The 1114961-nt window shown below is 43.0% G+C and overlaps 9 protein-coding genes, 2 long non-coding RNA genes, 1 other non-coding gene and 3 pseudogenes across 24 annotated transcripts; 8 read left to right on the forward strand and 7 right to left on the reverse strand.

The window, feature by feature from the left end:
* Nucleotides 1-935: 935 nt before the first annotated feature.
* Nucleotides 936-11929, reverse strand: Zbtb6 (zinc finger and BTB domain containing 6). 3 transcript variants are annotated; one of them, XM_042678684.1, is made up of 3 exons: nucleotides 4579-7178; nucleotides 3803-3815; nucleotides 936-2742 (listed from the first exon to the last, which is right to left on the reverse strand). In XM_042678684.1, the coding sequence occupies exons 1-3, from the start codon at nucleotides 4741-4743 to the stop codon at nucleotides 1457-1459; spliced, it is 1464 nt and encodes a 487-aa protein (XP_042534618.1). In that variant the 5' UTR covers nucleotides 4744-7178; the 3' UTR covers nucleotides 936-1456. The 3 variants fall into 3 exon arrangements, with proteins under 3 accessions (XP_042534618.1, XP_042534620.1, XP_042534619.1); XM_042678686.1 differs by lacking the exons at nucleotides 3803-3815; nucleotides 4579-7178 and adding an exon at nucleotides 11923-11929 and having other exon boundaries at nucleotides 936-2740; XM_042678685.1 differs by lacking the exon at nucleotides 3803-3815 and having other exon boundaries at nucleotides 936-2740; nucleotides 4600-7178.
* Zbtb26 (zinc finger and BTB domain containing 26) lies at nucleotides 7771-21679 on the reverse strand. 2 transcript variants are annotated; one of them, XM_042678688.1, is made up of 2 exons: nucleotides 21600-21679; nucleotides 7771-10339 (listed from the first exon to the last, which is right to left on the reverse strand). In XM_042678688.1, exon 2 carries the CDS (start codon nucleotides 10327-10329, stop codon nucleotides 9004-9006), a length of 1326 nt encoding a protein of 441 aa, XP_042534622.1. In that variant the 5' UTR covers nucleotides 10330-10339; nucleotides 21600-21679; the 3' UTR covers nucleotides 7771-9003. The 2 variants fall into 2 exon arrangements, with proteins under 2 accessions (XP_042534622.1, XP_042534621.1); XM_042678687.1 differs by having other exon boundaries at nucleotides 21596-21671.
* Nucleotides 21680-21836: 157 nt separating this feature from the next.
* Rabgap1 (RAB GTPase activating protein 1) lies at nucleotides 21837-177858 on the forward strand. 5 transcript variants are annotated; one of them, XM_042678642.1, is made up of 26 exons: nucleotides 21837-22036; nucleotides 43348-43546; nucleotides 70953-71187; nucleotides 72799-73003; nucleotides 74386-74560; nucleotides 80562-80719; nucleotides 87050-87160; nucleotides 88968-89034; nucleotides 91198-91300; nucleotides 92812-92981; nucleotides 100961-101135; nucleotides 103238-103331; nucleotides 106757-106907; nucleotides 143964-144077; nucleotides 149023-149097; nucleotides 152521-152646; nucleotides 153231-153374; nucleotides 155352-155393; nucleotides 155613-155741; nucleotides 167027-167119; nucleotides 167791-167901; nucleotides 172554-172658; nucleotides 173274-173357; nucleotides 174059-174130; nucleotides 175654-175851; nucleotides 177385-177858. In XM_042678642.1, exons 2-26 carry the CDS (start codon nucleotides 43397-43399, stop codon nucleotides 177505-177507), a joined length of 3210 nt encoding a protein of 1069 aa, XP_042534576.1. In that variant the 5' UTR covers nucleotides 21837-22036; nucleotides 43348-43396; the 3' UTR covers nucleotides 177508-177858. The 5 variants fall into 5 exon arrangements, with proteins under 5 accessions (XP_042534576.1, XP_042534578.1, XP_042534574.1 ...); XM_042678644.1 differs by lacking the exon at nucleotides 21837-22036 and adding an exon at nucleotides 22079-22101; XM_042678640.1 differs by lacking the exon at nucleotides 21837-22036 and adding an exon at nucleotides 28296-28380.
* Trnaa-ugc lies at nucleotides 73603-73667 on the forward strand. Its single transcript has one exon. It is a non-coding gene; the product is annotated as a tRNA-Ala (tRNA).
* On the forward strand, nucleotides 89139-90998 carry LOC122107059 (annotated as a pseudogene).
* Gpr21 (G protein-coupled receptor 21) lies at nucleotides 117976-120341 on the forward strand. Its single transcript, XM_042678646.1, has 2 exons — nucleotides 117976-118078; nucleotides 118494-120341. Exon 2 carries the CDS (start codon nucleotides 118883-118885, stop codon nucleotides 119930-119932), a length of 1050 nt encoding a protein of 349 aa, XP_042534580.1. The 5' UTR covers nucleotides 117976-118078; nucleotides 118494-118882; the 3' UTR covers nucleotides 119933-120341.
* An 11-nt stretch (nucleotides 177859-177869) lies between the features above and the next one.
* Nucleotides 177870-182165, forward strand: LOC122107055. Its single transcript, XR_006147290.1, has 3 exons — nucleotides 177870-178468; nucleotides 180267-180272; nucleotides 182154-182165. It is a non-coding gene; the product is annotated as an uncharacterized LOC122107055 (long non-coding RNA).
* A 756-nt stretch (nucleotides 182166-182921) lies between these two features.
* On the reverse strand, nucleotides 182922-314222 carry LOC122107043 (spermatid perinuclear RNA binding protein). Of its 4 annotated transcripts, none has more exons than XR_006147287.1 (18): nucleotides 262101-262270; nucleotides 256242-256462; nucleotides 248996-249161; nucleotides 246673-246817; nucleotides 237377-237468; nucleotides 236779-236874; nucleotides 235593-235704; nucleotides 234895-234992; nucleotides 234602-234713; nucleotides 223439-223531; nucleotides 222105-222304; nucleotides 215570-215728; nucleotides 211452-211586; nucleotides 211120-211260; nucleotides 206344-206467; nucleotides 202038-202082; nucleotides 195600-195733; nucleotides 182922-185033 (listed from the first exon to the last, which is right to left on the reverse strand). XR_006147287.1 is itself a non-coding variant. In XM_042678612.1 (18 exons), the coding sequence occupies exons 2-18, from the start codon at nucleotides 262101-262103 to the stop codon at nucleotides 198943-198945; spliced, it is 2019 nt and encodes a 672-aa protein (XP_042534546.1). In that variant the 5' UTR covers nucleotides 262104-262270; nucleotides 314177-314222; the 3' UTR covers nucleotides 198556-198942. The 4 variants fall into 4 exon arrangements, 3 of the variants coding, with proteins under 3 accessions (XP_042534548.1, XP_042534546.1, XP_042534547.1); XM_042678612.1 differs by lacking the exons at nucleotides 182922-185033; nucleotides 195600-195733 and adding exons at nucleotides 198556-199019; nucleotides 314177-314222; XM_042678613.1 differs by lacking the exons at nucleotides 182922-185033; nucleotides 195600-195733 and adding exons at nucleotides 198556-199019; nucleotides 313620-313638.
* Nucleotides 314223-381343: 67121 nt separating this feature from the next.
* LOC122107079 lies at nucleotides 381344-386413 on the forward strand. Its single transcript, XM_042678664.1, has 3 exons — nucleotides 381344-382735; nucleotides 382814-385177; nucleotides 385244-386413. Exons 1-3 carry the CDS (start codon nucleotides 381344-381346, stop codon nucleotides 386411-386413), a joined length of 4926 nt encoding a protein of 1641 aa, XP_042534598.1.
* A 12877-nt stretch (nucleotides 386414-399290) lies between these two features.
* Nucleotides 399291-424601, forward strand: Crb2 (crumbs cell polarity complex component 2). The gene is given in 16 exon segments (XM_042678665.1): nucleotides 399291-399298; nucleotides 402513-402656; nucleotides 403399-403658; nucleotides 410310-410633; nucleotides 412964-413159; nucleotides 413281-413420; nucleotides 413894-414061; nucleotides 414180-414293; nucleotides 416344-417210; nucleotides 417297-417823; nucleotides 418228-418393; nucleotides 418941-419475; nucleotides 419477-419713; nucleotides 420650-420766; nucleotides 420990-421116; nucleotides 422218-424601. Coding segments are annotated over 16 exon segments (4155 nt in total). The 3' UTR covers nucleotides 422443-424601.
* Dennd1a (DENN domain containing 1A) lies at nucleotides 424586-905124 on the reverse strand. The gene is given in 29 exon segments (XM_042678648.1): nucleotides 424586-425695; nucleotides 425698-425808; nucleotides 425810-426002; nucleotides 426004-426275; nucleotides 426277-426656; nucleotides 426659-426761; nucleotides 427581-427624; nucleotides 427627-427838; nucleotides 430938-431066; nucleotides 442967-443055; nucleotides 476790-476921; nucleotides 484803-484859; nucleotides 486043-486114; nucleotides 488465-488505; nucleotides 490474-490561; nucleotides 490889-490993; nucleotides 568334-568459; nucleotides 590779-590880; nucleotides 612408-612453; nucleotides 632675-632775; nucleotides 653433-653543; nucleotides 670399-670452; nucleotides 674222-674302; nucleotides 679697-679766; nucleotides 758404-758523; nucleotides 770625-770674; nucleotides 798284-798327; nucleotides 867196-867266; nucleotides 904903-905124. Coding segments are annotated over 29 exon segments (3141 nt in total). The 5' UTR covers nucleotides 904920-905124; the 3' UTR covers nucleotides 424586-425575.
* LOC122107058 lies at nucleotides 847546-848257 on the reverse strand (annotated as a pseudogene).
* A 67522-nt stretch (nucleotides 905125-972646) lies between the features above and the next one.
* On the forward strand, nucleotides 972647-993637 carry Lhx2 (LIM homeobox 2). Of its 3 annotated transcripts, XM_042678714.1 has the most exons (6): nucleotides 973135-973209; nucleotides 973954-973992; nucleotides 974794-974996; nucleotides 975887-976294; nucleotides 981634-981832; nucleotides 992701-992988. In XM_042678714.1, exons 1-6 carry the CDS (start codon nucleotides 973135-973137, stop codon nucleotides 992986-992988), a joined length of 1212 nt encoding a protein of 403 aa, XP_042534648.1. The 3 variants fall into 3 exon arrangements, with proteins under 3 accessions (XP_042534646.1, XP_042534648.1, XP_042534647.1); XM_042678712.1 differs by lacking the exon at nucleotides 973954-973992 and having other exon boundaries at nucleotides 972647-973254; nucleotides 975887-976290; nucleotides 981627-981832; nucleotides 992701-993637; XM_042678713.1 differs by lacking the exon at nucleotides 973954-973992 and having other exon boundaries at nucleotides 973135-973254.
* A 70770-nt stretch (nucleotides 993638-1064407) lies between these two features.
* Nucleotides 1064408-1064831, reverse strand: LOC122107118 (annotated as a pseudogene).
* Nucleotides 1064832-1096414: 31583 nt separating this feature from the next.
* Nucleotides 1096415-1106243, reverse strand: LOC122107047. The gene is made up of 3 exons (XR_006147289.1): nucleotides 1106233-1106243; nucleotides 1099991-1099993; nucleotides 1096415-1096502 (listed from the first exon to the last, which is right to left on the reverse strand). It is a non-coding gene; the product is annotated as an uncharacterized LOC122107047 (long non-coding RNA).
* Between the last annotated feature and the right edge of the window lie 8718 nt (nucleotides 1106244-1114961).

Here is a 1114961-nt window from a genome sequence, read left to right on the forward strand (position 1 = left end):
AACAACAAATTTTTTTATATTGTATTTAGCAATATTAGAGAGCAATGTCTCAGAACACCATCTGAAATATTAGTCACTAAAGTACACATTCTGGCTTTCTAGAAATGCCAAATAAAACCCAGGGATGTTGACGATTTTTGTCAATACACAGTGAATGAAAACTCTAAATAAGAAATTGTGATTAACAGGAGTAGCTACCAACATTTAAACTGTTCATCTGTTGATAGCAGCAACTAATACAAATGATGATTCAAATTAATGAACGGTTAGGTCATGGTGATGTACACTAATAATCTAGCAGTGTAGCAGTTAAGGCAGAAGCATCTTGAGTGTGAGGCTAGCCTGGGCTACACAATGAAACTCTGCCTTAAAATAAAAGCAAAAATAAAAATGTAAATGAACTACTGGTAAACACATGAATGAATCTTAAAAGGCTCATGCTGAGGAAAAGGAAAAATTATAGTGAAGAAGTACTGTTAGAATTTACAGCAAGGAGGGAGTAGAGTGCAAATGGATAGGTATCATAGTTTTGAGGGAGTGACAAAACTTTCTGTATCCCAATTGCAGTGGGGATACAAAAATCTATACATATATTAAAATCCATATTAAATACAACTAAGAAATCGGTCTAATTATGTTGTTACAGTATGGCTATGAAATAATCTGAATTGTGTTCCTTTACGGCTTAAAATAAGTACTTTCAAGAACAAGAGCAGATTATAAATTAAAACTTTCCTAATCCTAGCTGGGCGCTGGTAGCTCACACCTGTAATCCTAGCTACTCAGGAGGCTGAGATTTGAGGATCAAGGTTCAAAGCCAGCCTGGGCAGGAAAGTCCTTAACACTCTTATCTCCAGTAAACCACTAGAAAACTGGGAGCGGCACTGTGGCTCAAGTGGTAGAGCTCTCACCTTGGGCTGAGGAGTGCAGGGACAGCGCCCAAGCCGAGGGTTCAAGCCCAATGACTGACAAAAAAAAAAAAAATTGCTAATTAATCCTATCTTTTCAAGTGTCTAGTAATGGATAATAGTGTTTTTAAATTGACTTTTTCTGTCATCATAATTCCAGAATAATTATATGGTTGTATTTAATTTAAATCAATGGTCTAGAATATGTAAGTCAAATACTGCAAATACTGCTGAATTTTGTCACAGAGATCAGGAATATTTAAGATCAGAAAACTATTTCTCCAGGTATAGTTCTAGGACATATATATATATATATATATATATATATATATATATATATATATATGGAACAAGACAGAATCCCATCAACTTTGTTATGCCTCCTTCCTACAACTTTGGAACTATTGAAAGTTCAGAAAGAATAGATGAAAAATAAAACATAAAAAATGGGTGGTGAGGGGAGTTCAATAGTATAAGCACTGCCATTTATACAGAAAGATTTGCCAACAGAATGATACAAGATTTACAAAGGAAGTCCATAATATCAATTATAGTAGATTTTGCCTTTTGAGATCAGGTCTAGGTAGTTTTTCACCACTGCTCCTGCCATGAACAGAGGTTAAATGCTTTTTGAGGGCAGATTTGTGCTTGAAATCCATATCACAACAGTGGCATTTATATGGTCTATCCCCACTGTGTATGTTCAAATGGTCCTGAAGTGTGCTTTTAGCTGTAAACGTCTTCAAGCACACAGAACACTGAAAGGGCCGTATGCCCATGTGCCCTCGAATGTGTCGGTTAAGGTTTTTCTTCTGTGTAAATGTTTTGCCACACTGTAAACACAGGAAGAGTTTATGCATCTTAAGGTGACGCAGATAGTTTTCAACATGAAGAAAGCCTCGAGGACACCTGGGACACTGGTGCCTCAGTGTATAACTCTCTTCCAGATTCTGAATCTCATTCACTGTACCATGACTTCCATCAGTATTCTCACAAAATAAGCCCTGACCTTGATTTCCAGGAACATCTGCCACTCTGCTTTCAACTGTAGAATTGATCAGTGAGTGCTGTGTTTCTGAGAAATACATATTTGCTTCTGATGAGGTACAAGGCTGTGGAAACTGCCCATTTTCAACACCTGGTGTACTCATAGACTCGACCTGGAGAATACAAATTTCATTTTCTTTAAAACCTAAATCTACAGTAGAGAGATCTGGTGAGGTCATTTCTTTTCTCTCTGATGTCAAGCTCTCTACTGTGGACTGTAATATATTGCTTTCCTCTTCTTTGACATGGAGATCTATGTTTACAGGACTATCTTCTGAAATTTCAATTATCTCACAGTCTCTATCAGAATTTTCTTCTTCATTCTTAACATCCAGGTCAGAAGATTGACATAGGTCAGTGTGCTGATTATTATTTTTCATAGAAAGATCAATTTCCAGATACTTTGACAAAGCTTCTGTACACTTTTCCACAATGTGAACCATCTGAAGGTAACTGGCGGCAGTCAAATATTTCAAAAGTTCTTTTCTTTTAACTTCAAGTGCTCCAGTATAGCAAGAGAGCAATAATTTTCTGCCAACTTCTGCACTCTGCAGAATGGTGATTCTGACATGCTTTGACTGTGTGAGTAAAAATTGATCTCTCATAAAGGTGGAGCAAGCAGCTAAAATCACCTTGTGCCCCTGGAATTCAGTGTCATTAATATAAATTGATACATCACAAAATAAATTCTGCTGTCTCAAAAGATTCATTTTCTGCAGGACCACATCTCCTTGTTGTTCAAACTGGAAGTGCAGAACCTCAGACTCAGCAGCCATGGTAACAGTCTAAACAAAACAAAACACAAACATTGATGTAAAGATAGGGAATGCTGTCTCCTACTGACATAGGAAAGAATTTTTCTCACCCATCAAGAATCTGAACATAAATTGGAAAAAAGCACAAATTCTACTCTGGGTGCCAAATGCCTCTATCAAAACCCAGAAAGTGCCGGGCGCCGGTGGCTCACACCTGTAATCTCAGCTACTCAGGAGGCTGAGATCTGAGGATCGAGGATCGCAGTTCAAAGCCAGGCCACGCAAGAACATCTGTGAGACTCTAATCTCCAATAAACCACTAGAAAACCGTAAGTGGCGCCATGGCTCTAGCGGTAGAGCAATCGCCTTGAGCTGAAGAGCACAGGGACAAAGCACCCAAGCCCAGAGTTCAAGCCCCACGACCGACAAAAAAAAAAAAAAAACCCAGAAAGTTAAAATGAAGTTCTCAATAATCTAATAGTACAGATTCCATGATCTGTTGCAGAAATGAATTGTAAGTAATAGTTTCTAAGTTTGTCTCCTTGGCTAAAATTTTTTGTCCCCTGTAGTCAAAACTAATTTTGAATGTCCAGTAACAAGTAGTAATTAGCAAAGAGTACACTTAAAACAATATCCCATCTTAGAAACCTTAACGTATTTTCCAAACTTTTTTTTTTGGGTCCGGTCGTGGGACCTGAACTCTGGGCCTGGGCGCTGTCCCTCAGCTCTTCAGCTCAAGGCTAGCGCTCTACCACTTGAGCCACAGCGCCACTTCCGGCTTTTTTCTTTTTGCTTATGTGGTGCTGAGAAATGGAACCCAGGGCCTCATGCATGCAAGTCAAGCGCTCTACCACTGAGCCACCTTCCCAGCCCCTCTCCAAACTTCTTACTGTATCTCACTCTTGCAGGCCTTCAAGTTTGTCTTCCCCAGAGTCTCCTTGACTAAATACTTTCCCTCCTACATTCCAAACAAGCCTTCTGAATTAATACCAGAACATCATTAAATAGGTTTAAAATTTGTTTTTAAATCCTTAAATTCGTAATTGCTCTCCTCCACCTCTAGGACAGCCGTTCATTGTTATAAAGAATGCAGGTTCCTTCGCGATTGGCCCTTAACTCGTCTTTATAATTGTGTATCTTTCGTCGTCCGTTTTCCTTAGACAGCAATAATTTTGACATTGCCAAAACAATGACACCTCTGCATATCATAACAGCGTTCCCAGTTGCTGTGTGTAGGTGAAGGTGGTGGTGGTGGATTCTTGGGGCATGAACTCGGGCCTCGATCCTGTCCCTAAGCTTTTTTTTTCCTCAAAGCAAGCGCTGAACCACTTGAGCCACACCCCCACTTCCGCAATTTTCTTTCCTTTCTCTTTTTTAGTGGTTAACTGTAGATAAGAGTTCTCCGGACTTTCCTGCCCGGGCTGGGTTCTTACCCGTGATCCTGAGATCCCAGCCTACTGAGGAGCTAGGATTATAGGCGCCTGCCCCCGCCTCCCTCCTGTAGTTCTGCGGTTTCTTTAAGCCCAAGCCCAGCAACACTGCGTGTCCCCGCCTCCCACAGGTGGCCAGCGGCCCGGAGCGGGGCGAGGGGCCCAGTTCCTGTTTCCGTCCCGGGGCACAGGGCTCGGGCTCGGCACAGCGGCACAACCACCACTGCGGAACTCACTAACCCCGGACCCCGGGCGGTCGGGACGCTCCCTCCCGAGCGGCGTGCGGGGCTTCCCCAACCTCCACCCGGCCACGACCTGGCGGGCCAGGGTCTTCGGCCCCAACGGAGCGCTGGGCCGCGGCGCCCGGCGGCCCTTCTCCCCCACCCTTTCCTGCTCTTCCCCCTGCCTCTCCTCTATCCCAACCTCGCTACCTGGATCGTCTCCTCCGCGCCCACTTACCGACTCGGAGAACGAGTGGAGGTTTCCACAGCGGCGGCAGCGGCAGCGGCGCAGGCCGGAAGGTGGGGTTAGCCTGGGAGGAAACACATCCGGGTCAGCCAGCTTTACTCCGGCAGTGCCGGCGGGGGCGCCCCGGAAGGACATCCATCCGGAGCCGCTCTTCCCTCCGGCTCCTGCGGTAACTGAAGGGCGTCTGAGCGCTAACTCGAGCGTCGTCGCTGCCCTGGTCTCCGCGCGCTGGCCGTGCCCGAGAGCTCCCGACCATCCGGAGTCCGGGCGTGAAGCTGGACGATGGCATGACGGGTCGGACTTCCGTCTGAGGACTATCCACAGCTTGAAAAGAGGAAGAGCGAAGGAGAACCTCTCCCAAAGAAATGTGTATGCGGGCTTCTCGGCCAGCGCGGAACCTTTGAGTACACCTTTCCCCGTCCGACATCGCGACCTCTTCCCTGGCTTCCTCCCCCCACTCAGCGGAACCGGGGCCCTCGCTGGCACTGGACATGCCAGCCAGGAGTGGAGTGATCACACCCCGTGCTGCAGATCAAACCGGGAGTTTTGAGCGTGGCACAAAAGCTTGGTGGTCTTTGCATTCCTGCAGTGTAACTTAGCAAGCTTCCAGCATTTACGGAAGAAAGGGGTGTTTGAGCCAGTAGTCTGTACTATGATTGCTAAGCAAATGCTCCACCACTGAACCACACCCCCAGCCCTGAACCAGTTATTAAAAGCAATTGTTCTACCTGGAAGCTCATTCTCATAGAAATAACTGACACTACTAATTTCTGGCTGAACCGTATGTTCTTCGGAAAGCAAATTAATCCCTTCGGCCCCCTTTTCAGATAGATGGTGTCGTTAAGCAGCCTATGTAGGCCTGAATTTGTGATATTCCTGCCTCAACCTCTGGTGTGCTTGAATTACAGCCTAAGCATTCCTCATTCATGATTAATGTATATTTTAAAGAACAGAAACATTCCTGGTTTAAAATTCATAAAGTTGGAAAGGAAAGTGGAACAGGAGAAAAAAATAAACCAACATCACTTTTAATGTCACACTTTTATTAAGGAAACTTCCCCATAATAAGTGAAGAGGTAGTTCATAGTATGTCTAACATACAACAGATTAAGAACAGCTATTCACGAGCTGAAATAAAATGCTCTGGGTTGTTTGGGACAGTATTTTAGAAGTGGTGACACTGGTCATTTCCCATGTACAGATCTTCTAATAAAACAAACTAAAAACATCTGATTTACCTCTGCCACTTCAGTTTGGAGTTGGTTTATAAAATTAAATAAATAAATAACTGACAAAAAGGTTTTAGAAAAACAAACCACGGTAAAGAGAATCCCCTTTTTAAAGTTATCCTGGGAACGCATAAAAACAAATGACAAAGATTTTAAAACCCAGCCTCCTCTATAGGACCATAACTAGTTTTGAAAGTCATCTTTCCCTATAAAATGTATTTGATATCAGAAACATTTTTGCAATGTAGTCTAAGAAACGTGTAAGTAAAGAGTTGGCAAGTCTCACCAAAATTAGAAAATGTCTCACAGAAACAGAAGACCTCTCCAGCCAAGTACTAGAGAAGACAATGTACATCAGTGGTTTGCACTTGCAAAAGTGAGATCTAGAAGTGTTAATAAAAAATCATAAAAATGTTGATTTTAAGTAATTAAACAAAGCAAGGTAGTATTATTATTCTTAGTATAAAATCAGATTGACACCTTGTTTCCCAAAGGCCACATGAAACCCTAAGCTCTATGAGGGCAGGGACCATATCAATCTTACCTTTGTATCCTCAATATCTAGCAGAGTTTGGAAACACACACTAGGTGCTTATGTTTTTTGAGGCTACAGGTGTAGCAGGATGGAACAGCACATACTTAGCATGCATGAGACTCTGGGTTCAATCCCCAGGATAAAAAGGAAAAAACAGTTTCTTGAGTGACTGAATGAAATCCAGAAGCAGTCTCCAACTAAAGAGATCAATCTTCTAGGAACAAAAAGAGGACATGAATGTGAACAACGGAACTACTTCAACTCGAAATCTTCCTATGAAGACATGATGCTACAGTGGTTGACATGGTAGAGTCTCACTGTTGCATACAACTGGTACTCTTTGGCTGGATCATGTAAAATTCAGAATGCTACGAAGAATCATAATGTCATATAATGGGTGATGTTGGGCACAAGGTACCGATGAGTATTGTCATTCAACTGTCGTCTCATTTAAGAGAAATTATACTTCAAATCTGACTCACATGTAAATACATCAAATTATATCAACCTAAGAATTCCCTGACTATATAAATTAAGCCTATTTTCCAATTATCTGTACATGCAATCTCATAGCTCAAAAATAAAAACAAAATCCTGACGGAAATAACAGTTTTCTAGACAAAATAAATTTCACATTTAGATCTTTCTCACATTATTTTTACTTGCCCTTTCCCTTCCTTTCTGGGGGAGAATGTTATAGTCATCGAATTAAAAAGTAATAAGGGATGAGGATTTATCTTAGTGGTAGAGTATTTCCCTAACATGAATGAGGCCCTGGGTTCCATCCCAGCACTGCTTTTTTTTTTTTTTTTTTCAGAAAATAAAAATTAAAAAATTAACATACAAAATAACAATTAACATAAATAAGTACCTCTGTGATATTTTGTTGGCAAAATCTAGACTGTTTCAGAAAGCCAGCAGGAAAATACGAACTAGGAGCGTTTTGCTAATGCATGATTCTATATCATGTCTTGAATCCTTTGAAGCCAAGGTATAATGGGAAGAAGGGGAATTTGTTCATACTAATCACTTAACTACTCTGGCCAGGTTACCTCTTTGGGCTTTGGGTACTCCAACATAAAATGAAAGAAATGGAATAAATGATAGTCTTAACATTATCTAAGCCAAGAGTCAATAATCCTAACTACTCAGAAGGCTGAGATCTAATGATCACAATTAAAAACCAGCCCAGGCAGTAAAGTGTGAGACTCTTACTCCAATTAACCACCAAAAAGCCAAAAGTGGAGCTGTGGCTCAAGGGGAAGAGTGCTAGCATTGTGTAAAAGAAGCTCAGGGACAGCACCCAGGCCCTGACTTTAAGCTCAGGACCAGCACACACATATGTAAATGTGCATGCACGCGCGCGCACACGCACATGCATGCACACACACACACACACACACACACACACACACAAAATAAAAGGATTCTTAAGTTCTGTAACATTCCTATTACCTAAGTCTATTTCATGGGCCAGAAACAAACAAGATTAAAATTTTATGTCGGAATTGTGTTTTAGGAAACACCAGTTGTTTTGCTTCTCCGTACTGGAAAATCAACTCTTATCCATCTATCTCAGGTGGCAAATTAAGGCAGTTTTCCTTTAAGAGGAGTATCTGGATGCAAGAAATCTGACTGTGTCCCATTTAACTTTTTCATCTATCTTAGAAATTAGGTGTATAAAGAAAAATTTTGAGGAATTTATTTAGTGTCCTGGACACAACTCTGATCTCCAAACTCATTTTCTGGAAGTTATAAAATTCAGAAACTCCTAAATAGTTTAGTTCTAGATACAACAATTCTTTTAACACATTTTAAGTGTACCTGAAGCAATCCTGATTATGAAAGCATCAATAAGTAAGTTACATAATATCATAAGCATCTAGTGCTTTGCTGGGACGTGCTACCTGGAAAACCTCCCACATAAGTGCTCTTGTATAATTGCATTTCTGACCTTTGCTGATTATGCTCCTCATGGCAATTCCAAATTATTTGTCTGCCAAATGTTGCTGAAAAGATTGTACTCTGGTCTATGGGAGTATTTCAATGAGATAGTGTTGAAAAGTACAGAACAAATCTACATACTTGTTTATATCCAGCTTCCACGACAGGTACAAATGATAGAAGGCAGATTCACATGTTTTCAGACATGAATAATCAGTAGGCATCCAGTGGATGCTATCACATATTTAGAACAACAGCAGTATTACTTTATATCTCAACCCATGCTTTTTGCCAAAGAAAAATATTATTCACTTTTCATGGCATAGCATCTATTAAAAGTAGGTTATGCTATTAATTTGTTGGTACCTTCAAAATGTGCTTGGTAAAAGAGCCTAAACTATTGTCAGTCTAAGATATAAATTAACATCAGGTAGACAAATGGAATTATTCCTTGAGAAAGGAAAACAGACATCACAGGATAAATAACTCAAAAAAGAAAATGGGAGAGGGCAAAAGGAAGGCAAAACCACTCCAAGTGGTAAGTTGCCTGGTCTATTAGTGCTTTTGCTCAATCACTACCACCTACACAAGAGGCTTTGGAAAGGCAAACTAACAAAATAATTCCTAAAGACTTCAGACTAATGCCACATTCTCAGTCAGTTCTAAGTGTGAGCATTAAGCCCCTACTCAATTCACACATGTACTATCACTCCTTAAGTTCAAGACAGCTTGGGCCAGTTTACCTGCATCCAGGACCTGGGTGGCATCAGTTTGTGGCTGACACCCTTTAGAGTCTGTGACTGTTGTACATGCAAAAGAATCAAAATCCACTGTGAGGTCTTGTACATTTCTCTCATTGGCATTATCAAAGCTGTTTTTGCCATGCAGCTGCTTAAGGTGTTTCCTCAAAACTGGCTTATGTGCAAAAACCATGTCACAATAGTTACATTTATGGGGCTTATCTCCACTGTGAAGGTTAAGATGATCCTGTAGGGAACACTTCTGAGAAAAGGTTTTCCCACAGATTTTACACTGGAAAGGTTTAATTCCGGCATGCACACGCATATGTCGATGAAGGTTGCCTTTCTGAGTAAAAGTCTTGCCGCAGAGTAGACACATAAAGAGTTTGTGCATTTTTAAATGGTTGGCGTAGTTCTCCAGGTGACGAAACACCCTGGTACATTTTGGGCATTGGTGATGCCACTGTAAGCCTTTGTCTACACCTCGAATATTAGGCCCAAAGACATCTTTTGAGGTCATGATGATGTTATCACTGCCTGTATAAGAGAGGGCATAATTGTGGAGATGGTTTTGTTCTATTTCACTTACTCTGTTTTCCACAGTTGAATTTATTAGGGAGTGCTGGGGCTCTGATGAATGCAAAGCAGTGGGTTCAGAAGAAATAAACTGGTTCTGATCTTTTTTACTTCTAACCTCTGATACATCCCCAATAGATTCTACCTTAACAATCTGAATATCACTGTCCTCCATATCCATACTGTCTTCAGATGGATGCATACAAGGTGAGTCCTGCTTTGGAGAGCCTCGGGCATCTCCCTGCTGTTCTTTTGTCTGGGGAGAAGCACTCTGTGGTTCACATCCCTCTTTACTATCCATTGGTTGTTTTGGCTTTATAAATTTCCACAGGGCCTGTGTGCACCGCTCTACAATGTGGCTCATCTGAAGAAAGCTTGCAGCAGTCAAGTAATTTACCAGTTCCATCTCTGGGAATTCCAGCATACCACTATAACAGGATAAGAGCAATTGTCTCCCCACTTCAGAACTCTGTAATATGGAGATTTTCACCTCTCTGGAATCATTCAGTAAAAACTGGTCTCTTAAGAAGGGGGAACCTGCAGCAAACACAATTTTATGCCCCTGTACCTCAGTATCATCTATGAGAACTGTAACATCACAAAATTTATTCTCTTCTCTTAATTTGTTCATTTTTTGTAACATTGAATCTCCATAATTTTCAAACTTGAAGTGAAGGAGATCTGATCTTTCAGACATTTTGGCAGACCTAAAGAACAGAAATGTAAAAAGGATGAATTTAAGAAAATTCAGACAATTAAGATACCTGGATTTACTTTCCAAAAACAAATTTATTGTCATCTGTTTTATTTGCATAAAAGTGAGATTTTTCCTTGAAAGAAGCTATTGTAACAGCTTCCAAAGGCTGTTAAAACTATACCAATATCAAGTCTCAATTGCACCTAAGCAGTGGGTATGCATAAGCATAAGTTGCTGGGTATAACTTGACTTTCTTTTTCCAGTACTGGAGTTTGAACTCAGGGCCTCTGGCCACCTGGCTTCACACCATAATCTTCCAGATTGCAACCTCCTTAATAGCTAGGACTATAGGCATGAACCACCAGTGCCTGACTACAAGTTCCTAAAACACTCAATAAAATAATGCCAAAAGTACATTTTTTTCACTTGTCATATGAGATTCTATAAGAGCTGAAAAGCGAACCAAAACATCCCAATACAAGTACAGAGGAAATAATTATTTTTGCTCGCAACTATAAACCTGCTCTCTCTTTTCTTTTAGGCAAAACAGTTTTTTTTGCTTTGTATTTTAAGGAAACTACAGAGTCACTGTTTGCTTCATTCATTCCTATACAAATCATTTTCTGTTGAAACTGACTTGAATTTATTCATATTTCTTCAATAGAAACAAAGTCATAAACTCAAGGGACAATGAGTGACCAGTGTAAAAGGGATAATTCTTTATCTGTGCACTGTAGACTAAACTCGTGTGTGTGTGTGTGTGTGTGTGTGTGTGTGTGTGTGTGTGTGTGTGTGTGTGTGTGTGTCCATCCATCTGTCCTAAGGTTTGAACTCAGGGCATGGGTGCAGTCCCTGAGCTTTTGTTGCTCAAGGCTAGCACTCTACTACTTTATTTCTAGCTTTTTTGGTAGTTTATTAAAGATAAGCATCTCACAGACTATCCTGCCCAGGCTGGCTCTGAACCTTGGACCTCAGATCTCTGCCTCCTGACTAGCTAGGATCACAGACATGAGCCACCAGAGCCCAGCTGACATACTTTCTTTTATATACCACTACTCTCTTATGAGATCAGTAGGCATATCAGATCCATCTTTGAGAAATAGCCCAACAAACTCAGCACTAAGAAATTCACCTTGAGGGCTGGGAAGGTGGCTCAGTGGTAGAGTGCTTGCCTTGCATGCCTGAGGCCCTGGGTTCGATTCCACAGCACCACATAAGCAAAATGAAAAAAGCCGGAAGTGGCGCTGTGGCTCAAGTGGTAGAGCGCTAGCCTTGAGCTAAAGAGCTGAGGGACAGCGCCCAGGCCCAGAGTTCAGGCCCCACAACCGGACCCAAAAAAAAAAAAAAAAAAAAGAAAGAAATTCACCTTGAAATCTGCGCATTCATCAGTCCCTTAATTCAAAGTCAAATGAGGCAAATGACTTCTCCTGGCCATATCTAGCCCTAGGACTAAGGTATAATTTTAACTTCTGCAATGCTGATTTATAAAAGGCTCCCAGAGTATCAGCTTCTGATAACAGAGTCCAGGTTTTACTAATATTGCTCAGTGCCTGGTATGCAATGGCACTCCATTTACATCAAGCCACATCACACCTGTTTCCTTAGCTTAGAACATTACTTTCTAGCCAATTCTGGCTAGAAAGTATCCTTTATTTCCTTTGAGAGGTTCTTGCTTGACCACTTAAAGAGTTGTATCCAGGACCTGTTGTATCCAAGACCTGTAGCATAGCACTTGTATAATAATACTCAAAATATGTCATGAAGTACTTCCTTCCTCTCCAAACTTCAAGCCTAATAATATTAGAGGGAAACATCTCCATCCTATCCAGGGTTAATGCTAGAAAGCTGAATCCTCTAGGGCAAAACATTCCTTCCTTTTGTTTAATATTTTTATTACAGGTATATTGCATATCCCATAACTGACTCTCTTCTTCAAACTGATGTGTATTCCTATCACCTAACATTGTACTAAACACACAGTAGGAGCTCAGTTTGCATTAACTGCACCCACACAATTAGTCTGACAATACAGTACAATCTTGGTTTCAGCCAGTGTATGGTTCCAATTTTCCTATACTATAAATATAGTCAGCTTGAAAATCCATAACTTGAAGCTTCATAGAGTAACCTATATTACTGTAACAAATTTACTATTTTACACATCAATACTATTTACCAAAAAGCAGACCTTATTTCATGCTTTGTTAATTCTGAACACAGTAGATGCTTGACTCATTTTCCCAGACCACCCAACTTCCACTAAACAAAAGTCACCTATCAAAAGATCTAAAATTTTCATGTTACTTAAATTCAGCACGTTATTTGCCCTTTTTTTTTGTTTTGAAGTTTTAATAAGGCTTTATTTTACTATAACAGGATAAACTAGAAAGAAATGGAGAAGAAAAATATTTCCTGTATTCCATGCAGAAATGAAGGTAAAGATTCACATAGCCTTTTTGGCTTGGGAGGATTATCATAACTTTACATTTTAGGTGCCAAACTAAAGGGTATGAAAACAACAAAAAATATAACTTAAACACACCTGAAATGTACAGGACTGAATGAGAGCTTCTCTGCATCAACTAAGTTGTTTAATGCACATATAAGAATTTAACAATTTTGAGGGGCTGGGAATGTGGCTTAGTGGTAGAGTGCTCACCTAGCATGCATGAAGCCCTGGGTTCGATTGAGTGCTATCCTTGAACAAAAGAAGCTCAGGGACCGTGCCAAGACCCCGAGTTCAGGTCCCAGGATTGTCAAAAAAGAATTTAACAATTTTGCTTATAAAATTTCTTTTTGTGTGCCAGTATTGGGGCTTGAACCCAGGGCCTCTTTGTCTCACATAGCTTTCTTGGTCAATATAGGTGTCTACTACTTGAGACATACCCCCTAGTCTAGCACTTTGCTGGCTAACTGGAGTTCTGTAGGTTATTCCACCTGGGCTGGCTTCGAACTATGCTTCTTTCCTGAGGTACTAGTATTACTGATCAGAATCAGAAGATCTTGCTTATTCTATCTATCCATTTATCTATCTATTTTCCAAGTAAGCGGGGTTTACTTCAGTAAGAAGGAAAAATTAAAAACGGTTGTTAGGTAGATCAGCTTAATGTCTTTCTAGGCATTACAGACAGGTCTGAGGCCATAAAGGTCTAGGAAGGAATGAAAACAGACATAAGGAGCAATGAGAAATAAGAGATTTTGGAAAACCTTGGTATTAGACTGAGTATAGAGAATAAAAAATTAATACATAGTTTAGTCAGGTGGACTGGCACACTCCTATACTCCTAGCACTTGGGAGGCTGAGTTCCAGGCAAGCCAGAGCTACACATATGACTCTAAACAACATAGTTAGGCATTTTAACAAAAAGAGGGGATTTAGGGGAGGAACGTCTGTGACCATGGGTATGTTAATTACAGTAGTCGAAAAATGTAAGAATTTTTTTCCTCATACAATTATTTTTAATGTACAGGGCTGATAATCACAACTAAGATTACAAACTGAACTAAAATGAGAGATGCAGAAATGCAATTATAGTAACAGAAGAAAACTGGTATCAGTGTAAACCACTGCAGTAGCTTAAACTATTCATTCTGAAGTTGGAAAGGATAATGTTTAAATTTATAACCACAAATTTAAAAAATAATTGCTGTTTCAAGTGGCCAAATAAAAATGAACTTTTTTTTTTTTAAGGGTTCAGCTGGTACTGGTACCTCATATCTGTAATCCTAGCTACTCAGGAGGCTGAGATCTTAGGGTTGTGGTTCGAAGCCAGCATGGGCAGAAAAGTCTATGAGACTCTTATTTCCAATTAATCACAGAAACAAAACAAAACAAAAACAACCAGAAGTGGCACTGTGGCTCAAGTGTTAGAGCTCCAGCCTTGAGCAAAAGGAGCCCAAGGACAGTGCTCTGACCCAGAGTTTAAGCCTTAGGGCTAGCAAAAAAAAAAAAAAAAAGTCCAGCTGATGTTGAATGCATTATAGTTAACCATCATACCCTCAGATCAGTATTTTCCTACCCAGACCCAAAAATGAACACCAATTCTACCAATGACAGTACTCAAAATGCTTCAGAAAACTATCCTCAGAGACAATTACTCCTTGATACTCTCAAGTCTGGATTCATTTATTTCCTACTCATTGGGAACTTACAAAGGGGTGCACTCCAACTGGTTCCTCAGAAAAACGCTTGCTTTCATCTGTCTGATGCAGACCAAGAATATAAGGAAAAGCCATTCTGTTTATTTTCTCCTAATGTGTCAGCTTCCTTTAGTGTTCCTTTGTCAACTTCTATTTCCAGGGCACACAGGATTCTTAAATTATTTCCTGTTATTACTTTATTTTTCCTATAGATTGTTATTTGTGGGCAAGAATCAACAGTTTATTGTAATTTATTCAGCTCATTAAACAAAACCCAGCAAAATAATGAATGTTCCCTATGAGATTATTATTGCACTATGATAGGGATATTTTTCAGTATCAGGAACTCCTCTTTTGAGTGTTCCAGGGAACTTTTCTAACATCTGTTCCCAAAACAGTTTTGACCAAATTTTAAACATCTTTTTCCTGTTGTTGTTAACCTTTTTAACTAGGTAAAACAGAGCTGGGGATAGAGCCCAGTGGTAGAGGATATGCTCAGAATGTGTGAAGCCCTGGGTTTAATCTCAATAACACCACATCACAGGTAATAAAAAAAAAAAACTGGTTTAATTTTTGCTTACAAAATAATAATGATATCTAATCTTTTCTGATCTTTGTGTCTTTGTCACATTTCAACTAATTTATGTTACAGTCCAACAGCAGTACCAAATACTTTAGTTAAATTAACCTGCTTAACTTCAAAATCATTCTAAGTATATACAATTATTTTTATTTTATAGGGGGAAGCTCAAGCTAAGAGAACATAAATAACTTGCTGAAACTAACAGAAGTAGAAAGGGTTGGTGTCTGGGCAGAAAGTTGTGCCCAAACCATGTGATGCCAAAATATGAAATAAATAGTCTATGTGCAGTTTACCTTAAGGTTAATATTTAAACTGTGCAACTGTTGGAAGATTTTCCTTCTCATTTTGGGAATCAAATATTGTACAAGAAAATCTATTGATCATTTGTACATATTGAACTATTGTACATTTATGATTTGTATATTTTATGTAATTGTTACATATCAGTAAAAGTTGTCCTAAAACCAAAAAGTACAAAGTAAGGCCAAATTATGCAAGTATGAAAAGAGTTTTTTTTTTTTTTTTTATTGGTCCTGGGGCTTGAACTCTGGGCCTGGGCGCTGTCCCTCAGCTCTTCAGCTCAAGGCAAGCACTCTACCACTTGAGCTACAGCGCCACTTCCGGTTTTGTGGTGGTTTATTGGAGATAGGAGTCTCACGGTCTTTCCTGCCCGGGCTGGCTTTGAACCGCGATCCTCAGATCTCAGCCTCCTGAGTAGCTAGGATTACACGCGTGAGCCACCAGCGCCCGGCTATGAACAGAGTTTTTTTTGTTGTTGTTTGTTTTGTCAGTTGTGGGGCTTGAATTCTGGGCCTGGGTGCTATCCCTAAGCTCTTCAGCTCAAGATGAGCAATCTACCACTTGAGCACAGTGCCACTTCGGGTTTTGAGTGGTTTATTGGAGATAAGTCTCACAGACTTTCCTGCCTGGGCTGGTTTTGAACCGAGATCCTCAGATCTCAGTGTCCTGAGTAGCTAGGATTACAGGCATGAGCCACCAATGCCTGGCTAGAGCAGAGTTTTAATAGTAACTCACTTACGTGTTTATATTCCTAATTGCCTGATTATATTTTATGCCTGTTTTTATTAAGCCTTCCTTCCTCATCTATTTTTTTAATTTGAATAATACATCAGCCTAATGAAACTTCTCATTGTCCCAAACTAAAGTTCTATGTCTGCTAAGCTACACGATTATGAAGTATTCGGTTTTTTTTAAGGTAATGAATACATTTATTGTCAACCTCGTTACCCCTTCCCTCAATTTTCTCCTACTTTCCCTCCCCACCAAGTTGTACAGATCATTTCCAACATGCTGTCTTGTGTATGTCGCTGTTGCATTGGCTCCCCCTTGCCCTTTGACTCATCATTCTGTTGTTCCCCTTCCCTTCCCTAATTCAAATAAACGTATATACAATACCAGGATACCAAAATCAAATACAGTGACAAGAGAGGATATACCATAGCTTCCTCATCTATTTTAACTATTATTTTTCAATCTTTCCTGTGTTAACTTTTTTTTGTGTGTGTGTGTTAATACCTGGACCTTGGGCTCTCAGCTTTCTCGCTCACAGCTGGTGCTCCACCACTTGAGCCATGCCTCCAGTCTGGCTTCTTTGCAAGTTAATTGGAAGTAAAGTATTGCAGATTTGTCTGCCTGTGATGGCTCTGAACAGCCTTCCTCAGACCTCAGCCTCCTAAGCAGCTGGGATTATAGGAGTAGACCATGGGAACTGGGCTCTGCATTTAATTTTGTGAATCAAGACAAATACCATGAAGAATAAACATTTTGAATGTAGGGGCTGGGAAGATGGCTCAGTGGTAGAGCGCTTGCCTTGCAATGCATGAGGCCCTGGGTTCGATTCCCCAGTACCACATAAGCAAAAAGAAAAAAATAGCCAGAAGTGGCGCTGTGGCTTAAGTGGTAGAATGCTAGTCTTGAGCTAAAGAGCTGAGGTACAGCGCCCACGCCCAGAGTTCAGGCCCCACAACTGGACCCACCCCCCAAAAAAAAAACATTTTGAATGTATTTTTGAATCCTGAACTATATAAGTAACTTCTTAGTGCTAATTATTAGTGATATTCATAAGATATAATTCTAGATTATATTCTCACCAATTACTTTTTTTTCATATGTACATAATTCTTTCATTATCTATATGATGTTGCCAGGACTCGGGATTGAACTCAGGGCCTCAAATTCATGCTTGGCTTTTTTTGCTGATGGCTGAAATTCTACCACTTGAGTTACACTTCTACTTCCAGCCTTTTGTTAGTTGAAGATAAGAATCTCTTAGATTTGCCTGTCCTAGCTGGCCTCAAACTAGGATCCTCAGCTCTCAGCCTTCTGACTAGCTAGGATTACAGGCGTGAGCCACCAGGCACGGTTTTTTGTTTGTTTTTTACCATTATTATTGGTCTGCTCATAAAGGTTTCACTGACTTCTATAAAGGTAACTGTATCCTTCAAAGCTTGGTCTTTGACTTTTTGCTGTGCATTTCAAGACTTACTTCCTCAGAAAGCCTCTTTGGTTTGATTACCTTCTCTAGGCTAAGGACTCCTAAATCCCCATTCCTACTGCCAACTTTAAGTTTAACCTCAATCCAAGCTACTAGAAAATATCTGCTAGAGGCTACTTTTATATTGTTAAAATGCATGATGCCTATATCTCCACACTATAAAAATGAAAGTCAAAAATAAAAATTAGTGGAGAATGGCTTAGAGAACAATGTATGTGGAGGCAAGCTGATGTGCTATTATTTGATTAGATCATGACAGACAATTATATGGCAGAGGAAGAAACAGATTTGGGAAATATTTCAAAGAAAAAACTAATGACTAGTGACCTAGAGTGAGAAAGAGGATCCAGATAACTCCAAGATATTTAGTTTGAGTGTCTAGATGTCTTTAAATGAGTCTCAGAATAAACAAGCTAAAGAATACTCAAAGGAAGGATCATGGGACTTGTCTTAAAAATGTTGAAAGCCTACCTGACATCAAGGTGAAAATCTGTCTGGAAACAAGTCTGCAGCTACAGAAGAAACCTGATTGTAATTGTTAAGTGATAAATGAACATATGAGAGTAAAAGAAACAGACCTTAAATGAGCCAAGAGAACCCCAAACAGGAAGAGAACCCAAAACAGGAAGAAGACAGAAAATGATACACAACACAAACACATATTAAATATTTCCTTCCTTCTCATCCTGGATCTCCTCACAATCCTCTCTTTTATTTATTTATTTATGTAATTAATTAATTTTTGGGGGTCAGTCATAGGATTTGAACTCTGGGTCTGGACACTGTCCTTGCAATCTTCAGCACAAGGCTAGAGCTCTACCTCTTGAACCACAGCGCCACTTCCTGTTTTCTGGTGGTTAGTTGGAGATAAGAGTCTCATGGACTTTCCTGCCAGGGCTGGCTTTGAACCGCAATCCTCAGATCTCAGCCTCCTAAATAGCTAGGATTACAAGCATGAGCCACAGGTACCCAGCTTCTCTCTCTCTCTCTCTCTCTCTCAATGAATAAGCTTATCTTTGCTTAAAAAATACCCACTACTTTTACTCCAGTATTGTCAGTGAATAATACAGTAGGCAAAACAGACTTGAGCCACATTTCCTAGGATTGAAAATTTGCTTACCCACTTATTAAGCTATGTAACCTTCAGTGAGTTATTGACCATTCTGCCTTAGGTTTAATAAACTACTTCAAAGAAATTTTATAATTACTCATGGAAAATTAAATCAGTTAATTTGGAGGAGAGAGTAGTACTAGGAGTAGAACATAGGGTTTCTTTCACCCATAGCTAGGCAAACTCTTTACCACTTTAACCATGTCCCTAACCCTTTTCATTTTAGGTATTTTTCAGACAGGGTCTTCCTTTGTCCAGAGCTATCCTTGGACCAGGATTCCCCTGTGTCCAACTTATCTGGGAATACAAGTATGCCCTACCACATCTGGATTGTTCTTTGATATAGAAGCTCGTTAATGTTCTTGCTTGGTATTTTTCAGACAGGGTCTTCCTTTGTCCAGAGGCTATCCTTGGACCAGGATTCCCCTGTGTCCAACTTATCTGGGAATACAAGTATGCCCTACCACATCTGGATTGTTCTTTGATATAGAGGCTCCTTAATGTTCTTGCTTGGGCTGGCCTTGAACTATGATCCTCCTGTCTTTATAATGCTATAGCTGATAAAACAGGCTTAAGCCTATAAACCAAGCCCTGTATCAGTTAACTTTTTTTTTTTTTTTTTAAAAAAGAATGGTGCCTGGTCTGTGCTTTCTAAGTATACATTAACCAAATAAATAAATCCAATTTTCTTTGTGAAATCCTTTTATCCTTCTCATTTAACATCAACCAGTTGAGACTGCCTGCATTTCCTATCTCATTACTCCATCAATTTACTAAAATTTCTGGTTAAAATTTTTTTTTCTTAGGTGGTACTATACTTTGAACTCAGAGTGCTCTATGACTCCCTTAACCCTGAGCAGGCTCAAGATCTCAATCTTTCTACTATGCCTCCCTTTTAGCTCCCTATGTAGGCAAGGTGGTGAAGATGGCCTTCCTAACTTTTTGCCTGGTTTGGTTTTGAACTGAGATCCTCCTTATCTGTGCTTTTGAATGGCTGGTAATATAGACATGAATCACTTTACTCAGCCTAAAACTGCTTTTCAGGAGGCCACTAATGACCTCTTAATAAAGAAATGTCATAAGTTTTTCTTCTCATGCCTAGATATTTTTTATGATTGGATCCAGTGGATGCTCTTCCAACTCTGATATCTTCTTTTGACATCTAGGGCTTCTGGGTTTCTGGAATTCTGTACTCTTAGACTTTATCTCCTACTTCTGTTTGGGCTATAATACTATAATACTTATCTCCAATTCCTTTTTCTGCTTAGTTAATGCAACCATTATCCCATAAATCTCCCTTTTAATACTGTCTTCCTCCCCTCCCTTTTTTTTGTCGGTCGTGGGGCTTGAATTCTGGTCCTTGGTGCTGTCCCTCAGCTCTTCAGCTCAAGTGCTCTACCACTTGAGCCACAGCACAACTTCTGGTTTTTTTGGTGGTTTATTGGAGACAAGAGTCTCATGGACTTTCCTGTCTGGGTTGGCTTTGAACCACAATTCTCAGATCTCAGCCTCCTGAGTAGCTAGGATTATAGGTGTGAGCCACCAGCGCCCAGCAATACTGTCTACTTAATGGCAGCTATCCCCGTAGCTTCCATAACTATATGAATAACTGAGAACTTTACCTCTAGAGAAAATGTTTAGGGTACTCCCAGATTTGCATTTCCAAACCTAGGCTAGACAAAACTATGTGACTATCCCATTAGGCTTTAATTCAGTATGCCCAATGAATGAATTTGTAATCCAAAACAACCTTATGGTTTTGATAATGGCATCATTATTTTTCAAATGCTCAACTTAAAACCGAAGCATCAGATCTGACAGTTCTGATTCAACATAAAATTCGTTATAGAGTCTGAACACCACTGTTTTCACCTTTCCAATAGCACTCATTTTTCTCACTATGATGATCCCATTCTACTTTAAAGAACGTTCCAATGAAAGTATCCAAACTTTACAAGTCTCCAGAGTTAGCTAACAGAAATTTCTTTTCTGTCAGACACTTGTGCCTCATGTCTGTAATTCTAGCTGCTCAAGCAGCTAAAATCAGGGGGACTGCAGGTCAAAGTCAGCCAGGAAAGTCTGTGATACTCTGTCTCCAAAACAACTAGCAAAAAGCAAGGTTGGAGGTGTGGTTCAAATGATGGAGCAACCCAGCACGTACACTGAGCCAGTGTTAGACCCTTAATTTAAACTTTAGTACTGACAAACACAAACAAAAGCAAAAGAAAAACCAATTTTCTCTTTACACATATTATACTCAACCAATATTCAGTATACCACTGCAACTGTTTCTTTTGCCTGAAAAAACTCTTCCACACTACTCTCGCCAAGAAGTCTAATTCAGTCACTACTTTCTACAGGCTTCCCAGCAACTTCCCCCTTGAGTAGTTCACATGCACAACTCATTTATGGACATCGGGAACATCTACTTGTTTAAAGGACCCTGAAAGCGGAGCTGTATCCGATAGATGCCCAGCGGGTTGGCTTAGCACCAATAATATAAAAAGGTGCCTGTGGCAAGTGGCTGAATCCGGGAAACCTCATCAAAATCAGACCCACACTTATTGGACCGGTTCCGGTGGCTCCTTTTCTCCGGGCCTCAACTCTGGCACTTTCTACCAGATGCCACAGAGTCCCAGTGTCCAGGCCAGCCAGGGGACCCTCCGCTGAGGTCCCGGGAGGCGGTCCCTCCGGCCTCCTCAGCTCCCCGGGGGACGGGAAAGGGGCGTGGCTACGCGTGGGCCGGTCCACCGGGCTCCTACACTCTCCCGGGGCCTAACCAAACCTCTGGTGGGCAACCATCCCAGTACAGGTCCGGGCCAATCCACAGCCCCAAGGGGGGAGGTGGAGGCTCCATTTTGACCGACCCCCCCCCCTCCGCCCCCCAACCCGACGCTCTGGTCGCTTCCGAACTTACGGACCCCAGGGGAAGGTCACCGTCAAGATCCGGCGCGACCAGGAGCTCCGGCCCCTCGGGGGGCTCCGGGAAGGGGGAGGGGCAGGGAACCGGAGTCAAAGGGGGACCCAACGGAACCGGAAGGGCAGCCCCGGCCGGACAAAGACAACTTCCGGGTCCTACGGTCAGTTCTACCAATCGGAAGACTCGGCGGACGACGGTGGCCGGAGAGGGACTTTTCGCGCCGGGGGCGGGGCGCGGGCCGTGGGCCGAACGCTCCTCCGAATAGCGTCGCGGCCGGCGTTGCCCAGATGCCCTGGCTCCCCGGCGTCTGTGGATCACGTTCCCTGGCGATTTGCGGGGATCCGCGGACCCAAACTCCTACTTGGAGACTTGTGGAGCTGGGCCTCCACCGTCTGCTGCCTGCGTGGGCCTGACGGGCCTCTCGGCACTTCAATCTTGGTAAGTGCCTGTGCAGAAAGCCCAGCTTCTGGATAATTGCTGTCTTTAGGGGGCCTGGTCTGGAGGTGAGAGGGTGGGGTTTTTCTCTGTCCTGCGAGATCCTAGGTTCAGCTCCTGAATTCCTATGCTTCCGTGGCCCACGCAGGGTGTGTGCCCGTCCACAAATCTCTTCTCGCCTGCCAGATGCTTCAGCTCCTCCAGAGCCATCTGCACAGGAGACAGCTCTTTTAATTTGTTGACAAGTATTAGGGTTCCTTTTGATGATCCCAAGTTCACCTCCAAACCAGGCTCATTTCCTGCATTGTTCTTGTGTTGGTGAGAGGAATTACTTACCTACGTATTGTTCTGGACCAGAAAAATTGGAAGTTATCAATTCTAGAGCCCTTTTCCCAATTTAATTGCCCGTCTAATAGTTCAGAGTCTTTTCCATTTCGGGGCGGGAAAGGAAGAGCCTTTACTGTGGCAAAACCTACATAATGTTTATCATTTTAATTATTTGTAAGTGTAAAGTTCAGTGGCTTTAAGTGCATTCACAATGTCGTGTAACCAACCATTAAGACTGACGGCTCTAAACATTATTCTTGCATCCAGTTTCCCCAGTACTGTGTTGAAAAGATGGTCCTTTCTCTTTTGAGCGGTTATGGCTCCCTTGGTGAAAAACAATTGATCATAATTGTGAGTTTCTATCTGGGCTGTCTACTTGACAGTCCTTATACTAGTACCACTAATGATTGAATTACTGAGGCGTTGTGCGGGTTTTGAAATTGTGAAGTGTGAAGTTCTCCAACTTTATTCTTCATTTTTTTTTTATTGTGAAAATACCGTACAGAGGGGTTACAATTACATGGGCAAGGTAATGAGTACATTTCTTATCAAGCATTGTTGCCTCCTTTGTTTCCCCTTCCCATCTCTTCCCATCTCCCCCCGCCCCACACACCCTTATTCTTCATTTTAAAGATTGTTTTTGCTATCCCAGTTTTTGTGTCTTATGAATTTTTTATTTTATTTTTATTTTTGTCGGCAGTGGGGCTTGAACTCTGGGTCTGGGTGCTGTCCCTGTGCTCTTCTGCTCAAGGCTATTGCTCTACCACTTGAGATACAGCACAACTTCCGGTTTTCTGGAGGTTTATTGGAGATAAGAGTCTCACGGACTTTCCTGCCCAGGCTGGCTTTGAACCGCAATCCTCAAATCTCAGCCTCCTGAGATTACAAGCGTGAGCCACCTGCGCCCGGCTCCATATGAATTTTAAGATTGCATTACATATATATATGTATATATATATACATATATATTTTAAACATAATAGGAATAGGGATTGTATTGAATCTGCAGGTTGCTTTTGGATAGTATTGATACTCTTAATTTTATGTTTGCCTCTGCTGAAACATCTGATGTCTATATAAATAATAAAATAATTCATTATTAAATAATTTCATTCAGTAGTGACTTCTAGTTATCAGTATTGTGTGTATGTGTGTGTGCTGTTACTGAGGCTTAAACTTCCATTTGAGTGAGATACACTCCCACTTCCAGCTTAATGCTGGTTAATTGGAGATAAGAGTCTCATGGACTCTCCATCACTTCTAAGTAGCTAGTATTACAGGTGTGAGCCACCAGCACCTGGCCCTCAGCATGTTTTTTTTATTCATTCACATGATACTTGGAATTGCTTCCTTAATTTCCTTGTCAAATTACTCATGGTATATTGAAATTGCTGATTTTTGTGTGTTGGTCTTGACCCCTGCAAATTTGCTGAATCCATTTAGTAGCTCTAGTAGCTCTCTTGTAACTTCTTGGGATTTTCTTGGTGTAGGCTCTTGTGTTCTGTGGGAAGAAATTGTATTTTACCTCTTTTCCAATTTGGATTCCCCTCCCCCCCCCTTTATCGCTCTGACTACTAATACAGTCTTTTAATAGCAGCAGTGAAAGTAGTCATCTTTGTCTGATGTTAAGGAATGCTTTTAATCTTAAACTATTTATTGTATTTTTCACGCTGTAAGAGGTTTGTGTTTTGTTTTGTTTTTTAGAAATATCCTTATCATGTTAGTTTTCCCTCTGTTGCTAGTTTTCTCAGAAATGTTATCATGAAAGGATATTACATTCTTTAGAATACTCTCTCATCAATTTAGACAATCATATATTCTCCACCTTTATAAATGTGTTACATTGATTTAGTTTGTTGGACCACCTCTGCATTCTTGGACTGAATTCTACTTGATTGTGGCAAATAATCCTCTTAATACATTTTTACATTTGACTTGTTTGTATATTGTTAGTTTTTTGCTTCTACATTTATAATTTATTAATCTTCAAGTTATTGACTTTTGCTTTTATCTGTCTTGGGTATCAGGGTATTGCTGACCTAACTGAATATATAAGGAAGCATTTTCTTCTACTTTTTTTTTCTCTTCAGGTTTATTGAAGAGGTTTGACAAGGAATGTTGTTAATTCTTCCTTTGAACATAAGTTTAATAGAATTCACCAATAAAGGCATCTGGTGTAGACTTTCCTTAGTTGGTAAGTTTTGATTACTGAGTGAATCTCTTGTGACAGAGTTATTGATATTTTCTATTTCATCTTTAATCAGTTTAGGTAAGTGGTGTGTTTCAAGGAATATGTTCATTATTTTTAAGCTGTTTTCTGATTTGTTGGCATGTAATTGTCCATAGTGGTTGCCTATAACCCTTCTTAAAAACCTCTTTGTAGGGCTGGGAAGGTGGCTCAGTGGTAGAGCGCTTGCCTTGCATGCTCGAGGCCCTGGGTTCAATTCCTCAGCACCACATAAGCAAAAAGAAAAAAGCTGGAAGTGGTGCTGTGGCTCAAGTGGTAGAGCACTAGCCTTGAGCTGAAGAGCTGAGGGATATTGCCCAGACCCAGAGTTCAGGCCCCATGACCGGACCCAAAATAAAAAAAAAAAAAAAACCTCTTTGTAATATTGTAGTTAATGTTTTTCACTTTCATATATACTTTTAAAAAAATTGTGTGGTCTTTTCTTTCATTGGTCTAGCTAAAAGTTCTGTCAATATTCTTCAGTATTTAATTCACTTTATTTATTTTTATTTTTTTGGGTCCGGTCGTGGGGCCTGAACTCTGGGCCTGGTCACTGTCCCTCAGCTCTTCAGCTCAAGGCTAGCGCTCTACCACTTGAGCCATAGCGCCACTTCCTGCTTTTTTCTTTTTGCTTATGTGGTGCTGAGGAATTGAACCCAGGGCCTCAGGCATGCAAGGCAAGCGCTCTACCACTGAGCCACCTTCCCATCCCTTTAATTCACTTTATTGAGACAGTATTTTGGTATGTATCTCAGGTTCGTCTGGAATCCATAATCTTCCTCCCATCTGCTGGAATTAAAGGTGTGTATCACTGGTCCCAGCTCTTGTTTATCTTTTTTTTTTTTTTTTTGGTCAGTCTTGAGGCTTGAACTCTGGGACTGAGTACTGTCCCTGAACTCTTCAACTCAAGGCAAGTGCTTTAACACTTGAGCCACAGAGCCACTTCTGGTTTTTTGGTGGTTAATTGGAGGTAAGAGTCTTGTGGACTTTCCTGCCAGGGCTGGCTTTCAACCTAGTTCCTAAGATCTCAGCCTTCTGAGTAGCTAGGATTATAAGTGTGAGCCACCAGCACCTGACTGTCTTGTTGATCTTTTTAAGAGTCACTTTTCATGTATATTTTTTGTTTTATTTTTCTACCTCTGTTTGTTTACTTCTGCTTTGATCTGTTTCATTTCCTTTTTTTTTTTTTTTTCCTGTTAGCTTTGGGTATAGCATGCCCTTTTTCTTGGCATTTAGAATATCAAGTTCAGGTTATTGATTTACTTTTGTTGTTGTTATTGTTGGTGGTGGTGGTGGTGGTGGTGGTCTTGGGGCTTGAACTCTGGGCCTGGCCTCTGTCTCTTTGCTCTTCAGCTCAAGGTGAGAGGTCTATCACTTAAGCTACAGTACCACTTCTAGTTTTCTGGTGGCTAGTTGGAGATAAGAGTCTCAAGGACTTTTCTTGCCCGGGCTGCTTTTGAACCTTGATCCTCAGATCTCAGCCTCCTGAGTAGCTAGGCGTGAGTCACCCTCGCCCAGCGATTTAGTCTTTTTTAATCTATTTTTTCTCCACTTACTGCTTAAACCTTGCCCATAAGTTTTAGTAGGCTGTGTTATATTTGTTTTGAAATATTTTATAATTTTCTTTCTTTGCTTAATGATTGTTTAATCTACACATATTTGGGAATTTTCTAGTTTGTTTTAAATTTTTGATTTCAAACCTCATATCTTATGATCAAAGAAGATACCTGGTTATAACTATTTTATAAAAGCTATTGAGATTTGTTATGTGGCCTAATATGTGGCCAATCCTGATGAATGTTCCATGTGCAATTGAGAAGAAGTTTTGTAGACTGATCTGTATATGCTTTTTAGGATGAGTTGGATTTTGTGATGTAAAATTCTTCTGTTTACTTATCTGGCTATTCTATTGATTATTGAACATGAGACATTGTAGTCTCCAAGATTGTAAGAACTTTTACTTCTTTTAATTCTGACAAAGAGAGGGGGAGAGAATAAGAGACAGGGAGAAAGACCACATGTAGATCAAATTCAGTACATCACACATTTTAGGCAATTGCCTACAATTCCAACAAAGATTTTAAAGCAACTGCTTTTTTTTTTTTTAACTTTTTGTGCTCATGGCTAGCTTTCGACCACTTGAGCCACAGCTCCACTTCTGCCTTTTTTGGTACCATCAGATGATCCTCAGATCTCAGCCTCATGTGTAGCTAGGATTACAGGTGTATGCTACCAGTGCCCCACTTTAAAACAAAGTTTTAGACAATTTTCAAAACAACTGTTTTCACATTGCTCAAGTAGATAAGTACATGAATCAATAATACAGGATACTTATTTAAATTGTTTTGGAAAGTAGGGAAGGAGCAATGATAGAGAGGTGAGTTTATATACTGTGTGGAATGTAGCAAGGGAATCCCCTTCAGTATAACTCATGTAAGCTAATTTTTAAAAGGTATGAATGAGGTTGGGAAAATAAAATATGAACAAAAATGAGAATACCTTTAAAGAGATAAACATTATTAAAAGGGGCCAAAATAAAGCTCTTGAGTAGAGGGATCAAAAGCAAATATGAGTAAACAGAAGAAAGTAACAGTGAGCTTGGAGGCAGGTTTTGTTTCATTTGGGATTGATTGATTGATTGATTGCCAATCCTGGGGCTTGAACTCAAGGCCTGGGTGCTGCCCTGGAACTTTTTTTCCACAACGCTTACACTACCATTTTTGAGCCACAGCTCCACTTATAGCCTTTTGGTGTTTCATTGATTCATTGGAGATAAGAATCTCACAGACATTTGTGCTCAGACTGGCCTCAAACCCTGGTCCTCAGATCTCAGCCTCCTGAGTAACTAGGATCAAAGGTGTGGACTACTGGCTTTTTGTTTTTTGGGTTTTTGTATAATGAACCCTGTTCCCTTTTTCCTGTCCTACTTGTGTGTTTCAAGCTTTCCCGATCCTAGGCAGCCTCCAAACTGTTCTACTTTTTTCCCCTGCTCTCCTCTTATCAGAGTGATCTTTTTAAAGACCCAAATCTGATATAGTCACTCATCTTAAAAATACCCAATGGCACCCCTGAGTTCATAGGTTGAAATTTGGTCTTTTTTTTTTTTTGTCAGTCCTGGGGTTTGAACTCAGTGCCTGGGCTTCTTTTGCCCAAGGCTAGCACTCTACCACTTGAGGCACCGCACCACTTTCTGTTTATGTGTTACTGAGGAATTGAACCCAGGGCTTCATGCATGGTAGACAAGCACTCTACCACTAAGCTACATTCACATCCTAACTTCAGCTTCTTTATTTTAGCATTCATAGGTTTTCTGTTCTCTTGTCTATATATCATACCAGCCCCATATTCTACTCCTATACTGTAACCATATGTTCTAAGGTACCAAGCCATCTGCTAATAAACTTAAGCATATTTGAGACCAAAGATAGCTTTCTATGAATGGGATAAGATATTATGTGGTATTGGTAAGTCATTGAAATAGTCTTTTTTAAAAGATTCCATGATAAAAGATAACATTCTCATAATCACTAATCCAGCGATCAGTATTGGTATTTTATATTAGATGCTATAATATGCTTGTGTCTATTATCAGGAAACCTGAAGTATAATCCATCATAATATGTGACAAACATTAGTCTGAAATGTGTCACTGGATTTGAATCCATTGAGCCTTCAGATATGACTTCTTGTTTGTAGGAAATACAGAGCTGAAACAAACAAGCTTAATGACTTCTTGAGGAAACAGCCATTCATTTCCAGGCATTTTTGCACCTCAGTTGCCCTGATTTCTGCAGTCAGTCATTGTCTTAAATTTTTTTCTTAAGGGCCATATTTCAAAAGACTTAAGAAACATAACCAGAAGCAGTTAGCCAGCAAAAAAGCTGGACTCAAAGTGTGGCTCAAGTGATAGAACATAGGAGAAAACAAACAAACAAAAAAAAAGAGTGAGAGCACCAGGCCTTGAGTTCAAGTCCCAGTACCTGGAAAAAATAGATTTAGGAGGGAAATTTACTGAAAAAAGGCTGATATTGTTAATTGTAAAATGATTACTAAACTGATCTTGAAAAGAAATTGTATATACACAAAGGATGTGCACTGAAATATGTGGGGGTGAGAATGTTAATTTACTTCACCTTTTCTTCAATCTTTTTCTCCAAAGTATACTGTATGGATTATGGGATGAAATTTTAAGAAAATTGTGTTAAGCATTACATACATATTTTGTTCATACATATGAATCAAGAAATACTTGAGAGTCACCAAAATATGAATGTTGCTTTGTTAGTGTGACAAGAGTTTAGTAGGAGATTTTACTTTTTCTCTAGTAAACTTTGATTAACTTAAAATGAATGTACATAAAGGAAAATGTTCTAAAACTATTTCTCCTCAGGGGTGCACCTGTGTCTATTGCAGTAGACAAGCCACAAGAGGGACTAACAACACAGCTTCCCACCCCCTTTTCTCTGCTTGATTTGAATGCAATATCCAATGGAAACCATTGTATATGACTCACCAGGAAAGAGCCCCTTCTATTTGAAAAAAGTGTGAGAGAGAGAACTATTTTCTAAGTAATCATGACTCTCATACCACGTTTAAATTAGTTTCAGTGTCGTTCCCAACTAAAATTGTAAATTTACTCAAGACACGAACCTTAAACTTCATTTTATTGCTGTTCCAAATAAGATTCCCATCTTGAAGTTACATTCTGAAACAACAGCGTTCACTCCTATCCTTTTCTATGCTGGAATAGAAGGCAGTTGTGTTGTACCAGTTCCTCGCACTCTGAAGTCTTGTCTTCTGGACTGCACTCCTCTTTCATACCGTCCTCACAGGTGTGTGCTAAGGCGACAATGAGATGCCTATCACTATTCCTGGCACCTTGCTCTCGTGGTGTTAAGTGCTGTGTTTCCAACAGGGCTTGCTCAGGAAAGGTAGTCATGGGATTCTAGGCTAAAGCATCAGCACTCCCTCCCAGGCCCCTGAGGATATCAGTACGCGCCTCTGATCTCCATCCCAGCTCGACTAAGCTATTGCCAATCCAAGTGTTCGTGCCAAAGCACCCAAATTGTTTAAACTCGGGTTCTGCGCAGGCGCAGATCTCAAAGGAAGCCCCGCCTCTCTGCCTAATGTGTGGACAATGAGGCTGTTCGTCTTCCCCTTCGGCCTATAAAACTGGGAGGGAGGCGGGGCGGAGGGCGGAAGGAGTCGCTTTCACGTGAATAGGGGGCGGGGTGGGGGCTGGGAGGCTGGGAGGCCCAGGCGGTGGAGCCTCCCGGACGCGAGCGGCGGGCTGCGGAGGAGGAGACGGTGGGTCGGGTAGGGCCTCGTTTCCCCTCCTCCTCCCACCCTCCTCTCCAGCGCCCAGGGGGTCGTCTGGCTGCGGTCCCCACGGAGGCCAGACTATGTTCTCGCCCCAGGCGCCTGGGCCGGGGTCTGCTGTGCTCCCTCGACGGGGAGAGTTCTGACGGGAGCCGTGATTGGGGGTGGGGGAGCGGCGGCGAAGGGGAGAGGGCGCATGCGCGGGCTCGGTCTCCCAGGGAGCCCTTGCCCAAACCGGTTCCCCCTGTCTGGGTGGGTGTTCTGCGTACGCCGCGGTCCTCGGGCTCCTCCGCAAAGCCGGTTTGTGTTTCTGCCTTCTTGTTTTGTTCTTGATCCTGGCCGCCGCCTCAGTTTCTCTCCATTGTCCACTAGGCCTGTGTTTGACTTAGACTGGCGTGGGCCTCAGGCTGGCCGCCTGGGCTGCTCCTAATCTGAAAGACACGGTCTCTCGGGGTCGCCCTGCCGGCGCACAGTGGTCTTTCTGTCTCGTCTTCCGTTGCAGCTAAGCTGTCTCCCTGTGTACTAGAAGCACCCGCCTTTCTCATTGCTGTGTCTTAATTCTCAGCAGCCCTCTGGGCTTTAAGGTGTCTCCAAACGGCTAACCAACCAGCCCCGGGCTTCCAGGAGTTCGCTGTCCATTGCTTCGTAGTACTTGGGCTCATGGGCTTCTGACACCCAGACTTACTGTGAGATGCTTTTTGCAAGTGATCTGCATACCTATTTACTCGAGGGTTCTTTTTCATTTATCTTGGAAGTGAATGACCTAGCAGACACTTGGGTGCTAAGTGATCAAACTACTAATGTTCTCATTGCTAGTCTTCGTTAGTTGCGAATCATGTTCCAACTTGAAATTAAGATATTTTGGCTTTTGTTGTCACCACGAGTGGGGGGGGGGATTGTCAGGAAGACAGTTTTACAATGCGTGTGTGTGTGTGAACAGTGAAAGGGTTATGGAACTCAAACTAAAAAGTAGGAAAAAGCTAAGGTGACAAGGAAGTGCATGTCTAACTTCTTTTTTCGGTAAATGAAATAAATACCTTTTGCCTTAATTTATGTATAGAGTGCTGTAATTCATATTGGTGTCTTCAGCAGAGCTCACTTAGAAAAACTGGAAATTTTCCAAGGGGAGAGAGTTTTATGATCCTTTGTAGGTCTTAGTATTAAATTTTGAATCCATGATTGATTTGTGTGTATTTGTGTGTAACATTTAAAATTCACATGTAGGGCTGGGCAGATGGCTCAGTGGTAGAGTGCTTGCCTTGTATGCATAAGGCCCTGGGTTCGATTCCACAACACCACATAAGCAAAAAAGGCCAGAAGTGGCACTTTGGCTCAAGTGGTAGAGCACTAGCCTTGAGTTGAAGAGTTCAGGGACAGCGCCCAGGCCCAGAGTTCAGGCCCCACTACCAAAAAAATAAAAATAAAAAGTAAAAATAAATTCACATGTAGCTATAATACAAAGTATTAACTCAATGTCATGATTAAAGTTTCAGTGTTGCAATGTTGGGATTCTTTGTTTTCATTGTTTCAGTTTTTATAGTAGCTTGTTTTGTTTTTGTGGGGTGACATGGAACCCAGCTGTCTACCACTGAGCTATATTGCTTGCTATTATTCTAGTTTTATAACCCATTTTACACTTAACTCGTTGGCCTTCATAAAGTATAAATTTATGTGCAAACTTAATCAGCCATATTCGTTTTGGTATGTTGAGCATATTGTTTGGTTAGTAGTTTACAAAATGACAGAACTCTGACATTTCCTGCCTTTTCTGCTGCATATTGAGAGGAGTGTATTATACACATTATCTTCCCCTGTCTACTTGAAAGGGTCACAATTTTCCATACAATTTAGCAAAATTTAGATTCTTTTAAAGAAGTTATTGTCCTTTATTCAGTAAATTCCTTGCTACAGGAAAGCCTACTATGAAAGTCTAATTTCCTGGTAATTGTTTTAAGAAGTGACTTTCAGAAAATCAGTTTACATCAGTGTGACTGTTGACAGATATCGGTAGAAACACTGATGTGCTATCATTCTAGTGGCATAGGGTACCCATGATTATCTTTGCAATTTTCAATGTTACTAGGTGTTATTAGACTCTTGAAGCCTGTGTAATAAATGATTATAACACTAGTGGGGTTTTTTTGTAAGAGTCAAATGTTATTTTAAAAGTGCTAACCTATAGATAGATAGATAGATAGATAGATAGATAGATAGATAGATAGATAGATAGATAGATAAAACATACATGATAGTTGTTACTTTATATGTAATTCCTATGTTTTTACTGTTGTTTTTTTTCATAGTTAGATCCAGAGGAAAGAAATCCAAGGCTAAGGAATTAATGTTTATGGGTGTGTGTGTGTGTCCTTGGAGGGCGTGTGAACATCACTTTAACAGTTGTTCCTTTTCCCTTTTTCTTTTTAGCACTAACTAGTTGGTAGTCTTCCTTCACAGACTCTCCTCTGGGATTGTTAGAAAACTCAAAATTGGATAGACATTGGAACTTATAGTGTAACTATAGTGTTGACTCTTAACAGACTAATTTTTTTTCTTGTGTTAAGAAGGACCAAATGCAGACTTAAGCAGGTCATTAGTATGTTACTTTATAGAATTTGGCCTGAAAGTTCTCCTCCTTTTTCAATCACGATACTACTCCAAGGCAGTCATCAGTGAGAATATTTTGAAGATTGTTTTTTCTCTCAGAGTAGAGCATTGTAAAGCCTATCTCCCCAATCCAAAACCCTTTCTGTCTGTACCCACTAAAAAGTAAAATAAAGCATTATACCTGTCTTTATGCTTGACATTAAATAGTATACATTACCTTGGCTCTAAACATGAAAAATTACTCAATTGTTTGACTGTGCTGCCAAATCTGAGAGTTTGTACCTCTCCAAGAATCAATGCATAAGTGTTATATTTACTATTAAGGTTGTTTCAACATTTGTGTTATAAACAACTGTTGGGGAGTTCTGTAAATCTTTATGACAATAAAAATTTCACTATAATCTTACATTCCTTATGGTTAATCAACAAATGTGCTTTTGTGCTAAACCCTCACAATAATTTATTTTTACACTTTCCCATTTTCCCTTGTTTACATATTTTGACAATTTTAACTCATAGCCTATACTTATCATCTTATTTTCTCTTTTCTAAGATTCTTGAATCACTTAAAGGAATTGATGAACAGATTCTTTCTTAGAGAACAAATTCAAAATATTGTAATAGTAATATTCAAATTGATTAGATTAAATGTTGAATATTTGCATAACACTAATAAAGCCTATCATTTTGATACTTCTATAATAAACTTTTTCCCCCTGGTCCTGGGGCTTGAACTCAGGGCACAGGCACTGTTCTTAAGCCTCTTTGTGCTCAAGGCTAGTGCTTTACCACTTGAACCACACCATCATTTCCGGCTTTTTCTGAGTAGTTTATTGAGATGAGTTTCACAGACTTTCTGCCCAGGCTGGCTTCAGATCTCAGCCTCCTGTGTAGCTAGGATTACAGGTGTGAGCCACGATGGCCTGGCTATAATAAACTGTCCTGATAAAAGATTCTGACAGTGTGGGAGTAGTCTTTTAAATCTCTTTTATTGTGACACATTATTTCCTATTTCTAAACCTTGGATATATTGCAGAAGAAAAATTATTTTTTCCTTATTATAGTTACTTGTTGAATTTTTTATAAATTCAGGAAAAAGCTGATTTCTCTCTGACCCTAGAACCTAATATATTGTTCCCCAGCAAAACTGGTCATATTTTCAAAAATATCTTGTATTTGGTTGTAAGAAAATGACTTCCCTTTTTTTCAGATAGAGCTAAATTATTAAGTATTAGTGTCTTCCTTTTCCCCAGTGACTGATAACATATATGACTCAGTAAAATGCTTATGGACTACTCACTTTCTAGTTGATGTGCTCACCAAATGTCCATTCATCCCTGTGTCACCCTGGATCGGAGATTTCTCCTGTCAGAAGCCACAGAAAATGGTGTCTTCTACCAAACATTTGGGCTGTCCACACACTCCTGAAAAGCAAACAGAAGTCAGAGAAAATGGATTACTGTGTAATTCTGAGATGCATTCAAAATAGGATGAGCTTCAGCCCTGTTCGTTTTATATAAATGAATTCATGGTGTTGCTGAAGTAAACAAAAGAGACCCTTGAATTTCGTTTCGTTTGTTTTATTCTGTTATATTAGATTATTATCTAAAAAAAATCCATCAAGGCTCATTTCTGAGGAAGTGAGAGCTGAAAACATTGGCCTTCTTTAAGTATTTTACTATTTTTTTTGAGTTTTAGCTTAAAGATCCCATAAATCTACATCCTGATTTTTAAAACTTTATCAAAACATGAATGGATACACAGTATGATAGTCATATAATGGAATAGTATTCATTAAAATGGAAAGAAATTCCTACACTGGCTACAGCTTGTATAAACTTTGAAGACATTATACTAAATGAAATAAGTTAAAAAGGACAAACCTTTTCTATCTTCTATAATACCATTGTTTATAAATAATCTTTGGTATCACGTTCATATTAGACAGCAAGTAGCAAAATCATCTTGGATATACTTGGCCCTTGTGACTGCTCATTTTAGAGGGAGAGGCAAATGGAGAGTTAAGGTTCATGGGATAGTGTTTGAATTGAAGATGAAATCCTTCTAGGGATTGATTGGTGGGGATGCGTAATATTGTAGTTGTATTTATTGCCACAGTATACCATATACGTAAAATGGCTTAAAAAGGTAAAGTTAAACTATCAATACAGAAAGATTACAACTTGTAAAATATGTAAGAAGAAAATTGCAAATTGCTATATTTAATTCAAGTGTTTTTTTGTTTCATTTTCTGCCAGTTTGGGCCTTGAACTCAAGGCCTTGTGCTCTTGCTCAGTTTGCTTGTGACTGCGCTCTACTTGAGTCACACTTCCAGTCCCTCATTTTACTGGTTAATTTGAGATAGAATCTGAAGGTCTTTAATTTAAGCTGGCTTCAACCTCCTGTCTTCCAGGTTTCAGCCTTCAGAGTAACTAAGATTTACAGGTGTGAGCCACTGGCACCTGGCTAATTCTGATATCTTGTTCATCTACATCTAACAAAAAAAAGCCACTTAATAGTTCAGAGAAGGATTAAAGTTGGTCTATGAACGACTCTTACTTAGATACGCTTTATTTTGTTACTTTAAAAACAATTTATAGTGTTTTGGGGAAGAATCTTGCACAAGTAGTTCCCTTTTAATTACCAAGTACACCAACGATGGTTAAGTTTTCTTTTGTTTATAATTTTCAAAATTAATCAGAAGCTTAAATCGGTTAGGTTCTCATAGCTCACTGAAATAATTAAAAGAAATATCCTTGTCAGATTCATTTAAAACAAAAACATCTCTATTGTTTACCAGTTAGTTTGATAGAAAGGAATGTTTTCAGAAATGGAATAGTTTTCCAATATGTTCTTTTAGATTTGTCCCACCCTCTTCAAGAACAGATTGTAAGAGTTAAATGTGAAAACTCAAGTAGTTTGAAAACAAAGTTGAAGTCAGAAATGGGGGGACAAAAGAAAGACTAGTACAATATGGGCTTTTGTTGCTGTGTGGGGAGGGGGGTTGTTTTTGTTTTTGTTTTCTGTACTGAGGCTTGAACTCAGGAGCCTTTTTACTTACTTGGCAAACACTCTTCCCCCTTTGACAATACCCCATTCTTTTTGCTTTTAGTTTTTTCAGCTAGTCTATTATTTGTGATTCCCCTTTCTTGGCCTCCTAAGTAGTTAAGATTGTAGACCTTGCGTTATCACACCCAGCCGTAATATGGTATTTTATAGTGTTCTGTGCTTTTGTTTGATTTTGTGGTGCTGGAGATTGAACCCAGAGTCTCACACATGCTGAGGATACTAAACCCCCACTCCTTTTGGGGGTTTTGTTTTATTGTTTGCTGGTACTGGGGCTTGAACTTAGCACCTCATGTTTGTTTGGCTTGCATACTCTGATGTGCTCTGAGCTACATCTCCAGCCCTGCTTTTTTTGCTGATTATTTTGAAGATATAATTAATTTTCTGCCTGGGTTGTCTTCAAGCTCTTATCCTCCATATCTCGGCCTCCTGAGTAGCTAGGATAAAAGGCAAGTCGCTGAGCTTCTTGTTTTATTTTTAGAAACTACAAAGTCTACAAGAAGTAGCTGGCTGTGGGGCCTTTGAGACTTGAACATTTTGGTATTTCTTACTCTCTTTTCTGGAGTCATATTACCAGATTATTGTTTTAGAAGAATACAACTGGAAATAGCATAGATAATGGATTGGAATGGGGAAAGAATAGAGATAATTAAGAAAAGGTCAGAATCAGCTAGATACTTGAGTTTGGACAAAATTCCACCATTTTCTGTGTGAAGTTAAGCTAGGTACTTATTCTGTTGAAGCATCTATTTGTCATATGAAGCTAATACCTATCTGCAGAGTTAGTGTGACATTAGTAATACTGCAAGTTGATCATTTTACTACCATATTCAACACACAATTGAAGCTTAATAATTAGTATTACTTTCCTTTTAGATTTAGCAAGAATTTTTAAGAATCTGCAAGATTTCAGAAAATTGTATTCTTTTGCCTACCAGACTACAAAATTTCCTTCCTTCCTTCCTTCCTTCCTTCCTTCCTTCCTTCCTTCCTTCCTTCCTTCCTTCCTTCCTTCCTTCCTTCCTTCCCTCCATCCCTCTTCCCTTCCCTTCCTTCCCTCCCTTCCCTCTCTTCCCTGCCTCCCCACCCTCCCTCCCCTCCCTGCCTCCCTTCCCTCTTACCCCCTCCTTCCCCTCCTCCCTTCCTCTCCCTTCCCCTCCTCTCTTTCTCCCTCTCCCTCTCCCTCTCCATCCTTCCCTCCTTCCCCCCTCAGTCTGTCTGTCTGTCTGTCTGTCTGTCTGTCTGTCTTGAACTCAGGGCCATGGCACTAACCCTCAGCTCTTCAGCTCAAGGCTAGCACTCTACCACTTGAGCCACTGTACCACTTCCAGCCTTTTGCAAGTCATTTATTGCATCTAAGGGTTTCACAGACTTTCCTGCCCAGGCTGGCTTCAAACCTCAATCTTCAGATCGAGGCTACTGAGAAGCTAGGATTATAGAATTATAGCACCTAGCTTAAAATTCGCTTTTTTGAACATCATAATCACAAGGGCTGGGAGGAAAGTGGTGAAAATGTTTAGTGAGATGGTTTTCTTATTGTTTGATTGTTTTTTGGGGGGCTGGTAGTTGAGGGTCTTGATAAAGATAGGCACACATAGGATAGTTATTTAGCCAGATATGGTGATACCTGTTGTAATCCCAGTATTCTGGAAGCTGAGACAAAAGGATTGCTAGTTTGAGGACAGCTACACATAATACTTTGTTTCAAAAACAAAAATGAGCTGAGTGTGGTATATTAAGTATGTAATCCTAGCTACTTGAGAGGTGGAGATCTGGAGATCTCTGTTTGAGGCCAGCCTGGATAAAAGGAATTTTGAGAGACATTTCAACTAATGACTGGGATGTCTTTTATGACCAGTGGCATAGAGATTTGAGGCCAGCCTGGATAAAAGGAATTTTGAGAGACATTTCAACTAATGACTGGGATGTCTTTTATGACCAGTGGCATAGAGAAACACAATAGCTGGATACAGTGGTTTACACCTGGCATCTCTGGTGTAAGTGGAAAGATCAACACCAGTAGGAAGAAAAAAAAAGTACCTAAGCCAGGTACTGGAGGCTCATGCCTGTAATCCTAGCTACTCAGGGGCCTGAGATATGAGGATCGAGGTTCAAAGCCAGCCTGGGCAGGAAAGTCCGTCTCCAATAAACAACTCAGAAAACCGGAAGTGTCGCTGTGGCTCAAGTAGTAGAGTGCTAGCCTTGAGCTGAAGAGCTGAGGGTTAGTGCCCAGGCCCAGAGTTCAAGCCCCACGACCGACCAAAAAACAAAAAAAAGTCTTTTCTAATCATTATCCATGTCCTAACCCCCTTATCCAAAATGTGAGTATTTGCATATATCCTTGTTTATCCTCTCATGTACTTTAAATCATCTCCGTAATTACTTAGAATACTCAATAGAATGGAACTACTAATAGTTATGCTATACAGTGTGGGGAATAGTATCAAGAAGGAAAGGTCTACACATATTCAGCATGGATACAGTGTTCCTTTTTCCTGAATATTTTTGGCCCTCAGTTGAACCCATGGATGAGGAATCCACAATTTAGAGTATCAACCAGTCAAATGTTTTGAGAGCTGCCAGTAAGCAATAGTATGAAGACAATAGGAGTAAAGCACAAGAATCCTGTGCCCAAATAGTTGAGGCCAGGGACCAGTGCCGAGATCTAAGGATCACAGTTTGAAGCCAGCTGAGGCAGGAAAGTCCATAAGTCTCTTACCGACCAGTTACTACCCAAAAAGCTGGAAATGGCGCTGTGCCTCAAAGTGATAGAGTGTAAAAGCTCAGGGACAGTTCAAGCCCCAGGACTAGCACAAACAAAACAAAGAATTTTGATATTGTAGAAGGAATTCCTTCCTTCACTCTCTTTTCCCTTCCCTCCCTCTTCACTTCTCTCTCAAACACATATATAACCACACATACACTCCCCCCCCCTCTTTCTTTCAGTTAGTGCCTTACTACAGAGCTGACTCAAACTCGAGGTCCTACTGTCTCAGTTTCAGTTGCCCAGGTGCTGGGATTATAGGCATGAAATTTCTGGCACTTTATGTTTACTTGAGCATATTAGATGTTATATTGGCAAATCTATATATTTTGTCCCAATAATTGGATTACTTAATTCAGTTGATATCTGTTAAGTGATTTTGAATTGGAAGTCTTATTTTTGAAAAGCTGGATGTGCTCTACTAATTGAGCTATATTGCCCAATCCTTTTTGTTGTTGTTGTGGTTTTAGTTTATTTTTTGGAAGTACTTGTGTTTTTTAAATATATATATCTTATTGTAAAGATACTGTACAGAGGGGTTGCAGTTACACTAGCAAGGTAATGAGTCCATTTCCTATCGAGCATTGTTACCCTCTCATTTGTTTTTCTCCTACCATCCCTTTCCTCCTCACTTCCCCAATTCCCTCCTCCCCGCCAAAGTTGTAAAGTTTGTTTTCAACATAGTGTCTTGTACATCTCATTGTTACAATGGGTCAACCTGTATTCTTATTTCAGCATTTTGTTATTTCCCTTAGAAAAATGTATATACAAGATGCAGGACACCAGAATCAAATACAGTGACAAAAGGGGTTATACCATGGGAAAGAATATACAAAGAAACAAAAAAAAAATCACACAGTACATTATAAGTACATTAAAAAGAACAGCAAGAAAGATAAAAAGTACTTGTGTTTGAACTTGTAGCTTTCCACTTGCTAGGCAAGTATCTACCACTTCCTTATAATATGCAGTGTGTATAGTTAAAGATTTGTATGTATATTCCTTAATAATTTCTATAATAACTGACATAATATGACTCCCCCTCCCTCTCTGACTCCTGATTGCTTGGTTTATGATCACAGATGTGACAGATATGACTGCTATTCTTTCACTTTATAAAAGGTGGTCTTAGCTGAGCATGGAGGCACATATTCATAATCCCAGCAGTCTGGAGTGAGGCAGACAGAATGTTTAGTGCCAGTCTGGGTTACATGGTGAGAAAGAATCTTACTTTTTCATTGTATGTTTCTTATTAGTGTATATTTATTGTACAAAGTTTCATTATGGTATTTCTACAATACAAATAATGTATATTAATGAAATCCACCCTTTCTATTATTTTTCTTTTTTTTCTCTTTTAAACAGTTTTAATGGATTTCAGTTTTCTCTTTCATTCCACTGTATAAAGTACTTTAGTCACCCTTTTCAACTCTCTTCTTTTGCCCTCCCCTCTTCCACTGGTTCCCAGATCTAGACAGTTCCCATTTTACACTCATGTCACTTTTCTTACGGTCTAGATTCCACATAGGATAGAGACATGTTTTTTCTCTTTCTCAGTCTGTTTCACTTAATATGATGATTTCTGTTTCCATCCATTTTCCTACAGACAACACATTTCATTCTTCCATATGTCTTCATAATACTTCATGTATAGATAGTTATGTATAGATACCATTCATTAGTTGATAGTTACCTAGGCTGGTTTCATAGTGTGGCTGTGTAAAGAGTGCTGTTATAAACATGGGTGTAGACATTTATATTGTGTGCTGACCTGCATTCCTTTGGGTATATACCCAGAAATGTTATACTCTTACGCTTTTCCATCTTCATTGGCTGTTTATCCTATTTCTGTAATGAATATTTGAACACATACTGCATCAGACATTGTTTCAGGTATTAAATACATAATAGTTAATGAAATATCAAAAAGGAGCTTAAATTCTGTCTTACATTTGACTAAAATGTGAAGTGATCAAATGATGAGATGTGCTGTGGAGAATGGTAGGAGGGAATTTGGCAGCGCAGTTGCAAGGAAGCTGTACTTTGTTGTCCATGGAAACTGGAATTATTGACTGGAGGATGAAGAAACAGATTCAGGGCTGCTTATGGTGACTGACAAGGAATTTAGAACAGAAATTACACCTTAGGTTCTTAAGACAGAGATTATATCTATAAAATGTTGCCAGAGGTATACCAGGTTCTAGCCTAACCTCTTCACTTTTTGGAGGACAGGAAAGGGAGGATCTTACCCAGAACTTGTGGTGTTGTGGTATTCATCGACAGTTTATCTCCTTACCTCTGTCTCTGGTGGCTGGAGAAAAGAAGTTTTAGAGAGAGAGAGAGAAAGAGAGAGAGAGAGAGAGAGAGAGAGAGAGAGTGTGTGTGTGTGTGTGTGTGTGTGTGTGTGTGTGTGTGTGAAGTTTTAGTGGGGTGTGTGTGTGTGTGTTTGTTTTATAAACTTCATTCCTGCTGAGTGATTCAATTACTTTGAGTTGCCAAAACAAACAGTAAAGTATCTTATAAAGTGTATTTTCCTGTCGCCTCCTCAAAGAAAATAAGCAGAGCTTTGAGCCTGCCAAGTCTTTGTTCTATCTTGTAAATCCTAAGTATATTATTTCTGAGTTTGGAATATTATAGAAACTTTTTAGTGTTTCATTTCATAGCTTTAGACAATTTCCCTCGGCTTTCTGCTGTTATACTGTTAATCACATTGATTAGACATGAAAACATAACCTTAAAATACATTTTTTTTTTTTTTTACCTGGTTATGAGGTTTGAACTCTGGCCCTGGGCACTGTCTCTCAGCTCTTCAGCTCAGGGCCTGGGCACTGTCTCTCAGCTCTTCAGCTCAAGGATAGAGCTCTACCACTTGAGCCACAGCGCCAGCCATTTCTGGTTTTCTCCTCTTCCGGTTGAAGATAAGAGTCTCACGGACTTTCCTGCCCAGGCTGGCTTTGAACTGTGATCCTCAGTTCTCAGCCTTTTCAGTAGCTAGGATTACAGGTGTGAGCCACCAGTGCCTGGCTTGCAAAAATCTTCTCAAAACTTGAATGTTGTTTGAGGACTGAAGGTGGACCACCATGCCCAGATTATTGTTTGAGATGCAGCCTTGCTAACTTTTTACCTGAAATGGGCTTGATCCTCCCTATCTCACCTCCCAAGTAGCTGGTATTATAGCTGTGTACCACCATACTTGGCCATTTTCAAGTGTTTGGGGTTTTATTTGTGTTTTTTTTGGTGGTTGTGGGGCTTGAACTCTGGGGTTGGGCACTGTCCCTGCGCTCTGAGGCTCAAGGTGAGCATTCTACCACTTGAGCCAGTGCCACTTTGTGGGGTTTTTTTTTTTGATGCCATACTATATATTTACAATTTGGTTTTATAAAATGTAGATCTGTGGTATAATCTTTTTATATATATATATTTTTTTTTTTATTGTGAAAAATACTGAACAGAGGGGTTACAATTACATGGGCAAGATAGTGAGTACATTTCTTATCAAGCATTGTAGCCTCCTCCTTTGTTTACCCTTCCCATCCTCCCCCCCCCCCCCCCCCCCCCCCCCCCCCCCCCCCCCCCCGGTATAATCTTTAAACAGAGGAAATAATTTAAAAAGCATCAGGGACTGAGATTCTATGTTAGCTATGTCATTAACTAGTTAAATAACTTTACTTCTCTGTTTAACAGTATTGATTTTAAGTCTTCTTTCAACTCTAGTACTCAGCAATTCTGTAATGCCTACCATTAAGTGTTTTATTTAGGTCTTGTAAGGAAAAATAGCGTTTGTCATATGAAGTATAGTCAACAAATAAATATTCATTAAAAGTCCCAAGGCCATCTGGATGCTGATGGCTCACACCTGTAATCCTAGCTATTCAGGTTGAGATCTGAGGACTAAGGATTGTGGGTAGAAGCTAGCCCACATAAGAAGGTCTGTAAGACTCTTAGCTCTTAGCAAAAAGCCAGAAACAGAGCTATAGCTCAAGTGGTAGAGCACTAGACTTGAACACAAAAGTTCAAGGACAATGACCAGTGACCTGAGTTCAAGCCTTAAGACCAACTCTCTGTCTTTGTCTCTCTCTTTCTCTTTTCTTTCTCTTTCCTTCTCCCTCTCTCTCCTCCCCCCACTCCCCACCCCCACCCCAAGCATAAATCAGGACTTTTCAATTGGCAAGATTAAACACTATCAGAATCCTACTGATGTTTTGAGTCTAGCTCTATGGCTCTGTTCTTAATTGATTAACACTCCTAATAGTGTAATGTTGCTTTGTTTAGTTGAGTTTTTGGCAAGCAAATGGAAACATTGCCCACAAAGTGTACAGAAGCAGATTAAAAATGTGAAGATAAATTTGAGTTTAACTTTTTTAGTCAATAAATAATTGAATGCCTTTTCATAAATGACACATCTTTATACGTTTTCTTGGGATTTTTTTTGGCATGAAACTCATTTATTGGGTAATGTTCATTTTGAGTTTTATCCTAAGAACCCTGCTGTAGAGGAATTGAGTTTGTTACGGACTTCTGATTGCTTGCTATGTAAGCTATTTCTGGTTCTAGAACTACTGCTTTGAATTTATCTCTCTTTGTATTAGTGTGAACTTGCATTTGCTAAAATGATCAAAGTATTTTAAATTTAAGTATTGATGTTAGGAAGACCTTAGTTATTAGACTTTCACAGTAACCAAGTGCTTTCATTTTACTTATGTGCTCAGCTTTACACATGAAAGGAAAAAGCACAAAAGTTCATACCCCATAAACAAAGGTTATTCTGAAAGAAATGTGTAATTTATTTGAAGTCAAAATATCTTGACCCTGCCTAGTTAAAATTTCCTTAATATCAGAGTAAGAAGCCCAAGTTGTAGGTAATAGGAACGATTTTGTACTGTCCTGGGAAAATATATTGGCAGCATTAAAAAATATTTTTCCATATGGGCTTAGTAGGAATTTTGAGCATAAGTGAATATCCAGCAGACATTCTATCTGAGTATCTTTATGATTTTTGTTTTTCAGGCATTTAAAAATATTTAATCATTCATGAGTTGAACTTCATTCTTGAGTTATGGATGACAAGGCTTCTGTTGGAAAAATCAGTGTCTCCTCAGACTCAGTATCTACCCTTAATAGTGAAGATTTTGTCTTGGTTTCCAGGCAAGGAGATGAAACACCATCTACAAATAATGGAAGTGATGATGAGAAAACAGGACTCAAGGTAAAACTTCATAAATTTATTTTGTTTCCTCTTGTAAAGCCATTATAGACACAGCCTGAATAGAAAAGAGGAATGGCAGGGAAAATGAGCACATGTAATCAATGTAATGTTTGCATTATATATACTTAACAAGAAACTCACATTAAGGATTTTTATTTTTATTAGCATTTAAATTTTCCAATACTCCTATCAACACTAGAAGTAAGGATAAACATTTATAATTTTAATTTTGTTTTCACTTTTCTGTTGATTTAGAAGTACTTGTTTGTTTTGAACCTTGTGTGTGTGTGCCTGTGGGCACGTGCGTGTGTGCATGCGTATTCATGTATTTGTATTGGCAAAGTCCATAATGGTAGTTATGAAAAATAAAAGTTTAAGATTACCAAGATATAACCTTAAGTATCTACCTTTGATCATTTCTCAGTCAAATAAATAACTATAACTTTATTTTCCATACTCTGGTATTATTTATTATTCTTCTCTTTCTGGATATAAATTAAAAAACAGATTGTTAAAGCTATCATTTAAAAAATAAGTAATTAAAATATTTAAATTCCTGTTTACATCTGTTTATTCAACAAGAGTTTATTCTGGGGATACAATGGTGAACAGCCTCAGGCCAAACCTCCTGCCCTCCTAGAGCTTTCATTCAAATGGTAGAAATAGACTAATAAATAAGAAAATGAATATGTCAAGTAAGTTTAGATCTCAAGAAGAAGAGTAGGGAGAAAGATAAACAGACAAAAATAGCCAAAGAACCAGCACCACATAAGCAAAAAACAAAAACAAGCTGGAAGTGGCGCTGTGGCTCAAGTGGTAGAGTGCTAGCCTTGAGCTGAAGAGTTCAGGGACAGCTCCCAGGCCCAGAGTTCAGGCCCCACGACCGGACCCCCCCCAAAAAAAAATCCAAAGAAATGATGCCTGAAAACATCTCAAACTTAATGAAAAGTTACACTGGACACATTCAGAAAACTCAGTCAACTCCAGGTGGGATAAATGTAAAGAGCTCCACAGAGAAGCACATCTTAAAACTGTTAAAAGCCACCAGGGTGCTAGCGGCTCACATCTATAATCCTAGCTACTCAGGAGTCTGAGATCTGAGGATTGCAGTTTGAAGCTAACCCAGGCAAGAAAGTTCATGAGACTCTTATCTCCAATTAACCACCTAAAACAGGAATTGGAGCTATAGCTCAAAGTGGTACAGTGCTAACCTTGAGCAAAAAAACCCAGGGACAGAGCCCATGCCCTGAGTTCAAGCCCCATGACCGACCCAAGGGAAAACAACAACAACAACTTAAAAGCCAAAAACAAGGATAAAGTTTTGAGAGCATCTGGAGATAAATGACTCAATATTTATTTTTTATTGTGAAAATACTGTACAGAGGGGTTACAATTACATGGGCAAAATGACTCAATATTTTTGAGACACCCTCCCTTCCCACTTCTCCTATTCCTCCTCCTCCTCCTCTCCTCTTCTACCCCTCCTAAGATTTATGCCCAACATCTCAGTAGAAACACTAGAGACAAGATGCCAGTGGGATAAGCTATTTCAGAGAAAATCCTACCAACTGCCAGGGCTGGCCTCAGGAAGATACAACTTGAAGATCTTGTGAGTTAGTTCTAAACTATTTCAGGAAAGTATCATAGTATTCTGGTTTCATAGTACATATGAACTTATGTTTTGACTACACAGTTAAGTGTGCAATACTATTTTGTGTAAAAATAGAAAACACTATTCACACTTTAATTAAAAAGATACTTTAGGCTTGGTGCCAGTAGCTCATGTCTGTCTTACAGCTACTTAGGAGGCTGACTGATCAGGGTGGTGATTGCTGAAAGGAAAAATGAGTCAGTTTCTTACAATAAGGCAACAATGAATTTTGCTGCATCGATTGATTCTTCCTTTTGATGGAAAAAAATGTTTTATGTATCATGCAAACCTTTTTGAGAGCATTTTACCCACGTAAGAACTGCTTTCAGAATTGAAGTCAAGCCCTGCTTTTGCTTTATTAGCTAGCTTTATGTAATATTCAAAATCCTTTGTTGTCATTTCAGCAATATTCAGAGCATCTTAGATTACTTTCTCAGGTAGGTGTGGCAGCGCAAAACTGTAGTCCCAGTTACTAAGGAAGTGGATGGAGATTGGGAGGTTGACAATTTGAAGCCAAAAATTTGTGAGATCCCCATCTGAACCAATAACTGGATGTTTTAGTATATGCCTGACATCCCAGCAAGGCCAGAGCATAAGTAAGATGATAACATTCCAGGCCAGCCTGAGCTAAAATGTGAGACCCTATCTCAGAAGTAAAGCAGAAAAGGCGTAGCTCAAGTGGTACAACACTTGCCTAGCCAAGTGCAGGGTCCTGAGTTCAATCTCCAGTAATTAAGAGGAAAAAAGGATAAAAATCACTTTGTTTGCACATCCATGACAAGAACCTCCTCATCTATTAAGTTTTATCAGGAGATTGTAGTAATCAAATACTACTTCATTCTTTGTGGTAGGCTTTGGTATCTGGGTATATGGCTTCAAGGAGACCACCATTGAGGATACATTGAATTGTTCAGGATATATAGTTGAAACACAACAGGAGATAACAAGGGAGTGAGAGCTTCTCTGCATCAACTGAGCTGCATAACAGGCACAGAAATTTCTTTTGGCTGCATTTGGTCAAAATTGTATGTAATGAATATACAAATAAGCTGGGTTTACTGTATTTTTTTATTTTTTATTTTTTTTTGTCGGTCGTGGGGCCTGAACCTTGGGCCTGGGCACTGTCCCTCAGCTCCAGCTCAAGGCTAGTACTCTACCACTTGAGCCACAGCGCCACTTCCGGCTTACTGTATTTCGAATCCTAGTTTTCTTGCTAGTTCTGCATCGGCAGTTACTTCTTCTGCTAAAGTCTTAACCATTCAAATACATAGAATCAACTTCTCCCAAAATTCAATTTGATCTCCTCCTGTGAACAGAAAATGATCTTAATGGCATCTAGAATGTTTGTATCTTTTCAGGAGATTTTTAATTTATCCATATTCCTTAGAGAAATCACTGTCTCGGGCAGCTCTAGTCTTAAAAATGTCTTCCTGAGCCAGGCGCCAGTGACTCACACCTGTAATCCTAGCACCTCAGGAGGCTAAGATTTGAGGATCGTGGTTCAAATCCAGCCTGGGCAAGAAAATCTGTGAGACTCTTATCTCCAATTAAACATCAAAAAATCAGAGGTGGTGCTGTGGCTCCAGTTGTAGAGTGCTAGCTGTGAGCTGAAGAGCTCAGGGACAGTGGCCAGGCCCAGAGTTCAAGCCCCAGGACTAACAAAAATTAAAAAAAAAAAATGTCTGCCTGCCTGCCTGCCTGCCTTCCTTCCTTCCTTCCTTCCCTCCCTCCCTCCCTCCCTCCCTCCCTCCTTCCTTCCCTTCCTCCCTCCCTTCCTCCTTCCTTTTCTCCCTCTCTCCCTCCTTTCCTTCCTTCCTTCTTTCCCTCCTTCCATTTCTATTTTCAGTTTTCTTTCCGTCTTGCTTTCTTTCTTCCTTTTTTTTTTTTTTTGGTTGTGGGACGTGAACTCTGGGCCTGGCCATTGTCCCTGAGCTCTTCATCTCAAGGTGAGCACTCCACCACTTGAGCCACAGCGCCACTTCCAATTTTCTGGTGATTTATTGGAGATAAGTGTCTCACGCCCTTTCCAGCAGCTGGCTTTGAACCTTGATCTTCAGATCTCAGCCTCCTGAGTAGCTAGGATTACAGGCATGAGCTACTGGCACCCGGCTTTTTTTTTTTTTTTTAATGCTGGGCATGGGTGCTATCCATCAGCTTTTGTGCTCATGGTTAATGCTCTACCACTTAAACCACAGCTCCATTTCTGGCTTTTTGGTGGTCTGTTAGAGACAAAAGTCTCACCAACTTCCCTGCCTGTGCTGGCTTTGAACTGGGATCCTCAGATCTCAGCTACCTGATTATAGGCATGAGCCCTGGCACCTAACTATAAATGTATTTCTTAAAGAAAAACACTTGAAGAAAATTACTCCTGGATGCATAGATTGTTGAATGGATATTGAGTTAGCAGACATGAAAGCAACTTTAATCTTGTATTCTCTCCAGTAGAGCTCTTTCTTGGATGTGTTGTCAGTGAGCAGTAGTATTTTCAAAGGAGCCTTTTTTTTTCCTGAGCAATACATCTCAACAAAGAAACATTCAGTAAATATTATTGTCAACAGATGTGCTGTCATCTAAGCTTTGTTATATTTGTAGAACACAGGCAAAATAGATTGAATATAATAATAAGGGCTCTAGGGTTTTCATATTGTAATTGAACATTAAAATCATTAGTGGTACCAGCCTAGGAACTAGAGACATGGATCAAGTGGTAGAGTACCAGCTGTGAGCAGATAAAGCTGAATAAGAGCACACACACATCAAAAGAAGACAGTAACAACCACCCATGAATTTTAGCCATGCACTAGAGGCTATACATCGTCTTGTCTACTCAGAGGCTGAGATCTGAGAATCAAGGTTCAAGGCTATCTCCTATAACCTAGCAAAAAGCTGGAATTGAAGGTGTGGTTTATGTGGTAAAATGCCAACTGTGACAGAAAAAGCCAAGCTAGAGGTAATGGCCCTGAGGTTCAACCTGGGTACTGGTACCAGAAACATAGTTTAACTTTGCCTAACATTGGAGCTCAGCATTGGGTTTTGTTGTTGTTTTTCTCTAGCTGTGTATGTCCTCCATGGCATCTTCTTCCAACATGAGGTTGTCTCATGTCCATTGAAAATCTGTTGTTTGGTATAGCTACTTTTATCAGTTGTCCTAGCCATTCTTCTGGATAATTTCTCCAGCTTCTATATTAGTACCTGTTGCTTTACCTAGCCCTCTTATGTTATAGAGATGGCTTTTTCCCTCCTTAAATCTCTACTAGCTTTAAAGTTTTCTACTGTAGTTTCCTTACCTCTTTCAGCCTCCATAGAACTGAAGAGAAGACATTTCTCTGGATTGTCTTTTGGCTTGAGAGAATGTTGGCTGGTTTGATCTTCTGTTTAGATCACTAAAACTTTAAGTTATCAATGAGTCTGATTTTTTTCTTTTTTGTTGGTGTGTTCATTGTAGTGACAAGTTTAATTTCCTTCAAGAACTTTTCATTTTCATTCACAACTAGAAATCTAGCTTTTTGCCCATCTTGGTTTTTGGTAGACCTTCCTCACTGATCTAATCATTTCTAGCTTTTGATGTAAAGTGAGGGATTTACACAGCCTCATTTCACTTGAAAAATTAGAGGATACTAGAGGGTTTATAGTTGGTCTACTTCCAATATTATGTCTATGGGAAGAAGTGGGTCCAAGGAGGGAGATAAGGAACAGTGGGGCTGGTGGATAGAGCAGTCAGAACACATTTATTAAGATTGCTGTTTTATGTGAGCATGGATCATGGCACACTGAAGCAGTTATTGCTTCAGCAATAATTGACATCAAAGAACACATAACAAATAATAGAGTGAAAAAGTCTGAGTTATTGAGAGTTACTGGTAGATTTGTAAAATTTATAGATGTTGTGTGTAATAGTATTAAAGAAAAGGAGAGAAAAGAGCTGCAGGTGTATTGCTTCTGTATCTCAATAGGATTAAGTTGCTATAAATCAGAAGCTGATTCAGGCAAATTAAGATGTGATGTTTGAGGTAATTTCATACAGTACCAAGGATATTGCTTTTTAAAAATTAGCATACATTTGTAAGTTAAGGGGGTTCATTGTACTATTTCCATACATGCATGCAGGTCACTTTGACTAGATTGACCACATTCCATTCCGCTTCCTTTCCCTCCTCCTTTTTCAATTAACATTTAGTGGCTTTTATTATTCTATGGTCATATCCTTCTATCCTCTTTACTCAGTATCCCCTCTTTCCCCTCTCCTTGGTCCTGTGATTCCTTCCTAAACAATCCTCATATGTTCATATTCCATTCCATTGCTATCATTATCATCATCTTCATCATTATTTTAGTTCTATACTCCTTAAGTGAGTGAGAACATGTAATATTTGACCTTTTGAGCTTGGCTTATCTCATGGAACATAATGACCTCCAATTCCATCCATTTTCCTACAAATGACCTAATTTTTCTGTGTGAGTAACATTCCATGGTATATGTATGTATACCATATTTTCTTTATCCATTCATTGATAGTTGGGTACCTCAACCAGTTCCACAGTTTTATTATGAACAGAGTTACAGTAAAAATGACTATACCTTTTTTGAATATTGATTTACTGTGCTTTGGATATATGCCCAAGAGTGAGATGGACAGGTCATAATGAAGGTTTATTTTTAGTTTTTGATGAACCTCCATATTGATTTCCATAGTGGTTACACTAGTTTGCATTCTCAACAACAGTGTATAAAGGTTCCTTTTCTCCCACATTCTTGCCAGCATTTTTTGTTTGTTTTGGCACTATCCTTGAGTGTTCTACCACTTGAGCTTCAGTGCCACTTTCAACTTTTTCTGAGTAGTTTATTGGAGATAAGAGTATCCCAGACTTTTCTTCCCTGACTGACTTCAAACCACAATCCTCAGATCTCAGCCTCCTCAGTAGCTAGGATTAGAGAAATGAGCCACCAGTGGGCAGGCTTGTTTTTTAGTTTTCTGTTCTTTTCCATTGGTCTCATGTTGGGCTTTATGCCAGTATCCATACAATTTTGGTTACTATATCGGTGGAGTGTAATTTGAAGTGTAATGTGTGATGCCTCCAGCAATGCTCTTTTTGCTATTTACATTCTTTTATGCTTCCCTACAATTTTACAATTGCTTTTTCTATTTTTGCCTAGAATGATATTGCTTTTGGTAGTTATGGCCTTTTTCAAAATATTCCCATAATCATGAAATGAGGTCTTTACATCTTCTGGAATCCTCAATTAATTTCTTCAGGATTTTATAGTTTTTATTGTAGAAATCTTACTTTCTTGTTGCATTTGTACTTACATATTTCTATTTTTTAAAGGTTTTGTAAATGGAATTGTTTAACTTTTTTCCTCCTTTTTATTGTTATTATAAAGGTGATATACAGAGGAGTTACAATTATAAATAGCAGTTAATGATTACATTTCTTTCTTTCTTTTCTTTTCTTTTTTTGTCAGTCATGGGGCCTGAACTCTGGTCCTGGGTACTGTCTCTCAGCTCTGCAGCTCAAGGGTAGCACTCTACCACTAAGCCACCGCGCCACTTCTGGCTTTTTCTGCTTATGTGGTGCTGAGGATTGGAACCCAGGGCCTCCCTCAGGCATGCAAGGCAAGCACTCTACCACTGAGCCACCTTCCCAGCCCCATGATTACATTTCTTTCTGGATAATGTCCCCCCTTCCCTTGCTCTCTCCCAGTTTGGAGTTTTTTTCTTGATTTCTCTCTTTGCCTATTTATTGTTGATAGGTAGAAAGGCTAGTTGTTTTATGTTGTTGTTGTTTTTTAAATCTCCTGCTACATTGTCAAAAAGTATCACACGTAGGGACTTTATGGTGATATCATTAGGTTCTTAAGTGTAGAATTACATCATTTGTAACTAAGGAAGGGATAAGTTGATTTCTTCCCTATTTGTATTCTTTTTTCTCCTTGTTAATTTTTTTTATTATTAGAAGGGTGCTGTAGAGAGAATACAGTTTCTTATTTGTATACTTTTTATTTATTTTCTATTGCCTTACTGCTCTGGCTAGAAATTCCAGAACTATCTTGAATAAGACTGAGAAGATTGTGCACCCTTGTCTCCTTGCTAACTTTAGAGGATGTGATTTCAGTTTTTCTTCATTCAGTGTAATATTGGCTCTGGGTTTGTCATCCATAGCTTTTATTATTTTGAGGCATATTCCCTATATTCCCATTTTCTTCAGAGCTTTTGTTATGAAAAGTTGTTTAGTTTGTCAAAGACTGCATTAAGAGCGTTATGTGATGTTTTATCCTTGATTCTGTTTATGTGTTAGGTTTAAACAGAATCTGATTGCAATATGACTTACATATGCCTAGCCTTGCTACCCTAGAATTGAGACAGAATTGATTGTGGTGTATCTTTTTAGTGTGTTGTTAAATTCAGTTTGCAAGTATTTTTTGTGAGAATTTTGGTGTTTTTCTTTTTTTGTTTGTTTTTGTTTTTTGTGCCAGACCTGTGGCTTGAACTCTGGGCCTAGGCACTGTCCTTGAGCTCCTTTTTGCTCAAGACTAACACTCTACCACTTGAGCCATAGTGCCACTTCCAGCTTTTTCTGTGATTATTGGAAAGTCTTATAGACTTTCCTTATTGGGCTGGCTTCGAACCCTAACCCTCAGATCTCAGCCTCCTGAGTAGCTAGAAGTATAGGCCTAAGCTACCAGTGTCTGGCTATGTCTTTTTTTTTTTTTTAACTAATACTTATTTTTTGTTATTATAAAGGTGATATACGGAGGAGTTACTGTTTCATAAGTCAGGTAATTGTCTGTGTTCTTAAAGAAATTGATCTATAATTCTCTTTTTTTATGTGTGTCCTCATCCAGTTTTAGAATGAGTATAATACTGGCTGCCATAAAATGATAGTGTTCCTTTCCTTTCTGTTTCATGGAAAAGCTTGAGGAGTATTGGTGTTAGTTCTTCACTAAAGGTTTGATAGAATTTGGTAGTGACCCCTCTATACAGTATTTTCACAATAAAAAATAAAAATTTTAAAAAAGAAAAAAAAGAATTTGGTAGTGAATTTGGCTTCCCTGTGCTTTTCTTTGTTCAGAGACTTAGTGCTTCAATTTCATAGTTTTTTTTTTAATGTGTTGTCCTTTTTTCTTTTTGGTCAGATTGGCAAAGGTTTCATCAGTCTTTATTTATCTTTTCAAAGAACCAGCTTTGATTCTTTTGTTACTTAAATTTTTTGTGCTAGTATTGGGGCTTGAAAGGGGGCTGGGGTTTATGTCATTTTTCAAATTGTTAAATTGTTATTATTGAAGGTGTTGTACAGAGTGGTTATAGTTATATGTCAGGAAAAGGGTACATTTCTTTTTGGACAATATCACCCTTTCCCTCATTGTCTCCCAGTATTTCCCTCTCATCTCCCCTTTCCCCCTCCCAAAGTTGTGTAGTTGGACTTGTGTTCTTGCTCAGCCTTTTCACTCATGCTGGTGCTAATATTTGAGTTACACTTCTAGTCCAGCTTTTTTGCTGGTTGATTGCAGTCTTTTTTTTGTGTGTGTGAAAATACCATACAGAGGGGTTACAATTACATGGGCAAGATAATGAGTACATTTCTTATCAAGCATTGTTGCCTCCTCCTTTGTTTGATTGCAGTCTTGTGGATTTTTCTACCCAGGATGGCTTAAAACCATAATCCTCAGATCTCAAGCCTCCCAAGGTCTAGTTTTTGATTCTTTATTTTGTTTTTAAATCTCTAACTCACTATTTTTTTGCCCTAATCTTTTCTATTTGCGAATTCTTGGTTTCACTTCACTACATCATCGTAAGGCTATTTGTTTGAAATCTGTTTTATTAGTGTTGTTTGTTACTTTGTTTTGATGTAGCTGTAAACTTTCATCTGACACTGACCATGCTTCCGGCCCTCTTTCTGTTTGGTTTGGTTTTTGATACAGGCATTCATTCTGTAAACTTTCCTCTTAACACTGCTTTTATTATATTCCAAAGATTTTGGTAAATTGTATGTTCATTTTCATTTAATTTTAGGAACCCTTGGATTTCCCCCTTATTTCTTCAATGACTCACTCATCAGTCAATAAATTGTTTACTCTCCATATGTTTGAATATATTCTGTGGTTTCTTTTCTGTCAAATTCTATTTTTATATCATCTTGGCCAGAAAGAATAAAGGGAGTTGTTTCAGTTTTTTTATTTGCTAAGACTTGTTTTGTTTATAATTATAAATGCCTGTCTTAAGAAGAAAGATCTGTTGGAGACAGTGACTCATTTCTGTAATTCCAGCTACTCAGGGTACTGAGATCAGCGTCCATTTCAACCAGTAAACAGCCTATTGTCCTAGCTATTCAGGAAGTCGAAGATTATGGTTTAAACTGGACTAGGCAAAAGTTAGGTACAAGGTCTTGTACAAGCAAGTGAAGGTCTTGAGTTCAAACCCTAAAACTTCCATTTAAAACAATAATAAAATCAAGGTTACCTTCCACATTAAGGCAATAGTAAAAGAAGGGCACATTAAGCTGAAAATAATCAAGAGAAAGAAAGTAGAAGACTAGACCAGAAAGTGAAATAGAATGAAGAGGAAATCAGTTGCTTCAAACATTGCTTCTTTGAAAATACACAACATTGATAAAGAAAAAAGAAACAAACTACTAGATTTAGAAATAAGAGACATTATACTGGCCTTCCATAAAAGAATCATGAAGCCATAGTTATATTCTAATGAATGGATGAAATGAACATATTTTTATTTTATTTATTTTTGTCAGTCGTGGAGCCTGAACTCTGGGCCTGGACACTGTCCCTCAGCTCTTCAGCTCAAGGCTCAGCATTCTACCACTTGAGCCACAGCACCACTTCTGGCTTTTTCTGCTTACATTGTGCTGAGGAATCCAACCCAGGGCCTCATGCATGAAAGGCAAGCACTCTACCACTGAGCTACCTTCCCAGCCCTGAACATATTTTTAAAAGGACAGTAATAAAACTGATTATATAGTCTGAATCAAAATAACAGACTGAATTAATAGTCAAAAAAGTATCAGCAAAGTTCAATGACAGATAGCTTCTGTGCTGAATTCTGTCAGTTATGTAAAGAATAGAATTAGTTCATCACAAACTTTCACCATAAAATAGAAAAGTAGTGAATATTTACGAAGTCATTCTTTGAAGACAGTATATTACCTTAATACCAAAATCAGAAAAGAATGTCACAAAGAAGTTATATAGCAATATTTTTATGAAATTATATAAAAATATCTTCTATAATATGCTAGAAAATTGACCTTATCAACATATAAAACATATTTCACAACATGACCAAGTTGGTTTAGTATCTGACAAACTTATAAGTGTGGTTATCTCAATAGAAATCCTTCAAAATGATATTATTTCAACAGAAAAAGCATTTGACAAACTGATACTTTTCTGTGAGCATATGAAAGAAAAGGTCCTCAAAACAATACAATGGAACATCCCAGTGCAAAAGAGAGTATCTATAAAACACCTACAGTGAAAATCATACTTAATGGTGAGAGTAGGTATTTTCCTTCTAATTTTAAGGACAAGACAATGGTGTTTGCATTTATCACCTCTGTTCAGTGTTGTACAAGCGGTTATGACCTGGCTATTTAGGATGAAAAAGAAGTAAATGCCTTTATTGCAAAGGTGGAGCTAGGCATGGTGGTTAATACCTGTAACACAGCACTCGAATCTGATGCAGGAGGAACAGTAGTTTGAATTTGCGTAGTTTAGGCTACATAGCTTGTAAATCAAAATTCTTAAATATTCAATAAGATTATATCATGAAGATAATTGTGAAAAAAATTCTGTTTCCATACACTCAAAATCTGTGTCACCAATAACAAGAACATAATTCAGTTAGGAGCACTCAAAAGGACAAAATAATTAATAAAAAGAAGGTTCAGTTTGAACTAAAAAAATGAAAATATTGTTGAAATTTATAAAGATCTAAATAAATGGAAAGACCTCCAATGTTAGGAATCAGAATATTTAATGTGGGGCTGGGAAGGTGGCTCAGTGGTAGAGTGCTTGCCTTTCATGCATGAGGCCTTGGGTTCGATTCCTCAGCACCACATAAGCAGAAAAAGGTGGAAGTGGTGCTGTGGCTCAAGTGGTAGAGCACTAGCCTTGAGCTGAAGAGCTGAGAGACAGTGCCCAGGCCCAGAGTTCAGACCCCACGACCAACCAAAAAAAAAAAAAAAAAATCAGAATCAGAATATTTAATGTTAAGATGGTAGTACTCTCCAAATCCATAATAGAATCCTGTGTAACATTTTTAAAGAAATGATAAGCTGGTTCTAATTAATAGAGTATTGGAAGGAACCTTAAATGGTGAAAGTGAAGAACAGTATGACAACAACTGTGAATTCAGAACTTAATCCAAAGTAGTAGTAATCAAGACAGTGTGATCTATTGGTCAGCTAAATGCAAAAATACCAAGATCATTCAATGGTATTGAATCTGATATCTCATAAAGTTCAACAAGAAATGTACTCACTACCTTATTTATGTAACTGTAACCCCTTTGTAAATCACCTTGACAATTAAAAAAAAATCCCCAGGGCTACTTAGATACCTATGATTCATTCCTCTGAGCTTCTTGGGAGACTGAGACCCAGAGGATCACAGTTCAAGGCCAGCCTAGCCATACAAGTTAGACTTCATCTCCAAATAACCAGCAGAAAGTAGGACTGATAGTGTAGCTCAAGCAGTAGAGCACTAGCTGAACAAGCAAACTGAGAAGACATGAGGCTCTCAAGTTCCAACCCCAGTAACACACACACACACACACACACACACACACACACACACACACACACACACACACACACAATTTCCTCAGGTATATCATTATTCATTGAATAGGAACAGTCTTTTTTTTTTTTTTTTTGGGTCCGGTCGTGGGGCCTGAACTCTGGGCCTGGGCGCTGTCCCTCAGCTCTTGAGCTCAAGGCTAGTGCTCTACCACTTGAGCCACAGCGCCACTTCCAGCTTTTTTCTTTTTGCTTATGTGGTGCTGAGGAATCAAACCCAGGGCCTCAGGCATGCAAGGCAAGCGCTCTACCACTGAGCCATCTTCCCAGCCTAGGAACAGTCTTATTTATAGTCACAGGAAGAAAAGAAGAAAGCCCATATATATTAACTTGGATACTGGTTTGGAGAGGAGTCTTGCTAAGAATTTGTACCTATGAGCATGTTTTCACGTATGTTTGAGTTTGAATTTATCCTATCTGCATGTTTGTAATAGGGAGGGCATCTGACAGAAGCAAGCACAAAACTGGCAAAACATACTTGTCATTCAGGCTGCAGAGTATTCCCACAGATAATGCAAGCCAAGGGAGAGAAGAAATTATATTATGAATTCGACAAAATTCAACTCAATATAAACAAGTAAACTTCAACAGCATTGGATTCTGCCAGAATTTAGGCCATAGAATTACATGTTAGGTTTAACCGTTAAGGTAAGTAGTATTTAAACAAAAACTTAAAAATGTGAAAACATTAGGGAAAAACAAAATTACAAAAGAAGTACTTTATGGAGATTATGCAAACTAAACTAGAATTTCTGCAAGTGAAATTTAGAGCTAGGTGGATGAGTATGTTAAACATCAAAGTAGACTTAGGTAAAGAGACAAATATCAGGAAATTGAGTCTAAGAAATTATTCAGAAGATAACATTGAAAGATGATAAAATATGAAAGTTATTAATTAGGAGACATGAGAAGGGGTTTTGGTGGATTAGGTGGGACTTGCTGGGATGTCTGGGTGTGCCTTTTCATGCAGTCTTCCATCTTAGCTTCTTCACAGCATAGTGGAAGCTGTGAGGCCTCTAAAGGCTGCTGCTTAGAAATTGTATCATATTGCTGAGCACTGATGGTTCGTGCCTATATGCTAACCACTCAGGAGACTGACATCTGAGGATGATGGTTCAAATTCCAGAGGTTTTTTTTTTTCCCCCTCCAGTTAACCAGTAAAAAAATGCTGAAAATAGAGGCATGTGTCAAGTTGTAGAACAAAAAAGCTAAGCAAACAAACAAACTGAGTTCAAATCTCCACATCATTTTACTTATACCACACTCTTGTTCAAAGCATATCAGAAAGCCAGTCTAATTTCAAGGGTTTGGGGAAATAGATGAAGGAGCTGTAGATATATTTTGTTTTCTTGTTGTGGGACTTGAAGTGGGGCCTAGGCACTGTTCCTAAGGGTTTTGTTTGTTGGTTGGTTTTTGCTCAAGACTAGTTAGTATTTTACCACTTTGAGTCACAGTACCACCTCCAGTTTTCTGGTGGTTAATTGGAAATAAGAGTCTCAGGACTTTCTTGAGCTTAGCCTCCTGAGTAGCTAGGATTACAGACATGAGCCACAGGCACCAATCAGCTGTAGAAATTTTGTGGCCATATTCATCATTGTATTAGATGAAGAAACATCAGTATAATTAGATGAATGTTTTGATTCAAATGAACAAAAGATAAAGTAAAATAGAGAAGATGGAAACCTGATTCACCTTCAGGGAGGAATCAGGGACGACTGCTTCCAGTGGCTGTGGAAGAGTTCTAGGTGATGGTTAACTATAAGCCCAGATATATCTCTTAGGATGTTTTTGAAATAAAAAAGCTAAGAAATTGCCATAAAATCAATATGTATTAATTTTTTTCACCTGAACATAAACTGCTTTGAGATAGGAATCTTGACTTGACTCTTACCCAGGTATTCTGTCTGACTGTTGATGAGGGATATGTGGATGAGCTAATCTTCATTATGAAGAAATGTAAATCAGTCCATCTCAGTAATGTCTAAGCTTATCTTCTAGCTAAATTTCAGGCATTACCTATCTGGTAATTTCATTTTTATTCAACAAGTCACTGAACCATGAAGTGGGGAGAGAGAGCAGGAAATATGTTTTTATGATGCGGTTCATCAAGTGCTAGGATATAGGTATGAACAGAATTGTGGGAAAACCTAATTGTCCCCTGAGAAAATAAGTAGAAGTTGTTTGTTTTGCTTTGGTTTTGGATTTTTTTGGATTTTATTTTTTTTTCCGCTAGTTCTGGGCTCAAGGCTAGCACTCTAACATTTGAGCCACAGCAGCCCTTCTGGCTTTTTCTGTTTATGTGATACTGAGGAATCCAACCCAGGGCTTCATGTGTGCTAGGCAAGTACTCTACCACTAAGCCACATTCCTAGCCTGACAAGTAGAGTTTCATAGAGTAGATAACAGTGGAACACAAAGACTTGGAGAATTGTTAAGAATTTCTTACAGAAAAAATAAGTCCTGCAGTATGGTACATACTAGAGGTTTAAAAGAGCCTAGAGTCAAGACTACATGTGCTATGTGAACGATTTTTTTATTTTTCTCTCAAGATGTGAGTAGTCTTTGTATTTTATTATTATGATTATAAAAATAATATGTAACCAGATGGTGGTGGCTGACATTTGTAATCCTCACTACTCAGGAAGCTGAGATGTGAGGATCAGAGTTTGAAGCCAGCCTGGCCAGGCAAGTCCGTGAGACTCTTAGCTCCAATTAACCACTGAAAAGCTAGAGGAGGAGCTGTGGTTTAAGTGGTAGAGTACTACCCTTGTGCAAAAAAAACTCAAGAACAGCTCCCAGACACTAAGTTCAATCAAGGCCCAGGACTTGTACACACAAAGTACTTGATAAAGAAAAGTAAATTTAAAAGCCCACCTAGGAATTAACTGTTTACATTTTGGGTTTTTCTACTGTTTTTCTTTCCTCTCCTCCCCCCCCCAACCCACCCCCACCCTTTCTGAGAAAGGAACTAGGGCCATGTACACAGTGCTAGGCAAGCACTGTATATCACTGAGTATACCTACAAACGTACAGTTGGATTTTAGAACAGATTTACAAGCCTCTGGTTTTTCTCCATCCTCTTTTAAAGTAATGTTAGTAATTCTATTTATTTATTTATCTATTGTTACTATAAAGGTGATATATAGAGGGGTTGCAGTTATATACGAAATGTAAGGAGTACATTTCGGGGGATAGTGTCACCCCTTCCCTTGTGCTGTCTCCCACTTTGTTAGTAATTTTTAATTAAATCTTTAGGTTATTTCTTTGGTCATCCCTTCAGGTAATAAGATAATCAGAACAGATACAATTTATAAGAGAATCACAAAGTGATTTTTTAAGTGATCTATTAAAGATCTGGGCATGGTGGAACATGCCTATAATCCTTGGGATTAAAGCACTTGGGATGCTGGAGCAGTAAAATTATGAGTTTGAGGCCACTGAGTTTGAGGTCTGCTACGCAAGACCTTGTGTGAAGAAGTAAAAATTTTTTTTTTTTTAAGGCACAGAATGTGTGTGTGAGCAGGTTTGTGATGTGAGATTAGTAACTAAATCTCCCAATATTCAGACTGGACTTTTGGCTCATTTATAATTTGCTTTCTGACAAAAGTAATTACTTAGTTTGGACCATTTTCAATTATATTTTCCTGCACCAGGATAAAAATATAGGGAACTACAGATCATCAGAAATTTGTCTTTAATTTTCAGACCCTCTAGGGATTACTCAGCACAAATTGATATTTTCTATGTGCATTCTTGAAGATCTAATTGTTCCCCAGGAAAGTGTCTCAAACTGTGTGAAGAAGTTTTGTTTGACTGGCATATTAAATTAGGCCTGGTTAGTAATGGAGCAGTGACGGAAACGAGCTATAAAGTTAGGAGTACAAATTTGAGACCAGGAAATGACTCTGGATATTGTCTTTCGAACATTTTGTCCTGTTTCCATTAATGCAGTTTTACTCTCTAGGAAATAGACTTGTAGCCAATTCTACCATATAATTTATAGCTGCCATCTAACTTAGTTGTTATATTCAGAAAGGACCTACATTATTCTAATAGTTTTTCTTTGCACATGATAGTTAGTATGTTCTTAGAGTTCTGTGACCATTGGAATATAGAACCACATTGTACTTGCTTTTTTGTGTAACTAATTGTTAAGTTTTTGCTTTCTTTTTTCTAACATCAGTTCTAATAGATGGAAGAGAATGTATTAGAACTAAGAGTGGTGTAGTGGAATACACCTGGATGCTTACTAATTGGCAGGTGCCATTATATGAGAATTAAATGAGATAATCACCTAATAAAAGCCAGATGTGTGTGTGTATACACACAATATCATATAGTCACTGTATCATGTAGTCATCATGTACCCATATACTCAGTACAATCTTATGAGATAAATGTTAAAATCCTTTCTGTAGATGAGACTATTGTGGCTCCCAAATGTTATCTTGTCAACAGAGTCTTTGGAACCCAATTATGGCTAGTGTGCTCAGTTGCAGAGCTACATACCGAATTGTTCTGTGCAGCACCATTTGAACAATGTATGGGGTGAGTAGTGCCTCCAAGAGATTTGTTACATGGCACCTCTGACCCTCATGCTTCATAAGTAGATTTATGAGTAAATCACTTACCTGTCTCTGCCCTTATAAACATTTATTCCTTATGTTTATAGTAGCTGGTCATTTGGGTGCTTTACACTGCGTTTGCCTTCTCAATTGGGCACTGTTCTAAAGACCTCTTCTTTCCTTTAATGGAACTTACTTGGACATGAACTTACTTGTTTTGAAGTATTTGGTCTTCCCAGGGCTTTTATTCTTTTTTTTTTTGAGGGGGGGTCCAGTTGTGGGGCCTAAACTCTGGGCCTGGGCGCTGTCCCTCAGCTCTTCAGCTCATGGCTAGCGCTCTACCACTTGAGCCACAACGCCACTTCCAGCTTTTTTCTTTTTGCTTATGTGGTGCTGAGGAATCGAACCCAGGGCCTCATGCGTGCAAGGCAAGCGCTCTACCACTGAGCCACCTTCCCAGCCCTTACTCTATTTTTATACATATTTTATACATTCATTTTATACATTTATTTATACATATATATATATATATCTTACTAGGTAGTCTTGGTGTCATCAAACTCATGATTCTTCTGCCTCAGTTTTGTTTTGTGTGTGTGTCGGTCATGGTGTTTGAACCCTGGGCCTGAGAGCTTTCCCTCAGCTCTTCAGCTCAACGAGAGGGCTCTACAACTTGAGCTACAGCACCATTTCCAGTTTTTCTGGTGGTTTATTGGAGATAAGAGTTTCACGGACTTTCCTGCCCAGTCTGGCTTTGAACCGCGATCCTCAGATCTCAGCCTCCTGAGTAACTCATAGGTGTGAGCCACCAGTGCCCGGCTGCCTCAGCTTCTTTAGTGCTGGAATTACAGATGTGCACCACTCCTGGCTCTCCCTTGGTATCCTTATTATAAATGTGACATTTACAATATATGTATCTTTACTGTAAATGTGACATTTATTGTAACTGTGATATTTATTGTAAATGTCACATTTGTAACATTTGAATGACAGTCTTTCAATTTTAATGACATTTGCTTAGAATAACAAGACATGATCATATTTGTTTTTTGTTTTTACATAGATAAAACTATAATTATTGTAGTTCAGCTAAAATTCAAAGAATATCTAGATAGGATCCAAATTGGATCAATTCATAGTGCTTTGGCTTTTATTCTTTACATTTATAAAATTTATTTTAGTAAATGTATATTTCATATGTGCTCTGTATCAGTCATTCTCCAAAGCTCAGAGATATAAATATAACTTGAAAAACAATCTCTGCCTGGTCTGGTATAAGAGCCAATTGAACAAATATTCTCTAAAACAACATTTAGTAGTTGTAAACTTGTATACTAATAATTAGGGTAGCCTGAGTGGAAAGTGATGAAACTGTCCAGGGTTAAAGTCTACCTGTTACTATTAAAGAGGTAACAGGATTTAAGATTGGCTTTAAAGAATACACAGGAGCAGGAGACCTTTCCAAGAAAGGGAGCAGTCTACACAAAGTGTAATCAATGCAAAGTAATGATGCTTTCTGGGAAATAGTTTGTTTTGTTTTTGGGGTCCGGTTGTGGGGCCTGAACTCTGGGCCTGGGCACTGTCCCTCAGCTCTTTAGCTCAAGGCTAGCGCTCTACCACTTGAGCCACAGCGCCACTTCCGGCTTTTTTCTTTTTTGCTTATGTGGTGCTGAGTAATCAAACCCAGGGCCTCATGCATGCGAGGCAAGCGCTCTACCACTGAGCCACCTTCCCAACCCTGAAACTGGAATAGCTTGATGTGACTAGAAAAGTAGGTTGGGCAGGGCTGTGAAAAGACTCAGAAGATACCTAGAAATTTAGGCTTTGACCTAAGGGCAATGAGTATTCAAATCTTGGTCACAACTAATATTGTAGTTATCACTTGAATAGCTATTGCCAAGAGCAAAAGGGAGAAAGAATGCAGAGAAACTACTAACTTTGTAGTAGGCTTATGCAGGATGAAAGCAGTAAACTATAGCTATTCAGGGAAATACGTGGGACTAACGCATAACTGGGCAAAATCAGTAGGAATGAGAAGAGTTAAGAATGACCAGTTCTTTGGCCCATGGAATGGGTAGTAGTGCAGTTCACTGGTAAATGAAGAAAAGAAGGGAAGGAGCAGTCAGTGAGTTAAGGTTTAAACTGAATAAATTTGGAGTGTGCGGTTGAAACATTCTGTCCATAGACAGTTAAGGAAGGGATTGTTGATACAGATTTGGGACAGATGCCATGTGGGAGCACTTATAAAAATGAATTTCACCAGGCATTGGTAATCTTAGCTACTCAGGAGGCTGAGATCTGAGGATCACAGTTCAAAGCCAGCCCAGGCAGGAAAGGCTGGGAGACTCTTATCCCCAATAAACCACCAGAAAACTGGAAGTGGCACTGTTACTCAAGTGGTAGAGCACTAGCCTTGAGCTGAAGAGCTGAGGGACAATGCCAGGCCCAGAGTTCAAGCTCCATAACTGACCCCCCCCCCAAAAAAAAAAAAGAAACGAAGTTCATTCCAAAGCCAGAATCATAGGAGGGCATCTTTCAAAGGGCATATGAAAGAAAGAGGGCAGAGGGAGAGAGGAATGCTAAGGAAGTAAAGGAAAGGAAGAAAAAAGAGAAGAAGTTGCACTGGGCTCAGGTGGCTCACATCTGTAATCCTAGCTACTCAGGAGGCTGAGATCTGAGGATAATGGTTCAAAGCCAGCCTAGACAGGAAAGTCCATGCAACTCTTACCTTCAGTTAACCACCAGAAAACCAGAAGTGGCGCTGTGGCTCAAGTGGTAGAGTGCTCCCCTTGAGCTAAAGAGCTGAGGAACAGTGCCCAGGCCCAGAGTTCAAGTCCCACAACCAAAAAAAAAAAAAAATAAGTTGCCCTCTAGTTTTCTTATTTTTCATTTTTTATTTTTTTTTGGGTCCAGTCATGGGGCCTGAACTCTGGGCTTGGGTGCTGTCCCTCAGCTCTTCAGCTCAAGGCTAGCGCTCTACCACTTGAGCCACAGCGCCACTTCCGGCTTTTTCTTTTTGCTTATGTGGTGCTGAGGAATCGAACCCAGGGCCTCATGCATGCAAGGCAAGCGCTCTACCACTGAGCCACCATCCAGCCCCATAGTTTTCTTATTTTTTATAAACCATATTTTTCTATTTTATTTTGTCAACTTTATTGAGAAATTTACATCCAGTAAATGCAATTCTTTTAGGTATACAGTTATATCAGTTAGATGTAAGCTCTTACCAGTCACTATAGCCAAGATAGAAAATACTTCTCATCACTCCAGAAAATCCCATTGTGCCTTCTTTTAATCCTCTGTTCCGCTTTCCAAATCCCTAAGAACCAGTGATGAGATTTATTATGATGAATTATCCCTGTGGTTTTGCCTTCATTATATGCCATTTAAACAGAATGATGGACCAGGTGCCGATGGGTCATACCTGTAATTCTAGCTACTCAGGAAGCCGAGGATCATGGTTCAAAGCCCCACTACTGACACACACAAAAAAATGGGCTAATGCCATATATGGCCTCATATCTGATTTCCTTTGTATAAACTTTTGAGATTCATCTGTATTATTATGTGTATTAGTAGTTCCTTTTTATTGCTCAGTAGTATTTTATTTCATGTATGGCAGTTTGTTTATACATTCACCAATCACTGAACACTTTCATCATATTAATTTTTGGCTATTATGAAAAATGCTGCTTCATTTGCAAATAGGTCTTTGTGTGGCCATATATTTTTATTTTTATTGTCTTATTTAAGCACCTAGAAGTACATAGAAATGTGTCATATGGTAAATGCACATTTAACTTTCTAAAACTTTCTTTAAATTGGCTAATGTGACTGCATCATTTTAGATTTTCACCAGCGGTTTATGAGAGTCACCAGTTGCTTAGAGGATCCTTGTCAGCCCTTACTATTAGGGTTGTATAGTTTTTTTCTTTTAGTTGATCTTACATTGAAGCTTCCTATTGTGGTTTCAGTTTCTCTATAGCTAATGATGTTGAGTTTCTGTTCATGTGCTTATTTGCCACTTACATGTTTTTTTGGTGAAATACCCATTTTTTAAATTGATAGCTGTTTTAATTTTTTTTAATGGTGGTATTGGAATTTAAACTCAGGGCTTCATGCTTGTTAGACAGGTACTATGTAACTGAACCATCCATGCCTAAAACTTAATTTTTCTTACTGTTGATTTTTGGAAGTTCTTTTTTTTTTTTGGGTCCGGTCGTGGGCCCTGAACTTTGGGCCTGGGCGCTATCCCTCAGCTCAAGGCTAGTGCTCTACCACTTGAGCCACAGCTCCACTTCCGGGTTTTTCTTTTTGCTTATGTGGTGCTGAGGAATCAAACCCAGGGCCTCAGGCATGCAAGGCAAGCACTCTACCACTGAGCCACCTTCCCAGCCCCGATTTTTGGAAGTTCTAAGTCCCTCATCAGATATATGATTTACATGACTCTAGGGCTTGTCTTTTCATTCTTAGACTTTTTAAAAAAATCAAACTTAGGGCTTCTTGCATGCTGACAAGTGGTATATACCGAGCAATATCCCAACCCCTTTGTTTGGAAATCCAAGTCTTCAAGAAGCCTCCAGGTTCATTATATGGTAAAATAACTGTCAAGATGCTTTGACAGCTGCTCACTGTTTGAACCTTTATCAGAGGTAGGCAAATTCCAAAAGTAAAGATCAGTGGCAGTTCATCCTTTATTATGATGAACAATTTATGTAGTAGTAATTCTCAGTTATGCAGTATTGCATGTAAATTTTTCATGACATTTTTTTCTAATGTAAATTTTAGGGCCCATGCAGAGTTTCACTGCCCACCCTCACTTAAGCTTTGTACTTGATAGGCAGGTGCTTTACCTGAGCCATGCCGTGAGCTCTTTTTGCCCTTGCTATTTTTCACATTAGGTCTCCCACTTTTTGCTTGGGGCTGACATTGAACCCTAAACCTCTTGAACCTAAACTTGCCAAACCAGAGAGAAGTTTTTCTTTGGTGAAGCAAAAGGATTTTTATTTTGAAAAAGTACCAAAGATAAAATTGATACCTATATGGAGTCTTAGAAAAAGATACGACATAGACATTTTATTTCAAGATTTTAATCTGTGGCAGTGTTTCATAATTCTATATCAGATTCACTGTGGCATTAAAAATGCATATGCTAGGCTGCCTCTTTTCTGAAACTGATTTAGTCTTCAAGGGTAGAAGACGAAGGACAAAGGGAAAAACATGCGTTTATTTTAAAGTCTCCCTGTGCAATTTCTGTTGCATAGTCATGGTTAAAAAACAGTAATTGAAGATTCTTTCTCAGTGTGTAGTCAGCAAGCCAGCAGCAGCGCCATCTCACAGGAACTTTTTAGAAATGCAAACTCTCAGGTTTTGCCCCAGACTTTTAGAATTGGAAACTCAAGAGCCCCACAGTCTGTTTCAGCAAGCTCTCCAGATGGTTCTGATGCATGCCAAACTTTGAGACTTTTGCTGAATGTCTTTCAGCTTGACAGAGACAACATGGACTGCCTTACAAAATTCATTTAATTATATATATTATAATGTCACAGGTAGTAATTTGGAATTGGATTGAATGTTCGTAAATGGTTTAACATGATAACTGTTGAGTACTATACTTTAAGTAATTATCTAAGACATTTGTTTGGTTGCTATTTTTAAGCCACTCCTAAGAGTTAATAATGTTGCTAGGTGCCAGTGGCTCACACCTGTTATCCTAGTTATTTAGGAAGCTGAGATTGGAAGATCACAGTTCAAAGCCAGCCCAGGCAAGAAAGTCTGTGAGACTCTTGATCTCCAGTTAACCACCAGAAGCTAAAAGTGGATCTGTAGCTCAAGTAGTAGAATGGTAGCCTTGAGTTACAAAGTGAAGGGATAGCACCCAGGCCTAGAATTCAAGCCTTAGTAACAGTGTGTGTGTGTCTGCATAACATACGCACGCATACACACACATACACAAAATCAACAGTTATACATGTGTACATTACATTTTCTACCTTTCATAAGGAAGAGTTAAAGGAATTGATTCAGTTCTTATGTTTACAAAATTTACAAACTAAAGTAGAATGAAAGACAGACTTTTATAAACACAAAAGGCAAACATGTAAACCTGTTTTCGGGGTTAGGTATATTTCTGTGATTGGTGAATATATTATACCATGACAGCCAAAGTTGGGTTTACTTATGGTTTAAACCTGGAGTCGAATAGATTCTCTGTTTTTAGGAAACTAACTCTCCTATGTTATTTCTCATGACTTTTGGAAAATAGTTTAGGTTCAGTTAAGCTACCTATTTAAGTGATACAGAATTTCTCTGGCTTTAGGGCTGGGAAATTGGCTCAGTGGTAGAGCACTTGCCTTGCATGCCTGAGGCCCTGGGTTCGATTCCTCAGCACCACATAAGCGAAAAGAAAAAAGCAGGAAGTGGCTCTGTGGCTCAAGTGGTAGGGAACTAGCCTTGAGCTGATGAGCTGAGGGACAGTTCTCAGGCCCAGAGTTCAGGCCCCACAACTGGACCAAAAAAAAACAAAACAAAACAACAACAAAAAAGAATTTCTCTGGCTTTGAAAGAATAAGAGATAAATTAGAACTAAACTCTGTTTTTCAGGTGCTTTAAAAGCTTTTTAAAGCAGTTCTGAAAACAGAAATTGAGTTGCACTTTAGAAGCATAGAATCAACCTTAACCTAGAATTAAAGTTACTCAACATACTAGTAGTTGAATTAGCAATAACTTCTAACATAAATTTAAATTGGCAGAAACAAAAGTTGTTTGTGAAGTGAAACAGCCCTTATTTCTATGGCAAGAGTAGTTGAAGTGTTAGAATTTCCTTAGGAAGGTACGAACAAAATAGAAATCAGATTGACTGTCAGGATTTATAGCCCAAGATACTTGCCTTTATGGTCACAAAAGCTCAAAGCAAAAGTTTTTTTAATTGGATCCCTTTGTAGCACAGAATAGTATCTCTGATATTGGAATTTTACTGGATAATGCTCCTCCTCAATGTCAGTCTCATAGTCCCACCCACTTAAATTTTCTGAAAGCCTTTTTAAGCCTCTAGTGCTTTTTTACTCTTGACTTTTTTATTTTTATTTTTATTTTTTGAGACAGTTCTGATACCAGCCTAGGCTAGCTGGAAAACTGGAAAACCCAAACTGTCTTCAGATTCCTGCCTCTCTTATCTCTGCCTTCTGGCATTACAGGAATGCACCATTATGCTCAGTATGACTTCTTTTTCTGAATTAATTCTTTTGTTAGCTTTTCTATTCTTTTCCTTTCTCCTTTCCTTCTCTCCCTCCTCTACTCACTTACTCATTCCCTCCCTTCCTTCTTCCCTTCCTCCCTTCTTTCCTTTCCTTGCTGGTTCGTGGGCTTGAACTCTGGGACTTGGACTCACCAGGCTTATTTGTCCAAGGCTGATGTTCTAGAGCCACATCCTCAGCTCAGTGCTTTTGTTGGTCACTTGGAAATGGAGTTTTGAGGACTTTGCTGCCCTAGCAGCAATCCGTGATGCAAGGGGCCGATTTCTGAAGACACATCACTGATCCTCTATATCTCAGTTTCTTGAATAGCTAGGATTACAAAAATGAACCACCAGCACCCAGCTTATTTTTTAAAAATACTTCTTGAATAAGCATTTAGGGACATTCTAAGTGGGTTTTTGTCCTGTGGTTTTTCTCAGCATTGGGCTGTTTTCACTTGATTTTATATTTGTTTAGTTCCTTTTTCTATCAACTAATAAACCATCATAATTCCATAAAAATATTTGAAATGATTGAAATCAGTGCTTTTGTTCCTTAAGACTATTATTTCATGCATCTTCTCAGCTTTATTCATGTATATCAAAACTTTAAAAGATAGGAGACACTTGTAGCAGAAACTGTAAAACACCTGTGAGAGTGTACATTCCAGTAGGTATGTTATGGTTCATAATTTTGGAAGCAAGTACATTTTTCCCTTAAGTGCAAAGGTATTTCTCTTAAGAATATGATTTCTCATCAGGAAAGCAACTCCTTTTGTAATAGCTCCACAAAAAATAAAACACCTAGGAATTAACTAAAGAAGTGAAGGACCTCTATGATGAAAACTTTAAAAACCTGAAAAAGGAAATCAAAGCAGAACTTAGGAAATGGAAAAACCTCCCATGCTTCTGGATTGAAAGGATCAACATTGTGAAAATGGCAATACTTCCCAAGGCTATCTACAAATTCAATGCGATACCTATCAATATTCCAACCTCATTCTTCAATGAAATAGAAGAAGCAATCCAGAAATTCATATGGAACAGTAAAAACCCAAATAGTAAAAACAATCCTTAACAGAAAGAACAGTGCTGGAGGAATATCAATACCAAATTTCAAACTCTACTACAAAGCCATAGTAATCAAAACAGCTTGGTACTGGCACAAGAACAGACCTCAGGACCAATGGAATAGAATTGAAAACCCAGAAATGAACCCACAGACCTATAGCCACCTAATCTTCTATAAGGGACCTAAAAAAATAGAATGGAAGAAAGACCGCCTCTTCAGTAAATAGTGCTGGCAAAATTGGTAAATCATCTGTAGAAAACTAAAGCTAGATCCTTATTTATCACCCTGCACCAGAATCAACTCCAAATGGATCAAAGACCTTGAAGTCAAAGCAGACACTCTGAAAACATTACAGGATGGAATAGAAGAAACCCTAGGTTTCCTGGCACAGGCCAAAATTTTCTTAATAGAGACCCAGAAACCCAACAAATCAAAGAAACGTTGGACAAATGGGACTGTGAAGCTACAGAGCTTCTGCATGGCAAAGGACATAGCTAGCAAGATCAGTAGAAAGCCCACAGATTGGGAGATCTTCACTAGCCATAAAACGGATAAGAGTCTCATATCTAAAATATACTTGGAACTCAAAACATTAAATCCCCCAACAACAAATCCTCAAAGAAACACCTGCCTGATAAATAAGTGGGCTAAAGACTTAAAAGAGAAACTTCTCTGAAGAGGAAATAAAAATGGCCAATAGACACATGAAGAGATGCTCAACCTTTCTAGCCATAAAAGAAATGCAAATCAAAACAACATTGAGAATCCACCTCACCCCAGTTAGAATGGCTATAATAAAGAACTCTTAATAACAGCAGATGCTGGAGGAGATGTGGCCAGAAGGGAACTTACTACACTGTTGGTGGGAGTGTAAACTTGTTTAACCACTTTGGAAAGCAGTATGGAGGTTTCTCAAAAGATTCCACATAGAGCTCCCCTATGACCCAGCAATCCCACTTTTGGGCATTTACCCAAATGATCACAAACAAGGTCATACCAAAGCTACCAGCACGACCATGTTTATCACAGCATTATTTTTACAATAGCAAAGATATGGAACCAACCCAGATGCCCTTCAGTAGATGAATGGATCAAGAAAATGAGGTATAGATAATGGAATTCTGTGCCTCCATCAGAAAGAATAACATAGCCCAAATGGAAAGACTTGGAAAAAATTATATTAAGTGAAGTAAGCCAGGTGCAAAGAAACATAGGTCCCATGGTTTCCCTTATTTGCAATAACTAGTATATGTCTGGGACAAGCAGAGAAGGTCAAAAGCTATGTACATATGACCAGATAAGATGATGTAAAGCCCCAAGATAGGGACACAAGTAGTTTTTTTCTTTCTTGCTATTGTTTCTAGTGTATTTATAGTGTACCATGTGATTTTTATTTTTGTTGTTGTTGTTGCTTTGTATGTCCCTCCCCCATGGTATAACCCCTCTTTTCACTGTATTTTATCTATCTAATTTGGGGAGGGGAAGGGAAAAAAACAAAATGTTTAAATAGGGATACAGGTTGACCCATTATAACAATGAGATGTACAAGACACTATGTTGAAAAATGAACTTTACAATTTAGGTGGTAGGGGGAACAGGAGTGTAGTTGAGGAAGTAGGAGGGAAGGGAGGGTAGGGGAAAAACAAAGGAGGAGGCAACAATGCTTGATAAGAAATGTACTCATTACCTTGCTCATATAACTGTAACTTCTCTGTACAGTATTTTTACAATAAAAAACTTACTAAAAAAAGAAATTTTTTTAAAAAGGATATGATTTCTCAGCAGACATAGAGAATGACATAATTCAGTTGTTACCAGTTGTGACATTTGTGGAAAATGTTACCAACACTGGCCAACAGGCTTCACATGTATTTCTGGATATTTGTTTCCAAATCATTATCATTTTTAATGCAAAACTATGAATTAAGAGATCAGCTACAGTCCTTATTATTGGTTACTGATTATTGATTATTCTATTTTTCAACACTCAAAAGATACTTAAGGAAATACTTGTACTTGTCTTCAGAAATTAACCCCTTGCATTACTGATTGCTTGTACTTGTGACCCTTAGATTGTAGGGAATGGAAGTGAGCAGCAGCTGCAGAAAGAGCTAGCAGATGTACTGATGGATCCTCCCATGGACGACCAGCCAGGAGACAAGGAGCTTGTGGAAAGGTCACAACTAGATGGCGAAGGAGATGGGCCTCTTGCTAACCAACTCTCAGCTTCATCCACCATTAACCCTGTGCCATTAGTTGGGCTCCAGAAACCTGAGATGAGCCTGCCTGTGAAACCTGGACAAGGAGGTTAGGGTTGCTGCATTGCTTGCGTAATTGAAGGTTATTGTTTTTAATATTTTGGTGTCTGCCATGTGATTTGACTCCGAATAAGATAGGAATTATCTTGAATTATCTAAATTCTCTGGAAATTACAGATTCTACATTTAGGAAAATGTGTTTTATATACGTGTATGTGTGTATATATATATACATACATATGTAAATGCATATATATCATTCTGATTTTCCTTTTAACTGTATTTCAGTTACACTAAGGAAGGTATGGTAGTTAGATGACACTGAGAAGTGAATCTTCCCCCACCCCTCCATGGAGCTTTAAAGAGTTTTCCTAGACTAGCATCAGTGGCTCACACCTGTATTCATAGCTGTTCAGGAGGCTGAGATCTGAGGATCATGGTTTGAAGCCAGCGGGGGCTGGAAAGTCCATGAGACTCTTATTTACAGTTAACCACAAGAAATATACCAGAAGTGGAGCTATGGCTCAAGTGGTAGGGCACCAACCTTAAGCAAAAATGTTCAGGGACAGCACATAGACCCTGAGTCTTGAACTCAGGCTCTTGACCCATGACTAGGACCAAAAAAAAGTTTTCCCAGGAAAGAAGGAATTTGAATGCAGTGCTGCAGAAATTGAGAGACGATGCTTGGTGAATAGATGTTGGTTCCAGTAACTCTGTGAGTAATTGCTGCCAAGTTGGAAACGGGCATGTGCAAAACTAGACAGAAAAGTATAGTAAGAGAGAGAGAAAGAAAGGATTAGTTATAAAGCTTCATTTGAAAGGATGAGGTGATAGCAAGGATATTAAGTGAACACAATATAGTGGCTAAGATGGTAAATTAAAGAATTATAACTGTAGGTTCAGAAAGAAGACAGGATTGCCGAGAATGCTCAAATACTACATGTATATTTCAATTGAATTTAAGTTAGAAAGTCCAGTTGGAAGAGTTATAAAAGTGAATCAGGCCAGGTGCTGGTTGGTCACACCTGTAATCCTAGCTACTCAAGAAGCTGAGATCTGAGGATCACAGTTCAAAGCCAGCCCATGCAAGAAAGTCCATAAGACTCTTTTTTTTTTTCTTTTTTCTTTTTTAGTCGGTCTTGGGGCCTGAACTCTGGGCCTGGGCACTGTCCCTCAGCTCTTTAGCTCAAGGCTAGCGCTCTACCACTTGAGCCACAGCACCACTTCTGGGTTTTTCTGCTTATGTGGTACTGAGGACTTGAACTCAGGGCCTCATGCATACAAAGCAAGCACTCTACCACTGAGCCACCTTCCCAGCCCTCCATGAGACTCTTATCTCCAATAAACAACTAGAAAACTGGAAGTGGTAGAGCGCTAGCTTTGAGCTGAAGAGCTGAGGGACAGCACCCAGGCCCAGAGTTCAAGTTCCACTATCAACAACAACAAAAAAGAATCAGATCTGAATCTCGAGTGACTTTCAGGATTTGGAGTTAATTCTTAACTAATCTCCTAAACATTTTGCTGTTACTGTAGTGTAGGCTTTCTGGTTTCTGTGAGCAGTTTTTCTGAGCCTAAACATTACTTGAAGATTTTTATTTGCTTTTTATATCCAGACAAGATAAGAATGAAAAGAATCATCTCTAGTATTTGTTTCTTTCAGATTCTGAAGCATCAAGCCCTTTCACACCAGTGGCTGATGAGGACAGTGTGGTTTTCAGTAAACTAACCTATTTAGGCTGTGCCTCAGTTAATGCTCCAAGAAGTGAAGTAGAGGCCCTAAGAATGATGTCAATCTTAAGAAGTCAGTGTCAGATTTCACTGGACGTGACCCTGTCAGTGCCGAATGTATCTGAAGGAACTGTGAGGTGAGAGCAGCCTCTCGAAACGTATGTAAAATTCATATTAGATCTCTGATCTGTTTTACAAAGCAGCATTGGTCAGCAAAATGCATAATTATTTCATTCATTGAAAGCTTTCTTCATTTTCCAAGGATAATAACCTCATGAAAAATGGGATGTATACTCACCACGTACCAGTAGCTCACAACTAATCCTAGTTACTCAAGAGGCTGAGATCTGAGGATTACAGTTCAAAGCCAGCCTGAGCAGGAAAGTCCAGGAACTCCTATCTCATTAACCCTCCCTCCCCCACAAAAAAGCCAAAGGGAAGCTGTGGCTCAAGTGGTAGAGAGCTAGCTGTGAGCAAAAAAGCTAAGGGATACTGTCCAGGCCCTGCATTTATGGCCCAGGACCAGTACCAAAGAACCCCCCCCCCCCCAAAAAAAAAAAAAAAAAACAGGGAAACTCATTTGTCCTTGTTCTGTATATTCTCTACACCCAATCCAGTATAACACATTAGAGATTTAGTTTAGGGATAATTGAATACATTGACCATGATAGTCTGCCTAACTAATTTATATCTTACATATTCCCAGAGTAAAAATACTAGATTATGGGTCTGGGAAGGTGGCTCAGTGGTAGAGCGCTTGCCTTGCATGCAAGAGGCCCTGGGTTCGATTCCTAAGCACCACATGAGCAAAAAGAAAAAAAGCCAAAAGTGGCGCTGTGGCTTTAGTGGTAGAGTGCTAGCCTTGAGCTGAAGAGCTGAGGGACAGCACCCAGGCCCAGAGTTCAGGCCCCATGACCGGACCCAAAAAAGAACAAAAACAAAATACTAGATTGTCACACTATTTCAAAATAGAATTTCAGACTGAGTTTTGAAATTCCAAAATCCTATTGGTGTCAACCACTGGTGGTTTGCCCCTATAATCTTTTAGCTACTCAAGAGGCTCAGATTTGAGGATCACAGTTAGTGTCAGCCCAGGCAAGAAAGTCCATGAGACTCTTCTCCAATCAACTAGCAAAAAAACTGGAAGTAGAGTTGTGGCTCCAGTGTTAGAGCACTAGCCTTGAACAGAAAAAGCTAAGTGATAGCACTTAGTCTCTAAGTTCAAGCCCCATTACTAGCACACACAAAAAAGCAACAACGACCAACAAAACCTTGTTAAATGTTGGCTATTCCAGTGTTGTTGTTTTTTTTTTTCAAAGAAAACTGATACCCAGAGAAACTTTTAGAAAGGGCTATTGTTTGGCTGCTTATTGATATTTTTTATACAGATCTCCTTGCTTCCTCCAACCATAAGACCATATATGTAATTATGTAATTATTGTTTGAAAGATGTCTTGAGTTCTAACATGAATATAAGTTGGTAAATGTTCTACTCTTTTTATCTTTTTTATCTGAACAGACTCTTAGATCCTCAGACAAACATGGAAATAGCTAATTACCCTATCTACAAAATCCTCTTCTGTGTCAGAGGGCATGATGGAACTCCTGAGAGTGACTGTTTTGCTTTCACTGAAAGTCACTACAATGCAGAACTCTTCAGAATACACGTCTTCCGGTGTGAGATACAAGAAGCTGTGAGTCCTTAAGAGAAAAATTTCACCTTGACCCCATGGCTGCTAGGAATATCAGAGGAGAGCAGTTGGATATTTCTTGATTGGGTTAGATCTGCATCTTCATTCCAACAGTGGGTTAGACCTGCATCTTCATTCCAGCAGTGCCTTTTGCAGACTATTCTTTTTTTTTTAATTTTATTTTATTTTATTTGTGAACATACTGTACAGAGGAGTTACAATTACGTGGGCAGGATAATGCGTACATTTCTTACCAAGCATTGCAGCCTCCTCCTTTGTTTACCCTTCACATCCCTTCCCAGCCTCCCCCCTCCCCCCCAATCCCAATCCTTCTCCTTCCCCCCCCCCCCCCCCCCCCCCCCCCCCCCGCACTGACGTTGTAAAGCTAGTTGTACTTCTCATTGTTGTAACAGGTCCACCTATATCCTTAAACAACTGGTTTTTCCCCCTCTCCTCCACAAGTTATACTGACATCAAATATAGTGAAAGCAGGGGTTATACTGTGGGGGAGGGATATACAAAGCAACAAAGAAATAATCTTAAAAATGCGTTAGAAACACATGCATGAAAGAAAAAAACAATAAAATACACATCTAAGGATTCATTTTCCTGACATCACATTATCTGACCTTTTCCGCTTGACTCATACATATACTATATATTGCAAATAAGGGAAACCATGGGACCTATGTTTCTTTGGGCCTGGCTTACTTCACTTAATATAATTTTTTCCAAGCTTTTCCATTTCCTAACAAATGGGGCAATGTCATTCTTTCTGATGGAGGCATAGAATTCCATTGTGTATATATACCACATTTTCTTGATCCACTCATCTACTGAGGGGCATCTGGGTTGGTTCCATATCTTAGCTATGGTAAATAATGCTGCAATAAACATTGTTGTGCTGGTAGCTTTAGTGTGGTCTTGTTTGTAAACATTTGGGTAAATGCCCAAAAGTGGGATTGCTGGGTCATAGGGGAGTTCTATGTGAAGTCTTTTGAGGAACCTCCATACTGCTTTCCAAAGTGGTTGAACAAGTTTACATTCCCACCAACAATGAAGTAAGGTTCCTTTCTGTCCACATCCCCTCCAGCATCTGTTGTTGTTAGAGTTCTTGATTTTTGCCGTTCTAACTGGAGTGAGGTGATATCTCAATGTTGTTTTGATTTGCATTTCTTTTATAGCTAGGGATGTTGAACATTTCTTCATGTGTCTATTGGCCATCCTTCTTTCTTCTTCAGAGAAGTTTCTCTTTAAGTCTTTCGCCCACTTATTTATTGGGCAGTTGTTTCTTTGAGGATTTGTTGTTGGGGGGTTTAATTTTTTGAGTTCCAAGTATATTTTAGATATAAGACCCTTGTCTGTTGTATGGCTAGTAAAGATCTTCTCCCAATCCGTGGGCTTTCTATTGATCTTGCTAGCTATGTCTTTTGCCCTGCAGAACCTCTACAACTTTATGCAATCCCATTTGTCCAACCTTTCTTTGATTTGTTTTGTTTCCGGGTCTCTATTCAGAAAATTTCGGCCTGAGCCAAGGGACCTAGGGTTTCTCCTATTCCATCCAGTAATGTTTTCAGAGTGTCTGCTTTGAGTTCAAGGTCTTTGATCCATTTGGAGTTGATTCTGGTGCAGGGTGATATATAAGGATCTAGCTTAAGTTTTCTACATGTAGTTAACCAATTTTGCCAGCACTATTTACTGAAGAGGTTGTCTTTCTTCCATTCTGTTGTTTTAGCTCCCTTATCGAAGATTAGATGGCTATAGGTCTGTAGGTTCATTTCTGGGTTTTCAATTCTATTTCATTGGTCCTGAGGTCTGTTCTTATGCCAATACCAAGCTGTTTTGATTACTATGGCTTTATAGTAGAGTTTGAAGTTTGGTATTGATATTCCTCCAGCCGTGTTCTTTCCATTGAGGAGTGTTTTTGCTATTCGGGGTCTTTTATTGTTCCATATGAATTTTTGGATTGCCTCTTCTATTTCCTTGAAGAATGAGGTTGGAATTTTGATAGGTATTGCGTTGAATTTGTAGATAGCCTTGGGAAGTATTGCCATTTTCACGATGTTAATCTTTCCAATCCAGGAGCATGGGAGGTTTTGCCATTTTTTAAGTTCTGTGTTGATTTCCTTTTTTAAGATTTTAAAGTTTTCATCATAGAGGTCCTTCACTTCTTTAGTTAAGTTAATTCCTAGGTATTTTATTTTTTGTGGGCCTATTACAAATGGAGTTGCTTTCCTAATTTCAGCCACACTTTCCTCATTGTTGGCATACAGAAAAGCCATTGATTTTTGGGGGTTAATTTTATAACCTGCTACTTTGCCAAAGTTTTGAATCAGCTTGAGTAATTTGGGAGTGGAGTCTATGGGATTCTTTAAATACAAGATCATGTCATCTGCAAAGAGGGAGAGTGTTATTTCTTCTTTCCCTATTTGGATCCCCTTTATGTCTGCATCTTGTCTTATTGCTGTAGCTAGGCATTCTAATACTAGATTGAAGAGAAGTGGAGAGAGTGGGCATCCTTGTCTTGTTCCTGAATTAAGAGGAAATGGCTTTAGTTTTTCACCATTGAGTATAATGCTGGCTGTAGGTTTGTCATATACAGCCTTTATTGTATTGAGGAATGTTCCATGGATTCCTAATTTTTCCAAAACCTTCATCATAAAGGGGTGTTGGATCTTGTCGAATGCTTTTTCTGCATCTATTGAGATAACCATATGGTTCTTATTCTTGCTCCTGTTGATGTGATGAATAATATTAATTGATTTGCATATATAGAACCAGCTTTGCATCCCTGGAATGAATCCTGTTTGATCATGGTGTATGATTTTTTGGATGAATTGTTGAAGTCGATTGGCCAAAATTTTGTTGAGAAGTTTTGCATCAATGTTCATCAAAGAAATGGGTCTATAGTTCTCTTTCTTTGATGAGTCCCTGCCTGGTTTTGGGATGAGGGTTATGATGGCTTCATAGAATGTGTTCGGTAGTGAGCTTTCTCTTTCAATTTCATTGAAGAGTTGGAGGAGTATTGGTGTGAGCTCTGCTTTGAAGGCCTTGTAAAATTCCACTGTAAAACCATCTGGTCCTGGACTTTTCTTAGCTGGGAGGTCTCTTATTGCTGTTTCTATTTCAATGCTTGATATGAGCCTGTTAAGCTGGTTTAACTCATCTTGGTTTAGTTTTGGCATGTCAATATTTGCTAGGAAAAGGTCCATTTCTGTCAAGTTCTCAAACTTATTAGCATAAAGTTTTGAGAAGTATTCCCTTATAATGTTCTGAATCTTGGTTGTTTCCGTGGTGATGTTTCCATTCTCATCTCTGAGTTTATTAATTTGGGTGTGTTCTCTTCTTTTTCTGATAAGATTTGCTAAGGGTCTGTCAATTTTGTTAAGTTTTTCGAAGAACCAACTCTTTGTTTTGTTGATTCTTTCTATAGTTTTTTTGGATTCTAATTCATTTAATTCTGATTTAATTTTGATTATTTCTTTCCGTTTACTGGATTGGGGTTCATCTTGCTGCTCTTTTTCAAGGAGATTTAGATGTGTCATTAAATTGCTAGTTTCAGATCTCTCCAATTTGTTGATGTAGGAGCTCAGAGCTATAAATTTGCCTCTGAGTACTGCCTTTGCTGTGTCCCAGAGGAGCTGGTAATTTGTGTGTTCATTTTTGTTGAATAGCATGAATATTTGAATTTCCTTTCTAATCTCTTCCATGACCCACTCTTGATTCAGCAATGTGTTGTTCAGCCTCCATGTGATACCGGACTTTCTTTGGTGGCTTTTGGTGTTGAGTTCTAATTTTATTCCCTTGTGGTCAGAGAGAATGCAAGGTATAACTTCAATGTTTCTGAATTTAGACAAGTTTGCTTTGTGGCCTAAAATGTGGTCTATTTTAGAAAACGTTCCATGTGCTGCTGAGAAAAACCTGTATTCTGATGCTGCTGGGTGAAATGTTCAGTAGATGTCTGTTAAGTCTAGTTGATCTATGCAGCTGTTTAGATCTGCGGTTTCTCTGTTGAGTTTTTGCCGAGTTGATCTATCTAGTGGGGAGAGTGGTGTGTTAAAATCCCCAACAATTAACGTCTTTGGATCTATATGGGATTTGAGGGAAAGTAGTGTTTCTCTGATAAATTTGGGTGCTCCATTGTTTGGCGAATAGATATTTAGAATTGTAATATCCTCCTGAAGGAGAGATCCTTTAATTAGTATGTAGCGACCTTCTTTATCTCTTCTCACGAATTTTAATTTGAAGTCTATTTTATCTGATATTAGGATTGCAACTCCCGCCTGTTTATGGGGGCCGTTTGCTTGGTAGATTTTGTTCCAGCCTTTAACATTGAAAATGTGTTTGTTTTTACGGGCAAGATGTGACTCCTGCAGGCAGCACATAGAAGGGTCTTGTTTTTTAATCCAACTAGACAGTCTATGTTGCTTAATTGGAGAGTTCAGTCCGTTAACGTTAAGAGATAGGACTGAGAGGTATTTGGGAGTTCCTGCCATGTTATCCACCTTCTTGGGGGCTGCGAAAACTGGGTTCTTCCTATGGTTCTTGGATTCTCAGTTTGGGTACAGTTTCTTGGCCTTTGTTGCGGTCTTGTTGGTTTTCTATGTGTAGGACATCTTTAAGAATCTTTTGTAGGGCTGGTTTGGTGGAGATGTATTGTTTCAATTTTTCTTTGCTATGGAAGGTTTTTATTTGGCCTTCAGTTATGAAGGAGAGTTTAGCTGGGTACAGTATTCTTGGTTGATAGTTGTTTGTTTTTAGGGCATGGCATACATCATTCCAGGCTCTTCTTGCTTTGATTGTCTCTGCTGAGAAATCTGAGGTGATTCTAATTGGTTTCCCTTTATAGGTGATTACCCTTTTCTCCTTGACAGCTTTAAGTACCTTTTCCTTGGTCTGAGTTGATCCTGTGTGGATTATAATGTGATGGTGGGATGTCCTATTCTGGTCTGGTCTGTTTGGGGTTCTAAAAGCTTCTTGTATCTGAATAGGCCTATCTTTTTGTATGTTTGGGAAGTTCTCTGCTAGGATCCTGTTAAACAAATTTCCTAGACCATTAACTTCTGTTTCTAGGTGCTCTTCTACCCCCATTATCCTTAGATTAGGCCTTCTGATGGTGTCTTCCAAGTGTTGGATAGATCTATCATATTTCTTGGACTTGTCTTGATTGGTTGTATGTTCTTTCTCTATAATATCTAGGCTGTCTTCAATCCCTGAGATTCGATCTTCTGCATGGTCTAACCTGCTGTCAAGACTCTCTACTTTGTTTTTTATCTCTATTCCTTCTAATTGGTCAGCTTTGATGGCTTCAAGTTCTTTGTTGAAGCTCTGTTTTAGGTCTTGTATGAATTTCTTTACTTCCTTAATTTGGTGTTCAGTGTTTGTTCTCAAATCACTTAGTTGATTGGTTATGGTTTCTTTGGACTCCCATTCCTTCTGTTGGGTTCCATTCAGCATTCCCTTTGTGGTCTCCCTGACTTCCTTCAGCTCTTTGTTAATGGATTCCATGAATGCCTTTAGTGATCTTTGTGTATTCTCTACCTGGTCTCTCAATTCCTGAATTACTCTTTGATTAGCTTCCTCCTGTTTGTGGGATTCCTGCAGTTCTCTTTGAGTGTTCTCAGCCTGCTCATGCCATTCCTCCCTTTCTCTTTGAGTATTCTCAAGTTGTTCACGCAAATCCTGTATCAGTTTTTGAGTAGCTTTGCAGACTATTCTTACAGACCTAAACTTGTCAGGATTATTTTTTATTATTAAAAAAATATGTTCAGATAGTTTGTAACATTTAAGAAGTAATTTTTCACTTGTATTTCTAATGTATTTTTACTTTTTAAACTCCTCTTTGGTGATTTTACTTCTTGCTTTAGTTACTTAACAGATAATGTGCTAAAATAAATAAGTAGGAGAAAGGTGTTTATTCCTCAAAGTGGCTAACGTTCTAGCTTTAATAAAACTATTTCCTGTCTTAATGGTAACAGCCCCAATTTCTAATGTCTGGTTGTAGGTAAGCCGGATACTTTACAGCTTTGCCACTGCCTTCCGCCGCTCTGCCAAGCAGACCCCCCTTTCAGCCCCTGCAGCACCGCAGACTCCTGACAGTGACATCTTTACCTTCTCTGTGTCTTTAGAAATAAAAGAAGATGATGGGAAAGGTTACTTTAGGTAGGAATTTTATTCATTTTATTGAATTTATATTAGTTGTTATGCAATCTATGGTTTAAGAGAAACTCTTTATGTCAGTTTATATACGTTTAATACCATGGAGCAATTACTTGTGTGAGAAATGAATATAAGCAAATATACAGCAAGATATAAAGTATAAAGCATTAAAAAAAATCTTGTAGAAAACACGTTATTACCTTATTTTAGTCAAATTTACAGTAGCTATCTGAATGCTGGTAAGTATTGTGCCTCAAGTTATTTCCACTGGATTTGTAGCTGCTTTGTTTCCTTATTTTATTTTTGGTTGGTTTTTATGTAGACATCTTTAAGCTTTTGACAAGTATTCCATTGAACACAGTTGAAGAATCCGCCTTAGGGCTTCCACATAGATTTAGAAATAGCTGGTTATGATTTTTAAGTAAAATGATAATTCTTTGAGATGTATGAAGAACTCTGGAATAAAAATCAAAATGTAAATTTAATTATTACTATTATTAACAATGGTCCCTTTCCCAAATTTCTTTACATCTTCTGGCAGTAGTTTCCTTATTTATTGAATGCTGTGGCTACACTCTAAAGTCCTTCTTGAAGTAAGGTTTTATAGTTGCAAATGACTGAGCTATTTTCTTTATATAGGTCATATCATTAAATGGGTGATCAAAAATCAGTATTTTACATACAAGTCTCCTTTCTCTATGGCTACTTAAAAATGGTTAAAATTAAAATGTAAAATTATAAATAATCTCTAATAATTATTTAAATTAGAAAGTACATTGACAGCTTCAGTTAACATTAGTAATGCTTGGTCTCCCTTTATATTGTAATTGGCATGCCCTCTGGTGGTCAATTTGTGTACAGTGGCAATTCAGCTTTTATTTAAGAACTAAAGGAGGCATTATGTTCTGCCTTCATATTAGCTATGTTCTTTTTCTTTCTTTTTTTGGGGTGGGAGGAACTGCGGTTTGAACTTAGAGTCTTGTACTTGCTAGAGAGTACTGTAGCGCTTGAACCACTCCTTCAGCTCTTCTTGTTCTGGTTATTTTTGAGATAGGGTCTTACTTTTTACCTGGGCTAGGCTGGACTTTGATCTTCCTATTTATTGTTCCTATTAAGGTGTGATAATGGAAATACCACCATACCTAGCTTTTTCTGTTGAGATGAGGTCTTGTAAGCGGGCCTAAAACCTCTTTGGATCTCAGCTTCCCACATAGATTTAATGACAGGCATGACCATCAGTGCCAGCTCATTAGCTACGGTTTTTTTGTTTTGTTTTGTTTTGTTTTTGTGAAAATACTGTACAGAGGGGTTACAATTACACAGGCAAGATAATGAGTACATTTCTTATCAAGCATTGTAGCCTCCTCCTTTGTTTCCTCTTTCCATCCCTTCCCATCCTACCTCGCCCCCCACCTAATCCTCCCCCACCCCCACCAAAGTTTTAAAGTTCATTTTTCCAAATAACGACTTGTACATCACATTGTACATTGTAATCCATTGTTGCAATGGATCCACCTGTATCCCTATTTAAACGATTTGTTTTTTCCCTTCCCCTCCACAAATTATACCAACCTCAAATACAGTGAAAGCAAGGGTTATACCATGGGGGAGCAACAAAGCAACAAAGAAATAATCTTATAAATGTGTTAGAAACAATCACCTGAAAGAAAAAAAAAATTTGAATCCATATCATAGGGTTCATTTCCCTAACATCAACTTATCTGACCTTTTCTGCTTGACTCAGACATATACTAGTTATTGCAAATAAGGGAAACCATGGGACTTAAGTTTCTTTGGGACTGGCTTACTTCACTTAATATAATTTTGACATTGCCCCATTTGTTAGGAATTGGAAAGACTAGGTACGTTTTTTGTTGTTCCAATATTGAGAACTCGACTTCATGCTCTCACTTAGCTTTTTGGCTCAAGACTGATGTTCTACCACTGAGGCCATACCTCTACTTCTGGCTTTTTGCTAATTGGAGATAGAAGTCTCAAAGACCTCCTGCCTGGGCTGGCCTTGAGCCAAGATCTTCAGATCTCAGCCTGAGTAACTAGGATTACAGGCATGAGCCTCCAGTACCTGGCTTAGATACTTTTTTTTTTTTCTTTTATCAGTGTGCTGATCCTAGGGCTTGAACTCAGGGCCTGAGTGTTGTCCTTAAACTTCTTTTGCTCAAAGGTAGCACTGTACCACTTGAGCCACAGCTCACTTCTGGCTTTTTGGAAGTTTATTAGAGATAAAGAGTCTCACAGACTTCCTGTCTGAACTAATAACTTCAAACACTTATAGCCTCCTAAGTAGCTAGCTAGGGTTATAGGGGTGAGCTCCCATCACCTGACTGAGCTATATTCTTCCTCTTCTTTCTTCTTTCTTTCCTCCTCTCTTCTTCTTTCTTCTTCCTCCTCCTCCTCCTTCCTTCTTTTTTCTTCCTTCTTTTTTTCTTCCTTCTCTTTCTGGGCCTGGGCATTGTCCCTCAGCTCTTCAGCTCAAGGCTAGTACTCTACCACTTGAGCCACAGCGCCACTCCTCTTCTTCCTTCTTTCTTCTTTTTTCTTCTTCCTTCTTCCTTCTTCTTTCTTCTTCCTTCTTCCTTCTTCATTCTTCCTTTTCTTCTTCCTTTCTTATTCTTTCCTTCTTTCTTTTTTTCTTCCTTCTCCTTCTCATTCTTCTTCTGTCTCCTCCTCCTCTTTCCTTTTTCCTTCTTCCTTCTTTCTTTTCCTTCTCCTTCACTTCTTCCTCCTCCTCCTTTTTTTTTTTTAAATGGGGCTTGAACTCGGATCCTGGGCATTGACTCCAAGCCACAGTTCCACTTCCAGTTTTCTGGTGGTTCATTGAAGATATGTTGAAAATGAACTTTACAACTTCAGGGTGAGGGGAGGGAAGAATTAGGGAGGTGGGAGGGAAGGGATGGGATAGTAGGGGAAAAACAAAGGGGGGAGTTACAATGCTCAATAGGAAATGTACTCATTACCGTACTCATGTAACTGTAACCCCTCTGTACAGTATCTTTACAATAATTTTTTTTTTAAAGAGTCTTACCCAGGCTGGCTTTGAACTGTATTCCTCAGATCTCAGCTTCCTGAGTAGCTAATTATAGCCATGAGCCATCAGTGCTGGACTTAATCTACATTCTTAAAGCATCACTTCAGGAGGTATTCTTGTCAATGGGGAAAGGAAATTGAAGTTTACATAGTTTTTAATGTTTTCCTTCCTAAGAAATAAGTTTCTTTAGGCTGTACTTTTCCCTTTTTTTGAAGATTTTTATGTAACTCCTGTTTCTAAATTCTAATTATGAATAGAAAAGATGTCTCAGAAACATGTTGGATAACTTGTCTCCCTTCTGAGATCAGACATATTCAAGTATAATGACTATACACATCTCTATTTATTGCCATAAGTACTATTAGAGCCTTGGATGATCATATTTGCTTGTCACATTTTTTTAGGATATTGTTTTCTCTTTCTTTTTTTAATGGGGGTTTACTGTAAGTACTACTGTGTTAACTCCTTCTAGTGATGAAATAATTGAAAAACATTTCTTGTCAGATTTTACCACCAGGAGCTTAGTATTGACATATACTTTAGCATCCACAGAACATAGAGACTAGGGTATCTACTGACACTTGAAAATTGGGTTTGTCAGGGCTGGGAAGGTAGCTCAGTGGTAGAGTGCTTGCCTTGCATGCATGAGGCCCTGGGTTCGATTCTTCAGCACCACATAAGCAGAAAAAGCCGAAAATGGCACTGTGGCTCAAGTGATAGAGTTGCTAGCCTTGAGCTGAAGAGCTGAGGGACAGTGCCCAGACCCAGAGTTCAGGCCCCACAACTTACAAAAGCAAAAAAGAAAAGGAAGAAAGAAAATTGGGTTCCTCTATATTATAAGTTGAATTTCTGTCAACCACAAATACTAAATTTGGCATGTCAAAGTTGTCTTTGAACATGTTTGTTATTTCTAGACATCTTTGTTAAGATTCTTTGACATTTTCCAATCTAAGTGTTATATAATATTCTTGAACTTGGTTAGTATGTAAATACAGATGGGTTTTAAACTAGTTTCCAGTTACTTTTAGCTGGAGTACATACTTAGAGCTCTCATCTAGCCATTTATTTTTATTTTATTTTTTAATTTTTTGTTGGTCGTGGGGTTGAATTCAGGGCCTGAGCACGGTCCCTAAGCTTGTTATGGGGAAAAGAGTCCATCACTCAGAGACAGTCTCATGTAAAATGATGGGTTTATTGGGGAAGTGGATAGCTGACCAGTCAAGAATGCAGAACAGACTCTGGAGCTGAAACTGCTACCCCAAATGGCCCACAAGCTAGGGTTTTAAAAGGCAAAATCCATGTGGTCAAGCCTGGCCACATGCAAGTGGCCAGCAGGATTGTAACATGAATAAAGATTGCATATTTATGTCAGTGGCCAATGGGGTTACAGTCCGTCTCATAGTAACTGTTTGAACTAACCTATCATTCTGGTTTGAATTGGTTCGTGAATTTGGGGTCTCCACATAAAGCAGATGGATATTCTTACTCATGGGAGCTGTACATTTCAGAAACATAATGTCATATGTCCGTGCATCCTTGAAGCTGGGGTTGTTACAAAGACAGCTACAAGAGATTTATTACAAAGATAGCTATAGGAGGATACACAACATGGCAAGGCAGGCACCATTCTAATTAGGCAGGGTATGAGATAGAGCTGAAGTCCGTGTGAAATATGTTTTAAGGTCTCCCATAAAGGGACCTTGTTTTCAGTAAAGCGTCAATTTCTCAGCTTAGTTTTTCTCACACAGTCTGGGACCCTAACAGTCTAGGAGACCCTTCCCCCCTATAAGCTCTACCACTTTGAGCCATAGCACTACTTCTGATTTTCTGGTGGTTAATTGGAGATCAGACTCTCACAGACTTTCCAGCCCAGGCTGGCTTGGAACTACAATCCTTAGATCTCAGCCTCCTGAGTAGCTAGGATTACAGGCTTGAGCCACTGGTGCCCCAGCAAATTCCTTCTTTTTTTTTTTTTCTTTTCTTTTTTTGTCAGTCATGGGGCTTGAACTTGTCCTGGGCACTGTCTCTCAGCTTTTCTGCTCAAGGCTAGTGCTGTACCACTTTGAGCCACAGCGCCACTTCCTCATCTAGCTGTTTGTTTCATCTATCTCTGGTTCTACTGCTATTATATAAAATTTGTCTAGAAGTAGATACAATTTAGATGTACTGTAAATTGAATAAATGCTACAAGCAACTGTTTGTATTGTGTTTGAGAATGAAGGGACTAGATGGTGTGAGAAATGAAGGCATTATTTTGATAAACTGGCCTTTTAAGAGTATTTTTTATAAAGCTAATGACTACTAACTTACCAGTGTTACTTTACAATGAATGATAATTAGTATTAATATAATAAATATGCCATAGCTTAAAGCCAGCCCTTTTTATTGTTAGACAATAGTTTATCATTGGCTATAACTCCTTTATCTCTGTTATATTTTAGAGATAACTTGTTTTGAAATTCAAAGTATTTATGATTAAGTATCTTTTTCTTCATTATGCATAATAAGACACTAATGATTTACAAAATTTAGTGACTAGTCAAGCCCCATAATCTTAACTACTCAGGAGACTGAGATATGAGGATTGAGGTTTGAAGCCAGCCAGGTAGGAAAGGTCAAGATTCTTAACTCCAATAAGCTACTCAGAAAAAGCAGGAAGTGATACTGTGGCTCAAGTGGTAAAGTGCTAGCCTTGAGCAAAAAGAATCTCAGGAATAGTGCCCAGGCTCTGAGTTTAAGCCCCAGGACAAGAAAGAGAGAGGGGGGGAAGGGAGGGAGAAAGGGAGAGGGAGGGAAAAGAAACACTTAGGGACCAAATATTTTTTAAAATTTTTATATATAGATATATATATATTTTTTTTTTTTTTTTCCGGTCGTGTGGCTTGAACTCTGGGCCTAGGTACTGTCCCTCAGCTCTTCAGCTCAAGGCAACTGCTCTACCACTGGAGCCAGAGTGCCATTTCCAGTTTTCTGGTAGTTAATTGGAGATAAGAGTCTCAAGGACTTTCCTGTCCAGGCTGGCTGTGAACTGTGATCCTCACATCTCAGCCCACTGAGTAGCCAGGATTACAGGCGTGAGTCACCAGCGCCCGGCAGGGACCAAATATTTAAAAAGTTAACTTTAAGAAAAATTATATTGCCTTAAGTGATGATGATTTATATCAGGATGATATAAAAATGATGATCTTTTTTTTTTTTTTTTTTGGTAATATTTGAAAATTAGGCATAGAATCAGAAGTGAAAGAAAAATTGCCTAAATAAATTTAATCAAACATGTTTGTCTGTAGTGCTGTTCCCAAAGATAAGGACAGACAATGCTTCAAACTACGCCAAGGAATTGATAAGAAGATTGTCATCTATGTGCAACAAACAACTAATAAAGAACTCGCCATTGAAAGGTAAGCATATTTAGTAAGCTTAGTTTGAATATAAATTTTGTTGATTATCATTTTAGCTATCCTGTATTTCAAAATATATTTATAGTCTTTTGACATCTAGGGGATTCTTTTGCTTATTGTAGTTGAATGCTCTATTACTTTGAAATTAACTCCCATACCAGGAAATGGAAACAGGAGTTTTTCTCTTGTTGTTCTTGTTTTCTTCTTGTCTTGTTTGTTCATTTATCTGTTTTTGGGAGGACATGGGAGGGGCACAGAAATGGAAGGACAAAGGGTGAACAAATGCAGCAGTGGTACTCATTAGACACTATGTTGAAATGAACTTTATAACTTGTAGATAGGAACATGAGGGGAAACTGGGAGAGGCAAGGGAAAGGATGATATTGTCCAAAAAGAAATGTACTCGTTACATGACTTATGTCACTCTAACTCCTCTGTATATCACCCTTATAATATCAATAGAAAAAAGTTTTAAAGAAATAACTCCCATAAATCCTCAGCTATTATGTTAATATCAGGTATGTGGTAATAGAAAACAGTTAAAGAAGTAAAGATTACAACATTTTTCTTTATTAAGATTAAGTAAATACAAAAATTTCACAGTATTGTTGCATAATGATACCTACCTACACTCACCAACACATTTTAACCTTCACAATACTAATTGTCATTATCTTGATCTACACATCTTACGAAATATACAGATTTTAACAATAAAACTATTTTTCCATATTGGGCGATTTGTGTATTTCTTTTTTTTTTGGAGGGGGGATCCAGTCGTGGGGCCTGAACTATGGGCCTGGGCACTGTCCCTCAGCTCTTCAGCTCAAGGCTAGTGCTCTACCACTTGAGCCACAGTGCCACTTCTGGCTTTTTTCTTTTTTCTTATATGGTGCTGAGGAATCGAACCCAGGGCCTCAAGCATGCAAGCGCTCCACCACTGAGCCACCTTCCCAGCTCCGGATTTGTATATTTCTTTGCTTTTGCTTAGTGTTAGCTGTTTCCTCTTTCTCTCTCATTCCCTGTCTCCCATCTCTGCCCTTGAGTTGCTTAGTTCACTATCATCAATGTCCACTGTAGCTGATGGGCCCCTCTGCTGTATTTTTTCACCCGTTTTCCTCTAGTTCTGTCCCCCCATCATAGCTTCCCTCACATGTGCACATATATACACCATATATGGGGTCAAGAACTTGGAGTCATCTAGAAGCTATATGACAAAGTAAGAAGAGGTCCTTTGTTTCTTGGGTCCTGTTTACTTTGTCATATCTCATTGCATTTTGAATCTAACATCTACATATCTAGGAGAATATACACTATATGTCTGTCTGATCTTGGCTTATCTCAATCAACATGATTTGTTCTAGTTCCATTCATTTCCCTGTAAATGCCATTATTTTGTTCTTTCTAATGGCCATGTAATATTCCATTGTATATAGGTACCATAGTTTTTGGATCCATTCATCTGTGGTGGGACATCTGGGTTGTCTTCATATCTTGGTTATTGTGAATAATGTAGCAATGAACATGGAGGTGCATATGTCCTTGTATCCTGTTTTCAGTTCTATGGGTAGATGCCTATGAGTGGTATGGCTGGGTCATAGGGAAAGTCTATGTTTAGTTTTCAGGCTGCTTTCCAGAGTAGTTGTATTAGTTTACATTTAACAACACTATTTTATAGCTAATTCTAATAACTGCCTTTTTTCTGTCTATAAGAAGTTTTTATTTAAGTGATCAAATTTCAATTTTGGGGGAGGTATAGGAGGTTTATTTCTTTTTCTTCAAATTTATGTGATTTCTGTCTCTATAGATGCTTTGGTCTCCTCCTAAGCCCAGGAAAAGATGTACGAAATAGTGACATGCATTTATTAGATTTGGTAAGTTAGATTTTCTTTTTGCTGAAAGATTATATACTTTTTCCTTAGGTTGTTTTACTTCATATCATCAGAATCTAACATTTATGAAGGCATTCTCATAAGCTATGAAACACTACACAGTATTGTTTTTCCTGATGTGTCATTTATAAGTCTGATCTTGGTTGACTATCTCAGCCTTAGTTTCTTAACTATGTGATCTTGATAGTCTTGTTTACTAGGTTAGATTGATGTGTGGGAATAAGAGGAGAAAATTTTCCAGAGAATTCTTTGCAAACTGTCATATGCTTTACAAGTTGTAAGAGGAGCCAAGTGTAGTGGTACAAACCTGTAATCCCAACACTGGTACACTGAGGTAAGAGTATCATGATTTCGAAGTCAGCCTGAATGACATATCAAAATTCTGTGTGAAAAACCAGTCCCCTCCAAACAAACAAAAACCTACAAAACAAAAATCATATAAATCATAAGTATTCAAATTTTTGCTATGATATGAACATCTTCCTTTTCAGAACTAAAAACTATATTGTCTTATTTACTTACTAGAACTGAGCATAGGTTTCAGGTACTACATTTCCCTAATGTTTCGTCAACTTGATGTGATATACGGATATTTACAGAAACCTTTTGAGGAACAGTTGTACTAAAAATTGACACATTTTTAATCATAACAGTCTTCAATCATATGTACTACTACTTTAAAAAAAAAAAACTTACAGGCTGGGAATGTGGCTTAGTGGTAGAGTGCCTGACATGTATGTGGGTTCAATTCCTCAGTACCACATAAACAGATAAGGCTGAAAGTGGTGCTGTGGCTCAAGTGGTAGAGTGCTGGCCTTGAGCAAAAGAAGCTCAGGGACAGTGCCCAGGCCCTGAGTTCAAGCCCTAGAACTGGCAAAAAAAAAAAAAAAAAAAAAACCCCAAAACCAGAAAACTTACAATTGATCTGGTAACCAGCTTCACTCACGTTGCATCCACCTTCTCCATGGCCACTAGAAGCCACTTTATTTGTATAACTTCTCAAATTTTGATATGTGGCAAAACTGCCAGAAGTAATACTACCTACATTAAAAGGTAGGGCAGAATTTACTGCACCTGGAGCAGAATTTGCTCCCTTTGCGGGTAGGATTCAGGAAATCTAATTGGTGGCAATAATTATGTGATTCTTGGCACATGCACATTTTAGGAGGAAGCAGTATCATTGAAGAAGTTTCATATAAAACACTGCAGATATGTCACCATGGAGTCAGAGTCAGTGGCTTAGTTTGGAGCACAGAGACTAGACTCCTTTTGCCTCCAGTAATCAAATTTTGTTTTCATCTGCTGACATGAAAATTACATTATTAACTGTAGATGTTCAAAGTAAAATGAATAGTAGGTTTAAGAAGACCATTCAGATTTCATTAATGGTTGGGAGTTGCATCCCAAACAAGGACAAGAAATTTCAACTGTGAGTGAGTAATGATAATATCTGCAACAGGATTTAGGCCTTGGAAGGCAAACAGCTCATTTTGTTCTTCATTCCCATGGATCAAATGTGTTCTAGCATCTTGAGGAAACTTATGAGCCAATGGTTATAGAAAAGAACACAACAGTTATATGACTGCTTTTAACCTGCTAGGCTATTTTGTCTCTTGAATCAGAACAGATGCCATTAATGTCAGCATGCTGCTGCTTAAAGAAACACCTTCAAAGTTACAGCTATTGCGGGAATTGTTTAATTTGGAATATCACTTGGTTTAGTTATGCTCTAGAGCCCGTGTATGCAGTTTGTGAAAACTTGCTTGCAACCACTGGTTTTGGAAAATAGCATGTGACTTTCAAATTCACTGTTTAGCACTCCCTTCCATCCCCATTCTCCTTGGTCAGTAGCTGCTGGATCTGGCCTTTCTTGGCACAGAACTCTCATGCTGTGTGCTGTTGGAGACCACAAGCTGTTGTTTTAGGTGACTGAGATGTATTTCTGATTTAAATCTTAAACTTAGTGTTTTTAGTAAATCTTTTAGAAATTTCTTAATTATATGTTAAAATACACAGTAAACTTTAAAAAATGGATAATCTTACGTACATATTTTTTCAACTCCTGTTTATTAAAAGCAGCAAAATGTCAATTAGCTATTATTCACTTACTTTAGCATAAAGGTTTGCTTTTACTCTTTTCTTTAGGAGTCTATGGGCAAAAGTTCAGATGGCAAGTCTTATGTTATTACTGGAAGCTGGAATCCAAAATCCCCACATTTTCAAGTTGTAAATGAAGAAACTCCAAAAGGTGATGCAAATTGCTTTTATGAATATTTTACTCTCAAGAAGCTACCCAGTCCAGGCACCTGTGGCTCACTACTATAATCCTAGCTAATCAGGAGACTGACTGCCATCCTGTGGAAGATCTATCTCCAGTTAACCAGCAAAAAACAACCCCCCAAAAAACAGCTAGACTGGTGGCATAGCTCAAATGGTAGACCATCAGGCTTGAGCAAGAAAGCTAAAGAGTCAAAGACCCTAACTTATAAGCCCTGGTACCTGCACAAAGAAAAAAATAAAGAAATCCCAGACTTGGGTGGGGTTGATGGTGGTTTATGCCTATAATCCAGTTATGAAAAAAACACTGATCAGAGGATTGTGGTCTTAGGCCAGACTGGGAAAAGCATATGAGACCCTATCTGAAACTAAAAAGCTCAAGTAGTAGAGCTCTTATTTAACCAAAAAAAAGTAGAACATACACAAACCTTAAGGTTACTTGCTTGACCAGTTTCTAGTATTTGCCTAATTCTGGTGAGACAAATGACTTGAATAGCTCAAGAGTTTCTTGTTAAATTTACCTGTAAACAAAGTATTTTTGCTTATTTGTTTTTCTCTTCTCTTCATTTTCCCTTTTGTTTTTATGTACTTATGTATTTACAGACTTCTAAATTTTGTTTTTGTAGAGAGATAATCCATGCACGTATGGTTAAATATTCAAAGGACATACATAGAAAAGTGAGTGTGTTACAGTCCGTGGTGCCCCTTTTCAAAGAGAATCACCATTAGCAGTTTCCTTGTGTAATTTCAGGTATTCTGTGCAAAACAACTTCTCGTTTTTTGAGACAAGGTCTTGTTAAATAGCCCCAAATGCCTCTGTCTCATGATCCTCCTACCTTCGTTTCCTGAGTGCTTCATAAAGAAGTTTTTTTTAAGTTATCTCATGTTTTTCCTAAGTGACCTTTAATAGTATCTTAATGTCATAGCTTAAAAATGTAGAGTTATTTGCTTAATGAGGCCCTCTTATTGCACATTTATTTTTCCTAGAATTCATGGCAAAATGGATAAAGGACATAAACTAGCAGTTCTGAAGTAGAAGATCTGTAAAATTATTAGCTAAGTTTAAAAGTTGAGAATTTCCAGTGTTGTTGAGGGTAGCACAAAGAAGACACATATATGTGGAACAAAACATTTCTATGGCTTTAAAACATGCATTGGTGTCACTTTCCAGTTTTAGTGCTCCAAAAATCAAATTTTCAATGTTTTTTTTTTTAATTGTGAAAATACCATACAGAGGGGTTACAATTACATGGTTAAGGTAATGACTACATTGTTGCCTCCTCCTTTGTTTATCCCCCCCCCCCAATGTTTTTCAAAGCAACAATTTACCTAATAATTTAAAATTATGGTTGACCTTAAGATAATCTTGAAAGGTTGTAATAAAAGTAATTATTGTTCTAGTAATTGTATGAGCAAATGTATTTCCATCTGTTTTTTGTTTGTTTGTTTGTTTGTTATTCTCATCTTTTCTCTGTCTCCTAGATAAAGTACTCTTCATGACCACAGCTGTTGATTTGGTAATAACAGAAGTACAGGAGCCTGTTCGCTTTCTCCTAGAGACAAAAGTTCGAGTTTGCTCACCTAATGAAAGATTATTCTGGCCTTTCAGCAAACGTAGTACTACTGAAAATTTCTTTTTGAAACTAAAGCAGGTACTGATTTTTATTTTTTATAAATTCAAAAGGGAAAATAAGGAAAACTTATGTAAGAGGCTGATTTAACCTTAGAACATCAGATCTTTAAGTAGTCATATATATTTTAGATATATTAAAAGGAAAAACAATGTCATTTTTAGATTTATCCATCTATGTATAATTTTAATATTCTTGACTTTTTCTTAAAAAGCCAAGTTTCTATTTGCTCATTTATCCTTAGCATGAGCACATTTTAGCATTTATTAATGAAAATATGCCAATGACATATTCTCTTAGGTTTTTTTTGTTTTTGTTTTTGTTTTTTTGTTTTTGTTTTTGGTCAGTCGTAGGGCTTGAACTCTGGGCTTGGGCACTATCCCTCAGCTCTTCAGCTCAAGGATATAGCACTCTACCACTTGAGCCACTGCACCACTTCTGGTTTTCTGAGTGGTTTATTGGAGATAAGAGTCTCACGGACTTTCCTACCCAGGCTGGCTTTGAACTGCAATCCTCAGGTCTCAGCCTCTCCTGAGTAGCTAGCATGATAGGCTTGAGCCACCCAGCTTTTTTTTTTTTTTTTTTTTTTTCATTTTACACATGTTAGCCCATAGATTTCTGACCTCCATAGTTTTTTGTGAAGAGTAATATGTAATATGTTATTTTTCTGGGCTGCTTTTAAGATTACTGCGGTATCATTGATTTTTAGACATTTAACTATTGTACTTAGGTGTTATTCTCTTTTTGTCTAACCTTCTTGGGATTTGCTAGCCTTCTTAAATTTCTAAAAAAATATTAACCAAATTTGGGGAAATTTTGGCCTGTTTAGTCTTCAGTATTTTTCCTGACCATTTATTTTCTTCTTTTATTGCTTCTTTTCTTCTTTTGTTTGCTTTTTTCTTTTAGCCAGGCTAGCCTGTAACTTAGGATTCTTCAGCTTCAATCTTCTGAGTACTGTGACCAGAAAGGTAGTACAACCTCTTATAGTGGCATGGCTACCTTTAGAAGCTAATTATACATATTCTCAATATCTTGAGAATAAATTTTGAGGCTTTTCTTTCTAATCTGCTTTTCCATATGACAAACTTATTGTTAACTTGTCTGTTTTGTCATTTCTATATGTCCATTGAATGAGGTTTTCATTTTTTTAGGTTTTATACCTTATATATATATTTTTGTTTCCAGAGTGTTCAGGCAGTTCTTTCTTCTTCTTTCTTACCCTTATTTATGAGTTTATTTTCTCCTGCAATTTACTATTTTGTTCTTTTATGGGACTTTCTTTTGCACCTTGGAGCATTTACAATATAGTTATTTCAGAAATGCTTGACCGCTGATGAGTAATTTTTTCCTATGCTTATGTCTAGCTTATAATTTCAGATTATAGTTTATAACACTTTAAGCAGTACATTGTAGACAGTCTTGAGTCAGTTCTGGTCTTTTTTATTTTTGATGGTACTAATGTTTAAACTCATGTGATATGTTACAGTCTTATGAAAACTACCTTCTCATCTTTTTTTCTCCCCACTGATTTTGTTTCAAGCATCTAGAATATCACAGTAGTTCTCAATAAGGATTTTTTGAATTCAGTTTTATTTACATGCACCTTTGATTTTTCATTATCTAAAATTAGTGTTGAATGTGGATTTGAATATCCTTTTCCACAATAGTAAAAATGCTGATTCCAGATTGGCTCTATTTAGCATACTTAAAAAATAGGCAGAGAAGTCACACAAGTTTTTTTAGTGATGTGTTAGAAACAGACAGTAAACCTGACTGTTAAGGAGCAGAGGATTAGCATATGGTCTTCACTCCGTGGTGGAGGACACCCAGCCCACAGGTCACGAATGCTGTGAAATCATCTGGTACATGATAGGACAAACACATATACTTCTTGTCTGCCTCTCCTTGGCTGCCCCTGGCCATCTGCCTTACTGATAATTTTGTATGCCCCATAATGGTTTTATAAGTATCAAATGGCCGTTAGTAGTAAAAAGGTTCCCCTTCCTTATAACACTGGATTAGAGGCAGCGTGCATAAATCTTACCCCTGACTGGATTTATGGTTTTGAGCAACTTCTTTGAACTCTCTGTGTCTTGGTTTATCGAACTGCAAATTGGCAGCAGTAATAGAATCTCTTCCTTGTTATTGTGACATAAAACAAGAAAGCATCCATCACAGTTGGAATATTTTCCAAGACATCAATAAGTTCTCCATACGTTTTAGTTTTTATAATTGAGAGAGACTATGAAACCTCAGTGGGATTCAAGAAGGATTAAAAAAAACTTAAGTCATAAAATCAACACAATGCTGACATTTATTTATTTGCTTACTTACTTAGAGACAAGGTATTGTTATGTAGTCTAGATTGGCCTGGAACCCATGATTCTCCTCACTCAGCTTATTGATTACTGGGGATTACAGATGTGCACCAGCACACCCACTGCTATCCATTGTTTGGGTAGAGGATCAGTACTGAGGGAAACTGACTTTAGAAATTAAACCAATTTAAAAGCATCACTGCAAGTTCAGAGAGTAAAAGGGAGATATTCTTCAGTCTCTAGATCAGCCAGGCACTGGTGGCTCACACCTGTAATCCTTACTACTCAGGAGGCTGAGATCTGAGGATCATAGTTCAAAGCCAGCCCAGGCAGGAAAGTCCATTAGGCTTTTATCTCGAGCTAACCACCAGAAAACTGGAAGTGGCACTGGCTCAAAGGCTAGAGCACTAGCCCTGAGCAAAAGTGCTCAGGAATAGCACTCAGACCCTGAGTTCAAACCCCATGACTAAACAAAAAAAAATTTTTTTAAGTCTCTAGACCAAGAGGCAGCAAATAGAAATTCATTGAATAATATTTTAACATAAATTTATATGTCAAAAATCTGTTTAATTAGAGTTTTCTCTTTTACCCTGATTAAAGTGATGATAAACGAAACTTGTATTTTCCCTTAGGTCTAATATACAATTTTGGACTGAGATAGGTTTGCAGACAGGAATATTAACTTTGTAATTGAGTCTGGAATAATATATCTTTTCATGGAAATACATTTGTTCAATTTAAGCAAGATTTAAAAGTAATTTTATATAATGTTCTATCCTAGAACTTTTTGGGCTTTTTTTGTTAGGTTACAAAATGACTTGATAGGGTAAAGTAGCCACAATTATACTTTTGAAGTATAGTTTAGTCAGTAGACTTCTGTAGACTCTTTTGACAATTTTGAAACTATTTTGGAAGCTGAAAACATGAGGACTGTGGATCTAGGCCAGCCCAAGTGAAAAATTGTGAGATCCCAACTCAGCCTATTCCTTTGCATAGTGGCACACACGTGGGCAAGTAGGAAGACCTATCTTAAAAATAACCATTTCAGGAAAGGGCTGGAGCAGTGGCTCAACAGTGCCTTTCTAGTAAGAATGAAGCCTTGAGTTCAAAATCTAGTACCAAGAAAAAGGAAAATGCAATATGATATACATATATTATATGTAATATATTATGTATATTGACTCCCGTGAGCTGGAAGAGTGGCTCCCAATTGTAAAATGCCAGTCAAACAAGCTAGATGAGTATGAGTCCCTGAATTAAAAATCTCAATACCCACCAAAGAATCCCCAAAGAGTGTAAGCTGAATTCTTAACATCATCCTTTCAAAAAAGCAGAACCATATGTTGTGAAGCTATAAGGAAGTCAAGAAATTCCTTATCTGTCTGTCTGTCTGTCTGTCTGTCTGTCTATCTGTCTATCTATCTACCTATCTATCGTCTTTTGTTTTCCTTTGTATTTGGGTAAGTCTTTAGGGCAAGGGTTAGAGATTAGAATGGTAGAGGTAGAGTGTGAAGAATGCAAACATCTTACCTGACTTACGAAATGGTAACCCCTCTGTACATCACCTTTATAATAACAATAAAATATTTTAAAAAAAAGAATGGGAACATTTTACCATCACAGAGCACTTTACAGCATTGTTGATCTTATGTATAGTTTGAGCAATGTTTTACTGAGTACTTATTTACAAGCCACTTAATCTCACCCCCTTGTAGTTTTATTAAAACTACATTTATTTATACCACCTCTCTTTTTTTTTTTTTTAACATCCATAGCATTAAAAATAACTTTCCCAGTACTGAGGGAAACTGACTTTAGAAATTAAACCAATTTTAGAGCACTAGCCTTGAGCTGAAGAGCTGAGGGACAGCGCTCAGGCCCAGAGTTCAGGCCCCACGACCGGACCCAAAAAAAAAAAAAATTAAACCAATTTAAAAGCATTATTGCAAGTTCAGAGAGTAAAAGGGAGATATTCTTCACAGTCTCTAGATCAGCCGGGCACTGGTGGCTCACACCTGTAATCCTAACTACTCAGGAGGCTGAGATCTGAGGATCATAGCTCAAAGCCAGCCCAGGCAGGAAAGTCCATTAGGCTTTTATCTTCAGCTAACCACCAGAAAACTGGAAGTGGCACTGTAGCTCAAGCAGTACAGCACTCGCCTTGAGCCTTGAGCTGAAGAGCGCAGGGATAGCACCCAAGCCCAGAGTTCAAGCCCCACGACCGACGAAAAAAAATAAATAACTTTACTACTTATTGAGGTCCTCTTGTGATTATAACTACTAGCTACTTAATTCCTTATCTCAGGTTACTTTGGCAGCAATCCAATGAGCATAAATAATACTCCCGTATTATTTATCTTGTCTATTTTGTAATATATTTATGAACAAGAAACATACAGTTTCATCCAGGGTTACTTCATAGAAACATAACACTTTTGTATTTCTGAAAGAAGATTTTTACAAGTTTTCTTTAGGCAGTAATTTAAAATGTTAACCCTTTTCAGTTCTCCTCAAACCAAAAAGAAAAGAGTTCCTACCAAGCAAAATTTTAAAATGCACAGCATGTTACTTTTCTTTACCATCGGTTTGGAAAAGCAGTTATAGAATTTTAATGTGTTTAAAAATTGATTCTTTCTCCTTTTGTTAAAATTATCTGGTGACTCAGTAACTCCTTTTAGCCTGGAAGCCTGCCCATCTGTGGGATTGTTAAATTAAGATGGCATCATATTAGAGAAGGAAAACTTTAAATTAGGGAGACAAAGACTTTCTTGGATTAGCCATTTACTGGAAATGGAAGAAAATGAACTAAAGACTTAAATTTCCTAAAAATGATACAAAGTAACCAAGAAAAGCAAATATTCTTAGAAGTAAAAAATTATGGAACTTTTCTTACCAAAGACACCATTAGAGGAATTCATTATTTATTGTATTTTTATTTTATTTGGCTAATTTTAAAAAGCAATAGATCTGAAACAGTCTACATAGGTAAACAGAAGATTCTGCATTCTATTTAAGAGCTACACAGTTCTGAATTGTTTGGAATGAATCAATCATCCTCTACTGAGGGACACATGGCATGGATTTTTTTTTTAACCATTGTTTTTTTCTTCCAAGTAATGTTGCAAGATGAAACCTTGTGGATCTTTTTGGTTTCTGAAAGTGCCTTTTTTTAGAGTAATTTCCGTTTTATGTTGTTGTTGATCATGGGGCCTGAGCTCTGGGCCTGGGCACTGTCCTCAGCTCTTCAGCTCAAGGCGAGTACTTTACCACTTGAGCCACAGCACCACTTCAGGCTTTTTCTGCTTATGTGGTGCTGAGGAATCAAACCCAGGGCCTCAGGCATGCAAGGCAAGCACTCTACCACTGAGCCACCTTCCCTGCCCCCTGTTTCAGATTGCATTTAAGTGATACTTTCAAATGCAATTTGTAACGCAACAAAAATTTTAAATCCTGTTTCCTACCAAAGAATAGCTTTTAAAAGCTAAAATTATTATTATAAATTTGGGATAAATATATGCTAAAGAATTTAAGTCACTTTGTTTCTTTGGGATCTAGAAAGATGGTAAAATGGGTTCTAAGGATTTGAGACCTTGAGGTCTATGCTTAGAAAAAAAAAGTTTTAGAAGATTACTAGGTTAATGTCTCATAGGTAATCTTTGGGTTATCTTTTCTGTTGGACAGAAATAATGTTCATATCTCATGGACACAAGCCTAGAGTTTAATATGTAACTTCACAGAATCTGAATCCTTTATTAATAGTAAGTAGCTAAGTAAAGAAACAGTATATTGTCAAAATCAAGTAATCTTTGGTTAGATGTGTTAAAGCCAAACGGCAAACTGTAGCCTGAGTGTCACATCTGGCCTGACAACTGTTTCTGTAAATAAGATTTTATTGGGTCACAATCACATTCAATTTACTTATTGTCTGTGGCTGCTTTTGCCTTTCTAATGGCAGAAGTCCATAATGGTGACAGAGACTACTAACTCATTTACCCTAGAATAACTTACTATTTTGATTTTAAGAGAAACTTTCTGATTCTTTTTTTTTTTTTTTTGGGTCCGGTAGTGGGGCCTGAACTCTGGGGCCTGGGCGCTGTCCCTCAGCTCTTCAGCTCAAGGCTAGTGCTCTACCACTTGAGCCACAGCGCCACTTCCGGCTTTTTTCTTTTTGCTTATGTGGTGCTGAGGAATCGAACCCAGGGCCTCGAGCATGCAAGGCAAGTGCTCTACCACTGAGCCACCTTCCCAGCCCAACTTTCTGATTCTTGTATGAAGTGTTTTATAATTATGCTGAAAGAACATGTTGCCACTATGTTGGCTTTACTGTAGATCTGGGATAAATTTTAAAGAACTCAAATGGAAATTGGGATGATAAAATGCACTCTGACATTTCTGTGAACCCTTTATCCTCTACCCTCTCTTTGTGTGTTTTTACTTTACTGTGTGTGTTCATGTGGTGTGGCTGGCTATTTTTCAGGTTTTTCTGTGTACGTTTTCTGGTAGTTTTCCCTTTTTCTCATGCTCTATAATTATAATTCACTTCATGTTTTTTTCCTCCTCCTACATAAAGTGGCCATAATAGGAACTTAATGTACTTAAATACTTAATATATTTAAGGCAAATTTTTATACTGTTATTGCTAATTTAGATCAGTGTAAACTGTTACATATTTGCCTGAAAATAAATGAGATGGAGTTACCAAATTTTTGTGTTTTCTTTTTATGTCTTCTATTCATTTCCACCCACTGACCACTCTCACCCTAAGCTGTTGCTTTCAATTAAGAAAAAGTTCCATACACTGTTTTAATTAAGCAGGAGGGGGAAAAATCATGAAGGAAGATTTTGTTAATCTAATTTTAAACTTAATGTTTTACATTTAAACTTTTTTTTTTTTTTTGGCAGTTGTGGGACTTGAACTCTGGGCCTGAGCACTGTCCCTCAACTCTTCAGCTTAAGGCTAGTGCTCTACCACTTGAGCTACAGGGCCACTTCTGGTTTTCTAGTGGTTTATTGGAGATAAGAGTCTCACAGACTTTCCTGCCTGGGCTGGCTTTGAACCTCGACCCTCAGATCCAGCCTCCTGAGTAGCTAGGATTACAGGCGTGAGCCACTGGCGCCTGGCTAGATTAAAACTTTTTGATCTGTAATTTTATATAGTAAGCCTGAAAGGATACCTTAAAGGATAACATGAAAGGTACAGGAACAATTATCTTTTTAGTTTATATTAATTGTTGGTGCTTGTATATTTGATGATATTCTTTGATGATTGGTAAAATTGCAATAATGGAGTTGAGCTCAGTAAATACTCTATTATCCTAAGGGTTATAAATACAAAAGTGTACTTTTCTACTTAGAAAAGGTTATGTTTAAGCCCAGGTGCCAGCCTGGTTCAAAGCCAGCCCGGGTAGGAAAGTCCATGAGACACTTACTTCCAATAAACCTCTTGAAAACCAGAAGTGGCACTGTAGCTCAAGCAGTAGAGCGCTCACCTTGAGCTGAAGAGCTCAGGGACAGCTCCCAAGCCCAGAGTTCAAGCCCTAGGACCGGCACAAAAAAAAAAAAAGAAAGGTTATGTTTAATGTAAATATTGAAAGAAATGCTATTCTCATATTCTATACAAAATCAAAATATTTAATATAAAAGATTTTACTGCATTGTAATAATATTTTTTCCACCCTCAAGATAAAGCAGAAGGAGAGAAAGAATAATGCTGACACATTTTATGAAGTTGTGTGCTTGGAAAGTGAATCAGAAAGAGAGAGAAGGAAAACTACTGCCACTCCTTCTGTTCGCCTGCCACAGTCTGGATCTCAGAGTTCAATGATCCCTTCTCCTCCTGAAGATGATGAAGAGGAAGGTAAATTGCAGGGAGAACTTAATTTACATGTAGTTAGAGGACTTTTAAGGTTTTATCATTCACCTGATTGATAGTATAAAGTGACAGGTGGACTTTATTCAAAGTGGGTATTTGAGAGGCTACTGTGTAGAAAATTTGTGAGAGGTTAGAAAATAATTAACATTAGATTTTTTAAATTACAATCAAATTGGAGAAATTAGATTTTATAATTAGTACTTTTTTGTTTCTATTTTTTTGCGGGGGGGGGGGGGGTGGGGAATCCGGTTGTGGGGCCTGAACTCTGGGCCTGGGCACTGTCCCTCAGCTCTTCAACTCAAGGCGAGCGATCTACCACTTGAGCTACAGCGCCACTTCCATAATTAGTACTTTTTAAAAACTCATTGCTTAGCTAAAGTGTATTAGCACTTTTTTTGTCACAGCTTCTATATAACTGAGTATTTCCATCTCAACTGATTGATTTTATAGGACAGTTTGACCTGCTGACACTTGAGAGTTACACCTCAGGATTGCTGTTTCACTATCTTCATATCTTACTATCTCTAAAGTCTTAGTTATTTAAAGTTTAAATATTTTGCTTGGTCCTTTTAAATACTTTTTGCTGGGCTGGGAAGGTGGCTCAGTGGTAGAGCGCTTGCCTTGCATGCCTGAGGCCCTGGGTTCGATTCCTCAGCACCACATAAGCAAAAAGAAAAAAAAAAGCCAGAAGTGGCGCTGTGGCTCAAGTGGTAGAGTGCTAGCCTTGAGCTGAAGAGCTGAGGGACAGCGCCCAGGCCCGGAGTTCAGGCCCCACAACCGGACCAAAAAAAAAAAAAAAATTTATATATGCCCCTTGTATTTTAAATATATGTATGCCATTTTATAGAACATTTAGAAATTCATAAACATATAAAAGAGTAAAGTATCGATCACACTACCATCAATCAGAGGCAGAAATGATTTATGACTTGAAGGCTAGCACTCTGTCACCTGACTCACAACTCCTCTTCCAGCTCTTTGGCAGTTAATTAGAGATAAAAGGGGTTAAAAGCATGGATAAAATGGTAGAGTGCCTACCAATGAGCAAAAGCATCAGATACTGAGTTTGAGTCCTGATCTTGGACCAAAAACAAAGACAGAGAGAGAGAGACAGACAGACAGACAGAGAGATCTCACAGAGTTTTTTTTACCTGCAATTGATTGAATTGCAATCCTCAGATATATGCCTCCTGAGTAGTTAGGATTACAGTCTACGGACACCAGCTTGTTTTCTATTTTTCAACATCGATCACACTGAAGATTTAACTCCATATGTGTTTATGTGTTTTTCCCCCATATCCTTTTGTAACATAAATGTTAGCATTTGCCTTATATCATTTTATTTCACCATTCTTTTTTTTTTTTTTTTGTCGGTTGTGGGGCTTGAACTCTGGGCCTGGACGCTGTCCCTCAGCTCTTCAGCTCAAGGCGAGCGCTCTACCACTTGAGCTACAGCGCCACTTCCTTATTTCATCATTCTTTACTGTGCCTTTATAGAAGAATCAGGAGCTGATATTTTTTGCTGTTGTAAATGAGACTGTTATATATGCTATATATAAATCTGTTTACTTTGGAAAAGGTAAAGGAATGTACCATATTTGTGTGTCTTGTAACTTTATAAGTGGCTCTTTTCTTTTTTTGCAAATCCTGGGGCTCCAACTCAGGGCCTGGGTGCTGTCCCTGAGCCCAAGGCTAGCGCTCTACCACTTGAGCCACACCACCACTTTTCTTTTGTTTTTGTTTGTTTGTTTTGTTGTTTGTAGTTTATTGAAGATAGGTGTCTCATGGGGACTTTTCTGCCCAGGTTGGCTTCAAACCTCAATCTTTAGGTCTCAGCTTCCTGAGTAGCTAGGATTTACGGGAGTAAGGCACTGGCACCCAGAAAATCACTCTTTTCTATAATTGACAAAATAAAGACATGTGGAAAGAAAGGATAAAGAGGTTACAAAAACTTTCCACTTATGGCCAGTTTTATTTTATTGTATTTATACACAAACATTAAAAAAGAAATTATGACTATTTTCATAGTATAGTACATTTTGGCTAGCGTAGCCATTTTTGTGATGCTTTTTTGTTTTTTACTAAAGATAATGATGAGCCTCTCTTGAGTGGATTTGGTGATGTATCCAAAGAATGTGCAGAAAAAATTCTTGAAACATGGGGTGAATTACTATCAAAATGGTAAGTTCTAATAGTTCTCCTTTTTGTCTCTAGATCTCATTTTATGAATATGGAATGTTTCCTAATTATAATACTCAGTTTGGAACCAATTTAAATGTACACACACTAGACCTTGTATTTTTGGGATTTGTGAGGATGATAGTGTAGAAATTTAATCAGTTCTTAGAATATCAGAGACAATAAATCTTCATTACTGAAGAAAACATTAAACCAAACATGGAACTTGGGAACAGCATTAAAAAAAAAAAAGTCCTTTATGTTGAAGATTGAAGAAGTGACTCACTATTTAAGATAATACCCAGTATGACTTTTCCTCATCTGTGATAAGTTCCTGGCATGAAGCATAGTGTCACTAATATAGTATATATTACCTACTCTGTCAATTGTCTTTCCATGTTTAAAACTTGCCTTAACATGTTTAAAACTCAGGAATTTCTTAATAGCTTGTGATGGCAAGTAGTTCAGTGATAGATGCTTGCCTATCTTGCTTGAGGCCTTGGGTTCATTCCCCAGCACAGAAACAAGACAAAATATTACTGATTCTTGCTGTGCATTGTGGCATATGCCCATAACCACAGCAGTAGCCCATAATCCAAGCATTCAGGAGGCTGGAGAAAGTTCCAGACTAGCCAGAACTGAATAGGGAGTTGGAGGCCAACCTAAGCTGTCTCAAAATAAGAAAGAAAATACCTTGACAACAGTGTTAGCTAGCATTATCCTAGTCAGATTGAAGGAGATGGTATCTCCAGGTATTGATCAACAGACCAGGGATACTCTGGTGAGACATTTTTGTAGTTCCTTTCTCCTTGGGTAGGGTGCCATGGGAAAAAAAAAAAAAAAACAATACAAAACAGAAAACTGAACTTGAAAGCGATTCAAGGCTGTCTGTTTCTAATGTTTCCATTAGGGCTAGTACATTAGTTCCCTGTGCATCTTATGGCTTTGGGGTTTCATTTTTCTCATAAATTATAACTGTTGAAGTTTTTTAACTTTAAGCTGTGTCTTAGCATTAAAAATAATCATGGTGGGGGTGGAATTGGGAGGGGAGGGAAAGAGAAGTAAGGGAGGGGGTAACAATATTCAACAAGAAATGTACTCATTATTTTACATATACAACAGTTACCCCTCTGCACATCACTTTGACAATAATATTAAATTAAAAAAGTAATTTTACCTAAAGAGAGGAAGGGGAGAAAATACAGTAATAATATCCAGTGTATATCTTACAGAATTTATCAAATTGAGGGAGGGGCGGGATTGGGGGAGACAGGGAAGAATGGTGAAAGGGTGACATTGATCAAGATGCATTGTATTCATAAACTGCTTTGTTAAATGGCAACTCCTTTGTACAGCTACTGAAAGATAATAAAGTATACATATTTAAAAAAATTTGTGCCCTTCAGTGATACAGTACAATTGGGTGTCTTCTGCTGTAGCTCTCTTAAAATGTTTTATGCTATGGCAAAACACTCTACGTATTGTAAAGTATCATATGCACAAGAGAAAAGGGCAAACAAGAGCATGGCTTGTTTTTACGTAAGTGGCTTTAATACATGAACTCTGAAGAAAACCTAGAATAGTTTTCTGATTTTTTTTTATATTACTGTACAGTCAGGCGACAAAACTGTGGATGGTTTTGTCACCGTTATATCTTCAATTCAGTGAGTCTGAAGTGTTTGGACTTCTGCTGCAAGGAATTTCATCTGCATAAAAAGGTTTCTGCTCTAAAACAGAAATACAGTTTAGTTTTACATGGTTTCCTAATATTTAAAACTGTCTAGTATAGTATTTGGATTCTAGAATTAGATTTTATTAGATGAGCCTACCAGCATTGTATATGATAACTTGGGATGTATTTTCTTATCACTTTGTTATTTATTTAATTCCAGTGTCCTCCCATATCCTCAAATTTATTAACTGAATTCCCATCTGTCTCTATCACTTCCAGGTTATTCAAGCTAAGTTTGCTTATTTATTCATGACTTCAGATATATCATATTTTCTTTTAATCATTTCATCTTTAATTTTTTCCATCCTATGTGTTCTGTGGATAGGAATCATATTGTTAACTTTACTTCACTAAGAAAATAGAAGTCTGTGGAACTACCATATGGGATTCTTATAGACTAAGAATAATGGATGTCCTGGTTGAATACTAAGCCCTCTGTCAAGTTATATACACAACATTTTTCAACAATAGTAACCTTATAAATTTGTAACCACTTTTACAAATGAAGAAGCTGACTCATAATTTAAGCTATTCAATGAGTAAACTGGGAGACCCAAAAATTTTAACATAGAAAATCTGATGTTGAAGTAGACTTATTTATTTCCATGTTACATTTACTAGCAGTATTAGTAATAATATCTTGGAGCTCTATCTCTCTAAGTTATCCTAGTGGTAAGAGAACTAATGTCCTCAATGTAAAAGAATGTACTGAGTTGTCACTAGTCTTAAGAAACTGATGACTACCCCAGTGAATAAACTGACCTCCCTGGTTTTTCTCCATTTGTGAAACTGGAGATAAAAGGTCTACTTCAGAGCCGGTTGCCGGTGGCTCACAATTGTAATTCTAGCTACTCGGGAGGCTGAGATCTGAGGATCATGGTTCAAAGCCAGCCCGGGCAGGAAAGTCCACGTGAAACTCTTATCTCCAATAAACCACTAGAAAACCAGAAGTGGTGATGTGGCTCAAGCAGTAGAGTATTCACCTTGAGCTGAAGAGCTGAGGGATAGCGCCCAAACCCAGAGTTCAAGCCCCACGACTGCAAAAAAAAAAAAAAAAAAGTCTGCCTCAGATGGTTGTTATAGGAGCAAATGAGATACTATATTAAAAGCCTTTTGAAGACTTATCTTAATGTTTCTAGACAGGCTTTATCTTCTTCATTGTATAGATTAAAAAAAAAAGTAAACTCCAAAACTTATTAACTTGTTTTGATAGTATAGTGGTACATTAGAAACATTCTTAAACCACCACAGTTACTTAGAGAAGTTGCTTGAAGGAATATAGAAAAACTACTTAAAACATACTTGAATTGTTTTTTTGTAACCAAAATTACATAAATATATAGTTCACTTGTTGATTTTGAGGTAGGGCTCTGTTCCAGTAATTAGAATGTTGCTCTCACTTTTTTATATAAGCTCTAGCCATAAGTTATCACCTGTGGTTTCTACTTTTCCTTTTTTTTAAAGACATAATTTGGAGATACTTAGGGAGTAGTTTACATCCATGTGAGTGTTTATTTTTCCTTCCAGCCAGTTTCTTACAGCTATTTTTTATCAAGTCTAATCCAATAGCCCTTTGTCATTTTTCTTTATTTTTATGTTGCTTTATCAGGTAAGTCATTTAGTTGAATTTTAATAAAAGTAACTCTTTAGAGAATCTTCATTTTAGGAACTAGTGAGTTTTGGCTTTATTTTTTAGGCATCTCAACTTGAGTGTAAGACCCAAGCAGTTACCATCATTAGTGAGAAATGGGGTCCCAGAAGCTCTTCGAGGAGAAGTCTGGCAGCTTCTAGCAGGCTGTCACAACAATGACCACCTGGTGGAAAAATACCGAGTTCTTATCACAAAGGTAAAGACACAATGCTGCATCTTCACTATTAATCCTTTTCAAGATTTTTTTTAATAATGACATGTCATTGTGGTTATTTAACCTCCAGAAAGATTTCTTTTGTTTGCTCAATTGTTTGTTTTATAATATATCTAAAATAAGAATATAACTGGCTAAAATAAGAATACTTGCCAGGCACCCATGGCTCACGCCTGTAATCCTAGCTACTCAGGAGGCTAAGATCTGAGGATCAGGGTTCAAAGCCAACCCCAGGCAGGAAAGTCTTTATCTCCAAGTAGCCACCAGAAAACCAGAAGTGGTGCTGTGGCTCAAGTGGAAGAGTGCTTGCCTGGAGCTGAAGAACTGAGGGACAGCGCCCAGGCCCAGAGTTCAGGCCCCACAATCAACAACAACAACAACAACAACAACGAATACTTCTGGCTGAAGATGTGTCTTTTGTAGCATAAAAAAGAAGTGCAAGATTTTCTTTCTTGATTTATTGTACCTCAAAGGTAAGAGATGTCCTCTAACCCATTATGCATCTAAATCCTTACTAATTGTAGTTACATTTTGGTCAGAGAAGTTGTACTATTCAGTATATAAATTTTTTTTTTTTAATTCTTGTCATACTTGACAGAAATGTGCTTTTGGTAGAAGAGGCCTAGTTCTTATTGATGCGGTTGTTCGAGATTAATTCTGTAGTCTTAAACTGTATTCCCTTCTAGCTTATTCCTCTAAAGAAAAAAATCCTTGTTTTTACCATATGTTTCCTTCCCAGTTTGCAATGTTCTTCAACCAAAAAAAAAGAAAGACTTCTTTGTGCAGCATATAAACTTTAAAGTAGTTTTCTTCAAAGTTGGGCAGTATGTTATGCATTTAGGTATCCATGTTACTGGTTTCAGCTTTAGTATTCTTGAATTCCTGAAATGTTTGTCAATTAGGAAGTAGTTTTTCCAATGGTATATAATCCAAAACATGGGTTATAATAAGGTATTGCTCAGGCTGCTTAAGAAGAATTGAAAATATTTCTATATGATAAAATGAAGCCTCTTAAGAAAACGTTAAAACATAATTAGGGATAAACAATGTCTTTATAAAGCTGGTATTTAGTACAAATATCTTATAATGGAACAATATTTAAACATAAGATAGGACCTTTCTTCACCAGAAAATGGTTGGTTGTTGTTTTTTTTTTTTTTAAGAAAATTTTGGATTTGTAATACTATCTTTCTAGATCCTTTTGAAGTCCTTGGAAATGTTTGAACAAAATTATTTGAGACTTTAATACTTTAAGTTCAAAATTTTAGTCCCATAGATACAGAATCATATACTTTGTATACAGGAACATTTAAAGTCTATCATCCACATATTTGTTTTTTGGGTTTATCACACTCAAAATGATGGTTTGAATTCCATGCCAGGTTCTTGCTGATGACATAAATTCATTAATGATATAATTTTATTTTTCTTTATGTCTTTGTAATCCATAATATATGTGTACCAAATCATTTTTTTCTTTTTTTCTTTTTTGTTGCCTGTCCTGGGGCTTGAAGAGCCTGGCTAGTGCTCTTCCACTCAAGTCATGGCTCTGTTTTATTTATTTGTTGTTGTTTTTTTATGGTCAATGGGAATTAAGAGTCTCAACTTTGAAACAGGATCCTCATATCTCTGCCTTCTGAGTAGCTAGGATTACAGATGTGAGCCACCAGCACCTGTCTAGATTGTATCATGTCTTTTATTCATCTGTGGTTGGGCATCTCAGCTGATTTCACCATTTTGTTGAGTTTATTATTTGAATTTTCTTCTCCTTCACTATTACTTGTCTGTTGTGGAGTTGTTGGTTTATACATGAATTTAGTGATATTTCACTGAGATCTTGCATCCAGGTCCAAATTTTGATTGAAATTTCAATTCCCTATGCCCTTTTAGTTGGTGATTTCTCACAGGTTACTTAAGACTGCATAGTGGTAGCATTGTGGTATATTTTCTTGTTACTACATCATAGGAGTGTGCCTAAAAACAATTTCAGTACTAAAGACACTATATTCAGAACTCTTCTCCAGTCAGGATGAGGAAACATAGCTACAAATGTATTGTAGTTGATAAGACACAACTTTGTGTTTGTAGCAGTTCTTTTTTTTTGGGGGGGGGGGGCTAGTCCTGGGGCTTGAACTGTGGCACTGTCCTTGAGATTTTGTGCTCAAGGCTAGCACATTACCACTTGAGCCACAGCTCTTCTTCTGGATTTTTGGTGATTACTTGGAGATAAGAGTCTCTCAGACTTTCCTGCTTGGGCTGGCTTCAAACAGTGATCCTCAGATCTCAGCTTCCTGAATAGCTAGGTTTATAGGCCATCAGCACCTAGCTTCAGCAGTTCTTAATGATAAGCAGTCACTACTACTCTAATGCCTTTAGATGACTATAGAAGCAAGATTATATCTTCATGCTGTATGGGGACCTTAATTAACCAGAGTAGAAACTGGGAGAAAATAGCAAGGAGAACACTAATGAATAAATACTAAGTATTTAGGTTCTGTTGCTGCTGTTGTTGTTTGTTTTGTTAGTTGTAGGGCTTGAACTCATGGTCTGGGCACTGACCCTGAGCCTCTTTGTGCTCAAAGCTAGTGTTCTACTACTTGGGCCACAGCGCCACTTCCGGCTTTTTTCTTTTTTGCTTATGTGGTGCTGAGGAATCGAACCCAGGGCCTCAGGCATGCAAGGCAAGTGCTCTACCACTGAGCCACCTTCCCAGCCCCTAGTTTTCATTCTTATAAGTAAATACTTTGCTAGTTTTAGTGGTGTCTGCCTGGGTCTCAGCTGCATGGGAAGCTGTGGAATGTGAACTGTTTGTGCTCATAAGTTGGAACTAGCCACATCTTGTTGGATTAGCCCCTTTTATTGAATGTAGCTCCTACCCATTCCCTCCTATAAAACTAATTATTGCTGGGTGCCAGTAGCTCACACCTGTAATCCTAGCTACTCAGGGGGACTGCGGTTCGAAGCTAGCCTGGGCAGAAAAGTCCCTGTAAGATTCTTATCTCTAATTAACTGCTCAAAAACTGGAAATGCTGAGGGACAGCGTGCAGGCCCAGAGTTCAGGCCCCACGACTGGACCAAAAAAAAAAAAAAAAAGAATGAAAACTAGAAAAATATAGCCCAAGTTTTGTTCCTTCCTTTCTTTCTTTTCTTTCATTTGTCCTTTCTTCCTTCCTTTCTCCCTCCCTTTCTCCCTTCGTCCCTTTCTCTTTTTCTTTTTTCTTTGAAGATGATATTGGAGTTCCAAATCAGGGCCATGTGCTCGGCAAACAGATGCTGTAAGCCGTGAGCCACACCCCAGTCCATTCAGCTGTGGTTACTCCTCCTTTGCCAGGGATTGGCTTCAGATCACAGTGCTCCTACGTAAGCTTGCCTTGGAACTTGGATTGTATTTGTGTGCCATCACACCCACATTTCTCACTAACTTTTTTGTAGGGTGGCTTTTAACCATGTTCCTACCAATCTCTTTAAAATGTCACAATTTAAAAATATGTAGCTCTATGAAATTTTACATATAAATATACTGCTATGGCAATTATAAAGAGCTAGGTGTACCTATCACCTCCAAAGTTATTCTACCACATGAGCCACAGCACCACTTCTGGTTTTCTAGTGGTTGTTTGGAAATAAGATTCTCACAGACTTTCCTTGCCCAGGCTGGCTTTGAACTGCTAATCTCAGCCTCCTGAGTAGCTAGGATTACAGGCATGAGTCACCGGCTCCCTACCTAGTTTTCATTCTTATAAGTAAATACTTTGCTTGTTATAGTGGTGTCTGCCTGGGTCTCAGATGCAGGGGAAGCTGTAGAATGTAAATTGTAATAATGTAAAATATATCACATACTTAAAGATGTCTCTTATTTCTATATGCACTGGAATTAATTTGGCAGCACTCTTCTCCCATTTTCCTTTTGAAAGTGAAAACTTTCTAGCTTTGTCATTTCATTGGGGATCCAGGAGAGAGACAATGCAACCACAACACCCAGCTGTGTCAGGTGTTTTTACGCAAAGCACTTTTATCCATTGTCTGTTGACTCACTGGATTGTAACTATACTTAAGTGCACTCACTAGTAAAGTATATAGTAGAGACTGGATTTGTCTTTAATAATCTTTGACTATAGTAAAAACTTTTTGTACAGAAATGTGTGCATACATAAATTCATGGAAACATGAAAACATATACCTGACTTTGCACATATTTATTTTATTTTAAACTTTGTTCTTTCTTTCAACCATTTTCCTATTGGCAGTTCCTTACTTTATTTCTAGTTTTTAAACATGAAATAGTGTATGTATTGGGGGGGAGGTGGAGGTTGTGTGAGGTTTTGTTTGTTGTTTTTGTTTTTTGTCAGTTGTGGGTCTTAAACTCAGGGTCTGAGCACTGTCCATGAGCCTCTTTGTGCTCAAGACTAGCACTCTACCACTTGAGCCACAGTGCCACTTACAGTTTGGGGGCTGGTTAATTGGAGATAAGAGTCTCATAGGAACTTTTCTGCCTGGGCTGTCTTTGAAATGTGATCCTCAGATCTCAGCCTCCTGAGTAGCAAGGATTACAGGTGTGAGCCACCAGCACTGCAGCAATAATGGGGTTTTTAAATATCACTACACACATTAGAAATCTTTGAGTTGTACAGAATAGCCTTAGCATTTAATGTTTATTTAATTTTGTATTCATTTATTTACAGTTTTCTAAAAGTTCCACCAGCAAGGTACATATTGACTCAAATCCTAACCAATATTAGTTATCTCTATTTTTGAATTTTTGTTATTACTGGATGCAAGTGATGCCAGTATATCAGTAGTTCCCTGACTAGTCATAATCGAAAGTGATTTACTCCTCCATGGTAAGGTCCATTTTTCATACATTTTTTTTCTATTCACAAGTTCAATTTCTAAGCACTGTATATAGTTGTGTATTCATCCTTTGCATCAGCAGTATAAGTATCTTGTTGTTTTTTTTTTTTTGAGTCCAGTCGTGGGGCCTGAACTCTGGGCCTGGGCGCTGTCCCTCAGCTCTTCAGCTCCAGGCTAGTGCTCTACCACTTGAGCCACAGCGCCACTTCCAGCTTTTTTCTTTTTGTTTATGTGGTGCTAAGGAATCGAACCCAGGGCCTCAGAGGCATGCAAGGCAAGCGCTCTACCACTGAGCCATCTTCCCAGCCCTTGCTTGGGTTTTTTTTTTTGGAGGGTCTGGTCGTGGGACTTGAACTCTGGGCCTGGGCGCTGTCCCTCAGCTCTTCAGCTCAAGGCTAGCGCTCTACCACCTGAGCCACAGCGCCACTTCTGGCTTTTTTTACTTTTTGCTTATGTGGTGCTGAGGAATCGAACCCAGGGCCTCATGCATGCAAGGCAAGCACTCTACCACTGAGCCACCTTCCCAGCCCGCTTGGGTTTTTTTGTGTGTGTCCTTTTTTAATTTTACAAGGATTCACTGTAGAATAGCAGGATAAAGCAGGGAGGAGTGAGTGGGGGAGTTTGGGGGAGAAGTATTTTGTTCTCCCCATGCAGGAAATGGGAGTAAAGGCTCAACATTTTGTCTTTTATATAAAATTTTTCATTTTGTTTAATATCATTCCTAGCTCTAGATTTTGGGAATACAGTTTCCAAGATTTTCTTGCAAGATTTTTATTATATGTGGTTTTTTTGTGTGTTTAATCCATCTGGCATTTTTATACAGAGCATAAGATAGGGATTCAGTTTTACTTTCTTCCAGATGGGTTACCAGTTTGATTCTTTTGTTTTCCTCAGAAAGCTCTACCATCTTTGTGATAATGGAAATTCTCATATATACCAGGATGGTTCTGTTACTGATGTGCTTATATATTCCTGTTCTAAACTGTTTTTTAAGACTTTGAGTTATATTCTAATATCTGGTAAAGCAAGCCTATTTTCAGTGTTTCTTGTTGCATGCTTGACTATTTTTGCAAATTTAATCTTCTGTGAGAAGATTTAAAAAAAAAAAACTTATTTAGCCAGTGAAGTGACTCACATCTGTAATCTCAGCTGCTCAGTAGGCAGATTCAAGAAGATAACTGCCTGAAATGTCGTCTTAATTAGAATGTGTATGTGGTAGTGTATACCTGTGATCTGAGCTATGAGGGAGGTAGTATGCAGTAGGATCTCAATTTGATGCTGGCTCTGGACAAAAACTTGAATGCCTACCTGAAAAGTAATTTAAAGAAAAAGGACTGGGGATTTGATTCAAATGGTGGAGCACATGCCTAGCAAATAGGAAACCCTGAGTTCAAATGCTAGTATCTAAAAAAAGAAAGAAAAAACTTACCAACCTAATTACCCCAACACCCTGCAGTATAAGTATAATTCTAATCTGAATTGTATTTAATTTACATATTTATGGCGGTATAAGTTTAGATGATTTAAAATATATGAGATATGTAGATTATATGCAAATAGCCCAGCATTTTATATAAGAGACTTAAGCATCCATAGATACTGGTATCCAACAGGGGTCCTGGAACCAATACTTTACATACTGTGGACCGCTGTAATGTTTGAGTTCTGTTCAAAACTTAGGCTGCGGTTCTACCATTTCCTAACTAGATAGTTTTGCTGTATGATTCTATAAGAAATAATGTTGTGAGTGATCTATAGAACTGTATTGCCTGCTTCCGTATAGAAATTGTCATATTCCTAGCCGGGTGCTGGTGGCTCACGCCTGTAATCCTAGCTGTTAAGGAGGCTGAGATCTGAGGGTCGCGGTTCAAAGTCAGCCTGGGCAGGAAAGTCCGTGAGACTCTTTATCTCCAATAAAAACCACTAGAAAACCAGAAGTGGCGCTGTGGCTCAAGCAGTAGAGCGCTCGCCTTGAGCTGAAGAGCGCAGGGACAGCGCCCAAGCCCAGAGTTCAAGCCCCACGACCATCCAAAAAAAAAAAAAGAGAGAAAGAAATTGTCATATTCCTGTTATATTATTGTTTGTGAAAATAATTTTAAGCTCTCATATTTCATCTCTGAGATTATTTTCCCCTCTAAGAGACTTTCTGTGTGTTTTATCTATGTAGAGATTTCTAAAGATTTCCTGATTTATAAGAATATAAACCAGGGCTGGGAAGGTGGCTCAGTGGTAGAGTGCTTGCCTTGCATGCATGAGGCCCTGGGTTCGATTCCTCAGCACCACATAAGCAAAAAGAAAAAAGCTGGAAGTGGCACTATGGCTCAAGTGGTACAGCGCTAGCTTTGAGCTGAAGAGTTGAGGGACAGCGCCCAGGCCCAGAGTTCAGGCCCCACAACTGCCCCCCCCCCCCCCCAAAAAAAAAAAGAATATAAACCTATTAGGCTTGGCCATATTAGAATTACTGGTAGTGGACAGTTAATTTTATTAGCATCAATTAATTGCTTTCAATTAATTGTTTTTGAAAGGATTTTCATTGTGCTATTTTCATACATGCATATAATGTAATGTACTTTGATAATTCACCCTGACTATATTGTTTTTAGTTCTCCATTTCTGCAACCCTTTATCTAACCCCAGCCCACCCCACTCTCCTGCCTTTTCACAGACTTTATTAGGTTTCTTTTCTTTTTGGGGGGTTTGAACTCAGAGCCTTCACTTGCCTAAGTCAGGCACTCTACCACTTGACCTGTACCCCAGCTCCCATCAGTAGGTTTCAGTATGCTGTGTTCAGACATTATTTGACAATTTTTAACCAACAGAAAAAAAATTTTTTTTTTTGGGTCCGGTTGTGGGGCCTGAACTCTGGGCCTGGGCGCTGTCCCTCAGCTCTTCAGCTCAAGGCTAGCGATCTACCACTTGAGCCACAGTGCCACTTCCGGCTTTTTTTTTTTTTTTTTTGCTTATGTGGTGCTGAGGAATCGAACCCAGGGCCTCATGCATTGCAAGGCAAGCATTCTACCACTGAGCTACCTTCCCAGCCCCCCAACAGAAATTTAATTTGCTTCAGTGTAATACAGATTTAGTATTGCTTATCCAAAATACTTGAAAACAGGAACATTAGATTTTAGAGGTTTTCAGATTTTGTGATATTTTACATAGACTTCACTGATTGATCATCCCTAATGTGATGAAAATAAAATGTGAATGCTCTCAAATCTCACACATTTTTAATTAAAATTAGGATTCAAAAAATTGAAATTTTGAGACATTTTAGGATTAGGGATGCCTAATCTGTAATTATAGGTAAATCCAGTTGTTCTTATATAAGCAATCTTAGTGAAACTTCTGTTGTATTAGGCCTTTGTTTATTCAGTGCCAGTCCTGTGCCAGTCTTAAGGATATATCCATGAATAAGATAAATCTGTCCATTGATTTGCAGGAGTTTTTCATCTAACGAGATGCAGGCAATTAATTATAAACAAATAGAATAGATTGCTTCAGAGTGTTAGAAAAAAGAATATATAGTGCTGTAGTCCAGATAACATAAAGGATTTCTCATTTGTTTTCTAAAAGGTCTCTAATTCTGAAATCATCTAGGAAGTGAGTTGGAGTTAGAAAGGGAATAGCATGTGTTCAAAGGTGAGAAAAAGCTTGTCAGTTTCAAAGTAGGAGTATAGATAAGGCTGGAGGTAGGTAAAATCTTTAAGGACATCCAAATGAGTCCAGTAGGCAAATTGTAAACAGAGGGAATTCAGAACTAATGTCCAGTCTAGAAATCTAGGCAGAGCAACTATGTGTATAGAGGAAATAATTGATGTCCTGACATTCATCTTTTTTTTCTGGTACCTTAACTTCCTTGTATATGCATAGCCTTAACGTAGTTGAGCAATGCATGACGACATTGTATACAGAGAACTGTTATGTGCCTTAAAACTGTAGTGCTAGATACTAATAGCTTATGACTTTACTGCTAGCTACTCAAGGGACTGAGATCTGAGGACTGCCGTTTGAAGCCAGCCCAGGCCTAAGACTCATCTCCAGTTAACCACCAAAAACCCAGAAGTGGAGTTGCAGCTCAAATGGTAGAGCATTAACTTTGAACAACAACATCAAAAAGCTCAGGGACAGCACCCAGGTCCTGAGTTCAAACTCCAGGACCAGCACCAAACAAACAAACAAACAAAGGCATATAAGCTAGGTACCAGTGGCTCACGCCTATAATCCTAGGTACTCAGGAGGCTGAGATCCGAGGATCTAGGTTCCAAGCCAACTGAGAGAGGAAAGTCTGTGAGCCTCTTATCTCCAATTAGCCACCAGAAAACCAAAAGTGGCACTGTGACTCAAAGTGTTAAGAGTACTAGCCTTGAGTGCAAAAGCTTGGGGACAGCAACCAGGACCTGAGTTCAAGCCCCAAAACCAACAAAACCAACAAAAAAAGTATATGATTAAAAAAAAAGAATAAAAATGAAAGTCCAGGGCTGGGAATGTGGCTTAGTAGTAGAGTGCTTGCCTAGCATGCATGAGGCCCTGGGTTCGATTCCTCAGCACCACATAAGCAAAAAGTAAAAAAAGCCAGAAGTGGCGCTGTGGCTCAAATGGTAGAGTGCTATCCTTGAGCAAAAGCTCAGGGACAGTGCTCAAGCCCTGAGTTCAAGCCCCAGGATTGATCAAAAAAAAGAAAGAAAGAAAGCCCAATCACAATATATTTCTACTTAAATATACAAACCTCAAATGTGTTAAAATACCAATGTTTATTTTCTTTTGCTCTATGGAGAACTGATAATTTTGTCTAGAAAAAAAATGAAAGTTCATATACACCCAAAGGAAAAAATAACTAAAACTACCCCGTTCCCATATCATCCTACTTCCAATTACCTGAAAATTAATCATTTATGATGTTATCAGGGGAAAAAACACAAGAAATCCCAATTTGCATTTTTTAAAGTAATTAGAAACCAGGTTGTCTGTTTTGATATTCAAAGACTTATTTATACAATGAAACTTCCTGGAACTTTCAAGCCTGTTTGGGAATGGGTAATTTACCTTTGTTTTTTTTGTTTTTATATTTGTACTGACTTGTAGTGTGGTCTAGAAGCAAGAAATGATGCCTCAAAACTACAGGCCAAGACTAGGGGATGTAGCTCTGTGGTAGACTGTTTGCCTGGATTATACAAGGCACTGGTTTCATTTCCCCAACACTGAAAAAAAGTATCTTGAAAAAGAAAATAACTACAGGATAATGTTAAATTCAGAAACGATTTCTCCTCTACGTATGTGCTACGTTTTTTTTTACTATCAGATTAGGCAATATTAATTTTTCTCTTGAAAAACTGGTTTTAAAGTTTCTTCATTTAAATTAGTCAATATTCAGTGAGTCATGAGAAAGAAAATCATGCTAAATATTTAGCCTTCCAACTAGAACTGTGTGTGTGTGTGTGTGTGTGTGTGTGTGTGTGTGTGTGTGTGTGTGTGTGTGTGTGTGTGTGTGTGTGTGTGTGTGTGTGTTGGTGGTGGGCCTTGTGCTCAGGGCCTGGGAACTGCCAACTAGAACTGTGTGTGTGTGTGTGTGTGTGTGTGTGTTGGTGGTGGGCCTTGTGTGTGTGTGTGTGTGTGTGTGTGTGTTGGTGGTGGGCCTTGTGTGTGTGTGTGTGTGTGTGTGTGTGTGTGTGTGTGTGTGTGTGTGTTGGTGGTGGGCCTTGTGCTCAGGGCCTGGGAACTGCCAACTAGAACTACTTGTACAGTGAAACTATGACAACTTCTCAGTTGCCATGCACTGTTAACGTACTTCCTTTCTTTAACATTGTTCTTTGTTCTTGGGGAAATGCTATAAGAAAATAGGAATTTCCTCTCTCGATTGTCCCTCTGCAAATGTGTGTCAGTCTAACTCCCAACTCTGCTCTGGTTACTACCCGTTTTCCTTGCTTGCCAACTGCCTGGATTATGCTTATCTGCTAATGGGGGATTCCAGACAGACGAGGAAACAGCCTTCAAGTGCTGCACAACAGCATACTAAGTCATTCCCCGTTGTGCAGTCTGGAAATCAGGGAGCACTTCTGGCAATGAATGCTAATGAGCTGCTAAAGATGCTCAAGTGTGCGTGCACACATGCGTTTTCTTTCCCCTCCCCCTTTCTTCCTTTTCCCAAGCCCCCTCTTCTCCTTGTTTCCCCTCCTACTTTTTTTATCCCCTCCCTCTGTGTCTCAGTTCTGCAGTACACAGGCTGAAGCACATTCCTGCGCTGCAAGGCTTTCTGTTAAGGATTTATGTGGTCTTTGTTTGGATTTCAGCATGCAGAATTACAGGTAACACTGAAATTGAGCTAAAAAGATACATTCTGCTAAAAGTATTTTCAGAGGTAAATACTTTAATAGAGAGAGAGCAAGATATCTTGGCTTAATTTTGTTAATGGCAATTATAATGAAATGTTTTCAGAATTGCTAGAAGCAGATTTCTTTTCTCCCCTCAAAAGGGTCAAATAAAAGGAAATAAGAATAGATTGATCTGTGATTGCTTTTCTTTCATGCTGATCCTGAAAGGTTAGTGTTGCCGATCCTCCTCTGTTGGAGACTAGTTATGTGGGTGCTAGCAAGAATAGCCATAAATTGTGGTGTCCGGAGGGGTAGAGCGGGAAGGGTAAGGCTGCCCTGAGCTAGCTAGGTTCTTTGATTAGGGCATTGGATACAAAATGTAAAATACTCTCTCCTTTTCTTCTATCAGCTGTTCAGAGGAGACTCATTGCAACTCCTGCTGAAGCTCCTAATCTCCCTTCTTCTGCCCCTTACCCCTAACCTCACTTGGCTTGAAGACATTGTCCCCCAAGGTTGTCTTACTCCCCTGGTGCTATGTGTATGGTGAATCTGGCACTATGGCCACATCTGGGACTGGCCAGACAACTGCTGTTGGCTCTCCTTATTCCAAGAAAGATATAAAGGGGAATTGCACTGCAGGCAATGCACCAAAGCAGCAGCATCGGGAGCCTGGGGACTGAGGCTCCTCTGCATTATCACACACACACACAGCTGACCGCGATGACAGCAGCTGCTCCTTTGAACTGTTGGCAGCAGCCAAGCGGCAGCATGAAGTGAGAGATCGCTCCTGAGCTCAAGATGAACTCCAGCTTGGATGGTAATCAGAGCAGCCACCCTTTTTGTCTCTTGGCATTTGGCTACTTGGAATCTGTCAGTTTTTGCCTTTTGGAAGTGATTATTATTGTCTTTCTAACTGTACTGATTATTTCTGGGAACATCATTGTGATTTTTGTATTTCACTGTGCACCTTTGTTGAACCATCACACCACCAGTTATTTTATCCAGACAATGGCATATGCTGACCTCTTGGTTGGGGTGAGCTGCCTAGTACCCTCTTTATCACTCCTTCACTACCCACTTCCAATTCAGGAGTCCTTGACTTGCCAGATATTTGGTTTTATGGTGTCAGTTCTAAAGAGTGTCTCCATGGCCTCTCTGGCCTGCATTAGTATTGACAGATACATTGCGATCACTAAGCCTTTAACTTATAATACCCTGGTTACGCCCTGTAGATTACGCCTTTGTATTTTCCTGATTTGGCTGTACTCCACGCTGGTCTTCCTGCCCTCTTTTTTCCACTGGGGCAAACCTGGCTATCATGGAGATGTGTACCAGTGGTGCGCAGAGTCCTGGCACACTGACCCCTACTTCACCTTGTTCATCGTGATGACGTTATATGCCCCTGCAGCCCTCATTGTCTGCTTCACGTATTTCAACATCTTCCGAATCTGTCAACAGCACACAAAGGAAATCAGCGAAAGGCAAGCCCGCTTCAGCAGCCAGAATGGGGAGACTGGGGAAGTACAGGCCTGCCCTGATAAACGTTATGCTATGGTCCTGTTCCGAATCACTAGTGTGTTTTATATCCTCTGGTTGCCATACATCATCTACTTCTTGTTGGAGAGTTCCACTGGCCACAGCAACCGCTTTGCATCCTTCTTGACAACCTGGCTTGCTATTAGTAATAGTTTCTGCAACTGTATCATTTACAGTCTGTCCAACAGTGTTTTCCAAAGGGGACTAAAGCGCCTCTCAGGGGCTGTCTGTACTTCTTGTGCAAGTCAGACCACAGCTGGAGACCCTTACACAGTTAGAAGCAAAGGCCCCCTTAGTGGGTGTCATGTCTGAAGGGGCTCCGAGGCTCTGTGTGTGTGTGTGTGTGTGTGTAGAGAGAGAGAGTGTGTATTATGGTTTTAGCTATCTTTTTTTTAGTATCTGTATTCCTATTTCTCTAGGAGGTCTAGGGCAGAATACTTGGACTCTAAGCAGTAGCGAGCAAATGTTCTATACAAGTATGAATTAAGTTTATAGAAATGGTTTTCTAAACATGATTATGAACCAAGAAGGCTCAGAATCATGAAGAAAAAATGCTTTTGGTTCCAGTATTTGAAATGTCATGGAAGTGACTACAGTTCTCAGATTTAAAAGGAATAAAGCCATACCTAACACTTCAGCTGCCATGACTGAACCTGGGTGTGAAAAGCGTCAGCATTCTAAAAAGTCATCCTTTTCTTGTCGATTTTCCGGATTCTCCCCAGCTATTTGGACTTCACATGCAATTGGAAACTTTCAACAGGAAATACTAAAACATATCAATGTACTAACAGCATTTTTATTTTTGTTTTATATCTATGCCAAAATATAAGTATACTATGAATATCAACACTTTGTCACATGTCCAAATGCTTTGTGTTGTGTTCTCTTAAGAGACATTTCAATAGGCTAAGAATGTGAACACTTAAACATTACTTTTAGAATTTTGCAACGAGCCCTGAAGCCTCAGTTCATGCAAACTGAGCTATGTTTTGTGCTGTGCTTCACAGAGCTCTAAGACACATGTACATAGAATTGATTGTGGTGCAGTGCTTTTGCCTTTTGTTTCTATACTGAGAATATTTGAATTGTGAATTAGGTTTCTCCTTTAAGCAAAATGTATTTAAATAAGCTAAAAGTAAATTATAGACTGGTAGCTGTGCAATTATAATGGTGAAAAATATATAACAATGTGATTTTAGTGTTACCTATTGTTTTTATGTAAAGACTTTTGAAATATTAGATCATTAAGGTTTTGGTGTCATAAGCAGTGTAGTGAAGAAACAATACACCATTGACTATAGAAATAGAGTCCAGTGATAAGTAAGTGTTCATACATGCAAAGCCTTGGATCCAGTTCCTAGCACCACAAAAAATGTACATATATATGTATGTGTGTGTATATGTGGTAGAGAGTGATACACACTGTAATATATTGATTTTTAACGTAGGGAATTGAGATGTTTTCTTTGTGGCTAAACAGAATCAACTGATGTAGTAGTAAATAATTTAGAAAAGCATTTTTTCACTTAGTGTTAAGGAATCTGCCTTGAAAGGTGGGGGAATTCTAATTAATCTAGTGAGTTTTTTTTATTGCTATTCTCTTTCTGAAAAAAAAATGTTTTAAGATACTTTTCCTAGTAGCTTTTTTTTTTGTTTCCAAAGAACTAGGAAAATCTATAGGATATTATGATTATATTGAATTATTATAATTAGTACGTGTGTTTATATGTAGAACTTTGTTTAAAAGTGATTATCTTTCAGCAGGAGGTTTGTTCTTCACAAGAGGGAAAGATGTATGGCAGCTTTAGACATTAAGAGTATTCTCTATTTTTCTTCTGGTTTTAATTTTTAGAAATCTTCAAGAGAAATCTCTGCCTTTGGCTAGATGTTGTACATGTGATATTCAGTGAGGTGGAAATGGAAGAGACCCAAGGGACATGGGTTAGTGGATTTCTGAGTCCAAGAAAGGACATGGATATTTATAAAGTGGACTAATATGCTTTGACTTTCCATCCTGATGTTAGAATTCCCGTCCTTTTGTAAGTAAGAGCAGTGCTCCTTTTGGGTGTTTTGTGAGTTTTTTTTTTTAAACCCCTGCTATGGAGCCCAGGACCTTGCACATCCTAGGCAGGTACTCTACCAACTGAGCTATATCCCCAGTTGATTTTGTTTTATGTTTTAGACATTAATATGATTTTTAACCATCAGTATCTTGTATTTTAAATTTCATTTTCCCCAAGGCTTGCCTGTGCTTTATGTTTAGTCTTAGCATATTTGATTTTAAGCTATTCCAGAATCTAGAATTCATACTGAAGTTGTAAAGTTAAGAATGGTTTTGTTGCTTGGTGCCAGTAGCTCATGTATAATCTTAGCTTCTCAGGAGGCTGAGATCTGAGGATCTTGGGACTGGCACTGAAAAATAAAAAGTTGTTTTGGTAAATTTCCATTTCAAATGGAGAACTTTCTGGTGGGTTCTAGAAGAAGACATGGGTTATAGTGATTGCATATTTCCTATTAACAGATTAAAAATATTTCTTTTCATGTATACTATAAAGTGTAAACTTCAGAATTTTAGATTGCTAATGAATTTTTAGTGACAGCAAATAGGGGAATCTTTTTTTTTTAAGTCGGTCGTGGGACTTGAACTCGGAGTGTGGGTGCTGTTCCTCAGCTCTTCAGCTCAAGGCTAGCCCTCTACCATTTGAGGCACAGAGCCACTTCTGGCTTTTTCTGCTTACGTGGTGCTGAGGAATCAAACCCAGGGCCTCATGCATGTGAGGCAAGCACTCTACCACTGAGCCACCTTCCCACCCAAATAAGGGAATCTTATAGGTCTTAATATTTATAAGAAACTTGATTTTAAGTCAGTAGTTTTACTTTCTTAAAACCAACAGACTTTTGTCTGGATGCCAGTGGCTTACATTGATAATCCTAGCTACCAAGAGGCTGAGATCTCAGAATCATGGTTCGAAGCCAACCCAGGCAAGAAAGTCCCTAAGACTTTTATCTCCAATTAACCAGCAAATTTGGAAGTGGAGCTGTATCTCAAATGGTAGAACACAAACCTTGAGTGTAAAAGCTCAGGGACAGCACCTAATGCCTAAATTAAGCTTTTTGTTTTTCAAGTGACTTTTGAAGGCAGTTCTTTCAATAACATCTTTTATAAGTAAATGTTTTCGTTCTTCTCCTAGTACCAGATTCTATTTTTATTAGAAACATTTTTTTTCACATTAGAATCTCTTGGTGTCTGAACCCCAAACTAAAGAAACTAAATAAGTAGATAAAGTGATTTTGTGCTGATGCTGGGGCTTGAAATCAGGGACAGGGCTTGTTTGCTCAAGGTTATCAACTCTACCACTTGAGCCACAGGTACACTTCTGGCCTTTGGGTGGTTAAGTGAAGCTAAGAGTCTCATGGATTTTCCTGCCAAGGCTGGGTTCTGACCACTGTCCTCAGTAGCTTGAGCCACTGGCACCTGGCTTGAACTCCTCTCTTGTTACATTGGTTGTGTGTACATGTGTTGAGTGAGGGGATGGTGAGGACACGGCCATATAATCTTCAGTGGGTAGGTCATTCGCTTCATGATATACTTGGAGAGTTTTCTTTTTAACCTGGCATAGTTAATGCAACATTTGATGACATTTGTTGAAATGCCTATCTGACTAGTTCAGAATAACTTTTTTAAAGTGTATTTTTAGACTCAGATATCTTGGATAGCTCATTTAACTTTATATGGTATATGACTGGCATCCAAAGATGTATAGGCTTTTAGAGATAGTATAGAAATTCTTTCATAGTCCATTTTAAAATAAGATTACACTTAATTAGTGAAATGCTAGTGGCTCACATCTGTAATATTAGCTACTTAGGAGGACAAAACCTGAAGAATTGAGGTTCAGAGGAATCAAGGACAAAAAAAAAATCCATGAGACTCCAACTCCAATTAAATCAGCAAAACACTGAGCGAGAGGCATAGCTCAATGGTAGAGAACCAGCTGTGAGCAGTAAGGCAAGAAAGAAATTAAGATACAAGTTTAAGCCTTGGACAAGGGGGGAGGAGGTTATATACTAATCGTTTTACTTATAAAATAGTTCTGTTTTTTAATGCAGTGATTCAGGAGAGGTGGGCATTTTGCCTCTTAGAAATGGAAAAGTAATTACAAGTGGACAGGAGAGAACATAATCTTATACCAGAATGGGTGTTTGAGTTTTTCACGGACTGGCTGACTCTCACTCAAAACCCTATTTTGGGAAAGGTTTTCTTTAAGCTTTATTGCTGGATAAATTCTTTTTGGACCTTTTATAAGGGCTTTCCCTTTGTACTTGAATAATTGTCTCAATGTGTTAAGGATTAGGAGAACTTGAATTTTCATACTATGAATGCATTGTCTATCTCTTTGAACTTGAAAATGAGGCAACAGGGTTATAGACTCACAGATAGTAGAATGGTTTGGGGAAGTTTTCCTCAGCTTTTCAAAGACTTTTGTGAAAATTTTGCACAGTAACTGTGGTAAATGTCATGACTTTTCTGATTATGTGTTTCTATATCATAACAGATTTGTGAAATAAATTATTGAATACCCAAATATGTTATATGAACAGATTTGGGGGAAGTTTAGACTGTTGTGGCTTTTTTAAGTCTTCACAAGTCATGTTACATATTAATTTTTACATAAGTTTTTAATTTCTGGTTGAAGAAAAGCTAAATGTGTCCTTTTATTAAGTGTGCATAATTAGGTTCCATCTCCCACCATTGCAAAAATACATAAAAATAAACATGCATATTGTTAATACTGTTTTACAGGCCCCAGAAATACTGCAGATATTTCTTATGGCTACAAAATAGTCATTTGGCTTTCCATGGAAAGTTAGGTGACAAAAGGTTATATGCTAAAAAGATAAACTTTAAGGGTTTAAAAATTGAGGTTTCTGTTAACTGATTAATTAGGCTCAAATGAGTCACTTCCCCACACCTTTAACTTATTCTGTAAAGCAGCTAATATTCCTTTTGTATCTCATAGAGTTACTTTGAGGATTGAATTAAATAATGAATGTGAAAGTATTTTGAAAATCATAAAGTGCTTTGCAAATAAAATGATTATTTCTTATATATGCCATGCTTTTGGGTATAAGGAAGCTGTATGTCATGATGTTACCTCATGTTAAGATTTTTTAGCTCAGTGGTAGAGCAATAGCCTTGAGCACAAAAGCTTAGAGACTCCACCCAGGCCCTGAGTTCAAGCTTCAAGAGCAGTGCATGCGCACATGCGTGCACACCCACCCACCAAGTTTAGTACTGTACTACAGATACTTGATTCATTTTTTCCAACTTCCACTACACACATGATACCTTTCAACAAATCTAAAACATTAGATTTTTTTCTTGCTTTTTGAGGACCATTTGCTTTTCTATAGGCAGATTTTTACAAAGTTAAGGACAGGGAAACAGCAGATCATGGAACAATTAAACACAGCTGACAGTAAGGTGGGACTGAGTGAGAACTGTGTAATGAGCAAATGCTAATTTTAAAAAGAATGTTTTTTCTTTTTGTCGGTCATAGGGCTTGAACTCTGAGCCTGGGTGCTGTCCCTTAGCTCTTCAGCTCAAGGTGAGCACTCTACCACTTGAGCCACAGTGCCACTTCCAGTTTTCTGGTCGTTAATCGAAATAAGAGACTCATGGATGTTCCTGCCTGGGCTGGCTTTGAACTGCGATCCTCAGATCTCAGCTTCCTGAGTAGCTAGGATTACAGACGTGAGCCCTCGGGGGCCCAGCTTAAATTTTTTTTTTTTTTAGATTTCTTATTTCTTTCTCTTGACAGTACTGGGATTTGAACTCGGCCTCATGCTTGCTAGGATAGCACTTTACCACTTGAGCCCTTGTTTTTGAGATTTCTTTTGATTTTTTTTCTCACAATCAATGTTAACCTGCAAATAAGGCAGACTTACTTTATAAAAATCATATCACATTATTACTTACTATTATTTTGTGCTCTACAAGAGAATACTAATTTAAAGATTTTATTCATAAATAGGAATGAGGGGCTGGGAAGGTGGCTCAGTGGTAGAGCGCTTGCCTTGCATGCCTGAGGCCCTGGATTCAATTCCTCAGCACCACATAAGCAAAAAGAAAAAAGCGGAAGTGGTGCTGTGGCTCAAGTGGTAGAGTGCTAGCCTTGAGCTGAAGAGCTGAGGGACAGCACCCAGGCCCAGAGTTCAGGCCCCAGGACCAGACCCTCCCCCCCCCAAAAAAAAAATCCCCATAAATAGGAATGAAAAACACTTAAAAATGAGAGAGCTAGAAATGGTTACTTCTTTGCAAAGAATGAGAATAATTCATTATAAGCTCTTACTGTTTGGCCTTTATATCATATTATTTTTATGAGGTATACAAACCACACTTAGGAAAAAGTGAAACGAGTTTTAGCAGAAGTAAAGGAAGGTAGGATAAGCTTACAGCGTTCTGAGCACTTTGATAGAATAGGAAATGAAGACATAAGAGCACTGTCAATTGTGGCTTTCATAGAACATTCCCATTCCCCATCTCATTTCATCTTCCCCAAAAGGTGGAATAAAACAGTGTTTTCCCTACCTCACAATGTGGGAACACCGTTGTGGCTGTAAGACCTTTGTAGTTCCTATTCCCCTATACCACCATTTTCATAATTATCTATATGGGTCTGGAGATTTTTGAACTTTGAATTTAATTTTGTCATGGTTCTGGGGTTTGAACTCAGGGCTTCACTCATGCTCGGCTTGTTTGCTTGGCTTCCTTGCTTGGCTGGCACCATACCACTTGAGGCATGTCTCTAGATTGACTCTTTGCTGGTTAATTGGAGATAGTCTCACAGTCCCTTCTGCCTAAGCTGGCCACAGAATGCAGTTCTCCAGGTCTTATCTTCCTGAGTAGCTAAGATTATAGTCTTGAGCCGCTAGCACCCACTGAATTATTTTTAGCAAAAAAAAAAAAAAAGAGTAAATACTAGAAAACATGCTTCTTTTACTTTATATATGTTATGGGAAAAAATATTTAAAAACAGGCACACAGTGCAATACATATATATGAACATACATATAGCATGTGTGTTTTCTTTGCTGGCATCACAGTATCTGTAATACAAGACCCGGCATTAATGTTTTGTTTGTATGTGTGTTTGCTAGTACCAGAGCTTGAACTCAGGACCTGGTGCTGTCCCTTAATGTTTCTCCTCAAGGCTGGCAAAAGTGGAGCTGCAGCTCCACTTTCGGCTTTTAACTGGAGATAAGAATCTCACAGACTTTCCTGCCTGGGCTGACTAAAAACCTCAACACTCAGATCTCAGCCTCCTGAATAACTAGGATTGCAATCATGAGCCACTATCACCAGGCTAAGACCTGGCGTTCTGAGATCATGAGAGGAATGCAGGGGGCTGTCTGGTGTCCATAGATAAGATACATTTTCTTAGAAGACAGTGTATGAGCTGGGCTAGGCCCTTTATAGAGCAGCTGTCTATAATCTGATTCCCCTCCTTACTCATCCTCCTTCTTGAGTGATACTGACATAAAGTATCCCAGTAGACAAGATTTAAAGAACCCAAAGGATCAATAGACAAAGGCTCTAGAGAATAATGTGATCTACATTCTGCCAAACAATACATAAACAAACCCTTTGCAAAGCAAAAGGCATGCCTTTTTAAATTATCATGATTGTAGTAATTCAATGACAGATTTATTGGCTTGTTATAGAAGATTGTATTGGCTTTGAACAAAATAGAGTTAATAGTCTTGCCAAAATACAACTTAAAATTCTATCAGCTTTCAACAGTGATTGAATAAAGTCAGTATCGAGGGGAGAACACACGGGTTACAGCTTTTAGCCGTGATTTATTTCTGAAATTTCTTTCAGCAAAACAGAGGAAACACCCACTGTCAAGACATTTATTTATAGCTAGACACCCACCCCCTAAAAAAAGAAAGAAGTCCATATGTGGGTGATGACTTTGTTGGATGCTTGGACGCACAATGTGACTCAAGCCTTTTTCATTTTTAATAGTGTCTCTTTTTTCATGTCATGATATTTGGAGGAATCAAAACCATTCCTCCTTAAGCTCTATTAAAATTATGGATGAACATAATTTTATGGAGGAAGTATACTGTTGCTCATAGAGAACTGGAAATAAAATTTAAGGTCTGCTTACATCAATTAATATAGTAATGTTACCTGTCTGAACTTCAGAAGAACCCTTACCTTTGAATGGTGAGATGCATGTCGCATCAGCAGTAAGATTTTTGAAGTGTTTATATTACTGTGGCTACTTTATATTGTTTATACTATTAGATTTTCTTTGCCAGAGATAAAGAGGAAGCTAGTGAAGAGACTGTGGATTTTGAAGTCTCTGGCCCTTGGTTTTTTATTTCATAAAGTGAGATAACCTTTCATGTAGAATTATTTGTGAACATTGGATACTATCACACTTTAAGGTTATAGATATATGCTCATTGTGGCATCAAAAAACTCCCAGCCATGCTGGGAAGGTGGCTCAGTGGTAGAGTGCTTGTCTCACATGGATGAGGCCCTGGGTTCAATTCCTCAGCACAACATAAACAGAAGAACGCCAGAAGTGGCACTGTGGCTGAAGTGGTAGGGCACTTACCTGGAGCTGAAGAGCTGAGGGACAGCACCCAGGCCCAGAGTTCAGCTTCCACCACCAACAAAACAAACGAACGAACAAAAAAACAACTCAGCTGGCACCAGTGTCTCATGCCTATATCGTAGCTACTCTAGTGGCTGGGATCTGAGGATCATGGTTCAAAGCCAGCCCAGGCAGATAAGTCCCCATGAGACTCTTATCTCCAATTAACCGCTCAAAAACTGGAAATGATGCTGTAGCTAAAGTGGTAGAGCTCTAGCTGTGGCTCAGGGACAGCAGCCAGGTCCTGAGTTCAGGCCCCACAACTGACCAAAAAATCCTCAGTAATCTGGATGCCAGTGGCTCACGCCTGTAATCCTATTTACTCAGGAGGGAGGATCACAGTTCAAAGCCAGCCAGGGACAGAAAAGTCCATGAGACTCTTATCTATAGTAAACTACTCAGAAAAAGCTGGAAGTGGCTCTATAGCTTACATGGTAGAGCACTAACCTTGACTACAAAGAGGCTCAGGGACAGTGCCTAGGCCCTGAGTTCAAGCCCCAAGACTAGCGGGGGGGGGGGGGGGGGGTAAAAAATTGCTGCTATTACTTCTTGGTCATGCAGTGACTTTAGCACCTGCAAATTGACACATGCCCTGAGTGAAAGTAGAATGGCGTGATATGCTGCTCTCACTCAGGGATTGTAAACCTCTCAAGTCTTGCCCTGATCATTTGCTCCTGTTCCTTCTAACTGGTGCTATATGTGTTTTGTCCTGCCTTTAAAGAATATTTTGCAGAAGATTCAGTGCTATACAATTCTTGGACATTAAATATAGATAAATTATTTAGAGTATTTAATTAAGAAACCTTTGGGGCTTGCAATAAGAACTTTAATAGTGAAGTTGTAGAGAGGAAATTTGGTATGGTAAAGAGGTACCACTGTCGGGGCATTTCAAAAAATGACTTGGGGGGGCTCTGGGAAGGTGGCTCAGCAGTAGAGCGCTTGCCTTGCATGCCTGAGGCCCTGGGTTCCATTCCTCAGCACCACATAAGCAAAAAGAAAAAAGCTGGAAGTGGCGCTGTGGCTCAAGTGGTAGAGCGCTAGCCTTGAGCTGAAGAGCTGAGGGACAGCGCCCAGGCCCAGAGTTCAGGCCCCACGACCGGACCCCCCTCCCAAAAAAAGTGAGTTGGGTCTGGGCACCAGTATACTCAGACCTATAATCTTAGCTACTTAGGATCTCCTAGATCTCAGGAGGTCTGAGGATTGCAGTTTGAAGCCAGCTCAGTTTGTGAGACTCTTTTATCTCCCGTTAACCACCAGAAAACCAGAAGTGGAGCTGTGGCTCAAAGTGGTAGACTGCTAGCCTTGAATGAAAAAGCTTGTGGACAGCATCTGGGCCCTGAGTTCAAGCCCCACTACCAACCTCCTTACCCCACCCCCCGCAAAAAAAAAAAAGAGTTAGATTTATGAGAAAATTTTGACAAATGATATTTTAATCTTCAAAGCCCTGATGAAGAGGGAAGCCATTTATTTACTTAAGGAATAAAGAGACTGTGTAATGTATCGGGATTAAAAAGTATATGCTTATGTTGAAGACAGATTTCGTCCTGTCACTTAATAGTTGTGAGAGCTGGGATGAAGTACACAATCACTCTGTACGGAGTAAATGAGCTAATGTGTGCAGTGCTCTTATCACAGAATTTTGTATACAACAACCACATGGTGCCTGATAGTTGAAGAGCAGTGTAGCATGCGTGGAACAGTTTTCAAGTTGAGGCTGTAATGAAGAATAAGGATAAGGAGATGAATTGGTAATACACAGCCTGGAATCAATGACTAACAGATTGATTCTACTTAGGAATTACAGGTAGACCCGAGATTTTCGCAAAAGGGAGTGACAAAAATAGGGAATTCTAAAAGGATGGAGCTAAAAGGGGTAAAACTCTTGATTTGTCCTTTCACCAGTAGGGAAAGGGGAAACCCAGGGTAGTGACAAAGTTAATTAGTTGGAAAGCAGACTAGAATCTAGGCTTTGACCTCCCTTTGACTCTGTCATGTCCCTGTCAGGAGCCTTCTTCAACCTTTGTCAAAGTGCTTAGAAAATAGGAATTTCTAGCTGTTTGGGAAATAAAGCAAGCCTGTGATAACTACTGAGGAAGCAGAGATCATGAGATTATAGGTCAAGACCACCCTGGACAAAAAGAAGTTTATGAGACTTCATCTTAACCAGTGGCTAAGCACTGTGGCACAGACCTATTACATACTCAGCTACCAGAGAAGCACAGTGGCTGAATGGCTGGGTGGACTTGTGCACACCTGTCCCCTCAACTACATGAGAATGCACAAGTCAGAGTAAGGCCCTGCTTTGCCCAGGCATTATCTCGAAAATAACCATTGCAAAAAGTATGTTAAGTGATAGAGTACCTGGTTAGCAAGCACAGGGCCCCCAAGTTTAATTCTCCTTACCATTAATTTATCTGATAGCTTAATGGTGAAATAAGATAACTGTTAAATAGTTATGCTTTTTAAAAAATATTTGCACAAGTTCCCCCTGAAAGCTATGTTAAAAATATATCATTAGTCAAAATTCAAAATATATGGATATATTTCGTGAATGCTGACCTTGTATAGAATTCTGAATGCACTTCAACAATTTCTTGAGGTCTTTTGTGGATATTATTCATACAGATTCTTAGTGGGAACCAGTATGGGCAAGGAACTTTCTAGGATTTTGAGTTGACTAGTAATATATTTAGCTACCTTTTAGTTGCTATATGTTCTTGCCGCTCAGTAAGCACAGTTAAATCTCTGACTTAAGGCTTATTATTTCCAGAAGACACTAACTTTTTGAAATAAACTTCAGTATTTTGTAAGCATTATGAAACATTCCTAAACATGTTTCAGGAATCATTATGTATGGGTTGGCGGTGTGGCTCTGGTGGGAGAGTGCTAGCTGATGAGCAAAAGCATCAGACACTGAGTTTGAGTCGCAGTTTAGGGCAAAGAAAAGCAAAAAGAAATCTTATAATTTATCAAGTTACATTAAATACAACTTGAAGAATTTGGAACTTGGTCCCAGGTATGAGTATTATGTATGGCCTATTGTATATTATTTGTATGTGATAATAAAATAGTACAGTTTTATTAAATTGCATTAACCTTACTGAGTACATTGATAATGCAGTTTATACTCAGAAATATAAATAACCAAATTGAAATATGTGTTTGAAATTCATTACAGTTATCAAAAATACTTGTTAGTTGTATGTGATAATTTTGTACTATCTAATTTAGCTGATTCATTAATTACCTCTTTAGCCCTACTACTTCCCCATCCATCACTTCCAGTTTTTTACTCAGAATGATACTTTGGTCGCTTTTATTAGGTAATAGTTGTTGAGTATTTCCAGCTTCTTGAGCTACATAATGAGCCTCAGTAAAGGAAAATCAACAATGTAAAGCAGGGATCGGTTGAGAGTACAGTTAGCATTTCTGCCTTATCTATACATGATTTGAGACAGCTTTGCCAAGCATTGAATTTCTTCCTGTGGGAAACTTGAGCCCTAAAAGGAAATGAACATAGCTAAAGGGCTCTTGTCACAGGGGACTTAGATTTATTTTTAGAATGGCACCATAATGCCATATTTGGATTGAAACAATGTGATAGCAGTAAATTGTTATTAAATAGAGAGCTATCTTTTCTAGAAGAAGTCAGCAACTTTTCTATTATCCTGTTTGCCATAAATTCAATATAATATATTCAGCCTATATAATTTTAAAGCACATACTAAAGTTAGAGGTGCTTATTTAGCAACATTTCTAGATTGGGCTCATTGAGTCTGGTTTCTACAATTATGACCAAAATCAGAAACACCTTCAGTGAACTCCATATTCATAGGAATGCTTTGTATTTAATGTTACTGGAGCTTTGGAAGTGAAATTTTAAAACATTAATTCCTAAATATCTGAGCAGTACTTCATGTATTTAACTATGTAGGCATCTCTGATTACACAGTATGGCTAACTTTTTGGTTTGCCTGTTTGGTATAGGTTATCTTTATTGGAAGGTGGGAGGGGAGTAAAGAAGTAGAGGTATTTGGAGTCATTGTAGCTCTTTGGTTGGCTTGAAATGGAGGAACTCCTTACTAAATGACACAATGATAGCAGAGAAACTCAAATGAATTTTTACCTCAGAGAAAGGACTTTAAAACAAAAAGTATACTACGTAGCATAGTTCTCTTTGAACTGAATAGTCTTCAGGTGAGTGTCATAAGTTAAAAAAATCTTATTTTATTGTTTATATTTGTGTCACTATTTCTCCTACCTTATTTGTCTTCTTTATAATTTTATTTGCTTATAATAAAATATATTGGTAATGCAGTAAATTTCTTCTCTTTTATTCTCTGCTCTCCTCTCCTTTGCAGTACTGGAGATTGAACTCAGGACATCACACCACCCTTGCTAGACTGGTGCTCTACGTTCTTGAGCACACCTCCACCCTCTGATTATACACCATTCATTTTTTAATTTCTAATGTAGATCCCCACAAGGGCATTAAGTTCCAAGTGGAAAAACCTGCCAAATACACTTTTTTTCTGTTTGCTTCTCTTCCAACAATGGAAATAAGTCAACATCATAAATCTCAAATCTGGTGGGAAAGAATTGCCATTTCTATGCCACCCACTTTCCATATGGCATTCCTTTTACATCGCATAAACCTGGTGAGAAAGGGACCGTTGTATAGCTTTCATAATTAAGGACTCAAGGTTTAGCTTAAGTGACTTGCCCAAAATCATGCAAATTAGGAGGAGGAAGAGGCAGTGCAAGGAGACAAAACAGCCTGGCCTTACATTTTAGGTCCCGACCATAACGCTGTGATCTAAGTAGAGCACCAAAATTATGTCTTCTCTATTCTTTGTCAGAAGTTCAGCTCTAGTACCAGAATCTGAAATGCATTTAATTACCTCCATATTCAGGGAAGTATAATTCTAATTTACTTTATATTTGATGTGTTAAGAGCTTTGGATATGAAATTTCAAAACATTAATTACTGAATAATCTATGCAATGCTTCACATATTTAAATCTGTAGAGAACAATTTCCTTTATCTTTTTGGTGCCACTTTTGAGTTGTTTGTAGATTTTCATCATTATCAGTTTTATTGCTGTCATGAGTTTTGCCTCCAAGAACAAATCACCAAGGTAAATAGACAAAGCAGTTAATCTACCAATGAATTGGGTTTCTAATAAAACCCAATTTGCTATTGCATTGGTGTGGAAGAACACTGCTGGACAAAAGAGATTTCACAGCAGCTAGTTGAAAGGTAGAGATACCAACTGCAGCGGAGCTAGTCATGGAAGGGCCAGGGAAACTGTATTTGTATGAAGCCTATGTGTGTTCATTGCATTCCTGAAAGCTAAATTTAAAGTGAAGATGTTTTTCATTGTCATTGCTAGTGAATCCCACTAGTCATGTTTATTTCTAGAATTTTTGTTATTTGACTATGAAATTACATATGAGGTATTGTTTAAATTGTTTTAGACAAACACACTATACCTCACATTACATAAGTACTGTGCTTCTTTATTTACCAAATTAGAAAATTGCAAATTATTAAAAATAGATTTGAAAGATGGAAGAAAAAAAGTACACCAGGCTATGAGATCCTGTTGTGTGAAATTATGCTGGAATTTGGGTTCAAGTTTCCTGGAGACCAAAGCAGTGAAGACTGGGTCATTTTCCGTGGTAGGAAAATACCTGTAATTCTTTAGGATACCACTTTTGCTAGTAATACTCAACAATGTGGTAGGAAATATTCTCCCTACCACAAAATACAAGGTTTCTCTACCATATTTTTCCTTTTTTTTTTTTTTTTTTTTTACAGTTTCAAAGCATGCTAATACTGTAATTTAGTGAAGGTGGTTATATGAAAGAGGCCAAGATAATTATGGTCTAAAAATATATCTAAGGAGCAATGAGCCCTAATCAAAGAATACATCTCAGAATGTTTAAAGCAATGCTGATTTTTTTTTGGGGGGGGGGGGGAATAGGACAGGGCAGGAGGGAAGATATGGAGTCATGAGGCTTAACTCAGGGCCTGAGTCCTGCCCTGAGCTTTCTTACCCAAGGCTAGCACTGTACCACTTTGAGCCACAGCATCACTCCCAGTTTTCTGGTGGTTTATTGGAGATAAGAGTCTCATGGACTTTCCTTCCCAGGCTGGCTTCAATCCTTGGATCTCAGCTTCCTAAGTAGCTAGGATTACAAGTGTAAGCCACCAGCAACTGGCTAATGCTGATTGACTGATTGATTGATTGATTGATTGATTGATTGATTGATTGATTGATTTTTGTGCTAGTGGTGGGGTCTGAACTCTGGGCCTGGGTACTGTCCCTCAGCTGGTCAGCTCAAAGCTAGCGCTCTACCACTTGAGCCACAGTGCCACTTCCGGCCTTTTCCGCTTATGTGGTGCTAAGGAATCAAACCCAGGGCCTTATGTATGCAAGGCAAGCACTCACCACTGAGCCACCTTCCTAGCCTCTGATTTTTTTTAATACTTTTTTTTAACTGAAATTATTAAGATATGTGCTGTTGAAGGTCACCTAATGTCTTTTCTTTGAACATCTGCCCCTAATAATGTATAGAAGAGCCTCAGTTCAGACTATTTTAATCTTTTTTTTGTATCAGTCCTGAGACTTGAACACAGATCCTGGCACTGCCCCCTGAGCTTTTGTGCTCAAGGCTGACATTCTATCATTCTGCCACTTAACCACTTCCAGCTTTTTTGGTATTCAAGTTGGAGATGAGAGTCTCACACTTTGCTGTCCAGGCTGGCTTTGAACCGAGATCCTTGGACCTCTGCCTTCTGAGTAGCTGCAATTAAAGGATGAAACCACCAGAGATAGACATTTACAATCTTCTTGAGAAAATACATACAAGCCTTTGCATAAAGTGCCAGAACATTTATGGTATCCTATAAATCATCTCATTAAATCTCAATCTAAGAATACTATGCATAACTTCCTTTAATTTTATAAAAATTCCTTGCAGACATGAAAGGATATAGTATTTGATTTTATAAGATAAAGCTATTAAGAAACAAAGTGATTATTACTGCTTTTCCTTTATCACCGTTTTAGCTACAAATGCTCTTCAATATATTACCAATTGAAATTAATTTCTAGATTTTGTAGATTTTTGTAGGCAAGATTTTGGTTTTACACAGCTATAAGAACAGCCAGATCTATGGCTCTGACCTGTAATCCTAGCTACTCAGGAGGCTGAGATCTGAGGATTGTGGTTTAAAATCAGCCCAGCTAGGGAAGTCTGTGAGACTCTTTATCTCCAGTTAACCACCTAAAAACTAGAAATGGAGCTGTGGCTCAAAGTGGTAGAATGTTAGCCTTGAGCAACAAAGCTCAAGGACAGAGCCGAGGCCCTGAGTTCAAACCCCATGACCAAATATATACATATATACATACATATATATATATACACACACATATATATATATATAGAGAGAGAGAGAGAGAGCTTTGATCTACTTAACCTTAATCCTGTTTTGTTAGTTCTACTTAAACATTAAGTGATATTAAGAATAATAAGACTGACAGTAATTAACAGATGATTTTAACTTAGATTCTCAGTCTTCATTTACTTTTAGGTGTTGGACTGGATCCCTTCCATTTTTTTTTCTGCCCTTTAAAGACCAAGTCTTTAAATAACTTATGTAGCTAAATTTTTTTAAAGGAGATGAAACTAGAAAATAGTTATTTTATTCCTGAAAATGTATTATATAGATAAGGCATTGGCCAGACAGTAGTATGTACCTGTAATCTTAGCCCTCAGGAGGATCTCAAGTTTAAGATCAGCCCAGGTACGTAGTGAGTTCCAGGCCAGCCTTAACTACACAAGAACTTTTCTTTAAAAAAAAAAAAAAAAAAGCCCAGTTTTGTGAAACATATCTGTAATCCCAGCTAAAAAAACAAGAGTATCATAGTTCATTCATTGTTAGACTGGGCAAATAAAAGTACATGCTAACCTGTCTCAAAAATACAAACGGCATCTTGTTTCATGCCTTCAATCCCAGCTGTATAGAAGAAGGAGGTAGGAAGATCATGGTCTGAGGCTGGCCCTGAGCGAAAATACAAGGACCTCGCTAAAAATCAAAAAGATATGGAGCTATGTCCCCAGTGGTAATGCTCTTGCCCAGTAAGCATAAAGCCCTGAGCTCTAACTCCAGTACCACACACGAAAAAAGATAATATAATGTGTGTGGGGGAGAGGGGTTATTTTCTTTTTCTTAAGTATTACATGATGGGTTTTATAATCTTCTAGATTAGTTTTAAGTACTATTTCTTTGGATCAACATACTTAGGACATAATCAACTCTATGCTGGTTATTTCCCATGGCAGCCTTCCACTGCCTTTTCTTTGTTTGGCTATTTTTTTTTTCTTCCTGTCATTCTTAGTTTTCTGTTTTTCAACTTGACTTTACAGTGAGTATGTATTCAAAGGGTTTCCAGTTCCCACTACCTTACTAATCCTGAGAAGTTACACAGTGGGCCAATTCTCACAGTAAGATGTAAAAATAGACATCCAAAAGGATTACAGAATGTGGTACTAATAGGCAACTTTTAGATGGAGAGAGGAAAGCAACACAATGTGTGAGAGAGGAAAGCAACACAATGTTACCATTTCCTTATATTTTATCTGTACAAACTATCTTAGAACCTTAAAGTTGAAGGAAAAGCTTCATTTTTTGCATACTCTAAAATACCATTGTAATTGGGGTCAAGAAAGGAGTCTGAAATTTAGAGTAAGCACATTATTACTACTGAGCATATATATACAGCATTGATTTCATACAAGATTTTTATTTGATGTTATGTGTGTGGAGGGTAGGTTCTGGTACTGGGTCTTAGACCCAAGGCCTGGCTAATGTCCCTTAACTTTTTTGTTCAAGTCTGGTGGTGATCTATCACTGAACCACTTCTAGTTTTTTGCTGGTATATTGGAGATAAGTCTCATAGACTTTGCTACCTGGGCTTGCTTCAGTCCAAACTCCTCAGATCTCAGCCTCTTGTGCCCCGCAGTTTCACAAGTTTTATTCCACCAATTCATTCCATTTTATTGAATGCCTTCTAAGTGCAAATGTATATACTTGGACAGCATAGTCTGAATACTGTATGATAAGGAAGCAGTGCTTTTTTTCTTTCAACAAACAATTTTAAAGAACATTGTTTAAGCCAGGCACTGGTGGCTCATTCCTGTAAACTTTGCTATCCGGGAAGCTTAAATCTGCGGATTTGGGCCTGAAGCAAGCCCAGGTGGAAAAGTCTGTGAGATTCTTATCTCCAGTTAACCAGCAAAAGTCAGAAATGAACTGTGGCTCAAGTGGTACAGTGCCAGCCTTGAGCAAAAAAAAAAAATCTAAGAGACTATGCCCAGACTTTGAGTTCAAGTCTCAATACCAGCACAAAAGAAGTTAAAAAAAAAAAAAACTTTTTAAATCTACAGAACTATTATAAAATAATATAAGGAGTTCTCATCTTCTCTGTTATTACTCTACCGCTAACATTATAAATTGGTATTTTATGTTTGTTATAATTAATAGCTCAATTTTGATATGTTAATAGACAACATTCAAAACCTAATTTATATTGCTCTAGTGATTTTCATTTGTGTTGTTTGCCAGTCCTGAGGCTTGCACTCAGGGCCTGGGCACTGTCCCTATGCCTCTTAGTGCTCAAGGCTAGCACTTTACCACTTGAGCCAGAGCTCCACTTCCAGCTTTTCCTGAGTAGTTTATTGAAGATAAGAGCCTCATGGTCTTTCCTGCCCCAGCTGGCTTTGAAACATGATCCTCAGATCTCAGCCTCTTGAGTAGGTAGGATTACAGGTATGAGCCACTGGTGCCCAGCTATTGCCTTAGTATTTGTTGTTGTTTTCTTTTGGTTGGTTGTGGAGCTTGAACTCTGGGCTTAGTGCTGTTCCTGAGCTCTTCAGCTCAAGGCTAGTGCTCTATCACTTGAGCCACAGCGCCACTATCAGCTTTTTCTGTTTTTGTAGAGTCAAACCCAGGGCCTCATGCATGCAAGGCAAGCACTCTACCACTGAGCCACTTTCCCAGCCCTTGCCCTAGGTTTTTGGTTTTTTTGTTTGTTTTGTTTTGTTTTACTCTTCATTGTTTCTCTTTTAATTGCAAGAGGAAGAGTGTGTGTTTTAGTCTCTCCATGAGATTATACACATTGCTTTTAAACAAAAAACAGTATAATGAACCTAATGTGCTAAAGCACACATCAACTATCTTCAAAGGGGACAAATTTACAAATTGTGAATGTTGCTTCATATGAAGAGGAAAAGGAAAAACATTTTGTTTTTCAAGATTTTCTTTGTTTTTTTAATACCTTTTTTTAAATTATCTTTAAGGGGGCTGGGAAGGTGGCTCAGTGGTAGAGCGCTTGCCTTGCATGCCTGAGGCCTTGGGTTCAATTCCTCAGCACCACATAAGCAAAAATTAAAAAGCTGGAAGTGCCGCTGTGGCTCAAGTGGTGGAGCACTGGCCTTGAGCTGAAGAGCTGAGGGATAGCGCCCAGGCCCAGAGTTCAGGCCCCACGACTGGACCCAAATAAATAAATAAATAAATAAATTATCTTTAAGTAGTTGTACAAAGAAGTTCCCATTCTACAAAACATTGCTGCCCTAGTTTTTTAGCTGACTTTGCTCTTCTGCTCCCAGATTCTGCCTACAGAATTGCAAAGTGATTGTATCAGTTTTCACACCCTTCGGGCTGGGAAGGTGGCTCAGTGGTAGAGCTCTTGGCTTGCATGCATGAGGCCCTAGGTTCGATTCTCCAGCACCACATAAGCAAAAAGAAAAAAGCCAGAAGTGGCACTGTGGCTCAAGTGGTAGAGGCTAGCCTTGAGCTGAGGAGCTGAGGGACAGCGCCCAGGCCCAGAGTTCAGGCCCCACAACTGGACCCAAAAAAAAAAAAACAGTTTTCACACCCTTTACCAATAAAAGTTACAGTTGTGTCATTAAATCACCAATATTTGGTTTCTTTTCATTTTAGCTGGCTCAATATATGTCATTTTATCATTTTTGAGGTGTAGGTCCTATTTGTTTCATTGCTTATAGCACAAGAGATAAGATAGCACTAAAAATAGTTTCATTTGAATATTTAGTATACTGCACATGTAGAATTACAGACTTTTGCAGTATGCACCAGCATTTTTAACATATGTTAAGGATTTGATGTTCAGAAGAATATACATTTCAACTTATTGCAGACTATTTCTGACAGTTTCTAAGGGAAAAATGTACATAAAATCAATTACCAGTAGCATGCAAATGTATTTAAAATCATAACAGAAATCTCCTAATCATGTTGCTACTGAAAATTGCTTTGTTTTATTCTTAGATCACAAATTGGCAAACTGCTGCCATGGGGCCAATCCCACATGCCTCCTGTTTCTGTAAATGTTAATTAGAAGACTCCAGTGTCCATTTCTTTACATGTTTTCTGTGGCTACTCTTACAAAGTGAGAGTTGAATAACTATACTGAATGGCCTTCAAATTTGAGATTTTTTTTTGCTGTCTGATCCTTTACAGAAAATATTTGGAAGATACCAATACTATGTAATTCTATGCCATTTTATTTTCTTGTGGAGATTAAAGATGTTTTCGTTGTGAGAAATAAAACAGCCAAAATAAAATCAGCTAATCCAAAAACACTGCTGTCATAAAATCAGAACTTTTGGAATAGATCATCGGACAGTTTTGCAATTTTGCCTTGTTCTCTGAAGTTTTCCATGTCTGTACTATTGCTGTAAGAGCTTGTTGTCTGTTAAATCATTTTACTAACTACAGCCTCTTGAGATTGACTACTGTTGACTTGATTCATTTGATCATGAGTATTGTTACCTACTATGTGTTACACAAGCAAGATCTCTCTGTATATCAGCTACAGCTATGTTTAACACCTTCAAAATAAAAGGAACATGTACTGTTTTATAAAGCTTAGTTTCACATGTATTTGGTTTGGATGTTTTACAAAGTCTCTTTGCTGCATTCTTTTAGGAAGAGCGTACCATAATGTGGCTGAGATTTGTTTTCAGAACCTTTTCCAATTGAACAATGTCATTCTAATAGGAACTTAACTAAATTTGTCATTGTTAGAATTTGTGGATCATTTTTATATGACCCGGCCTCTGTGAGTCAACTGTTTTTATTCCAAATTCCTCAGCATATTTCCTAAGACCAAATATTTTAAACAAGTGGTTCACACAGAACTCCTCAAGTTCTCGTTATTCCTGAGGGCTTCTAAATTTCAGCATGTGAATTTTCAAATTAACCTTCTCAAGGGCATTGTCTCCTTCCCTCATCTGCCGAGTTGTTTGCCAGCTCCCACGATCAACAGATAAGGGATGAACTGATGAAACTGGCCAGTTATAAAATGTTTTCAGAGGTTCCCTCCACCACCACCTTTTTTCTTTTTTCCTTTTCAGAATGAGAAAGATTGAACTCAGGGTCTTCCACTGGCCACACAAGCGCTTTTCCACTGAAGTAAATCCCCCTCCCCTTATCGTCCCATTTTTATCTAGATTTCCAAATCATATTTCTCTATACAGTGTTTTCAGATTTTGTTTTACATCAAGTGATATAACTGGCATAAAGTGTCTTGAAGCTGTTTGTATTCGTCTCCATTCTCAATCTAATTTTCTAGGCTTCATGCTTGTTTTAAGCCATAGTCTGTCATTCTTAAATGTTTCAGGGCTTCCGTTGTGATCATACAGACTACAATAATTTTCCTAAAGTCAGCTGCTACTTAAAGACTTCTCTGTAAAAATGGAAATGTGGGCTGGGCACCAGTGGCTCACATCTGTAATCCTAGCTATTCAGGAGGCTGAGATCTAAGGATTGCAGTTCAAAGCCAGCCTAGTAGGAAAGTCTGAGACACTTATTTCCAGTTAACCACCAGAAACCTAGAAGTGGCCTTGAACTGAGCGTTAAGCCCCATGAACTATCAAAAAAAAGGGAACATGGTTCAATTGTAGATAGAATTTAGGATTACAGTTAATAGACTCTAGTTAAGGCAAAGTGCTTGCCTTAACATGCCTGAAATCCGGATTGACAAGCACCATAAATAAATAAATAGGCTTTTTGACAACATTTCTCATGATGGTATTCTGAATATAGGGCAGTGATATATGTTTATCATTTTTGGAAAGTTTTAATGAAAAAAATTAAGCACTATTTTAGTGCTTGTTACTTAATGCTGCTTTGATGTTGTCTTCCTAAAACACATTTAAATTAAAATGCCGAGTTATCAAATCCTCATTTGGTTGAGTTATTGCTTCAGGTTGTATTCCTTCTTAGCAGATACTTTGACTGGATTTTTCCACTGTGATTTTAAATTGCACTTTTCTAATAACTACCTTTTCATTTACTTATTTGCATCTATATATTATCTTTTGTGAAATGTCCAAGTCTTGTCCACTTCATTAAGTCATCTTTTAAGTTTTTAAGATATAGCTGATAATAATCTCTTTTCAAGAGTCAGTACAGCTTGCTTATTTCTTTTTTCTTTTTTCTTTTTTTTTTTGTCGGTCGTGGAACTTGAACTCTGGGCCTGGGCGCTGCCCTCAGCTCTTCAGCTCAAGGCAACGCTCTACCACTTGAGCTACAGCGCCACTTCGGTTTTCTGGTGCTTTATTGGAGATAGGAGTCTCACGGTCTCTCCTGCCCCGGCTGGCTTTGAACCGCGATCCTCAGATCTCAGCCTCCTGAGTAGCTAGGATTACAGGCGTGAGCCACCAGCGCCCGGCTAGCTTGCCTATTTCTTAGTTTTGTGTGTGTGTGTGTGTGTGTGTGTGTGTGTGTGTGTGTGTGTGTGTGTGTGTGTGTGTGTGTGTGTGTGTGTGTGTGCGTGCGCGCGCGCACGCACACACATTCAGGTACCTGAGCAAGTACTGATCCTGGAGCTTGAATTCAGGGCCTGGGCACTCTGCCTGAGCCTTTTACTCAAGGCTGGTACTCTTCTTCTTGAGCCACAGTTCTACTTCTGGCTTTTTTTTTTTTGGTCCGGTCGTGGGGCCTGAACTCTGGGCCTGGGTGCTGTTCTTCAGCTCAAGGCTAGCGCTCTACCACTTGAGCCACAGCTCCACTTCCGGCTTTTTTTCTTTTTGCTTATGTGGTGCTGAGGAATCGAACCCAGGGCCTCAGGCATGCAAGGCAAGCGCTCTACCACTGAGCCACCTTCCCAGCCCTACTTCTGGCTTTTTGATGGTTAATTGGAGATGAGAATCTTATAGACTTTTGCCTGTGCTGGCTTTGAACCTTTTCCTCAGATCTCTGCCTCCTGAGTAGCTAGGATTATAGACTTGAGCCTCCAGCACCTAATTGAGCTACAATTCTTTAACATGTGAACAAATAATTTAAGCATGGGGAAGAAATAGGAGTCATGGGTACTTGATAGATTTCATTTATGACTGCTGACATTATTGACATATGCTCAATTTTAGTTAACCATTATGAGAGAGGAAGCATTTTTCTTCATTGTCAAACGCAAACGATATTTTCTCTGTTTGAATCCCTTGACATTTAGTGGTCTTTTGTATTAAATTGTTTACTCTGTGTATTCTTATGCCATTTACCCTAAGAAACCTACATTTAAGGAACTTCTCTTTTCCAGTTGAGAGCTGGCATGTGGGCTTTATGCCAAGGATCAATTGACTTTTTCTATGGAAAATGGATTTTTTTTTTGTTAGTTGTACATGTTCCCTGTTAACAGTGAAAAGGAAATAATCTTGTACTTCTTTTCAGTATATAAGGAGTATAATGTGAGGCCTATAGAATGAGAAAGGCTGTTTTATTCCATCTACTTCCTTTACATGTGCATTTTAAACTCTCTTTTCAGTAGCATATATTAATTGTGCAAAATAATGAATTTAAATAGGACACTTTTGTATGCATATATATTGTACTCTGATATTTTTTTGTGGGGGAGAGGGGCCAGTCATGCAGCTTGAACTCAGGGCCTAAATGCTGTCCCTAAGTTCTTTTGCTCCAAGGTTAGCACTCTACCACTTTGAGCCACAGCACCTCTTCTGGTTTTCTGGTGGTTAATTGGGGATAAGAGTCATGGACTTGCTGGGAAGTTGCTCAGTGGTAGAGCGCTTGCCTTGCATGCCTGAGGCCCTGGGTTCGATTCCTTAGCACCATATAAGCAAAAAGAAAGAAAAGCCAGAAGTGGCGCTGTGGCTCAAGTGGTAGAGTGCTAGCCTTGAGCTGAAGAGCTGAGGGACAGCACTCAGGCCCAGAGTTCAGGCCCCACAACCAGACCAAAAAAAAAAGAGTCATGGACTTTCCTGTCCAGGCTGGCTTTGAACTGCATTCCTCAGATCTCAGCCTCCTGAGTAGCTAGGATTATAGGTATGAGCCATTGAGCCTACCTTACTTACTGGCTTACCCTCTTTTGTGCCCCGTACCTCTTTTCAAGTAGTCCTCGTTCTCTTCCTTTTTTTTTTTTTTTATCTAAGTTAAGCATTGGAGAGAAAACATGCGGTAGTTATCAGAGTCTGGCTAATTTTGCTTGTGATCCCTTACAAGAGAGTTACTGTGGGCATACTTGTGTTTATGCATATCCTGACAACATTTGAATGGACATGTGAGGAGACCTTGCGTAAAACCTCAACAAGCATTTACGTGATCAGCTTTTCTGTTTCCGCAGGAGTCCCCCCAGGACAGTGCTATCACTCGAGATATTAACCGGACATTCCCAGCTCATGATTACTTCAAGGACACAGGAGGAGATGGCCAAGATTCCTTATATAAAATATGCAAGGTATTTCATATAAAAAGGCCAGTTTTGACTGAAATTATATAAAAGATAACTACAGAAGAGTAATTTGTATTTGATGCTCCAAGATGAGGGGATAAAAGAGGGAGAAGACTTTATAAAATCAAATGTAGCAATACAATTTTAGACTCTTGAAAGAAAAGAAAATAATTAGAAATAAAATGGCATCTTTTTTTTTGGTATCCCCTAACCCCTTTCAATCAGGATTTTCAAACAACAGTCTCCTGACTTCACATTTATACTTTCAAAAATTGAGTTAACAATCTCAGAGCCCTGTAACATTGCAAACTCCTTTTCGGTATTCACATTGTAAATGCTAAACTTGGCACTTTGGGCATGGCCCGACAGTGGAATGTGTCAGAGGGGGTGTGTAGCATTGCAGCATAGTAAGTGATGTTAAGTACTGATTTCTGTCCAAATAAAATAGGTACCTGAACACTAAAGGAAATGACAGCCCTTTCAGTCTAAATAATCCATTTTAAAAATTTTGCTTCATTAACACTATAAGAAATTAGAATCTGGCCGGGCGCTGGTGGCTCACACCTGTAATCCTAGCTACTCAGGAGGCTGAGATCTGAGGATCACGGTTCAAAGCTAGCCCTGGCAGGAAAGACTGTGAGACTCCTATCTCCAATAAACCACCAGAAAACCGGAAGTGGCGCTGTAGCTCAAGTGGTAGAGTGCTGGCCTTGAGCTGAAGAGCTGAGGGACAGCGCCCAGGCCCAGAGTTCAAGTCCCACGACCGACCAAAAAAAGAAAAAAAAGAAATTAGAATCTGAAGTTTTCAAGTTTGCCCTGCATATTTTTAAGAAGTTGTTTAAATTTTTATGATCAAAAAGACAAAAGTAACAACTAGTTTTAAGACAGACTGGAAATTAAGGCTAAATTAAAAGATTAAATGGTTAAATTAGATGATCTGAACTATAAAGGCAGTTAGAGATTAAAGAAATCATTCTTGGGTTTAATGTTAAGTTTTCCATAAGACACACAATGCTATAATTTTGCCATGATCTTCTCTGATCATCCTTATTTAGCCACTTCTCCATCATATTACCACCACTTAAGCAATCATTGTGGCCATCATCTACTGCAGACTACCCAAAAGGGAACTGCATTCCTACATACCCGTGCTAGTCGGTGATCTTCTTGCCACTCCTTCTGTCAGACTTTCCCTGCTCCTGGTTATACCTTCATCTCTCTCAACTTTAGCAACAGCTCTGCTGTTTTCTCTCTTGTTCCCTGCTCCTACAACAGAGGTCTTCCCCTAGTTGTTCACTTGGTAGTTCCTCTAGCTAGAGGTCCCTCCCACTATTGTGCAGGTTTTCCCAAGTCTGCATTAGCTCAGAGCCTAAATTCCAGGCTGCCACATCGTCTCCATGTCAGAGGCTGTCAGTACATGGAACAAAATAAGTCTTAAAGTAGAATCCATTTAAAACACATTTTATTATGGAACAGTTCAAACACACTGATTCAATATTTGCCAACATATTGCCACAGTTGCTTCATCTACCTGCCTCTTTTTTTTTCTTTTCCTAAAGTACTACAAAGCAGATCTCAGGCATCATAATCCTAAATTTTTCCCTGTACATATTTGAAAAATAAGATTATTATCTATCTATGCCATTTAGTAACCAGCTCTATATTCATATATACCTGAGTTTTCTTTTATAGTTGGTTGCAATCAGGATCCAGCAAAATCTGTTTTATATTTGATTGCCATATCTCTTTTTATTAAAAGTGTTCCCCCCTTCCCTGTGCCACCATCTTGCTGGAGATCTACTTATTTCTGTTTCAGTTCTTTTGTTGAGGTTGTTAGGTGCAGTTGATGTCCTTTACAACTGTACATTTATTGTCTAGTGCCCTTGCTCAGGCCCTGTTGTATGTTACTTTTCCAAAAACTACCTTGACTTTGCCTCCTTGACTTTGGGTTCTAACCTAGATTTGATTGGCTACACTGTTGTCCCAGAATTGGATCATTTCTGTAGCCGCCACAGAACCTTCAGTGTTTAGCCCAATAAAATGAAGTAAGAGCTCCTCAGTTCATTTTCTGGTCCTAGATTCCTTAATTATTGTGGACAATATTTTATAATATAATTTCCTGCCTTATTCTTTGCTGCTGCTTGTCTCCACGAACTTCTCACTGCACTCCGCTTATTGATTTGTCGCTATCTTCCACTGAACTGGGAAGTTTCCCAAGACAGAAGTCATTTTATATGTGCTTACATCTGCAGCATTTTTTGGCACATTACTTGACATATAGCAGGTTTAGTAAGTGTTGAATTAGTGAAATGTCTTGTCTTTCATATGCTGCTTCATAGACCCATGAACCTTATCTTTCAAATGTCTCCCAGATGCATCATACTTTCACGCCTCCATGCACTCCTCCAGGCTCTTCAGTCAACCTGGAAAATATTCCCTCTGTTCTTTTCATGTGGAGATTCCATACATTTTCATCCTGTTAAGCTCTATGCTAAGCACTTGAGGTGACAGGACTGAATGAGGATAGGAAGTCAAGTTCATAATGCCAATTGCATGAGACTAAGGCCGATTAACTCAACATATTTTTGTAAATAATAAACCACAGATTGAGACCTACAGAAATATTACTAAAGAGCTATATTGGCGGGGTGCCAGTGGCTCACGCCTGTCATCCCAGCTACTCAGGAAGCTGAGATCTGAGGATTGCGGTTCAAAGCCAGCCCGGGCAGGAAAGTCCATGAGACTCTTATTTCCAATTAACCACCAGAAAACCAGGAGAGGCGGTGTAGCTCAACTGGTAGCTGAAGAGCTGAGGGACAGCACCAGAGTTCAAGTCCCAAGACCAACAACAATAACCAAAAAAAAAAAAAAAAGAGGAAGAAGAGCTGTATTGGCATATGTTACTATTTGAGGCTGAGTACTATTCCTGAATTTTTTTGCTCAAGGCTAGCACTCTACCAGTTGAGCCACAGCACCACTTCTGGTTTTCTGTGGTTTATTGGAAATAAGAGTCTCCTGAACTTTACTGCAGGGGCTGACTTCAAACCACAATCCTCCAGTATCAGCCTCCTAAGTGGCTAGGACTACAAGTGTGAGTCACTAGTGCTTAGCACTATTCATTTTTAATATAATCTTAGCAATATTGGCACTAACATTTGTTCTTACTACTTTGAGAGGTAGAAGGTGTTGCCTCATTGTATTCCAATTATATCCTCTCTAAAGCCTTCTCTGCACAAGTTGTCTGTAGAAAAGTACACGTGTGACTCATGTATACCTCGCCCTCTCATCAGAGAAGTGTAAAAAGATGGGAAAAGTCTAATGGAATATACGATATAAATGGGCTTTTTTTTTACTTCTCGGCAGTACTGAGGTCTGAACTCAGGGCCTCATACTTGCTAGGCAGACTTTCTATCATGGAGTCAGGTCTTCACCTCCCCTCCACAATCTTTTGTGCCAGTATTGAAGCTTGAACCCAGGGCCTTGAGCTCTAAATAAGGCTGCCACTCCATCCATTGAGCTACATCTCTTCTTCCAAGTTTTCGCTGGTTAATTGCAATAAGAATCTCTCAGATTTGTCTCTCAGATTTGTCTGGCTTCAAAAACTGCAATCCTTAGTAGCTAGGGGTATAGGTGTGAGTAACTGACACTCAGCTGGGTTTTTTCCATTTGGTTTTATGTTTTGAGATAGGGTCTTACTTCCTGCTTAGACTGTCATTCACCTACTTTTCGGTATAAAGTTGCCATAATTGAATGGCAGGTGCACACTACCATGTCCAGCTGTTGGTCGAGAAAGAACCTTGCAGACTTTTTTTTTATCATTCTGGCTTCAAACCAGATGATGGTCTGTCTTAATAGCTGGATTACAATAAGTGTGAGGCACCAATGTCCAGTGATTACATCTGTTTTTAAAAGGTAGATTTTGACTAAAAGATAGAAACCTATTGATAATACTAATGTAGTTGTCATCTGATAAGCAGCAGTGCAGCAGTTTCATAAAAGGTACATTCTTAACATACTCAATTCTTAAGGTTGTTTTCTTGGGACACAGGAACTTTAACACACAAAGACGTAAGTGGAGAATAAAGAAAGTTTCACCAGAAGTAAGTTGTCAAAAGGGAATAACGTCCTGAATCTGGAGGGTTTCCCTTTTCTACCAGTTTGCATAAGAATGACCAATACCCATCATTACAACAGACCTCTGAAAAATAGCTAAAAGCCCCAGGAATGTTAGATGCCAGTATTGTTTTCAATATTCACAGGAGATGGGTATTACTCACCTTCAGCCAAGAAAAATAAAAATAAGAATTCCAGAGAAATTCAGAGCAATCACTCTTATCAGCAAAGTTATTACTGGCAATAAAAGATTATATTTTGGTATATTTGCCAAAATGCTTTTTTTCTCAGAAGGAAAAATGAATAATGTTGAGAGTGTTAATGAACACCTATTATGTGAAAGATGCATAGAGCCATCGCCTCCGTCCTTAGTCCACTAGAGAAGATGGACACTAGAAGTGCAGTGCGGTCAGTGCCATAATAATCATGAAATAATAAGCCCTCAGAGGCACAGATAAGAGAAGGATTAATTCTGGACAATTTGGAACATGTTGAAGGCTTGAAGGAAGAAAACACTTTTTAGTTAGAGAAGAGGGAAAAGGACATCCTAAGGGTACAATATGAGCAGTGACAAGGATCTCCTAAAACGGCTCAGGTAGGTTCTCAGCCTCTTCCAATTCTTAGCCACAGGAAATGGCAAGGTCACTATTTTATTTATCATAAATTTTAAAAATGCGAATTGGAGAGAGATTTTAAAGTTATGCATTGGCCATCATAATGCTCAAGTAGGGTTTGGGTACCATCCTCCAGGCTCCTGCGTTCAAGGTCCTCTAGGGCCATCATTGCCCACGAGTGGCTATATTCAGCTAAACTTCCTGTTTTTTCTCCCCACCTCCAGGCTTATTCTGTGTACGATGAAGAGATTGGCTATTGCCAGGGCCAGTCATTTCTTGCTGCTGTGCTGCTTCTCCATGTGAGTAACTAGGCGTCTGTTACAGCTTACACATGTCCTGTCTTAGTTCACATAAGCTTTAGTCCGAATTTTAGATTGAATTCGGCCACATTCTCAGATATACCTGGATCCTTTTTCCTTAATTTTGTATCATCAAAGAAGAAAAGCACTGGTAATAAATGATACTCTTCCTTTTTATTGGGATGATTTGGATAGACTTGAACATTGTCTGGCCCTCGAGAACATTTTCCCGTCTCTGAAGTAGCCACTGTCACTAATATTTGTTTGGGGATTTACATATTGGATAAGTGAAGAGCAACAAAGATAAGTTTCTTTATTATTATGTTATTTGTGTGTTCATTTGACAAAGATCTTTACCCTCCAGATGTTCAGTTTTCTTTTAAATCCTACGAATGATGAACTCACATTAAGCTGACTCTCCCATATTCAGTACTGTCATCAGTGTTTTCCGCACCCATCATCTCTCTTTTCATCTCCCTCTTTCTTTGTTTCCACGTGTTTTATGTTTTTTTTAAAAAATATTTTATTAAGGTCTTGCACAGAGATTATCATTCTGTTTTATATTTTATTGGGGAAAAAACATTATTTTTTGAAGGGAAGTAGACAAACACCAACACATTTCACTCCTAAGTACCAGGACAGGGGCATTCTGCCACATAATCGTCACATGATGTCGATCACTGACATTGATCAGCAATGTCTCACACAGTCCACATTCGGTTTTCTCCCATTCACCCAGCAGCTCCTTTATAGCCCCCTTTTTTTTAACCACTGAAGATTCACACATTACATTTGGTTGTCATTTCTCTTTATTCTTTTTTTTTTTTTTTTGGTCGGTTGTAAGTCTTGAACTCAGGGCCTGGGCGCCGTCCCTGAGCTTTTTCACTCAAGGCTAGTGCTCTATTTGAGCCTCGGTGCCACTTCCAGTTTTCTGATGATAAATGGGAGATAAAAATCTCATGGACTTTCCTGCCGGTGCTGGCTTCAAACAACAATCCTCAGATCTCAGCCTCCTGAGTAGCTAGGATTACAGGTATAAGACACTGGCACTTGACATTTTCTAGGTTTGATCTGAGCACATATACACTACACATACCCCAGATACAATGCATGTAAGGTGTTTAATATACTGCCTTGCATATAGTAGATGCTTAATAAATGTCAGCTGTTAGTATCATTACCAAAAGGACTAGGTGAAAGTCTGCCAGGAAATATTCAGAGTCACAGGGTAAGTGTGGAATATAAAATATTCCAGGAATATCTTTATATTGATAAGCTAGGGTTTTCTGACTTTATTTCTCTGGTGCCAGTACTGGGTTTTTGGTGATTAATTGGAGGTAAGAGTCTCACAGACTTTTCCTGCCTGGGCTGGCTTTGAGCCATGATCCCCAGATCTCAACTTCCTGAGTAGCTAGGATTACAGGAGTGAGCCATCAGCACCCGGCAGTCTTTATTCTTTTAATCTAAACTACCTTCTTACCTTTAAAAAAATGTATTCCAGGACTGTGATAGTTTCAGAAAATTCAAGCAAACTGTCTTGTAAGGTACTCCACATTCTTAATATATTACATCTTGAAGGATTCCTCCTATAATTTAAAATTTGTGGACAGCTGATGTCTGCAGAGTTTATGAGGGCAATGTTGAAGGTCACAGGTGAATTGTAGACATGGTAGAGAGTTAATGATTCTACCTAGCTGTAAGCAGATAATTCTGCAAGTCTGTCATTAGGAATTTCAGGGGTGTCATGAAGGTAAAATAAGAGTTTTGGCAAATGTAAGAATAAAACAGAGAGCCTCATTAAAGATTTAAACCTCCTCTGGGGAGTTAACCTTTGCATTGCATCCTGAAAAACAGGGACTGTCATTCTCTTTTGCAAGTTTCAGTACCATTAACTTTTTCCTTTTTTATGTTGCTATGGAAATAATAGTTATTTTTAAAGCAGGAGAGAAAAGAGTGGAACATTGCTGGCAAAAGAGATAGCAAAGTATGTAAGAGCCCTGACGTGGGGAAGCACTTGCGTATAGAAGGAATTAGAGGAAGGCAGCGGACAGTAGCCGTGTGGAGGGGAGAGGGGGCCTGAGGCCAGGAGAGAGCCCGCACATTGTTTTCCTCAGCCCTGGGAAGCCAAGACTTGGTGACATATTGTGACAGTCGCCATGTGGGTAAAACAAAAGCCACCTTGTTTCTTCTTGTGAACTCAGCTTGGTGGTATTGTGGTCATGTAAAAGTATGCCAAACTTTGATATTAATAATGAGATCATTTTTTGTTGTGTTTTAGTCAGACATCGTAGCTCAGAATCCTGAGGTTTAGCTTCCTTCACAGATTAAGCCCAAGAACATTTATCCCCATGTAATATCATAACACCTTGAAAATAGCTTTCCCAAACTCTCAGTGTCTTGTTTTGAGCTCTGTGCTGCTAAGTGTTTGTGTGCCGTGGATCAGCCGCCCGGCCTGAGAAATGCCTCGCGGCTCAGGCTCCCTTTTCCTCACAGGAAGAGAGTGAAGCTGCCTTTCATGCCAAACCCCTCGGAAGATTGGTCTTTCTTCTGTCCCAGCCACTCTTACCTTTCCAATAATAATCTGCTGTGCTCTTTTCAGTTACTGCCTGATCTGATTTGCTCTTTAGCTGTTTTATTCTTGGTGATTTCTGTGCTCTGAGCTGCTCCATCATCTTGTTCCATAGAAGCTCGCCCACCTTCTTGACTTTTTTGAAAGTTTGCTGCAGTCACACCAAGCCTTAAATAACATAGCCAGTGCTCTTCTTCTGTGTTGAAAACTAGACATCTTGCCAGTTTCTCAAAAAATAGTTTTCTATAAATCTCTGGATGAATCCACATTTTATTGTAAGTGGAAGTGGAGTTTTTGTAGCACTTTGACCGTTATTGCAAAAAGTACTATAGCACTGTAAGCATTCTTACAAGCCTTAGAATATGTAATATTCTCCAGCAAGCTATGTTTTTGCCAAAGAGGGAGAATAACTATAGTTGTATTAGAGTGACTATTAGGAACTGAGGGAGATAACAGATAGAACTGAGGCGTTCCAGTTTGTGAACGATGAGACCTATTCTGGGTATCAGCCTGATCTTCTCAAGTCCTGTCTTCCACACAAAGCTTGTTCCCTGACTTCCTGCGAGAGACACAGGCCTCACTGTGATCCTACCGATCCTTTCTGGTTCATCACAGTTAATTTATTCTAGCTGTAGGGAGGCTCTTGGAGGGCAGCAGCAGTGCTGGCAGACAGTAGGCATCATTACACATTTCTTTGCTGAGTGAATAAATATTATAAAATAGAGCTTTAGGCCTGAGTCTTCATATGCCACTTCATCTCCTGGTAAGACAAATGAAAGATGAATTTAATATGCAGAGTGCTCTGTGATTCACGACCCACCCTTTTCTCTCCCCCCATTGCCTATCTGTTACAGATGCCTGAAGAGCAGGCATTTAGTGTTCTAGTCAAGATCATGTTTGACTATGGTCTCAGGGAACTTTTCAAGCAGAATTTTGAAGATTTGCATTGCAAATTTTACCAGTTGGAGCACCTGATGCAGGTAAGGAGAATTCAACCTGAGTTGGACTTTATAAAGATGCAGGACAAGGTGAGCTAGATTAAGGACATGATACCATCTGTGGAAAAGGATGGGTTTTATTTCTGTCATGTCTCACTATGTGATGAGAATGCTAAGATCTAACAGTGCGAACCTGGTGGGTGTGAGTTTGGTTTTCAGTCTTATAAATAACCAAAAGAAGAAATGACTGTAGAGACCTTTTCCATAGCAAAGCCAATGAAGAAATATTCATCAGGCTCTGACTGGTTGGGAATCTCATAACAGAAGTGAAACCCACTTTCCCAGACATTTCATAACTTAGAAATAAAAAGTAGCTTTCCAAATACTTTTCGCTATTGGAGGGCTTCCTCTTCAGACCTACTTCATGGTGTGTAAAGGGAGAGTTGAATGCCAGCTTAACACCAGATAAGTATTCTTCTGAGCACTTTGGAGATTTTTAGAAAAACACAAGTATGTGACTTTTTTTTTTTTTTTTTACCAATTGCTGGCAGATTTGTGAGCCCCGTGAGACACAGTAGGACAGCTAGCTGCATGTGTGCCCAAATCTAATTAGTTTGCTATTTCAGGAATACATTCCTGACCTGTACAACCACTTCCTGGATATCAGCCTTGAAGCACACATGTATGCCTCCCAGTGGTTTCTTACTCTTTTTACTGCAAAATTCCCTCTCTACATGGTCTTCCATATCATCGACCTGCTCCTATGTGAGGTAAGTATTAATTCTGTCAATGCCCAGTGTGAACTTTGTCAAAACAGTCAGTCTTATGTTAGTTCTGGGAAATCCACACCAAAATGGCCCTTATGCAGTCTAAACTAATGCTTACATTTGTTAAAAAGTATAAAATAAAATCACAGTGACTAAGTTCAATAGAGGTTTCTTTCTCACGTAGATAGGCAGAGTTGGCAGTAGTCTATCTTTCCAGAGGATGGTCTTGTCTTTAGATAGAGTAGAACTCTAGTCTTTGTGTTGTGTTTAGGCTGGGATGAGTGGGGGTGGGCGGTGTCCAGGGCATCTTCCTCACCTCCCCATTCCTCACTTCGTAGCCCCGTATGGCCTTAAACTCTCAATCCTACTCTGATATCCTCCCAGGTGCTGCAGTTATAAGCATGTTCCACTATGCCTGGCTTTACATCTTCTCTTTTTAAAAGAAACCTTGGAAATTATACCCAACATTTTTATGGAGTAACCAAAACTTAGTTAAATGACCACACCAGCCACCAAGGAGTTTTTTCTTGCGTTGTGTTGTTTTAGTCTGGGTAGGAATTTGCTAGAAATGAGGGAGTTACTACTAAAGAAAATAAATATATTAGCATAAATAACAGTCCTTGATATATCATAATTTGGGGTTTTGAAGGGTACATACCTGTTGAGGAACAAACTATAAAATAATGTTTGTTATAGAAACTTTACAAGATAAAACACTCCCAGGATCCTGCTTTATAACAGTTTTGTGTGGATTCTTTGAGTCTTTCTTTGCATTCATATATTTATATGTATGATTTCTATGTGGAATATGATGTTTTTCTATTCAGAGTATTATGTGTATAATGGATCTAGATGTATATGTTGAATAATACAAGTATGTCATAGACATAGTTTTTTCATTTTATGTACTTGAACATCTGTAGACACATACATATCTGTACTATACTTTTTGTTGGGATTGTACTACATTCAAAGCATACAAAAATCCATAAGCCAAGCGCCAGTGGCTCATGACTGCAATCCTAGTCACTCAGGAGGCTGAGATCTGAGGATCACAGTTCAAAGGCAACCAGGCAGGAAAGTTCATGGGACTCTTATCTGCAATTAACCACAAAAAAAGCCAAAAGTGGTGCTGTGGCTCAAGTGGTAGAGCACTAGCCTCGAGCAGAAAGGAATTCAAAGACAGGGCCCCCAGCCCAGAGTTGAAGGCCCAGGACTGGAAAAAAAAGTTAACAATATACTATTATTCTAACCTGCCTCCAAGTCCAGATTTATTTGGATATGACATAATTTATATAATCACAAATCTGGTATCAAGCCTGTAAATTTTGTTGTCACAAATGTGAACAACCATCTGTTAGGTAATCACTGAGGTCCAGGTGGTATACTAAGGGATTTGCATAAACTTTATAACTAATTATCTCAGAAAACCCTCAGGGGGAATTAGTTACAGAAACAGAGCTCTAGAAACTTGCAGATTACTTTGATGGGGTGTTAGTGCCTCCCCTCCCTGTGTGTGTTCCTTGCCTTTATGTTTCCCAGATTAGTCAGATGAAGAATATCAACTCTGAGGGAGCCCAGAGCAAATTCAGTTTTGGGATGTAGGGTTCATGGGTGATCACAGGACACAGGAAAGTTCACCACTAGTAATTGCCTGATAGGACATGATTTTATGACTGATTTTTTATTTTTATTTTTTTTTGGTTTGGAATTATGGACTATTTGGAAGAGCATTATTTCTTGTTGAATATGAGAATAGGGCTAGAAAAGTTCTCCTTTTTGAAAAACCTGAGGCTGGATCTTCTTTTAAGTGCTTTTTAGTCATACGCCACAGCCTTTGCTTTTCAAGATAGGTCCAGTACAGTACATTCTTTACTTACGTTTCATGGTTTCTCTACAATGGTGGAATATTTCAAAGAAAAATGGCAGAACAGTCTACGCAGAACACTGAACATGTTCTTCTTGTCTTTTCTCCTTCAGGGAATAAGTGGCATTTTTAATGTCGCCCTTGGATTGCTAAAGGTATGTGTCCCTTTGCGAGCCGCATTGTCTGCCCTCCCCAGTAAGCACTGCAGTGTCTCTGTCAAAGTCTCATTCTAAGCTTTTTCTGTGCTCTAACATTTTCCCGAACAGGGAGAATGTACAAGTAAGTGACTCTTTTAAAACCAGAATCATAAAATGCTTCTTGTGTCTCTTCAGGTCAAACCTGTTTTCTATATGTAATTTCTTACTTTCTTCAAGACTTCCAGGGATGACCTGCTATTGACAGACTTTGAAGGCGCCTTGAAGTTCTTCAGGGTTCAGCTTCCTAAAAGATACCGCTCAGAAGAAAATGCTAAAAAACTAATGGAATTAGCTTGCAACATGAAGGTAATAAAATTTTTGCATTAGTAAAGAGTCTTCTCAGTAAATGTCTTACATTTTCCTGGTGAAACTATTACCCTTTATAAGATGTAATATGATAACCTAGGTTGAGAATATCTTATCCCAGTTGCTTACTGCCATGATTTCGATTTCAATATTTTTAAAAAAAATTTTGATATATTTGTGTATTTATAAATGCAGCATCTTGTGGATGGAACCCGAGTCTAACTCCCAAAGTTATTTATATTTCATATGCACCTGTTAGCCTGGAGGTAATTTTATACAGTATTTATTGTGCCTGTGTTTGGCTATGACACATCACATGCAGTAAGGTGTGAGTATCTGTGGGTTCCACCTCTGGAGACACAACCAACTGTGGATTGAAGATAATAAGAAAAATTGCACATTTATAGACATTCCTTGTCACTATTTCATAAGTAATGCACTTGAACAGCTATTTACATGGCATTCAAGTGTACTAGATATTATATGTCACCCAAGATTAGGTAAAGTATATGAAAGAATTGTGCAAGTTGTATGCCAACACTCTACCATTTTATATAAGAGATTTGAGCATTCTCTGATCTGAGGGGGAGCTTGGTTTTGTTTGGAATTTGGTGTGGAGGCAAGTAGAGGGTGCAGAATATATAGTTGTATTTAGATAAGCATATGGTACTTAAAAGATAGTTATGTTCACTTTCTATAACTCCAGATAGAAAAAGTAGGATCAGTAGGTCAAGACGGTTATGCCAGACTAAACTTGTATCCTTTTTAAAATGGAGCCAGAACCCTGGCCTCAGGAGTCTGAAGTCCAAGCTGCTCCAGTCTTATTTAAGGTTTCATTCCTTTATCTGTAAATAATACTGTAAAATTCTGTTTAAGTGTCAGATTGAGGTAATTCATGCTACTTTTCTTTTCCTCCTCCTCCTTTTGCTCCTTCTGCTTTTTTTTTTTTTTTTTGGTTAGTCGTGGGGATTGAACTTAAGGCCTAGGCACTGTCCCTGAGCTCTCTTGCTTTGAGTCTATCACTCTGTCATTTTGAGTCACAGCTCTGGTTCCAGTTTTCTATTGGTTAATTGGAGATAAGAGTCTCACGACTTGCCTGTCTGGGTAGCTTTGAACCTCGTTCTCAGATCTCAGCCTCCTAAGTATAATTATAGGCAAGAACTACCAGTTCCTGGCACTTACTTCTTTTAACACATAACAAGACTAGATACAGTATAACCTAACTAATGTTTAAATAACCTAGATGCATTTGAAATGAAAAAGAAAGCTACAGGTACTTGGAAGAAAGCAGTTCAAAGGTAATAATATATAAATGGATACCTCCACATCCCAAAGGATTCTGGGACCACTCATTCCTAGTGTTCTACTGCTCATACACAGCATGTATAGAGGGCATGATTTGGGGCTTCCAGGAGCCATCTGAAACTGAGAACTACATACAGCTAGAACTTGGCAGTGGTTTCTTGCTCTGTTAACAGGAGAATACAAAAACTTTTCCTATTAGCCTAAGGGACAGTAAAAATACAAAATGAGTAAAATGAGATTATTTGAAAGCAAGAAAGAGAACTTCTAGAAATTAGTCCTTGAAATTTCTCTTCAAATTAAGATGTAACTATGTGTAAGTGCTGTGGTTAAGGGAAAGTGTATGTGCAAATTAGCTACAATATCGTAGTGCCTGGACATTAGTAAGGGTTCAAGAAATGATAGCCACTGCTATAATAAGTTCTTCTCTGGTTTTTCAAGCAATCACCAGATAATATCCACAAATGTGCTCAAGGAAAATAGGTTTGTACTAAGCACGGTTCTGACAGAACTTCCCCACCTCACCCTGGCTCAGCACACAAGAAAGGAGCCTCTTTTTTGCTCCTTATTTCTCCCCCTACAAAAGAAAAAAAAAAAAAAAAAAAAACATGCTGTTCTCCAATATCCCCATCTCGGGTTCTTGACACCCATGACTCTTTCTTCCATTACATCTTCACACTCCACATCCCAGCTGTCAGGAACATCCCCATCTCACTGTCATGCCCCTGGCTTTTCTCCACCCCTTCCCTCCCTTAAAACCTTCTAGTATGCCTCATCTCACTGCAGAATTGAGGAGTTCTGACCCGGCCCACAAGGTCTGGCAGTCACATACATTGTCCACAAGGTCTGGCCTTGTCAGTGTCTGACTTTCTCTGATTCCTGATTCCCTCTCCTATGGTTCTCTCCATTGCCCTTTCCACGTCAGACCCCCTGATTGCCGCCATTGTCAGACCTGCTAAGTATGTTCACCCTCAGGCCTTTGAATAATCAGCTGTTTCTTGTGGTTCTCATATTGGCCTGGCTGTCTGTGTGGCAACACTCTTATTTCATCCCTTCTCCGGCTCAGGTATGAGGGAAGCGATGTCAGGGCTTTCTGTGGAAGCTCTCTATGCCATTAACTTCTGTCACAGCTTCCCCCACTGGAAAGGAGGCTCAGCAGCAGAAGGGACTTTTTGGCATCGTGCTCACTGCCAAATCCTTAACAGCAAAATAAGATCTGGTATATAAATACCAATTCAATGAATGCATATATGTGCTGTTGAGTTTCTACTCAGTATTTTACAAAGAAGGTTTCAGCCAGCAGGACTTAAAACCAGCTTTCAGCCAGAAGTTTTACCTTCTGTATTTTTTTTATTACTTTCAAGCACCTTAATAATAGGTCCTTTATTATTATTATTTTGTTGTTGTTGTTGGCCTGGGCGCTGTCCCTGCACTCTTCATCTCAAGGCAAGCACTCAACCACTTGAACCACAGTTGCCACTTCCAGTTTTCTGGTGGTTGATTGGAAATAAAAGTCTCACCGACTAGCTTTGAACCTGGGTCCTCAGCTCTCAGCCTCCTGAGTAGCTAGGATTACAGGCGTGAGCCACCAGCACCCGGATCTGTGGCCTTTATTTTTACAGTACAAATATATAGCATCTGATGTGTTTTTATTCCTGGCCTGTGTTTTCAATGAGTTATGGCTAACCAAGTTCCTTCACTATGTCTGTACAGTATGTCTATTTCATGCCTAGATGTGAAATCTTTCCAGTTCTTCCCGCTTGGGGAACTTTTGTATATTTGAGGTACACCTGGAATGATTCCCCCTAAGTGAGACAGTAATTTTTTTCTGCAATTCATAGAAAGCCTAAGTTTTATCAGGACATGACAGAAAAGTTGTTCTGCTAAAAGATGAGATACAGTATATACAGTTTAGTGATGACTGGTTGTCTTACAGGTATACTTAACACCAAGAAATATCAGGGAGACAAAGCATTGGCTGAGTCAGTTACTGCCAAGTGGTCATTCACAGTGGTTATTGCTGACTGAGAGTAAAGAGGGATTGCAGGCAAACACATCGCAAGCCCTGCTCTGTGGAGCAAGTACAGACAGTGCACCTGAGCCCCCTTGGGGAGAAAAGGACGTTCAGGACATGAGTGATGTGGAAACCAGTTGTTGAACTTTTTAGGATGGAATTTGCAAAGGAAATGCTGGCTCATTGATGTCCTATTCTGTTAAATGTTAAATTGTAGCTCAGTTTATTCACTGTGAGGATTGTGACTACCTTGCATCTGAAGATGCCTAGAAAGCCTGTCTAAGAAAGGAAGTAGTATGTGGTCATTGTTGGAGCTTCTGATGTTCCTGTCGTTCTTCCTCACAGCACCCAATCAGGTAGGGCTGGCCAAGTCCTGGGGGACCCAGGCGATACTAGGAGAGCTCAAGCCTTCAGACTGCACATTCTCAATGCTGTCCACTCAGTTCCTCTTACTGCAAAAGTTCAGTGAGATTTAAACATGATGTGGCAGTCTCCAAAATGGCCACAAAATGGGTGTGTTGCTCACAAAGGTCTGCATCCCCTGTGCCCATGGGTCTCTCTCCTATCTACATCTGGCTTTTCTGGGCCTTTTTACCCTCCCCTTCCCTGTATTCTTAAAGCAGACTAACTTGAGACAAATCTTTTATTTCTTGAGGAGTTAGATTTCATGTTCTTAAAATAACATGTATCAAGGTTGATTTTAACTATTTATTGAATTCATTACTCTTTTGGGGTCAGATGACCTGAGATAGATAAATCATTTCGACTGCTAATACCCAGTTCCTCCTCCAGGTCCTGGGGGTTTCGGGAGCCCCACATTTCATATGCACAGTATGTTGTGGATAATCTGTATTTAGAGGGCGATTGAGAAAACACTGCTCAGTCTTTTGTTTTTATTTTTTAAAATTATCTTTAAGTAGTTGTACAGACGAGTTGCCATATAACAAAGCAGTTGATTAATACAGTGCATCTTGATCTGTGTCACCCATGTCATCATTCTCACCCCTCTTCAACCCACTCCTTCCCTTACTTTTCTTTTCTTAATTTCACAGTGAATCCATTGATTTTTTTTTTATTAATTTTTTTTTTTTTTGTCGGTCATGGGGCTTGAACTCTGGGCCTGGGCACTGTCCCTCAGCTCTTCAGCTCAAGGCAAGCACTCTACCACTTGAGCCACAGCACTACTTCCAGTTTTCTGGTGATTTATTGGAGCTGAGTCTCACAGACTTTGCAGCCTGGGCTGGCTTTGAACCGTGATCCTCAGATCTCATCCTCCCGAGTACCTAGGATTACAGGAGTGAGCCCCCCACCCCGCACCCCTGCTATACATAGAATTCTTGATTGCATTCTCCCCAACTATCCCCCTTTGTTTGTGTACTCCCCTCCCCTCAGCCCCTCCCACCTTGGATGTACCCATTCCTGGTACTTACTTTGTTGAGCTTTGACTTAGTCTTTCTAAAAGATTATACTATTTGAGCTCTCCACACAGTCTATTATTCTTTTTCTTTATTTTTGGTCAGTTGTGGGGCCTGAACTCTGGGCCTGGGTGCTGTCCCTCAGCTCTTCAGCTATATATCAGCGCTCTACCACTTGAGCCTCAGCCCCACTTCTGCCTTTTTCTGCTTATGTGGTGCTGAGGAATCGAACCGAGGGCCTTATGCATGCAAGGCAAGCACTCTGCCACTGAGCCACCTTCCCAGCCCCCAGTCTATTATTCTTAATTTGTTTGTAACAACTATTGCACCAGCACAACTGTGTTTACTTATAGATTTATAGGTATATTCTATCTACCACAAATTTCTCCTGGTCTAGCTTTCTTCACTTAACATAAGTTTTTTCCAAGATTTTTTTTTTAATTTAAGAATTAAGAGAGATCAGATGTGGCGCCTGAGTAATCCTAGCTCTTGGGAGGCTGAGGCCAAAGAATCTCAATCTCAAGTTCCAGGCTAGCCTGGGCTACAGAACAAGACCTATAAGGGTAGTTGCAGGGAAGAGGGAAAGATGGAAGGAGGAGAAAGGAAAGGAAGGAAAAGAATGAAAGGAATATGAGAGGGAAGTTCTTTCCTTATATTTGTATAAGAATTTTTTAGAACAAGACCAGTGTGAAATGCTAGGTAGAAGAAACTGGAACTGTGCTGTATGTAAGAGGTGGCTTGGTGAGTTCTCCAGGCCAACTTTGAACACTTGTCTTCTTTGCTATAGAATTCTGCCCAAAGGGAATTGGAATTTCTGAACCATTGCTTCCTTGCAATTTGTTACTTCAAATATAAAGTGTGTTCACCTTTAAACTATCAATAAGAAAAGACTTTATTATAAAAATCAAGTAGCAGCCAGTGGCTCAAGCCTGTAATCCTAGCTACTCCGGAAGTTGAGATCTGAAGATCGTGGTTCAAAGCCAACCCAGGCAGGAAACCCCATAAGACTCTCATCTCCAATAAACTACTTCAAAAAAGCTAGAAGTGGCACTGTGGCTCAAATGGTAGAGTGTTAGACTTGAGCACAGAGAGGCTCAGGGACAGAGCCCAGGCCCTGAGTTCAAGCCCCAGGATTGGCAAAAAAAAAAAAAAATCAAATAGCAATTAATATCTCCAATAATGTGATCTTAACCATTTTTCATTTGGAGAAACAGGAAGCTTTGGGCTGGGAAGGTAGCTCAGTGGTAGAGCGCTTGCCTTGCATGCCTGAGGCCCTGGGTTCGATTCCTCAGCACCACATAAACACAAAGAAAAAAGCTGGAAGTGGCGCTGTGGCTCAAGTGGTAGAGCTCTAGCCTTGAGCTGAAGAGCTGAGGGACAGCGCCCAGGCCCAGAGTTCAGGCCCACGACTGGACCCCCCCTCCCCCCCCAAAAAAAAAAAAAGAAAAAGAAACAGGAAGCTTTTTGGTAGGTAGCAGCATTTACCTTGAAGGAAATTTTTATTCATGAACTAAAAGAAATTCTATTTGAATTTTATTATCTGTTCAGATAATGTGTGTAGATAGTATGTATTAGGACTTTAAGGTTAATGAGGACAATGACTTTATCAGGCTTTTCTTTTGCTTACGGGTGCTGAGGAATCGAACCTAGGGCCTCAAGCATGCAGGGCAAGCGCTTTACCACTGAGCCACCTTCCCAGTGACCTTATCAGGCTTTTCTGTGTGTGTGTTCTTAGACTCTTACGTGATGCCCTCACAGACAGAATTAATCCTTATCAGGACCTCAGGTTATCTGTTTAGATATGTGTGTAGTAAGGCTTAGAGAATTGAAGTAATTCTAATTCCTAAAGGGTCTTAGTAAGTGATAGAGTTAGGTTTTGATTCTAGGAGATTAAAGACTCTAAAATCAGTGGTTGCAGTAATTGTGTTTAATGAATGTGGTCAGAGCTGCTTATGTATTGGATCCTTTTGGTAATGGTCATGTAATGACAGGCAGTTCAGTCTGTAGCTTGGAGTTGATTTACCCACCATACACCATGGCTAAATTTAGCTGTCCTTATAGTCCTAGACAGGACTAGTTTTCTTTCTTTCTTTGTTCTCTGGAGCTGGGTTTTGTGAGGACACTTGTGAGTGGGAAGCAGGTGCCTCTTTCTGTGAAGTCAGTTCTAAATGCTGCCAGTCGTTACGGGAAAGCAGAAGTCCTGCTTTCCTTTCTTTAACGAGGTGATTCCCCTTGGTCTTCGCCTTCTGGGACCTCAGCTACTAATTTTTGCTTGTATTTTAGGAAAACATTCTCATTATAGAACCACAGAACCACGTGCCTAATCCCGTTTCATGATTCTTGAAGAAATATAAACTATTTGAACAAATTAAAGATTAACCAATTAAATGAAATGTTTGTTTCAGATAGTTAAGAGCACCATTCCTTATCCTGGTTCTGTCTGCTTGTGACCCAGAGCAGGTGAGCACAGCAGGGATATAGTCAGAGAGAAGCCGCTTTCTTTAAAGCAGCTGCAGCTCGTGCCCCTCAAACTCCTGTGCTCTTTTGGCCTGCCTTGTATTGATCTCTGCCCAGGTATCCATAGTCTTTCCCCAAGTCAGTTCAATTCCTAATACATTATAGATTTCTTTTCTTTTCTTCTCTTTTTTTTTTGTTGTTGTTGGTTGTGGGGCTTGAACTCTGGGCCTGGTCACTGTCTCTGTGCTCTTCAGCTCAAGGCGAGCACTCTACCACTTGAGCCATAACACCCCTTCTGGTCTTCTGGTGGTTAATTGGAGATAAGAGTCTCACGGACTTTTCCTAGCCTCAGATCTCAGCCTCCTAAGTAGCTAGGATTACAGGTAGGAGCCACTGGCGCCCAGTTCAGTTACAGATTTCTTAAGTGCCACAAACTGTGTTCAGCACTGGTCATGCTACACAGATAAGTAAAAACCAGGTAGCGCCTGGTCTACATTCTTGTGCTGACTCTGGGTGTCATCACTGGGTCCTTGACTTTGAATGAGTCATTTCTCTATGCCTCAACCCCTTATCAGTAAAATGAGGCAATAAGCCCTGCTTTCTCCTCTCAGAGTCGTTCTGAGTTTATGTAGTCCCTGCCCAAAGCATCTTTAAACAGGAAGTTGCCTGTGTCACCTCCTTTAATCCTATATCACAGTGCCTTGGCGTTTAGCTCTCCTTTGTGTACCAGACCTCCTCTTACTCCCATTTTGTCCACTCATCCCACAATAGGCTTCAGTCTGGCTATGCAGAGCTACTAACATTCCACTGCTACCTCCACTACTCGTGCCTCTGATCTTATTTTTTTATTTATTTAGATACTGGGACTTGATCTCAGGGCCTGGGCACTGTCCCTTAGCTTTTTTCACTCAAGGCTGATGCTCTACCACTTGAGCCACGGCTCCACTTTCAACTTTTTTGGTGATTTGGAGATCAGAGTCTCACAGACTTTTCTTTTTTTTTTTTTTTGGGTCCGGTCGTGGGGCCTGAACTCTGGGCCTGGGCTCATCCCTCAGCTCTTCAACTCAAGGCTAGCGCTCTACCACTTGAGCCACAGCGCCACTTCCAGCTTTTTTCTTTTTGCTTATGTGGTGCTGAGGAATCGAACCCAGGGCCTCGAGCATGCAAGGCAAGCGCTCTACCACTGAGCCACCTTCCCAGCCCCTCTCACAGACTTTTCTGTCCAGTCTGGCTTTGAACCATGATCTCAGATCTCAGTCTCACAGGTGTGAGCCACCAGTGTTGCAAGGGTGAGAAAGCAGAGAAGCCTCATTTTGAAAGATTAAATGAGGAGTCTTTGTTAAAAGGCTGCATGCTGTGAGTCTCTTGTCTCAAAGACCAGCAGCCAGCAAATACATTTAACACTGCTAGAAAACAGAGCCATGAAGGCCAGAGAGGAAAGAAAGAACAACACTAACAAACCAAATTCAGCTCCAGTGGAGAGCTGAAGTGGAATGCCATGGTGACTGAAAAAGAGACAGGACATGAGCACAGAGGCACGGTGGCGTGGCATAGTGCTGTCTCAACTGGTCTGGGCCTAAATAGGGTTAGGTCAGGGGACAGAGTTACAGGAAACTCCCAGTCCCAGCACCAGACTGACAGGTTTACTAACCTATCAGCCAGTGCCCACCCCCTGCCACCAGGGAGGCAGGACATCATTCCCTCCCCCCTCCCCCACCCCGCCCCCATTCATGAAGACCCTACCATCGACCATGTGGCCAAGATGGCAGTCACCCTATTTCACTGGCACCCAGCTTTCTTTTTTGTTGGTGGTGGTGGTGGTAGTGGTGGGGATGGTGGTCGAGGGGCTTGAACTCAGGGCCTCGGCTCTGTCGTAAGCTTTTTTGCTCAAGGCTAGGTTAGTGGAGCCCTGGGACCACTTCCTCTTTTTGAGTGATTAGTTGGAGATAAGTGTCTTACAGAATCTCCTGCCCAGGCTGGCTTCTAATCACAATCCTCAGATCTCAGCCTCCTGAGTAGGTGGGATTACAGGCATGAAAACAGTGCCTGGCTGCACTGCCTTCCTAAGCCATATTGAACCCCAGCTCCTTCTTAAAGGGCAGTAGATTTCATGCTTTTTGTGTTCAGTGCATTGTTCTGTGTCTTGATTCATGCCAGAGTCAATCATAATAACATCATTTTGTTTATGGAAAGGACCCCACTCTGTGTTAGGACATCTTCTGAGCATTGGACATACATTTTCTATTATTTGATCCACCTAACCATCATTCTTACAAACAACTATTTGGATTTTGGCAGATGAGGAAGCTGAAACTTAAATTAGTCTGCTTGCCTTGCTCACATAGTAAGTCACTGGCAAAGCCAGGAAAAGAAGAGAAGTCTGTCCACCCATGAAGCCTGAGCTCATAACGAGCAAGCTCTATGGCCTGCCTTCCTCCCTCCCTCCCCTGGGGACTACCACTCTCACGATTTTTCTCTGTTGGCCTTGGCAACAGCAGGCCTCTGCCTGCTCCAGAGGCTGATAAGTAGCATATATTTTACAAGAGCATGTTGTGCAGTTCCCGTGACAGATTAATGACCAAATGAGAGGTATTATGAACTGAATTTGTGCTTCTGTCAAAGTATGAAACATATGAATAATGTTTGTATATTCCCAAATTCATGGGTTCTTAATCTAGGACCATGGATGGGCCTTGGGTCCCCTAAGCCCTCTGAAAGGGTATGTAGCTTATTTTATTGTAGGGAAAGGGGAAGTTGGCATCTCTTCTCATACACAGAAAGCCTAGTTGCTTAGGAGACTTTCAAAATGGTGCTTCCCCGATGCATTAAAGAAACACTTCCTCATCGCAGAAGGGTAGAAAATTCTGGCACCTATGTTAAAAATGCAGTCTTCCTCCAAGAATTTGGTAGGGACCAGTACCTTTAAACAGAACGAGGGGGGGCTGGGGGTTTAGCCCAGCGGAAGGGCGCCCGCCTGGCGCGCGCAAGGCCGTGGGTTCGGCTCTCAGCCCTGGTTTAAAAATTTAAAAAAAAAAAAAAAGACACATAAACAGAACGAGGACTGGGCATGGGGGCTCATACATGTCATCCTTGCTGCTTAGAAGGCTGAAAATAGAAAGATGGCAGTTCAGGGTTCGCCAAGTTGGAAAGTTTGTAGGACCCCAATTACAGCAGAAAAAGCTAGGCAAAGATGGGCACTTGTGGCTCATTCTGTAATCCTAGCTTTTCAGGAGGCTGAAATCTTTAGATCACCCTTGGAAGCCAGCCTGGGCAGGAAAGTCTGTGTGACTCTCCAGTCAATCATTAGAAAACAGGAAGCGGCACTGTGGCTCAAAATGGTAGAGCACTAACCTTGAGCAAAAAAGCTCAGAGATCTGAGTTCAAGCCCCAGGACAGGCCTGTCCCCCTCCCCCCCAAAAAAGCTAGGTGCAGTAGCATGTGCCCATCATCCCAGATATGGTAGGGCCTCAAATTCACAATCCTCCAACCTCAGCTTCCTTAGTGCTTTAATTACAAGAGATACCATCACACTTCAATTTCCAGGTCTGTGTTTTTAATGGCCAAGAGACAATGCCTGTTTGAAGGCAGCACAGCAGAGCTAGTGGATAGGACGCAGTTACAAGAGTGAGGTGGCGACAGCACAGACTTTGGATGGAGTCTAGTGGCCTGGCCTCAAAGCCTTCCAGCCCCTGATCTTCCAAGCCCTTATCTGTGATCAACCACATAACTTCCTCATACCTAAAATGAGGATGATAAAATAGCTCCTCCTCCACCCCATAGAGCAATTATGAGCACATTTAGCAGCAGTATTGGCGTGTGCTAAATAAAATAGTAGATGATGGTGATGATGATGATAGGATTTGGAGTCAATTATAAAAAATAAGAGTTAGGAGGGAGACGTTGTAAGGTGTTTGCTCTGACACTGTCAGGAAAAGCCTTGGGTACTGATACTTAACAGTGTCTTGGGCCTTTGCGGGTTCTGATCCCCAATGGGGAAACACATTTTGCCTAGTGGCCTGGCCCAGGTGATGAGCGCTGGCAGTGAAGCACTAGCGCTTCCTGATTCTTCACAATTTGTGCTGTTGTTTATCCTACAGATTAATCAGAAAAAGCTGAAAAAATATGAGAAAGAATATCACACCATGAGAGAACAACAGGCCCAACAGGAAGACCCCATCGAGCGATACGAGGTTTGTTTGCTTATGGCTGGATGATGTAGGAGCTTGAGGATTTTCACTCCATACTGTCTGTAACTAGCTTTATTGAATCTAGGGCTTGACCTCAGGCAGGCCCTGAGCTTTTACGCTCAAGACTGGCAGGCATTCTGTCACTTCAACCATAGCTCCACTTCAAGGCCTTCGGGTGGTTAATTGGAGAAAAGAATCTCACAGACTTTTCTGCCTGGGCTGGCTTCAAATTGTACTCCTCAGATCTCAGCCTCATAAGTAGCAAAGATTACAGACATGAGCTACTGCCACATGGCTATTGATTCCTTTTTAAAGTTCACTCCTCCTGTTTCTAGACTTGTTTGCATTTGAGTTTGCAAATGAGAAACAAGATCTGTTTTGCTTCTAGTCAGTTGCCCAGTTGTTACACTTCAGTGGCCTTTCCTCACGGTTACAAAGAAGTAGCTTCATGATAAGGTCACTTGAATCAGTTAAGTACTTGTTTGTGGGGAGATACAAAATAAGAAACTACTCATTTGGAAACATGTTAGGACCAGTCACGTGTCTTTGTGATTTCTGAGGGATCCAAGAATTGTTTTTGAAATTTGGCCTTGAGGTATTCTTGTTTCCACTTGACTTTTTTTTTTTTTTTTTTGCATTCTGTAAATTTTTTTTTTTTTTCTTCTGCTCTTCAGCGGGAAAATAGGCGCCTACAAGAAGCTAACATGAGGTTGGAACAGGAAAATGATGACTTAGCTCACGAGTTGGTGACCAGCAAGATTGCACTGCGGAAAGACTTGGATAACGTAAGTGATGGTTTGTAGGGAAAGCTGACACAGGCCAACTTGACCTCTGTGAACACGTGAAGTCCTGGGAGTTGGGTGTTTGCCGTTTGCCTTCCCTGTAGCACCTGCCTCTGGAGAGACAGTGGGACGGCCGTTCTCACTCAGCTTCCTCGCCCCTTTTATTTCCGCGCCCAGAGTTCCTGAGGTGCTTTGCTAACAATATTTATTTATTACAGTCTCTTGAATTCCTCCCTAACAGGAAGAAAATGTGTTATCCTGCATATCTGGGGCTTTTTTTAAATTTAGAATAGTTTGCCTGAGCGACAGGTTAATTTTATTAGTAGTTTCTCTTGGCAGAGATTCTGTTATCCTTTCGTCTTTGCTTCTGCTAATCTTAAAGGTTTTGAGATGATGGCTTTCCGGCAGGAAGCGTTTCTGTTTTCTAGACTACAGGCCTCCCTTAGAGGAAGTACAGTCTCGCTGGCTCGTGTCAGGGCTGGCTTATTCTGTAAAGGGGTAGTAAATATGTAAGGCTTTGTGGGCCTTGCTTTCTCTCACCACTACTTAACCATGACCTTGGTATCAAAGCAAGATGAAAAGGAACGATATGGCTGTTTTCCAATAAGAACTTTTTTTACCAAACTTAAGTGGCTTGAATCTGCCATCTTTCAGTTAATACATGTGCATACACTTACTTGCCACTCAGTCTAGCTTTCACATGTAGGGGAAAACATGCATCCTTTTTCTCTCCAGTCCTGACTTAACATAATTTTTTGCAAGTCTTTCCATTTCTTTGCAAATAGTATAGTATGCTGGGCACCGGTGGTTCACACCTGTCATTCTAGCTACTCAGAAGGCTGAGCTCTGAGGATCATGGTTCAAAGCCAGCCCAAGGCAGGAAAGTCCATGAGATTCTTATCTCCAGTTAACCACCAGAAAACCAGAAGTGGCACTGTGGCTCAAGTGGTAGAGTGCTCACCTTGAGTAGAAGAGCTCACAGACAGCACCCAGGCCCAGAGTTCAAGCCCCATGACAAAAAAAAGAACAAATGGTAGAGTATCATTCTTTCTAACGGATAAGTGTGTGTGTGTGTGTGTGTGTGTGTGTGTGTGTATTATAATACACACACCACACTTTCATCCATTGAGAGACATCTGGGCTGATTCCATACCTTGGCTGTGGTAGCGTCAAGAGAGAACTCAAATAGTATAATTCCTTTAAAAGGCAAAATCAAAGTTGAGCAAAATAAAACACCAGGAAGTGGGTACTTGAAAGGGGTAGGGTGGGGGTCAAGGGAAAAGGAGTAGGCAAATGAAGAAAAGAGGGGGATAATTCAGCCACGAATCTAATGTACATCCTACAGAATTAAGAAGAGTGAGGAAAGGGGTGGGGAGGGGCGGGGAGGGATGAGGGAAAACGTTGAAAGGGTGACATTGATAAGCAAGATACAGTATACTCATAAACCACTTGTTAAATGGCAACTCGTGTACAACTACTTCTCGAAATTTTTTTAAAAATAAACCTAAGTGGCACACACTAGATTTGGCCCCTAGACTGGTTTGCAAGCTCCTGACTTCTATTTTTCTACCAGGCTCCGAGGATCACCTAGTGCTTTAGGTTTCCTCTGGGCCTGGAGGTTGGCCCAGGCTGCTTAGAGCTTACATTCAGTACTTACATTTTATCCGAGTATTGAACTCCAGAGAGCCAGCCAGCGTTGGGAGGATCTTGCCATGCACCAAACAGGCAGAAATTCTGCAACTAGTCTATCTCTTTGAAAGTCTATGCTTTTATTAGCTTCTCAAACGTGAGAAAAGGAGATGGTATCAGCTGCCCCTGCATTTTAGAAATAGAATAATCTACTGTGCCTGATACTTGCATAACCAATTCCGACGCGCATGTTACTCCATGGGATGTCTTTTTCTGTCCTTTCACTTTTAGCACATCTCTCTTTGCTTTGTCCAAATGGGAATTTGTCTTCTGCTTGTGTTTGCTTTTTTTCTGCTTTACTGCAGTCTTTGGTTTCATTGCAAGTTTGTGTGTTGCCTTGTAAGTTGTTCTAGGATTCCTCTTTCTCCAGAGCTCTCCCTGACAGCTTCCAGCAACGGCAGCCATCCCCATGCCCCTGCCCCGAGTGCCTCTAACTGGAGAGTCCATCGTGCTCTCTGGAGGACCCAGGTGGAAGCCTGATGTTACTAGGAGGCCATTTGTTTTTCTCCCATGACCAGTTTGCATTTTCTGTTTTCAGAGGTGAATAAGTCTGTTCCCTGTTGATCTTCAGGAGTATGGGTTTATGTTTATGATGCTCAGGTGTTCTCCCTTTTTTTTGGTTATGTGAATAAACTAGGGTGCCATCACAAATGGGTGCCATCAGAGCAGTCCAGTTGGGTCAGTCCAGTAGCCTCTGTATACCTTCCCATTGCCATGGGCTGATTGTGGGGGTGGGTAGGACACATACTGGGCAGTCACAGGACATGCGGCTGCCAGCTGTGCCGCAAAGACAGCTCAGGAGGAACACCTCTCTGCCTTCCTTCTGTGTAAGTCGGGAGTCATGGCGGTCAGAAAAGTCTCTTGAGATAGGAAACCCAGTTCGTCACTTGGCTGTTCCACACATCTCAGTCAGCCCACAGCAGTGCTGAGTACAGGAGGAAGTATGTGTGCCTGTGCACTGCAGTAATAATGCAAGAGGCCAGCAGTCCAGGCGGAAATGACAAGTTCCACTGATGACACTACTGCTGGTCACAAGGGGGACTGGCATAGCAAAGAGGATGAAGAAGGCTAAACACACTCAAAATGCAAATAGATTACTTGCAACTATGAGTGAAACCTTTTGGAATTGTTTTGGGAAGGAAGGAGGTGCGCAGAGAGCGGTGGGGGGGTGAGATTGATTGGAATACGTTATAGACATGTATGGAAAAATAACAATGACATCTCCTAACTGATGGAAGCTATTCTGAATAAAGTAGATTATGAGTACATGGAATAAAAACAGCAGGCGCCAGTGGCTCACACCTATATAGTCCTAGCTACTCAGGAGGTTGAGATCTGAGGATCACAGTATGAAGCCAGCCTGAGCAGGAAAGCCGGTGAGACCCTTATCTCCAATGAACCACCAGAAAACCAGAAGTGGTGCTGTGGCTCACGTGGTAGAGTGCCTTGAGCTGAAGAGCTCAGGGACCGCGCCCAGGCCCAGAGTTCAAGCCCCACAAGTGACCAAAAAAAAAGTAGATTACTGTAAAGAGCATTTATAATGCTTTTAATACTTCATAGGACAAATGCAAAAAAAAATAAATAAAAAAGACAACAAATACACACGTTCCACTGGTGCCAAAGGCTTGAACTCAGGGCCTCAGGCTTGCCCTGTTAATTTGTTCTGTCACTTGAACCACAACTCTAGCCTGGCTTTTTGCTAGTTATTTTGGAAATGTAGCCTCATTTCCCTATTTAAGGTTCCAGCCTTGTTCCTACCAAAGAAGTGAGAGGAAGTAGAGTGGAGTGGAAAGCTCAGGAGCCCCACTCCACCATGTTGAGTAAGTGATGCCAGAAATTCTGTTTCAGAAAACCAGCCTCCCTCGCCAGGAGGCAAGAAGGTTAACTGCCTGGCCCAGTAAAGCCTTCTTACCTGGTCTTTGTTTTTCCCCTAACACACTAGTCACTCGCCAGTTGCCCTTCTTGGAGGGACCAGCTATCAGGATCCACAAATTTTTTCATGGGACTCAAAAGCCAACCCACAAGATATTGGTAGCTGTTCTAGAGTAGAACCTAGCCATTAAAGATAATCAAAGGGGGCTGGGAAGGTAACTCATGTTGCCTTGCATGCATGAGGCTCTGGGTTCAATTCCTCAGCACCACATAAGCAGAAAAAGCTGGAAGTGGCCCTGTGGCTCAAGTGGTAGAGCGCTAGCCTTGAGCTGAAGATCTGAGGGACAGCGCCCAGGCCCAGAGTTCAGGCCCCACAACCGACACACACGAAAACAAAAGATAATCAAAGGAAGTGTCTGCACTGGGGGCAGTTTCCTTAACAAGAGTGAAATGCAACATATGTTGAATAAAGCAAAAGAAATGTTGTTCAGGAGAACACCAGAGCACATCATTATTATTATTTTTTTTTTTTTTTTGGTCGGCCGTGGGGCTTGAACTCTGGGCCTGGGCGCTGTCCTTCAGCTCTTCAGCTCAAGGCGAGCGCTCTACCACTTGAGCTACAGCGCCACTTCCGGTTTTCTGGTGGTTTATTGGAGATAGGAGTCTCACGGTCTCTCCTGCCCAGGCTGGCTTTGAACCCCGATCCTCAGATCTCAGCCTCTTGAGTAGCTAGGATTACAGGCGTGAGCCACCAGCGCCCGGCTCACATCATTATTATTAAGATTGACATATTCACGAGCTTTGGACTCAGATGCAGAGCGTGAAGCTTAGAAAGGTTTTCAGTGACTTGTCCAGTGGTGCTTGGTCAGTGAACAGTGAGAGCTAAACTCAGCTACCTGGTGCCAAAAGCTATGCTCCTAGGCACCATCTTGCACACACACTCCCATGTGAATCTAGTCCCAGCATTCCCACTTAGAGCCATTTTCCTATCACTTCCCATCCCTGTGTCCAGGGAATTGAAACCCTTTCTGGTTCTAGGTTTTTACTTTGTTCTCATTACTGACTTGGGTTCTCGGTTCTTCTTTATGTTTCAGGCTGAAGAAAAGGCTGATGCACTGAATAAAGAGCTGCTGATGACCAAACAGAAACTGATCGAAGCAGAAGAAGAGAAGCGCCGGTTAGAGGAGGAGTCTGCTCAGGTGTTGTGTCCCCCTCCCCCCCCCCCCCCCCCCCCCGTCCCCCCAGCGGAGATTTAGCTGAAAAATGGGCACTGGAGACAACTGCCTTTAGTTTCTGCCCAAGGACCTTTTTTATTTATTCTGTAAAACATAGTGGTTTTCTTACCATGAAATCCTGCAAGGAGGCAGCGGGGCTTTGGGGTGGGTTGAAATTCAGCATGAAAAGCAACACAAAAGGGAGCCCGCTCCATGGGCACAGACTGGCCTGACTCCCAGAATGCACCGAGCATGCGCCCTGGCAACCTCTCAGGTCCTCTCAGGTCACACGGCCGCCTCGGGTTGGTGACTGTCATGGTCCGTAAACCCAGGAGGTGCTGAGCGCTGCTCTGGCCCGGCTCTGGCCTGCCCGGCCCTCGCCAAGGATAGCAAGAGGCCACAGCTTGGATGGTCACACGAGCAGGGAAGAGCTGTGGAAGCCCACGGGCACTGAGAGTCTGTTTTCTCCCTCGAGAACAGAATTAGTGCTGCCAAGGGCAGAAGAATGGGAAGCAGAGCTGTCTGGTTAGCTGAGGTTTAGCACCAAGCAGATTCCGATTTTTCCCCTCCGTATTCACTTTTGCTTTTGTATGTGGTCAGTTAAAGGAAATGTGCCGCCGGGAACTCGACAAGGCAGAATCGGAGATTAAAAAAAACAGTTCCATCATTGGTGACTACAAGCAGGTGGGTCCCTGCACGCTGAGCCGGCCGGGTGTGGGGGGTGGAGCGTGGGCCCCATGCCCTGGTGTGGAAGGACATTGTCTCCAGACCTCGCTGCACCTGCTTGTGTCCCGTGTGGACACAAAAGGACGTTTGTAGCGCGCCTCACATTGCAGCGTCCAGCAGGTGGTGAGTGAAAGCCAGGGGTCTTGAGAGCAGTTCCACTTCCGAATGACATGGCCACTAATGGGCTAAAGCAGTTCTCTCCAAGGCAGCTCGTTCTTTTTTTTTTTTTTGGGGGGGTCCAGTCGTGGGGCCTGAACTCTGGGCCTGGGTGCTGTTCCTCAGCTCTTCAGCTCAAGGCTAGCACTCTACCACTTGAGCCACAGCGCCACTTCTGGCTTTTTTTTTCTTTTTGCTTATGTGGTGCTGAGGAATCGAACCCAGGGCCTCATGCATGCAAGGCAAGCACTCTACCACTAAGCCACCTTCCCAGCCCTGGCAGCTCGTTCTTTAGAACACATTGGATCAATCTTTCTCCCCCTCTCTGCTGGGATCTCATGCTGGTTGGGAGGCTGGCACCGCTGGAGGAACCTCTGCTTGACAAAGCCACACCCTCCGGAACAGTCTGTCTGCTGAGAGCTGCATTGAAGAGTTTATCTCAATTGCAGATTGTGCAGATGACTACATCATTCAAAAGATTGCGGTTTTGTTTGTTTCTTTAGATTTGTTCTCAACTGAGTGAAAGATTGGAGAAGCAGCAGACAGCTAATAAAGTGGAAATTGAGAAAATTCGGGTAAGATTTCCTTTACGGAAAAGATTTTACATCACCTAGTTCATGTTATGGCTGTCTTCAGCACAGCAGGATTTGGGAGAGAAGCTGGCTGGGGGAGTGGCTCCCGTGGTAGAGCACTGGGCCTGACGTGCCAAGGCCCTGGTCCAATCCACACTAGCAGCACTCCCTCCAAAATAAATGACACAAGCTGCAGTGTATCAGATGAGGTACCTGTCTACTGTCAGTGACTGACAACTCCCACACCCTTTATCTCAGTTCAGATGAGACCAAAAGAGCCCCAGCTTTCAATCTTAAAGTCCCAGTGCCCAAGGACACAGAATGTCATCAGGAAGGTAGGCAGCGGCCAGGTTGCTTGGCCAGGACAAATGGGATAGCCAGTATAGTTCTGCAGGAGGGAGGGGGAGGGAACAGGTGTGTCCCCGCCCCACTCCCCCTTGTTCTGTGGAGACTCTTCTGCAGTCGTGGGATCCAAATACAATGAAGACTTGCCGTGTTTTACTGATAGGGGAATGGGGAGAGTGACTGGTACTTAAGTTCTATTTCTACTAGATTGTGATATTTTGCAAAAGGAGCAATTTAGTGAAAGATGCCTTACTTAGGTATTTACAACTCAGGGACGGGAAGATAGCAGAGACCCATGCTCACAGACTTTACACACCAAGAATGAGATGGCGCTGACTTCCCCTCAGCATAACCAGAGGCACCCATTTTCTTTTTAATCTTTAGGTGCTGCTATAAGACTTTAATAAAGCTCTTTTTTAGGGGGTGAAGAGGAATAGCTGGGGATTAAGCACAGGGCCTTGTGCATGCTAAGTGCTAAGTGACTACTCAATCACTGAATCACACCCAAGCCCTGACCTAAGGGCTGTGTTCTCTTAGTTGTTCTGTTGACCCTAATGAGCAGATGGATGGAGGGATGGATTTTGGGGGGAGGGCAGTACTGAAGTTTGAACTCAGGACTAGGTAGATACTACTGCTCAAGCCACACCTCCAGCTAAAGTTTCTAAGACTGGCATTTAATTTTGCATTTACAGTTCTAAAATTGGGATGTTTTATAGTGGATTGCTTTTTTCTGATTTGATTGGCAGAATTATCTCTTAGAAGAACTTAAAGTGATTTTTATATTCAGTGACATCCTATTTTGTTGAAATACAGAATATTAACTTGTGAGCATATTTTATATACTTTTTGGGGCATGCCTTTAGTGTTTAATTTCCTATGTTACAAAAAAATTTTCCTCAAGGATTTTTAGAGTCTACATCCCACCTTGAAGAAACAGCTCCCACTTGGACAGTTTCGGTATCCCAATTCCACAGGAAAAAAGTCATTGTACACAAAGCTTTATCTCAGCGCAGCCTCATCTTGACTAGCCTGTGTTTCTAACAGTGCAACTTCTAGATCAGATGTTGTGTAATTGGTATTTTGGTATGGAATGCCAGGTATGTTGCCTGTCAATTTCCAAAGACAAACACCGCCTTGAACAGCGGCTCCTCTGCCCTCTCATCTCTGCCCTTGAATTTCAGCAAAAAGTAGATGATTGTGACCGCTGCCGGGAGTTTTTCAACAAAGAAGGACATGTGAAAGGCATCGCCTCAAGCAAGGAGGTTTTGGATGCGGACACAGATGAAGAGAAGGAGACACTCAAGAACCAGCTGAGAGAAATGGAGCTGGAACTGGCGCAGACCAAGCTCCAGTTGGTGGAAGCCGAGTGCAAGATCCAGGTAATGGCGGTGGCACGCAGCACACACTGTGGAACGGGTTCTGTGATGTGGACTAGAGTTCTCCCTCACGGACACACACATAAAACGGACTTGTGTGGGCTTAGGATCTTCTCTCCAACCCCTTTTAAATTTTGAGTGTAATCCTCATGGGAGAAACACAACACTTTTTGCTTTTGTTCTAGTTTTAAATTTTATTGTTTTTATTTGAAAATGCTAAAAAACAGAAGGGTTACAATTACATAAATCAGGCAAAGAGTACAATACTTTTTATCAGTGGATGTTTATTTAGTAGCCTGTCCTAAGGATTTGTATTTTATAAAATTTAAGATTACCTACATAGTTTCCATCTCTTTAGTGGTACACAGAACACATGCCTTAAAATCACACAGCTCAGCAGGGCACCAGTGGCTTACAACATAATCCTAAGCTACTCAGGAGGCTGAGATCAGAATCACAGTTCAGTTCAAAGCCAGCCCAGTCAGGAAAGACAGACTCTTACCTTGAATTAACCACCAAAAATCCTGAACTAGAGCTGTAGCTCAAGTGATAAAATGGTAGTCTTGAACAAAAGATCTAAGGAACAGTACCCAGACCCTGAGTTCAAGTCACAGGCCTTGTGCACACACAAAATAAGTAAAGTCACACAGCTCTACTCACTTGGTGGGGGGGGGGAAGGGAGGAGGGGATGTTACTGGGCTTTAATTCAAGCCCTTCTACCACGGGAGCCACACCTCCAGCCCTTTTTTGCTGTAATTTTCAGATTTTGTGCTTCTTGCCTTGGACTTGAATCCCTTAATTATGCTTCCCATGTGCTAAGATTACATTGTCATATTTGGCTTGTTCTCTGCCCACTTTTTTGCCCCAGCTAGCTAGGATCCATAATCCTCCTAGCTCGCATCTTCCAAGTAGCTGGAATGACACATGTAATCTCACCACCTCTGGCTTCCAGCGCTGACATCTTGGATCTCAACCTGGGTAGTAACCTTACACCACCACAGGTTGTCCCAGTCTTCTGTCAGGCCGGTTTGAGCACTAGGATGTGCAGGCAAGGCTGAGCACAGCAACAAGGGTTCTATTCCTCGACTCCCATCACACAACCAGCTCAGAACCTCCATGCTGGTGAAGGAATCTGGTTTTTGCTTTTTGCTTTTTTTTTTTTTTTTTAATCTTTCTGCTACGTTGCTAATCCTGCCAGTACCAACACCAGGCAGGTCTGAGGCCACAGGCAGCCCTCCCTTACTGCATGTGTCGCAGGTGGCACTAGATAGCAGCTGGTGGGACTGCCTCTGGAGCAGCGTCTCGGCGTGTCTGAGCTGTGATCAGAGCGGGCGGCCTGGTGCTCAGAGGGAAAAGACAAGGAGCATGCCTGGCAGGAAGCACCGCCCACTGCCCGTGGAGGGAGGGCCTTCCACGAAGGATCCTGGAGGTGCTTCTATGCTGCGGCAGAGTGAGGCAGGTGCTAATACTCAGGTAACGGGCACATGCGGCCCAAGTTAGCATCTCAAATGCCTCATCCCCTCGTTCCTCCCACAGGACTTGGAGCATCATTTGGGCCTTGCCCTCAATGAGGTGCAGGCAGCCAAGAAGACCTGGTTTAACCGAACGCTGAGCTCCATAAAGACAGCCACCGGGGTTCAAGGCAAAGAGACTTGCTGAGAGCAGCTGCCTGCAGAGAACACGCCACCTCTTGTTGCCTTCCTTGGCCACATGTGTGATTCTGTGACTTGTTCCAGGACCAGAATGTACCTAAGTGGAATCCATGATGCATACTGGTGGGTCGTTGGGCCAGAGCTGCTGAAGCAGGCAGCCTCTGGGTAAGGCTGTCCTCACCACTGACACCAACAGGCCTGCCAGCCCAGCTGAGGCTGGGGACACACTCCAGGAGTCACTCGGAGGCCCACACCGCGCCCAGCGTAAAGGCCGTTTACATGATCAGAGTTGGGGATCCTTCAGTGTGTTGATTTTTTTCTAAACCTTTTTTTTTAAACAAATATACATATTATATATACACACACACACATATGTATATGTGTACACATACATGTGTATGTGTGTATATATGTGTGTGTGTATGTGTATGTGTTTGTGTTGGGGGGGTAGGGGATCGGAAATTAGAGTAATTCTTACCTGTCAGTGCCAGCAGAAATCCTCCCGGGTAGACATGGAAAAGCACTTTGTTTGAAGTAGGAAGGTTTCATAGACATAGCAGAAGCCATCTAGTTGCGCTCACCTATCCCATGCACAGGTTTGGGCTTTGGTGTTCTTCACGTCTCTGATCAATTCTATGCAACTCTCATAGTCCTGTCATCTTTTAGCACTAGCTGCCAGAACTGACTTTACAAGGCTGGACTGGGCGACATGGCTGTGAGACTGGATTAATCATAACGTGGACAAATCTTATTTTGCTTAATGTGTCATGTGTACATACATATAAATATAAATATAAATATAAATACCTTCCCCCAATACAAAGTTGACAGTGTTGAACTCCCAGACTCGGGCTGCTGAGCCGCACCGCTTCCTCCTGCGGTCACTTGGGCACTTACCTTCACCCCTGCCTTCACTCCCTCACTTAAGGGTTCCTAGTGTGCACACATGAGGAGGGCTGAGCTGAGCTGTGGGGTTGCTGGGCTCTGAGCCCTCCCGGGGTGGCCAGGTGCAAACCTCACTGTCCAGGTGGGCTGTAGGTTTTCACTTCACAGGTATGGAATGGAGGTTTTTAGCACCTTTTTATTGAGGGGAACTGTAGAAAGCCTTTGAGTTAATTTATCTGGTGATATGCTGACAGGCCGCCCCGCAGGTGTTTCGTCCTTTGCTTGTGCTCTGTGAGGTAGCTGCTTCCGGTGGCAGTGGTTTGTATATAAGGACCCTCGGCTCGTTTCCTTCTGTTCTGTTGGCCGTAATGAGGCTTGCTGAGGTCACTGTGACAGGAGAAAGTGGCAGCCCCTCCCCCAGACCATGCCCTCTGCCGCTTCCTGTGTCCTTGTTCAATTACCAAAACAGCTGTAAGCTCATCTAATAATAGGTGTGTGAACATTGTGCTAGGGTAGTTTGCGTGTCAACTTTATGAACTGAAACATAAACCAGTAAAACTGTATTACTAATTCTTCTGTTGGCTTTATTTTAACAGCATACTCATTAAATATTTTGGTACAAACAGCATTGCTTTGTAGCCGTCAGTTGTATCACTCCCTGCTCCGAACCCCCTTCCCCTGCCCCCACTCCAGAGGCTGGCTGGAGAGGGCCAGACCCAGAGAAGATTCAGACTCTGGCTTGGGAGAGTGAGCCTTCACAGCCGTGAGTGTGGTGCTGCCTGGGAAATACAGTGCTGGAGGTCACAGGTGACACACCTCGGTGTACTGGAGTTCCAGGAGGTCTTGGGACAAGGATGGAGTTAGGTCTGTAAAGACAAGTGTCATCTCACTAGGCAGAGATGGGAGGACGCACCAGGGCTGCAGGGCATTGTCCGTAGAAACAGCTACAGAACGGAAAAGCAGTCCAATCACCTGCCAGCTTCTAAGAAAAGTGGTGGCAGGCACATCTTTAACAACAGTCGTCCCCTGTCTTCACCACATCCCAGCATGGTAGGGGCTTTCCCATGCAGCCCTCTTGTCTGCAGCAGGAGGAGTGGCGCTTCCCTTCCTGCCCAAGCCTTTGAATAGCAGCTCCCTCCTTCAAGGGAAGTTAGTAAGGGGGCGGCTGCCTGGCAAAGAGGCTGGAGAAGTGTCCAAGCAATAGCAGGCACTCACTCCTGCAGAGGCCTGGACAGGGCACAGGCTGGAGAACCTATTTCTGAAGGGGTCCACACTGCTGGCCAGCCTGCTCCATGTTTTCCAGGTCCTAAACACCATGTTTAAGAATGTAAGGACTCAACAGAAATCCTCATTCTTCTAGCTGTGCACTGGCCAAGAGAAAGGCATTCAAACACAGTCCAATTTCAACGTGGGCCAAATAACTCAGATAAAGGGTATGGCCTCTGGTTGAAACCCAGAGTGAAAGTCATTGTAATTGCTTATGGTAAGTACTGTATGCATGTTCAAGTCCCTGTGCACTGAAGTGTGTCTGCAAAGGAGACAAAAAAAATGGCAGTGCCACCGCTCTGCACTAATGACTAGAGATGTGTGGTTTCGTAAAAGGCTAAGAGGATACCATTTAGCTAGGAGAAACAGGTAGTTGGCAGGAGATGAGCGATAAGGGATGGTATGGTTCTTTAGGTTGCAGCCATGCCACGAGAATTTGGAGGTCATAAGGAACTAAACCACAGCAGAGTTTAAAGCCAACTTGGCATTTTGGGAAGTTCCCTGCTGATCCACTAGGAAGTAAAAGTAGAGTCTGCAGTGATAGAGAATAGGGATGGAGGGTAAATTGGACTTGAGATGGCCTGAGACATGGGCTGGAACGCGCAGCTAAGGAAGGAGCTGGTGTGGCATCTCAAGTACGGGGCTTTCTGAACTTCCATCACCGTTGGCAGCTTATGCCAGCTGCGCGATGTCCTGAGAAATGGTACTTTTCAGCAGCATCCCTAGGATCTATCCACTAGATGGCAACAGCATACACAGCATACACACAACCCAAAACATCTCTGGGTGTTGCCTAATGGGGAAAGGAGGCTCGGTGATGTGCGCTTAGTTGCAAAGTATTGCTCACGTGTAAGCTGAAGGCTGGAGAATGGAGGATTGCACGGGGAGAGATAAGTCTACAACCACCACACGAGCAGGACGAGGGTATGCAGATTGCAAGCAGAATGGGGGCTTGTAACTGGCTTGCAGAGAGGAGATGAAAGGTGAAAGCAAAAACTTTAGTCTGGGGGCATGCCTGGGAGGTTGGTGGTACGGGCTCACTGCAGTGGGGCAAGGGGCGAGAGGACAAGGGGATTCAGTGTTAATTAGTCCGGCTGGGAAGGGAAGTGGGTAAGGGTGGTAAGCAGCCAGAGAGAACCGTGACAGGCGGCAGTGCGAAGAGCTCTCCCACTGTGTTCTCAAAGCCTGTGAGAATGAACGCCTGTAATCTTAGCTCTTCAGGAGGCTGAGATCTGAGGATCACAGGTCAAAGCCAGCCTGGGCTGGAAAAGTCCATGAGACTCTTTTCTCCAATCAGCCACCCAAAAAAGCCAGAAGTAGAGCTGTGGCTCAACAGCAGAGCTCAGGGACAGCACCCAGGCTCCAAGTTCAAGCCCCAGGCCTGGCATACATCCATGCACATACCATGACCCCAGGGACATGGGCAGTCCTTGCAGCAGCCAGACAGAACTGATCCAGAGCCTTGTCAGCTATTTGGGGGAAAAGTAAAGGCTCAAAAAGAAAGATGAGGGTTCTCTACATTTGAAGTCAAATCTCCCAGCAACAGAGGGGGAATGAGAAGAGTGTAGGAGAATCTGCACAGACCAAAAAGAAACCAGGACTCGGTCTGGGAAGTTGGCTCAGTGGTAGAGTGCTTGCCTTGCATGCTTGAGGCCCTGGGTTCGATTCCTCAGCACCATATAAGCAAAAAGAAAAAAAAGCCGGAAGTGGTGCTGTGGCTCAAGTGGTAGAGTGCTAGCCTTGAGCTGAAGAGCTGAGGGACAGTGCTCAGGCCCAGAGTTCAGGCCCCACAACTGGACCAAAAAAAAAAAAAAAAGAAACCAGGACTCTACACCTACTTTTCAATAAACCCTAGAGGAATGGAAACCAGTCTGGAGGGGAGCTAAGAAGCTTAGGAGAGGCACTGTGTCAGGTGCTGACACAGTGGGATTTAAGTCCTAAGGTTCGGAACGGGATGGGAGAGGGCAGAAAAGCTGGAGCAGACATGAGAATTAGAACCATGCACGATGGTGACTGAGGCTCACTCAGAGAAAAGCATATGAAGAAACTAAGGTTCACAGCAAGGGTTCTAGGCAAAGCCACAGCTGAAGTGTCAGCCTGAACTTTTTTTTTTTTTTTTTTGGGGGGGGCAGTCCTGGGGCTTGAATTCACAGCTTGGGCACTGTTCTTGAGCTTTTTGTTCAAAGCTAGCACTCTACCACTTGAGCGACAGCACCACTTCCAATTAATTGGAGATAATAGTCTCATGGACTTTCCTGTCCAGGCTAGCTTTGCTGTGATCCTCAAATCTCAGCCTTCTAAGTAGCTGGGATTACAGATGTGAGTACCTCAGCCTGAATTTCTAATTCCCACAGCCAGCAGTAGTGGAACCTGCCACACAGCGCTTAATCACGCGCTCCTGTGGAACTCGGGGCCAAGACTAAAGCATAGCCCCAATGCTCATTGCTCTCAACCTTTCCAAGTTCTCTGATCCGTGTGGAGGCTCTGTGCTACCTGCCTCAGAGGTGAGCTGTGGAACTTTGACTCATCGTTCATTCCACTCTTTCATCTTTCCCGTGTTTCTACCTCCCCTCACCTCTCCTCCCCCCGTGACCTGTTTCCACAGGAAGGAAGAAAGGCAAGAGAGCCTGGCTCCCCCTCAGACCAGGAGAGGCAAACCTGGAGCCATGGTGGCTCTTGTTCCAGTCCATGTCGGCAGGGCTGTAAATGCAAAGTGATGGTGGAGCTCTGAGTCATGGTGAGGCAGCACACCCGGTGCAGTGCTGCTGTCCGCTCCCCGCAGGCCGTGAGCCGCCCTGATCCAGGCTCCTTGGCACCTTCCCTGGGCTGATGGTCTGAGCCTCGGGAAGGGAACCTTCCTGACTACAGCTCCATGTACTTCCGTCTCCAAGTATGGATACGGTTCTGTAATGTCTGGGTCTCACCGACCCTGGGGCAGATGTGAAGGGCAGAAGTTTGGGGACAGGAAGTGCCTGGGGCACTGTGGGCCTTGGCACTCCACTCAGATGCCTCCTGCCCTCTGAGCCAAGAGCCAGCTTGGAAGATTCCAAGGAGTTCTGAGGACCACAGATGTGAGCACGGGCGAGACCATGGCGTTCAGCCTTGTGCTGTGGCCATTTCACCCTTTCTGCAAAGGCAAGTGAGTCCCCGTGGGATGGACTGAGCGAATCTCATGGGCCAAGAAGTGGGAGGGGGGCAGGGGGGCAGGGGAGGCACACCCTGCACTGGAACCCTCACCAGTGTGGAGCCTGCATGGAACAGTCCAGCCCATTGCTGTTGGAACACAGAAGCATTTATTTTTATTCATCCAACGGGAAAATGCAACATGTCAGGGCATTACAGACAAACTGCAGCAGCCAGACAAGAGGCTCAGTCTACAGCAGAGTCCAACGCACTCAGCATGAAGGAGCCACAGTGTGGGCGCTGCCTGCAGGAGGGAGCCAGGGCAGCGGGGTCCCTTTGGATGAAGGCCAGGCATCTCTGGGCGAGGCACTGATGACAGTCCACACATGCAGGCTGCTGCTTCAACCGCGCCGTCGGCTTAAAGTCCAGAGTCCTACATGTAACCACAGCCCCGCAGGGGCACCACACTCCATGGTGGTTGTGGTTTCAAATGTTTTTTTAACATAATACACAACATGAAATTATTGCCAAGGACGTTGCACTGTCAGTTATACTATGTACACTTGTGTATTCAGAAAAACACAAATAGATACAGATAGGTATTTTAAACAGACTTCTAAATACTAACTTGGCTAGCATCGGACCCAAGTAAGCTACTGCCAGAAGTCCAAAGTCACATGTGTAACCGTGCAATGGGGACAGGTTTCCTACCTACCACTCCCCCGGCACCCCAACTGGACACCTTCCACATTAGGAGGAAGAAAGCCCTCTCGTGAACAGCTCTGGGCCTCGGGTGTCCACAAGCTGCGCCTCCCACCTCCTCTGCAGACTGCGCTTTCTTGAGAAGCAAGCGTGACGGGTCTCACTCCTCTGGGAGTGCTACACGCCACAGGACAGATAAGTCACCGTCATGGGTATGGATTCCAAGGGCGTAAGCTCCGCCCTCCCCTAGCAATTCCTGACCAAAGGCCCTGGGTTTAGTGAGGGATTTGGCCTCACTTCTGGTAGAGTGAGTGAGTGAGTGAGTGAGTGAGTGAGTGTGTGTGAGTGTGTGTGTGTGTGTGTGTGTGCGCACGCACGCGCGCGTGCCATAATTATAGCTATCTCAGGAGACTTTCCTTCCTGAAAAAATGGCTGGACCCCAACCAGCCACTTTCAGAGACCCAAGATACCACACAACTGGCCAGGCAGATGAGTCGCCTGAGTTTGGAGATGCTTTGGGAAAAATACAATAAAGCTCCCAAGCTAGAGGGCCTACCCAAGGAAGGGCCAGTGGCAGGAGGGTCCCACCCAGCTCAACCACTCACTTTGCCCCGAGCCCCAGTGTGACTAGCTCAGCAGCCAGCAGAGCCACCCTGGATTCTTGGTTGCACACAGACAACAAAGTCTCTGGGAAGACCGTGGCTGCCTGCCCAGCAGCGGCTACCCCCAAGCCTCCTCTCCTCTCCACAGGAGGGAGTGCGGGTGGCCAAGCACCTCCACAGTCAGGGTGGGCCAATGCTCAAGAGCTGCCACATAAAGTGAGCTAGGGAAAAGCAGCATTCCGCACCCCACTGGTGCAGAGCGACTGCTACCAGCTGGCAAAAGGCCAGTCTGTGCTTGGAAGGTGATGCCGGGAGGAAAGGGCTCATCCGAGGGCAGCACGGCTGGCCTCAAGTGGAGAGGGCCTGAGGAAGCAGGCAATCATCATCCCCTCGGGGTGTCGGGGCTGTGGCACGAGTGGGTCAAGGACCAGTGTGACCTGTCACTGACCTGCCCAACCACCAAGATCCTCCGAAAGCCAAGGTGCCTGTGCCAGCAGAAAGCCAGCTCCCAAGCTTGGAGGTGAGCAGTGCCAGCCTGGAAGAGCGAGAACACACGCTCCGGAAGAAGGAAAGGAGCCAGAACTTGGAAATGCAACTTTTAAGTTAAAAGTAAGAAGATGGTCCTTTTAGCTGTCTGCAATTCCTATCCCTAGTCTCGATTCAGATTCCCTGAAGAATAAAGGGATGGAGATCTGACTCCACACTCCCAGAGCAGAATATTTCGTTTTTTAGTTTTAATGTTTCTGACCATCACGTTCCCTGGCATAGGAAAACAGGACGGGGTGGTACCGACCTTGACTGGGGGCTAGGACAGGTTGGCGGGCAGGGCTCTAGTTCTGCTATGACATGACTTATGGTATCCACTGACATGCACCTTCCTTAGGAGGCCGGAGCACAGCGCAGAACTTGACGCCGGATGAAAAGCGTATGTGTCCCAGGCAGGGCCAGCCTCCATCTATGGCACACATAAGTTAATCATTTTCCTTTCCGTGAGCCCAGGAACTTCTCTAGACAAATTCAAGATGTGATCCTTCTACTGTCAAGAGCCTGAGAGCCACCCACATCCCCTGGAAGCGCACCCCAGGGAACAGCCCCCGTCAGACACACTGGACCAGGCTGAGGATGAAAGCCACGGCCGCACAGGCCCAGCTGCCAAACACTTTTTTGGCCTTCCTTTGTTAACTCTAAAAGAGATCTAACCGCCACCTCATTAAGAACAAGCCACAGTGGTCACTGGAGCTGGGTGTGGCAGCTGAGGGAAATACTCCGAAAAGCAGAAAGCAAATTTACACTACTCCTTCCTGGAGCAGACACCATGTCTCTACCAAGCGCCCACAATGCACTGATAAGAATGGGTGCTGGCCGCTAGGGAGGGGGCGGGGGCGGGGGCGGGGGCCAGCATCTCTACAAGCTTTGCTGCCCTTTGACATGGGAGCGAGCCAGACTGCTGTTTACCCCCACCCACCAAGGCAAAATAAAGATCTGAGACAGGATGCTTCCTTTGTCTGCTTTTAAGTGAGGTTTAGGATTGCAGGAAAAGGCCTGAAAATGGGAGTTTTGTTAAACTATATCACTTCAAAAATAAAGAGGCAAGCCGGGCGCTGGTGGCTCACGCCTGTAATCCTAGCTACTCAGGAGGCTGAGATCTGAGGATTGCGGTTCAAAGCCAGCCCGGGCAGGAGAGACCGTGAGACTCCTATCTCCAATAAACCACCAGAAAACCGGAAGTGGCGCTGTAGCTCAAGTGGTAGAGCGCTCGCCTTGAGCTGAAGAGCTGAGGGACAGCGCCCAGGCCCAGAGTTCAAGCTCCACGGCCGACCAAAAAAAAAATAAATAAATAAAGAGGCAACTCACTCACCCACTGAAGCTGCTGGCTAAAAAGCCATCCAACACTGGGCCTTGCCTTCCCACAGCTCTATCAAGAGTTTCCCATCCCTTACCAGCAAAATCCAGACTAAGCAGATATGATTTATCTCCCAACCAGAAAGACACTTTCAAATCCATGTGTGACTTTCCCCTCCTGACCCTGGCGTCCACCTCCCTCACCGCACCTGTGCAACTCCAACCCCATCTCTCTGCCACTGAGGTCTGTTCCCCTTGTGACAGCTCCATGCCCTGCTTCATCGGGCTCCCCACTCACCTCTACCCCTCAGCGCTTATGCCCCTATGGGCTGCTTGGTACTCACAGAGGAGAGGCCCAGGAGGCCACCTTGGTAGCAGATGGGCAGGAATCACAATTAAGCCAAAAGTTGTTAGCATTACAATGGTCATGACTAGCTCTTTGAAGTCAGTGAAGTTTTAGTGACTACAGCCACTCACCTGTCCTTGCACTATTAGGCTGCTTCTAAGCTGCAATGGCAGAGATGAACGTTATGAAAGAGCCCATGGGGGCTGGGAAGGTGGCTCAGTGGTAGAGCGCTTGCCTTGCATGCCTGAGGCCCTGGGTTCGATTCCTCAGCACCACATAAGCAAAAAGAAAAAGCTGGAAGTGGTGCTGTGGCTCAAGCAGTAGAGCGCTAGCCTTGAGCTGAGGGACAGTGCCCAGGCCCAGAGTTCAGGCCCCACGACCGGACCCCCCAAAAAAACCAACAACAACAATGAAAGAGGCCATGGGGTCTGTAAGGCCTGGACTGCTCACTACAGCACCTGGCCATTTACACAAGGGCTGAGGCCATCTTCCCCGCATAGTTTCACATTGTAAAACAGGAAGTGCTCTCTATGGAGCACACAGGGTAAACAGACAGGTTGCTTACAGATAAAGACACCTGGCCCTCAACTTACGGCCACCCAAAAGGCTGTTAGCAGACCTGTGTCTCGGTATATGTACCTCTTTACCTTTCCAGAGCTGACTCTTGCGTTCTAGCTGCCACTGTGTTACAGAAATGCACAGGTACAAAAACCTACCATGACTTGCTGGAGGCTGCAGTGATTATGTGCTTGCCTAACACCAAAACAAAAACACCCACCACCCACCCTTCTGATTTCTTCTATCTCCTTGCCCACATGCCCACGATGAAGAAGACATGTCAGGACTGAGGCTGATACAAAACGGAGACCCAGAGCAAATTTGTCAGTAATCTCACAGAGCTTTTTCCCTCCTTAACCCTAAAAAAGCCCATACCTTCCCACTGGCTAAAGATCAGATCCTATAGAACCCTCAAAGCTTCAAGCCCTCACCCAGGTTAAACAAAGGGAAAAGCCATGGGGGCTGGGCAGGTGGCTCAGTGGTAGAGCACTTGCCTTGCATGCCAGAGGCCCTGGGTTCGATTCCTCAGCACCACATAAGCAAAAAGAAAAAAAAGCGGAAGTGGCGTTGTGGCTCAAGTGGTAGAGCGCTGGCCTTGAGCTGAAGAGCTGAGGGACAGCGCCCAGGCCCAGAGTTCAGGCCCCATGACCAGACCCCAAAAAAAAAAACAAAGGGAAAAGCCAAAACACCAAGTGAGGGTTTGCCAGGCCCGGTGGGAATGGCCTGTGCTCCACCCCAGCGCTGCTGTACTTGGCAACTGTCTCCTCCTCGGCCCTCATTAGAGTCAGAAGCAGCACTGCACAGTGCTCCCCAAGTGAACTGTGGCCTGGGAGAGGTGCACCATCAGGCCCTCTCCCCTGACAGGTACTGATGCTCCCTGGCCACCACTAGATGCTGTTGGTGGCAACAGAGGAGCTAGGCCGGTGTAGAGACTTCTGCTTCTCTCTCCAGTTCTTCTATCTCCAGTTCTTCATCTGGACTCTGGCAATAAATAGCTTCTCCCTCATCAGTCCTGATTCTGATCTTTGCTGTCCACCTACCCCCACTCCACAGCTCCCTCATCATGGTCATCACTGAAAGGCAATGACCCAGGGCCTTTGATGACAGGGCCCCCAGAAACTATCCCAGGTCCCACAAGGCATTTCATGCTGCCGGATAGGCTGACCCCTTCTGTGTAGAGTAGCCACCTCTGCTGAGCCCCTTCCCAACTCCCTCATCAGAGACTCCTGTCTAGATTCATACAGTCCCCAGCACATCCTAGGCTACTTGGATCAGAGCTGATGTAATTGCCTCATCTCTCACCCCTTCTCACCATGCAAGTCACCTCAGGAGCCTGACTCCACTCCCACTGGCCTGGAAGACCTGGGCTGGGGAATGACTCATGGGACAGCAGTTAGGGCAGGGGGAGAGGGGAGAGGGAGGGGCTGGGGAATGGCACATGGGACAGCAGTGAGGGCAGGGGGGCTGGGGAATGGCACATGGGACAGCAGTGAAGGGGGGGAGGCTGGGGAATGCCACATGGGTCAGCAGTGAGGGGGGGAGGGGAATGGCACATGGGACAGCAGTGGGGGGGAGGGTGGGGAATGGCACATGGGACAGCAGTGAGGGGGGGAGGGGAATGGCACATGGGACAGCAGTGGGGGGGGATGGCACATGGGACAGCAGTGAGGGGGGGAGGGGAATGGCACATGGGACAGCAGTGGGGGGGTGGGGGATGGCACATGGGACAGCAGTGGGGGGGGGAATGGCACATGGGACAGCAGTGGGGGGGTGGGGGATGGCACATGGGACAGCAGTGGGGGGGGAATGGCACATGGGACAGCAGTGAGGGCAGTGGGGGGTGGGGAATGGCACATGGGACAGCAGTGGGGGGGGAGGGGGGAATGGCACATGGGACAGCAGTGGGGGGGGAGGGGGGAATGGCACATGGGACAGCAGTGGGGGGGGGGAATGGCACATGGGACAGCAGTGGGGGGGGGAATGGCACATGGGACAGCAGTGAGGGCAGTGGGGGGTGGGGAATGGCACATGGGACAGCAGTGGGGTGGGGAATGGCACATGGGACAGCAGTGGGGGGGGAATGGCACATGGGACAGCAGTGGGGGGGGGGAATGGCACATGGGACAGCAGTGGGGGGGGGGGAATGGCACATGGGACAGCAGTGAGGGCAGTGGGGGGTGGGGAATGGCACATGGGACAGCAGTGGGGTGGGGAATGGCACATGGGACAGCAGTGGGGGGGGAATGGCACATGGGACAGCAGTGGGGGGGAGGGGAATGGCACATGGGACAGCAGTGGGGGGGTGGGGAATGGCACATGGGACAGCAGTGGGGTGGGGAATGGCACATGGGACAGCAGTGGGGTGGGGAATGGCACATGGGACAGCAGTGGGGCTGGGGAATGGCACATGGGACAGCAGTGAGGGGGGGGGGAATGGCACATGGGACAGCAGTGGGCTGGGGAATGGCACATGGGACAGCAGTGAGGGCGGGGGTGGGGGGAGAGGAAGGAGGGTGATTACTAATGTGGTTTTTTACCAAAGAAGTAATTTTTATTCTGTCCAACCCTCTGGAGCAGTTCCCTCACTCTCCTACATCATATGCTCCAAGTCCAACTGTTCCTCTGCCCTCATCCCCAACAGAACCTAGTGACAAGGAGCAAGTGACAGTGAATGGTTTCTCAATAAATCCATGTGTCCAAGAAGGGACAAGTGCTCTCAGCAATGTCACCAATTACATCTGAGCTCAGCTCAAATGGACATCGTAGCTACCCAAGTGGGCTTATTCTCCACATCCAACAACACCCCCCTGCCTCTCTTAAGCCCCAGTATGTCTCCATGGAACAATGAATAAATATATTTCTATGTTATTGCACAGAGGTTCAGCTACAGCACAGGAAGATGGTTGGTGGAAATAGGTTCAAAATGGGCAGCTGGCAAAAAACCAGGCTGCCTAGTTGGGTCATTTTTTCACCTACGGGCAGATAACCAACAGCCTTTCTAAGAAAAACAGGAGCTGGGCGTGGTAGCTGATACATGCAATCCTAGCTACTCAGGAGGCTGAGATCTGAAGATTGCAGTTTGAGGCCAACCTGGGCAGAGAAGTCCCTGTGAGACTCTTTTCTTCAATATGCCACTCAAAAACTGGAAGTGGTGCTGTGGCTCAAGTGGTAGAGCGCTAGCCCTGATCAGGGACAGCGCCCAGGCCCTGAGTTCAAGCTCCACAATTGACAAAAATAAAATGTAAAGAAAGAAAAAGAAACTAATGGATGAATGAGCCCAGGAAGTTGTGGGAATGAGGAGGTCAGGGTGCAGTGTGGATCCGTTTTTGACTGGTTTTGTTCAAAGGCACAGAGGATATAGGTCAAAAATTCAGTAGACGGGAAAGACAATGCCTCAAGCCTTGGAAAGCAGGATGGACAGTTGCCCAAAGTGCAGATGCACAGTACCAGCTGAGCCCAGACTGTCAGGATATGTGGGTTCCACCACTGAGCACTGGATAATTTGGGGCAAGTTATCTAATTTCTGTTTCTTCATCTGCAAATTGCTAAATCCCACACTTGTGGAATTCTAAACCAAGAAGGGGATTCTTTTAACCCTCAAAACAGCAAGATAAATGTTACTTGCTCCATGTGGTTAGATACTCAATAATTAGAATCACAGTGTTTGGCCACAAGCAAAGTGGTTTGGAGAGGTCTCAGAACTTCAATGTCCCATCTGCAGAGCAGGACAACAATCTACTACTTCTCCAAGTCTCCCAGCAGAGCAGTAACTGGACCACAGCAGTGGCCTGGCACTCACCACATGACAGTATTCTAGAGCTGTTTAAAAGTAGGCTCTTCACAGAGATATAAAGACTGGGGCTGAGTGGGCTTTTGTATTATCCCCTCTCCTACCTGGTCCTAAGCAAAGACCAGCTAGAATAGCATCAATTAGCACAAGCTCAGGAAGCTGTTTCTCCTGCAACATACTTGCTCATAGGCAGCAAATCAGAGATCCCAGAAAAATCTAAACTGGCCTCACCCAGCACTAGCTCTACATGGAGGAAGATGTGTAATCCAAGCTGGCAACCCACTCTAATGGAAGCTCTCAGCAATCAGAACAGATCTTGCAATGTTGGGCCACTGCCCCAACTTTGTACCTGGCCCTAAGATACCTTCCTATACCTATACCCCAAACCTGTGCTGCTGCCTCTTGCCTCTTCTCCTTCCAACCACTCAGCAGAAGCAGCACCAGTCTCCCTCCAGAGGACATCGCCATCTCCTTTCTCAACCAAGGTAGCACATATACTCAGAACCACAAGCAAATTAAAACATGCACTCAGCTTCTCACTGATAGTCACTCAAATGGAAAAATAAGGTTTAAATACAAAAGCTTACTCCATTTATAGAGCCCTTATGTGCTCTTCACAGTCTAACTTCCCAGTTTGTTACATAACCCTTTACATGCTCTAAACAAATGCCCCTGCTTTAGCCAGGCTACCTGGTGTGGGACCTGCGCATCTTAGAGGGCCACAATTCCAGTACAGCCCTGTCATCTCCAGACTAGAGAGCACAAAGAGGCTCTTGGCACTCAACACATCTGGGTTTCATTCCCAGCTCCAGCATTTACTTTGGAGTATTAAATTTCTCATCTGTAAAACAAGAGTAATACCCACCTCCAAGTGGTATATGTGAGAATTAAGAATAATGCCCAGGTACCTGGAATACACCAAGACACCAATTCTGGCAATGTGCCTTCCTCTATTCTACTCCTGTTTACTTCACTGGCTGCTTACACAGTGCCAGATGACCTGAACCAAAGGCTGCCATTAACTCAATTACTTGGGCCAGTTAGCTGACACCTGAAAACAAACTCTGAAAGGAATCTGCAACACAGCACAGAGGCACCAGGCTTCACAGCAGGGCTAAGACAGTGTCCTGAGAGCAGCTGCCCTCTCCCCCCTGGCCATCTAGCAGCAAGAGAGAGGCCTCTGGACCACGGATCTCCAGTGAGGGTGTGAGAATCACCAGTGCTCATGCCGCCCACTACCCAAGCTAACGGGGCCAATCCTGACAACATCCAGCAGCAAGTTCTTCCCAAAGAGACTCCCTCTTTAGAAGGAACAAACTAATACACTGACAGCTAATGATAGGCTGGGGAGGGGTGCACTGACTTCTTCCAGGGCATTGGGTATGCAGCTACCTCCCAGCTTAAGAAAAACCTGTTGATTATAATGCAAAATGCAAATCTAGGGCTGGGAAGGTGGCTCAGTGGTAGAGCACTTGCCTCGCATGCCTGAGAGGCCCTGGGTTCGATTCCAAAAAGAAAAAAGAAAAAAAGCCGAAGTGGCACTGTGGCTCAAGTGGTAGAGTGCTAGCCTTGAGCTGAAGAGCTGAGGGACAGCGCCCAGGCCTTCCTTTTCTTTTTTTGTGCCAGTACTAGGGCTTGAATTCTGGGTCTTCCATTCTTACTCAGCTTTTTTGCTCATAGCTGGCACTCTACCACTTGAGCCACTTCTCCACTTCCAGCTTTTTTAACTTAACTGACTAGCTTTGACTCAATACTCTATCAGTTTCTAGGATTTGAAGTGGGAGCTATTGGTGGGTGCCTGGCTTACTGGCTTTCCTGTCCTTGTCCACAGTTTTTTGTTTTTTTTTTTTGTTTGTTTGTTTGTTTAAAAATTAGACCAGCTCAGAGCTCAATCTGTGTTACCCACTATAACTCACCTCCTACTAAAAGCCAGCAACACACCTGCCCCCACCCCTGCCTTTTCTACAGAGGTAGAAGCAGGTACAAGCCAGAAATGGATTTACACTGATTTCATCATCTAACCATTCTCTGGCTAAACAGCAACTTCTCCACATCAAACAGGTAGATAAATTGATACATAGCAAGACCAAGACCTAATGCTTTCTAAGATTAACAGACAGAAGGCAGGCCTCCTGTGGAGATGTTTTCCCCTAGTTAAACAAAAGACAAATGTCAGGATCTCCTCCAAGAAACACCCAAGCCAGCAGCCTTCCAAGCACACTGCAGAGGGGCCTCCTTCCCTTTTGTGGTTTGCAGTTAACTCCATCTCTAAAACCTAACAATGAGCCCTGAAAGTTAGATTCTGGCAAAAGTGCACTGGTAGGAAACTTGGAATCTACTGGTAGACAGTCAGCCTTTGTGCATGTCTAAGTACCCATAAATCCCAAACCAAGTACTTATAATCCCACCCCATGCAACCGATTGGCTGGTCCTTCCCATCACACAAAAACATGAGCAATTCTATCCAGCTGGGGCCACAGGGACCATCACCAGGACTTGCCCTCTCCCCTGTAACCCTGCAGACTGCACCTGCTTTCCAAGCACCTGGCTCAGTCTTGCGTCCCTCACATATCTCCTACTACCCCAGCCAACTACAGAAGAGTAAGCATTCAGAACTTCCCGTGCACCATGTACTATTCAAAGCACTTTTAAGTGTATTAACAAATTTCCAAGCTCCAGTGGAAAATGCTGGAGTGAGAGAAATAATCCAGCTCAGATTCCCACATGGCTTCCATTCCCTACTTCTAGCTGTCCTGCAAAACTTACATAACCCAAGTTGCATTATGGTACAATCCTTTAAAGCCTCTAAAGATCACCACTTAGATATCCATGGCACTATTAACTCCCAAATATAATGATAATATTGAAAAGGCTATCAATTCTTACAACTAACTTAACTTAAATTCTTGCTTAACAGTCTTTCTGGAAGATATTGTTAAGGAAAACAAGGGACTAATTAAAAAAAAAGAAAACCTAAGAAGCTCTGTGCTCTGTAAGTAAGTACGAGACAAAAAATGTACTGATACTGAAACTTGCTTCAGAGAGGTGTTTAGCTCTGTTCATTTACCAATCACCTCCCTAACCAGTCCCCTAGTCAGAGAGAAACCAACCCAAAGTCATTGGCCACATGGCATCAGATGAATGAGCTTGAAGACCATGACACCCTGGTGGCTCTAGATGGCTTCAGAGATCCCTCACCTCCCTTAGCAGACACTGGCATACGAAGAGTGGGAATGACAGGGGAAGAATGATTTTCTTAGCTTTTTCTGTTCTTTAAGGCTCTAAACTGCTAGAGATTGAAATATCTGAGAGGGGCAGGGGGCGGAGGGGTAGGAGGGTAAAGAAAGGGAAGTAGGAACAATGACAGCTTATTCCCCTAACTCACTATTGAATATTTTCCTCCCATTATTCGTGAAAAAGGGAGAGTATAGAAAATGATTGTAACAGTACCACCTCTCCCATTATCAAAAAACGTAGTCACTATTTTACCACCTTGTCCTTTGTGGTGCCATAAAAACTACATTGAAAGGAGTGAAGTATTTGTCATTCATTCCATTCTGTTACAAACTTGGACAGGTTCATGAATATAAACCAGAGGAGGATTCAGGTCCTCAAAAGCGCCAGGGAAATATGTTAAGTGATGCCAAGCTCAGTGACATCAAAGGGCAAGCTATTATTCAGTAGTTGGTAATTATACTAAATTATGTTTTGCCACTGCTAGCACAATTTGTCTCCCAAAGTAGGACATTTATAGTAAGAGCCAATTCCATCAATGAGTTTCTTAGACGTTGAACTCTTCCACTTCTCCAAACCTCTGTTCCCTGGTACCCAGCCAAGGGCCTGATACCCTTTAGGCCCTGGACTGCATGAGCAGGACTGGGCTGCACTTGGAACCAATCAGTTCTACCTTGGAAAAGCTTTTACAAATGCCAAAGCCTCATCAACTGTACATACAGATTCTGTATGGAGAAAAAAGTTGTTCTGGCAACCTTATAGTTAGTAATAAACTGCTCAGAAACAAATATAAAACATGAAATTCATTTTAATCTCTCTCCCTACATATATGTGTATATACGTGTATACATATATACATACATATGTATGTAAAATACAGCCTTAGCAGAGATTATCTAGTACATAATGCATTTTGGTCACACTGAATGAAGCAAATCCTTATTAAAATATTTGGCCTAGCCCTCACAGCATTCAAATGAACTCTATAATGACTGAACAAAGTGGGAAATAATATGTATTTTAGCTGCTAACCTAGAAAAGTCTTGTCTATTTGACTCCACAGACTCAGTATTCACTTTTCTGAATCTTGCCAAAGTTGATTCTGCAAATAATTAGCTCAACTCAATCAATTACATTTATTTCCCATAGTTACCTTAATGGTTTGGGTTCCTTAATTTGTCTGATTTTTCATTCTCTATTGCTTTTTTTTTTTTTTAATAAAAATATGGCTTCTTGCTGTTGTTGTACTGGGCATACAACACAGATCAGAGATTTTCATTTCTCAGAGAAGTTTCTCTCCTTGAGAAATTGGCACTTTGATTCTGAGCTTGTGTAGCAGCTACACATATGGATCCAACAGCACTGTCACCAATCTTGCTGCTTTTGAAATTTCAGCGCTTTGGCCAAGAGCGCGCCCTGTTCATCACTTGTTAGGTGATCTGGTTCTACCACTGGATGTTTATATTTAAACAAGTATCTGCATGTACATGTAATTTGCATACATGGTATACTCTACGTTTCTATACACATACACTTCTAAGTGAATGTGACATGTATCTCTTGAATAAAAAGCATTTTACAAGGGTATTAAGACAAATGCTGAAAATAACTATTTTACATTTTATTTAGACCATAAAAATTTTTTTAAGTAATGTGATGACATAAGACCTAAAAGATCAAATACATCATATGATTGTCATTTATGCAGGCTGCGTTATTTTTCTCTTTAATCAGAAAATAAAAGAGCTTACCTTTGTATACTGAGATCACAGCTTACAGTCACTATATCTCAGCCTATTTTATACAAGTGATATGGCTACGAAGGTCCGAGGAGAACGAGAATAAAGTGAGATAAACGTGCTGAAAACTGCTTAAAAGTATTAACCTGAAATACACAGAGGTCCAACACCAGTTTTTAAAATACATTAACGAGGTATTCCCAGCTCTTCATTTAATAATGGTGACTGATTCATGATTTTCAAACATTCATCCAATTTTTAAAAAGAGGAAAAGAAAAGGCTAACACTGGCAGAATTAATCAGTGGTTTGTTCCCCAGGTTAACAATTTTAAGAGAGATAACAAACAACATCAGGAACTATGTAAACCCAACTCCTTATTTTGCAGGATTATGTGATCTACCTGGTCAGCATGAGGTATGTTGGAATTCTATGGGACCCTTACCTGGCACAAGAGATGGGGCACTCCTACAGCCTGAAGAGACACAGGCTGCTAGCCACATCCCTGGTGAGGCGCCAGCCCCCCACCGAAAGATATGGCTTAAGGAAGATCCCAATCTCGGAGAAATGATAATACTGCTAGCTGACACAGTCAGGAATGTAACTATTGGACTTATGTGCTAAAAAAGTTTAAAAAGTGTCAGAAGATAGCACAGCTCACAGGCGAATTCTAAATTCTAATTGGTCTGTAAACTCCCTGACAAGAGCTACGCTAAAGGGGTTAAATACAGATATTGCTAGGTTTCCAAAGGAAGTTTTAAAACAGACACTGTGGCTTTGGACAAAGTATTGCTCTTCTTTAAAATGCTCAGTCATTGCTTTCAAAAAGAAGGTGTCAAGAGTGGTGTATCTGAAAGCTGGAAAGCCTCAAGACATAGAAATTGCCATTTCAAGCCAGACAACCTGATGGTTCTAGAAGTCAGAGAAGAAATCTTGAGGGCCCAAGTGAATAATAAATGGTGCGACGCTCAGAGGCTGGCAATAGGGGCTGTCAATGAAAAAACCACCTACAGTGGAAAAAAGAGCAGAGAAGCAAAACTTGATGTTAATTTCACACAATTTGGTGAAGCCAAGAGCTTCATTTAGATTTCTCTGCTCTTTCAGCTGTAAGTGGAATTTTCATTACAAAATGGAGGGGTAGGAAGGGCAAAAGGTAGGGGGGACACTTATTTCATTACAGAGTTTAAACAGTTGAACTTGCATGGTTACCACTTCTAACAAAGGACTGACAGCTCAATTATTTTAAGTAAAGCAGAGAAATGTAAAAGTTTGCAGCAACTGGGCAGGTTTACAACATGGTTAGTAACTTTCAACAAACAACAAAATTCAAAAAAAAGAGAGAGAGACTTGGTAGAAACCATTTGAAATGACTGCCATCATGTTGGAAAACAGCACAGCTCCCTTTTTCCATCAGAGAGGGGTTATGAAGTAAGTCAAAGAAATTTTCTAAAGCGAAATCTCCAAGGAGATTCCAAATTTGATGATCAATTTCAAATAATAGTACAACTGCAAGTGCCAATTAATAGTATTCCAAAAAACAGAGGGCTATAGTAAATATTTAATTAATAACAACTAAGTACTACCAGCCATGCTTTTTCTTCTCAGTGATGGCTCTGTTTCATCCATAGGTCAGCAAAACGAATCAATGAAACATGACAACTACCAGCTGAAATGAGCCCCTCTTGTTTATGTCTAGCTACTAATGCACAGGATGAGAATGATAAATTACAGCTATTTCCAGCAAGTGATGAGGTTTTATTAAAGTATCACCCACCACTAATAAAGACAGAAGGTCAAGGAGAAGAAGTAAATTATTGTGTGCTATGCATCTGAGAAGTGATGCTAACATTTGTGTTTTTATTACCCATTTCACCTTCATAGTGGTCTCAAAGAAATCTGGCACTCAATTTGTTATACTTGAAAAGCCCACTTTCACTGATGGGCATTGTTCAGTTTTGAAAAGCAGAATTTAATAGGAAAAAGGAAAGCTAGTTCACACCAACCACAGATACTGTTAAGTCAAGTGACTTGTAAATGTTGACAGGAGACCATACTGTTGCCTTCATGGGGGTGAGTACCTTAATGAAACCATTACCTTCTAGTAATATCATCAGCTTTCCAAACAAGGTGAGAATGCAGGTGGAGGGCTTCAGTCTGCACCCTTTACAGAACAGCACAATGTTAACCAACTCATCAGTTTCCACCAGCATCATAGATGTCTTAAAAATAAATGCTGACCCATGGCTGAAACCTGTCACTTTCCACAGCAGCACTCAACAAGAACTGGGACAATTGAAGAGCAAGTTTTTATGGGGAGCCTGTTGCTGCTTTAGATTCTGATGTAATTGAAGAGGAAAGGAGACCCTTCAAGGAATCCCAGAAAAACTGCTAATCTATCTGCATGTAAAAAGCCAGGGAGTGAACACAGTATCTTACAGAGTGAAGAAGGCCACAAGAACAAAAGAGGGTGATTAATTAATTTATTTTTTAAAACTTGGAAATTGTAAACTAAAATAATCACAGTCTTCCTTCCCCATCTCTGAGTAGTGCCATCATTTTAATCAGAAATTCTGAGATAACAGAATGTAACCTTTATCAAAGGGATGCCCTTGTACATCCGGAGTACAAGAGCTTACAAAGCAAGTACACTGGCTCAAGCTAACAATCACCTGTGCTTTGTTTTAGCAGTTTCCTTACAAATGAATGGGTCTCTAGGGCTAAGTTATTGTTAGTTCACAATTCCCTATGATTTAATACCAAACATATCAAAAATAATAAGCTAAAACAATATTCAAACCCATGTTTTATTGGTTTTAATTACACACTTCAATATTTACAAAGTTAAAGTTTAAATGAAAAGTCTCTATTGTATTTAAAAAAAAAATAACTACAGCCCAAATTAAAATGCCCTGGGGCAAGTAGATATCACTCAGCTAAGCATCAGTGACTGGATCAGGAACCAGGCAGTACTCTGTGTTACAACAAAGCATTTTATTTGTGATCAGTGTCTGAGACTCTATACATCCTCCACAAATTTAATTTTACATAATCTGATACTCTCTTAAAACTTAAACTTTGAACTGCTAGACTTATTTCCCTAAAACAGAAGGGCTGGTATAAATTATTTTCCAGAAATGAGGTACCGTTTCACAGAACTGGTTTCTTTTTGTTTGTCTGTTTTCAAGTTTTAGAGAACTAAATTTGTATTTGTTAAAATCAAAAAGTAGGAAAGATGTTCTTTACAAATAATTTTGATCAAGTATGTGTTCAATGAAAGCAGGATAAAAAGGCTTTTTCAATCTAACATTCTGCATTGTACTGTATAGTTGTTCAATAGGAATGAGCTTCTGTCATTTGCTAAAAGAATGAGTAGTGGGGAACAGGATATGTTGGGAATTTCATAACGGGTAACAGAACCATTCTCTTGGGCAAACCTACAGAGAAAAGAAATGAAGAGGACTCGAATAAAAATTCCAAGTAAAAAAAAAAAGTCTTACAGTAATTATCATTAACCTTTTCCAGATTAGTCAGTCAACATAAACCATTTGGAAGAGGCCCAATTTTTTTTTCAGATTTGAAATTATTCTTGTATTTCTGATATTTTTCTACTCAAAAGTGAGATGGCTACATCATAGGAAAAAATGATACTGAGAAATGACACTTTGAGTAAGCTGTCATTTGAAGTTTAAAAATCAAAAGCAATGCTACTGATTGATATTGATATTCTAAAGTAGCTCTTGAAATCCACACTGGTTCTCAATTTGGCACATCACATACTAAAGAAGAAACAGGGATTGTTAAGATATATAGCATAGCTTTCTGGGCAGGCCTCAAACAACGAGAACTGCCTCCGGGTTCATCTTCTTAATGGCTACTGCCAATATTGGCATGGCAAATCTGGAAAGATTAATTACTTTCTAAATTTTGTAATTAATACGTTCTTGTGGCCTCACAAACTTCTGCATACTCAAGCAGGATTTGAAATCTGTTCCTATGCTTATTCTGATATTTAACCTACGGAGAAATCACAAAGCAGCAACAGCAGGTATTCAAGAGCACCAGATGATCAGAGGGAAATTACCCCACATGCAACAGCTTTACAAAGGCCAAAAGACATATTTACCTTACAGCCAAAATAAAGCATCGTTTTAGTAGGTTTGCATCACAGTAACATTTAAAAACCAAATCTTTTATGTGAAAAATGGGGGCATCAAACTTCACCAGCTTTGGAAGTCAGTTATATGGCAGATGGAAGAGAGGAGCCCTCTGAACTGAGGCTCAGAGGCCACAGAGTGACAGCATAATGTTAAAAGAGGAAACAGAGGACCAAGGGAGAAAATTAAAGACTAAGGAAAAACATGGATGTAACCTAAGAATCTAGATACAAATTGCTTTAAAAGGAAAAAGCAAGCAGTCTTTGGCAAACCTGAACTAAAGAATCTGAAAAACCTACTGTGCGACTATTACAAAGACAGACTTAAAAATCTGCAGGTTCTAAAGAATTCACATAAGACATAATAAAGCAAATGAATCTAATGTACTGGATCAGGGTAAGGGGATCAGACCTAGATGGAGAAAGATGTGGCAATAAGGATATCCAGAAATTGATGAAGAGCAGAAGCCAATGGCCAAATCAAAAAGAGCTAGTTTCAATTCAGAAGGAAACCTGGACTAGTCCTCAATTCCCACCTGTCATAATGTTACTCTAGCTCGGAACTGGGGGAGGCCCTCATCCATACCTGGGTATGTCTGAGGGAAGCAGGCTAAGGAGGTTGGTTGGAGGGGCAGTACTGGGTTTGGACTCAGGGCTTTGTGCTTGTCAAGCATGCTACCAGTTGAGCTATTCCTTTAGTTTTTTTTTTTAGTTTGTTTTACAGACAGGGTCTCACATTTTTACCCGGAGCCAACCTTGGACTATGCTCTTCCAACTTAAGTTTCTCATGTGGCTGGAACTACAGGTATTACACCCAGCTTGGTTGTTGAGATAAGGTCTAACTTTTGTTCACCAAAAAACCTCACCTTCCTCTCTCTACATACTATGCACTGGTATTACAAGCATGAGCCTTCAAACCTATCAAGCAAAGGATTTAAGTCCAGGCTTTATATTGCCTAAACAAAACTTGTTCCAGGGCTGGGAAAGTAACTCAGTGGTAGAGTGCTTACATTGCATGCACGATGGTCTGGGTTCGATTCCTCAGTACCACATAAGCAGAAAAAGCCAGAAGTGGCGCTGTGGTTCAAGTGGTAGAGCACTAACCTTGAGCTGAAGAGCTGAGGGACAGCACCCAAGCTCAGAGTTCAAGCCCCACGACCGACAAAAAAAAAAAGTTCCACATGTTTGGCCCTTGCCAGTTCTCTACAACTTTTCAAGATATAATAAACTAACTTAATGGGCAAAGAAGTCAAACTATTCACTTTGTACTTATTTCTACAATTATGAAATCAAATGAAGATTCGGTTTAGCAATGTCTTAAGGATCTGTAATTTTCATTCAGATGAATATGGCAGAGTTGATGTGAAGAGGAAAATGTTCAAGTAGAGGATTCATGTCACAAAGAGCAATACATGAAGGGCTTTTGCTTTCTGTGTGCATGCACACCCAGCCTGGGGCTGTGCCGACACACATTCTCACACACATGCACACATACTCTCTTGTTATCTCTTCTCTCAATTACAAACATCCTGCAGATGGCTGAGTCTATAACATATAGCACCTGAGTAGGGAAACTAAGAGCATATCACTGACTCCAAACCTACTGCCTCCATTGCCACATAAACCTCATTCAAAAGTTATCCAAAGGGCCAATGAAGTTAATTTGCATATTTGCTGTTATTTTTTTTAACTGGGGTTGGGGGAAGGCTATTGATTTTCTAGAATAAACAACTGGCTTTTTGCAGAAGAACTTATGGAAGATGTTGGTAAATCCACCATCAGTTCCTCTTTAGGACCAATGATAACCATTTACCTCAGCCCCCAAAGCAAAATGGATAGAAAAGGATGATAGCTACAAATTTGAAGTAACCGTTTCCTAGTTTTGACTCAAATCACCCATTGTTCACACAGATACAAACTAAACCAGAAATGTTAATGTGATTATACAGCTGGCAGGCAACCAGGCTAGAAACTGACCATGGCCCTTTAGTAGCCTTTGAATGGAGTGTAAGTTGGCTGTAAGAAGGATTACTTAAAATATTTAATTTCAATATGGTCAGAAACAGGCAATTAGAACAAGCAGTCCTTCAATCAGGCAAAGCAGAGAGAAGAGCAACTCTAACCAAACCAAGAACCACAAGGTTGTGGCATTTCCAAAGGGAATTTAAGTTGTGTCACTAAAATGATTAGGTCTGAGATCCCCTGATTCATTTACTGACTGAAACCCTGGATACAAACTGTGCTTTGGATTGTTCTGACAGACTTGCTAAAGGAGTAATCAATTAGATTTTGTACGTACCATAGGCAGGGGCAGCTGTACTGTAACCATAAGGTGTTCCATAGCCTGGTACGAAGAAGAAGAATGTAAATCAATTCAGAACTAAAGGCAATTGCATTGGCCTGATTCACAAACTACCTGGCCTGGCACCCTAGGCCAGAAGCTAGACAACAGAGAACCATGCCCAAGTGTAGTTATAGTCTAGCCACTCTGTGCCCATAAGGCTCTCACTAACCCACCACAATATCCTATGTCTCTCTCTCATTTCATTTCCATTCAGCATTTTAATTAGCCATTTGTCCATGTTTCTTACTAGAGTGACACAGGCCAAGTCTTACCCATTTTTACATCATCTACACCTTGCAGAATATATAGCATCTGTTAAACCAAAGAATACTTAGAACCATTCAAATCACTAATTTCTCTAAGTTGGAAATAGCACTTTCCCCATCTCATTTGTGAAAACAGTGACAGAATAGGTTGAGGCCCCAATTGCCATCTAAGGGAACACATGGCTCAAGTCTGAGCCCGGGGCAAAGTCCATGACTTGTTGATATCTAAATGACTGGCCCAGCACCAAGTCTCTAAGTAAGTTAGCATCTGGTATTTATTAAAAATGCTCCTATTAAAAAAATGCTCCTATTATTAAACAAGAATCAGTACAAAGAACACAGATGTTTTTTAGCAAATTAGTTCTGGCACTAATTCTTATACATCCTTACTTGGATAAATAATGTTTAATTTGCCGTCTACTCATTTTTAAAATAAAAAAGCTCCCATGTTTCTTTATAGTGTAAGGATTGAAACACCATGTTAATAGAAGTTTCAGTTTTTAATTTTCCAATATGTAAATACAAACTTGCTTCATCAAGTCTCCAGAAAGTGTGGGGATTTTTGTTTTTTTGGAGGAGGGGAATTTTTGGTGCTGGTCCTGGGGCTTGACCTCAGGAGCATTGGCTCTGTCCTTGAGCTTTTCTGCTCAAAGCTAACATTCTACCTCCTGAGCCACAGCTCTACTTCCAACTTTTTGAAGGTTAATTGGAATTAAGAGTCTCATGGACTTTCCTTCTGTCCCAGCTGGCTTCAAACCATGATCCTTGGATCTCAGCCTCCTTATCAGCGAGGATTGCAGGTGATAGGCCAATGGTGCCCAGCTGGAAAGCCATGACACCTGAATGGGCTCTGGACAAATCTCTACACCAAAACAAATCTAGCCTTTTCACCTATTCCTTTTTCTATTTCTTCTGCTCAAATGAATTGTTTTGTCTCCTCTATATAACCAACCATAATTTATTCTTCAAGTTCAAGATCAAATGTCACCTTTCCTAGGAAATCACACAGCTATTGATTCTATATTACACTGCCTTCATACTGAACAGTCCAAATTCAAGTGTTTGTCCTGCCCCATTTGAGCATTCAATGAATCTTAGTTAACTTTGAAAATTTCTGTTTGAGATAAAGCACTCAAAAGAATGCCAAAGAAGTGAACTGCTTTCAGGCCCTGAATCAAAAAATTTCCTAATGGGTGGCAGGTTTTGTTCTTGGTTTCTTGACATGTTAGTCTATATTTGAATTAAACTGGGGTACTTCACTAAATTGTAGATTTAAGCAGGACACAATGCAGCTAAATCCTTCCCACATGCACCCCACACACACAATCTCTCTGGGGGTGATGGTACCAGGGCTTGCACTCAGGGCCTCACTACTCATTTGGTTTTTCTGCTTAAGGCTGGTGCTCTATCAATTGAGCCACATCTCCACTAACAATGCAGCTGAAATAATCAGTAGGATGAGGACATGACAGCAATGGCCAAAGGTGAAATTAAGACTAAAAAGTCTGGGAATAGCTGGGTGCCAATGGCTCACACCTGTAATCCTAGCTGCTCAGGAGGCTGAGATCTGAGGATCACAGTTCAAAGCCAGCCTGGGCAGTAAAGTCTGTGAGACTCTTACCTCCAATTAATCATAGAAAACCGGAAGTGGCACTGTAACTCAAGTGGTAGAGCGCTCACCTGGAGCTGAATAGCTCATGGACTGCACACAGGACTAGAGTTCAAGCCCCACAACTGACCAAAAAAAAAAAAAAAAGTCTGTATATAAACTCTATTTCAGGAAATTTGATAAGTACTCTGCCAATGCTACAGTTTTGACACTGTAGCTCCTTAAAAACAGATGAAACTACAACTATGAAACTGGTTACTGATCAGGCCATTGGGAATCTAATACTGCTACCTCTTATGAGCAAGGTATTTTCAGTTATATCTATTTTTTGGTATCACTTAGCCTCTGTGTCAACATAAAAATACTTTTAATAATCCATGTCACACAGAATATGCTCCAGAAATGGTACAAACTTAATCATTATCTAGACTGACCTAAACTGAATGAATCTTCTCTAGGTCACGAAAGAATATCTTTTTGTAAAACTTCTAAAGCTTTTAAAATGTCATCTCCAATGCTCCCTTCCAGTGTCACTTCTTTAGGGAAACATTCAGAGACCCAACTAGACTACATCAGGGTCCTCTGTTACAGGCTTTCATGGCATGATCTCCTCCATGATTGCTCACCTCAAGCTGTCACTGCTACTACCTGGTCAACACATCTTGCCCCCTCAAACTGTAATCTGCATGAGAACAAACTCTAGATCTACTATGTGATAAAGCACATATTTATGAGAACATATCTTGGAGCAATACAAATGGAATCAACCTCTAGAGTTCTCTTTCCAAAGCCCTATCACTCATAAAACTCCCAAATAAGCTATTCTACTTTACTTAGAAGAAAATACAATTATAAGGGAAATTATAGGGATGTTACCTAAAAAATCTTACTGAATTAAGACCTAATCTTTTTGTTGTTGTTCTAGCCCTGGGGCTGGAACTCAGGGCCTGGACATTATCCCTAAGCTTATTTTGCTCAAGGCTAGCACTCTACCACTTGAGCCACAAGCTCCATTTTGGGCTTTTTGGTAGTTAATGGAGATTGGAGTCTCAGAACTTTCCTGCCCAACTGGCTTCAAACTGTGATCCTCAGATTTCAGCCTCCTAAGTAGCTAGGATTATAATCATAAGCCACTGGCACCTGGCTAAAACCTAGTAGTTATACACGTTTCACCTTGACCAATTAATACAAGTGTCTTGCTTGCTTGTCATGTGGAAATTTTCCTCAGTTCAATATTGCTAAGAACTTCATTTTAACAAAATTACCGGAAACCCATGGTTAAAACCAAATAGGGATCTGAATGGAAAGCACAAAGAAGGCAGCTATCCCTCAAGCCACGTGGCAGAAAAGAGTAACACAAACTTTGGAACTACAAACATATACTTCAAATCCTTACATTGATGCTTAGCAGTTGTTTCATTGAGGCTGGTTACCTTTATCTCCCTAGAACTCAATTTTATATATTATTTTCATTATCTGGAAATTAATTTCTACCTGAGGAAAAATCCGGTAAATATTAAAAGCACAATTAAGTTAAATAATTTATATGAAAACATCCGGTGTATAATAAGCAAGTTCAGGATAAATTCGGTTTTGCAAATCATTTGTACTATTTTTTCCTTTGATGGTTTCCAAAAAAACAAATGCTAATAAAGTCTTCCCCACCTATATGCACTCCCAACCCATGTTAAAAAGGCCCTTAACAATTTTTCCCTTCTTATATACACAACACAATTTCTATGTTCCCACAAAATAGATTCTCCTCATTCTCAAAATGAAAACCAAGTCCAATATTGCTCATCTGTCATCTTCCTCCAAGAAAAAGAAACCCAAAGGAAACAACCTATGGTGCGGGCTGGGAAGGTAGTTCAGCGGTAAGAGTGTTTGCCTTGCATGCATGAGGCCCCGGGTTCGATTCCTCAGCACCACATAAGCAGAAGTGCTAGCCTTGAGCTGAATTACTGAGGGACAGTGCCCAGGCCCAGAGTTCAGGCCCCATGACCAACAACAACAAAAAAAAAAAAAACCTATGGTAGTCTGTACATTCTTTTCTTTTTCTTTTCTTTTCTTTTTTTTGTCAGTTGTGGGAGTTGAACTCTGGGCTTAGCCACTGTCCCTCAGTTCTTTAACTCAAGGTGAGCACTCTACCACTTGAGCCACAGTGCCACTTCCAGTTTTCTGGTGGTTTACTGGAGATAAGAGTCTCAGACTTTGCTGCCTGGGCTGGCTTTGAACCACGCATGCGTGAACCACCAGCATCTGGCTATACATTCTTTTCATTTGAAGTTCTGAATAATTTTATGTGTTATATTCCAAGGACCCTGTATAACCCTGGAAAATGAAGGTCTAGGTGCCAAAGAAGCAGATAATCTCATACAGTACTAACCTGGAGCTATGTAGCCAGGAGCAGCCGTAGCCCCAACAAAAGCTCCCCTTGTCAGAGTTCCTCTTCCTCTGCCCCGAACTGCCTGGACTGCTGCAGATACAGCTGTATTCACAACACCCTTTGCCTATGAAAAATATATAGAACACATTTTATCACTAAAAAAATGATCAGCCTCTCATTTCTTTGATGCAAAATCACCATGAAAATTTGGGCTCTCAGGTACCATAACAAGTGATTAGACTCTTCAGTGTATCACCTACAAAATAGAAATGATAACCACCTTAGAACTATTTTAAAACATATGCTAAGCACATAAAAGCACCTAAGTTAACTTTTCACTAGAGAGTTTATCCAGAAAGAGTTCACATTCTAAATTTAAAAATTAAGTATTTAGGAAGTGGCGCTGTAGCTCAAGTGGTAGAGCGCTCGCCTTGAGCTGAAGAGCTGAGGGACAGCGCCCAGGCCCAGAGTTCAAGCCCCACGACCGACAAAAAAAAAAAAAAAATTAAGTATTTAAAATACACTTAAATCACTGTAGGCCTGACTGAGGATTACTTTTATTTAATTATATAAACAACTGATATCTGGGTTTGAAAGCCAGTGAAGCCAGGCGCTGGTGGCTCACGCCTATAATCCTAGCTGCTCTGGAGGCTGAGATCTGAGGATCACGGTTCAAAACCCGCTTGGGCAAGAAAGTCCATGAGACTCTTATCTCCAATAAACCACTCAAAAACCAGAAGTAGTGCTGTGGCTCAAGCAGTAGAGTGCTCGCCTTGAGCTGAAGAGTGCAGGGACAGCGCCCAAGCCCAGAGTTCAAGCCCCACGACCGACAAAAAAAAAAAAAAAAAACAAGAAAGCCAGTGAATTTTCTACCTACAGGGAGAAAACATCTCAGCAATAAAATATCCACAAATAACTATAAACCTGAGTGAATTTTAAAAAAAGAAAAAAGGACAGAAGGAAGGTGGAAGATGAAAAGGTCAGTTTCCTTTTTTTTTTCTAGGTCAGCAACTGGGACTCTGAGTATCTACAGCTACTTCTGCTCATTGACCAGAAAGCCAGTTTCTTTTGCATGACCTCAAGAAGGTTATGGAATTTCTTTCTTTCTTTTTTGGTTATGGAATTTCTTTAAGCTTATTTCTTCTGAGCATATTTGCATGTATCAACCATTAAATAGCTCAAAAAGGTTTTCTTGCTTGAAATGCTAGGTATGGCTATGTAAAGTTCTCTCTGAAAGTCTCCCCATTAACTGTAAAATGAGGATAACATAACTCATTTTAAAATTAAAAAAAAAACAGAAACAAAAAAAGAACCACTTCCCTTTATAGTAAAAACAGCAAAGAATAGCCATGAAAACACTCTTAGAAGTTGAACTGTAAATGTAAACATCATCTGATGTGGAAAAAATAACTTGTATTGTCAAAGCACATAGAATTCACAAACTGTATAGACCATGATAATGACAATTTGCCTTGTGAAAGTTAAAATGTGTTTGTGACTCTAAGTATCACTATTCCACAATACTGTGAAATATGTGAAATTTATGTAATCACCTAATCTCAATTAAAAAAAAGTGAGAGAAGGGATGAGTTAAGAGAGATGGGTGACAATGTTGTCAGACACTTTGTACACATATACTGTTTTGTACAATGGGAACGTGTTTGTACAACTACTTAAAGATAATTTAAAAAAATTAAAAAACAGGGGCTGGGAAGGTGGCTCAGTGGTAAGAGTGCTTGCCTTGCATGCCTGAGGCCCTGGGTTGGATTCCTCAGCACCACATAAGCAAAAAGAAAAAAGCTGGAAGTGGCGCTATGTCTCAAGTGGTAGAGCACTAGCCTTGAGCTAAAGAGCTGAGGGACAGTTCCCAGGCCCAGAGTTCAGGGCCCATGACTGACCAAAAAAAAAAAAATTAAAAAACAACCAAAAAAAAAGTTGAACTGTTAAGTAAAAAAGTACTGCAAAAATACCTCCTTTCTCTCTAAGTGAATACTCTAGAAAATCAGTGTCTCAACTTGTTTTTTAGTGTAAAAATGCAATAAAAATTCAAGCTAGAATATTATGATTCCCTACACTTGCCAAAGTGCAAGGCAAGTGGTGCAGAGCTTCAAAGAGAATCAGGGGAAAGTCAACAGTGTTTACGAAGCTGAAAGAGTCAGAGGAGGAAGACACTTGACTTATGCAAAAAAAAACAAAAAACAAAAAAAACCAACCTGACACTTTCTTATTTCCAAAATAGCCATTATCTCATATCTGACTACCCCTATGACACTTCCAAGGTCCAAGAGGAAATTCACAAGGATAGCCATTCTTCTTTTCTCCAGAAATAAACCAATCCATACATTCAAATAGACTACTTCTTGGCTGTCAAACTCATTAAACACATGAGTTTTAACACAGTTTCTAGTATGGAAAATTTCTGAAAATGAGTGGATTTCACATTTCAACCCTTTTTTAAAAAAACACACTAGTTAAAAGTAGCCAGGAAGCAACAAACTGGCAGGAACAGAGTAATTCCAGAGAGATCTAACTCATGTTTCCAGAAACAAACTTCACTATATAATAAATCAAGAGTAGGAAATCTTTCTCTGCCAAGGCCCATTTGGATATTTATAACATTCAAGGGCCATAAAAAATTATAAATGCAGGCAGACAGCTGTGGGCAGCCCATGAAAAGTATGTCTGTCCTCTCACGTAAAAATGATTTCTGCAGGTTTCATATGATCTGCTGGCTGGAGATTCTTCACCCCTGAAAGGTAAATAATTGAAGCTAGGCTTTTTATGTACAAAAGCTTCTAATCAATTTCAAGATGTAGGGTTAAAAACCCCAATGTAATAACAATTTTTCCACATAATCTAGAATATATTTTGTCTTTTGCTACTCAAAGACTTTAGAAAATCTAATATTTTACATGTGTAACAAAGATTTTAGTTTTACCTTTTTTTTTTTTTTTTGGTCGGTCGTGGGGCTTGAACTCTGGGTTTGGGTGCTGTCCTTGCATTCTTCAGCTCAAGACTAGCACTCTACTGCTTGAGCCACAGTGCCACTTCCAGTTTTCTAGTGGTTTATTGGAGATAAGAGTCTCACGGACTTTCCTGCCCAGGCAGGCTTTGAACCGTGATCCTCAGATCTCAGCCTCCTGAGTTGCTAGAATTACAGGCGTGAGCCACCAGCGCTTGGCTATAGTTTCACTAATTTTTACGTTAGCCATCTCCATTTACATTTTAAATTTAACAAGTGTTGATCATTGTTGACAAAAGAAGCATAAGTAAAACAGAATGAATGTCCAGATGGATATAATATGCAGTAGGACATCCAGGGTCTCTGGACAATTTGAAAGGGAACCTCATCATCAATTAATGTTTCTCACTTTCCTCTTCTGTAAAATGAGATCAAGTTCTACCCCTTCTACAGAAGATTTAGCGTATATAAAAGGATCTAAATACAAGAAGTTTAATAATTTAAATACTCAATGCTTCTTTTATCTGAACATTTTGAATATCTGTTTTTCTCATATAATTTATTCAGGCACTAGTCCTGCACCAGCACTCCTCATGACACTGAGAGTGTATCTTATATTTACCCATCTATCTCTTTTTCTCTCATAATTACACATGGTACCTGTCTAAAAAGTATTTCTTGATGCATAAATGGAGGGGTTGAAGAACTTCATATACAAGAAGGGCATGTATTAGGAGCCAATTTTTCCAAATACCTACTGAAAACTCTAGACTTCCAGGCACTGACACACCAATGCCAGTAATCTGCAAAAGCAAATTTAACACATTCTGTGCTGCCTACAAAGGAAAACCTCAAGTAAATCATACAAAAGCAGTGTGGAAAGAAGTGAGAGAACAGCTGCAGACCTGGAGAAAGAAGAGCTCCAGGAAATTTGGAGGTTCTCTGAGCTGCACAAGTGCTCTTTCTCCAGAAAGCACAAACTACCTCCATATCTTATCTCATCCTGGATAGGCTCAACCTTCCAAATAATGCTAGTTTATACATCTGTCAATATATAGTTTATACATCTGTCAATATATAGTTTTTGTGCAAAAAATAAAGTCACACCACAGAACAGTAAACCTGGTCTTGATGTGTATTATTCATTATCTACCTGAAAGAAAAGCTGCTAAATTCACAAAAACAGAAACAACTTTACATTGCTTTGTATGTCCCTCCCCCACAGTATAACCCCTGCTTTCACTGTATTTGATGTCGTTATAATTTGTGGAGGGGAAGGGGAAAAACAAATCATTTAAATAGGGATACAGGTGGACCCATTGCAACAATGAGATGTACAAGTCATTATGTCGAAAAATGAACTTGACAACTTTGCCTTGTTTTTTTTTTTCCTTTTTTTTGCCAGGCTGAGGATTGAACCCAGGGCCTTGCGTGCTCGGGGCGGGTGCCCTACCGCAGGGCTAAACAACTTTGGTGGGGGGGAGGGGGAGGGGGGAGGGGAGAGGGGAGGGGGGTAGCAGGGAGGACTGGGTGGGGGGGGCGGGGGGAGGATGGGAAGGGGAAACAAAGGAGGAGGCTACAATGCTTGGTAAGAAATGTACTCATTATCTTGCCCATGTAATTGTAACCCCTCTGTACAGTATTTTCACAATAAAAAATTTAAAAAAAAAGAAACAACTTTACAAAATGCCAAAGTGAACTACATAAAGCAAGGTAATTAAAAAAAAAAAAACAAGCTAAAGAAACACAAAAGCAGGAAATTTAATTCTCAGAGCATTTTGAAAAGTACTGCAAAAGTTAAGCTTAACTCATACCTGAGGAATAATCTTCTTTTTCTTATTATTTGCTGCATTGGGGCCAGAAAACAGCTTCTCCAGGGCAGCTAACGCAGCACTTGCCTTTGCCACTTTCTTATTTGGACCTGCGCCTCGGAATTTCTGCCCATCTACTTCTACCTGAAATCAAGAACACCACTTTGCAATTATTCCATTCAATCCTCTAGTAGTTTTAATTTAAATACATAACATAGAAAACACCAGAAATAAACAGTGCCCAAAGAACTGATGGCAAAACATTTTTACCTAACAGTTCAGGATACCCTACAGCTGCGAAAGGAAAAAAAGGCTGCATGAGTCTAGAAACACACCTCCATTACAAAGCGCTTATCATGGCTTCCACCAGTTTCTGAGATAAGTTCATACTTGAGACCTCTTCTTTTTTCATTGAGCTCCATGACAGGATTTTTGCCACTTGCTGTGAGGATAGGGCCCTGAGTTCTTACCTAAAAGAGACAGGGAAGCTGGTGGCTTAATCTATAAGTTTAGAATACTAAAGGTAGTAATACAAATTATGTTAAAAAGGAAGGTCAATAATTAAAATGAGGCTACTTCTATACTAATAGCAACATAGCATCAAAAGCATGGAAACAACAGGCAGTAAATTCTGCAACCATATCTGACCAATCAGCTACTGGCCAGTTCAATATTCAAGACTCAATGTGGCCTTGCCACTCCCAGGTGGTCTAGAGTCTATTCCATGCTGTTCATAACCTAACCAAACCGCAAATGACTAGCGAAGAACATAGAAGAAATAATATTCAAATAATGCCTTAAGGATCCATATTTCTCATCTTTACATGTGCTCCCCGAAAGTAATCCTAAATCTCTTAGTTTCTCCAAACAGATTTAATGGCACCAAAGTAAAAAGCAGTGGCTTTTTATTTGGATCCTGAACTTTAAAACTAAGTACCAATGAAGGTAATTACTTGTCCTCAGGGAGACAGAATGTTCCAGGAACCACCGATGCCATCATTATAGACAATATATGTTATAGGACAGATGTGTATTACAGAAACACAGTAAACCAGATCACTTTTGAGGGAAGGAACAGATGAGAAGATGAACTCAGGACCTTGTACTCTAAAAAGGTACTCTAGCCCATGAGCCATGCCCCCAACCCATTTGCCTTAGTTTTTTTTTAGAGAGCATCTACATTTCTGTCTAGGGCTGTTCTTGGACTCAAGTAGCTGGCAACATAAGCAAGGTCACCACAGCAGGCTTATTGGTTGAAATGGGGGGGGGGAGGGGGGGGGGAGGAGAGTATCTCCCCAGAGTAGCCATGAACCACTGTCCTCCCAATCTCCACCTCCCAAAGATCTGAGGTTATGGACATATGCCACCATGTCCAGCCAGAAGGAATCCATTTCTAGGGCATTCAGACAATTGTCTTAGAACTAGACATGGGCCTGGTCTTAAGGGGCTAATTGCCTGACCATCACCAAGGAGAACCAATTTTTTAAAAAGGGCCCAAGAAAAGCCAAGAACATTTGTCTGGAAATCATAGAAAGTGCAGTTTGGTGACATAAGGGAGTGGGAAAGGAAAGTGGTATATTATTACTCTGTTAGGAAACACTCTAAATGGGCTCAAATCACTAGGAATTGGGGTGTCAAGCTAATTAGCTCTGACACAATCATGAATAATGGGGTGCCAGAGAAAGAGTCTAACCTAGAAAAGAACTGTGTTGTAGAAAAAAAAAATCACAAGCAGTGGTGGAAAATGGATTAAAGGGGATAGGACATAAGTAGAGAAAAAAGAAGCAATCCAGGTTTGCCTAACAAGGTTCAAATGTAGAGAGGTAGAATAAATAAAACAATGGCACAAATATTACAAATATAATTTTGAAAAGGGAAGGTCCTAAAGGTTGAGTACTTTTTAAGCCCAATGTGTGTAATTTCATCACAATAATTACTCAAGAAATGGTAGACAAACAAAATGAATGTTCAAAAGTGTTATTATAGCCAGGCACTGGTAGCTCATGTCTAATTCTAGCTACTCAGGAGGCTGAGATCTAAGGATCGAGGTTCAAAACCAATCTGAGCAGGAAAGTCTGTGAGACCTATCTCCAATTAACCACCAAAAACCAGTGTGGCTCAAGTAGTAGAGCACTAGCCTTGAGCAACAGAACTCATAGACAACACCTAGGCCCTGAGTTCAAGTTCCATGACATGCATTTAGTTAGCACTGTCATAATGAAGCATTCTAAAGCTGCTGCCTCAGAAGTGAAACCATTCTAAGATCATCACTCCTGAGTCTTCTACAATTAAAAAGCATCTTTTCTTGATCCATTTTCATAATTTATATTTGAAATTTTTCATGGTAAATTTCTAATCATCTTCAAAAGGGTAAAGAGAATGCTTGTTTGTGGGTGTTTTAGGGTTTTTTTTGCAGGGGGGGGGGGCATAGTAGTAGGGCTTGAACTCAGGGCCTGGGTGAGCTTTTTTATGTTCAGGGCTAGCATTCTACAGCTTGAGCCACAACTACACTTTCAGGTTTCTGGCTTTGAATGGCAATCTTCAGATCTCAGCCTCCTATGTAGCCAGGATTTCAGGAGTGAGCCACCAAAGTCTAGAAAAAAAGGGTAATAAGAAATTTCTTAAGGCAAATCTATACTAATCACTCTCTACTCTTTCACTAAAATGACTTTTTTTTTTAATGCCTCCAGACTTAAAAACTAAAAACTTCAGAGCTGGGAATGTAGCTCAGTGTCAGGGTACATGCTCAGCAGATGTATGGATGGATGTCCCTGGGTTCAAATACTCACATATACAGACACATAGAGACACACACACACAAGCACATCTGTATCTTAAATTTTATTTAAGCTATTTAACTTAAAAAATGAAAATTAAGGGTTCTCCATCTAAATACATTAAACTGCCACCACTATAACTTCTATATGTGCTCTCTCTCTCACACACACAAACACCTTGAATTTCAATCAATTAAGCTATTTAAAGAAATGAAAATTAAATGATCTCCATCTCAATATTACATTATGCAGAATTAAATAGCCACCACTAAAACCTCCATATACTCATGTGGCTGCTATTAGTACAGCTCACACTGTTCTCTGTTCTCTCCCTTACTAATTATTCCCTTTGTACTTTGTACAGTGTGAATTCATGACTCCTCCATTCCCTTGGTAAATGCACCACCAGTGAAACAGCACCTCTGGAGCTATAACTACCTCCTATGAACAAGCAGTGCATTCTCCACAGCCAGTGCCACTCCTGTTCTCTTCTCCATTGCAGGAGAGTCTAGAATGTCCTCCTCAGGCTTCAGCCCCTAACAGCTCTCCAAACAAGCTTCCATGGCACCTCACAAACTTGAACTTTCAACCTTCAGTCATTGTACTTCATTGTCTTTCGGCCCCACAATGCTTTTGTTTCACTCCCTTCCCCACATGGCAAAATTCATCATGTAAAACCATGCTCTTGCTGTACTACCACTGACATTATAGAACTGTGCGTATGTGAGACAGTCACACAACCAGTGTCTACTTTGAGATTTCACATTGTATTACTCTGGAATCACAGTGCTTGTTACATAACATTAGGAGTTTCTATAAACGTTATCTTTTTGCCTTCTTGCCCAGCATCATTTTCAGGCCCAGAACAACAACATCTACAACACCTAAAGCTAAGCAGGTACCAAAAGGGATTTATGGACTGAAAAGAATTAGTCTATTGAGTCCTTAATGCATATTTACTATTACAACTAATAACAAGCATATTTACTATTACAACTAACAAGGTGAAAAGAACTTGAAAAAAAGAAAAAGCTCTTGCAGTAATTCTAGAGTCAATTTTATTTACAAATAATGCTATAAACAAGGATTCCAGGAACGCCCTCCTAATACACTGGATTTCATCCAATCAATTATCTGCAATGATAAAATCAAAGGTCAGGACTTCTCATATTCTGAGGTACATTCTAGGTCTTCTAACAAGGGTGAACCAACTAAATGATGGCCTTATGTCTCCTACAAATTTAGTTTAGCACACACTTCAAATAATTCCAAATTTCCTCCGCCAGATCTTTTAGTCTTTTGTCTTCTGGTTATTGGTGATACAAACAATACATTCTAATTACAGAAGCAGTTTCCGTGGCCATTGGTAGGAAAATGCTAGTAAAATTAGGGTATATTTACTCAAATGTTGTACAATATGCAGTTATTTTGACAAATATTTCTAGTACTAAGTTATATAAAACCAAGATGTAAACCATCATGAAAATATGGCTGCCTACATAAAATGTTCATGAAACAAATCTGGATGGACATAAAGCAAAATGTTAGTAATGTATGCCTCTACAACATACAGGTTTATATATACTTGACTTTTTACTCTTTTTGACATCTCAAATCTTCTACAATGAACATATATCACAATTCTCCCCCCAAGGGGAAAAAACAGTTAAGTATACCTCTAAGGTACTGGAGGTTTCAGTTGTAGAATTTCCAGTATTATTGCTTGAGTTTGAAGACACTGTTTCATTTTTGCTTTCATTGTCTGACTTTTCATCGGAACTCATACATTCAATATCTGCATCAAAGCCTGTTGGGTATCCCATTGCCTGTAAAACCTATGAAAATTACATTGAGGTATAATTTTAACTCAGTTTTATTCAGATACCAGTGATCACAGAGAGGAAACTTAGAACAGAAGTTTCATATTTATAACATTTAGATTCATAAAACACTAAGAAAGGGCAATATAGGGCTAAAAATTCTATAAATTCTTGGTTACATATGCTAAGTATCAAAGTAGTACTGTATGAAAAATGAGGAAGTCCTCCTCAAAGTAATTATGTTTAAATAAGGATGACGGAGCTGGAAAGTTGGCTCGGTGGTAAGAGTGCTTTCCTTGCACCCATGAGGTCCTGGGTTCAATTCCTCAGCACCACATAAGCAGAAAAAAGCTGGAAGTAGCACTGTGGCTCAAGTGGTAGGGCACTAGCCTTGAGCTGAGGGACAGCACTCAGGCCCAGAGTTCAGCCCCCATGTCCAACTAAATAACAGAAAGAAAAGAAAAGAAAGAAAGAAAGAGAGAGAGAGAGAGAAAGAAAGAGAGAGAGAGAGAGAGAAAGAAATTCATACCTGATGTTATATTTGATTTGGTTCATTTAATTTGGAAATGATAGAGAAAATAAAGAACACAGGTTTAAACAATGAAATGTTGGGGAGAGTTAAAAAGAACCTGAAAAAAGTACACTGGACGAAGAAGGGAAAGACCTCAGAGTTGAATTCTATAGTTCTCTGGTCCTCAAATTTCTAATTGACAAATCATGAAACTAGGTAAGCTAACCTCTAAGTTCTCAACTCATTAAAGGAATTGGCCCAGATTGGGAAATCAAGAATTTGCCTGTTAATTACAAAATAAAATCTAAAGCATGGTACTTACCAACAATGCTTTCAACTTAAATTATACTTGAAAATTCAGATTCAGCATCTGTGTTTATTTATCATACTAAGTGAACCAGAGACACTTGTGGCTTCTATCTGCATCCTTCCCTTCAAGGCTTGACAGCTTTATGGCTATCTCTAATGTTCAAACTTCAAAATTCCTATTCAATACCTGAGATGTCTCATACGTTACTGAAATAAAATTTGTTGAGCAATGTGTCTGTGTCCACAAGAAAATGCATTTATTAGTACATTTTCTTCAAAGTAAATTGATGCTGATGTCAGTTACTAATTAAAACTTTATTTTTATACTGGACTAGTGGAGACTAAACTCAAGGCCTTTACATGCTATGCACCTGTTCACTGCTGAGCTACATCACCAGCCAATAAGACAATATGTCAGAGGAATCAGAGACAGGTCCCAAAGATCCTTGAATGTTATAGCTTTTAGCTGTTTTAAATTGATATAGTGTAAAAGCCAGTTAAGTACAGTGGCTCCATACCTGTCATCTTTGCTACTCCGAAAGCAGATTGAGGCTAGCTAAAACAAAAAGTTACCCATGATCTCAACAGATAAACCTGGCATCGAGGCACATACCTGTAATCCCAATTAAGTCAAAAGAATAGGTAGGAGAAACTGAATGTTGAGGTCACCCTAGATAGAGACTCTATCCAAAAAAAGAAAAAGTAAAAACAAACAAAAAAAAACAGGACTGGCAGTGTGGCTCAATTAGTAGAGCATTGCTTAGCAAGTTCAAAGTCCTGAGATCAACCCCAACAATTGGAGGGAAAAAAAGGAGAGCAATGACATATTTCTTTTTTTTCCCCCCTAGGGTTGTGGGGCTTGAACTCTGGGCCTAGGCCCTGTCCCTCAGCTCTTCAACTCAATGCCAGTGCTCTACCACTTGAGCACAGCGCCACTTCTGGTTTTTTTTAGTAGTTTCTTGGAGATAAGAGTCTCACATCAGCTGCTAAGGTGGCTCAGTGGTAGAGTGCTTGCCTTGCATGCATGAGCACCACGTAAGCAGAAAAAGCTGGAAGTGGTGCTATGGCTCAAGGGGTAGAGTGCTAGCCTTGAGCTGAAGAGCTGAAGGACAGTGTCAAGGCCCAGAGTTCAGGCCCCACGACCAACAAAAAAAAAAAAAAGTCTCATGGCCTTTCCTGCCTGGGCTGGCTTTGAACTGCAATCTTCAGATCTCAGCCTCCTGAGTAGCTGGGATTACATGCATGAGCCACCAGCACCCAGCAGCAATGCCATATTTCATATTTCTTTATCATACCAGCTGTGCTTAATAAGTGTCTCATCGGGATATCAGCAGCTCACAACTGTAAATCATAGCTACTCAGGAGACAGAGACTGGGAGGATAGTGGTTTGAGGGCAGCCCAAGGAAAACATTCATAAGACTCCATCTCAATGAACAGCTGGATATGGTGGTGTATATCTGTCTTTCCAGATACAGTCAAAACCATACATAGAAGGATCAGGGTCCAGACTGACCTGAGCAAAAAGTTAGAGACCTAGCTCAAAGATAACATGAGCAAAAGGGCTGGAGGTATAGTTCAAGGTATAGACTGCCTATATAACAAGAACAAAGCCCTGAGCTCAACCCCAGTTTCAAAAAACTGCCATAGCCACATGAATGAGAAACAAGCCTTTATAGACAATGGCATTATGTGATAAGGATTTTGCCAATATAAATAAAAGTGTTATTCTAAACTACAAAAAAAAGGGCTTAAGTGGAACTCTGTACCAAGAGAACTAGAAATTAATTTGTCCAATTCATATACGGGGAACTTGGCATTTAAATCATAAATAAATAATTTGTATTTTTTTGGGAGTAAAGCCAAGAACACTTTTGTAATATCTTAAATTTTGAAGTTTTACACTAAGTACACTACATCATTTGGTTATAACCTCATCAAAATTTTATAAAGAAAACACCTTCTCTGCAGAGTCCTCCAACTATGTTCTCCCTGAGAAATCTCATACCAGACAGTTCATCAGTCCAAAATTAACAGACAATGTAGGCTAAAAGTTAAAACCTAAATGCCAAAAATTATATATGTATACACATATGTATATGTGCATCTATACTTATACTTGTGTATATCAACATATGCATGAGTATACTGCATATGTGTTGTACATAAAATGCATGCTTATGAATACTGCATGTGTGTATACACATATAGAATGAAAGAGAGACAGAGACAAGAGACAGAGAGACAAGAGAAAGGAGACAGGAGACAGGAAACTGAGATATCTTTTTCCTTGAAGAGAGCAAACACAGAGAAAGTATGCTCTCAAAAACTAGGGGTCAAGAGTGAAAAGAAAATACATGCAATTCTACATATGGCTCTCTACTAGAAAGAAGCTAACATCCACAGCTTCTGTAGAATGGAGGTTTGATATCAGACTCTCAGAACATCTGATTACTCTAAAAACCTCTTTTAAAGAGCCTTATCTCCAATCTAACCTTTTCCACAAAGACTGAAGCTCTCTGCATAGAATATAGCTGATTATGTCCCTCAAGGCGTCCTTTGTGAGAGGGGTGGATACCAAGATAAAGAAATGAAAAAACAGTCAGGCACTGGGGGCTCAGGCCTGTAATCCTACTACTAGACCTTTTACCAACTGTGCTTAAGGAGTGTCTCATCAGGATACTAGCAGCTCACATCTATAATCTTAGCTACTCAAGAGACAGACACTAGGAGGGTCATGGTTTGAGGCAGCCCAAGCAAAACATTCACAAGAATCAGTCTCAATGAACAGCTGATAAGGAGGCTGAGATCTGAGGATGGAGGTTCAAAGCCAGCAAGCACAAGCAGGAAAGATTCTTTACTAAACTACCAAAACAAGCTGGAAGTTGAGCTGTGGCTCAAGTGGTAAAGTGTTAGCCTTGAGCAAAAGAAGCTCAGGGACAGAGCCCAGACTCTGGGGAAAGGAGGGAGCAAATTGGCCTCTAATTTCCAGCACTCTGGTATGCCAACTGTTAGGTAGCCAGACCAAGCTCATGTGGAGGAACCTATTTCTGACAGTTATAATCTGATTCTCTGGTATAATTTTCTATCAGGTCCATCAAACTACTAACTCTGTAAAGAGTTTTATCTAGAGGACTCACTTTCAGGAACACACTGGATGTGAAACTCTTTTGAAGTGGAACTTGTAATATACTGTATTAACCTTTATGGATGGCAATTTGGTAATACCATAGTATTTTCAGTAACTTTTTAAATAAATTAATGAATTATTAAAATATGCTTTCCTTTTGGCCTACAAAGTCTACCTTTAGAACATATCTTAGGAGACAATAAATATTATCAAAAGATTGCAAAACAGTAAAACTAAAAACATCTAAACCTAAACCAACTGCTTTATGGCAGCTTGATGTTTTTTAAAAAATGTGTTTTTAGATGAGCCAAAGAAAGATGTGGGTCTCCCTCATGTTGTATGTAAAAATATATAAGATTCATGCTAAATGTAAAAATAAAAAGATTGGATTAAGGTTGTACACCCAATGAGAGCAACTCCAAGTTTGCATCAAACTAAAGAAATTTTTTTCACTTCATTCTTTTCGGATTTTACAAGTTTAAAAAAAGAATAAAGGTTGGGCACCAGTCACTCACACTTGTAATCATAGCTGTTCAGGAGGCTGAGATCTGAGGATTGCGTTTCAAAGCCAGCCTGGGCAGGAAACTTCGTGAGACTATTATCAACAATTAACCACCAGAAAACTGGAAGTGGTGCTGTGGTTCAAGTGGTAGATTGCTACCTTGAGCTGAAGAGCTCAAGGACAGTACCCAGGCCGAGTTCAAACCCCAGGACCAACAATAAACAAACAAATAAAATAAAAAAGAATAAAGACTGGGTGCCAGTGGCTTATACTTCAAATCCTAGCTATTAAGGAAGAGGCTGAGATGGGAAGATGGCAGTTAGAAGCCAGTTGCCACAGGGAAGTATGAGAGAGTCTTATCTACAATTAACCACCAAAAAGCTGGAAGAGCAGTGGCTCTAGTGGTAGAATACAAACCTTGAGCAGTAAACCTAAGGGACAGTGCCCAGACTTGAGTTTAAGCCCTAGTACCAACATGAGCCCCAGTACCAGCATAGACAAAAAAAACTGTATTATAAAAACATATTACTGCATCAAATAAAAATAACATCTAACTTACTCCATGGCAAAATTTATTCCTCTACTAAAAAAAAAAAAATCCTACAAATTACAACTGACTACATGTATCAAAGTGTAGAAGACTTTAACAGTTATCACTGATACCCTTTTTTTGTGAAGATCCAGGCAAGGAGAAATGCTCACCTGATCTTAACATCAAAACAGCTGTGACTTTCAGACTCTGTGGTTTACTTCACAAATTTCATTGACTATTTTCTACAAAATTCAGCTCTAAAATTTGTAACACATTATCAAGAGTACAGTATAGCTTAATTATTGTAAGTTTTAACTTTAATCCTGGATTTTTTTCTACTCATTTTAAACTCATACTTTCATTATCATTTAGACACCTTTTTTGTAAACAAGACAGACTATTTAGTATTTATATCACTTTGTTACTATTTTTCTGACTTGTTCTAATCTGGCACATTATATACTTGTTTGTATATATGACAATTACATATTTGGTTTATATATATATATATATATATATATATATATATATATATATATATATATATATGCTGTTTGTCTTTCCACCATATCTTCATTAGAATGCAAACTCTCTAAGTACAGACCTTATTTTATTACCATATTCCTAATATCTAAGACAGTTACAACAGCATTTAATCTACATTAATAATACTTGCAAATCAAAACTGATCGATCTTTTTCTACCATTCTGTAACATGACATTTCCTAAGTGAAAATTTTATCTCCAGTGTATCGGATCACTGATATGTTGATATTACTCGACAAGAGGTTAAATGTCTCTGTAGAGACATTCCATTTGGGATACTTTTCTATAAATCTACATGCATGATTTATTGGTCTAATAGAAAATATTATTCCCTATGGAAAGATTCTGAAGCACAAAATAGTACCATGTCCAAAGATACTATCAAATTTATTTATGACAGAAAATATGGAAATTACAAAATATCCAATGATAGGGAAAGATTTGAATAAGTAATAGAGTATTCTCATCATGTTAATCAGTCATTAAAAATTATTTATAAAACTAATGAAAGATCAACAGAAATAATTATAGAGCATAAAATTATATATATGGACATTGTAAGCTCAATTTGAAAAGTTAAACAAAATACATTAAGATTGGAAACAAAACTACCTATAAATATTAATGAACTATGCCATGGAAATATACAACTGATTTTTTTTACTTAACTTTTTCTCGGTTTTCTAAATTTCATGAAACCAGCATAAATTATTTCACAACAAAAAATCATCTTGTGATCCAGAAGTAACAAAAGTTGTTCTCATTAAAAGTATGAAGACATTGTTAATTTATTATAGGAAAATAAGTACTTTTTAATCAAATAAAAATAACAAAGCATTTAGTTAGTAAAAGAAATACAGTACCTTCACTGCTACGTGAAGTTTTGCTGTTTTCTTGGATGGTCCTGAGGCTTCATAAGTTGTGCCATCCACATCTACAGACATTGTGAAGACTGGGGCATGGACAGGGCCAGACTGAGACAAGAGCTTATACTGAAGCCCAGGTCTGATCTGATTTAGCCTCATTAATGCATTCATAAGGTCTATTGCTTTACTATCCAGGACTAATTAAAAGAAAGAGAAATAAGATCAGAAATGTAAAAAAACAAACTGCTTTTAAGTTATACATTTATAGACTCCTTTTAATCACGTTTTGTTTTGTTTTTAATGAAAACTTCAAAAGAACACACATAAGCCGGGTGCTGGTGGCTCACACCTGTAATCCTAGCTACTCAGGAGGCTGACATCTGAGGATCACAGTTCAAAGCCAGCCCGGGCAAGAAAGTCCATGAGACTCTTATCTTCAATAAACCACTCAGAAAACCAGAAGTGGAGCTGTGGCTCAAGTGGTAGAGTGCTGGCCTTGAGCTGAAGAGCTGAGGGTCAGCACCCCAGGTCCAAAGTTCAAGCCCCACAACTGACCAAAAAAAACAAAACAAAACAAAACACATACATACAAACTAACTTTCTAAGTACTTCTAAAATTGCTTATGCTCGTATAATTGTAACACTGACATAGTGGGGCTGGGAAGGTGGCTCAGTGGTAGAGCGCTTGCCTTGCATGCCTGAGACCCTGGGTTCGATTCCCCAGCACCACATAAGCAAAAAGAAAAAAGCCGGAAGTGGTGCTATGGCTCAAGTGGTAGCACTAGCCTTGAGCTGAAGAGCTGAGGGACAGCGCCCAGGCCCAGAGTTCAGGCCCCACAACCGGACCCAAAAAAAAAAAAAAAACCTGATATAGTAATAATTATATTGCCAATATTAATATTTATTATCCCATGAAGCATGCAAACACAAGAAGAGTGTGTTCAATGATCAATTTCTGTTAAGATCTTATTCTTGAGCCGAGCGCCGGTGGCTCACGTCTATAATCCTAGCTACACAGGAGGCTGAGATCTGAGGATCACGGTTCAAAGCCAGCCCGGGCAGAAAAGTCCATGAGACTCTTATCTCCAATAAACCACTAGAAAACCAGAAGTGGTGCTGTGGCTCAAGCTGTAGAGCACTTGTCTTGAGCTGAAGAGTGCAAGGACAGTGCCCAAGCCCAGAGTTCAAGCCCCACAACTGGCAAAAGGAAAAAAAAAAAAGATCTGGTTCTTAAAACTCCAAATTAAGTCACATTCTTCATTTTCTATCTTGCTATGTAAGGTTGTTAATCCTTTCTAGTTCACATTGATATGACTGAAGATTTTACATACTTTTTCTTAAGTTTCGTTTCATCTTCTTATTGGGATCTTTATCATCCCCTAACCCATCTTCAAATGGCCTCTTTATAGCTGATGACCCAGCACCTAAAAAATTTATGAAAGCTTCATTGTCAATCAAAACAATGATCCTACTTATTAATATGCTCAGTTAGGAAAATTTCAGGAATCACAACAAAGATCACACAACCTTTTCATTGGCCAATTAAACTGCCATATCTGTAATCTAAAAATGTAAAAAACTTTTATTGAAACAATTTAATATTAATACTTTGTAAGTATGTATTTTCCCATTTATTCATTTTTACACACAAATATCTACATATAGACTAAGGTCTGACTGTTTCTCTCCTCCCAAAATTCATATGCTGAAATTTAATCCTTCATACAATGGTGTTGGGACAGGGGTAATGTAGGAAGTCATTAGGGCAAAGCCCTTCTAAAAGGTATTAATGTACTTGGCCAGAGGCAGTTTTTCCAGTTTACCTAGTAAGGACACAAAGCAGGCCCCATCTGAAAGAACAGGCCCTCACTGAACATCAAATCTCCTATAGTTTTAACCTGGTACTTCCAATGTTTAGAACTGTGAGCAATAAAATTCTGTCACTCATAAATTATTCAGTGTTTTATTACAGTAGCCCAAACAGACTAAAATAGTATGTATTCACATCTGTTATGTACATGACAAAAAAAAATCTGGAAAGCTGTGTACCAAAATATTAAAGTAGTCACCTTTTAGTAGGATTTATTTTTATCTTTCCTAGTATTTTAAAAACAGTATTTGCATAAATTTTAAACATTAATATGTTAAATCTGATTATCAAACCATAAAAGATTTTTCTATCACCTCAAATCTCATCCAAGATTTTCTTTATAAATATTTATCTTGCCTGAAGTTTTATCTCATATCAACTTTATTACAATTTCTATGGTATCAAAAATATAGAATATAAATGTAAGCATTTTTGTATGCATGCACTCAGGCTCTTTGAAGTTCAAAGGTATTTTCTCTTTTAAAAAGAATTTTGCAGGGCTGGGAAGGTGGCTCAGTGGTAGAGCGCTTGCCTTGCATGCCTGAGGCCCTGGGTTCGATTCCCCAGCACCACATAAGCAAAAAAGAAAAAAGCTGGAAGTGGAGCTATGGCTCAAGTGGTAGAGTACTAGCCTTGAGCTGAAGAGCTGAGGGACAGTGCCCAGGCCCAAAGTTCAGGCCCCACGACCGGACCCCCAAAAAAAAAAAAAAAAAAAAAAAAGAATTTTGCTAGGTCTTGGTGGCTCACACTTATAATCTTAGCTACTCAGGAGGGCTGATATCTGAGGATCATGATCTGAAGCCTGCTAGGGCAGGAAAGAAAGTCCATGCAACTCTTATCTCCAATAAACTACTCAGAAAAAGCCAAAAGAGGTGCAGTAGCTCAAACGGTAGAGTGCTAGCCTTGAGCACAAAGAAGCTCAGCGACAGAGCACAGTCCCTGAGTTCAAGTCCCAGGACCAGAAAAAAAAAAAAAAGGGAATTTCAACACAAAGCAACATTTAAGGAACAAAAAATAACTCAAATTAATTAAATTCACAGACTATGTAAACTATAAGGCAGAAGCTTTGCTATCTAAGTTTAAGAGGACAAGGAGGAAAGAGAAGCTCATCAACCTGTCCAAGTATGTTAAATAATTCTGTCTAGGGAAAGCTATGCCCAAGATATACATGCCACAAAACTTCCAAATATACCTAGTGAGTGAGAATTTGTAATGTGTGTGTGTAATGTATGTGTTATGCATGTACTGACCAACAAGATTTATTGTCCTCTAGGGTAAACACTAAGTTTGGCATTTGCTTGAGTCAATATTTTCTATTCGGGTCACTCAATCTTGATTGATGTTCTCTGAACATCTGCTTAGGCTTGTGTTTTATTTGCAATACATAGAAGTATTGAGTGTGCCTATCTCCCAAAATACAGTCCTTAAAAGCTAACCGTTGAAAAGGAATTATGTCTAGTTAATCTTCTCCCATTCATTAAGTGACATTAAAAGCAAACTACATGACTGACTGAAAATCATAAATGTACAGATCTAGTATCTAAATCTACCACCTACATGAATAGCATTTTATGGAATAAACTTCATTCTACCATCCCAGCCACTGGAAAAGGAGTGAAAAGTTTGGGGCACATAATAACAGTAATTAGGAGAAAAATCATCTTGCTATTAAAAAAAAAAAAGCAGAGAGTTTTAACATTTATAGTATGTACTAATGAGACATGCTCATTTGGAAGCAACAATTTCTTAAATAATATTTTGAGTGTTACCATGTGCCTGGCACATCTTCATATGCATTAACTTACTTAATCCTTATAAGCACACTGTGAAAGCCAGTGTCCTTTTCATGCTGGTTATAAATTCATTCAACAACACATATTCAGTGTTTACTATGCACAGAACTATTTTAGGCACTGAAAAATCTACCAGAGAGCAATCATCTTGTTATAAAAGAGCTTAGACTTGCCAGGTGCCAGTTGCTCACACTTGTGATCCTAGCTACCCAAGAGGCTAAGATCTGAGGATCCCAGTTCAAAGCCAGGCCAGGCAGGAAAGTCTGTGAGACACTAATTTCCAATTAATATCACACTCACTCTCTCTCTCTCTCTGTGTGAAACACTAATTTCCAATTAATATCACACTCACTCTCTCTCTCTTCCCCCTCTTTCTCCTCCTCCCCTCCACCTTTCTCTCACTCATGCCTGGTGCTCAAGCCTGTAATCTTAGCTACTCAAGAAGCTGAGATCTGAGGATCAAGGTTCAAAGCCAGCCTGGGCAGGAAAGTCTGTGAGACTCATCTCCAATTAACCACCAGAAAACCAGAAGTGGTGCTGTGGTAGAACTTTGAGCAAAAGGATCTAAGGGACAGTGTCCAGGCTCTGAGTTCAAGCCCCAGACTGAGGCCTCCCCCAACCTGCCCCCCACCAAAAGGCAACATTACTTTAAGCTTTAAAATTTCTACAATTTTTCACTTAAAATCTCCAGCATTCATAATAATAAGGCAGATGAGAAGACACAATGCTGTGAAGAGAAAGGGTTGATAACAGAAATCAATCCCAAAAGACCTGTCAAAACAAACTATTAAAAGTATGAAAGACCTCAGATAGGCAAGGCAATTCTGAGCATAAAGCACCATACCATGTTGAAGGTATGACAATACCTGACTTCAAATTATATTTCAAAGTGATAGGAACAAAAACAGACAAGTACACCAATGAAATAGGAAGACTTAGAAATATACCTGCACAGCTATAGCCATCTGGTGGTTTTCAACAAAGATACTAAAAATATTTGCTGGATAACCTCATGAACAAATGGCATTAGGAAAACTGAGTATCCACATATAGAAGTCTGAAACTAGATTGCTACCTCTTACCATGTATAAAAAAATAAATTCAAAAATGGGTCAAAGGCCTTAACGTAAGATGGAAAATTTTGAAATTACTATGGAAAAACAACTAAAAAAATAAGTACAGGAAAAAACTTTCTGAATAAGACTCCAAAAGTTCGGGAACTAAGAGCAAGAATATACAATGGAATTGTAGAAATAAAAAACCTTCTACAAATCAAAAGAAACTATTGTCAAAATGAAGAAACAGTCTACAAAAAGACAAAAAAATCTTTGCCAGCTATTAATCAGACAAAGAATATCCAGGATATTTAAGAGCTTAAAAAATTAAATTCCAAAAGAATAATCCAAGTAATAAATGAGCAAATAAGGTCATGTAAATGGCCAATAAATACATTTTTTTAATGTTCAACATCATTAGCCATAAAAGGTCATGCAATACTGTACAATACTGAGATTTCATCTCACCTGTCATGACTGTCACCAAGAAAACAAACAACAGGCTGGGAAGGTGGCTAAGTGGTAGAGTGCTTGCTTAGCATGCATGAATTCCTGGGTTTAATTCCTCAGTACCACCTAAACAGAAAAAGCCGGAAGTGACACTGTGGCTCACATGGTAGAATACTAGCCTTGAGCAAAAGAAGCTCAGGGACAGAACCCAGGCCCTGAGTTCAATCCCTAGAACTGGCAAAAAAAAAAAAAAAAAGATAGTGTCAATGGGAGAATTGGAGGGGCCTAATAGAAATGTAAAATAGCAAGCCAATATGGAAATCAGTATAGAAGTACATCAAAATACTAAATAATACCCCCTGCTATACTGCCTGAGGACATATGTCCAAAGGGATGTAAATTAGTACAAAATAGAGGTAAAGGCACATCACATTTATGCTAACACTATTCACAATAGCAAAGCTATGGCATCAGCCAAGGTGCTATGGAATTTTAGGTCTAAAATAAAGAAGACACAAATGGAAAAAAGAAGACAGTTGGGGCAGGAACTATCAGAAGACAGGAAAGCAAAGAGGGGATAAGGTGGTAAATGATCAAAATATGTATGTATGAAAATAGGCACTTATAAAAAGTAGTTAATGAAGTCTATTAGAATTGTAAACTAAAGTAATATCGCGCAGCAGTGCCTCATATTTCTAATCTTAGCTATTCAGGAGACTGAGATTTTAGAATCAAAGTTTGGAGTCAGCTTCAGTAGATAAATCCAGGAGACTATAATCTAAATAATCAGCCAAAAGCAGGACCTGGAGGCATGTGTCAGGTGGTTGAGAGCCAGCCATGAGTGAAAAAAGCCAAGAGCAAGAGGCTCTGAGTTCAAGACCCAGTACTGGAACAAAAAGAAAAAAGAATTCTGTAAAAATAAGTTGGGAAGAGCAATAAAATAATAATACAGGGAAAAATCTCACCCAAATATATTATAATTAGATGCATGTATCACAATAAAACAGCTTTGTGCAACCAAAATATGCCAATGAAAAAACTATTAAAAAGAATTTATTGCAGAAAATCAGAAATACAAAAGAGCTAAAATTCTACACCTGAAAAATAAAAGCTGACAACTGGCAGACCTGCAAGGGAGAAAGAGACAATGCTACAGTAAAAAGTAACAAAGCTCTTAAGAATAGCAAGCAAAGATCCATCAAATGCATATTATATGCATACATACGTAAAGTACAAGTATATAAGATTTGAACAATACAATGAACAAATGTGATTTTAAATGTAATGAAGATTATGATTACTAACTGTAGAATATATATGCCTTCACAGAGCAGAAATAATTCATTTAAAAAGACCATTGCTAGACCAAAAACCAAATAATAAAACTCATATAATTCAAGTTCTCAGTTAACAATTAAATAAAATGGAAACTCAGGAGAAAAAAATTAAAAATCCTCATTTGTCTGCACGTAGCAATGTCACTTATAAGATTAATGTCACCTGGAATTAATCTTTTCTTAAAATTTACACTGTATTTCAATATTCAATAAAATAAATGGGGGGACTTATCTGTGTCAAAAGTTGCCACAAGCTGGGCATCAGTGGCTCACGCCTGTAATCCTAGCTATTCAAGAGGCTAAGATCCAAGGTTCACAGTTCAAATCCAGCCCGGGCAAGAAAAGTCCATGAGATTCTTATCTCCGATAAACCACTAGAAAACTGGAAGTATCAGTGTGGTTCAAGTGGTAGAGCACTAGCCTTGAGCTGAACAGCTCAGAGACAGCACCCAAGCCCGGAATTCAAGCCCCACGACTGACAAAAAAAAAAAAAAAAAAAAATTGCCACAGCCAAGCACTGGTTATTTTATATCCAACTAACCACCAAATAAAGTCAGAAGTAAAGCTGTGGCTCAAATGTTAGAGCACTAGACTTATGCAAAAATGAAAGCACAGGAACAGCACCCAGGCCCTGAGGTTCAAAGCCCCAGGACTAGCAACAAAAATTTAAAAAATAAAAATAATAAAGTTGCTGTAGTAGGCATGAGTGGCTCACACATATAATCCTAGCTATTTAGGAGGTTGAGATCTGAGGACTGTGGTTCAAAATCAGCTAAATTAACCACCAAAAGGCCAGGAGTAGAGCTGTGAGTCAAGTGGTAAGAGTATCAATTTTGAGCAAAATAGCTAAGTGACAGTACCAAAGGACTTGCATTCAAGCCCTATATAGAGATAGATAGATAGATAGTTAGATAGATAGATAGATAGATAGATAGATAGATAGATAGATAGATAGATAGATAGATAGATAGATAGATAGATAGATAGATAGATAGACAGACAAGACAGACAGACAGACAGACAAGACAGACAGACAGACAGACAGACAGATAGATAGAAATTGATTAATTAGAGATAGACTTGGGGAGGGAGAGAGAGAGAGGATGGATAGACAGACAGACAGACAGACATAGATGATAGGCCAGGAGAGTGGCAAGGAAGGAAGCCTGATATAACAGGTTCAAAAGAGAACAGAAAGTGAGATAAAAGTTGCTTTTTCCAAGAGTCCTGCTCTAAAGGGGAGCTGAAACATGGGACTGTTGGGAACAGCTGTAAAATTAAGGGTGAGTTTACTTCAGACAGGGGATGTTACAGCATAGATGAGGAGAAACTGTTTTAAGAGACGAAATAACTGATGGAATAATGTCCACTAATAGGCAAGAGGTAATCTGATATATGGGACAAGGAGAAAGGCTAGTCTTTTTTTTTTTAATTGTAAAAATGTTGTACAGAGGGGTTACAGTTACATGAACACATTTCATAGCAAGCATTGTTACCTCCTCCTTTATTTTCCCCTACCATCACTTCCCTCCCCGCCTCCCCCCAACTCGTCCCGCCCCCCCCCCACATTGTAATGTTCATTTTCAATATAGTGTCCTGTACATCTCATCCTGTTCAATGGGTCAGCCTGCATCCCCATTTAAGCGTTCTGCAATATCCCTTCCCCTCCCCAAATTACAAAAATATATATACAAGGTACAGAGCACAGGCATCAAATCCAGTGAAAACAGGGGTTATACCATGAGGGAAGAATGTACAATAGAAACAAAAGAATCACATAGTGCATTTTAAGTACATTAATAACACTAGCAAGCAAGCAAGCAAGCAAGAAAAAAAAAAAAACCTCTTGTGTCCCTGTCTTGGGGTATATTTTGCTTCACATTATCTCATGTGGTTGTATATACTAGCCTTTGACCTTTTCTTGTCCTAGACATGTAATAGTCACTGCAAATAAGGGAAACCATGGGACCTGTGTTTCTTTGGGCCTGGCTTACTTCACTTAATATAAATTTTTCCAACTCTTTCCATTTCCTAACGAAATAGGCAATGTCATTCTTTCTGACGGAGACATAGAATTCAACTATATATATATAATATATATATATAATACACCATTATATATATTATATATATAATACACACACACACACACACACACACACACTACATTTTCTTGACCCATTCATCTACTGAGGGACATCTGGGTTGGTTCCATATCTTAGCTATGGTAAATAATGCTGCGATAAACATGGCTGTGCTGGTAACTTTGGTATGACCTTATTTGTGATCGTTCAGGTAAATGCCCAAAAGTGGGATCGCTGGGTTATAAGGGAGCTCTATGAGGTCTTTTGAGGAACCTCCAAACTGCTTTCAAGAGCGGTTGAACAAGTTTACACTCCTACCAACAATGCACTAGGGTTCCCTTCAACAACTCATCAAAAGAAGCATACACCACAATCAAACAGGATTCATTTCAGGGATGCAAAGCTGGTTCAATATACGCAAAACAATATAATTCATGGGCTGGGAAGGTGGCTCAGTGGTAGAGGGCTTGCCCTGCATGCATAAGGCCCTGGGTTCGATTCTTCAGCACCACCTAAGCAGAAAAAGCCGGAAGTGGGTGCTGTGGCTCAAGTGGTAGAGCGCTAGCCGTGAGCTGAAGAGCTGAGGGATAGAGCCCAGGCCCAGAGTTCAGGCCTCACAACCAACCAAAAAAAAAAAAAGACAAACAATATAATTCATCACACCAACAAGAGCAAGGATAAGAACCACATGGTTATCTCAATAGATACAGAAAAAGCATTTGACAAGATCCAGCACCTCTTTATGATGAAGGTTCTGGAAAAACTAGGAATCCATGGAACATTTCTCAATATAATAAAGGCTATATATGATAAACCTACAGCCAGAGTTATACTTAATAGAGAAAAGTTAAAGTCATTTCCTCTAAATTCAGGAACAAGACAAGGGTGTCCACTGTCCCCACTCTTCTTCAACCTAGTATTAGAATGCCTAGCTACAGCAATAAGACAAGATGCAGACACAAAGGGGATCCAAATAGGGATGAAGTAAAACTCTCCCTCTTTGCAGATGACATGATCTTGTATTTAAAGGCTAGTCTTTTTTACATAAGAGGTTGGACAGCTCTCTACAGGTAAGAGAGGGAAAGCAAAGAGTATGAGGAGATACAACAAGGTTGATATATAGAGTGGTAAGAATATGTAGACATCAGCTCCAATAACATTTTTATTTATTTTTTGTCAATCATGGGGCTTGAACTCTGGGCCTGGGCACTGTCCCTCAGCTCTTCAGCTCAAGGCTAGCGCTCTAACACTTAAGCCACAGCGCCACTTCTGGTTTTCTGAGTGTTTTATTGGAGATAAGAGTCTCCCAGACATTCCTGCCCAGGCTGGTTTTGAATTGTGATCCACAGATCTCAGCCTCCTGAGTAGCAAGGATTACAGGCATGAGCCACCAGCACCCAGCTCCAATAAATTAATCTGACAAAAAAGAAAACAAGCAAAGCTATCAGACGGCAGGAGGTAATGGTAGCGATGTGAAATAGGAGATGTTAAAGAGTTATTTAGGAAAAGAGAAGAACTCTCAAACTGACATAGAGAATTACCAGACAACATAAAGAGTCCCTGTGAGGTTGTAGTGCCAAAGACTTAAAGGGAGAATACAGAAGATGACTCATCAGTGTTTTTCCCAAACTTTGCTCAGCAACCTGTTGCAGGTTGAGAGATGGATTTCAGCTACTTAGAATACTTCTATTAGGAAGACATGATATCAAAAGTAAAGGTGTATGTTAGGGATCATAATAATGAGCCAGAGAACAAAAGTAGTGTGAAAGCTAGAAGACCATGAAATAATTAAGGTAACTAAAATCAATGGTGAGTTTAAGGGATAAGAGTATTAGACAGAGTAATCAAAGGTAAGCTAAAACGTGAAACTCTTAAAATACAATTATAGAAAGTTACATCTGATACTATTAATGCTGAAGACAGGTCTGAGGTATGTCCACAGAATAAGCAGCTGAGATGAGGTAGGTGGTAAAAATTATTTGTGGAAGAAGTAGTCAAGAAATTAGGATGTCAGAGTTTGAGAGAGAGAAAAAAAAATCTGTTTTGAAGTCATGTGAATGTAGAAAGGTAGGTGCTAAAACTGACCTGTCATGATGATAGCTCCTAGCTCTCATCCTAGTTTCCCTCTTCCCCTTAAAAACTAAAATGTTAAAGATAATAAAAATATAATTAAGCTGAGTACCAGTGGCTCACATCTATAATCCTAGCTACCCAGGAGGTTGAGATCTGAGGATTACAGTTTGAAGCCAGCCAGGGTAGAAAAGTCCACGACAACCATATCTCCAATTAACCACCAGAAAATGGGATGTGGTGCTGTGGCTCAGAGTGATAGAGTGGTAGCCTTGAGCAAAAGACCTCAGCAAGAGTGCCCAGGCTCTGAGTTTAAGTCCCACAACCAACAAAAAAAGTAAGTAAAATGACAAATGCCTTAATATCATGAAATAGGATTTTTATTTTGAAATTAGAGTCTTGCTATGCAACCCAGGCTGGTCTCAAACTTCTAAATTATCCTGTCTCAGCCTTCTAAGTCCTAAGATTACAGGTATGCACCACCACTCTCAGGTATGAAACAGTTTTGATCTTTTTGGTCAAACAAGAAAGTTTCATCTCCCAGAATAAGACCAGAGACCTAGTGTAATTCTGTTTGAACAGATTGCACAACCGCACTAATTTTGTTACACACAAATTTTTAGAACAGTCTCAATTGTGGGAGGTAAGTTACCTCATAGTAAAGAGTATCTGCTATTAAATACCCCACCTTCTAGTATAACATGAAAGTAAGAGGGAGGGGCTGGGAAGGTGGCTCAGTGGTAGAGCGCTTGCCTTGCATGCTCAAGGCCCTGGGTTTAATTCCTCAGCACCACATAAGCAAAAAGAAAAAAAGCCGGAAGTGGCGCTGTGGCTCAAGTGGTAGAGCGCTAGCCTTGAGGTGAAGAGCTGAGGGGCAGCACCCAGGCCCAGAGTTCAGGCCCCACGACCGGACCCAAAAAAAAAAAAAAAAAGAAAGTAAGAGGGAGGAAAATAAAGTGTTTTCTGTGACACATTGTAGAGAATGAGTAGATTCACATTTGAGCATCTGCTATATTAAAGGCCCTGAGTCAGACATTTTAAGCTGCCAATAGCCAATAAGTAAGAAAAATGGTAAGATCCTTACTGAAGGAGGAAAATTCACTGCTCAAGACCTAAACTAAGTAAGTAGTAAAGCTATAATTGGAGTCCAGGTCATTCTGACGCTCTTTCTGTGAAACTCGTAAGTTTAGTCAAACCAGGACAATAGAAGATGGTACTGAATTTTATAATATGCTTTTCTCTTCTTTTACATTTGTTTTCTCTTTGGTGGTTATGTAATACTTCCACACATGAGCTGGGCTCTGGCAGCTCACAGCACTACTCCTTACTACTCGGGAGGCTGAGAGCTGGAAGACTTCAGTTAAAAGCCAGCTAAACAGAAAATTCACTAAGAGTCCATTTCCAAAATAACCAAGAAAAAGCTGACTAAAGGTATGGCTAAAGCAGCACAATGCCAGCCAAACAAGCAAGCTGAGGAAAGCTCAAGGCAGAGTTCAAACCCAACCCTAGCAAAACACACATGTGCATGTAGGTATGTTTTTACGTTGCATGTATATACATATTTCCAAAATTATCAGCAACAGTACCAGTATCTCCTCCTAGTTTATATAATTTATTCTTAGATCAAAGTTCAAAGTATGGTACCTTTGTCTTTGTAGTAAAAAAAAATGGTAACAAACAGAAAAAATTAATGCCACTGATAGGGCTATAAGCCAAAAAGGTCAGGAGAAAATCAATCAATTTTCTTAAAGATGACTTGGATCAACAATGATTTAAGTTCTTTAAGTTCTAATAAAAGGCAAACCCCCAAACAAAATAAAAACCTTCACACTCACCTTCTTTATCAGTAACTGACCAGGAATACTTCTGAAAAGGCTTACTAGAGGGAAGGGGGTCCATCTCCAACACTTTATAAATCTGGCCAAACGCTGACAGTCTAAGCGCATGCTAAAGAATAAAACATTTTCTTAATCAAATTTCAATGGCCATTCATAAGTCTAGCTAAAAAGACATTCATTAAATGCTGCTATTATGATGGCAAAAATCCTTAAGAGCATGCAAGAAGGATTCGGAAAATAAAAGTTTTGATATCTTTCTAAAAATCACAGTAGTTTTTCAGTCTTTTTACCTGTGCACTGTGGGTAATATCTTCTTTTTGTTGGATAGTCATATAGCTCAGAGCATCTGTTGGGTCTCGCTCACAAGGATCATGAAGACCAGGGCCTCCTTTAGCAAAGGCAAGGAAAAATACAAATGTCAGTCAGAACTGAGTTTAGAGCTCAGCAAAGTGATACAACAAAGAATGGGGAAAAAACAAAGGAGCTAAATAAAGTCTGCTCACTCTCATTTTCAATATTAACATTTAATTGGTCTTATCTTATAATGGAAGTCTCTTGTCTATCTAGTACCAAAAATGGATCTTACTCTGAGAATTTAGAAACAGCACAATCTTTAAAAGGATTACGTATGGAAAATGAGACCAAATTTAACTTTTCCAAATTTAACACAGACTGCAAACAATTAAATTCATACATTTTAAACAAATACCAGCATTTTCAAAGTCAGACTTCTAGGTAAGGCAAATTCATAGCAGACACAATCTCTATTAGTACCCTTTATGTTAGTATATATAAAACAAATTACAATTATTGAAAAAGTTTTATTTCACCTTTCCAACACACAAACATTCTAGTTGCTAAAATTCCAAGCAAAGTAACTCCTAGACATCATTTTCCTATGCAGAGAACAAATTTAATGTATGTGTAGACAATTTAACTAAAATGAGGTTTTTCTGATTCTTCTGCCTCCAGAGTTTGAAACCCTTACCAGGAAGTAGTATTCCAGATGCCAAACACTCCATTACTCGTCTCAAGGCCTCCCCAGCGCCCAAAGGTCTATTACAAGTACCTATAGACTTTTCACATATAAGCTCTAGTGGCTAGAAGATATTAAATTACAAATTAGTACATGCACCAAGTGTTAAAAGGGATTCCAGTTAAATGTGAGCTGACATTTCTATCTATAAGGGAAGCCAAAAACATAAAGACAATTTAACATTTAAGGCCTGCTATCTTTAACCCCACTCAATTTTTTAAGTCAAGTATTTTTGAGACATTTTCTGAAGATATTGTTGTAACAACATAAAAATTAATACTCTATAAAGAAACTATGACCAAGCCTTCATATAAGTTAGTAATAGCTAGTAACTAGCCAATGTACAAATCCAGGCTACCTAAATCCCATTTAACTTAAGAAACACTTAAACTATAAATATATCATGTAAGAACAAAATTTCAGACAGCCTGATCCAAGTATTACAATTAGAAAAAAAAGGAACCAATCTTCATATTTAATAAATTGAAAATCACAAAACAAAGTAATGTTGATTACTTTATAGATGACTCTTGACAGCTTTATTTGAATTGCTTCACAACATTCTTAAATTGTAGTCTTTATTGATTGGTCAGGCATAATACTTTCCCAATTAAGTCAATGTCAATGGTAGAATCTAGTTAAGTATGCTCTTTGTATGACTTTAATTACTAACATGAACTTATTTTTAAGTGTCTCCACTTAAAGAGAATATAAAATTACAGGTTCCTTATACAAGTCTATTACATAAATATCCTCTGTAATAAGAATAAGAGATACACTGAAAAGGCCAGCTAATTAGACTTTCATGGACAGTAGGTAACCAGTTGTCCAATAGTTTAATCAACTATCACAGTGCAGAGGTGAGAACAGAAAGACACTTCTAAAAGCTATAAAACCTTTTTTCTGACAAAGGTCAGAAAAAAAAAAATTCAGGTTCTGAAACATGAATATAATAAGGTAGAAGAAACTAGTTAAAAATACAATTCATATAAAAAGATGCATAATTTTTTTCTGGGGCAAAAAAAAACACATAACGCATCCCTTAGCTAATGTCATTTATTATAGTAATATCGTTTTTACAGGATTTCCACACTGCTATAGCTTCAGAACTTGCCTTTAACCACACTTAACTACTTACCCATCCTTTCAGTGGTGCCCATGTGGGGACTCTGTTGCACAAATCACGCAGAATTCGGAGGACAATTACACATGATTTTAATCCATTTGCCCTTGCCTAAAACAAACAAAATGATTCCAATATCCCTTTTGAAATCCATTCTTCATTTTAAGCACATTGATCATGGATAAGTTGTTTAGAGTGAACACTAATTAGTAAGTCATTCAATGGTTTTCAAGCAAACCAAGAAAATGAAATCAAAATAGTAAACTGAGTTCCAAAAATGCCGATGTTCAAAGTGAAAGGAATGCAATTTAAAAATTCTTGTAGCCTCATGGCTACTCCATTCCAAGCAACAGCTTTTCTATGTTTTTATTTACAATCCACAACTCAAAGTTCAGAGTGCTAAGCCAAATGAATTGTGATAAAACGTCATTAACTTTAATAGAAGCTATACTAGGCATTTGATCCTAAATTGATTCATTCATTCCAACAACAACCCTATGAGCTAGAAAATATCCCCATTTTATATAGCACACAGAAACTAGGAAGTGGCAGGTGTTCCAAATGAAACCTGCACAAGGCTAGAATAATAGTAAGGTAATAACAAAAGGCCAACCTGAAACCATTTGGCATGTCGAAGAGACGCCAAGGCGTTCAGGCATTTTTGCCTGTCCAATAAGTCCGGAGGATCTTTCATCGAAACATTTTCTATTAATAAATGGGATAAAGAGAGACAGATACAATTTGAAAAGGGATTCCTCTCAAATTACCAAACAATAAAAAATAAAAAGAACAAGATCTGAGTGAACTAATAAGATTCCCAGAAATTTTCATAATTTAGCTTTGTTTTTTTTAATTATGTGCACAATTATTCAAAGTCATCAAAGCAGGATTTGTGCATAAGTACAAGAGAGTATGAAGGTATTCATTAAGATAAAAAATAGGTAACCAGTTTCTTACAGTCTGGGATCTTATTAATAAGCATGTATAACATCATAGCACACAAAATAAGTACATAGCACTTTTTCCTTTGGTAGAGTATAAAGTAACATCCTCTTTTTCAAAGGCATTCTGATCACTGATAAATTTTTAAGGAAAATTGAAACTTTCGAATAATAACCAATTTCAGACATATTGAAGATATGCTGAATATGCAAAAAGAAATTTATTTGCAACTTACTAAACTCATTCAACAAGATAATCACTAATAGAAACCCACTGATGAGAATTCAAGAGTAGCCCTGAAGCTCTCTCATTACTCTTTTTCTGAGCCAAAATTATTAAAACTACAAATCTAGATTGAAATACATTTCAAGTTACATATTCTTTAAAAAAGAAAAAAGAAAGAAAGAAAATATAACTCAGCTGGGCACTGGTAGCTCACTAACATCTGTAACCCTAGCTACTCAGAAGGCTGAAATCTGAGGTTTGCAGTTGGAAGTCAGCCCAGGCAATAAAGTCTGTGAGACTTTTTTAACTCCAATTAATCAAAAAAGCTGAAGTGGAGCTGTAGCTCAAGTCCCTTGAACAAAAAAGGTCAGGGACAGTGCCCAGGCCCTGAGCTAAAGCCATAGGACTGGCACACACACACAGACACACACAAGTTAACACAAGCCAGGTACCAGTGACTCATGCCTATTATCCTAGCTACTCGAACAGGATCAGAGTTCAAAGCCAGCCAGTGCAAGAAAGTCTATGAGACTCTTTTCTCCAATTAAACACCCAAAAGCTGGAAATGGAGCTGTGACTTAAATTGTAGAGCACTAGCCTTAAGCAGAAAAGCTCAGGGACAATGCCTAGACCTTGAGTTCAAGCCCCAGGACAGGTGCACAAAAAAAAAAAAAGAGAAGGAGAGGGGAGGGGAGGGGAGGGGAGGGGAGGGGAGGGGAGGGAAAAGAAGAAGAAATAAAAACCCAGTAACTGAAAGAATGTTTGACTGCCTTAACAATTTAAACCTGGTTTACATGGCTCATGGCAGCATTAAAAATTCTAACATATAACAACCATACCTGATACACAAGTGTCACATGTCATTAAATCTGTGTTTACATGGCCGGACTGATTTTTTTTTTTCAGGTCATGAGGCCTGAACTCTGGGCCTTGGCACTGTCCCTCAACTCTTTAGCTCAAGGCTAGCACTCTACCACTTGAGCCACAGCACCACTTCCAGCTTTTTCTGCTTATGTGGTGCTGAGGAATCGAACTCAGGGCCTCAAGCATGCAAGACAAGCATTCTACTACAGAGCCGCTTTCCCAGCCCCACAAATGGTTTCTGAAGCAACACACTTTGTCTAATCTAATTAAGTCAGATATATCATTTTCTCTTCAGACCTCTTCTAAATGTAGAAGAACACCCAACATTTCCTTTCACTATTCTCATCACAGTATTATTGTAATACATTTGGTATGGGCTAGGTGATAAAGACGTATTTTTTAAGAGATGGCACATAAGAAGACTGATTTTCTTTTATTTTCTTAGTTATCACCAGAAAACCAGAAATGGTGCTATAGCTCAAAGTTGTAGAGTGCTAGCTTTGAGCCAAAAAGCTCAAGGACAATGCCCAGGCCCTGAGTTTAAGCTCCATCAAGGACAAAAAAAAAAAAAAAAAACCAACTAAACCTGAAGGCATAATGCCCAAAGGAAAACCAATCTACTAAGAAAGAACTGTAGATTCTCTTTATTTACTCCAATACTCTAAAGGATCAAGTGCTATCAACTTATTTTCTGACCAAGTGAGCTCTACAGCAGATACTTGCATTGCTTCCCATTAACCTCTTCAAACAAAAATCACTATATGGTACTTCATTCCATTACCAGCCCCTTTCTGCTTATAAAATGGAACTATTAATGTGGATTTATGGTATAGATATTATAGGTAATTTAGCTCCTGCACTTGCTCAATTTTGTCTTCAAAGACACACAACTCATTTTAATGCTGTAATGACAAAATGGTTAATTGTTGTCAATACAAGCATCGATGTAAAGCTCATAACAAAACAAAGTACTATAAATGATTAGAATCTCTTAAAAGTTAAACATGTCAAAGGTTGACTGACTTTAAGTAGCATAACTCAAATGAAAAGCATGAATCTTGCTTATTTTTTGTTATTCCAATTTTTAAATTAACAGTAAAGCAAGCCAAGTTTCAGTCTACAATCTTAGAAAGTAGGAATGTCAGGAAGAAGGAGACAAGGGAAGAGGCAACTGAAGTACAATAAGTTTAGACAGAAAAAGACAAGGCAAGACAAAAGTCTTCTTTTATTTTCTAGTATTTCATTCAGTGGTCAGAGCATATAAATATTTTACTCTGATTGCAACACAGGTAATTTGTAACTGGGAACAATAGAAAAATATTTTGATGAATTATTTATCTCAAACTCAGAACTACAAACTGTTATTTAAAAAAATAAAATCAAGACATCAGCTTGCTACAGACAGTCAACATTTGGAGACAACAGATTATACCAAAAAGAGATGAAAGGGACAGGCACTAAACAGAAGTCTTGCAACAGATTCCCTTTACATCACCACCAGAATGGCCATGTTTCTTCATGCTCTGATAGTCAAAAAGTCAAAAGACCCAAAATGTTTCAATACTCATGAGAAGCAGCAGGAGATAAAACTACTGATTTCATCTTCAAAGTTTTTATATCAAATGATATAAATTCAAATGATACTGTTATGTCCAGTTTCCCTAGTTAATTGTATGATTAATACATAGCTTTATATATTTTGATTGATTTTTAAAAATTTTATTAACTTGACAATCAGAGAAGTGTTGCTAGAAAAACACTGCCACTTCTGGTAACAGAACCTCAACAACATTTTTGGACTTCAATATAAGGTGTTTCTGCTTTTTTTGGTATTTCAAAATTTTTTACAGAGCTAACCTTTTCTGATTAAAAAAAAAATACATTTCAGAATCATTAGTAGGAAACAATAGAACTGTGAGTGATTTCATTTTTTTCCTACAATGACCAGCTAAACAGGCAAGAATATGAGTTTAGGATAGAATGTTGACAAACATACCAAAGCAAAGAAAAGGTTTTAGGGCGCCAGTGGCTCATACCTGTAATCCTAGCTACTCAGGAGGCTGAGATCTGAGGATTGTGGTTCAAAGCCAGCCCCAGCAGGAAAGACCATGAGACTCTTATCTTCAATTAACCACCAAAAAACCAGAAGTGGAGCTGTGGCTCAAATGGTAAAATACTAGCCTTGAGCACAAAAGCCCAGGAACAGCACTCAAGTCTGAGTTCAAGGCCCTCACCCCCCCCCCCCCCAAAAAAAAACCACTCTTACTCAGTAACCTGGCATCAGGGCATGAAGGTACATACAACATTCTGAACAAAGAACACTGTAGTCTAATATGCCTAAACCTGCTTATTTGATTAGAGGTTAGATCAGTGAACAGAATCACACCATACGAGAAATGTTGGTCAGTTTCTCTCAGTGCCTTAAATGCAAACTAACCACCTGCCTTTGTTAACAAAAACACTAGCCTAGAGATGGGATGAACAAAAAGCCAAAGTTGACTGTGTTAAATAGGAATTATATTTTTCAATGGCAAAACAAATGAGCTGGGATTTCATGACAGCTTCCCAGACAATATGATGCTGAGCTACTAAGTTCATGCTAACACAACTTGTAAGTTAGCCTCAAGAATACCCTAGTGGCCCCTTCACATTCAATTCCTTGAAGTTTTCTGGAAAGAAGACATTATTCCCCAAGCCACTGTTCATGGAAAACATTAGGATCCAACGCTGTGGACAGGTAGATGTAGCAATAAGAGAGACCACAGAGCTTGGTTCTGATCATTTATGCTAATAGTTATGCCAAATTATGCTAATATGCTCTGGAAGCCGCACACTTAGTTGGGTATGGTAGGAAAACAAAGTCTGCGATATTATCAGAATCCCAGTTGTGATTTCTGGAATCTACACCTTGACTCTAAAAGGTCACATGCCAGTGAACTCCCAAGAAGAGACATACTGGCACCAATATGAGGAAAGGGATGCTAAGACAACTTCTCTGTCAATTTCAAAGTTTGTCTTGAGCAAAAAGAGTCTTTAGTTTTCTATGTGGAGTCTAATTAATTTTTTAAAAATACTATTTATTATTCCCAACAGAAAATACATTTCTAGTTTGAAATCACAAGCACCAAAAGAAGCTGAGACTGTGTGATAATCAGAATGACTAGATTATCTAAAGTGTTCATGCAGTGACCCCAGACAGGAATGGGAAAATGGACTGCATACCAGACTTTGAGTCAGAGGAACTGGGCAAAACGTGAGATTTTTTCTCACTTATAAAACAGGGCAATATCTACCTTATAGGGCTGTTGTGAGGATTTGTTTGTTGTTGTTTTTAATAAATCACACATGAGAAATTCTTGTCACACACACGCAGGTTATAAGATATATTAACAAAACTAGATCTTCAATAATATAGTACTTGACCTATGAGATGCTGCCCATTTTAATGCTTCTTTCTTATACACTGGACAGTACTACTTAATCAGACAATATGCTGACTATATCTATTCACTCTACAGACTTAGATGTAGTATTCTTTTGGTAATTTAATTAGGTTATCATTCCAGGTGCTATGGATAAAGGACAAGGACAGGAAAACTTTCCTATCATCAATGGATCGTACATTAAAAAATAAAACAGATCATTATTAACACTACAGAAGACACTGCATGCTGAATCTAATACTATACTTTAATGAGTGTTTGAGTTAGCTATGTTTAGGTATAGGTCTCTAAACCTACAATACACATTTACTCTGATTGTTAAGGCAGCCTGAGTAAATGATTTTGCACTTCAATCTTTAGTAAGTGACTAACTACCAATATTTACTAAGCAACTATTTTATAACAATGTTATACAACTCACATTATATAAATTCTCTCAACCTTTGAACAACTTTGTAAAGTTTTTATTATCCATATTTTAAAATAAAGAAACTTGCCCAAACTCACAAGGCAATACTAATGGAGTTAAGAACTGTACACTAGACTACCACATACAAGGTCTGTGCTTTTATCTCCTATACCTTCTTTAGAAGAAAACATACTACACAGGGAAAATTGTAATTCTAGAAGGCTTTCAGGCAAATGATTAGAACATTGATGGTAACATAGATACCACAGATACCACAGGTAATCATTGTGTAGTATGGACATGTAAAAAAATGTGATCTGGAACAAGTGGTTACTATGATTCCAATTTACTTCTGCACAGACAATGCCAAGATAAACTTGATGATTCTTTGGTTTCTAGCTGCTCTCTACCATGCTTTTCCATTTCATTTTTTTTCCTTTTTTAGGCAGGAAGGGAACAGTGGTACCAAAGTTTGAACTTAAGACCCTCCCTATGCTTGCTTGGCAAGCACTATACTACTTGGGCTACAACCAGACCCTTTTTACTCTCATTTTATTTCACACAGGGTTTCACATACAAGCATGGGTTATAATTGTTCTACTTTTGGTTTCTACATAACTGGGGTTAGTGGCATGCACTACTATACCTAGCTTTTTTGAAAGATAGAGATCTTAAGAGATTATTGCCTGGGACTAGCCTCTCACAGAAATCCTCCCAATAAGCAACCCATAACCACAAGTAGCTGGGATTACAGGTTTGAATCACAGTACCTAGCTCAGCTATGTTTTTCTCTCTCAGATTTTCCCAGTTAATATGACAATAATTGGGGGAGGAGGATTGTGTGACAGGGTATGTATTGTGAATTGAATAAAGTCAAGATACTACAAGGATAAGGGATGCCACAAAGTTTATGTCTGTTTATTCTGAGAAAGAAAATGAGTACAAACTTATTTAAAGGTGTAGAAAAAAACAGGACAGGGATGGTAGCTACCTTTCAATCCCAGAAATTCTCTGAACCTAAATGCATCCTGTACTTTTATCTCGTGCAGCTGAAAAGAGTGTCTAGAATGAGCAAACAGAGCTGCAGAGCCCAGAACTCAAATGTTCATTCAATTGTCAAAAAAACACAAAACCTAGCAAAGAATAAAGATTGTGTTTAGGCTGGGTGCCAGTGGCACGTTCCTGTAATCCTAGCTACTCAAGAGGCTGAAATCTGGTGATCATGAGCAGAAAAGTCTGTGAGACATTTATCTTCAAAGAACCACCAAAAAGTCAAAAGTAGTTGGCTCAGGTGGCAGAATGTTAGCCTTGTGAGCAAAACATGCTAAGGGTCCCTGAGTTCAAGCCCCAGGACTGGCATACTGGCATGTGTTTGTGCACGCACGTGCACATGCGCGCGCGCGCGCACACACACACACACACACACAGACACACACACAGACACACACGACTGTGTTTGACAAAACCCAGATTAGACAAAATGAGTAAATTGTACGAAGAGTAGACAGGAAGGACTATAGCAAAGCAAATCTTGTTGCCATGCAAAAGGAGAGGAAGTAAGTATAAAATATTAGATCCAAACTGATTGCTTTGCCTTTCCTAATTTCACACATTAGTCAGCTCATAGAAGTCTTGGGATCCTTACTATCTAATGCCTTAAACTCTTCTACTTTATTACAGATCTCTTTGTAGTAATAGTAAGTAAATATATTTCAGCACCAAAAATCTGTTTTCAGCTTGTCTAAAACAAAAATTAAGATTACAAGGACAGGGAAGTGGTGCTGTGGCTCAAGCGGTAGAGCGCTCGCCTTGAGCTGAAGGTTAGTGCCCAAGCCCAGAGTTCAAGCCCCACAACCGACCAAAAAAAAAAAAAGATTATAAGGACAGGGCTGAGAATGTGGCTTAGTGGCAGAGTGCTTGCCTAGCATGCATGAAGCCCTGGGTTCCATTCCTCAGTACCACATAAACAGAAAAAGCCAGAAATGGTGCTATGGCTCAATTGGTAGAGCGCTAGCCTTAAGCAAAAGCTCAGGGATAATGCCGAGGCCCTTAGTTCAAGCTCCAGGACTGGCCAAGAAAAAAAAAAAAGATTAGAAGGACAACAAGCTATATAAGCTTAAAGGCATCACTGAAAACTACAACAAAATCCCAGGTAGGGGATCTGACATCTTATATCTAAAGAGGTTGGAAAGCATATCAGTAGGCATAAGCAAACATAATTAACTTTGTCTTTGACAACCTGGTTTTTTTTCCCAACTTCCTATACTCAAATGATAAGACCTCTAATTATAATTCTACTTCGAAATTATAGGTCAAGAAGAATACAGCTTACTAAGATTAACATTGACATATCAGAAATCAGAACTGCTGTTTAAAAAAAAAAAAGTTATTTAATTTACACCAGGTACTGGTGGGGCTCATGCCTATAATCCTAGCTAATCAGGAAGCTGAGATCTGAGGACCACAGCTCAAAGCCAGCCCAGGCAGCAAAGTCCATGAGATTCTCATTTCCAATTAACCAGCAAAAAGCCAGTTATCAAATGGCAAGATTCTTGATAGAACTGTGGGTCAAGTGCTAGCCCAGGCCCTTCGTTCAAGCCCTAGGACTGGCATCTAGTACTGAACCTCTTCAGAGGTGCTATAGATACTATATTTAGGAGAAAACGGTACAAGCATAAAACCACTATAGATTAGATATACTTTGCTTAAAGTATGACTCAGAAATATATCTTGCTTATAACATCCATTGTATATAAAATCCATACTTTAGTCAACCCTAAACACTGTTCTCTAAAAATAATCTATGAAGATTAGAGAGGTGATTCAAGTGGTAGAGCACCAGTCCTGAGTGGAAAAAGCTGAGCAAGAGGAAGACCGGAGTTCAAGCTTGAGTACCAGCAGATACCATCATTCTCCCAAAAAAGACTAAGCTATTGAATCAGAGGTATGGCTCAAGTGGTAGAACACCAGACATGAGCAGAAAAAGTAGAAGGCCCTGAGTTCAAGCTCTAGTAGCAGCACAAAAATAAATGGTTTTAAGGGTCTATCATTTTTAGTTCAAAGATTCTATAAATCATGCCAACCAAAAATCAAAAATAGAACTTTATATAATAAATGTACCTTTTTAGACCCTTATCATCAACTTGAATTAAACTATGAAGCTAATCACTATTTCTTTTCACAATTGCCCACAAAGTGCCTCAAAACTGTCATGACAGAGTACCAGTTGTTCAAAGGTTTTACACAGGAAAAATTATCACAAGGCAAATTTCTTGGTACAGGACTGAGAAACAAGCTACCAAAAGCATTAGGAAAAGAAACTCACCACAATTCCATCATTACTTCTCAAAACTGCCAATAATAAGATTTCATACTCTACTTTTATGAGGATAACAATGTCATATAAATGCTAAGTTCTTTTTAACTTCAGAAGAAAATGTAATTCATAATTCTAACAAATAGCATACTTACAAGACTCTTTAAGAGGCTTTAAGAATCCCCAGTTCATACCCTTTACACTATTATAACACATCTAAGCATGGGTAATTAAGTAAGTCAGAAAATTTACACAAGTAATATAGCTATTAGAAGTCAATAGCAATATGTAAGTAATTTTGAAATGAATGTCTTTGAAAACAATTCTATTTTGGACCACATCTAATCCTAAAATGAGACCAAGATAAAATACATAGACTAAGTTGGCTAATATTTGGCCAATACTGGCTAATTACTTAATGTAATGTTAAATACAGTAAAATAGAAAAACAAATGGTTAGATCCACATGGTTAAGATCAAGTTTTTTAATAAACATATTTTATATTTTGATATTGCACATTTTTGAGAAATACTAATTATGTAGAAAAACACTGTTTAAAATAGTATAAATGCCATAAAACAAATGAAACTATGATTTTCTAAAGCTATGAAGCATATTAACATAGCACTGAAGAGAATTCTTAGATGAACAAAACAAAACAATACATATATATGTATATATATGCATATATATATATACACACGTGTACCTCCATCCTTCTTCTCCAATTCGTCCCTAATTAGAGGGGAAGTAAGTATCACCTTCAGAGTTAATGTTGGCTCTTTTGTGTTCCGAATTATAATAGATGCCTCATTTACACATTGTTCCACTTGGTATTTTTCTTCTGTCAGTTTCTGAAAGTCAACAAGATTTCAAAAACATACAATTAATTAGATTAAAATCCCTAAAGTCCTTAACTAGTTCTGCACCTTGGGGGAAGAGGGAATAACATTTCTGTAATCCCAACTTATAAGCAAATCTTTTCTCTACCTCTAAATAAAACAATCACAATGTCAAACACCCATATAATGATGAAACAATATTTAAAACCAATCTTTCCAATATTTAAGAAAAATGTCAACAACACCATTATGCAACGATGCTCTTCAAAGTATTATAGACAACTATGGTAGAATAACAAATAGCTCAGAATACTCTCTATGATAGCTTTTTTGACAAAAGTCAAAAAAGGATGAGTATAAACAAGTAACTTCTTTTCTACACTTCCCTTACAACACATCATTTAGACCAATCAGCCAGATGAATGGAAGAACCATAACCAGCAGCAGCAGCAAACTGCTTAACATTCGCTTTGCCGGCAAAATGCCATAAAAGGTATCTATTGGAGAATAAGTCAAACTCAATTTTTAGTAATGCACACAGATGACCATAAGATACATCAAAAGTAATAGGCAAAGTATGAGTTTTGGACTAATTTTAAGTGATTTGGGGTTTGTTATTTGTTCTCCTTTGAATAAGAAGTTTTAGAATCACTGTAAGGTACATTTGTTTAAAACTTAATTAAAGTACTTAGAAAACTGAAGTTTTGCTATAGTAAATGTTCAGAAAAAAGCTTGGTTTTTTTTTGGTTTGTTTGTTGACAGTTGTGGGGTCTGAACTCTGGGCCTGGGCACTGTCCCTCAGCTCTTCAGCTCAAGGCTAGCGCTCTACCACTTAAGCCACAGCACCACTTTGTTTATGTGGTGCTGAGGAATGGAACCCAGGCCTCATGCACGCTAGGCAAGCAGTCTACCACTGAGCCATCTTCCCAGGTCCTTTAATTTATTTTTTGAAAAGTCCTATCAGATATTGTTATTCCACACAAACACTATTCAAGTAGAGTAGAGGGGAAAATGTGAAGGCCACACTTAAAATAATTTCCTGAAATATCAGGAACCATTTCTTCATCGAAATTGAAAATGACAAGCCAAGTATTTTCTTTCACTTAGGGAAAGCATACTTTACTAGCAAGAACATGGCCAAGTTCGAACCCCAGTTTTAAAAAAAAAAAAAAAAAAACTTAAGATTTAAGAAAGAATAATAAAAGGGTCCCAAATATTATCAGAAGAGAGAGTTTTGAAGTCCATTTGGTAAGTACAGAAAAATGTATAAAACAAACAGGAACATTCAACAACTCAAGGTTTGGACCACAAGGCTAACAACTCTGTGACAGGAACCACTATAATTCAATCACATAAAATATATCTAATGCATCTAAAACTGAAAGATGATTACCAGTTCCCATTCACTGTTGAACACTGCCCCTGAAGCTAGCTGGCAGGGCAGGGATAACCTGAGCCCCAGACCCTACCTTTATCTCTGAGGAGCTTTTAGCCTTCAGTAGCATTCTCCAGAGAACATACCAATACTAAACTTTTCTAAGTGCAAAGCTAAAAACATTTAAAGCAAAGAAAAAGACTTTCTATGAACCGAACAGACAACTGACTCTTCGATTTGAAAAGTAAAGTCTAAAAGTCTAGTAATGTAGGCTCTCATTGACATTTAAATTCTTTCTTGCACCTGGACCAACTCTTCCAAGAACCGGATAATGGATAATGCCGAGATCTCTAGTTTGGAAAAAACGGATTCTGGTCTTAGGGTGGGGTCCAAGTGACCTGCCTGTCAATTGAGCAGTCCTGAGTTTAAACCCGAGAACCACAGAGGAGAAGGGAAGGGAAGGGAGAGGAGGGGTGGGGAGGGGAAGAAAGGGGAGGAGGGAAGGGGAGGGGAGGGGAGGGGAGGAAGAAAGAGGAGAGGAGAGAAAGAGGAAGAGAGAGAAAGCAAGAAAGAAAAAAACAAAGAAAAAGACATGCAGTAAGGTATAATTCAAATGTTTAAGACTGTGCCTTAATAGCCATTGTAATCTGGTAAGTATATTTCGAGTACTAATCAGCTATTGGCCCACACTAGTAGCATTCTTTCTGTCTGTGCTTACTCACATGACCAATTCTTCCTAATAAATTCATCAAGGCCAATGCCTGATTTTTTGTTTTTAAATTCTCCTGTTAAGATGCAATTTAAACCATACTCACCTGAATCTGTACAGGAAGATTATCTCTCACTGTAGTTAGCAGGGTCTCTGTGGGTTTGTCTTTGCACATTAAAACCAGCTCCAAGTCCATATCATCCTTAATCAGTAAGCCTTTTGCAACCAGTCCAATCCTCATTACCCCACACAATGTCCGACCTCGCTGATCCCTAAACATAAAGCTCTGTGTTATGCACTTTTACAACCATTTCCCAAAATATAACTTAATCATCTCTTGGCTTCCTGGAAGTCCATACAAACTCATACGGGATTCTGTCAATTGACATTCAAAAATCTACACACCAGTCAGAGGCTGGTGGCTTAAGCCTGTAATCCTAGCTACTCCGGAGGCTGAGATCTACAGATTTCAGTTCAAAGCCAGCCCCAGGCTAGAAAGTTTGTGAGAATCTTTTTTTTTTTTTTTTTTTGGTCGGTTGTGGGGCTTGAACTCTGGGCCTGAGTGCTGTGCCTCAGCTCTTCAGATCAAGGCAAGCGCTCTACCACTTGAGCTACAGCGCCACTTCCGGTTTTCTGGTGATTTATTGGAGATAGGAGTCTCACCGTCTTTCCTGCCCGGGCTGGCTTTGAACCACGATCCTCAGATCTCAGCCTCCTGAGTAGCTAGGATTACAGGTGCGAACCACCAGTGCCCGGCTAGTTTGTGAGAATCTTATCTCCATTTAATCATCAATTAAGCCATCAGTAGAACTGTACTTAAGTACTTAAACACAGCTAAGGGACAGCACCCAGGTCATGGAATTCAGGCCCAACGCCCAGCACAAACATATATAAACACACACACACACACACACACACACACACACACACACACACACTCATTTCAGATCTCAGAGTTAAGACAAATATAGCATCTACCTTCCCAAAGGATTCAATAGCACATGTTTCATATAAGTCTTTTATTTCATTTTTATTGCTTAAGAAATTTTTTTTTTTTTAGTCCGGTCATGGGGCCTGAACTCTGGGCCTGGGCGCTGTCCCTCAGTTCTTCAGCTCAAGGCTAGCGCTCTACCACAAGAGCCACAGCATCACTTCTGGCTTTTTTCTTTTTGCTTATGTGGTGCTGAGAAATTGAACCCAGGGCCTCAGGCATACAAGGCGAGCGCTCTACCACTGAGCCACCTTCCCAGCCCCTGCTTAAGAAATCTAAAATATACTATATTCCCTTAAGTTTTTCCAAAATTTTTTTTGGGTTTTTTTGGCAGACCTTCGTGCCTCATGCCCATAATCCTAGCTACTCAGAAAGCGATATCTATTTTTATTATTTGAAGCCAACCCAGGCAGGAAAGTCTATGAGCCTCTTATCTCCAATTAGCCACAGAAAAGCCAGAAGTGGAGCTGTGGCTCAAGTGGTAGAGTGCCAGCCTAGAGCTAAAAAGCTCAGGGCCAGTACCCTAGCCATAAATTCAAGTCCCAGTATTGGTACACTAAGAAAACTGTTTAAACCTCTTAATTTTTTTTAGTAGTAATTTAAAGAATGTTTGAGAAACATCAATACCATGGTATACCAAAAAAAAGTAGCAGGGTAGAAATGTAAACCATCTAAATTCAGGTTGTGTCTGCTGGTATCTACAATAGTAAAATGGCCACTGGTTTTATGAGCTAAACTCCTCCCCTTAGCTGTATCATTGTAGAAATCCACAAAAACTTATGAAAAAAACTGAGAAATGTGGTAAGTACAGAGCTGAGGAAAGAAAACATGGAAATCTGTCAGCAACTATATTCCAAATCTAAGAGTAGCTAAGAGCAAACACTCGAAGAATATCAAATCATGAATATTATTTTAGAAAAAAATTTTTTATCTATCTTGGAATTTAGTATGAAAAACTCCATATTGGTTCATTTTCTTTAATCAAAAAAATAATATTCATTAAGCTTATTAGTCACTCAACAAGTAACCAAGTTTGAATATGGAAAATATAAAAGGAGATACAGTCTCTGCTGCTCCCAAGTTGTACACTATGGCTAAGTAACAAAAGCATTAACAAATTAGGTACCATGCTTAAAAGGGGAAAAGAAAGCAACATATGGGAAGGGAACTGCATCTGGAAGATAAAGAATACAAACCTTAAGAAAATAACTGCATTCCCCAGGACTGGGAAGGTGGCTCAGTGGTAGAGCGCTTGCCTTGCATACCTGAGGCCCTGGGTTCAATTCCTCAGCACCACATAAGCAAAGAGAAAAAAAGCCGGAAGTGGCACTGTGGCTCAAGTGGTAGAGCGCTAGCCTTGAGCTGAAGAGCTGAAGGACAGCCCTCAGGCCCAGAGTTCAAGCCCCATGACCAACAAAAAATTAATTAGTAGTTAATTAATTAAAGAGGTCAAGCAAAGCAATCTGAGAGTTTGACTTAGATAGTCTTGATTTAAATAGATGGAAGAAAGATCATTCCAGATAGAAGCGAAGATGAGCAGTGGGGCAAGATAGTGGAGTTGAGAATGAAATGAAGAAGGAAAAAAAATTGTGGCAGTGGGGGCTAGAAAGGTGGCTCAGTGGTAGAGTGCTTGCCTTGCATGCATGAGGCCCTGGGTTTGATTCCTCAGCACCACATAAGCAGAAAAAGCCAGAAATGGCACTGTGGCTCAAGTGGTAGAGTGTTAGCCGTCAGCTGAAGAGCTGAGGGACAGTGTCCAGGCCCAGAGTTCAGACCCCACAACAGACAAAAATAAATAAATAATTGTGGCAGTGGAAACTAGACAGGAAGTTATAAATAACTCAGCTACTGATTCACTCCCTAGATACCTTATAGATACAATATATATTAAATCAATGAAAAACTATAAAGGTGGAACAAGTATAGAAGGAAATATGTGGTCTTTTGTGTTGGTTTTGTTTTGTCTTGTAATTCTGTAGCTTGAACTCAGGGCCTTAAGCTTGTTAGACAAGTGCTCCCCTGCTCCGCCGAGTCCTTTTGCTTTTTTTTACTTTATTTTTCAGGTAGTGTCTCTGCCAAGTCCGGCTTCAGACCTCAATCTTCCTACTCTGCCTCCAAAGTAGCTGAAACCAAAGGTATACACTGCCACATACTGCTATTTTTGAGACAAGGTCTTGCTAGCTTTTTTCAGGGGCTGACCTTAAACCATGCTCTCCTAACTCACTGCCCAGAGTAGATGGAATTACAGGTGTGCACCTGAGCTAAAAGTAAATGTTGGAAAAAAAAGTGACCCAAGTGTAGGTAGACAGTCAGCTTTGATTGTTACTTATGTACTCCTGTCATCTCATTCTCTCCTCATTAATCTAATAATGGTTTATACATTCCTCCTCCATAATAACTGTCAAGCCTTGCCTTCACACTAGTCTAAGTTCTTATTACTTCTCAATTCCCTCCTCAAAGACCTTACTGGAATAAGCTCCCAAAGGTATGACTTGGATAACACTCCACCTATTATTTTCCTTGACATTCCATTCAACACATGGACATCAATATTGGAAGGCATTTTTTTTTTGGGGGGTCCGGTCCTGGGGCCTGAACTCTGGGCCTGGGCGCTGTCCCTCAACTCTTCAGCTCAAGGCTAGCACTCTACCTCTTGAGCCACAGCGCCACTTCCGGCTTTTTTTTTTCTTTTTGCTTATGTGGTGCTGAGGAATCGAACCCAGGGCCTCAGGCATGCAAGGCAAGCGCTGTACCACTGAGCCACCTTCCCAGCCCCTGGAAGGCAATTTAGAAGGCAGCATGATTCCCTCTGAATCCTGGCTCTGTCACTTTGCTGACAATGAACAAAGTACATATACTTGACTCTTTTGAGCTTACTTCTTCATTTATAAAACAAAATAATTTGTGCCAAGTACCGGTAGCTCACGCCTGTAATCCTAGCTACTCAGGAGGCTGAGGATCATGGTTCAAAGCCAACCGGAGCAGTAAAGTCTGTGAGACCCTCATCTCCAATTAACAACCAGAAAATCAGAAGTGGTGCTGTAGCTCAAGTGGCAGAGCGCTAGCCTTGAGCTGAAGAGCTGCAGGACAGCACCGAGGCCCAGAGTTCAAGCCCCACAACTGACCCCCCCCAAAAAATATTATTATTATTATTATTATTTTCTCATACAGTGATACTAAGAATACAATGTAATTTATTTAATAAACTGCCAGAGCTCAGCATAGTTCAATAGTTCAAAAAATAGCTTTTATTTCTTAAACAGTCCCTAGACTTTTCTCATACCTAAGCTTTGAGCTTTGTTGAGATTTTAGTTCTTCTTTCACTACTTCCCAAAACCTGACCTCATCTTCTGCACCTATCTCAAATGCTACTTCCCTGGTAAAGCATTTTCTAATTTCTAGATCCATACATCAACTCAGCCTGTTCTAAGCTTTCAGAATTTACACCAGAAACTGAAGCACAATCTCTTCATCCAGGTAAGCAAAAGCCTATCTCTAGAAGCATTTTATCAAAAGTATGCCAATTTTAAGAAAAAAATATTAGAAGGTGTATTTTGTTTTATTTTTGGTGCCTGTCCTGGGTTTGAATTCAGGGACTGGGCACTGTTCCTGAGTTTTTGTGCTAATGGCAAGTACTCCACCCCTCTGAGCCACAGACACATTTCTGGCCATTTCAGAGATAAGACTACTCTCATTCTTCCCCAAGGTTGACTTTGAACCAGGATCCTCAAATCTCAGCTTCGTGAGTAGCTAGGATTACAGGCGTGAGCCACTGATACCTAGCTAGAAGGTATATTTTTTTTAAACCCAAACTAATGAAATAATAAAGGAGAAACTATGCTTTGAAATTATAAAAATGACAAATTTAGCCAGGCTACAGAGGTACACAACAGAAATCCTAGCTACTCAGGAGGCTAAGATTTGAGGATGGAGGTTTGAAGCCAGCAAAAAGCCAAAAAATGAAGGGGTGGTTCAAGTGGTAGAAAGCTAGCATCTGGCAAAAAGGCTAAGAGCTAGAGGGCCTGAGTTCAAGCTCCCATACAGCCAAAAATAAAAAGAACAAATTTACACATGTATGACTGTGTGTATATATGCATACATGGAGTACAATTTTTTTTAATTTGGAAAAAACAACAACACAGATGAAAGTAAAATCTGAATCTGGAGAAGTGGTACAAGAACACATACAGAGCCAGGTATCAAAGAGTATTACAAATACAATCACTTGATAATGGTACTAATTAACATGAAGTCAAATTAGACAATCTCATTTTTCAACTATCACATATGAGAAAAATCAAATCCCAAGACTCTACAAACTGATGATAGATATACTTGCGCTCACTACCTATATGATGTACAACTACTTATAAATAGTGAACAAAGTAAAGCAATTATGCTCTTCAACAACAAACTAACATTTATCATCTTTCAACTAAAAAGTAAATAACATACCCTCTTTGATTAAGATTTACCAATGACTTCCCATCAATCTTTATCTACTTATTATCTTAACATAGAATTGAAAGCTGGAAAAATTCTGAAATCCATCTTCCATTTAGAAAAGTTTTATAGAAAGCAATGTTTCTAAACCTATTAATATGGTATAATCAAATAAACTTTATCTTTCCAAATAAGTTATATATTAATCCAATTATAGTGACACTGCTCAAAGTAGTAACTTTTTTTTGGGGGGTGGGGGATGCGGGGGTGTCCGTCATGGGGCTTGAACTCTGGGCTGGGCACTGTCCCTGAGCTCTTCAGCCCAGGGCAAGTGCTCTACCACTTGAGCCACAGTGCCAATTCTAATTTTCTGGTGATTAACTGGAGATAAGAGTCTTACAGGGGCTGGGAAGGTAGCTCAGTGGTAGAGCGCTTGCCTTGCATGCATGAGGCCCTGGGTTCAATTCCTCAGCACGACATAAGCAAAAAAGAAAAAAGCCGGAAGTGGCACTGTGGCTCAAGTGATAGAGTGCTAGCGTTGAGCTGAGGGACAGCGCAGGCCCATAGTTCAGGCCCCACCACTAGACCCACCCCCCTCCCCCCCCACAAAAAGGAGTCTCACGGACTTTCTTGCCAGGGCTGGCTTTGAACTGAACCATGATCCTCAGATCTCAGCCTCCTGAGTAGCTAGGATTACAGGTGTGAGCCAACAGCGTCCGGCTCAAAGCAGTAACTTTAAGCTTAGTATACCATCGTCTCACGATAGGACTGCTGTCACCATTGCCACTATTGCTACAATATTTACAACACTGCACTGTGACCATTGCAGGAGCTGGTTCCCATTAGAACTGCTTTCATTCCACAAATACAAAATGAACATATATGACATGTAAGACACAATGTTATAACCTTCTTCTAACACTAGATTTTTATATGTCTAATACAAACAGTATTTTAGAAATTTTCCCTATTTCAGAATTTAAAAGGTTGAACCAACATAGCAAAAAGATGGCATCTCATAACCTTCAAATGTAAAGGGTTTTAAAGGACTTGCTACTCTCTGAAAAGGAAACATAATCTTCTGCTCTAATCATTACTCCTTCTTGCTTTCTTTCACATTGTAGTAACAGCAGGGCCACAGTCCAGCCCACTGGAGAGGGTGGCCTGTCAAGAGTGGTCAAGAGATGTCAAGAAGTAGTTGGACAGTGGGCAGCTTGGAGGAGGGGCATGAGCTGGGGTTGAAACTGTTAGACCTGTTTGAGTAGGGAAGGGGCACAGCCTATATATAGGCTGTGTGTTCCAAGGAGCAGGTGGTGGAAAGAGAGACAGGAGAAAGACAGCAAGAGGTGCCTACCAGAACAAAGCTGGGCAGGCCTATGGAGAGGCCTGAGGCCTGAGGCCTGCAGAGAAGCATGCAAAGAGGCCTGTGGAGAGGCCTGCAGAGGAGGAAGGAAGGAAGGAAAAAGAAAAGCCTTCCTTTTGGAGGCTTGGAAGTTTGGTGGCCAAGGGTGCTCTTAGTTCTGGGTAGAATACAGGTCAGGGCTACACAATGGAAGCTTTGAAAGTTTGGTAGTGGAGGCTGCTCTTGGTTCTGGATAGCTAACCCAGGACAAGGTAGTCGCAGGCCCCTTTTCTGGTATAAATAGTGTAAATAAATTTTTTTTGTCACATTTAACCATGCCTCAATGGATTGTCTGGTTCTCAGATCATAAAAATACTTTATTCAGAAAAATTCCACGTAACATCTACTTCCTAGGTTATATTCATATATAAAGAATAGCATATAGCCAGAGAATCCTCCAGCTTTTTTGTTTTTCTGCCTTTTTTTTCTTGGTACTGTGGTTCAAACTCAAGGCCTGGAACCTTGAGCTTTTCTGTCTACCGCAGCAAAGCATCACAAAGGCCAATCCACACTCACTTGGAATAGTTTTCTACAGCCTCATCTTTCTTCACTTCTGTCTCGCCCTCTGTTTTTGTGCCTTTATTTGTTTCATCCAGCCAATCTGAGACATGTTTAAGCGCACATTCAACAGTAGACACCATATTCTGAACAGCTTCAAGTTCCTCTGGAGATGGATAAATTGTTGAATGTTTCACCATGACATGGCGATCATCATTGGCAAAAGATCGAATAGATCTCTGTCAGAAGGAAAAAGAAAACAATTACTCAACAAAAGTAATGTTACCTGAAAAGGAAGAATTGTCAATCATTATGAAACAGTTAATGTTCAGATGAGAAAAAATTACTCATGAAAGAGCAAACTCTATTTTGTTGATCTCCACACAACAGAAAATTAGAGGTCTTCACTCCTTGTTTTGGGAAGGAATCACCTAGGTCACTCTTGGCATTGTCCATACATTATCTTTCAGTTGAACCTTTGCCTCCTGACTATTCCTACAAAAGAAAGTCACCCATATCACATAACATCTGCAAGAAATATACTTTCAGCTTCAAGAGAATTTGAAGAAATATGTAATGGTCACATTCCCTTCCAAATTGCTAAAGACTCAAATAATTGAGATGAGGTAATATAATAGTAATATAAAATACAAAGTTACATATAGAGTATTGAAATACTATTTAATATTTGACATTCAATCTTTGGCGCATGGTTTTAATTTTTAAAATAAATTAGCAAGACATTCCAAATTCCAGAAGGGGGGAAATATAAACAGCAATGCAAACCCATTTTTTTTTTTTTAGTTTTTATTTTTTGTCGGTTGTGGGGCTATTGGAGATAAGAGTCTCACAGCCTTTCCTTACCAGAACCATGATCCTCAGATCTCAGTCTCCTGAGAAGCTAGGGCTACAGGCAGGAGCCACCGGCACCCAGCAGTAAACTAATTTTTTTTTTTTTTTTTTTTTTTGCCGGTCATGGGGCCTGAACTCTGGGCCTGGGTGCTGTCCCTCAGATCCTCAGAGCTCAAGGCTAGGGCTCTACCACTGGAGCCACAGCGCCACTTCCATGTAAACTAATTTTTTAAGGTTACATATATACTATATTCTCAATCAAAATCTTTAATTTAATTAAACCTAATTTAATTAAATCTAAACTTTTTTTTTGTTAAGGGGCTGGGATGAAACTCAAGAGTCTCACACATGATGGAAAAGTATTTTACCACCCATCAACATTCCAAGCCAAATTAAAACCACTTCAAAGCTTACCTAAAATAAAATCAACAAAGAAATGGAAGACTAGAACCATTACAATTAAAAAAAAAAAAAAGCCAGATGTTGGTGGTTCATGCTTGTAATCCCAGCTACTCAGGAGGCTGGCATCTGAGGATCTCAGTTCAAAGCCAGTCAGGGCAGGAAAAGTCCACAAGACTCTCATCTTCAATTAACCTTCAAAAAGCCAGAAGCAGAGGGGCTGGGAAGGTGGCTCAGTGGTACAGCACTTGCCTTGCATGCATGAAGCCCTGGGTTCGATTCCTTAGCACCACATAAACAAAAAGAAAAAAGCCAGAAGTGGCGCTGTAGCTCAAGTGGTAGAATGCTAGCCGTCAGCTAAGAGCTGAGGGACAGCACTCAGGCCCCAGGACCAGACACACACACACACAAAAAAAAAAGCCAGAAGTAGAGCTATGGCTCAAATGGTACAGCACTGAGCTTTGAGCAAAAAGAGTTCAGGGATAGCACCCAGGCCCTGAGTTCAAACCTCAGCCCCAGGACCAGTTGCTCACACCTGTAATCCTGGGGGAAAGGGGTGAAGGTGGGAGGGAAATGATCAGAGGAGACAAATAACTCATATGAGAAGCAACATAAGTCACAGTATAGTGTTTCTACATTTCAACATCAAATTAAGAGATTGGGAAAATCCCCAGAAAACATTTTCCCCACTAGTCATATCTAAGATATTAGAATTTCCTCACTATAAGTCTTGGTCCAAATATTTAAAGAAACACCATCAAAAAATAAAGCAGGAGCTAGATGCTGGTGTCTCTCGTCTGTAATCCTAGCTACTCAGGGAGCAGAGATCTAAGGATAGAAGTTCAAGGTTAGTCCAAGCAGAAAAGTTCTTGAGACACTTATCTCTAATAAACCACTTCTGAAAAAGTCAGAAGTGGCACTGTGGTTCAAGTGGTAGAGCACTAGCCTTGAGCACAAAGAAGCTCAGGTACAGTACCCAGGTCCTGAGTTAAAGCCACAGGACTGGCAAAAAATAAAACAAAACTGGGCACTAGGGGCTCATACCTATAATGCTAGCTACTCAGGAAGCTGAAACCTGAGGCAGTTTGAAGGCAGCCTAAGCAGGAAAGTCCATAAGACTCTAATCTCCAATTAACCACAAAAAAATCTGGATGGGGAGTTTTGGCTTAAGTGGAAAAGCACTAGCCTTGAGCAAAAAAGTTCTGGGATAGCACTCAGACCCTTAGTTCAAGCACTAAAATACACACACACACACACACACACACACACACACACACACACACACACACACACACACACACACACACACACACACACACACACACACACACACACACACACACACACACACACACACACACACACACACACACACGAGTACTATTCAGCCATAAAGAATGAAATTGCATAATTTGGAAAATGAAAAAAGGAACTGGATGGAGGTAGAGATTATCCTATTAAGTAAAATAGGACAGATTACATAGGCACAGTAGGGCATGCCAGCTACACAAGGGCTGGAGATAGAAGAATCATAGCTTGAGGCCAATGTAGTGCCTCTCAAGGTATAGGGCAAAACCTTACACCTCAAAAACAAGCCACCCAAGGTGGCTTATGTTTCTAATCCCAGCTATATGGGGACCAAAGGTAATAGAATCAGGGACTGAGGACAGGTATGTGCAAAGACAGACCCTATATGAAAAATAAAGCAAAAAATAGTAGAGCACTTGCCTAGCAAGCAGTAGGCCCTGAATTCAAACCCAATACCATCACAAACAAAAAAAACAGACTCAGACAAGTACTGCATTTTTTTAATGTGGAATCTACATCTAAAAGAATAAAAGAAAACACACATCAACATTAAAGGGGAACTACATGGGGTAGAATCATTAGGAGGAGAAAAACAGAGCATACAGGAGAATATGATCAAAATATGCTCATATGAAAGACATGAGACCCATATAAAAATGACAAAAGACTCATTTAAAAGATTTGCAAAAACATTTAATATAGGGACAGATAAGGGAGAAGGGGAATAAGAAAATAATTGATCAAGAAGCACTATGCTTATAAACTAACATGTTGGATTAAAATACCCTTTACACAATTAAAAGAATAGAGGGGGTAAAATGATGAAAGTACATTATATATAAACATATATATGTACACAAATATTAAAATGAAATCCCTCATTCTATACAATGTATGCTAACAAAAAATTAATAAGTACCATCAGACTAGCTAAACACCATATTCTGTATTTTGTGGGGGTTTTTTTCCTTTACAGTGTCTCTTTTAAAACTTTCTCTCATTTACACTTAGGTTAAAAAAAAAAAAATACAATACAATATCCTTCCAAAATACTAAGAAATTTAGCACATTTTACCAACTTATACTAGGTAGCAAAAATAATGGCCTCATCTATAAATAAATTTAAATTTAAACTCTCCATAAAAAGCAAGGCTTCCTTAATACTCAGGTTCAGCATCCCTAATATACTCAACACTTGACTCAAATATATAAAAAGGGTATGGTAGGGCACAGGTGGTGGCTAACCAGTAATCGTAGTACTTAATACCTAGTACCTAGTGGCCTATAATCCTAGCTACTCAGAAGGCTGAGATCTGAGGATCACAATTCAAAGATAGTCAGGGCAGAAAAGCCCATTAGACTATTCAGAAAAGGCCAGAAGTTGTGCTGTGACTCTAGTTGTAGAATGCTAGCCTTGAGCACAGGGAGGCGCGGGGATAACGCCCAAGCTCTGAGTTCAAGCCCCAAGACCAGTCAAAAAGAAAAATGACATGAGCCAAGCACTGATGGCTCAGGCCTGTAAGTTCAAGCCTCAGGATAAGCACCAAAAAAAAAAAAAAAAAAGATAAGCTGGGCACCAGTAGCTCACGCCTGTAATCCTAGCTACTCAGGAGGCTGAGATCTGAGAATCGCAGTTCAAAGCCAGCCCGGGCAGGAAAGTCCGTGAGAATCTTATCTCCAATAAACCACTAGAAAACGAAAGTGGCGCTGTGGCTCAAGTGGTAGAGCACTCGCCTTGAGCTGAAGAGCGCAAGGACAGCGCCCAAGCCCAGAGTTCAAGCCCCACGACTGACAGAAAAAAAAGGATATGAGAGATAACTTTTTGTTTTCTCCAAGTATCAGGTTTGATCTCATGCTTGCTAGATAAGTGCTATACCGCTTTCATTTGAACCAAGACCCCAGCCCTTCTTGCTTTAGTTATTTTGATGATAGAGTCCTCATATTTTTTTGCCCAGACTCTATTTATGCTTGTGGGATGGTAGGCCCGTGCCACCAAGTACTGTTGGTTAAGATGACATGGCGTCTTGCTAACTTCTGGCTCTATGTTTTGCTGGTTATTTTGGCCTCAAACCATAATCCTCCTCATCTCTGCCTCCTGAGTAGCTGGGATTTTTAGCTTGAGCCACCACTCAACTCCCAGACTAAAATGAGACTTTTTGAATTAAACATTTCTAACATTATAAACTCATATAACACTCATATGTCACCAATCAAAGGACTATATCAGAATCTTTTTTGAGGGGAAAAAACCCAGCAGTTTGAAAGCTACAGAAAAGATACTTAATTTTAAATTCAAGGCCCCATGGCAATGTTACTGGTTTACTAAAGCTTACTTTACTAGGTAATATTATTTATAAGCATTCTTTCCCTTTCTATTTAAATTTTTATGTCCTAAAGGCACAAATGACTTCATCCTAAGGTTTAGATGGGCTAGTAATCAATCTGAGCTCCATTTCTTCACTTAAAAATAGCTGCTAGGGACTGGGAATGTGCCCTTAGTGGTGGGAGTGCTTGCCTCCAAATGCATGAAGGCCTGGGTTTGATGCCTCAGTACCACAGAAAAAGCCAGAAATGGCACTGTGGCCCAAGTGGTAGAACACTAGCCTTGAGCAAAAGAAGCTCAGGGACAGTGCCCAGGCCCAGGAGGGGGAGTGAGGGGAGAAACCTCGGAAGCATGTTAGCTGGCAGCAATGGCACACATCTATAATCATAGGGACTCAGGAGGCAGGAAAGTCCAAGTCAGGAAAGTCCATGAGATTATTATCTAATTAACCACCAAAAAGCCTGAAGTGGAGCTGTGTCTCAAGTCATAGAGTGCCTCAGAGACAACAAAGTTCAAGCTACAGGACCATCACAAAAAAAAAAAAAATACCCACACCACAGTGCTTTGCTTTTGTTGTTGTTGTTTGGTTGTGGGTACTCAGGTCCTGAGTACTGTCTTTAAGCTTTATCCTCAAGACCAGCACTCTACTACTTTAAGCCACAGAACCAATTCCGGTTTTCTGGTGGTTAACTGGACTTTCCTGTTTGGGATGACTTTGAACTGGGATCCTCCTGAGTAGCCAACGGCACCTGGCTTTGCTCTTGTTTTTAGGTAGCATCTTGCTATTATATACCCCAGGTTGGCCTCACTCATGATCCTACTTGTTTCTCCAGTATTGGGGATATGCCACCATGACTAGCATGGTCTTTATCTGAGTCATCTTTGTCTGATTCCCTATAGCCACTGTTCTTAACTGCCCTTACTATTTAACACTTCTAATTTTATCCTATGTACTCTTTGTAAATAGGCAATTTTTAAAAAACATCATCACCTACCATGGTTTTCTGTAGTACTTGAGCTTCTTTTTCCGGTCCTTTCCTCTCTTTCTGGTCTTCTTCACTAGACACTGTTTTGTGTGACAGTACTTCCTCATAAGCCTGAGTCCCCTGACAGCTCAGTGTCAAATATAGCAAAGATGCTTGAAGAGTTGTTCTCTGAAATACACCTGCAAGAGAAGAGGGAAAGAATATTTTTCAACTTATGTACAACTAGCTTAAAATGTGTATAGAGTACATAAACATGCTAATAATGAGCCAAGCACTCATTCCTATAATCCTACTTACTCAGGTGACTGAGAAAGAAGGATCATGATTCAAAGACAGCCTGGACAGGAAAGTTCATGAGACTCATATCCAATTAAACAAAAAGCCAGAAATGGAGCTGTGGCTCAAGAAAGAGTGCCAGCCTTGACTAAGAAATCTAGTGGACAGCACTCAGACGCTGAGTTCAAACCCTAGGACCGGCACAAAAAAATAAAGTGTCTTATTGATGTAAAAAGTATCCATCGCTCACGCCTGTAATCCTAGCAACTCAGGAGGCTGAGATCTGAGGATCGCGGTTCAAAGCCAGCCTGGGCAGGAGAGACCGTGAGACTCCTATCTCCAATAAACCACCAGAAAACCGGAAGTGGCGCTGTAGCTCAAGTGGTAGAGCGCTCGCCTTGAGCTGAAGAGCTGAGGGACAGCGCCCAGGCCCAGAGTTCAAGCCCCACAACCGACAAAAAAAAAAAAAAAAAGTATCCATCGCATCTTTTTATCTAATTCCAGGAAAGTCATCATCCCAATGACTTCAGGGAGCTTTTGGCCCTTCCTGCATATGCATAAATTCCATTATTTATTTCATTTACTGCAGCTACCTTGGAATGACCTCTCAAAGCTTTTTCGACTGACACACACTGTATTTCTTGTGTAAGTCTTACAATTTTAATAATCATATATATGACCCTTCTAAAATTCGACCACTTACTCCCTGGTATTCCTTTCCTACAATGCTCTTACCTTCTTTCCTACATCCTCACTACCAGAATTTATAATCTGCTATGGCTCCCAGGTTTTTACAGTCCTCTCTTTTCATATCTTCACTTCTGTTCTTATCCATAACCAGCAATTCTTCTTGTTATCCTCTACTAGCTAAACCTCAATCCCAAATTAAACCCAACTCTGGTTATAACCACATCAGTAACCTTGAATAACTGAATGTGGATACCAAGAGGGGAAAAATATAAAATCATGTTATAATTCTTTTAATTATCAGTAACCCCCAAATAATAATAATAATTCCAACAGTGGTGGTTTTGGACCCCAGGGAAAATTTGAAAATATAGGAGGTTTTTGGTGGTCACAATGAATTAGGTAGCTAATCTTGGTGTCTGGATTCCCAGCTTCCCTGGCAGTTATCAGCAAATATGGGATAGTAAATCTGCTGTCAATGTTCTAGAACTGCCCCAGTTAAAACACAAACAAGAACCTCCAATTTAAAAAAAAAAAAAAATATTCAGTAACTTTTTCACTCTCTTAATGATTACTTCACTGCTTCTCTTCCATGTCCTCACATTCCACTGGTCACTCTAATTCCTATTTCATGCAACATGTCAACACTGCTTCATCTTTACTAATGTATTTTTCCTTCCTTCCTGCTATTAAGAAGGAATTTGTCAGCTGGGAGCCAGTGGCTCATGCCTATAATCCTAGCTACTCAGGAAGCTGAGATCTGAGGATAATGGGTAGAAGCCAAGCAGGACAGAAAAATCCATGAGACTCTTTTCCCCAATAAACTACTCAAAAAAGCTGGAAGTAGCCGGGAGCTGGTGGCTCACACCTATAATCCTAGCTACTCAGGAGGCTGAGATCTGAGGATCAAGGTTCAAAGCCAACCCCGGGGAGGAAAGTCCGTGAGACTCATCTCCAATAAACCACTAAAAACCAGAAGTGGCACTGTGGCTCAAGCGGTAGAATGCTTGCCTTGAGCTAAAGAGCACAGGGACAGGGCCCAGGCCCAGAGTTCAAGCCCCATGATGGACAAAAAAAAAAAAGCTGGAAGTGGTGCTGTGGGTCAAGTGGTAGAGTGCTAGCCTTGAGCACAAAGATGTCTCAGGGACAATGTCCAAACCCCCGAGTTAAAGCAGCAAGACAGACAAAATAAAAAATAAAAAAAAAAATAAAGAATTGATCATTGCCAGGCACCAGTGGCTCATGCCTGTGGATCCTAGCTACTTAGGAGGCTGAGATCTGAGGATCACAATTCAAAGCCAGCCTGGGCAGAAAAGTCCATGAGACTTTTATCTCCAATTAACCATGAGAAAACTGGAAGCAGCACTGTAGCTCAAAGTGGTAGAGCACTAGCCATGAGCGGAAAAGCTGAGGGACAGCACCCAGGCCCTCAGTTCAAGCCTCACAAATGAAAAAAAGACAACATTTTTTTTTTAAAGAATGAATTGTCTCTAGGCAAGGATGAGAGGGGGCAAACTAGAGGAAAGTGAAGGAACCAGTGATTGTTGTCAAAGAAAAAAAAATGTACTTGACTTATGAAATGGTAACCCCAACACCTTAATAACAACAATAAAGTTCTATCTTTTTAAAAAAGAATAAATGTCTGCAACTGGGGGATAAGATCTGAGGATCACAGTTCAAAGCCAGGGAAAGTCATATCTCAATAAATTAAAAATGCTAGAAGAGCGAGCTGTGGCTCAAGTAGTAGAATGTTAGCCTTGAGCAGAATAAGCTCAGGGACAGCACCCAGGCCCTGAGTTCAAGCCCAAGGAATAGCGCATGTACACACACACACACACGCACGCACACACGCACGCACACACGCACGCACGCACGCACGCACACACGCACACACGCACGCACACGAGAATAAATCATCCCTATTCCTACCTAAAACAAATCCCTCAACTCAAACCATACTAGATCCTATTTCTTTTTGCCCACTCAAGCATTTGTCTTCAGCATCGTCAGTTTTCTCCCTCTTCTGCATCTTATAATAGCACCCATCTTTAAAGAAAAGAATGTAAAATTTTACTTGACCTCTTGCTTCACAATAGATACATGCTCTGCTCCCTTGCAGGGCACAATTCTTTTTGTTTCCATTTCCTCTCTTTCCATATTCTCTTACATCTACCCCAATCAGCCCTCTCACCCCAAAGCTCCATGGAAACAGTGTTTGTCAAGGCCTTATAGGATTTCCATGGTATTTAGTGCTGGGAATGATTCTCAGTCTTCCTCTTCATTGACCTCTCAATTCAGCAACGGGTGAAAGTAGATGCTTCCTAACTGCACTTTACTTCCCCTGACTTCCACACAAGACACCACTCTTTATTCTCTACTTTATAAATTACTCCACTGTCTCCTTTAACTCCTAAGTGCAGTAATGCCTCAATCTCTAGACTTCATCTCTTTACCATTGTACCCATCCTCCCATGCCAATTCCTTTAAGAATATTATCAATACCTTTACTTAACTTATATAACTGTAACCCCTCTGTACATCACCTTGATAATTTTTAAAACTAAAAATAAATACCATCAATATGCTGAAGATGCCTCTATTATTATCTACTGAAGTTCCAGACTCAAACTCAAATACATTATCAACATATAAACCTGAGTGTCTAGTAAATATCTTCAACTTAACGTCTCTTCAATCAACTCCTGACATATACCCCCTAGCACACATACATATACACACACAGAGCTTTGTTCTTCTTAGTCTTTCTTCTCAAGAGAAGGCAAATTACTTCATCCCTCCACTGTTCATGTTAAAAACAGTGTTAACCTTGATACTTCTTTTCCTCTCACACTCTAGACATCTGATCCATCATCACATCCTTTCATCTTTACCTAAAATCTGACCAATCTTATCCTTCATTGTAATGCCCTGGTCTAAGCTACCAACATTATTCACTTGAATCATACCAGTGGTTCCAACTAGTTATCTTCCTTCCCCACACAAAGGGTTTGGGCTTTTGTTGTTGTTGTTGCTTCTTTTTTCCCTCAACAACAGTATCCAAGATGTTTCAACTAGGTCAGCTCTGAGTATTTTATAATAAAGCCCTAATAATCTGATTTTACTAACTCCTTGGGTTCTTACCCCATGTACTGTCCTCCTCACTCACCATGTTCCACCCATACAGGTATCCTTGCTAAATAAGGCTTCAACTCCAGGCCCTCTACACTTGCTAGTTTACTGCTATCCACCTCCTTCCTTCATTTTCAAGGTATGTACTCAAATGTCATCTTATCATGAGCTCATTCTTGATCATTGTATTTAAAATAGCAGTATACACACATATACAAGAAACTCATCCCAAAGCACATCTGTTCTATTACTCTCCAAAGGATTTATTACTGGCATATGATAGCTCTACTTTGTTTACTTTTTGTATGATACACCTAGAACAGAAACCGGTACAGGCTGGGAAGGTGGCTCAGTGGTAAAGCGCTTGCCTTGCATGCTTGAGGCCCTGGGTTCGATTCCTCAGCACCCAAAAGCAAAAAAACAAGCCGGAAGTGGTGCTGTGGCTCAAGTGGTAGAGCGCTAGCCTTGAGCTGAAGAGCTGAGGGGCAGCGCCCAGGCTCAGAGTTCAGGCCCACGACCAGACCCAAAATAAAAACCAAAACAGACCCAAAATAAAAACCAAAACAGAAACCGGTACAAAGGAGAAACCTGAATCCCTTAGCTGGGTACTGGTGGCTCACACCTTTAATCCTAGCTATTTAGGAGGCTGAGATCTGAGGATCACAGTTCAAAGCCAGCCATGTCAGGAAAATCTGTGAGACTCTTTATCTCCAATTAAACTACCAAAAAAGCCAGAAGTAGAACTGTGGCTCAAGAGGTAGAAGGATAGTATAAAAGCTCAAGGACAGCACTAAGATCCTGAGTTCAAGCCCCAGAACACACACAAACACATATACAAAATACTTTTTTTTTTTTTGGGTCCGGTTGTGGGGCCTGAACTCTGGGCCTGGGCGCTGTCCCTCAGCTCTTCAGCTCAAGGCTAGCGCTCTACCACTTGAGCCACAGCGCCACTTCCGGCTTTTTCTTTTTGCTTATGTGGTGCTGAGGAATCAAACCCAGGGCCTCAGGCATGCAAGGCAAGCGCTCTACCACTGAGCCAACTTCCCAGCCCACAAAATACTTTTTCATACAGCACTACAGTCAATGCTGCCTGAGAAGTAGTGAAAATAAAACAGATGTATAAATTCATTGTATGAAATTATTTGTCTATAATCATACAAAATGAGGTATTGGCAGAGACAACCCAGGAACTAGGGTCTCCAACAACTTTTTTTTTTTTTTTTTTTTTTTTTTTTGTCGGTCGTGGGGCTTGAACTCTGGGCCTGGGCGCTGTCCCTCAGCTCTTCAGCTCAAGGCGAGCGCTCTACCACTTGAGCTACAGCGCCACTTCCGGTTTTCTGGTGGTTTATTGGAGATAGGAGTCTCACGGTCTCTCCTGCCCGGGCTGGCTTTGAACCGCGATTCTCAGATCTCAGCCTCCTGAGTAGCTAGGATTACAGGCGTGAGCCACCAGCGCCCAGCTCCAACAACTTTTTAATTCACATCACTGTCTTTCTACAGAGTGATTGTTAAAAGTTCCACTTGACATCTATTGCTTTAAACCATGATCAAACATGGAATAGCACCAAAACTATACATACCAAAGTAGCTATTTTCTTCTAAAAGGCTGTGATAGAGGTTATTAGATTGTCTTTAGAATTTACTGATCTTGTAACAATTCTGACCAAAAGGAAATAAGGGCAATGTACCAAGAAACAGTTATATATTTGCATACTCTGTCCTCCTGCATCCACTGCAGCACACTTAACCCTAAAAGATTAACTGGCCCTGCTTGGTAAACAACCTTCCGGGACTTTGATTTCAAAGAGTATCTGTTGCTGGGCTGGGAAGGTGACTCAGTAGTAGAGTGCCTGCTTTGCATGCATGAGACCCTGGGTTCGATTCCTCAGTACCACATAAGCAGAAAAAGCCAGAAGTGGCACTGTGGCTCAAGTGGTAGAGTGCTAGCCTTGAGCTGAAGAGCCGAGGGACAGCGCCCAGGCCCAGAGTTCAGGCCCCTAACCACCAAAAAAAAAAAAAAAGAAATCTGTTTCCATTCTACAGAATAGAGTATGGAAAAGAAAACATGTGGAGACAGAATGAACACAAATACTTAATTAAGCAGGTTTGCAAAATGATCTAAGAATTTGGAATCTAATTGTAAACTATCAGTAATGTTAAAAATGTTAAAAAAAATAATAATAATGTTAAAGCAAACAGACGTACTTTGTTTTCACCCTTACAAAATATGTAGGTGTTTGCCTAAAAAAAAAATAGACAAAAAAGTTTTACATCAACATAAGAAATTTTTCTTGTATTACACAAAAAAGTGGGGGGGGGCCCTCAATAATAATTTAATTCCAAAGTTTTGCCAACACTCATTCTCTTACTTTTGGCACCAAAGCTGTTGGAAACTGTGTATGTAGGTCAGAAAACACAAGTAGCTTTTCAGAACAGTTCAATATATTTGGCTCAAATGTTAATATTATAATTCAACCTTTTCACAAATTCCTTTCAATCACAAGATTAGTACTACTAGTACTTTTGAGGAAAAAAAAAAGAATGGAAAAAGAACATTTAAATGAAACTTGACAAACAAAATGAGCAAAAGAAAAAAAAAACATGAGACAGGCTATACACTGATTATTGTAAAAGCAATGAATATAGGATCTGAAGATCTGCATTCTAGTTCCAGCTGTATATATGTGTGTGTATGTTAGTAACAAGGTGGTAATTGTGAAAGAAACTCAACCTCTGTGAACCTCAATTCTTTTGTTTATAAAGTAAAAAGACTACCTCTAAATTACCTTTTAGGTACTATCTGGTTAAATATGATTTGCTAATAAATAAGTACTGCAGTTCATTTCATATGGGATGGATTAACATCTATGATTTTATAATTATATTTTATATATTGTAAGTATAAAAAAATTGAAGACGTTTGAACACAAAATAGTCACTATTTTTGAATTGTATCTAGAATGTGAAATTGGTACTGTCTGGGTTCTGTGAGGTGCTCATATATTTCAGAAATATATACTAAAGTATTTCACATATGAACTTACATGAAAATGTGAGATTTTCTTTAAAATAAATTAGCTAAGTATGTAGGAGAGTAAATACAAATTACACTGGCCATATGTTGATAAGTACTTTAAATGGAAGATAGGGTTGCTTCTTATAGTTCACAGGAGTTATCTCAAATTTGTATATGTTTGAACATTTGCAAAGAAGATGTCTGAGCTGAGAGTACATAGTTCAGTAGAAAACTGGAAGTGGCACTGTGGCTCAAGCGGTAGAGCACTTGCCTTGAGCTGAAGAGCTCAGGGATAGTGCCCAAGCCCAGAGTTCAAGCTCCACGACCAACCAAAAAAAAAAAAAAAAAAATGTAGGGAACAATGGTTTAAAATGAAACATTTATCAAGAACATAAGAAATTTATCAAGTCTTAAGTAATGCCTAGTAAAATAAGGTATTTTATATGCCATATTTTTTTCAGAGCACATCTCTATTTTAGACAATCTATCATATATAACTACATAAGAGCATAAATTATTTTTAAAAAGAAAAAAACAAATTAGTGCTATTCAGGAGCCTGAGATCTGAGGATTACAGTTCAAAGCCAGCCCAGGCAGAAAGGCCGTGAGATTCTTATCTCCAATTAACCACCAGAAAACCAGAAGTGGGCTAAGGCTCAAGTGGTAGAACACTCAACTTGAGCTGAAGAGCTGATAGTACCCAGGCCCAGAGTTCAAGCCCTACAACTGGCAAAAAAAAAAAAAAAAAAAAAAAAAAAAAATTACAGAGCAATGTGATTAACAAAGTCAAAGATCTGAGTCTCTGCAACAATACTGTTTCTGGTTAGGGCAGCTACAGAAATTGCAACACATAAAACTCTATTCAGTAAGACTGATAACATCAATGCTGTCACTGTACAGTATTGTTGCGGAAATGCCTGTTAAAAGAAAAGATAATAAATTGAGTGGTTTATGACTGATTCACTTCATTGTCTTTAAACTGAAAAACAATACTGAGTGAAAAAGGTAACTGCAGAATAGCGTACAAAGTGATGCCTTTTATGTAAGCTTGAAAATCCATAAATATTCACATAATTTACTGGTGAAAATATGAGTTCCAGGAACCAGTGGCTCACGCCTGTAATCCTGACTCAGGAGACTGAGATCTGAGGATCACGGTTCAAAGCCAGCCCAGGCAGGAAACTCAGGGACTCTTATCTCCAATAAAGCACCAGAAAACTAGAAATGGTGCTGTGGCTCAAGTGGTAAAGCACTTGCCTTGAGCTGAAGAGCTCAGGGAGAGGGCCCAGATCCAGAGTTCAAGCCCCACGACTGACCAAAAAAGAAAAAAAACTGGATGTGAGAGTATGGCTCAAGTGGTAGAAAGTTAGCTTTGATCTAAGGACAGCTGTCCTTAGCTCAGCACTCACGCCCAGAATTCAAGTGCCAGAGTTCAAGCACAAGGACCAGCAAAAAAAAAAAAAAAAAAAAAAAATTTACAGGGCTGGGAAGTTGGCTCAGTGGTAGAGCGCTTGCCTTGCATGCATGAGGCCCTGGGTTCGATTCCTCAGTACCACATAAGCAGAAAAAGCTGGAAGTGACGCTGTGGCTCAAGTGGTAGAGTGCTAGCCTTGAGCTGAAGAGCTGAGGAACAGCACCCAGGCCCCGAGTTCAGGCCCCATAACCAGCAAAAAAAAAAAATTACAGACATACACACACATATACGCGCACGTGCGCCTCTTTTATATAAAAACATTCGAGGTAATAAAACAATTTAGCCTAATAGGGTTTTTTTTTGTTTTGTTTCGTTTTAGGTTTTTTTGTCAGTGACAGGGCTTAAAATCAGGGCTTAGGCTCTGTCCCTGAGCTTTTTCCGCTGAAGTTTAGTACTCTACCACTTTGAACCACAGCATCACTTCCTGTCTTCTGAAGGTTAACTGGAGATAAAAAATCTCATGGACTTTCCTACCCAGACCAGCTTTGAACTGTGATCCTCAGATCTCAGCTCTTGAATAGTTAGGATTATAGGCATAAGCCACTGGCGCCTGACGCAACAGTTTTATTTCTAGGGAAAGAAAGAACAGGGTAAGGAAAGAATACATATGTTGTACATATCCTAGCTACTGTTTTTTATTTTTTTTTTTTGGCGCGGGTGGGGGGGGGGGGTAATCTAAAGCATGTTTAGCAAAACATTGAGATACAGAAAAGCTACGTGCAGTGAATAGTTAAGTTTATCACATTCTATTTTGTACATGTGATTTAAACAATGTAACTTCAAAGTATTTTAAAATTTATGTCCTCACACAAAATATTCACAAAAGAAACAGTCTTCTCTAGCAGAGAACTAACTTGAACTTCTGTTTTAGTCTCCAGGTATTAACAACATAAATATTCAGTGTAAACTAAATACTGGTATTGATACAAGAAAGTTCTCTCCTGTTTGTTTGTTTGAAACAGAATGAGACATATTTCATATTATCTAGGGGAGTAACCAAAGTCAGCCAATATATCAGAGAGTAACAGTAGCTGTTTCTGTAATGAAGGCCACAAAGAACAACTGAAGGTAAAACTGTCCAGAAACATTCTAATTCTAAAGTATCAAGTCCAGTAATACTTTTGTTAGGACAGGTCTTATGGGAATCCAAAGATGTCTCTATGGTCCTATGACTCAATTTTAGACTTTGCAAAAAATGGTTATAATTTTGAGTCTAAGTAAACTTTAGAGTATATGTCTACAAACTGTTTCTTAAAGTGCCAAGAGCAAATATTGTAACCTTGTGAAACCTAAGGTAAAAGTAGTCACAGACAATTTACAAATGAACAGGTGAAACTAAGTTACAAAACTAACATATTTATGTAGCACTTTATCAAGCTGTTATACTCATGTTCTCATATTTAAACCTATATGATTATCAGAGCAGGTAATAACCTCATTTTAGGTTGTGTTAACATGGGTTATCATATCTGAAATATACTTAGAGCCCAAAATACTAAACCTCCCAAAAACAAATCCTCAAAGAAACAACAACCCTATTAACAATGGGCTAAAGACTTAAAGAGAAACTTCTCCAAAGAAGAAATAAGAATGGCCAATAGACACACAATGAGATGTTCAACATCTCTGACCATAAAACAAATGCAAATCAAAATAACAAAGAACTTCCTCTATCTCACCAGTTAGAATGGCTACTATCAAGAAAACTAATAGCCAGGCGCTGGTGGCTCATGCCTGTAATCCTAGCTACTCAGGAGGCTGAGATCTGAGGATGGTGGTTCAAAGCCAGCCAGGGCAGTAAAGTCCATGGGACTCATCTCCAATTAATCACAAGAAAACTGGAAGTGATGCTGTGGCTCAAGTGGTAGAGCACTTGCTTTAAGCTGAAGAGCTCAGGACAGGGCCTAGCCCAGAGGTCAAGCCCCATGATCAAACAAACAAACAAACAAAAAAAACCCACTAATAATGACAGATGCTGGAGCGGATGTGGCCACAAGGGAACACTACTACTACACTGGTGGTAGGAATGTAAACTTGTTCAATCACTCCAGAAAGTAGTATGGAGGTTCCTCAACAGACTAAACATACAGCTTCTCTATGACCCAGCAATAAATGCCACACATTTACCCAAATGACTACAAACCAGGCCACACTAAAGTCACTAGCACAACCATATTCATTACAGCATTATTTACCATAGCTAAGTTGGAATCAACCCAGATGCCCCTCAGTGCAGACAAATGGATCAAGAAAATGTGGTATGTACACACCATGGAATTCTATACTTCCATCAGAAAGAATGGCATTGCCCCATTTGTAAGGATATGAAAAAACTTGGAAAAAACTATATTAAGTAAAGTAAGCCAGACCCAAAGAAACACAGGCTGCATGGTTTCCTCCATCTGCAATTAATTAGAATGTGCCCATAAATTTACAAGTAAACCCAATGGATGGTAAAAGACAAATAATTACACTTTGACATGATTGATCAAACAGCACTCTAAACATTTACAGTGAGAACAAAGAAGGATATTCTTAGGAGAGGATCACAAGGGCTCAATAGCTACGAGCATATGATCATATAAAATGATGCTTAATGAGCTCCAAGAAATAGAAACAAGAGTTTTTATTTTTGTACTATTTGTAGTTTCTTTTTTTCCTACTATGTTTTATTTCCATACCCTTTGTCTTGTCTGATTTGGGAAGGGGAAGGGAAAGGGAAAGCACAGAAACCATGGGACAAAGGCTGAATCAATTCAGCAATGATACTCACTAGACACTACATTGGAACTAAACCATACAACTTGGGGGAAGGGAGCTGAGAGGAGAAAAACAGAGAAAATGAGGGAAGGGGTAACACTATTCAAAAAGAAATGTATTCATTATCTGACTTACGTAACTGTAACCCCTCTGTACATCACCTTTACAGTATTTTTTTTTTAATATGGAGGCTAGAGGACACAATGTCAAGACTTTGCTGGAACATAGACAAACTTACTGTTTGTTAGAAGGATGCCCGGTTGGCTACATCAATGTGGGAATGGGTACTTATTCTCACCTAATACTCTTGATTACCATATCCTTAACTGTGCTCCAGGGGAAGTGTTGATCTATATAAGAAATCAGAGTGCTTAATAGTAAGGACTTCCACTTCTGGGTATGATGGAGTAATTGGTTCTACACTAGGCTTTCTGCTATGAACAACCAGACAAAATATATTTGGTAACTTTCAGGCTTTGGGCAATTAGTGGCACAAAAGTAACCTTGAATTCAGGAAATGAGTTCTGTGATTGCTCCTGCTCTGTAACTATTTGCTGAGCTAGAATCCAAACAGAACATGGTTGCCTAACCTTGCTAAGGAGGCAGAACTTGGCACTTGAGCTAACATCTTTAATCAGGGTACCAAAGAAGAAGAATCACATAGGAGTGACTCCTAAATGTTTGTAGGTGGGTTCCCTTGTGAATTCTTGGCAGAGTGCTGAGGCTTTCCATTTGCGGGGGATCATTAGATGACTTTGCTGCAGTGGTTCAGCGATAATAGAGGTAGAGAGTAGGGGAGGCTGAAGCCATGGCCTAGCCACAAACTGAAAGACATTTCAGACAACTGATGAACTATTAGGAAGACCATGTGGATTGTGTAACATATATGCATATGTGTTGGGGCTGCAGTCTTGAACTCACTGTTGAACCACACCTCCCAGTTCTGACTTTTTGATGTTTTGGAGATAAGAGTCTCCAGGATTTGTCTTCCTCATGCTGCCTCTGAATTGCAGTTCTCAGATCTTAACCTCCTGATAGCTAGAAGTAAAAACATGAGCCATAGTAGGCTCTTGGTGGCTCACACCTGTAATCCTAGCTACTTAGGCCGGTCAAAGCCAGCCCAGGCAGGAAAGTCTAAGAAACTTTTATCTCCAATTAACTACCAAAAAAAAAAAAAAAAAAGTCAGAAGTAGAGCTGTAACGCATGTGGCAGAGTGCTAGCCTTGAATGAGAAAAGAAAAAAAAAAAGCTCAGGGACAGTACCCAGGCCTTGAGTTCAAGCCCTAGAACCAGCATCAAAAAAATAAAAAAAAGTTCAACAATAGAAATTATTTCTAATCAGGGCACCAGTGGTTCATGCCTATAATCCTAGCTACTAAGGAGGCTAAGATCTGAGGATCAAGATTCAAAGCCAGCCTAGGGACAGAAAGTCCATGAAACAGTTATCACCAATTAATGCCCAAAAACAGGAAATGGAGCTGTGGCTCAAGTGGTAGAGTACCAGCCTTGAGCAAAAGGTTCAGGGACAATGTCTAAGTCCTGAGTTTAAATGTCAGGACCACACAAAAATTAATAACTTCTAATATAAATAATACATTCATGTAACATCCTTTTTAAAAAATTATCTAGGGGCTGGGAAGGTGGCTCAGTGGTACAGCACTTGCCTTGCATGCATGAGGCCCTGGGTTTGATTCCTCAGCACCACATAAGCAAAAAGGAAAAAGCCAGAAGTGGCGCTGTGGCTCAAGAGGTAGAGCGCTAGCCTTGAGCTGAAGAGCTGAGGGACAGCGCCCAGGCCCAGAGTTCAGGCCCCATGACCGGACCCCCCAAAAAAAAATAAATAAATAAATAAATATTATCTAGATGAGCCAGGCAACAATGGCTCATACCTACAATCCTAGGTATTGTAGAGGCTGAGATCTGAGAATCATGGTTCAAAGCTAGCATGGGCAAGAAAGTCTGTGAGTCTCTTTTTTTTTTTTTGGGTCCAGTCGTGGGCCTGAACTCTGGGCCTAGGCACTGTTCCTCAGCTCTTCTGCTCAAGGCTAGCACTCTACCACTTGAGCCACCTTCTCAGCCCCTGTGAGTCTCTTATGTCCAATTAATCACCAAAAAGACAAAGTGGAACTGTGGCTCAAATAATAGAGCACTAGTCTTGAGAATAGAAGTTTAACAACATCATCTATGCCCTGAGTTCAAACCACAGGACGAGCACCAAAACAAAACAACAACAACAACAACAAAAAAAACCTAGGTGGACTGCAACATCATACCCATTTCATTTTAAAAAATAAAATAGGCTAAGAATGTGGCTTAACAGTAGAGTGCTTGCCTAGCATGCATGAAGCCCTAGGTTCAATTCCTCAGTACCACATAAACAGGAAAAGCCCGAAGTGGTGCTATGGCTCAAGTGGTAGAATGCTAACCTTGAGCAAAAAGGAGTGCCCAGGCCCTAAGTTTAAGCCCCAGACTGGCAAAAAGAAAGAAGGAAGAAGAAAAAGAAAAAGGATGAAGGAGGATGAAGGAGGAGGAGGAGAGAAAAAGAAATATAATGATGCTCAAAACAAAGAAAGCATCCAAGAAATGTATAGGATGAGTATAGTTCAAGGAAAATGTGTTAGTATAGTATGATCCTAACTCACTAGTAAAGTTCAGAAACCAAATACAAGGATTGCAAACATAGCTCAGTGGTAAACTGTTCTGCCTAGCACATGAGATGCCCTGAACTCAATTTCCAGATGTGAATCCAACTTTTAACAAAAGCTTATTTTCTATTGGCAGAGGAAGGGAGGAGGCTGGGGATGTGAGATGTGTAATTATATATACATTGGTATAACCTAAATTGTTTGTCAACCTGATTTCATATAGTTAAAACTGCTGTCTTCCTTTTTGCTCAGCTACCACCACAATCTCACAATTTTCAGCTACAATGCTGACACTGGTATATAAAATGAAAACAAGTCAATTCTGTATATTCATGTGCATGTGTGCGTTTGTACAATTTCTGTCTAAGCTTCTCAAGTGCTCGGATTGCAGCTATGTACACCAGCCTTTACCCTGTTTGCAAATATATATATATTTTTTTCTGCCTGGGCTAGCTTCAAATCAAAAAACTAGACCTCAGTTGCTTGAATAGCTAGGATTACAGGCATGAGCTATCAGTGCCTAGCTAAAGTTTTTGTTTTTTAATATTAAACTCATCTATAAGGACTTAAGATGTAGCCCAGTGGCAGAATGCTTGCCAATTAGCCAGCAAAAAGCCAGGCTGGAGGTATGTCTTAAATAGTAAAGTGCTAGCTGTGAGCAAGCAAGTCAAGCGAGTACAAGGGCTCTGAGTTGGTATTGGCAAAAAAAAAAAAAAAAAAAAGTGAAAATATGGCCGAATGAAAGGGAGCAAAAGGCTGCAGAATTTAAAATAATTAGAGTAACCCTAATGGATAAGTTCTGAGCAGATCTGAAAGGGGTAAAGGACATTCCAGGAAGAAGTAAGTATGTGAAGCCCCAAAACTAAAGAATGGTTGTCATGTTTGAAGAACAGCAATGAGAAGAATGGAGTGTGCCAGGGGAGACCAAGAGTAGATGAAACCAGAGAGAGTAATAAGCCACGATAAAGGAAGGGCCTTGCTTGACTATTAAGAGGCAATGCAGAGTTTTGAGCAGAAAATGAATGTGATCTGACACATGTCTAAAGAATTATGTGGGTCATTATATTGAGCTTGACTGTCAGAGGCAAAGGTACAGCAGAGGATCTGAGTAGGAATCCATTATAATAATCCAAGTGAAAAATGATCAGACTAGAGTAATGACAAGAGAGGAGATGGTAAGAAGTATATGTCACTGCATATACTTTGAGGTTAGAGCAACAATTCCTAGCAGATTAGATGTAGGTTATGAGAAAAGAGGAGTGAAGATTAACTCCAAGGTTACTGTCCTGAACAATTGGTGGATGACATTGCTTCATCAGAGATGGTAAGTCCTATGGGTGGAGCATATTTCAAAAGGAAGAAATCTCAGAAAGAAACCAGTATTTAACATGGCCCATTCCCCTAAATGACTATTAGACAGCTAAATAGATTGCTATAAAGGCCAAATGTATCTCAGCTAGGGATACTAATTTAGAAGCCAGTATAAAAATAGTACTTGAAAATACATAAATCTAGATGTTTTAAATGGACACCTTTAAAAAAAAAAAGTAGAGGAGAAAGGAGGAAACAATAAATCACTAAGGACTCACTAGTGAAATTGGAATGAGGTAGGCAGGGGACAATGCACTATTCTGCAAGCCAGGAGTAAAAAGTATATCAAGAAGGAATGAGTAATCACATGTCAAAAGCTGCTTTCAGGTCAAACTAAACAAAGATTGTGAGTTGCTTATGGCATTTAGACACACTGGTGTTGCTGATACCCCACCAAGAACACTTTCAGCCGAGAAGCAGAAAAAGGCCTGACTGATGTGGGCCAAACAGAAAATAAGATGGAGAGACTGAAACCATCCTAACACTGCCTGTGGAAATGTTAAACTGTGCAGGCATTTTTGGAAAACAGCTTTGGCAGTTCCTCAAAATGTTAAACATAAGGTTACCATAACACTCAGGAGAAAAGATTCACATAAAAACTGTGTCAGCTGGGTGCCAGTGGTTCACACCTGTAATCCTAGCTACTCGGGAGCTATGATCTGAGGATTGCAGTTCGAAGACAGTCGGGCAGAAAAACTCTCAGAGACTCTTATTTCCGATGCATTACTCAAAAAAGCTAGAGGTGGCACTGTGGTAGAGCAATGCGGTAGAGCAAAAGCAGTTCAGAACAGTACCCAAGCTAAGAGTTCAAGCTCTAGGACCAGAAAAAAAAATCCAAAAAAACTGTGAATCTTATGAACACAAAAATATTCACAGTAGGGTTTTTTACAATACACAAAATGTGGAAATAATTCAAATGTCCATTAATTGATGACTAAATAAGCAAATGTTGTACATCTACACAATGGAATATTAGTTGACCATAAAAAAGAAATGAGTATTGACACAAGCTCCAACAGATGAGCCGGGGGGGGGGGGGGGGGGGGGGGAATGTATATATATATATATACTTGAACAAAGAAATCAGAGACAAAAGATCAAATATTGCATAATTCTACTTTTATAAAATGTTCAAAACAGGCAAATCCTAAAAAGATAGAAACTAGATGTGGTTTTAGGAACTGAGGGAAAGAAGAAATAAAGTGACTTTTAAGGGTTCAGGGTCAAAGGGGAGTGATGAAAATGTTCTGTAAGTAATGATAGACTTATAACTTTGGGAATATACCAAAAAAATCACTGGATTGTACACTTGCATGATGAATGTCATATTAGATGAATTATATCTTAATAAAAAAATATAAGAAAGCTGGGTGCCAGTGGCTTATGCCTGTAATCTTAGCTACTCAGGAGGCTGAGATCTGAGGATAGCAGGTCAAAGCCAGCCCGGGCAGGAAAGTCCATAAGACTCTTATCTCCAATTAAACACCAGAAAACCAGAAGTGGCACTGTAGCTCAAGTGGTAGAGTACTCACCTTGAGCTGAAGAGCAGAGGGACAGCACCCAGGCCCAGAGATCAAGCCACAAGACCAACAAAAAAAAGAAAAAGAAAAAATGGAAAGAAAGTTAAATATTCTAGCATTTACTACAAAGGAGGCCCAAAAATGGAAGAGTAGCTAGCAATTAAACCAGAGTAAAGTCTTGTTAAGGTAGGGAAAACAAGTATATGCTAAAAAGAAAAAATACTAGTGAGGTAAGAACATTAAGAAAGGGAGATTCCTAAAGCAATATTCTTGAGTAACTGAGAAGGGATAACTAGCATGCAAGTGAAGGGCTTATCTTTAAGCCCTTAATAAATAAAAGTACAAGTGGTTCTATGGTAAGAGGAACAAGAGCTAAATTTACAGGCACTGCAGTTTTCATAGAGAAGTAAAAAGTATTGTCATCAAGTCAATAGAAAGGAAGGTGTTACCGGTTTAAAAGGAAAAGGAATGAGGGCTGGGAATGTGACTTCATGGTAGAGTGCTTGCCTAGCATGCATGAAGCCCTGGGTTTGATTTCTCAATACCACATAAACAGAAAAAGCCAGAGGTGGCACTGTAGCTCAAGTGGTGGAGTGCTAGCCTTGAGCAAAAAGAAGCTCAGGGACAGTGCCCAGGCCCTGAGTTCATCAAGCCCCAGGACTAGCCACAAAAAAAAAAAGGAAAGGAAAAGGAATGATTCCATAACCCCTTTGAACAATTAATCGGCAGTTTACACAGGAAGCTGAAATACGCCTTGGGGAGGAAGGTGGTGACTAGGAGAAAGGAGAGAAATGGAAAGAGTACTGAATGGTGGGCATATTCAGTCATAATAGTCAATGTTCATATATGAAAACTAAACTAGGATAGGATAGTTATGGGGAGAATGATGGAAGGGCTGACTCTCATTATGCATTGTACACACAGAGAATAAATGAACATGTTTTGTTTTTGTTTTTTTGTTGGTTGTGGGACCTGAACTCTGGGGCTGGGTGCTGTCCCTCAGCTCTTCAGCTCAAGGCTAGCCACAGTGCCACTTCTATTTTTTCTGCTTATGTGGTGCTGAGGAATCAAACCCAGGGCCTCATGCATGCAAGGCAAGCTCTCTACCACTGAGCCACCTTCCCAGGCCCTAAATGAACATGTTAAAGTGAAACATCTTTGTACCAAAACAAAAATGAATACAGGCTTGTAGGTACATACTATAATCCCAGTACATGGAAAACTAAGGCAGACTATGACTTCAAGGCCAGCCTGGGTTACACAGTGAGACCCTGTCTCAAAAAAAAAAAAAAGGAGTGACAGCTGGGATGTAGCTCAGAGGCAAAACACTTGCCTAACAAATATCTTGTGTTCAATTCCCAGCACCAAAAAAATGAAAAGACAAAACAAAAACAAAAAAGGAGAGGGGTAATATGAGTATAACCAAAATGCTATCTAGGAAATTAACAGAATAAATGGACTAGGTATCTGTGATTGCCTTGAAGCATTAAGGATCCACTTAAAGTTCAAGGTCATAAATTTTAAAATTTGATCAATCAGCATAATTTTGTGTGTGCATGCACAGGCACATGTATTTTGTGTACATGAGTGTACAAACAGGCATGTGCTTTGCAGCTTATTCAGATGCAGGGGTGCAGGTGCAGAGTACGAGTCAGAATTTCATCGTGATTATGATAAAAGCACAGGTGAAATGAAGCACTGGTGGCTCATGCCTATAATCCTAGCTAATCAGGAGGCTGAAATAGGATCACAGTTCAAAGTTCACCTGGGCAGCAAAGTCCATGAGAGTCTTATCTCCAATAAACTACATGAAAAGGCTAAAAGAGGTACTGTGGCTCAAGTGGTATTATGCTAACTAGAAAAAAGAAGGTCAGGGACAGCACCTAGACCTTGAGGTCAAGCTCTAGGACATTTTCACATACACACACATAAGCATAGGTGATAAAAGCACACACAAAGGAGTTATAACATAGAAATGTATTATACTAACTATACCAGAAAAAGTGTATATGCAGAGCAAGTTAGTATAATGACTGATTATGGTATTTAAACTGAGTGAGGAAGAGAATAAGAACATTATCACAATGAAAAGTCAGATGAATGGATCTGAAGATCCATCCATGGTCTGATGGAAGTCCATAGGAAACAAGACACTGAAGGAGGTCCATGTTAGAAGAATCATCTATAGGCAAGACATCATTCCTAAATGCTAAGTCCAAGAAGCCACTGTAGTCCTTGAACGGCAACTTATTCTAATAGTTACCACATATTTGACATTTGTCATTTATAAGCTATTCCCAAATCAAACAGTGGCAAACCTAGTCCAAGTCCCAGGCATTTTTTATTAATTTTATCCAGCTATTTATTTAGTGACTTTCACAAACATACTTCTAGGCACATGGCAGGTGGATATAGGAGGACCCTGATGGATCATAAAGCGATGTGCGGAAGAATGAAAAAGGCAGATTACAGGTGTAGTGCTATACCCCTGTAATGCCAATACTCAGAGGAGGCTGAGGAAAAGGGATCCTAAGTTTGAGGCCATTCTGGCTTATACAGTAAAACCATGTCATAAGAAAAAGAAAACCGAAGAAAAAGAAAGCCAATGGGTAAGAAACTTCTTTTTTGTATCACCTATCAGAAACAATTTTTCACTATTCATCACACAATTAATTTACCAATTATTACCCTTCAGATTTACTATACAGACACTGCATCTGATGAGCTAATTTTCTATCTGGCTCCAAAGACCATATACTATTACTAACTGAAACCAGAGAAGACAAAGCCACCTTAATTATTCAAAGGAAAAGTTTCTGCTTATTACTATTTTAACTAAAACAGCTGCATGTTCTACATTTTATCTTCAAGAATGTAAGTACCCAGTCATTTTAATAAAAAGCATAGTTTTGCATTTGTCCTATAAAGTATTAAAAGCACTATAAAGCTTCTTTGCAGAAGTCTACTCTTTTTTTTGGGGGGGGGGGTTGTTCATGGGGCTTGAACTCTAGGCCTGGGTGCTATCCTTCAGCTCTTCAGCAAAAGGTTAGCGCTCTACCACTTGAGCCACAGCACCACTTCCAGTTTTCTAGTGGTTAACTGGAGATAAGGGTCTCAACGAATACTCCTACCCAGGCTGGCTTTAAACCGCAATCCTCAGATCTCAGCCTCCCTAGGATTACAGGTGTAAGCCACCAGCCTGGCAGAAGTCTACTCTCTTTAGTCACAGACTGGAATAAGTGATCTTCCTGTAAACTAGTGGTTCCCTGTGCATTAGAAAAGCATGGGGAGGCCCTTAAGCTAGATCATATATCCCTTACTCCAGAGATGAATTTAGTTTTGTTTGTGGTTAGGTCTGGGTTATTAGTATGTTTTTAACTCTACAGAAGATTCTACTTTATAGACAGGTATGAAAAGTATAGATCTAACTTCTTTTGGCAGTTCAAATCTTTGAACTGTACTTCAAATTTCATATCCTATTGCTTTCCATGCATCTCCATGTGGAGCTGCCAAAACACTCCAAATGAAAATGTCCAATCCTAGAGTAGACATGTTGGTACAGGCCTGTAATCTCAGTTACTACAAAGGCAGAAATTGGGAGAATCACAGTGAGACCAGACCTGGCAAAAAAGTTAATGAGACCCATCTCAACAAACCAGCTAGGTGGGGGAAGGGGGGGGAAGGAGAAGGATTGGGATTGGGGGGGAGGGGGAAGGCTGGGAAGGGATGTGAAGGGTAAACCAAAGGAGGAGGCTGCAATGCTTGGTAAGAAATATACGCATTATCCTGCCCATGTAATTGTAACCCCTCTGTACAGTATGTTCACAAATAAAATAAAATTTAAAAAAAAAAAAAAAACAGCTAGGCATAATGATGCCTGCAATCCCAGCTGTGAGGGACGTGTAGATAGGAAGATCTTGACCAAGCTGGCCTGGGCAAAAAGCACAAGGACACAGGGCTAAAATAGTAGAATACTTGCTTAGCAAGTCAAGAACCCGAGGTTCAACCCCCCAGTACTGCTGAGGAAAAAAAAAAAAAGATCCAACTCTAAAGTCAACATCTTTTTTCAAATTTATTTTGTTCATTAAGATTTTAGATTTAAAATGTAACCTACAACAGGGTGACAATAGCTCACGCCTGTAACCCTAGCTATTCAGGAGGCTGCCATCTAAGCATCACAGTTCACAGCAAGCCTGGGAAATTAAGTCTGTGAGACTCTTATCTTCAGCTAATCACAGAAAAGGCTAGAAGTAGTGCTGTGGCACTGTGGCTCAAGTGGTAGAGCACTAGCCTTGAGCCAAAAGGAGCTCGGGACAGTGCCCAAGCCCAGAGTTGAAGCTTCAGGACCAGCACAAAAAATAAAAATAAAAAAGCCGGGCACTGGTAGCTCACACCTGTAATCCTAGTTACTCAAGAGGCTGAGATCTGAGGATCACAATTCAAAGCCAGCCCAGGGAGGAAAGTCCATGAAACTCTTATCTCCAATAAACCACCAGAAAACCAGAAGTAGCACTGTGACTCAAGTGGTAGAGTACTAGCCTTAACCTGAAGAGTTGAGGGACAGCACCCAGGCCCAGAGTTCAAGCATCACGACCAAAAACAAAACAAAAACAAAAAACCAACTTACAAATGGAAAAATAAAATACATAAGCACAATTTAATAGCCCTAAAAAAAAATACCATAATTATCAGCCAGGTCAAGAAACTGTCAGCAGCTCGGTCTATATTTCTTATCTTGGTTGCAACCCAATTCATTCACTCACCATGGTCAGAAGACTAGGAAGCATCAACTTAAGAATTGGTGTTCAGGGGCTGGGAAGGTGGCTCAGTGGTAGAGCGCTTGCCTTGCATGCATGAGGCCCTGGGTTTGATTCCTCAGCACCACATAAGCAAAAAGAAAAAAGCCGGAAGTGGCGCTGTGGCTCAAGTGGTAGAGCACTAGCCTTGAGCTCAAGAGCTGAGGGACAGCGCCCAGGCCCAGAGTTCAGGCCCCACGACCGGACCCAAAAAAAAAAAAAAAAGAATTGGTGTTCACCCCTGACATCAAATTAATCCCAAGTACTGAAGAATATGTTGTCAAATATCAACCCTCTTTTTTCACTGCCATTTAGTTGGTGAAAGCACTGATTCAGTTGTTTCCAGTTCATTCAATGAAATGATCTCTTAAAGAAACATCTGATATTTATCAAAATGAATTCCAGATAAAGGAAACAAGAGGTTTTTTGCTGCTTTTGCTTCCTTTTTGTGTGTGTTTGTTTGTTTATATATATATATATATCTTTGAGAGTGTACGGGAAGGCACAGAAATGGAGGGACAAAGGGTAAATACAATGATACTCACTGGATACCATGTTGAAAATAAACTATATAAGACTTGTGGGTGGGATGGGAGAGAAAAACTGGGAGGAAGGAAGTCACATTGTCCAAAAGGAAATGTACTCTTTGCCTGATTTATGTAACTGTAACCCTTCTGTTCAATAAAGATTTAAAAACAAAAAAAAAAAAAATCTGATTGTCATTCACCTTCCCTGGCTGCCCATATCTTAGCAGTTTAAGTTCACCCTGATCTCTCTAGACTGATCTCCCTCCCTCTGGCCTCTGCTAGGATCAAAAAAAAAACAAGCACAGTTTATCTGGCGTACAGAAGTCAGTGGCTCAAACATGTAATCTTTCCTTTCTATACCGTCTCTGTACTGTTTTTCTATAGAATTATTTATCACACTTGTAGTTAGAAAGTTTTCAATGGCAGCCTAGACCCAACTTTATTATAGCCCCAACCTTACTCTGGTAATTGTCTCTTCTACCCCACTCCCTACTTTACTCCATTCTCAAAAGCAGGCTTTCAACAGGAGATACATATTGCAACATTTTCCCCTCAAGCATAGCTGAGCTAGAAATGGGCCAATCAGATACTAAAATGTGGAAACAAAATTAAAAGAGAAAACTGGCACATTTCTGTATACCTGAGAATTATTAGATGGAAACCAAGTCAGTAGGTGGAAGCCATACCTATATGCACTAAAATGGGAGGAAGCAGATGTTAAAGAGAAAAGAATGACACAGATGATGGATGGGCAGAATCAGACTTACAAAAAGGGGAGAGGGAAGAAGGGGAGGGAAAGAAAGGGGTCTTGGCCAAGCACTGGTGGTGACTCATCTCTATAATCTTTATCTACATGGGAGGCTGAGATCAGGACTATGGTTCTAGGCCAGCCCAGAATGATAAGTAAATAAGACTCTATCACAACAGAAGAAGCTATAGTAGAAAGACAAAATAGAAGGATTATGCTCCAGGGGCACAACTGGGCAGGAAGCAAGACCCTATCTCAAAAATAACCATTGCAAAAGAAGGCTTGAGTCATACATAGCTTGGTGGTAGAAGCCTAGCAAGGGCAAGGCCTTAAGTTTTAACCCCAGTACTACCAAAAATAAAATTTAGAAAAACACTCCTGAAGGCCTTCAAGTTCTTTGTTCTAGTCCTACTCAAAGCCTCTCAGCTTCTATAAACAAGACTCACATCTTTAAAAACACAGCCAGCTTCTATTATTTGTAACCAAAAGGTTCAAATAAAACACCATTGTACTGAATTTCCTTTATTACACATTTCTCCTAACTGTACTAGTACTATGAAGATACTTACCCTGTTTTACTCATTTCTGTACCTGCAAGGCTAGAAAAATGTTAACTACTCAATTAATAAGTGCTATCCATTGCACACTTAAGAGCTATGCAAGCTGAGAACTGAGGATCTCAGTTCAAAGCCAGCCTTATCTCTAATAAACTATTCAGGAAAAGCGAGAGGTGGCACTGTGGCTCAAGCGGTAGAGTGCTAGCCTTGAGCATAAAGAGGTTTAAGGACAGTGCCAAGCCCTGAGATAAGCCCCAGACTGCCCACCCACCCACCCCTGCAAAAATGACATGTGCATTTAACACATATATTTTATATATTTTATCAGTAAGAGAATGTAAGCAAGAAACTCTAGCTAACTGTAAATAGATTGAAATATGTATTTACAAGTAACAGGTTATTTTGAAATGCATCAAAAAATAAAATGGATTTATAGATGGATAGTATGGATAAATGTGAGATAAAAGAAATGAGGGGCTGGGAAGGTGGCTCAGTGGTAGAGCACTTGCCTTGCATGCCTGAGGCCCTGGGTTCGATTCCTCAGCACCACATAGCAAAAAGAAAAAAGCCGGAAGTGGCGCTGTGGCTCAAGCGGTAGAGCGCTAGCCTTGAGCTGAAGAGCTGAGGGACAGTGCCCAGGCCCAGAGTTCAGGCCCCACGACTGGACCCCAAAAAAAAAAAAAAAAAGGAAATGAAAGGTAAATCACAGAATCTATGTCACATTAATTGTAGAATACGGGTGCTCACTTTACAATTCTACTTTTGCATGTAAAACTTTTCGTAATATGGAAAAAATGTAGCAATGAATTGGCTGACATGAAAAAGGGCTATATACATACATATACTAAGTATCAGCTGATTGTATTTCTGTCTGCCATGAAATAGAAATTCAAAAGAACTTTAAGCTCACACCTGTAATCCTAGTGATTCAGGAGGCTGAGATCTGAGGATCGAGATTCAAAGCCTTCCTGGGCAGAAAATCTGATAGACTTATCTCCAATAAACCACCAGAAAAATGGAAGTGGCAAAAAAGACAATAAGTTCATTATGATATATTTTTTGTGTTTGTGTGTCAGGATATGAGTCTTCAACTCAGGACTTGGGCATTGTCCTTGAGCTCTTTTTGCTCAAGGCTAGTACTCTACCACTTTGAGCCACAGTGCCACTTCTTGTTGTCATGTGATTAAATGGAGATAAGAGTCTCATAGACTTTCCTGCCCAGGCTGGCTATGAACCACAATCCTCAGATTCAGCCTCCTGAGTAGGTAGGTGGCACCTAGCTCACTATGATATGTTTTAAAATAATCTTCCTACTTAGCAACAGAGCGTAAGTCAGGAATTGAATGGGAAGCACATTTTTATCCAGGAAACTTCCAAGGATATAAAAATAGAACTATTATTAATCTGCCTTTCCAAATTCACTAAAACAAAAAGGCTATGATAATCCCATTAGGATTTAATCAAAAGGAGGTATTTTAAATAATTTCATGACTTTCACAAATTTAACTACTTACACAAGACAAGGTATAAGACCCAAAGCATTCCAAATGGAGTGTTCTTTTCCACCTGTACAGGAAATACAAGAGCAGAAGCTGACCAGGTACTGGTGACTCACACTTGTATTTCTAGCTACTCAGGATGCTGAGATCTGAGGATCTTGCTTTGATGCTGCCCTAGACAGGAAAGTCCTTGAAACGCTTATCTTCAATAAACCATCAAAAAGCCAGAAGTGGAACTGTGGCTCAAGTGGTAGAGTTCTAGCCTTGAGCTCAAAAGGTCAGGGACAGCATCCAGGCCCTATGTTCAAGCCCTGGGACTGGCATTAAAAAAAAAAATGCAGAAGCATATCACACTCACACACAAAAACCTGATTTGAAAATAAATGTCATGTAATTATAATCAAACCCACATACTATAAAATGATTTATATATAATACATCCAGATAGCAGTGGACAAGTTATGAAAAAGGATGGATACTGAAAGGTTTTGCAGACTAATATAGTGCCTGAGACTTGAGGAGTTTGGGGGTCATAGGTTGTTTCTAATTTATTGAAGGGGATGTCTAATTATGCTGTATAAATTGACTAAAACATTCTCAGTACAGGAAAATTAAGTAAAACAATTAGAATAACATAACAAATTTTGACAGTTATATGTTCCTTAAAGCATTAAAGTGATAAGGTCATTTTTAAATATGTGTAATCTTTTTACAAGTTCAGAAGAACCACAAATTATGGAGCTACAAACCACCAGCCATTCAAAAGAAAATTGTAGCTTATAAACTATTGGCTGACTGCCAGTCTAAAGGAATTTTCTTCTCAAGCTTGTAAGCCACAATACTCTTTCAAAAAAGTGACTATAACCTTATTATTCAATCATGGAGTAATGTTACTAGGTGGTAAAGGTAAGTCAATTCTTGACATTAAAATAAAACCAAGACATAAAAGCCCATGAACCACTGCTCACCAATACAGGAAGATGTCACATTGAAAAAAGAGACCTGGAAATTATTAATTCATTACTATTTTGCATAATTAAGCAATTGTCAATTTTTTTGGGGGGGGTCCGGTTGTGGGGCCTGAACTCTGGGCCTAGGCGCTGTCCCTCAGCTCTTCAGCTCAAGGCCAGCACTCTACCACTTGAGCCACAGCGCCACTTCCGGCTTTTTTTCTTTTTTTGCTTATGTGGTGCTGAGGAATCGAACCCAGGGCCTCAGCCATGCAAGGCAACCACTACCACTGAACCACCTTCCCAGCCCCTGCCAATATTTTTTTAATGTAGCCTTAGGTTGGAGATATAGCTCAAGTGGCAGAGACCCAGCCATGAGCAAATAAGCCAAACAAGAGCACAAGGTCCTGAGTTCAAGCTATGGAACCAAAACAAAAATAAATTCAACTCTAGAAATCAATGATAATTTTTTTTTTTTTTTTTGCCAGTCCTAGAACTTAAAAGTTGGGACCTGGGTATTTCTTTTGCTCGAGGCTAGCACTCTACCACTTGAGCCACAGTGCCACTTTTAGCTTTTACTCTTTATGTGGTATGAGGAACTGAACCCAGAGCTTCATGCATGCTAGGCAAGCACTCTACAACTAAGCCAATACATTTGTTAAAGTCACCACCCAACACCTCCCCTCAAACAGCTGTCCTCTGAAAAACAGTAAAAGTTCTTCTATAGCCCAAAAACATTTCCTTCAACTTAGTGGCCCAAGTGAAAAGGTAAGATACCCCCTAGGAGACAAAGTGATATAGGATGAAATCCCAGCTGTAATACTTAGTTCTAAGTACCATAGGCAACTAATTATTCCAGGCCTTGGTTTTGTTATTTATTAAACAGAAACATTATAGTCACATCATGGTGAGACTGGTTTTGTTGTGTGTGTGTGTGTGTGTGTGTGTGTGTGTGTGTGTGTGTGTGTGTGTGTGTGTGTGTGTGTGTGTGTGTGTGTGTGTGTGTGTGTGTGTGTGTGTGTGTGTGTTCTTTTTTATTTTTTTTAATTTTAATTTTTATTTTTTGTGAACGTACTGTACAGAGGGGTTACAATTATAAGAGCAAGATAATGAGTATATTTCTTATCAAGCATTGCAGCCTCCTCCTTTGTTTACCCTTCACATCCCTTCCCAGCCTCCCCCCGCCCCCCCACCAAAGTTGTAAAGTTCGTTTTCAACATGACAACTTGTACTTCTCATAGTTGCAACGGGTCCACCTGTATCCTTAAACGACTTGTTTTTCCCCATCTCCTCCACAAATTATACCGACATCAAATATAGTGAAAGCAGGGGTTATACTGTGGGGGAGGGACATACAAAGCAACAAAGAAATAATCTTATAAATGCGTTAGAAACAAATGCATGAAAGAAAAAAACATTTAAATACATATCTAAGGGTTCATTTTCCTAACATCACATTATCTGACCTTTTCTGCTTGACTCATGGGGGCCTGAACTCTGGGCCTGGGCACTGTCCCAGCTCAAGGCTAGCGCTCTACCACTTGAGTCACAGTGCCACTTCCGGCTTTTTTCTTTTTGCTTATGTGGTGCTGAGGAATCGAACCCAGGGCCTCATGCATGCAAGGCAAGCGCTCTACCACTGAGCCACCTTCCCAGCCCCATGGTGAGACTGTTTTAAGGACCTAACAATGCAAAGCATCTCTTCCAGAAGAGAAGCCAGGATAGATTATTACCTTCAACAGAGAAATCAGAAATATTTGAAATATTAGAAAGTTAAATGTCTTGTGGAACTAGTAAATCAGAATAACTCTGTGTTGAAAAATTTATAACACTGTTTTTTACTTTGGTACCAATGTCTTGCATATACGTTTATCTGATTTGGGGAAGAAAAGGGGAATAACAAAATGGTGAGAAAGCACAAAGGGTAAAACCAATACAACAGTAACATTCATAAGACACTATGCTGGAAGTGAACTGTACAGCTTGGGGAAGAAGAGGAAGTTGGGGGGAGAGAAAGTGGGAGAAAAATGAGAGAGGGGTATCAGTGTTTGACAAGACATGTACTCATTACCTTACTTATCTAACTGTACCCCCTCTGTATAACAGCTTTACAATAAAAATACACTTTAAAAACTAAATACAAAATACTGAGAAAAAATGAAAAATGTAACAAAAACAAGAAAAATACTGCTATATAAATGCCTTACAATGCTAGGTACTTTATATTTTTTTAAACTACTAATTCAGTAAAGGAGTAACGAAGCACAAGGAACTTTATGAAAGTATTGAAAAAGCTGCATTTCTAAGAAATCTTACATTGAGATGTTTATTTTGCATATGTAATCTTAACATAATCTTTTTTTCCATCTTTCAAACAGCAATGGCATACTAATCTTATATTATTAATTTTTAAAAGGCAAATAACTTGTAAAATATTAGAAATTGTACAAACATACGTATACACACACAAATACATACATACACACGCACAGGGTATAACAATGTGAGGGCAAAAAGAATATGAACTATGCCAGGTTCCAATAGTTCACTTCTGTAAGCCTTAGCTACCCAGGTGGCTAGGATTAGTAAGGATCACATTTCAAAGTCAGCCCAGACAAGCAAGACCATGAGACTCTTCAATTAACCAACAAAAAGCTGTAAGTTGAGCTGTGACTCAAATGGTAGAGGAAAAGTCCTAAAGGATGGCACCCAAGCCCTGAATTTAAGTCCCAATACTGGCACAAACATAATAAACTCCAATATAACCACTCTAGTTATTTTATATAAACTCTTCAATCTAACGTAAGTGACAGAATGAATATGAACAAATACTACACTCTCATAAAAAAAGAACACTCTCTTTTTCTCCTTGCATATCACATTGTGATAGAGAACACTGATTAGTCTCAGGATTATATGTCTTGCTGGGCACCGGTGGCTCATGCCTGTAATTCTACCAACTCAGGAGGCTGAGATCTGAGGGTTGGGGTTCAAAGCCAGCCCAGAGCAGGTAAGTCCATGAGGCTCTTATCCTCAATAAACCACCAGAAAACCAGAAGTGGCACTGCGCTCAACCTGAGATGAAGAGCTGAGGGACAGTGCCCAGTCCCAGAGTTCAAGCCCCATGACTGACAAAAACAAAAAAAGATTCTATGTCTTACCTCCACTATAAACTTAAGAAGCCCTTTTACATAACTCATATCTCTGGAAGTATCTAATGCAATGCCTTATCTATTTTAAAAAGCATTCAAATATTTCATGGCCAATTCACCACATTTTAAATTTTGGCTATCCTTTGTTTCCAGTAATAAGATGGTTTCTAAAGTTTATATAGTAATCCACTCGACAAGAATTTCCAAATCATCTAGTTACTAAAGCTGTAGTCTACTAATCTAATCACGCTATTCAATTTTACCATTTATCTAATTCTGCAAATCTCTAAGTGTAGTCCAAGGATCCCTAGAGATCCTCAAAACCCTACCAGAGGTCTGGTAGACTGATACTAATTTCTTATTTTCATAATATAGTTTTTCAATGGCTACATAATGAATGACTGGTTTATAATAAGTGTGTCACATCTGGAAGATCAACTTAATTCAGTAAGGAACATTTTCAAAAACAAACATGCATGAGCCGGGCGCTGGTGGCTCACGCCTGTAATCCTAGCTACTCAGGAGGCTGAGATCTGAGGATCTCGGTTCAAAGCCAGCCCGGGCAGGAAAGACCGTGAGACTCCTATCTCCAATAAACCACCAGAAAACCGGAAGTGGTGCTGTAGCTCAAGTGGCAGAGCGCTAGCCTTGAGCTGAAGAGCTGAGGGACAGCGCCCAGGCCCAGAGTTCAAGCCCCACGACCGACAAAAAAAAAAAAAAACATGCATGGATAAAAATTCCAATCAACTTGCAAGAGAAACCAATGGATTTTAATATAACTGAATATGAAACAGCCACTGATCTGGTTTCAGATTTGGCCTAAAATTCCACTAAATACTACTATTTGTCAAGTTTTGATGTAGTATCAAAGAAAAATGCCTACAATTATCTGAGGGTGGGGAGGGAGGGAACAAAATCATTTTTTCATATACTTCAACAAAAATTTAACTATAATAGACTAAATGCAGAAGTAGATGTCAGAATCCAACAGTTTCCTAATAAACTAGACATTAAAAAATGCAAAAATAGGGGCTGGCAAGATGGCTCAGTGGTAGAGCGCTTGCCTTGCAATGCATGAGGCCCTGGGTTCGATTCCCCAGCACCACATAAGCAAAAGGAAAAAAAAAGCCGGAAGTGGCGCTGTGGCTCAAGTGGTAGAGCACTAGTCTTGAGCTGAAGAGCTGAGGGACAGCGCCCAGGCCCAGAGTTCAGGCCCTATGACTGGACCCCCCCAAAAAAATTACTATTATGCCGGGCGCTGGTGGCTCACGCCTGTAATCCTAGCTACTCAGGAGGCTGAGATCTGAGGATCGTGGTTCAAAGCCAGCCCGGGCAGGAAAGACCGTGAGACTCCTATCTCCAATAAACCACCAGAAAACCGGAAGTGGCGCTGTAGCTCAAGTGGTAGAGTGCTCGCCTTGAGCTGAAGAGCTGAGGGACAATGCCCAGGCCCAGAGTTCAAGCCCCACGACCGAGAAAAAAAAAAAAAAAAATGCAAAAATACAAAGCAAAAACTAATTTTCTTCCCATACTCCTCACCTCCCCCCACCCGGTCCTCCCCCCACCCCCACCAAAGTTGTTAAGTTCATTTTTTGACATAACGACTTGTGCATCTCATTGTTGCAATGGGTCCACCTGTATCCCTAGTTAAATGATTTGTTTTTTTTCCCTTCCCCTCCACAAATTATACCAACATCAAATACAGTGAAAGTATGGGTTATATTGTGGGGGAGGGACATACAAAGCAACATAGAAATCACCTTATAAATATGATAGAAACAATTGCATGAAAGGAAAAAAAAACATTTGAATACTTATCTTGGGGTTCATTCCACTAACATCAACTTATCTGACCTTTTCTGCTTGACTCAGACATAACTAGTGTTATTGCAAATAAGGGAAACCATGGGACCTATGTTTCTTTGGGCCTGGCTTACTTCACTTAATATAATTTTTCCAAGTCTTTCCATTTCCTAACAAATGGGGCAATGTCATTCTTTCTGATGGAGGCATAGAATTACACACACACACTAACAATTAAAAAAAAAAAAAAAAAAGGTAAGCTGGGCACTGGTGGCTCAGACCTGTAATCTCAGCTACTCAGGAGGCTGAGATCTGAGGATCATGGTTCAAAGCCAGCCCAGAAAGGAACATCTGTGAGATTTTTACCTCCCATTAACCACCAGAAAACCACTGTGAGTGGTAGAGTGCCTCAGCTGAATAGCTGAGGGACAGCACCCAGGCCTAGACTTCAAGACCCACAACCAACCAAAAAAAAAAGGCAGCAGCTCAATAGACAGTGTCCAGGCCCTGAGTTCAAGCCCCAGGACCAGCACACGGGTGGGGGGAGGGAAAGAGACAGACAGAAAGAGAAAGAGAGAGAGAACATATCATTTAGGTAGGTGCCTGTAACCCTAGCTACTCAGGAGTTCTTTTAAGTGATCTATCTTGTCCTTTCTTTGCTTTCTGACCTCATCTTTTCTCTTTTGTCTCTTACTCTCTGCTCTCTTCCAGAGATGGAGAGTGAACCCAGGGCCTCATATACACTCTGCCACTGAATTACATCTCTAGTCCTGACTTCATCTTCTCTTATTCTTTTTCCTTACTCCACTTATAGCCTTCTTGATGTTCCTTTAACATGTCAGGCACATCTGTCTCCTCTGTTGGACTTGATGTTTAATCTGCCTCAAGTGCTTTTTTCTCAGGTTTTTGCTTGATTCCATCTTACTTTACATTCCCAATGAGGCATTTTCCTACTGCCCTATAAAAGGGCAGCCTCTCAATTTCTAGTTCTTTCTTGTTCTCTCTAGCTTATTTGAGTTAAAGGGTTTGCATGATTATGCTATACTCCCCCTTTAAAGCCCTTGAGGGGAGAGACACCTTGAGACTAGGTATAGTCTAACCTAGTTAATGGTAGTTAAGATATTTGTTGCCGAAACATTTCTATAAAATATCAGAACAGCTGGGTGCCAGTGGCTCACACCTGTAATCCTAGCTACTCAGGAGGCTAAGATCTGAGGATCATAGTTCAAAACCGGCCCCGGCAAGAAAGTCCATGAGACTTCAATGAAGCACCAGAAAACCAGAAGTGGCCCTGTGGCTCAAGTGGTAGAGCACTCGCTTTGAACTGAAGAGATCAGGGACAGCACCACGCCCACAGTTCAAGCCCCACAGCCAACCTTTTCCCCCACCAAAAAAATCAGAAGGATTTAGCTTCTAGGCACATTCAAAAACAAAAGATTCTTTTAGATTTAGTACTTTTCTGAGCCTTTTATCGGGAGGTATCTTTAACCTAAAGGTTATTTATAGGAACAAAAATTTAGTTGAAAAAAGTTGATTAATGCATACAATATTTATAGACTATGTAATGTTGCATATTATTTGTATTTTCTACTTAATGCAGATTTTAGTGACAGTGCTGAGTAACCCTCACTAAAATGTTTATATACACAAGTAATGGAATTAAGCAGTTTGAATTTTTTTTTTTTTTTTGCAAGTCCTGGGGCTTGAACTCAGGGCCTGGGCAGTGTACCTGAGCTTCTTTTGCTCAAGGCTAGTGCTCTAACACTTGAGCCAGTGCCACTTCTGGCTTTTTATGTTTATGTGGTACTAAAGAATCAAACCAAGGGCTTCAGGCATGCTAGGCAAGCACTCTACTACTAAGCCACATTCCAAGCCCAGTTTGAAAAAATTTAAACCATTAGAATACAAATCTTTATCATGAAAAGGATAACTATTGCAGATTTGTTTTAGAGGTCACTATCTGCTACTCATGTGTGATTTGCCATTAAGAAATGAATATAATCTTCCTTTTATTGTTCAATAGTGAATGTATTACTATTACAAACCAGCTACAACATTAAAACCTACGTTGATTAATAATATAGTAGAAATGTATTATGCATATTATGTCTAACTAGCCTTTCAAAAGAGGATTGCCATATTCCAGATGAGAAAAGTAAGACTTTAATAAACTTTAGATTCAGTTTGTTGTAAGTGGTAGTTCTGCCATTCAAGTCCATGTATATTTGCCTCAAAAAGTTGGGTGCTCAAAAAGCAATAAATGGAAGGAATCTTCTTGTTTGGAGGATGCTCTGTATGTAGTGTCCTAGTAGAATAGTGTATACATGAAGGAAAAGGATTTGAGTTTGTTAGTACTGTATCTGTGCATTAGTAGCGTCTGCTGACTGTGAGCTGTATGCAATGTAGATTGGAAATTTTTTTGATTATTTGGAATTATTATTTTTTTTGTCAGTTGTTGGGCTTGAACTCTGGGCCTCAGTGCTGTCCCTGAGCTCTTGAGCTCAAGGTGAGCGCTCCACCACTTCAGCCACAGCACCACTTCATTTTCTGAGTGGTTTATTGAAGAGTCTCACGGACTTTCCTGCCGGGCTGGTTTTTTTTTTTTTTTTTTTTTTAGACAAGGGGCTTGAACTCTGGGCTTGGGAGTTATCCTTACACTCTTTAGCTCAAGGCGAGCACTCTACTGCTTGAGCCACAGTGCCACTTCTGGTTTTCTAGTGGTTTATTGGAGATAAAGAGTCTCATGGACTTTCCTGCCCGGACTAGCTTTGAACTGTGATCCTCAGATCTCAGCCTCCTGACTAACTAGGATTACAAGCATGAGTCACCAGTGCCTTGCAACTTTCAGAATTCTTGGTATTTTTCTTTTTTTTTGTTGGTCGTGGGCCTTGAACTGCGGGCCTGAGCGCTGTCCCTCAACTGTTCGGCTCAAGGCTAGCGCGCTACAGCGCCACTTCCAAACTTTTGGAATTCTTTAATAAAGATTACTATAAACAGAAGGAAGAAGAGCATGGCTTGTGAGATTTGTTCTTAGAAACACTCTATTTGGGGCTGGGAAGGTGGCTCAGTGGTAGAGCGCTTGCCTTGCATGCATGAGACCCTGGGTTCGATTCCTCAGCACCACATAAGCAAAAAGAAAAAACCCGGAAGTGGCGCTGTGGCTCAAGAGATAGAGCGTTAGCCTTGAGTTGAAGAGTTGAGGGGCAGCGCCCAGGCCCAGAGTTCAGGCCCCACGACCGGACCAAAAAAAAAAAAAAAAGAAACACTCTATTTTTCCTATTTATTTTTGTGGAATATGTTATTTAAGACTCATAAATTATTGGGAAAGAGTGAGCAAAGGAGTGACATTGTCCAAAAGAAATGGTTTTTTTGTTTTGTTTTGGTCAGTTGTGGTGTCCCTGAGCTTTTCAGCTCAAGGTGAGCCCTCTACCACTTCAGTGACTGCCACTTCCAGCTTTCTGGTGGTTAATTGGAGAAAAGAGTCTCACAGACTTTCCTGCCTGGGCTGGCTTTGAACCACCATCCTTGGATCCTAGCCTTCTAAGTTTATAGGCATGAGCCATTGGCACTGGGTGAATTGTACTTTTTTCCTGACTTTATGGAACCGTAACCCCTCTGTACACCACCTTTATAATAACAAGAAAGTTAATAAAAATTTTAAAAATTCCCAATTTTTTTTGTTTATGTAGTTAAAAATACTAATTAGTCTTAGATGCATTCCCATTTTAAGATTTTTGGGGGGGAGGGGTGTGGGTATACTGGTGCTTTAAGTTAGGTTTTCCATGCTTGCTATGTAGGTATTCTGTTTGAGTCACACCTCCAGCCTTTTCTTTCTAGTTATTATAGTTTAATTTTTGTTGCCAGTCGTTGGCCTTGAATTCATGATCTAGGCACTGTCCCTGAGCTTCTTTTGCTCAAGGCTAGCATTCTACCACTTAAGCCATAGCACCACTTCCAGCTTTTTCTGTTTATGTGCTACTGAGGAATTGAACCCAGTGCTTCATGCATGCTAGGCAAGCACTCTACCACTAAGCTATATTTCCTACCCCTGTTCTAGTTATTTTGAGATGGAATCTCATCTTTTACTCAGGCTGGCATGGATTATGCTCTTCCTCTATATTTGGCAGCTAGGAAGCTAACCACCATGCCCAGGTTTTCTCAAAAGAAAAAGATTATCCTGATCAGTTTAGCCTCCTGAGTACCTGGGATGACAGGTGTGTGTGTCTCAGTACACCTAGCCTTTGGTTGAGTAAGGGGACCTCATGAACTTGGCCTTAAGCTCTGATCCCCCTGATCTCAGCTTCCCAAGTACTTAGGATTATAAGTATGGGCCACTTTAAGATTCTTGCTCGGGCTGGGAAGGTGGCTCAGTGGTAGAGTGCTTGCCTTGCATGCCTGAGGCCCTGGGTTCGATTCCTCAGCACCACATAAAGAAAAAAGCCGGAAGTGGCACTGTGGTTCAAGTGGTAGAGCGTTAGCCTTGAGCTGAAGAGCTGAGGGACAGCGCCTAGGCCCAGAGTTCAGGCCCCACGACCGGACCCAAAAAAAAAAGATTCTTGCTCCACTTTAAGATACTTTTAGAAACTGGTAGTTTTTAATCAATAATAATTCAAAACTGTATGTGTTGAAAGATTAAAATTACACTGTTATCCCTATTTAAAAACCAAACCAATGTTGCGGCCAGTGGCTCATGCCTATGATCCTGGCTACTCAGGAGACTGAGATCTGAGGATGGTGGTTCAAAGACAATCCGGGCAGGAAAGTCTGTAAGACTCTTATCTCCAATAAACAACCAGAAAACCAGAAGTGGCACTGTGGCTCAAGTGGTAGAGCTCAGGGACAGCCCCCAGACCTAGAATTCAAGCCCCACAACTGACAAAAGCCAAAACAAAAAAAAAAAATCTTGTTTAGTTTTTTTTTTTAAGTTTGAAGACACTTTCTTATAGGCCAGTTTCCAGACATTTCTCTGAAATTGTTGATAGGGTATCATATAAACCTTATTACTTTTCTCCTCAGAAGTAAGCATAGGTATATGCTTTAATGTGCACCATTTTGGATAAAAGAATGATATGTAAAATATAACTTCTTGATTTGGACAGATTTGTCATTGTTGTTTCTTTGTTTCTTTGATTGGATCCTGGAGTTTGAACTCAGGGCCTGGGTGCTGTCCCTAAGCTTTTTTGCTCAAGACTCTTACTCTACCACTTGAGCCCAACTCTCCGCTTTTTTTACTTTTTGTTGGTTAATTGGAGATAAGAATCTTACAGATTTTCCTGCCAAAGCTGACTTTGAACTGTGATCTTCAGATATCAGCCTCTGAGTAGGTAAGATTACAGGCATGAGCCACTGATACCTGGCCAAAGATTTCTTTTTTTTTTTTTTTGTCGTGGGGCCTGAACTCTGGGCCTGGACACTGTCCCTCAGCTCTTCAGCTGAAGACTAGCACTCTACCACTTGAGCGTCAGCCTCACTTCCAGCTTTTTCTGCTTATGTGGTGCTGAGGAATCAAACCCAGGGCCTCATGCATGCAAGGCAAGCACTCTACCACTGAGCCACTTTCCCAGCCCCCAGAGATTTCTTTTTTGTTGATCATGGTGCTTGAATTTTAGACCTGGACACTATCCCTCAGCATTTATGCTCAAGGCTAGGGCTCTACCACTTGAGCCACAGCACCACTTCTGGTTTTCTGGTGGTTTATTAGAGATTAGAGTCTTACAGACTATTCCTGCCTGGCCTGCCTTTGAACCACAATCCTCAGATCTCAGCATCCTGAGTAGCTAGGCTTACAAGCATGAGCCACTGGTATCTGGCTGAGATTTCTTTTTTGAAGCAAAGGTTTGATAACAGAATAAAAGCTAGGGTTGGGAAGGTGACTCAGTGGTAGAGTGCTTGCATCTCATTCCTGAGGCCCTGGGTTCGATTCCTTAGCACCACATAAGCAGAAAAAGCCGGAAGTGGCTCTGTGTCTCAAGTGATAGAGCGCTAGCCTTGAGCTGAGGGACAGCACCCAGGTCCAGAGTTCATGCCCCACGACCCCCAGGACGGCCAAAAGGAAAAAGAATAAAAGCTACAGCAACAGCAGCAAAGTGGAAATATCCTTAGTTTAGTGTATTGATAGTTTATCCAAAGAAGTATAGATTTTTGACAGTGACCTTGTGACTTGCTAATTATCTAAGCCATAGGTACTTCCAAAAAATGGATTTCCATCTTGCAAAAACTTCATTTAAAAATTAAAAATGCCCTTGTACCTTGGCTCAAATATTAACACTTTTTTTTATTTGTCTTAGAAATGAAGTTTCAGGGCTAGGAAGGTGGCTCAGTGGTAGAGCGCTTGCCTTGCACACATGAGGCCCTGGATTCGATTCCTCAGCACCACATAAGCAAAAAGAAAAAAGCCGGAAGTGGTGCTGTGGCTCAAGTGGTAGAGTACTAGCCTTGAGCTGAAGAGCTGAGGGACAGCGCCCAGGCCTAGAGTTCAGGCCCCATGACCGGACCAAAAAAAGAAAAAAAGAAATGAAGTTTCATTCTCTTTGGAACCAAACTGTATACAGGCTTTAGTCTTGGTTAGATTTATTTTTAAGTCTTTTCTTTAATACTTACTAGCTATGTGACTGTCTTTTAAAATAAATATGAAATAAAGGTATGATACTTCACAACTCCTCAGAGTAGGATTAAACATGAGGTTTTTAAGTCTCAGCTCAGTATCTGGTACATAGTAAATTGAGTTCAAATTATAGCTATTTTATATATATAATATATATAGCCTAAAATTTATAGACTAAATGATATCAATGTAATACAAATTAGTAACACTTTATCTGAACATTGGCCTACAGTCAATACACTTCTTCTCAGTTTGTATTTGTATGTGTGTGTGTGAAAGTGACATGGGTTACTATTATTTCCTTTGCCATGTTTTTTCCTCAGAAATACTTGGCAAATTCACCCATTGATAATTATAAATTTACTTCAAAGAATAGATCATGCCATACAAAGTAATGATGGTGTATTTGCTTCTTCAGAGCAGTCCTTTAGTTTGTTGTTGCTCTGTAGTATGGCAGCAGGTGCTTTTACCATGCTCAAAAATGGCAAGGTGGGGGCTGGGAAGGTAGCTCAGCAGTAGAGTGCATGCCTTGCAAGCATGAGGCCCTGGGTTCGATTCCTCAGCACCACATAGACAGAAAAAGCCGGAAGTGGCGCTGTGGCTCCAGTGGTAGAGCACTAGCCTTGAGCTGAAGAGTTGAGGGACAGCGCCCAGGCCCAGAGTTCAGGTCCCATGACCGGCAAAAAAAATGGCAAGGTGGGGCTGGGAAGATGGCTCAGTGGTAGATTGCTTGCCTTGCATGCATGACGCCCTGGGTTCGATTCCTCAGCACCACATAAGCAGAAAAAAAGCCAGAAGTGGCGCTGTGGCTCAAGTGGTAGAGTGCTAGCCTTGAGCTGAAGAGCTGAGGGACAGCGCCCAGGCCCAGAGTTCAGGCCCCATGACCGGACCCAAAAAAAAAAAAATCCCTCTAAAAAAAGACTTGGCTGGGCTGGGAAGGTAGCTCAGTGGTAGAGTGCTTGCCTTGCATGCCTGAGGCCCTGGGTTCGATTCCTCAGCACCACATAAGCCAAAAGAAAAAAGCCAGAAGTGGCCCTGTGGCTCAAGTGGTAGAGCGCTAGCCTTGAACTGAAGAGCTGAGGGACAGAGCCCAGGCCCAGAGTTCAGGCCCCACGACCGGACCAAAAAAAAAAAAAAAAAAAGACTTGGCCTTTTAGCCGGGCACCAGTGGCTTACTCCTGTAATCCTAGCTACTCAGGAGGCTGAGATCTAAGGATCGCAGTTCAAAGCCAGGCCGGGCAGGAAAGTCCGTGAGACTCTCATCTCCAATAAACCACTAGAAAACTGGTAGTACACTGTGCTCAAGCAGTAGAGCACTGGCCTTGAGCTGAAGAGTGCAGGGACAGCGCCCAAGCCCAGAGTTCAAGCCCTATGACCGACCAAAAAAAAAAGGTTTGGCCTTTTATTCTAAACAAGATGAGACAGACAGTTTTAACTAGAGGTGACAAAATCTAGCTTACTTTCCAGCTGCAATATGGCATAAGCAAAAAAAAAAAAAAAAAGGCTACCGCAATAATTCAGACAATGAGAAATCAAGAGATTTCATGAGAAATCTGAGTAGTATATACTTTGAAGATAGTGCTGGAAAAATTTCTTGATGAATCAAATGTGATATGTAGTGAAGAATCAAGATGACTCAAGTTTTAGTCTGACCAAATGGAAAGATGGAGGAGCTCTACTTACTGAGACTATAAAAGGGGCAGGAAGAATAGAGAATGACAAAGATCAGGAGTTTAAGTTGGGACAAGTTCAATGTGAGATACCAATAAAATATGTAAGATGGAAATAACATTATGGCTGTAGGATACACAACTTGGGAGTTCTAGACTAAAAAAACTGTAGGGTCATTCAGCACACACTTGATTTTTATTTATTTTTTTTTTTTTTTGTCGGTCGTGGGGCTTGAACTCTGGGCTTGGGCGCTGTCCCTGTGCTCTTCAGCTCAAGGCAAGCGCTCTACCACTTGAGCTACAACGCCACTTCCGGTTTTCTGGTGGTTTATTGGAGATAGGAGTCTCATGGTCTCTCCTGCCCGGGCTGGCTTTGAACCGCGATCCTCAGATCTCAGCCTCCTGAGTAGCTAGGATTACAGGCGTGAGCCACCAGCGCCCGGCTCACACTTGATTTTTAAAGCCATGAAACTGAGCCCGGCACCAGTGGCTCAAGCCAGTAATCCTAGCTACTCAGGAAGCTGACATCTGAGGATCACAGTTCAAAGCCAGCTCGGGCAAGAAAGTCTGTGAGACTCCTATCTCCATAAGCCACCAGAAAACCGGAAGTGGTGCTATGGCTCAAGTGGTAGAGTGCTCACCTTGAGCTGAAGAGCTGAGGGACAGCATCCAGTCCCAGAGTTCAAGACCCACAACTGACAAAATAAAAAATAAAGAAATAAAGCCATGAAAATGGATGAGAACACCAACAAAGAAGAAAAACAAAAAACAAGGGGGAAAAAAAACAAACCAGAGACCTCACTAGGTACCAGTGGTTCATGCCTGTAATCCAAGCTACTCAGGAGTCTGAGATCTGAGGATTTCGGTTCAAAGTCAGCCTGGCCAGGAAAGTCCATGAGACTCATCTCCAATAAACTACTCCAAAAAAAAAAAATCTGGAAGTGGCGCTGTGACTCAAGTAGTAGAGGCTCCCCTGAAGCAAAAAAAAAAAAAAAAAAAAGCAGCTCAAGAACAGCACCCAAAAAGAAGAAGAAGAAGAAGAAAAAAAAGACTTCATGAAATGGTCCAATATTAAGGAGTCTGAGGCCAAGAATATTGAGAAAAAATGAGCAGAGTGTGGTATCCAAGAAACTAGAAAGTTTTAAGAAAGCAGGCATCCACTGTGCCAATGCTTCTATTTGGTCAAGTAAGAATTAAACTTGGTAGTTTTTACAAGAAGTTTCAATACAGTGCAAGTCTCACTAGAGTGAGAGAACAGGAAGCTAGGCACTACTGGCTCACACCTGTAACTAGATACTCAAGAGGCTGCTGAGGATGGTTCAAAGCCAACCCAGGCAGACAAATTCTCCAATTATCCAGCAAAAGCTTGAAGTGGAGCTGAGGCTTGAGTGGTAGAACTTGGGCCTTCAGTGAAAAACACAAGCAAGAGCAGGAGGCCTTGAGTTCAAGCCTCAGTCCGAGAGAGGAGAGGCAAACTGAAGATGAGTAGAAACAACTTATTCAGTAAATTTTGCTTCAAAGAGAAGCACAGAAATTGGATAGTAGCTAGAAGGGATACAATATAATCAAGATACAGTTGTTAAAAATATACATAGCAATGACACAGTGTGAGTGTGCCAGTAGACAAGGAAATAATGTTGCAGAAGAGAGGAAAAAAGACATCATTTCAACTGTTTCGGAATTTTACCACAAGAGTCAAATACCCCAGTAAAGGAGAAACTTCACTGGGCTATCATTCCAGAATGCTATATTAGAATACTAAGGAAAGGAAATTCAGGTATCAGAGGAGGCTCATAAGACAGGTTGGGCCACTTACAAAGAACCACAGTGTTGGGAATTTTGTTTGTAGTTTCTTTCAAGCTTAAAATAACTTCAAAATGCTTTATCTCTAAGTAAGAGATAAGGAACCAGAAGTTCAGAGAGTGCAAATAATATGTTTAACACACAAAGCACAGTGGGAGGGCTATGTTTCAAACGCAGATCCTTCCAAACAGAGGAGTCAATGTAAACTGGGTGCTGGGGGCTCACGCCTATAATCCTATCTACTCAGGAAGCTGGAATCTGAGGATAATGGTTCAAAGCCAGCCTAGGCAGAAAAGTCCGTGAGACTCTTATCTCCAATAAACCTCTAGAAAACTGGAAGTGGCACTGTGGCTCAAGTGGTAAAGCACTTGCCTTAAGGGAGAGTGCCCAGGCCCAGAGTTCAAGCCCCATGACTGACCAAAAAAAAAAAAAAGAGTCAATGTAGAGAGTTTAAATGGTTTTGTGGTTATGTTTTTCGCTAAATTTTTATCATTTAGAAATACATACTGAAGTACTGAAGGATGAAAGTATATGATGTCCAATATTTGATATAAATACCCAAAAACAACAACAAAATATAATTGTGAAAAGTCAACCAATTGCTGCTAATTCATGAAGCTGGTTGGTTCATGAGTATGTACAAGTTCACTCTCCTGTTCTTTTTTAATGTACATTTTATGACTTTCTGAGTCAAATTATTACATTCCTTTAAAAACAAAAAGTTATATAAGGCACTGATGGTTCACACTTATAATCCAGACAACTCAGGAGGCTGAGATTCAGAGAATCATGGCTGAAAGTCAGCTGGAGCAGAATAGTCCATGAGACTCCTTCAAAAGTTACCAGCAAAAAAAATAGGGCTAAGGGCTGAGACTGTGGCTTAGTGGTAGAGTGTTTGCCTAGCATGCATGAAGCCCTCCCTGGGTTCAATTCCTCAGTACCACATAAACAAACAAAAACAGGTGGAAGTTGTGCTGTGGCTCAAGTGCTAGCATGCTAGCCTTGACCAAAAGCAGCTCAGGGACAGCGCCCAGGCCCTGAGTTCAAGACCTAAGACTGGCAAAAATAAAAATAAAAAAATAGGGCTGAAAAATGTGGCTCAAGTAGTAGAGTGCCAGCTGGTAGTAAGCTGAGAAATGCAAAGCACAAGTTCAGACTCAGTACCATCAAAATATAAATTGTGCAACCCAGTTTATTATTTTATTTTATTTTAATTTTTTGTCGGTAGTAGGGCTTAAACTCTGGGCCTGAGAGCTGTCCCTCAGCTCTTCAGCTCAAAGCTAGTGCTCTAGCACTTGACCTACAGCACCTCTTCTGGTTTTCTGGTAAGTTTCACAGACTTTCCTGACTGGGCTGGCTTTGAACCATGATCCTCAGATCTCAACCTCCTGAGTAGATAGGATTACAAGCATGAGCCCCAGCACCTGGCTAATTTTATTTTCTTAATCTTCACTGTAAGCCTGAAAATTAGTTGTGTTTAATTTTAAACAAGAAGATCTACAACAGTAAATCACTAAATCTGACCTCAGTCGTCTTCTAGTGTCAAAAACATTGTTCTAACACATCAACTGAGGTTGCACACAGGATGCTGGGAAACCCTTAAGAATTTACTAGCCCTGGGAAGGTGGCTCAGTGGTAGAGCGCTTGCCTAGTATGCATGAGGCCCTGGGTTCAATTCCTCAGGACCACATAAGCAGAAAAAATAAAAAAGCCTGAAGTGGCGCTGTGGCTCAAGTGGTAGAGTGCTATCCTTGAGCTGAAGAGCTGAGGGACAATGCCCAGGCCCAGAGTTCAGGCCCCACGACCGGATCAAAAAAAAAACCCAAAACATTATTAAAAAAAAAAAAAAAGAATTTACTAGCCCTTTTTCTCACATCCATTACTACTTCCATAACCCTGGGACGCTGAACTTCCTAAACGACTAAGTATTATCCATGCTGTCAATAGAATCACTGTATACAGTGGCTTAACTGCAAAAAGTTTTCAAATTTGTTCAATTCATCAAACCACCTTTAACAAATTCAGGGACTAACAGGAATGTAATATCCAGTTTCTGAAGGATGACCTAAAAGTTTGCCTCCCTCTGCTCTGGAATCAACTGCTTGTGCCTTCATTTCTCCAAATGTAATATAGTGTTGTTCTTCTACATTTTTACACAGAGCAGAGGGACCAAAGTCCAAGTGTGTAAAAAAAGTTTTAGGGGTGGAGTGGGGGGGGGGGGGGGTCAGTCATGGGGCTTGGCTGCGGTCCCTGAGTTCTTTTGCTCTAGTCTAAAGCTCTACCATTTTGAGTCAAAGCACCACTTCCCATTTTCTGTGATTCGTTGGAGATAAGAATCCATAGACTTCCTATCTAGACAGGCTTTCAACTTTAATCCTCAGATCTCAGCCTCCAGAGTAGCTAAGATTACAGGTATGAGCCACCAGAGCCTGGCTACAAATAGGTGAATTCTGAGCTACAGCAGTAAAAGCACACCACTAAACATAAAACTGACCAGTTTCAAAATTCTACTCTATATAATTCCACATTTACCACATAGCTGGGGGATGAGAAGCAACCACAGCTAATAGTTACTTTTAAGATACCATCTTGTATAAGGAAACAAAGGACCTCTTTTTGTCTTATTCTTTTTAGAGGACTCTGTATCCTTTAACTCACATACAGTGTACATTTTGCACATCTGAGGGAAGGTGGGAGAAGGGCACAGAATCAGTGGAAAGTGGGTGAAAAGTGCAGCAGCAGGGCCCATCAGCTGCAGTGGACATTGAAGAAAGTGAACTAAGCAACTCATGGGTGGAGATGGGAGGTAGGGAGGGTATGAGAGAGGGGGGAACAGCTAATACTAAGAAAAAGGAAAGAAATGCACTTACCACTCATATGTGTAAAGATAATCCTGCTGTATATCATCTCTAAAACAATTTAAAAAAATAAAAATTTCAAAAAAAATCTTCCAAAAGATACCATCTTTTTAAAACCCTCATTCCTATTGTTTGTTATCTGTACTTCCACACAAACCTTGACTCAAAAACAGCAGACACAGCCAGACACCAGTGGCTCAGGCTTGAAATCCTAGCTGTTCAGGAGGCTGAAATCTGAGGATCATGGCTCAAAGCCAGCCAGGCCAGAAAGCAGAAAGACTCTTATCTCCAATTAAGCACCCAAAAAGCCAGAAGTAGACAGGTAGATCAAATAGTAAAGCTCCAGCCTTGAGCACAAAAGCTCAGGGACAGCACCCAGGTCCTGAGTTCAAGCTCCAGGACCAGCACCAAAAAAAAAAAAAGCCTTAAAGTCTTTATTCTTTCCATCTGCTAACATACACACAAAAACTGCAATACCTTTCCTTCTAGTCAACTAACTTTGCTAATACTAAGTTATCCAATCATTTAACTCATGAGCTAGCCAGTACCAAAAACTTCATTAGGTTATAATGTAGGTTGGCTAAGCTGTACAGAAGGTTTATGATCTGATGTAATGTTTGATGAATATCAAATGATAATCACAGATTCTATTTTCACCTTAAGGGTCAATCTACCTATGGAAGGATCTATTCTTATTCAAAACAATATTAGGTCTGGCACAAAACATTCCTCTGGTAAACATCAATGCATGCTTACTGAATCAAACTTGCAAAACAGGCTTAATAATGGCATACTAAACCAGGATAAATTTTTTTAAGTCCTAGATAAAACTCCTTTTAGGACAATTACTAGTTACTATATATCAACAGTACAGCAAATTCATAAAACGCTTATGTGCACAAAAGGACACTGTAAAAAACCTTAGCACCTGGAAAACTGCATACAGGAAATTCTGCAGGTGCAGTAAGAAACTATATCCTATCCATGACCCAGAAACACCTCAGAATTTATTACACAACCTGCTGCAGAATTTTCACTTTTCAAATGGAAATGAGCCATGAAGTCACACAAAATGCAATGCTGTGATTTTATTGTTGCTATAATCAACTGTGCCCTTTCAAGTTGTGAAAAGTTAACCAAAGAAAGCAAATGTTTTACATACTGTTAGTTATGTCAGAAGTTAGGAGAATTTCAGTATCAAATAGCTAAGATTTACAGCTGCTTCCTTTCCTCAATCACACTCAAATATGGGAAGTCACTCAAATATGGAAAGTCTTTTGTAAAGTAGGCACTTGACTTCTTACTTAAAGGACATGGTTCCAGCTTGGCACCTGGTGGCTTGCTCCTGTAATCCTAGCTACTCAGGAGATCTGAGAACTGCGGTTAGAAGCCAGCCAGAGTAGGAAAGTTCATGAGACTCTTGCCTCCAATTAACCATCAAGAAATTGAAAGTGGAGCAATGGCTCAAATAGTAGAGCACTCCCTTGAACAAAAAAGCTCAGGGACAGTACCTATGTCCTTGAAAGACATATCAGACAAGAAATTCAAAGCTGGTACCTGTAGCTCACACCTGTAATCCTGGGAGGATCATGATTCAAGGTTGGTACAAGCAGAAAACTTCTCAACACCCCATTTCTCAATGAAGAGCTGGATTCAGTACCTGTTATTCTAGCTACTGTGGAAGCCTACACCCAGGCTAATCCCAGAAAGGAAGCAAGACTGTATCTCAAAAATAACCCACAAGGCTGGCTCAGGAGGCTGAGATCTGAGGATCATGGTTCAAAGCCAGCCCAGGCAGGAAACTCCATGAAACTCTTATCTCCAATAAACTATCAGAAAACAGGAAGTGGTGCTGTAGGTCAAGTGCTAGAGTACTAGCCTTGAGCTGAAGAGCTAAGGGGCAGCTATCAGGCCGAGTTCAAGCCCCACGACTGACAAAAAAAAAAAAAAAACCACAAGGCTCAAAGCTGGAAGTGTGGCTCAGCATTAAAAACATCTGCCTAGCAAGCTTGAGGACCCAACCTCAAACCTTAGTACTGCCAAAAAATTTTTGAAAAAAAATTACTCAAATTAGGTTTGAAAGTGACAATTCAGGCCATTTCATTTCATCATCTCATTGTTCAATATAAGAACTAAAAAGGCTGGGAATGTGGCTTAGTGGTAAAGTGCTTGCCTAGTATGCATGAAGCCTAGAGTTCAATTCCTCAGTTCCACATGAACAGAAAAAGTCAGAAGCGGAGCTGTGGTAGAGCCTTGAGCAAAAGAAGCTCAGAGACAGTGCCCAGGCCCTGAGTTCAAGCACCAGGACTGGCCAAAAAAAAAAAAAAAAGAAGAAGAAGAAGAAAGGAAGTGGAGCTGTGGCTCAAACGGTAGAGCGCTTGCCTTGAGCTGAAGAGCACAGGGACAGCGCCCAAGCCCAGAGTTCAAGCCCCACGACCAAAAAAAAAAAAAAAAGAAGAAGAAGAAAGAAAAAAACAGAATAGAACTAAAAGCTAGATTAGAGATTAACTAATGAAGTTCAAATACTTAAATTCTTTTTTTGGGTCCGGTTGTGGGGCCTGAACTCTGGGCCTGGGCTCATCCCTCAGCTCTTCAACTCAAGGCTAGCGCTCTACCACTTGAGCCACAGCGCCACTTCCGGCTTTTTTTCTGCTTATGTGGTGCTGAGGAATCAAACCCAGGGCCTCAGGCATGCAAGGAAAGTGCTCTACCACTGAGCCACCTTCCCAGCCCCTTAAATTCTATCATCATCAATCTGTCATTATTTGTTTGAACTGAAATGTAAATCTAATTTCTAAAATTGAGTATGACACCACTCATAGTTACCTGTCAGAAAGAAAGTTTTTGTATAGCTAAACAAATTTTGATAGACCAACCTTTTAATAAAAGGATTTATGCTATACAAATGAAAACAGAAGAGTAGTAAAATAGGTTATAATGCCCAAACACATTACATAAGACAGTAAACTAGTAAGAGTAGTTAGGTAGCACAGCAAGACTACTATCAAAGATGGGGTTTACCAAGCTCAAACAAGTTAATGTCTCATAAGTAACTTGCCACTTACATTTTTCTTTCCAGTCATGACTAGGCATCTAGGGGCTCTTTACAACTAGAAAATCAAATACAATGTTGTAAAGGGACTTACAATTTATCACCTCTCAAGCCACATACATGTCAATGGACTTAAAGATATCCCATGATAGGTAATTTTTTGATAACCAAAACCTTAAAAAGGGAAGAAAAAAAAAAGTGGGCTGGGAAGGTGGCTCAGTGGTAGAGTGCTTGCCTCACATGCAAAAGGCCCTGGGTTCGATTCCTCAGCACCACATAAACAGAAAAAAGCCATAAGTGGTGCTGTGGCTCAAGTGGTACAGTGCTAGCCTTGAGCTGAAGAGCTCAGGGACATCGCCCAGGCCTAGAGTTCAAGATCCATGGCCAACAAAAAAAAAAAAAAAAAAAATGGGACTCTCCAATCAATCAGGAGCAGAAAGTTCAATGGCACTAATATACATATGCAAACATTTTTTTGTTGTTGGTTGGTTGGTTTTTTTCCTGTCCTGAGCTTGAACTCAGGGCCTGGGTGCTGTCCCTGAGCCTCTTGTGCTCAAGGCTGGCACTCTATCAGTTGAGCCCACAGAACCACTCTCAGTTTTTTCTGAGTAGTTTATTGGAGATAAGACTGTCACGAAACCGGGTGTCAGTGGCTTATGCCTGTAATCCTACCTACTCAGGAAGCTGAGATCTGAGGATCCCCGTTCAAAGCCAGCCCCGACAGTAAAGTCCATAAGACTCTTATCTCCAATTAACCACCAGAAAACCAAAAGTGGCACTGTGGCTCAAATGGTAGAATGCTCCCCTTGAGACCAGAGTTCAAGCCCCACAACCAACAAAAAAGGAAGGGAGGGAGGGAGGGAGGGAGATATGTATATATATATATACATACATATATTCTACATTCTATATTCATAGTTTTCCAAAAGATTTAAACTTGTTTTATAGAAACCATCTCAATACTCATGCAAGACAGATAAAGAGTCAAGTTTCTGAAAGAGAAACAAACACAAAGGGATAAAGTATCTTTTCAAGCAAGTGACCAGCAAAAACAAAACCAGAATTCAATTATTCAGATTACAAAGTCTAAATAACCTGCCTTCTTTGACTCACAAACTTCTTATTTTAAAATGCCTTGAAGTTACTTAAACTATACAACTTCATGGAACAATGTATCAGACCACTACACAGTGTGTCATAATTGAGTATTCTGAGGAAGAAAGTTCTGCTTACCCAAATTAATAGACTTTTGAAAATGTAAGGAAACATAACTGTAAACCCCGCCACACACACATCACCTTTATAATAATACAAAAGGTTTTAAAAATATAAGAAAGCAATGGCCATTCTGAGAGAATTTCATATTTTATTTACCTTATATTCTACTGCTTGAATTCTCTGCATTAGCAAAGGGGGCCAGATACGCCCCTTATAGGTATGTTGTTATATACATCCTATCACAAAATATTCCAAGAGCCTCAATCAAAGGAATCTGGCAGCCTGCCATTAGTGGCTCATGCCTGTAATCCTAGCTACTCAGGAGGATGAGATATGAGGAATGAGATCTGAAACCAGTCTGAGCAGGAAACTGTGAAGTAGAGCAGGAAACTGTGAAGTAGAGTTGTGGCTCAAAGGCACTAGAGTAAAAGAGCTCAGGGACAGCCAGGCCCTGAGTTCAAGCGCCAGGAACAGTATCAAAAAAAAAAAGGGGGGGGGGGGGGACATTTTGTACTTTAAAATCTTTCCCTCCAAAAATAAAATCTTGTAGCAATTCCTTCTGGGCATTATTTTGCTGCCTGCTTGGCAATTTAAATATGGATTTTGAAAACATTAGCTTCCAGTTTATTTTTTAAATATTTATATTTACACTCAGACTACTTAAAATTTAGTATTCTCTTCAGTCCTCATTATGTTTAGGCAAGATTTCCACTTCCCACCCAAATGTACTATTTGAATATAGAATGGGTGTGCATTAAGATACTTCCTAAACTGACAAAAGAAGAAAACCCCCAAGTTTCCTAGGCAGAACTTCTTTTTGAAATAGTATTAAGATACCAGACTACACACTAATTAAGCCAATTAAGTCAATAGAAAGATAATATATCAGGTTACTTTTTTTTTTTTTTGGTCTTGGGGCCTGAACTCTGGGCCTGGGCGCTGTCCCTCAGCTCTTCAGCTCAAGGCTAGCGCTCTACCACTTGAGCCACAGGGTCACTTCCGGCTTTTTTCTTGTTGTTTATGTGGTGCTGAGGAATGGAACCCAGGGCCTCATGCATCCATGCAAGGCAAGCACTCTACCACTGAACCACCTCCCTAGCCCCATGAGGTTACTTCTGTTAATATAATAAAATTTAATTTTTAGCAACATTTGACAAAACTAAATTTTCAACTGGCAAAAGGGAAATCATTTTCCAAGACTGTAGGAAACCCTGCTTTACTGAAGCTGTTTCAAAGTATAGTTTGCTTAATCCTTCCAAATCCCAAAGAATCTAACACAAACCACTGAATGAGACAGGCATTGAAATGTCTATGTTCAAACTCCTAAAGGTTATTTTCCATATGTCTGGAAAGCTCATGACCATATGTCAACCCAACCCCAAAATTGTCTTTCCTCAATAAAAAAATCACACATTTCAACGCAAATCAAAATACCAGAAAATCTCCACCAAAAACCTACATGTATTGGGGAGGGCGGGGGGAACCTCAACAACCCAGTATCAGTTAGTCATAATTGTAAAGAATTTTGAAAATCCAAAAGCTCTATTTCTGCTACTTTTAGGAGCCAGGTGTACATTTCTGTCAGCCTGTAACATGGCATTCAGATATTACATCATCCAATGCCTGAATAATGCCCCATTACCCAGAAAGCACCAGGGTATCTGAAACACTGCACCAAGGTATCCCTTCCTCCCTCTCCTACACACAGTCCTTGAACGCTACTGGCCGCTAGGCCCTGCTGTCTTGCAGATTCACAAAGACATCTGTCCTGCACCTGCTATAATGCCATTTCCATTCTTTTGGTTCACTCCTCATGTCCCTGTATGGCTCTTATAAAGTGTTCGTTCATCAGATAGTTATGCTACAAGGACTTGTACCACACACCTCTTACCAACTTCAGAGTGAGCACACAGCACTTCCTTATCCTTTCCCATTCACTGATTCCAGAGCTAAAAATCAGGCTTTGTTATCTTTGATCCTATTAGCATAAAACTTTCTGATGTAGTACAGTTGAATATCCTCCACTTTCATCATTCCAGGATCTACCATCCCTGTTCACTTGCATCCAATCTGCAATTACTGTAAGTCTAGAATTCACTCCTCTCTTCAGTTTTCCCTCCAATTTCTGCACTATACCCTTCCTTATACTTTCAGTGACCTAAACATTTCTAAATGTCCCAGTCTCTCCACATTTACATACTTGGAAGCCCCATACTCCCTACAACTGTAATAGTAATTTCCTGGCCTAAACCTGGGCTTCTTACGCCCCCCACCCCCTCCCACTCTAGTTACAGACATGACCACACATGTCTGCCTTCATATACCCTTACCCAGTATAAGTACTGTGCATTCCTTTACTGATTCTACCCTGAAATATCCCATCTCTCCCACTGCCTTCCCTATGTCCACTACTTAGTCCCTTTTCCACACAGTGCCCCCTCCTTCCACATATGGTACTCCATATCAGTACACCTTTACACATACACACACACCCTCCATCTTCCTCCTCCTCCCCAACTTCTCTCCACACTTCCTGCCCCAGACACCTTTCCTTCCATCTGTTCTCACATTTCATCTGCCACTCCAAGATCATTTCTCTACTTCCCCTCCACCCCTGGTAGCCCACACCTCACACTCTCCATCCAGCCCCACACCTTTCCCCTCCAGTGTCCTCCCAACTTCAAAGTTCCCTCTCCTGCTCCCCACGCCTTCATCTATATTTCCCACACGCCTACCCGCCATTTCATTCACTTCTGCCTATTTAGCGCCCCACACTCACCTCCTAACCTGACGCCTTCTGTCCATTCAAATCGCCTTACCTCCTTGTCCCCATTTCTCTCCCAAAGTCCTCCATCACCAGGGTATTTCTGCTGCAATAACCCTCCCTCCCCCTTCCACCCTACACCTCTGTCCCCAGAGCACTAACAGGACAGGTACCTGCCATTCTCCCCTCCCAAGTCAACCCTCTTCGAGTTCCCTCCACACCTCCACCTTGTGACCAAACATCTCTCCCTAGGACTCCGGGAGTCCTGGGCCTACCCGTCCCCCCCCCCCCCAATCTCCTGCCTGAATACCCTTCTCATCTCCTTCAGCATCACTCCAGAGACCCTCAAACACCTCCCCCTTCCCTCTCTTTCTCCCGGCCCTCTGGGTGTTCCGCCCGCCTGCCACACTTCCCCACTTGGCCCTACCGACCGCCTCCTCCACCATCCCCCTCCACGCGTCCCGTGGCCGCCCCACTCCCTGCCCCTCCCCACGCGCAGTGCTAACCAGGGCATCAGCTCCTGCCATGTCTGCCTCGAGTCCCCCCCGTCTTCTCCCTCCGTGCCCATCCCACTTGCCCTTGTGTTCCCCCCCTCCCCCAAAGTCCCCTCACACCCTTCGGAAACCCAGCACGCTGTCCCCTCTCTCACCGGAATGCCCTCCATCTCTCCGGCTCACGCCCTGGCCCCCAGGGGTTCCCCCAGACCTGCCGGGAGATCCTCCTCCTCCTCCGGGCCTGAGCCTCCTCACCCTCCAATCTCCCCAATTCTGCCCACGCCCTCTGCCCGCCCTACACGCAGCCCACTCCCCCCCCCCCCCCGCCAGCTCCCGCCCTCAACGTCCTCCAACACCTGCCCGGAGCCCCCGGCCCCACAGCCCGCCCGGGGCCGGCGGCGCGCGCCCCGCACGCTGCCCACGCCCTCCCGCGGCTGGGGACCGGGACCCGGCGCCCCCAAGGTGAGCGAGGCGGCCCGCTGCCCTTGCCCGAAGCGGTCCGGGCACCTCGGCGGCGGCGGCGGCCACAAAGCCGGAGCCGCGGGGCCGGGATTGCGCCCGGCTCTCCGCCTCAGCCGCCGCCGCTGCTAAGGACGCACAACAAACAATGCGGGGCCCGGGCCGGCTCCGCCAACCGCCTCAACCGCCGCCTCAACCGCCGCCCGCCCGGGACGGCCCGCCGCGCAGGCGCCAGCTCCCCGCCGCAGCCTACCCGCGCCGCCGCGCTCGGCCCGCGCCCAGTCCCCGCTCCTGCTCCGCCGCCGCCGCCACCCTCGACCGTCCGCGTCTCCGGCTCCTCTGCCCAGCGGCGGCGGCTGCGGCGGCTGCTGCCCTGGTGGCGCTCGCGGCTCCGGTCTTCGCTCCGGCGGCGGCAGCGGCGGCGGCGAGCACGTGACGCCGCCGAGCACGCCCATTGGCCAGGTCGGGGGGCGGGCCCCGCGGCTGCTGGGGAACGGAAAGCCCGCCCCTCGCTCGCCGCGCGCCCCCTCCACGCGCGCTCTGCCGCACCTGAGAGAGCCGGCCAGCGCCCGCCGCCGCCTGCGCCAACTGCGCACCTTGGGGCGCGCAGGAAGCTCACGCTAGCGGCGGCCGCATGCACCTGTAAGCGGACCCTTACGTACATTGCGTCCCAGCCTCCCTCCCAGAGCTAGGCCCCCGCCCGCCGCAGCACCTGAGCCCCGCTGCGCTGGCGGCGTAACCGCCAAGGGAGCGCCCTCGAGCTGCGCTGGGAGGCGAACGAAGTGTACGGAAACTTCGTAAGTTCCGAACCTGGGAGCGGCTGGCGGCCGCGGCGATGGCGTGCGGGCCTCCCCAAACCTCGCGCTCCAGTGCGGCACGCGCCGCTGCCCCGGCCGCCTCGCCGAGGGAGGGGGTTGGGGCGGGGGGGAGGCGCCGCCAGGCCTCCCGGGTGGAGGAGGGGCGGCCCCGTGCTCTGACTGGTTACCGGATCCGCCTCGCCAGCCTCTGCTCCCCGCCCACTCGCGAGCTGTGTGACCTTGACCAAGTTACGGAGCCACTCTGAGCCTCAGTTTCCACGTCGGAAAAACTGGGACAGTTGCGATTGTAACGTAGCAGCGGTCGGGAAGATGGCAGGAAACAATAGGTGTGAATTCTCCTGGCGCCTAACGAGACACGGAACCGAAGTCTGCGCCCTTGGTGGAGCTCCCAGACGTGCAGTTTGGGCCCGAGACTTCTTTTCCTCCGTAGGGCTGGGTCTGAGCACCGACGGGGTATTGTTCCTGAGGCCTGTCGCCAAGTCAGTAAAGGTTCACCTTTTACGGTTGGTGGCAGGCACCTTCTTGGTGCCCAGCATCCTTCAGGCCCTGCTGAGTCTGTCCCGTGTGCCAGGCACGGGGCAGGGTTCTGGGGTTCACTGGTGAGGGGCACCAGGTCCTTACCCCAAAGCAGGTCCCAGCCTGAGGCCACGGATCTGACCATCCAACTCCGGGGTCAGGCCAAGGAGGGACCTAGGAAGCTCGACTATTCCAACAGCTCCGTTTCCTGACAGAAGAAAAAGAAGAGTGAACACTCCAGTGAGAACAAGGCTTTGACCATCTGGCCTTCAGCTTCAAGGCACGCCTCTTCCCCTTTGTCCTTCAGACCAGCTTGACCCTCAGGCACGCGGATCTACAAAACTGTCCTTTCCATCGTCTGTAACTTGGGAGCCTGGTGAGGTGGGTGCTGGGCACCAGATTCCCACCTCATCTATTCATCATCTTCATCACCTTCTTCAACTCAGAGCACACTCTCTGGAGCTCCTCGGTTGCCTGAAACACTGATCTACATTTGTGGCACCACACCTGGGGCTGGGCAAGACTATCTGTGCCCAGGAAATAAGAGTGTTAAAAGTTGGGTTTTGTCGTATGAACATAAGGCCATCAAGGGAAAAGACGCGGTGTGAGGATCTGGATTCAGTACGCACTTAGCAGTGGGATTCAGGCAAATCTAGGTCTTAGTGTACTCATCTGCCATGGAAGAGGTAGTATTGCCACACAGATCTGTGTGTGACACAGTGACACGAAGTGTCACAAAGATTGAGGAGGACTCAAGCATGGTGTCCTGCACTGGGTAAACAACTAGAATAGATTTCATGGCATTAAGGATTCCATAGTATCTCATATTTTGAAATCTTCATTGTTTACAACTCCACTCATGACAAAAAAAAAAAAAAGATACAAAAGTAAAGAAAATGTAAAAATAAAAAAATGTGGCCTTCCCCCTCTTTGCCCCATTACAACTCCTTCTACCCCAATCTCATTCCCACAGCAGATAACGTTACATTTTCATGGCCCTTATGACCTAAGCACAGAAAGAAGAAAGTTACAAAAAGGATATATCTATAATAATGTTGAGCTCTGAATAGAAACAAGCCAGAAAGAAAGACCAAACAGTACCTGGAAAGTAGAATTGGGTGTTACAACAAAAGACTTTAGCCTGGCGCTGGTGGCTCACCCCTGTAATCCTAGCTACTTAGGAGGCTAAGATCTGAGGATCATGGTTTGAAGTCAGCTGGGGCAGGAAAGTCCGTGAAATTCTAATCTCCAATTAACTACCAGAAAATGGGAAGTGGTGCTGTGGCTCAAGTGGTAAGTGCTCACCTTCAGCTGAAGAGCTCAGGGATAGCACCCAAGGCCCTGAGTTCAAGCCCCATGACCAACACACACACACACAAAGACTAAATACTTATGCTTTATTTTATTTTGGGGGGGGGGGGGGTTCCAGTTGTGGGGCCTGAACTCTGGGCCTGGGCACTGTCCCTCAGCTCTTCAGCTCAAGGCTAGTGCTCTAGCACTTGAGCCACAGCGCCACTTCTGGCTTTGTTTTTCTTTTTGCTTATGTGGTGCTGAGGAATCGAACCCAGGGCCTTAGGCATGCAATACAAGTGCTCTACCACTGAGCCAACTTCCCAGCCCCTTATGCTTTATTTTTTAAGGATACAAACATATAAGTGTTTATTTCAAATGTACAACTTAATGATTTTAATAGTAATTTTTACCAAGTAGTATATCAACATGAATCAGTTTCGAACATTTTATGACCCTCCATCAGACATGCCTCCTGTCATTTTACTGTGCCTCTCCATTTACACCCCCAGTGTTTTCTGTCTCCATTTTTGCTTTTCCTAATACATTTTTAAATGAAATCAACCTTTTAGAAGGAGAAAAATGTATCTTACCTAGTAGTATTACTGTTCTTTGTACATGTGGAATTGTCCCTGTCTTTCTCCATGCATATATATATATATATATATACATATACATTCATTTATATATATATATCTTCACCATTATCATTAGATCATTAGATACCTTCAGCTTTCATTTTTTTACTTAATACAAAGTAAAAAGATCTCTTTGTGCTTTTACTCTTCTTTGTACTCCTCTGAATAATGTACCTTAAGAATCATTTAGGGCTGGGAATGTGGCTTACTGGTAGAGTGCTTGCCTCTCATGCATGAAGCCCTGGGTTCGATTCCTCAGTACTATATTAACAAATAGCTGGAAGTGCCACTGTGGCTCAAGTGGTAGAGTGCTAGCCTTGAGCAAAAGACTCTCAGGGACAGTGCCCAGGACCTGAGTTTAAGCCCCAGGACTGGAAAAAAAAGAAGAAGAAAGAATCATTTAATCAGCTGGGTGCTGGTGACTCACACCTGTAATCTTAGCTACTCAGGAGGCTGAGATCTGAGAATCATGGTTCAGAGCCAGCCTGGGCATGAAAGTCTCTGAGACTCTTGTTTCCAATTAATCATCAGAAAACTGGAAGTGGTGCTGTGGCTCAAAGTGATAGAGTTCCAGCCTTGAACAAAAGAGCTCAGGGGCTAGCCCCACAACCAACAACAACAACAAAAAGTAATCATTTACACCAAGCTTTCTATGGCCTTTTGGTCCTTTCCAGTATTTTTGCATCATTATAAAAAAAGGTGGGGCTAGGAAGGTGGCTCAGTGGCAGAGCGCTTGCCTTGCATGCATGAGGCCCTGAGTTCGATTCCTTAGCACCACATAACCAGAAAAAAAAAAAAAAAAAGCCAGAAGTGGCACTGTGGCTCAAGTGGTAGAGTGCTAGCCTTGAGCTGAAGAGCTGAGGTACAGCGCTCAGGCCCAGAGTTCAGGCCCATGACCGGACCCAAAAAAAAAAGAAAGAAAAGGTAATGGATCTTGTAAAGCTATTGAGCTCAAAATACTTTGTAATCACCCTTAATTTCAAAGGCCAGCACCCCATTTTACCCACTAATTGCACAAATATTAGATGAATACCTAGGAATTCAGAAGTCCCCAGGGATGCAAAAGCACCTAGCCAGCACACTGGTCCTACCCTCAGGGGTTAGGAAAATATATCAAATAATTACATTAAATGGCCCACAATGAGGGCAGGGGCCACTCACACAGAAGGGGAAGGGCCAGGTCCTCACAGGCTGTTCAGAAGGCACTTCTGGAGCACAAGTCTTTGGCCTAGCACTGAGCCATTCTGATAAGGGCAGCTGGCAAGGAGAGATGGGCTGTCTCTCGGTTGATAACATTGTTCAGCCCTTCACAGTTCCTGCTGCCTTCACACCTTTAAGTCTATTTGACACTTTTCATCTCCCTTCTCAGAGAAGGAAACACAAAACCTTGAGTTCCAGAAAAGGAGCTTCATTGTTCAAGGTCATACAGCCAGGAAAGGGCACAGCTGAAGATAGACCCTGGTCCAAAGCTTTTGATACGAAAAGACAGTGTATAGGAGAGAGAGAGAGAGTGGAGAGAGAGAGAGAGAGAGAGAGAGAGAGTGTGTGTGTGTGTGTGTGTGTGTGTGTGTGCCAGTACTGGAGTTAGAACACGGGGTCTTGGTGCTGTTCCTTAACTTTTGCTTTTTTTCTCAAGGCTGATGCTCTACCACATGAGCCACACCAACAGTCTGGCTTTTTTAATTCAAGAATTAAGAATTTTAATTCAAACACCAGGCACCTGTGGCTCTCGCCTGTCATCCTAGCTGCTCAGGAGGCTGAGATCTGAGGATCACAGTTCAAAGCCAGCCCAGGCAGGAAAGTCCATGAGATTCTTTGGTTTTTTGCGGGGGGGTTGTTTTTGTTTTTGTTTTTTTGGGTCCGGTGGTGGGCCTGAACTCTGTGCCTGGGCGCTGTCCCTCAGCTCAAGACTCAAGGCGCAGTGCCACTTCCGGGTTTTTTCTTTTTTGCTTATGTGGTGCTGAGGAATGGAACCCAGGGCCTCATGCATGTGAGGCAAGTGCTCTACCACTGAGCCACCTTCCCAGCCCGTCCATGAGATTCTTATCTCCAATAAACCACCAGAAAACCAGAAGTGGCACTGTGGCTCACGTGGTAGAATGCTAGCCTTGAGCTGAAGAGCTGAGAGACAGCGCCTAGGCCCAGAGTTCAAGCCCTATGACCGACAAAAAAATAAAATAAATTTAATTAGAGAATTAGTATCTATGTCTTGATTTTTGTCCACCTGGGATGGCTTTGTACTGCAATTATCAGATCCCAGTAGCTAGGTTCTAGTACATCTCCTGCATAGCTAGGACTATAGACATAAGGCACTGGCAGCAAGCTTACAGAGTTATATTCTGAAGAGCCACACTGACAGAAGATGTAAACCTAGAGCTCATCTCCACATAAAAACAAATGTGGTTATTTAAATTTATTTAAAATTAAATAAAATTTTAAATTCAGATGCACTAGGCACAGCTAAAAGGGCTCCATAACCACATATGGCTAGTGGCCATCATATAGAATGACACTGATATAAAACATTTCCATTACTGCAGAAGTCCTATTGGTCAGCACTGACCCAGAGGAACAATAATAACAGCAGTAATGGTAACAGCAGTACTTTACTTACATATCATTTTCCAAAGGCCCTGTCCTGACCTCCTCCATTCTTCTCTTTTTCCACCCTTCCCCACAACTCCAGGCCAGTTCTAAAGAAAAAAGCTGAAGACAGAAAAGTGTCTAGTTATGTTGTAGGTGAGGGGAAGGATATGGGGAATGTGACATTCTAAATCGCCCTGCATCTCAAGCCATTCTGTCTTTCTTCCCTCCTTTCACAAAACTAGCTGTTCTTAACAAAGGCCAGGTTCTTTCCTGACGCCCAGATGCCCTCCTTTCCTGCCCTCTAAGAGAACTCACTCCTTAGCTTGTCCTTCTTTGATATGCTCAGTCTCTCACCATTGGATCTTTGCCACTATTACCCAAACAGTCCCTTCCATTGTTTAAAAAAAAAAAATGAAACAAGATCCCCAGGTGACTCACGTGCATCCTAGGGTTTGAGAAGCATTGACCCAAATTCAACAGCTCCAGATGCCAATCAGAGTCTCCAATACCACAGTAGAATTACTGTTGCTGACAAGATGCCCTGAAATGGTGAATAACCCTTAGTACAGTCTGAACAAAACAAGGTATAATCTTTATTCACTTTGCATAGTATTTACCTCCCTGGAATAGTAAAATCATATTAGAATAGAATTTGTGTCTGTATGAAAAATGGACTTGTTGGACAATTGGGTACAGAATTTTCACCTATAGTAGTGACCAGTGGGACATTCAGGAGTCACACAATATTATCCATGTAGTACAGAACGTACAGCACCTCTGGCCTTCTCCCACTTAAAAAGTGCTATTATTATTGTTGTTGTTGTTGTTATATGTACTTGAACTCATGGTCTGGGCACTGTCCTCTGAGCTCTTTTGCTCAAGGATCATGCTCTACCAGTTGAGGCACAGTTCTACTTCTTGGCTTTTTGGTGTTTGATGGGAAATAAGAGTCTCATGACTTTCCTACCCAGGCTGACTTTGAACTGTGATCCTCACATTTCAGCCTCCTGAGTAGCTAGGATTACAGGCGTGAGCCACTGGCACCCAGCATAATAGCATTTTTTTTAAAGCTGGGTGCCAGTGGCTCGCACCTGTAATCCTAGCTACTCAGGAGGTGAGATCTGAGGATCACGGTTCAAAGCCAACACCGGCAGGAAAGTCTGTGAGATTCTTATCTCCAGTAAACCACCAGAAATTGGAAGTGGTGCTATGACTCAAGTGGTAGAGCGCTAATCTTGAACTGAAGAGCTCAGGGACAGCGCCCAGGCCCAGATTTCAAGCCCCACAACCAACCAAAAAGAAAAAAAGAAAAAAGAAAGAAAAAAAAGAAAAAACTATTATTACTGCCCAACTCTACCACAAATGTCTAAAAGCTCCCACTGAGAATCATGGTTCTAGATTCTCATTCAGTGGCCTGATTTGGATTGGTTTGGATGTTTCATTTGCACAATTGTCCACAACTTCCTAATCTTCCCTCTAAAAACTCCAAACTGTTTCCCTGTTGTTCCCCATTTCAGTTCCCCCTGCAGGTTTTAGTAGCTACGGGCACTAACTAATTAGTACACTGTGGGTTCTATGTGGACAAGTTTTTGTTGTTGTTTTTTATCTCTTAGAGTTATTACTGCCAGGCATAGAGTGTTCATGTAAGAAATACCTGTAACAAGTCCCAAAGTTATTTAGTAGGGGAGGAATCTACAAGAAGAAAGTAAAGACTAGTGATTAGGGAGCCCCCACTCCTTTCAGAATTTCTTCTCGTGTTCCAGTTACTTCTATCAGTCCAACATACAAAACAACACAGCTACTGCTTACACTTCCCCAACAAAGTACTGTCCAGGCAGAAGGGTCAATTAGCCTCCCTGGAGGTCTGAGGATGAGGGCCTAAGTCATCAGACTCAAGCATAAAACTTGTTTAATAACTCATTTTTTAACTTTAAGAGTCATACAAAGCCAGGGGCTGGTGGCTCACCTGTAATGCTAGTAGCTACTCAGGAGGCTGAGATCTGAGGATTGCGGCGAGAAGCTAGCCCAGGCAGGAAAGTGCATGAGACTCTCCAATTAACCCTAAAAAGCTGAGTTGTGGCTCAAGTAGAGCACTAGCCTTGAACACAAAGGCTCAGGGACAGTACTAGGCACTAAGCTCAAACACCAGGACCCCCCTACACACACACACACACACACACACACACACACACACAGCCATACAAAGTTTTACTTTCTATTCCCATGATCGTTTTAACATGATAATAATGTTAATTACTACATTTTAGGAGCGGGGAAGCAAAGCTTGTTTTCCCAGCTCATCAAAGATATTTCTGGAATATCTTACATTCCACACTTACCCTGTGACTTTTATTGTTTCCTGGCCAATCTATTCCTTTTGGTAATGATACTAACAGCAAACATTTATTAAGCATCTACTAAGTACAAGACAGTGTGCATTATATGGGGGGGAGGAGGTACAGTAACACACATATGCTCAATCCAAACCCAGAAAATGCCAAGTGCCAGTGGCTCACACCTGTAATCCTAGCTACTCAAGGGAGCTGAGATCTGAGGATTGAAGTTCAAAGCTAGCTTAGGCAAAAAAAAAGTCCATGAGAGTTAATTAATTAGTAAAAAAACAAAAACAAAAACAGAAGTGGAGCTGTAGCTCAAGTGGTAAAGTGCTAGTAGCCTTGAATGAAAAAGCTCAGAGACAGTACTCAGAACCTCAGTTCAATATTCAGGACAAGCACACACACACATACAACCAGACATCCACAAAATAAGCACTCTGCCCTGGGCAATACCCCAGCCCTAATATGCATCTCTTACATTTCAACACTACTATGAAGTAGGTACAATATATTATTAATTTATAGATGAGGAGACCAAGGCTCTATGAAGATAAATGGAAGACCTAGGATTCAACCCAATGCTCTCGATCACTGTACTTACTGCTTATTCCAGTTTGAAAGACAAGCTCCTAGATTTTCAGAACAGAAAGGGCTTCAGACAACAAAGAAAACTCAAAGAAATCCCCTAACCCTAGTATTTCACAAAACAGGGGAAATGCTAAAATATCTGTAGATCTGTGAATGGGTACATTTTCAGGGGCCCACAAGTTGTAAGAGAATCTTCTGTGTGTTTCTTGGTTTCACTTACAAATAATGATGACATGACCAGATTCTAGGTCACCAAAAAAAAATACCATATTACTCCTGGCATCCAAAATTCAGTGATTGTGTTGGTACTGAGCGACAGTGTATGGCATCAAGTATAGTTATGCTAAACTGGAGGTCACATTCTCAGGGGTCACCAAGCAGTAGTTTCCTTTGAAACAGTGATCTCACCAGCTGCAGGTGGCTCACACCTGTAATCCTAGCTACTTGAGGCTGAGATTTGAAGATCACAGTTCAACGCCAGTACAGGAAGGAAATTCTGTGAGACTTTTACCTTCAATTAACCACAAAAAGCTAGAAGTGGAGCACAAGTGGCAAAGCATCTACCTTGAGCATAAAAGCTCAGTGACAGCACCCAGGCCCAGCCCCCCTTTCCCCCCAAAAAAGTGATTCTCAAACAGGTGTGATTTTGTGCCTCCTCCACTTCTTTAGATAATGTCTAGATGCTTTTTAGTTATATACCTGCCATCTAATAGGAAGAAACCAGGGGTGCTGCTACTCATACTACAATGCAACAGCTTCCCAGACCAAAGAATATTGTGGCCTGAAATGTTAATAATAGCTAAGAAACCAGACTTTCAAAGGGTTTCTAGCAGCATAACCCATAGTGTGGAGGAGAAAGAATTGCAAATGAGGCTTCTCTGAATGAGATGAAGTCAAAGATAGCTTTGACTTCAAACCCACATAAATGATTCATGCAAATATTGAAATCATTAAATCTTATGAATTTTAAATAATCCCTAAAATAAAAACATGAACAAAGCTTTACATGAGGATCAGAACATGACCATACAAGAAAAAAAGTTCTATCCTGAAATGGGCCAGGACTCTTTAGAGACATGGTTCATTCCACTAATCACAATCAGAAATGTACAAGATTAACATGGGACATGTTTTCCACAGAAAGTAAGGAAGCCCTCAGATGCCAAATTAGGACACACTGAAAGTCAGTTTAAGGATGGCTCTCACCTGACAAAGACCAGGCAATGGGGTCCTCACAAAGAATAAGTACAAACCATAATGAAAAAACCTTGAATATAGGCATAGTCATAGACTCGTCATGATTCTGTTGTTGTTTTAAAGGGAAGAGATAAATAAAATTATCCCCTAGGTACCACTGGGAGCTTCTAAGGCGCCAACTTGTTTTTCTAAAAATTGATCACTGAAGAGTTAATCACCTGGGCACTGGTACTTCATGCCTATGATACTAGCTACTCAAGAGGCTGAGATCTAAGGATCAAGGTTCAAAGCTAACTTGGGCAGGAAAGTTCAAGAAACTCTTATCTCCAATTAACCACCAGAAAACTGGAAGTGGAGCTGTAGCTCAAAGTGGTACAGTGCTAGTCTTGAACAAAAGAGCTCAGGGACAGTGGCCAGGCCCTGAGTTCCAGCCCCAGGACTGAGAGGACTGGGGTTGTGGTTCAGTGGTAAAGTGCTTGTCTAGAACGTACAAGGTTTGGGATTGAATATATAACCTCTCCTACGCTTCTTGCTCTCCCTCTTGCCATTTTCTCACTCTCTCTGGCTCTCACCCTGCACCCCACCCCCATCTGTCTGTCTGTCTGTCTGTCTGTCTGTCTGTCTCTTGTCTCTCACTCACACAGGGGATAAGCATTAATGGGGAAAAGCATTTTAATACCAGTGGCTTTTTTTCAACGCTGTACAGTTTACAAAGTAAAAACCCCTTTTATAGAGTAACTTCATAAGACCCAGGGCAGAGAGACTTTGCCTCCACTTTGAGGGTCACTAAATGGGCAAGGTAGCTGCTCTGGAAAAAGGTGTTTAATCCTGTCTCAGAAATTTGATTTTAAAAAATAGAGAATATTCTAAAAGGAAAAAAAAAGTTGAGTACTCAGCTGCCCATTAAGAACCATATTGCAAAGAAATATAGCTGAAATGCCAAGTGGATTACCTCCAGGTGGCCTCTTCTGATGTCTGGGGCTTCTCCCAGCCAGAGCTACCACGCCTCTTAATCTCTTAACAACTAGTCCTAGGACTGCCTATCATCACTTCCATGTTCCCTTGGTCAAAGTAGTCACCAGGCAGCTCAGACTGAATGGGAATGGAAGAACAGACCCAGTGGGGATGCCCAATGGAGGGAAAAAACTTATGCCCATACTGGGAGGAGACAAGTTCCACAGACAGGGACTATGACAATTTTGGAAGCACTGAGAAATGCCTTTTCCTTTTGCTTTATTCCTGCCTCATCTTGTGTGTGTGTGTGTGTGTGTGTGTGTGTGTGTGTGTGTGTGTGTGTGTGTGTGTGTCTGTGTGTCTGTGTGTCTGTGTGTCTGTGTGTGTATGTGTACTGGTCCTAGTCCTAGACACTGTTCTTGAGCTTTTTGTGCTCAAAGCTAGTGCTCTATCACTTGAGCTTACAGCTCCACTTCTGGATTTTTGGTGTTTAATTGGAAATAAGCTTCTCATGGATTTTCCTGCTGGGCTGACTTCAAGCCTAAATCCTCAGATCTCAGTCTCCTGATTAGCTAGGATTACAGGCATGAGCTACCAGTGCCCGGTTATGTCCTCCTCCCCATCCCTTGCTTTTAAAATTTGGTATTGGGTATATAACTTAAGGCCTTGCGCATGCTAGGCAAATGCTCTGCCACTGAGCTACACACCAGCTCTACTGCACCTTTAAATGTCTCTCACACACATCCCTTGCTTTCCATCTCTTCTGCCATTATCTTTGTCCACCTCTGGGAAAATAGGCCCTTAACTCCCCGCATTCTGACACTGGCTAGTTGTTGCACACTCCCCGAAAATTTTCCGGAAGACCAGATAGCAAAGATCAAATGATCAAGTGAGTAAGATGAAACTGCTCACTGGCTCACTGAAACATTTAAAAGAAAGATTTGCCAGGTCCTCAGGTTCTGCCACCCCTGCTCACAATGTTCCTTTGCAAAGCTCGCCTCTTCAAAACAGGTCACAGACTCGTCCTTGCTGAGTCCCAGCAAGCTTGAATTTCTTTAAAAATAGCTCGTTCTTCAAGCGCAAAAAATAACATCTGAGACGTTTGTTTAAGTGTGAAACACACCTTTGTCATGACTCAGTACAGGCTGAACGGAAGTTTATTAAACTTTCCAAAAAGAAAATGTTTCCTCTTGAACTGAAGAAGCGGGAGAGATGACAGCCTGGGAAGGGGCGGGGTGGGGTAGGGGGAGCAGCAGGAAGAAAAGAGGCAGGTGGAACAAAGAGAAAAGCACCCTTTCCCATCTGTGTGGCTTTCACATGCTAGTCCTTCCACCTTGAATGACCTTCCCCCCGTAGCAGGCCAGGTCCTGTTCCGGTCCCTCTTGAAGTTTCCATGTCACCTGTGTACAGACTGCTCTGAACCCTCCAGGCACAGTTTTTCACACTCTTTGTTCTCAAAACACTTGGTACACATCTTCATGCTTAGCACATTGCTACTTTATAGGTCTGTCTCCCTTCCTCGACTGCGCACTTCTCATCTGCAGCGACAGTGGGTGAATCACCTGTAATTCCTTCTGCCTGGCTTTGAGCAGGTGCTGGAAGGGCATGTGGATAAGGACTGGTCTCCAGGCTCCCACGAGTTGCTTTAACACTGAAGTAACTACTTTCATCCTAATCGCTTTACTTTCCAAATGGCTCCTAACTCTCCATCCTTTTCTACTGCCAAATCCTCAATCTCTTGGCATCTGATCCTATACACTCAGCCTCCACTCACAGACAATGAGTACTGCCCTCTCTGCCCCCCAACTTCCCATCTTCTGTCCTGGGGGTTCAGGTCTTTAGTTCAGGAAGTTATCCCTCACTCTTTCTCCTTTATAGCTGATAATTTTCCCTTTCTTGTAAACTATTCTCACAACCAATCAAATTTCTTTCTCCCTCCCTCTTTTTTTTTTTTTTATGTCGGTCATAGGACCTGAACTCTGGGCCTGGGCCTTTTTTTTGGTCATGTAGCTAGACTACAGGGCCTGAGTGCTGTTCCTGAGCTTTTTTTTGCTCAAGGCTAGGGCTCTACCACTTTGAGCATCACTTCCATTTTTCTGGTGGTTAATAGGAGGTAAGAGTCTCGTGGCTTTTTCTGCCTAGGATGGCTTCAAACTACGATCCTCAGATCTCAGCCTCCTGAGTATTTAGGATTTACAGGTGTGAGCTACCGGCCCCCAGCATAAGTATATTTCTTTTTTGAAGACTATCATCCCTTCCTCATTCTCTCCCAGCTTTTCCCTCCCATTCCCAACCATAAGTTGGATAGTTAATTTACAACATGGTGTCTAGTGAGTACCACTGCTACATTTGTTCACCCTTTGCCTCCCTCCGTTCTTTCTTCTTTCTCTTCCTTTCTTCCTTCCTTCCTTCCTTCCTTTCTTTCTTTCTTTCTTTCTTTCTTTCTTTCTTTCTTTCTTTCTTTCTTTCTTTCTTTCTTTCTTTCTTTCTTTCTTTCTTTCTTTCTTTCTTTCTTTCTTTCTCTCCTTCCTTCCTTCCTTCCTTGGCAGTACTAGGGTCTAAACTTAGGTTTAGACTTCTAGGTTTAGCACTTCTAGACAAGTGTTCTACCACTTGAGTCACATCCTCAGCCTTTTCTTTCTTTCTTGTTTTTTTGTTCTGTTTTATTTTGTTTTTGTCAGTTTTGGGGCTTGAACTTGGGGCCTGGGCTGTTCCTGAGCTCTTTTGCTCAAGGCTAGCACTCTACCACTTTAAGCCACAGCACTTCTGGATTTCTGGTGCTTAACTGGAGATAAGAGTCTCACAGACTTCCCTGCCTGGGCTGGCTTTGAACCACAATCCTCAGATCTCAGCCTCCTGAGTAGCTAGGATTACAGGCATGAGCCACCAGCACCTAGCTGCTTTAGTTATTTTATTTTTTTGGGTCCAGTCGTGGGCCTGAACTCTGGGCCTGGGTGCTGTCCCTCAGCTCTTCAGCCCAAGGCTAGCGCTCTACCTCTTGAGCCACAGCACCACTTCCGGTTTTTTTCTTTTTGCTTATGTGGTGCTGAGGAATCGAACCCAGGGCCTCATGCATGCAAGGCAAGCGCTCTACCACTGAGCCACCTTCCCAGCCCCTGCTTTAGTTATTTTTAAAGTAGGGCCTTGTGTTTTTTTCTGTAGGCCAGCTTCCTACCTACTGCCTTTCCATATAGCTAGGATAACAGGCACACAGTATACTGCCTGACTTGGTGATCAAGATGGGGGAAGCTCACTAACTTTTGTGCCTAACTGGATTCTATGATCCTCCCAATTTCTGTCTTAACTAACTGGGAGGACAGCCACAAGCCACTGTGTCCCGCTCACTTCGCTCTGTCTCATCTTGTCAAGGTCACTATGTTGCCACTTCAAAATGATCTCTTCTGTGTATGTCTCAGCTTATTGAATGCCTCAGCAGTGGCAGCACTAGTTACTTCCATGAATCCTCTCTCTTTTTCCAGGCACGAAGGCCTGCCTTCCTGCTTTGCTGGCCCCTCTTCAAGCCTGAGCTAGATTTTCTTCCTCCTCCTTACCTCTGCCCCTCTGTCAGAGGGCCCCAGGCTCAGACTTCAGACCCTTTCAGTGTCAAACTCACTCCCAGAGTGATCCACCCAGCCTCGTGATTTGATGTAATCATTGATAACACTCAAATTTCTATCCACACACCAAACCTAACTCCAGACTCAATGGCTAACTGCCCACTCTGTGTCTTCACTTACAGGTCTAGCAGGCATCTCAAATTTATGATATTCAAAACCCAAGCTTGTGATTTCCCCTACTTATCTACTCTTTCCTCAGTGTCTCCCCTATCTTAGTAAAGGGCACCTCAGTTCACCCAGTTGCTCAGGACAAGAGCATTGGATCTCTCCTTTGTCTCCTCACCATGTAACACACCCAATGATTCAAGAAATTCTACTCATTCTGTCTTCAAAATATACCTATAATCTGACTCTTAATTATTATTTTCCCTGCTACAAATAGAGCAGGAAATTAGCAATAACCTTGTAACTGGTCTCTCTGCTTTCAATCTTTTTCATCCCAACACTTAAAATGAGCTTTTTTTTTCTTTTTCATTTTTCTAGTAGAAGGGTTTGAACTCAGGCCTTGTGCTTGCTTGCTCAGCTGATGCTCTATCACTTCAGCCATGCCTCCAGCCCAGCTGTTTTGCATTGTTTTTGTTTTTGTCAATTCTGGGGCTTGAACTCAGGGCCTGGACACTGTCCCTGAGCTCTTTTTGCTCAAGGCTAGCACTCTATACTTTGAGCCACAGCTCCACTTCTGGTTTTCTGGTTGCCAGTTGGAGCTAAGAGTCTCACAGACTTTCCTGCCTGGGCTGGCTTTGATGGTGGTTAGTTTTGAATATGAAATCTAGAGGACTTTTCTGCCTGGACTGACTTTGAACCATTATCCTCCAGATCTCAGCCTCTTGAGGAGCTTGTACTATAGGAGTACATACATAGGCCACCAACACCTGAGATTAGAATAAGCTTTTTGAAATTCAAGATCAGGGTCAGTCAGGCATACAGTCTTCCAATGGCTTCTCCCTTTATGACTGAAATAAAATCTAAACTCCTAGCCAGGTGCCAGTGGCTATAATCTAGCTACTCAGGAGGCTGAGATCTGAGGATCATGGTTGAAAGCCAACCTAGGCAGAAAAGTCTCCATGAGACTCTTAACTCCAATTGACCACTCAAAAACTGGAAGTGAAGTTGTGGCTCAAAGTGGTAGAGCACTAACCTTGAGCAAAAGAGCTCAGGGACAGAACCTAGGTCCTGAGTTCAAGCCCACAACCAGCAACAACAACAAAAAGGGGGGGGTGAGGAAACCTTCCAGGGCTCCTGTGACCTCTCAGGCCTCCCCTCTACGTATAGTTGGCATCCTGTGTGGGTTAGGCCTCTGCTGAGCAGAGCAGCTCTCAAACACTTTCTGCACCTCAACCTCGTGCCCCTCACCCCCCACCCCCCATCTCCCCATCCCCCCATCCCCCCACCCCCACCCCAGGGAATTTCAAAAAATTCCAGTGCTCAGGCTCCTCCCCTAGAGACTTAGACTTAATTGGTTTGAAATGGGACCCGGGCAAAAAAAGAAAAATATTGTTTAAAGCTCCCAAGTGGATGCTAATGCATAGCCAGAGTTAGGAACCATTCAGCTAAAGTATATTTGAAAATTGCTGATCTTGCCTTCAAGGAAATTCTAAAGCTTCAAGGAAAGATTAAATTCTCCTTAGTGCCCTCTTCACATTAAGTCCATGATATTGCGTGCTAAGTTTTGGGAAATTGGTGATACACTCTATGAGATAATCTTCATTATTTGAAACATTAAATTTAGCAATATTTTATTTCCTCAGTTCTAAGAATCAGCCTTTCCATATTTTTAATGTTTCTTTTTTTAGACCAGGATTATCTGATCATTAAAGTGTGTGCCTTTAATGTTGTTTAATTTCATAACAGAATGGTAACTGGATGAAAGGTGGCTTGGTTGCCAGCTGTGACCACAAGGGGATGGGGGAGATCTCTAGGGGACGTGGCATTTTTTTTTCTATGTGTGCAAAGTGCTCTTTCCTCTTTGATCCCAATTGATCTCCCATCAACCTGGTGAGTAGAGCCTTGAAGCTTTATTTTCTACGTGATAACTGCTACCATTTATTGAGAATTTACCACTGCTCTTCCTTCTTTGCAAATACCATCTCATGTAAGCCTCTACAGCAACACAAAATGTGAGTATGTTTTATGCTTGGGGAAACTGAGGCCTGGAGGTGTTAACTTGTTGCACAGCTGCAAGGTTTGAGGAGTTGGCATAGACTTGACTTGCTAGGAGATGGTCTCCCTGCTCATTTCTCAGAATGAAGTTCAGACACCTTCATAAGATGTTCAATATCCTTTGTAGTCCTTCTAAATCTATCTTGCAATGATCCTGCAAAACCCAGAGTTCCTAATAGAGAAAACTGAGGACCCGCTGTGTGCTCACAGAATCTTTGATCTTAGAGAGGCTGAGCTAGTGTTTCAACCACTCCTCCTCTTCTTACAGGTTCTTTCCATGGGGTCTTAGCAGGACTGTCAGTGAAGGTGCTCCTCCCTGCCTCCACCCTGGGCCATGGTTGAAGGTCCCTTGCCTGGTCCCTCATACTCATTAGGAATACTGTCTTGCCCCACGGTGCTACATACCAACCAATATCTTATGCATGCCAGGCAATGAATGCACTATGCCATATCCTCTGCCATCACTTGGTAGGGATTTGCATCTTAAACACAGCCATGGATGGTGAGAAAAAAATGACTAGACTTGACTCATCTCAGAAGCAAGCAAAATTCAATGTTGAGAGGCACTGTGATAAAAGCTGTAAATAAGCCGGTTGCTGGTGGCTCAAGCCTGTAATCCTAGCTATCCAGGAGGCTGAGATCTGAGGATCTCAAGGTTTGAAGCTAGCCCAAGTAGGAAAGTCCATGAGACTCTTATCTCTACTTAACCACCAGGAAACCAGAAACCGCACTGTGGCCCAAAGTGGTAGATTGCTATCCTTGAGCACAAAGAGGCTCAGGCACAGCGCCCAGGCCCTAAGTTCAAGCCCCACAACCACCACCACCAACAAAAAAACTGTAAAAATATTCCTCTAACTACTCTTCACAATAACACTCTTTACAATAATCCTATGAAGTAGTGGCTGATAAAATGCTCATCTTTCCGGTCTAATAGATGGGTAAATTGAGCCAATCAAGTGAAGTCACATGGCTTTGATGGGCAGAGCTGGCTTCATTTCAAAACCAGGCAACCTGACTTGGATGGATCACAGATTTCCTCAGTCTCTACACAGCTACCCAGTTATATTTCCTTCAGATTTTGCCCTTTGGGCCTTTTGTTACTGAGTCTGGTCCTCCCCTCAAGTTCAGTCATCTACAATACAATCTTCCAATAAACTGCCTTTTTTACTCACAAACCAGAGGAAAGTTTGGTTGTCTGTAACTAAGAAACCCTAATAATAAAAAGATTATTATTCCTGCATGCAGGTGGAGAGTCTGAAGCTCTGAGGAATGGAAAACACTAAAAGCGACCAGACACCAGTGGTTTACACCTGTAAAGTTAGCTATTCAAGAAGCTGAGACCTGGGGCTGGGAAGGTGGCTCAGTGGTAGAGCGCTTGCCTTGCAAGCCTGAGGCCCTGGGTTCGATTCCTCAGCACCACATAAGCAAAAAGAAAAAAGCTGGAAGTGGCGGCTGTGGCTCAAATGGTAGAGCACTAGCCTTGAGCTGAAGAGCTGAGGGACAGCATCCAGGCCCAGAGTTCAAGCCCCATGACCGGACCCCCCCCCCCCCAAAAAAAGAAGCTGAGACCTGGAAGATCACAGTTCAAAGCCAGACCATGCAAAAAAGTCATGATGAGACTCCATCTCTAATTAACCAGCAAAATAAAGGACTGGAGCCATCATTCAAGGGATGGATCACCAAATGTGAGCAAGAAAACCAAGCATGGGCCCCAAGTTCAAACCAGGTTCAGGTATACACACACACATACACACACACACACACACACACACACACACACACACTACTAAAATGACCAGCTGGTAACATTCAGGATCATAATAAAATAATGGTAACAACAGAATTTCTTTGAGATACTTGGTGTCTGATGAGTGCTGGCTAAGAGGCAGGCTCTGTGCTAGGGGATTTACATAAATTATCTCTCTTAAACTTCACAACCACCCCAGGAGGCAAAACTACTTTTTAATTAAGATCTAATTCACATATCACAAAATATGCTCTTCTAAAGTATTTAGTTCATGGGATTTTAGAATATTCACAAGATTATGCAACTATCTAATTTCAGAATATTTTCAGCACCCAAAACAGAAATCTGGTACCCATTAGACTTAATTCTTCATTCCTTCCTTCCCAGTCCTTATAACTACAATCTACTTTCTGTTTCTATTATGCATTTGCCTCTTCTGGAGTGTGTGTGTGTGTGTGTGTGTGTGTGTGTGTGTGTGTGTGTGTGTGTGTGTATGTGTGTACACACACGTGCATAAACGTGCTGGTCCTGGGGCTTGAACTTGGGGCTTCCTCCTCTTTTAGCTTTCTACCTACAAGCTGGGACTTTACTACTGCCACACCTTCTGGGTTTGTTTTTTTTTCTGGTTAATTGGAGATAAGATTTCAGACTCTCCTGCCCAGGTTGCTTTGAACTAAAATCCTCAGATCTCAGTCTCTAGGATTTCAGGTATAAGCCACGGCCACCCAGCTTCTGGATTTTTTTTTTCATATGAAATTGTACAATATGTGGGCTTTTGTAACTGTCCTTTTTCACTCAGAACAATGGTTCCAAGATTCAATAATGTACATAATTCCTCTCTTCATTGTGGTAAATTATATAAAATATAATTTAAATCATTTATACCTATATAATGCAGTGGCATTAAATAATGTATAATGTTATATTACCCTCACCACTAAGTATACCTAGTGTGTCAGCTTTCTATCACTATTAAAAAATACCTGAGATAATTAACTTATAAAGAATGAAAGTTTTCCAGGCACCAGTGGCTCACATCTGTAATCCTAGCTACTTAGGAGGCTAAGATTTGAAGATAGTGGTTCAAAGTCAGCCTGGGCAGCACATTCTGTGAGACTCTCATCTCCAGTTGATGACCCAAAAGTCTAGAAGTGGAGCTGTAGCTCAAGTGGTAGAGAGCTAGGCTTGTACACAAAAGGTCAGGGACAGCACCCAGGCCTTCCCTGTTCAAGCTCCAGGACTGGCACAAAAAGATGGAGGAAGACGAAGAAGAAGAAGGAGGACAAGGAGGAGGAGGAGGAAGAGGAGGAGGAAGGAGGGAGGGAGGGAGGGACGGAGAGGGACAGAGAGGGTAGGAGGAGGGGAAGGGGAAAGGGAAGGAGAAGAGCCAGGCGCCAATGGCCTGTAATTCAGGCTACTCAGGAGGCTGAGATCTGAGAACTGGGGTTCAAAGCCAGCCCAGGCAGGAAACTCCATGAGACTCTAATCTCCAATAAGCCACCAGGAAGTGGTGCTGTGCCTCAAGTGGTAGAGTGCTTGCCTCGGGCTGAAGAGCTGAGATAGTGCCCAGGCCCAGAGTTCAAGCCCCACGAGGGCTTGACAAAAAAAAAAAAAGAGGAAGAGGGAGGAGGAGGAAGAAAAAAGGAATAAGGAATGAGGAGAAGGAGAAGAAGAAGAAAGAAAAGGAGAAGGAGAAGAAGAGGAAGAGAAGAGGAGAGGAGGAGGAGGAAGAGGAGGAGGAGGAGGAAGAAGAAGAAGCAGCAGCAGCAGCCACCATGCACCAGCGTTTCATATCTGCAATCTTCGCTGGGAGGCTGAGAACAGGAAGAATGTGGTTGTAGACCAGTGGGGCAGGAAAGTTGATAAGAACTCCTTTCAACCCATTGCTGAGCCCAGTGACACATGATCATCATCTTTAAAGTACATAGAAAACTGAGATTGCAAGAATCAGGATTCCAGGCAGAAAAGTCTGAGAGGTGCTGTCTCCCTGGAGGAAAGCTAGATGTGCATGTGACACACATCTGTAATCCCAGTAACAGTGAAAAGTGGTCAGATTGAGGGTCAGGTACACACGGGTCAGGAGGTCAAGCTGGTCATCAGTGGCTCACGTCTGTAATCTTAGCTACTCAGAAGGTTGAAATCTGAGAATCGTGCCAGGTTCAAAGTCAGCCCGGGCAGGAAAATCCCTGAGACTCTCATCTCCAATTAACTACCAGAAAACTGGAAGCGGTGCTGTGACTCAAGTAGTAGAGTACTAGCCTTGAGCTGAAGAGCTTAGGGACATCCCCCAGGCCCAGAGTTCAAGCACCATAACCGACAAAAAAATTTAAAAATTAAAATAAATAAATATAACCAGTCAAAAACAGGGCTAGAGGCTTGACTCATAAGTATTGTGCTAGCTTACCAAGCATGAGGTCCTGTTAAAATCTATCTGTCTATCTATCTATCTATCTATCGATCTATCTATCTGTCTATCTATCTATCTATAGATTGGTTGACCCCATTGTTTTGAACCTTTGGTGAGTCAGCTCATCATGGTAGAGCAAAGAGAGAAAAGAGGGGCTAAGATCTCACAGTGCCCTGCAAGACCTGAGGGCATCTCTTCTTCAAGGTCCAAACCACCTTCCAACAGTGCCCCACCCCCCCATCCTGGGATAAAGCCTTAACCCCATGAAGGAGGACATTTTTCCAAACCATAGCAATACCTAAGGCTTTTTCATGATTTCCAATATTAGTGCTGTACTAGTTAAACAGAAACGTTCTATTCCTTCCTCCCCTCTGCCCTTGGCAACCTTTATTTTCTGCCTCTATGAAGTTGTCTATTCTAGGTACTTTGAAAAGTAGAATTACACAGATTTCTTCTTCTGCTTCTGACATATTTCCCTTAACATAACTGTTCTGAGGGTTCATCTGTGCTGTACTATATATCAAAATGTCATTTCAGTTGGATTTTGGTGGTGTACACCTGTAATCCTAGCTACTTGGGAGGCTAAAATCTGAAGACCACAGTTCAAAACCAACCCAGGCAAGAAATTCCATGAAAGTCTTATCTCCAGTTAACTACCAAAAAAGCCAGAAGTATAGCTGTGGTTCAAGTGATAGAGTACTAGGCTTAAACAAAAACAAAGCTCAGGGACAGTGTTGTAGCTCTGAGTTCAAGCTCCAGGACTGGCACCAAGAAAAAATGTTATGCCATATTCCATTGTATTCACTGACTTGTTGATGGACATTTTGGTCATTTGTACCTTTTGTCTCTTTTAAATAATACTGTGCTAGGAACATTGCTTACAGATGCCTGTTTGAAGCCCAGATTTTAATTTATGTGGCTGTATCCCTAGCAGTGAAATGGCTGCCTCATAAGTAGTTCAGTGTTTAACTTTTGGGGAACTACCCCACTATTTTCCACAGAGACTGTACCATTATATGGTACCACAGCAAAACACAAGCATCCTAATTTCTCCATTGCTAGTTCCATGTATACGTGTGTGTGTGTGTGTGTGTGTGTGTGTGTGTGTGTGTGTGTGGCTACTCAGGAAGCTGTGATCTGAAAATCGCAGTTCAAAGCTAGCCTGGGCATGTAAGTCTATGAGGCTCTTACTTCCAATTAACCATGAAAAAGCTGAAGGGAAGCTATTTCTCAAGTGGTAGAGTGCTAGCCTTGAGCACAAAAGCTCAGGGACAGCACCCAGGCTCTGAGTTCAAAATCCAGGACAGCACCAAATGTATGTATGTATGTATGTATGTATCTATCTATCTATCTATCTATCTACATAGTGATTTCAAGGGAGATGAAGTGGTAACATTTTTGGTCTTCATAGTACTTTGTTCCTTTCTATGGCTACCTAATACTCCCTTGTATGAATATACCACGTGTCATTTATTCATTCTTCAGTTGGTGGAGGTTTTTCTCAGCTATTGTAAATAACACTGCTGAGAACATCTGAGCACAAGTTGCCACATGGAGGTGTTCTTAGGACTCTTGGATGTAGACCTAGGTGTGGGATTTCTGGGCCATGTAGTGGCTTTATTTTTTGAGGAACTGAGTAGGGCTATTATTATCCTCATGTTATAGAGAAGGAAATGAGGCCCCACAGCTCAGAGGTGGTGGCTGGCTGGGAGTCTGGTTTGGCTGCCTCAGGAGACCAATCACACATATCCCCGTGCTCCCTTGGGAAACAAGCCTGGTTCTAAAACAATCACTAAGAGAGTGGGGTTTGCCAGCAATTGTGACACTTGGTGAATTCATTCTATCCTCAGTAAAGCACACTTTTCATCATTATAGTATTATTAATATGATGAATACCTACCATTCACCTGGTATTTTACATACCCTAGGCTTTAACCCTGAAAAGACTAGTGCAAGCTTTAGCCACCAGGTTAATGTCCTGGTCTATCATATTAGGTAAGCAATATAACCATTCTGAGCTTCAGTAGCTCTTCTGTAAATGGGGACATTATTAAAGAACTATCTTTTAGTATTGTGAGATTGTATAAGCACCTTAAGAGAACAGCAGACACTAGTTTTCATGTACATATAAAGACACCACCTCCCACACATTTTACAGATGAGAAAACTGAGGATTAGAATTTGGTGGGAGCTGTCCATGGTGCTGAAGACAGGGTCAGCAAAAAAAAAAAAAAGGCTTTCTCAGTACACCTAGATATGAGACACTGTTCTATCCTGTTCTCTTTATCAATATCGAGTGAGTGCAGCCCTCTAGAGACTTTACTGATTTCTGTTTTACATTCCCTTCCCTCTGACCTCTCCCTCCCTTTCTTTCTCTCTCCCTCCGCCCCCCCCCCCCCCATCTTCCCTCTCATCAGAGGAGCTCTGGCTACAACTTCAACTCCTCAGTACCTGGCAGCTGGGCATGCTCCAGGAAAACAGCTTGATAGAGTGGAAAGAGCATAGGCTGTGGCATTCTGAGTTCAAGAAAATGGCTCAATCTCACTGATCTTCAGCTTCCTCAAACTTTAACTCAGGACAGTTGTTATTTCCTTCAGGGCTGTTGTATAGAAAGTACCCAGTGTAGGTGCCATTTTCTCATTCTCCATGTGTAGTACCGTTCCCCTTGTAGGGAGGCAAGCAGAGGCCAAAGCTTGTGACAAACAGCTCAAAGATGGAGTGTACCAGGCTGGGAAACAGCTTGGCAGCTGGAGTAAGAGCAAGGGAGCATTCAGGGGTGGCAGAGATCAAAGGCTACATTATGCAAATTATTCCTTTCTTCCTGGTAATTTACACTTGCCTCAGTGCCTCCTGGGGCAGAGGGGAAGCAAGTGCACGTCACATGCATACTGCTACACAAAAGCACACAAGTGCAGACATGCACACTACTCTAGATGCGCATGACTATGCCCCACTATAACATACACACACACACACACACACACACACACACACACACACACACCATCTTGAGTACTGTGTATTTGCCCACCTCAAACAAACTCATCTTCATGTTCAGGCCATCATTGAGAAACTCACATGCCTGTGAACATATACCTTGCAAGTTCATGCAAGCACAGATGCATGCACACGTATGTTCACAACCACAAACCCCCATGTGTATGTACACAAATGCTTGCCCACATGTGCACACACGCCCTCTTGAAATCCTCAACTCTAAATAGAAGCATAAGCCGCAACATATGAGTCTCTCTGTCGTTAGGCAATAGGAGGCTTTAGAAAGACAGCCCTTGCAAGAGAATAGAGAGAAATTGGCAGGGGTTCCAAGCACTGCTGGAAAGATTAAAGGATAGAGGATGTGCTGCCACTAGGTGAGAGAGGACACAAGATAAGATGGATCTCTTAGGGAGAGAAGATGATCCGGATGCCATCCACAATTAAACCCAAACCAAAGGCTTTTACCAGTTACCCCTCTGCCTCCTCCCCAGCCCCATTGATTGGCATAGCTATTCGTAACCAAGTAAGATCCAACAAAAACACTTAGCACCTCTAATAGGTCAAACGCTTTTCCTGAGGAATGTTTTCTCTTTTTGGTCTTTAAATGTTTCTATCTTTAAGTAGTTGTACAAAGGAGTTGCTATTTAATAACACAGTTTATGAATGCAATGCAAGTTCATCAATGTTATCCCTTTCAACATTCTCACCCATCCCTCCCCAACCCACCTCTTCCTTCGATTTTCTTCATTTTGTAGGATACACATTGGATTCTCCCCATCTTCTCCTTGCATTCATCTACCCCTCTCCCCTTGACTCCATCCCACCCACATAAAGTACCTCTTTCCTAGGTCAGCCACTCTTTTAAACCTCTTACATATATTAGCTCATTTAACCTTCAACAATAATAAGGTAGTTATTCTTATTACTATTACTTTCAATTTCACCTTGGAGACATCCAGATAGAGTACTTTCCTTCTCCAAATATGAGACACTCAGATTTTGGCCTGACCTCTAACTTCTGAGCCCTCTCTGCTTTGTTTGGATTTCCCCCTCCTGATTCATTCCTGTCCCCCTTCTCACACTGGGCAGACTGCTGTTTGCTTGGTCTATGACTAGCAGTCCTTGCCCTCTGTCCACAGGTTGAACCATTTTGTCCTCACTCTCTCATTACCAGGCAGAACATGCCCTATTTTCTCCTACTCAGTATAAACCATATAGAAAGATTTGGAGACAGAGGTAGGGGAAGTTCAAGACCTTTCTCCCAAGGCAAGTGACTGTTTTATAGCTTTGTTGAAGGCTATTTAATACATAATAAACTGCACATATATTGAAAGTGTATGACTTGATGCTTGTGTGTGTGTGTGTGTATATATATATATATATATATATATATATGAGAGAGAGAGAGAGTACTAGGGCTTGAATTCAGGACGTGGGAGCTGTCCTTTGGCTTTTACATTCAAAGATAGCACTCTACTATTTGAGCCACTGATATACTTCTGGCTTTTTTGGTGGTTGATTAGGGATAAGAGTCTCACAGACTTTCCTACCCAGGCTGGCTTCAAACTGTTATCCTCAGATCTCAGCCTACAGGCCTGAGCCACCAGTGCCTAGCTTGACTTGCTGAATTTTGACACTTTTGTGCAATCCCATAAAACTGCCACCGTAGGGCTGGGAAGGTGGCTCAGTGGTAGAGTGCTTGCCTTGCATGCATGAGGCCCTGGGTTCCATTAAACCACATAAACAAAAAGAAAAAAGCCAGAAGTGGCACTGTGGCTCAAGTGGTAGAGCGCTACCCTTGAGCTGAAGAGCTGAGGGACAGCGCCAAGGCCCAGAGTTCAGGCCCCATGACTGGACCCCCCCCCAAAAAAAAAAACAAAACTGCCACCATAATCAAAATTCCTATAAGCATCATCTCCAAAAGTAAGAGGTGGCTTTTTTTTTTTTTTTGTCAGTTGTAGGGCTTGAACTCTTGGCCTGAGTGCTGTCCCTGAGCTCTTCAGCTCACGACTAGCAATCTACCACTGGAACCACAGCACCACTTCCGTTTTTCTGGTGGTTTATTGGAGATAAGAGTCTCACAGACTTTCTTTGCTCAGGCTGCCTTTGAACTGTGATCCTCAGATCTCAGGAAACTGAGGATCTCAGCTTCCTGAGATCTGAGTTAGGATTACAGGCTTGAGCCACCAGTACCCAGCAGAGGTGACTTCTACAATTTAATAGTAAATATATATCCCTTCTCCCTATGTCTTCTCTTTCAACACACAAACCCGCCCCCCCCCCACATTTATTTTTTTTATTTTTATTTTTTTTTTTGGTCAGCCGTGGGGCTTGAACTCTGGGCCTGGGCGCTGTCCCTCGGCTCTTCAGCTCAAGGCGAGCGCTCTACCACTTGAGCTACAGCGCCACTTCCGGTTTTCTGGTGGTTTATTGGAGATAAGAGTCTCACGGTCTCTCCTGCCCGGGCTGGCTTTGAACCGCGATCCAGCCTCCTGAGTAGCTAGGATTACAGGCATGAGCCACCAGCGCCCGGCTCCCCCCCACATTTATGTATAGCAAACTGTTCATCAAGAAGACTATAAAGTGGATTGAAGGTATTGTTCAGGTGATAATAGCATTAGCCAATGATCGAAAGCATTAAGTACCAAGTTTCAGTCCCAGTCTCAGACCTAAAAAAACAAAAACCAAAACCAGCCAAGTGCTGGTGGCTTACACCTGTAATCCTAGCTACTCAGGAGGCTGAGATCTGAGGATCATACTTCAAAGCCAGCCTGGGTAGGAAAACTATGAGATTCTGACCTCCAATAAACCACCAGAAAACCAGAAGTGGTGCTGTGGCTTAAGTGGTAGAGCGCTCACCTTGAGCTGAAGAGCTCAGGAACAGAGCCCAGACCCAGAGGTCAAGCCTTACAATCAACAAAAAAAAAGAAAAGAAAAGAAAAGAAAAAATACTATACAAAATTGTACTCAGATTTGCAGTAAACCCATGTTTCTCTTGCCATATCCCTATCAGCATATATTATTCACTAACATTTTTCCTTCTAAAGTTCATAGGCCAAGATATATCAATGATCCTTTAATTTGCATTTTAATACTTAACAAGATTGTACATTTTTCATATTTATTGGTCATGTATATCATTTCTACTTTCATGGATTTTCTTTTTTTTTTTTTTCTGGGTCTGGTCATGGAGCCTGAACTCTTCAGCTCAAGGCTAGCGCTCTACCACTTGAGCCACAGCGCCACTTCCAGCTTTTTTTTTTTCCTGCTTATGTGGTGCTAAGGAATCGAACCCAGGGCCTCATGCATTCAAGGCAAGAGCTCTACCACTGAGCCACCTTCCCAGTCCACTTTCATGGATTTTCTATTTCTTTTCTTCCTCTTTTTTTCTCTTCAGTACTGGCCTTGAACTCTAGGCCTCATACTTGCTATGTAAGTGCTTTACCGCTGTAGCCATGCTCCTTGTTTCTTTTGCTTTTCAGTGATTTTTTTCAGATAAGGTCTCCTACTTTTTCCCCAGCCAGATCCTGGGGACAATGATCCTCCTACCTTGGCCTCCTAAATTGCTAGAATTATAGGTGTGTACTACCATCGTCAGCCCTTGTTTGCATTTAATAGAATTTTTTCTAGTTATTATAGTACTACATTGCAGGACATTTAGATAATAATATAAAGAAGAAAACAAGGTTTATCCTGATTCCCACAATTAATCATAGTGTCAATGTTGTGCTTTCTTTTGTTTCAGAGAGAAGTTAGAAACAGAGACCAACCTATTAAGAAAACCAAAACAGCATCATGCTTTCTTGTCTTTCAGGCTGTCTTTAAGTTATATAGCATTGCAGTGGGATGTAATTCAGCAGCTGAGCACCTGTCTGGCATTTGCAAGATCCTAGGTTGAATCTCCAGTATTCCTAAGTAAATAAACCCTACACTAGGAAATGTTCTGTTATTAGTTAGCTTCTTTAAAAACATGATTTTAATACATGCATAAATGTGCTTACACCACAACTCACCTAATAATTGCCCTAATTAGTACATTCCACTTCCTTCCAATTTTTATTTTCATTAGTTCTAGAGTAGTAAACATCTTTATCCTCAAGATTTTTTACTTTTTTATTATTATTCTTGAAATAAATTCCTGGGTTGGTATCTAGCAGAGAGTAAGAGCCTTATACATGTTTGTTGTTGAAGAACTGTCTCTCGGATGATGCCATATTTGAGTCTACTCTGCATACTCTGACACAGAACCTGTCACTGAAGACGTATAAATTAGAACGAAAAATTTCTCATGAGAATGTCTCCCAGGAATGGCTGGGTCAGAGCAGTTGGCTAGCTGCTAAGGTGTTTAATAAAGCCCCAGTTAATTAACAAGAAAAAGATTCCTTCGTGGCTTGCTTTCACAGAGGAGGGCAGCAAGAAGCTTGGGATGGAGGCCGATCTAGGCTTCTCCACAGGGTTCTTTCAGAACCTTGAGAATTGAGAGTCAAAGGAGACCAAAGCTGATTCTGACTCAAGCCAGGCTATGGAAGAGCTACCTGCAATCCCAAATCGAAAAACTCTGAGCTCTCCACAAACTTCAGTACTGATACTGGAGACTCACGTTGATGCAATCCCTTTGGAAAACAAATATCACCCTGCTTTGACTTAGCACACCACTGCTTGTAATCCAAACAAATGCCAGCTCCAATGTGCAAGGAAATGAGTGTAAGGATAAATTGTTACTCCGTTGTTTGGGGGAAAGACTAAGCAAGTGATACTTTACTCAGCCCTGGAACCCAAGCAGATGTTAAAAGATGGAGCATGTATGTTCTGAGATGATGTGAAACTCTACATGAGGTTCCATTTTGCAAAACAACAATAAAACTCTGTGTGTGGATGGGGAGTGAGAGGGAGGGGACAGAAAAGGAGAGGGAAGGGGCTGGGAAGGTGGCTCAGTGGTAGAGCGCTTGCCTTGCATGCCTGAGGCCCTGGGTTCGATTCCTCAGCACCACATAAGCAAAACAAAAAAAGCCGGAAGTGGCGCTGTGGCTCAAGTGGTAGAGTGCTAGCCTTGAGCTGAAGAGCTGAGGGACAGCGCCCAGGCCCAGAGTTCAGGCCCCACGACCAGACCCCCCCCTCCCCCCCCAAAAAAAAACAACAGAAAAGAAGAGGGAAGGAGGAAAGGAGGGGAAGACAGAGACAGAGCATTTGTAAAGTTATAAGGAAAGATCGGACATCTAACTTCTAAGGACAAAATTATGGGGGTGTGCATAGAGAAGTACTTTCACTTTTACCGTCTAATCTATAGATTGTTTTGATTCTTACAAGTACATATTAATTTTGTAGTTAAAGGGGAAATAACCAAAACTTTTGTTTTTTGTTTTTGTTTTTTTTGTGGGTCGTAGGGCCTGAACTCTGGGCCTGGGCGCTGTCCCTGAGTTCTTCAGCTCAAGGCTAGTGCTCTACCACTTGAGCCACAGCTCCACTTCCGGCTTTTTCTGCTTATGTGGTGCTGAGGAATGGAACCCAGGTCCTCATGCATGCAAGGCAAGTGCTCTACCATTGAGCCACCTTCACAGCCCCACCAAAACCCTTTATTAAGCTGGCTCCCAACTACCTTCTCAACTTTGACTCACCCAGCTTCCCGACTGTAAATTGTGCTTTCTTTTCAAGCTTATCACATCTATTATGTGGTTGATTGTCACAACAAACCCACCGCAGACTCCATTTCTATCACATTCATCCCACGTAACAGTAACTTAGATTCCGAAATAGCTATCATATTATAACCAATATTGGTACAAATGCTAGAAAACAGGCAACTCATATTTTGCTAGGAAGAGCATCCATCTGTATAAACCTTCTGGGGGGAATTAATATTGAATTAATATTGAATATTTTTATTGTTATGATAAAGGTGATATACAGAGGGTTACCACTTCATAAGTCAGGTAATGAGTACATTATTATTATTAAATATTCTTATTGTTATTATAAAGAGGATGTACAGAGGGATGTACAGAGGCAATGAGTACATTTCTTTTTGAACAATGTCATCCTTCCTTCATTGTCTCTGGGAGCATATTGATAATATGCATCAAAATTCTTTAAAATCTGCATACCCTTTATCCCAGAAATTCCTTTTCTAGAAATTTATCCCAAGGACATAATTAAGGATGTGCATGGAGCTGCAGCCACAGGAATAATCATTTGGAAGATGTTTATGATTCTGAAAAATTAGAAACCACTTAAATACCCAAGAATAGAAATTACTTAAATAAATTATGTTTCATTCATATGAGAGAATACTATAAAGCCATTAAATAGTAGCGAAGAAGCAGAATTAATGATAGAGTGCACAGTTCATAATACAGTTTTAGAAATAGGTCACACATGGTATTATTGAAAGAGTTCATTTTTGCTTGGGAAAAAAGAAGCAAGCAAGTAGGCATATGTAGCGTATATGTATTGAAAAAAAGGTGAAAGAAAGCACACAAATGTTGCTGTTAGTTACCCCCAGAGAACAGAGCTATTGGAGATTTTTTTTTCATTTTCTCCTTTTCTGAATTGTATTCTCACAGTTTCTCTTCACCTCTCCCTGCTAAATTTCTTAGTATGAAAGTATATTTCTTTAAATAAGAGGAAATTATGTATCTCGGTGGTCAGATGTGTACATAGCATGAAACAGAGCCTGGGTTGTTTGTTCCCAACACCAAAAAACAAATAAAAGGCCAAGAGGTATGATGGCTCACACCTGTAATCCTACTTACTGGTGAGGTAGAGATCAGGAGGATGGAGGTTTGATGCCAGCCCAGGCAAAAAGTTTTCAAGGCCCTCATCTCAACCAATCAAAAGCTGGACACAATGGAGCAGACCTGTCATCCCCATCTATAGGGAAAGATTAAATAGGAGGATTGTAATCCAGACCGATACATGCATAGATGATAGTGACTCAGAAACAAGAAGGGCTGGGGAATGGGTCAACCGGTAAAGCACCTGCCCAGTAAACGCAAGTCCTTGAGTTCAAACTGCAATACTACCCAAAAAGGGTGGGGGTGGGGAAACAAAGTCATACTGAGTTAATTTTAAAGATTCATATCCTTGCTCTTGCCTCTGAAACAACCTTCATAGGCTTGCCTTTCATGTTTCATGTGAGAGGGGTAGTGGGGAGGGGTGTGTGCACACGCGCGCATGAATCCTGAGCCTTGAATTTAGGGGCTGGATGCTGTCCCAAGCTTTCTTACTCAAGGCTCGTGCTCTACTACTTGAGCCACAGCTCCACTTCTGGCTTTTTGGTAGCTGACTGGAGACAAGAGTCCCGTGGACTTTCCTGCCTAGGCTGGCTTAGAACTGACATTCTCAGATCTCAGCCTCCTGAGTAGCTGAGATTACAGGTGTGAGTCACTGGTGTCCTGGTAGGCCTGTCTTTTGACCTTCCTCCCAGATAGCAGCCAGCTGGCTATTCTGTGAAGCTGGCTCCTTCAGGAAGCCTGCCATGATCTCCACTGATTTTCTGGCTTCTTTGTTTATAGCTCATACTCAGCCTCCTGTTGTGCTCACATGGTCATGTGACTTTGCTGCCAAAGCCTGCTGGGACATGGCTCATCCCCCAGGAAGCTTAAGCCATCTCCAAAGCGGCTGCTCAGTCTCTGGGCCTTTAAATAGATCTGGCTGCTTATACAGCAGATATTTATGTGTCTAAAAGCCCAGCAGCCCTCAGAAGTCCCATGACCTGCCTTTACCAGAGGGTCTCCCTTTCAGGGGTCTCGTTCTCCTTCACATTCTCCTCAATAATCTTTCAATTCTGTTCCCAGACTGCAAGCACCCCGTGGCTTTCCCTGCTCTGACAGCAGTCTGCCTTCAAATTCATCTTCTGATCTCATCCATGGTCTGGGTCATGATCAAAGCCACCATGCTTCCCTCTTTCAATCCTGCACCAACCAGCCGCACAAAGGCAGGGGATGATGAGAATTGTAGCTCTTGTGTACTAAGCAGTTGCTATATGCAATGTGCTACATGCACATGCTAGAGGCTTCACAAGCCATCTCCTTCAGCCTCATTCAGCAATGATTTTTTTAAATTATCCCCACAACTACCTGTTTGTGTATCTTTGTTCCAGCTGCTACCCTCCACTTTGCACAAATTCCTATTCTCCGGTGTATGAAAGAGACTCAGAGAGGTTAGATGAGCTGGCCAAGGTCACAGAGCCAGGAAAGAAGAGGCAGGGCCCATTCACACCCACCAGCCCTGGTGTGAGTGCCAACTTCATTCTCAAATCAATACCCTTTGCTGCTCCTACAACCATCTATGAGATAGGTATTAGAGATGAGAAAACTGAGCCTCAGCCTTGCTGTCCAAAATCACTTCAATGCAGAATTAGAGTGCATGGGAACTGGCCAGTAGGTACTTGGTATGGGTAAGAGAAGATAGTACCAGGAGGGTCCTAAGAAGGTTCTGTTGCCAGGGGCCAGGGGCTTACTCCTGTAATCTTAGTCACTTAGGAGGCTGAGATCCAAGGATCAAGGATCATGGTTCAAAGCTGACCCAGGCAAGAAAGTCTATGAGACTCTTATCTCTAATTAACCACCCCAAAACCATAAGTAAAGCTGTGATTCAAAATGGTAGAATGCTAGCCTTATGAAAAAGAGCTCAGGGACAATGCCCAGGCTCTGAGTTCAAGCCCTACAATGAAGAAGAAGTAGATAAAGAAGAAGGAGAAGGAGGAAGAAGAGAAGGAGGAGGAGGAGGAAGAGGCAGAGGAGGATGAAGGAGGAGGAGAAAGGAAGAGGAAAAAGAAGAAGGAGGAGGAGGGAAGAGGAGGAAGGAGGAGGAAAAGGAGGGAGGAGGAGGCAGAAGGGAGGAGGAGGGAAGAAGGAGGAAGAGGAGGAGGGCCTGTTGTAAGTGAGGAATGAGTCAACAGGAAGGCTGGGATCCAGGCTGGGAAGACCTTTCTGGGTTCCACTTCACCCCAGAAACACTATCCACCCACCAGGTATAGCATAGCCATTCCTAGATCATATCTGCCACTGTCCCTTTAGCCTGAGGCTCAGGGACCATGGGAACTGTATACACTGAGACAGGCCGAGAAAAGGGGCTCAGGAGTTCTGGTGAGTTGGGGCCTCAGATAGGCCAGGGCTGTCACTGTCCATCTGCTAGACCTTGAGCTGCCATGAGCAAGGGGAATGCTATGTCTCATCCAGTAGGAGCATAATAAAAGCTCCAGCTGCCTGAGACCCTAAGGTGAATTCAGGTCCCAGAGTTCTGGACTCCAGTCCTGGCACTACCATTAACTGCTCTGGGACTTTGTGCCCACATTTGCCCACCTGGCACTGTCATAGCTCCCCTCAGGGGCTGTGATGCTATGGCATGTGGGGAGAAAGTGTTTTGAGAACTAGAGTCAAGAATAGCTGATACCGCTGCTTTGGAAAACAGTCTGGCAGATCCTTCAGAAGTTAAACATAGCACTACCATATGATAGAACAGTTACACTCCTAGGTGTACACCCAGAGAAAGGAAGCATATGTCCCTACAGAAGCTTTACACCAGTGTTCACGACAGCATTATTCATAACAGCAAGGAAGTGAAAACAACCCTGGTGTCCACTCGATGAGAGACCGAACTAAACATGCTAAGTCCATACATCAGAATATGTTGCAGACATAAAAAGTACTGATCTGGGCTACAATATGGGTTCATCTTGAAAACACTGTGCTAGCTCGGTGCCAGTGGCTCATGCCTGTAATCCTAGCTACTCAGGAGGCTAAGATCTGAGGATCGTGGTTCAAAGCCAGCCCAGGCAGGAAAGCCCACGAGACCTCCAACAAACCACTCAGAAAACCGGAAGTGGCACTGTGGCTCAAATGGTAGAGCACTAGCCTTGAGCTGAAGAGCTCAGGGACAGCTCCTGGGCCCAGAGTTCAAGGCCCACAACCAACAAGAAAACAAAAAATGTTCTGGAAAGAGTGGTGATAGGTTCATAACTTTGCAAAGATATTGAAAAACACTGAATTATATACTCTAAAGGACATTATGCTGCTGGGGATGGAACCCAGGGCCTCTACCACTGTGCTATACCCAAGCCTAAGACCCAAGAATGTGTGGGTGTGTGTGTGAGAGAGAGAGAGAGAATGAGAAAATATGCTGGTCCTGGGGATTTAACTTGGTCTAGATGCTATCGCTGAGTCTTTTTGCTCAAGGATAGTACTCTACCACTTGAGCCACAGCTCCACTTCTGGCTTTTTGGTGCCACTTCTGGCTTTTTGGTAGTTAATTGGAGATAAAACTCTCATGGACTTTTCTGGTCCGGGCTGGCTTTGAACTGCAATCCTCAGATCTCAGCCTCCTGGCTAGCTAGGATAACACGCATGAGCCCACCAGCATGGAGCCTCTGAGAAATTTTTGTTGGTGGTGGTGGTCATGGGGCCTGAAGAATGGGCCTGGGCGCTATCCCTGAGCTCTTCAGCTCAAGGCCAGCACTCTATCACTTGAGCCACAGCATCACTTCCAGTTTTCTGGTGGTTAATTGGAGATAAGAATCTCACAGACTTCCCTGCCAGGGCTGGCTTTGAACTGTGATCCTAAGATCTCAGCCTCTGAGTAGCTAGGATTACAGGCATGAGCCACTGGTACCCAGCTATGAGACTTTTTTAAAATGAGAAACTAGCTAGTGGCTACTCAGTGCTTACTCTGCCAGGTTCTATGCTCAACTATTCCCGTCTATTGCTTTATTTTATTCCCACAAAATTCCTATAAGGGGAGAATTCTTAATCATCCTGTTTGGTAGATGAGGAAATAAAGTCAGAGAGGTTCAGGAACTTGCCCAAGGTTGCAGAGCAAGGCCAGTGTGAACTATTTGCTCCCCCTCTGAAACCCCATAGTACCGTGTACAACCCTTCCATATGACCATTCTCTTTGTCCATCTTTCCCAGAGGGAGGCCAGAGAGCAAGTGTCTTATTCCCTGACCCCCAGACACATACAGCCAAGCTCAGCGCTTCAACTTCTGTTGAACAGACACAGCCGCACAGTGCTATCTTTGCCCTCTTGTCTGGTTTGCAGAAAAATTGACTTTTCACAAAAGCAAGGCATTCATTGTGAAACCTTACAGCTGCCAGATGCTGCTTCTCACCCTCCCTGAAGTGGCTGGGACGGGAGGCAAGAAGCACCTCAAATTGAGACAAAATGCATTTGTGGTTTTGAAGGAAAGTCGTTAGAACACAAGTCAGTCTTCCAAGGCCAAGGTTGCTTCAATTCTGTTTACTTAAAGTAGAAAGAAGACAATCTCTGCCCCCGTGGACTGGGGCCGGCTTGCAGGAAGGAGGGTTTTTGCTGAGTATCCACTGCTAACCGCAGGAGAGAACAGAAGGGAGACAGTGGGAGCCAAAGAAAACATTCGGAAGTCAGAGATAATGGGCAAAGGTGGAAGGAATGAGAATAAGGCTTGGAGGCCAAGCAGGAAACAAGTCTGAAAGGAAGGGTGGGAAGGCAGGAAGTGTCCAGAGAGAAGGGGACTCTGCCGAGCCTGGGGGAGACCTATTGAACTCAGGGCCTGGGTGCTGTCCTTATGTTTTTTGTTCTGGGCTTGCACTCTAGTGCTTGAGCCACAGCTTCACTTAGGGCTTTTTTGGCGGTTAGTTGGATATAAGAATCTCACAGACTTTACCGGCCCAGGCTGGCTTCGAAGTACAATCCTCAGATCTCTTGAGTAGCTAAGGTTACAGGAATGAGTCAGTGGATGCAGCTTTTAGACATTTTCTAATACATGGAATTATACAATAAGTGACATTATAGATCCAATGGTGCCGCCCGTACTACATTCGTAAGTTGAAGTCCTAACTCCCTGACAACGTGACCTTATGTGAAAACAGGGTCACTGCAGATACAATTAGTTAGAGCCAATGGGGGTGGGGAAGGGGGAGCAGGTGGGTGGCCTGATCCAGTACTATTGGGGTTCTTATCAAAATGGGAAATGCAGACACAGAGACAGACAGAGAGAATAACATGAGAAGATAAAGGCCGAGGAATGCCAGACAGTAACAGCAAACTACCAGAAACTAGTGATGGGTCTGAGCCAGATTTTCCCTTACAGCCTCAGAAGGAACCAGCCTAATGGATACCTTCATCTTAGCTGTTGAACCACTGAAATTGTGAGCTGATGCGTGTCTCTAGTTTAGGTCACTAAATGGTGATATTCTGTCAAAGCAGTCCTAGGACACTTTGGCATGTTAGTTCTTGCACTTAGTGTAATGCTTTCCAGGTTCATCCATGTTGGAACATGAAACAGTACTTTATTTCTTTTAAGAGCTAAATCATATTCTACTCTATTGGTTATACCACATGTATGGATCCACTCATCAGCTGACAAATGTTTGAGTGATTGGTTTGGAACCTTTAAGAAAAACGTTTCTAAGCTGGGTGTCGGTAGCTCATGCCTGTAATCCTACTACTCAGGAGGCTGAGATCTGAGGATCCCAGTTCAAAGCCAGCCTGGGCAGGAAAGTCCGTGAGACTCTTATCTCCAATAAACTGCCAGAAAACTGGAAGTGGCACTGTGGCTTAAGTGGTAGAGGCTTCACCTTGAGCTGAAGAGCCCAGGGACAGCGCCCAGGTCCAGAGTTCAAGCCCCACAACCGCCAAAAAGAAAGAAAGAAAGGCTGATGTACATCCATGCACAGGTGCTTGTACAGGCATATGTTTGCATTCTCTTAGATATCTACCTATGTGTCTTCTTTCAAGGTGTGGACACTGGTTGCTCAAGGGGAGAGGGCCCAAAGTTATGAGCGGGAACTTGACAGAACTACCTCTCTCACCTCGACCTGTGTCGAGATGAGACACAGAGATTTATAACACACACACTTGTAAATTTGTTCACACGCACGCATGACACTGTTGCCACAAAGACTTCTCTGGGCCCATTGCTCTGTCCAGAGTGCAAAAGTTCAATCCAAAGCAATCAAACAGACATGGTGCGATTCGGAGGGAGGTATGTGAGATCTCTGAAGAATAAATAAGTCAAGAGATTGATTTGAATATTACTGAGGGACAGAACAAAAAAACAAACAAACATTTAAAGGGGTAAAAAGAGGTTAGCACTGAGCAAACGGCCAAACTTGGCCTTTGGTGCATATACAACTTCTATTGATTGCAAAGAGATTTCTGGAAATGAATGCACTTTACAAGAAGCATAGGAAGTCCACAAGTTGAGGCTGTGTTTGTGGAGAGAGGCACAGTTGACATCTGTGCAGGGCTCTGTCTTGCAGGAACCTTGCCCCATCCTGTAAGGCAGGAGGCCCGGGAAGCTTACATAAGCAAAGTTGCTTAGAGGAGGGGTGAGCGCAGGAAGATTCGATTTCACCGTGTCTGGAAGTGAGCAGGATCAGAAGCTATTCTAAGCAGCCTCAGAGGAAAACTGCCAGAATTCATAAATAAAGCAGTCAAGCCTGTCCAGCGGCTGTATCAAATGTGACATTCCCAAAGAATGTGTGAACATGCCATCTTTCAAGCTGCCTATTCTTGAAAAATGAAAACCTGGAAGATACCTTAGTCCCAGGGAATGATGGAATCCATGGGAGTCAAAGCTTAACCCAAGATAATTAGTCCAGGATGAGGAAAGAAAAGCAGTGTTTATAAAGGGTAGGTTTCAGCCATTCACAAACAGATATTGTCTGTTGGGCCTGTCATTCTGTGCGCACAGTTCTCAGGCCCTTACCCTTCTTCAGTCTTACTCACATTCGTTGCATCCATCCATTCTTCTTTTTTTTTTTTTTTTGTCAGCTGTGGAGTTTGAACTCACGGGCTGGGTGCTTTTGCTAAGTTCTTTTGTTCAAGATTAGCACTCTACCACTTTGAGCCACAGCTCCACTTCTGGTTTTCTGGTGGTTAATTGGAGAAAAGAGTCTCACAGTCTTTCCTTCCCAGGCTGGCTTTGAACTGTGATCCTCAGATTTCAGCCACCTGAGTAGCTAGGACTACTGGTGTCTAGCCATTCCATCCAGTCTCATTTCTCCCTGATGTCCTGTATCTGTGCACCACTGGCCTGCTTCTTGACTCAATCCCAGGCTGGACAACAAGCCCCAAGAGGACAGAAAGCTGCCTGTATTACCTTTCTTCCAGAGGATGATTCCATTCATGGCTCAATGCCCAGCTTCTTTTGCTTCTCTCTCCTCCATTTTACAAAACCCAAATATATTATCTTCTTGCTTAAAGTTTTTGGGGACTTCTCTTTGCCTATAAAACCTATCAGACTTAGATTGCCAACACATAGGTTGTCCCAGCTCACTGACAAACAGCAGAGGCAGGCATTTTCTGACACCATCTTTGTGTATATGTGTGGGGGGGCCAGTCCTGGAGCTTGAACTCAGGGCCTGGACATTGTCTTTTTGCTCAAAGCTAATGCCACATCACTTGAGCCACAGCTCTACTTTTGGCTTTTTTGGTAGTTTATTGGACATAAGCATTTCACTGACTTTGCTGGGCTGGTTTCAAACTGTGATCCTCAGATCTCAGCCCCCTGAGCAGCGAGGATTACAAGAGTGAACTGTGAGCACCAGGCTTCTGACATCATCTCTGACTCAGAGGATTTGACTTTGCTCCATGTGACCTCACCTCTCAGATCTGCCCACCAGCGCCACTTTGGCATGGCTCTCTCCATTGAGAGATCTCTTCTCAGGCTCATAGCATCTGCCACCAAGCTGGTCTGCTCTCCCTCTTTTCTCCTAACCTCCCTCCAAGAAGAGGAGATGCCAGCTGCTTATAGCTTAGGATCCCCCGTGGATCAGCCTGTCCCCAAAGCCTAACTTTGCTAGAGTGTAGACAGTCCTCAGTTCACTTGGTGGCATACTATAAGCACCCAAAGATTGTTTTTGTCAGTCATGGGTCTTGAACTCTGGGCTCTTCAGCTCAAGGCAAGCGCCCTACCACATGAACCACAACACCACTTCCAGTTTTTTGGTGGTTTGTTGGAGATAAGAGTCTCATGGACTTTTCTGCCCAAGCTGGCTTTGAAGCACAATCCTCAGATCTTAGCCTCCTGAGTAGCTAGGATTACAGGCATAAGCCACTAGCGCCCAGTTTATATTTGACTTTTAAAATAACAACTTTGTTGAAGTTCTAATTCATGTACCATAAATTCATCCTTTTAAAGTGATATATCAGAGTTGTGCGACCATCACCTCTATTTCCAGAACTCTTCCATCACTCTGAAGAAAACAAACCCTATAGTACTCAGTATCAGTCACTTCCTGTCTACCTCTAGTCCCAGATAAACAGAAATGTTCTTTCTCCTTCTATGGATTTTCCTATTCTGGACAATTCAAGTAAATAGAATTATACGATATGTGGTCTTTTGTCTCTGGCTCTGCCACTCCCTGCCTGAGTGAAATAGTCAAGGTTTATCATAGTAAGTATGAGTACTTCATTCTTTTTTATGACCAAGTAGTTTTCCATTGCATGCACATACCATGTTTTGTGTCTCCATTCATCAGTTGATAGACATTTGAGTTCTATGTTCTGACTATTATGAAAAATGCTCCTGTGAACATTCATGTGCACATTTTTGTGTGGATGTATGTTTTCATTTCTTATGAGTATATACCTCATAGTAGAATTGCTGGGTCATATGGAAAATATGTTTTTAAGTTTGTCAGGAGCTGCCAAACTATTTCCAAAAATAGTTGTGCCATTTTACATCCTACAAGCTATGTAGGAGGGTTTCAATTTCTCCATATCTTCATCGATGCTTGATGTTGTCTGTCTTATTTTAGTCATCCCAATGGTGGTGAGAGATGGAAGATAGATAGAAAAATGGATGGTAGATAGTGGGTGGATGATGGGTGGCTGGATGGCAGATAAGATACTGGATGGGTGGTAGGATGGTTGGCAGGATGGATAGATGGCAGAAAAGTTCAAGAGCCAATATCTGCTAGGCCGCTGGTAGGACCTCATGCCGAATGACAAGCACATCTAAAGAAGAACACGTGTGTGAGTCAGACGGAAGGGCAGGGCCTGGCTCACTTTATAACACCCACTCTAGCAAGAACTGCACTAGCCCATCATGAGGGCAGAGCTCCCATGATCCTAACTGCCTCTTAAAAGCCCCACCACCTTTCAATACCAGTATTTTGGAGCCCGGTTTCAATAGAAGTTTTAGTAGGGATGAACTATGCAAGCACAGCAGAGACAATGGATCCTATTGGAACATGGAAGAGAAGGAAGAAGCAGACGGTGAAGACAGAGGAAGGACAGGAATGAGCAGGGCTACCCTCACCCCTTAGCACTAGAGAGAGAGAAGCGTCCATGGATCTGGTTCTCAGGACACTCCTAATGTATCACACTGCAAGGAGACACCTCAGACAGGGACCTAGAAGACCTGATGCTTGTCCTGTAGATGGATGCCTGTGTGACTCTGGGCTAGTTGCTAACCTTCTCTGGATTCTTCTCCCTTTTCTACAGGAGGATAAATATAAATTAAAAAGCTTCTAAGTAGCTGGGCGCTGGTGGCTCACGCCTGTAATCCTAGCTACTCAGGAAGCTGAGATCTGAGGATCGCGGTTCAAAGCCAGCCCGGGCAGGAGAGACCATGAGACTCCTATCTCCAATAAACCACCAGAAAACCAGAAGTGGCGCTGTAGCTCAAGTGGTAGAGCGCTCGCCTTGAGCTGAAGAGCTGAGGGACAGCGCCCAGGCCCAGAGTTCAAGCCCCATGACCGACAAAAAAAAAAAAGCTTCTAAGTCTCCTCGATGAGGCTGCACTAGTGGAGTCTGAAACTTTAGCAAAGTGAGAGCAAAAATGTCTTTCAAAGTTAATGCTATTGCTGTGGAGTCTGTGTGGAGCTTCCCTGAAAAGCTAAAAGCAGAAATACCACAGATTTATGACACATTGTGCTGTGCCACTTCTGGATATATACCCAAAGGGACCAGAGTCAGCGCGCTATAGAGAGATCTGCACACCTTGTTCAGTGCAGCCCTGTTCACAAAAACCAAGTCATGGAATCCATCCACATGAGTGGATAACAATTATGATATACGAATATAATTGTGATATACATATATATACACATCATGATGCTGTCTTATTCAGATGTAAAGAAGAATGAAATCATGTCATTTATAGGGAAGTGTATGAAGCTGGAGATCATATGTTAGGCTAGACTCAGAGTGACAAATATTGCATTTTTTCTCTCATATGCAGAATCTAGATCTCCAAACACAAACCAACCAACAAACAAAAAGACATGAACCTAAAAGTGGACTAGAAGTGGACCTCTAGGGTCCACTGGTAGGGTAGACAATCTGGGGAGTGGGGGGAGGAACAAGAGAGGGGCATAGGATAAATAAGATCAAAGTATATTGCACACATGTATGAAAATGTCATAGTAAAACTCATTGTACACTCGGAGGGTTTCCCTCCCATCTCTGCCTACAAATTGTATAGTTGATTTTCAACATAATATCTACCGAGTGCCACTGCTGATTTTGTTCACACTTTGCCCCTCCATTTCTTTTTTCCTTTTCTTTTTTTTTTTGAGGGGGGGGGGTCCAGTCATGGGGCCTGAACTCTCCCTCAGCTCTTCAGCTCAAGGCTAGCACTCTACCACTTTGAGCCACAGTGCCACTTCCCGGCTTTTTCTTTTCTTTTCTGCTTATGTGGTGCTGAGGAATCAAACCCAGGGCCTCATGCATGCAAGGCAAGCGCTCTACCACTGAGCCACCTTCCCAGCCCTGTCCCTCCATTTCTGTGCCCATCTTTACCCTCCTCCACACAAAGACAGATAAACAAGACAAAAAGGAAAAAGAAATGTAATCATTACCTAACTTATGCAATGGTAAGCCCTCTGTATATCACCTTTATATAAAAAAATCTGTACAATGAAAGTAAATAAATAACTTCCTCCAAAGCTGGATCATCCAGGAGGAAATCCATAATCCCTATTCTGATCTAGCCACACTTTTTACTAGATCCAATGTCTTGGGCTAGTGCCTTAGCTTCCCACATCCAATAAAAAATTTCTTTCACTTGCTAAATTATGTTATTAATGCTCATCTGACAAAGTTGGTGGAAAGATTGAAATAAATATGAAAGTATCTATAATGTTTGTAGAGCACCCAAAACATCTCAGTTAAAAATGTCGGTGCCCTGCACCTTGTATATACACTTCTCTAGCTTGGGGAGGGGAAGGGAAAAAACAAAATGCTTAAGTAGGGATACAGGTTGACCCGTTGTAACAATGAGATGTACAAGACACTATGTTGAAAAATGAACTTTGCAACTTAGGCAGGGAGGGAGGGGGAGTGTAGTTGTGGAGGTGGGAAGGAAGGGATGGTAGGGGAGAAACAAAGGAGGAGGCAACAATGCTGGATAGGAAATGAACTCATTACCATGCTCATATAACTGTAACCCCTCTGTACAGTATTTTCATAATAAAAAAAGTATTTAAAAAAATGTTAATTCAAGCCGGGCACCGGTGGCTCACACCTGTAATCCTAGTGAATCAGGAAGCTGAGATGGGAGGATCACAGTTCAAAGCCAGACCAGGCAGGATAGTTTGAGAGAGTCTTATTTCCGATTAACCACAAAAAATTAAAAGTGGAGATATGGCTTAAGTTGTAGAATGGTTGAGCACAAAAGCTCAGTGCCTAAGCCCTGAATCCAAGTTCTTAATGGCACCCAAAAAAAAAAAAAAAAAAAAAAAGAATTCACATCCCCTTATTTTATTTACCTCTGTTTATTGCACTCATTTTAGGGATTCATCTACATCGTGATCTCTTTTTAAGCCTATTCCCTTGGTGATGGTTGATTGGATCAGAGGTAGTATCTAACCTAAGCTGAGCCAATCAGGCTGAACCAGGAATTCAGAGTTTGGATCCAGACACCACCAGTCAGACTCTGCTGGATGCCTGAATCACCAACTAATGAATACGAGAGGCAAGTTTGCTTGACGAACCAGAATAAGAAAGAGAGAATGGGCGGGAGGAAGGAGAGAAAAAAAGAAAGGAGAATGAGAGGGAAGGATAGGATAGACAATAGGTGGAAGGATAGAGTTCTTCACCATTTCTTGACCTAATTTGGTCAGCTACTATCTGAATTCATTTACGCTACTATGACAGGGAATGAGTTTCTTATGAAATTCATTTGGCTTACAGATCTGATGGAAGGGAAGTCCAAGAGCATGGCTGTAGGTGCTGGTGAGGGCCTTTGAACCGCATCATCCCAGGATGAACGGCCGAAGGGAAAGAAAGGGCAAAAAAGAGAAGAGGACTGAGCTCATTCTTTTGCCTGAAACCTACTCCCAAAATAATAGCATTTACCTATTGATGAGCTTATCCCCTTTTAAAGGTCTCAACTCTCTTCACAGTTGACAGTGGGGATCAAGTTTCCAACACATGAACTTGGGGAGATACATTCAAACCATAACAGCTGCTAGCCAAGATATTGGTTACCTCTCCTGGAACACATCCCGAAACTGGCCAGGCTAAAGACAGCTAAACATCCTAATGTTATCACATTTCTTCTAACAAGGTCCCTTTGCTGGGTGCCAGTGGCTTATGCCTGGAATCCTAGCTACTCAGGAGGCTGAGATCTGAGGATCGTGGTTCAAAGCCAGTGCAGGCAGGAAAGTCCATGAGACTCTTATCTCCAATTAACCAGCAGAAAACCAGAAGTGGCACTGTGGCTACAGTGGTAGAGTACTTGCCTTAAGCTGAAGAGCTCAGGAACAGAGCCCAGGCCCAGAGCTCAAGCCCCACCACCACCACCACCAACAACAAAAAAATCAAGGTCCCTTCTGGGCAGACAAAAGGGAGGATCCTGATAAGCCCAGCTGATATCACACAGGATCAGATCCTCCTGCCAGGCTAGGAATGGAGGTGGGTATAGCTCCATGAGGGAATAAACCCCACAGTGGTTACTGCTGAGGATGCCCATGGTATGAAGGCAGACAGGAACCCTAGCCACTTGGCATTTCTCTTTAGAAGAGAAGAATGTTCAAGACCAGGAAGGCTGTTCAGGGGCCACTGCTGTTCCAGTGCCCAGGCTGTGGGCTGCCATCTGCCAAAGCCCTTCTCTGTTCTAGGGTCCCTCCAAAATCTCCAAAGCAGCTGCCCTCTCCCTCCCCATGCCAACTCATACCTCTCTCCTATCTTTAGCCTACCTCTTGGTCTCTGCCTTGACCTCTCACTTATTCTTGACTTCCTCTCTTGGTGTCTTTTTGGTATCTGTCTTTGTGGAAAATGGCAAAAACACTACTGCTGTCTGTGGAGGCTCACACTCAAGCCACTGGGGAGAGAAGCTGTGTTGGTCTAGTTGGTCGCCAATATCCCTGCTGCGTCCTGCTTTCCTGAGACAGTGCCTAGGGGGGTCACTGGGCCAGCTGTGAGGCTGGCTGCCTTTGTGTGAGGTGCCCACTTTAACCCCCACCCACGTGCAAGGAGTCACACAGGCAGCTTCTTTCTAGAAGGGGTTGTAGGCATAGTGACGCTTAGAATACAATACATCTTTCTCCAATACAGAGGAGAAAGAGAGGAAACTGTGGAGGTGGATATCCTTGGAAATGCATAATGGAGTATATTGGCATATAATACTATTAATTATTGATAGAAGCAACAAGGCCATTATTGTGTCTATGAGTGGAAGTCTTGCTTCCCTGGAACTTGTTGGCCAAAGGCAGAGATTTACCTACCAACAGCCATGGTCTTTTTTATTTTTGTCAGTCCTGGGGCTTGAACTCTGGGCCTTGGCACTGTCCCTGAGCTCTTCAGTTCAAGGTGAGTGCTCTACCACTTGAGCCACAGTGCCACTTCTGGTTTTCTGGGTTTAATTGGAGATAAGAGTCTCATAGACCTTCCTGCCTGGACTGGCTTTGAACCATGATCCTCAAATCTCAGCCTCCTGAGTAGCTAGGATTATAGGTGTGAGCCACTGGCACCTGGCCAGCCATGGTTTTAATTCTCAAATCCTCACCTGGAAAGTTACTGGAACACCCAACTCTCCTTCTGCCCCCAGCCCCACCTCTGGGTTTTTCTCATTGGTGGGGCTTCTAGAATCTTCCATACCTGCTCCCTGTTCTCATGGTTGTGGTTCTGGTTGCTCATCAGTTTCCCCATAAATCTCAGCCATCATCTTTAGGTTCCCAAAGGTTTCTAGACACTTTTTACCCAAGAGTTACTTCCTATTGAGGACTCAGGGAGCCACAGGGTCGAGAACTAGCCTGCCCTTCTTTTCAGTGGGGTAGTTTACATACTCTATTTATGGAAAGAAAGGCTTGGCTTCCAGTAGAGTCCCAAAAGTCCAGAGAAAAAGAGCGTAATGGGTACCGTGTGGGTCAGAGTCCCACGCCAGGGCAACCCCGCTGCAGCCCAGGGCCACACCACAAACAACACAGCTGCCAGGAATCCACCTCTACATCAGGGTATATGCAGTGGTTGGAGGCATCATAGGCAGCCAAGCAGGCACCCACTAGATCCTTCCCCTCCAACTCATTTTTTTTTTTGTTGTTGGTGGTGATTGTGAGGCCTGAACTCTGGGCCTGAGCACTGTCCCTCAGCTCTTCAGTTCAAGGCTAGTGCTCTACCACTTGAGCCACAGCACCACTTCAGGATTTTTCTGCTTATGTGGAGGAATCAAACCCAGGGCTTCATGCATTCAAGGCAAGCACTCTACCACTGAGCCACCTTCCCAGCCCTCCAATTCCTTCTTGAAGAGCTTCCTGCTTCACCTTAGAAATGTGAGAGACTTTCCTTACAGTAATTCAGGATGGAACATTTGGAACTAAAACAATGTCATAGAAAGATTGGGAGCTGGAGCCAGGGTCAAAATGGGCCCCCTCTGGCCTACAGGACAAGATTCAGATGTTATTAAAGTTGGCCAGAGCGGGGAAGGGAAAAAACAAAATGCTTAAATAGGGATACAGGTTGACCCATTGTAACAATGAGATGTACAAGACAGTATGTTGAAAACGAGCTTTACAACTTGTGTGGGGGAGGGAGTTGGGGAGGTGGGGAGGGAAGGAATGATAGGGGAAAAACAAAGGAGGAGATAACAATCTTAATAGGAACGTACTCATTACCTTACTCATGTAACTGTAACCCTTCTGTACAGTATTTTTACAATAAATAATGTATTAAAAAAAAAAAGTTGGCCAAAGCAACCTAACAACCCAGACCCTATTGTCATAGGCGAAAGTGTCCTCTAGGGACGCTATTGCAGACAGGGGTCCATCCTGAACTTGGTGAGGAACTAGGCTGGTTGAGCAGCAACAATTTGGGGCTGGGAAGGTGGCTCAGGGGTAGAATGCTTGCCTTGCATGCCTGGGGCCCTGGGTTCAATTCCTCAGCACCACCTAAGCAAAAAGAAAAAAAAGCCAGAAGTGGCACTGTGGCTCAAGTGGTAGAGCACTAGCCTTGAGCTGAAGAGCTGAGGGACAGTGCCCAGGCCCAGAGTTCAGGCCCCACAACTGGACCCCCCAAAAAAAAGAAAAGTAGCAATTCATTTACCTCCATGAGATCATTATCCATGATTTTTTTTCCAGACTATTTGCCTGCCACTCAATACCCAGTGTCCTAAAAACAACACTGATTTAAACACACACACACACACACCCCAAATGAAAAACTTCATAACCTATGTTTGGTTTAGTGGGTCTGACCCCAATCCTCAGGTCTAATGGTGAATACAATACATAGATTGCAGCAATTGGTTTAAGATTGGTCCCATGGTCCAATCTGAGCCAATGGTAATCAGTCCTGAAGTCTTTTCTAGAACAGCCAGCAAAAATACTAAGCTGCAAAAAATAAATAGAGAGAGAATGAGAAAGAGGCAGAGAGAGAGAGAGAGAGAGAGAGAGAGAGCTTTCTATGTCATGATTTCTAGCTACACTTCCTGCACTAGGAGTCCATGACTGTCCTCCTTGTTTTATGAATTAATCTCATTTTTAGTTGAAATTCTCCACTGAGTCATCCCATTTTACATAGTGGGAACAAATCAAATTAGCTTAGAACAACAACAACAAAAGCAGCTGATTGCTTTACATAATTGGAAAAAAATCAAGTGATGAATTCAGGTATAGCTGCATCTAGGGTACCAAATGTACCAACAAGATACTATTTTTTCTTTGTACTGGCTTCATGCTTAGTTAGGTTTTCCCCCATGCAATTTAAAATATCACCCCCACCCCCACTGCCCCCATAAATCCAGACTTGTATAGAACCAAAGTCCTGGCCCCTTCCCATAAGGCCTGGGATCTGCCATGGCTAGTTACCATTGTTTGTTTCAGCCCTGTGGGGGCAGAGAGTTGGGAGGTAGAGAGAAAGAGGAAGGAAGGACCTAACATTTATTATGTATCAAAGTAAGGTCACAGGCAGCTGAGCCGGTGACATGGGGCCCATTTACAATCATAACTCACTGCTTTCCGAAGAGGCCCCGTACATTTTTAAAAAGCTCCTATCTGAGGTCTCCGTAAGAGTGAATGTGCAAAGACTGGCAAGAATCAGGAAAGGAAGCTGCTGGCTCACGCTTGTAATCCTAGTTCCTCCTGAGGCTGAGATGGGAGGATCACGTTTCAAAGCCAGCTGAGGCAGAAAAGTTTTGAGAAAGAGTCTAAGAAGTTTGATAAGAGGAAGGAAGAGTGGGAAGAATCAGAGAAGTGAACAATGACAGTAGTGTTCACCCTTGACCCCCTTCTCTTCATCTTGCCTCAGCTCCCTTGCTAATAAGATTGAGGTTCTGAGAGGTTAGGGAACTCTCGCCATAGCTGATAAGGTTCTTTCTGGAGCATGCTCATGGAGCCCTAGTACTTCAAACACATTATTTTGCATCTCGAGAAAGAGAGATGCAAAAAGGGAAATGGAAAAGAGAGAGAGAGAGAGAAGGGAGAGAGTGTGGGAGGGAGGGAGGCTGGAGGCCGGGTACTATGTGAGATAAAGGGGCTTCTGAAAACTTCCCCAAGGAGGCTGACAAAAGCACTTTTTTCAAATAGGATCATCCAAGATGCCTTTGAAGTTGTGTGAACTGTAGCTCCTGGGAACGATCTTCTGACTCCCCCAAATCTCCCTCCCTCTGCCTGCCTCATGCACAAATACCTTTCCCAGTGGGTCTCTGGGGGAAGCAGAGGAAGATGCTAGCCGAGTCCTATATTGCAGAACTGGGTAAGAATGGAAAAGCAGGCCTGGTTCAGCGGCCAACCCCAGACACTAAACAATTTTACCAGAAGCCGCAGCAGCCATGCAAAGGAAGGGGGGGGGGGGGGGGGAACGACATGAAAATGCAAGGCATCCAAAATTCCCCAAAATGTTGGGGAGAGCTATGAATGTCCACAGGGTATGGGATGTGGATGTGAACTGACAGCTTTGAGCTAGTAAGGAAGACAGGTCAGATAACAAATATGAAGACAGCAAAGTTAGGTTTACGGGGAGCCCCCAACCCTTGGCCTAGAACTCAAGGATCAAGACTCCAGGTCACTTTTGTCATAGGATAAACTAATGACATATGTAATAATAAAAAAAAAAAAGCCAAGCTGGGCACTTGGGGCTCATGCCTGTAATCATAACTACTCAGGAGGAGATCTGAGGATTGCCGTTCCAAGCCAGCCCAGGCAGGGAAGTCCAAGAGACTCTTATCTCCAATTAACCACCTAAAAACTGGAAACAGAACTGTGGCTCAAAGTAGTAGAGCACTAGCCTTGAGCAAAATACAGTGCCTAGGGACAGTGTTAGGTCCTGAGTTCAAACCCCATGACCTACTAAAAAAATAAATAAATAAAGAGAAGAAAAGAAGAGAGAAAGTTTGGAAAATGGCTTGGAGTCCTGATCTTTCTGATCCAGAGCATAAAGCCTCTCGTCACATTGTGGGTATAAGGACAGTTCTAAGGGGGTCTGGATGGGCTCTCAAGAGATGGTAGGCTGAGTACTGGTGGCTCATGCCTGAGATCTAAGGTTCATGGTTCCAAGCCTGGGCAGAAAAATTCACAAAACTCTTATATCCAATTCACACCAGAAAACCCAAAGTGGCGCTGTGGCTCAAGTGGTAAAGCACTTGCCTTGAGGGAGAGCGCCTAGGCCCAGAGTTCAAGCCCCACAACTGACCAAAAAAAAAAAAAAAAAAGATGGTAGATTGCTTCACCGTTCTGGGTAGGAGGGGTCCCAGGGCTTGATGGGAGGCTCTGTCTCCAGACAGGCCTCCCCGGACTCCTGCTCTGAGAGGGCAGGGGCAGGGAGCCAGGAAGAACTTGGCAAGGAATAGGATAGAGGGAAGGAGACGAGGCTGGTAAACTCTGATGAGGAAAGGTCTGGAACACTGGGTCTGAAGAGGGAGGGCAGCATGGGCCTAGAGGGGCTGCTGAGCAGCAGCCAACGTCTAGAGGAGGGGACACAGGAAGCAGGGAGGTAAACTTGTCCCGTTGCCCACCTGGGCAGACTCAAAGGCCATTAGGTTTCCCCAGAGTATCAGCCTTTTGGAGAGAAGCCTCTAGCCAGCTGCCAGAGCGGGTCTGGACCAGAGGAAGCGGGGAGGCCCTGGAGGAGGGAAGGAGCAGATCTGACTGCTGCAGGGCTCCTCTGTGAGTTCCTATCATTCCTCTCTTTCTCTGTCAGCTTCTCCAAAGTTCTGTGGGGCTGTTCTGTCTTCCCTCGGCATTCGCTGGGTCCTGATAGCCTGGATTTCACTTCCTGTTCTCAGTTTTCTCTGGACAACCTCTTGACCTTATACCTTTCACCCCCAGGGTACATCTTACATACAGTGGGTCCCACAGTGACCTCCTGCAGCCCCAGGCCTGGGAATTAGTATCAGTGCCCCCTTCTTTAAGCTCCATCCCCAAAAAAGAGACAGCTGCCCTCTGGGCTTGGGTGTCCCATGAACCCTGCCCTGGAAATCTGAGAGCCCATTGGCCTCACATTGAGGCTCTGATTCCTTCCTAGCCAATCTGTGCTCTTGCTCTGCATGGCAGCCCCACTGTGCTGGGTTGGGTCTGGGCTCAAGGCTAGTGTTACCATTTTTCAGCTACAGTGTGACTTCTGGTTTTCTAGTGGTTAATTGGAGAAAAGAATCTCACAGACTTCATTGCCTGAGCTGGCTTTAAATGGTGATCTTTAGCTCTCAGCCTCCTGAGTAGCTAGGATCACAGATGCAAGCCACCAGTGCCCAGTCCTGGGCTGGCTTTTGCCGCATGTCTTCAAGTTGGACAGCAATGCTTCAGGCCCATCTTGGGTGAGAGGTCCTGAGATCCAGGTAGGCAGAAGGACAGGCCTCCACTCGCCTTGTAATAACCCAGAAGAGGTTCAGCATGGGCTGAGCCCCATAAGTAACTAACATCATAGTGGCCTTGTTTTTCCCATGATACTGAGCTTCCTGTAGCTCTGACTTCAAGGATTTTGTAGGGAAAGATGAGTGCAGGAACAGCATTAGACTATCCAAAGTCCCTCTGCTTCATACCACTTGATACGGCTCTTTCTACTCTTGTTTCTAGTACTTTCCCCGTTCAAGCCAATTGTATCAACCAGGCTTTTTAGCTGGCTGTTACCATTACAACTCCGGTCTGGTTTTCCATTGTCTGCCACCAGTCAAACTCTATCATCCTGTCCCAGGCAGGAGTTAGTAGCCTTGGCCCAGTTAGTGCCACGGCCCAGTTCCAAAACTTTCAGACGCATTTGATTATAAAAACAGTCAGATTTTACTGAAGACCTGGTTGTTTTAAAAGTCTAGGCTCAGATTTTACTGGAAATTATCTTCATCCCCAACATAAGCAGGAGGGGCTAGAAGCATGAGCGTGTGTGTGTGTGTGTGTGTGTGTGTGTGTGTGTGTGTGTGTGTGTGTGTGTGTGTGTGTTGAGGGCCTTCACACATTCTCTCTCTGTCTCTCTTTCTCTCTCTCTCTCTCTTTCTTACACACACACACACACACACCTTCTCTTGACTTACCCCTAGTAGTGGGGTGTAAAGAGAGCAAGAATTACCTCTGTACTGACCTCTGGCTAGAAGATTCTGGCTGGGCTGTGGTGGACCCAGCTCAGGCCTCGGGGATTGGTGGTGGCAGGTGGAGACTCCTGTGGTCCTCATTGACCAGGGACTCCATGCTCAGCCCTCTCCTAGGCAGTACAGGATCCTCTCCAGATCACGTGACCCTCCAGCACTCCAGCCACAGTGCTCTAGCACCCAGATTCCTGGGCCTGTGTTGAGAAGGGGTGGCACCGCCAAGCCCTCTACCCTCTGAGGCTTTTATCAACACCCAGCTCCCAGGAGCCGAGACTCAAAAGGCCTTCCCTGGAACTGTGTTGGTCACCCCACGGCTCCCTTGGGTGGCCCTGGGACAGGTGACACAGCTCCCATCTGAGCAGACATCTAACCAGGGGTTAATCTCGAGGCGCCACGTCTCAACTCTCAGGGGAGGCCCACACAGGTTCTTCCTTCCCCTACTAAGGCCTCAGGTACAGAAGATTTTTCCAGATTGTCCCATGCTGGACAGGTAAGTTTTTCCAGGCTCTGAAGTGCTACTGATAAGCCCCATCAAACGAGTTTGGCTTCTCTCCCTTGGAGGCAGAGTGTAAGGTGGCCGTCGGTCGTGGCCTCTGAGGCAGGAGACTGCTATTGTCTATAGCGAGAAGCCACATTTTGAGAGGTAGAATCATGAGTCTTCATTAGAAGGCCAGCGAATGCAGGTGGAATCTTGTTGCAAAGACCGGCTTGCAGCCCCTTGAATGCACTTAACAGAGCCATGAGAGCAGGAGAGGAAAGAAAGAGCAGAAAAACAATACTAACAAACCAGATCAGCTCCAATGGGGAGCTGAAGTAGGGCACCATGTTGACCGGAGAAGAGACAGGACACAGGACACAGGAGAACATGACCCATGTCTGAGCTGGTCCTGGCCTAAAAATATAGTCAGGTCAGGGGGCAGGGTCACAGTGAGCTTGGGAGTTCACGACACAAGACTGGCAGGTCCAGTAACCTATTTATAAGCCCTTGCCCCTGCCTCTAGGAATTCAAGTATGGCCCTCACCTGGGAGATGGGATTTCCCTGCCTCCATCATGAAGACAAGATAGCACCAGTTAAACCCTACCATCCACCACATGGCCAAGATGGTGCCAGTTAGATGCAGCATCCCTATTTCACTACCATGTGCTGGGACACCTGCCTTACTGAAGACATTTTCCCAGAACCAGGACTAGAAACCCAGAAATGGAATCACCTTCCACTTTCTCCTTTGCTTTCCTGCCTCCATCTCCTTCGTCACAGGCCCACTTCCTACTCCCTGCTTCCCCCCAGGGCCAGGGTCTGTGGGAACTCCCCTTGCTCTACCTCAGTGACCTTCCTAACACTAAGTTCCATCACTCCTCCTCTACATGAATACATGGCTCCCTATTACCTAGAAAAAAGCATCCAGCTCCTTACTCTTGAATTCTAGGCTTCTGTCAAGTGGACCTCATTTCCATCCAGGGATACACTTTACCCATGGCCAAGCCCCTAATATCAGCTTGACATTTGGTAATGACTGCCCGGGCCCAGAACATTGTGTTGAGCTTAGATGGGGATGCAGAGGGAAGGAGGGTTCAGTGATCAATTAATGATGTCTGCCATGAACACAGGGGTGGAAAGTTTTTTGCTTCTTGTTCTAGTTGTTTCAAGTCACTCACGTGTTCCTACCTGGAATCTACTTGGACTCTCCTTCCACTCTTCCATGGCCCAAGATCAGGGTATGGAGATCCAGTATCAGTTTATTGTCACCATAAACGCTACTGTCTTCCCTGAACTTACCACTTATTTGTTCATGTCATCACCTGTTAAGACTCCTGTGGTCAAATCCCTATTCAGTTTTCTATTGATCCCTGATAGTCAAATCCCTATTCATTTTTCTATTCTGCTGAACTTGAATGACAGTGAATCTCAGTTTGCCTGGGCTTGCGTTTGCAGCCGACAAAATTAGCAATTAATAATTAGTAGTAGCACCCCCTTTCCCTTTCATATATGTCCCAGGTTGCACTATGAGTCATAGACCTTCCCCCACACTCTAGCACACAAAAGGCCCCAGCGTCTTCCTTCGATGTCTTACCCACACTCAACTCCATATCTGAACCCACAGAGAGAGATCATTGGAGGGCGTGGTTTTAAACAGACAAGGAGGAGAGAACACACATAGACAGAGGGTTAAGACAGGGAGGCCAAGCAGCCCTTGATATTGAGCGTGGCCTCTGGCCCAGGAGGGAGCTATTAGAAGATTTGATAATTATATGGGAGAAGAGAACTGGCTTCCAGGTGGCCAGTGGTTCAGGTCTCTGAAGGGAGAGGCTGGGAGGCACAGTATAAACAACCTGGCAGTGAAAGGTCCTGACCCTGCCCCACCCAGCTGGTGGCATGGGAAAGTAAGAAACCTAAAAATAATGTGACAAAGAGGAAGTGGGTACCTCTAGGGGACAGCAATTTCCTCTATTGCCTGCTCAGGCAGAGGTTTTGGTGAACCTAAGAAACACCTCAGGGTCTGCACACATGGGATGGGCCTTGTCAGAGCCCTTTCCCCAGGACTGCCTCCTCCTGAGGGCCATGCCATAAAGGATCCTTCTAGAAAACCTTCCCTGACAGTTCTCTGACTGGATAAGTTGGTCCCTCCTGTTAGTTTCTCTCTGATCTTTCCCTCCATAGGTTGGTCTTTAGATAGTTACTTATGTGATCATCTAGCCATCATCTACCATCTCCCTCATAACACTGAAAGAGTGGAGAGGTGACAGCAAAGGCTGAAAATCACACACCTGAGCTCAGAGCCTGCTTCATCATTTGCACAGGCTGTGTGAGCTTGGGCATTTTCACAGCTCTCTGTGCCCCATCTCTACAACTGTCCTTAGATTGAAAGATAGGGATGTTACCAGCAGGCCCTTTGCTGGGATATTGGGAGGGAGTGCCTAGATCCACCCCCACCCCCCATCCCCTCCTTGTAAGTGCTCCAGTATGGGAGTTATGGGGGGGGGTGGAGGGCGGGGAACTGATGTCCTCTTCTCACCTTGAGCACCTCACAAGTGTCGGGCACACTCAATAACAAACGTTGGATGAATGCATTTTTATTCATGCACCACCAACGTCCAAAGAGACCACAGTGTGACATATGTCATTGGAAGCTCGGGTGACTTGAAGGCACATTTGAAGTCTTAATTATTACTTATCCGAAGCCCAGGATTCTCCCCCATGGATGGACTTCCCACTGGACATGTGCATATCCCTGCAGATCTCTGGCTCCCAGCCTCTCAGAGTTTGTCTCTGGTGACATGGAATGTCTATGGCCTGGTTTAGTGAGCGTATCTGTAATTCTAACACTCAAGAGAGACAGGAAGATCAGGAGTTCAAGACCAGTGGGCTACATAATGACACAGAAAGAGAGAGAGAGAGAAGAGGAGAAGGGGAGGGGAGAGGAGGAGAGGGGAAGAGAAAGGAGGGGGAAGGAAGGGGAGAGAGGGAAGGAAGGAAGGAAGGAAGGAAGGAAGGAAGGAAGGAAGGAAGGAAGGAAGGAAGGAAGGAAGGAAGGCAGGAAGGAAGGCAGGCAAAGAAAATCTGTGTCCCATGAAATGGAATGAAAACTGGCTTCAGGTGACTCTTGGTAGCTGATCCCAGCTGTGCCCTCAGGCCCTCCTCCTCCCCCCCCCTCCCCTCCCCCAAGGCCTCCCAGAGATCCCCAGACCAGGAAACTGCCAGGTGCAAATGGACTTCCTGGTAGAGGGGTGGGCATGCATCCTTGCACCTGCCTGGGGCTGGCTGTCGCACCTGCCCAGGCCTCTGAGGGAAGAGGGGGAGCGAGGACACAGGAGCTGTATTTTAGTTACACCGGCACTCGGTGGAATCCCAGAGAGCCTGAATAATTGACAGTGTGGTCAGCAGCTGACCGCTGACTTCTAAGCGTGGTGCAAATCGATGTGGTCAACTTTTACTACCCTGGCCCAGGAGGCTGGAGGGGAGGTCATGGGTGAGGAGCGTCACCCCCTCCAGAGTCCTAATCAAACAGTGGCATCTAGGAGTCACTTGTGTAAGCCTTTGTCTTGAAGAGACTGGTGATCCAGTCTCATGGGGTGTGCAGCAGGACACCTCTGAGGCACCCCTAATGCGGGTGCCCACCAGGGGATTACAGGGGGAATAGGAGTCTAATTTGAGATATCTCTGGATCTGAGATGGCCATGGGGAGAGTCTTGAGGAAATGGTCCAGGCCACTAGATAACTGGGTGTGGAGCTGGTGAACATGGAAATGTGAGGACTTTGAAAGGGACTACTAAACTTTAGGAAGGGATTAAGTCATCCAGGATGGACATTGGTTAAAGGGAGGCCACCAACTTCTCAAAGCTGGGCCCAGGAAGAGGAGACCCCTGAAAGGGACAGAGAAGGAGGGGGTGCGAAGACTGGTGGGGTGGGGGTCAAGGGTCAGAATGCAAAAAGTGGCAGAGAGGTCAGGGGGAGTCAGGGTCAAAGGTCCGTGAGCTGTAGTCATGGGTAGGCTGATAGATGATCCCTGAGCGGGCAGATTTAGGCTAGCTGGATAGTCTTTGACATAACCACTGCTTGGCCGAGTTCTCGTTGTTTGGTGGGGGGAGGAGGGCGGCAGGGGGTTGGTTGGACACGGAGCTTGAGCTCTGGGCCTGGGACCTGTCCCCTCAGCTCTTCAGCTCAAGGCACTGAGCCACGGCGCCACTTCTGGGTTTTTGGTGGTTAATTGGAGATTAGGGACTTTCCTGCCCTGGCTGGCTTTGAATTGAGATCCTCAGATCTCAGCCTCCTGAGTAGCTAGAATACAGGCGTGAGCCACCAGCATCCAGCTAACTTCTTGGTTTTTTGTATGGACAGGTAAACCTTTGCCAACCCAATGCCTGCTGTCTGCCTAGTCTCAACCACCACCTGCCTCTTTCTTTCCCACTTGCAGCATCCAAAACACTCCCTCCACCTTGAATGTCACCTCCTGCCCCCGGCAGAGGCTGACACCTCCTGGTGTTGGGCCCTGGCTCTCTCTTCCCCAGTGCCCAAGGCATCTCTCTTGGTTTGTATGCCTCTGGGCACTCATTCATTCACATGGCTTGCCTGGCTCTGTTGCCTCTGGGGATTTGACAGGATCCAAGCAGAGGCCCTTGCCTCTGTCTCTAACCAATGAAGGCCAAAGTGAGCAACTCACTCTCCTGTAAATTGTAGACAAACAACAACAACAACAAAAGAGCCCGCCCTCAGCTCAAATACTCACTAGGGAGGGCAGAATGGTTGCCTTCTGGTTCCAGTTAAAAATAACTGCAAGCCTGATGCTGGTGACTCACACCTGTAATCCCCGCTACTCAAGAAGCTGAGATCTGAGGATTGCAGTCCTCAGTCCAAAGCCAGTCCCAGCAGGAAAGTCTATGAGACTCTTATCCCCAATTAACCACACAAAAAAAGCTGGAAGTAGAGCCCTGGCTCAAGTAGAATACCCTGTGGCTAGCAGAGCACTAGCCTTAAGGGAAAAAACAAACAAACCACACACAAAAAACACTCAGGGCTCAGGCCCTGAGTTCAAGCCCCAGAACTGGCATAAAACAAACAAACCTGCTGGAAATAAGCTGGTTTGGCCTGACTTGGGCTAGAAACCCTCCTTAACCAGTCAGCTGTGGTTGGAAAGTGGACAACTGCTTCTGGGACCACCTACCTAGACAGACAGGGTAAGAAGGAAGAGGAGTGGATGAGTGACCCACAAACAACAGAAGCCTCCTAAAGCAAGCTGGGGAAGCATATGGTGGAGGAAGAAATCCTGAGGCTACAGCCTGGAAGAGGCAACAATCCAGAGTGATGTTCAACCTTTCCGTGCCCTGGATCCTTCTCAAAACTATGCTGGGTCTGGGAATGTGCCTTAGTGGTAGAGAGCTTGCCTAGCATGCATGAAGCTCTGTGTTTGATTCTTCAGTAGCATATACTCAGAAAAAGCTGAAGTGGTGCTGTGGCTCAAGTGGTAGAATGCTAACCTTGATCAAAAGTCAAGGACAGTGCTCAGGCCCTGAGTTCAAGCCCCAGGACTGGTAATAATAATAATAATAATAACTATTATTAGTTATTATTAGTAGGATGAGGCTGCACTCCTGTACTGCAAGCTACTCAAGAGGTGGAGATAGGAGGATCTGAAGCTAACTCAGACAACGACTTTATCTGAAAAACAAACTGAAAAGCATAAAGGACTGAGGCCTGGCTCCAGGAGTAGAGCCTTTGCCTTCCTAGCGGGAGATCTGAGACCAGTCTCCAGGAGGAGGCCTCCCCAAACAAACCCAGGAAGCAGAGAAACCTAATTATAGTGTTCTCTCACCACTGCTCCCAGGAGGACTTTGAATTTTGAAGGGGTGTGAAAAGCCAGGATAGTTATGGATTTGCTCAAAATCTCCTGGAGGAAAGAGAGGGGAACCTTGGCCTGCGGGTGGAAGGCATGAAACCTGCCTGGGTTCTGTGCTGGGCTGGTGAAAAGCAGGAAAGGAGGCCCCTGGTAAGAGAGGCTGGGGACCCAGGGGCAGTGCTGAGCCCGGGTTCCTGGGGGGTGGGGGTGGGGGGCTCCACTGCTGGAAGGAGGATGGGCTCTGTCTGGCTCACCCGAGAGAGCTGTTTGGGAAAGGATCACATGCCCCATGGAATGGACAGGGAAACTGGAGAAACAGGCTAGACAGGAAGCGAGAGCTCTACACCTGCCAACGTGCCTGCCAGCTGGTCACCCTCACTCCAGCCACAGAGACAACAGGCCACGCACCACTGGGCACCATTCTGTTGTAGCCTTTCATATCTGACAGACCCTCTGTCCCGGTGTCACTGGGGATTCCAGACCAGGGAGGGTGTGTCCTCTTGGTGGTGTGGACCACATACCCTCCCTGGAGTCCCTATTCTAGTCAAGTGCAGTGCATCTGCCCCCACAAAGCTTCTGTGCTGGGAGGCGGGGCTTCCTGCAGCATCTTGACTTTCCCCCAGATACCCAAAGGTCTGCAGCAGATAGTTCCATGGAGAGAGAGAGAGAGTGTGTGTGTGTCTGTGTGTGTGTGTGTGTGTGTGTGTGTGTGATCTCTCTCTCTAGTGCTGTTCTGAATGTTCTGAAAGGAGATCAGGCCTGCAGTAGCATCTAGTGCCATGTAACGTGTGTGTGTGTGTGTGTGTGTGTGTGTGTGTGTGTGCCAGTCCTAGGGCTTGAACTCAGGGTTTAGGAGCTACCCCTGAGCTTTGTTTTGCTCAAGGCTAGTGCTCAAGCACTTGAGCAACAGCCCCACTTCTGGTTTTTTGGGTAGTTATGTGGAGATAAGAGTCTCACAGACGTTCCTGCCCGGGCTAGCATCAAATCTCATTCCTCAGATCTTAGCCTCCTGAGTAGCTAGGATTACAGGAGTGAGCCATCAGCTCTTGGCTTATCTAGTGTCATGTAACTCTGAGGGGAGCAGCTCCTACCTTTTTCCCCCCAAACAAATTGGGAGGGCAGAGAAGAGAACCACACAGGAAATAGAGCAGCATTTCCAGGGCTTCTCAGCAGCCCTTAAGAAACAAGACCTGCCCACTCCATTTGGGCTAAGTTAGCAAGGACCCAGAGTCTGCGGTCCAGAGTGGAGGTTCAGCGCAGTGGTGTCTCTTTAGGGAGACTTAAACAACAGAGTGAGGACTAGGAGGGGCTTGTTTTCAACCTCCAACTGGAGACTGCAGCTCCCCTTTTTCCTGGCAGACTCTGAACTCTGCCAACTTCCTATCCAGGTCTGCCCTGCCATGTCTAGACCAGGCATCATGACTTGACCATCATCTCCTCCAGGGGACACAGCCAGGCTACATTTCGGGGGGGGGGGGTAGGTAAGGGGTAGGGAGGGGTAGGGTGGCAAGGGGACTTAGGTTTGACTGATGGACAGAGGTAGTATGGCCTGAGCCACTTCCAGTATCGCCCGTGAAAACTTCTCCTGTCTAGTCCCCAAATCCCTGCCCAAGATAGATGACTGCAGGTCACCTACCTAGGTCCTTAGGAGCTTTCAGTCACCCCGTGGAAGGCCCTGCCACTGACAAGAAATACCTGCCATGTGGGAGCTCTCAGCTGCCAGTGTCATGGGGGACTCTCTCACAGCAGCTGGGGTGACACCACCCCCTTTCTAATGGTTGCCCAACCACACATGTTGGGGACAAGGCATCATGCTGTCAGGCTGGACCCCATGATGATCTAGGGTTCCCTTAGTCTGGGGGAGGGAGGATAAAGCTGCACAGAGCTGCGGCTGCCTGGGTGGATGGGGTACTTGCTGTTTCTACAGGGACAGGCCCAGGAGGCCTCCGGGGATACAATTTCATCCAAGCACAAGAGCACAAGAATGAGGACAGTATGCTTCAACTTCTGGGTTTTTGTTGTTGTTGCTGCTGTTTTAACAAGTATCAGTATAACAAAAACACACACATAGACCAATAACAATGTGCTGGCCAACTCCCATGGTAAATGATGTTTGTTGCTGTGTGTTTTACAGCTTCTTGGATAATGAAAGGGATTGTGTTCTAATCAGAAGCCTTTGAGAAGCCCATGAATCTTCCCTGACCATCCTGCTAGCCCAGACCTGGGGCCCCAGGGAGAGAGGCAGGCTGGGTTCCTGTTACCTCAGGATGCTTTGGGGAGAGTTCTGTGCTGCTATTCCCCCACTCCCTCCCAGCTCTGCCCGCGTCTTCAGCTCCCCTAATTACTTATTTAAAGACTATCGATTCCTTGGGCTGCTGCTGCGAGGCCTCACAGAACGGCATGTCTCGTAAATAGCCAGAGAGCCGTGGCCCTGGCGACTGGGGCTGAGGCTTGACATAACCAGGCAGGGGGTTATTTTCGCTCAGGATGCTTGTGAAATATTCATGTGCTGATTTAAATACTGAGGATGTCAGAGCTGGAAAGGGCCAGGCTGATCATACCAGCAAAGCCTATTTCCATCCAGGGATGTAGCTGGAGGTGATGGGCAAGTGGAAGAGAGGCGAGTTCAAGAGGATATTGAGACTCAGACAAACTGTGTGGCCTTGGGTGGTGCCTTGCCTTTTCTGGAACTTGTTTTTCCCTCCCCTATAATGACAGGAACGGTATTGTAGCGTGGAAAGGAGATGGGTGTATAGGAATAACTTAGTGCACAGTAAGTCCATAGAACTTAGTTGTGGCTTGCATCTGTAATCCTAGCTACTCAGGAGGCTGAGATTGAGGATTGTGGTTTGGAGCCAGATAGGGCAAGAAAGTATGTGAGACTCTTCTCTCCAGTTAACCACAAAAAGCTGGAAGTGGCACTGTGGCTCACATGGTAGACTGCCAGCCTTGAGCAGAAAATGCTCAGGGACAGTGCCCAAGCTCTGAGTTCAAGCCCCAGAGTCAGCAGAAAAATGTTTGTCTAAATCCTGAATTTCTTCCTCTATAAACTTCCTAAGGCTATAGTTATTTGGTGTGACAGATGTGAAAACTTTATGTACCAGGACAGGGATGAAGTAATGGCTGACAAATATTAAGTGGGCTTAACTCTGATGTATCACAGGTATTATGCAAAGTGCTTAGAAAAACAGTCAATAACTCTTTTACTCAGCACCTAAAATAAAAGGTATTATTATCTGAACCAGGTGCCAGTGGCTCACACCTGTAATCCTAGGTGCACAGAAGGCTGAAATCTGAGGATCATGGTTCAAAAGCCAGCCCAGGCAGGAAAGTCCATAAGACTCTTTTCTCCAATTAACTACCAAAAAAGCCAAAAGTGGAGCTGTGGTTTGAGGGAAAACAAAACAAAATTAAAAAAAAACAAAAAAACCACCCAGCGAACAGTGCTTAAGTCCTGAGTTCAAGCCCCAGGATTGGCACCAAAAAGATATCATCTGAGTCTCATCAGTGTGGTATAAAATGGACAGGTGTGGATGGGTGTGAGGCCTCCTGATCTGTCATGTGTGCCAGTTAACTTTGGGGTAAATTCTCCACTGTGGATGATTCACTGTGGGCGAATTGAAACCTCCACCTGGCATCACGGATGCTGAGCTAGGAAGAGATGCGCACATCAATAGAACTCTGTCTTCCAGATGAAGAAATGATAGGCCTAGACAACTGGCCAAACCAGACGGGTCCAATCCCAAAGCTTTCCTCTCAGCAGCCTCCCAGGGTTGAGCTGAATGGAAACGCTGAAGCTCAGAGATGAGAGGGACGCAGCCATGCTCACGCATCATGCAGGCCACCACCCCGTTTCCCCAGTCCAGTGCTCTTCCTACTAGCTGCTTAGATTAGACCAGCGCTAGGCTACACTTGTCCACTCTCTTCTCTCCATGCTTGCTCAGTAAGACTACAGAATCCCAGGGAGGGCTTGTTAAACACCAGAGCCACATGGTCATCCCCCTTCTTTGAGATTCTGATTCAGATGATCTGTTGTGCAGCCTGCAGTTTTATTTTGTTCAAATTCCAAGGTGAGCTGGGTCCTGGCAGCTCATGACTACAATTGTAGCTATTCATCAGGAGGCTGAAACCTAAGGATTGTCTTTTGTGTGTGTGTGTAGGGGGCGGGGGGGTTGTGGGGCTTGAACTCTTGGCCTGGGCACTGTCCCTCAGCTCTTCAGTTCAAGGCAAGCACTCTACCACTTGAGCCACAGCGCCACTTCTAGTTTTCTGAGTAGTTTATTGGAGATAAGAATCTCACGGCCTTTCCTGCCCAGGCTGGCTTTGAACCATGATCCTCAGATCCCAGCCTCCTGAGTAGTTAGAATTACAGGCATGAGCTACGGATTGTGGTTTTGAAGCCAGCCTGGAAGACAAATTCAAGAGACTCTTGGGCTGGGACTGTGGCTTAGTGGTAAAGTGTCTGCCTAGCATGCATGAAGCCCTGGGTTCAATTCCTTAGTTCAATTCCATAAACAGAAAAAGCTGAAAGTGGCGCTGTGGCTCAAGTGGTAGAGTGCTAGTCTTGAGCAAAAGAAGCTCAGAGACAGTGACCAGGCCCTGAGTTCAAGCCCCAAGACTGGCAAAAAAACAAAAAGAGAGAGAGAGAGAGACTCTTATCTCTAAGTAACCAGCAAAAATAAAGCACTGAAGCCATAGCTCAAGGGGTAGAGTGCCAGGCCATCAAGTGTAGCTCTGGTATTTACAAGTGCTCCATATTGTTCTGGGAACCACTGCTCTGTGTTCTAGTCACCCTGGGTGACTGTTGCTTTTGGCAGAAACACATCAGACTGAGGATAAAGAATTGAACCCCAAGTGGTAACACTGAGGAAGTGTTGGGCAAGGGTTCTTTCTCCGAGTCTGAAATAATCACACATCAGTGTTAGTGTCAGACTCTTCCCAACTAAGAGACTTAATCAGGCCCTACCACGGTTGGAAACTTGGGCCTTGGTGTGGTGATACTGAGGTGGTAGGATCTTTAAGAGTGGAGCTCAGGAGGGTGCTGTTGGCTCACACCTGTAATCCTAGCTACTCAGGAGGCTGAGATCTGAGGGTCATGGTTCAAAGTCAGCCCAGGCAGCAAAGTCCCCATGAAACTCTTATCTCCAATAAACCACTCAAAAGCTGGAAGTGGCACTGTGGCTCAAGTGGTGGAGTGCTAGCCTTGAGCACAAAGAGGATCAGGGACAGCAGCATCCAGCCCCTGAGTTCAAGCCCCACAACCAGGAAAAAAAAAAAAAGAGTGGAGCCCAGATCTGGGCACTGGCGGCTCATGACTGTAACCTTAGCTACCCAGGAGGCTGAGATCATAAGATCACAGTTCAGGGCTGGGAAGGTGGCTCAGTGGCAGAGTGTTTTGCTTTGCATGCATGAAGCCCTGGGTTTGAGTCCTCAACACCACATAAGCAGAAAAAGCTGGAAGTAGCGCTATGGCTCAAGTGGCAGAGCACTGGCCTTGAGCTGAAGAGCTCAGGGAAAGCGCCCAGGCCCAGAGTTCAAGCTCCACGAAAAAAAAAGGTAGACAAAGCCGGGCGCTGGTGGCTCACGCCTGTAATCCTAGCTACTCAGGAGGCTGAGATCTGAGGATCGCGGTTCAAAGCCAGCCTGGGCAGGAGAGACCGTGAGACTCTTATCTCCAATAAACCACCAGAAAACCAGAAGTGGCACGGTAGCTCAAGTGGTAGAGCACTCGCCTTGAGCTGAAGAGCTGAGGGACAGCGCCCAGGCCCAGAGTTCAAGCCCCACGACCGACCAAAAAAAATTTAAAAAAAAAAAAAAAAGGTAGACAAGTCCATAAGATCACAGTTCAAAGCTAGACCAAGCAGGAAAGTCCATGAGACTCTTGACTCCAATTAACTATCAAAAAGGCAGAAGTGGAGCTATGGTTCAAACGGTAGAGTACTAGCTTTGAGAAAAAAGAAAATTCAAGGAGAGCACATAGGCCATGAGTTCAAGCCCCAGGACTGGCACAAAGAAAAAGAATTCTAAAAAGTAGGTCCCAGTGGGAAGCCACAGGAGGCCTCATCCTCAGAGATTAAAGTTGTTAGAAAACCTGCATCTGTCCCTGTCCAGATTCTCCTGGCTTCCTGGCTTCCTGGCTGAGATATGATCCCTCCCTTCCTCTATCCCCTTCTCTCCCCTCTCCCCTTCTCCCTCCCTCCCTTCTCATCATCTATGGAGATTGATACAGCAGAAAAACCCTGGCCAGGCTGAGCCCATGCCAACACCATATCCTGAAAAGCCCCAAGACTGTAAGTCAAACAAATCACTTTTCCTGATAAGGTTAGGTTGCATCAGGCACTTCCATCACAGAACCAAAAATTGACCAATGTAGTCTTGGCCTAGAACTGAGGCCTCCAACTGCAGAAGGCATTCAGCAACCTCGAGTACAGCCCTGCGCCCTTACATCTCCCTCTGCCCCTCCCTCCGTTACCTGTCATGTTTCTTCGTTGACTCCGAGCTGCCCACATGGTCTAGACACGGGGCTGAGTGCTAGAGGCTCAATGGTGGACAAACCACAGCCACTACCTGGCACTCAGGGCCATAGAGGTGGCTGGGAGGCAGACATGTGCTGCATGTCTGGGGGGCCAGGGAGATGCATAGCTGCTGGGATCCTGTCTGTACTTGTGCAGCTGGCATGCGGGGCTGCGGTGTGGACCCTGTTCAGTGTGCAAAACTGACTGCAAAGAATGCTGGGCATGCCGGGCACCAGTAGCTCACGCTTGTACTCCTAGCTACTGAGATATAAAGATTGTGATTCGAAGTCAGCCTAGGCAGGAAAATCTGTGAGACTCTTATCTCCAATAAATCACAAAAAGCTGGAAGTGGAGCTGTGACTCAGGTGGTAGAGAACTAGCCTTGAGCACAAAAGCTCAGGGACAACAGCCAGGCCCAGAGTTCAAGCCCCAGGACCAGCAAAAATCCTTTGCTCACACATGGGTATGAGGGAACAGAGAGGATGTGGATCACATGGCCAAATCATGTAGTGTGGTAACCAGAAGAAGGGCTGAAACAACTCTGGGGGTTTGCAGGGGTGTGGAGGTCTGAGGCTGGGGAAAGACCATACATCTGAAGAAGCACGTGTGGAGATTTTCATTTATGGAGCAGTTGTCACATGCCAGGTTTGGGGCCACACATGCTCTAGGATCATGTCTTTGAGGCCCCCTTTTCGTGGGGTGGTTCTGGGATTTGAACTCCAGGCCTTAGATTTGCTAGGCAGATATTCTATCACTGAGCCATGCCCCTATCCAAGGACTATGTCTTTAAATCCTTGTAACTTTCTCTCTCCTCCGCTGCTTGGGATTGAGCCTAGGGCATGCAAGACATGCGCTCTGTACTGAGCCTTTTGTGTAAGTAGGAGAGCCTGATATTATGACCATTATACAGTCACTTCTCTGTGACTTGCCTAAAGACACACAGCTGGTGTGTCTCTGAGGCAGGATTTGAACTTGGGTCTACCCTGCAGAGGCTGCCTTTTCTTCTAGCTTTCCTTAATTAGAAGGCCCTCAGGCCTGCATCCGAGGAAGGGACAGAACTTCCTACACAACAGACCACCTGTAGACACATGCATCTGGAGCACTCAGAGAAGAGAAGCCTGTGCAAAGTCATGGAGATAGATGTCAAGGTGGAAGAGCCGGGAAGCTTCCAGACTGTGGCCTTTCTGTTATCCTTCCAGAGGTCCAAAGGCTACAGCCTCCACCTGCCCTTGGTTCTCTGCAGTTCCTTCATCCATGGGGGTCTCCAGACAAGGCCCAGGTGTAGCCTGCTGAGCAAGGGCATCAGTCAGCCCTGCCACCTCTCCTGCCCAAGAAGGGAATCTTTAAATGGTGTCAAGTTCATTGTGTTTGTGGTAGAAAGGGGGTGGGGTGGAGGAGGGCAGAAAAAGAAGGTATGAATGCAAGGAAGCCTGGACCAGCTCCTGCTTAGTTCCCATCTGGCTGAGTCAGCGGCACAGAGGCTGCCCTGGCCCACAGCGGGATGGCCGGAAACTGCAGATCTGCTGGAATGATCCTCCCCTGTGCGGCTGCTAGGGAGGGAGGGGGAGGGGGAGGGCAGGAGAGGAGATAGGCCGAGGGCAAGGCCGCCACTCCTTTTGGATGCTTGAGAGCCGCTGTCTCTCTCCCCACGCCCACCCCACTTCTTGCCCAGCATTGAAAGGCCACTTGTTTCCAACTTGCAGGGTACTCAACAGTCTAGAAAGCACTTATAAAATGCTCCATGTTCCCCAAGTGATTTATGATTTTTGAAGTGCCTTTTGGAATATAGATAGATAGATATAAGCTAATCCACAATCACCTCCCCATTGCAGCGACATTCACAAAAGGCTTTGCAAGAACAATTATAGTGTGCAACGTCCTCTGCAGCCAAAAGGTGTTTTGTGTCTCCAGAGAAGACTTCAGAGTGCTCACAACGCCCCCGCCTGCTTGCCTCATTTCAGCCACAGAGTGGCTCTGGAGAGCACGGTCAGTGGGTCTGTCTGTCTGGTCTCACACAGCATTTGCAGTGTGCCTCACCCTCTAGCAAGCATTTAGCGTGTGGACACATCTCCCTGGCTCTCCAGCCTTGCGAGGTTGGTAGGATCGCAATTCTCCAGTTACAAATCAGGACTTGGAGGGGGCGGGAGAGGGGGGAATGTAGCTGTGGAGGTGGGAGGGAAGGGATGGTAGCGGAAAAACAAAGGAGGAGGCAACAATGCTTGATAAGAAATGTACTCATTACCTTGCTCCTTGTACAATATTTTCACAATAAAATGAAAGACCCCAGACGCTCCTCCCGAAGCCCCTATTGAGCCCAGCAAAAGATTAAAAATTAAAGTTAAAATTATTATATTATACAATTGCTAACTGCTGGTTTTGCTTCTGTAAACTTGCTTGCGCTAACACTAACCCTTCCCCTCCCTGGAGATAAGTGCAGGCCGCTAACCAGGAAACGAAACCTCGAGCCTCTGAGTCACCGCCGGCAGACCCTAGCATGACCCTAGTACATGCCTTAAAACCAGGCATTCCGGTAAAAAAAAAGCCGACCACCACATTCCTTCCCGTAAAACTCAGCCTTAATGTTAGGGTGAGGCAGGATGTAGTAAATCACTTGTCAAAATCAGGGAACGAACAGTTTCGGTGCATAACGACCCGCACGGACTTGTCCGGGCAAGTACCAACACGTCAGCCTTCCCCCAACCCCACCTACCCCATCTGGCTAGCTTAACCTGACCAATCCCCACCCTGAACGTAATTTGAAATTAACCAATCATCCCCCTGTAACCACGCATCTCGCTTCTGTAACCTCGCCTCTGCTGTCCATAAAAAGAGGGTGCTTTCAAGCACTCGGCGCGCAAGTCTCCCGATAGGCTTTGTCGCCCCGGGTACCCGTGTAACCGGTTCTCAGACACTCAACCCGAACCTTGTGGATCTCGAGGTTGAGTGCACCTGGGAGCCGAGGGCTTGCCCGAATAAACCTCTTGCTGTTTGCATCCGCACAAGTGGTCTCGTTGTTCCTTGGGGAAGGGTCTCTTCAGATTGAAGGACACCCCACGCCGCCGGGGGTCTTTCATCTGGGGGCTCGTCCGGGATAGAGACCCCCACCCAGGGACCACCGACCCATTTTCGGGAGGTAAGCTGGCCAGCATCTGTGTGTCGTCTGTGTGCTGTCTGTAAGCTGTCTGAAGTCTTGTGTGGCCAATTTCTGTGCGCTTGCGAATCTGGTGAGTTCGGCCGTACTCGTCCGTATCTGGCGGGCCCGTGGAGGAGCTGACGAGCTCGTACTCCCGACCGCAACCCCCAGGAGACGTCTTGGGGGTGTCCGGAGCCTGAAACAGTGGCTCGTCCGGAGCCTGAAACAGTGGCTCATCCGGAGCCTGAAACAGTGGCTCATCCGAGGGCCTGAAAAAGTGGCCCATCTGAAACCCGGTCCCCTCGGACGCGTGGTTCATCAGAGGAGACGAGAGATCCGGACTCTCAATAAAGTCTCCATCAGGTTGTTTTCTGTTTGAGAACAAAGACGCGCAGCGAAGTTACGTATTGTCTGTCTTGTGTTTGTGTTCGCTAAAAGTTTTTATAAAATGGGACAAACTGTCGCGACCCCGCTTAACCTTACTTTACAGAACTGGAGAGATGTGCAAACAGCGGCTCACAATCTTTCAGTAGAAGTTAAGAAAAGAAAATGGATAACTTTCTGTTCATCAGAGTGGCCCACTTTCAACTGTGGCTGGCCACGAGAAGGAACCTTTAACCTAACCATTGCCTTACAGGTTAAGGCCAAAGTCATGGATCCGGGACCACACGGACACCCAGACCAGGTCCCCTATATTGTCACTTGGGAGGCTCTTATTTCTGATCCTCCCTCGTGGATAAAACCCTTCCTACCCGCCCCGGCGCCCCAACCCCCTACCCCCTTGACCCTTCCATCTGCACCTCAACTCCCGTCCCCGCTCCTTCCGTCCTTGACTCCCCAACCCCAACTCCCTCCTCCTCTCCTCCCCTCTCCAGCTCCCCAACCTCCCTCACATTCCTCACTTTACCCAGCCCTTGTTCCCCTAGAAAGTAAAAAGCAGGTGCCTCCGGAGAAAGGCAGGCCTGCCACCCCAAAGGTTTTGCCACCAGGGGAAGAAGTTCTCCTGGATTTGTTGACGGAAGAACCGCCTCCCTATCAGGGACATGCTCAGCAGCCTCAGGAAGCAGTGGCTGCCGCCCCTCCACCGCCTGCCGACCCTGCACCATCCCCGGTGGCCGGTCGACTCCGCGGACGCCGAGAACAGGTCCCGGACTCTACCTCCACCTCTCAGGCGTTTCCTCTGCGTGCAGGGACGAACGGCCAGCTGCAATATTGGCCCTTTTCGGCCTCAGACTTGTATAATTGGAAAACTAACAACCCTCCCTTTAGCAAAGACCCCTCAAAACTAACCTCTTTAATTGAATCTATCTTAGTGACTCATCAACCCACTTGGGACGATTGCCAGCAACTATTGCAGGTACTGTTGACTACTGAGGAAAAACAGCGTGTTTTCCTCGAAGCTAGGAAGAACGTCCCCGGGGACCACGGGCGTCCCACTCAACTGCCTAATGAGATAGACGCTGCTTTTCCCTTGGAACGGCCCAATTGGGACTTCAATACGGATGCAGGTAGGAACCACCTACGCCTTTACCGCCAGTTGCTAATAGTGGGTCTCCAAGGGGCCGCCCGGCGGCCCACCAATTTGGCGCAGGTAAAGCAAGTAGTTCAGAAAGTAGAGGAGTCGCCTTCGGCTTTTCTTGAGCGTCTTAAGGAGGCATATCGCATTTACACTCCTTACGACCCTGAGGATCCAGGGCAGGCTACGAATGTTGCTATGTCTTTTATTTGGCAATCGGCTCCTGATATCAGAAAGAAGCTAGAGAGGCAGGAGGATCTTCAGACATTGTCCCTCCAGGACTTGCTTAAAGAAGCCGAACGCATTTATAATAAAAGGGAGACTCCAGAAGAAAGGGAGGAAAGGCTGAGAAAAGAAGCTGAAGAAAGAGAAAGTGCACGTGATCGTAAAAGAACAAAGGAGATGAGTAAGTTGTTGGCCACCATAGTATCAGGACAGCAGCAGGAGCAGGGAAGACAGAAGGGAGACAAACCAGGCACCCAATTGGAAAAGGACCAGTGTGCATACTGTAAAGAAAAGGGACATTGGGTGAGGGACTGTCCAAAAAGACTCAGGGGACCTCGGAGACCTAGGCCCCAGACATCCTTGCTAACCTTAGACGACTAGGGGGGTCCAGGCCAGGAGCCCCCCCCTGAGCCTAGGATAACTCTGGAAGTTGGGGGGCAACCCGTCACCTTCCTGGTGGATACGGGGGCCCAACACTCAGTATTAACCACGGCCCCCGGACCCCTGAGTGACCGATCAGCCTGGGTGCAAGGAGCCACTGGAGGGAAGCGGTATCGGTGGACCACCGATCGAAGAGTGCAACTGGCCACCGGTAAGGTAACGCATTCCTTCTTGCATGTTCCCGACTGCCCTTACCCTCTACTGGGAAGAGACTTGTTAACCAAATTAAAGGCACAAATTCATTTTGAGGAGACAGGGGCACGCATTACTGGGCCCAAGGGACAGCCCTTACATGTACTGACCCTCGGAATAGAGGACGAGTACAGGTTGTATGAACAAAAACAGGACAAAGAGGACGCCCACATACGGCCTTGGGTGCGAAAGTTCCCGCAAGCGTGGGCTGAGACGGGAGGCATAGGCTTAGCCGTCCACCAGGCTCCTTTAGTTATCCAACTAAAGGCCACTGCCTCCCCTGTGTCTATAAAACAATACCCGCTGTCCCAAGAGGCCCGTCGGGGAATTCGTCCTCACATAAAGAGACTGTTAGACCAAGGAATACTAACCCCCTGCCAGTCTCCCTGGAATACTCCGCTCCTCCCGGTCAAAAAGCCGGGAACTCAAGATTATAGACCAGTACAGGACTTGAGAGAAGTTAATAGGCGGGTTGAGGACATTCACCCCACGGTCCCTAATCCATACAACCTATTGAGCAGTCTGCCCCCCACTCATATCTGGTATACTGTCTTAGACTTAAAGGACGCGTTTTTCTGCTTAAGAATCCATCCCAGTAGCCAGCCTATTTTTGCCTTTGAATGGAAGGATCCAGAGCTGGGAGTGTCGGGGCAATTGACTTGGACTAGACTGCCCCAGGGGTTTAAAAACAGCCCCACACTATTTGATGAGGCGTTACATCGGGACCTAGCCGACTTCAGAATTCAACATCCCACGTTAATATTGCTCCAGTACGTAGATGATCTCCTGCTGGCAGCCCAGACACAGGAGGACTGCAACTCAGGGACTGAAGATCTCCTGCAGGCCCTGGGTGCCATCGGCTACAGGGCCTCCGCCAAAAAGGCGCAAATTTGTCAGAAGCAAGTAACGTATCTAGGATATCAGATCAAAGACGGGCAGAGGTGGCTGACAGAGTCTCGCAAACGGGCAATTATGGATATTGCCCCACCCCAGAGTCCAAGACAGTTGCGAGAGTTTCTGGGAACAGCTGGATTCTGCCGACTGTGGATTCCCAGCTTCGCGGAGATAGCCGCCCCTCTGTACCCGTTAACAAAACCTGGGACGCTATTTGTCTGGGAAGAGATCCAACAAAAAGCCTTCCAAAACATTAAGGAGGCGCTCTTACACTCCCCGGCTTTAGGGTTGCCAGATCTAACCAAACCTTTTGAGCTGTTTGTAGATGAAAAGCAAGGATATGCAAAAGGAGTCCTGACCCAGAAGCTGGGGCCTTGGAGACGTCCTGTGGCCTATCTCTCCAAAAAGCTGGATCCGGTTGCTTCCGGATGGCCCCCGTGCCTGCGGATGGTTGCGGCGATTGCAGTCCTGGTAAAAGACTCGGGTAAGCTTACCCTAGGCCAGCCACTTGTCATCCTGGCCCCACATGCCGTAGAGGCCCTGGTCAAACAACCACCAGACCGATGGCTCTCTAACGCCCGCATGACCCACTACCAAGCCATGCTCCTAGATAAAGACAGAATACAGTTCGGGCCTGTAGTAACTCTGAACCCCGCTACCCTGCTGCCACAACCGGGGGAGGCGGAGCCCCATGACTGTTTGCAGATCCTGGCCGAAGTACATGGAACTCGACCGGACTTGACCGACCAGCCCCTCCGGGATGCTGATTTCACTTGGTATACAGATGGGAGCAGCTTCTTGGACCATGGTGAGAGGAAGGCCGGAGCTGCTGTCACCACCGAGACTGAGGTAGTTTGGGCGGAGGGACTTCCGCCTGGGACGTCAGCACAGCGTGCCGAGCTGATCGCCCTGACCCATGCACTCAAAATGGCAAAAGGCAAGAGACTTAACGTCTACACCGATAGTCGCTACGCTTTTGCTACGGCCCATGTGCATGGAGAAATCTATCGCAGGCGGGGCTTATTGACCTCAGAGGGAAAGGAAATTAAAAATAAGCCGGAAATTCTGGCCCTATTGGAGGCCTTGTTCTTGCCCCAAAAACTGAGCATTATACACTGTCCGGGACACCAAAAAGGACAAACCTCGGAAGCGAGAGGCAATCGACTGGCTGATAGGGCGGCCCGGGAGGCAGCGCTAGCCGGAACTCCAACCACCCCGGTCCTCCTCCCCATGACAACCAAGCCGCGAACAAAAAGACCCAGTCCGCTCCCCTACAGTCCAGAGGACATGGACGATCTAAAGAAAATGGGGGCCACCTTTGACCCTGAGAGAGGGGCTTGGACTAACGATGGGAAGACTGTTTGGCCAAGAAAGTGGACTCGTCAAATGATAGACCGCCTCCACAAACTAACCCATCTTAGCAACCGGAAAATGAAGACCCTCCTTGAGCGTGAGGAAGGGCTAATGCATCTTCTGGGAAAAGAGGACAGCCTACAAGCAGTGACAGATCAATGCACTATATGTGCCCGTGTCAACGCTGGGAAGACCAAAATAGGGCCAGGAGTGCGGGTACGAGGACAGCGACCTGGGACTCACTGGGAAATCGACTTCACGGAGATTAAGCCTGGACAGTATGGTTACAGATATCTCCTAGTATTTGTGGACACCTTCTCAGGCTGGGTAGAGGCTTTCCCTACCAAACATGAAACCTCCAGAGTGGTAACAAAAAAGCTGATGGAAGAAATTTTTCCCCGATATGGTATGCCACAGGTATTAGGGACTGATAATGGGCCTGCGTTCGTCTCCCAGGTAAGTCAGTTGGTGGCCAAACTGTTGGGGATTGATTGGAAATTACACTGTGCTTACAGACCCCAGAGCTCAGGGCAGGTAGAAAGAATGAATAGAACGATTAAGGAGACTTTAACCAAATTAACACTTGCAACTGGCTCAAAGGACTGGGTGTTCCTCCTGCCCCTTGCCCTTTACCGCGCTCGCAATACCCCTGGCCCCCATGGCCTCACCCCTTTTGAAATCTTGTACGGAGCTCCCCCGCCGGCTGTCAATTTTCTTGACCCTCATATATCTGACTATGCTAATAGCCCTTCTTTACAAGCTCACTTGCAGGCACTTCAGATTGTCCAGCGTGAAGTCTGGAGGCCTCTTGCGGCAGTGTACCAGGATCAACAAAACGACCCTGTCGTGCCTCATCGTTTCCAGATAGGAGATTCTGTGTGGGTCCGACGCCATCAGACCAAAAACTTGGAACCACGGTGGAAAGGACCATACATCGTTCTCCTCACCACTCCTACAGCCGTAAAAGTGGACGGAATCGCCGCCTGGATCCACGCGTCCCACGTCAAGGCCGCCCGGACCCCGGAAGAGACCTCAACAAACCCGGACTGGAAAGTGCAGCGCACTCAAAATCCCTTAAAGATAAGACTTACGCGAAAATGATTTCCTTTGCTTCCCTTGCTTACTTGCTATTCCTATCCCTCTTGAGTGTTGCCTCTCCCAATCCCCACCAGCCCGTGCGACAGACCTGGCAGATTTTGTCTGGCACAGCGGATGTAGTCTGGCAGATCAGCTCCGACCGCCATCCGTGGGGAGCTTGGTGGCCAGATCTAACCCCAGATGTTTGCCAATTAGTAGCCGGATCGCCCCGCCCCTGGGACCTGCCCGGTTTCACCTTTGATAAACTCCCGGTAAAAGACTGCTCGGGCATACCCAATATGGGGGGCTTTAATGCAGGATGCTGTTCCCCGGACAAAAGGACAAGTTTAGCCAAGGTTGATTTTTATGTTTGCCCTCGAGAAGGTAGAGCAACATCTAACCAGTGTGGACAGGAGAGTGACTACTTTTGTGCCTCTTGGGGTTGTGAGACCACGGGTGATGCATATTGGAACCCAAGTTCCACTTGGGACCTGATTAATGTAAAAAAAGGACGGCCCTGGGGTACTTCATGCTACTTCAAAAGTACGTGCCTGCCTTTAAAAATATCCTTTACAGACAGAGGAAGAGCTTTACTTCCTGCCCTATGGATGGCAGGCAGACAGTGGGGTATTAGATGGCATACAATTGGATCTGGACCCTATGGAGTGACATTCCAAATCAGGCTACGCAGGCAAACAATAACACCCATCCTGCCAATCGGGCCCAACCCAGTTTTATCAAAACCCAGGGTCCTCACTGCTAGAAATCCTCCACAAACCCCCTTGCTCAGTGCCCCCGTTCCGCCCCCTTTTGCGACCAGTTCCCCCTACCTATCCGCCTCAATGCCGGTCCTGGCCGCATCAGAGGCAGGGGAAAGACTCATTGACCTTGTAAAGGGAGCATATACTGCTTTAAATTATTCTGATCCCAGTCGCACCGAGAGCTGTTGGCTATGTCTGGTCTCCAATCCTCCATACTATGAAGGCATTGCTGTAAAAGCCAATTTTTCCATCCACTCCAACCCCCCTTCCATCTGTAATTCACTGCCTTCCCACCAGCTGACTCTCCCAGAAGTATCTGAGAGCGGGACTTGTTTAGGTAATATCCCCCCTTCCCATCAAAGACTGTGCAATAACAATCAGGCTGTATCCCCTGGATCCCATTACTTGGTTCCCCAAACTGGGCTCTATTGGGCTTGCAATACAGGCCTAACCCCCTGTGTGTCGACAGCTATTTTTAACCAAAGTAAGGATTATTGTGTATTAGTACAGATTTGGCCTCGCATCACTTACCATCCTGACAGCGTTGTCCTCCAATACTTTGACCGACCAACTCATAGAGGCAAAAGGGAGCTCGTGTCTATTACATTGGCTGTCCTTCTAGGTATAGGAGGGATATCGGCTGGGATTGCCACAGGAACCACCGCCCTGACAAGAGTGGATTACTATTCAGACCTCCAGCAAGCCATGAATAACGACTTAAAGACTTTGGCAAACACCGTCCAAACACTAACGGACTCGGTAAACTCCTTAGCTGAAGTAGTCCTTCAAAATCGAAGGGGATTGGACTTACTGTTCTTAAAGGAAGGGGGCTTATGTGTAGCCTTAAGGGAAAAATGTTGTTTTTATGTCAATAAGACAGGAGTAATAATCAAGTCCCTAGATAAACTTAAAGAAAGACTAAACAATAGACAGCGAGAATTTGAGTCTCAACAAACTTGGTATGAAGGGTTGTGGAACAAGTCTCCGTGGTTTACTACCCTGATATCCTCATTAATGGGACCATTAATACTCCTCATGTTAATCCTTACTGTGGGCCCCTGCATCATCAATCGCCTAATACAATTTATAAAGGACCGCCTATCGGTCGTACAGGCCCTAGTATTAACCCAACAATACCACCAACTTAAATTGACGGAGGAATCTCCAGTTGAATGAAGGATTTCATTCATACAAAAAGAAAATGGGGGAATGAAAGACCCCAGACGCTCCTCCCGAAGCCCCTATTGAGCCCAGCAAAAGATTAAAAATTAAAGTTAAAATTATTATATTATACAATTGCTAACTGCTGGTTTTGCTTCTGTAAACTTGCTTGCGCTAACACTAACCCTTCCCCTCCCTGGAGATAAGTGCAGGCCGCTAACCAGGAAACGAAACCTCGAGCCTCTGAGTCACCGCCGGCAGACCCTAGCATGACCCTAGTACATGCCTTAAAACCAGGCATTCCGGTAAAAAAAAAGCCGACCACCACATTCCTTCCCGTAAAACTCAGCCTTAATGTTAGGGTGAGGCAGGATGTAGTAAATCACTTGTCAAAATCAGGGAACGAACAGTTTCGGTGCATAACGACCCGCACGGACTTGTCCGGGCAAGTACCAACACGTCAGCCTTCCCCCAACCCCACCTACCCCATCTGGCTAGCTTAACCTGACCAATCCCCACCCTGAACGTAATTTGAAATTAACCAATCATCCCCCTGTAACCACGCATCTCGCTTCTGTAACCTCGCCTCTGCTGTCCATAAAAAGAGGGTGCTTTCAAGCACTCGGCGCGCAAGTCTCCCGATAGGCTTTGTCGCCCCGGGTACCCGTGTAACCGGTTCTCAGACACTCAACCCGAACCTTGTGGATCTCGAGGTTGAGTGCACCTGGGAGCCGAGGGCTTGCCCGAATAAACCTCTTGCTGTTTGCATCCGCACAAGTGGTCTCGTTGTTCCTTGGGGAAGGGTCTCTTCAGATTGAAGGACACCCCACGCCGCCGGGGGTCTTTCAAAAAAACGTATTAAAAAAAAATCAGGACACAGAGGCACAGCTATGGTCTCAGGGATCACTCAGAGCTGGAGTCTGGAACTGAAGTGACTGTTGCCTGAGAACCAGAGGTCAGGGTTTGCACTCATTTTTCCAGATGATGAAGACAGGGGCAGGGTGACGTCCCTCTCTTGACCTCCATTTTCCTTTCCAAGCTGAAGACAGGTGTGGCGGTGAGGACAACAGGTAGAGGAGGGCAGAGTACCAGCGCTTTCCCCCCCCCCCCCCCCAGCCCGGCTGCCTGGGCCAAAGCCAGCGTGTGGCAACAGCCCCACAGTGCCTTCCCCCTTTAGGTGTGGGTCCACTCTGTGCAGAAGACCACCTGCATGCCTGTCCTGAGCCTCCTGCCTCACACACAGGTGGAGGTAGAGTCTGAGGTGTGTAGTGGAGGTGACAAGGAACTTTGCTGGGAGCCAACCCTTTAGCCATTGTACAGACAGGGTGTGGTAGCCATTCCTGTAATCTCAGCTTCTTGGGAGGTGGTGATGGGAAGGATCACAATTCAAGGCCAGTCCGGGCAAAAAGTTCATGAGATCCTCCCCTCTCAACCAATAGTCAGGCAAGGTTCAACAAGTCCCTGCCTAGGATCACAGAGAATGAGCGGCTCAGGTAGAGGATCGTGGTCTAAAGCCAGCCCCTAGGGGCTAAACGCAAGATCCTATCTGAAAAATAACGAAAGCTAACTGGGCTGGCAGCGTGGCTGATAACCTCAGGGATCTGAGTTCAAGCCACACAGTACTGGCTAAAAGAACAAAAAATGAAAGATAGAAAACAAAGTCCCCAGAAACATGCTCTAAGGATAAAATACACATTGGATTTTGAAGACTTGGTGTGAAGAAAATATGATACCTCACTAATATTTTGGCCCTGATTATTTATGGAAATTATATTTGGAGTATAGCTGATTAAATGAAACATTATAATGAGCTTTATCTGTTTCTTGGTTTTTGTTTTTTGAAGTAGCTACTAGAATGCTGGAAAGAGCCATAAGTGGCTGACACAATACTTCTTTAGGGCAATGCTAGTCTTTAAGAGAGGCCCAGGAGAGCTCATCTGGACCCTTCAGCTCCACCCTGGCCGGAGGTGCAAATGTGCTGAGGCTGCCTGTGGGAGGCTGGGGCATGATAAGCCCCCAGGGATGGCCAGCGTCCATCGGGACCCAGCACTCTGGCAGTTCCATTCATCTCTCTTCCCACCTCCATTTTCTATTTCCAGAGCGCCAAGGCCAACTCCCCACCTCATTTACCTGCAGATTGTCCCCACGGAGCCTGGGGCCCTCCACCGCGCTGCCCTCACCACCGGCACTGAGACCCCTCCAGGGTCCCTCCTGAGCGGTGCCAGCACTGGGGATTGAACTCAGGGCCTGGGCGCTGTTCCTGAGCTTTTTTACTCAAGGCTAGTGCTCTACCGTTTGAGCCACAGCTCTATCTCCAGCTAGTGCACTTTCCTGCCCAGGCTCCCTTCAAATTGCAGTCCTCAGATCTCAGCCTCTGGAGAAGCTAGGATTATAGACGTGAGCCACCACACCCCCCCTGACTGCCACAGGTCAGTTCTGCCAGTGCCTGGGCTGTGCACCGCTCCTGCAATGGTGCCAGACCCTGCAGGGAAAGTACTGGAGAGCTGGTGGAAGGAAGTGTGGCTAGGGGAGGAGCCCAAAGGTCTTGCAGGAAGAGGTGGGGCTTGAGCTGGGCCCCAGGACAAGTAGATGCACAACCAGGAGGAAAACAGTATGGCCAGCAAAGGGAACGGTAGCTGCACAAGCATGGAGCGCTCTGCTCTCCATCGGTCCTGAGAGAAGAAAGGAAGGTCCCGGTGGCTGTAGCTCAGAAATCGGGGGTAACGGCAGGAGGTGGGAGGGAAATGGATGGTGTCCAAACAGAAGCGTGTTCTCTCTGCCGCTGGACAGGGATGGAAGGAGGCAGAGCCTCTCACAGGGCAGCAACGGCCGCTTCCTAGTCACGTGACTATGTAACCTGGGCCAGATGACCTACTTCCTTTATCTTTCAGTTTCCTTATCTGTAAAGTCCAGATCGCAGGAGTGATTCACTGGGGATTTTTCTTTTTTTTTTTTTTTGACAAAGGCTGGTGGTGTGCTTGGCACCAAGTAGGTCTGTAAATGTTCTTTCCGTGTCTCCTTCCCGAAAGCCCCTCTCTGCTAGCACGCGCCAGGCCCCCCTCTCCCCAGGCAGCAGGAAGCAGATCTGGGTGCTCTTCCGTCCCATGGGGAGTATTTATAGCCGCGTGCTGTCAGTGCGTTGTTGTTTTTCGGTTGCATATATATTTTTACATTCTCCGCCGTCACACATGGTTTCTCGGTTTCTCGAAGTGGTTGAGAAGCAGCGGGGGTGGAGGGTGGGGTGGGTGAGATGCAGGGAACACAAGTGGAGGAGGTGGAGACAGATGGCTCAGGACACAGCACCCGGAGGCCGGAGGGACTCAGCCTGGGTCACCTCACTTCCAGTTCAGAAACCATCCATGGCTCCCCAATGCATGGCCAATAGTCCCGACTCCGTCACTGCAGTTCCACACCTGGGGCGTCTTCCTATTCAGGGCCACATTCCTGGCCTCTGGCTCTCTTTGCTCCCCTTAGCCTCCACCAGAGCCTCCTGCTTCTCTGAGTGTGCAGGATGCAGGAGAAAGCCAGCCGGACTTAGCTCTTGGGCTCCATCCGCTGTGTGACCTCAGGCAGGTGCCTCAGCCTTTCTGAGCAGATTTTTCCTTTCTGGGAAATGAGAGCTCTGTCACAGCTAGCCTGTGCGGCTGAGAGTGGGCGGAAGCTGTTAGAGGCCCTTCCAAGTCAGGCCTCCAGGCCTCCATACCAGCCGCGGGTCCCTCTGCCCAGAGTTCCCTCCTGCTCCCCTCTCCCCGTCTGCCCAGAGAAGTCCTTCAGGGCCCGGCTCCAGGGCCGGCCGCCTCTTCAGGAAGCAGCTCGTGCCATCCTCCCACCCTCTCAGGAAGGGCACTGGAAGCGGGTTTGAGCCAAGGTTTCTTCTCCAGAGATAGACCACACATTCCTGGTTATGGAAACGGCTCCCCATCTCCCACAAAAACTTCTATGCTTCCTTCTGCCCCCCCCCCCCCACCTGAGCACACGCCCTTCTGGATGCAGACTGCACGTCCAGGAACGGAAGCGGCCCCTCCCAGATCTACTCAGACAGCTCGGCTGAGACCAGGCCAGGGAATGGCCCCCCAGCTCAATGCTCCTGGCCTCTATAGGCCACCTGGGCAGTCCCCAGCTCTGCCGGGTTCCTGTTCCTCAGGATGCCAGCGGCCAGGCCCTCAGAGATGGCTGCACACCCCAGCCCTGGCCAACTGGGTCGGGTGGGGCTGGCTGGGTGAGGGCCCTGTTGCTAGGCAACAGCCTGGCAGAGAATCTTGAATTCTCCCTGAGAGGAGAGAAAAGGGAGCCTTCTCCTGGCAATGGTAGGGAGAGCAAAGTCCCACAGCAGTGTCACCTCTCAACTCTCCGTCTCACTCACTCATTACGCATGCTCAGTTAATCATTCATTAGCCCGTTGATGTACTTATTTACTCACGGCCAGGTGACTGACAGTTTGGCCAAGTACCCTGCTGTGTCTCAGTTTTCCCCAGATATAAAATGGGACCAGAGATACGGTCACGTGCTCACCCCTATCACCCCTACCCCCCCCCCCCCATCATCAAAGTCAGTATTCTTTGCTTTCATGATGTGGACTTGCTCACCTTATGTCCTAGACCTGAGATCATGGGGTGGCTGGGCTCAGAGCCTCAGGGGTAGAGCACACTAGCTCTCTGGATAGCAGGAGACCCAGCATGACCACAGCAGGGCCAGCCAGGGCCTTGCTCATGGCCAGTCCCCGTTTCCTCTGCTTTGTGGGCACCACAGGGGGTGTTAGGAGGTAGACTGTAGAGCCCAGCAACGAAGACTGCATCCTCCGCTGAATGCCACCTTCCTGGGAAACTGATTTCACTTCCCTGAGCCTTCATGTGTCTGTCTGTGCAATAGGCCCGAGCACTCCAGTGCTTCCTGGATCTCATGATGATGAAATCAGGCCCCACACCCCGCTTCTCAGGCACACAGTCAGTGCACCTGAGAACTGAGGCAGCAGCTAGGCTGCAGCGATGGGTGTAGGGTGAGGGGATGCAGGATGGGGCCGAGCCTCCACCAGAGCACCGGAAGTCCCCACGGGTGGAAGCCAGGCTCTCCCTCCTTTTCTCTCCTGTGCTGCCTTCCCAGGTCTGCCTGCTGTTCCCACCTCCAGCCTTCTGCTCATGCGGTTCCTCATCCCGAAATAACCGCTCTCCTCCTTTCTCCTGAAACTAAAGTCCTGATGACGTTCTGGGAAGCGTTTGCACCAGCTGGACACTTCCGATTCTGAAGGCAAGGCAAAGCAAGGGGGTAGATTTTCAAAAGACACTTACTTCCCTCCTGCTCCAGCCACGCCCTCAGGCCCCCATCTCCTAAGAGGGGCCAGGTGGGAGGGCTGCGGTCTCAGTAAGCCAGCTGGTTTCCCTGAGGAGTATTTTCATATTCCCCCCTCCCCCCACACACACACTCTGTCCCCTGAGGCCAAGCCCAGGGGCTGTCTCTGCAGGGTTTCTGCCCACATCTCCCCAAGGGCCCAGAGAGCACCCCCAAGAGAAACAGTCTTTGTTACAATGCTGACAACATCCTGGGCTGCTTCTCCCCGGCATTTAGCACACGGCAATGCATTCAGTCTTACAGGCATGTTTGTTTAATTTGTGGCTCTCCTGGCAGCCTGAGCACTCCCCAAGGCAGCTCTGTCTCTGGTTCCACATTCAGTCTGCAACATCTTGCCCAGGCTTGGCACTTACAGGATGCTGGGACCTAGTGGGTGGGTGAGTGGGTGGATGGATGAATGAATGGGTGGATATGCTGAGTGGATGAGTGGGCTGGTGGATAGATGGTGGGTAAATGGATGGTGGGAGGATAAGTGGATAGATGGGTGTTAAATGGTTAGAGAGATAGATGAATGAGTGGATAAGCGGATGTATAAGTAGATGGATGGACAGATAGGTAGACAGATGGATGGCTGGATTGATGATTGGGTGTATAGATGGATGCATGGTGGTGGGTGGTGGGTAGATGAGTAGATAGGTGGATGGATGGCTGATTGAGTGGGTGTATGGATGTATAGACAGATGGATGGATGATGAGTGAGTAAATGGGTGGTGGGAGACTAGCTGTACTAATGGATCAATGACTGGGTGGGTAGATGGTGGATGAATGGATAATGGATAGATGGTGGGTGGTGAATGATGGATGGATGGGTAGATGGATGAATGGATAGATGGGCGGGGGCATCCCTAGATGGATGAATGGGTACGGGGCTTTTTTGGATAGATGAATGGATAGTAGATGGCGACTAGATGGATGATGGATGTGTGGATGGAAGGATAGATGGATGGAAGGAAACTGGATAGTTGGATCGGTGGTGGATGGATGGGTGGATGAGTGGATAGGTAGGCAGATGGATAAGTGGATATAAAGGTGGATGTATGGATAGGAGGATAGCTAGATGGATAAGTGCAAGGGTGGATAGATGGACAGGTTGATGGATGGATGGTGAATAGATGGACAGGAGGATGGATGGGTGGGTAGATGGGTGGGTGGCTAGATGAGTGGGTGAATGGATAGATGGAAAGGTGGATGAGGGGCTGGGAAGTTGCTCAGTGGTAGAGCACTTGCCTTGCATGCCTGAGGCCCTAGGTTCGATTCCTCAGCACCATATAAGAAAAAAGCTGGAAGTGGCGCTGTGGCTCAAGTGGTAGAGTGCTAGCCTTGAGCTGAAGAGCTGAGGGACAGTGCCCAGGCCCAGAGTTCAGGCCCCACGACCGGACCAAAAAAAAAAAAAAAAGAAAGAAAGGTGGATGGATGGGTGGATGGGTGAACAGATGGACAGGTGGATGGATGAGAAGGTAGGTGGATGGACAGGAGGATGGATGGACAGGTAGTTGGATAGATGGATGGATGGATGGATGGATGAATGGATGGATGGATGGATGGATGGATGGATGGATGGATGGATGGATGGATGGATGCACAGGAAGATGGGTGGATAGATGGACATGTGGATGAGTGCAGCATGGAACAGCAGATGGAAAAGTGGTCTTTGTTTTTCCACAGATATGAACAGAGTGTGGGAGACCAGGGAATTCTGAGAGGGAGTGTCATCTCTGAGGGACAAGTGAGATCTTTTGCCAAGCTTCTGTTTCTTTACCTGGGCTGTGTTTACAATAGTGCCTGCTTCAAGGAGAAGAGCATGAGAGGCAGAAAATCTGCCAGGGGAGACCGGCAGGAACTCTAGCCCACCTGAGGCTGGGCCTGGTCATGTTATACAGACTCTTCTGACTCCCCTGATCCCTAGAAGAGCTCAGGAACACAACTGACAGTCAGGTAACAGGTGCCTGGGAGCCAGTGCAGGTCTCTCACTGAGAGTTCAGCCACTGCCTGAGCCTAGATCCCACCGGAAAACAGAGGCTCAGTGCCTAAGTGCCCATGACCATGGCTAGCCACATCCCAGGCCTCTGTAAGGTGGTGATAACAGAACCCATTGTCCTGAGGAGCAGTAGGGCTGTGCCCAGGCCCCTCCCTGCTCAAGAGCCATTTTGGGCTTGGATTTAGGATCTTGTATCTGAGGAATTAGAGCTACTTTTGGAAAAGCCCCCTGAGCACACTGAAATCCCAGGGTCCCATTTTCCTAGCTGGCTGCTAGATCTGGTCCTGTCCTTGTTTCCACCACCCCTCCACCCACCCCCCTCCCATCTCCCATTGTTACCTCTGCCCTGTTTCAAATGGCCCTGGCCCTTGCTTTCTATGGGACACCTGTGCTCCCTCTAATCAGTACCAGTTCTGTCTTTCTGGGATAGGGACTGGATTAGGGGTCAGTTGCATTCTGGACAGCCCTTGGTAGACATCTGGGTCTCAGCGTGGGACTGGATCTAAGCTTAGACTGGGGCGGAATCTAGGCTCAGTCTGCCAGAGAATTAGGCACCCACTGGTGACTCAGATTGGGTCTAATTTGATGGCAGGACTGGCCTGTGAGAGGCTCATCACCCACTCGGAAGCTCTGGTTCAGGGGAGGCAACAAGGAAGCGGGGCCTCTGTTGCTCTAGGCACTAGCTGAGGGCTTCCCCCGGCCTACATGAGCCAACACCCCAGCTTCTGTGGTGAAGAGGGCCTTGCGATGTCTCTTACAGCCCCCAGGCTTCTGGCTCACAAGGGGCTTCAACCAGACACAGGAAGCCCCCACAGGATGGAATCTCTGTCCCCAGCAACTGGCAGGGAGCCTGTCCATGCAGTACAAGCCTCAACCCACAAATAGAAGAGAAAGTATAAAGTAGGGCCCTGTGACCTGCTGGGTGAGCTGGTGCTCGGCTTTCCTCCCTCAGAGGCCCTGTGGTCACACAGCTGCACTTTGGGACAGAGTCATCTCAGACCAGGATTCAAGACTGGCTTTCAGTAACAGCAAGACTGTGAGCTTATTAGAAAGCAAAGGCTTCAAGGGGGAAGAAAGCCCTACCCTCTTCCCAGAGCAGGGTGCAGGCTTGGGGCTCTGGCGACCGCCCTGCCAACTCTGCCTGCTTCTGGCTGGCCCGCCAGGACCTGCACCCCGGGGAGGGAGGGGCATTTTGTGGGCAAGCAGCCCTTCTTGGGTAATGAGGCCCAGCCTGTGGTTTGCAGGCCTTACAATGTGAATAATTCATTTGCAACCAAGTCTGGGAATTAGAAACCGTTCCTGGATGATTTATTTAACAGGGGCTGCTGCTAGGAGAGGGGAAGAGGACTCTGAACTATAAAAGGGAAGCGTATGTCTCCTAGCTGGATTTAAAGAGGCTGGGAGACCTGGGTTCCAATTCTGGCTCTGGCTCCTACTGGCTCTGTGACCTTGAACAAGTGACAGGCCTTCTCTATACCTCTGTTCCCTGGGTTATAAGACTTGGTTACAAGAGAGGGATAAATGTAACCCTAGAAGGACGGAGAAAATTTGGAGAGCTCCTAGGATTATTCCTGGAGCCCAGTAAACACCCAGTGACTGTTGGTTGAGTGAATAAATGAAAGCTGATATATAATTATAGAAAGTGATTTCATGGAGTATGTACTTTGTGGCAGGCTCTGTGCTAAGAGCTTCATAAACACTATTCTACCGTACTTGTGTGATAAGTTATTCTTATATCCATATTACAGATGAGAAAATAGAAGCTCAGAGAGGCTTCAAGCTCAGGCAGCTGGTCCTGGTTAAGCAGGGATTGGAGCTCAGCCAACGCCATAACTTTGGGGCTGTGCACTTGCATCACGGCTCTAGCACCAGCTGGTGCGGAATTTCATTAAAGCTGTCCCTTTCCTCCCAAGTGGTCACCCGCAGGTGGTGATGGAGCTCATGGTGGAAACTGAGGCGCAGAGAAACTAACTACTCCATGTCCCACAGTCCTGGATGGAAGCCAGGGTCGTCTACAGCCTCAGGCCATGATCAGCCTGGGATGGTTTGCCTCCGGAGGGCAGAGGCTGCCTCTTGGTTTTGCCTGGCTTACAAAAGGTTCTTATTAAACAGCAAGTGAAGACTGGTGGGTGGGCGGGCAGGAATTCTAAGCCCATTCTGCAAACTCTCAACCATCCCAGTTCCTCTCTGCCACTCATACCCTGGGAGAACAGCTTGACCCTGAACCTGGGCTGGGGTACTCCAGCCCCTCCGAGCTGCCTGAGCCCTCGCTAGGACCCCATGCTGGCTCTTCCCAAGACCCAGGGCACAGCAGCCCTGCCCAGGCACCTGAAGCTACACTTCTCAGGCTCTTGCAGAGGGGAGACAGGGCACAGGCTCCAGGACTTGCCATACTAACTTGCTGCCCCCTGGGCCTGGGATTTGTACCCGATCAGGGCACACCTCTGTCTGTCCATGCATCTGCGCATGCTCAGCTGGGGCACCCATGAACTGTGGGTGCTGTGCTTGAAGCTGTGTTCTGAGGATATCTGGCGACCTTGCAGGTGAGCAGGGCACACTGCTCCTGGGTTCCCTTGTGTGCCCTGCCCCGCAGGGGCATGTATGTGGATCTGAGTATTTCTGTGTGGAATGACAGATGTATGTGTGTGCGAAGGTTCATGTGTCCATGTCTGTTTGGGGTGCTCTGATCTGGGCAGGTGGCATGGATGTACGTACACACGTCTAGTCAGGACGAGTAGCTGCATGAGTCTGCATGTGTTTGCAGTCTCCTGTGAGCACGGTGTGTTACCATGTGTGGAGTGGGTGAGGACACACGTGTTCTCTCCAGAGAGAATTCCAAGCTTGGAAGACAGGAGGGTTCTGTTCTCATTCGAACCATGCCATAGGACCTTGGCTAGTCCCTGCCCCTCGCTAAGCCTCAGTGGCCCTACCTGGGCAATGGGAGCTGTGCTGTTCAAGGGGCCTGGGGTCTGAGGAGTCAGCAGGAGTTAACACAGCTCAGCTGTGCCTCGTGGTGCGTTCTGTTCCAGGTTATTAAAATCCTGTTAGTGTTACTTTGGGCCTGAGTTTGCTCTTTCCACCAGATTTAATAAGAAAGAGTTTCCTATTTCAGTGGCTCCATGTGTTAATTTGGGGGGGGGGTTCCATAAAATTTTCAAGGCTCGTGCCATTTAGATGGGAGCAGTGATGCCAATCACTGTTCCAAACCCCTGCTCTACCGCCATTCCTCTGCTCTAACTATCCGTCTGCACTTTGAGCCTGCCCAGGGTCACCCCTTCCTTCCACACATCCCCCAGGGGCCTTGCAGGGCTCCCCCTCTTCTCCCTTAGCGATTGGACTCTCCCGCCCCAACAGTGTCCGCTTTTCTCAGCTGCCTCCAAGCCACCTGGCTGTTCCCTGAACTCCAGCCGCACTGCCCTCTGTGGGCATGCCCTCTGCCTGGAACGCTGCCCCTTTCCCATCCAGCAGCTTCCTTCCCTCCAGCTCACGGTTCCTCATTCTCTTTGCTCCACTCATTCTGCATCCTACAGTTCTCTGTCCAGTGTCCAGCATCCACGCTGGCCTGGGCTGGATGGGGAGCTGGCTCTGCTTCCAGCCCAGCACCTCCCCACGGCCAGCACGCGGGGTAGTTGGCATGCACTTGGTGAGCGAGTAGATGGATGGGTGAGTGCATGGGTAACCTGCCAGGTTTTCATTGTGCAGTGGTAAGAGACTCAAGCCCCAAGGGCAAGGGTCAGACCACATTTCCACTAGGGGGTTGGCTCCAGAGGCCAAGCTGGCCTCACAGAGCTAAGCCCAAACTTCCACACTGGGCGGAGACCAGGACCCTGATCCTGCACTCAGAACCAGCCTGGCTGCAGGCTGAGCCCTGATCTGAGCCACCCCAGCGAAGTTGAGGGAGAACTCAAAGTGGGGAACTCAAGGCTCAGCTTCCCCTAAGTTCCGCTGTGGAACCTCCCCCGCCCCACATGAGGTGTGGTGTGCAAGGGCCTCCATTTCAAACATGGTAGCCACGCCCACTCCAAAGGGCCAGGGGAGGCTCATAGGAAGAAAAAAAACCCACACCTAGGAGTTTTAGGAAGGTCTTCTTGCACTCTTTCAGTTCAAGAGGCCCGCTGCCTGTCCGACTAGCCTCTGGGAAGGGGGAAAAGGGAGTAGGCTAGCCAGGGTAGGCAGGGCCCAGAGACCAGGAGGCCATTGGACTTTGTTCCCCCAGAGCAGACATCTGAGAAGTTCAATCTACCTACCTGCATGGAGGGGTGGAGGCCAGGCTGAGGAGGGAGCTGGTCCTGGAGCTCCCTCTAGTGGTTATAGGGAGACCCACACCCAGTTCTTTGTCCTGAGGGGACTGGGTTTGTCTTTACCTCTCCAAGCCTTCTGTTACCCAGGTTCTAGGCTTCCATTAGGGACTTACAAAACTGGGATTTGGGTATGTTCCAGCCTTCCCTTTTTCAGTCCCCACAGATGCCAAATTCTGCTAGTCTTACTACACACCCCATGCTCACCCAAATACTCTTAATCATTTGTTTCTCTAGTCTTGCAAAGTCTTCCACATTCTTCCCAGAGTGAACTCAGCCAAGTGCAGACAGGACTGAGTCATCAGCTTGCTCTAATCTCTGCTAAGGCCCCAGGATACAACCCAAACCGCCTGGCAAGCTTGACCCCAGGCTAGTCACACTCATAATCATAGTCATAATCTGCCCTCAGGCAACACTGGCCCTTCCAAGGTCTCTGCACCCTGCGCCCTTGCAGGACTCCAGCAACTTCACCCAGAAAACGATTCACATTCCAAGCTCCACTGAGAAACTGCCCTCTGGCAGTGACTTAATCAGCCCTTAGCCTTGGTCCTAGGGTAACTGGAATAGAACCCTGGCATGCCCCCTTCCCCCGTACTGTTCGGAGAATCTGGCGTGTAGTTAGTAATCTTAATGACTGGAACCACCCCTGGAAGGTTAGCATCCCCAACAGGCCCTGATACAGGATGCTGAGCAATGTGTATGACTATGCACATCTCAGAGAATTGTCACCAAGTGCCATTTGACTTCAACTTTGGGATTTCCTATGAGAACAAGTAGAGGGAAAATACCTGCCTGAGGCTGAATTTTGTATCAATAGACTCTGTGTGTGTGTGTGTGTGTGTGTGTGTGTGGTGTGTGTGTGTGTGTGTGTGCGTGCGTGTGTGTGTGTGTGTGTGGTGTGTGTGTGTGTGTGTGTGTGCGTGCGTGCGTGCGTGCGTGTGTGTGTGTGTGTGTGTGTGTGTGTGTGCCTGCTGGAGCTCGAACTCAGGTTTTTCCACTCAAGGCTGGTGTGGCTGGGGTTCTCCCACTTGAACCATACCTTTACTTCCAGCTTTTTACTGGTTAATTGAAGGTAAGAGTCTCACAGACTTTCCTTCCCTGGGCTGGTTTTGAACCAAGTTCCTCAGATCTCAGTCTCTTGAGTAGCTAAGATTACAAGCCTGAGCCACTGGCACCCAGCAGTAGACAGCATGTTCATGTGGTTGACAATACAAGGCAGTAGCTGTAAGGAAACGTTCCTCCTTACCTTGTTCATAACCATTGAGTTGTCAGTCACGGTTTTGAAAACACTGGTTGTCCGTGCACTTGTGGTATTTAAGTGGCCAAGGGGACATCCCATGTCACTCTTCCTTGGTGGCTGCCATGCTCCGGGGTTCTGTGGACATAAGCGTCTCGTTATTTTGTTATTCCCTTCAATGTCACCTATAAGAGTGCTTGCAACTTGAAATACCACCTTAAGTTACTTTCCTTATTTATTAATTTAACCATCACTCATTTAGCTCCAAGTATATGGGTTTTGAATAATTACTCATGCAATCCTCACGGTAAGGTGGGAGTGGTCTTTTTTTTTTTTTTTTAACTTGGGAGCTGACAGACTCTCAGAGAGATTAGTGATTTGAACCAAGTCACAGAGCTGGAAAGTGGAGGGCTCGGGATTTGAACTGGAATCTGGCCCTTCACCATTGGCCTAGGATAGCCCTCCGCTAGCTCTGGCGTTGGGGTGATTTCTTTTGGCACCTGTGCATGGTTTATTTTGTCTCACTTCATGCAAAATGTTTTTCATTAAGGTGGGGCTGAGGTGAGGTGGAAGCCCCGGGCCCAGCTCCCGAGGCTCTGCTGGGAGGCAGAGGGGGCTGGGCCCTGAAGCCGGGGCAGGAGCAGGGTGTGAGAAAAGCAGCCATATTAGGGGCTTAGGCCTGGATCCACCCCAACACTCTGGGATGAGTGTGAAGAATAGCGGGAAGCCAGGGGCGCTGGGAGAAGATGAGAGGGTCCGGGAGAGACCCGGGGAGCGCGGCCCCAGACCTGGCCACGCAGGGCCCTGGTTGCTAACCCAATCGCACTGGCCCCCCAGCGCAGGGAGAGGGGGCTGGACCCCTCCTCCCACATCGCATCCTGCAGGGGAGGGGCTCCCAGTGGCCACCCTGGGAAGGGTTGGGGCAGCCAGTGTGCACTCATCGGGGGGCAGGGAGGCCCGGCAGGGCAGACCCCGATCTGGGGAAGGCGGAGCCGGTGACAGAACTAGCAAGGCCGTGAGAGGGGAGACAAGTGGTCTTCCGGGGGCGTCCACCGGTGGGTCACCATCCTCTGTAGGCCCCGGAAGCCCGGCCCCACCTCCAGCTCCCATGTGCCCCCGCCACCAGGTCTCCCTGCTTGCCACCCCCTGGTGGGAGCCGGAGGATGATCCCAGATCCGGCCGGCCGCGGATGGCAAGGGCTGAAGTGGGGGGAGGGGGTTTCTCTCTTGTGCCTCAGTTTCCACATCTGTTTGATGGGGTCAATAATGCCCTTGTGGTGCCGCTAAGAGGGTAAACTGAAGCTGTGTTGGGTCCCCTTTCTACCCCTGTCTATCTCCTCCAGATGGGAGAATGAGGACCGTCTTAGAGAGCTGGTCGGCTCTTCTGCCTTCTGCAGCTCCGGAGACCCGCGCGCGCCTAACCCCGGGCGGCCAGCTGTCCGGGGCTCCCCAGCCTGTCTCCCGCGGACCTCGCAGGACGCTTCCACGTATGACCACAAGGGGGCGCGTGGCGGCTGTGGGACCGAGAGGGGGCGGGGCTTCTACCTGATAGAGGGGCGTGGCCCAACCCGGGGGCGGGGTTTGTATTCTATCGCGGGGCGGGGAGGGGGAAAACGGGGCTTGGGGTGGAGGGGGGGGTTTAGACCCGAACGCCAGAGCTGGGTTTCTACTAGGGGGCGTGGCCTTCGTTTGGGGGCGTGGCTCTGCGAGGGCGGGGCCTGGCCGGCCGGCGGGCGGTAACGTGCTCGGCGCGGGTGGGAAGTTTGCCGAGGTCCCTCCGGGCTGTGGGAGCCCGCGCCCGGTTTCTGCTTTTTGGTGCCGGCGGGCGGGGGGCGGGGTGCGGTGGATGGGGAGATCCACCAGATCTCTTAGGATTCTGAGCAGCAGAATAAACCTCAGCTGCCTCGGGTTCTGAAGGCCTCAGGAGGCGGAGCTATTAACCCGTTCTCCAGGTGAGGAAACTGAGGCCGGCAGCAGGAAGGACGGCCTTGAGGTCATTCATCTGGGCCCAGGCCTGGGTGTGCCCGGCGGACGGGCGGGGTTCTGGGGGTGGTGAGGGGTGGATGGCGGAGGCGGGACACCGGAAACCAAGGACTAAGTCCCCACCCTGGAAAGATAAGACTCGACGGGGAGGGGGGGGAGAATGGACAAGGTCCCCGCGGGACCCCTGAGGACCCGGGCTGCCGGCTTCCTTGGGGTCGGAGGTTCGTCGTGACCCCGTCCCCGAAGGCTCGGCGCCCCCCGTCCCGTCCGCACCCGGCGGAGCCCGGCCCGCGTGCCCGAGTTAGTGGCGGGTCGCCCGGAGCGTTGGCGGAGCCGGGGCGCCTGCAGGGAAGTCGGGTCCCCCCGACCGGCTCTGTGTTGCCGTGTCAGTGAGCGGGACCTGCACTTTGGGGGAGCCCAGGTCCCCCTCTGCACCCACACAACGCTCACTCCCCCTTCCTCACCCAGGGACCGCGAGGGCTGCGCAGCCGGGAGCCGGCGCTGGGGTGGGAGGCTCCGGCCTCACCTGGTGAGCAGAGCCCAGGCCGCTCCCCGGGCTCGGATGGGGGGGGGGGGGGGGGAGGGGCGGGGCGGGGCCTGGCCCGCCCCGCGCGTCCTCCTGGAGGGCGCGGGAGGCGGGGCGGGGGCGGGGCCGGCCTCTGTCCACCGCATTAGTGCTGGTTGGAGGGCCGCGGGGGGCGCGCAGCCAGCCGGGCCGCCCCGTTCCCACAGGCGGCTGAGCGGGGAGCTATGGCGCTGGCCCGGCCTGTGACCCCGCACTCCAGGCCCCTGGGCCCCTGGCTGCTGCTGCTGTGGTCCTGGGCCCCAGCCCTGGGCCTCCTGGCTGGTAAGTGTGGGGGGGGGCAAGCACTTGGGGAGGGGTCTGTGCCCCATGGCCGACAGGGCAGGTTCTGGCTGCTGGGGCCCAGGGCCTCTGGCCCGCGTGGGGCCCCGAGGGGGTGAGTGTGCTCTGGGACTCGGGAAGTTTCCTGTCGAGGGGCCTCTGCAGGTGGTGGGCAGGGCGAATCTGGGCTGCGGTGGGTGGAGTGGGTCTGAGGGTGGGGTGCTATGAATTCTGGTGGGGTGTCTCATCGGATGGAGCTGTGGAGGCCTGGGGTGTGAGGGGCTGAGCTTGGGGAGTTGCAGGGGAGAGCCAATCTTCATCTACAGGGCTGGGGGTGCACGTGAGGTGGTGAAGTGGGTAGAGTTTTCGCGTGAGCAGGGAGTTGTGTCTGGGGTGACGGGTGAGCTGTCTTAGGGCCACAGTTGCTGAGCTGAAGTTGCGCAGTGGGCTGAACTGACTGGGACTTGGCAATCTTGGGGGCCTGGTGGAGGCAGCAGACCCGACTTCAGCGGGTTGAGGTGGAGGAGAGAAGAGGTGCATGGGAACTGAGTGCTCCCCTCTGCTGTGCGGTCCCCCTGCCTGAACTTAGGCTGGGGCTGCTGTAATCCAGGAACAGTGTATGTCCCTGCTCTCTGCCAGGCCTCCACCTTCCCAGATGGAGCTGGAAGGGCTCCTGAGGCTAGACCCCCTTGCCAGAGGCTTTGCTTTTGTCCACGTGGAGTCTTGCACCATCCTGGAATTCCTGCTGGGGGTCTAGAGGGATGCTTTGTCTTGGTCACTATAGCTACAGGGCCAGGCCATCCTGGCCAACACAGGCTGCAGGAAGGGGCTGAGGAAGGCCTTGCCTCGGCTCCCTAAAGGCAGGCCATCTCTCAGTTCCTGGTCCCGGCACTCTCCCTGGGGTTATCTTCTCCTAGAGCTTGGACTCACAGTCTCTCCTTTCCTGTCTGGGACACCAGGGAGAGAATGCCCCCTTTTGTAAGGAAGGAGAGCGAGGCACGGGGAGGGATGGCGTATGTAGGAGCTAGGTCCCTGAGGTGACCAGGGCTTGTAAGAGGAGCTGGGGTCTGCTCCCAGATCTCAATACCAAGTCCTGATCTGTGGACCTGGAGTTGGTCTGAACGCTCATGCCTGTGTGCACACAGACAAACACAGGTGCTTCTGCACACCTCTATCCATCTACATGGCAAACACCAGTAAGTCATGTGTATTGATCCATTGTGTGTACATGCACACACTCATCCCTATAGGTACAGGGCAGGTGCCTTGCACACACCAATGTGTGCACACCAGTGCGCATGTGTTGCAGTGTTTACATTCAGCGTGTGGATCTTGAGGCTGGGCAGATAGAAAACTGATGGAAAGGAATGCTGAGGGGTACCATTACCTCACAGCCCCACTGGGGCCCCCAGGGGCTGCCTTGCCCCCTCTGACTTCTGTTCATGGAGTCCCATCTCTGGAGAACCCTGAAGGCTAGAGTTGGGGCACTGCAGGCAGGATCATCACCCAACGCCTGGCAGAGAGGTACTTGAACTGCTTTCCATCTGAGAGGAGGTGGAGGATTCTGGAGGCCCTGAGCTGGGCCTCTCTGTCTGCTGCCGGCAGGCTGGTTACCATAGGGAGGAAGAAAGCATCCTCTAGTACAATGGGACACGTTGGGATCTCACCCACCCCCCTTCCCCGAGCACCCTGGGAGTCCAGCACACAAAGGGGCAGCCAGCCCAGTCTCCAAATCTGGCCCCTCCTCCAGAGAGGGGTGGAGGCGAGAAGCCACACACGGCCAGCCCAACCCAGGACCATGCAGATAGCTGTGCTGGCTGTTGTAAAAGTCTGCTGATAAGTGAGTCACACCGGCCACCCCACTGCCATGACACTGCCCTAGGGGGGTCACAGGATTTGATCCCAGCTACAGAGGAGGTAAAGGAGGCCCTGAGAGGGTCAGCAAATTGCCCAGAGTCACACAGCTTTTGTGTGGCCAGGCCAGGATTTCTCTGCAGATCATGGAACTCACCTGCATAAAGCCACATCACCCTGCAGTGTCTCTGAGAAATGGGGAGCACCTCACTGTGAGACTTTCCTGCAATAATGCAGTAGTGCTCCAATGTAGGTTTTATTTATTTTTGTTTATGCTGGTACTAGGACTTGAACTCAGGGCCTAGGCACTGTCCCTTTTTTGCTCAAGGCTGGTATTCTACCATTTGAGCCACAACTCCACTTTCAGCTTTTAGGTGGTAAATAAGCATCTCAGGAACTTTCCTGCCCAGGCTGGTTACAAATCACAATAGTCAGATCTCAGTTTCCTGAGTAGGATTACAGCCGTGAGCCACCTGTGCCTGGCCACCAAGGTCATTACCAGGGAACCAGTGGCCACAAACAGGTGGCAACTGTTCTGCTGGGTCTCCCTCACTCGAGAGGTACGCCTGGCTCCGGCTCTGAGATCACGGTTTAGAAACACTGGGACAGGCCAGTGCTCCATCTGTTCCAGCTAGTATTGCCATTAGTAATCCAATTATGTCTTTTGTTTAGCTTTAGGCAATACTGGGGTTTGAACTCCTGGTCTTGTGCTTGCTTTTTAATAGACTACCATATGAGCCATGCCTCTAGTCTGTTTTGCTTTTTAATTTTTTTTTCTTGTTTATTGCACGGGCAGCCTGGACCACAATTCTCCTATTTCTGCTTCCAGCCTTGGTAGGATGACAGGTGTACCACCATGACTAGCTTCTATTGGTTAAGCTTGGGACTTTGTTCACTTTTTGTTCAGACTGGCTTCAAACCAGGATCTTCCTTGCTTAGTAGCTAGGATTATAGATGTGAGCCACTGCGTTGGGCCTTGGCCTCTTCCTCCTCTTCTTCTTCCTCCATCATCAAGATAAGAGTCCTGCTCTGTAGCTCAAGCTGGCCTTGAACTCACAATCCTCATGCCTCATCCTCCCAACTGTGGGATTTGAAATTATGCCTTTAAGCTCTGTACCAGAAGCCCCAGACCTTATGAGATATTAGATCACTACTTGGAAATATTTTCTCCCTTGGCCTGCCCAAGACAGGAAGCTTCCCCAAATCCACCCTTAGTAAAACACTTCTCATCCACTGTTGCAGTGGGAATGGACCTGTAATAAGTGCCCATGGCTCATGGGATGTTGAGGTCCCCGCTCTGCCTGGGCTCTCCTCTCCTCCCTGAACTGTGGCATGAACCCAGGGTCTTGAGCATGGCTAGGCAAGTGCTCTACCACTGAGCCTCGGCCCCAGCCCCAGCCCCTGCTAGATACTCTTCTGGTTTAAGGAGGCTGAGGCTTCCAGAATGTGCTAAGATGACGATCCCTGGGTAGTGATTTCACAAGCATTGGCAGATTTGAAAGTTTTTGAAAGTTTCTCTGCCTCTTTGTTAGAAAAGTATAAGTTTTCTTAATGACACCCCTTTACTGCTTTGAACCAAACATGGCAAGGTAATAACAAATGCACACCGAGCACTGCGCATACATTCGGTAAATGGACAACTTTGTCCCTCTGTCTGTCCCCAGGCAGGGCGCAGGTCAGAGGGGAAGGCTGGTGTCCGCTAATCCATCCTCTGCCGGGTCAGCCCAGGCAGCCTGAGAGGTCAGGAGGGATTTGTAAAGATAAGCACAGGCCTCTCGTTGCCTTGGTGACAGGCCCCACCCCTCCAGCCAGGCCCTGGGGACAGCCAGTCTCCTGCCTGCCTCTTGGCCCTCCCCTGCCTGGGCTGGTCTCCTGGCTCACCCCTGGAAGGAAGAGGCCACCTGGGGACTGGATTGGGTGCAATTCAGAGTCTGGGGCTAGGGGCCCAGTGGTTCTCAATCTCCAGGAGTGGGCCCCAGGAATCTGCATTCTTGATGGGCCTGGGCTGGGCTGGAAACTGCACCAGTACTGCTCACGTCCCAGTGGGTGGACTGCCTCCCTAGTGCACCTGCCGTGACTCCTCCCTCCCAGCCTAGCACTGGCTGGCTGCACAGGCCCCTTCCTCCAGCTCTGGGCTTCCTCATTGGGACTAAAAGGCCCCTGGGGGGTGGAGGGTGGACTGTAAGAAGCCTCCTTCTGGTCTGGTCTCCTGACCTTAGGGCCACACAGATGAGGGGTAGAGCCCTGTTGGCGAGGAAGCAGCACTGGAGCTCCTAACAGCGGGACCCATGGGCCTGGCCTCCTCCTGAGCCCTGGGGGCTGAGGAACCTGACCACTACCCTACAGACCCTCACAGAGGGCTCCGGGGTACACTGGAAGGGCACAGATGGCACCCTGCTACAACCCAAACCTGTCTGATGCCCTAAATTTGATCCATGCCCATCCCACCAGCCCTTCAATGTCCTGACCCCCCCCCCCCCCCACCGCAGGCTGAGCCGGGGAAGCTGCCACTAAACTCTAAGCAGGGCAGGACCATGAAGGCCAGCTGCCCCTCAGGGACGGCCAGATAGCTCAGGTCCTGGCTCAGGTGACAGGGCGGGGAAGGGGGCTGGGGACAGGCCTGACAGTGTTTTGGGTTCTCAGTTCTCAGCACCCACTTGCCGCCCCCCCCCCCGTGTGGAACGGGGTGCTCCTGCTGGGCTGCACCAGGTGCTAGGGGCGCCCCAGCTTGGACTGAAGGGTGGTCATCTCCCAGGGTCCGCCTGTCCCTGTTTCACTGTCCCCCACTCTCCTCGGGTCTGCTGGGGAGCATGGAGGTCTGGCCAGGCCGGGCCCTGTCTGCTGGAATGTGGATGATGCCTGTGAAGCGGCCAGTCTTATCTTGGGGTTTTCATGGGGTGGGGGAGGGGAGGGCGCAGGGCCTGCGCTGCTCTGGGACCTGGTTAGTGTCTGTATGACAACCTGGGCAGGGTGGGGGTAGGTTGGTTATTGGAGACTCCCTTCCCCCACAGCATGCAGTGAGCTGACACTGGAGTGTGGCCCCTGAAGCTCTGCATTCTTCAAAACTCTAGGGGTTCACCACTCATACCCTCTCTTCAGGCTCTTAGGAGAAATGACTGGCCTAGGGTGTCATAGCTAGCAGTCTTTGGAGACAGGGTTTGAATGCAGGCCTGCTAGTGACAAGGCTCTTGAGCCTTAAGGAGAGAGTACGGGGAAGCCCTGCTCTTTGGCTTGGCTTCCAAACCAGTTGTCACCCTCAAAAAGGGGAGGGGTACCAACTGGGTACCAGTGGCTTACACCTATAATCCTAGCTACTCAGGAGGCTGAGATCTGAGGATCATAATGTGAAACTAGCCCAGGAATAAAAGTCCTGTGAGATTCTTATCTCCAATCAACTACTCAAAAAAGCCGGAAGTCAGGCTGTGAAGGTGGCTCAGTGGTAGAGTGCTTGCCTTGAAGGCATGAGGCCCTGGGTTCAATTCCTCAGCACCACATATGCAGAAAAAGACGGAAGTGGCCCTGTGGCTCAAGTGGTAGAGCACTAGCCTTGAGCTAAAGAGCTGAGGGATGGCGCCCAGGCCCAGAGTTGAGGCCCCACAACCACTACCACTAACAACAAAAAGCCAGCAGTGGACCTGTGGCTCAAGTGGTAGAGAGCTAGCTTAGAGCACAAGAGGCTCATGGCAGCACCCCAGCCCTGAGTTCAAGCCCCAGGACCCCAAGTGTGGGGTCTAAAGCATGGCCATGGCAGATGTTCTGAAGGCAAGTGGGTCTCAGTATCTGCCCTGTCTTGGGTGAGCTCAGCTAGGCACTTATGAGCTGGTGGGGGTTGAGGCCCAGCAGGCAGGAGGCAGGGCCCAGGGCTGCGGGGGGTGGGGGGGTAGGGGGGTGGGGGGGGCCAGTAAAGACAGGAGGGGCTGAGTCCATTCCTCGCCTTTGATGTCACCACTCCCTTCTCCATTCCCATCTCTGAGGTTGAAGGCAGACATCTCAGGTTTCATGCAGAGATGGAGTTACCAGAGCCCCAGCAGGAGAGGTAGGGGGCAGGAGTCACCCCCTCCTCTGCCCTTTTCCTCCGGGGTCCTGGGAGGGCCAAGCCCACAGAAGGGAAAGCCCCAGGAGTCCTGAAACCGTTGGCATTGAGACCCATGCTGGAGCTAACTGTGGCTCAACCTCAGCAAGCCTTGGTTTCCTCTTCAGCCTCTGCACTGCCATCCCTGGCTCCAGGGGCTCTGCAGAGTGTTCCCTTACCCTGTGGGGGAGCCGGGATCCCCAGCTGGCCCCTGGGCCGGCAGACACTCCAGTTCTGGATTAGGTCTCTGCAGTTTGTGGCCATCCTGGCCCTCCTTTCTAGCCCTGCAGTGTTGCCGTCTAGGGTCTGCGGCTGGGCTGGGAGTGCGGGGTGGGGTGTTGTGTGGTCCCTGTGCGCCCTGCCCACCTGAGTTTCTTCTTTCTACAGAGACGGGGCCTTCAGAGACCTCAAGTCCCTGTGCCTCACACCCATGTGCTCCAGGGACTGAGTGCCAGGCTATGGAGAATGGAAGCTACACCTGTGCACTCACAGAATCCAGGGGCTGTGCCACTCAGCCATGCCACCACGGCGCTCTGTGTGTGCCCCAGGGTCCTGATCCTAGCGACTTCCGCTGCTACTGCGTGCCGGGTTTCCAGGGTCAGCACTGTGAGCTGGACATCGATGAGTGCGCATCCCGGCCCTGCCACCATGGGGCCACCTGCCACAACCTGGCCGATCGCTATGAATGCCACTGCCCCCTCGGCTATGCAGGTAAGGGCTCTGGCTGGCTGAGGAGCTCTGACCCTGGACCCCACTAGCCGCTCAGAGTACAAGCATCAGCTGGAGTCTAGAGATGCCCCAGGCAGTCCACCTGCTCCTGAGCTACAGACTCGATGCTTCTTGGGCACCCAGGGGTGACACTGTGTATGTCTGAGTGCTGGCACATGCCAAGCACTTGGCAAACCTTGTTCCTGTCCCTTCTACAGAGCCGAGTTTGACTCTGGAAGGCAGAGGCCCCCTCAGGCATTCTGGCAGGGTAGACAGCGCACGGCTGCCTGTAATGAGGACACCCAGACAGCATTTCCAGCTTGTTCTCACTGCAGATCCGTGTCAAGCTGTCACGCTGACATCTTGTGCCTTATCTGATGGTCCTAGAGTCAGAAGACCGTGGCTTGGCTCCGGAGGCAATGGGGAGCCCTGTGTGGATGCCTTCTGGTTTTGATGTACACAAGCCCCCCACAGCCCCCACTGCCTTGAGTGGGTAATGTATTCACAGTGCTCAGGAAAGGAACTGGCAGGTTGTGGCTGTGGCCCAGGGGTGGAATGTTTGGCTAGCATGCTTGGGGCTTATAGGTTCCATCCCCAGTACAACAACAATAACATAAGAAAGAAAAAGAAGCAACAAAAGGAAAAGTGGGGCTGAGCATGGACCACCAGCTAATGTCAGATATTTAGGTAGCAGAGATTGGGAGAACTGTAGTTTAGGGCCAACCTGGCCCAAAAGTTAGTGAAACACCATCTCAACAAACAAGACAGATAGGGTGGTTCATAACTAATTCCAGCCACTCCAGAAGCATGGGTAAGAGGATCATTGTCTGAGGCCATTTGTTGCCCTGGACAACAAATGCAATCTTCTACCTGGGAAAATAACTAAAGCTCAAGTGGCAGAAGGAAGGAGAGTCCAGCTAGCGACAGGTCTGCGAGTGAGGCCCAGTCTAGGACAGTCTGGGGTCAATGAATCCAGACATCTCTGTGCTGAGGGTGGAGGGAAGTCTGAAGTTCTCAGAAGCAGAGGTGCACACTGGGGTGGAGTTCCAGAGGGAAGATACCTTTCCCCTGGTCTGTCTCTGTGTCCGCATGTCCTAGTTGGGTACCTGAGTGTCACACAGTGGGTCACATCAGTCTGTGGGTCTCCTGGTTTGCACACCTATTTTGCATCCATAGTGTTCATGCATCTGCCAGAGTGTGCATGCACCAGGGCTGCATGTGCATCCCAACAGCCGGTATGTGTGCTCCTGCATGGGAGGTGCTCCAGGTCATTTTCTGGCTGAGTGGTGGTTGTGCACAGCCTGGTGACTCATTTCTCTCCTTCCATTCAGAGCTATGAGGGGGAGTTGGGATTCCAGGCAGCCTGGGCCTGGCTCCGCCTGGCACAGAGGGTGGGAGTGGGGCTTGGAGGGTCATGGAAGGGAGGAGGGGCTGTGTTTTGTGCTCACTGATCTGGGAAGAGAGGAGGATTCCAGCTGGAGTCAGCTGGGCCCTGGCCCCCATGACCAAACCCACTTTAGGGGACAGGGAGAGGGGTCCTGAAGTCTGCGTGACCAGGAGCTCCAGCTGAATCTCCAGATTCTGGATCTCTCTGTCCCCACTCCATCCATGGGGGGGGGGGAGAGGGAGGGAACAGCATCCAGCAATCCAGGGTCAGCAATGGGCTGACCCTGACGGGGGGCTTGGAGTTTTAACATCAATACAGTATGGTTATTCTATTCCAGGAAGGCCCACCTGGAGGGTATGTGGGGGTCCCGCCTCATGTAGCCCTCAAGGCCCCCTGAGAAATGTTCTCAAATGTAGCTAGGCCCAGCTGTCAATCTGCTGCTCAGCGTCTTTACTAGGCCCCCAGACCCAGGCCTATACACCACCTCTCCCCTTGTTCCTGCCCCTCCACACAGTCCCCACCCCCTCGGGGTATCACCCCTCCTCCTCCTCAAGCAGGGGAGGGCTGGATTCAAAGTCTGACATCCAGCCGCGCACAGAGGCTGTTATCCCATCCCGAAAACCTCTTCTTCAAGGAAGCCGTCCTCGACTCCCAACTCCTCAGAAAGACCCTGGCTCTTTCTTTCAACACATCCGGTTCTTTTCCTTGTCGAGCTTAGCCTGACTGAAAATGCAGTCCTGACTTACAAATCGAGCGAGTCCCTATCTGCTGGCCTGCCATATCCGTCTTCAAGAGGAAGCAACATCTGCTCTGGATGAATGATCCTTGCTCCCCCTGCCCCCTCCCTGCCAACGTCGCTCTGGGGGACCCTCCGGTCCCTGGCTTGGTCTCTAGGCCCGCGGTGGGCGCCCATCTTCCCGGGCCTATTGTCTGTGCCCCCGTCCAGGCGTGACCTGCGCGGAGGAGGTGGACGAGTGCGCGTCGGCGCCCTGCCTGCACGGGGGCTCGTGCCTGGACGGCGTCGGCTCCTACCGCTGCGTGTGCGCGCCGGGCTACGCGGGTGCCAGCTGCCAGCTGGACGTCGACGAGTGCCAGAGCCAGCCGTGCGCCCACGGGGGCGTCTGCCACGACCTGGTCAATGGGTGAGCGCCGGCCTGGCGGAGGGGCCGCGGCTGTGCCGGGAGACGGCGCCGCGGGCCTGGGCTGGGCACGGGGAGGGGGCGCGGGCGGGCGCGCACTCAGCTCCGTGCACGCTCACCCCAGGTTCCGGTGCGACTGCGCTGACACGGGCTACGAGGGCGTGCGCTGCGAGCAGGAGGTACTGGAGTGTGCATCGGCGCCCTGCGCGCACAACGCGACCTGCCTCGACGGCCTCGGGAGCTTCCGCTGCCTCTGCTGGCCTGGTGAGTAGGAGGGCGTGTGCGTGCGCATGTGCGGGCCAGGTGCCTGCGTGGACCCGGGTGCGCATGCGCGTGTGTAGACATGGGTGTCCGCACGCATGCAAGTCCCTAGGGCTGGCAGCTGACGTGGAGTAGCCGCACGCATGCGCAAGAGTGTGCATCCCATTAGCCTGTGTGTGCGATCCTGGACAGGAGGCGCTCTGGGTAATTTTCCACCCCTTTGACTCTGCAGTGGGCCTCAGCCTCGGTTTCCCAATCTTTTAGATAGAATTGTTGTTAACACCCGGCACCCGGGTGGCGGTGAGGAGGGCGGAGGCGCCATGGCGCCGGCCTGGCACATGCCAAGTACTCAGTGGAATGAACAGTAAATGTGCCGTACGTAGCTGCCCCAGCGGCCCCGCTGGCGACAGCACGCGGCGCTGCCGTCCCCGCCGCGTGGGCCGCCCGCGCGTGACCGGATGCCCACGTGTGCCCAGGCTTCAGCGGCGAGCGGTGCGAGGTGGACGAGGACGAGTGCGCGCCGGGCCCCTGCCGCCACGGGGGCCGGTGCCTGCAGCGCTCCGACCCCGCGCTCTACCAGCCCGGGGCCTTCGACTTCCGCCGCGCGGCTGGCTTCTGGTGCCGCTGCCCGGCCGGCTTTGAGGGTGAGCCCCCTGCGCAGGGAGGGACCCCGGCTGCGGGGCCCCCAAGTAGCCATGAGCCCCTCTAGCGCTGGGCTGGCCCCGAGGGTGCGGGCGGGAGCCACGGCCGAGCCTCTTGCAGGGGAAGACTGCGGCGTGGACGTGGACGAGTGCGCCTCAAGGCCCTGTCTCCACGGAGGCCGCTGCCAGGACCTGCCCAATGGCTTCCAGTGCCACTGTCCAGCCGGCTACGCAGGTGGGCGCGGGGTGGGGCCGGGGGGGGGGCAGGGTAGCTGCTGAGAGGCTTGGCGGGGGCAGGAGGTGAGGAAGGCGTGGGGCGCCGGGGCCCAAGTGATTCGTGAGTGGAGCTGGGCTGAGGTTTGGCTCTGGAAGTGGGAAGAGAGGGGCGGATGAGTTTGGGGGTGGATGAGTTTGGGGGTGGATGTTATAGGTCCACATGGAGAGAGGCATCCGGGGTAGGGCCGAGGAGGTGGTGTTCAGCCCTGATCATACTGAGGATCTGGGGCTCAGGACTGAGGCCTGGGCTGGCGCCAGAGGTGGGGTTAGGAGTGGCTCCCGGCAGCAGGGACCAGAGGCAGGCTGAGCTGTCCGGTGAAGGTGGAGGGCAATGGGCAGAGCCTGGCATCAAAGGGGTTTGGGGATGTTCGGAACCGTCTAGCCAAGACTGAGGAGCACCCTTGCTTCCCTTTGGGGAGGGGGGGCACCTGGTAGACTTGGGGGTGCAGAAGGTTGTTCCCTGACTTGGGTCCAGGCAGGTGCAAACAGATGACCACTGGTGAGCCTGGGAGCTGCCCCCACGTGTTTCTCCCGCATGCCCCTGCCGGCTCTGGAATGGCTGTGACCTCCCCCCCCCCCCCAGACACATTCCTGCCACACCACCTCCTCTTCCTCAGGCTCTGGGCAGAGGCTCCCCTCCCTCACAGCCTGGGAAGGAGGCATGACCCTCCCCCTGCAAGTTGGAGCTCAGCACCCCTACTCCTGGATAGCCTATGCCCCTGGGGGCCTTGGAAACCCGTCCACTATGCCCCCTGGCTGAGGACCAAGTTGTGCCCCAGGAGCCGTGGCCCTCTGCCTCTTCTCTGCACTACATCTACCCATGGGGTGGGGCTTGACATCTCCATCCTACAAATGGCAGCCCTGGCAGCCCCAGGGTCATAGGCATCAGTCAGTGGGAACCCAGCTCCTTGCAGTTGAGCTCAGCTGCGAGGGAGGGCCGAGCTCAGGTCAGAGCTCAGGAGAGGGACCCAGCCTCCCTATGGGCAGAGCTCGGCGTGGGGGAGGCCCGGGCCTGGCATTCCTGAGCTGGTTGGGGAGGAAGTACTGGCCCAGGGAGGGAGCTCTGCTCCCTGGTCGCCGTGCCTGCCACCACTCAGCCCCTCTGTAGGGGAGTCATGGGACTGGGGGTCCTGTACCCCTTCCTGGGAGGGCTGTGGCTCCTGGCAGGTATGGAGGACAGGGGGCTGTGTGGGAGGAGCTGGTGGTGATGGGTGGATCAGATTTAGACTTCAAGTGCTCTCAGGTCCTCGTGGCTTCTCTGGACCAGGGTCTTGCAGCTGGGAGGTGGGGGGCAGGGCTAGCCTTGTTTGTTTGGTGGGGGCTCTGGCTGAATTGAGGTCACACGGTGGCCAAGGCAGAAGGATGGAGAGGTTGAGCCTGTAGCTGCTCATTGTACCCCAGATGTGTTATCACCCCGTTCTTCCATTTCATCCCTCTACCTGTCAGGTCCTTTGGTGGGCATCACAGACACTTGGGCCCCTGATGGAAATTGCAGCCCAGTAAAATGCATACTTTCACCACACAGGCCTGTGGGCTGTGAAGGGAGTGGCAAGGAGTGTGGGTTGGAAGTCAGGGAAAGCTCCTGACCTTTTAACTTGGGCTTTGCTGGATGGAGAGGAGGATGAGGCATTTCAAGCAGACAGCAGAGGTTGTGGATGCCCACCATGCCTGGGGAAGCGATGGCTGGAGGCTGCGGGGAAGGGGTGGAGAGGAGAGGGCCTTCTGGAGGCCGCTAATCTGGAGGCTGCTAATCCAGGGCCTCCAACTGTGACCCAGAGGACTGGGAAGGCAGGAGTTGTGAGGCAGGAGGAAAAGGGGGTCTGGAGGTATTTCAAGGATCGGATTCACAGGGCATAGAGACTCAGCATGGGTGGGCATCTGGGTTCTGCCTCTAGGGGTATGGACAAATCATCTGGGGCACCCTGTTGCTAGGCACCAAGGCACGGAATTCTGGTTGGGAACTGTGGTCCTGGCCATGGGAACTGAGCCTTGCCTGGTCTCTCCCGAAGGTCTGGCATGTCAGGAAGATGTGGATGAGTGCCTGTCAGAGCCCTGCCTGCATGGAGGAACCTGTGATGACAAAGTGGCGGGCTACGTCTGCCGGTGCCCAGAGGCCTGGGGTGGGCACGACTGCTCTGTGCAGCTCACTGGCTGCCAGGGCCACGCCTGTCCTCCAGCTGCTACCTGCATCCCCACCTTCGAGTCCGGGGTCCATGGTTATGCCTGCCGCTGTCCACCTGGCTCCCATGGCCCTTCCTGTGGCCACAATACCACCTTCTCTGTCATGGCTGAGAGCCCTGTGCGGGCATCGGTGCCAGCCGGTGGCCCCCTGGGCCTGGCACTGAGGTTTCGCACCACCCTGTCTGCTGGCATCCTGGCTACTCTCACTGACACCCAGGACAGCTTGGAGCTGGCCCTGGTGGGGGCCACACTTCAAGCCATGCTCTGGAGCCGTGGTGGCAACCCCCTTGTCCTGAGACTGCCAGGCCGGACCCTCAGTGATGGCCACTGGCACCGGGTGGAGGTGGAACTCCGCCTGGGGATCCTGGACCTCCGGCTCTGGCATGAGGACTGTCCCGCCCAGCTCTGCGTGGCTTCTGGTCCCGTGGCCCCTGTGTCGTCAGTGGCCCCTGGGCCTGCTGGGCCTTGTGCCGTCCAGCTGGGGGGCTCTGCCTTTGCAGGCTGTCTCCAGGATGTATGGGTGGACGGGCACTTGCTGCTGCCCGAAGACCTGGGCGTGGATGTCCACCGGGGCTGTGAGCGCCAGGAGCAGTGCCAGCCCCCGCCCTGCGCCCACGGCGGGACCTGTGAGGACCTGTGGACGCGCTTCCGCTGCGCCTGCCCGCGGCCCTACGGCGGCCCCACGTGTGCTGCCGGTGAGACCACAGAGCTGGGGAGGCAGCGAACCCGGGGCTCCCCACCTGCCCAGCTCACCCCGCCCCCATCTCCCCCTCCCCCGCAGAGAGTCCTGCCGCCACCTTTGGCTTGGGGGGCGCCTCGAGCTCTGCCTCCTTTCTGCTCCCTGAGTGGCCAGGCCCCAACCTCACCGTGTCCTTCCTCGTCCGGACGCGCGAGCCCGCTGGCCTGCTGCTTCAGTTTGCCAACGACTCGGCGGCTGGCCTGACGATCTTCCTGCGGGAGGGCCAGGTCCGGGCCGTGGTGCGTGGTGGCCCTGCGGTGGTGCTCCCTGGGCGCCGGGATGACGGGCTCCAGCACCTGGTGACGCTCGGCTTTGGGCCCGAGCAGCTGCAGGACCTGGGGCAGCAGGTGCACGTGGGTGGGAGACCCGAGCCTGCCGACACCCGGCCCTGGGGTGGGCCCTTCCGAGGCTGCCTCCAGGACCTGCGGCTGAACGGCCTCCACCTCCCCTTCTTTCCTCGGCCGATGGAGAACTCCAGCCAGCCTGCGGCACCCCGAGGGCCTGGCGAGCTGGATGCCAGCCAGGCCTGGAACCTCACCCGGGGCTGCGTCTCTGAGGACACGTGCAGTGTGAGTGCGCGCCAGGGGGTCTGTCCTGGGTCACTGGGAGGAGGAGACAGGCCCAGGAGTGGCTGTCACGTGCATTAATCTCAGGATTCACGTCCCCTCTTCTGCCTGGTCTCTGCGGCCCCTCCCCAAGCCCGGAGATGACACTCTGCCCTAGGCAGGGCTGCTGCCGTCCTTCTGCGGGAGCTTCTGGGGGTTGGGAAAGGGACGGGGTGGGAGGTGGGGTAACTCCTGGACATGATGGGCACTTGGTCTCCCTGGCACCAGGTGACTAGTTCCACCCTTGGGTGAGGACCCTGGTGGCCTCACTGTCTGTGACCTGACCTGACCCTGGGCCCTGCTTCATGAAGGGCGGTGATGGTCAGGGGGCTTGGGGTGAGGCAGCCTCCGCCCTGACTGTCCCACAGCCAGACCCCTGTCTCAACGGTGGGACTTGCCTCGTCACCTGGAATGACTTCAACTGCACCTGTCCCGACAACTTCACGGGGCCCACTTGCGCCCAACAGCGGTGGTGCCCTAGCCAGCCCTGCCTCCCACCTGCCACCTGTGAAGAGGTCCCAGACGGCTTTGTCTGTGAGTGTGGGCCCTTGGCAGCCTGTATGCTGCATGGTAGAAATTCCAGCCAGTTAGGTCCCTCTGGGTGTATGAGATGCTGGTCTATTAGGGACCAGGAATGCTTATAGCCCCAGCCCAGTGTGGAGGGCACAGCATCCAGGCTTTCTTGAGGCTTTTTTCAGGGCCAACTCTTGAGAGGCTACAGAAAAATTGGACATTCCAGGAAGAGGGAATGGTCTGTGCAAAGGCCGTGAGGTCTGTAGGAACCTCTGAAACAGCAGTCCAGGAAGGATGCAGCAGGAACCTGGGTGGAGAAGTTGGCAGGGAATTGAATCCCAGGTCAGGCAGCTCAGATTGTATTGCAAGGGCACTGGGGAGCGCAGGAGCGTTTCAGCAGGCGGAGGATCTGTAGTTTAAAAAGGCTGTAGTGGAGAGTGAGGGGAGGGCTGGGAATGTGGCTCCGTGGTGGCGTGCTTGCCTGACATGCGTGAAGTCTTGAGTTCCATTCCTCAGGCACGGGCAGCAGGGCGTGGCGGGCAAATCAACCTTCCCTTTCTCTCTGCAGGTGTGGCGGAGGCCACGTTCCGCGAGGGTCCCCCGGTGGAGTTCCGCGGGCACAACGCCTCGGCGGGGCGCTGGCTGGGCGGCGGGCTGTCGCTGGCCTTCCGCACGCGGGACGCGGACGCGGGGCTGCTGCGCGCGGACGCGGGGGCCGGGGCCGGCGTCTGGCTGGCGGTGCGCAACGGCTCGCTGGTGGCCCGCGTGCGCCGCGGCGGCGGGGCGGGCGCCGCGCTCCCCGCGCCCGGGCCGCGCGTGGCCGACGGCGCCTGGCACCGCGTGCGCCTGGCCGCGGCCGCCGAGCGCTGGCTGCTGTGGCTGGACGGCGCGGCCTCGCCCGTGGCGCTGCGCCCGGAGGGCGACCCGGGCTTCCCGCCGGGCCCGGGCGCCGCGCGCGTCCTGCTGGCCGAGAACTTCACGGGCTGCCTGGGCCGCGTGGCGCTCGGCGGTCTCCCGCTGCCCCTGGCGCGGCCGCGGCCCGGCGCGGCCCCCGCTCCCCCGGAACAACACTTCGAGGCCTGGCCCCCGGCGCCCGCCCCCGCGCCTGGGCTGCAGCGGGGCCCCGGTGTGCGCGCCATCGCCCTGCGCGCATGGTGGCGCCTGCCGCGACCTCTTCGACGCCTTCGCCTGCGCCTGCGCCCCGGGCTGGGAGGGGCCGCGCTGCCAGACCCGCGCCGACCCGTGTCGCGCCAGGCCCTGCGCCCATGGGCGCTGTCGGGCGCGCCCGGACGGTCGCTTCGAGTGCCGCTGCCAGCCTGGCTTCGCCGGCCCGCGCTGCAGGTGTGGATGGTTTCACAGGTCCGGGCGGGGGGTGGGCGGGAGGCAAGGAGGGGGGCAATGCGCCGCGGGGACGCCGACCCCAGGGAGAACAGGCTGCAGGTGTGCGCAGGTCAGCCCCCTCCTCCCCGCCTATTGCTCGTCATCTGGGAAAGAGGCACCGCAGGTCGGTTCGACAAGTCTCAATAAGTAGAATAGAGACAAGTAGAATATTGCTGGGCGCTGAGGGCTCGCACCTCTAATCCTAGCTACTCGGGAGGCTGAGATCTGAGGATCGCAGTTGGGAGCCAGCCAAGGCGGGAGAAAGGCAGACAGCACCCAAGCCCCGAGTTCAAGCCCCATGACCGACCAAAAACGAAAACAAAAAGCCAGAATAAATTATGTTCCCCTTCCTGCCAACAAACGAACACAAACAAACCCTCCCCCCAAAACCCTTGCACATCAGATAACACCGTGGTCAGGATTTGGGCCACCAGAGGTGGTCTGAGAAGACGCCCTCCAGGCTTTGCCGGGGGACTTCCCCCCACGATGGTGACCGCTCTGTCCCCTGGCCGGGGGCTGATCCCACCAACACGGCCTTTGCTGTTCCTGGGAGCTGGGGCTCTGTCCCCTTCCTTGTGGCAGCTCCTGGAGGAGTCAGTGGGAGCCTCTCCCCTCAATAATGTTTGATAAGTAGAGCTGCTTTTGTTCCATCCTGTCCCTCTCCCCAGTCCTTCCATCTCATAGCTTCTCAGAGGCCCCGGAAAGGTACAGGAAAGGTACACACGTTGCAGGATGGGGCTGAATAGTAGAGTGACAGCCCTGCGCTGTCCCTCCCACCTAGACATGGAGGTCTGTAGGAGGCGAGCGAGAACTGCACAGGGAGCCTGGGGCAAGGGGATGGGCCAGAGCCGCTTGTCCAGCCTCGTGCTCTCTCTCTCTCTCTCTCTCTCTCTCCAGGCTGCCGGTCCTGCCGGAGGAGTGCAGCCTCAACGCCACCTGCCCGGACGGCGTCCTCTGTGAGGCCGCGACGCAGGGCACCAACTGCAGCTGCCTTGAGGCGCTTGCTGGCCGCAGGTGGGTTTGGAGTCAGGGAGTTGGACTGGGGGCCTGCGGAGGAAGAGGCTGGGCAGTGTGGCCACGGCAAGGAAAATGGGGGAACCTCTTAGTCTCTCAACCACTGGTCACAGCCAGATAACCCCCTTCTGCTACGCCTACACCTGCCAGGCAGTAGTAGCTGTGTTTCTCAGAGGCCCCGTGTCAGGGCGTAGCAGCTCGCTCTCCCCCCTTCCCTCTCCAGGTGTCAGAGGCCAGCCCTGGCCTGCAAAGCCAACCCCTGCTTGAATGGGGGCACCTGCCGGGCCTCCGGTGGGGCCTATGAATGCTCCTGCCGCATCGGCTTTTCTGGCCAGTTCTGTGAGGTCGTGGTGAGTGATGACCAGAGCTGGGGGTGGGGTGGGGGGGAGGGAGAAGGGTAGGCACAGCCCCTAGGGAGCCGTTCCTGGACCACCTCTGTGGTGGCTGGGGAGTGGCAGGAGAGGAAGCGGGTCCCTTCTGTGCTCCCATGGGAGGCATTCTCTCTAGGGAGAGCTCAGGGCCTGGGGAAGCTCAGCTGAGGCGGGGGGGGGGGGGGCTGGATGGAGTGGCCACCTCCCCCCCCCCAACACTGAGGCAGAGCAGGCCTCAGCTCTGGGCACAGGCGATGGGGAGGAGCAGCCTTGATCTCTGCAGGCTTTGGGAAGGCCAGGCCATAAACCCGCAAATCCCTCTGCTGCTGGGGAATGTTTTCTTTCAAGTGGGACTTTTACAGCCTCCGGCTTTCCCATACCACTGCCGCCCTCCCAGGCCAGGCCAGGCCAAGGAGGAGGAAATGGCTTTACAGTTTCCTCACAAGTGCTGTCCCGGCTGCCGGCTGCTGGACCCACAGAAGTCTGGCGTGGACTTTTCTAGAGCTTTGGGGGAGTGCTCCTGCAGGCGGGATGCTGGGGTTCAGAATCCAGGGCACAGTAGGCAGAGAGGCTTTCCGGGATCTGATGAGCACAGGCACATTCAGGAAGGTATGGCCATAAACGAGAGGCCTTAACAGTCCAGAGGGCAGGCCGATGGGAGACGCCAGGTTCTGCACTTCTGGAATCCTGAGACTTCAGAGTTCAAGACACACAGAAAGACATACAGATGTGGGCAGCTGAGCATCTGTTGGGAGATGGGCCCTCCAAAGCAGACCAGTCCTGCTGAGTTCCGCCCCGGCCTTGGCTGGGCTCTGCCTGGGCCTGCCCCTGCTCTGTTAGGCTCGGGGAGGCCGCGTGAGACCCAGCACCCAGTGCCTACCTCGTACTGTGCATTCCGTAGATGTCTGCGTTCTATCCTGCCAGCCAGAATCCCACTGGCCGCCACTCCTGTGCGGGGTGTGGACAGGGAGCTTCTGTTCACACACGCCCCGGGAGCGGGTCTCTCAGCACCTCTAGGGAAGCCTGTTGTTGGCTCGGGTTCTCTGAACATGCCCCTGCGTCCTCTTTCTCCCCTCGCAGAAGGGCCTGCCCCTGCCGCTGCCGTTCCCACTGCTGGAGGTGGCCGTGCCCGCGGCCTGCGCCTGTCTCCTCCTCCTCCTCCTCGGCCTCCTGTCTGGGATCCTGGCTGCCAGAAAACGCCGCCAGTCAGAAGGCACCTACAGCCCCAGCCAGCAGGAGGTGGCTGGAGCCCGGCTGGAGATGGACAGTGTCCTCAAGGTGCCCCCTGAGGAGAGGCTTATTTAGGCCAGCCTGGTTACCCACGCTATCCCTGAAGTCCTGTAGGAGATCAACTTACCTGGAAACCCAAGGAGGTCACTTTTAGGGCCTGGGGCACCACTGGGAGTGGTCGGCGGTCCCTGCCTTTGCCCCCTGGCGGGCCTGAGGGAAAGTGGCATCTCCGGGAAGAGGGCCCATGAGGCTGTGGAACTCTCCAACCTGCTGGCCTTTGCCATGGCAGGTGTGCTGCTGTGCATGGAGGACACACGTGGGTGCACGTGGTGTGTCAGGAGAGCAAGTTATGGAGCTTGCTGGGAGAAGGACAGGTGATCTCATGGGGAGGTGGCTTGTCCACAACTACAGCCAACTGGACAACTGTAGGACAGGGCCAGCCCAAGGCCGCACGTGCACCAGCAGGCCAGACCAGCGCTTACCCAAGCTCCGAGGCTTCTGGCATCTTCTGCCACCTCCCAGGGCAAGCCCATGCCCTAGAGACCGCTGGGAGGTGGGGTTGGCAGAGGAGGATTCTTGGAGGCCGTGTGGGCCTCTGGCTTCTTCAGGCAGACGTCTCTGCTCATCTCACCTCATGTCTGCCCAGGCCAGCCCCGTAGGAGCCGAGAACTGGCTGCCATGGTCATTAGCAGGTGAAGAAGACCCTCTGCCTACCTCATGGGCAGCTACAAGGCTCAGAGAAGCTGACAGCCAAGTTCAGAAGCCATTCAACTATGTTCTGACATGAAGGATCTGGGTGTCCTTGAGGGTCATGGCTGATGGGGGGGGGTCCTTGGAGCCAGCCAGAGGCCAGAAGGGCAGGAGGATGAGTAGCCCTTCCGCCTCCCCACCGAGAGGCCTTCAGACCTCCAGCTGCCCCCTTACCTGTACACTGGAAAGAACTTGACAGAAGCCCTTGGGTCATCCTTCCATGGCTAGGCCTGTTATTTGCTCCTGTGACTTCGGGTTCTAGAGGCATCTGCCTGGGGGCCTGGATTCCTTCAGGCTTCAGGGGGGCCTTCTCTCGGACCTGAAGATGTGCCCTCCTGCCCTGGCTTTCTAGGCCAACATCGGACTGGAATCCAGGTGGCAAGGCCAGCAGAGCCTTGAACCCTTGACACCTGGATGTTCACTTTCTCTGGCACCGTGGTCTTCAGTCACCTCTAGAGGACACAGTTCATGGTGCGGGGGCTCAGTGGGGCTAGGAGAGGGGCCTTGAACACTAGTCCATGGGGTTTTCTGGGTCCTGTTCTGTTAGAGGGAGGCCTATCTGGCCCCCAGTTTCTCACAACTCCTGGGGCCAGCAGTAAACTGGTTTCTGGAGTCAGGGATATGGCCAAATATGGCCAGATATGGTCTGTGCAAGCTGCAGACCTCTAAGAAGGGGCATTTTCTGTGGCTCTCCTACATATTGTCAAGGGATTTGGATTTAGCTTCGGTCCCTGAGTGGCTGCTCTTGAGCTCTCCTCCATCCAGGAGTGTTCATCTTGGGGGTACGCTGGGGTGGGATCTTTCCCCTGGCTACGGCTCTGCAGACCGGTGAGGATGGCCGAGTGCCCACTCTGGGCTTTCCTGCCTCCCAACTCCCTGAAAGAGACAAGGATGCCAGCCTCTTCCCCAGGAAGGTTTTATTGAACGCACATACGAAGTTCTTCCTTGGGTTTGCAAATTCTACCCAATGATCGACGAGATTGGTGGTGCGCAGGGGGAGTGGCCATGAGCTTGCAGCTGGCGGGGCTGTGGGATGTGCGTTGTTTCTCTGATCCAAGCAGGAGCACCTTGCCTCTGCCTCTGCCCCCGAGGCTGCCCTGTTCTGGCAGGGCCTGGAGGTCTGCCCAGGACAGGGGAGTGGAACTGGAACCTGTGCTGCACAGCTGAGTACCCAGGAGAGACTGGGCTCCCCATCAGCCAAGGGCCCCGAGACAGGACAGGATTGTGCTGGCGTCATGGTTGACCCCAGAAGCCTCAGAGATCCATGTGCAGTGATGGCAGCTTCCGAGCCTCTGAGACATAGAGGAGGCTCCCTGGGGGACAGGGGCCTCCAGAGACCCCCCTGTCCCCGCCAGACACCCCAGGGTAGACAGTGTCTGACCTGTTCACAAATAGGAAATGAGAATTCAGGTGAAAATGTTCACAATTTCCTGCATGTCTCAGATGGTTGTTTTCTTAAACGTTGAGGCCGTGTTTTAACTTGGTTTATTGAAAGGAGTCAATTTTCAGGATTCATCAAATCAATAAGGTCAAAAGGAAAAGAAAGATAAAAGAAACAACAACAAAACATTAGAGTCTTGCTTTGGTGCTGTCCGCCTCAGGAATCCGTGCTGGCGAGAAGCTTGCTTGAGATGGATGGGAGGGCTGGCTGCGGGCCAGCCGGCCCGGTCTCCTCTGCTCCATGGGGGCCTGCCTGGCCCTGACAGGGCGTCCGGGCAGCTGTGCCATCCCACCAGCCTGTGGCACTGTGCCTGGCTTCTGAGCTGAAAGCAGACTTGTCACTGCCAACTCTGCCCACCAAGCCCCAGGTACAGGAGTTGGAGCCCCGGCCTTGACAGTGACAGGGACCAGGAAAGCGTGGAGGCTGGGTAACAGGGTGTGTGTGTGTGGGGGGGTGGCTCCTCCCGACATCTGGATCTGGGGTTCCTCCTCTTCTATAGTTGCTGGTGCTCCCAGCCCCAGCTGGGTTTTGGCCGTTACAGGGGTTCCTGGACCCTTGCCCCCCCAGAAATGACTGACACTTGGAGGTTGGCTGGAGACTCATGAAAAAAACCAGAGTATTGCTAGAGAGGGTTCAGATGCCGGGGAGGTCCCCCGCCTGGGAAGGACCCTCACTCTGGACCCCGGATGCCTGTGTCTCGCACAGGTGTACTCACACGGAGCTAACACTGATGCCTGTGGGGTGGGGGGTGGACTACTGCGCCCTGGAGGAGCGGCCTAGAGCCCCACGGCTTGCTGTGGAGGGTCTGGAGGGAAGGCGCTGGGACATGACCTGGGTGTCTGGCCCAGCTGACCGCTAGTGCAAAACCCAGGCAGGGTGCTGGAGCAGGTGGGGTAGCTCCCAGGCTGTGAAGCACCCCTCCCCAGGGCCAGACCTCAAAGGCGAGCAGTGTGGAACGGGGCAAGGGTCCCTTCCCACCAGTGGAAGCTGGGCAGCGTGGCGAGGGAGCCGTGGCCCTCACTCGAAGGTCTCCCACTGCTTCCGCAGCTGCTCCACAGAGCCTGGGGCGGGGGCCGGGCTCACGTCTTGCCTGGTTTTCAGCAACAAATCCTCAAAGGGGTCCTCTGGCCTGTGGGGGGTGCTGAGGGCTGCAATGCTGGCTCCAAGCCGTGTGGGGGCCTGGGGGGCAGGAGCGGGGGCTCCCCATGCCTCAGAGCCAGCCCCTGCTTGGCCTCCGCAGATCTGGCACCTGGAACGGGCCAGGGGCAACGTTCGGATCCTCGAGGGGGCAACGGTTGGGGGGGCCGAGCGGCTGTAGGGGGCTGGTGTGGCACCCAGAGGCATCTGGCCAAACAGGTTGGGCATGGAGAGGGCAGACAGGTTGGGCTGAGGTCTGTGAGGGGCACAGAAGCCAGCACTGGATGAGAGGAGGCCTGGGGGCAAATGCTGCAGGGGCCCCAAAAGGTGGGGCTGGGGTGGAACCTAAGGGCAGGTTGGATGGTGCCACTGGCACGGACGCCACGAAGGGGTTGAGTGGCGGCTGGTGGAAAGGCGTGGGGGTGCCTGTTGGGGGGAAGCTGAACTGAGGCGTGAATGGGGGGGCCACTTTTGGGGTGTCAGGGTGTGGCGGGACAGCACTGCCTGACCAGGCTGTGTTCAGCGGGTCCAGGAGGGCAAGCAGGGCGTCGCTGCCTGTGCTCGTAACCCCTGGAGCTGGGGCTGAGGGGCTTCAGCGGTTCACTGGGACCTTGGGGGGCCACACTGGGGAGCAGCCCCAGGAACTGTGCTGGGCTGAGGGCCGCCCGTCTCTCCCAATCCATCTGCAGCTGATCTGAGAAATCGCCGTGTGCGCCGCCGCTGGCAGCCTGGAGCTTGGCTGGGCGCGCGGTGGGCGGTGGCGGCACGATGCCCAGCTCGGGCGTCTTCCTGCCCTGTGGCCGGGGAATGGTGATGCTACCTGGCGTCGGGGTGAGAGCCTCCTCCTTGTTGCTGGGGTTCAGGATGCTGTCCCGGCTCTGGGGCTTCCTGGGCAGGGCTGGGGAGCTGACCGGCGGGGCTGAGGGCTTCTCTGGGGAGGCGGCCGGAGGCTTGCTGGGAGGGCCATGTCGTCCTGGCCCAGGCTCCAGAGTTTGTTGTATGGGTGGGTGAGCTTCAAGGCCATCGCCATCCCCAGGGTCCTCTCGCTCCTGCCCAGGTCCAGCCTCTGTTGAGAAGAAGAGCGGGACAGGAGAGCTGGTGAGCGCAGGCCGTCCCAGGCAGGAAGAAAGCTTGCCCGGCCCCGCCCCCCAGCTGGGCTGGCACCGGAACTATGAGTATGGGGGTTACTTGAGGTCATCAGCAGAGAAGCCAGGCTCAGCTGGACTCCAAGCCAGGCCTCCTACTGTGTGTCTGAGCGGTTCTGGAGGAGCCTCTTGCCCTTTGATGCCAGCCACTGGGAAGTGGAGTTGGGACAGGGATTCCATCTACTGGTCCAGCCCTTGTTGCTTTTCAGAGCTGGTGGCGCCTTTGATCACCCTAGGGACGTCGGTGAGGCCTGGGACCTGACAGAAGGGGCACTTGCGAGGACTGAGTTCAAGTCCTGGCTCTGTTGCTTCCAGGCTACTGGACCTGCAAAGTCACACCGCCCCTCTTGGTCTGCGCTGCCTCATTCCCAGTGGGCACGGGGTGCTTCAGAGGACGCATGGGAACTGTGACTCCACAGGTGACCGGGTGATGACCAAGCCAGCGCAGGGAGGGGCACGCAGGGCTGGAGTCACCAGGGAGGTCAGTGGTGTCACCACAACAATCCAGACCTAAGAAGCCCTGGTAGGATCAGTACAGTTCGGTCTGGAGTCAGCCTGCTTCGGACACGTGAGCAGATGACCCCAGCAGCGGTCTAGGGCGGCTGGAGGGGGAGCGAAGCTGCTGCCCACCGGGGAGGCTTGCCATCACTCACTCAGCAGGGGCTGAAGACTCCCCTTGGTCTCTTCCCTGTCTTGTGTGGGAGCACCCCAGCCGACACCCTGCCCCGCCCGCGCCATACCTGGTAGTCAAAGGTCCCTGGCTGCTCCTGTAGGTCTTTGGGGGTCGGAGGTCCTCTAAGCTCTTGGCTTGGCCCAGTGGCTGCAGTGGGGCCTCCATGTCCAGGCTGCTGAAGACATCTTCCAGGAGATCAATGCTGGAAGCCCGGTCAGGAGGAGCGGGGACAGAGCCCCGGGACTCCCGGCCGGGCCGCTCAGGGCTTTCTGCCTCATCGCCTTCCGCACTGTCTGACTCTCTGAGTGTCCGATATGGCTGTGGCCTGGGAGAAGACAGAGCATGCTGGATTCTCCCACCAGGGTGTCGGTGGGAGGAAGGGGTGCCCCAGCCTCCAAGAATGTCCAGGCCTCAAGCACCATGCCCAGGACCCCGCCAGGACAGCAGAGGTCCTGGGGCCCCGTGCTGGCTGCAGCTCAGGTGGTGGAAGGGGGTGAGCAGACTTGGCCCTGAATTTGGTTTTGCTGCTTGCTCAGTGACCTTGGACAAGTCATGATGGATGGCTGCCACTTGCACTGGGGGCCTGGGGGGAGGGGAAGGAAATTCCCCAGAACCCCAGGCTTTGTATTGAAAGCTAAAGGAATGGGGCAGGAACACAGGCAGATGGAGGGGGAAACCGGTGGGCAGGCAGATTGTGTTCTTCTTCCTCCCTGTGCTCCCAGGCGGTGACCACCAGTGGCTGTGGATTTGGGGGAACTGAGCAGCTGCTGCCCAGTACCTTCTGGGGAACCCACTGAGGATGTCAGCCTGTGTGACATCCATTACAGCCCTGCCTGTGCCTCTCTAGGCATCATCCAACGTCTCTGAGTCACGGCTGCTCAGGTGATGGTGGCGGCTGTGAGCAAATGCAGTGCCTGGCACACTCAGGCTGGCCCGGGGTAGGTAGCCTTCTTTCCTCCCAGCTGCACCCCAGGGCACCACTGAGCCCCAGGCAGTGCCTGGGTAAACCATTAGTGGAGCTAGGGGCCAGTGCCATGCCAGGCTTCTCTGTGTCAGGTGCAGATTGTATGCTGGTAAGGTGGGAGGAAGGCGCCACCTGCTGGTCATGAGTGGGCGGACACGGAAGGCACCTGAAGGACAGTCAGGAGGGCTCAACATAAACTCCTGACGGTCTGCTCATGAAGCAGGCCTTACACCCTCACCTTATAGATGAGGAAACAGAATTTCAGAGAAGTGACCCACTCCATGGCTCACAGCACCTGGCAAGAGGTGGAAATGGAAGCCAAGTCTGACCATTCTGACCAAAAAATCAAGGACCCTTTCATTGAGTTTGAGCAAAATAAAAGGAAAAAAGAAAAGTTCGAGCTTCTTAGATTTCAGGAAATGATTTTCTTTTTAGCTTTTTGTATTTTGAGTCAGGATGGCAGAGCTTCTAGTTATTGATTGTGCTAATAATGCTGGGGTTTGAACTCAGGGCCACACATTCTCCCTCAGCTTTTCTTGCTCAAGGCTGGAGTTCTACCACTTGAGCCATACCTCCAGTTTCAGGTTTTTTTTTCTAGTTAACTTGAGATAAGAGTTGCATAGATTTGTCTCTCCTAGGTGGTTTTGAGCTTCAACTTTCAAGTCTCAGCATGCTGAGCACACAACGTTTTTTTGTTTTTGTTTTTAAAACAAAACACATATAACACACAAAGACCTGAGCTGAGCACTGAAATGAGCGCCACTATCTAAGTAGTGAAGGGACTGGGGTTGGGTATGGTTCAGAGGTGCAGTGCTTGCCTAGCATGGGCAAATTTCTGGGTTCAATCTCCAGTGCCACCTTCCTCCCCCCCCCCCCCCCCCCCGCTAAAAAAAAAATAATTTAGACAGCATGATAGGATGGGACTTTGGACTTCAGAGGACACTTAAGGAGGCTGCTTTTTCTGCAAGGTGACCTCAAGCTGATACCTGAATGAACATTTCTTATTCCAATTGGTCTATGATGTTGTAGGTATTATTACTTAGGATAAGGATACAACATTCAAAAGCAAAAATGTAGAGAAAGATTTCATGTGCAGAAAAGGCACCAGACTCAGGACTCAGGCCAGTCTGCAGGTGGGGGCGTGGGGAGGGGTGACTGGGTGGTTACAGGTGATGTGGAGGCAGGAAGGGGCAGGATCTCCCTGCGCTGTGGGCACGGGCAGGCCGCAGAGCAGTCTGGGTTGCATATGATCCTTAAAAGTATCCACGAGCCCAGCTCAGGGGACAGAACCCAGTACCTGGGACTTTGGAAGAGGTCAGGAATGAACACTGGCCCCTCGTGGAGAATAGGGCCATTCCCTTTCCTTAAGTGCTTTGTAAAACACCAGTGACTTTGGTATGGACAGACTGAAGCCATCTTAGCTCAACCTCAGCTCTGAAAAACCTGCAGGCGGAGGAGCTGGCAAAGAAAGGGCTCTATGAAAAATTATATTTGGGGGTGGGCAAACCCTTTTCTCTTTATTAAAAACATAAACCTCCAAAGGGTGGACAGATGCAGCAGTGGTTGAAAAGTGTGTCAAAAATGAGTGAGTGGGGACAGGAAGGAAAAACTGGGAGAGAATGAAGGAAGGGGTGACATTGTCGAACAAGAAATGTATTGGCTACCTGACTTATGAAGCAGTAACCCCTCTGTACATCACCTTTATAACACAATTTGAAAAGTAAAGAATATAAAACCTCCCAGCCCATAAACTTTTGTCTTTTTCCTTTTGAAAAACATGTTAATTGTAATTAGTATAAAGCTTAGGTTATAAGCAATACTGATAAAATTATATTTAAAAAGGCAGGTAACTGTAGCTACTCAAGAGACTAAGATCTGAGGATCAAAGCTAGCCTGGTCAGGAAAGTTCATAAGACTCTTAACTCCAATTAACCACCAAAAAGACAGACGTAGAGCTGTGGCTCAAGTGGGAGAGTGCCAACTTTGGTGGAAAAAGTTAAGGGACAGTGCCAGGCCCTGAGTTCATGCCCAGCACTGGCACATGTTCAAAGTCAGGTAGATTGGAACATTTAGGTTTGCTGATATTAATATACATATCCCATCCTATGAAATCTCCTTTTAACTTAAAACCTGCCTTGATGTCTCGCTGGTTTTCCAAGCTGTGTTGAGGTAAAGAAGGACTCAGGGACCAAAACCCATGGTTGCAGTAGCCACTAAGTCTATTCACAGCCAAATTAATTTCCTGCACCTCACTCCCCTGTCACAGCCCGGTGGGGCTGGCACCCTGAGAGGTGGCATTCTCCCTGCCGGTTGATCCTGGGACAGCTAGCAGGCTGTATTCACACACCACCCTTCCCCCAACAGGAGCAAGCGGTACCAGCCCCATTACCGCCCCGCCCCCCCCATGCGCTCAGAGAGTCACCCAGCTGAGCCCAGGGAGCTGGAAGAAGGAAGAGAGACCATTCAAAGGGAGTGGAGAAGAAAAAGCTTTCGGTGAAGCCAGCGCCGGGGGTGTCTTCCTGCTGGCATTCATCGTCAGAGGAGTCCTCGGAGAGGAAGACTGCATAGTGTCGCAAAGGCTTTACCAGGCTGGGGCAGAGGAGACAAGAGAGAAGAGAACAGGCAGTTAGAGGCACTGTCAGAGCTCTGTGCAAGGTGTGAAGGAGAAGGCCGGAGGGCAGCAGGGGGAGGAAACTGGGGTGCCCTGTGCACCAGGAGCCTGGAATGCGCCATCCAGTCAGGAGCGACCCTGGAATGCCACTTCCCTGCGCCTCCTAAATGTAGTGAGCAACTATGCCCCAGGACAGTTAGCGCAGAGCAACATGGACTCCACATGGTTCCCCCTCCCCCCAGCCACCGTCATGACGCAGAATTGTCATTTTCTCACGGTCAGCCTTCCATGTGCAGATCCAACCAACAGTGAGTTGGGGAAGACATTTGGGAGAAAATGATGCCAGACTTTTCTCCTTGCCTTTCTAGCATTCCCTAACCAGTGTAGCGATTCCGCAGCAGTGGATATACAATACGGCGATCTAGAGCTGTTTTAAAAGGTGGCAGCATGTCGCCCAAGGGACTTGAGCATGCGTAGACTTTGGCATCCGGAACCAATTCCCCCAGGGACAGTGCAAAGCGACGGTACCACGTACCCTCTCTCCGATCTATAGAAAGCGGCGTTTCAAAAACCAAGACCAAAACAAAACAAAAAAAAAGGACTGGAAACGCAGGGGCCTAAAAGCCAATAATAGCCAGTGGGATTGTGCGTGACTCCCCCGCGCCCCCCCCCCCCCACCTTCTTTTCATTTTTCCAGGATGAGCATAGCTACTTCAATAATCAGGAATTTGAAGAAGAAATTTTAAAAAAAAGTTAAAGAAAACAAGTGATGCTTGTGGCAGAGGCCCTGGAGAAGAGCCTTTTCTGATTAGCGGCGGCTCTCTGGAGCCTCCCTCAGATGCTTCTTTCGAGACTCCTTTTCATCTGTGATGTGGAAATTAAATATTCATCGTTATAAAAAATAGATCTCCCTTGTCAGCCACCTGTGAGCTCTACCTCTCTAAACAAACACACACACAGCCCAGGGAAGCTCCACACCCGGCTCCTATGAATTATATACTGACCAGGGCCTGTGAGAGGCCAGGGGCTGGAGAGGAGCGGGGCCTGCAGACAGTGGTTCAAATCCCAGCCCCACCGTGGCTGCTGTCTTGTTCTGGGGAGCGGGGGTTGCTTGCGTCTGCTCCCCTCAGTGAGCTGGGTCTGCTCCGAGCAGCCCTGGGAGGGGCTGGGGAGGTCTGGAGAGACATGGGGTGTCCAGGAGGGGCCCGCCCGCGAGGGCAGCCCCAGCCTCCTTCCTGCGCTTCCCATTTGGGTGGGACTCCTTGCGGTTTTATGTCAGGCAAGAGCAACAGGTCCAACGCAAGCACCAAGAACCACAGCTGCGGGCAGAAGAGGGGCGGCAGCTGCCCCCAGGGAGTGGGGGGCACTGGGACCAGGCTGTGCCACGATGCCCATCGCTGGTGCTAACCCAGCTCTTCCCCACGCTGGCTCCCAGAACCTCAAGGACCCCAGTTCCCCCACTGCCGTGTCTGTACCTCCCATGGTCCCTAAGATCCTCAAAGCCAGTAGCCCGGGATCCCGCCTCAGGAAGTGGTGGGCCACAGCACTCTGTTCCCCTTCATTCCCAGGGCCCTTGAGACATACCCCAGCCCTCCCCGGACTATTGAGGGACCTGCTGCACAGAGCCGTGCTCTGGCCAGCTCCGGGCAAGACCTGGCTCCTGCCTCGTCCACAGAAGGACCACCTTCACACGAGCCTGGCCCTGGCCCTCTCCTCGAACCAGATGACCATTCTGGACCAGGAGTTTGCTGCACAAATGGCAAGGAGGGGCGGGATGACCTGACAGATGACCCACTCACACTCCCTAGCATGGGACGGCTCCTGAGCAGGGAAGGAGGGTCAGGCTAGGCTGCGCAGGGTCTGAGCTGCGCGTGGCTCTGTACAGACCCGCAGCCTCCCCCTGCCCTCCCCCTACACATCGGCCAGCTTACAATGTCTGAAACATGTGCTCTTTGTCAGCTGGCCTGGCTGTCCTACCTGGTGTACTGACTGCTCTTCTGCCTTCAGAACCTGGCCTAAGTGGCCGAGAGGTTCCCCGGGGTTCCTTGTTCTTCCTGGCTACTGCCTTGTGCTTCCCAGGGCCATTTAATCTCCTTTAAGTCTGTTTCTGAGTTTCTCAAGGGCAGGAGCCTGGCTTGTTCCCTCACCCCCACCTGGGGCCACAGAGCACCGTGGAAGTTTCTGGTTGAACAAGGAAGAGCTGACGTGCTGGGGGAGGCCTCAGCTGGCCACACTCCCGGGGCCCGCCACATCTTGTGGCTCCTTTCACCACAGCTGTGGCTGTGATCGAAGGCTCCTCTTCCTGGGCTCCCCGCTTATCCTCTGAGACCTTCTGAGACAGACAGAATAGCACCAGGCCAGGGTGCGTGTGTGTGTGTGTGTGTGTGTGTGTGTGTGTGTGTGTGATGGACACAGGGCAAGCGAGTCTCAGGAAGTTGCTGAAAACAACTAAAAGGCCCAGGTGGGCTGACATAGCACGATGTAAGCCCTTGACAGGGTCACGTGGAATAAGGCTCTCTGGTGGCCCTGAGAGCCACCTAAGCATGGGCGCCCACATTTATAGGTCCTGTGACTCTGAGCAGATAGCACTGACCATAATTGGCCACATAACATGAACGCTACTATACCTGACAGAACTTTCTAGATTCGCAGAAGAGCAGAAAGCCTTGGTGCTGGACCAGACCTTGCCTCCCTACATGTGTCCATGCAGGGAGAGGGAGGAGGGGGAACCTCACTTCTAACCTTCAGTGCAACTGTCTCCAGTTGGCTTTCCCAGCCAGCTAGGCCCAGTGTGTGTGTATAGAACACGCCAATGGCTCTGGGTGAAACTTGGATGTGATTTGGTCAGATTTGACCTTTGCCCTGTCCAGGCCACAGAGATGAAGATGATGGCAGTCACAGAATTGACAAGCCTTGAGCTATCTGCTGTCCATACCATTTCTCACTAAGACAGACAAGCTGAAGTTGGGGGGGGGGGCTTGCCTGGGGTCACACCGAATCCACCTGTCTCTAAACCTCTTCAGTTTCTCAGATCTGAAACAATGAGATGAGAGGGGTGTGGTGCGGGGGGGGGGGGGGATTCCCCCATCTACTTTTAATGAAAGGTGAGATTTCAAAATAAACTTATTTAAATTCAGCTGCTCATGTTCTCCCATGAAACATACAGTCAGATATTTGTCAGAGATAAAGGATGGACCATCGAAAATGTCCAGGCTTAAATTTTTTATTAGCTTAAGGCGGAATAGGGGGAAAAAAAAAAGTGTACCTCTTCCCTCATTAACCCAATTCAGCTACCATCCTGCAGTCTGCCACCCACCAATCGCCTGGATTTTATTACACACAAAGGACTGTCTGTAAAAAGGCAGGTCGGGGCGAACTTGGCTACCCAGCGAGGGCTGCGATGTCTTGGGGAGAAAGAAAGGCTCTCTGTCCATCACCACTGGCACCCCATCCCCCGGCTCAGCGCCCCGCCTCTGCCCACCGCGCGTGTTGCGGAGTTCCCATGCAGATGACTCTGAGCCCTTTCTAATGTTTGGTTTAACGTGTCGCCGGTTAGCGAGTGCGTGTGACAGTGGTGACAGGCGAGGCTGTTCCTTTTTAAATACCATGTCAGAGCCGGCGTCAGGAAGCAGGGACGTGCTCTGTGCTCTCTGCCGTGCTGGGATCGCGCCGGCTTATTTTTTAATGAGGAAGATCTGCATCTCGAGAGTTTTTTTCATGTGTCACATCGCGTGGACAAATCAGCAGCACGTCACGCTGGTCCAAAATGAAATGCTGACAAATGTAGATATTTCAAATTTAATTGACATTTAAATGTACTTGAGATAAAGATGGGAAGGTATCAGCCAGGACTTGTCTCTGGAGGTAATGAAGGGGGTTGGTGATCATTTTACTTCGACACAAAGGTTCTTCACTTAGGCAATGGCTTGCTCACTCTGTGTCCCTCAGTGGCGTGGCCTTGGGGAGCAATGAGCACGGAGAGGCCCTGGGTGGAGGCCAGGTCCTGCTTGCCGGGCCTCCCTTCCCTCCACTATTTAGGGTAACTTTACTTCCTGGGCTCAGTTTCTTCCCTGTGAAAGGGAGATTCTGTAGCCCTCCTGAAGGTGATCATCAAAGTTAAACAGGGCTGGAGGCTTTGGCATGCAGTGACTCTTCAGTGTCTGTGCAGAGACTCTGGGCACAGGTGTGTCTCATGTCCAGGCTCCAAGGTAGCTGTCCCTGTCCTCAGATGAATGGGCCTCTGCCGAGCACAGCCGAGCACATGGAGTCATCTGGCAAGTCTCACCTGCAGATTCCCAGCTTTGGCCTAATGAGGCCACAGGGGTCAGTGTTGTAGGCCAAAGGCTTGGTAGTGGTTACAAATGACTGAAGCAGGGGCTGGGAAGGTGGCTCAGTGGTAGAGTGCTCACCTTGCAAGCAAGAGGCCCTGGGTTTGATTCCTCAGTACCATATAAGCAGAAAATGCTGGGAAGTGGCGCTGTGGCTCAAGTGGTAGAGTGCTAGCCTTGAGCTGAAATGCTGAGGGACAGCGCCCAGGCCCAGAGTCCAGGCCCCATGACCACCACCAAGACTAAAACAGGGCAAATGAAGGTCTCTGGTGGGCTGTGAGGCTCAGGGCCTGCAGAGGAGGCCCAGAGGCCTTGGATGAGGATCCCAATGGGGAGAATGTGGACGCCAGACTTTTCTTCCCAAAGAGAATGGAGGTTCCTTGATGCCCACAGGGGTCTCTTTGAGCACCGTGAGCTGTGAGTTTAGGAGAGGCAGGAGGAGCTAGCAGGGACCAAAACCAAGGACTGAGGGTTACGAGCAAGACTGGGGTGGTGCGAGGTCTTGGGGTGCCAGGAAGTATGCTGAGCTCGATACCCCAGGTCACTGAGGTTGATGTGCCCTTGGCTTTTCCAACCATCATTCATTATCTGTTGAGTAGTTTTTAGCCTGTGTGTTCCTATGCATATTCATTCATTCCTCCGTCCACAAAAATCACTAAAGGCCAGTCTCACAGGCCCAGACTCCTTTCCACATGTCCTGAGATTCCTTTCCAGGCAGGGAGAGAGCCAAGCGTGGCCTTTACCTCATCAGCACTCGGGGCGGTCTGTGCTGGAGGGAGGTGGAGAGACGGCCACTAGGGGGCTCTTTTCTCAACTGGGAAGGGCATGGTGTGGACTTGCGAGAAAACTGTCCTTCCCAGCTCCTTCCTGCTGAGCACCTGGGTCTGAGGATGGAGTTTGGGGTCCATGGCAGGGCATGTGGGGGTGTGGCCTGGCCCCAGGAAAAGTTCTTCCGTTGCTAGGTCTTGACTCCTTTCAGGTTGAGTGAGGCTGGAAATGCCCTGGCTGAGAAGACACTGGGGTGCAGGTGACGTGGCAGGCAGCCACGGCAGCCTTGGAGAAATGGGGACGTGGAATTTGGAAGAGGCCCGAGTCTCAGCTGGGAAGACAGCGCCTTTCAGGTGACTGAAGTGGGTGACTTCTGGGCATGGATGGAGCCCTTTTCCTGTAGTGCCCTGAAGCCTTGCTCTGCCATGGACAGAGCTTCCTCTCAAGCGACAGCTCATGGACACCGTATCCCCCTTCCAGTGGCTGGAGGAGGCTACCATGGATCACCGGGGGCTCATTGGCAATCCCTGCTCTTCCAGGCGGGGCTCGGGCACCACATCTGACTTCAGGCTTGGCTTTGTCTCCCAAATCCACAGGGGGTGGAGGGGAGTCCAGTGAGGAGCCTCTCCCTCTGCTAATTGGGTCTGTGACCTTCTGTTGGAGTGTCTGGACCCGTAGCCATACAGACAGGGGGTCTTGGCAGCCTGCCAGGAGGCAGCACAGAGCCAGCTGCCCCTCCCTCCCGCCGGGGGGGGGGGGGGGGGGGGGGGAAGGGGGGAAGGGCAGGGCCCAGCTGGCATCTTGGAGATGCGTTCCTGGAGCTGGTGGCAATTCCTGGCTTTTGCAGGCAGGGCAGGTGGCCTGCTGGAAGTTTCACAGTCTCATCCTGGTCACCCCTGGCACTGTTAGATGCTCATTCTGTGTCTGGTGGTTGACTAATACTTGCCCCATCTCTAGAGTGGCTGGGCCACGAGTGGACCTGCCTTCACCGAGTGTTCGGTCATTCAGGAAACACCTCTGAACAGAGTCTGACTTGACTCAGGTCTGAGAGTCACAGCGGAAGGACACCCAGTCCCCACCCTAGAGGACTCGGACAACTGGTATGTGTGTGTGTGTGTGTGTGCACGTGTGCACATGCACGTTTGTAGACACGTGTGTGTGAGGCTGGAGGAGCAATATCTAGGCAGGCTGGGATCGGGGGCAGGGAGGAAGAGTGGGCAGCTGTGGGGGCCGCCATGTGTCTGTGTGGAGGCTGAAGCAGTTGCTGGTTCAGGGACCATGCTCATGGGCTCCGTGCTGAAAGTGGAGGGGGAGGAGACTGGCGCAGTGGTAGGGCTGGTGGTGGGTGGGCTGGGATGTTGGTTTCCAGCACTCTGCCCCTGCACCAGGTTACCATCTACATGACTGGGCCCCCAGGCCCAGCCAGGAGGGGCCGGGGTCAAGAACATGAGATGTACTGTGCTCAGGAGAGCAACTGGCCAAGCCAGAGAAGTCTGAGTGTAGTGGGACTGGGGCTTTGGGCAGGGTTCTCACTAAATATTTCTGGCAGCTTCTTCTGATCTTGTTTTCATCTTCTGGGATCTTGGGGCTGCATAACAGAGTCTGACACCCTGCACAGTGTGGCCTGGCCATTTGGTGAACAGACTGTCTACATCAGCACTAACATCAGCTCTGGCAGAAGAGGGTGGTACTGCTCTTTTGGAGTTACTAAATAATACAGGGCAGGCATCTACCTAGCTGAGCAGGTGAGTGTACTGGCTCTGGCATTAAACTAACCCATTTAAGCTCAACTCTGCTACTAGCTGTATGACCAAGGGCAAAGATGACCTCTGAGTCTCAGCCACTGCTAGATAATCAAGCTCAGAACCCCCTTTCCACCCATTTCTCATGAGGACTTGATGAAGTGGAGTACATAAAGTGCTTAGCACATAGTTCTCAGCTAATGGTACTTGTTAATTCTATTTCTTACAATGACATCAAGCAAACCACAGCTTGGAGAGCGTAGATATTTATCCTTGCATTTTCATAAGGATGAAAGCTAGTGAACAGCCTAAAGATCAAATTCCAAGCAGGGCTAGGTTAGATCCTCAGTACATATACAACAGGATCTTCTATATCCAATAACAGGGTCATGAAGACACAGGGAACAGCCCATAGGAGAGGAGATTGCAAGAGAGGCAGAGTGTCAAGAAATACATATACGGGGCTGGGAAGGTGGCTCAGTGGTAGAGCGCTTGCCTTGCATGCATGAGGCCCTGGGTTCAATTCCTCAGCACCACATAAACAGAAAAAAAAAGCCGGAAGTGGTGCTGTGTCTCAAGTGGTAGAATGCTGGCCTTGAGCTAAAGAGCTGAGGGACAGCACCCAGGCCCAGAGTTCAGGCCCACGACCGGACCAAAAAAAAAAAAAAAAAGAAATACATATAGCAAAGAGACTGGAGGGGAATCTACAGGTATGTAACATGTATCTCAACTAAAGAGGGACTAAAAGGAAATTTTTTTCTTTTTTCTTTTTCATGTCTAGGATGTCTCTAAGGCTGCTGTATTCTTTGAACAAACAAATAAACAAAAGTACTTGAAAAGCACAAACTTCCTATATTCTAGCCAGAGAGGTGAAAGGAACTATTCTCACTCGGGATGCAGCCAGCCAAAGCCCCTCTGTGAGTGGAAGAAGACAAGGGACCAAGTTGGTCAAAAGGGCTGAACTGTACAGGCAACTGGGACTAGTCCCCGAAGAGCCACCATGGCCCATGAGCCCTTTGGGACTCAGAAGACAGCCTTGTGGCTAGCTTGTGAAGATGAACTAGGTGATGGATGCATGTAATGCTCTTCTTCCATATCTGAGCTACTCTCTGAGGGCCACTGCCTCTGGCCCCACTCCACCTCTCAGCAGGGATGAAATCCCAGGCTGCCTGGCAAAGAGCAGCACCTGGGGTGGGTCACAGGCACTGGTGGAGCACAGTGCTGCCTTTGTGAGCTGGCTATTGGCTCTGTCTAGGTGCCACATTGGATGGAAATTCTCTAGCACCTGGGAGCCAGAAGGGAAAGAACTCTGGGCTTTGCAGCTGGGGTGCTGGCTGGGAAACACAGGGTCAGGCATCGTGGTTTCACTTCTCAGTGTAGTGTGGAGGCCTACTTAGATCCTTTTACTTTTTGGGATAGGGTCTTTCTTTGTAGCCTAGGCTGACTTGACGCTTGCCTCTGCATCCCAAGTGCTGAGATTGCAGGTATGTGATACCATGCTTGGCCCAGAAGTAGGTTCTAAACAAAGAGCTTGGATACTGGAGAGTGAAGGACCAGACCTGTCAAGAGACAGCTGACTCTACTGAGCCTTTCCTTTAGCCTCAGCTTCTCCATCGGCTACAGGGGAGCCACCACCTACCTCGCAGAATCTTTTTCTTTTGGTTGGTCATGGGTCCTGACCTCTAGACGTGGGCACTGTCCCTCAGCTCTTCAGCTCAAGGTTAGCACTCTACCATTTGAGCCACAGTGCCACTTCCAGCCTTATCTGTGTATGTGGTACTGAGGAATCGAACCCAGGGCCTCATGCATGCGAGGCAAGCACTCTACCACTGAGCCACCTCCCCAGCCCCCTTGTAGAATCTTAAGGAATGCTCTTTCTCTTTCCCCAAGGAGACTCATTAAGTACCCATGGAAACTACTCTGGTAGCAGGAGGACTGAGGCTTTGGCTTCTGACTCTAGGCTCCAAAGAACCTAGGGGAGGGCTGGTAGGCTGGGCAAGTCATCTTAGGACATGGGGCTGTGTGGCTGGACAAAGACAGACTACAAATGAACCCCCATAGACCTTGTGCCAAGGAGGGCAGCAGAGCATTAGGACACAGGAACCAGAACTCTGAATCTCAGCCTTGCCATTCTATGTAGAGGGCCTAGGAAGAGCAGATGCACTATGGGAGCCTGAGCCCCCTGTCTGTGGAAGCAGAAACCGCTAGCACCAGAGGGCTGAAGACATGAAGGGGCTGGGCTGGGCTTCCTGCTGGCTGCCATCCAGCTAAAGCATCTGAATAATAACGGGAGGAGCTACCGCTTCATGGAGAGAAATGTAACTGCATATTAATCAGCGAATGCTAACGGAAAACAACAACCAAACAACAGGGAATGTTTCCCTAGAAATCTTTTGAATGCATTCTTCTAAAGGCCAACAAAAGGCCAAGAGGGGGCTAGGAAATTTACCCTTGATAGAGGAGAGTCTTCGTTCTGAATGAGTACATGCTAGTCTACGGGATTGAGCGTGGAAACCCCTGCTGCAGGCCCCCTAGTGTGCATCTAACAGGTTCTCAGAGATATTTGCTGAATGAAAGACGCATGAACGCACAGATGGAGCAACGGACGGGTGGACGTCAGCTGGAAGGAGACTTTGGTGATGGACTAGCCAGAGAGCCGCCAGCCGCCACTGCCGACCTTGGTGGGTCCCAGAATGCTGCAGGGCAGGGGACGCTTGTATTCTTAATCAGCCCTGGCTTCCTGTCCACCAAGCTGATGACGGAATATACTGCTGGAAGTGACGGTTGGGGCAAGAGATCAGGAAGACTGAGTCGCCCTCCTCAATTTCAAAGATCCCACATACTCTTCTGCTGCCCCAAACTTCCAAGTTTCAGATTCACTTTGAAATTGCCAGTGGAGATGAAGACCCAGGATTCAAGAAAAGCCAGGGTAGATGAAAGGGTCAGGCACCGAGTCCACATACACAACACAAAGGCCCATTAGGCTCTGGCTCCTGCGTGGCGGAGCTGCTGCTTAAGTCTTCCAACACCATGCCAACAGATTGGTGGAGCTGGTTGCCCCCCCCCCAACAATATTTTATGAGGAGTCTGTTTTATTAAAATATTTTCCGCTGGATGCTTCCTGTGTTTCAAGAAGTTGGTCTTGCCAGCTGGAGCTGATGACAGTTGAGAAAAACACATCCAAGTGCTGTTGTGACATGGCATTTGGAAGTGGAGGAGCATGGGGGGTGGGGAGGGCTGGGGGGATGGCAGCCTGGAAGAGACGCAGGAAAACACCCGGGTGGCACCAGAAATGTCACTGGCATGATGAGAGCACAACTTCCCTTCCTCCGCATCAAGAAAATGTGAAGAGAAACCCTCGTACTGACGTCCTGAAATACACCTCCCTCCTCTAGGTCTGAGTTGCTGTGAGGTGTGGTCACAGAAGACCTGCCATTTGTTTTCTGTTACAGCTGATTCACCACTTTCCCCCTCCCCCGAACCAGCCCCAGGCTTCTGCTGGCTCATCTCAACTCCTGATGTGTCCTGAAAAGAAAGGTAAGCATATTGCAAAAGGAAACTGAGAGTCATACTGACGCAGCTTAGGAAGTCACCAGAAAAAATACAGGGAAGATTCAGTCTCTATCTGGTTTAGGAGAGCAACAGTCGATATCAACAGGGTTACAAAGTCCAGCTTCTCAGCAGGAATCTGGCTACACAATGGGCAATGCTTTTCTATACAATGGGAGAGTGCAGAGGTTCTGTGCAATGTAGTGATATTCTGGTTTAGCAACTCCATCGCTACAGTTCCAGGGCCTGTATCCCAGTACAGATACAGTGGCAGAGAAGTGACTAAGGAAATAAGTCAGTTTCCTTCCCTCAGGAGAAATCTGTAGGGCCAGAGGATATCGGAACTATGCAGCTTTCTCTCCACAAGGGGGCAATCATCATCCACCATCAGGGAGCTGCCTGGACCTCATTCCCCATTCCCACCATCCTATTGTGCTAGGCACCAGTTAAGTCTGCACAACTTCAAGAGTGTTCTCTTCCAAATCTCACATAAGCAGTACTAGAAAGGCATACACATGTACACACACACACACTCTCTCTAACTCTCTCGCTCTCTTTCACCTGAACTTTCTATGCAAGTCTCAATCAGTTTCTAGGAAAAGTGAAGTGCACTACAACCTGGGTTAGGCCACAGCTTGACATTTCAGAGTTACTCCTTTTGGCTCTAGTTCCGGCTAGGATGTGCCATCTCCTTATAAATCCTTTCCCTGAGAAATGTTTGGAAAGCAGTCCCTTCAGAAAGGCTATTCCCTTTTCCACTCAAAGGACTGATTTTTTTTTTTTTTTCCAATTCCTCCAACAACTCCAGACCAAGATGGATCTGTGCACTTTCTTTAGACATCCCGGAAGCCAGTGAGTGGCTGCTGAACTATCCGTGTGTCTTGGGAACAAAGGGAAGTAGCTCTGGAGTGGGGTTTTGAGCCCAGCCACTAAGGTGGCTCAGCCTCTGTATACAAAGCTTGTGGCTGCATCCTCATTCTCCTCATCTATCCAACAGTCACTTGGGATGTGGCCGATGCAGGTTCTAGGATAGTTCCTCAGCATATCCCAGGGAGCCCACATGCTGTGCACAAGTGAAAAGGGGGCTGAGCAAATCTTTGTGCATAAATCTGAGCAATAGAGAGAGACCTTATGCCCCACCAGACCTAGGGAGAGGGTAGCCTCGTTAAATAGCTGCCCGTTGCCAGTTCTCATCTATAAACTCTATGTCTCCAGCATAAGAAGCCTGGGACCTTCCTCAATCTTGTCTGAGTGCCCCTTGGGTCTCATCACTCTGAACCCAGACCAGGTACCCAGCTCCTCAGCTTCTGAGGCCTCTTGCTGATATGACAGCCAGACGAGCAGAAGAACACGCAGAAGCCAGTACTGAAGGCAAAGCCCTGCTCCTGACTGACCCCTTTGTAAAACACCTGCTCAGTGCTCCAGGGAGCACAACATACTGGCTCTCCTATGTTCTTCCAGACAGACGAGCGGAGGGGCATAGGTACTCACTGCTCAGGGCTTGAGACAGATGTCCTCCGGCCTTCCGTGGTGATATTGCTCTTCGGTCTCTTGACGACATGGGGACGGGGTGGGCGCACCTAGAATGGGCACAGGGAAACCCCCAAGGAGTGAGTTGGAAAAGCCATACAGGGACATCGTGAAGGTTTAGATAAGCATTCCAGAAGAAATGTTTGGGGATCTTCAAGGTCCAGGCTACAAAAGCCCCACTCATCCTGGAAAAACCACCACTTTGTGTGCTGCAGATAAGATGCATTACTAGGAATTCTGTGGCCCATTCAAATCAGGAAAATTCTCTTCACCTGCAGGATGGGGACAGACTCTCTGCCTCCTTGTTGTCAGGCTGTGACGGTGGCTCTTAGCCACAGAACCCAGACACCTGAAAGGTTTCACTGAGATTTTTTTTGAAATACGCATGCTTAATTTTGCTCTTTTATAGTCAAATCCCATCCCATGCTTCCTCAAATGGGAAGGGGGAATGCAAATACCAACATCGGAGAGTCCTGATGGAAGCTGTTTTGCTTCCCAGGGTCTCCCGTGACAGTCCTCCAGCAGGGCTCAGCCAGCTGTTGTCCCTGTGTGGCCATGCTCATGGCGCAGACCTGGTGGAGGAAGTGGATGGCTTCCTAATCCTGTAGTTAGAGCCGCGGTGCCAAGATGGGTTATTCCAAGCTGCCACCTCTGAAAGCCCACAGAATAAGACGCCTCCCTCCCCAGGAGAGTCTGTGAATGGGTGTCAGGCTGAGAATTTCTAGGTATGTGTAGAAGAAACTCATTGAGTCCAATCAACATTCCATGGTACCACCATCTCTGACCGTTTCCAGTGTTGGAGAGGGGGAAGGGAAAGCTCTAAGCTAAGAAAGTCCCTGTGCATTCCATTGACAATAAAAACAGCCGAATGCTGAGGGCAGTGCACAGGGCTTGCTTTCCCTGCATACATGAGACCACACTTGCTGGATTTGCGAACAAGATGGGGAAAAGAGGGTGCATGAACTCCTGGCTGCTCTTTTCCTTAACACCTCTGCTGGCAATCTATGGGTAACACAGCACAGTGGCTCAGGAGCAAGATTATAGAAGTTGGCCACATACTAGACAAGTCTTTATAGGGTCCCATCTGATCCTCAGGTTTGCGCATGTCTGATCTAACCAAAGTTTTTCCTGTGAAGCAGCCAGTTTGAGCTCAGCTTTGTTTGGCAAAGTAGAGGTGTGGTAAAAGCCAAATGCATTCCATCAAACCTGCTTTGTCTTCTTCCATGGACCCATTGTAAAGTACAGGGAACACTGCAAAGTGGTGTTCCACTGCTACATAGTGGGAGCTTTGTAAATGCTTATCCTGCTTCTCAGTGACATGTGTGCGTGTGCGCATGTATGTATGTGTGTGCACATGCATGTGCCAGTTGTGGGGCTTGAACTCAGGGCCTAAACACTGTCCCTGAGCTTTTTGGCTGAAGACTAGTGCTCTGCCACTTGAGTCACAACTCTACCTCCAACTTTTTGGTTAATTAGAGATTAAGAGTCTCACAGACTTTCCTGCCTGGGCTGTTTTTTTAACCATGATCCTCAGATCTCTGCTTCTCGAGTAGCTGGGATTACAGGCGTGAGCCATTGGTACCCAGCTTTTTTTTTTTTTAAACCAATAACAAAGGAAGACCAGGGTGTCTCTGCATTAGAAGTTGGATCACAGGTTGATCTTATCCCTCTTAATAACCTGTGCAGTACCTAGTGTGTGTGTATATATATATATATATGTATATATATATACATACATATGTATATGTATAATATATACTTATATATATATAGTGGCAAGATTTGTAGAAACACACAAATGTTGTTGCATGGTGTCCAAGAGGTGCAGAATGCTGCCACTATTACTGTCATTATTAATAGAAGGGCACCTGCCATTCAGCAGACATTTGGTCATCATTTGCTGAACAAACAAATAGATACATTCACCCCTATTCTAGCTGCACGTTGGCTTCCCTAGAGCAGCTCGGCTCCTTTGGCAGCCGTACACGGGCTCCCCTGACTGGAGGGTTCCCCCAGCCTCTCCCCACAAAGGCGATGCAGCTGGAGTGAGGAGCAGGCCTGTCCTCGGCTGGGCCGGGGCAGGCGCTCAGGAAAGGTCAGACATTAAGCCTGTCAGCTCGTCCTGAACAGCGCTGTGCCTCGCTACAATAAAGGCGGGTTAAGAATGTGAACTTGTGGCTGAAATGGGGGGATTAAGTTTGTGGCAACTTCAACTGAACTTGCAACGTGGTGAAACATGGGGAAAAAGAACAACAGAGCTAATTAGACGAGCTGAGCTGTCAGAGTGCCGCTGAATGGCTCAGCGCCAACAAACAAAAGGAATGGGTTGGCAATCAGCAGGATCGATGGAGGAGACTGCTTCATTAGGGATGATAAAACAGACAGAGGAGGGAGAGGAAGGGGGAGGCGTGGGGGAGGAGAGGAAGACACAACAGACCAGAGACAGTCACCCTGGCGGTTACAGACCCACCCGGAGACACACACACACACATACCTCAATGCTGTGGACAAAGCCAGACACAAACCTCCTAGACAACCACCTAGATATACCAAGGCCTGGGGACTGTGACTTACACACAATCTAATATCATCCACAAAGGTGTGAGCAAGAGGTAAAAAACATACAAATCATACATGCACACATTACCTCCCTCCCCCCACCCCCTCCACACACACAGTGGTAGACTACAACCAGACCCAGACACACATAGGCAACAAGGTTTAATTAGGCCTGATTCCTAAGATGATGCAGACAACCCCCTTTTGGGGGGCTTGGGCTAGGTGGGGGCTGGGTGGAAGGAGAAAAGCCACCCGCACACACACAGGGGCGGCCCACCACAGCCTGGATCCCAGTGGTGCCCGGGGAGAAAATGCTAAACAGGGATTTCCAGCTCTGTTCGGGGGGACCGGAGGGGAAAGTTGGGAAGCCAGCCAATTCCCGCTGGATTTAAAACCTGAGAAATCTAAGTCGGCAGGGTTAAATGTGCATTGAATACAAAAGCACGAGTACATTTGACTTTAATGGTGAGCAAGAAATAATAAATACAGAGCTTATAAAGTGCTTCGCATGCAGGCCGACCACAGCCTGCCTCTCTCCTGTGAGCCCTAGCACTGCCCTTCGTGGGTGAGACACCGGCATGGTTTGCTGCTTGTTGTTATTGTTTTCCTTCTTTTAAGAAGGGAATCCAAATCCTCTGTTCATAACTGAACTCCAGACACTTGTGCCAGGCTGCAAAGCTCCCTGTAGTAAGGCTGAGTGGCCAGCGGCCCCACTGTTGACCTAGGCGATGTGACCCAGCAAGGGCTGGCTGGGCCACGTCCTGGTGTGGACACTATCTCTCTGAGACCCTGGGGGGGGGGGTGCCCTAGGCCTCCCTGGCTCCCACCCAGGGTGCCGTGGTGACTGCTGGAACTGCTTGCTTGAATGCATGCAGACTTAGCAGCTTGGATGGCCTGCAGCCTTTGGGCCCCAGAAAGCATAAATCTTTTAGGGCTCCCAAAGGTTCAGGGATATGTGCCTGAATCACACACACACACACACACACACACACACACACACACACACACTCTCTCTCTCTCTCTCTGTCTCTATCCAGGCCACAGATATGCCCTCACTAGCTTCATCATGTGAGCTTGCTAAACTCACTTCACAGATGATACAACTAAGGCTCAGAGAAAGCAAGCAAGGGTATTCTCTAAGGTTACGTGGCCAGGAAGTCCAGGGCAGGCACACCATAAACCCAGTGGAAAGGGAACCGAGCGCCAGGCTAGTCACTGCCTGCCCAGGCCAGGCGCAGGTGCAGCTGTTACCCAGACTTCTTCAGGAGCCACCTCTGCCTCCCAAAGTCCTCAGGTATCAGTGGATGGGCCAGACACTCCCTATTCTGCATGGGGCTCCACAGTGGTAACAAAACAGAATCCACTCTGGCCATTTCCAGGACTTGAGTTTCTCAATGGGGACTGACTCCCTATCTTCCCTCGATCCCAGGCCCCTAAGAACTGAGCTCCTCACTGGCTTGGGAGCTGTGTGGTGAGGGGCACAAGAGGTAGGCCTGGCCTCTCTATGGCGGAAATGCTTCTGCCTGCTGTGGGTACAATAAGGACAAATGAGACAATCACCACTCATGTGCCTCATGCAGGCCTAGACACACTGGTATACACCCCAAGATGGTGATTCTTGTCCTCTGTGTCCTGCTGGGACCTACATGGCTCGAGATTTCAAAGTAAGCCTAGCTGGCTACTGAGGAATTCATTTTTTTTCTCTAATTAAGACTTTGCCCTAACCCTAAATGCTAAGTCCAGCTCTTTCCATAGAGATGGAGGTTCCAGGAAGTTTGGGGGTGCTGAGGAATATAGGGTACTACAGCTTGGTGATCTCTGGTAAAGGACTTGGGTTTAATTACTAAGCATCTGTTTTTCATCTGTAAAATGGGCAGTAACAATGCCTACTTCATAGAGCTACTTACTGTGAGAATAATTGGGATGAGGCACCTAACAATGATTGGGAGGAGGGCGGGGGCTGTAAAATCTTAAATGAATTGTGTGTGTGTGTGTGTGTGTCTGTGTCTCTGTGTGTGTGTGTGTGTATGTGCCAGTACTGGGGCTTGAGCTCAGGGCCTTGCATTCTTGCTCGGCTTTCTCATAACAGCTAATGTTCTACCACTGGAGCCACAACTCCACTTCTGGCTTTTTGATGATTAATTAGTCTGACTTCCCTGCCTAGGCTGGCTTCAAACCTTGATCCTCAGATCTCAGTGTCCTGAGTACCTAAGTTACAAGCACAAGTCACCCAGCACCTGACCCAAATGATTGTGTGTATGTGTGTGTAGGTCAGTCCTAAGGCTTGAACTCAGGGCCTGGGCACTGTCTCTGAGGTTTTGGGCTCAAGGCTAATGTCTACCACTTTGAGCTAAAGTGCCATTTCCAGCTTTTTTGTAATTAACTGGAGGTAAGTCTCATAGACTCTGCTGCCCAAGTTGGCTGTGATTTGTGATTCTCAGATCTCAGCCTCCTGAGTAGCATGAACTATCAATACCTGGCCAAATGATTTTTTTTTGGTCTTGTTTTGTGTGTGTATGTTTTTAATGACAAGTTTTTTTTTTTGGGGGGGGGGGTCAGTCATGGGGCTTGAACTCTGGGCCTGAGCACTGTCTCTCAGCTCTTCTGCTCAAGGTGAACGTTCTACCACTTAAGCCACAGCACCACTTCCAGTTTTCTGGTGGTTTATTGGAGAAAAGAGTCTCATGGACTTTCCTAGGATTACAGGTGTGAGTCACCAGTGCCTGGCTTTAATGACAAATTTTAAGATGTAAAGCCTGGTAAGACTAAGAACTGCTACTGGGTGCTAACCCAGTGCTGGGTGCTCTTCAAGTATCATCCACTTTCATCTCCACCAAACACCTGTAAGAATGGGCCTGGTACAAAGAGAAGGGTGGTTCAGAGAGCATCAGTCTTTTTCCAGGGGTACACAGTCGAGCTTTGTTGACTTCCAAAGCCATGCTGCTAATGCCTGTTCTGAAACACTCATTACATAGCACAAAGTGTTACCCAGAAGGGCTTCCCCATCCTCCAGGAAGGTCTTCTTGCTGCTTGTGCCATGTCTCCTGGGACAGTGAGCAGACACATTCCAGCCCCTGCACAGCTGTGCTGATGGGGGCACTGGATGATCCATCATCCAGTGGCGGGAACTACAGACTCGTGACAGTCACAGATAAAGCCACGTAAGGCCCTACCCCGCCCCACAGATGTGTAACTCCCTCACATGGTGGGGAAGGGGAGGAGATGGCACCAGAAAACACCGGCCTCCACGCAGAGAGCAGCTAAAGAAAGCATGTTGAGTGTGTATGCTAAGGACTTAAAGCAGACATGGGGCTTGGTTACCTGCACTGTCTGGACTCTGTGTCAGCACAAGATGGACCTGGACAAGTGTGCCAGAAGGGTGGGATGCCAATGTATAAGGGTGCTTTGGTGGGAAATGGCCCCTGGTGCTTGGCCACGCAGTGGTGGCTGCTTTGGACAGTAGACTGGGAAACTCTGCTTTAGTGAGTTACCATCACCAAATAGTCCTGGCAAGTTTTGTAAGTGTAGGCACCATTGGTGTTATTATGCCTCAGAACAATCAGTCTGGGCATACAAGGAAACAACCACAGTGCCAGACACAGGACCCACATCCGGGACCTGTCTGTTCTCTTCCTTGTTAAAATACCTGGATAGGGCTTACCCTGCATCCCCTGCTCTCTCCCAGGCATTGGCTTATCACCTTGTCCTTGTGAGCTTTGGCAGGGGGTAGTTCCCATCTCCATTCTCAGGGTGTAGGCTCCCCCCCCCCCCCCGCCCCCAGTACATCAAATGCATTTCCAAACTGAGATCTGGCAGCACGAGACCCCTGCTGCCAGGCTCCGGCTTCCTTTGTGAGGCAGCAGCAGTTGGAAGGAGGCTTTAAAGCTCACTAGCTAGAAAATACAGCTCATCCTGAGACATTTGCTCACGTGACACACGTGGCACACTGCCACCCCAGCTACCTACAGCTCTGACCTGCGAGTCAGTAAACTGATTCAGGAAAAAGGAGAGAGAAGCCCGGAAAATGCAAGAACAAGTTCATGCCACACAGCAAGGGAAGCTGGAAAAAACCCACTTCCCGGTTTTCTTGAGCCAGGCAGGGGAGGCCACACTCCCGAGGTTTAGTGAGGCCGGGATGAAGGGCTCAGGCAGTGTTAGGCAGGGCAGGGGGCACGACCACCAGCTACTCACGGGCCTCCAGCGCTGGATCTTGGGAGGTGGCGGTCGAGTGGGACGAAGTCTTTGTGGCTGCATTAAAGTGGAAACTTGAAACATCAGTACACACTGAGAAGGTTTGATGCTTTTCCACACACCGCCTGGGAGAAAGCCTCTGGCCAAAGCTGGAGGTCCATCCTTAATGCTTCCTGCTCCCTCTACCTCCATTGTCCATTTTCTGGGGCTATCCCCTCATCTAATTGTGTGTGTGTGTGTGTGTGTGTGTGCGTGCGCGCGCGTGCATGTGCTCTGGTTCTAGGGTTTGAACTCAGGGCCTGGGCACTGTCTCTGAACTTTTTTTTTTTTTTTGGTCGTGGTGCTTGAACTCTGGGCTTGGGCACTGTCCCTGCGCTCTTCAGCTCAAGGTGAGCGCTCTACCACTTGAGCCACAGTACCACTTCTTGCTTTTTTTTGTAGTTTATTGGAAGTAAGAGTATCACAGATTCCTGTCTGGGCTGGCTTCAAACCATGATCCTCAGATCTCAGCCTCCTGGGTAGCTCGGATTACATGTGTGAGCCACCAGGGCTAAAATTTAGCCCTTTGGCTAAATTTTAATGCTGGCCTTGGTTTTGGCCTGGATTCGTGTAGTCATCTCCTTTTCTTTTCTTTTTTTTTGGTCTGGTCTTGGGGCCTAAACTCTGGGCCTGAGCACTGTCCCTCAGCTCTTCAGCTCAAGGCTAGTGCTCTACCACTTGAGCCACAGCACCACTTCCGACTTTTTTTTTTCTTTTTGCTTATGTGGTGCTGAGGAATCGAACCCAGGGCCTCAGGTTTGCAAGGCAAGTGCTCTACCACTGAGCCACCTTCCCAGCCCAGTCATCTCCTTTTCTAATCTCCGACATTCTCCATATAGGCCAAGGGTCCTTCTAAACTGCCGTACGACACAACTCATCCACATTTAAAACCTCTAATGTCCCCTCCTATTCTAGGGTGATAGCTTATCCTGGGACAGTTTTCTATCTCCTCCAAGACCTGGTCACTGCTATGTCCCACACAGACCTTCTCTTATCTTCCCTGAGAAGATTCCTAAGTGGTCCTTGGCTTCTGTGCTTTGTCTCCTGCCTGCCCTGTGAGGAAGACTTACCCCATCCCAAAAGACCTGGCAAGTGTGCACTTGTTTTTCAAGACCCTATTATTGTGAAGTATCTCACCTGGACACTCACCTGCGTATCTTTTAAATATTTGTTCCCATGTCTCTACAGAAGGCCGTATGGAACTTAGAAAAGAAATACCTGTTCAACAAGTGTCTATTGAATGAATGTAGTTTGCACAGAATTCGTGACTTTTGAAACCAGAATTTAAATAGAAAACAATACAGCATAGATTTCTCAGCTCTCCCCTAAAACTTTTGTCTCCAAAGTCATGCTGTCTCCTTTCAACGGTCCATTTAGATGCCTGAACAGGTGTTGGAGATGGGTAAGCAGTGAAAATTCATACAAGACCAACATCAAGAACCCCAGAAACCTCTGCTAGCTTCCAGTCACCTAAAGGTATATCCCAAAGACATACCTCCATTTGACAATGATTAGGCCTGGAGTGGCCAATACAAGAGCCAATATCCACTTGTGATGAAGATTTCAGAGATTCAGTATTATAAAAGAACATAAAGCTAGATGCTGGTGACTTATGTCTATAATCCTCGCTACTCAAGAGGTTGAGGTCTGAGGATCATGGTTCAGAGACAGGCTGGGCAAGAAAGTCTGTGAAACTCTTATATCCAAAAAGCCAGAAGTGGAGCTCAAGTGGTAGAGCACTAGCTTTGAGCAAAAGAAGTTGAAGGACAGTGCCTAGGCCTAGTTCAAACCTAAGGACTGGCACCAAAAAGATAGAGAGAGAGAGAGGTGGAAGGAGAGGGAGGGGGGAAAGAGTAAAAGAGAGAGAGAAGTAGAGGGGGAAAGGGAAAGAGAGGGAGGGACAGAGAGAGGGGAGAGTGAAAGGGAGAGAGAGAGGTAGAGGAGGAGAGAAAGGGACTGAGAGAGGGAGAGGGAGACATAAAAGGAGAGGGAGAGAAAATACATCAATAGTTTTACACTGATTACGTGTTGAAATATTTTGTATTTATTATTATTGTACACGCCTATGTACAAAAGGCAAAAGACAGGAGGATCTTTTTTAAAAAAAAAAAAGTTTTGTTAATGCTGGGGTTTGAACTCAGGACCTTCTGCTTGGTAGGCTAGTGCTCTATCATTTGAACTACTCCTCCAGCCTTGCTCATTGCTGGTTATTTTGGAGATGATAGTGTCACAGTGCTCAGGCCTCTGGGGTCAGACAGCTTAGGACAGAATCCCATCTACCCTCCAGGTTACACTAGTACATGGCCTGGCCATTCTGATGTCACCTCACTGTCCCCGTCTATGAAGCTGGGGTAATGGACAGCACTGTAGATTCAGTGAGAAGATGCAAGTCTGGCTCTTCCACAGTACCACCACTGGACATGAACTGTGACTACCATTCATTAGCAGCTTTTCCCACCTCAGCCCAACCCTCTCCCCCAAACCATCTTGTATACTTGTTTCCAGAATGAACTTAAGAAAACACATACCCAGCTTAAACTATCTCAGAGGAAGATTTCTATCAGGAAACGTGGCTCTGAGACGTGTGCTGGGGTGTTCTAGCTAGACAAGTCTGCTGTCTGGCTCCTTCTGGAGATTCACAGTGCCTGTCAACACGGCAAAAGCTGGTGTGTTTCAGCAAAGAAAACAATACCACCCAAGCCAGAAAACAACAACAATAAGAACAACAATAACCCCAAACCAACAACTGTGAACTCTTTATAAGAAGTTCTGGCTGGATGCCAGTGGCTCATTACTATAATTCTAGCTACTCAGAAGGCTGAGATCTGAAGATCGTGATTCCAGCCCAGGCAAGAAGGGCCATGAGACTCTTATCTTCAATTAACCACTTAACAACTGAAAGTGGAGCTGTGGCTAAAAGTAGTAGAGCTCTAGCCTTGAGCAAAAAAGCTTAGGGAAGCCAGGCGCCAGTGGCTCATGCCTGTAATCCTAGCTACTCAGGAGGCTGAGATCTGAGGATCTAGGTTCAAAGCCAGCCAGGGCAGGAAAGTCTGTGAGACTCTTATCTCCAATAAACCACTCAGAAAACTGGAAGTGGCACTGTGGCTCAAATGGTAGAGTGCTCACCTTGAGCTGAAAAGCTGAGGGACAGAACCCAGGCCTTGAGTTCAAGCCCCACAACTGACAAAAAAGAAAAAAAAAAAAAAAAGCTCAGGGACAGTGCCCACCCAGGCCCTAGTTCAAGCCCCATGACCACCACCATCACCAACAAACAGAAAGTTCTATATCCTATCCTAGAATTACACCTGTAATTCTACTAAGGAGGCTGAGATCTGAGGATTACGGTTTGAAGTCCGACTAGAAGAAAAATCTGAGAGAATCTTATCTCCAATTAACCAGCAAATAACTGGAAGTGGAGATGTGGCCTAAGTGGTAGAGTGCCAGCATTAAGCAAAAAAAAAAAAAAACTAAGCAAGAATATGAGGCCCTTATTACTTACTTACTTAATTTTAGGTGCTGATCCTAGGGCTTGAACTTGGGGCCTGGGCACTGTCCCTGAGTTCTTCAGCTTAAGGCTGGGGCTCTACCACTTTGAGCACCAGCACCACTTCTGGTATTCTGGTGGTTAATTGGAGATGAGAGTCTCACAGACTTTCCTGCCTGGCTGGCTTTGAATTGCAATCCTCAGATACCGGCCCCCGCTCCCCACCTCCCCGCAAGTAGCTAGGATTACAGGAGTGAACCCTGGGTACATATTACTACTACTACTGGGTCTATCATATAGCTTGACATATGATAGGTACTCAGCTACTGATTTTTGGTTTAAACTTCCTGGCACAAGAAAAGTTAGTCCTCTACAATCTCTAAGTAACTTTCTTTTTATTTATTTATTTTATTTTCAAGATGATGTAGTAAGGTCAAACTTGTTATTCTTTCCTCATTTTTCTTTCTTTCTTTCTTTCTTTGTCATCATGGGGCTTGAACTTTGGATCTGTGCGCTGTCCTCAGCTCTTAAGTTCAAGGTAAGCACTCTGCCACTTGAGCCACAGTGCCACTTCTGGTTTTCTGAGTGGTTCATTGGAGATAAGAATCTCATGGAGTTTCCTGCCTGGGCTGGTTTTGAACCGAGATCCTCAGATCTCAGGCTCCCAAGTAGCTAGGATTACAGGTGTGAGCCACCGACTTCCGACTCCTTTCCTCATTTTTCTTTCTTTCTTTTTTTTTTGGGGGGGGGGGGTCCAGTCGTGGGGCCTGAACTCTGGGCCTGGGCACTGTCCCTCAGCTCTTCAGCTCAAGGTTAGGAGCTCTACCACTTGGGCCACAGTGCCACTTCCAGCTTTTTTCTTTTTTCTTATTCTGAGGAGTCGAACCCAAGGCCTCAGGCATGCAAGGCAAGCGCTCTACCACTGACCCACCTTCCCAGCCCCCTTCCCTCATTTTTCTAAGTAACTTTCTGTTCTGCAGATGTGCTCATTCTTTCACAACTGCACTTATAAATGGAGCAAGAAAGCAGTCCTCAGCCATACCCAGTCCAGAAGCTGGCAGAGTGAGCAGGGGTATGTGCTCTAAAGATACCAAGGAGGGTAATAGTGGCATAGGAGTCTAAGTAGATAGATAAAAACAAAACCCCACCAGAGTAGCTTGAATCTTCCCTGTGGGCTTTCAGCACTGAGGATCTAGTCAGAGGACCCAGAAGAAATAATCAGGGAGAGGCAGCTAGGCTTTCTAGTCCTCCACATATGCTGACACAGGATGCTGGGCAGGTACAGCTTCCTGGGGTGGCCACTAGAAGAAAGGGGAACTCCCAGCAGGAGGTGGTAGAGAGTCCCTGGGACTGAAGGAGAAAGAAGGGAGTGGTTATACCAATGACCAGGATGCCCTGTCACAGAGGGTGGGCGCTGGGGATGGGTCCTGGGTTCCAGCAAGGTTCTAGAGGAGTGTCGGGGGATTACACAGCAGTCACAAGGTGAGAGTGGTTTTAGACACTAGAATGTTCAATGTGTGGAGAGCCTCTTACCACCGAAGCCTGGCTCCCAGCCTAGCTCATTGCTGGGTGGCTTGGGCGAGCCCTGGGGCTCAGAGTCCTCATCTGTGAGCACAGCCTTGAGGGCTCTATGGAGGGAATGCTAGCATATCGCAGCTCCTCACAGAGGGTCTGTGCGGCATGGAGGGGCTCTGTCTCTTAGGGGAGAGTGGAGAGCTTCTTGGCCATAGCTGCAGTTCCCCAGTGATGCTGGGGTGGCTGCCTGTTGGGGACAGACACGTGGGGGGGGGGGTTATGGAGAGAGTTAAGTACTTTGTTGAGGGTGGGGACTAGAATAGATCACAGTGGACGAGTGGTTGCAATTTGGTGGGAAGAGGGGGTGAAAAGAAAAGCTAGAGAAGGATCACCTCAAAAACAAACCCAGACCTCTTTCCAGAACAGAAGCCCGAGTGTCTGAGAAGCTGTACTTGACACTTAAGGGAGCATGGCACCACAGGAGTGCAGACAGAGCCTGAGGAGAATGCAGGACTCCTGCAGTCCCTGCTAGGACTTAAGCAATGAGCATCGCGGTGAGCCTAGAGCTACCCCATTGCTGCCAAACGCAGCCCTGTGTGAGGCTCTGGCACTCAGCCCACAGCCAACACCCGAGCCTGTGCATCTGCCTGGTCCCAGGGGTGGGGAGCCTGTCCTTTCACTGACAAGGAACAGACTGACGAGAGGGAAAGCGACCCACTCCACGCCCCTGTCTGGTAGTGATTATGAAGTGTGGGGAGCAGAGTGGGGCTCAGGTCTCTTGACTTTAAATCCATCACTTGCTGGTGACAAGGGAGGTAGTACAACAACCCTAGAATTTTAACACAGGAGCAGAGCAGGGTGGTCCAGAGCCCTTCCTACAGAAATCAAGTCCTATGGGGTCCTCAATTCCCTGGCTGGCTGGACATGTGGCTACACGCATTGCTGAGATCAAAAGAATTGGGACTTGGACAGTCTTTGGCTAAGAAGAGTTCAGTTAACCATGTGTCTGGCACCTCCCAGTGGACTGTGGCAGGCCAGACGTGAGGCCGGACAGTCCTTCCTGAGGTCACCTGTAGGGGGAAGCACATGTGGCAACTGGCAAGTGTGTTGATGAAACAATTACCAGAGGCCAAGGCCCAGGGATTCAGAGGAGGATAAGACACACAGCTCTTACCCTTCAACAACAGAGTGTGGAGGGGATGCAAAGTGGGAAAGTGTCTTTCTTTGTGAGAGGACATGAACTTAGGCCCTAAGAAATATTCTTTGAGTTATAAAGAGATGGACCCATATCTTCTCGACTCTTTTCTGGTTGAGGTCAGCACTGGCTGAGATAGCCCACCTCCCTGAGTCTCACTGACTCTTCTGGAGCAGGAGAAAATTCCACGTAGCAGTAGGAGGCCCGGTTGTGAGCCTGAGGACAAAATGAGACCATCTGATCCTATCTTCCCATCAGACTCACAGGTAGTCCCAGAAAAATCCTGGGGACACCAGGACTTTGTTTTCAAGGTGTACGCTGTTAGCTAGACTCTGTTGAAGGACCCTGAAACTTAACAATAACCTCTTTCATTTATATGATGTGTTCTCCTCTCAAAGCATTTCTGCTTCTCATCTTCCTTTTGAACCTTCTCTTCCTGAAAAGGAAAGTTAGAAAAGGATTCTTTCCATTATGGACTGGAAACAGAGAGGTTAAAGGACTACTATGAGGTCACACAGCTAGTAGCAAGAACTAAAACAAGCAGGTTTTCTTAGTTCAGTGTGCCATGCTTGTTCAACAAAATTTCTAGTCATTTGGAATCCTTCCTGACATGATTTTTTCTAATCCTTGTCCCTTCTGTTGTTAGGGATGTGTATCTTAAGAGAAAAGGCTTGAAAGAGAGTGACGGGTGTCTTTCCCTTCCTTCCTTATTTGAGCATCTATTCTGACACTTCGCAAAGAAGGCACATGGTTTGATTGCTCATTTAACAGTGAGGTCTACAGTGCTCTAGATCAGGGGCCCATTGAGTGAACAGGACTTGGGTAGTTGGGACATGAGGATGCCAGTGTCCCAGGAGGTAAAGAGACAGGACCCTTCTCCCAGACTGGGCTGTGTATATGGCAGAGACACGGTGCTCTACCAAGAGGGGAGTGAGGCTGGAAATGAGGAGAGGACAGGCCAGGCCTGGACTTGGAAAGAGACTGAGGGAACCAGATAAAAGAGTGTCTTGACCATCAGGCTAAGAAGTTTGGGCTTTCTTTCAGGTACATGGGAGTCACAATCAGGGATAGCTAAGAGTCCTTGGTGAGCTGGACACTCCCCTCCGGCAGTGACTCCTGCCCGAGCCTCCATATTGTCAACTAGCTATGGCCGTGCTAGGACTGCTGGGAGATGTGACCACAAGTAGGGACACTCTAAAGTGTGGTTGACATGGAGGTTCCAGAGGAGAGAGGCACTCTTTGGCCTGTGCTGGTCTGGCCTGGCCCTTGGTGTTTCTATCTGTCAGCCGTGAAGGCCAGGTGAGTATGCTCACTGGATATGAAACCCACATTTATGAGGACAACGTCTGATTTGCAGTTAATTTGTTGATGCAGTAAGACATAGTTTCCAAAAGGTCAGGAGGGGAAGCTGGGTTGGAATATCAACTTAATTACCTGGGTGGCATGGATGAGCGGGCATTCTGCACAGAACTGCAGCATAGAAGATGCTCAACTGCCAGGTGCTGTCTTGGGGGCAGAGAGTACAGTGTACATGGCATACTGGTACACATGGTAGGGCATCCTTAATGCAGAGGGGGCCAGTCTGCAGGTGGTATGGGCATGGCCAAGACTCTTCCTGCCTGCCTGGCACATTTGCTTGCTCAGGGAATCCTCTGTGGAGATTGGGGGTTCTACCCCTGGATTACAGATGAGGGCAGGCCAGGACTAGCCCAGAGTCACTTAGAGTAGATGACAAACCTACAAGGAAGGTCAGTGAGCTCATCTCAATTTCCAGCTGGTCAGAACTGACACAGGGATTCACTCCATCCCCAGTGGAGGCTGCCCCTGACTTCACCATCCCTGGGAGGCTAGAACCAGCGATCCTATCTCACTGTTGGGAATACAGAGCTACATAGGTTCAACACTAGGGTCAACTGGGACAGGCCACACCATACCTGTAGAGTGGTGCAGATGAGATCAAAGAGGACAGATGTGGGAGGCCACAGAGTTCAACCAGCTTTGCTGAAGGCTAAGGGTTGGGCATGCCAAGCTTGGGGTAGGCTGGGGAGGCAACCTGTCCAGGAGGCAGCTCTCTTTCCTTATGGCACTGAAGGGGACATGTGCCCAACAGGGCTGGTGCACAAGAGAGCTAGTCTCTGAGACTGGACCTACAGGGGACCTCAATCTCCTGTCTAAACTGATCTGAATCATTTCTTCCCTACCAGATGCTACCTGGCCCCAAGGAAGAGGCCTTAGCTCTCCAATGGGAAGATGGAAATGAACCTGGGGTTTCTCATTTCCTCCTGGAGATGTGCACCAACCAGATATGCTGCCCAGCATGGAGAGGGTGTGAGAGAATCACAATTAAACTCTGTCGCTGTTTAATGAGGGAAGAGTTCACCTGGCTAATTTTCCTGGCTAGTAGCCACATCAATGCTCTGACCTGTGCGTGAAACGGACCCAGTTAGGAGGGAAGACAAAGCTTTCTGCAGCTTTACAAAGGCCCTCTGGGCTAGGAGCAAGGCTCTGCTACTCTTTGGGACTAAAAATCTGCTATTATGCAAGGTATGGAAATAAAAGAGGGCTTCTTTTGATATGCCTCCAAAAGGGAGTGTATTGAAGTGATATTTTTGTAGAGTGTTTCCTTTGAAATGCCCAGCCAGCTCTGTCAGACACAGCTTTTGCCTGTCCCCCAACTCCTGTCATTATTTCCAGTCTTCTTCATCCAGCCTCAACTGGGCTGCTCTGCTTGTTGGGGAGGATCCAAAGCTTGCCTGGGCCTCCACATTTCGGCAAGGCCAGCTGGAGCACAATGGTGTGATATGGCCCATGCTCTGGGCACCCCAGCAGAACCAAGGACCCTTGGCCCTGAAGCATCTGTTGAGGCAATGAGCTACTGTTTGGGGAGACATTCCTGCAAAATACTGCATGGGAGGGCTGAGATCAAGTATCCATCTGGTGAGCGTCCACTCACACATGTGTCTTTATAGGGAAAGCTGGGAGGGTCTTTATTCTGGAGCACCTCCATGGGCCGGTGCTACTCAGAATCCCCCTGTTGCTGCTACAAACTCTGGTGTGGAGGCTCTGCTGTGATCCGCTCAATAGACAGGGAAACCAGAGCCCCTTGCCCACATTCACACTGCATAGTGTGACTGCTGCTGGATTCCAGTGTGCCCTACTACTTGCTGTCCTGAGGAGCTCCCTGCCAGGGGGCTGACAGAGGGGGTAGTTGGGAGGGAAGGTGGCCCTGGACAATGAGCACAGCCCCTGATGTGGGGTCCAGGAGAGCCATGTCTGGAGAGGGTGACCTCGGGACTCAGGGCTCACCACTCCACAACAAGGCGCCTCAGAGCCTTTTCTCTCCAGCTGGGCCAGCACCCTCTTCGCTGCGTGTGAGTGCTGAGCTGAAAGCCGTCTCAGATTGGTCCTGAAGAGCAGTGCATTCTTCCCCGATGTTGACAGGAGTAGTATTTTGTAGTGGTGCTGGTTAATTTGTAGTGGCATTTGTGGTTTGAAGCCTTGTCAAGATCCCTGATTACTTCCCGTGCAAGGAGCTTGGCTGACGGGGAAGTTCACATGCTGAACAAAAGCAGCCAGGCAGCTGGGAAGGATGGCTGTGTGGCGGCCTGGTGACCCTAGCTGCTTGGGGGAGTGCCGGGGGGGGGGAGGGAGTGGGGGGAGAGGACCAGCATGGGGCAGGGGGAGGGAGCCCTTTGTTTTTAGTCAGTGCAGGTGCACGGTCTGAATAGGTGGCATCCCATTGGTGGCTGGAGGGCGGGTACCAGATGTGACGGTGGCTAGGCAGGGGCGAGGAGCTCTGCTGACATGTGCCATTCTTTGCCCAGAAAGAAGCAGGAGGCAGATGCCTTGCTGCTACCTACACTGGGAAGGCCATCTGGGATTCCATCCTCAGTGGTGCTCTCAGGAGGTGGGGGCTCAGGGAGGTAAGAGGAAGGGCTTCCAGATGTTGGCAGTGATGATGTCAACAAGGGCTACCGTTTCCACTGTGTCTTGGTCCTTGCTGTGTACCAGGCCCTATGCTAGAAGCTCTGTGTGTAAAGTCTCTAATAATCTCAACAACTTGGATAAAAGGTGCCATCCCCATTTGACAGATAAAGAAATTGAGGCTGTGTGGCTCACTGACTCCTGTATAGCTCATGGCTGTCAGAATTACACTTGGAGCGCAGGTGTGCCCCCGAGCACAAATTCCTCCCAGAGACTGAGCAGCGGAAGGCAGAGAGGGAAGTACACACACCCTCTTGAGCCTGAAGGCCACTTCTCCCTTGGTGTAGCTGTCCCCCTGCCATCTTTGGAGCTGTCTGTCCTGGGGTCCTGAACATACAGAAGGACTAGTTCTGCAGCTGCCTATCCCTGCTTGGTGAAGGTTTGCTCAATGCACTATGGGCCAGGGCCAGCTCAGCAAAACCAAGACTAATTTATCATCTTGGAATGGAATGATGTCCAGCCCAAACAGTATGCTACCAGGAAATTAAAATAAAAGCCGTCTCCTGATTCTGCAGTGGCTCAGATAAGAACAGCCCCCATCTGGGAAGGAAGTCCAGTGATCCCTCACAGGCCCGGTGACTCCTGCCACCTCCACACTGCTCTCCTTGCACCAGTAGCCCAGTGGAGAGGAACATCCCGGCTCTCTGTGGCTATTCAAGACCCAGGCCTTGCCTTCGTGAATCGCTTCTCCCACCTTGCTATAAGCAGTCCCTTCTATCCAGCTGTACAAACACTTGCCTTGTCCCTCACGACCCACGCTGGGCCCATCAGCCCACAGTCCCTGGCCCACGTGATAGATTCCTGCTCACCCCGCAGGCCTGTATTCCCTTCTGTGAGAAGTCTCTCTCTTTCTGCTCTAAAGAGTGACATACTCCTCCCTTTTCCTTTCTCTAAGAAGGGGAGTCCTGCACAATTGGCTCCTGGCACAGACCTGGTATGTGTAAAGTGCAAAGTAAATGCCTACCCAGTGTGAGGAGGCTCCTTCCCATTCTCAGCAGGCCTTCAACCAAGTATCTGAATAATGCCAGGCCAAATGGTCATTGTGCCCATCATTTGAGTTATTCTCTTCTCAAAACTGGCAACATTTTGAGGCTTGCTTTTCATCAGGAAAAACTCTCAACCAGGAGATATCCTAGCATGCCAGGCTGAGCCTCAGGGCACCCCCCAAAGCAAGAGACTTTTTGAGTAGAATGAAGGCGGTGAAGCAATAGGAAGCTTAGATGTGAAATATCCCAAAATTTCCCCAGTGTGTCTGTTAAAGAAAGACAGTCAGGTGCACTAGACAGAGGGGTGGGCTTTTTTTTTTTTTTTCTTCACTGGGAACAAATGGATGGAGAACCTGGTTTAAAATTCCTGGACCCTGGAATACATTTCTATCTGTGTCAAAGTCTACCATCCAGAGCCTCAGCAGAGTTTAAAATCCTAGCTAATAGGTTAACAACTGTTTTTCTTCAGCTTCAAATGAAGAATATCAGAAGGCTGGGGGAATATGCAGCTCTCCAATTTGTACGGGCTGCACACAGCTCCCTGCAATGTGTGTTTGACAGGACTGACATTTTGTACCGCTGTGAGATGGGAAAACGTGTGACATTTTTATTCATGGTGGCGTACGCCCTTGTAATGATCAGCTCTGGTCGATGTGCTTACCGCAGCAGCCCCTGAGCCCTCGGAGAACAAACAGGAACCCAAGGTGCCAGCAGTTCCACTGCCTTATTAAACACCGCCAGGATCCTAACGAAGACCAACTGCTGGAAAATCTCACTGTCAAATCCTCAAGGACATTGTCAGCGCACAGCTAACTGCATATATTTTTCATTTAAAATACTGAAATCCAGCATTGTGCCATTACAGTCAAGGGGGGGGGGGGGGGCACCTGCTCCAGTGGCCATTCTGTCAGCTTCTTTGGAGTTCCACATGCTAGAGCCAGATGCCCAGTGGGGTTCAGAGCTCAAAACAGGGTGGCAGAAATGGAGTCAGCTTTCAGAAAACCCAACCCTACCTTCGGGGTGAACAGCTGAAAGTTACAGGGCTCTGGGAAGAGTCACTCAGCAAGTCAACTCCCAGGCTCTCTCTGGAAGTCTAAGTGAATCTGCATAATGAGAAAAGCCTCCTCCCTACCCAGACATCTCTCCTGTTGGTGCAACCCATTATATCTTGCACCTCAGTGCTAATCAGCCTTCTGCTTGGCGGCAGACCTCAAGACATCTGTGGGAACACACGGCCGCTGTAGGTGTCACATGTGGCAGCAGAGCGGTGTGCCAGGGTGCCCACCTGCAATCTCACCACTTGCCTCAATCCAAAGGCCTCAAGGTCAGCAGGCAGGAGGACCCCCTCCCTTTGGCGGTCATTTCTAATGCTGATGCGCACTGATGGATGGAAGCCAATCACTTCGCAGACCTTCCGTGGCTTCCACCACTGTTAAACTAGCTGATTTGGTATTGGCTGTACACTAATGTATTGATATATTTGTTTTGTAAATATGTATTATTTATACATTGCCTCCATTTCCATACTCTAGCCCCTGATGCACTAGGACAGACTCTGCTATTTATTTATGGGAGCCTGGGTGGAAAAGGCCTAATAAGCTGCCTGTGCATGGTTCTTGCAGGTTTATGTGGCTGGCTAAACAACAGGATGTTCTCTACCCATGCAGAGGCTTGCATTTTATAAAGTTAGTTTAGCATAACAGTGTACATCATCCTTGCTAAAATGACCTGTGCTGCACAGGGAGGTGTCCACTGATGGCCCACAGCCCTGAGGACACTCCCTTAATCACGGGATGAAGTAAGAACTTCAGGAGAGTGCTGCCTGGATGAGGAGCAATGTAGCCAGAGCCTAGCCTTACACCATGAGTGAACATTGCCAGTTCTCGCCTGAACTGCTTGTAGGATCATTAGTGGTCTCCCTGTCTCTGCTCCTGCTGCCCTTTCCTGTTGTGGCCCACCCAGCATAAATGTTCCCAGCTGTTCTTCCCATGGATACCACCCTTCCCCGGTTCTGTCATTTACCAGCGATGATTCAAACTCTCCCAAGGTCTGGTCATTCACTGCCGACCTCCATAGTGTGGCGTCTGGCTCTTATCTACACACCTCTGGTCCCTACTCAGGTTTCCTCTCCTCATTTCTCTAAATGCTATCTCTTTACCTGGAATGCCTCTCCCCTCTCCACTCTCCCAGATCCACATGATATACAACATCTCTTGAGGTCCACTTCCTCTGAGAAGCCTCAGGCATCCTCAGCATCCTCTGACCAGTACACCTATGTCCATGAGCATGTAGTTTGTTAGCTGTCTCTCCCAGATGAGTGCTCTGAAAGTAGGACATGTGTATCATTCCCTTGTGTCTTTGGACTGTGGCCTCTGGGCCACTTCACTGTGTGACAAATGAGTGAAGGAAGGAAAGAGTTTGTGAGGCCATGAGACAACATCTCAGAGTTGTGCCTGGAGAGGAAGTCTAGGGCCTAATGATTTTGATCCTAAGATGGGGAAGACCTCTTGCTTGTCATCATGGTGAGAGTGATGGAAGGTGTGTGGCTGACAGTCCTGGGGAAGGCTTCCTCTCTCTCTCTAGTCTCTGAAAAGTGAATCTCCTGGCTGCTTGCAGATTGCTTCACTCCATCAGGCCTCTCAAGGACCACTGTGCCAAGGCTCGACCTGCCGTCCACCTAGAAACTCTGTCAGTCTCCCCAGAAAGTGCAAGCAGTGATTCATTTGCAGTGGGTTCAGGATTGAGGCCTCTCCAAGGGGCCAAGAGGTGTCTGTAACCACAGAGCCATGTGAGTGATGGGCAGCAATATCCCCCAAAATCACTTTCAACTGTTTCCAGGCCCTGTTTCTCCCCAGCACACTTTGTATTGGAAGTAGGATATCGTTAGTAGCTTTTGGGAGAAGTTCCTTTTGTAGATTTTCTATTTGTACTTATATAAAATTGTGTGTGTGTGTGTGTGTGTGTGTGTGTGTGTGTGCTACATAAAATAGGATGCAATGTTGCAGAAGACATGGACCTGATCAGTTGACAACAAATCAAATGATGATAAGTCACCATCCTGGTATGATAGCATATGTCTGTAATTCTAGCACTTAGAAAGCTGAGAAAGGAGAATAAAAGTTTGAGTACCGCCTGAACTACAAAGAGCCTGACTCAAAAATCAAACCCAAAACAAACCTGAACAAGAAAATGAAAAAAACTATCAAATTTGGGACATGGTCAGTGAAGTCCCAGATAAAAGTCTGAAGGAGGCTGGTGTTCAGCCTTTGCTCCTCCCAGGAAGCGGATGATACCAGCCTGTGGTTGCAGTCCAGACACAGGGGAGTAAAGGTAGAAGAAGCAAGGGCTTTGTCCCAACATCCATCTTAGCAGCTTGTGTTTAGGACAAAGCCTTCACGCCTGCTCAACAGTAGGGACAAATGACCTTACGCATCAGTAGACCTTACAGTCGACCTTGAGCATCAGTCTGGGAAGAGCATGTGAGCACTGTTGAGCACAATGCCAAGCACAGAGCAGGTGTTCAGAAGAGCAGTATCATCATCATCATCATCATTATTATTATTATTTTTGTCGGTTGTGGGGCTTGAACTTTGGGCTTGGGCGCTTTCTCTGCACTCTTCAGCTCAAGGTGAGCGCTCTCCCACTTGAGCCACAGCACCACTTCCAGTTTTCTAGTGGTTTATTGGAGGTAAGAGTCTCACAGACTTTCCTGCCTGGGCTAGCTTTGAACCATGATCCTCAGATCTCAGCTTCCTGGGTAGCTAGGATTACAGGCGTGAACCACCAGCGCCCGGTCAGTATCATTATTCTTACCTATGTTAGGACATTAAAGTCTAGTCCAGGCAATAAACATGTGCCTTAAGATGGGAATGAGAAATTAGTGGTATTAAGTGACTATGACCTCCAAAGCCACCCTAAGCCACACTGCTGTCCATGTAACACACTGCAAACAATGTCTAAGGATACAGGTAGAACAGATGGGAGAGTTTGATGTGGGCTGGGAAGAGGCTCCTTACTAGATAGGCCTGGTTTTGCTTTCTTGCCATGCCACTTACTGTAAGACCTTGGGCAAGCTGCTTCAGTTCTCTGAGTAGCTCTCCTGGGATAATAGCGGCATTGATCTTATGGAATGGTTGAGACTGAGAAGATGTTGGGGGAGTGGGTCTGGCTCCTACGTAGCAAGTCCACACCATGGTAAAAGCCTCCTCAATCCATCAGATCCCTTCTTATTCTCTGTCCTGAGGTGGACTCTGCCCTCCGCAGAGTATGGGCAGGTTGGTGGTTTACCTGTCCACTGGCAATGCCTGTGGGGCAGGGCTTCTTGCCTCATCACTAACACTGAGTTGATTCTTGGAGGATCTTGCTTCTGAGACAATTTATTTTCAATATTTTCTGTTTTATTTCTTCTCCCTTACTGTGATAAAACTCCCTACCTTTTGGCACTGAAAACTCTAATCTGAGAAAAAGCCTCCTCTGGTCTCGCTCAATCAGATTTCCTGCTGTTGGTCTGCTGGGCTCAATATCCTCCTGGCAGGGGACTTGCTTTTTTTTTTTTAGGCTCTGGTTGGACATCTTCCCCGATTTGTGCCTTTCATCATTCACTCACTCACCACTAGGTCATTCCCCAAGTTCTCAATGGGAGCTTTTCTCTGCCAAGCCCTATGAGGTGCTAAGGTAGGTACTTAGATGTGGCCAACACTGTCTCTGACCAGGATGTTGGCAGGAGTGGGAAGAACTAGGCTTGGAGAAGTTGGGAAGAGCTTAGCCAGGGATCAGGTGTGCTTCTACAAGGCCTTGAGAGGTTGGTGTGATTCTATGGGATGGGACAGAAAAGCAAGGACATTCTTGCCATCAGAAGCTGATTCAACTCAGGGTTCCCTCTGCACATGGCCTGGGGCTGGCCTGGAGCAGATGCCCATAAAGAGCTGTCAAATCAATTAATATAAGGTATCCAGGAGTTAGATAAAAGTAAGGGACTTTGCCCAGAATGGAGGGTACCTTATCAATACTTGCAGGGTAAGCAGGAGCTGGGCAGAAGTGGAGGATAGCTGGTCCAGAAGGCCAGTATGTTCTCCTAACCATACAGACAATTGGTGAGGGACCAGGGAGGGAAATCCCCAGGGGCCTCGTGTTCTGGAAAAGAAGGACAAAATACAGCTCCCAGGTACCAAGGCCAGTTCAAATGTCCCTTCCAGGCTGCTATTCTGTAGCTCAATTTCCATTCTCTTTGTATATTTAATCGTTGTTTGGTAGTACTGGGGTATGAACCCAGAGCCTTGTACTTGGTAGGCAGGCACTCTATTACCTGAGCCACATCTCCAGACTTCGTGTATTTTTGTTGGGCCTTTCTGGAGATCCTTCCTTGAGTGAATAACAATAGTTTAAAAGGCGAGAATTCTCCATTGTAACCAGCTGGAGAAAGCAAGTGGGACTTCCCAGGCCAGGGGCAAGGAATCTGAAACTTCACATGAAGTCAAATGTCAGACTAGAATAGCTGCTATGTTTAGTCTCTCGGGTTTAGGACCTTCCCCCTGTAGCTGAGAGAGCCTGAAGAAGCAGCTCCTGTCTGTCTGAGAAAAATGAGCCCTCTCTGCCCAGCCCGTGAAGCAGACGATGAGCAAGTTGTCATGTTGCAGTGATGTCTAGCAAGCCAATGGTGAGGAGGTGATGGGTCCCTCCTGACGATGCTGGCAGGGAAGCCACCCTGAGACCAAGTTGGTTGGTGTCTAAAACAAATGCAAAGGATAAACTGGGCTTGGGAACACTGCATGGCCCAGCCCCATAGCACAAATCTGGGCATTTCACAACTACCAGAGGGATTAAGCAGAAAGATTGGCCACAGAACTGTGGGCTCCCTGCAATGAGGGCCCACACTGTCGTCTTCACTTTTCCAGACATGGCACAAGAGAGCCATCAGTGATTACTTGTTGGACACATGATCTAGGTACATGGCTTCTCTCCTTGCCATTCCTTGCCCTGAACTGCAGTTGATGCTGTCATTCTCCATCACTGGCAACAGCAGACAGCTGTGCCCGTCCTTTTACCTGGAATACCTGGCTCCTATCTCATTGGCTGGCACACTCTTCTTTGTCCTCTCTCTCTCTCTGGAGCCCTGGTTGACATCTGGCCTTGATTCTCAGCCCTGTATAGTCCCTTCGTTTCAGGACTCCTTTGGGTTTGACTCTTCTCTGCCCCTGACAACAGGACAAGAAGTTGGAACAATGTTTATGTTTGGCTTCTGTACATATTATCAGATTGGTTTGGTTTCTTTCTCTTGATAACAGGTATGTACTTTGGGCCACAGTGGATGGTAAGGAGATGGGCACATGATCAATGCTGGTTCAATAAGTGAAGCTCATATATTGTCTAGAAGTTACTAGGAGGTGACACTCTCTTTCTTGTGGGTCCTGCACTTGTCTCACTAGCAGGGGGAAGCTTGCTGAGAGTGGCACTTGCAGAAGAAATACGGAAGGAAAAAAAAGTCTGACCCCTGGGCACTGGTGACTCATGCCTGTAATCTTAACTACTCAGGAGGCTAAGATCTGAGGCTTTTGGTTTGAAGCCAGCCTGGGCAGGAAGGCTGAGACTCTTATATCCAATTAACCACCTAAAAACCAGAAGTGGAGCTAGCAGTGTTAACATTGAGCAGTAAAGCTCAGGGACCAAGCCCAAAACCCGAGTTCAAGCCCTACCCCCACCCCTGCAAAAAAAAAAAAAAAAAGGTCTGATAAATATGATTTGACACCTGGACCAAGGTGAAGCTGGAATGAGCTATCAATTTCTTTTTTGGGTCTTATGTCTCCTGAAATTAAATATATCTTAACTAATTGAGATTCCCAACATAGGCCCAGGTCTTTGGCGTTGAACTGGCACTCAACACTACCAATACTGACTCCTATACCTGCTCCATTTGTATCCTATATTCTCCTCCCTTGCCCATATTAGGAGAGCACCCAGTATGCTTTTGTGATTAATGGTGGGTTTGGTACACTGTCCACCAGGTTCAGCACACTTATTTTTGTGCCAAGTGAAGCCTAGGAAGGACCAGGAACATCTCACTGTGGCTCAGTATCTTGGGACTCACCGACCCAGTCTTAAGTACTGGGCCTGACTCTTCTAGCAGGAAGCTGCCGTGTTCTCAGCAGAGCTGGGTAAGAGCTGAGCTTCAGTCAACAATGTGGCGCTGAACCCTGACTACTGCTTCTGAGCTGCATACCCTTGGGTAGGTCTCCATTTCCTCCAAACCTGTCTTCTCCCAAGACCCTTGTGGGTGGCTGGGAAGATGACATGGCTAAGCTCCTGGAATGCCGCCAGTAGTCCTGATTGTGGGGACAGAGGCCTGTTTTCTTTAGCTCTCCAGGCCTCACCTGTGGATGGTGAGTAACTCAGCACCATGACCTCTTATATCAGCCTTATGCCCAGCATACATGAAGGGCTTAACCTGACACTCTAGTGCTCATGTCCCAGAAGGAGGGGATCATGAGGAGAATTTGGCATTGGCCTCAACCCTTCTTTAGCCTGGGCTGCATGGAGCTGGTGTAGCTCAGAATCTGCTATTCTGAGGCTGGATTTATATCAGCTGCTGAGGTTTCTCCAGCCCTTCCATGCACAGCAGGAGTTCTACTCATACCGCTGAGATCTCTGGCCTGGCCAGCTTCCTGTTATGAGAGGACTACTTCTGGGGGAGGCAACACTGAACACTTCATCAGAAACCATTTGAGTTTCCAACTCAGCCTATGAGTCTCCACAAGCTGATCTCCCTTTGACGGGCAACGTTTCCTTCCTGAAATCTAATGTCTCTGTCCTGAGGAGCCAATCTGGCCAACTTTATCAAGCTCTATTAGAGAGAGGTTTCCGGGCATCACAGGTTGAACAAGAGCAAGTACATGTGTGAAAGCAGCTTGGCCAGTCACCCTCCATCGTGGCCCGCCAACATCTGAGATTCACATTGTTTTGGGTAATAGCAGTGCCCAGCTGAAACAACTTTGGACATCCACCTGCTAGAACAAAGGGGTAGGGTGCTGTCACAGTCACGCTGTAGCTGGCACAAAGGCAGGACCAGAGCAAGAGAGTTTCAGGGGATGTGGTAGGCAGACAAGGATGGGCAGGGAGAGGGCAGGGGAAAGGGGGAAATAGGATTTGGAAATGAGAGGGTCGGGAGTAGGGCGCTCTGCCTGCCAGGTTCTGAGAGGATGACTGAGCTAAGTCTGGCCAAGAAAATGACTTTGGGCTATACACCATTCACTAGCTTGCTGACACTTGGTTCAGGCTTCCCAAATCTGTCCCTCCTCCTCCCAGCCCTATTCTGCTCTGGACTCTTGAGTCAGGCTCTATCATTGGCCATCTTTAGCACCTGTCCATGCCACCAGTACCTCTCCCTACATATACTGGCATGCCCCTCTTCTGGACTTTGCTGAGAGCAGTGGGGAATGTAGCATGAGTGGCAGGAGCACAGCCTGTAGGAGTATGTGTTCTAAGACCTAAGATCATGCATGACCAAGCACAGGGAAGACAGGGCCAGCTGAGGGGCCACTCAGCAGGGACAGGCAGCCAAGAGAAAGACACTTCTGTTTATCCTGGGCCTAGGGGCCAGCACTGAGCCAAATACTTATAGGCATGTCCCATTTAATAACAATAGCAATAATATATGATGTAGTATTATCACTCCCAGATGAAAGAGGAGGAAACAGAGTTTCACCAACATTAAAGTCAGTTATTAAGTTTATAGTTAGTGACAGCTGAAATTTAAGCCCAGAGCTGCCTGATTCTAAAATCTGTGCTTTATTCAAGCTACTTCATTGGCATGTGCCTTTTAGTAGTGACATCTGGGAATAGGGACTGTCAATGTGTTCTTTTTTCTCCCCTCTCTGTCCTTATGAACAGATGTTTTTTATATATGTGTGTGTGTGTGTGTGTGTGTGTGTGTGTGTGTGTGTGTGTGTGTGTGTGTGTGTGTGTGTCTATGTCTGTGTGTAGGTATGAGTTTTTGGCCATTTAAAAAAAGTTTCTGGCATCATATTACACTCTATATACTTTGGCAAGAATCTCGTAAATACAAAGATAAGAAACACTAAAAACTATGATAGTAACAATATCGTCTATAATGTCCCAGTCATCTTCAAAATTTCCAACTTCCCTAAGAATGTCTTTAAAGACATTTAACTTTAAGGTTAACAAAACAAAAAGCCGGGCAACCGGTGGCTCACGCCTGTAATCCTAGCTACTTAGGAGGCTGAGATCTGAGGATCACGTTTCAAAGCTAGTCTGGGCAGGAAAGTCTGTGAGCCTCTTATCTCCAATAAACCACTAGAAAACCAGAAGTGGCACTGTGGCTCAAGTGGTAGAGCGCTTGCCTTGCGCTGAAGAGTGCAAGGACAGCGTCCAAGCCCAGAGTTCAAACCCCATGACCAACAAACAAAACAAAACAAAAACAAAAACAAAAACACCTGACAGGTGCCAGTGGCTCCACGTCTATAATCCTAGCTACTCAGGGGGCAGAGATCTGAGGATCGCAGTTTGAAGCCAGACCAGGCAGGAAACTCCATGACACTCTTATGTCCAAGTACCCACCAGAAAACCAGAAGTAGAGCTGTGGCTCAAAGTGGTAGAATCCTAGCCTTGAGCAGAAAAGCTCAGGGACAGAGCCCAGGTCCTAAATGCAAGCCTCTGACTGACCCAAAACACACACACACAAAACCCCAAACAAAAAATCCATATAATCCAAGTTAGGGTCCATTTTGTATTTGGTTATGTATCTTAGTGTCCTTTGCAGGTAACACCTTTATGTCTGGTTTATACAGTTGCTTTATTCCCTGTAATTCAAGAGATGATAGACCTCTCCCTCCTCTGACTACTCTCCTCCTCTCCTGCATAGGTATGTGTAGCATCCTTGAGGTACAAGGGAAGGGGACCCCAGTCCTCTACCTGGTTCATCTCCCTGGGACTTTCTGAACATTTATGACTGACCTCAGGACCTCATATAAACACACAAAATAAAAAAAGACAGGAACTAAGTTCCTATAATACAGAGCTAGTTCTACAATAAACCAATTCTTATTGATAGAAAGTAAATTTGGAAATAGTTTTTGACCACTAATTGATTATTCATATTTCTTCTTCAAATGGACAGAAATAGAAGCATAGCAACATACATAAAATTAACTAACTCGTAGGAAACACAGCAAACACTTAAACAACAAGTTAGGGCCTAATTTAAACACCCATAGCAATAACAAGTACCTGGAATATATTGATTCCTAGTCCCATGCCAGACCCTGTAAGAAGGTGGGCTTCTGAAAGGTTCATGATCTTGTAAGGGAGATATGCACTAAAGAAACAACATAAGGCTGTTTGAGAAGTGTGTCATGAGCAAAGTCCTGGAGTAGCACAGCTCTTCTTAGGGGAGCTAGGAAGATTTATAGAAGGGACCTACTCTGGGATTGGATAGGCAGATGGTAAAGGGCCTCATAGGCCCATTGGAATCTTTAAAGGAGGGTAGGGACAAAGAGGTGACATGGCCCCTTGCATATACTTCAGGTGGCCCTCTGCAATGTCATGTGAGGAATGCCAGTTAGGAGATTGGCACAGTGCAGGTGAGCAATTTCAAAGCTTGCACTAAGGCTGTGGCACAGCTGATGGAGAGGAGAGAACTATACAGAGTTCAGGAGGTGGGACCAAGAGGCTCTCAGGGTATGGATCAGGCTCAGCAGTGCCATTTGATGAGACAAAAGATGGAGATGATGGGGGGGTCTTGGCAGGAAGTGTATGTTCACACTGGAAGCCTGTGCATGAGGCGTTGCAGAGTATGGGTCACCTGCTGAAGGTGTCTGGGAGGAACAGCTAAATTGAAGGGAATTATGTGTGACTTCCAAGCTCAATGGGCAGAGAATTTCTTAGAGCTACGGTACTATAAGGCATATGCTTGCTGGGCAGCCTCTTGAGCTCAGCATAAGACTAAATGGCCAAAATTGTAGATACCAAAACTCAGCAAGCATATAGACAGACAATGACATGCCAAGAGCTGGCTTTAGGATGGTATCCAAACCTCTGTTTCAGAAGCCACAGTAGTGCCTGGTTAGAACTCTGGTTTAACCAGCTCTTAAAACTTTATGTTACAGAAATTTAGAAACCTTTGTTCAAATGGGTACCTTTCAATATACAAAATTTGGAATCTGACAGATTGCAAAGTGGGTAATTGCTCTGTTTTCAGGCCAATCAGGGGAAATATGAAGGAAACAGTGAAAGGCCAACCTAAGATTGTATCCCCCCCACCTCACTCTCAATAGAGGGCGGAGAGGGCCAGCCTGGCCCTAGCCCACAGTGTTGGCAGCCCACACACAGAACTAAAATTCAGTATCCCAGAGAAGCAGAGATGCTGCTGCTAGCTTTGGAGCAGGCTTGAGCTACTCTCTCCAGCAAACATTGTCCCAGCCAAGCTAGTTTCCTCATTCATACAATGGGTAAAAGGTTTTCTTCCTTGCTGGGTGCCTGTAAACCTAACTACTAAGGAGGCTGAGATATGAGGATCTCGGTATGAAGCCAGCCTGGGCAGGAAAGTCTGTAAGACTCCTATCTCCAATTAACCACCAGAAAACTGGAAGTGGAGCTATGGCTCAAATAGCAGAGCACTAGCCTTAAGCAAAAAGCTCAGGGACAGTGCCAAGGCCCGAGTTCAAGCCCTAGAAATGGCACAGGCATGAGTGAACACACACATACAGACACAGACACACAGACACAGACACACAGACACAGACACACACACAGACACACACACACAGACACACACACACACACACATTCTCTCTCTGTCTCTGTCTCTCCAGGCTTTCTTCCTTACTAGTAGATGGTTAAGATCAGGAGAAAGAATATGAAATCATCTGGTAATCTGGGCCATCTGACTAAACACAGGGTGTAGTTTTGATGGGGTGCCACCTCTGCTGACTCTAACTGAATGAACTGCTTCCTCAGCCCTTCTCAAGTCTTGGAGAGGAGGACTTTCCACTCCTCATCCAAGAGGACAAAAGCAGGGGACCTTGAGTTTATTTTGCCTTGTCTCCCCAGCCCTGTTGGGAGCAGTGAGGTTCTCTCTTTGAGTCTAGAAAGGAACTGAGCATGTTCCCTCCTTCCTTCCAGCTCCTTCCTAGGCTAGCAGCTCCTCCACCATTGTCCACTTACCCCGTGTGGAATAACTCTGTCTTTCAAAGATTTAGGCAATGCTTTAACAACCGTTTAGCCTCAAGTCTAGTGTAACATTCTCCTTTTAGTCTTATTTTAAAAAGTTGGCATTTAAAAATCTCATTTGTTTCTCTCCTGGATCTTATTTCTCAATCTGGGGAGAAGAATTGTTTCATAATGCTTCTCCAAACCTAAATATTTTTCAAGGTAAGAATAGACATTTGCAAGTTCCTTGATACCTTTAAACTATTCAAATAAACCATCCATGATACAGATGCAGAGGCTAACTAAAAATCCAGTTATTTTGTTCACTGTCAGCTCCAGGTAACATAGTATATGTCTGCTGTAGCAAACAAATGAACTGTAGTGAGTTTGGCTTGTTGACAAAGTATCTTTTAATAAAGGCTCCAACTTGAGACTGTGTACAGTGGTCCTGATCAGTGGAGAGATGTTCCCTCTGTGGGTCCTCAGAACACTGAGCTCACCTCTCACATTGCCCTGTGTCTGTCTCCATCATGCCCTATGAGGGTGAAGACAGAGTTATTTATCTTAGATATGTATATAGATTAAGAAATGTATAATCAAATGGGGAGAGATGGTCCCAGTCTGAAGCAGAAGGCAAGAGAGCACCTTTTCTTTCTAGCAGTGGTCACCCCTGCCTTGATGCCAAGCTCCCTTCTTGCCAGTCCTCACTACAGAGCTTCATGGGGCAGCTAACTGATCTTTGTGTTTTCTTTTTTCTTATTTATTTTGATGTAGCTAAGTGTTCTTAAAGAAGGAAACCTACAGAAATAGAAAGCCAATGGAAAGATATTTCTAAGGTTAGTACACATGCCCTGGCTAGGTGAATTAGTTTCTGGGACATACCAACATAAACAGATGTATGGAATAGCAGAAGTCTGCTTCGGGAAGGAGCCGGTGTAGGCCCCAGTCATGACTGTCCTGGTGACATAACCTGGGCAAATCCTTGCAGGGCTGAGCTCTGAGTTCTGAGTTCCAGCTCTGGGCCCATAAAATAGGGCTAATGATTCCTTTTCTCAAAAGTCTATGACAGAGATGACACAGATATTACGGTGTGTGTGTGGTCTATTCTTTCTCCAAAGAGAGTATGTATCACTAGGGCTTTATGAATGGCTTTGGTGAGCCACAGATGAACATTTAAAAATTTTTATGTGCTTACAAAGAAATTGCACTAGTATACTAAACCTATAATTTTACCAATTGCTTAATAAAAGGCTAAAGATGGTATGTATGGTGGGTTCGAGTCTGTTTAAAGAAAACTATCAACTAACCAAAAATAGTGCAGATGGCAGAAGAGTACGGAAGATATTTTTGAACTAGAATTCAAAGGTCTATTGTTTGGAAAGATTACCAAGTCCCTAAAACTCATGCCTACCTACCCCAGTAGGCTCTACCTGCTGTGACCAGTGGCCTATCAAACCTGGTGCCTGGGGAAAGGCTGAAGGACAACCTACCACCCAGGGGGCAAAGCTAGAAAGAGTTAAAAGAAAGGGGTCTGAGCTTCCCTGGCCCATCCCCCACAGCTAATCTGTCACCTAATGAAGAGGCCGGCACAAGTGAGCTAGCTGGCAGTTCACTTACAGCAAACTGATTAAGAATGTTCAACCAACAGCAGACTGTAGACCTTTCCAGAGAAAATAAATAGAGTGTAGACTGTATGCAAATGTGTTTGTCACTTTGACAGCACGTCTCAATTAAGGCATCTCTCGGCTGTGGGTAGGCTCTGTGGTTGCAGCTGGAAGGGAGAGCCCGCTGCATGGCTGATACTAGGGGCTTGACCTTAATCCGCATGCATGCATTAAAAAAAAATCCTGCCTTCTTGTACACTTGCATAATGCTGGCAGCCACGTGAGGGAAGTGACAAACGGGGTGTATGGGGGGGGAAGCCACTTTCATCCTCTCCAGTTTGCAGACCTGTGAAGGCACAGACAGCTCTTATTTCAACAGAGTTTGGGGTGGCTTTTTTAATTGTTTATCCCCCACCCGTATGTGCACACACAGTTTTATTCTGCATTTAGCTGGGAATGACATTAAAGCATCTCTACTTCTTGCTGAAATGGAAAGAAGGTCTTTCTCCATTTCAAATAGGGCCTCCTTTTTTTTTGTGTTTCGAAAAATGGAATGTTTAACACCATGAAATCCCTCTCCCCCGCCCCCTCTTTCTCTGTAATGGGCTCCAAACTCCAGCGAGGGGCTTCTTTCATGGGCAGGTTGGTGTGTGTAGGAATGAGGACAAAGGAAAGCAGGAAGCTGACTCTGGAATGCCATGCTGGTGACAGCCAGGGTTGTGCTTTCAGCAAAAGCAGCCAGGAACAGGGGTGTGGATCTCTCCAACAGGGCCTAAGCCGGGGAGGAAGCGGCTCTTCAGGGGTGAGAACACGGGTCCAGTTTGAAGATGATCATTAGCCAAATGAGTACCACCCTGTTCACACTACTTTCTTGTGCTACATTTCAATTTCTACAACATCCCTTTCAAGTATAAAATCAGAAAAGGGGGTGAGTTTCCCCAAGTTACAGATGTATGAACAAAATATGAGACATAGAGGAAAATGATTTTCATGTTCCAATCAATTCACATCTTACAGTAAGAACGTACTGCAGCAATTTCATCAGTTCATTTCCAAACAGCTCAATGTCTGGTACATAGTAGGCATTTGATAAACCTGCCAAAATCAGTAATTTTCTAAATGTACGATTCTGGGTCCTTTATGTGGTTGAAATCACATTTGAAGTGAAAATCATACAAACCAGTTTAATCATGCCTCATTGACAAATGATTAAGAGAATCAGGTGATTCAAAAAGAAATAACTTTGCAAGAACTGGCAAGTGTACAAGGCCCTGGGTTTGATCCCCAACACAGCTAAAACCAAAGGCCCAACCAAAGAAAAAATCACAAATGGATTTGTACACTAAACTTTACCAACTGAGCCATTTGCCATAAACACAGAAAAATTATAATGTCTAATAACAGAGGAGATGACTGATAAGAAGGACGACTACATAACCTTTTCAACCAAAAATTTAACCACAATACAGATTTTGGTTTCTGTACAGAGCACGATGTGTTACTTCAGGGGGAAATAAACCCCCAAAGTACGGACAGTTTTTCAAATGCTGAGGTCTTTTCAAACCGTTGGGTAAGAACTGGATCTATGGAACCACAGTGAGGGTGCTTACTCTGAGAAGCACGACTCTGGATATTGATTTTCAGGAAGTATATTAATAAAGAACTCGTAATTGATTTTTTTAATAAGACTTTGCTTGTTGCCTTTTATTTGAAAGTGCAAAGAAGGGCCTGGGATGCTAAAGTGTTCTAATGAGATGCTTAGCTGACAGGCACCTTAAAGGCAGTGTCTGGGAGTGAGGGTGGCAGCAGCTACATTTAATCACTCCAGTCAACAGAGGGGCTAGTTGATGTCCAGAGCTATCCTGTCTCCTGAAAGTTTTGCAAATCATCTTCAAAACACATTTGCAGCACATAAACATTTGACGACGTGAGAAACTCTCTGGAGCTGCTTTGCTAAGGAAGGCTGGAATGGGAAATTGCTGCATGTGCTACAGCTTCTGTTACAAACAAAACAACTGCGGTCCCCTCACTCCCCCACTCAAAACTCATACCGGCCCAGGGTACATACCTGCCCAAAGTGGACTGTGATTGGCCTCCGGTCTTCTCGCAGCTTGGGGTCCTTGGCTTCCACCAGTGGGGAAGGTGCAGCCCTGGGCAGTGACTCTTCTGTAGTGGGGACACAGCCATTCTCCGTGATGTCCTGTAGGAAGGATGATGGTTTAGGGTTGATGGTGGTGTGGCATCAGTGTCCTCTCATAACCCATAACCCCCCCAGCCAACGACCTCTCTCCTGGGACATTCTTAGCCTGACCTCCTGGGGGAAATGAAAGCGATGGAAGCTAACTTGGTCCTTTAACTTTCAAGGACTAGAGAAGCCAAAATGTAAAGGTAATATAATAATTTACAAGAGTGAAAAAAGAACCACCTTCATATTATCTCATATAGCTATTTTCATTTTACATATTCACTTTGTTTATATGCAGACATTTAAAATTTACTTGCAATCATAGCTCATGCATAATTTTATTTCCTGATTTTTTCCAATGTAAGCATCACCATGGAGCTACAGTAATTATAATAATAATTTTAATGGATGCATAATATTTTTGAGCAGGCATGTAATTTAATGAATAATCCTATTACTATTGGGTTTTTGTTTCTATTTTTAAACTTTCTAAATATATATTACAGTCTTTCTTTTTAAATTTATTTCTATAGAAATCCTTAGAAATGAAATTACTAGGTCAAAAGATAAAAATCTTTTTTTAAGGCTTTATATTCATTTTTACCAAATTGCTTTCCAATTTACACCAACTATCTACAATAGATGCGCTACAGTTTCACAGTACTTGTTAGTCTCATCATTTTAAAAATGTATCGCTAATTTAATAGGTGAAAAATTAGACCTCATTGTTGTTTTAATTTGCATCACTTTGGTTATTTGCGAGTGTGGACATTTTCCTACATTTGTTTGCTGATGATGTTACTGTTTGTGAAAATGTGTGCTCATGTCCCCCCTTTTCTACCTCCTCACTCTTCCTGAATTCTGAGCTAAGCCTCCTTGACTTGGGAAAACTTTGGGGAATCCAAAAACATATTGTTAAATCCAAAAATTTGTACATCCGATTAATGAATCCAGTTCTACGGAAAAGAAAAACCCTAAGGTGCCAACTGGCTCCCGTGGCTAGCACCTGCAGCCGAGTCACACAGGGTTGTTTGGAACATCGATGTGGCCCAGTCATGCCATAAGCAGTGTGGGTTTTAGTCAGGTCAAGAAAGCTGCTTAAATCTTCACTAGTTAAGACTCAGAATAAATATATAAACAGACAACATTTAATCATTTTCACCATGTAAAAATAACTCACATCCTGAATTGAATAGCAAATGAAATTTCTAATTCCTTTCATTGTATGAACAAAAGTACATTTTCGCTGACAGAACATATACTTTTAATATCCATTAAATTCTGCACAATAGGAGACTTTTGATAATGGGTCTCCTTTAACTTCTCAGCTGAATAGAAACAGTGGTGGCAGCACATGAGGGAAAATGGTTGTGTACTGAATAACTAGGCTAAAGGGGAAATATATATAACACCTCAGAGCCTCAGATTCTTTATCTGTGAAATGGGAATATGGTACTTGTGAAAATTAATGGAGATAAGTAATTCAATACAAGTGGATAGAATATTATTAGCTACTCAATAAACAATAGCAATCACATTCCCCCATTATGTATATGTATTTGACCTCACATATCCAGCTGTCTACCACCAGTCCTCCTTTCCTAAGGAATTGGCTGCCTGTAGAGGCCAGCCTTGAGAAGTCTCTCTGCTTGGGACATGACACAGGTGATGACCTCTCTTGCTTTATGGGGAGGGCTTGGCCCATATTACATCAGTCAGGTTCAGCCAGGCTAAGACTCAATGATGAAAGAGGCTGCCGACAGCCAATTAGAAATGGTTTGTTTGGAAAGGGGCTGCTCTAAGGAGCTCAGGTCAAGTGGAACAAAGAGGAGAGGAGCTTCTTGTGCACCAGAAAGCAACGAAGGGCAAAAGGGGCATTTTGGAACCAGGTGGGAGCACCTAGAGGATTAACATAGAGTTTTAGTAAGTTCAAACAATAAAACATTCACTTCTGGTTCAGAAAACAAATATTGAACACTGCATGTGTGTGGCTGAAAAAATGTTAACATGTTAAGAAAGTGTATTAACTGTAAAACTATAAGATAATAGGTATTTAAAAACATGCATATATGTAGTTTTGGAAAAATTATCTTAGTCTAAGCTATCTTCCTAGTTTTATTTATACTACTGACTAGCTGCTTGCTCTCATTCACCCAAACTCTCTGCAATGATTTCTTCCTCTTTACACGAGGAGGCTACCAGTGGCTTGGCAAACTTCAGTGCCACTGGAAGAATTGATTAAATGAGATATAAGGAAGCTTTGAAAAACATCCTAGCACTGTACAAAGGGAATGTTGGATCCTCATCCCCTGCAAAGGGCAGACAGCTTCCCTAGGTGGAGTGCATGCCCCCAGCAGGAACTCTTCCAAACCCATGACCTTTACTCACACTTGGTTCCCACAATGATTACTTGGTAAACAGAGAGGAAACAGGGGCAAAGAGAGGATAACTTATCCAAGGCCACAAAGCTAGAAAGTGGAGGAACCTACAATGATTGCATGCAAGAGTACGGTGTCCCAAATTGAGGGGGCCTCACCCCACCATCTGGAGGAGGATGAACGACTGATCACAGGCTGCCATGCCATTTAGCTGTCTCTCCTATAGACTATGAATTCTTGGGGTCTGGGTTCTCTTGAATCTAGCACATGCTTTCTTTTTTTTTTTGGGTCCGGTCGTGGGGCCTGAACTCTGGACCTGGGCGCTGTTCCTCAGCTCTTCAGCTCAAGGCTAGCGCTCTACCACTTGAGCCACAGCGCCACTTCCAGCTTTTTTCTTTTTGCTTATGTGGTGCTGAGGAATGGAACCCAGGGCCTCAGGCATGCAAGGCAAGCGCTCTACCACTGAGCCACCTTCCCAGCCCTAGCACATGCTTTCTAATAAATCTTTGTAAATTTAAGCTGAACATTTGGAAGGCAAATGTATCCAATATACAAATGTGCCTGATTGTCAAAAAGCCACATTCATTTTATTTAGCTAGCTTATTCAGAGATGCAAGCGATTTCTAACCAAATCTTGTGGGCTCACCCCACCAATCTCTGACCTTTCAATTTCTTCACTATTTCCTCCAGTGGGGAAGGACAGCAGCTTCCTCTCAGGAGACTATAGGAAGCAGAGCAGGGCCTGGAGCCAAGAAAGCCACAGGAATAGTGCTCCTCTGTCCTACTGACAGTGATCTTACACATAGTAAGAAGTCAGTTCCTACAACTTTGGACTCCCTTATTAAAGAAACTGTGGCCTCACAACTAACGAAGAGATTAGCCAAGGGCCTGGGAAAGGGTGTTCTCGTACCCTTCTGCAAACTGGCAATTTACATGTAAAACCCGAAAGAGGTATATGCCCTTTGGCTCATTAAAAATGAGAGGAAAAAAAAGACTCTGCAAAGTCTTGCTTACAGGGTATTTGTCTAACACTGGAACTAATTTAGGTGTCCAACAATGAGATGTATTAAATGTATACATGGCCATCAGATAAAATTATATGTAGTCATTCAAAACAATAACACGTGGAAGAAACATTTAGTAGCCCAGAATATGTTCAGGATATACTATATGAAAAATACTATATGAAAATTCAGACTATCAAAAGAGATTATTTTATGTTTAGTTCTCTTATTTGTTGAATATTCCCTGATGCTTTGTTTGCAAAAAATTGACCTTCTAAATGTCATTTTTCAAAAGCAAAAACAAGAGGCTGTTAGAAGGGGTAAGATGATGATTCCTTCCTTCCTGAAGGGTCACATAGGAGGAACACTGGACAGAGCCAGAGATCAGAGCCCACTGCAGGTGGCAAACTTGCCAGGATCCTCCAGGCTCAAAGCACTGGCGCTTTTCCAGTCCTCCTCCCTCTGCAGAGAAAAGGAGGCAGAAAACACTGCCATTGCTATCACCTTCCCTGAGTATTACCTGGAATAAAAAATCCTGACAGAGCTCAACTCCACCTCTCTGTGGAGTAGACAGGCACAGCATATGATATACACTTGGTTCAAGCAAGGCAGGGAGGCAGGAATCAGGTTTGGGGAGGCAGGAGGCCAGAGAGGGTCAGGCTTTCTGAGACAGAGACCTGAGGGGTAGCAGCCTGCCTGGATGCTGAGTTTAGCAAGGTCAGAAAGGTTTTATCCCAGGGAGTGACTGGTCAGAGCTGTGGTGCTTGGGAAGTTCCAAAGTGTGGCTGTTCTAGAGGTGGGGCATGCGCAAACCAACAGAATGAAAACTCATTTATGGAGTGGCTCCTCACTATCGCTATTTAAATGCATGTCCTCTTCTAATCCTTATGACAATCCAGTAAAAATCTGTTTTTTCTCATTTATGGGTGAGGAAAACTACGTTTGAAAGGTCTAGTAACTCGATCAGGGCCACATAGATAACATCTTGCACAACCAACGCTGAACCCAGCTCATTTGACTCAGAGGCCCAAACACCAAAGCCCTAATGAAGGGGAGTTTTTTAAAAGGCCCCATGGGTGTGAAGATTTTTTCTGTCTCTGGTGGGGAACTACCTATCTCCACTCTGAGATCTGTGCAGTGTTTTTCATTTCCTAGCTTACCTCCCACCACAGCAAATGTAAATTAAATGATGAATATTGATATCAAACTAGTAGCCAAAGTTGGAGAGTCTGTGATTGAGGCTGCCGCATATTTTAATGTGTCTGGAGACAGGGAGCTGACAGTTGTGTGAAAAGGTGTGAAAATGTCTGTTCTCTAAGAGTCTACCTGGCTCTCCCCTCCTTGCTTGCTCACTCTCTTCAATGCACTTGGAAATGTTTGGCCAGAAACTAAAGCCAACTGTGAATTTGTTCCTTTCAATCATAGACACTCTAAACAAGCTTGATTTGTTTTTCAAAGATCAAACACTTAGAACTTTACAAAGGGTTAGGAAATGGATGTTTGGTTGACATATTTTAATAAACAAAGGAAAAGGATAAAAAATGTCAGGCATTCCTCAAGGGCACAAAATAACATCCTATGGAAGTATCTGAATGTTCAACTCAGGTTAGAAGGAAGTCTGTGTAGCCACTGCTTTTAAAACAGGGCATTCTTGTGCCAACCTGGCACAGAGCAGCAGTGGAATTTGCAATTTGTTGGCATTTTTTCTGCAGGTCATGCCTAACAGGGACATGACCAGGGAGGTGCCACCGCCTCCCTTGGGAAGCATCAGCTGCGTAGCATGTTTGCCATTTCTTCTTCCCAATTTTGAGCAAGTCAGACTTCAAAGGAGCATAGGCTATAGAAGAACTTGACCACCTTGCTCCATTTACCCAGAGAAATATGTTCTCCATCTTTCTTTTTTTGTTGCTGGCTGAAGCAGAGCAGGTGGAATAAAGCCACACTATAGGATCTATGAACAATTATTTGCCAATGGTCACACAGATATCCTGAAAGCTCCTCTTTCAGAGGCTTTGAAAATTGGCAGCACAAATGAACAAGGGACAGAGAAAGGGCCCTGCTCAGTCATATTAGAGATGGACCCTCCATACACCGTGATGACCTCTCCACAGGTCAGTCCCACATTTTCTATTTGCAATTCAAACCCAAGGCAAGAGCAAAGGGGGCAAGATTGGGTTCTTGATTATATCTGCGAGGTCACCATTGCTATGCAGAGTTAGAGGAGGCCAGGTGGCAACCCAGTACATTTGAAAATTGGATCTTTGTTGGGAGCTGCTTCGATTTCATAGCAGAAACCAAACTTGAGGTGTCTGTATTAAGATGTGTTTAGGGAGGCACATAGATAGGTTCTGTGTAGAGGGGAGGGGGCAGGAGGGTAGAGAAAGAAAAAAAAAAGAGGCAAGGAAATATTTTCCACTGCAGTGAGAAAGGTCAGGTGAAGCCAAGTCCTAAATTAGCTCAAGAAAGGAAGCCAGAGAGCGCCCGAGACCCAGGACCTGAATGTACTGAACAATGCTAGAGTTTCAATTACAAAATAGCTCTTCCAAGAACAACTGCAAAATATCATGTCTGTGGAAATCTGTAAGACCGAAGAGGGGAAAAGTGAAAATTGAAAAGGGTGCACTAATAGATCTGTCAACAGTCCAATGGTGACAAGCCACATTTCTATAAAATGCCTTCACCGTTTGTGTCACCTGAAATGTACTGACACTCTCTATAGAACATTAGCTCACGAAGCTGTTCTTGAAAAGACTGGCAGGGGGGAGAAAAGGGAGGGGGAAAATCAGCTTTAGATACTATCAAGGAAGGGAGAAGGAGGTGGTGTGGAAGGAACTTGATCTAGATTGTTTAAATGAACGTGTAACATTAAAAAGGCTGTGCTTGCTGGTTGGGGGCAAGGACAGGTATCATAGAGCAGGGATATTCTGAAGGCTAGAGGCTTGTGCCTTTGAACAGGATGGTGAAAAGATGTCTCCAGTTTTCTGTATGGCAGAAGGAAATGGGAGCCATTGACCTTGTCTGTGCAGGGGCCTGAGGAGGTTCCTATCTTTGCTTAGTTTAGGTGCCACTCTAACCAACCAAAGGCTGGACAGCAAGGAGGGAAAAGCCCCCTTCCTGCAGCTCAGTATCTGCAATCCAATTCAGCTACATGTGATTAGGACTGAAGATAAAAAAGGATCTTTAGCAACTCAACACCCAAGTAAAGAATTCCACCTGGTAGCCTCTGGCAATGTGCAACAGACTGCAGTTGCAGGCTGCCTGGATTTATGTTACAGGATGATGTGCATCCTAGCTGTTAAGAACTCACTGTTGGCTGAAACTAGGAATTTAAGTGCTTAGTCAGAGCAAATTATTTTCCAATTAAAAGGAAGGAATCAATTCCTTCGACCCATTTCAAGTTAATTAGAGGTCTTTTCTGACTTATAAAATTGAAACTGCTTTCAATTAAAAAAAAAAAAACAACAACTGCCAAGATAGACAAAGGGCCTTTTTAGAGTGGTACATTTAGGGGTGTGGGGATAATGAAGTAAGTGATCCTAGACATCTTTTGGAAAACAAAACACTTGTTTAAGGAAGGCAGTGCCAAGTATGTAGTGGTAAGCGCTCTGCCATTGGAAGTCAGCAGATCTGGAATCTAATCCTGCCTGTGCCAGGCTTACACAGTGTGGTCTTGGGCAAATTACTTCACCTCTGAACCACAGTCTCTTTACTCCTGAAATGAGAATAACACTACAGGGTTGTTCTAAGGATTAAACGTGAATACTCCTAGCCTGGACTATCTTTAACAAGTACTTAACAAGGGGTGGCAGCAGTAATAACTGTGATCATGTTGGAAACGTATCAAAAACCCTTGTCTGTTGCAATAACCTCACTGTATACTCAAGTCTCAGGCTGGGGGGGATTCTCGTCAGGAAGCAGCCAGTGTGACCTCAGACAACTTTTCAAATGGTCTATGGAAACAATCAGAGCCTCTCTTTCCCTGCACGGAATCTTCAACATAAACTGCTGGGCCTCTCCTGTTTAATGGGCATGGTGGGAAAGCTACACCATCCTCATCCTGCCATCCTTTGTGCATATCTGCCTGGGGCTCGTGTGCTTGCTGAGACCAGCACAGTTCTGTCCCTGGAGATGCTTCTTGGCTTGGTTTATGAACAGCCCTTCGGTTGAGGGTGGCAGCAGGAAGGGGACAGTGTCAGGAAAGAGGGACCAAGCCAATTTTTTCCTACACCTGTAAACCCCAGGCCTGGTGGGGAGGGGAAGGGACAGACCAACAGTGGTAACTCTGAACTTTCTTGCCTTTGTGGGTTTAAGCCAGAGTCTTAATGTTATTTGAAGACAGTTTTTTGTCTGTGAATATTTATAACAGTGTGAAAACCCCCGGACAGCTGGTAATGCATTTTGAAGTGTGCTAACAACACTGTATCAAACAGCCCTCTATTGATCACATCCTACTTTTTTGTGGCCACGCATTTCATACATGGTGCTTATACATTTTGAATAAGAACTTCAAGTACCTTTTGCTTCAAGCGGTTTTTCACCTCTTTTATTCCCATTTTTGCATGATCTTTTGCCTGCATGAAAAATTAATTTAAGTTAAGATTCCCTTTCTGTTTCCAGCAGGGACTACGCTTGATTTCAGTCTGTGGCGAATCACCTTCTCTGATTACTAGAAAAGAAGGAAAAATGGGATCATCAAGTTGAAAACATAATAGCTATGAAAACAAATACAATGGTAAAAGGTTAAAAAAAATCCCTTAAAGGAGCTACAGAGATTTTATTTTCTGCATTTTGAAGGCAGACATTTTTTTTTCTTTTCCTTCGCAAGTCCTTCTGCTCTGTATAATTATTTATCTCGGCAGCCTGGTGACAGCTACCATGAAGAGTCAAACAGCAGCTTTACCGGCTGCAAGATTCAGAATATCTATTATATTTCAGTAGGGCAGGGCCTCAGGATCAATTTTCTGCCTGGGCTGAAGGGCTGAAACAGACTTTACTGTTTTGATAGTGCTATTTTCTAAATCTCTTTTCAGTGGACGCTGTGGTTTTTATTTTATGTCATTTTAAACCTTTGTGACTCTGTTGGCAGCCACCTACCCTATTATAGAAACTATAGTTAAAGCTTAGAAAGGACTAACACAATTAAAAATGAAAAATTAAACAAATCATTCCACTTCAGTGGTTCAGGGTCAAATTAGCAAGCAAGAGAAATCACAAGAACAAACACTTGAGGCTTGCGAAAGATGGAACACCAGGAATTGATGGAATCTTCTATTTTCCCTCTGCTGAGAGCATGAGTCTCTTATAGAAGTGATGAGGGAGGATGAAGAATTTGCTTCTACCCTGCACACTCTTCATTAACCTACAAAGGAGCTGCTCCATGTGACATAGTAATGGGGACACACGTAGGAAGGGTTTGTTGTCAGGATACTTCCAGATCATAGCTCTGGTTCTGGATCTCAGGGATACATGAAACAGCCTGAGTTTTTACATCTCAGGCTACTCTTAAAAGCCAAAGCTAGAAGCTTCCTCTTTCTCTACTGCAGTGGCTGAAGAAACATTTTTGGATATACTTTAAGTTCAAAATGTCATGAACCTGGTCACAATGCAACATAATTCTCAGAGCAAGGAAGCCAGTGGGAAATAGAATAAAAGCCTTCAAGTCACCTCTGCCATGGAGCAGCAGGTTATATCCATGTTTTTGCTCATGTTAAGGAATGGATTTGTTTGGCTCCTGAGACCAGGACCAATACTTACAAACTTGTAGACGGTCTTCATGGCTGGGTTCGCTTTTGTTTTCACAGTATTCAGGATCGCTCCACTTCCTTTCTATAATAAAAATGTCAATCATCAATGAGAGCTGAGGCTAGAGTAGGCCAACACTAACAAAGACCTCTTCTCTTTAATCAAGTTGGGCAACATTTCAGGAGTATTGATGCAAGGAGAGACGCAAGCCCAGATGGCTACCGGTCTACAGTAATCACAGCTGGGGTTATGGCACACTCACTTGGGTGTGTGTGTGTGTTTGTGTGCTCACATATGTGGGTGTGGCAGGGCAAGTGTGTGGACTGAAGAAGATGAGTGTGAAGCTTCTAGGTCCAATGTTCTGTTTAGTGTCTGTCTTAGGTAAGAGTTTCTCCATAGTCACTAGTGATTTTCTAAAATAACTTCTAGTTACAACAGACAAGTGTTCAGGTGTGTTTTATATCTGGGGCTTTAGCTGATATGAAGCTGGACAGAAAATGGGATCCTGATCAACCAGGATCATCTGAAAATATGTTCTCTCTCCTCTTCTGGGCTTCCTGTGTTGTTTTAAAAATCTCTCTGGTAAGCTGCCTTCCTTAATATCTGAATCTTAAGAAAAGAATAAATGACCATGAAAGCCATGGCTGTAGCAGAAACAGATTAAACACACTAAGTCTTGATTGTTTTCCTTAGGGAGCAGGAGGAAGGTGTGAGGAAGGCTTTCCACTGCCTAAGGAGGCAGTGAAGGGAGCTAAAGTGCGCAGGCCCTGTTCCAGAGCTGTCTGTAAGCTTGGGCTTCAGTCTCATCCCTGCAGGCTGTTATGAGAGCTCTTGTGTTAGGATCTGAGGGCCCTGTGCCAAGAGAGGCCTGAATTCTGTCTTCAGAGACCTCCAGTGGAGGTTGGAGGAAGGAGGGAGCCAGGGTAAATAATGGCACATTGGGTGGTGAGCTGTAATGGCTGCACACAGGGAACACGTTGACAAGGACAGTCAGGCAAGGCCAGAGGGCAAAAAATGTCTGACCTGGGCCATGAAGGGGGGGTTAGTGTGGGGAACAGAGAAGAAAATTCTTGTGACAAGCAATATATACAAAAGAGCCCAGAGGCCAGATGCACTCCGGCTGGAACAAGTGGTTATTGTCCCGAGCACAGTGTATCATGGGAGGGGCAAAAGTGAGCCTAGGAGGCCCAACATGGTAGTTTGTGAAGAGCCTGGAATGGCAGGGTAAGGGCCGTATGCTCTGAAGGGCTTTTAAACAAATGTATCACATAATCAGATTTGCGGTGGCCTGGAAAATTCATTCATTCAATTCAAATGGAGAAAGACTGGAACAAATGGGTTTATAACCAAATAAGAGACAGCAATATAATTTTACTGGCTGCAACTTTTAGCACAATTTTTGGTAAATGCTCACATTAAAAATTTCAGGCTTAAAGTAAAAACATTACAATTCAACCTAGAAACTATTCTATGTTATAGACAATAGGAAATTTTCTCCCACTCATTTATTCCATACTGCCTTCCAAAATTACTCAGAATCCTGTTTAAATGGTCCTTTGGAGTATTGAAACTCCCTTTATCAATCAATCAACAGGTCCTTATTGCTCGCTTCTGATTTGCCAAGTGTTGTGTTTGGCCATCCAAGAAGAACAAAGGAAGTCTTTCACGGCTTGCTGCTTACTCTCGGCCAACTGCAGACACTTCCAAGGGACCTGCCTTGGCAGCAGTGCACTTGGCCCTGGGGCGGGGGAGAACACTTATCACATTATGTTGGTGTTGCCTGTTTACGTGCCTGCCTTCCAAACAAGCTGGGAGCACCCCAGGGCAAGGCCTGTGTCCCCACTGAATCCCTAGTACCCAGCTGGTGCCTGGCACACAGTAGGCTCAGTGATAAACTGATGAAAAGGTACGGGAAGAATTTGAATCCTTTAGAGTCTCCAGAAGTCCTAAGTACCTGGCTGCCAATTCAACAGGAAATAGTTCACATGAATGGTGAGGAGACTTAAAAAATATCAAATGAAACTCTCAGGGATGTGTTTTCCATCTTCCCAGGAGCCTTTGGAGTAAAAAATATTGCATAGCAGCAAGAGGGACACACTTTTGGCTTCCCTATGATCATGACAACCATACTAGCACTGGAAGGAGATTCCCAGAAATGTTGTAGGATGACAACATCCCATGCAATAGGCGTTGGCTGGCAGGAAGAGAGGGACACCTCTTATGTCTCCTTTCCTTTGCCAAGAAGGCCTTGCACAGCCCTGCTTTCCAGTTTCTGCCTGAAGGAAGATGGCCTAGCTTTAAGACAAAAGCATCTTCAGCTGAGGGAATAGAGGATTCTGGGCCTTGAGGCAGTCTTGGTAGGTGGCCAGGGAGAGCAGAGGGCTGCCAGGAGCCCATGGACAGGGCTGGGTGGCTCTGAATGGGGTATACTTACCCTGACCGTGGAGAGCCACTGATGGTACAGTTTATCACTGCCTGGGGAAAGAGAAGCCAAGAGAAACTGTAATTTAAGGAGCTGTTCAAATTGCCTTTAGCACGCAGGATATAGGAAGTTCACAGCCCTGCCTCTCCATCCTGTGCTTCCATTCTGCTCAGCCTTCCTCTCTGACAAGGACATATCCAGCATCCCCAACAAACAATCTCTCCATCTTCCAGATCCTTACAAACACTGTTTCTTTGTGTAGCCTCTCTGCCTAGAGACCTCAACAGCCAGCTGAAATGGCATTTCCTCTGGAAGCTTCTTTCTCCTCTTTCCTTTGAACAGCCCCCTAAGCACAGGTAACATGTTCTTTGATACACTGTGAGTCACTAGAGTTGGGTATCCCCATGTAAACTCAAACGTGGCCTTTGTTACAAGGAGGCACTGTGCAGAGCTCTGCTCATTTTATCCAGTGGGCCAGGGAGGTCTCAGCAGGAGACAGCTCTTCTTGAAGCTCAGAACAACTGAATGTCTTCTCCAGGAAGGAAATTCCTCACTGTGGCCAGAACCTTGTTTCTGCAGGAACCTCTCACAGGATGCAGTGAGGACAAACAGCCCTATTCCAACTGGGAAAAAACCTAGGGTCTACTATCCTTCTATATGGGTGCAGTTTTTTTCTTTAGTTACATGTTTCTACCTCACTAGCAATTTCTCTAGAGCAGAACTGGGTCTTCCTTGGTTTACGCAGTTTTGGCCATAGAAGTGCTCAGGAAATGCTTGTTGACCATCAGCCACCATCTGGAGACACTGCATGGTTTTGTTAGCTATGGCATTCTCCATGCAGCATGGGCTGCAGGGCCTGGAACACTCACAGGTAGAACTCGCACTGGCTTTGAGCTGCTCAGAAGATGAGAGGTCCAGATCAGACATGCTCAGCAGTAAGAGGGGCTGGCGGAATGAGTATTATTATTATTCTGTACCCAAACACTGAGACTACAAATACTATCATCTTTACTCTCAAAGGCAGTAAAGGGAAGGAAGGTCAGGTTGGAATTCAGGAAGTATAGTCAGCCACCAACACTTCCCTGGACCTCAAAGGCCTCTTCTGAAAAATGAGATCCTCCAGTTCTAAGGCACCAAGCAATACTTCTCACATTTTTAATTTTTATTTCATTTACTTTTTTTGTTGTTGTTAGTCATAGGGCTTGAACTCTGGGCTTGGGCGCTGTCCCTCAGCTCTTCAGCTCAAGGCAAGTGCTCTACTGCTTAAGCCACAGTGCCACTTCTGCTTTTCTAGTGGTTTATTGGAGATAAGAGTCTCATGGAATTTCCTGCCCAGGCTGGCTTTGAACCATGATCCCCAGATCTCAACCTCCTGAGTAGCTAGATTACAGGCACCGGCACCCAGCTTAATTTACTTTTTGAGATGGGTTTATGTTGCCTAGATTGGTCTTGACCTTCTGGGCTTCAAATGATCCTCCTGCCTCAGTCTCCCAAGTGCTGGGACTCCAGGTGTGTGTCACTGCACTCAGCTCCACATTCACATTGTAAAGAAACATCTGCCAAGCCCTGACTCTGTACCATGGACTGTCCTGGGAAAAAAGTCCAGCAAACTGTGACTTTATCTCTGCAGGAGCACAGTGAGGTGGCCAGTGTCACTTTTAGTAGCAAACAGACTTGACTTGAAATAGTGGAAATGTCTTGATCCAGATTTTACAGCTGGCCAGGAGACAGGGTCTCCATTTGAATCCAGCTCTCCTATTTTGGTATCTTGTGCTTTTCCCCTGAATCATGCTGGCCACAACATTTAATGTGACTCATCTACACAGGGAGGCCAGACTCCAGAACAGAGGATCTCAGATGGACCTGTGGGCCACACAACGCGAAGGAGTTATCCAAGGCCAAGGTTGAAACCAGTCTTTTCCCACTCCCTCATTAAGGAGGAAAGAAGCCCCTGTTACTCTTGCCAAGTACACTCTAGTCTAGAACAACCTCAGCTTAGAGGGCCATCTACAGTTTCTCACCAGCATATTCACCCATGTTGATCTCCTCTTCAAAGACATCGCTGAAGCCCTCACCAGAATTCAGGAGGTCTAGTCGGCCATCAATAAACTAGAGAGAAAGAAAAAGCACAACAGCTTGTCTAAAGATCTGGGAAGCCATCTTAGCTGGGTACTGCATTGCATGCCCAAAGAGCAGGCTCCCTTTCCAGACAGGAAAGGTCTTTCAGACCTGTGAGTTTTCTGAAAAGTTGGCTGTATATTTATGGTAAGTTAGAAAACCATGCAGTGCATTTGTCAAGGGCCTTGCAGGTGGTAGATACCCACTTCACCCAATCCCCTGTTCCTGGATCTCTCTGGTCTGGGGGCCCTCCTCGCCTACAGCCTCAGTGCCAAGATGGAGACAGCTGCATAAATCCTTGCTGTGGGAGCTAGGTACCTGCTTGAAGAGCTGCAGCTGCGTAGCGTTCTGCAGGAACTGCCTCATGGCTCCAGAGCGATAGTGTGACACGAAAGCCTCCTCGCAGAAAGTGATGGGCTCCTCCTGGGAAGGGGGGAAGGGGCGAGTCAGAGGCATGGAAGGAGGGTGATTGGTCCTAAACTCCCTTTCCCACATCTGTAATTCATCTCATCCTCATTAGTGGAGTCATTCAAGTCTATGGCTGAGGGAACAGTGCCAGGGAGAATGGGTCCTACTCTGAAATCAGAGAAGGCAGGCGGCAGGGTAGGGCCCAACGTCAGATCCTGTCACCTGGAGTATGTGATGGCTATGCCCCAATAGAAAGGTAGGAACATGCCTACCAATACAATGATTTTCAAATGTTTCCTTCCACTTTTAGACATGGAACCCTGTGCTCAGAGAAGGAGATCTGTGTATGGCAGAGCAGTGGCTGGTGTCTGGGCTTTCTGCTTGGTGGCCTTCTTACCCCAGCCCTCAAGGCATTTTTACCATCCTTTAGGCATCAATCATGGAGCACAGTTGAAAATTTATTTACACAGTGATCTTAAGTTACAGCAAATCATAATTCAACCATAATTATTGGATGATCAAAAATAAACTTTACCATCTAGTTGATTGTGCTTAAGCTGTTTGATAAGGGAGTTTATGTCCACCAAACTTTTTATAACTAAGGAAAATGAAACCCTAAGCTTAAAAAACATCCTAGCCTTGTATAGTCAACACCTCTATCTTTCTTTGAACACATCTGGAGTGCTTGTCTACACAGACAGGTCTTTAACTTTGGCAGTGTATTCACAATTCTGAAAGATCTGACTTTTACATCTTGAGCTGAATTAAGGGTGCCCCTCCCCCTTTCACAGACTTGGTAGCAAACACAGGGATGTTTGAAGCTCCACTTTTATCCTGTTTTAATGAGTTACGTGAGTGTTAAATTTACTGTCTAGCTTGTGTTAGGTTCCAAGAGTCTCTCCTGCTTCAATCCAGCCAATATTAGCTCAGAAACCAGGCAGGCTTATTGCACATGCTACAAAGGTGACCCCAAAATATGAGGGTGGGGGGAAAGTTTTATTTTTAAACAATTGTGCCCTACTTAATTTTACAAAGGATGTGAGGTATCTTACACACACACATCCAAGGAAACAAAGAAAATAATGAAGGCTGGGAAATACACCAAGAGATGAAATGTATTTCTTTGGGAATAGTTGGATATGTTGGTCCTATATAGTTTCTAAATTTTAGTTACAAAATTATCTGAGCTTCCTGGCTGCTGAAGCAAGAAGGAAAATCATACAAACTTGTTTGTGTATAAGAAAAAAAGCAAAGCAGTTTCTCAGGGAGAAGAGCTGCTCTTGGCATAAAGTGCCACCTTCATTGCTGAATGCCTGAGAGACCAGCTACTGATAACCAATGGAAGCCCAGCTAGAATTCTACTCCTGTGGCTTATAACTTGAGCTTCTCAGCCTTGGGACCATGGTATGGCAATTAATTTTCTCTCCAGGTAATCTCATCCATACACAGTGTCACTCACACACTGATGGCTCTTGATGCATGTTGTCAGCTGGCACTTTTCCAGATCTCCAATCCCGCATGTCTCTACCCCCAACCTGGATGGCCCACTGACACCTCGAACTCAAAATGGCCCACACTCCCAATTAAGATCCCATCAGGACTGCACCTCAAATCTGTTTCTTTATTTCTTAGTTGTCAGGGCCCCCAGCAACCATCATAAGTCTGTCAGATTTCTCAAGTCCTTCCCATTGTACCTGAGAGGTATCTCACATGCTTTCTACTCCCTATTTGCCAACCACAAGGTGGGCGTAGACCCAAGGTGCCTCAGTGAAGAGGACTTAGCTCCCTGTTCCTTTCCTTTCTCATTCTTTGCAGTCCACCCCAATTCTTCTGGCCAGGGTGGATTCTAAAATGCAAATGGATCATGTACCAGTTCTGAGTGCACAGCTGTCACTTTTATGTGATGATTTCTGTCTGTCTTTCCTACTACCTCAGATACTTCATGTGGGCAGGCATGGTATCTGTTTTTGCTAACTATTACACACTTCACAACATGTGTGGAATAAGCAAGGTGGGTGGGTGGGTGGGAGAGGACAGGAAAAGCTCTTCAGTCCAGGAAAGCAGACCCTTCGGAATGGGGTCTAGCTTTCTTTCCCAGAGTCCTTTGGTATGTGTCCCTTGTTTTCCTGATCGCATTTATAACTGTTACCACATCCTTTCTTCCTTTGCCTAGTTCTATTCCTTCCTCCTGGACTGTCTTCTCAAACTCACCCCATGTGTGGTAATCACTCATTCTTGCTTGGTACTCTCAAAGCCTTGTATACCTCTGGGAACTGGGCTAGTCATCTATCTTGATCAGGAGCTCAGGAGGGCCAGGCCCTCCTGAACTCATCCCTCCTTTCCTCAGGGGTAGCACAGAGACTAGCTCCTCAGTTGGAAGGGACATGGGCTAAAGAACTCCTACCTCAGGAGTCCTGTGTGTGACAGATATACTGCTTGGCTTGACAGTAAAGAGCTCTTAGAGTAAGATGCCAGGTGACTGACACTGGTATCCGGAAGGTTTAGAACTGCTCAGAGGAAATGTTCATTGGAGCCATTAGCATTCATTCCTAGAGCTGTGGCCCAGTATTTCCAGGAAGATGTCTGCAGAGCAAGAGATAAATTCAAGCGAACTTGCAACCAGATTTGTATGTGAGGGTAGCCTGAGGCAGGATTTAGTTGCAAGAGAACAGAAAGAATCTCATCTTTGAGGAGACAGGGATATTCTGAGTTTGTTGTCTACTTACTAGTGGTGACATCCCCTGGATGAGATGTCTGTGCCATAAAAATGGGCAAAAGGACGTGGCCATGGATGGGAAACCTTCAGGGAATGTGACAATGGAGGATTTTACTGAAAAGACCCCAGGAACAACATCAGCTGTGTCAGTTAGACACAGAAACAACTACTGCCACACAGTCCTGTGCCACAGAGAGGGAGCTGACAATGACAAAATGCCTACATGAGTCTGGAAGAGGAGAATCCTTCCAGGCAGCAGGTTAGAAAACATGGTAAGAAATGGGCACATACAGCTGAGCACGGAAAAGTCAACTGGAGTTAGGCAAACAAAGCTTACCCACCATTCAGGGCCCATTTCTTATTAAGTTGATTTATCTCCGTTATATGTTACAGTAAGGGAAAGCTGATCAGCACAATAATTACTTGTACCTTACGTTTGAGCCAGCTTTAAAAACTAATTCATTAGTTATTTAACTGTGCTGAGTTTTGAACTCAGGGCTTCATGCTTGCTAGGCAGGCTCTCTACCACTTGAACCACACTTCTAGCCCTCAGGGCTCAGTTCTAACCCTGCAGAAAAGCAGTGACATTGTTACCCAGCAAAGCCTCCCTTGGCAGCAGATACGGAAGACTCATTCCCTGGAGCAACTCCATCCCAAGACAATGGAAATAATCACATCGGATCTCATGCTGATACAGACTCTGGGGGTAGCACTGTGCTTAAAGCCTTACAATTCTTTCTACAAGTGTGAAAGTTTTAATGAAGTAGGAACTATAGGCAGAGTTTACAGAGGGATAACAGGTAATGTGAGTGACATGCTCAAGGTGACATGTCTTGAAATGGCAGTCAGGGTTGTCTGTATCGGTCTGCAAAGCCCAGTGTTACCAGTGAGCACCTGGCCACTGCAGAGGTGGCTTTGCTCTGAAGCCTCAGTTCTGTTGCATACTGAGCATTCCCTTTTGTAGGTAGAGCCCTTAGATTCACACATACACATCATCATCACCACCACCACCACCACCACCATCCTCATCACCCCATCAGAGGCCAATGATGCCAGGGTAGCAAAGTGCTAAGAAAGCTTTCTGCCACAGGTCAAAGGAAGAATACACAGCCATTTCCCTACTTGTCTATCCCTGGCCAGCAGTTAGCATGGCCACTGTCACTCTGTTCTGCAGCACAGCAGAGTACAGCAAGGAAGCTCGTTAATTCCCTCCTTTGTTAATTTGGTTCTCTTACTGGATTGATAAAACCTTTTGTCTTCTTAGGTGACACACTAGGCTCTGGGACAACAGGCTGGTGGCACTGCTAATCCCTGGAAGCCAAGCTGTGAGCACTAGAGCTTAGACGGAATTAGTAGGGTTTTCCACGTATGACCTGAAGGACAATAGAACAGCAGCTCAACCCTAGCAAGGACTTTGTTACAAAAAGGCAAGTTTTCCTCCTGGATTATCTTCTTGACATAAGGAATCAATTGGAAACTCAACACTAATGAGTTGAATCTTTGTTAACAGGTGAAGTTGGTGATTCCAAAGGTTTCTGAGACTTCCAGAAATAAATGATTTTTTATCCACAGCCTTGTCAGTACTGCTGTTAAAAAATACAATCTCCCATCAACTTCTTCAGCAACTTTCCTTATTCTGCTGATTCTTACTAAAGCTATTAAGTCCTTATTTTATCCTTTAGGATTTTAATTTTCTAAATAAAAAATTCCATATACACTCAGTGTGAGGTCCTAAGGAGGGTGAGAGTATCTTCTCCAAAGAAAAAAAAAAGGTCCACTTATCCCTCTAAACACCTAAAAGCTGTCTATGTGCCAGTAGTAACTGGATGAATATGCACACGATGCAATGGCAGAATGTTCTGTCCATAGGAAGTAACCTGAGGGTGTCTTTGTGGATAAATAATGAGGTATTTACACATAACAAGTATTTTTTAGCCCTAAAAAGGAATCTGAGGGACTGGGAATGTGGTTTAGTGGTAGAGTGCTTGCCTAGCAGGCATGAAGCCCTGGGTTCAATTCCTTAGTACCACATAAACAGAAAAAGCTGAAAGTGGTGCTGTGGCTCAAGTGGTAGAGTGCTAGCTTTGAGTAAAACGAGCTCAGGGACAGTGCCCAGGCCCTGAGTTCAAGCCTTAGGACTGGTTAAAAAAAAAAAAAAAAGGAATCTGACATATGCCACAACATGGCTGAATCTTGACAACATCACACCAAGTGAAGTAAGTCACTAAAAGAAGACAAATACCATATGACTATACTTGTATGAGGTACCCTGAACAATTAAATTCACTGACATAGAAAATAGGGTAACTTCCAGTGGTTGGGGAGGGGAATGAAGAGTTGCTTAATAGGGCATGGAAAGTTTTAGATTTTTAAGATGATTAAGTTCTGATGATGGAGGGTCAACATGGTACACCAATGTAAATAAACTTAGCATCACTGAATTACACATTAAAAAATGATTAAAATGGATACACTCTAATCCTTAAAAATCAATGTCAGGGGCTATATTGCTGGTGGCTCTGGCCTGTAATTTTAGCTACATAGGAGGCTAAGATCTGAGGATCCCAGTTTGAAGCCAGACTCGGCAGGATAGTCTGTGATACTCTTATCTCCAATTATCCAGCAAAAAGTTAAAAATCGAGCTGTGGCTCCAGTGGAAGAGTGACAGCCTTGAGTGAAAAAACTAAGGGGCAATGTCTAGGCTTCAGTAGTGACAAGAAAAATCAATGCTAGGAACATGAAATAGGTTTTGTTTGGGATACCGGTAGGATGAGGAGGATACAAAGAGTATGGATAGGTGGTCAATGTAGTGAAAATATAGGCTGGTAAGATTGAGAAATGTTACGCATAATTTATAGTTAAAAATTCCATAACTAAAAAAATTGAAAAGATCTTTAAAAAAAAGACAGAACATTTATAATTGTGACAGCAGAGCACATGGAGTTCCTTAGTTTATATAAGCTTGGTTTTCCATAATAGAAGACTGAAAGGAGAGCTCCTGTTAGGAAGTAATCCTGTCCACCTCCGTGACAGGATGGAATCCTGTCCACAGCAGTACAATCTGACACCTGGAAGATGGGAGGACTAGACTAGGCTTTGGTGAAAGCACATTTATAAAACCATAAAATGTCCTTTGGAGTTGATCCATACAAGATGGTGGAGAGAATGTGTCATAAGACCTGTACTTGAATGCTGACTGTACTAGCTATGAATCAGGTAAGTCAACTTATCTTTCCTCATCAGCGACAATTGTACAGCGCTGGCCTATATCACAGAGCCACTTTAGAGTTTAAAAGAGATGACCATAGGGTTGGAGATTTAGCTCAGTGGAAGAGCACTTGCCTGGTAAGTGCAAGATGCTGAGTTTGGTTCTCAGCTCTGCAAAAAAAAAAAAAAAAGAGGTAAAACAGATAACCACAAAGAGTTCCATAATAAGACTTCCAGCAAATAACCATGTTTCTTGAGGGCAGAGTTGGTCTGACTACAGCAGTCAATGTGATGATGTGCAGGGTCCAGAGCAAAATGGTGCTAATGTGTGAAAGTACACACCAAAATCTGAAGTGCTCCCCTTTCTTCCCTAGTCTCTTTCTAGACCTGCCATACTACTTGCAAGCATTTGTGTTTTGTTCTTACTACTCAGTGGAAATGCTGCACAAAACCAACTCAACTGCTTTTTATTTTACTTCTTGATATATGCATGTACTGCATGCACTCTGCCTTTGGCTTACAGATCAGAAAGGAAGAGGAATCATGACTGCTCCTTCCTTCCATGTCAATTTCATACTGAGAGTGGTTAGCAGGAACAAGAAGTATGGTAGGTTTCATAGATCAGTCATGAGACTGAGAGCACCATGGCCTTCTTGCTACACTGGAAGCAAGTTCTATCTCTGACCAAAGTGTGGCAAGCTGAGGCTATTGGCAACCCTGCCTTCTCTGTTTTCCTAGTATGTGCTTTGAGATGCTGGTCTCTCATGCAATGTACCTCCCCTGAATTTTGTGCCAGAGGGCATGGTGACACCACGAGATGGGGATGGCCACACTCCTCTGAAGACACACACTATGCACGCCTTTGCTGTGTTCATGCTCTATCATCCCATTGGACCTCATTCATAAAGCACAAGTTCAAAAGGTGGTCTTAAGAATTTTAAGATCTAGACTACAGAGCACTCAACTAAGTACAGATCTCAAGGCTTACAAGATGGTAAGCCCTGTAGACTGATGAGGTCAGCCAGGGTTCACTTTTCCCCCATCTTTTCTGGGCTAAGTATTATAATTATCTGCCACTGTGACCCAATAGGGTGCAAGAGCTTTGGGCTAGTCAGTGGGTCCTCAGAAGTGGGGGTTCCAGACTCTGGGCGTGGCATTCAAGGCTTTCATGGACTTTCCCAGCTGCCTTTCCTTGCTTATGACCTCCCATCACTTCATCCACATCCACTTCTCCTTTATGGAGACTCGGGGTCCCCATGTCCCCACCTATTCTACATCCCTCACTCTTAGCTTCTTCTCCCTTTTTATCTCCTTGGGACAACTATGCTTGATGACTCAGGTGAGAAGAGCTCCACTTTCTTCCCACTGATCCCCGGCAACCAGAAGTTGGAGGCAGACATGCTGTCCAGAGGAGGCCTGCAAGCTCCTGGATGACAGAGTGGGACACACAGCTGAGTTCTGGTCCCAGCACTGCCCTTGCTGACACTTCTTTTGTGGTACGGGGGATAGAACTCAGGGTCTTGTCCATGCTAGGCAAGAACTCTACCATTGAGCTGTACCTCCAACTGTTAAATGTTTTGAGGGGAGACTTTGCTATGTTTGAGGCCAGGTTGGCCTCAAACTCACTCATGATTCTGTTGCCTCAAACTCCCAAGTGCTGGGATTATGGCTTGTACTACCACCCCCGAATCATCCTTATCAGCTTTAACGTGAGCAGAGGTACCTGCTTTGTGGCATGGTGAGTCAATAGGTCTCAACTTTGCTTTCAAAACCCCCAATGCCAAGACCACAGTATTAAAAACAGACTCCATATTAGCCAGGCTAGGAGCCATTGGCGGAGGTGAAGATGATCTCAGATCAGTCAAAAATAATTTTTAGTTAGGCACTAGTGGCTCACATCTGTAATTCTAGCTACTCAGGAGGCTGAGATTTGAGGATCATGGTTTGATGCCAGCATGGGCAGGAAAGTCTGTGAGACTCATATCTCCAATTAGCCATCAAAAAACCACAAGTGAAGCTGTGGCTTAGAGTGCTACCTGGTGTAAAAAAGCTAAGGGATAACATGTAGGCCCTGAGTTTAAGGCCCAGAACTGGTGTAAAAAAGCTAAGGGATAACATGTAGGCCCTGAGTTTAAGGCCCAGAACTGGTGCAAAAAAATAATAAGTAAATAAATGCAAACTTTAGAATATAAAAAGTCAGGGAATTTGGCTCCATTTATCACCAGCATCCCATCCTGGCTGCATTTTGCTTAAACACCTCCAAATCCCATGCTGGAGCCTAAGACCAGGTCTGGGAAGTCTAAAGGCTTCGCCTCTTCACATGTCAGCTGGGCAGCTGCGGAAAAAGTAGGTTGAATTCCCAATGAGTGTAGAAAACCTTTAGTATTCTGTCTGGCTGAGAGGCCAAATCCTAATTGACTAGAATGTGGGAATGAAAAGAGGACAAAGAGGGTTAGCAAGATTCCAAAAGCAGTAACTTGGCCAGAGTCAGTGTAGAGAATAGAGAGTCAATGCCAGCAAGTGCTTGTTCTTTACCACACAGCCTATCCTGCCCTCACTGAATCCTCCCCAGAACCCCGAACCTTCACTCATTATTCCCATCTTGGGTGAGGAAAGGATGGGAAAGGTCCCAGAGCTCATGGGTCTACTGACTCCCAAGTCTGGGCCTGGATAACACAGCACACAGTGCGACTAGGAGGTGGACTTGAGAAAGAAGGGCACTGCCTGGACAGTCAGATGAACCTGGCTGTGCTGGGCCAAGCTACCCTTGAGGTGACAGGACAATGGCTGCTTTCTGGAACACTTATAAGCTAGGTAAGGAAAGCTAGGGACAGTTCCACAGCCTGGGCCCTGTGACTATAACAAGCCCTAAATAAAGAATCAATGTCTCACTGTGAAGCTGGCTCGCTGCTCGGATAACTTTAAGTTGGGGAAATGTGGGTCTCCGACAAGAGCTACTTGGATGATTTGCAGGCCAGAGATAGCTGGGCTGATGGTATTTGCCCATTCTGGCCCCAGCTCCAGTATTGACAGAAGCCATCCCCCACACTTGCTAGATTATAGTAAAGACATTCAAATCACAGGCAGGTTGGCCCACGCCTCAGCTCCTCTGTGCCAGCAGCCCCTTCTTTCTGCATTAACCGAGACAAACAGAGAGAAGTCAGGAAATTCTGATTAGTGCAGGAACGCAGATGAGCGAGGAGGCCTGTGGAAGCCGAGGATACAATGAAGTTGGTCTTCATGCATACTAGCTCAAGATTTTCTCCCCCTAAGAAATGCAGATGGGAATCAGCTCTTAGAGGAAAGCAGGTGCAGTGATTAAAACTAGCTACCACTTGCTGAGCACTCGCCTGTGCTGGGTGGTTTGACATGCATTATCTCACTTATTCTTCCTGACAACCTGTGAGGTAGGTGACATGATCATTTCCATTTTACAGATAAGGAGATTGAGGTTCCAGAGAGGAGAGGCCACTGGCCTGAGGTCACAGAGCTGGGTCAATGGCGGAGCCAGAGGTTGGAGCAGTCTCTCTGGCCCTGGGGTTCATGCAACATGCCACTAGGAGACAGAACCACAGTATCACATCTGACACATGAGCTGCCAACCGAAGCTACTCTATAAGTCAGCTAAAGAGATGGCCTGTGAGGCAGTGGTGCAGAGTGAGTTTTGGCTCCCCAAATGCTTGCAGTAACCACGCAGGTAAGGAAGCTCATTCTCGTGAGTCTGACAGGATGGAAATAGCAATATCTATGCTCTCAACATGTGATTCCTTATATGGGGTTAGTTTATGGTGCAATGGTGGTACAGGGACAGAGGTAGCAAGGAGTGGGATAGGTGGTGCATTTCAGTGTTGCAGCACAGCTATAGCTACAGCTACAGCTACAGCTCTCTTCTGGGGTGGAAACCAAACACATAAGATCTCAGTATCAAGCGTCTGCTGACTCAGTCACCTGATACTGGCAGCATCACAGTCACCGCCAGAGCCAGATTCCAGGTCTAGCACAAAGACTGTGGCATCCTGATGCCTTGCCCAAACTGTCTAGAAAGGAAGGTCTTATTGTCCTGGGAGTAAAAACAGCTTCAACAGAGCCTATCAGATGAGATGGGGTTGGAGGCCTGGTGGATCCTGGGAAGAAAGAGAGATATCAACTAACAAAAGCTACAACAACAGGTCATGGGGCTCACAAGTGAAAGGCAAAGGGACACAGAGATCAACTAAAGCACAAATGAGTCTGGAGAGAAGAACCCCCACCTTCTGAGTCCCTTGTGCCATGACACCAAGAGGGTCCTATGGAGCAGCTTCTCCTTCCATATATTCAATTATAGGTATTATTTGCTAAACCCTTGGTTCCTTCATTTATTATCATCACTTTCTCAAATGGTCTCTGTGCAGTGCTGAATTTCCAGTGGCTGGCATGGCCCACGCTTCGGTAGGAAGTTTCTAGTGAACTGATGGTGGTATAGAGTCAAATACCCGATCTGGCCTTGATTCCTTCTCTTTGCCTAGGCCTCACTTTCTCTTGCTCTAAAATGGCGCAGCTGGGAAGTCTCTTCCTACTTTCTACTTCTGATGTGGTGTTTTTAGACTAAGTCACTCTCTACTAGGTCTGCCATAGCCTCCACAGAGAAATGTATCACAATGCAGAGCCCTTGATGCAGAGGCAGGAACAGAAGGAAAATCCACCACTCACATGTCTGAAAGTCAGGGCAGATCCCTAAGCTTCTGAAATAAGTTTCTCATTTGTAAAATGGGGAGATGCTTCCTGCTTATGTGGGGTTATATGGAGACCATAGCTGATGGGGCCAAATGTTTAGTTAAGGACTTTGACTTCCAGCAAAGGGCTACAAAAGACCAGTTTTTTCAATCTTAAATTTTGGTGGTTCCTATCCACAGCATATATAAAGATTCCAGTTTGGCAGCCCTGATCTAGTACATGCCACATACACTATCTGTGCAGGGCATGAGATGGGGCAGCAGAGGTCAAGCCATGACTTGGCCAGAGAAAAAGGGCCCTCACAAAAGCTACAGGGAGCATAGACTCTCTGGACCCACAGTTACTATTACCAACCCTGTGAAGACAGACTCCTCATCCCCACCTGTGGGGTGGGGAGCTGTGCCTTCCTGAAGGCCACAGACTCGGAAGAGACCTAACTGTATCTCAGGTCAGTTATCTCTGACTCAGGGCCCAGAATATTCAGCTCAACTGCCCAAACAGGGTTTCTCCTGGGATTCTGGAGAATCTAAGAGACTGCAAATGACCTCTCACAACAAACCTCCTCCTCCATGTGCTGCAGTTTCAGCCCTAGTCCCATCTATGGAGGGTACTTAGTGTGATCTGGGGACTCAAAGGAGCTCAGTGCAACCCAGAGATCCAAGGGTAGAAGGAATAAGTGAGCTTCTCCAAGCCTCAGTTTTCTCAGTTTCCACAGAGGATATTCTCCACTTCACATTTGAGCAGGTGCTGGTAGAGGTAAATGTCTTTCAAGGCTTTTCTAGGATGTCTCCTGCAGGGGGAGGAGGGAGAGAATTACCTCTTGTACCTTCCTTTCAACAAATATTTGACTATGGTGACCCTAACTGGGTAGATAGGAGGCCAAGGAAGACCACACAGGGAGAAGTTGAGATCAAAGCCAAGGACCTAGAAGGAGTAGAAGGAGGGCGGCATGTGCAGACACTGTCCTGGTACTAGGCTGAGTGGTGATATGCAGGGAGGAGTGTGTACGACTGGGCTCATTCACGGAGTACAGGAGGCAGGACATTAGTTCTCTTCTTCCTCACTGGGTCATTCTCCTGAGAGCCAGAGATTCAAGAAGTGGTGGATGTTGAACCTTAATTCGTTTCTTACTGGCTTTTCCCTGAGCATGTCCTGGGCAGCAGTGCATGAGCCCTGTGTTTGGGCAGTAGACTTCTGGAGAGTCTCTGTTCTTTCAGAGCCTCATCCTCTGACAGCTGCTGTGCTACTACCTTTTACCTGGCTCACAGTGCCTGCAGGACCAAGAAGAGAAAGGAAGTAGAAGAGGTCCCCAAGATGTGACCCTGCTCATCTGGCCAACTACAGCTCCTTGTACCCCAAACACCCTTGAGTTCCCATAACACAGAACTGACCACAATTTTCTAGAAGCAATCATTGGTTATCCTCTGCTGGGCAGCTCTTGACCCCCACTCCCAGGCCAGGAAGTCTTTCTTCCAGGCCTAACTCAAAGCCAGCTGCCTGATGCTTCCCATGGCCTCATGAGCCTAGGTCATCGGTCCTTGCTTTGAGTTCCTTGGCTCACCTTTGCAGTGGCATTTGCAGCTAGTCACTGCATGTACCTGGCTGCCAATCAGTCCCAATCCTAGAGGTGGCTCTAAGGTATGAGAGGTAACTGACTGGCCTCTGACTGGCCTTGGCATCTCTAGCTCCACTGTACAATGCCCATACCAGGCAGTTCTCCATGCCATTCAGGAATCACTTTACTGTAGATCTGGCAACAGGAACCTTTCCCAGAAAGAATGAACAGGGTAGAGAGCCAGCCAACCAGTCAGAGGATGGAAGAAAGGCTAGAGGGAAGGAAGGAGGGAGGAAAAAGAGGTAGTATGTGCTGGGAGGGGTAGGGAGGCAGGGAACCCCAGCTAATTAGACCACATGTGCAGAGTAGCATCTGGCTCCAAGCACAGCAGTTTCCAGTGCTCCTGGAGTTGTCGTGGAGACGACCACATGACCCGCCTGGAGCCGAGGCTCAGGGGCAGCAATCCAGATGCACTCCTAACGTATTCTGACAGAGAGCAGATGGGCAGCTATTTGCAGGGCCAAAAAATGCCAGCTCCACTCCCCTCCAGACCCACGTGCCCTCCCTGATCATTTTCATCGTGTAAAGTCACTCCTATCTGCCCAGAACCACCAGTTCCTCTCGCCTGGGACTCAGGGAGAGAGTGACTGCTTCTGTAGACACCAGATCACCACAACTTCCAGCTTGGCCTGCTCCTGTGGGGAGGAGATGTCACCACCTTCAATGGAGGAGCTGCTGATATTAGGCTCCCCTGCCAAGGGCTGCCCCAACTCTATTTCTGTATCTCTTGTCTTTGAGAGAGGCCTTGAAGTCCTGCTCTTTCTGCTTCAGCCTCCAATGGCTAGGATTATACGTGTGTACCAATGGGTTCCAACTCTATCTCAAGTAAAACTTTTGAAACTGCCCACTTTGTAGGCGTCATCTAGTAGATCTAGGCTTGGGGTCAATGCCATGCAGAGTGAACTGAGAATGTGGGCTTTAGTGGCTGAGCTCCTATTCTACCTTACTGGTCTTGGGCATGCAACTTGTCTAAGCTTAGTATAAAATAAGAGTTGTAACATCTATGGCCACAGTACTATTTTAAGGATCCAGTTAAATAATTTTGGAAGAGTCTTAAAGTCCTATGTAAACATTAAGCTACTGATACAATGGTAATGGTTTACTTGGATAAAATTTTTTTTAACTTCAGAAATTATAAGCTGAGAAGTAGGAAAATGTCAAACATATCAGGGCTGGTACAACACTATACTTCATTATTCATGTGTATGGTAAACGTCTCTAGTGTCTTTAATAAGGCAAGAAAATGTTTATAGTATTGGAGAATCAGGCTGAGGTTTAAATTCAGGCTCTGACACTTATGATCCATATGATCTCTAGCAAGTAACTTAAAACTCTATAGCTTCAGTTTCTGTCTACAAAATAGTGATATACTTATCTCCTATGAGCTTATTTCAGTGGTAAGAATTAATTGGGGTAAGATGTATACATTGCCTAGCAGTAACGTTTCCTTCTATAACATTTATTGTTTGATACTAAATGAATGTTAGTGCCACTTCCCTTCTCCCAGCTTATCTAGTAGCATCAAATATAACAGGTTAAGAAAGATCAGGATGAAACGCACAAGATCAGTTAAGTCTGACTGTGTGGCCTGGGGATGACAGTCATCTCTTGTGAGCCTCAGTTTCCTCTTCTGGAAAAGGAGGTTAGTAAGAGGACCCTTCTTATTTGTTGTATGGTTCAAAGAAAAGAGCAGAGTGTTTAGCATCCAGTTAATGGCTGGTATTATGATTTTTCTCTCCCACACTGGGGAAGCTCTCCATGAGTAGAGAAAAATTTCACCTTTTCTGTGGATTCAGCCTGCCACACTTGTCTCAAGGGAAATGTGTTTAATTTTTTAAGACTGGGAAACAAAGGGAAGTGATGATGCCAGCCTAAAGTGTGGGCTGCCCAGTGCACATAGGATCATCTTGAGGCCCTTTGCCCAGTGCCTGAGTTGCAGGCGGGCAGCTCATCCAGGTGCATGAAGGCTCTTATTTATGAAGTACACACCACAGGGTTTCCTGCTGCCACAAGCTCGCCTGCTGTCACAGGTGTGGGGAAGGCAGCTGAAAATATTGCAAACGTGGGTTTCATGTCACCCAGCAGAGACTAATGATTGTTTTAAGTAAATATTAATTATAAGAGTTACCTAGATAGTGCCAGCATGGTATGCATACTTTTGCATTTACACATGTAGGTGAAGCAATCATTTAGGGACACAGCTTCTTCTGAAACTCCTCCAGGGACTTTAAGGGCTTGCAAGTACTAAATATTTGGGGAATTCCTAGTGAATTTATTTGTTAAACCTCTCAACATGCAAGGTACATGGGTTTCCTTATATGAGAGATTATTTTCCTCAGACCAAATAGAGGATTTGGTCCTACTGGATCAAACCTTTACATGATAATTGGTCATGATCTGCAGAGCCCAGTCTGGCTGAAGACACAGCATCTTGGTTAGTTGGTCTCAGCCAAGTGTGCACCCAAGAGACTGGCTATGTGTGTGTGTGTCGGGGGGGGGGGGGGTCACCAGCCTCTGAGGTGGTCTAGTTCTTTGTGTCCTCTTGGCTTCCATTTTCTCACAATGTGAGAAACTAACATTTCATGATCCTTTTGATCAGTAATTCTGACATCTGGCTGCCCATGGATACTCAGTTAGGGAGTTTTGTTTTTTTTTTTTAATATACTCCTTGGGTCATGGCCCAGACCACAAAAAGCTGCTCAGATGATGCCAATGCATTTGAGAATCTGGGTGGAAGGCGGCATGACAACAGTGACAAAGGCATAGGCATCTGTAGGTTTCTGTCACGTGTCAGGTGTTCTTCTAGCTGTTTGACATATACTATGAATCCTTAAAAAAACTCCGTGAGGTAGATGTTGTAGCTGTCCTCATTGTACAGATGGGAAACTGAGGCACAGAACTGTGAGGGAGCAACTCCAGCTTTACATCGGCATATTTGTTGACTGAGATTATGGTTCCATATGATTTGGAAATGAACAGGTTCTCTGGCATTGCTTTTATGCCATGTGCTTGGTCCCAGGGACATGTGGAAAGCCAAACATACATTGGGACATTGGGAAGCCCTGTGATTTGACAACCTAGACAACCTAGAACTTTTAACCACTAATCTTCATGCACCAAATCCCTTCAGTGGCAGACAATGCTAAGAGAGGAAAGGGCACTACATCTGATCACACAAGATGGTCTCATACAGAAGAACAAAGTCCAGATAACCAAACTGGACTAGGTGTTACCTACAATGTTACAGTCACATTTGGAAATATCTAAAAGGCTTTTGGAGGTTTCCAAAAGAATGGACATCTAGGGGATGGGGCTAAAGTCTCTGCCTGGGGGCAGCATGGAATTTGGAGTTCTGGCCATCCCTTGCTGAGTCCATTCCATGAAATAAAGGACAGGCTGGATTCTAGGAAATGGCAGTTCCTCTCAATACTGTTACCATCAGGTATCTCATACTGGGTAACATAAAAATCACTGTTCTTCTTTCCTAATAATAATGATTATGATAGCATAAATCATTTGCTGAGAGCCTGCTATTCACATTCAAATGGTTTCATTCTGGTAATAGTAGGCATGCTGAATGGATTAGGCTTAAGTCTACTGATGAAACTCTCTACTTACAAAAAGGTGTATTGATCCATGTATAGATGAACAAATATGTTTATTTATTCTATGGTGCTAGGAACTGAACCCAGAGCCTCATGCATTCTAAGGCAAGTGCTTTACTACTGAGTAGTATCCCCAGTCAGATATGTGATAAATCAAGTAAAATCAAATGTTAATGATGCAATCTAGATGCTAGGAATATGATTTTCACTAAGAGGTTCTTTGACTTCTTACTATACAATGTATAGTATACAATGTATACTATACAGTGTATGGGAAAAACCTGAAAGGAGACAGACATTAAGTGCCAGGACTTCAGCAGGCTAAGATTGATAGCAAAAAATATTACTCTACCAGCTACTGGTCTTGAGGGGACACCAAACGTGACATCATGCTAATCCAATCTGTTGCTGGTACAGTCACAGGGAGATACTAAAGTGAGTTATAAATGAAAATCAAAGTATTTATTGCAGATCTATTATAAGCACTGAACTGGCAATAAGCCAGTCAGGATCCCTCCCTCCAAGTATGTAGGGGATCACACAAACAACAATCAGTATATGTGACAGGTGTGAGGTGTTCACAAATCTGAAAATAAAGCTCTGAAAAGTCAAGTGACAGCCCCAAGTCCCTGAGACAAGTAGGTGGGGTAGGTTCACTTGTGAGCATGTCTGAGTCTAAGTTTGGTTCTTTCCTCTGTCACCTGATGCTCTTTTAATGTTCACCAACATCAATTCTCATTTGTTCTGGATGAGATAAAGAGGTGACAAGGATCCTGACATTCTAGGATCACTTCCAAGATATTTTTTAGTCATTCTTTCCATTACTGCCCACCCTCTGATAGCGGTCTAGAATACTGCAAAGCAATTGCTGTGACTTTCATTTCTTCTGTTGTAAAAACTCTCAGCTTTCATGGTGATTTTCTACTTGCCGCCTCACTTGACTGCACACAGATCTGGATGAGGATGCTGGAATTCCTGCAGTATTCAACCCAATTGGCTGGGAGGCCTGGAGTGCAGGGGCTGGAATGACAGGCTGTTTGCCTAGCTCTCTCTTCCCACTGGCCCAGGGGGTATGCAGGGATTGGTTACTTTGGCAGAAAGAAAAGGGAAGCTGTCCAAAGAGAGCATCTGGATGTAAGTTCAGATGGATAGTTCCATGCCATTCACTGCCTATTTGGCCTGTTTGCCCCTCTAGGACCCTGAAAGGCCTTTGCCAATAACTGTTCTACAAGGATGGAACAATTTTCCCTTTGCTCTGGTGCTACATAGAGTGTGTCTTGCTTCTTTAGAGGCTGATGGTGATATTTGTAGTTCTGACAGGGGAATGCCAAAAGACCATTCCAAGAAACCCTGGAAAGAGCTTTTATTTAGTAATAATAAGTAGGAATGGCAAATGCCAGCTAAATTTATGTTACTGGCATATATTCCCTAATTTAGGAATAGATTCTATCTAGTACTATAATAGGAGCTGGTGATTTGAAGTTGTTATGAACAAGTTAACAGATCTCCTACAGATGGGCTACCTATTTTATGCTCTAAAGGTTCTTATTACCAGAGCCTTCTATCTGACCTTGCCAGGCGTCCCTGATTGGTTTCCAGCTTCCTCATCTTCTGTCCTGACAGCAGCAAAGACCTCGCCCTGGGCCTCCTTCCTAGGCTCTCTTCAAAGATCCTGTTTTCTCATCATAATCCAGGAACATTCCTATATACCTCTATGTTCACCTGATCACATCAGCTTAGCCTTGCATTGTCTTTGTGACAAGTACTAAGACTCCTCTTAGTATGCTATTCCCAGGACACTTTAGCTGTTACTCCTAAAACTCCTCTTGTAGAGCGAAAGTCCTGATCCTTGTCAACCACCTGTCACTTTCTGTATACTGTACTCCACACTACTTCAGAGCTCCTACTTTAGCTTATACCATTCCCCTTGCCTGGAATTCTTTTGTTCTCTCTTCAAAAGGCCAACTCTGCTGAGTGCCAGTGGCTAACAACTGTAATCCTAGCCACTCAGGAGGCTGAGATCTGAAGATCACTGTTCAAAGCCGGCCTATGAGGCTCTTATCACCAATGAACTACCCTTAAAAGCTGGATGTGGAGTTGCGGCTCAAATGGTAGAGCAGTAGCCTTGAGTACAAAAGCTCAGCGACAGTGCCCAAGTCATGAGTTCAAGCCCCAGGATTGGTACCCAAAACAAAAAACAACCCTCCCCAACAAAGGCCAGCTCCTTACTTATCCCACAGGTCAAGTTCAGATGTCTGCGTTTCCGTAGTTGCAGCAGTTCTCTAGATTCTATGCACCTAAGTTTCTCTCTATCTACTGCATACTAGTCACCTGCTTACCCACTGTCTCCTCCTTGAGGATGTAAGCTTTTTACAGATAGAGAGTAAAGGGTCTTGTCCCTCCAAAGCCCCTTTACCAAGTACACAGCTGGACACATAAGCAGCACTGGATACATGTGTGCTGAATACATGGGTTTATATTCTCATGACAGTAATGCCATGAGATGAGATGGCTTTCTGAAAAGGAGAATACTAATGCTTGAAACAGACCCATACTCTCCCTGAATGCTTCCTATAGCAGACGGCGTCACAGCAAGGCTGCAATTACAGACATGCGTGCACACATGCACACATTGTTTAAAAAAATTTACAGAATGCACTTAACATGGGCGTTTTTCTCATTGGAAACCTGTTTACAATCTTGTCCACTGTCAGTCTTAAATGTCACTCTTCAGAAAGATGGCTGCTGCCAGCAGAGATTTATTTTCAAATTGAATCACAGCATGTTCATGCAGAGAAGCGCCTCTTTTGAATCTCCAAATTGGAGGGAATTCAGAGACAAGAAAGTGAGGTGATTAGAATCTGCAGAGGCTGATTCAGGAGGACAAATTATGAGACTAAAATATGCATGGGTGAGCTAAATAGCAGATTTGAGCTGGTGGAGATAGTGAAGGTGAGCTAACAACTACTGAGAAACCCACCAGACCAGCAAGGGGATGAGAAGGAAACAGAGGGGAAGGCCAGGTAACAGGAAGCACATCCACATTTTTAGATCATCTCCCTGGGCTACTTTCACCAGCCACTGCCCCATAGCTATCTCAAGTCCCATTCTAAAGGTGAGGAAACTGAGGTTCTAAGAGATTAGGAAACCCAAATTAAGAGTGGCAAGGTCAAGTTCTACCAGCCATTCTGTCACCAACTAGTGCACCAGTAGGGATTTTCAATAGGTATTGTGAGATGGTCAGGGAAGACTTCCTGAGGCACAGCATTTTGGTTTCAGCTGGACATGCTTCTTTGTGGCTAGTTTTTAGGACACCTCAATATGCACATTCTCTCTCTTTTTTTTAAACACAAACACGACAAATTGTCCAGTTTAGTTTCCTCACCTATCATTTTTTCAGCCTACCAAGTATGTGGTTATGCCTGAGGACCTAGTTCTGGGACTCTGCCAGTGGAAGGTCTGTTCCACATTTACAAGGGAGGGGCACCTTTCTTGCCTTTTATTAATTACTTCAGCAAATAGACAGAGATATAACCCTGGGGTTATAATGGTACAAAGCCCAAGGAAGGCCAAGCAAGCTCAAAGGTATATGGTTAGCACTGTAATAATGGCCTTGAAGGAGCATAGGGCAGAGTATGCATGCAATAGGGGCCAAAGCAGGTCTGGAGGCCGTGGAGGCCTCCCAAGGCAGTCACAGGCTGACTGAGCATGGAGGATAAGCTTAGTGGGATGGAGTGGGAGGGAGGGATAAGAAACAGCTAGAGCTGGATACAGTTGGCTCGTGACTGTAATCCTACCTACTCAGGAGGCTGAGATTTGAGGATTGCAGTTCAAAGCCAGCCTGGGCAGAAAAGTCTGTGAGACTGTTATTTCCAATTAACCACCAGAAAAAGGGAAGTGGCTCTGTGGCTCAAGTGATCGAGTGCTCACTTTGAGCTGAAGAGCTCAGGGACAGTGCCCAGGCCCAGAGTTCAAGCCCCACGGCTGACCAAAAAAAAAGAAAAGAAAAGAAAAAAGAAAGAAAGAAAGAAAGAAAGAAAGAAAGAACCAGAGTGCTCAGAACACAGAGCCTCAGCAGAAGAAAGGTGTAAGGCCCTTTGAAGTACTAATTCCCGAGGCAATGGAGACCCCTAAAACTTGGGTGGCAGGGGTTGTGGTAGTATAGAAACTACACTTTGTTAGGACCCTCTGGCTTCAGTAAGGCAGAGGGAAAACAGGATGCCTGCCCAGGTAGCTGCCAGGGGGGTAGAAGCTGGGGTGGGCAGTGACGGACAGGGTAGGATTTAGGTGATTTTTAGGAGGTTGGAGTTAACACAGACTATCACCACTTAGGTCTAGCAGCTTTCCTCCTCCACCTATTAGGCAGAAAGTCCTGCAGAGGCAGGTAGGATTCCCTAGCATCCCTTTTTACCTGGCAGAGACCAGAATAGGGTGTGGCACTCTGAAGTGTTTTAGCAGTATATGGAGGGACCATGGGAGGCCAGCTTTTCAGCAACTCCACCTGTCTGCTGATACCCCCTAGGGCAGCCCCCAAGAACTCAAGAACAAATTCCAACAGAAAAAAGCCTGGGCTATTCAGACCCACATCTGTGTGCAGACATTTCTATTGGGAAAACAGGATTCCCAGCACCAGACTGAGGACTCAGCTCCTGGGTTTCACTGGAGTCTGTCCTGTGCTCCAGCTGTCAGGGCTGATATTCCAATGTGTGAGTGTGTAAGTATGTTGGGGGGGGGTGGTGGCGGCACAGGCTCTGGTGTGGAATGGGCTGAGTGGCTCTGCCTTCCTGTCCATGTGACTGGGGAGTTGGTAGATCCCCAAGACTCAACATGCACAAGACTCAGTTGTTGGGAGGAGCAGGAGAGTTTACACATAGTACCTGACATGTCATACAGACCTGGGGGCTTGTAGTCATTCTTATTGTCCTCATTTAAGGCATGGTTGCAGTTTTCTAAAAATTGTTATTATTAAGGAATTGTATAAAAGGATAACAATTCTTTAAGTCAGACAATGTCATTCAGAAATTAAAAAAAAATAAATCCATCTTTAGTATTCTATGACTGTTGCAAACTTGCGAGTGTTTCCTAGTAATTGTTGCCATCCGATACATGATATTAAATATTACATTTATTCATTTTATAATTTGACTAAATCTGGTCAGAGTGACTTGGTTCTGTCTGAGTTGGCACTCTGGTCTTTTGGAAGCCTGTGCTCTTATCCTAAAAGTTTCTCATTTGGAATCCAAAGAGCCCATGCCAGGAAACTATTGTCTTCGTGTTCCAAGACTTTTAGTGAGCTGCTATCTAGCAGGCCACACAGTGAAATGTAAAAAGCTTGGGTTTTTCAGACAGATGAATCTGAGTTTGAATCCTGTCTCTAGTTCCTGGTAACTGGGTAGTGGAGAGTCTACCCATGAACTTCTTAAAGGGTGGCAAAGGGCAGAGGTAGGGACTTTGCCGTTGAACTTCAGTGCACTCTGATCTGTGGGAGCATGCTTAGGGTGAACCCAGTCATTTCAGACAGCTGAGAGCTCTCCCTGCCTTTTGTCCTTTGATGGTATCTCTGTTTTCTACTCACCAACCTGTTAAACACGTATTATGGCTGGGAAGGTAGCTCAGTGGTAGAGCACTTGCCTTGCATGCATGAGGCCCTGGGTTCAATTCCTCAGCACCACATAGGCAGAAAAAGCCAGAAGTGGAGCTGTGGCTCAAGTGGTAGAGCGCTAGCCTTGAGCTGAAGAGTTGAGGGACAATGCCCAGGCCAGAGTTCAGGCCCCAGGACTGACAAAAAACAAACGAACAAACAAACAAAAACACGTATTATGTGTTGGGTACTCTACTCCCCTACATGCTACAGAGGGTGTGGTAGACAAGTCAAGGTTACAACCCTGAATGCAAAGATCCTGTGACCTAGCTCTGCCTGACCCTGCCTGCCTTGTCACCCACCAGGACTCTAGCACTTTACACTCTACCTGAGTAAATGCTTGTGCATTTGTGAGTGGAGCCTGCTATATGGTCATTGGTTGTTTGTTGCTTAGCACTGTAGTGTCTAGTGTTGACTCTGCATGGTCTTAGTGCACAGGATGGTGTGAAAGGGGGTCTTGAGCAAGAAACCGTAGAGGCTGTAGACCTGGTTCATTCTTTTATTTTTCCCCCTGGTTTGAAGAAATTTATTTAATAACCAAATGGGGATTGTATGTGTGTAATATGTTTTGTTTCCTTTGTGAACATGCACACTCAGGGACAGGTATTGATTGGGTCATAATTCACTCTCTATTACAAACAAAGCATCAATCAAATACTGTACAATAGTGCAGTGATCTAAGAATGAATGCATGTGTGCCACGTTAGCACAGATAAAGATCACACATGTTGACTTACTGTCCTTTTAATATATATGCCCAGAAGCTACAAGGCAGAATCATGTGGTAGCTCTATTTTTAGTTTTCTGAGGACCTCCATACTGGCTTCCATAGCAGCTGCAGTGGTTTATATTTCCAACAGCAGTGTAAGACCTGGTTTATTCTGTTCCACATCTTCCTCAATAGTGGTACTTGGGACAGGTGATGTTCCACTTCTCTTATCCCCCTACACATCTCCTGCCACACAGAAGTAGTCAGGACTGGGCTGGGAATGTGGCTCAGTGGGAGAGCACTTGCCTAGCATGAAGGCCTGGGTTCGATTCTTCAGTACCACATAAACAGAAAAAGCCGAAAGTGGTGCTGTGGCTCAAGTGGTAGAATGCTAGCCTTGAACAAAAAAGCTCAGGGACAGTGCCCAGACCCTGAATTGAAGCCCCAGGAGTGGAAGAAAGAAGGAGAAGGAAGAGGAGGAGGAAGAGGAGGAAGGGGAAAAAGAGGAGGAGGAAAAGGAGGAGGAGGAGGTGGTGGAGGAGGAGGAGGAGGAGGAGAAGCAGGAGCAGGAGGAGGAGGAGGAGGAGGAAGAGGGGGAGGGAGAGGAGGAGGAGGAGGAGGAGGCAGTGGCGGCAGAAGAAGAAGTAGTAGTAGTAGTCACCACCAGGACTTAGCAAAGTTGTATTTAAGGACTATAGCAGGGAGACTTGACATGAATGTGAACTGAAATGGTGGCTCCTTGAGTGATCTGCAGCTTCTTCCCATCATACTTTCTGGGTTGGGAACTTTCAGGATCAGGGCAAAGCTATTGCTCCACTGTCCTGGGAGTCCCAATGTGAAGGGAAGGGCCTGGTGGGTGGAGACAAAAAAGTGTGAAATCATGGGGAACTGTGGTCTCTTAAATCAAAAGTCATCTTGGTATTGAAAGAGTTAAGATCAGCTAGTGATTATAAACAAGCTACATTTCGGCTCAGCACTATCACTGGGTGTGAGTCACAAGGCTTAGCAGGTGTGGGCAATAATTAAAGGTTTCAGCAATCTACCTGGGCAAGGTATTTTTGCCTCTTATTCCAAGGAGGAAAGTCTCTCTATGGAGAGCAGAGGAGCTCATTAATGAGACTAATTAGGTGGAAAGGGGGGTAGAGGCTGGCATCAGCTGCAGCTCGGAGGAGCGAATCATTAAGCTCTGTAATCTCCTCCTCGGAACACAAGCAGATCAGGCTCAGGGCTGCACGCAGGGCTCCCACACCTGAGAACCTCAGCCCTAGCATGGGCCGCAGGGCCTCACCCTGCCCCTGCCATACTCTGTCAGGAAACCCCCTCCCCCAGTCTCTGTCTCTTTCACGCACACCCGTACACCCCCCCACACGCACATGCACGGGGCCAGTAGCCAGAGAGAGAAGCCAGGGTTTGTGGGAAGCAGCGTCGCTCTCAGTGCATGCCTGCCTCTGAGGACCATGTGCTTGTTTCCATGTAAGGCTCTCATCAAAGCTCTTCCTTGGCCTCCACATGTGAAGGATGATCTCTCATGTCTCAAGTTCTGGATATTCTGGCTACCATGCAAGTCTAGTCACCACTGGAGCACGTTTCATTGCTGAATCCCTCTCCTGGGCCCATGAGCACTGTGGCCTGGAGACAAGGGCTGACTGCCCCTGTAGGCAGAGGTAGGCATGCCCTGGCGTCACTCATACACGGATGGAGGGACTTTGGCAGTGCCACTTTCTTAGTGCTTGGTTTTAGCCATGTCACAATGTCTCTGTGCTCTAATTTCCTCATCCGTATGAGGAGCATATTATGTGCTCAAACATAAAACATTTACAGAAGTAGTGCACTCTTAGTGCCTGTGAATTGAACACCTCAGTAAAAGGAAAAGGAGGGTGAATGTTAGGGAAGTGGCAAGTCATTCCATGAAGTCCCCACATGGGTTTGAGTGAGAGAAGGGCAATGTTCTTGGATAAGATTCCTTGGAACACTGGGCTATCCAATGGCAGCCATGGATGGGGGCATCTGCACTGTTATATAGAGTATCTCACCTTGGCTCGGCCACCAGCACCATCTGGAGAGCTGGAAGTCTCAGTTCATTCTGCCTTAGACTTCTGGGGGGCAGGGAAGGGAGCAGCTGTTTCCTAGTCACCCTCATGAGGCCATTTTCCATCTATACCTGCCTCTCAGAAGCTGGCCCTGACTAACCTGCATGCCTGCACCAGCAAGCGCTGAGCATCACCTGTGGGTATCCTCCCAAGAGCCTAGTGCTGGTAGGAGTCCCTCAGTGATGTCACTGCCACTACCGCCTCTTCTTCTCCTCTCTTTCCCCTTTCTTCTCATCTTGTGCCAGTACTGGGGCTCATGACCTGGACATATCCCTTATCATTTTTACCCAAGGCTGGCATTTTACCATTTGAGCCACAGCTCCTCTTCTTGCTTTTTGGTGGTTAATTGGAGGTATGAGTCTCATGGATTCTACTGCTTTGAGCTGCAATCCTCAAATCTTAGATTCCTGAATAGCTAGGATTATAGGCACAAGCCACCGGCACCCAGTGGTGCTTCTTAATATTCCATTCATCCCCACATCCCATTTTAGTTCCTATATCTTCTCTAGTCCTTCAACTTTCTGGGTACCGCTGTCCATTGTGTTGAGACCACTGTTCACATACCTTCCTTCCACTCCACTGTGGATGGCAATGAAACTCTCTTCCCATTGGGACTCATCCTGTCCCCTTCTGCCTAGCCACAGGGGTCAGTGTTGGTTCCAGGGTCCAACTAGGTGACCATATAGGCCCAGTAAGCTAATGCACAAATAATGGAGGTCAAAGAAACCCATTCTAAGGTAAATAACAATAAAACCTTTGATGTCACAGTTATAGGAGACAGTAATTCTCCCTCTTATCTTTTTTGCTCAAGTTACTTTCAGTGAGGCTCCTAACATCTACACCAAGAAGCCTTGATCATTCTAGTCAGCCTGTGGACTTGACTCTTCCCCCACCAGCATTATTTTTCATATTGTTACAACTGGAGTCATTTCTCCCATTTATGACTTTTACCGAGGTGCCAAGATCATAGTTCTTGGCAGTTTTCTCCCTGAACCATGGGCAGAGACATGCCTGGTTTCAGACCACACCATGGTCCTAGCTGGCTTTCTAGGATGCTATCCTGGGACACTTTGCAGCTCATTTCTCAAAGTTTTTCTGAGATATCTTAAGTGTTTCTACCACTGTAAACACATACAATGCCTTGTAAAATTAACAGCTTTAAGACAATTTTTAAAAAGTGAGTCAGGGAAACAATATCTGCTTCTTAAAAGTGCTAAGTATGGAGCTCTGGGGAAGGGGATTGCTGGTATCTCTCTTAAGCCCTTAGGTTTCATGAAAAAAAAAAAAATCTCAGGCATAGAAGGACCAAGTTGCTTTTCACCGTAAAACCCTGCAAATGGTCTGCTTCACCCAAGGCTCAGCCCAAGTGTTTTCATGTGACATTAGGCTGACACAGCCAACCAATGCAGTTCCCATGGTTTGTCCTGCTGGCTACAGCAGATTCAATGTCAAGGTAGACTGTACAGAGTAGTCTTCCTTATCCATGATTTTACTTCCCACAGTTTTAGTTTCTCATGATCAATGGAAGATTCAGGAAATAAACAATTTTTAACAGTTTTAAATCGTGTGCCCTTCTGAGTAGAATAATAAACTTGTATACCATCCCACTTCATGTCTAAGCCATGTACCATCCCCATCTTAGTATATACACTCACTATAGGCCACCCTCCCACAAGTCATAGCTGTCTAGGTTATCAGCAGGATCCACTATTGTGGTCTGCAGTGAGTGCTTTTCTTCAAAGAGCCCTTGGCTAGTAGCCCAATGCTTCATCTCATATGTAGGCACTGTGCCACCTCATATCATCATAAGAGGTGAGTACAGTTCTACATTCACATAATCTGTATTATAGCAGAGTTATAACCATTCTATTTTTTTTACTAATTATTGTTATTATCTCTTACTATACCTGATTTATAAATTAAACTTTATCATAGGTATATGTGTATAGGAAAAACAATATATACTGAGCTCAGCATTACCTGGGGTGTCAGGCACCCACTATTTGCCCAGATGCCAGCACACAGCTTGGCTTGGGGCAGAGCTGCAGTGTTCTAGGGTAAACAAGTGGACGCCAGAGTGATGATCTGAACAGCTTGTTCAATGGCAAGCCAGACAGCACTAGCCCTCCCCTGCTTCCTCGGTGACTGCCAGCACCTCTGAGCCTCCCCTCGCTCCCCTGGGAGGGAGTCAGACTGGGTAGCAGCAGTGGTTACAAGACCAGAGGGAGCACGGACAATGGTAATAAATATGTAGAATCCAGAATTCATTATATCCAGCTAATTCCAAATGCAACAGACACTACATTCGCTGAGACAGCGCCCCATGAAGGGGTCTAGTTTGTAGCAGGCAATTTGCCAAGTTGACCAAAATTGTTCAGTCCAACTCATGAAAACTGTTCTCTTCTTGATGGGCAACATACCCACGGAGTTCACCATTTTCCATTCATTTTGTGCCCGAGGTGGTGTGTGTGTGTGTGTGTATGTGTATGTGTATGTGTGTGTGTGTGTGTGTGTGTGTGTGTGTGTGTGTGTGTGTGTATGTGTGACCTGTGGCCTGCCTCAGTTTCAGCACTGTCAGGCTTCTCCTGAGGTCCCCGAGGTCCCTGGGATAGGTCCTCTGAACACAAACCTCAAAATATGTACAGCATAGAATGTAGTTCTCTTAAAGAGACAGTGTTAAAGCAAGATACTAATGTTGCATAAAGTAAACTGTCCTCAGGGGGCAGGGAAGAGAGGCTGCAGGAGCCAGAGATGAAGTGAGCATCCCTCACGCAGCATGCTTGAAAACAGGTACCTTCGTGTGGCGTCTGCTTCATCTATCATACCCAAAGAAAGAGAGAGAGAGCCTGCCGAGCCACCCAGAAAAATGGCTAATGCTTACAATTCATCCAGGCAGGAGGCCTGCCAAGCTCCCCTCTAGCCTCTCACACTCAAAACAGCTCCTATGGAGAAGGCTTCAAAAGTAGAAAAGTGAAAAGAGATTTCCCCTCTGCCCTGCACCAGGGGAGAATATATCTTTCCCCACAACAGGTCGAGGTGCACGCGTGTAGCTGCAAAAGAGAACCAAAGCTATAGACCAGCCAGAAGGGAGGGCCTGTGTTTGAGATCACAGATGAAGATTGTGCCAAAAGCATATAATCTGAAGCTAGAGAATCAGTTTCTATTGCCCATACTTACCAGGATTAAAGGAGGTTGAAAGAAAGAAAGGGTAGGAGGAATGGGTAGTGCAGCAGAGGCACACCAAGGCAATGTCCCAGCAACAATGCTGTCCACACGGATGGGGCCTCTAACTCTAGGAAAGCTCAGTGTTCAGAAATAGCCTATGAAGGGTACCGGACAAAGCCCCTATCCTTTCTCGCCTAAGCCCTTGACTTCTCCCCTACTCATGTGAACTCACAGTCCTCCTGCCTCAGACTCCTCAGTGCTGGAATTACAGGCATGTATCACCATGTCACGCTTTGAGTTTTTTTTCCCCCCTAATAGGTGGTTGGGCAACTTGCAGGCAGAGCTCAGACTGAGAAAGAAGAGGCTAATTTAGATGCAGCATAGGCAGGTGTCAGTGGGGTAGTTTGAAAAACAGTCTCCTTGTGGTAAAAATGCAAAAGCGTGAGCTGAGCTGCGACTCCACGATGGGTTTGTATGGTTGTCAGCACTGTTATGAGCTCCCTAGCTCAGCCAATATCAACTGTGACTCAGAAAATGTGGATCAAATCTACGATGGGTGAGTGACAAAGAATTTTTAAAAAATCTGCAATTTACTGGAATAATATATATTTGGGACAAATATTCACTCTATTGACAGAGGTGGGAAAGTCTGAGCTGTATTCAAGTGCCCCAAAGTCTAATAGAAATATGTTACTATAATGGAAGAAGTCAGGTTTGGTGGCATACTCCTATAACCCCAGCTATGTGGGAGGCAGAAATTGGAGGACTACAGTTCATGGACAGCCTGGATAAAAAGTTAGCAAAATCCTACACCTTTCAACAAACAAGTCAGGTGCTGTGGTCCATGTCTGTACTTCCAGCAACACAGGAATTTAGGTAGGAGGATTGGTATCTGAGGCAAAACACAAGGCCCTATCTGGAAAATAACTAAAATAAACAAACAAAAATCCTAGAAGCACAATAAAGAAATAATACATTTTATTTTACCCAAATATATACTACCATTTCAACATGTAAGCCTTATGGAAAATTGCTGAGTTTCACAAGCTTCTTTCATGGCAAGTGTTAGGATGCTGAAGATGGATTTCACACTTGCAGCACATCCTCCCTTGGATTGGTCACATTCTGGTGCTCTGTGGCCACATGCAGGCATAGGCTACTAAACATGGGACCTGATAAGGCTGAAGCAGAAGTAAGGAGGAGCCACCAAGCTCTGGAGGTAGCTGGAATGCGTGGCATTCTAGGCATTGTTGGAGGAACAGGAATAAACTGCTCAGCCCTATCTGAAGCACTGGCTATAAGACATCTCCATGGAAAAGGACTGTGTGGGAAAGTCACAAACAGGCCATAATGGTACTATGTAGTCACAAACATCAAACTAGACTAGACTGTGAAAACTGTGATGGCCCTTTTTTAAAGCAAATTTCCTTGAAACCAGAGAAAGATGTATAAGCAAAGGCCAGATGACCTGCACAAGAGTATAAATGCTTTGATAGGAAACTGCTGCCCTCTAGGTCCCTACAAACTCAAGATTAGTAGACAGGGCTCATAATGTAAGGCGGCTTCTTCCTCAGCTCTTCTTGGGTGGAGAAAGCTGGTTGTGGCCACTCTCACACATGTCTATGCACCCAGCTTCAGACCCAGGCACGGTGGGGTCTTACTTTGCAGTCTCTGCCTTCCAGAAGCTTCCAAGTGAGAGAAAAGAGCCAGGAACTTTCTAGAGGCAAAAACACAAGGCTGGCTCTCAGCTGAGTAGTGAGCAGAAAGAACTGTGAGAAGAATATCGGAGCCATTGCTCACTTGACCTGAATGAGGCCCCTCCTGCATTTCTGAGAAAAGGACATTTCCAGATGCCTCACAGACCAAGGCTAGAGGTTCCTTGGAGATCCCAGTGCTCTGCTTAATTGTTTTACCATCTATTGGTCTTCACCTGAATGAGTCACAGACACGTTGACATCAACATAACCCAAACCAGACTCCTCGTCTCCTGCCTGTTCCTCTGTAATTCTAGATTTAGACGAGAGCACTCAAGCCAGTTAGCTGTGCCCAAGATGCTGACCCCACTGACCCCTAGGTGCTAGAGCTCACTATCTCATGGGAAAGGGACACAAATCAAGAGCCAGCTAAAACAGGGCACTTTCCAGGACTCATTTGGCGCAAGGGAGAAAGAAACAGTGATGAAGCCTACCTGGAGAGCCTGGGAGGCTCTCAGTGATGGCATCCTTTCCCTCCTCTCCTGGGTGTCAGGCTCAGGGGAGGGCATGGCGACCACCAAGGACTGTGATAAGCCTGTGTCATGGTGATGATGCCAGCATCATGGCAAAGACTGGCACACAGTAAGGGCAACAGAAGGCTTGGGTGTGAGGTCAGGGCACACTGGTAAAAAGGAGACACAATAGAAGAGAGAAGCCAATTCCTTCAGGGCTCTAGCCAATCCCATTTGTTCCCAGAGGAACAGAGCAGGAGCGACTCTTGACATCCTTGTTGGCAGACCAGCAAAGGTACTATAGGCAAAAAGAGAGCAACATGGGACGGCTTCCTGCACTGGAGGCTCAGGGTGATGAGAGGAGAACAGAAAGGGAAAGGTAGGTGATCCTGGGCCCAACGGAGTAGATCATGGATGCCAAGCCCAAGAGAAAACTCTCTCCTAGGCACTAGGGGACAGAGGAACTTTTTAGGATAAGATCTGCCAGGAATAACTACATTTTTTAATGCAATATATATATATATATATATATTTTTTTTTACTCTGCCTTCATTTTAGTAAAAATGAAGCATCAGGAAGCTGGCAAATCATTTCTGCATCCCAAAGACAGGGCGACATGTGATAATGACTGTGAAGCGCGGCTAAGCCTGTTAGCAAGGATGACCGGGAGCACAAGCAGGATTGATGCATTACCCTCTACTGGCGGCTCTTTGTTTGAGGATCATTAGGAAGGGAGCCATTAGAAGAATGGTAGCCAGGTAATAGGGGGAACAGGTCTTGGAAGAGCTACATTACCCATGGAGAAATTAGCAAATAAAATTCAGAGAAGAAAGCAGGGGCTCTGCTTACCCCATGAAGCTCTTGGGGAATAATGACACTTGTGGCTACTGTCTGAGAAAGCTGCAGTCGTGCCCAGTGTCCTGAGAGGGACTGGGGCCTGGGCCTCTGCACTGTTGAAGAGCTGGTGCCATCATCAAGGGCCTTGAGGAAACTCATACTCACTGACACAGCAACACTGGGCCTGAGAGGAAGGCAGGCCAGGCCTTATCACCCTTATTCCCCTACCGTGGGCAACAGCACAGAGGAGGGGGGAGATCTATTTCTTCAGCATTCATTTTCTGTTACCACACTTTAAGAATACCAAGGGAGTGAGAGAGCACCTGCCATGATGCCAGCAGGGTAGCCTAGAGCAGCAGCACCAAGCTAGTAACTCTCCCCACTGCAACTCTCACAGGTACCCAGTCACACCTTTACCTGAAAGATGTTCACTGAACTACTATTATAGGCAGCTCTGCCCTATGCCACTTAGTGGAACTTGGTGCTTCTCTACCAGTAGGGTGCTATGCCCTGCAAACAGCCACATTCCCCTGTGGAATGGCAGGGTGCATTGCTCTGAGTGGGCCAAGCGCTGTAAGGCCTGTCAAATGACAACTGCTCCAATGCCAGCAATTGCATCACCCTATATTGCTGGGAGAAGTTCCAAGGATGAGGCCTGCACACCCCAGAACTTCCTCCTTAGGTAGTCAGCTTACCTTTTACACTGTTTGTCCAATGGAATCTGGAGCAGTGGACCTTGGTAGGGCCCCCATCAGAATTTATTCCTGGCTCTGCTCCTTACCAGCTGCCTAGGAGTGCCAACTGTACCTCTTGGATCAAGGCTGAGACAACCATAAAAATAACAGGGTTGGGGCTTTTACCTTCCCAGATAAGGAAACTGAGGTCAATAGCTTCGGTGTGCTTACAGAGCTTTCAGTGTATAGATCTAGGGCTAGAATCCAGGACTCATGGTACCAAGTTCCACTGCTTTTTGGAAGCCTTGGCCAAATGTGGACCCAGGTGGCAGAATTTATCCTCATAGTGCAGCTAAGAAGTGTGACCTTAAACTGACATACAGTATGAAAATTCCTTAGTACAACTACTTAATTAAGGATAATTAAAAATAATCTATTATAAGGATATATGGAACTGTTATAGTGACACCCACCTAACAATTAATATATACCAATTAAAATGTTAATAAATAAAAAGAAGGGCTCTCAGACAAACTAGTAAGTTAGATCTTCCAGTTAAGGCAACATAGCCTGACAATCTCCATTTCCAGCTCTGCACAGCTGCCCTCTGCTGAGAAACTCTAGTTCATATCCTACGTATTCAGGAACGCCCATGCATCCCTCAGGCTTCCCTGTTTTGCACTTCTATTGCACATCTGTCCATCTCACCCTATCATTGTCTCATTCACTTAACAACAACAACAACAACATGTTTTCCTCACATGACTGGAGAAGCTTGGAGACAAGGGGCTGTGCCTTACTCAACTTTTTGTTACTCGCAGTGCTGGACACATACTAGGAGCCAAATAAATGTGCAGTGGACACATGTCCTCAGTGAGAACAGCGGTTCTGAGGGCTAGAAGTAGCCCCAATAGGAAGAAAGTCTGATAATCAATACTACAAGGCTCTGCCCTCCGCAGTAGACAGTAGGGTCTTAATGTCAGAAGGCAAAGGCCCCTTTTGCTTCCCACAGGAGGAACTTCCAGTACATTTGTGTTCTATATTATACCTCTTTCCAGTAGGAAAGACATAGGAGGAGACAAAAAGAAGTGGGCAAAATACCAAGTGTCTATGGTGAGAGATCATGATACTTCAGCTGGAGAAAGCCATAGGTCAATGTTAGGCAACTCATTTCTCAATTCCCATAGCAGAAAAACAAGTAGACCTTGGGATTCTTTGAAAGACTAATACAAGTCCTGCTGTTAAAGACTCCTCCAGTTCTTGCCCATCTCTTTCTTCTAACTTCCCACACTGAGCTATGTCCATGGCCCGTGACACAAATGAAAAGTAACACTCTGAGTGTTTGAACGCACTGTTTTTCTATTGTTTTAATGGCCCCAATAAGGGCACCATTGTTCCTTAGCGGTATACACGCTTCATTCTAGTAATTAGCTGTCAGAGAGGATCCGACAGCAGCCTAATGTTGTCCGCTCAAATCATATTAATGAAATGCAATCCACTCAAATGTCCTGAATGCATATCTGTAATTGCATTAAGCAGAGAGACTGGGGACATCAGGATCAAACTTCAGTCTCTGAACAGAGCGCTACGATCAAGCACATTAATCCATTATTTCTTCAGAATCTGACAGCCAATTAATATACTAGGCCTTCATACAGCAGGCAAAGGATTGATGTCCCTGTCATGATTTTGTTTTTAAAAAAACCATTAAAATGACTGTTTGTACTCAGGGATGTCAAAGTAAATGCTGGGTGTAATGTTTCTAATCAAAATCAATTGTTCAAAGGTGGAAAGGTAAGAAGCAAACTTTGGAGGAACATTGTCATCATTTCCAAAAAAGGAAATTTAAAGATCTGAAGATCTCCCTGCTTTTCCTGGCATTTTTAACAAAAAAAGAAAAAGAAAAAAAAAGAAAATGAAAAAAAGAAGCTAAATTTAAGTACTAGTCAGAGTTCAAATAACTGAGCTTCACCAAGTGATTTTGAACTTATTTATTTATTTTTGTATTTTTAACACAAACAGGTCTTCATTTTAAGGCTTTCACTGGTATTTACAACAAAGCCTAGGAGTATCCAGAGCCAGACTCCCTCCCTATCCTGGGTTTTCCTGCTTCACTTCACAGAGCACACGTTGCTAATTACCAAAGCTGCCTTCCACAAATTAGAACTTTGGCTGGACTGGGAAGGCAAAAATGAGAATAAATACCTCTTCAGATCTGCAGAACTGCACAAATGTTCTATGAATCAGACCCACTTGGAAGAGTGTGCAGGTCAGCAGTGCGCTCCGGACTGCGATAGGATTTAATTAGGACACTGTTATCGATGTGGATGTCTGGAGCGCCAAGAGAAAATCGCGGCCTCCACACACCTATGCCCTGTGGGAACAGAGCAGTGTCTCTAGGCTGCTGGGGCTGAGCAGGAAGCAAGCTCACAGAGGTGGCTTCTAGGTCAACCAGGTGGAGGACCAGGATGTGCCATTTCTGGGCCTTCTGAGACCAGGTCCCTGTCTGCTTCTCCAGTGCTACCTCCTCCCCTGCCATGTAGCCACAATGCCACTCAGCTCTGTGAATGGGCCTATCTAAAAGCTTCCCGAGTGACAACTCTGCATGTAGTTTTACTGTCTCCAGCTGGGTTTGGTGTGTCTTCCCTCCCCGCTTTACGGCAATGTGAGAAGCATGTGACCTCCTTTACTTGAGAGAGATAGAGATAGAGATAGAGATAGACAGACAGACAGATAGAGTATAGCCCAGAATGACTACCTAGTCCAGTGTTCACTTATAACTCTGGGAAGTTTTGGAATCCAACAGAGCACAAACACTCTTAAGGCTCTTGATGAGAATCACCAAGTGGCATCTGAACTACTACCAGCAGCACAGAGGAGGATCATGTGGCCACTTTTTCAATTGCAAAAACTAAGAATGTTCAAGCTATTTTCCATAGCTAACCATGGAAATATTAGCTATTACTGGCTTTTCCTAGTCTTACCTCCCTCCTACCAACACCATCATTATATCCTTCAGATAAGAAAGAAAGGAAGGAAGGAAGGAAGGGAAGAAGGAAGGAAGGAAGGAAAGAAAGAAAGAATATTTTAATATTCTTGTAATATAGAATAATTTCTATGCCAATAAGTAGGAGTTAGCTTAAATGTGCAAAGTCCTGGGTAAAGAAACTGCTGGGAAATTCCAATGAGAAGGAGTTTGTACTACACAGGAGGAGAAACACATTTACAGACCCCTTACTATATGTCCTTGATACAGAGTATCTTTATACATGAAGCTTTTGAGTCTTCACAACAATCCTGTGAAGGAAGAATTATTAGCCCTATTTAACAGAGGAGACTTGGTAGTGGTGATCTGTCATCCCATCTAGGTGAAAGGTATTAATAGAAGGATTGTGGTCTAGGCCAGCCTCAGGTAGACTCAAGATCCTAACTGAAAAATAAGCAAAAGGAGTTGGAGATATATGTCAAGTGGGTTGAGTGCTTGCCCTGAGTTCAAGCCTCATCGCTATAAAAACAAATGAAAAAAAAAAAAAAACACCCAAAAAGTGCTGTGCAGAGATGCAGGAGGAGCTCCTAATCATAAACTGTGGTATTTGGCCTGGGACAATGATTGTTCATTTCTTCCCAGTCCTTCCTATACCAATATGCTAACCCCTACACAGCAACTCAACCCTCACAACACGCCCAAGAGGTAGACTAGTAGTTGTTTTCATGATGTAGCTGAGGACACAGTATTCAGAGTTTAAGATGTACCAGGACACTCAGAGCTGCCATGTGGCACCTGCAGTCTGCCCCTGTAGCTCAATTTCTCCCCACTATCGATGACAATGACAGTGGTAGGAAGTGTCTCTTTTCTCCTTCAGGGCTCAGCTTAGTCACCTCTTCAGGAAAGTGCTGCTAAACAGCCCATCTGAGCTGGCTGTTCCTGTAGCACTTCTCATTCATATTAAAAACCTCCACTTTTTGAAATAGGGTCTCAGAGTTATCTAAGCTGACCTTGAATTCCTGGCCTCAAATGATTCTGGTCCTCTTGCCTCAGCTTCCTGAGTGCTGAAACTACAGTTGTGTGTCACTGCATATTGATGATAATAAACAGTGGTCTGATCTATTGAGACCTGGTGCTTCCTTACTGTACCTTCAGTGCCCAGCACAGAGCAAGCATCCTGCTACTGCCAGATGAACTGATGAGGAAGCCTGGCTCCCTTCACCCCTGGGCAATGATCCTCAGGCTCTCTCCAGCCAGGTAGCCCACAGAAAAGCTTAGCTGAAAGGCATGATGTCCAAAATTTATGTATTTTCCCACAGGTTTCATTGAACAGACAGATCTCTCTTTGAGCCCATCTCATCAATATGGGGTAATTTGCCATTTTGTCTCTATGTGACCCCTTCATTCTTGGTGTGTCTTCCTGGAACAAGTTCCCACCTTCCATCTGTACTCTTCAAAAGTCCTAGCCAAAGTATCCCCTTCCTTACAACACCTGCCTGTGACCCCATCTTACCTACTTCACTCACTCATCACAAAGGGATGATATGTTTACTGGCTTTTTGCCCCAATGGCAAGAAGCTCCTGAAAGCCAGGAACACAAGTGACTATGTCTGTACATTTGACCTAGAGCCTGCACAGAATGGATGTACAATAACGTTGACTCTATGCTCAATGAATGAAAGGAGGAGCCACTGGGAAGCAAGACTTTTTTTTTAATATAGTTAACGTGCTTTCAGTCTTACAGACTTACAGACTTTTTATTTCTCAGGACACAAATCCTAAGCATCTGACTACAAATTCTTTGTGGATTTAAGAACATCACGTACTTTCTGCTCTACTGAATACAGAATCTGAGACAGGCAGAGCCAAGGCCCTGAGAGACCTGCTGACCCTGCTCTGTCATTTTCAAGAGGATGAACCCGAAGTCCTGAGAAGTCCTGAGAAAGGAGGGGCTTCCCCACTGGGGCCAGCCCTCTTGATGCCCAGGTCAGTTCTATCTCTACCCCCACTGCCCTCCCCCATAGTTGACCTAGCCAATTCTTCAGAGGCATGGAGGTGATCCATCAGGTCCTTAACATCCAAATGCCCCCCTTGTGCCCAGCAGAGCTGAAGCAAACTTCTCCCAATGCTTGGTAACAATGGCTCCAACACTCACGATGAGCTGTGGTATGCATTTAAAAGGCTACAAAGAAGCAGCAGCAGCATGACATGAGGACACTCCCCTCCCCCCCCCCCTCCCCGGGCAAAACAGTCTGCCTGGTGTTCACTCTTAATGTTAACTAAAGAAGTCTTTCGACAGCCACATATTTTTTCAAGAGAACTCTGAAGGAACTCTGTGATAATCTGGCATCAATATCCAACTTATGTTACCTAACATATTTTAGCAGCTACAACTCTGCGTGATATATTCTATAGGCACAGATCTATGCGATTGGTAAATTACAATATGTACAGGAACAAATGCTTCTAAGAAATGGGGCTTTATGTAAATACGTGATATTTTACACAGAATTCATGCTACTTACACAGGGTATTGTAACTGATGTATAAACAGATATACCTTGGAAAAATAATGCTTGCCTTTGAAATGACTCTGGCGCATTTCTTCTGGAAAACAATGGATTGTGAAGTGGGAGTCGCAGGCAGCCTCGACATCTTGAGGCATGTAGGCAACACAGCTTTAAAGAGTTAACACATCCCTACCAGAAGTCCTAACAAATTGAATTTTATTTAATTAGATATTGTATTTGGGGGAAAAATGAAATAAAATTCTTTCATTAACTAAACCAAACTCCCTTAAAGGCAACAATATGTTCCTCTCTGTCAGGACAGAATGGAATGAAATCTTTATTTTAATTGGGGTCAGATGAGGAGCCATTTGGCTTCAGATGCTTTGTTTATCAGCCCTGAGCTTTGGGGCTGAACCGGAACGTGAAATATTCCATTACACAACCGTTCCACTTAAAAGCCCACTTTCCCAATGATTTTTCACATGTTAAATGCTGTAAATATAGCCCAAACTAGCACTGAAATTTAGAAACAGAATATTTAAAGGTCCCCTAGTGATAAGATGCTCCCAAATGGCCCTGGGTCAGAGATGCTGTTTCTTCTACCCTGCAATGGGATGTCCTTAGACAAGTGCCCAGTGATCAAGAATAGCAGGCTAGGAACACCACCCACTATGCTGCTGCTTCTAGGAGTAAGGAAACTGCCTTCCATGCACCTGGATGGAAAGTTCCAGAGACAATAAGCACTTTCGGTGCTGCTATGGGAGACAACATGGTGTGTAGGAGCCAGATGTTCTGCAATGCTAACACTGCCTAGCTGTGTGACCTTGAGCAAAGCACTAGACCTTTCTGTGCTTCAGTAGTTTCAACTGTACAAAAGGAAAACAATACTAGTTATACCTCACAGGGTGGTTATGAGGAGTAAGTTAATAATATATGTGCCTGGTACATAGGAAGCGAATTTATGAACTGCTGTAATGATCATTTATATATAGATAAGTGTATATGTGTGTGTTTATACACACACATATCTTGTGAGAGAAAACAGTGGTGGTCGCACAGCTGCACATATACATATATATATATAGGTATAAAAAGTATATATGTATATACTCACATACATATTACACAACACACACACATACCACATATATATTGTGCTGTGCTGGGGAATCAAACCTAAGGCCTTGTGCATGCTATGGAAGGAACAAAATATTTTCATATGGGTAACTGGGCTAAGAAGAACAACTGCAACCACCACTGTTTTCTCTCACAAGATCTAGAACTTCTGTCCAGGAGGGGATTCCAATAGATTTTTATCTACAGAAAGCCCTTATTTACAAGAAGTAGTGAGTAATTCAGTTACAAGCTGCACATTTGGTATCACTGAGGACAGCAGCATGGACAATTCAGGATATCAGCTCATTCACTGTTTCTGTGCTAGGTTCTAGGCTGCGAGCCATCTGAGTTGACTATGTGGGACTTTGACTTTTTCTTCCCAAATGAATTAAAACAGAAAATATCACTATAAAAACTTTTTAAAAAAGCAACCAATGTTCAAAGAATAAAAAAATGAGCTTCCATTTCTACTGTGAAACTTCATTTGACTCTTTATTCAGCTACCCTTAAAACATATCCACTCTGAAAATAACATACTTTTCATCTTTCAAATTCTAGCATCAAAATCCCAGTTTTAAGATTTCAAGATCAAAATCTAGAGTTTCAAGGTTCTTTTTCCAGCACATTGGCAATGAGTGAATGATGACATTATATGACACAACACACACAAAGGGAGATGGACTAATCAAGAACACGTGGCTGCAGCTCAGCTTGGAAAGTCTAGGCCAGTGCTAAATAACACAAGGCTCCAAAAATAAAAACAGCAAAGCAGCAATAGTTTTGGTAAAAGGCACATTTTTAACTTTCACTTTTGGTGACAACAGTGAGATCACAGTGTTTACACCTGAGAGTCCAATGTGTCCTTAAATTCGTATTCTCATATGCTCATAGAAAATACAGCCAGATGCTGGTGGCTCACGCCTCTGAATCCTAGCTACTTAGGAAGCTGAGATCTGAGGATTGTGGTTCAGAAGTCAGCCTGGGTGAAAAGTCCCCATGAGACTCTTATTTCCAGTTAACCACTCAAAAACCAGAAGTGTGCAGTGGCTCAAGTGGTAAAGCACTAGCACAAAGAGCACAAAGAGGCCCAGGGACAGCGCCTAGGCCCTGAGCTCAAGCCCTGCAACTGACAAAAAAAGAAAGAAAGAAAAAGAAAAAGAAAGAAAATAGAGATGTTTTAAACTAAATGCATTAATCATGGTTTGGAAATTCCAAGACAATACCCATGAAGTTCCTATCTATTTCCCATCTTTTGTAAAACGGTCTGTTCTGGAAACTATAATAAAATGAACTATTCCACAATTTGACATGCATGTAATTTGCTGAGTACCTCAGTGAGGAAAGTACTTGTTTTAAGAGTTTCAAAGTACTTGAAAGTACTTGTTTTAACTGATTCTGTTAAGTGAAATAAGCCAAGCTCAGAGATATAAACAGCACATGTTTTCCCTCACATGTGGAAGAGCTAGATCTAAAGTACACTGGGACATGACAAATTATACAGGACTCTAAGCATTCATACACAATTAAATCAAAGGAGGATACTTTTAGGAGAGGAACACAAAGCACAAGGCCTATGTGCATCTGATCATATAAAATAACATTTATTGAAATGAACTCCAGCAAATGGAAACAGGTTTCTCTATGTTGCTGTTTTTGTTTTCTTTTCTTTTTGTCTTGTTTATCTGTCTTTGGGAGGGTAAGGAAAGGCACAGAAATGGAGGGACAAAGAGTGAGCAAATGCAGCAGTGATAGTCACTAGGCACAATTTTGAAAATGAACTATATAACTTGTAGATAGAAGGGAAAAACTGGGGGAGAGTGAGGGAAGGGGTAACACTGTCTAAAAAGAAATGAACTCTTTACCTGACTTATGTACCTGTAACCTCTCTGTACATCACCTTTATAATAATAAAAAAATTTTAAAGTTACTGATTCTTTTATGTAATTTTAACTCCTCTATGTACAACCTTTATAACAATAAAAACAAAAACAAAAAAGAGTTGCTGATTCTCCTAACCACAGAAATTAAAGCAAAAGTAGTATAAACAATTAAATAAATATTTAACAAGTGTCTAAGGTAACCAAGAAGGGACCAAGTGAAGAGTGAAGTATTAATTGCCTCTGAAAAAGTATAAATAGAAGAACAAGAAAGACATCCTGAACTTTCAGTTACCCTAATATTCTTAGAGATGGGATAGGAAGGGCTACTTTTCACTAAAATAAGAAGAGATTACTAGAAGAAGTACTCTAAAGGTGGAACAGGTTGGTTTGGGAGAAGAAAGGTTCTGGCACAAGACTGTGCAAGAGGCTAGGAATCCTCAAGGGATGCTATGGGAAGAGACTCAGGTGTGCAGCAGGTGATGTCAGTCTTGAGATCCTCAGATGGAAACGTTGTTTAGGTCAACATTTCTCAGGCCAGGCCAGGCCAGGCCAGGCCAGGCCAGGCCAGGAAGCAGGTTGAGAAGAAGGCCCATTACCATCTCCTCATCCTACAAAGCCCTATTTAATCCCCATCTCTGCAAAGCCTTTTGTTAGGCCTTCCCAGGGTAAATACACTCTGCTATGCTTCAGTGGTCTCAGGGTAGAGGACTCTTCAGTCAACAGCCCATCTATCTAGTGCATCAGACTGAGGCCTGGGACCTTCTTTGGCATTGGAATGGGGCCTCTAGAAACTGTTCTACTGTGCTAGACTCAGGTTACTGTGAGGATCGAGGAGTAAGGTGCAGAGTAAGTGCTGAGCCCTGGCAGCTGCCACAGGTGGCACTGCCATCGCCCACTGTGCTGAACAAGACTGTGCAGGGAGAAGCAGCCCAGCACAACTCTGCCTCCCTGTCTCACCTCTGCACCAGCAGAGCACAGAGCAGCTGCTGGAGAGATGAAGTCAGCTATCATCTGACAACTGCGGCAGTAGAACAAAGACCTGGCTCAGGGCAGAACTGGTTCTAGTCCTAACTTGACCACTTATGAGCACTGGAACACTGGGCAAATCACCTTCAGTTTCTAAGCCCGATGCTTTAATGTAGCGCTGTAGCTGATCTTAGTACTTGCAGTTACTCTCTAGCTTGTGGTGAGCATTACAGAGGGCTTTGTGACCCATAGAGCCACCAAGACTCTATCAGCTAGTGCTTGTCTGTCACACAGAGAGGCTGGAAAGGGGTTGGAAAGGACAGAAGGGCTGCAGCCCAGCTTGGGTGGGGAGCTGGGGACAGTCTGTGGTCCAGTGTCTCTTGGCTTCCTGCACAAAAGCTAGGAGTTCTCAAGGCCTTGTGACTTGGGGGTCTCCACTGTGCTTATATGTGGAAGCTGTGTGTGGTCAATCAGGCGGGAAACCAAAATCAGAGAGAAACATGACAAAAGGAGACAGGGAGAAGAATATAGCGGATCGAGTAGGTCAAAGCGTTCCTGGAAAATAAAAGCTCCAAACAAGAACCAGCAGAATGGCAAAAAGGCAAACAGACGATCAAAAGCAAGAGAACAAAATGCAGGCCGGGAAGTCAGTGCCAAAGAATTGATTAGTCAAACATATGAATGTCTCATGCTGAAGCAGAAATATCACAGCCCTGGCTCCTCACTGTGGAGCCCTCTCCTCATAATGGGAGACATGAAGAGACCGGGGAATAAAGTAACTTTCATTTTTCCTCTCAGAACGCAGAGGGCCAGGCCCCATGAGGACCTCGCCTTGTGCTGGCTTCGAGGGGGAGCGTGGCCCCTGGCCACGGGAGTGGGGTGCGAGTGAATGGGCTGGCACTTGGCTCACTTCACTTGAAAGCTTGGAGGCCGCTATAGACACCGATCTCGGGCAGAACAGCACCCTGGGACTAGGACGTGCGGATTCAAATGAGGAAAGGTGAGTGTCCTTCTCGGCATCATGGGGTCTGCAGTTCCTTCGTGCCTCTTTGCAGTGTTCCTTCCTCACTGGCTGTCCTGGCAGACAACACTGATGGAGCGTCACAGACCTCCACAGAGCACAAATCAGACACCAAACAGAACTGCTGCTGTAGGAGGGTATCCCAGTAGAGGAGGGTGGGGGGCTGGGGGAGTACACAAGCTTGGAACAGTGGAATGAGGCACAGATTTAGAGCTTATAGGTAGTAGTTATAGCTTATAATATAGGTGGCTATTATTAGGTGTATGAACTTGACTGAATTCTTGGCTCCTAAGCTGGAAAATGGGGATAATGATATATGCCTCTGGGTTAAATTACATGGGATGTGTGTTTGTCTCACAGTTGTACTAGGTAAGTAACCTGAAGAGATGTTAAAGCATTTCTGGTGTTACAGAAACTGCATGATGATCTCAGTACCTGTGGCACTGAATGGGCTTCAGGGATTTGGACCATTCCACTTCCTATTATTGAAAGATATTCTGAAGCCTGTGGGCTCTTCCTCAGGTGTTCTGTGAGGTGGTCCTGCCTGAGCTCTGGGATGAAGACCTCAGGGGTAGCTTCTTGTGGGCTTTCATTCCAAGTGTGGCCTAGACCATCTTCATTCTGTATCTATAGCAAGAGTTGGTCTGACACAGGGAAAAGTCAAAGGTTTAAGTTGGAAGTCCAAACCATTGATGTGCTGGGATAAATATTTCTCCTTTTTCTTAAAAAAACAAAAAAACATGTGGTTTGCATGTTACTGAAGATTTCAAGTAGGAAACATGATTTGTAAGCTGAATCTGAATGGGCTGTGAGATATGATTGACCTGTGGTTTGCTGGCAGAATCCCTATGCCTTCATTTGCTCAGGTAAGATCTTCACCTCTTTTTCTGGTTGTTCTCAAGGCCAATAAAAATACAGGGGCTGAAGATGCCAGAGCTGAAGGAGTCTCTAGATTTCCTCCAGTCATTTCTTCCTTTCACAGTTGAAGAAACTGAGGCCCCAAAGAGTTAGGCAACTTGCTTCCACTTCTACAAGGAATTGGAAATACTGCTCTGGGTTAGTGCTGCCCTCATCTGGCCCCCAAATCAACATATGGAGCCTGTCCTGGACCACTGTAGGAAAGAGCTGGCTGGCTGCTTCATGGACAACATGGGCAGGTCACTATGGCTGGGTTTATTTCACAGAGGGCGAAGGGCATATGTCTTTGTTGATCACTGCCTTGCTCTGCCCACTATGATGCCTGCTTGAGCGGCTGCCTGGTCCCCAAACTTAACTCTTTGCAAGATCTTGTTCACAAGATTAGAACAAGAGAAAGGAGTTTTAACTAAAGCAAAAAACTCCGGCGTTCTGGGACCTGAGAGGGAGGGCATTATGAGGGGTGGATGGTAATGGCTCAGTCCTGCACGCCAAAGTGTCCAAGGGGGCAGGGCACAGTGGCATCTGGGTGGGAAGAAGAGAAGGGCAGCAATAGGACAATGGAGTCAGACAACTGAGCACATATGCTAAGAAAATAGTAAAAAAAAAAAAAAAAAAAAGTCAACGTCATAAAAGACTAAGACAAAATAAAACAAAAGGCAAGACATACTGTTTTAAAGGACCCTAAAGAGACATAACAACCAAATGCATCATATGATCTTTGATTTGAGCCAATGTACATGTCAGCAATCCCTGCTATCTGGGAAGGAACAATTGGGAGTATCATCATTTAAAGTCAGCCCAGGTTTTAAAAAAAAAAAAAAGTTAGCAAAACCCTATCTCAACCAACAAACTGAGAATAGTGGTTCATATCTTTACTCAGTTATGTGGGAGGCATGAGTAGGGGCATCGTGGTCCATGGCTAACCTGTACAAAAATGTGAGGACCTAGCTTAAAAAAATGTCTAAAGGGCCGGGCGCTGGTGCTGGTAGCTCACGCCTGTAATCTTAGCTACTTAGGAGGTTGAGATATGAGGATTGCAGTTCAAAACCAGTCTAGGCAGGAAAGTCTGTGAGATTCTTATCTCCAATAAACCACCAGAAAACTAGAAGTGGCTCTGTGGCTCAAGTGGTAAAGCACTAGCCTTGAGCTGAAGAGCTCAGGAACAGTGCCCAGGACCAGAGCTCAAGCCCCACAACCGACCAAAAAAAAAAAAAAAATGTCTAAAGGAAAATTGGATAGGGTATGTCAAGCAGAGTGCCTGCCCAGCAAGCACCAGGCCCTGAGTTCAAACTCCAATGTTGAAAAACAAAAACTACAACAAAACAATGACAAAAAGAGTTATTTTAGAGCCAGTTATGAGAACGGAATGTTCTATAATACTACTGACATAGTATTATTTTTATCCATAGTATGATTAACGTATTATTATTATTATCCATATCCAATTTCCTGTGATATGAGGATAGAGTTCTGATTCTTAGGACACACAGAAATGCAGCTTGCCTTCAAGTGACTCAGAAAAATGCAGAAAACTGAAATAAAACAAATGATATAGTATACGTATATCTTTTTTTTTTTTGTCAGTCCTGGGGACAACTCAGGGCCTGGGTACTGTCTTTGAGCTTCCTTTTGCTTAAGGCTAGTACTCTACCACTTTGAACCACATCACCACTTCCAGCTTTTTAATTCTGTTTATGTGGAACTGAGCTATTGAACCCAGGGCCTCATGCATGCTAGGCAAGCAGTCTACCACTAAGCTATATACCCAGCCCTTAGTGTGCCTATATCATATGCATAAATTATGGACTTATAAGTGTAAGAGTTAAAAATACTAAAAAATAAAAAGTAAAGATGAACCAACACTGAGAGAAGTAGTAAAAAACAATAAAGATGAAAACAATTTCACTTTCTACCTATTAAATTAGCAAAGATAAAAAACAAAAAATTCCTAGTTGAGTCCAGATGGCCACAATTGGAATGTTGATAAGAACGAACAATAGTAAACCATTTATGAGAAGTAATTTGGCAATGATATCAAGAACCTTAAATATATCTATCTAGGCATTCTTTAATCCAGCATTGGAACTAATTCATGGAATTGAAGGAAAAACTCAAAAATTTCACTAGTCTTTATATATATATAATCACATCAAAATAACACCAAAAATTTAAATTTCCCTCCAGAGAGGATGGGACAAGGAAATTCAAACAAAGGAATTATAATTGCTTACAACTAATTATTTGTAGGCAATATCTTATGGTCTAAGGATAAGTATGGATATGTTATATGAAAAAGAAAACACTGCACTGATGGTATGAGATGGATTATGAGCAAAAAAAAAAAAAAAGCATAAAACCATTTAGAAAGAAGTGCAGCAGAACTTACTGCTTTTGCCCTGGAGGGTGGTAGGAATGTTAGTGCTCTCTTTTTTTCTTAAGCTTTTCTGTCATTCTCAAATGTCATACAATGAAAATGTCTTACTTTTATAATCAGAAAAAAACCCACTCAACAATACACATTATTATTTTTAGATGTTGTCTCAATGTGGTCCTTTGCCCTGATATAAATTTTTATGATTGCTCCTGTCATTACAACAAGAAGAGAAACTTCACAAGCGACTGGGTGACCCTGAGTGGCATTAGGGATTCACCTACGTGGGATGGATTTTTAACTAGCAAAAAGGACCCTATAAGTAGGAACATTCAAAGGCAATTAGTTGGTAACAATATTATAAATAGAAAAGGAGCCAAATAAATGTTTCCTGGATATCATTAATTTAGTTGTAAAATAGATTCAGAGTTACTCTGATAACCCCATATAAAGAAGGCACTCATTATAAAGACAGCCATGTGTTATACAAGAAAATGTAGACACAGAGATGTCTCTGCTGTACATAACTAAGATATTCCCACGGAGACAGCAGTTCTCAAAATATCACCCTCAAAAACAAAAGCTCCGGCTAGGAAAACAATCCAAGAACATTGCTGAGTTACTCCTGCTTGTATATCCCACATCTCAAATCCTGCTCTTCCCCTCCCTGGTCTGGCACCATGGATATGCTGTGACCCAGTGCAGGCTACTTCTTGGAAACTCCGTGCATGCGTGTGTATACACCCGTGCTGGCGCTTGAACTCAGGGCTATAAGCTCTCACTTAGCTTTTTCTGCTCAAGGCTGGTGCTCAGCTCTTAGAGCTATACCTCCACTTGCAGCTTTTGCTAGTTCATTGAGATAAGAGTCTCTTGAATTTGTCTGTCTGGGTGGTTTCAAACATCAATCCTCAATTTCAGCCTCCTAGAAGTTAGGATTATAGGTGTGAATCACCAGTGCCTAGGCTGCAAATTCCTTATTTGTATGATAGGAAAGGTAGTAGATTTCACAATCAATTATTGCCTGGGAACAGAGAAGCCTGGAGAAGAGGGGCAGTTGGAAGGCACCAAGTACAGTGCCTAACTAGTCTTATCGGTCCCACCGCAAAGAGCTCTTTTCTTTTGTTCCCACTCATGCTATTGGGGCCAGGACTCCACCTCCCCCCACCCCGACTCCTGAGGGGTGATCACAGTGACTTTCTAATTCTTTCTGTGCTTCTGCCAAAGCCAGTGGGATTTAAAAATAATATAAAACTGGCCATTTTATCCATTTTCAAAACCCTTCACTGGCTTTCCACTGACTAGGAATAAAATTCAAACTGTTTTCTGTTCCTGTAAGAGCCTGGGCCCTACCAGCAGGTTTGCTGGCTTCTTCTGGTTGCTGTAGGGTGCCTGCTTCCTCCCTCCCACTCCTAGAGGTTTCTCCCTTCTACCCAGCATGCCTGGCTGACTTGTCTTTTATCCCTCAGAAGAAATATCAACTCTGAGAGCACTTCCTGATCACTGGGTCTGAAGAAGACACACAGGATAACACTGGTAAGGGTGTGTCCATCTGTCTCCCTCTCTCCTAACTGTGTCCCTCCTGTAGAAGCTCCCAGAGGACCTGTGTCATCTGCTGCTATCACTACTGTTAGCAGCCTACCACCATTCATTCCCCTCTCTTTCCTAACAGCATCCCCATTTTGTCCATACCTCAGCCTCCACATGCTCCAGGTGCTGTCCCCAGAGCCGGTGTGAGTCTTCATGTCTAAGCTAAGCCCAGAAGCCTCATCTTCTTGCTAGTGGCTGGGTGAGAGGACCTTACCTCTGCCAAGGGTCATTTGGATATCTGTAACATCATTCAGGGATTATATAAAATTGTGAATAGAGACAGATTGGCATGGGTAGCCAATGAGAATCAAACAAGAAGCATCATACACCAAATCATTTCATGGGCCTTATTTAGCCCCAGGGCCAGATACTCCCATGCTTGGTAGAGCACAGATATTGATTCAATGCTGGTCAGTGACACACAAGAAGTTACCAGGAGAGTTGCTAAGAAAGTTTTTCTCAATCATTAAGAGATACTGGTTGAAAAAGATCTCCCCCCGCCCCTTCCCTTCTCCCCGCCCCCTCCCCCCCAGCTTTGGAAATTGTTGGGTGGCTGTGATACCTGCAAATGACATAGCTACACTGAGACCTGGTAGCATGGCTGAGAGGTTGGGCTAGAAAAGGGAAGAATGAGATTTTCCTAATATCATCAGTGACTTAATTTGCCAAGCATTGAACTCCTACCTCTGACTGTCCTATGATGGATAACACAGTCCATATTATTTTGTCACATTCCTGGTCCCTACAGCTGAAAGCCTCTTGGCATATTATCTGTCCCCACTACCTATCAAGGTGTTTAACATAAAGTAGGCATTAATAATAATCACCTGAATGGATGAATGAGAATAGATATAGAAATATTAAGGAAAAAACTGGTACTAGAATAAGTTTTGCAAGCATACTACAGCAGAATAGAAGGGGCCGGGGGAGAGGGAGGTCTCAATTCTATCTTCCATCCTGCTGGGTGGCAGGACTGACTGACCAAGGTTCTTGGTGCAAAGTCATACCACACTGAGGTAGCCACCAGAAAGGTAGCCCCGCACACCAGCGCTTCTGCTTTCAGTACTAGGGCATTGTAAATTTAAATTTATTTCTCCAGAAATATCAAGGACAGGAAGAAAACTTTTCCAGTAGCTATTCAAGCTTCCTGGAATGCTGAAAAATATCCATGGAACTGCCAAAGAAGCCTACGAGAGGTAGCTTAGTGGTTAAGGGGCTTTGACCCCACTGTTGTAACGGTGGGAGTCACTTACCTTCTCTGAGCCTCAACTTTTTCATCTGTAAAAAAGGGACATCACCTAACTTGGAGTGGTTGTTTTTTTTAATATAAATAAGAATAAGAAAGGTACTCTTATGGTTCTTAAATTTCATGATCCTAGTCGGGCGCTGGTGGCTCACGCCTGTGATCCTAGCTACTCAGGAGGCTGAGATCTGAGGATTGCGGTTCAAAGCCAGCCCGGGCAGGAGAGACCGTGAGACTCCTATCTCCAATAAACCACCAGAAAACCGGAAGTGGCGCTGTAGCTCAAGTGGTAGAGCGCTCGCCTTGAGCTGAAGAGCTGAGGGACAGCGCCCAGGCCCAGAGTTCAAGCCCCACGACCGACAAAAAAAAAAAAAAAAAAATTTCATGATCCTTTAAAGAGCTTTACATGCTGAAGCTCCTGGGAGCTGGCTAAATGCCACAGTCAGGAGAAATCTAGTTCCCTAAGCCAGGGATGGGGGTTCGTGACTGTAATTCTTGCACTTGGGAGAATATGGCAGGAAAATTCTAAGTTCAAGGCCATACCATGGAACTTACACAGTGAGTTCTAGGACAGCCTAGGCTATGTGGGTCTTGTGTGTCACCAAACTCTGGCCTTCTCCCTGGGGGACACCTGGCTAAGTGGAAAAAGCAAAGGTGTAGGATCAGTTAGGACTAGGGTCGATTCTCAGGCATATATGCATAGATAGAGTCCCAGCAATAAATCTTTGCCTTTCTCCTTATCTGTGACTACTGGCTCTCTCATCTTCACCTTTGCCTAAATGTATCTGTGGAATAAGAAGCAGAACACAGTGTGCCCAGCACAATGCCTGGCACCCAGAAGGGACACAATCCACACCAGCTCCCTCCACACTTCTCCTCATATCAGTTCTCCCCACTCACACAAGGTTAAAACCACTTCTTACCACACAATGAACCGGGCCCTCATGGCAGGAGGAAGCAGGAATGGTATGGCTGGCTTTAAAAAGATGACTAAATTGCCCAACAATGGCAAACACATATAATAAACTTATCCCACAAATGTTTTATTTGATTTCAAGGCCCCGCTGAGCCTGCATCCTGCTACCCCCTTGAACATAGGGGTCTGCATTGCTCGCTCACACAGGGAAAATTGGCGGTACCCTCTCTCCCACCCAGAGCTGCTTCTTGTGCCCTCTGCCCGAGGATGGCAATGTCACAAGAGCAAGGGAGCTGCACAATGCCCAGAGATTTATGAAAATACACATCTGAAAAAGGGAACACTAGGCATAGAGTGGTCGTGTGGGCAGGCCTGGTGCACAGGAGCAATTAGAGCCAGTTTGCAACAACTCGGTGCTGTTCTATTCAATTGCTTAAAGAATTGCCATAGCAACAGCAGCCACACATAGTAAAGTGGCAGCAAGATGGAGCAAACACTTGAAAAAGACTCTCTCTTGTTAGCCCTCCTCCCTTCCCCAAAACGAATAAAGGGCCATTTTGTTTCTGTGAAACAGTCTTCCAATCAGTGTCCACACTTCACAGAAAAGTGGGTGACTGGATGCCCATCTTTACTTTCTTCTCCTTCTCCTCCTTTTTTTTTTGGTGTTAATGATGACAACAGCAGTTTGGCTACCTTTTAATGAGCTCCTACTATGTCCTGGACTCTGAGCTGGTGAAAATGCCACTTAACAATTCCATCAGCTGCCATGTACCAAATGTATACTATACATTCACTGGGGATGCAGGAAGCCTTGGACACTGTCCCAGCCAGCAAGAAGCCCAAAGGCTAGAGATGGAGCCACAAACAAAACTGCTAAGAGGGAGGACAACATCGAGTGGAGACTTGAACACGCATTCAATGAGACTCACTATGTCTAGGGACAAAGATGAGCAAGAAATACCCCTTCCTTCAAGAAGTCCACAGTGTATGTAGTGGAAGAAAGACACAGAGCAGAGACATATTCATCATGGGGGACCTTGGCAACATGTCTGACAAACCAAAACCAATTTCAGGAGCAGTAAAGAGGAAGGGCTCAACACTGAGAGAGCGCTGCCTCCATTAGGCTATAGTTGTCTGTTAGCTCTGCTGATATAAGATGGGAAGGAGATCACTAAGGCTTAAATCCAAGCAGTCCACCCTGAACTCTGCTTAGCATTCCAGGCTTCTTCTTTACCAGGGCCCACTCAAGAGAACCATAGAGGGCAGACTATTTCACACATAACAAGCCAGAGCAGTAGGGCCAGGGCTAAAGCCAGGTAAGGTAAGCCTTTCACCTGCACATACCTATTTCTACTGAGAGGCTGCAGGGGAGCCCAGACCAGCAGAGCAGCCCTCTGCAGAATTCTTATGCTAATTTTTAGGTAGAACCTGGCCTCCTGGGGTTTCCCTTTGTTGGGAAAACTAACCTTTGTTGGGACACTAACCACAAGAAGGAGCACAAGAGTGACAGTCTGCCTTTTGGAGAGAATCTTGTGAAAACCATGCTAGTCACTGAAACTCCAAGAGAGATAACACCATTAGAGTTAGCCTCAATCACCCATAAATGTAACTCAGTGGGAAACAAATGTCACAAGCCAGGACAGAGGGGAAGATGTCTTTAATAGGACCCCTTTCTCACTGATTAATAGCTCCCTGAACAAGAATAAGCCTGCATTATGACTCTCCTCTTTAGGAGCACAGAAGAAAGGCACACCTCTACTCTACAAATAGGTAACACCCCAACATTAGGTCAAAGGAGACATAAACATCTGTATGTATTACACACCATTATTCTTCACCGAAACAGCCATTTTCCCCAAAGCACCGATCCCTGTTCCTCCATGTCTCCAACCACTGCCCAACACCTCTTCCATATACACGTATTTGCCAGGGATTTTTCTCCCCAACACTTCTGTGTGCTCAAGTCTCTTCTAATGTGAACACAACAAACAAAATACTCAAAGCCCCTAAGTCTTCCCTCTGCCACCTGACCTGATCCTTCTTCTCTCCTTTTACCTGTAAGATTGTCTAGATTTGATCTCCACCCCATCTCCACCAAAGTCACTCTACCCAGGCATCTGAGACATTCCAGGGTTAATAGTTATGGGAAACTTTCTTTGGTGTACCTCTTTTCAGTGACTGGTATCAGACATTGTGTATTATGTATTTTCTTCCCTTGGTTTAAGTGTAGTTACCCTGGTTTTATTCACCTTTCGCTGGCTCCCTGGCCAGTGCCTCCTTTTGTGTTAGTCTGTGAAACAGATTTTTCTCTGGTATATGTTCTCCTTTACACCGCTTTATGCCCCTTCCTTGGTTAATGCATTACCATTCATACGTTGACATCTCTCAAATCTACACCTCCATTTCACCTGTCTCCTGATCTCCCCAACTCACAGGCAGCGCTGCCAAAGTGACATCCCTTGGGTATCCACTGATATATCACAAATAAACTACTTGACTATCTTTCTCCTACCCCAAACAGTTCTTCTTTTATACCTGTGGATACAAGTCCCACCCTGTGGGAACAGTTCTAGCCAGTCATCTGGGTAGGTCTTATTTACTTTCCTTTTTCTTCCCTACCATTAAATCAGCAAAGACTGTGGACTTTACTCTTTCCCACTCAGTAAGCCATCCCCTTTGCTTCACCTCTATAGTCACCTCCCCAGTACAGGCCTCCATCTTTGCCCTGAACTATGGTAACAGATCATTCTTTAGGTGTTACCCAGCTCACTTTTATTTCTCTCTTCTCACTACTACCATAAGCACTTAAAAAAAATACTTGCACATTCATGTAACTTTCCTGCTTTGAAAATTCTTCCATAGCTGCCCTATTGGCTTCAGGATTCACTGTTGACATCTTGATAGGATTTAAGACCTTCTCCTCTGGTCTTCACCTTCTAGTTTGTCTCTTTCCATGACCTCTCTTGGCACCTTAACTAAGCCCAGTTCCTGGTAAGTGCCTGATTTTCCATAACATCCTCCACGCTTCTTACTTTATTACACTTATTTGTTTGTCATTCTCTGCATTGGTTTGCTTTATTCCCTATCATCAACCCAGTGCCCCAAACTGGTGATCGTATTGGCACACATAGAAGGGCTACATACAGTTAAAACAATGAATAAATAGAAATTTCTGAGAAAAACATATACCAAAGAAAAAAGCTTATGTTAATAGAGTAGATAGCCACAAGATGGTATAAAAACACTAGATTTATGACAAGAATCCATTTTTTTTTTTGTGACTTGGGATAGTCACTTATGTCTTGAAATCTTGGCTCCTCATCTGTACATACAATCCATCAATGATCTTTTAGGTTGCTGTGGGTATTGAATGAGAAGACATGTGAAAACACATGCCACTATGCCTGGTACATAATAGTTAGTGAAATGTGTTTTAACTTAAGAGAAAAAAGGCTAATGATTCAGAAAGAACGATTTGAAGATCAGGGGCATGGAGCTGGCTGATGGGACATGAGACTGGCACTCCCCCTGCGGTGATGAAAGGGAGCTAAAGAAGGAAGTCACAAACTTAGTATCAAAGCCATCCCTGGCAAAGGAGGGGATTCTGCCAAAGACATTCAATTAGAACTAGGTTTCTCTGTTATTCTATTGTTTTCCTAGCGAGCTGCTCCCATGCAAAGCCATTCTTTACTTGGGCAGCTTCTCTACTGCACTATTCTTGAGGGAAACCAATATTGCTCATTTCCTTCAGGCCTGGGGTTGCTAGGCAGAAATAAATGGAGAGATAGTTGCTGCATATTTATTGCTGGAGCCTGATAGTGAAGAAAAAATTCTCCTTATGGGCCCAATCAACTACACCCCTGTGTGTCCAGTCCCACAGTTTTTCAGTGCTAGATTTTATCCCTTAACTTTCTCTCGTTCTGTTTCTACTGGTCTTGAGTCTTGAGCCCCATGTTCCTTCCTGGGGCAACTGAAACAACATTCTAATCTCAGTGAACTCTACCTTGGTCTCAGCTTCCATCCAGCTTCCTCAACACCGCCAGAAATGCAGAAGTTTTAATCCTTAAAGTGACTCTGCTGTCAACTGAAGGGACATCCAGGCTTTCTGTGAGGTACCCAGAGTGCCACATACTAGCCACTACCACTTGGTGTCATCTTTCAGAGAAACATTCTATATTCACAGCCCCGCAGAACAGCTGGAGTTTTTAATAAAGTACATGCTGTTCCTATCATTTGAAGAGTCTTTCACTTTACAGAAAACTCCCTTTTCAAAGCCCATTTCAGACAATGAGCTAGCTCCTCCTCTGGGAAGCAGCCCTTAACTGGGCAAAATTAACCACATTCTCCTTTGTGCTACTTCTTTATCTAGCACTTTCCTTCATTCAGTTTTCTTTATTCTGTACTGCAACTGCTTTCCATGATTGTTTCATTATGGGTCTGTGAGTTCCACTGTCAGAAAAACATTTTTTTTTAAATGGAAGACCAAACAATATATGTGCCACTCTCATCTTTGGCTCTAATGCTCAAGCAAGGTGGTATGACTCCTAAACTACTGGAGATGTAGTAATAGATACACTACGTAAAACCATCAGGGATGCAGCTAAGTGCTAAAACCTAGCTACTATCATACCTATAATCCTAGCTATTAAGGAGGCTGAGATCTGAGGCTCACAGTTGGAAGCCAGCCTAGGCAGGAAAGTCCATGACATCTTCAAGTAACCAGCAAAAAAGCCATAGTGAAGCCATAGCTCGAGTGGTAGAATGCTAGCCTTGAGTAAAAAAGCAAAGGGATAGTGCCCAAGCCCTCAATTCAAGCCCCAGGACTGGTATGTGAGCACGCGCGCGCGCGCGCGCGCGCGCGCACACACACACACACACACACACACACACACACACACACACACACACACACACACACACGGAATGAGTGCAACATCTGTGTGAATCTAAACCTCTCTCCCCCAACTACAGTAATACCTGATATCTAGCATCCTCTGTGCTTCACAAATATTGAAAATAATTGACTGTTTTATATTTATAGAATAGGATTATAAGCATTTCATTACTTCCCTATTGCTGGAAAATCCTAAGCTTAACAACATCTGACCAATAAAACAAAATTCTTCTATTACAAAGAGGCAAGCAGTATATAACAAAGCTTGGTAAACAGTCTATGTAAACAGCCAAAAGAAGGGGGGGGGGGGAAGGAAAAAAAATATAGCATGAAAGAGAAAGAAACTAAAGTCCTCTCTTTGAGAAACAACTCAGAATGAAATGGAAAAGAGGCCAAATATAGCTCTGACACCTCTCAGGTCTTCTAGCACGTGGCATCCTGCAGTCTGCGGCTGAAGTTACTTCATCCTCCCAATGACATCTACCCACATAACAAGGCAAGGCAGTGATCAGACGTTACTTCACTGTTCAGGGTTTTGGGTTAAATTTATGCATTCACAACAGACAGAATCAAAATCATGAGCCACATAAACTCTATCTCTTATGAGCTATTTTTCCTTAGGCAAAATCCAATCTCATTGTGCTTGTTGTTAACCCATTAGAAGTAGGAGAATTTATGTATTCTGGAAGAAACTATTATGTAATTCACTAGCACAAATCAGGGTCAGAAGTAAAAGAAGATGAAAGAACATTCAAGACCAAAGATAACCGATTTGAAAATGCCATTGTGTCTGTTCAGAAGTTTCCAGAATATCCTCCTAACAAAACTAGACTTAGCAGAAGAGTATTGAAGAGATAATATCTGAGAACAATCCAGAATTAAAGAATTGAGTAAGAATTGAAAAGACATTAAGTACCAAGGCAAGATAAAGGTATGGTGCATTATAGTGTAATTGCTGATTATATAGTGAAAGAGAAAAAGATTTTTACAAAATAATGACAAATGGATTGACAGCAGACTTTAAACCAACAATAAAAAACGCAAACAAATCTTCAAAGTATTAAAAATAATCATCGGGGGGCTGGGAAGGTGGCTCAGTGGTAAAGCGCTTGCCTTGCATGCATGAGGCCCTGGGTTTGATTCCTTAGCACCACATAAGCAAAAAGAAAGAAGCCGGAAGTGGCGCTGTGGCTCAAGTGGTAGAGCGCTAGCCTTGAGCTGAAGAGCTGAGGGACAGCACCCAGGCCCAGAGTTCAGGCCCCACGACCAGACCCCTCAACCCCCCCCCAAAAATCATCAGTATAAGTATAGTTTCATACCCAGATAAAACTATTCCCCAAGAGTTATAGTAAAATTAAGAGTTCTAGATATTACAGACAAAAGGAGTTTGCACTTCCTCCTTGAATGAAATATTAAAGATATAATTCAGCCGGGCGCCGGTGGCTCACACCTGTAATCCTAGCTACTCAGGAAGCTGAGATCTGAGGATCTCAGTTCAAAGCCAGCCCAGGCAGGAAAGTCAGTGACACTCTTATCTCCAATAAAACCACTGGAAAACGGGAAGTGGCACTGTGGCTCAAGTGGTAGAGTGCTTACCTTGAGCTGAAGAGTGCAGGGACAGCGCCCAAGCCCAGAGTTCAAGCCCCATGACCGACCCCTTCCCCCACCCCCCAAAAAAAAGATATAATTCAACAAGAAGAAAAATAAACCACAGGGAAATATTGATGAACATACAGATGCTGATCACCTATAAAACTAATGAACTACTGTCAATAAGGTATTCTTAGTGGTTTCTGAAAAAATGAAGTTAAAATTGTAATCACAGTAAGATTTTGCATGCCTCTGTCCAATGAGTAAAATACACTGAAGTCTTATTTTTTAGGCATAGCAAAAACTTCACAGTAAACTACTTTGCTCCATTTTATAGTATACCTATAATATTTTACAAATAGCTTGCCCCAAACTAAACTTTTTTTTTAAATTCCCCCCCATCCTCCCCCACCAAAGTTGTAAAGTTTGTTTTTCGACATAACGACTTGTACATCTCATTGTTGCAATGGGTCCTCCTGTATCCCTGTTTTTACAATTTGTTTTTTCCCTTCCCCTCCACATATACCAACATCATATATAGTGAAAACAGGGGTGGTACCATGGGGGAGGGACATACAAGGCAACAAAGACATAATCTTATAAATATGTTAGAAACAATCGCATGAAAGATCTCTCTCTCTCTCTTTTTTTTTTTTGGTCAGTCGTGGGGCTTGAGCTCTAGGCGTGGGAGCTGTCCCTGAGCAATTTAGCTCAAGGCTCATGCTCTACCACTTGAGCCATCGCATCACTTCTAGTTTTCTGGTGCTTTTTTTTTTTTTTTAATTGTGATTAAGTGATTACATAATTTCCCAAATTTCACAGTATTGTGGAATAATGATGCTCATTTAAAGTCACAAGCCCATTCTAACTTTCCTGGAGCAAATTGTCTATCACGGTCTATAACATATAACGGTGTACACATATACACCATATATGTGATCAGCAGCATGGAGATATTTAGTAGTGGTTCGACCAGATGAGTGGAAGTTCTTTGTTTCTTAAGTTCTGTTAATTTTGTCGTATCACCTAACATTTTGGATTTAACATCCACTTATCAGGGAAACCATGTACCGTTTGTCTCTTTGCTCTTGGCTTACCTCGCTCAACATGATTTCTTCTAGCTCCATCCATTTCCCTGCAAATGCCATTATTTTGTCATTTCTAATGGCTGCATAATATTCCATTGTGTATAGATACCACAATTTTTGGATCCATTCATCTGTGATGGGGCATCTGGGTTGTTTCCATATCCTAGCTATTGTGAACAGTGCTGCAATAAACATGGAGGTGCACGTGTCCTTGTATACTGGTTTCTGTTGTTCAGGGTAGATGCCTAGAAGTGGTATGACTGGGTCGTAAGGGAGGTCAATCTTTAGCTTTTTAAGGACCCTCCAGACTGCTTTCCAAAGTGGTTGTATAAGTGTACATTCCCACCAGCAGTGTAATAGGGTTCCTCTTTCTCCACATCCCCTCCAGCATTTGTCGTTGGCTGATTTGTGGATGTGGGACATTCTGACTGGCCAAACTAAACTCTTACACTAATTTAGTAAAGAAGGGTTGTTTGTTAGGACAGTCTCTTGCCCTCTGCTTTGGTGGTTTTCTCAGATGAGTCATTTCTCTTTCTGCCTTCTTAGTTTCTTTCTACTTGAACTTCAATTAAAAAAAAATCTTCTTCCTAATCTTTCTTCCTTATTTTTAAATTTTGGTAAAATTTCTTATTTTCAGAAGAGTTGCAAGAATAGTAGGAAGAATTATCATGTACCCTTTACCCAGTTTGTCTCAAATGTTGTGTTGATATTTTACTACTTTGATAACTTTAGCCTTCTCTCTTTACACACACACACACACACACACACACACACACAAAACACCTATATACAATATAATTATATATAGACACTTCATATATAAAGTGTTTTTCAGGAACTCTTGAGAATAAACTGCAGACAGACAATATGTTCCTTTACCCCTAAATACCTGAGTATAGTTAATTTTGCTAAAACATGACATGCTTCAGGGCACAAAACTCAAAAGCTCAACACTGACATTAGAAATAGGACAGAATTCTGATAAAAATGGCAGCACACTTTGCACATGGTTAGTGATGAAGAAATACATTACAATGACCATGTTATTTTACTTTGAAGAAGACTGAGGTTTGCAGAAGTGGATGGCAAAAAGGTTACAGCTTGTATGTTATGAAGTGATGGAAGGAGAATGTGAGACTTTCTAAGGACAGAATGATACCTGAAGAACTGAAACAACCGGCAGATATCGTTGGCTTATGTGTATAAATTGTCTATTCCTTTATATCTTGGTTAGCTAGGACCAGTTTTTGGAATCATCTAGAAATTTTCATGGAAGAAATCCTCAAAAACAAATTAAGTGAAATTCACATTATGCCTAAATTATTCTTTAATATAGTTCTTATAAAGCTGGGCACTGGGAACTAATAATGCCTGTAATCCTAGCTACTTGGGAGGCTGAGAACTGAGGACTGTGATTTGAAGCCAGCCTGGGCAAAAAAGTCCATGAGATGCTTATCTCCAATTGACTACCAAAAAAGCCAGAAGTGGAGCTATGGCTCAAGTGGTAGAATACCAGTCTTGAGCAAATAAAACTCAGGGAGTACCCAGGCCCTGAGTTCAAACCCTATTACTAGTATGCACATGCACACGCACATGTGCGCACACACAAAATATAGTGACTACATTGGGACAGCCTTGTGTCATCAGAGCATGGTTATAGCTAAGTATGCCGGCTCATTCCTGTCATCCTAGCTTCTCTGAGGTTGGAGATGAGAAGAATTGTAGTTCAATATCAGGGCATAAACTATTCAAAAATAACAACAACAAAAAAAGGGTTGGGGATGTGGCTCAAGTAGGCAGAGTGGCTACCTGGCATGCAGAAGGCCCTGAGTTCATACTCCTGTCTGAAAACAACAAAACCACCCCAGGAGATATAATAAACTGACTATACTTTGCAAAAGCATTCATGTTCTCCTATTTAACCTGTACTAACCTAACTACAATAATCAAAATCAGGAAAGTAACACTGATAAAACAAAAATCTAATCTTCAAGACCAGGCACCAGTGGCTCATGCCTATAATCCTAGCTACACAGGAGGCTGAGATCTAAGGATTGTAGTTTGAAGCCAGCTCAAGTAGAAAAATCCATGCGAGTTCAACTAAGCACTCCCCCCCGAAAAGCCAGAAGTGGAGTTGTGGCTCAAGTAGTAGAACACTAGCCCTGAGCATAAAAGCTTAGGAGTAGTGCTCAGGCCCTGAGCTCAAGCCCCAGAAACACACACACACACACACACACACACACACACACACACACACACACACACACACACACACACACACACACACACACACACACACACACACACACACACACACACACACACACACACACACACACACACACACACACACACACACACACACACACACACACCCTAATCTTCAGACTTTATTCATAATCCGCCAATTGTAGAAAATACATTTTCATACCAAAAGAAAATTCTGGTTCCTATATCACATTCCTCATCTTGCCTTGCAGTATCCTTTAATGCGGAACAATTCTTGGGTCTTCCTCTGTTGAAGATATTACCATTTTGAAGAGCACAGGCCAGCTATTTTGTGAAATGTCCTTCAATTCAGGTCAAACGTTCTACTCTCACTTCAATCTATGACTGTTGGCTAAGGCACTGTTAATGACTGAAATCTTCCTGAATATGATTCAAGTGTGGAGGTAGGGTCTATGCCTTTTATCATAGCACTCTTTGAAAAATCAAGTGAAATCTACATTGGGAAATGTAAAAAAAAGACAGTTACCTAACTGCCCTCAAAATAAAAGTATCTTCTTTTAAGAAGGATAAACGGAATTGTTATAGATAAGAGTTAGTGGGCATGGAAGGAGTGGAAGAAGGAACACATAGAGAAACATTGAGACACTGCAAAGAGATTCATAATGCCCGTTTCTTTAGCTAGGTGCTAAGTTACAAGCATTTGTCTTGTTCTGCCATGTAACGTAAGTACATATAGCTCCTCTGTGTAAATATAAGTTGCATGACAAATGAAATAGTGCAATAACATAATAAATGAGGCCTCTGTAATACCAAGTATGTGCCAGGGCCCACAGTAAGGACAGAAGGGCTGAGCTGTCTTATCCCTGAAGAGTTGATGAGCCCTATGCACTTCCAGGAGAAGCTGCTCTCCAGGACCATGAACCAACTTGGGCACTAAATGCAAGGAGGAGCAGGATATGGACCAGAGCGAGGAAAGGAAAAGGAGGTGCAGGTCAAAGTGAGGAAGGGACACAGAAAGTGTGAGAAAGCAGTAGCCAACTTTTTGGACATTACTAAAAGCAACATAGTTGTAAACTCCGTGAAAGCAGAAAGCTTTAATGAACTCCAAATCATTCTTAAGTCAAGAACCTAATTTCACATAAAACAATAATGAGGAAAGTTCAAATCCCACACAGAATTAATATAAGGGAAATAAAAAGGTCCAGAATAACAACCCCAGGAAGGCATGCCTGAAAAATATGAAGACAAGACTAAAACTAGAATGTACCATGTTAAAATGAGCTAAAGACATTGAGAAAATGATGTGAGGTGTGAAAGAACAGCATGCTCCTCAATTTAATAAAACTTAGGAATCTGAGGGGATAGAACTCAGGAAAGACATAGAAAATGAAGTTATTTGCTGAAGTAAGATTAAGCTAGAAGAAATATAGGAGCAGAAAATACCTACAGAAAAACAGAATAACAACTCTTTAAATTCAGAAATAAATGAAGAGTTATATAACATAAAAATTTACAAAGAGGGGCTGGGAAGGTGGCTCAGTGGTAGAGCGTTTGCCTTGCATGCATGAAGCCCTGGGTTCGATTCCTCAGGAATCGAAGAATAAGGAATAGGAATAAGGAAAAAGAAAAAAGCTGGTCGTGGTGCTGTGGCTCAAGTGGGACAGCGCCCAGGCCCAGAGTTCAGGTCCCATGACCAGACTAAAAAAAAAAAAATTTTTTTAACAAAGAAAGAAAAAGATAAACTTTTGAAGAGAGGCAAAAAAGATTGAATATCTAGCTAACTGGAATCACTGAAGAATAGAAAAAACTGGAATCAATGTTAAAAACTTTAATTCAAGAAATTTCCTGAAAGAAATTTGTGTGAAGCTTGTTTGTCACATAGTTGAAACTGTCTGTGTTAAATGTTGTGGATGATTATCCAGCATACCTGAGATTACAAAACCAAAATGACCCAGAGGGAAAAATAAACTCTTGGGTACAGAGTAAAAAAAACAAAAAATGCATCTGAAATAAAGAAAGTGGAAGCCAGGCACTAGTGGCTCATGCCTGCAATCCTAGCTACTCAGGAAGCTGAGATCTGAGGATCCCAGTTCAAAGCCAGCCTGGGCAGGGAAGTCCATGAGACTTTTTAACTCCAATAAACCACCAGAAAACTGGAAGTGGCACTGTGGCTCAAGTGGCAGAGCACTACGTTTGAACTGAAGACTCAGGTACAGCACCCAGGCCCAGAGTTCAAGCCCCAGGACTGACACCCCCCCCCCCCAAAAAAAAGTTGAGATTATCATCATACTTTGACAGCAATGCTTTTGTTTTATGTACTTACAGACCTGTACTTGCTAGTCAGGTGCTCTACTTCCTGAGCCATACTTCTAGCCTTTTTGCTCAGGTTGGCTTTGGCTAGTATCCTTTTACTTCTGTCTCTCATGTAGCTTGATAACAGAAATAAACTGCCTTTTTTTTTTTTTTTTTGAGATAAGGGTCTTGAAAACTTTATTTGCCTGGGCTGGCCTTGTACTGATTTTCCTATGTCTGCTTCCCAAATAACTGTGATTACAGATGGGAGCCATCATACTCAACCTGATTCTGTAATGCTTTTGTGAGAAGAAAATAGAGCATTTCCCATTTAAGATAGAAAGTATAAATAAGCTTGTGATTTTATATCTACTTTCATGTATAAAGGGCACAGAAAAGCTACTATCAACCTAACACCCAGGGGAATATTGTTCTATGAAATTTTCCTAAGGAATCCAGAAGGGAGCAAGCTGAGGACAACCAAAAATCACTCAAGAGGTATCACAATTAGAACTGGAGTGACATGTAGTATCACTTGAAGAGCAAGACTAAAGGAGGCCTGAGGATAAGAGAATAGGATATATAATGGCTGTATGCCCTACCAATGTAAATATAGTTAGTTAAAAACTGAGGGATGTTTGTATATATGTATGCCAATGGATCATGCCTATAATCCTAGCTACTCAGGAGGCTAAGATCTGAGGATTAAGGCTTGAAGTTAGTCTAGGAAGACAGCCCCCCAGTGATTCTTATCTCCAAATAAGCAGCAAAAAAGCTGGAGCTGGAGGTGTGGCTCAATGGTAGAGTGACAGTCTTGAGTGGAAAAAGCTGAATGAGAGCAGGAGACCCTGATTTAAGCCCCAGTACCAGCATGGCACACACATACACACAAAGTTAAAAGGTATTGTATACTCATGTTTGTGGTAGGATCTTAATAACTTTATGGCATTATGGAGATATATTAATAATCATAGAGTCGCCTACTTTTATTATGTATTATGCCCTTAAGAACCAGAATTCTCAGTATGAAAGGAAATACAAATGTGTTAGAAGAGCTGCAGGTGGCTTAGTGATAACACTTGCCAAGCACATGTGAAACTCTGAATCCTAAAGATCAGGAATCAGTCATCAAGGAGATGTAAGCTACTCTCTGTGGCATGGTGTCCTGCAAGTAGAGGAGAAAGACATGCGGAGATTCCCTGAGGCTCTGAGATCTTCCTCTAAACCAGACTGGGCTCCTCAGCACTAGGTCTTGTGTCCTGGCTGGCAAGATACTTCTGCATCAAGATTAAATGTGTCTGGGAAGACAAAAGAATGAAAAGAATGGCTCCATATGGCTGGCAGTAGAAAGTACAGCAAGAAGGTTTAGGTAGCCTAAGCAAGTTGCCCCCTGACAGGCTAAGAACCAAGATGCTACACCGTCCACATTTTCACACCAGGACACTGCCACTGAACAGGATCAGAGGAAGCCTGGGGTCAGTAGAAAGACCAACAGTGCTAGAAGCAGATCGACTTGGGTTCCATCTGACCCCTTCCCAAGCAATGACACGCTTGCTTGCCTCTTTCTCCTCTGGGCAATAGTTGTGACACCTGCTGACTTCCAGAATAGAAGAGATCAGAGGGATAAGACTTGATTCATTTATTTGGGGACTGGGTCTCTTTGTTGCCCAGGCTGGTCTCAAATGTCTATATTCAGATGGTTCCTATCTCAGCTTCTGGAGCAGCTGGAGCTATAGGCATGCGCCTATAGGTTGAGGACTTTATTTTGCCTATGTGGTTGCATCTCTAAGATTCAAGAAGACTGTGTAGAGGAGAACCTTGGCAAATGCTTGTTCACAGCTGTTGAGTTAAATGAGTTCAACTCTCTCTGCTTTAAGGTTTGTTTTTTTTTTAAACTTATCAAGTCAGGTTACAAATTGTGCATCCATAACCAAGAAAACAGAAATAAAGAGCAAGCCATATCTTTCACCCTACTTTTGTTTAACACTAAGATAAGACAGGTCACCACTGGCACAAAGCTCCCTTCACAGAGTAGATGATGACCTTTTAAGCTAGCAGTTGACTTGCTCAGGACAACTTCAAGCTCTTCAGGCCATTGTTAAGGGTGTGAAGAAAAAAACAGTGCAGTAAGAAAATGGGAAAGAAAGTCTAAGGCAACTTGGCAAATGAATAATGCCAGTGAGCTGTGACTGATGGGAACAGGGCTGAGTGGAGGGAGACCTGCCAGCTCACATCACTAACAGGGACCAGCAAACCAAACATAAGTAATCTCTAGCTAAAGCCTTTCCAAAACTCCTGCCACGCCTCCATGGAATGTGACTGCTGGTGAATTGGCCATTGCTGGGTGATGGATTTGTAGTGGAGAGAAGATGAACAAGGGACAAGTACTTTATATTTGCCACTGTATTTAATTCTTAAACAATTTTATGAGGGTGGCATATCATCTCTATGTAATAAATGAAAATCCTGCCATTCAAGGAGGTAATGATGCCCAAGGTTTCACAGCTTTTATATAGTAGCTGTCCTGGAATCTCAACTTTCTTTAGTTCATATCAGATGAGTTCCTACAATACAGGGAAAAACTTCTCTTACACTTGAATTCCCAATATGTAACTTACAAGCTTTTCCTCACTCTCCAGCCTCTAGGAAGAGAATATACTACACCATTTGACATTTACTAGTTAATAATTGTTAAGCAATGAAACTTTGGCAAACCTACTGAAGTGTGCAGTAGTCAATCAATGTATGTGGAGTTCTGGGGTTCCAGCTGGCTCCAAGCTCAAGGTTTTAAATAATTTGTTCTTGTTTCATTATGTAAAAGGAACCATCCAGATATAGGACACTTTCATTGATATCACTGAAGTAGAGACTCTCTTTCCTATTTTGTAGTTGAGGAAACAGGGCTCAGAAAAGTAGAGTAACTTGCCTAGACTCATACAGCTTCTAAGAGGCAGAGTCTAGGTAGCTATTAAGTGTTACTATAACCCCAGGAGCTTCCTAAGTTATTCTCCACATTCTATTTGCTGGGGGAAAGGTGTTGGCTCTCTAAACAGCCTTCTATCTGGGGCTGGTAGTGCTGATTCTAAACGTGCTTGTCCTCAGACTTGCTCCTGTGCTCCTACTCCACTCTGCACAAATAGAAGGCTAATTTTGGTTGTGGAACTCCACACAAGGAATCAGGGAGAGATGCAGAGAGGAAGGAGAAACTCTTTCTCTGCCTGCTTGGATAGGCTGTCCCGCCAGGACCCAGTATCTGTGGGCTAGCCCCTCAGATACCAGCTTTACTCAAGCAATGTGGCCCCTGGCCTTGGGATCACCACATCTGCAGCTGCTTTCTGGTCATCTTTCTGCCCACTGCGCACACCTCCTCCCCTGCCCCCACTTCAGGACATACATAGGCATTTTCTTATTTTCTCCTTCAGTTACCATGGACAGACCCCGATACACTGATAAAATTGCTGAACCTAGGGGGTAAGTGCAGAGGCCAGGGGTGCGGGAAGGACCTGTGGTCCTAAGCCAGGACTGTTCAGTGATAGTTGGGTCTTGGGTTTCAACACCACCTGTTGGCCAGAAACCTTTGTCTGGCCAGACAAGAGAGGAGAAGAATGTACTTGTCTTTTTCCAAGGTCTTTAGTCTTGAGGTAAAAATACACTGTTGGTATCCTAATTCCATGCCCTAGAGCAAGGCAAATTTAACATCAACCATCAGCTACAGCAGCATTCCTCACACTCTTGTGAGGGGCACTGGGTGTATGCTACGGTAGTGGGAATATTGTGGTAAATAATGTTTTTGAAAAATGCTGGGTTAAACAAAGTAAACGTTGTTTTTCAGTATCAGGCTTCAATGATGTGTGTTATACATTTTTAAAAAGTTACAGTATACAGTATTTAACAGTTCCAGATTTTATAGGATTAGAAAATACATCAACATCTTGTAGACATAATGTTTCAGGGAACACTTTCAAAAATGCTGGTTTATGGTGTTAGGTCTTCCAAGGTTGTTCATGGACTAGAAGCTAGCCATAACTCTTTCATCCTTAGCCACTGATCCTCCTGTTGGTGCTCTAGTCACAGGACCAATGACAACAGGCCCTCCCAAAGCCCCTGGCCTCTGCACATGCTACTTCCTGTCCCCACAGGAAGACCTTATCTCTGGTACATCCTTTCCTGGGAGGCTGCCTCTCACTGACTAGCAGAAGTGATTAGTGCTATCTTTAAATACCACCTACCTGGTATAACATTCTGCTTTGGCAGTTGCCTGCCCTTACTGCCCCCTCTGCCTTTTAGACCAACCAAGGTCCAGGCAGAATGGGCACCTGGTGAGCTTTACCAGGAAACCTTATCAAGGCTTGACTATAACTGATTCCAAATTCATAGTAAAATTAAAATTCCAAAACAAGCTAAAATTCTATTGTTATGATGATCCTTAATAAATCAGCCATATACTAATTTAGCTACTTTTACTGTGGTAAAATACCTGACCTTAAAAAAAAAAAAATCCCTAAAACTAACTGAAAACAGCCATCAAAAAAAACGTGGGCTAATGCTGCCTCTGAGAAAGCTGGCCACTAGGTGTCAGCCCAGGAAAAGATGAGGAAAGGCTGCATGCAACCCGTGTTTTACGTCTTCATCCAATTATCACTATAAATATCAAATATTTAAACAACAAAATATTAGGCAATTAAAACTATCTATTAAGGGAATGTTTTTAAAAAGATGTATAAGATTTTGACATTTCCCCTTCGCAAAATAGTTTATAAATGGTGTTAGTTTAACCTGTATTTGTCAGAAGCATTTGCACAGATTAGAGGAATTGACTCCTAAGAGAAAACCAGCTCAGCTTTCTTCTGAAATGCCCTCGAACTACATGTAACATGGACCATATGGTAGTCACCACTGCAGAGAGCGGACAGGGGAAAGGGTGTGCTCACCAGAATCAGGCAGATGGAGAGGCCGAATCCTGACTCTGCCACTTCTTAAAAAGAGACATAACCTTTTCAAGCCTCTGTTTCTCATCAGTAAAATGGGGCTGTACTGCTTTTGTTAAAATCAAATAAGGGAATGTTATATAAAGAACCTGGCACATAATAAATGCTTGATATTTTTTCTTCTCCTTAAGTCTTAATGATTTGTTTAAGAAAACTGGTTTCGGCTCCCAAACAACTAAGCATATTCATTGTGAGTAAGAACTATGATAATTTCATTCATTCAAAAGACAGTTATTGAGAATCTCCTAGGTACCAGGCTCCGTGCCAGAAGTACATGTGTAAACATGATTCTCCACTGTCTTACAGAGCAGGTTTCAAGTTCTTTGTGGAAGGGTAGCATCAGGCTGAATATAATGTAGTTGATTATTTCAAAGTCTATCACCCCCACAGATAATCAGTATAGATGCATTTCCAAGAGCAGGGCAGAGGAAGGAAATCTACACATTTATCTTGTACTCTCTCCGAGTACCATGAACCCCTTCCTTCCCTCTATGTTGCTATACTGCTTCTGTGTGCTACGTAGAGGAAAGAATGTCCCTGTTCCTAAGCTCAGTCTAGCTACACATAGGAGGATATAGAGCTCCAGATTGTCAAATGTTGTTATTTCATTAAGAAATCAGAAAGGCATTCTTTTCAGAGTTTCATTGGAGAAGCAAAAGACCCTAAAGCAACACTGATTTAAAACACTAGTAACAGACACCATATCTGTTTACCACTGCTTCCAACAAAGATATAGTGTCGAAAACTGCCATAGTAGTCTGGTTTAGTCCATGAATGTACTCTCCTTTTATATGTTTTTAGCTAGAATAGAACAGCTATGATTTCACAGAAGATAGCCCTCTCCAGGCCCTAAACATTTCTGGTCAGCTACATGCAGCTGTGGCTGTGCCTTTGTTTATTTAGACACATTGTGTGTCAGTTTATTCTTCTATTCTCAGATGAAACTGTGGGTAATATACTTTTTGGACTTAATACATCTATATTATAACATTGTGCAAAGCTGAAATATAACCCCCACTCTCTGACACATAGTAAAAGCAGATATCATTCATTCACATTGAAGAACATTTACTCATCCTAGACTATGTGAGGGGCACCAATGGATAGGAAAGAGTCCATCCGAATGAAATTAAGTAGGAGAAAAGCTAGGATTATTAAATGAGACCAAGTTAAAGCCTAGAATTCCTCTGGGATAAACTAAGAAACACTAGCTGTGCTTTATTTTTCAAGTTTTTACAACATATAGGCATTTCGTTTTCATCAAGTTCAGCGATGCTCTTTGAAATCATTCAGTTGAGCTTGATCACGGTGTTTAGGCAGATTTCCTGCCAGTTCTCATTTTCTTTCATTTAGGAAACTACTTTTCACTTGGGCAGTCTACTTCCAGAACAATGGTTCTCAGTTCATCAAGAATTTATTGTACAACTCTGAGGGAATGGGACTTGCAACAACACTAGTTCCCGAACAACACTAGTGTCTCTGTGCTGTGGACAGTGGTGGTTTGGTGACAATAATAAACAATGGCCACTGTCTCTCAATATGCAAAAAAAAAATGTTTTGATGAAACAGAAAAAAATTCTTAATTACATTTTCTTTTATGATTGTGTGTGTATGTATGTATGTATGTATGTGTGTACGTACACACACACACACACACACACACACACACACACACACACACACGCACGCATGTGTGCGCGTGCGCGCCAGTACTGGGGCTTCAACTCAGAGCCAGAACTACTTCCTTAGCTTTTTTGCTAAAGGCTAGTGCTCTACTACTTGAGCCGTAGTTCCACTTCTGGCTTTTTGGTGGCTAGTTGAAGACAGTCTCATGGACTTTTTTTCCCCCCCTTGGGCTCAGGGTGGTAGGTTCTGGCCTTATTCCCAATCTACTGGCTTCAAACTGTAAATCCTCAGATCTCAGTCTCCTGAGTAGCTAGCCACTGGTACTCAACATTTTTATGCATTAAAAAAAAGTGGTTTTATTTTAAACCCTTGCAAGGTACCTATCACCCTCATTAGTCAGTGCTGGCAAGCAATAACATGAATACTCCAATATTAAAGGAAATAACTAAGTATGTGATTCCATTCAAATCTTTTCATATTATTTGACATGAAAGATGAAGAGACAGGACTAAGAGGTTGTTTTACATGGCCACAGGTACCCTGACACTTGCTGAACCAGCATGGAAACTACTGTTCTAGAATGTACAATTGATTCTCCTCCTCTACCCTTCCTATCACCCAGAAATGGTTGCTGTCATTTAGCTACTACCTACTCAGCAGGCTCTGTGCTGGTGTTTTATAGACATCTACAAAGGAGGTGCAATTTCCATTTCCCAAGTGAGGACACGAGGATGAGTGACTTCAAGTAGAATCGAAACCCAGGTGGCTTGTGAGGCTGTGCTCCCTCAGTCATACCTGGTAGCTTCCTCGGCTACCCAGCTTCAGTGGTGCCTCCCAGAGACCCAGTAGTGCAAACACCTCCTTTTATCCCCTCTTCTTGATGGGACATGATTTTGACTTTGGATGGCAACTAAGCAAGAAAAAAAATGGTCGCTGATAGTTTCCCAGCCCTTTCTGTGGACTACTTCAGACTCTGGCTAGTGCATCTACTTAGCTCAGGCTGGTAGGTTCTGGCCTTATTCCCAATCTACTTGCCTGAAATGGATGAGAAAATAAGAAAGTCTTTCACCAAGTTTTTCTAGAGGACGTTTGGGGCTACTTAATGCTATACAAAGACACCAACATCTATGCAGCAAAAGCACAAGCTTGGTACAGAACACAGTTTGGTGGTTCTTCAAAAAGTTCACTGGGGCATGGCTCAGTGGTAGAGCACTTGCCTACCATACATCATTCCCTTGGTTTGTGCTTTAGTACCATACAACCAAACCAAACGAAATCAAAACAAAGTTGTTATTTTTTTTAAATAAAAAAGACTTCAATTGATAAATGAAAAAACCCAAGCTTACCACTTTGTAACTCATACAGAATCCATTTTTAAGCAACAAAAATATTGTTAAACATAGAATCTCCACATGACCCAGCCATTCCACTCCCAGGTATAGATCCATAAGATCTGAGAGTAGGCATTCAGACCAATACTTGTATACAAATGTCCACAGCAGCATATTCACCATAGCCCAATGGTGGAAACTTACATGTCCATCAACAGGTGAAAGGGAAAAGAAAAATAAGGTCTACTCATATGGTAAGTAGGGTAACATTTAGTATTAAAAAAGGATGAAACTTTGGATTCAAGCTGCAACTTAGATGAACCTTAAAAACATTATGCTAAGGGAAATAAGCCTGACAAAAAGAGACAAGTAGTGTATAATTCCACTTCTATGAAATACCTTCCACAGGCAAATCCATAGAAGCAGCAGGTAGGTAAGAGGTCACCAAGCACTGGTAAGGCAGAAGTGGAAACTTATTGCTCAATGGACAGAAAGTGTCTGTCTGGAATGATGAAAAATGTTGAAAATAGTTGTAATGGTTGCACAATATTGTGAAAGTAAGACAGACAATTGAGCTGATTTCCCATAGTTGAAGGGGCGGTGGTGGGGGGGGGGGGGGGAGGGGACTCTGAAGTCAGAGCTGGCTTCCATTCCCAGCTCTACCATTCTCAAGCTGTGTGGAAAATTACAAACCCTGAGCACGAGGTTCACAGGTATACAAACCATTCACTTTCAGGACACACCTCCTCTCTGCCTTTCCCATGAGTTTCTCTCATCCTGATTTCTCACCTTGCTATACAGTATGTAGCCTCTTAGGATGCCTCCATCCTCATTTAGCACATCCCTTCTGTGTGTTCTGAGAATCCTCTGCTTTTGTGGACGGCAGGGAGTACCTACCAACCCATCAAGGGCTCTTCATACATCCTATTCTGGACCCTTCTCTGCATACTGGAAGTTACCTCCTCATAACATCACCATAAATTTGCCTCTACATCACAGGCTCCTGCATACAGACATATTTCTTCCACTCAGAAAGCTCCAAATATAATATTACAAAGCTTTATTCCAAAGGTTTTTGGGGAAAATTAATTATAGTGTAGAAAAATGAGAGATGGCATCAATACCCAATATGGGAATGTGGTCATGGTAATATTCCTGTTCTGGATGGAATATTCTGTAGCAATATAAAAGTACTTATGAAGTACTTATTAGGTACTTATGGGAGGGAGGGGCAAACTCTTTGTACCATGAGAAACAAGTAAATACATATAAGTATATATATAAAGTTCAGTGGAACTATAGTGATGCCTTGGTTTTCTTCTCGTATTTTTCGCTATACTAAAGTAAACATAGACATAAATATAGGCTCTCCTTTTAAAAACCATGAGATCAATAGTTCTACTCAAGCAGGATACAGATACACATGGTGTCTTTCCAATCTGCTTCAACATAGCCTCGTGCATTCATGCTTGAAAGCCTGGCTATCAATCTGCTTTTCTCTTAACTTCTGTGCCTTCAAGGGGTTTTAGGTAGATAAATATGACTCAGCAGAATCATGTGTAAAATCAGGGCTGGTAGGTAGATGACACCTGTGCCCCTTCAGCCAGATTTGGAATGAACTGAGAAAGCAGGACTGGAGTGAGCAGGCCATAGCCTGTTTACACAGCTTATTCACGGCCCTAGTCCCAGCACTAGGCCCCCATAGGCAGGGGCTGGCCCAGCCAGCAGGCAGGCCTCAAGAGGACCAGGCAAGCTAGCTGATAAACAACTCCCACAGTGCCCCATCAGACCAGCCTTTCTGCAGACAATGCACAGAACAAAATGCGCCTTTGAGCTCCCAAGACCATGGACTCTGATCTTTGATCTGACATTTCCTAAGGACTGAAATGGCCACACAAGGGGGATGTGCCTTCATAGGCATCACCTTAAGACAACGCCACGTAGCAGGAGATGCAAAGCTCCAAGCAGAAAAAGGGAGAAATGAAAGCACACGAATCTCTTCTCAAAAGGTCTTTAAAACAGAGACTACTGTGATAGGAAATGTCTTTCAAAGGAGGTAGGTTAGTCTTACTCGATTTCATGATCATATTATTTTAAACAAAGGAGTAAGGTAAGAGATTCTTTTAAAAATTTATTCATTCTCCCTAGGAGGGAGAAAGGAGACCATTCAAGGCAACTTCAAGAATCACACTGCTGCGCTCACCCTCCCAAAGTTGCCATTTTCTACCAGAGAAAGGATCCTTGGCCTAGCAATTAAAATCATTTGTCTTTTATCCCCTTCTTGCCAAAAAGGACCCCAGCCCTAACTAGTTAATCCCCAACACACACTGCTACTCCCAGAGTTGCCTGGCAACTGCTAGGAGGCGTGTCAGAGAGCAAGAAAGGCCTAAATAAATGAGCTGGAGCCTGGACTGCGCTTGACATGGATAAAGGAGGTTTCTCCGAATGGGGCTTCCTGGCTGCTTGTGGTTCTGTCATTTAAGTAAAGAAGAACAAGTTGGCTTGGCCAATACTGTTAAATGTCTTGGGCTTTGCATCTGATATTCTCCAGGTGACTGAAAAATGGGTCACATGCCCTTGTGATTTTCAGACACCCTCCCCTCTGCCAGGCAGCAGCAACCTCCAAAGCCTACAGCAGACAAGACAGGAAACAATGTATGTACACTGAACCCATGCTCAGTGCCAACCTCTGCCTCCAACACCTCTCTGTTCTTTCATTACTTTTGCCCATGCTTCCCATCCATTATTCCAAAATTCACTCACTAACACCTACACATTGTGCCATGCTCTGTGCTTGGTGCAGAAAATACAAAGAATTAAGATGGAATATATAGGAACTGGAACAAAGACAGGGGTGTGTGGCGGAACTTTATCTTGGAGTGAAGCCCACCTGGTTCTCCACTACGTAGGAAGTCACTGCCAGTTGGAATCGCCATCCCTATGAAGTTGAATGAGTGCCAGTATTGTGGGAGGCCACTGAGAAGCTGGCAGACTTGGCTGTGGCCGGACACCCTTGTTGTCTCATTGTCTCACTTTCTGAACTTGGGGAGATCCCTTTGAAACATCTCTTCTGGCCCAAAAGAAATATCACCACCAATCACCACCCTGGGCCAGGCCCACATGTGCTCCCACAGACCTGCAGATAGAGAGAATCAAGCTGCTCTTGGCACAGGTCTGGGCTCAGCAACAGGGCCTTTTCCCTCTGGACAAAGCCCTAGAGCCTCCTTAGCAAGCAGCATTATGAATTTTTCTCAGTAGGAAAGGAAAGCTGGAAGCCAGGGGGTGCAGTGGAAGAGGAATGGCCCATCTGCACCGCTCAGGCCAGAACTTGAGCACTCTACAAAGAAGCAGGCAAGATGGTGCGGCCAAACTCTAAGCAGTTCTTAGGCTGGGCTTGTGGCTCAAGTCTATTTTCATATTTCTAGCACACTATGACTATAGGAACTGGTGTCCCATGACTGTACCACCAGCCCAAGGTGGGAAGCCACCACTCCATAACCATGTGGCAAGCACCCCAAATACCACAAGACAGTGAGGAGGGGTGAGCTGAAGGGGTAGTAATTGTGACTGTCATCCCCTGCCTTGGGGCTCTGCCCTGCAGAGCATCACCAGTTTCTCCCTTGCTTGATATCAAGGCCTCAGACTTAGCTGGATGCCTTTTTTTAAAAAATTTTTTAAATTTAATTTAATTTGTGAACATACTGTACAGAGGGGTTACAATTACATGGGCAGGATAATGCGTACATTTCTTACCAAGCATTGCAGCCTCCTCCTTTGTTTACCCTTCACATCCCTTCCCAGCCCCCCCCCTCCCCCCCCCAATCCCAATCCTTCTCCTTCCTCCCCCCTTCCCCCCCCCCCCCCCCCCCCCCACGCACTAGCTGGATGCCTTGACCCAGTAAACCCACACAGGATAATATGCTTAAGAAAATCACTGAGACCTTATCTGAAGACATGGATAAAGGAACAGAACAGAACAGAACAGAAAAGTTGGGTGTGGGTGGCTCCTACCTGTAATCCTACCTACTCAGGAGGCAGAGATATCGTAGTCTTGTAGCCTGTCCATGAGATTCTTTTTTATTTTCTTGCCAGTCATGGTGCCTGAACTCTGGGCCTGGGCACTGTTCCTCAGCTCTTCAGCTCAAGGCTAATGCTCTACCACTTGAGCCACAGCACCACTTCCAGCTTTTTCTGCTTATGTGGTACTGAGGAATCGAACCCAGGGCCTCATGCATGCAAGGCAAGCACTCTACCACTGAGCTACCTTCCCAGCCCCCATGAGATTCTTTATTTCCAATTAATCACAGAAAAAAACAGAAGTGGAGCTGTGGCCTATGTGGTAGAGCTCCAGCCTTGAGCAAAATGAAGCTTAAGGACAATGCCCAGGCTCAGAGTTCAAACCCCAGGACCAGAAATAGCAACAACAATAATGAAAAAAACCAAGCAAAACGAAACAGAACTAGGATAATGTGGTAGGCCTGGGTACAAATTTGAGGTTCACAACAACTTGATGAAAATTTGTGAGTCAGATATGGTGGTTCATGCATGTAATTCTAGCTATTTAGGAGGCTGAGATTGGGAAGATTGTGGGTTCAAGCGCACGAGACCCAATATTCAACATAAAAAGTTGGGCATGGTAGTGAATACTACTATTCCAGCTCTGGTTGGAAGGGTAAACAGGAAGATGGTTTGTCTAGGCCTGCCTGTGCAAAAAGTGACCAGAACAAAAAGGAGTAGAGGCATGGCTCAAGCAGTAGAGTTCCTGTCTAGCAAGTATTTACAAAGCCTTGAGTTCCAAATCCTATCACTGCCATACACACACAAAAATCTGAGTGGGGCCAAGGCAGTTTTCTTTCTTAAAGCCACTTATGTGGCTATGATCCATGGTACTGCAGAGAATCACAGGGGTCACTTGCTAACAGTGATGTTTAAGAAGAGTTTTTGTATGATGTAAACGCTTACAGATATTAAAAGACTAAAGCAAACTACTAAGAGGAGTACTGGATTGCTTTGTCAGGGATCTCCAAACATCATAAGATGTTGACTAATGGTCAAGCAAAATGAACCAAGAGCAAACCAAAGATCCTAGTGCTTGGTTCGAAGAGTGCCAATATGGAATTTGAATTCCAGATGATGGCAGCATGGTACTTCCCACGTCTAGGTCTCTGTACCCTTCAACCCAGAGCAGGTATGATGTGTCCTTTCAGTGCTATAGATCAGAAGTCAGGGCTTGCACATGCTAGGCAAGTGTTCGACCACTGAGCTATATTTCCCAGTCCAACAGAGGAACAATTAAAAGATGAATGGCTTCTCAAGAAGGTCTTTCTGTCTCCTCAGCATTGTGCTGCCCACCATCTTGGCAGTATCACCGAAAACACCATTCTCCCCAGCTACAGAGCCACTGCCACTCCCTCTTCTCACATTTACATGTGTTCTACAATCACTTTAATGGATCCCCAAAGTAGTCCTACGTGGGGAATGTCATTACCCCATTTTTTTTAATATGGGGAGACTTCAAAAACTAAATTTATGGTTTAAAAACCACCTAGATAACATGGTGCTGTTACAGAGGTTCAATGCTTTGGTTCAATGCTTGCTTGGAAAATTTGGGGCCAACAATGGCCTTGCAGAAAAGTCATTCTGGTATGTATGGTATACAAATGGGACTGAAAGTGACAAATCTGCCATAGTCTATTGATTCTAAGATGAAAATTTCTTCCCACTCATATCTGAAATCCAACATGTCTTATAATTGATGGAATCTTTCAGTTATGACTAGAAGTACTCTGTGTATGCGTGTGTGTGCGCGCCCGCACGCGCGCGCGCGCACGTGTGTGCGTCAGGGCTTCATGCTCTTGCTTGACCTTTTCATTCACAGATGGCACTGTACCACTTCAGCCACACCTTTTTGCTAGGTAACTGGAGATAAAATTCTCTTGAATTTGTCTATTTGGGCTGGCCCTGAACTTTGATCCTTGGATTTCACACTTCTGAGTAGCTAGGAATATAAGCACGAGAGCCTTTTCTTCCCTTCCTTGCCTTTCCTTTCTTCTCCTTTCCTTTCCTTGTCAACCGTGGAGTCTGAACTCAAGGCCTAGGCACTGTCCCTGAGCTTTTTAGGCTCAAGGCTAGTGCTTTACCCACTTTGAGCCATAGCTCCACTTCCAGTTTTCTAATGGTTCATTGGAGATAAGAATCTCACAGACTTTCCTGCCTAGACTCTGGCTTTGAACCACGATCCTCAGATCTCAGCCTTCTGAGTAGCTAGGATTACCACGATTCTCAGATCTCAGCCTTCTGAGTAGCTAGGATTATAGGCGTGAGCCACCAGCATCTGGTGCATGTTCTTTCTTAATGCTGACTACAATAAAGGTCTATTTTAGGATTGAACGGCAACTCAAATTCAAGGAAACATGCCAAAACCATTGTTTATCTTCCAATAATGCTGTTAATAGCTGTCTAACAATCCCATCTTGTGGATGTTCTTTCAGTTACTTTCCTCAGATACCTATCATGACTACTTAGTGGATTCCAGTGTTTTACCAGTAAAATTTCTGCTGTGAACACCATGGAATTACACTGTCCCTCTTACTACCAGTGGCTTGGGAGAGGGTGGACATTTCTTGCCCTTCCTATTTCTGGATCTTGCTATTTCTTCCGTTGTGGTGCCTTTTCCTGATGTAAGCACCTATAGGTTCTCTTCTGAGTCCCCACACCCCACAACATCCTCTAACTAGTCTCTTTACCTCTAGCTTTTCTTTCACTCCATCACTGTCTTCCTGATCAAATCTGACACAGGTACATCAAGTCTCTTTTCCCTACAGGGCAAATTTCACACACTCAGCCTGTCATCCAAAGCTGCCCAATCTAGTTCCAGCTTTTCCCACAGCCCCATCTCCTGCCTAAAACCCGACTTCTGATAAAACAGCCAGCCCACTGGCCATGAAGGGAAAACCCCGCCTTCCAGCCTCTGCTTGTTCAGCCAGCCCCAGGCCCACACAGGGAGGGGAGCACCTGTCCTTTCCATTCCAAGCTTTACTCCACAAACCCATTCCTGTACACCTTTCTTACACACTTTAAGCTCACTTGATCCTTACAACAACCTGGAGATGTGGGAAGAACAAGGTAGTCTTATCTATATTTACTATGTGGACAAACAGATTAAGTGACTTGCACTTTTTGTTGTTGTTGTTGTTGGTCACGGGCTTGAACTCTGAGCTTAGGTACTGTCCCTCAGCTCTTCAGCTCAAGGTAAGCACTCTACCACAGTGCCACAGTGCCACTTCTGGTTTTCTGGTGGCTAATTGGAGATAAGAGTCTGATGGATGTTCCTGCCCGGGCTGGCTTTGAACCATGATCCTTAGTGCTCAGCCTCCTGAGTAGCTAGGATTATAGGCGTGAGGCACCGGTGCCCAGCTGTGACTTGCACTTTTATACATCTGTGTAAAACTCCAGAAGTGCAGAACCAGGGTTCAAACTCCTGGGCTTCTGTCTTTAAATCCACCTGGCACCTCTCAGGGACAGATGTCTGTATATTAGAAAATCTTCCATGGAACAACGTGTGCCCAGCTGACCTTTAGCACTGTGTGCCAGATTCTACATACATCACAACCTCAAGACAAGGATCACAGTGAAAATACTTCCAGCCTGTGGGGTCCTAGTCAGGAACTAAGGAACGCCTAAGCCAGTAGTCCTACTGTCCTTTCAGGGTGACAATATTTTTCTCTCACAACATCATCAGGTTGGCCTGGCCCAAGATGATAACAAAAACCCAGAGTCATTTCACTTGAAGACAAACAAGTCATAGGAACTTGCTTCAGGCTGCTGGGCTTTCGAGGACTAAGGGAATGGAAAGCAGTAACAACAGCACTGGTCCACAGGCAGTGTGACCTGAGCAGACCCCTCACAACCCACTTGGGCGGGGCTGAGTTGGGCATGCTTGTTCTTGGTTAACCAAAAGCTTCTCACAGAATCAGGAGAAGTAGAACTGCACTGAGTTTTAGAGAAGACCCAACTTTACAATGTATTGCCTCACAAGCCAGTAGGGGACATAGAGTGAACTGAGGTTTAGAAAGGAGAGGGCCATACAGGAGGCTTACATCATCTCCTGCTCCTCCGTGCACTTTGTATTCACTCAAATTGCAACAATACACAGAAGCCATGAAGGTGAATCCCTAGGACACTTTTCTTCCTCAAGTATGGAAGAAAAGGCCCTTTGAGGAACAAGGGACAGCAGGGCACAGAGCAGAAGCTTTAGGACTGTGGGCAAGTCATTTTCTTCTCTTTTCTGAGACTCAGTTTCCTCATGCGGTGACTGAGCCTCACGGATATCCTGTGAGCCCTCAGGGAGACAGCAGCAAGGGTGAGGGCCTGGCGCCATATTTAAGACACAGGCAGTGGGGCTTTCATTTCTTCCTTCATTGAAGCAGCAAAGGCCTCCCAAATGACGCTTGGCCCCCTCATATGACAGGTGAGACCAGGAATTCCTACTCCAGACACCCCCCCTCACACACACACACACACACAAACACACATATTCTCACTCCTCAGGGGGAGTAAAAACTGAGTTAGGCTTCTCAGCCCTGACCAAACATGAAGTTGGCCACATGCCCATGGACTACTTACCGGCTCAATTTTCAATGCGTTTCGGTAGCTACCAAAGAAAGCGGCCTGGGCCTTGAGGAAGGCCCTGGCCACACCGTCGCCTGTGGCTGTGGAGACCTTCTTCAGCCTGTTCTTCAGGGAGGAAATCTGGTGGTGGAAAGGAAACACAGGTTGAGGGCAGGCTGCAGGAGGGTTAGATTCGATAGACTGCTGAAGGAGAAAACAGTATCAGTGCAGTGTTCCACCTCTCCCAGTACTGGGGAAGGCATCTTGGAGCTCCATATACTAGACTGTAGGTTACCACTGGGCCACACCACCAGCCTCAAGCACATCTACTGAAACTAATTTTTCAAGTACTTACTATGTGCTACCTAAGCACTCCTACAGAAAATCTCTATTTTTTCCTTCAACAGTTCTATAAGGAAAGAATTGGTGTTCCTGTTCTTTGAGAGTGAAATGGTATCTGAGAAGTTAGTTACATGCCTAGGAACAACCCAAGATGAAGTTTGAATTTAAGTCTTATAACCTGAGCCCAACTATGCAAAGACTTTTAGTTCTAATTCCCTCTTTAAGCTACTTACAAATATTAGAAATAGAAGGTTAGGAGGGGATGGGAGGGGGAAAAGAATGGAGGGGGTAACAATGCTCAAGAGGAAGTGTACTCATTACCTCACTCATGTAACTGTAACCCTCTGTATAGTATCTTTACAATAAAAAATTAAAATTAAAAAAAAATAGAAGGTTAATTTATATACCTATACATCACAATGTAAAGCAATAGTTGCAGCAGGTTAAAACAAAATAAACAAGAAATAGTAATAGGAAAAAAGGCAAAGAATTGGGGACCAGATTTAACATGTAACTATAAGTTACATAGTGACTAGATATATACTTCAAAATTGAATTAACAACCTCCTAGTAGTCAAAGCAAGAGGGGAACAAGAAATTGGTCAAGATTCCCTGGACTATGTTTTATAAACAAATCAGCAGCTGAAGAGCTGCTAGTGTCACACTATTTCCAGTGTGCTCTTCATTCACATCAGGATGCTACACTGCACAAACTTCAGAGTGCCCATTTATACTATGTCCCATTTATATGGTATCCTGTAATTATGCAATGTGGTGACCTGAGTCATTCATTTGTATCACAAATATTTATTATGCACAGGACTATTTTATTTTGTGTTGGTCCTGGAGCTTGAACGCAGGACTGGGTACTGTCCCTGAGCTTTTGTGCTCAAGGCTAGTGCTTGACCATTTGCATCACAACTCCACTTCTGGCTTTTTGTAGTTAATTGGAGATAAGAGACTCAGGGACTCTCCTGCCCAGGCTGACTTTGAACTGTGATCCCCACATCTCAGCCTCTTGAGTAGCTAGGATTACAGGCATATGCCACCAGCACCTGGCTTGCTCAGAACTAATTTAGCTGCTGAGGAAACCAGGTATGGACCTTGTTTGCATTCAGATGACAGAAAAAATATGCAGTGTGGCATTATTTCTATGCATGTCTGTTAACAGAAGTTGCCAAGAATGCCAGGAGAGCCTTCTAAAGGAAAACAGGCGGGCTGAGAAGGTGGTTCAGTGGTAAAGCGCTTGCCTTGCATACTTGAGGCCCTGGGTTCGATTCCTCAGCACCATATAAGCAAAAAGAAAAAAGCCGGAAGTGGCACTGTGGCTCAAGTGATAGAGCGCTAGCCTTGAGCTGAAGAGCTGAGGGACAGCGCCCAGGCCCAGAGTTCAGGCCCCACAACCGGACCCAAAAAAAAAAAAAAAAAAAAAAAAAAGGAAAACAGGCTTAGAGTAAGAATTAAAGGACAAGTTAAAGCATTTAACTAGGCAAGGGCTGAGAACTGTGTGCTAAATCTGGAGGGTAATGTGCAAAAGCCCTGTGGTAAGGAGTTCAGAGAATAGAAAGAATCGGGCTTCAGCAGAGAGAATGAGGGGGAAGATGGCTAAGATGAAGCTAGAGGGGCAGGGAAACAGAAAGGGTCTTCCTTTATTTTGAGAAGTGGACAGCTAGTGGCTGCTCCCTAGCACATTAGGAACACATCTCAGGAAGCCACTACTGTAAACTGTTTAGATATGGATTATCTATGTTCTGGTATTACTTTAAGGATACAACAGAAGATTAGGTTTAGATAATCCATACATCACTTATAAAGCTGCAGTGGTAATTCTCCTGGGCACAGGATCCACATCTTTCCTCAGAGTCCTCCAGGTACGTAGGAGCCAATAAACATTAACCATCATTGACCTGGGATGGACTGCATATACTAGAGAAATGGCCCATAGATACTATGTGTTGCTGCTAAGGAATTTATTTATTTAGTTTGTTCATGTCAGTGCTGGGAACTGAACCCAGTGGTTCAGTTGCATGTGAAGTAAGTACTCTACCATTGAGCAACATCCCTAGTCTCTACAGAGGAACTTACAAAACTTAGGCAGCTTACTGAGATATATTTCACCTATCACAAAATTCATTCATTGAAAGTATATAGTTTTGAATGTTTTTTAGTATACTCACAACTCAGACAGCCATCACTACTCCCTAACTCCAGAACATTTCAACATCCCCCAAAGAAATTACATATTGTCAGATGTTACTCCCCCCCATCAATTCTAGCTCATACTAGCCAAAGGCCACTATTAACCTACTGTCCCTTTCTATGGATTTGTCCATTCTGGACATTTCATATAAATGGAATCAGATAATAGATAGTATAAAATGATTGAATTTTTTTCACTTAGCACAATACTCATTGCAAGCAAGCTTTATCCATGTCGTAACATGTATAAGAATCTCATTCCTTTTTAAGGCTGAATAATACTTCACTGTTCCATCGATAGCACACCTTATTTACCTGCTCATCAGTTTCTCCTTTTGGGTGATTATGAGTAATGCTGCCAAGAGGAGTCATATACAATTTTTTGTGCAGAATCGGCAGGGATTTTGAGGTGAGACCCTGAATCACAAAAATTGTGTGTTGCCAGACCTTGTGTGTGATAAAGACAAGCTCAAGGCCAAGTAAAGTCCCAGCGTCCAGTGCTCAGCTGGCCACTAGTAAAGGTAAGCCAAGTGTAGGAGGTGCTCATGTGCAGCTGCTGCAGGATGTGTCACCCACACTCTGAGCTGAGAGAAGGTCATGAACAATGGGAACAAGCATGGGGCTGCCTACCTCACCACTGCACACAGGTAAGCCACTGAACCCCAAGATCCTCTGAAAGCCACAGGCATCTATCTCAGCCCAGGAGATAGAACAAGTGTGCAGTGCCTCTCCTTTCTGGAAGCCTTGAGCCCCAACACCACAGTAGTGAGAGCCCGAAGAGTGAAGCAGGCTGCTTGGTACATGAGCACGCTGATGTGGACTTTCAACTTGAAATAGAAATAGAAAAAGCAACAAGCTTTATTAAACTGTTAAAAAAAATATCGCCCACCCCCCCAAATAATAAAAATCCTGCCCCACTTGATGACCAGGGTGACATTTCCATCCTTTGAAATGGTGCAAGCCACTGTCGCTCTTCTGGTTCCTCAAAGGCCTTGGGCCACCTGGGCCGCAGATTATTCCTCATTTAACCTTCCCTGGCCTTTCCCTTTCATTCAGAGGTGTTTAATTACCTTGGATTCACAAGCTGCACTTCAGGTGAGCCTCTCCTAATGGCCTCATTACCATTTTACACAAAGAAGGAGTCGCTGATTGTAACTGAGCAAATAGGAGAGCGCCTTCCAGCCTGAAACTAACCGAGTGGTCCTGGGCTCCTGACATCCTGTGACCACCTAGGCCAAGACTTCTGAAGACCTCCCTCATCCCGCCATACAGAAAAGCTTTTGTCTTGACCCGTCACCACTTCAAACTTTGAAACTGCAAGTCTATGTGCATCTAATAGCTGGAGACAGCATTTGTCTTTTAAATAAAAGAGAGGGCAGAAAATGGGAGGCTTAACTAACCCACCATAACACATCTAAAGCTGAACTTGAACCCTGAGGCCTCCTGAGGGTGCTGGTCACATCATTACATTGGGGCTCAACAAGGGTAATTTGGGGGTGTTGGAAATGCTGTTGGGGATGGCTTCCTCCTTTAATCAGGTGTCATAGGAGGAAGACAGAAAACAAAGGTAAGAGGTCACAAAATTGCATTCATCAACTCTCCTCTAAGGCTGCCCTCTGCTTCCTCTGTGTCTCATCTCTGTAACTACAGTGCCATCTAGCTAGCTCTTGGGTCAGATGTCAGATTCTGTACTTCTCCACCCCTTCCACAACCATTCTCACATCTCATCAACACCACCTACAGGGCCTGAGTCTGCCCTTGTCTCTGGGTGTCCAATGACCTTGGCCCTTTGAGGCCACACTGATGGTGGTACCCTAGGGCTCTGTGCTTTCACTTTCTCCTCAATGCTCTCTGCCTACATTACTCCTTCACCAACCCTTTACTGGCCCATCCTTTGCCATCTCTTTCCCAGAATAGGTTGTACAGGCATTCCTCAGTTGGCATTCCCCCTACCTGCCCTGTGGAGCATTTACATGATGTTACTGCTCTCCTATTCAGCCCAGTCACATATCATTAACTCTGACAGAGTTGTTTCTTGCTCCTCCTTGTCCTGTCTATGGACATACATTTACTATTCGAAAGACCACCCAAGCATCCATCAATAGGGGCCCACGAAATAAGTTACATCATAATGAAATGCTGTGAAGTTGCTAGTGGCACTGTACTAGAAACAAATATGGATTAAAAAAAGTTCAAAAAATACTCTGAAATGAGAAAAATGTATTTCTACTATTATACAGTAATATATGTATAGCATGGATTATTTCAAACCTCATGTAAATATATATACACTTAGTTAAAACCATAGGAAGATGCTTTCACTTTTTATTTTATACACTTGATTGTTTTGATTATCCCTTATAAAAAAACATATGTTACTTCTATAATAAAAAATTAAAGTGAGGTATTTTTCTTTAACAGTCAAATTACCCATTGCCTTAGGGTACAAGAAAGAGGCAACCCAGATGTCTCCCCATCTGTGAAGACTCTTCTGACCAGTACGCCAGACTCTCTCCCACCACCCCACCCCGGCCCCCATCCCAACTGGTTCTACTGTGAGCTGCAGAGTCTTATACCTATTCTGCAAGCCTGGGAACTGGAGCCATGTTTTTGGACCAGTGGAAGTATTCCACACTATCTGCTGAATGCAAGAACAAATGAACAAGTACTTCAACATTGTGAAAAGCATTTCCAGTAGAGGCACCTCTGCTTGGAGGTAAGCCTAAGATCACATTCTTTGGTGATTAAACATTGAGGGAAACTAATCGTAACTGGATAGAAGTAGATGCACATCCCCTTCTGCAGATTGCATTGCTAAGACACAATCAAACGACAAAGAAAATGAACCTCTGGCTGATGCATGAGTGAAAAGGAACAAGTTGGACAGTGGACTCAGTAGGTAATAACAGCCTGGGCACTGCCCCTCCTATACCCTGCCCTCACCCTGTACTTCCTTCACACCTCCTTGCTTGGGCATAGATTGTGCTTTCTCTCAGGTCTCTTGGCTTCCTTGCTCCTCCATGCCTACTGGCTCCTTGCTATATATGGTTGCAGTCAGATTAGTCTAGGTCTAGGATCTGTGACCTGGTTTCCTTCTGCTTAAATCTTTCATGCTTCAATTCCTTTGCTGGCAAATGTGATATTGGCAATTTATATAGATTGTAAGGATTAAAATATAGTGGATTTAAAATGGGTAATAGATGTAACAGAACTCCCAGCTTTTTTGTTTTGCTATTAGTTCAGATTTCATCTTTCAGCTACAACAATCTTTGAGCTGAGCTGGTATCTCTTCCTCTATTTTCTTTCTGACCTAATCCATCTTTGCACTGGATTATCTTCTGAAAACAAAAGGTTGAATCATGTCAATCTCTTCCTGGGAACTTTTTACTGGCTCCCTACTGCTGATACAATAAAGTCCAAATTTCAAAGTCTTCTATGAGCTTTGATTCAAGCTTCCTTTCAAACTCTGTCTTCTACTTGGTATCTGAGGTCTTAAAACCTATTCCTAAACCCAGGATATATTTTTATTATATTCTCTAACAAAATCTTGTACTTTTTTTTAAAAAAGTCTCTAACTTTCTGTGAGGCCCTCTTTCAGAACCAGCAGCTTTTTCTCACAGCCATGAACCTCTCACTGATATTAGATCTATATATCTGTATGTCTGTATCTCTTAGCGCTAGAGATGAGCTGGGAACAGAGTCACATGAACGAGGACTTGCAACTGCACTCCCATAAACCAGACATGAATGAGCTAACTACTGCCTCAAAGGGGCTTTCAGCATGCTATTATTTAGCTCTTTATATATGGGCAGATTACTTACCTTCCTTATCCTAAGAATGAAGTGACCTCTGTAATACATGGTAGCACTCAACAAATGCAAGTTTATTTCTTCATTATTTGTTGCAACTCCTGGGAGGAGGAGGGGTAGGCATTAAGGATGACACCTTTCCATCAGTGCTGCTACTTAAGATCTTTCAGTGTCCTCCTTATTGCACCATGATACAGATAAAAGTCCTAGCCAAGCCTGGAAGGGCCCCATGATTCAATTACAGGCTTTTTCAGATGCAAGGCTCTTGCATCTTGGCTTTCCTTCTACCCCAGGACCTTTGGATGAGCTATTTCTGGTTTGGAGTATTCTTATCCACTACCATCCCCTTACCTAGAAGTATCCAACAAAGCTTTCTGCAACAATGGAAATAACTTATTTTCTGTTCAATATTGTCCAATGGTAGAGCTGCTATTGACCACTTGAAATGTGTCTACTATGACTGAGGAGCTCAAAGTTTTATTGTTTTAACCAGTGCAAACCGAAATAGCCATGTGTAGATAGTGGCTATCATATTTGATTATATAAGCCCTAACTCAACTATTAGTTCTTCAGTTTCACCCCAACTAGACCAAGCTGCCCTATTATATACCCTCACTGTATCTTTCCTTTCCAGCAAGGGGCAATGATATATTTGATAGCGAGGTGACTCACATCTGTCTCTTCTCATAGACTGACTAGTCCAGGAGGTTAGGGTTCCCATCTAGACTCAGTGAACACCTCAACTAGAAACACGGTTCTGCTACAAGTCTGACTCAAGTCAGCACTGCAGGAGGCCCTGATCCTCTTTGGGAGTTATACTAACTACTGTAATTAGAATTCAGTTTTTGTTTTTGAGAAATCACCCAGTAAGCAGCTGCAGAAAGGCCAGAGAGTCACAATTCCTTTTCCTTTAGAACTAGGCAAGTTGATCAAGTCTTCCTTTCCTGAACAAACTAGATACCATGGCTTGTTCCTAATCCCCTGTGGCAGTTCTGAGTCTGGAGGGGACAGAGGAGCCAGTGACTGGTTCCTCTCCTCAGGTGCACACACAATTCCTTCTACCCTCTTCATAGTGGCAATGAAAAAGATGGTACAGTGCATCTTTGATAGTTCTTGCCTCAAATATGAAGAAATCTTGATCTTTAAGACTCAACACACTTGAACTCTTTCCAGTAAAGGAACTCCTCAGGAGAAAAAAATCAGGAATTAATATGTATGGGACACCCTACTAACTACCAAATACCAAGTGTTTGCTACCTAGCACTGGATTAGGATTTCGGAGCAACCGGACTGGGCACGGGCTGATATTCCCACTATAGAGACAAGGAAAGTGAGACTCAGCCTGTATCACAGAGATAAAGCAAAGTTAGAGGCTGAAGTCAAGCCTAAGCCTACCTTAGTCAGTGCTAGTCCATTAACTCTCAGTGCTGCCGGGGTTTCTTAGACTAGCAAATTACATTCACCCATGATACTGGCTTGTTTCCCCTGACTTAATATATCTCCATTATTGTGACCGCTCATTCCTTGCTTTTCTGTTTCTTTCTTTAGAACATGGCTGGACCTTGACCTCAGTTGGCTTTAATTGCTTCTACTGCATCCCATTTTCCCCACAAAGATCTTGGTTCTCCATGGGGGAGTTGGGTTATGCTAGTTATGTAGACCTCTAAGCCAGGGCTGGTGATGACCCTTGGGCTCGGTCTCTGCTCCCTCCATCTCTTCTGACAACTCATGGCTACCTATGAGTCAGAAAGGTAAGAGTTCGAAGCAGCATTTTGTCAGAAGAAAGGATCAATTTTCATTATGTAAATGGCTTTTTCACTATGTTCTGTAATGATTCAGTTGCATATCCCAAGAACAAACTCTTAAATCCGTGGAATGATATTCTTGGAGTAAAAAACAGTACAATCTTAAGAAAAAACTGAAAAGGCCCATTTCCACTAGCTGCCAAAGAGAGATCAGGAGGAGCCCTGGCTATATGCATGTACTCCAGCCCCTTCCCACACATTCTGAGAACCTCTACACTCAAAGTCAAATACATAGTAGCCGAGAATTTAGCCATTTTCTATCCATTTGTAAAATTCACCTGCATCCAAGTATCTTTTTCCCCCAGAGTAAGCAAAATTGCCTTTGTTTTTCCTATAAAACAATTTAGCTTTTAACACACATACACACACACATTCTCTCTCTTGCTCTCTCTCTCTCTCTGTCACTCTCTGCTTCTAGCATATCCTATCTAACCTACAGAAGGCTTGAAGTTCTGAGCCAAAATGTGTGTTTATATTATTAGGTGGTCATTCAATGAAAACATTATTTCTAACCAAATATGTGTGTGTGCGTGCATGTATGCCTCTCTATGTCTGCATCAGGAGTATCTTTAAAGCAGGGTTTCCTCCCCATACTTCTGGCAGTTGAGGAGTAAAGGTCAGATTTAAACTATCACCATGTTTCACAATGCAATCTGTGCAGTGCCGCGTAATGAAATGGTTCAGTAAAGGTGCTTGTGGAAATTCTTTTAATTAGGTCTAAGGCTTTTCAGTTGTCAACATGAATAAACCAAGAAGCATTCTCTTACACACAGAACACACAAAATGAAAATGTAAGCTACCTTTGAAAAAGCAGATGTACTTGTAAAAGGAAAGTTATACATGTTTTGTTCTTTTCTTCTTTTTTTTTTTTAACAACATAGCTTAGACTGATTTTTCCCCGCACAAACTACCAACATTTTTCAACACAAAATGGACCACAAGCTAAGAATAAAGGGAATGCTCTATTTCTAATGAACCAGGACATTCATGGCTGGTTCTAATGAAAAGTATTTAGAGGAAGACTAACTTTAATGCTAACTAAACATATTTATCAGAGACCAACAACTTTCTTCATGAGCAAAAGCCCTCTTTTCACTGAATTATAATTAATTCTACAGATTAGCAGTTACCTCAGTCAGACACATGACTGTCCCATAATGACACCTGCAAACCAAAAGACATCTATCAAAAATGTTGCAGAATGCGCTCGCGCTCAGCACCAGGTCCAAGGCCTGGAAGATGAGTATGCCTTGGCAGGGGAACCATCAAGATGCTTGCTTTTCAAAGCTGTGTTGACAAACTCAACCATGTAGATGTGGAAATTGTAGTCATCAGCTCAGAGCTGAATAAGGAATGCAAATCCTCGAAATAAAATTGTGAGAAGATGGAGGTTTGCTTTGAGAAGATGGGCTGTATTTTCACTCTGATGGTAAAGCAACATTCAACTATTTGAGTCACCAACAGGAGCTAGGGTTTGGATGATTACAAAGGTATTTACAAATAGCACTGGTTGAGAGAATTCATGTGGAATGAGACAACTAAAAGAAAGCAACTTCAGCACGTACAGGAAATTGATGTCTTGAAGTTGGCTTTGGTGGTGGATACTTAAGAGTACTCAGAGGCTGAAGCAGAATAATCACATGAATCCAGGAATTTAGGACCAGCCTGAGTAGCATAGTAAGTTCTAGGCCAGCCTGGGTATACTTCAAGACCTTATGCTTAAAAAAAAGAAAGAGGGGGGTGGGGAGAAAATACCTTGAACAGAGAGAGAGGAAAAAAGAAAATACCTTTAACAATAAACAGTTAATATATTATCAAGTGAATCCATAGCATGAGCGTCCAACACTCCATGGACTCAGACAGAAGTGAATCCTGACTCAGTTGCCAGTTATTAACTAGATGCCTGTATGCATGTTACATTCTGTCTTTATCATGGGGATAAAGTACATTCACTCTCTCTCTCTCTCTTTCTTTCTCCCCCTCCCCTTCACTCCCTTTCTCCCCCCACCTTTCCTAGAATTGTTACACAGATTAAATGTGAAGATTTTTTTTTAAATCTCCCGGCACAGTACCTGGCACACAGTAGCCTTAATAGATGGCCATTCTTCCACACTAGCTCAACTCGAAAGCCAAAACCATCCAAGTCCTAATTTTAGCATAGGAAAGAATGGGTTCACAATTAACATTTTCTAGGGCATCAATTACTGAAATGTCACTCATTATGCTGAGCTTAGTGGATTTATTTAGTGACCCAAACTCAGTGTGTATTTGGGAGTTAATGAAGTGCTTGGTGTTTACAAAGATAAAAGCAGGATTTGTCTCAGCAACAATCCTGGGCTGAATGGATATAGATTTCCGTGCTCAGGGAAGTGGCCAGGCCGGATCCATGGTGGATCACACGGATACATCCACACAGAGCAAGATATCTCCCAAGGGGATGCGGGCATCTCCACCTCCTCAGGGGAGAGAAGAAAAAAAAAAAAAAACAGGAAGGGGGGGGGTGGGTGGGAAGTGTGTATAATAGATGTGTTTCACAGTGTCCCTGCTGTGATGAACAACTTGATCCACTTACAGTTCCAAACACATGATGCATAAAAGAGCTGACAGAAATTCAATTCTTGCAAAGAAAAGCATCTGCTCTCTAGTGGGAACGGCCAAATATTAAGCAGTTTTAAGGCAGGGCAAAGACCTAGAGGAGCACACTTCATTATCTAGATAGCTAGAGTAAAGAAATGCAGAGGATTACAAACGAACGAAAGGAGCCCAGATTCCAAGCATTAATTACCCAGAGTAAAATGATTCAAGTTAAATCTTTGTTACGACAAATATTAAACCCAGCTGTGTTTATGTAGCAGTTGTGAAAAAGAAGAAAAAAAGAAATCCGTGTACAATATCTGTGAGCTCTGCCAGTTAATTGAATTCGCTGGCAGCACTTCCTCCACCAGGAGCCAAACATCCTCAAAGATAAAATGTAGCTTTTAAACAGACCTGGGGAAAACGGAATCAAGAAATTTCAACCAATAAAACACAACTCTTTACTGTTATAAAAGTAAAGTAAAATTCAGTAATGAAAGGAAGGAAGTCTCTTAAACATTTACTGCATTCCAAAGCTCAGAGTTGTGCTTTACTGCTCAGAGCTCTTCTGATGTCCCACAGTGCTCCTGCCCCAGCATCTTTAATGAAGCCCCATAAACTCCCATAAACTCCTCGATTGTTGACAAATCATACACACACGTGTGCTCAGTGCAAAGGCTCATGGGATTCTGACGCTCCCCTTCCTGCACAGAATGGATGAAAGAGTGGACACTAAGGAGCGTGGCTCAATGCAGAACTGACAGACAGACAATTCCATAATGCAAGAGGGATGATGAGTGTTGGCTGCACACTGATCCTAGGTGATACTATCTATGTGACTTGTCCCCTAACTCCAAGGCTAGTTATCAGTAGATGTGGAGTGGAAGGAAGCTTTGCTCAGATTTGAGGAACCAGGTTTGAATAACCAGAGAGACAGTTAACAAGTAGAATCCAACACTGGGTAGGATCCTCAGTCTTGGACTCATCATTGTGTAGAGGTAGCCACATCAGTCCTTTTCTTCAATATCTTAGTTCCTTCCCTACTGTCCCCAATGCAAAGTCCAAACTTGTTTTTATGAACATACTCAATACGGTTATTCTTGTTTACTTCTTTCCCCTCTGTTCCTCCAGGCACATATTCTCTGTTCCAGCTATACTAAACTATTGCTCCCTGACCAGGTTAATTAAGCTCACACTTCCAGCCTCCGTCCCACTTCCTGGTTGGGTTCAGCTCTCCCTTTCTAAGAATAAGTCCTAGTATACTGAGCACACACAGAGATTTTCGCTGAAGGAATAAGGAGGAATAATCTCCACTCCTGAATCAGCTGTGGGTCTGCCCATTTGTGATGTTCTTACTAGGAATGTCTGGGAACCTGAAATTCACAAGGGAAAAGGAGAGGTGGCTTTAAATCAAGCAATGGCATCATGTTCTGGATGATATATTCATCTACAGCATGGAAGATAGACTAGTGGAGAAATGGGAATGAAAGTGGCAGTTCAGCCTTTAATTAGCCTACTTATTTTTTTTTTTTTTTTTTTTGGTCGGTCGTGGGGCTTGAACTCTGGGCCTGAGCGCTGTCCCTCAGCTCTTCAGCTCAAGGCGAGCGCTCTACCACTTGAGCTACAGCGCCACTTCCGGTTTTCTGGTGGTTTATTGGAGATAGGAGTCTCACGGTCTCTCCTGCCCGGGCTGGCTTTGAACCGCGATCCTCAGATCTCAGCCTCCTGAGTAGCTAGGATTACAGGCGTGAGCCACCAGCGCCCGGCTTAATTAGCCTACTTATTAATCAACCTGTGACCTAATAGATGTAAACATGGTATTTTAATCATCTCAGCAACCATTATATCCAGCATAAAGTATGGCACACAGTAGGTGCTTAGGAAATAACTGTCAAATGAATCCTAACAATAGTAGAGAAGCACTTATGCAAGAAGATCTGTCCTTTGCTCCTGGGATATGCTATGCTATTGACATACAAGGCTGGAATAATTGTAAACTCTTTCATTTTAATCATTCTTCGGGGGGAGAGGTACTTGAGTATAAACTCAAGGCCTTGCACTTGCCAGGCTGACACTCTACTCTGAGTTACCACTCCAGCTAGCATACATAGCTGGGATGATACCCAGTATGCCTGGGCCCTTGTAACACTCCAGAGACTGGAAGTTCTGGATTTTTTAAAAGAAATGAGAATGAAGAAATTCCAGCTATGGCTTGAGATAAACAGCTTGTACATAAATAAAAGGTGGAATATTCTTGCTATATTTCTTCAAAGTCCACAGCTAGGGAACAATGCAATATTGTCAGTGAAAACAATACATTTTTAAGTCTCATGGAGACCAGCAAAGCAGAAGGCATTAACCTTATTACCACCCACCCCCTATCCATTTTTTCATGGTGGAAAAAGTGAGACAAGATTATAAACTCTGATACTAAATTGTCTAGGCAGCTAACAAAAAACTAGAGCCGCCTGGTCCAAAGTTACTCTTTGCCCATGTTCATAAATCATGAAATCAGCAGAGTTGTTCTGAAAGCTGTCACAACTTAAGTCACAAAATAAGTCACAACTTATTTTCCATAGAATGCAAGCATTTTAAAAGTATGATCTGATGAGTTTCAACAATGCACACATACATGTAACCAGTACCATAATCAAGAGACAGAATGCTGTCTTTACCCCAAAGGGTTGGTTGTTGCAGTCAGACTCTACCTTAATCACCATAGCCCAGGCAACCACTGATATGCAGCTGACAGCCAGCCGATCTACTTCTCTAGACTAGCTTTTTTTTTTTTTAATCCTACCATTTATATAAATTAAATAATATACTATATCTCCTTGTATCTATCTGGTTTCTTTTTGCTCAGTGCAAGATATTTGAGATTGGTCATATGGTAAGTACAGCTTAAGATGTATGTTTGTAAGGAATTGTCAGACTTGTGTTTTAGCACTTCAATGGTCTAAACCACAGCGGTGTTTCATTTGCATGCTCTGACTAATGATGCTGGTGCTAAGTAGTATTCCATGTGCTTGTTGGCTATCTGAATATGTGCATGTGTGTTCACATGCTCATGTACACATGCATGCATACATGTACACGTGAGATGCGTCTTCTCAAGTTTTTTGACCACTTTAACTAGACACTCTTGCTATTTTTAAGGATTCCTTACCCATTCTAGGTGAGAGTAATTTTTTAGATGTAACTATTAAGAATACTTTCTGACGCCTATAATCTTAGCTACTTCAGAGGCTGAGATATGAGGATCGCGGTTCAAAGCCAGCTTTGGCAGGAAAGTCCATGAGACTTATCTCCAAATTAACCACCAGAAAATCTCAAGTGGCAGAGCATTTGCGTTGAGCTGAAGAACTGAGGGACAGTGCCTAGGCCTAGAGTTCAAGCCCCACAACCAACAAAAACAAAAACAAACAAACAAACAAAAAAAACTTTCTCAGTCTCTTCATTTCTAGAAGTGATATCTTTTAGAGAAGGTAAGTTTTTACATTTATGATGTCAAGTTCACTACATTTTCTTTCTTTTTTTTTTTTTGGTAAGTCATGGGGCTTGAACTCTGAGCCTGGGCCTGGGAGCTCTTCAGCTCAAGGCGAGCACTCTACATTTGAGCCACAGCGCCACTTTGATTTCTGGTAGTTAATTGGAGATAAGAGTTTCATGGACTTTCCTGCCCAGGCTGGCTTTGAACCGTGATCCTCAGATCTCAGCCTCCTGAGTAGCTAGGATTACAGGCATGAGCCACTGGTGCCTGGCACATTTTCTGTTATGATGTAAGCTTTTGGTATCCTATGTAAAACTTTTGCCAACTCTAAGTTCATGAAATTTTCTTTCTTTCTTTTTTTTTTTTGGGTCCGGTCATGGGGCCTGAACTCTGGGCCTGGGCGCTGTCCCTCAGCTCTTCAGCTCAAGGCTAGCGCTCTACCACTTGAGCCACAGCGCCACTTCCAGCTTTTTTCTTTTTGCTTATGTGGTGCTGAGGAATCGAACCCAGGGCCTTATGCATGCAAGGCAAGCACTCTACCACTGAGCCAATTTCCCAGCCCCTCATGAAATTTTCTTGTTTTCTTCTAGATGTTTTATAGGTTTAGCTTCCATGTTTAGGTCTATAGTATATTTACATGAGGTAATATTTACATGAGGTAAAAAGTCAAGGTTCATTTTCTTCATATTGACATCCAGTTATTTGAGCAGTTTGCTCAAGGGCGGGGGAGGGGGGGTTGAACAAAATCAACTCTCCTTTGTCAAATTACTTTGGCATATTTGTTGAAAATCAATTGTCTGCTTATGGGTAGGTCTAATCCTGGACCATTTATTTTGGTCTATTGACCTGAAAGTCTATCTATACTATCTTGATTACTATACTTCATAAGTCGTCTTGAAGGCAGGTATTATAAGTCCTACTACTTTAGTTTCTTTTTCAATGTTGTTTTGGCTATTCTAGTTCTTTCGCATATTCATATACATTTTAAAACCAGCTTGACAAGTTTTAAAAAAAAAGCCATCTGGAATTTGGGTTGGGATTATATTGAATCTATAGATCAATTTAGGGAAAATTAACATCTTAAAAATATTGCGTAAAAAATATTTAGTTTTCCAATCCAAAATATGGAATATCTTTCCATTTATTTAGGTCTTTCAACTTTTTTCTCAAATGTTTTATATCTTGCAGCACACACATTTTACACATTAAAAAAATTTATTCCTAAGTGTTTTGTGTTTTGTATGCTATTTTAAATGGTTTGTAAAATTCTCATTTTCAATTGCTCTTTACAAGTGTATAGAAATATATTTAAATTCTATCTAGTGACCTTATTTTACACCCTGACTAAATTTATTTGTGGGACTTTTTAAGATTTTCTATATACATGATTGTGTTGTCTGTATAAAGGCAATTTTATTTACTTCATTCTAATCCTTAGGGCTTTTCTTTCCAGCCTTAGTGAGCTGGTAAGAGCCTCCAGTGCAATGGTGAATAGGAATGGGAAGAATAGAATCCGTTTTTGATTCTGTTCCTCAGGGAAAAGCAATCAGTCTTTCCCCATTAGGTATGATGTGAATACTAAGACCTTCCTAGATGGTTCTATCCCAATGAGGATTCCCAGGTTGCTAACAGCTTTTGATGAATGGGTATTGAATTTTTCCTAAAACATTTTTTTTTTACATCAGTCTTGATATAGCTTTCTTTTATTAGGCTGTTGTTAAAGCAAATCACATAGATTTACTGATTTTCAAATATCTAGCCAATGTGCACTCACTCCATCATGGAGCATTATCCTTTTTATATATTGCTGGATTCAATTTGCTAATATCTTGTTAAAGACTTTTGCATCTGCATTTATGAGGCATGTTAGTCTGTAGTTTAATTTTCTTATAAATTCTTTGCCTGGTTTTCATCTCAGGGTAATGCTGACCTCATGAAAAAAGTTAGGGAATGTTCCTTTAGCTTCAATTTTCTGAAAAAGTTTATGTTAAGCTCGTATTAATCTTCTTAAATGTATGCTGGAATTAACCTGTAAGGCTATATGGGCCTGGGATTTTCTTTGTGAGAAAGTTTTAATTACAAGTTTAAAAAATTCTAATAGAAATACTGGCATTTAATTTTTTTTCCTGAGTCAATAATTTATGATTTGATGAAATTTGGCCATCTCATTTGACTTTTCAAAATTATGGGCATGAGGATATTCATAATAATCTTATTTCCTGGGCTGGGAAGGTGGTTCAGTGGTAGAGCGCTTGCCTTGCATGCATCGGGCCCTGGGTTCGATTCCCCAGCACCACATAAGCAAAAAGAAAAAAAGCCGGAAGTGACGCTGTGGCTCAAGTGTTAGAGCACTAGCCTTGAGCTGAAGAGCTGAAGAGGCCCAGAGTTCAGGCCCCACGACCGGACCCCCCCCTCCAAAAAAAATCTTATTTCCTGTTTTCTCTTTTACAAACTTTTAATTTTGAATACTTAAGATTTACACAAAATTGCAAAGATAGTACAATGGGTATCCACATACAACTCACTTAGTTTTTCCCCTAGTTCATCTTACATGCCACTGGAAATTTATCAAAACTAAGAAACAGATGCTGGTAGCTTATTATTAACTAAACTCTACATTCTGTGATTTTGTGTTTTTCCACTAATTCCACTCTTTCCCTCTCCCCATTTCTCAGCAATAATGGGACTTGAACTCAGGGTCTCCAGATTGTTAACCACACCCCTACCTCTCTGTTAATGTTCTTTTCTATCTCAGGATACAATTCAGTTTCCACATTGCATTTTGTTATAATACCTCCTTAGTTTCATCTGATCTCCATTTCTCAGTTTTTGTTTTATGATTGAAGTGCTGGTTTGTAGAATGTTCCTAATGAAGTTTCTAGCAAGATTAGATTAGGCTTTTGGAAAGGGCACTGCAGCGGTGAAGTAGCCTTCTCACCACACTAATCAGAGGGTCATATGACAGCCACGGGACACTGCAGACAATGCTTGGTTGTGGGTTCTCCTCTAAACTGCCTATCTTTTCCTTTACAACTCTTTTTTTTTTTTTTTTTAAATGAAGTAAATCACACACCCAATTGTAAATACTTTCCTAGAAAGGGAAGTATTTATAGGTACTATTTGAATTTCTCTATAAGGAAAATTTCTCTTTTCCCCACTAACTTTTGGTTAGTGATTTCCTGGTATATCTTTTCTATTCTTTTACTTTTCACCTATCTGACTCATATACCATTGGATCTTATTTTTATTTTTTTGTGCGTGTATGGTAAACTTAGGGTTTTAACTTAGTGCTTTGTGCTTGCTAGGCTGATACTCTATCACTTGGGCCACTATCTTTTGTTTGTTATTTTTCCAGATACAGTCCCACAAAGTCTTCTGCATGAGCTGGCCTAGTACCTTGATCCCTCTGTTCCCAAGCTCCTAAATAGCTAGGATTATAAGCATGAGCCACCAGCACTTGGTTGGGTCTTACTTTTTTATATGATGTAATTGAAGTATTTAGATGATGTATGTTTAATGTAACGATTGATAGTTCGATAAATCCATCACCTATTTGATCCTGTGTGGTTTCTTTGTTCTTTGGCTGGAAAACCTTTTTTCTTTTCTTTTTAAAATTGGTTTACATCAGTTATACAGAAGGGGGATTTTATTGCTATATCTCCACACATGTTTACGCTGCATTCCAGTCACTTTTACTCTTTCTATTGGAAACTCTTTTGAACCCTCAATATTGGTTTGTTAGCTATATATTTCTCCCCCTGCCACAGGACTGTTTTTTCCTAAGGTTAACAATATATACCTTTCATTAAATACATCTACCTTTAGACAATATTGCAGTAGTTTATACATTGTGAGAACCTGTAAACAGCATGCTTCTATTTTCCATCCCTACTCTGTCCTTTGTATTGCTGTACTCATATATTTTACTTCTATTTGTGTAATAACACGAAATAATTTGGCATTATTTTCACTTTACTCAATTTACTTCTTACAGAAATTCAGAATAAGAAGATAAACTTCTCACATTTAGCTATGTATTTACTGTTTCTGGTTCTCTTTACTCCTTTATTTTAAACTTTCCTATATTTCCCCCACACCTGAACAATTTCCTTTGTATTTCTTATACCCCAGACATGCTGACAATTATTTCTCTCATTTTTATTTGCCTGAAAAAAATTCCAAAATTTGGTTTCATTTGTGAAGCATATTTTCAGTGGATAGAGAATTTCTTTCATTACTTTAAAAAATACCACTCCATTTTCTTCTGGATTACATAGCTAGCTTCTGATATGATGTCTGCTTGTAATTACTTCTTTTACAATATCACTTTTTCCTAATTTTAAACTTCTCTCTTTACCACTGGTTTTGAGCCATTATCACAATGACTTTATATGCTTTTGTTTGGCAATATCCTTTCCCCTTCTCTTTCTCCCTCTGCTGTTCCTCTCCTCTCCTCTTTCCTCCCTTTTGTGCCAGTACTGGGGTTTGAACTCAGGGCCTTGTGCTTTTGCTCAGCTTATTTTTCTCATATCTGGTACTCTATCACCTGAGCCATGTCTCCAACCTGATATTTTTCTCGTTAATTTGAGGTAGTCTCAAATCAAATTTCTTCCTGGGCTGGCTTCAAACTATGATTCTCTGCCCTAAGCCTCCTAAGTAGCTAGGATTCTAAAGTTTGAGTCACTAGTACCTGGATGAATTTATCTTTTTTCTTTTTTTTGGTTGTGGGGCTTGAAATCTGGGCCTGGGCACTGTCCCTCAACTCTTCAGCTCAAGGCGAGTGCTCTACCACTTGAGCCACAGCACCACTTCCAGTTTTCTATTGATTTATTGGAGATAAGAGTCTTATGGACTTTCCTGCCCAGGCTGGCTTTGAACCATGATCCTCAGATCTTAGCCTCCTGAGTAGTGTGAGCCACTGGCGCCTGGCTAGAATTTATCATTTTTAGCAAAAAATTAAAAAAATTGGTTATAATTTGGAGATTGACAGTTCCAGGTCAACCTGGTAGAAAAGTCTGTGAGACTTCATCTCAACAGAAGTAGCTTGGCATGGCAGTATGCACTTATCATTCTAGCTATGACAGAAAACCTAAGATAGGTAGATTATCCCTGTCTGGGCAGGAAGTGAGACCCTATCTAAAATAACTAGTGCAAGCCAGTGGCTCATACCTATAATCACAGTTAGTCAGGAGGCTGAGATATGAGGATCATGGTTCTAATTTAGCTATAAGCTTTTTAACTTTATTTTTGTATTTTTCCACGTTCCATGACTTCTCAAACTCCAACGGCAGGCATGTCAGTCTTCTGAATGTTGCAATACCAGCCACTAAGGTTCTATTAATTTTAACTAGGCTTTTCATGATAGTCTTTACTATCATGTCTTCAAGTTCATTTAGCTTTTATTCTGTAGTGTCTCCTTTCTCTTAACTCCAGACTGATTTTCTTTAATCCTGGTATTATGCTTTGACTGATTTTCTTCTTGTTTTATGTTACACTTTTGACTCTCAACATGTCTTGGACTTTTGAACTTAAGAGGCCTGGCATTGGCTTAGCTGCTTTGCTCACGGTTGGTACTCTACCACTTGAGCCACATCTCTAGTCCAGCTCCTTTCTAGTTAATTGAACGTAGAATGTAATGGACTTTTTTGCCCAGGCTGGCTTTAAACTGATCCTTTAAAATCTTAGGCTCCATGATCCACAAACACCTGATTTGTCTATTTCTTTCTCTTTTTCTTTTCTTTTTTCTCTTTCTTTCTTTCTTTCTTTTTTGTTAGTCATGGGCCTTGAACTCAGAGCCTGGACACTATCCCTGAGCTTTTTTGCTCAAAGCTAGCACTTTACCACTTTGATCCATAGATCCACTTTCAGTTTTTAAGTTGTTAAGGGGAGGTAAGAGTCTCATGGGCTTTGACTGCTCAGGCTGGCTCTGAATTCCTATCCTTAGACCTCAGCCTCCTGAATAGCTAGGATTATAGGTGTGAGTCACCAGCGGCTCTCTTGTATTTCTTAAGTAAGATGTTTTTGGGGTATGATGGGATATACTTGTAATTCAAACACTCAAGAAGCTGAGGCAGATGGATTGTGAGGTTGAGGTCAGCCTGGGCTTATAGCAAGACCCTGCCTCAAAAAACTAAATAAGTAAAATAACATAAATAGGATACTAGTGATTCTGATAATGTTGGTTTGATACATGCTAGGTTTTGTTGTCTTCTTGTACCCTAAAGCCTTCTCTCATGCTTCTCAAAGCTTCATTTTTATACTTTGTTGAGTATAGATAATGTTTACTTGAGAGCTAATTTAGACCAAGTCATAGTTTCCTGAGGTCTCTGGTGTTGGTGCTCAGTGATCATCCCTGTCTCTTTACTCTATAGGTCAGAAGTGGAAGGTTACTAAGCCTGTGAGCTCTGGGAGCCATTCATCTCATAGATCCCTGTCAGGGGTTTCACCCTTCACAGGTTTTCAGCAGGTCAGTCCACACATATTCCTTTTGCTGAGCAGCAGCCTCCTGTCCAGTACTCTCACTCATAGACTCAAAACCATTTCTCCCTCAAACTCAGATCTTTTAACTTTCAACTCAGCAAGACTGCTTTACTTTGCTGGGGTTCTTTCTCCTGGCATCAGCATCTGGAAAAATCTACAAGGCAAAAAGCCAGGAGGATGGTAAGCCTTATTTCACTTACTTCCCTCACTCAGGAGCTTAAGTAATTTTGCTGTAAACCACATGGCTAGTAAGGAAGTCAGACTGATTCTAAAGCTAACTGGCTTTGAATTTATAGGCAATGATTAGTCACAGAAGGATTTCTTGTCTTTAAATTCTTTTAGATTAAGTTCATTGATTAGAAAGATTTTTTTTTGGAGACAAGGTCTTACTATTTAGCCTTGGATGGCCTAAAATTCACTATGTAGGCTAGATTGACCTTAAATTTATGGTCCTCTGGCCTCAGTGTCCCAAGCACTGGCTTACAGGTGTGCAACACTATTGCCAGCATAAAAGGAGCAGCCTCAAGTAGGAGGAGAATGTAATTTATGTTCCTAGAAAGGTCATTGGAAGGATGCTCAGATTAACCATTTGATGGCTGTGGGTAACAATACAAGAGAGAAAAAAAGAGTCTGAAATAAGTGTTGCTAAGGAAGAGAGATGAGAGTATGTGAACTGACCAAACAGTTAAGAAGAATAATCTTTCAGAAGTCTAGCTGAAGGAGAGACTAAGGTCAACTTCTAAACACTGAAAGTACCAAATCCTGAGCCAAATGCATGGACACAAATGTGTGTAGGATAGGATTCTCCTTCTGAATACTTGCAACTCACATAGCATTACAATCAAATCTGATTTCCACTGAAATATGGTAAGATCCTCATGTCCCATGCTGGAAATTCCTGCTATAGTCAGTGCAGAACGAAGTCCACTTGCTAAAGTGGGGACTACCAGGACCTGGAAGGCATCAATGGTCCCTTCAGCTTGTCTGTAATTACCAATACCAACACCTATTTATTTATTTATTGGTCAATTGTGGGGCCTGAACTCTGGGCCTGGGCACTGTCCCTCAGCTCTTCAGCTCAAGGCTAGAGCTCTACCACTTGAGCCACACCACCACGTCTGGCTTTTTCTGCTTATGTGGTGCTCATGCCTGTAATTCTAACTATTCAGGAGGCTGAGATCTGAGAATCATAGTTCAAAATCAGCCCAGGTAGAAAAGTCTTTGAGACTTTTCTCCGAGTAACCAGCAAAAAGCTGAAAGTAGAGGCATGGCAAAAATGGTAGAAAGCCAGCCTTGAGAGGAAAAAGCTAAAGGCCTGAGGTCAAGTCCCAGTACTGGCACAAAAACAAGAACAAAACTAAAAGAGATGTAGGTGCCATTTGTCAGACACTGCACTATGCCAGCATTGCTGACCATCACCAAACTATTCCCCACCATAACAACCCTAAGAAAACTCTTTGCACAACTCTTTAAAGTGGAGAAGTGAAGCCCAGAGGGGGTTAAAAAAAAAAACAACTTGCCCAAACTACTCTGCTTCTCTGAGGCCACCTCATTTGTCACTTAAAAGGCATTTTGGAATCTGCCATGTTCAGGAAACCTCTACTATAAAGATATTCCTTTTGTTAACATCACGAAATAATGGCCCACATGCACTAGGGGCTGTGCCAACAGCTGTCTCTCCTCCTCCCCCAGTTCCAAAGTCAGGTTCATTTCCATGGCATGAGCACACATGAGTCAGAACCAAGAGCTTATTTACCCACCACATCATTTGGGAGGCTCTGGAGGTCATCAAAGGGCGTCTCCAGGGTGTTGGTGTCCACGTTCAGGATTACAACATCATCCAGTGCCATATTTCTGACTTTCTGCAAGCAAACAAAATCCAGAGAAGAAAGTTGTAGAAATGCCATCAGAAGACAAATATTTCCCCGTGGCTTCTGGAGGGTATAGGGAGAATAGGGAAGCCAGTGACACTGGAGAAAGGCTAACTGCAGCAGCCCCAGTGCTAGATGAGTCACATTTGTTGCTCACGTAACTCACAAAAAACTCATGAGCTTCTATGGTCACCCCAAGTCCCAGGACAGATGAACAAAGGCTAAATAACATACCCCATATCACACTGCTACAAGTTAAGAACCAGCGTAAGCCAGGTGCCAGTGGCTCACACTTGCAATCCTAACTACTCAGGAGGCTGAGATCTGGAGAACTGCAGTTGTAAGCTAGCTCAGGCAGGAAAAGTTTGCAAAACATGCTTTCCAATTAACCAGGCAAAAGCTCTGGGTTGGAAGCATGGCTTAAGTAGTACACCAGCTGTAAGCAAGCTAGTCCCGTGTGACACACTGAGATCAAGCCTCACTACCAGAAAAAGAAAAGCCGTCTTATACCTATCAATGTTTTCTTTCTACATACATATCACTAGTATTGGCTGATGTTCTAACTCTAGCCTCTAGAACAGAATGTGATACCTCAATAAACATTTTGAGGTCTTTCCCAGATAGAGAGTGGAACCATCTTAAATCCTCCTTGAGCTGAAAAAACAGTCCCAGGAACCCTTCCGCTTCCTCTCATCTTTCTACTTCTGACTGATTTCTCCAGACTACAAATCTATGAATGGACTAGTAGACATCTACTATGTGCTTACCATGGAGAAAGGACTACAGAGGAAGACAAAGTCCCAACTTATGAGTTTATTCTCCCCTCTCAGCCTAATTTAGAGGTAAATGAGTATCAAGCAAATGGGATGAGTTGAAAGTAATACAAATACTGAGCATTATACTGTACTTGTGTTTTACAAAGCACAATTATTATTTCACAGGGGAAAATATTAAGACTCACAGTGAATTGTCAGGACTCCTCTGCTGCCTCTCTGCAACCTAGCAAGTTAAATGCTTTTCAACATGTCAGCAGGAAGTTGCACAAAATGCATCAGTGACCACCACCTCCCCTACTTATGATACACTATCCAACCCAAAGACTGCCACAAGGATGCTTTCCTTTCCAGTGAGCCAGGTGATATAACACCACTCCAATTCAGAGACAAGAACCTGAGGCTTCCAGAAATATGATATCTTGCCTGACTTTTATGTCTGCTGACTGGCTTCTTTGGCTGCGAGGTTGTAAACCTCACCCTCATTCTCCCACATCCTCCTGACTGCTCTGAGGATCAGAGATCTTAGAGGCACGGTGCTGGGCACATAGTAGGCCTTAATAGGTAATTATTTCAAACATATACAAAAGTAACAGCCGGTCTGAAGAGCTGCAGTGGCAGTGCCACGTGGTGGTGACGGCTTGGCTCTCATTGCAAAGGCTGAGGGAGATCACGAGATGTAGAACCAGAGCTGCAGCTAGGACATCAGACCACTAGGAGAGTAAGCTAAGGGCTCCCCCACTCCAGCATCATCCACCTGGCCTCACCTGGCCTTCCAAATAGTCTCAAACAGAAGGGGTAAGAATTGGCAGGCATTAGAAAAGTCTCAGGGCTAAAAGGCCCCAGGAGTGGGTGTCAATTCCTGACCAGAATCAGGCCTTGTTTCTGTGTCCCTAGAGAAGTCCAGGAGCACAGACCAGCCCTTGTGGGCTCTCCACGGCTGGGTTGAACAGGCTTTTGATTTCTCCCCACTCCTGACTGGAGGACTTGCCGGCTAAACCGTGTGGAGTGTTTACTTTTTCAACAATGGCAGCAGGCTGAACAAAGGAAAAATCCTGGCCCCTTTTCCTGATTTAGCAGGCCAGGGTCCCCTTAGTAACCAAAATGCCCCTAGCACCAGGCTCCAAGCAGGACCTAGGTCGGCACAGTTTCCTCTGGTAGGACAATGCTGCCCTCGTGGTGGCAAGGCCTCTTCCAAAGGCGCTGGCATGGGCTCAAGGGCCTTCTTGAAGCACAGTGTTCCCAAGAAAATCACAGGCTGGCCTGGCCCTACGATGCCCTATCCCTGAAAGGCTCCAGGAAAACAAGGAAAATGAAGAAAGGCAAGAGACACTCAACTGAAGCTGTGGGGTTGGAAGTGTTGGTGGGGAAGGAAGCTGCCCGTTTCTAGGAGGCAGCTCATTTCATCTTAACCATGCCATGAGGGAAACATTGCCATCTCCATGGGAAAGATGTAGAAACAGAGGCTCAGAGAGGCCAAATTGTCCAAGGCCATAGAGCTAATGATGGCAGCAGAGCTGGCTTTGGGAGAATGTGATTCCAAAGTATACCCCTCTGAAGAGATCCATTATTCAGACTTCCGAATGAGTACCTGTGCATGGCAGACAGTTACACCAATGCTCTCTGGGTCTGTTTTCTTTTGTTAAAGCCACACTTACTATCTGGATCACAAAAATTACATATGCCTACTATGGAAAGAGAGAAAATTTCAAAAAAGAAAATTACTGTTATCCTAGGTCTACTTCTGAAGACATTTTGGTTTCATTTTATTTTTATTGTGAAAATACCATACAGAGGGGTTACAATTAAATGGGCAAGGTAATGAGTACATTTCTTATCAAACATTGTTGCCTCCGCCTCCTCCTTTGTTTCCCCTTACCATGAGGCTTGACTTTGGGGTCTGAGTGCTAAGGTTTTTTTGTTTTTGTTTTTTTTGCTCAAGCATAGTGTTCTACCACTTGAGCCACAGCTCCACTTCCAGTACTTTGTGGTTAATTGGAGATAAGAATCTCACAGACTTCAGTTTTTAAGAAATTAAGCATTAGTGGCTCCTACTTGTAATCTTAACTACTCAGGAGGTTGACATCTGAGGATCATGGTTTGAAGCTAACCCAGGTAGTAAAGTTCATGTTATTCTTATCTCTAATTAATGACCAAAAATCCAGAAGTGGAGCTACGATTCAAGTGGTAGTCTTGTGTAAAATAAAAAATAAAAAAGCCTCAGGAGCATCAAACAGGCCCTGAGTTCAAGCCCCATGACAGATACTCAAAAAAAAGGTAATTATTACATATAATACATATAATATTGTCATGAAATCTGTAGGCATAGAGCATTGTGCTTTAGGATGGATTCCTAGAAGTGGAATTTAGTTTTCACTTCTTAAAAAGTATCCTTCTCAAATTCCACTTTGAGAGATATCTTTACTTCCAATTATTTTAAAGCCATTTTATCCACAGCTTGTGTTTCCTACTCTAAGTGAAGAAAAATCAGCAAAGACACGAGCAGATGTCAAAATAGTCCTCCAAAAATCCTACCCAATTAAAACACTTACTAGTACCGCGGCACACCGAGACAGCTCTCCGGTAGCTTGTCCCACCAACACATTCCCTCTCTTTTTAGTTACAACATATGCCAAGGCTCCTGCCAGCTGCAAACCCTTCCCCCACCAGACTCTATAGGCTTTTTCTCAGAATGAAAAAAAAAATACTGACATACACACCGGCTTTCCAAATGGCATTTCTCATACAGAGAAACACACAAAAGTGGCATCTTCCCATCAATACTGCTCATCAAAAACATCTTTCCCTGTGTGCTTTGTCACCATGTTAGCGTCACCCCTGCCTGCAGGACATCAAGTTCAGTGGCACCTTTACCAGCTAGGTAGCCTTGGGTAATATGCTTGACCTGACAAATGGTCCAGATCTTCATCTATGAAATAGGAATCAGGATAGTACCTACCTACTTCATAGCTGTTGTAGAGTTATGACACACTAAAATATGTAAAAAGATTTAGAAATCCCATTATTGGCACTCAACAGAACTCAGTGGCACTGGGCTTTCCATGATCTTGTTCCCCGATGGTTCATTTATATAATAAGAAAAATATGCCGAGCTACATATGTATTTGTTTGAGTTTCTTAGGTTCCAGAAGCTAGATCTCTGTGTCTTTAGTTCGTCCTCACAAAACTAGACCAAAAACAGACAACATGCATAAATGAATGAGGGGCAGCCGAACCCGGAGGCAAAGTGCAGATACCCAACTATGTCTATCTTGAATCCTAATTTACCCAGCTCACCAGATATACAAGCTTAAAGCCACTTAACCTTTTGGGGCCTCAGTTTCTTTCTCCGTAACTGGGGGTGATAAGAGAACATATCTCTCAGGTATGTTATGAACAGTAAATGGGCTAGTATTTTTACAGTACTTAAGAGTTCTGAAGTTAGTGTGTGTTAAGTAAAAACAAAAATCTTTTAGAGTAATAGAGAAAATGTTCTGTTTTTATTGTGGCTATGGTAGTTTCATGAGTAATTAAAACTGTCAAAATTCATTGAACCATATGCTTTAAATGGACAATTTGTTGTACACAAATTACACCTTGATGAAGCTATTAAGCACATTAGTACCATGTCCTTAACATAGAACAAATAGAGCAGAGATGACAGTGCATGCTTGAAAGTGAATGATACCACAGGACAAGCAGCTTTTCCCACATTCCATAGTACATTGTGATTTCACACAGATACCTTTGGCTCTCTGTGTTTGGACCAGGACTTTTTAAAGAAATTTTATTTATTTATTTATGTGGTACTAAGGAATCAAACTCAGGGCTTTATGCATGCTAGGCAAGCACTGTACCACTAAGCCATATTCCTTGCCTTGGACTTTTTTTTTTTTTGGCCTGGTCATGGGGCCTGAATTCTGGGCTTGGGTGCTGTCCCTCAGCTCTTCAGCTCAAGGCTAGCATGCTACCACTTGAGCCACAGCGCCACTTCTGGCTTTTTTCTTTTTGCTTGTGTGGTGCTGAGGAATCGAACCCAGGGCTCATGCATGCAAGGCAAGCACTCTACCACTGAGCCACCTTCCCAGCCCCTAGGACTTTTCCTTTTTAAACTTTGGTTTTTTTTTTTTTCCAAACTATGGCTTCTTAAGATAAACATATATAGTCAATGCTTCTGGAATTTCTGATACAATGTGGGATCTGTGTGACAACAACTCTACTGCTAGTGTCCCTTACAGCCAAGATTTTATGAAGTTTTACTCCCTAAAGTTGACTGTTGAAAACAATAGTTTTTCCTCCCTAAACTATATCAATATCAAATGACATCAGTCTCTTGCACAAATGGGAGTGATTCTGCCTGTCCAGGGAGAGAACTGGGCAGCTACTGACTGAAAACAGGATTCAGAGCCAGGCCATAACAAAAAAGGCAAGGCTGGCCTTTTTTAGGGGATCTAAAAACACTCAGAAGTGTGTGGTGCTGCAAAGCTGGAAAGCCAGGCTGGATATTAAGGAGTTAGGGCCTGGCTCAACCTTTGACACACAGTACAACTGAGGGTAGGGTTGCTTAGCAAGGATGACACGCAGCAGATACAAGAGCTGGCATTAATGATTCCTCCTTACACCAAGGGCAGCTCCAGGGCAGAGCTGTGTTCTACCCATCTCCAGTGCCCAGTACAGAGCCTGACACGAGGTACATGCTCATTAACTGGAGAATGAGAGAAACGGCTGTGGCGCATCCACTCTACTGGGAGGCCGGTCTTGCAGCAGATGTCAATGTGAGCCACATGGGCAACGTCAGCCCAACGTAAGCAAATTGGAGTCTGCTCATGGAAGTGCAATGGGAATAACAATAATGATGGCAATGATAACAATCATGTAGGTTATCATCATTCATTAGTGTAGAATTAATTCACAATGGACATGGGGATTATGATAGGCGTAACATGACAATTAAGACTATGGGTTCTAGAACAAGACCATCAGATTCAAGCTTGGCCTCTCCACACTGGGTAAGCAGGAGAACATTCTTGCCTTCTGAGTCTGGGCTTTCTTATCTACAAAATGCAGACTGTGTTCTAAGGATGTAGTGAGGTAAATGTACAGAGAATTTAGTGCAATTCCTGATTGCACTGAGGCTCAATAAATATAGGCTTATTAAAATCAAGTTCCTATCCTTACAATTTGAGAACTATGTCAATAACACGGGGTAGAGCTCTAAGACAAAGGCTTCCAACACCTATTCTCAGCAAAAGTAGTGCCTAACAAGACTCAACTGCTATCAAGCTATTTTCTCCCCCTGGATATGTCTTAAGTTTCTGTAGCTGTGTTGCCTGAGTCTGAATCCCACCTCTGCTTCTGGACTCAGTGTCTCTTTACATCTTCCTCTGCTTGTATGAGGAGATGAAAGCAAGAAGACACTTAGGATGAGGTTACCTTTGGGTGGAACCAGGCTGACTGGAACAGCCCTGCAAGGGAATCTGGAATGGTGATATACTGTTTTCTGTTCTGGCAGAGTTACATGAGTATGCCCCATTGTCAAAACTCAGGGCACTCTATGACTAGGATGGGTGCACTTCTCCCTCTAAATGTCTTATATCAACAAAACACAAAAGTAAATAATATAGTCCTTATCAGATTGTTTTGCCAAGTCACTGAGTTAAAATACATGTTTATACTTAGATAGTGTCTAGTATGTAACCATTCAAACTATTAAGAAAAGGGGATATAGAAATCATTATAATAGATGATTTAATGTAGAATATACATTAATGTCAGAAAACATGTAGGACATATCTGCTTCTTCAGTCTCTGAAAGAAGGCACAAAAATAAGAGTGTGATTGGGGCCAGCAGAGACTTTTGCTGGTCCTGATCCAGCTTGGTCTGGACAGCAGCAGGACTGAGGAGCAGAAAGTCAGAGAAGGGGACTGACCTTCAACCTGAGTTGCAGGATCCAGGGCAGGCTATTTAAACCCAGGTGACCTTCAAGTTCATTTATAAAATAGGTACAACTTACTATAAACAGGCCACAGGCCCAATGGCTTTGTGCTGGCCTGGATCACAGGTGGGGCTTCTTTCTGAGAGAATGGTAACCAGAAGCCAGTAAGTGCAACCTGCTTTCTTCTAGCCAAAGCTACTGGGGCAGTCCTACATTGAATTACTTACTTGATCCATTGTTTCTACCCACATATATAGTATTCTGATGAGTTTCCTTAAGAATATCATACCCATTTGACTGAAAAAAACTGAGGCTAGGGACTAAATAACTGGCCCACGATGTTGCAAGTGGGATGTGTCAAAAGGTTTTTAATCTAGGTTCTATGAGCCAGTTTTAAGGAACATGCATATATATACACTGAGTACATAATAGAGAACAGCTTGGGGGTGTTGGGATCTCCTGGGAGGAAAGGATGAGAAGAGGAAAGGCAGAGATTCTAAACTCGTTATTCCCTCCTGAAATTCTGAGTACATACACATGAAAAGTGACACTTTCCTTCCCTTCCTCGGGCCCCAAAGGTCACTGAGCTGCCAAGCAGTTGATAAACGCAGTGGCTTTGCCTTGGAGTCAGGGGTTGCTGATTTGCTCCTTCCTGCTCAGCAAAATTAAAATCTAAGCCCACAGTTTAGAGGAGCCCTGAGAAGAGCACTGGAATTTCCCAGCATGCTTTAAACAGAAACAGAAGCTTGGCAGGGGAGGGAAGTGGGCCAGGCACTCCAGGTCAGTCCAAATCCAATCCTCCAAGTAATAAGCATTGACACTCATTAACACGTCTCAAGGTCCTCAAGCCAGGTCAGTAGTGAGCCTTTTCTCCTGTGGCTCCATATTTCTTTCTTTCTTTCCTTTCCTTCCTTCCTTTTTCTTTCTTCTCTCCTTCCTTCCTTTTCTTTCTTTTTCTTTTTTTTCTTTCTTTTCTTTCTCTTTCTTTTTCCCTTCCTCCCTTCCTCTCTCCCTCTCTCCTTCTCTCTCTCCTCAAAGCCAACTCACAGAATAGGCATCATTATTTTTTTTTTTTTGTCGGTCGTGGGGCTTGAACTCTGGGCCTGGGCGCTGTCCCTCAGCTCTTCAGCTCAAGCCGAGCGCTCTACCACTTGAGCTACAGCGCCACTTCCGGTTTTCTGGTGGTTTATTGGAGATAGGAGTCTCACGGTCTCTCCTGCCCGGGCTGGCTTTGAACCGCGATCCTCAGATCTCAGCCTCCTGAGTAGCTAGGATTACAGGCGTGAGCCACCAGCGCCCGGCTTAGGCATCATTATTCACATTGTATAGGACAACGAACTGAAGCTCCTAAGGTGAAATAATTTTCTCCAGGTCCCCAGGTCCCATAGTGATAAGACAGCTATTATTTGAGCTTGGGACTGTCCTGCCCAAGGCCCAGGGGCCCTTCTCTGTAGAATAACAAGGAGCTGGTACTGAGTACATACTGAGGACAGTGGCTATGTCAATTATTTCTTTTGTGATTGATATAGACTTAGAGGGTTAGATTATAATGGCAAGCAGAACCCCCAAGTAGGGCTGAGAGCTGGACACAGTAGCTGATAGCTATAATCCCAGCTACTCAAGAGGTGGAAAATTGCAGTTCAGGGCCAGGTCTGAAAAACTAGTAAAACCCTATCACCTCAACAAGCAAGCCAAGTGTGATGGCATATGTTTGTACTCTCAGCTATGTGTGAGGCAGAGGTAGGAAAATATGGTCTACAGCTGGCCCATGTAGAAAAATAAGGCTAGGCTCATCTCCCCCCAACCCCCAGCAAAACAGAGCTGGGCATGGTTTAAGTGACAGAGCACCTGATTTCAAACTACAGTACTGGAGGATGGGGAGATGGAGGTAGGGCCAGTATAATACTTTTCATCTGTGCATGCTAAACTTTTACACAATGGAATGACTAGGCTTGAATCCTAGTCCTGCTCGTTATTAGCTGTATGACTTTATCATCTAGTAAAAAGGCTGCTCCTACCAAGGCATAGGCATGTTTCCATGGGTGTAATGTAACTGGTAGTTCTAAACTGAATCCATCCAGTTTGAAACAATGAGACTTGAATTTAAGAACTTCCTGGGACTGTAAGGGGATGTGGATTCTCTAGTCTCAAAATGAGTAGGGGTCACCATGTCATAAAAGTAGGGCCTTACTCCTCCCACATAACTGCCAGTTGCAATCATTCATTCATCACAAAGTACAACAAATCCCACTCCCATCTCCACCTGCCTTTTATTTGAAATGTCAATTTTTAAAGAGTGGAGAGGTTGGAGACCCAATTTAACAAGCACACTGAAACATTGTTTATTGCCCCCATAAACATGGCTTAGTGAGAATTACGGACTTAATCAGAGCGAACTTATCTCCCGGTGAAAAGGAACACTTTAAATTTCAGAAATGGCACCTTCACTGTGAAAATCTCTTAACTTTTCAAACAAACTACAGGGGGTCTTAAACATACAGCAGTAAAGGGACAGCCATTACTGTGATTTGTCCTGCCCAGGAGCCTCTGAGCCCTTAGGGTCCACGTCACCTTTACATTCTAGGAAAAATATCTAGAAAATCATATTCCAAACACATGCCTAAAACACTCCAAAGGTCTGCAGTGGGATGTAAGACCTGTCTAGACGCTGGGGGCCGCCCATGATAAAGGACTGGAGTCACTAGAACAGGGCTGTTTACCAATGGCAATACCAAACAAACTCACCTCACCTTGCCTAGCCTCATCTCCTGGGTGTACCAAGAACCATTTGCCAAGAGAAAGATTTTGGTGATCTGCTTTTTGGAAGAGAGGTACTCCATAAATCCAAAAGGCTCCTAAGTGGTTCTTGTGGTTCTTTTTTTTTCTTTTTACAAAAAATTACTTCCGGAGGATGAGGTCCTGTGAACCCCAGCTTCCCAATCTGAGGCTTCATTAGGGCTGCTCCGATCATTGCAGGAAAGGTTTTCATGGGACACCCCATTCTGAAGAAAATGTATCAGCCTGGCTGCCAGAGGCAGGAAAGGGAGCAGATATAAAATTTTATTATTTCAATGCCCCAGTAGCAGCCAGAGGGACTTAATGAAATTGCCAAGATTTACAACCTGAAACAGCTATTGCACAGACAGATATGGTTAAGGGAGCTGTGCCCTCTGACCTTTCAACCCTTTGATCCTCACACGGCAGGTGGCCTGGAGCCCCCTCCTGGGCATCTTCCCTCTCTTCCGACACTGCCCAAACCTTGATGTGCAATAAGCATGACCTTACACAGGTGACTCTCACAGAGCTGATCACCAGCAGCTGCTGCTAATGGGATACCCAACTAGCTCTGCCTGGAGATTGTAACTTTGAGGTGGGGAAGAGAAGTGGGTATACTTCAGTGCAGGGAGCATTGAAACAAAGCTCACTGATTTGGCCCCAAGTTCAGTTGCCTAGGAAAGCACGATGTTACCAAACCTGGCCGGAAGTAGAATTATGTTGTCCTCCAATTTATACTTTAAGGTTTAAAAAAAATCACCTTTTAAAAATCACAAATCTAAAAAAAAAAAAAAAAAAAAAAATCAACCTCCAAGTCTTAAATGTATCTCTCAGAACTTCCCCAAAACCATGTGCAACAAATTTATACCAATGAAAATCAAAACAATTTTTGGAAACCTAAAATTGACTGTTTTCAGTTCCATGAAATTTCATTTAAAAAACCCCATATGCCAAAATGTCCAAATTCTCTTATTTTTAAAAATTGGGATGACTTCCAAAAATCATAGCTATCTTTTTCTTTCTCCCCCCCCTTCTAAAGCTAGAGATTGGTAATGTGCATATGTACTTATCATGCTTCATAATTTAACCCATTCGGTCAACATGAAATATTTGCAGTCAAATGTTGAAGAGAAAAGAACTAGACTGATTGTCACTGGATTTTTCAAAACTATTGGCTGTCAGGCCCCCACATTTAACATATTCTCAGGCAGCACCCAGTAGTCTAGGCAGCCCCAGTCTGTACCCTTCGGTTTTTGTCAGATTTTTTTGTACCTCTTGGCTTATGGAGGGAAGCATTTTAGGTAGGACACACAAAGCACTCCATGAGATATAGGTAATTTCCAATCACAAATAAAACTTTAGTGACTGTTGATCATACTTCAGAACTGCCTTGAGCCCATATCTATATTTCTGAGTAAACAGGATGGTAGCCCCAAGCTGCTTCTACAAAGACCTAGGCTTAGGTCATGCATGCCCAGATAAGCAGGCAAGAAAAAAAAATTCCTCCTTTTATAGCCTACATAGCATAAATCCTACTATGCAACTTTAAATTCATTTTGAACTCAGTGGAAAATCAAGTGATATATAAACAGGAGGTCTATGGATTCCAGTTTTAATTACATTTTCCTCTGTGCATGTTTAACTTTAGTATAGAGATTAGTTTATAGAGAAAGCTGGTTGGTGGAGAGGAAGAGATATAATTACTATATCACAGACTGACCACAAACTCTTAATAGGCTATCTTCTTGAAGTGCCTATTGGAAATATTATTAATAATAATATCCACCATTGAGTAATAGCCTACTAATATGCATAGCACTTAGCCATCACTCCTCGGGGGAGAGGGGACTCCATTTTGCTGATGGGGATGGAAAGGCACAAGCCCACCGAAAGTCAGTCATTTGCCCAAGTTACAGAGACAAATGATGGAGCTGGGATTCAAACTTAGACTCACTGCCTGCTCACATGCCCAGGGTCTACTCACATTTTTCTCATCAAAAGCAAAACACAAAATAACATGTAGTAATTTGTGTAGAAAATGCCAGATTTCAGCTAGCTTACACATTGCCCTGGTCCATTTAAAGACCTTCCGAATCAATTATTTTAGGTCATTAAGAGGAAGTTTAATTTGGTTGACAAACACCCCTACTGTGGTGACCTAGCATATCAACAGTAAATGCCTGATGGTCACAAACTCATACCATGAGTCCTTGAGCATGGTGTTAAACAGAACCACATGTGCCCAGATCCCAAATGGGATTTGCCTAGGCCAAGGGTACCGCTCTTCAATCATTGCTGCCATGTCTAAGCTCCCACAAGGCCTCGGTCACTCCCAAGGAGTTTATGAAAAGAAGCCACAGAGACTCACATGGGTTCCTTGAAGAAAAAGATAATTTAGAAAAAGTCAACCATTGTAAAATAAAGACTGACAGGAAGGGCAGAGTTAGGTAGAGGAGTCAGTTAGCTCTTCTGAAGAAATAGATTCTAATTCCACACTCATGTAACACTGGAAGCCACTTCTGTTTACTTACCACCTATGAGGGGAACCAATGTAGGTATGTACCAATAATATTTCCTCCATTGTCCTTCATTAAAACCTTCTATGAAATGAGGAATCTAGCCCACAAAGAAGAGAAAGACTCAAAGGAAGTAATACATCCCTGTAAAACAGGCCCCCTCCTTCTCACCATAGAGGCTGAAGTACTACACACATTGATAGATCCTTACTCAGGGCTGGGGTTAATATCTGTAATATTTGTAGTTGTTTCTAGCAAGCATGTCCCAAGAGCAGCTTTGTACAAGTGGACAGGCACATGAGTAAGTCACCTGTCCCTGTCCCTGGCTGACCTGATTCCTCTGGTCTAAGCAGACTAGGCATGAGGCAGCTAGAAGCTGAACCCAAGGCTGGAGGGAGCCATTCTATTCTGCTACAGGTCTCCTGCAGATGACTGTTCCTTCATCAGACAGGGATTTGATTCATTTAGGTATCTCTTGGTAACAATGTATAAACTCTGAATTTTCTCTAAAGTCAGTTTAACTTTGCTAAATAGGTTTTAGTAATAATGACCTGCTATGAGATGAAAGGAAAATCAAGTAACAAGCATCACGTGTTTCATTGGATTCCCCTAATAATCACTCATTTCATTCATCTTTTTCCACAGTGGATTGGGGTCTAGCATGTCTTGCAAGAGAAGTCTCTGTCATGACAAATTAGACTAGAAATGAATGACTGCAGGAGACACTTGACTCGGCCTGGGGTAATTGTTCCCTGATTACATACTACTGGGGCTTTAAGTTGTTTCAATATTAACTAATCTCAGCATTAAGACAAGTGGCATTTTAGAGTGATACACACTTTTTCGTGTGTGTGTGTGTGTGTGTGTGTGTGTGTGTGTACTATGGTCTCAACTTAGGGCCTCATGTTCTCATTTGTCCTTTTCATTCAAGGTTGATGTTCTACCTCTTGAGAACCAGTTCCAGTTTGGCTTTTTTTGCTGATTAATTAGAGATAAGAGTCTAATGGACTTTTCTACCCGGGCAGAGTAATGAGGATTACAGGAGTGAGCCACTAGTGCCCAGATGAGTGATATTCAGTTTGAAAGTAGATGTCACCATGAAAAGAGAGTGTCCATGGGGAAATCTACCAACTGAACCCAGGGCCTGAAGAGATGCAAGGTGAGTAGTGAGTTGTGCTTGAGCTCTGAATTCCCTGGTTGTGGGAGTGACTCTGCTGACTACACCACCTCATTCCAGGAAATGTAGGAAAACAGGCCACTGTCCAAACAAAGTTATATCCAGGATTTCAGGGTTTCAATGACAATTTTTTTTTTTTTTTTGGTTGTGGGGCTGGAATTCTGGGAGCTGTTCCTGAGCTCTTCAGCTCAAGGCTAGTGCTCTACCACTTGAGCCACAAAGCCACTTCCAGCTTTTTCTGCTTATGTGGTACAGAGGAATCAAACCCAGGGCCTCATGGATGCAAGGTAAGCACTTTACCACTGAGCTACCTTCCCATCCCTCAATGACAATGTTTGCCTCTAATTTTTATATAATCAATTCTATGAATGTTTCACATACTTGAAACAAGCTCTCCACATCCAATGTTCCAGTTAATCTTCACAACTCCTTGAGATGACTAACATTTTACAGATGAGAGAATGGAGCAGTATAGCATCTAAGGAAGTGTGCCCTACCACTAGTGTATTTTAATACTGGCTTTGCAGGAATCAGACTGCGGGTCCTGAGCCCTTCTTTACTCTCCTCCAAACACCAACACAGAGTGCAGATTCTGCTCAATTCTAGAGAGCCAGGCATAATCACGTAGCCTGAGGGACAGTGCAAGGAGTAGAGGCACCTTAACAAAGGAACTCAGTGCAAACAATTTCCCCTCACAGTGGCTTGGCTCTCCCATAGGCAAATGCATCTTCCATTTCTTAGCGTTTGAACAACGCTCAAGTGAAAGCAAAGTCCGCAGCATCATGTGTGGCACACTAAGCAAAAGTCCAAAAAGGTCCACCTTCTCTCCTCCTCTCCCTCTCTCACCCAAGTTCTCCCCATGCCTATACTGTAACCACCAGGTAGGACTTTTCACATGTACACTGCTTCTTTATCAAGCAGGAACAGGAATTATTTAGCGACCAACAATAAATGTCACATGGAATTTCTCTTCTTGTGAGTACACATGCCAACCACCATTTATATACGAATATAGCTATATAGCTCAGAGATTTGAATTAGCTGAACATTAACAAATGCTAACAACACCTTACTTCTGTCTGCTTGTGGAGTTTCATGAAGCAGAAAGATGATACAGTGAAAACAAGGAACACTATTCTTCACTAACTGTAAATAATATGCCTTTATATACATATAAACTATACTCACACACATATGCACATTCTCATATACAATTAAAGACTTCCTAATGTTAGGACAAATATGAAAAGAAACAAACTAGTTAAGATAGTGCTGATTCACAATAAAAAAAAAAAAACCAGAAAACTAGAAGTGGTGCTATGGCTCAAGTGGTAGAGCATGAGCCTTGAGCTGAATTGCTCAGGGACAGCTCCCAGGCCTAGAGCTCAAGCCCCACGACTGACAAAAAAAAAAAAAAGAGATCTTTCATGTGATTGTTTCTAACATATTTATAAGATTATGTCTTTGTTGCCTTGTATGTCCCTCCCCCATGGTATAACCCCTGCTTTAACTATATATGTTGGTATATGTGGAGGGGAAGGGAAAAAACAAACCGTTAAAACAGGGATACAGGAGGACCCCTTGCAACAATGAGATGTACAAGTCATTATGTCGAAAAACGAACTTTACAACTTTGGTGGAGGGACGGGGGGAGGATGCGAAGGGATGGGAAGGGGAAACAAAGGATGAGGCTACAATTCTTGATAAGAAATGTACTCATTATCTTGCCCATGTAATTGTAACCCCTCTGTACAGTATTTTCACAATAAAAAAAATAAAAATAAAGCAAAAAAAAGGTGCTGATTCAATTGTCAAAAATTCGGGTTCTTTGAAATACAAAATAAAAGAATTAGTTTTTCTTTTTCTGTAATAAGTGAATCCTGTTATTTTATGTTAAACCCCGATAATGAAGCAGACATGAACACACGCGACTTCTGCGTCCAGAGAACAAGATGAGCTTAGATTTGGCACCTGGATGCTGTGGCAGAATGGTGGCTCAGTACTGTTCCAAGCACTTGGTCTATTTGCAAAAACAAGCTTCCAGGGGCCCATAGTTAAATCTTCCTAGATAAATGGCAATGAGAAAGAGAGAGGAATGCTGGGAGCCTGGCCTGTCTCACCAAATATCCATCACTTACCTCTTGCTATTACACTGAAAGAGAGAGCTGACTGGGGGCCTGAAACTGGGTCCCTGGGTCTCACTCAACCTGTTCCCACTGCCTGGGACTACCATTTAGTATATCATATATATATATGTATATCCTTCACCTTGGGTACAAAAAAAGAATACCTGAAGCATAAAAACACTCAAAAAGCAGAGGATAAGACAACATCTAGTAAAAGCAGTACTTAAAACCTCAAAGAAAGCTGCCAGTACAAATACCTTGGCCATAGCTTGATGGCAAAGGAACCATTTAGAAGCTCAGGCTGGGGACGCTAACACATCTGAATTTTATATACACAGTTTTGGTGTGAAATTTCCTTAAGAATTACCTTGATCTTGACAAATATCAATTTACTTTATTAACATGGTTAAGCAGTTCCCAAGCCTTTTATATGGAAGGACTGGGTTTCTAATGGCCCACAAGGAGAAGGCCTGACCATGTCCCACCTCTATTTACACCCTTCAATGGCTCTCTGTTGCCCTATAAAGTTCAGGCTCTTTAATGCGGCTTACAAGGCCCTGGATGTCCTGGCCCCTCCTGCCTACTTCAGCTCCACTCTCTCCCTTCAGCTCTATGGTCCTGGAAGGCATAGAACTTCTCACAAGTCTGGAGGAACTCCCTGGCTTATACCTCATGGCTTTACAGATGCTGTCCCTGACTCCCCTAGCTTTCCTAAGTCTGATCTGCTAGCTATCAGTCCAGGCATTCTCTTCCATTAAAAAGAAAGCCCTCAACCCTCAAGATTAAAATGAGTATCTCTAATCAGAGCTTACAGCAACTCCAGTTCACCAGTAAGTTTCTAGTTGTCTGAATCTGCTCCCCACAAAACTTCAAGAAAGGTGGAGACTGTGTCATGGTCACCATTTAATATAAAACTCCTAGACAGGCCTCTCAAATCCATACTGTGCAAAGTCCTGCATCCTTTGTCCCTACTATAGGCGGTATGTTGGATATCTACAGGAGACAGCTCTCAGAGATGCAGAAAGATCTAGAATCAACATATCATGACAGTCATATTTGCCTGAAGGTGAAAACTTCTGGTTCATATGCATAGGCATAAGGTACCTATAGCTTTCAAGAAAAAGCAAGACACGCAAAAGAAAGAAAGTGGTGAGGCAAGGGTCTGGAAGTGCATCGATCAAATCCTACAAAAGTGTCATTCTTAACTTTGGTATAGTGCCTGCTGCATTGCAAATCAGGAATAAATGGAGCAGGCACAAACCAATGTTTCTCAAAATCTTTCTATAGGAAAGAGGATGATTCTTGGAATCTGAGTTTCTAAAACAAATTCAAAGCCATCAGCTTAACAATGTAAATGACTTTAAGACCATCAAATAAATAGAAACAGCAGTGACTGTTGACTTGATGAAGCTCTTTGTGTGCTAGGTATTGTGCTAGATATTTGATGTACACTGTCTCACTGGATCCGTCTAGTGATCCCATAAAAAGAACTCAGCCATTACTCTCAATTTACAAGTGAGAAAACAAGAGGCTCACAGGACAATCACCTTATCCAAGATCATCTGAGCAAGAAGTAGGACACTCTAAGCTGTACCACCTTGTTTCTGTGTGAGTGGAATTTCATTTACAAGCTTGCCTGAGCCCCTATTCAAAACTGTCACTGTTATTATCTATTGTCTTTCCCTACTCCTTCCTGATCATTCTACCACCATAAGTGACACTGCACACAAAGCATTGTTTGTGAAGCCTGAGAGGAAAATCTTCATTTACAAATAAGAGAAACACTATCTACCAGATACGACCTGGCACCTGCTACCATATATGGCACAGAAGGGGACTGCACAAATGTCTCTTGAACTAAATTGAGATCAGCTGAATGAAAGGAAATAGTCAGTGTGTAATCTGGCCATGTTTTGGGATTTCCTAGCTGCCAACTAACATGATCATTCTCTCCAAGAAGAAGTTAGGTCTATGCCAACACCCTTGGCTATCCTGCTAACTTGCCACTAGCCTCAAATTGCTTAAATGAGAGAAAGATTATCAAAAGGCAGAAGAGAGAATGATGATCAGCTATAAACATGTCACTCGCAAAGGGAAGTGGACTCTCTATAGTGACAAGGTTATCATTTAATACATGTCCATGACATCCCATTTGAGCTTGAAGACTAGAAGTAGGTCTTTTTCTCAAAATAACCTTTTTTCCAATGAGAATAGTAGATTATAATTTATATTTTTTGTGCAACAAATTTGAGTGTCATAAAAATGGTTAAAAAGTCTTCCTATGGTAGCTTTTTCTAAACTTTTATGAACATCTGCCACATTCATTTGAAGTTTAAAAAATTCTGGCACATATGCAAAGGCATAATAAGGTGCCTATAGCTTTCAAGAAAAAATAAGACAGTCAAAAATAAGCCTTTTGCTGAATTGCCAGTAGAAAAACTAGTGTAGTGAGAGGAGATGGGCCTCCCCAACTCCTTCCTTAAAGAAGTCTCTTTGGCCCCAGGTTTGTGCTTCTTCCCCAGGGTTATAGCTCATGTTCCTGTGGGAAGCCTTAAGAGAAGCGACTCTAAACCTGAAAGGCATGACACAGCCAGACCAATCCAACTGGTAAACACAATAGAAGCCTCTTAAGTCTGAGCTCAAATCCAGGCAAAGAGAACAGGAGAGAACCTTCTAAAATTTAATAGCATGTGGACTGTCTGGTGCATGTAGAAATGCTTTGTTCAGAAGGCTGGCTCAAGGGCGGGGCAACTACTATTTTTGTTTTCCTTTTGGTGCTAGTCACAAACGAGCACAGCAGAGTAAACTCAGTCAATCAATTAGGCCAAAATTTATCTTGGCTAGTGCTTCCTGACCCTCATCAATGAAAGCCCTTCAAAGGTGGACAAACAGACAGACTTGTACCTGTATTCCTAAGTGCAAAACAGTTTCAAGTTTTAGCTTCAAAAAAATATATATATATATTACTTTGTACTGTATGTTTTTCCACAAAAGGCCTTGCATTACATTGCTTATAACAATGAAAAAACTTGCCTCCCTTGTCTATGCAAATTTACGACATTTGGTTACCTGGGAGAAGTGAGGCCAGTAGGAGAGCTTCTAAATGTGCTCTGAGTGACAGCTTCCCATGCACTCACTGCACCCTTCTCAGAAAGCTGTGGCTCAGCAATACTGCTTGCTTGGTTGGCATCTGCTAAGAGTGCTGAGGCCACCACAGTGACTCCTGCTCCAGGGGATGATGAAGAGGGTCAGGGAGGCAAACGGCCATAATTCAGAGCAAGAAATTCTATATGTAAAAGAAGACCAAGGAAGCTTCTTGAAGTGTCAGAGAAGGGAAGAGCTTATCCAAGCAGACTGGCAATGCAGATCTATTCAGCCCAAGCACTGGTAACAAGCATTTCTGCAGTGATGAGGCCGAAGGCTGGGCTGCAGTGGAGAACCCATGTGGAACTTGAGGGCAGTTCACAGCAAGCATGGAAGGTGGCCTTCTACTCCATGTGGACACTGCAGACTAATCCTGCATTCATCTTTAAACCTACAGAGTAAATGCTTGGAATAGAGGGGCATTATGAGGTTATCTAATGAATGAACAAGGTTTTGCAAAGAGAAATCTAATGAAGAAGAAGTGTCAATGAGGACAGTGAGGAAAAGGGTAAGAGACACTTCAGGCACCTAGAAAGTATTTAGAGAGAATGGGTGAGGAAGAGGAGCGCTCAGCTATGCTCAGTGGGCCCCACTTTGGTGCTATTCATAGGGACTAGGGCAAGGAGTGAAGTTGCTCAGTGCTTTATGTGTATTTACACAGCTAATAAATTGCTGGGAAAAGATATACATCAAGGTGAATTTCAATTGGTTCTAGGACCAATATTCAGAGTGGGGCAGAGCACCATCAGAATCACAGTTGAGAGTCATGGACTCTGAAACATAAGCCTTAAACAAGAGGCCTGGAGGGCAGAGAGAAGACCAGTACTTTAAGGCTAGACATTTGTGAGAGTGCTGAAGGTACTGGGACACACAATGCGTCTGAAAAAGCCTGTCCTAGAGCAGCCTGGAAGGCAGGAGAAAAGGCAGGAGGGAATTGTGGACTACGATAGATCAAATAATATTCAGATGAGTGTTTCTAACTTGACAGCAACTGGCACAAAAGGTCCATTAGAAAAGCACTCTGTGTGTGTGTATGTCAGAGAGAGAGAGAGAGAGAGACAGAGACAGAGACAGAGACAGAGACAGAGAGAGAGAGAGAGAATATCGTAGCACTTGAACTTAGGGCCTAGGTAATGTCCCTGAGCTTTTCCTTGATCAAGGCTCATACTCCACCACTTGGGCCACAGTTCTGCTTCTGGCCTTTTTGGTGGCTAACTGGAGTCTCATGGACTTTCTGCCCAGGCTGATCTCTATTTGATCTGATCCTCTGATCTCAGCCTCCTGAGTAGCTAAGATTAAAGGTGTGGCCCACTGCTTAGAAAGCATTTATTTTTTAGTTTTTTAGATACATCCTCCAAAATATGTAGTCTATAAACTGGGTATTCTATATGCTTTGGGTTAGGTATGGTCCATAAAATAAGTACTGTAGGTGTTTTGAGCTGTGTATAGATCATAAAGTGAATACTGTGTTTTGGACTGGGTGTAGTACACAAATTGAGTACTGTATGTGCTCAGGACTGGGTGCAGTGCATAAACTGGGTACAGTGCATAAACTGGGTACTGTGTGTGCTTTGGGCTGAGTGCAGTCCATAAACTGGGTACTGTGTGAGTGTCAGGCTGAGTGCAGTCCATAAACTAGGTACTGTGTGTGCTTTGGGCTGAGTGCAGTCCATAAACTGGGTACTGTGTGTGCTTCGGGCTGAGTGCAGTCTGTAGACTGGGTACTGTGTGTGCTTCAGGCTGGGTGTAGTCCATAAACTGAGTACTGTATGTGCTTTGTGCTGGGTGTAGTCCATCAACGGAGTACTGTATGTGCTCAGGGCTGGGTGATGACAGGGAGGGACTGCTAACAGAATGGAGAAGCCACATGGCCATCCTGTCAAATTAGAAATTTGAGCAGATTTCTGTGGTCTATTTTGATCAAGATTCTCAATGTCAAACAAACAGGTTTTTCGATAACCAACTTGTTTCATTTTCGTAAGCACAATAGCACAGTGTGCAACAGTTAGTGGAGAAGCAGGTGGTCCTCGTCGACGTGAAATGAGGGGAACAGAAGAAGAGAAGTAGCACTTCCTTTAAGGCATACAAAGTACCACCACAGGCCGCCATAGCTGTAGCTTTTCTCTAAGAGCTCATCTCCTGTACCACTCAGCCAACCAGCCCCATCCCATTCTGCTCTTGTACAAAGGTCTACCTTGGGGTTCATGTCTACAAACTAAGTACCCTTGCAGAAAAGTCCTTTAAAATAACTGTTATCTAATTGGTACAGCCACACAGAAAGCAATCTGGCATCTGATTCCTAGCTTTGACCAAGCATTTCTACTTTAGGGATTCTATGCTAAGGAAATAAGTCAAAATGCAGATAAAGCCTTATGCATAAAGATGTTCACTAAAATGCTATTTATAACAGTGGAAAAAGTGATAAACAACCTAAGTGTCCAACAGTAGAAAATTGGTTAAGTTGTGGTATATCCAAATAATAGAAATGACAGGTAGCAAATTGTAAATGACTGAGAGTAGATAAAAACATGTAGAAATGCCATAATGTAAAGTGAAATAGACATAAAATTATATATCCCAGATCAATTATGCACATTTATAAAAATACATATTCACAGAATAAAAATGAGAATAGTAAAATGCTAACAGCAGCTCAATCTGGAATAATGCACTGTGGATAGTTTTAATTTATTTCTTCATATTTCTATATCACATTTCCTACAATGAAAATGTAATACCATTACAGTGATTTAGAATAAACATCATTATGAAAATGAATCACTTCCTTGTTCAAACTCTCATAGAACCTTCTCTTCCTGTCTCTCTGTCCCTAACTCATTCACCCTGGAAAATCCACCATCCCCAAGAAAAAGTGAAAGAGCCCTGAACACTAAGGCCAGAGAGAAGGATCTAAGTCAAATGCTCAGCTCTGTGTATCTGGGAAGGCAATGTACATGAGCTGTTGCTTCAACCTCCCTCTGGGTTGTGCATCCTGAGAATGCATTTTTCTACTTCATAAAGCAAAAGAAAACCCCATGTCAGGCAGTAGAAGGGAAAAGAAGCCAACTTACCTCCATTAAACTTAAATGGATTCCTATGAGGTAGGGCATGGGAGCACTGTGAAGAGAAACAGAGACACACAGCTGCTTTAATGTCTGTTGCTTCCGACGGAAAATTACAGATGGTTCACTATTTGGAGAGAAACTGTTTTAATAAACGTATGCACAGTTACATTTCCTTTCACAACAAAAATCCTAATATGACATTTTGTTCCCAAGCCTAGAAACTTCAGAAGAATTTCAAAATTCAGGCAGCACTGGAAACACTATGGATAACAGGAAGAGCATCAACTTCAATGTCAGTTCTCAAATAGCAGTGAGGCAACAGCACATCCTCAGTCACTTTATCTTTGAAATGGTATACCAGGCTTGACCTGGCATGCTGTTATTAGAATGAGGAAAGGAAAAAAAAATGAGGCCAGGCTCTGATGGCTCACGCTTGTCATCCTAGCTACTCAGGAGACTGAGATCTGAGGATCAGGGTTCAAAGGCAGCCCAGGCAGGAAAGTCCAGGAGACTCTTATCTCCAATAAACCACTCAGAAAACCGGAAGTAGTGCTATGGCTCATGTGGTAGAGAGCTAGCTTTGAGCTGAAGAGCTCAGGGACAGTGCCCAGGCCCAGAGTTTAAGCCCCATGACAAAAAAAAAAAAAAAAGAGCTGGGCACCAGTGGCTCAGACCTGCAATCTTAGCTACTCAGGAAGATTGCTGTTTGAAGCCAGCATGGGCAGGAAAGTTTGTGAGACTTTTGTTTTTGGTCATGGGGCTTGAACTCTGGGCCTGGGCACTATCCCTGAGCTCTTCAGCCCAAGGCTAGTGCTCTACCACTTTTGCCACAGTGCCACTTCCGGTTTTCTAGTGGTTTATTGGAGATAAGATTCTCGTGGACTTTTCTGTCTGGGCTGGCTTTGAACCCTGATCCTCAGATTTCAGCCTCCTGAGTAGCTAGGATTACAGGCGTGAGCCACCGGCACCCAGCTTGTGAGACTCTTATTTCCAATAAACTACCAAAAAGCCTGATATGGAGCCATGGCTCAAATAGTAGAATGCTAGTCTTGAGCAAAAGAAGCTCAAGGACAGTGCCAGGCCGAGTTCAAGCTCCAGTACTGGCACAAAAACAACAGTAAAGAATGAGACAAAATGTACTTCAAGTGACTAGTAGAGTTCCTGATACAAATGGGAACTGTGATTGCTAAAATTATAATGGAAATAAGTTGCAGTCCCATGATGGGCTTATTAGGTTTCAAAGAATAATTTTTTTTATTTGCTGGGCACAGTAGCTCAGGCCTGTCATTCTAGCTACGAGGGACGAGGGGATCAGGGAATCATGGTTTGAGGCCAGCTCAAGGAAAAGAAAAGATCATGAGACTCCATCTCAACCCATTGGATGAGAGTGACAGTATGTACTTGTTAGCTCAGTTACTGGGAAAGAACAATGGCTGGGCACAGTGGTGTATGCCTGTCATCTCCAAGGACTTGGAGAACCACAAGCAAGAGGATCGAAGGCCAGGCTGACCTGGACATAAAATGAAATTGGCAAAAATAGTCAAGGCAAAAGGAAGCTGGAGGTGTGGCTCAACTGGTAGTCCACTTACCTAGTAAATTGGAGGCCCTGTGTTCAATCCTCATTATTGCCAACACAAAAAGAGATGCACCTAGCTGTCCATTCTGGCTAAACAAAGTATTTGGAAAGCTGCTGGCAAACTACTCCACCCAAGTGGCAAACATGCCATTCAGTAACATTATAGTTCTTGAAACAATTGTTTCTCTCACAGAGCATCAAGTGCCCCATATCAGTCATTGAGCAAGAGGATAAGAACCTCACTGCAAAGTTTTTTTTACCTGAGTATGCTGGAGTGACCAGTTCTTCCCCTTTGTTTTCAGGGGTCTGAAATAGGGTACATATAACTATTATTATACAACTATGAATAATGCTCCCTACTAATGGAAAGTGTGTTAGTGATACATCAACACTCCCCCTCAGCCCGTTTGTGAGGCCTGAACTCTGGGCCTGGACACTGTCTCTCAGCTCTTCAGCGCTCTACCGCAGCTCCACTTCTGGTTTTCTAGTGGTTTATTGGAGATTAAGAGTTGCACTGGACTTTCCTGTCCAGGCTGGCTTTGAACCGTGATCCTCAGACCTCAGCCTCCTGAGTAGATAGGATTATAGGCGTGAGCCACAGGTACCTAACTATATCTACTCTTGAATTCACCTTTTCTAATCCACATAATCCTCCTATTTTACAAAGGAGGAAATAGACTTGAGTTTAAGTCATTTGTCTAAATCAAATGCCACAAAACCAAGTAATATCCTTGGGCTTTGAGCCCAAAGGGTGCACATTCCTTCCTTCAGGCCACACTGGCCCTAGACTATGAAGCCTACACTGCCCAGGCTCACTACCCACATCATTGCTTTCTTGAAGCAAGGAATGATTGGTGACTTTTCCAAGTGTTATAGCTTATACACGTGTTTATCTTATAAATTGTGCAGGGGTATTTTTTTTTTAGGACATTAGATAAAAGACCCTGGGCTCATAATTGGAGGATCCTCAGTGGCAGCTAGGAGAGTCAAAGTGGGCAGGCAAGGATAGTTCCTTAGAAAGAGTTTGAGGAACAAGGAAAGGTAAATAAGGAGGTAAGGAGAGGTTTTTTTATTCAATAGAATATGAAGGAGTTTAGGGACTTGTTTGTTTGGTTTTGTTTGTTTGTTTATTTTGTTTAGGAGTGTAAGTTTTATCCAGAAAGCAATGGTGAAGCAACAAAGCTTTTTAAACATCAGATGTACATTTGAAAATTGTTCAAACACTTAAAAATAGAAAGGGCACAATTCCCTCATTACTATTCAACAAATAAAATTCTTCAAGCAAAAACGATTCCCCAGAATATAAACTGTCTTAATACATATCTCAGCAGTCATGTATTTTGAAAGCCTGAAAAATAACTTGAATATTAGCAGCAATGTTTGAGGACTTTTCTTCTAGAAGACTTCTTTCTGCATTTGTTAATAGACAAAGAAAGAACTATATGTACAACTATAGTGAAAGTAGAGCTGTGCTTTTCTTTCACAAATTCTCTCCTTTTGTTTTGCCTTTATTTTTTTTTTAAGGGTGTCTGCCCAGCACATTCTCTTTGCTTCTAGGAGCAGGGAAATGCCCTGTGATATTTTTTTCCCCTTAAACTGTAAGCCATTAGCTTAGCTGCCAGCCACACAAAACCTCCAACTTCCCAGTGTGCCTGGCTCTGTTGTCCAAGTTTTTTTTCCCTTCTTCTTCAGTATATGCTGAAATGAATGTGTTTCTAATTAAGTAGCTTCAGGAACATGACAGCTTCAATGTCAAAAATACAAAGTCTAAACCCCAGCAGGAAGTCCTAAGACTGCAAATGTCTCATTGAGTGGAACCTTGCCTAATGTAATGAAAGGAGGCAGGAAGAGCACAGAATTCCAGAAAAATGGCCACTTAATGTATCCAGAAGCACAGCTAAACAGAGAATGGAAAGCTCAGATCTGTAACATTTAGCTAAACCTCAGCAGCTAGACCCCTCTTCCATGTAAGCATGCAACTTATCAGTCACCATGAGTTTCAACTAGAATTTCAGAGCTGAAATCCCAACAAACAAGTTGACATGCAGAAAAAGACATTCAAATAACTGTGAGATAAAGGTGAATACTACCTACAGCCTAAGCCCTCTGAATTTAACCATAGGCTATTACTTGGAAAAGAAATATTTTCTAGAATTTTAAATAGGCAGGTTTTAATGAAATGCTCTTTTATCTGCAATAAAAATCAACGATACCCCAAGTAGAGATTAAGCCTCATAGAAGAGGGTACGGATGGAAAAAGGGACAAAGTGGGATAGTTCTTCAGGCATCTTTAGCATTTTTAAAACCCAATAACTTCCCCAAGAGCAATTATCGTTATCACAGAAATATAGTTTCTTAGTCAACTATTGTTAGGACTACAACAGCTCTGTATTTAGAAAATATCTGAAACACATTCATTTGAAAATCATGTTTTGTATGAATGCAAGTTTGGAGAGATACCTTTCCCTGTTGTTACCATTTGCTTACAAAGCCTCAAATACTTCCAAGAATCTATGGCAATGTTACCCTGAAAATATCTAATTACAAATCCTCGGTATGGGGAGGGACTGGAAAGAAAAAGAAGCTCAGAGATTCCTTAACACCTCAGTGTGCCAAGTATGTACCTTGGTAATTCTTAGGTATGTCCTGATAACAATTCCTATTGTTAATATGCCAGAATAATTACTGAAGATTCATTATCTTGGAAAGCTCTTTTGCTCAATCAAGGCTAGCACTCTATCACTTGAGACACACACTGCTTCCTGTTTTTTGGTGGTTAACTGGAGCTGAGTCTCCCAGAATTTTCAGCCTGGGCTGGCTGCAAATCAGTATCCTCAGATCTTAGCCTCCTGCATAGCTAGAATGACAGACCAGTGCCCAGCTAGAAAAGGCAGTTTTGGAAAAAGATATCTACTAATGATTATATCATCTCAATTTTGCCTTATAAACTTTTCTAATATCAGCCAACATAAATTGTTTTATATCTTTGAAATTAATTGCATATATTTAATTGTTTTCTCATTGTCTACATCAACTCTTTCCATATTATACTACAAGTTTTGTAATTGTTAAGGACCATATAACATGCAATCAAATTAATCCTATCTCTATAGTTAGACAATAAGTCACTTCTTTTCATTAATGCAATACTGAATTGAAAATGAACAACTTCAGATGCATGAACTCCCAGACATTGAGTTAGTAAGTCAGAGGGGTTAGGCTTGTTTTTGTTTTGCTTAATATCTTGTTATATCCTTACCAACTATCTCTAAAAGGACAATGTGCAAGGACAAGAGACAGTCAAGATGTGCCTAGCACAGGGACAACATCTGGTAGACACTCAGTAAGCAACTGTCAAGTCCAGAGGGGTTCTCTCCAAGCCCAGTGTGGCTGGCACCATTGCTCCCATTCTACTCTCATTCAGAGAATGGCTTCTTGTTTATTCTTCATTCTGAAGACATCTGGTAAACTGATGATAAGGATGGTGTCAACATTCATCACTCTGCATATAGGTTTCTAATTCACAAGCACATGCTCTCAGCATCCATGTACTCTCCTGTGAGCTCTGTGGGTTTGTGCAGCACTTTCTTCAGGAGGGTGCCTCTCCTCCTTATTTTAATGTACTGGCAAGGAAACAATTGTTTGTTCTTTCTGACCACTTAGAAATTTAAAAAAAAAGTGTGTCTCACTCTAAGGCATATATTAAAAAGAAAACATAGCCAAATAAATTTAGTAAGCTAATTCTAAAAGCTTCACATTTGGAGTCCGACTCATCTGAATCATTTGTAATTCAGAGGCATCAATTTCCATGTTTTTCCAAGGACAACTCAGTAACAAAGCAAAACAATAATTCATGTCCTAAAAGTATCTTCCTGATTTAGGTCCGATTTGTTTGTTGCTCTTCTAGAAAATACAAATGCAAAGATACTTGTTTTCACTGATAGCTTCTCTCTGCCCTGAGCACTTCAGCAATCACAGCAACTTTAATTTCAATGCTGAATTATACTGCCATTTTGAAGACATTTTAAATGGCAATTAAACACATAATTAAATTAAAGCAATGATAATATTAACAGCTATAACCATATCTACACACAGGCAGATCATGACAACTGCTTCACAACTGCTGTGCAGCCGACGGTGATTGTAGGACGCCATTGTACATCTCTGAATATAAGAATAGGGTCTACTGTACTGGGCCTTTGTTCTCTGGAAATTACTGCACTCTCTGACTTCCTCAGTTACATCCTGGGAAACTGAAAGCTCCTCTTTCTTCCTGCTCCCCTACAGAGGAAAGGGATTCTGTTGCTGGTGTCAAGGCAGTGACAATATAATGACCTTTACCTGAAAGGTATCTTTATTTTGAATCCTAAGAGGGAAAGGAACTAATATTATTGAGTGACTATAACCCAGTCACTTTTATGCATTACATATATAATTCTCAAAGCAACTCTGCAAGGTAGTGTGCTATTATCTACACTTTCAGATGAGGAAACAGGTTCAGAAAGGTGAAGCAACTTGCCCAAGGTCACACAGCTAGTAAGTGGTAAAGCAATATTATAAACTAAGGGCTGTCAGTCTATGAGGCAGGCTGTACTCATATTGTCGCAGTCATACTTGATACTGAAGACAAAAGGAAAGGAGTATTAGTTTACTGAAAGGGCCTGTGTTTCTGGTATAGGTAGGTCTTACAGCTTGGGTTCATTCCTAGCAATGAACAGACTTGCATCTGGATCTGCAGATTTCTTAATGATCCTGTAGTCCCCATCCATTATGACTGCACTTCCACAATTTGTTTAATTCCTTTCCCCCAGATAACTAGAACCCTCTTAATTATGTTCCCCTGAGGTGAGCTGCTACTAATTGGAAATGAGTCAGGTGAAATAAAAGAACACTGGTGGTCTAAATACACAGCATACAGCTTCCCCAGACAAAGGTGGAGGGGGTGAAGACAGGTCTCACACTTCCTGGCAGGCAAGCCCTCTTTGACACCAGGAAGGAACACAGCCTTGGGCAGCCCAGGGATTTGAAAATCTACTGGCTCTCTTTTCTTTACCTGGGTACAAATGCACAGTTAGCATCACTACTTACACACCACAGTGCCCACCCTCCCGCCCACGGGTGCACCACCTTTTTACCCAAGTACTTTTCTCAGCAGAGGGGGGTCCACAAGTTTTCCCTCAGTTTACTATTTTTAAAGGTAAGGAAAGCTCAGAAAGAGGCCTTATTCACTTGAGCCTTTTGTTTTCTTTCTTGTTTTTGAAAAAAACCCAAAAGAATAAACACAGCTTGCCTTACAGTTTTAAATTCTGCTCCAAATAATGAAGCCTGGTCTTGTGAGGGAGGTCAAAGGACAAAAGAACAGGAGAAAGAACAAAGAAGATGTAACACATCTTGTTGGGAACAAAATGTGGCTTTGGCCTTCCTGAAGGTTACAGAGAGGTGCTCCTAGGCTAATATGGTGACCAGTGTGGCAGTAGGAGTAACAAGCAGCTGCCAACCACTAGCTGTGTGCTTGCCTCATGTCATTGCCTGCCAAGGCTGCTAGACATGTTCTCCCTGGGTCCTCAGTGTGGAGGAACCACAGTGCAGATGAAGAAGCCCAGAAAATGAGTAACTCATCTGAGGTTATGCAGATCACAGCAGAGCAAAGACTAGAGCCCACACCCACCACACTGAGGTAACAAGCTCAAAATTTTCCAGGAGAGCAGCATTCAAATGGCCAAAGAAGGAGAAGAGCAAAAGGAGATTAGCTTTTTCTAGTCTACTCAGAAGGCCACAGGAAGGCCTAGAGTCCTCACCTTCTAGAGGATTATCTTCACTGCTCTGTCCACTCCAGGTATTATCTTGTTCTATATGACCTCTGAGATCTTAGTTACATGATATACCTACAGACCTCAGTCCCACTTCCTTAATGCCCCATTGAACCCATGCTGCCCACTTCTCATATGGCACCAGTGGTTGCTTATACCTCCCTTCCTTCAGGCTTTGGTCTGGATGACCCACTGGGCACAAAGCTGGGACAGAGTTGCACCATTCCATATTTAACACAAGCTAGACACCCTACTCAAGGCTTTAGTTATCTGACCTCAGGGAATCCTCAAATAATCCAACTGGTATTTTATTTTTCCCCTCATGAAAAAAGTTGTTCTGAGAAATTTGTTCAAAGTTTCCCTCTTAACAGCAACTCCAGCCCAAACTCTCCCGCAATGTTTCTTATACTGCTCTTATTTAATAGTGACTTCTCTGGACCATTATGCTACATTTAGCAAAAGATAATTATTTGATAATTATACTAATAAAAAAAACTTCAACAGCTAGTAGATCCATCAGAATAAAACTATGCTTGCTTCACTAGCTGGGACTGATTCTTTTTTGTTCTAAGCAATTCATATGAATATATTCAGTGTAGTCCCTAAAGTAGGGAAAGAATTAGAGGCAAAAGAAAAAAAAAACAATAAAGTCAATACTTGAGTGTCATGCTTCGACATCTACTGATGGCCACAAATTGGGCTCTGAGCCCTCTGGCTGCCAAACCCAAAGAGATATGAGATCATAAGATGACCTGCAGAATCCACAGAGAAAAATAAACTACAGTCGACCCTCATACCCACAGGTTCTGTGTCCATAGATTCAACCAACGGTGGATCAAAAATACTCTAAAAATAAAATTCTAGAAAGTTCCAAAAAAGGAAAACTTGAATTTGCTGCATACTGAGCACTATGTAGCACCTCCAGCTGTGGCCTCTCACCACTTCATAGACCACCCCCAGCCTCTCTCTAGCACACATTGTCTGAGCAGTGCTTGCAGGGCATCCCATTCAAATATCGTGTTCCTAGGCTTGCTGACAGTTGTTTCAATGCTGCTTTATTTCATCATTATTCCCTAAACAATACACAGTAACTATTTACAATGCATTACATTGCATTAGGTGTAAGTAATATAGAGATGATTTAAAGCATAGAGGAGGATATGATATGCGCAGGGTTATATACAACTATTGTAATGTCTTACATAATGAAATTGAACATCTTCTATGGATTTTGCTACCTGTGGGGGCTCTGAAACGGAGAGAACTACTAGTCAGAAGCTTGAATTTTAAAAAGGCTGGAGGGTGACTTATCATATGCTGGTCAGTCAACTAGTATTACTATGTATAAGGCACAATATCGGGCTGGGGAAAGAGGAAAGAAAATAGATTTGGTCTCTGCCTATTTGGAGCCTACTAGCAGCAGATGAAATAAGTACATTACTCTATGTGCACACACTGCTGCAACAAGGAGACTCATGGGTGCTGTGGTATACAAGACAGGAAGGCCTAAGGTGACCTCATTTCATCTTCACAGCAATCTTGAAGGCTTATCTCTGTAGCTTACAAAGGAATCTATAGCTCAAGAGGTTAAGTGACTTGACAAGTCATAAGGCTGGTGAGAGGCACATAACAGGGCTTGAAAAGTACAATTGGTGTGAAGGCTATCAATTAAACTTTTCTTTGGGGAAATGGTATTTAATTTCTTTCCTTGTTTTCCATCCAGCACTCTCTAATTTTTGAGCAATAGCAGAGAATGAGCACCTGTAAGACCAGTAATAACTCTAGATTGGGTAAGGAAGTGAAGATCACCTGTTTCTGTGTGTAGTTTCACATGGCCAGAGCACAAGGAAGGCTTCTGACAGCAGAAGGGGAGCTCAGTGTGAGTTGAGTTGGATGCTGGGGATGACTGCTAATGCAAGACACATGTATATCACTGGTACTCATCAGTGAAAGCAAGCAGAGAGAGGACATTGTCCGAGTGTGGCTCTAAAGCTCCACAGGGTAACCAGTGAAGGAGGGGGGACAGATGCCTTCCAGAGACTAAGCCACTTGTCCTAACTGAAATGAACCTAAGTTACAAAGATAATGCCTGGGTGAAAACCTGGAAAGGTCAACATCAAAGCCTGAAGTAGGCCGCCCTTTTGTGACTCCTCAGTCTACTGGAAGGAGACAGACTCAGAAAACATCAGGAGGGACTCCATGGCTGAGACCACTGCAGCAGGAGAAGTTAATCATACAGTAAAGGTCAGGAGACAGAGTTCTCTGAGGCCACAGAGAATTCAACCAGAACCATAATAGCCAGAACTAGGTGCAAAAAAGCAAAAACAACACACACACACACACACACACACACACACACACACACAACAAAAACACACACACAAAAAAAACAAAAAACAACCTCCTCCCTGCCCCCAACAAACTCAGACTGAGATTCACCAGCAGTCCCGGAGCTCCTTCTAGAAATGCAGAAATGAATTAGGTGCAAAACAAATGAGAAGAAACAAAGAGAAAGAGGTCTATAGAGGAATAAATAAAGAACATTCGATGTAACTGGTAATAATAAGAAAAGATTTTCTCTTTCTTTTTCCAGTACAAAGATGTCACATATGCCAAGAATGCTTAGCATCCATTAACCTTTTTTGCCTAGGTTCTCAGTTCAAATGTTCAAAGGAAAGAGCCTAGCACCACGATAGTGCTTCACACATTTTTCCTGGTGCCAGAAACTGAGAGAGGCAAGAATACTTGTCTGAAAATCCCTGGCATGAGGTGACTTGCTCCAGTGCTGCTGCCTTCTGGAATATTGGATGTTTTTATGGTCTGTGGCTCCTAACTTACAGTGACCTATGGTTCCCAATACATAGTTAGAATGCCTTTGTTGGGGAGACTACTACACTGTACCTCAGAAGTTCTAGAGTTTTCTAAGGATTGTATATCTAAGCCAGGCTGCAGGCCAGAGAGGACTGAGGAATTACATACATAATATGTATCAGAAATTGGGCAAGACAGCAGAAGGTAAAGCATGGAGGCTGGTCAGAAACTGGGGCTGGAGATAAGCTGCTTCTACCTTACAAGCAGAAAGCAGGCAGGGAGTAGGTCACCCTTTTGTGCCTCTCCAGTCTACTGGAAGGAGACAGACTCAGAAAACATGAGGATGGGGCTTCATGGCTGAGATCTCTATAGCAGTAGAAGTTTATCACAGAGAAAATATCAGAACATGGGTCCAGAGGTTCAGATGCAGAATCAAGAAAATGAAAGATCATCTGGTGGTTAGGGTGCAGTCAGGAGAGCACGTTGAAGGCAGGTGGGTGAGAGCCAACAAACTTCATCTTCTAATTTGGAAAGAGTGGTTTCTATGTTAAAGGGACATTGTCCTCTCTTACTCTGCTATGGTCTGAAGATGGGCTGTCTCATTGAACCTTATGTTGAGTCAATTCCTTGATGTAAAGACATTGGGAGGTGTTTGGGTGATGGGACTGGAGCTCACCTGGAAGAGTAGAGATCAAAATCAGGACTTCCCACTTATGGAAGAAGAGAAGAAATTGTGTGTCTAGTGTACCTGATGATCAGAAAGTGTGCACACACACACACACACACTTAAATGTGTATTGGTTGAACAAAGAAAAATGATTACTGAGTAAATCCAAAAAACAGTTTTCTTAGAAGTATGCAAAATATCTTCTACAGGCTCTTGGGACTCTAAGTATTGGGGGCTGCTGAAGGAAATGAAGGTCACATCAGCCTAGGGGTGTGTTAATTTCATTACCCAGTAACTTCTTTTTAGTTGTCTATTTGGTGCCAGACTATACTTCTAGCCATATTACTGGAATTATTTTGTAGATAAAGAAAATGAAACTCGGGCTGGGAAGGTGGCTCAGTGGTAGAGTGCTTGCCTTGCATACCTGAAGCCCTGGGTTCGATTCCTCAGCACCACATAAGCAAAAAGAAAAAAGCCAGAAATGGCACTGTGGCTCAAGTGGTAGAGCGCTAGCCTTGAGCTGAAGAGCTGAGGGACAGCGCCCAGGCCCAGAGTTCAGGCTCCACAACGGGGACCCCCCCCCAAAAAAAAAAAGAAAGAAAGAAAATGAAACTCAAAGGAAAGAGGATGTAACTCACCCTTGTTGCATATTAAATAGAACCAGAGCCAGGATTTGGACCAGGACTTTGACTTCTAATCTGGACCTTCTTCCTACCACTCAGCCTCTCTATTCAAACATCAGGGTTGAGTATAGTCAAACAGTCTCAGGATTTACTCAGTAATCTATAATTGTTCTTTATTTGACCAATATATACATGAATGTGTGTGTGTGTGTGTGTGTGTGTGTGTGTGTGTGTGTGTGTGTGTGTGTGTGTGTGTGTGTGTGTGTGTACTTTCTGGTCAAGTACACTAAAAACACAACTTCTCTTCCTCCATAGGAATGGGAAATCCTGATTTTGATCCCCTTCCTTCCAGGTAAACTCCTATAATAATAGTACCATCCCCTGAGTACTGGACCACTCTCAGACCCTTGCTATTTCTTAGCTTAAAAAACAAAACAAACAACAAAACCCAAATATCCAAACAAACAAAAGCAACCCTCCATTCTTTTGTTCACCTAAGCATGCAAAATCCTCTATGGAGTCATGTTTTCTATGAGACAAAACCAGTTACCAGCTCCTATTTCCCTCTGTCCAGTGCTAGGGACATAGCACACATAAGCATTTGCTGCAATATGGACAAGATACAAAGCTCTTGTGTCTGTTTTAGCATTCTTTAAAATATCCTACCTAGCCCAAAATTGGGTATATAGAAGGGAATTTTAATCACTAATCCATTTGTTCAACTAATCCATTTGCATCCTACCTGGACACTGTCAATTTCAATTGGATTTTGGGGGGGGAAGAAGGGGGGGTCAGTCGTGGGGCTTGAACTCTGGGCCTGGGTGCATCCCTCAGCTCTTCAGCTCAAGATGAGTGCTCTACCACTTGAGTCACAGCACCACTTTCGGTGTTCTGGAGGTTTATTGGAGATAAGAGTCTTATGGACTTTCCAGCCCATGCTGGCTTTGAACTGTGATTCTCTCCTCGGATCTCGGCCTCCTGAGTAGCTAGGATTACAGGCTTGAGCCACCAGCACCCATCCTTCAATTGGATTTTGTTTAATCATTTATTTGTGTGTACATACACATGTATGTGTAAATATATATACACACATATGTACATATACACATACTTGTCCACTAAGATATATCGCCTGCATATGCATGAGAATAGTCAGAAATAACAAAAACAAACCATGGAACCTACTATTTACGGTGAACCTCCTTTGTGTTGAATGACTCCTACTCCCTTTGGTCAGCTCAGAGAGGCTCAGTGACCTCAAAGCTACTATATGGAAAAGCCAGGGTTGAAGCTATGTTTTTCTTTTCCTACCACCACACCTGCATTTGATTTCTGTCTCTGCCACCGAGATTAGTAGTGATTCCAGTTAATTTAACATTAATGCACTCTCAATGCAAAATTTCATAGTATCAATGAAGACATTGATTAGAATGGGCCCAGCTGTGCTTCACTGGAAGTCACTTCACAGCTACATCCGGACTGATAGCCACATGGACAAGGAACCCTGTGGTTAAATGTATTAAAGAGTTTTTGCTAAAAATCCTAGATGGAACAGATTCATGCAGCAGGTGGGATTGATTCAGAACCCTAGCATAGAGCAGGGAAGAGCCCAGGGTTAGTATCTCTCAGAGAATCTGAACATCCCCTGTGCTATTAGAAATGGCTTTTACGATGTCATGAAATATACAATGTATTTCACAAGCTCAAATGCAAAATCTAGGTTTTAGTTCTAACATATTCTATTTAACTTTGTCACTTACTCTTGAGCACAGAATGCATCAGAAGTTAGCTACAAATATAGCTGGACCTTACTGACTTTTACTGGAAAACCATACTCTTGTCTTGCTTTGAAAATATTTGCTCACAAAAAGTATGTTAATATAACCTAGAATAATCCAAATATACAAATTCAATTTGGGAGATAGTTTGGGATATTTAGGTATACTTTAGAGGGAAGAAAGGAGAAAAAGGAGTTTACATAGGAAATCCCATATCACTTGTACGGGGACTATTAATTTGCAAAATTTCCTTAGCATAGTATATAGTCATAATACGCTCTATAAATGTTTGTTGAGAGAATGTATAATTAACAGATGACAATGTATGTCTACAATAAGCAAAACATCAAGAAAACTATATGAAGACTTTTTATTCCACAAAATCTTGGGGATAGGTATGACTCATTCTCTGACACTTTGCAGTATATTAGTAAGAAAAGGCTTAACATCCTGGACCTCTGGATGCTAAGCTCCATTATTTCTTAGCTACCTGACAGTAACTCACTACACTTCCCTAAGCTTTCATTTCCTAAGTTATACAAGGGAGTGAATAATTTACAACTAATTTTAAAGATAGTAGTGACATTGAGAAAGAGCTTGCTACACAGTGCACTCAAAACAGTGGATGATGATGATGGACAAGGATGATTCTCATCAGCAAGTTAATCCTTTTGTCCCAGAAATGGGAAGGCTTTCCCAATATTGGCCCAGGTCAGAGATGCCATCAGCCAAGGTAGGGAACATTTTTGTTCTCACTTTCAAAGTCAAGGGAATGGCATAGATCTGAAGTAGAAAGGAACCAGCAGCACATGTTTTTAAATATTCATAAGGGCTGGAAATGTCTTACTCCTTTCGTTTTCTCTGCCATCTGCTTTTGTTTCTTTTCTTTTCATTCTTATGCCACAGCTGCAAATGAAAACAACCATACAATAACTCAAGTTAAATAAAAAAAATCAAAATAAAAACAATCTGAAGGGTAAAAAGAGAAGACGAATTATAAAGTCTTCCCCTGAGCTCTGAAGGCAGTAGAAGTAAGATTAATATGAGTTAAACCTTCTGGAGAGTAAAATCCATGCCCCATGTTTTTGGTGATGGTGATAAGAGCATCACAGTAAACAAGTGGCCCCTACAAGCCACTTGATGACTAACACTTGTGATTCTGATAGCCTCTCAATAATGTGGACTAATTATGCCCATTTTACAGAAAAAGGCATTGCAAGGTCAGAGAGGTAAAACTGATTTTTAATAGTGACATAGTCAATAAGAGATGAGACAGATTTGAATCCAAACCTAAGTACTTTCCACTTTGCCACTCTCAAATTGGGAAGGGACAGGAAGAAATTAACTTGGGAAATATTTAAGGCAAACCATTTGTACTAAACTGATTATTCAGATAATTAAAATCTGTGATTATAGCTCTAATTAAAGTTAACTCAGATAATTGGTTGTTGTATTTGTGAATGTGCAATTAGAGTCTTCCACATAATTGCAGGGTGTTCAATATCATACTTTCATTTATTAACTGCATGCAAACTAGAGCTTTGCTCTAGTGGTCTCTGTTCTACCAGACTACAATATAGCTTTTTTGGGGAGCTGGGGGGTGGGGTCCCTGGGCCTAAGGACTATGACCTGTGATACTAACAGCAGGGGCTGGGTTCAGCCCCATTTGCCATGTCTTTGTCTGGAGGTCAATGAACACCTCATCATCAAGCACAATGTGAAAAGCTCTTATGGCCTACACTGTTGTCCTGAAAACTCTGAGCAGCATGTACCTGAAGAAAAACTGGCAGCAGTAGTCCTCATGTGTTAATTACACTTGCGAAGTCTATTATGCATAGAAAGGGCACCTGCTGGCAGTGAAAATGACTAGAATCCGCCCTTCCTGTGCAGTGAGTAAATTGAGAGTTCATTTCTACAGGAGATAATAGTTTTCAGATTCCATTTCTTGTATCCCCTGCAAGGGGACGTACTTAACATTTAAATCATCTGCAGAGGAACAAACCTCCCTCAAATTTGCATGTTTCAGGCTCCCAGCACTTTACTTAAAATGCTAGTTATCCCTGCTGGCTCTTACCACCAAGGATGAAAAGCAAGGTGGTGAGGAGTCCCAGAGCACAATAGAATAAAGCTCTGAGCATTGACTCAAATTTCATGACATTTGTAGTTTCTGACCAGAGTGGTAGCAGCAGGCTGAAGGTGATCAAATTAACCCTTGATTGGAGGGTTTTTGTTTTTGTTTTTCTCTTGGGGTCTTTCTTTTCAATCTTACATTGTACAGTTAACAGACACCAATCCCTACAACCCTGTAATCATCCTCTGGTCAGATGTTTTCTTTTGTGACAAGAGACCAGGAGAGAGATGGCTATCATATAAACACATGAACTTCCAAGGTGAAGTCCTCCTAAAACCCAGTTGGGCACCAATACATTAGCGTCTGAACTTTGATTCTCTAGAATGGTAGCCTGGTATGACAAGGGTTCAGCAGCATACCTTGCCAACACCGTGCTCTTAGTAGGCTGGTGACTGTTCTGGAGAGTGGTGAAGTAGAAAGGACAATGTTTACTGTTTCACAGTAAACAATAAAATAACAAATCCTCTAAGCAAACAAGATGGACAGATGATGGCTAGGACAAATAACTGGCTAGAATAAACACTGATCATTTGCAAGAGAAGTTTTTTAGAGATGAAAAAAATGCTTCTTCATTAGAGACATTTGAAAATACAGAAAATAGAATAAAAGGGACGCTGAAATCGTTTCTACCATGCCATTGTTAAATATTTGGGTGTACATGCAAATGTCTGCTTCTTTAATAATCTAATTTTTATGGTGTGTCTACATGTGTATAATTCTTGCTTGTTTTTATAAGAATGGAATCAGACACATACTGTCTACACTACTAAACCTCTTGGGGTCTTGGCTTATTGATCTGTGAAATGGAGCTAATAACACCTGTTTCCAGAGCTACTGGAATTAAATGAGATCATAGATGTAAAGGAGACAGACCAGACAGCCCACAATGACAGCTCCAGTTATCAATGATGTTACTGACAGGACTCCATGGTCCTGGAGTACCAGTTTTAAATTCACTCATAATGGAGTATTCTCAACTGTCCAAGTAATGGAAAGGCAGGATCATGCTATTTAGCAAAGGAACTGCATCCATTTTCCCAGCTGTATCATCTGGATAAAGAAACATTTCTGTCTGAATGCAAGAAATAGGACTTGTGGGCTTTCTCTCCCAGTGGTACTCAAGGCTTCCCTTTAACATACTGTCTCACTACATGTAGGAGACTCTGAGACATATTTCTGTGGAGAGGCACTTGTGTCTATGAAGTGGGGCATTGCCTGGGAGGCTGTTGACATCTGTATGGCAGGGATTGCCAGCAGGTGCTCTTAACTGAGAGGGCCAGGATAGCTTAGTCTTTCTTGGGATAGGTATGTTCCCTTTCTCTACATCTCTTTTCTTTCCCCATTTATCTGTCTCCCCACCACTACTTCCCTTCCTGGGCTATACAGTTTGTTCTCTCTCTTTCTCTTCCCCCCAGCAACCTGGTCTTCTTCCTCTTTGGCCTTCTGCCCAGTCCCCCAGCCTTTTATCCAAACAGCAAGGTACATGACTGGAAAAAAAAAAAAAGCCAAGAATTGGTTCAGACACTCAAAATGAACAGCAAGGAAGCTAAAGTTTAGTTTGAGGAGTAGGACACCTGAGCACATCTGTGGGGAGAGAGCAGAGCTGAGGGGAAGAGGTATTCAATGAAACCATGGAGAAGGGAGGCCTTGATGTGTTCCAGAAAACCCTCATGAGAGAACTCCCAGGTTATGTGGTCAGTGGCTTCTCATAGGCTGCTTCTCCTTTGTCAGGTGGGGTAGGATGTTTAGAAAGGGAAGGGGATGGGTATTGATGACAGGCCTTGGGAGGGGGAAGAAAGCAGTTTTGGGAACTCAGGCTGTATGGCTTCTCTCTAGCCCTGAGTCTGGAACATGATGGAACAGCAAGCTGAGGGCCAGTACCACCAACATTCTATGAGTCCTGCTGATATTGGCCTCTAGACTTTCTCTTGCAGTATCTGCCTACTGGGTTGCATCCAGGGGACCCAGAACCCAACAGCTCTCCTCTGGTGAGTCTTAGATACTTAGTGTGCCTGTCTAATTATCTGAATCTTTTTTGATTGAGCCTGACTCTTATCGTAGCCTTTGTAGCAGCCAAGATGTGGCATCAGAAAATATCTACTGCATCGAACCCACAAAGGTACAGAACAATCAAGAAGGCAAGAAAACCCTAAGGACTTAGTGAGGAGTTATGAGAAGGAGAAACAAAGGGGGTGAGGGTAACAATGTGACAAAGACACAAAAGTAGGGCCAATGAAGGAAGTAATAATCAGAGGGAAGAACTTGAAGCTAGGGATGTGGATAAGAGAGAAGTTTCAGATGAGTTGGTGTCACTCTGCTAGGTGGTTGAGAGTGATCAGCAGTCTGAAAGTGCTTTTATATACATTATTGTTTTGAAACAGTTTAAGGAATACATTTTAGCATTTTTAGCTCTCCACAGACAAAGGCAGAGATTCAGACAGGAAAGGTCACTATCTCTAAGCTACACAGCCAGGCATTAATGGAGATGAGACAAGAACTGAATGTTGTCCTCTCAGCCCAGTCTTGTTTGTGCTACTTTGTGGCCTCTCTGAGGGAGAGGCTACCTATGTATAAGATGGCAAGTACCATCAATGGGAGCTCAATGGGAGGAGACATCCCCAGCATGGCTTCTAAAGCTGAGGATGGCAGGGAAAGTCATGCTACACCAGATCATGGCAGTGGGCACAGGATTCTAAGATGCTCACTTTGACCTGGGAGCAGAAGCAGCAGCTGCCACTAGAAAGAATTTGGCACTCCATGGAGTCTCTAGTGGATAGGACACATTGGAGAACTTGGGGGAAGAGGGTACTGGAAGCTGAGGAAGGAAGTGACCCTAAATATTTAGTGGCAAATAAGGTGGACTGATAATGAGGGCTTTATATCCTCATCCTTGCCTATCTTCAGAAACTATCAAATCTATCTACTCCAGAAAGGACAAAAAATAAAATCTACACCAATAGTACCTGGAAGACATCATTAATGGATAATAATTTCTAAAATAAACCAAGGTATAAAGAGACATAGTAAACCAAATGTGGAGTCCAGACACCTAATGGATCATTATGAGATTGAAAATGAGCTGGGGTTACATACTGCCCTTTAATCTCATCAGAGGTGGGAGGAAGACGAGGATAAAATGACTCAGCTTAGCTGGGTACCAGTGGCTCATGCCTATAATTCTAGCTGCACAGGGTGCTAAGATCCAGAGGAACGCAGTATGAAATAGCCAAAGCCAAAAAATCCTAAGACTTCATCTTAAAATAACGAGCAAAAAGCTGGATGGGAGGCATGGCTCAAGTGGTAGAACACCAGCTGAGCATGTAAGATGAGGAAGTGTGAGGCTCTGAGTTCAAACCCTGGTTTTGGCAAAAAATAAAATAAAATCTAGCTTGATAAAAAGGATATATAATAAAAAGAGAAACAGGTCAGTTCATTTGGCTCTGTGCTCAAGAGCTGGTTGCTAGTTTTTATTTGTTGGTCCTGAGTGACATCCTTGTTATTCACATGGCTTTTCAGGAACAGGATAAGCCCAACATATTCAACCCAGGAGTAACCATGGAATGCCTTTAGTTTCCCACGACTGTGTGGCTACCTGGGTGAGATTTTTTTTTAGTAAGATGACTGTAAAACAGCAAATCTGACCTAGACTCCGTTTTAAACCAATGGTGAATGTCTTGAATCATGTGTTCTTAAATGAGGACTGCAAGCTCTCAGATGGGTTGTTTTCTCCTGAAACACTGAATTTCTGGCAGGCAGGGAATGCCTTTACACACAGACACAGACACACACAGACACACAGACACACAGACACACACACACACACACACACACACACACACACACACACAGACACACACACCATGGCTCTCTTATCAGCATCTGCTGACAAAATTTTAATCACATTATACTGAAGAAAAAAGTTTTAAAGAGGAAAACAGATTCAAATCAACCACCTAGAGCCCTGTTTTCCAGCAAGCTACTGAAGAGAGACAGTGAGTTTATTCTCACCATAGTTTAGTGGAAACTTGAACCAGGTACTTCCCACTGGCAAGCTCTTCTACCTGGAGTGCTTAGTCTATTACCTCATTTCATCACTATGCCATTATGTGTTGAACAACTTCTTCCTACAGATGAGGAAATAAAGTCTTGGGCCAAATGACTTAGTAAAGTCAACTCCAAATTTCCCTTCCTTTTTCTCCACTTAAATTCATATACTGAACAGAAAAGTGGCTTATGTTTGTAATCCTAGCTACCAAGGATTCTAAGATCTGAGGATCAAGGTTCAAAGTCAACCCTGGCAGGAAAAGTCCTTGACCCTTATCTCCAACTAACCACTCAAAAGCAAGAAGTAGAGCTGTGGCTCAAGTGGTAGAGCACTAGCTTTGAGCACAATAGCTCAGAGAAGGTAATCAGGCCCTGAGTTTAAGCCCCAAGGCCAGCACAAAGAAAAAAATAGATATAAAAAATTTAAAAAAAAAATTCAGAGGGTTTCAAAGTCTGGCTTTGGCTGCCAAACCACAGCTAAGGTGAGTATGGCAGGAAGTGCCAGGACTAAACTGGAAGATCTTAGGGATCTGCATTGGTCCAGGCTCCAATTTGTATTGAGAAAAAAAAAAAAAAAAAGGCACACAACCTCTTGATGTCTTGCTTTCTTCTGAGAAATAGAAAAAGTGTTACCTTTTAAACATGAACTTAGAATGGAATGACCTGTATGATGACAGCTGTTGGGAAACAGAAGGGCTATGTCTTCAGGTACCCCAAAACATGAGTATATTTAACTGGAATAACCCAGGGCAATATCAAGTTACAGCTGTAACATTTCCTGGTACATTACTGGAGGAGAAAAAGTAAGGAGAAGGTGGGTAGCTTCTTACCAGCAGTAGTCCAGCAGGTGTGGAGGCAGCACGGGGATGTACACATGCTGCCAGTACATGGGGTAGAGCATCGCGGCTGAGCCATGAATGCAGGCAGTCAACTGCAACAGAGCAAAGCAGAGATTAAGAGCTAAGAACTGAAAGGGAACAAGTATTACCACTAGGTTTCAGTGTCAAATAACTACTCATCCACTTATTTAAGATTATGAACTGAGAAGTCTAGAGGAGTCATTCTAAGTTAACTTACTCTAATGCACATTTGTAAGAGCTTTCTCTTCAAAATATCTACTTTTTTCCTCTCTGATTATAAAGTGAATGCAAGACAGGGGTATAAACTCTGTTAGAGTACTTGCCTTGCATGCACAAGACCCTGAGTTCATTCCATTGTAAAGGGTAAAAGTAAAAAGAAAAGTAAAAGCCAGGAGAGTAAGAGTGAGCAGAAGGACCTGAAAACCGGTTGTCCTTAGTTAACTTTAAAAATGACAAAGTCATTGGAACAATAAACATCCTGATGAATTTTATTTAACCAGGAAAGGGAACAAAAGCAGGGGTTTACAACTGAACTGGAAGGTCAGGGGAGAAAGGCCCAAACCCTGGAGGTACTCCCATGTCTTAATGTACTAGGTGAGGCTAGCCTTACCCAAACTCTGCCTGCTCTTCTGAGCTTCCTCCACTTCCTTCTCTTGGTCTTTGGCCGGAGCATCTCCACCTTGGGGTTTCCCTTGGTTGTAGAGATTTTGCTCCTTAGCTGAGCTACAAGGCAGAAATTGCTAGGAGCAATTTTGACTTTTCCTGCTGCTTTTGGTAACCTGTCACCTAGGACCATATTTCCCCCCTGCCCCCCACCCCCTGCCCCGGGACCATATTTTATGGATTATTTTTTTATTTTTTTATTTTTTGGCCAGTTGTGAGGCCTGAACTCTGGGCCTGGGCACTGTCCCTTAGCTCTTCAGCTCAAGGCTAAAGCTCTACCACTTGAGCCACAGCGCCACTTCTGGCTTTTTCTGCTTATGTGGTGCAGGGGAATTGAACCCAGGGCCTCATGCATATAAGGCGAGCACTCTACCACTGAGACCTGATTTGAAATTTTTTAATACTAAAATATTATTCCTGGATCACTGTTGGTATTTAATAAATGTTAATAAATATATGCATAGAACAAAAAATAAGTATTAGTATTTTCAAACTGATTTATAAGCAATCAATATTAAAAAAAGAAATGTACTCATTACCTGACTTATGCAACTGTAACCCCTCTGTACATCACCTTTACAGTAAAATTTAATTTTTTTTAAAAAGCAAGCAATAGTGGTTCCTAAAGGATACTAACCCTTTATGATCTTTTAAAAAACAATTTATACTTTACTTACTTTTAATTTCTGAGTGTTTAGATAATTATGTAGACAAATCTTTTCCTTAGTGATGATTTCCTCTACTTTTATCTTAAGAAGGTCCTCCAAATTTTCTCCTACCATTTAACTCTTTAATCCATCTGGAATTAATTTAGGTTTAAAAACTGAGGTGAGAATTTATTTTTTCAGTTAATCAATTGCTCTGGCATTGGTTACGGCCTAATCCTTTCTCTTCTATGTTTTTACACGTGCCTATTTTGTATTCCTATTTTTGTTCCTTAAGAGTTAGCTACATCATAAAATCAGCATTTGATACAATTAAAATTTTAGGAAAGAAAATAAAAAGGAATACAATTCCTATAAAATTCAATATTGCCAAAAGAAAAGGAAAAAAGGCAACCTTTGGAGATGCAGTTATGAAGTAAAAAAAGCCAACAACACATGTTTCTTTCTGTCTTTTTTCTTTATGTTTCTTTGGTTTCTGGGAAGCCTGTTCCCTAGAGAACTTTGCTTCTTTTGGAAGCTGTTAACTGGCCTTTGCTGACAGAAGGACATTTACGTGCTGAAAGAGTGACGTGCCAAGGCCCAGTTAAAAGAATCCCAAAGGTTAGTATAACATGACCAGCTTTAAATTGGATATTCTGCTGATGTTTCACAGTTGTGAGAGCTGTGTATTGAAGCCAGGGCACTACTTCCCCCATTCTCTTTTCCCTCCAGATCCTGTTCTTTAAATCAAGTACATGCCATGAACGGGAGATGATCTACTGAGCATTGGAGAGTTGCTTCCAATGACGCTGCCAAAGCCCCAATCCGTCCTTCCCAATCTATTTTTAGATTCCTCAATAAAGGAGGTTGTCCTATGTATACAAATGACAAATCCCTTCAGAGTTTCTTACAGATGGAAAACACTTGAGTGAGTGGAGAACAAACCAACCATAATCTAATGCCATCCTCAAGTCAGGACAGAAGATTACACTGGCCTTCAGCCTTGACTCTTGCTGCTTATCCTTTACCTAGTTGCCAGAGTACTCTTCTGAAAGTGCAGGTCTAGTCATAGTACCTTCTTCTCAGAAGTCTGGGGGCATGGTTAGAACAGATGTCTCCACCAGCTCAAAAATCTACCTTAAAGCAGGATCTAAAACCACGTCTCAACAGCCCTGGCTGTTTTCCCTTAGAATATATAATGGGGAACATAGGAATAGTTATGGACTCCTTCCCTCCCCCTTCTTTCACTCATCTCTCACACTGGTCTCAATTTGTCCTGCTAGCACTCCTTCCTCAGGCCTCTGTACAAGTACTCCACTCCCCTTATCCCTGACGCCTTTACTTTGGCTCACTTGGGCACTTCCCCATTACTAACAGGACCACAATGCTTGTCCCCAGATATAAAGTACCCAGAGACCTTTCTCTCTTCATCTTATTCTCAGTGGTACTGCATACATAAAAGTGTTAGTTAACACAGTGTGTCTTGAATAAATAAAAAATGATTCCTACTTAGAATATATTCACAACATAAAGATAGCTGCTTAGTGCTTAGATATCAAGAGTAACTGACCCAACATTTTCATGAGGCGCACAGAGTGGGGCATGTAACACAAATTCCAAAACAATAACAAGTTTAGACATAAGATATGTGACCATAGGAAAGATCAAGTTATTTATTCATTTATCCATTAGTACAATGATATGCCTATTCTGTAACACATCAAATAAATGAAAGCACTTAAAACATCATTATATAAATTCATTTGTAATTCTTAGAAAAAGTCATCTCTTAAAATGATTCTGTTTGAGTTGGAAATTGATTACTATTTTCTTTTTTTTTTTTGGGTCCGGTTGTGGGGCCTGAACTCTGGGCCTGGGCGCTGTCCCTCAGCTCTTCAGCTCAAGGCTAGTGCTCTACCACTTGAGCCACAGCGCCACTTCCGGCTTTTTTCTTTTTGCTTGTGTGGTGCTGGGGAATCGAACCCAGGGCCTCATGCATGCAAAGCAAGTGCTCTACCACTGAGCCACCTTCCCAGCCCCTTGATGACTATTTTCTTTATAGTGTCTTTCCATGTCTTCTTAACCTCAAAATAAGTCTCCTAAGTAAAAGCCAAGATCTTAAAATAATTTACTTTTATTTTTTTATTTTTTGGGTCTGGTTGTGGGGCCTGAACTCTGGGCCTGGGTGCTGTCCCTCAGCTCTTCAGCTCAAGGCTAGCGCTCTACCACTTGAGCCACAGTGCCACTTCCGGCTTTTTTCTTTATGTGGTGCTGAGGAATCGAATCCAGGGCCTCAGGCATGCAAGGCAAGCACTCTACCACTGAGCCACCTTCCCAGCCCCATAACTTACTTTTATAAAAAAAAAAAAAAAAAAATCAAGTCCAGGCACTGGTACCTAACACCTGCAATCCTAGCTATTCAAGAGGCTGAGATCTGAGGAGCACAGTTTGAAGCCAGACAGGGCATCAAAGTCCATGAGACTCTTTTCTCCAATTAACTAACAAAATCCAGAAGTGGTGCTATGGTTCAAGTGGAAGCTATGGCTCAAGTGGAAGAGTGCTAGCTTTGAGCACAAAAGCTCAGGGACAACACCCAGGTCCTGGGTTCAAGCCCCAAGACAGGCACATACACATACACAAAAAATCAGGTTTTTAAAATGCCTGATTATTTCATTAGAGGATTTTCTAAGGGCTAAATCTGCAATTGAGGTAAAATGCATTCATCCATTTAAGAAAACAAACAAGAGAGTCGTTTGACTCTTACCCAAAATACTAAGTGGCACATATTATATATATCGTTCCTCAAGAAAAGTGGCTAAGCTGATTACAAGTAAAGTCTTACTACATGGCTATACTTAACTAGGAGTAATGTGTCCTGTAAAGTATCACTCACCATTTACTTTAAAAATAACTTTAAGGCCCATTTCTAAATGGCTATGTTGATTCCTTACAGAAGGTACATTTTTAAAGTAATGAAAGAATACAATTTGGAGCACAGTCAACAAAGGAGTATTGTGAATATTTAATTAAAGTACAAGTTGAGGAAAATGATCCTATCAAAATCTCACTCAGTGGGAAAATATAAAGATAGTATGTGTAAAATTTGCCCAAAGTCATTAGTCACAATGAATATTCATCAGAAGCCAATTATCAATCCCATTTAATGACACCCCAAAAGATTTTGCCTGAAGCAGCTGAATAGTCTAAGACTCCAGACAAAACTAGACGCCAAAACAGCCAGTCTAGCCAGGATACAGACTGTAAAGAAAACCGCTGGTGAATTTTGGCCACACCTTAGCAAATTCTGTCCTTGATTAAAAGTGTACAAGATTAGTCATATCATGGAGCTTTATATATGACTCCATTAATTTTCTCCAAGGCTTAAAGAAGACAATGGGGGCTGGACATGAATGGTGAGTGATCAGTGATATAGGTGGAAAAATTACAAGGTCTTAGTATATCTCAGAGATAATGCTCATATTGTCAAAATCTTAAAATTCTAATGCCCCATCTGATACCTAAAGGCAGATTTGCAAGTTAATGTGGAAGTAAAAATAAGAATTCTTCCTTTAAAAAAGTCCCCACAGTGTATGTGCCAAGCACTGTGTTAGAGGTTAAGGCTCTTGCAGAGTATTGTTTTAAAGGAATATGTATGTGGGAAGATATGCACACTCTCACATTTCACAGATTAAAAAAAAAAAAGTCTCAGAGGGAAAATAACTTGCCCAAGGCCACATTGCTAGTGACAGAATTGGGACTCACATACAGGTCTGTCAGGCTGTAATGGTCACTGTTTCCACAATGCATAAATTAACTCAGAAACTGTTTATGTGACTATCCTGTGCCATCCAGTGTGCTGAGGATTCTGAAACAGATGAGGTATTATCCCTTTAGGCATTGCCCAATTATGTAGATATGCATTTGCCTCACTGTTAGATGACCAAACATCTAGGACAAAATACCAGTCTCAGGAAATAATCTTTTTTTAAAAAACAGGACAAAGAACACATGAAGTTTATCACATGCCTAAGGCATGAGAGTTTTAGACTGGAAAATAATCATGTTTAAAACAAACTCAGATTTGACCATTTCCTGAGGATTAGTCCCATTTAACTAAGGTGTTGTAGTGTCTTTAATCCACAGGAAATCCTAGACCAGGAAATAATGACTATTAGTAAGAGGAAAGATTTATATGCCAGTTTGGACACATATACCTGAAAGTTTGGATTAACAATAGCCGAAAATCTTACTTTTTGCCTGCTTCCTTTCACATACCTACCTGGCATAGTCAGCATTCCACTCAGTATCTTTTTGATCTGAGCAAGTCACTGTATTTCCTGTTCTCAATATGTAAAATGAGAGGCTGGACCACAAGATCTCGATGTCTGCCTCTAGGTTTGGCTCTAGAGGGACTGCCATCTTTTGATGAGGAGAATGTGCCTTCTCTGCCCCAGTAGACAGAGGTCACATTCAAAGCCGCTCCTTATCTCCTACTTTGCTTGACACAAGGCAGGTGCTAGATCAATGTTTAGGCAATTTGAGAATGCCTCCAGCTTAACATAATCAGGAATGGTAGACAAGATTACCAGACATTTAACAAATTACAGTTGCTTAATAGATCACAACTATAAGTTGCAAATTCCTAAGAAAGCATTCAGATTCCAAGTTCTAAATGCTGGCAAACAAAAATAATCAGATGGTCCCAGTCATTCTTCACATCCTGGGATTCACAATGTTAAACAAACTAACACCTGCTACACAGGGTTATAGGCATTCAGATTTCCCACTGTGAACTTAAACATAAAGAAACTGATAAAACAAAGGGAAGGAACAACAGATGACTAACTTTAACCATTACTCATTTTTATGCCTATCATTTCAATCAGGATCATCCTAGTTAGAAGAGTTGTGGAAAATCTGTGTTTTGGGTAAGTTACTAACTTTCTGAACTTGAGAATTAGATTCTTTTAATTACAAGCATCTTTGTTACCAGCAGGAAATAAATAATGCTATGATTCAATCAGTGCTGCGATTTTTGTGATTTTTTAATATTATGAGTTATTCTCTAAAGGAAAATCCACTGTAGAATCTCCAAGAAGTTTTAAGCAAAATCTACAGGAACTCTGTAAACCTAGTCAACCCTTCCATGAGTGTGAGAAAAATCTTTAATTGTAAATGGTTCATCTATAATCCAATGGTGTTTGTTATAGTAGGAAAAGAGTTGGGTTCTAAGAATCCATGCTAAGAAATGAAAAATGCTTTAGCAGAGAGGCAAGTTAGACAGCCTCAGAAATCAAAGAACCATCTACTAGCTCAGGCATGTGACAGGAAAGAAGGAAAAGAGCAAAAAAGTGTCCTGCTTTCCTTAGAAGATGAGATGTAATACCTCCTTTTAAGGGAGTAGAAGATGCAATTTTCAGGTAGTTTTTTTTAGCTTGATGGTACTAGTCTTACTATTTCCATACCCCATTATCTTTTGGGGAAAGGAAAAACAAACAAACAATCCATCATGGAGTCAAATTGAGTGCTTTCTCCCCCAAAGCAGTATCATCCAATGGGGAGGAAGTCCACTACCCTTTCTATTTTTTTTTAAAGCTACCTAGTAGCTAAAATAATTATAGTAAGTTATTAACCAAGGTAACAAGCTTTCTTGCCAAGATCTGACAATTTAAAACATTAAAGCAAATAAAGCTGCCAGAGAAAAGCTTTAGCTAACTAAGCAGAGACAGAAATTATGGTAAGGCAAAATATAAAGCCTGTAAGCACTAAGAAGAAGGAAAGAGCTTCTTTTTTATATTTAAGGTGAAAAAGAAAAAGGCAAGGTTACATGGAGATGGATAATAATGCATTTAAATATAAAGACAGCAAATATTTACTACTCTTCCATTCTATGCCTGTGACAGACATTGCTGATTAATTAATCCTGAGGTTGAGACAGGACCTGAAAGTCCTTCCTTTACATTCAAATTTGGCACTTAAGAGCAAATCTGTTTTCCACTTTAAACCTAGTATAAGGTTTGTCTGTAAAATTTCCTATGATTACATTTTATGTTTAGCTAATGGTGTTACACAATCCTTTTTATAAAGAACTTTTTTATTTTTGGTTGTACTAGGATTTAAACTTGGGGCCTTGCACTTTTTAGGCAAGTACTCTACCACTTGAGTGCCCTTAGACCTTTGATTTAGTTTATTTTTCAGAGAGGGTCTTGTGTTTTTGTCTGGGGCCTGATTTAGACTATGATTCTCCAATACCTTTACCTCCTGAGTTGGAATTATAAACCTGTGCCACCATGCCTGGCAAGAATATTTTTTATTTTATTTTATTTTTTATTTTTTTATTTTTAATTTTTTTTGGGTCCGGTCGTGGGGCATGAACTCTGGGCCTGGGTTCTGTCCCTCAGCTCTTCAGCTCAAGGCCAGCGCTCTACCACTTCCGGCTTTTTTCTTTTTGCTTATGTGGTGCTGAGGAATCGAACCCAGGGCCTCAGGCATGCAAGGCAAGTGCTCTACCACTGAGCCATCTTCCCAGCCCAAGAATATTTTTTAAAAGCAAGCAAGCACAACTGAATATGGAAGTCATGAGTAGCTCTCTGTCAGGCATCTATATAATTGGAAAAGGAACTAAGAAACCTTCAGATGGTGAGGTACTAAATTTGTATACGTAGAAAAAGAAAAGACTCTCCCTTCCATAGTTTTGTGGGGCAAATCCAACCTTAGAAAGTGACAACAAACTCAGAAATGATTACAGCTACGAAATAGTCACTATTATAAGCACTTAATTAGCACTTAACTATCTGCCAAATACTGAGGACAGTATTTCACATATATTTAACTCATTTAATCCTTAATAGTTAGGCGATATTACTGTCCCCATTTTACAGGTGGGGAAGCTTACATAAGGTCACAAGCTTATGGTACAGTTAGGATATGAACAGTGGGAAGTTGAGTCCCCCTCTCTGTGCTCTCACATTACATGAAACTGCCTGTGTGCTCTGATCTGTATTAATCTGACAATTACAGAGCATCTACTATGTGCACACGCCATGCCCTCAAGCAAGTTAAAATAGAGACAGAAAGATCAAAATGCAAACAATCAACTTCAACACAAAAGCGTTATGAAAGAAGTGCTATAATAGAGGTTCAAGTGTGTCAGCATAGAAAGAAGGAATCCCTAATTCTGCCTGGGGCAAGCATTGGGCAGCACAAAGACAGAGGTACCAGAGCATTCAGAGACTGGAGGATGAGGATAGCAGAGGTTTCGGGAGGCTAGTCAGGTAGAGAAGTAGGTCAAGTGACCACAATAGCTCTTTAGGCCACTTGAGTGCTATGTAGTAATGACTGCAAAGATTCAGGCAAAAATGACCACTGAAACAACAATTAAGTCACTAGTGAGAAGTGGGCAGGTATGCAAACCTGGAATGTGTCCCTGACTGCTCTCTGGCACAGATGCATTCACCACCCACTGCCACCAGTTATACAAACAGAATCTGCAAAACTCTCCCAGGAGGATCTCTAATATCTTCCCTGCTTCTCAAAGTCAAATCCAGGGTTACTGCCCACAAAGGTGAGTTTCAGTGCAAGTGCTATATGCCCAGAGTTGGCTATGATTTTTCATATCTGTGTTTATGAATCCTTTACTAGTCCCGATTTTACAGGAGAGCTCTAAGAGATTCTAGAGATCAATTTGACCACATCCATAGGAGTAGACAGTGGAACAGGGAGGATCATGTCCACAGCAAAGGCAGAGCTGAACAAAACCTTCTTGAACAAAACCATCAGCTATGTTGTTCCTTCTTGAGGGAAAGAGATGTCAACAATAAGACTGATGCATTTGACTGTCTGATGCATTTGACTGTGAGAGCACATGTAACCCTCAGGATAGAAGAAAAGCACAGACATGAAATATGTCCATGTTTATACTAACCCATGACTGAATGGCCTAATCTCACATTATACTACCCCCACCTAGGTTCACCAAAGTGGCCATACCTGCCACCAGCAGGAACAGCAGAGGGGGTTATAAACCCATGTGCTCACTAACTTAATGCATAGTAGGCTATCTAGCTTCCTTAATGAAACCAGCAATTTCTGCCAAAGTGAACGCCACAGTTAGGGATTTTTAAGTATATTGAGATGTAAGTCATTTTACTATTACTCATTAGTGTTTTTTGGAAGAGGTCTGATTCACAAGAATTAAGAAATAAGTCATCTATCAGGTGCTCGTGGCTCACATCTGTAATCCTAGCTACTCAGGAGGCTGAGATCTGAGGATCACAGTTCAAAGAAAGCCTTGGCAGGAAAGTCTGTGAGACTCTTTATCTCCAATTAATCACAGAAAACTGGAAGTGGCTTTGTGACTTGAAGTGATAAAGCACTAGCCTTGAGCAAAAAAGAGCTCATGGAGCTGCCAGTGGCTCACACCTGTAATCCTAGTTACTCAGAAGGCTGAGATCTAAGGATTGCGTTCAAACCCAGCCGGGGCAGGAAAGTCCAAACCCAGCCTGGGCAGGAAAGTCCGTGAGACTCTTATCTCCAATAAATCACTAGAAAACCAGAAGTGGCGCTGTGGTAAAAGTGGTAGAGCGCTTGCCTTGAGCTGAAGAGCTGAGGGACAGTGCCCAAGTCCAGAGTTCAAGCCCCATGACCAAAAACAAAAAAGAACTCAGGGACAGTGCCCAGGTCCTAAGTTCAAGTCTCACAACTGACAAAAAAGAAAAGAAGGAAGGAAGAAAGAGAAAGAAAGACAGGAAGGAAGGAAGGAAGGAAGGAAGGAAGGAAGGAAGAAAGGAAGAAAGGAAGAGAGGGAGGGAGAGAAAATTCATCAGTTCTATAAGGAATATACAAACTGATTTCACAAATCTCCCACATTACTAAACTAATAAAATTTTAGGCCATGTTCATAATGATGTCTTAATAGAAACAGCATCTCTCAAGGTTACTTACATACACGTTCCCCAAATCACACTGGTGAACCGCAGTGTTATGTCATAGCATTGCTGAGAACTTAAATAGATTATACTTAGTGATGTCCTTCTCTAGACTAACCACAACCAGATCAAAGCTCTCCCAAAGAGAATCATGAAGAAAAACAACAAGCTAGTCCGTGCTCATAAATGTCTTCAAAACAAACATAATCAGTCTCTATTATATAGTCTCAAAATGCAAATAAGTTTGTGACACAAATAACTAGCACCAAAGAATAAATATTATATGCATCCAAAAGAATAGTCTGTTCATTACTTCCAAATCTGGTTGTGCATCAATCTCCTGGAAAACATTTAAAAATTATTTAATTCTCTGGTTCCATACAAGACCTTTCAAACCAAGTGGTGGTTATAGGTGCTGCTCCAGACCAACTACATTTTAGCAAATTCTCTGGGTTTTTAACATTTGGGAACTCTGACTATGAGAATCCTATGCCTAGTTCAAAGGAGAGCGGCTCATGTTTGTTGAAGCAGTGGTAGGAGAGGAAGGTAAAATCTAATATGGAGGGCACATCTGGTCGAAGTTGTATCGAGATCACAAATTAAACTATCCATGCTCCATATTACATTACAGAGTCTCCTTAACATCTCACAGCTCTCTTCATTCTAGTTATAGTTCAACAAGAACAGAAAACTAATTCACACATAAATGAAGTATATAGTTCACAAAGCAGTTAATTATATTTACATTTAAAACCAGAAAATGAGAATATAAACAAAGCATACCAATCTTTTCTTCTACATCCTGTCAAGGGAGGTTCCTTTCATGGGTTTTAAACAGTTTTTAATATTATCTGAGCCACAATAAAACTTTATGTAATGGAGATTAGCTAGGCAACGATGTTCTCATGGTTGACTGCCGAGTTTGTAGTTCATGCCACTTCATTACATTTTGCTAAGTATTTCCCTCTTCACGAAAAGGATTAGTTTTCTTCTCACTTATTTGAATACTCTTCTTAGGTTGTGAACATGAACTAGGTTAATCTCTTTCTTTTAGCATATAAAAGATGAACAAACAAAACATTCATTTTATTTTATTTTTTTAAAATAGAATACTAAATTTAGTCTTAGAATTCTCTGTTTGGGAAGTTTCCAGTTACAAGGTCTTGGCTTCCCTTGAGCACAGTTTGAAACAAAATAATGCAGTTTGTTCCGGGCTGGAACACGCAGAGTGGAGTGTGCAGGCAGAGGGCCCTGGCTTGGGGCCAGGGCTTCAAACCTCCTTACACTGTCACTCTCCTCTCTGCTTCAAGGGCTGCAACACAGCAAACAATTTAGTTTTTCTACTTCAGAAGAACTGGGAAAGCTTTGCACGCATCACTTAGGTGCCAGGACCACCACACAGGCTGGAACAGCCATGGCAAGGTGGAGTTCATCTGGAAAAAAGTAAAAATGAAGCTGATCTGAAAACCTGCCCTATCTACAAACTGGCCCTTTCTCAGGTCACAAGACCAGATGGTTCAAGACAATGAATGCTGTCAGGGGAGTGGGAGGGATGGGACAGCGTAATGTTGGGAAAGGATCCAGAGCTTCCCTTGAATATTGAAGCAGATATAAAGGGCCAGACTGAGTGGCCCTGGTGAGGACACAGAGGTATCACCCATTACTCTTCAGGTCCCCAGTGCCCAAGCCTCACATTCTCTGGGACAAATTTTTGTTACTAGTTGGAGAGAAACTGACAGGGAAATGCATCTAGTTTTTCTAAGATACCATCACAAAAGTAATCATTCTTTTCAGTTACAGGAATCACACAAATAATGAGGTGTGGAGGCTCAATGACTTGTAACAATCTGGCCTCCAAACTACATCACCTTCCTAAGTATTTGTTTGAAAAAGCATTTGCTGGGTAAGACAAAGTACATATTCCTTAGGAAAGTAAATATACTTTTACCAATATGTACCTGAGCATTCTGTTTTAGAAACTTCTTCCAGTACCTTAAAATGTATAAAAGGGTCAATTAGAGCTGGGATACATGTGACTCTGCAGGCACAATGATCACTGCAGAGCCAAGCTTAGGGCAGCTGGAGTGGGGTGGGCAGAGATTACACAAACAACAGGCTAACTAACAGCGATGAGAGAAATGGAGCTTTGGCTAACAGAGCAGTCTGCCCGTTAGAAACTCACACGTTGGCCTTCTGTTTCCCCAGTGCCTAGAGTGGTGCAGAGCTCACAGAAGCAGCTTGTTAAATCTGAAATGAACAGCTTAGATGTGCACACAAAGACAACACCAGGCTGAGGCTCTGTCATTCAGACATGGTTGACAGAACCATGACACAGTATGAGGTAGCCAGAGGGACACTGGCCTGGGGCCAAGAAAAGTAGATTCTACAGCTCATCTTAAACAAGGCACTTCAACTTTCTGGGTGTCAATATTCTCATCTACAACAAAAGGAGAATAAAACAAGGTAACTGAAAGGACTAATAAAGAAAAATGACACATATATATGTATATGTATATATATATATATATATATACTTATTTATATACGTATACATATATTCATGTAGTCATATATTATATATTCATATATACAAATACATATGTATATACGATTGCACAGCACCTGACATAGTACATAGCTTGGAAAAGTTAACTTTAAAGAATTTTAACATGCCTGTAATCCCAGCTACTTAGGCAGCAGATATTGGAAAGATTGTGGTTTGAGGCCAGCCTGGGTAAAAAAGCTTGTGAGATCCCTAACTCAGGGATATACCTGTAGGCATACTGCCACAGTAATTCAAGAGGCATAGGTAGGAGGATTGTGATCTGAGGCTGATCTTGGACAAAAAAACTATCTGAAAAACTAACTCGAAAAGTCCTGGGAGTATATCTCAAGTGGTAGAGTACCCTAAATTCAAGCGCTAGAACTACTGGAAAAAAAAAGAGTAGGGGGGAATCGGTATGGGGGCTTGCCATATGAAGTACTGAGTGTGCAGTTAAATAAAGACGTTCTACACTTGTATTCTGCAGATGCTATCACCACATCTCTCTGGCAGTCCTGGAGTCACATAAGAAGTTTCTTTAACTGCTATAAAATCAGCTCTCATCGTCTACCCAAACCAGTAGTGCCCAGCTGCACCAATTACCCATCTATCCACCAGCTTTAGCTAACTGTTTTTGGCTCTTGATAACAACTTACAGGAGCTAGGAATGTGGTGTAGTGGTAGAGTGCTTGCCTAGCATGCATGAAGACCTGGGCTCAATTCATTAGTACCACATAAGCAGAAGAAGCCAAAAGTGGCACTGGGGGCTCAAGTGGTAGAGTGCTAGCCTTGAGCAAAAGAAGCTCAGGGACAGTGTCCAGGCTCTGAGTTCAAGCCCAAGACTGGCCAAAAAAAAAAAAAAGAACTTGCAAGTTTCCTTTATGAGGCAGATAATTCAAGATATCTCCAAGACAGTCCTGTTTGAGGGCTCTAAAAACAGTGTGAGAAATGGCATCCAATGAGCATAATCTAGTGGTGAAGACCTTTGAAGGGGTGCAGATTCATCAGTACACACCATTTCTGGCTTCTCTTCCTTCCCCAACACTGTGTCATAACGATCTATTCGCATACAGCCTCTCCTACTGACCAGGATGTAACTTCAGACAAGCTTCTCCATCTCTCGAGACTGGCTGGCTGATATGTAACTAGACAATAATGTAGAATGTGCAGGAGTGCTGATAGAACTATATGCTATCATCTCTATAAAGGCCTCAACTCTGATCTATCTGGTATCCATGGGATTTCCAAAAAGCAGTTATGAGTTAACTTAGTCACGACAAGAATATCGAAGAAAAATGGGACCTTTGTGCTACAGGAAAAAAAAATCACTTTGCTGTATTTACATTAGAGAACAAGATTTAGCTAAGTCTTCTCTATTTATCATTTATAAAGGAAAACAATCAATATACATTAACTGAGCAAAAAGAACAAAAACTTACGTTTTTCTTATACAGAATATAGCAATGTTATTGACCAAGACACCTTGGAATGCATATTTTCTAACTGAATTAAATATTGTTGAATTTATCTTTATTGACACACAGTCAATTTAATAGAAGGCAGCAATCTGGAATGTTCTGACAGCTTCTATCTTTCAGGTGCTTGTTGGCTCTGAGAAACCATTAAGCCTACATCTTATCAAACTTGAAAAAAAGGGATTTGTCAATGTATTACAGGCCACGACAATCTCTATCAAGAGAAGGCATCAGAAAGCCCAGGTTAAAACAGTCTTCCAGGTCTCCATTTCATCTATAAGACAAGGAAATAAAAGGCAACAATAGGAAAACTTGTAAATTCAGAATCTGGAGAGGTCAAAACGCTTGAATAATATTATTCAGATACTTTATCCCCAGCGGAATGTCACCTTCCTTATCAAGGTACTGATGACTGGATGTGAGTCACAAGGAGAACCTCACTTCCCCCAAAAAGGCTTCTACTGGCAATTAGAAAATTCAGAGCAGCACAACCCCTTCCTCAACTTTTGTTTAAGTCAAAGTAATACACATTTATAATCTTAACAACAAACTAAATAGTGGCAAAGGCTTATATTGAGAAGCTGTTTTCCACTACATGATTCTCAGTAGTCACATTCAACACAGGACTTCTCTCCTTGTTTCTGAATAATTGCCTCTTGGGTTTATTTTTAAACATTAAAAGCTGATCTCTTGTTATGGTATTTATTGATTTATAATAAATATATGCACATTTACAGACTTGGTGCTGAGCGTTTTGTAGGCATTAATCATTTTAATTTTACTTAATATGGGATTGTGAGTGACCCAAAGAACAAAAGCTGTTTTGGGGAAAGGACTGAGAGGAGAGGGACTAGACAAGAAGTAGATAATTCTCTTGAGGGATTTTATTCTAAAAGGGGAAATAAAAATGAAATGAAGGGGGTATGGGTCAAAGAAGTATTGTTTAGTTGATAGGTTTGGGAACTACTATATCATACTGGTTAGCTCCAAAGAGTGTGGCAGCAGAGAAGGACAAACTGGTACTGGACAAAAGAGCTGATTGCTGGGGCAGCACAAAGGAGGGCATGAAGAAGTAACGTTCTCCCAAAGCCCCTCTGAGCCATCTCTAAAACTGCAGTCCCTCACCACCTCCACCCACTCTGCTCAGCTGCCATCCTTATGCCTCAGTTCTTACATCAGCGATGGTACTGTACACTTAACTTATTACACTGTGTTTCCTATACATCTATCCTACCACACTACAAGCTTCAAGAGGTCAGAGATTTCTGTTTTGTTCCCTGTTGGCTATGGTATCCCCAAGGCTACCATAAATACTTTACGGGACAAAATCAGGTGGACAAGCAAAGTGATTGGCCCATTGGATGACAGATAGATCACCCACAAAGGGAAAGCAAAGTATAGAGTACTTAGAAAGTTGAAAGGTGTGGTAGGGGCTGCTGAGATTCTCTTCTAAGGGCTTCTATCAGATGGATATAGAATTCTGGGTTGGAAAGTCCAGAAGTCCAAAACACTGCTTCACTATCTTTCTGGTTTCTACAATTGTTAATTCACATATAACATTGATTCTTAACCTTTGTACAAAAATGACTTTTTTCCTATTCTGAATGGTATAAAATTTCCTAATAAAAGAGCCTGGTATCTTATTTTCTGACAAATTACTTTTCAAAAGCACACACACATAAAGAACAGCATATAAACAACTTAAGAACTCAAAACTTACCATGTAAGCCAGGAATCAGCAAGCTAAAGTAAAAAGGCCAAAGTGGTCTCCTGCCTGTTTCAGTAAATATAGCTTTGTTGGAACATGGCCACACCTATGAGTTTATCTATAGGTCAAAGGCAGTAGTTGCAACAAAGATAGTGTGGGCTCCAGAGTCAAATATTACTTGGTACTTCACAGAAAAAGTTGTTGAACCCTAACCTAGCTTGAAACAAAAAACAGTCAGTGGAATATTTGTCTAGCAAGCATAGGACATATATTTTAATCTCAACGCTGGGAAAAAAAAAAAAAAGTTAAAACTGCCAGGTGCCAGTGGTTCATGCTTGTAATCCTAGCTACTCAGGAGGCTGAGACCTCAGGACTTTGACTTTCCTATTTATACTTCCCATTTATCTATACTCTGCTTTTATCAGTTGAGATGGTGGGGGTAGGGGGGGGTGTCTCACAAACATTTGTGCATTGGCCTGGAACTATGATTCTGCCAATCTCACTCTCTTGAGCAGCTGGATTAGTGTGAGCCACAGTGCCTGGTACATGTAAACTTTTTTTTTTTTTTTTTTGTCGGTCGCGGGCTTGAACTCTGGGCCTGGGCACCGTCCCTCAGCTCTTTAGCTCAAGGCTAGCGCTCTACCACTTGAGCTACAGTGCCACTTCCAGTTTTCTGAGGGTTTATTGGAGATAAGAGTTTCACAGACTTTCCTGCCCAGGCTGGCTTTGAACCTCGATCCTCAGATCTCAGCCTCCTGAGTAGCTAGGATTATAGGCGTGAGTCACCGGCACCCGGCTTACATTTAAACTTTTGATCCACTTAGAATTTCATTTTGCCTGAGAATTTTTCTTCTAACTTCTACTGACAGAAACTACTGAGAAGGTTGCCATTCTTCACAAATACTCCTGTGCCTTCTCTATTGCTTTTTTTAAAAAACAAACCAGAAACTCATGTATAAATGGTCTATTTCTAGGTACTCATAGTCTATTCTATTAGTCAGTTTGTAGTCTGACAGATGTTATGGCCAGCACCTTTATTACTACATCTTTAGAAGAAGTCTAAATATATTTTGGTGATTCTCTCTCTCTCTCTCTCTCACACACACACACACACACACACACACACATATTATTTATTATTTACTTACTTTTTGTTAGTTATTTCTTGCTGGTCCCAGGGTTTGAACTCAGGGCCTGGGCGTTGTCCCTGTCTCTTTGGTGCTCAAGGCTAGAGTTCTACCATTTGAGCCACAGCTCTACTTCCAGCTTTTTCTGAGTAGTTTATTGGAGATAAGAGTCTCATGGAGGGGCTGGGAAGGTGGCTCAGTGGTAGAGTGCTTGCCTTGCATGCATGAGGCCCTGGGTTCAATTCCTCAGCATCACATAAGCAGAAAAACCTGGAAGTGATGCTGTGGCTCTAGTGATAGAGCCCTAGCCTTGAGCTGAAGAGCTGAGGGACAGCACCTAGGCCCAGAGTTCAGAGTTCACGACCAACAACAACAACAACAACAAAAGAGTCTCATGGACTTTCTTGCCCAGGATGGCTTTGAACCGCGATCCCAGATCTTAGCCTCTTGAATAGCTAGGACTATAGGCATGAGTAACCAGTGCCTAGCTTATATACTAATTTTAAAATTAGCTTGCTGGGTACTATGTCAAACCCCATTGGGATTGGAAATGAAATTGTAGTTAATAAATGTATAAATCATTTGAATGAAATGGCATCTTCAAAATACAGAAATCTGCCTATTTATGAACACGGCCACATTTTTTTCTCATCTATTAACCACCACAGACATTTTCACTTTAATAGAAGTTATATTAATAGATTTGCAACACATTTCTAGACTCAACCCATCTTAGTTACTATGAGACTTTAAAGATATTTGCTTCCATTTTGTCTAAGATTTTAAAGCCTACAATAACAAGTAATATTGACTAGCAATTTTCCTTATTTTGACTACCTCTTTGTGTGGCTGAATGTCAATGTTATACAAGTGGTACAGGAAAAGCTAGGAGTAATCCCTGTTTGCTCTAGTCTTGGGTTTTTACCTAAGATTTAAATGATCTGTTCCTTTAATTGTCTGATAAATTTATCTATAAAGTTATGTGGGTTGACTGTTTTATCTAGATAAATATATTAAAATGTAGACTCAAGTTCTATAAATTACATGATTATTTAATTTTCCTATTTCTTTTTGAGTCAATTTTGATAAATTACATTATTCTGTTGATTACACTTTAGTTTTTAAATACTAGCATAAAGTTGGTAACAATATTTTCTTACTAATTTTAAAATCTCTGCTACATCTGTTCCTTAAATTTGTTCCTTTATTTCATTTTAGTTTGGAGAAGGAACAGAAATAACTTTGTATGTTTTTCTACTACATTTATATGAACAAAACTACACAGAAGGTACACTCTTCCTTTTCTGTAAAGATAGAGAAAAATAATGGAATCCGATAAAGCTGGTGTAGTGAGAATAAAATGATGAAATATGTAATGTGTTTAGGATAGTGAGTGGCACATGTTAAGGGCCCAAAGCACCATTACAATACATTTGATTCTACTGAGATGAGTTTTGTTCTGATGAAGCTTTATAATTCAAAGCAGCAGTGACTAATATAAAATATGCCCTCATTTCATTCAGCCTTTTAAAGAGGCAATGATAAATGTGACAGGCAATATTTCCATTCTGAAACTCAGTCTGAATCTTGATGTCCTAAGATTGTTAACTACACAAGTAAATTACATAAAATAGAATGCAAAACAATACACAAAGGTGAGTATATTGTAAGCTGTCAGGCTTTTGTCACCCACTGTGTGTTATGAGCCTTGAACATAAAAGGGAATCAAAAATAATGAAATTATAATGAAAATCTAAAGAAAATTCAAGAGTCTCACACAAGTTTCACTATATGGTATCTTTTATTCATGGGTAAATACAACTAATTTTTACCATCTTTTTTTTTTGAATGCCAATACTGGGTCTTGAACTGGGGTCCTGGGCACTGTCCTCTACCTTCATCATTCAAGGCTAGTGCTCTACCATTTAAGTCACAGCTCTGTTTCTGGCTTGTTAGTAGTTAGAGATAGATCAGGAATCTTATAGATTTTTCTGCTCAGGCTGTAATCCTGAACTGTAATCCTAAAATCTTAGCCACCTGAGTAGCTAGGATTACAAGCATGAGCCACCAGCATCAGTTGTTTCAACCATCTTTAGTAGAAGGATGATGCATTCTACTCCCAGACAATTTCTGCATCTGTATTACTAACAACAACGAATTTGAAAACAGATATTGAATGGGTACTGAGGTCTGTGATTTAATTTGAAACACATGAAACATAAGATTGAATTTTTTTTAAAGCCAGGGGTGTAATTTAGCAGTAGACAGTTTGGCTAATAAGCAAGAGTCTCTAGGTCAAATTCTCAGCAATGAAAAAATAAATAAATTAAAAATAAATAATTAAAAAATAAATAAAAACTACAGTAAGAAAGACTGGTAAATGGTAAAAACAATGTGCAGATGGATAAATATGTAATAAAGTAACCTCAGCTAATTATTATTGGTCAAAAATAGATGTAATTATATTAATTTTCACTACAAAGTTATTTAAAATTTTCTAGAATGATTGAGAATTTTTATAATAAAAATAGGGAAAAACAAACTATACTAGTCAAGTAAAAGAAAACTAAAAGAAATGTGAAAAACATGTTATATATAAAAATTATTACACTATATAGTTTATTATAATTTATAAAAAATATTAAAACTCCTTTTGATAAAGAGGAAAAGATATTAATAAGATACACAGGAAGTAAACTCATGGAAAATAGTTACTTCTACCAAAGAATTAAAGAAAATAAAAAATGCTACTTTGACTACTTTATTAGAAAAAATACACACGATTGAGGAAAGGCTGAAGTAAAAGTGTTCCACTAGGGCTGGGAAGGTGGCTCAGTTGGTAGAGTGCTTGTCTTGCAGGCATAAGACTCTGGGTTCGATTCCACAGCACCACATAAGCAGAAAAAGCCAGAAGTGGCGCTGTTGCTCAAGTGGTAGAGTGCTATCCTTGATCTGAAAAACTGAGGGACAGCCTCCAAACCCAGAGTTCAGGCCCCACAACCAACAACAACAACAAAAAAGTGTTCCACTATACACAGCTGGCAACATTCACTGGAAAACACACATGGTTGGGGAAGTAATCTGGTGCTCATTAGGTTCTTAGACCTGGTGCTCCCACTCCTTAGAGTATCAGCTATATCAATCAAAAGAAGCTAAGAGATGATTGTTGCAATATTATCTACTAGAGATTAACTTGCAACAACCTAAAAACAGTCAGAGGAGATAAATTTTAGTAATGGTGATATAGCTATATAATGGAACATGGTGTACACATTAAAAAAAAAAGGGGGGGGCTGTGGCATAAATGGTAGAGTACCTGTGTATCATGTGCAAGACCTTGGAATCCAAGTCCCAACACTGACACACACATATAAAAGACAGTAATGAAAGCTTAGGTGGAAAGAAGTACAGTGCTCACAACACATACTCAAAAGGAAAACTATTTATAATTGATTGTGAGACTATAAAAATATGTGAAATGTGCTTTGACACTATAAAGCAGCATGAATAATGAATGAAAATGATGTATTACCATATGAGGGGAATGTGGCTAATTCGTTTTCCTAAAATTTCTTTAATCTTGCTGCTAAGTCCTTCTATTAGAGTGTATCACTGAGACGCCTGTGTGCACACTGCACTCACCGTGCTCAGCTTGCTGCAGGCAAGGAGGATCCGGCGCTCATACAGCATGCTGGCATACAGATGTAGCATGTTGTTGACATCCACAGCCACAAAATATTCTGTCAGATTTCTCTGAGAAAAAGAAGAAGGCAAGGTTTGTGACTGCTTTTGTTTGTTCTTATTACAAGCAGTACCTAATAACAACACAAGAAACAGAAAATAATAAGAAAGCACACACTCTTCTTCCTCTGTCCTGTTCTTTCTAACTAAATCACACTCATGTATAAAGTCATGAATTTTTGCAAAGTTGGAAGACAACTTGGAGATGAGCAGCAGCCTGAGCAAATGCACTTTTGTGTGGTGATTATAGTTTACAACACAAGGTCACATATAATACCATGTTTGCTTTTCATGTGAGTCTGAAAGGTGAGAGAAACAGGAATTTTATAGTCTCACAAATGAGGAAACCAAGGTGCAGGGAGATTTGCCAAGATCAAATGGTCTAATAAGCAATGAAGACAGGACTGCTGCTCAGATCTTCCAGCCTGAGGCCCTAGAACTTTCCCAAGGTACTATGTCATGTAAAAGAAAGCACCCAGGGACCAAAATGCTTTCCAGACAGGACCCATTTCTATCCAGCAGATTCCAGTTTCCAAACCCAAGCATGTACTTGTCCTATCCACACTGCCAGTGTCCACGCTTCTCCATAGCTTACAGTCTCCAAAACTGTTCTCCCATAATTAAAGCTACTTTAGAGTTACAACTTCCAATATTCCTCACTTAAAAAAAAAGACAAATAGCAGCCAGTTGTGACAAAGCAGTTAAAACACTGCTTTTGTCTCTGGCCTGATCTTCATTCTTTAATTAGTCTTACAGATTGGTATTCTTTAAATTTTAGGAAAAAATTCAATGTGTTTGGCTTCTACAATCCCTTCTATAACCACTTGACTTTAATAATACACATGAATATGCTAATTTCTTCAATGTTGCAGGTTTTCAATGCCTCACAATATAATCCTCTGCAAATGAAAGAGGGTGTGTGTGGGGGGAAATGGAACACTATTGCCAGGGGCTATAGTTTATAATGATTGAAGATCTATAACCCATAATTTGAAGTAAGCCAGGTAGATTTTACATGCAAAATAATGTAAAGTGCTTTTCAACAACATTATGGCTTGTGAGTTAAGAATAAGCACTTATCTTATGATTTATGATTGTTTGACTGGAGTTACCAGGTTAACCACCAACCTTTATAAATAAAGACCATGGGAAATAGAAGCTCCATATACTAACTACCTTATCATGTGCCAGGTACTGCATCAGGCACTCTATGCAACCTCATGCAATCATCACAAAAATCCTGTAGGCATTATTCTTTTCAATACAGATTAAAATACTGGTGACATTCAGTAATTACAAGAGTCAGGCCTGACTTTAAAGCCAATATATTTTCCCTTAAGCCTGTCCATATGAAATATTTTCAACATCTATATGTAGAAGGTTTTACAGAGATTCACTTAATACTGAAACCACTTCTTAGACACATTACTCTCCCTACTTAACAATGAAAAGCAGGCACAGAGAAGTGATATTTGACAAAGGTGAATTAAGTGTGCAATACACAATTCAATCTTGCATTTTTAAATGCCCTCTAAACTATAGGTAAAACTAATATTCAGAAAAAAGTACTGAGTGTGTGAAAAAACAAGACTAAGATTGCTTTTAAAAATTACTGCTACCTCATTTACTGAGCAATCCTATGGACTAGGCAATAGATAATTGACTTGTGTTCTTTCTGCCATAGAATAGGCATTACTAGTCCACTCTTGTTTTTGTTTTTGCCAGTCCTGGGACTTGTGAACTCAGGGCCTGGGTTCTGTCCCTGAGCTTCTTTTGCTCAAGGCTAGGACTCTACCACTTGAGCCACAGCACCACTTCCAGTTTTTTTTAAATGTATGTAGTACTGAAGAATCGAACCCAGAGCTTCATGCATCCTAGGCAAGCACTCTACCACTGAGCCATATTCCCAGCCCATTATGTCCACTCTTTAGATGGGAAAACTGAGGCTCAGGAAGATTAGTAATCTAAGATTATTCAGCTAGAAAAGGTAGCAGTTAGGGTTCAAAACCAGGTTTCCTGAATCCACAACTCAAATGTTAACATCATGCCAACATACCTCTTAACAAATACAATGGCAGAATGGAACACATACCAAAGGCAGTTAGAATTGGGTAAGAAGTATCTCTCCTGCCTGTGCGCAGAGAACACTAAAGTTAATGTCAGGGTGGGGTTCGTGCTGGAGACAGTGACATGGCAGAGCATTTCTCACCAACAAAAATATAAGACCCTCAGCTGAGCATTTCAGCAAAAGCTTAACTGCTGATGAATTACATGAATTTTTCTTTTAAGAGAGGATGGAAGTAAAAAGAAAATAGAAATGAGGAGCTTAAAGAAGGCCAGAAAGCCCATTAGCACTTTTGACAGATCCAAAGATAACTCTGAAGCCACCAAAACGTGGCCTCAAGAGTCTGCCAAGAAGTTTCACGCTGGGTAGAAATATGTTACACAGCTTGTCGTCCAAATAGGGAGACACAGCGTCAGAGACAAATCCTGTGCCTTATTTTGGTGGGAGAAAAAAAAAAATTACAAGGATACTTTTGTGGATGGCAAAGGGAACATTTCCCAAATAAAAACACTACTTGACTGGGTAGGCCCCCCATTCTCTGTCAGGATCCTGAGCAACTCAGGTACCTATTCCAGAAACTCTACACAGGTATGTTAAAAATATGTAACATTTAGCCAAATTCTTTCTAAACTGTCATGTACTTTTTTTGGTATTTCTCATCCCATCTGTGCTGATTACCAAGATATTTGTGTCTAAACAGAAGCTGTCTTTCTTTCTTATCTGCTTCCTCCCCTGCTTCTTTCCTTCTGGGATGCCACCCGCCAGAGCGGATGGGACTGCCAGCAGCCCCAGCCTAGGAACCTCACTCAGCCAGCCTTGGGGCAGGGAGGTCCTGAAGCACTTGAAGCTCCTATCAAGCCTGGGCCAGAGAAAGCCCCCTGGAGACAGGAACCTCCTCCTGTGGCTGTAAAGAATTCAGTTGCTACAGCCAAGCCTTTTCAGACTTGCCTTGCCCTTTTCCACACCCAGGGCCTTCACATTTGCTATTTCTTCCTAGAATGCTTTTCTATGCCCCCTCAACTACTTGTCAAAAACCAGCCCCAATGACACCTCCTCCTGGAAGGCTTCCTGGCCTCTTCATTTGCCAACCTCTCCTTTGCGTTTCCATAGCAATTTGTCCCTATCTTACAATAACTCCATTTTAAGTATGTTTTTCCAGTAGGCTAAGTCCCTTTGCTAAAATTACATATCCCATCATCTAGTAGTTGGTGAAAGAATGAATCAAGTGAGTGGTGGAAGCAACTGACTGAAGACTAGGGGCATAGTATAAACATAGCCTGGTAGAGACAGTGCAGTGTATGTACCAGGAGGAACACAGAATTTGACTTTAGAAAATCAGGCTCTGAGTCTGATCAAGTAATCAACTACTTGATAATGGTGAAGGACACACAAATAAGTGGCCCTGGGGACTGTCCAGAGTCAAGAAAAATAGCTGGGGTTGAGGGTGGAGGTTAAGAAGGGGCTTGTCAATGTATCTGTGGCTACAGATGAGAAATGTAAACAAACTGGTGGTCTGTTATTCAGACAACAGGCAGGACAAGGGGAGTGCCCAGAGAAGCAAGTAGTCAGTTCAGAACCAGGGCCATCAGATTTCTCCTATGGGTAACATCAGAGCACAGGAGAAGAGTTTCTTCCATGGCAAACTATCCTTGGTCAATACTATAGCCAGGCCAGGTGCAGCGGCTCATGTCTGTAATCCCAGCTATTTGGTAGGAAAACATGGAAGGATCACAGACTGGGCAAAGGATCAGACTGGGCAAAAAAATGAGATATTATCTCAAATAACAGGCTAGAAGCCAGTGGCTCAGACCAATAATACTAGATACTCAGGAGGCTGAGATTGAAGATCACAGTTCGAAGCCAGGCTAGGCAAGAAAAATCCAAGACTCTTATCTCTAGTTTTAATCACCAAAAACCTGAAAATAGAGCTGGGCTCAAGTGATAGAATGCCAGCCTTAAGTGAAATAGCTAAGGGACAGTGTCCTGGTTCTGAGTTCAAGCCCCAGTACTAGAACAAAAACAAATAAAAAAGCCAAGCTGAGCCTGGCCAGGCAGGACTAGGCTTATAGTTCACCCAGTAGTTAGGGAGGTAGAGGTAGGGAGGTCAAAGCCCAGGCTGCCCCAGGTTAAAAACAAAAAACAAGAACAACAACAACAAAAAAAACCCCATAAGACCTTGTATGAAAGAACAATAGCTATCAGAAGCAAAAAAAGGCTAGAGGAATACTTCAATTGGTAGAATGCAAATACAAGGGCATGAGTTCAAACTCTAGTACTACCAAAAAATAAAATAAAAAAAGGATATATTTGAATTTATAAGAGAAACAAAGCACGCTCTCTTAGCACGTTCCCTTAGTGGACTAAGTCCTTGACCTCCAGTTTCTGCCTCCTATAACCAGATAATGAACACGAACACACACACACACACACACACACACACTTTCAACTTCTCCTGTGTGCCTAGTGCTATTCTGGGACCCAAGACTATAAAAATAAAGTCCCATTTTCCAGAGCTTCATCTGGGGGGGTGGAAGGACTATCAGACCCAGAAACCCAGTATGCAAAGCACTGTGGTCCAGGGATGACAGAGAAAAGCAGGTTCACTTTGCTGGTTGATGCACAGGGGTGAAGACTTATTTTACACAGAACAGAGATAGAGATAGGGAGGTGAGAGGAGACACAAGCAGGTGAATGGAGGAAAAGGCAGAGCGAACTGAGTGCAGCAAGGCTCCCTCCCTCTTAGGGAGCCTAGACTCTGCCCACATTCTGCCAGTAACAGGGAGCCATTAAAGGAGCAAGACATGATCGTATTTGTGTTTCAGAAAGGTCCTTCTACGGCTCTAAGGAGGATGGACAGGAGCCAGCAAATGGGAGATGGAACAATCAATTAATTGGCTACTGCCATATTACAGCAAAGAAAAGAATGTAAGTGAATAAACAATTCAGAGAAAATCTGTAAATTAGAAGCACAGGACTTGACAATGAATTAGACTTGGAGAGGAGGGAAAAAAAATATCAGTGACCTCTAGACTTGCAAGTTACTGTGCATTGCACATGTCTACTTGCCTGCACAGTTTTTCAAAGAAAATCCATTACTGTTCAGTAACAGATAAATCCCCCCCAAAAAAACAAATGCTCCTGTCAGACATGCTGTGGCTGGCGGTCTAGTCCCCCGTCTAGTGTCCTGGTCTATCACAATACTACACAGTAAAACCTCAAGAAACACTCCCTTCAGGCCCTGCCAATTACTTCTCTGTAATTTACCTGCTAGGAAAGGAAAACTTGGCACAGAGGACTGTTTCCCAGGTTCTGCACTCAGAAAGTCTTGCTTTTCTTAGTGCCAGGCTAAAAGGACATTCCTTTCCTACTGAAACTCATTAAGTTCCCCTTCCTCCTTCCTCCGTGTGTGTGTGTGTGTGTGTGTGTGTGTGTGTGTGTGTGTGTGTGTGTGTGTGTGTGTATGTGCACGCGCGCGTGTGTGTGTGTGTGTGTGTGTGTGTGTGTGTGTGTATGTGTGTGTGAAGCAAAGCTGACCACTACATGGACTCAAATCCCAAGGGGACCCTGGATGCAATAGCCTGCAAGGTGAGTCTCAAAACAGCACAGCCACACAAAGCTGCTTAGACCTACAGTTTCCTTTTTTATCTCTACAAAAAAAAAAAAAAGATTGAAGGTCTTTTCCAGCATGTACCCTTCCGTGATTATCAACGTAAAGATGGGGAACAACACCTGGCATAACCCCTGTCCCTCCTCCCCGAGGAGAGCCCTTCTAATAGCCGCTCTTGCCTGCCTCCCCTGCTGTTCATGTACTCATCTAGGTGGCTGGGGACTTTGGGCTCACTGTGATCCATGCCTGAGGTTATGAAGCAGGTGGGGGTAGGGAGGGGCGGTAGGGATTGGAAAGGGTTGAGGCTGGGAGGGGATATAGTACAGCTTAGAGGGAAAGCGACTTAGGTTCAATGCCTAAGGGAAATGAGATAATCCTCCAACCAAAGAACTGACTCTAAGCTGGGTACTCCTTGGAGCCTTCAGAGCAGGTGTTAGTCCGCCCCACTGTCTGTCATTTTATTAGTGATTTTGACTCTCTACTTCATCCATAGCACAGAGAATAAAGACTTACTGGAGGGGTCTCCTAGACCGAGGCTTGGTTTTGTCAAAGGGTGTCATACCCTGAAATGCTCCTGTCCAAATTATTTTAGCATCATACAGTTTTTTTCTTAAATACAAGTTCTGTCTAGTCTGATCCCAAACTTCTAGGTTCAAGTAATCCTCCTGTCTCAGACTCCTGAGTAGCTGGGACTATAAGCATACTCCATTGTAGCAGCCTTCATAGAATAAAAAAGTTTTAAATCCTCAAGTGATTCTTTAAACAAAGAATTTAAGTGATCTTAATGGTGTGGGATTCTTAAAAAGGAATTATAGATTTGGATTCTAAAATATCAGCTGTGAAAGAATCCCACAAATTCACCAGAGCAATCAAATCAGAAAAGTATATTAAAGGAAGGAAAGCAGTTACCCAAAGGTCAGCTTTATCCTGCTATGTGAATGGAAAAACCATTAGAATAAACAATTACCTGACAACTCTTAAGAGTAACAATGAACTCCTCTATAATCTTAGCACTTGATAATATGTCCTTTACTACCATCCCAACTTTGTTTATTTTTTTAAAAGTCATGATGACTTCATAAATCTCTTCTATATCATGGTGTATCATTTGACAAAGTAGAGTCTGGGCAGTGTCACATGTAACTGTCCATTCTGAATGCTTTCCTAGAGTCATTAACCATTTGGTATGACACCGACAAGATAATTAAGACAGGTTTGTTTAATATTCCAAATGAAGGCTGATATGATAATCCATTAATCAAAGTAATCTTCAAAACCTGGACTTTAACAAAAAAAAACCCTTATACAGCCAGTTTACAATGTAATTATGAATACATATCTTTTCATGATCTGTGACTTTTTTCAATGCAGGTCAAGTGCTTAAAAATTATAAAGACTTATGCTCATTTAATTACTGGCTGCATAAAATTCACCCCTACATGTGTTATCTTGATAGAAAAAAAAACCCTGATGAGCAATTACATAGTGAGTTTTTCAGTGAAAAAAGAAGGAAATTATTTTACAAAGAAATTGTAGCAATGGGTTAGCTTCAACAAAGAATTAATTTTCCACCTTCATTAATATCTTATAGATAAATCAGCCCAAAAGCCAATGAAAAGGAATCCTTCTTTTTCCATTCCATTCTATTCATTCATTCACTCATGTCATATACTAAACAGCTACAATGTACTAATAAAAATACCATTTCCTATCCAAAGGAAGGGAAGATGATATACACCAAATACTGACAGAAGAGGCAAAACTTACAGTAAATGATTTCTTAGGTAGGTACAAGGGTGCAACAGAACCAGAGATACTAAACACAGAAGCCTCTCCATGCACAGGTCAGACTGTCTAGGTGTGAATCCTAGCACTTAGTTGTTAGACACATTACTCTGTCCATTTCCTTTGCTCTTCAGAACAGGCCTAACAGCAATACCATAGGATAGTACAAAGAAATGATAATGCTTCATCTCAGTTGAGTGTTCATTTTCTTACTCTTACATTAACTATTCTCTAACACTGTCCAGTTCTGAATATCAAATTCCATATCCCAAAGTCCATGCCTTCTTTCCATTGCTTGTTCTTTAAATTCAGTATGTGCCTTGGAGGAGACAATCGATAAATGTTTACAGAACATCGCCTGTATTACAGGGACTGGAGCTCGGCACTTCATTTGCTTGTACCAGTTCCAGGCTTCAGAAATATTGGTGTCACTGGGGCCTGTAAAGAGCTTTTTTGTGGCTCTATGAAACATACACCCATGGAAGGGATAGTATTGATTTTCTCAGTGAAGAATGTCAGCCAACATCTAGAAAAGATAAGTATCAGGAGTCTTGTTCCCTAGTCCACAGGTAACAGTCAAACCTCAAGAGAGGGCAGGACTAGAATTCTCTGAAAAAAGACAAGGACTACCAATAATAGCACCCGTGGCAACTGATGTTGGCCTTGCAACTTTACACAGAATCCTTCATTTGCTCCTCCCATTTTCCTTCATTAGATAAGGCCCCAGCCTGGTAAAACTCAGTGTGGCTGTCTCCAAAACTCATGTTCTTCCCATGACAGCAGACTATATCATATTAACAACCCCATGGCTATTGCTTGTTTCAATTTGCAAGGCAGCAATTTAGTCATTTTAAATTAGTCCTTGAAAAAAAATCACAAGAGATTAAAATGCAAATGTTAACATGGCTAGAGCTCAACAGTGATTCTGTGTCAAAAATCACACAAATTGGTCTTACAAAAGTGTAGATTGTCCTTAGAGGAAAAGCTTTCCTACTTCATTTTATATTTCGGATATTAATTTTTTTCATGAATATCACAGTTCAGCTGTAGGGGTGCAGGAAAGTACAATAGAATCAAAACCTTCTGAAGCTGGGATGGCTAACACCGCACCAATGAGCAAACCTTGGGTTGGCACCCTCCAGCCTTGGAGCTCTGGGGTCTGTATATATAAAATGGGGCATACGGCTACCTCTTACAGAGGAGTTCTAAGGATTAAAAGGGAATGAAGTATGTTAGGAGCCTGGCAGATTGGTATTACTATTCTGCTTAGAAACAAACAAGGCCAGCCAGCTCTTTACCAGTCCGAAAAGGAGGATTTAGGGAACAATGGGTCATAGACTGGAAATTGTTCACTAATGGCAAAACCAGCAGAAGGTATGTAAATTTTTTAAATGATGAGAGTAGCGGGAAGGGGACATAGAGTGTACATGGGAATTGGAGATGGGGCTATCAAGGAAAACAGTTTAAAAATGTTTTTTTATGTCAATAAATGTAGTATTGAAAATTGTCAGACCAAGTTCTGTGGTATTCTCAGTCCTAAAAAAGTGAAAAAGATAAGCCACCCCCAGGCAATTACGGTTACCATAACACAATTCACTATAGAAGAACATTAAAACCAATTCAAAATGTTTATTGAAAGGGAATGCATAGTTGAAACACAATTAAATGTGGTGGAGTAAGCATATATTTTTTTCTCAGATACTACTCTCCCAGAAAAAGTCACAGGGAAAGAATTTTAAAAGGCATAGGCCCCCCAAAGAATAGGAAAGGGAAACTATTAATGACGAAAGAGAGATGTCAAATTTTTAGAATCGAAATGGCAGATGTTACTTAAGAAGTGGCTCTCAACCTTAGGGGACATTTGGCAATGCCCAGAGACATTTCTGGTTGTTATGGTTGGAGGAGGGTGTGCTACCACTATACACTCATTAGAGCCCAGGGATGCTGCTGAACAACCTACAATGTACCAGCCAGCCTTGCACAATGGAAGATTACTGAGTACAAGCTACAGGAACTCCAAAACAGCCCAAGAAGTAGAGACACTGGGAACCTCCAAAGGCAAAGGGAAGAGTACATATGGAAACAGGAACAATTTTATGTTGATCAAGCATCTCCTCTCTAGCCTACTTAACTAGTCAGCTAACCTCTTGCACTCTTCCAGAGGAGTGTTTACAATTTGAGGCATAGATCAGAAAGGCCTGGGGATATCAGATAGTGCTGAGGATACAGAACAAACTATTAAACAAAAATGGAATTAAATGAAAGTAACCAAATGTTAATAACTCATAACCTGCCACTCCCATTCCACTAAGCTCAGAACATTGCTAATAAAGCATTTGCTCTCTAGGCATAAGAAAACTGACTAGTCAAAAGGAAAAGTTTCTGATACTGATACATAAGAGCCTCTTGACCCCTAAAAGCAGCATCCATTCTAAGGCTTTAGAAATTGTGATCCTACTATTTTGATAAAGCCTACCAGGAATCAAGGTCAATCACAAACATACAGCTCCAGATAGACAGTTCAGTACTTCACTCTGAAGTGTGACTAAGCAGCCATTTGAGAACAAGTTCTTAAAGAAGAGGCATAGTAGACAAATAAACAGGATAAGAATGGTGAATAAGAAAAGAGTGCAGAATAGGACACTAAGAACAAGAATTGGTTTGAAACTTGTTAGGCCCCTTTCTCAACCTTCAGTTGGGTGCAGTGGCACACAACTAGCATCCCAAGCCTACATGCAAGGAAGGCTGAAATTGGAAAGAAAGGAAAACTGACATCAGAAAGATCAAGGTACCAGACAAATCCAGCCATCTCCATGGAGGGAAGGGATGCTATGGCATGCATCTGTGATTGAGATGACTGCAAAGCTTAAGGAGGCAGACTGCATGCAGCTTAGAGAGGTACCAGGTGGGAGGCATGACCCTATCCTAAAAATAACCAGTGAAAAACAGGGTTGGAGTCATGGCTCAGTAGTATCCTGCTAGGCTAGGAAGCATAAGGCTCTTAGTTTAACCTCTAGTATCACCCCTGTCTCCACCAAAAAGAAAGAAAAAGAAAAAAAGAAAGGAAACAAAATGCAGGAGCCTTGAACAGTGAAATGCACCTGTAATCCCAGCTACTTAGAAGGCTGATATGGAAGGATCACTTGAATCTATTGGTTTAAGAAAAGTCTGGGAAAAATAGTTATAGTTTAAGGAGGAAAGGAGTGGGAAAGGAGTGGGGAAAGGTGAATGGAAGAAAGAGGGGAGAGGTGAGGGGAGGGGAGGGAAAAAAAGAGGAGGGGAAAGAGGGAAGAGAAGGGGAGAAGAAGTAAAGGGGAGAGGAAAAAGAGGAAAGGAAGGCTGGAGGGAAGGAAGAGAAAGGAAAAGAGAGGAAAAAAAGAAAAGATATTCTCAAAAAAGGAGAAAGAATAGAGAAGGAAGAAAGGAAGGAGGGAGGGAGGGTAAGAAGGAAGGAAGGAGAAAAAAAGAGAAAAAAGATAGGAGAAAAAGACAAAGAAGAATAACAGGAAGTATACAGGAAGAATAACAACTTTATAAATCTAGGAATAACTGTCTCATACATGAGGGAAACTATTAACCAATTGTTAAACTAAGAAATTAAAAAGGATGGAAAGATTTGTTGAATAAAGTAGATATAAGACTATAAAAAAGACACATGGGAAATAGGAAAATAGGAAAGAGAAATAGGAAATAAGAAATAGGAAAGAGAAAAAAAACCAAGAAAATTAGGTTATCAACATTAAGTCCTACCACAGAAGAGGAAGAAAAATAAAGAAGTTTTTCAAAGAAATTATATGGGAAAAAAAAAAGCTATAAAGGACATGAGTTTCCAAATAAAGCAAGATGACCAAGTATACAGCATAGTGTATTAAATTGAACCCACTAGGGCACATCATTTCACATTTTCAGGGTACTAGAGGAGACAACAAACAGATCCTCTAAAAAAATGAATCAGGGATCAGCATGAACAAAACTTCTAAAGTTGCAACAGTAAAGCTGGAAGTCAGTAAATGAATGGAGAGATTTCCAACCTAGAATTCTATCACCAAACTATCAGGAGTAGAATAAGTCATTTTGAGTCATGCACATTCTTGTTTTTTTTTTTTTTAATGAGGGTACTCTTAATTGGGATATTAATTAGTTGTACAAAATAATGGGTTTCATTATGGATTCCTCATATACATGTATTTTCCTACATGTATATAATATTCTTTGATCACAGTCATGACCTCCATTAAACTGTACAAGTTACACAAGTTCTAAAAATATTGCTTCCTATACAATACTTCCTCAGGAAATTACTAGAGAATGCTGCATGAAAAGAAACAAATAAAATCAGGAAAGAAAAGGATGCAAAATCCAAGGATTCGTGTGACAGAGTGGTGTAAAAAATCTAAGCAGAATAATCAGAATTATATTTTTAATTTATTTGTGCTGACTCTGGGCTTAAATTCAGGCCCTGGGCACTGTACCTGAGCTTTTTGGCTCAAGATTACCAATTTATCACTGGAGCCACAGCTCTACTTCTGACTTATTTTGGATGGTTAGAAATAAAAGTCACATGAATTTTACTGCACAGATGGGCTTCAAATTGCAGTCCTCAGATCTCATCCTCCTAAGTAGCTAGGATTACAGACATGAGCCACCAGTGCCCTAGCTTTATGTTTAATTCTAATCAAAATATAACTTATGCACATGCAAAATACCATGGTGAAACCATGTGATACTCACTAAAAAAAATGGGTGTGAGGAACGACAAAAGTTAAACAGGCTCTGTTGAATGGTGGGGATCAGTGAGAGGTGAATGGAGAGGGTAAATAAGAGAAAATATACATATATAAAAACAGAACAGAATATGAAGGGTAAACAAAGAAGGAGGCTGCAATGCTTGATAAGAAATGTACGCATTATCCTGCCCATGTAATTGTAACCCCTCTGTACAGTATGTTCACAAAAAAAAATTAAATTAAATTAAAAAAAAACAGAACAATGAAAATTGTTAAAATTCTTTAATGAAGGGAGGGGGGAATAAAGGAGAGAAATAGAGCAAGATAAGGTTGATGGACTACATCATATACATATATAAAAATGTCACAATTAAATGCAACCCCCTCACATTGTTACAAATGTCAACCTCCTTGTACAAGTAATGTATATTAATTAAAACTTTAATTGAAAGGAAATGTATATTCATTAAATGAATTCATTAGGATGTACATTCTCTAAAATCCAAATATTAACTTGATTTAATATAAGGGTTTCCCTAAAGCTAGATGGAGAATGACAGAAATAGATGAATAAGAAAAGTTATTTTATATACATATTTCTTTTTTCTTTTTTTTGGTTGGTCATGGGGCTTGAACTCTGGGCCTGGACACTGTCCCTCAGCTCTTCAGCTCAAGGCTAACACTCTACCACTTAAGCCACAACACCACTTCCAGTTTTCTGGTGGTTTATTGGAGGTAAGCATCTCATGAACTTTCCTGCTTTGCACTGTGATCCTCAGATCTCAGCTTCCTGATTTGCTAGAATTACAGGCATGAGCCACCAGTAACCGGCTTACATGCATATTTCTAAGAGGGAAGCTCATGGAAAATAAAAGACTTAAAAACTTTCATCTTTGATATTGAAGTCAACAGGTAATACAGAAAAAAATGAAGATTTAGCAATCAAAATGTGTCAAAAATATAAAGGGAACTATAACTGTTAAAATGTAAAAGTAACTATCTCTGAGGAGTAAAAAGTATAGAGAACTTGGAAATTGCAAGTTTTTGTGTTATAGTGTGGTACTACATGATTTTTAAAGCTATTGATCTAAGCTCTGAAAGACGAACAGCATATGTTTTCTTTCACATGTGGAAGCTAGACCTAATACAGGACTTCAGACATTCACACACAGTGAGACCAAAAGAGGATACCCTCAGAAGAACACAAAGGTGTAACACTTATGTGCATCTAATCATATAAAATAATATTTATCAAAATTAACTCCAGGAAATGAAAACAAGAGGTCTTTTTCTTTGTTGCTATTTTTGTTGTTTTCTTATTTGTCTTTGGGAGGATGGGGGGGGGGGGGGGAATGACACAGAAATGGAGGGATAAAGGGTAAAAAAATGCAAGTGTTATTCACTAGACATAATGTTGAAAATAAACCACACAATTTTGAGTAGAGATGGGAAGGGAAAATGGAGAAGAGTGAGAGGAGGGATGATATTGTGCAAAAAAAATGTATGTTTTACCTGAATTATGAAACTGTAACCCCTCTGTACATCACCTTTATGGTAATAATTTTTAAAAAATTACTGAAATGAACTCTAGGAAATGGAAGCAAAGGTTTTTTCCTTTGTTAAAAACAAATAAACTATTACTATATAGTATTTTCATAAGAATAAAATAGCATTAAACAAAAATATCATTGGGGCTAGAGTTTAGTTTTATTTTTTTTTCTGGTTCTTTTTCTAGTTTCTTTAACTGAAACTTGTTTTCATAAGTTCATTCAAAGCTATGAGTTTTCCTGGAATACATTTGTGTCCACATCCTTTGTTAGTGTTTTTATTGTCATGATTTTTAAATAATATCGAATTTCAAGTTTTTATCCTCTTTGATTCAAATGCTATTTCAAGTACATGAATATTTTTTTAAACCTGATTATTAATTTCTAGTTTTATATCACTTCAATAAAAGTTGTATCTTGTTTAAGCTTGAAATGTTCAGAGCAATTTAGCATATAATCAGATTTTTATAAATATTTCATGACATTTGGAAATTATCATATATATTTAATATGCATATTGTATATAGAGATATACATGTTGTACAAAGGGGTTTCAATTCAACATGTCAGTGTATGACTACAATTATAATTCTCCCTATCCCCTCAATTTTCCTAGTTCCATTTTCACATGTATATATTGAATATTATGATTGCATTTCTCCACCTTTCCTTTTTCAAAATCATCTTTGATAGCCTTTTGCTGTTGGTCTTGGACTATCTGTAAGCCCCTGTTTCTACTCTTCCTGGAGTACTTTTTTTCCATTCCTTTTGGGTTTCTAAGTCCATACTGAATTGGCTATGTATTAGTGATCATCATTTTAATAATGCAGAATTCCCAAGTTTTCTAGTTTTCTAGTAACTTCTGCCATGGCAGGAACATTTTTCTTCTTAATTTTACATGTTTTTATATCAATGGAATTTTTTGAGGGATGAAAGGAAAAAAATCATGTGCTCCAAGTATAATAGCATAGCATGTAAAAGGCAGTCTTGAAAACTGACGAGTTAAGTTTGAATTCTAATTCTACCACTTTTTTGTTGTAGAACCTTGAATGCATCACTTATCTCAGAGCTTCTATTTCCTCATATAACATAAGCATGTTAAGAATAGTAAATGATGAAATGCACTGATTATATTGACTGACAAGTAGTATAGCCCAATAAACATTAGCTATTGTTGTTGCAATATAAACTCTGGTCTGAATTTCTTATTATCTAATGCCAAAATAAATAAATAAAGCAATATTTCTACCACAATCTCATCAAATAAAAAAATAATCATACATATGCTTGACAACTTCAGTGATCTAATCACAGCACTACAGCCTAATCTCATTATTATATTTGATTAGTTGACATTTCTAATCTGTCTGCTCTACAAACAACACTTAAACAATCAAATATATACTTAAAAGAATGACAAGTGAAGACTTAACCATGGATGAACAGATAAGCTAATTGTTGTATAAATACAATGGAGTATTATTCATCCTTAAGAAGGAAGAATAGGGGCTGGGAAGGTGGCTCAGTGGTAGAGCGCTTGCCTTGTATACATGAGGCCCTGGGTTCGATTCCTCAGCACCACATAAGCAAAAAGAAAAAAAACAGAAGTGATGCTGTGGTTCAAGTGGTTGAGCGCTAACCTTGAGCTGAAGAGCTAAGGGACAGCGCCCAGGCCCAGAGTTCAGACCCCACGACTGGACCCCAAAAAAAAAAAAAAGAAGAAGAAGAAGAAGGAAGGATAATCTGATTTGTGCTATACCATATGAATATTTTTTGTTCATATGGGGCAAGGGGAGGAACTGAGGTTTTAATTCAGAATCTCATGTTTGCAGGTTGCTTTGCTTGCCCAGCTGGTGCTCTACAATTTGAGCTATGCTTCTAGCCTAACTTTCTAAAAATTATTTTGGAAATGAAGTCTTATGGGCTTTTCTGATAGCTTTAAAACATGGCATTCTATATCCTAGCACTAGGAGTAGCTAGGACTACAGGCATGAACTACTAGCCCCTAAGACATTATGCTAATAAGCTGGACACTAAAGGACAAATACTATACAATTCCACTTAACTGTCTCATATAAATGGAACTATATGTACAACCAGGGTCCTAGCAGCATGGTACGAGTGGTCCAGCACTGCCAAGCATGCATAGGTCTCTTGAGTTCAATCCCTAGTACTGTCAAAAAAAAAAAGTAGTTACAGAAAGAATGATGGTTTTTATAGGCCAGTGGGAGAGGGCAAATGGGCTGTTGTTGCTCACCAGGTACAACGCTTCAGTTATGCAGGATAAAAGTATTCTGTTTATTGACTACACAATATGACTGTACTTAAATCTACTGAAGTATACATTTAATAGTAGTTAAAATGGTTAATTCTATGTTTTGCATATTTTACCACCATGTAAAAAGTACCAAGTACCTCAGTAGTAGCCATTCTATGTTTAATTTCATATTCTACTATTTATAAGAGCATAATATTGTGGGAATTTGTCATAAGGCTAGACATGTCATTCATTTTGTTTGGAGGACAAACATGAGCTTTCTGCTGTCTCAGACATTAGGACCTTAAGAGGTAAGGATGGGGTTACTCATACTTCACCAACTAATTGTTTTGTTCTGAAAAGTGAACAGAGACATAGAAACAGTAGAAGTGTATAGTTCTACTTGAATAAATCTACCTGAACAAAGAAATCATCACACAGAAATGTCTTTATATAGAACTGTATTAACTTACAGATAGCAGAAAGAGAATGCCTAAAGAAACTACAGAGCAAATGGAATATTATTCAGTGACCAACAATGATTCATAGGAATGAAAGTATTAAAGCTGTTTATCTAATAGGTGCTTTTAACTATGTATAAAGTATGTTCTATAAAGATTAGAAAAGGACATTAGCAATGTTAGGAGATTATTTTAGGTAAGTATGAATAACATCAGTCCTTGTCTTTACTTTCTATACTTTGCAAATATTTTCAATCTGTTTTTACTTTCATAATACATTTTTCTTCTTACATGCTGTTACAATTCAGCCCTTTAAAAAAACTAAATGTATATTATTACATTGTAAAATACCCTTACATTTAAGAAATAAGTAGTGAACAAAGAATGAAAGTTTCCGATTTTCTTCCCCGTTACTCACATTCTCAGGTATGCTAGGAAGCTCTCGGGTGTCAGGCACCGTAAAGTAAGAATGCTGGAAAAGAAAAGCAAAAGCGCTCTATATACATATGTATTTTTTATTTATTTTTTCCTAGAATGTATAACAAGGACATAACTCAGAATTTAGGTAAATGGTCTTAAGATACTTCCTGACTCTGAGGATGTACCCATGGAATATTTTCTTAAGAGTAGTGTCAGATTAAACCAGATGAATTACATCATCAGTTTGGTAGTTAGTGCCATTTTGTATTTATATAAGAAGAACTCAGAGTTTAAAAGTCAATTTCCCATGTGATATTTGAGAGTTTCTGAACACATGAAAGCCACAGGTTGCATAATTTATTGTTGGACAGGACAAGTGACCTGTAGGGACACACTGCAATGATATTACCATCTGAAGCTATCATTTCTTTTCAACAAATGAGATTATATCCATCTATAGACTGGCCACAATATGACCTGGTGATGTTAAAGACAGCTCCAGCTGAAGGCCCATTACACTGAGGCTACTGTGGATGGCTGGCAATGGAGAGTCAGTCTACTACCAGTGGGATTTCCAGGAATCCCAGGAATTGGCAAGAATGGTGGAAAAACTGACCTCTTCAAAGACTTCCAATGAGGGAACTCCATGTACACAGCAAGCATGTGTTCCTGAGTTAAATGACAATGGACTGAACAGATGACACCTCCCCTGCTGCTACTAAAGACTCAGAGGACAATGGTAAGCAGGATGGAAAAAGCTCAGTGCTGACCAATTAAAGGTGGGATTGTGAAAGGCCAGGAAAGGTCAAATGCAGAGAGATTCAGCTTAGCCATGGCCTAAGTTCAAACCTGGACCCCCAAGTGACATTTCAGGAAGCTCTTCCCCGCCCCCTATTCCTGGTTAATTGCACAAGTAGGTCTCTAGAAGAATGAATTGTAGTGGCTTACTAAAATGAAAGGCCTATTAGACAATTGTAAGAATGACAATAATAACAATTATGTAAGCTACTTGCCTAATATCCAATAGTCATTTACTGAACAACTTTTATATGGAAAAACTTTATATCGGGTACTTTATAAATACTGTAATCTCTAATCTACATAATACATTTAGGTAGATATGATCTCCATGTTACAAAAGGATATATTAAGGTCACACATGTGGCAGAAATGAAACTGAAACCAGGTCTATATAAGTAGAACTATGCCCTTTCTCCAATAACAGAATATTATCTATGTGTTTTTCATATGTAAAGTAGTAATGGAATTTGAATTAAAAGTAAAAACTTACCAATAAAGATTTTAAGAAAAATCTACGGCAATGTATATTTCTAAAGTCTGTGTATCTATAATACAATAGCACTTAAAAGTGTCACAGTAGATGATGCATCAGGGAAACTAGATAATAAACAGTTCAACTAACAATGAGAAGTAAAATAGGAAAAGTAAAACGCAAAGCTGAAATTTGACTGCATGAGATGTATACCAAATGGTATCTTTCTATACCAAACGGTTATAATTTCAGGACCAGATGTCCATTAAATTATGATATCACTAAGTAGCAGCCTGGTGCAATGAGAGGGAAAGCTCCCCCTAGAACTTGCCACTAAGTACCTCGGTGAACTCAGGCAACTTGATTTAGTGGCATAGAATCTGAATTTGATTTGTAATTTAATATGAAATTATTGTTCTCAACTGCTTTTATGCATTTCCACTTTTCTCAACCATTCACAGGGAAATATTCTCTTATAACTAAAGAATAAGAAGTCCAACACTGATGGCTTATTAATATTTTAGGATTTATATAATAGATGTGATTAGCCCTTCAAAATCAGAAAAGCAATTTGGGGAGATGAATTTCTAGTGATGAGGAAAAAGAGAAATCTGTCTTTCCAGATGCAATTGATTGTAAATAGTAAGCCAATGCAATTCCAAAATCAAGTAGTCCTCGGGCTGTCCTTTGAGATTTTGTCTTGCTCCACTGGCCATGAAATGCTGGGGACCAAGGGAGGTCACAAGCATTCCTAGAATCCACTGGCATGAAACAGCTGCACACCCAACAGTCCCTCCAGCCCTGAGCTGGCTTGTCCTTGGGGCCTGGTGGCATGCTGCTGGTGTAGCCATTCAGGGAAGGAGTGGTCCTTCTTCCCCAGCAGCTGGCAACCCAGCTGGGCTTCTCTACAGCTACCTGTCGGATGGCATTACAGGCTGAAGCAGTGAGATCAAACTGTTTAGGAAAAGGGACAGAGACAAAGACAGATCTGTTTAGCCTTAGGGATGACTGGGGCAGGTCTAAAGCTCACACTGGTTTTTTCCTAGACTGTGTTTTGCCATGAGAATTTTTGTACAAAGCTTTCTTTACTTCCTAAGGAATTCCCTCCCTCCGTATATCCCTTCCTTCTCCTTCTCTTTTCCTTTCTTTCCTTTTTTAAAACTTCCTTTCCTTTCAACATCTATGGAATAATAGAAAGAACACACATTCTAAAGTAGCTGTTAAAAACTCAAACTTTACTATTTGTTAGCCACAAAACTTTGGAATGGCAAGTAGTTTTTCCTTTGTAAATCTGACAGCTATGAAATTAAACTGTTAATATTCATTTTGTAAAACTGTTTTGTATATCAGAGATACGTAGTATAATTTATAAACTTAAGTAGCAGCTCTATTATTAGTTATTTGTAAAGATGGCATTCAATTTTATCATCATTCTGAAAATATCGATAAGAAATATTAATTTCCCTAGAGAGGTGGATATCTTCCTAATCATTCAATGCCAACATTATGTGAGGCTCTAATGACAGAGAAAATTTTGGAAGAGAAAACTTTGTGAACAGTCAGGTCAGGACTCACCACATAGAGGAAAGAACTTCTGGATAATAATTGATACTAGGCCAAAGGGTGTCCACCTGGAATTCTGATAAAGATAGTGACAGGGTTCAACCCAAGGAATTAATAGAATTCTAGCAAATGAATTATGGAAAACATCCTTTATACCTACTCTGATTCCTCATCTGACAGATGGGGAAAATGAAGTCAATAAGGCTAAAGGTCTTGATGTCACACAGATGATTGGCAAACAGACAAATCAGATCAAAATTTCTCAACAGGTTATGTGGAGAATTTTCTGCTTTAGCACACTACAAAACACCTGACATAGAGCAAAAACCTCAGAAACCATCACTATTGAATGCCAGGAACTATGTTAAGCATTCTCCTCTAATCTGCAAGGGATGTACAGTTCAGTTAAGACCAAAAAATAGATTATTCCATCACAGTGGAACTAAGTCCTGTGAAGTATATGAAATGCTTGGAGCAAAGGAAAATGGCCAAGCTCAACCTGAATGCACAAGGGAGGATTTCTCTACAAATAGAATCAGAATTGATTCTGAAGGGTATAAACAGGTTACCTGGCAAATAGGAGAGACGATGCTGAAAACTGAGGGTACAGAATGAACTCAATCAGTGAGAGACAAGAAGTAGTGCTGGGAGGGGGTAGGGGCAAAAGGTGAGACAGAAAGCCCAGGACAAGGGCAGGAAGGGTGCAGTCATCCTATTCCAGCCCAGCATCTGTGATCAAGATGCTCGTGATAGGATGATGGCCAGAAACTAACCTGGGACATTTAGAAACTATCTGCTCCCCATGGAATCTCAGAAAGAAAAGGAAAACTCTGAGGTCTGCCATCAGTCAGTAAGATCTCAGACTATTCAGGATAGGAGTGGGGGAAGGGTAAGAATGACAAAAGACCTTCCTCTTTGCCAGCTCCCTATGACTGTTCATAACAAAATGCTTTCTACAGGGTAGCTACTATTTTGTCCTACTTACCACACTGAGATGAACAGACACGCCTGGGTCGGGGATGGGAAGTCTGTGCAGAGTTTCGAGAAGTTCATTCCACTGACTTTCCTGAAAGAAATAAAAGGCCTAAATAACAAAAGGCTGTTCACCTACAGGGTGAGTTGGGAACCCCCACATGACAGAGAGGGTTGGGAGATGCTGGCCCCAGCACAGGAGTAGGTTTGATAATCAAGTAAGGTTGGACCAAAGACATTGCATATGGCTCAAAACTAAGCGCCAAGTTGATCCTCCCACATCTAGCTTGACATTTTCTACTCACTGAGACACCTACCATTGACCGCCTTTTATGGATCATATACCATAAGCTCTCAGTAAATCTATCCCCTTAACTCCATAGCAACAACTTTCAAATGCAAACAATTTGAGCTCCCAGGCGGGGGTGGTTGGGAGAAATAACGATGACACTGTGGATCTTGTCTTGATCATCATTACCCTCAATTAATTTTATTGTGTGTTCACTGGGTATACACATGGCAGCTTCCAATTATGGAAAGTTAGAAATGAACTAAGTACAGCAGCATGCAATATATGATGGTGGCTGTGCATTTTAATTAGCCAAACTGAGCAACAGAATGGCATACAGATTTACCTTTAAAATGTTCAAAAGAACACTGCTCACAAATGATCCAAAAATCATTTATTTCTCCTACCCCTCCATACAATTCTTTGTGCTAATAGTAAAAAATTTAACTGGTATCTACTTGTTAACTGTCTGATCCTTCCAACTATCCCACTTTACAGATGTGAAGGCTAAAGCTCTAAAAGTTGAAGCAACTGTCCCACATTAGACAGTAAGTTACATGGCCTGAGGTTAAACACAGGATTGTTGAGTCTGCGCTCACAATCCTCTGCCTTTGGCAGTGAGCTTGGCAGGAAAAAGAAGAGTCCTGACTATAAGCTAATTTCAATCTGAACTCTTACAACCAATTTCTCACAGAGAATACATGAGCTATGGATGTGTGCTATGTGTGCATAGTTGAATTTTTTTTCCCCATTTTTGTTTGTTGGTACTGGGGGTTAAACTCATGGCATACTACTTGCTAGGCAGGTGTTCTACCACTTGGGCCATATCTCTAGTTCCTTTTGGCACTGATTATTTATACTGGGCTAGTCTGGACTGCAATTTTCCTCCTTGTGATTCCTCATGTTGCTGGGGATGATAGGCAGATGTATGCCATTTGACCTAGCTATTGTGCTTCCTTGTTCTTGGGTAAAAGGTGTGCACCACTGTGTCCAGCCACTGGTTGAGATAAAGTCTCAAGAACTTCTTTTTGTCTAGGCTGATCCTGAATGAACACCTGCCCTCACTCCACATAGCTTGTATTACAGGATTGAGCCTCTGTACTAAGGCTACAGTGTGTTTTAGTTTTGCTTTGAAACAGACTCAAATTTACCAGAGTTGGAGGAACAACAAACAAACAACCCATTTCATTTCCTGATACTTCAAGTTTCCTGATAGCATGCCCATCATCCAAATAAGGACTTTCTCCCATACAACAGGAAATTAAACTTGGTTCGGTATTACCATCTAATCCTCACATCCCATCACATTTTGCCAGCTGTGTTACTGATATCCTTACAGCACTCAATCTAGCTCACAATCACTTACTGCCTTTAGTAATGATGACTCTTTAGTTTTTTTCCATCTAGAACAGCTCATCTGTCTTTCTTAAATCTGTTTGACTTTCACAAGGAGACTACCACATTTTGTAGAATGATTCTCAACTGTCTTGTTTCCTCATGATACAAATTACCATTTGTTTGTTTATTGACAATGTTGGCTTTCATCACTTGAATAACTGATCTAATGTCACTATTGTGACATTATTTTGTATTTAAAATATTTAATTTAAAAGTATTCTAGCTAGGTGCTGGTGGCTCACACCTCCCCAGGCAGGAAAGTCCAGTCCATCTTATCTCCAATAAAGTACTCAGACAAAGCCAGAAGTGGCACTGTGATTCAAGCAATAGAATGCAAGCCTTGAGCAAAAGACGCTCAGGAACAGTGCCCAGGCCCCAGAGCTCAGGCTCCAGGACCAGAAAAGGAAAAACAAACCAAACTAAAAACAACAGGATTCCATAGAGTGAGACTTTAAGTAAACATACCATCCAAGCTTTCAGTTTATCCATTTACTTATTTCAATTACCACAGATACAAGGTTTCCAGCTTATCCAGTGGGATAAAATACTGCTATCATTATTTGTCTTGATGCTTGTAGGGAACACCGGTCGGAACCTCTTGGCATTTCAATATCACTTTTGTGACTTAATGATATGTTCTCATCATACTCTAAACATTTCCTCAATTTTTGGTGCAAAAATTATCTCAGGCTCCTCTTACACACTCTCTGACCAGTCCTGGAATCAAGTATTTCCACAGGTAGCCCGATAACTACTCATGAGGAGTAAGTAGTATTTACAAACTAAAATCTGAATACCAGGTGTGTTTACTGGTTCTTACAATTGCTGATGCCAAGCCTTCTCAGTGGACAGAACCAGGGAATATATTACACACACACTAATCCCAAATCAACTCTTTTTTTTTTTTTTTGGTCAGTCGTGGGGCTTGAACTCTGGGCGCTATCCCTCAGCTCTTCAGCTCAAGGCGAGCGCTCTACCACTTGAGCTACAGTGCCACTTCTGGTTTTCTGGTGGTTTATTGGAGATAGGAGTCTCACGGTCTCTCCTGCCCGGGCTGGCTTTGAACCGAGATCCTCAGATCTCAGCCTCCTGAGTAGCTAGGATTACAGGCGTGAGCCACCAGTGCCTGGCCCAAATCAACTCTTAACATTTCTATTTCTCTATATCTTCACATATTGAAAACCTTGGGTTCACACTGATTGCTTAAAATTTAATATAACATAGAACTCATCCCTTTATGTATCTGTGATTACATTTTACAAAGTGAAAACTGTTACTTATTTTCATATAAAAACTTTGTCCTATTGCTGCCTCCGTCTTCTTCCCACCCAGATGCCTATCTTGCCCTCCCTGACACTGACACAGAAAACTGGACCTTCACTGTCCACCCCTCACAGTGTCTTTCTCTCAGGCCCCAGCAACCCAGCTCAAGGACACTGCTGCTGCCTTCTTAGTGTTTGGATCTCTCCAGATCCCACTTGAGTTCTGACAGTCTTAGATAGTCACTACCCTCACTCTCCCATGTGTAAATTCTCAACCTTCCTCAGGCTTATACCATGAGTAGGGTGCTGCCCAGTTTAGAAACCCTCCTCACCCTGCCATCCCTCACACAGATGCCTGCCTTACTCCATTCAACATCTCATAAACATGCTGGGGTAGGAGTCAAATAGTCCCCTACTCCAGGCTCCAATGCCCCTTGTTGAGCTGTCATTGTTACACATTGTTACACAAAGAGAAATCTACCTTGCCCAACCTTCCCAATGACTTTTAGATGAAAGGTTTTTAGTTTGGGGGTATTTTATGGTCTTTTTATTTTGTTCTTTTTAGAGAGCAGGAATTCTGTTTGGGGCCTCGACTGTCCTATGCTGGTGATCAAAACAACTTGCAAAGAAGCCAGTTTTAGGTAGATTTTCTACCTTTGGTGTCATCATTCCTCTAACCAGAAGAAAGTACAGTGTCATGGATTCAGAAGGAATAGGTTCTAACCAGCTAAGCTGTATTTCTGATCACAGGCTCTAGCATGCTATGAGACAGAGGCATTGCTAGGGCAATGATCCAAAGGAAAGGTGCACCAATTCTACATAAGTCACCATCTGGCCTCCTCTTGACCTATTCCTTTAATCAGAAAAAAAGTTAATACAGAGTCCTGGGCTCCAAAAACAAGTTGTTAGAAATAGTTTCCAACAACTTTTATGACAGATTTCCTGATGCCTAAGCTTCTTTGAAGAGTGAGTATAGTGATCGAAAGAGCCATTTTTATTAGTTATTCTTTCCTTTCACATGACCTCTGGAATGTTTGTCAGTAAAAAAAAAAAAATCCACTTAAAGAAAAGATTTATATATTTATACATACAATTTCCACCTTTTCTTTGAAATACTATTTCCTAAATTGTGTTCTAGCAAACTCAGCTATGTCAAAATGTTATTTGCCAAGGAATAAAAAAGGGAGTTGGATAAAAAAAAAAAACTGATAAGATATTTGTGAATAGTGTGTAATAACAACTTTAAAAACAAGCAAATTATTTTAAAAATTAGTTACATACATGGATAGTCAATTAATTTATAATCAAAGAAATAAAATTAAGACAATGCTTTTTTAACTTAGTAAATCCAGCAAATAATACTGGTGAAAGTATTTGTAACCCAAGCACATCAAAGCATAATTATTATACTGCCATGAATGTTATTTATAGTATTTTACTTATTTATTTTTTGTGCTGGCCTTTGAGCTTGAACTCAGGACCTGGACACTGTCCCTGAGCTTTTTTGCTCAAGGCTAGCACTCTACCACCTGAGCCACAAATCCGATAATGGGATTTTTGGTGCTCAATTGAAGATAAGAGTTTCAGCTTCCTTCAGCTTCAAATCACGATCCTCAGATATCAGTCTCCTGAGTAGGTAGGATTACAGTCATGAGCCACCAGCAACTGGCTTTACAGTATTTTTAGTAGTGTGGAGAAATGATTCTGTTACAATGGTATTGAATACATAGAACACAAAAGTCTAAATACATATCACATTAATCTTTGACATGCATGAAACTGAACTTAGTACACTATTTCTTCCAAAAGTACAGCAAGGTACAGGTGAAGTAGTACTTTTCAGACCATTACAAATATTGTAAAAGCACCACAATGTGTTCTCAAAATCGGAATTGGGCCACTAGGTAGTAACACTCTTAACTTTCCAGTCAAGTATGTTGCTTGCAAACCTCAGACTTACAGCATGACATGTACAATTCAAATTTGTGTCTCAGCAATATTATTAGTTAATGCATGCCATGAATTTTCAGGGCTGCTTAGGAATATTAGACAATATTACAACTAATATTATGATTATAGCTCTCTATATTATAAAAGCCATACATTAGTACTTTTTTTATTTTTCTTTCTTTTTTGTCAGTTGTGGGGATTAAACTGACGGCCTGGATGCTATCCAGTGGTAGGCTAAGTGCCTACCACTTAAGTCACAGCTCCACTTCTGGTTTTCTGGTAAACTGGAGAAAAAGAGTCTCACAGACTTTTTCTGCCTAGGCTGGCTAAGGTTACAGGCATGAAACACTGGTGTCCAGCTTTATATATTATTTCATTAACTTAAAAAAAATTAGTAACAAAACAACTCAAAATGCTAGCAATATTTATTTTAGGAAAGAAGATGAAGCAGATTAGATTAGAAGTGATTCCCAATATCTTCTGAATTTCTTAACCTTTCTATAAATATTTTGGTGAAATATAAGATATGTATTATTTTTGTTGTCATAAAAATTAAAGTTTACTTGTTAAAAGCAGAAAATGCAAATACCTGTCTTTTTGTCGTATAATCTGCCAGGATGTTAAGTAGTTTGTAAAATACCTCGAACCAGGGAAGATAGCTGGGGGGAGGCAGGCGGGGGGAGAAGGAGAGAAAAAAAAACACAAAATATTAGTATACAGGTTAAAAACATGAACCACGACCTACTTCAAGACTGATACATTTCAGTTTTTATTTTTCTACATTCTAAGACTTTTGTCATAGATTGTTCTGGAAACTCAGATAGGTGAAATGCTAATTATTTCTGGGATTTAAAAAATGCCTTGTGTGAGGCAGTGGATTTAATGTCCCTTATGAATTATTCCCACACCTCAGACTAGACTAGGTTCACAGAGAAGAAATTCAGAGCAAAATCTGCAATCAGGCACCAGCTCCGAGTAACCCCCAGGTCCTCAGCAAAGCCCTGCTTCAGTAGCTCATGATTGGGCACATAGAGCCACACATACCATGCCAGTGCAGGCATCTGCAAGGTACCTCACAGGCTTGACCTACCTATTTTAAGCCAACTTGCAGGATGAATGTTCAATTGTCCATCTCACTGCCTCGAGCAAATCCTGACCATTGCTCCCTTCAATCCCAATGTTGGCCTGAAGTCTACCCTTTTCACGTGGTTGTTGGAATTGGCTTTCTAAAATGCAAGTCTGGTTCCTCATTACTACAAGATCCAGCTGTCCATACGTCTTAGGGTAGTTTATAAGTCCTTGACCACCTCTCTGGCTATCCTTTCTACTTCACCATCTCCCTGCTCCTCTCATGGCAGCCTCACTATGGAAACATCCAAGTATTTTCAAGCCTGCTGAGCTAGTACATCTCAGCCCTTGTTGCTCACTGACCTTTTAATTTCTGCTTATCCTCCTGACAGCCCTTTATACCTCCATGTCTTGGCCTCATCTGCCTTATTTTCCTTTCTGGGCTGCCCTGGCCACATTACTACTTCTGTTATAATACTTCCCACACAACGCAGCACTCAAGGTGTACTTGTCTTCTCAACAGACTTGGCAAAGAGAGGAAGGAATACAACTTTATTCCCTTTGTCCTCCCACTGCCAAAAAAGGGAGCCTAGTACACAGTCAGTGTTCAACATTTATTGAACAATACAAGCAGATAAAGACTAGGGAATAGCAAAGACTCCTTAGTACTTAAAGAAAGCTTGTTGAAAAGTATCCCCAGTCAAGAGGTTTGCCACTTGCATTAAATGGTTCTATTCTCTGTAAGGGTTTTTTTTCCAAAGCTTTGCTTAATAGGCACGTGAGAAGTGTCATACTAAGTGCTTGCTGTGTCTGCTCATGTCTGCCCTGCTGAGCGAATGGCGTCGTTACTGATAGGACTGGACCTGAGGCAGAGCATAGATGTGACATGCTGCCCGAGAGGGGGATCAGCACCCTGTACAGATTACTGCTGGGCAGCTGAGGCTAATAAATGAAGTGTAAGGCAATAGAGAGGACAGATAAAGTGCACAAACTCCTATCAGTGACGGCTGTCTGAAGCCAGCACATGCTACTGTAAAATTTAAGTAGTTTATCAAAATATACTGATAAGCAACTTAACTTTTCACTTCTATGACAGTATTATCACTTAAGTTAATATGTTTCCATCAGCTCTGGCAGCTGCATATGGACTGTTCTGAAGTAGATGGCTGCTGCCACTCTCCACAGCACTGACTCTGGCAGAGCAATGTAAACATTCAAGAGGGATTAGGCAAGAGATAACATGCTCCCTTCCTCTTTTGCTAATAAACCTCAGTGCGCTAAAAGCCATTAGAGTAGATCAAGAAACCCTCTCAGAAGAAAAGTCCTGCACAGATTAGAGGACTCTTAGTAAACAAATTCAAGCAAGGATTACAAATACTTCTCTTCCCAAAGGAAAAAATACCGCTAATTAAATCCAGCAATTGGAAACCAGGAGGAAGAAAAGGGGGAAGTAGAGGAAAGGCTGGCCTGGAGCAGAGGAAAGCAAAGCTGAGCTTGTTTTAGAACTAGAGGATGGAGGATGGGAGTGTGGGGGAGGGCAGGCTAGTTGTACCAAGACTTTAGGACAAGCTTTGAACAAGTAGGTTCAACTGACCAACATGGTCTGGGCACAAAAGCCCAGCTTTGGCATTCTCACCTCTGAGCTGAAGGAAGGCAAGATAGCAGAGACCACAGGTCAGACCCACTCTTTATACCTGGCATCTGCCTCACCAATCCTTTTTTTAGGGGGAGTAGGGGAAGATTGTGCTAGGCAGAATCATTGGCAAGGGCATCGTTGTAGTTACCTTGGAAAACAGCTATTTCTTTCTCCCTTTAGCCTTACAGGATACAACTGTTCCCCACATGTGGTCCCCTGTGCACTGACAGATGAATATCTAGCCATGGAAGTGTTAAAGTTTTGAAACTAAACCCCAGCTGTCTTCTTCAAAGAGCCCCTACTTCCCCAGTTGGGAGGCCAGGGTTCACAGCTGAGCTGTGTCCACTGGCGTTTCCGGTCCTGCTTCATTAGTGCTGGCACCATGCCTGCAGGTGAGGACATGGAGTCCCCACTCCATTTTGTGTGTGTCTGTCAGCAATGAGTAAACAATACTTCCCAGTCTAGAGACAGGAAACAAATACAAAATTACACTGCTCCTCCCTGGCCACCTACAGGGCCCAAATCTGTTGGTCCTGCTTCACTTACCACCCTCATATAATCATTTTATGTTCTGACCTCAAGGGACCATCTGCATGGCAGGCTCAGTACCAGTGCCACTGTACTTGTGGTCAGAATAACCATCCAACTAGGGCATGTATATGTATATGACTAACCTGTTAAATATCTACAGGAATTGGTTCCACTTTAGTGTCAGTAGCAGTTAAATAGAAAATCCATCAAAATTTTTAAAAAGTTCTTTCATTTTTCCTCCTAGTAGTTCAGTGCAATGCCTGAACCTGAGCAAAATAGAGGCATGGGGGGGGGGGGGCAGTAACTAGGGTGGCTGAAATTGGCCAAATTGAGGAAGGGGTTCGTAGTAGAAGACAATCCTCCTCAGAGGGGCAACTTAGCCCAGGGTTAGAGTCCAAGTGGGTATGGAGGTGCCCTGCTGAGTGGTGATCTGGCACACTATTTTGGTACACCAGAAGGAGAAGGACTTCTTGGCAGAAAAAAGTCTGAAATCAATCAGGATTAAAGGGATGATGGACACAGAGGGTGACCTGGGAGTGTCAGAACTCAGGACAGTCAAGGAGAAAGTTCATGTTGGGAAAAAGCATGTATACAGAATACAGAGTTTGACCAGCAATGATATTAACACCACCAAAGGATCAAATGGAGCATCTAGAAGGCAGTTTAGTAGAGATAGCAGAGCTTACTGAGAGTGTCCATGAAAGGTGATCAGGAAGCATCTAAGCAATGGTAAAAGCTATCCATAATGAGGGTATACCTCTACCCTGAACAGAGTGAGAAAAGCAGCTATGTGGGAAGAGGACTGCAGAAGAAGACTAGTTACAAACAAGGGATGATCGAGATTGATTAAGCAAATAAATACACAGTGGGAACCAAGATCTTAATAATCAGAGGTGCAAATTATAAATATGGAGAGAGAAAACAAGGATGAATCCAGGGACATCAACCTGGAATTGGATGTGACTATGTGACTATGTGACTATGTAGACTATTCTTGTCTACAGACAGGTGACAAGAATAGATAAATAAAACAAATACAAATACCAGTTGTACATATAGATTATACATATAGGTATAGTCTCTAGCTTTAGCCACTTAGAAGCTTCAGAGTAGAGATGCCCCAACTGTAATAGCACACTAAGTGTCAGATCTTGGTTTCTAAACACCATTCTCCACTAAAATGAACCAGAGATTCTTGAAGAACTAAGCCAGACCCAGAGAAACATAGGTTGCAGGGTTTCCCTCATTTGTGGTAGCTAAAATGGACCTATAAATCTACAAGTAAACACACTGAGTGGTAAAACAAACAAACAAACACTGAGACATGGTAAATTATAGAGGTCTCTAGGCATTCACACAAGGTGATACCAAAGGATACTATTCTTAGGAGAAGAACACAAAGGCACAATACCAATGTGCAACTGATCATATGAAATAACATTTATTGAAATGCACTCCAGGAAATGGAAACAGATTTTTTTTTCTTCATTGCTATTTTTGTTTTCTTTCATTTGTCTGTCCTTGGGAGAGTAAGGGGGAGGGGACAGAAATGATGGCTCAAAGGGCGAACAAATGAAGCAGTAGTGCTCACTAGACACTATGTTGAAAATGAACTATACAACTTGTGGGTGAAGACAGGAGGGAAAAACTAAGAGACAGCAAGGGAAAGGGTGTCATTGTTCAAAAAGAAATGTACTGTTTATCTGACTTATGTAATTATAACCCCTCTGTACATCACCTTTATAATAATAATTTTAAAATGCATGAAGAAAAAAAAGAACTGTAATCTTCCCAGGCTGGAGTAAGGAAATAGATCTTGCTAAATAGGGAAAAAGGAAACAAGCAGTGCTCAACCAATAGTCAGGACATACCAACAGGACACAAAAGCCAGTGAGAAGGGGTTCCCACTGACAAAAATCTATGAGAATTTGAGGACCAAAGTAAATAATGACAGGAGATTACACTAACATAGGAAATCAAGATTCCATGCTGATATTCATAAGTAAATTGAACGTTTGACAAGGGATAGAGTAACTGACAGAGTCCCAAAGTATTTCTTCACTAACTATTCATTAATCACAAAGGAAAAAACAAACTAGAAGCCTCAGGATGCTACCTTAGTCAACTAACAAGAATCTGAAATGGTGTGAGAGTGGAGTGAGAATGGAGAAGGTGCGGTGGAAGAAAACAGCATCACTTTATCACAGTTCTGTTAAAGGAGAAGCTCATCCTGAGGAAACATTGAATAAACTGAAGCTGAGAAGCATCTACAAAACAGCCAGCCCTGTTCATAGAGGAGGAAGCACTAAGGAACTGAACAAGACTGAAGGATACTAAAGAGACAAGAGATGACCAAGGATTACATAAGAATGCTGTATCAAAAAAAAAAACTCGTTTTCTGCTTTTTTATGATGGTGTAATATTTATGTAAAAGAATGCTCTTCGTTTTTTCTTTGGGATGGGCAGTACTAGGATAAACTCAAGGCTATGTGCTTGCACCAGCCATGCCTCCAGCCCTTTTTGCTCTGCTTATTTTTGATATAGGGTCCTATTTTTATTCCAAGCCAGACTATATACTATGAGTCCCCTTATTAACATTTCTCACCATACCTAAAATGATAGGCATGAACTACCACCAAACTTTTTTCTTGTTCCTTTTTTTCCATCTCACAGGCTGGCCTGGAACTGGGATTCTTCCAATCTCAGCATTTTAAATAGCTAAGATTATGAGTATGAGTCACCATACCCATCCTAAATTTTTTTAATGTGAACTAAAATTTTTTAATGTGAACTACAGGATATTATTTAATAAATCTCAGATAAAGAAAGAAACATGTCTTATGATGTATTTACAACTTTCTATAACTTCTTTGTTATTGCTGAAAACTGAACAGAGAGGAAAGGATAATTTTTCTAATAAAATATTTTAAATGCATTAACCAAGAATGTACAAAATAATGATATCATTTGAGAAAAATTAAAGCATGGCTATAGAGTGTAGCATATAAAAGGGAGAGGGAAAGGGGGAGGGAGAAAGAGAGAGAGAGAGAGAGAGAGAACAGTAGATAACTGTGCAAGTCACTGTCCATCTCACAGAGAAGGGTCTAAAGAAGGTAGCCATTAGTGTGGAAAGCAGAGTGGGCATGAAGAGGATTAAGGCAGAAAACTTGTCTCTAGAGCACAGTCTCTCTAGAGCTAAGACTACAGGGAAGCTAGTTCTGAACTCTGAAAGACCAAACTGATGGGCCTCCCTGTCATTCTGTAGTCAGTGGGCAACTCAAGGACAGTTATTGAAGAATGATGTCCTAAAGGATGAATATTTTAAACCTGAGAGGAAGAGATTATTCCCCTTCACTTTAGTTCTCAGTAGATATCAGTGGATGTCAGCTTTTTCAAAACCAGGGTACAATTTGGTATCCTAAAACAAAAATCTTAGATAATATAATTCAGTCATCACCACAATCTGAAGATCAATATAATGCTCTGGCTCTACTCTAGAGGAGAAATAAAAAGAAAAGGAATTTGTGATGAGATTTTTTTTTACCCCATAAATACTCAGGTACATTCCATGGGAAGATAAGATAAAGCAGCAGCCTAGGGCAGAACACTGGCAAGGCTGCTTCCACATATGTGGGTCAATAAATTTAAAAATAGGAAAAGCCAGGTGCCGGTTGCTCATGCCTGTAATCCTAGATACTCAGGAGGCTGAGATCTGAGGATTGCGGTTCAAAGCCAGTCCGGGCAGGAAAGTCTGTGAGACTCTTATCTCCAATAAACCACTAGAAAACCAGAAGTGGTGCTGTGGCTCAAGCAGTAGAGCACTCACCTTGAGCTGAAGAGCGCAGGGACAGCACCCAAGCCCAGAGTTCAAGCCCCACGACCGACAAAAAAAAAAAAAAAAAAGACACAGAATCAAGTAAAAGACACAGAATCAAGTCTTCCCATTGTTTTTGGTGAATTTGTGGGGAACTCTTGAAACTATAGCTTAGGATATAGTTTCACCTCTTAATTTCTGTCTGAAGTTTCAGCCAAGATTCATCGAATTTTCTGGTTAAGCTAATAGGGCATTCAATATTTAAAGTTTCAAACTCCCCAAATTTTAAAAAGCAGAGTGGCATGGCAAATGCTGAGAGGAAGATAGACTTGAGTCTAATAACTCTGGGTGATGTGTGTGTGGTAGTGGTGGTGGTGGGGGGGGGGGGAGTTCCTCAGTTCTATTACTTTTTGGCTATTAGCATCTCATTTCAAGAAAGCATCTAAGACTCAATCTTTCTATTAAAAGGTGCAAATAACTAATATATACAACTAAATACACATAGGAGACACCTGGCCTCTTTCCCCGTTTATCACTGCTGCTATTAGTGGTAGGATATTCTCTTTGGGTACTGGTTTCTGGATCATAATTCCAGCACTCTGTAGGAATCTTTACATCCTGTGTTCAAGTAAAATGGACCAGAAAGTATAGCTACAGGAAGAAGAAAATAGCAAAATGTGGCTGTTTTCAATAGTAGTCCTCATTTAGCCCTTCCAGCACGACCTGACATCTCCGCTCTCTGTCGCAGTCAGTGTCTCAAACATCTACAATAAAATGAATACTGACCACAGAGTAAACTCCAGTCTGCCATACCCAGGATGTAGAAGTTCATGAAACCCATACTGGAGATGCTGGACACCCAAGTCACTGACAATTGAAGACCTACTAGTACTAGCCCAATTAACAAACAACGAAGGCAAATAAAAGAAAAACAAGCATGGTTACATACTGCCACACCAAAAGAAAATAATTTCAATATCAAAGGACAAGAGAAGCCTTTGGGAAAATGAAGTCCTCAAACACTTTTAGGGGGGAAAAATTCCTTTCATGATTATGCACGAAAATCAAACATGAAGGGTTATTAAGTCAGAGAAATTGCAACTCCCTCCCCTCAAAAAAATTAACACTTTTTTTGGTTCATGAATTATTCTTCCTAAGAATCAATGAATTCTCAGAATTAAAAACTATATTTGTTGAAATAAGCTTATTTTCAAAGTTTTAGATTTACTTTTTCTAGCTAAAATCCCAAAGTTTTCTCCATTTTACCATGAACTCCTGCGCCCTCCCTGTTTAAACAAACAGTTTATTTCCAGAAAATGAGGATGTTCAGGGTGTGTGGCCTATACAGATTCAACACAGTTGAGCTTAGTCTACATGCTTATCTGTCTTTTCCATTAACATAAAACTATACTAAATGTTCAACCTCTCATGTGTGCTAGGCACATGTCATGTTTCCAGTTGCAACATCATACATCTTAGGAAGGCCTGTGTACTTGCCTAGGCACATGAGTATCTTAGCATTTGGGGAGACCACAATGTAAGCAGAACAGACGGGCAGCTGGGCTGGGTCAATGCTATGATGGAGGGTCACAGAGGGGACAGAGAGGCTCCAGAAAGTCTTCCCAGAGGAAGTAACACTTTACTAATCAACTCTGCACCAACTGCAGGAGATCCGTCTGGGACTGATATTAGCTCTTTCGCTTACTAGCTATGACCTGAGCCATGTTCCTTCCTCCTTTCCCATCTGTGAAATGGGGAGTTAACACTTACTCTCATATGGCTATTTGGAGAGTGAAACTTATCTGAATGCACCTACCACTATGGTTGGAACAACATCAACTTTGTTCTGTCCTGATAAAAGTCACATTCATTACTATTAAGACCAAAAGACAAAGGAACAGTATCAAGAGAAAACACATCTCCCCACTTTGGGAAATCAAACCACTGTTGCCTGATCTGAGCTGCTTTGCTCATGGCTGCTAATCTCAAATTGTAAACTTTTTATAGTATTCAGTTAAGCTTAGGATTCTCTGCCTTTTGTCCATAATTAATAGCTCTTTGTGAGAATTATTACATTTATGCAGGAAAATGAATTTTTAAATAAGAAATACTGATTTTCATTATGCATGTGTATCAAACAAGTGCACATGCATGCACATGCTTATATAAATCTACCTAAACATACACTTGGATTTGATTTTGGAAACAAGGCTCTTTCCTCCCTGATGGGTACACAATAATTGCTGCTTTTAGAGGGTGGATTTGTCATCATCTTTTCTGTGGCAGTAAGACTGATTGAAGGAGATTGCTTAGGAGAAAAGCACAGGGACACTTTTCTGTTATCACCAGTAAAGTGTTGGTATCAGGAGATCTTCGGAGTAATAGCACCTGCACTGACAGCTCAGTGTAATTCTTGGTATTTTCCACTGATTCCAGAGTGGGTGAGCACACAGGCCTTTCATCATTCTCCCCAGAGTTCATGAAACTACTCCTGAAAGTTTTTCTCATTCAGAACATCTAACTTATGGATAAAATTACTACTATAATATAATGTAATTGGCTAGTGAGGTTCTAAACAAGGTCTACTTTACTGAAGTTTTCATAGCCCACAAGTATCTCTGCTATAAAACAACAACAAAGACACAGAAGTCCTATCCTACTTTCAGGAGCTAACAACAAAGTTAATTATCTCACTGAGGTACCATTTGACATTATTCTCATTTTCAGAGGTAAGTAGTAAAAAGCTAATGGTAAAGGTGGGGGAATTTTATCAAGTGTTAGGCCTAGGTGTGCTTTGAAATATTACTCTTCATAACAACTAAAAGAGATAAATTACTGCCCCAATTTATAGATGAGAAAACTGAGGCTCAGAGAACTGAAGTGACTTTCCTAAGATGACAGAGGTACTAAAAGCACATATAATTTCTAAGTCTTATTTGCGCTATACAATTCAGTAATAGGTGCCACATTGTGAGCAGGTACAACAATCTTGAGATTAGGTTACAATATTCCTCCCTTCAAGTTCTCACTGTAATATTCTGATAAAAAGAAAGTCGGCTTCTAAAACCCCTCGGCTATGTGCATTCTGAGCAATCCAGCTCTGGCTGCTTCCCAATGATGCAGTGTGTTTTCTTACTCTGCCAGCTCCAGGGACACTAGTCATGTGTCTGCTTTTTATTGCTTTACGAATCAGTATACACATTTTATTTGGAAACACAGATATAAATAGCTCAATTTAAAATGTCTTAATCAAACACGGAAAAGAGAATTTTTTTGTTTCCAATGCATCATGTCTACTGCCCTAAATGTTTATTTTTTAAGAAGTTACCTAGAAAAACCATAGCCTGTGTCACAGATTCTTAGGCTTTTCTTTTTAATTAAAGTATAAAGCTATACATGTATATTTATGGTGACAAGGAAATTCTAGGTTAAACAGGGCATCAGTTTCCATAAAAAGTACTCATTTAAGTTTATTTCCACCCCCCAGATCCCTTCTTCAACCTCATATCATTCAATCTCAAATCTCTCTATAAAAGTGTCTGGCTGTCTCTTAAACCCATATACGCTCTATGCTTCAGTGCCTTTCCTTGGCAACATTTTCCATATGCTTAAATTCTTTCAGGGAAGCAGTTTCATCTCAACAGCACACCAATCAACATAAGCAGGCAGGTAAAGAAAGGAAGGAGGAAAGAAAGACATACAAAGAGAAAGTAGGATATGAACACAGCTCTTCTAATAAAAGTAATGTTTGAGAAGCCAAAGGAATTGAGAGCAAAAGAAAATGAACCTAGCCCCAAGCAGTCAGAGAGTTCTGAACTTGGATTTATAACTCAAACACTTTACCATATGCAACTTGAGACACACGACTAGTAGCACTACTGGGGATTTATGACTTATGACTTGTTCATATTTAATTTGTAACCAAACACTTCCCCTTCCTCTTAGCTACTTCAGAACTCTTGATTAACTCTTGTTTTCACAGGTCAGAGGTTAAATAAAGGAAGGGAAGCACTCTGAAGTGAGATTGCCCAGAGCACCACATCCAAGAGTGACCCTGTGCAAGAAACATTAAAATAAGTGATAAGGCTAGAGATTGTTCCAGACAGCTGATGTTCAAAGCCTCCTTGGGTTAAGGCAGAACCTTACAACTAAAGAGTAGGCAACAAAGACAGACAGGAAATTGGTCTGCTCTCAAGTTACCTTAGTGATGGAGCAACTCTCTCATCAAGAGGGTTTTCCCTGAATGTTTTTGGAAATGAGACTGAAGATTCTATGGGAAGGTAAGGCAGGAATTTGTGCAATCCAAGTAACCCTTCTTGCCTAACAACAGGAATCTATTTCACCCACCAGATCACCAGTCTCTGAAGAGATTGCTACTTAATTTTGCAGCCATGTTGGGACAGACTAAGGGAAGAAAAATTATCTGTACAAAATTAATCAGACACAGCACAACAGCCCTGCTGAAGAGGATCTAATCTGTCCAATGACAAGATCCGCTTGTTTCCAGGCACTTTTTGTTTGTTTTGTTTTGCTGCTCAAGATATATCGAACAGAATAAATATTAGTGAACTTCCATTAATTTAGGAATCACCATATGAGAGGAGCCCCATAAATTTATTAACTCATAGTAATTCCAAGTAGGTGTTACTATACCTGCAGATAACAAATGGAGAAAATGGAGCATAGAAAGGCTTATAAATAACCTCAAGTTACAAAGTCTCGTAGTAGATCTGGGTACAATTTAGATCCACGTAGCTAATATACTAATAGGTACCTCTATGAAAGAGTTATTTCAGGAAACAGCATCAACAGCTGTACCAGACAGCACTTGTGATGCAAATTTCAATGACTTTTCTAAGTGTTGTCAAAACAGAATAATTAAACTCATTTGTTTGGTAGTATCTATTCATTCATTGCCTAAGATAAGCCAGTCACAGTACAGAGTTCAAAGTTTAGATCTGTATGAGAAATCACAATGGTGTTAGGAAATAGTCTAACAGAACAGTAAGAGCAAAACTTGGAACAGTGTGATAAGCAAAGGCTGGGCTGGCTTGAAGGGAAGAAGAGTACTCATTCCCTCGGCACCATAATCACACAGCAGCTGCTTTGTGAAACTGCTTTCCTCCCTTGTGTCCTTCAAAGCACAGAGAAGCCGGAGTCCTAGCAATCCGAGGAGCTGGGAATTCAGGACACGGTGATCAGAGCTGGAACATTAAATGCCGTTAGTCACTCTCTGTCATGACTTTGATACAAATCCTACTCCTCCGCCTGTCCTAATTTTTCTAATGATCTTTGTACTTATGGATTTTATTTTACCCAGAAAAAATAGGCTACAATGTTACAAAATATTACTACATGTTATTAAAAATATTATAAAGCCCTCTCAAAATATGGCTGTATTTATAAATTTTAAAAAAGAAACACTAAACACAGCTTTAGGAAAACATGCTCAGTCAGCAAAACACTTAGCAGAAATCAGTTTCTCAAATATAAATTCTTAAACTTACTCATGAAAGAGAGCAGGAAAGTTGTCGTTTAATGAGTAACTACTAAAAGCAAAAAATTAAAATAGGCAGAAAAATATGTGAATTTCTTTTTACCTGTATTAAATCTTGTGACTTGATTTTCTGGTAATATATTGTACTTATTTCTTAATAATACACACTGTTAAATACATAATCATTTAATTAATTATATTAAAATCAGGCAATAGAAAATCATGTTTTAGCATATTTTTAACCATGTGGAAAACTAGATGAAACAATATAAAATGAAAAAAGCAACACTCCGCCACTGTCACCATATGCAATCACACACATTAGAGAAAGACTAGAAGATAAAATATTAATACTGGTTCTTTTTAGGTTATGATGTTGTAGATAATCTTTTGTTTCTCGTTACAGTCTTTAGAAAAATACAGAATATTTTCTGTGATTTATGCATTGAATACACAGTGCCTTAAAATCATAGAGGTAACTTGTCTTTGAAGTATTCTGTGTTATTTGTAATGGTAAATGCTTAGAACCAATCTAAATATAGCACAGTAGAAAGTTTACAATAAATTATGAACTTTCAAAATGATGGACTAGTATGTATTCACTAAAATCACTCTATATCTAGAAAGATAGGTAACATAAATATGTATATTAGATTTAAAGGCAGGCTTTATAAATGAGCAAATGATTTTTCATGTTAATATTCTCCAAGTTTTCTGGGGCTGGGAAGGTGGCTCAGTGGTAGAGCGCTTGCCTTGCATGCTCGAGGCCCTGGGTTCGATTCCTCAGCACCACATAAGCAAAAAGAAAAAAGCTGGAAGTGGTGCTGTGGTTCAAGTGGTAGAGAGCTAGCCTTGAGCTGAAGAGCTGAGGGACAGCACCCAGGCCCAGAGTTCAGGCCCTACGACCGGACCCAAAAAAATATATATATATATATTCTCCAAGTTTTCTACAATAAATATGCATTACTTCTTGGCTATCACTGTAGCTCAGCAGTAGAGTTCAATCGCCAGCACCAGTAAGTAAATACATGTTACTTTTTATTAGCTTCTATATAACTAAAAAAGTAACATTCTTTTACAAAAACAAACCTACACATCTGATTCCTCTGCTTCCTGACTCTGAGGTATCTGGTTGGTAGTGAGGAGGAGTGCTGGGCAGGAACAGAAAGGTAAGCCTATCTCCTTGCTTCTTACAGCATCTCCATAATGGTGAGGATTAGCTCCCAAGGGGCATGAAGCTGGCAGTTTGTACTCTCACATCAGAGCTCCTGTTCTTCCCCCGCATGGTGATTTTCCTGATCTCAGTTCTGGGCAAGGTGGGTTGCTTTGGAAAGCTTTCAGTAACCTTCCTTACAGTGGCCTCAGTAAACCCTGGCAGACCTCAGGAATGTAGGCATATTAATTTTCCCAAGGCCATTCTTTGTGAGAAAGAAAAAGGGGTCAGAATCTATTTTGACTACAAAGTTGGACCATTTGTATGAGCAGTTAGTAGGCAACTAGAGCTATCAGCTCTGTATTACACAGCTTGGCTTAATAATGAACACAACATAGGGCCACTTAACTCTACATGCTCTGGGAGAAGAGAAATGGAATTGGTTAACAGCAATGCAATGTGAAGATGCTACAAACCTAGCCAGCAGCAAGAGCTATGGGGACACTAAGGAAGGGTATCACAAAAGGGGACGCAACTTCATGAGGAAAATAAGTGTATACAAGAGAAGTCACTTTCATCAACTATGACAGAGATACCTATTTCTTTGGGTGATATTTTTAGAATGGAAATGGGTAGAAGGAGGCATCTAAGTACTGAGGAGACTAGAGAAGTCTAAAGAGCCCAGCTTGTGAGGAGCTTTCTGTGCCCAACTAGAGAGGCAGCTTTTCCTGAGAGAAGAATCTGACATTTACCCTTTTTTTTGGGGGGGGGGGGAGGGGGTTGTGAATCCTGGGGCCTGAACTCAGGGCCTGGGCACTGTCCCTGAGCTTTTTCCACTCAAGGCTAGCACTCTATTACTTTAAGCCATGGCTCCACTTCCGGTTTTCTGGTGGTTAAATGAAATAAAAGTCTTATGGACTATCTTCCTCTAGCTAGCTACTAACCATGATCTCCACATTTCAGCCTCCTGAGTAGCTAGGATTACAGGCCTGAACCACGGTCAACCAGCTCCATTTTGTCTTTTTAAAAGATCTTATAAACAACATTGCATGAGGAACCAAAGATAGAAGTATGGAACAAGATATACTCAAAGGTTTTAAGACCATGATAGTGAGCAAAGTCCTCAGAGGAGTGGAAGGTCCTATAAGTGTGAGCTTCTGTCAGACCTCTTTTTAATTACTGAGTACAATTTTTTGAAAGATTTTTATGCAGTAGTACAAAGTAGTTTCAATTCAACATATCTGATTGCAGGATTTGGTTACAAGAGAGGAGTTCTAAAAAGTGAGTTCCCATCAGGGATTGGCCTGAACCTGCTAGGCAGAAGGTGGCTTGTGTCCTTAGAAGCAGCAAATATGACAGACCAAGGGGCAGGCAGAGTCAACCCAGTGGGCACCTCTAGAGCATACCTCTTCTCTCCCAGGTGTTTCCCTCTGCAGAACAGCAGTACTCCTGTTGACCTAAGAAGGTGATTCTATGGAATTAATTAGGTAAAATACTATAAACTGCCCATCACAGTTCACAGAATGTAGCTGGCATTCCAAACTAGGTAACTTCTGCTATGGCTGTTAGGTCTGCTAGACTGTTAGTTTCCAACAAGATTTTGAATGATTTTAAATATATGTAAAATGCTAACTGTTGCAAGTATATAGATGTTATTTGAGACTATTTTTTAAGACTGCAGTCACAGAACACTAGGCTAGACCAACAGGGTCTTTAACACAAGAGTTTACTTGTAAAATGAAAAAGATGGCGAACACATACATGATGAGGGGTAAGTTAGGACTTCCTGGCTAGATAAAATACAGCAGGCTGGGACAGGCTCCAACATGGGGGAGGGAAATGACTCAGCTAGACACATCTGCCCTCCAAGGCAGTGGCCAGTACATGCCTCCATCCAATCAGAAGCACCTTCCATACTCGTGCATAGGGATAGGGAAACCAATCACAAGCCCAACTGCAGAGCTTATCTACCTCTTAAACAACAGGACCAGGAACCTGCTCTAAGGGGTTGGAGGCAAGGGCCTGGGAGAAAAACTGCTGGGACTATTCCTTGCACAAAGGATTGTTTTGCTGGTTCTTAGGCTTTCAAATCAACTGGCACTGTCTGCTTTCAAAACTTTCTGATCCTTTAATTCTTTAATGGAAGGAGAAAATGAACCTGAACCCTAGACGCCATCAGTGTCACCAGAATGTTTTCATTTATTCTTTAATGAACATCTCTTTCCTATCTAGCACTACAAACACTTCCAATGTTTTGCTCTCTGAAGAAATAATTCTTTACTTAGTTAACCATTTAGATACACCTTAACCCTAAAGATTTAGTTATGCTACTGTGAGATAAAAAAACAGCGATGATAATAAGATTGTTGGCACTAACATTAAACAAACACATGGATGCTTACATTTTGCCTCTTCCAAATGTTTGAACTTAACTTTTATGGTTCGAAAACAAAATAGCTTCAGTTAAATTGAAAGATCAGTTCTGCATTTACAGCTAGCCACTGAATGTCTAGAAGCTCAGCCACACCCAGTCAGGCACTGCCTCTTACCTCTCACCTAAGTTGTCAGAGGGCTATTCCCAGCTGTAGCTTATAGACAAGCAAGCAAGACGAGGCTCCTAGATATAAAGTGCCTCGCTCAAGGTCACCACACTAAAAATGGGGCAGTTCAGATCTGAGGTGAGTTCTCAGGATCCAAAGCTCACTTTTTTTTTTTCTTTTTTACAAATAGGTTTGACTCTCATTCAGTAAAATACACTCATTATATGTTTACCTTTAAATGGCTTTGATAACAGCATACAACTGAATAGCACCACAATAGACAGATAGATACATGCATGCATTCCCAGGACCCCAAATGCTCCCTTGTGTCCCACCCACGAGAGACTATGAATGCACTTGTTCTTAAACAATGTGTTAAGAAAATCTGTTCTCCACCTGCTCTTCCCATCATCTCTACCTTTTAAAAATTCATGTCTTTTTTTTACAACATAAAATGACATTCACTCTTCTGACAAAGCAACCCCTGGTGACAGAGATAGAACACTTCTATGGCACATCATCCAGCTAGTTCACACTGCATATTGGTAGTCACTGGTACCCACTAATCTGAATGCTACCTAAGTGGAATACATAGTATGTGGAATATGAATCTGGCTTCTATCATCTTAGTGTACATGATCTTAATGTACATCTTAGCTTTCTGTTCCATTGCAAACCAATGGAAGACAAATTTTAAAGGTAACACAGTTCCGGGCTGGGATGTAGCTCAATGGCAAAGCACTTGCCTAGCAAGTGCAACGTCCTGGGTTCGATCCCCAGTACCAAAAAAAAAAGAAAAGAAAAGACAAAAAAAAATACAGTTAAAAAAAAAAAGGTAACACAGTTCCATGGATATTGCCATGTATCCCATGTATGCCAAATGAGGGGGAATTCTAGAAATATCATCAGTCCACTTAATGCATTAAAACAGCATATCATTCACAAACTTCATTGGCTGTATTAATATCAGCACTATTTGTAATACATCTCACATATGCATGAAATATCTTTTCTATTCTAGGGATGAGAATCTCTGAATCATACAGCATGCTCTCTCTGGCTAAAAGTTAGATGGCATCAAGGGTTTGCTCCTTGACTAGAAAAGTTAGAATCCAAGTTTTACCTTTTGGCTCAAATGTGGAAGGCAAGAGAAGTGTGACAGTGGCCAGTTGCTCCAAACTCCTTAATTTTCTCATTTTGCAGAAGAAATGTGAGTTCAGAGACTATAAGTTTTCCTAGAGCTACACAACAGATCACTAAACTCATCCAGTTATCTCTGTCCTTAGTAAATGGGAATCCTCCAACGCTACTCTCTTTTCCTTTTTCTGTCTAGACAAAGATACACAGAGAAGCTGCTATCATCAAAACCTAGAACTATCTTGAACATCCCCTGTATCTCACAGGAAATTCCCATATTGTCTTACTAATAAGGATTTGAAATTATGTATACTTAGCTCCAAAGCTTATCATCTTTCAGTCTTTTGTACATATTGATAACTGCTCTGGCATCTTTTTGCCTTAGTATTCTGAAGCTCATTTAGTCATCAAACATTTTTTGACTTGTAAGTCCTTTTACTGGGTCTTGGGGAAAATGGGTGAATCAGATACAATCTGATATAGAGTTCAATGTCTAGTGGAGGATTCAGATATGCATACTAAAAATAATTAATGAGTTAGGCACTGGTGGTTCATGCCTGTACCCCTAGCTACTCAGGAGGCTGAGATCTGAGGATCGTGGTTCAAAGCCAGCTCTTGCAGGAAAGTGTATGAGACTCTTATCTCCAATAAACTACTCAGAAAAAGTAGTGCTGTGGCTCAAGTGGTAGAATGCTAGCTTTGGGCAGAGAGAGGCTAAGGGACAGAGCCCAGGCTCTGAGTTCAAGCTCCAGGACCAGCAAAAAAAAAAAAAAAAAGATTAATGAGATAAATGCTATGAGAAAAGTGTGCAGAGGTACCTATGATCTCTTACATATGAATGTGAGCAGGCTACTAACCATTATCGTTTAGCCTTCACAGGTATTGCTTGCTTGCTTGCTTGTTTGTGGTGCTGAGTATCAAACCCAAGGCTTTGAACATAGTAGGCAAGAATTCTACCACTGAACTACAATCCCATCTCAAAGATTATTTTATAGAAGGACATCAGAAGATCCTCTCTCTTATGGCTGACAGTTCAGTAAAGACCACAGGCACACTAAATGCAATAGTGATTCCCCCAGAAGAGGCTACTTTATTGTTATGAACAATTTTCTTCATCCACCTTTTTCTGTTATTAGAAAAAAAATGAGAAGAAAAGAACTGGCACTTTTGTCTGAGTCCAGAATGCAAAATCAGAAAATAAAATGGCAAGTCTCACAACTGTGAACTTCAATCAGCTCATTACAAACCAAAGAGACATATTTGAATGCATGTTGCTACATTCATTTACCTATTCTGCCAAGCCATTCAATTACACGATTTTAGATTTTATATAAAAATACAGCCATGTTTCTTTCAAAAGCTGGTATTTGGAGCAAAGTGATTAGAACAGCATGCTATGATATGTTAATACAGTGGTTTCATTTAATGGACAAAAGCAGTTTCTGAAATGCCCTCTATACTTTAAATTATTACACTTAGAATTCATGACTACAACGTGTCTCAACTTCTTTCTTTACTGCTCTACAATACACTCTACTGCCACTGTGAATGCAAACAAAACACATTATCAGAAGAGTTTTATTAGCATTTGTAATCTTAAAGCAAGACATATTTAAAGGTGGGAAGTAGGTACAGTAGGTTTTTAAATCATGTGAATACTAAAAAAGGACAAAGTACTGCAATTGAGGGGGGGGGGGGAACAGAGTGAGAGAGAAAATGCTAGAACAAGAAGAAAGTCTTAAAACAAAATTTAATGTCCCCTTGGAGGGACAGGGCACAAAAGAGCTGGCATTTATTCTAACCAGAAGCAGCTGTTGCGTTGGAATTAGGAAGCATTCTTAATGAATCAGCAGTTCTTATAATAAATATACTCCCCTTTGAAATGTGAGGATTCTGCTATGAGAATTTCTTTTGATATATATTTTACATGAACTCATTAGACAGAGAAGAGGCACAGATAGAGCATGTTCCTTTCTAAATTACTATGGCTATCTTATCTGTATCATGAGCTCAAGGTTAGTTAGGCTGGGCATAGGAAAACAAAGAAAGAAGCTAAAACAGCTTCTACCCATAAGCACCATCTTTGAATCACTCTAGGTAAACTTCCTAAGGTAACTTGTAACAGCCACCTCTTACCGAACGCCGGCCACTACATAACCTAGGGACAGGTTTAAAATAGAAATCAGCATTATGCAATGGAAGAGGTGCTCCTTTTGCTTTAGAAAAATCCTCAAATGCCAACTCAATAAAGATCAGATTGCAGTGTATGTTTTCTTCCTAATAACCCACTGGTCATTTTAAGAGAAAGGGAGAAAAGATGCATATATACCTATTTATTTTACCCCACCTAATTTCCACTTTCCTCTCTTTTCTTGTACCATGTCTAACATGCTGTTTTTTTTTTTTAAGCAAAAATCAAGTGTTCCTATCAACATAAACAAAATGTTATTAAACTTTTAAAAATTGTTTTTATTTTGTTAACGTTAAGGAGTTGTCCAAGGGAGATAAAAACTTAATATAAGGCACATGTTCCCATATTATCCTACCCTCCACGTATCTTCAATTTTTCATTTATCCATCTCCATCCTCCTCTATTCCTGACTCACTTCATCTGCCTGCCTACTCTAGCCCTTCCATTCTGTGGTGGGCTTCCAGGATTCCTGGAGCATCAGTACAAAACCGAGGAATCCAGGAAGTAGTTACAAAATGAGTGACACAAAGTATAAAGGACAGACTGATCTGTCTCATTTTTCTTCCCTCAACATTAATATTTCCTAAGCCTCAAACATGGTAATGAAATTGGAACATTATCCACAGAAACACATCTTTTCAGGCTGCATAAAAACTACTCATTTCACAAACATAGATGTGACTTCCTAATTTACTTGGCTACTTTCTTTCGATAGGTTTACAGAATTTTCTGCAAAGGATGGACAGACACAGGGAACAGAAGTTAAGGACCAAGAAGATTTAACTCGTCACCATGTCACACACAGAAGTGGCTCCTAGAGGAAAGAAGGCTTGGATCATATGGTGTAGGATAGATTATTCAGCTTGAACAAAATCAGGGCCCTTAGAAGGTGGGGAAGGGAAGAAGAGAAGATGACCCAAAGAACAAATTATGGAGTCATATGAAGAAGTCGCTCTGCTTAAATATCAGTGTGAATTTTTACATTTTGAGTAGTTAGGAAACTGAGATTCAAAAGGGCTCCAGAAATTTGTCTGGGATAATTTGATAAATGTTAAGAGATTTCTTTTCTTTTCTAACTTAAGGGAAACTGGCTCCAAAGCCATCCTCACTTGCGTTGTCCCCCATGTGACTTCCATCATAGACACCAAACTTTGGGCACTATTTCTTCAGGACCTCTGAGTCATGAAGTTATCACAAAGAGGCCAAGGCAGAGAGAGGGTAAGTCAGCTGGCCAGTGTTACAGAATTCCATATTAAGAATGGGACTCAATGTCCCATTGTTTGAAAGCATAAGTATAACCACTGAGCTGATGCCCCGAATTTCCTTAGACTGGGGTTGCATTTCTGCCCAACCTGGCTCATGCAGATTTGGCTATCATGATTTTATGAACAATAATGACAGGCTGATTACTTTACATATCACTTTGCCCAGTATGCTATGTTGGATGGCTATGCTGGCTTTGAAAATGCTTCACCGCATGAAGATGAGTCAAATACACAAAGAACAGACATCTAGCATGGAGATAATGACTTTTAGATGAAGATGTCATCCTCAGAACTTCTTATGAGAGTAAAAAGCTGCAGAGCTTTAAAAAAATGGCAGTATGTTTTTCTCAGACACTGGAATGAGTGACAATTATAAACTCAAGGTTCATTTATTAGAAAGAGTCAAATTACTTCATTGCTATTTACCTCTGATTTAAAATGGAGCTATAAGCCAGGTGCCAGTGGCTCTCACCTGTAATCCTAGCTACTCAGGAGGCAGAGATCTGAGGATCACTGTTCAAAGCCAGCCTGTGCAGGCAAGTCCGTGAGACTCTTATCTCCAATTAACAACCAGAAAACTGGAAGTGGTAAAGCCCTAGCCTTGAGTTGAAGAGTGCAGGGATAGCACCCAGGCCCAAAATTCAAGACCCACAACGGACAAAAATTTTTTTTTTAATTTCAAAAACTGACCTATAGCTGAAAGAGTTGTCATGAGATATACAATACTAGTCATATGACGTGTTCAGTGAGGGAGGTTTCTAGGTTGAAGGAAATCAGTAAGTGGAAAAGAATCAGCTGTTACACTAACTTCCACAGAAAGAAGCTACTGGAAGAACATGGAGCATGTTTGTGATTTGGCATTTTTGTGACCATTAAAATATCCTTCAGAGAGAAAAATATGGTATAAAGTAATTACATATAAAAAGATTATCAAGCAAAAATGGTACATAAATTAAGTATAATAATAATTAGCTATTGTGTTTTATGTATATTACATACATTATTGGAAAAACATTAAAAGGAAGCATACTACCATTTCTACTTTGGGGAGGTAAAGTTAAAAGTAATTCCGCTTCCCTTGTATGTTAAAAGAAAACATTTATTTATTTTATTTTTTTGTTGGTCATGGGGCTTGAACTCTGGGCCTGGGCACAGGCACTGTCCCTATGCTCTTCAGCTCAAGGCGAAGCTCTACTGCTTGAGCCACAGAACCACTTCCAGTTTTCTAGTGGTTTATTAGAGAAAAGAGTCTCACGGACTTTCCAGCCTGGGCTGGCTTTGAACTGTGATCCTCAGATCTCAGCCTCCTGAGTAGCTAGGATTACAGGCGTGAGCCAATGGCGCCCGGCAAGAAAACATTTATTTAAAAGTCAGTTTCATGTTTCTCTGTGGACAACCAACGTATAGCTTATCTTGGCTTCTTTATTATTATTATTATTTTCAAATAATTGATTCTCACTGGAAGTCAGGGACTCACACCTGTAATCCTAGCTACTAAGCAAGCTATGATCTGATGATCACAGTTCAAAGCTAGCTCACGTGGGAAAGTCTGTGAGACTTTTATCTCCCAAAAAGCCAGAAGTAGAGCTATGGCTCAAATGGTAGAACACTAGCCTTAAGCAAAAAGAAGCTAAGGGACAGTGTCTAGGCTCTGAGTTCAAGCCCCAGGATCTGCACAAAAGAAAAAAAAATGTTCTTAGCCATGTGTTGGTGGCTCACACTAAAAAATTGTAGTTATACTGGAGGCTGAGATTTGGGGATTATTATTATTGAAGTTAGCCCAGGAAAGAAAGTTTAGTGGAGATTTTATCTCCAATTAGTCAATGAAACACAGGAAGTAGAGGTGTGGCTCAAATGTACAGCATCAACCATACAAGCTAACAGAGCTCAGGCCCGGAGTTCAAGACCCAGGACCAGCTTGATTAAATGAGTCTCCATTCTGTTCCACTGATGTATCTTTTATTTCTGTACAAATATTATATATGCCATAAGACTTCAACTCAGGTAATGTGTGTATGCCAACTTATTCTCTTCAAAAATTCAGCTAAGGAGGCCAGGTGCCAGTGGCTCACACCTGCAAAACAAGCTACTCAGGAGGCTGAGATATAAGGATCTCGGTTTAAAACCAGCCTGGCAGGAAAGTCCATGAGACTCTTATCTTCCAGAAAATTGGAAATGGCACTGTGGCTCAAATGGTAAAGCACTCACCTTAAGCTGAAGAGCTCAGGGACAGCGCTCAGCCCCAGAGTTTAAGCCTCACGCCCCACAAAAAAAAATTCAGCTAAGGTCTTCATCATTTAAATCTAAATATAAATTTTAGAATTAATACATCAAATTCTAATTTAAAAAACATTGCATTAGGAAGGGGAGAAGGGAGAGTAATTGAGGGGAGGACTGGAGTACATTGCATACACATGGAAATGTTACAATGAAAATCCTCTTGTATTGCTCATGTATACTGACAAAAATAGCTTCAAAAAGAAAAACCAAACAAAGTAACAATAATAAAAAAAATCTAGTGGCATTATATCGACTGTATAGGTGAATACAAGGAGAATGGACATACTATAACAATTTTCAAGAGGAATAGAAGCAATGGTTAGTAGGTAGGTAGTAGTAGCAGGCCAGTAAGCAGGCAGATAAGCTGATTTAAAACAGGTGATTCAGACAAATTTGAAATCTATAAAGCACCCAGTGTGGTAAGTGTTCATAACACAAAAATATACTCTCACAGCACCAACTAGTGTTTGACTAAATAAGTAGACACCAAAGCATAGTCAAGTTGCCACTAACACATAAAATGAACCCTGACCTGGCAGTATTGAGTCTTCATAGTCCACAAGCATGGTATATCTATTTATTTAGATCTTATTTCAACCTAGCTCACCATTGATTTATACATGTCAATGTACAGATCATACAAATATTTAGGTTAATACAGCCTTAGATATTTCACTTATTGATGTTATTATAAAAGCCATTATTTTATTAATTTCAATTTACAATTTTAGTAAACTTCCTTACTGCATATCACTCAGTCTTTTATATGGCTGAGTAATGTTCCATTGTATATATGAACAAAAATTAGATACTTTCGAAAAACTCTCCCAATAGTCTTGAAAAATGCTAATGTAAAATGCCCACAGGCCAAGAAAATAAAAACTAGAAGCCAAATACTTTTAGCAACAAAATGCTTTTACTTTGCCCATCTTTGCCAAACAATAAAACACCAAGTTACAAACTAATGGAGACAGGAGACAAAAGGCGGTGAAAGAAATGGCCCAGAAGCCAGATGCAAAGATACTCAATAGTTACCTTTTAAAAGAAAAAACAAATTCACAAATGCTACCAAGAGAAAACTTTTCACTTTTTATGCCATTATAGAGTGGTTGCAAATATTTCCATTCATCCATATGTCAAACTAAAATATGTTCTCACATGGATTTGCAATTCAAATTCAGCTAGCATGGCCTGGTAAATGGCAATTTATAGAATACCTAATTATTAGTATCCCAAGGTGATAACCGGAAGCATAATTGAAATATAAATCTACTCTAACAATACTCAAATTTAACCAGTCCCCTAAAAAAAACTAAAACAATCCATCACGTTACATGAGTTTATTTAATATATTTCAAAACAAAAAACTGGAAATTAGCATAAGACAAAAAACTATGAATAGTCAACCAGAACTATAAAAGAACCAAATAGAGACTCACAAACTTAAAATGATTTACAACAAGTAATGGTGGGATTAGTGGTACCGGAAGGAAAATTTAGATACAATATCCATGAGATAGTCTAAAAATAGACAACAATAAATAACAATAGGAATAAGACAAAGGCTTGAAATAGTGGCTCATATATGGAATCCGAGCTACTCAAGAGATGAAGATTGAAAAGGATCTTAGTTTGAGGCCTGTCTAGGAAAAAGTCAGAGCTAGGCATGTTGAGATGCTACTAGGAAGCAAATGTAAGAGGATTGTGATCCACGGCTGGTCCTTGGTAGAAAGAGAGAGAGAGAAAGAGAAAGAGAAAGAAGGAAAGGAAAGGAAAGGGAAAGGAAAAAGAAAAGGGAAAGGGAAAGGAAAAGGGAAACGGAAAGGAAAGGGGAAACGGAAAGGAAAGGAAAGGAAGAAAAGAAAAGAAAAGAGGGGAGGGGAGAAGAGGAGAGGAAAAGGGAAGGAGGGGAAGAAGGAAGGAAGGAAGGAAAGAAGGAAGGAAGGAAGGAAGGAAGGAAGGAAGGAAGGAAGGAAGGAAGGAAGGAAGGAAGGAAGGAAGGAAGGAAGGAAGGAAGGAAGGAAGAAACTGCCTGAAAAATATTTAATTTAAACCAAAAAAGGTTGTTGGGATCATGGCTCAAATGGCAGAGTGCCTACTGCTTAGCAATCTCAAAACCATGTGTTCAAACATAAGTACTCTCCCCTCCTGTAAAAAAAAAAGATAATCAGCATGTAACAGTGTACTCACTCTAATCAGGTTTTCAGAAAGATATAAAAGAAGGGAAAAGGGTCAACAAGCAAAGAAATGGTGGCTAAAAATATTTCAGAATTTCTGATCCATGACTAAAGGCATGGCTCAAGTGGTAGTTCACTGGCCAGGAGCAAAAAAAGTTTAGCATATGGAAGGCCCTGAGTTCAAGTCCCAGTACTCACCAAGAAAAAAAAGAATTACTGATCCAGAAATCTCACATAAATTTAAAAGTCCACTATCAGGGCCAAAGCGTTGTGAAAATACAGAAACTCAAATAGAAAAACAGTGAGAAAGTAAGCAAACTATCTTAACAGCCACTGTAAAATTCAGAATGGAAGTGGGGATCCAAGATGGAGATGGAACAGTAGGGAAACACCACAGCACTCTCCAACCAAATAGAGTTCCAACACTCAGTCTCCACAAGAGACCCACAACAGCAAAAAGGCAAACACCCAGAGAAATACAGGAAATGAAAGAAGGAAAGGAAAAAAAAAAAAAAAAAACAGAACCTACCCAAAGACACAAAAGCACGAAGACCTTTCCCTCGCTGGGGACACAGCTCCACGCCAAGCCACCAAAGTAGCCCAGCCCGCGGCCACCAGGGACCCCAGGGCCACAGCAGTCCACAGAATGGCAGTGTAGAAAACTCCCACGGTCTGATGCCAGTGCCGGACCCGGACCATGTAAACAAAGGCAGAAACCTCAGAGCTTAGAACCTGCACAAAGACCCTGCCCCCACCCCTCGCTGGCAGCGTGGCTCAAAGGGACCCGGCCCATGGCTGCCAGGGACCCCAGAGCCACAGTGGTCCAGAGAACGCCAGCGTAGAAAACGCCCATGGCACCAGACACAGACCTCATAAACAGAAACAGAACCGTGATTCTCAAACCCAGAGCCTCCCCCACCTCCCCAGCCCAGCCCACAATCACCTCACTGGAACTCAGAATGCAGTGGCAACCAGAGACCTACAGCACACAGAAACAGCGATCTGCCACAGAACCACTGGCTAGCTCCCTACAAGTTCCAGGATAAGTGAATACCCCACCGGCGACATACACACACACACAGTAGACCAGCACTTGACCCAGACCCCTCCCCCTACCACCTGGGCTACTGGTCCCACTGAAGCTGGGAATTGTGCAAGCGCCCTAGCAACCAGTGGAGCCCACCCAAGAGCGCCCCTGGGAGGGAGCTCGGATGCGGCCAGTCCGTGGCTAATGTCAGGAACGCGGTGCATGGGCCCTAGCAGCCAGTGGCAGAAGAAGTCCCATCTGTGTGTCCAGGGCAGGAGACCCAGCAGCCCAGGTCCAGGAGACCCTGGCTGAAGCTGGGAACCTCGCTCTTGGACCTCAGTAGCTGGGGGTGGAAGGAGCCTGACCTGTGTGTCACGGGCTGGGTATAGGGCAGCTCAGGCCACCCTAAAGCCAGGAAACAGCTAGTGGGCTCCAGCAACTGGTGGAATACATCCAGCAACCTGGTTTTGCCAAGAGTGCCCTGGGAGGGAGTGGGAACAGTCTAGGAGACAGGTCCTTGGCTGAAATCGGGAACTGCCTGTGGGTTCCAGCAGGTGGCTAAACGAGCCCCACCTGTGTCCCAGGCAGGAGCCCAGGAACTGAGTGCACGCCTCAACAGAGGGTAGAGTATGTCTGCCTACCAGAATCTAACAAGAGTAAGCCCTGTGTTAGTCAGACTAGCAGCTGGAGGGCGGACCCTCCTCCAATAGAACCGGGCAAAGTCTCAGCCAGCCCAGGGCTGACAACAGGCTTCAACAATTGACCCAGGAGTCAACCCAGAACCAAGCAAAGGCAGCCACCTATTGACCAAAGCAGTCAAAGCTCGGGATTGGTCTCCAATAATTCTGGAATCCTCGTACAAAAATCAGTGAAAAATTACAAGATTCTTCAACAGCCAAGACAGCAAACGATCCCCAAAGGCCAGCAGCCACCCAGGGAAGAACTCCAGTGAAAGTGACAAAGAAATGGAAGACAAGCCACATCCAAGAGATGATAGAGGCAATGACAAGAATTAAAGGGAAGCCGGGCACTGGTGGCTCACACCTGTAATCCTAGCTACTCAGGAGGCTGAGATCTGAGGATCACGGTTCAAAGCAAGCCCAGGCAGGAAAGTCCATGAGACTCTTATCTCCAATAAAAACCACTAGAAAACTGGAAGTGGTGCTGTGGCTCAAGCAGTAGAGCGCTTGTCTTGAGCTGAAGAGCGCAGGGACAGCGCCCATGCCCAGACTTCAAGCCCCAAGACCGACCAAAAAAAAAAACAAACAATTAAAGGGAGAAATGGACCAGAAATTTAAAGAACAAAGAAACAAATTATCAAAAGAGACCCAAGATTTCAAGTAAGTGATGTACTCAAAAATAGATGCAGTACACACCTCTTTAAAAGACAAAATTAATACTTTGAGAACACAGAAATCATAAATGGTTCAATTTCCTCCATGCAAACCACAATGAAAGCCATAGTTAATAGAGTGAATGAGTAGAATAGAAGTAAAATAGGCTATCAGGTCCTGAAGACAAAATGCAGCAACTGGAAAAAAAAGTCACAGATATGGGGGGCGGGGGGACACTCAAACTATGCCAAAAGGAAGTCCGAGAACAAGCACACAGTGCAAAGAAAGTTAACCTTCATATAACTTGGTTGATGAAGGTGAGGAATACCAGAACAGAGGGATGCAACACTTATTCAATAAGATTATCACCAAAAATTTCCCCAATCTTAAAAGAGAAAATCTTACCTACATAACAGACCCATACAAAACACCTAGTAAACAGGATCCCAGGAGGAACACCTCTAGGCACATCATAGTAAAAAAATGCTAGATCTGAACAATAAAGAAACGATCTTGCATGTGGCAAAAACAAGGAGTTATATTACAATGGGAAAAAAAAAAATCAGAATCACTGTAGGTCTCTCCACACAGACAATGAATGCAAGGAAACCCTGGGAAAGTACCATCCGAGCCCTGAGAACCAATAACTGCAAACCCATACTGGCACATCCAGTGAAGCTAGCATTCAACAGAGAAACTAAAATTTTAATAGTAAAGGAAAACTAAATTAAGCCAGCACTAATAAGAATATTAAGAGAGGGAACACAATCTGAAGAAAATAATCAAGATCTCAGGGATCCACATTAGACAGACATCACTAGAAGACCAACTTGGTAAGCATAGGAGGAAAGAAGAAAGCAAGAAAATTACAGGAAAAATATCCATAAATATTAATGGACTCAGTTCATGACTCAGAAGAAAAAGAACTGCAGATTGGATCAGAAAAGAAGATCTATCAATTTGTTCTCTTCTAGAGACCGATCTCACAACCAAAAAAAAAAAAAAGTCCCAGTGAAGGGATGGAAGAATATCTACCATGCAAATGCTTCCAGCAAGAAGGCAGGGGTTGCCATCCTGATATCTGACAAAATCAATGTTTCATTAAAATCAATACAAAAAGATAAAGAAGGACACTACATATTAATATAGGGAACAATCCAAGAAGAGAATATCACCATTATCAATTTATACTCTCCAAACATTGGGACACCCTAATACATTAAGTAAATACTCTCAGACTTACAGGAAAAAATAGATCCAAATACAATACTACTAGGAGACTTTAATACTCCATTCTCACCAAAGGACAGGTCTACCAACCAGAGGATTGACAAACTTCCATATTGAATGATGCCATATCTCAAGTGTTAATTGACATTTACAGAGTTTTCCACCCAACAACAATCCAGTACACATTTTTCTCAGCAGCCCATGGAACTTTCTCCAAAATAGATAATATCATCGTTCATACAAAGAATTTAAGCAAATACAAGAGGATCGACAATCCCTTGTACTCTACCTGACCACGGTGGAATCAAGCTAGTTCTCAATAACAAAGCATACCATAGAAATTACTCAAATACCTGGAAATTGAACAGCACAGTTCTGAGGAACAACTGGGTCACAGAAGAAATTAATGAAGAAATTTTGAAGTTCCTATAATCCAATGAAAATGAATATACATCACAAAGAAACCTGTGGGACACAGCAAAAGCAGTCCTGAGGGGCAAATTTATTGCTCTCAGTGCACACATCAAGAAAATAGAGACAGACCAAGTAAATAAACTCATGATGCAAGTAAAACTGCTAGAAAAGCAAGAAAAAAATTGAACCCAAAGTTACTAGATGGAGCAAGATAACCAAAATAAGAGCTGAAATTAATGAGATAGAGACTAAGAAAACTAAATAAAATTAATAAAAGAAAAAGCTGGGTTTTTTTGGGGGGGGTAAAAATCAATAAAATTAATGGACCTCTGGCAAGATTAACTAAAAAAAAATAAGATAGGGGATCCAAATCAATAAGATCAGGATGCCACAGGAAAAATAACAAACATCCAAGACATCCAAACAATTATACACAACTATTTCCAGAATCTATACTCACTAATGAAGGAAAACCTAACAGAAATGGATGAAGTTTTATAGAAATACAAATTGCCCAAACTGAACTAAGAAGAAATAATTCAATTAAACAAGCCAGTAACTTACAATGAGATAGAGGAAGCGATCACAAGTCTGGACCAAATAGATTCACTACGAAATTCTATAAGACCTTTAATACCCATATTCCTCAGACTCTTCTAGAAATAGAAACAGAGGGAGCAATCCCAAACTCATTTTATGAAGCCAATATCACACTCATTTCCAAACCAGGCAAAATCCAACAAAAAAAGTGTACTACAGACCAATCTCTTTGGATGAAAACAGATGCAAAACTCCTCAATAAAATTTTAGTCAACAGAATCCAGAAACATATCAAAAAAATATACATTATGATCAAGTAGGCTTCATCCCGGAGATGCAGGGATGGTTTAACATACATAACCAACAAATATCATCTATCACATCAACACATCCAAAGTCAAAAACCACATGATTATCTCCATTGGCGCAGAAAAAGCTTTTGATAAAATAAAGTCTCCATTCATGTTAAAATCTCTAGAGAAAATAGGAATAGAAGGAACATTCCTTAAAACAATGAAAGCCATGGGCTGGGAAGATGGCTCAGTGGTAGAGTGCTTGCCTTGCATGCATGAGGCCCTGGGTTCGATTCCTCAGCACCACATAAGCAAAAAGAAAAAAGCTGGAAATGGCGCTGTGGCTCAAGAGGTAGAGCGCTAGCCTTGAGCTGAAGAGCTGAGGGAAAGCGCCCAGGCCCAGAGTTCAGGCCCCACGACCGGACCCAAAAAAAAAAAAACAATGAAAGCCATATACAATAGCCAATACTATACTAAACGGGGAAAATCTACAACCAATTCTCCTAAAATTGGGAACAAGACAAGGGTGCCCAATCTTGCCTCCTCTTCAATATAGTTCTGGAATCCTTAGCCAGAGCAATAAGCCAAGAAAAGAACATTAAGGGATCCACATAGGGAAGGAAGAAATGAAACTATCCCTATTTGCAGATGACGTTATTATACCTTAACGATCCCCAAAACTCTACTCTCAATCTCCTAGAGCTTATAAACCATGTCAGCAAAGTAGGAGTATACAAAATTAACCCACCAAAATCAGTTGCCTTTCTGTACATCAACAATGTACAAACAGAAAGGGAAATCAAGGAAACAACCCTATTCACAATAACCTCAAAAAAAAAAATCTAGGAATTAACCTAACCAAAGATATAAAGGAACTATTTATTGAAAACTATAAAAGACTAAAGAAAGAAAGGAACAGAAGAAGCCAGGAAATGGAATGACCTTCCATGTTCTTGGATAGGCAGAATTAATATAATGAAAATGGCAATATGCCAAAAATGATATACATATTCAATGCAATTCCCATCAAAATCCCAATGACATTCTTTACTGAAATGGAAAAAACAATCCAAATATGAAACAACAAAAGACCTAGGCAAAAGAAACAATATGGGAAGGATCACAGTATCAGATTTCAAGCTGTATTATAGAGCCATAATAACAAAGACAGCTTGGTATTGGCACAAAAACAGACCTGAAGACCAATGGAACAGATTAGAAAATCCAGAAATAAAATCACTTACCTATTGTTAGCTAATACTTGACAAAGGAACAAAATACATACAGTAGAAGAAGCATAGCTCTTCAACTATGGGTGCTGGGGAAACTAGGTGTCCACATGCAGAAAACTAAAAGTGGACCCCAGGCTGTCTCCAGGCACTATAATCAACTCAAAATGGATTGAAGACCTTAACATCAAACCTGAAACTCTGAAATTACTGCAGGACAGATTAGGAAAAACACTTGAACTTATAGGCACAGGCAGTAACTTCCTGAACAGAGTCTCAGGGTCACAACAAATTGGAGAAAGACTCAACAAATGGGACTACCTTAAAATAAAGAGTTTCTGCACAGCTAAAGACATAGCAACTAAACTAGAAAGACAGCCAACTAACTGGGAAAAAAATATTTACCAGCAATGTATCAGACAAAGGCCTAACATGCATCACATACAGGGAACTCAAGAAACTAATCCCTCCCCCAATCTAACAAACAAATCATTAAATGGGCAAGAGAGCTAAAGAGAGACTTCTCAGAAGAAGAGATAAAAATGGCAAAGAAACACATGAGGAAATGTTCATCATCCCTGGCTGTAAAGGAAATACAAATAAAACAACCCTGAGATACCATCTTATCCCAGTCAGAATAGCCCACATCCTAAATTCAGCAAATGACAAATGCGTTTTAAGAAGAACAAATGTGGATTAAGAGGAACCTTATTGCATTGCTGGTGGGAATGTACACCAATACCATCACTTGGGAAAGCAGTCTGGATGTACCTTAGAAAGCTAAATATAGACCTTCCCTATGACCTAGCCATACCACTCATAGGCATCTACCCTGAGCAACAGGAACCAGATACAAGGACACATGCACCTCCATGTCTATTGTAGCACTGTTCACAAGAGCCAACATAAGGAAACAACCCAGATGTCCCGCTAAAGATGAATGGATCCAAAAATTGTGGTACCTATATACAATGGAATATTATGCAGCCATTAGAAAGGAAAAATAATGGCATTCACAGGGAAATGGATGGAACTAGAAAAAATTATTTTGAGTGAGGTGAGCCAAGATCTGAGAGGCAAATGGCACATGGTCTCCCTGATAAGTGTATGTTAAATCCAAAATGCAAGGAGATGTGACAAAGTAAACAACACTCAAGAAACAAAGGACTTCCACTCAATCTGTAATACCATTTCTAGCTGACTCCATGTTCTTGACCACATCTCTCTCTCTCTCTCTCTCTCTCTCTCTCTCTCTCTCACACACACACACACATACACACACTCCATACACACACACATCTGAGGGAAGCTATGAGGAGGACACATAATCAAGGGAATATATACAACAGAGAGGCCCATCAGCTGCACTGGACATTGATGAAAACAAACTAAGTAACTTAAGGGCAGTGATGGGAGGGAGGGAATTAGAGGGAAAGAGGGAACAGCTTACACTAAGCAAAAGGAAAGAAATGTTCATATTACCCAATGTGGAAGAAATAGTTGTATTGTCAAAGCTCACAGAATTCACAAACATTATAGACCATGATAATGACAATTTGCTTTGTGAAGGTTAAAATGTGTTTGTGACTTTAACTACATATCACTATCTCACAATAGTGTGAAATTTGTGAAATTTATATAATCACTTAATCTCAATAAAAAATTATTTTTAAAAAATTCAGTATGGAGGTTCCTTTGAGAACTAAAAACAGAACTACCATATGATCCTACTACACCAGTCCTGGACATATATCCAAAGAAATGTAAGTCAATATACCACAGGAATACTTTCTGGACTGAGAGCAACATTCAATATATTAATCAGGATTTGGCTCACAAAGGTATATTTATTTGACCAAAATCATGAAATGATAGACAAGATTATATAGACCATTGTACATAACTTTTATCTAGGAAAGGAGGAAGAATTATTTTAAAATATTGAATTCTTGGGATCAGAGCAGCTCAGTAGTAGAGTACTTGCCTGCATACATGAGGCCTGAGTTTAACTCCAAGGAAAGAGAAGGGGAAGGGAAAAAGAAAGAAAAGAGAGGACAAGGAAAGAAGTAATGGGAAATAAAATGTCCCAGGTTAACAAGAACAAACTAAAGAATGAGGGGGAAAAAAGTATAAAAAAGAGCATAACAAAAAAAATCAGGAAAGGAAAAGCATATGAAAAGACAATTCTAAATAGAAGGACCAGCAAGGACCATACTAAGAATGTAACCACATATATGTATATATAGAATATGTTTGCCATTTATAAGGAGTGGTTTCTTGTAAGGATTTTTTTGTGACATGCTAATGAATCCTATACAAATGATTCACTATATCAACATTTTCAAAAGAAAAAATTTAAAAGATCAAAGAAATATATTACTTTGCAATATATAAAAAATACCTTATGCCAGGTGCTAGTGGCTCACACCTGCAATCCTAGCTACTCAAGAGGCTGGGATCTGAGCATACTTAAAGCCAGCCTGGGCAGGAAGGTCTGTGACACTCTTATCTGCAATAAGCCACCAGAAAACCAGAAGTGGAGCTGTGGCTCAAAGTGGTAGGGTGCTAGCCTTGAGCAAAAAGAGCTCAGGGACAGTACCCAGGCCCTGAGTTCAAGCCCCATTACCACCAACAACAAAAATTGTTATTTAAGCCGGGCGCTGGTGGCTCATGCCTGTAATCCTAGCTACTCAGGAGGCTGAGATCTGAGGATCTCGGTTCAAAGCCAGCCCGGGCAGGAGAGACCGTGAGACTCCTATCTCCAATAAACCACCAGAAAACCAGAAGTGGCGCTGTAGCTCAAGTGGTAGAGCGCACGCCTTGAGCTGAAGAGCTGAGGGACAGCGCCCAGGCCCAGAGTTCAAGCCCCACGACAGACAAAAAAAAAAAAAAAATTGTTATTTAGATCAAGTTATTTATATGAGTCATTAAAGATTAGTGAAAACAGGTTAAGATCTTCCATGATTGAGAAGAAGTATATACTTTCTTTACTTCCTGAATGAGAATAGTCTGACAAAGAAAGAAGAAACTATATTTGGAAAATAGAAATTGAGGAAGAATGCCAAAAACCACAAGGCAAATAGGCCAATTGAGAAGTATGATGAAAACAGAATGGTAACATGAATATAGTAAACAGCTTGCAAATCCTGCTCCCAAAGGCCAGGGCTCCTACCACAAGGTAAGCCAGGACCTCTGACACAACACCAGACCTAGCAGTTGTACAAACCTCTAACTCCTGTAAGCATCAAACCCCATTTAGGGGGGATTTGTTGAAACAGGGTTCCATAGTAGAGAATGGCAAGGAGGCATCATCTTGTAATAGGGCCTCCTGCTTGGCACCATCTTGTAAGGAGACTGCCCTGGTTAAGACAGAGCTACCCAAAGTATGGGATTTCATTATCACTGGGCCAGCACCCCAAAGCCAGCTAGGTTCTCAGAGTGAAACACACATGGGGAAAAACATAACCTGTGATGTACCTAGCCAGAGTCAAGGTTGCCAACAACTATCAGAAAGAGACTTTCTAAAGAGCAAGAGGCAACCTTCTCCTGGTGAAAACAACTTCACTGGACAACTCTAGTTTTGATCAGAATATAAAAACAGAATCTGATAGTAAAATGCTTGGTTTACTGAGAGATCAATTTACATTAAGTGATAGCAAGCAAACACAGGCCCTGGCAGTCAAAAGTCGTACCCTACACCTTCATTCACCAGGTCCAACTCAGAAAACTTATTAACCCATGCAAATAAACAGCCCAAACTACATAGAATGATTGCAAACAGCTTACAGCTAGCCTGCCTTTTGGACAGAGTCACAACTGAAAGGGTTAGAATCTAGAAAACAGTCAAGATTTGTGGATTGCCAAGAGAGGTAGGTAGTTCCAAAGACTGGGATCATAATTAGAGGCATCTGGGATTATGATGGTATGGGCATGGCAATCTAGAGATGACATGGCTGGAGGGAACCTTTGGGCATGCTATATGTGTAACATGACCTGCTCAGGGCCTGCCCTCTGGTTCTAGGTATTGGCTGTTCAGGGAACAGTTGTGACATCTCCATAGCCTCCTAGACCCTATACAAAGGTGTGTCTGTGTGTGTGTCTACAGACCCAGATATACATGCAAGTATAAATATACATACACACATATATGTATATACCTATAAAGACCGACTGTTTGACAATGGAGAGCTACCCCTCCAATTGAGTGACAGGAAAATATGCCCAGTCTTGAGTATGCCCAACTGAAAGGACATAGGACATTGAAATCTCCACAAAATCTTGATCCCCAGATATATAAGTGCCAATGAAAGATCACTAAATTAATAAACATGCAATTCAGCTCCTTCAAAAGCCAAAAATTCACATGGAAGCAAAAAAAAACTAATAGCAAAAGCACTTCTGAGCAAAATAATTAACTCTGGAAGTATTACAACATCAAGAATACAAAGCCATAATAACAAAAAACATCTTGGTAGTAGCACCCCCCAAAAAAAAACACCAAACAAACAAACAAAAAACACCCTCAAAGACCAATGGAACAGTATAGAAGACTCAGACATAACCATTTAATTAGTTTTAATTAAATTTAATACACAGGTAGAAGCATTTAATTTTTGACAAATGAGTGGGAAACACACACTGGAGAAAAGAATCTCTTCAACAAAGTGTCAGGAAAACTAGTTATCCACTTGAAGGGAAGAAAACCCTTTTAATACTATTAGTAGGAATGCAACCATTATGGAAATCTGTATGGAAGTTCCTCAATAAACTAAAAATATACCTACCTATGATCCCATTATGCCACAATGGGCATATATCTGAAGGAATGTAAATGAATATACAACAAGGACACCTGTATGCCTATGTTTTTTCAGCACTGTTCACAATACCCAAATGGTAAAATTACGCTAGATACTCTCAAAACAAATGAATAAAGAACATATGGTACACACACACACACACACACACACACACACACACACACACACGAATATTAAATAGCCATAAAGAAAAATAAAATCATGTCACTTGCAGAAAATAGAAAACATCATATTCATCAAGACAAGCCAATCTCAAAAGGCCAGACCTAAAAGACACACGTATTCATGGATATGTATGTATGTATGTATGTATATGTATACATATATGTACACACAAACATAGGTATATGTGGCATGTATATGTGGCTATACATAGAAAAAATAAAATCTTCCATGGTTTCCAGCTTTGTTGTTGTAGTTATAAAAGTGATAGACAGCCGGGCGCTGGTGGCTCACGCCTGTAATCCTAGCTACTCAGGAGGCTGAGATCTGAGGATCGCGGTTCAAAGCCAGCCCGGGGAGGAGAGACCGTGAGACTCCTATCTCTAATAAACCACCAGAAAACCGGAAGTGGCGCTGTAGCTCAAGTGGTAGAGCGCTTGCCTTGAGCTGAAGAGCTGAGGGACAGCGCCCAGGCCCAGAGTTCAAGCCCCACGACCGACAAAAAAAAAAAAAAAAAAAAAAATAAAATAAAAGTGATAGACAGAGGGGTTATTGTTTCATAGTTGCCAGCTTTAAAAAAAAATAGAGAGAGGAAAAAAAAGAAAGAAAAAAAAGATGACAATTAAAAGTATTTAAGGGAAGACAGACTCATGTGTGTACCTAAAAAGGCATTCATGGAGGTAGAACAACACAGAGATCAGTATGTGTAGACCAAAGTGAATAAGATAAAGAAACAGAAATAAAATAAGGAGAGGTAAACAGGGTTTGATTGCCTAGAACTCTATATTGTGTAGACTTTACTTTCAAAGTAAAATCACTGGAGGATTATGGGCTAAAGAGTGCTCTGATCTGTCAACATATTTAAACAATCACTCCCTCCAGGTACTGGGTAAAATATAATTACAACAAGCTTCTTAGGGGAAAGGGAAAAAAAAAAAAACTAAGCCTCAATGCCTTAAGTATTCTTTGTATGTAATGAATGAATTATTCTTCTATAAGTCAAGAGTGATACTACTTATGTATCACCCTTTTCTGTGTTCTAGAACTGGATGAAGAACATACGTGAAATCGTACCTACAAGGTAAGTACCAGAAACAGGAAAACCAGTTGTAATAATCCAGAAAGAAATGGTTATGGCTTGGACTGGGATGGCAATGGAGGTGGAGAGAAGTCTTCAAATCATAGACATACTTGAGTATAAGGTAAAGGTAAATTTGCTGATGAATTCAATATAATGTATAAGCAAAAGGGTGAAAAAGAAATCAAGGACAGTGTTAGGATTTCAAGGATGGCTTCAAGGATCCACATGCTCATATAACAGAAAGATGGAATTGTCATTAAATGAGATGGGGTATTCTGAGAAAGAAATAGATGTGGGAAGGTTATATTCTTCCATATATATCAAATAACATATGAGATAAGTATTATATATAAAAGTTCTGATCTGGATAGAGGATAAGAACTGAGAGATAATCAAGGGAAATGTATGTTGCACCTGTATTATTTAAGTGAATACACTAACTTATGAAAAAACTATTAATACATTGCTTGTACAAAATTTTTAGAAACCTAAGTTTTCTGGATAAGTGGAATTATGGGTATTTTCTTTAATTTTTAATAGATTATATATTTATTTGGGGGCCCAGATACATTGGTGATTGAGAAAATACATTTTAAACTGAATATAAAATATTATAAATATATGAAAAACATTTAGGACTAAGCTATTCTCATTGTATAAAGATAGTAGGGTTATATCAGGTGTTTTATCTTCTATTTCCTTATAGAACTTCAATTTTGCAAGGGCAGTATGATGGGCAAGGAGCATGTCCTGATTACACAATTGAGAACAACTGTTTTTAACAGTCTTCTTATTTTCCTTCTATTTATTTTACTATTCTCAGTACCCAAGACTTAAATTTTGCTTTTAAGTGGTTTCTGATCTTCTTCATAATATCATTGGATCAGCCATTTATTTTTCAAGTATTTCATACTAAATAACCCTGCATCAAACATACAATTTGAAATTCATTTTCAGGGCTAGGATAACTACCCTTGCCTCAGTTCCTTTGGCTCTCTCTACATTGCCTTCTGTTTCCCTGGAGTTGACCTTGAGCCAGCTGGCCAGCATACAGACTGCTGCCACTCCTCAACTCAGTAGGAGAAAAATTGATCAAGTCTGTTCTATATCTAAAAGTGTGCTGAGGTTTCTGCAAGGACTTCAGGGAGAACCTCAATGGAACAGACAGAAGCCCCTCTACATGAAGCCTCCTTGGTCCTAGAACTTCTTTTTCTCAACCAGGTCACGACCCTCTTTGAGAACCACTGCCCCAGTTTTCAGATGAGAAGGTACCTTCTTTGTTCTCATGCTTTTGGGATAAAATTCTTACAATGATCAATGACTAATTCCTATTGGGATCAACTCTGCTCTGAAACCTAATCCACCTCATTTTCCCCAGCCTGGATTCCCTTGCTTGACCTGGCACTGATTCTATTTTCCAACATTCAGAACTTAACCTCAGAGAACCAATGGCAGAGGCCTCTTATTCCCCACAGCCTCCAGCCTCTACTTTCTCAAATCCCTGTTATATTTTCTGCTTTAGCATCCAAACTCATTATCTCCTTGATGCATGGCCCACTGCTTGTCTAAAGTTCCTCCTAAGAAAAGGCATGGTAGATTGGCACAAGCTCTAAGAAATTTAAAAAACAAAATAAACAAACAAACAAAAAAAAACACCAGATTTTTCCAAAAACAAAAATGATACAAAATTATGGAATAACAGGGAGAAAAAGTACTAAAAAGGTAAAATTACTGACATTTGTTTATCAACTACTCTGCTAGGCATTAACCTACACTAGTCACAACTCAATGAATTAAGAATTGCCACGATAGGTAAAAAAATCTGACATTCTGCAAGGCTTAATAATATTCTCTCAATAGCCAGTGATTGACAGAGCTAGTTTTAGAACCTGGCTTTTTAGAGTTAATGCTTTTTACATCAAACCATGCTGATGTTCAAATTGCCTGCATACCTTAGAGTTACCCAAGCACTTCCAAATTCCTCATACAAATGTTTGTTTTTTGCTGATTTTAAGAAAAACAAACAAAAAACCTATGCATACACTGAGCACAGTGACTCAAGCCTATAACCTCGCTATTTCAGAGGCAGAAATTGGTAGGCATGTTAGTGAGCCAGCCCAGGCAAAAGTTCATGAAACATCTCAGTGTCACAACATGATGGTGCATACTTTGACATTCACAAAATCACTGGCGCAGTGGCATCAGCCCCAGCAACCGGAGGAGGCACAAATAAGAGGATCATGGTCCAGGCTGGACTTGTCATAAAGCAAGATATTATTTCAAAACCAAACACAAAAAGTGATGGGTGGAATGACTCAAGTAGTAAAGTATAAATCCCTGAGTTTAAACCCCAGTAACACACTTACTGAAATTGAGTGAGTGAGCAAGAGAGGAGAGGAGGGAGGGAGGGAAAGAGGGAAGGAAAAAAGCCATATCTATAAACATATAAAGGTATTATTATGATGGAAGAGTTTGTTTTGTTTTGTTTTATTTTAACCATCAACCAAACTTAATAAAAAGACATCACATAGAGTTTCAAGGTCCTTTTGTTTAGTTTCAGGAAATAATCAATTGGGAAATTACTCAGAGTCTAAATGCCCAATTCTAAAGGCTGAGTTCAACAAAACTATCACTCTAGGGAATTCTTTCTAGTCATTCTCCAGCCAAGGAAAGATAACCCAAGGACAGCTGCACTGAGCTAATGAAGGCTCATTTTAAAAACTTTCACATCAAACAAATCTGGTTTAAACTTTTAACAAATTCTAATAATTTTTATATTCTGCTAGGGGCAACTTGTATAACCTAAAAGTTATAGTCCAAATAAAAATATTAAACACAATCATTTTAATATACTGTCCCTTAGATGAATAATGTGGATTTTAAAGTTTTAAAGATTACAAAGATATAAATATGTAATACTATTCACATGTCAAATAGCTCAACTGTTCCGCTATGTATGCATGCATCAAATTATTCACATTATACATCCTAAGACATATTTTATCAATAGTATACAAATTATTTATGTTATTATAATGTAAACATTTATATATAAGCAGTAAAGTAATATCTTCCAACTCTCCAACTCCATCGCTAACTGTGAAATACTATCTACTGCATACCTAGACTAGAAATAGCATGTGCACCTTGGATTGGGCAGTCATCTCTAATACCTGACCTTCATGTATGTCAACAGCCTCTTCTCCATTCTGACCTGCTGCTTCATAGCACTTCTCATGTCTACCTCTTCCTTCAGTCTCCACTTGACCTTCCCTATTCTGCCTATGAAATTACTAATTCTAAATCCAGTTCCCTTTCCTTGGTGTTTGCTCATATGACAACTCCTGTTCTTGCTCTGAACTTTCATGAAAGTGCTTCATTAACTCATGTATCAGTGTCTCCTTTCTTCTCCTTTATCCATCTTGGTTCTATGGTCGTGACAATAGACCAAAAACTCACATCCCCTCACATGTGAAAATGCAGTATCTCTGAATGGCCCAATCATTAACCTTTCTCTGTGCCTCCCTAAGCCGATATGCATTGTTAGGGAAAAAAATCCCACACAAACATATTATATCTCTAAAACTAAGCCTTCAGTGTCATCAAGCCATCTTTTCTTATTACTAGTTGACATAAACAGTTGCATTCTCCATATCTATTCCAATTTTAATCATCATATAGTCTCTTCCTCAATCAATATCTAATCTCACTACCTACATCATCAAGAAAATGAAGCTATCAGATAAGAACTGCTCAACTTTCCAACAAACCATTATTTACTCGTTCATTCCGTAAATATGAACCACCGCAGAAATCTGGATACTGGAGCAAGATCACCTATGTCCTTATCCTGACTCTGACTACTAGATGAATTACTTAACTCTCTTTGAGCTTCGGTTCACTTATTCTCATTTTCTTCCTCTCAGACAGTTCAGGAGTTTGACTCAGCATGCTTGCTGACAGCCAGCACTCTACTACTTGAGGCATACTACCATTCTGGCATTCTGATAGTTAATTGGAGCTGGAGCGGCAGATTTTTCTGCCTGGGTTCATTTAGAACCACAATCTTCCAAGTCTCAGCCTACTGAGTAGCTTAGTTTTATATGTATGAGCCACTGGCACTGGACTCTGCTCATATATAAGTTGGAGATTATAGTAGTACTAACTTCACAGAGTTGTAATGAAAGTTTTAAAAAGTAAGAATATTAGGAACATTAAAAATGATGCTCTCAGCCAGACGCTGGTGGCTCACTCCTGCAATCCTAGTTACTCATATCTGAGGATTGCAGTTTAAAGCCAGCCTAGGCAGTAAAGTCTGTGAAACTCTTACTCCAGTTAACCACCAGAAAACCAAAGTGAAGAAGCTCAGGGACAGTGCCCAAGCCCTGAGTTCAAGCCCAATAACCATGACCACCACCAAACCAAAAAAGTTGCCCTAGCCAGGTGCTGGTGGCTCACTCTTGTAATCCTAGCTACACAGTAGGCTGAGTTATGAGAATCACGGTTCAAAGCCAGCCCGGGCAGGAAAGTCTATGAGACTCTTATCTCCAACAAGAACACTGGAAGTGGTGCCGTGGCTCACGTGGTAGAATGCTAACCTTGAGCTGAAGAGCTCAGGGACAACACCAGGCCCAGAGTTCAAGCCCCACGACAAAGAAAAAAAAAGTGCCCAGCCAGGCAATGTGTCTCATGCTCATATTCCTGGCTATTGAAAGGGGCTGAGTTCAGACAAATCGCAGTTCAAGGCCAGTTTGGGGAAAGTTTACAAAACTCTGTCTTTGCCAATAAAAAGCTCTGTGTCACCAGGTGCCAGTAGCTCACACCTATAAACCTACTTACTCAGGAGGCTGAGATCTGAGGATCAAAGTTTGAAGCCAGCCCCAGCCTGAAAGTCTGTGAGATTCTTATCCCCAATTAACTACCAGAAAACCTGAAGTGGTGCTGTGGCTCAAAGTGGTAGAGCACTAGCTTTAAGCAAAAGGAGTCCAAGGACCATAACCAGACCCAGAGTTCATGCCCCAGGGCTGGTAGGAAAAAAAAAAAAAAAAAAAGCTAAATATCATCCCAGCTCTAATAGGAAGCATGAATGGGAGGATTACAGTCTGGACCATAAGACTCTATTTGAAAATTACCTGAAAGCATAAAGAGCTTGGTTGAAGTGGTAAAGTGACTTCTCAGCAAACACAAGCCTCAGTTCAAACCCTAGTACCACTCCTCGCAAAAGAAATTGGTGCCTAATATAGTAACATGCATAAACATTATCAGGCATGCTTACCATGCTGACACTTCATGTGTCCAAATCCCTTCCCTTGGGTTACAATAAAATGTTGCCTTCTTTTAACTTGGTTTAGGATTTAAAAAACAAAATAAATACAGCCTTAATATAAGAAAACTCAGATGATTAATTTTCTAGCACAAGGTCAAAGGATACAAAAATGCAGAGTTGTAATTGTTAATCAAGTTCAACTGTAACTACACCACTCTGCTACATCACTCTTGCTACAAAAGTGAAGCTCAGACTGGACAAAAGAGAATCCTCTGCACCTGTAAAAATAGACCTTTAAAGACCTATAATACAAGTATTCATGAAGCATTCCAAATTATGGAGGCAAAAGTACTGAATTCTGAAGGTGGTCAGGCAAAGCTCCACTGCCTAGATAATGCCAAGGGGACTATTCTAAAGAGAAGTATGCAGAAAATCCCTGGCCAGGAGTTAACAAGGGGCAGGGAAAGCCTTGATGGTAAGAAAAAGTTAAGGCTGCTACCAGCAGGAAATCTGTTGGACATGACAAAAATCTGTTTAATGAAAAAAGAGAACATATTAAAACTATTTGGCATGTGGGCCTGAATCAAACAGTACAGCATGAAAGTGCACAGATCACCTGAGGACTGGAAGCAGAGTCCCTTCAAGTAGGGAGTTAGAGTTCCGACAGCTGTCAAGGAATCCTGATCCTTCAAATACCATTAAAGAGGTAATATAAAAGAACTTTAAGGAGTAACCGTTGCTCTGGCAGATAAGAGATTTCACTATGTTCAGAACACCTGGAATCACTTAAGAGACATCTGTTATCATCTGGGAATCAGAGATTAGAGCCTGGGACCAATGGCTCAGGTCAGTTCAGAACAGCATTTCCATCTCTCCACAAGCAACTTAGAAGAGGAGTGCCCCAGGACTGGTGCTTTTTATCATTCCCTGGCATAAACTCCTTGTTAGAGCATTTAAAATGACATAGCTTACCCAGGAGTTCGGTAAACAGCAAAGAATATGTTTTCATTTTATAGTTTTACACTTTAATATGAAAAAAATATTTTAAAAACTAAAGTACCGTGAACATCACATTATGTCAATAATTCTTAACACATATTCCATTTTAGCAATGGTAATACTATTAACAAATGTTATTATCAATAGGAAAACTCAGATGTGTGTTGACAAAGGAAAGAGCTGAGCTGTAACTTTACTCCTTTGCACATAGGGAAAGGATGTAAAAGTCACAAAACAATGCTTTTTGGAGCCTAGATCAGTGGCTTATAAGCAAAAGTCACCTACAAACTGATTTCACTTTCCATAACACTTAAAAGTAAATGTGCACAATTAGAAGCAGGCGGACAAGTGTATCTAAAGTGTTCGACTAAGGAAAGGCAAAGCAGATCACATTATGCTGAAGTGTTCAGCCAGTTGGACCAGCTTGGGTGGTGACCAGCACCCATCTTGGTGCTCTAAAGTCATTCTAGTGGCTGAGCAGGTATCATCTCCTGTTGCAGCTGGCCCTGCCTCAGTCACAGACACTGGTGGAAGGAGACTGAAGTGGTGGGCTAGGCAGCTGGGTCATTGCAGGCCACCCACTGGTGGAGGGCTGGGAGAGGCAGCTGAAAAGGTGGGCTAGTGAGCTGGCTCCCTATAGGCTGCCTTGTCCAGCATCAGGTTGGCAAGAACAATCACTCCTAGTGCTAGTCCAACTGTAAGAGAGTCAGAAGTTCACAAGAAAAACAGTAGAGTCCTCACCCTTTCACATTCCTAAGACTGGCTGTCTACAGAACAAAGGAAGAGCTAGAGGAGAGGCAAACTGAAAACGGATTTCATTCTGGTGACTTTCTCTACAATATGAAATCAAGATTGGTTGCCAGGAGCAAACATTTCTCCATTTCACTAACTTGTTAAAAATGATTTGTTTCCCTGAACTCTAAAATATAGTTAACTTATAACTTAAAATTTCTGGATTAGCAATATAAACAAGAATTCAAAAATTGTGGCAAAAAACAATTCTGTGGCTTCAGAGCCCTTAGCTGATAGCACACCTCACTGCCAGAAGGTTCTAAAACTTAAACACACAATGTGCCTTGGACTGATCTCCTTCATTCATTTTTCCACATCAATGCCTGAATAAAGCAGGTTCTTAACATGCTTTGATAAAGGTATTTAGTAAACTATCTAGAGTTGGTTTAAAAAAATTAGCAATAAATCCCTGAATCTAAATTGAGCCAAATCGAATGCAGGATTCCTAGATTCTAAGGCTATCAACCTTAAACCTGGGGTTCAGGGAAATTAATGCCCTCACTGTGGCTCTTTGAGCCACACGTGTGCTATCTGAGCAGGATGCTCCAGGGAGCAGCCCCTGGGAGGTACATGGGATGCTGTCACTACCAAAAACCCCAGAGTGCAACACATTTTCATCTTCCCATCCCTATAACACTGTAAGCAATTCTAAAGTGTGGTGGGAAAACAGAAGAACAAGGGAAATTACTTCTCCTGCAATCACTGTTTTTCAGTTAGCATCTTCACAGATCTCTAGTCCTAGGTCAAATTAGAGCTGATCAAGTAGAGAGTGAGCCCATGGACAACGCTTACCTTCAAAGAGGAAGAAATGCTCACGATGCCATTTGCTTTTAAAGGTTCCCAGATAGCAACAGTATTAAGCTCTCATTTTCAGCATTAGTCGAAAGAGTGTTCAAAGCCTTAAAAGGCAGGGGAGACCGAGGGAGCCTGCAGAGGCATCACAGCTGCCTTGAAAGCTGAAGACTGCTGTAGTCACAGTCCATCAGTTTCATGCCTGTGGTTTCCTTTCATTCTCAGAGTCAATTTAAATTACTAATAATCAGGAAACCTACATGACAAGACATCCATTAAAGACAACTACTAATAAAATCAAAACTAAATATCAAATCGGATCATGGTACAGCTGGCTCCTGGGTTATCATTTAAGCTTGCAGAGTGCAAACTAATACAGTGGAGGCATTGCTCCGAAGAGCAAAACTAATTGCCTTTGTGAGGTCTCCTAACTCACAAAACTCCTCCAAGGGAAGTAACTGCTTTGTTAACAAACAGTAGCCACTTAAAATCCCAGATGCTCTTAGGATCTCATACATGCTTGAAGGACAGAGGCATGAGGGGTCAATTTTTGTTTAAAATTTTCAATGAACAAGGGCCACCTTAACTATAAGCACATGAACCGTAAATGCAAGGGGACAATCTAATTTTGTATCAGACAAGTCTTATGCAAATAACTTTGACTTAGTGAACGAATGGGACTTTTTTTTTTTAACTTTTTCTGCTAAAGTTTCTATCCAAATTATACTAAGACTGACACATATAGCTCAAGAAACTCAGTGTTAGGTAATACTGTATGTAAAATTTAACTAAAAGCTCATCAGAGCTGTACATGGGATGGCCATCTGGCCAGACATCATAAGTTGCTAAGGTCTCCTTTTTCTTTTCCTTTTTTCTGTTTTGTTTTGATTTTTCTTAAGACAGGATCTCATAGTGTAGCAAAGGCTAATCTCAAACTTGCAAACCTCCTGCCTCAGTTTCTCAAGTCTCATTGGGCCTCATTGGTAAATTGAGGAATAAAAGGGATCCAACCCTAAACTTAACTAAAATCATGAGAGGTGAAAGTTTCCTAACTACCACTCTCATCCTGGGACTTGTGTATTCAAAACCTGAATCATGTCTATACAAGGGGCTTGCTAGGATATACATACATTTATACACACATTTCCGCAGCAATACTGTAGAAGAGAATGATTAACCTCATTCCATAAATAAGGAAATGGAGTTCAAACTACAAAGCCAGTGCGCAAGAGTACATAGATTTTAAATGGAGGGGGATTCAAGCCTAGGTTTGTCTGGCAAAACTTCTTATTTTCTTCCAAGAAGACAAAAATAAATAGTTGTGTAAAACTGCATTATATTATTTACAACACACATCTGAAATCCACTTAATCCATTCAAGAAAAGAGGACATGCCATATTTTCAAGTTCCTAAACCCTATTTGAATCCAGGGTTTTTACACTTGGTTCACCTTTATGTCATTCTGAGTAACCATTAGGGCAGAGCATGGAGGGTTGCCTTGCCAATCTTCCAGAGATTGCCTTTCACCACACTAGTTCCTCATAGCTTTTACCAGAGTGCAGTTTGTTCTCGACCTTTCCACTCCACTGCTGAAATGCCAGCCTATTGCTGAAATAGCCACTATCCTTTAGGCATGCATGGGCCGAATTTTTGCAAAACAGCAACAAAGGCAATTTTGGAAACACACAACTCTTAACAACTCTCCCATCTGGTTTTCACACCAGGCCCTTTCTCCATCAGCCCACAGAAGTCACAGTCAGCTCCTGTTTTCTGGGAAACTAGCTGTCTTTTCATCTTGCTGGGTGTATGTTATGTCTGTCTGTCAGCAAAGTGGGAAATGGTTTCCATCCTGACAGATATATTTTGTAAAGCCTTAAAAGCATATACACTAATGTGAAGAAAAAAAGAGAAAAAAATTCTGTTTGGACTCTGGCTATTTGCTCTTTACATCTCAAGTGTCAAGGGAATGGGATTTCCCAGGTAGATGTACTAATGTAAAATGCATTAGTGTTAAGGTGGGGGCTCCCAATCCACCTAGGGCCAAAGGGTTAATACAAAATGACAGAATTTAATGACTGCTATTATGGTTGCCAAGCAACACAGAGAAGGTGTGCCATAAAGGCCTAATTAATGAATGAGGTAGCAAGAGTTTCTGTTAAGTTGGTAAGCAGTTCACAGTTCACCATTGGTTGGCTTTGCCCAGATGGTAATACTCTTAAGCTTTCTTAGCTCCACTGAGCAGCAACAAAATAATGTGATTATAGTTGCAGCTCTGGCTAAAGTTCTGACACTCTTTCCATACTCAGTGCAGTCTCTCAAACCAGTTGAAACAATTGCCTGCTGCATATCAAGGATGGTATGTTTGGGTTTGTCCATTAGATAATCCACTCCAGAGAAACATGGAAATGCTTTTTTTATGGAGACTCTTCTACTGCAGTTAACAATAAGAATAGGCGAAGGACCAGGAGCAGTAGCTCATGACTATAATCCCAGCTACTTGAGAGGCAGAAATAAAGACTGCAGTTAGGGCCAGCCTTTGCAAAAAGTTAACAAGACCCCCTTTCAGGCAATAAACTAGCCATAGTAGTATATGCCTGTCTCAGCTACAAGGGAGCCCTAAATTCAAATTCCAGGAACCATACTCCCCACCCCCCCCCAAAAAAGCCAAAATCTGTGGTCAAACTGATTGCCACTGGAACAGAGGCTATTGGGGAGGGGAGAGAAATGTTTTGCAGGGGTTTTTTTTTTTCCTTTCCTTTTTCCCAAAGCAGAGCCCAAATGATAATAGCAAAGGATTACAAGAATGCTCACAATTTGTTAAGCTGTGTGCCATTGCTACTACTTATCTCCAGTCTTCACAGCCTTAGCAGGCAGGCTTCCTGCCTTTTCATTTCATTCCTGCCACTTTAATTTTATAAGCCAGGACCCAGAGAGGCAAGACCTTGCTCAACATCACACACTCCACTACAATGAGGATGAGCCAGGATTCAAACCCTTATTCTGGCTCCCAAACCCATTCTCTCCTCACTGCATGAAGATGATGAAGATACCTGCAGCCAGGGTATACTAAAGTATCAAACACAAAGCTAGTCCTTAAATACCGATTAGCTTAATTTAATCATCACCTTATAACTGACACTCTGCTAGTATTTTGATGAGAAAGAAAATGAGGTTTGGCTCAACTAGTAAATGAGGAAGGCAGTCCTTGAACTCAAGGCTATAGAAGCAGAGCCTGCTCTCCTTTCACTGGGTTGCATCACCACAGTAACAACCATGACTCATAATTAAAGGCTTGCTCTAATTTAATTTCCATACTGAAAATGGACAGTGTTCTCAATTACTCTGCTCCCTCCATGCCACAATCATCAATTAAACAAGCGAACTTTTCTTTAAAGAGTATAACTTCGACATCCAAATGTAGTTTAAAATCACCACAAATTTAACTAGGGGAAGGACCCTGAGAGCAGGTGTAATAGGTTGGCGAGAGGGACAAAGCAGTCTTGAGGAAAACAAGAGGGGTGGGGGTAGGGTACAGAAGAGGCAGCTGTCTCAGATAGCCTGAGCTCCAGGGAAAAAGCTCTTACTTGTCAATGGAGGAGGGTCTATGCATGCTGAGGGGCCAAAGCGGCCCCAAATGAACAAAAGTAGAGGGAAGAAGAAGAAAGATTGGTCTGAGCCCCGTTAAGTTAAAGTGTTCTCATTAATGGGCCCGCAACTTCAAATATAATCAAAGTGGAGGACCAGGCTCAGTGTAGCAAAGATCAGAAGGATGGCTTTTGTGATTCTTTCATTCACTCAAAACAGGTTTTTACAAGGTTCCAAAAAACTACTGCAGACAGACTATCTGGACTATTTAACATACATTCAAACTCTCTTTAGAAGCTTGGCAGAGTTAACCTTATCAGTGTTAACATTTTGTCTGATGCACTAGGCCATGCTTATTTTCAGCTTACTCTTGCTTACCTATGTCCCTGTCTAAAATCTAGGTTCAGCTTCCTGCTGCCGTTCAGAGTATGTGTGGGCTGCCTCAGTTTTTGAGCACATTCTTGGTGAACACCAACAGTTTAGTACCAGTTGAGGCAAAATGGAATCAACAATTAAATGGCATTCATTCATTTATCAAATATCCTATGACCATTGAAAAGGTAAGGTAGTGCCAGGTGCCAGTGGTTTATGCCTAAAATCTTATAGCTAGTCAGGCGTAGTCAGGAAGTTGAGATCTGAAGATCATGGTTGGGCAAGAAAGTCCATGAGACTTTCTTCAATTAACCACCAAAAAAGACAGCAGTGGAGGTGTGGTTCAAGTGGTAAAACAGTAGCCTTGAGTAAAAAAAATAAATAAAAAGAAAGAGAGAACGAAAGAGAAAGAGAAAGAAAGAAAGAAAGAAAGAAAGAAAGAAAGAAAGAAAGAAAGAAAGAAAGAAAGAAAGAAAGAAAGAAAGAAAGAAAGAAAGAAAGAAAGAAAGAAAGAAAGAAAAAGAAAGGAAGGAAGGAAGGAAGGAAGGAAGGAAGGAAGGAAGGAAGGAAGGAAGGAAGGAAGGAAGGAAGGAAGGAAGGAAGGAAGGGAAAAGAAGAAAAGAAGAAAGAAAAGGCTTAGGGACAGAGCGAAAGGCCTAGTTCAAGTCCCAGGACCAGCATAAAAAAAAATGAACAAAAAAGCAAAATGCTAAGGATTTAAATAGAAGAAGATGCATTTACAAATTATAAATGACGTACCTTCCTGAGTGTATAGTTAAATCATACTTCACTGTAGACTGCAAGCTGGCTTCCTCCCTCCCTCTCTTCCCTAATGCAAATCCCCACAGCTTCTTTCCTAGAACTGGTTCCTCACACAAAGTCTGATCACGTCACTCCCTTGCTGAAGAGTTTCCAGATTACGCTTCACTGACCATTGATGTACAAGCCCAAACCCCATCACATGGCAGGTGAGGTCCTTGTTCTCTGGGCCTCTCCACCTTATTTCTTACCATTCCCCTATAGATTTAGAGTGGGCTCCAGCACTGAATGACTGGGTACTCTGCAGAGGTCCCTTTGCTCCCTGGTTCTGAAGCTCTGCTTATGCTGTTCAACACACCTACGCTGCTCTTCTTTGTCCCCTTTCCCATCCCAGTTCCCCATCAGTATAGGGGACACTCTTAGTTATCCTTCTGGTTCATCCACTTCCCATCTCCATCAAGTGGAGACTCACACATGGCTACCGGCTTTCCCACATTATTGCTGAGATCACTAGTCTGAAGGTCTCTCTCATAGAACACCTCATCTCCACATCTCAGCATCAGCTTCACAGCAAGCAGCACATATGCTTCCTAAGCCAATGCTTATTGAATGAGGGACTGGATCACACTTAACACTAAGCTTACTCTACAGTGAGCTTTGCTTGATGTTCAGATTAAGAAAAAAAATCCCAATTTTACTTCTTTGATTATTCTTCTTGAAGGCTCTGAACTACTCTAACCTTTGTGTTCTTAGCCCTTGGTGCTCACTCCCATTTTTAAAGTCAATCGAGTTGCTCCAATTAACTTACACTTCTAGCCCTAACCCTCAAACTTAGACATTGAGAGCCAGAGTACAAAACAAGCACTCCACATCTATGGAGATGGAAAGAGGGAGGAGTTACAACCTTGTACCTGTAGAAATCTGATCAACTTCTAAAAGCATACAAACCTAAATTTCCTAAAGAGACTGTGTAAGAATTTCAGTACCACCTTAAGTGGTACTGAAAAGCAAGCACTGCATTCTCAATACAACTGGCTCCAAGCCAAATCTGATTTGAACTTTGGTTCAGAGTTAACTACCTAGAGTGGGCAGAAAGAGGGGAGGAGAAGGGAAGAAGGGAAAAGGGGACAGAGCATAAAACAACATACGTACACAGATACACATAGACAGACAGACACACACACACACACACACACACACACACACACACACACACACACACACACACACAGAGTCAATGAGCCTACTACAGAAGGGAAGCCTGGTTGATTTAAAAAGAAAGCTAGGATGCAGACAGGAGGTGGCAGCATGGACTTGAGATGTGAGTATCAAAAAAGCCTAGCCAGTCTTCCCTAGCCTTTTTTCTTCAATGCTGTGCTACATAAGCAAGACTATACCCTCTCTGAGCTCTAAAAAGGAAGAAGTAATTCACCTTAGTCTAGGATATTTCAGAGTAGATTTCCCAAAAGAAGCTGCAAAAACTTGCTGCAAGAACTTTGACAGTGCATACAAAATTGTCAAAATGATTTTGAGGGTTGACTGAACCTCACATATTTCTAGACTAAAAAAGGTTTTACATTGTTACTAATGGCTTAGTTTGAAATAAGTATTTCTCTCAAGCCTCACTTGATATGTATTCAAATTCCAGAAACAGCCATTTAAAAAAAAAAAAAGCTCCCATTGGCTTATAATGACTCAAAAGCACAAAACTGGCTTCACTGTCTACCATTTCAATCTGGCTCAAAAGCCATTAACAAATGCATCTTCAGGAAAATTCCTAGCAAAGAAAAATTCAAAAGCAACTCTTCCTCAGTTTAGAAATCTCACTTTCAACAAATTCTAACATCAAAATACAACATCCCTAAAACTGCAATGCTATGCAGAGGCAACACCACCAATTATGCCACAAGCCTTGCTAATTGTTAATGCTTCAGATGGAGCTAAAAATGCAGAAGTTGGGTATGAAATGCTCTCATGACCCTCGTTATATTTCTGCTCAAAAATCTTCAATATCAGTAGCATTAATTGTGAGGTAAATGCTAAAATGCAGTGACATTCAGAGAAGGAATTTATAAAGCCTTTTAAAACACTTAAAAGCTGAATAGCTCAGGTCTTTGATGTGAGTGAATGCTTTGCAAACCAACTTGAGAAGTCTCCTTCTCTCCAGTATGCAAAGGCAGCTGCCGGCCCAAGGTTCTCCAGTGTGATTTGGAAGCATTTCAGCATCACCCTCCTCATAATTCAAACCCTGGTTTGTGTCTGTCTTTATAGGTCATTGTTGGCCAGATGGAAAATATTAAGGAAAAGACATTGCAACTAAAGCAGCAGGCTGTAGTACACGGTCGCAAGGCCCCAGTTAACCACAAGCAGATCTGCAGGCGGGCTCTGCTTAGCTAGGAGCGGAGCTCTGGCTCATCCTTTGCCCAGCAGCAGGAGGGCCCCCAGCCAGCTGAGAGCAGCCACTGTGCCAAACAGACTGTGCTAGTCTCACTGCTTGGATGCTTCCAGAGAAAGAAGGAGAGCCCATGGGCTTCTTTGTAAACAACTTCTTGTGCTTTCAGGCTGTGACCAACTTCAAATGTGGCATAACTTAATTCAGTCACAAATTATGCCACAGACATCTAGAGGCCATTTTCTTCCTACATAAATACCTATATGGTCACTTAATAAAACCAGGATTCCAACAGGTAAATAACAAATGCCAAAGGAAAGTAAGGCCAGCCTGTAGCAAGTAGGAACTACAACATACCAAATATAATTTACACCCACTATTTAAACATATTCACAGAAAAATCTGATTGTATATTCGTGGATACAGATGTTAAAAGTCACAGTTTGTGTTGCGTGTGAGTTCACTTTGTATATCCATCTTTGTACAAGGCCTGCTTTGTGAGTGTTGACTGAACCTTACATATTTCTAGAATAAAAAGGTTTTATGTTGTTACTAATGGCTTAGTTTGAAACAGGTTATTTCTCTCAAGCCTCACTTGATCTGTGTTCAAATTCCAGAAACAACCATTAAAAAAAATCTCTCATTTAGGAATGATGTAAGGTAGATAGATAATCCCATTATTAATGCTTTCACACAAAGACCTAGAATAGTTCAATGGTAACTTCTCTAAAATTAAATCCAAGTCAGACTACAAACCCAAATGTTTCCAGGACTACAAGCTGCAAGTGAAGGTACTTCAGCCATTCCAAAGGTGTTTCTGAAATGCACCAGACCATGAAGTCCTTGAGATCAGGGGCAGTGCTTTATTCCAGCTGACTATCCTGCCTTCAGAACAGACAATGAACAGAATGAAGAGCAGAGGAAGAACCTCTGGCCTGGAGTAGTCTCCCAGGCACAATCACCCAGAATAAGTAGTGTTAAATTTGTGCCCAAGTGCCATGGAAGAGAAAAAGACTAATGAGTAGTTCTTGGTTATGGAGGTGGGAATAAGGGAGACTAGCAGGGCAGAAGATCTTGAATATAGATTTTTTTACTGTTGAGGTAGGACATGCTGGTATTGGGGCTTGAACTCTGGACCTGGCTTGGCTTTTTTGCTCAAGGCTGGTGAATACAGGTTTTTCTATGGCTTTGGGATTCCTGAAGCCATAGAAAGGATTGTGAAAACCATTGTTTGTAAAACTTCATAAGGATACATACAATATTTTCTGAGAGGGTTCCAGGTAACTTCTGAAGATTTTCAAAGGCACATTATCTTTCCCCAAAGCCCTATGAGGTACTAAAGTTGGAGAAAACCCTTGGAGATCAGAGTATGGAAGAACAGAGCCCTTGTGCAAAGGACCTGTGTTCAAGACATGCCGGTCAGAATTGTCATCATTAATTTGCTCAGTTGTCACAGTACTAAGTGGGACAGTTAGTGTAAGAAAGTATCAGGCATGCTACCTCCACTGTCTTGTTATACTCCAAGTGTGCCAAGTGTACAGAAAGAAAACATTAAAGAACCACTGAAGGAAATCTAATGAAAGAAATCCAATGTATTTTCCCTGGAACTTTAATTGTTTAGTTCTCTAAAAATTAAAAAGTCAGAAAATATCCATTTTATGGGGCTGGTAAGGTGGCTCAGTTGGTAGAGTGCTTGCCTTGCATGCATGAAGCCCTGGGTTCGATTCTTCAGCACCACATAAGCAGAAAAAAAGCTGGAAGTGGCGCTGTGGCTCAAGTGGTAGAGCGCTAGCCTTGAGCTGAAGAGATGAGGGACAGCGCCTCGGCCCAGAGTTCAGACCCCATGACTGATCAAAAAAAAAAAAAAAAATTGAAAAAAAAGAAAGAAAATATCCACTTTATCCAGTGTCTATTATAGAACCTCATCTATATCACACTTAAAGTATTCTACCCATTATTTAAGTAAAAGAAGTTGAATGCTATTGACATATAACAAAGAAAAATAAAAGAATTCTAAAATGCCCATGAAAGAGGGAAGTATAGATACTGTCTCAAACCTAACCCACCTGTCCAGAGAAGAGCAAAATTTTCAGATCCTCCCAGGTGGATCCTTTGAAGCTACTTACTTTGACATCCTAATTACAAAATGGTGCTAGTGCTGTGAGATCACAAACAGATGATGACTCAAAGAACATGTATTGCGAAACCTCTTCACTTGCTTAAGATCTTTAGGAGACAAAACTATCTTCAGAAAAAAGATTTAAAAGTTAGAATAAAAGTAATTAAGATTTTTAAAGTTAGATTTCAAAAAGCTTTAGAAGTTAGAATGAAAGTAATAAAATCTCCAAGTTAATGTAGATACCAAAAAGATAATGAAATAAGCAGGAAATATGTTAGTATAAATCTAACAAAATAGGTGTCAGAACTATATGCCAAAACCCAAAGAAAGAAATAGCTAAAAAGATATATGTGTTCATGGATTGAAAGACTGAAATATTGCTGAAATGTCATCCCTAGCTGAGATAATTTATATATCCAACCTAATATCATCTAATCCTAGGACTTTGTAGAGATTTCAAAGACTAAGAAATCAGAAGAACAAAATTTATTTATAAAGGTAAAAGGACTAGATTAGCTAACGTAATTTTAAAATAGCAAAACTGAAAGATACATCCTATGTGATTTCAAAACTTGCTTTAAAGCCACAGTAATCAAAGCAGTATGGTATTGATAGATACAAAAAAGCAAAATAGAGCCTACAAAGCCAAATAATAGCCACTTAATTTTTGTGAAAGTGCAAAGGTGATTCAATGGAGAAAAGATAGCCTTTTCCCCAAAGGTGCTGAAGTAGCTAAATATGTCCATATGCAAAGGAGAAAGAAGAGAGGGACAGAGAAATTTGACACCTTTTAAGTAACTCAAAATAGATCTTGGGCCTATAGGTAAAACATAAAACTATGAAACTTGTAGAAGAAAAAATGAGAGAAAATCTTAGGCTAAGCAGAGATACTATATATGACATTGAAAACAATATATTAAAATAATATTGCTGTATTAAGGCTTCTTTAAAAATAATGCCTTTTGCTCTGTGGAAAACCAATATTGAGAGAAAGAAAAGACTATTCACAGACTGGGAGAAAATATTTGCAAATCACATAAGTGACAAAATATTTGTATTAAAAACACTTTAAGAACTTTTAAAACTCAACAATAAGGAAACACGTCCATTTTTAAGTGGGCAAAACACTGAACAGACACTTTGCCAAAGAAGATATACAGATGGCAAATAAGCACAAAAATATATGCTCCAAAATACTAGGCATTAGAGAACTTCAAATTATAATGTTAATAGAAGACACACAACATGTGTGGTAGAATAGTTTAAAATGGATTGATGATATCTAATACTGAGAAGACTGGAACACCTGGGACTCTTGTACATTGCTGGTACAAACGCAAAATTACACAAACAATTAGGAAAACAGGTGCTTTGTTACCAAATCAAACATATCCTCAGTATACGACCCAATAATCCCACTTCTAGGTATTTACTCAAGAGAAATACAAACTTGTGTCCACACAAAAACCTATTCACAAATGTTTGCAACAACTTTTTTTTTTTTGTCGGTCGTGGGGCTTGAACTCTGGGCCTGGGTGCTGTCCCTCAGCTCTTCAGCTCAAGGCGAGCGCTCTACCACTTGAGCTACAGTGCCACTTCCGGTTTTCTGGTGGTTTATTGGAGATAGGAGTCTCACAGTCTCTCCTGCCCGGGCTGGCTTTGAACCGCGATCCTCAGATCTCAGCCTCCTGAGTAGCTAGGATTACAGGGGTGAGCCACCAGCGCCCAGCTGCAACAGCTTTTGTTCATTACAGAAACCAGAAACAACAACCCTTCAATACTAAATGAACAAATTTTCAGTAGCTATATAATGGAATATCTACTCAAATCACTAGTTCGCAGTGTTTGTGTATCTCAAATGCATCTTGCTACGTGCAAGAATCCGGGTCCCAAAAGGTAATTCCATATGATTACATTTGTATGACATTTTAGCAAAAGGCTTAACTTTCAGAATGGAGATCAGTGCTTTTAGGGTTTGGAGGAGGAAAAGGGGTCTGATGATAAAGGGCAACACAAGGTAATGGGCAGTTTTTAGAACTGCAGGTATTTTGATTTGGGTGGTTAATGTACCTTGGTTGATACGTCAAACAATAATTTTACTACATGTAATTAAAATTTAAAAGTATAATTTTGAAATCTCATAAAACCTCTTAATTTTGAAAAATAAACACATGTAAACTTTTCTAATACAACTATTTGAATGTAGTTAGAAATGAAAGACATAGAATGAAAAGAATCCTATGGAGCTTTAGTTGTATCATTTTAGGAAAGTTCTTTAATAGTCCAAGCTTTGGTTTCTTTATCTGTAAAATAGGGACCATAATGCCCTCTCATAAAATTATTACAAAAGGACTGAATTACAGAACATATGGAAAATACTTCACAAATAGTAAGCTTTCAATAAATGAGTTATTAATTTTGTGCATATTTTAGCCAATTTTTTAAGTTATGGAAATACAGGATGTTACTTATATTCACTCAAAACGCAAAGTGCTTTAAAATTATAATGTGATACCCTGAAACCAACAGAAGTTGCCTTTTCAAAGAAAACATTATTTAAAATACATTTATAGAACCCAGGTGCCAAGGCTGAATCCATAATCCCTGTTACTTGGGAGGCTGAGATCTGAAGATCTGTCAGCCTAGAGATTCTTATCGCCAATTAATGAGCAAAAAACCATAACTGAAGCCCCAGTACAGGCACAAAACACACACACACAGGCACAAAACACACACACACACACACACACACACACACACACACACACACACACACACACACACACACACACACACACACACACACACACAGAGGTTAGGAATGTGGCACATAGTAGGGTGCATTCATGAGACACTGTTTAGTATATGCCTATTTCAGAACTGGGCCAGGTAAAGTTGAAGAAAGTGTATATTATACGTTGCTGCATTTCAGTGTCTTACCACAACTCTGTGAGACAGGTCTTTATACCTAAATTACTAGAGATGAAAAATAAACAAATGAGTTTCAAGAGGTTAAGTAAATTAAGTGAACACCAGTGGATCACACATGTAATTCTAGCCACTTAGAAGGCTGAAACCTTGAGTATTTTGGTTTGAAGCCAGCCCAAGCATAAAAGTCCCTAAGATTTCACCTCCAATTAACCAGTAAAATGACAGTCTAGAGGCATGGCTCAGTTAGAAAGCTGAGTGAAAGCATGAGGCTCTGAGTTTAAGCTATGGTACCAGCACAAAAAGAAAAGGGTGGAAAAAAGAGGTTAGGAATTTAATGAAAATCATAAAGTACCTAGGGGAGCTGATACTCTATGATTTTGGAAGTCTCCATCAAAGCCAGGTGCTAGCAGATCAAGCCTGTAATCCTAGCTACTCAGGAGGCTGAGAGCCTAAGGATCATGATTCATAACCAGCTCAAGCAGAAAAGTCTGTGAAACACCATCTCCAAAATAAGCAACAAAAAGCAGGCTGTAGGTGTGGCTCGAGTGGTAGAGTGCCAGCTAAACAAGAAAGCCAAGCAACCCCAAGACCCTAAGTTCAAATCCTAGTGCTGGAAGCCAATCTCATGTTGCCTCATATCATCCTCCTGAATATATAACACTCAGTGTTTGCCTGGACATCTAATAATGGTCATTTTATAATGACAAAATTACTTTTCAACTGTTTAAAGAACTTTTTATTATTAACCAAGCATTCTGAATTCTCCAAATAACAGCTACCTATTAGAAGGCAAATTGAAGCTGGCTAGTTAGACTTCTCTACAAATGTGCCCATAGCAGAACAGAGGGTCTCTCCCTCTTTTCATCCCCAATAGGAAATTTCAAAATCCATTCTCTTTGAGGGATTTAGTAGTCACCATCAATACTTCAAAGAGGAGAAGGGAGGAGGGGTAAGGGAGGGGGGGCGGAGATGGGAAGGGATGGGAAGGGGAAACAAAGGAGGAGGCAACAATGCTTGACAAGAAATGCACTCATTATCTTGCCCAAGAACTGTAACCCCTCTGTATGGTATTTTCATAATTAAAAAAAAAAAAAAAGAGGAGAACCCAGGGTTGGATATAAGTCATGAGTAACTCTCACCTTTAAAAACAATTTGAAAACAGTACTCTTCCCAGATAATCAATGTCTATACCTCAGAGGTGAGGAAACAGACTGTTGTTTGGGACAAAATAAATACAAAAGATTTCACTGGGAGTTTGAGAGCTATCACATAATAAGCTTGGAAAAGCTAACCTTTCCATTTTATTGACAGAAGCAAACCCAGGAGCACACCCAAAGTCACACCATTCATCAGGCTCTGAGTGGGGTGAGACCAAAGGGTACCTTCTTTGCTAACCAAGTGGTGGTTACACCACACAGGGATTCCAGGCTAGAACATGCTATAATGTTGCACAGAAAAGGTTCCTTGCCCTCTATCATAATTTCCTCGGGAGCAGTTGTTATGAGAAGATAAATGATTGGACCAGTGTCCCTAACTACCTAAAAGAATGAGTTTTTACATGTAATATCCCATTTAAAAGTGAAAAATGCAAATAGCCAAATGCAATTAAGATTTTTAAAATATTTTCATGTACCAGGAAGACTGCACTAAAACTTCTATAATCTCTCTGATCATGCATCTCAAACACATTCATGGGACTAGGAAGGAAACGTCCAGGAAACATGAATTAGGGCCACAAAGCACTAATGAGCGTGCTTGAATTTAATAAGATCATTTTTATTTGAATTTTTTAAAAAGCAAACTAAGTCTTAAGGGACACTGACAACTATACAATACAACATCCTCATTTTTACAGATGATGCTCATCACATCAGGCATCTTGCTAATGTCACCAGGTATATTAGCAGTATTATAGAATCAGAGCCAGGTTCTAATCTTTCATTTATTTGCACCAACGTCAATGCAAATTGTTTTAATTATCAATGTTGTGAAGTTAGGGAATGACAATGTATTTTATACAACCCCTTTAAGACAAAATGTCATTAAAGTCAATCAGAATACTTAATGGAGTGCAGTACTCACAAACTCACTCCTTAAAGGGTAAGAATTATATAACAGACTATATAACCCGAGTTCAAGTTAAATTTGTTGAGAACATCCAGTTTAGTCTGGAAAAAAAGCTGTAACAGAGTACAGATATTTTCAAGTGCATCCATTGATCTTTGAAACTATAATATGACAACAGAAGGTCTCTCCTTTTCATCCCCAATAGGAAATTTCAAAATCCATTCTCTCTGAGGGATTTAGTAGTCACCATGAGTACTTCAAAGAGGAGAACCCAGGATTGGATATAAGTCATGAGTAACTCTCACCTTTAAAAACAATTTGAAAACAGTACTCTTCCCAGATAATCAATGCCTATACCTCAGAGGTGAGGAAACAGACTGTTGCTTGGGAACTGCTTCTGAAATTTTACCACATTCATTCCAAGCCATTGTGTAACCAACAAATAAATATCCTTTTGGGAAATTAGTATGAGAAAATCTGCTCAAAGACCATTTCAAAGAGCCCATTGATTTAACCATCTTAGCTAAGAAAACTTCTGGAAGAATGAGAAATTGAAATATCCAGAACACAAAACATTGAACATATTAACATCTACCAGGGGACTCATAACCAGCATTTGTTAAAGAGGATTTTAAGATAGTTAAGATGAAATTACATTTAAAATATACTTAAACTAATATATGTTTGTTATATATGCAAGATCACAAAAATGGTCGCTAAGTATAACTTACAGCCCTAAACAGTTGTTTGCCGATTCTCCTTTTACAAAGAAAGCCTGAAGATGAATAACCATCACAAGGCTGCACATAGCTGACATCTGGGCCAGATTACATCAAACATTGCCTTCCTGTTCAACACCGCACAGAGAATTTTAAAAAAATTTCCCAATTTAAACTTGTCCCTAGAGCCATAAAGAATGAAAAACTGCCGAGTCAACAGCTTCTGAGTATGTGTGTGTGATGTTGTTTTTGTTTGCTTGCTTGCTTTTCATTTTTCATTTCATGTATTTTCAATATATCTATGTGCTTTTCTCTTGCTTCTCTCACCATTCATTGGCTTGCATAGCCTATGCTCTGAAAGCTTACATTCCGATTTATTAATGAAACAAGCCTTATATCCTAAAGTGCCAAAAGAATTGGCTACTGGTAAGAAACCATTTGAAGAACACCAGCAACTTTTGTTGAGGCTATTGTTTTATAGTTAAATGCCATTCAAAGCAACTTGAACTGGACCTTTCTACTATCAAAGAGAGTAATTCACTGGGTTGCCTGGGATTTGGCTGGCAGGCCACCCTAATATTTATCTGGGGACAACCTTCACCTCTGGCTAGAAAATACTAACACAGAGCTTGAAATTGACCAAAGTAAGAAAAGTAAATACTACAGAAAAGACTTACTTTAGATTTGCTGAGGCTGTTACTCAAATGATAGAACCTATAATTCTTTGTTGACTCATGTTCATTGGTACATACACAAAAGAAGATAAAAAGGTTAGTTAGAATATAACATGCCAACCTTCACCATAATCCAGGAAGGTTTTCAAGAATAAAAGTCTGAAAGACATAATCAGTTTTCCTCCACACTCTAAAGAAATCTGTTCGATCCCTCGGATTTGTTTGTTTCTCATTAGCAAAGACTTCCATAAAGGAGGATTCGTGGTACTTTCAGAGCTAAATTGAGAAGCATCAAATACTTAGCTTGTAGACACTAGTGCAATGGTATAGTAAGGAAAGATAACAAGGAACCCATGGATTTTCTTCCTGAGTTTCATTCAAGATTCTTAATTTTCTTATTAAAAGTGAATGCTAAAACATTTATCTTTCCTAAATTTTACAATTAACATCTACTCTGAATGAAGATAATATTTTAGGTAAAAAAGAAACTAAGGGAGAAAGCTCAATTTTTAAGTGTCTGGGAGTGACGAGTTAAGAAAGAAATATGATAACCTACAGGAAAAAACCTTGGTTCAGCTTAGACAGAATGTGTAGCTGAAAGTTCTTTCAGGTTTTCAGGTCCCACTCTTCTGAGATGAACTCATACTATCTCTTAATGAAAGGCTCATACTCGCCTTTGATGTGTGAAAGACACTCCCAGCTGGAGAAGAATACAAGATCTAAAATATTTGCATCAACTGCAAAAATCTATTAATGAAAGTTTAGAAAATGAGGTAGCAATAGGGGGGAATCTTTAAAAAAAAAAGATAACCTACTCTCATCTTGTGAAATCTTAGGAGAATACTCCAGTAAAGTAAAATTTGACAAATAATCTTCCCTCCCCTACACACAAGAGTTCTTCACTCTCTACTACCTTATCTAGAACACATTCTTTTTTTTTTTTTGGTCAGTAGTGGGGCTTAAACTCTTGGCCTGAGTGCTGTCCCTCAGCTCTTCAGCTCAAGGCGAGCGTTCTACCACTTGAGCTAAAGCGCCACTTCAGTTTTCTGGTGGTTTATTGGAGATAAGGGTTTCACGTACTTTCTTGCCCAGGTGGCTTTGAACCGCGATCCTCAGATCTCAGCCTCCTGAGTTGCTAGGATTACAGGCGTGAGCCACCGGCACCCAGCTCTAGAACACATTCTTAATCTTGGTTACATAGAGGCAGAAAAAGAACTCTTACAACTTGCTCAACTCATGTAACAGAGTTAATAAAATTCAATGGAAGCACCAGTTCACAGAGGAGAGAGGTTTGCAATTAATCTCTTTTAAAACAAGAATTAAGTATTACAGTACAATCTGTGCAAAAGAGAACTCAACACAAGTTCAGAGGTCTCCATAATCTCTGAGCTGTTAATGTTAAGCATGCTCCCATCTTATTTGTCGAAAAAAAAAAGGTAAAAATACAACATAGTTTTCTTAATCACCTGCTCATCTAAATCTATTTTATTAACAATCCAATCTGTGCCTAATATAGTGTACAGATACAGAAAACAAGTATTAAACTATTTTCATTGGCTGTTACAGGTTTGCTGTGTAGAATTTACAAATAACTGCTTTTCCCAAATGAGCAAGATTTGTAGAATAAGCAAATTATTTGAGACTTTCTTATTATTCCCTTTGATAGTAGGAGAAACATATGAGAAAATATTGTTGCTTTCTATAAAAACAATCTATGTGACTAACCCCTAAATTATGGTTTTATATAAGTTTACATACATGTTAACAATTTTACAAAACAGGTCTCATTTTTTTTTTTTTGTCGGTTGTGGGGCTTGAACTCTGGGCCTGGGCACTGTCCCTCAGCTCTTCAGCTCAAGGCGAGCGCTCTACCACTTGAGCTACAGCGCCACTTCCGGTTTTCTGGTGGTTTATTGGAGATAGGAGTCTCACGGTCTCTCCTGCCTGGGCTGGCTTTGAACCTCAATCCTCAGATCTCAGCCTCCTGAGTAGCTAGGATTACAGGCGTGAGCCACCAGCGCCCGACAACAGGTCTCATTTTTATGTCATAGATGAGGGAAATGAAGATCAGATAAGTCAAGTGATAAGATTTGTCACATGGCTAATAAATCAATATTTAAATTTTAACTGATACATAATATTCATACACATTTATGAGTTACACAATGGTAATTTAATCTACAAATCAGAATGTCAATCTAGTTCTAACTAATCTGAAAGGTTCTCTTTTAGGTAATTGAACAAATGGTATCACCCAACTACTGTAGAAGAAATAAATGTTCTAAGGTTAATGTTGAGGAAAAAAATGTGTATGTGCATGTGTGTATATACAAGCAAATACTGAAACTGAAAACAAGTTATTCAACAATCTTTCTTCATTCAAGTACTTACAAAATAATTATAATGAGGTACTTTCTGGGTTCTCATAGTTGCAGCAAAATTCTTATTTCTAGGAAATTATATAATTTCTCCCTTCAAAGTTTCCATATTCCCAAGCCAATGTGACATTCCTTTCTTCTCCTCACACATGCCTGGCTGAAATCATGCCAAACCTCAGCAGCTTTTCTAAGTGATAAGTCTGCTAGAGTATTTATGTTTTTTAAAAAAATTTTTTTTTTTTACAGCATGACTGGAAATACATATTCTACTCCCAACAACCAAAGTTGGTTAAGGAGAAGAGATATGAACCCATTTCAAACTCAGGCATATTAAGATGACAATTGGTAACTAAGATCACCTCCCTGTCCACCACTTGCATGTCAACAGTATTAAAACTAACTTTGTTGGCAGAAAAACTATTTTCATTTTTTAAGGCTGATTAATTTACGCATTTCTCAAATTTTCAGATAATATATTTTAGACAATGTAATATTTTAGATTACAGAAAAGAACTTGGAAAATGCTGGTTTCTTGTCTCAGTATCTGGTTTACAGAAGCAACAAATGATTTAAGGCCTTTTCTTACTATAGCCTTTGAGAGTAGCAGGGAAAAAGAAAGTGCCTAATCTCTTCATTCCTCAGTTTCCATAGTAAGAAGATAAAACTGGAGAACTATCATGGTTACCACACTTCAGCCTGACAGGAAACTCAGCTTTGTCATACAGAACTCCATAGTGAGTGGGTGCTGGGTACTAACTGAAAAATGAAAAAGATCTCCCAATCTAAGTTTCAAGTTCTTATATATTGGAGCAATGAAACACTTGCAGGATTAAATCAAGTATTCTTAGGGGAGCCACACACAACAGAAAGAAAATGCTAAGAGATAACTCTGATGTATCTATTTCAGTACTTGGAAGACACGTTCAATTCAGGCCAGAGTGTTGCGTTTTGAGTGGAGGAGTATCACCATGCTCTAGAGTTCAGTCTCCTCTGCACATACATAAACAAAAGTGCACAGCGCCCCAATGCTGTTGTCCCCTAGGCCTCACAGCACTGCCAGTTGGCAAACCCAAGCCAGGAAGTTGTCAATTCCAATTGCGTTTAGGCCATGTAGCCCTATTAAAGAAGGCTTGCTGGTTAAGGGGCGTCCTCTGTTTCCAAAGCATGGGAAGAAAAAAAAAAAAAAGCTATGCTTAGATCGGAGCTGGCAACTTTCACTGACTAGAGTTTTCAAGGAGCTATGAATGAGTTTAACAAAGGAGGTCTGTGGCTAGTTTCTGGCTGAAGTCCATGTCAACAGTTTTTAAGGTCACAGGCCACACTAACTAACATTTATTCCCAGCAGACCCTGTTCTAAACACAAGCTGTAAGTAGTACAAATTTGGAATTTTTCTGTAATCCCTTGAGATATTCCTGATCCTTCCACATGTTTCTGCTCAATTAAAAACAATTCTCACTTTGCACCACAAGAGAGGCCATGTTCAGCAATCTCAGACCATCCTTAGGGTAGATGAACAAAACCTGGCAAATCAAAGGGCTGGAGTGGGGAAGGGAAGGAATTCAGCTGGATCACACTGAAAAGTGCAGACAGCTCCCCAGGGGCTCAGTTTGTGAAAAGCATAAAACGGGTTATGACAGAGATCCTAAGGCCATAAAAAGCAGGTTTGAGGCACGCATTGGGAATAGATCCCTCATCATTTTACACAAACAAGACAAAAATTTCTTAGAAAATTAAAAGGTCAACTAGGTGGCAAACAATGATAACGTATAGGACACATGCTAAATATCCCACTCTGAGATTAATGCAGTCACATCTCCATTAAAACAAACACTTTTAACATTGCTGAAATCAAAATGCTTTTTGAGATCAGAGACGTTAGTATATAGTCCCTGCCCAAAAAGATGCTTTTGTTCTTGCAAGGCAATATGAAAATCACTACCTTGGGCTGAGCATCAAAGATGTGTCATATACTATGTATGATGTGTGTCTGTCCATTTAAAAATCAAAATCTCAGTCCTCCATACTATCATGAGAAGTACCTCCTATTTTACAAATTATAGATAAAGAAATTGATGTTACTTGTTTATGTAAGAACTGGAAAATAGCAGAATCAAAATTTAAATTCAAGTCTATTTCCAAGGCTCAAGTCTATGTTACAAACTTAGGGGAAACACACTAGAGTACCAGATACTACTGTAGGAGTTAAAGCACTACTACTTGTGCCAGTTTATATTTAGAATCATGAGATACATTGAAGGAAGTTACAAGTTTTCCAAATTAAAAATATGCAAACCATGGCAAAATAAATATTTAGTTTTTAAATTGCCAGAAAAACTATTTCATTAAAGACATATACAGAAAAACACTTTAAAACACCCATGACATTACCTACCTATTCTTGTTCCTAATAGTTTAAATGTCAATTAATTCGTTTTTATTTTTCCTTTGAATTTCTTATAAAACAGAGATCTTATCACATATAAAAATGTGTCTGTTTTCCTCTTTTTTTGTATAGTAGTAGGTTCTATCCATCCATATTTGGTGATTATCAAATAATCACCAAAAACTATTTTAGTAGCTACTTGGCATCTAATTAAACTTAACTATACTTCTGTTTCTAGAACTTTAAACTGTGTCTAATTTTTTATTCTATGTTAAATATTCTCATATAGCCTGGAACCAATAATTCACTCCTATAATCCTAGCTACTCAGAAGGCTGAGATTATGGATCATGGTTCAAAGCCAGCCCAGGCAGAAAAAGTCCATGAGACTCTTATCTCCAGTAAATTAATCAGAAAAGGCTGAAAATGGCACCATGGCTTAAGTGGTAGAGCACTAGCCTTATGCACAAAGAGGCCAGAGACAGTACCCAGGCCCAAAGGGCAAGCCCCAGGCCTGGCCAAACAAACAAACAAACAAAAAGCTCATAAATACATTTTGAAGTACATATACTTTTGAGATTTTTCTCAGACTGTGTTATACTCAAAAGTGGAAATAACTTTAAAGGCACTCAATACAGATTGGCAATTCTTTTTTTTTTTTCAGTTTTATTGAATAGTTTTATTAAGAACGTTTTTAGATTGGCAATTCTTTACCAGGAATGTTGGACCAGTTTACACACTAACAAACATAGTGTAAGTGCTGCTAAATGTAATCTTAAAGTGGAACAGACCAAGGCTCGTGTATACTTAGTTGCATACATGTCAGAGTCTCATTTATAACATGCCATGTAATAACTGTTCTACCCTTTCTACTGTCACTCCTACAGCGATGTCATGAGATGCCAATAGCTATGATTCTTGCCATAATCCCTTATCTACATTAGCTCTAACCCTCAAACACCAGATATGAGAAAATCAAGCCTCTGAAAGAAGAAGCAGAGAATTTAAAAGCATGCTTTCCAATTAGGAAAGCTAAGGTGCAAGTCCTATTTTGCCTATAAACCATACTGTTTATGACAGGATACTTTGCCTTCTCTAGATGTTGAGAAGTACAGAAGAACAATAATACCTAGATCTCGTGGCTTATGAGAACTACATATTGGTAGCTCATGTTTAAAAGCAAGTAGTAACCAGGCACTAGTGGCAGATACCTGTAATCTTAGCTACTTAGGAGGGTGAGATCCAGAGAATGACAGTTTGAGGCCAGCATGGACAGCAAATTCTGCAAGACTCTATCTCTAAACCAGCTGGCAAAATGCCAGGCTGGAGGTGTGGCTTAACTAGTAGAGTGGCAGTCAAGCAAGTAAAGTATGAGGTCCTGAGTTCTAATCCTAAGACCAGCAAGAAAAAAAAAGAAAAAAAGGAGCAAGTGGTGGCAATGTGACACCATGGAATGCTGTGCACAGCTAGTAGAATTACAAAATGTCATCAACACTTTAGAAAATAATTTGGCTAATTGTATTTCAATGAACCTGAAGAATACTTGTCCCATGTCATACCTATTCCATCTAGGTATATACATATGAGCGGCTAGAGTCTATGAGCAGCAGGACAGTCATTCACAAATGTTCATGAAAGCCAAGTGAAAACAGTACAAACTACCCCTATGGTTGAACGTACAAATAGTGGTATGATCACACAACACAGAACACTACATAGAAAACTACAAGAAACAGCAAGGATGAATCTCAAAGGCTGGGTGCTAGTGGCTCATGTCTGTAATCCTACTCAGGAGGCTGAGATCTGAGGATCATAGTTCAAAGCCAGCCTGGGCAGGAAACTCTGTGAGACTCTTAATCTCCAGCTAACCACCAGAACACCAGAAGTGGCACTGTGGCTCAAGTAGTAGAGTACTACTTGCCTTGAGCTGAAGAGCTGAGGGACAACGCCCAGACCCAGAGTTCAAGCCCCACAACCAACCAAAAAAAAAAAAAAGTTAAGCAAAAGAAATAGGGCCATATATTAAAATGAATACTGCAGATTGTGCAATGCAACTGATACAGAGATTTTTTTTTAAGCTGTATGATCTAGAAATTCATACTTATGCAAAAAAAATTAATATTGGGGTGCTAGTAATTTTCTTAGCTTAAATGGTGATTATGTGGGGTTTTGCTGTTAATTCACATTTGCATGTGTGTTTAAAATCAATGTTCTTTTCTGTTTGTAGGTTATATTTCACAACTCACTAATGAATGATACAAAGTTGTAATTAAACATTTACCTACCAGATAAAATACACAAAGAACTTTTGTCAAGCACAATTTTATTTTATCTTTTTTAAGGTGTACCAGTTACTGAGGACTTGAATGCAGGGCCTAGCACTGTTGTTTGCCTTGCTTGGTCACCACTGGTGCTCTACCACTTAAACCTTACTATAGTATGGCACTCTACTGGTTAATTGGACATGGAGTCTCACAGACTTTTCTACCTGGGCTTGCTTCAAACCTCAAATCTCTAGTATCAGCCTCCTGAGCAGCTGGAATTACAAAAGTAAGCCAGTAGCACCAGGCTTATTTTATTAAATCTTTGGAGCAATATTCTGAATTAGTATTTTCTTGATTTGCCACAGAAGTAACTGAAATTAGAAGAAAAATAATGGATAAACACATATAACCATGCTGGAGAGCAAACCTAAAGCCTCATGCATGCCAGGCAAGCACACTACCACTGAGCCACATCCCTAGGCTTAAATCCTATTTTCCAAAAAGAAACCTTAGGGCAAAAAAAAAAATCAAAGGGTAACACCAGTGTTCTTTGTTTTATAATACAAGTACTAAATCTGAGGAAAGGGTAAGTGAAGAAGAATCCCTGAAAGTCAAACTCTTTCAAATAAGAACAGCTAAAACTTTAATCATTGGAAAATTGTAACAGAATAATTTTTCAATATTAAAAAACTATAATGGTCAGGAGATAATGGTTATTTTTATACAATAAAGACGAGTGGCATTTAACATTTTTAAGCTTATTTTCATATAATTACAAAAAAAGAAAGTACAAAAATTAAAATTTACAGGCATGACAGCAAAATATCCCAGCTCAATAGAAAATAGTATACCAGCAAACATACATTCTTTAGGGTCGTTTTTTAGTTTTGAGTTGTTTTTATTTGCAGAGCTCCTTGTTTTTTGTTTTAACCTCCTAAAGAGTTGTTTTCCTATGAGACAAGAAGTAAAAGGGGGTAGGAGTGGGAGAAAAGAAGAAAATCACTCATTGCAGGAACTCAAACAAGTAATAACAAAACACTAAATTTCACCCAACTTCTTTTCCTACCACACTTTTAAAAGAAGTTGTTTTAAAAATGTCAAGATTTTTAGAGCCAGACATTTTTGCTGCATTTTGAGCTCATTAATACACATAAAGAGCTAGTTAAAATACCAGGCTGAATGAATGAACAATGGGACAATTAACCCCACATACAAAGCTCCACCTACTTTACTTCAAAGGCATCTGAAATAAAATGGATTAGAAACCACAAATGATGCCTCTCTGAATTAATTTTGTAATAAATATTGCTTGGTATTATAGATAAGGGATTAGAAACCTCCATGTGGTAGTGAATTGAGTTAAAGGACAACAATTATTCTTAGTTTTGCCTAAGATAGCCAGTAGTTTCAAGTCCCATGAATAGGAAATAAAAACCTATTCAATTCCCATTACAAACTACAAGGTAAGATTTCATTTTGTCTATAAAATATTTTAAGATTCTATGCTTTTGACATAAAGTTTAAAAAGATTTTCATTCAGAATATATCACAAAATCAAAATTAGAATGTCAACTATAAAAGTTATATTATATTTTTTATTGCATAGTACAACTCATGCTAACAGAAAGGACTATTTAAAGGTGTAAATCTGCTGAGAGAAATATGAAAAGGAAAAGTAAACAAAACACCTTATTTCTCATTTAAGTAAGACTTTTTATACTATTCCATAGTTTTATGTTCATTGTTTTCAAAAGCTAATAATTTTTTCCCCAAGTTCTGGGGCTTGAACTCTGGGCCTCTTTGTGCTCAAGACTACACTTTAAGACTTGAGCCAGGGTGCCACTTCCAGCTTTTTCTGAGTAGTTTATTGGAGGTAAGAGTCTCACAAGAGTTTCCTGTCTAGGCTGGCTTTGAACCGCAATCCTAAGATCTCAGCCTTCTGAGTAGTTAGAATTATTAGGTATGAGTTCACACATGAAATATCTGAATTTTCCTTTAAAAAATAAAGAAAAATAATTACTCTAATGAGGAAGAGCATTACAACTGCAACTTCAAACAAACTGTTTCCGCAAGAAATGGGTTTTGTTTTTATTAATAAGAGTTTCTACCCTTATAAATCAACTTTGCACAAATGAATTATATAGTCAAAAATAGTCTCAGGCAAGAATACTTAATGGTAGGTAAAGATTTCCTTTTTTTGAGGGAGGAGGGGTGGCCAGGGGAGAAGGGAGAGGGTCAGTCTTGAGGTCTGAACTCAGGGCCTGGACGCTATCCCTGAGCTTTTTTGCTCAAGACAAGTGATCTACCACTTTGAACTACAACTCTATTTCCATTTTCTAGTGGTTAATTGGAGGTAAGAGTCTCACGGACTTTCCTGTCTAGGCTGACTTCAAACCCTGACCCTTAGATCTCAGCTTCCTAAATAGCTAGGATTACAGGCATGAGTCACCAGTGCCTGGCTGAACCTCGTATTTTAATAAGTGAAAAGTCTCAAAACAGAACTATACCTACAGCATAATCCCAGTTCAAAGAATGAAACACCCATTGTCATTATTAGAGTAATAAAATCTTTTTTTCCTACAGTTTTTCAAATTCCTTTAATGAGGAAGAAAATCTTTATAATCTCAAAAATAGTAGCATCTTAAAAATAGAGGCTCACAGTTTAATGTTAGAATTAGAGGATCTACAAATTTCAGATGGTAAAATGATTTTTCAGAATAGAAGTACAGTATTACTTCAGTCTTCTAGGAGGGAAAGTTGTTAGGTTTCTTGTTGCTTCTCAAACCAGTCACTAATAGAGCTCAACAACCTAAATTCAGACTCTATCTTGCTTTTATTTGCTATCTATTTATTTAATTTTTAGTATAAATCTTGGGGCTTGAACTCAGGGCCTGGATGCTGTCCCTAATCTTTTTGTACAAGGCTAGCACTCTATCACAAGAGCCAGAGCTACACTTTAGGCTTTTTGAGTAGTTCTAGTGGAGATAAAAGAGTTGTGTACCAAAGGAACAAGCTGCAGTTGAGTTTGAATGGAAGAGCTTGCCCTTGGGGCTTTATATCGGATGGCTGCTGTTTACATTCTTTTGCTTAGCCCACATTTTCCTAAGCTTTTCAACAGGTAAATGTTAACTACTTTGCTTCCCGGTCAAGACAGAATCCATGCCAAGCTACACAGGCAACTGACTTGTCTGCTTCCATCCTTTTTGGTGATTACTGCCTTGTTTTAATTTATAAGAAAAACCTATAAAAATAAACATTTTGTGGTTTGTACAGAAAAGATTGCTGTTATTTTTGGTGAAGAAAATGAAGAAAAGCAGTTTTGTAGTTTATTTCAATCTAAATAAAATGTGAATTTTGTTTAAAAAAATACATTTGCATAGACTCTCCTGCCCAGTCTAGCTTCGAGCCAAGATCCTCATATCTTAGCTTCTTCAGTAGCTAGGATTACAGGTGTGAGCCACCAATGCCCACCTCTGTCTTGCTTTTAAAGTAAAAGGGAAGCTAAAATTCAAAGGGCAGTTTTAGGTGTGGGATATATTTTGAGTAATTTTCTTTTCTATCTTCTGATCAGTGAAAAACAAAAACATGGTTCAGATAAATGGAGCAAGCTTGTGGTAGCTGTTGAAGGAAAGTAGTTGACTGGTAGAGATGTCGAAGAAAACCTGTTGACACTCAAACTTAACCAAAAAGCCCTATGGCCTCATCTGCAGAGTGTTTTTCTGTCTCTCCAAATGGTCCCTTGTATATAATTCTCAAGATTCTTTCCCAAAGCAGGCATGGTTTTACTGATTTTCTATTCAAACACTTCCTGAATCAGATTCAAATATTATATTTTACTTTCCTTGTTTCTTTCTTTCACTTACATATTTAGTTAATGTTTTATCTTTTATGGTGGTACTGGGCTTTGAACTCCGGACCTTGAACTTGCTAGAAAGCATTCTACCACTTGAGCCATGGCACCAGCCTAGATCTTAGAACCCACAAATTATATATATATATATATATATATATATATATATATATATATATATATATACAGGTTTTAAGAAGGCTCAACAAAAGGGAATATAACTACTTGGGCTGATTGGGGGCTACTAGTCAAAAAAACAGCAGCTCCAGGTAGCCTTATAGCTCATTCTCCTGAGTTGGAAGAACACTGCTATGTCATGAACAAAACCTCAGATTAGGCACCAAAAGACTGCTACTACCATCAGATCAAGAACTTGGGACAAAAATCTTTTGGATTCAATTTCATCACTTCTTTGGGTTTAATATTTATTAAATAGTTATACAAAGACAAGGTAGGTAATGAGTACATGCATATTGGTCATAATTTCTTAAAAGAGGATAGACTGTAGCACATTATTTCTGAAAGCTCATTAAGCTCCTCTCTGAGCTCCTTCTGTAAAGGCTCTTTTTCACTCTCTTTCTCTCTAGATAGATAGATAGATAGATAACTTTATATACATATATATGTGTAAACATATATATATACACACATACATAGCCAAATATACATATATATGTATATAGAGAGACTGTGAGAGAAAGATAAACAACTTTATGAAATGTGTGATAGCAGGAAGATAAAATTTGGAATTGAAAGTATAAGCTTTGAGTTTGACTTTGGATTGTAAAACCACATTTCTTTACTTTCCTCTATGAGATCAGGGAAGGTCACACACTTGTGTGTGTGTGTGTTCAACTCTAGTATAAACCACCAAGCATATTAAATGCACACTGATTCATGCTAACTCCTTCTTATACCTTCATATATTCTGTAGTTAAGCTGGCCAAACTATAAAAAGGGCAACATAGGAGTATTAGCCATCAGCAGCAATCACTAAAGGTAGCAAGGTGAATGAGGTATAAATAGAGGGAAAGAAAAACAAAACAAAACTTCCCTCCTAAAGTTCTAAATGTGGTACTATTTACTGTTCTATACTAAGCTTCATGAGCATTAATCAAAGGAAACGCTTCCAAAAAAGAGCAGGAAATAATATACCTCTCATTTAGCTATAACTTGTTCAGTCTCAAACTGGAAAATGTCTGCTAGCTAGCATCTTGAGAGTTTTAAGTACCCCTACCACTCTAGCCTCAGGTCACCAGGGGGAAGACTGCCACTATGAAAAGGAGCAGGAGGAGCCCAAGAGCTCCTTCCCACAGCAGATGGTGAGAAGCTGGCCACCCATGCCTGTGAGCTTCTGCTACTGCAGAAGACACACCTATCTTTCTGAATGTCCATCCATCCTTCCAACACTCAAACCCACCTTCATCAGCAGGTTACTGGGAGAGAAGAGTCTAGTTTATTTATTTCTTTGTGTCACTTCAAAGGTGATTTTCTTTAAATTATATCATCTGTTATTATGATAGATTGTGGCTCCCCAGAGAATTGCTTTTCCAAGCATGAAGACATCTGTATGACAATGAAATGTACATAATTCCTCAACCATTACTCTTTTTGCGGGGGGGGGGGGGGAGGGGGGGGGGGACATCGGGCACTGTCCCTCAGCTCTTCAGCTCAAGGCTAGCACTCTATCACTTGAGCCACAGCACCACTTCCAGTCTTCTGGTGGTTCATTGGAGATAAGAGATGCACAATCCTCAGATCTCAGCCTCCTGAGTAGCTAGGACTACAGGCATAAGCTACCAGCGCCTGGCTTCAACTATTACTTTTCTAAATTAAGAAAATAAAAGGTAATTGTCCACAAAATGATATTCTTATAAGTACCACCTCCCCTCCCCAAAGTAGTACTGCAAAATCCTCAGGGGCTCAGAAAAGGCCTTGGCCTACAAAACCAGACCACCCCAGACCACCCCAGACCATCCCAGACCATCCCAGACCATCCCATGAGTTTGGCTTCTGACAGAAACCATATCCCAGGACCCACAATGTGTGAAAATACAGCAGGCCAGGGGCACAGCAACATGATCTCCTCTTAACTGGCCATGCAGACAGTGAGAGGGATATAGTACTCATCTCATTTTTAAGAGAAAGAATTAAAAAGACATCAGGCAGCTGCAGAGAGACAGAAGCACTAGAGAGGCAGGAAAAAGTCCTCCACTCAGTACACTAAAAGATCCAGGTTTCCAGAGAGGCCTTTAGGGTGCTGTGAAGGAAAGCTGATTTCTCCCTGAGGAGCCCCAGCTTTGATGCTCAAACTGCTCTCAAACATCAGGTTGTGCAGTTTTGTATGGCAGGGTGCCCTCGGGCGAGACAACCATAAATAGCTTAAAACCAGAATAGAAGATTCCATCTGGTTCTGGAATATTTCAGCAGCACCTGCTTTCAAGGTAACAATCTGGGAGTTGTCCCCATAGCCTTCCTTCTCAACTCCCTCTCCCACCCCTCAAACACTTTTATTTTAAACATAAGCAGCTCAAACACAATCCAAAGGGGTTTCTGCCACCACACCTGCTGGAGGAAATGGGTCTTGAGAATTTCTCTTGAACTCTACGTGTTGTTTAAAAAAACACTGGATCAGCTAGAGAAGGAAGCCAACAAGTTCTTAAACTCAAGATCATTATTACTTTTAGTTTCTTTCTATGTGCAACTGATCTTTTCTGTGTTTACAGTCAAAATAAGTCCCATTTTTACTATAAAAAGAGGATACAAAGGTTGTTTCTGCCATAAGGTCAGAAAGGACTAGAAAAGAGAGTCTCTCTACTTTTATTTATATGCCTTATGGCAACTAGCACAGAATGAGGAACGACAACTCAAACAGGAGATCAGAACATGTCTTTAAATTAATTAATTAATAAAGTTGAGGAGATTTGGCAAATGACAAAAATAAAATAGCCTGTCTATCCCCAGTGGTTTCTATCTTCTTTGTATATTAAGAGGAGTTGAAAGCTGAGCACTGGTGGCTCATGCCTGTAATCCTAGCTACTCAGGAGGCTGGGATCTGAGGATCATGGTTCAAAGCCAGCAGGGCAGGAAAGTCCTTAACACTCTTATCTCCAAGTAACCACCAGAAAATTAGAAGTAGAGCTGTGGCTCAAAGTGGGGGAACTAGCCTTGGGCATAAGAGCTCAGGGACAGTGTCCAGACCCTAAATTCAAGCCTCAGGACTAGCATAAGAGGGAAAGAGGGATAGAGAGAGGGACGGGGAGAACTTGAGATAAAACCAAAGACCAAGTGTTATTTATATATTACTTATTACAGGTACATAGTAGCTACTCAGACACTTGTAAATGGAATAAAAAAAAAAAAAAACTAATCTAAACTAGTACAAGGCCCTGAGTTCAAATCTTTGAACAATCAAAAAAGTTACAGACTTGAAAGAATTTTAGATAACATCTTGATAAGAAAAATTATTTCTTCTCAAAAGCCTAATAGATTCTGAATAGTTATAAGTGTAAGAATAATCAACTTTTCTCAAGAGCTTAGCTAACTAAGATCCATATAGATATTGAAGAAAATTATAGAATACAACTATCTATAAAATTCTTTTCTAAAGACTAAAGAAATTCAATTATGTATCTCTTTTAACAACTGAACAACTTTATGATGTTGAACTCTCATGCTCATTCTGTTGACTCAAAACTTAAAGTATACCTGACAGAATATTTCATTATACTTTTGAACTCAATGAATGATATGCCATTTGGGAAAATTGGAAGCCATGGAAAAATTTCAGTTCTAGGTCATTTTGTTGTATGACAGTGCAAAATTACTAAAATCAACATATTTAATATATCATACTCAAATGGTATAATCTAAAACTGTTAAAATATTCTCACTTTCCTGGTTTTATAATACTGACTAGCATACTCATAACTATTGTTCTCCTACTTAGTGTTATAAATTTAGTATTAACTACCATTCAGGAACTCACTAATATTATAGTGAATCTTAAGGAAAAGTAAGATCTTTTAATGATGGGAACAAGTTAATGTGGTAGAAAATAATTCATTTGACTTTATAGTAGTATTTGTGTTAATACAATATATTTATTATACTCTAGTACATTTCTTTCAAGGTTAGCTAATGATAAGAGTTCAACCTCACTTAAAATTTTTGTTTTAAATAAACCCATGCTTATTTCTCAGGGATTCATTCCTTCATATAGCTAGTATTATTAAGTGCCTATAACATGCCAGATATTCTTTGATAGCCACTGTGGACCAGGAAGTACTCAGCTTTGAGTCCAGTATGATGATGTATTCTTGTAATCTCAGCTCTTGGAATTATAGGAGGATAAAAAGTTCAAGGCCACCTGGGCTACATAGTATGACTTTCTTTCAAAAGGGAAAACCAAACTTTTCAGCCTTCATGGAGCCTACATTCTAGTGGGGGGAACAGAAAATATAAACTTAGTAAGTTATATTGTATAAAGGGTGTTTAAGAATTTTTCATCATGAAATTAAGTTTAAATTTTATAACATCGATGATCTAGTCTTAGCTATACACAATGGCTGTCATTCCACATTGGACCTCCCTTCAGAGATTGAAAGGTACAGTTGTTAACTGTTTGAAATGAGCTTAGTAATACAAACCATCTTTCTGTATTTTATTGTTCTTTTTGAACTTATGTCCCATAATAGCTACCCTCCTCTCATTCAAAGCCTTCTGTAACCTATCCTTTCATTCTACATGTATCTAGCTTTCTCTAAGACCAGGCACACAGTATCTTGGTCAAGCAGTACTCAACATGCTAGAGATAGGAAGACCTATCCCTGTAAGTTATCTATAAAGGCTAACTACCTAAAAGGAGAAAAACAAAGGTAGATCAAAATTATAATTGAAAATCTAAAGTCTGCCAAGTATACTAGGCAGATCCAGAAAAAAGAATGATGATTTCTGCCAAGGGAGGCCTACTTTGGAAAGACAAGTACATGTAGGAAGGCAGAGAAGGTACAATGAGTGGCTCATATATATAGTACATATATCACAAAGTATATAAACTTGGGAGAGCAGGCAGAAATAGATTCTAAAAAGATAAATTTGGGAACAATAAAGGTGATGTTTGCATAGATGCCACAGTTGGGAGTGACATCCTTCATGGGAAGGATAGAAAGCAGAAGTAGAGGTAGCTTATGTGCAGATTTGAGTTGCAGCACTAGGCTCACTGTAAACGGTGAATGGGTCTCAAGACATAAGGGAAAGCATTTGAAGCAAGAATGGAGACTAAGCAGCAAAAAGGATAATATTAACAACCTATCCAGCAACTACCTACCTTTCATAGCTAGACAGAGCTCTCCATTCAACACTGGACATTCAGCCAACAGTAGACCATTCCATGTATATGCTACTCTCAATCTAGCAGTGCTTCTAAACCAAAGAGAGGAATTGCCACATGTATCTTAAGCAGGGTAAGATAGAGAATTTCCTCTTCATGTTAACTACCCATAACATGTGTGTTCCAGAATTCATACAAGACTCTATCTTTAACTATCACTGTCACTATCCTGGGGCACTAGAAAGTCAACAGTAAGAAGATACTACACCTGGCATCATCCCATGGATTATATATAGTAACACTGTTGTGTGCATATCCATCTCACCAGCTAATCTGGAAACTCTTCAAGAGCAGGGACTACCTAATAGTAGGCATTCAGTTAAGGCTGACAAACAAATAAATTAACCCATCAAATTTTGCTCTGGTCTAACAAAGAGAAGACATACCAATTGCTGCTATTTTATATCCTAAATTTTGACAGCACAAAGGCTGCTCAACTGGCTTCACACCAATACAAAATCCATGACCTGAACAGGCACACAAAATCAGACACCAGAATCAGAGGAAGACAATTTTCTATTTATTCATTTGATTATTGGTGGTGCTGGGGATCACCCAAGTCCTTAAACATGCTAAGCACATAGTACCAAAAAGCTTCATCCTCAGTCTATTAAATTTAATTTTTTAATGAAGTTTTCCCCTCCCACTAATTTTCTGAATGATGTTACAGGGCCAGTTTTAAGCACTTACATACACACAGACATGCACTCCAATTAAGAAATAAATTGTAACCCAAAATAATACTAGAATAAAACTTCCCAAAATCCTAAGAGCTAGAGTAAAATTCTACCCCCAAATAAGCAAAATAAATTCGCAGTTATGGTCAAGACTGAAATGTAACAGCCAAAAATGGAAGTTAAATTTCCCTTCATAAAGAAAGGGAAAATTTTAAAGGTAATATTAAATCAAAAAGTAAGTAATTGTTGACATGCAAGACTATTCCCCTGGGCAGGCAGTGCGTGGGCCTGTTCTTAAGCAGACACTGCTTGAGAACAGCTGAACACATTCATCTCCCAGGTAGCCAGTTCAACCCCTCCCTGAGGGCTCTGCACAGATGGCCTCCAGGGCTCAGACTACAAATGCTATGTTAGGTGTAGAAAAGATGATGATGAGATTTGTATAGAGAAATGCAAATGTGTCCCAGTCTAGACTGACAGTTCATGAACAAAGAAACTTCTCAAGTCAGCCCTTCTTATTTTATATTGTGTGTGGTATGTGGATTTGGGGAACTGGAGGAAGAGTCTTTTCTTGGTGAGATGAAGCAAACATATAGACTACTACAGCAGAGAACTAGCCTTTCTGGAATCCACAGAGGGTCTGGCCTTTTATCCCCAGCCCCAAGCCCATGCCTAGGCGCGGGTTTTGTCATGGGCGCCTCCCTGCTGTCCTGCTCCGGCTGCTCCACATGAGCAGAGAGAGACAGGAGGCAGGCCCCCCTGACACCTACTTAACTAAGGCAGATGCAGGGAAAGCGTGTGGGATGCCTTTACCTCCCCCTCAGGAGGTGCCCAGCAGGAGTTCACAAAGCCAGAAGCTCCAAAATCGGATTTCCACACCTCCTTCCACCTCAGAACAACGCCTTACCTCTCTAGCAGGAGGAAACAAAACATTAAGCAAGTGTTGTTCTGGTGTGTGAAGGGGATTTCAGAGGACCTGAGGAAACTTTCTTACAGGACTCTGCTTTTTTCTGCAATCTCTTTTGAGGCCAACTTGGGAAGCAGTTATGTACTCACTGACCCCAAGGGGATAAGGATGCTACTTCAAGGAGGCCACAATCAGCATCTGCAAGACATTTTGAGCTAGACACATACTTTGCATACACAAAATGTCCACAGAAAAGACAGACAGGCTAATTTCTGACAGCTCCAGATAACAGGAGGAGAAACTGACTCTCAGCTTCCACTACTCAGGAGCAACAGCTCTTCCGATCCAAGGGATGTGAGACAAATACATAAATACAATTATCTGCAGAGCTTCAAGTGCAAGAGCAACACTGGAAAGTCCTTCTCCCCAAATGCAGTGACTTATGGGAAACAGATAGGACAATAAAAAAGAACAGCTGGAAAACTTAATTAAAGAACAGCACAAAAATTGACATTGTTTTGTAGAACCAGCCAATAGCCAAAGTTTTTTACCCCTTACCTTAAGATACAGAAGCAGCTCTTGGCTCCTGAAGATAAGCGGCAGAACCCAAATCTCTGTTTGCTGTCAATGTCAGTGAGCACGAATGTGAAGTTCTGGCCAACTTGACTAACTGTGAGGCTGTAGTAAAGACAGAACAAAGAGAGAAATGAACACTCACTAAGTTTCTTGATAAGGTATCTAATCACCACAAGTCATTGAACTGGTAACATTTCCTCTCAAAGTGAAATTCTTCATAAATAAGTTTAAATTTTACTTCAGCGGAAGGGGGGGGGGGGGGGGGAGAGAAGGAAAGAGACAGCGGGGAAGAAACAACTAGGAAGCAGTCTGTTTGGGTGATCACCGAACATCAAACTAATCAGTATTTCATACCTTCCACTTACTTAGTTCAGGCCCTGAGGTGGCTTGGTTAACAACCACCAGTCCTGAAAAGAACATTCTACCCACCTCATGCATAATACAAAGAAAGGACAAGGACAAACATTGCCTAAAGTCAGCTAGTTAAGCAGCAAAAAGTTGTATTTTTAGCCTTGCTCTGACTCCAGTGGCACTCCACCAGCGTGCTGTGACTAACACACACCTAACTCTCTAGTTTAAAAACTACAAGTTACCACAGCAGCAGAATTCAATTATCTTCTATGCACCAGCTATAGGTAAGACATTTGAAGTACACACCATCCATCTCGTATATCTCACCACTACCCAGGAAATTCAGTGACGTTCCTGTGCTATAGAAAAGGATACTGAAGGAAAAAAATAGATTTGGAAAGTAATCAAGTTAACAGAGTCACTAAGAGGACAAGCTGGTATTCAACTGGTGAGCAAAGAGAGCAAGAATAGATGTTGCTATCCTAAATTCCTCTATCTTTCTAAGTTTATGTGGACAAGTTTCAGAGGACAGAGGTACCAAAATGTTAAACATCACAATGTAATTAAAAAAAAATAGAAACAAGCCAGGTGCTGGCGGCTCATGCCTGTAATCCTAGCTACTCAGGAGGCTGAGATCTGAGGATCATGGTTCAAAGCCAGCCCAGGCAAGAAAGTCAATGAGACTGTTATTTCCAATAAACCACCAAAAAACTGGAAGTGGTACTGTGGCTCAAGTAGTAGAGTGCTAGCCTTGAGCTGAAAAGCTGAGGGACAGCACCTAGGCCCAGAGTTCAAGCCCCACAACTGACCAAAAAAAGAAAAAAAGTCTTAAGCAAAGACTTTTTTTTTTTAAAGCTATACATTTCTGGTAAAAATACACTATTACACTATAATATAAACCATATAATATCATATATTCCTTTTTCATATAATTTTTGTATAGATTTTTATGTATAGTTTACATTAAAGCAATATATAATAGTATTAAATAATTAAAAGGCATATAATGTATTTTAGTAAAATCAAACACTAAAGTAAAAATAATGAACAGATTAATCTAGAAATTCTCTTTCAAAAGTAACAAAACACTTTAAAATCTGCTACTTAATCAATTTATAGATAGTTTACATTCAATTTTTAAAAATTTTTTAATAAATTTGAGCCAGGTACTGGTGTTTCAAATTTATAATTCTAGCTACCCAGACCTGAGGTTCACAATTTGAAGCCATCTCAAGCAAGAAAGTTAGTGAAACTCTTACTTTCAATCAACCACCAAAAAGCTGTAAGTGGAGCTGTGGCTCAAGTGGTAGAGCATGAAAGAAAGAAAAAGGAAAGAGAGAGAGGGAGAGAGGGAGAGAGAAGGAGAGAGGGAGAGAGGGAAAGAGAGCTAGAGGGAGTGAGGGAGAGGGAGAGGGAGGAAGGAGAAAAGTAAAGAGAAAAAAAGAACCCATATTCCAAATTCTAACACATAAATTTACAGTAATATTTTAGAATTTGAAATTGAATTATTCTAGAGTTAATCACCTAGTATTGCACATATATTGTATTTTTAAAGTTAACTCAAATTGTAAAATAGTCAAATCAGTAAAATATTCAAATTGAGGGTAGCACCTATAGTTTAGTATATAAATTTTAAGTGGAAATAAAAAGCATGGCTTACTAGGACTTTCCAAGATTCTTATTAAATCTTTGGAGATGATATAAATTAAGTATTCAAATAGAGGGTAGATTTTCTTTCTAAAACTCTCCTTTACACACCACCTAAGAGAATTAATATTAAAAGGATAGTCAAAGTACCCCAGTACAAAGGTCAAGGGCCCTATCTAATTATTTTTAAGGAAACATTTTCATGCCTTAGAGAGTGGTTAGAGAGTAGAGGAAAATAATTCAGAAAGAAGTGTTCCACACTCCTTATTTAAGTAGGAAGGTGAACAAACACAAGGTGGCAATTTAAAAGCAACACGGTAATAAAGCAGGTGTAAGTAATGCTATCCCTCCACCTTACACAACCAGGAGAAGGAACACATTTCCATAAAAGTTATAGAGCTGTCAAGGGGACACCAAACGCTACCTTCTTATGGCTGTTATGTTTTATCTATAAAGCTTGGATACTGTGTTACTATGGTGATTTAATACTATGTTTTAAAGGGGGATTATATGATTAGTTTTAACAAGGTTGAGAACTGAAGATGTGTGAGAAACAGGATTCTGGTTCACATAATTAAAGTGATGTGGAGGAAAGTAGGCCTCAATGGGGGAGGAAAAACTTGTTTTTATTAAAATATTTAAAGCAGCAGGTCTAGATGAGTCTTACAATTAACATCACTTAAGAAATACTACTATGTGATAACACCAAATATAACTGTTCATTATTTTTACCTTAGGGTTTGATTTCACTAGAATGCATAAAATGAATATTCTTCTGAGAAGCATCCTAGAAAAGAAGGCTATTGATAGAACTAGATGAAAAGAAAACACGCAAGATCTCTAGGAAAAAGACATATAACTTGTAAATTGGCTGTCATTAATTTCCTACTATCTTTAAATTGCCATTAAAAATGCTGAAAACTGCTGGGTACTAGTGGCTCACACCCATAATCCTAGCTATTCAAAAGCATGCAATCTGAAGATTGCGGTTTGAAGCCAGACCGAGCAGTCAAGCACATGAGACTATTATCTGCAATAACCACCAAAAAGCCAGAAGTGGCTCTGTGGCTCAAGTGGTAGAACACTAGCCTTCAGAGAAAAAGCTCAGTGACAGCACCCAGACCCTGTTCAGGACCAAGAATTTGCAAAAACATACCCCAAAAAAAGAAAGAAGAAAAGCAGTTTTCACTGCTTTTTAGGTACAAGAAAAAAAAAAAAAAAGCTTTTTAGGCTAAAAGAAAAATTCATTACTTACGTACTAGGTTTGAAGCCCAACTCAGTCACTGCTAACTAAGCCTTCAGTTAGCAAGTTACTTAAAGCCAATAAGCACCTTTGTTTCTTCACCTAGAATACCATACAACTCAAAGAGTTATTTGGAGAATATTTGGAGTTATTTGGGATAGCACTTAGTATAAAGGACAGAATCATGAATAAAAGGAAGGTAAGCTGTTGCTAAGGGAATAAAAATGTAAAACTCACATTAAAATCATGCATTTACATAGAATCTTCCTGATAGTGCTTTATAGTCTCCATGAATGTCTTGTTTTGTTTTGTTGGTCATGGGGCCTGAACTCTGGGCCTGAGCACTGTCCCTCAGCAATTCTGCTCAAGGCTAGCGCCCTATCACTTGAGCCAAAGGCGCCACTTCCAGCTTTTTCTGCTTATGTGGTGCTGAGGAATTGAACCCAGGGCCTCATGCATGCAAGGCAAGCACTCTACCACTGAGCCACCTTCCCAGCCCCTCCATGAATGTCTTATCTGTGCATTTTTTCCAAGTAAGGATAGTCCTCTGGAAGACCAAGTGACCCACATTGGCATTAAAGTGAAAAACTTGGGGAGCAGAGGCAACGCCACAGTTTAGAAGACACTCTTTTTTTTTTTTTTTGGTCTGTTGTTAGGCTTAAATTTAGGGCCTGGGTGCCATCCCTGAGCTTCTGCACTCAAAGCTAAGCTCTACTACTTTGAGCCACAGCACCAGTTCAGGTTTTCTGGTGGTTAATTGGAGATAATAGTCTCGAAGACTTTACTGCCCAGGCTGGCTTGAACCACAATCCTCAGATCTCAGCTTCCTGAGTGGCGGATGACAGGCGCAAGCCCCCGGTGCCCCCCTAAAAAGCACTTCTTATTCTTAATGGACTCCTCCTGAAGTATAAGTCATCAAAAACACAAAATCAATTGACTTCAAAATACTTTCCCTTGGCCATTTTTCAATAAACTAAGTGAAACAAAGGTTAACTTGAAGTGTCCTGAATCTATGAGTAATCTGTCATTCTTTCTCTATCTGCTGAGGTAGTCTATGGGAAAGTGTACTGTATCCCATAATATGAGCCTGCTTCCTGAAAGGTTGTAGTTTTTGGCCTTCCTTACAATATCAGCATCCATAATTTCTATAGGAATCAGAGATTCTATAATGATTAAATTAAAAGGAATTTTAGAAACCACTTCAACCAATTCCCATTTTTCATAGATGGGAAAATTGAGATGTAGGGTTTTGTCTTCCAAAGTAATTAGGACTAGGACAAAAACCTGGCCAAACCTTTAGTTCAATGACTTTCCTTCCAACATGTTGTACTAAACCCAAAGGAAACTTCCCTAAGAAGTTTCACTTCAGTTTAAGGAACCAAAAGTATGTGAAGAATGCAGATGGGCTGTCTCAGCAAAATTGATTGTACTTCTTGCCAAGCTACAGAAATCAAACTTGAGTGTCATCAGAAATAAACCAAGAGATCAGGTTCCAATCCAGATAATCCTTAGATGTTTTTCCCATGCTTAGTTAGGCACATATGGGATATAAGGGAGAAAAGTAATGACTATTCAAACCAAGACTAGACTTCATGCTGCCTCAAAAATGTCTGTTTGCTATGGAAAGTTACCCAGCAGCATTTGGCTTAGTCTTGAAGTTGTTTACAGGTCCACTGTATGAACAGCCTGGCATATGTGGATAGGGAGTTTGGGTCTAATCTTCTAGTGAGAAATGAAATTTTATATGTCAGTCTCATGTTAAGCTTAACCATTTTGCAAAATGAGCTCCAATAATACAAGTACTACAACGTGCTGGATATGCAATGCTGATATTATAAATGGAGATCCTGCCCTTGTAAAGTTCATTATCTAGTTGGTATCATAAATATACCCAAAAATCTGATCGTGATAGTATTACAAAACCAAAGAAGCACCAAGACAGAAGAAAATGGAAGAAAAAGGAGAAACCTGACTGAGATAATGTGATCAGAGATAGTTTGTCAGGAATGACAACAATCTTCACCTAAAGGATGGGATGAAGCAGCTACTCAAGGAGCTACTCAAGGAACAAAGGACTAGGTATTTCAGGCAGAGAGAAAAGCTGTGCAAAGATTCTGTGAGCTAGAAAGAGCCAGACATGTTCACGGAATGAAAAAGATAGCACGTACAGCTGAAGCACAGTATATAGCGGTATCACATAACGTAAGCTACATAGGAGTTGGAGGCATGGCTCAGTTAATGAGCAAAGTTGGAGATGGAGGCATGGCTCAGCCAATGAGCAAAGCGTCAGGTACCAAGGTGAAGTCCTGGTCCTGCAACAACAACAAAAAGTCAGCTACATAAAGTGGCCATCAGATCATGCAGAATGCCTCACTAAGAATGAGAACTTAGGAGCTGGGAAGGTGGCTCAGTGGTAGAGCGCTTGCCTTGCATGTATGAGGCCCTGGGTTCGATTCCTCAGCACCACATAAGCAAAAAGAAAAAAACCAGAAGTGGCGCTGTGGCTCCAGTGGTAGAGTGCTAGCCTTGAGCTGAAGAGCTGAGGGACAGCGCCCAGGCCCAGAGTTCAGGCCCCACGACTGGACCCAAAAAAAAAAAAGAATGAGAACCTAGGGATGGGGGAGGGGACCAGATAAAGGTAATGAAAATCCACTGACTGGCTTTAGTCAAGAGAAAAGCACAATCAGGCTCATGATTTCAAAAATCAGATCTGATTCACATAAAGAATAATTTGAAAGAATGTAGAGTAGGAGCAGAGGAAATGATTAAGAGGCTACTACAGTACTGTAAATAAGATTAGAAATGGAGAAGGGTAGACAATTCAAGGTTTTTTTTTTGGTTTTTTTTTTTTGTCGGTTGTGGGGCTTGAACTCTGGGCCTAGGTGCTGTCCCTCAGCTCTTCAGCTCAAGGCGAGCCTCTACCACTTAAGCTACAGCGCCACTTCCGGTTTTCCGGTGGTTTATTGGAGATAGGAGTCTCACGGTCTCTCCTGCCCGGGCTGGCTTTGAACCGCGATCCTCAGATCTCAGCCTCCTGAGTAGCTAGGATTACAGGCGTGAGCCACCAGCGCCCAGCTGACAATTCAAGTTTTGGACAACAGGTATAAGTAAAAGATGGACTAAGAATTAGGGGTGAAGGTGGGGGCACATGCAAGGAGAGTAGACTACCATCTGATAACAGGAAAGGCTTAAGAAGTTTAAATGAGATAGTCAAGAGCTCTAGTGTGTTAAGTCTGAGAAGCCTGTAAAAAATTTATATTGCAGTCTCAAGTACAGAGTTGGTTGTTCTTAGGAAATCAGAAGAAACATTTGTTTGGAGCTATTAATTTCAAAGTCATCTACACAAAGATGATATTTATCAGAGTGGCAAAAAAGAGATCACTTTAACGAAAAGAGCACAGAAAAACAGGAGAGCATTCAACACTCATTCACTCATTCACAGAAACATCAAGTGAGAGAGGATGAGTAGAGGTGATCATCAAAGAAAAACAGATCTATGAGAAAGAACAAAAAGGAAAGAGATGTCAACGGTACTGATGCATCAAGATGAGAAAAGACATCTATTGCACTGAACAATGCAAGGATGTAGTTGACTTTGATAGGAACAGCTCTACTTGACAACAGAAGCAAGAGAGACTGAAAAGGCAATGAGGAATAAGTTGAAGTGTGTCAATCAGTAGCCCAAGAAGTGGGAATCAGACATAATTGAGTGGAAATGAAGAGTCAAAAGATGGGTATTGTTTTTAGAATGGAGGAAGATTAGGACTTACGATGATTCAAAAGAGGCAGTGATGCAAAAAGAAGCAGTGAGGTCTAAACTGTATTAGAACCCCAGATATTCTACATTCACTATTTGAGCATGGGCAGGTTATTATATTTTTCTAATCTCTTCGTTAAAAAGTAATTACTTTGGAGACTGGGTTGAAGAATAGAAATAATGCATATAAAGTAATAATATATAGTAGGTACAAAGCAAAAAAATCATTATTGTTAGGCAATTATAAAATTCAAGAGGTAGAAATAAAACATTTTCTCACCCTATTTACTAGAGCTTACTAACAGTTTTCTAAGACTTTTATGAAGCTATCTTCTCCTTCAGTGAATAAGTAGCATTAGGCAACCACTTTTCTTTTCTTTTTTTCTGGCAATAATGAGATTTTTCACTAATGGCAGTACTGAGGTTTGAACTCAGGGCCTCACCTCGGTGAGGCAGGCAATCTACCACTTGAGCCATACTGCCAGTTCTACCTTCTTTCTTATTTTGTTTGTTGTTGTGGTTTTGTACTGAGGATTCAACTTAGAGCCTTACTTGCAAAGTAAAGGCTTTAAGAATTAAGCAATCCCCCAAGTCATTTGCTTTTATTTTGGCTTTAGTTTCCCATTAACTTTGCCCAAACTGACCTCAAACTGCAATCCCAGTATCTGTCTCCCAAAGAACTGGGATTACAGGCATGAGTAACTATCAAACTATTTCTTCCCATATGTAATTAAATGAGCCTCAAAGCTCCCTTCTATAAAACACCTTTAATCTGCCTAATCTTAGGTTTCTTGCCTCTTTGTTCAAAGATCACAATAGGCCACACACTACCAGACAAAAGGTAACAACTATCTGCTGAAGAAACTCACCAAACAATTCTAACAATGAATAGAGATCTGTCCACTGCCTTCCTTACATGAGACTGACAAAGGAAGTATGAATAACTATTAAAATAAAAAGTACTGAAACCCTGAACTGGAGGTATAGTTCAAATGGTAGACTGCAAGACATGAGTGAACAAGCCAAGTGAGAATACAAGGCCCTGAGTTCAAGCCCCAGGTAAATAAATAGGTAAAAGCTTTTTAAAAGTACCAAAGCCAAAGGAACAATAGAGAACTCATCCAATTCCCTCATTTTATCCATGAAGAAATGAAAGAGCTTAGAAGAGAAGCTAAAAGCCTTATAGCACAGAATAAGTCAGTGGTAGCACCTAAATTAAAACCTAGATCTGCTGTTTGCTTCCCCCAAACTGTCCAGCAAGGCCCAATTGCTCTGCCATTATCTAATGCTGTGAAAATAATCATGAAACACAAGTGAGCACATAATTTAAGCTAAACTATGGACTAACAGGGCCCAAGTGGACTTGGTTTGAAAAATAAAGTGGACCTAAGAGGAGAGGTCTGGGAAGATACATGCATATTTACTACTCATATTGTGCATGCATGGTATTTTCTTCAGCTATCTAAATTTCTTACTTTTCTACAATGAATATGTGACTTCTGAAATAAATTTTTGAAAGTTTGCTTTATGTTGGATGAATTTAATAGAGGTAGCATGGTAAAACAAAAAAAGTATGGTAGAACTGGACTGTGAAAAATGATTGGGAAAGCATTTTTACTACACACTAGGAGTGGAACCTTGGGCATGTTACTGAATCTATCTGAGCCTCTATTCCTCTACATGTGGAAACCTGATAATATGAACACTGCAAATTGGTAACATTTCAGTGCAAGAAAAGCATGCAGCAGAATGCCAAGCACATAGCAAAAATGTAGTTATGTAATAATAAAATGATAACTAGCATTTGAACTACATTTGTATCTGTGGTTACATCCTATATAATTAAATGGTATCTTTGTTCCTAAAGAGATGTTGTCATTTCATTTCATTCTCCTAACCATATAAGGATATAAGTATAGTTTATGGCAACTGATGGTAACATACTTTGAGTTCATTCAGATAAGTACAAACAGGGAAAAGAATAGCTTTGCCATAATCCACTACATCTTGAGAGCTTTGACAAACTGAAGCTGTCAGCCATCAAGAGCAAGCAAACAGCAACCGAAATATTGATATAGAATGGGACTCCACTTTTGTTTACATCATCAATAAGGAGAAAAGATTTGGGGCTCTATATAAGGAATTGGCACTGGTATGCCAATATTCTTCTTCACCACGAGTTTTGAGGACAAAGGATGATAGAAATAACGGTGGCCTGTAATTACACAGCTGTGATAATAAGCCAGTTACTTCCCCTCCATGGATCTTGGTTTCCTATCTGTAAAATGGGATGTTCAACCCAGATGAGTCTCAGCTTTAAAATCTAGAAGTGTTGCTCCCACGCATTTTCAAGGCCTCCTGTGGCCAGAGCCCAACCTCTCATGGTACACATCACCCTCTCCCAGCAGGCTCCATCTGCTCTGGCTGAACATCTCCAGGCTCACTCAGGGTTTCTCCTCTGCTTTGCTCTGCAGTACATATGGGGTGTTAGGCTCCCCCTTGCTCTTATCCACTTCTTGCTGGCCTGGCAGACTCAACACAAGTCTCACCCACCATAACAAGTTTTCTCCGACCATGTCAGTCTCCTCTAACCGCTTCATCTTTTCAAACAGTGTTTAAAATGCTTTTATTATACTGCTTAGATTTTACTAGGAACACATGGAAGACAGAGCTCCAAGTCTAAGACCATTTCCATATTCTGCACATCACCCAACACATCCTGAGCCTTCCCTTGTTCTCTGGAGGGGGTGGGGGAAATAATACCTATCATCTAGAGTTGCTCCAAAGAATAAATGAAATATCAGACAATATCTAGAACTTTGACTAAAAGCGATTAGAAACCCAAATGTTAATCCCTTCCATTTCTCTCTATGTTTACTGACATTCTCCACGAGGTGATCTGCTGAATAAGACATTCATTTGAGAGATGAAAACCTAGAATTAGGTAGGAGCCTCAAGCATCGTGGGTAAGTCAATTTCTCTGCAGCTTAGACTGTTTCAAATGAACATAATGATACTTATTCACATCTCATGATGAGAAAATGAGGTAACACATAAGAAAATACTGAGTATTATTATTTTTCATAAGTCCAGATTTCAGGGGAAAAAACTTAAAAACAACACAAGACAGCAAGATGTCAACATGCCCATGAAGAGACATTTCTATCACTAAGTAATTTTGTGCAAAAAATTGTAAAGAACATGATTAAGGGAGAGTAATTTAAAGAACTGGGTTTTAGAAGAGAAATATTTCTCTGACGACAATGAAAAGGTATCTAGCAATACTGGTGACAAAAAATGATCCTAGAATTATCAATGATAGGACTTTGCTTTTCTTCCATTTCAGAATATAATCATCCAGACAGGTACATAGCAGAGGGGTACAGTGGTGATGAGAGAAAGAGAAAAGTGTGTATGTTTTATGTGTGTGCATGCATATGAGTTAGGGTGGGGCAGAGATTTAATCTCATTTTAAATTTCTTCTAACATTAGTTTACAAAGTCAATTAAGAAATATCTATCAAAAACAGATCACCTCTCTAATATGAAGTCATATAAAGTCATATAATAAGTCATATTCTCATACATTTTTGTTAAATAACTATATTAAAAAATCATTTCAACTTTATTACTTTGTACAAGTATGTCTTTGCCATAATTTGTAATACATTTCAGAAGTGACTGGAGATTTCATGCATCACTAATTCATACATACAAATGTGAAACATCTCTAAACAATACCCTATTTCCTTTTTATTTTTAGATGGAATAAGAGACAAAAAGCCTCTTATTACTAAGAATGGCTCTCTTAAAATTAAGACTATTCTGTTTTGAGCACCAATCTGCCACTAAAACATCCCTGGTACTAGGATTTAAAGAGATCTGAGTCTGGAAATACTACAATAGTTGATTGGCTGAAAACGTAAGATGTTAGAACCAGGGAGAGCAGTGATTATAAGTGGCTGGCAACATTCCAAAGTTGCTCTTTAGTACTCTTTTAAACTCCTTTGGCTACCAATTCTCATCCAACACCATTTTTAGGCTTATGCCAAATAAGCCAGAACAGTAGTATTACAAAGTAATACAAAGACCTAAGCAGAAAACAGGCTACTCACATGCTCTCAACACGACTACAGTCCTCAGATCCAGCCTCATTCATGTATATTAAAATACTGATAAAGTCTTCCTGAAAATGGGCCCACTTTGTAGCTTTCTTGAAGCATATTATGGAAGTTGCTACTTCCAATATTTATTTTTTACAACCTGTCACTAAAGATTAATTTTTCAAGGCAACGCATACAGTCTCATAGTTCAATTTTCCATTAAGAGAAAATTAAGAGACAACAATCAAGTGAACAAATTAATGATTACAAAAATAGTATTTTCAACTATAATGAAAACTTACAGTAAACATTTCTTTCAAAGACAGCTGTATTGATATTCTATTAATATAATCAGTAAATTACAATTTTATAAAGTAAAATTTTTTAAAACTTCCAAAATATTATCATTTAACTATGGCTTATTTTAAAAATAAGTTCACCACAAATAAACCTTGGATTGTTTTAATTACCTTGGAGTTCTTATATTTGTACCTTTCTAGAAAATGGTTATAAATACTAGAAAAATGTTTAGATAGTTGTATACTTTTTAGTATGAATGCCAAATTCAGTATTAATGCTGATTTCTCCAGAGAAATACTAAACACTCTCAATCACTTAAGACAAAATTTAAAATAGTCTAAGAAACATGCCTTTGAAAGAGCAGGCTTTTTTAGGCCTATCCTGATTTAAAGTATAAGTTAAAGACTGGAAAAACCCACATCTATACAATACTCATAAGACCATGGAGTCATGTAATATTATTTGTTTAAGCCAAATACATTTACACTTAAAGAAAAAATTAAATAGTACTGGATTGAACACCAACCATTCTTATCATGGCTTAAGTCTGATAACCAAAATCAAAACTTAAATGTCATCCAAAACATATATCACAAACTAACGAATACAAAGCTCTAAGCTTTAAACTTTTTGATGGTATCAATAAAATCCCCAGGAAAAGAAAATATTGCAACTCTCCATGGAACATAGATGCTTTAAATCATGGTTAAACAGACAGAATGTTAAGAATGGTATGGTTTTTATTTTCTATAGAAGGTTTATGACACTTTTTTTTTCTAATAAAGTTGAAAATCTGACACTACCTGTCCATATAGAAGGGGAAACAAAACTTGGTCAAAGTCTGTAGAACTTCCTGTGGAGAGAAAGAGAGATAATTTATACATCTAATGGGACCAATAAATCTAACATTAACCACAACACACAATCTACCAACTTTACCCTGAAGAAAGAGGAGACAGATGAAGAAATATGGGCTTTATCAATTACAAGGAGGAGTACCAGGCAGTCAATCATGAGAAATAATAAACATGATCAAACTTCATTAAAAATGAAAAATTAATCAAGAATCACACATGGGTAAGCAGCAGGAGCCATGCAGGAAAGCTCCAAAGGGAGGGAGGCGCTTGGGTTGCAGAGTGTTAACACCCCTCCAGGGACCATCTCCAGCCTGACCATATGGATCAGAGTGAATAACACCAAGCCACATGGGTTTGGCCTGGCAGGGCCGCTGTTGCTGGCACTGTTTTTGCCTGTTACCTAGGAACAGAGGGGGCCAGGATTAAACAACACTTCCCAACATCAATAGGCAAAATTACAGCAGAACAGAAAGCCAACTTGAAGTTCATTGTCTTTGAACCTTGTCAGCAATATTTTTTTAGAGTTTACAACCACTTATTTTATAAAAAAGTTGACATTTTTGTCACAAAATAATTTTGGGATCAAGCTGGAACCGTTATAAGTATATACTGTCTTTAGCTTAATATCATTACTATAATTAGACATACCTGTTTTCAGTTTATTAAAATCCAAACCAAAGTATTAGTTTAAATCCCTTTTTTAAAAATACAAATACAGAGGTGTATCAGCCAAACACATTATTCAAAAAAAGGGCACAAAAACTAGAATGACATCTCAAAGACTTATCCATGAAAAACAGTATTTTTAAATTAAGACAAGGATGCTAGTACATACAACACCATCTACAGTGATGTGGAACTTTTCCCAACAGACACATTTTTCACACCCAGTATATAGACACATTACTAACCACATATATAAGTAATTAACTGCTACTTCCTTCATAGAATTTACTTTAGCTCAGTTTAACTGCAGGTTTGGACAGTCCACAGTTGGTGCTTATCATAAGTTCATAGACCAATGTTATAAATTTTGAAAAGTATTCCTTTCATGCATTTGATTTGCTTTTTAACTATTTAAAATCCAACTTCAAGACAAAATGAAGAACACATTTTTCAGTCACTGAGAAGCTGGTTCAAATTAAAACAAACCTTCCCACTGCAAATACTAATCCAAGTGATAAATTAAAGATCAGTTTACAAATGTAGCACTTTTCTAACCAATAATAATGAGTTATCAATGCTAACTGAATTGATGCTTCTCGCTTCATTTATTTTTAAAACCAGTTCTATCATTCAAGAAATAAACCACATCAATCTAATAACCCACTCAATGAAGCAGAAAGCACATTGACTTGCTCTGCCAGAGCATGTTCCGCCTACATAATTCAATTGAGCATATCCTATTTTTTAATATCATCTTGAACTGGTACTATGTATATCACAGCACTGTTAAGGCATGTTATGAAAGAATGATAAATAGGAAACTAAAAAATAAGAAAGAGTAAACAAGAATGGCTAGCATATTCTGAGAGGCATTATCTATAAATTTGTTAATTTTATCGGAGCATTCACAGGTTCATATATATATATATATATATATATATATATCATTTTTAAAACAATTATGTAAATAAACTGCAATAGCTAATAAAGGAATGGGAACAAGAGTAATTTCTCAATATTTAATGTTCCTATCATGCAAGTATTACAAAAAGAGACCATATAAAACATTTATTTTAATGTCTTCAGTTTTAATTATGAAATGTACAGTGATACACATAAACAAAACTTTGTGACTTATGTGTATTTTAAAAACAACAAGTGGAAGTGGCGTTGTGGCTCAAGTGGTAGAGCACTAGCCTTGAGCTGAAGAGCTCAGGGACAGCACCCAGGCCCAGAGTTCAAGCCCCACAACCGACATAAATAAATAAATAAAAATTAAAAAGTTAAGAATGTTAAGCCAAGAGCTGGTGGCTCATGCCTCTATAAAAAACAACAACAAGGATTCTTCTGTTTCAAATAATACCACAAAGTATCTCTTAACCTCAAAGTACGTACCGAACATGCTTTAAAACTTAGTACCAAATGTTCACTCACTGCCAATATCAGCTACAAAGACATTTATCTTTCACCTCTCAAAAGTTTCAGGTGCAGAAAGACTTCTCTACTCTATGTTGGAGATGAGCTAGCAAAAGGCCTCAAAGATTTTTGAAAGAAAGAACTCCCATGGCTATGAGAAAGCACTGCGCTCTACAGCAAAGAAAAAGGAATCTAATATGCCCAACTTATTACCCACTACAATATCAAAACTACTTACCACTTTCTAATGTCAAGAGTAATAACCAACCATGAACTTGCCTGTCAGATAATATTAGTGCAAATATCAAAATACCCAATGTAGGCTGAGTGTAATCCACCTTCCACAAGCTTTCCTTTGTACCCACAAAAACAGAGATAAGTCTAATTAAGCAGTAGAGAAGAACAGTAGGAGAAAGTAGAGGAAATATAGGCAAATGTAGGGACAGGTTTGTACATTACAACATGTTTCTTCATGTTTATGTTATTTTGAAAGCTTGATATTCCAATTTAAGTCAAACAAGATGGTGGCATGCTGTCAGAGGAAAACAAAAATGAGCATCTACTTGGTGCTAGGCATATTTACACATGATCTCAATCAGAATTGAAATATCTACTTCTCAGTTTGGAAAAAGGAGGAGAAAAAGAGGGAGGAGAAACAGGCAGTGTTCATTATAAATAAAAACTGTTAAGATAAATTGCCTTTCTTAACATCGATGCTTTCTTCACATATAAATATTCAACTGCTTTATCCTCTTTGTCCAAAGTAAACACAATTATTCAAATATGGAAAAGCCACTCTCCAAGGGAAGGGTGGGAGGGGGGGGTGGGCTTTACAACCCTGATGGGAATCTATTTTCAGCATTCTAGTTATGGAAGCACACCCTAACATCTTTCAATATTAACCTTACTGGGAAAACAGTCATTAACTGTGACCAAACCCTTTTTCTTTCTAGAACCTGGCTATGGAACTTCCTTTGTCTACAGCAATTTTCCTGTTCTCTCCCCCACACAAGCTCTTTCAGACAAGCAGCCTCAGTACAACTTCAACTACTGCCACATAAATGGGATCTCAGAGGTCCAGCCCAGCTGATGAAATGTAAATGACCTCATTGCCAAGGCAGGGGGTGGGGCGGATTGTGTGCCAGCTCTCCAGATCAATTCCCAAGTTTATATTTTCACAAATCTTTTTATGTACAGTTTGATTTTTTAACATTTTAATGAGCAAAAAAAGTGAATCTATAGTAGCCAGCCACCACAGTTAAAGTGCAGGGCATGAACTAGGTCCCAGGAGGGAACCAGTCCACCATGTCACCAGTGGCTTTAGGACATTCACCACCTGGTTCCATGTCCCCAGGTTCCAACTCTTTTCATAATCAAAACACTGCTGACATTATAAACCCCAGACGGGTTTTCTAAAATCCCTTCCAATCAATATATCCAACACATAACTTATTGGAGACAACACTGAGCTCATTGATTAAGGTGAGTTCAGTACTAAAGTTTTCAAAATAAATGAGACAAGAATATAGCATTCAACCTCTTTGTGTCACCAGACAATTTATGAAATTGGCAATTTCCAAAAGGGCTTTTCTTCCTAACAAAATATATGATACTTCATGTGGGAAAAAATAGGAGCTGAGAGGGCAGGGAGGAAGTATGGTAGGGAGGCAGTCACACAAGTCTTTCAGTTACGCATATATTAAAACAGAAGATTGCACAATGTAGCAGGAAAGCAATGTCTACAAAGCTTTGTTCACAAGATCATCATCTCAAACTTCACAGTCCCAACCAAAGTTATTAACACAACTAATACTTGATGAAATGAAGATCAGAAATGAACTCATGGTTCATCTTCATCTATTCTGGATTCATTTCACCCAATTTAAATTCTAATTCTAGTCAGAAAGCCCATCAAGGGAGTTTATACCAATGTGGAGAAGGTAGCATTCTAGCACTAAGCCATTCTTTTTTTTTTTTTTTTTTTTGGTTGGTCGTGGAGCTTGAACTCGGCTTGGGCGCTGTCCCTGTGCTCTTCAGCTCAAGGCGAGCGCTCTACCACTTGAGCCACAGCGCCACTCCCGGTTTTCTAGTGGTTTATTGGAGATAAGAGTCTCTTGGACTTTCCTGCGCCAGTGGCTTTGGATCCTCAGATCAGCCTCCTGAGTAGCTAGGATTACAGGCGTGAACCACTGGCGCCATTCTTTTAAAAACCTAGTAATGTTATATACTTACAATATCCACTACAGAATACTGTCTGGAAGCAAAACTTTGAAGACTAAATTCAATGAAGCTAGCTGGGATTTTAGATTGTGAGGTTTGGATAATTCACATCAAATATGGATGTAGGAAATCCTATTACAGTCCTTGTTTCAGATGTCAAATACTTTGGTTGCCTGGCTTCACTGAAATCTATAAATGAACATTAGTTTTATGTAGCAGATGAAAATAATGGGCAGCTAAATACAGATTTATACACTCCACAAATGAATGCTACCTGAAGATAAAAGCCCAAGCCTGACTATAGTATCCACCACTGGAGTCAGGGAGTGAGGCACATTCCCCATAATAGTTTAGAGAAAATACAATGTGTGCAGAAAATACTGTGAATAAATGAATGTATGTTAAAATATTTAAAGCCACAATTAGCCTCTTTGTGGCTGGCTGAAAGCTGATAGAACAAGTTGATAATTTACCTTTGTCCAAAAAAAGACAGTGAAAGAGGAACAGAAGGAAATCAATGGGGAACATTTCCTAGGTTTCGTATATCTAATTTATTTGTTCATTTCAAAATATAGGTATGGGATGAAAAGATCAGCAGAGCTCAAATTCCTAAAATACTCTCTATGTTTAAATGTCTTTTTTAATAGCATGAGGGAAATGCTGACCCTCTAAATCCTGCAATGGACAGCAGTGCTACTAACTTGAAAGAAAAGCCTTTGATTGATCATCTTAAAACTCAAGTTGAAAGTTAAAAACAGAACACACACAAAATCCAAACATACAAAAAGCTAACAAAATTTGTACTTGAAGCCATGTCAAGTTAAAACCAGGGAGTCTAAGGGTACACAAAAAGGTTTTAAATGTTTATGATTAAGAAGGGAAAAGCAGAAGTTCTTGAAAGCTTAATTAGCATCAAGTTCAAGAATGTTGATCAGAAGTTTCCTAAGTATAAAAACAGGAAATAAAATTTGTCTCCCTCACTATAAACTTAAATTGAATCCAAAAGCCAATAATATGGCTAAAACCAAATTTTTATTTTATTTTTTTATTGAGATAAAAAGGTTGTGAAGAAGAGGTTTTACAGAAAGGCCTTTCAACACTAACATAAAAGCCGGGTCAAATTCCTAACAACACTGCTCAAGTGCTACAGAGTCTGCTTCCTTTTTTTTGGTAGGAAAATTCAATATTTACTCCTAGCGTACTTTTCCCCTAAACTTTAATTAATTCTGAGCCATGCATATCTTATAAATATGGTAATTTGTATGTCTACTATTTAGAGTCAATGATGCAATTCTAAGAAAAAAATGATTAATCATATTCTGTAAGCATGTATCAGATAAACTTTATATCTAAATTATCAAGGACATTAAGTACAAAAACACAAAGGAAGGCTTACTGTAATAAGAAAGCCACTTCCAAAACTACTTTTTAGACCTCAATCTCCATGACTTTTGAAGTCCAGAGTAAAAATATGAGATTTTTTTTTTAAAGTCAATTTGTTATTATAGAAGTGATATAACAGAAGGGTCACATTTACCTGAGTCAGGTCATAAGTACATTTCCTTTCTTACAGTGTCATCTGTTCCCTCATTCTCTTCCATTCTCTCCCTCCCATCTCCACCCATAGGTTGTTTTATTTTATTTTTATTTTTGTAAAAATCTTACAAAATTACTTTTGTCTTTTTGTACCCTTTACTTGCTTCAAAATTCACCTTTTTAAAAAGTTGTTCTTTAGTTACAATACTACATAACATCACCTATTCCATGATTTCCTTTTATTAACATTAAACCTTACAGCAAAAGGAGTTGAAAATGAGAGAGCTATATTTATAAGGTCAGTGTTAAATGCCAATAAAATGCTTAAAGCTTGTTTCTAATACTTTAAAAAATGAACAAATGATCTGATTAACACTTACTATTAGCATTTGTGGTTAATACTGAAATTCCCTAAACTCAATATTATTATGCTAAAGTTTTTTTTGTCTTTTCACTTCTCTAATTTAATTCTTGTAATCTGAACATACATGTTTCCAATATATCAAAAAAGCAGGGGAAAGAGGCCACAAGTCAGCACATACCAAAGGAATAGGATCCCGACAGTAAAACTGCAAACACGATTTCACTCAAGAAACAACTTGCCTTTAGGAAGATATTATTTTAAAAAGAGAAGAAAATGGGGGGGAGAGCACTGATAGAAATACTATTTTGTAAGCATATTAAAAAGCTGTCAGCTTTTAAATATTTTAAATGCACACAAAAATGTGCACAGATGGGCATCTTCTCTGTTCACATTAGTCTAGGAAAAAAAAAAATCTTTCATTATCAAGCTCAAAGTCCTTGAATTTTTTAAACTTAATTGTGCCTCTATTTCTTAGAATTCACACCCCAAGGCCAAAGCTTTCCTGCCACCAGTCCTTCAAATCTGACTTGGACATTACACGGGAGGAGGCTCCAAGCCTCCCTGAGGTCTCAGTCCTTTTACAACACACGAAAAAGCAGTCGATAATGGGCCCATGCTGAATTCACTGCTCTCCACGTCTCCTCTTGGGACACAAGCCTAGCAGATGTGATAAAAACTGTGTCAGAGAAGTGGCTCTAGTTTGTGCCTTAATGACAACTTAAACCTCTAAACCAATACAAGCAAAGGACTGACTAACAGAGGTGGCTGTTACCTCTCTTTCCTGCCAATCTTCCCAAGTATCTCTGAACTAAATTAGCACTTCTACCCACAACTTCCGGTGCTACCCCTCAAAATCCATTCCAAATTTAAAAATAAATGAATTCAGTAAACACATCAGTGGCACAAGTGTCTGAGAGAGAGAGAGAGAGAGAGAGAGAGAGAGAGAGAGAGAGAGAGAGAGAGTGTGTGTGTGTGTGTGTGTGTGTGTGTGTGTGTGTGTGTGTCCTGTAATTAAGCCCTGACACCTATTTCTCAGAGTTAGTATTTTTACAAGGTATTATTGAGCATCAGATATCAAGGACTTATTTCCTAGTAAATTCTCTCCAATCACCTCCTTGGTAACTACATTAGCGCATGCCACTGGGAGACTTACAGTTTCTAGAAAATACCTAAAGGTCTAAAGATTATTTTTAAATAAGTTCAAATAGGAAAGAAAGGTGATATTCTGAGCTATTGAAACAGTCTAATTATTAAAATTTACACAGGAGAATTATTTTTAAACCATGGGTGGCTATACTTTTTTTTAACTTATAAGAACTCTTTCTCTTACCTAATGATATGGTACTGAAAAAAATTGATTTACATATGTACTTCTGATAACATTTTTCTAAATTCTATAATTCAGCCTTCAGATGATGGGTCTTTTTTACCCAGTATCTTGAAAGCCTATTCAGTCACAATTGCATACCCACTTAATCAGCAATCATTGTTCTGGGATGCAGGACTTTGTTGTCAAGACAAGCACCAAAACCTTTATAAAAATTTTTTTCAGAACTGGCATAAGAAAAAAGTGATCTTTGTCAGACAAGGACAAATTTATGCAAATCTTTTATAAACATTCACAAACATTTATTTAGCTTTTGAAATGTTGGCCTCATTTGAGAGCATGAAAATGAGGGGGAAGTAAGAAAACGCAAAGGACAGCTTAGAAGCTGGCACACTACATAAATATTCAGAAGGAAGATTATAGGATTCATGTTAGGCTGTCTTAGGCTTCTCCAAAGTCCACACAGAATAGCAAAGAACAAAACTAACGAGAAGTACAGCAGATGTTAGACAATGCATCGGCCTCTTTTCCTCTCTCACTTGGCTATACTTGGCCGCTTTTATATTTTCTTTCAATATGGTTAGGTCATTCAAGGATTCTCCTATAGACTCTGTATTGTGGCTACAGATCTATAAGCTGGAGGTCTGTCAGCTTTCCAAAAGTTTCCAATGAAAAGGCATTATGCAAATTCTACTTCTCTTACCCTCTTTCAGGGGGGAAAAAAGCCTCCAGTATGCAGTCATCGGAGTATTGGAAGCCCCAGCCTTCATTTCTGTATAGCTGTGTTTGCCTCAGGGCCACGCTGCTTGTTTTGACAGTGGATCCCCCTAGATAGTTGGGATTAGTCGAGCTTGTTTAGATAAACTTGAAATCAAGGCCTTCTCTAGGTAGACAGCTAGATGTAGCTACGGAGTTTCCAGCTGCCTCCTCCTTTCATCCCCAAACAACTGCAGATTCACAGTAGCTATCACAGCCACAGGCTATGTCACATACATAAGTACAAAATTAAAGGCTGCTAAAAGAAGCCTTTGTAAGTCTTAGTGCTAAAATAAGGAATCTGTACTGCTTGGTTTATACAAATTATTCTAGCACTACCAGTATGAAACTGAAACCATCAGTTAACAAGGCATGCTAATCAAGGCTCCTAGCTTCTGATGCACAGGATCATAGTTGGATAATATATCTAACCTCTGCTTATTAGCTCTTACATGAGAATAATAGCTGAAAATGCTGAAAAGGAAATAATAGCCTTTATTTATCCAGTGCCAAGGGATGTTAGACAATGTCAACAAACACTGAGCAGAATATCAAAATTAAAATGTAAATATCTAATCTGCTTTAGGGAGTGTCAATTAGTAGTGGATTAGATAAGGTTTCACTAAACAGTCATCTCCAACTTTAGAACTTTTATTTTCTACAACTTACAGACTCCAAAGGAAAGCTATAAAGATGATTCTGGACTGAAAAATTTATATTCCAAATAAATTGATGACATCTCATTCTCCTGAAATTTTAAAAAATGCATAAATGTTCTAAAGTATAGTGTTCAAGGAATCTTTCAAAACTAGTAAATATCTCTTCAGAGAGACAGCAAAGAAAATATCTAAGCCCTATACATATGTTTTATTTTACTTTGGATATCTGGCTGTAACATGCAGTGAATAGTCAAACTAAGTACAGCAATGGGATCAGTATAAGTGTGAACATTTTCCAGAACTCCTCTGACATACTATACAATATACAAGTCACATGTACTGGCAAGCCACACAGACAGTTTTCAATCAAACATTTACCTACCACCACTAGAAATAAGTTCTTGAGACTCAATATGTAAGTCTATTTCTATTTCAAAGAAAAGCCCTAAGACAGCATATTGTAGAATCACAACCACTTAAGCTTTTCTTGCAAAAGTTTAAGTTCAGTGCACTGACAACTTGCAACCTAAAGAAGACAATGTAAGGTCTGCTCCTGGATGGCAAGCCGACTCTACCCTTCTCCACCCTCCTCACAGCAAAGTCTCCACCTAGTCCTGCATTACCTAGGCAACTGGCACACCTGGAAGAGGTCACAACTGCATCTGCTGAGGTCACATCTGAATTTGATGTGGCCACACCTTTCTCCACCCAGGCCCTAGCCCAGGCCCAGTTGCTTCCCAGCTCTCTTTTTCTCAGCTCTTCCCTAGCTCTCTTCTCTTCCCCAGCTCTCTCTTTCCCACCTTTCTTTCCCAGGTTTCTTCTCTTTTCTAGCTCTTTTCTAGCTCTCTCTCTTTCCCAGCTCTCTCCTCTTTTCCAGCTCTCTCTCTTTCCCAGGCCTTTCCCAGCCCCGTGGAGGGCCAACATGGTCTGGTCCCAGCAGGTCTACTGAATAAACCTACCCCTTACCTGAATACCACATGCGTGGTGCTGTTCTTACTTGCCTACCTCTTTTTAAAAACCTAACAGACAGGAAGTGGTGCTGTAGCTCAAGTGGTAGAGCACTGGCCTTGAGCTGAAGAGCTGAGGGACAGCACTCAGGCCCAGAATTCAAGCCCCATGACCGACAAAAAAAAAACCTAACAGACAATAACTCCTTTTTACTCTAAATGGCCAGACAGTAAATATTTTAGGCTTTGTAGGTCACTTACAGTTTCTGTCACATAATCTTTAAAACACATACACACACACACACACACACACACACACACACACACACACACACACACACACACACACACACACACACACACACACACACACACACACACACACACACACACACACACACACACACAATTTCAAAGAGGGTAAAAGAGGTGTATGGGGGGAAATCATAATTCACAGGCCATACAAAAAACAGTCCAACCAGGATTTGACCAACTGGCTACAGTTTACCAATCCTGAGCAAGGTGCCTGCCACGGGAAAGAGCTATGGAAGAAAAGAACCCAGAGCCCTAGATAAAATGTTAGGGGCCTAAATTTAGATGAGCGAGTCAAGGAAGACCTCTCAGAAAGTGACATTTTGAATTGAGACAACTCAATAGGACTTCCACAGACGCAGAAGCAAAGAATGGGAGAGGAACAGGAGGGAGGCAAAAGAAATAGCAGAAGCAAGGGCTAGTGAACAGAGAACATAAAAGAGTCTGTCAGGCTGGAACAGAGAATGTAAGGTAGAGAATGGAAGTTATGGTTGGATAGACAGACCTAGGCTAAATCATGAGGGATCTTATAGAGGACATGGCAAAGAGTCTGGATTCAATTCAATTCCTCTGGAAGTCATTGAAGAGTTTAGATCCTTGTACATGGTTTTCCAGCACCTTATCCAAGCAACTCATTTGAATTCCTGGCACTTCAGTGAGCAACAACCAGCACCTGAGATCCTGAACCAATCTGTGAATTAGCAAACTGACCTCAGTGTCCAACATTCCCAGAGCAGGGAAAGACATCTAAGCCTTAACATAAACCTTCACCATAGGAGGACTTGTGTTCACAAAGAGAGAAACAAACTACAAATTTCATCAGAACATCATAAATCTCTCTTCAGAACCAGCTCTCTTATTTCTTCTGAGCTTCCAAGGCCCATTTTCCTGTATAGAAACATATATGTATGTCTGTACGATAGATAGATAGATAGATAGATAGATAGATAGATAGATAGATAGATAGATAGATAGGTAGGTAGGTAGGTAGGTAGGTAGGTAGGTAGGTAGGTAGGTAGGTAGGTAGGTAGGTAGGTAGGTAGGTAGATAGATAGATAGATAGATAGATAGATAGATAGATAGATAGATAGATAGATAGATAGATAGATAGATAGATAGATCAACAGTCCTGGGGCTTGAATTCAGGGCCTGGGAACTGTCCCTGAGCCAATTTGTGCTCAAGGCTAGTACTCTACCACTTGAGCCACAGGGCCACTTCCAGTTTTTTCTGAGTAGTTTACTGAAGATAAGAGTTTCACAGACTTTCCTGCCCAGGCTGGCTTTGAACTGTGATCCTCAGATGTCAGCCTCCTGAGTAACTAGGATTACAGGCATGAGCCACTCCTACCTGGCAACATGCATGATCATTCTAATGGCAGTAATCTGCTATGCCTAAGAAGCTATTGATTTACAGAACTAGTATTTCTAAATACTACTGAAGTAAAAAAATTGCTGCAAATAAAATGATGTCCTATCCAACACACATTCCAATTTTGGAGGTGTTAAAGTGAAAAAATGTGTACCGTGGGAATTGGTGAAGTATCTTAAGATTGGGATTATATTCATTGCTGATTTCTAGCAACATACCTGACACAAGGGAAATATCAAGTGAATGTTGAAGAGTGATTAGATGATAGTCTTGTGGTTAAGATGAAGAAAAATAGCATTAAATATTCACTATTGCCTTACACTTTACTAACAGTCTACATGCTTTCTTTTTAATCCTACAGGAAGCAGTGAGACTATATAGGCTAAAGCCTAAGACTTGAATTTATCAGAAAAAAAAAAATCAAGCTTTATAGTTTATATTTATTCTTCACATCAAAATGAAAAGTCTACTTCAGTTTATATATAGTAATTTCTGTTGAAAGCTTATTATTTATATCTAAAAATATAGAAATCATGCATATAATTTTTATTTATTTTTATTTTTATTTTTGTCGGTCATGGGTCTTGAACTCTGAGCTTGGGCACCATCCCTCAGCTCTTCAGCTCAAGGCAAGCACTCTACTACTTGAGCCATAGCACCACTTCTGGTTTTCTAGTTTATTGGTTTATTGGACTTTCCTCCCGAGGCTGGCTTTGAACCGTGATCCTCAGATCTCAGCCTCCTGAGTAGCTAGGATTACAGGTGCGAGCCACCGATGCCCAGCTCATGCATATAATTTTTAATTGACTCATTAAGTTTCTTCAGCTTATGAAATCAACCTAGGCAGCCTTTTGTTTCTCATATGCCACTGGTTATCTGTTCTCTTGAGGGGTTGAGAATGGACTGACAAAGCAACTATAAAGTTTTGCTTATGTTCAATGACTATACTAATAATCTCTTATGTAGATATTATGATCGTCTTAAAAATGAATTGAATGCTGAAAGCTGTGTTACTCCACTAAAGATCTTAGGGTAGGGTAACCATCCCATTTATGTCTTTATGATTCTGTGTAATCAAGGTACTCCCTATAAATTTCATTAGTATCCTGGATTGGATGCTGTAGTTACTAAGAGTACAGAGGGAAAGTATGGCTTGTCTGGAAGGAAGGTAATGAAAGAGCTGTTTCATCTATTCACCTTGAGATAGGAAATGAGACAGAGTAATATTTAGAATACCTAGGTTTCAATCACTTGACTTCAGGCTCCTTAAAGACTAATTTATGTTTCAGAAATAATACAATTTCAGATATTATTTACATGGGAGCATCAAAACCTCTTTCATTTTCTTTTTGATAGAAAATAATTCATTGAGGGCTGGGAAGGTGGCTCAGTGGTAGAGTGCTTGTCTTGCATGCATGAGGCCCTGGGTTCCATTCCTCAGTACCACATAAGCAAGAAGAAAAAAAGCCGGAAGTGGCGCTGTGGCTCAAGTGGTAGAGTGCTAGCCTTAAGCTGAAAAGCTGAGGGACAGTGCCCAGGCCCAGAGTTCAGGCCCCACAACTGGACCCACAAAAAAAAAAAAAAGAAAATATTCATTGAATTATACAAATACAGGAATGTATATAGACTTTTGTCTAAACACAGGTAATATGCTCCTTTTCTTGCCAATTCTACCAAGTTGGTACTACTTCCTCATTTCACAGATGAAGATGGTATGGCTGAAAACTGAAAAGCATTTAACCCAAGTGACACATCCAAAAGTCAATCTTATATAACACTGGGTATTTGTTTTCTACCTTTCCTTTGGACCAAGCTTATCCCCAAAATGACTTAAAAACTTTATTGGGGAGGAGACATTCTTAATAAATAAATGAGACATGAATAATAAAAAGTATTTCTAGCTACCATTAAATCTACTTATTATAAGACTTGGTGGGGGGGTGGTAACTAGGGTTTGAACTCAGGTCTTTGCACTTGAAGTGTCTCATTAACATGTCTCCAACCTCTTTGTGGGGCTTGAACTCAGGGCCTGAGTACTGTCCCTGAGATGTTTTTGTTGTTTGTTCAAGGCTAGCAACTCTACCAGTTGGAGCCACAGTGCCATTTCTGGCTTTCTGGTGGTTAATTGGAGATAAGGATCTTATGACTTTCCTAACACTGATCCTCAGATCTCAGCCCCTGAATAGCTAGGATTATAGGCATGAGTCACTGGAACCCAGTTATTTTTGAGATAAGGTCTGCCTTCCTACCTGGGTGTAAGCCAATGCCGAAAGTCTCTAATTTTAGATTCCCACGGTAGCTAATATAACAGGTATTATGCTATGGTGTACATCCCTCCATTGAGAAGACAGCTCTTGAAATTTCCTGCAATCCTCCCAATCAAAGCCTACCAAATAGATCAGACTACTGACATGAACCACCCCAACTAGCTTTTTTCTTTCTTTTCCTTTTTCATGTGTGTGTACACATGTGCATGCCCGCACACACGTGCACACTGCAACTTGGACTCAGGGTCTCTCCCTCCTGGCTGGTGTGCTGCCACTTCAGCCATACTCCCAACCCCTCAACCCCGCTTTCAGATTTTGTGGGTTAACTATGGGAGGAAGAATCTTATGGACTTTCCTGCCTGGGCTGGCTTCAAACCAAGTTTCTCAGATTTCAGCCTCTTGAACAGCTAGGATTATAGATTTGGGCCACCAAGCCCGGCTTGTTCGTTCGTTCGTTCTTTCTTATTTATTTATTTGTAGAAGATCTTCTTATACAGTATAGGTGGGCCTCAAACCCTGAATCTTCCTGCATCAGCACTACAAATTCTGGCATTATAAGTGTATGTCAACATGCCCAGCCTCAGATACACTTTTAATATTCAAAGAAATTTCTCAACTTGCTAGAGGTTAAATCTCCCAAAGCAAGTATCTGGTAGGTTGGCAGAAAGCTCTGATAAAAATAATTCTCAACAATTTTACAGGTTATACTTTTAAAGCTACATGTTATATAAAACTGTATTTGGTTCAAAACATATTCAAACACAAGGTTTAAACAATTAAAACATTTTGGTTTATCCTACCTAGTTCAAATTTGGTGGCCAAAGATCATACCATGGACACTGAATAAGTTATTTATTATTAATATATTACTATAGATCAAATTTTTGGCTTTCTAACAACCATAAATGGTACCAGGTCTGAAAGACTTGGTACAAAGCAGGCAAGAATCTCTTGAGTTCTGAGAGAGGTATAACCAGGTATAAAATGTTTTAGGTTTTCTTGGGGCTGGGAAGGTGGCTCAGTGGTAGAGCGCTAGCCTTGAGCTAAAGAGCTGAGGGACAGCGCCCAGGCCCAGAGTTCAGGCCCCACGACCGGACCCAAAAAAAAAAAAATGTTTTAGGTTTTCTTAGAGAAACATGGTCAAAGTAAAAGGACAGCACTATCAGCACTATCAGTTCTACCTAAGGATCCTCATACAACAAAACAAGTGAGCTGGCTTTAAAAATGAATCTGTATTTTTTAGACAAAGACATTATATAAGAAGATTTCAGGGACTTAAAAAAAAGCAATGTGAAACAATACTATACTGTATAGTAAAATATACCATACATATTTTAAAAGGTTGGTAAGTAAATAATCTTGGATATATTTCATTTCCTTTAAAAGATAATTCCATGTGCAAAGCCTTGGACTCAATATCTAGTTTCCCCTGGGGGGGTGGGAAATCAAGTATTTTTGTAAACACCTTTCACTTCTAGTCACCAACACTATACACTCACAGTTTGAACTTCATGTTATAATACATTTCAAACATAAGTTGACCAGATTTACACAGTTCCTAATGACTGGCCAAAGGAATCTTTACTATATGGCATACAATAAGTATTTTTTAAATGAATGCTACAATAATGATACAAAATACTAGCTCCAATCAAAAGCATTCGTTTACAAGGACAATGGAACCCATTAACAAATATCTGAGGTTTTATGCACAGAAGTCTGAACATACAGATTTTTTACAACTATAATAAAAAATTTTAAATACTTGAAACCTCTTTATCACCATTTAAGGTTTTTTTTTTAGTGCTTCGAACATACTTTAGAACATAAATGTTTAGAAATTGTTTCTTATTTTTCTTGATCACCTTACAACTTTTTTAAACTTCATTCTGAACAGTATGAATAAAGAATGGAAAGGTTTTCCAGAATTCTTTCTGAGATGTGTTTGAAATACTAGAAATGAAGGTTATCATACACAACCTACATACCTGACAAGACAACACCCAAACAGGCTTGCTTTGCTACCTTAAGTCTACCTCTAGTATTTGTTGAGGCAATACAACTAATGAGTATTATTTAATATCATGTATTGGCTGGGAAGGTAGCACAGGGTTCAGTGCTTGTCTTGCATGCATGAGGCCCTGGGTTCGATTCCTCAGTACCACATAAGCAGAAAAAGCCAGAAGTGGTGCTGTGGCTCAAGTGGGAAAGCACTAGCCTTCAGCTGAAGAGCTGAGGGACAGCGCCCAGGCCCAGAGTTCAGGCCCCACGACCCACCAAAAAAAAAAAAAAAAACACCAAACATGTATTATTCTAAACACTTTGTATGTTTCCTTTTTTGTTGTTGTTTTTGTTCTCACTTAATCCTAACCACAAATTTATTAGGTCTTTACTATGGTCATCTCTAGCTTACAAGTGAGGAAATGAATTCTCAAAGTGATAACTAACCAAACTGAGTTTCATACTCAAGCATCCTGGCCCCAAATCACTGTAAAGTCATCATCACTGTAAAGTCTCCATGCTCATAATACTTCCTATTATTCACTGAGCCCTTTATTTGCCCTAGCAGCTAAAAGGGGGTTTGAACCCTGGCTTCAAACATTTCTATACCTAAAGTTCACAGACTGTAAATATACAGTCATATACACAACAGGATGTAAGGAATGAATACTCCAAGTACTCATCAAAAGCTGAGGGCAGAGTAAATAATTCAGTCAGGGCAAATCACATATTATGATGCAAGACAGGCTGTTAAAAATGAGCAGAAAGCAGGCTGGGAAGGTGGCTCAGTGGTAGAGCGCTTGCCTTGCACACATGAGGCCCTGGGTTCGATTCCTCAGCACCACATAAGCAGAAAGAAAAAAAAAGCCAGAAGTGGCGCTGTGGCTCCAGTGGTAGAGTGCTAGCCTTGAGCTGAAGAGCTGAGGGACAGCACCCAGGCCCAGAGTTCAGGCCTCACAACTGGACCCCCCCCCCCAAAAAAAAAAAATCCATCCATCTTCCTAAAGTAGTTTACACCACCAATAAATATATAGATGGTTAAATAAAAGCATGTTTTTCTATAAAAAAAATGAGCAGAAAGCGGGCTGGGAAGGTGGCTCAGTGGTAGAGTGCTTGCCTTGCATGCATGAGGCCCTGGGTTTGAGTCCTCAGCACCACATAAGCAGAAAAGGTTGGAAGTGGGGGCTGGGGGTTTAGCCCAGTGGAAGGGCGCCCGCCTGGTGCGCGCAAGGCTCTGGGTTCGGTTCTCAGCCCTGGTTAAAAAAAAAAAGAAAAAGAAAAAGTTGGAAGTGGTGCTGTGGTTGAAGTGATAGAGCGCTAGCATTGAGCTGAAGAGCTAAGGGAGAGCGCCCAGGCCCAGAGTTCAGGCCCCACAACCGACAAAAAAAAAAAAAAAAAAGCAGAAAGATAGGGCACCAGTGGTTCATGTTTGTAATCCTAGCTACTCAGGAAGCTGAGATCTGAGGATTGCAATTCAAAGCCAGCCCTTTCAGAAAAGTCCCGGTGAGAATCTTATCTCCAATTAACCACTCAAAACCCAGAAGTAATACCTTGGCTCAAAATGATAACACTAGTCTTGAGCAAAAGTGCTCAGAGACAAAACCCAGGCCGAGTTCACGCCCCACAACATACAAAAAAAGAAGAGCAGAAGTGTATTAATGGGAAAGGAAAGACAAAAGAAGTCAAACATTCCAACCATAAAAACTAGGCAAATATATATACAGTGTATATATAGCTTTATGTATGTAGAGGATACATGTATGGATATATGTATACATACAAATACACACACACACACACACACACACACACACACACACACACACGAATAAGACTTCTGGGACTCTATGCCCTGGAATGTAAAGAAATTAACAGGAGATAAGGCTAGGATTGGGCTTGGTCAACTGGACTCTAAAACTAGATTAAGAATTATGAGTAGAAGTTCAAGACACAAGGGGAACTATCAAGTTTTTTTTTTTTTTTTTTTTTTTTTTGTCGGTCGTGGGGCTTGAACTCTGGGCCTGAGCGCTGTCCCTCAGCTCTTCAGCTCAAGGCGAGCACTCTACCACTTGAGCTACAGCGCCACTTCCGGTTTTCTGGTGGTTTATTGGAGATAGGAGTCTCACGGTCTCTCCTGCCCGGGCTGGCTTTGAACCGCGATCCTCAGATCTCAGCCTCCTGAGTAGCTAGGATTACAGGCGTGAGCCACCAGCGCCCGGCGGGAACTATCAAGTTTTAACTCCAGAGAAGTAGTATGAATTTAGCTACCTTACAGGAAGGCAATGACTACAGGGTCAGTGAAACCCTTTAAGAGTAGGACACAAGAGAGAAGCTTGGAGTATAAATGCAAAGGGAAACAGCAGTAGGACTAGAGAGCAGTTTAAGAAGAAACTAAATAGGAAGTTAATGATGCAAACTTGAGTGTGCATCCAAGGAACATCACGAACTAACTACATAAGGCTAAGATAGATACTACAGCTCTCAAAAGCAGACCTACTGCACTTACATTCATTGGGTAACTCATTAGAAACAAGACATCCAATAGTATTTACAAACAGTTAAAATCGTGTGAGATTTTATTGGAGCCAGAATTAAACCACAAGACTTCTAATAATAATGCATAACCAGGGGCTGGGAAGGTGGCTCAGTGGTAGAGCGCTTGCCTTGCATGCCTGAGGCCCTGGGTTCGATTCCTCAGCACCACATAAGCAAAAAGAAAAAAAAAAGCCGGGAGCCGAGGGACAGCGCCCAGGCCCAGAGTTCAGGCCCCACAATCGGACCCAAAAAAAAAAAAAAAAAGAATGCATAACCAAGGACTACATAAATTACCATTTCCTAGAGTTAGATTCAAATAAGTAATAGCACAACATAGATGAATAGCTTGGTGTGCATAGAATGTATGCAAATTTGAAAATTTGTGTCTTTTTCATGGGTTTCTGCTATATTACTGTAACAGCTGGGGAAGTGACCAAAGTAGAAAGAAATCTTCAACTTAAAAATATAAGACTTCAGTGTGAAAAATATCTTAATTTTTCAATTGAGTTTGACTAAATGTTTAAGGTTCTGAAATATATGTGTATTAAGGATCCAGTTCAACCTCAATCCATTCTTTTTTTTTTTTTGGGTCCGGTCGTGGGGCCTGAACTCTGGGCCTGGGCGCTGTCCCTCAGCTCTTTAGCTCAAGGCTAGCGCTCTACCACTTGAGCCACACAGCACCACTTCCGGCTTTTTTCTTATGTGGTGCTCAGGAATTGAACCCAGGGCCTCGAGCATGCAAGGCAAGTGCTCTACCACTGAGCCACCTTCCCAGCCCTCAATCCATTCTTTAATCCAGCCTCTCTGGGAAATGAGTGGCAGGGAGGTTTAGATCTTTAGATATTATAGAAGAGAAAATCTTTTATGCAAAGTGGTTTGTCTTTAGCAAATACTTTAAAAAGCAGCAATCTGACATTTGTCCAAGGTGATAAACTTGACTCATGAAAACACAAGGGAAAATATGAAGCTATGATACATGCTTCTTTTAACCCATCGATTATCCTATTTATGCTAGAAGAACATTTAAATCAACCATCAATAATATACAAAGGGTTAAATATGCAAAACACACCTATAATCCCAGCACACCAGAGGACAAAGTTAGAGGATCACAATTTTTAAGCCAACAGTTGGGCTGCAGAGCAAAGTACAGACCAGCCTGGGCTTAGAAGGATACCTTGTTTCAAAAAACAAAGTAGCCAGGTGTCAGTGGCTCACACCTGCAATCCTAGCTACTCAGGAGAATGAGATCTGAGGATCACAGTTCAAAGCTAGCCTGGGCAGGAAAGTCCTTGAGACTCTTATTTCCAATTAACCACCAGGAAACCAGAAGTGGCCCTGTGGCTCAAGTGGTAGCGTATTTGCCTTGAGTAAGAGCTCAGGGACAGTGCCCAATCCCAGAGTTCAAGCCCTACGACCAACAACAACAAAAAAAGTACATAAAGATGTATCTTTAATTTATGCATATTTAATCCATCAGTGAGTCTTTCAAAATGCCATAATGTAGTCCCTACATAATACCTACTTTCAGTTCAGCAATGTGCTTTGATTGCTATAATGCAATCACCCTTCAGGTTTTAGTGTGAAGAGACAGAAAATTTTTAATCTGTGGATAGGAAAATTACATTTCCACCCATAATCTCAGACTGCCAAGCTACTAGCAAATATAAAAAGTGATCATAGGGCTGGGAAGGTGGCTCAGTGGTAGAGCGCTTGCCTTGCATGCCTGAGGCCCTGGGTTCCATTCCTCAGCACCACATAAGCAAAAAGAAAAAAAGCCGGAAGTGGCACTGTGGCTCAAGTGGTAGAGCGCTAGCCTTGAGCTGAAGAGCTGAGGGCCAGCGCCCAGGCCCAGAGTTCAGGCCCCACGACTGGACCCCCCCCCCCAAAAAAAAAAGTGATCATATGAGGAAAGTGGTAGAAAAATCCGAGACTCAACACTGAATTTTAGAAGGGGGATTTACATTGGTGAAAGAGTGCTTGCCTAGCATATGCAAGGTCCTGGGTTCAATTCAAGCACTGGGGAAAACAAAAACAAAAACAGTGAATCTTAGAAAGCAGATGTCTAAGACAAGCCTAAAAGATGGTATATCGGCTTTAAGCCTTTCCCCTCAGCCTTCTCTGTACCCACTCTTTATAATTTTACTATCTTTTATGGCTTTGTATCACAAAGAACAAGAAATTGCAAAGAATTTGACTGAATTGCTGCATCACTGCCCAAAGGTACTAATTTCAGATGTCCCAACTTTAGGTATTTCTGACCATGCATTATTCCAAAAGCCATTTGATCTTTCTAGATGTATATTCCCTTTAAAACCTGTTGATACAATCTATTTCAGTCTTCATTTCCTGGTATAGTATCTGGTAGATATCACATTTACCAATCTTACCCTCATAAGTAATGCACAAAGCAAACCTAGTTTCCTAAGCTGTTTTGACCACCAAAAACATGGAGTAACACAGAAAATACAGTCACTTGTAACTATAAGGATCTAGTAAAAGAGTCATTTTTAAATGTAATGCACTCGATCATTGATTGTGTAAGTAAATCCTTTGGATAAGATTCTAATAACTTCACAAATTCTGCCCCATGATAGAGTTTCATAAAAGTTTACAAGATAATCCAAGTACAGAGGCGTATGCCAGTAGTTCCAGCTACTCAAAAAGCTGAAGCAGAGAGGGTGACCTGGACCTAGAAGTTTGAGATGAGTTGATGAGATTCTGTCTCAAAAACAAAACAGTTTTCAAAACCAAATGTGACCATACTATTTAAAGTGGACCTAAATTGAAATGTCTACCAGCACCCATTCTGGGGAAGAATAGGAAAAAGAAGAAAGCTCAAAATTTTCCAAAAGAAAGTCCAATTCCATTCTTTGGAGCTAGTAAACACAAGGCACAGTGCACCACAAACCCAAAATCTTAATTCCAATTTGAAAACCTCTGGCTTAACTAGAACTAGCAGAACTGTTGCAAAATCAATGTCACATTCCATTTAAATGAGATAATCTCTTGCTTATGATTCCCTGCCTGATAATAACAGGAAGAAACCAAATGTTATCATTTGTTTTACACTTCATGTAACTATACACATCATATTATGTAATGTTGGAACAATGGGGCTTTTTTGTTTTTGCAATACTAGGTATTGAATGCACAGCCTCACACTCACACATGCTAGGCAAGCACTCTACCATTTGCACTATACCCCTCAAGCCTGTTTTGGGGGATTTGTCTGTACTTTCCCAGAGGTGTCCTTCCACCTCTGCCTCCCAAGCAGCTGAGATTACAAATGCATACCATCAGGCCTGCCTTTCATAGCAACAAAAATTGAGCTGTCGATAATTATGAAATTTTTTTATTAAATAACATCTTTTTAGTGAATCAGTGTATGCATAAACTTTGCAATAGAAATGTTTAGTCTCTGCCTTACCAAAATTTGGGAGAAAATAAGAAAAGTTTTGGAGCTCACCAAAAAAAAGGTAATCATTGACCTGCAAGTAACAAGTCTGAATATTATCTCTACTGTCATTTGAATCCAAATCTTCCAACTGATTTACCTAGTTCATGAATAACTGGAAGCTTAAGAAATGTTTTCTCTTGAGCATAGCTGAAACATGAACAGATGAAAACTCCATATTTAAGCAATTACATGCAACTTAGAAATGCCAATTTCCATCACAATTAGGCCAGGTTATGCAACATATTTTTGTTCCTTTCTAGTATATAGTTGATGTGTGTTTTTATAATTTGCTTAACTGCCTATAGTGAGATTTCAAAATCACATAGGCCACGTAAAACCATGAAAGAAAGGGCACCTTTTTATTTTTCCCAATGTGCCATGTTTCTACATTGCCTATAGAGTTTGTACAAGAAACACTGTTAGTTTCTATATAAAGACTTCCATAAAAATTTTACAGTTTCTATAAATGCATGAAAATTGTTGGTTTCATTATAACTTCTGTTTCAGTGCCAGTGGAAAAAAAATTACCTACAACTCTAAATAGTGATCTACATATACTGGATGGATAAGTGTGCTTAGACTGCTCTTTAACGTGCTCTAAAACACACTGTATTTCATCAAAGTAGACATGAACACAGTGGCAAAGCAACTTATAGAATGTTCAATTCTCGTCTTCACTTTGAGGACAAGCAGGCTATTAAAAAGTGCAATTGGGAGAGCAAATTATTAATTCTATATAATTTAGTGTTAGAAAACTGCATTACAAATAATGTTTTAAAACTTTGTAATACCTATTATACTAGATACATTACAAGGCTATCTATGGAAATCTTCTTTTGATAGGTTACTATATGTTTATTGCAAACTATCCCACAGTATTTATTATAATTACTAAAGGGTAATGGCTTCTTAATCTGAAAAATATATAATGTTTTGAAAATTATATAATGTTTTGCTGACAGTAGTGACTATCATTTGTTAACATGTTTAGCTATTCTTTTCTCCTTTAATTCAATTAGTACTCATTAAAACTGAACTAAGATAATCAGTAAAATTTTATCAATTATTTTCATAATTATGAATGAACACAGTAAACATAATGGAGTAATTATAAAGCCACCTAATTAACTACAAGATTTTCATGGATTTATTCATATTTTTTTCTTATTTTTAATGTCTGATTGACATCATCTTTGAATAACCATTTCTAGACAAGAAGCATTATTATTACTACTACTATTATTATTATGCTTCTGTCCTTTTTAAAGAAAATTTTCTACTGGGCAAGCTTTGATTAAGCACCACAATGCAAAAAGTTATTCCAACATACTAGAAAAAAAAATCTAGAGAGCTATCCAAATCCAAATTAACTCAAATTTTACCCATAGGTTAGCAATCTTAACTCTGAAAAGACTATTTCATAATTATATTTATGAGAACATTCATTGTTTTAATTTCAAAGGTAAGCTTATAGAAGATTTTTTAAAATACAAGATCCTTTTCAAGTTAGGATCCTACCAATGTTGATGTTTTGGTATTTAGTCTACCTAAGTTTTAAACAAAAGCAGATGAATGAGTAATGGAACTCTAAAAAAAACTTGCTTTTGCCTTTTTGTGTTTGCTTTTCACTTAAAAAACAACAACAAAAAAGGTACTACATGTCTTTCAGGAATTAACCAAGCCTCTATTTTCTGGTTTAAAGATAGCAGGCTTACTATATCTTAAATAAAACAGAGTGCTATGGTGATTTGATAGTTTTAAACCACAAATGCATTGTGGTCTAAGGGTGTCACAGACAACTTAAGGAGGAAAAAAAAAAAAGGGACACAGAAATCACTTTGTCAGTAATTACAATCAAGAGTCCTAAAATGTGGCTCAGGCTGCTCATTACTTCTTCTCTGTATCAAGACCCTTATTTACATTTCAGATTACATTTTTTATGACACAGTAAGATCTATCAGAGCTGAGAAGACTGAAATAATGAGGGGAAAACATTTTAATAAAACGTGTTGGGTCTGCATTACTTCTGTGACAGAAAGAAAGGCTTTTTTCTGTAGTGATGGATCATTTATTCTGCTTCTAAACGAGAAGCAAAAAAGATGAAACTGATGAACTTTTACTGCCCATTTGTCTTTAGCAGACAATTAAGACCAAAAAGATCAAAATGGATTATCATACCACGCAGACAACTGGCCCAACAGTAATACATCTCCGGGACCACAGATTTGTAACTCTCTTTTATCCCTCCCCTTTCTTCTTACTTCTTTTTCCACTCTAAAGGCAGTGCTAGCTTTGTGGCTCAAGGAGAGCCAAAAGGCTGGTCATCATTATTCACTCACAGATGTCAATCTAACCTCCCTTTTTTCTCAGTTTCTAAAGCAGTGAGCCACAATAATTTGTGACAGATTCTTTTACTGTAAGGTACAAAGAACACACAGAATAAAACATCTAGCAGCAGCAAGCGTCTCTGATCAAGTGTGCTGGTACATGGGAAATACACTATATGTAAAAACAAGCATTGGTAGTTTAGCGAATAAGGAAGAAAAACTGGAGAGGGAAGGGATTGTGTATGTGTCTGTGCACACGTGTGCATACACATGCAGTAACAAATACTATACTTTTTGGTCAATTATCTTAAATATTCCTAAAGGATTACATCATAAATGTTTTACTATTAGAAACGTTGTCTAGATTAAGTGCAGATTCAGCATTTAAAGTTTGTATATAACAGAACTATTTCTAAGAATTTATGACAGCACAATAAGGAGAAAAATTTACTTTACTGAAACAAATGATGTGGTGTAAAAAATACATATAATTAGAATTTAAATGATTAAAAAAGTAAAAAGAAACAAGCAAGTCATATTCTCTTTAACAACAAATATAATTCTCAAACTTGGTAGCATGTCTTCAAAAACAAAATAGATCTTCATGTCTGAATTACATGAGGTCAAAGGGAATTAATTTGTCTCAAGTTGGAGATGTTGTTAAATAGTGATATATACATCCCTGTAAATTTATATCTAGTCCATAAATACATTTCTTCAAATTTCAAAATTATGTCACTGGTGTAAACAAAGAAAACAATACTACTACTATCATATAAGCACCTTTAAAATAACTAAAGCTAGAACAGCTTTAAATAAATAAATAAAGCTATTACTGTTTACATTCTCCTACAATTTTAATTATGCCATTTTCATCATATGAAATGACAATGGTTTGTGAAGCCTTTCTTTGATCAAAATAAAAAGAACTTCATAACATGAAAATACCAAATCAGTAAACTAAGTTGCAGTTGCAACAAAAGTATAGAAATAGTCTGTATTAAATCGTTTAAATAGGGATACAGGTGGACCCATTGCAACAATGAGATGTACAAGTCATTATGTCGAAAACGAACTTTACAACTTTGGTGGGGGGCAAAGGGGGAGCGGGGAGGATTGGGTGGGGGGGGCAGGGGGAGGATGGGAAGGGATGGGAAGGGGAAACAAAGGAGGAGGCTACAATGCTTGATAAGAAATGTACTCATTATCTTGCCCATGTAATTGTAACCCCTCTGTACAGTATTTTCACAATAAAAAAAAGAAAAAAGAAAAAAAGAAATAGTCTGTATTTCTCACTGTACATACAAATGCATGCATATAGTACATGCATGCATATACACATACCTTTTTCAAACATGTAAACATATACATGTACTTAGAAGAAATAAACATAGAAAGATAAATACCAAATTAATAGCAGTAGTAATCTATGATTAATAACACATGATTTGTATTTTCTTTTTCATTCTTTTTAAAATTTATTTTAGCTTTATATTTTCAGCATTTTTGTATAAACATATTACCCATGCAATTTTTAAAGTTATACTTTAAAAAATCATGTTGCTCAAATTTTTCAGATATAGTGAGATACTGTGTTTAGAGGAATAGACACAGATGGTACTATTCTATTTTAAATTTTCTCCTACACTTTGTTTAACTGGATAGTTTAGATCATGAGATCACAAAGGTTATTTACCTAGACACAAAATTTTAGGACAATAACTTTCTTAAGATCTATAGGCTCAAGTACGTTCAAAGTAATAATTATCTAACATTTGCCAAGGGGTAGAGAGAAAATTTTTAATATTTTTTTAAAGCATATGTTAGTCTTGAGATAAGGCACAAAGCAAATCAGACCAGTTCTCTTGGGTTCTTGTAGAGTAAGATCTCATCTCAAAGGATGACATTACAATGCTTATCCAGTTTCATTCCTGCATTTAAAAAAGATGTATCAGGCCAGCACTGGTGGCTCATGACTGTAATCCTAGCTACTCAGGAGGCTGAGATCTGAGGATCACAGTTCAAAGCCAGCCTGGGCAGTAAAGTCTGTGAGACTCTTATCTCCAATTAATCGTCAGAAAACCAGAAGTGGCACTGTGGCTCAAGTGGTAGAGCACTCGCCTTGAGCTGAATAGCTGAGGAACAGAGCCCAGGTCCAGAGTTCAAGCCCCATGGCCAACCAAAGAAAAAAAAAAAGATAGATCAGATTACCTTTCTTGACATTAAAAAGGCGACAATGCAAGGTGTTATAGCTACTGGCCTAGACACTTCTGTTCTATTATATTTATCCTCATTTTAAGGACTTTTTATGTGTTTGTGCAAGTACTGGGATTGAACTCAGGACCAGGGCACTGTTCCTTTACTTTTTCTTGTTTGTTTGTTTCTGCTCAAGGCTAGTACTCTACCACTTGAGCACATTTCCATTCTGGCTTTTATTTGGGGAGGAAAGGGGTAGTTAATTAGAGATAAAAGTCTCAGACTTTCCTCCCAGGATTGGCTTTGAACAATGATCCTGAGATCTCAGCCTCCTGAGTGGCTAGGATTAAGATGTGAGCCACCAGTGTGTCCAGCTTAAGGACTTTTAATAGGAGAAAAATTAGATGATTCTATTTCAAAAACATGACTTAATTATGTACAATATCTCCCATGTAAAAGGTTTTATAAAATTGCTTTACCAAGGGTAATCAATGATGCTTTTGTTTTCAAAATGCTCAAAGAAATATACCAAGTTACATACTTGAACTAGAAATGTAAAGTATCAGACAAAGCTACAGAACATCTTCAGTATTTCTCGACAAAAAAAATGGAATCTTGGATGAATAAAGTAAAACTATAAAGAGTAAAGCAACACCAGAACTTCAGTGTTATTATATGAGTAAAATATCCGTTATAACACCATTCTGTCTGCAAAAGGTGGAAATTTGAGATGGTAGAATCAACTAGTCAGCCTTAACTTTTGCTATAATCATTGGAACCACATTGATCCTAAGAACTATTTATGCATGTGTGTCTTCTTCTTTTAGTACTATGGTAACAGGTAGTTTTATCATCTATTTCAAATTGTATGAAATTATATAAACTCCCTCCCTTTTTGGTTATATAGCTTCTTGGCTGCTTAAATAGCATTGGAGGGTAGAAGGAGAGTTCATGGATTGCTTAATGAACTACAGATGACAACATACCTCAAAGTAAAAAGTGGTATCTGTGATAGGTTTTCTTGCTTAGTTTCTGTACATCTTTTCCCTGAAGGAAAACTCCCAAATCTAGAGCTAATGTTTTCTATCCTACTTCTCTGTTTTACTTTTTGTCTTTGGCTCCTAATTACTGCTTCTATTCCTTTCTAAAATTTCATTTATCTCTTTCAGTAAAAAGAACAGTAATAATATGTTGAACAACTCTGAAATAAATTTTGTCATGTAAAAAATTAATTACGCATTCCAAACCTGGTCACTGTAGTCCTCCGGGAATTGCCTCTGCACCTCAGGATCTGTAAATAATTGACAGATAATATTAATTGGCTTTGGATTAGTGAGCAAGCAGAGGATCACACATTAATATTTGATCAGAAGATGATAGCAGCCCTGGCAGGGGATCCAAGGGGGGCAGCTGAGGCTGCTATGCTGATGAGCACAAGGAAGGGCTCGGCAAGACACTCCCATTACCCTCCTCTAGAAATATAAAAAAGAAAAATTTTAAAGACCTGATGCTACTGTTAACTTTAGACTATTACCTAATGCAAAAAATCTTGCCAACTGCAAATTGTCCTCAATATATTTTTTTTCCAGAGAAAATGAGTTAAACCTGCTTGACTTTTCTTCACTAATCAGCAATCTCCTTTACATCATTACAGATGTTGCCTTGATAAACCTAAAGCACCAGTTTCAGACTAGGGAGAAAGGGAGAGTGGGAGAAGGATTCTTTCAAGGAACAAAGGGAAAACTCTACACTTTTTAAAATAAAAAATATTCTTTCCTAAGTGCTTATGAACTCATGAAAATACAGCTAAATTTAGATATTTTCTTCAAAACAGTACCAACACTTTTGGCTTGATGTTGTAAACCAAATAGTATAAAAAACGATATTATAAGCTAATACAGATCTGCTAAGAAACTATAAATTTTCCTAGGCAAAAATACCACTTGCAAATCTATTCAGAGTAAAATTACTAAATGGGTCACTGGATTCTTAAATCATAATTGCAAGATAATCCAACACCATGTCTGTAAGTCAATATAGAAGTGTACTAATTAAAAGCTATTAGCCCTCCATTTACTATCGATTTGGGAAACATTCAATCTTTTCTAATAAGAAAAAGACTTGGTACTTTGGTGAAATGAGAATAATTTCTATGTGGGAAATCATGTATCAATGCAAAGTTTATGGGAAAGCACAGCATTTGAAGGTATCCCCTTTTAATAGTGACCTCACAATATATACTACTCACTTTCCAAAACACTAACTTACAGAGAAACAGTTAATTTTCTTCAGTGAAGAATCAAGAAGAAAAAACAGTTAATTTTCTTCAGTGAAGAAACAAGAAGAAAAAAATGAAAGGCCTATCTGTCTACTATATTTAAATTCTAGAAATATCAGTTTTCAAGTCATTAAAGCCAATTGATATAAACCCAAGATAAATAACAAAAACAGCGGGGCACCGGTGGCTCACGCTTATAATCCAAGCTACTCAGGAGGCTGAGATCTGAGGATTGAGGTTCAAAGTCAGCCTGGGCAGGAAAGTCCATAAACCACCAGAAAACCGGAAGTGGCGCAATAGCTCAAGTGGTAGAGCGCTTGCCTTGAGCTGAAGAGCTGAGGGATAGCACTCAGGCCCAGAGTTCAAGCCCCACGACCGACAAAAAAAAAACACAAAAGCAAAAATAATCAAAAGTCACACCAAAAGCAGAAATATTCTAAAAGTCACACCAAAAGTAGTGTTTACCAATATGGTTGGTGCAAAAGAGTTGAAATTTATATGCAGACCACTTTGGCACTTGAGCTACCCTTCTATGTGACTTTAAAAAGCAGGGATCATTTTTTCTCTTTACTTTCATCTTCAACTACTAAGAAGGGACAAATGATGTTCCTACATGGTGAGTAGCAGAATCCTAGAATAACGTCTTCTATACCACTTTTCAAGGCAGCTCTGTGCGCCAGATGAAGAAGTAGCTGCCTGTTTTTGGCCTGAACAGCTAAAAATCTCACAAGGAGTTGGCTTTCCTGAGACAGGAGGTCAAAGGTACTAAAACCAGGGAGGAAAGTCCAAAATACTTGGTACCAGAAAGAAATATTACAGATTCTGGATTTTTTTTCTAATATTTGCTTCACTGGTTGACAGTTGACCATTCCTAATCCAAAATTCTGTAATCTATAATTTTGAGCATTTCAGTTTTCCAGATTAGAAATGGTTAGTTTGTTCTAGGCCTATAAGGAGGAATTAGCTATCAGGATGCTCAACCAACCTCCAAGTGAACCATGGAAAGACAAGGACCTAAGAAAAAGAGCACAGTGGCTATAATTCCTGAAACACACATAAATACTTAAAATTTGGTCCAAACTCTAAGCCACTGACAAGCTGAAAAACCACAAAATTATGTATTGCTTGTTCTTTTTCTTCCAATTGTCATGTGGCTAACACTCTACAGCTAGAAAACTTCATACAGATATGACTCCAATATTAATCTTTAATATCATGTCTTCCTTGTAGTAGTTTGTGCTTTTTGAGAACCACAAATATCAATAGGAATTTAAAAAAGAGAGACTTTTTCTATCACCATGTTGTAAAGAGACAAACAGTAGAAACCAAAGTGTGTGGCATATTCTTCAATTTTTAAAAAGTAAATTGCTTGCTCAGAGGCAAAAAAAACTTCTTACATTTCTTTAAAAGTCCTTTCATAAGAAATTACATTTCTTTAAAAGTCCTTTCATAAGAAACCATTAGAAACTAATCACCATAAAACACATTTTTTCATGTATACAATATAGCAGAATTGAAAGCAAAACAAAAAAATGGCAAAAAGAACAATCTGCCTTCGCTAATGTAATGAAGGGAAGGATGACCCTGACATGCTAAGATGAAGGCCATTCCAATCTTACTATCCTAAACAAAGCCTTGATGGAAGACTTCATAAACAACATTAACTAAATTCCCAAGACAATCCCTTAAGGTAGAGCCCACATGTGAATAGAATGTTCCAAGACAGTTCACACATAATTCACCACAACTCATGCAGAAAATAATTAAGTATAAAATTTTTAGTTTTAAGTTTTTTCTGTAACCCAAAAAGTAAACTTCATTTGTCTTTTGCATTTTCAAAAATACTCTTTTGAAATAAAAGATAAATGTTTTTAAACTAAAATCCATTGTTTCGTACATTTTCAGAAATACTTGAAAATAAAAGATAAAACTTTTTAAACCAAAGTCCAAATTATCAAGCTCCATTCAATTAGCTCAAAGATCCAGTCAGATAGTTATTAAAACTACGAAAAGCCATTCTGTAAAAATGAACTGCCAACAAATTATTTGAATTTTCTTTTTGTACTGGAGAATGAATTCATTTTTTTTCACATTAAATTGATCTCTATGCCATAATGTCACCAAAATATCGACATTGGAAATATCTGAGTTAAAAAGGTCCAAAGACAATCTGCTTTTCTCAAGCAACACAACACCCGCCCTACTAACAGTTTCAGCATGGCACATGTACAAAACCTAGCACCCTGCAGTTAAGCAAACCGCCTTTAAATTTTCTGTCTGGCAGCAATCCACTTGCGTGTCTGTATGTTTTTACAAGTACTCTATGTATTTCATTGCGTCAGCTGCATTTCTTTGAGTTTTAAATGGTCTGGGAACATTTTATGAAATGTTCTATATCTTTATATGGAAAATAACATATACTGGAAAACTGCATCAGTCTAGTATTTATATATCTATTTCTTTATCCACCATCCAATGCTATAATTACTAATGTTCCAAAACACCTTCTCACATTCATACACCTACCACCAAATGCAGTGTCACCAAACAGCTAACTTTCAACATGAAAATCTGCAGCTCAAAGTACTAACATGGAAAAAAGTAACCTAAAAATTTGTTTGGGCAATTGACAGAACAGTTATTAACATATGTCAATGTTTTCCCCTAAGAATTGTCTCTAACCAAAAAAAAAAAAATCAAGAATATAAATTGGGAGCTAGATGGCTCACACCTATAATCCTAGCTACTCAGGAGGCTGAAATCTGAGGATTGCAGTTTAAAGCCAGGCCAGGCAGGAAAGTCTGTGAGACTCTTTATCTCCACTAATGTACCACAGCCCCAGTGGTAGAGTGCTAGCCTTGAGTAAAAGAAACTCAGGGACAGTACCCAGGCTCTGAGTTCAAGCCCCAGAAACAAACAATACCTGAGGAGGGGTGGGTACTGTAACAGAATCCTGATCCCAGTACTAGGTTTCTTACAAACTTAAAAATGAATTTCATCATTTTCCAGGAAAATACTTTTCAGAATATTGTATCTAAAATACTGTGTGCCAACAACATTTATCATCTGATAGAGTCCACATGTCTTTTAAACAAACAGGCCTTTTTTTTTTTAATTTTATTTTATTTTATTTGAGAACATACTGTACAGAGGGGTTACAATTACATGGGCAGGATAATGCATACATTTCTTACCAAGCATTGCAGCCTCCTCCTTTGTTTACCCTTCACCTCCCTTCCCAGCCTCCTCCCTCCCCCCCACCCAATCATACCCCCCCACCACACCGACATTGTAAAGCTGGTTTTGACATGACATTTTGTACTTCTCATGGTTGCAACACGTCCACCTGAATCCTTAAAGGACTTGTTTGTCCCCATCTCCTCCACATGTTATACTGACAACAAACAGGCCTTAAAGAGGCAATCCATTCTTAACAAGGTTTCACATTATGTCAATGTGGTGAGCCACCAACTTCTCCCAGCACTGTGCCATCTATCTACAACTCTTCCTCCACAGAAACATGTGCACCACCTCTCTTGAAGGCTACAAAAGCATTGCCACATTTAAAACAGTCATTTCACTGTGTTGGACTCCCATAGCATAATCTCTTTCAGCAAACATGTCCATGCCCAAAGGGCTATGTCTCCACAGCAGGAAAAAAACTGATCTCCAAAACAAGCAGGTCTTACTTTTCTTTTTTTTTTTTCTTTTTCTTTTTTTGAGAGGCTAGTTTTCTTCAATCTCAATAGTGAATGTTTTCTACTACACATACTTTAAAATCTTTAATATGATACACCAGATTGCCACAGGATGTTTAATTAATAGAATAAGAATTTGGGCAAGACTTACTGGAAAGGTACTATAAATTATTTTACACAGGCTCCAAATCCTTGAGTTCTGCCTTAGGCTTAAAGTTCCTAGAAAACCTGGTAGACAGGTCTTTTACAACAGAAATACAAAATAATTCATAAAAGTACTGTGGTTATATATGAGAGCTCATTTGCACACTGGTAACTTGTATGTGCATACACACATTCACAAACACACATTCTCTCCCCCTGCCCTCAGACAATACCAAATTATTTCCTTGGTTCTCTCTGTCACACCAATGAATCCATTTAAAGAGTTAAAGCATGACATGCTTTTAACTGATTACTGAAAAACATACTGACTTCATTTTGTATAACATCTACCTGAAAGTGGACATCTTTGGAAATTTAAGAGAAGTTGCAAATGTAGTGGTCAACACCAAACTCTGCTTTCACTTTTAACATTCTAGATAGAAAACATTATATTTAATGCCTACTGAATTTTTCCAATCATTATCTCTATGGTACTTTAGTCAGTAAAAGACAAAATATTAAACACCTTTTGAGCATTAAATAATAAAATCTGCCTTTTGAAAAGCAAGACTTTAATGTTAACCATAAACAATATAATCTCATTGTTCAATTTCATGGAATTTAAGATACTAACTTCTTCACCCCCAACCATAAATGTTAATCCAAGCTGTAATCAGATTTAATTTTCCAGATGAGAAGATGGGAATATCCTACAAACAGGGCAACAGTTCATTGCAGTGTTTAGTGCCTAGTGCCATTTTCAATTCCATACACCAAAAATGCAGTCTCAGAAAATAGTCTAAGAATTTGTACTACTCTTTGGAGTACCAGCTCAAACTTTTTCAAAACACATTTAGAATAAGCTTCCTTTTTATGGTCAAGAAGAAAAGTTAACTCTATATAATGCAGACTTAAAGTTTCCCAAGATTACAAACTGGACTGCAACAAATAAAGAGCTTCAAAGACATGGCCTATAAAACCCATTAAAGCTGCAAGAATTCACTTTGTTTTATACTGTAAAACATCTGAATCATTAGTTCAGCATGTTAATTGAACACAATTATACTAACAAAGTATTCCTTTTATACTTAAATTTTAGTTATTAAAAATAACATTTTAAAGCAATGTTTTAAATGGTTTAGTTAAAATATCATGATTTCCTTTCCTTGACAAAAAGATGTCTTTCCTTTAAAAGTAAAAATTACTTTTTAATTACTAATTCAAAAATGCAGATTTGACCCTAAAGTGTCAAAGGTATCTCAAACTATTTTTTAAAAAAAATTTCAAAATATTGTATTTGATCTCCATGTACAAACAGAATTTGTTACTTTTTTAAAAATCCATTTTGTATTAACATTTTACTCTGAAACTTTAGTCTGAAGCCTAAAGACACAACCACATTGAGTCATCTCAATTTTAAGTCATGATTGCAGTCTAGTATTTTCCCCAATACTAGAAACTTAAAATACAATTATTATTTTACAGCAGTCAGCCTGATCACAGAAACAGGTAACCATCTACATCTGTAATAAAAGTACAAATCAAATTATTTAAGGTAAAAGAGCAAAACCCACCTCAGTATGGGAAGCAACGGAAGCAGTCACATGCTCAATTCCTCCTCAGACTAGCACACACTGCCTTTCCGACATATCCTGTTCTGCTGTGGCTATTTATGCATAAACAGCAGACCTATTGTTTCCTGTTGTTGGAGTTATGAATGTAGTACAGTTACCAATTAAATGAATCAACAAGTCCTAAATGCATCAGCTGCTGTATAAATAATGAGTCTATTGAAATTATATAGTAAAATTTGGAGTTTCATCTTTCCTTCTGGAGAAGGCTGATAGATTTTTAACCAAAAAAATCCAATATTTACTGGCATTTCACATATTTTTCCTCACTTCATCTACTAAAGAAATATAAATCTGATCCTTAATCTAATTTATACCCAGTATACTCCAAAATCAAACATAAGGAAAATTCCAAAAGAATTTAAAATGGAAAAAGAAAAGTGTGCTAGCTTGGGGGAGGGATTCAAAAAGATATGTTCACTTATGCCTTCTTCTCTACTGCATCTTTGTTTTCCTCTTTATTATTTAAATTTACATACTTGGGGATTTTTTTTCAATCGGTTCATCTTTTGGAACTAATTCTTAAAACCCAAATTAATGGGTAACATAAGTGGATGAAAGTTACCTTTTTTTTTTTTTTTTGCTATAATCTCAGGCTTCAAGTAATTTTTCTGAGTTAGAATACATTTTATCATCTTTTTTGTTTGGGATTTTATGAGAACTGAACCCAGGCCCTCATACTTTCATACTAGACAAGTCTTCTACCACTGAACTATACCACAAAGCCCTTGCCTATATTTTTTTTTTTTTGGTTTTTTAGTTATGAGGCTTGAACTCAGGGCCTATGCACTGTCCCTGGGCCTCTTTGTGCTCAAGGCTAGTGCCTTGAGCCACAGCGCTACTTCTGGTTTTTGGGTGGTTAATTGTAAGATAAGAGTCTCAGGGAGGGCTGGGAAGGTGGCTCAGTGGTAGAGTGCTTGCCTCGCAAACATGAGGCCCTGGGTTTGATTCCTCAGTACCACATAAGCAGAAAAAGCTGGAAGTGGCGCTGTGGCTCAAGTGGTAGAGTGCTAGCCTTGAGCTGAAGAGCTGAGGGATAGCGCCCAGGTCCAGAGTTCAGGCCCCACGACCAACCAAAAAAAAAAAAAGGTCTCATGGGAACTTTTCTGCCCCATCTGATTTTGAACTGTGATCCTCAGATTACAGGCCTGAGTAACTAGGATTATAGGCGTGAACCATCAACAACTGGCTTCCTATAGTTTTTTAACTGTCACATTTTTATGCCAAGAAATATATGTATTACAAAGGTAGCATTACTGTATAAAGGTTTGTGGGTGTTGTTTTGTCTGGTTTTTTGGCAGTGCTAGGGATTGAATTCATGGTCTCATGCCTGTTAAGCAGGTGATCTACCACACTAGCCCCTTACTGGCTTGGTGATTTCCGGAGAAGGGTTTCATTTAATGCTTAGGCTGGTTTGAATTACAATCCTCCTACTTGTGCTTCCTCATGTCACTGGAGATAACAAGAAGGTACCAACCATTGTGCCCAGACATTGTGCTTCCCCCACAGCTGGGATAAAAGGTATGTGCCACTGCACCCAGCTATTTGCTGAGATCAAGTCTTGAAAACTTTTATGCCCAAACTGTCAAACCACTAGAATTACAGGTTGGAGTCCACCGCCACCATTTGCATACGGTCTTTATACACCAATACATCATACCTGTCAAATCTGACAAAAAGAGGTAACAATTATTTATGCAAATATAAAACTATTGATGGAAATCTCACTAGGTGCCAACATTCTGACAGACATTTTTATACAAATTTCTGATTTTTCCCTCCAGGACAAAGTGATGCTGTTGGGAGTATCATATCAATTTATCATAATGAAAACAATAAGTTTGTCTAGGGTTTTCCCCTTTTTTTCCTAGCTGCTCTAAATTTAGAAAACCAGTATTTATTTGTGGCACAAGTACTCTGAGGTGGCTGGCCCATTTGGTGAATAAGCCCTCTTCCCTCCGGGGGGCTTACAGTCTAATTGAAAAACATAGAGAATTACACAAGTAGTTACCATGGGGCTTCCTAAATTCTATGCTAGGGATTAGCCTCATCAGAGAGGAAGCAAAAGCTTCCAGGAAGAAGTGGCAGAGAAAGGACAGAGTCCATCACAGACCACACTTCCCTTCCCAACAGCACATAGTACAACAGGAGGTATTTTCTGAAGTCAATCTAGTATTTCATGTTTCTTTGTTTTTGGTTGGTTTTTGTTTTAGGTCCTTTGTTTTATTTAGCTTTGCCTCCTAAAAAGCATCTAGCCTGTTATAAATAACCCAACAAATATTTGGTACAGACTAGAATAGTATACCTCATTAAATTCCTTGTCTCTACAAGTAGATAAAAGGCTAATTTCAAAACATTGAAAATGAGCCATTAAATACTATAGGCTTCCTAAAGATCATATTGGCCTGTAATAAGAATACAATAAACATTAGCTGTTGTTGTAAGGTTAAACACAGTGGAGAAATAAGCAAGCACTATAAATTAGATGGCTGCAGACATTCAGGTGTGCCTCAAATTGGAAATATGGGTGTTCCTGAAATAAACCTTTATAAACCCAATTAAATGTCCCATTGCCTTCTATTACTTACTTAGAAATGTTATAACTTCATCAGAAACTGATTTTCTCTACATTGTCAATGGTTTCAAATCCTTAAGCTACAGTTTATTTGCTTCTGGACATCTGTTTGCTAATGATGTGTAAACATCAAATGCACTAGGGACTCTCCAGAGTTCCAGAAACCCTGAGGTGAATCTGTACAAACTGAAGGACCTTTCTGCTAATTTCTTTGTTTTCTAAGTTTATAGAGTAGTTTTCAAAAATAGAAGTCGACTAGATATTTTGTGGTAACAATTATACTACTATACCTTTCACTTACTTCATGCCTAGGCATACAGTCAGTGCTATAGGTGGTTAATTTGCCTTGTTGAATCATAAACAACCTTGCCAAGTAAGGAAATGTATCCTGATTTTATAAATAAGTGAGGCTCACTAAGGGCAAATTTACAGTTAAGTAACAGAGCTGGGATTCAGTCTAGATATATCCAACTCCAAATAATCCAACATTGGCTTTCTTCTTTGGCTTTATTTATTTATGTCCTCCTGTTGATCTGTCTTCTAGTCATTATTGTGACTCAACAATAAGAATACATCTGGACAAATAACTAAAACATGTTGTCAAGAAACAGGCCTTAGCACATTATGAATGAGAGCTTTCCAATTCCTCTATTTAAACTTCTTTGCCAAGTTTAGGATATAAATACAATGACTCCAAAGTAGTACCCAATTCAACTAGCAAATATAATGTTCAAAAGATAAATTCATATTAAAAACTTAGAATAACTTTGGAGGGCAGAGGTTATTTTTGCATCATCTACAAAGACACTATTTGCTAAACACAGTAAGTGAGAACAAATAGAAAATGGTTTCCTACTTAGGAAAATGTGTTTCAAAGTATCTCTAAATCACACTTGCTACTCTAGTGCTGGGACCAAATAATACACAGAGGGTGGATGAAAGCTGACATTCCTGCAAGTGTCTCCCAAAACAGCATGCCTGTCAACAAGATTTTCTCATACTACAATTCTCCTTTCTCCTAAGGACACTAAGTCCTATCCCTACCTCTCCCATCAGAGAAGCAATGCCTGCATTTTATACTACCTTTTTTTATAATGATAAAATATACATGGCCTTAAAATTTTCTATTTCAATTATCTTTAAGTGTACAGTGCTATGGCTGTAAGTGAATCCACATTGTTGTACCACAAGTCATCATCCTCCCTCTACAGAACTTTTTATATGGTACTTTGAAATCCACTGAACATCACCCTCTTCCCATTATACTTTGTCTCTACTAATTTGACTCCTCTAGGGACTTATTTAACTCCAATCATACAGTATTTGTCCTATTGTGACTGACTTATTTTATTTGGCAAAATGTCTTCAAAGTTCCTCCATGTTGTAGAATATACTAGAACTTCTTTCTTTTTAAAGAAGTTATATGCATATAACTTATGCATTATCCCGTCAATGGACATATGGGTTACTTTTACCTTTTGCTTATTATGTGTAATACTACTATAAATATGAGTATACAAGTTTGGGACAACTCCTTGTTTTTACTTCTTTTGGGTATATGCCCACTAGCAGAATTGTTGGATCATATGGTAATTCTACATTACAATTTTTTTGAGCAACTATACTACTGTCCCTATACTTCAGCAACTTTATGTTGTAAACCTCTTGTACAGTATAGAATTCTTAGCCTAAGCAATGAGCAAACCCATCCAATCTCTATTTCTGAATTATTCACCCCCAAATCTACCCAACCATATCAACTGATTTGCCCTCCAAACTTCATGGGTTCATCTTTCTCCTCTTCCTACTCTCCATAGCAGAACCTTTCCAAAGCTTTGCTTAAGTATTATGGCATGTCAATGTGACCAATTCTTGCATGACTTAACATTCAATCATACTGGTCCTTTTCAAAAATTTAAAGACCAAGAACCATGTTCTCAAGCAAAAGTGCAATGGAGAGGTGAGGGAGAAGAGGAGGGGAGGTCTTCAGCAATTAAGCAATTCAGCAGTCTCCAGCCTTGACTTCCCACTTCTCTCAGTCCATTCTCTATAGCCCTCTTTTGTCAAGCCCATGGAGATATAAACACTATCAATCTTTTTGCAGCCTTCCTAGGTCCACATTATTATCCTTACACAGCTTATATTTTGATATTTTAACTGTTCCTTTACATACATCCTCAAGTCCTTTGTACCTCTCACCCCGGCATCCTCACTTGATAAACAAACTTCAACTTTATTAAATGCAACTCTTAACCTGCATCCTTGTAGCTGACTATGTGTAGACAAAAACAGCTAGGCTGAAGATCTCTTTAAATCCATGATCACTAACTACAGTGCAACTCAATTAACTATAGCATATTTTCCTTCATTCACTGACAAGCTCAACTCAGTGATTATTTCATATTTTCTCCTCTCTGTTTAAATCTCCACAGGCCTCTATTCTCTTATTGTTGTTATCTTATTTACAATTTCACTGAGAAAACAGAGCAACCAGAAGAGAACTGCCATAGCTGCCTTCTACCACCTTCATCCACCTGCCCTTCTGCCCTATACACTTTGCCTGCATACTATTACAGAAGAATGGGCTGTGCCCTCACAAAGGCCACTTTTGAAGAAGTATCCCATCTCCTCTCATCAACTCAGGCACGACTCCACTAATTCTGCCATTTAATTAATCTCACCTCTGCAATGGATTTTTCTCATCAGTACACATGCCAGTGCTAGGCCAAGTCCACTTTTCAAAAGCTACACCCCACTTCTCTCATTCCTTTTATTTTCTTCGCAAGAATAGCTACTCACTGCTATCAGTTCCCTTACTCTTACTCTCTTGGACCCATGCCAATTAAACTTTTATCCCAACATTTCTCTGAAACCACTCACAAACCAGTGGCCACACCAATGGCCTGAAGTCTCATCTCAAACCTGTATCTAACTGCTTCCTCCTACTTGAATCACTCCAGTAGTGGCTTAGAAGCTACTCTCCTGTCTCATTGGCTTCTCGATGGGCTTTTTGCTAGCTTCTTCCTATTGATGGCCCCACAGCTCAGGCCTTGTACCTTTTGTCACTTTTCTGTCTTGATGTCCTCCTTTGCTTGCTTCCCATCTCATCACTGCAAACACAAATATGTCCTCCCATCTTTAATTGCACCATATCAGATGTCCCTACCTCCACACTCATTTACTAACCTCTTACTCAACACTTCCATTTGTCACTCCAAACTAGACCTATGATCTTAATCTCACATTTCAGATCCAATGTGTCAGTTAATCCTGTCAACTGAATCTTTTAAGACATATTCAAATAAGTATTTACCATATAATTTTTAAATTTTATTGTCAAGGTGATAGGTAGTGAGTACATTTCTTATCTAACTTGTTACCCCCTCCCTCATTTTCTCCCACTTTCCCTCTCTTCCCCCAAGACTATTTACTATATAATTTATTTACCATAAATTTCACTATCACTCCTTCCTTGGTGCATGCTTTCATCTTGTTCTACCTGGATTACAAGTACCTCATAACAGGGGTCCTCCTCTCTTTGGCCTCAAATTTCCTAGTCTGCCCTCAAAACTGCAGACAGAGGAATCCTGTAAAACTCACATACGGTTCAGTTCTAACCTGTCCTCCCTTCCTCAGAACATGGCTCTTTTAGTACCATTCTCCTTCCCAAACTCTGTCCTGGCCTCTCATCCTTGCTAGCTGTTCTTCAAACATACATGCATGCCATGCTTCCATTTCATGGCTTTGTCCTTGCTGTTCAATCCATCAGCTAAATAGGAAGAAATATACTTTTATTTACAAATTATCAGACCTCTATTTACTAGTTTCCAAATACAGTCTGTCTCAACCACCTTACTTGAAATTTTAATTTCTCAATCCCAATCATTCTAATTCACTTTTCCTATGCAATTCTAGTCCTTAGTTCATTTTACCATCAAGCAGGCTGCAATAGTTGTTTTGCCCCTATTACAGGGTTTCCTTCATGAAGGTAAGTGTTTTGCCCATTTTATTCACTACTATATCCCTTGTATCCAGAATATGGGCTAGCACATAAACATGGAAGGAAGGAAGGAAGGAAGGAAGGAAGGACGGACGGAAGGAAGGAAGGAAGGAAGGAAGGAAGGAAGGAAGGAAGGAAGGAAGGAAGGAAGGCAGGCAGGCAGGCAGGCAGGCAGGCAGGCAGGCAGGCAGGCAGGCAGGCAGGCACGCAGGCAAAGAATAAAATACTTCCTTAAGCAAATAACTTGACAATACATATCAAAACCATTAAAAATGAGTTGGGCATGATGTTATATTTCTACTTACAAATACCACATCCCACCCTCATCCCATTCCTCTCCTCTCCTTCCCATCCCAGAATCATCTTGAGGCCAGCGTATAGGATTCCCATGTATACTTTTAAAACATATGAGTAAATATGGCAAAATAGAATCGTTCTTCATTTTGTAACACGCATTTGGTATACTGCATATAAGGTTTTTAAACTGTTTCCCCCACCAAAAATAGAAGCTCACTACATTTCTCAAGCTGGTCTTGAATCTCTACTCTCAAACAATCCTCCAACATTAGCCATCCAAAAGCTGGGTCACTATGTACAATAAAATTCATTTTTAAAATGTTCATTGTCCTTCACTTCCCTTCTCTCCTTTTTGCAATCTTTCCTTTCAGTGCAGGGATTGAACCCAGAAGCTTATACATATTTAATAAAAGTTCTCTACCACTAAGCTAAATTCCCAATTCATTTTTTTCCACTCACAAGTATGGTTTATTGTTGTTCCCCCCACAACCCCTTCTATTCCCCCACCCATTGGTTGCTGCTTTGGCGGGAGTCCACTCTACCATATGAACCTCAGCTCCCATTCTGGGTTTTTAAGTGGTTAATTTAGGAGGTAAGAGTCTCACAGACTTTCCTGTCTGGGCTGACTCTGAACTGCAATCCTCAGATCTCAGCCTCCTGGGTAGCTAGGATTACAGGCATAGGCCGAGATTTATTTCATGTTGTTTATCTTAATTACTAGGTAATCCTCCATTCTTAAGTAAAAATATATCAATTCTACTGCCAAAAAAAAAAAAACCACCCAACAATGTTTGAACATCTTTGACAATTCTTACGTACGAGAATTTTTCTACTATATATACTTAGTGTAATTGTTGGCTCCTAAGGCCACTTCTCGAAAGGACTTAAGAGTTCCTGCTCCACCAGGCACTGGTGGCTCACGCCTGTAATCCTAGCTACTCAGGAGGCTGAGATCTGAGGATCGCGGTTCAAAGCCAGCAAGGGCAGGAAAGACTGTGAGATTCCTATCTCCAATAAACCACCAGAAAATCGGAAGTGGCGCTGTAGCTCAAGTGGTATAGCGCTCGCCTTGAGCTGAAGAGCTGAGGGACAGCGCCCAGGCCCAGAGTTCAAGCCCCACGACCGACAAAAAAAAAAAAAGAGTTCCTGCTCCCACCTGGCTCTCCCAAACTGGTACTATTCAGCTTATAAATTTTTCCATTATTCTCATGTTCTAATAGCATTTCATGGTTTTAATTTGTATCTTCTTCCTTTCTAGTAATATAGTTTATAATATTATTATGATAAAATTATTATTGTTTACCATTTGAATCTAATTATTAACTGTGTGGATCTTTTCTTTCACAACTTCAGCTGTTCAAATATATTTATTTTGCCTATTTTTATTTCCTTTGACTTCCTTATTATTTTGGCCTTGCAAAAAACTCTGAAAATTTTCTTTTTGTTCTGTTTTGCCAGGCTAAAGTTTTAGATTCTAATCAAATAATCTTTTTTTTTTGGTCCGGTCATAGCACTGAACTCTGGGCCTGGGTGCTGTCCCTCAGCTCTTCAGCTCAAGGCTAGTGCTCTACCACTTGAGCCACAGTGCCACTTCCAGCTTTTTTCTTTTTGCTTATGTGGTGCTGAGGAATCGAACCCAGGGCCTCAGGCATGCAAGGCAAGCACTCTACCACTGAGCCATCTTCCCAGCCTTCCAGTCAAATAATCTTTTCCATTGTAGTTTGTACTTTAGTCAAGAAATCCTTTCCCCCCTAAATATCTAAAATTATTCTTACATGTTTTTATTTTTAATCCAGTTTATTTATAAATACATACATACATACATACACACACACACACACACACACATACATATTCACATTCTCACATACACATGCATGTTTCTTTCTGCAGGTTTGGGGATTAAACCCAAGGCCTCATTCATGTTAGGCAAGGGCACTACTCCTAAACTATATCCGAATATCCATCCTGGTTGTAACTTATTTTGATGAAAGCTCTAAGTAGAGTAGTTTTTTCAAATGGATAGTCAATTGTCTATGCAACTGTGACCATTAGACCTTCCTGGTCATACACAGCCTTTTTGGGGGCGGGGAGGGAAGGGGGAAAGTCAGTCGTGGGGCCTGGGTATTGTCCCTGAGCTCTTCAACTCAAGGCTAGTGCTTTACCACTTTGAGCCATAGCACTACTTCTGGTTTTCTGGTAGTTAACTGGAGGTAAGAGTCTCACACACTTTCCTACCTGGGCTCCCTATAAACTGTGATCCTCAGATCTCAGCCTCCTGAGTGGCTAGGATTACAGGCATGAGCCACCAGTGCCCAGCAAAATGCTGTCGTATAAATATGGTACATAATATCCACTGATATGTGATGGGAGAGATTATAATGGCTCAATTTTTCTCATACCTAAAAAAAAAGGACAACAAGAAAAAGACCTGATTCATCGTTATCCAATAAAGCAATACAGTGAATCCAAAAAGACACTACACCATGTAGCATAAAAAAAGAAGTTAGGCCAAGAAAGGGAAAATGGTCAGACATGTCTACCAGCTTTCATTTACACTTATGAGATACCTACCTTCAGGAGTTTCACAGAAACACAAAACTAAACTTTGACCTAGCTCCCAAAATTCACAATCTCAAATATTACTTTCTTATTCTTTTCTAAAGACTAGATTTAGAAAATATGGTATGTATGTGTGGGTGTGTATACATACATATATGTATATATAATGGAATTCTATGCGTCTATCAAAAAGAATAACACCAGCCCATTTGTAAGGAAATGGAAAGACTTGGAAAAAATAATATTAAGTGAAGTAAGCCAGACCCAAAGTAACAGGTTCCATGGTTTCTCTTATTTGCAGTAATTAGTATACATCTAGGGTAATCTTAGCAGATGAGCAGAATAGTTCAATAGCTACATACATATGACCATATATAATGCTAAGCGAAATGAACTCTAAGACAGAAACAAGAGGTTTTTCTTTGCTGTTGTTTTTAATGTACTATGTGATTTCTTGTTTCTTTTGTGTGTTATTCTCCCTATGGTTTATCCCTTGTTGTCACTGTATTTGATTTTGGTACCCTCAGTATTGTATATACATTTATCTGAATTAGGGAAGGGGAACAACAAAATGGTGAGACAAAGGACAATGGGAAAACCAATGCAACAGTGTTACTCACAAGACAATATGTTGGAAATGATCTGCACAACTTGGGGGGAAAGAAATGAGGGAGGGGGTAATAAGTTTGACAAGAAATGTACTTATTACCTAACTTCTGTAACTGTAACCCCTCTGTACATCACCTTGACAATAAAAAAATAAATAAATAATTAATTAAATAAGAAAAGGCCACTTAGGAAAAGGCTTCCTCAAATAGTGTTAAAAGAAATGGCTCATTTGTTACTACAGTGATCATTAGTGAACTACAGTGATCACAGTGATAGTCTTGAATAAACTAACAAAAAATATTTCACAAAAATGAATTATTGTATAATTATATTTTTACATAATGTTGCATTAACCACAATAATTTATATAACATAACCAGTATGAAGCAGTTAAATTTGAAACCTTTGTTCTCTCGAAAAGAAAAAAAAACAGCATTTCAAATTAATGATATGTTTCTGAATATGACCCGATCAGGCATTCTTGAGGAGGTTCTTAAAACAGACATTGAAAATTTACCAAATAAATCCATTGGACTCAATTCTATTATAAAAATTCCCAGGAACTATCAATGAAAGCAAAAGTTATTTTAATATTTTACTCCTTCTTTCTCTAGCAATTAATTATAACTTAACTCATTGAGGATTATCAATTTTAACAATTTCTTTACAAATGTTATAGTATAACTACTGTATAATTATCTTGTCAGCTACAAACGGTCAGCATTCTATGTGCTTTACAGTATATTTTACATACAGTTGAACTTAGTCGTCAAGTAAACAAAAAGTTAGTCTTTGGTTTAAAAAAATGTATTATACTTAATAAATTTAATTAGACACAGAAATGAAGTTTTCCTCAAAGCCATACAATTATAATACAAATACTGTATTATTCAAATATTTTCATTGTTGTACAAGTTGTCATATTTCATTTTTAACAGAAACTCAAAGAGACCTGGGACAAAAATATCATTACCAAGTAGCAGTTCCCAAAGTGTGAGGCTAAAAAAACTCAATTCACACAATTCAAACAATCAAATTAGAAAACAACCTCTTCCTTGCTAACAAAACAATGGCCATTAGTTTCCTGTGATGCTATTTAAAACAAATACTTAAACAAGGAGAACTAATGATTCCATCCATGGATTATCAATACTAACAATATTTTTTTAAACTGATCAGTTATATATTATTCATTAAATTATAGTTTGGTCAATGATTCTGAGAGTAAAATTCCTTATGCAGACAGTTCTCTCCATTTAAAATGTAATACTGAAAACAACCAATAAGATCAAATCCTACTAGAAAAAAATGCAGTTAGGCAGGAAATTACAACATTCAAACTAAAAGTGGAAATAAAATAGTATCTTCATATCAAAAATATTGCAACAGCTTTACTTAAAATTACTTGTTCAAGATATAATTTGCTCTCCTGCAAGATCAGACACAAATGTAACAAATTTTATATAACCTAAACACTGACCACAGGTATAACTCTTGTTTTTAACTCAGTAAGAACCACTGACCAACATAAGCAGTAGTTTTGTTTTTTATTCCCCTGCGGTCGTGGGGCTTGAACTCTGTGCCTAGGCGCTGTCCCTCAGCTCTTCAGCTCAAGGTCAGCACTCTACCATTTGAGCCACAGCACCACTTCCAGTTTTCTAGTGGTTTATTGGAGATAAAAGTTTCATGGCCTTTCCTGCCCAGGCTGGCTTTGAACCGCAATCCTCAGATCTCAGCCTCCTGAGTAGCTAGGATTACAGGCATGAACCACCAGCGCCTGGCTTATAAGCAGTATTTTTAACTATACATTCAGCAAATGTGTGACATCTGAAGCCATCCCTCCTGAACATTTGACCATATACCTGTCTTCATAAATGTGTATGATTATACACAATTGCAATTTAGAAAGTAATTTAGAAAGGATAAGCAAGTCAGTCATTGTAACAGCCTTTGTGTTGTATATCACGAATAACTTCAAAACCTCCCAAAATAGGGAGTAGTAGCTTCAATTTATTAAAACTTATGCGTTCTGAGAGTTCCTAAGGATCTACATTATGCTCTAATTTACCAAACAGACTTTTTTCTGCCCTATACAACACTTTTATAGTATGAGAAGATTAAAATATATCTACGTTAGTCTTTTAGAAAAGCATAGCAATCTGTACATAATACAAATAATAACAAACTGCTATATTATAATTAGAAGAAAAAGAAACAATTATCAAGACCTGTATGGCCCTTCGTCTCAAAGAGACTTAATAAACTCCTTTAAAAAAAAATTGTGTGTCGGGGCGGGGGGAAGATGGGAAGGGATGGGAAGGGGAAACAAAGGAAGAGGCAATAATGCTTGATAAGAAATGTACTCATTATCTTGCCCATGTAATTGTAACCCCTCTGTATGGTATTTTCACAATAAAATTAAAAATTAAAAAAAAATTGTGTTTATGTGGTACTGAGAAATTGAACCCAGAACCTCATGTATGATAGGCAAGCACTCTACCACTAAACCACATCCCCATCCCAATAAACTCTTTTTTAATCTCCCTAACAGTCCTACCACACATGAAGAAACCAAATCTTTGAAGTTAACTGATCCCTGTCCCCAGTTATGCAGCCAAAATCAATCTCAAGTTTGACTTCAAAGTCCAAACTTTCATCTGTATCAAGTTGCTCATCCCAATTGTTAAAACAGGCTTTGCTTTGTAGGCCAGCCTAAGGAGTTAAATGACATGGATGAAATTATTTCCAAGGAAATTTATGCTTCAAATTCCAAATATTCTTTTACAATTTGGTATAATGTGAATCTTTGTAAAATTACACATTTTTGGTATATCAAACATCTATGAGTTCACAAACAAATATCAGCAAATAATTTGGAATAAAAATAATTACCTGGGCCTCCAACACTACCTTTGAGGCCAGTGAGTGATTCATTTTAATAGACTCCTGATTAGAGCCAAACATATTATTTTGAGTTCACAAAGTACTTTTACAATTTTCAATGAGCTGTTTTACATGCTTAGAATTCACAAAACTCTGCCAAAAATCTAGTGAAAAAGTTAAGGTGACAGATATAAAAAAGGAAAATAAAAAAATCATTCTAAAATAGACTCACACCTATAATTAGCTACTCAGGAGGCTAAGATCTGAGGATCACAGTTAAAAGCCAGCCCAGAAAGTCCAGAAGACTCTTATCTCCAATTAACCACCAGAAAAACAGAAGTAGAGCTGTGGCTCAAAGTGATAAAGTGCTAAGCCTTGAACAAAAAAGCTCAAGGACAGTGCACAGGCTCTGAGTTCAAGCGACTTTTAAAAAAATTGTTTTGATCTCTATGACAGATAAGAATCTTCATTACAAGTAACAAAAGGAAATGTAAAATGATAATGGGTGTCACTGTAGGAAATTATAAGTAAAAACAGCATATTGGTTTTTATGCTGTGATGTTTGAGGAAGAACAGATCATTTTAGCTGCAAAGGTATATTTAATGCTAATCATCCAAATACACAGTATATACAGTATATTATAGGGCATATTATATTTGAATTTTTACATCCAAATGAGTAATATTCACACAATACAACGGCAATGAGTCAATGTACTTATTCTATATTAAATTACTTTGGAAACCTCCCTCTAAGGCTTCAGAACATTGATTTCATATTTTATTTCCTAATTAGAATAAATGAGAACTGCCTTCTAGGACTGGATACTAAAAGTTTTAAGACTGTGACAGCCCAGCCAGGCATTGGCTCAGACCTCTAATACTAGTCAAAAGGCTGAGATCTGAGGATCGCAGTTCAAAGCAAACCCAGGCAAGAAAGGCTGTAAGATTCTTAACTCCAATTAACCAACAAAAAGCCTAAAGTGGAGCTGTGGCTCACGTGGTAAAGCACCTACCTTGAGCAGGAAAGTGAAGGGACCACATCCAGGGCCCAACTACAAGTCCCGGTACACACACACACATACACATATACACACACACACAATGTGACAACCCTTTGTTGGATCAAGTAATGCTAATATACTAATAAATGTGCACAGTGATGATCATTATATTTTTACAAGATAATGAAAACTACATAACTGTAAAAACTATTTACATAAACTGTCATAAGGAATTGACTAAGTTCATGAAAGCTTATGTGACAAACAATGTATCTATGAAAAATTACAGCATGGTACAGAAGTTCTCAAATGTGGTCCCTAGGTCTGCAGAATAGATATCACCCAAAATTTTGTTCAAGACAAAGTTCTGAACCCACAGCAGAATAGGATATAGGTTTAGCAAGCTCTCCAGGATGTTGTAGAATAATATTTAACAACCATCTACTGAAACTATTTCTGCATTCTAAATTTTAAAAAGGAGCAACCTTCTACCTCCTTTTCTTAACATTATACATCATATAAACATATGCAGACAACATGTACACTAGACTTCACTATTCAAGTTATCATCATCCTAAAAAAAATAGATAAATCACTCACAAATCTAAATTCTTACTAGTTATAATCAAAAGCTCAGGAACTGACAACTATAAATCTAGATAATGCAGTTAGGCCTTCGACTCAAACTCAAGAAACAATAAGATTCAAAGAATGAGGGCTGCCTGGTATGAATTTGTGCTCTTTACAAATGTTAGAATATTCCAAAATACTACGATATTACCTACAAATTGATATTAAAAGCTAACCTAACTTTTCTTTTTACTTTCATGAGTTTTACAAGTCATCTTCAAACACATGATTATTTTCAATTACAACTTTAAAAATTATAAGAAATTCATATGAATAATATATAACTAAAAGGATCTTGAAAAGCAAGATGGTGGGAACAATGAGAGTGTCAGGAGGTGAAGTGGGGAACAAAAGAAGGGTAGAGAAAGGTACATGAAAGCATCTCCTACAGCTAGGATGGTAAAGCATATTTGAAAATATCACAATGTAGCTTCCCTTATCAGGGTGAGAAATCTGCTTCTCCAGTAGGGCTGACTTCTTAACTTGATCCAAACAACAGAATGCAGCCAAAACTATGCCAGGCTCCTTTTGGGCCTAGGCCCTTAGAGATTCAATAGTTTTTGCTTTAGTTCTTTTAGGATCTGACTGCCATAGATACTGCCATAGTGACTAGACCTGTGAATGAAGACAGGACACTCAGTGGAGTCATAAGACACATGGGTATAACTATCTTGGAAATGCCAGCTCTTGGTTAATGACTGACCCTAGATTAGATTTTACAGAGAATTGTTCAAGGAATCCTAATAAATGCATAGGAGCAGGAGAAATAATAAATTATAGTAATGTTAATTAACTCAAAGTCCCTTACTTAAGTCCCTTACTTAAAGTTTCAGTGTTTTTGAAGTTTTGTTTCTTGGCAGTTCTAGGCTTTGACTCAGTGCCTTGTGCTTCCTAGGCAGGAGCCCTACAGCTTAATTCATGACCCAAGCCCTTTAAGTTTTAGATATTTTTTGAAGAATCTCATTTTCTTTTGCCCCCCCCCCCAAGCCTGAGGATCCCTCTGTTTATACTTCCTGTTTATCCCTCTGTTTATACATCCAGAATCCTCTTGATCTCAGCCTCCTATACAGGCTTAAGCCACTGTGCCTGGCTTTGAGCAGGGTAGTTTGTTAAGGCAATGTTAGACAGCTGAAAATACTTTGCTGCTGTTTTCTTTATCTTAGCTATGATAATCTTATAGGATTAAAGTTTTAATTTATAATTCATACTAATAGTACAACTATATTTTAACACTCAAAACATATAAAATATTATAGATTTTTAAAAACTGTTTGTAGTAATACTAGTGCCATCCTTGTTTGTCCATGTTAGTTCTTCTGTCATAAATAAGGTTGTCCTACTTCTTCTTTTATCTTTTTGTCCTAACATTTTTGAATTTGGATTACAGCAATTTAGTAAAATGAAAAAGGATACAATTGGAAAAAAATACTCTAGAACAGTTTAACTAGCACAGGCATTATCTGCCTGTGAATATTTGACAAACTAACCCATCTGGAACTGACAACTTTTGATGAACAGTGTTTTGACAAGTTTATCAAATTCTTCTGTGAATATTATCCCAGGGAAATTTTCTTCTTTTCAATTAAATTTAGTAATGTATATTTTACCTACATATATTCATTTCATATCAAACACATGATTCAGTATTCTTTTATATACAGACAGACTAAAATATGTATGTACATGTGTGTATATGCACGTTATATGTATTTGTTCCCATACACTGTGTGTACATATGCACACATATACACATCCATATATCTCTGGAACTATGTGAGGGTTGAGAAAGTTTTGTATTATATTTAAATTTTTATTTTCAAAATTTTCTAATATAAACAACATATAAATAAAAGTCTATGTAAAGAATAAACCATTGTTTAGCTCTTCTAAGAATACAGGAGTATCTTCTAAGCAATTTGCAATATCTGATAGAAACCAGTAAGAAGACAGGAAGACTGAACTCTGATTTAACCACAATCTTTTTCCTTTTTGTAGATCAGAAGTAGTAATTTGTATTATTCGACCATTTGTCTCTAATGCCTACAAAACAGATCAACTCTGAGAAAAGGACCACCTAAGATTTCATGAGAGTCACTAGAATGATTTTGTTTTATCAAGACTAAGAAACCCAAACAGATGACTTAACAAGCCTTCTTTCTGATACCTTTTATAATGCATTGTTGTCTCTAGCTTTGTGAGGGGCAGGATTCAGTCCTCCAGCCCAACAACAAGCAGAGGGCAAGCACACAAAATACCATCCCAGTAGACACAATAATGCAGCAGCAACCAGGAGCTCCAGCCCTTCCCTGGCTTCTATTATCATAATTTATGCATCCTTGGAGATTGTCCTATAAAACAATGATTAATGCTAAGAAAGTCAATAGCATCAAATGTTTTGAACTGACCACAGGCCTTACAAAAAAAAAATCATAGTTCAGTTATACAAATGTTTACTAAACCAATATCAGAAATTGATCGAAAAAAGAAATCATTTGCAAGACTACCACAAATATAACTGTTACTGCCTTAATCCTTAAATGCTTTAGTTTTCTTTTGTCTGGATCTGGCTTCTAGACCCTTATGTATAAAATTAGTTTTTATATTTCTGTATAGCATTTTATTTTATCAAACTAGAAATACTAAGGCTATAAACTCACTAGGGTAATAAAATTTAATAAGAGCAATCATTTGCGCTATTAGGGAATTTCATTATGACAGACAATATAATGTTAACACCATCATTATACACTTTACATATGACAGATGTCCCCATACAAAATATTAACAATACAGTGGATATGTTTTCAATGCAACTGAAAGCACCATGCAAATGTAAAAATTACTTCTTAAGATGTATAGCTTAGCAATAGATAGGTTTCAATTGAAACCTACTTAAAGATAATAGAAAAATAAGAGAAATAAATATAGTATCTACAAAAGGGGAAAGATTCAATAATCCCACAGGTTTTGCACATGGCATTCATGTGTCTTGAATACTACAAGCCAACAAGAGCAGAATTACATTTAAAAACAGGCATTATTTTTCACTTAGCTTCCCTAACTCAAATACACTGTTGCCCAGAAGCTATACTATTCTACACTATATGTAGTCATAACAGTGACTTGTAATTTTTTAAATTATTTCTAAAATTAAGAAATATATTGCACTTCCACCTGGTGCGCACGTGCGCACACGTGCGCGCGCACACACACACACACACACACACACACACACAAACCTTTCAAGAAACATTATTTTTCCTTAGATGTCATATTATCTGATAATTATTATTCTATCTTATTCTTTAAAATTCAGTTCAAACACACTAAATTGATTTCATTACCCACTAGAGGGCCACAATTGTTCAGAATGTACAGAGGGAAATAATAGAGAAGAAAGAAAAGAACTAATGCCCTAATCTCACTAATGTGCTAGTGAATTGATTACACTCCTATTAGGAAAGTCATGTTCATTCACTTACTTTTTAACAAATATTCACTGAATCCTTACTCCTTGTCATTTATTGTGCTCAACTTTGAAAATACCTGAGCAGGGCTGGGAAGGTGGCTCAGTGGTACAACGCTTGCCTTGCATGCTCGAGGACCTGGGTTCAATTCCTCAGCACCACATAAGCAAAAAGAAAAAAGCCAGAAGTGGTGCTGTGGCTCAAGTGGTAGAGTGCTAGCCTTGAGCTGAAGAGCTGAGGGACAGTGCCCAGGCCAGAGTTCAGGCCCCACGACCAGACCCAAAAAAAAAAAACCTGAGCAGTAAATAACACACGTAGTTTATGCCCTCAAAAACCTAGTCTATGAAATGAAGACATTAAATGGGAGGTACAGGAGAAACAAAAGCATAGCATGTCTTACAAAGCACATGATTGCTGTATGTGGTGGTACACCCTGTAATCTCAGCACTCTAGAAGACAGGAGGAGTAGACGTTCAAGACCACTCTGGGCTACACAATGAGACTGTATCCTTTAAAAAAAAAAAAAAAAAAAGCCACGGGACATCAGTGGCTCACATCTGTAATCCTAACTACTCACAAGGCTGAGATCTGAGGATAGCGGTTCAAAGCTAGCCTGGGAAGCAAAGTCCATGAGACTCTTATCACCAATTAACCACCAGAAAATCAAAAGCGGCACTGTTGCTCAAATTGATAGAGCATTAGACTTGAGTAAAAGAGCTCAGGGACAGACCCTGAGTTCAAGCTTCCAACCAACCAACAAAAAGCCTACTAAGAAAAAAATGGCTCCATTTTCAGAATGAATACTAAACATTTAAAAATATACAATAACAAGTTATTATATTTTATAGACTCTAAGATACATTGAAAGTAAAATTCACTCTGTTTCAGTAGCACCAAAAGGGGAGGGGATTAGAGTATACTCATTTCTTATCATGTAAAATTAACTTGTTTATTAATACAGTACTTTTTATTAAGGTTTGAGACTGGGACTGAACTCAATACCTTCTGCTTTTATTCAGTGGCTAGTGCTCTAACAACTGAGCTACACCTCCAATCCTTTGACACAGTTCTTAACAAATTTTTATGTAACACACTACATGTAGATGTAAAAATAAAATGAAGCACAATAAACTCAACAAAAGTATTCCAAATATTTCTTCACAGTCAAAAACTCTTCAGAATCTAGGTTTTTGTACCCTCTGTGCCATTGGGAGCAATGAAGATATAGCTTCTCTAACAAGAAAGGGGTAGGGCACGCTCCACTATTGCCTATAGACTTTTTCCCAAGCTGCTCATTCTATCAACTCAACAGTTTTAACAGGAAGTTTTCACTTGAAAATTAAGACTCATATTTATTTCTCAAATGATCTTGATAAAAATGTCATGATGAAACTCATTAAAAAATGTACCAAAAAAAAGGTCCTGGTTGCAGGTGTCCAATCATACCACCACAACTGACAGCCAAGTTCACCCATGCCAAGTCAATGACATCACAACAGCTGCCTGGCTTGCAGTAATTGTAAGACCCTGTCTATTGTAAGATGCATCAAAATTTTCAACTAACTATGGAAGAAAATGTGTGTCATTAAAATCAATGAAATAAAACATTTTTTCCTAATTCTATACAGCTGTATACTGACTACTCTGTAAAGTCTCATCTAAAAAGGAAGATATAGTCAATTGTTATTTTGTGCCCAACTTTACACTCCTGGAGAGAATTATACACACTCTGTTTGGCATATGACTTACAATGTCCTTCTCTGTGAAAGCAGTTGCCCAAAGAAATGTGAATGCAAGTGACCTGTGCCAATTCTCAGTCAGAGCTTCACAAGTACTTTTCTCCATGTCCCAGATGAGGACATGGAATCAACATGGATTCATGAGGGCTAAAACTAACTGACCAAAAGATACTGTAGAAGAATAATAAACGTTTGCTTTTCTCAATCCCTGAGATTTTGAGTCTTTGTTAATTTCTTTTTTGTTTGTTTTGTGTCTTTGGTAGTTTGAACTCAGGGCCTCACACATTACTTAGACAGACCCTCTTAACATTGAGCCATGTTTTGAGTCCTTGTTAATTTCTAAAGGCAGCAAAAACTAGGGAATTTTAAATAATACTGGTTATTGGTATTAACTATAGATTCTAAACAATTATTTCCAAACATCTAGACCAAATGCTGTCTAAAGCAGCATGTTCTCCTGCCTTCAACTGTTGTGACATACATTCTCTTATTAAGACTACTTGTATCAAACCACTTCTCATATCACAAGTCATGTCACTCTTACCTCCCTTGAAGTTTCTCAATACTAACGTTCCTCCTGCATTTTCATCTAATCCAATCAGGCATGTGTCAAGATACCATTTTCCCTTAACTCCCCAACTAACCCTCTTCTCTTCTCTGCTCCAGTTGCTATGTTTCCAGAAAGCTGCAAGTCTAACATAAACCTGTGGTCAACCATCCTACCTATCAGGTACAAGGCTCAAACTTCAACTAGACTCTCTTCTCTGGAAGTTTATCAAAAGATACTTTAAATGATTAGACAGTGGTAAAGCACTTGCCTCTCATGTACAAGGCTTCCTACCATCGCAAAAAAAAAAAAAAAAAGTCAGATCAACCAAAAAATTTACTCTTTCAAATTAATGATATTCCAAAGTAGTATGAAGTACAACTCTATGGTGATTTTGTAATTTAAGGCTTGAAAACCATTTCTAGAATTATAATAAAATCATGATTAATCATGCAGTACAGATTTAAAAATTACACATATGTAAACAAGAGACTTAAGAAATCAAAGTTTGTAATATGTAGCAAATACTGGGAAAAAGGTTTTTTTCCACTGAGGCCAGGCACTGACTGTGGTGCATGCCTGTGAATTTAGATACTCAGGGGACTGAGACCTGAGGATCATGGTTCAAAGTCAGCCCACCAAGAAAGAAAATGAGATTGTTATCTCCAATTAATTACCAAAATGCAAGTGTTTGAGTAGCAGCCTTAAGTGAAAAAGCTAAAGGACAGTACCCAAGCCTGAGTTCAAGCCCCAGGAATGGTGTGCACATGCACATGCATGTGCAAACACATACACTCTACACTATGCATACACACTATATATGTGTATATTACATATACTATATTATACATGTACATACACATATACACACATTGTTATATATACATGTTTTGCATATATCTGTTGTACAATGGGCGTTTCATTGTGACATTTTTATATAGGTACCTCATCAACCTCACTCTCGTGAGTTCAAGCCCCCCCCAAAAAAATTTTTTTCTATTGAAAAAGTGCTCAACACAACACATCCAATTATATGTGGGACAATTCACATACAATTATTCATGCATAAAAACTAAATTAATTATAGGTTTTCTGTACTCTAGATTACACACATACACCCACAAATTACTCACCTTATTTAGTCTCATTTCTCTATCACTTAGATTCACTGTGTAACTGTCATATAAAAAAATGGTACTTGGGGCTAGGAAGGTGGCTCAGTGGTAGAGCGCTTGCCTTGCATGCCTGAGGCCCTGGGTTCGATTCCTCAGCACCACATAAGTAAAATGAAAAATGCCGGAAGTGGCACTGTGGCTCAAGTGGTAGAGCGCTAGCCTTGAGCTGAAGAGCTGAGGGACAGTGCCCAGGCCCAGAGTTCAGGCCCCACGACCAGATCCAAAAAAAAAAAAAAAGGTACTTGTTATGCTAATGCCCAAATTCTGAAAGAAAAGAAGGCCTAGAATAGATTTACTCATGGCCAGGGTGGGACAGGTACTTTTGTTGTGACCTTGAACAATTTCATTAACCAATTTACAGATCGATTCCTCAGAATCAAAACTGATATATCATTTTCCTTGCAAAGTGAATACTAAGTTTATAAGATATTATGACAAACTGAAACACTGTCTAAATTCAGGGATCCTTTTGGAAAAGCCTAACTTCATTTCTATGTCCAATGAAGGTAAACTAGGATTTACAGCATCATTCATGTTCAGAAAAAAACAGAGATGAATATATTTTTAAAAGCCTATTCAAAAGAATCAAAGCATTACTAAAGAAGGATAGAATTATACAGACCCAAGATCCAGGGGGAATTTTTTCCCCTAGCATTTGAGGCCATATTTTTCCTGAAGACCTGAGTTGAATTGCAGAAGAGGCAACTAAAAGACTAAAAGGTGATGAGCGGTTCAAATCACCAACAGGGTTAAAAGACAAAGTTGAGATACTTTGTAGGGTCCAAAAGGTCCCAGCAAGTGCTTTGAGTTGGGACCCCAAATAATTACATCCCACGAGAAGGGTGAAAAGGAAATACAGAAATCCTCTCAGAGACTGGACCATCTCTAAATCCCCAATGTGTAAAAAGGAAATGTATGATATTACTAATGTAAAAATTGTAAGCAAATCCTCTTTGGAGGATCTATAATTTTGAAATAAGAATTGGCATGCAATAAAGTATAACCAAGTGAACAAAGACACACACACAAAAAGTGACTAAATACTAAAGGGTCTCAGCAGGTGCCAGTGGTTCACACCTGTAATCTTAACAACTCAGGAAACTGAGATCTAAGATTCACAGTTCAAAGCCAGCCCAGGAGAGTACATGAGATTCCTATCTCCAATTAACTACCAAAGAGCCAGAAGTGGAGCTGTGGTTAAAGGGGTAGAGCAGTGCCCAGGACATGAGTTCAAGCCTTGGGACCCACCCCCCCCCCAAAAAAAGGAAAGAGGAACGGAGGGAGGGAGGGAGGGAGGGAGGGAGGGAGGGAGGGAGGGAGGGAGGGAGGGAGGGAGGGAGGGAGGGAGGGAAAAAGAAAACTTGTCTCACATGCAACAGAAACAGACCAAGAAGTGATGCAAATACAACATACACAGACAATAGAATAAAAGCTTAATATAAGAAAGGGGGTGAAGCCGGGTGCTGGTGGCTCACGCCTGTAATCCTAGCTACTCAGGAGGCTGAGATCTGAGGATCGCGGTTCAAAGCCAGCCCGGGCAGGAGAGACCGTGAGACTCCTATCTCCAATAAACCACCAGAAAACCGGAAGTGGTGCTGTAGCTCAAGTGGTAGAGCGCTCACCTTGAGCTGAAAAGCTGAGGGACAGCGCCCAGGCCCAGAGTTCAAGCCCCACGACCGACAAAAAAAAAAAAGAAAGGGGGTGAGTTGGTAGTAGATATGTATGCAACAATGAGTCTGGTACTCAGAAAAATACCCCAAAAGGAAGACTTGCTCAAAGTAAAGTTCCTGCCTGACTTCTACCTGTCCTAACTGGCTTTTCTTCCTCTTGTCCAAGACAAGCCACAGAAGCTACAATTTCTCTTCCCCAAGCCAGGTCATAGAAACCAAGATCCTTTCTCCCTTTGGGGAGAAATCACAGGCCTAAAAATATTACTGTAATCTTCCTTGACCTTTTGGTCTTAGAGCCACCCAAAAAGAAACTCTATGACTATCTTTTCTGGTAATACATAGTATGATCCTCATTTCAGAAGGGATCCTGCACCAGACTTAGGTGGAAGGAATGCTACACAGAGATGTCAGGAAAAACCTGTAGTGTCTTAGATCATCTCTCATTTGGGTCCAACTATATTTCTACATGGCAACTGCGCCCCAGCATCAAAATGGATGGTTCACTCTGAATCTTTAGGGCTTCAATCTGAAGAGTCCTAAGATAGGAACTGATCTACAGTCAATTCCTTGGAGAAGAAAAATGTGAAATTTCCTTTAAATCATTAAATGAGGACCCTTCCAGTTCCTAATCACCAGTACATACTCTGAGCAGAAAAGGCATAATAGGGCTGGGAAGGTGGCTCAGTGGTAGAGTGCTTGCCTTGCATGCATGAGGCCCTGAGTTCGACTACTCAGCACCACGTAAGCAGAAAAAAACCAAAAAAAAAGCCAGAATTGGCACTGTGGCTCAAGTGGTAGAGTGATAGCCTTGAGCTGAAGAGCTGAGGGACAGCACCCAGGCCCAGAGTTCAGGCCCCACTACTGGACCCAAAAAAAAAGAAAAGGCATAATATATGGTCTTCAGAAATCAGTTAGTAAAAAAAAATATCAACATCAGTTTTATTAGCAATCAATATTCAGAACTTGCCTCCATGTTTGATTTAAACTATTTAACTGGGAGGCTAAAAAACAAGTCATGTATTTTTCTATATATAAGCTTTCAAGGAAGCATATAAAAGAACCTCACCTCTCAGACTTTAAAAAGATCAATTGTATTAATGACTCAAAACATCCAGAAAAACATCTCAAGAATACAGCTGTTTATCATTACTATTAAAAGAATGAGCATTTCATTTTTATACCCTTGACACAAAGTGAGATATTTGAAGTTCCTCTGCCAAGAGAAAAATACATTAAAGGAATTTACCTTCTACAAAATTTAGCAAGCACAAAAAGAAGTTAATTTATTTAAAACATAGGATCTCAACAGAGTAATAAAAAGTAGTCATCACTTACTGAGTTTTACCATGTGCTGGATACTAACTTAAGTGTTTAACTTTATCTACATTACAGCATGAAAAAAATAGTAATATTTCCCTCATTTTACAGTCAAAGAAATTAAGCATCAGAAGAATCAATAACCTGCACATTTCAAACACTGAAGAGAGGGCAATCAGTTCTTTGGGTTCAGTCTGGAAGATCAGTTTTTATTTACATTTTCTACTTTGTATCATTTTATCTAAAATTGTGAACATAAAAAACATGTGCACATGCATCTGCATGTGCACATGTGTGCATACATATGCACATGTATGTACATGAGTGTGCACGCATGCACACACACACACACACAAATGGCACCTACAATCCCTGAGTAATGCTGTGTACCCAAATGAAGCTTCAGTTTGCCTAGAGAAACAAAACAGACTTCTCAATGATAGACCAGCAAGCCAAAGCACTGCATATAGTAAGTCTACAAAGCATTAACTGGATTAATTAGCAAGGGATTTGAGAAGCAGCTTGGAGCTAGAAAACCAAAACACTAAATTGTTTAAATACTTTGGCAAAAGATCAAGGTTTCTAGGCAGCACTGGGTCTCCTTCCTTCCTTTTCATTCCATGTTTTAACACATTTAACCTGTCTGAGGTACATTCTCATAAGATATGAATGACATTGTCAAAATACCAAAAAGAAAAGAGAATTTTAAAAATACTGCAAGCTGTTAGCATTTCTGCCAACATGCAAGAGCCCAGGCAACATTAATTACAAATCAATTGCTGAGGACATAAACAGCTCTTATCACTGGTAAACTCTCCCTCTAAAATAACTGGCTTTAGAGGAGAAAAAAAAAAAAAAAAGCAAATGTCTCTGCTATTATACTGGCGAACTAATCGGAACAAAGAAATGAAATAAAACAGGAGAAAATGCACCAAATACCAAGTGTGAAAAAGGAATCCTAGCTAGATGAACGCTTGGAATGCTATACGGACAGCACTGCCATTTAGAAATAATGAAGAGGAAGTGGTCTGAGAAAGGACACTTGCTGAATAGATTTCTGGTTTCCAGGAAGTAAGAATTTTTGCCACATAACTGATTTTTTCACAAACACATACAGCAGCAAAATGATAAAAGACAGCTTCAACTATACAATTGTGGAGATAGGACATGAAGGAGGATCTGAGGATAGAAGGTATCTGTAACTCATCACAACCTCACACCACCACACACATATATCTAAGCAGAAATGCAAAAACCAAAGGAGAAGTTGGGCCCCTTGCACACTGTTGTGGTACTGTAAATGAGTACAGTCATTTTGGAAAACAGTATGGACTTTCTTCAAGAAAAATGAAAATAGAATTAGTATGTAACCTAACCATTCCATTTTTGGATATATACCCAAAGGAATTGAAATCAATACATGGGAAAGATACATATATTTCAGCATTCTTCATATAGTCAAGACACAGAAACAATCAAATTGTCCATCAATAAATGAATGAATTTTAAAAATGTGATACACACACCTATGTGTGTACACACACATACACGTCACACACACACACACACACACACACACACACACACACACACACACACACACACACTGGAATACTATTCAGCCTTTTAAAAAGAAAAATTCTAGCCACATGCCCATGGCTCATGTTTGTGGTCCTATCTACCTAGATAGCTGAGACCTATAACACCAAAGTTTGGAGCCAACCTGGGCAGTAAGTTTTTGAGGCTCCATCTCTAATTAACCAGCAAAATGCTCAACCGAAGACATGGCTCAAGCAGTACAGTGCCAGCTATAAGCAAGCACACTGAGCAAGTAAGAGCTCTGAGTTCAAGCTCTAATATCATCATGTATGTGTGAGTGAGCATGTACATGCACACATGTGCACACACACACACACACATAAATTATGTTTTCAAAAATCAGAAGACCCTTCCAAAAAGTAACTGATCAAAAAGACTCTGCCTACCACCTACTAATTACCCTCATTCTTTATCTTCAATATCTTTGTATTTTCCTCTTAATTTCCACACAGGATTAGAGAAAACATCTTTCCTCCACAACACAATATTCCTCTTCCATTTTAATGAAAAAACTAAGTTCACTGGGACTTTATAAATGCAATGAAAAAAAAAGTGGGAAGAGCTTCACATGTGTCTGACAGAAGCAATGTAGTAAGGGCAGTCTTCCTAGCTTACATCAACAAAATAAGGAATATGTTCCACTTTGCAGAGTTATGAGAACGAAAGACACTGTGTTTCAAATATCCAGCAGGCTGCCTGATGTACAGTAGGTGTTATTGTTAGTTATCATTGGATCTAGACATACAATGATGTTCTTGGATCTGGACAGACAATGATGTTCTTTCTAAGTTTCAAATACACCACCATTTTTCCCAAAACTATAAAGTAACAATTCATAAACAAGCCATTTGCATATCATAGGAGAGAACTGCGTATGGACAGTACATCCAAAGTGCTCTCACCAAAGTGTTTTGCAATACTCATACTGATTGTGCCCATGCACAACCTAAGAGGAAAGGCTATTAGGCTATTACTAATACCCATAGGCCTGCAGATGAATTAACAAGACAAGTAAATGGAGTTAACAGTGTAACAATGCTCACTAAATTTCTTAACTGGGTGTTTCATTCACTAGACTTAGCTGACTACAAGAGAAAAAAATTCCATGAGTTCATTTTTTTTTCAAATAAAATTATAGAAAAGAAAAATATTGTGAAAAGATTAAACAGGTTTTTGTCTGTTTTTTGACAGTCCTGGGGCTTGAACTCTGAGTCTGGGTGCTGCCCCTGAGATTTGTGTTCAAGATAGCACTCTACCACTTGACCCAAGCTCCACTTCCAGCTTTTTGTGGTTAACTGGAGGTAAGAGTCTCACAGACTTTGCTGCCTTGGGTGGCTTTGAACCACAATCCTCAGATCTCAGATCCCTTAGTAGTTAGGATTGTAGGCATGAGCCACTCATGTCCCAGTTTTGTGTTTTGTGAGGGGTTTGTTTATTGTTTTTGTAAATAAAATAGAGAATATTTAGTAAAAACAAAAAGTAGCCAGGTTAGGTAATAATTTATTGTAGTTTGAATCTAAGTTTTTTTAATACTTTATATTACAGGATTTTAAGTGATTATTATCACATGATACTTGTTTTAAATTTAAGGAGGTTCAAAAATACTACTGCATGACAAATTTTTATACACGCATAATCTTTCAAAAAAATTTTTTCATAAAATAGAAGTTTAACTATGTTCAAAATTTCACTACAACTTTTTTCAAAAAACTCCCATTCTTTCACTTAGCAGTAGGCAATTTATAAAAATGACAATATAAAATGTTTCAGACTATTTACTGCATTAAACAAGTTTTAACAGTATTTCTATTGTAAACACTTACTGAATACCTCCTATGAGCAAAGAACTCTTAATACCTCATAGCATTTAATTTATTTTGCTGGTAAACTCTTAAAGTAGTTAAATAAGCAGATAAAGATAATTCTGTATTGATAACAAAACTGAGATCCTTGCCCTAGTCAGTTTACTGACTGTCCAAGGGCTAGGATTTAACATAAAGCAAACACATTCTGTGTTTCTTATACTATGCATCCTGCTTCTTGTGTTCCAGTATTCTTATAATTAATCAAAGGGACACATCACTCCCCTACATTCACTGACAACAGTGTCTCATGAGTCAATAAAGATACTCCACAATTATCCCCACCTTTGCCTACTCCCCAAAAAGACCAAGCATCTTTTAGCAAACCAGGTCAAGTTAAAGGAGAAAACAATTGCAAAATAGTCTTATTGCATAAGCACAAACCAGAAGCATAAAGATACTTTGTACAAAGGTAAAAATATGGATACAAACATTATGCATATAAACTTCTCTAAAGACTACAGTATTTTTGAAATTATTATTCAATACAATATAAACAAATGCTACAAACACAATTTGTGAGCCCTATCAATGCTCACCTCATCCTATCAGGAACCAGATCAAAAACTCTCTTCCTAAAAACCTCCCAAGAAAAGGCAAAAATAAGCTGAAAGAAAGCATGTTCAGGGCCAGGAATGTGGCTCAGTGGTAGAGTGCTTGCCTAACATGCATGAAGCCCTGGGTTCGATTCCTCAGTACCACAGAAAAGAAAAGGCCAGAAATGATGCTATGGCTCAAGTAGCAGAGTGCTAGCCTTGAGCAAAAAAGCTCAGGGACAGCACCCAGGCCCTGAGTTCAAGCTCCAGGACTGCCCCTCCCCCCCCCCCCCCCCCCCCCCCCGCCAAAACAAAGCATGTTCAAATGTAAAGACAAAAGAAAACATTCTTTTTTTTTTTTTTTGTCGGTTGTGGGGCTTGAACTCTGGGCCTGGGCGCTGTCCCTCAGCTCTTCAGCTCAAGGCGAGCACTCTACCACTTGAGCTACAGCGCCACTTCGGGTTTTCTGGTGGTTTATTGGAGATAGGAGTCTCACGGTCTTTCTTGCCCGGGCTGACTTTGAACCGTGATCCTCAGATCTCAGCCTCCTGAGTAGCTAGGATTACAGGCGTGAGCCACCAGCGCCCGGCCAAGAAAACATTCTTAGTGCACGTGTACTTCTAGTAAGGACTATGATAATGTAGTACTATGTAATAAAAAAAATATGTTTGAAATAGATGAGCTTCTGATACTCTAACACTATTCTTTTTATCAGTTGCCTCAGTTGATTTCATTACAGGAGCACATGTTGTGGCAAAGACTGTACTATTGAGCCGGGCACCGGTGGCTCATGCCTATCATCCTAGCTACTCAGGAGCTGAGATCTGAGGATCACCATTCAAAACCAGCCTGGGCAGGAAAATCTGTGAAAAAGAAAGAAAAGACTATCCTTTTGATTCCTCTAAGCTAGGCCTCACTAATAATCTCATTTTATACATTAAAAGTAAGAAAAAGCTAACTGTTCTATCTTTTTCATTCCTCTAAGATAGGCCTCAATAATAATCTCATTTTATATATTAAAAATAAGAAAAAGCGAACTTACACCACCTATCATCATACAGCTCATAAATGCATGTACCTGAACTAGAACTTAAACTTTTAACCAACCCACACTGAAGCAAAACATTGTTGCAGTAGAAGTTCAACATTCCAGAACTACAACTAATATCCCTTTAAATAAAGATATAGACACATGCTTCTCTTGGAAGCATCAAAGGACAGGCATAGACTGAAATCAACAATCCACTAGTTACTAAATGTCTGTGCCTTTTTCATACTACCCCTGTAATGGCCCCAAAATTAATCTCTAGTATGGCCACTGGCTTCAATGGCATCACATGAATACTACCTTCATTTCCTCAGGTTACAAATATTGAAAATGATTGGCATCTATTTTCATTTATAGAGAAATCCCTAGAGCATTAAGTAGAAATTATCCTTTGTGCGTGTGTTGGGGGCAAGGGGGGGAAGGGTAGGAAGGGGTGGTTGTGGGGCTTCAACTCAGGCCCGGTGCATTGTTTTGCTCAAGGCTAGTACTATTACTCTGACCCACAACTCCACTTCCAGTTTTCTGGTGGTTGATTGAAAATAAGAGTCTCATGAACTTTCCTGCTGGGGCTGGCTTCAAATCATGATCCTCAAATCACAGCCTCCTGAGTAGCTAGGATTATAAGCATGAGCCACCAGTGCCTAGCCTAAATTATCTTTTTATGTGCATTACTCTATCTATAGAACCTGAGATACCAGAGGTCATCCAGGAATAGGCATGCTAGAATCAAACATTTGGGAATAGACACAGATAAAGTATCTGTGGAGCTTGATGAGTGGAGCTTGAAAGGTCATTTAGACTACCTTGCATCAGAATAAAGTAATAAGCAAAGGAAGCCAGTGAAGGAGAAAAGAGAGAGAGAGAGAGAGAGAGAGAGAGAGAGAGAGAGAGACAATGAGCAAAGACATGATAACTCTGTCCATGGATTTCCAGTTCCAGTTTATCCTCATGAAGCTCAGCTGAATTTTCTTCCTCTCCTTCACTGTATTAACAGAACTCTCCAATTCCCATCCTGACCTTCTTAAGGTAGTTTTAGTAGAATTCCACTGCTTGCACTCAAAACAGCCATAACAAGGATATTAGACCAAGGAGGGGATTTAACCCCATAAAAAAATTAAAAATTAAAAAAAAAATAGGAATACAAGCCTTATAAAATATCTGGTAGTAGACTGGTACTCTGAAGATTACAGTTTCCTCAATAGGCTGAATTTCCCTTAATCTACTTATCAAATAATTGTCAAGGAAATAATAGTATCTGACACAACACGGAACATTATTCTAATTTGTCATCTAATAATAATTAAGCATTCAAACTTTACAATGGAGAAAAAAGCACAGCTCCATAGTTCACACTGTTCTTTTAAATCAAATAATTTAGAATCCAGCAAAAGAGTTCCACCTTACAGAATATTCCCTCATTCTTGTGCAAATACAAGCTGTCCATCAACATATTAGCATTTCAATCACTCTTGCTTTTTCATAACTCAGAGAAGCTGTCTTCATTTATTCCTATTGAGCATCTACTACCTATGAATTATTTCTGAGGCTAAGCAGTAAAATTGAATTTAAATTGAAGTAAATGAGAAAATGAAACTATTTTCAAAAATAAATGTAAGAGTAGTTACATACATCCAAATATTGTAAGTATGCTTATATCCAATGGTTAATTTACCTTAAGCTGAAAATAATTTAGTCTTAATTAAGTTGTTACAATAGTTGGAAATGAAAACCAACTCCATATTTCAAGGGCTTTTTTTTGCCTTTCTATTTATTTTTTTAAGAATGCTAGATTAATTTTTATTCGGGGGTAAATATATCCCACTACTCCATAAGAAAAATTTTGAAGTCTCCTTTAAGCATCCCTTTAAGGCACTGACCATAAATGGTGTAATTTGCCCTGGACATCATTAAAATGTAAAGTTAATGAGGATTCAGCTGAAAACAGAAGGAATGTAACCTATTTTCAGGCAAAAGTTCTAACACAGCAATCAGAGGAAAAAGCTCTTTGATGTTTCTTTGTCTCTTCTCATTAATTTTTTTCTCAAAAAAAAAAAAACTTGAAAAAAGGCACCAAAGTTTAAACATGATAATTATAAAGAACTCCAATGAGGTTGTTAGAAATTTTTTTATGAGATAAACAAGAATCAGTCATATATGCATGGGGCTAACACCACCTACCTGCAGAGCTGCTATAAGTCAAGTGTACAGCAGGATAACTGACACGCAAAAGAATATAAATATTTTCTCCCTTTTTGTCTCTCTCTCTCTAGTTCCCAAGGGCCTAACATTGTGCTGATTTAAAAAAAATGCCTAAAGAGTAGCCATTATTATTATCACATAAGTTGTATTCATTTTCCTCCAATCAAAAAAGAAATTATATTATATCAACACTAACCTTTTTTCCAAGATTTATGGAACACTCAGCACCTCTTGTCACAACTAGGCAGGTGGGGCATTATCCAATAGCCAGCATAGAGTAAACAGTCCCAAGTGACATTTTATCATGTGAAGTGCCTGCACAGGTATAAATATTATATTCTCTCCAGTTTTATTGCCTCATTTTACAATTATACTACTAAAGAGTAAAATAGCATGCAGAATGTTAAGTGGCATTCTGCTGCTTAGAATTTCATCCCAAGGCTCCATTCAGAATAACAAATGTGGGAGCTACTTGTCTCTGCTCCATTGTGAAGAAAGTCATCACCTTTACTTAAATATATACAAGAATTTGGCTTTCTGCAACCCATTTGCTTGCTAAGTGAAATATAAAACCAAATGTGATAATTACCAAGAAGGTGTCATTTAGGAAGTATTGTAGTGCTTTCCAGAGGCCTTACCCTACTCTAGTTATTGTTATATAAATTCCATAATCTAGTAAACAAAGCCTAATCAGCAATAAGCGTTCTACCCATAATGAGTCATCCTTAAATACCATAAGAATTTAGTATTTCTCTTCACCTAAACAAAAAACTTGTCAATTCAATAAACTAAAGATCAGAATAATAAATGTTTTCCAGCAATTTTTATTGTAAAGGCATTTCCCTATAAATTATCTCATGTTCTCTAGTTCATTCATTCCATAAATATTCATTAAGTTTCTGGGTAGAAGTAACTGGTCATAATATACCGAGAAAAACAGTGGGAGATCCAGTAGAGTAGAAGCTCGGACAAACTAATAACAACATAAGTAACAATTATAAGCCATGACGAGTGCTATAAGAGCAAACAATATAAAAACAAGTTTATTGATTTAAGGGGTCAGTGGCTCATGCTTGTAACTAGCACTCAGGAGGATTGCAGTTGGAAGGAAGGAAAATCTGTGAGACTTTTATCTCAATCACCAAAAAAGTCAGAAGTGGAGCTGTGTCTTGAACACAAAAGCTCAGGAACAATGCCCAGCCCTGAGTTCAAGCCTCAGGACTGGTACCAAAAAGAAAAAAAAAAAAAAAACAAATTTACTTTGGGCAAATGAATAGGTTTCCCTGATCTAATGTCTGATATGAGATCTAAATGATTAGGAGAATAGGGGAAGAAGGGGGGTGGGAGAAGGAGATGGGGGAGGGAGAGTGAGAGGGTGAAAGAGTGAGGGAGGGGGCTGAGAGAGATTTCAGTATGATAATACTTGAGATGGGAATTGTAAACCAATCAAACTTTTGCCTGATACATTGACTAGCAAAGGTTAGTAGGAAGGTAGATGACCAGGATGATGGTAGTAGGTTTTCAACTTACATACTCAATTTTTTAATTTGAGACATACTGAAAATAGGCTATATCTTAGTTGGGGTTATTGGGCATAGACACTTTGAATCTCACATAACTTTGAGATAAGCAAATAGCTAGAGTGCACAGAGAAAATGTTCATACCTCATTAACTTATTTGACATATGATTCTAAAGAAACTGTATCGTGTTCGTGTTTCAAATCCTTAGACAAAAAGAGATAAACAAAATGCTGAATTACCCTTTAAAGCACAGGGACAAAAATGTAGACACTCTATGGGATGCAAAGGAAGAAACTTAGACTGCTTGGACAATCAGGAAGACTAAGGAAAATTATACATAAGACTAAATTTACATAAATAAAAGGGACAAGAGAATCCTACTAACAAATGTGTTTCAACAAATTATATTAACTTAAATGAAATGAAAAATTTTAGAAAAATACAAACTACCAAAACTGACTCAGGAAAAAACAGAAATCTGAAGAGACCTACACAAGAGATTGAATCACCAGTTTTAAAACTTTTGACAACCAGTGGGTGAACTCCACCTAACATTTAAAGAAAAATTAGGGCAGGGGCATATTTCAGATATTGGAATGTTTACATAAATGTATGAAACCTTGGGTTCAAACTCCAGTACAATACTACCAAAAATAATATAATAAGAATAATACAGACTAATTCCAATTTACCAAAAACTCCCAAAAAAGTAAAATAGAAAGGGAGAACAACTTCCCAATTCATTCTATAAACCAGTATTATTATGTTACTAAAAGAAAATTCATACATCATAATGAAACTGCAGAAATAAAAAAAATGACAAGCAAACTAAATCTAGCAATACTAAAAAAGCATTATATATCATGACCTAATAACATTTGGTCTAAGAATGCAACAGTGGTTTCACATCGAAAAACTAAATAAAATCATATTAATTAACTTTTTAATTAATACCAATGTATTTGATTTAATTAAATCAAGCAAATAAAACCATATCAAGAAAATGAACAAAGTCATATGATCATCACCAAAAAAAATTTGACTAAGTCTATCTTTTGATGACAAAAATCACTGAACAAGTCAAGCGCTAAAAGCTCAAGCCTCTAATCCTTGCTACTCAGGAAGCTGAGATATGAGGATCACAGTTCAAAGCCACTGGGCAAAAAAAGTCCCAGTGAGATTCTCATCTCCAATTAACCACTTAAAAAAAAAAAAATCACCACAGAAGTGGCGCTATATATAGCTCAAAGTGGTAGAATGCTACTCTTGAGCAAAAGAGCTCAGAAATAGCACCCATGCTCTGAGTTCAAGCCCCACAACTGATCCCCCCCCCAAAAAAAAAAATTCACTAAACAGTTCAAACTAGATATGAAAAAAAAAAAACTTGAATGACCTGATGGTGACAGAATGAATGACTTGATTCCATTTAGGATGAAAAACAAGGCAAAGATATTCATTCCTATCACTTTTAGTTAGCACTGCATTGGAGGTTCAGCCACAGTAATTTTACAACAAAAAGAAACTAATGAGCTGGGTTCAGGGCTCACGTTTGTAATCCTAGCTACTCAGGAGGTTGAGATCTGAGATCTGGATCAAAGCCAGCCAGAGCAAGAGTATCTTAAGACTCTTATCTACAATTAACCAGAAAACCAGAAGTAGAGCTGTGGCTCAAAGTGGTAGCACACTAGCCTTGAGCAAAAGAGCTCAAGGACAGCGCCCAGAGTTCAAGACACATAGCCTACAAGAAAAAAAAAAAAAAGGAAAATACAAAGAACTCCACTAAAAACTATTGGAACTACTGAACAATTTACCAAGGTCACAGGATAAAAGGCCATTATACAAAAATCAGCTACATTTTCATACTTTGCCAATCAACAATACAAAAATGATATTTAAAAATCTAAATTCTAATTAAAACGACATCAAAATGAATAAGATAGATTTAAAGTAAATCTAATTAGAAAATTACAAAATTTGTACTCTGAAAACTACAAAAATACCTTTAGGTGGGAAAACAAGATGTTTTAAACATTACCTAAACAAATAGAAAGATTAGGCTGGGAAGGTGGATCAGTGGTAGAGCGCATGCCTTGCATGCCAGAGGCCCTGGGTTCGATTCCTCAGCACCACATAAGCAAAAAGAAAAAAGCTGGATGTGGCGCTGTAGCTCAAGTGGTAGAGCGCTAGCCTTGAGCTGAAGAGCTGAGGGACAGCGCCTAGGCCCAGAGTTCACGCCCCATGACGGGACCCAAAAAACAAAAACAAAAAAAAAAACAAATAGAAAGATTACTTAAACAAATAGAAAGACAGCTATATTCATAAACTGGAAGACTTATGAAGATAACAAGGCTTTCCAAATGGATCTACTCATTCAATTATCTCTATCAAAATCCCAGCTGGCCTTTTTGTAGAAAATGACAAGCTGATCCTAAAATTTATCTGGAACTAGCCAAACAATCTTGAAAAGAACAAAATTGGAAGATTTAAACACTTCATTTCCAAATTACAAAGCCACAATAATTGAGATAGTTTCGTATTAACATAAGGATAGAAATAGGATTGAGAGCACAGAAATACTGACAATTGTTGGTTGTTAACTGTCAACTGAGCTTTAACAAAGGAGCCAAAATAATTCAATGATGAAGAGCCTTTTCAACAATTGTTAAGGCAATTGTATAACCACATACTAAAGAATGAAGTTACATTCCTTCTTTATAACACATAAAGACAACAAATTAAAAATATATCATGTCTTCATAACTTTACTATTGACATGGATTTCTTAACACAACCATGGAGCAGAAAAAACAAAGTTAAAAAACAAAAATTAAAAAGACTGAGTTTCAGATGACACTAGTAAGAAAGGGGAAGATTCCCTTCAAAATGGGAAGAAGTATTTGCAAACCATTCATATATAAGACATTTAGACCTAGACTATATAAAGGACTCCTACAACACAGTGTTTTTTAAAGTGACCCAATTTTTTTAACTGACAAAGGATCTGTAGGATATTTCTACAACAAATGCTTAATAAACACACAGAAACATGCTCTACATCAGTAGCCATTAGAGAAATGCAAAAGAAACCACAATGAGATACCACGTCATGCCCACTAGATGGAAATAACAAAAATGGAAGATCCACAGCAAGAACTGAAAAAGATGTGGAAAGCTTAGAACCCTCACACATTTGCTGACCTACCAGCAAATAGTGCAGCTGCTATGGAAAACAATTTTCTCTCAAAAAAACTGAAAGCAGAATTACAATATGATCTTAGCAACTTCACTCCTAGGTGAATATTTTTTAATACCCAAAGGAATTAAAAGCAAGAAGTGATATTCCAAACAGTACAACATTGTGTTTGGAATAACAATTTTAACATTACTATAACATTGTTCACTGTAACTTTATTCACAATTTCCAAAAGTGGACACAATCCAAGTATCATCAATAAATAAAGAAGTAAACAACATATAGTGGCTTATTATTCACCAATGAAAGAAATAAAATTCTGATAAATGCTTCATGGTTAAACCTTAAAAATATTAAGATAACATAAACCAAACAAAGACAAATAATGAGCTGGGTGCTGGTGTCTCATGCCTGTAATCCTAACTACTCAAGAGGCTGGATGAGAGCATCATGGTTCAAAGCCAGACCAAGCAGTTAAGTCCGTGAGACTCTTGTTTCCAATAAATTAACAAAAATGCCAGAATTAAAGCTGTGGCCCAAGTGGTAGAGTGCTAGCCTTGAGCAAAAGAAGCTCAGGGACAGCACCCAGGTCCTGGGACTGCCCACCCCCCAAAAAAAGATAACTATTGTTCCATTCATATAAGAAATTTAGAATAGGCAAATTCATAGAGACAGAAAATAAATTAGAGGTTACCAAGGGCTACGGTAGGTAGGAGACAAAATAAAAAAATTCTTTTTTTTTTTTGTCAGTCATGGGGCCTGAACTCTGGGCCTGGGTGCTGTCCCTCAGCTCTTCAGCTCAAAGCCAGCACTCTACCACTTGAGCCACAGCACCACTTCTGGCTTTTTCTGCTTATGTGAGTGCTGAGAAATCAAACCCAGGGCCTCATGCATGCAAGGCAAGCACTTTACCACTGAGACACCTTCCCAGACCCAAAAATTTATTTCTTAATGGTTACAAGGTTTCTATTTGAGAAGATGAAAGAGTTTTGATAATGGAGAGTGATATCTTGCTGAACAGTGTCAATAAAATTAATGTCACTGAATTATAAACTTAAGTATTCTGAAATGGCAAATTGTGTAATACATATAAAATGGAAATTTTATAGGAATATGTACATATATGTCCCATTTATATAAATGAGGACATAGCTGATAAGATAAATCCATGTCCTCACAATTTAAGTAAATTAATGTAATATATCAAAACTATTGAATTGGGCTGGGAAGGTGGCTCAGTGGTAGAGCGCTTGAGTTGCATGCCTGAGGCCCTGGGTTCGATTCCTCAGCACCACATAAGCAAACAGAAAAAAGCCGGAAGTGGTGCTGTGGCTCAAGTGGTAGAGCGCTAGCCTTGAGCTGAAGAGCTGAGGGACAGCGCCCAGGCCCAGAGTTCAGGCCCCACGACCGGACCCCAAAAAAAAAAAAAAACAAAATTAATGTAATATATCAAAACTATTGAATTGGGCTGGGAAGGTGGCTCAGTGGTAGAGTGCTTGCCTTGCATGCATGAGGCCCTGGGTTCGATTCCTCAGCACCACATAAGCAGAAAAAAAAAAAAAAAGCCAGAAGTGGCACTATGGCTCACATGGTAGAGTGCTAGCCTTGAGCTGAAGAGCTGAGGGACAGCGCCCAGGCTCAGAGTTCAGGGCCCACGATCGGACCAAACAACAAAACTATTGAATTTTCACTAAATGGAAAAATTGTATAATGTATAATTTATATCTTAATTAAAATGCTTAAAATTAGAATAAAGCATTAAACTTTAACAGTGATCAGATATAGTTGAAGATAGAAATAGTAAACCAGGGAAAGATATGATAAAAATCATAAAATGCAGCAGGAACAGACTGAAAACAGAAAGTATAATTTAAAATTGTAAAAGGAGAAAGTTTAATATGTCTAATCAAAGTTCCAAAATAAAGAAAGAAAAGAGTGGTGAGAAACATAATCTCAAATAGCTGGATCCTATGCAAGATCTAAGAAAATACCATTTCTGAACATATATCATTGCTAACTAAAGAACAAGACTGATTGTCTAAGCTGAGCACTGGCAGTTCATGCCTGCAATCTTAGCTACTTAGGAGGCTCAAGTCTAAGGATAAAGGTGGAAACCAGCCCTGGCAGAAAGTCCTTGAAAGTCTATCTGCTATTAACTAGCAAGAGAAAGGACCTAGTACAAGGTAATCAGATCATAAGGTATTGCCCTCAGAGCTGATTAGTGCTGGTCTCTCAAAGTAAGTTAGTTCTCTCAAAAGTGAACTGGCTCCTAAATCTCCCGCCTTCTTGAGTCATTATGATCTCATTACAATTTCACATGTAATCCCCATCATTGTGATACCACCAGCCAAGAAACCTTCCTGCTAAGCCCGATTTGGGGACTTTCAGCCTCTAAAACTGACCAGTGTCCATCTACTTTCTTGCTAATATTCAGCTTCAAGTATTTTGCTTCAGCAACAGAAAATTGGCTAAGATATACAGTCCTTCAAATATTTGTTTGAATTTATGACTAAGTATATGAAGAAAGCACAGACTGTCACTGACTCATCCAAATGCAGCAGATGGATACAACATCACTTTCCCAGTCCACCTGTAAGGTAATCTTCACACATTTAGGAATGCTGAGCAATTAAAGATTTTTAAATGTTCAACTTAAAAGACCACAGAAGTATATGGAATGAAACTCAAGACTAATCCTTGAAAACTTTCCCAAAGCACTGGCCTACAAACCTGAATTAGAACAGCAAAATGCAGCTCAAAAGCAATGATTAATGTGAGCGAAAATGGCTTGTAAAAAATTACAAAGACAGCCAGGCGCCAGTGGCTCACCCTGTAATCCTAGCTACTCAGAAGGCTGAGATCTGAGGATCATGGTTCAAAGCCAGCCTGGGCAGGAAAGTCAAGTGAGACTCTTTTTTTTTTTTGTCAGTCGTGGAGCCATAGTGCCACTTCAGCTTTTTCTGCTTATGTGGTGCTGAGGAATCAAACCCAAGGCCTCATGCATGCAAGGCAAACACTCTACCACTGAGCCACCTTCCCAGACCTACATGAGACTCATCTCCAATAAACCACTAGAAAACTAGAAGTGCCGCTGTGGCTTAAGCAGTAGAGCACTCGCCTTGAGCTGAAGAGTGCAAGGACAGCGCCCAAGCCCAGAGTTCAAAGCCCCACGACCAACCCCTCCTCCCCCCCAAAAAATAATAAATTACAAAGACATAGCCAGATGGCAGGGATTCACACTTATAATTCTAGCTACTCAGGAGACTCAGATCTGAGAATGACAGTTCGAATTCAACCCGGAGCAGGGAACTCTTATATCTAACTACAAAGAAAAAAAAGAAAAACTGGAGCTATGGGTCAAGTGACAGCGCACTAGCCTTGAACAAAAGGGAAAAAAAGCTCAGGGACAGTACCCAGGTCATACATGAGCGCGCGTGCGCGCGCAAACACACACACACACACACACACACACACACACACACACACACACACACACACACACACACACACACACACACACACACACACACACACACACACACACACACACACACACACACTACAAAGACAAAACAGGACAGAATTGACTCTATCCTGGTGAGTAAAGGAAGAAGAAAAACAATGCTTCCTTAAAAACAGTATTTATTAAATACCTTAAATGAAAGACACTGAAATTGTGAACTATTAGTTACTTAGCTACTGCTAATACACAGGTTTTTAGAAAACACATCTTCTTGTGAAGGTTTCCAAGAGAATTTTCTTTTAGCATAATAAAGATTCAGTGTGTTAGGTGATTTCTTTCATCATTATAACAAAATTCCTGACAATTTAAAACTTATTTTGGCTCATGGTTTTGGAGGTTTCAGGATAGAATTGACTAGTTCCATTGGTATGGACCTATAGTGAGGGAGAATAACATGGCAACACAAGCTTTATAGAAGAGGAAAGCTGTTTACATTATGGAGGCCAAGAAGCTGAGAGGAAAGGGCCATTGAGAAGGTATATCCTCAGTGCACTATCTTCTCCAACTAGGCCTTTTCTCCAAATGCTTCTACCACTTCCCAATACCACCATTATGAATCTATTAGTGGACTAATCCACTGAAGAAGTCAGATCCAATCACCATGATCCAATCAGCTCTCAATGATAATGACAAGATCCATAGTTGGGGACCAAGATGTCAACACTAAAAGCTTTTTGGAAGACATTTTATATCCAGAATCTGGGCACTAGTGAGTGAGGCCTGTAATCCTAGCTACTCAGAAGGGTGAAATCTGAGGACTGTAGTTCAAAGTTAACCCAAGCAGGAAAACTTTATCTCCACTTAATCAGTGAAAGTAGAGGTGTCAGAGCACTAGCCTTGAGCAAAAAAGACAAGCACAAACCAGAGGCCCTACATTCAAGCCCCAGTACTCTCCACAAAAAAATGAACACATTAATGACAAAGAGGTAACTTTTCATAGAGAAGCCTGGCAAACAATACCTTAATCAAGAGATCTAGTGATCATAACATTACAGAATGAAACTGTATATATAAAAAAAAAACACACAGCATTACTTCTAAGATATTCCAAAGATATTTAAGTCTACCAAAAATAAAACATCAGACAAACCAAAATTGAGGCCTGCAATCTGCAAATGTCAATCAAGGTCATGAAAATCACGGAAAGACTGAAGACTGGTACAAACTGAAGGAGATTAATAAAGAAACATGAAATTTCTTTCTAACTAGAGATTCTGAACTGAATTGTGCTTAAAGAACATTGCTAGGACAACTGGCAAAACCCTGAGAACAGGACTGTATCAATGTTAATTCCCTCCTTCTAATGATCATATTGTCATTTTGTAGAAGAATCAACTTATTCTCAACTGGAAAAAGTGGGAAAAGCTTTTTGCAGTGTAATTACTTTGCTGGATCTACATGCTTGATTTAAATATATTTAAATATTTTCTAAAGCTTGAGAAAAATATATTTTGGTATATCAGGAAGAGGCAATCAAGATGAGTTTCAGGTTTCTGGCAGCAGGTGAAAGGGTACTACTAACTGCTAACAAGACGGTAGACTAGAACAAAGTGTTTAGGATTATTTGTTTTGCTAGGCAGCTAGCAATGCAGAAAGGATATATATGTGTGTACATGTATGCATGTGTGCATGTATGCATGTGTATACGTGCCTGTGGTACATGTAAAAACAGCTACTGACAGAGCTGAGGATCCAGACCTTGCAACCAACACTTTGGAGTCTGGGCCAACGGCAAAGACAACAATTATCAGTCTGTAGGTGACAGTAGAAACCAAGAGGTGACTAAGATCACACTAAGAGTTTACATTCATCACATCCCATAAACAATTTGAGGTGACTTGCAAAAATACATATACATAAAAGGATTTTTTTTAAGTACATATAAACCAAAGGAGTAAGAACAAAGGGAAAACAAAAGGAGGGTAACGAATGTTAAAGGTAATAATAGCAAATAAAATGTACACAAAGGTAATAATACATCACAAAATCATCCATAATACACAGAGCTAGAATGCAAGGTTTCTGAGAGCCACTGAAGAATATATATCCAAGTAGAGCTTCTAAACCCTGCATTTGAACATCCAGATACCTTAGTTTATGATCTGTGCTAACTAAAAGTAAGGACCTAATATTTTCTTTATGAAAGAAGACAAGGGTACGGTATTTTTGTATTCTATCAAAATAGATGAATACATTAACATTATGTGAACAAGATCATTCTAATGTCCTTTCCATAATTAAAACATAATTTCTGCAACCTATTAATGCTTTCTCTTAACTTACAGGACATGGAATGAATTAAGACTTGACAACAGCAATATTTGCATGAGGTTACAGCTTGGAAAACATTTTTATCTAATATATATTCTTTCATTCAGTCCTCATTCCATCTTGTATGACAAGTAAGGCAAATTACAAACCTAATTTTACAGATTAGCAAATAAGTTCACCATTAGATCTAGATAAGTTAAATTATTTATCTAAAACTATGCACCTAATAAGAAGAATTTGGAGTGAAATTCTAGTTTAAAAAAATCATTGATGTATTAATAAAGTTTCTACACAACTGAAGAAATTTACATCAAATAGAAAAAAAACACAAAATTTACACAAAGACTAATCCATCTCCTACAAAGCAGGTTAAATGGACTTGAAGACCCCACTAAATATAGTAGTAAATGAGAAGCAAAGTAAATCCTTCTCCTTGAGCATAAATAGAAACCAATCTGTGTAATCAAAAAGCTACTTTTCTTCATGATTTAAGTGCCTGCCTCCAGCCTGGGCTCAGAGAAAGATCCTAGTCACTTAAATTCATTGTCAATCAGTGCCTTCATTTTCTGCTTTCTTAGCTCTTGCAGTCACCTTTTGCCCATACCTTTGTACTCCAACTATTCAATTACTTTGGCATTTTTTACATAGGAGTCAGCAACTTCCCTAGCCTCAATCTCTTCTTCCTCTTTATCAATAGTAGACATGGTAACAGGGCTGAACTTGCCCATGTCTTTAGATCTCTTGGTCAACATCATCTTCTTAGGAAGCTCTTGTTTCTGAGTATGTATGTATGTATGTGTGTCTATATATATATATATATATACATATATATATATATATATAAAAGTATATATATATATATTTTTTTTTTTTCCATTTTCCCCAAACACTGACCAAACTTCACTATGGCTCCATCCACAATAAAGGTCACAAGAGCCTTTATTCTTTGGTTGGGATTGGTAGAAAAGCAGTAGTCCATACTTCACACATTTCTTCAATGCCTTCAGGTCTCTGAAGGTACATAATCTCATCTTCTGTTACAAAATTTTTAGTCATGTTTGGCAGCATCAATCGCACAAGATCAGTCCCAGGACCTCATGGGTAATTTCTCTGACAATCTAGCATCAGGACCATCTAGCCACACAAACAGTAGCAGACGTGGAGGGACTTCTCAGTATTGTAATATTCCTCTCAGTCCCAAATGTCCAAGCAGACAACTGACCAGGATGCTACTTTCAGCATAGTTCAGAGGAGTTGACATAACAGTACGCAGGAGCCACACACAGTAGTGACACCCAAAATTCTAGTTTTCTGACTACACATTTTCACTCATTTACTCATCCATACATTCAGATATCTACTGAATACCTCTGAGTAAACACTGCCCATATTACTGTTAAGATTAAATAAAAGAACAAGGAAGCCAAGCTCAATGGCTAGAATACCAGCTACTCAGAAGGCAAAGGTTAGGAGAATTGCAGTTTGAGACCAGCCAGAGTAGAAAGTTAATAAGACCCCCATCTCAACAATAAAGCTGTTATACGTCTGTAATCCCAGCATATAGGAAGCCACAAGTACATGGATCCAAGTCTGAGGCCTGCCCTGAGCAAAAATTCTACCTAAAAAATTACTAAAGCCAAAAAGGACTGAGGCATCGCGCACACGCGCTCACGCACACACACACACGCACACACACACACAGAGAATGCTTAATAAAAAAAGCCTATACAATGCCAGCAATTCTCAAAGCATCATCGCATTGACCAGGTTAAAAATATTAGCCCAAACTGTGCACAGGTGGCTCATGCCTTTAATCCTAGCTACTCTGGAGGGGCAGAGAACTAAGGACTGAAGTTCAAAACCAGCCCAGGCAGGAAAGTCTGTGAAATTCTTATCTCCAATTAAGTGCCAAAAAGCTGGAAATGGAGCTGTAGTTCAACTGATAGAGGTCTAGCCCTGATAGAGGTCTAGCCTTGAGCAAAAAAGCTCTGGGACAGCACCCAGGCCCTGAGTTCAAGCCTCAGGACTGGCATAAAGAAAAAAATATATACATATATATGTTATATAAATATGTTAATACATTATTGTATAATATATTGTAATGTAATTATTGTACATAAATATATTAACCCTTCTTCTGTCTTTCCAATATAATATACAAATAGAAAACATTCATGAAATTGAGTTGAGACATGTTGGAAATGCATATTTAGGAGGAACAGAAATGGTTAAGATGAAACTAGATATATCGAAGATGGATCATGGAAGACTTCATATTGAACTTGGCTTTAGCATGAAGTAAAACCACAGAAAGGTAAATGGAGGGGAATGCTATCGTCTCAGTTGTGCTTTTAAAAGTTGCTCAAATAACAGCATTAAATTATGGTAACCAGAAAAGCAAAAAGAAATGAGAGGAACTATGTGAGCTCCTCATAATCTGCAGCTTTGTGTTGTTTTGGTTCCTTTAAACTTTGGAGAAGCTGAGGTGACCCAATACACCTTTAGAAAGAACAAGTGTTAAACAACCAACACTAATGCACTAAGGACAACAGGAAAACTCAGTATCATCCCTGTTCCTTTCTTTCCACAGTAGAGTTACACTGTATAATAATTATTCTTATTAATCTATAGGGAGCCAACTTTGAAGTCATTAGTTCATTGTTTCTTTTTAATTTGAATAACTCTTAGTAATTAAAGTTTTTATCAGTTACAGAATTCTTCATAGTGAGATAGAAGGGCTGACTTCAAATGCATTAAGCTTCAAGCAAAAACTAACACTCATTAACAAGATTACCTGTTGTGATTAAATAAATACAAACTGTTTGCAAAGTTTGTAAATGAATATAACAACATAAAACTCACCACTTAGCACAAACCTTATTTTATTAGCTCTTCTAGCCCATTTAGAAAATAGGAAATCCCTCATTTTGTTCAACCTCCCATTTCCTCAATGTATTGCCCAATAAACACTTGTACTTCACTTGCCGCTGTCTTAGTTTACTCAACTTAGTTTACTCTCCTAAAAACAAGAGGAACAAAACAGCTGTACTTGAAAGCAGCCTTCATCCTGGCTTCACAGTGCTCTGTATCACACTGTGAGTTTCCAATAAGGCATCAAGTTGTAAGTGTTGTACATGTTATGAAATCTCAAGATGGGTCTTTTGGGGAAAACATTAATTACATTTTTAAAAGCTCAGTAAAGGCTGCAATTAATTTATGGAGCCATGAAATGTCTACCAAGGATATCAGTAGTAATACTAGAAAAGGCAAAAGAGTTTCAGTAGGCCTTAAACTGCAAAGTTCATGTCTAATTTGGCTGATAAGAGTCAGACCACAGATTTTTTTATTAAATTTGTAAGGGGTCCTAACTGTAGCCAGATCTTAAACTCTATCCTGCCCAACCCACACACACTTCCAGGGTAAAGATCCCACGTAAGACCCTGACCGATGCTTATACAGCTATTCTGTCACCTCAATTTATTTAAGAAAAATTCTCCTTCAAATATTCAAGTTTCAATTTGGCAGTTAATTTCACTCTGCAGTTAAAAGGCACTAGCTGTCAGTCAGATCTCTCACCCAGTTCCCTCCTGAAAAGAAAAACTGACAGATCACAGGAGCTTTCTTTTGTAAACCAATTCTGGAACTTTCATGCTTCTTATTTGTTAGGTTAAAGGTTAAATTGCTGACCTGTGCCCTCCTGCTTAGCGGCCTTCCCCTTTTTCTGTAAAGCTTTATTTGGGGGCTGTATTTACATGGATTAGTCCCTTTTCACGCTAAGAAGGAATCTGTTCACAGCCAAAGCCTTAGTTCTGGTTGTACAAAAAGCAGCCACAATTATTCACCACCAGACAATGACCATATTGTGAATTTACAAAAAACCCACCCCAGCCATGGAAAGATCTGTTCTTGCTGCACAAAACAATAGAAGAAAAATCTTATCAAGCATTCAAGAGAAAGCAAACAAAGCAAGCCCACTGTGAACTTGATGAAGATGTCAAGCTCCTTTAAAATATATATATATAAATCAACAAAGAGGGGTTTTCTTGTAAAGTCTTGGGAGTGAGACATTTTCTACTCTGAGTTTCCCTTTCTGGTTAAACACAGTCAGGAGCAGCAGACATTGACAGCCAAGACCAATAAATGCTGCCATTTTCTAAGCACACTTACAAACACTTTTAATAGCACAATGCAAGTAGGCTTTCTTTTCCAAATATGTCCAATGCAGATGCCAGGAAAATCATTCTCAAGCTAGTACCATACTACATAGGCTCTTTGAGCAAAAGCAAAATTTTTGTCCCAACCTTTATGAAATGAACAGAGGCTAGCTTCCCAAGCTATTAAAAAAAATAGTAATTTTTTAAATTATTTTTAATCAAAAGATTCTTGGGACACCTGACATAGTCTATGCCTGCAACCTCAGCACTCAGAGGCTGAGGCAAGAAGACTGAGAGTTTGAGCCAGCCTGAGCAACATAGCAAGACCTTGTCTCAAAAACATAGAAATAGCCATTGGGATGAATAAAACCATAGCCCCAACAAGTTTCCTTCACCTGACATCCATCAAATATAATTCACACCCTGTATCTGTGGCTAGTCTGAATGCTCTGAAACCCCAGCCACAGAGACAAATTTTTACCAGGAACATTTTATCCTTATGAGGTGAAGATTTCACAGTCAATACAAGAATAAAGCCCAGCTGTCAAGGAAAACAAGACAGCAAATACAAAGAATTTCTCCCATTGACAAGTCTTTAGGAAGGTGGTTTCTATGTTGTTTGGCCTAACAACATGACCTAAATCCTCCATAAGTAGAAATGTTCCTCAAGTAAAACAGAATAGTAAAACTTAGTGATTAAAAAGAAAAATAGGCATTAAAAGCAACCTAAAATTATCTAAAATGTGACTTTCTTAAAGTTATGGTACTTAAATTATAGAGCAAACTACTAATACATCCAGGTGTCTTCTGTTTTTCTCTAAGAAAATGACTCACTTTGAGGTTGCTTATGCATTTGGGACTTTTAAAAAAAAAAAACATTTTCATCCATAATATAGTTTCTCTTTGACACAGCCCTTTTCAGTCTTCTCTGTTCCTCTACCTTCCTCCTGGCAAAGACAATAAAATTTGTCCTCAAAGGCCAAAAACTTGAACTGAGGGCATCTACAGTGGCTGACTAGGCACTTGCCTAACAAGCTTGAGGTCCTAGGTTCAAACTACAGTACATGCCCCCATCCCCACCCCCAAAGACAATTCCACAAACTTAACAACAGTTTTGTCTTGTTTCAAAAGGAATTGAATTTACATATCTAATTATAAGGAACTGATTCTAAAACTCTGTTGCAGCCATCAAAAACTAATAAAAGGAGCTGGGACTGTGGTTTAGTGGCAAAGTGCTGGGTTTGATTCCTCAGTACTACATACATAGAAAAAGCCAAAAGTGGCGCTGTGGCTCAAGTGGTAGAGTGCTAACCTTCAGCAAAAGAAGCTTGGTAGTGCCCAGGCCCAGAATTCAAGCCCCAGGACTGGCAAAAAAAAAAAAACTAATAAAAAAAGTTTTGTGATAAAAATTGAGGTCTTTCTGTCATTTAAACTGTATAACTATTGCAAGTTTTCCACTGGCAATAGTCAAAACTTAGAAGTGGAAATGACAGATGACTGTAGTCTATCACTTTCTCAAACTTTCTACAATTCTTTGTCTTCATTTTTTATTGTTATTATAAAGATGATATAAGAGGTCTTTTGTCTTTTTATAGCATATTTATTGTAGTAATCAGTGCTGCACAAAAAAAATGAGACAATGCTCGCCAATGACCCTACTACAAGATATGCAGAAATCATTTCTAGACAGCCAAAGTTCGGTGCTCCAGAAGCTTGCTTAATGTGACCTACAAAATTTATGATCCCAAGAAAATTAAGATGGCACTACAAGGAACAGAACACAAAGTAGGAAGTACTTAAACTCCTTCCCAACTTCTAGGAGGAATGAGATTAGGGCACAAGCTACACTCAAAGTCAATTCAAATGTAAATGCTTTGCTTCCTCTCAAACAAAGATAAACTCCCTCAGAGTTAATAGTTTCTCCCAAAGAGATTCATCTCTCTTTTCAACTTTGAGGTATGTTTTGGAGAAAAGGAAGAAACACATGGTGGGGCTTAGAGCAAAACCTTTTAAATTCTTTGTCATAAAAGCTGCAGAGTAAACGACATTTCCTTTACTAATCCTTAGCACACTTGTTAAACTGAGTGTGCTGACAACTTTGCCATTGCAATCACATTTGGTTTCTAACAAGTTAAAAAAAAAAAGTTTGGTTGTACTAAATTGTATTACCATCTTCCTTGAGCACAAGTGAGAATTTATGCTGCCTTCACAAACTGTTGAAAGAGGCACTCCCTAGGGAGAAATAACTTTTGGCACATTGCATTGCAAAGATAAAGTTACAAAAGCAAGTTAAAATATCTCTCTCACCACACATTTTTTTCTCTCTCTCTCTATCCTCCCAACCCCACAACTCTACTTGCCCGACCCCAAGTACGGTCACAGGAACTGTGTTAGAAGACCCTCACTGTTAAGTTCAAATTCTGGAAGACTTTTAACTATATAATTTTTTTAATCAACTTAAAAAAGAAGTTTTCCATGGAGCTGGAAATATTTGAACAAACATCTATGTTGCTTCACCAAAAGAGAAAAGGGGGGTGGGGGGAGTCATTACCAAGAATTTCAAAGCCTCTATAGTCTTCCCAAGCTATGGAAAATAATAAACTGTCCTTTTGTTGTCAAGAAGCTGAAAAGAGTGAAAAACAAGGATTTGAATTGATTTGACAAGAGAAGAAAACTGACTAAGCACTGTTTTAGAATTAGTATTTTATTCAATTCTCTTGGCAACCCTAAAAGAAAAGGATTATCAAACTTACCTTGCATATAAGAAAATTCAACCCATATAAGAAAAAAAAAAAAAAAAGGGTAACTTCCCTAAGGTCAAACCGCTATTAGCTACAGAGCTACAATTCAGATCCAAGTCCAAAGCTCTTACCACTACATTTATGCTTCTGCTAAAAGAGAGAGCAGAAAAACAGCTTTTAGTGACACAAATTCCATGATGCCAGACCACCAGGCAATTTCCCAGGGGTGGCAAAAAAGAAAGCCTAAAATGCAAAAAGTACAGGCTGCTGTCAAGGCCTGGGGTAAATGCCTCATTGTACTGGGAGAAGTCTGATGGACACTTACTAAATGGAGAGGAAAAGGCATTCCTTGATGGTAGGACAAATGTGAGTGTGCCTTCCTTTAAACTTTTCATCCTAAGCACATCTGCTCATAGAAAAGGCAGAATAACATCTTCAAGAAAAATCTTTAGAAAGAAAATGACAACAGAACTCCTACATTTAACAAAATGCCCTCACTCCTAGATCTACACACAGATTTCCATTAAACAAAGAGAATGGAACAGTCATTCAATCCACTGAAAATGATAAGACTGCAAAAGCTAATCTAAATATAGAAGTTCTCTGTGTTAAGCACCAACAAATAGGTACTAATAGGTACTAGATATTAGGGACATATCAGTGAATCAAATAGAGAGAGCTCCAGCTCCCTTTGTCGAGGGAGCATGACTGCACAGATCTCCCTCAAACTAATCAGAAAGGTATATTTTTATTAATAAAAGCATAAACAAATATTCCTTCATGACTGCGCAAATGCTTTCCTTCTTCTAGGACCCATCTCTAACACCTACCCACAAGCCGACTTAGGATAATTGTTGGATGGATGAATTGTGATGGAGGAAGGCAATACTAGGGTGTGTACTCAGGACCTTGCACTTGTGAAGGCAGGTGCTCTATAACTTAAGCCATGCCTCTAGCTGTTTGTGCTTGTTTTTTGTTTGTTTGTTTGTTGAATGGGTCTCACATACTTATCCTCAGGCTGGCCTAGACCTTGATACTATTTAAGCTGGGATGGCAGGTGCACACCTCTGCATCCAGGTTATTATTGGGTGAAATGGAATCTCAGGTACTTTTTGCCCAGGCTGGACTTGAACTGTGTTTTTCACGTCTGGTTCCACTTCAATCAGTGATATTTCCCCCCCTTGTTTTTCAAAACAAGGGGGGGAAATAGAGTTCAGTTTCATACGTCAGTTTACACTAGGTTTAGACATGAACTTTTATCCTTTAACAGTCCTAGAGAAGCACAAATAAAACCTTGAATCACTTGCATCTCCACTTAGCAAACACAAGAGAAATTTTGTTTATGTGATACTGAGGAATCAAATCCAGGGCTTCATGCATGCCAGGCAAGCACTCTACCACAAAGCTATATTCCCAGCCCCCATAAGAGAAATTAGGTAAAATTGTTCCAGGGTCCACACAGAGGTTTAAGAAATTGTTTAAAGGCCTAAATTGGACTTCTGGGGAAGCTGGAGGCAAGGAAGAAACTGAGTGAAGCTTTCTCAAAGGCCCTGGGCCAGGAACTCCCTTAGGATCAACTCAATACCCTGCTACCAAATAAACAAAATCACAAAGCCCACCATATAGCAGCTGATGCTCCACCAGGTCAGACTCCTGATGATCCTCAGTTGCTAGTTTGAAGAAACAAAAACAGTCCAAATCATTTTTCTTCAAAGAGAGGTATGTGGTTTTTTTTCCTCTCTCTCATTTAATCCTCACAATACTGTATTATCACCATTCCCATTTTATAGTTCAAGAAACTAAGAAAGAGAGCTTCTTAAGTCATTAATACGAAGTCATACAATCCATTCAGAAATAAATCTGATTGAGATCAAATTTCACTATATCATATTGGAGGAGGATGTATCTTCCAGGGAGATGCGTTTTATTAACCAAAAACATTTAGTAGGAAAGGAGAATAAATTAAATGTTTGTTGCTTAGCTGCTTTTCAACTTCATTGAAGAGCATGATGAAAATACAGTATTTTTCATTTTAATCTGTGTAGTAAATCCCAAATATTCTTGTCAGTTTTTCTTTCCAGATACAGTTTTTTTCTTTCAAGATAAGTAAAACCTTACAAATTAATGGAAATTTCCTTTGATGTCTAAGAAGCCAATTCTGAGTATGAGAGGTTATTATTGCTTAGGACAGAAAGCTGGGCTAAATGACTAGAGACCATATTCCAGAAATGAGCTGTTTTAGTAAATCTCTGATACTAGTTTAATTTTTTTTCAGATCTAGATCATCTCACAAATGAACAGTTTAAAAATTCTGGAAACTGAGCACTGATCACTGGGTTATTGTTGAACTGTGATATATAAATGGAAGAAAAAAAAACTAAAAACCAAAAAACTACAGGTTGATCACAAATTGTTAAAGTGCCCAAAGTGGTATTCTGAGAACAATTCAGAATAAATCCTATATTTTATAAATAAGAAAGTCAATCAATTCAGACAATTTTCTTTTCATCAAGTAAGTTTTCATGTCTTTTTTTTTTTTTTAATGGTCAGTCATGGGGCTTGCATTCATGGCATGGGTGTTGTCCCGGAGTTTTTATGCTCAAGGCCAGCACTCTATCACTAAGCCACAACTCCACTTTTGGTTTTCTGTTATCTCACAAACTCTCTTGACCAGACTGGCTTTGAACCTCTATCCTCAGATCTCAGCCTTCTGAGTAACTAGGATTACAACTGTGAACCAGGCAAATTTTCATATCTTTCATGTAACAATCATTATATTATGTATCAAAAGATTTAATCTCTTACTGACATCATAGTTGCAGAAAGTTTTTTTTTGTTGTTGTTGTTTTAATTTAGGGATGATGCTATCACTACACAAGCATGCCTAGATTGTACCTGGTCCAGTGTTAAGATGTTTTAATACATATCACTAATCTACAAAACAACCCACCAAGTAGATAAAAGTACCATTTGGACAATGGGCCAGCTAGAACTCGGTTTAAAAAACTTTCCCAAGGTCAAACAATTAATAAGTGGCAAAAGAATCTGAACTCAAAGCCTACAGACTTGCCATTACATTGTTTTTATTATAAAGTATCCTCAGTTACTTAATGACATTGTTATCATCTAGGCAGCAATTAATGTGAATCTATTTTCTCCTCAAATAGGATTTCATGATAGCTGCAATTTCTAATGCCTATGAACACATTAAAGGTTAAAAAAAAAAACTGTCTTTAAATTGAGCAACTTATTAAAGTCTCCTGCTGGGCAAAGCAAGCTCATGGTGATATCTTCAGTAAAGCTTTTTTTTTCTAATGAAAGCCTTTGGCAGACTGCATGTTTTCAATGTAACCAAAAGGATGAGATGCAAAATGTGTTGTAAAATAATACCAAAAGAAGTTCAAAAGCTAGAATACAACTTCCTAAAGATTTTTAGGGTTTTGGGGGGTTTTTTGGGTTTTTTTTTCTTCATTTTCTTCAAAGTCTTCTAAGCATTTAAAACATACGACCTAGTTTGTTTTGTAGAGCTAGCACTCCACATTTTATAGTCCTGCACAGTGCTGAGCCTACAGTGAATGTGTGAAGAACAGGTGAATTAAGAATTAGATGGATGAGGGGCTGGGAATGTGGCTTAGTGGTAGAGTGCTTTCCTTGCATCCATGAACCCCTTGGTTCAATTCCTCAGTACTACATAAACAGAAAAATCTGGAAGTGGTGCTATAATAGTAGAATGCTAGCCTAGAGCAGAAGAAGCTCAGGGACAATGACCAGGCCCTGAGTTCAAGTCCCAGAGCTGGCAAAAAAAAAAAAGAATTAGATTGGTGATAATGTTGCAATCAAGTAATTCCTGGAAAATCAACTTTATCTGGTATATGGTAGTTTTCAAGAAAGTTGTTCAAGAAAGCTGAAGATCTACACGTATTTTTCATTTTCTTTTTCTTTCTTTCTTTCTTTCCTTCCTTCCTCCTTTCCTTTCTTTCTTTCTCTTTTTCTTTCTTTCTTTCTTTCCTATTCTGGGGCTTGAACTCAGAGCCTAAGTATTGCCCCTAAGCTTTTGTGCTCATAGCTATCACTCTACCACTTGAGCCATGGCTCAACTTCCAGCTTTTTGGTGGCTAAAGACTCACAGCTTCCTGCCCTAGCTAGATTAGAATCTCAATTGTCAGATATCAGCCTCCTGAGTAGCTAGGATTACAGATGTGAGCCACCATAACCCAGGAATAATCTACATCCCTAATCATTGAAACTTCAATCATTTCCATTGAAAGTGTTTCCAAACCAGATTATGCATTTCTTTGCTTTTTTGAAAAGAATATCATGAATGTTCATTTTTCTTGATGGCTGCAATGAACACATACTCTTTTCCATATCCAACCTTTCTTCCTCTAGTACTAGACCCAGACTTTCCTCTGAAGAACTACTATACCCCCTTCTTAGACTATGGGATCCAGGTAACACTGATTAACACACACACACACACACACACACACACACACACACACACACACACACACACACACATTCCTTCATCCACCAACAAATGGAGAATGGGCACATGAGCCAAATAAGCCTATTACACTCAACCTTAAGACTATGGCTCAAAATACTAGTTAAATTGGTAGAACATAAGGCTGGATTCATTAGAAGATATCTTTGCCATTGTATTAGGAGCACTTGTCCAGAAATGAACTAAATAAAGAAGACAGAGGATCATGAGATAAAGATAAGGCAAGTTTCTGAAAGCATGAATAGAAGATGTAGATTTAGTGAAACCACTACAAGACTCTGTCTTTGGAACCAATAAATTTCCTTTTATGTGAAAGTCAGCTTTAGCTGTTGCCATTTATAATGAAAAGAAACTAACCAAACCAATACAATGATTTAACATTAGTAACATAATCACTAACTTGCTTTGCACCATAATACAGACAAATCCTCCAGCCATACCAAAAGCACTTAAGGTATAAGCTAAAAGTCTTTCTCTAAATAAAGGATTTAAGTTTTAATGCAGGGACTCAGAAGTATACTTGGGTTAAGTTATTTTAACTTACTGTTTGTCAGCAATGTTTAGTTGATAATGGTTACTTAGGAGCAGAGTTCTACAGATATATAAACTCTTGCCTTAAACTAAAATAATTCAAATAACAACAGCTCACATTTCTAAAAAACTTTTCAGGTCCCATGCATCATGCATTCCCATTTAATCCTTGCAACTGCATTAAGGTGCTATTTGTGCCCCCTTTTTTCTTTTTTTCTTTTTTTTTTAACTTTTTTTGTGTGTGTGTGAAAATACCGTACAGAGGGGTTACAATTACATGGGCAAGATAATGAGTACATTTCTTATCAAGCATTGTAGCCTCCTCCTTTGTTTCCCCTTCCCATCCTTTCCTCCCCCGACCACCCCAGCCCTCCTCCCCCTGCCCCCCACCAAAGTTGTAAAGTTCGTTTTCAACATAACGACTTGTATGTCTCATTGTTGCAATGGGTCCACCTGTATCCCTATTTAAACAATTTGTTTTTTCCCTTCCCCTCCACAAATTATAACATCAAATACAGTGAAAACAGGGGTTATTTCATAACTGGTTCTCAGAGAATGTAGCTCTGGCACTTGTAGGGGACTTGTTTTTAAAATTCAAAAGTACACACAAGCTGAGTGCCAATGATTCACATTTGTAATCCTAGCTACTCAGGAGGCTGAGATCTGAGGACTGCTGTTCAAAGCCAGCCCAGGCTTAAAAGTCCTGATAAGACTATTATCTCCAATTAACCACAGAAGTGGCACTGTGACTCAAAGAGGCAGAGCACTAGCTTTGAAGCCCTGAGTTCAAGCTACCACAACACACACACACACACACAATCACACACACACATACACAGAGCAATCTTTTTTTTTTCTCCCCTTGGGGGGGGGGGGGGGGGGGAACGGGTGTACCAGTTCTGGCTGGGCACTGTCCCTGAGCTTTTCTGCTCAAGGCTAGCACTCTCACTTGAGCCTCAGCTCCACTTCTGGGGTTTTTGGTGACTAATTCAAGATCCATTTCTGCCTGGGGTGGCTTGGAACCATAATCTTCAGATCTCAGTATGCTGAGTAGCTAAGATTAAAGGTATGAGCCACCAACACCCAGCCAACAATCTATTGAAAAAAAAAAAAAATTGGGCTGGGAAGGTGGCTCAGTGGTAGAGCGCTTGCCTTGCATGCATGAGGCCCTGGGTTCGATTCCTCAGCACCACATAAGCAGAAAAAAAAAAAAAAGCTGGAAGTGGCACTGGGGCTCAAGCGGTAGAGCACTAGCCTTGAGCTGAAGAGCTGAGGGACAGCGCCCAGGCCCAGAGTTCAGGCCCCATGACCAGACCAAAAAAAAAAAAAAATTAAGTGAAGCTAATGCCAGTGGCTCACACCTGTAATCCTAGCTACTCAGAAGCTGAGATCTGAGGATCACAATTCAAAGCCATCCCAGACAGAAAAGTCCTAAGACTCTTATCTCCAATAAACTACTCAAAAAAAAGCCCAAAGTGGTGCTGTGACTCAAGTGTTCTAGCATGCTGGAACATGAAGAGGCTCAGGGACAGCACCCATACCCTGAGTTCAAGCCCCAAGACTGGCAAAAAAATGTCAATGAACTCACTGCTTGCATAGATTTTAAGGTTAAGTACATCAATGAACTCCTGGTCTACCTAAAAAGCTAATAGCCTAACACTGTAAACCAAGTACACGTGCATGCGCACACAGACACACACACACACACACACACACACACATACACACACACACACACACAAAACTCATGTGATTGTCTTCATAAAATTTTTATATGAATATAATCAGACTAGAATTCAAGTCCTAATTCTGTTGTCTAGACAACTCACTTCCCATTCTAAGCTTTAATCATTCAGTATTTGAAAGCCTATTATTTACCAGGCACTTATCTAGCTTCTGAACTATACAGATACAATGAAGACATAATTTCTGTTCTCATGGAGCCCTGTTTTCATACCTATATACTTGACATAGCACTTCTAACTTCATTAGGTGATGGAGAAATGTTTTATTATAATGAGCTCTCACTGGACTCACTTCTGGTTTAAAGAAATAATCATTATCATAGCAATTTTAAGTAAAAGAAACAAGTTCCACTACAATTCTGAAAGTTACTCTGACTTTTACCAAATCAGTTTAAAAAACACAGTGAGAGCTGGGCATGATGGTATAGGCTGTAATCCCACTACTCAGGAGGCTAAGGCACAACAGCATGGGCTGCATAGTGAAATCCAGTCTCAAAACAATAAAAAAAGGGAAGTGAAGGCATAACTCAAATGGTAGAGTGCTAACAGTGAGCAAAAAAGCAGAGAGCACAAAGCCCTGAGTTCAAATTCCGGTACAGGCCCAAAAATAACAAAATAAAACTATTATTTTAAAATAAAAATCAAATTAAATACAATGAGATGAAGTATCCCACACCTGTATCCTAAATCAGACTTTTTCAAACCAGCATGTCAAATACTTAGACTTTGGGAAAATTGCAAAACCGTTTTTAATAATTTATTCTTAGTGAATGGAAATTTATTCCAATTATACTAAGAAAAAACAAAGTTCATACCTAATACTCCATGAGAAAAAATCACTTTCACTGGAAAATTCAAGAGAAGAAAAGAAAATGGTGCTGACTTACCAGAGACTTGTAAGAATCTCTTGTATAACTCATAAAACTCCACTTTTTAACACAAGTGACTTCTCTTTCCCTACATTAATATTACCTCAGGTTTTGTTTTTTAAAATCCTCATCACTGATTGCTTGTACAGCAATTTGAAAATGCCTCACCAAATGAAGTTAAAATACTCGTTCTACTGAATACGGGAAGAGAAAGAGATAGCTGAAAGGACAGGTATTACCAAAATATATCATACACATATGTGAAAATTTCAAAATGAAAACTATTAACAAGGTATCAACCTGGCATCAGTGGCTCACACTTACAATCCTGGCTATTCAGGAGTTAGAGAGCAGAATATTGTGGTTTGAAGCCAACCTGGGCATAAAAGTCCATTGAGAATCCATCTCCAATGTACTAGATGCATGGCTCAAGTGGTAAGAGCACCAGCCATGAGCAAACAAGCAAGTGAAGCTACCCTGAGTTCAAACCATGGTATTGGCACACACAAAAAAAGTTGATTCTAAGCTTGGAAGTTGTCCAAACTTGGCAAGTCCACCTTCTTTGAACTTCACTTTCCTCAAACTTGAGACCTGTTTTAAAGTTACAGTAAAAAATATGACTGGGGAAGCCTTTTTTCTGGGATGGAGCCATGGCTCAAATGCTTGAGCACTTGGCTAGCAAGTATGAAGCCTTGAATTCGAACCCCAGTAGTTTCAGAAAGAGAGAAATAAAGAGAAAGAGAAACAGAGAGAAATATAACAACTCAATAAAAGTTCATTATTTTGCAGTGCATCAATATGGCCCACACCTGGAATCCTAGTTACTCAGGAGATTGACATATATGCAGATTGTGGTTTGAAGCCAGCCAGAGCAGGAAAGTATGGGAGACTCTTTATCTTTGATTAACCACCAAAAGTGGAACTGTGGCTCAAGTAATAGTGTGACAGATTTCAGGGAAAAAGCTAAGGGATAGTACCCAGACTGAGTTCAAGCCCCAGGGCCAGCACATACACACATAAAAAAAAGTTAGCTATTTTATTACCATTCTTGTTTTTTGTTTTTGTTTGTTTGTTTGTTTTTGCTGGTCCTGAGGCTTTAACGCAGGGCCTACACACGGTCCCAGTGCCTCTTTTGCTCAAGGCTTATGTTCTAATACTTGAGCCCAGGCACCACTTCTGGCTTTTTCTGAGTACTTAATTGGAGATAAGAGTCTCACGGAGGGCTGGGAAGTTGGCTCAGTGGTAGAGCCCTTGCCTTGCATGCATGAGGCCCTGGGTTCGATTCCTCAGCACCACATAAGCAAAAAGAAAAAACCCGGAAGTGGCGCTGTGGCTCAAGTGGTAGAGCGCTAGCCTTGAGCTGAAGAGCTGAGGGACAGCGCCCAGGCCCAGAGTTCAGGCCCCACAACTGGACCAAAAAAAAAAAAAGAGTCTCATGGACTTTTCTGCCCAGGCTGGTTTCAAACTGCAATCCTCAAATCTCAGCCTCCTGAGTAACTAGGATTACAGGCATGAGCCACCTGCACCCAGCTTTTATTACCATTCTTTGAGTCTGTTATAATTCATTATCTTTATGATTGTTAAAAAAAGAATAAGCTGATGAATTCAGGTAACGTTTCTCAAGAATATTTAATCTGGAACAAAAATTGACTCTCAAATGAGCTTCTCCACCTATGTATGCATTTCACAAGCACATACACACACATACACACACAATCATTTCTAGACAGATGGAATAATATAAGTTTAAAAAGTGTTTTAATGTCTAATAATATTGAGAATTCACTGTGACCACAGCTTCAAACAAAACTTGCACAATTACAGTCCTGTAAGATAAAAGCTAACGTTGAGAATAACAAATCTGGCTTTAGATAACTTATGTCAGCAAAATGTCAATTAAAATGCCAATTTTATTCATGATCCTACTAATACAGAAATGTGGAAAATTGTCTTAAAGCAATTTTAAATAATTATTTAAAAGAGATTTTGTGTAACACCCAGATGGCTGAACAATTCAATTATCAAAGCACTATGCCTATTACAGTGCTTTCATAAAATCCTCCTAAGAGTTTCTCAGCTTGTCTATCCCTTTCTTTTAAAAAGTGGTCATGGAGCTAATGCACTAAAAATGCTGGAAGAGGACTGGAAACAAGAAAAGGTGGTTCTGCAGATTGGCCATGAAGAACCCAGTGCTGCCACTCTCCCATCTACCCAGAAAGAGTGCCCACAGCAGGCTCGGAGGTGCCAGCTGTAATGAGACACTTTTGTTGAAAATGCATTCCAGAGTTTCTGCATGGCTAGAACCATCTGATCATGGGAGCATGCAGGCTAATCTCTCTTGCAAGAGCACCCTCTTCTGAGACCTTTGGTCACAGACTGAATTCAGCCTTGGAAGCTTTCACAGCATGAGATTGACCCCCTTGGGATCCTTATGGAATTCCTAAATAAATATACCAACTAGAGTATACAAAAATGGAATTTGGCAAAATAAGAAAGAAAAGACAAGAAAGAAGGAGGGAAGCAAGAGAAGGAGGGAAGCAAGGGAAGGAGGGAAGGAAGGAAAGTAGGGAAAGAAGATAGAGGAAATTAATTTTTTTTTAATTAAGAACAGAGCTGGAGCAAGGCGCTGGTGGCTCACGCCTGTAATCCTAGCTACTCAGGAGGCTGAGATCTGAGGATCATGGTTCAAAGCCAGCCCAGGCAGGAGAAACCGTGAGACTCCTATCTCCAATAAACCACCAGAAAACAGGAAGTGGCGCTGTAGCTCAAGTGGTAGAGCGCTCGCCTTGAGCTGAAGAGCTGAGGGACAGCGCCCAGGCCCAGAGTTCAAGCCCCACGACCGACAAAAAAAAAAAAAAAAAGAACAGAGCTGGGCATGGGTGACTCAAGCCTGTAATCTTAGGTACTCAGGTAGCTGAGATCTGAGAATTATGGTGCAAAGCCAGCCCAGGCAGAAAAATCCATAAGACTCTTTTATCTCCAATTAACCATTAAAAAACCAAAAGGTAGAGCTGTGGCTCAAGATCACAAACCCTGAGTGAAAAAGCAAAGGGACAGCACTTAGGCCATGAGTTCAAGCTCCAGAATCAGGGGAAAAAAAAAAGCAGATAAAAGATTTACTCAAAATTCAATTTTTGTCTAATCAGATACACAAATGATAAGTATTAAACCAAACCATAATGGTATCATTAGATTGGCAACACAACAGAATCTTAGAAGTAATATAAATATCCAACTATAATATTGTATACCCACTTAATATGATCATAACACCTAATATGCTTTTTTCCAAAGGTATATAATAAACAATTTTAGGTAAAGCTTAAGGTCTAATTGAGGGAGCAAGAAAAACACATACAGGTACAGTTCGGAAAAAAAGTTATGTATGTTATCTATATACATACACACAAACACACACAGAAACAAGGAAATAAATAGAAATAGTAACAGTAGGCATTACTTTTCTCTCTTCTTTGCAATTGTTCATTTTTTTAATTTTATGCATACCCCAAGAATTAATTACTAAGCAAGCTACTGAAAATTTAAAGATGAAAAGTAAAATAATACACACTAGAATAATCTGCCAATGTTTTATTAAATGCCTCAAGAAAACCCTTAGTATATATATTTTTTTTCTTCGCCATGAGAACATAACATACCACAGTATGCAAAAATTGTAAGACTGAAACTCCCACAGAAGTTTTTAGAACAAAATGTGTACTAAGTCTTCCAATTAAAGACCCATAAAGTAGTTTCAGTGCTTTCTAACCCACCTTCTCACAGCAGGGATTTAATCCCTCCAGGGGGATGCAAACAAACTTCAAAGAGAAGATTATGCCCAGACACTAGTACTGTATAGGCTTATATCTAAGTTTGCCCAGATACTTTGGCACACATTAGAGATACAGATCCAAGGAACAAAAGACTTAATCATAAGACAGATTCTTCGCAATCATCTAAAATTGCAAAAATAATGCAGCAAGAAAAATCAGGAAAAGACAAACATACAAGTCTTATTAAATACAAGAAGGTAACAGAAGCAGACAAAGGTGTCTATAATCAAATATTCAGTAGCATCTTATTCATTGGTAACAGCAACTATGAAATTGAACACATTTCCCAAGAAAGTAAGCAGAACCAGTTTCATTTGTGTGCCCAAACTTTATTTGTAAAATCTTTAACAGATATTCCCTTCAATGTTAGAGTTCTTAATGCAATCTCTAAGTAGAACTAAGAGATCACTTGGCTCTTCCATGGATGTCACAAGATAGTCCTTAATTGATAGACCAAAAAGCTGTCTTTTAAAGTTAGAATTATTTCCCATCAGCCTTTCCTCACATATCACTTCCAAATACCAGCTAATTTTTAAGTACTATTTGAAATACCTGATCACTGTATAAAGTATGTTTTTATTAGAGGCATAACAAACCTTACAGTTAGTAAAAACCAACTTTTACAAATCATGAATAAGGAAGCAAATTTAGAGCTTAACTATTAATAATCTACCAGAAAACTAAAATCTTCAGCAAATACCTAAATATGAAAGGTAAAAACATAAATTGTTTTAGAAAAAAAGTATCTTCACACTGGTAGGACTATATTATACTATATTACAACCAAGATGTTTTGAGAAGACATCTGCACTAAATAATAATATCCATTATATGTAAACAATATGTATCATTATATGTAAACAATATGTATCAATGATGGCAAAATAAAAAGGAACTTTTAAAAAAAAATGGGCAAGGGACTTGAACAGGCACTATAAAAGAAGAAAACTATTTAACAAAATGAATACTAGGATGCTAAAGCATGTCTTACCTGAGGAGAGAAGGGATTAAAGGGAGGAGACAAACTAATGGAAAAGGAATGATGGGTGAATACAGTCATAATATTCAATGCACATACATGAAAACGGAACCTGAAAATTTGAGGAGATCAGTGGGAATCATTCAAAGTTTCAAATCTAAATACACTCACTCTTCCTAAACACCAAACACTACATGCAGGTGTCTGTTTATGGGGACCTAGAGTCCCTAATATTTGTTAAAGTTCACAAAGCAAAAGAACACTATATCAACTTTTTTTTCATTAACCAAGAAAGATCTTGATTAAGAAGTGCTACATACAACCAGCACAAGATATCCTAATCTTACCAAAGACCATGTTGTTTAGGAATATATATCCAAATTAGACCAAAAACTAATCTGAGATATGTTTCCTCTTCTCCAACCTTCTTTTCAAAGTAGAGATTTGCCCCCCCCCCCAAAAAAGGCCCTGTTTCAAGCATCTCCTTTCAGTTTAGCAGCCAAGAATTCCCTTTCTATTAGTTTGCATCCTATAACGTAATTCTAAGCCTTGCTCATTAGTAAGGCATCTGTGACAGATGCAAACCAAGACTCAATGATTACAATGAATAGAGCTATACTACAAGCCTGCTAAGGCAGTGACTCAATTCAAACTATTTACTCTCCATTCCTGTGATGATATGGGCATGAGAAAAGGAGACAGGCACTTTAAAACATGCCTAAAAATTGTTAACAGTTCATTAAGAGATCATTCACATATTTTCCATGTATGTGGCTATCTTATACAATAAACACCATATCATAATTGAATAAGCAAAGTACCTGAAAGATTGCCACCTGTCCTAGGATAGGCCACTTCCACATACACTTCAAATGTGGTTTCTGGGTTTTGCCTACAAAAGAAATAGATCGTGATTATTAGCAAGAACTGAAGCAGCATTAGCAAAACATATAAGCTATGGTATAAAACAGATCTTGATTAAAATCATTAGTTCCACAACTTAATGAACAAGCTACTTCTGAACCAAAGTCTTCGTGATCTACAAAATAAAAATTATCTAACTAGAAGAATTATTATGAAACCTAAGAAAAAACACAAAAATTATCTAGGGATAATATATAATAAGTTAGCTATTACTGCAGTCTGCCAGTCATTAGTTCTGATATCCACAGCTGAATCTCCAAAACCAATGAGGGAAGAATTTTGAGGAAATTCAGATTAAGGCAATTCTAGTACAATGAAGCCCTCTCTTCCACACCCCAGAATAAAAAACTCTATAACAAAACTAGCTTGCTATGTAGAGGTTTTAAAGACTGAAATAAGAGAAGTAGTATCCTATATTAAAAGATTAAGATGGAATGCCAATCTATACTGAACACATAAAGGGATCTTCACTAGTACTGATACTGGCATGTGTTAATGTTCACTATTATACTCATTTACTTTTTTTTTTTTTTTTTTTGGGTCCAGTCGTGGGGCCTGAACTCTGGGTCTGGGCGCTGTCCCTCAGCTCTTCAGCTCAAGGCTAGCGCTCTACTACTTGAGCCACAGTGCCACTTCCAGCTTTTTTCTTTTTGCTTATGTGGTGCTGAGGAATCGAACCCAGGGCCTCATGCATGCAAGGCAAGCGCTCTACCACTGAGCCACCTTCTCAACCCTCATTTACTTTTTTATGTGATAAAATACTCATGTTTCTCTATGTTTTGATATTCTTATGTCTTATATGATAAATATTTACATTTCAGAATTAATTCTAAATGATAACAATACTGTGGTTATATTATTTTTATATTCTCTCTTTAATTTCAAAACTACAGATTTACAGATTGAATAAAAACCACTCAGCAAGATGTTATGCTTTCAAATATTAATAACTTAAATCTATTTTTTAGATATTCAAATTTCATTTTTTTATTGTCAAGGTGATATACCAAGGGGTTGCAGTTATATAAGTAAGGTAATAAGTACATTCTTGCCAAACTTGTTATCTGGTCCCTCATTTTTCTCCCGCTTTCCCTCCCCTCCCCAACTCCCCCCTAAATCTATTTTAAAACTGACAAGCTCAATAAGGAACTTTCTGAGTTGCTTTGTAGTATATAAGGGTTTAAATTTAAAGAAATGCTCTGAATTTTCCAGTAAAATCTAATTTCCAAAACAATTGTGTTATTTCATGTTATCCTCATCATAATCTTGGGAAGTGGGTGTGTTGGGAGCACACAGGTGAGGAACCAGTGGCACAGAGCATCTAAATACCTTGTCTAAGGTTCCACAACTAATTAGAAACACAGGCAGGCCCAGAATTCCCACCTCCTGGTGCTTAAATTCTGTTTCATTGACTCTCACATCAATTTTGATAGTTCATGCTTTCACATGCTTACAACCTATAGCATTTTACAATTGCAAATGGAGCATTTTTCTTCCTAATATACAAAATAATGGTTTATGTAATAAATAATGACATCTGAGTTTTTTATGGTAATATGCCCTCTACTTTCTTTTTTTCTTTTTTCTTTTTCTTTTTTTTTTTTTTGTCAGTTGTAGGGCTTGAACTCTGGGCCTGGGCACCGTCCCTCAGCTCTTCACACAAGGCTCTACCACTTGAGCTACAGTGCCACTTCTGGTTTTCTGGTGGTTTATTGGAGAGAAGAGCCTCACAGGCTTTCCTGCAGGAGCTGGTTTTGAACCACAATCCTCAGATCTCAGCCTCCTGAGTAGCTTGGATCACAGGTGTGAGCCACGGGCATCTGGCTGCCCTCTACTTTCTTAGAAGAAAAATTTGTTTTCTAAATTGGGAAGCTAGCTATTTCTCTTACAAAGAATAATCGTTTATTTTTCTTTCACTGAAGAAAAATGTGGACTTTTAAAAGCTGTAAATAAGTGCCTTGAAAAAAGAGTTGACTGCTTTCAAATTCAAAACACTTAAATATACCTTGTCAGATATAGTCCCACACACACAAAAATCACACACTAAATCAAGAGTATCTTACTCAAAAAGAAAAATAAACTAAAGTTTCAAGAAGGACTTTTTAAAACTCTTTCCCTGTGAGAGAGTACAATATGACTGACAAAGTTAGCACCCTTTGGCACCAAACATTTGTGGAAAAATACCACATAGAGACATTCCTTTCACTCAGGATCCCAAGGGAGAGCATCTGATGAAAGGAAAGGAAGGCTCTCAGGTTATCTTTCATAAATAATAGGTAGTATAATCTGAAAAGCTTCAAGAAAAGCTCCCTCCAAATCCTAAAAATATTCTTCTTAAGACTATTTGTCATTTAGTTGAATTTCATCTCAGAATTCCTCTGAGTTAAAACTGCTTTCAAAATGTGTTCTACATGTCTTCAGAACCCCATGGACAGTCTTCAGAACTTCCATACCTTTTCACTCAAGTTCTCATTACTTAAATTTGGTTTTATGCCTTAAAATTGAAATAACAGCCGGGAGCTGGTGGCTCACGCCTGTAATCCTAGCTACTCAGGAGGCTGAGATCTGAGGATTGCGGTTCAAAGCCAGCCCGGGCAGGAGAGACCGTGAGACTCCTATCTCCAATAAACCACCAGAAAACCGGAAGTGGCACTGTAGCTCAAGTGGTAGAGCGCTGGCCTTGAGCTGAAGAGCTGAGGGACAGTGCCCAGGCCCAGAGTTCAAGCCCCACGACCGACAAAAAAAAAAAAAGAATTGGCTGAAAATATACAAAAATAAAAAAAATTTAAAAAAATTTGAAATAACAAACACAAATATGAGGTATTATATACCAAATTTTAAAACACTGAACACATTTCGTATAGACCTGATACCTCTAAATGAATGAAGAATGTCCTATCTCTGTCTCTCTACTTGTCCTTTTCATTTAACACACCTCAACCAGACTTCCGAACCCACTCACTGAAACAACTTGTCAAAGACACCAAAAAAAGACCTCCTCATGGCAAGTGGCGCTGTAGCTCAAGTGGTAGAGTGCTCATCTTGAGCTGAAGAGCTCAGGGACAGCGCCCAGACCCAGAGTTCAAGCCCCATGACTGACAAAAAAAAAAACAAACAAAAACAAAAACAAAGACCTCCTCATGGCTACTTTGTGCTACCATGCAAAATTCTTGATGTTTGTTTAAGCCTTGTAGTGTTTCATAAAGCTGATAGATTTGCCCTGCTCCTTGAAAACACCATCTTCTCTTTCCTTCCAGGGCATCATGCTATTGGTACTCTTCCTTCCACCTAGCTGTTCTTTGCTAATTCCTTCTCATGTAAGCTGTTCTGCTTTAAAACTTAGTCAAGAGGACTCTGTCTACACTCACTATTTAGATGATCTCATTCAGTACTATGGCTTTCATTACTTAAGTATATGCTGACAAGCCCCAAAATCTTATCTCCAACCTGACCTCTTACCACGCTCTAACTTCCCTATCTATTCAATACCTTGTCTTAGATGGTTCTAATTTTAACATGCTTTTTATTCCTTAAACCTTTATCTCCAGTTCTTCAAACTGGCAAAAAATAATCATCTTTGACTCCTCATTGCTTTATATGTCACCATAAGCAGCAAATTCCATTGACTCTGCCATCAAAATACACCAAGCACCTCAGTGTTTCCCAACACCCATAATACTAGCATCCTTGACAGATCACCTTTATCTCCCCTCAATTACGGCACTGTTCACCTGATGGGTTTCCATATTTCAACCCCTCCCCTCATGATTTTACTTCAGTTTAGCAGACAGTAATGCTTTTATGTTATGTGCGCCCTCTGCTAAAAACATCCTCAAAGTTTCCCACACACTTGTACTTCTAGTTCTGGAGCTTGATAATGATGATAGGTACACAACTATATGGAGACACTTAACACTATTGAACTAAACACTTAAAAATGGTTAAAGCAGCTGGGTGCCAATGTCTCACACCTATAATCCTTGCTACTCAGGAAACAGATCTGAGGATCGCAGTTCAAAGCCAGCTGGGGCAGAAAAAGTTCATGAGACTCTTATCTCTAATAAACTACTCAGAAAAAGTTGGAAGTGGTACTATGGCTCAGGTGGTAGAACACTAGGCTTGAGCACAAAGAGGCTCAAGGAAGACAGTGCCCAGGCCCTGAGTTGAAGCCCATGACCGACTCCCCACCCCCCCAAAAAAAATGGTTAAAGCAGAAAAGTTTTATGTGCTTTTTTCCACGATAAAACAATAAAAGGGAAAGAAAACTCATAAAAACTACATGATCTGAGCGTTTTCCAACTTTATTTTAGACTTCTCTCTCCAAACCCACTGAACTCCAGCCACACTAGGCCTCTTCTATCACTCAAGCACTCCAAATCTATTCTTTTTTTCTTTTCTTTTTTTTTTTTTTTGGGGGGGGGGTCCAGTCATGGGGCCTGAACTCTGGGCCTGGGCGCTGTCCCTCAGCTCTTCAGCTCAAGGCTAGCGCTCTACCACTTTAGCCACAGCGCTACTTCCAGCTTTTTTATTTTTGCTTATGTGGTGCTGGGGAATCGAACCCAGGGCCTCATGTATGCAAGGCAAGCGCTCTACCACTGAGCCACCTTCCCAGCCCTAAATCTATTCTTTTTATATTGATCTTCACCTAGGTAACTACTCTGTAATTCAGGACTCAGCTTATATTTGCCCTCCTTAGAAAGATCTTTTTCATCATACTATTCACCTTTTATTTTCCAAATTATACTTATCCCCAAACCTTGGTAACTATGGTCAAGCTTCTTCTTTGACATCTAACTGCTGGAGAACAGTGACTGTATCACACCACATATGCTTCTTTGATACCTGACCAAATAAATATTCCATCCCCACCTCCAGAGTTTGTAGGATAGGACCCAAAACTTAGCATTTCTACCAAGCATACAGCTCATACTGATGTAGCTAGACTGGTGATCACGTTCTTAAGAATCATTAATGTAATTTAATGGAGTTCTTCCAAATAATGTATGACATACAATATAAAATAGAGTATACCTCAATAGTCCATCAACAGTACTTTTGCAATGAACAATGCATTTCAAAGAAAAGAGGTATTTAAGGAATGATGCTTATCCTTCCTCTCTTGCTCTCCAGTTACTCCATGACTCCACAATAAGTAATAAACAATAAGCCACCTAAGATACTTACACAGTTGAAATAGGTGGCAGAGTTCCATTACATGGTGCCAAAAATTATAACAGTATCTTAAAAGACAGAGAGAGAGAGAAAGAGAGAGAGAGAGAGAAATAGAGAAATGAGAGAGGGGGGGAGAATAGCAAAAGACTAAAATGCTAAGAACAATTTGGTCTATAATTATGTTATAGTCATGCATATCTATGACCATTTACATGTTGCCTTATGGAAGAAGTGGTGACTAATGTTGTGACAAGTTATATAATGTAACAAATATACATAAGTTATTTTAAGGGCCAGGGAAGCCAATGCAGATGGAAGCAGATTCTACTCCACTGCAAATCAAAATAGAAAATAGAAAATAGTTCTTATAAACGCAAATGGCCAAGTAATCCTTTATACTGTCATTAAATCTGTAAACAATGAAGGCTGAATCAACTTCAAGGGACCACCTTGAGACTGCTTGCTCCCCTATTACTGTTCAAGAAACTTATATTTTTAACTACTTGGCTAAAGGAACTGAAAATCCTATTTCTATCCTATTAACACTCACTGCTAATTTAGAACACGCAATGATGCTGAGAATACCATAGTCAGAGCCAATTTTCCAATATGGACCCAAGTTTTCCCAGACCGCTTTATGATATATCTTAACATATTACCATGGAAATGTCCTGGTTCTGCCATGATATCACATTATTAATTGCCTTACACTCCTAAACACTACAAGATCTGAAGCCTTGCTCACCTGCCTAGTATATTTTTGCTACCCGCCCCCACCTCCTGTAATCTTGCAGCCTAAGATCCAACCATACAGAATCACTTCTAGTTCTTCAAACAAACCATGCTCCAATTCTGATAGTAATACCATTACCGTACTACTCTCACCACTTTGTTAGACACTTATATATGTTATCTCAGGTAATCTTCAACACCCTGTAAATATTAGCCCAGGTCCTCAATACTCCTTCCCTCTAAATAATATCAGTCTCAGGTTAGAGAGCAATAAAGCTCACAGAGGACAAACTGGCCCAAAGTAAAGAACTATCATGAACCAAACTCTGAAGGCACCATTCCTGTTCCAGGTTTATACAGCTGCTGTTCTGCAAGGTACAACACACATGCATGAGGCCGATCTTAGCGGATGAGCTCAGCGCATGGGCACTGTCCCTGAGCTTTTCTGCTAGTAGTACTGGTAGTACTCCTTGTGACACTTTGTGCCACAGCTCCATTTCCAGCTTTTTTGATAGTTAATTGGAGATCAGTCTCCAATTAATTTTGCTGCCTGGGCTGGCTTTAAACTGCCTCAGATCTCAGCCTCCTGAGTAGCTAGGATTACAGTCATGAGCCACCAGTACATGACTTATCGGCTTCTTTCACTTCAAACCCTTATATATCAAGTCTGGACTCCAGCATTTCCTCCTCCTCGGGAAGTTTTCTGCACCTCTCCCCCCATTTAAAGCTCAACATGGATTAAGTGACCTTTCTTACATTCCCAAGACACCCTGTGCTTCCTACTCTCCAAGCCCTTACCACATTCAACCCTGTGCAATTATGGCTACCTGGGGAGCTTTTAAAAATCCTGATTGCCAGGATACACTCTAGACCAATTAAAATCAGAATTCCCAGGCATTAGTATTATTTTTTTAACATCTCAACTTATTACAAAGTGCAGCCAAGGTTGAGAACCACTACTGTGTCTTCGATTAAATATCTGTCTTCTCCACCAGACTGGTAGCTCCTTGAGGGCACCAACTGTGTTTCCTCATAACCTAGTCTGACACCTGGCACAATAAATGTTTCGTGAATCAGTTTTCTTCCAACATCTGAGGTGGAGTTTCTAGCTTCTCTTTCTGTGACAAGAGGTAATTTGCAGAATACACACCACTTTCACCTATTACTCTTTGAAGATGTTTTCTTTTAGAGGTAAAGGTATCAATAAGTCACACCTGCTGACAACAGCCTCAGCTCTTAAACAGAGAAAAATGACAGACACAAACAACTACAATGTGTTTGAAAGAAGGAAAGTCTGCTCAATTCTTGCTTCTGGGAGAATGAAGGCTTAGAGAAAGACAAGAGAGCATTTCTATTCAATATCTTTCTGCTGAACACAATTCTCAGTGATTCACTGGAAGGGACTCAGTGCTCAGGGCCATGTTCTCAAAATGATTAAGGACACTCGGCTTGAAGTCATGAAATGAAGGCTTTGACAATTTTCAGGCATCAGGAACAGCTTAGTGGTTAGGGTTAGGGTTTTGTTTTTGTTTTCCTAAAGCATCAAGCTATTGATCATTCTGCTGGATCATAAGCTTTCAATTTCGGATCTACTTTTCTCAATTACAACAAATTATCAGATAAGGAGAGATAATAACTCCTCACAAAATGAGTCTGGACTCTATATGATATCCATGCCACAATGCTAGGCCCCTTGCCCTTCCAAGTGTAGTGTAGAACTACAGACCTGAAACAAACAATATTAGGACATCTCATTTCACAGCCTTCACAACTTTAAGCCAGCTTTGGCAGAGTGCTTCTGCAGTTATAAACTCAGATGTAAGGGGGCTACAGCGTAATATTTTAAAATTCTTCCCAACTGCACTGTCTCAATATTGATAACATGGTCAACAGAAACAGTATATACTTGAGAGCATGCTAGCAAACCTCACCTAATAAATGTTGATTCCTTTAAGCTAAACAAACAAGCAAAAAGGTAGTGTTAATATTTCCAACAAGTCTCCATTTGTTTCAGTGGACTCTGAAATTAAAGCCGTTTTTCCAGGCCGAACATGCTGTATCAAAGGGTGCTTTCTAACCCGTAACAAGTTAACACCTTCATAGGAGAATGAAGTCATTGTTGAGACTTGTTAAAAGTGATTAACTTAGTTGGGCAATTATACAAACAAGTCATTTCAAGACTTTACACTTAACTTTTCATTTCTAATAATGTTCTCAAGTTCAGATTGATAAAAAGAAACACAGACAATGCTTTGAAAGGAGTTACAAAGTTTTGCCTTCCATATTATCACTATGAAGATTCTTAAACCACTCTGTACAACTAAGGTACAGTGAGCTTTAGTTGCATTTCAAGTGGAGATAAGTTGGGCACCCCTCAGCAAGGTGACATGCTTCATATAGTTTTAATAAGTTCTCTCATAGGTCAACCAAAAGCATAAAATCCAGGCTCAATAATAACAATGTAATTTCCAAAGACAATATATCATCACAGATAAATATATTTGTCCTTAAAAAAAAAAAGTAAAACCTCCCCCTTTCCTAACTTGTCCTCTTCCCTTTCTGGACAATTTAGTCCTGAAGCTAATAGGTAGACAGAGCAAAGTGGATGACAGGCCAGTATGGGAGTGCCTTCTCACATTGGCCTGGCATGAGATGTCCAGCCCAAGTAGATAAGGAAAATACATCTACAGGGAACAGCCTGGGATAGGGAGTTGGAGACAGAGCAGAATGAGAGTATTATTAAAGCACAGACATAATGTGGGAGACACATAAGGGCAGCTTATAACACAGGGTGTCAAGAGTCAGAGAAGTCGGGTGTTGGTGGCGTATGCCTATAATCCTAGCTACTCAAGAGGCTGAGATCTGAGGACTGCAGTTCAAAGCCAGCCTGGGCAGGAAAGTCCGTGAGACTCTTTCTTTTCTTTTCTTTTTTTTTTTTTGGTCGGTTGTGGAGCCTGAACTCTGGGCCAGAGCACTGTCTGTAAGCTCTTCAGCTCAAGGCTAGCACTCTGCCACTTGAGCCACAGCGCCACTTCCAGCTTTTTCTGCTTATGTGATGCTGAGGAATCGAACCCAGGGCCTCATGCATGCAAGGCAAGCACTGTACCACTGAGTCACCTTCCCATTCCTTCCATGAGACTCTTATCTCCAATAAACTACCAGAAAACCAGAAGAGAAGCTGTGGCTCAAGTGGCAAGCGCTAGCCTTGAGCTGAAATGATGAGGGACAGTGCCCAAGCCCAGAGTTCAAGCCCAACGACCAGGAAAAAAAAAAAAAGAGTCAAAGAAAGTGAGGAACATGTCCACAAGCATAAGGGCACCCTGAGTGGAAACTCTAACAGGCATGAGAAGATTACACAGGAGAGAGTCTGGATCAAAGTAGAACATGAAGAGATTGTCCAGGAAAGTCTGGATCAAAGTAGGCAGGAAAAGGAGCAGAGAAACACCAGCATAGCCATTGTGATCCCAAGAAAGCAAGGTGAATGAGGAGAGCATACATATATGAGCTGGAGAGAAAGAGCTAGGGTGCCTAATTGTGCCCAATAAAGGAAAGCTTAAGCAAATTAAGATGATTTCTGTGAAGTTAGACTTGAACCAGATATATGAGTATAAACTTACTACTAGAGAAATAAAATGTGAATGACATAATATATAACTGCTAAGAGAGCTTGGGAGCAATACCTCAATAGCAATGAGCACACCAAGTACTCAACTTGGCTTCTAAACACAAATCTGCTCTAACAGGAACGAGGACTGCTTGGAGAAATAGCTAATTCCAGCGATAGGCAGAGAAAGTACAAAGATGAGCTTGGAACATCTTATTGTGCTAGAAAGCAAGCAAGTATCCAAAAAATAAGGACATAGCAAAAGAATACAGGAGCTATCATGAAAGGGCTTCTACTGCCCAAATCTACGAACAAAGTAAGCATCAAAATCAATGTTATTAGGGGCTGGGAAGGTAGCTCAGCGGTAGAGTGCATGCCTTGCAAGCATGAGGCCCTGGGTTCGACTCCTCAGCACCACATAAACAGAAAAAGCCGGAAGTGGTGCTGTGGCTCCAGTGGTAGAGTGCTAGCTTTGAGCTGAAGAGCTGAGGGACAGCGCCCAGGCCCAGAGTTTAGGCCCCATGATTGGCAAAATAAAAAAAAAAAAAATCAATGATATTAACAGTTTTACCTACTGTATAAAACAGGAATCCTACTGTATAAAACAGTCTACATTGATATATAAATGAATAAGTTGGAAGTTTGACTAAAAATTTTGTGCTACCCCACAAAATACTTACTAAATATAAGAAGGAAAACAAAGCTGGGCGCTGGTGGCTCCCGCCTATAATCCTAGCTACTCAGGAGGCTGAGACCTGAGGATCATGGTTCAAAGCCAGCCAAGGCAGAAAAGTCTGTGAGACTCTTATCTCCAATAAACCACTAAAAACCGGAAGTGGCACTGTGGCTCAAGCGGTAGAGCACTCGCCTTGAGCTGAAGAGTGCAGGGACAGCACCCAAGCCCAGAGTTCAAGCCCCACGACCGACCAAAAAAAAAAGAAGGAAAACAATAATTTCTCAGTGGAGATATCTGGCAAAAACTACGTTAATCAAGTCATCAAAGTGATTACTATCAGTAAGAAATCAAACTGCTAGATTGCAATGGGAAGATTACAACATCCTTTCAGTGATGTCCCTGTCAGAGATGCTTAGTCTGAGAAAACATACCTCCAAAAAAAACAAAAAAACAAAACAAAACAAAAAAACACCCAGCCTATAATCTTCAAAGTGTTAAGGTCTTGAAAATCAAGGAAAGCATGAAGATTTCATCCAGCACCAGGAATCAGACTTGACAATTGGATGAGCTGGATGAACTGGAGCCTCTGGCTATAAGGAATGACTTTGGGACAACTAAAGTCTAAGGATTAGGTACAGTAATAAAGCAATATTAATTTCCTAGATGTGATAGCAGTACTGGGGGCGAGGGAGAAGAAAAGGTTCTTATTTATAAGAAAAGCACTCTGACAAGGGTCATGGGGCACCAAGTCAGCACCTCACTTTAAACTGTTGTAAAAAAAAAGAAAGAAAAGAAACCTCTTTATACTACACAACTTTTTTGATCCTCACTGTTGAAAAACATTTTAAGAAAAACAATAACTCATTAATACTAATATCCCTAATCTGCCTTTTACCAGTACTTTTTCATAGTAATGATGTGTGGTTTATAACAAGACTCCAATCTAAACTTCAGAAGACTTACGTTCAAATTCCAAGTTGATTTCTTACTCACTACAGGTTTTAGAAAAAGCCGTTTAAAGGTAAGCCTTGTATATCTGAAAATTCAAGGATCAAATGAAAGAAAAAGTGCTTTGTAAACTAAAAGGTGATAAATGTAAGAGATTATTATTTTAAAAATCATCTTACCAACAACGGTCCTTATAAGTAATCCACAATGGCTCAAACTCTATTTTTTAAATACTGTTACTAAAAACAGATCAGAAAATCAGAAACATTAGTTTCTGGAAACATTAGTCTGGGGAATAAGCAAAGGGATTTTTTTAAGAACAAGGGGTAATAAAAAAAAAAAAAAGAACAAGGGGTAAATTGTACATTCAAAAAGAAATTCCCATTTTACCATGGCTGAAGAAGTAACCATCTTTCTTCTACAAAGAAAAAATATGTAGGTAATCAATAGCTTCTGATATACCACTTACAGCCCTCAATCAGTAGAAGGTGGGTATGTATATGATATTGAATAGTTAACTTGGAATTCTTGGTGTTTCTGGAATTGGTTGTTAAAACCAAATCAGAAATCAAGTGCCAATGGCTTATGCCTATAATCCTAGCTACTCAGGAGACTCAGATCTGAGGATCTTGGTTCAAAGTCGGCATGAGTAGGAAAGTCCATGAGAGTCTTATCTCCAATTAACCTCCCCCCCCCCCCAAAAAAAAAGAGAAAGAAAGAAAAAAAATCCATAAGTGAATCTGTGGCTCAAGTGGAAGAGAGCCGGCCTTGAGTGAAAAAGCTAAGGGACTGCTACGAGGCCAACCTTGAAGCCCCAGTACAGGCATACACATGTACAGGCATACACGTGTACGTGTACATACACACACACACACACACACACACACACACACACACACAGAGCACCTCAACAGACGTAAAATAGTATTACTATCTCTAGTGTACAGTAATAGAAACTGAGGCTAAAAAGGTAGATGGGACTTCAATTGAATCTCAAGATCCAGATCCCCAAACCTATACATTCCCACCATACCATGCTGCCTATCTAAAACCTGCTGGGGACTGTTTACAGTAGCAATACTAGAGGTGGCTGAGGAAATAGAGTGAAGCACAGATATCTCTGAGAAGCTCATGAAGGCTTCACTACCTCCCTAGGAAAATGTACCTAAATTGAATTTTTTTTACATATAACTTTAAGATGTCTCAGAGAGCTCTTTATAGAAATATGTAACAAGAACTTCTACCTTTATTGATGACTTTTACATTCATTCTTTCTTATTTAATCCTTAACTAAACAGAAAGTCCCATTCAATAAGAATAGACACTCTGACAAGAAAAACTATTTTCTAAACACTATTAAACCTACACATAAACATCAGATACTATTCTAAGCACTTTACATGTATTATTCCATTTATTCATCCCAAAAATCATACAAGGAAGTTAAGAAAATTACCTAAGGTCAAATAGCTTGTAAGAGAGCTGAGATAGCAACCTAGGCAGTGTGGCTCTAGAGTCTACCTCCCTTTTTTAAATTAATTTAATGTTTATAATACACAATTGTATCCATACAGTCATACAAATTCTAGTATACATACAAAAGAATGTAGTCATTGTAAGTGTACTAGTTTGGACAACTACATATAGCATAGGCCAAATTACTTTCCTCCTGCACACCTCCTTCAAAAACCACAGTATCTGGCTGCTGTGATAGCCCCTAAGGCAACTGTTAAAGGACTACAGAACAGTGACTCAGATCCTGAGCACTCTATGAGCAGTCCTCTGGGACTCCCAGAGAGCCCAGTACAAGTTCAGATCTAGTATTTACAGTGTGATTTGCCTTTCTGCTGCCCTACCTCCCAACAAATCTTTGGGATCTACACTCCTTTTTTTCTAAAATGAGCTTGCCTTTACTCTAGCCCTGCTATATTCAGACCTTAGTGAGATTTCAGCATAGATCACAAAGCCAACATAAAATTCATGCTTTTTTTTTTGGTCGGTAATGGGGCTTAGAACTCTGGACCCAGGTGCTGTCTCTGAGCTCTTTAGTCAAGGCTAGTCCCCACCACTTGAACCACAGTACCATTTCTGGTTTTCTGGTGGCAAACTGGAGATAAGAGTCTCATGGAGTCTCCTGCTTGGGCTGGCTTTAAACCGTGATCCTCAGATCTCAGCCTCTTGAGTAGCTAGGATTACAGGCATGAACCACCGGCACCTGGCTAAAAAATTCATGCTTTAAACACCTTCATTTTTACTATATCAACTCTCCAGTGTCAAATCACCTGGAAAGCTTTTTTTCTTTAAATAAAATTATTTCCTTATAGTAATTAAAAATCAAATAGCTTGCCCCAAGACAAATATCTACAGTAGCACCGTATGACCTCAATCCCAGGTGCTCTTACCTCAAAAGCTCACGTTCGTAGTCACAATTTCCCTGCCTAAAATGTGTTGTCTTCTACCAATGTGCCCTGTTTATCGAAGATGCACTTAGACCAGTGCTGGACAAGTAGCAGGCACTTAACAGAGTAAATGGTAAGTGAATGAATGGACAAATGTCTTCTCCTCTCTTGAGGCTTCCCCTAACTCAGCCGCTTTCCACACGATCAGAAGACTTGTTTCCAAGCTCTATTATAAAGCTTCCCAGGTGGTATTCCACTTTCTACTTCTATGTACATATTACCCACTAGACTGGTATTCCCAGACCCATAACAAAAGGCCTGGCTTTTAACTAGTGTAAGTTTGTTAACTGAATGAAATTCTCTAAGGAGAGAGATGAGTAAGCGACTCATGATTCATACTAAAACTTCTTTTTCCTGGAGAAATAAACATTCGGAGCTGTAATAGACTCAAATATATGTTCTATAAATATTTCTAGATTTCAACTATCATTTGAGGCATCTAAATTTACCTCACTCAACACATATTTATGAGTAATCTAAATACATATAGATAATGGCTATTAAGGAGCTTACAACCTAGTCAAGGAGACAAAACATAATAAAATGTAAAGGTAAACAGGCAAGTAACTAACTGTGAGCTGTCATAAGGAAATAAATGACTAGGTGCCATGTAACTGGTAAAACAAAATGCTGTGGATTTGGAAATTGAAGTCATCATTCTAAGATAAGGCTATGGTTCAGAATATCTGTGGACAATCTTCCATGAGATCTTGTCAGTCAGCAGCAAAGTGAGATAAACAAAGGTATTTAATTCAATTATAAAAACTGTCATTTATCTGATGTTATGTTCCTCCTGCCCTTTGGATATAAAATATAATTTCTTTTAATATAATCATGGTGACAGATAATCATTTTTATGTGGCTCCACAAAATGTATGTTTTTAAGTTTTTACCAGCACAAGCTTTTCAAACATTTGGGAACCAGTGAGCTACAACAACCAAGAGAAGCAACATGAAGCAGTGGGACATGAAAGCTGCAGGATGAACAGGATCTGGCAGGGGGCAGACAGAAACAACTGTAAGCAGGAGAAAGAGCCTGAACACAGCCCTGGGGTACGAAAGTTCATACAGTCTTAAGAACAGGAAGGACCTAAATATGCCTGTCTGAACTTAGGAAAACTACAGCTGCAAATTTCACTCTGGCATATGCAGCTTGAGTACACTTCAGATCCCATTAGAAACAACTATAAATATGACTTCTCTCGATACTTCACCTTTATAATAACTATTTTTAAAAACTTTAAAGGATAATGACTTTTTTTCCTCCTTAAATATGCTGATGAGTTTGCAAGGGGAAAAAGGATGATTCAGAAGAACCAACCAAAGCCAAGAATCTAATATGATAACCAAAATAATAAAAACTAGCTTTCTCCTGGCAGGCTTTTGTACAGTCCAATGCAAGCTTCATTATCCCATTCCAGTGGGGCTCCAGAAATACCAAACAGAACTATGGTACAGCCCAAGGTGAAAAGCATAACAGATAACTCTCTCCCATCATTTAGACTGAACTACATCCAGGCACTGAAGGTTCACACCTGTAATCCTATTACCTGTAATCCTCAGAGGCTGAGATCTGAGGATCATAGTTCCAAGACAGCTGGGGGGCAGGAAAGTCTGTGTGACTCTTATCTCCAGTAAACCTCAAAAAAAAAAAATGGGAAGTAGAGGTGTGTCTCAAATGGTAGAGCCTTGAGCTAAAAAGTTGAAGGATAGCACCCAGACCCTGAGTTCAAGCCCCAAGACTGGCACAAAATAAATAAATAAAGTAAAATGATCACAAAGGAAATCTATCCATATATATCTCAAGATCACTTGGGGACCACTAGCCTCAAAATTTGGCACTCAGAAAGAAAGGGAAATATTCCTCCAAGTTCAGTCATAAGCCAGCCTTCATAAGAATTGCTACTTAATGATCAAAAACAAACCAAACGTTTCAGAAACATATGTTGAAGTGGTCCCCAACTGAAAGTGGCCCCAAAAACATAAGTCCTCTCTGGGAAAATTCACATTAACTAGCCTTAAAACGTTTTTAAATGGAAAGTTCCGAGAAATGTGAGCTTACAGGCAAAAATTAGAAACCCTTTCAAGAAATGGCCACAAATAAGAAGTTCTAAATTAGAGGTGGCAAAAACAGACCTTCAATGACTTCAAGATACTGAATTATCAGAAATAGGACATGGGAGACTTCATAAACTGAAATTAAAAAGATAACAGAGACAGGGGAGAACATGGAAGAGGTGACATTGATCAAGATGCATTGTACTCATAAACTGACACATTGAACTGAAATTCCTTTGTACAACCAAAGATAATTTTTAAATATTAATAAAAGAAATTCTAAATAATTAAAGGGCTAGGTACACTTTAATAATAACAGCTACTCAGGTGGCAGTTATTGGAAAGACAGCAGTTCAAATCCAGCCTGAGAGATAAAAGTTAGCAAAAGCCCATCTCAACCAAATAAAGAGGCTAGTAGTATACACCTATAATCCCAGGTATGTAAAGAGGCATAAGATGTATGTAAAGAGGCATAAGCCAGACCCAGGCATAATACCCTATCTTAAGCCAAAAAAAGGGATGGGGGTACAAGCCCCTGCCTAGCAAGTTCAGTGTCCTGAATTCAAACCTCATGACAAAACAGAAAATGAGTGAAGATTAAGAAACTATGAAGCCAGGCACCAATGGCTCACACCTGTAATTCTAGTTATTCAGAAGGCTGAGATCTGAAGATCACAGTTCGAAGTCAGCCCAGGCAGAAAAGTCTCCATGAGACTCTTATCTCCAATTAACCACTCAAAAATCAGAAGTAGTGCTATGGCTCAAGTGGTAGGAACAGCGCTCAGGCCCTGAGGTAAAGCCCCACAGGAAGGGGGTGGGGGTAGGAGAAGGAGGAGGAGGCGGAGGGGGGAGGAGGAGGGAGGGGAAAAGAGAGGGAAGAACCTTATCCCTTTTTTCTACTGTAGAATCATTATTTTTCCCTTCCTATATAGGTAGGGATATATATTGGGCTATTCTGAATAGGAGAATATGACAATTTGGTATAAAAAAGGTCGGTAAAATATCAATATATTTCCATTAGTTCTATAGGCAAGTATAAATTTGGTAGGTCATAAGCTATATATACACATTCATAGTTTTCCAAAGTTTTTTTGGGGGGGTCTGGTCGTGGGGCCTGAACTCTGGGCCTGGGCGCTGTCCCTCAGCTCTTCAGCTGAGAGCTCTTCAGCTCTCAAATTGGAAGTAGTACAATATGTGGTTCCAACAGAATCTATCAGTTGGGTAGGAAAAGCAGGAAACCTACTGGCTCCTAAAGCATTGAATAAAGGACCCTTCTTCTCTAACCAGAGGAAATGTGGCCTTAAGAGGATGGGACAAATCTCTATTACTTTCCTATCCTCTCTGTTTTCCCACTTGTAGCACCAGGAAAAAAATAAAAGGTGTGGCAGTGAGGGAGACACTGGGAATTGAGGAGAAAGCAGAACGATGAGAGCTCAGGAAAAAATGACCAAATGACCATAAAGTTGGCGTTGAATTCAATGACTCATCACTGAGCCTATGTATGCAGTTCTATTGGCTCTATACCCTCACTGACAACAGGGCATACTTTTCCATTTTAGCCATTCTATTTGAAATATAGGAGCAGTCTTTTTTTAAATATCCATTTTCCTAATGACTAATGATGAACAATTTTTCATGTCCTTAGTTGCCATCGTATAACTTCTTTGATAGGATCTATTCAGATCTCTTGCTCATTTATCCTATCAGATTATCTTTTTTTTTTTTTTTGGGGGTCCAGTCATGGGGCCTGAACTCTGGGCCTGGGCGCTGTCCTTCAGCTCTTCAGCTCAAGGCTAGTGCTCTACCACGTGAGCCACAGCGCCACTTCCAGCTTTTTTCTTTTTGCTTATGTGGTGCTGAGGAATCGAACCCAGGGCCTCAGGCAAGCAAGGCAAGCGTTCTACCACTGAGCCACCTTCCCAGCCCTCAGATTATCTTATTAACAGTAATATATATGTGTGTGTGTGTGTGTGTGTGTGTGTGTGTGTGTGTGTGTGTGTGTGTGTGATACATTTTATATAAAAACAGCAATAGAAATTGAAATAACTGATCAAACATGAGTTTTTTAGACTGTAGCTTGCCATTTGGTTTTCTTAATGACATGTTTAGAAGAATCAAAGATTTTAATTTTATTTCTAGTAGTACTGGAGTTTGAACTTAGGGCTTCACACTGACCTCTACTGTATACAGCACAGCTCCAGCCCTCCAGGCTGGGTTTATGAGATAGAATCTTGCTTTTTGCCCAGGTCAGTCTGTAATAGGGATGACAGGTACAATCACTACACTCAGTTTTTTCGACTAAGTTTGGATCTCACAAACTTCTTTTGTTTAGTCTGGCAAAAGAATCATAATGCTCCCAACCTCAGCCTCCTAGTGAAGCTAGGATGACAGGCATGTACCATCACACTCAATTACTGGTTGAAATGGAGTCTTGCCAACTTCCTGCCAGACTGACCTCAAACTGCAATCCTCCAATATCTGCCTCCTGAGTAGCTAGTATTACAGGCATAAGCCACTAGCACCAGCAAATATTAATTTTTATAATATCCAATGTATTTTCTGTTATATATAGTTTACTGATAGAGGAGGTAAACAGCAGTACTTTCTTCAATAGATTGGAAGGATAAAATGAGATGGGAAATATCTCTCCTAGATTTTTAATTTAGAATAAATTTAACAGAATCCCACCAAGAGTATCTCTTCAAAGAACACAGATAATCTGATTTTCTTTTATTTCTATGTCCATTGACCTCCCAACAGTACTCAATGCTACTTATGTATCTCCTTTCCCCCAAGATTCAACATTGACCTCACTGTGCTATGTACATTCTTAAAATAATTCTCACATCTTCATTTTTTTTATCCAGGCCAATAATTCCCAAATCTCTGTCTTCTTCCTGGCAAGAGTGGCAGCTAACATTTAGCAATGGTCTTACTCTGTAAAGGGTCCTTAAGCCCATCTTCTAAGTACCTGCTTCATATTTCTCCCTAGCTTATTATTAGTTTACACTCAACCAAACCCATTATTAGGGATCTCCAGGCCAGTTCTCCTGATCTACCAACTCCTATGAATGGATCTTTAACATTCCCAAAATGAAAACCATGGTATCATGGTCACCTTTCATTCCAGCTTCTCTTTCCTCCCCCACAGTCAATTAATTTAATGGTTTTCTAACTAAGGTACTTGAAATGCTGTAGGTTTGGAAGCTACAGCCCAAAAATAGCCTTTTCCCAATTTGCATGAAAAAATGAGGTAATATAATTTTATTACTATAAATTTTTCTTAAACCTTCCTTACCTGCTACTGTCTATTCTAGAATGTAATATAAAATAGTGTATGTTTGGGGGGAGGATGTAATTTGAAGTTTAATGTATAAATATTTCATAGTATTCCACAGAATATCATGACTTTTAGGTATTCCAGCAACTGAACATGTTTAAGCACCACTGAACTAATAATTTGCAACTTATATTCCTGCTAAATTGTTCTTGCCTGTGCAATGTGAAACTTTTCCTATGAGGAAGTCAGACCTAGGTGGAAAGGTCAGACCAATTTACCTAAGAAAATACTAAGGGGGGTAGGAGGGAGGGCATCAAGACACTATAAACTTCTTCCTCCTTAATTCCAGGCTATACCTACCTATCCTGAGGTACCAAAGAGAATAACCAGCTTACAGGTAGAGTAGAAACAACTTTCAATGATTAGTGTAAGAATGACTGACTTTGTATTCTAGTCACAAGTGAGAAAACTTGAGCTGCCATCTTCAGCTAAACCAGCACATTCTGGATTGTCATTCTCTGCTGATTATCAGTATTTACTCCACAGACACAGCATAATAACATTAGGCTAAGAAAAACAGCAGAAATATAAATATTTATAATCCCAAAGGAGATTGCTAAAGCTACATGATTTGGGGATTATCCGTTAGGTGGAACCAGCACAAGCAAAGAGAATATATGAAAACACTATTGATTATACTCTTAAGAATGACAGTCAACACCAAATTTCTTTATTAAGCATTCAAAACATCTATTTAGTTATTCAAAATACATTAACTGAGTGCCTACTACTTGTCACATATGCAAGCATTCAAAGTTTAATAGTGAACAAGACTCTTATGGTACCTCCTTTATGAAGGTCACAGACTAAAGGAAAAACAATAAAAGAACAGTAATAGTCAGGGCTAGTGAGCATGGTGTCAAAGTACAGAAGAAGGCTTAAGGAGATGTTCAGAGAAAGTTTCTCAGCCAGAGCTCTATTTGACCTGTAGCCTACAGATGAAAAGAAGCCAACCAGGAGTGTGAGTGTGTGTGTGTGTGTGTGTGTGTGTGTGTGTGTGTGTGCGGGTGTGTGTGTGTGTGTGTGTGTTGAAACAGACCAGCTTACAGATGAAAAGAAGCCAACCAGGTACCAGGGGTGTGTGTGTGTGTGCGCGCGCGTGTGTGTGCGCACGTGTGTGTATGTGTGTATGTGTGTGTTGAGACAGACCAGCCAACTGGGTATCAGGGTGTATGTGTGTATGTTGAGACAGACCAGCCAACTAGGTATCAAGGTGTATGTGTGTGTGTTGAAACAGACCAGCCAACTAGGTACCAGGTGTGTGTGTGTGTGTGTGTGTGTGTGTGTGTGTGTGGTGTGTGTGTGTGTGTGTGTGTGTGTGTGTGTGTGTGTGTGTGTGTGTGTGTGTGTGTGTGTATGTGTGTTGAAAGACAAACCAGGTACCAGGGGTGTGTGTGTATATGTTGAGAGACAGACCAGGTGTGTGTCTGTGTGTGTCTGTGTGTGTGCATGTGCACTGAGGGATGGGAGGTGAGGTGTGCTGAAGTCAGACTAACATGAAGATGAGCACATATTCAAAGGAGCATAGATCTGGACTCCCACACACATAACTTGTGCACCCATAAGCAAACTACCTAAAATCTCCAACTTTAGTCAGTTCATTTGTAAAAGGCAGTAATAACCATTCTTCTGTCACAGGAATATGGTAAGAATAAGATAATTCATGAAAAGCTATGTGTTACCTACTTGTTAGCTCTATAACTTTGGGCAACCTGTAAAGTGGACAACATAATAGTACCTTCTCCATAGGGATACTGATGAAGATAAGTCCAAAAAAGCAAGCAAACACTTAATGAGTTAACAAGTGTAAAGAACTCAGAATAAGGACTATGGTTCAGAAGAGTGCAATATTTTCATTTAATAGGCAGAATTGAGATCTCAAAGGGCCTAGAGGCTGGTAATGTAGCTCAGTAGCTGGACACCCTATGTTTGATCCTCAACATCAAAAGGATAAAAATTAAGAAAGGGCCCTGAGTCAACTTAGGTGTTTGTAGTATAACCAGAGTATGAGTAGTACCTGAAGGATTTTAGGTGAGGAGAGAACACGTCAGATTTGCCCTGGATATTGCAAGACTGGACTGGAAAGAATCAAGAATACTAAAAGAACTCAGCCACATGGAAATCGAGCCATTAAGGTAGAAGAGCATAGTGACCTAGACCAAAGGGACAGCAGTGAAGAAGACAAATGCATGAAATCAGTAAGACCTAACTTCAGCAATAGGATGGTAGACAACATCCAATCTTAACTGATTCTATTTTCTTCCCCTCTACATTCCACTAAAGATTCAGAAAGGTTCTTTAATTCCAACTACTCACCATTCTATAATTGATTCCTAATATGCTATCTTCAGTTCCTATTTCTCTCATGAGCTTCAGGTCAAAATTTCAACTGCACTTGAAAGCTCTCCATGAAGTAACCCCACACTTATTGTAACACAAAACAACCTTTTACTTCTCAGAAAATTCCAGTTGCCTTACTTACTTCCACTTGCCCAAGAGTCGTGTGTGTAGGCACATGTATATGTGTTTACTCAAGCTTAAACTCAAGACCTTGCCCTCTCACTCAGCTTTTCTTTTTTTCTCTTTTGGTTCTGGTACTGGGGCTTGAATTCAGGACCTGGATGCTGTCCTTGAGCTTTTTGCTAAAGACAAGTGCACTGAAGCCACAGCTCCACTTCCAGGTTTTGGGGGGGTTAGGGTGGTTAGAGATAAGTCTCTTGGACTTTCCTGCCAAACTGGTTTGGAATTATGATCCCCGTATCTCAGCTTCTTGAGTAGCTAAGATTACAAACGTGAACTACCAGTGCTCACTCTGCTTTCTTGTTCAGAGCTACGGCTTTACCACTTGAGCCATACTCCCAGTGTAGCATTTTACTAGTTTATTGGAGATGGAGTATTGCAGATTTTTTCTGATCAGGCTGACTTCAAACTGTGATCCTCCAAATTTTGGCCTCCTAAGTAGCTAGGATTGCAAGCACAAACCACTAGCACCCAGCCCAACTGCCTTATTTTCAATCCAAGCTCTGTCATGTTTCTCTAATGACCCAGCTACAAATTCTATATTCTTCATCCGTCTTATAGACTTTCACATTTTCCAAAACTACTTTTGGACAATTCTTACTGACATATGGGCTCTCAAGAGCAAAGAAAGTATCAGCCCTGGTTATCTGTCTTCTACTATATTAACTTACCATCAACTTCCCCTCTTCTTGCCCTTCAATGCCACATATATTCATGCTATCTCCCTCTCTCCTTCCCCTCTCTACCTGTCTTACATTCTCCAACTATACTATGTTCTCAGAGTATGTTACCAAGGAAGAGCAAGAAGAGAGAGAGGTGTTCTCTCTCATTCTGTCTTTCTCAATCTCTCTCTCTCTCTCTCTCTCTCTCACACACACACACACACACACACACACACTTGAATAGATGGGAGAAGCTATTAGCTACTAAATTTCTTAAATAACTTTTAAAATAATAATATCAAGCTGTGGGGAAATAAATTTTACTTCATTAATGCAAATACCTGCTATTTAACTAAGAATTCAACTGGAAACAAAACAATGAACATACACCAGCTCTTCAGCTACAGAACAAAGAAGCTCTACTATCACCCATAGGCTCAAAGAACAGTGCCTAAGTGCCACCTGTGGCAAGGAACAAATCTACAGAGATCTTCTACTCAAGTCACATGAAAAATGAAAAGGCCTATTAATAATAATACAAATGAATAAGAAATGAACATCTTGTCTTTGGAGAATCTGTCTCTGGAATAAAGAAATGTGATTCAGGAAACTAGCATTCTTTTTTTTAAACCAGTCCTGAGGCTTGAACTCTGGGCCTGGGCGCTGTCCCTGAGCTTCTTTTGCTCAAGGCAAGCACATGTATTCTACCACTTTAGCTATAACACCACTACCAGCTTTTTTTTTTTTAAGTAATTTTTTGGAGATAAGCTTCACCGAGTTTCCTGCCCAGACTAGCTTTGAACTGCAATCATCAGAACTCAGCCTCCTAAGTAGCTACAATTACAGTTGTCACTACATAGGAACAAAAAGTTACAAGAGAAAAATTGAAAATAGAAAAAGATAAACATAAGAGCACTCATTTAAAAAAGGTCAACATAACAATTTCAAAATAAGAATAAGAAAGGAAATTATGCCGGGCGCTGGTGGCTCACGCCTGTAATCCTAGCTACTCAGGAGGCTGAGATCTGAGGATCGAGGTTCAAAGCCAGCCCAGGCAGGAGACACCGTGAGACTCCTATCTCCAATAAAGCGCCAGAAAACCGGAAGTGGCGCTGTGGCTCAAGTGGTAGAGCGCTCGCCTTGAGCTGAAGAGCTGAGGGACAGCGCCCAGGCCCAGAGTTCAAGCCCCACGACTGACAAAAAAAAAAAAAAAAAGAAAGGAAATTATACCCAAATCTCTTATATATATATAGATAGATGCAAACATAAAATAACCAAAATAATAGTTACTAAATGAAGCAATATCCAAAAAAGATAACATGGCACCAGTAGGTTTATCTCAGGAATGTGAGTGGTTTAACATTTGAAAATATAGGTAAATCACCAAGGGAGGGGGGGAGTAAATATCATCACAAAAGATAAAGAAAAAGCATTTGATAAAAATTCAACAACCACCCATAATAAAACCTTCAACATTTTAAAAGGGACAGGAACCTCTCTCTCAGCCTGACATAAGGCACCTGGAAAAGAAGCAACTTAACACTTTCCTCCTGAATTCAGATCTAGAATCATGTCTGTGCTTACTATACCTACTCATCATCATAGCAGGGGTCTTCTCCAGAGAAATAAGACAGGAAATAAAAGACATAAAGTTCAGAATGTAGTCAGACACTGGTGGCTCACACCTATAATCCTAGCTACTCAGGAGGCTGACGTCTGAGGATTGAGCTTCAAAGCCAGCCCAGGCAAGGAAGTCCATGAGACTCTTACCTCCAATTAACCACTAGAGCACTAGCCTTGAGAAACACACACACATACAGACACAATCAGACTGTAGAATAAAATTGTTATTACCCACAGAAAGCATGACTACACACATAAAATGCAAATTATATGTAAACTTGTAATTAGAATTAACAAGTAAAGTTAGTAAGGACACAGGATACAGGTCAATATACAAACAAGTAATGTTTTTCTATATTTTAGTAGCAATTGGAAAATAAAAGCTAATGGCATTTATTTACAATAGCATAAACAACATTAAATTCTATGAAAACTAACAAAAAATGTTCTTGACCCTACCTTAAAAACTATAAAATAGCTGGGTGCTGGAAACTCACACCACTAATCCTAACTACTCAGAAGGCTAAGATCTGAGGATAGAGGTTCAAAGCAGCCTGAGCAGGAAAGTCTGTGAGATTCTTATCTCCAATTAAGCACTAGAAAACCGGAAGTCACACTGTGGTTCAAGTAGTGGAGCACTCACCTTGATTTAACTCACCTTGAGTTAAAAGCTCAGAGAGAGTACCCAGGCCCAGACTTTAAAAAAACAAACAAAAACTATAAAATACTCTTGAAAGAGATTAAAAAAGATATATAAGGAGAGATGTGAATTTTAATGGATTATAACACTGGATATTATGAACATTAATTCTACAAGTTAATGTAGATATGCAATGCACTTCTAATCAAAACTGGAAATTTGGGCTGGGATATGGCTCAAGTGATAGTATGTCTGCCTAGTGAGTGTGAAGCTCTGGAAATTCATATGGCTTTGCAAAAGACTTAAGACTAGTCCAAACAATCTGAATAGAAAAAATATGCTATCAAATTAAGTTATTTGATTTGATATTTAAATATATAGTAATTAACATATTAATGCAATAGAGAATAAAACCGACAGACAGAAGACACACACACACACACACCAAAGACAAAAACACACACACAATTTGTAAGATGTCATTACAATTGAATGAGGAAAAGATGGTCTTTTCAATATAATACTGGGTAAACTAGAAACCACATGAAAAAAAATTACCTTTGATCCATTACTTACCTCATATATAAAAATCTACATTAAATGGGTCACATCACAGAAATTTAAAATGTATAACAAAGTTTCTAGAAGACAACGAAGAAAAGTATATCCATGACTTTAAGTTAGGCAGAGATATTTTTTTAAAGATCCTATTTAAATAATAGGCTGGATACCAGTAGCTCATGCCCATAATCCTAGCTACTCTGAAGATCAAGGTTCAAAGCCAGCCCAGGCAGGAAAAGTCCATAAAACTTTTATCTCCAATAAACCACCTCCCCTCCACCACCACCACCCTAAAAAAAAAACAGAAGTAAAGATCTGGCTCAAATGACAGAGTAATAGCCTTGAGCAAAAGAAGCTCAGGATCAATGCCTAGGCACTGAGTTTAAGCCCCAAGACTGGCAGAAAAATAGTAATAATAAGCCAGGAGCTAATAGCTCATGCCTGTGATTCTAGCTATTCATGAGGCTGAGATCTGAGGATCACAGTTCCAAACCAGCCTGGGCAGAAAAGTCTATGAGATACTTAATCTCCAATTAACCAACAAAAAGTAGAAGCAGAGCTGTGGCGCAAGTGGTAGCGCACTAGCCTTAAACACAAAAAAAATCTCAGGGACAGTGCACAGGCCCTGAATGCAGGCCCCAGTACTGGCAATAATAATAATAATAATAAATGAAAAAAAAAACTTATTTTAAGCATTTGTTCACCAAAACTAAACAAGTAAAAGGCAAGATGGAGACCAGCAAGACTTTCTACAATATATATACATCCAAAGTACTCTTACACAGTTATGTAAGGGATGTCGGCCAAATAAGTAGTAAGGAACAGATAACCAGGTGAAAGAGGGCAATGATGAACAAGCATGTCACGAAAGATAGACAAATGGCCAACACAGCATATGACAAAGTACTCATCATCAGGGATATGTAGATTAAAATCAAAGTAAATTATAAATGCATCCTATTAATGACTAACAATCTGAAATGCTAGATATAAAACAAGTGGAACTGTCACATATAGCTGATGGAGTATAAATTCCAATGTAATTTCAGGAAAACTGTCAGCATCTACTAAAGCTAACTGTATTTGTAAACTCTCAACAAGCAATTCTAATCCTAGGCATAAGTCCAACAGAAAGGAACATTTGTGTTAAATGTCAGATATGTATAGCAACTTTATTCATGAAAACCAAAAATGGGAACGAACTTAAATGTCTATGGTTAATATAATGGATAAGTTATGCCATGTTATATAATATAGAACTACATAGCAATGAAACAGAATGAGTCATAGTATGTGCAACAATTCAGACCAGACCTATAGACAAGATGTTAACCAAAAAAGGAAAAAAAAATAGACATACTTGAGTACTGCAAGATTACAATTATGTGAAGTTCAAGAATGGGCTAAACTGACAGGCATCTGGGGCTCATGCCTACAACTCTAGCTACCTAGAAGGCTGAGATAGGATTGTGTTTGAAAAACAACCCAAGCAGAAATGTTCACAAAATCCTTCTAAACAAATAGCTGTGCTAGGGGCTGGGAAGGTGGCTCAGTGGTAGTGGGTTCGATTCCTCAGCACCACATAAGAAAAAAGAAAAAAGCTGGATGTGGCGCTGTGGCTCAAGTGGTAGAGCGCTAGCCTTGAGCTGAAGAGCTGAGGGACAGTGCCCAGGCCCATAGGTTCAGGACCCACGACCGGACCCCCCCCCCCCAAAAAAAAAAAAACACAAATAGCTGGGCTCAATAGCATACATTTATCACCCTAGCTACAATGGGAAGTCCAAAATAGGCAAAGCATGATCTAGGCAGATGCCTGTGCAGAAGACAATATCTCAAACATAACAAGTACAGCAAAAAGACTGGAATAGAGCACCTGCCTACCAAGCACAAAATTCAGTAACCCTACCCAAAAAGAAGAGTAGGCAAATTGCTTCAGTGATAGAAATCATACTTAAATGAGATATGACATCTGGAATTCCTTCAAAATAACCCAGATCTGGAGCACAGAAGAGAGAGTTATAATCAATTACCTACAAATGAAACTAGGAACATTACAAAATAGTGTTAAACTGTTGGGGGTTGAGGGGCATGCTCATTAAACTACTATTATTCTGTCTTATAGGTGTTTAAATTTTTTCAAAAGTTAAAAATAATTCTGGGCTGGAGGTATAGCTCAAGAAGTGCTTGCCTAGCAAATTTACGTGAGGATAAGTTCGAGCTTCAGTACAGCCAAAACAAAAATAATAACTTTAAGCACCATAAGAAAAGTTACTGGCATGACTAGTAGTATCAACTCAAAAGAAACAAATATAGCCAGGTGCTGGTGGCTAGCTACCCAGGAGGCTGAGATCTTAGGATCATGGTTCAAAGCCAGCCTGGGCAAGAAAGTCTGTGAGACTCTTATCTCCAATAAATCACTCAGAAAACCAGAAGTGGCACTGTGGCTCAAGTGGTAGAGTGCTTGCCCTGAACTGAAGAGCTGAGGGACAGTGCCCAGGTCCAGAGTTCAAGTCCCATGACTGACAAAAAAATTAAATTTTTTTTTTAAAAATTTAAAAATGTAAATATATATATACAAATTCTGGTGTAAATTTTTTTTATAAAACTGAACACAATTTCCTTACATTTTTGAGAAAGAGGACATAAAATGTTCTTAAATTTTACAAACCCAATTAATTGAGTGCTTACCTTACCTTCCTCAGTATTCAGGCTTCCTTTCTCCAAATCAGCAAGAGGGATACTGCTTGCCATATATGAGGATCTCAACCCTTCAAGTAAACTCAGTAAAATATACTATCATCCTAACATCCTCAATAACAGGAAGCAAATACTTTATGGGGCGGGAGGGACACTATAAAAAGAAACACATTTGCTTTCAATATTTTGTCTTGTTTTTAACATCAGCTTTTCAGACGACTGAATGTTTCATCCTTGGCAAGCCATTCGCTAAGCACACATCTCCACTGAAGGCTGGACATGACACCATTTTTAATCCTCCCAATAGCCCTATAGGTGCATTTACTCACTTCCTTTTAGAATTTTTTGTTTTTGTTGATGGTTGTGGGGCCTGAATTCTGAGCCTGGGCACTGTCCCTCAGCTCTTCAGCTCAAGGCTAGCGCTCTACCACTTGAACCTCAGCGCCACTTCCGGCTTTTTCTGCTTATGTGGTGCTGAGGAAGCGAATCCAGGGCCTCATGTATGCAAGGCAAGCACTCTACCACTGAACCACCTTCCCAGCCCCTAGAATTTTTTTGAAATCTGAAGCTCAGAAAGTTAGAACTCAGGGAAATATTATATAAATTTTAAGTTCGTTATGACATTTAGGTTCCAACGGAATTCAAATTTCTAATTCATACATCCCTATCCTAGACACCTGTCATGCCAGGAGTACCCTGAATACAAGAACTGCTCATATGAGTCAAAAGGTACCTTCTCTAGATTGGTTTCCTTCCTTCCATTTATTCCTATGGCCTAGGCAAGATCAATGCAACATCCCTAAAACCTTTCCTGTGGCTAATGTGAGTTCAGAAGTTGTTTTTCTTTGTTAGCAGCAGTGGTACTCCATAGACCGATGTTGAAAATTTACTATACAACTTATAGGCTGGACAGAAGGGAAAAACTGGGAGAGAAAAAAGGAATGGGTGACATTGTCCAAAAAAAAGTAACCTCTCTATACATCACCTTTATAATACAATAAAAAATAAATGTGTTCTTTTGCCTTGTTTCTCCCCCCCCCCCCCGCCCCCACTTCCTGAATCTGCTGTGGACAAATTTCTCTTGGGCCAGTCTACTTTAAATCTTACTTCTCTAAGTATAACATAACTTTTCTTTTGTCTTCTCAGAAGCAAACACATCGTACACCAGACCTCATCTTACAAACACACCATTTATAATATTCCTTCGCTATCACAGGCAGATCATCTTTGATTCTTCTTTTGTGTCTCACATGTAATTAGTCACCAAGTCTTGTCAATTCTGTCTAAAAGTTCTCTGCAATCCCTTTTCTTTCCACTGCCAAAACCTTACTTCAAGCCTTGATCTTCAAGTAACAATATAAACTATTATATAGAACTATAATTCAGCTCCCATTTTCCCCATTTATTCCTATCTGTAAAAGACTGAGCATTATATATACAACACACATATATTTACTTACACTGTAAAAATGCATTATAAAACAGAAAAATAGGGCTGGGAATATGGCTTAGTGGTAGAGTGCTTGCCTAGCATGCATGAAGCCCTGGGTTCAATTCTTCAGTACCACATAAGGAGAAATGGCCAGAAATGGCACTGTGACTCAAGAGGTACAGTGCTATCCTTGAGCAAATCTCAGGGACAGTGCCCAGGCCCTAAGTTTAAGCCCCAGGACTGGCAAAAAACAAACAAACAAAAATAATTTTAAGGTTGGTATGAAAATAATAGTTCTAATGTATTTTTCTCACATTCCAATGGGTCAACTTGCATAAACCAGAGATATCACTGCTCAGAACTACTGTTGCCTGGGTAACATACATGCAATCCCAAATTTGATCTTACTATAATCCTAATGCAGCCCTCCAAATGGCACTATGTCTCAATGACATAACCTATTTTTTTTTCAAGTTCATCTCCTATTGTCTGTATCCACATATTCACTATTGCAGTTATACTTCTTATCCTTCTTATCTATGACTTTGGCACAATTCCTTCTGTGTGGAATGCCTTTGCTCTTAACAGGTACGTAACAGTATCTCTAAGAGAAAAGTATATTCTAAATGCCACAACCAAGTTCCAAGAGAACTCTTAGAATATCACCTGTCTTTTCAGTGGAAACATACGTAATCTGAACATATTTTTTGTTCTTTGTTTCTACGTTCATCATTTTTGTTGTTGTTATTGTTGACTTGAACTCAGGGCCTGGGTGCTGTCCCTGAGCTCTTTGGCTCAAGGCTAGTGCTCTATCACTTTGAGCTAAGGCATCACTTTGTTTTGTGGTGGTTAACTGAAGATAAGAATCTTGTGGAGGGGCTGGGAAGGTGGCTCAGTGGTAGAGTGCTTGCCTTGCATTCATGAGGCCCTGGGTTCGATTCCTCAGCACCACATAAGAAGAAAGAAAAAAGCCGGAAGTGGCGCTGTAGCTCAAGTGGTAGAGCGCTAGCCTTGAGCTGAAAAGCTGAGGGACAGCGCCCAGGCCCAGAGTTTAGGCCCCATGACCAGACCCAAAAAACAAAAACAAAAAAAAGAGTCTTGTGGACTTTCCTACTCAGGCTGACTTTGAGCCATGATCTTTAGATCTCAGCCACCTGAGTAGCTAGGATTACAGGGATGAGCCACTAGTGCCCTGCTTAATCATTTTTTATTTTTATTTGTAAGTCCTAAAGACAGTCATGCACTGCTTAACATTGAAACATTCCTAGAAATATTGACAATGGACATTATCATTAGGCAATTTGATTGTAGGAGCATCACAGTATTTACTAAGCTAAGGCTACGACATCACTAGCAATATAATCTTATGAGACCACCATCAGTTGTATATTTAATGCATCATTGGCAAAAATGTCTTTATGGGGCACATGACTGTACTTAGAACAAACAGGTATAAGTTCCAGTAAGAATAGAAAAGGTCAACTTTATTTTGTTTTCTTTGTTTTTCTCCCTTGCTTATCTTTCCATGCCCCAACAGTCCTTCTAAGCAAAAAGGATGTTGTAAGTATGGAGATTACTTCCCCTAGGGCCAGAAAAAAGACTGAACCTTTGAAATTGTAACCAGCATTCCAGTCAAGAACCCAAACAGTTTTAAGAGCCTGAATGCAAACAAGTTTTCCTAGAGCAAAACTCCAAGTTTTACCTTCCATTTCAACTTTCCTATTAGCAGTACAACCCTCTACAAGTTGACCACAATGGCCAAGAAGTACAATGATAGGACAGCACCAACGTATCTTTCAGAAAAGTCATGAAAGGCTGGGCTCCAAGAACTTTTATTCCACCACTCCAACTCTCTCTACAGTCTCTCATGAGGGCTACAAGGGAAGCACTGTGCTAGAAAGAGGAAAAAGAAAAGGCATTATAGAGAAAAGGCCAGAAGAGGAAACCACATCCCAACCTAGCCTCATCACAAAGCAGTGATGTATGTACTGTACAACCAACCACAAGAAACAAGCCTACCATGCATTTTGTTAATAGGCTCTTTAAAGAGCAATCCAAAAAAAGACTGGAGCAGAGCTACGTTAAGAAGCCAAGGCTGGGGGCTGGGAAAGTGGCTCAGTGGTAGAGTACTTGCCTTGCATGCCTGAGGCCCTGGGTTCGATTCCTCAGCACCACACAAGCAAAAAGAAAAAAGCCGGAAGTGGCGCTGTGGCTCAAGTGGTAGAGCACTAGCCTTGAGCTGAAAAGCTGAGGGACAGCGCCCAGGCCCAGAGTTCAGGCCCCACGACTGGACCCCCCCCCCAAAAAAAAAAAAAAGAAGCCAAGGCTGTTTCTCTGTACTTAACAACTATAGATGCGTTTATCTCCACTTTCAAGTCATATAAATAACTTTCACTATTCTTCCTCTGAGACTTCCTCCTCCCTTCTCCAAGTCTCCCTTCTTTCAGTTCAAGTCTTAATATCTTCTGAGAAGCCTGTCTCTGGGCTATTCTGATCCTGTTTTCTATACAAACTAATGGGCCTAATCAAAGCCACTAGGAGATACCATTTCACACAAAGTGCAGCTACTTAGGAAAACAATCACAACAGTTCCTCAGATTATGAAACAAAGTTAACAAAAATAACCTAGCAATTCCATGCTTAGGTATATACCCAAGAAAAATGAAACTGGATCCACACAAAATGCCCACAACAATAGGATTCCTAAGTGAAAAAGTAGAAATAACCCAAGCACCTAACAACTGACAAATGGATGAGTTAAATGTGGTACATCCACAGAGAATACTACTCAGCAATAAAAAGTAATAAAACATTCACCCATGCTCCAACATGGATAAACTATTACACTAAATGAAAGCAGCTAAATACACAAATGGCTATGTATTATTCTGTTATATGGAATGCCCACAACAGGAAAATCTATAGCAATTGAATTGCCTAAGGTTGAAAGAATCTTGAGAGAATGGGGAGTAACTGCTAACAAGTATGGGGTTTCTTTCTGGAACATGTTCCAGAATCAGACAGTGATAGTCTATTATACTTTTGTGGAAATGGTAACAAGTATTTATTTCCAAAAAGTAAATTTTATATTATGTGAATTACATCTTAGGAAAGCAGATTTCAAGTTACCACGACTTACAAGACCATACTCAAACTCTGTGACCTTGCTTCCATTCGAGCCTCTGCGTTGTAGTCCACTCCTCATACCTACTAACAGTTCCTGAAATCTGCCCAGGGCTCTTTTGGCTCCAAGCCTCTGGGTACCTCAATTACAGGTTTTGCCCAGGTCTTGACATGACTAATGCCTCTTTATCCTTTTAGTCTCAACTCAAATGCTACCTCCAAAATGAAGCCATCCCTCATCACTCTAGTCTAAAATAGGACAAACACTCTCACCTCTTACTGTCATTTGCTTCATAATACATCCATGTAACTTTGTTAATCAGTTTATCTGTCAGATGCACCAGACTGAAAGCACCATGAGTAGGAATGAATCTGGATTGCTCACCATATGAGCTCTTATGTCCAACACAATTCCTAATATTTAAATAAATGGGACTATTATTTCCCCAGTAGGCCATGTCCAGATACACACCATTCCCTCTACTCTCTGCCACCACACCTATTCTTTCAGACCCTTACTCATCTCTCAGCTTAAATATCACTTCCTTGAATACCCCTCCCTACTCCATTTTATCTTGTATTTGGCACTAGCTGCACTGCCACCATAGCAATCATCTCATTGCTAGACTTGGGGAGTTGTAGTAAGAAGCCTGCAGGGGGTGTTTTTACTGTGTATTTATGTATACTTCTTTAGGAAGCCTTGAAGAAAAGAAAACTTTTCACTTTTGTGTCCGAAGTATTTAACAAAACATCAGGCACAGTTCTACTACCTATTTTGATAGTAAGGGCTAACATTTTTTACATGTGTAATACATTCTTACATTTCTTAAGTTAGATAGTAGCAGAACAAATGAATGAACAGATAAAATTTCTTGGGATACCAACTTCAAAGAGTTCCATACTTTGACAGAGACAGAAGTATACAGGCTAATGAAGAATAAACACCACCACAAGGCCAGTTTGGTTGCCCTGTCCTGTCCCTACATCTTCATCTTACAGTATGCCTTCCTCTAAATCCATAAACGTCAAGTCTCTTCAAACTCACTTAGAATACTTCCTTCTATTACTTACAACCCACTTCCTGTACTTGGTGCCTGGAAGCAATTTCTAGGATGTCACCACAAACAATATTAAACTGCCACAGTTTCCTGCTGTGTGTCTGCATTATCAGTTAAATTGCTTCATATTAACCACATTCCAATCCACCAGGATCACTCAAACACTAATAAGATTTAAACATACCTGTCAAAGGTTGTCACTTATCACTGCTCCTTTCATCCCTCTAGAAAAATGTCTGCTCCAGCTTAAGGTCTAGGTTCCCAAGGTACTATCTACTTATGAGTGACCTTCTTGTTCCTTTGTTAATTGCATGTTTGGTTTGAGGCAAGGTAATGTTCCTTTATTAAAATGAATATAGAATAGCCAGGCACCGGTGGTTCATGCCTGTGATCCTAGCTACTCAGAAGGCTGAGATCTGAGGATCACATTCAAAGCCAGCCTGGGCAGGAAAGTTCGTGAGACTCTTATCTCCAATAGCTGAAGAGTGCAGGGACAGCGCCCAAGCCCAGAGTTCAAGCCCCACAACCAACAAATAAAAGCATATAAACTAATTTTTTTTAGTGAAAATAAGGGAAAGTCTGCCTAAAGCAGGAAAATATGGCTTAAACTTAAATACAAAAACTCTTTTTCAGAGTTTTAATAGAAGCAGGGCACCAGTAGTTCACATCTGTAATTCTAGCTACTCAGGAGGGTGAAATCTGAGGGTCGAGGTTCAAAGCCAGCTCTGACAGGAAAGTCCATAAGATTCTCATTTCCAATTAACCACCAGAAAATTGGAGTGGTGCTATGGCTCAAAGTAGTAGCCTTGAGCAAAAAGGGCTCAGGGATAGTGCCCAGGTAGACTCAAGCCCCACGACCAACACAAATAAATAAAGTTTTCATAGATAACCGGTCTTGTAATACTATGCACATTAAAATCAAAGAACTCAGTCTTAGAGTTGAAAACTTATTTCCAATCCTAACAATCATACACCAGTCACTGAGTTTGAGATACAAACTCAATGCCCACTATGACCACTGTCATAGTGCCCAACATTAGGGACCACAGAAATGCCAATGAGGAACACCTGGCCTAGGCTGGGGGTACAGATGGGTGCCAGGGTAATGGGGACCTGGCATCAAGACAGGATTCCTGACCTTAGGCTTACAAACTCACAGCATCTGACAGTATCTTAACTTAGGCTTATAGAGTCTCATTCTCCCATTTGAAAAAAATGTGGTTAAGAGCACCATGGGACAGTTGTGAGGGTTTGATGAACTAGTTCATGTAAAGCATTACCATAGTGCCTAACAGAGATTGTATGAAATCAGCCTTAGCTTCAAAGTCTGATCAAGTAAAAAAAAAAATCTCACCACCTATTCCTAGAAACACACATGCTTTTCCACTGGTCATATACACCAAAGACACCAGCTTCACAATTACACACAATATTGTTTTAATGAATGTTTATTTTTAATAATAATGTTAAGTCCTGCTCTTTAACAGTTTTAATTCCTTGATCATTAAGCTTTATCCTCCATTAAGTGAAACATCCATTTCTCTGATATTTCTAGCAACAATATACCAGATGCTCTTAGTCTTTTGATAAGAAGGTATAAAAGCAAACAATTGCTTCATTTCTAATATGATCTGGGATTCATGTTGCTACTGTCTTTACTACTCATAATAATCCTGCAACCTAGATAAAGCAGACAGCCCCCCCAATCCCCTGAGGGAGACCCAAACTGACAGATGTAGCCTGCACAATTTTTATAGTTAGCATGAGAAAGAGCTGGAATTTGAACCCAAATCTGATTCAACATGTCCCAGTAATGCCACATGGCATCCAAGATAAGCAAGAGAAAATGGACAGTGCTCTACTGCTTGGATAGCAGTGAACTATCTGGCTTCCACCCCTGCTTCATCCTCCATACATATCTTGCACACATACATACATCTTACATACATCGTGCACATATATCTTCTACCTCAACCAGGTATACATCTTCAGCTAATGTCTGTTTTGTCCTACCAGAATGGAATTTCCAGTAGTTGCCAAAGCTCAGTTTTCTCTAATGAAGCAGGGTGGGCCTAAGTAATTTCCTTACCAACTGTCCATCCCTATTGCTAACTACAGGCAAATGTTACATAATCAACAGTCACTATAAATCACTACTACTTTTCATACCTTCTCCTTTCATATTTTTTCAGCTTCACAAGCTAACATATTTCTCAAGCCTAAGTTTCTACCACAGAGTGGTCTACTTATAAGATCAGTAAGGCCATTCTTCATACTAGTTTCATGCTTACTACAATTTCATGCTGGAGAAAATTCCCTCACCCAGGGGGCTGAGCAGGTGACTCAGTGGTAGAGCGCTTGCCTTGTATGCCTGAGGCCCTGGGTTCAATTCCTCAACACCACATAAGAAAAAAGAAAAAAGCCAGAAGTAGTGTTATGGTTCAAGTGATAGAGTGCTAGCCTTGAGCTGAAGAGCTGAGGGACAGCGCCCAGGCCCAGAGTTCCGGCCCCATGACCGGACCCAAAAAAAAAAGAAAAAGAAAAAGAAAATTCCTTCACCCAAGGGCTCAGATACTACTGTGATAGGTTCTACAAACCATACTTGAAAAGTGTATTTGTCAATCTGCTACCGTGGAAAGCAAGAGAGGAAATCTGACAGCTAGTCACCAACTTCTGCTTTCTGGTAGAATTTTAATGCTGATCTGTTATAATACTAGCTGCTTCCCATCAGGCAAGTTCCTGAACTTTTCAGTTAAGATGCGTATCCTCACACTTTCTCTATGACTAGCTTTTGGGAAGTATTTCCAAGTTTCCAAGTTTACAGCTCTTACTTGGAAGCAGGACTTAAACTTGGGAATGTTACAAACCGTAACTTTTACCTTGCTATCACATCACATTCTTGTGTGGAATAAGCTTCTAACTCCCCTCCCCCACCTCATTTTCACAAGAACACAGCTTATTAACATTTGCATATTCATTTCCATAAGCAAAGTTTCCTAATTTCATTTAGCAGATGTCTTAGGGCAACACATATTACACATTTTGTAAATGAGAAGGTTAACCACTCAGGGGAATGCAAGGCTGGGCAAGGGTCACACTACATGGCATTACCTGAACACAAGATGCAATGTTTGAATAATTATTAGATTTTGACCTTGAGGCACTTCTCTTTTTAAACTTCCCTAGTACAATTCTCAGAATGCTGAAATAAACACATTCCACAGTCTTTCCTATAAGAAGGTTTAAAGTATCCTGGGAAAGCTGTTTTATCGAAAGCCTCTGCAGCATCAACTCTGTTTTTAAATGCCCTAAAATAATTTCATTACTCACAGAGAAAAAGTGAACATTTGTTAGAGATCAGAGATAAAGAATCTCAAGATCTGGGGCTAAGGAAGGGAGAGGTCAGTAGAAAACTTGGCTGAGAAGGGAGATTAGAGTCCAAAGCAACACACCCAAGTTGGCCACACAAAAGTTGCACTTTCCAAAGTCAACTTCTCAGCCCCGAAGGAGGGCAACAATGTTTCACTAAGTTCTGAAGTTACAAGTGCCAACGATTGCTCTCCCCCCCCCCCCACACACACACACAGAAAACTAAGTCCCCACCCGGGATTGAAAAAGAATGAATGAAGGATTACAAAGCCACCAAAGACTTATCAAAATCAGGTGCTCAGTTACCACACAAGAGGTATCTTCCTTCAGAGTCTTTGGCCCAGTCTGTGTGGAGACTCTCAGATAAGAGGGGGAAAGAGGAGGAGAGAGAAGGCAGGGCCTCTCCTCAGGCCATCCAGCCTCCCGCCCTCACCTCTCCCCCCCCCCCCCCCCCCCCCGGCCCTCCACGTCCTCCTCTCCGCCAGAGCCCCATACCACTTCTGCTTCGGCCACAGGCCTCAAACAGCCAGGCTGCAACCTCTCAAGACCTACCAAACCCCGCGGGGTGGGGGGTGGGAGGGAGGAAAGAGGCGACCCAAACACACCCATCAGAGGACTTGCTTCCGGAGGTTTCCCACTCCCCCTCTCAACAGTTGCCTGACCATTTTCTGGGGCTCTCGGTCAACCTGAGGTGGGGGCGTCAAGTAACCTCAGCTAATCCCGCCCTCAGGTGAGGAGGGGACACCTGACCACCCGCGCCCCTCCACCTCGCGCGCTCCGCGCCTCCCCGCATTGCCATGGCAACCGTCCCCCTCCCCGCGTGACGCCGGCACGCGGGGCGCCCCTCTGGTCCCAGCAACAAGTCCCCCGCGCGGCCCGCGGCCTGCAGCCCTGGCCCGGCCTCGCCTCCCCGCGCTCAGCCGCACTCACTTGATCCTGGAGCCCATGGTCCCCGGGCCTCCTCATGGGCCCGCGGGCCCCGCTTGGCGCTGCGCTGCCCGCCCTCCCGCGGCCGACCGGCCTCCCTCCGGCGCTCTCCCCGCCCCTTCCTCCCTTCCCTCAGGCTGGGGCCCGCCCGCTCGAGGCTCGCTCCCTCGCCGCCGCTGCCGCCGCCGCCGCCGCCGCCGCCGCCACCGCCGCCTCCCGGGGTTAATGTGCTCGCTCCGGCCGGGCGAACGCCATGGTCGGCGGCGCGCGTACCCAGCGCGCGCCGCCCCCTCCGCCTCTCACACCACCGCCCCCTCCCGCCCGCGCCACCGTGTGCAGGGGCTGCTGGGAAGTGTAGTCCGCTCTCGTGGGGCGGGGGCGGGGACCGCGCGTCCGTCAGCTAGCCGGCCGCAGCTCGGGGGCGGGGCCGGGGCGGGGCCGGGGCGGGGCCGGGGACCACGCTTCTCACCCGCTTGCTGCCCTCAGCTCGCTTCTTGAAACTCGCGCCTGCCAGAACTTGGGTTTCTCCGCGCCCCGCCCCCCCCCCCCCCCGACCTCTGTGCTATCCCCATTCTATCATGAAGACTCCCGAGGCCAGGTAAGAAGCCTTCAGCCATGCCTCTCCTGGGGAGACCTCCCATCTAGGAGCTCTAGTACCCAGGCCTCAAAAGGAAACATCATTTTTCCCTTAAATTTCCGGTAAGTTCCTCAAAAGCCCTCCTCTGTGGCACCCCGCGCTGCACTCCGTGATCCTGGACAAAGGCCCCTTCCTCACTTCTCAAACCTCACTTGCAGGGAGGCCACTTTGGGGACGTCGTCAGAGGAGGCTCACTTCCGCCTTATTCTTGAGGACCTCTGCTCCCGGTCTCAGTCGGAAGCTTCACGTGACCACAACAAATGAACACAAATGAAAGTATTGAGGGCCAGAATGACCAACCTGCTACCTGTCTTTGGGGCTTAATCCCGTGAACCGGCCCCCCCCCCCAAACTTAATTCCCTCCTGGCCTAGAGAGGGCACAAAGCAACAGTGAGAAGAGTGTGTCCTTTCTGAATCAAACACAATATTCACCGTGCCCGCTTCATGGCCACCCTCACAATGCTCAACTTTGAGTTGATCCTCCTATTTTACGGAGGGAACAGACATATCTCCAAGGTGACACGAACATCAACTACTGACACCAAGATTAACAGCCAAGTTGAGTAATACCAGACACATGTGACAGAAACCTTTGGCCCAGAGCCAGAAGACACCACAAACTCATGAAGTCACTTTAAAGACTAGGCGCCCTCTCCCCCCTCCTCTCCCTCTCCCCCCCACCTCTCTCTCTCTCTCTCTCTCTCGTTTTTTTCCCTCTCTTTCTCTCTCCCTCCCTTTTCCTCTCCCTCCAGTTTTCTGAAATGTCATTCATCCCTTTTGCCATTTTAAGTCTTCTAAATTCTGGGAGTGTCTCCTCATCTTACACTCATCCCATACTTAGTACAATAACTCATCCTAAAGCCCCAGCCAGACAAGGAGCAAAGAAAACAAGAAGGTAAATTAAGTAGAAAACTCTCCTTATTTTAGAACTTCTGGAAAAAGACAATTTCTTTTGCCTTTACCTGAAGATGTTGGAAGCAAAGGATGAACTTTTTAAATTTTAAATTTAAGAAGTAAAAATGTCCAGACTGACACTTTGAATTCAAAGTCTTTGCACCCAGACATCAACACCCAACTTATAAATACCTCCTGGAGCAAAATTCTGCTAGACAAGGCAGGGTCTCTATGGTGTTTATGCACCTTGGTTCCTATGAACCCTCTCCAACTAACAGTTGTTATCAAGATCTTCCTTGGAATGAACAGTCAGTTCAAAAACTCTGAGCAGGAGACTATAAATAAAACAAAGTTATTTGGTGGAGGGCAAAAGTTGGCAGCTTTTCAAAGGAAGTTGTAGCCATCCTGGCCACAAAAATGTCTGGGTGCCTGCTGGGTGGCTGTGTGTGTGTGTGTGTGTGTGTGTGTGTGTGTGTGTGTGTGTGTGTGTGTGTGTGTGTGTGTGTGTGTGTGTGTGTGTGTGTGTGTGTTGAATGAGGAAGCAAAGGGTGGGGTTTCTGTGTCTGCCCAGGTGGTCCCAAGACTGCACGGTGGTCTGGAGAGAACATAGACTGGGAGTTAGAAGTCTGGCCTCAAATGCTGGCAACAGCACTGACTAGTAGATTGGTGTTAAGCAAATGACTAGACAATTGTCTGTTTCCTTTTTCTCTTCTGTAATATGGTATAGAGTATGACCAGGAACTCAAATGCTAAAGATGAATATGTAGAGGCTGCCTAAATTCAAATTTCACTCTGTTTCTATGTAAAAGACCTTAGACAAGTTATTCCATTTCTCATTGTCTCAAGTTCTTTGTGAAATGAAAATGATGATATTAAAAGGCCTATTTTATTGAATTGGCATGAGAATTAAATGAGTTAATGAAATTTACTAAGTATGTAGTGGCTAGCATATACAACACACATAGTACCATTTAACACTATATTGTTAATATGTTTGTTTTCAGTGATAAGAATCAAACCCAGAGCCTCATCCTTGCAAGTACTGTACCACTGAGTTTTACTACATGGGCAATAACAATAAGCATAATAACTAGTTCTGTGCTTAGATTCAGGAACCATAAGTTACCAACACAACTTTATGGTTTACATTCTAACCATAGCAGTTAAAATTCAACTGTAAATGATAGAAGACAAATAGTACTAGTTGAAAAGAGAAAAGTTCATTTTTCCTTCACATAAGATGTAGAAATATGGTGGGTCCTGGAGGCTCATACCTGTAAACCTTGATTCTCAGGAAGCTGAAATATGGAGGATCTCCAAAGTTGGCCTGAACAGAAAAGTCTGATGAGACTTCAACACAACCAGCAAAGAGCTGGGTTGTTGATGTGGCTCAAGTGATAGAGTATCAGTCTAGCAATGTGAGGTCCTGAAGTTCAAGCCCCTTTTCCAGCCACAAAAAAAGGGGGAGGGGTAGAGATGAACATTTCAGAGCTGATATGACAACTCCATTATCAGAAAACTAGAATTCTCATTGCTCTCTTACTCAACAAATGCAGTTTCCACTTCATGATCCCAAATGGCTACTTGAACTCTAGCTTTCTAATCTGCAACCCAGGCAGCAGGAAGGAAGAAAGATATGTCCACCCCAAACTCTGACCTTAGTGTACTTCCCACAAGTTGTTCATACCATTTCCATGTCTGGTCAACTGGCTAGAACTTAGTCATGCAACCTCATCTCACTAGGAAATCTGGCCTTTATTCCAGACAATCATGTGCACAGCTGAAAGCAGGAGCTGGTATTTCCAGGAAACAAGGGGAGGACAGATATTGCAAGATGGCCAACATTCTCAGCCAAGCTTGGGTCTAACCTTGGGCAGGGCTCTGCATTTCTTTGGGTTTCAGTGTCTTTTAACCAAAGTCAGATCAAGTAACCTCTCTCCCAATTTACTTTCAGTTCTAAAATTCTATAATTTACTGGTTTATTGGTCTATAATGTCTTTAAACCTAGTTGAATCTAATGTCATTCAAATAAAATGAGACCTCTCTGCCAAACCCATCAACTGTTGGAACTAAAAACCTTCGGGTGAGGGAAGGGGTTTGCCTACTCCACTGTTGTCAAAATAGACTAAGCAGATGGAGCAGATAAAAAAGTCAGACAGAGAGTGTGATACCACCTGCACTGATGCCATGATGCTCCTCAACTTCCTAGCTTGCTCCACACCACTGCTTAACATTTAGGTGGTTGGGGGTGGGGGGGAATTGGGAAGGGATGGGAAGGGGAAACAAAGGAGGAGGCAACAATGCTTGATAAGAAATGTATTCATGGGCTGGGAAGGTGGCTCTGTGGTAGAGCACTTGCCTTGTATGCTCGAGGCCCTGGGTTCGATTCCTCAGCACCACATAAGCAAAAATAAAAAAGCCGGAAGTGGCGCTGTGGCTCAAGTGGTAGAGTGCTAGCCTTGAGCTGAAGAGCTGAGGGACAGCGCCCAGGCCCAGAGTTCAGGCCCCACAACCGGACCCCCCCAAAAAAAAAAAAGAAATGTATTCATTACCTTGCCCATGTAATTGTAATTCCTCTGTACTGTATTTTCACAATTAAAAAAAAATAAAAACATTTAGGTGGTTATGCTGATGAGTAAAGGACATCACCCCCCCCCCCCACACACACACACAAGTGCCCAAGTACCCTCTAATTATAGGTGGGTGGGCTAGGATTCTGGGATCTGCTGTCCCTAATACACTAAATGGTGATTGTATTGTATTGTGTTATATTGGGGGGGTGGGGGGTGGGGAAAGCTGGTGCTGGTACTGGTACTTCAACTCAGGGCCTGGGCACTGTCCCTTAGCTTTTTCCACTCAAGCCTGGTCTTTTCCACTTGAACCACCCCTCTGCTTCTGGCTTTTGGGTAATTCATTGTAGCTAAGCATCTCACAGATTTTCCTGCCTTCAAGTGGCTTCAAATAGAGATCCTCAGAGCTCAACCTTCTGAGCAACTAGAATTATGGGCATGAGCTGCCTTTGCTCAGATATGACTGTTTTGTTTTTTTTTAGCTACTTCATTCATTATGAAATGCATTCTTTTACCATTGTAGATCAGTGTTTTTATTAGTAGTCACATCACTACTACCTAATTCCAGAATACTTTTATCATTCCAGAAAAAAAAGGCCCAAACATTAACAATCACTCACCTCTTCTCCTTCCCCCCAGCTTTAGAAATTATGAATCTACTTCCTACCTCTTTGAATGTATCTATTTTCTTTTCTTTTTTCTTTTTTGTCAGTCATGGGGCTTGAACTCTGGGCCTGAGCTCTGTCCCTCAGCTCTTCAGCTCAAGGTGAGTACTCTACCACTTGAGCTACAGCGCCACTTCCGGTTTTCTAGTGGTTTATTGGAGCTAAGAGTTTCACGGACTTTCCTGCCAAGGCTGGCTTTGAACCTCGATCCTCAGATCTCAACCTCCTGAGTAGCTAGGATTACAGGAGTAAGCCACCAGTGCCCGGCTATTCCAGAGATTTCTTATGGTCATGTAATATGTGGCTGTTTCCTCTGACTTCTTTCACTTTAGCATAAGATCTATCCATGGTGGAGCACATATGAGAACTTCTTTGTTACCACATGATATTCTTGTAGGTGGCTTATATGACATTTTGTTTATCCACATATTGTGGATGGACCTTTATTGTTTTCTCTTTGGGGAATATTAAAAGTGATTAATACTGCTGTGAACATTTGTGTACACATTTTTTGTGGACATATGTTTTTCAGTTCTCTTGGGCGTTGTGGTTATAATCTGCAGAAAGAATCCACAATTCACTAATAGAAGTGGTGTTCTCCTTACCCAAAAAGGAGGAGCTATATAATTAAATAAGTTTAGGATATACAAAAACATAGCAAGCTTTCTTTTCCTTTTTCTTTTTCTTTTTTTTTGGGGGGTCCAGTCGTGGGGCCTGAACTCTGGGCCTGGGTGCTGTCCCTCAGCTCTTCAGCTCAAGGCTAGCGCTCTACCACTTGAGCCACAGTGCCACTTCCAGCTTTTTTCTTTTTGCTTATGTGGTGCTGAGGAATCGAACTCAGGGCCTTAGGCATGCAAGGCAAGCGCTCTACCACTGAGCCACCTTCCCAGCCCCCAAGCTTTCTTAACTATAGAAATACTTGTGCCTCTCAAGTTCACGAATGCACTATGAGTCCGCAACATGAAGAATGCAGACAAGATTTATGCCACTGGCAAAGGGAATGAGCTCAGAAGGCTCAGAAGATTGCTAGTTAAGTGAAGTTGGAGAATGTTACATAAACTCTCTGAACATTAGTTCCTTTCTTAAAAAGTGGATGCTAATACCCACGTCAAGAAGGAAAGACAATCTGGGTACCAGGACCAGCACACACACACACACCACACACACACATACACACACACACACACAGGAGGAGGAGGAAGAGTAGAAGAAGAAGGAAGAAGAGAAGGAGGAGAAGAAGGTAAAGGAGGAGGAGAAAAGAAGAAAAGAAGCAGGAAGAGGAAGAGGAGGAAGAGGAGCAGGAGGGTAATCCAGGGGTTAGAGATGTGATTCCGTTGGTAGAGTGCTAACCAATGAATGAAAGCAGCAGGCACCAAATTCAAGTACTGGTCTCAGACTTAAAAAAAAAAAAAAAAAGAATGTATGCTGCTTACTATTTGCTTATATTCAGTAAATAGCTATTTGGCTAGTAAAAATATTATTCTGCTAAATTCAGGTGTGCCCATGCCAAAATGTGTGTGTGTGTGTGTGTGTGTGTGTGTGCGCGTGCGCGTGTGTGTGCATGTTGATACTGGGGCTTGAACTCAAGACCTTGTGCTCTCACTGGGCTTTTTTTTTTTTTTCTCATGCTTGATGCTCTATCTACTACTTGAGCCAGGCCTCCAGTTCTGGCTTTTTGTTGGTGGTGTTTAATTGGAGGTAAGAGTCTCATAGACTTTCGTGCCTAGGCTGGCCTTGAACCTGGATCCGCAGATCTTAGCCTCCTGAGTAGCCAGGATTAAAGGCATGAGCCATAGACACCTAGCTCCAGTTCTGACTTTTTTGCTGAATAATTGGAGATAAGTATCTCTTGGATTTGTCTGCCTCTCTATCTTTGAACCTTGACCCTCAAATCTCAGCCTCCTCAATAGTGAAGATTATAAACATTAGCCACCAGCCAAATCTAAATGTTAACATTGTGTACATATCCTGTCTTGCAGGCAGTAGTTAATAAATATTTACTGAGTAAATATTCACTTGCTGAGTAAGTAAATAAGTGACCACAAAGTCCTCATTTTGATGCATGTCTCCTAAGAACAATAAATCAGCGATTTGAGAAGGGCTTTCATAAATTTGGACTTAGTACATATTGAGTTAATGTGCTTGCCTCTCTTCTGTTCTTTTAATTTTCTTTTTAAAATTGTAGCAAAAATGTACAAAACATAAAATTGACCACTGTAACAGTTGTCTCCATTTATCTCCATAACCCATCACCTAGCCAAAAGTGACAAGAACTGGGGCTTATGCTAAGAACTACCTGATTTCAGAACTCCTTCTTCTAAAACTATTTATACTAAGCATTTCATATCTCCATTTCTCTCTCTCTTTCTCTCTCTCCCCTAAGCTAAAAATATCCTGAACAACATCCTCATTAGCTAATATGCATAAATTATTTTTTGCTTTTTGATTATAATTGCTTCATTCAAAGGAAAAAGCTTCTACCTACATGAAAGAAGCATATGAGTTGTTCAGTGAAGCTGCTTCTGAATTTGGCAAAGGCACTGCCTCTTGTGCCCCTGTTTCTGCACTTGTGTCACTGGCTGGTAGAACAGAATAGCTGAGCAGAAAACAAATTCCCTTCATTCAGACACACATACAGTGGAGCTGGAGAACTTTGAGTAAATCCTTTCTGGTTTTCTAAGCATAAGTCTCCTCAGCTGTTTTAAGGTAATAGAAACACTTGCCCTGTAGGGCTGTGATGACAACTAAATGAGTTCATCCATGAGCCTCACACAGAATATGTGACCCAATAGACATCTGAGAGATAGGTTAGATGGGGAGGGCACACTGTAGTCCTAGCATACAGGAGGAAAGATCTTGATTTTGAGACTAGCCCTGTATAACATAGTAGGAAGCTTTTTATAATAGAGGGCACGTGCAGGAAAGGCAAGACAGCAAGGTGGTTAAATGCACAGAGGTTGGGCTAGCCCAAACCATGCTCTGGTTCTGTGAGAGTATCTTTCTTTCTCCAAACCTGTTTCCTTATAATAAAAATAAAAAAGATGTAATTCATGTAAAGAGCTCAGTAGTAAATGGAGGCTGCATTCACAGCAAGCCTCTCCAACCAGATCATCTCTCTAATAACAGTTGGAATAATTGATTTTTGCTGCTAGAGCAGAATGCACATGGTCACCAGAGATTGTTCATCATGGGGCTAAACACGTGTGCTCAGGGCAGCTAAAGCCAAACTGTCTGCCCCAACTTTTCCTGCTGGTTATGTGACCGATGACAGCTTAATGGACTCTTTACCCTTGAATGCTAAGGGAAAATAACTCATGGCTTTATAACATATGAATGTGTGTGAGTTTGGGGTTATTTTCTTTTTTGGGGGGGTCCGGTCGTGGGGCTTTAACTCTGGGCCTGGGCGCTGTCCCTCAGCTCTTCAGCTCAAAGCTAGCGCTCTACCACTTGAGCCACTGCGCCACTTCCAGCTTTTTTTTTTTTTCTGCTTATGTGGTGCTGAGGAATTGAACCCAGGGCCTCGTGCATGCGAGGCAAGCACTCTACCACTGAGCCAACTTCCCAGCCCCCTGGGGTTATTTTCTTGAGCAATGTAGAAAAACATATGTAGACTTGAGCCTGCAGCCTGAACCTGAGTCTCCTTCCTGGCTCTGTGTATGCTGGGGACACATTTAGCCATTGCAATTACCCAGGTCATTCATCCATTCATGAAGTCATGTCAGTGTTTTGTGTGTGTGTGTGTGTGTGTGTGTTGTCCCAGATGGCATGAGGTTAACAAAACAGTTTGTACTGTGTAGTCAGTTTCTTAGGAGAGGACTGTAAACACTCCTAAAGTATTGATTTTCCAGCCAGTCTCTCTTGAAACAAATAGATGAATGTGTGTACACACAACACAACACACATATACATTTTTTGTTGCCATAGTGAAGTTGATCAAAGATCTATCCATACAACTTTTAGAATACTGCATCATCCTGACTGGGCAGATGGGGACTCCCTCTGGGCTGGGGGGAATCCAGACTTTCCTTGACCCATAATCAAAGGGGAGAAAGTGGTGAGCTACAGGCATCTCCATTAGCTAGAGAGGGTCTGAGGGGACAAGGATGAGAGCTTAGAGGACTCTGGGATATTGGTGAGGCAAAGGTCTTGAAGAATCAGGCTGACCTGCATTCAGATCCACTATCCTGACTTTGGGTAAGCCTCTTTCTCATCTAGAAGCCTCAATTTTCCCAACAGTGACACACATCTTGCATTGTGCTATGAGGACTGAGGATAAAGCAGATAAAAATTGGGCAGGACATGAGGACATGAAGTGTGTTGGCCATAGGCAGCTCTTTTTCCTCAGGAGGAAGGCCAGGCCAGCCAGGTGGTGTGTGCACAGCCCTGGTGCTCCTGCAGTACAGAATGTCCCTTCCAGTCACCCAGAGTCTCAGGAATAGGAAGCTTGTGGAAGCGCGTGGCTCTCCATCTGGTTAATGTTCGCTTGTGTTTCCTGCTGGAGAGCATCGCTTTTTTCACCTCACCTGGTTTGTTTACCCAAACAAGCTGCTCATTAACAACACGAATTGCATTTTCTGCAATTCTGCTGACAGCACAAATGTTGGCAATCAGCTTGGGAGTTTGGTGGGAATTGTCACAGAATCCCACCCAACCCAACCAGGGCAGCTTCTGAACAAAGAAGTCCAGGCCATGTTTAGGTATTGGGGAGGCAGACTGGGGGCCATGAGGGAGCTCAAAGTCTTTAGCCCCTGAATAAAGACAGGACTCTAGGATTTCATGGGAGAGATACTATACTTTGCAGAAAAAAAAGGTAGATGGAAGGAGATTTTTCAAGTGTGGAGGCAAGGGATGGGAAAATCCAGACCTGACAGAGTAGGACAAACACACGAACACATGCTACAATGTGGGTGAATCTTGAAGGCCTGGTATTACGAGAAATAAACTAGCTATGAAAAAGGCATATACTGGGCTGGGATGTAGCTCAGTGGCAAAGCGCTTGCCTAGCAAGTGCAACGTCCTGGGTTCAATCCCCAGTACCAAAAAAGAAAAGACAAAAAAAAAAAAAGAAAATCATATACTATATGATTCTCCTTATATACATTGCCTCGAGGAATCAAATTCAAAGGGAAGATTGAAGAGAGATTAAGGAATCATTGTCTAATGGAATGAGAGTTTCCATTTGGAGGGATGAGAGGATAAAGATGGATGGTGGTAATGTTTGCTGAAAGATGTGAACTTACTGACTGTCACTATCAATTTACAAATAACTAAGTACCTGGGCACCAGTGGCACACACCTGTAATCCTACTTACTCATGAGATCTGAAGATGGAGGTTTGAAGCCAGCTAGGGAAGAAAAGTACATGCAGTTTATCTCCAATTAGCCATCAAATAGCCAGAGATTGAGTTGTGATTCAAATACCAGTCTTGAGCAATAAAGCCAACAAGAATGCAAGGTTCTAAGTTCAACCTCAGTACCAAAACACACACACACACACACACACACACAGAGTACCAAAACACACACACACACACACACACACACACACACACACACAGAGTACCAAAACACACACACACACACACACACACACACACACACACACACACACACACACACCTGACAGCATACTTGCAACCCCAGACAAAGTTACAGAATTGGGAAGGTCTAGCCTCAGAGATTCTGAGGAGCTTTCTTCCTGGGCTCAGCTAAACCCAGGTGTGGTTAAGTACCCCCAGAAGTAGGTGAGAAAAATAACTGTCCCTCTTCTTAGTTTGGCCCTCAAAAGTGGATCATGACCTAGTTTTCCAAGCTCTATTCACTCAACTCAGCTACTCAGCAGCAAAGGGAAGGTTTATAATGTGTATGCCTCATTTATTTATTATTTTTTGGTGATAGTGGGTTTGAACTCAGGGACTTGTACACTTGCTAGACAGAAACCCTACATGAACTAAGACCTCAGCCCTGTGTGTTTACTGTAAATTAAATTTAAATATTAATGTATTTCAATTATATTAACTTTAAAGACTCCTCAGAATTGCTTGCACCAATGTTCAGAGGACTAGCACATTTTTCTAGGAGGCTCTTTTTTTTTTTTTTTTTTTGTCGGTCGTGGGGCTTGAACTCTGGGCCTGAGCGCTGTCCCTCAGCTCTTCAGCTCAAGATGAGCGCACCACCACTTGAGCTACAGCGCCACTTCTGGTTTTCTGGTGGTTTATCGGAGATAAGGGTTTCAACTTTCCTGCCTGGGCTGGCTTTGAACCTAGATCCTCAGATCTCAGCCTCCTGAGTAGCTAGGATTACAGGCGTTAGCCACTGGCACCCAGTGAGGCTCTTTTTTTTTTTTTTTTTTTTTTTTTTGGTGCCAAGGCTTGAATTCTGGGCCCAAGTGCTATCTCTGAGCTTTTGTGCTCAAGCATAGTGCTCTACCACTTGAGCCACAGCTTCCCTTCCATCTTGTAGTTGATTGGAGATAAGAGTCTCACAGACGTTCCTACCAGGGCTGGCTTTGAACTGCGATCCTTAGATCTCAGCCTTCTGAGATTACAGGAGTGAGGCACCAGTACCTGGCAGAGGCTTTCTAATCATGTAGAAATTAGAGTGGAGGGAGACAGAAGTGAAAGATACAGCCTTGGCTACCATGGAGTTTGCAGTCCATGATATTAAGTAATATGACAAATGATTGTGATAATTGCAAAGCAGGTTGAGTTAGAGGAGGGAAAACTCAGAACCTAAGGAACCTGACTTCTCAAAGGGATCATCTAAAGTATTAGAGGGGTGGGGGAGAAACATGTTTCCTTCTTATACCAAGGTTCATGACTGAGGTACTTGTAACGAAAGACAGGAGAGCAGATTTATTGAATATACATTTTCATGACTTGAGGCCCTCAGTTCTCTTGAGAAATAGAGACTAAAAGAAATGAGTAAATGTGGGGCTGGGAAGATGGCTCAGTGGTAGAGCACTTGCCTTGCATGCCTGATTCCTCGATTCCTCAGCACCACATAAGCAAAAAGAAAAATGCCGGAAGTGGCGTTGTGGCTCAAGTCGTAGAGCGCTAGCCTTGAGCTGAAGAGCTGAGGGATAACACCCAAGCCCAGAGTTCAGGCCCCACGAACAGACCCCCCCCCCAAAAAAAAAAGAAAAGAAAAGAAATGAGTAAATGTGGATGGGTTGGTGGTTTACAGATTATGTCTCACTGTGTTGCCCAGACTGATCTTCAATCCTTTAGTCCAAGTGATCTTCCTACCTCAGCCTTCTGATTAGCATGAACTATGGCTTGTGTCACCACATCCAGCTAGTCTCTGTGTATTTTTTGCTTAGGTTTGATGAGGAGTGGACTGTGGTGGAAAAATGTGAATGAAGGTCAAAAGGAAATGGTTTGATGGTGATGAACTGGGAGGAATGGAGCAAGACCTGTTTGCTCAGAGTCATCACTTTGGCTCCATCTTAGAGATAAAGCTATTCCTTTCCTCTAGACATAGGAGGGAACCTCTGGTTTAAGATACTCATGACTTGCTTTAGGGGAAAGGACAAAGGAATTGTCAGAGTGACCTTCTTGCTCCTGCTGTTTTCTCAAATGACAAGGTTCCTTATTTTGGGATAGTATATCATAGACCTCATTAATGTCCTCTGGAAAATGTGAGGTTTAAGCTGTCACCCCATAGAAATGAAGTAATCTAGTCCCCTGTGTTTGGATTTGAGCTTTGTCAAGACACCAAAATGAACTTTTGTGTTTCTCTTGTGTCCAAGGGACAACTTCCATAAAAACCAGGAAGGAACAAAGACCCTGCTGTGTTGTTAAAATAGGCCCCAAGGAAGGCAAGGACTCAGCCAACCATAGTGCCTAGCATAGAGTAGATTCATTCTCTTACTCTCTCTGTCTCTCTCTCTCTCTGTCTCTCTCTCTCTCTCTCTCTCTCTCTCTCACACACACACACACACACACACACACGTGTTTGAGCCCCAAGTTTCACAAAAGTCAGTGGAATACTTGGGTGCAATTCAGGACATAGCTCTTTTCTTCCTGGGGGATCTTGAACCTCAGTAGATGGTAGGGGTCCCACATTTGTCCCATTAGTACTGACATTGTGGAGACCACAACTATGGCTCCCCTCATTATGACAGTAAAGTCTCTCTCATTATGCCAGAGAAGCTGGTGGTAAATGGCCTCAGAGCCTTCTCCCTCCCTCTACAGTGTAACTTTTATGGAATTCCTACTATTATGAGTCTGTCTTGTCTATCTGTGTCCACATTTTTCAGGGGCCCGGCTTCAGGATGTGCTGCATGTCTTCTTTCAACTACTACCAGATCCACCCTTTTCTCTCCCTGCCACTCTGCCCTGTGATCCAAGAAGCTAGGCACTACAGCTTCCCCAGCCAGGTTTCCCTACCCAGAGCTTTGGGTTGAGCTTAGTTAATTGGAGCAGCAGCAGAAGGGCTAGAGGGAAGAGAGAAAGAACATTCCTGAGGCTCACTGTGAGCTAGGACTTCATCAAATTCCAGAAAGTTCTCCTTGCCTCTTCTTACCTATGGTTGTTAACCCAAGGGTACTTCACTATTCCTTAGCCCTGCAAACAGTCATTAATTTAAACACAAAGCCTCACATTTGTCAGGCAGCACTTTGTCACTGAGTCATGCCCCTAGGTCTTTTTGCTTTAGTTATTTTTCAGACAGGGTCTTTTTTCCTGGCTTGGCCTGAATCTTGATCCTCCTATCTCCACCTCCCACATAGCTGAGATTACAGGTTTGCACCATGACACCTTGGCCTACTAGCCTCATTTTTTTTTAATTTATTGTAAAGATGCTGTACATATCCTCATTTCAAGTGTCCCTTTTTTCTTCTGTGGTCTCAGAATGACATAAAATCTTTCTTCCGGGAGTCCCTCAGCTCCCAGGCAGACAATAAATGCTGACAATGTCACCTATCAATCCCAATCAACACAGATATCCTTGTTACTTCTAGAAATGAAGAGTGGGCTTTTTCAGAGCTTTTTCTAAGCAGGTTAGATATGAAGAAAGGCTAGGAATAAGCACTTGGAGTGATGTCTAAGCAGGAGTTTGGATCAGCAGGAAATTTGGTTATGACTGGGGAAAGCAAGGCTCAATTACAGCAAATAGACACCTGGGCTTGGCGTCTCATTCCCATAGTCCCAACTTCCAGAAACATCCTGGAACTGGAGGGAGAAGAAAGACTGAAATCTTGCATCTGATTGGGAGAAAAGATGACAAGAAACTAGCAGGTTGGAAAGTCCCAAGTTAGTTTGATTTCTTTCAGCTTTTCACAGAGGAAAAGAAGCAAAGGTGAGATGTTTATTTTCAAAGCAAACAACATATTTCTTATGACAATATCTCCACTTAATGGCCCTGTCATGTCTAATAACTTGGGAGATAAAATACGTTTCTTTGATCTGAGCTAGCCAAGAAGAATGACAGCTGGCAGTCTGCACAAAAATTTTAGTGCCTTGTCTAATTGTGTTGACTTCTCATTATTGGAAAGTCTCACAACCAGTGGATGAGTTTTTTTTTTAAAACGTTATCAGATTATTAACCATTTCCTGGCTCCCAGTTCCCAACATCCACTTGAGATGGTTGCATCCATTGGAACCTGTAAATCACTTGCTGATTTTTAACCAACTTGGTGATTTTCATCCAACAAATAAGGACCACAGATTATTTCACATAAAGTTCAATCTAAACAGTAGAAAATTTATAATAATAAAAGTTTAAAAAATAAAACAAGAACACATTAGTCCTGGTCTCTGTCAAGAAGGACTCACTATTGAATAAGAAAGATGGGAACACCAAGTGCTAGTGGCTCACACCTGTAATCTTAGCTACTCAGGAGGCTGAGTGAGATCTGAGAATCACGGTTGAAAGCCAGACTGAGCAGGAAAGTCCATGATACTCTTATCTCCAAATAACCACCAGAAAACTGGAAGTGGAGCTGTGGCTCAAAGTGGTAGAGCCCTAGCCTTGGGCAAAAGAGCTCAGGGACAGCACCTAGGCCCTGAGTTCAAGCCCTACAACCAACCACAAAAAAAAAGATGGGCCTCAGTTTTCCCAAAGGCAGAGTCTCAAACAGCAGTGGTTGACAAAGTTCAGAGCCATCAAAATGATCTGAAGGTCTTGATGAAACAGATTTCTGATCCCCAAAGATCTAGAGGGAAGACCAGAGAATTGCATCTCTGAAATTGTCCCTGGAGTCAGATGCTGATAGCTCGTCCCTATAGTCCTAGCTACTCAGATCACTATACCTGAGAATCTTGTTCAAAGCCAGCACAGAAAAGTCCATGAGACTCTTTATTTCCAGCAAAAAGCTGGATCTAGAGGTAAGGCTCAAGTGGTAGAGCACCAGCCTTGAGTCAAAAAGGTGTGAGAATGTGAGTCCCTGAATTCAAGCCATAGTACCAGCAAAAAACCCTAGAAGATGCCCCAGGAGAAAGTGGCACTATAGCGAGGCCTCTTTTTTATTAAATTTTTTATTCTTATTATAAAGATGATGTGCAGAGGGGAACTGTTTCATAAGTCAGGTAATGAATATATTTCTTTTTGGATAATGTCACCTCTTCCTTCGATCTCTCCTAGTTTTTCCCTCCTGTCCCTGCCCACAAGTTATATAGTTCATTTTCAACATAGTTTCTACTGAGTACCACTGCTGCATTCATTCACCCTCTCTAGGGGGACCATGTTTAATGGGGAGGATTATGTGAGCTAAAGTGTGTAGAAAGTCCAGGGAAGCCAATGGTTGGGCTTTGCTAATAAGCTATCTATAGCTAGAAGGTACCAGGAAAGCTGTTGGGCTAGGGAAAGGAAGGAAGCCATCTTGGAGGAGTCCAGGCAAGCACGAGACCAGGCAATTCATCTAGGGGCTGGTGACAAAGACTGTTCAGCATTTTCCTATTGAGGCAATGGTTTCCAAAAGATCTAGCTGTGACTCCCTGGGGGAAATACATTTCACATTGTGATCTTAACACATACATGCATGTTTTATAACACAAAACAGACCTTTTCCTTACTCTCTGTGCTTTCTGCGTTATTGGGTTTTCAGCATATTGATTGCACAACTTGTTAATATTAGCTAATTTACATAGGTTCTGTAATAGGTTCCACACAGGGTACATCTAAGTCTGGTTTACAGGGGCATTTAAATCAGAATTGAGCTGGTAGAGAGAGGAGACAGGGAAAATTTCTAATAATAGCTAACTCATGATTGTTGTATATCAGGCTCAGCTAGAAAATCCAGTGAAATTCCAGATGAGCGCGCGCGCAAGCATGCGCGCGCGCACACACACACACACACACACACACACACACGTGCATTTAATTTGTTTGATCTTCATTTCAACTCCCTGAAATTTGACTCACTTAATATATACACTAACTCTCTGAAATAGGCAAGAGTGCTGTCGTCTTCATCCCATTTCACAGATGAGGCTATGAGCTGCCAGTCAGCTCTCAGTGGCAGAACTGCTATGCAGACGTAAGCATCCATTCCCTAAGTCTGTGTTGACAGCCATTATGGTGAGCAACCTTCTGTGCGGATGGATTACAACCCACAGACTAGAAGTTTGTCTGTGGAAAACCTGATGGTGACCCATCCTGTTGGAACAACAAATACCAGGCAAAGTCCTACACATTGGGCAGACCTAAAAACAATTCATTCATTTCTTAGTGACGTATGTGCAAATAGTTAAATTACTTAGCTCACTTGCTCACACACTTGACAGATGGTCACAAGCCCCTGCCCTACTCTGTGCCCAGTTCTGTGCTGCAGTGAGGGGCTGTGGGGGTGTGAGGTGGCAGGGGTGAGGGGACCAGGGAGAAAAGGCTAAAATAAACACCAGGCTTTTCTCTAGTCCCCTCCACCCCCCAATCAATCCTGGGGCTTGAACTCAGGGCCTGAGAATTGTCCCTGAACCTCTTTGTGCTCAAAGCTAGCACTCTACCACTTGAACCACAGCACCACTATATTTGTTTCTGAATAGTTTATTGGAGATAAGAGTCTCATGGACTTTCCTTCCCAGGCTGGCTTTGAGCCACAATCCTCAAATCTCAGCCTGCTCAATAGCTAGTATTACAGACATGAGTCACTGGCACCCAGCTTCTCTCTTTAGTTCTTGCTTCTCCCTCTCTAGAGCTTAGACATGTAAAATGCAGGGCAAACAGAATCACTTAGACTGGGTATTAATAAAGACAAACATTCAATGGCTGATTTGGTTGCAGTGGCTCTTCTATGAGCGATGGCAGAGAGGGCTGTCTAGAAACCCCTGTTAAGTGCATAGTAGTCCTGTTTTTAGCCCCATCCTACTGATGCCTGCCTCTCTCAGGATGTTCTGCAACTGGCTTTGCTGACCAGGAGCCACCTGACTCTCAGGTATCTAAGCCTAAGCTTAGCTGCATTCCTTCACACAACTCCCCAAGTACGTTCTCACTAGCCCAAGCCTCTTCTCTCTGAACAGATTACCTGGGCTTGGGCTCTGGTTCCAGTAGATCATTCTGAGTTAGTATTCTAAAGCTGTAAAGCCCATTCTCTATGCTTTAGTATTTTCCCCCTGAGCTTCTTATTCTGTGTGCTCATTTTACTCAGAAGCTGGATTTCTTTCCAATAATTTCTTTATGAATGATAAAAATCTTGGGCTTTGCGTCAGACAGATCTGCAGTTGAATTCTAACTCTACTACCTACTGGCTCTGTGCCCTCAGCCAGGGAGGGACTTAATCACATGAGCCTCATTTCCTCTCAGTAAATGGGTATTTTAAAATGTATGTAAAGATCAGCAGAGGAGCTTCCCCAGACCCCATGCAGAGTGCCTATCTGACTTGTGTGAGGTCCTAGGTTCAATCTCCAGCACTACAGACAGAGAGAGAGAGAGAGAGAGAGAGAGAGAGAGAGAGGGAGAGAGAGAGAAAGAGAGAGATCACAGACCAGTGAGAACAGATGACCACATACAATGACGCAGCCTGGATTAACTCACAGGATAAAATAAGGACATTAGTGGAAGAACAGACGAGATACAAATAAAGCATGTAATTAAGTTACAAGTCTCATACCAATATTAATGTGTTTTAGCAAAAGTTTTTATGTTATAATGCCTGATGTTAATCTTAAAGAAAGCTGGATAGAAACTTACGGGAGCTCTCTGTGTTATCTTTGAAACTTTTCTATAAACTTAACCATATTCCCAAATTTAAAAGGTTTTTTTTATTTTTTAAAAAAAGAAAACTAATGATACATATAAAGCTCTCAGCTGAACTTAGTATCTAGAACCAGTATGTTTTTGAAAAATAAATTATTATTTTCATCATTATTATTTCATGATGGCCTCATTTATTCTCACAGCAACCCCATGAGAAAGAATCAATTATCAGCCTGGGTTTCAAATTTAGAAACTGAGGCAAAGAAACGTGTACTGAAGTTCACCTAGCTAGAAAGTAACAGAAACCAAATTCAAACCCAACTATAATCTAGCACTAATACCCCTGCAGTGCTAGCATTATCACTAGAATAAAATATGTTAAAGAATCAAGAGTATAAAATAGTTTACCAATGAAATAAATATCTTATCTGTTATGGCTTGAAGTTCTCAGTACACAAATCCTAAATGTCAACAGATATTACATGGAGCATTTTAAAGTCAAAGACTCAGAAAGCTTTGAATGGTGTGTGTGTGTGTGTGTGTGTGTGTGTGTGTGTGTATGTGTTGTGTTTGTGTGTCTGTGTGTCTGTGTCTGTGTGTCTGTGTGTGCTGATCCTAGCCCTTGGACTCAGGGCCTGGGAACTGCCTTTGAGCTTTTTTGATCTTGAGCCACAGCTCCACTTTCAGCTTGGTGCTTAACTAGAAGTAAGAGTTTCACAGACAACCCTGCCCTGGCTGAATTCAAACCACAATCCCCAGATCTCAGCCTCCTGAGTAGGACTAAAGTAATTTTACAAGACAATCAGTGAGGAAAACCAAAGTGATTAGAAGGAAAATCAACTAAGTAGACTTGTAGACCTCTAAAGTCATTCAAGATAATATGTGCCCATGGGGGAAGTCTGGGTAATAGGAAATTGCTTTATCACTATGACAAAATAATAAGGATGGTAAGTTTATTTGGCTTATAAGTTCCAGAGGTATCAGCCTATAGTTGCTTGGTCCCATTGCCCTGGGCCTGTGGCAGGACAGTACATCATAGTGTGAGCATGTAGTGGGGGTTTGTTCACATGACAATGGTTTAAAAACAGAAAGAGAAAGAGCAAGGAGCTGAGTTCCAATATCCCCCTTCAAGGCCTTCCCAGCATCCTGTATCCTGATTTACCGCAGTTCCTACCTCCTAAAGATTCACCACATCCCTATAGCACTACAAACTGGTGACTAATGCATTAACACATGGCCTTTGGAGACAGTTCACGTCCACACTATAACAGAACAGAAAGGGTGAAGGGGGTTGGATATGATTTTTTAAAAATACTCCATGTACATGTGTAAAAGTGGAATAATTCAGCTGTTGAGTTAGGATTGGGGAGTCATAGAGTGAGTCTGATCAAGGTACATTGTATGCATATGCAGGCATGTCTAGATGAAACACCTTGTACTACTAATTGATGCTAATAATATTTTTTGTTGTTGTTGATTGTGGGTCTTGACTCTGGGCCTGGGCACTGTCCCTGAGCTCTTCAGCTTAAGGCTAGCACTCTATCACTTGAGCCACAGCACCACTTCCGGTTTTCTGGGGGTTAATTGCAGATAAGAGGCTCATGGAGTTTCCTGACCAGGCTGGCTTTGAACTGAGATCCTCAGATCTCAGCCTCTTGAGTAGTTAGGATTACAGGCGTGAGCCACCAGTGCCTGGCTAAAATTTTATATGTAAGCACATATCTGTATATATCTGTATGTATATATATATATATATGTATATATGTGTGTATATCTATCTATCTATCTATCTATCTATCTATCTATCTATCTATCTATCTATATATCAGAAAGATTTGAGTTCAAGAACTACCTCTGTTATGGTCCCTGAGCAAATTAACTAGTACTGGTTCTTCTTCCAGCAGTGTATGTTATCTCCTAATTTGACAACTGCCTGGCTACGTAAGCATAAGATCAGAGGAACAAGACAAGATTCAATCCAGGCTATCAGCTTAGACCCCGTCACTTGATGTGCGTGCTTGTACAAGTCACTCCACATCTCTAAACATCAATTCAAGTATTAATTGAATATAAAAGTCCCTGCTTCAGAGGACTGCTTTTGAGGATCTGAAGGGCTGTATCTGAAAACCTCCAACAATGCCTGGCATCTCCAGTTCAATAGTAAATACCATTCAGCAACTGCTTCTGAATCTTTGCCCTTCTATGCACATAGAAGGGTTGTACCTCTTGTCCCCTGGTGAATGTGGAGGGTGAATGTGACATTTTCTATTCAATGATCAAAAAGTGATGTGTAAAATTCCAGGCCAAAAGACTTACTTAGCACTGTGAGAATATCTAATTTCTGGGGCTGGGAAGGTGGCTCAGTGGTAGAGCGCTTGCCTTGCATGCATGAGGCCCTGGGTTCGATTCCTCAGCACCACATAAACAAAAAGAAAAAAGCCAGAAGTGGCACTGTGGCTCAAGTGGTAGAGTGCTAGCCTTGAGCTGAAGAGCTGAGGGATAACACCCAAGCCCACAGTTCAGGCCTCACGACTGGACCCTCCCCCACAATAAAAAGAATATCTAATTTCTCTTTCCCATTGGATATGATGATCACAAAGAGAATGGCCACTGTTCTCTCTCGATCCGAATTTACTTGTGACCACAATGTGTACCATCCCCCAGTTAGCTCATGACTTGTAGGAAACACAAATGAGAAGAAAACTTTTTGTGTTTATTAAACCACTGATGCTATAGGTTTCTTATGACTGTAACCAGCATTGCCTAGTCTAAATTGTACATCAGGTGTATTTAATGACCATTATAATTTTGGCTTCCTACAATTCTATGAAGGAAGTTAAAAGTGGCGTATTTATCCCAACATGTGGTTCATCCCAATGTGGTTTCTTCATTTGACAAATGAAGACAATGAGGTCAAGGATACTTAGCCAGAGTCATACCACTGGAAAGTCATTGAATCTGGAAATAAGCCTGGCTTTAAATTTCTAAATCTGCCTATTTATAGCATGGCTCACAGCCACAAGCTATACCATTCAAGATGAAGTCAGGGTGGCAAGTTGGACCCTTGAGTGTTTTCTGGAAAGGGAACTGTGCTCAAAAGAAGTGGTGACAAGACTGAACTTACTTTGTTCTCTTTCCATCTCTGCCTCTCACATCTTGCTTTGCTTTTTCATAATTTTAATATCTGAAACCTCACACCAACCGTGGAAGTGATGTGAATGTTTTTAGAAAACATGTGCTGGGCACATGATCTTGGCTGAAACTCTAGTGCTTTGTTAGATTCGTATTTTTTTTCAACCTGACAGATGCTTCTCTGCCCTGCATCTTGATGAGTGTTATGTCTTCATTGTAAGTTTATTTTGAAATCTTCTCCAAGCTCTACGTCTTATTCTTTACATGGCCCCAAATAAGCCACTTAGCTTGGCAAATTTCATTTGAAGTGGGAACATAAAACTTACATCCTGTGTCTCACTCAAAAGACAGAAGTAGGTAAAAAGCTTTTCTCAAACCCTATGGAACACTGTACATATGTTAGCAGTTTTCTAGCAATTTACCCATGTGTTCAACAGCAAACATTTATCCAGCACCTACTGTATACTATTGGGAGTAAGGGGGACTGGACGGAGGAAGTGTATGTGGTAATAAGTGTGCCCTCAAGGAGGCAGTATGCTGTTGTGATGAGGAGTTTAGGCAATGGTGTCAGAGCACTGGCACTCATCTTATCCTGAGTCCTTAGATGGTGATGAGATTAATATATACAGCAAAGCACCATTGTAAGGCTTAAATGAGACAATGTCTAAAAAGTGCAGTGCTGCTGGGGCAGCGGGAGTCGGTAAATGTCAAACAGGATCAATATGATTAGCTTGGAGCTCAGTGGTGTTTGTTGGAAGAAAGTGAAAACATGAATGCCTGAGTGAATGCAAGAGTGAGGGTGAGGCTCCTCATCATAGGCCCCAGGAAGGGCCTATGGCCCTGAGCCCCACCAACTGTAGAAGTGCCCTCAAAGCTCAGAAGCCCAGGAAACGACCAGGACATTGTCTGCCCCAATTGTGTTGCATCTAGCTAGTAAACAAGTGTTAACATGGCCAGAAGTGAGAGGCCAACACGTAGAATGCCAAATATAATATACAGTGGGAACAGACAGATCCATAGCCCAAGGATGGCCATTCCAGCCAGCCTTCCACTGGGCTCCCTCTTTCTCTGAAAGACATCTCAACCCCTCTGAGCTTGGATTCCTTAATGGATGTGTGTGTATGCAAGTACTAGCTAGGGCTTGAACGCAGAGCCAGGGTGTTGTCCCTTAGCTTTTTCATTCAAGACTGGTACTCTACCACTTGAACCATACCTCCACTTCCTACTTTTTGTTGGTTGTTTGGAGACAGGAGTCTCACACACTTGCCTGCCTGGACTGACTTCAACCACAGCCCTCAAATCTCAGTCTCCTGAGTAGCTAATATTGTAGATGTGACCCACCAGTCCTGGGCCTAGATTCCTTATTTGTCAAGTCAGGATCATTCTCTAATGGGATTATTTATATCTCTAGTTGTCAGATTGGGAAACTGAGGCCCAAAGTAATTATATAACTTGCCCACAACTGGTGAAGGGATGAGCTGGCATCTGACCTCACATAGCTGGCATCAGTGCCCATGTTCCCTCCACCTCACTATTAGGAGATATTAGCCAATCTCCTCTTCCCTCCCCACCCCCACTTCAAATACCTCTAAATCTGAAAAGACATAGGGAAGGGAAAAGAATCCCAATTTTTAAAATCAATTTAAATAATTAAATTTGACAGAAAAAAAAAATCTTAGGGCCGGAAATATATTTCACCACCCCATTGCTGAATCTGTTTAATGTATTTTGAACCAGCTTAGCTCAGCTAGTTAGGAAACAGAGCAGGAGTTTAAAATTTAAAACTAGCAGTAAGGAGCTACTCCATGATGTGATTCAAAGATGTCTGCTCTTCATCTTTGTTCCCACAAGAGGGGTGATGAGGTCATCCTCACCTCTAACCTCATCTGGGGTCCTTGGAAGTAGTAGGCAGAAGAGAAGTCATGAAGGCAGAAGGGACTTGAAGAAAGCTTTGCGTCTGAAGCCATTTATTTCCATAATCAGCACTTTTCATCTTCAAAGCCCTTTATAAGCCATAATTAATCTTTACAACACCCCAGTGCTGGGTGTACCGTGTTGCCTGGATTTTATAGGCCAAAGTGTCCCAGAGGAGGCTTTTAGATGGTGAATGACCCTTGGATACCCGCCTTAGAAGGGACAGAAAGGCCACCTCATCTCACCTGGCTGGCCAGGCCCCTGTTTCTCAAATCCAAAACCAAACACACTTGATTAATCTCTAGAAAAATGTTTCCTGATATAAAGGAAGAAATGTGTATTGACAGGGGACAAGAAAGAAGACCTAGGGATAGAGTACATGCAGAATGCGAACCCTAATGCCATTTAAATATGTTTCATTATATTGGTATTGTGAGTTGTGAATAGTAGTTAAATAACAATGAACAATAACTGATATCTGTATGTGAATATTTAGAATTTCTAAAGCCCTTTCCTATGCAGAAGCTCAGGTGATCCTTACAATAGCCAGTTTAGTCCATATTTAGGGTTTTTTGTTGTACAGGTTGGGCAAGGCTATAAGTGGAGGAGTGAAGAAGGCAGCTATAGAACTGCCCTCACTGTGCATATAATCCAGCTCGAGACCCTCTAGTGATAAGATAAAATTACTGTTTCTCCTTGTCCCCTCCTTTTTTATTTTTATTTTATTATCTCTCTCTTTTTTTTTTTTTTGGTGATGGTAATGGGGCTTGAACTCAGGGCTTCATGCTATCTCCTATCTTTATTTGCGCTAGGTTGGCACTCTATCACTTGAGCCACACCTTCAGTTCTAGATTTTACTTGTTAATTGGAGCTAAGAGTCTTTCAGATTTGAACCACGATCCTCTGATCTCAGCCTCCAGAGGGTCACAGGCCTGATCTACTGCCACCCAGCTACCTACATTACAAACAAACAAACAGATAGATGATGGAATAGAGGCTTAAAACCAAAATGGGAACCTGTGGTCCATACAGGTACAAAGATGCTCATTGTAACATTGTCAAAAGTGGCAATGATGCCAGATACCAGTGGCTCTTGCTTGAAATCCTAGATGCTCAAGAGGCTAAGATCTGAGGACTGCAGTTCAAAGCCAACCCAGGCAGGAAAGTGTAAAACTCTTATCTCCAGTTAGCCATCAAAAAAGCCAGAAGTGGGGCTGGGAAGGTGGCTCTGGGGTAGAGTGCTTGCCTCACGTGCATGAGGCTCTAGGTTCAATTCCTCAGCACCACATAAACAGAAAAAGCTGGAAGTGGTGCTATGGCTCAAGAGGTAGAGTGCTAGCCTTGAGCTGAAGAGCTGAGGAACAGTGCCCAGGCCCCGAGTTTAAGCCCTAGACTTTTTAAAAAAAAAAATCCAGAAGTGGAATGTGGCCCAAGGGATAGTGCTAGCCTTGAGCAAAAAACTCAAGGACAGTGCCCAGGCCCTAAGTTCAAACCGTAGGACCAGCACACATGTGCTCACACACACACACACACACACACACACACACAGAAATGAAATCAAACCTATGTATCCATTGACAGGGAAACACAGAAGTAAAATGTGAATGAAACAAAATGAACTTTTACTTATGCCAAAAGGAAAAAGTAAGAAGAATTAGCTGCAAACAAATATCCTTTCACTTCCACAAATTTAAAAAGCACTATGTGGTACTACATACTATATTTACATGTGTGTGAATAAATCCACAGAAGATAAATGAAAAGGCTACATGTTAGACTCAGGAGTATGGGTTGGGGGTGGGAATTCAGGACAAGGTTATGAATTAAGGGAAGGAGAGCAAAACCTTGAGTGGGGCATGCTAGATGGAGACTTGGGGTTCCACAAACCATGGACCTGACAGATCAGTTTGTGGGTATGCATTCCAGTGCCCCGCTACAACTAACAACACAGAATACATCTATCCTCTGCTCATTTCCAGGCTACGTTCTCTTCCTCCAGTCTCTGTGTTTAAATTGCCTTTCAAACTTGAACCAGCCAAAAAAAAAAAAAAAAAGCCTAAATGAAAAACAGAATAAAAAAGAGCAAAATTTGAAACCAACTTGAAAAGTGAGCAGTGTCTGTTTGGGCTGCACATGGGTGCTGTCATGCATGTGTGTGACAGCAGAGTCCCGGCACAGCCAAGCCAGGAGCCAGCCCTTCCTCGGCCAGGCCCGGCTTGTGGGCCAGATCAGCTACCGTGTCCCTGACACTGTGGGACAGCCATGGAAATCGTGGCTGGAGATTGCCCACAGAACCTTGTTTACCAACTCCTCAAAGCCACACTTGCCTGCCTGCGTGTTGGTTTCCTGCCATGACATGATCGATTCTTACAGATATATTTTTCTAGAAGTTGAGTTGTGCCAGGCAAACCATGCCAAAGCAGTCTCATTTCCATGTGTGGTCTGGGTGGAGGATTGGGGAGACTGCAAGCAGAGGGATTCTGGATTTCCCCAAGGCATCCTTGAAATGTAGATCTGACCTGTCCATCCTCAGCTCACACCAACAGCCCCATATGGCCACCAGGACAGACTGGGAACTCAGCTGGCTGAACGTGCTAAAACCCTCAAATATCCAGTTTCTGCCAAGCCTCTCAGCCTCTTATGCTAATACTTTCCCCTCTCCTTCTCCCTGCCTGTTATGGAACCATTGCACCTCTACAAGATGGCCTCCTTTTCAAGCCTCCCACTTCTACACAAGCTTCTGTTGCATTAGGATGTTTTTTCCTTGCCTCTTTCCTATTGTTAATCTTATACTCAGGCTTGAGACTCAGCTCAACTGTCATCAACCCACAAAACTCCTTTCTCTTGCTCTTGCCCCCAAGTAAAAAGAAGTGACATAGATCAGAATGAGTTCCTCTGTGCAAAGCGTATGAATAGTTATTTGGGTCTAGTTGTACCTTGAAACTCAAAACTGTTCCAAGTTTGGCTGAATGTAGTTGTGTACACCTGTAATCCCCAACTACTGAAGAGGCTCTGGAGTTTGAGGCCAGGCCAGGCAAAGTTAGCAAGACCCTATCTCAGAAATAAAATATAAACAAAAGAGCTAAAGGCATGACTCAAGTGGTAGAGCATTTGCCTAGCATGTGTGAGGTCTTTGGTTCAGTTCTCAGAAACACACACATACAGTGATGGTCAAAACTTTAAAGAATATGAAAGATTTCCACATAATATAACTCATTACTGTTTCTTTTTTTTTTTTTTTTTTTGGTTGGTCGTGGGGCTTGAACTCTGGGCCTGGGCGCTGTCCCTCAGCTCTTCAGCTCAAGGCGAGCGCTCTACCACTTGAGCTACAGCGCCACTTCCGGATTCCTGGTGGTTTATTGGAGATAGGAGTCTCAGGTCTCTCCTGCCCGGGCTGGCTTTGAACCGTGATCCTCAGATCTCAGCCTCCTGAGTAGCTAGGATTACAGGCGTGAGCCACCAGCGCCTGGCTTCTCTCATTACTGTTTCTATAGGAACACCAGGTATGGTCACACACGAAATGAAGACTATAGGAGTGAGGATGTAACTATTGATAGATTACCTGCCCAGCATGGGTTCAATCCTGAGCATCACATAAATAAACTAAGTAAATTTAAATGAAGACTGTACATAGTTTCAGGTCAAGTCAGGTAACGTTTTGTGGTTTGGTTTGGTTTTTGTAGGTCATGGTGATTGAATTTAGGGCCTGGTTTTGTCCCTCAGCTGGTTGCTCAAGGATAGCCATGTGGTTTTCTGGTGTATTTCAGCCCCATCTGGCTTTGAATCGTGATCCTCAGATCTCAGCCTCCTGAGTAGCTAGCATTACAGGCATGAGCCACTGGCACCTGACTAAGATTTTACCACTAAACTAAAAGAAAATATTGGTCTTATTTTACAGGGTACTTAGTATTTTTGAATTGTGAACCTATATATTTATTATTGATATTATTATTAACTTTTTGTTCTACCAATGTAACAATAAAAGTCTTTATAACTAACACAGTTGTTTATCACTGAGTAAGCATTATATAAAGCGAGTGACATAAATCATCTCATTCTGAGGCCACCATGAGGTGGCAGTTCAGTCACCTCCTAAGCATCTGGGAGAATGAACTAGGGAGTTGAACTCACAGCTGCAGCCTTGTACTGTGCTTGCTCAATGCACTTTATACATTATAGCATGTACCTCCTTTGGGCAGGAATCAGTCTTGATGGCTTTGGCTCTCCAGCTTGTGGGTGAGCTCCTCATCAGTGGGGACTAGAGCTGACCCATCTCTGCCTGTGAATGACTGAATGAAATTCCTCTGCACAGGAAGGTACCATATGTTCTAGAGTGTGTTCTGGGGCTTGAACTCAAGGCCTCACATCCTCGCTTGGCTTTTTTTTTTTTTTAATTTTATTTTTTGTCAGTCAAGGGGCTTGAACTTAGGGCTTGGGTATTGTCCCTGCTCTTTTTTTTTAAATATGTTTTTATTGTAAAAATACTGCACAGAGGGGTTACAGTTAAATGAGTAAGGTAATGAATTTCCTATTGAGCATTGTTACCTCCTTCTTTGTTTTTCTCCTACCATCCCTTCCCTCTCCACCTCCCCAACTCCTCACTCTGCGTCCCCCAAGTTGTAAAGTTTGTTTTCAACATAGTGTCTAGTACATTTATCTTTCTTGCTCTTTCAAGGCTAGCACTCTACCACTTGGAGCCACAGTGCCACTTATGGTTTTTTGTTGTTTTTTTTTTTTGGTTGGTCGTGGGGCTTGAACTCTGGGCCTGGGCGCTGTCCCTCAGCTCTTCAGCTCAAGGCGAGCGCTCTACCACTTGAGCTACAGCGCCACTTCCGGATTCCTGGTGGTTTATTGGAGATAGGAGTCTCAGGTCTCTCCTGCCCGGGCTGGCTTTGAACCGTGATCCTCAGATCTCAGCCTCCTGAGTAGCTAGGATTACAGGCGTGAGCCACCAGCGCCTGGCTTCTCTCATTACTGTTTCTATAGGAACACCAGGTATGGTCACACACGAAATGAAGACTATAGGAGTGAGGATGTAACTATTGATAGATTACCTGCCCAGCATGGGTTCAATCCTGAGCATCACATAAATAAACTAAGTAAATTTAAATGAAGACTGTACATAGTTTCAGGTCAAGTCAGGTAACGTTTTGTGGTTTGGTTTGGTTTTTGTAGGTCATGGTGATTGAATTTAGGGCCTGGTTTTGTCCCTCAGCTGGTTGCTCAAGGATAGCCATGTGGTTTTCTGGTGTATTTCAGCCCCATCTGGCTTTGAATCGTGATCCTCAGATCTCAGCCTCCTGAGTAGCTAGCATTACAGGCATGAGCCACTGGCACCTGACTAAGATTTTACCACTAAACTAAAAGAAAATATTGGTCTTATTTTACAGGGTACTTAGTATTTTTGAATTGTGAACCTATATATTTATTATTGATATTATTATTAACTTTTTGTTCTACCAATGTAACAATAAAAGTCTTTATAACTAACACAGTTGTTTATCACTGAGTAAGCATTATATAAAGCGAGTGACATAAATCATCTCATTCTGAGGCCACCATGAGGTGGCAGTTCAGTCACCTCCTAAGCATCTGGGAGAATGAACTAGGGAGTTGAACTCACAGCTGCAGCCTTGTACTGTGCTTGCTCAATGCACTTTATACATTATAGCATGTACCTCCTTTGGGCAGGAATCAGTCTTGATGGCTTTGGCTCTCCAGCTTGTGGGTGAGCTCCTCATCAGTGGGGACTAGAGCTGACCCATCTCTGCCTGTGAATGACTGAATGAAATTCCTCTGCACAGGAAGGTACCATATGTTCTAGAGTGTGTTCTGGGGCTTGAACTCAAGGCCTCACATCCTCGCTTGGCTTTTTTTTTTTTTTAATTTTATTTTTTGTCAGTCAAGGGGCTTGAACTTAGGGCTTGGGTATTGTCCCTGCTCTTTTTTTTTAAATATGTTTTTATTGTAAAAATACTGCACAGAGGGGTTACAGTTAAATGAGTAAGGTAATGAATTTCCTATTGAGCATTGTTACCTCCTTCTTTGTTTTTCTCCTACCATCCCTTCCCTCTCCACCTCCCCAACTCCTCACTCTGCGTCCCCCAAGTTGTAAAGTTTGTTTTCAACATAGTGTCTAGTACATTTATCTTTCTTGCTCTTTCAAGGCTAGCACTCTACCACTTGGAGCCACAGTGCCACTTATGGTTTTTTGTTGTTTTTTTTTTTGGTTGGTCGTGGGGCTTGAACTCTGGGCCTGGGCGCTGTCCCTCAGCTCTTCAGCTCAAGGCGAGCGCTCTACCACTTGAGCTACAGCGCCACTTCCGGATTCCTGGTGGTTTATTGGAGATAGGAGTCTCAGGTCTCTCCTGCCCGGGCTGGCTTTGAACCGTGATCCTCAGATCTCAGCCTCCTGAGTAGCTAGGATTACAGGCGTGAGCCACCAGCGCCTGGCTTCTCTCATTACTGTTTCTATAGGAACACCAGGTATGGTCACACACGAAATGAAGACTATAGGAGTGAGGATGTAACTATTGATAGATTACCTGCCCAGCATGGGTTCAATCCTGAGCATCACATAAATAAACTAAGTAAATTTAAATGAAGACTGTACATAGTTTCAGGTCAAGTCAGGTAACGTTTTGTGGTTTGGTTTGGTTTTTGTAGGTCATGGTGATTGAATTTAGGGCCTGGTTTTGTCCCTCAGCTGGTTGCTCAAGGATAGCCATGTGGTTTTCTGGTGTATTTCAGCCCCATCTGGCTTTGAATCGTGATCCTCAGATCTCAGCCTCCTGAGTAGCTAGCATTACAGGCATGAGCCACTGGCACCTGACTAAGATTTTACCACTAAACTAAAAGAAAATATTGGTCTTATTTTACAGGGTACTTAGTATTTTTGAATTGTGAACCTATATATTTATTATTGATATTATTATTAACTTTTTGTTCTACCAATGTAACAATAAAAGTCTTTATAACTAACACAGTTGTTTATCACTGAGTAAGCATTATATAAAGCGAGTGACATAAATCATCTCATTCTGAGGCCACCATGAGGTGGCAGTTCAGTCACCTCCTAAGCATCTGGGAGAATGAACTAGGGAGTTGAACTCACAGCTGCAGCCTTGTACTGTGCTTGCTCAATGCACTTTATACATTATAGCATGTACCTCCTTTGGGCAGGAATCAGTCTTGATGGCTTTGGCTCTCCAGCTTGTGGGTGAGCTCCTCATCAGTGGGGACTAGAGCTGACCCATCTCTGCCTGTGAATGACTGAATGAAATTCCTCTGCACAGGAAGGTACCATATGTTCTAGAGTGTGTTCTGGGGCTTGAACTCAAGGCCTCACATCCTCGCTTGGCTTTTTTTTTTTTTTAATTTTATTTTTTGTCAGTCAAGGGGCTTGAACTTAGGGCTTGGGTATTGTCCCTGCTCTTTTTTTTTAAATATGTTTTTATTGTAAAAATACTGCACAGAGGGGTTACAGTTAAATGAGTAAGGTAATGAATTTCCTATTGAGCATTGTTACCTCCTTCTTTGTTTTTCTCCTACCATCCCTTCCCTCTCCACCTCCCCAACTCCTCACTCTGCGTCCCCCAAGTTGTAAAGTTTGTTTTCAACATAGTGTCTAGTACATTTATCTTTCTTGCTCTTTCAAGGCTAGCACTCTACCACTTGGAGCCACAGTGCCACTTATGGTTTTTTGTTGTTTTTTTTTTTTGGTCCGGTCGTGGGGCCTGAAGTCTGGGCCTGGGCGCTGTCCTTCAGCTCTTCAGCGGAAGGCTAGTGCTCTACCACTTGAGCCACAGCACCACTTCTGACTTTTTTTCTTTTTGCTTATGTGGTGCTGAGGAATCAAACCCAAGGCCTCATGCATGCAAGGCAAATGCTCTACCACTGAGCCACTTTCCTAGCCCCCACTTATGGTTTTCTAGTGGTTAATTGGAGATAAAAGTCTCTTGGATTTGTTTGCCTGAAGTGGCTTTGACCTACATGATCCTCAGTTCTCAATCTCCTAGGTAGCTAGGATTATAGGTGTGAGTCACCAGCACCCAGTTTCTCTGCTCATATTTTAATCATGTGTATATTTTCTTTGTTTAACTAAACTTTTTTTTGCCGGGCCTGGGACTTGAACTCAGGGCCTGGGCACTGTCCCTAAGTTTCTTTGTGCTCAAGGCTAGCGCTCTACCACTTGACCCACAGCACCATTTCCAGCTTTTTTTGCGTGGTTTATTGGAGATAAGAGTCTCGTGGACTTTTCTGCCCAGGCTGGCATTCAGCCTCAATCCTCAGATCTCAGCCTCCTGAGTAGCTAGGATTACAGGCATGAGCCACCAGTGCCTGGCTTAACTAAACTTTTATTGAAGTATAATATACACACAGAAGAATGTAAAAATCACAAGTAATAATTCCAATAATTTTTGTCAGAGTTAATACATTTGTGTAATCATCTCCCACATCAAGATAACTAAACATCCTCAGCATAACTCTCTACACAACTCTTTATCTCCTTTTGCAAGACAAGGATTTTCCAGACCACTAGCATCATTGGTTCATTTTGCTTGTCTCTGAACTTCACATAAATGGAAGCATTGTGCCTAGCTTCTTTCACTCAACATTATATTTGTAAGATTAATTTATGTTGTTGCTTTTTGAGATGATTTTTTTTCTCATTGCAGTATGATTGTCCATATGTGAATTTAACATAATTTATTCATCCATTCTACTCTCAATGGACATTTGGATCATTTCTAATTGGGCAAAAATGAAAAAGTTGCTGTGAACATTTTTTATGTATTTTATTATAGTAAAATACATTTAACATAATTCAGATGAAGTCTTGGTACATCTGTCTCTATTGCATAATGCTGACACATCCAGGTCAGAGGGCCCAAGTGACAGAAGGATATTGATGACAAAGGTCCTGAGATCCTTAATAAAACCAAAATTGTACTCAATCTATATCATTTCTCTCTCTCTCTCTCTCTCTCTCTCTCTCTCTCTCTCTCTCTCACACACACACACACACACACACACACACACGCCACAAATCACCACTATGGAATCATATCTTATCTGAATTTAGCTTCTTGAAATGGTCTTAAAATGTTTTGTACTTAAATTTCAAAAGTGTGCTTTGGGCTTCTTCTTTCTATAGAACTGTATGTAAATGTTTATAAGGAAATACGCTTAATGGATGTTCTGAAGACTGTCACGAGATTAAAGCTTATCTGTTTTTCAATTATATATATATATTTAACATAAAATTTGTCATTTTAACCATTTTTTAATTGAAATGTTTCCTTAGAGGCAAAGATCAGAAGGGCCACAGTTTGGGGCTAGCTCCGACCAAAAGTCAATGAGACCTACCCTCAACTAACAAGTTATATGTAGTGGTTCATACCTGTAATTCGTAAGGATTTGAATTCATGCTAGTCCTACCAGAAAAGTAACTGCAAGCACAAGGCCTCAAGTTCAAACCCCAGTTCCACAAGAAGGAGAAGGAGAGGGAAAAGGATAAAGAAGAGAAAGAAAGAAAGAAAGAAAGAAAGAAAGAATATGAAAGAAAGAAAGAAAGAAAGAAAGAAAGAAAGAAAGGAGGGAGGGAGGGAGAGGGGAGAAGAAGAAGAAGAAGAAGAAGAAGAAGAAGAAGAAGAAGAAGAAGAAGAAGAAGAAGAAGAGGAGGAGGAGGAGGAGGAGGAGGAGGAGGAGGAGGAGGAGGAGGAGGAGGAGGAGGAGGAGGAGGAGGAGGAGGAGGAGGAGGAGGAGGAGGAGGAGGAGAAGGAGGAGGAGGAGGAGAAGGAGGAGGAGGGGAGGAGGAGAAAGAAGAAATGTAATAGTTGTACATATTCATGAAATACTGTGTTGTATTTGATATATGCATATAATATATAATGACCAAATCAAGGTAATGAACATTTTTCACCACAAATATTTATCATTTCTTTGTATTTGAACAGTCAAAATCTTCTCTTTTAGTTATCTGGAAATATACAGTGAATGGTTGCTAACTGTAGTCATGCTACTGTGCCATATAGAAATAAACTTATGGCTGGGAATGTGCTTAGTGGTAGAGTGCTTGCCTAGCATGCATGAAGCCCTAGGTTTGATTCCTCAGTACCACATAAATAGAAAAAGCTAGAAGTAGAATTATGGCTCAAGTGGTAGAATATTAGCCATGAGCAAAAGAGGCTCAAGCCCAGGCCCTGAGTTCAAAACCTATGACTGGCAAGAAAGAGAAAGGAGGGGAAAAAAAAAAGAAGGAAAGAAGGAAAGAAAGAAAGAAAGAGAAAGAAAGGAAGGAAGGAAGGAAGGAAAGGAAGGAAAGAAGGAAAGAGGGAGGGAAGGAGGGAGGGAGGGAGGAGAGGGAGGGAGGGAGGGAAGGAAGGAAAGAAAGAAAGAAAGAAAGTTACTCTTTCTCTCTAAGTACATTTTGGTGCCACCATCTTTCCCTCCTGCCCTTCCTTATCTCTGCCTTCCTCTGACCTACTCTCCATTTATAAGATCAGCTAGTTTGGCTTCCATGTGTAGGTAGAAACAGGTGGCATTGAACTTTCTGTGTGTGGCTTGTTGCACTTAACACAATGTCCTCAGGGCTCATTCTTGCTAATCATGATTAAATCTACAGTTCAGTTGCATTAAACACAGTCCCCTCTCCATCTTCAGACTCTTCTATCATGCCAACCTAAAACTGCTTGCTAAATACTAACTCTATACTGTTACCTGCTCCCAGCCCCTGGTAGCCCTAGCCTACTTTCTCTATGAATCCTGAGACATTCTTGTGCTTATCTTTTGATGCTTTTGTGAATGTACATTTTTTTGGGGGGGTCCGGTCGTGGGGCCTGAACTCTGGGCCTGAGCACTGTTCCTTAGCTCTTCAGCTCAAGGCTAGCGCTCTACCACTTGAGCCACTGCGCCACTTCCAGCTTTTTTCTTTTTGCTTATGTGGTGCTGAGGAATCAAACCCAGGGCCTCAGGCATGCAAGGCAAGCGCTCTACCACTGAGCCACCTTCCCAGCCCCATAAACTTACATTTGCATTAGGAAAATACTTAGAAGGGGAATGGCTTTGCCAAGTGGGCGTGTGGTCAACTTGTAAAGATGATGCCCAACAGTTTTCTAAAATGGTTATGCTAATTTGTCCTCACCAGCAAATGTGTCTGCTGCTCAATATTGGCACTTAGACTGAATATTGCCATGCATCAGAAGCTCATATCTGTAATTCTGTCTACTCAGTAGGCTGAGATTTGAGGATCAATGTTTGAAACCAACCCACACAGAAAAGTCTGTGAGACTATTACCTTCAATTAAACTCCAAAAAACCAGAAGTGAAGGTGCAGGTACCAACCTTAAGAAATAAAAATAGGGCTGGGAAGGTGGCTCAGTGGTAGAGTGCTTGCCTTGCATGCCTGAGGCCCTGGGTTCGATTCCTCAGCACCACATAAGCAAAAAGAAAAAAAGCCAGAAGTGGCGCTGTGGCTCAAGTGTAGAGCACTAGCCTTGAGCTGAAGAGCTGAGGGACAGCGTCCAGGCCCAGAGTTCAGGCCCCACGACCAGACCCAAAAAAAAAGAAATAAAAATAAAGTTTGTGCCAGGCACTGGTGGCTAATATCTGTAATCCTACATACTCAGGAGGCTGAGATCTGAGAATCATAGTTCAAAGCCAGCCCAGGCAGGAAAGGCCATGAGACTCTTATCTGCAATAAACCACCAGAAAAAGGGACAACACCAAGGCCCAGAGTTCAAGCCCATGACTAACAAAAAATAAAAATAAATAAATTTTGTGAAAATTTAAGCCAAGCAACAGTGCAAGTTCCTGAGTTCAAGCTCTAGTACCTGCATGCACACACACACACACACACACACACACACACACACACACACACACACACACAGCTGAATATTTCCAGATTTATTTATTTATTTTTTGTCGGTCATGGGGCCTGAATTCTGGGTCTGGGCACTGTCCCTGAGCTCTTTAGCTCAATGTGAGCACTCTACCACTTGAGCCACAGTGCCACTTCCGGCTTTTTCTGCTTATGTGGTGCTGAGCAATTGAACCCAAGGCCTCATGCATGCAAGGCAAGCACTCTACCACTGAGCCACCTTCCCAGTCCATATGTCCAGATTTTTAAATGGTGGTACTTCACTGTGGATGTGATTTCTGTCTCCATGACTCCTAATAATGTTGGTTATCCTTTCCTATTGGCTATTTGGACTTTTGTTTTCTCTCAAGTACTGGTCAAAGTTAGATTGGACCATAGGGCTTTTTCTTACTAGGTCATATGATTTGATGTCTATTTATTTGATGAGCTCATTCAAAATACTCTCTTACATTTTTTACTTTTTTAATGATGTCTCCAAGAAACAGACTTTCTTAACTTTTTTTTTCCTGTTGGTGGTAGGGCTTGAACTCAGGGCATGGAAACTGTCCCTGAGCCTCTGTGTACTCAAGGCTAGTGCACTACTAATTGTGCCACAGCTCCATTTGCAGTTTTTGAGTAGTTCATTGTAGATAAAGAGTCTCACAGGGACTTTTCTGTCCAGGCTGGCTTCAAACCATGATCCTCACATCTCAGGCCTGAGCCTGGCCAAAAGGTCTTAATTTTAATGAAGTTGTATTTATCAATCTTTTTTTCCCTTTAATAATGAAGGTTTTCTGTCCTGTTTAAGAAGTCTTTGCTTACCCTGGGGCCACTGTTTCTTTTAGAAGCTTCTGTGCTTCATCTTTCCCATGTAAAACTGAGTAAGAACTACATTCTGCTGTGAATTTCCTGATATCCCTGAATCAGCTCCCCTCTGTTTCCCCAGATACAAAACACAGTAATGCTGAGGAAGGACCAGGTCCATCTTCCTCTTAAAGTTGGGGTCAGTGAACAAAGTGACCAGGGGGACACTGGCTGGGCCAGCAGCCACTGTACTGTCACCTGCAGTCCACTTCCCAGGAGAGATCTTTCCCCACTCTAACCTGGTTTATTTGAGGATGCAGCCAGGATCCTCATAGGGTGTGCAGGACCCTGAACAAGTATTTTTGCAGACTTTCTGCTTACACAGTCAACACATCAGCAGCATTCTAGTAGCCCAATCCCTCATATTCTACCAAAGAAGTCCCACTTTGTCTAGCAGGGACGATCCGCTTGTCCTGGTAGTCTTCCTGGACTTGGAGAGTGCCCCACCCCACTCTGGCCACTTGGCCATAAGTCTTCAAGTTACTGGCTTTCCAGTTAAGGGAGAAATGGGTTCAAAGTCTATGCAGATCAAGCCAGAGTTCAGGGTACCCCAGGAACTAGCCTAGCCATTCCAGCCACCAGAGGGGCTCCAGGGCATGAGGATATACTGGAGATCAGGGTCTCAGGGTGGGTCCATGCAGTATTTCCCAACCCCCATCCTGCCCCATTCCCTGAGAGACCTTCTTCTCTGACTACTTCATATCTACTTCTGCTTGTTCCTTCTGCTTCCTTCCTAGGTGAGGAGAATGCCACTACCAGGCTGAGGCTGGGCCTAAGGCTTTCTAGATCATAACTGTGCTGCAGTCATGGCTGCATCTCCATTTCTCTTCTGGGAAATCAGTACATCCCTCCCTTTCTCTCCCCTCCTTTCTTACCTTTTTCTTTCTTTATCTCTTTCCTCCTTCCTTTTCCCCTTTTCTCTCCTGTTCTCCTTGCCTCTCCTCTTCTCTCCCCCTTTCTCTTTCTCCTCCTGTCTCCCCTCACTTCCCCTTTCTTTCACTCCCCTCCTCTCACATCCCTCCCTCCCCTCTCTTCTCCTTCTTTTCCTTCCTCTCTTCCCCCTCCATCTTCATCTTCCTGCCTTCTTTTTTCTTTCATTCTCCATCACTCCTTCTGCTCCCTCCTTGCCTTCCTCATTTATCTCTCCTGCTTTTCCTTATTTCTCCTCCCCCTCCACCCAACACTCTCACTCCTTTCTCTCTCTCTCTCTCTCTCTCTCTCTCTCACACACACACACACACCCTCTGAGCCTGCAACCCCCAGAGCCCTCTCATCTCAGCCCTTCACGAGGGCAGGCGGGCGGGCAGGGAGACCATATGTGGTGCCAGGAACAAGCAGGAGCCTGGAGGATGTGGCATGGCAGCCTGGTAACCATTTGTTTTCACCTGGTCCTCACGCTGCTAACATGTTGGAGCCTCTCCATGCTTTAACCCTCTTGCTACCGGTTGCACAGTCTTGAAAGAAGAGGCAGAAGGAGTGGAATATAGAGACAGTTTGAGATTCCTTGGATTATCCAGCCATTCAGCAGCCACCGGCTAAGCCCTAACCTGTCCTCCACAAGGTTTGGGAGGCCTCCACAAGGGATAGCTTGGTCCAGTCTGAGAGAAGAAGCTCATAGTCCAACGAAGGAGGGACACAGCAAGACAGTTCCAATCCAGCCTGATAACTAACCTGCAGCCATGGGGTTGGGGGTCGAGGACCAGGTAGAACACCTAACCCAGCATCGAGTCAGGTAAGCTTTGGCTAGGCGGTGTTCCCAGAACTGAGTTGTAAAAATTAACATAAAGGCCAAAACGGGAGCTAGCTGGGCAAATAAGGGGATAGAACAGTCTAAGCAAAAGGATCAGTGGGTGGAAATACAAAGAAGCTTAAGAGAGCTTCATGCATCCAGGAAACTGTTCAAAATGACTGTGAGAGAGAGTGTGTAGTGTATAGTGCTTGGAATGGGATGGAGAATATGCTGGTGAGTGCGGCCAGCGAGGAAGGCAAGAGCCAGGCCACATGAAGAACATTGAACTCCAGAGTAAGCCAGGTGCTGGTGACTCACACCTGTCCTCACCACCTCAGGGGATCTGAGGACCGCAGTTCAAAGCCAGCTAGGGCAGAAAAGTCTATGAGCTCCTATTTCCATTGTGGCTCAAGTGGTAGAGCACTAGTCTTCAGCAAGAAAAAAAAAAAAAGCTAGGGCTGGGAAGGTGGCTCAGTGGTAGAGCGCTTGCCTTGCATGCCTGAAGCCCTGGATTCAATTCCTCAGCACCACATAAGCAAAAAGAAAAAAGCCGGAAGTGGCACTGTGGCTCAAGTGGTAGAGCGCTAGCCTTGAGCTGAAGAGCTGAGGGACAGCACCCAGGCCCAGAGTTCAGGCCCCACGACCAGACCCAAAAAAAAAACAAAAAAAAAAAACAAAAGCTAGAGGGCAGCGCTTAGTCTCTGAGTTCAAGCCCCAGGACCAGCACATTTTTTTAAATCCATACCAAGCACAGTGGCTTGTGCCAATAATCCTAGCTACTCAGGAGGCTGAGATCTGAGGATCATGGTTCAAAACCAGCTGGGGCAGGAAAGTCTGTGAGACTTATCTCCAATTAATGACCAAAAAAGCTGGAAATGGAGCTGTGGCTCAAGTGGTAGAGTGCTAGCCTTGAGCAGAAAAGCTAAGGAACAGCACCCAGGCCCTGAGTTCAAGCCAGGACTGGCACACACACACACACACACACACACACACACACACAATTCCAAAATAAATATCCCAGATTTTATCTTGCTGAAATAAAGTGCCACTAAAGGCCATACTCAGTGCTTTTTGGAAGACTCCCCAGGTTTCTAGTAAAAGAGAAGTGAGAAGGGGGAGAATGAATAGTGAGGAGACTCAAACAGTGGTTGCCTCTCTGTGGTTGGTACTGTGGTCCTTCCATTAGCCTCTGACTGCACCTCAGGCTTCATGTGCCAGCCAGTCACTGGACATACATATTCCCTTCTCCCTAGCCTACCTTCATGGCAAGGCAGGAGGAAAGCCCCAAGTTGTCTCTGCCAGCCCCTCTCTGCAGCCTTGGCTTCCAGGTGTCTGGGCAGAGAGGGGGAAAGGCAGGGGTACAGCCCTACCCTTCTGGCAGCTGGGGCCCAGGAATAGTCTAACATTTTGCATCTGGTACCCATGTGTCTGGAGGAGCTCAGAAGCCTGAGGTGGCCCCTCTGCTCAGCTTCTGAGCTTCTGGCTGAAATCAGCTTGGTATAGAAAAGCCTCAACATCTGGATTCTAACTGATGGCAGGACCCAGACTCCTGTACCACAATGTCAATGTTCCAGCTGTGTGTGCGTGGGCACACTGTTGCACCTCTGGACCAACTTTTTCACCTGTCATATGAGATGCTGGGATTTACTTCGGGAGCGTGGAAGGCCCACAACAGGTCATCTAAACTTTGACACAAAGTCAGAGGCTTGCTAGCACTAAGTGAATGTGGTTGTGATTATTTTCCTATTCTCTGGTGGCCTTGGAATGAATCCTCACTAGCTGTGTGACCTTGAGTAAGGGACCATCAGAGGGACAGAGTTGGAGTTATCCACTTGTAAAATGGGAGCCATGAATGATGATAAGGGTGACACTGGTTAAGATGCATTGTTCTCATAAACAGACAGATTGAATTGAAACTCCTTTGCACAACCACTTAAAGATAATAAAATTATAACAAAATTGTTTAATGTGAACCTGCCAATGTGTATTGTAGAGAATTGTGAATTAATGCAGATGAAGGACAAATAATATGCCTAGAATGTATGTAGAAAACCCACAGAGGTGCCTACTTGAGTTTCTCCTAAGAATTCCCTCTCTGTACCTCAGGCTAGAGATATGTATCAATTAGTAGAATGCCTGCTTAGCAAGTACAGGGTCCTGAGTTCAAAACCCAATTATACCACTAAAAATAACATTTTAAAAAAATAGGGGAGACCCTAAGCACTGAAATGGCAGAGCCTTCTTTGTTGTTGGTGGTGGTCAGGGGGCTTGAACTCACGGCCTGGGCACTCTCCCTCAGCTCTTCAGCTCAAGGCTAGCAATCTACCACTTGAGCCACAGCACCACTTCTGGTTTTCTGGTAGTTTATTGGGGATTAAAGCCTCACAGACTTTCCTGCCCAGGCTGGCTTTGAACCATGATCCTCAGATCTCAGTCTCCTGAGTAGCTAGGATTACAGACGTGAGCCACTGTGCCTGGTGACAGAGCCTTCTTTAGCTATCACTTTCTACCCTGTTCTTCAAGCCAGAGCCCTGTGCACCAGCTCAGCCAGTTTTAACTGGTACATAGCTTTAGCCAACCTCACTGCTCTTCCCTTAGCACAGACATTAGATGTGGACATGTGCCTGCTGGCATTTCAGTCAGTTCTAGCAAGTCTATTTGGGGACTGAGATGTGGATTTTGTTCAGAGAATTACTCAGCTGAGCTTCACACCTGGTGACAGCCAAAAGTCACTCTGGGTTGTTGGTACAGACCTTTCATATATTCAGTCAACAAACACGGGTGCCATCTCTGTGCCAGAGAGAGTGCCGAGGGAAGGGAGCTGAAATCACTGCTGCTTATTGACAAGCTGACGTGTTACTGGATCCCCTTAGGTAGATGATGTAAGCAAACTTCACTTCCCTGCTAGAAGAGCCAAGAGCAAAATGATTCCTCCCCTTCCAAAAATTCCATATGATGCTCCCAGGTCTGGCAAAAGCATTCCTTCTGTTTAGAACCACCGAGGAATTGCTTTCCAAGAGAATTCTAATGTTGCTTCTCAGTTAATCTGCAAACAAGCCTGTGGGGGAAGGAAGTATTATATCCTTCCCACAGGCAAGGAAACAGAGGCTTCAGGACCTACTTGAGTCACCAGCTGGTGAATGGCACAGCAGGGATTTAACCCGGCTGCACTCAGGGCTGAAGTTCTCACTGTGCCACGCTGATCCTTATGAGCCCTTCTGTCCCCTAGGTACCATGACTCTTTCTCTTTTGAGATTCTACAGACTTGTCTTTAAACAGGCCTGGTTGTGCAGGCCTGTAATCTCAGCACTCAGGAGAATGAGGCAGGAGGATTACAAATTGTAAGGCCAACCTGGGCTACACAGAGAGATTGTCAAAAACGAAAAGGAAGGAAGGGAAAGAGGAAAGGAGAGAAAGAAGGAGAGAGGAAGGAAGGAAAAGAGGGAGGGAGGGAAAAAGGGAGAGAGGAAGGAAGGAAGGAAGAAAGGAAGGAAGGAAGGAAGGGAGGGAGGGAGGAGGGAGGGGGGAGGGAGGGAGGGAGGGAGGGAGGGAGGGAGGGGGGAGGGAGGAGGGTGGGAGGGAGGGAGGGAGGGAGAAGAGAAGAAGTCAGGCAGGCAGGCAGGTAGGCTCTGTATTTCACTTCCAGTATCACAAAAAGAGACTAAGAGAGGGGGGCTTGTTTTCCCCAAACCTTTAATTTTCCCTTTTACCAAGGTAGTATATGTCTATTTTTAACAATTCAAATATTATTGGAATGTTTAAGAAGTAAAAGTCACAGGTATTGCCCTCCCCCAAAATAACAGCTGTTAGCAAGAATATGGGACATATTCTTTCAGTCTTTTCCTATGCAAATATTACTAACACACAACAAAAACCAGAATACCTGTTAGTATTCCCGTATGCCATACACCTTTCTTAAAATATTACCACTACACAGAAGACATCTTTCATTGCAGATTCTTGTAAACTTTCTTTTAAAAAGAAACATAGTATCTGCTAACCCATAGCTCAGAGCCCCACAGTTTTCTCCCTTCCCTCCAAATGCATGTAGAGACTGCTGCCTCTTTTCCCTGACACCAAACATGGCTAGGATTCTTGACCCTTGTCACTCCACCTCATTTGAATACTTAATATAATTTCTACTAAGAATTTACATAAATGACCAGTCAACACCTTTCTCCCCTACAAAACTCTGTGGTTTGTGGAAGAGTACAAGGGAGTGTGTGTGTGTACTTACATCTGTCCTGGGGCTTGAACTCAGGATCTGGGTTCTGTCCTTTAGCTTTTGTTCCTCAAGGCTAATGCTTTCCCACTTGAGCTACAGCTCTTCCAGCTTTCTGCTGGTTTCTACCTGGACTGACTTCCAATTGCAATCCCTAGGTCTCAGCCTCCTGAGTAGCTAGACTTATAGGCATAAGCCACCATGGCTCAGCTAAGGGATCAATGTTGTGTGTTCATGATAGATCTTGTATGTTCAATGTCCAAGACTCACTAGATCTCAACAGATCATTTTTCACCACCAACTAAAGGCACAAATTACAGAATAGATCTGTGCATACTTGTTTTCTTATCTGCAGGACACTTTCCTAAAACGAGAAATATGTCAAAGGCTGCAAAGCTGTCCTTGAAAACCGTGACCAAATGTGAGTGGCAAGAAGGCTGATCTCACACTGTAAGAAAGACACTTGTAGGGGACAAGAGAGTGTAGAGTCCAGGTCCACTTAAGCCCATGGGGTTTCTGGGACCTGGGAATGTTTCTTCCTCACCCTGCCTTTGAGGAGCCCTCACCTGCTATTGAGAAAAAAAAAAAAACAGAGATGATCAAGCTCTGCCCCCACTGAGGAGGCAGCCCCCTCCCCAGCCCACGTGTGGTGCTGCCTTCTCCCTGGGTGCCCCACCCTGCTTCCAGCCCCTTGGCCTCCCAGCTGCCTGGCAGCCAGCCTTTAAAAATGAAGCCTTTGAAGTCTGTGCTGCCCTCTCCTCAAAGGCAGAATGGGAACAACACCCAGTCTCATTCTTCAAGCTAGTGAACGACCTCAGCCAAAGCTGGGAGCATTTGTTTCTAAGTGGCAAGATTTGCAAGAAGGCATCATGTTCTCCTAGATGGGTTGATTTTGACTGATTGATTGACTGGATTTTTGGTGGTACTGGGGATAGAACTTAAGGTTTCTCTCTTGACCTCTTGAGTTATGCACCTGGTCTTTTTGCTTTTTGGTTCATTTAGCAGATAGGGTCTTATGTTTCTCCCTGGACTGTTCTTGGACAGTGGTCCTCCTACTTCTGACTCCAGAGTAGCTGAGATTATAGGTGAGCTGGATCTTGAAATGCTAAGCCTCACACTAGAACACTGCAGTTTTGTGTACATCTGTTAAATGGGAGAAGGAAGAAGGAGGAATGGAATATTGCCATGTACTGAAGACAGAAAGGACATTGAATCAGAGACTGTGAGACTGTGGAGAAAGAAAACTGAGCCTGCAGGAGATGTAAGAGGCTTTCCAGAGGTGATGTGAGAGCAGGTGTCACACTTTGTGTTCTAAAACTCCTACTCTAGAAGGCCCACACAACAAGAAATTATAAATATTGATGGGTATAGTGGTATTGAAAACTATTGACAAACCATTTCGGTCTCTCCATTTCTGATTCTGATTTCTAGGTGCAAGCTAGGATGGTTCTTATCTACTACCTGTAAAGTCAGATGTAGGCAAGTGACAGGTCTAGGCCAGAAACATAAGCAGTCTACGTGTCACCACTGAACAGCAATTGAAAGAGCTAGTGAATGACTTAGCATGTCCCTTTCCCTCTGCTTCAGCCACCATAGAAACAAAGAAGAAGCCTCTATCAGCTAGAGTGCCCAAGGGAGGACAATAAACAGTGATCCCCAGCCACCATCTGTGGGAGGAGGTGTTGAGATTCTCTCGTGGTTCTTACTGCAGCAGCGTGAGTCCTATTCTGACTTGCAGAACCTGAGAGTGAACCCAGGGAGCCCAGAGGGATTTCAGAGTTCCAGAGAAGCCTGAGGCCCCTGTGGAAGTCACGAGTGCAATGAAGCTGTCAACCAGTGAGTCATCCTGAAGCTCATTAAAAGGATTTCTTGAGAATACTGGGGCCCCTGGCTCCATTCAGCCAATCACAGAGAGCTGACAACTCCTTCCACGGCACTGACATCTCCCAGTGGCCTTCATTCCTGTTGCTTCCTAGGGACAGCATCTTGAGTTTCCTGCTCTCACACCACAGACTTCATTCATTCCTCGGGGTCATTTGTTCACTCTCTAAGAGTTCTTGTTACCTGCTCCGTGCAGGATGCTGTGCTCAGGCCTGAGAATATCAAGATGGATGAGGCTTTGGCACCTGATCTCAGGTGACAGTCAGAGACTAAAGAATAACACAGAGGCATGGCCTAGGTGGTAGAGCACCAGACAATGAGCAAAAGCATCAAATACCCAGTTTGAATATCAGTCTCAGACAAAAGGAAAAAGTCTGATGTAAACAAATGTACTATGATAAGACAGGACACATGTGTGCACACCACCACATCATGGCCAAAGTGAAGACCTTAAATGCGCTGAACGGTAGGGATGGAGCTAGAGCCTTAGGCACGGAAAGCATATGAAGGTCTGCAGGAACTCATGAAGGGACCTGGACTTTGTCCTAAAGTCAACAGGAGTTGGCAGAGCTCTGTGGGCAGAAGGAGGATGGGGCTAGAGCTATGTTTTGGCTATGGGGAGTATCATACCACAAGATCCAGCTGGATGACCTTGGCAAGGGACAGAGCCTCCATGAACCTCAGTTTCTTCATCTGTACAATGAGGCTGATGGTGGTGTGCACCCTATAATGTCAAGAGCCAAGCATTAAAAGATTATTAAGAACGTATGCTGCTGGATCCTAGTGGCTCACACCTGTAATCCTAGCTACTCAGGAGGCTGTGATATAAGGATCGCAGTTCAAAGCCAGCCCGGGCAGGAAAGTCCATGAGACTCTTTTTTTTTTTTTTTTTGGTCGGTCGTGGGGCTTGAACTCTGGGCCTGGACTCTGGGCCTGGGTGCTGTCCCTCAGCTCTTCAGCTCAAGGCGAGCGCTCTACCACTTGAGCTACAGCGCCACTTCCGGTTTTCTGATGGTTTATTAGAGATAGGAGTCTCATGGTCTCTCCTGCTCCTGCCCGAGCTGGCTTTGAACTGCGATCCTCAGATCTCAGCCTCCTGAGTAGCTAGGATTACAGGCGTGAGCCACCAGCGCCCGGCTCCATGAGACTCTTATCTCCAATTAACCACAAGAAAACTGGAAATGGAGCTGTTGTTCAAAGGGATAAAGCACTCACCTTGAGCAAAAGAACTCAGGGACAGTGCCCAGGCCCTCTGAGTTTAAGTTCTAGGACTGATACAAAAAGAAAAACAATACATGCAGTCATGGGGCACAAACATAAGATTAAATATGTGCATACATAGCATTGGGAGGGAGTGGGGAAAGGATGTCACATTTTCCCAGCTACTTTATAAACAATTTGAGTTCTCAATGCTGTGCCCTAGTGTGCCTGGAATCTCCGAGACACTCTCCTTCTTTTGTGCTGGAGGGAAGAGTGGCCAGGGTGGCAGGGTTGCACAGAACATCTCCCTGAGTTTTGTCTTGGGCCTGCATCCCCGGCTATAAACCCATGACCAGGGATGGGCAGCTTTGATGTGCAGCTACAAAGGTCTGGCTGCCCCTACCTGAGACAGCAAGGTCTATACAAGTGATGACACCAGGACATTTCCAAGGATGTCATTAAGATAATGGAGATACCTGGCTCTGTGTCTCAAAGGCCAATTCTGGAAAGTTACTGGTTAAAGTGACCACAAAACAGACTTGGAGAGTTGGCCACGCCCAAGTCTGGAAAGGTGTTTCAGAAGCAGTGTTGTTGCAGCTGAGACCTGAGGCCTGAGGCATGGTTAGATCCACCTTGGCTGGAGGAGAGAGGGTAGAAAAATGCAGGAGGAGCTAAGGATGCGGAGACTTGAGGCTGGAGGGGGTGGAGTTAGATCATTGAGGGCCCCAGGAAGTTACCACCAAGATTTTTTTTCTTCCTCAAGGCTAGTGCTCTACAACTCAAGCCATACCTCCACTTCCAAGACTAGAGTCTTAGGAACTTTTCTGTTGGCTTCGAATCTCAGTCCTCAGTCCTCAGATCTCAGAGTTGCTGGATTCTAGGCATGAGCCACTGGTACCTGGCTACCTTTAGCTACTTTTTTTTTTTTTTGCGGGGGGGGGGGGGGGGGGGGGTCCTGGGGCCTGAACTCTGGGCCTGGGCGCTGTCTCTCAGCTCTTCAATTCAAGGCTAGCGCTCTACCACTTGAGCCACGGTGCCACTTCCGGCTTTTTTCTTTTTTCTTATGTGGTGCTGAGGAATCGAACCCAGGGCCTCATGCATGCAAGGCAAGCACTCTACCACGGAGCCACCTTCCCAGCCCCACCTTTAGCTACTTTTAAATAGACAGTTTAGTGACCTTCAGTAAGTTCACTTCTTTCCTTTTTTTAAAAAATCAGTCCTGGGGTGTGAACTCTGGGCCTGGATACTGTCCCTCAGCTCTTCAGCTCAAGGCTAGCACTGTACCACTTTACCACAGCACCACTTCTGGCTTTTTCTGCTTATGTGGTGCTAAGGAATCGAATACAGGGCCTCATGCATGCAAGTCAAGCACTCTACCACTGAGCCACCTTCCCAGCCCAAGTTCACTTCTTTCTACAACCATTACCACCATCCAGCTTCATCTTGTCATCTTTCCAAATGGAAACTCTTTGCCCATTAGGCAATGATTTCTCAATCTCCATTCCTTGAAGCCCCTGGAATCCAACATTCAACCTTCCCTAATGATTTGACTCTACTAGGTAATTATATATGTACATATATATATATATATATATATATAATTATATATATAAGGAGAATCACACAGCATTTGTATTTTTCATAACTACTTTATTTCATTTAGTATCAGACCTTCAGATGCTCAAGGTCTACCTCAGTTGTAGCATGTGTTAGAATTTCTTTCCTTTTTATGGGTGAATAATATTCTCTTGTTTGCCTATCACATTTCATTGTTTCTATAGCTTAAATTGGAGCACCTGGGGGAGACATGAGTGTCTCCTTTATCCCTTCTCCTTTGCCCAAGTTCTGCCTAATGCCAGGCTCCTTTGAGCTGTGCTGGCATTCTCTGTAGGGGTCCTGGCTAATGAGCTCCTCCTCTCCAATGGCAGAGGGCATCCTAAGTGGGGAAGCCCCTGCCTGAGGCCCACAAGGCCCCTCATTGAAGCTGAAGCACTGACACCTTGGTGTGTCATCATCTGGGAAAGTGACCCCTATCTGCTTGTAGCTCTGGGAAACCCAGCTCAATATACCCCAAGGGCATATTCCCAGATCTGCTGCTTCCTCCTCAGGTTAGTGCCTCCATTCTAAGCACAGGCTTTGAGATCACAATGCTCTTGGGCTTGAGTCCTGGCTCTGGCAGTTGCCAGCTGTATGAGTTTGTGAAAACCACTTCTCCCCTTTGAGCCTGTTTCTCTATCTGTAAAAGGGGATAGTAAGAGACTGCCAATCGGGAAGTCAAACTGACATATAAACTGCCCAAGCCCTTTGCTTGGCATCAAGCAAATGGTCAGTAAGTGGAACTGTTTCGGTATGGTAATCACCTGCTCATGCATGTGATAAAGAAAGTGGAGCTTCCATGCCCAAAGGGAGGGGAGAGGATGGAGGAGTCAGGGTTTTCAGAGGAGACTGAAGGATGGCCAAGTCAAACTCTTCCTCTCCCCACAATCTGCCTATGTTCACGTATGTTTCTGACCTTAGTATGAATAGCAGGTGGGGAAAAGGCACACATTCACAGAACATGCCTGTACTCAGGTCTGTGATCCCATTGGCTATTTCCCCTGCTAGTTGTGGTGGGTTAAATGATAATCCCTTTAAAAAAAAGAACCAAGTCTGGGAGCCTACAACTGAGACCACATTTGGGATTATCTTTTGGATAAAAGGAACTATGCACCAGCAGCTCATGCCTGGAATCCTCCCTGCTGAAGAGGCTAAGATCTGAGGATAGGTTCAAAGACAGCTCAGGCAGGACAACATGTGAGACTCTTATCTCCAATAAACAAATAAACAAATAAATAAATAAATAAATGCCCAAAGTGGAGTTGTGGCTCAAGTGATAAAGCACTAGCCTTGAGCAAAAGCTCAGGGACTGCACTCAAGCCCTGAGTTCAAGCCCCAGGACTGGCAAAAAAGAAAAGAAAAGAAAAACATGTTTGTTGATGTAATTAAGTGGAGGATCTTGAGACAGGTCATTCTGAATTACAGAGATGAGCCTCCCTGGAAGAGACTGAAGAGTAAGAGGACAACCATGTGAAAACAGAAGCAGAAATTAGAGTTATGCAGCTAAAAAGCAAGAAACACCTGGAGCCACCAGAAGCTAGAAGCAGAATTCAATTATTATTATTTATTTTTTGTCAGTCATGGGGCTTGAACTCTGGGCCTGGACCCTGTCCCTGAGCTCTTCAGCTCAAAGCTAGTGCTCTACCACTTGAGCCACAGCACCACTTCCAGTTTTTTGGCTTTGAACCATGATCCTCAGATCTCAGCCTCCTGAGTAGCCACCAGCACTCGGCTGCAGAATTCTATTATTATCATTGTCATCTTTCTTCTCTTTTTCCTTCTCATCATCTTAAAGTATATCATTTCCTCATCATATACAATTTAACATATCAGTTAAATGCACATGTCAGTACACTGCACCTTGATCAATGTCATCTGGAAGGGGAATCCTTTAAGAATTCTTCCTTGGGAGCTGTAGAGCCCAGGCAGGAGATCAGGAGTTCAAGTCCAGCCAGAGCTTCATTCAATTCTGCCTCAAAACTCAAGGGCTAGGTGTATAGCTCCATGGTAGGATGCTTGTCCTAGCAGGCAAAAAGTTCTGAGTTTAATCTCAGCATTTGGGATTTCCTGTGAAGGCTTTTGGGAATGCAACCCTTCTGACACCCTGATTTGGGGCTTTTGTCCTGTAGAAGTATGAGAAAATGAGCTTCTCTTCTGGTAAGCCCCCACATTTGTGGTGATACACTATGACATCCCCAGGAAAGGAATACACTGGTGGAGACTAAGCGGGCAGTCCTGCATACTCTTTGTCATACACCCATTTCACAATGGCCCTCCAGCCTCTCCTCTGGCCTCACTGCTTTCAGCTCAACTCTCTCCAGCCCTTCTCTCTACCACAACTGCCAGAAAGATGCTATTAATGAACACAGCAGTGTCACATTGCTGTTTGAAGGCTCTACCAGCCAGAACTTTTCTGTTCCAAGTGACAGAAAAGCTAACCCAAACTGGCCTAAACAAAAGAGACTTGTTGGCTAGTGAAACTGAAAAGGCCAGAGGCTTGGGCTACCTTCATCTTGGCTGGATTTGGGGCTCAAACAATGTCACTAGAACTCCTTTTGCTCTATTGTGCTGCCTTCTGGTGTGTTGGCTTGGATTTCAGAATCTGCACCTTAGTGAGATTGGTGACAGCAGTTCAGGAGCCTAAAATCCTGTCAGATTAGAGATCAGCAGAAAAAGATTACAGACCTTTCCCAGTCCTCAATCCAAACCTCCCAATTGGCTCCCATTAGGTGGAATTATCTGTCATTCAGCTAATCAATATGGCCATAGGAATGAGATGCATTGATTGGCTTAGGTCAGAGTCAAGTGGTGTTCCCTCTCTGGCATCATGGGAGAACTGCCTCTTCCAGAACCAGAACTGAGAGGGAAGAAGGGAAAAAGGAGGTAGGACACAATCCAAAAAGAAAAACAGAGAAAACTCCTACTTCTCCATCCCCCAAGCACAGCAAATGCATGTGGAGCAACATTTTACACACACACACACACACACACACACACACACACACACACACACACCAGCAGGTGTCTACCTAGATGTTCTTCAATGGCCCTGCCAAAAGTCATCAAGATATTTCTCCTTGTTCTCTAGCCTGATCTCCACTCCAATTTGTTTGATATTCCTAGGTATTTCCTGCCATTTCTTCCCTATGTTTTTGCTGTCACGGTACCCACTGCACAGAATGTTCTTTTCTCCTTCCCTCACTCATCACTAATTTCTACTTCTTTAAGACTTTGCTTAGTTGGAGACTTTGTCTCTACTCTGAGTCCCAAAATCTCCTCAAGTTTACATCATGGCCCTTAATTCATTAGACTGAAGTTAACTTCTTTTATTTTTTTGTCGGTTGTGGAACTTGAACGATTGAACTCTGGGCCTGGGCGCTGTCCCTCAGCTCTTCTGCTCATGGCTAGCGCTCAACCACTTGAGCCACAGTGCCACTTCCAGTTTTCTGGTAGTTTATTGGAGATAAGAGTCTCACAGACTTTCCTGCCCCGGGCTGGCTTTGAACCATGATACTCAGATCTCAGCCTCCTTAGTAGCTAGGCTTATAGGTATGAGCCACCGGTGCCCAGCTTGAACTTGACTATTTATGACTGTCTCCTCTACTGAACTCTGTACCCCATAAGGGCAGAGATTAATTCTGTTTGCATTTAACAAACACATAGAACCTGTTCCAAGGGCTAACCACTTTTTTGAGCTTTCTTCAAATACTAACTTGTTTAAATCAGCCATGATTGCATAGGCCTGTGAAACTGAAGCAGAAGATTGTGAGTTCAAAGCTAACCTGGGCTAGACCCTGTCTTTTAAAAAAATTCACAATAATTTAGTTCTCATAATAAATGCCATACAGGCAGTTGTATTATTATTGGTTGTTGTTGTTTTTGTCAGTCGTGGGGCTTGAACTCTGGACCTGGGCGCTGTCCCTCAGCTCTTCAGCTCAAGGCGAGCACTCTACCGCTTGAGCCACAGCACCATTTCCCGTTTTCTAGTGGTTTATTGAGACTTTCCTGCCTGGGCTGGCTTTGAACCTCGATCCTCAAATCTGAGCCTCCTGAGTAGCTAGGATTACAGGCGTGAGGCACCTGCGCCCAGCAGGCGGTTGTATTATTAACTCTACTTTGAAGATAGGAAGCTGATGCAGGGGCTGGGAAGGTGGCTCAGTGGTAGAGCACTTGCCTTGCATGCCTGAGGCCCTGGGTTCGATTCCTCAGCACCACATAAGAAAAAAGCCAGAAGTGGCGCTGTGGCTCAAGTGGTAGAGCGCTAGCCTTGATCTGAAGAGCTGAGGGACAGCGCCCAGGCCCAGAGTTCAGGCCCCACGACCGGACCAAAGCAAACAAACAAACAAACAAGGAAGCTGATGCATAGACAGGGTATTAATTCATCTGTGTATTTCCAGGGCTAAGCCTAAAGCTAAGCACACGGTAGGTATTCAAACAATGTGTCTTGGGGTAGGGGGTGGTTTTTAGTGTAAAGTGTTTGATTAGTGTGAAGAAGGCCTGAGTTTGTTCCCTAGCACCACAAAAACAATTTAAAAAATACTGTGCATTCAGCTTATCTCTTCTGAGCTCTGTTCCCAATCTCACAAAGATGGCCATACTCTTGGATTTCCCTGTTACCTGCATTCTGAGGCTTCCCTGATTGGAAAGGGGTGTTGCTAAGGCAGTCTCAGCCAGAGCAGCCCAAGGTGATCCTCCTTTGGCTTTGCAGCTGGAATCCCTCAGCCATGAGGACAGAGCCTCAATGTGGATCCTATAGGTCTATAAAATCCTTTCATGTGAAGGATGAGCTCAGGAGACCCGACTCAGTGCACCTTATCATTCCCCACGTGTTTCCAGAGCACGTTCTAGAAGACCCATCTTAACAGTCAGTTACCTGCCAAGACTTCTGAGGACTCCAGTTGTGAGCTTGAGTTTAGGGCCTGGGCTCTGTCCCTGAGCTTTTCTGCTCAAGACTGGTGCTCTATCACTTGAACCACAGCTGCATTTCTGGCTTTTTTAGTAGTTAACTGGAGTTTTCTGGTTTTCTGGTGATTAACTGGAGATAAGGGGTTCATGGACCTTTCTGCCTGGGCTGGTTTTGAACCATGATCCTCGCATCTCAACCTCCTGAGTAGCTAGTTTACAGGCATGAGCCAGTGGCACCCAGAGAAAACTCTACTTAAAAAAATAAAAGTACATACTTTGTCTTTACAGGAGAGATGATTTCATTAAGCTGAACCAGCATCCACTTCCATGGATCCACCTGGTTCTCTTATCTGCTTGCCTGCCTCCCTCTTCCTCATCACTGCCAGAGTGCCTCTCCTTCCTATCTTCAGAGGCTCCATCTATCCCATTTCTATCAATCCCATCTCTACCCCAGGTGACTCTTTTCCCTTGCCCTTATTGATCTCTTTTCCTCTGCTTGTCTTCATCTGTCTTTTCTCCATTGTATCCCTGAGTAGGGGAGTATCTGCCTGCTAGTGTTCCCTAGATCGTGACCAGCCTCCTTTCTGGCCTATTTCATCCCATCCTTGGTTACCTGACATATCCGGAAATGGGCCTTGGACTTCTTGCATTCTAATTCCAGTGGGAGAACCTGTGTGTACCAGGGCAACCACGGGGACTCCCACCCCCCACTCTCTCCCTTCCTCTAAGCCTATTTGTTGTCCTTGCCCCTCAGGTCCCTTCTGCCCAGCCTAGGGGACAGAAGCCCTCAGGGCCATATAGTCAGGGTGGCTGTCTGCTGCCCCAAGGACTAGGTCTCCTCAGCTTCTCTTAATGAGCATGCCTTCAGTGACATATTCATTACTCCTCTTCGGTCGCTTCGAGTCAAAACTGATTAGTTACACTTACCACGGCAAAGATGTAATGATTTTATTGTTTATCTTCAATTTATTTTGATTAACATCTCCGTTCTTTTCATTGCAAGTGCAATTAGGTGCAATCTAACAGCGACTACTTTAATTTTGTTGAAATTAAGATGAATAAGTGACGGCTTATGGTGCTTTGTTTAACAAATAAATCATAGTTAAGAGGAGTGTATTAGTAATAAATGAAAAAAGACAGCTTAATTAAAATGCATGGAGCCAGCCTCTTGATGTTCATCGAAAATCCAAATCTCAATTCCAAAAATCAGGGGGAGCTAAGGGTTAGAAAGACCCTGGCTGCCGCTCAGAGTAGTAATCAGAGGGTGACAGGCTGCGTGGCTCGGCTTTGAGCTACTCAGGGAAGAACAAGGAGAAGGTTACACGCCTCAGCAAAAGGCATCAGGAAAACCCAGGTAGAATCAGATATGGGGAGGGGGCACAGGATGAAAGTCCTCCCCCCTCTCCACCAAAGGACTGGCTGCCAAGCCCACACTCTGAACCTGAATTTTCCTTAAAGAGTCCATCACATCCAGTCAGGGACTAGTGTCTCCCCCCCCCCGCCCCCCCCCCCCCCCCCCCCGCCATCACCACTGCTACTTCTAGGGAGGTGCAGGTGCCCTTTTGGGGAGCCCTGTGCCAAGTCCAGACCCCAGGGCAAGTGTCTGGGTGAGAGCTCCTCCCAGCTGGGCTTGAGAGGGACTTCCCCATCTCTTGATTTGGAAACAAGGTACCAGAAGTCAGCCCTGGAAAGTTTCCCCGTGTGAAGTTTAAAAGCGCCTGTGCTGGAGAGGCCGGCTTTGAAGCAGCCTGTGGGCCCCTCGGCAGGCTCCTGCGAGTCAGAGGGCTGGCCTCGCCTCAGATCCGCCGTGCCTGCCTCCACAGGGCTGGGAAATGGGAATTGTTTTTAAGTTGAAAAATTACTTGTAGAGCTCACTCTTTTGCCACGGCTCTCCTTTTGTTCTCAGTCATCTCCTTCCTCTGCCTTCTCTTCTTAGGCTTCCTCCTTTTAGTGAAGAGGAGCAGACAGCCCCTCGGTTGTAATCCACGTGCAGGCTGTGTGACCTCAAGCCAGTTTCTTAACCTTTCTGGACCCTAACGCTTTAGCAGAAATAAAAGGAAGACAACAGTTGCCCACAAGGCAGGGATGCTGCGAAAGTTGGCAGGGTAACTGCATAAAAGTGCCAAGCACCTGCCTGGCCCTTAGGAGGAGCTCAGTAAGCATTAGCTGTCTACAAAGCCTCCTGCCTCCTCCTGGCTGGGAGTCCATAGGCAAGTCTCCTTCTCCGGGCCTCATGTTACTCCTTCCTACCCTTCAGCCTTCTGTACTGAACTTCTTTTCCATTCCCTCTGTACACGGCACTGAATGCCCACCTTGTGCCTGATACAGTGCTATATCCCAGGGACCTATGGAGTGAGTGAACTCAGGATGATCGGACCCACAGAAAGATTCCAGTCTCAAGTCCCCTGTGAGCTCACCTCACACCAGCCATCACAGTCCTATGTGTTCACAGTACTCATTGCAGAGCCTGGCACACAGCACACGCTGGGCATTGTTCAATGGAAAAACAAAAGGCTGCTGAGGACACCTCGCCCAGACCTGGCTTTCAGGGCACAGAGAAAAACCTAGCCTGGGTATATGTCTTGGGCAGGTCAGTTGGGTAGGAAAACAGATGCCAACATAGGCAATGGATAGTGCTGGACTAGTAGGTGGGGGAAGAGATGATCTAAGAAGGACCAAATGTAAATGTCAGATAGTTTGAGCCTGGCTTCTTCCTTCCAGAAGAGAGGAAATCAGGACTCATATGGTAAAGGGTAATAAAAACAGATATGTCATGCAAGCCCCGCCCCTTCCATGCCCCCCCCCCCCCCCAGCCTCTTGTCCCCACACCCTTTCAGAGAGAGACACACTGAAATTCCTACAGGCCAGGCCTCTCCAGCCCCTTCCCACTTCCTGCCAACCACACCCCCTGGGCTGACACCTGGCTTCAAGTCTTAGCTTTGATGGCACCACACCTTGAGAAAGTTTTTCCTGAGCCCATTCCCTCCCCAGGCCAGGTTCCTTGGATGTTTTATTCTCTTCCTCTTCCCACCCCCCTTCCCCCTCTCTCTCTCTCACACACACAACTGCTGTAAAAATAATTTGTCCTTATAGTTCAGTTTGCCTTCCCCAAGTTTCAGGAAGGCAAACAACATGCCTGGTGAATTGCTGTCTCTTCCATGCCATATAAAGAAAAACTAGAATAACTTTCTATATACTGAGCACCTCATGCATACCATAAAGGACCCAAGCCACAGTCTTCAAAAGGCAGGAGGATCTTGAGTTTGAGGTCAGTCTGGAGAAAATAGTGAGACCCCTGCCTCAATCAAATGAAAAATAACCAGAAGGCGGTAATTGTTTCCCCTTCACGGAGGAGGAGAGTGCAGCAGAGGTGTGCATCTTGCCTGAGTAAGTGGTTTGGGGCTCAGGTCTGTTTGACAAAAGTCACACCCTGTGTGGGGAGCACCTTCGAAGCCAAAAAAAGAAAGAAAAAGAAAAAAGCCAATCAAGTGGTGGTGAGAGATGGAGGCAGGAGGAATAGGATTTTGCCAACTAGGATCTCAGGACAGAAGTCAGCACTGTCTGCTTGGGTCAGTCAGGGAAAAGCCAGCAAATGTCAGGGCCTGAGACACCAGACCAGCTCTAGAATAAAACCGGGAGCAGGGGCAGAGGGGAGCCACAGACACTTCTAAAGGAGGAGACCTCAGAAGGAGCCAGCTTGGCTTCCCCCCTCCCCCCCTCCCCCGCGCTCGGAACTGGTCATTGCCCACCAGGTTTTGTGACACCCCCTGGCACTCAGCTGCAACTGAGTGATATAATGAGCTTCAAGGCCCACGCCTATAATCCTAGCTAATCGGGAGGCTTCTAGCTGGAGGATTGTGCCAGTTAGGGCCTTAAAGTCCTCTGCGCTGATCTTCAATGAGACAGCAAAGTGCAGGACTGGAGGCATGGTTCAAGTGGTAGAATGCCAGCAGAGCTCAAGCAGAGGTCCTGAATTCAAATCCTGTATCACTAAAAAAAAAAAGTGACAAAAGAAGAGGGCCTACAGTCATTGGCACCCACCACTCCCCCCAAACCACCACTCGCGGTGGGAGCTGCTCAGCTGGTTTTGGTGTTTGTTTTAAGATAAAAACACTGCAGCTGGGAGGGAGGACTTGACTCCGGTGCCCGAGCAAGGGGACGCTGAGGCTGAATCGAGGGGGAAGGCTGTTCCAAGCAGGGGCGGAGGGAGGGAGCGCAGGTCTCCCCCCCCCCCCCCCCCCCCGAGCAGAGGGAGAAAGAAGTGGCAAGTGAGGGGAGGTGGGGAGAAATGGGAGGGAGGGAGGACATGGAGAGAGGGAGCGAGCGGGGCGCGCGGAGTGGGAAGAACCGGGAGGAAAGAGGCGCAGCGAGAGCTGGAGACACCGAGTGGGATCGCGGCGGGGGGGAGGGGGAAGGGGAAGGGGCCCCCCCCTCCCCGAGAACTCGACCGAGGCCGGGATGGAGAGAGACGGAGGCCGTCCTGAGCCGGCCGCAGAGGCGGGCAGCCGGGGCGGTGCGCGGAGCGGGCGCGGGACGGCGGCGGGCGGGGCGGGGGCGCGGGGGCGCGGGACCCCTTCCCCGCCCCTCCCCCGCCGCCCCCGCCCGCAGCCTGATGACCGCCGCTGCCCGCGCCCACTCGAGGCGGCCGTCAGCTGGCGGCGCGGGGCGAACGGGGACCCGGCGGCTGCTCCCCTCCGGCTCCGCCGGCCCTGATTGATTTGTCAGCCGCGGAGAAGGCGCGGACACACAGCTCCTCCGCTCGGCGCGCCCTCTCCCCGGCTGCCGGGCCGGCCCCGCAGGCTGGAGCCCCCCGTCCCCTGGCCCGGGTCCCGCCGACCCTTCCAACCCCCGCACCTTCCCTCCTCTGCCGCGGCTCGGCGGGCCCGCAGGCCCCGGGGGTTGCCAACCGTCCCGTCGCCCCTTTTGGGCACCGTGCCAGCACCCCCCAGCCCTCACCCTGCCGCTCCCCCCAAGCCCGGCTCCCCCGCCCCCCCCGCTCCCCGGCTCCGGCCTGGGGCCGCGCGCAGAGCCGGCCACACCCGCCGCCGAGCGCTCGGAAAGGTAAGCCGGCGCCTCGGCGCGCCCGAGGCCGGGAGGGCGGCCGCCCGCGCGCCCGCACCTGGCGCTGCCACCGCCGCCCACGTCCGGGGGCCCGTGCGGGCTCCGCCCGGCCGGGAGGGCTTCGCAGGAGCTGGGGTGGTGTCGTGAGCACCTGGGGGAAATGGGGCGCGATGGTTCCCGGAGGGCAGCGGTGGGGGGTCCTCGCCGGGGCGCCGCGCAACTCCCCGGGTCCGCACCTTTTCTCTTCCTCTCGGCCCGCGCTGCCGAGTTTGGGAAGGCAGCACTTTCCCGGGTCTCTTTGGGGGAGTCACCTCTTAGCCGGTCGGTACCTCCCTATCCCCAAGCCAGGAGTCCGTCTCCATTAAGCACCCCCTCCCACCCCCACCTTCAGAAGGATTTTTCTCCCTCTTTCTCATTCTCCAATTTAGAAAGAAATCCTGGCTCCCTACAATTTACAAACCACCTTCGTCCGGCGCACTGTCCAGGGCCAGCCTAGAGCCTTTCACCCCCTCTGAATCCTAGGTGTGCAGATTCCATCTGAGTTTTCCACTAGGTAGAGGGAGTGTGTGTGTGAGTGTGTGTGTGTGAGTGTGTGTGTGTGTGTGTGTATGTGTATGTGTATGTGTGCGCGCGCGTGCCTGCGCGCAAAGGCTCTCTCGGGGGACTCCACCCAAAAGCAGGGGACCATCACACCATCTTCCACCTCTAGGAAGAGGGCAGCTGCCCAGGTACGTAGGCATTTATTATTTCCAAGGGGCGAAAGGGAAGACTACCCTGAAACAAAGAATTAAGGCCGAGGCGCACTGTCCCAGCCTCTTTCAAGGGAGAAGAATTCCCGATTCAGGACCCAAGGGACCTCAGCTCGGCCCCCTCCCCCACCCCTTTAACTTTAAAATAGTTTAGTGAACACACAGAGAAATCATTTTCCCCTCCCCTTCTGCGTATTGAGCAGTCTACAAAGAGAAATGGGAAAGAAGGGAGAGAGGTTTAACTCTGATCCCCACAATTAGTCCCTGGGAAGGGAGGGGTGCAACCCGGGAGCCTCAGTTCTTCAGATACAAAAGCATTTAGATCGCTTTAGACCGGTTAATCCTGAGTCTGGCTCGGGTCTCTTTTGTTTCCCAACTCCATTGTGGGTTTTGTGCAGTTTCTCTCTGTTCGCGTGATTGACTAGCCAATGGATGGTAATTATCCAAATGTCCCCTCTGTCCTTTGACTGACTTCCCTGTATTATGGGCAACTGTCATGCATTCTGTCATTCCATATCATATTACACGTATTATCATATGAAGTCTCTCCCACCCCCCCCCCCCGTTTAAAGAAGGGCGCCTCAACCCAGATGCTGCGCCGCCTTTAGAAGGAAGGGCTCCCGAATAATTTGTGCTGAGCACAATTTGGAATACAGAGCAGGGGCTGCTGGAGATGGGAGGTTCTGCAGGTAATTTGCCTTGCTGGCTGTGAGTGGGGATGGTCTCTGGGATTTGGGGGGTGTGAGGACTTGTGTTTGGGAGCTTGGTGCAGGTTTGCCCGTTGTGACTTTTGGAGTTGTTTGGATAGGTCTGAAATATCTTAGGAAGAAACTTGAAATCAGCTTTTGACCCCAGAATATCGGGGAGAGGGGGAGGCACCTCTGCAAGCCTGGTTCCTTTGGGGGATATTAGATCTTAGTAGCACATGTTCAGGGCGTCAAGTCTTTAGGATCCTAAAATAAAGCTCTCTTCTGCCAGTGGCCCTTCACCAGGACAAGTCCTCTTGACTCTCCTTCTAGTTGGCTACCAAGCGGACAAGATGGAACAGCCAGCTGTGTCTGTTTGAACTCCCCTCTCCCCCCAACCCTCACTAATGGTAAAGCTCTGAGAAGGAGCGAGCTTTTCCAATGATGTCTTCGCACAGATAAACTTGGTACCCCTTGGTGCAATTGTACATGCCATCACTTAAGAGGGAGGCAGGATTTATAACAAGGAGGCTTTGCAGACAGAGGCTCTGGGGTCCTCTGAATCTGTGGGCAAGACTAGCCTTGCTTCTGCAAAAATATGAAAAAAAAGTGTTTTATTATTGTACTGGATGTGAAGTGCCACCCAGATGTACAGCCTCGCAGTTAATTACCTTGTTCTTCATCAAATATATGAGCAATAAATTCTCTGTGAAGGGAGGTGTGTGTATGTGTGTGTGAGAGAGTGTGTGTGCACGCGCACGCTCCTGTGCATGCGTGCATGCAGATAAATGGATGGATAGATGAATGCAGAGGAAAGAGAAACTCACTTTTTTTTTAAGACCACAGAAAGAGACTATTTTATGGGAGGTTTGATATACTGCTCCATGATGCTTTGAATTTTTCAATGATCAAATATACATGATCAAGCTGTGCGTGTTAGGGTGCGAGGTGCGCTGACGGTCAATGGCTATTGATCAGGCTGTTAAGTATTTCTGCTCAGTTTTATAAATATAGATAGATCCCAGATGATTTAAAGAATTGAATGGCTAAGAAACTAGCACTCTTATGTTCCTTTGGAGATGGGGAAATGGCTAGTTAGTTGTAAAATACTCCAACCATTGTTCACCACCACTACCCTCATCCCTGAGATATCTAGAAAATGTGAACTTCATTAGCAGGAGTGTTCAAGAATAGAGCAAAAATATTCCAACTGTTTTGTTTGGAGTCTGTATAAAACAATCACCTTACCTGAGCCAATCCTTGTTTATAGGCTGAGTTACTGCCTGTCTCTCTTACACAAGCATACACACAAACACATAGCAATTTTGTAACCACAATTTTGACCTGAACTGACAGGCTGCTGCTAAAGAGATGGAACCATTGCTAGAAATAGGATCTAAGGTCCTTAAAACCCTTCTGGGGAACAGGGAGAATTAGCCTCATGCTTTCCTCAATTAACTAATTTCTCACTAATCTAAAGATCTATTTAGAAAGGTGTGGAGGAGTGAAGGATGGAGATTTAAAGATAATCTCTAATTGGTCTATGAAAAAAAAAAAAAAAACTCAGTCCATGACACTCAAACCCTCTTTTCTCTTTCATATTCTTTCTCTCTCTCCCTCCTCCTACTCTTCTACCTCCTTACCTTCTTCCCCCTTCTTATTTCTTTCTCTCACTTTGCTTTCTAGAAATTAAAAGTGGATTTGAAGGAAAGGGTCCTGAGAAACACTTGGGAAGAGGAAGGAATGAGAACAAACTTAAAATTTTTGATTATGTTGATTAGCCATTTCTGTGTAGCCATCCAGTTAGCTATTTTGTAGAAGAATCACATTCAGGTAAAGCAGTCTTTACCTAGATTGTAAAACTTCAGCATACAGACGATTGATAGTTATGATTTGTTTTCACACCTTAAAATGACATGAGTGTAGATATTTCAGTTTTTCTGTTTGTAGAACAATCTTTTTCCAAGTAAGTACCCCTCACTGGAGGATCACCGGCACCCCTACTGATAAACCTTCTTTGAAATGGCATCTCTCAAAAATAAAAATCTTCCTCAAAATTGGCATCTCTCTCTCTCTCAAAAAAAGTTGATTTCCCCCCAGAAATGGATGAATCTGCCCTGATTGGGTGTACATGACCTTTCACCTCATTGTGTCTGACCTATCACTTAATTAATCTCTCCAGATGCAGAGCTGTTGACAACGCCAAAGATAAGCAATATTTTTGAACAAAGAGGAAGCTTTTAAGAGGACTAGCCACAGTGAGGTTGAGGCTCTTTAAAAAAAGTATAAATCTTCAGCATTTGGATGTAGTTGTTGTAATGAAGCCAAGTCTCAGGGATGGTCCCATCTTTGCTAGAAACTTTCTGTGCCCTCCTTTAACCACTGATGTCCTTATACATTCATTTTCTACCACTCAATTGCTCTCTGAGTTCAAAACTCTCTATCTATAGCTGCTTTACTGAAGATTGTCTTGCTTTCTCCAGCTTGGTCTTTGGACCTTCACATCCTCTTTTATAGCATTAGGAATATCTAGGGAGGTCAGCTTTGAAAGCTTTGGATGACAAAATATTGACTGCATTTTTCTGGTACCTATGAAAGAAAAACATTTGTACTAGAAGCACCTTGGTGACATACTGGGAATAGTTTATTAATTAAATGACTTGCTAATTGCTGCTTGAATTACTGTACAGAGAGAACCAGAGAGTTTGTAAAAGATGACAGTTTGAGTAATTCATTTTTTTGGCTTAAAACATTTTCATAAACAGGTCCTAGAAATGTGTTGCTTTGACTCATTCATCCCTCTAACGCCAACTATTCAATTGAGTTTCAATTAATGATAATATATGGTCTGGGATCCTTAGCTAGGCCTGACTGATGGAAGAGCTTTGTTGAATCTGGTGCAGGTGGCACTGTTTAATAAGCACAGGAAAGAGTGAATAATGTAATGCTTGCAAAGAGAAGTAAATGCAAAATAGATCGCTCTAATTATGGCTGCCCCCAGAAATGGAGATACAAGCTGAAATGGCCAACTAGCTAGGAAATTTCAAATAGAGTTGATTGTCCACTGTCTTTTTTTTTTTTTTAACTTTCAAGGCTGACATAGTAGCTTGAAAGTAAATTTGGATGAGCCCATCTGACTCAGAACTCAGAAGCCTAAATTGAAACCTGAGTCTGATGACCTAGCAATGTTTGCTTTAATCATCTAGGATCCTTTGCCAGATAGTCAAATTCAGCTCTAGCACAAGGATACCTCTTCCTACAAGAGATTTGCACAGGCTTATTACAAATAGTCTTCCATGATTCATTGCAAAGTGCCAAGAGCTTTTGTTTTTGTTTTTGTTGATGTTTTTGTTTTGTTTGAATTTCTTTATGCTTGAGAAAATGAGTGTATAGGAAATCAAAGTGTGAATACTTAAGCAAACAGAATTTCCCATATACCTGCAAGGGCTCATAATGATTTTCATTCATGCAAAGATAATCGATGAGACATTGTTTTAATTAATGGAAGGATAAAAATGTTGGGGGATGGGATGCCAAAGGGTTGGGCTTCAATTGAAGCACATGTCTCACCTAACAATACAAGAAACAATACCAACTTCCCAAATGGCACTGGAGATTTGTTTGATAGACCAGTGGAAAGTTGGCCTGTAGTAGAGTCAGGGTCATGTTGAAAGCCCAAAATGAGAGGTTAGCCATGTTGGACATTTTCCCTTGCCTTCAACCTCGCTATCCCCCTTGGAAAAGTGTCATGTCCAACATTACCCCATAGAAAAAAAAGCTACTTACTTCCAGAGAAGATGCAATGTGTGCTAGGAATGTAGTATGTTTTGTAATGGCAAAATAGTGCCAAGGCTGGGAAGCCAAAAGCAGCATCCTTTAGCTTGGATGAAAGGACAGTCGAGGCTGAATGGTGTGTTAGATATGGATGCTCTGGATGGCCATGGCTTCAGTAAGTGGATACAGACTTATCCTCTGATGGGGGATCCAGAGAAGAAGAACTTAAGTCCAGCATCCTCAGGCAAAACTCTCTTTTTGTTCTGTGGAAATGAAGCCCACCACCAGTCAAGAAAGCATGGACTGGACTCCCTAGTCTTTTGGTTTTGGTGTATGTGATGCTCATAAAGGGTTCTTTGAAACCCGGGAGTTTGGGGGTGTCCTACAATCAGAGAGGGATGGCAGAGTTGCTTTGGAAGGAAAGGAAGATTTTGGTAGGGAAAATTTTTCAGTGTCAAGTGTGTGAATATATCAGAACTGTCCAAATGTTGTCTACCCCCAACCTCACTTTTTCCTACAAAATCTTCCTGGTTCTCTTTTAAGCAAATGTGGTTTCCTACATGAGATTTATTGGTGTGTGTGTGTGTCTGTCTGTCTGTTTGTCTGTGTGTACACACCTGAAAGACTTGCAGAACAGGGATTAGCCAGGGCTGGCTGTTACTTTGGGCTAGATTAAAAACAACCTTCCAGATTCAAGATATAGCTATATTGTATCAGTTTTCGGGAAAATGGCCTCTTGTTGCAATATTTATTTTTTTCTTCCAGGAATATATATACATACACACACACACATATATATATTATGTGTATGTGTGTAAATCAGTTGTATGTGGAGGAGTGTGATTAGCTATTGTCTGTTTTGTTACAGTTGTTCTTTAAGAATAGCATGATCTGAAGGATTTGTATTGTTGACAATGTGATTTGGGCAGGGCCCAGATACAAACTTTCTGCACCCTAATCAATGATGGTAAATCGTTGGGCTGAGGTGAACAATCTCTGACCTAGTATTCGTATTTCTTTTACCAATTGCCTGTAATAAAATTGAACATTTTGTCACCACTTTGAGAAACACTGCCAAACACCTTAAAACACATGTCACATGCCAGCAGCCCCCCTCGTTTCCCTCCTCCGGGAGTTTCTACATCTGGAATCATAATCACAGATAAAAACCTTGACAAAATTGCATCTGAGTACATTCCTCTCCACAGCCTTTACTTTCTCATAACATTTAATACAATATTAATACCTGCTACCGAAAGGCAGGAGGGAGGAAAAGGGCTGCCAACCTCCGCCGTTTCCTGATGCATCATGTTCAAACCTGAAATTCACACTTCGTGTTTCATTTTAAGTTCAGTGCATTTAACAGGGCCCTAGAGAGAGAGCCCTGGTTAGTTCCCCAACCTGCTCAGCTGACGCCCAGGGAGGCGGTTTCAGAATTGTTCAGATCGCTGCAGGGAGAAGAGGAGGAACTAGGCTCTTTTCTGCCAGCACTGGGCCAAGCCATTTCTCTATTCTAGTGTCACATACATGTTTGTTTGTTTTTGAAACAACGAAAGCCCCACTGCTTTTGATTATCGATAGTGGTGATCAACAGATTTTTTTTTTTTTTTGGTACAGTGTGACCAAAGCAATGATCTGATTTCATAAAGAAAGCAAGCTATGCTTGAGCAGATTTTCTGCTGCCTGCCAGCCTCTCACATCAATATAAAACAATCCCCCTTTACTCAAAGAGGTCCACAGACCTGTGGAAAGGGCTGGGGGAAGATCCCCATGGTAGAGCTCTTTTCTTCTATCCCTGTTATTCACCCTTACCTCAGCTCTTCTTAAAGATGTCCACGTCCTTAAATTCCTGTGCATGGCCAGGAGTCATCCTCTCTGGCTCTACAAGCTGAAGACTGAGGTTGGGGGGGAGGATATAGGGAGCTTGAGGGTCTCCTAAGGACCCAAGAGGGAAACCAGGGGATGGACTTTCAGATGTTGGTGGCTTTGTTCAGGGGATGCTGTTCTCTCACCAGGATTAGGGTCAAAACAGACCAGGTTTGCTCCCTCCCTTTTAAAAATGTAAACCTCCAGATTTCTGGAATGAGTAACTACCATTCCCAACAGAGGAATCACACACACACACACACACACACACACACACACACACACACACACAAACACACAAGCACACATGCACAGACACACAGATTTCTCTGAGCAAGATTCACTTTGGTAAGCAAGGAATGTAATTTACTGAGTGGTACAAGCAAGCTCCAAGCACAGGAGACACTAACACTTTTACTCAGGCAATAGAGACTGGCCACTGGCTCTGACAATGGCTTTACAAGAAACAGCCCTTTCTGTTTCTTCGAGGCAGGGGGAGGAAATGCTGGATTTGCCTCTGTCTTCTCAGTTATTACGCAAGGTTTTTAACTCCAAACCCGAGCAGCATCCTCAGAGTTGGAGGTCACCTACTGACATTACCCAAAGGGGGCCCCAGGCTGGGGCCAAAGGCTGGCTCTCCTGTGAGGAACCCTTCCCCGCTGGCTCCCAAATCGCCGTTTTCTCTGCCTGCCTGCCTTTTCCTCCAGGGAGACTGCCGGAAGGCTGCAGAAATCTGGGCGCCCGCTCGCTCGCTTGTCAAGAAGCAAACTGTCTTCACATTCTCCAAGAGCAACATCCCTGCCTAGGAAGAGGAAGGAAAGAGGCAAAATAAATAAAACCAGTTAATGTTGTAGTTAACTTGCAAATCAAGTAAATCTGTTGGTGCCGTATTTGAGAAATAAACCATCAGAGCGTCACAGCAAACACACACTTCTGAACGTCTTCATTTTGATTTAATGGTATATCAGCTTCAACTATCGCTTCCTCTGCTGGGTACACACGGCCTGATGCCACGGGAGGAGGGTGCCCGTGTTTATCACCGAGTGAGATGACTAATTACACCTTGTCAATCACCGTCTATGAAGACATAAAACCAGCGCGCACAATGAAGTAGTTGCCTGCAGCGTCAATTAGTTGGCGATTCCGAGGTTATTGCGTGGCCCTGCCTTGGCCGCCTGTAATAACGGGACACAGCGCGGGGAAGAGCGCGCTGATCAATCACCCTCCTTCCGCGGCTCCCCTGCGCCCCCCCTCCCCGCACCCCTCCCCGCACCCTCACCCCGCCCTGGCCTGGCCTCACTTTCTCCCGGGCCTCCTGTACGCACTTCCTCCCTTCGCTGCTCGGCTCCGTGGCGCCGGCAAGTTTGCGCTCGACAGCTCCGCAGCCGGCAGCCGGGAGCCCCGCAGCCTTTGGGGAGCGCCGGGGCTGGTGGCCCCTTTGTTGGAGGAGGCGTGGAGGGAGCGCTTTTGTTCTGAGTTAGTCACGGTGGCCGGCTGGAGGCTGCTACCTCATTATGCGCGGGTCTGCTAGTCTGCGAGGAAGCAGATGGTGGGGAGGTAGGCAGCGGCAACCGCGGCCAGACCCCGACCGGCCAGACCCCGACCGCTCACCTGTCACCTCCCCCCAAAGGCCGATCCCGCCAACTTCAGGGCTCTTCCCGGGCCCCGGTGAAGGTTCTGGGTACCTGTCCCCTTGCCTGCGCTCTCCCACCCCCTACCTTTCTCTGCTGTGTGTAAATGTCACTCACGTGCCAGTCTATGTGTTTACAGCCGGTTCCGTTCCTTGTTTAGTCTCTTGAGGACGGGGGCTCAGCGATTGCGTGATATCCCAACCCCCCCACCCCCGCAGCCACTGGGGGAGATTCACAAAGTTACCGGCCTCTGAACCCGCGGGGGGCAGGGGGCACAGATCCCGCCCTGCCGCCCTGGGGCTGGAGATGCGCTGGAGCCTTGAGGAACCCCAGAGCACCCCCAGCCTGACGTAGAGGGCTCCGTGCAGGAAGGAATGGGGCAGCAGTTTAGGGCCTCTCTAGAGATGGGGGGGGGGGCTGCTGGTCAGTGGTGGCTTGGGAATCGGAGTACATGTATGTGCGGGAGGAAATGAAGAGCCGGAGAGTATGTTTTCATGTTTGTTTGCTTTTTGAGAAGACCCAGGCAAGAGTTACTGTATACCCCCCCAACTCCTACTACCGCAGCCCCCTGAGCTCTTGAAATCGGATGGTATCCAGCCAGCACCAAGGACAAACACCCCAGAGTTGTTATACCATCTCTCCCTCTCCCCTTGGATAACCTCTAGATAAGCCCTGGTGACTTTCAGATTCGATTTTTATTCTCTTTCTCTGAACAAAAAAAATGTCTCAAAGGCAATATGCACCAGTAAAACTTGCTTGTGTATTTATGTAGATGTCCCTGGTGGGGGGGGAGTTGCAGAATCTGAAATACTGGGCTGTGTGAACGAACAAATGCACACCCTTCTTTGAATCGATAGTCCTTCTTACTGGGCTGGGGGCAGCCTGTACACATATACTTGTAACTTCAAGACTTTTGTTGTAGGTATGCAACAGTATCGAAGGAGAGTGCATAGGGACTTCTTGAGCACCCACGTTTACTTTGAAGGTGCTACTTTCCAGATGTGTCCTTCTGCAGGACCCTGGACACTTATTCATGATGCCTCACATGTAGACCCTAGCTCTATACTAGTGCTGGCCGTGGTTTTGCCAATAAAGCTAAATTCATGCTGGCTGTAATTTTGCCAGAAAGATGAACATGCACATTTGCATGCATGAGCAAGAAAGTATGTGTTTGGCTATAGTACATACACATATATTTATGTGTAAAAGTACAGTATGTGGAAAATATGATTTGTGCTGCCTCAGATCTGTACCCTGTAAGCTGCAGAGATCTTGGCTTTCCATGTACTGGATGCCAGCAAGCAAGTCACTTCAGATAGACCCCTTTACCCTCCTCTACACAGAATGAAAACAACCTCCAAAATGAACCCAGGAAATAGGACTCAGTGACTGACTCAGTGCTCATTTCTATTTTTCTCTACAATCACTTTTTTTTACTTCCTAAATCCCTGCTCCATTAGACACCTGGGTATTACCCCTCCATTCCCACAAGAGACGCTAAGGTCGAGTCTCAAGTCTGGAGCTGGGGCTGGCAGCTGGGATTTAGCTAAAGGCTAGATCGGTGGTCCAAGGTGGGCTGGTGCAGCCAGCTGCCTGGGCTTGATCCTCATATCACCAGGTCGAGGTACCTCGGAGTCAGAAAGTTTTAACCAGAGAGGGGAAAGAAGCAGTGATGGAAGAATTTGGAATGTCTACCATGTTGCAGGCGGTTTATGTATCTGTGATCTCTTTCATTCATCACATCTGTGCATGCAAGTGGACCTTCTTGTTTCCCTTTGAAAGACTCAGAAATGAGCTAAGGGAGAAATAGGCTGTGTCATTTGCTTAAGATTTCCTTGCGTGTAAATGAGAGCTAGGATTTGAGCTCTTTGCTTTTCAGAGTTCTTAAAGCCATGCTTTTAAAGTACACTTTTCAGGGTGTAGCAAGAGGAGTATCCACTCGGCCGTCGATTGGGCCTTAGTTTGCTTGGAGCGAGGAATGCTAGCTTGCTCCCGCTGGCCCTCTCCTTTAGGGCTCAGCTGGGTCCCCAGGAGGCCTGGGCGGCCATCGGCAGCCCGGGGCGTGAAGCCTGGGCCGAAGGCCCAGCTCAGTGGGAAGTGGCCAAAGGCCCTTGCAACTGCCCCAGGCCTGCCTTCGCCGGCCTCCCCAGACAGTGCCTGAGGCCAAGGGGAGACTCTTCGAGCATCCTTTGGCTGTTCCTTCTTAGGATGGAGACAGCCAGGAGAGAGGATTGAATTTTCCTTCCCGATGAAATCTCAGGAAACTGTTCCGTAGCTTAAAAACTCCAAACCCCGCGCTCTCCCTCCTCCCTCCCTCCCGCCTCCTCCTCCAGCCTCGCCCACCAGCTCCCACCATCTCTTCCCTCCTCTCCTCCTCTCGCCTCTCCCCTCCCTCTCCCGCCTTTCCGGAGCACGCGCTGCCAGGGCCTGGGGCGCCGGGTGGCCAATGGCACGGCGGCAGGACGTGATGTCAGGCGCGGCTGTAGAAAAGGCGCGGAGGCTTGCGCTGGCGCGGACTGCAGAGCCGGGGCTGGGCTCGGCGCGCGCTGGGAGAGCATTGCGCGCGGCTGGGCCCGCGGCCGGCGGCTCCACCTCCCACTCTGCTCCTCCTCCTTTTTCTCCTCCTCCTCCACCTCCTCCTCCGCCGCCTCCTCCTCTTCCTCCTCCTCCTCTCCAATTCTCCCGGTGGCTCGGCTCGGCTCGCTGGCTTCGGAGAAACCCCTACTCCAGTCACCGACTCAGCGCCCAGGAGGGTCGCCTTTGGCTGAGGGCACACCCCAGGGAGAGGAAGGGTCCCGGCATCTGGGCCGCCACGGGCACCTAGCTGTTCCTGGGTGAACCCCGACCACAGCCGTCGCCGCCAGGGGCAGAGTTTGCGCCCCTGCTTTGCGCCCTAGGCGCCGAAACCCGGCGGGCGATGCCCGCGGCGTGAAAGCGCCCACTGCGGGCGCTGACCTCTGCCCTCTTCTCCCGTCCCCCATCCCCGCCCCGATCTCGGTGCTCTGGTGACCCTGGCTTTGGCGCCGCCGCCCAGGCGCCCCGCGATGTAGCTGCCCCCCACGCCTCGGTGGGGAGGCGTCCTGGCCCGCGGGCGCCCGGGGCCCGGAGCCCGGCCTGGGGGCGCAGCCGAGCTCGGGCGGGGCCGGGGCCGTGGTGGCGATGCACTGGGCCCGTTAGCGCCCGGAGCTCCAGGCAGCTGAGGCGGAGGGGCAAGCCCTTCGTCGGAGGAGTCGCGCCCCCCGGCCCCGCCGGTCCCGCCGCGATGCTGTTCCACAGTCTGTCGGGCCCCGAGGTGCACGGGGTCATCGACGAGATGGACCGCAGGGCCAAGAGCGAGGCTCCCGCCATCAGCTCCGCCATCGACCGCGGCGACACCGAGACGGTAGGCGCGCGGCTGTGGAGTTGGGACTGAGAGCTGGGACCCGGCCGGGTCGGTCAGCCCTTCTGCTCCCCGAAGTTTGGGGGAGAGTCCTTCGTGCCGCACGGGACTGAGCGCTTGGGGGAATCTACGGACAGCATGCAAGGCCCGGAGCTCCAGGCTCGGGAGCAACCGGGCAGCTGGGGTGGAGAGGGAAACGAGGTTGAAACCGAAATCTCAGCCCCCCCCCCCCCCAGGGTGGAGGCGAGCGTTTCTCCCGAAGTGGGAGCGAGGTCCCACCCCGCGGCCCGGGCGACTCTTCTCACCTCGCCGGGGCTCTCAGGTCCCCCACCCGCCTCCTTTCCACACTCGGCTCCTCCGGGCTGCCGGCGTCGCCGCCGCCCGCGCCTCCTGAGAAGGGTGAATCAGCCGGGAGCCCCGGGCTCCAGCCGGCTGAGGTCGCTCCCCGTCTCTTGGCACTCGGGGATCCCTTCCTAGCGCAGTTTCCGAGACTGTAGGCTTCTGGGCCAGCACTTTTCGTTGATCGTGTCCCGGCGCCTCTGGCCGGCCGGACTTGGCCAGACCCAGAGCTGGGAGTTCAGGCTCTGGCCTGGCTCTCACTGGCGGAAGGAGACCGCATTTGGTTTTCTATACCTGGCTCCCGCCTCCCAGTCCCACATAGCCAGTATCTGGCCCCAGACTCCCCCCCCCCCCGCCCCCCAGGCCAGACCAGCTGACGCTGCCCAAGTAGCGGGCCCAGAAGTGACCTTTAGAGGCCCAGGAGGTGTGGAGCGTGGCCGAAGCGTCTCTGCTAGTTCGGAGAGTAAGAGCTGCAGCTTAGTGGCCTTTCAGTCTCCAAGCTCCCCCCCCCCACCTTAAACCTTCTGCGCTCCTCATTTTGGTTAGGGAAGGGTTGGGTTTAAGCCTGCACTTTAAGACTTTGGAGGGTGCCTTTGCACCCCCACTCATCTCCCAAGACCTAAGAGGGCCCCAGGCTGGTGTGGCAGAAGAACCAGAAGTTGCCCGACTTGCCCAGGCCTAAAACCTTTGGTCCATGGATTCACAGATCATCTGGGATGGGGACCAGGAACTGTTGCCTCTGGAAAGAGGAGGCTCGCGCGTAGAAAGTGACTTTTAATGGTCACCATATCCCTTTTCTGGGGCCCCAGTTGGGGAACTCTTTTTAAGAAACAGTTTGAGGAGTTATCTTGGAGGGATTGAATGGGATTACCAAGGCTCTCTCTGTCCCTTGACAGAGCCTGAGCTTTTTTTTTGGGGGGGGGGAAGAAAGGGAAAGGAGGACAGGAAGAGAGAGACCTAAGGCTGGAGGAGAGGATCCTGGGGCTTAGGCCCGTGGCTTCCTAGAGCTGAGATGGCTAAAAGACTACTACATCCTGGCCTTTTGGGGCAGAGGCGTCTGGCTGCCTGTCTGGTGAGCCTCTTTAGGTGTTCTAGGCTAGCTCAGGCCACTGACTGACTGAGCTGTGGGTGCCAGTTTCTTGGTGTGGAGTAGCCGCAGGCTGACACGGGCACGGCGGGTCTCCCGCCTTCCTCCCTCTGCAGACCATGCCTTCCATCAGCAGTGACCGTGCTGCGCTGTGCGCGGGCTGCGGGGGCAAGATCTCCGACCGCTACTACCTGCTGGCGGTGGACAAGCAGTGGCACATGCGCTGCCTTAAGTGCTGCGAATGCAAGCTCAACCTGGAGTCCGAACTCACCTGCTTCAGCAAGGATGGCAGCATTTACTGCAAGGAAGACTACTACAGGTAGCCCCCTATCCAGCGCCACTAGCCTTCAGATCCCCCCTCCTCATCAAGCTGGCCCCTTTCTTTCCCACCAGTCCCCAAAGAGGTTATTGTATTCAGGACCTTTCCCCACCAGCACACCAGGACAAATATCAAGCAGCAATATGGGTAGCTTTTGGAAAGGCTCATGAAGTGGAGGGCACCAGAGAAAAGCAGATATTGTTCCCTTCAGAGCTTAGATAATATGTAAGCTTGGGTGTGTGTGGGGGTGTTCTTGTACCTCTCTCCTTTGGAATGTTCTTGGGTCAACAGGAAAGGATAGACATCCTCTGAACCCCAGGCAAGCCTGGGTTGGGTGTAAAACAAAGTTGGAGGGACAGCTGGGGTAGCTGTGTATTTCTGGATCTCTGGGGGGAGATGGGCACAATTAAAGAGCCAGAACTAAAGAATTAAAAGAGTCACTGAGGCTCCCCCGTGCCCTCTTTCTCCTCCTCTCTAGGTTAGGGTTAGGGTCTTTTTATACTTTGTTCTGTGTGTCTCTGTGTTTCTTCTTATTTGGGTTAGAGGTTTCCCAGACGCTAGTCTGGAGAATGGGGCCAGAAGTTGAGGAAGGGGTAACTGGGGGTTCTTTACTGCCCTCTTCCAAATGAAAGCTTTTCTAGGACTTGCTCAGACTATTAGATCAAGTAGAAGCTCTGGTAGATGTGAAAAAAATATATAAAAGATAGATGCAGGCCTGGGTCTCAAAATCTAGTTCCCTTTCACCCGCCCATTCTCCAAATAAAGGGCAGACTGTCCATCTTAAGGAGCGGATTTTCCCCCAGTGGCTGCAGCTGCACCTGGAGGAGGGATGGTGGGGGGGATAGTGAACCATTTGTCCCTACAACGCCCTCCCTCCATGGTCCCTACAGGCGGTTCTCTGTGCAGCGATGCGCCCGCTGCCACTTGGGCATCTCGGCCTCGGAAATGGTGATGCGCGCTCGGGACTTGGTTTATCACCTCAACTGCTTCACGTGCACCACATGTAACAAGATGCTGACCACGGGTGACCACTTCGGCATGAAGGACAGCCTGGTCTACTGCCGCTTGCACTTCGAGGCACTGCTGCAGGGCGAGTACCCCGCGCACTTCAACCATGCCGACGTGGCAGCTGCCGCTGCAGCAGCCGCTGCAGCCAAGAGTGCAGGATTAGGTGCAGCAGGGGCCAACCCACTGGGTCTACCCTACTACAATGGCGTGGGCACTGTGCAAAAGGGGAGGCCGAGGAAGCGCAAGAGTCCAGGCCCTGGGGCGGATCTAGCAGCCTACAATGCTGGTGAGTTCGAGGCGCACCGAGCGCCCCCCGTCGGGTTGGGGGAATGTGTATGGTGTGGACAGCATGGAGGGTATCTTAGTGAGCTGGGCATATAGGAGGTACTCTGGCCAGCCAGGCCCTGAGCACCAGATGGCCTGCAGAATGGATTATAGCCCTCTAGGCCAGACCCTGCATGCTCAAACCGAGCCAAGGGTACAGGACAAGATGCAAAACCTCCTCTCTGAGAAATAATTTTTTGGAGGCAGTTTTGGGGTTTGGACCTTTTCACCCTGCCTTACATGACAGAAAGTGCCAGGGTACAGAAAGGATGGCAGCGTGGACACTGAACAGGCTCTGGGGTGGTGCAGTCAAGGGCCAGAGCTGAGGTGGTGGTGGTGGTAGAGCTAGGCAGGACAGCAAGGGTCCCAAGGGAATGGGCTGGTGGTGGCCGAAGGCACCAATAAGCTTGGCGCACAGCCCGGTGCTGTGAAATGTCCTGGGGGCAGCTGGCTGGGGGAACACTGGCTCTGGAACCTTTAATGAGCTGGGACTCTTGGTCCTTGTGCAGGCGGCCAGTCCTTCCACACCACCAGGTCTTCCTGGGCTCCTTCTGAGTTCCTGGCGCCTGCCCTGCCGGGGTGAGGGAGGAGACTGGAGCAGGCCAGGCCTGGCCTTGGGTGCAGAGAGGGGGGTATGTGTGTTTGCAGTGGAGGGTCGGTTTGCATTTCTGGTGTCTTTGAAAACTAGCCCCCCTCACCCCCCATTTCTGCCCTTTCCCGCACCCTCCCGGCTGAAGACAGCAGCGGAGGTTCTGAGGGCCAGCAAATTGAACCGTTAACATCTGCCCGAAGTTTGCAGGTCCCGGAAAGGTTTATGACTCTCCGGGCTTCCGAACTAGAGTTTATTTGCAATTATTTTCTCTCTTTCGTTTGCGACAGCATCAGATTCCGCAGATTTAGTTTTCTTCCTCCTTTTCCTCTTAGTCTAATGCACAAGTTGGTTTAAAAACAACAACAGACCCAAGACTTTAGAGGGGCTACTGCGGGGAAGAAGTCAGGATTGTTTTGATCTTAAAAAAAAAAAAAAGGAGAGAGAGAGCCTGAGTTGGCTGGGGGAGGGGGGCAGGAGTGGGGGTCTACTGGAGTGGGTCTCTTTTCGCTCCAACGAAATTGCTTGTTAAGAGAATCGTGGAGCTGAACTGCAAGGAAATGCGGCCGGCGATCTGGTAAATGGTGAAGAGGCAGAGGCTCAGCGATGTACGATTTGCCATTCTCCAAAATTTCCGTCCCTCATCTCCCAACGGCTCGAAAATAAAAGACTAAATCTAGTCCAGGCCCGTGCCTGTTTATCAAGTGGGGGTCAGCTTGGGTAGGAAGCAGAGCCTAGAGTTTTTTTTTGGGGGGGGGCTCCCTTTCAGGGAATCTGGTGGTTGGGGAGTGGTTTGTTTTCCTGGGCACACAGGTTTAGCAGCCTGTTTGGAATTATGCAGAAGGAGAAGGTTTAGATATGTATTTTTGCGGTTTTGTTTTTGTTTTTTTGCCTTTCACCCTTCACCTTCTCCGTGAGACCCGGGGCAGATGGGACTGGAAATTTGAGTTTCAGACAAGCTGGCACCTCGCAACCTAGGAGCCCCTTAGTCTACCATCACAGTTTCTTTTGGGCCCCATCTCTTTCTTTTTCTCGTCTTTCCTGTTTCCCGGTGCCTTTGCGCGCGCGTCTCCGGCCTTGTCCCGGGGCTCCCGGTACTGGAAGGAAGGAACGGCGGGAGGCCGGCGGGCCGTGGCGGTGCGGCTCGCTTATTCGGGGCTCCCGGGACAAAGTTAGAAAACGAGGGTGACTCCTAGCCCTCGCGGGGACCGCGGTCGGGCCTCCCTAGGTCCGGCTCCCGCCCCTCCTTCTCCTCCGGACTCCGGCTGGAGAGAATGGCTGCAGAGTGGGGCCGTGGGGGCAGCGGGGCTCGGAAAGCCGGGACGCGAACCGCGCGCTGCGGACGCACGGCAGTGTGCGGGGATCGTGCCCGTGCGCGTGTGGGTGCGTGCTTCCGATTGTGAGAACCGCCCCTTCCCCGGGCTTGTTCGTGGGAACTGTCCCGCATCCAGGGGCCAGGCACCCTACACCTTGCAATGCCGATCCCTCTGGAGGGACGGTCCCGCCAAGGGCGACTGTGCTGGAGGCCGAGTGGGAAGGGGCGCCCCGGTGAGGGGAAGGACAAGGACCGCTCAGGCTGCGGGGAGGGGACCGGTAAGCCCTTCCGGGGCCCTGAGCGGGGGGAGACCCGCACTCCTCCTGGCGTCCCTCTGGTCTGGGAGCTGCTGCCCCGGTTCCGGAGGCCAAACTGAAACCTCCCCCACACCCGAGCGGGGCTGCAGTGGGTCAGGGGTGCCCGGGAGCCCGCCGGCGCCGGCCGGGCCGCGGTCCGGCCGCGCACTTCACTCCGGGGGTTTGCGCGCCACGGCTGCAGGAGTCCCGCGCAGACCCGCCGGACGCCCCGGCCTCCCCCAGCCCCAGCTTTTTGTGTGTGTGTGCCTGGCGGCGTAATTACTGATTTGATTCCAATCCATTATTTAGACAATTGAACCTACAATCTCGTCTTTAGTAAAATGAGGCGAAGTCAGATTTGATTACAGGTTCAGTCCCAGCGACAAGAGCTCGAAACCCGATGGGTTAATAACAGATCACGAGTAAATTATTCATGATTTTACGAGCTCTTTAGCTCCATTGAATCGGCCTAATTGAGAGGAAAAAAAAGAAAGAAGAGAGAAAGCCTGGGTCTTCCCCCTCTCCTCGGCCCCTCGCCCCTCCCCGGATCCGATCTTGGGGAATCTCAACCGGGGGGGGGGACCCCCAGGCACTGGGGGCGGGAGTGAGGGGGTCAGGGCGCTGGCCAAACCTGGGCCCCTAGACCACCTCCTCCACCCCACGCCTTCCGCAACCGAAGTCCCCTGGCCCGGCCAGATGGCCTGGGCCGAGCCACCTTGGGTCGATTCTTCCCTTCCTTCCCTCCTCTCTTCTTTTTGGTTCCTTTACTCCCAGGCCAATAACATCTTTCGCCGGGACCCTGGGATCCAGGTCTATAACCCTGGCCACATATCGCCCCCTCCACCTGCCCTTATTTATTTCGGTTTTTGTTACTATCTCCCTGGTTCTCCTGGTCTCCACAGCCCTCTAGCTTTCCTCTTTTTCTGCCACTCCGTTCATTTTTTTCTGTCCTTATCCTCTCCCATTTTCGATCTCACTCCTCTCTATCTTTCTACCTCTGTGTTTCTTTCTTCTCTGCTCTTCCCCCTCCTTGCTCCGTCCCCTCCTAGATCCCCCCCCCCTTACAGGCCTCACTCAGGGCACATCCCTGGGGCCCACGGGGCGCTGGGGTCCCCACGGAGCTCATTAACAGCAGAGCTGCCCAGGTGGGGGCTGGGTGGAGGGCTGGGCCCTGAGATCCCCTGTGTGGAGACCTGCCCCACCCCTATGGAGCTGGGGACTTAGGGAGGGAGGAGGGTCACCTCCTCAGCTGGCTCAGTACAGCATCCTAGGATGGGGTCTGGAGTCTGCTCTGATCCCGTCTAAATCTTACATTCTGGGTGCTCTAGGTGGAACACCGGTTGCGGAAGTGGGGTGGGGGACCTGCCTGTGGTGGAAAGGGACCCTGAGTTAGTGTAGTCCCTAGTTTACAGCTTCACATTTGCAAGACCTTAATCTTGCAAATTTTCTCTACAGGGCTGGGTCAACCTGGGCAGGGGAAGAGTGAGAATATTTCTCAGGTAGCCAGCCTACCCTGTTAAAATGCAGGATAGCCACTTAAATTTGAATTTTGGACAAAGAATAAGTAAAAGGTAAATAAAAGTTACATCTCGTGCAGGATTTGAATTTTAAATAAATACTTTTTAGTATATGTGTATGCTAGGTAATATTGGAATTTCAGATATATGAGTAAGCTTTTTTTTTTAGAGCATAGATGTGTTCTATGTAGTATTTGAACTTTAGCTAAACAAATAAAACTTTAGAATAAATAGGTCCTATTCAATCTTTGGGACACAGAGTAAAAATTAATTTGTTATTTATCCAAATTTTAAATTTAACAGTGTAGCTTGTAGTTTTATTTGCTGAATCTGACACCTCTGTTAGAGGCAAATAATATGGCACAAGTTCCCCACTTTAGGGTGACTGAGCTGGAGCCTTCTTTAAGGCTTTCTCCAAAGCACGATGCGGGGATTCTGCAGGACCCCATCAGCCTGAGAGCCAAGGACCTAGAGCCTCTTCTCTACCCAAGCTCCAGCAAGGCTCCTTCTGGATGGAGACAAGTTCACTAAAGAAGTCTACTTCATCCATCCAGCTTCCTTTTGTGGTTAGGGATGGAAATGGGATTCAAACGTTCAATCTAGGTTCAGCCGACCCACTGGTGAGCAAGTGGCTTCATTTCTCTTAACCTTGGGTTCTTCAACTCTTAAAAGGGGAAACATAGTGCTGGCACAATGACTTTTTTAAAGAGAAATATAAGATAGGTGTCTAGAATATGTTAATTTCTCCCTCCAAGATCCTTTCCTTTTTTAGTAAGAACTCTACCACTCTCTGTGAGACAGGCACAGTTCACTTCACTTCCCAGAGCTTCATTTGTTTTGTTTGTAAAAGTAGGAAACCACCACCTCATGGGGCGAGCAAGCAGGGCAAAGCGGTGAGGAATAAACTACAGTAATGCAACTTCCAACCTTAGGCCCAAGTGCCTGAAGCCCAGGGGTTGCTCAGTACTTTGGGGTGTGAGAACTAGTGGAAATGAAATGAATATGAGGTCCTAGGTTAATCAGTGACTCCTAGGTACCAGTGCCAGACCCTGGAGCGGGGAGATGGAGACAGCTGGTTTTTTCCTTGGAGAACATGGGGAAAACAGGAAGTGTACGCTCAGAGTCTTGAGCTGCTAGGTCCACGGTCAAGTGTCTTCCTTTTCTGAACATCGGTTTCAACATCTGTAGTAAGGAAACGTATACCTGGTTCCTGAGATAGTTTTAAGGGTTGAGTGGAAATGGGAAGGGAAGGGGGAAGTCTTTTAGCACATCCAGAATCCAAGAAGCCAAAAACAAGTTGTAGCTGTTATTTCCACAGCTGCTACTTTGATTATTCTTGTAATGCAATGGTTCAGAATGGTTTGGTAGCTGCATTTCCCAGGTCAGCAATCCCAAGCAAGTCATGCTCTTGGTTCTTCCTTTTCTCCATCTATAAAATGGGGATCATATGTCCACTTCAGTGGGGTGAGCACTCAGCATGGTCAGAAATGCTTCAGAGTGGGTGGAGAGGATGTGGACTTGGCATTGGCCGAGCCTACAGGGTCAGGAAATTTCACCTGCCGCCTCTGCATCCTTCCCCAGCATTGAGCTGCAACGAGAACGATGCAGAGCACCTGGACCGCGACCAGCCCTACCCCAGCAGCCAGAAGACGAAGCGCATGCGCACCTCCTTCAAACATCACCAGCTTCGGACCATGAAGTCTTATTTTGCCATTAACCACAACCCTGACGCCAAGGACTTGAAGCAGCTCGCACAAAAGACCGGCCTCACCAAGCGGGTCCTACAGGTCAGCGGGGTTGGGGTGCCACCACGGCTGGGGTCTGAAGCTCACACCCGCCATGGCCTTGGCAGAACCTTCCATCCTACGTCTGCCTTCTTCTTTCTCCCTTTCTTCAGCTCCTCTTTGAATTTCAATCTTTTATTTTTCTTTTAACTGCCATCTTCCCTTTCAGTTTCTGGAAAACTTTCTGTGTGGGTCCTCTGTCTTCTCTGTCTCTATACTTGGTTTCTTGCTGTAAATAGTTTATAGTGACTATTGGTTAATCAAGTGACTCTCAACTATGTTCACACCAGGTGCCAGCACTTCAAGCCCGCCTGTAATCCTAGTTACTCAGGAGACTGAGATCTGAGGACTATGGTTCAAAGCTAGCCCAGGCAGGAAGGTCTGTGAGACTCTTATCTTGAATTAACCAATGAAAAGCCAGAAGTAGAGCTGTGGCTTAGATGATAGAATATCAGCCTTGAATGAAAAAGTTTAGGGACAGTGCCCAGGCCCGGAGTTCAAGCCCCCATGTAGATACACACACACACACACACACACACACATGCATACACACACACTCACACAAAGTTCGATCATTTCAGATCAATCCCGAGCCCTCCCCTTTTGCTACCATGGGAAGCAAGGTGGCTTGTAAGCACCTGCTCCTTGCTGTCCCTATTACGCTCTCTAGTTGGGTTTCTTTATGACCTCTATCTCTCTCTTCTTTTATTTTTTTTTTCTGACATCTCTCTAAATCTATTTCCTGCTTTATTTATTTGGTAGTTAGCTGCCTCCCAGACTTCCTAGGAAGCCAGTTTGGTGAGTGTGGTATGCCACAGAGCCTCTGGGTTGGATTGCCTAGTAGAGTGTGTCTTAGCACCTCAGGGTACTATTAGTCTGAGTAGAATCACTTTTGTATCTATGAAGGAACTTACTTGATAGACAGGATACAGAACTTTCACCAGAATTCCATAGCCCCAAAGATATCGGGAACTCTAGCCTGAGGGAGGTTTCTTGCCTTTGTATAACCCAAGCTTATGGCACCGGCTTCAGCCAATAATTTTCAAATCTTCTGCTCTTTCTCTTGCTCATTTTGGGGTGCTGTGAAAGCTGCTGAACTCTTCAAGCCTCAGTGTCTCCACATGTGAAATGTGCGCAATAAATGACCTGTGCGGCAGTGTGAGTAGGAGGGGAGCCACCGAGGTGATGCCAGTGTTTATTGCAGTGCCTCAAGTCTACTGCTCAATGGATGCTAGCTAATAATGACATGAATCAATTCATTAGCTGGTACTAACTAATGTCTATGAATCATCTTCTGGTTGTTAGTCCTCAGTTTCCCCTGTCATACAAAGCAGGGGAAACTTAGTAGCAAATTTAACAAGTTTATTTTTCAAGGCATGTGGCGAGGGTGATAGTGATGTATTTTTTTCCCCTGTGGTACTGGGGTTTATACTCGGAGCCTCATGTTTCCTGGGCAGGAGCCCCATGGGATGAGCCACACTCCATGCAATGTGCATTTTAGGTAAGAAAAACAGAGATGAAATTAACTGACCCGGAGAGCTCAAGGCGGTGAGGTCCATGCCATTCTGACCCACCCTTCAGCTCCATGTTCTAGAGACCAAGTCTGGAAGGTGATGCTGAGAGAGTGACAGTTATAGATCACTTCAGAGGCTGCACAGTTGACCTAAGAAAGGTCCTGTGAACCTGTCAGAAAGCGGACCAAACCAAAACTTGTGTGGGGTGATGGCAAGGGCGGGTTGGAATTGTGCCCAAATGCAGATCAGGAGTCAATAGTGCCCTGATCGCTGTAGGACTGCTGGCCCTTGATTGGGGCAAGAGAGTGGAGAGAGGGCCAATGGAATGCCAGTTCACCTCTCTGAACCCACCCTCACATTGGGGGCTGAGGCTTGGCTGCCCTTAGTACCATTGCCCTGGGTTCTTGGGCAGTCACTGACACAAGGTCTTCAGGGCCTTAGTACCACTGGTCTGTTTCCTTCAGATTTTGCTTCTTAGGTCAGGGACTGTCCTTGGAACCCCTTCAGTCCTGGGCCAGTGTAGCCTGAGGACTTTTCAATGGTTAGTGGGATTGTTTGCCTCCCCTCCATCCAGGTGCTATGCAGAGTATTGGGAGATGAGGTGGGCTCAATTGTCAGTGAGTCTGTGAACAGAGACTTGGAGTCAGGCAGAGTGGGTTCAGGGACACCTGGGCTCAGTTGTCTGACTGTGTGTCTTGGAAAAATTAGTTACTTTTCCTGAACCTTCGCTTGCTTGACTGTAAGAAGGGTACCATGAGAACCCAGATGGGGGAGACTCTCGTTTGTCCTGATTAAAATAAACAGAGTCAGTACCCATGGTTTATTCTTGAGTGTCAGGTGAGGAGTTGGTCTCTGTTAGCCTGATTTAGGAACAAGTCAGATTTCCAACCTAGTTCTCTTTTATTCTGTCATCTAACTAAATATCCCTGTAGAAGTCCATCCATTAGATACAGAGTCCCACATAGCAGTCCTCTCCCTTTGTGAGATCAATTAGGATGGGTAATGGGGGAATCCAGAGGGGAGACCACCCATCCACTTCCTGTGTCCAGCATTATGATCTCATTGAGGACTGGATGATTTCTGTTTGCCCACACTCACATTTTGTTTTGTAAGTAGCAGAGCTGGACTCAGTACTGTCTAACCAATGCATGTAGGTAAGGCTTTCCCCGCTGAGCCAACCTAGCACCAATGTCTCTGAGTGTAAGCATCATTTAGGACCTGTTATGTTCCAGGAGAGTCAGAGGGCAACACTGTTCTCTCCTTCCTTTCCAGGCCTCAACTCTCCTGCACAAATCCTTAATGAGATCTAACAGCATAGCTTCTCACCATTATGCAGCAATTTGAAAAGCATCTTTCTAGCTACCTTACCTTAATATTTTCCTGCCTGTTTTACAGATGAGATGCTTAAGACCTGCTAAGATGAAGTGATTTGTTCCAGATTATAGGCATTGGTGGGGTGGGGCTTGCTCACAGTTTCCCTGACTGCTGGTGGGATATCTGGAGAACCAGAGTGGGAACAGTTTGAAGGCAGGGCAGATGGTAAAATGGCTTTGGAAGCTAATAGACTGGTTCAAATGCTCTTTGAGTTAGTTATCAGCAGTGGGCTTTAGGTCCTTTAAATCTTTTCTCTCCAGATCTGATTCCTTATCTGCAAAAAGGAAGGAATCTGGCAAAGAATGGGACAACTCCAGCATGGTGCTTGCTGGGACACGTGTTAGGTGTCCTTTTGTAAAATTCATTCCCATGGGCATAGTGGTGCATGCTTGTAATCTCAGCACTTGGGAGCCAGGGGTAGGAGGACTGTGAAGTTGAAGCTAGCCAACCTGAGCTAAATAGTGAGACTGGAAATATAGTTCATTAATAGATCACTGGTCTAGCCGGCCATTCCTAGCACCACAAAAACAATTCCTCATTACTGATTTTAGACCTTGGATGCCTCCTAGAGGTCTCTCCCCTAAATTCACAGCCCAACTCAACTCCTCAGAGAGAGTTTATCCGGGTCAAGGCTGAGATTGAGCTGGGTTCCCAGATGTGGAGGATATGTGTCAGGGTGGGGGTGCTTCTAGGCTATCAGTGAATCTAATGCGTGGCATCCCTGTTGGAATTTGGAGTCAGCTGACCTGAGGTTCAAATTTAGCTCTCCTACTTAATGGTCAGTGGCCTCATCTGTAAAATGGGGATGACAGTAATACCAATAATACCTTACCAAGAGTCTGTAAAGAGTGCATGAAATGACATAATCTACAGAGTATCCATTAGGGACAAGGCACACAGTCCTCTCTCTCACATTCACACAGCAGGGTTCTCCGATTCCAAAGTCCTTGCCCATGACACACAGTGTGGCGGGGGTGGTGACTTGTCCCCTTGCATCTAGTTGCAGAATACAATGGTATAGGTGAGGGTGCAGTCACAGGTACAAAGCAAAAACAGATCATCTCTCACTGATCAATCACATAAAAAGTGATCACCTTCGTCATCCTCAGCAGTATGGCAACTATGACACTCACATGCTTGTCGTTGGGCAAGGAGACACACCGGTCCCTGGTCAGAGGTCTGTTGTGACATTGAAGCCTTGCAAGTATGTAGAGACTAAACCTTTTCACGTAGATGACTCTCATCCTTTTTTTTTTTTCCCCGGTCATGGGGCTTGAACTCTGGTCTTGGGTACTATCCCTCAGCTCTTCAGCTCAAGGCGAGCGCTCTACCACTTGAGCCACAGCGCCACTTCCAGTTTTCTAGTGGTTTATTGGAGATAAGAGTCTCTGTCATTCATACCATTCACACCTAAAGACTGAATTTTATCTGTTTTAAAAATGAACTTCTCTCGCTACACAGAAGTAACAAAAATGGTAGTCAGTTTTGTATTTAGAAATGTATTGGTAGTAGGGATGTTTTCATAATTTTCAGAGATTATGCATTCTTTATGAATACTTTTGTATTGCTGCTTGCAAATATGCATTTCCAAACTTGAAATATAGGTGTGAACAGTGTGTACCAGTTTGAAAAAAAAAAAAAAAAAAGAGTCTCACGGAATTTCCTGCCCGGGCTGGCTTTGAACCAAGATCCTCAGATCTCAGCTCCTGAGTAGCTAGGATTACAGGCGTGAGCTACCAGCGCCCGGCTACTGTCATCCTTTCTCTTCCTTGCTGGGGAGAGTACAGGAAGACAGAATATCCACAATGGGGACAGGGTGATAAACTGATTCGATGGGTGAAAAGTCTCCATAGGGACACTTTGAAAGGAAATGTATTTTAATCAACAGTTTCAAAACATTCTTCACATTACTAGTTGGTTATCACTAAAGGATGAGAATGCAGAAGCTGAGTCACTTATGCTACAAATCTATTGATCTGCCTACTGACTCAAGGCTGGGCAGGAGAATTCTCAGTCACCATGGAGAATCCTATGGTGACCAGGACAGTGAACATGACCCTGGTAGAACACAAAGCCCAAAAGGAGTGTCACAAGGGGCTGTATAAATGATTGCACAAGTGATCAGATCAACTACTTCATTTTTTCTGTGCATTTGGAATAGTCCATAATAAATAAATAAAATAAATAAAGGGCTTTAACTCAGAGCCTGGGTATTGTCCCTGAAGTTTTTCACTCAAGGCTAGCACTGTACCACTTGAGCCATATCTCCACTTTTGATTTATGTGGGATGGTTAACTGGAGATAAGAGTCTCATGAACTTTCCTGCCAGGGCTGACTTCAAACCATGATCCTCAGATCTCAGCCTCCTAAGTAGCTAGGATTATAGGCATGAGCCATGGCACCCAGCAAACATTTGGAAATGCTTAAGAATGAATTGCTTTTTCTCTTGGAGGATGTTAGCATTAATGTAGACACTGAAAAGTCTTGAAAAGATTCAATTTTGTCTAAATGAACATTCCCAAGTTTTGTGTGTTTCCCAGTGCTGGGGATTGAACTCAGGGCCTCATGCTCTTGCTTGGCTGTGTTGCTCAGAGTGGGGACTCTACCTCCACTTCCATCTTTTATCTGGTTAATTGGAGATAAGAATCTCACAGTCTTTCCTATCTGAGCTGGCTTCCAATTGCCATCCTCAGATCTCAGCCTCCTGAATGACTAGAATTATACATGTGAGCCATCAGCACCTGGCAAACATTTTCCAAATTTCATTTGGCCACAGAGTTCTTACTTAACATTTAGTTAGTTTTGGTGTTGACAGTTGGATCTTTTACTCTTGGAAAATAAAATAAGATGAAGGTGCTGGGCAGAAAGAAAACTGCAGGTGCCACAAAGGCACACAGTGGGCATGTAACACGGGGACCCAGGGTGGTAGAGGGAGGGGAGGCCTTCCTGGGGAGGAGGACTGGCTTCAGTATCTCCAGGTGCCTCAGTTTCCCCACTGTCATTGTCTTACCTGCCATGTCCATAGGACTGTGCCGTGTGTTTTCTAGATCGTTTGACCTGAATCTCTCATTTTAGGGGAGAGGAGGTAAGCGTGATTCACCCAAAGCAGTCATAGGCCTGGGGCTAGAACCAAGGGTTCCTGATTTCTAATCTTGTGTGCTTATCACTTTTAGTTCTTTGAGAACAACTTAGAGAAATAAAGGATTACAGAACAGACGTAGGATGGGTTAGCAAAATGGGCGTGAGTGTGTGTCTGTGTAAGAGCACAGAACCTGGGACTCAAGGATGCAGGTTGGAGAGGTTAAGTGAGGGTCCAGGGTCAGGACCCAGCCCACAGGATATGCATCTCAGGTCCACCTCCTACTGGCTCGGCCTCGGTCTCCTCACTTGTAGCCTACATCATAGTATTGTTACAATGCATCAGTGAATTAATATGTTACAATGCTCAGAGCTTTACTTAGACCATGAATGGCACTCATTTGCCTTTATTATTTTCTTTATGAACTGCCATTTTCCTGCCTCGTGCAACAGTTATCCTAAGATGCCTCTGTTGAGGCTTCTTGGCATGACTGTGCCAGGCTTTCTTTCATCCCATCTAATTGAATTATTTTAGATGTAGCCATTAGTTTGATGTGATTTTAAAAAAAAATCTGTAATGGGTGAGCACTGGTGGCTCATACCTATAATCCTTGCTACTCAGGAGGATGAGCCCTGAGGATTGGGGTTCAAAGCCAGTGCAGGGGGGCTGGGAAGGTGGCTCAGTGGTAGAGCGCTTGCCTTGCATGCCTGAGGCCCTGGGTTCGATTCCTCAGCACCACATAAGCAAAAAAAAAAAAGCCGGAAGTGGCGCTGTGGCTCAAGTGGTAGAGCGCTAGCCTTGAGCTGAAGAGCTGAGGGACAGCGCCCAGGCCCAGAGTTCAGGCCCCACACCGGACCCCCCCCCCCCCAAAAAAAAGCCAATCCAGGCAGGAAAGTCCATGAGACTCTTATCTCCAATAAACCACCAGAATACCAGAAGTGATACTGTGTCTCAAGTGGTAGAGTACTCTCCTGGCTGAATCGCTGAGGGACAGCGCCCAGGCCCAGCGTTCAAGCCCCATGACTGACATCCCCCCCAAATGCTATCATGGACATCTTTGAGCAGAAGCGTCACCTTTTGGCTGGTGTTCTTAGCATGCCAGGTAGAGATTTGGTGGGCCCAGTGAATATCTTGGTCTTTTTTTTTTTTTTGGCGGGGGGGGGGGGGGCGGGGGGGCAAGGGGGGGGAAGACTAGGATTTGGACTCAAGGCTTTGTGCTTACTAGACAGGTACTCTACTGCTTCAGCCATGCCCCTCACTCTTTTTGTCCTGGTTATTTTTGCAATAGGTTCTCCTTTTTTGCCTGTGTTGGCATGGACTGTGATCCTCCTATTTATATTGCTATTTTGCTGAGATGGCAGACACAATCCATCACGCCTGGTTGTCTCTTTTTGTTGTTGTTGAGATGGGATCTCATGAACTCTTTCGCCAGCTTCCCATGTAGCCAGGAATTCAGGTGTGAGGCACCGCTCTTGGGCTTCTCCTTTCTGGGAAAGGAGGTTTGCAAGCAAAACACAAGCTTGGACAGACAACTGATGCCGAGAAGGGGCAAGTCACAAGGGCGCTTTTTATCCACTCAGGACTTACTGAGGATCCACTCTGCACCATCTGATGAGTCTGTGTTGAACTTGGCCTTGTTGTCCTAAACACTCAGCTCCAGAACCACTGTGGAAGGCAGTTGAGTGAGAGAGGCAGCTGACCAGAGAGGGCTGTGGCTTTGAGAAGATGGGTAGGTGGAGCCATCACCTCCTTACCATGCATCCTAAGAAGTCATAGACATCATGTGGCATGCATGGGTCAATCCTCTTTCTCTTCATATATGGGGAAACGGAGGCAGGTCAAGACATAAGGGGCCAGCCCAAGGTCACTTGACTAGTCAAGGACCAGAAGATATATGCAGTGGCCCTTCCAGTGTACCTAGTCACTTACTGGCTTATTGATTCGAGTGTTCATTCACTTATTCACTCATTCATTCATTCACTGATGTGCTGACTTCTTCAGGGTTACGTGGTAGGGAGATCTTCGATGTTTTGTAACAAACACTTCTGGATTCCAATCACCTTGACTTCTGTGAGACCTTTGCCAAGTGACTATATTTCTCTGGGGCCTCTTTGAATTTGATATCTACAAAGTGGATATCCTGTTTGAACCCACATTATTGCTAGGTCACAGGGTTGGCCGGGGACAGCACAGGTTATAGAGCAGCAGCGTGTGTGACAATATAAGGTGCAGCATACATTTTAGCATTCCCATGAGCTCAACCACTGCCTCACAATCTATTTTTGGTGGTACTGGGGTTTGAACTCAGAACCTAACACTTGCTAGGCAGGTTTCTACCACTTGAGCCACCCTCCCAAACCCTGACTCTTAATTGGTTCACAATCTGTCATATCCCTGGGAGCATGAAAATGACTTGGTCAGGGTCTCTCCCCCAACCACTTCTTAGGAAGGGATCTTTTGGAAACACTAAGAGAATATTTTGCTGAAAATCAAACCACCACATCCCCAGAGCAGCCTGGCTTTGAATCACTGGATATTTTTTTCCAGTCAGTTGTAGGGGTTGAACTCAGGGCCTAGGTGCTGTCCCTGAGCCTCTTTATGCTCAAGGCTAGCACTCTACCTCTTTAGCCACAGTGCTACTTAATAGTTTTTGTTTTTGTTTTTTGTCTGTCGTGGGGCTTAAACTCTGGGCCTGGGTGCTGTCCCTCAGCTCTTGAGCTCAAGGCTAGCACTCTACCACTTCCCCCACTTCCGGTTTTCTGGTGGTTTATTGGAGATAAGAATTTCATGGACTTTTCCTGCCCGGGCCGGCTTTGCACTGAGATCCTCAGATCTCAGCCTCCTGAATAGCTAGGATTACAGGCATGAGCCATTGGATCCCGGCTTCACTTCTAGTGTTTGAGTGGTTAATTGGAGATAAGAGTCTCACGGGGACTTTTCTACCCAGGCTGGCTTTGAGCTGCGATCCTTAGATCTCAGCCTCTTGAGTAGTTAATTTTACAGGAGTGAGCCACTAGCACCCGGCTGAATCCTGGATTTTTATATCCCAGATTTCCAGTGCCCTGGATTCCACCAGGCCAAGCAGATGGCCGTGAAAGATAGTGTCATTGTTTACACATGCACTGTTAGGGCAACTCTGAGAAACAGCTAACAGCTGGCAGCCAGCAGCTTCCAGCCCTTCCCAAAGACCTGGAGTCCCTGAAGAACAGCAGGTCCCATCCCAGGGCTCCCTACCCCTGGTACTAATGAAGGGCCATGTGCACAAAGGTCAGGACAGTGGCCAGGGGTTGGCATCAAGGCCTTTCTCATTATTGGCCTGCATAGAATTATGAAGACATCACTTCCTCTCTGGGCATCTCTGGGGGCTTTCAACATCCATCTTCTTCTCCAGCAGCCATTCTCTGAGCCAAGATGGATACTGTCTTCTCCTGGCCTAGCAGAGAAGGACCTGCTGACCCTGCTGGGGTAGTAGAAGCCCCCAGAAGGGGTGGTGGGCTTGCTTCAGATAGAGTACCAGGGACAAACGTGCCTTCTTCCTAGAAGGATCCAGTGTGCTGGGGAGAAGCTTCATTCCTCACTGCACTCCAGGACTTGTGACTGTGCTTCTAATTGAGTCAGGAAAACTGAAAAGGGGAAGTGGAGGGCTTGAGGCCATAGGCCCTTTGCAGCTGGGGTGGTCCCAGAAGAAGGAGGAAGGCCCATCTCACCCCTGCCTGAGACACTAAGAAGACAGACAGATGCAGACACATCTGGAAATATACAACTGGACACCTCAGTTGCCAGTTTAGAGTTCCCCAAGGCCTTTTGTTTTATGGGGAGGCTTCTGGCAGGCATTTCCTTTGTGCAGAGAAAAGGGAAGGGGCCCTGAATTTGGAAAGCACAACCCCTCCACCCCCACATTGGCTTGGGTTTCCCGGGCCTCCCCTAAGGTACCACATGGGCCTCAAAGCACAGTAGGCTGACTTGTGTTGGCAGGTTAGGATGGATGAGGGATGGGTACCGTACAGATGTGGGTGAAGGTACAGGTTGGATGGATCCAAGGAGAAAGGAAAGTAAGCCTGCAGTCTGTCTTACCCACCTCTGTTGCTCAAAGCCTTGCTCCACCTCCTTCCCTACTTGGATGTCCAGTTGTGGTGGGCTGGGAGGGGTCTACCCATCTGACCCCCATGTCTGCCTGCCTTGATACTTGAATCCCAGTGGTCCAGGAGAGCCTGTGGCCTCTCCAGCTGAATAAGAGGTAGAGGCCTCACAGATTTTCTTCCCCTTAGTGACTCCTTATTACTCTCTTACTCCTTATTGGCTGTCTCCTGTTTCTCTCACTTTTTGTTCTAGTGTTTTCCAGACATTGAAAAATGGTGAAGATTTAATTGGTGTGTTGGCTCTGTCCAGCAGAAATGCGACACGAGCCACTTATTTAAATCTTCAAATTTCTAGAAGTAAAAAAGAAACAGGTGAAATTGAATATTATATTTTTGTTTAACCCAACACATCCAAAATACGATCACTTCAACGTGAAATAAGTAAAAAAACATTTGCTAATAAAATAGTTTACCTTTTTTTTTTTTTCCTGGTTAAATCTTCAAGTCTGTCAGGTATTTTTTTCCCAGCAGATCAGCCACATCTGGTTAGTGATGTTTCAAGGCCTCTGTATCAATATTTCAGAATGAGTTAGAAACTCCTAGCAGTAAGAGGAGCCCAGTAATCACCAGTTTGAGCAAATGGAAATGGTTATTTTGCTTGATCCAGGACAACGTGTGATGACACCTGACTCTCTGGCCCCCCTCCCCCCGTGGGCCAGAGGAGGTGGCTTCGCATCCAGGCAGCACGGCAGCTTAAGCAGGCTGGGCTCCAGTGGGTGCCAGCCTTTCCTTAAACAGCCCTTCCCTCCCTGTCAACCCACGCAGGTCTGGTTTCAGAACGCCCGGGCCAAGTTCAGGCGAAACCTTTTACGGCAGGAAAACACGGGCGTGGACAAGACGACAGAGGCAGCATTGCAGACAGGGACGCCATCGGGGCCGGCCTCCGAGCTGTCCAACGCCTCGCTCAGCCCCTCCAGCACGCCCACCACCCTCACAGACTTGACTAGCCCCGCTCTGCCGACTGTGACGTCTGTCTTAACTTCTGTGCCTGGCAATCTGGAGGGTCACGAGCCCCACAGCCCCTCACAAACGACTCTTACCAACCTTTTCTAATGACTGGCGCTCCCGTTATCCCCCCAACCCTTCCCAACCCCAGCCCCATGATTTCTTTAAAAAAGAAATTATCTTTAGTTTGAATTCCAAGTGTATTTTAAAATAGAGGCTTTGAGCAACTAACCACATTTTTAGGATCTCGCCTGGAAAAAAAAAAAAAAAAAACAGAGGAAAAAAAAAAGTAAAATGAAATAATTGTGCATCCAGCTATCCCAGCGGTGTGAATTTTGAGGAATGAATTACTTGGAAGATCTATCTGCAAACACAACATTTGTGTCCATGTACAGTTTATGGACTGAGCGAGGAGAAACAACAAATAATTTAAGTCGGCTAGAGCTTCTGTATTTTTAAAGACTGCTACGTGCCTTAGGATTACTGTTTTATCTCCATACTTTGGACAACTTGTTCATTTTTTTTCTCTCCCTCTTTTTCTCTCTGTATATTTATGACCAGAGCAAAAATGTAAAAAAACAAACAAACAAAAAATAACAAAAAAAGTTTGTTACTTTGAATAGTCCTGAAAAAAAAAAAAACAAAGGAAAAAAAAACCCTCCAACGGTTGCTTTGTTGTTTTAGAATTTTAAGGTGGAAGTCTGTTCGAATATCAGAATTTGTAAAATCTAACCAATAATAAAACCACTTATTGAAACAACTTGGTGCTGCCGCTCTTTTCACTGGCTGTGATTCTCACAGGACTGGAGTTTTCTGGTCCAGAGGTAACTTCCAGAATCATCATCATATTTAGCCAGTATTTATGAGGGGACCCCCCTTTCTGTGCATCAGGCTTTGGGACTGGTAGTGTGGGAATCCAGAAACATCTGGAAGCTTCTATCTGGGATTGAGAGCAGAGAGTACAGACAAGGTCTTCGTGGGGGTGGAGGATATACAGGCAAGGTACCATTGGTTTTTGTGCTTGTTTCTCCAAATATTTAATGAGCAGATCCTGTGCATGTGTTCCATGGTGTTGAGGGACCACATGCCTCTCCCGTGTGCACCTGCACCGCCCAGAAGGGCATCATCGAGTGAGGAAGGAGTGCCCACCCCTCCCCCACCTGCAATTCTCCCCTTTGGGGAGTGAATGCATTGTCACTCAAGCACAGCTTAAGTTCCAGTGTTGGTTTTTTTTTAAAATTCTTTAATTGTTACTATAAAGGTGATGTACAGAGGGGTGACAGTTTCATAAATCAGGTAGAATACATTTCTTTTTTTGGATGATATCACCCATTTCCTTGCTCTCTCCCAGTTTTATGCCTCCTGTCCCCACCCACATATTGTGTAGTTCATTTTCAACCATAGTGTCTAGTGACTTACTGCTGCTGCATTTGTTCACCCTCTATCCCTCCATTTCTGTGCTCCCCCACCCCAAGTCCCAGCTTTCTTAATGACGTAGAAATTTTAAGTTTTCCCAAGAGAATTTTTAAAAAAAGCAAATGAATTTAGTTTCCTTACTAACATTTCAGGGAACCTTAGCAACCCAGGAGGATGGCAGTTTGGAGCCTGGTAGAGGGAGGCTGGAATTCCTGCTTATTGAGCCTTAGGAGCCAAGGGAAATCATATGACTCCTTCGGACCTCAGTTTCCTCAATTGTGAGATGAAAGTAATGGGCTTCCTTCCATTGGAGTTGTAGTGAGGGAGAAGCAATATGGTAAGGGCTCAGCAGAAGACATTGCTTGTGGTAGGGTCTCTGCCTTTTATTTAAAAAAAGAAGTGACTCCACATGTGGAGATCAGGCCTGTATGTATCCAGGCATGCTGAATGCCTCCAGCAGGTAAGGTGTCTGGTCATCTTCCTCCCCTTGCTCTAAGCCCTGCTGTGGCGGATGCTTTAAATACCAGCAGTTACCCACCTCCAAACCCTCAGGACCCATCGACTAGGAAAATGATGTTCCAGAGGGAGAGTCTTAATTTCTCCTTGAAGAGAAACCAGCCAGGTGTAGAGGTGTGGTTCAGAGATAGAGTGCTCACCTAGCAAGCATGAGGCCCCGAGTTCAAACCCTGAGGAAACAATGAGGCAAGGTTGGGTAGAATATTCCTCTTCAGATTTGGGGTCTTTCTTTCATTCTGCTGTCTCGGTTAACAGGGTAAAGGGAGCAAGTGGGGTTGGAATGCATGAAGTGCTGAAGGCCTGGGCTGATTCACGTTTTGAAATGTCTTTAAAAAGACACACACACACACACACACACACACACACACACACACACACACACACACACACACACACACACACACACACACACACACACACACACACACACACCCCTTGCTATTTTTGGCCTAGTAAATCTAGCAAATAGTAAGTCCAGTCCACTGTTGGTTACGTTTCATATTAATGTATAGAATGAACAAACTTGAAGCAAATATTCAGGACACTGCCACTTACATTAAGACCTGAGAGGGTACAGCAGCTGAGCCCCCCCCCCCAATCCCTGTCCAGCCCCTCAACCATCGCTGCTGTTCTAGCCTCTCACACTACAGGGTAGTTTTACCTGATTTTTTTTTCTTGTTTCCATCTCCTGGAATTCATTTTGATAAATATTATTGTACGTGATTAGAGGCACCTAGGCCTTTGCCTTTGTGTTCCTTCCCTAAGAGGGTCCTCCTTCGGTTGACCTGATTTTGATCAATGCACGTTGGCTGAATGAACTGAGGAGATTCATGAGCAAAGGTGGTGATGAGCGAAGGTGCCTAGGGCTCTGCCATCAGCCACCAGACTCCAGGCTTAAGCTGATGTGCATCCACAGGCAGTCATTCGAGCAAGGGGCCAAAAAGTCTGTTTTCTGACCTGTGCAATGAGGGCAGTGGGGTCTTATCTCATTCATGACTACAAAAGGATGTGGCTTGGCCCCTAGAAAGACACCCAGATACACAGGGACTCTGATGATCTCAGGGGACACACACACACTCGTACATGTATATGAACAAGGCATGGTGGAGGGAAAGACCCACAGGCTATATACTGCTCACGCCTAGACAGCGCCACAAAAACACACAAACCGGATGCTCGCAGACAGACGTAAACAGGCCCAGACACTCACTTAATAGACCAAGACAGACACGCAGACCACCCCACACACGGGGAGCCCAGCACACACAAACCCAGACGTGCGCACATACAAACGTTTGCAGCACCCAGACGCCCCCGCGTAGCCTGGCTGTGCCCCTTGCTCAGGCCCGGGCAGAGCCAAAGCTGATCGCTATCTTGTCTGTCAGCACCGCCACCCAGATAGAAAGGGCCCGGGAATGAGGCCCGAGGGTCCCACGCCCCCCTGCACAGGAGCAGGTTTAGAAAGCAGGTCTGACTTTGGGCCAGAGATGGGGACTCTGTGGTGGAGGGAAGACATACAGATTCAGAGAGAGACCAGGGCTGACTTTGTGGTAGAGGAAAGACGACACACAGATTCAGAGAGAGACCAGGCCTGGAAGGCAGAGACAGAAAGGGGGCACTGCTAGAGAGGCAGACAGAGAGAGGCAGACAGACAGATGGCAAAGAGAAAGGACTGGAGTAGCAGAGATGGTGAAGAGGCCATGAGACAAAATGACAGAGACAGAGATGAAGAGACCGTGGCAGGGAGAGACAGCAAGGCAGAGAAGGAGACTTGGAGATGGAGGGAGGCCCTGAGACAGACTCAGAGGCCGAGGCCCCAACAAACCAAGGGACTAAGCAGAGGAACCTGAGGCTGGTGAACAATGAGACCCAGAGAGGGCAAAGGTGAGATGAAAGTCAGCGAGCTGTCAATCAACAGGGAAGCAGCCTGAGGAAGCCAGGATAGGCCAGAGTTCCTGGACCCTGATGAATGGGAGGGAAAAAGGGAGGGGAAAAGCGCTGTCATTTATCACTGCCCACCACAGCTCCAGGGACCTGGCTGGACCTCTGTGAATCTGGAGTGAAGCTGGAGGTCCTCTGACCTTGAGACCCATCGCCAGGCCCAGAAAGAACTAGGCAGCCTGAAGGGGCCAGGCTCGCCCTCATGGCCTCTCCTCACCCTGCCATGTGTCCCTCTCCCTAAAGTGGGGAGCGGGTTTGAAGCAAGGGATTCTCTAAGCATTCTAAGATCTCCTCCACTCCAAAGAGGTTTGGGCAAGGCACTCAGCCATGCTGAGCCCCAGTATTTCCAGCTGTCAAATGGGACTAAGGAGTTGGTAGAGGGGTGTCTGTGAAAGAATACGTACCTGCTTGACCAGCGGTTTGGCTAAGTCTTAGGGGGAGCTGCAGTGGAGGTAGGCATTGTCTGGAGAAGTTGGGGGAGACTGGAAGGAGATAATGTTTGGGTAGAGCTTTTTTTTTTTATTATTGGTCGTGGGGCTTGAACTCTGGGCCTGGGCGCTGTCCCTCAGCTCTTCAGCTCAAGGCGAGCGCTCTACCACTTGAGCCACAGCGCCACATCTGGCTTTTTCTACTTATACGGTGCTGAGGAATTGAACTCAGGGCTTCATGCAACAAGGCAAGCACTCTACCACTGAGCCACCTTCCCAGCCCCTGGGTAGAGCTCTTGACTGAATAAAAGCAGCTGGCTGGCTGGAGAGTCAGTCCTTCCTGGCAGAGACCAGGCTGGGCACAGGCAAGAGGGTATAGAGGCTCCAGCAGGGAGTAGGTAAATGGCCAGGAATTCCCTGCAGAACAGGTGGCTTATCCCACAGAGGACCCCTCTAGAGGACCATGGGGAGACCACTTAGGGACTCTGGCAGCTGCACCCCCTCCTGGGGAGACAGTAAGGCTGGGGGCTTCTTGTTCCTTCCCGTGGCAGTTCGCTCTGCTTCCTGGGCTCTCTGGGAGACAGCCATCGCTTGTCATTGTTCTGCACAAACAAGGCATGGCAGGGCCCTGGGAGCTCCGAAGACCGGGGGTGTGGCTCTACCTGGAGGCCCAGAGTTCTTCCCAGGCCTCGGGGACCGGGCTTGCCAGCCTCTTTCACAGAGAAGGAAACCAAGGAGAAGCCACCTGCTTGTCACGGCACAGCCTGGGCCACTGACAGATCTTCTGCATGGCAACTGGGGTTCATGAAACCATTCTCCATCGTGCCAGGCACGGTGTCCAGGGTCAGGGGAAACGGCCAAGTTCAGACCCCTGCTAGGGTCCAACGAGGGTGACCCTGGAGACCAGGCTGCTAGTGCAGGATGGTGTTTGGGGGTGGGGTGGGATCAAGCAACTGTGAAGGGTTGGTAGAGGCCAGAGGCTGGGTTTTACCACCAGTGACCCCGCAGTACCCACGTGGACCAGGAAGCCACGTGGGCGCTCCAGCCAGGCTGCTTGTGACACCAGCTTTCCCAGATAGTCCTCTCTGGGGGAGCCCCGCCGGGGGCATCTTACAAACCACTGAGGTTCATTCCCATCATATGCAAAGTAAAGCTGAGTATGGCACACCCCTTCTTGCTCGCTGTCTGGCTTCCACAGTGGGTTCCATTCACTCGTTCTTGTGACAGCAGTTACAGGCCCACCTGCTCCCCGCTGCCCTCTCTAGGATGAAGAGGGTGGTGGTGATGGCGATCACCACCACCAGGAACTGACACTCATTTATTTATTTATTGATTGATGGTCATGAAGCTTGGACTCAGGGCCTGGGCTTTTTCCTAGAGCAATTTTGCTCAAGGCTAGCGCTCTACCACTTTGAGCCACTGCGCCACTTCCAGTTTTCTGGTAGTTAATTGGAGGTCAGAGTCTCATGGACTTTCCTGCCTGGGCTGGCTTTGAACTACAATCCTCAGTTCTCAGACTCCCCAGGAGCTAGGATTACAAGTGGTCAGCATACAAAGTGGAAGAGGACTTACCTCCCAGAATCCTTTGCAATGTGGGCCATCCTGTTGAAGGGCGCTGTTGGATGTCAGGTCCTGAGCTAGGTGCTGCATCCTGGGACTATGAAGGTCCCTGTCCTCATGGACCAGCATATATAGAATCTAACAGAGGAGGTAAGTGTGAAGCAGTCACAACGTAACTATTGAACAATGCCTGTGCTAAGAACCACGAGCATACACACAGGAGAGAGAAAAGACAGCTTCCTGGAGAAAGGAATTGCTGACAGAATGGATAGAGTAGGTTTAACTTTGCAGGTGAGAGTTAAGTGGGTTAAAAAGAGTTCCAGCATGTTCAAAGGTCCTGAGGTCCAGCAAGTCCAAGTCACTGAAAGTTGGTCAGTGTGGCCGGGCCTTTCATCGCAAGGGCCAGGTGGTGGTAGGCCGGGCATACTCATGCCTGAGTTTTAGTTCCAAGAGCACCAGGCAGCTGGGATGAATGAGTCAGGGTAGAAGTGGAGGGAAATTGTCCGGGTGAGGGGTGGTCTTTAAGTCTGCTAGGTAATGGGACATCTGGCTGCCGGAGGGGAGCTGCTTACCGCGTGAGGAAGGAGAGCTAGAAGTGGTCAGGACTACACTGTGGAGGGGACGGTGGGATCTCTCCCCACCCTGGCCAGGGAGGAGGAAGCTGATAAGGGAGAGATCTGGAGTTTGGACCTAGTCCTGGGGCTTGAACACAGGGACCAGGCACTGTCCCTGAGCATTTTTTGCTCAAGGCTGGTGCTCTACCACTTGAGCCACACAAACGCCACTTCTGGCTTTTTGGTGGTTAATTGGAAGTAAGCGGCTCCTGCCAGGGGCCCCTGCTGGACCTGGGATTTAAAGGCCGCTGGTCAGGTCCTTTCCTTCAGTGCCCAGTGGGGGAGGCTTGGCAGGGACCCGGGGCATTCCCCAGCCGCTTTTCTTCTCTGCATTTCACGTTGGTCCCGAGGCTGGCATTTGACACTGGGCCATACATTATAGACCCTTCCCATGCTGGAACAAGGACTTGGGACCCGCCTATCTCTGGGCTTCAAGCCAGCCAGGTACACCGAACTCAGTGCTCTGCATGCTGGGTGGGCTCTCCGCCTGGGGGTTCTGCCTCTCCTCTCCCCCTTGAAAACTCCTGCCCAAATGCCCCCTCCTCTCTGGAACTTTCCTTGCTTAGCTGCACCCTACCCCCTCTAGCCTTGGGCTGGCCTGGGCTTGTCTGCTTCCCCAAGCCAACACACAAGGCTGGGCACAGAGCTTCAGGTCACAGTGTGTGTGTGTGTGTGTGTGTGTGTGTGTGTGTGTGTGTGTGTGTGTGTGTGTGTGTGTGTGTGTGTGTGTGTGTGTGGAGGGGGGAGGGTCAGGTTAGGGAGAGGTCCATAGAGCCCCCCCTCTTTCCTGCCACTGTGAGCTCTATGATTTAGTGGCTCTTCGTCTTCCTTAATAAACATTTCTGAAGTCCAAGAGAACAAATGTCAGCCAGGACATTCTCTATCTTTTGACAGTGTAGGGCTTTGGTGCTGCCTTAACTGCTGTGGGACCCTGGGTAAATTACTTAACCTCTCTGTTTTTGATATTTGTAACATGTCAAACCGAGGCAGCAACCCCTACTTGCTCGAGTTTGGAGGACCCTGAATGGTGCAACGCCTGCAGCCGTGGTGACCAGCAGGGCGCTGGCACAGGGTGGGGGGCTCCGGTCCTGGAAGCCCCAGGCTTCCAGTCGCCAGGCCGGGCCGCGAGCTGGGCCGGCCGGGCGGGGTGGGCTTCGGGGCGGTTCCGGGCCGAGGGGGCGGCCAGGCCCTGGGGACGGGGCAGGGGGCGGAAGCCGGGGTGAAGTCGGATCCGGAGGGGCGAGGGAGCTGACATCCTGCGGGGGCGCCGCCGCCGGACCTGGGCAGGCTCCCGGGGAAGCCGGCGCGGCAGTGGGGGGACCCCGCCCGGAGCCCCGCCGCAGGCCGGGCAGCGCGCGGGCTGGAGCGGCCCGGGAGCCCCGGCGGGCCGGGCAGCGCGCGCCCCCTGGCGGCGCACCGCGGAATCACCTCCGCCGGCTGGGGTCTGCGGGTGGCATCCTCCAGGGCATCAGGGAGGCCCGGGCCCCGCTTGCCGCTCTGGATGCCTTCATTCCGGGGAGGATGAACGGTTCCCAGTGGCGTGTCTAGGCCAGGACGGACACACAGGTTCCTCCTTCCTTAGGCGTCTTGCAGGAGGGCTGGGTTCAAGTCTGGGGAGATCCTCAGGAATGGGGGAGGTGAGGAGCTCTAGGTCTAGGCTTCTGGGTGGCTGACACTCTGGGAGGAGGTAGGGTGGAGTAGGAGGAGAAGTGTGGCGGGTGTTCGTGGTCAGGGTGTGGGTGAGTGTGGTCGTGTTGTGTGTGTGTGAGTTATTGTGTGTGAGTGTGTGCGTGCACATGCTTGTCCTCGGGGCAGTGTGCCCATGTGCCGCTGAGGTAAGGCCTTGTTCTCCAGGGGATGAGGTTTATGATTTTCTGTTTTCTTTTGGCTGGTTCTGGCATTTGAACTCAGGACCTGCACGCTGTTCCTGGGCTTTTTCTGCTCAAGGCCAGTGCTCTACCACTTGAGCCACAGCGCCACTTCCGGCTTCTTCATGGTTTATTGGAGAGTCTCACAGGCTTTCCTGCTCGGGTTGGTTTTGAACCACAATCCTTAGATCTCAGACTCCTGAGTAGCTAAGATTACAGACAGGAGCCACTGGCCCCTGACTAGGTGAATGGGTCTTAGGATGGCATCTGCTGGTGCCAGGCAGATTGGGGTGGGTATGTTAAGGCTCAGAGTGGATTGGGGTCTGCCGAGCAGGGGAGGACAACCCTGCCACCTTCCACCCCAGCAGGGGAGTGGCTGGGCCTCTGTTCTGTCCCTTACTCCAGCCTCTCAAGACCAACAAGTTGCTTGTCCCCTGAGCCGCTGCCCCTCCCCAGCGCTGGCCTGCTGCTTCCTCTGAGAGATGACAAAGCCAAGCCTAATTCATAAGAGGGACTGGTCCAAAGATGCTTGGCTACAACGTGTGGAGCCCAGGTGCTGGCTGGACTCCTGATCCAGCCTGAATTCTTTCCTTTCCCAGGACGGCCGTGGGCACCCTGTGTGCAGCCTGGGGCGGAGGAGGGGATGGGTTTCTGGGCTGGGCTGTGTGGGGAGCAGGTCACAAAAGGCCTAGTGTCTCCCTTGTCTCCTGCTCCTGGCCCTGCCCTGGTCAGGGAGTGTCCAGCGTCAGATGGGGCAAAGAGAGCCATGTGACACTGGTTCCCACCAGGACCTCACCCCGCGCATGGACCCACCTGCCGACACTGGCTGGCTGGGACAAGGAAGCAAAGCTGGGGCTCCGGGAGCCAGTGCTACGCTGGCTCCTACCCAGGCCTCATCCGCTGCAGCTTGCCCTGCTCCAAGAAGGGACTGATGATTAAGATGATGATGATAGCAGTAGAGCACATTGGCTACTTTGCTGAAGCTCCTTCTAGGGGTTCTGGGAGACAGGGAATCTCAGGGGTTAGAACCCTAGGCTGCAGTGAGGTCCGCTTTTGAGCTGTGAGGTGTTGGACAACTTGTATAACTTTTCTCTGCTTCAGTTTCCCAGCTGTAAAATGATAGTGGATGAATTGTTATCTCCAAAAAATATTTTAAAACACTTAAAACCCTGATGTCAATTAAATATGCAACGAGCACTAGCCTTTTTTTAAAATTTGATTTTGTGTGTGTGTGTGTGCCAGTACTGGGAATTGAAGTTGGGCCTTGTACTCTTCTGTTATTGTCGTTGTTGTTGTTTTCACTCAAGGCTGGCACTCTATCATTTGATCATGCCTCCACTTCTGGCTTTTTGCTAGTTATCTGGATTTACCTGCTTGGAACCTTAGTCTTCAGATCTCAGCCTCCTGAGTAGGATTAGAGGTGTGAGTCACTGGTGCCTGGCACTAGCTCCTATTTTTGCAATCTCTTTGGTTCCTTCCAGCAACCAAGGCAATAGATCTCTTGTCATTTCCCCTACACTGGATGAGGAAACTGAGGTGAAGGCATTTGCCACAGGCCACAAAACAGGAGGATCAATGTCCTCCACTGATACTGATAAGATGGATTGTGGCTGTTGAGATCCATCTCCTGATACTCCAGAAAAGACTTTCACATGAATTCACTTGTCTGATTCTTCCAAAGCCTTGAGGAGGTATTTAATATTCACGCATGCTATAAAAAGAATTGAGGCCCAGCGAGAGACAGTGTCTCACCCAAGATTGCACAGCAAGTAAATGGGCAGAAACCACATTGGATTCCAGTTCTATGAGCAGACAGGATCATCTCATGTAAGACTTGTTTGGGAGCATGCCTACTGTGTGCCAGGAACTTGCAAAACCCTGCCCGCATGATCCTTTATAATTCCAAGCGATTCCCAGGCCTGTGTGTGTGTGTGTGTGTGTGTGTGTGTGTGATTTCCAGGAGAAGCGCATTGCCAGGGCTTGTGCCGGAATGTAAGCAGGCGCCTGACCCTGGATGGAAGGGTGGAGAAGCCAGCCCAGTCTGCAGCGACTCCTTCTTGTGTAACGCGTGATTTAAGGGGTTTGTATTTATCTCTTTTAATCCTCAAAACGCCTCATGTAATTCTCCAAACATGTTCCGTACAAGCCTCAGTTCCCCTCCCCCCCCTTTTTTTTTACAGATAAAGCGATTGGGCACAGGCCATGGGGTTACACAGCTGGCTGAGGTGCGCCCTGACACCTCCACCCCGTTCTGAGGACCAAGATGGGGAGGGGAAAAGGGGGGGGAAGGGGGAAGATTTACCCCGGTTTATCTCCACCGCGCTGTGGGTTTGGGGGTGAGGAGAGGAGGTGCACGCACGCACCAGGTGGCCCCCACTTTCTGCGGGGCGCACCCTGGGTCCTGTGCCTGCCTCAGCCCCGCCGCACCCAGCAGGGTGGTATCGAACCTGCGCATTCGGCAACCGCTCTCCTCCCCTCCCCCACGCAGGGTGGCCTGGGCTGGGGGGGCGGGACTCTGAGGGGGGCCCCCTAGGAGCCGATCTTCCAGCAGTGGGACCCCCAGTCAGGCCGGGCCCCGGGGAGCCGTCGGTGCGCCAGCGTCTGGGGCCCGCGGCTCTCTGCAGGCCGGGAGCCGCCCGCTGGGGCCTTTGTTTTTCCATCAACAAGCACCCCGCTTACGTAAACTGCTCCCCGACTCCCCGCGGCCAGCGCGGGGGAGGCCCCTTATCTGATCGGGGTTCCGCCAGGGCCGGGGTTCCCTGCGTGCCCCGGCACTGGCCCGCGGAGCGCCCGCGGGGCAGGCGGGGCTGGGCACCGGGGTGGGGTGGGGGGCTGAGCGCTCCCACCCGCGGCCTGCGCTCCCGCTCCCTGCCCTGCGCCCTGCGCCCTGCGCCCACCAGGGGCCACCTGTACCCCCGGCTTTGCCTCAGTCCGGAGATGCTGGAGATGCTGGAGAACGGGAGGCGCCCGGGCTGGGGCTCAGGAACCAGCAATTTACTCTTAATTACAAACATTTGAAATATATGCATTTTTAAAAGATCCCAAATCACAGAGAAGGCGCAGTGGTTGGACAGACCCCCCCTCTCGCCCCCACCGCCTGCTCCTCCTGTGTGCACAGGTGGTGAACCGCTTATGCTCCCCTCCCCTCAAATGAGCATCCTCCTCCTCCTCCTCGTTGTTGTTGCTATTCCTATTTCTCATGTGATAAAACAAAAATTAAGGGAGTAGAAATAACTTGTCCAAGATGTGGGTAGATAGATGGGCAGATAGATAGACAGATAGGTCTACAGATATATCCATACATCCATATACATCCATACACTCACTATTTATAATTAGAGGCCATATTGGAAGCATAAAACCGGTTCCTGCTTTTAAACCATTGTATAGTATTCTACAGAACAGCTTTGCCATAGTTTATCTCCCTAGGGCCCCCCCCCCCCAGCAGGTGAGAAAAGAGGCTGTTTCCGGTCTACTGTTATTATGAGCAATGCTGCAAGGAATATACACATCCAGACACCGATTTGCCACAAGTACAAGGATATTTGCATGGCAAATTCCTAGAAATGCAACCTCGGGGTTAAAGGGTAGGCAGATTTTTAGTTCCCTGAGACACTGCCAAACTCCTCCTGGGGGAGATTGGTGCGACTCACCTCCCACTCCTGCTGAGCAAACACCGCTCCCTCACCCTGGCCAACACAGCATGTTATCAAACTTTCTGATCTTTGTCAATCTGTTAGATAGAAAATGATATCTCATCTAGGATGTTTCTCCTGCTACAAGGGAGGTGGACCGTATTTCCATAGGACTGATTGGTTTACATTTCCTTTCCTTGGAACTGTTTGTTTATATCTTCTGCCTATCTTTTAATTAGGTTGTTGGTTTGTTTTTTTTTCCTACTTAAGATGTAGGAGCTCTTAAAATAACAAGGATCTCAGCCCTTTGTCAATAACATATGAGATGCCTATAATCTATGTGCCTTTTGACTTTGTTTATGTTATTTTTCTGCAGAAATAAAAATAATTTTCTGTAGCCAAATATATCCATCTTTTCATTTATGGATTCAGTTTTTTTTTTTTTTAAATCCTGTCTGAAAAGGACTTTTACTCTAAGAATACCCTTGAACATTCTTTCTGGTTTTACTCATTCCAGAATTTTTTATAGAAGATACGAGGTCATCTGTTTCCCTGTATGGTTGTCCAGCATTATCTACTGGACAATCTATCTTTTTTTGTTTTTTTTTTTTTTGTCGGTTGTGGGACTTGAACTCTGGGCCTGAGCACTGTCCCTGCGCTTTTCAGCTCCAGGCAAGTGCTCTACCATTTGAGCCACAGCTCCACTTCCAGTTTTCTGGTGGTTTATTGGAGATAAGAGTCTCGCAGACTTTCTTGCCCAGGCTGACTTTGAATCATGAGCCTCAGATCTCAGCCTTCTGAGCAGCTGGGATTACAGTCATGAGCCACCGGCACCCAGCCTTGGACAATCTATCTTTGGTTATTGATTAGTATCGTTACTTTTGTTATAATACTAAATTCCTGTAGGTGTCTGGGTACTCTGTCAGTTTCCCAGGGCTCTCCTAACAAAATATGGCAATAGAGATATACATAAAGATATAGCTGGGCACTGGTGGCTCACACCTGTAATCCTATCCACTCGCAAAGTGGAGATCTGGAGGATCAAGGTTTGAAACCAGGCCAGGCAAAAAAAGTCCATGAGACTCCATTTCTGAATGCCTGACTAGAGGTGTGGCTCAAAACCTTGGTAGTGTACAGCCAAGTAAGCAAGCAGGGCAGGAGCAAGGCCCTGAGCTCAAACTCAAGTACTAGTCCAGAAAAAAACTTTTTAATATAAACATATATGTGGATATATGTGTAAGTATACACACATGCATATATGTACACATATTTATTTTTCCTACATAAATAAATCTACATTAAGAGTTTAATTCACAAATTAGACCTTGTAAGAGATTAACCAGAAGAGTTAACATTAAAATTGGATAAGCATAATAATGTATTATAGCAAACCTATCTACTATAACAAACTATTAAAAACCTATTAATTATTTCTGGACTTATCTACTTCATATTCTCAGACCCCAGTTGGCCATGGGTAACTGAAATTGCAGAAAGCAGAGGTAGAAAACTCCTAGCTAGCTAAAACAACAGGATTCATTCCTTCCCAAATCTGAAATCAAGGTGTCAGCAGGGCCAGCTCCCGCAGATGGGACACAGCATCTCTCTGTGGCTCCTGGTCCCTGGTGGCTGTGCGGGCTGGTGCTTCTTGGTCAAGGCTGTTTAACTCTCATCTCTGCACCTATCTTCACAGGGCCTTCTGCTGTCGGTGTCCAACTGTTGGAAACACATCACCCTCCTGTGTCAGGAAATAGACACGGGAGACATAGAGGAGGTTTCCTCAAAGGCATTTGACAGAAGGGTACATGGCTATTCTCCCCAGAGCTAGGCAGGCGTACCAGGTGGGGTGGTCTGCTTGGTTTTTATCCCAACTCAAGGGGTGGGACATTGTCCCTTTTCCTTGTTACTAAGGAGTATGCTCACATTTATTTATTTATTTAATTAATTTTTGCCAGTCCTGGGTCTTGAACTCAGGGCCTGGGCACTGTCCCTGAGCTGCTTTTTGTTCACTCTACTACTTGAGAAACAGCACCACTTTCGGCTTTTTCTGTTTATAGGGTATTGAGGAATTGAACCCAGGGCTTTATGCATGCTAGGCAAGCATTCTACCATTAAGCCACATTCTCAGCCCCAACACCATTTTTTTTTTTTAATAGTTAGTTACCAGGGTGATGGGGTAATATAAGGAAGTTACAAAGCACTCTGTCAGTGAAAGGTCCCTCCTGGGGGAGGCTGTCCTTTTGGAGTCAAAGACACACATTCTTTTTGTCCCTGGGCTGCTGATGGATCCAGTTGGGGGAGGTTGGTAAAGTCAGTGGAAAGTTCCCTCTCAAGGGGAGAGGGGCGTCTATATGCCCTTGACATGGGCTGGCTGGTTACAATCAGCACAGGTGATATTACAACTGAAGTCAAGAAGCTAGCAATTCCAGGAAGTGTCAGTTCCAGGACATATCTGTACAGAATGGTGTCTGGTTACAAGATGGAGACATTTTAGTTTGACAGAAAAGATTGCTTCCCCCCTCCCCCAAATGTCATTCATCTCAGGAGGACACCAACCATTGCATTAGTGCTCAACCCAGGATGATGTCATCTTCATTTAATTACACCTATAAAGACATGTCATTAAGACATGTTGACAGCACAGGGGATACGTACTGGAAGAGATTTTAGTCCTAGGGTTTGAATTTAGGGCCTGGGCATTGTCCCTGAGCTTTTGTGCTCAAGGGTAGAGTTCTACCACTTGAACCATAGCTCTACTTCTAGCTTTTTTGCCTGTTATTTGGAGAGAAGAGACTTTCCTGTCTGGGCTGGCTCTGCACCGTGATCCTCAGATCTCAGGATTGTGAGGATTAGAAGCATGAGCCACCAACTCCAGGCTGAGCAAATCTTTTTGGGAGGGCATGATTCTACCTACAAATGTGCTTACAAATGTTCCATTCTGTTGCATTAATCCATTTGTTGAAATATGCCAAGACCACAGGGTTTGAAATGCAGATTTTTACTCTGTTCTAATATCTGTTAAGCTTTGTACTCACTACTTTTTTTTAAAATTCAGAGTTTTTAGAATTGTCTCATTTATATTGCCATATGGACTTTAGAATTAGCTTATCAGCTTATTTTAAAAAATCCTATTGGTATTTTTATCAGAACACACACATACAAACTAGGAGATAATTAGCATATTCATGATATTGAGTAATTTTATCTAAAGCCATTTTACATGCTCAGGCCTTCTATCAACTGATCCACTCAGCAATTTACTAGTTTCAGTCAGATTAATCTTATATATTCTATGTTAAATTGATTTATACATTCTTTTTTTTTTTTGGGGGGGGGTCTGGTCGTGGGGCCTGAACTCTGGGCCTGGGCGCCATCCTTCAGCTCTTCAGCTCAAGGCTAGCGCTCTACCACTTGAGCCACAGGGCCACTTCCGGCTTTTTTCTGTTTTGCTTATGTGGTGCTGAGGAATCGAACCCAGGGCCTCATGCATGCAAGGCAAGCGCTCTACCACTGAGCCACCTTCCCAGCCCGATTTATACATTCTTTTACGTGTGTGTGTGTGTGTGTGTGTGTGTGTGTGTGTGTGTGTGACACAGAGAGGGAGAGAGAGAGAGACAGAGACAGAGAGACAGAGAGAGAGACAGAGACAGAGAGACTACTGGGGCTTGAACTCAGGATCTTGTATTCTTGCCTGATATTTTTGCCCAAGACTCTTCTACTTGAGCCATGTCTTCAGTCTTGGCTTTTTACTGATTAATAGAAGATAAGAGTCTCATGGACTTGTCTGCCCAGGCTTTCTCTAACCCATGATCCTCAGATCTTAGCCTCCAATGTAGCTAAGATTATAAGCATAAGCCATTGATAGTGGGTAGATTTCTAAATTTTTAAATCCATTTTATTTGTTGCCTTTGTAAAGTAGAACTTCTCTTTCAATACCTCTTTTAACTATTATTTATATTGATGAATGCTACAAAGTTTCAATATTTTCATTTTATATCTAGGCATTCTACTGAGTCCTTATATTGATTGTTTTTAGTTGAGCCAATAAGCATGTCCAATCTCCCTCCTCGTTTCTGATTCTTGTACTTTTCATTTATTTTTCTTATCAAATTGCATGGTCTGGCACTTCCAGAACAATGCTAAATAAAAGTGTTAAACCCCAGCATGTTCTTTTTTTTTTTTTTTTTTGTCAGTTGTAGGGCTTGAACTCTGGGTTTGGTCGCTGTCCCTGCGCTCTTCAGCTCAAGGCGAGCGCTCTACCACTTAAGCCACAGTGCTACTTCCAGTTTTCTAGTGGTTTATTAGAGATAAGAGTCTACAGACGGGGCTGGGACGGTGGCTCAGTGGTAGAGCACTTGCCTTGCATGCTTGAGGCCCTGGGTTTGATTCCTCAGCACCACATAAGAAAAAAGCCAGAAGTGGCGCTGTGGCTCAAGTGGTAGAGCGCTAGCCTTGAGCTGAAGAGCTGAGGGACAGCGCCCAGGCCCAGAGTTCAGGCCCCACGACCGGACCCAAAAAAAAAAAAAAAAAAAAAGTCTACAGAGTTTCCTGCCCAGGCTGGCTTTGAACCGTGATCCTCATATCTCATCCTCCTGAGTAGCTAGGATTACAGGCATGAGCTACCAGCACCTGGCTCCCAGCATGTTCTTATACTCTGTCATCAGGGAAATGCCTTTAGTATTTCCTCTTTAGATATGATACTAGCTTTACAACAGAAATAAATATATTCTCACCATGTTTAAATATCTTCTGATTTTACTTAGAAAAAAATTTTTTTGTTTGTTTCCTTTGATGCTGGTACTGGGGTTTGAACTCGGGACCTTGTACTTTCTCTTGGCTTTTCCTCTCAAGGTTGGTGCTCTACCATTTAAGTCATACCTTTGCTCCCAGCTTTTTTTTTTGGTCGGTCGTGGGGCCTGAACTCTGGGCCTGGGCGCTGTCCCTCAGCTCTTCAGCTCAAGGCGAGCGCTCTACCACTTGAGCTACAGCGCCACTTCCGGTTTTCTGGTGGTTTATTGGAGATAGGAGTCTCACAGTCTCTCCTGCCCGGGCTGGCTTTGAACCGCGATCCTCAGATCTCAGCCTCCTGAGTAGCTAGTATTACAGGCGTGAGCCACCAGCGCCCGGCTATGCTCCCAGCTTTTTGCTGGTTAAGAGGAGATAAGAGTCTCATGGACTTTTCTGCTGGACTGGATTCAAACAATGATCCTCAGATCTCCGACTCCTGAGGAGCTAGGGTTACAGGCATGAGCCACCAGCTCCTGGATTTAAAAAAAAAAAAGTTCTTAAACATTCTCCTTTGAGGTCGTCTTTGTACAGCCCAGAGTTCACAAGACTGAATTACAAATTACTTCCTGAACAGACCATCCGGCCCAACACAATCTCTCCTCTTGGAATCCCTCTTTTCTCTCCCTCAGCTTCTCTTAGTTAAGGCCCAGGAAAACACAATCGCCTCTGGGAACACGCCCAGGCAGAGGGACAGACAGGCTGAAGGGCTTCTCAGCCATTCTCACAGCTGGCGGGATCGCCTGTCTCCCTTCTGCTCCACACACTAGCCTGGCACCATCCTGGTATGTGTGTACTGCCCAAATCTGGATTACTTCTGATGGAGGGCTGGGCTAGGGCCAAAACAGAGTAAGTGCCGTGAGAAGATCTTTTTTGGAGCAACCACGCTGACCACTGCAAGACTGCTTGCAAATGTTCTACTCTACTATTGATCTGCTGAGGGAGCTAACATTTACCGGCTACCCACTGGGTGCCAGGCCCTGTGCTTAGCACTTGCCATTCATTACCTCAAACCTCTTACGCTCTTCACTGTGAGATGAGCAAATAGAAGCTCAGAGAGGTTAAGGATCACATGCAAAGTCTCACAGCCAGGAGGTGAACCCAGGTTCATCTAGCTCCAAGTTCCAGGCTTTAAGTCCCTAGGCCATTCTCAATGGCTATCCAGAGATTTAGAAATGAATAAAGGCCACTGGGTGCTGGTGGCTCACACCTGCAATCCTAGCTACTTAGGAGGCTGAGATGTGAGGCTCTTGGTTCAAAGCCAGTCTGGTTTTGGGCATTTACCCAAATGTTTACAAACAAGACCACACTAAAGCTACCAGCACAACTATGTTTATTGCAGCATTATTTACCATAGCTAAGATATGGAACCAACCCTGATGCCCCTCAGTAGATGAATGGATCAAGAAAATGTGGTATATATACACAATGGAATTCTATGCCTCCATCAGAAAGAATGACATTGCCCCATTTGTTAGGAAATGGAAAAACTTGGAAAAAATTATATTAAGTGAAGTAAGCCAGGCCCAAAGAAACATAGGTCCCATGGTTTCTCTTATCTGCAATATCTAGTATATGTATGAGTCAAGCGGAAAAGGTCAGATAATGTGATGTCAGGAAAATGAACCCTTAGATATGTATTTTAATGTTTTTTTCTTTCATGCATGTGTTTCTAACGCATTTATAAGATTATCTCTTTGTTGCTTTGTATGTCCCTCCCCCACAGTATAACCCCTGCTTTCTCTATATTTGATGTCAGTATAACTTGTGGAGGAGATGGGGAAAAACCAGTTGTTTAAGGATACAGGTGGACCTGTTGCAACAATGAGAAGTACAAGTTGCCATGTCCAAAACGAGCTTTACAATGTCGGTGCGGGGGGGGGGGGGGGGGGGGAAGGGGGGGAAGGGGGAGGAAGGAGAAGGATTGGGATTGTGGGGGAGGGGGGAGGCTGGGAAGGGATGTGAAGGGTAAACAAAGGAGGAGGCTGCAATGCTTGGTAAGAAATGTACGCATTATCCTGCCCATGTAATTGTAACCCCTCTGTACAGTATGTTCACAAATAAAATTAAATTAAAAAAAAACTTATATACAAATAAAAAAAAATACAAACAAACAAACAAAAAAAGCCAGTCTGGGCAGGAAAGTCCATGACACTCTCATCTCCAATTAACCACCTGAAAACCAGAAATGGAGCTATGGCCCAACATGGTAGAACATTAGCCTTGAGTGGAAAAGTTCAGGGACAGAACCCAGGCCCTGTGTGCAAGCCCCATGACAGACAAGGAAAAAAAAAAAAGGAATAAAGACTGCACCATTGGTCTAAGTTGGAGCGTACAAGGGCTGGAGCTTGAACCTGGGACCCGCCAAGGTGATTCCTGAATGGAGTTCTCTCAAGAGAGCGGGAGGAGGCAGTATGGGAGAGTGTCGGGTGACAGTTCCATGTTGCTCAGGGTTGAAGGCTTTCCAGCATACGGGACTCCCTGTGCTACAGCTGGGCAGGCCCTGGCCAGACTGAAGAAGCTGCTCACTGCAGCACTGGAGCCACAGCCAGGAGGAAGACCGCGAGCAGCCGGGCAGGGGAGAGGTGGACCAGGCAGCCGTGAGCTCCTAGTCACAGGACGCATCAGAGCAGAGGTGGACACCCTCTATATTCTTATTTCCCTCTTCTTTGGGATTCTGGGGTGATAGCACTTTGGGAGGTGGCCCCACGTTTTGTTCTAGAATGTCAGGTTCCTAGGCTGGAGGTTGGGATATACGGTAGCAGAATGGGCTCATGCCATACACACGCGTGTGACCAGACCAATGGAGAGGCCCTTGCGGTGGGCCAGGGCGTTCCCCTCACTGCTCTTCACATCCTGCCTCTGCTCCCAGAGGTCACCCCAAATGTCCTGCATCCTGCCAGCTAGCTCCTTGCAGAGGTTTGCCTTTGATTTTTCTTTTTGAGACTGGGTCTGTCTGGGTAGCTCCGGCTGTCCGTGAACTTGCTATGTAGTCCAGGCTGGCCTCAAACTCACAATCCTCCTGCCTCTAGTTCTTTCCTTCCCTCCCTCCCTCCCTCCCTCCCTCCCTTCCTTCCTTCCTTTCCTCTTTCTCCTTCTTTTTCTGTGTGCATGTGTGTACACATATGTGCGCGCGCGTGTGTGTGTGTGTGTGTGTGTGTGTGTGTGTGTGTGTGTGCTGCTACCAGCACTAAACTCTAGGCCTCAAGCTCAGCTTTTTCTTTTTTCACTCACAGCTGGTGTTCTATCACTTGACCACACCCACACTTCTGGCTTTTTGCTGGTTAATTAGAGAGAAAAATTCTCACAGATGTGTTGGCCCAGGCTGCCTTCCAAACACGATCCTCAGAGCTCAGCCTCCTGGAGCTCTGATTATAGTTGTGACCCATCAGAGTCTGGCCTGCCTTCAGTTTCTGTGTGCTGGGATTCTCAGCATGCACCAGCACACCCCACACCCATGTGGACGGCCTGTCCTTGAGTTTAGGCTACATGGAATGATATGGTAAGTACTCTCGTGTTTGGCTTCTTGGCTCAGTATAGTAATTGTGTGATTGAGCCTTGTTGTTGCTCTCGCTAGTGATTCATTCCTTTTTAATTGTTGTATGGTACTCTATTCTATAATCCACCAGAATTATTATAACCAGTTTCTTGTCAGTGGACTTTGGAGTGGTGTCCAGATTTTTTTTGGGGGGGGGAAGAGGGTTTACAAATAAATCTGTGAGTGTGTGTGTCAGGTGCTTTGGCAGCCACGTGCATTCCTATCGTGTGTGTATACACAAGCTTGGATTATGGCGTCATGAGATACGTGTGCGTTTAGGAGACCCTGCGCTTCCTAGTTTTGTTTTAGGAAAAACTGACAAATGATTTTTTAAAAAAAAAATGAGCCCAGAGCTCTCTGAAGCTGAACCCCAGTCTCAAGTGTGTGGCTTGGATCCTAGAGGGGAAAGCCAAGCACAGATTTTGGGGGGACAGGGAAGGTGCAGGCTGGGGCTGGGTCCTCTCAGCCCCCTCCCAGGGTGGGAAGGAGAAGAGGCAGCCATCTCCCGGGCAGGTCTGGCCGAGACTTGCTCTACCCCGCCTGTGCGGTGGGCTGGGTGGGGACATGGCGGTCTCTTGGTGTCTGCTGGGCCTCTTCTTTCAGGCTCTCCCTTGCTGTGCCCATGGGATTTTCCGTGACAATACGGGCTCTGGTACATTTTAAGGGGTTAGGAAAGGGCCCTTGAGCACTGAGTGAACCCCAGTGATCAGGGCCCCCCCCCAGACCTCCCCCAGTCCCTCCCTCCCCAGAAGTAAACAGCGCCAGCTGTGCCTCAGGCTCCTGGGGGTGTGTGTGTGTGGGGGGGGGGAGAGGTCCTCCGCCCAGCTCAGCTTTTTCTGTGAAGTCACAGCAGCTGCTGTTCAGACTTGGGAGGTTGTGGGGTTGCCAGGGGTCATCCCTGGCATGGAAGGGTGATTAGGTGAGCCCCTAGACAGAGCCCAGAATTCCCCCCCCCACCCCCATACCCAGCTGCTAAGAAGCTTCAACTCTTCTGGCACAGGCCGGCCGCCTGGAGTCCAGGGAGCAAGGGCATGCCGGCCCATCCCTCGGCAGGCAGTCCGCATGTCCTCACGCACAGTGCATGAAGTGGAATGCAAGCACTGTCAGGATGTTGCTGGCTCGGAAGAGCCGCTGCCCTAGCTGTGCTTCCCCTCGCGGGCGGTGGGGAGGGGTCTAGGCCATGATGGGCAGAGTGACTGGGGCACGGTGGGCTTTTGGCAATTCTGGAAGGTCTTTGCACACCAGCTCCTGGGAGAGGAGGCCATGGGCAGGGACAGCACTTTGACCGGAATACTTGAGCTTTACTCTTAGCTGGAAGCCTTATAGAAACCCCAGAACCCTTTAGGAAGGAACTTGCCGGTCTTCCAGCGGCTGACTCACACCTGGCTCCATTGTGCTGCTTCCCACCAGCCACACCCACCGTCCGGCGCTCACCTGGGCCCTGGGCGTGGGCCCGGGGTGGACAGGTGATCGCCTGCATCTGGAAGAGTGGGGAAATGACGCGCAGCCTCAGGACAATGAGCTTTCTGTCTGCCCATCTGCTCCCCCTGGGAGAGCTGCTGTGGGAATAAGTTGGAACGAATGGAGGGAGGGTCTGACTTGGGGCCCTGTCAAGATATGGGGGCCGAGAGCTGGAGGCAGGCAGTTGGCCCTGTGTGCTGGCTGGTTGGAGGCCAAGGGTATTAAAACCACCCGGACAGAGAAAACAAGCGTGCTTGTGCTAGCTCGGGTGGCCATTTAGTGCGGATGTTGATTTGTAGGCAAGCTGCTTTGAACACTGAGAGCTCCACGGAGCTTCTCTGTGACAAAAAGAAACTGAAATTCATTGTCTTTACTATGGAGAAGTATCTCCCCAGTTGTCCCAGGAGACCAGCCCATAATAATTATCAATGAAGAACTTTCTCCCCACCAGGTACAATGCTAGGCTCTTGTGTCTGTTTCTGCCCTCCTCCCTCCCTCCCTCCCTCCCTCCCCTCCCCCACCCCCCTAGCTCCTTACTGTAACCCAGGGAGGCCTGGGTGTGAGCCTTCATCCACGCAGATCCGTCACCTGAATTCAAACCCGGGTGTCCCAGGGCACTGTCTGCACTCAGAGAACCTAGCCGGAGTTCGTTCGTGTCCTGAGACGCAGCAAACTCACAAGTTCCAACTAGAGCTAGAGTTCCCTGAGGTGATTGGCTGTGAAATCAGTTTGAGAAAATCCAGTGCTCTTATTTATAGAAATAATCAATTAGAAAATGTAAATGTATTCTCCCTAACCCCTAAAAAAGTGGGCTATGAAAACTCTAATAAAAGCTTGGTAATTAATTAAGATGGATAATCACTCTATGGATAAAATATTAGAAAGTGAAGGCAGTGGTGACATTGTCCAAAAAGAAATGTAGTCATTACCTGACTTATGAAATAGTAACCCCTCTGTACAATACCTTGGTAATAACAATAAAAATGTTTAAAAATTATATTATTAAAGAATACACACACGAATAAGTGAAGATGCATACCATGTTCATGGAAGAGAAGATTTGATCTCATAAATACTTTCGATTTTTTCCAAATTTATTCATAAGACTAACACAAATACAAACCCAACTCCAGTAAAATTTCTCATTAAACATGGAATGTATCCCAAAGGATAAAAGGATAAGAAGCTTCAGACTGGAACAAAGGTCAAGGCCTTGTCCTAGGAAATGCCCTGATTTATTTTAAAGCTTTCATAATGAATGTATCCTGGTTATTAGATGGAGATGGGCAAACCAACTAATGACAGGTAAAAGAGAGCCACAAATAAACCCAAGGTTCAAAGGGATATTGGTGTATAATCCAAAGAAATTGTAACTCCACTGGGGACCTGGCATGGTGACACACCTAGACCTGTCTACTAGGGAGGCTGAGGTAGGAGCCCAGAAGTTTGAGGCTATTCAGAGCAATATAGTGAGATCCTATCTCAAAAATCTACTTGGGGGAAGATGGAATATAAAATTATAAAAGTAGGGGCTGGGAAGGTGGCTCAGTGGTAGAGTGCCTACCATGCATGAGGCCCTGGGTTCGATTCCTCAGCACCACATAAGCAGAAAAAGCCAAGTGGCTCAAGTGGTAGAGCCCTAGCCTTGAGCTGAAGAGCTGAGGGACAGTGCCCAGGCCCAGAGCTCAGGCCCCATGACCGACAAAAAAAAATAAAGATAAAAATAAAATTAGACCTTATTCTATATCACACATGAAAGCCCCGGATAAAGGTACAGCCTTATTGTGAAAGATAATATCAAAAGTGAATAGAAGAAAAGTAGAGTTTCATTCCGACTTCTGATAGGGAAGAAATCCCTAAATAAGTCACAAAAAATGATAAATCATGAAGAGAAACATTATTAAGTTTAAGCTCAACTAAATCCAATACTTTTGTACAATACAAAGGATTTCTCAAGCTACAAACTTGAGCAAGAATCTGTGGAAAGATACTTTCCATATAGGAAACAAATAGGATTACTGTCCAAAATACATAAAGAATTCCCATAAATCAGTAAGAAAAAGACAAACAACAAAAGGACAACAAGTAGGCTGAGAGAATCAATGATTCATTTTTTTTTAAAAAGGAAAACAGGAAAAGCAAGTAAACAGAAAAATGCTTATTGCTGCTGCTTGTTACATAAATGCAAATTAAACAGCAAGGAGATTCCTTTTGATATTCATCTGACTGTCAAAAGTTGGAAGGTCTGGGGTATTAAGTGCTGGTGAGAAGCTGGGTGCCCACACCAGTAGCTCCTGCCTGTAATCCTAGCTATTTGGAAGGGTTGAGGTTGTAGGCCAGTCTGGGCAGAATAGTCATCGAGACCCCATTTTCCCCATTTTAACAGAAGAAGCTGGGTCAAGTCGTGTGCCTAGGCCAGAGGCAAGACCTTAATAGGTAAAAATAATCAGTTCAGGAAATACTGCTCAGTGGTAGAGTGCCTAACTAGTAAGCTTAAGGCCCTGAGTTCAAAGTTGAGCACTGCCAAAAAAGGAATGAACTACAGAAACCTTGTACTTGGTCAAGAAAACATCATGGGTGCTAAACTTGGAAACAACTTATGGGTCTGGTAGGGAAATGATTAAATTAAATCAGTGCTACCTCTTTATAAAACAGGACACCAGAGGGCTGGGAAGGTGGCTCAGTGGTAGAGTGCTTGCCTAGCATGCATGAGGTCCTGGGCTCAATTCTTCAGTACTACCTAAACAGAAAAAAGCCAGAAGTGGTGCTGTGGCTCAAGTGGTAGAACAATAGCCTTGAGCTGAAGAGCTGAGGGACAGCGCCCATGCCGAGTTCAAGCCCCATGACTGACCAAACAAACAAACCAGGACACCATAGGGTAAATTATATGGGTTTGGAGGGTACTTGTGATCCTTGCCACTCAGAAGGAGGCCGAGATCTGGAGGACCACAGTTCAAAGCAAGCCCAAGTAGCCTGAGAAACTTCCCGCTCCATAATTTATCAGCAAAAAGCTGAAAATGTGGCACAAGGAAGTCCTGAAGTCAAGCCCTTGTACCAGCAACATATTGAACTATTGTTGCACAAAAAGTACATTGAAGTCTCAGCCCCAAGTGTCTCTACATTTGACCTCATTATTTTTTCTTTTGTTCTGGGCCTGGGCCTGGAACTCAGGGCCTCTTACTGAGCTGCTTTACTCAAGGCTAGCACTCTACTACATAAGCCACAGGCTCCACTAATTGGAGTTTCCTGGGCTTTCCTGGGCCTCTACCTAGATTCCCAGAGGCAGTAAGTCCATTGACCTTGATTTGTGACCTCCACCTCCCTGAACTGTGAGGGAATCAGGTCTCACTATTTGAAGTCATCTGGTCATCTGATAGGGCCCTAGCAAAATTAAGTTGCAAATTCGTAAGAATAATGTGATAAAGAAAAAAAGTTAAACCCTAGAAGAAAGCTTGGGTGTTGTTTCTGACTTTGCCAGTGGCCTAGGTGGAGCTATACCAAATTCCCCAGTAGTTTTGAGGCTTCTTCATCAAGAAAAGAAATGAAAGTGGGGAAGGGCATAAGAAGGACTTTGTGGTGAAATCTTTAATCAATCTTTCTTTTCTAAAAGAATGTCTAAACAGTGCCAGGCGCCGGTGGCTCATGCCTGTAATCCTAGCTACTCAGGAGGCTGCGATCTGAGGATCACGGTTCAAAGCCAGCCCAGGCAGGAAAGTCCCTGAGACTTTTACCTCCAATAAACCATCAGAAAACTGGAAGTGGTGCTGTGGTTCAAATGGTAGAGCACTTGGCTTTATCTGAAGAGCTCAGGGACAGTGCCCAGGCCCAGAGTTCAAGCCCCACGACCGACCCCCCCCCCCAAAAAAAAAAAAAAAACTAAACAAAAGTAACAAATCAATTGCATTCATTAACTCAGATGATGGGCTTGTGGGTATTTGTTAATAATATTCTGTTGTGATTGTTGTTATTATGACTTTGAGACAGGGTCTCTCTAGGTAGCTCAGGCAAGCCTTACACTCAAATTCCTCCCGTATGCTGAGATTACGAGGCTCTGCTACTTGCTTCTTGTTGCATTATGTTCTCTGTTGCTGCTGAGTGTGTGCCTCAAGTTTTCACTGAGTGGGTGTCAGGGGTGTGTTCAAGGTTTCTGGCTGTCCCCCAGTGATGTGGGTGATGAGTTCAGTCTGATAGGTCTCAGAGTTTCTCCTTTCTCTCTACCTGGCCCCAGGGCTGATCTCAGTTTTCAGGAGCAGGATGGCAAAAGGTAGTGACACTGCGTCTCCAGGGAAGGAGAAAGCCTTGGACACCAGGGCCAAGAAGAGCTGGGCGTGTCTGCCCCTGCTGTGGAGGAGGCTTCTGGTGCGCTCAGTGGGGAAGAATGGGTGAGAAGAGGTTGTCAGATGTCACCCTCCAGCCTCCCTGGAGACAAGGCTGACCATCCCAGCATGCCTCAGGCAGCTCTGGGGACTCGTGGCACTGGCACCCAGCCAGCCCTCAGGGTCTTCCTGCCCGGGATGTCCTGGGATTGCAGCCTGCAGGTGGCAGTAGAGCCCCAGAAAGTCTCAGTTACTCATCTGGAAAATGGGGATGAGAAGGCCAGCAGCCCTGTAGGGACACAGAAGGAGGTCAGAGTCCTGAATGGGCTCTCTGTGTCACCTTTCCCCTGGGGGTGGAGGGCAGCAAAGATGTCCTGTCCCAGGTGGACCCTGTCCCGGTGTCCCTTACTCTACGAATAACCAGATCCTGGGAAAGTCGCAGAACAATGATAAACACACAGAACATTAGGTCGGATCCTAAGTGATTTTTTTTGTGTGTATGCTAGTCTGGGGACTTGAACTCAGGGCCTGGGTGCTGTCCCTGAGGGTTCTTTTTTCTTTTTTCTTTTTTTCCCCCACTTCTTAGGGCTAGTGCTCTACCACTTGAGCCACAGCTCCACTTCTGGCTTTTTTGATAGTTAATTGGAGATAAGAAGGAGTCTCACAGACTTTCCTGCGGGGCTGACTTTGAGCCTCCACCCTCAGATCTTGGCTTTCTGAAGAGCTGAGATGACAGACACGAGCCATCAGGGCCCCAGAGCCCAGCCTAGATATGTACATATGCCAGCTCCTAAGCACTCTGTGGAATAGCTGCCTCACTTGTGGGAAGAGAAAAACCAGAGCCCAGAGGGCTTAAGTCAAGCTCACTGAGCAAGGGTTAGAACACCACACCCATTTCCCAGATAGGTAAACTGAGCCTTGGTGAGGATGAGTGTCCCAGCGGCCCAGGCCAGCTCAATTGCCCCTGGATCCTTCCCGCCACATGGGTGGCAGCAGGCAGGCCCACGGCTGAGTGAGGAGGAGGAAGCTCCCTCCCGCGGGGCCCGGGTCTGGTGGGACCCAGGTGAATGGTGAGTGTGACAGGGACCCCTTAGGGCTGAGCACCTGCTCTCTGGGGCTGTGTCTGGACTGTGTACAACTCCTTCCCACAGCCCAGATCTTTGCAGTAGCTCCCAGAGGCTCAGAGCAAAATATGGGGCCTTGCCCCTGCTGGAGGGTTGATGGCGGCCTCTGAGCCCCACGCTCCCCTCCCCCACTCGCCCTGTCCCCCGCCACCTAACACTGTCCATACCACACAGCTTATCAGCACACGTGTGCTCACGCCCAGTGACAACTGAGTGAGGCCTTGGTGGAGAAAGAGGTGGTGGTGGTGTGTATGTGTGTTCACGCATGCATGCATGTGTGCCAGTCCTGGGACTTGCACTCAGGTCCCGGCTGCTGTCCCTGAGCTTTTTCACTCAAGGCTGGTCATTTACCACTTGAGCCACAGCTCCCCTTCTGGCTTTTTTGCTGGTTAATTGGTATAAGAGTTTCATGGATTTTCCTGACAGAGCTGGCTTTGAGCTCTGATCCTTATAACTCAGCCTCTTGAGCAGCTAAGATTACAGGCGTGAGCCTCTGGTGCCAGCCAGGCGTGTAAGACATCAGTTCAGGGCTGGGAAGGTGGCTTAGTGGTAGAAGTGTTTGCCAAGCATGTGGGAAGCTCTGGGTTCTATTCCTCAGTACCACATCCACAGAAAAAGCCAGAAGGGGCACTGTGGCTCAAGTGGTAGAGTGCTAGCCTTGAGCAAAAGAAGCTCAGGGACAGTGCCCAGGCCTTGAGTTCAAGACCCAGGACTGGCAAAAAAAAGAAAGAAAAAGAAAAAGAATCAGTTCACAGAGATTAGGAGCAATATCCCTCCATGAAACCCCCACGTGGGAAACGCTCTGGGTCTGGACTTGGGTTGCATCCACGCACAGTTGTGTGTTGTGTTGTCTGGGCCTCAGGCATGGCTGGATGTTTCAGGCTGAACATTTCCTTTCAAATGGAATCTGGGGGAAGTGTATGAAAACAACTTGAATTTGGAATTCTACCTTGTTACTAACCCTCCTACCCCACTCTCTCTCCAACCAATCCAAAAGACTTATTTTTAGCACTTCATCTTCATTTCCAGAGCAGTCGATTTCGTTTTCTCCAAAACATTCTTCCTTTTAAAAAAAAAAAAATTACAGTTGGTTTTCATTATTTTTTTTTTGTCTTATTTAGCTACATTGTATAATTGCGACAATAAATACAACACAGCCAAAGCTTTGGGTATAGATTTCTCTGATGCTGGAAGCTTACAGTTCCATCAATGGGAGGAGGGCTTGGTCAGGGTAGAGAATGTTCTAGAAGCTTGAGCTGTCAGCATTTCTAGGTAAAATCAGTGTGTTTTGGTCGGAGACTGAAGAACAGACATGAGTCCTGGCTGCTAGTCTTGCACCCCAGGCCCTTTGCACATAGGATAGCTCTGTTGGCAGCTGACTCCCTGAACTGTCAGGGGCATCTCAAGGGCAGGGATGGGATCTCCTTCCTTGCTGAGTCTTCAGAGCTCCGTACCCAGGTTGCTGTGATTTATAGCTCCCAAGTCTAGTTCTGTATGTCTATACGATGTGTGTCACACACAGCTGTATAGGTACAGCGTTGAAAGAGGCACTGACAAATGACAGGCAGCCTCCTGGAGACTAAGGACATCTCCCTGTCCTGGGTCCTCTGCAGTTCATGGGAGGCTTGTTGGTGGTTAATTGGAAATAAGAACCTCATAGAAGCCGGGCACTGGTGGCTCACGCCTGTAATCCTAGCTACTCAGGAGGCTGAGAGCTGAGGATCTCGGTTCAAAGCCAGCCTGGGCAGGAGAGACCGTGAGACTCCTATCTCCAATAAACCACCAGAAAACTGGAAGTGGCGCTGTAGCTCAAGTGGTAGAGCGCACGCCTTGAGCTGAAGAGCTGAGGGACAGCGCCCAGGCCCAGAGTTCAAGCCCCACGACCGACAAAAAAAAAAAAAAACCTCATAGACTTTCCTGCCTGGGCCGACTTTGAAGCTGGATCCTCAGATCTCAGCCTCAGGAGTAGCTAGAATTATAAGCATGAGCCACCAGCACTTTGCATGTTTTCATCATATCACTGTCATTTGAATACCCAGTTGCCTTCCTTAGAATTTGATTTTTTATTATTACAAAGTTGGCATACAGCGTGGTCACACAGAAGTCAGGCACAGAGTACATTTCTTTTTGGACAATGTCGCCTCGTTCCCCGCTCTGACGAGCTCGCACTGGTCTTGCGGTGGTTGTAAGGACAAGTGGAGGAAGTGGGGGGCACAGCGCAGGTGCTCACACTGTGTCTGGCCTTGAGGTTGGCCAAAGCGGGGTTCAGTGTACATCCCTGTTCACGTGCCACACTCGATCTGCGGATCTGCGCTTCGGCCTGAGATTTAGGAATATTGATTTGTCAGCACGTGGTAGTACAGAATAGGAAGTAAAATTCAAATAATAATGGTTCTTCCCCTTCCTTCCCCTTGCCTTTTTATTTCTGTCTCTCCCTCTTCCTCTCTTCTCTGTCTCATCGCCCTCTCTCCCTCTCTTCTTTCTAGTTTTTTATTTTCCCTCCTTCCTTCTTTCCTCATTTCATCCTTTCCTTTTCTTCTACCCTCCCTCCCTCTCTCTTCCTCCCTCCCTCCCTCCCTCCCTTTCTTCCTCCCTCCCTCCCTCCCTCCCTCCCTCTCTTCCTCCCTCCCTCTCTTCCTCCCTCCCTCCCTCTTCCTCTCTTCCTCCCTCCCTCCCTCCCTACCTTCCTCCCTCCCTCCCTCCCTCCCTCCTTCCCTTTCTTCCTCCCTCCCTCCCTCCCTCCCTCTCTTCCTCCCTCTCTCTCTTCCTCCCTCCCTCCCTCTTCCTCTCTTCCTCCCTCCCTCCCTCTCTTCCTCCCTCCCTCCCTCTTCCTCTCTTCCTCCCTCTTCCTCTCTTCCTCCCTCTCTCTCTTCCTCCCTCCCTCCCTCTTCCTCTCTTCCTCCCTGCCTCCCTCTCTCTCTTCCTCCCTCCCTCCCTCTTCCTCTCTTCCTCCCTCCCTCCCTCCCTCCCTCCCTCCCTCCCTCCCTCCCTCCCTCCCTCTCTTCCTCCCTCTCTCTCTTCCTCCTTCCCTCCCTCTTCCTCTCTTCTTCCCTCCCTCTCTCTCTTCCTCCCTCCCTCCCTCCCTCTCTTCCTCCCTCCCTCTCTTCTTCCCTCCCTCCCTCTTCCTCTCTTCCTCCCTCCCTCCCTCCCTCCCTCCCTCCCTCCCTCCCTCCCTCCCTTCCTTCCTTCCTTCCTTCCTTCCTTCCTTCCTTCCTTCCTCCCTCCCTCCCTCCCTTCCTCCCTTCCTTCCTTCCTTGCCCCCTGGCTCAGGCACTGGAGGTGGCATCTTCACCAGGCCTGGCCCACCCCTGCGTGTCTGCTCTTTCCCTGTGCTTGTCTGGTCAGGCCCGTCAGGACGTTTGGTCAATGAACATTTCTTCAGAACCTTTGTTCTCTCTGATTGGCGGTGCCCTGGTCTCTGTTCTCCACCTTCATGGGTTCTTGATCATCAATTTGAACTCACTGTGGTAAAATTTATGACCCAGGGATGTCCAAGGGGCTTTGAACCCCCAAATTAGTGACTCTGCTTCATAGAGCACCTCCTATTATAGTGGGGTTTTGAGGGATTACAGGTGTTTCAGAGACAGACAAAAGTCCTTCCAGCCAGAACACATGCAAATGTCTATGGCAGCAGAAAGAGACAGAGCTCATTCCTGGAAGGGATGAGGGATTAGTATATAAAGGTAAAAGAGTCCAGAGGATAAAAAGCCTTGAAGGTCACGGTAAATAGTTTAGTTAGCTAGGCAGTAAGGGACAAACCCAGGCCTAGGTTTGCTAAAGATTAGGGAAGTCCCCTGACTTGACCAGGAACAGCTCTGTACTTTGCTGGGGGAGAAATCAAGTCTCCTGGGGTGGCGGGGTGCGGGGCGCGGAGGGAGGCAGGAGGGAAATCACATCCTTCATTCCCTTCATTCCCTGCTCAGTTGTTCAAGTATTGTCCCAAGAAAGGATGCTCAGCTGGTAATGGCTGTGTTTCCAGAAACCTGTAGGTGAAAAATATTTCAGAATGCACTTAGTGCATTCTAGAAGTGAACACCATAGCTAGTGTAGCTCAGCGCTTCATCCACACCTGGGACAAAGCCAATCAGAACCTATTTTATACCAAAAGGTGGATGGTCTCAGGTACCTTGCTGAAGAATGATCGTTTGAGTGGCCATTCATGCCATGACGTGAAATATCAAAAGAGGAGCCAACATACTGAGGATTATATGTATCTTGTTAAGCTCCTACTGTATACAAGATAGATACTGTCAGTGTTCAAGCTCCCCCCCCCCCAGCCTGAGCCCCGGCTTCTAAATCCCAGCTCAGCCTTTGATTTTCTGCACAATGTTGGGCAAATTCCTTCTCCCTTTTGCATAGAAGTTTCTCCTAAAAGAAGCTTTTCACTGTTGCATCCAACTCTTGTGTCTGACCCCGGCCTGCCCTGTGAGCTTGGCCAAGCCCTTCCTTCTGCACTCTAGGCTTCAGTTTCCTCATCTGTATCGTGGGAGGCAGAGATGGTTTCAGCTCAAGGTGTGTGAGATGCACGGAGCCTGTGCGTGGCTCCCGTGGTGCCTTCCGGCCCGGGCCCGCTTCCTGCCCACTTCCTGTCAAGATGCAACGTACCTTAAATAGCATCTGCATGGCTGCCTGGCTTTGTCTCCCCCGGCATGCTTGCTACAAAGTGTGGCAAGTGGCAGCTGTCAGGGCCGAGTGGCGTCTCCCTCCGCGGCGCTGACAGCAGCTGTCCCCGCGCGGGCTGAGGGATGGAAGTGACATCATGTTTATTCAGGATAGACGTTTCCAGACCAGGATCAGTGTCAGCAACATGCAGGGGACACGTGCAGGGGGGAGGAGGGCCCCTCCCGCTGTGCCCCCCCCCGTGCCCCCTGCATACCCCCATCCCAATAGAAGACTCCCCAAATTCCACACCCTCCCACCAACTCGTACCACATGCTACAATCTCTCTCTCTCTCTCTTTCTCTTTCTCTCTCTCACACACACACACAGTACAACCCACAGCCTCCACCTCAACACCAGCACACCCCCATGTACAATACCCCCTACACACACCCTTCCACTCCCCCAACATCTGCCTTCCACTCCTGTGCTTTCCAACACACGCCCACCCCACGTGCACACACACCACAGATACATCACCTCATGTGACAATGACACACGCATGCACACACACCACACTCAACCACAAGGGCAGACCTGCAGACACCTCCCGGGTGCAAGATCCCATCCACACTCCCACAGCCCAATGTCAAGGTGCCCTGGGATGGCCCGAGGTCGGGGTGAGGAGGGTACCCAGCCCTGCATGGTGGGGGGAGCACCAGGTCAGTCCTGGAGCTGTTCCTGAGGGTGGAGGGCGGAGGCTCCGCTGTGCTGGGAAGACCCTCGAATTCTAGCCATTATTTACCCATGTTGAGCGTCCCCAGCTCAATGATTAAAAGCCAGGGCCCTCAGCAGCTGTTGGTGCGTCACTTTGTGGCTTTACGGCACCAGCTATTTGTTGTTCTGGCCTGCAGCGTGGCACTGCACTCCGGGGCTTGCTTCCTGAGTGAGCTGGTGGTGGACGCGCTGGCTGGCCTGAGGGACTTGGGCTGTGTCTGGGGACTTGGCTTTTCTTGCCCAAGGCCTTCTCCATGGGCTGCCTGGGCCTTGCCTCCCAAGGGCTCCAGAAGGAGCATTGCAGGAAGAGCATTGCAGGAGATTTGGTTTAGAAACCACAATGTTTCTTCTGCATCTTGCCAGACAAAGTAAGGCTCAGGGTCAGGTACATGGCTAAGAACCTGTTGATGGGGACTGGGAAGGTAGCTAAGTGGTTTGATTCCTTAGCACCACATAAGCAGAAAAAGCCAGAAGTAGTGCTGTGGCTCAAGGACAGCGCCCAGGCCCAGAGTTCAAGCCCCACAACTGACAAAGAAAAACCCATTGATGGAAGCCATTGTATATCATCATTGTTGTTGTTGTGTTTGTGTACTTTTTTTTGGGGGGGGGGGTCCAGTCGTGGGGCCTGAACTCTGGGCCTAGGCGCTGTCCTTCAGCTCTTCAGCTCAAGGCTAACGCTCTACCACTTGAGCCACAGAGTCACTTCCGGCTTTTTTCTTTTTTGCTTATGTGGTGCTGAGGAATCGAACCCAGGGCCTCAGGCATGCAAGGCAAGAGCTCTACCACTGAGCCACCTTCCCAGCCCCATGTTTGTGTACTTGTACTAGGGTTTGAATGCAGGGCCTGGGTGCTGTCCCTTAAGCTTTTGAAATCAAGGGTGGCATTCTACCAGTTGAGCCACATGCTCTACTTCCAGCTTTTCACTGGTTAATTGTAGTGAAGAGTCTCAGGGACTTAACTGCCTGGGCTGGCTTTGAACCTCGATCCTCAGCTTGCCTCCAGTAGCTAGGATTACAGGTGTGGGCCACTGTTACCTAGTTGCTGTATAGTTATTATTATCCACTGTCAGGCCTGTGGGGGAGCCCAGAGGGGTCCCCTGAGTCCTAGCTCTGGGACATTCTGGCCACTGAGACACGCTAACGAGAGGACAAAACCTCTGCACTTCTAAAGAGATGTTACTCCAGCCAGACGGGCTCACATGTATTGGTCCAGCCTTCTCTGCTCATCACCACCCCAGTTCCCCACCTTAGATTTTCTAGCATTCCTGCTACTAAATAATAACTTCTGTTTGTATTTGTGGAACATCTACTGTGTGCTAAGTACTGTCTGAGGTAGAGTCTTATTCCCGTCAATCAAGGTCAAATCCAAGGTCACAGTCATCTGTAGAATTTTTTTTTTTTTTTTGGCCAGTCCTGGGGTTTGAATTCAGGATCTGGGCACCATCCCTGAGTTTCTTTGGCTCAAGGCTAGCACTTTACTACTTGAGCCACAGAACCCCTTCTATATGTGGTATTGAGGAATGGAAGCCACGGCTTCATGCATGCTTAGGCAAGCACTCTACCACTGAGCCCCCTCTCAGCCCTGTAGTAGAATTCTTGCTTCCGACTCTGCTGCTTACATCCGGGCACTGGCAACTCAGCCATGAGGGATGGAAGGAGACGCAGGGCTGGGGCAGGGCATGGAGGTCCCCTTTTCTACCAGGTTCTTTTGCAAGCAGCTGAGAATAGAATAAAAACACAAGGTTTAGAATCAAGGGGTTTGGGTTCAAGTTCCAGCACTGCTACCTACCTCCTTAGTTAGTGACTATACCTCTCTGAGCCCCCGTTTTATCCTTTGAAAAGTCAACCCAAACAGAGCACCTATGTCAGAAGCTTGTGGAGGCTCAGCCCGATAGTATGTGTAAGCAAGAAGTATAACACAAAGCCAGGCATTGGTGGCTCACATCTGTAATCCTAGCTACGTAAGAGACTGAGATCTGAAGGATCATAGTTCAAAGCCAACCTGGGCAGAAAAGTCTGTGAGACTCTAGCTCCAATGAACAAGCAAAATGCAGGACTAGAGGTGTGGCTTGAATGGTAGAACACCATGCATGAGCATGACAACCAAGTAAAGATGCAAGGCCCTGAGTTCAAGCATTGGCAGCAGTGTGCACACACACACGCACACACACACACACAGAGTTTAGCATAGGATAGTGTGGGGTTCAGAAATGATGCAAGGTTGGCAAAATAGTGACAGCAGTTGGAACTAGGGCAAAGGGGCTCATTATTCCAGCCCATCTATTTTTGTATATAAAATGTTCAGGAATAAAAACAATCTTTTAAATGAATCCCTCGGCTTGCCATGAACAAAGTTATTCTTGCGAGTGAAGCCTGTCCTTGGAAGGTAGGGGTAGGGGGGTGGGGGGGGTGGGAGAGTCGGCCCCTTTCCAGCAAAGGGCACAGGTGCCTCAGCCTCGGGGGGGGGGGGGGGAGGTGGCCACAGCCAAGAGCACTGCCACTTTAAGACAGTTACAACCTCCCGGAGGTAGGGGTAAGTGGTGGGAGAATTCATTGTCTTGAATTGCTCTCTTTGTGCCACCTTTCTGCCTCCTCTTGGTAAGGTTCCCTCGTAGTGAACCCCCATCTTGGTTGGCCAGGGTCCTCTCTTCTCCGTTTGTGCTGTTCTCCTCCCTAGTGAGACCATGAGGTGCTGGTTCTCTTCCTTTGTTTTGTTTTTGTTTGTCGGTCATGGGCCTTGACCTCTGGGCCTGGGTGCTGTCCCTCAGCTCTTCAGCTCAAGGCTAGTGCTCTACCTCTTGAGCCACAGCGCCACTGCCAGTTTTCTGAGTGGTTTATTGGAGATCAGAGTCTCACGGACTTTCCTGCCTGGGCTGGCTTTGAACTGTGATCTTCAGATCTCAGCCTCTTGAGTAGCTAGGATGACAGGTGTGAGCCACCAGCTCCTCACCTCAGCATGGTTTGATTTGCTAAATCTAACAATGTTAAACCACTTTTATACATTTCTTAGCCAACTGAATTTCTTCTTTTGAGAGATATTTCTTCCTATACCACCATTTCCTCTTAAGGTACAATTGGTCTGGACAGACATCACCCCAGTATCAGCCCTATTAAAATTTTGAAACCTCCCAGTGAGGTATCACTATCTGTAATTCGAATCTCAGAGCTTCCCTGTCCTTATCTGTGAAGGCCGGGCAATGACTCCCGCCTCAGTGGGTCATTATGGGAAATGGCCGTGTTAAGCAGACGAAATCCACCTTTTAAACAGCTGGTACCGTTGGGACCTACCTTAAGCCTGTTTGAACACTGTTACGGCATTATCAGTTAGTGGAAAGTGACTTTGCTAGTAAAAGTTGCGTGACAGTCAGTCACCGCATACAAAGTAACTTTGTGTAGGGTAAAGTCAGTTGTAGTGAAACCCTGAGTCACCTCCTCAGGCTTGCAGCATGCCCATCTTGATGGAGCAGCAGGCCTAGCCTTTGTCCCCTAGGGCTCCTGATGGATGCATCCCCAAAATAAAAATGGAGTCGTTAAATGAATGAATCCTCAGTCGCAGCAACATGGGAGATGGCAGTCTCTCCCTCCCTCTTCCTCTCTCTTCCTCTCTCTCTCTCTCTTCCTCTCTCCACCCCTCCCCCCCCAACAAATGTGTGAAAGGTAGAAAACAGATGGGAGTGGGCTGGTGAATGGAACGGCTGGGCCTGCAATGGCTCCGTGGGGTCTCAGGGAAGGTGGGGAGACTCCCACAGAGCTGCCCAAAGATGGCGGCAGGAGAGACGTGGGCTGGAGGCAGAGCATGCGCCATATGTCCTTTGTGATCTTACAACTGCGCGGATCTCTAGCCTCGACCTTCCCTGGTGGAGACAGCAGGTAACAGCCTTTACCCCAGGCCTAAAAGCAGAAAATTGTCTAAAGGGAGTTAGGAGTTGGCTGGGAAAGTGAAGGCTTCCAGATTGTTCCTTGGTAGCCTACACTGAAGGTCCCCTCCTCTGCCATTTGGGGGTCCTGCCTGCCATGTGGCTCATCTGACTCCACTCAGGTCACACGGTCCTAATCTTCATTTAGGGTCTCAGGAGTGAAGCTCTTACAGCTAGCTAGACCTGTAACAAACATGAACAGACAGGGAAGAAGCAGTAGGTATATGAAGAGGATTAACCTCATAAAAGGGAAATAGGAGCCCAGCACCAATGGCTCACGCCTGTCATCCTAGCTACTCAGGAGGCTGAGATCTGAGGATTGCGGTTCAAAGCCAGCCCGGGCAAGAGAATCCCTGAGACTTTTATCTTTAATTAACCACCAAAATAGCTGAGAGTGGGGTTGTGGCTCAAGTGGTAGAGCACTGGCCTTGAGAGAAAAAGCTCAGGGGGCAGCAACCAAGCCCTGAGTTCAAGCCCCGGGACTAGCACTGGAAAAAAATAGATTGATAACAATAAATAGATAAATAAAAGGGAAATAAGAACTAAACAGGAAAATTGACCTGAGAGGAAACAGAACTAATTTAAAATATAGAAGTTCAGGTTAGAAAAATAAAATAAATCCATCAAATAGATTTTTCAAGAGAAATGAACCACCAGGAGAACAGAGATAATTCTCTAAGGTTACAACTATCATTGTATAGATAAAATTAGCCTGAAAGCCTAGATCATAAAGTTGAAGATGTCTTCAAGAATATAGGGCAGGGCTGGGAAGGTGGCTCAGTGGTAGAGCACTTGCCTTGCATGCTCGAGGCCCTGGGTGCGATTCCTCAGCACCACATAAGCAAAAAGAAAAAAGCCAGAAGTGGCACTGTGGCTCAAGTGGTAGAGCGCTAGCCTTGAGCTGAAGAGCTGAGGGACAGCACCCAGGCCCAGAGTTCAGGCCCTACGACCGGACCAAAAAAAAAAAAAAAAAAAAAAAAAATATATATATATATATATATATATATAGGGCAATATGTCAAAGACAGAAAATTAACAAAAAGATAACTTTTTTATAAATCAACCAAAGCCCTAGAAAGAGTGAATAGGAAATGGAGGGAAGAAAAATAGCCAAAGAAATAGCAGAGATTTCTCTGATACTCAGAACAACACGTGAAAAAAAACACATCTGGATTCATCACCAAATATCTGGGGAAAGAGGAAATCCTAAGGATTTTTTGGAGAGAAAAATGCATTGACTAACAAAGGAATGTAATCAGACTGGCACTAGCCTTCCCATAAGAAATACTGGGGCTCTAAAAGATCAATAATAACATAATAATTATTAATAATAATATTAATATTCAAAAGGAAAATGATTTTCAACCTGGATTATACCTATAACCATTAGTCACATGCAAGGAAGATTTTATATATATATATATATATATATATTTTTTTTTTTTTTTTTTTTTTTTTTTTTTTTTGGTCAGTGATGGGGCTTGAACTCTGGGCCTGGGCACTGTCCCTCAGCTCTTCAGCTCAAGGCGAGTGCTCTACCACTTGAGCTACAGCGCCACTTCCGGTTTTCTGCTGGTTTATTGGAGATAGGAGTCTCACGATCTCTCCTGCCCGGGCTGGCTTTGAACCGCGATCCTCAGATCTCAGCCTCCTGAGTAGCTAGGATTACAGGCGTGAGCCACCAGTGCCCGGCTTGAAGAGGGTTCTAACCACTTGAGCGCAGCGCCACTTCTGGTTTACTGGTGGTTAATTGGAGATAAGAGTCTCACAGACTTCCCTGCCCGGGCTGGCTTTGAACTGTGATCCTCAGATCTCAGCCTCCTGAGTAGCTAGGATTATAGGCGTGAGCCACTGGCGCCGGGCATAGTCCTGGGGCTTAAACTCAGGGCCTGGACTTCTTTTGCTCAAGGCTAGCACTCTACCATTTGAGCCACAGATCCACTTCTGGCTTTTTCTGTGTATGTGGTACTGAGGAATTGAACCCAGGGCTTCATGCATGCTAGGCAATCACTCTACCACTAAGCCACCTTCCCAGTCCCTAGGTAATTTTTTTTTTTTTTTTGTCGGTCATGGAGCTTGAACTCTGGGCCTGAATGCTGTCCCTCAGCTCTTCAGCTCAAGGCTAGCGCTCTACCACTTGAGCCACAGCGCCACTTCTAGTTTTCTTGGTGATAAGAGTCTCACGGACTTTCCTGCCTGGGCTGGCTTTGAACCGTGATCCTCAGATCTCAGCCTCCTGAGTAGCTAGGATTACAGGTGTGAGTCACAGGCACCTGGCTTTCCATGTGCCTCCTTTATAGGAGATGATGTTAAGATTTATCCTAGCAAAATAAATAAATAAAGTAAAAGGGAAAGACGTGCACCTCTGGAATGATAGGTCCACCCAGCCAAGATGGCAGCGAGAAACAAGGAGGGAGACAATGAGGTCACAGGGGCAGAGAGTAATCTGCCCAAAAGGGATTAAAAAGATAGATGGGTTAGCAAGGAGGTTTCTGCAAGTTGGCCAGGAACTTAACATTAGGTTGTAAGAGAAGCAATAATATCCTAACCTCTTATAAGCAATAGTGACTGCAATATATAATATTTATAAACCAGGGAAACCTAAATGCTGTTTACAGATTTTCAAGTTTTCAAGTTAAACTATAGGGAAAGTACAGAGATTCTGGCGTAGACGAAGACGAGAACAAATACTAATGACTCTCACAATATGAATATCGGCACAACCAACAGAATGAAAGAATGAAGCACAGAGGTGCCTGAGTTCTTGATTTCAAAATTGGAATATCAAGAATTTTTTTAAAAAAATGTGTTTGAGGGCTGGGAAGGTGGCTCAGTCATAGAGCGCTTGTCTTGCATGCATGAGGTCTGGGTTCGATTCCTCAGCACCACATAAGCACAAAAAGCTGGAAGTGGTGCTGTGGCTCAAGGGGTAGAGCGCTAGCCTTGAGCTGAAGAGCTGAGGGACAGTGCTCAGGCCCAGAGTTCAGGCCCCACAGCTGACCGGAAAAAAAAAAAAAGTGTTTGAAAAGCTGGGCACTAGTGGCTCACACGTATAATCCTAGCTAGTCAGGAGGCTGAGATCTGAGGATCTTGGTTCAAAGCCAGCCTGGGCAGGAAAGTTGGTAAGATTCTTTTTTTTTTTTTTTCTTTCGGTCCGGTCGTGGGCCTGAACTCTGGGCCTGGGCGCTGTCCCTCAGCTCTTCAGCTCAAGGCTAGCTCTCTACCACTTGAGCCACAGCACCACTTCCGGCTTTTTTTTTTCTTTTTGCTTATATGGTGCTGAGGAATCGAACCCAGGGCTTCATGCATACAAGACAAGCACTCTCCACTGAGCCACCTCCCGAGCCCCAGTTGGTGAGATTCTTATCGCCAATAAACTACTCGGAAAAAGCTGGACGTGGTGCTGTGGCTCAAGTGGTACAGTGCTAGTCTTGAGCACAAAGAGGCTCAGGGACAATGCCCAGGCCCTGAGTTCAAGTCCCAGGACTGGCAAAAAAAAAAGTGGTTGAAAGAGTTGTGTACAATGGTTTTTAAGCAAATTATTTGCATATCCCTTAAAGTTTCCAAAGTAATAAATGGAAGATTTAAAGGTAATCATTTAAGTTTCAAACATCAGGAGAAAAAAAGAAAAGTTAACTAAATGGTGCTAAATTCATGTTTTATATAAAGATGATAAAGAAGTAGAGAAACAGATTAACTAGAGATTTAGATTTACCCATCAGAGTTAGAAAGACAAATTATTATTCTTTTTTCTTTTCCCACGTAAGGGCTGGCAGGAACAGCTGGGAACCTTACCTGGTATCACATATCACAGTCCTTCCCGTGTGTGTGTGTGTGTGTGTGTGTGTGTGTGCGTGTGTGCGTGCGTGCGTGCACGCGCACACGTGTACACAGGCACACCTGCCAGTATTGGGGCTTGAACTTAGAGCTGTTGTATGCTCTTGCTTGGCTTTTTCCACTCAAGGCTGGTGCATTACCACTTGAGTCATACCTTCACTTCCAGCTTTTTGGTGCTTAATTGTAGGCAAGATTCTCACAGACTTTTTCTGCGGAGGCTGGCTTTGAACTGTGATCCTCAGAGCTTAGCCTCATGAGACTTTGGTGCCTAGGCAGATTCTTTCTATGCCTTTTGCGTTGTTGCTATGATTGATTCAAAAGGATTATATAATAAGAAAAAAGATGCTAGGAATATCAAAGAAATGACCTTAAGTGGATGTCCCAAGGTCCCCATCTGCTGCACCACTGGCATTTCAACAAGTTTGCCTTTTGCTAAAATCCTGCCTTTGGAAGCTCTTTGATTTGGTCATGCTGCTTCTCTGTGCCTCAGTTTTATACTCTGTGAAAGGGAGACAATCCCCTTACCTGGGCAGATTTTGATACCAATTCTGTAATCATGTATAAAGATCCCAAGGCCAGCCTTCCTCCCCATCCCTCCCTTCCTTCCTCCCCCTTCTCTCCTTCCAATCTCAGCGGGGTGTTTGGAACTTGAGGTGTAAGACTGGCTTTAAAGAAAAAAAAAATCAACAGGAAAAATTCTTTTAAAAAAAGGTCTCCGTCCCTGGGAAATGTTCATAGTGGCCCAGCGGTGGACGGATGTTTTGCTTTAGTGCTGCTCTGACTTTGCCAGGAACAATCGGGACCAGCTGGTGTGTTGTACGCATGTGTGCCTGCAAGCGTGCATGTGTGTGTGTGTATGTGTGAGTGTGTGTGCATGTGTGTGTGCATCGCAGCCTGAATGGTCCCTATTTAATGCTTGGGAAGGGGGTGTCAGCTGGAAGCTGCGGTGCTACCAACTTCTAGCTGAAGATGGAGGGCATGGGGGTGACTGCTTAATGACTAGATGTTAAATGTTCCCAACAATTTATACATTTAGAATCCTAAGTTTTCAAAACTCAGCGCGCCGCGCCGCGCTGCAGATCTTGTTTATAACACATTCAGCTAAAATTATCTCAGTGCGTACTGCACCCTCTATAGCACAGATGCTCCGGAACCTGCAGGCTCTGTTTTGATTCCAGATATTCCTGCCCAAGCTATTTGTGTTCACTGTAAATGAAACTCAAAACCGATGAACAGCGGCTCGGTTGATTTTTTTTATTTTTATAAATATATGCCTAATCTTCACAGTGGGCACTGAGGTTTAGGTTTTATTTATGTGTGTCTTTTGCCTCCTGGCACCCCAAGGGGCTTGTTTTCCCTTGTGCCTACGGGGAGGGGGGTGGTTCAGATATTGCCCTGTTTCAGGATGGAACCAGATTGAAGATGTTGGCTGGGTCTCGGGAGATGGCTGAGAGCAGGGCAAAGAGTGTGCTTTGGACTCTGCTGCTTATTTGCAGCAATTCTCACACTCTAAGCCTTAACTTTCCTCATCTGAGGAATGGGAACAATATGAGTTCATGCAGGATTATTTGTAATGCTCAATAGTAATGTCTCCTTCATTTAGTGGGTGTCTAATGAGCGCTAGTGCAGGGTTTCGAGACTTTGCGCTATGTTAGAATCATGAGGAGAACTGTTTTGTTGCCAATACTGAAGTTTGAACTCATGGCCTGGGCACTGTCCTTTAGCTTTTTCCACTTAATGCTGGTGCTCTAGGGCTGGGAAGGTGGCTTAGTGGTAGAGTGCTTGCCTAGCATGTAGGAAGCCCTGGGTTGGATTCCTCAGTACCACATACACAGAAAAAGCCAGACGTGGCGCTGTGGCTTATTGGTAGAGTGCTAGCCTTGAGCAAAAGAAGCTCCAGGACAGTGCCCTGGCCCTGAGTTCAAGCTCCAGGACAGGCAAAAAACAAACAAACCAAAAACTAAAAACAATGGTGGTGCTCTACCACTTAAACCACAATTCTACCTCTGGCTTTTTAATAGTTAGAGAGAAGAATCTCTCAGACTTTCCTGCCCAGGCTGGCTTCGAACCACAGTTCTCAGATCTCAGTCTCTTGAGTAGCTGGGATTATTACAGGTGCCCCCGACATGCAGCCCTTTAAACAATGCAGACAGCCAGCCCTGTCTCACATCAGGCATGGGAAGCTCTGCACGGGATCCGGGCACCAGGAGATTTTTAAATCTCCTCTGATTCCTGTGTGCAATTGAGTCTGAGGACCACTGACTTAGAAAAGCGCCTCTCACATTTTTTCCTCCCCTTGGGGTTGGCTCAAGTACAGATCATGGCAGAGTGGGTGCAGGTGGGGGGGGCAGGGCTGCTCAAGAAGCCTCTCTAACAAGCCCCTGGGAGGTGGTGCTGCAGGCTGTGTGCAGATCACCCTGGAAGAGGCAAGTTGCAGGGGAAGTCCGGAGGTACCACATCAGGGCAGTCAGTGGCTAGTTGTGGTCCAGGTACATCTCACAAGCGTTACAGACGGCAATGACAGACATCACAAGGGAAGTACAGGGGTGCACGGGGGACCATTGGAGCTGGCTTTAGAGGTGGGGTGGGAGGGATGCAGGACCTGGAGCAGGTATTCACCAGAGCAAAGGGAAGGGGTGCTGGGAAACGGATGCAGGTAGAGGTAAATGGCATGTGCAAAGGTCCATAGGCAAGAGCTAGTGCTCAGGGTGAATGGAGGTTTCGAGTGAAGATGGAGCTATACACTCTGGGTCAGGAGGCTCGGCCTTCATCCATCCAGTTAGATGTGGGGAGGAGAGACGTGAAATGTTTAAGGATTGAGGAGAAGGAATGTCAGGCAATCACCCCCGCCCAGGCCTTCATTCAGCTGAGTCTGTCTGCCTGCCATTTCTCTGCCCAGCCTGAAGCGAGGCCCCATCCTCTGGGAAGAGTGTGCAAATCTTGAACATTTGAATCAGTTGTGCAAAGCATGTACAGTTCAAAGGATTTGTACACATCAAACAGGCACATAGATACATATGTACACATCTGCACTCATGGTATACTTTTTTTTGGTGTGTGTGTGTGTATGTGTGTATGTGTGTATGTGTGTGTGTGTGTGTGTATTTGTGTGTGTGTATGTGCCAGTACTGGGGCTTGAACTCAGGGCCTGGGTGCTGTCCTTCAGCTTTTCCCCCTTAAAACTAGTGCTTACTACTCGAGTCCCAGCTCTACTTCCAGCTTCTTGGTGGTTAATTGGAGATAAGAGTCTCATGGACTTTCCTACCTGGGCTGGCTTCAAACAGCAATCCTCACATCTCAGCCTCATAAGCAGCTAGGATTATAGGCATGAACTACTGGCACCTAGCAACATATGCATTTTGACACACTCATACATGCACCCACATTCCTACACACATGGGTATACACATCAACACACACGAACACATGCATGCACACACATTTATACATGTGCATGTACCTATCAGCACAGGCACACAAAACTATACACAAATATGCACACAGGCATGTACACATACATATATACATATGCACACTCAGAGTCCCCCACATTTTACACATGTACCCATGAGCACACATGCATACATACATACACTGGCTACATGCCTTATGGAAACTGGGCTGGCTCCATTGGATAAGTAGAGGAAGCCTACAGGATGAAGAGCTGTGGGCAGTTGCTCCTGGCCCATAGCCACCGAGAACTGTGTGGTACCAACACCTCAAATACGTTTGGAAGGGTGTTTTCCCTGATAGTGCCTCCAGATGAAAATCACCCTAGCCAGCACCTCCATTAAGCAGAAGCTTGGCGCAGCTATTTTACGTCACTACGTTTATGGTACTTTGTGGGCCAGCAGTAGAAAACCAAAACCTCGGGGCCTACGTGCAAGTGTGAGGTGTGTATCAGTGAGTGTTGGAACATGCTGGCAGAGTCCGGGCATGAGGATGTTTGGGTGTGCATGTGGAAATGCCAGCCGGAGCCTTGTTCTGTTTCTGTGTCCATGCACGAGCTGGCACGTGTACGTGCACACGTGTACAATTCCCCCTCCCCCCCTGCTCTTTTATTACTTCCTCTCTGGGTTTGATGTTGTGGGTGAATAAAATTTAAAGAGCTCTAAATTTTTCAAAAAGAGCCCTAAAGGGAGCAGAGCTTTGGGTACGTCAGTAATGAAGCAGGAACACCTGTGAACTATTGGTTTTAATTGGGCCGCAGCTGTCAGGCTGTGGAGGGGGAGGGCCTGTCCCTTTGGCTGGTCTGTCCCCAGCCATCGCTCCTGTCAGACCTGTAGGGAGCTTCAGGGGCGGGCCAGAAGGATGACCCTAGAACACTAGCCCGGCCCAGGCCCTCAGTCCCATGGTAGCCGAGGAAGAAGCTCTGGGCCTTGGGGATAGAAGCTGGCCTGGGTCCAGCCTTGAGTGCTAGCTTCCTGTCCCCTGCAGGCCTAGGGGCAGCAGCTGGTGATCACCCAGCCCGCAAGTGCACACTTGTGTGTGTGTGTGCATGCACACACACTCAGACACATGGCTGCACATCCTGAACACTTCCACTGTAGTGGGAGCAACAGCAAGTGTTCACAGAGCACCTCATGTGCGGCCTCTCTTCCGAGTGCTCTGCACACACCATCCCATCAAATCTCAGAGCAACTCCCCAGTGGGGAGGATTCCCCCACTATGTGGATGAGGAAACTGAGGCACAGAGGGCTTAGGTAACCTGCCCGAAGGCTCACAGTGCTGTCACATTGGTGATAGAGGGTACAATGGGTACCTGACATGCTACCTCTCCCTCCCACTCAAGACATCCACACAGAACAGGGAGTGACATCATCCTGGGAACAGTCTAAGTGTGTGGGACTCAGTAGTGTTGCACACCAGCTTCCAAGGCCTTCACAAGCCCCTGATCACACTTGGACTTCATACTACAACACACAAGCTCTAACAGAGTGGCTAGTGTCTGCCCCCATGCTGGCTCTACTCCTCAAGGTCACCTTGTCATTTTCCATCACTCCACTAGGGGAAGGGAGGGTCTCAAGCCCATGTGGCTTCAGCCTGTTTCTCCTGGGGCATCTTGTCGTCAAGCCTGGCTCTGCCCAAGGCCCCTGGGTTCTGGAATGCTAGCCATGGCGTAGCCTCCAGCATTGCCATTCCCATCCTTCCCCAAAGACCCCACAGGCCTCTGTCTGGTTAATTCTTCTTTACCCCAAACTCTCTTGTCTTCTCACCAGAGCCATTTCACTCTGCCCTGGCTGAACTCCTAATCCAGGCCCTTCCCTGAGGCCTCACCCACCCCAAATACCTCTGAGGGTATTTGCTTCTGCAGGGGCACCCTCTCCCCCCCCCACCCCGCCTCCCCAGGGCTCTGCCCCTCCCAAGCAGGGCAGCTCCCAGCCTCTGTCACTGGGAGCCAGCCTCCTCTACCAGCAAAGGAAACTTGCCACAGCCCCCGGGGAATCGCAGTGTGGGTGGGGAAGGTTGTTGATTCAAGTCACCCACGAGTCAGAGGAGACACAGATGGGAGCACTCCCCCCCGCCCCCCAGGAGAGGCTACCCATTCCAGAAGGAATTTCCATGCTGCAGGGTGTATCATAAATGCCTCTTCTCGGAAGTGGCACTGTAGCTCAAGTGGTAGAGCGCTCGCCTTGAGCTGAAGAGCTGAGGGACAGCGCCCAGGCCCAGAGTTCAAGCCCCACGACCGACAAAAAAACAAAAAAAAAAACAAATGCCTCTTCTCTCTACTCCATTGGTCCTCTCTTGGCTCCCCACTCTGGAGAGCTTCCCTGGTTGATATATTTGGGAAGAATAAACGAGGTTCAGTGCTTTCTTCTTATCCTTGGGAGAAAGGGATCCTTATTCTCACCTTTGTGCCATTAGAATTTCCCGAGCCAGACTCACAGCTTGTACTTTCCAAGACTGTGTCTTTTATTCTGGGGTTTTTAGCTTATAGGTCCATGTCATTCTTGTTCAAAACCTTCAGCAGAGACTGAAGTGGTGGTTGGTGTTTGCCAGTGTTCCTCTCCTTCCTCTCCTTCCTTCCTCTCCTTCCTTCCTTCCTTCCCTCCCTCCCTCCCTCCTTCCCTCCCTCCTTCCTTCCTTCCTTCCTGTTTCTTCTTTGTGTGTGTGTGTGTGTGTGTGTGTGTGTGTGCTTGCGCGCGCGTGCATGCTCACATGTCATATGCTTGTTCCAGTCCTGGGACTTTGAACTCCTGGCCTGAGTGCTCTCCCTTAGCTTCTTCCACAAGGCTGACACTACCACCTGAGCTATACCTCTGCTTCCATCCTTTTGGTAGTTAATTGGAGATAACAATCTCATGGATTCTTTCCTTCCTGAGCTGGCTTTGAACTGCCGTGCTCAGATCTCAGCCTCCTGAGTAGCTAGGATTACAGGCCTCTTACCTCTAAGTCTATGAGGATTTGCTACGTAGTTCAGGGTAGTCTCAAACTCCTGAACTCAAGTGATCCTAAGTAGCTGGGACCACCTGGCTATGCAATAGCTCTTTGCAGGACTTTATCAAGGACTCCGCTAAGTATACTATCATCTCCCTTTGTCCTATTCAAGAGCCTGCCTTGTCCCTCCCTTGTCCCAAGCCTGTTACTCCAACCTATTTGCTTTCTTCTCCTCTGGCCGCCTTACTCACCACCGGCCCTTCCGTTGCCAAGGCCATGGCAACTGCCACTGCTTCCTGCTCCTCTTCTCTGCTGGCCAGGGGACAAGGGTTGAAGGGTTGAAGAAGCGACTCACATGCTTGGAAGGGAACAGCCCTCATGCCGCCCCCCCCCCCCCCATTTTCTCACTTTCTCTCTGGACAGGAATCTATTTTTATTTTATTGCATGGAATTTGTCTTTGGAAAATTAACCACCTTCTTGCAGTAACTTTTCTTCACTCAGGAAAGCAAAGTCGCATAACACATTGGAATATGTTTAACACCCACTTAAAAATTATGTGCTTGTTGTATTGGGAGGACCATGAAGAGAGCAGTTGGATTCTACTCATCCCAGCTCGTGGAGGGGGCTCTGGGTGGAATGGGAAGGGCCTAAGGTGAGAGTTGCTCTCACCTTCCTTCCCAGCACAGACGCGGCCCAGAGCCGCCCATCCTCGGCGGCGGGGCCCGCTTCTCCCCACTCTTCTTCCTGTGTCTTGCCTCATGTTTCCACAGTCACCAAAGTCAGAACAGGACTGCTCATGCTTCCACAGCCACCAAAGTCAGAACAGGACTGCTGCCTCCCGGTTACAAACACACGACTGACTCCTAGAGGCCCAAGGCCTTGCCTGGACAACTTGGCGAAGACATGGACTTTCTGCCTGCCAGGCAGCTCAGAAAGCTTTCTGGCCACAATAACTGTTGTTAGGAATCCAAGACTCTGTGTGTGTGTGTGTGTGTGTGTGTGTGTGTGTGTGTGTGTACTAGTACCAGGGCTTGAACTCATAGACTGGGCACTGTCTCTTAACTTCGTTTTGCTCAAGGCTGTCCCTTTTTTAGGTGGTTAAGATATGAGTCTCATAGACTTTTCCTGCCCAGACTGACTTTGAACTTCAGTCCTCAGAGCTCAGCCTCCTGAGTAGCTAGGATTACAAGCAGGAGCTGCTGGCAGCCAAGACTTGTCTGTCTTTCTTTTAAAATGTCTCTTTCCTCCTCATGATATTTAGCTGATGGGCTCTCTCCTTTCCACCATTCTCTCCTTCCCTCCCCACTTCCTTCCTTCCTTCCTTCCTTCCTTCCTTCCTTCCTTCCTTCCTTCCTTCCTTCCTTCTTTCCTTCCTTCCTTCCTCCCTTCCTTCCTTCCTTCTTTCCTTCCTTCCTCCCTCCCTTTCTCCCTCCCTCCTTCCTTCCCTCCTTCTCTTCCTTCCATCTTCCTTCCCTCCCTCTTTCCTTTCTCTCCCTTCTTCCCTCTTCCCTCCTTCTTCCCCCCCTTCCTTTTTTCCTTCCTGAACTTCCTACTTCCTTCCCTCCCTTCCTTCTTTTCTTCCTTCCTTTCTCTCCCTCCCTCCCTCTCCCCTCTTTCTTCCTGTCTGCCTGTCTTTCTTTCCTCTCCTTCTTTCTCTCTTTCTCTCTTTCTCTCTTTCTTTCTTTCTTTCTTTCTTTCTTTCTTTCTTTCTTTCTTTCTTTCTTTCTTTCTTTCTTTCTTTCTTTCTTCTTTCTTCTCTCTTTCTCTCTTTCTTATCTCTCTCTCCCTCTCCCCCCACCCCTTCTGACAGGGTCTTACTGTGTAGTTCAGATCAGCTTTGAATTCACCGTCCTCCTGCCTCACCAGTGCTGAGATTATAGGTATGCATCACCACACCCGTGACCTCACCTTCTTGTTTCAGTGAGAGCATAAACATGTGAAGCAGCCAGCTCTCTGGATGCAAGCCTCGGTGCAGTGCAGCATTTGCTGATTTCCGTGGTGTAAATATCAAGCTGTGGATGGCTTGATAACTAGCTTACACAATTCCTGAAAGTTTCGCCATCTGCTATTGGGAGAGCAGCATCCAGCCCCAGCCTTCCCGCCCCACCCCCTGTCCTCAAACCCGCCTGCGTTGGCGCTTCATCTGCTCTCTACTTTCCCAGTGCACCTGCCCTGCTCCTCGGTGAGATTCGTGCCAGCCAGGCACCCCAGAGCAATCACTTCAGCTCCATTCAATCCATCCCCTCCTGCAAACACACTTCATTGTTCCCTGGAAACAGCCTTGCCTCAACCCCTTATGGAGAGGGCTTGGAAAATAGTTCCAAGCCTGCCCACCGCAGCTCACCACGGACGTGGCCCCGACCCCCACCAGCAGCTGTTCTCTCTCTCCTTCCCTTGTTGACCTCATCGGTTCCTCAATCAAAACCAGCTCCAATCCTGGCACCAGTGGCTCATGCCTGTAGGCCTAGCTACTCAGGAGGCTGAGATCTGAGGACCACATTTTAAAGCCCAGCATAGGCAGACAAATCCAAAAGACCTTTATGTCCAAATAACTAGCCCAAAATCAGGAGTGGAGGTGTGGCTCAAGTGGTGGAGTTCCAGCCATGAGTGAAAAAACCAAGCAAGAGTACAAGGCCCTGAGTTCAAGCCCAGTACCAGCATAAAAACAAAATCAGCTCCAGGAGAACAAGGGTTTCCTGTCTGGGCACTGATGTATTTCTAGTCATAGACTAGTACATGCAAGGAAGTGCTACCAAATAGTTGTTAGTTGAGTGAATCAAGGCATTCATAAGAAAATGTGAGCCAGGTGCCTGTGGCTAACGCCTGTAACCCTAGCCACGCAAGAGTCTGAGATCTGAGGACGTGGTTCAAAGCCAGCCCAGCCAGGAAACTCTGTGAGACTCTTATCTCCAATTAACTACTTAGAGAAAGCTAGAAGTGGTGCTGTGGCTCAAGTGGTAGAGGGCTAGCCTTGAACAAAAAAGCTCAGGGACAGTGCCCAGGCCCAGAGTTCAAGCCCCTGCACACACACACACACACACACACACACACACACACACACACACACACACACACACACACACACACACACACACACGCCTGAACCTAGATTAAAATACACCAAATCAAACCCGGATCCGTTGGCCTGCACAGCCTGTGTTTCTCTCTGCCTTTAACAGGATTCAGATTCAGATTGTTCAGATTTGAGATTCAGTTGTCTTTTCATTTTTATTTCGTCTTTTACCTTTGGGCACCTGTCATGAGAAGTCTGTTTCTCTCTTGCTGAAATATTTTCCCCAGGAGCTGGGAAGGTGGCTCAGTGGTAGAGCACTTGCCTTGCATGCTCGAGGCCCTGGGTTTGATTCCTCAGCACCACATAAGAAAAAAGCTGGAAGTGGCCCTGTGGCTCAGGTGGTAGAGCGCTAGCCTTGAGCTGAAGAGCTGAGGGACAGCGCCCAGGCCGAGTTCAGGCCCCACTACTGGACCCCCCCCCCATTTTTTTCCCCCAGTACTGCATGGGAAAATATCAAGACCCATCTAGAATCTTCAGCCTGTTATGCATTACCCTCATCTCTAGACCCCAGGTCCCTCTGCAGGCCTGCCCCTCTGCGTCCACAGTCCAGCGAGCACTCCCAGCTCCCCACCAGGCCCTGTTCTCTCCTTGCATGTCAGCTTTCTGAGCCTTTCACCATTCTGGGAGCTGGATTCGAGATGGCATCAGGGCTGGCTCCTTCGGGGGCAGGTTGGAGGTGGAGACTGTTATAGCTTGGCTCTGTGACCTATATTAGCCATCTTCTCCTGGGTCTTTACATCATCTTCTCTCATGTGTGACTAGCTTTCTAGTTCCTTATTTAAAGGTGCCAATCAGACTGATGACTTGCCCTCACCAGTGTGTGTGTGTGTGTGTGTGTGTGTGTGTGTGTGTGTGTGTGTGTGTGTGTGTGTGTGTTCATGCTGGTACTGGAGCTGGAACTCAGGGCCTGGGTGCAGTCCCTGAGCTTTTTTGCTCAAGGCTAGCACTCTACTATCGTGCACCACAGCTCCACGTCCAGTTTTCAGGTGATTAACTGGAGATAAGAGTCTGGCAGCCTTTTCTGCCTGCGATCCTCAGATCTCAGCCTCCTGAGTAGCTACGATTACAGATGTGAGCCACCAGTGCCCAGCACACCTTCACTTCTTGCTTTTTGTTAGTTAAAAGGAGATGTATCCTACAGACTTTCCTGCGTGGGCTGGCTTCAAAGTGAGATTCTTCTATCTCAGCCTCCTGAGCAGGCAGGATTACAAGTGAGAGCCACTAGTGCCTGGCCTTCAGTTAACTCTTAAAAGCCTGATAGTCAACCACAGTTGCATTCCGAGGTACTAAAGGCTAGGGCTTCAACCTAGGAATTGCGGGAGGATACAAGTAAACTCACAACACCCAGCCTGGCTACCTCAGCTCTACAATACCCTCTCTCCTCGCACCCACACCCAGGGCCACCTGGGCCACCCTGTTCTGGGTCCCACAGCTCCCTGTACTGGATCTCTGCCCCATTGGTCAAGCTGGTTGGAACAATTGGTCTATGTCTCCACCTCCTCTCCTTAGACTGTGAGGACTTAAATTGTTTTTCTTTTTTTTTTTAAATTTTGTGTCAGTCCTGGGACTTGAACTCAGCACCTGAGTGCTGTTCCTGAGTTTTTGTTTTTGTTTTTTTGTTTTGGCTCCAGTCGTAGGGCCTGAACTCTGGGCCTGGGCGCTGTCCCTCAGCATTTCAGTTCAAGGCTAGAGCTCTACCACTTGATCCACAGCGCCACTTCTGGCTTTTTTCTTTTTGCTTATGTGGTGCTGAGGAATCGAACCCAGGGCCTCATGCATGCAAGGCAAGCGCTCTACCACTGAGCCACCTTCCCAGCCCCTGTTCCTGAGATTTTGTGCTCAGTACTAGTGCTTTACCCCTTGAGTCATAGCTCCATTTTTGGCTTTTTGATGACTGGAGATAAGAGTCTCACAGACTCTTCTGCCCAGGCTGCTTTGAACTGCAGTCCTCAGATCTCAGCTCCAGCATAGCTAGGATCACAGAGGCCTCTGAATGATGCCCACAGCTCCACCCGGGTGCCATGATCTCTGTGCCACCCAGGCCTGGTGTGTGTCTGGGGAGAAGCAGAGTTTCTGGGTGGCAGGGAGGAAGCAGGTGGGAGGGGATCTCTTCCAACTTCATGCCCTCAGCCTCATCCTATCTTCTGACATCGTGGCCTGGGGTGTATAAGATGCCACGCTACCTAGCACAGTGACATTTTTCTGCTCTCACAGCCAAGGCAAACATGTCCTTCTGACTGCTTTGATTGGGGAATAGGCCCCTGAGACACTTTGGATTTAATTCTGGTGTTTTTTTGGTTTGTTTTGTTTTTAGAAAAATGGACCCCAGGGCTTCTGCACATGCTGGGCAAGGCTTCAGCCCTGGGCTGCATCTCTAGTCCTGATGGTTATAATCCTGGTTGCTTTTTCTGACTGCCTTTGGGGGCTTGGTTTGCAACTTAACTTCAACACTATGAGCATTCATTTCTCTTGGATAAAAAAGCATGAGAATCAGCCAGGTGGCAGTGGCTCATGCCTGAAACCCTAGCTATGCAGGAGGCTGAGATCTGAGGATTGTAGTTCAAAGCCAGCCCAGGCAAGGAAAGTCCATGAGACTCTTATCTCCAATTAACCACCAGAAAACCATGAGTTGTGGCTCAAGTGGTAGAGCACTTGCCTTGAGCTGAAGAGCTCAGGTACAGTGCCCAGGCCTAGAGTTCAAACCCCATGACCCCCCAAAAAAAGTGGGAATCAAAGAAAGCAACATGGAGGTAAGCACTCTAAAAAACCCCACTCATGGCTAAGATATAGCTCAACAATAGAGTGCTTGCCTAGCATGCATGGGGCCCTGGGTTCTAATCCCCACTAGTGGAAAGAAGCAAAAAGAAAAACTCTATTTCATACTATGAAGTCATGACATTCTTTTTCCTTTTGTGCCAGCACTAGGGCATGAACTCAGGGACTCATAATTTCATTTGGCTTTTTTCTGCCCAATGCTGGCACTCTACCACTTGAGCCACACCTCTTCCATGTCACGTTACCATTATTGAATTCTAAATGGTAACACAGCAATTATTTCCCTGGAGTGCATTGCTGTTAAATAATAGAACTTTCCTGATTTGGATTAATGGATGAGGTTTGTGAATTAGTGATAAGTCTGAATTATGGGACATTGCAAAAATTTTATTACTTTCAAATTAATGTGAATTTATGACTAACCCTGGATTGTCAAGATCTAGTCCCTTAGGAGAGTAGCTTTAATGAACAGATAAGAATCACTGGTAATTAAACACTGGCTGTAAACTTGGTAGGTCCAACTATAAAATACCAGAAAACTTTTTCTCAAGAAATCAGACTATTCTTGCAGACTATTGGTGTGCTTAGCCAGCCTTTCACCATCCCCTTTCTGTGGAAAGTTCTGAACAAGCAGGATTTTGAATTACTGAAGCACGGTTATTCCTTAAATGATGGGGGGGGGGGCTCCCCGAGGTGAATTCCAGCAAACAGCAACCTTGTGAATTGTTAGGGACCCTGCACACACCCCTGAAAATTGGGCTGACACCATGCCCAGAAGCTGCACACGAATGCACCACCTCCCACACACAACTGATTTCTCCTCCTTACATGCTCTTACACAATCACACATGCGTTCCATAAATATCACAGCCCTATGACATGGCTATTCCACACTCCCAGATAGACATACACACCATCTGCCTTCTTTTTTCCTTTTGGAAGCCCATTGGAGATGAGAGTCCCATGAACTTTCCTGCCCTGGTTGGCTTTGAACCATGATCCTCAGATCTCAGCCTCCTAAATAGCTAGGATTACAGGTGAGGGCTAACTAACTACCTGCCTGCTTAGCAAAACTATGACTCAAAAGAGATGACTGGGACTCCAACCAGACTTGAGGAGAACAGGGAGGAGGGAAAGGAAGAGGAGGAAGCCAGTGCCCTGAGTGGCACAGCATCCAGTGGGGTGGGAGGGGAGACAGGAGAACTCCAGCTGACTTTCCAAGAAGTCTGTAGCTGACTTCATAGAAAAAGACAATGGGCAGATATCTCCCTGAAGAGACTCAAATACCCAAAAAATAATGACTGCCATTTATGGAGCATTTATTGAGATATTGCTAAACTCATGAGGAATGAGATATTGTTAACTCATTAGGTCTTCTCAGGAACCCAATGGGGGAGGGTGCAATTATTAGCCTCACAGTATAGATGAGAAAACAGGCTCAGAGAAATACTCATAGAGCTGTGGATAACAGAGCCAAGGTTCGAACTCAGTTCAGACACACTCCAGGGGTCATGTTCTTTTTCTGACTCATCCTGCTGGGAGATGTGCTGATACTGGGGCTTGAACGTGGCCCCTCTCATTCCCACTTGGCTTTTGCTTTATCACTTGAGCCACATCTGTATTTCTGGCTTTTTGTTGGCTAGCTAGAGATTAAAGTGGGAGATAATTAGGATTTGGCTGCCCCAACTGTCTTCAAACTTCAATCCTCAGATTTCAGCTTCCTGAGTAGCTAGGTTTATAGACATGGGCCACCAGTGCTCTGTGTGTGTGTGTGTGTGTGTGTGTGTGTGTGTGTGTGTGAGAGAGAGAGAGAGAGAGAGAGAGAGAGAGAGAGAGAGAGAGAGAGAGACCCTCTGCGCATGTGGCTGGGGTAATGGATTTGGGAAGAAGAGGGAATTGCTGGAATTTTTGTCAGCACCACGGACAGCAACCAAGCAGCTTGTCTGGGCGCTGTCCTAGGTTCTGGGAAATGCTGACACTTATGACGTGGATCTGCAAGATGGCGGGCACCATTCCAATATTGCATGTGTATCATCATCTCATTAAACAAATATACCTAACTGGCCCACACTGTAGGCCCCATTTCCCTCATTCCCACACAATCCAAAGCTGAAGAGCAGAGTGCACGCGGCAGTTGGGCTGAAACTTGAATTGAGAGTGATCTGACTAGGGAGTCAGATCTTCCCCAAACCCCTTTCCACTCCCCACTCATCTCGCCAGCGTGGGGAGTTCACCCAAGACATCTCCACATCTGGTTACCAAGCTCTGGTGATACCGAACAATGCACTGCATGGGGCTGTCTGTGGGTCTTTGCGAGCACTGGACATGGGAGTTCTAGATTGGACGATGATGCCAGTCACATGTCTGCCTTGAGGCGTGAGTGGGGCTGCAAGTGGGGATATGGTGGCAGCCCAGACAATGGGGGACAGCTTATGCAGCTGGAGCCATAGATCTCCCCCGCACAGCCAGCCCCCAGCCCAGAACCCTTCAGCCCAGCATAGATTAGCATAAGCCAGCTCAGCAGACACTGCTCCATGGACATCTAGTACCACAATCCCACTGGACTCCACTGATTAGACTCCACCTTCTGTATGCAAGGAGCAATGGAGGCCTAACCTAGAAGATCCTTGAGACATGGCACTAAGGAATCTAACACCTTTAGCATTTTTCTTTTGGGCCATGCCGGGGTTTGAACTCAGAGCATTGTACTAACTAGACAGGCACTCTTACCACTTGATCCATGCATCTAGTCCTTTTTTGCTGTAGTTATTTTTCCCACATAGGGTTTTACATTTTTGCCTGGGACAACGATCCTCCTACCTCTGCTTCCCTCATAGCTGGGATTATAGGTGTGCACTACTGTACCATGCCTTGCCATCTATTTTACTTTTGCTTTTTACTTTTTAGACATTCTTTTAAGTAGTTGTACAAAGGGGTTTTGATTCAATGTATCAATTTAGGAGTACAATACATCTTGACTAGCCATCCATTAAAAAAAAAACTTGACCAAGATGCATTTGCACATACTTTCACATTTAATCTGGAGTTCACGCTTAGCATGAACTACGTTGAGGAAGCCATGATGATCTCATTCTCACCTGAATAAAACTGAAGTCCAGAGGAGTTTATCTAAGGCCAGAGAGCTAGGGGCAAGAGGAGGAGGCAAACATCTCTCTCTTTCATTTCCATCTCGGCACCCACCCCTCATAGCCAGGGGTCTGAGGCCCAAAGACCTTGGACTCAGGCACAGTCCTGAGCTGGGGGCTGGGCAAAGAGGGCTGGCAAGGAGCACTCTGCCTCACGGTGGATGGAGGCTGCCATAAATCGACCACACAGGGAAACTATTTGTGTCTCACTAAAATTAATGACATAGCCCGGTGCAAGTTGTTCACACTTATAATCCTAGCTACTAAAGAAACTGAGATCTAAGGACCTTAGTTCAAAGCCGGCTAGGGCAGGAAAGTCTGCAATTCTTATCTCCAACGAACCACCAAAAAGTCAGAAATAGTGATGTGGCTTAAATAGTAGAGCACTAGCCTTGAGTGAAAAAGCTCAGGGACAACGCCCAGGCCCTGAGTTCAAACCCCAGTACAACTAACATTAATGTCAGGTTCTAGGTTTCTTAAAAGCTGGTTGCTTGGGGCTGGGAAGGTGGCTCAGGTAGTGCTTGCCTCCCATGCATGAGGCCCTGGGGTTGATTCCTCAGCACCACAGAAGCAGAAAAAGCTGGAAATGATGCTGTGGCTCAAGTGATAGAGCGCTTGCCTTGAGCTGAAGAGCTGAGGGACAGCACCCAGGCCCAGAATTCAGGCCCCAGGAACAACAACAACATCAAAAAAGCTGGTTGCTGTCCATTTGTATGTGAGAGGCTCTGGGCTCCTGAGGGGGAGGCTGGAGCTGGCAGCCACATAAAATGAAACACAGGTGCCTCTTAGAAGCCACTTGCTCAATGGCAGCTCCACTCCATCCACAGATCCTGGCTGCCAACTCTCTTTTCTGGGCTCCTCAGTCTCACGATCTCTCTGGCTCTCCCAGACTGTCCTGCCAGAACTTTCTCCAGTCATTCCCAGAAGGAGTCTACACATCCAGTTCTGGACGGATCATCCACTGTTGTAGGCCTGTTTCCCCACATATAAAATCCAAAGTGAAGCTGGGTGCCAGTGACTCACACCTATAATCCTAGCTACTCAGGAGGCTGAGATCTGAGGATCATGGTTCAAATCCACCCTTGTCAGGAAAGTCCCTGAGACCCTTATCTCCAATGAATTACCAGAAAACTGGAAGTGGACTTGTGGCTCAAAGTGGTAGAGTGCTAGCCTTGAGCAAAAAAACGTCAGGATCAGTGCCCAGGCCCTGAGTTCAAGACCTATGACTGACCTCCCCGCCCTCTCCCTGAGTCCTGAGTGAAATCTGCCCAGCGGTGCCACAAGCCTGGCTTTCGAGAGCCAAGCCTGGCTGGTGGGCAGGTTGAGCCAGTGTCAGAGCTGAGGATGTCTGTGGCGGGGGCCCTGGGTCTGGTGGTCCCGGAAGAAGGCTGGGTCCTGTGGCTGTTCAGGCCCTGGGTGCTTCCTGTTATGCAGGAAGACCTTGTTCAGCAGGACACAGGACAATCCGTAAGCAAGGACCTTGCCCCTCTGTACCCCCTCCCAGCAGGGGGTACAGAGGTGGGTGTGGAGGGGGAGCCACAGCTCTCCTCCTTGTGACTCGCCTGGTGAATCCAGAAGCCAGCCCATCCCAGGAAGCCTTCCTTTGTCTTTAGTGGGGCCAGCAGGTGGTGCCAGGGTCCCTGGAGATGGAGGGAGGCCGGGGCAAGAGGGGTGGAGGTCATTGTCCCATCTCCACCCCTACACCTGGGGAGCAGAGGTGGCAGGAGGCTGGGCAGGGCTCTGGGGGGGGGGCACCTGGAGCTTTCCTGAGCTCAGCATCTCCAGGGAGGGGAGGAACCCAGGTGGGGTGCTTTGTGATGCTGGCCCCAAGGGAGGGCTCTGCTTACCTGCTGGGCAGGAGCAGGAGGTGACAGTCTGTCCCTAGAGAAGCTAAGCCAACCAGCTGGCAGGACTCAACACAGCACTGCCCAACTCCCAAGAGCCTATTGTGGGGTGTGTATTGTGGGGAGGGGAGGATGGGGAGAGGAGAGAAGGCTTGGCCGGGAGCCAGATCTGCTGTAGGACTGAGCTTGCTGCTTGCTGCACAGTAAGCCTGGATTGTACAACTGCACATGGCTGGAACTATGGGGTATCTGTGAGGCGGCTGGTGTCTGGCTTTGGGACCGTGCAGCTTGGACTCTTGGTGTACCAGTATGCCATCTGGCACACCTCAGTGTGTGGCTGTGGGCACCAGGATAGCAGCCACATGAGCTCATGCCATAGTGAGTCAGCCAACAGTCTAATTTCCAGCCACTGAGGTTCAGGCCCCCAGCTCGTGAGCTGGAGCAAGTTACTTCTCTGAGCCTTGTTTGCTTCTCTGTAAAATGGGGAGATTATCAAACATGCTTATTTGGATTTTTGTTGTTGTTGTTGGTGGCTGTGGGGCTTGAACTCAGGGCCTGGGTGCTATTTCTTTTGCTCAAGGCTAGTACAATGCCACTTTGAGCTATAGCACCACTTCTGGTTTTCTGGTGGTTCATTGGGGATAAGAGTCTCATAGACTTTCCTGCCTGGGCTGGCTTTGAACTGTGACCCTCAGATCTCAGCCTCCTGAGTAGCAAGGGTTATAGGCATGGGCCACTGGCATCTGGCTCTTCCCCCGCCCCCCTGTCGGTCCTGGAGGCTGAACTCCGGGCTTGAGCACTGTCCCTCAGTTCTTCAGCTCAAGGCTAGCGTCCTACCAGTTGAGACACAGCACCACTTCCGGCTTTTTTCTGCTTATGTGGTACTGAGGAACCAAACCCAGGGCCTCATGCATGCAAGGCAAACATTCTATTGCTGAGCCACCTTCCCAGACCCTCCTTTCTCTTTTTTGCTGTCCATGATTCCCTTGAAGTGCAGGTGTCAGGACAGCCATTGTGGGTGAGACTTAAGTCCCTAGCACTCTTTAAACCCTCCTTCCAGGCTGGGCATGGTAGTGCTCATCTATAGTCCCAGTACTCTGGAGGCTGAGGCAGAGAGATCTTGAGTTTGAGATCAACCCTGTGCTATAAATAGAGACCCTATAACCACATAACCCAAACCAACCAATAAATCAACCAACCAAAAGCCCTCCTTCCCCAAGGACCCCTGGTGTTTGAAAAGTTTTATTTTCTCAAAAACACAAATTCTGAGTTTTCTGGAATAGATGCACACATGGAACCCTGTACTGCTCAGCAACATGTATGTGCCACCCATATGAACATGTACACAAACATACGAACACATTAGCACCCATGACCATGGCCCTCAGCCCCGCAGCTAATGTGAGATGAGCCACAATGAATACTTCTGAACTAACCATTGGCCTTGAAAGGGGTGGAAATCTGCGGGTCAGAACAACCTGACCCGGAGTTCAAGGATGAGGGGCTATTGTTTCTGCCCAAGCTTCCAAGCAGGGGGTGTGGGCTCAGAGGTCCTGCCACCCACGGCCCAGTAGACTCAGGGTTCAGACTTGGCTCCATCTTCTCTAGCCTTTTATTGTTCTGCTCTCAGCCCAGTGCAGCAAGCAGAGACTCAGAACTCCTTCAGACTTTCCTCAGACTATCTCTAGCGGGCTGTGACACAAGCTAGGCTCTTCAGGGGACAGCCAGGTCTGTGGCCATACCACTCAGAACATACCCAATTTCAGCAGGGGACAGGCAAGGAAGAGGAAGTCCAGCCTGGGAGCTTGGCTGGTGGGAGCGGGGGTGGGGGGCAGCTTGGGGAGGGGTAGAAGCCAGCCCAAGGGATCTGGCCAGCTGTGCCACTAAGTCACAGTGAACTTGAGAGTCCTTGCTTAGCAAATTGACCAAGCAATTTCATTTGTTACATCGAATAATCTTCCAATCATAGGGCTTGCATGCATAACAATATTGATGACAGCAGCCATGAAGTGGAAACAGTCCACACGCCCATAGCAGATAAACGGATAAACACAATTGGCCTGTAGATACCACGGAATAGTATTCTGCCTTTAAAACAAGTGAAATCATGCCACTCACTCGCTACCACCTGGTTGAGCCTTGGAAATGCTACATCAAGAGGACAAATCTTATTGGATTCCATTAATTTGGAGAAGGAAGAATAGTCAGGCTCACAGAGTGGGAAAGCAGACGAGAGGTTGCCAGGGCAAGGGACAGCGGATGGAGAGTCAGGGTTTGATGGCTACAGAGTTTCTGTTTGGGACCATGGAAAATTCTATAAGTGGCCAGGAGTGATGGCTGCGACACTGATGATGGGAAAGTATCTGATGCCTCCCCATTCAACCTGAAAAAGAATCTCAAATCGGAAGTGGGCTGTGGCTCAAGTGGTAGAAGCGCTTGCCTTGAGCTGAAGAGCTGAGGGACAGCGCCCAGGCCCAGAGTTCAAGCCCCATGATTGACAAAAAAAAAAAAAAAGAATTTGGGCTGGGAGGGTGGCTCAGTGGTAGAGTGCTTGCCTTGAATGCACAAGGCCCTAGGTTTGATTCCTCAGCACCACATAAGCAGAAAACGCCAGAAGTAGTGCCATGGTTCAAGTGATAGAGCACTAGTCTTGAGCTGAAGAGCTGAGGGACAGTGCCCAGGCCCAGAGTTCAGGCTCCACAACTGACAAAAAATTTTTTTTAAATACACACACACACACACACACACAAATATCTTGGGTGTCAGTGATTCACACCTGTAATCCTAGTTACTCAGGAGGCTGAGATCTGAGGATCATGGTTCCTGGAAGAAGTCTGTGTGACTTTGATCTCCAATTAACCAGCAACCACTCCGTTTTCCCCCTTGCCCCCTACAACAAGCCAGAAATGGAGTTGTAGATTAGTGTGTCAGCTTTGAGTGAAAAAGCTGAGGGAGAGCTCATGGGCCTGCGGGTACGTGCACATGTGCACACACACACACACACATACATACACATTAAGTTTTATGTACTTAACCATAGTACTTGGGTTTCTATTTTGTTGTTGGTGGTGGTAGTCATGGGGCTTGAACTTTGGGCTTGGGTGCTATCCCTGCACTCTTCAGCTTAAGGCGAGCGCTCTACCACTTGAGCCACAGCGCCACTTCCAGTTTTCTAGTGGTTAATTGGAGATAAGAGTCACACGGACTTTTCTGCCCAGGCTTGCTTTGAACTGTGATCCTCAGATCTCAGCCTCCTCAGTAGGTAGGATTACAGGCGTGAGCCACTGGCGCCCAGCTGGGTTTCTATTTTTTAAGTCAGATTTATTAGGATATAATAATTTACATAGAATACCCCCCTCTTTGAAGAACATAGCTGTGCATTGCGGTGTCATGCAACCCCGGGCACAATGGAGGCACAGAACACCTCCCTCCCCCCAAAGCTCCCATGCTTCTTGGCTGCATGTGTCCCCTACAATCCTTAGACAACTACTCATCCGTTTTCTGTTTGTGTAAGGTCTCCTGCCCCAAACTCCCATACAGATTGGGAAGCCCTTTCTGGAATCCCCCCAGGACCAGGGGTGGTTTAGACTTTGAGATTTTTCTGGCTTTGGATTATTTGCATCTATTGGCGTTATCATGGGAACGGGACCCGGGTTTAACATGAAACCATTTGTGTCTCATATCTTCCTCAGACACATGTCCAAAAGCAATTTGTATCATACTTTTAGTGCACCTGTGTTTTGTCTGTGACGGATCACAAGAGATGAGGTGTGGAATTTTCCATTGGTGGCATGAAGGAGGGGCTCACAAAGTTTCTGGTTTTGGAGTATTTTGGATTTTGGAGTTTCAGAGCCAGGATGCTCAACCTGTATAAATAGAGTTGCACAGCATGTAGACTTGTGTCTGGCTTCGTTCACTGACAGTGACACATTTAAGGCTCATCCATGTCATCTGTGGTGATAGTTCTTTCTTTTTGGTTGCTGCATACTATTCCCTTGTTCACCTATTCACCGTGAAGGACATTTAGCTTTGTTTTCAGGTTTTGGCATTATGAACGGGGAATTTTGTGTGGACCCGTATCTATTTATCTTGGTTAAATATCTAGGAATGGGATTGCTGCACTGCTTGGCAAATGAGGGATTTTGTTAATGTTCATTACTAAGCTGGTTTCTCAGGTGGTTGTACATTGTTTTTATTTCACTTTTTATGTTTTATTTTATACTATATATTTGTATTTATTTTATATATTTTTATATATTTTATGTAAACATGGCTCCTCAAAGGACTGGGAGAAAGGAAAATCTCTAGTCCTACCACAGTTAGTCTCAGAAGCTCTAGTTTGGGGAGAGTCAACCAACGGAGCACTGGGGAAAAGGCTTCCTAGCACTGCTGTATGTGCCAAGGCCCAGGGGTACCTAGTGGACATGGAATCTGGGGGCAGCTGGTGAGACTTAAGGCTGGAAATGGGGTCTGGGACCAGAGAGTGCCAGAAGTTGGGGGTTCTCCGGAGGGGGATGGAAAGCCAACTCACCAGAGACAGATCAGAGAAGAGACCTGGACCAGAGCCGCGGCAGCCTTGGCTTAAGCTGAACAGGCCTGATCTGCGGCACGCCAGACCTGGGTGGGGAGGAAGTCTTTGGAGGCTGCCCAGCCTTGGGGCCCCAAGCCCCTTTGTGGAGTCAGTGCGGTGGGAGGGGCGCCTGTGGAGGTGGGAGCAGAGATCTCCCAGCTCGGCCGGCCCCCACACCCCATCTGCATCTGATTCAGCTGTCACTCAGTTGGGCCTGGCCTCAGCAAGACCCCATAGAGTCCGTGATTTTGTGCAGACCTAGCCGGGGCCCATTGTCCCTCTGGGATTTGGTCTTTGCCAAGAGTAACAAAGAGCTCAAGAAGAGCTTGGCTCAGGCTGGGGGAGGGGGAGTTGGGGAGGGAGAAGGGAGGAGGGCAAGGAAGGGAAGGGAAAGAGGAGGGGGAGGGGTGGAACCCTGGCAGGGCAAGCTGGGGGGGCGTGGCTTCCAGACTTGCTGACAGGCTGGAGCTCCCCAGGGGTGATGAGCTTGGGGGCCCTGGGCCCAGCCTCGCCCTTTGAGCCCCGTGTGCCCTGTGTCCTGGCCCTGTACCTGCATCCCTGTCTGCACCGTGCCCTGCCACCGCTGCAATTCCCTGGCTGCTCCTCCAGACCCACTCTCCACCCAGCCCGCGGAGAGGAGGAGGGGGACAGGCCACCCCTTGCTGCGTGGTGACCCCTTCAGCACACAGGTCCTCGCTGGGGCCCTGTGCACTCTGCCCAGGCTGCATCTCATAATGGGCCTGTGCACATCGGTGTGTCGTGCGTTCACGCATGGGCCTGCTATGTCCGTGTCCAGGTAGGTACCCGGCTGGTGCCCACGTCCTGTCCCCCTGTAGGTGTGCGGGTCTCTATGTCTTCTAGTGTATTTCTCCTGTGGCTAGTGGGTGTGGGCGCATTGGGGATGGGAAAGATAGAGAGACAGGGAGGGAAGGAGAGAGAAGGGGAGGGGAGGGGAGGACTGAATACTGCAGGCCCAGGCAGCGCCTCCTTGGATAGCCATGTATCCCAGAGTAGCCCCTCCCAGGCTGCCCCTTGGGCCTCTGCAGAGGGACCCTTCGAGGGGCTGATCTTGTTTGGTTGGGCCTCCTAACCCCCATCTTTACCTTCTGGGGTGTCTCCCCTCTCCCATGCCAGGAGCTGAAGTCTCAGAGGCTAAGAGACAATTCTGAGAGAGCAAGATCTACTTTTACCGAAAGATCGGTATCTTTGCTCCCTAAAAGGTTCAACAGACATGGAAAGAAGAGAGAGATGAAATCCAGAAAATATCAAGAAAGTGATCGACAGATCCAACTGTATAAAAACAAAGATTCTGTGCAGTGAAAGGAATCAAAGAAAGCTAAAAGACAAATTCATGAGAAATGAGTGTAATTTATGTTGTGTGATAAGAGGAATATCTATAATATGCAGAGTCCCCACAAACAAATAAGAAAACAATGCAACCTACTAGTAATATAGGCTAGTTATATGCTCAAGTTCTTTAAAAAGAAATGTAGCAAAGGACCAGAAGTAATCAAAGAAAGCTTAAGTTCACTTGTAACAATGAAAACAAAATGTGACAAATATCAGAAATCAGCTAGCAGATTTACTGAACTAAAAACACCTATTGGTTAGTGACAGAATATGTGGAATGAGCATACTCAAGTGCTTTTGGATGAAATATAAATTGATGTAACTTAGAGAGACAACTAAGTAATATGTATCACAAAATAAAGTAAGCAATCTGGGCACCAGATCAATCTGTAGTTTTAGCTCCTTGGGAGTCTGAGATTGGGAGGATCATGGTTTGAGGCCAACCTGGACCTTCTCAACAGACACATGGATGTGGTGACTGGCACTTGTTTTCCTATGAGCAACCCAACGTAGGCAGATTGCATTCCTGGGCAGGACATGAGATCCTACCTCAAAAATAACTGGTCAATGGTGACTCTCGCCTGTCATCCTAGCTACTCAGGAAGCTGAGATCTAAAGATCACATTTTGAAGCCAGCCCAGGCAGGAAAGTCCATGAGCCTCTCGTCCCCAATTAACCACCAGAAAAGCAGAAGTGGTGCTGTGGCTCAAGCAGGTAGAGTACTAGCGTTGAATAGAAAAGCTCAGGGACAACCCTCAGGTCCTAAGTTCAAGCCTCACAACAGACAAGAAGAAAAAGAAAAAAGAAGCTCACAGCTGCTGCTATGAGTCATTAGTTGTCCTTTGTGTTTGACCCAGGGACCTCAAGTCTAATGCTAGGGTCTAGAAAGCTGTAATAGGCTATTTGTTGGGTGGCAAGGAAGGTAAATCTCACATACTGTGACAATCTATTACATTGAATATTGTAGAAGCAATGTTATGTGACTTCAAGAATAAGCTGTGAAGACAATGTAGCTTCTGCTTGGCTATCTTGGGATGTTTACTTTTTGATTCTGTCCACCATGCTGTGAGGAAGCTCAAGCAGCTCTGTGGAGAACAAATAGCACATACCAGCTTGTTAGCAACGTGAGTGAGCTATGTTTACTTCTGCTCCTGTTTTTTTTTTTTTCCCAGCCTCCACTCTCTATACAACGCATGGTACTAGGGTTAAAGGTGTCTGGAGAAGACCGTGACTAGGGAGGCCACAGGTAGGAACCAGAGCTACCCAGACAGGAAAGGGCTCCTGTGGTCTTGGGGTGCTGCCCTGACTTTACCTGTCCACACCCAGCTCACCTGTGTCACATAAACAGCCCTGCAATTTTCTCAGTGTGTCTGTAAGTCACTCATAAGACACCTGTGCACAGTGACTCCTGGCTTGGTAACCTGCCCCCTCTCCTAAGGATCACCTGCCTATGGTCATCCATGCCCAGTCAGTCATCTGCATCCTATCAACTGAGCCATGATGTGGCCTGACATGACACACAATGTCACACAAGATAGGCAGACCCCCTCCTCTGCAGATCTCACCACCAACGGTGCCCTCACAGCCCAGCCTGGGTCTAGATTGTCCCGTCCAGCAGCCTGGACCTGGCTGGCTTCTCCCAGGAAGCAAGTTTGGCTCCCTTGTAGTGGGCTGAATCACTGACTGGACCTGGCCTGGAAGCAGAGGAGACACAAAGCCAAGGCTTTGTTCTCTGTGGGCTGGTCATTAAGGAGAGAGGAGCCCCTCACCGGCCCCGCCCCTCCCACAAAGGAACAAAACAGCAGCTATTTTTAGATGCATGACAAACTCTCAGCCCCTGGGGTGCGGAGTCCCCTGAGAGGCATGTGCGAGGGGCTCTAATGAGCGCAGCAGTCCTGTGCCTGGCTCCACAGGCAGCTGGCCTTGGCTCTGCTCAGGGAGGAGAGAGCCCCCTGCTCCATGACAAAGAGAGGCCCAAGACAAGGAGAACAATGCCCAGATCCCAGATGCCTACTTGAGGGAGGGGGAGAGGAGCAGTCTCCTCCTTTAGGAGGAGGTCCCCCCACCCTCAGAACGTCTAACCCTCCAGACACCCCACTTCCCAGAGGAGGTGAGCACACAGGCTCTGTCTACTGTACAAACCTCATGTAATAGACAGGGCTGTAGCTACCCAGAGCCAAGTGTGAAGCCTGGCTGTGCTGTGGTACCTCAGTTTCCCCATCTGTACCATGAAGATGATACAATTCCCCCTTTGCATGGTTTCGGTGAGGAGGCCCAGGAGACATTAAACCTGCCTTGTAATACGTCATCCACCAGCCCACAGGCAAGCCCTGGCCTGTGTGAGCTCTTCACCAAGCCAGGCACCTGTCATGTCCAACACTGGGTCCAAGAGCCCAACACATTGGTTGGCACATAGTAGGTACTCAATATACATTTGTTAAAGAGGGTAATGAAGAAGTTTTTGTTTTTGTTTTGTTTTGTTTTTACCAACTTTCAGCTTCCAGGCTTCTCCACTTTGGGCCACTTTCTTCCCAGGTTCTCTTCCTGGGTGTCCCACTGAGGTCCGACCATAGGCAACAAGAGGTTCAGAGGCCAAATTCTCAGCCTGGCAGCCTTGGGATGCAATGAGAGAGTCTGGCCACCAGGGGGTGCACTCTTTTAAGGTTTCTGCACCAGCTCAGGGCATTCTCACCACTCCGGGGCAGCACACCAGATAAGGTACCTGTCCCTCTTAGTAGAGTTCCACAGGCCTCAAACAGTGGAGAAGAAATAGTATCATTTGGTCATTATTTGACAGTGCTCAGAATTGCTTCACCGTTCAGTCTACCAACCCCCTAGGAATCTCTGCTCACAGACCGCCATCTTTATTCTATTAGGTTGGGCCATATGTAACTATCACCCCACACTTCTTAGACTTAAGTTTACCTTTTATGCCAAAGAGGCCTCCTTATCGTGAAGAAAGCGATCTGTAGCAGGAGGGAGAAGGGGCAAATTTTATCAAGAGGACTGCCACTTCTAGACATTTCTCCCCAGCTCTCCCAAGGGTCTTCATAGATCAAGACCCTAGAACTAACCAAATAGCTCTGGAGACCCAAATTCAATGATTCTAAACACAGAGGCCACGCACCACAGACAGGGAGCCCAGGGTGGAGATGTGGCTTTTCCAGCCATATCAGAAAAGTCCCTTGGCTGGCAGGAAGACAGACCCACAGGGAACAACTATAGAAAGTCATAGACTGCTACAGAATATTGTGATCAGAAGGCCATAAAGATGGTTGAATGTCAAGGAGTATCATGAAACGCTCTGGAATGTCAAAGCATGTCACCGTGTACTGTGGATTCTTGTAGATGTCAAAAGATGTCACAGGGTGCTGTCGATGGCTGTAAATGTCATTGAACGTCAAGGATCACCTTCCAGTGTCATGACAGGACGCTGTAGAAGGCTGTAAATGTCATGGAATGACTTAGAACATCATCCTAGACTGTGCTAGGCTGCCGTGGAATGCCACCCTCACAGAGTGTTGTGAGAAGAGACCTGAAGCTGGTTGAGAAGTACTCTGGCCGTCATGTAGGTTCTTGGCTGTTCATTTTGCAGATAGGAAAACTGAGGACCGAGTGGGGACAGGCCCTGTCCGGTGGTGCTTGTGCACAGATGTGAGCAGAACCAGATTTGAAATCTGGGGCTCTGGACTCCCAGGCTGAGGCAACCTTCCTTACCTGCCTCAAGGCTCTTGGGGACTCATTAACCCTGTGATGGAAACAGTGGGGCCCAGGGGTACAGAGCAAACCTCCCCATCCTGGCTGGCTCTCACAGAGGCAGAATGGGAATTCACTTCCTATGTGGGCTTCCTACTTTGAAAAGCAACGTAATGACTCATTTGAACTGAACTCAACACCATCCTTGCTCAGTGGCAGAGGAAGGGGGGGTATTATATGTTGGGGGAGCCCTTGAGGCTGCTCCTCAGGCCTGGTGCCAGAAAGGCCGTCCTGACCCTCCTGGGGTGAGACGGGGGGTGGGAGAAGATACTTGTTGCATAACCCAGGTCTCATCAGTAATCAGTCTTCCTGGCGGATTTGACAGCAGCCTCGTTGCTTAGAAGGCAGAGTATAGGCTTGAGGGATGTGGGAGCAGAAGAGAGACCCTGGAAGGGGCATCTGATATCATAGGTGGTCCTTGCAGCCAGATATCAGGCAGGCTAAGGGGCCTGCAGTGAGACCTTTGGGCTATCTTGGCAGATTTATGGGTGTGGGTGTCATGTGGCAGGAGCAAGATGGCGAGAGGGAGGGGCTGATGCTGTGTAGGAGTACAGGTCTATTTTCTCTGCTGATTAAAGAACTAAAAGGTAAACAAGTGTTTCAAGCAGACAGAGCAAGTTTATTGCAAACAAAATGGAGTATAGACTCTTGTTAGAGAGAGGCCCCAGGCCTGGGAGGGGGTGTCCAATGGAGTCCTCTTGGACAGTGGATATTATATAGTACAGGGCTCCTTCCATACCTCCTTCCCTGGGCTCTGTGCTCATTGGTTGATAGCCTTTGTATGTACTGACCTGCCTCTCCTTATTGGCTGAGCAGGAACCCAAAGGCATTATGGGAAGAAGAGATGGCTAACCAGGGTATTATGGGAAGATGAGGCATTTGAGTGGGAAGCCAAGGCATTATGGGAAGAAGATGTGTTTGAGGGGGAACTCAGGGCACATAATGGGCCACATGTTATCTGCCACATGTTATGTTTGCCATTTTCTATCCCTATCTACCTAACCAAGGACGCCTAACTCTCCCTCAGGGGCCCGGGAGGTGACTCCCTACTTTTGCATTGGACAAAAAGCTTTACCCATGATAACATAGGTGATAACTTCTCCTCTTTGTCCCATGTCCCAAGTCTCTCCCTCCTACTCTGTCTCTCTCCTCTCTGGCACAGAAACCCCTAGGGCCAGACCTGCTAGCTCCAGCCTCTTGGTCCCATGAGCCACTGGGCAGGTCCTCTGACCTACAAACACAGACAGGGCCCTGGAGCGCCTGGCCCTAAAAGAAAAAGTAGGCCAGGGAGAATTTCAGGGATCTGCCCACAGCGCAGTCCTTCCTTCTGGCTTCTGGGCTAGATTTTGTCTGATCAGTGCCCAGTGCTAGTCGCCCCCCCCTCCCACCATGTGAGAGTTGGCAGTGGAGCCAGCTTGCTTGGGAAGGGCCTTGTGCCAGACCCCAGGGGCTGGTGGGGCCTAACCAGTGTCACCATCTTAGGAGAGCGGAGGACTTTGCCCCTGGGGAACTGGGCTGGCAGTGACTCAGGTGTGAGGCATCTGGAGTTAGGCAAAGCCTTCCCTTTGCTCCAGGAGTTTGTTCCTTGCAGCTGTGAAAATAACAAGGTCCCAGCAGAGCCTGGTAGCAGAGCCAAATTCAGCAAGGGCACAGAAAGAATGTACAGAAGCCGTGAGGGATCAGGTAGGGGCAGGCAGTGGTACGTGGGGATCTGGAGGAGGGAGATTGGTGGTTGTGGGGGCCACTCAGGGGAGAGAGCAGAGGGCTTGAACCACTGACACTCTTCTAGCAAGGGGCTCTATGTCTGTGTGACATGTGTCCAGGTGTGCACACTTAGGTGAGTACACTTTTATGTGTGTCCCCAGGATGCTTCCAGACCAAGAGGATACATATGGTAGTGATATGTAAATTATGCACAAGACACATCAGAAGTAAGGGCATCATGAGAGAAAGTGCCAGTGTGGGTGTACCAGGTCTCCTGTGTGTGTGGAGGCTGGTAGGTACTCATTTACATACCAGTGTCATGTAAGTGTCCTACCCCTTCCTCCACCCTCTGTCCACCACTGGCAACCTGGTTCCCAGACCTTGAATTGTGATGAGTTAAGACTGGTAGAGGAAATGAGGGAGAGGGCTCACGCCTGTAATCCTAGCTATTCAGGAGGCTCGATGGAGGCTCGAAGCTACCCCAAGCAGAAAAGTCCATAAGACTCTATCTCTAATTAACTTGCAAAATGCTGGCTCATGTGGTACAGTGGCAGGTGTGAGCAAGTCAGCTGAGCTTGTGAAGCCCTGAGTTCTGGGTTCAAGCCCCAGGCTCTGGACAGAAGAAGAAGGAGGAGAAGGAGGAGGAGGAGGAGGAGGAAGAGGAGGGGGAGGAGGAGGAAGAGGAGGGGGAGGCTGAAATTGGAAGGATCTTGGTTTTGAGGCCAACCTGGGAGAAAACGTTCATGAGCACCGGAGGAAGGGAAAGCACTTGTCACCCTAGCTGTCTGGCAGCCTGACAAATAGACTGCCCCAGGCACAGGCTGGGGCAGGAAAGGAGCTTTTCTCAAAAATAACAACCAAAAACCAAAGCTGGAGATGTGGCTCAGTGGAAAGAGGGTGAGCACAAGGATCAGAGTTTAAATCCTAGTACAAACCACTCCTAAAAGGAAGAAAAAGAAGGAAAAAAAAGATGGTACTGAGAAGGAGCCAACAGAGGACCGGACGTGGGAGGCGCCCCCTCGTCAGCTGGACCCTGTTCCCTGTTCTGGCAGTTCAGGTTCAGGCTGGAGTTCTTTAAAATTACTCACGGGCGGATCCTGCATCTTTGACTGTGGTTCTGGGCTGAAATTGAGAGATGGCTTGTCTCTGTGTGAAAAGCAGTTCTGAGAGACTGAGAGCCATTCCGGCCTTCAACACTTGTGCAGTGAGTGGCACCCAACCCTTGTGCCAGGCTCCTCTTGGGTGTGTGTTTCTCTGTTTCCTCCTAGGGAGATGGAGGGGCTAGGGGTAACCTAGGGGTCCTGGGCACAGCTACTCAGGACCTCGAGCCTCTGTTTGGGCATGGCTCATGGGCACACAGCCGCTGCCCCAGGGAGTTATTTGCATATTGAATAAAGGCAGTGGCACCAAAGCTATTTGTGGTCCACGCTCTATCTCCCCACCCCCTCGCCCCTCACCTGTGGCTGGGTGGAGTCTTGGGGTTTCCCAAGGCAGCAGGAAATCCAGGGGCCACTGTGATGAGTAGGGAGATCCAGGGAACAAATGTCTGCCTCTGTCTGCTGTCCTTGAAAGATACAGTCCCCTGTTCTTATAGTCCTACACAGATCCTTAGAGAACCCCCAGCAAGACTCCCTATCATTTGCCAAGTTCAATACCTTTGCTGGATTTTCCCTTCCCTGTCTCATCTCTCCTCCCACACTCCAGTCGTCTGCCAGGATCTTGTGACTGAAGGTCCAGTCCCCTAGGCCACATGTCCACTTCTGTTTTAGATGAACCTATACTAAGACAGACAGGGTAAGGCTGTGTCTGTGGTCAAATCATAGCCTGGTGAGTGGAAGTTTCCAGAATAGAGCACGTGTTAGAACTGTAGCAAAGAAACTGACACAGAGGGGAGGGGAGGAGCCTCCACAGTCATGATGACCTCCCACTCTTGGGAGACAGAGTGCTAACTGCGTGCCAGCTCCTGCTCTCCTGAACCTGGCACTAGAACTCAGGAAAGAGGGCTTGTCACTCACTGGGAACATAACAGGATGTTTATTTCACCTGCTTCCAGGGATGGCATGTCAGATCCCCAGGGCTTGAGGCCTGGAGCTCGAGGGAGGGACAAGAAGAGTCACCATGAGTCTGCAAGGGTCAGTGACTACAGGAGAGGTCTTAGGGCATGAGGCTTGGTGAAGTGGGCTTTTTTTCCTTTTCTTCTTTCTTTCTTTCTTCCTTTTTTTGTAATTTTTACATTTACTTTTTAAAATTTAATGTTGTTGGTTGTGGGGCTTGAACTTAGAGCCTGACCACTGTCCCTGAGCTCTTCTGCTCAAGGCGAGCACTCTACTACTTTGAGCCACAGGGCCACTTCAGATTTTCAGCTGGTTAATTGGAGATAAGAGTCTCACAGACTTTCCTTCCAGGCTGGCTTTGAACTGCGATCCTCAGGTCTCAGTCTCCTGAGTAGCTAGGATTATAGGTGTGAGCCACTGGTGGTGACTTTTTCTTCCTTCCTTCCTTCCTTCCTTCCTTCCTTCCTTCCTTCCTTCCTTCCTTTCTTTCTTCCTTTCTTCCTGTCTTTTTCCCCCTATTTTTAATGATGGAAACAAGAAAACATCTAAAGCCAAAACTTTTGAAAGAAGCACTTGTTCTTGCCAGTCTTCTATCTCTCCTCAAACTTGACCTTGGCCTCCTGTCTGGCCTTGCGTTTAAGAGCTGGGTCTCTGAAGACATCCTGTTGACCACAGTTTTGTCCAAGGGGATAGCCATAGAGTACCTTGTGGCATAAGGTGATTGTAGTTATAAACCTTCACAAAGGACCTCTTGGTGATCTTCTTCTTGCCCTTGTTAGCTGTCACTTTTCGGGGATAGCAATCAATTCCTGCCACCAAAGCATGGCTGTAGGGGCGATCTGAGGTGCCATCATCAATGATCTTCACGATGACAGCTTTACGTCCAAAGTAGCATCCGGCCAGGACCAGCACCACTTTCCTGGATTTCATGAAGTTGCCCATTTCGACAGCACCCAGCAGCCCTACAGCAAAAAGCTTATTTATTTATTTTTTGTCTTTTTTTTTGGTACTGGGGATTGCTTTGCCACTGAGCTACATCGCAGCCCAGCTTATTTATTTTTTGAACTTGAGTTTTTCTTTCTTTTAAAAAATATTATGGCAGAAAAAGGTTGTCACCTGTCCACCTAAAAAAGCTCATTTGGTCAAAAATACTCTAGAAAATTAATAGGAAAGTGGATCTATAATTAAAAAATCATGGTAAAATTAAGGCAAATGGGAAGTGAAGCTATGGCTCAAGCAGTAGAGTGCCAACCTTGAGCATAAAAGCTAAAAGGCAGCATCCAGGCTGAGTTCAAGCCCCCGTACTGGCATAAGGAGAAAAAAAAGGCAAATGGTCAATAAAGAATAAATGGAGGGCTGGGAAGGAGGCTTGGCTAGGAAGGTGGCTCAGTGGTAGAGTGCTTACCTGGCATGCATGAGGCCCTGGGTTTGATTCCTCAGCATCACATAAACAGAAAAAGCCAGAAGTGGCGCTGGGGCTCAAGTAGTAGAGAGGTAGGTAGCCTTGAGCTGAAGAGCTGAGGGACAGCGCCCAGACCTAGAGTTCAGACCCATGACTAGCAAAAAAAAAAAAAAAAGAATGAATGGAGCTGGGCATGGTAGCTCACACCTGTAATCCTAGCTACTCAGGAAAGTGAGATCTGAGGATTGCAGTTTGAAACCAGCCAGACAGGAAAGTTCATGAGATTCTTTTTGTTGTTGTTGTGGGGCTTGAACTCTGGGCCTGGGCACTGTCCCTGAGCTTTTCTGCTCAAGGCAAGTACTCTACCACTTGAACCACAGCACCACTTCTGGTTTTCTGGTGGTTAATTGGAGATAAGAGTCTCATGGGCTTTCCTGCCACGCTGGCTGTGAACTGTGATCCTCAGATCTCAGCCTCCTGAGTAGTAAGATTATAGGTGTGAGCCACTGGTACCTGGTTCCAGGAGATTCTTATTTCCGGTTAATCACCCCCAATCCAGAAGTGGAGCTGTGGTTCAGAATGGTAGAGCCTTGAGTGAAAAAGCTCAGGGATGGCACTCAGGTCCTGACCAAAAAAAAAAAAAAGAAATAATAAAAAGAATTTATGGGTATTCTTTCTTTGAGCCAAAAACATATATATGAGCAAAAAGAAAAACAAAGGACATCTTTCATCTACCAACCTGGCAGGATGTTAAAATGCTAGTGCCTAGCGCAGAGTGACTGATGTGCACCTGTTCGTTCCTTCCTTGATAATGACTGTTTCCCAGGGTCCTTTGCAGTATGTGTGGCCACACAATGCAGCTCTCATTGATAGGATGTGTCAAAGGCTATTTATTGTTCAATGTTGGCTCCCTTTGTGTTGATCGAGGTCCCGACAGGAAGAGACAGTACCATCAAATTGGACAAATTCAGGAGGCCTAACTAAAGGGATACTTTACAAAGGTGTGGGCAGTATGTAAATAGGGGACCCCTTGGCCTTTGTCCCTGGGACATAACCCCCAAATCCTTGGCGTTTCCTGAGTAATAGCAGTGCTTCATTATTCATCACGGCCCCTTGGACCCCTTTGGAGGGCTTATGCAAAGGCTATAGACAGCTTATGTTAATGAGCTGACTCAGAATGGAGACTGACCCTGCCAGAAAGGACAAGCATGTGATTTGAGAGTTGGGACTTTGAGCCACATTTCATGAGCCCTTCCTCTGGGGACAGACATGAGACTAAAGACTGAATTCAGCCTCATGGCAAGCCTAATCGATGATGCCCATGTAATGAAATCACCTGTGCACTGGAGCGCAGGTGAGCAGCACTGTGTGGGCAGCTCTCCAGATGTGATGGGAGGTAAATGAAGATCAAGCGTGGGAGCCTCTCCGACTTGGCCACCCACATCTCTTCCTTGGCTGCTTCTCATTTCTATTTACTTGCTAGTCACACATCTGTCACTACCCCACATTCGATGAGCTGCTCTAGGACTATTGGATCCAGGGCAGTAGTGGAAACCCCAGATTTGTAAGCCAGCTGGTCAGAAGTGAGGGTAATTTGGGGAATCTCATAGTTGGCAGCTGGTATTTGAAGTGAAGGCAGTTCTAGGGAAAGGCTGTGTTCATAACCTGTGTCTTGGACACCCTCTGGGTGTTGCTGTCAGAGGCTGTTGCAGGCAGGGCTTAGGAGAAGTAACAAGCTTTGATGTTTCTGCTAGCCAAGATGGGTGCTGGTATTCTCCTAAGGCCTCTGGACAGAATAACAAAGCAAGTACAAGCCCAGAGAGCATGCATGGCGTGGACCACTAGATAGAGGTGCAGCCTGGGATACCAGTCAGGAGGACCAGAGAACTGGGTGCTTTCTTTTCTCTTTCCTCTGGTCTCTTGCTCATTGGCTGAGCTTCACTGCAAGCAAATTCAGAGGTCAGCTCTGCATCTACAGAGGTCAGCTGTCTGGGTGCAGAGCGGAGCAGAGAGAGCAGAGTGGGTCTGCAGGAGTTGATTTCCAAATCACCTATTCTCGGCTGCTGTTCCTTCTCCTCTCCTGCAGGAAGAAATTAAAGGGGGGTCTGGAAGTTTCTTTGCTTACAATAGAGCTGGAGACAGTCCCCCAGATTGTGGTAGAAGAAAAGAGAGCCACAGCCCCTGAATGTCCTCTGGGAGGTTGGCCTCCTCAGCCTATGCTTCTTCCAGATGTTAAATAAACACCAACTGACCATCTGCGTTCAGTAGCTTCCTCCCCTCCCCTCCCCTCCCTTCCTGTCTCCTCTCCTCTCTTCCTCTCCCCTCCTCTCACTTCTCCTCCCCTCTCTTTTCCTCTTCTCCCCTACCCTGCTTTTCCCTACCCTCCCTTCCCTTCCTTTCCTTTCCCTTCCCTTCCCTTCCTTTCTCATCCCTTTCCCTTCTCTCCTTTCTCTCCCTCTCCCTCCTTCCTTGCCTCCTTCCTTTCCTTGCTCTTTACTTATTTTTTTTCAGTAGTAGGGATTGAACTCAGGCCTTTCTTGACCCCATTATTGACCTATGCCCTGTTTTATCACTTTTAGTTATTTTTCAGATAGGATCTCCAGCTTTTGCCCTTGTTGGCCTCAGATCACAAAACCCCTGCATCTTCCTTCAGTGTAGCTGGAGGCGCCACCATACCTGCTCCCCCTCCCATTGTAGCTTTTCCTACTTTCTTTGTCCCAGTAGTTCAGTCTGTCCTGGGCATGGAGTAAGAGCTCAGGTTCAGGACTGCAGTGCTGGAGAGAGGGTAAATGGGTATCATGTTTCTCAAAAGCTTTTGAAGATACCATATAAAGAACTTTAAACGTTTAGACCCTTTAACTTCATGATTCTGTTTCTTGGAGCTTAAGAAAACAGGCACCAATATTAATGTGGGTATCTTCAAGTAGATGCCATCGCTGTGGTTTACATAAAAATAAAGAATAGAAGCAATAACAATAAAAAATAACAAGAATGATTAATAGAATTAGTTAACACAGAATACTATATTATACTAGAACAAATGGTTTCTATGTAGAATTTCTAATGTGAGAAAATGCTAATAATATAATTTTATGTAAAAACTCAGGATGTAAAAGTATGATAGGGACCAGAAGTTATGATCCCTTTTCTTCCCTCATTATGAGGCTCATGGCCAACTGTTCTGTAACAAACGGCAAGAGAAGAACATCATGAATTTATTTGATCAAAGTTCTTTCTGACATGAGAACCTTCAGAGATGGAGGCCCAGGGAACACTGTGTGTTTTCATGCTTCAGTTTGATGACGAACAGACAGCCATGGAGAAATGTGACCGGACAACATAGCTGGACTGAGAAGGAGTGGGGAGCCCAGCCAGGCCTGTCCGTTCAGATTCTTTAGGGCTTCTCTGTACAGCCTTCCTTCCTCCTACTAATGTGGCAGGACCCCCAAAATGGCAGTCTCTCTGGTGCTTCTCTCTGTTTTATTGCCTTAGGGGACAGGGGTGCTATTTTCTAGGGTCTGCTTTGATGAAGAGGAATTCTAGTTTCAATGACTGTCTTTGGGGGAGGGAGGAGCAGGAGATGGAGGGACCTAAGAAGGTAATAGAGAATTTGCTTCTGAAGCTGGCCCCAATGTAGTTCCAACTATTCACATGCAGAAGCTCTGTATTTTGAGGTATCACTTTCTGAATCCCGTTTGTTTCATCTCTTTTATGTTGGTATTTAAGGAAAGACTGAAATAAATGTGCCAAAATAGTAACTGAGCATGCCTGGATTATGGATAATACTTTCTCTTTATTCATAATTTTATCTTTTTTCCCAGTGTGCCTCCAAGGACAATATTTTGTTTTAAAAATAAGAACATGTCTGGGAATGTGACTTAGTGGTAGAGTGCTTGCCTAGTATGCATGAAGCCCTGGGTTCGATTCTTCAGTACCATATAAATAGAAAAAGCCAGAAGTGGTGCTATGGTTCAAGTGGTAGAGTGCTAACCTTGAGCAAAAAAAGCTCAGGGGCTGGGAAGGCAGCTCAGTGGTAGAGTGCTTGCCTTACATGCATGAGGCCCTAGGTTTGATTCCTCAGTACCACATAAACAGAAAAGGTGCTAAGCGGTACTGTGGCTCAACTGGTAGAGTGCTAGCCTTGAGCAAAAAGAGCTGAGGGACAGCGCTCAGGCCCAAAGTTCAAGCCCTACAACCAAAAAAAGGAAAGAAAAAGAAAAAAAAAAAGCTCAGGGACAGTGCCCAGGCCCTGAGTTCAAACCCCAGGACTGGCAAAAATAAAATAAAAACAAATTATGCGATTAAAAACTAGCTACTAGTTGGGTGCTGGTGGCTCACACCTGTAATACTAGCTACTCTGGAGGCTGAGATCTGATGATTGCAGTTCAACGCCAGCCCAGGCAGAAAAGTCCGTGAGACTCTTATCCAATTTACCACCCCCAAATCATAAATAGAGCTGTGGTTCAAAGTGGTAGAGTGCTAGCCTTGAGCACAGAAGTTCAGGGACAGTTCCCAAGCCCTGAGTCCAAGCCCCTTGACCACCACCACCAACAACAACAAAAAGTAGTTATTGCTAGGGGCTGGTGGCTCACATCTGTAACCCTAGCTGCTCAGGAGGCTGAGAGCTGAGGATCACAGTTTGAAGCCAGCCCACATAGAACAGTTTGTGAGACTCTTATCTATAATGAACCACAAAAAAACAGAAGTAGAGCTGTGGTTCAAGTGGTAGAGCATTAGCCTCGAGTACAAAAGCTCAGGGACAGTGTCCAGACCTGACTTCATGCACCAGGATCAGAAAAAAAGTAGCTATAGATAGATATGCAGTGATTCACACTTTGTAGTCCTAACTACTTGGAAGGCTGTGATTAGGATTAAGGCCAACCCCTTCCCCTCCAAAAATGTTTCTGAGATTCTTCTCAGTAAAAGAAGCTGTGTACAGCCATGTGTGTTTAATCCCATCTACATGGGAAGCTGAGATCAGGAGGATTATGGTTCCAGGCCAGAACATGTTAAAAAATATCACTATACTCCACCTCAAAGGAAGAAGCTGGGCATAGTGACAAATATATCTGCCGTCTCAGCTATGGCAGGAAGCATATAATCAGAGGATCACAGTTCAGACATAGACCCAGGGAAAAAATAGGAGAGCCTGTCCAAAATATCCAATGCAGAAAAGGTTAGAGACATGATTAGAAGGTAGAGTACCTACCCAACAAATTCAAGGCCAAATTCAAGTCAAACCCCAGTATAGCTGCTCCCCTGCCCCCAACAAAGAAGTGAATATCCATGAACTAGCAACAACCAACATCTTTGTCAGTCTCAGAGCAAACCCTGAAGTCTGTGTGACTTCAATCACAGAAACATATTGCTCGCAGTTCCTGAAGTCAGAGAAGTCCACGGCTAAAGCACCAGCAGATTAGTGTCAGCAGATTTAGTGTCAGGTGTTCGCCTGCATCCGGGGTCATAGACAGCGCCTTCTTGCTGTTTCCTTACATGGTGCAAGGTCTCTGGGTGCTCTCCAAGGTCTCTCATAAGGGCTGTGCCCTTATGACCTCATCAGCTCCCAAAGGACCCATTTTAATGTAATGCTATCATGTTTGGGGAAGGGATACAAGTGTTCAGCCAATAGCATCATGAGATCTCTTGCTTGCCTTTCCTAGTGCCTGAATTTGCTTCTGCTTTCCTGTCTCTGAGTCCTATACACTATTGATCCTTCTGCTTTTTCAAGATGTTCTAATAGTCACCTACAACATCACCAGCACTAACTGCCACCATTACGGAGTATCTGGTCTTGTAAAAAGCTCACATTATGGCAAACCCCAGCATGTCCCATTCAGGACATCCTTAGAAATGATGAGAGATTGGGTCTACTGGTAGCTCAATGGAGAAGGGCAGGATGAAGGGACCTGCAGGGAAAGGCAAATCAAGTTTTCAGCACCAAGGAGAGCTCTGAGGGAGCTGTGATCTACAGGATCTGCGTGAGGACCCTCCACCCTGGGAAGCTTAAGAGATCTCATCTTTTATGCTGAGTGTAATAGACTACTAAGGCTTTAAGCTTACTAGGGAGAACTGTGAAACTCTTTATAGATTCCAAGATCGATTAGTGATGTCTGCCACGGGTAGAAAAAGAGTAAGTCTTTGGCAGGGGGAATCTATGTAATCTGGGTATTTGTTTTATATACTTATAACATTTGAGAATTTTATTCAGTTGCTAGTAAGAGAGACTGAAAATCCATAGGGCCATCAACAAAGTAGAAATTTACTGTTATCTCATGTAAGTACGGTCTGAAGGTAGGCTTTCTGGAAGACCCATGGTTTTCAAGGACTTAGACTCTTCCAAATTCACTGCTCTGTGATGTCCATCACTTTGTGGTCCTTGAAGGCTGCTGCAGTTTCAGCCATCATATCTTTATTCCAAACAGGAGGAAGGAGATGGAAGGAGAAAGAAAGCATTTCAGATTTTGTACCTTTCAATGAGCCTCCACAGAATATAGTCCTGAAAAACATGTGTCTGCCTATTATTGACCAGGACAAAGACACATGGCTACGCTCACCACAGAAGAGGCTAGCATCAGTGGTCTTCTAGTTAGTTACTTGTATTTCTATTATTAATGAAGAAAGAAATGAAAAAGATTCTGGGTAAGTAACTATAGTCCTTTCTATCATGCACTGTTTTGTTTGCACATAAGATAGATAGATAGATTTGCAACTGCATTTTTTTTCACATTCAGTATACCTTGAAGATTTTTCAAAGTCAGAATACATAGTTTCCGCTCAATCTTCTTTTTTCTTATGCCGGTCCTAGATTTTGAGCTCAGAGCCTCACACTCACCCAGCTGTCTGGCTGAGCTGGCACACTACTGCTTGAACCACACTTCTAGCCTTGCTTCTTGTTGGTTATTTTGGAGCTGGAATCTTGAGGATTTTCCTACCCAGCTTTGAACTATGATCTACTGGATTGAAGCCTTCTAAATAGCTAGCATTGTAGACATGAGCCACCTGCACTTGGTTGTCTATCTTTTTTAACTAATACCAACATTTTGTGATATAATTATGCCACATTCATCTTTTATCTGCATATACTACAAATATCTCACCTTTCTATCAGTTTTCATTTTATTCATAGTATATTTCATAAGATAGAATTTAAATATATTTTGCCATATCTTTTCCTTTGCTATTTGAAATTGAGGGGTTTCTGTCATGAGATTATAAAAAATGCTTTACTTTCTCTTTTAAAAAATCTTTTATTTGCATAACTAATGTTGAGTATTTTGACCTATGCATTTTTTGTGAAGCTTATTTCTGAACACTCTGTGGTCTTTCATCCTATGATGAGTGGGAGCTTCCTTATGAAATTTTATAATTGGTTAGTACCAATGGCAAGGAAAGCTATAATGTTTTTACACATTGGTCTTATATCCAGTCTCCTTACTGAATTTTCTTATTTGTTTATAAGTTTTTTTTAAAAAATTACATTCCTCTTAGATTTTATACTCTTCTTGTCTTCAAAAAGTAGCAGTTGGGGCATTGCTTTTCAATATTAATATCCAACTATCAGTCTATCTTCTAGCTTATGTTCTTCAAAGTAAGTTTCAGACATGAGTACATTTCCCCCTGAAGCACATCAGCTTGCATCTTCTTAACTTGTGTTCAAAACTTGCTTAGGGTTCTTTTTCTCCTTTTGGAAAAAAGATACATGTAACACCTAATGAAAGGAGAAATTTCAAATGCAACATTTCATGAATTTTGATCACTGCAGGCACTTAGGGAATTCAGGCCCCATTGAGATATGAAACATTGCCAGCACCCAATAAATTCTGCTCTGCCCCTTCCAGCCACTTACTTTCAGTAATAACACTATTCTTTCTCCTGTCCACTAGATTTCTTCTAGAATTTCATGTAAGCCAACCAGCCACTGGTGACTCATGCATGTAATCTTAGCTACTCAAGAAGCTGAGATCTCAGGATCATGGTTAGAAGCCAGCGAGGATGGGCAAAGCTAAGAGATTTTTCTGTCCAATGAATCACCAAAAAGCCAGACATAGATCTGTGGCTCGAGTGGTAGAGCCAGCTGTGAGCAGAAAGGCTGAACAAGAGTGTGAGGCCCTGAGTTCAAGCCCCAGTACTGGCATCAAAAAAATTTTTTTTAATATGAGTGGAAATACAAGCATGTACTACTTTGTATAATGGTTTTTTGTGTTGTCTTCATGGTTCCTTTTCACTGTTAAATAACTACATAAATATAACTTATTTATTCTTTTATTGTTGGATTTTGGGGGTAGCTTCAGTTTGGAGTTGCTAGAATAAATTATCTCATGGGTTTTCCTGCCTGGGCTAGTTTCAAACTGTGATCCTCAGCCTCCTGAGTAGCTTTGATTACAGGTGTGAGTCACAAGCTCCTGGCCCAATAATTATTATTTTTTTATATTTATATTTCTTTTTTTATTGTGAAAATACTGTACAGAGGAGTTACAATTGCATGGGCAAGATAACGAGTACATTTCTTATCAAGAATTGTTGCCTTGGGGCTGGGAAGGTGGCTCAGTGGTAGAGCGCTTGCCTTGTATGCATGAGGCCCTGGGTTCGATTCCTCAGCCCCACATAAGCAAAAAGAAAAAAGCCGGAAGTGGCGCTGTGGCTCAAGTGGTAGAGCGCTGGCCTTGAGCTGAAGAGCTGAGGGACAGCGCCCAGGCCCAGAGTTCAGGCCCCACGACCGGACCAAAAAAAAAAAGAATTGTTGCTTCCTCTTTGTTTCCCCTTCCCATCCCTTCCCATACTCCTCCCACCTCCCTCCCCCTCCCCCCCCCCCCCCCCCCCCCCGCACCAAAGTTGTCAAGTTCATTTTTCAACATAACCACTTGTACATCTCATTGTTGCAATGGGTCCACCTGTAACCCTATTTAAATTATTTGTTTTTTTTCCTTCCCCTCCACAAATTATACCAACATCAAATACAGTGAAAGCAGGAGTTATACCGTGGGGGAGGGACATAAAAAGCAACATAGAAATCATCTTATAAATATGTTAGAAACAATTGCATGAAAGAGAAAAAAAATTTGAATACTTATCTTGGGATTCATTCCCCTAACATCAACTTATCTGACCTTTTCTGCTTGACTCAGACAAATACTAGTTATTGCAAATAAGGGAAACCATGTGGCCCAGTAATTATTATAAGAAGATATTTTTTTTCAGCTTTAGGTTCACAGCAAAATTGAGAGGGATGGCAGGGAGATTGTGCCTCTCTGTCCTGCCCCACACATAAGCAGCCTGGCTTAATAGAAACCACGCCCATCAGAGCCGCACAGTTTCCCAATAGATGCATTTGTGTTGAGCATCATTACCACCCACGGTCCAGAGTTTCCTGAGAGTTCACCTGATGGTGTCTGCATCTGTATGTAAGGTGACTTCTTTCACTGGCTGCCTATATGTCACAATTTTTCTCTCCATCTTCAACTGTAAGAATTTTGAATACAATAGAATTTTTAGATTAAAAATGTTATTGTCCTCTGATCTCCTTGGATCTATGACTTATTCTTCTGATTTTTCATTAATTTGGGGGTAGGGAAATTTTCACCCATTCTTCTGCTATTCCTTTCCCTTCTATTTATATATATATATATATATATATATATATAAAATGTATATATATATTAGGTCATCTGGTACTCTCCCACAGCAGCAAGCCTTACCTTATGCCTTGTTTCATTTCTTAAAACATCCAACAACCCTGCAGTCGTTTAACCCTGTTGTCCCTTTGTGATCTTTTGCTGTGTTGCAATGTATTTCTGCTGGTGATGTTTTTCAACCTTTATTTATTTTAAATGCTGTTATTCTTGCCTTCTACTTTGAAGGGTATTTTATTGTGACTAGGAGTCTAGCTTGAAAGATTTCATTCCACTCTCCTGTGTTCTATAGTTTACACTAAAAAGTCATCTGTAAGCTTTGCTGGGAATCTTGAGGTTGTGAATGTGTGTGCCTCCTTTCCATCTCTCTCCCTCTTTAAGGATGATCTGTACCTTGTATTTTCAATAATTGTACCACAATGCCCTGAGATGTGCTTTTCCTTTAAAAACATTTTAAAAATATTTATCTTTTGTTGTTTAGGGAATGTCCTGTCTTTTGAGGTTATTCCCTTTACATAGTTTTGGAAATTTTTTCAGCCACCATCTTTATCCAAGAGGCTGAGATCTGAGGATCACAGTTTTCCAGCCTGTGCAGAAAAGTCTGTGAAAGTTTTATCTCCAGTTAACTAGGAAAAAGTCAGAAGTGAAGATGTGGTTCAAGTGGTAGAGTTCTAGCCCTGAGTGAAAACAACACCCAGCTCTGAGTTCAAGGCCTAGTATATACAGACAGACAGACAGACAGACAGAGACAGACACAGAGACAGACACACACAGATACACACACAGACACAAACAGACACACAGACACAGACATACACACACACAGACACACATACACACACTGGAAAGTCCTTAGATCCCACCTGTCATGTTGGCACTCTGGACCACTAACAGCTTTATTGTCTTCTCTTTCCTCAACAGAGCCTCTCATCTTGAGTCAAGCAAGACCTCAGTACAATCCTGGACCTGAGAGATGCCCAAGGCAGGAAAACAGCCATGGCTGTCAACTCCCCAAGAAGGTCTGGATCCTACTGTAAGCATTGTGCCCACCTTTGTTCCTCAGCTCCGCCCAGACCTGAGCTCCTCCCAGCCATGGAGTTCCCGCCATACCGCTGGCCCCTCCCTCACTCCACCCAGACCCACCTGAGCTCCCTTCTACCTCACTTCCTGCCCCCAGACCCTCCTGCTACCTGGATAGTGAAGAGTGCCATGTGTGAAAATATGGCCCCTCTAATAAACCTCATAACAATCTTTATCCTGTGCCTCCACGTGGTCCCCTGGGATGGATGTGAAGGATTCCTTTCACCTACTCCATCTCATCCTCATTTCTACAGCTCTATAATTACTTTAGTAATATGATGTTCCCATGCGTATTTTTCAGCCCAGTAAATATTGCCTACTCTATCTCACCCCCAAATAGAAATCTCCCTCCCTGACACATTTGACCTGTACTTGTATTTTTCCTGTGTGTATCTACCCTTTCTCAACAACTCTCCTCTATTTGCATTATTTGAACAACTCCCTCAGTCTCCACCCCACTCCTGAGGGCCCATTGGGGGTGATCTGGGGTTTTAGTTCCTCTATTATTGTTGTGCTGCTACTGTCCTTGTATTATGCATTCAAAACTAGAAATAACTACAAAGTACTACTGAGTTGTTTTTAAATATTTAAAGGATTATCTTTAAGTAATGTACAAAGGAGTTGCCATTCACCAGAGCAGTTTATGAATACAGCGCCTCTTGATCACCGTCACCCCTTTCAACATTCTCACTCATCTCTCCCAGCCACCCCTTCCCTTACTTATCTTAATTTTTAGATTATGTGTTGAATTGTTTTTGCCATTTAACAAAGCAGTTTATGTAGATAGTGCATTTTGATCTGTGTCACCACTGCAACACCTTCACCCACCTTTGACCCATCTCGTCCCTTATATTTCTGGATTCTGTGATATATACAATGAATTCTTTCCTGCATTCTCCCTCTTTCCCCCTTCATTCTTCTACCTCTCTTTCCTTGGCCCCACTTTCCCCATTGGCAAGTACCCATTTCCTGGTATTTATTTTTACTGGACTTTAACTTAGTCTTTTGAAAGAATTACACCATTTGTGCTTTCCATAGAGTCTATTAAACTTAGCTAATTCACTTGTAACCCCTTGCTTACCACCCAATATGTTTACTTGTGGATTTATAGGCACATTCTAGCTCTCACAAATGAGGGAAACCATGCAACTTGTATTTCTCTAGGTCTGGCTTACTTTGCTTAATACAATTCTCTCCCAGGTCTTTCTATTTGCTTACAAAATAGTCCAATATCATTCTTTCTGATGCATGAGTAGACACATTTTCTTGATCCATTTGTCCATTGAGGGGCATCTGGGTTGATTCTATAACTTACGTATGGTAAATAATGCTGCAGTGAACATGGTTGTGCTGGTAGCTTTAGTGTAACCTTGTTTGTGGTCTATTAGATAATTGCCCAGAAGTGGAATTTCTGGGACAAAGGGAATCTCTATGTTTATTCTCCTGAGGAACCTCCATACTGCTTTTCCAGTGTGGTTGAACAAGTTTACATTCCCATCAACATGTAGTAGTGTTCCCACATTCCTGCCAGTATTTGTTATTGCTTGTTTTTTTGATAATGGCCATTTTAACTGGAGTGAGGTGGAATTTCAATGTTGCTTTGTTTTGTATTTCCTTTATGGCCAGAGATGTTGAACATTTCTTCATGTGTCTATTGGCCATTTTTAAAGTTCCTATACCACATGTCTTGTTTGGCAGAGGTCTTGTTTCCTTGGCTACTATGCATGTGACAGCATTTGGGTCAAGGGTGGATCAACCTTGATCATGATATTATATAGAAGCTGAAAAAGTTATCTAGATTTATTTATTGTGTGTTTTGTTTTTAGGTACTGGAGTATGAACTCAGGGCCTTCTTGACCTTGCTAGGAAGGCACTGAACAACATCTTTCCCCCCACTTTGCAATGGTTATTTTTGAGGTAGGGTCTTCCTTCCTTCCTGGGTATATGCCTGCACTGTGATCCACATGTTTTAAGCTTGTTTGTCATAGCTGGGATAAGAGGCATGTGCTACAATGCTAAGCTTCTTTCCATTGAGATGAAATATCTAAGATTTTTCTACCTAGGCTGGCCTGAAATTACATACTTCCTGATTCCAGTCTCCTATGCATCTGGGATTACAGGTATGTATCTTGACTCCCAGTTATTGGTTGAGAAGGGGTTTTGCATTATTTTACTGATCTAAACCTCTCAAGTAGCTAGGATTACTGGCATGAGCCACTGGCACCTGACACTATTTCATTGTAGGGAAACTCAGTGATGAGAATCAGAGAAACCATTGCTTAAAAGGCCAAATCATGCAACTTTATTGGAGGGCTGGAGGACTGCTGGTGGACTCAAGTCCTTTCTATGTTTGGATATAGAAATACTTACTGTGTTTTAATTACCTATGGGAGGCAGTGTAGTAACATACTATGTGTGTTTGTAGTCTAGGAGTGTGTGGTTGGCTGTACTGGCCAGGTATGTGCTCATATGTCGCCTCACAAAGCATCTGTCAAGATGTCTTTGCACTGCCAGATGACACATGACTGATACGTTCATGAGTGGTTTCTTTTAGAGTGTGTGAGTAGAGAATTTTTTCAGAGACTGTGTTCCAACCAGCTTCATTTTCCTCTCCGTTGAAGGAAAGCCAGTTGGGTTAAGTATCGGATCTTAAGATCCAAATAATTTCTACAGAAATTCCCCTTGTTTTCCAGGATTGCCAAAGAGAATGTGTCATCCCTTTACCAGCACTTACTGGTGAGATGTTTTCCTCTGAGATTTTTCCCTCTGTGTCCAGGAGTGAAATTTCTTCCTTTACATGACTTATCTCATTTATTGTTGCTTAATGCTTGATTGATCTCCTCAACTTAGAGACTCACGTTTCTTCAGTCCTAGGAAATGTTCTTCTATTGACTCACTGATTGCCTTCCCCCTTCTCCTTAGAGAACTCCTATTAAGTACTAGATAAACACCAAGCTTCTGCATCGAGTCTCTGTGCCCTTTCTTTCTTTTTTCTACTTTTCTTTCATTCTTTTTCTCTCAGTAATTTTGCACTACAGCCTGAGGGGGGGGGGAATCCTGACTCTTTTCCCCAGAAAACAGTCTTGAAATATTGCAATAAGATTTAGAAACATGAATAAATGATATAACAAAATATTCATTTTATTAGAACTTTGCATTTCCCATATTTGCTTCCTACCTTCATTTTGTTTTACTTTTTATTATCTTTTTTTTTTAAAGAGACCCAACATTTCCATTAGAACCGAATCCCTGCGTTCTCCTCTCTCCAACCCTCTTATTTCCTCTCCAGAGGAAATAATATATGCTGAATTTAGGTTTAGGATTTCTGAATTCCCTTTTTTATTAAAGTATTATTTGTATGTAATAGAATTAATTTTAAATATGCCATACGAAGAATCTGAGAATCATATAAAATTGTGCATCCATCATCACAACCGAAATATAGAGCAAGTCCATCAACCAAGACACTTTTCTTCTATCCCTTTCTGGTTAATCCCCTGACCTAAACAAAAATTCCTTCCCGCCGATTTTGCCTTTTCTAGAATTTTCTGTAAGGAGAAATCACGGAGTCCATTGTCTGATGTTTGAAGTCTTTTAAGTAGCACATCCTTTGAGATTCAAACATGTTGTATGTATTTCATGATTTTTCATCACTGTGTAGTATTCCCAACTCTTAAATGGTAGACTCAGTTGGGTGTCACCCTGGTTTTGGTTGTCTCAAACAAAGAATTGAGCACATGAGTAATGAGAGCAGCTCGGGATTATGGATGTGAAATTAAAGCACAAAGAGAGGGATAGGCTCCCAGTGTAGGACAGGCCTGACCAAGAAAGCTCGGAGGCCCTGAGAAATGGTGTCCAGAGCACTTTGACAGCTGGTTGAGATTGAAAGCAGGGTCACAGGTCCCTCCCACCTTTCTTGATGGACAGGTTTGAGTGGCAGGTAGCAATTATGTAATAGTTTTTAAACTATGCATGCCCATTTCCACATAACAGCACATTCTGTTATAATGGATTAATGCTAGCACAGTACATAAACATGAGTCTTTAATTAGGGATATCTCTGGAAAGTTCACTGAAAGACAGCCAAGCACAGTATGGGTAGGTACCATTAAGTAGAATTTTATTTTGCTGAGCAAGGATCCTGTTATCTGGGTGTGACGCTCATTTGCAGGGAACATTTATCAGTCCTTCTTGATGATCTTGAGGCAGGCTATTAGGACCAGTCTGGAGGCATTCTTCAGGCAGGATTGGATCAGTGACTGGTCTTATAGCACAGACCAGTTTTACCTGCCTGCTATGCTACTATGGGCATACGATTCATTTGGCCATTCATTTGGGAAGCTCTTGCTTTGAGGTTATTCTGAATAAGGCCACAGTTGGTGTACTAATCTTGGTGTGGGATATATGTTCTCATTTCTTTTGAGGGGTAAAATATCTGCGAGTAGAAATGCTTTGCCATAGGGTGCACATGTGTTTCGCATGGTTCCGTGTTAGTTTCCAAAGCAGTTGTGCCAAGTTGTAGTCTAGGAGAGTTCCAGTGGCTCCAGATCTGCACCCACACTGCCTGTTGATGGTGTCTCTTCAACATTAGTGGTGGAATTTTGTTATAATAACAAATTTAATTGTATTTATGTGATGGTTGCCATTGATCTGTCTCCATTTGTGAAATTTCTGTTTCATTTGCTCATTTTCATTGGGTTGTTTGTCTTATTATCACATTGTAAGAATTCTTGCTGGGCACGTATGGCTCACACCTGTAATCCTAGCGATGTGTAATAGTGAGATCAAAGCCAGCCTGGGCAGGAAAGTTTGTGAGACTCTTATCTCCAATTAACCACCAAGAAACTGGAAGTGAAGCTGTGGCTCAATGTGGTAAAGCACTAACTTTAAACAAAAAAGCTCAGGGCCAGTGCCCAGATTCTGAGTTCAAATCCCAATACTGGTATACACACAGACACAGACACAGAGAAGTCTTTGTATGTTTTGGTAAATATTCTTTGTATTTTTTTTTTTGTTTTGGGTCAGTCATGAGGCCTGAACTCTGAACTCTGAGCTGTCCCTCAGCTCTTCAACTCAAGGCTAGCGCTCTATCACGTGAGCCACAGTGCCACTTCTGGCTTTTTCTGCTTATGTGGTGTTGAAGAATCGAACCCAGGGCCTCCTACATGCAAGGCAAGCACTCTACCACTGAGCCATCTTCCCAGCCCCTCTTTGTATTTTTTTTAAAGTGGATTTTTATAGGTACATTCATCATGTTAACCCTGAATGCATTAAAAAGGCATATAGTATTGGTTTCATGTTTTACACTTTATATAATATATATTGCACAAATGTGTCATTCTGCAATTACTCTTCCACTCCCCCCCCCAGCATTACACTTTTTAAAAAATATAGTTTATTGTTATTATTAAGGCAATATACAGAGGAGTTACCACTTCACAAGCTAGGTAATAAGTACAGTTCTTTTTTTGGAGGTGTGGAATGTCACCCCTCCCTTTGCTTCCCCCCAGTTTCCTCCTCCCGTCCCTGCCCACAAGTTAAGTACTACATTTTTAAAATGTATCCCTGTGGATACATATGGCTGGAGATGCTTCATGTTACCTTCTATAATGGGACCAAAACATGATTTATCCCTTCTCTTTCAGATCATGGGCTGTTTCCAGTTTTTGCTATCACAAATAGCTCTGCAGTCAGCTATCGATCCCACACATTTCCTTACACACATACGGGTCTCTATGCCCACACTTAGAAGACGCTGTCCCTCACTTTCCTTCCAGCTTTTGTATCACCCCCATCTATTCTACCCACCAGCCAACCTGCTGGGTTGAAACCAACAATTATTGAAATCATTTTAATTTTCCCAGATCTCTTAGCGATTTCTTTTGTCATAAGCCTAGTCTCAGTTGATGGACATGACATCTTCTCCAATCTCCTCAGGGCAATGATTAGACTCTGAGGTCTTCTGCAGGTATTTGCTGTGAGTCAATCTTCTTGGCCCTCACTCAGGACCCCCTTTCCCCCCTGTTAAGCCAGATACCTCTCTTTCCCAGCGTGGATCTTCCCCAAATATGTGGGGATTCTTGGCTTTCTTCTTGATCATCATTGTGAGTGGGTATTGCCAGCTGCATGTTGGAAGGTGGTCCTCTTCCCAGGCACCCCAGACCCAGCCTGGACTCTCACATCTAATCTTTCCACTCGCTGCTCTGGTTTATGGATAAAATCCCTGCTGTAGACCGTTCATCACGAGCTCTGTGCTCGTCCTGGGCCCCTGGGGGAAGATGTATGGCCAGAGGCTGGATGGAGAAGTGCAGTTTCCCCAGTGCCCAATCTCATGATGGCACCTCTGCCAGTCTGGGCAGCCCTCTGTTCTTTCCACTGAGTGCCAGGGGCGCTGCTAGCCTGGTGCAGGCCAGGTCTCTTCTGTGTATTGGGCTGTGGATTCCTCTCTCAAGCCAAGCCTGTCAACTTCCCCTCTTGAAGGAATTCCGCAAAGTTTCTGGTGCACTGAAGACTCTCCTTGTTTTCTACAGCATACATTTATACAAGTGCATGTTGTTTTAGATTTTAATCACACATTTAGAGACAAGTCTGGGTATTCACTCTTTTTTTTTTTTTTTTGCTGCTCAAGGCTAGTGCTCTATCACAGCACCACTTCCGGCTTTTTCTATGTATGTGGTGCTGAGGAATTGAACCCAAGGCTTCATGCATGCTAGGCAAGCACTCTACCACTGAGCCACATTCTTAGCCTGGGTACTCATTTTACTTTTAGCCAATCGGTTGTCATCTCCCCTCTCCCATCTCTCTGTACCTCCTCTCTCTCTCTAAGCAATACTTCTTTAGATAAAGTCTCATGTTTTTGCCCAATGCTGCACGGTGATCCTCTTGCCTCAGTCTCTTGAGTAGCTGGGATTATAGGTATGCACCACTATGCCCATCTTTGCTTATCTTCTTTAAATGTTATCATTCCTTTCTCACCCTTGGGTCTCTCTGACCTTGGCTCTCCATATCTCCCAGTCTCTCTGGCTGAATTTGTATCTCCCCCTCCCTCTCTCTCTATTTGTGTCTCTCTCTGGTCCACTTATCTCCAAACATAGATTCTCTCCATCTTGCTTCCCCAAACTCCTCTGCCTCATCATCCCCCAATGTGGCTGATCCCCAACCGTGCCAGGCTCTGGCCCCCATGGCTGGCTCTCTCTGGAGCAGTGTTGGGGGGGTGGGGGAGCCCCAGATTGCTGCAACGTGGAACAAGGATTTCAAACACATGCTCCCTCTGGCATCCTGCCACCACCGCTCGCTGCCTGCCAACATCACACTTCAACTTAAAGAGGGAAAACTGCCAGACCAATGTTTTAGCTACAGCCCTGTGTCAGGGTTGCATGGGGAATCTCACAGAAGCCCCTGCCAGGAGCTAGCGCCGTGTGGGGATTGGGGACGGGGATCTAGGCTGAGCTGAGTGCCTCAGGGCCTTCCCTCCCCGACAGGGGCTCTTCCCTTCTACTCCACACCTGAACAGGTTGGTCCCAGAAGTCCTGCTCCCTCTCCTCACTGCCCCTCCCTGCCCATGCCACCCATGGTGGGACTGCCTCCTGCTGCCTGCGCTGTGAGCTGGGATATATACACGGGCATACAGATATATACATGTGCAGAGTGGATGGTCTAGAACTGAGGAAAAGCCAATGGAATGAATTTGCTGTTACTGGTCAAGAGATAGGAAGGCCTGACGTCATGGTCTCTGCCTGTAATCCCAGCAACTCTGGAGGCAGAAGTAGGAGGAACCTAATTTGAGGCTGGCTGCCTGGGCAAAAGCACACAACCCTGCCTGAAAAAGAAAGCAAGAATGGCGGGGAATGGCTTAGGTGGTAAAGCCCTTGCTAGCAAGTTTGAAGCTCTGAGTTGAAAGCCCCAGTACTGCAGAGGGTGTGGGGGGGGGGCAACATTGGAGAGCACTGTAGAATCAGTCATGGTTATCATCTGTGAAGAAACACCATCCTTCCCAGCCCCAAAGTGCTATTGTTTTTGGGGACTCAGGGTAGACACTGCATCCCCGCCAGTGTGGACCTCACAGCTGCCATAGTAGCAAATGAAGCTGTCCCTAGCCACAGGCCGGCTCAGTGCCTCGCCTGGCAGAGCACCCCTCCCTGCCCAGACCTCGACAGCTCTTCCTGCAGAACCTTGGCAGGTCCCAAGGCCACGCCCGGCTCCGCCTCTGCACCTGCTCGCCTCCTCGCCAGCACACCTGTTTCCACAGGAGGACTGTCAGGGCTAAGTCTAGATTTCCCTTCTTCCAGGTGGTCTTCCATTCTTCCTGGGCATTCTTTCCCAGGGCAAAGAGATTCTGCAGTGTGGAATGGCCTGGCTGGCATGGGGTCTTCCTCCTCCTCCTCCTCCTCCTCCTCCTCCTCCTCCTCCACCTCCTCCTCCTCTTCCTCCTTCTCCTCTTCTTCCTTCACCTCCTCCTCTCCCTCCTTTGCCCTCCCTCCCCCTCCTTTGTCAGCACTCAGTCTAGTACTCAAGGGCTTACCCAAGGCTGACACTCTATTATTTGAGCCACAGCTCTACTTCTGGTTTTCTGGTGGTTAATTGGAGATAAGAATCTTACAAACTTTTCTTCCCGGGGTGGCTTTGAATCAGGATCCTCAGATCTCAGCCTCCTGAGTAGCTGGGAGTACAGGCATGAGCCACTGGCAAACACTACTTCTAAGTAGTACTGGCATGCCCAGTAGTCTAGCATGTGTGTATCCATCCCAGACCTGGGGTAGGGCCTCCTAAGGGCTCAGAGCTCTTATAGCAGCGAGCATAAAAACATGCATGTGTGTGAGCACAGATGCCTCCTCCTATCTAGGAGAGCAATATCCATTCTTAATCTCAGAGGCTCCAAACCCCTCCATGGAGAAGCGACCCTAAGATCAGGAGCATGTACCTGTGTGTGTGTGTGTGTGTGTGTGTGTGTGTGTGTGTGTGTGTGTGTGTGGCAGCTCCTAGCTCTCCCTATATGGCTGTGCCCATCTGTTGCCAGAGCCTAGAGCCCCTGGAGACACCTGGAAAACTCAGAAGGGGCAGGTATCCATGATGGGGGGGAGGGGACAGCAGGGAGAGGTGGGGCAGGAGGAGCCACCTGATCAAACCAGCAAGCTGGCGGAAGGAAGCGCAGGCTGCCAATACAAACAGATAAGCACTAATAATCAAAAGCACCACTAGTGTGTCCTGCTTTCTGGAGGACGCCACCTGCACAGCTGCTCCTAATCAAGGACCATTTAATTCGTTCCCAGATCATTGTCTGCACTAATTGTCTTAAACAAACTGAAGTTCATTTCACCTTATTCCCCAAGGGCCTGGAGGGCGTCTAATTACCTGTAGGTGGTTCTCCTTGCAACCCAGCTTCATTAAAGACACAATATGTTCCTCTAATAGGGTTCCCATTAAAATGCAACGGGTTCCCATCAACATGAGTTATGTCCCAGGAAAAAAATCCACTAAAATATATTTTAATTAAAGTGATTTAAATATTGCATATGTCGGCTTCTGCCAACAGGTTGCTCTTAAGACTGACAGGAGGAAAGCAGAGGGGAGATGTAGGGGGGAGGGGGGAGGGGGAAAAGCTCAGGTGTGGGGTGGAGGGCTCTGGGATTAAAGGGTGAGACCTCGAGAAAATCCATCTCTAGCTTGATAAATATAATACCTGGTTTGAAAGTTAGTTTTGTCAAGATGTGTGTGTAAGAGTCAGGCATCGGTAGCTCACACCTGTAATCCTAGCTACTCAGGAGGCTGAGATCTGAGAATCCAAGTTCAGCCAGTCTGGGCAGGAAAGTCCATAAGACTTATTTTCAATTAACCAGCAAAAAGCCAGAAGTGGAACTGTGGCTCAAGTGGTAAAGTGCTTGCCTTGAGCTAAAAGCTCAGGGACAACAGCAAGGCCCTGAGTTCAAGCCCAGGATTGGTGCACACACACACACACACAGTGTGTAAGAAATGCTGCTTTGTTTTTTTGTTTTTTGGGTTTTTTTTGGTCAGTCCTGGGGCTCTAACTCTGGGCCTAGGCGCTGTCCCTCAGCTCTTCAGCTCAAGGCAAGTGCTCTACCACGTGAGCCACAGCGCCACTTCTGGTTTCCAGGTGGTTTATTGGAGATAAGAGTCTCGTGTACTTTCCTGCCCGGGCCTGCTTTGAACCACAATCCTCAGATCTCAGCCTCTTGAGTAGCTAGTATTACAGGCGTGAGCTACCAGTGCCCGCTGCTGCTATTCTTTTTTTTTTTTTTTTGTCAGTCATGGGGCTTGAACTCTGGGCCTGCGCGCTGTCCCTCAGCTCTTCAGCTCAAGGTTAGCATTCTACCACTTGAGCCACAGCCCACTTTGTTTTCTGGTGGTTTATTGGAGGTAAGAGTCTCATGGACTTTCCTGCCTGGGATAGCTTTGAACCATGATCCTCATATCTCAACCTCCTGAGTAGCTAGGATTATAGGCAGGATCCACTGGCACCCAGCTGAAATGCTGCTATTCTTGTAGAATATTACAAATAAATCTTGTATTTGTCAGTGGCACTGTGTAACCAACAGTCCTATTCAGTCCTAAGGACTTACAACTAAAAGCTTTCTTACAAGGCATGCAGGTTAGCTCTGTCCCTTGTAGCTTCTTTTCTAGAACCCAGGCCAAAGTCACAGCTCCATTCTAGGACATGCCATGCTTATGGCAGAGAGCAGGAACAGACCTCTCACATTTTGGTCTAGTCCTGTAAAAATCATGTCACCCACTTTCCAGCCACACTGCTCTGCCTGGCCACAATGCAGAGAATGATGATGTCCCCCTCCAGAGAGTAGGGCTGGGAAATCCTCTCACAGAGAGGGGAATGAAGAATTGTCAACAAGAAAACTGTACAGCAAAGCCTGGCACTGGTGGCTCACACCTGTCATCCTGGCTACTCAGGAGGCTGAGATCTGAGGCTCACAGTTCAAAGCCAGCCAGGGCGGGAAAGTCCGTGAGACTCTTATCTCCAACAAACCACCAGAAAAGCACAAGTGGTGCTGTGGCTCAAGTGGTAGAGCACTTGCCTTGAGCTGAAGGGCTGAGGGACAGCGCCCAGGCCCAGAGTTAGAGCTCCACAACTGACCCACAATCCCCCCTCCAAAAAAACCCAAACAAACAAAAAACCAAAAACCTGTACAGCATCATTTGGCATTACTCAAATGTCCAAGCTTGAGTCAGTGTCTGTGTGTGTGTGTATTTAGTTTTTATTTTTGTGCCATTCCTAGGACTTGGATAAAGGGACTGAGCTCTGTCCCTGAGGTTCTTTTGCTCAAGGCTAGCACTCTACCACTTGAGCCACAGCTTTACTTCCAGCATTTGGGTGGTTAACTGGAGCTTTGAGTTTCACATATTTTCCTTCTAGAGCTGGCTTCAAACCCTGATCCTCAGATCTCAGCCTCTTGGGTAACTAGAATTACAGGCATGAGTCAGCAGTGTTCAGCTGGGAAGCTGTTTTTGTTGTTGTTATTGTTGTTTTAAGTGCCTTATATTTATCATTAGAATATTTGAGAACCAACATTCCACAGAATAAGAGATCAGGACATAGGCTCTGAAGTAGAATGGGGATTGCAAACTGTCTCTACCAGGGATTAGCTGTGAAATCATGAAATGGTTTCTTAATCTCTCTGAATCCATTTCTCGTCTGTAAAATCAAATAATACACATGGATTATCTAGCAGTTGGAAACAAGGAAGCTTCCAGTAAACATTAGCTCTTCCTATTTGCTCTTTAAGATTTTGTATTTTTTAGAGCCAAGTACAGTGGCTTATGCCTGTAATCCTAGCTATTCAGGAGGCTAGGATGTGAGAATCACAGCTCAAAGTCAGCTAGGGCAGGAAAATCTATGAAACTCTTATTTCCAATTAACCACCAATAAGCCAGAAGTGGAGCGTTGGCTCAAGTGGTAGAGTGCTTTCCTTGAGTGAAAAAGCCAAGGGACAGTGTCCAGGTCCTGAGTTCAAAACCCAGTACCAGCGCTCGCTCGCGTGCGTGCGCACATGCACACACACACACAGACACACACAGACACACACAGACACACACAGGTTCCCAATAAGCTTGATGAGAGGTTGAAATTTCTCATCTACATGTTGACCCTCCTTGCCCCTCCCTCCCCTTCACTCCCCCTCCCTCCTCCTCCCTTCCCAGCCTGGTCCAGCACAGCAATTTTGTAACAATTGTTCAGCCTACTTGGATTCATGTTTATCATGCAAGGTCCATAGTCTACCTTAAAACTCATTTCCAGTAATGTGTATTCTCTGGATACATACAAATATATCATGCCATGCATCTACCATGATAATGAAACCCAGAATAGTTTCCTGGCTCTGAAGATCCTCTGTTCTCCACCTATTCTTCCCCCTAAAGCCTTTCCAATAAAAGAAAAATAACAATAATTGTTATTGTATTGTGAAGAGCCCAAGGCAATGCATTGCCATAAATGACCAACCCTAAGAACATGTTGTAAATTATGATAATAATAACAGTAGTAGCATATACAATGTAAGTGTATACTAATGATAATACACACATAAGAATAAAAAAGAAAGAACTTCGGGCACGGGTGGTTTCAGGCCTACCCAAGCAAAGAAGTTCTCACGACTCTATTTCAGTGGAAGAAGCTGGGTGTGGTGGTGTACACCTGTCATGCCAGCCACAATAACAAGTGTAAATAGGCGGATCACAGTCCGTGTAGGGGCTCAGGCAAAAAGTAAGATTTTTGTCTCCAAATAACCAGTACAAAGAAGAGCTGAAGGTGTGGCTCAGTGGTAGAGTACCTGCCTAGCAAGCATGAGGCCTTGAGTTCAAACCCAAGTACCACCCCACCAAGAAAAAAAGAAAAAGGGAAGAATGACCTACAGTGATATCCCCAGGACCTTGGCTCAACCCCTAGAGATTTTTGACTTAATTTATGTGGGTGTAGCCATGTTGGTTAAGCTTTCTAGATGTTTCTGTGATGTCTGCTGCTTAAGTGTGATCCTGTGCACAGGACAGCCGCCTCCCCACAGAGGAGCTTTGTGAAGGGTGTGAGCTCAGGCCCTGGCCTGGACCAGAGGAATGAGAATGGGATGCCCCATAAAGACGTATGCTGGAAATGAACTGTTCACTTGGAGGAGAGGGAAGGAGTTGGAGGGGGGAGGGAAAGTGAGAGAAAAATGAGGGAGGGGTAACAAGTTCGACAAGAAATGTACTCACAACTCCTCTGCACATCACCTTGACAATACAATTAAAAATTTTAAAGAATTAGAAAATTAAAAAAAAAAAAAAGACCATGGAGTCATCTTGTGCACCTCAAGACTAAGAAGCACAGCTCTGCCCTGGCCACGCCTCCGGGCGGGGCCTCTCCCACTCCAGTCCTTTATCTTGCAGGGGTAGTTGTAACAGGTCCTCCACCTCTTCTTGCCTTCAGGGAAGTCAGAATGGTGGTGGCCATCTTGGGGGGGGGGGTTGGGTCACAGTGTCCCTCAGTTGCAGAGTCTCCTCACCCCTCCTCCCCACACCCCACCCTGCGGATAGCCCATGTTCTGCAGTGCTTCAGCCCTGTGGGCTTTTCACAGACACGTCCCATGCCTGGACTCCCTCCCTCCCTCCCCGCCTCCCCTCCCCTCCAGATCACACTGCATCTTCCACAAGGCTGTCTTCCTCCATTCCTGCAGACCCTTCCCCAGCAGCCTTCCCTGAGGTTCTCTTAAGGGTTAGATGCTCCTGAGCCCTTCAGGCCTCTGCAGCCCACTTTTCACCCACAATGCATTTTAGTTGTCTATTTCCCAACCCCCATTCCTCCTCCCAGCTCTACGTGCTGTCAGGGGAAAGCAATGTCTGATTGGCTGCCCTGCTCAGTGTGTATGACATACTGCATACTGTCAGGGCTCAGGAAGTGTTTGCTGAACAAAACAAGGAAGGAAGGAAGGAAGGAAGGAAAGGAAGGAAGGAAGGAAGGAAGGAAGGAAGGAAGGAAGGAAGGAAGGAAGGAAGGAAGGAAGGAAGGAAGGGAGGGAGGGAGGGAGGGAGGGAGGGAAGGAGGGAGGGAAGGAGGGAGGGAGAAGTAGTACTGTAGTTTAAAGTGGTTGAGAAAAGAGTCTGGGAACAGCACCCAGGCCCTGAGTTCAAGTCCAATGACTGATGAAAGAAGAAAGGAAAGAAAAGAAAGAAAGAAAGAGGAAGAAAGGAAGGAAAGGAAGAGAGAAAAAAGAAAGAGAGAAAGAAGGAAAGAAAGGGAAAGAAGACCCCCTCCCCCCCATGCCACCTTTCAGGTTTCTTTCGCATTGGTAGAGAACAGAGTTCTGAGAAACAAGTTTTTACCTACTTTCCAAGTTGGGTCTCCCCTCAGATGTTCACCTGTCTCATGGCCCCCAGTGCTGTGCGGGGAACACAAGCTTAGTCCCTCCCGGAGCCAGGAAACTTGCTGTTTCTTGTGGCCCCTTTGGATGGAGCCAGCCACTGTGCCCGGTGCCTCCTGTGACATAGCCTGGCTGTGCCCTTTGCACCCCTCTGGGTTTCCCCAGGCCACCAACCAGTGCATCTGCTTTTGTGTGTGTGTGCTTGTCCTCAGGGCTTGAACTCAGGACCTGGGTACTGTCCCTGAGCTCTGTCACTCAAGGCTAGCACTCTACCCCTTGACCCACAGCACCTCTTGCCTCCTTTTTGATGTTAATTGGAGATAAGAGTCTCATGAACTTTCCTGCCAAGGATGGCTTTGAACTGAGATCCTCAGATCTCACTTCCTGAGTAGCTAGGATTACAGGTGTGAGCCACCAGGGCACCCAGCTGTATCTGCTTTTACTGTGATCTCATGTCTGTTTCCTGGTGGGCTGTGCTGGAGCCGGTTCCCTTCCCAGATGCACTCTGATGGGTCCCAGTGAAAGCTTGAAATCCACTATGGAAATTGGTCAGTGCCATGAACCGGGGCTCTGTCCTCTTACCAGTGTATACATCACAGTGTATACATCCGTGCTTGCTTGAACTCGTTGGGCTTTACCAGTCAGGCTCTGGATCCTGCTCCAACATGCTTCTCTCCTTTGGGAATGTTCTAGTTATCCAGGTCCCTGGTGGTATGACTGTATCCTTCAAATTCCACACATTGGGCTTCACATTCAAATCCATATGTCAAGGGCATTTGGAGGTGAGGCCTGTGATTAGGACTAGCTAAGTTCATCAGAAAGAAGGAGACCTGAGCTAGCACCCTTGCTCAGAGATAGCCCCTGCCATATCCTGACCCAGATGCCATCAGTGCCAGGAACGTGATTTCCCACCTCCAGATCCATGAGCTAAATAAGCCATTTCTTCTTGATCAACTCACCAGTCTCAAGCACTTGGTTATAGTCACAGAAAACAGACTAAGATAACAGGCAAGGGAGAAGACTTGCCAGGGCCTGATCTCCCAGCAGGAGAGACAACACAAACCCTTGGGTTCTGCCCACCTTCCATGGTGCACTGTTCCTCTGGGACATTTTTCCTCACCAATACCTAGCACTTGGCTTTTCCATCTTCATCCACACATTCCTGTCCTCTTCCCTCCCTCCCTTCTGGGCCCAGAGCCAATTACTCTGGGCCCCCCGGCTTACCTTCAGCTGCTACCTGGTGGAGTTTTAGTACAGGATCATTTTGAAAACAAAGTGTAAAATCGACAATACTCATCGGTGGTACTTCAGAGAAAGCTCCAAGCCCACTTTCTAAGCTTTCCTCTTTATTTCCTCTCACCCAGGACCCTTGAGACATTGCTAGGAAACCAGCATTCTGCCCAAATTAGGAAATCATTGCATAGAGAAGCAGAACTTAACGTTGATTAAGTATGGGCTATGTTCTAGGCAATTGTGTGTGGGACTTGTACTCAATGCCTTGCTCTCTCACTCAGCTTTCCTGTTCACGGCTGCTGCTCCATCATTTGAACCATGCCTCCAGTCCAGCATTTTTGCTGGTATATTAGAGGCTTGAAGGCTTTTCTTCCCAGGCTGGCTTTGAACCAGGCACCTAAATCTCACTATCCTGAGTAGCTAGGATTACAGGCATGAGCCACCAGCACCTGGATAAATTTGCTTTCTCAATCCAACAACCTTTTGTGCTTATTTTGAAGAGAAGTAGCTGCTTAAAGCCACCCAATATGTCATGGAGCCAGGATTAGAAGCCTGGAAGTCTGCCTCCCAGAGCTGTGCCCCCATCCCGTCCCCGGCCCCTGCCACACACTGGTCTCAGGGCATGATCTTAAGCTGGTGCTCTTGAAAAGCACGCCGTCCTGACATCTTGTAGTGATTTTTGGAGAGAGCTGAGTTTGTGTTCTAGCTATGACTTTACCTTGCTGCGTGGCTTTGAACAAGCCCCTCAAACCTCCCTTGGTCTCAGTTTCCTCATCAGCAAAATGAGATTTGGGGTTTTTACAACTGTGACATTCTAGGGCCTAAATTGAGCTCATCCCAGGTGGCCTGGGTTGACACCTGCTGGATGAGCCCTACTTATCTTGGGGACAGAAACAGTATTGAAGAGTCTGGGCCTCCCAGGGAGGAAGAGGAACCAAAGGCCCTCTGTACTCCCCCGCCCCCCCCCATTCTCCTCCACCACTGCCACCATCTGACCCAATTGAAACCCAGCAGATGGGGCTCCCCCGACCAGTGACTCAGCCCTTGCCCTATCTGATCATCAGAGTTGATTCCTAGAAGTTGAAAGTCATTCTCTCCGGCAGCCATCGCCACCACCGCCTACTGTGAGGCAAGTTCTAATTCTGACCTCAACCACAGAGAGAGGATGGAGGTGGTGATGGCACATGGGGTTTTCAAGGGAAAGTCTGGGCTGGAAGTCTGGGGCCAGACAACAACCAAGACAGGCCGAGGACCAGCCCTTGCCACAGGTAGACATGAGGGGTGTAGAGTGAGCCAGGCGGCAAGCTCACAGCTCTGCCAGCTCACCCGGGGACCCTCTGTCTCAGGAGCATGGGAAACGAAAAGAAAGCCTTCCTTCCACTGTGGAGGGTTCAGAGGGTGACCTTTTAGACTCTGACTTTTGTAGATAGAACCCAGAAGAGATGCCTAGGCATAAAGATGGCTGTACTAGAGGCTGGATTAGAGCAAGGTTAAAAGTTCAGGCTTTGTAAACAATGAAGGAGGAGGAGGAGGAAAAAGAAAGAAAGGGGGGGGTGGAATATAGGAAGGAAGGAAGGAAGGAAAGAAGGAAGGAAGGAAAGAAAGAAGGAAGGAAGGGAGGGAGGAAGCAGAAGCAGCAGCAGTAGCAGCTGGGTGCTGTGGCTCCCACCTGTAATCTTAGCCACTCAAGGCTAAGCTAGCCCAGGCAGGGAAGTCTGGGAGACTCTTATCTCTAACTAACCACCAAAAAAAGTTGGAAGTGGCTCAAGTGGTAGAAAACCAGTCTAGAGCAAAAAAGCTAAAGGAGCCAGATGCTGATGACTCACACCTGTAATCCTAGCTACTCAGGAGGCTGGCATATGAGGATCATAGTTTGAAGCCAGCCCACACAAGAAAGTCTATGAACTCTTATCTCTAATAAACTACTCAGAAAAAGTTAGAAGTGACATTGTGGCTCAAGTGGTAGAATGCTAGGCAGGACCGTCACACACACACACACACACACACACACACACACACACACACACACACACAGAGCTAAGGGAGAGTACCCACGCACTGAGTTCAAGTTCCAGTACCAGTACAATAATAACAACAATAAGACTAGTAATAATAATTAAAAAAATAAGGGCTCCGCTCTGAAGCTCTTGCGTTGAAGCATTTCCCATCGCTGCTATTGACTCTAAGAAAAATAAACTCAACAAGAGCAGATCCTAATATGCACACAGCTCTGTGCCCAAGCTCCAGCCCTACAAACACACAATCAACCAGCCAACCAAACAAATGAAGCAAGAGCAGGAACTGTGCCCATCTTGCCAACCCCAGTGTCCCCTCCCTGCCCCCCTCTCCCGCGCTGCACCCCCCCTCCCCGTGCCTGGCCGAGGATGTGAACAGAGTGGCAGGAAGCTGGGAAGCTAGCTATGACTGACAGATGCCTCATGACAAGGTCAGTCGGCAGACAAGTGACAGTGTATTAATGGTGACAGGCCACCACCCCTCCCCGCCAACCATGCCACACACCCAGTATGTGAACTCCTCTCCAGCTTCATTTCTACCTTCCAGATCTCATAGGTGTCATGGTTCACCCCTCACCCCGAGAGCTCAGTGAGAAGGGGACTCAGGAACCACTGCTCCAGCTTAGTTCAATTATGTTCAAAGCCACCCATCCTGACCATCTAGTTCTTTTCAGATTATATGGTGTCAGAGAGCAGAATTAACATGACCCAGAGTGAAGACAGTGCTTGGTGGTTTACGCCTGTAATCCTAGCTACTTAGGAAGTTGAGATTTGAGGATCACAGTTCAAAGCCAGCCCGGGCAGGAAGTCCATGAGACTCTTATCTCCAATTCACGACCAGAAAACTGGAAATGGTGCTGTGGCTCTAAGTGGTAGAGCAGTAGCCTTGAGCAAAAGAGCTTAGGGACAGCTCCCAGACCCTGAGTTCAAACCCCATGATTGACCAAAAATAAACAAACATCTGTTCCTCCTTTCTGAGAGGGACAGAAAACAGCACAGTCCACCCAGCAATCTCCACAAAGCCAGAGTCTGTGACAATCTGTTCTGTAAAGATACACAGCTGGCACAACAGCTGAAATAGGTATGTGGTGACTCACCATCATTAGCCAAGACCCACTAGGTTCTCAGGAAGTCTTGTGAACTAGAAGGGGCCATGGCGGGACTCACCACTCCTAAGTCCTTTCTGTCTCTAAGGGCTCTGCTCTCTTCCTTTCAAGAAGTGCTGGTACTTCAGGCTAGTGTCTCCACCAGGGTCAAGCCTGAGAGGAAGCCATCTCTTAGAGCTTCTCCATTACTTTTGTTTTTGTTTTGCCAGTCCTGGGGCTTGAACTCAGGGCCTCAGAGCGGTCCCTGAGCTTCTTTGGCTCAAGGCTAGTGCTCTACCATTTGAACCACAGCGCTACTTCCAGCTTTTTCTGCGTATGTAGTACTGAGGAATCAAACCCAGGATTCATGCATGTGAGGTGAGCATTCTACCACTGAGCCACATTCCCAGCCTACTTTTTAAAAACTCTATTGTAGAAATAAGTGCTGGTGGCTCATACCTGTGATCCTAGCAATTCAGTAGACATGTTGAGTGAGGCGGGCATCTCCTGTGCATCAGCAGTGAGTTCCTGGGAACTAGATCTTTGATTTTGTGAACTAGAGCTCCTGGCACTCAACGGAAACAAATTGGATACCTAAATAAGTTAGGAAGAAGCCAAGAACTAGAGGGCTCTTCCTCCGCTCCATATAACTGTGTGACCTGGGCAAGTCTCTGCCCTGGCTTGGGCACAGTTCCTCACTCTGTAAACGTCCTATGCCAACTTTGCGTGCTACCCTCCCGATCCTTTCTCAGGTGCCACCACCGCTTCTTGGCTCCTCACAAGACATGCAACCTGATTGGCCCATGCCTTTCTCCCTGTCCCTCAGTTCCCTCCCAGCTTCAGCCCTGTCTATGATTATTAATTAGCTCAGTCAATATTTTTCTCATAAATTACGCTATTTACCAGGAGACAGTTTCACTCACATCTAAGAGGTCCAAGCAGAGTGAGGACAAACAGGTTGAATCAGCAGCATCAGTTTATGAAGCTCAGAGAGTGTGCTGACTCAGTGTGGCTAAAATCAGGCCACCCCAGGAAGTGGTAGGGACCCCGCCTTGGCAGGTTTGCTCTGCTATAGCGAGCTTCTTAAATATCTTGGGGATATCCTACACTTTTTTTTTTTGCTTGGGGGGAAAAAATGTTTGGAAACACTGGCCTGAATGATTGCTAAGAGGTCTCTCAGCCCTGGTTTTAGATGCTCAGGAAAACGCCAATGTCAACCTCTTAGCTAACTTTTTTCTTTTTTCTTTTTTTTGTCAGTTGTGGGCCTGAACTCTGGGCCTGGGCACTGTCCCTCAGCTCTTCAGCTCAAGGTTAGCCCTCTACCACTTGAGCCACAGCACCACTTCTGGCTTTTTCTGCTTATGTGGTGCTGAAGAATCGAACCCAGGGCCTCATGCATGCAAGGCAAGCACTCTACCACTGAGCCACCTTCCCAGCCCCTTAGCTAACTTTTAATTGTTAGTTTGTTATAGCTTTATTTTTAATTTCAATTTGTTTTGTGTATGCCAATACTGGGGCTTTTGACCTCAGGGTCTTGTGCTCCTACTCAGCTTTTTCTTTTTTTTCTTTTTTCTTTTTCTTTCTTTTTTTTTTTCAGTTTTCATAAAAGTCAATTTCATTATTGGTGGGTGGCGCTTTTAACAGTTACACACATTTAAGTAATGTATAGATGTGTGTACCAGTGCAGCATTGGTAACTAGATAACCAGTTCAACTAGAAACCAGCTAACAAGTAACTGTCTAATATTTAAAATACAACTCTTGTTTAGATCATCCTTTGTTTGGATCACCTTCTCGGGGAAGAAAGAAGCCTGATGGTCACAATGGAAATATAGTACTCCAGCTGAAAGAACCTCTGGAAATGAATATCAGAAGATTGGGTCTTAATATATTTCTGCTCAGCTTTTTCGTTCAAGGCTTGCACCCTATCTTCATTTTTGGCATCTTGCTAGCTGACTGGGGATAAGAGCCTCATGGACCTTTCTGCCAAACAGTAATTTTTAAATCTCAGCCTGAAGATTATGAGCGTGAGCCACCAGGGCCTGGCTTCATTTCCATGTGTTAGCCAACTTCTTAAAGCTGTGTTTGGTTTACAGGAAAAGGAACAGGAAGTATAGAGAACACTCATCTACAATAATGGTTGGGCAGCCACCACCACCATCCACTAGACCTGGATTCCATATTAAACATGAACTCCACATTCCTATTGCTCATTTGTTGTTACTAAGTAATATTCCATATTGCTGCCATCTTGATTGCTTCCATGTTATCAATTATGAATAAAACTTCTCTAAACAATTGTGGGCAGACTTTTGCCTGGACATAAGCTTCCAAGAAGCATGACTAATCTCTGTCTATTTCATGGGTATTCTCGAATATACCATGGTTAGGGCCAGGCCCAGCCCTTCACGTGGTTCCAGTTCATTGCCAAAAGAACCTTGAGACTGACTGCTGTGATTCCCAGCTCACAGAGGAGCAAACTGAGGCTCTAGGAAGTGAAGCCACATGACCATGGTCACATGTCTGCGTTATAAAGCCAGGATGCCAGCCCAGGCTTTCAGCCTTAGAGAAGGTATGTGAACCGGAGTTCAGGACAAGAAGATGCCTACCAGTTTCCTTTTCCTTTCAGGTTTGCTTTGATCCTTTCCTCCTTTGGACCAAAATGAATGAATCAGTTTTCCAATCTGGTTATTCTCGAAGGAGCATCCTTTCCTTCCCAGCTACGTACTGTTTAATTGGGAAAAAAAAACAACCCTCTGCCTCTGAAGCCAGTGACCTACTTTTGGCTAATTGAAGTAAGGTCCCTTAACCCATGGCACTCTCTGGGAGTCCCTTCCTCACTCAGCACATCCTGGTTCTCTCAACAACTCTTGGTTGTGGAAAAGCAAACATTGTCAAGTGGATGGATGGCTTTCTCATACAAGATCCTTCTCTCCTGGTGCCCATAATTGTGCCATCTCTGGGGAGACGGGGAACAGGGTCAGGCCTGTAGAGAGACATAATCTCCTCAGGTTCCCACCATAGCCTGTGGTGGGCATGGGCCATAGCGCTGAAGTTGGGGTGGGAAGGGGCCGTGTCAGCCTGCAACTGGGCCTGGCTTCCAAGCCCAACCACTCTTCCCAAATGGCCTTCCCTGCCTTCCCTACCCCTGGCCATTCCCTCTATCCCCAGGCCCCCCTAAGTACCAATAATGGAAGTGCTTACTAGGCCCAGCAACAATTCACCCTTATCTTTTATTTATAGCTGACAAAGCTCCAAGCAGGAAAAATATAATCACACTTTAAATAATGGAAGTTGTAGGTATTAGAGCTACACGGGCAGTTACCGGAGTTGTGGCGATATCTCCCCACAGACCTCACGGGGCGCATGCCGACTGCATTTTTAATTTTTAAAACATATTTCTTCCCAAATTATTCTGCGTTACCGAGGAGCCACATTTATGGGGGTGATAAATTACTGTAATAAAGTACCTCTTCTTCAAATATATAGGACGAAGCCATGCGGAGCACAGCCCGGCCTAGGCAGCCCCGAGAGAGTGGCGCCAAATCCCACTGCCTCGCTCCTCGCTGTAATTACTTGGCCAATGTGTCCTACATTTTTAATACAGTCCCGGGTTTTCTTTAAGCAAAGAATTGGAACTGGCCGCTAATTTGTATTGGTGGTGGTGGTGGACGTGCAAGGCCATACAGACGAGAGTTCCTGCACTAGCACCTTTAGACGGCAGGCATGTGAAATGCAAACACATGTGTGCCTACGTGTGCCCCTGTGTGGGAGCAAGCACGCACACGTGTAGATGTCCGTTCATGTGTGTGCAAGCCTACACGGGTGTGTTAAGCTGATGGAAGCCCAGATATGTGCATGTGTATGTGTTCACACATCCCTGGACATGCACATATATGCACACGCTTGGGTGCTGGCTGAACACACGCACTGTGTGTGTACACAGTACACACGGCTGCATGGATCTTGCGTGTGAAGGCACACTGGTGTGGGGTGTGTCCGGGTGTGTTTTCCTGTACTGACCTGCCTTCCCCCAGCCCTCTGTGTGTCTGACCCCTTCTGCACTGAACTACCCCTCCTCCCAGCCCCACCCTTCCTTGGACAATAAAGCACCGAGGCAGCCCACAGGCTCAGCCGGCAAATGAGTCTTAATTAGCTCTACAACCTTGGATGGGCTCCTTGGTGCCTCAGTTTCCCCATCTGTACAGGGAGGTTTATTTGAAGACTACTCACCTCCTCAGGTGACTGAGGAGATTGGGGGGTTGGGTGGATGGAAAGCACCTTGAATACAAAAGCTAACTATTGGTCTTCTTTCCTGCCTGCCGGGCATGGTCCAGGCTGCTGGCACCTTCCTCAGGAAGGACCAGACAAGAGATAGCCCAGGCTGAGAAACCATGACCCAGCCCTTAGTCTCCTCCTGCCCCAGCCTGGTTGAGGAGAGAGAGAGGAATGGTGAGAGGCCAGCTGTGCAGTGGCGCCGGGGCCCTGCCTCATCTCCAAGCATATAGGCTCTCATAGGCCACACCGTGCCCGCATTACCTCATCACCTCTGGTTTTGTTTCTGATGGGTTTCCTGCTGGTCCTAGGACTTGAACTCAGAATCGAGTGCCCTTGCTTGGCTCACTGCTGGCCCTCTACCATTTGAGCATACCTCTACTTCCTGGCCTTTTTTGCTGGTTAGTTGGAAATAAGAATCTGAGTATGTGTCTGCCTAGGTAGCTAAGATTATAACGTGAGCCACCAGTGCCTGGCACATGTCAGCTCTGCTTCGTTAGCTCAGCCCAGAGCCCGGCAGTGCGGACACATGAGCAGGTGTGTGCAGTATGGACAAAGGCAGGATATAGACAACAGGAAGCCAGGGGGGCAGACCTTGCCTGGAGGTGGCTTTTGACTTTTAGAGAGGACCAGGATCTTGGATAACAGGGAGGTAGTGAGGCTGGTGTAACAGAGAGGAAGACAGCAAGCCAACAAGGGAAGTGCAGAGCATTACGAGCAGGGTCTGTGGACATCCGGGGTTCCATCCTGACAGGGACCCACCAGTCATCGGTACCATGATGGGCAAGCTGCCCACACTGTCACTGTCCCCATCCCTCAAGACTGGCCTGGGGACGTTTCCATCCTGCTCTTTCTGGGCAGCCTTCTGCAGGAGGTGGCACATGCTTTGATGGCACTGGGGAACTAGGCAGGGAGGAAGGGCAGGGGGCGGGGGTGAGAGGAAGACCATGGGAATCGCATCTGCTCTGTGTGTTGAGTGTCCAGACTCGTGGGCAGACATGGAGTGGACAGACATAAGGATACGTGTTACTGCTGGCACAGCAGATTCACAGGCTCCTGCCCCTTCCCCCCGCCCCACAAAGGTGCCCGTGTTCCCTTGACTTCGTCCATGCTGCTCCCTCTGCCTAACATCCCACCACAACTGGCCTAGAAAACCCTTTGGAATCTACCAGGGCTGCCTCAGATCTCACCATGAGCTCCCCGCCTTCTGATCTAAGGGACATCTTTCCTCCCTTCTTGGGGACTTCTTTGGACCCCAAGGAGGACATTTGCTGGCAGCCCTCTGGTGTTATGAGACACATAGGTGCTGGCAGACACCTCTTTTTGCCCCTTAGCCCCCTAGCCCTGATCTCCTCACTGTTGGATTCCCCAGGCCCAAACACAGACCCTGACATGGAGACGGTGCCTCTACTTCCCCATCTGGAGTCTGAGATGTAACAGTGCTGTTAAGAGGGTCCCAAGAGTTCATGTTTGAATGGCAATGCGCCGAGCCAGCATTGGCCATTATCACTGTCTGTGTGGCTCACAATGACCCCAGAGGCCCGGCAAAGGGAGGGCCAGTGGCTAAGGTCGCCAGCTCTGCTAGAGAGTAGCAGCCAGACTTCATCCGGGTCTTTTTTTTTTTTTTTTTGGTCAGTCGTGGGATTTGAACTCTGGGCTTGGACGCTGTTCCTGCACTGTTCAGCTCAAGGTGAGCACTCTACCACTTGAGCCACAGCACCACTTCTGGTTTTCTGGTGGTTTATTGGAGATAAAAGTCTCACGGACTTTCTTGCCAGGGCTGGCTTTGAACCATGATCCTCAGATCTCAGCCTCCTGAGTAGTTAGGATTACAGGTGTGAGTCACCGGAGTGTCGCTATCACCTGGGTCTTTTTGGCCTCAGTGCCTATGTCTCCCATGTTGGCTGCTGTAGCTCCCTCCATTTCCCCAAATCTCTGTCTGTCTGTCTGTCCCCCAACCCCCTTCTCCTTAATGTTCTCTCCACCTGGGAATAGAAGCTGAGACTGTGCAGGACATAGGGTAAAATATGGGCATTGATTTTTGACAAATTGGGGTTCAAATCCCTGTGGTCTCTTACCCACCATAGTACCCACCTGGGGTCTCTACTCAGTGGGCCCCAGGTCCTGTACCATCTTGAGGACTTTGGGGACACTTTCCAAACTCAGGTTTGCCACAGCTCTGAACAAAGATTTTCAATTTTGTAGACCTTTCCTAAATAAAAATCCACATTCGGGATACATCTGCACTGGTGATTCCTTTCTTAAGAGGAGTAGGTCAGGGACAGAGAAGGTGCTTAGCGTGAGTGAGTTCCTAGGTTCAGTTCCAGCAAAGCTGGGACACCCAAGTAGAAGCTCCAAGCCTCCAAACCAATCTACCCCAGGACTCTTGCTCAGCGTCCTACAGCTAGAACAGGCAAAAGAGCATTCACCCTGCTCCCATGCTCTGTCCAGACACCAGTGCTGCCCAGTGACACATCCTGGACCACAGAGTGGACAGGGGGCCTAGAAAGGCCAGAAGGACTCACTGTGTGAGTGAGGGTCACGTCTGAACTTGAACTCAGGATTCCCAAGACTACTGCTTGGAAGACAGCACCAAGGCCTGGTCTGGAAGCAGAAGGACCTGAGCCTCACCCATAAGGACTTTAGGCTGTGGTTTCCAGAATGTCTCTTGCTTCTTAAGGGCCTGACAGCAGGGGCAGCTGTGGGTGCCCCCTCCCCCATGCTGCTAAAATAAGAAGTAGCTTCCTCAGAAGGCCTCTGTGGTTTCTGCAGGGGAAGGAAATAGAGGCCGGAAACAGGAGGGGGCAGATCAGGGAGAGACCAAAACTGCTGCCAGCATCTCAGAGAGGAAGCGGTGGCACCCCCCCCCCTCAGCAGACACAACACAGCCTGGCCAGGCTGTAGCCCTGAGGCCTGTAAATAGAAAAGCCTGTGAGTTCAGGCTCAGCAAGCTAGCCAGCCACCCGAGGGCACAGAACCTTCAACAGTTCTTGGCCCTGTCCCTTCTATACTCCAAGTATCAGCCTTCCCCAGGCCATTCCCTTTGCCTACAAGACCCTTGCCTGCTTTCCCCTTTAAGACTCCATGTCTTCCCTGACCATTTCTACACACACACACACACACACACACACACACACACACACACACACACACACACACAGATCAGGGACCCATAGATCTTCATCATAAATGTCAGAATTCTCTCCAAGATTTGCCATTTCTTAGTGAGTCTCATCTCCACTATGTCGTACTGCTCTGCCCTGTGTGGTTGAATGATATATGATGCTGTGGTGCTGCCAATAGCTTTGTTTTTGTTTTCGTTTTTTGGTGCTGGTTCTAGGGATTGAACTTGGGGCTTGGGCTCTGTCCCTGAGGGTTTTTTTTTTGTTGTTGATTTGTTTGTTTTGCTCAAGGCTAGTGTTCTACCACTTGAGCCATAGGTCCACTTCTGGCTTTTGGTGGTTATTTAGAGATAAGAGTCTCCTGGATTTTTCTGGTCAGACTGGCTTCAAACCATGATCCTCAGATCTCTGCCTCCTAAGTAGCTGGGATTACAGGCGTGAGCCACCAGTGGCACCAGAGCTCCACTTTGTCAATAGCTTTGCTTTCCCAGAGGTGAGGAAACTAAGACTCAGGACAGGGAGCAACCTGCCTAAGGCCACGTCGTTAGCAAAGGGCTACTTAGGAAGCATGACACTGACTGCAAACTGGGGGGCATTGTGGCCAGGCATTGTCCCCTTTGATGAGGACATGAGCAGTGTCCCCAGAGTTGGGTGACACCACTGTATCAAGTGAGCTTAGGTTTCAGCCTGCCCCAGCCTACACTCCTGGAGTAGCTGAGAACTATAAAGTGCTGCGCTAAGGGATTGGGGAAATCCTCACAAAATGACAACGCATTTCTGAGTAGACAATTCTGGTAACACATGTGAAGCATCTCAGAAGTTATTTCTAAGGCCTCTCTGCTGTCTTGAAGTTTCTTTTCTCCCTCTAAAGAAATATTCCCTCTTGGATCTAATTTTGTGTTCTATTAAAAAACAAACATAAAGAAAAACAAACAAACAAACAAACAACAAAAGCCTCCTTTCCGTTGAGCCACACACGGTGGCACACTCCTGTAATCCCAGCATTTGGGAGATGGAGGCAATAAAATTGAGACTTTGAAGGCAGCCTGGGCTATATAAAATGACCCTGTTTCAAAACAATTTAAAGAGCCAAAATAAGAAAATTTTAAAAAAGAAGAAGAAAGGAAAGTGGGAGGGAAGAAGAGAGGTTCAATTCCAGTTTCAAAACCACTTCCACGTCCTGGGTGCTGGGAGTGATGCGGACCACTGTCCAATGTGGGACAGGCCAGTGCTGCACCCTCCACTGAGCCAGAGGGACGCTAGCTCCCCAGGCCCTCAGCCCAGTCACCCCTAGGACCCTGGGACAAAGTCTCCTTTCATAGCTGCAAGAAAGCTAAGGCCTGCTGCAGAGAATGAAGTGAAAGTGCTGCAGGGGTGAGTCAGGGGATGGGGGGGAGGGGGGGTAGAGTTGGAGCTGCAAGTGTCCTGGGGAGGGGAGGCTGGGCAGGAAGAGACACCAGAGGAACTAGGAAGACCTGAAATCCTCTCCCAGCCCCTTGCCAGACACTGGCTCTTCATTGTGGAGAGGTGAATGGACAATGCTTGGGACCAACCTTCTTTTTTTCTTTCTAGTCGTGGGGCTTGAACTCAGGGCCTGGGCACTGTCCCTGAGCGTTTTCAAGGCTAGCTCTCTACCACTTTAAGCCACAGCTCCTCTTCCAGTTTTCTGTTGGTTAAATGTAGATAAGAGTCTCCTGGACTTTCCTGTCTGGGCTGGCTTTGAACTGTGATCCTCAGATCTCAACCTCCTGAGTAGCTAAGCTTACAGGCATGAGCCACCAGCTCCTAGCCTTGCTCAGTATACCCCTTCCCTGTCCTAGTGTCTCTGAAGAGATGTTAAAGGGTTAGAAATGAGATGGGCTCGTAGGAGGGAATTGATGGGGCCAGATTGAAGGGTGGGGGTCACCAAAGCTAAGGGCCTGCTGTAAGGGTAGGGCACTGAAGCAATGGCCAATGACAGACAAAGCAGGCAGTAACTATAGCCAACGGCAGGTAAGGTCAGCAGTAACAATGGCCAATGGTAGCAAGGTTGGCAATGGTCAATGGCAGGTGGGCCTCTGGTCACTTATGTGCTTAGACCTGTGCAACTCTGTCCATCAGTAGTTGCTGAATCCTAGATAGCTCCTCCTCCTCCTCCTCCTCCTCCTCCTCCTCCTCTTTCTCCTCTTCTTCCTCTTCTTCTTCCTCCTTTTCCTCTCTCCATGCTTTCCACTTCCTCCCTGTAAAGTGGGAGCCTGGTACTGAGCCTATAGGATTGCTAAGTGGTTTGAACATGGTTTGTTCCCATCCAAACCCATCTTTAGGCTTCATTCCCCCATGTAACAATATTAAAGCAGTGTGGGGCCTTTAAGAGACATTGGAGTGCTCAGGGATGAATGTTTTTCTCTGCAGACTGTGTTAGTATGTTACTGTAAAGCATGTGTGGCTTCCTGTCTCACCTTGTGACCTGTATCTTGCCAACTTGCTCCCATGTGGTCTTCTCATGTGATTATGGTGTGACATAACACGAGGCCCTCACTAGATGGGTATCTGCCCAGTCTTGGACTTTCAGCCTCCAAAATACTCTTTTTTATTAGTCAGTCATGGGGCTTGAACTCAGGGCTTAGGCACTATCCCTGAGCTTTTCTGCTCAAGGCTAGCGCTCTACCACTTTGATCCACAGTACCCCTTCTGGTTTTCTGGTAGTTAATTGGAGATAGGAGTCTCATGGACTTTCCTGCCTAGACTGGCTTTGAACTGCAATCCGCAGGTCTCAGCCTTCTGAGTAACTAGGATTATAGATGTAAGCCACTGGTGCCTGGCCAAAATACTTTTTTCTTCACACATAACCCAGCCTTAGGTATTGTGCTTCAGCAAAATAAAATGGACTAAGTTATACTTAAGGATTAAATATATCACCACATGCAAAGCACATAGAAAAATGTCTGGTCCCAGAAGACCCACAACAAATCATATTATTTTCCTGAGGCTTATCAGGAAAACTGAAATGTGGCTTCAAAGAGAAAATTTAATACAGGGGCTTGTTATGCCTATGTTAGAAGAGCTGAGAAACAAGGACACTATAGCTAGCCAGAGATGAGACTGCTCAGTCAAATTCTACTTCCTAGTAGTGTTTTTTAAATTCTGGTTTTGGAGCTTGAACTCTGGGCCTAGGCTCTCTCCCTGCTTTGTACTCAAAGCTAGCACTCTACCACTTGAGCCACAGTTCCACCTCCACCTCCTCCTCCTCCTCCTCCTCCTCCTCCTCTTCTTTCTTCTCCTTCTCCTTCTTCTTCTCCTTCTTCTTCTTTTTCTTCTTCTTCTCTTCTTCTTCTTCTCCTTCTTCTCTCTTCTTCTTCTTCTTCTTCTTCTTCTTCTTCTTCTTCTTCTTCTTCTTCTTCTTCTTCTTCTTCTTCTTCTTCTTCTTCTTCTTCTTCTTCTTCTTCTTCTCCTTCTTCTTCTCCTTCTTCTTCTCCTTCTTCTTCTCCTTCTTCTTCTCCTTCTTCTTCTCCTTCTTCTTCTCTTCTCCTTCTTCTCCTTCTTCTCCTTCTTCTCCTTCTTCTCCTTCTTCTCCTTCTTCTTCTTCGTTTAGTGGAGGTAAGAGTCTTCATGGACTTTCCACCTGGGCCGCCTTCAAACCATGATCCTCAGGTCTCAGCCTTCTAAGAGCTAGGATTATAGGTGTGAGTGAGCCTACATGCAAGATGAGATTTAAAATGGCACAACATATTGTTTTTAAGGGATTAAATAAGATTGTGTGGAATGTTTTAGGGGATGCTGGCTCACAGGGAGCACTCAACAGTACTTCTAGTCAACACTCACACAGCCCTCAGCTCTCACTGCTTGATTTTACCAAGCAGTTACTACAGCCATCCATTTCACCGATGAGGAAAGTAAGGCACGGAGAGATCAAGTCTCATGAGCAGTCCTGACCCTTCGCATCCTTACTGGGGATAGCTGCCTCCCCAGCTGGCCTCTTTCCGGGCCTGCAGCCTGATGGATAATGGTGACAGATCGCTCATGTGTCACCTTTTCCCAGACCTCAGGAGCCGAGGCTCACACCAGCCTGGGTTTGAGTCTTTGATTTGTCATTTTCCAGCTATGGAACTTTGTAAAGTCCTACTCAGGGAGCATGCATCAATGGAAGAGGTGAACTTAGTTTCTTAGGCTTTTATCAAAAAGTAATCATACCCAAAACTTCACAGTCCTCGTGGAGTGGAGTGTATCAAGACAATGTGTAGGCCAATGCCTATTTGCTGGCCTCTAAGAGGCCTTGGCTCCTAAAAAAAATGACTTTTCCCAGGATCCTTTGCAATCTGGCTCAATGAGTAGTAGTAGCACAAGATTGAGGGGGTAGAAGAAGCCAAAATCTTTTCCCTCCCCCTCCCCATCTTCTTCCCCTCCCTTTCCTCCTCCCCTTCCCTCACTCTGTAGTGAGGGACTTGGGTGTTATTTTCTCAGCACTAGCTGCTCTCTTCTGTGTCTTGGCTTGTACGGATCTATCCATTCATGGTTGGTTGCTGCAGTTGGAGGGGTAGCAAGTTCTGCCCTTGCAGAATTGCCTCAACCCTGCTGTTTGGTTTCCCACCTTCTCCCTCTTCCATGTAACCATTTCCCTCGATCAAATTCCTCTGTTTGAAACACCTAGAGTGATTTATTTGTCTCATGGGCCCTGACTCTTACAGTGAGCATCTTGTGTCTTGCTTCTACCCTAGGATGTCCTCTGTTTTTCTCTGGCTCCAAAGTCTTTATCCAGGACAGAGGCAGGGATTGAACTCAAGCTACCACAAAAGGCAAGAGGATCCAAGATCTCACCCAATCTACTCTTGCCTCCTGTGCTACTGATATAGCAGTTGAGGTTAGTGTGAACACTGGCTAGAAGCAGGAGCGCTGATGGGCCGAGAAGGAGCGGTGGAGGTGGCGCTTGTCAGGAGCTGCACCACAGCCCCAGGACATGCAGCTCTCACCCACATGTGTACTACACGCACAGCACACACTGAGAGGCCATGCGTGTTTACAGACCACCTCATAGACACCATGGACTCACACAGAGATAAACATACACACAGGCGTGTACCACACTCACCCCACCATTGCGCCCATGTGCAGAGCGTTTACATCATGGTTATCAGTACTCACCACAGCCATGCTGTACCCACAACCGTGCCATAGCTAGGAGCGTGGCCTCCCTCTGTGCTTCCCACATAACTCTCATGTGTCTGTCCCATATATCATCAGCCACAAAGCACTCTGTGTGTCTGAGACAGGATTTGGATGTGTGGCCCAGGCTGGCCTTGAACTTGTGAAGCTTCTGTCTCAGCCTCCCATCCATGATCCCCAGCAGGCATGAGCTCTGACTTCTTTTGTTTTTGTTTTTTTCTTTCTTTTCTTTTCTCTGGTATTGGGGATCGAACCCAGGACATTATACTTGTTAGGTGAGCACTTTGCCATTGAGCATTATATCCCAGACCTCTGACCCACTCTTGGTGAGACCCTCGTCAAGGTACTTGGAGCCTGGCCTAGATTCCAAGGGAGGTGGGGGAAGGGCTGAGCAAAGCTCAAAGTCCGGGGGGCCAAAGTCCTGTTTGTAAGCTCCTGGAGGAAGTTGCACAACCTGTGCCTGCCCAGGGCCAGCCCGGTGACTCCTCTGTTTATTGTCACCGGTTTCCCCTTGGCTGCCAGCCCAGCCTAGCCAGTGACTGACCCGTTGGTTTCTCTGGGAGAGGGAGAGGAAGGCAGGTGCCCCACCCACTGCCTGGTGGCCACAGGACCCAGCTACGTGTCCCTCCGCCTGAGGTGCAGACACAGGGTGGAGAGCCCAGCCTCTACCCAGGACAGGCAGAGAGCATGCCCAGTTCACCCAGCCAGCTGCAGGCCCAGTGGGACTCCACTTTCCCTCTAAAGCCTTTGTTTAAAGGCCTCACATAGAGGCCCATGGATTTGAATGTTGCCAAGCAGAGTCGCTATGGGTGTCATTGGCTTTATGAAATCTACTCTGACTTCAAACATTTTTTTAATGAATAAAATGTCCAGCCATGTGCAGGAGGTGAGTTGGGAAGGCTTTGGAGAGCCATGGGAGGTCAGGACTGGACTGGGCTGGCTCTTTCCCAGTCCCCTCCAGTGGCAGCAGCAAGGAGGTGGAATAGAGTCAACCTGAGCATCCTTGAAAATCCCACGTGATGCTAAAGCTGTAAAAACCATTTATGTCTGCCTGCCTTTCCCTCGCCCTTCCCTCTGCTCGCTCTTCTCTTCCTTCCTTCCTTCCTTGCTTCCTTCCCTCCCTCCTTCTTTCCTTCCTTCCTTCCTTCTTCCCTCTCTTCCTTCCTTCTTCCCTCTCTCCCTTCCTTCCTTCCTTCCTTCCTTTCTTCTTCTTCCCTCCCTCCCTCCCTCCCTCCCTCCCTTCCTTCCCTCTTTCCCTCCCTCTCTCCTTCCCTTCCTCCCATCCTTCCTGCCTTTCTTTCTCAGCTTATCCACTGAGGTCACTAGATGGTCTGAGGAAGCAGTAATGTTGGCAAGTTTAGGGTTAAGGTAGTGTGTTGTTGGAATGGCCACACACAGAGAATGGCACAAATGAATAACCCATTGTGGAAAAAAGGGGCCAAGGTTCTCTCTGATGAGGAAGGAAGGGGCAGATGTGCAGTAGAAGAAACTGAGGAAAGACCCTTCTGGTGTTGGACTAAACTTGGGACTTTTCACGGGGAGGAGCGGTTTAAGTGTGAGCATGTGCATGTGCACACTCGGGTCCTCTAACAACGTAGCAGTGAGGGTCACACGCCTTTGCTAAAGGGAATGAGGTCTTCGGGCTGGCTGATCGCGGGCTGGGGCAGGGGGAGGGGCACAAATGGAGTCTGTATCACCTTGTTATGCAGGAAGTGAACTGCCTAAGGATGGGGGTGCATCACGGGTCATTCCAGCTGCCCTTGGTGGGTGACTCTGGTGGGCAAGTTCATCACCCCCCTTTTAGTGATGAGAAAAATAAGGATCTGCCATGTCCAAAGCTTTTTTTGTCAGAAAGGAGGCAGACTGGATTTGGCAGCAAGTTGACAAGGTTCAGGGTCACCTTCTCGCTCCCACCTGCTGGCACCGCACCTAATTACAGCCCCTCAGATGGGAGCCGATGTGTCATCGGACCAGGGGATTTTGGAAGCTCCCACCAAGGGTCATTATGTCTAATTACACGACTTCCAGCTTCTGCGTGGGCTGGCGGAGCCAGAGCGTCTCCAAGCGCAGGTGGCTGGACACTTGTGCAGCCAGGAAGTGGGGGCAGAGGCTGTCCAAGTGTCCACTTCAGGAAAGCCGGGTGCTGGGCCCCTCACAGAGACTGCTGGGGAGGCATAGGTGGAGCCATATTGTCTGCTCAGATCGCTCTTACCTGGGTAGAGAATGGAGTGGCAGGGGAAAGAATGGAAGGATGCACGTCCTTGAGGCTCCAATTGTCCTCATCTATTCCCTGGATGGATAGCCAGGCAGGCAGGCAGACACAGACATGCACATACATGCCTACACACACACACACACACACACACACACACACACACACACACACACACACACACTGTTCTGGATCAGGTACCTGAAAGAGCTCCTTAAACTTCCAAGCTCCATTGTATATTCACTTTGGGAAAAGGGTGAGGGAGGAGGAAAGAAAAGAGAAAGGACACACATTACCTACATCAAAAAACAGAACATCCCCACAGATCCTATGAACAGGAAAATAATGATGATGATAATGATGATGATGATGATGATGATGATTATAATGATGATGATGATGATGAGGAGGAGGAGAAGGAGGAGGCGGCACTGGTGAATCTGTAATCCTAGATACATGAGAGCCTAAGATGGAAAGAATGAAGTTCAAGCAGAAAAGTTCACACTGATCAGTAGCTGGGTATAATGGTGACTATCTATAACTCAAGCTATGTGGAAGGCTAAAATTTGGGAGAACAAAGTTTCAGCCCAACCTGGGCAAAATAATTCATAAAACTCCATCTAAGCAGAAGGAACTGTGTGTGGTTGCTAGTACACCCCTGTCATCCCATCTGTGGTGAGAAATCTAAAAAAAAAAAAAAAAAAAAAATAGGTGGATCACAGTCCAAGTATGGTCTTCAGGTAAGAAACAAGAATGACTTAATTGGTGAATTTTCCCAGTTAAAGTCATTTTAAAAATAATATTAACTATAATGGCTCACACCTTAATCCTAGCTATTTGGGAAACAGATATTGGAAGGGTAGTAATTCGAGGCTAGGTTTTTTAAAGAAGTTCTGTAGAGAGAGAGATGCCATCTCAAAAATAAGCCAGCTGTGATATGCATCTGTGAGCTCAGCTGTGCAGGAAGCTGGAGGCTTTAATGGGTGGATCTCAGTCTGAGACCAGCCCCAAATGAAAAAGCCACGTAAGCCGACCAACCAGCTAACAAACAGAAAAGCACAAGACCTTATCTGAAAAATAGCTACTGTAAAGCAAAAAAGTCTGGGGCTGGAGCTAAAGGGGTGACGAGGGTTACCTAGCAAGCCTAATGCTCTGAGTTCAAACCGCCAGTACTGCCCCCAAAATAATTACTAAACTCTTCCATAACATGTAGGAGGAAGACACAACTCTCAGCTAAAAACTACCATGAAACTAAAGCATGAGGAAAATATCAAAAGAAAGCTGCAGACCTCTATCCCTCACGGGTTCGATCCCCAGTACCAAACAAAAATAAAAAATACATTAAAAAAACCAAATTCCTGGCAGATCAAGTCTAGTAGTATGTCATACAAACCAACTACAACGCAAAATTGAACATTTTAGATATGGAGAAGATTGGGGTGATGAAAGTCAGACACTCGGGACACAGAGTATGAGGAAGATCCCCGGGATGTGAAAAAGCAGTTTGGTTCCTGACAGTAAGTGCTTCTTGGTATATTCATTATTTGCATATTTGCACATGACATAAAAATTTCCCAATTAATCCACTGCAAAGTATGTAATCCAGTGTGTGTGTGTGTGTGTGTGTGTGTGTGTGTGTGTGTGTCCGTGTGTGTGTGTCCTTGGGTTTAAACTCAGGGCCTGGTTGCTATTCCCAAGCTTTTGCGCTCAAGGCTAGCATTCTACCACTTGAGCCACAGTTCCACTTCTGGCTTTTTGGCAGTTAATTGCAAATAAGAATCTCATGGACTTTCCTGCCCAGGCTGGCTTCCCACCACAATCCCCAGATCTCAGCCTCCTAAGTAGCTAGGGTTATAGGCATGAGCCACAGGTGCCTGGCTTAGTGGTTCTTAATATATTCTCAATTTTGTAGAACCATCACTAACAATCTAGTTCCAGAGCATTCTAGGAAAGCCTGGGCCCATTAGCCGGCAGTCACTCCCTTCTCCTCTTCCCCCACAGCTTCTGGGAACCACAGCCTACTTTTTGTTTCTCTAGCTTTGACTTTTCTAGCTATTTTACATACACGGAATCAATCAGTATGTGGTCTTCTGGGACTGATTTCTCTCAGCACAATGTATTCAAGGCTCACTCATGCAACAGAATGAGTCATCGAGTCATTTCTTTCTGTGACTGAATACTATTCTACTGTGTAGACCCACCACCCTTTTTGAATCCATTTGTTGGTGGGTATGGTGAATAGTGCTGCTCTGGACATTCATGTATGAGTTTTTGTTGTTCTTTGGTTGTTCTTTTGGGTAGGTACCCTGGAGCGAAATTGCTGGGTGGATGGTGATTTGCTGCTTATTGAATTGGAGAGCTCTCTCCTTCCATTTTGTACCTTGGACTTCTAGCCTTGCCTCTTCCTAGCCTTGCCCAACCCATTTATCACATCGTCCGTTTATAACTCTTGGCCCCACGTCTTTTCAAGGAGAAAAGCTGACATGACAGTGATTCTCGGTCATACGGGCATTCATCTGTTGGACAGCTGTGTAGCTGGAGCCCAGGGCAATGCTGGCTTCAGGGACTGGACAACTCCCCAGAGGCCAGCATAAGATGCTATTGTCAGGGGTAGGATGTACACACTGGGAGCGCAGGGACAGACACAGGGGGCTCCCTCTGAGCTGGGGAGGGTTCCAAATCCTACCTTGAGATCAGAGAAAGCACAGAGGCCATTCTTTGTCTTTGGCTCTTCTTTGCCACTTCCACCCTCACCCCCATGGGCCTTGGTTTTTCAGATTGGAACCTTAGGCTAACAAATTTTTATGGCAGGCACAGGTGGGATGATGGATGTGTGCAGGATCGAAGCTTCCACTCTAAATGTCTGCTCAAATAATGGGACACAACAGGACTCCAGGTTGGTTGTACTACAGGTGGCTCTATGGAGGAACTTGGATGGAGTTTGACATTCTAGAAAGGGAGACCACTGACTGTACATCTGAGCAGTTGACTCTTTAAAAGACTTCTGTATTCAATAAATGCTTTTTATAGATTGGGTTTCACTCTGGTAACTTCTACAAGGTATGATGAGCATGAGGCTCAGGGGGAGAGAGGCAAGAATGTATCTAGGGTTTGCAGGGCACAGGGACTTTTTCTGTGGCAATAATCTCATCTCCTGGCAGCCCAGGGCCTCCCACATGGGGCTTGGAGGGAGAAGAATCTGATCCCAAGAATAGAAGGAGGAGGAAGAAGGGGGACTTTCCCCACCCCTGAGCCTGAAGGTCAAATATTCTTTTTTTTTTTTTTTCTTGGGGGTCCGGTCGTGGGGCCTGAACTCTGGGCCTGGGCGCTGTACCTCAGCTCTTCAGCTCAAGGCTAGCGCTCTACCACTTGAGCCACAGTGCCACTTCCGGCTTTTTTTCTTTTTTGCTTATGTGGTGCTAAGGAATCGAACCCAGGGCCTCTGGCATGCAAGGCAAGCACTCTACCACTGAGCCACCTTCCCAGCCCTGAAGGTCAAATATTCTGAAGCAAGAAGTTGAGGGGATACTTAATTTTTCTTGTTGGTTGTAGGGCTTGAACTCAGGGCCTGGGTGCTGTCCCTGAGCCTCTTTGTGCTCAAGGCTAGCGCTCGACCACTGGAGCCACAGTGCCACTTCTGATTTTGTTGTTGTTGTTGGTTATGGTGCTTGAACTCTGGGCTTGGGCACTGTTCCTCCACTCTTCAGCTCAAAGATAACAATCTACCACTTGAGCCACAGCACCACTTCCAGTTTTCTAGTGGTTTATTGGAGATAAGAGTCTCATGACTTTCCTGCCTGGGCTGGCTTTGAACCATGATCCTCAGTAGCTAGGATTATAGGCGTGAGCCACCAGCGCCCAGCTTCCACTTCTGATTTTTGAGTGCTTAACTGGAGGTAAGAGTCTCACAGGGACCTTCTGCCCAGACTGGCTTCGAACTGCAATCCTCAAATCTCACCCTCCTGAGTAGCTAGGATTATAGGTGTGAGCCATTGGCAGTACTTGAATTTGAACTCAGGGCTTGGCATATGCTAGGCAAGCCAAGCTCTGCTTCTTGAGCCATGCTTCCTACTTTTTGCTCTGGTTATTTTTAAGATGGAGTCTTGCTTTTTACCCAGGCTGCCCTGGACCTCCATTCTCCTCTTCATGATTCCTACTATAGCTGGATGACAAGTATGAACTATTTCACTAAATTTGTTGTTGTTGTTATTCTATTGAGATGAGGTCTCTTGAACTTTTGCCCTGATAAGCCTTAAACTACCATCTCCTGATCTTTGCCTCCTAAGTAGCCAGAATTATAGGCATGGGACACCTCCCTCTATTAAGGTTAGACATCTTGTCTGGGGTATTTGTAGATTACCAAGACTGTTGGAACAAGGAGAAGGGACTTTCTCCAGGGGGGACAGGAATGACCTAGACAGATTCAGTCCCTTTTTGTGGAAGGAACATCTGCCATGTGCCAGACAATCAGCACTTAATTTCTCATTTACCTACCAATCCCTTCACTTGTGGACAAAGGGCAAAAAGGTTAAGTGAGCCAGGCAGGCATCGGTGGCTTGTGCTTGTAATCCTAGCTATCCAGGAAGCTGAGATCCATGGTCCAAAGCCAGCTCTGGCAGAAAAGTCTGTGAGACTCTATCTCCAATGAACCACCAAAAACCAGAAATGGAGCTGTGGTTCAAGTAGTAGAGGGCTAGCCTTGAGCAGAAAAAGCTCAGTGAGAACATAAGGCCCCGAGTTCAAGCCCAAGTACTAACACACACACACACACACACACACACACACACACACACACACACACACACACACACACTAAAGTGCCCTGTCTTGGTGATAGGGCAAGTTAAGCTTCAGCCAGGTTTGACCTCTGCTGTCATGGCTCAGGCCGGGAGCTTGTTCTACCAGTCTTCCCCCTGAAGTCTTCCTGACAGCGATCCGGGGTGAGGCAGGTGGGTGGCATCTGGCCCACAGAGGTAGTTCTCAGTGGTCTGCACCAACGTGGCCCTGGGAGGGACATGTATTTCTTCTCTTTCTGGTTTATCTGGGAAAGCCCCATGTCTTTCACAGAACTGCCTTCTATCCTGCTTGTTTGGAACTTACACCAAGGGCAGCCAGAGGCCAGGATGGCTTGGAGGCCTGAGAAGCAGAGGCTCAAGACCAAGGGTTCAGTGCCTCTGCAGATTGGTGGAGCCAGCCTGTGTTTTTTTTTTCCCTCACCCACACTGTCCTGAACAGGCCCTTAGGTTCTAGGAGGTTCCAGAACCCAAACACAGCTTCCTGGGATGCAGAGAGGCTGACAGGAAGAGCCAGGACTTTAGATTAAGACCTGAGTTCAGGTCCTAGTTGGATCACTTACTGGCTCTCCCTACCTCGGTTTCTCTGTCTGTAAAGGAGGGCCTATACTCTGCAGGGGAAGAGGCGAGCAGGTAGAAGAGCATGTGGCAACATGGCCGACAGGAAGCACCTCCTATGGAGGAATGGGAGCCTGGTGTTTCCCAGCATTCCCCTTTCCTTCTTGAAGTAGATGTGCTGGAAGTGCCGGTGCTGG

The sequence above is a fragment of the Dipodomys spectabilis genome, unplaced genomic scaffold (assembly GCF_019054845.1).
Source record: "Dipodomys spectabilis isolate Male_0828 unplaced genomic scaffold, ASM1905484v1 ptg000046l, whole genome shotgun sequence".
Classification (NCBI taxonomy): domain Eukaryota; kingdom Metazoa; phylum Chordata; class Mammalia; order Rodentia; family Heteromyidae; genus Dipodomys; species Dipodomys spectabilis.

Bases quoted from the DNA above. Each gene is read 5' to 3' on its own strand.
- Lhx2 (XM_042678712.1), top strand. From the start codon at position 973,135: ATGCTGTTCCACAGTCTGTCGGGCCCCGAGGTGCACGGGGTCATCGAC. The intron at 973,255-974,793 runs GTAGGCGCGCGG...CTCCCTCTGCAG, and splicing joins ACCGCGGCGACACCGAGACG to ACCATGCCTTCCATCAGCAG. The intron at 974,997-975,886 runs GTAGCCCCCTAT...TGGTCCCTACAG, and splicing joins TGCAAGGAAGACTACTACAG to GCGGTTCTCTGTGCAGCGAT.
- Gpr21 (XM_042678646.1), top strand. From the start codon at position 118,883: ATGAACTCCAGCTTGGATGGTAATCAGAGCAGCCACCCTTTTTGTCTC.
- Rabgap1 (XM_042678642.1), top strand. From the start codon at position 43,397: ATGGATGACAAGGCTTCTGTTGGAAAAATCAGTGTCTCCTCAGACTCA. The intron at 92,982-100,960 runs GTACTGATTTTT...TCCACCCTCAAG, and splicing joins TCTTTTTGAAACTAAAGCAG to ATAAAGCAGAAGGAGAGAAA. The intron at 106,908-143,963 runs GTAAAGACACAA...CTGTTTCCGCAG, and splicing joins ACCGAGTTCTTATCACAAAG to GAGTCCCCCCAGGACAGTGC.
- Zbtb6 (XM_042678684.1), bottom strand. From the start codon at position 4,743: ATGTCCTTCCGGGGCGCCCCCGCCGGCACTGCCGGAGTAAAGCTGGCT.
- LOC122107043 (XM_042678612.1), bottom strand. The intron at 236,875-237,376 runs GTTGGCCTTTTG...TGTTTGTTTTAG, and splicing joins GACATGCCAAATGGTTTCAG to GCAAGGGCAAATGGATTAAA. The intron at 234,993-235,592 runs GTAAGGGTTTCA...CCTTTGCTAAAG, and splicing joins ATCTGGAATACTACTTCCTG to GAGGCCCTGGTCTTCATGAT.
- LOC122107079 (XM_042678664.1), top strand. From the start codon at position 381,344: ATGGATCCGGGACCACACGGACACCCAGACCAGGTCCCCTATATTGTC. The intron at 382,736-382,813 runs GTGAGGGACTGT...TTAGACGACTAG, and splicing joins GTAAAGAAAAGGGACATTGG to GGGGGTCCAGGCCAGGAGCC. The intron at 385,178-385,243 runs GTCCTCCTCCCC...TACAGTCCAGAG, and splicing joins CCGGAACTCCAACCACCCCG to GACATGGACGATCTAAAGAA.
- Zbtb26 (XM_042678688.1), bottom strand. From the start codon at position 10,329: ATGTCTGAAAGATCAGATCTCCTTCACTTCAAGTTTGAAAATTATGGA.